At 43.1% G+C, this 1,134,818-nt stretch overlaps 8 protein-coding genes, 1 long non-coding RNA gene, 3 other non-coding genes and 1 pseudogene across 33 annotated transcripts; 6 read left to right on the plus strand and 7 right to left on the minus strand.

Moving 5' to 3' along the window:
• Positions 1-4,999: 4,999 nt before the first annotated feature.
• On the plus strand, positions 5,000-55,092 carry TM9SF2 (transmembrane 9 superfamily member 2). The gene is made up of 17 exons (XM_069601949.1): positions 5,000-5,390; positions 21,513-21,580; positions 23,279-23,372; positions 26,693-26,820; positions 31,264-31,393; positions 32,701-32,825; positions 33,784-33,895; positions 35,438-35,517; positions 36,300-36,408; positions 40,324-40,456; positions 42,749-42,868; positions 45,473-45,530; positions 46,112-46,271; positions 48,021-48,172; positions 49,219-49,330; positions 51,254-51,425; positions 54,393-55,092. The coding sequence occupies exons 1-17, from the start codon at positions 5,226-5,228 to the stop codon at positions 54,458-54,460; spliced, it is 1,986 nt and encodes a 661-aa protein (XP_069458050.1). The 5' UTR covers positions 5,000-5,225; the 3' UTR covers positions 54,461-55,092.
• Positions 55,093-64,282: 9,190 nt separating this feature from the next.
• On the plus strand, positions 64,283-64,355 carry TRNAG-CCC (transfer RNA glycine (anticodon CCC)). The gene has a single exon. It is a non-coding gene; the product is annotated as a tRNA-Gly (tRNA).
• Positions 64,356-64,489: 134 nt separating this feature from the next.
• On the plus strand, positions 64,490-64,596 carry LOC138446998 (U6 spliceosomal RNA). The gene has a single exon (XR_011259635.1). It is a non-coding gene; the product is annotated as a U6 spliceosomal RNA (small nuclear RNA).
• A 28,230-nt stretch (positions 64,597-92,826) lies between these two features.
• CLYBL (citramalyl-CoA lyase) lies at positions 92,827-346,376 on the plus strand. 9 transcript variants are annotated; one of them, XR_011259517.1, is made up of 11 exons: positions 92,827-92,951; positions 216,216-216,402; positions 284,938-285,126; positions 289,063-289,164; positions 290,860-290,953; positions 292,292-292,459; positions 297,129-297,253; positions 316,164-316,283; positions 332,317-332,499; positions 341,907-341,977; positions 345,769-346,376. XR_011259517.1 is itself a non-coding variant. In XM_069601954.1 (9 exons), the coding sequence occupies exons 1-8, from the start codon at positions 92,890-92,892 to the stop codon at positions 316,257-316,259; spliced, it is 1,023 nt and encodes a 340-aa protein (XP_069458055.1). In that variant the 5' UTR covers positions 92,827-92,889; the 3' UTR covers positions 316,260-316,283; positions 322,317-326,029. The 9 variants fall into 9 exon arrangements, 5 of the variants coding, with proteins under 5 accessions (XP_069458055.1, XP_069458057.1, XP_069458054.1 ...); XR_011259518.1 differs by lacking the exon at positions 341,907-341,977; XR_011259519.1 differs by lacking the exons at positions 341,907-341,977; positions 345,769-346,376 and adding an exon at positions 334,259-335,083.
• Positions 150,726-151,742, minus strand: LOC138446697 (large ribosomal subunit protein uL18). Its single transcript, XM_069601971.1, has one exon. The coding sequence runs from the start codon at positions 151,670-151,672 to the stop codon at positions 150,779-150,781; it is 894 nt and encodes a 297-aa protein (XP_069458072.1). The 5' UTR covers positions 151,673-151,742; the 3' UTR covers positions 150,726-150,778.
• A 30,277-nt stretch (positions 346,377-376,653) lies between the features above and the next one.
• Positions 376,654-384,609, minus strand: ZIC5 (Zic family member 5). Its single transcript, XM_069602142.1, has 2 exons — positions 383,121-384,609; positions 376,654-378,754 (listed from the first exon to the last, which is right to left on the minus strand). Exons 1-2 carry the CDS (start codon positions 384,592-384,594, stop codon positions 378,312-378,314), a joined length of 1,917 nt encoding a protein of 638 aa, XP_069458243.1. The 5' UTR covers positions 384,595-384,609; the 3' UTR covers positions 376,654-378,311.
• Positions 384,610-395,187: 10,578 nt separating this feature from the next.
• ZIC2 (Zic family member 2) lies at positions 395,188-398,789 on the plus strand. Its single transcript, XM_069602143.2, has 3 exons — positions 395,188-396,259; positions 398,090-398,253; positions 398,457-398,789. Exons 1-3 carry the CDS (start codon positions 395,188-395,190, stop codon positions 398,787-398,789), a joined length of 1,569 nt encoding a protein of 522 aa, XP_069458244.1.
• A 48,156-nt stretch (positions 398,790-446,945) lies between these two features.
• Positions 446,946-458,006, minus strand: LOC138446800 (asparagine synthetase [glutamine-hydrolyzing] pseudogene; annotated as a pseudogene).
• A 3,595-nt stretch (positions 458,007-461,601) lies between these two features.
• On the minus strand, positions 461,602-461,673 carry TRNAC-GCA (transfer RNA cysteine (anticodon GCA)). The gene has a single exon. It is a non-coding gene; the product is annotated as a tRNA-Cys (tRNA).
• Positions 461,674-465,234: 3,561 nt separating this feature from the next.
• Positions 465,235-843,498, plus strand: PCCA (propionyl-CoA carboxylase subunit alpha). The gene is made up of 24 exons (XM_069601951.1): positions 465,235-465,452; positions 480,398-480,475; positions 487,007-487,054; positions 487,163-487,231; positions 527,779-527,892; positions 529,993-530,046; positions 571,790-571,921; positions 595,083-595,119; positions 619,530-619,608; positions 629,548-629,650; positions 634,067-634,161; positions 636,429-636,579; positions 654,705-654,848; positions 656,193-656,267; positions 660,405-660,473; positions 662,173-662,248; positions 684,272-684,382; positions 694,654-694,762; positions 718,286-718,388; positions 752,726-752,824; positions 771,253-771,306; positions 828,499-828,639; positions 839,973-840,050; positions 843,152-843,498. The coding sequence occupies exons 1-24, from the start codon at positions 465,348-465,350 to the stop codon at positions 843,218-843,220; spliced, it is 2,193 nt and encodes a 730-aa protein (XP_069458052.1). The 5' UTR covers positions 465,235-465,347; the 3' UTR covers positions 843,221-843,498.
• Positions 843,499-844,587: 1,089 nt separating this feature from the next.
• GGACT (gamma-glutamylamine cyclotransferase) lies at positions 844,588-897,816 on the minus strand. Of its 14 annotated transcripts, none has more exons than XM_069601965.1 (5): positions 897,437-897,548; positions 855,776-855,830; positions 849,228-849,381; positions 845,894-846,044; positions 844,588-845,551 (listed from the first exon to the last, which is right to left on the minus strand). In XM_069601965.1, the coding sequence occupies exons 4-5, from the start codon at positions 845,953-845,955 to the stop codon at positions 845,110-845,112; spliced, it is 504 nt and encodes a 167-aa protein (XP_069458066.1). In that variant the 5' UTR covers positions 845,956-846,044; positions 849,228-849,381; positions 855,776-855,830; positions 897,437-897,548; the 3' UTR covers positions 844,588-845,109. The 14 variants fall into 14 exon arrangements, with proteins under 14 accessions (XP_069458066.1, XP_069458071.1, XP_069458070.1 ...); XM_069601970.1 differs by having other exon boundaries at positions 896,863-897,475; XM_069601969.1 differs by lacking the exon at positions 897,437-897,548 and adding an exon at positions 896,418-897,289.
• An 8,176-nt stretch (positions 897,817-905,992) lies between these two features.
• Positions 905,993-965,034, minus strand: TMTC4 (transmembrane O-mannosyltransferase targeting cadherins 4). The gene is made up of 18 exons (XM_069601950.1): positions 964,815-965,034; positions 957,969-958,184; positions 954,024-954,139; positions 952,521-952,737; positions 946,850-946,937; positions 933,636-933,733; positions 930,357-930,449; positions 929,963-930,127; positions 928,416-928,618; positions 926,746-926,917; positions 926,525-926,656; positions 921,011-921,090; positions 920,733-920,840; positions 920,498-920,639; positions 914,714-914,828; positions 913,575-913,687; positions 911,851-911,920; positions 905,993-909,966 (listed from the first exon to the last, which is right to left on the minus strand). Exons 2-18 carry the CDS (start codon positions 958,128-958,130, stop codon positions 909,818-909,820), a joined length of 2,223 nt encoding a protein of 740 aa, XP_069458051.1. The 5' UTR covers positions 958,131-958,184; positions 964,815-965,034; the 3' UTR covers positions 905,993-909,817.
• On the minus strand, positions 930,637-931,610 carry LOC138446698 (uncharacterized). The gene is made up of 3 exons (XR_011259524.1): positions 931,359-931,610; positions 931,068-931,179; positions 930,637-930,939 (listed from the first exon to the last, which is right to left on the minus strand). It is a non-coding gene; the product is annotated as an uncharacterized lncRNA (long non-coding RNA).
• Positions 965,035-1,134,818: the final 169,784 nt, after the last annotated feature.

Genomic DNA, 1,134,818 nt, shown 5'->3' on the forward strand with positions numbered 1-1,134,818 from the left:
TGTGGAGAGAGGGATTAAATGTTAAAGGTCTTCTTGTTTGGGATGATGTTCTAAACCTATATTATGGTGATGATGGCTGATAAATTTGCTAAAACTCATTAACTTGTATACTTAAAGTGAGTGAATTGCATGTAAAAAAATATCCCTCTATAAAGTTAATAACAGTAATTCCAGAGAAGACCAGCTACCTGAATCCAGCAAACATTCTCCCTCTGTAAGCAAACTACACGACAAGCTACGTTGTAAGCAAAAATCTGGTTGGGACATAAATTCAGAGCAAGTCGAACTGGCTATATGTGATTAGAATACCTCCATTTACATCACAGACACACAACCACTTCAGATGTGAAGTCTTTATACTTCAGTGTTTGCCTCTGCAGCTTTCATTCTTCCAGGTTCTGCCAGCTAAATAATCCTTCTCCTGGTACAATGCCTACTTTTAGCCTACAGATCAAGTTATGTTGTCCTGGGAACCACTTTTCACCTTAAAACTTCAGATATCTTGGCTCTGAACTACCATGAGTTGTGTTTACAGCCTCAAGGTCAATTTTATTTCCAAGTTGCAGTGTTCAGACTGGGAGGGAAGAGGACAATGGGTGACTTTTTGTCCCTATCACAATTTTATATCAGAAACGGAATGGCAATGAGGTGATTTTTATCTTATAAAAAATTTCTACAGGCACACAACGAGCAGGGCACAACTGCCTCTCCTGCAACATGACACCGAAGTAAGGCTGCCAGGTAAAACATGCACAAGTCCCATAGAATATTTGGGATGTATACAGACTTGGAAGAAAAGTTATGACCAACCTAGACAGTATATTCAAAAGCAGAGACATTACTTTGCCGACTAAGGTCGTCTAGTCAAGGCTATGGTTTTTCCTGTGGTCATGTATGGATGTGAGAGTTGGACTGTGAAGAAGGCTGAGCGCCGAAGAATTGATGCTTTTGAACTGTGGTGTTGGAGAAGACTCTTGAGAGTCTCTTGGACTGCAAGAAGATCCAACCAATCCATTCTGAAGATCAGCCCTGGGATTTCTTTGGAAGGAATGATGCTAAAGCTGAAGCTCCAGTACTTTAGCCACCTCATGCGAAGAGTTGACTCATTGGAAAAGACTTTGATGCTGGGAGGGATTGGGGGCAGGAGGAGAAGGGGACGACAGAGGATGAGGTGGCTGGATGGCGTCACTGTTTCGATGGACGGGAGTCTAAGTGAACTCTGGGAGTTGGCGATGGACAGGGAGGCCTGGCGTGCTGCGATTCCTGGGGTTGCGAAGAGTCCAAAACGACTGAGCGACTGAACTGAACTGAACACAGACTTAAAAACTACTCATGGTTCAACTAAGATAATCTATTTCATTTGCAAGTAGACATAGAAGTCCTGGGAATTGCAGAAAAACATACTGTCCAAATAACTTTGGCAAAAAAAGAGTGGAAGAACCAAACTCCAGGCTGTCAAACAGCCTCGCATCAGAGTTGGCAAAAGCTACCTGTACCAGAGTAAAGGAGAAAAATCCTAAGTGTTAGAGCCGAGTCAGAAATATTAGTTGTCTTGGGAGGAAGGTGAGGGTCACAGCCCAGGGAAGGATGGAAGGAAAACTTCATTTCTTATCAAGAATTTCTGATCAAGAATTCCCCACTCAGCCTTTCTGCGTGGCAGCGGCCAGAGAACAAGCGCCTGCAAGGAAGGGACTCCACTTTGCGGCCTGGATGACGAACGGGGCGATTTTCCCACACCAGTCACAAGGCACCTAGCAGGGGCACCTGCGCTAGGTAAACGAGAGACGCCCGGCCAGAACGGATGCGGAAGTGAGGAGTGAGCTCCGCCCCGCGGCTAAGCCCCGCCCCGCGGCTGAGCAACGCCCCGGCCGCGCCCACCAGGCCAGGCCTCGCGGAGTGACGTGTCTGAACTGTGAAGGCGGAAGCGGGGACGAGGTCGCTCGGGTAGGAGTTGGCGAGGTGCGGCTGGCTGCTGGGCGTGCGCACGCGCAATCCGCGCAGTGGGCGGTCAGATTGCGTCTGGAGCCTGGAGACCATTGCTATAGAGGGAGGCTTCCCTTTTCCGGGTTTTTGCTAATGCTGAGCTCGGAGGACAGAGGTAGTAATGTGGGTAGGGAAGCAAGAAGACACGCCTTAGACACCCCCACTCCTGCGGGCTGGGTCTCCAGTAGCCATTTGACGGCGAGTCGTCAGCCGGTCCCCTTCCTTTCCTCTGTGAATGGAGGAGGATAAACGCGTGTGGAAAACGTCAGGTTTATGTCAGCGCTGAAAGTCTGTTGTTTTTCAGTGGCTCAAAAAGTCGTGTCCGACTTTTTGCTATCCCATGAACTGCAGCACGCCAGTGTTCCCTGTCCTTCACCATCTCCCCGAGCTTGCTCAAACTTATGTCCATTGAATTGGTGATGCCATCCAACCATCTCATCCTCTGTCTTCCCCTTCTGCCTTCAATCTTTCCCAGCAGCAGGGTCTTTTCCAATGAGTTGGCTGATCGCATCAGGTGGTGAAACTCTGTGACTGTCAATTCAGATCTGCAATTGATGTGGTCTGGCTAGTACCAATTCCAGTCGAGTTCTCCTGTTACTAGCTCCTCCCTCCTGTTCTGGACGCTACTGTAGGTTCCCGGGGTGTAAGCTAATGGGGGTGAGGGGTGGGGAATGAGGCAGTCCACAAATAACCACGTTAATGCCAGGTAGCGAAAAGTGTTTTGGAGTGTCAGGGTTAAGCAGAAGAGTGGAATTGAGTGATTTAAAGATTTTATGAGGTCGCTATTGTCAAGAGTGGACTCTGAGAGGCTACTGCAGGAAGTACTAGTCCGAGAGAACTGAGATTTTAGCTTGGTCTAGAGTGTAGCTGTGGATTTGGAAAGTATTGAAAGGATTTCGTGTACTTCAGCGGCCCAGCGAACACAACTTGTTGAAGGATGTATGTGGTGAATGACGGAAGAAGAAATTTAGGTTATCTTCTAGGTTTGGGGCTTGAGAAGCAGGTGATATGTAAAACAGGAGGAAAAGGTTGGGATGGGGCCAGTGAAATAGTGGAGATAAGTATTTAGTGGCACCAGATAAACAGAAGATAGTGGACAATAAATGTTCATTTTTCTGCCCCTTTCTAAATGTAGAGAACATTTGCTTTCTCTTAGTATATTGTAAATCTCTATGACTTCAAGTATGGAAGTCTTTTCACCAGCCCAAATAAGTTCAACAAATATGTCAACTGATTTGCTCCAGGGAGAAGTGACCTAGACAGGATCCCACCGCTCAAGACACCTCAGCCTTCTACTCACCTCCTCCCCCAACCCCAGCTTTCCTTATAAAAATGGCTCCCTTTTCTCTTTCCTCTGCCCTGCGCTTAAGGTATATTCCCGCCCTCTCTCCCATCCTCCCTTAATCTTCTCAACCATCTAAAGAAGATGGACAACGTTTTCTCTCTACTTCCCAGTTCTCCCTATTACCTGGAATTTGATAAATTAATTTGCTCAAGGTGCACGTAACTGGATAGTAGTGTCCCAAAGCTGCAGTTCATTCTTCCATTGTTCTGGTTATCCCCACAGAATATAGATCAGTGGTTCTTAGCCTTTTGCTGGGTCACAGATTCCTTTGAAAATTTAATAAATGTTATAAAATTTCCAGGGGGGAAACGTGCAGATACTCACAAGAATTTAGATAGTGTTGCACGGGGCTCCACACTTTTATGAATTATCCCTCTTAGCAAACTTGCCCATTCTTGAATTCTGAGCTGGGGGTACGTCTGGGTTAATTCCTTGCTATGTTGTCTAAATAGATGCCTTCTTCTGCAGATTTGATTGAAAGTTAAACATCAGAGGAATGGACTTCATAAACAAAAACTGTGACCCCCAGTTCTACAAGGATCAAGCCATTTGCTACTGCAGTCACCCAACAACAGTGCACCCTGAGGGGAATTCAGGATGGAGAAAAAACAATATGTTGTGCTTTGGAGCCTGGCCCTGGATAGTTAAGATGCATATCTAAGGAATAATTTTACTGAACTCAGATGCTTGCATCCGCTCATACATAGAGATGTCTGTTCTTTGTGATTAGCAGTAACCTTTTGATATTGGCCTAGCTATTTTGTTCCAGCCAAAAAACTCATATACATCCTGTCTCCTCCCTTACCTCTTGAGACCGGTTCTTCAGAGCTATCTGAGAGGGGGTTTTTCTATGCTATGTTCCTCAGTAAGGTCCTTGAATAAAACTTGAAACTTGCATGTTGTGTTTTCCTTTGTCACCAAACGCGTTTCTCCTGGAACAATGTACCACACAAACACACACATGTACGTCGTGCACCACTAGCACAGACAGCGCATCACTTCAATAGGAAAAGTGACAGAAATTTGCTCAACTATGATCATACCAGGTTTCTATTTTGCACGAACTACATTTCTCACTGGGCTCAAAGGTATGCCCATGTCTTCCTTTGTAAAGACATGTCAACCTTATGTTCCCCTACCTGCCTAGTCCCGTTTTCCTCCCCACCTCATTTCCACTCACCCTTAAAGGGAGTCTTATCCAGTCTATGCAAACACTATGCAAAAAAACAAACTGTCCCACGCAAGGAGCCACTGCATCCAATGCTGGGAACCGGACCCTGCAAACACCTCTGAGTAGCTACTTGAAGATGGGGGGCTGGTTTCTCCCCTCTTTTCTTCCTTATCCTGCACCTAACCGTCTCCCAAACTTCTCCTTCCCTCCGCCAACTCAGCTTCATCAGCAAGTACTTTGTGTAATATTACAAGTCCGTAACGGGGGTTGGTGTGCCTCAGGCACTGAGGCGAGGAAAACAGTGGGAAAATGAGGCAAGGCAGCAAGCCTGGGGCGCCTGTCGAGAGAGACACGCTCCCCGACGCCCCAAGGGGGCTACAGATCGGAATTTGGAATCGGAATGCGGACGCTGGAACATCTCCCGTGCTGGCCCGCCGAAAACATGGAAAGTGGATTTCCTCGCCGCTCCCTCCCGGAAACTCCCCGGGGCGCTCGCGGCCACTCGCACGGAGCATGTGCGGGCGGCCTCGCGCATGCGCCGTAGAGGTCCGGGTCGGTTTCTGTTGCGGAACCCTCGGCGTCTCCTAGCGCCACCGGAACTCTCCGTCGCGGGGCCGGCCTCCTTCAGCTCGGGCGGCCTGCTCGTCGTCTCCGAGCCTCCCCCCCGTCCCTCCTTCCCTGTCTTCCGCCCCGCGGCCCGGCCGCCCTTTCCCCAAGACAGCCGTCATGAGCGCCAGGCTGCCGGCGCCGTGTCCCCCTCGGTGGTGGTTGCTGCTGTCGCTGCTTCTGCTGGGGGCGGCCCCGGGCCCGCGTCGGGGCGCCGCTTTCTACCTGCCTGGCCTGGCGCCCGTCAACTTCTGCGAGGACGAGAAGAAGAGCGACGAGTGCAAGGTGGGCGCGGCCCGGCGGACAACACCCGCCTCACCCTGCCCTGGGGGGAGCCGGGGTCCGAGGGGAAGGGGGCGTAGCCGCCGTGGGCCCGGGGTTGCGGTCGGGGTCCCCCGCTCAGCAGTGCGGGGCCGTGGGTCGGAGGCGGGTCCGGAAGGGCCTCGGTGAGCGGCTGGGGTGGGTTGTGGAGGATTCGGTGGGCCTCGGCGCGTCTCAGGTCCGGCGGGACCAGGTTGAGCGAGCAGGTGTGTGTGAGTGAGTGAGTGAACCGGGGACGGTGTGCTGCGCGCGGCGGAGAGCTGCGTGCGGGTCGGCGAGCGCTCCACTGGTAAGAGGGTGTGTTCGCGCCGAGGAAGGGGCCCCCGCTAGGTCTTGCAGGAACTCTTTAATCTCCTGGCTTCCTGGATTTTCTACTTTTCTGGAACCCTGGTCGGTTATGAGGTCTTGTGCTTTCTAGGACTTGGGGGTGGGGTGTTAATTTTTAACCTCACGATTAGGAGTCGCTTCCTTATTTATGGAGTTTTTACACCCAGAACCGTGTGAATTGCATTTAATAAAGAGTTGCTGTGATGGTTGAGACCGTTCACGTCTTAACCTTTTAAGTGTAAAAAAAAAAAGTTTTTAGTATGCAAAAAAAAAATATGTATATATGTAAGATCCCACTGTTCAGTTCTCTAAGACGGTTTTGAACACTTTAAAGGAGCCGGCGACAGGAGAAGGCGACGTTTTCTTCTTCTTAGGGCAGAGCTTGAAAACTCTGTGATCTCTTAACGATCTTAAACCCAAGGCTTTCAGTTTAACTGCTTTGTAAAAGAGACATAAGTAACCTGCTTTTCGGCGTAGGGCAGGACAGTATACCTACGCAGTTATTTTAGATGGCTAAAACTGACCCTTTGGGGCGCGAGAAAAGTCTTTGAAACCGTTAATAATTTTAACAATTCAAATAGTCGTTCAGCAGACTTTTACAATCTATAAATAGGTTTATTTACTAAGTTTAAATTTTTTAAGCTGGTGTTAATTTTATTGCTACTAGCTTTACTATAGTTGTGAATTTTGAGCTTATTTTAGGGCACTAAAGCTGTTAAATTTTTCATGGCATTTTACAGTTTCTGTTTAAAAAATTGGATCTCTAAAAATATCTAAAGATCTTTAAATTTCACGCAGGTTAACAGCGCTTCACTACTGTAACTTTGGTACCTTGCAGTGCAAGACGCTTTCACTCTGAGAGTTCTGACTGAAAAAAAACAAAACAGTACTTCCAAGTGGAAGAGAGAGCTAGTCTAACAAGCACACTGGTTTTTCCGTTAAATATTGTAGTAACTAGCCTTTAAAACTTGTTTGGTCTTTAAACTTAACAGCAATTGTGTATCGTATAACTAGTGCCTGTAGAGACAAAAATATACCTGCCTCCTAGGAAACTCAAAGGTCATAAATTTATGACATTATCAGAATGTGATGTTATAAAAGATGTATGTCCAAAGTGCTCTGAAGCACAAAGGAGGAAACATCTGTGGATTGGAGTCTTCAGGGAAAGCTGCAGTGAGGAAGTGACATTTGAGATGGACTTCAAACGTGAGTATGAGTGAAATTTACAGGTGTTCTTCTGGTTAGGTAATTTTGTTTCCTCAACAGGTCCTTTTAGGTAGCTACTTTTAAAACTTTTAAAATAGTAAACTCTTGATTAATTTCGGGGAGTCCTTTTGGCCTTTTCATTCTCACAGATGCAGGAATAAAACACACAAGACAGATCATGTTTGAGTTCTGAGATGTTTGGATTTCTTCAGTGTGGCCAGCTGCATTCACATCTTGTTCAGTGGTAGCAAATCTCAGACCAGTACAAAGATGTACTTGTAGCACTTTTTCCCTAAAATTTGACTAATTGGTTTAGGGAATTTAAAGTATACTTTAACATTTCTTCTCTTTGCCTCTCAAAGGAGAAAAACAATAAACAGTCTAAACTTTCTTTACATCAATCAGGGAATTAATAATTTTTTCTCATCATTCCACGTTTGTTAAGGAAGACAGTCTTCTGTACACTGTCAGAAAAATGGAAAAAGTCTTATTTTTAAAATTGGAACTGGAATTGTGACATGGGAATAATTAGAAATGATTATTTATAATAATTTATACATACATTGAAATATATTAAAATTATAAATATTATAATAATTATTATAAATGATTATTTCCTGAAGATACTTTTCAGTTCAGTCGCTTAGTCGTGTCCGAGTCTTTGCAACCCCATGAACCGCAGCACTCCATGCCTCCCTGTCTATTACCAACTCCGGGAGTTCACCCAAACCCGTGTACATTGAGTCGGTGATGCCATCCAACCATCTCATCCTCTGTTGTCCCCTTCTCCTCTTGCCCTCAATCTTTCCCAGCATCAGGGTCTTTTCAAATGAGTCAGCTCTTCACATGATGTGGCCAAAGTATTGGAGTTTCAGCTTCAAAATCAGTCCTACCAATGAACACCCAGGACTGATCTCCTTTAGGATGGACTGGTTGGATGTCCTTGCAGTCCAAGGGACTCTCAAGAGTCTTCTCCACACCACAGTTCAAAAGCATCAATTCTTTGGCGCTCAGCTTTCTTTATAGTCCAACTCTCACATCCATACATGACTACTGGAAAAACCATAGTGTTGACTAGATGGACCTTTGTTGACAAAGTAATGTCTCTGCTTTTTAATATGCTGTCTAGGTTGGTCATAGCTTTGCTTCCAAGAAGTAAGCATCTTGTAATTTGATGGCTGCAATCACCATCTGCAGTGATTTTAGGTTAGGAAATCTGGAGTTGGATTAACTGGGCAGGTCATTGATAACCATTTCCATCAGTTTCTTTTTCCATCTGTAAAATAGAGATTATCATATTTGCCTGTTAATATGGTGGTGGTGGTTTAGTCCCACCTAAGTTGTGTCCCAACTCTCTGCCCATGGGATTTCCCAGGCAAGAATCCTGGAGTGGATTGCCATTTTCTTCTCCAGGGGATCTTCCTGACCCAGGGATCGAACCTGGGTCTCCTGCATTGCAGACAGATTCTTTACCGGCTGAGCCAATACACACTGCTTATAATGTATTCCCCTTGGAGGATATTTTGCCTTCACTAGAGAGAAAGTACAGTATTTATCATTGTTGCAGTATTATACAATATTCATAGGTGTAGGGATGAATCAAGTTTATCTTCAGGGTAAGTGTAATTTATGGAGTATAGTCTTTACATATCCTGTGAAGTCCATGTCCTATATCTAGCTCACTATGTATACTGAGAGACAGTCTAAAGAACCCTGAGGATTCAGTTATTTTCTCCTCTCAAAATTATTTTATGTTCAGTTTACTGTCATAGAATCAGGAATCCAGTGACCATCAGATCCTATTCATGTTCTTCTAGCTTCTGGTCTATGATCTTCATTTGCCTTTTTAAATAGTGTGACTGTATTCTGTGGCTTTGTGTGTGTGTGATTTTTTTTTTTTTAGCTTGCTATCATTACATATACCTTTGAGCATTAACATAGTGTACATTTTCATGAGGTTTTTATTAAATATATCGTATTTCATTGTGTTAGTATACTATGGTTTATTTCTTGCTTACAGGGCATTTAGATTGGTCCCGATTTTTCTCTACTATAAATAACATTGCTAGGATGTATTTAGCAGGAATTACTTGTGTATTCACAAATTACTTGGTCAAAGGCAAGAAACAATTTTATAGCCCTATTGAATATCACCAGGTTTTCTCCGAGAAAGATAGATTTGATTTACAGTGCCTGTGTGCATGCTAGGTTGCTTAGTGTTCTACGCTCTGACCCCATGGGCTCTGTCCTTGGGATTCTCTGGGCAGTCATACTGCAGTGGTTGCCACACCCTCCTCCAGGGGGTCTTCCTGACCCAGGATTCAAACCTGCGTCTCTGTCTCCCGCATTGGTGGGCGGCAGTTTACCACTAGCACCACCTGGGAAGACTGTCACGAGCTAAATGACTCCGTCTGTCTCTGCATTTTATAGTTTTTATTTATAAGTTTAATAGCTTTGTCATGGTACCCAAAACATTTTTTTAGTGCTGCATTACTTTTGCTGCTATTGAGGTTTCTCTTTTAATTTTTTTCTCTTATTTTGTTAGTTTTTGAAGCCACAGTATTAAACAATTAAACCATGGTATTTCTTTCCTCTAGCATTTTACTTTCTTAAACTCCGGGGTAATATGTTGACTACAATAAGTAGAATAAGCCCTGGTCGAGAGTGAATAAATAGATCTTCACAGGGTAAAATGTGCAGTTAGCTTTAGACTGAGTCTTAAGTGTACTGAGTGGCATTCTAATGGCTAATAGCTGAAGATTAGTGAGCAGTTCACCCTTGCTGCTTTTAACTTTCAAGCAATTATTTAATGGCTTGTGATGTTCTTAGATGAAAGATTAAGATTTTCTTTCCTGTCTAGTAAGGGGAAATGACCAAATGTACCCCCTAGTGGTTAAGAAAAAAAGTTTTAATTGAATTAGTTTAACAACTTTTTAAATTAAAATAAAAATCAGAACCTCACTTTTAAATTTCCTTTCTTGGTAGTTATTTTTATAAGCTTTTAATAAATTCTGTGTCTTATTTTGGGAGCAGTTGCATTTTATTGTAGAATTAGTCAAATTTAAGAAAACAGTTCTAAATGTTGTAATGAAGAGATACAAGAATGAACATTCATTTACGTGTTTTAAGTTGACCATAGAGACAGTTCGGAGATTTTGAAATATTTAAAGAAAAAATATTATTTACACGTATGTGTGCATGCTCAGTCACTTCATTCGAGTCCAACTCTTTGGACCCTATTGACTGTAGCCCGCCAGGCTATTTTGTCCATGGAATTCTCCAGGCAAGAATGCTGAAGTGGGTAGCCATTCTCTTCTCCAGCAGATCTTTCCAACCCAGGGATCAAACCCACGTCTCCATTGCAGGCAGATTCTTTACTGTCTAAGCCATGAGGGAAACTCTTTTTTTTTTTTTTTTTGCATGAAATTGTTTTAAAGCTGTGGTTGTTCATTATAGTGGATGTGAGAGCTAGGATTGGGAAAGCAGACATGATTGATATAGATGAAATACGGTCCTACTGTCTCTGGTGTCCATAGAAGGAAGCCCTGCAAGAGGTGTGTTCTTGAACATCTGAAAACCGCAGCCATGTGCCGCACATGCAGACACACATAAGTTCTAGAGACTGGTCTGTGCTCTTTGGGCCTCGGAGCCCAGTTCTGGAAAGCCCTGCTTGGACTCTAGCTTGCGGTTTGCTATCACCAGGCCCTCTTAGTCAGTGTTGAACTGTAGTGAATTGTAGCTCCCATGTATCTGCGCTCTATGAGGCTGTTCTTTGTTGCCATGAAAATTAACTAAGTATCTATGAAAAGCTTTGTGGGAAACTGGTGAATGTATTTTTCTCTAAGAGAGTCCTTCTTACTCTCACCTTTCATTCCTATTTAGTGCCCTTTGCTAATAACAGTGATAGAGACTGCGATTTGTATACTTTGTGTGTGCCAGGTGTGTATTAACCTTAGTTGATCCTCAGAACAGTCCTGTGGCTTTTAGATGGGGACCCTGAAGGCTGGGTAGGATGCAGTGCCCTCTAGTCAGGATGAATCGAAGCTGCGGCTCCAGGAGTGTGTGAGTCCGCAGCCTGGGCTCTTCACGTTGGAATCCTGCTGGGTCTGCCAGCCGAGCGGGTACCTCTTCCGCTGCCTCACGCTACAGGTGCCCAGCTGCTGGTAATCCTGGACTTGCACAGTTGCTGCGCATACAACAAAAAGCTCTTTACCTAGGTAATCAGTTTTTAACCAGTCACATTTTATGTCTGTTCCTTCCTTTGATACAGTCTAAGGTTGAAATTTTTGTTTTTTTGATGGGGGAGTGGAGGAAGAACCTTAGGATCTAGGAGAGCAGCTTCTGGGCCCTGTTGGTGAGGTAACTCAGAAGTTGTGAATTCCAGCACGTCTGTTGGGATTTTTAAATTACATCCAAGTTAAGGTTTTCCTTCTGTAGACATTTTCCTACTGTGAACTTCTCCAGTATTAACATAGTTGAACCTTCCATAGTTTTCCTTTCCTATGGCTATACTTTGGCTTTCCCCACTGGCTCAGCAGGTAAAGAACCCACCTGCCGATGCAGGAGATGCAAGAGACAGGAGATCAATCCCTGGGTCAGGAAGATCCCCTGGCAAAGGAAATGGCAACCCACTCCAGTATTCTTGCCTGGGAAATCCCATGGACAGAGGAGCCTGGCAGGCTATAGTCCATGGGGTCACAAGAGTCAGACATGACTTAGTGGGCGTGCACACACACCTTGGTATCTCAGATCTTTTTGTGACTAGTCACTTATATTGATCATTGTACAAAGTGACCTTTTTTTTGGCTGTGCTGAGTCTTCATTGCTGCGTCCAGGCTTTCTCTAGTGTGGTGAGCAGGACCTGCTCTCTGTAAACTGTGGCGCATGGGCTTCTCATTGCCATGGCTTCTCTTGTGGAGCACAGGCTCTAGGGCGAAGCGGGCCTGGTAGTTGTGTCACACAGGCTTTGTTGCGCCATGGCATGTGGAATCTTCCCGGACCAGGGATCGAACCTGTATCCCCTGCGTTGGCAGGCAGATTCTTAACCACTGGACCACCAGGGAAGTCCCCAAAGTCAAATTTCTTCCCTGAGATTTCTCTCTACCTTGAAAAACAATAGTAGGTGTAAGATGAGGCATATATGACGGCAGTTGTAAAAGAATCAAAACAAAGGAACAAGGAAATGGGAAATGCAGTCCTACAGCAAGCTGTGCCTTGAAGCCATAAAGTAGGGTGTAGTTGTGACCAAGGAGAGGGAAATGGCAGCCCACTCCCGCGTTCTTGCCTAGAGAATCCCGTGGACAGAGGAGCCACGGGGTTCTCTAGGTGGGCTGCTGTCCGTAGGGTCACACAGAGTTGGACACGACTGAAGCAGCTTAGCAGCAGCAGTTGTGACCAAAGTTGGGGTCAGAGGTGGAATGGGCAGATGGGGACTAGAAATAAAATTGTACATTTGGGAGGAGGATGATTTAGAAGGGAGATGCTAGAACTCTTTATAAAAATATTTTCAGAAAAGATTTCTTAGGGTGATATTGTAATCAGTCTTGCTTTGGATTTACAGTCTTGCTTAGGATTACTCTGTACCTTTCTTATGTTGTCACAACTTTTCATGCTTGTAATAACTCATCTTGGGACAGTCTGAAAGTGGGGATGTTGAAAGTAACCTTAAGACTCTTCAGAGTCATGTCAGATTTTGAAGTTGGCGGTCTTAATAAGGCAAATTTCCAGATGGAGATGCATTTAATTAACGTATGGATGCAAAATAAAGATGTTTAGAATGAAAGATGACCTTAAAGTTAATCAAGTACTGCTCTCTTATAGTGATTGCCATTTTAATAAAAGAGCAAACTAAATCCCACAGATTTAGAAAACTAAGTCTACCCAGTAGCTACCCCAGAATACATAAATAGCTTTGTCACTTTTTTCTTTTACTTCCTTCAATGAATGCCCTCTCTCCCCCACCTGGATTATAAATTCTTTAAAAGACAAAGCATTCATGCATTTTATATTATTATAGCATTCACAGTGTCTAATACAGGACATTATGGGCTTTGAATAAATGTGTTGATTGAATGAATTTCTCATGGTTTTTCAGGATTTGTCGTTGTAAGTGTTCTTAGGTTTTCACATACATTGCAAATTTTAGTATTTCCCCCTATTTATTACTTCTTTTGAAGTCATCTTTCCTGCTTCTGACATGTTTCCACACTAAATTTTACTCTTTCATCTTTATTTTTTATTGCTTTCATTTGGCTTCTGTCACTTCATAATATGACTGAAGTCCACTCTTATCTTTAAAGCCTTTTCTTTTTCCAACTTTTAACTGCAGCAATTTTCAAAATTCAAAAGAGTTGAAAGAATAATGATCAGTATATCCACCGCTTAGCCCTCTAGAACCAACGTTTGTTTAAATTTTCTTCTGTTTGTTTTATCTGTGTGTGCACTTAACATTTTTTAGAGACAAATGTCATGTTTGTAGCGTACTTTTGCCCTTCATGAAGCCACATACACTCACTGGCAGTCTTACTTCCTTTCTCCTTTCTTGCGATTTTTAACATTTATCATACTGTCGTATTAAGAAGATTTAGTAATACTATTTTTATGATACTTATAATACTTTTGAGATTCCTTGTTTGATTGTAACAGTCAGTATTTAAAGTAGAGTGTTATAAATGTAGCATATTTACAAATATATTGCAAGTTGCTATATTCTGTGTGAAAAGATATCATTCATTTTAATTTACAATTCTTATTGTGCTTTTTTTTTAATTAAAAAATATTCTTTTGTCATGCCCAGAACATGTGGGATCTTAATTCCTCCACCAGGCATCGAACTCTTAACCACTGGGCTACAAGGGAAGTTCCCTTAGTATGTTTTAAATGAGATGTCTTAAATTTTCAAAATCTAACAACGTAAAAAAGGTAGAATGAATGAAAGTGCTACAAAAATAGCCAAGACGAACTGAATATCCAAGATGTGTTTTGATTAGTTCACCAAATGACAGGGAAAGTTCCATAATTTAGTGGTGATATCAATGATGGACCAACTTTCCTATAAAAGTAATTGTGGAAAAGTGTCAGAAGGCGAGAAGTAAAGGACTGAGAGCAACAGAAATTAAAAGTGGTAGCAGCAGTTCAGTTTACTTGCTTTTCTGAGCCAGCAGTCCAGGTTTTGAACTTTTTTCTTTGTCTTAAAGTAGAGCAAGTAATCCCTAGGTCATAAGGTTATTATGAGAGTTGTGCTTGATAATTATTACCTTCCCCTTACCTAGACTATTAGTCAAGAGGGGAGTAATGAATAGGCATAAACAGTAAATGAGAAGCCACTGTCCTTAGTATCCTTTAATGAGAGGGAGATGGGACAGCCTCTCCCAGAAACCCTCAAGGTTATCCTGATAGGTATTCAGATTGAAGAAGGTCCAGTTTCTCTTAAACAATAGATAGTAATAGCTATCTTTAGCTTCTAGTTAAGCATTTATTGTTATAGTTTCATCACTAAGTCGTGTCCAACTCTTCTGTGACCCCACGGACTCTAGCCTACTGTCCGTGGGATTTCCCAGGCAAGAATACTGGGGTGGGTTGTCATTCCCTCCTCGAGGTTATCTTCCTCACCCAGGGATTGAACCCCTATCTCCTGAATTGGCTGGCAAGTTCTTTGCTGCTGAGCCACCAGGGCCCCCAGTTAGACATTTAACTTATTAGTTACTGTGTGACAACTATGAACCTGTATTGTGTTCTTTTTTATTACATCATTCATTCTTCACATTCAGAATTACTTGCCCATGAGCACATGTGTATTAACAATAGACCTAGGATTTGAAATGAATCCAGAAGTCTAACTCTGTTCTTCCTCCAAAGTGAAGTTTTGTTCTCTATTTGTATGTTATGTGTTAGTTTTTGTTTTTAGATGAAAGATTTGTGGGGAGGATTTTTTTTTTTTTTTTTTTTTTGCTGTTTTGGAAAATCTTGTGGACAGCCCTCCACAAATTGTAGACATCCTTATAAATCACAAACCAAAAATGAAGTATGTTTCTTAGGTGATGTTAACATTTTTGTTATTAGGAGTAGAATTCGAAGCTACTTTACCAGATCAGGAGAAGCTGATAGGTAAATTTAATGGGATGTTGATACTAGACAAAATGCCGAGTATGAGATGGATAAAAACTAGTAATGTACAACTAAGAAAATAGTGAGGGGGGAGAGTGTGTGAGTCTTTGGGCTCTAGCCTGAAATGGAGTAAGTGTGGTAATAATCAGTTTAATTGATGCTAAATTTTATAAACAGAAGACTGGCAGGATGTCTAGAAGAGAAATTTTTCTGGCTTCTGGAGTTTGATTCAGAGGCTTAAAGTAGACTTAGAGGAAGCCAGTGAATTTGATTTCTAAAGTTGTGACAAAGTAGTTTTTTTTAAAGGTTAAACTGGAATTTAAAGTGTTGGGGGTTTCCTAAAGGCTAGTTAAGTAGGGAGTAAACCATCAGTTCAGTTCAGTTCAGTTCATTCACTCAGTTGTATCTGATTCTTTGCAACCCCATGGACTGCAGTACGCCAGGTCTTCCTGTCCGTCACCAACTCCCGGAGTGAACTCAAACTTATGTCCATTGAGTCAGTAATGCCATCCAACCATCTTATCCTCTGTCATCCCCTTCTCCTTCCACCTTCGATCTTTCCCTGCTGCTGCTGCTGCTAAGTTGCTTCAGTCGTGTCCGACTCTTAGCAACCCCATGGACTGCAGCCCACCAGGCTCCTCCATCCATGGGATTTTCCAGGCAAGAGTACTGGAGTGGGTTGCCACTGCGATCTTTCCCAGTATCAGTCTTTTCAAATGAGTCAGTTCTTCGAATCAGGTGGCCAAAGTATTGGAGTTTCAGCTTCAGCATCAGTCCCTCCATGAATATTCAGGACTGATCTCCTTTAGGATGGACTGGTTGGATCTCCTTGCAGTCCAAGAGACTCTCAAGAGTCTTCTCCAACAGCACAGTTCAAAAGCATCAATTCTTTGGCGCTCAGCTTTCTTTATAGTCCAACTCTCACATCTGTACATGACTACTGGAAAAACCATAGCCTTGACTAGACGGACCTTTGTTGGAAAAGTAATGTCTCTGCTTTTTAATATGCTGTCTAGGTTGGTCATAACTTTGCTTTCAAGGAGTAAGCATTTTTTAATTTCATGGCTGCAGTCACCATCCGCAGTGATTTTGGAGCCCAAAAAAAGAAAGTCTGTCACTGTTTCCACTGTTTCCCCATCTATTTCCCATGAAGTGATGGGACCAGATGCCATGATCTTAGTTTTCTGAATGTTTTAAGCCAACTTTTTCACTCTTCTCTTTCACTTTCATCAAGAGGGTTTTTAGTTCCTCTTCACTTTCTGCCATAAGGGTGGTGTCATCTGCATATCTGAGGTTATTGATATTTCTCCTGGCAATCTTGATTCCAGCTTGTGCTTCATCCAGCCCAGCCTTTCTCATGATGTACTCTGCATAGAAGTTAAATAAGCAGGGTGACAACATACAGCCTTGACATACTCCTTCTCCTATTTGGAAAGCAGTCTGTTGTTCCATGTCCAGTTCTAACTGTTGCTTCCTGACCTACATACAGATTTCTCAAGAGGCAGGTCAGGTGGTCTGGTATTCCCATCTCTTTAAGAATTTTCCACAGTTTGATGTGATCCACACAGTCAAAGGCTTTGGCATAGTCAATAAAGCAGAAATAGATGTTTTTCTGGAACTCTTGTGTTTTTGATGATCCACCGGGTGTTGGCAATTTGATCTCTGGTTCCTCCGCCTTTTCTAAATCCAGCTTGAACATCTGCAAGTTTACAGTTCACGTATTGTTGAAGCCTGGCTTGGAGAATAAATCACGGGGAATGGTAAAAGTGGAGACAGACTTCCAGAAGTATCTGAGGCTAATTTGGATCTTAAATTTAGCAAAAAGAAAGATGTGAAATGTTTTAATTTACTAGTAATATTAAGCTCTGTAGTAATAAAAAGCCACTGGGAATATACTTCCAGAAGCTCTCTTAAAGTTATATGAAACAAAGAGTAGTAAGTTTGGTCATAGGTAAGTTAAGAAAGTATATTTGAAGGAAAAGAGTTAAAAAGTATTTCTTTGAGGTGATGAGCTCTAAACTATCAGTTATAAAACTTAAAAAAGAGATGAAGAGTGTCATTGAAGAATTTATGCTTTTGGCCAGAAAGGCTAATGAAAAGTAACAGTGTCATCCTGTACATATATGAAACTTTGATGTCTGTATCTTGAATTCTGCCTGTAATTCTCAATGGTACACCTTTTAAGAAAGATATGAGAGTAGGGCAAGATCCTGTGAAAAGCAGCTGGCATGATCAAGGAGATACGACAATTCAGAAGATTAAGACCTTTCCATTTTGAAAGATTAAGACTCAAAGGAGAGATGAGAGAAGTCAGAAAATGAGAATAGGGTTTTCCTTCAGTCTTATAATCCTACAGCCAAGAGATGTACCATGAAACTTCAGAGAGAACATCATAGGCTAGGAAAATATCTTGCCTCATCCATTAAGTGGAAATGCAAGAAACTTTTACTCTAAATTTATATGCTCTTCAACAGTGTCCTAATTTTTTTTTTTAATGGCATCAGATCTCTGAACCTTTTGCCCTGTTTTGGGTTTCCAAAGAGGGACATTGAAAGAACATTGAAAACTACCTGGAAAACAGAGCTCGGGAATGAACTCTAGGAGTCTAGTCAGCTTGCTTTCTGTTTTGTTAGGGTCCTGATCTAAGAATTGTGTTTACAGTTTTAAGTGATTAGAAAAAAATTTTAAAAAGAGTAATATTTAGAGATGAGTGAAAATTACATGAAAATCACATTTCAGTGCCCGTAAATAGTTTTACTGGACTGCAGCCAGGCTAATTCACTTCTGTAATGTTTGTGCCTGCTTTTGCACTACGATCGCAGAGACTGTCCAGAAAAGCCTAAAATATTTACTCTCTGGCTCTTTGGGGGAAAAAACTTGCCAGCCTCTGGGATAGACTAACATTTGAGTTATTTTTCCAGGTAAAGTTTGTCATGACTAAAGTAAAATATGAAGTGTTTGAAAAGGCTATATAAAGGGTACTAAGCAACATTCAATTTTTTTTCCCATTACCATGCTGTCCTATATATAAGCCATTAGTCTCCTGTGACCTCTTAAATGTAAAATTAAATAAAAATTTAAATTCAGATCTTCAGCTGTACTGACCACATTTCAAGTGACCAATGGTCTCGTGTGACTGGTAGCGACTGAATTTGACAGTGCAGATAAGGCTGTTTTCATCATTGCTTAAAGTCTCTTGGACATTGCTGCATGATAATACTTACATAGTACTCTGTGACAGGCTCTGTTCTTGAATCTTCTCAGAAACCACTTGCAGCAGAGATTATTATTACCTCCATTCCACAAATGAAAAAACCAGGGCCCTGGAAGTAAAACAACTTGTCCAGGATCCATAGCTAGTGAATGTCAGAGTCAGGATTTAAACCCAGGCAGCCTGGCTTCAGAGTCTGTGCTTTTAATCACTTTGTACTGAACGAGGTCAAGAGTAAGGAGTGTACTTAATCGTAGCACAAGGAAGTTAGCTTCTGTGGTGAAAATGTGGCTCTGGGGATTTTGAGACTCAAAACAGAAAAAGTTGTGTAGAATATAGTAGCTACATTCCTTCCTGGACAGAAATGTAAAGATGTGAACTGGATTAACTTTTTGGGAGCTTTTATTTTTCATAAGATAATATTAAGTAGACATTTGGATTCTGGTGTATCTTCATAGCAGTGTTGACCCCCTTATAATTAGTGAAAATTATTTTGGCAGAGTAAGCTGTCACCTGGAAAATTTGCCTTCAAAACAGTTACAAATATTTATTTGTGATAATTACTCAAACAATCTGCAAGGTTAAATATTATGCCCTAATTGTCTTCTTAGCCAAAATGACCAGTGATACATTCTTGAATATTTTATACAAGGAGACAGTTAAACTTTCTTTGTGTTTGAGACAGTGTTGCCATCGAGTTGTCATTTTATTTGAGTACGGTTTTAGGGGGTTTATGTGCTATTGTTTCAGTACTGTGTACAGAGGCTGATGTCTTCCATTGTAGATCATGAATACTGGAAGAGCATTTTAGTGGGTGAGCAGTGTAGTTTGGGCATTCCGTATTCTAAGTATCATTACATTTATTTGGTTTTTTTAAATATAACAGATTCATGGCACTTCATGTATTAGGCACTGTTTGACATACTTTATAAATGTTAACTCATTTAATCCTTACATCTCTGTGAGATAAATAACTATTATGCCCATTTTGCAGATAAAGAAACTGAAGCACCCATGAGTAAACTGCAATGTTAAATAATCTAACCAAGGATAAATAGTGGAGCCTGGAATCTGAACCCTGGCACAGAGGCCCCAGAGGTCTGCTCTTGCCCACTGTTTTGGTATTTTTCCAATGATAGTATATTATTAGTTTTTGTACATTGAACTTCTCTTCTCACTTTTGGGGTTTTGACAGGTATAGAGGACTGCTGACAGCACTAGTAAATGAGATCAAAATGGGAGATGTGGCTTTATGCACTTGCAGGTAGCCTCATGGTCAGAGTCCAGAGGCAGCCATAGTGATCTGACCCTATAAAATACAGGTACAGCTCCTATTTGGTTTTTTTTTTTTTAGCACCAAAAGTAATTCAGGGCACGAATTACTTACTGACATTTTCAGCTGAAGAATTCTGTCCTGAGTAGCAGTGAGCCACTATTGGGAGGGGGTAGGTGGGGTTCTATGGACCTTCAGATATGCCTTGAAGAAATTCAGGGAGCTTCAGTAGGCAGGCATGGCTTTAAGTTAGCCCAGGTTTCCTAGGACGTTCATTCAGCTTTGCTCTCTCTGCTCTGTTGTTGAACTTTATTTGGTCTTCATGAGTTTCTTCTCTGTTACTACCTTTGTAGTTAGCATTCTCAAGTGGATCCTTTAAAGCTGTCCTCCAAAGCAAAACCATGTTGTCGTTGTCCATCTGCTGTTTGCTTAAGAGCATGAGATTGTATTTCTAGGATAGTTGATCTGGAAATGTCTTACCTACCTGGCATTTCTTTTTATTTCTTTAATAGTCTGATGATGTTTAATAGCTAATTTTCTATCAGTAGGCATACTGTGATATGTGTCTAGTTTTTTAGTGGATAAGTCTGCAATATACATTCTTATTTATGGTCTCTTGTGCATGGACGATTTTATTTCTAGGGGGTAAGTTCTCATAAGTAGGATTGCTAGGTAGAAGATTTTATGTATTAATATTTTGCTTTTCAAAAGGCTGTAACCACTTCACATTTCAAAGAACCACAGGTATTATATATAGCTTTTGCAGTTTTTTGGCCCAAGTTTAGTACTATCTCAGCTTAGTTACAAATGTGTCTCAAATTCATATTTCCAGATTTTTAAAAATAAGTGCCATGACTGTTTATCCTCCTACACTTAGATATCTCAAAGGCACTTCAAACAAAACATATCTAAAGGCAAACTCTTGATCTCTTCCCCCAAACCTAATCCTCTTCCGGTGTCCTTTTTTTAAACCTTGTCCAAATCAGAAACTTGGACAAGTAATTCATCTCTGGTCTTTAAACTTAAGACATCTTTAAACTCTTATCTTTACTGTCTCTCTCTCTCTGTCTCACACACACACAAACACAACAATCAAAGTCCTGTCAAATTTATTTTCAAAATATTTCTTGGTTGCATCCATTTCTCTTTTTCTTCTTGCTGACAACATTTTTTTCAATGCTTGAATGCTGTGAGAATTTTTTTTTAATTGTTTAAAAATGATCTTTGCTACAGAACGAAATATTGAACATGAAAACCAGATTTTAAAAAAAACCAGAATCTATATAGATGTGGTGAATGATTTATTTTAAATGTCTTATTACATTTGTTAGAAATTTTTAGAACTTAAAGAGCATTTAGAAAATATTGGAGACATTTGCAGCTGAAAACTAGTCAGTCAGTTCAGTTACTCAGTCATGTCCAACTCTTTGCGACCCCATGGACTAAAACATGCTTCTTCCCTGTCCATCACCAACTCCCAGAGCTTGCTTAAACTCATGTCCATCGAGTTGGTGATGCCATCCAACCGTCTCATCCTCTGTTGTCCCCTTCTCCTCCTGCCTTCAATCTTTTCCAGGATCAGGGTCTTTTTTAATGAGGCAGTCCTTCGCATCGGGTGGCCAAAGTATTGGAGCTTCAGCATCAGTCTGTCCAATGAATATTCAGGACTGATTTTCTTTAGGATTGACTGGTTTGATCCCCTTGCAGTCCAAGGGACTCTCAAGAGTCTTCTCCAACACCAGAGTTCAAAAGCATCAGTTCTTTGGCGCTCAGAATTATTTTGTTGTAATTTAAATGCATATAAATCTACTCAGTGCATGGATTTATAAGAGAACTCTTTAAAGTGAGTTGGATATCGTAAAATTTCACATTTCAAAAGTCAAATTCCTTTTCAGTTCTAGGCATGACCTAAGTTTTGGTCTCCAGTTGCTTATATTCTCATTCTGTATTTTCTCATTTTCAGGCTGAAATAGAACTATTTGTGAACAGGCTTGACTCAGTGGAATCTGTTCTTCCTTATGAATATACAGCGTAAGTTTCTTGGCTTGGTTTTCATACGAAATTTTGTGACTCATCAGGATTTTGTGCATTTAGAACTTTACTTTCTCCACAGTTAGTGGTAAGTTTACATGCATTTTAAAAATGTACAGGGCCTGAAAACATTTTTAAAGTGGGTATTCTTTATTTCTAAGGTAGGTTTAAAACGTGGGATGTGATCTCTTGATGTTGCTTTGCAACACCAACTGAAACTATGGACCATGGGTTTCCTTTTTTACCTGATTGGACAAATAGCTATTTTGTTTAATTTTTTTGATTATTAAAAAACCCACATAGTTTTAAACAAAATCCTTGTGTCCCACATAATCAGTCCCCAGGAAAAACTGCTTTGTTGTCTGCCCCCTGCATTTTTTTTCTCTGCATATTCTAATGTATCTGACACATTTTTGTTTTAAATAAAAGTAGGTTTATATATTTTATTTGCACCTTGTTTTTCTCACTGAATCTGTTGTGGACATCTTTTCTATGTTAATACACAGCTGCCTCAGTCTTTTTAGTAGCTGTTTATTATCCCTTTTTAGAGATCGTTGGAGTCTATTTATGCTCTGTTTCACTAATTCTCTGTTTATGAACATTTCATTATTTCCATTTTTGGGATATTATAAAAAATTGTGCATAAATAGACTTTTTTAAAAAATTTGAGCACTGTATACCATATTGGGTGTAAAATACAGTTTCTAAATTTTTGTTGGCTTCTAAATTTCTGCATTATCTAAGTTTTGAAAAAAAAATGTTTACTGTAGAAAAATACACAAAAAATTTAAGGTGATCCTATGAGAATTCGTAATCTTAAAACATGTATAAGAGGAGGATACAGAGTTCATGAGCGAATGGACCACCATTTATGTAACTGTTGGAGACTTTTTTCCTAGTTTTTGTTAAGTAAACAAATCTCTCTCCTTAAATCTTTGTGAATATTCTTGGGAAAACTCAGTGGATCTCTTATATCCAGTAGATGGAAAATCTTCATTAGGGGACTTCCTAGCTGTAGTTTTTATCACTCAAGATTCATCTTCCTCTTACGGCTCTAACTAGTCTGTAGTCATTGTCCTGGTCTCAACCGCAGTGAACACAGTACTGCCCTTTAATGTTCTGTAGCAGGGCTGAAATTTGGCTGTAATGTTCAAACAAATCTGATCAGTAATGTCAGGAAATTATAGAGAAAAGCGTGTAGCTGACTGGTCGTGGCTTCTGCATGATTCTTGTTTTCTCAGACGGTCTGTCTGGCCACGCTTTTCATGTTGGCCGTCGTATCAGGATGAGACAGATAAATTTGACACATCTTGAAAGGTCATTAAGTGAATATCTGAATATTAGAAAGATAACAAAGGGAGATAAATTATGCAGAATTCCCCTGAAGAATAGAATGTAAATAATTGTATCATTGGAATGAATAACAATAAATTGTACTGTGTCCGTTTTTTAAATTCTATAATTTATATCTTAATAAAGGTATTATTTGAAAATCAAAGTGTTATAAGGCATAATTTTCTGATTTTTGTTTTGTTTTGAGGAGATGTGGTACATGGAACTTGGAGTAGGAATATAGTTCTTATTCATCCACTAGAGCTGCTGGAGTGATAGTACCTAATCTGTCCTCTAGGTTGGTTAGGGGTTTGGTATCTCATTGCTTCCTTTTTTGCTTAAAACCTTAAATATTCTTGTCTGCAGGTTTGATTTTTGCCAAGCATCAGAAGGAAAACGGCCATCTGAAAATCTGGGTCAGGTATTATTTGGGGAAAGAATTGAACCATCACCATATAAGGTTTGTATATAGTGTTACATAAACGTTATTTAGTTGGATCTTTCCCCCTCCCCCCCTTACAGAAAAGCCTGTGGTAACTTAGCTAAGAAGGAATTCATTTCTCTTTTGCATCCAGAAATAACTTCTTCACAGTTTAGAAAGATCCTTCCCCTTTCACAATATGTCATGAGTAAGTTTGTCCTAAGAAACATTCCTCCAGTCAGTATTGTCAATGGTAAAAGTGCTCAGACCTCCCCCCCATCCACCCCCCGGCTCACTTTGCAGAGGGATCCAGAACCCCGCTTCCAGTCACGATTCTCCATACTACCCTCCTCCTCTTTGGGAACAGTATTCCTAGATTTTCCCCGTTAGCACTTAGAGCACTGCTTCAGTTTTCCCATTGGCTTGTGGGGAAGCAAACCGTTCTATTTTGACCAGTGAAAGTATATTTGGGGTACATCTTTGATGCATTTTTAGAACTTCAGTTAAACCAAGCTGTAAGGACAATATAAGGTATTCTCTTCAGTGTATGTACTTCATCATCATCCAGAATTAGTCTGCCTTTTAAATCTATTATCTTTTAAGCCTATTATCATTCTGAATTCACAGTCCCCTGTTCAGTTTATATATATATCTGCTCTCCTGCTGCACAAAGTATAATGGAGCTCTTTTAGAAAAATTAAACTCATTTATAATAGTAATATATCACCATATACAAAGCTAAATGGTACAAAGAATATAAAATGAAAAGTAAGTTTCTCTCCTCTCTTCTGCCCTGTTCCACATCACAGTTTCTTGTTAACCTTTCCTGAAATTTTCCATTTTTGCGAGCACATATAAATAGAATTGAATGTGTGTATTTATGTTTTAAAATACTGTTCTGCACTGTGCATTTTTCTTTAACTTTTTGCTTGGGCGTCTGTGCATGCTGAGCACACGCATGTTACTGGCTGTAACTTGACCCTGGGTTTTAATCCCCCAGCCTCACAGCTTCCTCTCTTGGTGTCCCATCCTTCTTTCCATGATTAGCTTCCTTCCTTGTTTGCTCACTGAGCACCACCATCCATCTCCCTTGCATCTGTCCAGCAAATCCTCATGCCTAGATTAGTCCCACTAGCCTCTCACCCCAACACTGTGTCTCCACCATGCAGCACCGAGAGGAACACATATAATTGTACAAGTTTAATTCACTGCAAGGTGATAGTTTTCAACCATAAGTATGTCATCTAAAAATATTTTGAGATTTTCTACTGTAAAGATGCCAGAAATTTAAAATTTTTTCAGACAGATTTGAAGGCCTGATGAGATGAAGTCACTAGGAAAGAAGGAACTCAGAATATATGGACATGAGCGATAGTGAATGGGGCAGGCATACTAACTGTGTAACATTTCCCTGCTGTGGTATGTTGAGATTACTTTGGGAATTGTCACATTCTTCTTATAGCAGAGTGGTTTTATATAAATTGTATAACTGCCTGAAAATCCTCCCTTAGTCTCTCAGCCCCATCTTTCTGTTTATATGCCTTGACCTTGGGAAATGATGGAAGGCGGGAAGAGCACTAGTAAGTAACACCATCAGTGAACTTGAAGGGCAGCCAGAGTCTCTGACAGTAAACGGTAGAATATTCAGATCTACAGAGTTTTGTTCCCTTTGGTGCAGACTTTAAAGGCAGATTACTTCTTTACTAGGATTCTACTCAGGGTCCTTTGTATATAAAGACTGTGCCTTGCTTATGCAAAAAATCCTTCTTTTAGGCCTAATGCTTTTCAGGTTTAATTTTGTCTTAGGAGTTGAGGTAAAATAGAAGAACAGAAGGAGCATTTTAAAATGGAGAAAGAATATGCACCTAACATTTTCTATGAGTTTTCTAGAATTTTTTAGGATCAAGATTTGTGCTAAAACAGATTTTTTCTTAAAGAGACAGAGCAGGTATTTCTTAAGATTAAGGCATAGGTTAACAGAAACATAGACTAAAATATCAGCTGTTTCCCCCCAAGCCAACCATAAATGTATTGACATATTTTTCAGTATTGATTTCAGTACTGATTCTTTATCCTTTATTTTCAAAGAATTTTGCCTTATTTTAGATCTGTAGTGAGAGCAGTGGTAACAGGCAGCAACAGAACAAACCCCAAACTTGCTTTGCTGTCTCTTATGTACGACTTCTGTTGAGGTCAGGAAGAAACAGTGCAGGATATCGTATGCATTAGGTGAAGCTGGAGCTACCTATCATAGGATCAGAAAGTCTCACATTCAGCCACTCGCATTCACTCAGTTAACACAACTGCTGATGCCTTTCACATGCCGGGCACTGTGTTAGGTATGAACAAGAGAGAAATCTCTGTCCTTGTAGATCTTGTGTTCTGATGGGGAGAAGGAAACAAAATGAATTGCTGAAATACATAGCGTGCCTGTTGCTGATGAAAGAACTGTTGAAGATAAATCAGGGAAGAAGGTGGATGGAGAATTTGCAGTTTTAAATAGGCCAGAGAAAGTCTCACCTGAGAATGTGACATTTGAGCAGAAGACTTGAAACAAGTTAAGGGAGTGAACCCTGTGACTACCTGGGGGTGGGGTGAAGAAAGCAGCAAAAGCAGAGTCCTAAAAACTTGGAAATAGATTTGTTAAATTAAGACCTAAGTAGCCCCTGGTAAAGTAAGCCTATATGATATAATATGTTGTGAATAATATGTGTGTATGTGTTCATGCTCTCAAATAAGTCCTCGACCCCAAAGTTGGAGGACTCTTTACTTAGTTTTTAAACTTTGTTTTAAAAAATTGTCAATTTTTGTTTGAACTTCGTTATTCATGACATCTTGAAAATTGACAGTCTTTTCAGTTGTGAGTAAAAAGAATCACATTTATACTGATTCTCGATAGCCAGATTTGGCTTTTTCTTGTGTCATCACAGTCTGTTATTCACTGCTGAACCTCCCATCACCTGGTGCATAGGAGGCACTTAACAAATATCCACTGAATGAATATACAGACATAAAAGCTTGTCTATTACTTGAAAGCCGCAGGAGGCATTACTGTGGAGAGACAGGTGTTGTTTTGTTCTCCATGTGGGTTTTTTCCTGAGGACTCATTTACATTAAAAAAATCGGTAAGTTGGAATTATCAAAGATAAAAACTTATTATCAAAAGAAATATTGATGACTTAGGTTTTTAGAGAAACAGTAAGATTGAAATTTAAATGTGATTGAGCTATGAGGAACTTTTATGTTTATTATCAATATTAATGCTCTTAATTTAATGAGAATGTTTTGCTTTTACTCTCTGTTATAGGTGTGAAGGACCTGGGTATTTTAATTTGCTTTCCACTTTATTTTTAATACAGTTTACATTTAAGAAGGAGGAGACGTGTAAGCTTGTTTGTACAAAAACCTACCATACAGAGAAAGCTGAAGACAAACAAAAGTTAGAATTCTTGAAAAAGAGCATGTTACTCAATTATCAGCATCACTGGTAAGACATGGAAATTTGGGATTTGGGGCTTTTTCCTTTCACAGAAGAAGATTCTGTTTCATTGAACGTGTAAATTACTTCATTGACTAAAATGTAGCACATTTATTGCTAGAGGATTACTGAGGTTGACAGCTTAAAGTGTCCTCGTTGAACTGTGCTCAGATTATTATGCTGTCTGCTACTTGTTTTGGCACATAGACCTGGTACCTAGAGCACTTCTTTTATTCATGTGTAGTTTAAAGGAGCGTATTTATGCTTGGGGAAAGGAACTGAATCAAACTGGTAGAAAAATACGTTATTTTATACCTGTGGACCATGAAAAAGACCATAGGGGGAAAAAATTTAACTTTCATTTGATTTTTGAGAAATAGCATCTATTTCAAATAAAAATCCTTGTATTTTGTGTAATGTTTTTTATTTTATAAGCATGATGTAACATTAACAAGATGTTTTAGCAGTGTGCATCATAATAAAAAAGCATTTAAAACTATTTTCCTTCCCACATACTATTTACCTACCATACAATATTCAAACGGTATTAAAAAAAGAGTCTCAAAAATGCAGCTTTTCAAGGATAACCAGTTGTTGTTCTTCTGGATAATTTTTCAGCAAATGCCTATATTCTGTGGTCTACACAGTTTACATAAGTTTTCCTTTTCCGTAAAGTATATGGTACTGAAGGTGGTGAACAGGATACTGTCTTGAATGTCGGTCCTGTCACTGTCTCAGATTGAGCCCTTTGCCCTCGCTCATTTTCAGTTTGGACATGACCTGATCCCGTGACTCAATAGGGTGGTTGGGACCTCTCATTCCCTCTTGCCTCCTGGGTTCCTCCCCATCCTCTCTTCCATACACATAGAGCAAAGAAGTCCTGGAGAGGGGCAACCCAGGGTCCCATGCTATTCACCAACTAGTCTGTGATTGAGGGATTTACTCTGATTAGCCACACCTGGGTAGAATACACCTGAACCACATAGAAATGAGTTTCCCATAGCAGGGCTCCGTTACAAGGAGGGAAACTTGCCCATTACACCATGTCAGCTTCTTTCTCATCTGACCCTCAGTACAAACGGCAGCTTGAAAGGCCCCTCCATCTCCTCATTTCTTTGGTTTCTGGTAAGCCAAGAGCATTTTTCCTCTAAGCTACTGTTAGACCACTGCATAATTGCTGAGTTAATGTAACTTGGGATACCTTTCTTACTTACAAGTAATTGAAAAGTTTCCCTTGGTGTTTTTGCTTTCTGGATAAATTGTTCTTTCCAGCCTACAGAATCATATTTAAGGCTCAGATTTGCCCCTATCATCTCCATTTTCTCTGACAGTTGATCATTTGTTGAATGAATGAAAGAATGACTCTTAATGGCGTATGGGTGATTTTTTAGCTGTCTCCTTTACCCTCGGTTCTTAAAATACTGTTAGAGTCTTGCTCCTAAAGATAACAGAAGCAGTTCTTCTTTTGTAGCTTCCTGATAATAAAGTACTTAGAAATATTTTCAACTTATTTATGATGCAATTAACATAGGTACTGTTTTGATACCAGTATGCTTAATAATAAGAATAAATAATGTAAAATAGTTGCAAATTTAAACTATTCTTCTTAAAAAAAATAAACTGGAAAAGTACTGGTGAACAGTGATTTTTGTTGTTAAGTCAGAAAAGTTTATGATTTCAAGTCTGAATCCATTAACAAAAAAATCTAAGCCATATCACAGATATACAGTCTGGTAAATCTAGGCAATAGGGTTTGTCCTTAACATTATACATTTGGAAAATATTGATTCATATTGATGAATTAATGTGAACCATTAGTTGAGTATATTTCTGTCCTTAACTTCAGAGTTTTTTTACTGTGTAATTTGATTTTAAGCACAGGTAACAGAGTTGACAGAGATAAAACATCATGAGCCTTTAGAAATATGAGAGATGGATGATAAAGTGTTCTCTACTGCTCCCTAGGAGCAGCACTGTTTATTCCTCATGTATGTCTCCAGATTTCTGTGCATATGTAGGTATATAAAAGAGGGTGTGCCTTTTAAAATAACAGCTGAAATATTGTACACAGTATTGTACACAATTTTGCAAACTGGTCATTTTAAGAAAATACAGGCGTTTTTCCCTGTAAAGCACATCTGTAGATCTCTGTCTACCTCGTTCTTTTTGTAGTTGTGTAGCATTCCATCCTGTGACTGACCTGTAGTTCTTCCTCTATGATATTCTAACCATACTACCTTTTGAACGATTAAAATGCCTGATTATGTTAGTGCACCAACTCATTATTCTCGTTATAGAGAACAGTTAATTAACAGTAGTTAATATTCATATCTAAATTGATGAATACTTTTAATTCTCACTTGGAATTTTAGAACATAATTTGAGGATTTCTTGGCTTGCTCTGTCGGTAACCTAAGGTACTTCTTGATTCTTGAGACTGAACAATAAATGTTTTGATACCAGCAATAGACGCTTGAATCCCTGTTCTCTTCATGGCTTGTGATTATGCTTTTTCCCTAAGTTTTGCCGAAGACTTGGGTCTTTGTGATATTTTATTTATAAAAGCGTAATTTATTTAACTAGTTATCAAAGTACTTACTTTTTTAAAAAATATCATAGAATCGCCAGACTCTGGCTTATTGGATAGAAAGGGGTCTTTGAAGATACTTTAGTCTAGTGAGTACCAATCCTGGATCTCAGTTGGCTGGCAAAGAGGAGTATTAGAGTGGGTAGCCATTGCTTTCTCCAGGGAGTCTTCCTGACCCAGGGATTGAACCTGGGTCTCCTGCATTGCAGGCAGATTCTTTACCATCTGAGTCACCAGGGAAGCCCCAAAAGTAACATAAATGCCAGGTTTCCTTGCTTTTTGCTGTAATTTTTTTGGTGTATTGTGGCAACATGGGTTATTTCATTTTGATCAGAAGCTCTAGAAGTTTTAAAAAAAGGAAACTCTAGACATTCATTTGTTGGGAAAAGCAGTTATTAATAAATGAAGCTTGACTGATAGAAGTGTTTCAGATGGAGCCTGTAAAGGTAGAGAATAATAGAAGGTATCCCTTAATGATGAAAAATTGGGGCCAGTTATTTGAGCTTTAATTTTCTGAGTTGTCTTACATATTCTTTTTCACTAGTTGAAAATAGTATTTTTAATATTTTTGGTGTTACAAATTTCAGTAGCTACAACTTTCTGACTTAGCAAGGCAGTAATTGAAAATTATGTTATTTGAAACTTATACATTTATATCCAAGGATTTGGGGGTTGGTTTTTTCTTGTTTCCAACCAGTAAAAGACTATATCAAGGCATTATATAAGTGGTAAATTTAGAATATTCACCTTAGTTTCACATTTTCTAACTAGCACTATAATTTTATACAGTACTTTCTCTGATATGATAGCATAAAGATATTAGAATTAATATATTGCTAGTATATATTCATTTATTGAACTTCATTGTCTAAAAAATTGAAGCAATTAACTGATTCTTGAGGCCTCCTGAAAATATGAATTATTTATATTATATAACATAGTTTTCATGCTTCTAATATTTTATAGTCTTTGCATGGGAACTGCTAGCCTGCTGGTTATAATAATAAGCAACTTAATAGTGTAGGTGATTCTTAAATTTAGTACATTGGGTACTATTAAATAGCATTTAAATGTGACGAGATGTGTTTTATTAAGTCATAAATGTATACCCTGAGTGAATATAGAATCATAATTTTACTTCCTAAGGCATACGTTAATTAACAAATAAAACATGCCCTGGAGTGTTGTCTTATGACTGTAATAGAACTAGTATATTTTTAGTAATTATTTTTATTTGTATCCTGTGGTGTGTTCTGGGCATTGGGAGCCCCATGCTCAGACTTTAATGTGGTTATACAGTACTACAGAATTTTATTCTTAAAAAAGTTTCTTTTCACTATAGAATTTGAAAATTTTATTTCTTTAGCTTTATAGCAGCCTTTCATTTAGACATAAGTTGGATTTACACAGTTTTAATAGATACTGTAATTTTCACTTTTTCACCTGGCCCTTAAGTTGAATATTTCCCCATATCTTGCAATTATGTTCTCCTTTTTTATTGAACTACCTGACTAATAAAAGATTTCTTTCTATACTGTTCCATAAGCTATTCCCAAGAAACTAAACATACTGTTTCATACCTATTTAGAGCTTTTGAGTGTTCTACTGAAGATAAATTATACTTAGGTATCTAGATAATGACATTATTAAGTTAGTGATTGCAGTAAATTAACTTATAAAGCTCCCTTTCAAAAAAGCTACTATATATATGTCATATATTGGCATAATACTATCACTTATGAAATACCATACACCTTAAGGCATTTCTAGACATTCAAATTTTACAGAGTGATGACAGATTTGGTGAGTAATTCCTAGTCATGTTACATGGTGGTTTGTAACTTGACTTTCATTTCCATGCACAGGATTGTGGATAATATGCCTGTAACGTGGTGTTACGATGTTGAAGATGGTCAGAGATTCTGTAATCCTGGATTTCCTATTGGCTGTTACATTACAGATAAAGGGCATGCAAAAGATGCCTGTGTTATTAACGTAAGTTTCTGGTAAACTAACTCTGCTGCTTTTAAAATAAGCTTTTTGGTAGAAGGCTTCAGTGCTTATCTGGACACAGATTGTTATATTCATCAAATGAGTACTATTTGCATGTTCTGAAGGACAAATGTTGAGTCTTTTTTGGGGGGGGGGGGTGGTGGGCTGCGACACAAGGCTTGTGGCTTCTTAGTTCCCAACCAAGGATTGAACCTGGATCACCACAGTGAAAGTGCCAGGTCCTAACCACTGGACTGCCAGGGAACTCCCATACTTGAGTTGCAAGTTTATAACTCTGGAACTAAATAATTCAGATGCGGTTCAGCATTTACAGACATTGTCTCTTACATGCTAAATACTATGCTATGGGCTTGGACTTTGTATGTTCTGACTCTATTAAAAAAATGTTCTTAGTGGACTACCAGAAAGACCTCATTGTAAGTCCATGAAATTTGTATTGGAAAGTTAAGTCCATAGAATATTGTATTGCAAAAGTTTGGGTATTACACCTTTTTAAAAAGGCATCAATCTTTGAGGCCATTCTTTTATGATTAAAACAAAATAAGTGAAGGCATTAATTGAGAAGGTAGTCAAAATTATTGGGAAATATATATCAAATTTTATATAATGAGGTTAACCTGGTTTAATCTCTTAATGAATATAACCTGAATATCAACCTCTTAATGATATTCAGACATACAGACACACACAGTGGGATATAATACAGCCATGAAAAGGAATGAAATAGTGCCATTTGCAGCATCATGGATGGACCTAGAGATTATCATAGTAAGTAGAGTAAGACAGGAAAGACAAAATATATAATACCACTTATATGTGGAATCTTAAACAGTGATACAAATGAACTTATTTACAAAGCACAAACAGATTCACAGACATAGAAAACAAAACAAACTTATGGTTACCAAAGGGGAAGGGGGGAGGAGGATAAATTAGAAATTTTGGATTATTTGATGCGAACTACTAGGTAAGCAACAAGGTCTTCCTGTCCAGCACAGGGAACTATATTCAGTATTTTGTAGTGAACTGTAATGGGAAAGGAGATACATATATGACTGAATCACTGCTGTGTACCAGAAGCTAGCATACCACTGTACTTTAGTTAAACTACCATTTTTTTAAAAAAAAGATTGGGGAGTTTAAGCTTAAAACTTACTCATTTTTATGGAGAAGATGAGAATTCTGTCTGGGTTCGAATTTTCCTGAATGGTGGGGCTCATTTTAAAGTTTAATGTTTTGATTCTTTTATAGCCAGTGTTCTAACACTAACTTTCAGCTCTGTTCCACAGTCAGAATTCCATGAAAGAGATACGTTTTACATCTTCAACCATGTTGACATCAAAATATACTATCATGTCGTTGAGACTGGATCCATGGGAGCAAGATTAGTGGCTGCTAAACTTGAGCCAAAAAGGTAACTGTGAAAGAGATAAAAAAAAATAATTAACTATAAGCGAGATTTAGACCCAAAGAATAAATATTTTGGGCCCAGTTAACTTTTCTTTAGTCAGTGTTCTGACATATAATTTGGTATTTTAGTTGTTTTTACTCAAATTCCCTTTAGCGTGATTTATTGAGTAGTGAGTCAGTGTTCTGACATATAATTTGGTATTTTAGTTGTTTTTACTAAAATTCCCTTTACATGATTTATTGAGTAGTGGGTTGTCCCGAGAAACCATATGAATATTTATTTTCCTGTCATGGTAGGTGGTAGGCAAACCAAGGTGCCTGTTCGTTTTGTTTTTCAGTCATTTTTTGACAGCTTTTCCATGTCAGCCTGGAATGGAGAACATGAGTGGTCAGGACCGTGTTCCCTTTTACAGTGGAAAAGCAGAGGCCCAGACGAGCTGCTTAGTGTGTCATATCGAAAGTCTTCATGAATGTTAGATGCCAGTATGTGACAAGTCATTGCAAGGGCATCTCTTCAAATTATCAGCTTTTTTAGTGTGAACGTACCTATCATTTATTTGGGAGGTGCTTTTTAAATTGAGTATTCTTTTTTTCCCCCATGATTCTCCCTGCCCCCAACACCAACTGATATAGCTATTTTCTCATGCCACTAATGGTAAAGAAATGCATACCATAATAAGATGGCAGTTAATTTACACTCCCTCAGTGTTTGTTTTGATTTCTTTGAAGATTCTTTAGCACTCTTCAAGTATTGTTTTCAAAAGTTTGGTTCTTATTTGAGTAATAGTTTGATAATGTATATGTATATGAAGCCCTTCATATGAAGTAAAGATTTGTACAGTTGTGATCTGAATCACTTTTGACTGTCAGCAGCGTTGTGAAATATGTACAAGATCTCTAACCTTTACTTCATTTAAAAAAACTACTTCATCAGCATCTTGCTGAAATGTTTCTTCTTACAGCTTCAAGCATACCCATATAGATAAACCAGACTGCTCTGGACCCCCCATGGATATAAGTAACAAGGCTTCTGGGGAGATCAAAGTTGCCTATACTTACTCTATTAGCTTTGAGGTGAGTGTGATTTTATCTTTAGTATAACTCAGAAATTAATTTTAAATTCATATTACTTAAACTAATTAAAAATATTAATGATCAGGCTTGTCAAGTAGATAAGCTTTTAATGAGCTGATTTTTGGAATAGTTTGTCAGTGCACCAGGCAACATAATCGTGCTCAAAACTAAGTCTTCATTTAAATAAAAAGTATAGGAAATTAGAGAACTGAGCCTCATTAAAAATGTTAAGCCATAAGAGACACAAACAAGGCAGAAGGTAGAAAAGAGGCATAAAGGATGGTATGAAGATATCCAAGATAGGCAACAAGCATTGGTATGGCCGAGCACTGCAGCAAGCATTTGTGAAAACGACACCATTTTTGGAACCAGGATTTGAGTGTGATTGTAAATGAAGAATTTCCTGATGATAGATAATTTATTATAAATTCACTGGAGGGTTTTATTAGGAGGAAAGTAAAGTTTATTGCATGAGAATCTTGGGCAATCTTCCACCTCTATTTTTAATAAAGTATTTTGGCAATTCAATATAGTTGTGACATTTACTGTCCCCATATAACATATAATTTTGCAAGCCTGGTGCAGTAAATAATACGCCTTTCCCTCTGGATATTAAGAGCTCAGTGTGGATGACACCTGCTAGAGGCTCAGGGTGCCTAGGTTATAGCTTTGGTCTGGTTAAATGTCGCAGATATAGATAGATAGCATCAAAGAAAATCATGAGTAAGCTATTCCACTCAATTTTCTGAAAAAATTAAATACAGCTTCTAAATCATAACATTTAAAATAAGCCTTTGCTAATTAAGATTTAAAACAAGACTTTAAAAAATACAAGTAACTAGATACTGTTCAGTTCAGTCACTCAGTCGTGTCTGACTCTTTGCAGCCCCATGAATTGCAGCACGCCAGGCCTCCCTGTCTATCACCAACTCCCAGAGTTTACCCAAACTCATGTGCATCAAGTCGGTGGTGCCATCCAGCCATCTCATCCTCTGTCGTCCCCTTCTCCTCCTGTCCCCAGTCCCTCCCAGCATCAGGGTCTTTTCCAATGAGTCAGCTATTTGCATGAGGTGGCCAAAGTATTGGAGTTTCAGCTTCAGCATCAGTCCTACCAATGAACACCCAGGACTGGACTCCTTTAGGATGAACTGGTTGGATCTTCTTGCAGTCCAAAGGACTCTCAAGGGTCTTCTCCAACACCACAGTTGAAAAGCATCAGTTCTTTGGCGCTCAGCTTTCTTCACAGTCCAACTCTCACATCCATACATGACCACTGGAAAAACCATAACCTTGACTAGATGGACCTTTGTTGGCAAAGTAATATCTCTGCTTTATTGTTTTTTATTTACTGCTTAATTTCATCTTGATTTTTCTGAGTCTCGAGTAAATCTCGCTCAGTGAATCTTACGACTGACTCAAGTTATGTTAATGAGAAATTGTTGATTGGAAGGTTAAGCTCTGAATGGAAATCTTTGGATTTCTGGTATACTTTGTTGGCAAATTCTTATTTAAAGAGGAGTTTGTTTTTTATAATCTGTCTAGGAAGAGAAGAATATCAGATGGGCATCTCGATGGGACTACATTCTGGAGTCCATGCCTCATACCCACATTCAGTGGTTTAGGTAAGACTACACCGTTAATCTCCTTCATGCTCTGTCCTTATTCTGTTCTCTGTTGCTGTGAGCATCTCATCCACTCTAACTCTCGCCAGTTACTCAGAAGGCTGGACTTTTGAATTAGGTAGACTTGGATTCAGTCCTGGATTTTGGTCACTGGTTGTGAGTCAGGCTGGATCACCCAGGTGCTCAGAGTCTATTTCTTCATCTAGAATTAACCTGTCTCACTGTACTGTTCTGAGGATTGAAGGGAGGTAATGAAACAGCATTTGAGCACCTTACCTGGCATGGAAGAGGGCTCAGTATACAAGCTGCTACAGCTGTTAGGACTGTTTTTTTATAAATAATAATAATTAGGATTAGAGTTATTGTTGCTGTTACTCTTTCTTCAGAACATGACCCAAAACTTTTATCTAGAGAACTGTTCAAGGTGCCATTACGCTCCTTTTCCTACTTCACTGACTAATCTTTTTGACACTCATTAATTTACTGAATAACTTGTTTTTCAGTAGACTTCTTGAGGGTAGAGACCAGTCCATTATTGATCCTTGCAGCTTATGGTGTGTTAATTTGGGCACAGTAGTTATTAATGTTGACCATGGACAAAAAACTCTTGTTCTCAATAGACCATGAAGCCAGAGCACAGTTCATTGAATTTGTTTGATTTTAGGTCAATTTTTCAATTGATTAATGCTGTTTCAATGTTACTCAATAAATTGTTTTTAGAAAGAGTTCTGCTGATCCAGTGATTAAGCTCTAGGTTAATCCTGACGTGCTTATTTCTGCAGCATCATGAATTCCCTGGTCATTGTCCTCTTCTTGTCTGGAATGGTGGCTATGATTATGCTACGGACACTGCATAAAGATATTGCCAGATATAATCAGATGGATTCTACAGTGAGTGAAACATCTGACCTATTCCTTGGTCTGCCGTGGATAGTCTTTATTTTTTCCTTTGGGAAATTTTTAAATAATATCTTTAGTCAGAATCTGCTTTTAAAACATTTCTTCTCAGAAGTGATCCTGAATTGACATTTTCAGATAAGGAAATGATCCTTAAGAATTGGTTTTGTTGGTAGAGACTTAGTGCCTACAGCTCTCAGAGCTGAACTGTTCACAGTCTCGTCTGCAGCAGTAGAGGGTGAGAAACAGTGCGGGTGCAGGACGCCAGCTCTGCCCTCCTTTCACTTACGTGCTGTCAACTCTGTTTCTAGCAGATGTTCAGTTTGGGAAGCAGCAAAGTATTTAAATTTTGTGTATAAGTTTGATTTTTTAATTAATTTTAACTGAATTTATATCATTTCAACCTTTTGGTGTATTCAAAGTAATTTAATGTCTCAACTTCATTTATTCTCATTTTAAGTTGTGTAATGTTTTGCATTTCATACTTTTTCATTTCCCAGCAATGATTTGTAATGAATACTTAAGACTCAGGTTTTCATTGTTTTCTCTTCCCTAGCTTCTTAGCCTCCCCACCCATCTTTCTGTCCTGTTCTAATTAGAAAAAAGAACATGTTAATGTTTATAAGCTTTTTAGCACTTACATGCTGCAGTTTCTTTCCCATGATATTATTGATTATATGCCTTATTAAGTATTTTATTAAAATAATTTCACAATACTCTGTTCATAATTGGTAATTCCAAATAATTGCTAAGTTAATGGAATTTTTTTCTTAATTTGTGTAGAGGTGCTTTGGGGTACAGGACAGAAAACCCCATTTCCAGTCTTGCTCCCATTGTCTGCCTCCTGCCAGTCTCTCAGGGTAGCTGTCAGAGTGAGTCTGTTCCAGAGTGTCAGGTCATTTCACTCTGGATCACATTCCTCCAGTGATTTCCATCCACTGCACTCAGAGGCCAGAGTCGGCCCTCACAGTGGCCCGAGAGGCTCTGTGGTAGCCCCTGGCTCTCTGCTCCAGCTGTGCTGGCCACCGTGCTGTTCCTCAGACGCATCGGTCATGTTCCCGTTCTAGGTTCTTCCTTACAGTTACTTTTCTGCCTTCCCCAAGTGTCCTCCCTCAGAGAGTCCCTCACATTCTCCTGGTCTTTACTGAGATGTGCTCTTCCCAGTGAGCCCTTCCTCACCATCCCATTAAGATTACATCCTCTCCACCCACACCCCACACCCTACACCCATAATTCCTATCACCATCTCATATACTATGTATTTTGCTTATTTGAGAAGATCTGCTCATAGGAAGTTGTCTGTTATACTCACTGTAGGATCTCTGGTATTTTAAACAGTACTAAGCATATAGTTGGTGATCAGCAAATATTTGTTGGAATGAATGAATTAGCCCTTGATGTACCAGACATGATGCATTGCTGGCCTTCAGTTCAGTTCAGTTCAGTCGCTCAGTCGTGCCCGACTCTTTGTGACCCCATGAATCGCAGCACACCAGGCCTCCCTGTCCGTCACCAACTCCCGGAGTTCACTCAGATTCACGTCCATCCGACTGGCTAAAAAAAAAAAAAGGAATCCAAGGACTCCCCCAGATCCACCCTATCCCCCAAGATTGAGTGAGGCCAGAGCAGGAAGCAGTGCCAGCATGAGAGGTTAACGTTCTCCTTTAGGAGTATGCTTATATCAAGTTTTTAACCAATTGGGCAATTAAATTGAGTCAGTGGTGAACCTTGATCTCCTCCTGTTTATGGATTGTTGAAGCGGGCAGAATGATTCTAGGTTAGTAAATGCCTTCCGTTTTGAGCACAATTGAGTTGAAATAGAAGGAAAGTCTTCCAAATTTGGGTTTGCTGGATTCTCTGCATTTGAGGTCCATAACATATGATCTAGAAATTCACAAAAATTTACAATAAACAACAAATTTGTACCAGGTCCCAAATATTTCAGATATTAGGATTATTAATTACAAAGTAAAGATATATGAAAAAGTAACAGCTAGGATTTTCCAGCACAGATGAAAGATGAGAATCTATAGATAAAGATTACGCAGTGTCTCCAAAGTGGAATAAATAGAATGAAATCCACACCTCAGTCAGTTAACCATAGGAGACCAGAGAAAGGAGAAGGTCTTGCCTTAGAATCGGCCAGAGGGAGAAAGACTGGGCTTTCTGCAGAGGAGAAGCAGTGAGATTGGCAGTGGAAACTCAAAAATAATATCTTTAAATCGATGGTGAGAGAAATTAACTACTTACATAGAACTGTGTACTCAGAGATCTTTCAAAAATGAAGGTGAAGTACCTTTTTCAAACTAACAAAAACAGCTGACCACAAACAGACCTTCTCTAAAGGAATTTCTATAGAAATACTTTAGTAGAAAATAAGTAATAATCCTAAAGAGAAGTTTAGAAGGATTAGTTAACAAAGAAATTTCAAATGATATTTTCTGCCTATAAGAATAATGAGTCTAAATATGGAGGTTAACAAAAGTGTATCAACAAAGGAAAAGTAGCTTTGAGGAATAATTGTGGATGAGGTAGGTGGCCATCTGGAAAAAAAAGTAAATTCCAACTTCATTGCTTATATTCAGATGATTAAATGAAAATGTGGAACTGTAAAATACTAGACCACATGGGAAGTTATTTTTAAATCTTGTCTGCTGCTGCAAAGATAGAAATCTGAGTGGGAATTTGGGGGAGGGCTACAGAAGTACCCTGGACAAAATGTTAAGAGAGGAGGCTGAAGAAATAGCAGGGGCCACGTTTTGAAGGAGTTTCTAAGCTGTGCAGTCTGAATATCACTGAGAAGCTGTTGAAGTATACAAAACAGTGTTGACATGGCCAGATTCATGTTTTAGGAAAATCGCTTTTAACAGTGTGTGGACAGTTGTCTGGAGCTGGGCAAGATTGGAGGCACTGAGACCAGTCAGAAGACTGTATGAATTTCCACAGTCAGGGGATGGTAGCAGGGAAGAAGTAGGGCAGTGGGCAGATAAACAGAGGGTGTCCGGGAGGTGGGATGGAATGCTGATTGGCCAGTTGAGAGGGTGGAAGAGGAGAGCAGCCAGTGAATGACCCCGTGTTTCTGACCTGAACCACCCGATTAGTTAAAAGGATCTTTCTGGTTCTGTATTGAGATTCAACTGAAGTGTAGAAACCAAGACCAGTTTAGTGCACACTGTGATAGCCAGGTGAGAGGGGATGGCTTGAACAGGGCTAACCTGTCCTGTGGGTAGATCTTAAAGCTAAACTGTAGGAATTATTAAAGGATTGTATGAAGTGTGGGGAAGGAAAAAGATAACTCCAAGGTTTTGGGGACTGAGCAGCTGGTAGTCTAGAGTTTTATCTACTGGGGGAACTGCAGGTAGAGGTGGGGAGAAAATCAGTTTCCTTGTGGATGATTCTGCTCAAGGTGTCCACATTCAGCCCAGTGAAGCTGTTAATTAGGCAGGTATATATGTGTGTCTGGAGATAGGGGAGCAGTGTGAGCTGGTGACACAAGCTTATTAAAATTATCAGAGCCTACTATGCATGCAGAGTAGCTTTGAGAACTGATACCATTTGCTTGTTTTGGAGATTAGTTACTGAGGGGTAAAAAGGATATAGAGTGTGATTTAAAATTGTCATCAAGTCGGATCATAAAACTTGACTGACTAGGGCATGGTATCCCATTATCTTTGTATTTCTTTTTAAAGTATCTCAGTAACTATTTGTAGATCTTAACACACACAACATTTCTTTAGAAACAATTCAAGAAAGTTATATGAATCAAGCTTTCATACTTCAAAACTGAAATATATATTAATATCTGTAAGTTTTTCTTTAAATTTCTGTATCTGCATATTCAACAATGAACAAACTGCCTAGTTTTCTTGATGATCCCATGGTGATGAAACGATTTCCTTCCCTTTTCAGGAGGATGCCCAGGAAGAATTTGGCTGGAAGCTGGTTCATGGTGATATATTCCGTCCTCCAAGGAAAGGGATGCTGCTATCCGTCTTTCTGGGATCGGGGACACAGATTTTGATTATGACTTTCGTGACTTTATGTAAGTGTCAAGTGAAAACTAACATGTAGAAAATGCTTTTTAAAAATAATTATTTGAAATCCAGTTTTCCTAAGTTGTAGCTAAGCTAGCTTATTGTTTCTGAGAGTCTTTTGGTTCTCAGAATCTGTGTTCTTTGACCATAAGTGACCAGGGGCGGGGTTAGCCATGCCAACAGCTGACTGTTTAGATTACTCTCACAGCTGCATAGAGACCAAGCTTGTCGTGGGAGCACAGGAGCTGCAGATCCTCATCTGGGCAGCTTGGAAGCAGGGCCATGCAGGTTGGCTGTCCTACCTCACCGGAGCGTATGATGAACATCCCAGGACATCCTTGGCTTCCGCTGAGAAGGACAGAACAGAGAGGAGACGGGACAGAACCCAGAGGGGACGAGACAGGAAGCTTTTGGAGACCTCGCCACCTTGGCAAGATTTAGGAAGCAAGACCTATTTCTTTCCCCAGCAACGTTGAGGAAAGATCTTCCTACACACACAAAAAAATATCTCTTCCTTGTGACTCTTGAAATCCTTCAGAAATTTAAGTCCTACTTTGTCAGTTAGGACAGATTTTTAATTTTTCTTTTTTAAAAAACAGAGCTGACTTAGATGTATTCATCAGCAGGAGTGGCCCTGAGACTCCTGTCTGGAGATGTTTTAATGTCGTGGTCTTTCAGTTTTCCAAGTTATCAGAGAAAAATATATTTATGAAAAGAGTTTTATGAATTTTGCTTTTATTTCCTCATGTTCTCGTTGCCTGCTACTGGTGAACAAGTAACACATGAATGTTACTAGAAAAATTCTGAAACCACTGACTTTTCAGTAACTTTCTTAGCAAACACTTGTTCTTATGTTTGTTTGCATATTAAATACGTAATACTATAGTCATTTTCTGCAAGTAAAATTGTCCCAAGTTTTTATGATGCAATTAAACACGTAAGTGTTTGGAAAGAGAATGACAGATTCCAGATGTCTGGCACCTGCAAAGTTTGGGGTTGACTGATTTGCACCTTCCGGCTCCGCTGAAGACTTAACTAGAACATATTTATCTACTAACAACTTAGATAAGGTGATGTCAATGTGATGGGAGAGGCTAGCCAGCAGTTGTAAGTATATTACACTGAAGAGGGGAGATTGGGAAAATGAGTCATGAAGGAGGTTTGGACACAGCCAGACGATTGATTGCAGAGTCCCAGAGAGCCGAGGTGGAGTTCCAGGGGAGTGGTGCTTGAGGGTGAAATTTGGCTTTCAAATTAGATCGAGAGTGGCTTTCTGCCCCTCTCTGATCTTTGTTGGGGTCAGCTAGAAAGCGACCTTGTCATGAAGGACAGTTTCAGAGAGCCTCCGTTAGAAAATGATAGAGATTGTTTCTCTTTAGTGCTTGAATATGGACTTTTTGCTTCAGAACAATCCATATGTCAGGCCTGAGAGGACTGGGGGAGGGTGCGTCTTAGATTAAATTCCAGTAGATCCTCTAGTTACCCTGTTTGGCTTCCTGTGATGGTGAGTTTCTCCTCTCCAGTCGATGCTGCTGGGAAGGTGTGCAGTGGTGTTTGCTTGGCTGTGTGCTCCTGGGGGAAACACCGGAAATTTCAGTGAGAGAGCCACCTGCATCTGTTCTTGGATTTCTTTCTGAGAAAGTCATATCTGACTTCCAGTTTAAAGCTCGGAATCGCTATAAATATAAGATGGTGGTTTTTTTTTTTCTTAATTAGTTGGGAGGGTTATATAGTGAAGAACAAACAAGCAACTAGCTAAATAAGAGTAGGAAACAATTTCCCAAGTTACTGACCAAGCCCTTCAGTAGCTAGTGTTCACAAAGCTAATGGTGCTGTGAAATCTTTTTTCCTCTCTTTTGTCCTTCGACTAGATTCTGCCTCATCTCTCATGTTTGGATGTTACAAGGGGGTTTTTTTTCACCCCAGAGGAGTCAGTATTATTTTTAAAAGGAACAGAAAGTGAGAATATTTTACAGTGGGAGTATTTTTATTGATGTTAATTTAAAAGCTGTACTTGAAGCTCAGAAGAGCTGAAAGCACTCTTGAGCTTGCAGTCAGCCTCCACTGGTAACAGGAAAGGTTGACCCTGACAGGAAATGTCCAGATTGGAGCTTGCCTTACGTGTGATCCTGTTGATGCAGTGCCTTAGATAGTACCAAGATTCAGTGTGGCTGCGTGGTAAGGGAGCATATTTTCATGAAGTTGTATTTAGTTTATTGTTTAAAAAATGAGCAGGGTCTTCTATCACTTCAAAGGAAACAATAATAAAATTCATAACTTTAAATTACTTATTTTTTTAGTTTTTGCTTGCCTGGGATTTTTGTCACCTGCCAACCGAGGAGCTCTGATGACGTGTGCTGTGGTCTTATGGGTGCTGCTGGGCACTCCTGCAGGCTACGTTGCTGCCAGGTTCTACAAGTGTAAGTAGGAGCTGCCCTGCCGGGTATCAGACCAGGAGTCTAACCTGCCACGTCGGGGTCTGAGCCTTTGTGTCTGGTAGTTGAGGCTGTTCAAGCAGTGTGTTAAGAGGTGTCTAAAGAAGCTTGTGAGATGGATGACTGTCCCTAGATTTGCTTGTTCAAACACGCTTGTTAAACAGTGGCTTCAGTAAATTTAGGTGCTGCCTATCCATTGTCCCCTCTCTCCTTCTTAAGTTTTGACTTAATAGCTTTGGCTGCACAACTTAGATTGGCTACATTCATAGAAATATATTTAGTCTAGTAAAGGGAAAAAAGTATCACTGAGTCATTTATTAAAGCAAAAAGCGCATATATATATATATATATGTATATAGGAATACTTTATGAGAGAGAGGTGGTACTTACATTGATTTAATGTTTGTGAAGGTACACTGTACATAAATTCAGATCTCACTGTTTAAAGAGCCCCCAGGTAAGTTACTCTTATAGCAAGGTTTAGTTGCATTCTCTTGTGTTCTTGCTTTCCAAAAGTAAAATAAAGTTCAGTGAAAAAAAGAATTCAGAGCCACAGAATAAGAGTGAAATAGGATGAGATGACTTACAAAGTAGCTTTTCCGGGTCAGCAAATGCCAAAGTTTGCCTTGCTTAGGAAGCCTGTGGTCCAGTTGAGATGATCCTATTGGTAATCTGTGATTGAAAATGCCAGGGAGATGATGACACAGGGCTAGGGTTCCCCAAGGTCTTCTGATAGGACTAAGGTTTCAGCTAAAATACACAGGGTTGCTTAGGTAGCCTTAAGGTGTGGTTGGCTAGACTCAACCCCAAATGGGAGTATTAGATTTTGCTAGATGTGTAGTTATGTGAAGGCCTGTGTGCATGTGTGAGTGAGTGAGTGTGTTTACTCTCTGTGAGTTTTGTCAGACTTCTTTTTTTCTTTCATTCTTTGCTGACAGACATAGGATTAGGCTGGTCATAGGTATTTTAAGACGAAGGAGACAGGGTTGGAGCCCTGCCTGCTCCCCCCGCTCAGTTTCTGTCCTCTTGCTTTCCTTCCGTTCCTCAGTCAGGCTCTGCACCGCACACCTGTCTGGGGCCTTCTCACCTGCTCTTCCCTCCACTTGACTTCCCATCCGTACTCCCTGCCCGACGGACACACCTCCCCTTCTTCTCCTGTCTGTGCTTCAGACCTCCTTGCTGCTGATTAAGTAGCATATTCATCAGGCAGAACATTCGGAGACACTGTCACACAGTGCTTCGTTGTATAGATTCATTTTTAATGTTTCAAATAATAATATTTGAATTTTGATTGGAATTGTATTAAACCCCCAAAATTCATAATTTCACAGTAGTCTTGTCAGTAATGCTGTGAATTCAAATCATATATATAAATTATTTTTTCTTTTAGACCAAGAAGTACTTCAGTTCAGTTCAGTCGCTCAGTCGTGTCCGACTCTTTGCGACCCCATGAATCGCAGCACGCCAGGCCTCCCTGTCCATCACCATCTCCCGGAGTTCACTCAGACTCATGTCCATAGAGTCAGTGATACCATCCAGCCATCTCATCCTCTGTCGTCCCCTTCTCCTCCTGCCCCCAGTCCCTCCGAGCATCAGAGTCTTTCCCAGTGAGTCAGCTCTTTGCATGAGGTGGCCAAAGTACTGGAGCTTCAGCTTTAGCATCATTCCTTCCAAAGAAATCCCAGGGCTGATCTCCTTCAGAATGGACTGGTTGGATCTCCTTGCAGTCCAAGGGACTCTCAAGAGTCTTCTCCAACACCACGGTTCAAAAGCATCAATTCTTCAGCACTCAGCCTCCTTCACAGTCCATTAAACTTATAAATTGTTAAAACTTGTTTTAAAAATCAAAGCTGTGTTCAGATCTCAGCCAGTTTTATCTCCAACTTTTAAACTAGGAGTGAAGGAGTACTTTCATTTATTTTACTCCAGATACTTTACATTTTTAAAGTGGGGGTGGGAGTTAGAAGCAAAGAAGAATAAACAGCTGGTAAGTAAATTGTTCTATCAGGTGGCGGCACCCCATCTGTTCTCAGTCACCTGATCCTACACGCTGACCCCCCACCCCTGACCCCCACGGCCTGGAAAAGCTGCCCTGCTGGAGACACCCTGGAGATTCAGACCTCCTGTGGGCATTCAGGAGTGCTGCCTGTTAGGCCTGAGGGTTCCTAGTTTGAGAACAGATTCTGAAACTGACCTCAGGGTAAATGAGCATTTCCAGGGTACTCTTTCTTCATCCAGTCCCAGTGATTGAAACTGGGTTAGAACTTAAAGGTTTGTTTTGTTGTGAAGTTAAAAAAAGTAGAAGAGAATAAAACTTGTTTGGATGACTTTCTTTTGATACTAGATTTATTTTATGCTGAAACAAAAGTCTTTAGAGTGGGACTTAATCCAAGCATTCCTGGGATGTGTGTCTCTGGGTTTGGATCATTTGATGAGGAAGTATTAGGACCTTTTGCTCACGTCAGTTTTCTAGGGATAGGCATCCAGTGCTGTGTGTTCATTTGTCCAGTGCCAGACCTGAGGTGTGGACATTTGGTTTGCTTTGAAGGTATGTCTTTGAGTTAATGCCACTTTTGTTTTCTCCTGCAGCCTTTGGAGGTGAGAAGTGGAAAACAAATGTTTTATTAACATCATTTCTTTGTCCTGGGTAAGTGGGGTTTTCAATAATAACTTGCTTAACATAGTCATATTTTAGTTCCCAGAATTTCTGTCCTGTATGTCTAATCTTTCCTGTGTGTATCCAAGAAAATAAATTTAATTTTTAAAAAGTGAATGTTCAGCGAACATTTGCAGAATGACTACTACCTGTCTTACCTGGGAAAAACTGCCTTTAGACAGGAGAGTTTTTTATATTCCTTTTCTTAAAAGTCTGTTTCTTAGTCTGGCAGTCCCAAGCATGATGAAAGTACGTTAAGGGGTAAATTTCATAAGGTGCTGATAGGAGTTATAAGTCAAGCAAAACCAATTTGAAGAGCAATTCAGTTTTCTACTAAAGTTTTTTTATTTTTTAATTTATTTTTAATTGAAGGATAATTGCTTTATAGTATTGCGTTGGTTTCTACCAAACATCAGCATCTACTGAAGTTTTAAATTCACATACCCTAATGACCCAGCAGTTCCACTTTACTGTGTATAGCACAGAAATTGTGATACTTGCTGCATATGATTGCCACTGTATCATTTTGCTTCTGCCTCAACTGTTACCCAGACGCCTGTTGTGTCTTTCAGGATTGTGTTTGCTGACTTCTTCATAATGAACCTGATTCTGTGGGGAGAAGGCTCTTCAGCAGCCATTCCTTTTGGGACCTTGGTTGCCATCTTGGCTCTTTGGTTCTGTATATCTGTGCCTCTGACATTTATTGGTGCATACTTTGGTTTTAAGAAGAATGTAAGTTTACAGATGTAACTTATTTGACTGAATCTCAGCCGTGGAAATTAGCATATGCCACCTTAAAGATGCACGTGTCTAGAAGATAGAAACTAGTCCTGTGGGATCTGAATGTCACAGAAAATGGATGACTTCTTCGTTTGACTGCAGTCATTCTTAAAATAGTCCTCAGAAGAATGTGGTTAGAGAGAGGTTATGGATGTAAAGTTAAGATTTCAGAGTTTGATAAGTAAATGGAAATGAAAACTGAAATAGTTTATAGGAAATGAATGCTAATTTAAACTAATGAAAAAATGAATTTATTACATTAAAAATAAATTGTTCCCTTTTTTTAACTTAAAAAATACCTGTATCTTTTTTTCTTAGCAATAAATGTTTCTAATCTATATAACTTAACTAAGTAAACTGGGTAAAACTGAGTATGAGTTAGGAAATAAAGCTGTAAAAAAAAAAGTTAGTGACCATACAGTAAGGATAGCAGTGTTTTTCATATATAGTTTTGGAATAAACTTTATGTGCTTACCTGCTGGCATTTGGTTTTAGGACGGGTTGCAATCGCGGCTCAGTCCCTCCCTCCAGCCTGTCTGCCTCCACCTCTGCTGCCCGCTTTCTACCCGCAGGCTCAGAGGAAGCTGAGAATTCACTGTTGGGTCCTCCTCTAACTCCATTGTCTTTGCTCTTCTCTGAAAATGTCTCCACAAGGCTAAAAGAAGTTACGTAGTTGAGCATACTTTGTGAGGGGACCTGGAATACCCTGGAAGAAACTTATGTACTTTTAAGAGACTTCAGAGTTTCCACTGCACCTACCATGCCAGGCTACTAAAAGATTTCTCAATTCTTTGACATTTTGTTCATGACTTGAAATCTGTATAGCATAAATAGTAAACTGACATGATTTGAAATTTTTAAATTGCATAGATGAAATAAGTACTTAAAATTCTAAAAATATAAAATTTGAAGAATGGTATAGTGATTCTCTGCCTCTATACACATACACTGACATATGAAATAATCAAGTTCACAGAAGTATAATCTCAATGAGAATATCAGGTTTTAACTTTTGCTATATCATCACAAAAACTATAGAAGTAGGTTTTGAACTTTTTTTGCAAGAAAGTAAATTTCTACATGTGTACTCTGCTCCCTCCCCCTCATGTTACTGTGTTTAGGTACTTTAGGCTTCAGTTGTTTTTATGCTACCATGTAATGTAGTGTGTTAGAGAATAATTGAGAACATCAGCAGTAATTTATGATCATAAAGCTTCATATAACCATTCATTATCTTCCTTGTGTTCTTAAGTCTTAGCAAAAATTGAGCAATTTTAATAGAAATGACATTGTCCATCTCCAAAAAACACATTGACAACAGTTTCAGAACCAGTATATATTTTTGCAGTAAATATATACTAAAAGGAGAAGCTTAACTCTACCTTTGTATTAACTGCTGTTTTCTGAGTCCTATATTGTTTCCTCCTGTGTGTTTCTTATTTTGTTTAAGCCATTAGTCACTGGATCACTGCTGGAAACAGTGGTGGCTTGTTCCAGGAGACAGACAGACTATTGTACCTGATGGTATCTGGTTTGGGGCTTCTGAATACAAGTTTCACTCTGATGACCTAGGTAGACTTGTATTGCCACTAGTGTCAGCTTGGAAGCTGAGAAAAAGCTGACGAATAATCTAGTGCAGAGAAGAATTTCTTAGATACATAATTATTAACCCTTTCTCTCCTCTTTTTTTTTAAACTGAAGGCCATTGAACACCCAGTTCGAACCAATCAGATTCCACGTCAGATTCCTGAACAGTCTTTCTACACAAAGCCATTACCTGGTATTATCATGGGAGGGATTTTGCCCTTTGGGTGCATCTTTATACAGCTTTTCTTCATCCTGAATAGTATTTGGTAAGCTGAGCACTAAGTCCTCTTATTGTACGTACTACTAGCTTCTCTTTTTGTTTATAGGGCTTACTGTTTATACCTTTAAATGTAAGCTGTTCTCCAATAATCAGAAATCTTAAGAGATAAAAAGTTGTTTTATCTTTTCAGTGTTAGAAGAATTGTGATAACACTTATTATTAGTCAAGGGCTTATTATTTATTGCTCAGTTCTCATGCCTCTGTGAGGTGGATACTGTCCCACTTAACGAGATGAAATGAGATTTTGGAGGTTAGGTAATTTGCCTGTGTCACCCGGCTACTGTGTGACAGAAAATTCACCTGTCTCTCCAGTCCTGTGTTTTAATAAGTAATCCATACTGCTTCAAAGGAGTGTCTTTGAGCTCTTGATGGGAGGGAATTCAAGCAAGCATTGTTGAGCTAGATAACCTTCAAAGTCGTTTCTTATCCCAAGATCACTTCATTCTCTGGTTTCTTGTTTGAGTAGGAAAACGCACCGTGGTAATTTTGAGCCACTCATACCCTACAGTATTTTGTGATCTTTATTTGATCACATTGACATATGCTACAGAAAGTATCAGGGTTCCAGGTAGCATTGTCAGAACTAAAGTTGAACTTTTTCAGTTATTAGAGCCTGTCTTTCCTTCCTGTTTGTTATAGTGTTTTCCAGATTCAGCTGATGCTGTCATATATGATAAGAAACAATCTGTACCCAATATAACCCTTTCTTAGTTTGGCTCTGTCTTTACATTAATTTTTGGGGGGAAGTGTCAAATTTTTCTGACTCACCAGTAGACAGACAGAGTAAGCATATTTGAATAAATACGAGTTGCAAGTCCTACCTGAGCAGGAAGACACTCGAGTGCATTGTATCCTGCCTGCCCTGCCCTGCCTCTGCCACATACATCACATCGTCTAAACCTGGGAGAATTTGTTGTTGATTAGATGGGAGAGAAAGCAAACATTTTCAGTTCAAAGAAATGAAAGGAGTGTGTCATTTGCTGTGTCAAGAAGAAACTGTTGATGGGTTCATTCTGACTTGTTTGATTGTAGGTCACACCAGATGTATTACATGTTTGGCTTCCTGTTCCTGGTGTTTATCATTTTGGTTATTACCTGTTCTGAAGCAACTATACTTCTTTGCTATTTCCACCTGTGTGCAGAGGTATGTATTAGCAATATTCACTTATGTTAACTTGCTAACAGTATTTATAATTTTGACATAAGGTAACCTTGAATACTATTAATTGAAGTAACTGTGTTATTGTGGGGCAAGTTGTGAAGTAATTTTCTTTATTGTCTTTTTTTTCCATGTCAACTTCTAATGTCACAAAATAGCCCCCCAAACCTGAATTATCAAAAGATTGCAGTCTTTTTTTGTGTGTCAGTATTTTTTTAGTGAGCAAGTATAACTGCACATATTCAGTTATAGGTAGAAATTGACCTACATTCCTAAATCAAATGCAGCCATCTTTAAGCCTGATTTAAGATAATTTCCCAGTGCAGTATATTTATTATTTATTTAGAAGTTAACTTTTAAAATGTTAATTTCCTAAGAATAGCACATTATGCTGAATTTTTAAACTGTTGGACTTTAAAATTATTCTTATTGTGAACAGACACTTATAGACTGAACATTTAGTGACAGCAAACATTTTACGTGGAAAAATTTATGAAAACATTTCTGAGATTTCATTGCAGTGAGTTATATAAGTTGGCAGCAAGACAAAATGATGATGTCCTTGGGTGACTTTTTAAAAGATTTAGATTGTGGTTAAATCATTGTTTTATAGTTGTTTTCATACAGGAGATAAAATCTTAACTGTTAAATTTGATATGCTTTTTTAGAAAATTGAGGTTAAGTTCACATAACATGAAATCAACCATTACAAAGTGAACAATTCAGGGGCACTTACTACATATGCAGTATTGGGTAATCACTGTCTCTGCCTCAGAATAATTTCCTCACCCCTAAAGAAACCCCCGTGCCCACCAAGCAGTTACTTCGTGTTCTCTCTCCCCTCAGACCCTGGCTGCTTCTCTCTACAGATTTGTCTGTTGTGGATATTTCGTACAAGTGGAAGTGCACGATATGTGTGCCCTTTTGTGTCTGGCTTCCTTCACTTGGCAGAGTGTTTGAAGGTTCCTCTCTCACTATAGCATGTGTCAGTGCTTCTTCCTTTTTTAAAGCTGAGTAACATTCCATCATGTAGTTACACTCAGTTTGTCTATACATTCATTCATGATGGACATTAGGTTTGTTTCCACCTTTTGGCTATTGTGAATAGTGCTGCTGTGAACGTCCATGTACTAATTCTCATTTTACCTGTTTGCAGTTCTTTGGGGTATATATGTAGGAGTGGTATTGCTGAGTCATATAGTTACTTTTTATTTAACTTTCTGGGGAACCATCAGACTTTTCCACAGTGGCTTCACCCTTTTATATTCCTACTAGCAGTGCACAAAGGTTCCAGTTTCTCTACATCCTTGCCAGTTACCTGATATTTCTGGTTTTTTAAGTTATAGCCATCTAGTGGGTGTGAAGTGGTGTCTCATTGTGGTTTTGCATGTTTTCTTGTGTATCTTGTTTGGAGAAATGTTGAATTCCCTTGCTCATTTATAAGTTAGATGATTTATCTTTTTGTTTAATTGTAAGAGTTCTTTCTATATTCTGGATACTAACCTTTATCAGATTCTGATTTGTAAATATTTTCTTCCATTCTGTAATTTGTCTTCTCACTTTCTTAATGATATCTTTGGCACCAAAGGTTTTGTATATTTCGTTTCTTTTAGGGAATCATATGTTTTAAAATACAGCCTAATGCTTCATTGTTCATAAACCATTTAAAATTTTTCTACATGTATTTAGCCAATCTTTTAAGTAGCTCCATCAAACATAGAAGGTGCTTCTGAGCACCTTTGGCGAAATTGGCAAATTTCAGTATGAAAAGAGACTGGAATCAATAGCAAAAATTAGGTTTGGGGGCTATTCCACTTAGCTGTGTTCTCTTTAGTAACTTTCTTCGGCTGCATTACCTCTTAATTGGAAAGTAATTCTTGATCCTGGATTTTTTTCTCTTCTACCCAGGATTATCATTGGCAGTGGCGTTCATTCCTCACCAGTGGCTTTACTGCAGTGTATTTCTTAATATATGCAATACACTACTTCTTCTCAAAACTGCAAATCACAGGGACTGCAAGTACAATCCTGTACTTCGGGTATACCATGATAATGGTTTTGATCTTCTTTCTTTTTACAGGTAAGAATTAGAATGGTTGTTTTTTAGTTAATACGTTTTTAGGCAAATTATTTATGATTAGTTTGCTTTTATAAAATCCATGAAGGCTCCTGCTACTTAGTGCTCCTATGTTTAGTTCTCAGTGCAGCTGAGCATGGTCTGGTCTGCCCCCTGTGAGGGGGCGGTGAGTACCAGTAAAGCAGAGGCGGGAAGACAGGCCTAGTGGAAGACTAACCAGGGACCATTGTTGTGCTGGAAGTACAGGGGTGCCTTGGCCAGAACATCTCAAGGCTTTCCCCTGTCCATCTCTTAATGGAACAGTCTTGTTTTTGCTCTCATTTCAGAAATAGAGTAAAAAGCTCTAGCTACCTAATTTAGGAGTAAGTAGAAATTGGGGGTTAGAAATTTAAGATGAGATTGAGAATAAATGATACCAAGGAAAGATGAGCATAGGACATCCCTTATTCTAGAAGTTTTAAACTGCAGGTTTATATCACCACTTTAAAATCCATTTACCTAATGGCATAAAGTGTGCTTCACATTGGTGTTTATATATGTACGTCTTCTCTGTCCACCTAGGAAAGTTCTCTGTATTTCAGTGCTTCGGTACTTAGCAATTGTGGCATGATTAAATAACAACCACAAATTGAGAGACCATTTCTTTGTCACAGAAAGTGTACATCTGAAATTTTATCTTAAGATTGTGTTGCATGCTATGTGAGGAAGTACAGCAGTCAAAAAAGAAAAAAACTTGTTAAAAAATTAGCTTTTCTGCTTTCTGCTCATTTGTTAGTATTTAACAGAATTAGGTAGAGTTTTGAAGTGCCCCTGTTGCTATGTCAGTATATATAACAAGATTCAGGCACCCAGATCAGTTCTGTACATCAGGTCATTCATTGGTCAGATACAGTGGGGTAGGTGTGTGTGTGTGTGTTGAGGGGATGCGTATCTTGGTCTCCGTGTGATAGATTTAGATCCATAGCCGTAAGTCTCTATAAATGATCTGTGAAACAGTCATAGCCTGTGAAATGAGGATTACTGTTTGGGGGCATCTGTATCCATGTCTGTAAATACATATACAATTTATTCCTTATTACACACAAAAAATCATGTTCTGGGTGAATGTCTTGTTTTTCCAGGCACATGTTATGATAATTCAACCATCACCTCAACTTTATTGTTCTTGATTTTTAAAGTGTCATAGTTTTACTTATTTTGGATAAAACAAATTTTCTAATCTAAATTCTGGAGCCACATCAGATTTAAATCAACCAGTGAAGCCAGTGACTTTTAGTGTATTTCAGTTTGTGGGAAGGAAACATCCACATTTATTTCAGGACTCTGCACTGACACCATTTTTTAAGTCAATCTGTTTTAGAAAACAATAATTATTATTCTGCCACATTAGGAAAGATGCCACTTTTAGTATGTACACTAAACCCATTCAGTATTAAGAACAAAATAAAATACTAGAAGTACTTGAACAACAAAGTAAACTTAACTTTCTTAGAGTTGCTAGTATGATGATAAAATGTTTTTTTCTCATCTTAAAATGCCTTCTGTTACCTCGAAGTTCTTGTTTCACATAAGATTGTTTCAGTATATTTATGTTTTCACCTTTACTTTTCTGGAATTAACCCCAATCTCTTCTCAAGCCGTAATAATGACCCTTTGAATATCCAGAAGGTATATCTGTGTGTCCTCGAAAAAACACAGTGCATGGCATGTGCAGAGCAGGTCCTTGGTTATATATGTGATGTAAGAATGGGTATGATAACACTCACAACTTCCGTGGTAATGTCCCAGCTACAGTCTCTTGACTTATAAAATCTTAAAACAATGGTGGAAACCATTGGAACTTTAAATATAAAACTCCCACAAGGGGCATGTGTATCCGCTTCTATATGCTTCTGTAGCCCTATCTATTGACTATTTCTTAGGGGATAATCTTGGAAAAAATGTTACGGATCAATTCTAACGTGGTAGGCAGTTTCATAATTTAGTACATGTTCTCTTGCAAAACAGTCTCTGAATTTACATTTAGTACATGTAAGTATGGTATAGTTTAAAAGGATACTACACTTGAAATCAGAAAGAAATCTGAATCCTGGCCTTTCTTACCATCCATGGGCCCTAAACAGTTACATAATCCTTAAAGCCTCATTTTTATCAACTGTCTGGCATTCAAATTTTTTAGAATCTAAAGTGATAAAAATACTTCAAAATTTTTAGACTCTAAAGTGATAAAAATACCTGAAAATCAAGGCCTGTATTTTTTCATGATTTATGGAGGCCGGTAGGGCAGATAAAATTATCTCTCTTTAATGAGATAAAGAAATGGGGTGGAGATTCCACGTGACTCATCTAAAGATGTTTCACACAGCTCAGGACAGAGCTGCTGTGTCCTCCAGTTCTGTGCCACCTCTCATCTCAGAGGGAGTGTCTCTTTATTATTCTTCTTTATCATATCACTTTAACACTTTGTAAAATCTTTTGAGTTATTTTGTTATAATAATCTTTGAAAACTGATCATTCCCAATAACTGTACTTAGAAAATATTCCCTTTTAATTCTGTGAATCTGATATTCTGATTTTTAAGCTGTTCATATCATATGTTGAATTAATAGCATTTTCCATTTTGTGGTAAGAAAATATTTTTAAATAGGAAAGTAAGATTGGCATCCTTTTCCTCTTCCAATTTTAGCCTTTTCTGTATAATAAGAAAAAGAATATATTATAGAAAGCTTTAGATAATCTTATAGCATAAAAAGGTGTTTTTAATCAATTTCTATAAGAAATTTGATCTGAATTGGCTCTGTGTTTTTCAGGAAAGTTCATGGGTCTTTGGTGTATCCCTGGTAATGGCTTATAGTTTTGGTTTACAGTTTTATGGCTTTTTTAAGGAAGCAGTCATTCTAAGTCTATACGTTTACGTAAATCATGATGCTGCCTTTGAAAGGAGGTTGACTCTTGTTTTCTCTTTTATAGGAACAATTGGCTTCTTTGCATGCTTTTGGTTTGTTACCAAAATATACAGTGTGGTGAAGGTTGACTGAAGAAGCCCAGTGTGTCCAGTTAAAACAGAAATAAATTAAATTCTTCATCAACAAACACCTGTTTTTGTGACTACCTTGAGTTTTACCAGACTTATTGGCCTAGTAATCCTTAAGAAACAACATGATTCTAAATACACCTCTCCCCACATACCCGTCCCCGCAGAATGTGTTATCAGCACTAAAACATTTGTATCGTGATTTGATTAAGTATATATTCAGTTGTTCTCAATGAAGAGCAAATTTAAATATTATGTGCATTTGTAAATATAATAGCTATAAAATTTTCAGTACTTCTAATGGCAGAATAGAAGAGGCCGTATTAAACAATACTGATGAAATACAGGACAGTTCATTGTAAATAGGATTTTCTAGGCTCGGTAGGTGGAAAGAATTATTTTTCTTTGAAGGAAGTAACTTTTTATCATGGTAATTTTGAAGGATGATTCCTATGATGTGTATTGGGGAGGGGGGTAGGGATGCTGCTTTTAAAAAAATCTTGTATTGGTTGTAACTGTTCATATCTTCTTTTCTGTGTTGACTTCATTATTCCATGGTATTGGCCTTTTAAAAACTATGTGCCTCTGAGTCTTTCAATTTATAAATTTGTTATCTTAATAAATATTGTAAAAACATCTTCATTGCATCATTACCTGTTGTATATTCATGGGGATTCTGTATTTACCAGTGGTGTTTTTAAGTGATTTATACTGTTTTATCAGATTCTACTGATTTTTGCTAATGTACTTTCTGAGCTTTGAGCTAAATGAAATTCCAACTTCCCAGGCTTTGTAACAAAACTAAACTTTTCACTATTAGGCAGTAACAGAAATTTTAGTCATGCATATCTAGCCAGATGAATTATGTAAGTATAGTAGTTAATATGAGCCTATTGCATTGCTGTTAAGGATTTCTTATTTTTTTTAACCTGTTTTTCAAAATACAGTATTTTTTATTTTTTTAAATCAGTTTTTATGATTATACTTTAACTAGCAGCTCTTCTTCATTATGATCACGTTTGTCTTAATTTGGATTTCCTGGAATTAAGAAATCACTGTGTTGCAGTGTGTTGACTGGGACTGTCTCCTGGACAGCAGGAAGCTAAGCGGGTGGGGCTGGGTCAGCCGCATTGTGGACATTCACCTGTCAGCAGAGCTGGGGTGGAAGGAGCTGAGCGCTCAGCATCCATCCCGTGATACTGCCACTGAGCCGGGACCCAGCCCCAGGGTCGCCTCCTGCTGGCTGTCTCCACCATGACCCCTCTGCTCTGGACGATGTGGCTTTGGAGAACTGGCCAACCCCTTGAGGAGGGACATGTTGAGAAACTGATGAAGCTGCAGAACCAAGGTCATAGACTCTTCTTTCAGGACTTCAAGGAAACAGTAAGGATTGGACCCCTGGGTGCCGTGGGAAAATGCAGCTCAGTAAGTGTGATTGATTGTGCAAACCAGCTGCCATCAGAAACGACTCTTCCCCTGCCCCCACTGGTTCATATGACTTCCTTGAGACCCATTACATGAAGCTGTCAGAGAACTGGGCCGTGTGGGATGGGGCCTCAGGAATCTGGTGTCTTTTGACAAATACGCCCTGGGAGGCAGTGGCTTCCGTAGAGCCACGGGCGAGGCTTTGAACTGTCACCAATGCAGTGATGCCTCATTGGGCTTTTGAGTGTGTGTGTGCGTGCATGCTTGGGTGAAAAGGGGAGCAGAGGTGATGTGGAAAGGACCCAAGTGTGAGATGACATTGTTTCAGCCTTGTCCTGCCACTAATGAGCAGATCCCTTCCAATGTAAAGCCTTTGACAAAAGTATTCCCTTTCCATCCTCAGAACTCACGCTGCTTTGTGCAATACCGATGTCTGACAGTTCTGTTACTGTCTTAAATATTAATATTACTCAAGATTATTGTAAAACTTTGCAGGCTTATCCTTCCAAATAGATCACAGGCCTTTCAAGGGCAGGAACTACTGCTCCTTCTTTGGTTCAGGCCTCAAGTGTAACAGGACTTTGCATGTAGTGGGTGTGTATTTGGAAGCGACAGGATGAGATGGTTGGATGACATCATCAACTCAATGGACATGAGTTTGCGCAAACTCTGGGAGATAGTGAAGGACAGGGAAGCCTGGTGTGCTGCAGTCCATGGGATTGCAAAGATTCAACACACTGAGCGACTGAAGAATAAGGCACGTATTTGTTCATCAAAACTAGGAACTTAAATGATAAGTGATATTGATTTTAAATATTTAAATTGATAGAATGATAAGACACCATTTCAATGTTTTGTTTAGCTCTCAGATGCCAGAAGGTGCTGTTTTGATCTTGGGAAATTTTGCATTTTTATGTGCATCCAGCCACATTGTCTTGTACACTTGTTCTCTGTTCATTGACAGTTGTTAAAAACAAATCAGCACTGGCAGAACTTGGCCAGCTTCTCTCTACACTTAGTTTGAACTGTTACCCATGGAACCAGCTCAAACATAAAGCTACAAAGAGGCTAATTGAAATCAGAATGCTGGGTTATTTCTCATTCAAATAAAACAGATGGCCCTCCTTGCCACACTTCTGTCAAATCTGGTGGTGGGGAGAGGAGGATGAATGTGTTTTTAACTCCCACACAAGCTTACTCTGCTCCTTGAACGCGTTACATGCAGCTACGGAAGGAGTGTGGCGGGGGATGTAGGAGCGAGGGCTTTTATTTTGAAGATTTAAGAAAAAGCACTTTAATGGGGATAGTCTGTGTTCACAGTTTCAATTTAGATTCTGAATATTTAATTTTGACTTTTACTCAAATTTTTCTTTGGAGTAGGTAATCCACACCCATGGTTAACAATTCAAAATGTATAAGAGAATATAGAGAGAAGTCAGTCTCCTTTCAACCTCCATTCACTGACTTCTCTTGCCTGGAGACAATCATGGTTAACCATTTCTTTCCAGAAATTGAAACTTTGTTCTTAATGTACCGACTTGAAACCTCATTTTTGATTTCCTATTTAACTGACAGTATTAAGAGTATTCCGTTTCAGAGTTGGTTGTGAGAGTTTTAAGAAAGCAGCTGTGGAGACTGTATTTTTATTGGATGGAGTATGTTTGAAATATTAGTACAAAGCATTGCTGTTACAGTCACCACTGATATTTAATAGATTTGTAAGGTGGTATAAACCACCTCTTAGGAGCTGTTTGGGAAAAGAAATTTTGAGAGAAACTTAGAAAATTCTCTTACTCCATAGCGAGGTAGTTGCTGCAGCTCCACTGCCCAGAGACTCTACAAGACGAGAGATCTGAAAAGAACCCAGCTCACAGAGGGTGTTTCCATAAAGAGCTGAGGTGGTGTCAGGCAGGAGCGCACCAGAGTGGGTCCCCAAAGCACCCGGGTGCCTTGGAGAAAACTCCCATCCTGGACACAGAATCTGTACCTAAGAGGAAATGACTTCTGAAATAAGATGATTTTATGAATGTTTAAAGGAATCAAAAAAAAAAAAAAGACCTCAGCTCCTGTGGCCCCTTGTTACTGATTTTTGGAAAAGGAGCTTAAAAACAGCCTGGTGCCTGGCTAAAATGTGCGCTTGGCACTTTGTCTTGATGCTCATGCATGCGTGCACACACATACAGAGTTGGCCTCGGGAACATACACACACACACACACACACTTTGCCTCAGGAGCTGGGTGCCCTCCCAACCCAGTCTTGAGAAAGCTTAATTTCAGAAGAAGCCACGATGTGTTTTATTTCTGCCTCAGGTGTGAACTTTGTTTTTTTCACATCTTTGTCAGGGCAGTGGCATTTTTAACCATATGGGTAACAGTAAAGTGAGCTTTGATTCCTGGGGGCAAGAAGTCCAAGGATCAGTGTGAACAAATGAGGAGCCATTCCTTCCCCGCACCCTCATCGTTGCTCCCCTGAGGTGGCTGACTTCACGCTCCTGAGCAGCCCCTCCGGCTGTGAAGGGACCCCGCTTGTTTCCCCTCACTGTCCACAGCTTGGCTGTGGCTGCGAGCCCAGGCACACTGGAGCCTCAGACACTCGGGGCTCAGGCTCCAGGTTCAGGCCATCCCCCAGGCACATCCTGCTGTGTGTGCCCTGGCCACCAGGATAGTCCCAGGAGAAGACCCCCACCAACCAAAACCCAAGGTGCTGGTGGGGAAATGGGCTCCAAGGAAAGCAAGGAGAGACCTCATACCTGAGTGCCCGTGAGCTGCCTTCTTTCACTGGAAGATGTAGCCTATTTTCAGAACCATGAAAAATCTATAAACTCTTACTTGATCCCACCTGACCAACACTTAGATTCAAATATTTACTTTTCAAGAGAGCAGCAGAGGATGAGACGGTTGGATGGCATCACTGAGTCAATGGACATGAACTTGGGTGAACTCCAGGAGATGGTGAGGGACAGAGAGACCTGGCATACTGCAGTCCATGGGGTCACGAAGAGTCGGACATGACTCTCGACTGAACAAGTGTGAGTCAATGTATGTGAAGTTCTCCCAGCAGGTGACAAAAGGCTAAAAGGGAGTTGGATACAGATGTCATTGTATATTAAACCACCATTATCTCTGATCTTCTCAGTGTTCTAGTTACAAACCCAATGGTTTGGCATTGCAATGTTTATCCTAATTTTATCCGATTTTCTGCAGCATTTAGATATCCTCTATGTGCATTGTGAAGACTAGTACATTATTCATTTCCTTAAAATCCTAGTGTGACCATACAGGAAGGAGAGGAATTGCTGGAGCATGTGAGCATTGTTGGGAGAGGGAGAGGCTTCTGGCAAGAAGCAGCTGACTGGTGGTGCAGGCAGAGGGTTTACATTGCTGACTGGGTGGTGGAAGCAAGCCCCAGTCCCCTCCAGTCAAGGCATGGGACGCAGGTGGAACCACTGGAGGTTGACCAAGAAGTTTTTGTTGACTGCTGGTTGAGAAGCCCGGATCCACTGGCTTTCTCATGGACAGAAAACATGAACAAAATACAGGATAGGAGGTGGCAGTTGAATGGCAACTGTTCTTGAGTCAAAAGGTGGGGAGTTAAAGGAAGGACAGTGACTTGAGTTCAGACTCCCACCCTCCTGCTACTTGCTCTGTAAACTGCAGGGCAGCCCAAGGTGCCCTTTGTTCATGCCTTTCCTGTCCTTGTCTACATTGGGCAGGGCAGAAAGCCAAAGTTCCACCCGTCTGTGAGCACCCCGTGAGCCCTCGAGGGGCAGGCCTTAAGTGGGCCGGATGCCGAGGGATGTAGGGGGAGGGAAGTTCTGGAACCCTCAGACCAGGCAACCAGCATCCCTCGGAGAGAGGAGCTGTGCCACAGACTCCCTCGTCTTCAAATGGGATTCGATGAGCTCCTCAGTCAAAGACCAGGCTCCCCTGGTGGCTCAGATGGTAAAGAACCTGCCTGCAATGTGGGAGACCTGGCTGGGTTCCATCCCCAGGTCGGGAAGATCCCCTGGAGAAGAAAATGGCACCCCACTCCAGCATTCTTGCCTGGAGAATCCCATGGACAGAGGACCCTGGCGGGCTACAGTCCATGGGTCCGCAAAGAGTCAGTCACGACTGAGCGACTAACATTTTCACTTTTCAGTCAAAGCCAGGCTCTAGAACCTGCTCAGGATTTTGATGGACTAGGATGTGGCTACCCGCTCCAGTATTCTTGTTTGGAAAATCCCGTGGACAGAGGAGCCTGGTGGGCTACAGTCCATGGAGTTGTAGAGTCAGACTCAATTGAGCACACACACAGGGCCTTGATTCAATAATGGCCGAGCCAGGCTGAGCCTCCTGATGGAGTGTGACTGGAGCCACACCCCAGACAGACTTCTCCCACAGCTGGAAGCTGCAGATCAGGGTCCCCCAGGGCCTGTCCTGCTGGCAGACAGGCCTTTTGACACAGTGCCCACGAGGGCACGGGAGACCAACTCTGTAGTTTCTTAGGATTTCTGCCAGGTTCTGAGGTTTGGCTGGGCTTTGGCGACCAGTTATATCTGAGCAGTTGCCTACTTCGCATAGAAACATAGGCCTTTCTAGGGAATATATAAAACATCTTTCTACCTTCTCTGACCTTCCCCCTTCCCGCTTCACATCCAGCAGAAGCACCAGAATTCCTCAACTGGCAAAGAATCCTGCACATTTTTCTAAGGAGGACCGGGACACATCTCGCTCGCTTTTTTTTTTTTAATTGACAAGAATACGTTCTTTTTTTTCTTTCTTTCTTTTTTTCTCTGTCTCTTCTTTTGAGAGAATTGTTAATCTATATGTAATTTTAAGAAACAACACAGATGGCCCTGGATTACCTTTTGCCCAGGTCCCCTAGTAATGACATCTTGCAAAGCCATCGCACAGTATCAAAATCAGGACATTGACACTGATTCGTGAAGATACAGAACATCTCTATCACCAGGATCCCTCGGGTTGCCCTTTCATAGCTATCCCCACCTCCCTTAGCCTCCTCCCACCATTAATTCACTCTCCATCTCTAGAATTCTACCACTTCACGAATATCATTTAAATGGACTCAAGCGGTATGTGATCCTTAGGCCTGGCTTTCTCCACTCACTATCAGTCTTTGGAGATTAATCCCAACTGTACTGTGCATCAGTTCACTATCTTTTATCGATGACAACATTCCAGAGTATGGATGTTCAGAGTTTGTTTCCCACATTGAAGGACATTGGGATCGTTCCCAGTTTGGAGCGAATATGAATAAAGCCTCTCTCAACATTTTTATACAGACTTTTTTGCGAGAACATGAGTTTTCATTTCTCTGGGATGAATGCCCAAGAATGAAATCACAAGGTCAAATGGTAGTTCCACGATTAGTTTTATAAGAAGCTGCCAAAGACAGGGTGGCTGTGCACCATTTTACATTCCCGCTGGGAACATGGGAAAGATCCGCTTCTCCACATTCTCACCCGCCCTTGGTGACGTTGCTATTTTTTATGTTCTGATAGGTATGTATTGACATCGTGGTTTTAATCGGTACTTTCCTTATGGCTACTGATACTGGGTATCTTTTCGTGTGCTCAGTTGCCATCTTTGGCAAAATGTCTGTTCATGTCCATTGCCCATTTTCTGATTGGATTGTCTGGTTTTTATTGTTGAGTTCAGCTCTCCCTTTTTAAAACAGATTGCAGGGTGGAGATAGGGGGAAGTTCTGAAATTAACCCAGTAATTCTGTTGGGTCTTTGCTCATCCCCTGGATCTCTTAGCCAAGGATTATTAGCAAGGTGGGGGTGAGGTGAGGGACTTGCATTTGAATCCCTATTTTCTGCTTTCAGTGGGATGACAGGACGGGTTTGCACAGCAGCTTAGAAGCAGGGATGAGCATCTTTCCTCCAACCTGCTCTCTGAGGAGGGGCAATGAAGGAAGGGAGAAATGAAGGGCTTCATGTTTCATAATGATGGGCTCCATGGTCTCCATCTGTGACCACCAGGCCCAGCTTGTCTTAAATCAGTGCCTCTCAAACTTCCATGTGCCTGTCAATCACCTGGAGATCGTAAGATGCAGATTCAGACACACCTGGCCTGGGGTGGGTCCGGAGAGTCTGCCCTTCCCATCAGCCCCTGGAAGTGCAATGCTCCTGGTTCCTGGCCCAGGTTTGAGCAGGAAGGGCCTAAAGAGCCCCTCTCTCTCACAGAGGACACCGAAGCCCAGGCAAGGTAAACAGTTTACCCCAAATCACAAAGCCCACACCAGCTCTCTTCCCACCCCCATTGCCGCCTTCAGTGGCAGCACCCCCCATGTCCCCCACCACCTGCTCAGGGAGAATGACATTCTCAGGAAGCGGCCAGAAAATCCTGCCCTGGGGTGCATTTGAGTCAATGAGTTAGTGCAGTTTCCCCCCAGGGATTTCTGCAGTTTGGGTCTGGTCTTGAATGGTTTCGTGTCCACTAAGCAGATTCCAGGCTATGTCAATACATAGTGAGCACCTATCCCATAAACCCAATTTCATCAAATCAGCAAACTACAAGCTTACAGGGCATGTGAGAGTGGTGTGTTTAGGGCTGACTTGTGTGCCTATCCCCCCTCCTGCCCCCCAAATTCATATGTTGAAGCCCTAATGCCCAGTGCCTCAGAATGCAAGTGTATTTGGATACAGGTGTTTTAAAGAGGTAATCAAGTTCAATGAGGTCATTAGGGTGGGCCCTAATCCAATATAACTGGTGTCATATGAAGAGGAGATGATAACACAGGGGGAAGATGGTCATTTACAAGGCAAGAAGTGAGGACTTGGGAGAGATCAAATCTGCCAATACCTTGAGCTTGGGCTTATGGCCTCAAAGTGGTAGGGAATTAATCTATGTTTTGTAAACCACCCAGTTTATGATACTCTGTTATGGCAGCGCTACAAAACTAACATACCAGCTAATAGGAAGGGGAGAGGGGGAGGTAGCAATATTCCTTGGCACAGCCTTCAGGCAGGTGTGCTGGAGGGTAGCCATCTCTCAGCAGCAGATTACTTCCTCATCCATCCCCAACCCTGCCTTGATTTTCTCCATAGTTACCTACCTCTGTGTTGAACCTTGAGACTCCAGGCATCCCTGCTGCCCCCCACTTCACTTCTATTTACTTCTTTACCTGTTAAAGTATAAAATCCCGGAAGGTAAAACATGACTCTCAGACAGACATACACTTCTTGCTTGTTAAAAATTTTATTTAACTTATTAATCAGTGAGAGAATGAATAAGAGGTTAAACCAGGTCGAATGAGATTTAGACTTGCAGGGATTTATATTCTCCACTAGGTAATATTCTTTTGCATTACTATGAACAGGACTCTTTGGCATGGCTCGAGACAAAGGATGTTTGCCTGACTATCCATTTTCCACACGTTTACTTATATCTGTACATAACTAAATACTAGTCCAACCAAAAGCAATCAGAGGTGCACACACCCTTATAGGATCTGGTACTCTTGAATGATCAACAGACTAGCATTTTATTGGAAGAATACTAATAATCTCTTCTGCCCGTTTCCAAACCTTTGGCCATTTTCCTAGCGTACCTATTTTGCAATGTGTAAGGGGGTCCCTGAGAGTAATTCACACCCAACTTGGAGGGTCAGGGGTGGGTGGGGAGGAAACTCACTCAGTCCTGACCTCACCTGGGGTCTAGTCCAGCCTGTCTCTCATGGGCCAAGCTAAAGTCATCCTACCAGTTGACCTCCTCCCAAGGCCACTTGAGCCCCACTTGGGCCACGTCTACGTCCCTCCGTGCGTCCTAAGTGCACGCTGAGTTGCTTCGGTTGTGTCCAACCCTGTGCAACCACATGGACTAGAGCCCGCCAGGCTCCTCTGTCCATGGGATTCTCCAGACAAGAATACTGGAATGGGGTGCCATGCCCTCCTCCAGGGGATCTTCCTGACTCAGGGATCGAACCCATGCCTCTCACGTCTACCTTCACTGGCAGGCGGGTTCTTTACCACTAGCTCCACCTGGGAAGCCTGCCATCTACATCCCTGGGGACCCACAGTTACCTGGTGCCTGAGAGGAAGAACAGACCCTCTGCCATTGTTCCAGCAATCCTTCTCAGCATTCGCCACTTTGTTATCTAATGCACTTGTGAAAGTGCTGGACGTGGTAACCGATCACCCAGAGCCGGCCCTCAAGCTCTACATCCGCTTCCCTGGTTCCGAGCTGGGAAAACTAATATCTGCTCCTTTAGTAATATGCTTCCTCGCTCATTCTATGACATAGGCAGATAACAGCTCACAATGGGGCAGAAAGAGGATTTAGCAGAATAAGCATTTAACAATATTTGAAACATTTATTCAACTTGAGTGCCTTTTGTATGTTCGGCTTTATAGTAACAGCTAAGATAGATTTTTTTAAGAGTTGACCTGGGACTTCCCTGGTGGTCCAGTGGCTAAGACTCTGTACTCCCAATGCAGGGGGCCCAGGTTCAATCCCTGGCCAGGGAACTAGATCCCACATGCCATAACTAAGAGTCTTCATGCAGCAACTAAGACCCCGGCACAGCCAAATAAATACATTTTTTTTAAAAGGTCAACCTTCCCATTCTAATGGGGATAATAACCAGGAAAGCAGATAACTAGTGCTCGCTTCGGCAGCACATATACTAAAATTGGAACGATACAGAGAAGATTAGCATGGCCCCTGCGCAAGGATGACACGCAAATTCGTGAAGCGTTCCATATTTTTATGCAAACTAGTACAGCCACTATGGAGAACAGTGTGGAGATTCCTTAAAAAATTGCAAATAGAACTACCTTATGACCCAGCAATCCCACTTCTGGGCATACACACCGAGGAAACCAGAATCGAAAGAGACACATGTACCCCAATGTTCATCGCAGCACTGTTTATAATAGCCAGGACATGGAAACAACCTAGATGTCCATCAGCAGATGAATGGATAAGAAAGCGGTGGTACATATACACAATGGAGTATTACTCAGCCGTAAAAAAGAATTCGTTTGAATCAGTTCTGATGAGATGGATGAAACTGGAGCCGATTATACAGAGTGAAGTAAGCCAGAAAGAAAAACACCAATACAGTATACTAACACATATATATGGAATTTAGGAAGATGGCAATGACGACCCTGTATGCAAGACAGGGAAAGAGACACAGATGTGCATAACGGACTTTTGGACTCAGAGGGAGAGGGAGAGGGTGGGATGATTTGGGAGAATGACATTCTAACATGTATACTATCATGTAAGAATTGAATCGCCAGTCTATGTCTGACGCAGGATGCAGCATGCTTGGGGCTGGTGCATGGGGATGACCCAGAGAGATGTTATGGGGAGGGAGGTGGGAGGGGGGTTCATGTTTGGGAACGCATGTAAGAATTAAAGATTTTAAAATTTAAAAAATAAAAAACTAAAAAAAAAAAAAGAAAGCAGATAACTAGCAAACTAATGACCTGAGAAGGGCCACTGCAATACATTCCCAAATAAAGGCAATGCCAAAGAGTGCTCAAACTACCGCACAATTGCACTCATCTCACATGCTAGTAAGAAGAAGGCAATGGCACCCCACTCCAGTACTCTTGCCTGGAAAATCCCATGGACAGAGGAGCCTGGTGGGTTGCAGTCCATGGGGTCGTACAGAGTTGGACACGACTGAAGCGACTTAGCAGCAGCGGCACATGCTAGTAAAGTAATGCTTAAAATTCTCCAACCCAGGCTTCAGCAATATGTGAACCGTGAACTTCCAGATGTTAAGCTGGTTTTAGAAAAGGCAGAGGAACTAGAGATCAAATTGCCAACATCCATGGGATCGTGGAAAAAGCAAGAGAGTTCCAGAAAAACATCTATTTCTGCTTTATTGACTATGCCAAAGCCTTTGACTATGTGGATCACAATAAACTGTGGAAAATTCTGAAAGAGATGGGAATACCAGACCACCTAACCTGCCTCTTGAGAAACCTCTATGCAGGTCAGGAAGCAACAGTTAGAACTGGACATGGAACAACAGACTGGTTCCAAATAGGAAAAGGAGTACGTCAAGGCTGTATATTATCACCCTCCTTATTTAACTTATATGCAGAGTACATCATGAGAAAGGCTGGGCTGGAAGAAGCACAAGCTGGAATCGAGATTGCCAGGAGAAATATCAATAACCTCAGATATGCAGATGACACCATCATCTGGCAGAAAGTGAAGAAGAACTAAAGAGCCTCTTGATGAAAGTGAAAGAGGAGAGTGAAAAAGTTGGCTTAAAGCTCAACATTCAGAAAACTAAGATTGTGGCATCCGGTCCCATCACTTCATGGGAAATAGATGGGGAAACAGTGGAAATGGTGGCTGACTTTATTTTTCTGAGATCCAAAGTCACTGCAGATGGTGATTTCAGCCATGAAATTAAAAGACACTTACTCCTTGGAAGGAAAGTTATGACCAACCTAAACAGCATATTGAAAAGCAAAGACATTACTTTGTCAACAAAGGTCCGTCTAGTCTAGGCTATGGTTTTTCCAGTGGTCATGTATGGATGTGAGAGCTGGACTGTGAAGAAAGCTGAGTGCCGAAGAGCTGATGCTTTTGAACTGTGGTGTTGGAGAAGACTCTTGAGAGTCCCTTGGACTGCAAGGAGATCCAGCCAGTCTGTCCTAAAGGAAATCAGTCCTGAATATTCATGGAGGGACTGATGCTGAAGCTGAAACTCCAATACTTTGGCCACCTCATGCGAAGAGCTAACTCATTTGAAAGACCCTGATGCTGGAAAAGATTGAAGGCAGGAGGAGAAGGGGACGACAGAGGATGAGATGGTTGGATGGCATCACCGACTCAATGGACATGGGTTTGGGTGGACTCCGGGAGTTGGTGATGGACAGGGAGGCCTGGCGTGCTGTGTTTCATAGGATCACAAAGAGTTGGACACTACTGAGTGACCGAGCTGAACTGCACTGCCATACATGGCCTTCTGATAGCCCCATCTTTTAAAGGCTTGTCCCTTGGCCCAGATGCCCCCTAGCTGGAAGCTCTTCAAGAGCACAGTCTCTGAGTTACCCAGGTACCTGTTGCTGTGCCCAGTAATGACTTGTTGGGACAGGCCATTGCCGTGTGGTCAGGGTCTTCCCAGTCTCAGCCTGGAATTCTGTGTGTCATAGTTGTGTCAGTTAATGTGCTTTGGGGGAAATCTGGGTTTGATTAGAAGAGAGAAAAGAGTACAGGGTCCTGGGGAAATATTATGGGTTAATGGTGTCCTCCCAGAAAGGATGTGTTGAAATCCTACCCCTGCCCCCGCCCTTCCCTGGCCCCACCTCACAATGTGACCTTATTTGGAAATAGGGTCCTTGCAGATGGACTTAGCTAAGTTAAGGGCATACTGGCGTGAGGTGGACCCTGTTCCAACCTGACTGGTGTCCTTATTAGAAGAGGAGAGAGCCACACGAGGACAGAGACAAAAGGGGAGATGCCACGTCACGACTAAGAGCACCTGGAGTGAGGCCCCTGCTGGCCAAGCACGGCCAGCAAATCTCGAGAGGCTGGGAGAGGCGATGAAGGACCCATCTCCACAGGTTTCAGAGCCGCCCTGAGTTTGGATTTCTAGCCTCCAAAACTGTGAGAGAACATGTTTCTGTGGTTTTAAGCCTCCCTTCATCCCCCCTGCCCATTTTGTGGCGACTTGCTTCTGCAGCTCTAGGAAACTCACACAGCAGGCAACCAGCAATCTCCCATATTCAGCAGGTAATGGAACTTGCTTTCTGGTGTTCCAGTGGATATAACTCTGTGCTTCCAAGGCAGAAGGTCTGGGCTCAATCCCTGGTTGGGGAACTCAGCTTCCACAGGCCACGCAGATCCACTAAAAGATTTTTTTTCAGTTATTAAAAAATTTAAAAAATGAAGTGGGGACAGAATTGAAATTAATAGTCCACCTGAGGGAGCTCTAGAGCCTTCGCTCCCCCGTTCCTATTTAGACTCTAGCCTAGATGAGGGATGAATAATAGCTGTTTTCCGGGGGTGACTCTCTTAATCACCTTTCAAAGTGATTTTGCTTATTTTCAGTTTCTGTGCTATTGAAATATGGATTCAGACCATGAGTGCCTTTATCGCATGGAAGGCTTTTGACCCGAGGTGTTTGGTTAAAAGGGCAGGACTCCGAGGGCGACGGACGCGGACTGACCCGCTAACCCACTGCGACCGTTCTAAGCAGGGCTGGGCGCTGGGCCAGTGTGATTGATGGCAGCTTCAGTGAAGAAGACTCATCTGCGCTGCCTGCAGCTTTTGACCATGGGGTATTCCCAGGGGATAGGAAGAACTTTGGGGGGGGTATTTTTTCAGGGGACAGGAAGGCACCAATCCACTATTCTCTGGAAATTACTGTCTGGACTGACAGCAGAGATGTTTTCTCAGTTTGTCCAGTACTTCCTGCCAAGCCTCTGTGGTGTTTGATTTTCTTAGCCACTCACTTCTTCTTGAAGCTCTGATGGCTCTGTGTGGTTCCTCAGACCACCAGCAGCGGCAGCATCTGAAAACTTGTTAGAAGCCCACACTTTCAGGCCCAGGCCCAGACCCACTGAACTGGAAACTCTGCAGGGTGTAGGGGGCCACCCAGGAAGCTGAAGTTAAATGAGCCATCGAGGTGGCTCTGAAGCTCCCTGATTGTCTGAAAACCAGAGTCGAATCTGTTGCCATCTGGTTATAGCCTTGTCTTAAGGGACTTACCAATCTTTCTAGCTGCTTCCTCACTTCCGTAACATCTTAAAGAGAGGCCACAATGAATTTTTTTGCCGACTCAGTACATATTGACTCATTGGAAAAAAACTGGATGCAGGGAAAGATGGAGGGCAGGAGGAGAAGGGAGCGACAGAGGGTGAGATGGTTGGACGGCATCATCAAAACAGCGGACATGAGTTTGAGCAAAGTCCAGGAGATAGTGAAGGACAGGGAAGCCTGGAGTACTGCCGGCCGTAGAGTGGCAGAGCGTCAATTTAGCAACTGAACAACAAACAGCAATACCTGCACGTGTATGTACATATTCATACAGATGCACATACATGCAGTCTTGGGCTCTGGGTCTCCTGCTTTTGTTTTTCTCACCTCCACAGCATGACCTACTCATGCAGCTGTGTGAACCTCTTGTTCTTGCAGCCCCCTGGCATGCACCCAGCACAGTTGCTCTGTCCTTCCCTTCAATATGACTGCTCTGACTCCAATCGCCTGCTCCCACAAACGGCTAGGATGCATCCTTGTATACCTTCTCTTACAGACCGGGGTAAACTTCCTGAGTTGCGTGCAGGCATGGGATTGCAGGCTCATAGGGTGTACACATAGGAGGTTTGCTGAGCTCTGCTGAGCTGCTCTCCAGAAGACTGCAGAGTCTACCTGCCCATCTGCATTGCATGCTAATTTCCACCTCCTTAGATCTTTCTCAACAATTGCTATCATCTGACTTTCTAATTTTTCCTATGGTGTGGGTGTACAGGGGGAATCTCCTTTTACATAATTTGCATTTCTCTAACAGTGAGGTTAAAGCTCAACACTCAGAAAACTAAGATCATGGCATCTGGTCCCATCACTTCATAGGAAATAGATGGGGAAACAGTGCCAGACTTTATGTTTTGGGGCTCCAAAATCACTGCCGATGGTGATTGCAGCCATGAAATTAAAAGATGCTTACTCTTTGGAAGGAAAGTTATGACCAACCTCGATAGCATATTCAAAAGCAGAGGCATTACATTGCCAACAAAGGTCTGTCTAGTCAAGGCTATGGTTTTTCCAATGGTCATGTATGGATGTGAGAGTTGGACTGTGAAAAAAGCTGAGGGCCGAAGAATTGATGCTTTTGAACTGTGGTGTTGGAGAAGACTCTTGAGAGTCCCTTGGACTGCAAGGAGATCCAACCAGTCCATCCTAAAGGATATCAGTCCTGGGTGTTCTTTGGAAGGAATGATGCTGACGCTGAAACTCCAATACTTTGGCCACCTCATGCGAAGAGCTGACTCATTGGAAAAGACTCTGATGCTGGTAGGGATTGGGGGCAGGAGGAGAAAGGGACAACAGAGGATGAGATGGTTGGATGGCATCACCGACTCGATGACATGAGTTTGGGTGGACTCCGGGGGTTGGTGATAGACAGGGAGTGCTGCGATTCATGGGGTCGCAAACAGTCAGACATGACTGAGTGACTGAACTGAACTGAACTGAACAGTGAGGTTGGGTTTCCCTGGTGGCTCAGTGGCAAAGAACCTGTCTGCTAATGCAGGAGATGTAGGTTCAATCCCTGGGTCAGGAAGATCCCTTAGAGTAGGAAATGGCAACCCATTCCAGTGTTCTTGCCTGGGAAATCCCATGGACACAGGAGGCTGTTGGGCTACAGTCCATGGGTTGCAAGAGCTGGACATGACTTAGTGACTAAACAATAGTGAGATTGAGCGTGTCTTCATATTTCCCCTTTTATATCCTTGGCCTATTGTTCTACCGAATTTCTGACTTTTTTGGTTCATTTCCTTGTGTATTCTAGATAAGATGTCAGTACACTTTACTGTAAAGGCCCAGGCAGTATTTTAGGCTTTGCCGGCCATCTGTTCTCTGCTGCACCAGTTCAGCCATGCCGCTGTAGCACGCAACAGCCATAGATGGTGCGAAGTGAATGAGTGGGCTGTGTTCCAGTAAAGATTTACCTATGAAACAGGTGGCAAAGCTGAGTTTGGCCTGTGAACCACAGTTTTGTCAACCTCTGTTCTAGATATGACTTCCTTGTTGGATTTTGACATCACAGTTCTCTTCTCCTGCTGTCTGTGGTGTCCTTGGTTGATTATTTCATTTTGATGGGTTCAAATCCATCTGTTTTTGTCTCACGGTTTAGAATTTATGGAGTTCTTCTCAACCTCAAGATAACAAACATATCTGATATTTTTTCTCTTGGTTTTCTGTTTTTCATTCATTTGTTCAGTCAGTAAATCATGTCTGAGTCTTTGCAATCCCATGGACTGTAGCCTGCCAAGCTCCTCTGTCAGTGGGATTTCCCAGGCAAGAATACTAGAGTGGGTTGCCGTTTCATTCTCCAGGGGATCTATCTTCCCCGATCAGGGATCAAACCTACGTCTCCTGCATTGGCATGTGGATTCTTTACCACTGAGCCTCTATGGAAGCCCTTTATATTTTTATCTTTCACACTTTAGACTATCCAAAACTGACCCTTTTGTGTGGCGTCTATTTTTCTCTATATAGTAAACTGGTTTCCTAACAGCACGGATTTGTGGTGTTGAGAATCATGCATCAGCTCCCACATGTAAATGAATCTGTTTTCATTCTGTCCCACCAGCTTATTTATCTGTTCCTCTGCCAACACCACATTGCTTTTGGGCCTTGTCCCATTTTGTTTTTTCACTGTGGCTTTGTAGATCTTCACATCTCACAGTGTGGCTCTTGTCACGTTTCCTTTCAAAAGCCCATGAATCCGCGTCTATTTCAACAATGCAGACTTTATGCCTTTTCTGCTGCCATTTGGCTTCAAGGCCTTTATAGGAAGAAGCATGAAATATGAAGTCAGGCAAGCTCTAAGAGTCAATTCCCTATTGAATGCTGTTCAGCTACTATTTCTTGAATACCTGCTGATTTAGGACTCTCAGTTTCAAGAGCCCCAATCCCAGCTCAAACTACATTAATTAAAAATGTAGACCCAGGGTTTCTCTCTCTGCAGATATTTCCCTTAGAATAATGTTTTTAATCAGATCCAAAACCTCTTCCACTTGTTTCTTGAGAGGACAAGGTTAGATTCTGGATTTCTAACACCACTTTTGAGGCTCTACTACAGAAGAAATAAGAAAGAAATTTTTTCTATAGTGCATTAGAACAGAGATGTTAAAACTGATTCTTGAAGCATGCTTTAATTTATCTAAAACAATGATTTGAACAGTTTAAATACAAATGTGTGTTCAAATCAATCAGTTCAGTTCAGTCGCTCAGTAGTGTCCGACTCCTTGCAACCCCATGAATCACAGCACACCAGGCCTCCGTGTCCATCCCATCTCCTGGAGTTCACTCAAACTCACGTCCATCGAGTCGGTGATGCCATCCAGCCATCTCATCCTCTGTTGTCCCTTTTTCTTCCTGCCCCCAATCCCTCCCAGCATCAGAGTCTTTTCCAATGACTCAACTCTTCGCATGAGGTGGCCAAAGTACTGGAGTGACAGCTTTAGCATCATTCCTTCCAAAGAACACCCAGGGCTGATCTCCTTTAGAATGGACTGGTTCGATCTCCTTGCAGTCAGTATTGATCCGTAATTATTATATTTTGCGCATATCACCCTTTTAACCTGTGCCTAACACCAGTACTTAATTATTTTTCTAATGTAAAAATATTATTGCCTATAAAGGTTTTCCAGAGCCAAATGGTGGCAGTGAAAAAGTCTTCGGTGGTTATATGAGAAAATTTATTGAAAGAGATTCCCTGGAAGTCCATTGGCTGGGGTTCCACGTTTTCACTGCTAACGGCACAGATTTGATCTCTGGCTGGGGAACTAAAATTCATTGGAAAAGTAGGTTTGGATTATGCCAGAATACCATGGACTGAGGAGCCTGGCGGGCTACAGTTCATAGGGTAGCAAAGAGTCGGACACAACTGAAGCAACTGAGCGCAAGCACTAGCCATTTCTAAAGTCAACTATTACAAAATCCTCAATAATATGTTTTGAATTGACTTTGTCTCAGAACTAACTGTTATATAATAAATATATTAACCAGGAAAAAAAAAAATATATATATATAGGGAGTTCCATGTCTGACTCCTTGTGACCCCATGGACTGCATCACCAACACTCGGAGCTTACTCAAACACATGTCCATAGCGTTGGCGATGCCTTCCAATCATCTCATCCTCTGTTGTCCCCTACTCCTCCCTGGTCTAGCAGTTAGAATCTGGCACTTTCACTGCTGTGGCCCAGGTTCAATTCCTGGTCAGGAAACTGAGATCCTGTAAGCTGCGCAGGCAAAAGGGAAAAAGTAAATATATATATTTATACACATAAATGCATTATACACACACACACATGCAAATACCAGCTTATGTAACTGGAAAGTCCAGTAGATGGCTTTGTTAGATCTAGGGGTTCAAGCAACATCACTGGGGCTTTCTCTCTCCTTTTATCTGCATCTCTCATCTCGGCTACCTGAATTATCAGGCAATTTCTTTCGCCAAAGCAGCCTAACTGAACTGAAACATTCACTCAGTTGTGCCCAACTGTTCAGGACACCATGGACCGGGGCCCATCATGCCCTTCTGTCCATGGGATTCTCCAAGCAAGAACACTGGAATGGGTTGCCATTCCCTTCTTCAGGGGATCTTCCCAACCCAGGTCTCCTGCACTGCATGCAGATTCTTTACCATCTGAGCCACCTTCAATATATTCGAGACTTGTAGTGTCTTTAGTGTTCCTAACATTAGAAATCTGAATTTGGCAATAAGGAGTTCATGATCTGAGCCCCAGTTAACTCCCGGTCTTGTTTTTGCTGACTGTACAGAGCTTCTCCATCTTTGGCTGCAAAGAATATAATCAGTCTGATTTTGGTGTTGACCATCTGGTGATGTCCATGTGTAGAGTCTTCTCTTGTGATGTTGGAAGAGGGTGTTTGTTATGACCAGTGCATTTTCTTGGCAAAACTCTATTAGCCTTTGCCCTGCTTCATTCTGTATTCCAAGGCCAAATTTGCCTGTTATCCCAGGTGTTTCTTGACTTCCTACTTTTGCATTCCAGTCCCCTATAATGAAAAGGACATCTTTTTGGATGTTAGTTCAAAAGGTCTTGTAGGTCTTCATAGAACCATTCAACTTCAGCTTCTTTAGCCTTACTGGTTGGGACATAGACTTGGATTACTGTGATATTGAGTGGTTTGCCTTGGAAATGAACAGAGATCATTCTGTCGTTTTTGAGATTGCATCCAAGTACTGCATTTCAGACTCTTTTGTTGACCATGATGGCTACTCCATTTCTTCTGAGGGATTCCTGCCCACAATAGTAGATATAATGGTCATCTGAGTTAAATTCACCCATTCGAGTCCATTTTAGTTCACTGATTCCTAGAATGTTGACGTTCACCCTTGCCATCTCCTGTTTGACCACTTCCAGTTTGCCTTGATTCATGGACCTGACATTCGAGGTTCCTATGCAATATTGCTCTTCACAGCATCAGACCTTGCTTCTATCATCAGTCACATCCACAACTGGGTATTGTTTTTGCTTTGGCTCCATCCCCTAATTCTTTCTGGAGTTATTTCTCCATTGATCTCCAGTAGCATATTGGGCACCTACTGACCTGGGAGTTCCTCTTTCAGTGTCCTATCATTTTGCCTTTTCATACTGTTCATGGGGTTCTCAAGGCAAGAATACTGAAGTGGTTTGCCATTCCCTTCTCCAGTGGACCACATGGTGTCAGACCTCTCCACCATGACCTGCCTGTCTTGGGTGGCCCCACAGGGCATGGCTTAGTTTCACTGAGTTAAACAAGGCTGTGGTGTATGTGATTAGATTGACTAGTTTTCTGTGATTATGGTTTCAGTGTGTCTGCCCTCTGATGCCCTCTCGCATGAAATTAAAAGACAATTCCTCCTTGGAAGGAAATTATGACCAACCTAGAGAGCATATTCAAAAGCAGAGACATTACTTTGCCAACAAAGGTCCGTCTAGTCTAGGTTATGGTTTTTCTAGTGGTCATGTATGGATGTGAGAGTTGGACTGTGAAGAAAGCTGAGCACCAAAGAATTGATGCTTTTGAACTGTGGTGTGGGAGAAGACTCTTGAGAGTCCCTTGGACTGCAAGGAGATCCAACCAGTCCATCCTAAAGGAGATCAGTCCTGGATGTTCATTGGAAGGACTGATGCTGAAGCTGAAACTCCAATACTTGGGCTACCTGATGTGAAGAGTTGACTCATTGGAAGAGATTCTGATGCTGGGAAGGATTGGTGGCAGGAGGAGAAGGGGATGACAGAGGATGAGATGGCTGGATGGCATCACCGACTCGATGGACATGAGTTTGAGTGAACTCCAGGAGTTAGTGATGGACAGGGAGGCCTGGTGTGCTGCAATTCATGGGGTTGCAAAGAGTCGGACATGACTGAGCGATTGAACTGAACTGAACTGAACTGAATATTAGAAGAGATACTTTTCTCATCAAACATTCGTATCCACCCCACCAAAGTGGACTCTCATTGTTTGATTGGATGAATCACGGGGGCAGAAAAGGTGGTCATATGCATGACAGTCCTTTGGATTTCAAGGGTGGGGCATCCTCAAAAGCAGAGAAGCTGGGCAGACCAGGACCTCCATCCCCTCTCAGCCGCCCTGTCTCTACAATCCGGACAACTCTGAAGAGTGAAGACTGCTGCGGGGGTGGACACTCGGGCTCAAAGAGTTTGTGTGACTTGGAAGAGCCCCACGATCAGCAAGAAATCAAGCTGGGACTAGCGAGCTGGTCTGTCTGTCCCTGTTGGTCTCTCCTCTAGCCCACACGGCCTTGTGATTATACTGCTGTTGCTTCAAACCCAACGTGGCACCAAGTGAGGTCGTTGTTTTTCCCAAAATCACATCCAAAGTCCCCCATAGCTACTGCCATTTCCTGTCTGCAGGTGTGAGATTCTGCTGTCTCCTTCCTCGAGTCAGACTCTTCTTTCATTCTCATGGCCAGTGGTCACTCTCTTCCCTCACTCTGTGCCTGCCACCTCCACACTTGCTCCAGGCTTATTGTCTGACATCCAGATGACGATCCTGTCTCTTTCCTATCCCAGTCCATCCTGCACATAGCCACATGTTAAACTCCCTAAAGTATAGTTTCTTTTTTAAAAAAAATGTTTTTAAAATATTTAATTGGATGCACCAGATCTTAGTTGAGGCATGCAGGTTCTTAGTTTCAGCATGTGGTATCTAGGTCCCTGACCAGGGAGCAAACCTGCATGGGTCCCCTGCATTGGGAGCATGGAGTCTTAACTCTGGATCACCACGGAAGTCCCTAGCTTCTTAAAAAAATTTTTTTTAATGATTTTTTTTGTGGGGGGAAGAGTGGTTAAAAGTGTGTCTCAGTTTGTATTACTGCAATGAAAGCAGTAATACAAACACAGTAATACATACACAGCATAGCAGAGCCCTCGAAAACTCAGGGGCTTACCCCATGGGTATTTATTACTGGTGAGTGTTTATCTGTCTGCTGAGGCTTAGCCAGTCTGGACTGAGCTGGGGCTCTGCTTCCCGTTGGGGCAGCTTTGTGTCTCCTGCAGGTCTGAGGGGGCAGCTCTGCCCACAGGACCCTCCTCCCCCCACCACCTCCTGTCCAGAGGGTGGGCTTTGCCAGTGGGTGCTCTTCTCACGGCGATGCAGAAACGCGGAGACTTCCCAAGGCCTAGAGTTGGAAACTGACACACCATCATTGGCCAAGCTCAAAGTCAAGGGACCAGGAGAGATACTCGACCTCCGCTGAGCCTATGGAAGGGTGTGGACGCAGAGAAAAGGGGAGACCCAATCTACCGCAGAGTCCACTCTAGACTCTACCATCTGGATTTCAGAGTCTCCCATTGTCTGGTCTCCCTCCAATCATCCATCCAATACCCTTTGGGCTCTTCATCTGGGACATGATTCATGGACCTTGGGAATCTTATAGAAGCCAGACAAGACTGGGCAATTCCAGACAGCAAACTATATTCACACTGCAGGCCAAACTTAGCCTGCCCCCTGCTTCTTTCCCACCACACACAAAAAAGAGGGAAATTTTATGGGTCTACTCGTTATTGGTAGGCTTTACAAAATAAACAAATGTTAACAATTTTTTCCTCTAGGAAATAAACTAAGCCAGAGATCTTCTTTATGATTTTTTTTTATGTAGTTCTTTGGGGAAAAACAAAATCTCAAGGAATTATTTTCTCAATAAACAGTGGCAACAGTTTATTTTTGTTGGCTTGACTTAAATCCTCCCCCACTTTCTTTTTTTGGATTGAGAGGTTGACTACAGAAATGAGAAAGAGACCATTTTTTTATTCTTTTTTTTGTGTGTGTGGTTTCTCTGGCTGGAAAAGAAAAAGTCTGCATTCTTACTGTATTCAGTGTACTTCAAAGATATAAAAATTTAGATATCAGGGTTATGGTTGTTCTAGATTTCAGTCTATTTATAACTTCCTCATATTTCACATTTGTTTGACCTCAGGTTAAAGGAATGCTTTTGAAAAGTATAACGATTTGATCCTAGCAATGGATGTAGCAAAAATACTGGGGTCAATAAGTTAAATTAAAAGGCTTAAAATAAAAAAAGAAGAAGAAAAAGAAGAAGAAAAACTAGACTTTGCCAACTTTAAGCTTAGGATTACATGACAATAGGAGAATCTCCTAGCTGTGTTCCTACAAAAAGTTTATGGTGCGAAAAATATTTTCCAAAGTTAACCAAAGTAAAGAAAAAAATTTGAATTAGAAGAAACTAATTTCCTAATATTTTGAACTCATTTTCATGGCTTACATAGGACTCTTCACCAGATTTGTTTTCAGTATTTTTACATATGTATTTTATTTCTTTTTACTTCCGCAGAAGAAAATATATGAATATTTCCATGTGTGTTGGAGTGTTACAACATAACCTTAAGTATATGTTTTAGTAATTTATTGAGAGCAAAGAAAACAAGTTTTAAAGCAGTATGTATATGTGTTGTATTTGTTAAGAGTGTTGTTCAGTTGCTCAGTCGTGTCCGACCCTTTGCAACCCCATAGAAATATGTGTGTGTGTGTGTGTGTGTATGTGTGAATCATCTATCCATCTATGGAGAGAGAGAGAGAGAAATACACACATACAATAGAAAAATGCTTAAGAATCTATCTATAAGGAAACCATCAGAATATTCATAATTACCTTTGAATGTTAACTTTCTCCCCATGCCCCCGTTGATTTATTTCCATATATTTCAATCAGTCTATAATGAATATATATTGAATACTAAATGGGATTTTAAAAGAGGGAGATGGGCTTCCCTGGTGGCTCAGTGGTAAAGAATCCGCCTGCCAATGCAGGAGATACGGGTTTGATCCCTGGTCTGGGAAGATCCCACGTGCCAGGGAGCAGCTAAGGCCGTGCGCCACAAGCGTTGAGCCTGTGCTCTGGAGCCTGGGAGCTAGAAGCGCTGAAGTCTGCACGCCCCAGAGCCCTGCTCCACAGGAGAAGTCACTGCAATGAGAAGCGTGTGCACGGCAACAAAGAACAGCCCCGGCTCATCACAGCTAGAGAAAAGCCGGTGTGGCAGTGAAGACCAGCACAGCCACATAGAGATAAATAAAACTGTTTTTAAAAAGGGAGAGAGACATGTAACAGTTGGGCCTTTTCAACCTCTGGAATCCTAAAACTCCTCTAAATTGGAGAAAACTAGTGACGAAACCTTCAGAAGAAGCCTTGATTTTGAACGCTGGAAATCATCCGGCTAGCTGTATTGCTTCATTAGGCAGAAAACTAGAATGAGGAATATTATACATGGAAGAGGATGAATTGGGGTACCAATGATTGTTTCTTCACCAGACAGGTCCTCATTAATCCCTAGACTAGTGTACAAAATACAGAAGAGTAAGTTCCCCCTTCCCCCACCCCTCCACAAAAGAAATATAGGAGCCCAGAGTTCCCTCCAAGTCCAGGCTTTTGCATCAGTTTCAGGAGCAACTTAGAGGAAAATAGTCAGAAGACCAGAGTCACACAGATTAATATTATGGAACAACAGAGTGGTTCCAAATAGGAAAAGGAGTACATCAAGGCTGTATATTGTCACCCTGCTTATTTAACTTCTATGCAGAGTACATCATGAGAAACGCTGGACTGGAAGAAACACAAGCTGGAATCAAGATTGCTGGGAGAAATATCAATAACCTCAGATATGCAGATGACACCACCCTTATGGCAGAAAGTGAAGAGGAACTAAAAAGCCTCTTGATGAAAGTGAAAGAGGAGAGTGAAAAAGTTGTCTTAAAATGAAGATCATGGCATCCGGTCCCATCACTTCATGGGAAATAGATGGGGAAACAGTGGAAACAGTGTCAGACTTTATTTTTGGGGGCTGCAAAATCACCGCAGGTGGTGATTGTAGCCATGAAATTAAAAGACGCTTACTCTTTGGAAGGAAAGTTATGACCAACCTCGATAGCATATTCAAAAGAAGAGACATTACTTTGCCGACTAAGGTCCGTCTAGTCAAGGCTATGGTTTTTCCAGTAGTCATGTATGGATGTGAGAGTTGGACTGTGAAGAAAGCTGAGGGCCAAAGAATTGATGCTTTTGAACTGTGGTATTGAAGAAGACTCTTGAGAGTCCCTTGGACTGCAAGGAGATCCAACCAGTCCATTCTGAGGAGATCAACCCTGGGATTTCTTTGGAAGGAATGATGCTAAAGCAGAAACTCCAGTACTTTGGCCACCTCATGCGAAGAGTTGACTCATTGGAAAAGACTCTGATGCTGGGAGGGATTGGGGGCAGGAGGAGAAGGGGACGACAGAGGATGAGATGGCTAGATGGCATCATGGACTCGAGGGACGTGAGTCTGAGTGAACTCTGGGAGATGGTGATGGACAGGGAGGCCTGGCGTACTGCAATTCATGGGGTCGCAAAGAGTCGGACACAACTGAGTGACTTAACTGAACTGAACTGAAGGGAGATATTAACTTATGCTTGGAGATTTTCCTTATGCAGCAGTACTTGAAAAAATAGCCACGTTCAATGAGATGTTATGAATAAGATTAAATACTCATAATATGTATAGGTTAGAATTCGGCAGGGCATTTTACTTCTCAGAAATCAAGAGGAAGGACAGAGCTACTGTAAATTATTCATTATTTGGGTTTCTAAATGTAGTTCGCTAACATTTAAATACCAGAGAACATTTCACTGAAGAAATGATAGTAGTTTATGAACAAGGCAATCTCACAACTGGTTTTGAGAATCTACAGTGTGTGAGCTACTATACCTATTGCAAGGAATACAGAGACGAATGAGGATATGGTCTTTGCATTCAGAGAGCTCAGCTTATCAGAAATATAAGTTCAAGATGTGCTTTGTCCTTTTGTTTTAAATAATTCTTAGAGCAACAAATAAAAATAAAGCGCCATGACCAGTGAATGTTAGCCTCAGGAACAGGCTCTTTTGTTAGATGGACCATTTTTGCTCTGAATCAAGGCTGTTTATGTCATCACGAGCTGGGGAATAAAGGTTTAGAAAAGGGGGATTAAGAAATCATTCAGAGAAATTACATCACATAAAATCCCAAATGCCCAGTTTATCAGGATGAATCTAAGTTTGGTTCCTATTGCTAAAAGAAAAAAAAAAGTGACATGTTACTTACAAGCAAACCTTAGGGCATAGTATTTATTATCAGCAATAAACAGATCTGATTCTTTTGTAAACGAGATTGTCAGGGCCCAGGGGATTTGTCAGAGCCTGGATAATCCTCAAATCGTCTGCCTGCCCTACCAGGGACGGGAGGAAATTGTCGGTAATAAGGCTGGTTAGCAGTCTTCTTGTCTGGTGCATTAAAGATTATTCCACAAAAGCCAGAGGGTCTTAACCAACCAGCTTTCATCATAGGGTTCAATGTTACACATTTTATCAAGTCTCCTGTCCACAGAGGCTGGGAAGACTCTGCCCACTGTGCAAGTCGCTGGGCCCTGAGTCTGGGAATCAGAGGCTGGGACTTGGGGAGTTTTCAAGCCAGTATGGTATATGAAACAGACCCAGAGCTCTGTGGCCACGGAGACGCCAGCATGCGTATGGTACCCCACTGTCCACAGGCAACCGTGGTGCAGGGTCTCTGTGTCAGGCTGCGTTAGGGACCTGGGTCTAGGGGGGTAAGACTGTGGCTTCTCTTCTTCTTTTTGACTTATTGTTCATATGATTTAAATTTAATGTTTTGAATAAATAATACATGTAAATGGTTCAAAAGTTTTAAAATTGCCGAAGGGATACGGTGGAAACCTTCCCCATCGCCATCTGCCTCGTCCCTGCTTCCTCCAACAGGTGACCCCTATCATTTAGAAGCATTATTTTTCCTTTCGAGCTTCCCTGGTGGCTCAGATGGTAAAGAATCTGTCTGCAACACAGGAGACCCAGGTTCCATCCCTGGGTTGGGAAGATCCCCTAGAGGAGGGCATGGCAACCCACTCTAGTATTCTTGCCTGGAGAATTCCATGGACAGAGGAGCCTGGTGGGCTGCGGTCCACCAGGGGCTGCAAAGAGTCAAACACGACTGAGTGACTAACACACACACACATTTTTCCCTTCAGAGTTTTTTTCTTAATTATGCAGTCAAAATTTTAATAACAAAAAATACTATTTTTTTTAACATGGTCAAAGATACTTGGATAACTCCAGATTTTGAAAAAAACGGCCTAGCCCAACAGTACAACAATGCATCTCTGTACAGAACATTCCATAGATCAACAGAAAATATGTTTAAACACAAAAATAAGAAATATTTAAAGAGAATCTCTAAGCAGCATTTTATTTCTGCAAAAAGACATATAGTACTGATTAAATACTACAAGTGGTTTTCATTTATGAAAATACAGCTCAGGCTCTGCACCAGGAGAAGCCCTCACAATGAGAAGCCTGTACACTGCAGCTAGAGAGCTGCCCCAAGCTGCTGCAACAGGAGCAAGGCCTCACATAGCAACGAAGACACAGCGCAGCCCAAAATAAAACACATTTAAAAATTAATAAAGTGTGAACCATATTTTTATTTCAGTCTTCTTTTTACACAAAAGATAGAATATAATACAACTGTTCTGTGCCGTGTCTTTTTTTCCCTTGCAATGCATTCTATTGGAATGAAACTGCTTCTGTATTACTACATTCAGAAATTAGTAAAAAGAATAAGGACATAAACTGTTAAGGAAATTCTTTTTATGATTGCATACTTTTCTATTGTTTCATGTACGTACTTTAAAAAATTGGCCCCATGATGAAACATTTAGATTTTCCCCTAGTATTTTGCAATAACAAATCATGATACAGTGAAGAACCATGCACATTAGTTCCTTTGCAAGTTATTACTATTTACCTTTCATAGGGCTACCTAGTAGTAGCCAAGACAGGGGCCACTCTCCTTAGCACCATAAGTCAATAAACTAACTTATTATTTTGTTAAGAAATTAACTTATTATTTTGTTAATAAATTAACTTATTATTAAGTTAATTTAATATATTTCTAATAGATTTCTAAAAGATTTTCTAATAGATTTTTAAAAATTGAAGTATAGTTGGTCTATAATGTGTTAGTTTCAGGTATACAGCAAAGTGATTCAGTTATACATACATACACATACATATTCTTTTTCAGATAATCTTCCCTTATTGGTTATTATAAAATATTGTCCCATATAGTTCCATACCTACCATATAGTTCCCTGCTATATGGTAGGTCCCTTTTGGTTTTATATATATATATATATATACATATATAATAATGTGTGTATGTTAATCTCAAACTCCTAATTTATCCCCCCACCATTCCCTTTTTGTGAAAGTGAAAGTCGCTCAGTCCTGTCCAACTGTTTGCGACCCCAAGGACTATAGAGTCCATGGGATTCTCCAGGCCAGAATACGGGAGTGAGTAGCCTTTCCCTTCTCCAGGGGATCGTCCCGACCCAGGAATCGAACCAGAGTCTCTTGCATTGCAGGCGGATTTGCTACCAACAGAGCTATCAGGAAAGCCCTTTGGTAACCACAAGTCCCTTTTTTGGTGACCATAGGTTTGTTTTCTACATCTGTGTGTCCATTTCTGTTTTGTAAGCAAGTTCATTTCTATCATTTTTTTAGATTTCATATATAAGCAATATATGATTTTGGTTTTTCTCTGTCTGACTTCCTTCACTTAGTTTGATAACCTCTAGGTCCATCCCCATTGTGGCCAATGGTATTCTGTCATTCTTTTCATGCCTGAGTTGTAGTCCATTGTACACATGCACCACATTTTTACCCATGCCTCTGCTGAGGGACATTTAGCTTACTTCCACGTCTTGGCTATCGTATACAGTGCTGCAGGGAACACTGTGGTGCATATAGTTTTTTGAATTCGTTTTCGGCTGAAGATGAAGCTCCACCTGATGTGGTGATCTGATGTGTCACCTGATGTGAAGAGCCAACTCATTGGAAAAGATCCTGATGCTGGGAAAGATTGAAGGCAGGAGGAGAAGGGGATGACAGGATGAGATGGCTGGATGGCATCACTGACTCAACGCACATGAATTTGAGCAAACTCAGGGAGATAGTGAAGGACAGGGAAGCCTGGCGTGCTGCAGTCCATGGGGTCACAAAAAGTCGAACAGGCCTGAGTGACTGAACAACAGCAACCAGCTATTCCATGACACAAGTGGGATTGCTGGACGTAGTACATTTTTACAGGTAATAAACGTCCTCTTTATTTCCTAAATGTGTAATTTGTGAAGAGTCAGGCAAGGAGTCATTTCAAAGCCTGGCTATAACTTCCGTGCCTCCTCCATTCTCACTCTTATCCTTACGTGACTCCTTCATTTCCTCTCATCACTCAAAACTAACAACCTGGCCAGGTGGCTCAGTGGTAAAGAATCCACCTGCTAATGCAGGAGATGCAAGAGACTCAGGTTTGATCCCTGGGCCAGGAGGATGTCCTGGAGGGAGGGGATGGCAACCCACTCCACTATTCTTGCCTGAAAAATTTCACGGACAGAGAAGCCTGGTGGGCTGCAGTCCATGGGGTCCGAAGAGTCGGTCATGACTGAGCATGCACCGCATTTGCCCTCCCCCCTTGAATCTCATCATTTTCAGCTGCATTTGAATGGCTATTTGTCTTCTCTCAGAGGTAGGACAAAGTGGTGCTGAAGGATTTCTGACCTCTCCTTAGCGAGTCAACTTCCCAGCTATTCACTCAACATTTATTTAGCATCTACTGGGTCTCAGCATCATTTGAGGCACTGAACACACAGTGGAAAACAAAGCAAACTCAGGTTCCACCCCCACGGGGCTTACATTCTAATGGAAGGCAGCAAATGAATGACAGTAACGCCAGGCAATAAACAAGTAAGTGTATAATGTGACTTCAGGCAGTGGTAAGGGCCTTGGATCTCGATTTAAACAGTTCAGGAGTGGAGAATCCTTTTCAAATGACATACAGAGAAAAGATCCCAAAATTCTGGCTTGAAAAAGTACTGAAGCTGCTCTCTTTAGAAACTTTCAGTCAAGGAGGTTCTGGCCAGAGCGAGAGTTTGATGATTCTGTCTGACACTGATAGAGATGTTTGCGGTCATCTGAACCAGCTGTGCCACTTTGGGCTTGAAATTGGCTGGTTTGTATGAAGCAGTGTGCTTGGGCAGGTTTTATTTTTACTGGATGTATTCGCTTCTTCCTGCTGCTGTACTAAATGACCACAACTTTGGTGCCTTAAAACAACACAGCTTTATTATCTTACAGTTCTGGAGGTAACAAGTCCAAAATAGCTCTCATGGGGATAAAACTGAGGCATCAGCAAAGCTGTGTTACTCCTGGCAGCTGAAGAGGAGAAGCCGTTTCCTTGCCTTCTCCAGTCTCTGGAAGATGCCTGCATTCCTCGCCTTGGGCCCCTCATCCCTCTGAACTTGAGTCTATGTCATATCTTGTTCTGACCCTGACCCTCTTGCTTCTCTGTCCCAAGGATCGTGTGATTACATTGGGCATAGCCACACAATCCAGAATAATCACCCCATCTCAAGATCCTTAATTTCATCACATTTGCCAAGTAACATATTCACAGGTTCTGGAAATTAGCATGCAGACATCGTGGGGGCTATTATGCAGCCCACGGCACAGGCAATTAAGAAGAAAAAGAAACTGGGGACTTCCCTGGCGGTCTGATGGTTAAGACTCCATGCTTTCAATGCATGAGGCACGAGTTTGATCTCTGATCAAGGAACTAAGAACTTGTGTGCTGTGAGGTGAGTCCAAAATATAAAAATTTTTTCAAAATTAAAAAAGAAGAAACAGCATATATATTATAATTATATACTATGATAATTATATATTAAGATAATTATATTATTCTATATAATATATATTAAGAATTATATATTAAGATAATCCTTAATATAAAAAGTGAATTAAAGTGACAGGGGTTCCCTTATCTGCACATCCTCTCCAGTATTCATTGTGAGGTGGGTGAACCCAGAGCCTGTTATACAGAGTGAAGCAAGTCGGAAAGAGAAAGACATGTATATTGATGCACGAGTATGGAATCTAGAGAGATGGTACTGATGAAGCTATTTGCAGGGAATTAATGGAAAAGCAGCCACAGAGAGGAGACTTGTGGATACAGTGGGGGAAGGAGAGGGTGGGACGAATGGAGAGAATAGTATGGAAACATATACATCACCATGTGTAAAATAGATAGCCAGTGGGAATTTGCTGTGTGTCAAGGGGAGTTCAACCCAGTGCCCTGTGACCCCCTGGAGGGGTGGGATGGGGTGAGAGGTTGGGGGGGCGTCCAGGAAGAAGGAGATATGTGCGTACCTGTGGCTGATTCGTGTTGATGCATGGCAGAAGCCAACACAATATTGTAAAGCAATTATCCTCCAATTGAAAAAAAAAAAAAAGCAACAAGGAAAACTAAGCAAAGGATAAAAATCTTGGCAGAGGATGCCTCAAGATTGAAACTTCTAGTTTGAAAAATGAATTCTAAACGTCTGTCAGATGCCAGGCTGTGTTCCGGGGGCTTGGGATACATCAGTGAACAAAACAGGCAAAAATCTCTGTTCTCACAGGGCTTACATTCAACAGAAGCATCACAAATAATATCTAGTTATTTAGAAGTGCTTTGGCCAAAGTCTGTTAACCTTTGCCCTGCTTCATTTTGTACTCCAAGGCCAAACTTGCCTGTTAATGCAGGTATCTCTTGACTTCCTACTTTTGCATTCCAGTCCCTGAGGATGAGGGCTTCTCTGATAGAATCCTCCTGCAATGCGGGAGACCTAGGTTTGATCCCTGGGTTGGGAAGATCCCCTGGAGAATGGAAGAGCCCACTCCAGTGTTCTGGCCTGGAGAATTTCATGGGCAAAGTGTCGGACACGACTGAGTGACTTTCACTTTCACTTTTTCCCCTTCACTTTTTCCCCTAGGATGAGACTAAACAACAACAAAGGGCTTTGGAAAAAAGGAAGTGGATCAGGGGAAGGGCCCCAGAGAGTCCCAGAGGGAGAGGGCGGGAGGTTGGAGAGGTGGGGGTAGGGATGGCGGGGGTTGGGAAACCATCTGCCTGAGACACTAGGGGGCGCTGCAGCACAGTTTCAGAGGCTGAGATTAGAAAAGAATCTTAGTTATACAATCAGTATTTGGGAGCCAGAAGGAATTTTAGAGGTCAGCTAAGTCTAACTTCCCCCACCTTATAAAGAGAAAGCTGAGGCTCAGAAAGTCCACAATGTGGTCTCTAGTTAGTTTGCATTTGGCCTAAATTTGACAGACAGTCTCCTCTCTCCCCAAGAAAGCCAGACACAGTCATCACGTTATCAAAGGCAGCGCCTGCCAGGAGGTAAGGCTGGGAGGGTTTTGTATTAGAGCAGCGGGAGGCCTGGATGGTTTCAGAGTGTAGTTCTATCCATGCCACTGTTGAAAAATTATTCTACAGAACTTTTAGTATGCTTCTTTCTAAGTGCAACATTCTGAAGTCTTGAATCAGTGACACTGGCCTCCAGCCTTTGAGACGCAACTTTGGTGAAAATAACCTACATGGGCCAGACACCCAAAGGAAGGGGAAAATGGATTATGATAAAGAGCCTTTGGTGTTTGTAACAAAGGAATAATGCAGCTTCATTTTCCTAATCGGCACTGCTGTAAGTGGTTATTTAAGTTATTCAAGCTTGAAATGATTACTGTAAACCATGGGTTGATTATTATTGTTATTCAATATCTCCTGGGGTGTGACTGTTTTCCAAAAGTGTAGCTGAGCCAATACAAAAATTCAGTACCTCGAAGATTAACAGTGAGAGTTATTCGAGTTTCATGACAATTATTAAGACCAAATGGTGGGACTTCCCAGGTAGTCCAGTGGTTAAGACTCTGCCCTTCCAATGCAGGGAACCAGGATTCGATCGCTTGTCAGCGGACCTAGGATCCTGCATTCTCTGCTGTCAGAACAAAAACAAAAAGACCAAGTGGTGACAATGTACCCTGTTTCCATTCAGGAGACCCTTATCTTGGAGGGCAGTGTTGCTTGAGACTTGGGGGTTCCTGTGGTTTAGTCTGGAGCAGCCCTCTCTGCTTGCTCCGGTCTTCCTCTAATGTCTCAGGCTCACTCCCCACGTCCAGTTTTATCCCTTCTCTGCAGAGCCTCCTGGTTTCCCTGGCCCTCTCACACAGAAGGAATTGCAGCATCTTTTCTATTTCCATATGCCCCTTCCCACATGCACCAGCAGAGACTCAGAGCTCACCTGTTTTTCCCACTTACCTGGCTGGCCCTTTCTTGCTGCTTTTTAAAATCGTTTGTTTTTTTTTTAAAGAATTAAAAACTACCATATGATCCAACTATTCCACTCCTGGGCATTTATCCAAAGAAAATGAAACACTAATTAGAAAAGATATGTGCACACCGATGCTCATAGCGGCGTTATTCACAATAGCCAAGAAGTGGACCCAACCTCAGTGTCCATTAACAGATGACTGGATAAAGAAGATGTAGTGAACACATACCATGGAATATTACTCAGCTACAAAAAAAGGAATTTAAAAATTGCTATTTGCAAAAACATAGATGGACTGGAGGGTATTATGCTTTGTGAAGTAAGTCAGATAGAGAAAGACAAGTAAATACTGGATGTTTTCACTTATATATGGAATCTAAAAAATAAAACATGAATGAGTATAAGAAACAGATTCATGGATATGAATGACTTTAAACGGCAGGTAATATATAAAAATATTGAATTACTATGTTATACATCTGAAACTATATAACACTGTAAATCAGTTATACTTTAAAAATGGGTAAATGAAATCTTTTTCCTTATTTGGAAAAATATGAACTTCATAAAATTCACCATTTTAACCGTATTACATGTACAGCTCACTGGCGTTAAGTACACTCACACTGCTATGGACCCATCACCATCCACTCCTAGACCTCTGTTCATCTTTCAGAAAGACTTCATCTGAACTCTGTACCCATCAGACACTAGCTCCCTATTTCCCTTCCCTCCAGGCCCTGACAGCCCCCATTCTCTTTCTGTCTCTATGAATTTGACTACTCTGGGAAACTTCATATAAGTGAAATCGTGTATAGTACCTGTCCTTTTGTGACTGGCTTATTTCATTTAGCATAATGTCCTCAAGCTCCATCCATGTTGTAGCTCATGCCTGAACTTTGAGATCAGGAATCATGTCAATAAATGTTTGTCTGAGCTGGAAAAGAATGAGTTGGATTTGAAGGTAAAGTCATGAGATCTGTTCAGTTCAGTTCAGTTGCTCAGTGGTGTCCTCCTCTTTGCGACCCCATGAACCACAGCACACCAGGCCTCCCTGTCCATCACCAACTCCTGGAGTTCACCCAAACTCATGTCCATTGAGTTGGTGATGCCATCCAGCCATCTCATCCTGTCATCCCCTTTGCCTCCCACCTTCAATCTTTCCCAGCATGAGGGTCTTTTCAAATGAGTCAGCTCTTCGCATCAGGTGGCCAGAGTATCGGAGCTTCAGCTTCAACATCAGTCCTTCCAATGGACACTCAGGAATCTGTAGATAGTCTCAAAAGAGAGGAAGTAAACACTGACTGTCCCATGTCAACAGGGTGAGCCTACAGGACCTGGGGCTTCACCTTCACCTTCCAGAGCTCATGCGAATATCTCTTGTGAACAACCCCAACCTGGTATCCCACAGGCAAGGAAATTCTGGGAGAAGTGGTCCCAGCCAAGCTGAGCCAACACTATGAAAGCCATCACAATGCTATTACAGTGTATTCCACACAGGAGAGAGCTTCCATATTGGCCAGATTGGAGATAAGGACCAAACCCTCTCTCAACAATTTTACATTTCTGGTGACTGGAAGAATTTCCCACAGATGGTCTCTGGCTCCATGCCCTCCAAATTCTGTTTCTCTTTTACTACGCACGCACTGCTGGGGCCAGGTGCCCAAGGGGCACGTTCTTATTGGGATATGACCTCTGACCTTTGCATCTTTATGCACACAAGTCAGTACAGTGGGCAGCAGAATTCCTGAAAGCCATTCTTAAACCAGAACTGCTCATAATTAAACATGGAAGTGACTGCAAATCACAGAAACGTATTCTATTAAATCTAAGCCAAATATGTCCCAGCTCAGCTTTTCCTTAGCTGGACTCCCAACATACATGCAGCCGTTCCAACGCCATCCAACATCAAGGAAATCTGAGAGAGGTACAGTTGGAGTAGACGAACAAAGTGTCTTAACCAACGGTAATTAAAATATCTTACTTTGGTACAGTTTACAAAAACAAACGCCCTTGTGCCCTGGTGGGCACTTGGAGGGGACCAGTGCAAGTCAGTGGCCCTGAGGTTAACTGGCTTTGGATAAATTTGCATCTGGCTCTTTCTATGCAAGGCATTATTTGAACTGATTTTTAATTTTTTGTTAAGAATATTTTTAAACATATGTAAATTGAGGAACACATAATAAACCCCACTCCCACCCATGTACCCATTTCTCAGCTTCAACAGTGATCATCGTTGATTGGTTATTCTGGTACCCACCCTCGTCACCTGCAAGCCCAGTGTGCACTGGAGTTGTGATGCTTCTGTTAGCCTTTCTTCTTATCTCACCAGATTGCTTAACTCAACAAGGTCTCACAGAATTATTCAACCTGCTAAATTTCATTTTTTTAGTGCCCTTGGAGCAAACACAATTTTATTTTTCTTTCAGTTTTGGAGGCTTGAGTAAAGACAGATTTGACTAGCTCCAGGAAAAGAACTCTATCCCTTTCTCTATTATATCTGGAAAAATAGTTTCCTCCAGGAATCCGTATACTAGGTAGATGAAGTTAATAAAGTCTACCAACATTAGGAAGTGAAGTGAAGTTGCTCAGTCGTGTCCGACTCTTAGTGACCCCATGGACTGTAGCCTACCAGGCTCCTCAGTCCATGGGATTTTCCAGGCAAGAGTCCTGGAGTGGGTTGCCATTTCCTTCTCCAGGGGATCTTCCTGACCCAGGGATCGAACCCGGGTCTCCCTCATTGTAGGCAGACGCTTTACCGTCTGAGCTACCAGGGAAACAATCCTTAAAACCCACAAGTTAGTAATCTCACAAGAGGTTCAATAAAACCACAGTAGTCTTGGTTAGAATGGGCATAGCTATAATTTCTTCAAGCAGAATTTGAAAGAAATTGGAATCAGCAAAAGAGTCACTGGAGGTTGTATTTTACCTAAAAAATTCATAAGGTCCGAGGCATTTTTAGTAAGGATAACAACTCACATGGCAGTTCTCAGAATTATAATGAGGCCAGAGGAACATATTCATCTTATATTTATTAAATACCCACAGGTGGCAAGTCACTGGGCCTTGTGCTGGGGGCACACAGCAATGACAAGATACACTGGGTCCCTGCTCTTAAAGAGGTCACATTCTATTTCTATAGACAGTGTTTCTAGAGCAGAGCACTAGCAGCCTTTCTGTGAGTGGGAAAGTCCAAACATCCCTAGCCCTACTTTCTAAATGACAACCACACGCTCTCAAACCCATCCGACTATGGGCATACTCCCTCCCACCTTGAGAACCTCGGGAGGAAGGGCAAGAGTAAGAAAGTAAATTCACAAGTTGGTAAAGAAACGCTGTGATGCGGGCTGTGATGGAGACGCTCAGGCTGCTGTGCCAGTGAAACAGACCAGGAGGATGCTCTAGTGCGGGTTGTCGGCTCAGGCTCTTCGAGCAGGTGGCAGGTAGGGTATGTGACAGTCTAGCCATAAGAGTTCTGGGGATAAGAAACAGCATGTGCCCTGAAGTGGGAGAGAGCTTATCATGTTAAAAAAACAAAAAACTTCCCTGGTGGTCCCGTGGTTAAGACTGCAAGCTTCCAAAGCAGAGGGTACAGGTTCCATCCCTGGTCAGGGAACTAGGTCTCTACATGCTGTGGGGCTTGACCCCCCCCCAAAAAAAAAAAAATCCCTCCTCCCAAAAAAACCCACAGAAACAAGATAGGTGGGGCTGAGATGAAGTTGAAGAGACAGGCAGGGGCCAAATTAGAGTACGGGCTTCAGAGTCACGGTGAAGAACTGGGGTTTTATTCTAAACACTGTCAAAAGTTGATAAGTAACAGAAGTAAAACCAACGGATGCCCGAGGTAGTAATTGGTGAAAGTTTATTGTGGACAGACTGAAAAGACGTCTTGCAAACTGGAAGCACTCAAACCAAAGCATGGAATGAGACCAAGCAGCGCATTTAGTGAGAAAGTAGTGACTGTTTATTCTTCACAGTGATTAGTTATGATATTTATGGTATTCGACTCTTCTTCAATGATAAGGAATTGAGCAGCAGTTACCTCATATCAACCTTGGGAAGTAGTTCAAGTTTTGCTTGTGATTTCCAGAGGCATAAGCAAGAAATAACCTAGGTCAAGTTGTCTTGCAAAATAAGTCAAATTAGGCTTTGATTGTGCAATGAAACTTTGTTTGTCTACTCAGAATTTTCAAGGTGGGTCTTCATTTGTTTTTTAACACTTCTCATCAGATGTCACTAAGGAGTGTTAAGAAAGGAATTGGTGTGATGATAATAAGTAGTTAACATTACTGAGCATGTGCTCTGAGCCAGAAGAGGTTTTAGGCTCTTTATATACATTAATGCAACATATCCTTATAATACCTTATAATTACCCTATGAGGTGAGTACTATTTGTATTTCCTTTTTACAGGAGGAAACTGAAGCAGGGTGAGGTTAAGTAATTTGCCCAAAGTCACACAGCTGGTAAGCTGTTCAATACCTTCGTATTCTCCTGACTGTGAAGCTAGAGTTGTATTTGCTATCTGGCAGGAAGGAGTTGGAGTGAAGGGTGGTGTGTGCTGCCCGGTGTCTTCAACAAGCATTTCCCTGGCCCAGAAAACTGCCAGCAGTAGCTATTCTGACCCTATTACAGGCATAAATGCCCCATAAAGGATTAACTGTTAACCAAGGCACGCACAAGGTGAGGCTCACAAACTTTGTTAGGTAATATTTAAACAAAACCAACAAAGAAATCGCTTGAAAATCTGGCTATGTTGGGCTGGGAATATGCAAGGTCTCTCAAAAGCCACCCTAAAAACCCAGAAGCGTGGGCAGGGTTGGATTCAATCACCCAAAGACCCGCTCAAGAAGGAACCCCTCACCCCTCCTTTAGACTTTGCTTCATGTTTCAGCCTGGAACCTGAAGTGAAGTGAAGTGAAAGTCGCTCAGTCGTGTCAGACTCTTTGAGACCCCATGGACTATATAGTTCATGGAATTCTCCAGGCCAGAATACTGGAGTGGGTAGCCTTTCCCTCCTCCAGGGGATCTTTCCAACCCAGGGATTGAACCCAGGTCTCCCACATTGCAGGCGGATCCTTTACCAGCTGAGCCACAAGGGAAGACTCTTGAGAGTCCCTTGGACTGCAAGGAGATCCAACCAGTCCCTCCTAAAGGAAATCAGTCCTGAATATTCATTGGAAGGGCTGATGCTGAAGCTGAAGCTCCAATACTTTGGCCCCCTGATGCGAAGAACGGACTCATTTGAAAAGACCCTGATGCTGGGAAAGTTTGAAGGCGGGAGAAGGGACGACAGAGGACAGGATGGTTGGATGGCATCACCGACTCAATGGACATGAGTTTGAGTAAGCTCCGGGAGCTGGTGATGGACTGGGAGGTCTGGCGTGCTGCAGTCCACGGGGTCGCAAAGAGTCGGACGCGACTGAGCGATTAGACTGAACTGAACTCAGCCTGGAAGCTGACAGCCCGAGGGGGCAGCTCAGAGGGCGGGGGCGTGGCCTGCGGGGAGTGGGCGGGGCGTGGAGAGGGGCGGGACAAAGTGAAGACGGACAGGGCGGGGGCGGGGCGCGCGCGTCGGGAAGATGGCGCAGCGATTGCTGAGGAGGGCGGCGCGAGGAGCGACGGCGGCGGCGCTGCCTAGGCTGTGAGTGCAGGTCCCCAGTCCCCCGCCGCTCGGCCGCGCTCGTTGTGGGTCGGGATTCGGCTGGGCGCTGCGCAGGCGCGGCCTCCTCGGCCCCTGGCGGGAAGCCCCGCGGGACGCGAGCGCCGAGAACCTCCCGAGCGCGCGTGCTCGACCTTTGCCAAGGTCGGCAACGCCCCGCGGGGGTCGCCCCCACCCCCCGCAGTGTCGGCGCCTCAGTGCGGGAGGGCCGCCTCCTGAGTCTGGAAAATGGGTACAAAAGTTCGACCTCTCAAACCCAGAAAACAAAACTCGCGGCCCCACACAGGGAAGCCAGGAACGTAGGGCCGGGAGGCGGCTCGCCTCCACCTGTTTGTTCACGCAGCGGTTCCCAAACTGTTTGGTCTCAGGACCCCTTTACTCGCTGAGAAATTATTGAAGACCTCGAAGAGTTTTTGCTTATATCTGTTGATTTTTTTCAATTTAAAAGTTTCGTCATTTTAAAATCACAGATCCATTTAAATTGAACGCAGATTGCATCTTTAATGAAAAATATTTTTTTAAAAAAAGAAAAGTGGCGTGGTTTTAAATTTTTTAAAATGTCTTCAGTTTAATTAAGGACAGTTGGAGTCGCATATCACCTGTCTTGGAGAAAGTTTACGTAGAAATTTCCAGGCTCATGCACAAGCCAGTTGGAAAAGGGAAGACCTCGAAGACCCTTTCACAGGTTCTCAGGGTGCCGCCTCCTCACCCCAGGTGTCCTCAGATAACGCTTTGAGAACTGCTGGTTGAGATTTGCTTGTTTGCCAACCCCATGCGCATATGTGTTCCCTCATTGTTTCCTGATCACTATGGAAAGAAGCTGGGTGACTCATTTATAAAGATGAGGAAACCAGGGCTGGCAGAGGCTGACTGACACTCAAAGCGGAGAATGGCAGAGTTGGGTTCAAAAACCAAATCAGAGGCTCCTGCTCTGGACCTTGGTTACATCTGCTTGCTCGGTACTTCCTGACTCACTGGTGTTCCATGCCAGGAGCCACCTGGCTTGTGCATCCCACCTTCCCATTTCCTAGATCCTGGCCTGGTAATCTCTCCGGGTTCTGGGGTCAACAGTGAAGCCAGAGGAGCCCCTGAAAGGGTGTACTCAGACCCTTCCAGAAAGTCCTTTTCTGGCCTATGAAGGGGCCAGCTTCTGTGGCCTCTTCAACAATGGGTCCAGTGACCAGACCCAGTCACTGGCTTCTAAGGCTCCTGGGGCTAAGCTCATAATGCACTTCATTCCTCTTAGCATGCTGGCCTATTCTCAGCACTCACCAAGGCTGTGGCAGTGGGCTTTCATGCAGACCCCTTCCCAGGTTAAATTCTGTGGGTCCTGGCGCCTTCAGAACACACGGGGATGGGAAAAGTAAATGTTCCCAAGGTCAGCTTTAAAAAGTCTGCCTGCAGGGGTCTTACCTTCTATCCCAGTTGTCTAGCACTTCCGCTTCAAGCCAGTGGGCTGGCTTCTGGTGGCTTTTGTCTTCTGTTTTTAGAGCATCAGCAGCGTTGCTGTTAGGCAGTTAATGAGCCCTCTTCCTGACCCTCCAGCGTTTCCCTCTGTTGCAGAGGTGTCCCTGGTGCTTTCCTGCCTTTCCTTTCTCCAGCCCAGCAGCTCTCTGCTGCTACTGACCAATTTACAGAAATACCCTGCCCTCGTTGGGGGCACGTAACTGCCCACAGCTAGGAATGTCTTTTAAATCCTCTCAGCTGGCAGAGCAAAGAAATTTGTGTAAATTTCTGTAAGTTTTGTAAATTTGTGTAAATAGTAATCCATGCATATGTACAGATCTAGAAATATTTCTCATGTAACCGTCTGCATCTATATTAAGCTAAAGGTGAGTTCATATTATATTCTAATCCATTACCACATGGATCATTCTAGGCTCCTCACCTGGCTTGTTTGTAAATTTTTACCCCAACAGTGAGAGACCTGGCTCCCACCATACACTATCCAGTCACTTAGTTATTCAATTTCAGTGTATATGTAGCAGTGTCTGACTTGTTAGACCATACTTCACGGGAAAAGACTTTAAAAGTCCGGAGCTTAGGTACAGTTCCTTTCCCTTTAGTCGTAGAGATTCCACTTATTTCCAGTTACTTGGGTTAGCACCTTTTCTCCCCAGCCCCTCCAGTGAGGTGATTTCATACATTTGTAAAACAGTAAGATTCTCTTTAGCCTGTTGATGTGGCAGATGATATTAAGTGATTTCTGAATATTGGGCTAGCCTTGTATACCTGGAATAAATCCCACTTGGTCATGGCCTATAGTTCTTTTTATGTATACATTGTTGGATTTGATTTGTGAATATTTTTTGAGGGCTTTACATCTATATTCATGAGTGACGTTAGTCTGTAGTTTTCCTTTCTTGTAATGTATTTCTTTGGTGTTGGTTTCCATATGTTTCGTCCCTTTTTTGTTCTTATATTCTTTTACTGTTGCTTTCTTTTGCATTAAGTGAATATTTTCTTGCATGATATTTTTTATTTCTTTAATGATTTTTTTCACTCTCTTTTTAGTGGTTGCCCTCAGGCTTGCTATATGCCTCTTTAAAAAAGTGTGGTAAAATATGTATAACAAGCTTTGCCATCTTAACTGTTTTGGGTGTACAGATTATCGTACATACACAGTGCTGCAGACATCATCATTATCCCCTCAGTTTTTTCATCACTCCAAACAGAAACTCTGCACCTATTAACAGTAACTCCTCATTCCCTAGCACCTGGTATTCTCTAATCTACCTTCTGTCTTCTTAAATTTGCCTCTTTTAGGTATTTCATATAAGTGGAATCACACCATATTTGTCATTTTGTTTCTGGCTTATTTCACTTAGCATAATTCAAGAGTCTTCCATGGTGTGTAGCATGTATTAGAACTCCATTCCTTCCTATGGCTGGATAGTATTTAATTGTTTGTATATCACCGTACATATCTTATCAGAATCTACTTTTGATTTATACTGACTTAACTCCAGACAATAGAGAAATATTATATCTATTTAGTTCCCTTTTCTGCTTTTTTATTATATGATTATTTTTACGTATTGTATGTATATAGAAAGCTGTCTCATCAGTTGTTATCTTCTTCAATTCTGGAAAATCTTTGCTTTCAGGTCACCAGGTGACATGCAGTTCCAGTCAGACTTCGCAGTTTATTCAGGGGTGTCACATGAATCCAGGAGTCTGTTCCTTAGAGTTTGGTGGCACAGTGGTTGGTTAGCAATATCTGATAGAGGCCTTTCCAGTGAGATTGAAGAGAGTTCTGGAGGTGTCTTTTTCAAAAGATGAAATCTCCAGGTTGTAATCAGTGTGTGATGCTTAAGGTCTTCATTTCCTGAGGGCACACTGTGAAAAGATTGCTCTGCCAAAACATGGTTACTTTTAACAGCACCAGTTAGGCCTTTGCAATATTAGAGTATCTCTGCTTTTATCAGCTGTGGGTCAAAAGAAGCAGGAGTCAAGTGTATTGGACATTCTGTGACTGTTCCAAAGGATGCGAGTTTATGAGTTCCAAAGGGGTGGATCTGAGATTTAGAAATATCAATGGAATGCTTTTGGCCAAAATAGTTGGAGTGTCTCTACAGGTTTTGCCAATTGAGTCTTAATAATGATGTTAGTGTGTTTAACTAAACAAGATGATCGAGGGTGGCAAGTACAATGAAAGTGCTGTAAAACCAAACAGACAGCACATACTTGTTGAAGTGCCTGGCCAGTAAACATGGATTCCTTAATTACTATGAAGTTTGAGAGGAATTCTGCAGGGGAAGCCTTCGGTTCAGTGGGAAACATACAGGCCCTGAGTGAAACACATTTATATCCACTAGATGGAGTAAATGTATAAAATTCATTTGCCAGACCTCAGATGGTTCATTAAACAGGCTAAGATACCTGGGAGCAATAAGAATGGCTTCCCTGGATTGTACTTTGGACTGTGTAACAGGTGGGGCAGACACCTTCTGTGGCCTTGTAATTTCCCCACCAGTACTGATGCATGAGGGCTATCATCTGTCAGTTGTTGTGTGTAGTCGCTCATTTGTGTTCAACTCTTTGCCACCGCATGGACTGCAGCCTACCAGGCTCCGCTTTCCATGGAATTCCCCAGGCAATAATACTGGAGTGGGTTGCCATTCCCTTCTCCATCATTTGTCAGTAGACCAGTGGTTTAATGCAGGTATGGGGGTGAGGAGTGGGTATTTTAGCGTCTTGGTAGGACTGAGTTGTTGTTTTGCCCAAACCAGAGCTTTCTCTTTTTATCAAACCAACAGTTATGTAATTTCCGGATTTGTTTTCCTTTTTCTGAGGCCAGTTGTTGGGCTTCTCTAGCCAATTTTTCTAAATGATCATTTGTGGAAATATCCCTTTGGATCATAACAGAAGTTTGGCTGCTGTTGGTCCCTTTAAGGGCAGCATTCCTTGAATTATTATCAGCAAGTTGGTACACTCTAGCTTCCAGAAAATCAAGTTTAGAATGTCCCAGAACCTTGATAATAGCTAAAGCAGCTGGTAAGAGTATTGTATGCAACAATTCTTGAATACAGAATTGTGCAGCCCATCCCCATGGGCCAGTTTTAGGTCACCCCCGAATTTCTGCCATCCCCCAAGTTCTCGTGAGCCCTTTTGCAACTAACCCTCACTCCTGCCTCCAGCCCTGTCATCCTTTTCAGTAGTGACTTGCTCTCTCTGCCTGATATTTGTAGTCCTTTTTTCTCTGCTTTTTGCTTGATCAGTCTGGCTAGAGTTTTCAGTTTATTGATCTTTTTAAAGAACTGTTTTTGGTTTTATTGATTTTTCTCTATTTTCTGTTTTGAATTTCATTGATTTCTGTTCCAATATTTATAATTTTTTGTCTTCAGCTTACCTTGGGTTTAATTTGATCTTTGAATAACCACTCGAATGGAGGATGGAGATGGGAGAAGAAGAGTGCAGAGGGGAGAAACTGTAGGGCATAGAAGAATGAAAGCAGTGAGCGAGCAAGGGGAAAAGCCTTTATAGAAAGAACGGTAAAAAGGAGGCCCGGGTTAAAAAGAACAAGCTTTTGAGTGAGCATTTTGAAAAAAACTCAGAATTCTAAGAATATGTGTACTTTGTCACTTGACTTGATACTAAAAGCTCAGTGTGAAGTGTTAGGTATTTTAAAATACTTGTTGGCATCATTAGAAATTGACTTTAGTTGCCCAAATGCATAGTGAGAAGCTAAATGGGATGCTGTAAACAAAAAATGATGTTTTGGGTTATGAGGCAGAAAGAAACTTTAGTTCAGGGAGGTAGAGGAAACAACTGTCTCAACTTGCCTAGGACTACTGTCCTGGTTTTAGCATTGAAGGTTCCACATTCCAGGAAGCTCCTCTGTTTCAGGCAAAGAAGGGTGGTTATTTACTGTAGAGATAGAGAAAGGAAGGGCTGAAGGATGGAATAAAGATGATCTAAGATGATAGACCAGAGGTCCAAGAATTGGACCTAGAGCCTTCTAGAAAGGCCTCCTAAAAGAATGAGATGGGAGGACTATGGTCAGTTGGGTCACAAAGAGTCAGACATACTAAGCAACTAAAAGAAGGGGATGGGAAAGAGTATTTGGAATGCTTTTTTTTGAGAAAAAAGAGCCTCTGCTAGGAGTAGGGCTGCAGAGAAGAGGTGAGAGACTCTGAGGAAACAGGAAATACCATAAGAGGGTAGATAGACCAGGCGAAGCCTGGAGGCAGGGCACATGCCTGTGGCCTGGACAGAGAAGTTGGTGGGAAATGAGGTAAAACCAGCATCAGAACTAGTGGGCAGTAACCAAGCTGGCGAGCAAGAGCTGAAAGCGGCAGCTCGGCCTGTGCTGGGAGACGCACAGGCACGTGGGTGGTGCCTCCTGGAGCAGATGTCGCTGGAGGGAGATTCCCAGCCAGGGGCTGTGCGCCAGCAAGGCTGTGCCAAGTCTGCAGATTAGCATAAGCTTCGCTGGTGGACCCATTCCAGCTGTGTAGGGCTTCCACTCCCATTGTACCGTTCGTACATTTGTGTAGAGTTTTGCTGAGGGCTAGAACCCTGAGAGGAAGGTCACTGGGTTGGCCAAGGGAGAGGCTGAGGGTAGGGAGGAAAGGTGGGAACGGGAACGGGAACGGAAAAACCTTCACCTGCTCACTTCTGGGCCCCACGGATCCAGAAAGGCTTGGAGGACAGTTTCATAACATGTGCTTTTCTTTATTCTGCTCTGAATAACTGTAGCCCCCAAAGTCTGTCCTCTCAGGGAACTCTCCTGAGCACCCCTGCTTCGTGGAATGTTTGAGTGGCATCAGCACTTCTTATGGCATGAGTATTGTTCTAGAAATACTCCATAATGGGGCACTGAGGATGGGTATTCTCTGTTCACATCCGAGTCTGAGAGGTGAGCGCGTATGCTCGGGTGTAGGCGAGCCTCACACGGTCAGTGAGGTAGCGTCTGGGGAGGCTGACACTGCTGAGCATCGGCACTTCCTGAAGTGGTTATTTTCTCCAGCGATGGCTTTGCAACAGCCAAGGTCTGATGGATGTAATTTCTGAAAACAGCCTCTGGTCACAGTTTCCTTAACTAAGTGTTGCAGAGGCCGCTCTGTAGGAGCTGCCATTTTCTACATGACTGATTCCCTGTGGGGAAGCCCACAGGTGCGTGTGGCTGAGATGTCAGGAAGACAGGGAGAAGAAAGCTGGGCTCCTTGGGGAGTGGCTGTTGGTGGGCTTGATGAACATTCTTAAGAATGGAAGAGTTGTTAGTTGTAAAAACAAAATGCTTTCTTGCCTCTGAGTGCAGCTGGGCTGTGTTCTGTTGTTACATGTTTCTTATTTATCCTCTGTGCATTGCTCGTGATCTTGACAGGTTAAGTTTAAAACTTTACTAATCAATAAAGAAAATTCCGAAGAAATAGTATTTGTGTTTTCATATAAGTCACTTGGGTGTACATTTAAATCCATTATAATTCATAAAAGTTTTAATTTATTTCATGTTGTTACTTGAAGATACCTTATCAATTAAATAACTCATTTGAATGATAGAGACAATAAGTGGGTCCCAGAATTGACATTCCTTTCTTCCTTCTTTCTTTATCTGGCTGCATTAGTTGTTGCGTGCAGGATTTTTCTTTGCGGTGCGAGGATTCTCTAGTTGTGGTGTGTGCGCCTAGTTGCTCCACAGCATGTAGGATCGTAGTTCCCCAACCAAGAATCGAACCCATGTCCCCTGCATTGCAAAGTGAATTCTTAACCACTGGACCACTAGGGAAGTCCTGCTTCCTTCCTTTTCTCTTTCCTTCCCTTCTTTGTCTCATTTTCCATTCCTTCCTCCCTCCTTTCCTTCCTTTTTCAATTATAAGCCAGATTTCAGATGACTTTTTATTTAGTTGCTTTCATTTTATGTTTTGGTTAAAGTTTAGGAAATGGCAACCCACCCCAGTATTCTTGCTTGGAAGATTTCATGGACAGAACAGCCCAGCAGACTCCAGCCCATGGGATGGCAAAGAGTCAGACGTGACCGAGCACACACACACACTAATCTTCGAGCATTGGTGTTTACTGTTGTTCCACAGACGTCACATATATATTTCTCTGTATATAGCCGCAGTTGTTCACTGTGTGTATTTCCAAGTTTGTTCGTTCTTCTTAAGAAAAGCACGGATAAATGTCCCTATATTCAGGTCTCTGTGGCTACCCTTACTTAAGTTCTTGGAGGTGATCTTCTGTGTGTGAACTTGCTGGGTGAAAGAGTGTGGACATCGTAAGCCTTTTGATGCTTGTTGTCAGATTGCCCTCCAGAAATGGTGCTGGATATACCTGGATTGCAGTATGTCTTTTGGAGGCCTACTTGCACGTTTTCCTTGGCATCAGTAGACTCATGCACAGTAAAATAAGCAGAGACTGTCTTTCCTGCTAGTCAGACAGCTAGTGGTGCCAGGTCTAGAGAGAGCCCCGTCTCCTGACTGTAACCACTGGTGGCTTTTCCCTCTGTGGCCTCAGCGTCACACTGACCCAGCCTACCAGTGCTTCTGTAAACAGCCACGTAGTTAAACTTCTACTAAGTTCTTTTCAGAACTACACTGCATGTAACGTCTTCCTCTAAGGCTTTGAGACTGACAAAAGTGCTTGATTCCATAATAAAGGAACCAAAACCAATTTCCATGAGAAAGTAAGGATTCCATTTTAATAGGCTGCTTGATATAAACAAGTCTGTCTGAACTGTTTCCTCATGCTGTATTCTTTTTTTAACATAAAAAATTTGCCACAGTAAATTGATAAGTGCCAAAAAGAGGTTATAAAACTATACATATAATATGATTTCAATCTTTCTGACACACTTTGTATGGGATTGTATATAATATACAATCTATACACATAAATGCAAAGTAAAAGTTCCTAAAGTTTATACTCCAAAATGTAAAATGTAACCATCATTTACTCCATGCTGTATTTCTGATGAAGAAAGCAGAGTGACCAAAATTCTCTGTAAGTATATGCAGGTCTCTTCTAATATTGATATTTAGAGCCCCCAAATACTGAAAAATTGTAAAGACAGCACTTGCCACCCCTAGTAAAATTAGCGTTAAAATTTAGTGGTAGATTGTGTTTGCCTTTTAGCTGTAAGTTGTACTTTGCCAAAAAAAAAAAAAGTGCATTTCAAAACATGAACCTTCTAAAAGTTTATCTAGTCATTTTACATCATTGCATACTATGTATATGTTGCACAGCCTTACAAGAAGTGCAGGCTTATTTTAAAGCACTTCCACTTGACTTGTCTTACTTAATCTCACAGGATTCTTTGTGAGCAAGATGAGATGCCCACTTTACTTTTTGGCCAAAAACCAGAATTTAGGAGGCAAAAAAAATTATCCGTGCCCGATGCTGTTTTCATACGGAGACACTGGAGGGCGCTCTAACAATGAACGATGTAAGTTGTGTCCTGAGAGGCTTGCATCTTAGTAAAAGATAGGGGAATTGGTTTTCCTGTTCATTTTAAGGTGAATGAAAGACACATAGATGTAGAAGGCATATTTCTTTCTATACTGACCTATAAACGGTCCCCTTGACAATTTCAATTCCGTTCAGTCGCTCAGTCGTGTCTGACTCTCTGCGACCCCGTGGATATGACAGTTTATGAGACATTTAAGAAGCAGCTCTGGGCTTCTTTATCGGCCCCTCCCTCCTCTTGCCCCTTCCAGCTCCTCAGGGTCGTGGGTCAGCCCGCAGCACTCAGTCCCTTTAAGTCTGCTTAGACGTCAACCGTTGCAGGGGTCTTTCCCGACGAAGCACAGCCTCACCCGCTACACTCTCTCGTCTCGCCCCGCTGGTGTCTTTCTCCGTTACACTCGCTTCCACCTGCCGTTCTGTGTGCTCACCTGTTTGTAGGTTGTCTGCCCCACCCCCAGCCTCCGTGTTCCTGAGAACATGGGCTTGGTCTGTTTATCCCGCTGCTCTGTACCTTGGCCCTGAAGCAGTACCTGGCCCCAGTAAATGCCCGATAGAGATTTGCTGGATGAAAGATACTGCATCTGGAGATTAGTGCCTTTTTTATTGTGGTAAAAATACACATAACATAAATTTACCATTTTAAGCACTTTAAAGTGTACAGTTCAGTGGCATTAAGTACAGTCACCTTTTTTTTTTTTAACAATCTTCACCACCATCCGTCTCCAGAACCTTTTCCTCATCCAAGACTGAAACCCTGTACCCATTGAACAGTGACTCGCCATCCCCCTACCCCCAGTCCCTGTAACAGTAACTGCTAGTCTGTCTTACAAATGGCTATTCTGTATTCTCCTGTGAGTGGAAGCAGGCGAGGTTTGTCTTTTGCATCTGGATTATTTCACTTAGCATAATGTCCTGAAGGTTCATGCGTATTATGGGGCATCAGAATTGCCTTCCTTTTTAAGGCTGGATAATATCTCATTATGTGTCCATACCACACTTTGTTCATCTGCGAATCCATCAGTAGAACTTTGGGCTACTGCCACCCTTTGGCAATTGTTAGTGCCTGTTTTAGACAGAGCACAGAAGCCCGGTATTAAGGGTTTGAGTCTAAAGTGGGTTTCTTTGAAACAGTGATAACATCTTTAAATTGTACCAGTGAGTCACAGGTCACCCTTGGGTGATTTCTGCCTTCACGAAATAGTTCAGATTAAAGGAGAAAGTAGTCAAGCTCCTAAAAATTGGAGTTGGTCTAATATCTCTTATTGATGCTGTTCAGGGTTTTCTTACAAGTCAAAAAAGAAAAAGCAGTTTACAAGATCAGATTTCTAACTGTTATGAGCAGGAAGACCCTGGATAGGTCCTCTAGGGTTCCAGTCCAGTGCTGACCCTGCTGTTAGCCCTTGACCTCATTCAAGGCCCTTGTCTAAACTGATCCTTATTTTCTCACAGTTAAAACAAAGAGGGTGAACTAGACGCCTCCTGCCTATTGACATTCCGTAATCTAGGAAGGAATTATTGACCTCAAGCAAGAGGACTTTGGAGAATTCAGAAATATGAAATACATGGCTTTTTTGAGCTATGGGTTATTTTGGTCCATTTGAGTTCAATTTGACCAGAGATTGAGGATAATAAAAGCTCTGCTTCCCCTAAATTTAGGGGCACAGCCTGCATCGGTTGATTTGTACCCTTCCCTCCTGCCATCTTGGGAGATGTTTGTTCATGCGTTATTCATCCTCTTGCTTTAGGTCTCAGGTGTCAGGAGGTGTTTTCACTGTTTCCCCCTCTCTCTCTGCAGTAGGGACCTCTGGCAGGCGCTCTGTCCAAGCCCTCTATCAAGTGACTGCTGACTGCCGCAGTACAGAGGGGCTGTGATTCTGAAGTAATTGGGGTGTAGTGGGAATACAGAGCCTAGAAGAACTCAGGAGTAAGAAGAGGCATGTGTCCTAAATAAGTGTTATCTGCAAGAATGACTCGGAAAAGTAAAGGTGTGACTTCTGCTTTCATCCCATCCCCCTCGAGCTTCCTCCTGCCCTACAAATGCCCCAGTGCTCGAAGCACAGTGTTCTTAGTTCTCATGGTCAGCTGTTCGCCTAGTGATGCCCAGAAAGGGGGAAAGTGCTGGTCCTTCAGTCGTGTTCGTCTCCTGGTGACCCCATGGACTGTAGCCCACAAGCCTCTCCTGTCCATGGGATTGTCCAGGCAAGAATACTGGGATGGGTTGCCATTCCCTTCTCTAGGGGATCTTTCCAACCGAGGGGTGCAGCCCAGGTCTCCTGCACTGCAGGCGGATTCTTTACTGTCTGAGCCACCGGGGAAGTCCAGTGATGCTCAGAGACTGACAAAACCAGCGTGTGCGAACGTGGCGTGCCGCCCCACCCGAGCGCTGCACATTTTAACAAACGTCCTACCTGCAAGAGCTGGCTGGCACAGAGAATCTTTCCTCTGCCAGGGAAGCAAGTGTGGGCATCAGAGAGGCTTGAGGTGTCCCTCCCCCATCCCCCATCCTCTGGACAAAGGTCCAGCCTGTGAGTTTGGGTCATCAGTCTCTCCTGTGCTGTAGAACAGTCTGGATTCACCAGGGGCCTGGACACATGCCTGAGAGTGGGGAGAAGCCTTACTCTCAGCAGCCCCACACTCACAGTCGCGTACCCGCTTCTTGCCCAGCTTCCTACAGCTGGCCTCCAGTCCTCCGACCCGCCCCCCCAGATGGCATCAATTCCCTGATGCCCTCCAGCGGTCTGCTGCCTGGACCCCTCGGGATGGCGGCACAGGCCCCCTCATCCCTCGCCCCTTGCCATTGTTCCTCCCGTCGCCTTGGGCCATTCGGCCAGAACCCCCACCTTCTCCACACCCGCCGAGCCCTGTCCCCTCTCCGATTTGCTCACACTCTTCCTCCCGCCTCTCACCTCAGGACCGTCACAGATGCCACTTCCTCCTCGAAGTCGCCCTTCCCCAGACTCTGAGGCAGCAGCCCTCTGCCCCTTCCCTCTGCAACACAGCCCCTCTGACGGCGCTCGCCCCTCTGTCCCTTTGTTAAGGGCATCTCGGGCCCGACCCCCCGTCATCTGGGGCGCCCTCATCTCTCCTCCCACCCATGCCCATGTCTGTTGCCAGGCCTGTTGATTCTCTTCTTCAGCTGCCAACTCTTCCCCGCTGTGTTAGTTTCCTATTGCTGTAACATCATCACAAACTTGGTGGCTTAAAACAGTGCAGAGTTTTTACTTTACATTTCTGGAAGTCAGGAGTCTGCAGTGGGCTCCAGTGGGCTGAAACCAAGGTGTCAGCGGAGCTGCACCCCTTTGTGGAGGCCTCGGGGGAGGGTCCGTTTGCTCCTCCGGCTTCTAGCACTGCCCAGATATTTTGGCTTGTGGCCCCTTCCTCCGTCAAGAGCCAGCAGCCGTGGGTCAGATCCTTCTCAGGCTGCCATTTCTCTGGTTCTCTTGCCTCTGCCTCATCCTTCCACTTACAAGGATGTTTGTGTTTATGCTGAGCCTACTGGATGATCCAGGCTAATCTCCCCGTCTCAGGGTCATCTGATTAGCAACCTTAATTCCACTTGGCCGTGTAACCTGCCACATTCCTGGGCTCCAGGAGTTAGGCCAGGGATGTCTTTGGGGGCCATTATTCTGCTTGCCATGTCCGCTCTCCTCTCTTCAGGTTTGAGTTTGTGGAGTAGCTTTGTGATTGATCTCCTGCCTCACCACCCTCCTCACCTCCCATGTTACGTGCTGCCTGCAGAGGTACTGGCATGTATATTATATCATCAAGACTTGTTGGGTCTGCCTCCAAAAATGTCTCGTGGTTCACTTTGTCTCCAGTGTCACCTTTCAAGTGACCATCTCCCATCTGGACCTCTATGAAGGGGGTCTTGCACATCCACTATACCCCTCCAACACATTTTTTTAAATTGAGGTAACTTTTACATAATATAAAATTAACCATTTTAGAGTATACAGTGTAATACATTTAGTGTTGTACAACTATAATCTCTATTCCCAAACATTTTCATCACCCCAAAAAAACCCTGTGCCTGCCAGCAGCCACTCCCTAGTCCTCCTCCTGTAGCTCCAGGCAGCCACTGGGCTGTTTCCTCCTCTTGGATATCTCATACAGGTGGAGTCATGCAGTCTGTGGCCTTGTGTGACTGGACGTTTTCAACTAGAATAACAGTTTTGAGATTCATCCGTATCTGTATCATGTATCAGTCAGTATTCTGCTCCCCGTTATGGCTGAACAGTATTGCATTGTAGGCAGATGCTAATTGTAGTTTTGTAGGTATAGGCTGTATTCTGTTTATCCATTCATCAGTTGATGGACATTTGACAGATGTGAATGGTGCTGTTGTAAACATCCATACACAAGGATTTGAGCACTGGTTTTAAATCCTTTTGGACGTGTACCTGGGAATGAATTGCTGGGCCACGTGATAAATCTGTGTTTAACTTTCAGAGCAACCACCAAACCGTTTTCCACAGCGGCTGCCCTGGCCACTGGGCGGTTCCACTGGCCGTGCACAAGCATTCCAGTTTCTCTGTATCCTTGCCAGCGCTTGTTACTTTCCATTGCTTTCATTGTCGCCATCCTAGTGGTGTGGAGTGGTGTCTCCTTGTGGTTCCTCCAAACTAGTTTTAAATACACAAGTTGGTTCATCTCACTTCACTGCTTAGCACCCTTCCAGCGCCCTCCTGTGGCCCTCCAGGGTGTGTCTGTTCTCACCCCTTCTCTGTCTCACTTCTCACCCCCTCCCACCCTTCTCACACACTCATCCCAGCATCATCGCCGTCTCTTGCTTCCTTAAGCGAGGAAAGCTTTGAGGACCAGTGGGGTTCAGACAGTTTCCCAAGACCCCAGACCTGAGACAGAGCCCCGGCCTTGCCACTGACTAGTCAGCTCCTTCCGGTCCCCTCCTCTGTAAGAGGGGCCCATGATAGCACAGAGAGTGGTTAGAACGAAATGAAATGGGCGCTGGGCATGGTGCCTGGCTCATAAGAACACCAGTAAACAGTGGACGTAAGAGAAAAAAAGAAGATAGATTCATGAAGCCATGCCCACACTCCCCTCAGCCCCTTGGGCTGAAGCATGCCCGCCCTCACCCCCCTTTCTGCCCTCGACCTCTAATCCCTCGTCACATCTTCAGTTTAGTCTCGGGATGTGGATGGGTGCACTTCCTTCTTATGATTGGTCTCTTCCACGAAGCTAGAATCTCTGCGTTCACCCCTCTGTGCTTGTGCCCAGCACAGCGTCTGACGCATAGTAGGTGCTTAATATAAAATTCCTGTGTGAAAAAAAATCATCAGATAGTCACAGTAAACAGTTCATTAATTATCCACTTGACATGAGAGGGTGGAAAGGCAAGTTTTTTTGGTGTGAGTGTGGGTGTATGTATGTTTTCCTCGATTATAGATTTGTCTAAACATTGCTGCTAATTTAAGATGTCAAATCTGAAGGTTCTTTCTTGGCTTGAGTTTTTGAACACAGTCCAGGGCTGTTTTCAGCCTCCTCAGTATTCTCCTTTTTGGGAAAGAGTTTTCGAAAGCATAAAGGGGGTGTCTTCTGTGCGTGCTTGCCTACAGGATTCATTTACCAGCGCGAGCTGTGGGGAGGGGGAGATGAGATCTTGCTGGTAGTACGTGGCTGTGACCCAGCATGGGGGGTCACTGGGAGAACCCCCTCAGTCCAAGTCTGTGGAGTTGAAAGCGCTTCCTCAGCCAGGGTTTCTGTCCCAGGTACATTCCGTTTATTTCAGAATTTCTCACGTGTGGAACACACTTCTTTTCTTCAACTCAGCCTCTGGAAGGTGTATTAAAGAAAAGTCCATGGTCTTTCAGCTCAATGGAGGAACTTTAGCAGCTTTTATTCAGAAATCTTTTCTGCTTCTGTTTTGCCCGGTACCCCTCATCATTCCCCTCTCCCTGCCCGGATAGCCCGGGGTGTCAGCTGAAGTGAGGTGTCATAGGAAGCGTGCACCTCCCACTTTGATTGTGGACTCCTCCTGGCCAGCACTGGAGTTACTGAGTTGCTGTTGGAAGAGTCTCTCATCTTCTCCATCCAGAATTCAGGAAGTCATGGTTGGATCTGGGGTAGAATCCCCCTATTCGGGAGGCCCGCTGCGCTGTGTGCTCCTGGAGGACAAGGTGCCACCTTCCTGGATTCCTGTCCCAGCGCAGCGCCTCGGTGGAGTGGGGCGGCTAGCTCGCGAGTTTCTAAAACCAGCTAGATGGCTCCACACGTTTTGTTGTGTGTGGAAGCCGCTGAGCATTAGCAACTAGCCAGTGACCAGCTGTGATGAGCAGTTTTTAGGCTCCACAAATGTCTAATGTGCTAAGTGAGGACCGCAGGCCTCAGCTGAAGAAACGACTTTTAAAAATGGAAATAGGACTGTTGACACAGGTGCCTTTTACTAATTAGTGTACTGTTTCTGAGGAATTAGTAGCAATGTTAGCATTTCCCGGATTGCTGTTAATGAGGGATGAGGAAACTTATCTTTTTATTTCCACAACCATATGGTTTACTGCTTGATGTGATTCTCTCGCTCGCTCTCAGTGTTTTTAAATTTGATTTTTATTTTAGTTAGGACAAAAGCATTTTTTAGCAGAGCTCATTGATTTTATTATGCAGGTAAATGGGAAAAGTATTTTCCTTCATAGAACGGTTTTTCCAACAGGAAATTCTGTAACATATCAATGGTATTCTTTTTAAATAAAAGTCCCTTTAACACATCTCTTTTAATTATTCAGTCATTCATTTATACTTTCTCCTGAAAAGAATGAGAACTATATCCCTGCTAAGTCCTAGGCCGCTGCCAAGAAGGGGGAATGGGAGAAAATTTCCCAAAGGTCTTTTCGGTGGCAGGCACCTGGAGATCCTTTATTTGGTACATTTCATGTCAGATAGGGACTTCATTCTAAGAAGTGTATCATCTAAATGGGAAGAGAGGGGGAGTGCCTTCAGAGGACTTGGGGTCCATTCACAGGGAAGTGGACCTCTGAGCAGCTCTGGAAGGATCACTGGAGAGGGCAAAGCCTTCCTGGCCGAGGAACTGTATGTGCAGAGCCCAGCAGGGGCCGTCAGACGGGTCCCTGTGGAGTGTGGGTGCCTTGTGGCAGCAGGGCTGGACGTGAAGCTCACTGGCCAGTTGGGGTCAGGCTGTGAAGGGCTTCTAAGACCAGACCAGGATTTCAGATTTACATCCCATCAGTAACCCGGAGGCAGTGGAGATGTTTCAAGTCTCTCAGCCTTTAGCAAGTGAGCTCTTCACTCTGTGCTAGGTGGTAGTCCCATATCATTTCAACTTCTTGCCTCTTTCGTTTCTTTTAATTACATTCAAAATGTGCTGGGACACCTAACGGGAATAGAGAAAAAGGGACGAGGCTCTGCAGCTTGTGAGGCAGGCCAGCCCATCCTCTCCTTCCAAGGCACTTACTATATTTAAATACTTCTAGTTACTGGGAGCCTTCAGGTGACTTCATTTCTCTGAGCGCTCTCCACTTCGTTTCCAACATCTGTAGTTAATTTCTTAAGAGACCTTAATGAGAAACTTCAAACAATTTAAATGTCAATTACCAAAAAAGTGAGGTTTTCAAGTTCCAGTAATCTGCCTATATTGGTTGTTGGAACACAATCCCAGGTGGATGTAATTTAAGACAGATGCCATTCCAGAGCTTCAGTTACAAAGAACTTATATATTTTCAGGACTAACAAACCGGGTCTGTTGTCACTACACTTAGAGGACTGTCTACAGTTCTGGCTTATCTGGCAGGAGCTCGGTTCAGGGCAGTCACTCTGGCTGTGTTTTGGCTGGTGCTTTTGAATCTGAAAAGATCCAAAAGCTGTTATGTATATAAAAACATGTTGAGAATACAGTAGATGTTGCAATAAATCCAAGTTTTAATCCTACACGTTTGAGAGGAAAAGAGTATTTGTGTTGTTCTTTATTGTAGATTTATCCTTAATGAAAGGGTTAATCTTAAATTTCTGACTGAGAAATCCTGATCTGTTTGTTTTTTGCCACTTGCATTTTCCCCCTCTGTGTTCCTTCCTTTGCCTCTATTTTTGATTAGGATAAAATGCCCGAAGAAAGAGTTGGATATGGTGATGAGCATTATTTTAACAGAAAGTAAAACGGAAAGCATGCAGAATAAATTAACCTTGTATTTTCTCTGCAGGTCACTTAGTGGGTGTTACATCCTTTGTCGTTTGTGCTACAAAGTAAATAATTTTTGGCAGCTGGTTTGGTTTTCACCACTTCTAAGCCTATGACAAACGATCTTAGAAGAACTTTGGTCTTAAAAAGGGAAGCTTTTTGTGTGTGAATTTTGAGTTTGAAGGCTTTTGAACATATAAGCCATTTATGTGGAATTTTGTTTTATTTGAATGTGAACTTTTTTTTAAGTTTTGAAAGTAGTTAAAGCCTGCCATATTGAACTGTTTTTACATTTAGACATTTACGTTAGTTTGCCTTTTCTGTTTTTTAAAAGGTACTAAGAAACATCCTCAGCTCCCACCACTAAGCATTCATTATTTATTAGTCAGCTGCTTTTGAAAACTGTGAAATTACTCTTAATTGTATAGTTTTAGGCTTTTAAATTCCCCTAGGAGAAATAATGTTGTAAATATTTTTAGATTTATTAATACCATCTACGAAGAGTTGACTCATTGGAAAAGACTCTGATGCTGGGAGGGATTGGGGGCAGGAGGAGAAGGGGATGCCAGAGGATGAGATGACTGGATGGCATCACTGACTCGATGGACGTGAGTCTGAGTGAACTCCGGGAGTTGGTGATGGACAGGGAGGCCTGGCATGCTGCAATTCATGGGGTCGCAAAGAGTCAGACGTGACTGAGCGACTGAACTGAACTGAACCCATTTATCTATTTAGCCTGTCATAAATCACTTCCAGAGGTAAGAAATAGTCATACAAAGTTAGATGTATCTGAACATGTGAACTTCATGTATTTGTGGATAATCAGCCCTGGTTTAAAGGTTTCTTTCAGAATCAGCTCATCAGTGCTGATTTGGCATGTGGTGTGTGGTTGAAACTTCAGATGAATGCAGAGGCTCTGAACTGTGCAGTGCACAGGACGTTTTCCTTGAATGCTGACACGACCTCTTTTCTAAGTAGAGTGATCTGATTTTGGTGGTGTGAGACACAGGCATCATATATTGGGTTGGCGAAAAAGTTCGTTTGGGTTTTTCTGTATCAGCATATGGAAAAACCCAAAGGAAGTTTTTGAACAACCCAATATGATATGTTCAAAATGGATGATTGTCTGGCTTACCTGATTGAAATGTGAAATGGAACATTTTCCGGTAGTTACTTCCCAACATGCAGATTGACTGATACCCACTAAATGTATCAGTTCAGTTCAGTTACTCAGGTCCAACTCTTTGCGACCCCATGAATCACAGCACACCAGGCCTCCCTGTCCATCACCAATTCCCAGAGTTCACCTAAACCCACGTCCATTGAGTCAGTGATGCCATCCAACCATCTCACCCTCTGTCATCCCCTTCTTCTCCTGCCCTCAGTCATTCCCAGCATCAGGGTCTTTTCCAATGAGTCAACTCTTCGCATGAGGTGGCCAAAGTATTGGAGTTTTAGCATCAGCATCAGTCCTTTCAATGAACACCCAGGACTGATCTCCTTTAGGATGGAATGATTGAATCTCTTTGCCATGTCAAAATGTATGGGGTCAGTGGTTTTATCAACTTCATAAGTGTAAAGTTAGGAAATGAATCTGAATTCCCTCTCTGTGCTGAGGGACTTGGTGGCTTACTCCTGCTTTCTCTAAGTAACATAGTAGAGCCTGTTTGGCTTCAGCAGCAGCCTTGGGAGTTAAAGCCATCATTTGAAACCCTGAGTGGAAAAGTTGGAAAAGTCAGGAGGCCAGGAGTGAGAGACAAGTCTTCATCCTTTCCCTGGTGGCCCCTCACCTGCGAGTTCACACCAGGGTGGTAATAAAATTGTAGGAGCTCATTTTATGTGAAACCATTAGCAGCCTGAGAATTTGGGGCAAGCTTCCTCTCATAGTTTAAGACACTGGAAGGTGTCATTTATAAGCACGGAGGGGCTGAAGGAAGGCAGAACAGGCTTGTAAACCTTCGCTTTAGGCTCTGGACGGCGGTCAGTCCATAATACAGCTTCTAGTCTTGGGTTATCAGAATCTCAAAGGTGCCTTTAAGCATTTAGGGCAAATCCCGTGAGACATCTGACTGCAAAGGCCGAGACAACGGCCAGCTCTTTCCTACTTGTTGTGAAGCTGCGTTTTCTCACTCTGCCTTCGTTATTGAACGAGGGTGGAAAGGAAATGGGCCCTGCTACAAGTGGGACAAGTGTAACTGAATACTTTTCGTTAAATTAAAAATAAATGTGGGCTCTGATGACAGTTGTGTCACGGCCAGTATGGAGGTTTTACCTTGGAACGGCTATTCCTGTACGGTTCTGGCACTTTTGTGTGGCTGACTGAATTCCCAGGCTGGGGCAGGTGTGTGGGACGGAGAGGGGCCTTAGCGAATGGAGAATGGGGAACCATTTCCAGCTTCCATTGGCTCGGGAGGTGGAGAGTCACCGCATGGGAACGGGACTCAGGCTCTTGGCTGCCTGTGGGAATGACAAACGGCTCTCACGGTGGGCCGGCCCAGCTTCAGAGTCCCTGCTAACAACCCTTTAACTGAAACCACGAGGAAAAGCGGAAGATTTGGGGACAGTTCAACAACCTGTCGATCAAGAAAAGTCTGCAGAATCCACCTGGACGTAATGATGTGTGTGGCCAAGGTGCTCTAGGCTTTGCCCCCAACGTACACGTGACACTAAATCTCAGTGTGCCCAGTCCCCGCCACCGCCCCTCCGCCAGGAGTAACACACTCAGTGAATTGCCTCGGTCTGCTCAGAGCTGTCCCTGGTGCTCAGCGACTCCCTCCTATTCTCGGGGCCTTCTGCAGCTCGTCTCTTTTTCTGGCCGGTAGGAAACATTCTTCCTGATTCCCACGGATGACCCAGAGGGACTCTGACAGTGGACTCTGTAGGCATTCGGTAGTATTTCCATCCTTCATATCAAGCCCAGGTCTTTCCAGAGACACAGATGGGTCTGGGCTGCAGTGAGGTGGCCCCACGCCAGGAGACCAGAGTTATCTGGGAGAAGCCACTGGTCCCTCTGGCTTCTGTGGCTCCAGCTTCCTGTTTTCAGTCCGGTTTCTTCTGAAGACTTCTTCCTTTCCCGAGGAGATTTCATGCTGACCCTCCTTTGAGGCTCTCAGAATGTCCTGGTGCGTGCCTTTCTGCTTGGCGCGTGGTTTATTCATCTGAAGGACTCTCTGCCAGTGCCCCTGTTATGAGTCACCAGGCGGCCTTCTTCATGATGTGGCAGAAAGCATTTCCTCCCCCGCTGACCCTGAGAGGTGCGGAGGTGGTTGGATGTGGCTTCTCTCCCTCGGTAGCTGTGCTCCACATCACTGTGAGCTGGGGCCCACCCTGGAAGTGGATTGCTGCCATCGAGCTGAAACAGGCTCAGATGCTGGCTACACAAGCCCATCCTCTCCTGCCAAAGCAGCTTGGGGCATTCCTAGCGGAAGTATCAGGTGGGTTACCCCAGCACCGCCTTTCCTAGAGGGGGTGTGGGGGATACTGTCCTGCTGAATCGTGCAGTGCCTCTTTCAAAGCCATCCCCTTCTGTCAGGCCTCCTCCCCTTTCTTTACTCTGGGAACCACTTGTAGTACACGCCTTAACGTATTTGTAAGGACGGTCTTCTTGGGGTTGGGAATAGCTTTAGAACGGCTGATGGTTAGTATAGTCTCTGAAAAGAATTCCTAGTAATAAGGCAGGTACCAGGCTGGTAGGAGCCCAGAAGTTTCAGAGAAATTCTTAAAAGTGGAAGAGTTGTGGGCAGGGCTTCCACACATGTTGACTGAAGTGTTCTGAACGAGATACGTTTGATGGAATCTTCCCTTGAACAGAGACCTGTTATTTTTGGCCTCTCTTTTTTCCTTCTCTCCTCTTTTCTTCCACCTTCCTCTGTGACCTCCCATCACACTGGAGCTCTCATCCCCAGCATACTGTTCTCTTTATCTTGACTCCATCTCTGCCCTCTTTTGGATCCAGGTGTTTTTTTTTTTAAATGTAATTTTATTTATTTATTTTTGGCTGCCCTGGGTGTTTGGTGTGGTGCGTGGGCTCCTCACTGCGGCGGCTTCTTGTCGAGGAGCACGGGCTCTAGGTGCGCGGGCTTCCGCAGTTGTGGCACGCAGGCTCAGTTGTCCCATGTGGCATATGGGATCTTCCCCGACCAGGGATCCAACCCACGTCACCCTCATTGGCAGGTGGGCTCTTACACCTGCTGCGCCACCAAGGAGGTCCTGGATCCAGTTCTTATTCTTGGGGAGGACTACACTGTTTTGAGTTCTTGCTACATTGCAAAGACTGTGCTTTTATACATTAACATTAGCATGAGGAAAGTATTCTTTTGGCTGTTTTACAGGTGAAGAACGTGGGATGCAGAGAAGTAAGGTGAGTTATCCAGATTTACAGACCTACTGAAGAATAGAGTAGGAGCCAAATGCCTGTTTCTGCAGCCTGCTTCAGTTCAGTTCAGTCGCCCATGGACCGTAGCCCACCAGGCTCCTCTGTCCATGGACTTCTCCAGGCAAGAATACTGGAGTGGGTTGCCATTCCCTTCTCTAGCGGATTTTCCCGACAAGGTTTAAAGGAGAACGTTTGTGATTATCTTTTGTAACATGTATAGCAAGCCTGGTTTTCTTGGCTAGCGTGTAGGTAAAATGGTAGTTCTGCTGGCAATTAGGAAAAATGCATGGTTCTGGATTCTCTCCATGTCCTTACCCACCTCATTGTGGTCACAGTGGCAATATGGAGCATTAAACCTCTAGATACGCAAATCACTATGCTTTAATCATCCATTGTTTCATAAATATTGGTAACTATAACAATAAATACTTGGCCAAATCCAATTCTAGAACATAAGTATTTAGAATCATTCTTAAAGGAGTGCCCCGCTGCTTTCACAGTTGTTTAAATGCATTTATGTCAGTATATAACAAATGAAAGCCCAAAAGAGAAGAAAACATAAAACCTATCCTTTTAGCTTATTCAAGGTGACTGTATTTTTAGAATCACAAATTGGTTCCCACAAACCACACGTGACTTGAGTACGTTTATAGAAATGGCTAATTGGACAAAATACTTAAAAATGAAATTATCTGGGAAAATTCCAGATGTGTGATTGATGTATGCTTGGTTTAAAACTTATATTTTCTGTGTACTATAGTGTTTAATTAAACAGAACAGTGTGATTTTAATCTAGCTTTTGATACTATAAAAGTAAAATTTGAATTGGTTCATTTATTTTTGGTGTTCTTTTAATCATGAAAATAATGCTTAAAGCACCTATTAAACCAATTATTTTTTCAAAGGCAATTTAATAAACTGAACAGTTGCGTGGTAAACTGTTTAGTATTTTGTTTGTCTCATTATGGGTTTTAAAAATCGCTTAGCTTAGAGCTGAATATATTTCACTGTTGTTTTTTATGTAAATTGTCATCTTTAATGTTTCACTAGTTTCACCGTGTTAGGCTAAAGGTATTTTTGGTTGTATCAAATATCCTTATATATTTTACTTAAATCCATATCTATTTGCTTTAAATAGCTTGAATTACTGCTGACTAGTGGAAAATATTTTAAGCATAAAAATGTGTTTTTTCCCCCACCATGTGCTTTTCAGTTGTTGGTAGATGTGAAAAACATTTAGCAGGTTTCCTCCAAATCCGCCCTTTATTAAGTTGTGCTTCCGAAGAAATACTCATAGGAGACTTGCTGCAGTGTGTCAGAAGCACTGCTGTGTTGCAGATGTAGCGTCATCTAGAAGGAAAAATCGAGTGTGGGTTTGCAGTTGACAAGCGATGAAAGTAGCCCTGAAGTTGTCAATTAGGAGGTGAAGGCCTGGGACCGATGACTTAATGGGCAATGCCCCCTGCTACTTCGTCTTCAGGACTGTGGGATTGTTGCTGCTCTGGAAATCGGTATGCACGTACCCAGACATAGACACGCACAGATGTATGTATAGGAATGTGCGGTGGGAGGTACGGATTCAAACTAGTCATGCTGACGTGTTTCCTAAAGATGTGTCCCTTATGAGAGGAGTTAACAGAACAAGTGCCTACCTTTACTTTGTTTCACGTTTATCATCTTTCTAACATAGGATTTTCATTGCTTGGCTTTATCAACCATGTTGCCAAACAACAAACATATCGTTTTTTCCTGTGGAGTTTTCTCTGAAAATTCTCGCCTTCAATCCTGCTGAGAGTCTTTTCCTAGATCACCAATGTAAGCCTACAGTCAGACATTATTTGTAGTTGATATAACCCCAGTTGACATAGCATGCTTTGTGCTGATTTTAAAATAAGGGTAGAGGGAGGAGATATATGGCTTCTCTGGTAGCTCAGTTGGTAAAGAATCCAGCTGCAATGCAGGAGACCCCGGTTCGATTCCTGAGTTGGGAAGATCTGGAGAAGGGATAGGCTACCCACTCCAGTATTCTTGGGCTCCCTTGTGGCTCAGCTGGTGAAGAATCCGCCTGTAGTGCTGGAGACCTGCGTTCAATTCCTGGATTGGGAAGATCCCCTGGAGAAGGGAAAGGCTACCCACTCCAGTATTCTGGCCTGGAAAATTCCATGGACTATATAGTCAATGGGGTCGCAAAGAGTCGGACACGACTGAGCGACTTTCACTTTCATAGCTGATTCATGTTGTTGTACAGCAAAAACCAACTCAACATTGTGAAGCAGTCATCCTCCAACTAAAAAAAAGTTTTTAATGTGGGTAATTAGTCATTTATAACCTGCAGGTTAAAATGAGTTGTTAGTGGATGAAGTTAGGAACCCACATGAACCAGGGCTATTTAGATTGTGGTACTGACACCATGAGCTTCCCAGGTGGCGCTAGTGGTAAGGAAGCCACCTGCCAAATGCAGGAGACATGAGCGACTCAGTTCAATCCCTGGGTCGGGAAGACCCCCTGGAGGAGGGAACGGCTCCCTGCTCCAGTACTCTTGCCTGGAGAATCCCCTGGACAGAGGAGCCTGGCAGGCTACAGTCCATGGGGTCACACAGAGTCAGACACAACTCAGCAACTTAGCACGCACTGACGCCTGATGCTGTATGCATCTTGACATTACTTATCATATGCCCTTCATCACTTTATTTCTTTAAAAAGCCCCACAACAGAAGAAGGAAAGAGCACAGAAATAAAAGGTTCAAAATGAACTCAGTGGAGTGAGATGTTTCTGAGATCCGTGTATTTTCCTTTTGGAAACATTAAGTCAAATTAAACCATTTAAAATTTAATCTTGAAATCATGCTCCCCAAGTTTTGAATGGAATTTAAAAGTAAAATACGACAGAATGCAGAAGATTCATGCCTATGGTGCTGAAAACCCATGGGACATATCTCATAGAGGACCCCTCCCCCTGGGAGGAATGCCTGTAAGGGCCCCAGGGTCTCAGACACGATGCAGGGTGGTTCTGACAGGTCACCGGGAAGAATCCTCAAGTTTGGTTGGAAAGCTCACACTCTTTGGGGAGGGGTGGGGGCCTCACAGGCTTCTCAGGTGGCGCAGTGGTAAAGAACCCACCTGCAAACGCAGGGCTCGCTCGGTGGGTCAGGAAGATCCCCTGGAGAAGGAAATGGCAGCCCACTCCAGTATTCTTGCCTGGAGACTCCCATGGACGGAGGAGCCTGGCGGGCTACGGTCCACAGGGTCGTAAAGAGTTGGACACGACTGAGTGACTGAGCGCACACAGGAACCTCACACTCTAACCCTTCAGGACTGCAGCTTTGGCTACCGTGTGCGTCTTGTGAATGTGGCCCTGATCACTGGGGATATCCCGTCATTGTCAGCCTCAGCCAGGGGAGGGAGGGCTGGCGGTGGTCATGGCATTGGTTGGGGCTGGGGTGGGTAGGGGGGCGTTGCTTGAGTCCATCACTAGGCTGAGAGCCAGAGTACTGCCTCTTTTCTCATCCACTGAACTCAAGTGCTCACTGGGCCTTCTGAGGACTTTGCCCCGGGACTCGTGGGGCTCCTCTTGGTACTTATGTGACCCTGGAGTCACCAGGGTTGTTCCTTCATCCAGAATGTTCGGGCTTTTTTCTAGAGAGGAAAGTGGTAGGTCTGTACCAAAAGGGCTAGAAGGCTCGGGATCCCACGCCTCTCCGCCTTTTGCGGCGGCTCCTGGGGGGGCACCGACTGGTTCCACTGCGAGCCACAGTGTGTGCAGCGCTGTGCTGAGAACAGCCCAATCATTGAGTAAGTGGCAGCTCAGTGTTCTGCGTAGCCAGGTTTCTTTCTTTTAAAGTTTACACATCTTCCATCTTTTCATCAGTGTGATTGGCAGTCTCTGTCCTTGTTACCTAGCATCTATAATTATCCGTATCCTCAGCTTTTCTGCTAACACCTAACATCTTCGACAAGGTGGACAAAGAGGAGGAGAGAATTGACCAGGTGGGAGCCTGAACCAAGGGACGCATGAATTTCTGACACATTTGCAGGAAATTGTCTCATTTTAATCCTGTTGTTCATAGTCACATTAAAGGTTAACCATACAATATAACAAGTGGAGGGAATACACCTCAGCACCCACCACTCTTTGCACCCTTGCTCCTCCATTTGGGCCGTTCTGGACAGTGGTGGTTTAGATTGTGGGGGTCCCCACCCATCTGAGTGCTCAGTTGCTCAGTCATGTCTGACTCTTGGCGACCCCATGGACTATAGCTCACCAGGCTCCTCTGTCCATGTGATTTCCCAAGCAGGAATACTGGAGTGAGTTGCCGTTTCCTCTTCCAGAGAATCTTCCTGACCTAGGTATCGAACCTGGGTCTCCTGCATGGGCAGGAGGATTGTTTACCACTGTGCCACCTGGGAAGCCCATCCCAACCCATAGCGAGCTGTAAATATATTTCTTGAGTCATGACGAGCATTTGAAAAGATGAACCAGAATAATGTAGAAACTGTTCTAGTCAAAGTACATCACAGGTTAAGCTTTATTTTATAAAAAACGTTTATTTCTTCTAATATGTGGGGGATGTGTCTGTTTATGGGCTCTCCATCGGAAATGTTTTTTTCTTGTGGGCTGCAGTAAAAAAAAAAAAAATTTTTTTTTTTTTAATGCTGCCTTAGAGAAATTTCTGATCCAGGGAGATGGCTTTGTTTAGGGGAGTGTGAGGCATCCATAGGCTACGAGCCATGTCCTGGGTGTCTTTGTTCCTGCAGCTGTGGAGTTCCTGAGTTTACACTCCACATTCCCTTCCCATGAGCAGGCTGTTGCAGAGAGTGGTGGGTGTCGTTCAGCATTCTGGAACATTGTGGGGTCAAGTGGGCTTTTGTGAGCTGTCGTGAGTGCCTGGCCATCCTTAGTAATATCTTTACCATTGGGAGAAAGTAATTTTCAGTTCCAAAGAAGCAACCTCTTGGTGAATTTCTTTTTAGAAAGGATTGGATGAGTCTTTTTGAGCATAGACATGTCATACATTAAGCTCCGCTTTTATATGCTTCCTGCTTTATTTAATAGTAAATTCTGTTTGAACCTTATGTGGTCTGCCACACTTCCCTTACCTCTTTAAGTCTCACTTCTGATGAAAAGTGAAGTGTTACAGGAACTTAGGAGGGGTCTGGGGTGCATAGCGTTGCTGATGGTCAGCTGAGGAGGGAGGCCGGCAAGTCCCAAGGTCAGAACATCTGTGTGTTTGCTCCCCCAAGAAGTCTTGGTAGAAAGGCATCTTCTTGCACATGCAGGATTTACAATCCACTTCATCAGGTTCTTTTTACTACTGAAGCCAAGGTGGCCTTATGAAGTCTCAGCATAAGGCGTTCTTTACAAAGGTGCATTCACAGGGGATCCGCCCGCTCTTCTTTCCATAGCATTTGTTCAGCACCCTCTCTGTGCGAGGCCCTCTGCTAGGCCTTGCACTCCAGTGGTTAGTGAGGTGGGCACGAGCCTGCTTTTGGGCCATCGCACACTCTGGCCTCTTGTCCCCTGGGTTTGTGGGGGCCTGAAGACCACTCTGGCCTCACCTAGGTGGACCCAGATGTCCAGTGTGTGACAGCATTATAAGAGAGAAGAGATTTCCTTTTGGGGATATGGTGTGGATACTTTAAAGAACTAAAGCCTTAGATTCTAGGGGCCCCAGCTCAACAAAGCAGTAGTTGGGGCACAGGCTTGTCCATTGACCATGGCCAGAGAGGACATTGTGCATCACGTCAAGATTTATTGCTCTGGTCTCTGAAAAACCCTCGTAGGAAAGCCTTCCTCCCACCGCTTCTATGCCTCCCACTTGCATAGAATGTAAATGTTAGTGAAATCTATCCATGCCAAACCACCACCACCCCCCCCCACCCCCCGCCCCTCACCAAGCACAACTCCATACTAGGAAGAACTTATTTTTCCTGAGGTTTATAAAAACAAAATGTGTGAAGGGAATGTATGCTGAGTCTCTTGGGACTAATTAAACAAACAGATTCAAGGAAAGAAAGCAGAGAAAATTTAGGATAGCTCAGATTTTAAAATGTAATTTTCGGGAAAACAGCCGTCAATTTTTCCACTCGAGTGTTTTTCCAAAGGGCAGAGGGCAAGAAGCATCTTACATCCTCTCAAAGCTGAGACACATTTCAACATGGAGATATTAGAAGCAAATTTGGTGCCCAAGACAGGTGCCAGATTTTAATTACAGTTGGCATTTCTGAGCATGCTTTTGGCAGAGGTGGCCATCTTGTTGGAAAAGCCATCGATTTTGACACTAGCAGTATGGGTGCCCCGTTGAAAACGATTGAAAATAATTTCCCTCCTATTTTCATCATGTTGATTGTAAGCGAAAACTTCAGTGGTTAATATTTAAAACAAGATATTCTCTGTTCAGAGAAAACAGTTGTTCATGGGAATTGTCTTGGTGACTTGGTGTGTTAGCTCTGGGGGTAATAATTTCTATCTTAGAGCCTTTGGAAAACCCTAGTTTAAACAATAAAAATGGGATGTTTCATTATAAGAAATGAAGTTGGCATGCACCAGGTTTTCCATTAAGTTCCAGGTCACAGACAAATAAAGAAAGTATGTTAGGGGAAAAAAAATCCTTTTTAAAAATAATTAGGGAGCTGTCTGTTTTGTTCACCAGATGGAAAATCCGCAGTTGTGGGTGGTCCATGTTGGAGAGGGCATCTCACAATTGGCAGGACCATGCCTTTAACTTTTCAAGTCCTAGGACAAAAACCTGAACGCCGTTGACTGTTCAGAAGACTCCAAGTATGTATTAGCCCCTCTAGGCCCTGCTTCCTGAATTTTACCAGTTTTCTCAAAGAGGGTGTAGGTAAAATGATCATGGAATGCCAAAATAAGGAGTCCATTGTCCTTTGAATCCTGAAACAGCATCCTGTCAGTCCTTGTTTTCTGTGACTTCTCTCACTGTCAATACATTACGATGATAATCTGATTAGTGGAACTGCCTGTGTTACTATTTAGAAGTGCCTTTCTATTACATTAATGTATTCCAGAGCAGATAGGATGGCCAAGTGTGCCTAAGGCTTAAGAAATTAGCCTTGGGTAGTTGCTTATTGAGGAAGGATATTGTACTGTCGTCAGTGTTTCAAGTCTGTTATAAAACTTGCTTTGATATTCTGACAAAATTAATTCCGCAAAAAGGTAGGCTTTTCTTATGGCTTTCTTGGATTGATGGTAGAAAGTTAGCCATCTTGCTTCACAAGGAGTTTTCTAAAAACTAGTCACTTTTTTTACAGGCATCAAAGTCCAGTTTTTTTCCAGCTCAGTCATAGGTATGATGTGGCTTTACATCAGACTTTGCAATGAATGTTTTACGTTTGAACATAAGGATGTATATATGTTTATAGTAATATTCATTCATAAATGTAACCCTTCTCAAATTTTAAAAAAAAACCTGTTAATGATTACAGGAGAGTTAAATTAATAAAGTCATTTCAGATGCCTAAATGCGTAAACTTTCAAATCAAGTGGAAAAAAAAAGCCCTGGAATGTAAATCATTTTTCTCGGACAGCACATGTTCGGCTTTGGACAGACTATCGTATTCTGCCTGTGCATAGTAAAAATGGCAATGATTTATTAGTTCCATATCCCCCCAGCACAGATGCTGCACAGTCTGTCCCTTTTCTGGGCACTAAACAGTGGGTTTTAAAAAACATAATTTCACTCAAGTTTTCCGCTTGTGTTCTGTGTTGTGCTATTAATAGCAACCCTTTGTTGTTCATGCCAGCTCACTCCTAGCATAAGACAATGATGTGCGGGAACTGGTTTTAGCCAAAATACTTCTAATTGGCACCCATTTTTCATATGATAGTCCAAATGCAGTTCTGGAAGAATATAAACACTCTTAAAAATTGTGTCAAAAAAGCTAAACAAATGTAACAATTAAGTAGATTTCAGTGAGATGTACCTTTACAATGTCATCGTTTCTTTGGCAAATCTTAACTTATGTGTTATTAAAGGAGATAAGGGGTGGGGGAAATTTTGAAACTGTGATGAAGGATTTATGTGTTAAATGTTCTCAAATCTTCATGAAAAAAATTTTTGAAGAAGGGAAGTAGCAGAGAACAGAGTGTTGGTCCACTTCTACCATTTCTGTCTGCCTGGGAGTCAACCTGTACCCCTAAGTTCCTCCTTAGGGGTGAGGTTGAATCTTGGTTTGGCCACAGGTAAAGGTGCCCTTCTGAGGAGTAAGGTAAGTGGGGAGGCGCCGTCCTGACCATTCCACCCCTTGAGGCCTTGGCTCTGAAGCCACGTTTCCTTGCTTTGTGGCTGATGCCTTTGGAATTACCCTTGACTCCAGCCAACCCCCTTGATTTTTTATATCTCGGCCATGGCCTCTGTCGTCTCTTCCTCGCGGCCGTCTTGGCCCCTTGCTGTTGCCCTCTGGCTGGCCCCTCCTCCCTCCTGTCCATCTTCCAGAAGGAGCTCTCTGCGTACAGAGCTCATTGCTCTACTCTACAAGTTCCAGTAGCTCCCAACACTGAAGACTGAAGATCTTACGTGGCCACACCGTGTCTTTTACACCCTGACCCCAAATCTCCTTTCCAGAATTATCTCCTTCCCACCCCTTGTGCCAGATCCTCTAGTCACGTTAAAATTCTTACTGCAATGAGGCAGCCCCATTTCTGCCGTTGCTCAGGCTGTTTCTTCTGCCAGCGGGGCCCTTCTCCCCATTTTTCACCTGGTGAAATCCTGCAGAGCAAATACCACCTTGCTCCTGCAAAGTCTTGCTGGTCCCCCACGCCCACCCTGGCTGGCTCACGCCCTTCCCCAGCACCCCTGTGGCTTTGCTCGCGTGTGACTGCGCTCTGTGCACCCCCTCCTGTCCCCCATGTCAAATTAAACCTGTGGAGGGAGAGAGCCCTTTACCTGCTTTCAAAAGGCAGTTGCCTCGGTGCTGAGTGTGTGGCAAGACCTGAATAAATACTTTTTGAATGAAATGAAATTCTGGGTTTTGACTTTCTGTCAGGTAAGATTCTTGGTTAAAAACTTATGGTTACCAAGGGGGAAGTGGGGAAGGAATAAATTGGAAGATTGGGATTGACATGTGCACACTGCTATATATAAAATAGATTCTAAGAGCCTATTGTGTAGCCCAGGGAACTTGACTCAATACTCTGTATTGACCTATATGAGAAAAGAATCTAAAAAAGTGGATATATGTATAATGGTTCTCTTTGTTGTACAGCAGAAATGACACAGCCTTGTAAATCAACTATACTCCAGTAAAATTTAGTTTAAAAGAAAGATTCTTGGACCTCCCTGGTGGCCCAGTGGTTAAGACCCCGTGCTTCCACTGTAGGGTGCAGGAGTACAGTCCCCGGTCGGGAAATGAAATCCCGCATGCCTCGAGGGAGGTGTGGCCGGAAAAAAAAAAAGAGAGTTCTCGGTTAAGCAACAGATTGAATCTGGTTCTCAGGAGAAAGGGGGACTTATCGGAAGAGTATGGAGACACTCAGAATTGGGGAAGGTGGCACCACCAGCTTCCCCAGCTCAGCCACCAGGCTGGATGCGCTGCCCCCACAAGAGGCAGGGTCTGGGACAGGAGTGTCTGACTGCTCTAACCATGTCCACCGCTCAGCTCTGAGAGAGCCGGGCACCTTGATGATGATTCCAGCAGACCAGGCTATGGGGCTTCCCTGGTGGTAGCTCAGATGGTAAAGAATCTGCCTGCAATGCAGGAGACCCGGGTTTGATCCCTGGGTTGGGAAAATCTTCTGGAGAAGGGCATGGCAACCCACTCTAGTATTCTTGCCTGGAGGATCCCATAGACAGAGGAGCCTGGCGGGCTACAGTCCATGGGGCCATAGAGAATCAGACACGACTGAGTGACTAACACTTAAGCTGTGAGCAGGATGAGGCAGATTCTCAAGAGGTGGAGTGGATCTGGGGCAGTCAGTAACCACAAAGTGTTCACATGGAACGATCTTCCATTTCTAGCATTTGAGCACCCAGACTGGCCATTCTGTGTGACTTTCTAGGGAGTCTGAGCAAGCCTTTCTTCTCCCCAAAGGGACGTTCTTTTGAAATGCATTATACCCCTGGGAGGGGTTGCTAACACAGCCCCTGCCAGCCAGCATCACTTTGCCAAAAATAGAAACTGGGGGTGCAGGGTGGAGGAAGCAAGGTGGGCAAGGTGTGTGGGAGACTGCTCAACGGGTCACGTCCTCTTTCCTTCTGTGTGGAGACAGTGGGGTTCTTGGTTGGGCCCTGCAGGCGAAGATGCCCCTGAAGTTTATTTCTCCTTTTAAAGCAATCAGATGAAACAGTGGCTACCGCTCAACCAAGTGGGAAGGACTGAGGCGGCCACCTGGGGTGGCTGAGAGAAAGGTGGGAGGAGCTGCAGTCACGAGCCGGGAGAGACACGACCTAAAAGATGACGAGCAGGTGGCGACAGAGTAACATTTCCAGGATAAGTAGGCTTTGAATGCACATGGAAGAAGGCGGATAACCCTGGGAGGTGGAATTCTGTGAGCACAGTCACGGAGGCACGAGGGTGTGCCTTGTGCTGGGAGAAGATTAGGAGATGAGATCAGAAAGTCAGGTTTGGGTCAAGTTTAGGGAGCCTAGACCGCTGGGCTAAGGATTTTATCCATCTATCTTGAAAGATTGAAGGCAAAAGAAGAGGGTGACAGAGGGTGAGATGGTTTGACAGCATCACCAATTGAATGGACATGAATTTGAGCAAACTCCGGGAGATGGTGAACGACAGGGGAGTCTGGCAGGCTGCAGTCCACGGGCTGCAGAGTCGGACACGACTTAGTGAGCAGCAACAACAATCTTATCATCTGTCTATCTACAGTCAGAGCACATGGGATCTTAGTTCCCCAGTCAGGGACTGAGCCTGTGCCTCGTTCAGTGGAAGCACGGAGTCTTAACCGTTGGACCACCAGGGAAGTCCCGAGGCTAAGGATTTCAGACGTTGCTTTGTAGGCAACTAGGAGCACCTGCAGGTGTTTCAAAATGCAAGCATCGTGATACGTGCTGTTTTTGAAAGAGCGGGATTCAGTAACAGGACACTGAGGAGTCCCTCTCTTGAGGCGGATAATCTAGGGACAAAAATAGATGAAAAGTAAAATCATCTATGAGGGGGAGCACCTAGAAAGCTTGGAATCTTGACTTTAAGTCACTCACTGTTAACTCCTTTGCACGTGTCTGTGTCTCATTTACTCATCCAAGGGTAATGGTGTTCATTTGCCAATATTATAACCAACTGAAATGACCTGCCTCTTGAGAAACCTGTATGCAGGTCAGGAAGCAACAGTTAGAACTGGACATGGAACAACAGACTGCTTCCAAATAGGAAAAGGAGTACGTCAAGGCTGTATATTGTCACCCTGCTTATTTAACTTATATGCGGAGTACATCATGAGAAACGCTGGGCTGGAAGAAGCACAAGCTGGAATCAAGATTGCCAGGAGAAATATCAATAACCTCAGATATGCAGATGACACCACCCTTATGGCAGAAAGTGAAGAGGAAGTAAAAAGCCTCTTGATGAAAGTGAAAGAGGAGAGTGAAAAAGTTGGCTTAAAGCTCAACATTCAGAAAACTAAGATTGTGGCATCCAGTCCCATCACTTCATGGGAAATAGATGGGGAAACAGTGGAAACAGTGTCAGACTTTATTTTGGGGGGCTCCAAAATCACTGCAGATGGTGATTTCAGCCATGAAATTAAAAGACGCTTACTCCTTGGAAGAAAAGTTATGACCAACCTAGATAGCATATTAAAAAGCAGAGACATTACTTTGCCAACAAAGGTCCATCTAGTCAAGGCTATGGTTTTTCCAGTGGTCATGTATGGATGTGAGAGTTGGACTGTGAAGAAAGCTGAGCACTGAAGAGGTGATGCTTTTGAACTATGGTGTTGGAGAAGACTCTTGAGAGTCTGTTGGACTGCAAGGAGATCCAACTAGTCCATTCTAAAGGAGATGTTCATTGGATGTTCATTGAAGGGACTGATGCTAAAGCTGAAACTCCAATACTTTGGCCACCTCATGCGAAGAGCTGACTAATTGGAAAAGACCCTGATGCTGGGAGGGATTGGGAGCAGGAGGAGAAGGGGACGACAGAGGATGAAATGGCTGGATGGCATCACCGCCTCGATGGACATGGGTTTGAGTAAACTCCGGGAGTTGGTGATGGACAGGGAGGCCTGGCGTGCTGCAATTCATGCGGTCGCAAAGAGTCAGACACAACTGAGCGACTGAACTGAACTGAAATGATGTTTCATTTTGAAGTATCTTCTCAATCACCTACATCTACTTGAAAATTCAAAAATACCGCACATGAAGCTGCTAGGATTATTTCCTCCTTTCCTTGGCTTTCCATCTGTTTTCTAGTTTTTTGTTGGTTTTGGCCATGATGCACAGTGGTGGGATCCTAGTTCCCTGAGCAGGGATTGAACCAGCACCCCCCTGAAGTGGCAGTTCAGTCTTAACCATTGAACCACCAGGAAAGTCCCTCCTGGTTAGTTTTTGTTAACCTCCTCCTTTACTTTGGAATCCCACAGTGATCCAGTGTCCATGGGGATCAGCAGAATAGCTTTGGTTTACTTGTCCCTTCTGCTCAGAATTAGATTGAGTCAAGTGATAACATGCCAGACACGATGGGCTCAGTGCCCATTTCATTCAGACGCATCCAGTAGCTATAGAGTTTCAGTCAGGATACAGGTTTGGGTGTTGTGGTAAAAAAAGGCCACAAAAAAGGGTGCCTTCATCAAAGATAATTTCTCTGTCACTTAAACTGGGAGTAGGTGGAGGAGGACTCACACGGAGGCTCAGTGAGGACCCAGGTTCCTTTTATCCCGTGGCTCTTATATCCTCAGCACACGGCACATGTCTTACCCAAGACGGCTGCTCAGGCCCGGCTCATCACACCGGAAATGGGAGGACACACTCCTTCCTTTTAGGGGGCTCCATATTTCTGCTCACTCTGACCAGACCTTATCAACCAGAACATCATCCCAGAATATACCCAGACATAGGAAGGACTGGAAAATGGCATTGTCAGCTGGGCATCGATAGATGGCCCATCTAGTGTGCTGACGCTGTCAGCAGTAGCGTTGGCACCCCAGACCAGAGGGTAACTGAAGGGTCGGGCAGGCCTGGGGCGTGAGGCATGGAACCTGGGCACGCACACCGGCGTGTCCACACGGGCAGGACTGAGTCGGGCGTGAGGAGGAAGGGCTGGCTCGGCTGTGCACCCTCACTCAGCCCTGCGTGTGGCAGGGCGGGCCGGGCCAACCCACATCTTCGGGCCCAGAGTCTTCTCCACCCATTTACATTCTGTTGCTTCCGCGTCACCGCAGTCTTGCTCATTAGCAAGGTCTTCAAAGCAGTCACAGAGCAGTGGGTACAGGTGCGTGGAGCACAGAGCCTCCAGCCTCAAAGCCAGGGGAGAACCACACTGAGACAAATCACAGTGTTTTTTATTTTTTTTAAATACCTTTTATTTTGGATTGGGGTAGAGCCAATTAACAATGTTGTGGTAGTTTCAAGTGAACATCAAAGGGACTCAGCCGCACATATGCATGTATCCATTCTCCCCTAGACTCCCCCTCATCTAGGCTGCCACTAATATTCAGCAGAGTTCCACAAACAGTAGGTTCTGAGACGAGTTACAGCTTTTATTTTGTAAAAACTACTTACCTGTTCATGTGGCTGTGTCGAGTCTTAGTCGTGGCATACAGGCTCTCCGTCGCATCGTGTGGGATCTTTTGTTGCGGCACATGGACTCTCGTTGTGGCTCACAGGCTCCAGGGGGTGAAGGCTCAGTGAGCAGCTGCGGCGCGTGCACTTAGCTGTCCATGGCACGTGGGATGTTAGTTCCCCCACCAGGGACCGAACCTGCAATCCACTCCACTGCAAGGTGGATGTTTAACCTCTGGACCTCTAAGGAAGTCCCAAGTCACAGCTTTTAAATTAAATAATTTGACCCCCCCCCCCCTTTTTTTTTTTGGTCAGAGCCACACGGCTTATGGGAATCTTAGTTCTCTGACCAGGGATTGATTTAAACAGATTTTTTGTTGTTGTTGTTCCGTCCGACACAGGTTATGGGATCTTTGTTCCCGTAAGAACTAAGGGGTTGAACCTGCACCACTTGGCAGTGGAAGCGTGGCGTCCTAGCTTTGAACCACCAGGGAATGCCCGGAAATTAAGTAGTATTTTAATAAAAGGAAAATGTCTCGGGTCCTCACTGTCAATGTTCATCAGGCAAAACTGAAATGCAGGAAGCTGGTCTTATTAACAACAATGAGAAAGAAAAGTGCTGACATGAATCCTACAGGATTAAACCCAGTGGCTAATATCTCCAGCCTCACACTGCCACGTATGAGCCAGACTTGTACTCGGTGCTTTACCTATTGTACTTTTATGCCTCGGAACAGTCCTGTAAGCCTGATGCTATCACCAGCTCCGATTTATAGATTAGGGAACATGTTCATTGAGGTTAAGAAACTTCAGAACCTTAAGGTGTTCTTAAGCATTCAGCTGTGCCCAGCTGGCCTGCTTTGCATGGGCAGGGGAACGTGGACAGTGCTTTGGGTCCTTTCAGTATAGCATCCAAGGGGACTTTCCCAGGTAAAGAACCCTCCGGCCAGTGCAGGAGATGCAAGAGTCACGGGTTCAATCCTTGGGCCGGGAAGATCCCCTGGAGGAGGCAATGGCAACCCACTCAAGTATTGTTGCCTGGAGAATCCCGTGGACAGAAGAGTCTGGTGGGCTAAACAGTCCATAGGGTCACAAGGAGGCGGACATGACTGAACACACACGTGCATGCGCACACACACAGACACACACCCATAGTGATGCACACCACTGTCATCCCTTGGTGATCCCCTCCCTCCTTTCTGTCAGTCATTGAATGTGCCCTGAGTCCCACTCCTAGGCTGCCTCTGAGCTTCATGAACTCATCGTCTCATTTAAGTCTGATGCAGGACAGGTGTTGGGATCCCTCTTTCATACTGGATGGACACGAGACCCAGAGAGTTGTATCTTGCTGGGATCACACACCAATGCTTGGCAGAACCGGACACCTGCACAGACTCACTCCAAAGCCCATTCTTTCTGTGTATTTGCTGATCTGTCTCAAGAACCCTCCTCCTTGCCAGGCCTAAGTAGATCTTAAATGTTCTTACCACACTCACACAAATAGTAATTATGTGAAGTGATAGGTTAACTAACCTTATCATGGTGATCATTCTGCCATATATATGTCAGTCAAATCATTGCATTGTACACTTTAAATGTACACAGTATGATACGCCAGTTGTATCAGTAAAGCTGGGAATGGGGTATGGCAAGTGTGCAGTATTGCATCTTGTTTCTGGGCTTCCCAGGTGGCGCAGTGGTCAGGAATCTGCCTGCCAATGCAGGAGACACAAGAGATGAGGGCTCAATCCTTGAGTCAGGAAGATCCCTGGAGTAGGAAATGGCAACCACTCTAGTTTTCTTGCCGGGATAATCCCATGGACAGAGGAATCCGGTGGGCTACAGTCCAGGGGGGGTCACAAAGAGCCGGGCACAACTGAGCACACACAAACACACACACACAGTCTGGATAGCTGTGCTGTTTGGGGGCGTGATTCCCAGAATGAAGCCAGAGCAGTGGCCTCTAGCGACTGGGCCGGGAGAGTGGGCTCTGGGCCTCTCCTCACTCGTGTCGGTCCTGCTGGAGGATTAATATCAGCACTGTTTCTCATTATCATTAATAAGACAAGCTTCCTCATTTCAGATTTGCCCAGTGGTTCTCAGAGCAGGAGGGGATGATGAAGGTAGTTCTCATCTCCTGGGTCAGCTGGTGGTGGGCTGGTGGAGCGTCTTCACCATTCTGAGTCACTTGAGCTGGAGAGTGAGAGCTGAAATAGGGACTTTTCAGCTGTAACTGACTGCCTCCCTTTCTCTACCTCTCAGGAACCAGTGGAGGAGTATTGCTGTCCAGTCGTAAAGCTGTTCCCCACACCGTGCGCCCCCCACCCTCCCAGGAAAGACTGGACTGAAACCAGAGAGCGTGTGTGTGCAGACAGCGGGGCTGTTTACTTAGCCTGGCCCTTCAGGGCTTCTCAGGTGGCACTCAGGGTAAAGAACCTGCCTGCCAGTGCTGGGGACATAAGAGACATGGGTTCGATCCCTGGGTGGGGAAGATGTCCCTAGAGAAGGGCATGGCAACACACTCAACAATTCTGGAAATTGTTGCCTGGAAAATTCCATGGACAGAAGAACCCGGTGGGCTCTAGTCCATTGAGTCGCAAAGAGGCGAACATGACTGAAGCAACTTGGCGCGTCAGGTGTGGCTGCAGCAATTCCTTACTGTCGAAACGGCCTCTGTAAGGCTTCTCACGTGGCTTCCCCGCCTCCTTGGAGTGGGGACACCTGTGGCTACATAGTTTGCTTCTGGCAGACCCAACCTTTGGGATCGTCCTTTTTAAACTTGTTTTGTTCGTAAACTTTTGAGTTTTTGTTGTTGTTGTTTATATTAGGGCAGAAAAGCTACAGTTATTGGACAGGAGGGTTGGGATTGCTGGAATGAGCCACAGTGGAGCGAGGAAATAGGGGTAAAGGAGCCACATAGAACAGAGCGGTTGTAGGTGTAGGTAGACTAGGGTGCAGTTCTGGGCTGACCACTAGATGGCACTCACACATTGGCGTTAGGACTGGTCCATGCCATGCTTCCACTTTGGGCTGTTGTAAAATCTCTCTAGGGACTAGCCAAAGCTTTGTATCTGCCATCTCCACCAACCATCCACCCATTCACCCCTCTAACCTTTCTTGATCTTCTACCGATAGGTAGGTGCGCCTGTCGGTCTTTCTAAAAACCTGCCAAAAATATGTTCAAAGCCTCCCACATTTTTAGCCACAGTGCTGTATTTTTACTGTTCTCTTAAGCACATATTTACGTGGCAGTAAATCCATTTTTAGAGCAGTTAACAGAGGGAAACTCGTTTCTCCTCAGTCATCCTGGGGGGTCTATTCAATAAAAAGAATGGAAATTGAGGAGGAAAGAGTTATTTTTAAAAAGATAATGGGAACAAGAAATGTTTAAAATATTTCCATTAAAAATTACATGGTAGAGACTTATAATGAAATTTTTAAAGTCACTTAATTTTATGAAATTATTTTTTATTGCTGGAGAATTTTCCATAAGCCGAGATTCAAATGTAAAATATCTGGGGATAGTGGGGAGAAGGGGTAGGCAGGAAGTCACAGTTGATATTGTTATCTTTATCAAAGTGCATGTTGCAAAACCTGATCTTAAAAAATTCTCTAATCTGTTCTGATATTTAAAGAAATAAGAAAATTAATGTCTAACCTATCAACTAAAACGGATTCTGCCCCTGCCTGGCTCAGTTCTGTCTCAGCTGTGTGGGCGTCTTGGGGAGCGTTCGGCGCGTCCATGCAGACGTGCTCCCTCCGTGCGCTTCTTAGCTGAGATAACAGGGCTCTGAGTCCCACTGTTAAGGCTCACCTTTACACTGCAGCAGGGCAACAGATGGAAATTCTGGTTTGCAGCCACTGCAGAAAAATAAAAACATGTTCCAAAGGGGAAAGGATCTTGTATTTCTGCGTTTGAACCTTTGATCTGCATTCACATCTGAAGGGAAGGCTAGGCCTTTTGGTGGAGACACATGGCTTTGCATCTGTGAAAACACAGCTGTATATAGCAAAACAAAACTAGTGGAAAATACAATGGTTTTGCTGTGTCAGGCTAGCCGCTAATGCTCAAATTCTATACAAATATTGTCTTTTGATAGTTCTTTCCAAAATCCGTCTTGACTTTATAATTGTTCAGGAATGTTTTATTCTTTTAAATTCACATTTTGAGCCTTTTTGAAATGAAGCCACGTGGGTCTCATTCCCTTAGATTTGCTTTAAAAAAAGGCAGTAAAAGACTTGTAGTTAAATTGTAGTAACTGTTACCTAAATCTTGACTTAGTTGTGGGAGGGTGGCGGGATAGAAAAAAATGAAACCCTTCAAAAAAGGTAAAGTTCTAACTCCATCCTTGATCCTGAAAATTTTTTTTTTTTAAGATAACATTGCATGGGCTTTGTGCTGCAAGTTATAGCTGAAAGGCCTCTTAAGCGCTCTTGAAACTCGGCTGCTTTGTTTTGAGCAATTAAGATTTGTTATGGAGTGCTTTAAGCAGCTCTGCTTTCCTTCATCTTTCAATAGTCGTCTTCAGCTAGTTTCTTTATCAGCGTTTCCCAGTAACTAAGCCAAATTTGTTTCATTAGGAGGCACTTGCCTTGAGCCTCCATGTTTCCTCTCAGCCCCAGACGCGGAGCTCAAGCCTGTGCGCCCGCCTTATCCTGCCCCATACGGTTGGTTTCCTACTATTGAATTGGCAATCTTTTTCCGTCCCTCCCCTTTCCGTTGAAGCTCTGGCCCCCCGTCGGCCCTGCCACAGGAGTGGGGTGCAGAGGGGTGGAGGACAAAAGACGAGGATGAGAGTTGGCCGCGCCAGCAGAAGGCCGCCTGCCTGCCCCTGCCCTGCAGAAGTGTCCGTTCCATTTTTCTGAAGGGGGCCCGGCTTCTTGGGCTGTCACCCTCCCCACCCTGTCTTAACACCAACAGCTTCATCAACAAGCGGCTCAGGAGATGAAAGGTGGTCTTCTTTAAGCGAGATCATTTTTTTGTCAAAAATAATAACAACCTCTGGTGTTAATCACACCGGTGGGAAGAGCAAGAGCGAATATCCTTCCACGCAAGCCCCGGGAAAGTTTTCCCTTTGAAGTGCTGGTTCCCGCCTCACCCTTCCAGGAGGGAAGAGGGGAAAAGAAAACAAGGGTGAAGATCTGAAGCCACTGAGGAATGCTGAATTGATGTCTTCCCTCGGCATCCCGGCCCCTCTCGCGGTCCTCCCCTCCTTTCAACTCCCTGCCCTTTGAAACCGCGGGCCTGGGGTGGCCGGGTCTCCCAACCAGGCCCTCTTGTAGCTGCAGGCTTCCCCCTCCGACTGGCAGCGGGGCGGTGGCCGCGCAGAGAAGCGGGCAGAGCCGGCCGAAGGGGTGGGAGCACCCGGAGAGCCTGCTTAGGCTTATGGCGGGAGGCTTTGCCGTTGTGAGGAAAGAAAAAACAAACAAACCCAAAGCCCCCAAACGAACAAAAAAGCCCTCCCCCAACCCCAGACCCTCCTTCACAGCTGCATTTTGTTCCCGGGACTGTGGGTGTCACTAGAGCCTCTTTTTTTGCGACTGGAGAAGCTATCCTACAGGACTTGTCAAGCCTATTAATTTTTCAGGCAGAACAGATCAAGCCTGCCTTTGATGCTGCTGTTTCCTCATTTAGTATTCAAAGGTAAAGAATCCTACCTTCTCACTCGTTACATAATTAAAAGGTTTTTTTTTTTTTTCCAGTGGCAAAGAACTTGTCATGTGTAGTATTTTTTGAAGTAAAAGGTCTAACTTTTTATATAACATCTGTTCTTATACTCTTTCCTAAATATAACCAATATTTACTTGTTTTTGTTAGTCATGAGTTGCATACCGTACACCTTGCGTTTTAATTTTCAACAGATGGAGTTATAAACAGTATTTTCCCCCTCCAGCTCATTCCTCTTAAGTTTGAATTTCTGTATTTCTGTTCTAACCAACCAAGAGTACAATTAAAACTAAAACTCTAGGACCGACAAATAGCCCTAACTTCTCTCTTACTCTCGATTTTATTTTACGCTTGCACATTCTAAAGTTCACTTGAGTGGACTTTCACATGTTTCCTTCTGTGGTGTCTAATAGCAAACTGTGGCCCTCAACACCACTTCAGGGCCTTTTGCGTTCTTAGCTGCATTTCAGAAGTGCCTTGGGTTTCTCTGCATTTGCAAAAAGCCCAGCCGAATTTTTTGACACCACTTGCACACACACCCGCCCACCCCCGCCCCAACTCTCTGTTTGTTGGTGGCATCTTGTTTTCCATTGTTTGGTTCTTGGTGTTGGCAAAAGTCATTCATTTAATGGTGCCAGAGATATTATGCCTTATTCTTTATTGGAACAAAACCCGAAAAGATCCCCAAGTATTTTAAAAATGAATGCCTGCCATTGGAACAGTTATAAATTAGCATAGTTGCATTTTCCCATCCTAAGGTAGATAATATTTTAAAGATACCAGGTAGTAATAGTCACCAGAAGCCGATTAAAATGGCTAGGATTCTATCAAAAACCTATTAGTGGCATAAATAATTGATATCTGGAAATCAAGCAGCCGTTCTGTGCGTATACCACTGCGCAGGCAGCACCGTCCAGTACTTCCACGAGGCAGAGGAAGGTTCCTGGGCGTTATGTTGCCTGATAAGCTTGATAAGGCCACACACAAACTGATTTAAAAAAACCAAAAAATTCTGCCTGGGAGCGGAATAGTGACATTATTTTCAGGTGTTTGAGCTTCTTAGAGAAAAGGAACAAGTAACAAGACTCCTCAGGAGCCAGGTGTGAATGGAATAAATTGAGGCAGTGTCCTGACCCATCCAGCTTTTTGTAAATGATGTGATTAAAAGGGACATCTGAGAACAAATTTATGAAGTTGTTATGGCAACTGAAACACTTGGGTGGAAATATGTGCGTCTGAAACATGAAAGATTGCAGGAAGCTGGAGGAAGAAGCAGGCATTGTATGTGGGCAAGGCGATTGAACAGTGGCAGCGAGATATGATCCCCCCACCGGCCATCATTCAGGGCCGCTGCCTTGGTTTCCACTTTTCAGAACGTGTGGTGGCTGAGGCTTTCCCAGACTGTGTCACCCGAAGTCACCACGCCTTGCACACAGCAGCCTCTGCACACGGGTCCCTTGACCTGTTGAGAACACTCTCTCCTGCGTACGAAGGTGCATTTGCCCAGAAGTTTGCACGTCTGTGTTCTCGTATTGATGTCCTTGTTTTGTGAATTTTCTCTCCCAGTTTTCATCCACTGTCTTCCCCCACCCAAGTCCACAAACAAACAGCAGCGCTCAAAGGAATCAAAATACTTAAATATTCCCGAGGATTCTCTGCTCTCTTCCAAAAACTGTCTTATCGCTTCTCTATAATGTTACACTACCATAATTTCTCGTGCTTTTTGATTTTTCTCTCCCATGCTGGCAACAGTATGAAATAATGGTTCTTTTAAATCACAGGCATGGATATTTAAAATTCTACATATTTTGTACTACAGAGTGTTGGGAAAATCAATACTTTGTCACATCCAGAATGCTTTAAATTTTTTTCTGTCACTAGATTTCAGATATATACAGTGCCTAAAAATTGTTTTAAAAATCACTACAGTATTTCCTATATATTTGAGGCTGTTTTGCTTTGAGTGAAAAGATAGTTAAATGTCAATTATAATAATTTTAGTGGTTAGACTATTCTATAAGAAATATGCTATTTTAATTGAAAAAAGTTTGACCCTAAAAATAAATTTACACCAAAAAATTCCAATGAAAATATTTTCTTTACATTTATTTTTGAATATAGATTACTGCTTATTTAGTCTCCTTGATTTTAAGCATAATACTTTTCACTTTGAAGAGTCTTAATTCCTAAAATTAAGATAAGTGAAGAAAAAGAGAAAAAATTAAAATAGTTTTTAGAGAATGTTATTTTCCCTAAGTCATGAATTGGAGCTTTTCACTCTTACTGAAATGAGTCAACAGTTTTTTAGTTGGACATGAAATTACACACAAATTGCCTTTATAAATACAATGAGGTGTTTTCCTAATTTTTTGAAGAGTGAGATCAAAACATTTTCCTATTCTATTGTAAAATTAACTGCTGTTAATCTGAAAGACTATTATTCATTTAAAATATTTAGTTAAACCTGTATTTTTAATCCCTTTTTGCATAAGGACAAGGACATGGTTGTGTTTTGATCTAACTTCCTTATTTGCAAAATCCATAGATGGAAGATGATATCAAAATAAAAAAGAATGTTTCAAGAGCGTTAAACCTAAGAATGCAGGGTCTTTACACACATTTTACAGAAATAAATTTCCTATTTCCTTTCTTTAGTCTTTTCATCTCAAGAGTTTTTGGTTTTTCCTTTTTAAGAAAATATGATTTTGATACTTCCAAAGTAGATACTATTTTATTTCAGGTGGTTCATTTAATAGTTTGTTGATGTTTTCAAGGTCTCTAAACAAAGTCTGATGTGTTAACAGTCTTATTAACGATGTTAAAATAGAATTAACAGCTTGTGGATGCCTCCAGAGCACAATAGCCTGTCAACCTCGCCTGCCCCCTTATAAACTGTACCCCTGCTGTCTTCCCTTTGTTTCACGCCCAATCAGCAAACTAAACTTTTGTGGAGAGAGAAGGCAGTTCAAGTGTTCCTGCTACCGTTGAAGGGAGGAGCTAATGTGGAATTTACGGGGAGACCAATCAGTGCTGGAGGGAAGAATGACCCCAAACGGGGAAGAAGGACTTTGTTGACCTGCGTGGCTCCCTGACCTTTCCTTGCTATTCTGTCGCTTTAAAGAGGTTTGCTCTGGTTGTCGCGTACTTTATGATCCTTTTACCAAAGCCACAGAAGTTTTGGATGTTTGGGATTATTTAAAATACTTCTCCGCACAGCTTTAATTGTGGTGTGTGTGTGTGTATGTTTTAAGTGATTGGACTAGATGTTAGCACTCAACATCATTTTTAAAAGTCTGATCCAGCTACTAACAGTTTTTCTTATAGGGGAATAGAATTTCATCAATTATCTTGAGCCAAAGTAGATTCTAAATCTCTTCCAGGGTCTCTTCCCCATAGCTGCTTTCATCGAGAATCATTAGCTACTGATGTTAGGCCATTCATCCTATTTTGTTGAAATTATTCTTTGAAAAATAGATTTATACTTTCTAAGTGTTTGAAACATTAGGCAATGATCATAATGAATAGAAAGTAAAGATTTTTTTTTAGGAGAAGGCTAATTTTTCATTCATATTACTAATTTGACAAATTGTCACATTTAAAAGTACAGATTTACGGGGTAACCTGGCAAATGGGTCATACCATTTTATCTTTTGCCACCATCTCACTTGATAACCTATAAAGTGCAGCACATTAATAAAATATTTCCCGATCTCATGGCACACTTCACTGGTTTGGTAAGGTATGAGATCTTATTGAGAATTAAATATTGTTTAGGTCACTCAGCCACTTATTCGTTTACTGGCATTGTTCTTCTTGTAATGTGGGGTTTTTCTGTTTACATTACTTTTAAACAGGCCACTGTTCAGTTGCTCAAAATACAAAGAAAAAGCTTCTCAGGCTGGATTCAGGACACTGAGCATTTTCTTTAAACCACAGTTAAATAAAATGACTCAGATACACCCAGATATGGAGAGTGAGATACATTTAAATGACCTGTGGTTTCAAAATGATTATTTTGTCAAGGAATATGCTGGAAGAAAACAGGGCAGTACTAGCTTATCACTTCTCTTAGCTCACATTGTGCTACATAGGTGATCCCCAAGGGGAATATTTTCTTAGCCTTTATAAACCCTAGAAATGGCATCCTTCAGTTGAACTAGAGCAACCAAGTTGTATGTCTGTGAAACCGGAGCAGGCAGGGCTTTGTTTGATACCAGCCACATGTGCGGGTATAAATATCAATAATAACATTTTTTGGTTGGCATCTTTGAATGCGCACTGCGTCACTAAGGCCCTTTCAGCTGCCGAGGAAGAATGTCACTGTGGTAGTTCCCCCACAATTGTAACTGCTGTAATTCTTACCCGAAGCACTTACTGTTGCCCACCTCCCAGCCCGTGGCCTCGTGTGTCCTAACACCCTGCAGCTGGGTAGCAGGACCAGCTCACAGCCAAGTGTAACTGAGCCCTTTTGGGGTATGCCCGCTGAGTGAGTGCCCCAGGCCCTGCAGTTGGGGAAAAGCCTAGGGATGTGGGCACCTCACAGGCATGGGGACCAGACGTCAGTACTGTGACCACCTGATTCAAGTATCCAGTCTGCCTGCCTTGGGGATGCTGAGAAAGCCAAAGGGATTATCGACACACAAAGCTTGACACCTTTGTGCAGAAGCCAGCTGGCATCTCACGGGGACAACCTGAGCTGTTCCAGCATCAGGAAACCTGGGTTTGGCTGGATCTGGTTGGCTCCTGCTATTCCAGGAGCTCGGCAGGCTTGGCCCCAACGGAGGGAGGGGAAGAATACCCTGGGGCTGATACTGGGACCCATTTCTTTTGTTTCAGGTGAGGCAGGGAGGGATAGAACTGCAAATATAATGACATTTTAATACTCAGGGCTTTTCTCCATAAAGACTTTGTACATAGCATTTATCCTCCAAACAGTCTCTTCTCTTTTTGTGATTTTATAAACTTGAAGGAAAAGGAGAAAAGGTCTGTGGTCCCAGCACTTGCCTTCATCTAAATGAATAACTCTCGACCACTGATGATTAGCAACATAAATCCTGTTTGAGCTCTGGACCAGTACCCTCAGCCAGAAGTTTTCATATGCTTTTTAGAATTCTGAACTGGCCACAGCAGCTTTTAGGAAAGTAAAGGATACAAATAAAGTTTATAATAATTTGACTGTTCACTTCTGCATTTAAAAATATGTCAATTGCAGAAATTTTTTTCTCTGAATCTTTGGAATTCCCTATATACTTTGAAGCCAGTTGTGAAATGCTGCTTTAGAAAGAGTTCATATAAATGTGCTTCTTCATTTAATCATAAGGGAGATTTAGAGAAAGGATGTTTTATTTTTCTGTAGTTTTGTTCAATAAGAATATGGAATTATTGTTATTATGATTACTAATGATACCTTACATTTACACAGCACTTTGGAATTTTTACAAAGATGATTGCACATAATTCTTAAAAGAGTTTGACAGGAATATATTATTATCCTGGTTTTATAGACGAGGAATCAATAAATGCACACACATGTAACATACCATGTAGTTCCAGCATTATATTTCCAGAGGATTCTGTGCTTTAGGAAATATATTTGGTATGTAAAATGGCTAAAAACTACAAATCTAAGACTGAAGAATTTATTTTGGTTTCACATAGTAGCTATGAAAGATGACAAAAACAGGAATACAATCATGTGATAGTGTGCAATGCCCCTTTGAATGCACAGCTATCTGAATTTTTGTTAGATGATTGCTTTGTTTTCATATGTTTCACATCTACTATATCATAGCATGCTATGTTATAGCATAATACTAAAATATAAAAAATAGTAAAATATCCCTCATATTTTTAAAAATAAAAATTATAATCACAATATCATAGCAGAATAGTGTTTTCCCATTAAAGGATAGTCTGATTTGTAGTTGACTGTAATTTCTTTCTTATGAGATCTCAAAACAGACAAAATATATTTACTTTTAATATTTTCCCCTGCTTGTTAAAGACTAGGTATTCAGAATATTTGTTTTGAGATGTTTGTTGCTACTGTTCAGAAACAGAACTATGTTATTGGGCAGGAAAATCTGATTAGTGTTTCTAAGAACTATTATAGCACAGCAAGACAGGCAGGCAATCCGAAGTGCAAGGTTAAAAGCAATTTATAAAAACTAGGAAAAGACATTACTTGTTAAAAAAATAAATACATATTTCTTAAGAAAAATTAAAATTGTCTAAGTGATAGTCTTGACTACTTTTTTGTTACAGTACTTTCATATTATTTTCATTAAAAATATTTTCATTGAGGGGAGCAGAGAAGGAAGAATTAAAATGAGAAAGAAGACCTCAAAATTTGCTATTCTATAAGATCCAAAATCTTATTAATATAGTTTTCAGTGAAAAAAAACTTTTTAAAAACTTCATATGATAACCTTAAGAAAAGTCTCCGCATATGGTCCCAAAGTTAAAAAAAAAAAAAAGGGAAAATAATCATTTTATGGAAAAAAAAGCCCATTTGGAATTTCACCAGGTCTGTTCTTAGAATCAAATTAAGCTCTATTTCTTACTTTAATTGTGATAATCAAGCATGTAATTTGCTTCTAGAAGTTTAGAGGGGGAAAAAACTATTGATATTATATGTCTGGGGTTTTCTTTAAACAACTCTAACATCAAAATGGCTAAACCATTGGACTGATTCATGTTAGATAAAACAGATGGGATTCCCAGATCATGCACCATTCAGCCGTTTGATGGAATTCTCGCCACCCTGACCAGCGAGCCCAGATGGCGCTTAAATCTGTCACTCTTTAACGACCCTACTGTTCTTTAAAAATATTTTTATATTTGAGCCCATTCGGTTAATCTGAGAGATTAATCATTTCCAAGATATGTCTGGGGAGGGATTTACTGCGGGCTTCATTTGGAGGAGCTGAGGATGAGAAGAGAGAAGAGACCTCCGTATCCAGGGCTACCTTCTCCAAGGAACTCGGGTCGGGAGGCCTGGGTGATGATGGTCTCTGGGAGGTTCTCTAGGCAGCACGGTTGACAGGCCACATGGAGAGTGATGGCAATGGGGATTAAGGGAAGAAGGGATGGACACTTGAGAACAGTCTAGGGGGTGGAGATAAACAGATTGTCACCTAGAGAACTCTTGCATTGTCAAGCTGAGACCCCACCCTGGGCCGAGTGTTAACTGTGACCACTCCAGAGTGGCTTTCAGCTGTCTGACCCTCACCGAATTCATGGGGCACCGTGGTGCATCTAGGAGCAAACCCCAGAGATAGAGTCCAGCGTGACCAGCCACTCTTGAGATGGTTCTAGAAAGAACCTGTTCTGCACTAGAACCTTTGCAAATCTCACAGGATTTTTCTTCCTTCTTTCTTCAGTTATTATTTTGAATCAGTTAGTCTACTGAAATGCTTCAGTGATTCAGGGCATGAGATGCTGGCAGGCTCCTCCCTCCAAAATCTTTAACCTTGGGTATATTTGCAGAGTGGTTTGGAATTGCTTTCTATTCCTGCTGAGACAGGAAACGGAAAAATGAATGGCTTTTCATTATGCAGACCTTTTTTTATGCATTTGAATCAGATGTAGCAGGTATCAAAATACAGTACAGAATTCACACCGTTAATGTGAAAATTTCCATTGTCCTCCAAAGCCACTGGACCCCAAAGTCACCTAGATTAACAAAATTTAAAATGAGCCGCTGACTTTAAGGATGTTCTTGGTGATCTTCAGGGCTGTTCTGCAGTGGTTTCCCTGTTTGTCACACGATGCTGCCTATACTGGGGAGGTCTTGTTGGAAGGCCGTGCGTCTCACCCTTGAGAGTGGCAGAGCACGTGGGAGCGGCATCTCAATGTCCTGGGCCCCAACTGAGGGTCTGCACGCGGGAGATGTGTCAGAATTCTGCTTGGAGGGTTTCCAACCTAAGCTAAACGACCTTCATGTAGACCCCAAAACAAGCAGAGAAGCAAGTTGCATTGGGAGGTTTTATTGGAAGCTTTTGGATTCAGGGTTTGTCAGAAATCACTGCCCTGCCAGAATATAGTAGTGCTGACACTTGCAACTAAGCCCCCCGCACGCAGTCAGTCTGTGAATGTGAAGCTGGCTAAGTTTTGAACAGAGTGGAAGGAGGAACATTGAGCACATAATCCATTGTTTTCATCTTAAATCAACTGTAATCTTGCCCCTGTCACTGTTTCTCCCCCCTCTTCTCTTTCTCTCACACCCGCAGTCAGATTATGGAAAGGATTGAAGTATAGTCCTGCTTAAAGGATATTGCTTTTTATAGATGGTACACTGCCATTGGAAGTCTGGAGAGGCCGCCCTGCGTCTCATTCTACAATAGGTTTAGGATTCGAAAGTGATCAGTAAGACACAGTTTTGTGTGTATGTGTTTTGGCCTCAGTTTCCTAGATGGTCTTTGGGTGTTTACAGAATAAAATTGAGCATTTTAGTGAAACCAATTAATACCCACCTTCAAAATTGTTTTTGTGAAGTCACATAATGTATTTGGTATTACCTGAAAGGCTTTTTTTTCTTTAGCTTTTTGACTATAGTAGATATTCCTAATAGTCACACATTTTCTCTTAAGTTTTACCAGTCAACTCTTTCCACATTCACCTGATTTCCTCTAAAGATTAAACTATCCCTAATATTCCAGTTGGCAGTTGGTCTGTTTCAGAACAAAAGAATATGAATGGAATGTGTGTGTGTGTATAATTTGAAGAATTCTGTGGCCATCTGAGAAACAAAGCTTTTGCCCATGATTTTTCAGTGAAAATGAAAAGTGAAAGCGTTAGTCACTCAGTTATGTCTGACTTTTTGCGACCCCATGGAGTGTAGCCCTCCAGGCTCCCCTGTCCGTGGAAATCTCCAGGCAAGAATACTAGAGTGGGTAGCCCTTCCCTTCTTTCCCAACTCAGTGATTGAACTGGGGTTTCCCACATTGCAGGCAGAATTTTTACTCTCTGAGCCACCAGGGAAGCCCATTTTCCAATAATGCTAGCTAAATACATATGAAACAATGAGCAACAAAAATAAAACTTCACCATTAATGAACCATTGGCCATTTGGAGTAGACAGATGTGTTTGCAGATAAAATGAGGACACCTGCCACTCTCCATTGCCTGTGACAAAACCTCCTCACGGCCTGGACATGAAGCTGGCACAGCATCCCCAGCCCAGGGTTCCTTCTGGAGAGGTGAGCTGAGGGTGGCCCAGCCAGGTTCGAGGTGCTGGAGCCAAACCACGAAATAGGATTAAGGGATAAAACCAAACTCGGAGGCCATGGTACAGTCAAATTAAGATGGTAATCTAGGTGAAGAACTGGAGGGACAGAAGGTAGGTTCAAAGCACCAGGGAGCTGGACAAGCTGGTTCAAGGCGGAAGTCAGGAGATGGAGCCCCCAGCAGTGTCTCCAACTGTCAGGAAGAACCACTGGTGTCTTTATGGGCCTCAGCTTTTTTTTAATATTTACTTATTAATTTGACTATTAGTTGTGGCCCACAGGCTCTTTTAGTTGAGGCATGTGAACTCTTGAGTTGTGACATGTGGAATCTAGTTCTCTGATCAGGGTCTGAACCAAGGCCCCCTGCACTGGGAGCTTGGAATCTTAGCCACTGGACCACCAGGGAAGTTCCAGGGCCTCAGCTTTGAATGGGGAGTGAAGTATTAAGGGCTCAAGATACTGTGAAGAACTGTGAGTTGTCCTTCCTAACTTCCTTCCAGAGTCTTCTCTGCTGCTGCTGCTAAGTTGCTTCAGTCATGTCCGACTCTGTGTGACCCCATAGACTGGCAGCTCACCAGGCTTCCCTGCCCCTGGGATTCTCCAGGCAAGAACACTGGAGTGGGTTGCCATTTCCTTCTCCAATGCAGGAAAGTGAAAAGTGAAAGTGAAGCTGCCCAGTCGTGTCCGACTCTTAGCGACCCCATGGACTGTAGCCTATCAGGCTCCTCCATCCATGGGATTTTCCAGGCAAGAGTACTGGAGTGGAGTGCCATTGCCTTCTCCAGAGCCTTCTCTAACCATGTGCAAAAAATCCAGACTCTTTTTACAGTATTTTTTAAGAATCAGCAGCGAGGTGAGGGAGTCGTAAGCCTTGACAAAGTTGGGTATCCCCAGGAATCCTAGTTTGCAAATAGGAAATGTAAAGTTGGATGATGTTTAAAAATTACTGTTTTGTTTTCTTCACCTCTGAAAGATTTCCTAGTCACTGAGAGCCAGCCTTCAGTTGCATGGATATTATAAACTTTCTTTTTCATTCCACATAGAGGCCCCTATTTTTAGCTTTTAAGAGCTGTTACAACTGAGATATAAACAATATTCTGCACCCCACACAGTACACATCTCAGGATTAGAAAAAGAGTTCCTGGAACTGCAGGACAAGTTTGGTCTTAGACAATCTGTTCAGTTTCCTTATAGGTTTGTTTTCTCATTCTATTATTTAATTTTTGTGAAAGACCTGTTAGAAATTTCCCTGCGTATAAATGATGCTTTAAAAGTTCTCACTATGCAAATAATTTTATGTGGAATTTCCCATGGCATTTTATTATTTTCTGAACTATAACTTGTTTACAATTTCTAGACATGTGCTTTGAAAACAGACATCCATCAGCCCCACGCTCAATGAAGAATGGAAGATTTAATGAAGGACTTTGGACTATCACGTTGGAGGAGTTAGGGCTGATCTGGGGGAGCCTCTAAGAATTTTCAAACTTAAGAATGTGTACAATTGCATGTTAGGAAGATTTATCCATGGCAGTCAGCAAGGTAGATTCAAGGGCTTGTTGGAGGCAAGGGAAAGACTGGAGACAGCACCTAAGTTAGGAAGTGATTGGGATAGCCCTGTCTGTAGGTGAGAAGACGCACGCTGAGAGACTCCTCTTCTGCCTGGAGTCACTCCCTGAATCATGCTGCCCACCCACTGGCAAGCACACATTCCCCACCTCACCTTCTCTCCTTCACTTTCAGTCCTCAGCTGTGACTCTCAGGCTCCTGCTGACCTTTGGGTGATTCCCACACAGGCCAGCAGCCTCCAGGCCAAGGATCCCATCCTCCTGCGTCCTTCCAAGTGTCTAGCAGACTAGCCGGCACATAATAAGTGTTCAACAAATACTGCTGAACAATCAACCTGAGCAACTTACTATGCAAACTTTCAGTAATTTATGCTGTGATCTTGGAGTGATTAATGCACCAAAGAAATGATGCTTTCGAATTGTGATGCTGGAGAAGACTCTTGAGAGTCCCTTGGACAGCAAGGAGATCAAACCAGTCAATCCTAAAGGAAATCAACCCTGAATATTCAGTGGAAGGACTGATACTGAAGCTGAAGCTGCAATACTTTTGGCCACCTCATGCAAAAAGCTGACTCATTGGAAAAGACCCTAGTGCTGGGAAAGATTGGGGGCGGGAGGAGAAGGAGGTGAAAGAGCATGAGATGGTTGGATGGCATCACCGGCTCAATGGACTTGAGTTTGAGCAAACTCTGGGAGATAGTGAAGGACAGGGAAGCTTGGGGGTGCTGCAGTCTATGGGGTAACAAACAACTTAGCAGCTGAACAACAGCAGCAACAAGTGGTTAATGCACATTCCTCCACTTCTGGTTTTAATTTGAAGGCAGGAGACCTTAGTGTTTAGGCGCATAGGCCCCAGAGATTAGTATCCTGTCACTGTATTTGTTGTTCTGTGACCCTAAGGAAGTCATTTGATTTTTCTGAGTCTTAGTTCTCTCCTTTGAAAAATGAGGATACCTTTACTGTGATCAGATGAGACTTGTGTATCTAAACTTCTAAGATTATTGCCTGGAATATGGTTAGCACTCAGCCACGTAACTATTAATTATAGCTTATCATAATTTTTTTACTTCCCTGGTGGCTCAGATGGTAAAGCGTCTGTCTACAATGCGGGAAACCTGGGTTCGATCCCTGGGTTGGGAAGATCCTCTGGAAAAGGAAATGGCAATCCACTCTAGTACTATTGCCTGGAAAATCCCATGGACAGAGAAGCTTGGTAGGCTACAGTCCATGGGGTCGCAAAGAGTCGGACACGACTGAGCAACTTCACTTCACTATCATAATTTTAATTAGTATTGGGAGTAGTCATAATGAAAGCAGTTTAATACATTTAGATTTGGGGGATGTACCTGGTGGTCCAGTGGTTAAAGACTCCATACTCCCCAGGGCAGGGGCCCAGGTTTGATCCCTGGTGGTCCCACTAAGGTCCCATATCCAGCGCTCATAGATTTGTGATACAAAGTTTACTGATAATAACAGATACATTGGGACTTACAATGATAAGCATTGTTTTATTCAATCCTTCATATTCTATGGGGGCTGCTGCTAAGTCACTTCAGTCGTTTCTGACTCTGTGCAACCCCATAGACGGCAGCCCACCAGGCTCCCCCATCCCTGGGATTCTCCAGGCAAGAACACTGGAGTGGGTTGCCATTTCCTTCTCCAGTGCATGAAAATGAAAAGTGAAAGTGAAGTCGCTCAGTCATATCTGACTCTTAGCGACCCCATGGACTGCAGCCTACCAGACTCCTCCGTCCGTAGGATTTTCCAGGCAAGAGTACTGGAGTGGGGTACCATTGCCTTCTCCCTATGGGGGCTACTCATCTTTTTTAATATTTGTGTATAAAACTGAAGCTTCTGGGCAATATTATAGTTTGCCCAAAGGTATATTATAAAGAGTCATATGGGATATATTGAGAAATTTATAAAGAGCTAGTGTAAAACTCAAAGATGTTCACGTGTGGGCCAGTTTTACCCAGCATAGACTGCAGTGGTTCCTGAGGAGCCTGGGTGAATTCCTGTTCTCCTCTTGACCTAGTATTTGGGGCAGAATATGGAGCTTCATGACCCAGATAATCATGATAGTGTGATCAGTCACCTAGAGCCGGACTTCCTGGAATGTGAAGTCAAGTAGGCCTTAGCATCACTACGAACAAAGCTAGTGGAGGTGATGGAATTCCAGTTGAGCTATTTCAAATCCTGAAAGATGATGCTGTGAAAGTGCTGCATTCAATATGCCAGCAAATTTGGAGAACTCAGCAGTGGCCACAGGACTGGAAAAGGTCAGTTTCCATTCCAATCCCAAAGAAAAGTAATGTCAAAGAATGCTCAAACTACCACACAATTGTACTCCTCTCACACGCTAGTAGAGTAATGCTCAAAATTCTCCAAGCTAGGCTTCAGCAATACGTGAACTGTGAACTTCCAGATGTTCAAGCTGGTTTTAGAAAGGCAGAGGAACCAGAGATCAAATTGCCAACATCCGCTGGATCATGGGCTTTCCTAGTGGCTCAGATGGTAAAGTGTCTGTCTGCAATGCAGGAGACCTGGGTTTGATCCCTGGGTTGGCAAGATCCCCCGGAGAAGAAAATGGCAGCCCACTCCAGTATTCTTGCCTGGAAAATCCCACAGACTGCAGAGCCTGTAGGTTACTGTCCATGGGGTCACAAAGAGTCAGACACGACTGAGCGACTTCACTTTCACTGGATCATGGAAAAAGCAAGAGAATTCCAGGAAAACATCTATTTCTGCTTTATTGACTATGTCAAAGCTTTTGACTGTGTGGATCACAATAAACTGTGGAAAATTCTGAAAAAGATAGGAATACCAGACCACCTGACCTGCCTCTTGAGAAACCTATATGCAGGTCAGGAAGCAATAGTTAGAACTGGACATGGAACAACAGACTGCTTCCAAATAGGAAGAGGAGTATGTCAAGGCTGTATATTGTCACCCTGCTTATTTAACTTATATGCAGAGTACATCATGAGAAACGCTGGGCTGGAGGAAGCACAAGCTGGAATCAAGATTGCCAGGAGAAATATCAGTAACCTCAGATATGCAGATGACACCACCCTTATGGCAGAAAGTGAAGAGGAAGTAAAAAGCCTCTTGATGAAAGTGAAAGAGGAAAGTGAAAAAGTTGGCTTAAAGCTCAACATTCAGAAAACGAAGATCATGGCATCTGGTCCCATCACTTCATGGGAAATAGATGGGGAAACAGTGGAAACAGTGTCAGACTTTATTTTTTGGGGCTCCAAAATCACTGCAGATGGTGATTGCAGCCATGAAATTAAAAGACGCTTACTCCTTGGAAGGAAAGTTATGACCAACCTAGATAGCATATTGAAAAGCAGAGACATTACTTTGCCAACAAAGGTCCATGTAGTCAAGGCTATGGTTTTTCCAGTGGTCATGTATGGATGTGAGAGTTGGACTGTGAAGAAAGCTGAGTGCCAAACAATTGATGCTTTTGAACTATGGTGTTGGAGAAGACTCTTGAGAGTCCCTTGGACTGCAAGGAGATCCAACCAGTCCATCCTAAAGGAGATCAACCCTGGGATTTCTTTGGAAGGACTGATGCTAAAGCTGAAACTCCAGTACTTTGGCTACCTCATGTGAAGAGTTGATTCATTGGAAAAGACTCTGATGCTGGGAGGGATTAGGGGCAGGAGGAGAAGGGGATGACAGAGGATGAGATGGCTGGATGGCATCACTGACTCGATGGACGTGAATCTGAGTGAACTCTGGGAGTTGGTGATGGACAGGGAGGCCTGGCGTGCTACGATTCATGGGGTTGCAAAGAGTCGGACACGACTGAGTGACTGAACTGAACTGATGGACTCTCTGTATTAAAAAAGAAGAAAAAATTTTAAACGTGAAAAAAAAAAGATGCTTAGAAAGAAGATGTAAGCCATGCTGAAGGTCCAGAGGTACAAATCCTCGTCAGTCACTGGTGTTTTTATTTTTTGAGTTTACTCTGCGCCCCCTGTGCCAGGTGCGGCTGTGAGCACAGGGAAGGTGAGCTATGTGCTGGAGCTGCCACCTCGGAGCAGGTGCTGCAGCCCTCCCGGGTGATGCGCGAGCCTCGCATCTGTCGCATGTCTTCTAGAAGATGTATAGCTGTTTAATACAGAGCTGTATTATTATTAGCTGTTAGCTATTATTATTAGCAATATTATTTGTGGTAATAGCTATGTTCTTATTAGCCCCTGCATGAGCCCTTCTCAAGAAAAAGCAAACACACTGTCAGGAACTGCTTTGCGTCTTTTGCTTTGGGGTTTTTTTGTCAGTTAGAAAATGCCAGAAGGATAAGTTTTTTAATATATAAAATTTTGACTGAGGATACACCAGTGCTTCCACAGTCTCATCAGAAAATGTAATATAGCATTTCTAAAATTGCAAATTGTAAGATCAATGTGTTCTTTTTTTTCTAGACTCAACACACATTTTGCTTACAAGAAGACCAGTGTTATAAACAGGATAGGTCACTAACTTTTCTCCTTTTATAGCCTGAGCAATTTTCAGACCCTCTATCTATTTCAAGGCCATCTTATATATTATCGCAGGGAGAAGAACCCCCATAGAACTCTGAACAGGATGTTCCCTGGCAGTCCAGTGGTTCAGACTCAGTGCTCCGTCTGCCAGGGGCTCTGGTTCCATCTCTGGTCAGGGAACAGAGATCCTGCAAGCTGAGCGGCACGGCCAAAATACCACCTCTGAACACCTCAAAGATCAGATGGACTTCTCCAAAATCTTTCCTCCTCTCTGCTCCAAGGGCTGACGCTTAAGCTCTTAGGAGACCTATACTACATTATTCTCCTTCACCTGTGAATTTCCATTTGCTTGTTGTTGTTATTCAGTTGCCCAGTCATGTCCAACTCTTTGAGACCCCATGGACTGCAGATTGCCAGGCCTCCCTGTCCCTCACCAACTCCTGGAGTTTGCCCATGTTCACGTTCATTGCATCGGTGATGCCGTCCAGCCATCTCATCCTCTGATGCCCTTTTCTCCTTCTGCCCTCAATCTTTCCCAGCATCAGGGACTTTTTCAACGAGTTGTCTGTTCCCATCAGATGACCAAAATACTAGAGCTTCAGCATCAGTTCTTCCAGTGAATATTCAGGGTTGATTTCCCTTAAGATTGACTGATTTGATCTCCTTGCAGTCCAAGGGACTGTCAGGAGTCTTCTCCAACACCACAGTTCAGAGGCATCAATTCTTTGGCGTTCTGCTTTCTTTATGGTTCAGCTTTCACAACCATATGTGACCACTGGGAAGACCACAGCCTTGATTATATGGACGTTTGTCGTCAGAGTAACATCTCTGCTTTTCAACACACTGTTTAGGTCTGTCCTTTTCCTGCCAAGAAGCAATCACCTTCTGATTTTATGGCTACAGTCACTGTCCGCAGTCATTTTGGAGCTCAAGAAGAAGAAAACTCAGTACTTCCACCTTTTCCCCTTCTGCTTGCCCTGCAGTAATGGAGCTGGTTGCCATGTTTTTAGTTTAATATTTAGTCTTAAGCCGGCTCTTTCACTCTCCTGCTTCACCCTCATCAAGAGGCCCTTTCATTCCTCTTCGCTTTCTGCCATTAGCATGTATCATCTGCATGTCTGAGGTTGTTGATGTTTCTCCTGCCTGTCTTGATTCTGGCTTGTAACTCCTCCAGCCTGGCATTTCTCATGATGTGCTCAGCGTACAGGTTAAACAGGATGACAGCAGACAGCCCTGTCATACTCCTTTCTTGATCTTGAACCAATCAGTTGTTCCATACAGGGTTCTAACTAGACAAGTGTGAATATCTCATCATCCACAATTTCATTGAAGACTCATGGAGTTGAGAGACTCTCCTCTGTGTTACCTGGCATGTTTTAGGGCTCTAATATATATATTAAACAGCAACAGTAACTCTTTAGCTTGATTTTCCCCACTATTGTTTTGTTTAAAATTCCGTGTAACAAAACTGTATGCGCTTAAGTCATAAAGTCACTATTAAACAAACGTGGGCAGCTGCTGATGAGTCTGGTCGGATTTTCAACAGTCATTCGGTCATCCAACAAATATGAATTGAGAAACTACCGTGTTCTAGGTACTTGAGATCCATCAGTGAACAGAACAAAGATCCACCCTCCTGGAACTTATGTTTTATTTTTTTTTTTATTTTTTTTTTTTTGCTGTTCAATAAGTTTATTATTGTATTATCTGAAAAATCTTGATAGAAAATTGTGGTTTGGTTTAACTCTCAGCAGCTCGTTCCTGAGCTCTAAGGAAGCTTGCCTTCTTCTGAGCTACCCGATCTTTCTTCTGGGCAAGTGACATTTTGGGACGGTTCCACCTCTTCTTTTTAACTTCTTTCTTAGGCTTCTTCTCATACACTGGATTCTCTCGTATTGCAGCATGAGCTTTCTTATACATCTCCTCCATCATGTCTGGAGTTACGTTGTTCTTTATGTACTGAGAGAACTGTTTCTTGTAAGCATCTTCATCTTCTTCAATCAGGTAACGCATGTAATCTGCCACGTTTTGCCCCATGATGTGCTTTCGGTGGACCTCAGCACTGAATTCTTTGCTTTCTGAATCATAACCAGGGAACCGTTTGGTACTGTGAGGGATAGACAAGCCTCCATCGACAGCTCCCTTTAGGGCCCCAAAAACTTTATTCCCGGTAGTAGTTCTGGCAAGTCCTGCATCCAAGTAACAGGTGAAGGCACCAGGTTGACCATCAATGCTTTCCACATTGTATTCATCACCAGTCACCTCGACTTGGCCTTCATAAATTTTGTCCATACCAAACCTATTAAGAAGCCTGCGGGCCAGCAGCAGGCCAGTACAATATGCCGCAGCATAATTTGTCAGGCCAACCTTCACACCATATTTTGGGAGTTCGTGAGCATAAGCTGCACAAACTATCATATCTCCTTCTATACGGGCATAAGCAATCTGACAAATGATATCTCTGTTCGTTACACGAACTATCATTCTGTATTTAGGAGTGTTGTACTTATTTTTATCTTGGATTACCAATCGTTTCCGAGCATAGTAGTCAGTTTTGCCCTCTCGCCTTCTTCTGAATTTCACTTGGTATCTCTTGAAGTAGGCCTTGTTCTTGACAACTTTAACAAACCCCATGCTGAGGAACAGAACCCCAACTCCGCGGCTTGCCACAGAGCTGCAGAACCAGCACGGCTCCGGGGGGGAAAAAGCGGAACTTATGTTTTAGAGCCTGACAACAAACAGCAGAGATAATAAACAGGTAAATCATGCAGAATTTTAGAAGATGGTGACAGAAAAGTTGCAATTGAGCAAAGGAAACAGGTCAGAGCAGAGGTGGGAGTCAAATTGCCACTTAGAGTAGGGTGGTAAGGGGATTTCTCTGGCTGCCCAGTGGTTGGGACTGTGTGCTTTCACTGCCAAGGGCGAGAGCTCAATCCCTGGTTGGGGAACTAAGATCCCGCAAGCCTTGAGGCTTGGCAAAAAATAATAATAATGATGATAATAATGAAATAGGATGGTAAGGATAAGCCCAGCTGAGAAGGTGAAATGCTAGCAAAGGCTTGAAGGAGTGAGGGACTTATGTATCTTATATATAAATGCGTATATTTGGGAGGAGAGCTCTTGAGGCAAAGGGAACAGCCCTGTGTGTCCGAGGATAGCTGAGACCGGGAAGCTTGTGGAATGAGAAGGGTTTAAAGCAATAGGCAATGAGGGGAGAGGTGACGGGGGCCAGATCGTCATAAGGATTTTCACCTTTACTTCTAACGGAGAGGAAACCCTCGCAGTGTTGAACAAAGAAGAGACCTGGTAGGATTCTTTATTTTATTATTGTATTTTTAATTTATTTCACTGCGTCTCGTGGCTTGTGGGAGCTTAGTTCCCTGACCTGGAATCAAACCTGTGCCCCCTGCAGTGGAAACGTGGAGTCTTAACCACTGGACCCATGGGGAAATCTCAGGACTCATATTTTAAGCCGATGCCTCTGGAATCTATGGTGGGGATTGACTGTAGGGAAAAAGGGTAGAAGCAGAGAAACCGGTCAAAGGTGGCTGCCTTGAGCCAGGTGAGGGCTGATGGTGGCTGAAACCAGAGTGGGAAGTGGTGAGAGGTAGTTTAGACATATTCTGAAGCAGAAGCAACAAGATCTCCTGGTGGACTGAATATTTCTCAGCTGTAAATAAAAGAAGTGACAAGGATGACTGTCAAGAGTTTTGGCTTGAAGCTGCTCTCAAGTGAGATGGGAGAGGCTATCGCATGATTTTCTTGGGTTTGGGGACAAGGAGAGGGGAGAGATCAGTTTAGCTTTGGACGTGTTGAATTTGAGATTATCTGCTATGCTTCCCTGGTGGCTCAGATGGTAAAGCGTCTGTCTGCAATGCAGGAGACCTGCGTTCGATCCCTGGATTGGGAAGATCCTCTGGAAGAGGGAATGGCAGCCCACTCCAGTACTCTTGCCTGGAAAATTCCATGGATGGAGGAGCCTGGTAGGCTAGTGTCCATGGGGTCACAAAGAGTTGGACATGACTGGGTGACTGAACAACAGCAACAATTAAAGTCAAAGTGGAGATGCCAACTCAGCAGTTGAATATATGGGTCAGGCGTTTAGAACGAGGCCTGGACTGGAGATCGGCCTGTGCACATTGCTAGCATAGACGTGGGATTTAAAGCAGTAAGACTGGGCAGCAGTGAGTGCAAGGCTGCAGAGCCAGCAACACACTCCAACATCAAGAGGTGGGGTGGGGGAGGTGAGAGGGAAGCAGAAAGAGAGAACGACAACTAAGGAGACGGGGTCCTGGAAATCAAGTGGGACAGTATATCGAGGGGGTGGAGGTGGTGACGGTGCCAGACGCTGCTTGTGCAGAAAGTAACTTGGGAACTGAGAACTGGCTACTTGCTGAATTTAGCGACAAGGCGGGGGCTAGGGGGCGGTCACTGGTGGTCTCGTTGGAGCAGATTTGGAGGAAGTATGGGTTTTTTGTAGTTTTCTTCAGGAGAAAATTTAAATAAAAGTGTATTTGGAGCACTCGTCAATGTTGATGCTTGACCCTGGAGCTTCTATTGAAACACACATTAAAGGGGCCCAGAAACATTATGATCTCTGCTTTAAAAATATTTGTATAACCTTTGTACCTCCCTGGTGACTCAGATGGTAAAGAGTCCATCTGCAATCCAGGAGACCAGGGTTTGATCCCTGGGTGGGGAAGATCCTGTGCAGAAGGAAATGGCAGCCCACTCCAGTATTCTTGCCTAGAAAATCCCATGGATGGAGGAGCTTGGCAGGCTACAGTCCATGGGGTCACAGAGAGTTGAACATGACTGAGCAACTAACACACATGTAACAGCTTTATTGAACTATAACTTACATGCCGTACAATTTATCCACTTAAAGAGCACAGTTCAGTGGCTCTTAGTCTATTTACAGAGCTGTACAACCATCACCCCAGTCAATTTTAAAACATTTTCATCACCCTAGAAAGAAACCTCATACCTATTAGTGGTCATTGCCTCTGTGACCCTCAGTCCTAGCCATCCACACATTTACTTTCTGTTTCTATAGATTTGCTGCTTCTGGATATTTCATATAGGTGGAGTCATGTAATAACGTCTTTTGTGAGTGGCTTCTTCCCCTCAGCATAAGGTTTTCAAGGTTCATCTGTGTTCTAGCATGTATGAGTATTGACTACTTTTTATGGCTCAAAAATATTCCATTGCATGGATAGACCATATTGTAAATGCCATTGATTGGCTGATGGACACTTGGGTTGTTTCTGCTTTTTGACTCTTGTGAGTAATAATGCTATGAATTTTTGAATACAAGTGTTTGTGTGGACATGTGTTTCCTGGGGTATGTTCTTAGGAGTAAAATTAAATTTCTACTTTCCTACTAACATTAATGTTTAGCTTGTATTGGTACTGCCACATTTCAGGGCTCAAGGTGAAGAAATGAGACAGGGTTAAAAAGGAGGACCTGGAATGCATCTCTTTCTTTTCCTGGTCCTAAGTTCCCAGAGCTTTTCAAACAACAGTTACTTTGAGTTACTGCAGTGTTCAATGAATAGATATTTTTCTTTGTTCTGTTTTGGAACATTAAACTGTAGTAAGCCCTATCAGAAAGGGTAGAGTGAGGGAGAGAGTTTACCTGCATTGACTTACTGAAAAATTACAGTTACGTTCAGAATCCAGGTCATTGTTTACTTTCAGCTGCGTCAAAGTCTTCAAGTAGATCTTCTTACAGCATCTTCAAAACAAAGATGACAGGAAAGGCAGCCAAATACATTGACTTTGAGGAGAGAAAAAAAGACTTGTAACTGCCTATCAGTCCGTGGATTTACTTCTGGGGAGCACCAATTAAAAATCTCAAACATGTGGCATTTTCAGTGGAATTATATTAATATGAAAGAGTTTTATCAGATATGATTGCATGTGTGTGCGTGTGCGCATGCGTGTGTGTGCGTGGTTTTAAACATTTCCATAATGAGTTCCCAAGTGCTTTTTTGGCCGCGGTTATTAAAGCTTGTGTGCTTGCGATTTATTTGGCAAAATGCCTTTAGTGAAGAAAGGATATAGTGTTCTCTTGGTTCTCTGCCCAAAGTAATTTTGGAGAAGTCTGTGACTGGGTTTAGTTCATGACATTCACTGGAGACAAGTCATTGTAATAACATTTGATCACAATCGGTTTACAGTTGTTTTATCATGTTTTCATGCTGAATATCTACTCAGACATCATAGCAGAACTTAATGGCTACTGTTTTATTTGTACATAAAATGTTTTATAGCCCTTTTTTTTTTTTCAGTACACATCAGGTTTCAATCATCATTGCTGTGTAGTGAGAGGAAAGCAATGGATAAAGAGCTATCAAAAATCCTCAACTACATTAAGTTTTATTTCGGGTCACCTTGTCATAAAAGATATTGGATGTATTGTGTGGCTTTCCCCCTGACACGTTAGCCATGGTAGAAGGGTTACAATGTTTGGAGGAAACCATATGAAATGGGGAACTTCACCTTTGCGTTTGTTTTGCGTTGGAAGAGGGTCTACCACTATTCAGAATGGCTCCTAGGTAGCCATAAAAGGCAGCATGTTGTTATTCTTGGCATTTACAATAGATGATCTTCGTCACTGTATGGCTACACATTTTGTCACTGTTGTGTTGCTCTAACACCTGCTTTGTGTGGCAGGCTCACATCACAGGATGTCATTTACAACCACCAAATGCTGGAGGCTCCTCTCAGACAGGCCAGGATCTCCTAACTGTGGAAGCCTTGCTTCACCAGTGAATTTGGGTGGGTTCACTGCTTATCTCCAAAGTGTCAGTTCTCACTGTTTCTTCTTTTCCCCAAAAGCTTGGTCCCTAGGCCTTCTGAAAACTGCTGTCGTTCTATATGTTTGAGTCTTTGTGGTTGAAGAAGCTCCAGTTAGAAAAGTGTAATTAATGGGAAACTTTGACATCCAGCTGAGAAAATTAGTTTGCATCAAAAAAGGCAAGATAGAGGATTAAAGAAATTTTAGTCCTAATCTAATTAACACCAATTAAAAGATGCAGATAAATTTGCACCAACAAATTGTTAATTATGCACCAATTTGCCTTTTCTGCAACCAAACCAAAATTAGGAAAATATTATTATCCTTTTTTTTTGTTTTAGGAGCAGGTTTGTTACAATCATCTTTTGTATAATTAAGAAGTAGGCAGTAAGCGTTACTGTGAAATATTTCATTCTCTTGATATTTTTATGTAGGTTAACTCTTTAAAAACAGAAAGTGCAAGATAATTCTCCCAGCGTTCATTCACTCACCACACATCTAATGAGGACTGACCCAAGTGCTGGTCCTTGCTCCAGGCAGGGAAAAGTCTGTCTGCAGTGATTGGTTTTTCTCATTCAGAATATTCAAACCTGTTTGTACTGCTAATATGCTGCTCCTTTAGAAAAAAAGCTTTGTGACCTCAATTGTACAGCTAATTAAACTCTGCCCTGAGTACATGTTTTAAAGGGGAGACTGCAGTGTTTTGGGAGCATCAAGAAGTGCTCTTTAATGTCCCAGAACTCCTCTCTAGCAATGTGGTCTTTTGGAGTATTCTCACTTACACCTTCCTCACTTGGAGGATCTGAGTGAGGAATCTTTACCGGAGCGGTACTCAGATGTTCACTGAGCTGGGACTTTCTGTTTACCTTTTGAGTCACTCTTGGAGCCCCTCAGATGGGGATGTGAATAGCTGTGTGTGTGTGGGTGGGGGTGGTAGTGAAGCACAGACCCATTATATCTGCAAAGGGCCCGTCTGTCCAGGTGTCGTGTAGTGAGTAACCACAACCCATTTTATATGAACTGTTATTCTGCTGCTTACAAAATGGGAGGAGGATACTGAGGAGATGTCGGTTCGAAATGGAAAGAAATGTTCTAAAGACAAGATTGCTCTAGCCATTGATTATATACAACAATCAGCAACTGCCTTCAGATTTCCAGGACCCTGTTCAACTTCATTCGGAGAAAATATTTGACCCGTCAAGTCCTGGTGTGTGAAATGGCATCCTAAATTGTACTGTTCTCCAGTGTGCATATTTAGAATTTAAATAACAGTATCTAAATGCCCATGTTTGATTCCTGGGACAATATTTAATATAAAAATTTAGGATGCTCAGTCTGCATTTTTCGATATTTGTTTGGGAAACTTTTGCATTCAGGACTGTGATGGAAACCAAAATGGTATATAGTGGCTGAGATTTCACTGGCTAATGTTTTTATGGATCGTGGCAGCTAGAAGTTGGCCTCTAATGGGAGAATATCAATATGGCAATGCCCACAACAGCAGATAGAAGGCATTCTTTAAAAGCAGTGTCTCCCTCCACATGTGTACAAGAGAATATCTGATGCCACAGGTTTTTTAAAGGTTTATTTTTGGCTTCACTGGGTTTTTGTTGCTGCGCCTGGGCTCTCTCTGGCTGCAGTGCACAGACTTCTCACTGTGGCGGCTTCTCTTGTGGAGCACCGGCTCTAGGCAGACCAGGCTGCGGTAGCTGTGGCGCTTCAGTGCTGTAGTTGTAGCTTGTGGGCTCTAGAGTACGGGCTCAGTAGTTGGGGAACACAGGCTCAGTTGATCCATGGCTTGTGAAATCTTCCCAGACCCTGGATCGAACCCATGTCCCCTGCACTGGCAGGTGGATTCTTAGCCACTGTACTACCAAAGAGATCCTGTGAGTAATCTTTAAGAAGAATATAGTATTGCAGTTTGCTGAGTCTGAAGAGGTGTGAAAACTAAATGCAGTGACTGATTTGGGATTGGGTCATGGGCCAGGAGAAAAATGGACATAAATTACATTATTGGGACAGTTTATGAGATATCAATTATATCTATGGAATAGATAACAGTATGGTACCAATGTTGTTCTTGATTTTGAACATTGTGGTGCAGTTGTGTAGGAAAGTGTCCTTGATTTGGGGGAGTATTTGGGGGTAATGGGACACAATGTTTACAACGTACAAATGGTTCAGAAGAAAATACAAGCACACATATCATAGATGAACATCAGTCAATCAACAGAGAGAGGAAGTCATAATAAAGCAATTGTGACAAAATGTTAACACTTGGTGAATCTGGTAAGGGGTATTCAGGAGTTTTGTGGTGCTATGCTTGCAGCTTTTCTGTTAGTTTGAAATTATTTAAATAGAAATGTTGGATTCTTCCCTCAAATTAATAAAACTTCTTATGCATGATTCCAGAAAGAGGTCAGAAGTTCTCCTTATGACAGGGGTCCTCAGACAAAGGCTGCTGCTGTGTCACATGTGGAGGGTCAGTCGCACCGACTCAGTCAAAACAGATTCTGAAGATGAATATCCACCAGGGCAGCAGACTGGTTTTGTTCAAAAGTTTAATACATTTCTTAAAATTCTATCAGCCTGATGGAACAGTGAACTAAACAATCCCTTCTGGGTTTATAAATAACAAGGTAAAATGTTCCTAAGTCCATTTATTTCTCACACATCCCTCCCCTGTAAGACTGAGCCATGGGTTTAGGTGAACCCCAGATCGGCAGTTCACCGTATTGTATGTTCCCTTTCAGACAGGACTTCACAAAGACCCTCTTTTATAAAGAAAACAACCAGCCAATAAAACAGCATTAGAGTACATTATATATGTGACCAATCATTTTATAAAATCTGATGTAAGCCTTCAGGCATAATTGGAGTTCTTAGCAAAATACTTTGGTTTTTAATATTTCTATGACCCTCTAAGGGGGACTTAGCAATTACTCTTAAATTTTCAAAGTGGTACATGGAGTTTTAGCTGTGTGACTTCCATTAAAGCCCATAGGAGTCTTGTTGCTAAAACATCAGACAACTCATGAAAATGTGCCCCTTCTTGTGAAATTGTTAGAGGTAATGGGTGTGGAAGTGTAGCCCGGTATTTCTGGCACATTTACAGGCTTTCTGCACTTGTTTCAAATTTTATACTTTTATAAAGACTCAACAGTTCTATGGGAATTGTGGGGGGGTGGGGGGCGGGGAGCCTATTATGTGTATTCCTAAAGTGAAGAGTAGAAAACTAAAGGAGAACTGATTATAAAAAGTTCTAAAATAATTCTTCAAGAAAATGCTAGTGTTTAAAAATATTTATCATCTTTACTTCAAAATTCACATATGAGCTCCCAGATTTTAGAAGTATGCCTTTGTTGTTGTGGTTTAGTTGCTAAGTCATATCCGACTCTGTGGGACCCCATGGACCGTAGCCTGCCTTGCTCCTCAGGGCTAGGAGAGCCCTGATCATGGGATCTTCCAGGCAAGAGTACTGGAGTGGGTTGCCATTTCCTCCTCCATGGGATCTTCCCTACCCAGGGTTCAAACCCACATCTCCTGCGTCCCCTGCATTGGCAGGCTTATTCTTTACCACTGAGCTACCTGGAAAGCCAAAGTATGTCTCAAAGTAATACTATTAAAAATGACATTTAATGACAAGCTTTCAGTATAGAAATCACATATAAGGCTTTGGGTTTTCATCAGCCTTTTCTGTCGAGACCTACATGACTTAAGCATCATCTGAGCAAAACTTCAGTCCTTCAGAATGGGGGTGGGGAGCGGGGGTCTTCCCAGAGGATAAGCTTTAAGGTTTGCTGAATCCCCTTTTCTGTCAGGAACCCTCCACATATTCACAGTTCAGGGTCCTATCTCAGCCTCAGGTGGTGGCCTTGCTGGGGACCCAGCCAAGCCCTCCCCAGGTGCACCCCAGTCCCTCTTAAGGCAGAAACACCCCTGACTTTCTGTTTCCTCAGCCTTTGGAAGGACGCCGGAGACCAGGAACTGGCTTCCGACATAGATGTATTTGTTTTAACACATTCAAAGAGAGAGAGAAGGGAGGGTGAGAGAGGAAAGGGGGGACTCAGTGATTACTTCTTGAGCTAATTATTGCTGGCTCAGTTTCAGTGGTGCTCTGTTTTGCTGTAGATTCTTTTTACGAAGCAATATTGAATTATTTTTATTTACGAGTCAGACCTCAGAAAGATATAGGGCATACGTTTCTCCTGAAATCTCTACTAATGTGTGAAGAGTAGATTTTAGGATGGGTTTTTTAAATGGGGTAACTTGATGTAGAACCAGTTTTTCAACAAAGCATTGAATGAGTAGCATGACTTAGGCATGAGCTAGGCCACTGATTTGCTGTGTCCCAGCTGGAGTCAGAATTAGGGACTGTCTAAATAAGGGAATTTCAGAAAGGCAGAGGAGAAAACCAAGGTACAAATGGGAGGAAATAAGCCATTGTTCTTTTAAAAAGCATAGTAACCTCGATAATGAGAGGCTATGAAATAAGTCTTTTTATAACAGTAACTTCTTAACTTCACAGCCCTAAGAGCTCCTAGGGTCACTTTTGGAGCGCCCCAGGGCTACACCTGCCTTGCATAGATTAGGGCCTGCTGCAGCTGTCTTCATTTGCAAGACTAAGGTGTAGCCCGATGAGGCTCTGGGTCTCAGCAGGGAGCGCTCCTTCTCGATCTCAATAGGCTGGCATTTCTGATTAAGATGGCCATTGCAAGCCAGGCTCAGAAACTGCAAGATGAGGCAGTAACTATTTCCTGGGTTTTATGTATCTAGCCTTACGAGGTATGAAGCGGGAACCCTTGTATGTGGCTGCCTTGAATTAGCCACGCTATTTGCAATCAGCCCTGTTATAGGGCAGCTACCTAACCATAGCACATCCAGGGGCCAAGCTTCCCTTTGGCACACAGACACGTTTGTAAGGAATGTGTGGATGTATAGGGTTATCCACTGATGAGGACAAAAGGGAATGTCTTTGGAACCCATACCCATCAGTGTTGGTCTGTGGGTTGGATACGCCTTCTCTGCAATGTGCATTTGTTTCACAGAAAATACAATTAGGATAATTCTTGTGTGTTCTCTACAGGAAGGAAGTGGTATACTGCTTGTGAATGGTAGGCTAAATGAGGGAATCATTAAAGGGTTTTTAATAGACTTTGGAACCAGAAGACATAAGGGACTATCGTTATGTTGCTTTAATTGAGAAATATTTTGCAGTATGAGGAGGCTTAATCAAATTTTCATTACATACCTGGCCAGGGACTAGCTGAATGTTTCTTTAAGCAATTTGATAAAATGCACATGGCAGACTTGTTAGTTATGTGAGAATAGGCAGGGAGGGCTTACGTCTCTCCTGTGGGTGCCTAAGCATCAGATACTTGGTTTACTGTGTTGGGTTGACTGCTTCTGTTCTAATTTCTAATGAACTTTACCACCAGACTACTTGATCATGACTAAACCCAGGAACAATGCAAATGGAATTGCCCCCTGATGGGGAGGAATGGGCCCAGATGGCCCTTAAAAGGTGATAATTAGGAAATATAGCATATCTGAGTAGCTAGAAAGAGAGAAACTTGTTAAAGACAGTCAATCTGTTTGAAGCAATGGTCTTTCCCTTAATTATATGCATTTTCATTTAGAGTTGCTTTAAAGTAAAATTCTCCCAGGAAAATTCTTTAATAGTAGCTGAAACCTAGAAACCACACATTTTTTTGCTACTCTGTTTCAGATTATTGAAAACATTCTTTCCTTCATACATTTTTTGTTTTCTCGATCTGTGTAACAGACTTGCTGTGTGTGTTTTAAGGGGCAGTTTTAGGTTATTTTAGCTCTTATGCTAAAACAGTGGGGGAGTGATTAAAAGTGAGAAAAATATTGGTATATATTTGTAAACTGAGCTTTTAAAATTAAAATAGTTGCAGGATTTTACAGTCTGTGATTTCATATACTTTGTAAGATTGCCTTAGAAGTATTGCCTTCTTGGCAACATAATCTCCAGATTCTTCTTGACTATGTCATTAAAATAATTTTACATATGACAGGTTGGACTTTTTAAGCCTTATCTTTTTATGTGAATTAGCATATTTGCATTTGCTAATGATATCATTCCTTAAGCTTTTCTTTAGTCAAAAAAAATTTTTTTAAGCATTCAGACTCAGCATTACCAGGAGAATAGCAAGTGAACTGAGAATGAGGAAGTGGTGACATGAAGAGAGAAGCAGTGCACTCAGTAAGTGTCTCTTCCAGCTTCAATGTGGGATGGAGTGTAGTGAAAATAGCTGATGCTGGAAAGGAACGTACAGAGCAAGAAAAAGCTATAATGGCCAGAGGCAGCTTCTTCCTTATTTGTAAATTCAGGAAGTAAAATGACGTTAAAGCGCTAAATTATATTATTCCAAATATTTTGGCAGTTATATTTTGGCAACTGGGTTGCTTTCCTGAAATGACTCAACACCATCATTCATCCTGACAAAAGCCAGTGGTACAGATGTACCTTTTGGGACTGTGGCCAAGATAAGGCCTGCACTTTCCAGGTCTGCCCACTCAGGTGTGGAAGGATGCTCCATAAAGTAAGCCTCACACCCCAAGCATTACCCCTCGCACCCTTAGCAAGTGGCTGGCTGAACTCAACACTCTGAAGTGTAGAAGGTCTTAGCATCCAGCCCTTAGGGCTTAATACAAATCCATGAAGTATCTTGTTCTACTCAACGACTTCTTATCAAGTCTTTGACATTTTAAGCCTAGTTATTGAAAAGTGGATATGGTTCATTCTCGATTTCAGAATTCAGAAGCACATATACCAACACAGAATGAAGAAGCACTGTGCTTCCTTCAGCAAGCTTCAGGGGGAAATGGAATCAAGAAAGAGCCGTGAGCACACTGTTTGCAGGAAGTTTTGAATTGGATCCTTGCGATCATTGACAGGTTGTCCCAGAGGAATAGTCTGGCGCAAACTTCTCTTGTTATCAGTGAAAAACAAAAATTATTTAGTGCAGGCATGCTGCAGGGGAAGAAAAAGTCAGGAGGAAAACTGGAGATAAAAATAATTTCTATCTTTAATTCCATGATTCACAGCAAGGAAGGAGTAGGGTTTACATCCCATGTGCCAACTATATCTGCAAGTGAATGCTTTTTGAAGATTGTACTCAATTATTTCAACTTCAGGAATGCAAAAATCTAGCACCGTTTATGAGTGGTTACGTTTATTTACTATTACTTTCTAGATGTGACCCTACTTGAAACTTTAATAGTTGCTGAAAATTTTATCCACCACAGAACAAGTTCTGAGGAGAAGAGCAGCTTCAGCTTCAACTTATCAAGGGTTTTATTAAAGGGAGTTAAATTCGACCAAAACCTAACTTGTCTTTTCTTAGGATATCGAAACATGATTTGCTGTAACAATATTTAGAATTTTGCTTAACAGCAAATAAAAAGAGCCAAGTTGAAATAGCCCAGGAGATGGATGGCGATTAACTCTGCATTCTTTTCTAGAAGGTTTTATTAACTAGCTTTCTAACTCAAATAGGTTACATCCTTTGAGCAGTAAATTGCATTCCATTTGCAAGCTCTGCAGATGAAATTTGCATGCGGCCTAAATGCTATCCGCATTGTTGTGTTAAGTAGAATTTATCTCCCTAGACCTCCCCTGCATCCCCCAGTGGAAAGTGTTACCCACTTTTCTTGCTGGAAGGGCAGGTCCCATGTAGTTTGGTTATTTGGCGCCATCTTCATTTTTGTTGTTAAATCCACTAAAGCCGGTCATGCCTGGTAGTACCAAGTGAGCTCTTTCCGGTGTTCTGGTCTGCTAAGCATTTGGAGTCCTTTGCTGTTCATTTACATGGAATGTTTTCAGCTTCTGCCTTTGCTTTAAGAGCTGATTTAGAGGAACCTTTTAAAAAAATTAAAAGGAGGTAGTTTTTAGTGTAGGTTTTCCCTTTCTGGAATCTTCCCCTTGTCTCCAACCCCCTACCCCCGGTGACCACCTTCCCTGGCCACCCCAGCCTTCCCCACAGCATGTATTTTAAAAAATAATTATGAAGGTATTTTAGGAAGCACATTAATAATGCACAGCTTGGAGGAGAAGACAGGACTGGGTGACTTCCCCATCACCAGTTGATCATCAGAGTTCCAGTTCTTGTCATTATGATCTGACAATGTTCCTGAACAGCTGCCCTTCAGAGAACACTGATACTTAGACACACCCTCCTGTCCCTCATCTGACTTACAAGCACAATTCCTTTGAAAGAGTCAATATCAAACTTACATATGAGGATTTACCATTTAATGAGGTGGATTCCTTTTCCATACATACTTTTCAGCTCAACAGTGATGGGGTGTGGAAATCCCATCTATTTTAAAAAAATCATTAATCACCGACTTCTGACGTTTTCCTTTTGAATTTCTTCAGGGGGGAAAGTTATTTGAATAACAAACAAATAAACAAAAAACCCTCCTCACAGATAGCTGTCAACCTCCTACTTCAACAAAAGCTTTCTGTCATCCTGAGACCTACAGTGTCCTATTTGGTTAGAGGCAGCAGGGTGATATAGACAGTACTGAAAGGCTTGGGTTAATAAGCACTTTCTGGATTCAGTCTCTCTCCTGATTAACCCTTGGATTACTGCTTCGAGTTTCTAACGCCTGTCGCCACCCCGTGCAGAATTTCTAGCATGGCTGTCTCTCCTGCCGATGCCTCTCTTTAGATGCCCTATTGGTAGGTAGCTTGAAAATTTGTCAGCATTATGGTTTTCAGTGGAACAGAGAGGAAAGAGCTTAAGCATTACTCCTTATTTTCTTGACCTAAAGGTCATTTTCTTAGTGAATAACCAAGTTGGTGTAGAGTTGTAAATTAACTGTGCAAACTAATTTTTAGACACGTGTCTTTAGTTCAAACCAACTCAGTATAGAACCTCTGGTTTGTTTTTTTGGAGGAGGTAGCAGTGCCAACTCCAGGGGATAGAGGAAGACAGGGGAACCTGGTGGGCTACAGTCCACGGGGTCGCAGAGTCACGACTTAGTCACGACTTGTTGAACAGCAACAACAAGGAGAGGATCAGAGACCCTTCACTTGCCTCTCAGTTGGTGTTCCCTACGGAGCTTCCAGAGCCCCAAGTTCAAAACACATTTGTGTAATGAAATAGGACTGAAATGATAGTTTCTTGTGACCGTTTATTAGATTGAACCATAGGAAACTGCTGCTGTCTGACCACTTTTGACATTCAAAAACAGCATTAGAGTACCAAAAATTTTTAGTGTGATAACACCTCCTGATAAGAAAATGGAGAAATAAGAAAGCCTAAGGAATTAGACTATAAGCTCATTATAAGCAAATAATGACCCCTTCCCTCCCTCCCTTCATCCTTCCTTCCTTCTTCCACAAGCACTTGTTGAGTCCCCTCTATTATATGTACTGCTGGTACTAGGGGTGAAAGGGATAGTTACTGCCCCCCAAACTGCTTAAAAGACAAATAATATCAGCTGCTCCACATGATGGTGAAAACAGAGCCTGGAGGGTGGTGGGAACACAGAACAGGAATTTCTAGAAACCTCAAAACCTGAAACTCACACTGCACAGAGTGCTCTAAATCCTTGTGTTTTTAGAGTGTTGTTTCTATGGACTCTATCACAGCAACAGTAATCCACAAAGTAGAAACTCAGTGTCCAATTCAAACCAGGAGGCATCCAAGTGAGCAATGCATCCAGTAACCTGTTCTCGCCCTTCATTCATGCTTTCCTGTTTATAAAGTTCTTAGAATCCTTACTGTGTTCTTAATACAAGCAGAGGTGGCATATATAACAGTCCTTTTCCCTTAGTCACATTACTCCCAACCCTAAACTCCCATAGCATTTCAAAATAAGATTTGGGAATTCTCTGGTGGTCCAGTGGTTAGGACTCTGGGCTCTCACTGCTGAGGGCCTGGGGTCAATTCCTGGTTGGGGAACTAACATCCCATAAGCTATCAAAAGAAAAGAATAAGTTTTATTGAAAATGAATGTGTTAGTCTCTCAGTCATGTCCAGCTCTCTGTGACCCTTTGGATTTTAGCCCACCCAGGCTCCTCTGTCCATGGGTTCTCCAGGCAAGAATACTGGGAGTGGGTAGCCATTCCCTCTTCCAGGGGATCTTCCAGACCCAGGGATCAAACCTGGGTCTCCTGCATTGCAGGTAGGTTCTTTATTTACTGTCTGAGCCACCAGGGAAGTTTTATTGAGATATCATTCAAATACCATAAAATTCACCCTTTAACATGTATGATTCACTTTTTCACTCTGTTTACAAAGTTGTGCAATGATTAGTGCTGCTTAATCCCAGAATGTTTTCCTCGCCGGAGGAGAAGCCCCATACCCATCAGTTGTCACATTCCCCTCTTCCCTTCCCTGAGAATCCCTGGGTCCGCTTCCCCAATCTTTAGATTTGCCTATTCTGGACACTTCATATAAGTGTAATTATATGGTTGTGCCCTTTTGTGTCTGGCTGCTTTCTCTCTATCGTAATGTTTTCAAGGTTCATCCCTGTTGTGGGGCTTCCCTGCAATGCAGTAAAGAATCTGCCTGCAATGCAGGAGACCTTCCCTGAGTTGGGAAGATCCCCTGGAGAAGGAAGTAGCAATCCACTCCAGCATTCTTACCTGGAGAATCCCATGGACAGAGGAGCTTGGCAGGCTACAGTCCATGGGGTCACAACTCTGACACAACTGAGTGACTAACACTACTACATTCCCTGTCATAGCATAGATTGATATTTCATTACTTTTTATGATGTCTCATTGCAAGAATATACTGCACTTTATTTATCCATTCATGCACCATAGACATGTGAGTCATTTCCACTTCTTGGCTATTGTGAATAATGCCACTGTGAATGTTCGCGTACATTGTGGACATATGTTTTCATGTCTCTTGGGCAGACCTAGGAGTAAAATTGCTAGGTCATGTGATAACTCTGGATTTAATGTGTTGAAGAGCTAGAATGATGGCATTTTGTGCCTATATGATGAAACTTGTTAAGAAGCAGCTAACAGTCAGATATCATCAAGCCTGCATCTTCCACTGGCTTTTAAGTTTCTTGAGACAAGGGTTGTTGCTGTTCATCCTTGAACCCCACTCCTGCCAGTCCAGTACCCACCACGGGACCCAGTAGGTTCTCAGAAAGTTTTTGAGATTGAAGCTGACCAGTGAAATCCCCAGCACCCCTGAGACGCACACACTCTCTCTCTTCCCTGTAACAAGTGACAGCTTGTCAGGAATGGAAGCAGCTCCCTATCGTCCATCAAGCTTTCCAGCTGGTTACTGACCCTCCTTATATCTGCTGGGGGCCTCACCAGGGTCTTGGGCTTCCTCCAGGCTGCCTGAGCCGCACAGCAGCAGTGGGGACCCACTCTGGCTTACACAGATGCTTTGAAAGAAAGATTATTTTAAGCACCACTGAGGCACAAGCAGAGGCCGGGCTGGTAGAACCTTGCCATTCAGGGGCCCACGCCTGTCTGACGTGACTCATGCATCTACTTTATGAGGATTTGGACAAGGAGGCCCTCCAGTGCCTGCCCAGGCTTTGACTTGGCAGCTTGTGCCTGGGGTTTAAGAAAGCTTATTTTAAGACTTTCTCAGAAGGTCAGAGCAGCGTCTTTATAATTCATCCTGCTACCTTTTGTCCAGAGCCAGCTCTTCCTAATAACATCTATTTCAGGTTGGATTTAAGAGACAGAGCCAACCTCTGCTGAACGGGCCCCCTTTGATGTTCCAGTGCCTACCAAGGAGGGGAGGGACGGATGGAACCAAAGTTGTAATTGCCCAAATTTACAATAGCTTCCCAGCAGAAGCCAGCACAAAAGAAATGTTAATGCAATAGACTGTAAATGGAAGGAAGCTGAGCAGGATTTATGGTGGGTGCAACCTGCACCAGGTCTCTGGGACCTCCTTCCTTCCCCCAGGAAACATTTCAACAGTCAGAGGAGAACTGGGCCCTTGGAAAGCCAGTGGCTGCTCTGCACCCTCCCTCCCTTATCACTCTCACTGCCCAGACAGATTCCTGCAAAGACCCGGGGAACCTGATTAAACAGTCGAGGAGTGGGGAAAGTAGTCAGTCACTGAGGGCTCAAACCTGAAATCCTGGCCGTGCCAAGAGCCCACATCACTGGCAAGCATGTGTGTTCCAGCTGCAGCTGAAGCGTGTTTCTCTTCTCCTCTGAGTTGGGGATCTCTGCAGATACAACAGATGGCCGGAGTGCTGGCGTGTCTCAGCCAGGAAGTGAGAGGGCGGCGTGTGGGTCGCCAGCCAGGCGCGTCCCCACCCGTCAGGGCCGCTGCGGTAAAGGGCTGCTGTCCACCTTTGGGCTCCTGCGGCTCTCGCTCCACTCAGGCTCACGCGTGCCTTTCCCTGGGTTATAACGTGTGGCGTGTGCACTGTTTCCTTGTCCAGATTGCTGGCCCGTTTGGTTTTTTTAATTAGCTGAGGAGTACCAACTAAATGGAAAATTGCTTTCTGGGATCCCAGTGCTCCGGTTCCATGCTGTGAAGGGCTCCCTGTAATTAAACACATTTTAAGAGTTGTTCTCCCGCGTATGTACTGGGAAAGGACATCAGTGTGCCTTTCCCACTAGCTGGAGAGGTCTGGTTCAGGCCGGAGACTTAAATATTAATACTAGGTATAGTTAAAAGGAAACTTGTATATCAATTAATTAAGTATGGGGGATTTTTTTTCCCCCCTGCTTTGATAGTTGGGGAAAGAACTCCTTGGTGGAAAAGTCTTTTTATGCCTTTCAGGGCTAAGAAAATGGTTAAGTACCAGGAGGAAATTGGACAGAAGTCAGGAGATCAGGAGCACAGATGTCAGCAAATTCTCGAAGCCCTCTGTCTCAGCTTCCTGGTCCCCACAGTGAGAACGGAGCACCTTCGGGGTGCAATGGTCCCCTCACAGATCCAGAATTCACCCCAGAATTCTCCCTTTCAAAATAACCTGTCCATGTTTAGAAGTTCCTGCTACAGTTTCAAATGCTATACAAGCAGCTGGTTAGAGCTCAGACACAGAGGGAGACATGTCACATGGGGGATTAGTTCACCAGTAATTAACAAAGGATGAAGGAAACCTTTATGAAGTTTTTTTTTTTTTTTGCTTAGAGGCTCCAAATATACATTTAAAGTAACGGTCCCCAAGTCAGCATAGCCATTAGAGAAAGTCTGACATTCTGTGTAGACTGGCAGGCTCTCCTCTGAAAAATCTTTATCTGAAAAAGAATTTGCAGTTTTTTTCTAAGAAACACGTAAAGCAAGTTACGGGGCATATCGAAGTCTGGCACCAGAATCATGTAACACTGATCATTCATTAGGGGAAAAAAGTATTGAAATCAAAATCTACTTCTTGTTGTTGTTTAGTCACTAAGTCGTATCCGACTCTTTTGCAGTCCCGTTGACTGTAGCCTGCCGGGCTCCTCTGTCCATGGGATTTCCCAGGCAAGAACACTGGAGTAGGTTGCCATTTCCTTCACCAGGGGATCTTCCTGACCCAAGGATGGAACCCACGTCTCTTGTGTTTCCTGCATTGGCAGGCGGATGCTTTACCAGTGAGCCCTTAGGGCTTCCCTGAAATCTACGGCTCAAGTCCTAACGTGCGTAAAAGACACACAGCACACACACGGTAAAAATCAGTTTGATCACTTCCTGGGAGGCCTAGACTTGGGAAAGAAGGAAAAAGAAAAGGATGAAAACAAAGACCCCAAAAGAACAAAATACCTGTAGACAAAGGGCTGTACATGCTCAACCTCTTATTTTTTCACAAACATGCACACCGAGATCTCATGACCTACGTCTTCCTCTGACACTGTCTTCCCTCTGCTTTGCAGCAGAGCTCGTATTTTTCCTGTGTGTCTGCTGCCGGTACTTTCCCAAAGCATAAGCCGTTGTACTCTAGTGTCCAGACCCATTTGGCCAAGCTCTTGGAGCTAGTTTCTTATTTTTGAGTCTTGGCTGCCATTTAGGGTGTGTGACAATAGAAAACACACCTGGGATGTGGCTTTCGCAAATCCTTGAATTAGAGTTTCGGCACTCTGGTTTCCTCATCTGTCAAATGAGGACAGTCAGAGTCTTGAGAGACTGGTTGAAAGAGGTGTGTGGGGACTTCCCTGGTGGTCCAGTGGCTAAGACTCAGCACTCCCAATTCAGGGGGCCCAGGTTCGATCCCTGGTCAAGGAACTAGATCCCACATGCCACAACTAAGAGTTCACATGCCACAACTAAAGATCTTGCATGCTGCAGCTAAGACCCAGCATTGCCAAAGAAATAAAGAAAAATAAATATTTTTTTAAAAAAAGGAAAGAGGTGTGTGGACCGTGCAGTGGTTTGCAACAACAGCCAAATAAATGAATAAAAATATCTTTTTTAAAAAAAGAGATTTGTGGACAGTGGGGTGATTTGCAACAACCTTCCCATTTCATTTCACCTGCAAATGTCACAAGCTTGCGATTTACTAGTGAGAGGAACATCAGCCCTCTTTTGTGCTGATGTTTTTGCCTTTGCTTTAACCCACAGACTTTCAAATCTCAGGGTGAGCAGGGCACTGGGTCAGCAGGTGCATTAGGAAAAATGCTTTGATTTAATGTATAATAGGAAAGAGATGAATTAAGGGTGTTGATGTAGTCTAATCTAAATCCCATGAAGCTTCGCAGGACATGCAAAAGAGCAGACCGTACACCACATACATGTTCACATGCTTCTGAACGTTATGAAGACGGTTTGCCTGGCTGAAGTTTTTAAATTGTTGGTATCAGATGGGCTTGGGATTGTCAGGCCCTGATGGAGTTTCCAGGAAAGGGATTAGTGTCATTTCTGGGCCCCCACTAGAATTCCATTCAAGCTATAACCAGTCCCGTGAAGTCGTAGGTTAAATGATTTGGGAATGAAATGTCATTTGACGTGACAGAAGTGAACCCTCGGTGGCCCACGCTTCCCCTGGGACTCGCTCTCACTTACGGCTCTTGTGTTAAGTAATGTTATTAACTGAGGCAAAGGGGGGCATGAGGTGACAGGGAAATATTTTTTGCTAACATTTTAATCCTAATCACAAAATTTATTGTGTGTGGTTTTATATGCACTTGTAGCTACAAAGGCCTAGAAGACAATGAAAGTAAGAATTGGAATGCGTTGTTTTTCTTCCCAGGTGTTATTTAAAGCATTATATGAGTTGTCAAAGAGATTAATTGTTGTTGCTTGCAGCTAAACAGATGATAAATTTTAAAATTATATTATTACTGTGTGTCAGCATAAAAGCTCTGTGTCCCACGTGTGTCACCTTTTTCTGTTGCTGTTGACAAGGTTCACGTTTTATAGCACGCCGCCAGAAGGTGTTGACGTATATTCAGATCACTGATTAAATGTTTTTAAAACGTGCCACTCACAAACTAACCCTGATGTTCTATGAAAGAGTCATTTTAAGGAGTAAGATTTTTTTTTCCCCTGCATCATTGACACAGAAGAGATTTTAAGCATTGCCATTAAAAGGAAAAAACCCAACTCTCATGTGATTACATTATCCAATTTTAAATTTCAGCACCGAAGAGAAAGCGTATTCTCCTCGCTTCTCTTCTCCACAGGAAAGGCAGGAGCGTGGTGTAAAAATACTGGAAGGAAGGTGCTAAATGGTTACTTGTAAACACCCGTTGTTGGGCACAGGACCTACCGTGTAGGAGTGACAGTCCTGCCGTCCGTCGTATTGGTGTCGTAAACTCTGGAGTTGTGACTCCTTCCCTGTTGAATGCTCTGACAGCCCCCGTCTACAAGGAATCACAACAGACAACTTTTACACAGCAGCTGAGGGTGCAGAAGGCTTTATGTTCCTTTTCACACTGTGATGCTTGAAGACATGGCTGGTCCTGGCTTTTGGCATTTTATGGATGGCCTTTCGAGCAAGGTTTCCACGAACCCAGATGTTATTTGCCACAGTAATACGCTTTATGCCTCAAGAATCAACACTGTAATAACTCTTCTTTTCAGTGTGAAGGTATTTGTGGGATCCTGTCAATATATTCTCTTGTCTCTGAGCACAGCACGAAGGAACTTGAAAACAAGTGATTTACTGTTCGTTACGGGAAAGTTGGATTTTTTTCCCCACCCTGATTGTCAAGATTCCTTTGTTGATGTCAGTTTCAGAGTGTGTATTTTCCCTTCTGAGTGCAGAGGACGCTGACACTGCTTCCGTGATGCTGTGGAGGATGATGTAAGACAGCCGTTATCCCTTGTCTGTTGTCTCTTCAGCTCAGCGTGGTGCAAGCTTAGAGGTGTTTCAGTGACAGCCGTGGGTGCCCTTGGTGGGGTGCGGAAACCAAATCTCCAAATGATCTCTGTGACCATAAGTAGCTAGAGGTCATGAATACTCATGGCAGCAATAATGATAGCAGCCTTTTATGGAGCACTTAGTGCACATGGGGAATCCTCACCAGTTCACATAGACTGTCTCATTTAATTCAGCAACGTAACAGCAGCTGTGTAAGATTATCCCCATTTTATCAAAGGAGTGAAGCAGGACTCAGTCATACCCCTGGTAAATAGCAGCCAACACTTGGAACCAGGTCTGTTAGATTTTAAAACCACTTTCACATTCATTCAGCAACTACCTATTGGTTATCTGTTATGTGTTAGGCAGTGTTTTCATCACATCTGTCTTTTAAATTTGCTTTTTAAACTTAATTTACTCATTTGGAGCTTTTAAAAAATTGGCATTTAGAAACCTCACCACGCACTGCACCTGGCACACGCTGCAAGGGATGCATCTGTTTACATTACCTGTAAGAAAAATATAATGAAGGGATTAAACATGGAATTCCATATGATCCAGCAATTCCTCTTATGGGTATATCACCAAATAGCCCCAAAAGAATCGAAAGCAGGAACTTGAACAGATATTTGCACACCCAGGAAATAGCAGCATTATTCACAATAGTCAAAAGGTGGGAGCAACCCAAGTGTCCATAGAGGAATGAATGGATAAACAACATGAGGTGTACCTGTACAACAGAGTATTATTCAGCCTTAAAAAGGAAGGAAATACTGACCAAGGCTACAACACGGATGAACCTTGAAAACATTATGCTAAGTGAAACAAGCCAGAAAAGGACATAACTGTATGATTCTACTTACCTGAGGTACAAACGAAGTGAAACTCATGGAAACAGAACATAGAATAATGGTGACCAGGGACCGGAGGAGGCGGAGAATGGGGAAGCACTGTTTACTGGGTCCAGAGTTTCAGATTGGAATGATGATAAAAGTTCTGAAGGTGAATGGTGGTAATGTTCGCATAACAGTGAGAATGTTCTTAATGCCACCGAACCAAACAATTAGAAATTATTAAAATGGTCAATTGTATGTTATGTATGTGAATGAAAGTGAAAGTCACTCAGTAGTGTCCGACTCTTTGCAGTTGCATGGACCATAGCCCACCAGCCTCCTCTGTCCGTGGGATTCTCCAGACAAGAATACTGGAGTGGGTTGTCATTTCCTTCCCCAGGGGATCCTCCTGATCCAGGGATCAAATACCGGTTTCCTGCATTGCAGGTAGATTCTTTACCATCTGAGCCACCAGGGAAGCCCATGTTAAGTATATTTAACCACAATTAAAAGAACACACACACAACGAAGACAAAGCCACTGGAGAATATACAGTGTGCTCCTGGGCCAGATATGCCCAGAAAGTATGAAACCATCTCAAAGCTTTGTCTACCACTCTCCAGGTCTCTTGCCACGTCTCATTCTGAGAGGTCCCTCATTGAATGGCTCCAGTTATTATGAGGCTCTCGTGGGTGACACACTGGGGCTGCAGATAAGTGGATGGATTTTGGCTTCTTAGTAGTTTTGGATGACTTTGTTCTGTACTTCTGAGACAAAAACTTATCAATAGAGTATCATTGTATGAAAGGTGATTTGAAGTAATTGCACCTGTCTTGGGTGTTTGGCATTAAAAACCGTTGGAAAAGGGATAGTCATATACAATCAAGTTCAAATCTGTTGTGCTGTTATATTAAATAATATGTCATTAAATTGGCCACAGATTTATTTTTGCCTCTAGCATGGGGGCAGATCTCCATTCCTTCAGCTAAATGCCAGAGGGGAGGGTGGCTACATTTAGAGGCAGACTCTTGGAAAAATGCATAGTTTGCAATTCAATTTTAAACCCAGGCATCACACTTAGCCCCCAAGACACGATGAGAGGCTCAGGGGACCTGGGGTACTTTCATAGGCTGATTTACATCTTTGTTCTTAGTGAGTTAAGTGGCTGGCGGAGCCAGGCATAAATTATACTATTTAAAGTATTTCCTTTCAACTTTTTTCTTCCAAGCACATGCAGTTGAACTTGAGTACTTAAGTGCAAGCCTGAGTTGACTTTTTTAGAGAGAGGTTTGGTCTTCATTTTTGGATTAATGATTTTGAGAGATCGTTTACAATGGTATGATCTATGATAAAACAGATTTAGAAGTTTGAAACACTAGTTACTAAAAAAAAAGTTCTCTTTGTAATGGCAGTTAATCTTGTTGCTGTTGAGATGATGGTTGACCTTGAATTAGGGAGTTGATAGAGCTGCATGATGTGATAAAACAGATTTAGAAGTTTGAAACACTAGTTACTAAAAAAAAAGTTCTCTTTGTAATGGCAGTTAATCTTGTTGCTGTTGAGATGATGGTTGACCTTGAATTAGGGAGTTGATAGAGCTGCATGATGTGTGTACTTGCCCAAGCTGTATTTTTACCAGGCTAGCTCCTCAAAACTCATCATTTCCCTTATGTTCAAAAATCATTTCAGAATTGTTTCTTTAGAATTGAGCACACAGAAATCATTAACATTTGTGTCTGCCACCACCAAACAGGTTCTGTCAGACTCCGCAGCCTGTGTATTTCCCGGCACGTGTCATATAGCACGTAGATGTACCACGTGGACCTAAGGATTCTACTGGAAATGTGAGTGCTGTGGGTGACGGCAGTACTTCATCAGGTGATGGCAAAGTTTCATCAGTACCTCATCGATGGCAATACCTCACTATGTAGAATCCTCAGCCACCCACCAATTTGTTCATCCCCCATTCATGTACTTCATACATTCTTTTGGGCATATATTTCTTGATTCCATCATAAAGATTTCCAAAAGAGTGAAACGCTGTCTTATTAGATACAGAGTAAAGGATAATGCTTAGCATGGTGGATCCATTGGACCAGGTTCTGAAATCTTAACTTTGTTATTTTCCAGCTGTGATTGGAGCTTGGGTAAATTACTTAATTTCTCTGTTCCCAATCTTCCTTATTTATAAAATGGGAATAATAATTTAAGAGAATTACATGAAATGTGCATCGTGCAGTGCCTGGCACCCAGTAAGAACCCAAAAAATAAAGTTGTTGTTATGAGCTGAATTGTGTTCCTCTCCAAAATGCATATATTGAGGTCGCAGGACTCAGAATGTGACTTTATTTGAAAGTATGGTTGTTGTGGATGAAATAAGTTAAGGTGGTTAACTTAACTAAGAGAGACGGACAGAAGATGGCCATCTACATACCAAGGAGAGAGGCTGGAACAGGTCCCTCCCTCCTTGATTGCAGACTTCTGGTCTCCAGAAACGTGTAAGCCATTTAGTTTGTAGAACTTTGTTATCACAGCCCTAGGCTTCCTAGGTGGCGCTAGTAATAAAGAACCTGCCTGCCAATGCAGGCGATATAAGAGACCTGGGTTCGATCCCTGGGTCGGGAAGATCCCCAGGAGGGGGCATGGCAACCCACTCCAATATTCTTGCCTGGAGAATCCCATGGACAGAGGAGCCTCGTGGCCTATAGTCCCTGGGTCGCAAAGAGTAGACACAACTGAGGCAACTTCGCTCATAGTGCACAGCACCGCTAGCAAATACAGTGGATGTTATCATTGTCTGCCCACTGTATTTCTCTCTGATGTGAAAACCATCCTCTATTTCCTGGCCAATGGGGAATCCATTTGCTTCCTTTTAGCTTGTATTTTTTTCCTTTTCTGTCTCATGCAAGAGCATGCAAAAAAAAAAAAAAATTCCTAGCAAGAACAGGTGTTCAAGAAAATTTCCATGCCCTTCACTCCAGTGTCTGTTCCGAAAATTCTGTAGTTGAAAAGTTTATTTTCTCTCTTCCCACATTTCTCCTCAACTTCTCAGCTTGACTGTTCTCTTTTTGGAAAGATCACAACCTCTTATAAATTGTTAACTCCTAGAAATTGCCGCAATTCCAAACTCTTAACGAGAGGTAGGAGTTTATCAGTAGGCTTTTATGTGTATGTTCTTTCAATAAAAAGGAAATGCAGATGAGCACCTGTATGAAATGAAGATGAAAGATCTAGTTGGAGGAGAGAGCCTTACTGCATTTCTGTAACTGACTTCATTCTTAACTATCTCTAAATTGGTGGCTTGGGTTTTTCTTTGTGTGTTTGGTTTTAAGAAACTTGAGATTGGACAGTGTTTCTCCTTTTCCCCTCCAGAGGCCCAGAGCAATGTGGTGGGTTGCATTCTGGACTGGGCAGTACTAACATTTGTTCTTTCCGGGGACCGTCTGCTGCTTTTCTCTGCCCCAGTGGAGCTGGGGGAATAATAAAGCTGTTATTATTTACACTGCACCACATTTTTGTCAGTGGTCTTTGTCATTGAGACTTACGAAGTCAACACAGGACTTGAGGGAATTTGTGACTGTTTACCCAGGCAGGAGAGAGAGGTAAAGGAGGGGGTTATCTTCCCAGGCATGTTGCTTGTTTAAAGTCTGCCGGTTTCCCTGGTCCCTTTCATTGCCCTTTTCCTATGCTGTTCTTTCATGTACTGTTAAGTGACCTTGGAACTCACTGATTCTTTTTTCAGGCATATCTAACCTACTGTTTTACTTATTCATTTTGTGACTATATTTTTTCCCTTTCAAAAATGCTAAATTTGATTCTTTTGAATTAATTTTTATTTCCAATACTGTCCCAATCTTTCAATGGTTACTCTTCCTTCCTGTGTCACTTTTAATAACTTCAGATATATATTTCATATTCCTACTGAGGTTTTTCACTCATTTCTAGTTCAGTCCAGTTCAGTCTCTCAGTCGTGTCCAACTCTTTGCAACCCCATGGACTTCAGCACACCAGGCTTCCCTGTCTATCACCAACTCCCAGAGCCTTCTGAAACTCATGTCCATCTCGTAGGTGATGCCATCCAACCATCTCATCCTCTGTTGTCCCCTTCTCCTCCCCTCTTCAACCTTTTCCAGCATCGGGGTCTTTTCCAATGAGTCAGTTCTTCTCATCAGGTGGCCAAAGTATTGGAATTTCAGCTTCAGCATCAGTCCTTCCAACAAATATTCAGGACTGATTTCCTCTAGGATAGACTGGTTGGATCTCCTTGCAGTCCAAGGGACTCTCGCTAGATACCTATTCACCCTTCAGTTCAGTTCAGTTCAGTCGCTCAGTAGTGTCCGACTCTGCAACCCCATGAATCGCAGCACACCAGGCCTCCCTGTCCATCACTAACTCCCAGAGTTCACTCAGACCCACGTCCATCGAGTTGGTGATGCCATCCAGCCATCTCATCCTCTGTCGTCCCCTTCTCCTCCTGCCCCCAATCCCTCCCAGCATCAGAGTCTTTTCCAATGAGTCAACTCTTCGCATGAGGTGGCCAAAGTACTGGTGTGCTTAGTGAGTCTCCCTCCTGGTGGGTTGTTTCCTTCCATGGTTGGGATTCTGTTGTGAGCTCATCTTTAGAAGGGGTTGTTTTCACCTCTGGAGGTTCATGTACCCTGGACTGTGGATACATTCTTGCAGCACTGCTTTGCATTTCTTTTCTGCAGACTAAAGCTCAGTTTTTTTAGAGTCTTAAACTCAAGTTTTTAATTTTAATTTCTCTGTCTGTGACTTCAAACCCATCCAGGTGGTATAAACTTCATGCCTGTACTTGCTATTAACACAGGCTTGTGGTTTTAATGACTCATATAAAAAGCTTTATTTATTTTCATACAGCCCAAGCCAGACCTCCGACCATCTTGCTGTTTCTTTCTGGACATTGTTCTTCTCAGTTCAGTTGCTCGGTTGTGTCTGACTCTTTGCGATCTCATGGTCTGCAGCATGTCAGGCTTCTCTGTCCTTCACTATCTCCCGGAGTGTGCTCAAACTCATGTCCAACGAATCGGTGATGCCATCCAACCATCTCATCCTCTGTTATTCCCCTCTCCTCCTGCCTTCAATCTTTCCCAGCAACAGGGTCTTTTCCAATGATTCAGTTCTTTGCATCAGATGGCCAAAGTATTGGAGTTTCAGCTTCAGCATCAGTCCTTCCAATAAATTTCAGGACTGATTTCCTTTAGGATTGTCTACTTGGATCATCTTGCTGTCCAAGGGACTCTCAAGCGTCTTCTCCAACACCATAGTTCAAAAGCATCAATTCTTTGGCATTCAGCTTTCTTTGTGGTCCAACTGTCACATCCATACATGACTACTGGAAAAACCATAGCTTTGACTATACAGACTTTTGTCGGCAAAGTAATATATCTGCTTTTTAATATGCTGTCTAGGTTCTAGTTCCCTATTTGTGGATTAGATTGCTTTTAAAGGGGTCCAGTTTGTCCAGTTCCCTCACCTTGCACAAGCCCAAGTTGGTGTCTTCTGTCCCACAAGGGTGTTGACACTCCAGCCCCTAGTCTTTGTTCCAGGGCTGATGCCCCTCTGTAGACTTGGCATCAGCTCCAGGAACTCCAGCTCTGAAATTCTTGCTTTGTTTCACCACTTGAAGATTTCCTTTCTGTTTCAAGCTGAGATATGTATTAAACCTTTGCTTTATTTTATGTATATATTTATTCTTGGCCTGCCTCTTAGCTTGTGGGATCTTAGCTCTTCAACCGGGAATTGAACCGAGGCCACAGCAGTAAAAGCATCGAGTCCTAACCAATGGACCGCCAGCGCGTTCCCTTTAACTTTTGCTTTAGATTCTGCAATATTTCTGTGTGTTTTAAGCAGGAGCAGGGTCTGCATTCACTCAGCTTGCTGTGAACCTTATTCATCTCTGTATCGCCCAGCTCAGAGGAATGACTGGCCTGTACCAGGTGCTGGATGACTGACTGATTGACTGAATAAATTTATTTTTCATGCTCAGAAGCAGATGGAAGCAACATTCTAGAGAGTAATGTTGCCTGTCTCTCCAGGGGCCCCTGAGCAAGCAGAATTTATTTTTCGATGAGGACATAAGTGAAGAGAGGTCGCAGTAAACAAAATGAAGAGAGAATAGGACTTCTTACGTGCTTTTTCTTAAGTCTTGGGACAATGGGAACAGTTAAGTGGCTCATCTGCTCGACATCTGAAAGTGGACTGCAAGTGGATGGACAGGCAGTTCCCAACCTGCTTGCTGACTCCACACAGGACCCTTACCAAGAGGAAGGGTTAAAGACTCACAGGGCTCAGGACACTAGGCCTGTTTATTTCCCGGTCTCTCCCCTTTGTAAGGAAAGCGTGCCTTTGATGAGATATAGCCGCGGGCTCTTGTTTTACATTTTACGTCAACCACTTTTGTTAGAAGCTGGTTATTGATGCTGTGCCCCCTTTTAATTCACACTTCTTTGCTAATCAGTTACTACGTTTGTCCATTAATCAGGCATCCTGACAGGGTCAATAACTGCTTTTGGGGTTTCGTGAGGGGCTGCACGTTATCAAGCAAGAAGTAACGCTCAGGAGCTCACTTAAAAGCAGTGTGACTTCCCAGGCTGGTGGACTTCTGGAGCAATAAGCATCGTGTGAGGATTTCATATGGTGTTTTTTAAAATTGATAATGTATTTGGTTGATAGGATTTTTTCACTGAACACTTTATTAGGAGGGCTCAACATGAGTGAAGTGTGGACAGGCATGCCTCTGTTTCTTAAGAAAAACGGAAACATTCCAAAGTAATTATTCCCATCCCATTACAAATGACAGCGTTTACCTAAAAGTAGCATTCGATTGTGAGCTTCATCCATATTAGGCATTTGCAAACAATATCTTCTTGGTAGTGGGGTTTGAGAACAAACAAACTTAATGCCAAAATATTTGGAGCTGCTATTGGATGAAAACCAATGCAAAATTTAGAGCAAATATCTCTATAACGTGAGTCAAGGAGAGAGTATTTTACAAACAAAAGCTGAGTTTATATACCAATTCCTGAAGCCCACCTTTTACATAGACTATTTTAAACCTCTGTGCACACGTACATGCATAGATACACATTTTCAGTACCCCTCAGCCTTTATCATCTGTTTCAACATATTCAGATGTTGTAAAGCATCGTAGAAGTGAACACTTTTCATTTTAGCAAGGCTGAGAAGCAGAGGTGGCGGCGTTTAATTGGAGAGTTACAGTTTGGGCAGTTGAGTGTACCGTACATAATGATGGTAACAGGTTTCAGTGATCTTTTCTATGACAGATGTACCAACATTTAATTGTTTTTCATCAAGGGTGGAGAGAAGAGACACTTCTGTAGATTTTTCAATTCTCCCGCGTGTCACTTCGCTGTCCTCGCCATTGTCCGAGCTCCTTTCTCTCATCCTTTTCGCTGCACTGAGTTGTGTCATTCCCTCATGATCAGCACTTTTGTTGTCTTTGTTTTTTGCTGTACCTCAGAAGTCCATCTTTTCTTTCATCTCCTTCCCATTCATGCATGAGGGAACAGTTGTGCCCTGTTGTGGGGATGTTCCGCTGGGTTTCAAACAGTAGGGTTTCTTTTTATTCTCTTCTAAGTAGTACAATGGGGCTGAATGTCTGTTGCAGAATGCACACACTAATATGCCAGGTTATTTGGTTTCTAAGAAGTCAATAAAAATACTACATTTAGGCTCGGTCCTTGGCTGGCTTTTTTGCTGTTTGCCTTTCAAGCCTTCGGTTGTAAATCTGTTTGTTTGTTTCTGATCTTAAAATATAATCTTCCATATTAAAGCGAAGCGCGGAGTCAACAAACACGCAGAAAAAATGTTGCTGGCGGTGGACTATTTTCACACCAGCAGAATTGGCAGTCTGAGCCCTCCCTTGATAAGAGCCTCCGAACAGCCGCCAGGGCTAATTAATGGCAGCTCCAACTCGCAGGAGATGAAAAAAGAGTGGATCCCAAGTTGGTCTTGGCAAAACTTTCTGGTGTAAGAAACTAGTGCATCTCTGCATCTAGAGGTGTACAGCTCTAACTCCTTTCCTCCAGATCCTCTCACTTGATTCTTGTTTTAGGAGGGGGAGATGGGTGTGAGCATAAGTGTACCTAGTTATAAACACAGACCTAAAGGCCATCCCAGCAGTAAAAGGCTAAAAGACACAAAAAGCAGAGATGTCTTAAGACACTTTGTTCTCATATTCAGGAACAATCTTCAAAATCCTCCTTAATGAGGTCATAAAAGAAAAAAATGGAACAAGTGTTCCTTGTGTGTCTCACTAGGGCCTGCCATCAGGGTCACTTGCCGCCAGTATCCTATTTAAAAAGGGATTGGGGTAGTTCAATCAAGCATTGCATTAAGAGAGAGACTTTGATTAATTCCTTCTCTTTTCTTTTGTGCCACAGATAATTTCAGTAAATTTGTGATACTTTCTGCTTAGCCATTGCGGAGGCTTAAAGTTCTTGATGCGTCATGCTGAGTATTAGCATTTATCGGGCCTACTTGGCTATGGTGAAGAGAAGGGGCTGCTGCAGACAGCTCGCTAATCTTTGTCGAGCAGGGCCAGCCTTTCAACATGACCAGTATCTGAGATCTTGGCTCAGCGAAGAGCCCGCTCTCAGGTTGGTGGCAGAAAGAAATCTTGACATAGGAGAAGGAGAGAACTAACAGTAAGTACAATGGTGCTTTACCATGGTGAACTCTTCTAGAGGCACTGGATCTGCCTCTGACTCAGAAACTCACATCCTGGGGAAGTTGCAGGCATGACTCTCAAAGGAAACAAAAGCAAGAAAAGAGGCAAGTAAGGGCGACCAGTGCTTGCTTTCCCCGAGGCTGCTCTGGGAGAGTTGAAGCTTTGCCCTGGGCTGGCTGGTCAGGATCAGGTAGGAAACTGGATTCTTTTGTCATCCGCTCTCTTTTATTTACCAGCTTTGTTTGCAAGAGGCCGTCAGAGCTGCAAGGGGACCTTTGAGTACTGTACTGTAGAAACCCAGGGGCGGGTAGTCATTCTTTTGGCTGTTGTAACCCAGAAACAGGTTAGGATGTATTTAAAGCACTTAGTTAGAAACGTAATCAGGTATTTACTGTGTTTTATGAGCTGATTTTGGAAAGGTATACAATTTTCTTTATTGCAAATGCAAAGTCTGTTAGGTGTGCCTGCATTTAAAGCGCCACTGAAACGTTAGAATTTGGGTTCTGATGGACCGGAACGGCTCCCAGGGGAGCATCGTTGTGATGGTTTAAATCCCCTCTCCTTTGTGGTTTACTCACTAGGTACACTGGGCCGGTTCTTAGGGCTGCAGCTTCCTGTCCTGTTAATTCAGCCACTGCACATGCTCATGAAGGCAACAGGTCCTGACTTAAGTCCTGACTTAAGGAGAGAGTCTGGGGTCTGGGGGGTACAATTGCTTGTTTTTTTGGTTTTCCATTTGAAAATGGGGTAGTTGGGCTTATTTTAATGAATTTATATGTGAGATATGCTTATGTAAAGAAGTTAAGGCAAGATTTCAGAGCTAATTTTAGAGTATGTTTCATGATCATTGCGGCGATACTGCTAATGGTTAATAGCCAATCATAAAAGTTTTTAAAATTGTTATCTGGGGTTTGTTTTGTTTTGGCCACACCACGTGACATGTGAGATCTTAGTTCCCAGTCAGGGTTCGAACCCGTGCCCCCTGCATTGGAAGCATGAAATCTTAACCACTGGACAACCAGGGAAGTCCAAAAATTGTTGTTTTGAAATGAGTAAGATGTTAGCTCCCTCTCGTTTGTGGGGTTTTTTTTTTTTTGGTATTGTTCCCAGATTAAGAACCCAAAGACAAACCTGTTCATTCATCACATGTTTATTAAACTGCTGACTCATAGAACTGTATCAACATTATTATAATTATCAGTGTAATTGGTTTTTTATTTATACCTACAGTGATTATTACAAATACTGGAAACCCTTACGTGTCCTAGTTTTTCTTTGTCATAACCCTACACTCCTTGTGAAGGTGGCTGTGTTCTTTCTGAAGCCTGTCTGTGCTGTGTGCTGTGCGTAGTAGCTCAGTCGTGTCTGACTCTTTGCGACCCCATGGACTGCAGCCTGCCAGGCTCCTCTGTCCACAGGGATTCTCTAGGCAATAATACTGGGGTGGGTTGCTGTGCCCTCCTCCAGGGGAATCTTCCCTACCCAGGGATTGAACCCAGGTCTCCTGCATTGCAGGTGGATTCTTTACTGTTTGAGCCACCAGCCTGTCTATGAATAGGTTACTCGAGCCTGACCATAGCTCTTGGAATGCTGACGTTGCTTGACTGATGGATTTCTCCAGATTTGAAATTCAAGCGAGCCATAGAGGCAGAATGGTTCATGGAAAGAACACAAGCTGTCACTTACTTTACCTCCCCTGAAAGGCAGGAGCTCAGGGCTTGGTGCATGAACCAAGTTCTCTGCATATGGTAAAGTGGCTAGCACGGGGCTTGTCCCATGTGGAATCGTCAGCAAATCTCACTCCTAATTCCCCAGAAATAGGGGACACTGAGGTACCCACAGGGCCTCAAGCATCAGCATCCCATTCCCATCATGCACACTCAGGAGCCAGGAAATTACCTGCTCATTCCCTCTTGATGCCCCCACCAGATGGAGAACAGGGATGATACTGAGAACTTCATTCAGTGGAAAAGACTGCCAAGATTTTTCGGATCCAGGGAATACCCACCTCATTTGCTTATTTGAAGCATAATTGCAGATACAGTGTTTGAAATATTTCTGTACAGTAGAAATTTTCCAAAATCAGCATGGTGATTGCTGAGAAGAAAGAGGCCACAGCCTTAATTTCTTACCAAAACCAAGCCACATTTCTTCCAGGGCTATAGCTTCTTTTCAGATAAAGGTCTTATCATCAGAGGGCAGGTGGGTGGAAGGTCACTTGTAAAATGGGAGGATTGTGGTCATCTGGGCACCTTAAACCTTGTCTTCCGAAACCAAGTGGAAAAAAAGAGTCAACAGAAGTGCATTTCAGCCTCTGCCACTCTCGGGTCAGATCTGGGATCCAGAAAGTAGCAGGAGTAGGCCACCAAGCAAGTGAATCGTTTCCTCTGAAACACAGGCTTGGTGACAGATCGAGGCTTGAAAACCCCCCAGTTCTCTCTCCCACAGCTAACTGCACAAAGTGCTTCTGGAAGAAAATTGTCCTTTTACCTTATAATAGATCTCACAGAAAATGATACCTTTTGGTCTTTATTTACAGAGAATGTTAGAATATTACAGATCCCATTATACTGCTTTTACTGTGTTTGGTGAGTGTTTCTAAAAACCCATTCAGTATAATATGGGTCTTTCTTAATATGTATTAATTTAAAATAGCAGTTTTGGGGTGTTTTTTTTGTTAATATCCAAGACAGTTGTTGCTTCTGCTTTGTAATGCTGAAAACTTTCTGGAAAAGTGTGTTCTGGAAGTTCTATGTTGTTGTTGTTCAGTTGCTAAGTCTTGTCCCAGTCTTTGAGACCCCATGGACACACCAGGCTTTCCGGTCCTTCACCATCTCCCAGAGTTTTTTCAAACTTGTGTCAGTGATGCCATCCAACCGTCTCATCCTCTGTCGTCCCCTTCATCTCCTGCCCTCAATCTTCCCCAGCATCAGGGTCTTTTCCAGTGAGTCAGCTCTTCACATCAGGTGGCCAAGGTAGTGAAGCTTCAGCTTCAGCATCCGTCCTTCCAGTGGATGTTCAGGGTTGATTTTCTTTAGAATTGACTGGTTTGATCTTTTTGCTGTCCAAGGGACTCTCAAGAGTCCTCCATAGTTCGAAAGTACCAGTTCGAAAGCATCAGTTCTTTGATGCTCAGCCTTCTTTATGGTCCGACTCTCACATCCATACATGACTACTGGAAAAACCATAGCTTTGACTAGACAGACCTTTGTTGGCAAAGTAATGAATCTTCTTTTTAATATGCTGTCTAGTGAGGTTTGTCCGGAGAAGGCAATGGCACCCCAATCCAGTACTCTTGCCTGGAAAATCCCATGGACAGAGGAGCCTGGTAGGCTGCAGTCCATGGGGTCGCTAAGAGTCAGACACGACTGAGCGACTTCACTTTCACTTTTTCACTTTCCTGCATTGGAGAAGGAAATGGCAACCCACTCCAGTGTTCTTGCCTGGAGAATCCCAGGGATGGGGGAGCCTGGTGGGCTGCCGTCTATGGGGTTGCACAGAGTCGGACACAACTGAAGTGACTTAGCAGCAGCAGTAGTGAGGTCTGTCATAGTTTTTCTTCCAAGGAGCAAGTGTCTTTTAATTTTGTGGCTGCAGTCACCATCCGCAGTGATTTTGAAGTCCAAGAAAATAAAATCTGTTTCCACTTTATCTCCATCTATTTGCCATGAGGTGATGGAACTGGAAGTTCTATGGGGCCTTGTTATTTTAGAGCTTGAGAGAGCGTAGTGGTAAGGGCCATCCAATTGTCTTCTTCCTGTAGATTAGGATAAAGGACTGCATTGAAAGTTCTCTCTCATCATAAGTTCAGAACAAGTAGCACTAAGAAGGTTTCTGCTTGATTTCTCCTGTCTTTTAAACGTGTGAGCCCTAAGTGGGGGAGGGTGTTTCTACATGCTACAGTGTTCCTTACGCACTGTTGGTGACCGGCAGATGTACTCTGCTGTTTCTAAGGAAATCATGGATATATCTTATATACACACACATATATATGTATATCATATATATATATATATAATCTTATATCTTATATATCATGTATGATCTTAGCCAAAAAGGCCTCCACTTACAAGTCAGTTACTGAATCTTTCTTCCACGACCTTTCAGATTAGACTCCTTTGTCAGTCATCTGCTTGAGTATCACTTAGGCTTAAGGAAAAGACACCGGAAGTGGAGGTTGGTGGTGCTGGCCATCAGTGTCTCTCTGAGGCATAGTTCCATCTGGTAAGGTGTGTACTTTTGGACACCTTGGTCAGTTTGGGGCTGAATATCTTCAGAGTTTGATGGGCTTTGGAAATGTATGTAGATGGGAAGAGGGGCCAGCTGGTATATCCTCACTCCTTCCCTCCCCCAGAGAGGACCAGAGAAATTACAGATGGCCTTTGGCCCAAAGGTGGGGAACTTAAGAGTTGTTGACAGGTTCTTTTTCTTTCTCTGTCAATTAACCAAGTGAGATTTTCGACTGTGGATACAGTTTGCATGCGTGCTAAGCTGCTTCAGTTGTGTCTGACTCTTTGCGACTCCATGGACTGTAGTCTGTCAGGCTCCTCTGTCCATGGGATTCTCTAGGCAAGAATACTGGAGTGGGTTGCCATGCCCTCCTCCAGACGATCTTCCTGACCCAGGGATGGAACCTGTGTCTCCAGTGGCTCCTGCTGTGCAGGTGGATTCTTACCCGCTGAGCCACTGAGGAAGCCTGGATACAGAATAGGAATAGAGGAAGAGGAGCGCTGCACCCTGGGCCACTTTCAGCCCATTCTTGAATTTCAAGCTTGTGGCTGTCCTGACTGCACCCCCAGTCAGTGCTGTGCTACGCTCTTAGTGCTGTTCCCAGACCAGCCCCTGGCTGGAGACGGCAGGTGCTGTAAGGCCCATCTTTCCAAAGCTTGTCACCTTGGCCGTGGATCGCAGGGTGCACCTGCGGTTGCTCAGGAAACCAGCCTCTCAAGTGGGTGGCCAAGGCCTTTCATTCCTGTGTTAATGGACTTTGTTCAGCATCTGAGTTTGCCTTTTATAATTTGCCTAGCAGATGTGGTAGAAATAGGCTTCCCTGGTGGCTCAGATGGTAAAGAATCTGATTGCAGTGCAGGAGACCCCAGGTTTCATCCCCTGGAGAATGGAAGGGCAACCCACTCCAGTATTCTTGCCTGGAGAATTCCATGGACAGAGGAGCCTGACGGATTACAGTCCATGAAATGATTACCACCATAGCCTACAAGTGCAAGGACAGGGTGGCAGGCCCAGTGGCAGGCAGGAGGCACAGAAAACGGGCCTTAGCAGGGACAGCCCCATTACTGATCAAGACTGGGCAGAAAGCATTTGGCCGCCTTACTGATCTCTTTGCTAATCAGAACCCGGGACAGCTGCCTCAAGTACTGATGCTTCCCCTTCGTCTTTCCTTAGGCCTGGCTGAACTGGCCTAAGAGGAGAGCCGAGGTAGGTCCCTTCCAAGTGGAGACAGTGAGACTCAGGATCAGGGCTGCCTCTGAGAGTGGTGCACAAGGGCCCCAGAGGCCCCGGGGATCGGCATTCTAGCCCCAGATGCTTCTTCAGGACACCAAGGGGCAGACCCCATGGAGGGGAGGGCCGTGGAATCCATGGCTGGGAGGGAGTCCACCCAGCACCAGAGTGTGAGAGGGAGCCCGCCAGGACCCAGAGAGCTTCACTGGAGGGCTTCAGGGAGGGGCGTCGAGGATTCTGTACCTTGTACTTTGTCAATATAGGCAGGTCACACTCTGTAAAGAAACATGATTGTCGGTAGAAAAGTTAGAAGGATTGGCATGGTCAAAATAGGGCTAGCAAGCTTTCTTTATAAACTGAAAGTGACTTTACTTAAATGAAAAAGCCTCACAGCAGGAAAAATGACTCTCTAGCTTGCCTTTTTCAAATTAATTACTAAATTTCCTGGGCTTCGCTTGTATCAGCTGGTAAAGAATCTGCAATGCGGGAGACCTGGGTTCGATCCCTGGGTTGGGAAGATTCCATGGAGAAGGGAAAGGCTACCCACTCCAGTATTCTGGCCTGGAAAATTCTGTGGCTGTACAGTCCATGGGATCACAAAGAGTTGGACAGGACTGAGCGACTTTGACTTTCACTTAATTTGGCTGTTCAGGGTCTTAGTTGCGGCCCATGGGATCTTCAATCTTAGTTGCTGCACGTGAGATCTAGCTGCCTGACCAGGGATCAAACCCTAGCCCCTGCATTGGAGCTTGGAGTCTTAACCACTGGACCACCAGGGAAGTCCCTCTCTAGCTTGCTTTTAAAAAAGGAAGAATGCCTCAAAGCATCAAACCACTGATGAGTTCACCAAAAGAACAGAAATATTGCAATTCTCAATGTGACGAGTGATGGAGAAGGCTGTGCACTTGTTTCAGAAGTGTGAAGAGATAGAGGCCGTGAGGTGGGAAAAGGCTGGAGGAGAGACATGTAATGGATGTGTCTAATGTACAGAGTGTAGGGAAACACAGATGGCGGTGATGCCGAGTGATGGGCATGGGGGAGCCTCGGACTCTCCTGATGTTCAGAAGGCCTGTGCTGTCACTTCTGACTTCTTTGTTTTCTAGCTAAAAAGGAAACTCCACCCCAAACTCCACCCCAAAATGGTTTCACATTGCTTTAGCATTTCAGGAACCGCTACTTGATTGTTCAGTAGAACCTGTCACTCACTTGCTTCTCTGTTGGAGTCTAAGGGGTTGATGCATTTTCAAACACAGAAAGTGTATGTATATTTGCATGACCAGTGTCAGAAGCTTTGCATTTTTGCAGTATATTCTGCTGGGGCTTTGTTTTTGCTGGGAGTATCTATTCCTTTTTTTCTTTGTTTTCCCTCTTTTCTGGATGCAATATATTATGTAAAGATGCCTACATCTTTCAGACCAAATTGTTTTAAGGATTTCAACATTATAGGACATTGTTTTAAAGAGGTCTTTTCTCTCTTCACTTTTCAGAGAGAAATCGGTTTTCTGTGTGTTTTGATCTATGTCCACAGGAGGATTATGATAATGAATCACTGTTTTATAATTTTGCTATTTTAAGTGAGTTTTAAATAAAACTTGTACCCCCTGTTCCTTATCTCTGAGAACATAGCCATAAACTCAGTGCTATAAATATCTTGAGAGTTTAAAAATAGAGCTAAAATATAAAAACACAGTGTGTAGTCAAAGAGGCATTCATCACCCTCACCCACCACCCTTCAGTTTCTACAGGACTTTATACTTCACTCAAAGATATTTAAAAATACATTGACTTCTTTAGAAATTTCCTGACTGTGTCAGTCACTGTTTTCATTTGCATGATTAATGGAGTACATTGGTTAGTAGGGAAGCAATATAATTATACTTGCTCTTCTAATTTTTAAAATTCTTTACAAATAATTATTATCACTATTAAGTGATTAAGGGGCAGATATTTATATAAAGCTAGTTTAAGATTTGGAGCTTTTACAAATTCATCTTTTACTCATTTATATGTTTAATTAGCATCTACTGTATTCAAGGTATGGGCTTCCCTGATAGCTCAGTTGGTAAGGAATACACCTGCAATACAGGAGACCCGGGTTCGCTTCTTGGGTTGGGAAGCAAAACTTCCTAAAATCACAACTCCCTAAAATCGTGGTTCTTAAAGTTATTTCTTTGTCTCTCTTTCCCCCTCTCAGATATTACCTCCTGTTCTTCTTTATCATTGTGGCCAGTCATTTAGATTAAGTCTTTAACACCTTGTAGTCCCAGTGATATACTGTGCAGGAGGGATAGTTAAAGAGAAAATCTTTAAGAAATTTTAATTCCTGGGGAGTTGGCTGTATCAGGCGCATCAACAGACTTACTGGTGTAGACAAGGAGGGCTGCTCAAGCTGAATTGAACGGACCCTGTTGTAATTTGAACCCTTGAAGCCCTTTCCACTTTATTGTCAAAATTACTGCCTTAACTTCCTCCCTCTCCTCCTTTGCCTGTTCCCCTGGCTTTTTATCTTGGGCACTACCAGTGTGCAACACAGTGGTGTTTAACTACTTCCTGAAAGCATGATTAATCATCAGGAGCCCTTATTCCTTCTGGATGGAGATATATGGGCGTTTAGCCTATCAACTAGAAGTTGGACTAAATTGGAAAATCTGGTTCCTCTTCTCAAAAGCAACAGCTCATGTTCCTTTGGACACTTATAAATTAGCTGCGTGCATTTCCCTGTTTGTCCTGAACAACTGGAATCAAAATGTCTGGTTTGATGCTAGAACTGGAATTTAGCTCTCAGTGGCGAGCAAGCTTTACCTAGAATGTCTGTCTCCTTGAAAGGCAGGGAAAAGCTGTACCAGGTCAGTCTCCCCTCGAGTTCTGGGTGTGTTCCCCACTTTCTTCTCCATGGTGGTTTCCTGAGTGGAGTATAACCCCAAATCTCTCACCTAATGTCCCATTATCTTAAAGGGAAGAAGATAATTATAATAGGAGTTTTGAATGGGCCCGACCTTTATCTTGTTCAGACCTAAACTGAATGAGGCAAAAAGTTAACAATATTGTTTTATTCTGTCTAAGTAAGCGTGCAAATCCACAATCCTTAATCCTTTCAAAAAAAATAACCTCCTCTGTTTGTGGGATTTCTGATTCGTGTCTTCTACCCTGCTCTGCATTTTTTTAGTCAAATACTCTGGACTTTTATAAGCCAGGATCTTTCCTCCTCACCTCCTTCCCCCCTCCTCCCCTACCCCTACCCTGTGGTTGCACAAACAGCAGGGGACCCACAAAGGACTAAGTTTCTAGGGTTTATATTTAAAAGGAGGGTGAAATGCTGCATACACTTAGGAACACAAAACTGATCTGTTAAAACTTTACCAAAAAGGAGATTTATTGGTGTCAGGATAAGGGGGATAAGAGAAATTGAGTCTTTTTAATGCCACAAATATAGGAAAATATACACCAAACTGATCTATGATTTACACAAACTGACTTCTCTTTACTACAGCACAACCTAGTAGGTGTGGCAGTGACTTCAAAGCTCCCAAGTTAACAAGTGATATTAAAAAATGAGAATCCATGGGAAGGGAGCCAGGGGCCCTGGAGGCTTTCTGCTTGTTGATGTCTCTGGATAATACTAACCAGGGCTGGTACCCTGGCCTGTGATTTAGAGCTGAGTACTCCTCTGTGCCTTGGGCCCTGTGTCTGCAAAACTCTGAGTTTCCAGGGTATATGGGGCTTTCCAGGTGGCGCTAGTGGTAAAGAACCCACCTGCCAGTGCAGGAGACGTAAGAGACCCGGATTCGATCCCTGGGTCAGAAAGATCCCCCAGAGGGGGGCATGGCAACCCACTCCAGTATTCTTGCCTGGAGAATCCCATGGACAGAGGCTATAGTCCATAGGGTCACAAAGAATCGGACACGACTGAAGTGACTTAGCACACACGCACCAGGGTATATGAGGTTGTCTATGGCTAAACTCTCAGAGAAATATTCTAAACCAGGGTCGTTGGGCCACATTCTGCCTGCTGTCTATTTTTGTTCAGCTTTCAAACTAAGAATGGTTTTTCCAGATGAATGAATTGAGAAGAGGGAACATTGCCTTTGAACTTCAGTTGACTATATCTGCGCGTGCGCACACACACACCCGCCCCCTGCAAAGGAGTGCCATTCTCACGGGTAGAACCTTATGACTAAAAAATTGTTCTCAATTTAATTTTGGATTTTGTCATTACCAAGTGTGTGGAAATTTGGGTTCCCTCTTGTTACACAAGTCCCTGTTAAATACCCTTGAGTTCATCTCTCACCTCACAAAGCTGAAATAATTTATCTGGCCTTTTCAGATAAAGTTTGTTGAGTCCTGTTCTGAACTGTCACACAGAGAAATTTTGAAGGGGAGAAAAAGATATCTTCACTGTCATTCTTTGCCTGAATCTCCATTTCAGTTTTCTTTTTAAACGTGAAGCCAGTATGGATGTGAATTAATATTCTTTGGCTTGTGCAATGCCCTGAAAAAACTGGCATCAGTTGTGAAATGTGGCATAATGGTGTCAACTGCTGCCTGTTTGAAAATTTAAGGTTACAGGATAAAATAAACCTATTTCCTTATATAAAATAGATGGCAATAATAGTACCTATGTCATAGGATTTTTGGAAGGATTAAGTGAGATAATACAAATAAAGGACACAACAGATGTTAAAAAGAAAAAAGCTGGAACAAAGTCTACCATGGAGAACTTGTTTGTTTTCCTTAGTATGTGTGAATCGTGGTACCTTTCATTTAAACATTTTGTATCTGTGTCAGACATTCTGTCCCTTGCCCACAGGAAGCCCCCAAATAATTTTCTCATAAGCTTCAGATAATGCAAAATATAATCTGGTCCTTTCAACATGATTCTGATTTTAAAGGAACACCCTATCGGTTTAAGAGTTATTACTTAATATTTAAGTCCAATATATTCCAAGGTGATTTTAAAGCATAAATAAATCTCACCGGAGAGTAAAAAAGGGAGTGTTTTAGGTCAGAAAATTTTAGAATATTGAGTGTCACTGTTTCGGTCGCCATCTGTGACAGAGTACAGGATTGGAAACAGGACACACTGCCTTGGTATTTCAAATAGCTGGTGTTTATACCTGAAAATCCATCCCCCACATGCAGGAGGGCAACAGATAAGAATTAAAGGCAGGCATGGCGTTTACAAAGAAAGAAAGTCACTGGTGAACCTTGAGGAGGTGGTCTCATTCTTCCTCATCGTACTGCATCCACAAGGCACTTTTTGCTTCTGGAGTTTGTCCTCCCCCTTCCAAGGCCCCGTTTGTTGTCACCACCTCTGAGAAGCCTTCTCAGAGTCGCCCCTCCCACTTTTCCAACTAGTGTCAGAATTTGCCCTCTTACCTTGGAGATCCCAGACTCCCCAGCTAGACTTTGGTGTCTTCCAGGCCAATCCTCTCCTCTGCTTTCGAATTTCTCTGCCTGGCTTATGTGTCCAGTATCTATTTGTTGAATCAGATAAATTTTTATTCCATATGTCACTAGCATTAAAATAAAAAGTGGCCAAATCCTTTTGATTTTTCTTTCTTTTATATGTAAATTATTGTGCATAATCATGAAACATTCTTGTAGAGCCGATGACAAATTCACAGATAAGTCCAAATGTGTATATAGCTTGTCCAGCTATTGAGTTCTGAAAACTTGAGGGGCATCAGAAAGGAGAGATAAATCTGACTTTTTTATCTTCTGTGCTGCCGACCCTTAGCGTGGAGGCGGGCTCCCTAGTGCCCCTGGCAGGTGTGTTTCCCAGATGTGACAGAGTGCCCCACACCATCTGCCTGTGTGGGTGTGTGAGCGGCATGCCTGTGTAGAATCCTAGGCGACAGTCTATCCCAGACCCACGTGTCTAGCTCACAGAGGTCAGGGAAGAGACAGGGGTGTCTTATCCTTAACAGTAGTAGCTTTTTTTTTTTTTCTTTCCTTTTCTATCTTTTGGCTGTGCCTTGTGGCATATGAGATCCTAGTTCCCCAACCAGGGATTGACCCATCTGCCCTGCAGTGGAAGCACGGAGTCTTAACCGCTGGACCACCAGGGAGGTCTGAGTAGGAGCTATTATTGATTGGACTTCCTGTGTGTGCGAGATACTTGACACGCTTACGGTGTCACCAGATCCAAGTCTGCTGTTAGTTCAAGAAAAGCTGAACTCTCAGAGGAATTTCATCCTGGTCACCACGCCCCCTGTTGCTACTGTAACTCGAAGTAGGGGCATCACAGATACATGGACGTGGCTAGGCTGCAAGCTGAGGGAAGCCAGTGAGCAAGTGGCCAAACAAGACTTCCAACTTTTAGAAAAGGCTGGTTCCTATGTATCTTGGTTCCTCCTCACCCTTTTTGATGGTTTATGTGGAATCACATGCAAGTTAAAGCCACTGGGTACCACGTGTTGAAAGTTCCCGGCAATGAGAAATGAGCTTCATGGTAATTGAGAATGAAGTTAAGGAAGAAAATTTTATTGTTAATCAAGGGCTTAATTGCCTCTGGGACACTTTAAATAAATGCCACGCTGTACTTAAGTAGCACTGTTCTGTAAGTGAGATGCAAAAATTCTTTAATTAAGCCATCGTGGGTATTCCCTGATTGAAATATCTGCCTTTATCTTCATAGTTAATCCTTCATGATTCATGTAACAACTCAATCAGGGATTGAGTAAATTAAGGGCTCCTTGAAAGAACAAATCAATTGTATGAAATTGATTGAAATTATTTCTGGAGCAGTCTTCATTGGACCTATTTGTATTGATCACAGCCTATTTTTGGTGCATTTTCTATTTAGTGGGCTTGTAGAATAAGAGAGTAAGCTCTGTTTTTCAGCCTGCAGGGGACAGATTTATGCCTATGGTATGGTAAATAGGGCAGACAATTGTTAGAGAAATTTGTCTGAGAAAGGAAACAAATGTAAGTGTATCTTGGCCATTGAGAAACCCAGTGCTGGTGACTTGGATGGTCCCTACAATTAACCAGGAAGGAAGATGGTAAGCAAGTTGGTCCACACCCGTGAGTGTGGCCCCAAGCCACACCTTGCTGGATACTAATCAACTTGTATTAGTGTCCACAAGCCAAAGGGCCGAGTTCTTTTTTATTTTTTTATTGAAGTATTTTTGATTTACAATGTTGTGTTCGTTTCTGGTGTACAGCAAAGTGATTTGGTTATATGTGTGTGTGTGTGTGTGTGTGTGTGTATACACACATATATTCCTTTTCAGATTCTTTTCCATTTTAAGTTATTACAAGATACTGAATATAGTTCCTTGAGCTATACAGTAAATCCTTGTTTATTTTGTGTATAATGGTGTGTATCTATTAATTCTGTACTCCTAATTTATCCTCCCCCTTCCCCTTTGGTAACCATACATTTGTTTCCTGTGTCTGTGAGTCTGTTTCTGTTTTGTCAATAAGTTCGTTTGTATCATTATTTAAAGATTCTACATGTAAGTGATATCGTACATTTGCCTCTGACTGACTTCACTTAATATGTGATCTCTAGATCCATCCCTGTTGGTGCAAATGGCATTGTTTCATTCTTTTTTATGGCTGAGTAGTATTCCATTGTATATGTGTACCCATCTTCTTTATCCATTCGTCTTTCGATGGACACCTAGGTTGCTTCCGTGTCTTGGCTACTGTAAATATTGCTCCAGCGAACATTGGCATGCCTGGACCTTTTTGAATTAGAGTTGTCTCCAGGTATATGTCCAGGAGTGGGATTGCTGGATCATATGGTGGCTCTGTTTTTAGTTTTTTAAGGAACCTCCATGCTGTTCTCTATAGTGGCCGCACCGATTTACATTCCAGCACCTGTGTAGGAGTGTTCCCTTTCTCTACACCCTCCCCAGCATTCATTACCTGTAGATGTTTTGATGATAGCCTTTCTGACCTGTGTGAAATGATGCCTGGTTATAGTTTTGATTTGCTTTTTTTTAATAATTAGGGATGTTGAGCATTTTTTCACATCTGCTGTCCATCTGTATTTCTTCTTTGGAGAAATGTCTTTTTAGGTGTTCTGCCCACTTTTCAGTTGGGTTGCTTGTTTTTTTGTTTTTTTTCATTTTGGACATTGAGCTATATGAGCTGTTGTGTATTTTAGAAATTAATCAAAGGGCCGAGTTCTTATTGCTAACTAAACAGACCCAGATTCAGAAACAGACTAAGGAGATTTGCTGGTTCTCTCATGATACACAGTAAAAACAACAAAAAAATGAAAACTTAATGTATCCCCAAATTTTGATTGGTCACTTTGAGTGGCAGGAGCTCCTGACATAGAGCTAAGTAAATTTTTTAAATGCAGAAATGGTTTGCTTTGCTAACACTGACTTCATTTAATCCTTAAGAGGAGAAGTACCCATTTGAGGTTACCAAAAATTTAAAACATGCAGTCACTTCTGTTTTTAAAATTGTATTTAGATTGAGTAATCAGCAAGTAAGTCATCAAATAAAGGTGTTCTATAGAATGAGTTCATACTGAATATTTTATGTTCTATCTTCAGGGTTCTTGATGTTAAACAACTTAGCCCTTTAAAAGCGGTTTCATTTCCAAATAAACACTTACACACACACCTTGTGAACTGAGTACTTAAGGAAATGAGGGGAGGAAAGAAAAATATTTGAAGTCACATTTTCATAAAGGCCCTGTGGTGTTTGCCATGTGTTGGCTGATTCAGGGCAGGCTCGAAATGACAGTTCAGGTTTTGCCTACTGTCCTGGGACCCCACTTGTCACCAAAGTGTCCCCTGAAAAACCTCTCCTTCTCAGAAGCCCTGCTTTGGGCACAAATCAGAAAGCCCGTGTGGTGTTCACCAGCTGCACAAGGGCTCTTGTGATGGGTTAGAGGCGAAATCACACTCAGCTCTTTGGCAGCGTCTAGAAACGTAGCATTGTGATGTCGCCACAAGAATAGAAATCCCTTTAGAATTCTGCATGAGGATTCAGAGCAATTAATTCTGTTCTAATGTTCATGCCCCGGGAAGAATTCTATTTGTATATGCTTGGTCAGGGACAAGCATATCTGCACATCATCTGTGGAGAAAGGAAAATGAGCCTCGTGGTCCAGAGAACTAGCTGCCTTGCTCCCCAGCCTGTTTCCAAAGGAGTCATGTGTATGTAAAGAAATGCTGGTGAGCCCAGGAAAATGCTCTCACATCAGCGTTTTTTTGGATTCTTTAATGTCACAGAAATATCTTCATGAAATCACTTTCTCTGACTCCACTACATCTGCCTTTGGGAGCTCAGTGGTAAATACACAACCGGCATGCATCCTAAGAGGTTCAGGATTCTCAGGACAAGTTGGGCCCCAGCTCTTGGAGGACGGAGGATGCCTGTGAGCACGTTCCTTTAAGCCCCCACTCACTGCCTCAGTGAGTTCAAAGAATCTCAAATCGTCTCACAAGAATCACCGTTGAGCATCAGGTTGCAAGGCTGGTGTTTGTGATGTATGTGGCTCTGTGGCTCTGCTGGTCCTTTCCCCTCTGCGTCTCTTAAGAACACTTTGTGTTCTGGGCTTGCCTCAGTCATATATGGTGCACGAGAAGGTATCATGAACAACTTGACGCCCATATTATAACTTAACGAGTTAAAGTCCTCGGGTATATAGATTCTACATCTCAAACTGAGACTTTGGATACAGAGATAGGTCTCCTGTAGACAACTTCCCAGAGGCTGCTTGAGACACAGATTGTAATCACGGTAATTAGCACTGAATTTTCAAGTTCTGCTCTCCAGCCTGAACTTGGTAGCATTTAGCCAGCATGCGCACAGCTGGATCAATGGCAGGAATCGAAGGGCCGGTTGTAGGGCTCCTCCTGGCACCCTGTGGTGGGCACCATCACTGGGGAATTCCAGGGGAGCACCAGGGACAGGGGAGCCGTGAGCAAACCTGGCGTGTGAGACGAAAGAAATATGATATTGATGAGCACCTGTCAGTGGGAAGCGTTACAGGAGATAGATCACAGGGCAGACTTTGGCCCGATACTCATTATCAGTGAATCTGTTTTTCTCCTCCTTTAGTGCAGTTTTGGGTTCCTAAAATGTCCCTCGTTAAAAGTTTACACTTCCTTTTCCTAAGATTAGGTTCCTGCCTATCTTGATTCAAAGGCTAGTGAAATAAAAACTGTAGGACATGAACAGATACTTTGGTAGATCAAAAATGAAGATTTTTTGTTGGTTTTTTTTTTTCAGCTTGGTGCCTGTCTTTTTCTAGTTTGTTTCAGGTGCATGCATGCATGCTAAGTCACTTCAGTCGTGTCCGACTCTGTGACCCCCACGGACTGTAGTCCGCCAGGCTTCTCTGTCCATGGGATTCTCCAAGCAAGAATCCTGGAATAGGTTGCCATTTCCTACTCCAGGGAATCTTCCTGATGCAGGGATTGAACCAGAGTGTCTCATGTCTCCTGCACTGGCAAGCAGGTTCTTTGCCGCTAGCACCACCTGGGAAGCCCATTTCAAGTAGGGCAGCACAGTTTGTGGCAAAGAAACACTTGTGCCTGATTATGAAGAAGTAAATTACCTGGGCCGTTTGGTGGCGATGGAAAGACAGGGAACCAAGCTCAGGCAAACCCAGGGCTCTCCTGTCACCCACATTTTCTTCTTATTCCCTTGGAGTGTGCCACCTCACCAGGGCAAGTAGAAGGTAGAGGTGATGAGAATACTGCAGTGAAGAGGGTGTGTCAGGCCCCCCCAACCCCTCACCACTCATTGAGGATAATGATTTTGAACAGATACTTGAAGACTGAATGCTGACTAATAATAAATAGGTTTAAATGTATTGGATATACTTAACTCACGACATGAAACTGCTTGAGCACATATAGCATCTCTAACACTATGATCCATATAATTGAAGAAGCATGGTCAGCAGACTCTTTTAAATGATAGATTTTTGTTTTAAAGTTTGGTTCTCTTAAACAGGGAAGCAAAATCCTTTCCATTCTGTCATTTGGCACCAGCAGCTCGCATAAGGTTAAGCTTTGCGGAAGTACTTTTGCGTTTTTTAGCTAGACTTCTGCACTCAAATTGGTAGAATGTGTGGAAAATGAGGTCAGTTCTATGTTTAAATGAACTATTGTCGAATGTCTTATTTGACGATCATTTTGTGATGTGGATGTTAAGTCATACGACCCTCACGTGTGCACACATATGGTTTTCAGGCCACAATAACGTTTGCCACTAAGCTGTATTTTGGTATTTATAGATGCTGCCGTGAAGTGCTGTGTTCTGGTGGTGTGGAGTATTTCCTCTAGTCATCTGTTTCCAGAATGCTCCTTATCCTGGGAGTAAACTGGTGTCTTTCTGAAAAGTTCCTTAATATCCAATAGCTCACTCTGGCACAAGCTTAGCATTTTCCCCTGAAATTCTTTCATAAATCAACAGGAAGCCTTCCTTCCCATTTTTATTATAAAGGGGGAAATGATGGTAAAACTTAAACACACGTTGTTATTTTAACATCTAGTCTTACATCTGTTGAGGAATTGTGTTTTTACTTAAATATATTTTAGCCAAGAATCAAAACCAGAGAATTATGCCTTTTCCCAGCCTCCTGTCAATGATGGCTCTTTGTTAAAAGCACACAACAGAAAATAGTATGTTAAAGTCTTGTTGGCTTAAAAAGTGATATATGAAGCCTTAAAAGCCAAGACACTTAGTTTTGTTAAATGACTTAAATAAATCACTTTTTACATATCTGTGCCAAACTTTAAAAAAGTACTTTTAACATGTTGCCTTTATAGGTGACTAGCATTAGACATACCATATATTTACTTTGTATTTTGCGTTTTCAGACAGCCTCTGGTTGTTATAATATAGATCCATTTGTTACAGATCGTCAAAGGCTGTTTCATCTCAGGTTGAAGAGACCCAGCCAATATTATGACCCTTTTTTTTTTTCTCTTAAATACATAAGTTGAATTGGGACAGGGACTGTTGAATTTGGAAAACATCAATTCTTTTCTTTTTCCTTTTCCCTTTTTTCTACATTTATTTCACTCTGTAGTTGTGACTCATGGGTTTTTTCACTTCAGACTTTTGCTGATCTTTTTCTTTACAAATCGCACGAGGACAGGTCGTGGGCTTTTTTTGTTGTTGGTGTCTTTCAGGTTGTTTGTTTTTTGTCTTGCATCTTCCTTCCTTTCCTTTGGATATTGCCGCGGTCCAAATTTAAAACACTACAATGTTTAGGATCCCTGCAGGGCCATTTTAAGTATTTGGACCCGTAAAGGGCCCCAAGCAATAAGTACCTGAATTGCTTTTAATTACACAATATAGCTGCATCGTTTTACTTCAGATTCTTTTTGATTGATGCTGCAAGGCAATTGTAACCGGGGATGATGGGATTAAGTGCCTCTTGAAGTGACTTTAGCTTCTTGTGGGAACAAAGGGAAAGAGGAGAACACTTAGTCCCTTTTTGCCTGAGCTGCCTTTTTCTTCGCTTGCGTATAAAGAAATACAATTAACAAACATTATCCCCAGAGGTAAATTGAAATGTACATGCAGACGAGAACCGCTCTTGACTGCAATTAGACATATATGATCCGAGGTATTCTGACCATTCATTAGTGCTAATTGTTTGAGAAACAAGCCCAGAACAAATGATTAAAATGTAGGCGCCATAACTGGGATTATTAGCATGTGTGATCAAATGTGTGCTCTGCAGCTGTACCAATAAAACGCTTGGGGAAGTGGCTCTGATTAGACAAATGCTTGGTTTGGCTCTGCGGTGAGCTCTTGGTGTTTGCTCAAGACCTGGTGATGTTTATAACAAACAACTTATATCTTTCTTTCGTAATTAGCGGGAATTACTATGTAAATGTTGGTGTTTTGTAAGTTAATATCCTATGGGTTTTTTTTTTTTCTTCTGCCTTTGGGTTGTTATTGCAGTCTACTGATCTTGCAGGGGATGAGATAAACTGAGTTCTTGAGTTTTCCTCCTTTTCTCTGTTTTCTTTAAAGTGCTGGATGACATGGAGGACTGTGACAAAGTTTGCTCTTCTATTTGGTTTTTGAACCGAAATAGATCCTCTTGTGTTGAGTGCTTGTGCTGCAGTCACAGAGACCTGGCAAGGGGGAACTTAGTCAAACTAAAGTAACGGGGGGCTGCTTGGCTCCTGCGGACAGTCAGCATTCTGCTAAGCCCTCCAGCTGCAACCTAGCTAAGCGAGCAGAACCAGGAGGAAGACAAAAGGGACTGTTGGGGCAAGGACTAGTTTAGAGAGGCAGACTGCAGTTGAATTCCCCGTGGAAGTGCATCCAGGAGTTTGGGGTTAGCAAGGAAATGTGAGCTCAGCTAAATGTGGAGTCAGTGACAGAGCTGGGAGGAAGGGAACCAGGGTGCCAGGGAACTGTGCCAGGTAGGCAGAGGCCAAAATCCAGTGTCAGTTTATCTACAAATGGTGGTTTCAGGCCTCCTAACTTGTAGCTCAGAGTTCCCCTGTCCCCTGCTTGCATTTCTGAAGCCAGAATCAGAGGAAGCACCATTTGGAGACAGTCCATATGGCGCCATGATAACCTGCAACAGCTTCTCAGCCTCACGTGGCCTGTCCTTGTCACCTAACCAGCTTCTGAGCCACCTGTCCCTCAGCATATCAGTCACACATGCCAATGGAGGACAGATATCGGTGTTAACTCTAGATAGAAACAAGATTAAACTCGCTTTTGAAATTAGTGGATGCGTTCCAAAGACAAACATGAAAAATGGTCTCCTTATCTTGGTCTCTGGATAGCCTATTCCTCTCTCTTCCCATTAGCATAGAAAACCCCTACATCAAGTCACAAATAAACTATAACATAGATTGTTATGGGCCTATAGCTTGTGGAAAAGATTCACCTTTAATTTTAATTTTTGTTCCTTTTATATTTAAAATAAAAAGTATTACTCTCTGAGTCTGACCAGTTTATACCACAGAAAACTAAGTCACAATACATATTCAGTAAGAGTGGATTTGGGGGGATTTAAATATAAAGGAAGAAGAGGCTGTTTTGCGTTTTGGCTGGTGCATTGCAAAATGTAGCATTGAATAAGAAAAAAAAATTGTAAGCTCCCCTAAAATTAGAGCAAGTTCTAGGAAGTCCTTCCTTAAATATTTAAAGGGGTTAGTGCCTGTAGCACATTAAACATATTTTTAAAAAAAGAAAAAAAAAACTATATTAGAGAATGTCTTCATGATTACATCCATATGTTTAGTTTTAATTTTCATCACACTTAGCTCTGAATAATTAAGAAGGAAAAAAGCAATCTTAATCTTATTGTGGGTCCCACACAATCAAAGCCACATACACGTGATTCGTGATCACAGCTTGTATTCACAGCTTTCGTGTGTGTGGTACGGGTCTGGCAATTAGACTCAGACTGGGTTTTTTCTAAAAATTATTCAGCGCTAGAGAGAGATCAATATTAAAATTTCCCCACATCTACAAATCAGCATAATCAGAAGATGATAGCTCACAAAATACCAAAATTCTAAGCTGTGTAACATTTTGGCCTCATTTCATTGTGATTGACACTTGAAAGGAACTTTTGAGAGAATTTAGGGAGAAAACGGAGATTCCTTTAACCTAAGTGATTTTCATGACAGCTACCAAAAAAATTAATAATATAAAATACATAAGATGCGGAGAGAATGTTTTCTCAAAATTGTGATCCATTTTCTGGAGGAAAAAAATTCTCCCTTGATTACTTTCATACCAAAGAACCCGAGGCATGGGGAAGATGCCTTGTTTGACACTTTTAGCAGCCTCTGAGCTTTTGAAGGACTCTGTAAATGAATCCATGGTTACATCTGTCAGGCTGACAGTCTTCTTTTGTGACCTTTTAAAAGAAGTTAAGGAGAAATTTATCTGTCTAGTTCACGTTTGCTCAGTTACTTCTAAAGTTCTACCCAAGCCAGGAAACAGTCATCTCAGCTTTAAATTATTTTTTTGAGATAGGATTACCCAGTACTAATGGAATCTCTAAGTGGAGAAATTTTGTAAATGATCTTTTTTGTGTTGTGTTTTCATGGACCTGGTGGTAACAATATTTCCTATACTCTCCATAGCCTGTTTTAATAAGGATACATTAACTACTAAATACTGTCTTTTCTGCAACTCATTTTAGAATCAGATCACAGGCAGGAATGCCAGCAGTGAACAGTCTAAACATAAGGCTCTGCTCTTGGGTGTTCAGCTTTGGCCAGGAGTGGAACAAATAAGCTGTTTATTCCTTACAATCAGAGTTTCACCATCCAAAACCCCAAATCATCTTTACAGAGGCTAAGGAAAGTCGGCTGGCATGTCCTTTGAGTTTTAATTACAATTTAGGGAAAGCTCCACGTTCTGTGCTTGACAGGTGCTTCCTCTGAGGGTTCCCAACACTGGGAAATCCATCTATCAAGTCACTATGGGTAGAGTGTCCTGAGCATCGTTCCTGGACCAAGCTCTCAGCGACATCAACAGTTAACTATTAATAAACAACATCCTTTAGACTTCTTTGTGTTTTCCCCAGCCCCAGCTTGAAAAGCAGCCCTGAAACAGAAGAGATGCTAATCGCATTGTGTTCTTAAACGTGTTCAGTGAAGGAGAGCAGGTTTCCCTCTTGACCTCAGTGTCACTCTGGGAGGAGGGAAAAAAAAAAATCCCTCCAGTTTTCCGTTCAGATAAAACCTCTGCTCCTCCTCTTCTCACCAAAAGTAGAGCAAGAAAGTGGGATTACGGTGAATGCCCACTAGCAGGCACATGCTCTATTGTCGTCCCCTCTTCAACAGGAATCAAGGGGCTTTGCCGCAAAACAAAGCTCCTCTCCCCTCCGCTCGTCCCATCCCCCACCTCCCTCGGCCCTCCCCTCCGCCTCCCTTCCCTCCCCCCCACTTTCTTATCTGCCTTGGTAACTCGGGATCCGTCCTTACACCTCCCTCCCTTTCTCCCCATTCTCCTCCTCTCCCTCACCTCCTCTCAAACACCCTCACCCCTGCCCTCTCTGCTCCCTGTTGGCTACTGCGCTGACTCAGCCTTAGCGGGCATCAGACATCTTCTTCATTTGCCTTTCGCTGAAAGGGCAGTGTTGCCCTTCGAGGTGCTTCCAGGTTCCCAAGTGCCTCCGGGCAGAGTGGTGCTCCCGCCACATTTATTTATAAAGACTAATGCATTCGGGATATAAACATGGATCTCTGTTTTCATGGAAAACTTGCTCTCTTCTTTGGGACCCATTGAAAGCAGTTAGTTGCTCAGTCGTGTCCGACTTTTTGCGACCCCGTGGACTGTAGCCCACCAGGCCCCTCTGTCCATGGGATTCTCCAGGCAAGAATACTGGAGTGGGTTGTCGTTTCCTTCTCCAGGGGATCTTCCCGACCCAGGGGTGGAACCCACCTCTCTTATATCTCCTGTGTTAGTAGTTGGTTCCTTACTGCTAGCGCCACATGGTAAGCCTTAATGGTCACCCAGTTGTATGGGGTTTTCTATGTTTTTGGGACGTACGCCACCCACTCACCTCCCTGGAGAACTACAGTTCTGTGGACAAAGAAGCGGATTCAGTGACCAGTGAGAGTCTCTGGACACATGATTTCTTGTCCATGTTTGCTCAGCCCTTGATCTGAGGGTCAGCTCGTGGTAGACTCCGAGCATTAACAGTACTGCATTCGATGAGTACATTTGTGTTTATGAAACAATCGCACAGATATAACAGATATGGTATAAACAGATTTTTTAACTTTTCATTTTTTTCACTGTGGTAAAATGTACATAGCATACAATTTACCATTTTAACTATGTAAAGCCTAAGTGGCATGAAGTAGGTTCTCACTGTTGTGCAACCATCAATCACCATCCATCTCCGGAACTTTCTCATCTTCCTGAAGTGAATCTCTGTACCCACCAAATGGTAACTCCCCTCCCCTCTCCCCCTCAACATGCTACTTCCGTCTCTGAATTATCTGCTCTCAGTACCTGGCAGAGTGCAGTCATACACCACTTGCCCTTGTATGTCTGGCTTATTTCACTTAGGAGAGTAATAATTTTTGATTTGGATGTTTGTTTGCTTTCTTCTGTTGTGTGAAAGAAGAAAAAGACTTCCATCACCGGGGTCACTTGCTTTTGCCCTTTGGCGTTCTGATGGTCCAAAGAGGAAGAGATCTGCACTGAGACAGAATTACACCCATTTTACCAGAGTGAGCAAAAATAAGGATTCTGCTTTTTCCTCCATTTCTGATAAATTTGTCCCTTATTTGACACTCACCTCTCCCTGGGGTTTCCTGGGCAGGCCTGGAAGACGTCCCTCACCAGCATCCCTCCTGCCCATGCACCGCACAGAGGCCAAAAGACTGAGCCACAGCCCATGGGTCTCCCCCACCATGCGCCCTGACTCCTCCCTGAGAAGTGAACCCACAGCGGCTGCAAACGGCAATCCTGTGTGTGTGTGTATCTGCTTTGGACACAAAAGACTATCTCTTCCTTTCAGTACAGAATGGAGCACTTGATTAAGGTGTGATATAATTGCATTGTGAGAGAGTTGGCCCTGAAAATGTCTTGGTGTTTGTGAAGCGGGCCGCACGCTCGTGTGTATTTGCACCCCATGCTAATCTCACAAATGGCCCTGTTCTGCTGGTGGGGGGACAGATAGCTGTTCTTTTGCTCTAGCGCCCAAGCGAAGCTCCCCACTTCTCCTTGCCCTGTTGCCATAGTAACTGAAACATAGTTCTTCAAAACAGGGAAGGAATCTCTCTGGGCAGTTGGGAACCTAGCAAAGTGAGAACATACGTGGGCCGCAGTTATTACAGATGCTGGTGGAAACACCTAATTATTAATAGTCAGAAGCACGGCTGCAGTTTGTAGGTGAATTTGACTGTCACTTGTGGGGTGGGTTGTAAAAGATGGAGGAATGGGCTCTTGTCTTCACTGTAGTCCCACATGTTCTTCCATGAGCATCAAAATTGTCATACAGGGTCAGACCACAGGTTTTATAAGAGAGAACTCAATTTTTCTGAGTGTTTTATTCCCAGTATATAGACTAGTCAGTGTAGGTATGCTCCTCCAACCCCCTCAAAAGACTGGAGATACAGCCCCAAATAGAGGAATCCGCTAAGAATCAGGATTTGTGCATCCTTTCCTGTGAGAAATTTTTATTTTCAACCTTATCAGCTCCTAGAGTCGTAATCTTTTGGAAAGAACTTAAAGGGCCATCTGACTTCTGTGTGCTGTTCTAAATAGAAATGTATTGATGTATTATTTCAAAGGGATGCTTTATTTGTTTTATTATTTTTATGTTTATGAACAATTGGGAATTTACCAAAATTTCTTGGCAGTTGTGAAGATAGTTCCTAAAGGGCAAAGGCACACGAAAGATTATTATTACCATTTTTTGCTTTTTGGTTCAAAACACCCTTTTAGGGATAACTGGACTTGAATGTAGCATAAACTATTTTAAAATAATGTTTGAGTGGAAATGTAAAGTAATATAGCCAATATGGAAGGCAATATGGTTTTTCCTCAAAAAGTTAAACGGAGAGTTACCATATGAGGGACTTCCTGGTGCTTAAGGGCTCCCAGCAGCGAAGACTCTGCACTTGCACTGCAGGGGTTCGATTCCTGGTCAGAGAACTAAGATCTGGCATGTCGTGCGGTGTAGCCTAAGGGGGAAAAAGATGAATTACCACATAATCCAGCAGTTCCACTTCTGAGATATACCCAAAAGAATTGAGAGCAGGGCCTTGAAGAGATATTTGTTCATAGCAGCATTATTCACAGTTGCCGAAAGGTGGAAATAACCCGTGTCCATCAGTGGACGAATGGATAAACAAAATCTGATATGTACATGTGGTGGAGTATTATTTAACCTGAAAAAGGAAGGAAATTCTCACATATGCCACAACATGGGTGAACGTTGTAGCCATTGTGCTAATAGAAATAAGGAAGCCGCAAAAGGACGCATTCTGTATGATTTCACTTTACATGAGGCGCCTAGAGTAGTCAAATTCATAGAGACAGGAGAATAGTGGTTTCCAAGAGCTGGGGGCAGAGAGAATGGGCGGGCTGGTGTTTCATGGACACATACGTCTCAGTTTGGGAAGATGAGAAGTTCCAGAGATAGATGGTGGTGATGGTTACACAACAATGGGAGTGTACTTAATGCCATTGAATCGTAGGCTTAAAAATGGTTAAAATGGTAAATTTAGTGTTGTGTTTGTTTTACCACAATAAAGAAGTAATATTTGACCAGCAGAGGTGTAAAACGATGGGATACAGATCAGTTCAAGGTGGGAAATACTGATCTTTCCGGAGTACTAAATCTTGAAGACTTAACATGATCAGTAGATTGTTAGAGAGCATCACTGACTCCATGGACATGTATCTGAGCAAACTCCAGGAGACAGTGGAGGAGAGAGGCGTCTGGCGTGCTGCAGTCCATGGGGTTGAGAAGAGTCAGACACAACTTCATAACTGTGCATGTGTGCTAACTTGTTTCAGTTGTGTCCAACTCTTTGCAACCCTATGGCTGATAGCCCTCCACGCTCCTCTGTCCATGGGATTCTCCATGCAACAATACTGGGGTGCGTTGCCATGCCCTCCTCCAGGGGATCTTCCCGACGCAGGGATCAAACCCATGCCTGTTAAGTCTCCTGCATAGGCAGACGGGTTCTTTACCACTAGCACCACCTGAGAAGCTTGACTTAGTGACTGAACAACACCAAATAGATTGTTTCATCGTTGCTCAAATAAGGCCGCTGTAAAATTTCACCCAGGGCTTCAGCCCTCCAGCCCCTTTCATGACCGCCTTCACTCACTCCATCATGCCTCTTCCACTGGAATGTCCAAAGGCCTGGGGTAAGGAGTGCCAGGCTGCGCATGAGCACGTGGTCAGCTCAGCACCCGCATGCTCTGCTGGTGGGAGGATAAATTAGTACAGCCCTTTGGGAAGACAGTCCAGGAAAGTCTGTGAAGAGCATGATGGTGACCACTTCCACCCCTTTTAGCCCTCTGAGGACAGCAGCTGATGGAAACATGTGGCCCTCTCTCCTTAAAAGCTTGCCAGCCAACCACCCATCCAGCCCTGAGTTCATTTGTTCCTTCAGTTTGCTTGAGAGTCCAGTCCAGTCCCCCTGTGCTGGCCAGGCAGGGGTCTGAGAGCTACACACACAGCTGTGTTGGGTCAGGACAGGGAGGTGCAGTGTGGAGGTGTGTGGAAAGCACCTGGTTAACACCAATATGTGTTAACTCTCTAGTTAGTAATGTGTAAGTGTCTTTGTCAGGATTCTCCAGAGAGGCAGAACCAATAGGGTACATCCATGTGTGTGTGTGAGTGTGTAATATATAAGAGATGTATTGTAAGGCCAAAAAGATTGTGGAGGCCGGCATGATTACGGGCATGATTATGGAGGCCGACAAGTCCTAAGAGCGGCAGTCAGAAGGCTGGGGACCCAGGAGAGACTTTGGTGTATGTTCCCGTCTGAAGCTGGCAAACTTGAGAACCAGGAAGAACCGATGTTTCAGTTCAAGTCTGAAGTATCAGGGGGGAAAAAAGACCTCATGTCCCAGCTGGAAGCTTTTGGGCAGGAGGAGTTTCTTTTAACTGGGGGAGTAAGTCGACTTGGCGTGTACGCACCACTGGCTTATTCAGTACCTTCAACTGTTGGATGAGGCCGACCCACACTAGGGAAGGCTCTACTCAGTCTCCTAACCCACATGTTAATCTCATCCACACATATCTGCAAGACACAGCCAGAATGAGGTTCCACCAAACGTCTGGGCACCCTGTGGCCTAGTCAAGTTGACATATAACGTTAACCTTCATGGTATTATCCATTAAAATAATTTAGAATTAATTGTGCTGCCTAAATCATCATTGCAGTCCAAATTGCTCTTTAACTCAGCTTTGAATTTGAGTGACATGAAAAGTCCTGAATCAAGTTCTTTTCTGCACCTGGTTGAGTCTGGACTGCCATTGAGATAATCCAAAAAAGTATTAGGCCCGGAACTTATAGGATCAATACACTTTTGTGTGTGAAGTGATAGTGTGTGTGTAACAAGAAGGGCAACTTGGAAGTCCCTTGGCTTCCCTGCTTCCATCTGAGCCCTCCAGCCTATGCTGCTGGCTGAGGGTCATCCATGGGTGAGGCAAGAGCATCTCCGAGCCAGGTATCAGGGTCAAGGCTAAGATGTGGAGTCCTCGGTTAGGGTCCCGGACTCTGATCAGCATGTTCCGCCTGGCCTTGGCTTCAGAGAGCTCTGCTGCTTGTGAAGAGAGCTCAGCCCAAGCCTCCACCCACCGTCCCACGCTGCCCAGTCAACCAAGCCCCAGATCCGGATGTTTGCCTGGGCTCCGGCAAGCTGTTTCTCTGTCTGTGTTTGCTATAAGTTAGGTGGAGCCCCCATCTGGGCCCTCCAGACCCTTAGCTACCTGGGCCAGAAGAGAGGAGTGGAGTCTGGGCAGAAGCTTAAGGGCAGGTAGGATTACATGCTGGCCACTCTCAAAGTCCAGTGACTCCCGATTCTTTCTAGGATCAATAAGACACTTTGGTGGTACTCTGAAACCGTGATGCAGAGGTTCTTATCTTGGCTGCACCTTGAAATCTCCCTGGAAGCTTTAAAAAAAAACTGATGCCTGGGATTCACCACAAGGCTCTGATTTAATTGGGTTGGAGTGTGGCCTGGGGTTTTCTCTTTTTCTAAGTTCCCCGGTCTGTAATGTGCAGCCAAAGTAGAGACCTCTGTGCTAGCAGTCAGCTAAGTAAAGAAACCACTAACTTGGGTGAGAAGTCACATACCAAGCTGCAGAGTCTCAAATGGACATTAGTTTAGTTGATAGTTGCTGCTATTTCAAATACTATCATTTTTTTTAATCAGGAAGACTTTTCTTTAAACATGAGTTGTTTTTTTTTTTCAAGTTTGCTGCATTTTCAGTTATGACTTTATTACTTTCACAGCATCTACTTGTATATGTGGACTTCCCAGGTGGCTCAGTGATAAAGAATCTGCCTGCCAGTTCAGGAGAGGGACACGGGTTGGATGCCTGGCTTGGGAAGATCCCCTGGAGAAGGAAATGGCAACCCACTCCAGTATTCTTGTTTGGGAAATCCCATGGACGGAGGACCCTGGTGTGCTGCAGTCCATGGGGTCACTAAGAGTCAGACACGACTGAGCGACTTCACTTTCACTTTTCACTTTCATGCATTGGAGAAGGAAATGACAACCCACTCCAGTGTTCTTGCCTGGAGAATCCCAGGGACGGGGGAGCCTGGTGGGCTGCCGTCTATGGGGTCATACAGAGTCGGGCATGACTGAAGTGACTTAGCAGCTTGATTTGATCGCACTGGGTGGGGTTCAGGATTTGACAAATTTTACAAGCTCCCCAGGTGATGGTTATGTTGAATCCTAGGTGGATAACCCCAGCAGCACTGGGGCCTAGCTTATGCCTCCTGTGGTATACATGGTTAATAAATGATATCTGCTGGAGGAGGAAAAGGGAGAAGACCAAAGCAAGGCCAGGAGGGAGCCCCCTCCAGCCAGAAGAGCCCCTGAACCTACCAAGGGATGTCTTATCTGAAATAAGGTCCCTCTGTAGAGAGAACTCACCATAAGGCCACCAGATTTTTTTCCACTCATCTTATGCCCTTGTTTTGCATACTGTTTGAATACATTTACATGTTGACTATCAAGAGGCCCTAATTTCAAATATGTAAGATAAAATAAATTGGATCTTGCACCCACCGCAATTGTGTTCATACGCAGTAGTCAGTGCTGAGCACAACTGTAGTCGGGAACAGATTTTAAAACAGCCTGAGGTGGGGGAAGGAGAGGACAAGCCAGGAGGACAGGAGGAGGGCGGCTTGGGGAAGCCACGACAGGTTCCTGCCACACCTGCTGAGCGACAGCCCCCACCGGGACCTCAGAGTCTGCGACATAACCTGAAGCCTGAACTGTGCCCCCTACACCTCTCTCCTCATTATTCCAGACAGTCCTAACCACCTGTGATCTCGCTCCCTGAAGCTTCATTCTATACGGGCCTGTAGTCTGCCAGAGCTGCTTGTGGGCCATCTTCTGGGTGTCCCTGGACCTGCTGGACTTGACCTGCATCTTCTGTGCCACCTCCCCACAGTGCCCAGCACAGTGTGGGTCAGGACTGCCCTGTGTGGTTGTGCAGGGTGTGCCCTGATCAAGGCGCCTACCAAACTGAGGCCACGCGTGGGGCTGAGTTTCACCTCATCTCTATGCATCAAAGCTGCCACCTCAGGAACAGGAGGCACCTCTCGGCCCTTCCACCTGCTGGCAGGCTCCAGGGAGCACCTTCTAATATGCACAAAGGGACCTGCCCGTGGTGCTAGTGGAGAACTGATGCAGGTCACCCAGTGTGTGCTTGCTAAGGGCTCACTGAATGCATGAACAGAAGAACAAAGTAGATGCAGGGAGGGTAAATAAGACGCTACCACGGTCTTCTAAGTAAAGGTGAAGAAGGTCCCAAATGAGGACATCCACTGTATTTATAAAAAGGAGTAAACAGAGAAGGAACAGTCTGTGGCTTGGGTTAAAGCTTCCAGAATGGCAAAGGAGAGAGGGAATAGAAAATGGCCTCCTACCTGTAACCAACACTTAAGCTTGACTCTTGCCCAAGAAGAGTAAGGACAGGGTGGTCACAGAAGAGTCCCACTTCCTGGAGAGCTGGCTTTGGGTGGGTAATGCTGCTGCTGCTGCTAAGTCGCTTCAGTCGTGTCGTGCGACCCCGTAGACGGCAGCCCGCCAGGCTCCCCCATCCCTGGGATTCTCCAAGCAAGAACACTGGAGTGGGTTGCCATTTCCTTCTCCAATGCATGAAAGTGAAAAGTGAAAGTGAAGTCGCTCAGTCGTGTCCGACTCTTAGTGACCCCATGGATTGCAGTCCACCAGGCTCCTCTGTCCATGGGATTTTCTAGGCAAGAGTACTGGAGTGGGGTGCCATTGCCTTCTCTGGGGTGGGTAATGAGGTAACAGAATTGTGTGCCTCTTGTAAGCAAGGCCCTGTGCTAAGGAAGGGTGGGGAGACCTAAGACTGCCCTTCCATCAGCAAGCTTGTGATCTAACTGAGGGTTTCTGGTGTCCAGCCAGATTCCTGACATGGGGCTATGCTGACCAGCACCACCCGGGTGTCAGATCACCATAGTAGCTATGCATGAGTATACTAGTTGACTCTCTCCTGTATGGGGCAGCCATTATGGTGCTTCTCACACTCTTTTCTGACTGCCAGTCACAATATGGGCTTGAACCACACAAAATTAGCATTTTTGGTGGCCAAAATGGTCAGATGTCAGCAATTTCATATAGGTGGTTCTTACACTCTCCACAATATTATCCTGCCACTTGAAACCTCTTACATGATTTTACTAGTTTGTTTTAAGGCTTTCCTGGTGGTTCAGGTGGTAAAGAATCCACCAGCAATGTGGGAGACCGGGTTTGACCTTGGATTGGGAAGATCCCCTGGAGAAGGAAATGACAAACCACTGCAGTATTCTCGCCTGGGGAATCCCAAGGACAGAAGAGCCTGGTGGGCTACAGTCCGTGGGATTGCAAATGAGTTGGACACGACTGAGCGACTTTCATTTCACTTTACTTCAAGCCTATTATAAAAGGATTTTTTTAGAAAAGAGTGATGGTTGGACTTAGCTGGTGGTACAGTGGATAAGAACCCACCTGTCAATGCAGGGGACACAGGTTCGATCCCTGGCCCTGGGAAAATTCCACATGCTACATGGCAGTTAAGCCAGTGCGTCACAACAGCTGAGTGCGCTCCTCAACAAGAGAAGCCACTGTAATGCAGAGCCCACGCGCTGTAACTGGAGAGTAGCCCCTGCTCACCACAGCTAGAGGAAGCCCGTGAAAATCAGTGAAAACCCAGCGCGACCAAAAGCAAATAAAGATTTAGGAAAATAAACCTGTGTAAGAAAAATAAAGTCATGCTTTAAGTGTGCAAAATAGGATAAGAGTGTAGAAGCAGAGAAATCTTAATCCTGGACTGCACAGTTCAGAGGCATCCCTAAAAACATTTTGATGTACTTTATTTCAGATGTTTTCCTTTGCATTTTTTATAAAGTTGAGATGTTATTGCATATATAATGTTATATTTTCTGTTTATGAAAAGAACAGTCTTCATATAACAGTAAATGTTTTTAACACACTTTTTAATGATGGCATTAAAATGTCATTGGTTGTAGGTATTATAATTTATCCTGCTGATGGACCTAAAGATTGTTTTCAGTTCTTAATATTATATATATCTAGTTTTATTTCTGATCATTTAAAAAAATAAATTTCTGTCTTAATTCATTTGGGCTGCTGTAACAAATTGCCATAGACTGGGTGGCTTATAAGCAATAGAAATTTATTTCTCACAGTTCTAGAGGCTGGGGCATCCAAGTTCAATGCTCTGGAAGAGTCAGTGTCTGACAAGAATGCACTTCCTGGTTCATAGATGGCAGTCTTCACTATGTCCTCTCATGGCAGAGCCAGCTTGGGAGCTTTCTGGTGTCTCTTTTATAAGGGCACTAATCACCTATGTTCTCTCCTTCATAACTAATCACCTCCCAAATGCCCCCCTCTCCATCATTTTGGGGATTATGTTTCAACAGGTGAATTTTAGAGTGGGGGACACAAGAATTTAACCTACAGCAATTCCCAGCAGGAATTGGGTTGAGTTACTTGAAATTACTGGATATGAAGCAGGAAACTTTTTTAAGTGTCTTGGTTTATAGCATCCATTGGCTTTCCAGAAAGCACGTGCCTCTTGGTTAACTTCAGCCATGATGACAGAGCCAGTCCTTTGCTGATTCTGGTTTGGTTACCAATGATAAACGCTGTTTTTGAACTCGTGAGAGTTTCAAAATGAATGGTCAGAAAAGGCTCCGCAGTCAGGTGGACCCTGAGCCAAGCCAGAAGGATCCATAAGTTTCAAATAAACTTCCAGCAGAAACACAGGTACAATGGAAATGATATGGCATTTTGTGGAGACAGTCATAACCTAATTTTCCTAGGGTAGACAGTTGCAGCCTGGGATATAAATTCAGAAAAGGGCTGTCAGCTGAGCCTGAGCTGAATCCTGTAGGTAATGGGGAGCTGTTGACAGTGTTTGAGCAGGGATAAGAGGGAAACAATGTTTCAGTGGTCATAGGAGTCTTTATCTGGGAAACCAGCAGAAACACCTCGAGCAGTAGCAGAAGACTTAAAAATGGTTTTCTGTTTTAAAAATTATACATCATATGAACATCCTAAGAATGATTTGCCCTCGGGATGTTTAACGTCATGGTGGTGTGACCTGTCAGCCATGTCTGTGTGGCTCCAGCTTTTACACTCAGGCGGCGTGGCTTGGAGACCACAGTGACTGGATCCACATTGGCAGTCAGAAGCTATTTCACACGGAGGAAATCTCAGTTTTCATGAAATGAAGGTCTCTTTGGTTTTTACGCATGCAGTCACAATAAATCCTCATGAGAATTGCCCTAAGAATTTCCTGGTAAATAAAAATTTTATCTCTTTTGATTGCATTTTTTGCCATTTTTAAAGGAAATGTATATGTTGCAAATTCTGGTTTCCAGTATGAATAAGTCAAACATGGTTGTTGCTATTCATTATATTTTCTCTTTTTAAAGATAAACCAGATATGTCAATCAATATGAAATGATGATGGATACTTTTAGAATTCTTCAATTATCTGGTGTATTTTATATTAAATACACTAGCTATATCTAGAGATATCAAATATCTATATCAAATATATTTATCAAATACTAAGTAAAATGTCTTGTAATTTTGTTGTTGTTTAGTCGCTCAATCATGTCCAACTCTTTGCGACCCATGGACTGCAACATGCCAGGCTTCCGTGTCCTTCACTATCGCCCGGAGTTTGCTCACACTCATGTCCATAGAGTTGATGATGCCATGTAACCATCTCATCCTCTGTCACCCCTTTCTCCTCCTGCCCTCCATCTTTCCCAGCATCAGAGTCTTTTCTAATGAGTCAGCTCTTTGCATCAGGTGGCCAAAGTATTGGAGCTACAGCATCAGTCCTTCCAATGGATATTCAGGGTTGATTTCGTTTAGGATTGACTGGTTTGATCTCCTTGCAATCCAAGGGACTCCCAAGAGTCTTCTCCAGCAACACAGTTCAAAAGCATCAATTTTTCTTGTAATATACATACACTTTTAAAATCCATCTATTTGTCACCATAGCTCACATAGCACAATGCTTATGTTATAGAAAAATAAGACTCAGACTCAAGTTTTATTAAGATATGCTATAAAAGCAAATAAGGGGGCCCTCACAAAACTGATGGGCCACCAAGGAGATTCTGATTTTTCTTGGTATACATTGTCACAAGCTACACTAATATGGCAAAATGTTATAACTGTATAAAATATTTGATGGAATTAACTTCAGATAACTACCAAATGTCAAGAGCTTTCACGGAGAGTATAGCTGACATACTTTTAGAAGGATGATGCTATTTACCCTGGGGGAGTAACACATTAGGGTGTTCCCAAGTTTGCTGGGGCTTTAACCTTTCCTTGACCGGGATTTTCATGACGTATAGCTCCATCTCTTAGGAGCAGGGCTAGTTTCATGGGTGTGCGACCTGCATGGTCACAGAGGCCCTATGCTTAGAAGGGTCTGGTGCTTCGTATGATGTTCTTCTATTTCCGTCTTGAAATTCTGCATACATTTTGAACAAGGGCTCTGCATTTTCATTTTAAACAGGATTCTTGTTGTTAGGTTGCTTTTGCGACCCTATGGGCTGTAGCCTGCTAGTCTTCTCTGTCCATGGGATTTCCCAGGCGAGAATACTTAGTGGGTTGCTGTTCCCTTCTCCAGGGGATCTTCCTGACCCAAGTCTCTTGCATTGGCAAGTGGATTCTTTACCACTGAGCCACCAGGAAAGCCCTTTACACAGGGTACCTCAAATGATCTAACTGGTCTTGGTGAGAACTGATTTCATTTTCCCTTGCCGTGTATTATGGGCTAAAACATGGTTTGTCCACAGGACCAAACTCAGACCAGGTTAGGGGCAAGGGCTGCAGTGAGCTACAGGAGCTTTCAGCCAACGCTTCTCATTTCCGCAGGAGGCTAAACTTAGTACAGTAGGAGAAGCGAGGAGAGAACAGAATTTCCAAGCAGGCAGGCTGCTGGAGCTGGAGTGTCTCCAGGAAGAGCAGTAGCGATGGCGGCCATGCCTGCCGCACCCACAACCACATCAAGCTGATAGCCCCCAGGCTCTAACTGATCGCTTCTTATACATTATTTCCTGTAACTTAATTTTCTCAACAAACTGCAAGGTGAGTATTACTTTTACACATGAAGAATCTGAGATTTTCAGCAGTCAAGTTGACCATAATTATAGAGCTATTATTACTAATGGTCTTTTCTTATTCACCTTTCTACTGTCTTAAGAAGTAGCTATTCCTCTTTGTTGTTAAAATTGAACGCAAATCACTTGTCTACTTAAAAAGATTCACTATCAGGGAGAGAGCCATAGATTTTGCTTACATGTATAGTTTACTTTCTTTTTCGTTTTTAAAAATATTTATTTATTTTGGCAGTTCCAGGTCTTACTTGCCACTTGGGATTTTCAGTTTTTGTTGTGGTCTGTGGGATTATTCTAGTTGTGGCATGTGGGATCTAGTTCCCTGACAAGGGATGGAACCCAGGCCCCCTGCACTGGGATCATGGAGTCTTAGCCACTGGACTACCAGGGAAGTCCCTAGATTGTTTATTTTCTACTTTTTACTTTCATATAATTGTAGGTAGTTTTACTCTTTGCGAGCTTTTGGATATAAATTTGCTTACTTTTCTTCCATGGATGTTACCCAGACAGTATATTAATGCTGGAAGGGTTTTTCCAACAGGAGATAGGTACACCCTCCTTCTTTTCTCAGAAGGTTGTGTCAGTAAACCGTGTTATATATTTTTTAGACCTCAGCCAAAATGACATTCTGTTTCTTGATTATTTCTATAATTATTTTCCTAGTCGTTATGTGTGATTATGTTCTGTGGTAATTCTAAAAAATTATCCATGTTTTCTCTTTTAATTTTGCATTTAAATAAGGTCTTTCAAAAGTCTGTAAGTAAATTCTATTCTGGACTAACTTGAATTATGTCTCCTGCAGGAAAGCGTCCCTGGCAGCTGATGTGTCCAGGCTTGGATGCAGTTCCTCACTCAGCCACAAGTACATCCCCCGGAGGGCCGTGCTGTACGTACCTGGCAATGATGAAAAGAAGATAAACAAGATTCCCTCCCTGAATGTAGACTGTGCGGTGCTCGACTGTGAGGATGGTGTAGCTGTGAACAAAAAGGTAACAGCATGATTTTTCCTTCAAGTGGAAAACAGAAATGCATTGAAATTTGGTAGCATTGCTCACGATTTGGAAAGAGTGTCCCATATTCACTGTGTGCTAATTACTAATATACTCATGGGCTTCCCTGGTGGCTCAGATGGTAAAGAATCCGCCTGCAATGCAGAAGACCCAGGTTTGATCCCTGAGTCAGGAAGATCCCCTGGAGAAGGAAATGGCAACCCCGCTCCTGTATTCTTGCTGGAGAATCCCATGGACAGAGGAGCCTGGTGGGCTACAGTCTTTGAGGTTGCAAAGAGCTGAACACGACTGAGCAACTAAGAACAATATATCAGCATGCGATATATTCTTGACCAGCCCTTGTATGGGTTCTGAATGTGTATGGTTCTTTTCTCCAAGAGACAGGAGGAATCCAGCCAAAATATATTTAAAACTGTGATCTTCAGTATATATGATTATGTGTGTGTGTATAGATACAGAGATATATGCTTAAAAAGAAAGAGAATTCGATTCTCAATCTGTTTCGGCTGTGATATTTGCTGGTTTAAGTAAATCAGTTAATCCTAGACTTATGGTATGAATTTTTCAGATCAATAAGATGAAATTAGGAATTTATGTCTTTTTACTGCCAGGTAAAAAGTGTAGTGAGTGACCTTATCTTTTCCGGGACAAGTGCCAATAACAAATAGTCTTCAATGGGTAAGTCACTGTTTTCCCTCCATAGTTAAAGGGAAACTACACACAGAACTTCAAACTTGCAGGTTCTAGCTGGTTTTCTCATGGCCTGATCAGAGAAATGCGTCTTAAAAAATACCCAGTTTGTAAACAGGTACAAAAGGTCCTTGCTGGCTGGTAACATGATGAATGCCTTTTGTTTCATTTTGGTTTGCTTATCTTCATTTTCTAGGTTTTTATAATGAACACAGATTTGTTCAAATAATTGGGTAAAACACATAAATCATTATAATAACTGATGTTGCCACGGAACTTTTTAAATTAAAAACATGTTTTCCCTCGACCTTCCCCTGTCCAGTCCCTCGACAGTGAGGTTGGGCTGGAGGCGCAGAGGAGCTGGCCATCTGAAGTTTTATCTATGTGGATAGTTTCTTTGCCTTGGTGATCTGAAATAGCATATTTGTCCTATACAACTTTTTTGATTAATTGTTTCCCTGGAGATTCTAGCAAACCAATAGTGGCCTTATTTTTTTTTAAAGTTAGTTTCCAGCATCTTTCTAATGGTGACACCAAGGCTTTACAAGTATATGGTAAAGGATTAGAATAAACACGTGGAATCTAAAGCATCTACCCAACATCTTTGGCATGCGCCGAGGAAAATACAATTAATCTTCTTCCACAGATTAAGGTAAATAGGGCTTTTCTTGAAGGATGTAATATGATTCCAGTATTCTTCCTTCCAGAACTCACATAGCCACTCTAAGATTAGATACTAAATTGTAGTTCTAGTTCTTTGTGACCCAGGGCGATTCACTCTACTTCTTTGCCTCAATTTCTTATCTGTACCATGGGATGACAAAAATCTTCTTTTGTCAGGGACAGGGATTATAACAAGGAGTAAGTTTGATAAAATGCCCTCGAGTAGTTTGATTTCCTATAGGAAATAGATTAGATAAATCCTGTAGTAATCATGATTAGAGGGGAATTTATTTTAGCATGTAGCACAGTGAGCCATTCGGTGCTCTGATAAACTTCTAATTATATTTCTTCACAAACCTTGAGGCTATCTTCCCATTCCTACCCAAGGATGTTTCCTGCCACCCAGTTGAGTTGGAAATATGGTTCATTCCTGCCTCATGTTTGCTTACTGTTAGTCTGCATTCTGAAGCGCATCCAAATACCTGGAGCCACTACTTAGGAGGAACCTAAGGAGGGGCGAGGGGAGAAGAGTTTAGGGTGGGCAAATTGTGCCCACTGTCTTGGTGAAGATGTGCAGACAGTCAGAACAGTGCAGTTCTCAGTGCACCTAAAATTGGTGTTAACTGCCAGACACACTATTATACACATGCTGTACTTGGAGTCAAGCAAATTTCCTTTTCTTACCCACAGAGAGTTCTGGTAGGCCAGGCCAGCACTTGTAAAACACATTTTTTCTCTTAAAATTTTTACTCAGGACTTAATTTTATCTCATATATTTCATTTCATAGCCCCAGCCTGTCAATGTCTTTTTGGGTTTTGATTTCCTCATCCAACATTTATGTTATCTGAGAACTTGACCAGCACCCTGTACAAAAATTTGACAGGTTTCTGATAGAGATGTTGAAGAGGTTGGAGCCAAGTGCTATGCAAACATGCCGCTAGAAACTTCTATTCAAGTTTATTTAACAAACATTTTTTTTTTTTTTGGCCACACCAGGCAGAATGTGGAGTTGTATTTTCCCATAACCCCTGCATTGGAAGTGCAGGGCCTTAACCACTGGACCACCAGGGAAGTCCCTTAACAGACATTTATATAGTGGTGACTAAATGCTAAGCATTGTTCTAAAGGTTTCAATTTGCATAACATCCCATTGAGTTACTATTATTATACTCCGTATACAGATAAGGAAGGCTTCCCTAATGGCTCAGCGGGTAAAGAATCTACCTGCAAGGCAGGAGACACAGGAGACTCAGGTTCAGTCCCTGGGTCGGGAAGATCCCCTGGAGGTAACACCAATTTTAGGTGCACTGAGAACTGCACTGTTCTGACTGTCTGCACATCTTCACCAAGACAGTGGGCACAATTTGCCCACCCTAAACTCCATCCCCACTCCAGTACTCTTGCCTGGAGAATCCCATGGACAGAGGAGCCTGGTGGGCTACAGTCCATGGGGTCGCAAAGAGTTGAACACGCCTGAGTGACTAAGCACAGCACATATGAGGAAGCTGAAGCATGGAGAGGTCAGGTTCATGAATGAGTTCTGTGAAGATGGTTATTCAGTCACCTGATTCTCTTAAAATCCAGTCTTTTCACAAGAAGAGACAAGAGATTTTTACCTAATGTGTTTCAAGATGAAGACTCCTTTCTGATCTACATGGTTTAGCAATGCCTTCTCTCTCCCTGTACCTCCATCTCTCCAAAAAAATGAGTTTAAGTAGATGAGACTTGATCTTGAAGAACCCCTGTCAGTACTGCCTCGTCATTACCACCTTCACTTTGAAGTGCTGCAGATAGAAAAATGGTAATAGCTACCATGTACTGAGAATGTAAGAGGTGCTATAATAAATACTTTAATTATCTTGTTTACTCCTTATATAAAACTTTGTCCAGGGTCCAGGAACACAGTGCCATTATATGGCAGAACCAAGATTTGAACCTCCTGAATTTTTGCCAGGAATCAGCCTCAAGTTCACTTGTTGGCATATTCAGTTCAGTTCAGTTCAGTCTCTCAGTTGTGTCCGACTCTTTGTGACCCCATGAATTGCAGCACGCAAGGCCTCCCTGTCCATCACTAACTCCCGGAGTTCACTCAGACTCATGTCCATCGAGTTGGTGATGCCATACAGCCATCTCATCCTCTGTCGTCCCCTTCTCCTCCTGCCCCCAGTCGCTCCCAGCATCAGGGTCTTTTCCAATGAGTCAACTCTTCACATCAGGTGGCCAAAGTATTGGAGTTTCAGCTTTAGCATCAGGCCTTCCAAAGAACACCCAGGACTGATCTCCTTTAGGATGGACTGGTTGGATCTCCTTGCAGTCCAAGGGACTCTCAAGAGTCTTCTCCAACATCACAGTTCAAAAACATCAATTGTTTGACACTCAGCTTTCTTTATAGTCCAACTCTCACATCCATACATGACCACTGGAAAAACCATAGCCTTGACTAGACGGATCTTTGTTGGCAAAATAATGTCTCTGCTTTTCAATATGCTGTCTAGGTTGGTCATAACTTTCCTTCCAAGGAGTAAGCGTCTTTTAATTTCATGGCTGCAGTCACCATCTGCAGTGATTTTGGAGCCCCCCAAAATAAAGTCTGACGCTGTTTCCCCATGTATTTGCCAGGAAGTGATGGGATATTACATAGCTCATATTATATAATCTATTCCTCCTTTCTCTGAAAGTTAGTACCTTGGCTTCTCTTTATCTTTTGTCACCTTTGTATACTCTGCAGTTTCTCAAAGATCACCGACAGAAGCATTGTATTCACATCTGCAAATTCTTCCAGTCTTTTAGGATTTTAGTGCATTTAAACTTGGTGACTTAAATTCATTTGAAATGTCCAGATAAGTCTGAAACTTCTGATGTAGCTCTTATTCTTTTTCCTTTCTTGAAGTCACCTTTTAATCATATTTCTTGTTGAATATTATTCCTCTTGATGGAGGAGATAGAGACCATTTTAATGTTTACTTCTTACCATGTTAAAACTCTCATTTCAAATGATCTAGTTATGGTTTGGCTAAACTGAACTCTTATTGCCTAATTCAACTTTCTTGGCATTATTAAAGCTTAGTCACTTCATTTTATATGTTTCATTTTATTTCTATTTTTAGTAACTGACCAATTCCATATTTCATCTGACTGGTTCTATGGAGTGTGGGCTTGTAATGAAAACAAGAGGCACTTCAGCAGAGCAGTTTATAAGTATATAATACCTTCCAGCAGTCTCTAATCCTGTCCTGTTAATCCAATTTGTGTTTAAGCAGCTCCTTCATGTCAGGGATGGCCTACCAGCTCACCTTCCAAGCATGGATGATGAAAAGACCATCTCCACTCCCCTCTTATCTTCTCCTTTTCCTTCTTAAATACATGAGGAGATACAAGGCTGTCTAAGCCACTGCTTGCTGGGACACAGTGAAAAGAAGCCAAGTAATGCAGAGATTTCTGGTGAATCTCCATGACGCTGGGTGAGGCCAAGAAGGTAGGAGTGAAATTGATAGAGGCAGGGCTCCTGGGCTGCTATTTTAGCTGAGTAAATATTTAACTTTGTTTAACGTTTCAATGTGTAAACTGAAATACTCAGTAAATATTGAGTACCTACTCAACCAGGCACCATGGCAAGCAGGAGGAGAACAAAGAGAGTGGCATGGTCCCTTGTCTCTAAACAATACACTTTTTGAATTATCTTTTCAACTTCAGGCATGATATTGACTCCATGCTATGGGAACTGTTTCTCACCCCACTACCACCCTGTCCCCATTGCATGTGAACCTTTCCCATCCTTCAGTTGTCCTAATACAGTTCTATGTAACTTTGATGAGATTGGTGTTCAGTGTAAAAAATAGCAGAGTTGAGTCACATAGTAATAAACTGATCACCTTTCCTTTTCTGCCAGCCTGTTGTTTTCCCTGGAGTTCATAGTTATCTTTTTTTCCGCCTGGTTTATTTTTCTATTCAGCTGTTGCTAATGCAAAACCCACCTCTTCCTAATTGTCTGAATTTCCTCTTAATATGTTTAAAAGCATCTGGTATTTTTTCAGTTTCATCTTCTTGGAGAACTCTCTCCTTGACTCTTCCGATCCCCTCAAGTCTGAAGTAGCTGTCCTTCAGGCCTGTAGCATAGTTGCAATCCCAAACTCACCTTTCTCCCACCCTGGGAATTCCTTCTCTTCTCAGCTGGGTTGGATATCCTGTTGTCTGAGTTTTTATATCTGAGTACATTTGGGTGAGGACACCTTCCAGGAGTTTCTGAGAAGAGGTTTCCCTGTGAAGGACAGAAGCAACTTATGTACAATCTGATTTTTTCCTAATTTGATTTGTAAAGAGCGGGAGTATATTTGGAGAGTAGGATCATGAGGGTCTTACATGGATCCTTCAGGAAGCCAAAGGAGGAGCTCTGAGTTGTGACTTGAAGAAGGCTTTTCTATGGGAACCTGAGCTAGTGAAATCTGGGCTGTTACTCATAGGCAACTTGATTTGAGACCAACAACCCAGGTCAGTGGAAAGGGTAGAGGGCTTGACAACAGACAATCCACGTAAAGGTCCCAATTTCAACACTATTTATCCAGGGAACTTGAGTCCTGTAGTTTATGAGGCTCTGTTTCTTTATCTGTCCCATGAGATTGGTAATAAAGAATCCTGTACTACCCACCACAGGGCTAGCTGTGAGGCGCAAATAGAAAAGCATTTTGCAAACTTGCAAGTGCTAGATAAATACTGCTTTTCTAAAGAAGCAGCCATGTCGTTTTTAAAATAATGAAGCTTAGAAGATTTAAGAGAATGGATATTTAGCATATTCCTTAAGGTGTCTCTTTCAAGTAATTTGATGGTCAAGAACAGACTATGGAGCCAGACTGTTGGATTCTGGTGTCTGGAGTCTGACATCAGCTTGTCCTAACAGTGTGACCTTGGACAAATGGACTTTAGCCCATCTCTCTGTGCCTCAGTTTCCTCATCTGTAAAATGAAGGCAGTAATGGTAACAACAGTATCTACCCCCACAAAATTATATTAAGTGGGTGGGTGGGTACTTGTAAAGTGCTTCTTAGGACAGTGCCTGGCATATAATGCGTTGAATGAGTAGTTGATAAATACCTCAGAGCAATTGTCTTAGCTGCAACCCTGGCCAAGAGTCTGATGCATCAACTCAAGTCACTGATGCTTGCTTAGAATGCCGAGGGTTACTGGTATTGGTTTGTACTCTGGATTCCTGACTCTCACAGGGTAATGTTTTGGCACAGGTAAGTTTTTGCTCTAAATGTCACAGAATTTGCCAGGTTTGCTATTATTATTATTAATTTTTTTTTAGCCTCTCTCTCCACTATTGTAGACAAAGAAAAGACTCTAGGGACAGCAAAATAACCACTTTTTCTTTCAAGCACCTTCACAGATTTCTTAACACTAGGGGGCTCGAAACAGCTATCTTAGAAAGATCTTACTTAATTTTTTTCCTCAGGAAAACAAAGAGAAAATTATCTTTCGCAAGCAGCTAAGCAGTAGATTTTCACTTTGCATCTCTGTGCTGGGTCCTTGACAGAAAGGAGTAAGAGAAGGGTGGAGGAAGGTGGCTGACTCTGAAGGCCTTTCTCCCCTGAGAATACCCTTGCACAGCACCATTCTCAGTTCTGGGAAACAGACCAGGAGGACAGCCCCGACTGGGGCTGGGGTGTTGGAGGAGGGGTGCCCTTAGCAGTTGAGGGGAGCCCATGGTCGGTGAGGGGTTGGAGAAGCAGCTCCCTTCCCCTCCCTCCGCTCTGCATGTGGAGCCCCTTGGGCTGCCAGGAGGGCTATCTTGTCGATTGTGAAAAGCAAGGGGAAGCTATTTGCCTCCTAAGTAACCGTCAGTGCTACAGAAACCCCAGAAGATCACTGCCCCCGCCCCCCGCCCAGGGCCATGTTCTTTGTTGCTTTTGTTTGTTGTAAAGACTTATTTCTTACTGGCTTTGCTGGGTCTTGGTTGCTGTGCACAGGCTTTCTGTAGTTGCAGTGATCGGGCCGCTTCTCAGCTGCGATGCTCGGCCTTCTCATTGCAGTGGCTTCTCTTGTTGCAGAGCTCTAAGAAACAAGGGCTTAGCAGCTGTGGTGCACAGGCTTAGTTGCTCTGCGGCATGTGGGCTCTTCTAGAATCAGGGGTCGAACCCACGTCCCCAGCACTGGCAGGTGGATTCTTTACCACTGGACCACCAGGGAAGCCCTAGGCCACATTATCTGATTGCTTCCCTCCATCCATCCTGGATACAAGGACCTATGTAAGGCCTAAAGGATTGTGGTTGTAGAGAGACAGTTGGAAGTAACACCATAGAGATGAGGGGAGTACACCTTTGTTCCCCACGATAAACCACTTTCTCAGTACTCTGCAGAGAGAGCGCTTCTTACCAGGACTCCTATAGTTACCTGTCAGAGTCTGCAGAACCCAGGAGTCATCGCATTTGCAAGCGTGTGTGCGTGCTCCGTCTCTTCAGTTGTGCCCGCCTCTTCGTGACCCCATGGACCGCATCTCCTGCACTGCAGGTGAATTCTTTACCTCTGAGCCACCAGGGAAGCCCATTTGCAAGTGTGAAAAGTGAAAGTGTTAGTCACTCAGTCGTGTGTGACTCTTTGTAATCCCGTGGACTGTAGCCCACCAGACTCCCCCATCCATGGGATTTTCCGGACAAGGATACTGGAATGGTTTGCCATTTCCTTCTCCAGGGGATCTTCCCAACCCAGGGATCGAACCTGGGTCTTCTGCATTGTGGGCGGATTCTTTACGGTCTGAGCCACCAGGGAAGCAACCATGAGTTGCTCATTAAGAAACACGAAATATTGAACTTCCCTGGGAGTCCAACAGTTAAGACTCTGCTCTTCCACTGCAAGGGGCACAGGTTCCATTCCTGGTCAGGGAGCTAAGATCTCACATGCCACTTGGCCAAAAAACCAAAAACAAAACACAAATATCAATATCAAATATCAATCAAGGTTGTTGACTTATCTTTAATCTTCAAGTAATATAAATATGAGTTCCTGACACTCTTCACGTTAAATCAGTTAACCCTTGAGTTCCTCTGTAAAGCTTTTAATTGCCTTTTTTTTCCTAACCTTTTTTTCTTCCCTGAGCTTATATATTCTAATTTGTGCTCTCTCATTTGGCTCTCCTGTGCAAGTGTGTGTGCTCTCACACATAGGTACATAGACATTAAGCCCCCATTTACACTTACTATATGCATACACAAATCGACTGGGTTAAATTTTAAATACTCCAATGCTTTCACTTTGGTTGAAATAAAATAGTAGAGTGGCAAGGAGGTGTGTTGTCCCAACAGGGAGAAAGCTAACTGACATTCAGTAAATGATTCAGTGTATACAGGGTGTGGGGAGCCAACGCCTCTTCAATAGGGGAGTGAAATTAGGATGGGAAGGTTCCTCTCCCAGGGACCTTGCTTTTATTAAAAGACTTGAGTGCTTGGGAGATTCTTCAATAGGAATTTTGGTGTCTGTGAGTCTTTTGGGAACAGTATGGAGAGATGAAATGTGCTTAGGAACTCTGCAAGGTCTTTTTGATCCTTAAAGGTTCTGATATGAAAACCAATCCAAGTTTTCATAAAAGCAGTCAAATATTTCCAGTCTTTTATTAATCTCTTTGTAGCCTTAAATAGTCTTTCCCTTTTGTGGAGTAATTGGTAAAACAGCAACAACAAAAACTCACTGCCACCACCCACCCCCGCAACTCCCATTGTTTTATTCTTCAAACTGGGCATCTTCTTAGTGCAAGGATTCAAATACCTTTATTACAGTCTTAATAGTCAGCAATTTCCATTTCATAAGCTCAGCAAAATCTCTTTATACAAAGAGATACAGGCTTCAAATTGCCGGTTATATCTTTTCCAGCAATTTATAAGAATCCAATTAAGTAAGATGGAGTGTCTATAACATGATATACCTGCCTATGGAAAGCCCAGGTCTAAAATTCAGGTTGAAAGAAAGGAACTTAGCTTAAATAAGCCAAACTTGATCAAAGTCGAAACTGTAGCCGTTTCCTCTGAAATGAAGTAAGAAATAGCTTGGAGACTAGAGTGAAAACCAGTCGGCTTATTTATTCCAACTTTGGTTACCAGTTGAAGTCTGTTCTTTTTAATCAGGGGAACACAGGTGGGTTTCACTAAAGAAGCCCAAGATGTTTCAGTTTGCTAAATCTCAGTGACCAAAGAACCAAGCGCACAAAGCCGCCACCAGAATACGGGGACACAGGCGGAAAGCAGACACAGCTGGAAATCCTGCAGGGCAAGTGCTTGATTCCAAAGAACTGGGTTTTGTCCCGGTTCGCTTATTTGGGTGGCCATAGGTCATATCACCTGAATACTCGTTGAAAGGACTGATGCTAAAGCTGTCACTCCAGTGGTTTGGTCATCTGAGCAAACAGCTGACCCACTGGAAAAGTCTCTGATGCTGGGAAAAGACTGAGGGCAGAAGGAGAAGAGGGCATCAGAGGATGAGATGGTTGAATGGCATCTTTGATGCAATGGACATGAACTTGGGCAAACTCTAGGAGATAGTGAGGGACAACAAAGCCAGGCATGCTGCAGTCCATGGGGTTGCAAAGAGTTGGACACGACTGGGCAACTGAACAACAATAGCAGCTCATATCAAAGTATTAAATACCACTGTGTTTTCAGTAATGAATTAGTGGGTATATTTTAAGGCAGAATTTAAAATTCTGATTTAGAGAGACAAGAAATAACATCCCTATACACCTGTGGATAATTAATCATCGACAAAGGAGGCAAGAACATACAAAGGGAAAAGACGTTCTCTTCAGAAAACAGTATTGGAAAAGTTGGACAGCTGAGGGTAAATCACTGAAATTAGAACACACCCTCACACCATACACAAAAATAAGCTCAAAATGGCTTAAGGACTTAAATATAAGACATGATACCATAAAACTCCTAGAAGAGAACATAGGCAAAATATCCTCTGATATAAATTGTACCAGTGTTTTCTTAGGTCAGTCTCCCAAGGCAATAGAAATAAAAAGTAAACAAATGAAACCTAACCAAATTTACAAGAATCTGTACAGCAAAGGAAGCCATGACTGGGAGAAAATATTTGCAAATGATGTGACCAACAACAGCTTAATTTCCAAAATATACAAACAGCTCAAACCACTTTATAGCAAACAACCCAGTTGAAAAATGGACAGAAGACCTAAATAGACATTTCTCCAAAGAAGACGTACATACAGATAGTCAACAGGCACATGAAAAGGTGCTCATCATTGCTGCTTATTAGAGAAATGCAAATCAAAACTGCAACGAGGTACCGCCTCACACCAGTCAGGATGGCCACCATTAAAAAGTTTACAAATAATAAATGCTGGAGAGGGTATGGAGAAAAGGGAACTCTCTTATACTGCTGGTGGGAATGTAAGTTGGCACAGTCACTATGGAAAAGAATGTGGAGGTTCCTCAGAAAACTAGCAAAGTAATGCTCAAAATTTTCCAAGCTAGGCTTCAACAGTATGTGAACTGAGAATGTCCAGATGTTCAAGCTGGATTTAGACAAGGCAGAGGAACCAGAGATCAAATTGCCACCATCCGCTGGATCATAGAAAAAGCAAGAGAATTCCAGACAAACATCTGCTTCACTGACTACTCTAAAGCCTTTGACTGTGTGGATCACAACAAACCGTGAAAAATTCTTAAAGAGATGGGAATACCAGACCACCTTACAGCCTTCTGAGAAATCTGTATGTGAGTCAAGAAGCAACAGTTAGAACCAGACACGAAAAAACAGACTGATTCCAAATATGTATGTATGTACCTATATATATATATATATATATATATATATAATGGAATATTACTCAGCCATAAAAAAGAATGAAATAATGCTATTCACAGCAACATGGATAGACCTAGAGATTATCATGCTTTGGAAAGTAAGTCAGAAAGGCAGGCAAATACCATATGATATCATTTATATGTGAAATCTAAAATATGACACAAATGAATGTACCTATGAGACACAAAGAGATTCACAGGCATAGAGCGCCAGGGAGGAGAGGGTGGGGGAGGGAAGGATTGAGAGCCTGAATTCAGTTCAGTTCAGTCACTTAGTTGTGTCCTACTCTTTGTGACCCCATGAACTGCAGCACGCCAAGCCTCCCTGTCCATCACCAACTCCCGGAGGCCACCCAAACCCTTGTCCATCAAGTCGATGATGCCATCCAACTATCTCATCCTCTGTTGTCCCCTTCTCCTCCTGCCCTCAATCTTCCCCAGCATTAGGTTCTTTTCCAATGAGTCAGCTCTTCACAGCAAGTGGCCAAAGTATTGGGGTTTCAGCTTCAACATCAGTCCTTCCAATGAACACCCAGGACTGATCTCCTTTAGGATGGACTGGTTGGATCTCCTTGCAGTCCAAGCAACTCTCGAGTCTTCTCCAACACCACAGTTCAAAAGCATCAATTGTTTGGCGCTCAGCTTTCTTTATAGTCCAACTCTCACATCCATACATGACCACTGGAAAAACCATAGCCTTGACTAGACGGACCTTTGTTGGCAAAGTAATGTCTCTGCTTTTTAATACGCTATCTAGGTTGATCATAACTTACCTTCCAAGTAGTAAGCGTCTTTTAATTTCATGGCTGCAGTCACCATCTGCAGTGATTTTGGAGCCCAAAAAAATAAAGTCAGCCACTGTTTCCACTGTCTCCCCATCTATCTGCCATAAAGTGATGGGACCAGATGCCATGATCTTATTTTTCTGAATATTGAGCTTTAAGCTAACTTTTTCACTCTCCTCTTTCACTTTCATCAAGAGGCTCTTTAGTTCTTCACTTTCTGCCATAAGGGTGGTGTCATCTGCATATCTGAGGTTATTGATATTTCTCCCGGCAATCTTGATTCCAGCTTGTGCTTCATCCAGCCCAGCGTTTCTCATGATGTACTCTGCATATAAGTTAAATAAGCAGGATGACAATATACAGCCTTGACGGACTCCTTTTCCTATTTGGAACCAGTCTGTTGTTCCATGTCCAGTTCTAACTGTTGCTTCCTGACCTGCATACAGGTTTGTCAAGAGGCAGGTCAGGTGGTCTGGTATGCCCATCTCTTTCAGAATTTTCCACACAGTCAAGGCTTTGGCATTGTCAATAAAGCAGGCATAGATGTTTTTCTGGAACTCTCTTGCTTTTTTGATGATCCATTGGATGTTGGCAATTTGATCTCTGGTTCCTCTGCCTTATCTAAAACCAGCTTGAACATCTGGAATTTCACAGTTCATGTATTGCTGAAGCCTGGCTTGGAGAATTTTAAGCATTACTTTACTAGTGTGTGAGATGAGTGCAATTGTGCAGTAGTTTGAGCATTCTTTAGCATTGCCTTTCTTTGGGATTGGGATGAAAACTGACCTTTTCCAGTGCGGCAGCTGCGATGGCGCACGAGCACAGCAGCTGCACTGGTGCACGAGCGAGCGCGGCTGAGAGGAGCTGCCCTGGGCCGGAGGTCAGCGGTGGGGGCCAAGAGGAGCCTGAATTAGCAGGTGCAAACTGGTATACATAGGATGGATAAATAACAAGGTCCTACTGTTTAGCATGGCTCTTCCCTGGTGGCTCAGCAGTAAAGAATTCTGCCTGCTGATACAGGAGACTTGGGGTGATTCCCTATATCTGGAAGATCCCTTAGAGAAGGAAATGGAAACCCATTCTAGTATTTTTGCCTGGGAAATCCCATGGACAGAGGAGCCTGATGGGCTACAGTCCCTGGGGTCACAAAGAGTCAGATATGACTAAATAACAACAACAACTGTATAACACAGGAAACTATATTCAATATCCTGTAATACACTAGAATGGGAAAGAATATGAAAAAGAGTATGTATATGTTTAACTGAGTAACTTTGCTATACAGCAGAAATTAATACAATATTGTAAATAAACTGCACTTCAATAAAAGCCAGATATAAGTACATTAGAACTTCCCAGGGTGGTCATAGTTTAATTTTTATTCTATACCAGCTCTGTAGTTTAGGAAAGATGGTGTTTTAAAGGGAGAAGAAAAGGAAAGTATGGATTAGTCAGGAGCAAATGTCAAGTTGTGAATTAACTCAAGGATGCCTCTGCTGAAGGTATGCTGTCTGTTTTGGATATGTTTTTACAGTTTTTTTTCCCGCTGATGTGACTGTGCTCGCTGTTCACTGATGAAAAATTAACCTCCTTGGCCAGATCTAGTCTAAACAGCAGCATGTTCTTGGGCAAAGTATTAATTGGCTCCAGATAACAAGGCCAAAAAGAACTCCCTAGACATTGGTCAGAAGAGCAAAAAGTCAAGAGAGGAAGATGAGCCAGGAGGCTGGCCTGAGATCAACGTGGGCTTCTGTCGGACTCCTCAAGTTTTCTCAGTGTGTCATAGAAGAGCAAAGCTAGGTTTGAGCACCAAGAGGCTGTTCCACTAGCCTTTTATCCACACCATCTAACCCCCCTTCCCTAGCAGCAGGGGAACGCTGAAGGTCTGACCTGCCTGGTGCAGGTGTCAGAGCAGAGGGGATGTCAAGAGCTTCTCTTCCCTAGAGTTGTGGATGGATAAATGCTTGGGAGAAGGCAAAGTAGACAGAGTCAATAAATGCAAAAAAAAAAAAAAAGGCTATTCCAAATAGTCTGTGAGAGAACAGGGAGCTTGAAGTGGGTATGAAGAACCCAAGTTTGGAGTCTTAAGAGGGTTAAGGGGAACCAGATCAAGAACTGCCTCTGGTCAGACCAGTCACGCCTCTCTGGACTAAGCCATGACCGGGTTTTCCATATCCCCCTTGGAGACATTCTGCATACATATTTTCAACTTTGGCCATTCCTGGGACAAAAGGCAGTTCACCGCAGTCATTCTTTCCAGCTCTGCTGTAACAAGGAAGACCAGGCCTCTTGGAGCTGACCAAGGTGCTGAAGATGGTTTTAGAACAGTATTAGAGAAAGACTTGCAGTCCGTGGAGTCGCTAAGAGTCAGGCACGACTGAGCGACTTCACTTTCACTTTTCACTTTCATGCATTGGAGAAGGAAATGGCAACCCACTTCAGTGTTCTTGCCTGGAGAATCCCAGGGACGGCGGAGCCTGGTGGGCTGCCGTCTATGGGGTTGCACAGAGTCGGACACGACTGAAGCAACTTAGCAGCAGAGAAAGAGTGGTGCTAATGGTAAAGAATCTGCCTGCCAGTGCAAGGGGTGTAAGAGGCACAAGTTCAATCCCTGGCTCTGGAAGATCCCCTGGAGAAGTGTATGGCAACCCACGTCAGTATTCTTGCTGGGAGAATCCCATGGACAGAGGAACCTGTCAGGCTGTGGTCCATGGGGTCACAAAGAACTGGACGCAACTGAGCATCTGAGCACAGCACAAAGAAAGAGAACGTTTACTGAGTACATATGGACTTTCCAGGTGGTTTGGTGGTAAAAGAATCTACATGTCAGTGCAGGAAATGCAGGAGACGTGGGTTCAATCCCTAGGTGGGGAAGATCCCCTGGAGGAGGAAATGGCAACCCACTCTCCAGTATTCTTGCCTGGAGAATCCCATGGACAGAGGAGCCTGGTGGGCTACAGGGGTCGCAGAAGTCAGACGTGACTTAGTGATTGAGGATGCATACACTAAGTACGTAGCATTTTCTGTGTGGCAGCACTATCCCTAACTGCTTTGCATGGAATAACTTATTTCATGGTCTCAGAAACTCTGTGAAAGAAGTGTTGTTATTATCCCCATTGATTACAAGGATAGTGAAGTACAGAGAGATTAACAAACTTAGCTAAAGGCACACAGCTAAGGAGTGAGGAAGCCAGTCAGTTCATACCCTATGATGCACTTTTGGTCACTATAGTTGCTAATGAGAGTTATGAACAGAGCCACAGAGAACCTGCCACATTTTCACGAGTATTGCCCTAACAGAATTGAGTTACAGTTCCCTACCTCAAGTTGCCAAGGTAGGTAGCTTTGGGTTGTCACCTTGGAGAGCCAGGCATAGCGGTAAAGACTGCTTAGGTGCATATACGAGTGAGTGGCTCACATACCCTCTTATAATAGTCATCACCCCTTAATGTAATGACTTATCCCATGTCTACTTCCCTGTCAGCTGTTGTAAACAGGGTGCCACGGTATCCCCTCCCCCAGCTTACCAGAGAGCCTAGTATGTAGCAAGTGCTCAGCAAACATTTCAAGAACAAGTGAATTACATGTGATCAATAGAATAGTAACTGTTATTAACCCTTGTATCATTAGTATTTCAACATTAGTAGAAGCATTGTTACAGGACTTATAGTTCCTTTGTACTTTATATTTGACATGCCCTGTCTTGCAAGCTATGTGAACCTTGGAGTGTATCTTAATTTCTTTCTTTATTTAATTAAGTGTATCTTAAGGTATTTCCTTCTTACTTTAAGACCAGTGCATCTGGTCATAGTTGTGGCATGCGGGGTCTTCGTTGCATCACGCAGGATCTTTCACTGTGGTGCATGAACTCTCTAGTTGTGTTAGGGGAAGCATGCTGATTGAAAACCGCCCACCCTGGCCAGGCACCATAGTAACCATTTGCGTGAGTTGTTTTACGACAGGAGGTCCTGGTAAGGAACAGGGAACTAATAAGCCTCCACCAATCAGAAGAGTTCAGGAAAGGTCAAAAGGAGACACCACCTGTCTGACCACCTCCCAGAATCCTTCTCTCTGGCATCCATTTTGGCTGAACAAGTCATGCACCGCCAGGAAGAACTCTTAAGTCAGAATGATTGGCTAAAGACAACCTGGAAACGAATTAAATCACCATAAAACCTGAGACTGCAAGCCATGTGAGAGAGCAGTTCTCCTGGGTTTCCTTACCCTACTGCTCTCCACCTGGGTGCCTTTTCCCAATAAAATCTCTTGCTTTGTCAGCACATGTGTCTCCTCGGACAGTTCATTTCTGAGTGTTAGACAAGTGCCTAGTTTCGGGCCCTGGAAGGGGTCCCCCTTCCTGCAGCAGTTACGGTGCTTGGGCTCAGTAGTAGCTCCACAGAATGTGGGGTCTTGGTTCCCAGACCAGGAATTGAACCCACATCTCCTGCATTGTGAGTCGGATTCTTAACCACTGGATCACCAGGGAGGTCCCCTCTTAATTTCTCATACAGCATCTATACAGACAAAACGAAACAAACATCTAAGGTCACGATTTGGGCAATTTGAATGCCTAAACACATGTATGATTAAATTTTATTGCATGTTAGATTTGAGATCTTGCACTATATCTTAGATTTGGGATTTTACAGTATCTTAGGCAGGGAGCTCCACTGACATGAAAGTAACTTTAAACATCTCTTTAAAAGGGTGTACAAGTGTTCCGTGGTAACAGAGCTTGTAGTGGCAATTATAGCATCTTCCAATCAAATTTCCCATTTCAGAGCCTATGTGTCATTTGATATTCGTCAAACCGTGTTTTTGTTGTGTTGTCTTACATGTAGAAGACTTCCATATCTGCCACACTAACTCCGGCGTGTGTGTGTTTTTAAACAGCACTCCGCAGCTGAGCCCTTGGAGGACCGGCCTATTTTGACAGCTCCCCTTAGTCCATGTATCACCAAGCTTGTTCTCTGCCAATATGTTTCACATGATTCCGGGGACATGTGTAGCACGCCTGTGCAACTTGCAAACACTCATACATTATTACAATAATAATTGGGTTTTGATGCAACTGGAACTCAGTACTACCAAGCTGCCAGCATTTCCTTTTGGCTACCAGTGCTAGGCAAGAAAATTATAGTCTAACTGTCTTCCTGTTTATTGATAAACAAAGTGGCCAGCCCAGCAATGGAGCCTGATTAGCAGTTTGCACCCTTTGTGAAAGGATAAACAGAACCCTACTGTTTTCTGTGTTTGACTGCAATTTGCATCTTTAAAGAGGTTGGGTTGCCCTGAGATGCATGTTCAACTTCCTGGTGCCTGGATAGTCTTTGATATGTTACATGTCAGCCTCCTTGTTTTCCTCTCCTTCATCTTGAAACAATATTTGCCAGAGCATCTCTGGTCCCATCTGGCCTACCATAAGCTTCCCGATAGTCACCTGTCTGAAGGAGGAGGGGGTGGTCAGGGGCACAAGAAGAAATATGTCTCCGTTTCACCGCCCTCGAATTTTACATTCCCAGAAGGCCCTTTAATGCCGACTCTACTGCACTTGTGAAGAGAGGATGATAGGAGAGTGAATAGCCAAAGACAAAAGGGAATCTGCTCACCACTCTCTCTGGCCCACAGGATCATTTCTGGGTCCCCTCTCTTTCTCTTATCTTCACTTATCCTCCAGAAAATGCCCTCCACCTTTGTAAACTGAAACACAGTGTTAGCCTTCTACTTTGAGTTTGGTACAGTGTTCTGAAATTTATTCTAAACTAATTAGGGTCTGAAACTAAATGGTAAGAGACCAAGTAGTTGACTCTCTCCCTATAATTATTTTCAAATGAAAGAAATGAAGATCATTTTAACTTGAATTTGCATGATGGAAAAGGGAGCATTAATACATGTAAACATGGATTAATCTGTTTAAATAAACTTTCCCCATAATCCTCACCATATGTAAACAACATTTGTTCTGCCTTAGAGATATTGCATGATTGGACCCACGAGACTCCCGTTATCCCACTGAACAGTTTCCTTTTATAACTTCAAAAGCAATGTTACATATTTATTGGAGGTTGTAGGGTGTTAAGTGGAGTTATACACAAATTGTACCTCGGCTCTTTCGTTCATGCCAGTAGGGATTAAATTAGATTTTATAGCTGTTGTAGAAGTCTATTTGGTAGCTAACAAGTGGGATTTTTAAGTCCTGGAAAACATAATCCTATTATAAAACAGGCAGCTGAATTAACATTACCCAGGAAGGTTCTCTTCATGGATTAGCATTTTTTGACAATAACAAAGAAAATCATCACATTCTATGGGGATATTACATGCCTTTCTCGAAAGTCAGAACGGCGAATTGAGGAAAGGGAACAAGATAAATGACTGAACATGCTATGACTTAGACTGTTTCTTTTTTAAGAAGAGCAGTGGAGGCTGGGAGGTAAAGCTGAGCGTGGCCTTGTCTGTAATTCTGGCACGCGCCCTCAAATTGGAAATGTGGCCTTGCTGATTTCCATGTCAGTGCTCCAGCTTTGGTCATAGATGGTTATCTGCATCAGTAATTCCCTGCTCTTGGTTTCCTTATATGATCACTAAAGGGCACAAAGAGTCCATTAATTACAGCACAGATTGGTGGTGGAAGAAATATTTTGCTACTCTGTGAAATCACCAACACTTTTTCAGTTATCATTAGACCCTGAGAATCTGAGAATTTTAGAGCTGGGAAGGACCTTGACATTTATTTTATTTTATTTTTGTAGTCCTCGTCCAAGTTTTACTTTAAGCACCACAAGAAGATGGATCTTTCTTTCATACACACACACACAAACATACACTTAATAGTGTACGAGTGACTTTTTTATTTTTAAAGAAGAACCTTCTGTAAGTCTTAGCCATTGGTTTTGGCTTGCTGGTAAGGGTTATTATTAGAGCTGGCAGGTTTTGCCAATTTTCATTTGCATGGGTATCATCTTAGCAGATAATCACATGGGCATCAATCAGTGGCATATCATTGTGTGAGATAATTGCATGGGCATCAATCATGTGTGTATCTGAAGCAGGTCATCACGTGGGCATCGATTCCATGTGTCCGGAGAAAGGTAATTGCATTAGAAGCAGGGGAGGGCGTGTCTTCATGGCAGATAATCACACGGGTATCAATCACTTTAGGTATTGAGGTAGATAATCCTGTGCATATCTGTCTCATGTACTAATGTGGATAATTATGTGGATATCAATCATGTCAACACGCTGGTTTTCTGGTAGAGGTTTACATGCAGAGCAGTCATGTCATATGTTCACTTCTGTTGGCAAGGAGGACCCGTGTCCCTGGGCGCACACCAGGGCTGGTGACTTGGTGGGGTGAAGAAACAGCACCATCCACAAGGCTTCCCCAGTAGAGCACAGGAAAATCCATGGTTAGAGAGCCTTTTAAGACTCTTGTTTTAAGGCTTTGTCTCCTACAGGAGTGGAAACATTCCCTGGGAAGAATGTGAACCAGTGTAGAGGACATTTGTGGTTTACCCTTGACCATCTATTTTTCTTTCCTCAGAGGTCAGCTCTTCATTTCTATTCCAACTCAGATTATCTAGGTGTGATCTCAGCCCCCAAGGAATCTGGGGTTCAAGACTAAGCAATCAGTGACATACCACTGGCCACGCTGATTGGCTCAGGGAAGGACACATTAGCCAGTCCAATTGACATTAGCCAGTCCAATTCACATTTTTAGCGGGTAGACTCCAAGTGAAGTTCAAATAAACAGTAGATGGTTAATGAGAACGAGGGGGAAAGGCTTGGCTCATTCACAGACTAATCATCTTTTAGGTAAGTCCTTTTCACCAGTGATGTACACATGTTCTCTCACCTGCTGCAGGTAGATACTCATGAAGTGAATGCGTGTGTGAATGAAAGGCTGAACAAACACTTGGTCCCTGGCCGGGAGGTGTCCCCAGGACTTAAGGTCTAGGGCTGGCGCTGTCCAGTCTGTTCTCCACTCCAGTCTTCACATGCGCCCTCCCTTCTGCTCAGCATCCTCCCCGAGTCTCACAGGAGCATCTGTCCTCAGAGGCCTTGCAGAACCACTGAGACTCAGTGACTTCCCTGGCTCCGTTGCCACCTGTGCTGTACGAACTTTCCGTTCTGTAAAATGCATCACCCCTGTAATACTTGTACAGGGCTTCTCTTTTGCTCTAGACTGGAAGCCCCAGGAGGGCAGGAATTCAGTCTGGATCCTTAGCGACCAGCTGTGTTCCTGCATGTGCTACTTTGTTGGTCTCAATGGAGGTGGGAGAGGTATGGCTGTGGTAGGCTCTCCCCTCTGAGCATCAGGAAATGAATTCGTGGAACCCATCCTGACTCAAGGGCTAAGCCAGACTAGGCCAGGGAAGGCTAATTAAGTCCTCTGGCCGGTGACCCCTGCTCATTGTCAGTATGGTATGTGGAATGGTTTGCCGAAGGTTTCTAGTAAAGTTTTGCTTCCTCTTAGAAGAGAATCAGGGGACTTCCCTGGTGGTCCAGTGGCTAAGACTCCACGCTCCCAGCACAGCAGGCGTGGGTTCGATCTCTGGTTAGGGAACTAGATCTCACACGCAGCAACAAAGATAGAAGATCCCACATGCTGCAACTAAGGCCCAGCATAGCCAAATAAATAAATAAATATGCATTTTTAAAGAGAGAGATCGTCTTTCTTTCTAATAACAACAAAGGGGTGTGTCACAACAGTTACTACTAAGGACCGTCTGCCTTAGGGCAAAGACAACGTTGTGGGCGGCAAAGAGGGTACAGAAGAAACTGGCATCCTTGACATTGCTGAGCTGTTGGCTTCGCCGGCCCAGAAGCTGCCCCTTGGGACTTCCCTGGTGGTCTGGTGATGAAGAATCCACCTCGCAATACAGAGGACATGGGTTTGTCTGGTCAAGGAACCAAGATCCCACATGCCATGGAGAAAGTAAGAAATCCCTAGAATGTCTTTCCTTCTTAAGGCTGGAATAATATCCCATTGTATATATATGCTACATTCTGTTTATCCACTCATCTGTCATTGGGCATGGGTTATTCCATCTTTTGTCTATTGTGAATAATGCCGCTGTTCAAGTCCCTGCTTTCACTTCTTTTCGATATATACCCAGAAGTGGAAATCCTGGGTCATATGGTAACTCTATGTTTAATTTTTGGGAGAACCACCAGACTGTTAAATACTAAATACTTTTTTTTAAAAAGCAAAAAAACAAAAACAAAAAAGCCACCAAAACCATATATTAACCAAAAGAAAAGAAGTTTATTTTGATGAGAGAATCAGAAAGTGTTAAGTGACCAGATCTTATTGAGCTCTGGAAGTCACAGATAAAAGCAATAAGAAAGCAAAAGAAGCACTCACACTGAGAAAGAGAGGGCAGAGGTACCATGAGCCCAGAGTTGATGCTGCAGTTTCAGGATGCTGGAGCTGGAAGGAAGGAAAGGTGAGGTCAAGAGGGCAGGGAGGGAGACCTGTGGAGTGCCTGCAGGGGCTGTTCCTAGGAGCTTTTGCATCCATTAACTTATTTAGTCATCAAAACAACCCAGCAGGTGCCCTTATTTTTATGGACAAGTCATGTCAGCTACTTCAAATTTTTAACTTTTATTGCTTTTAACAACCATAAAGAATATTTTTAAAAGGGAAGAAATCATTTTGAATCTACCGGTCTCACGCAAAATTCACTCTAATACTTCCCTGTTCTTTTTCAGGCTTTGCTATAATTCCTGTATGATTGAATAGTTATAATTTTATATTCTGCTTTTTTATTGCTATAGAAATCTTTTTGTTTATTATTTTAATAGATGTATATATGCATCAAGTGGTTTCAGTTCAGTTAACCATTCCCCTACTGCTGAAAATGTACATGGTCTCCAGTTCGTCACTGCAGTTTTATAATAGTTATTATAGAATCTTATTGTGTAATTATTATATAGCTTAACATCTTATAATTTTAGCAGTAAAGTGCTTCATCTCTGTAAATTTTTCCTTTTAGACATTTTTTTTAAGACGTATTTCTTGTGGGATGCTAGTTCCCCGCCCAGGGACTGAACTTGGGCTACAGCTGTGAAAGCACCGAGACCTAAACCACGGGATCACCAGGGAGTTTCCTGTATTTTGCTTCTTTACGCCCTCTGCCCAGTTATCTCCTGTGTGACTTTAGCAGTTCTGCAGTAAAATGAACGCCTTAGATACCGGAAGCAAAAATAGATTCAGTTCTTCTCGATTACTTCTTAATCTTGGGCAAGTTATATTTAATTTCATTAAGCCTCACACTTCTCATTTTCAAAAACAGAAACACTAATAGTACCTACCTCCTTGGATTATTGTGAAGATTAAATAAGATCATGTATATGAATCACCTTAGTACAGTGCCTGGTGCATAGAATATGCTCAATTAATTTTAACCCTCTTCGTTCATACTACTTCAAGTTATCCCCCTACCTGATTTCCTTCTCTCCTTCTGTATCATCTTGTATTTCCCTTTTTTCCCTGTTGCCTCCCGCTCTTGAGTGGCTGAGCTGCTGGGAGACAGTTAAGGGTGGGTGGGTTGTACAGGGCCAGCCCTGACATCGTGCTCACACATAGACATGACCTGATCTGACTAAACATTGTTGTCACTCCGGTTGTCTGTGTCTCCATTCTGAGGGATGGATGGTCGACAGAGGGACTGCAGAATTGGAAGGATGTACAGACACCCCGTCTCAGGTGCCCTGTGCTTCTCATGAGTGCTTCCTATGAGAGCTGGCATTCGCCTGGGATTGTTGAGGTGAAAAGGAAGGTGAAAGGCGCTCAGTTGTGTCCCACTCTCTGCAATCCCATGGACTGTACAGTCCATGGAATTCTCCAGGCCAGAGTACTGGAGCAGGTAGCCTTTCCCTTCTCCAGGGGATCTTCCCAACCCAGAGATCGAACCCAGGTCTCCCGCATTGCAGGCGGATTCTTCACCAGCTGAGCCACAAGGGAAGCCCAAGAATACTGGAGTGGGTAGCCTATCCCTTCTCCAGAGGATTTTCCTGACCCAGGAATCCATCTGAGTCTCCTGCATTGCAGGAGGATTCTTTACCAACTGAGCTATCAGGGAAGCCCCTATTGGCAAGGATGTTCACGGGAAAAAGTAGCCTCCTAACCTCCAGCTGGTTCAGGCTCCGCTGCCACAGTTGCAAACCGCAGCTGGCTGTTTCTCCTCAGAGCAATAAGGAGCAGAATATCCAGTCCACGTGTCTTTAGTACCTAGTCCTCGAGAGGCACTTTATATATAAGCTTTCTTACTGAGATGTGAAGGAAGTTTGACAGCTTGCCACAAGACTGCTGAGTGACTCCAAGGCCTACACTCTCCACTGCATAGCTCATCTGCATGTTAGTCATTTTTCATGTATTTAATATTTGAAGATATAGTACAGTGTATATTTTTATAGTAGAAAGAAATTTCTTCTCATGTGCACTTCTCATTCTGTCTGCCTCCTTTGTTTTTTATTTTTAATTTTCCATGTTTTTGCCTTGAGTCCAGCCCCATTGGTTTTATGAAGACTCTGATTCTCAGTGGCTGCAGGATTCTCCTCTGATTTAGGCGCTTCCCCTCTGGGCTCCCAAGAATCAGGCTCAAGCCCTGACATGGGTATGACTAAGCCACAGAGGTCTGACTAGATGTAAAATCCAGTTGGGTGGCATTAAAGTGTCTCTAAGAATCAGAACCCAGCACACCCATGTTCATGGCAGCATGGTTCACAGTAGCCAAACTGTAGCTATGACCCAAGTGTCCATGACAGATGAATAGATGAACAAAATATGGTATATCCATACAATGGAATAGGATTCGACCTTTAAAAAGGGAAGGATTTCTGACACATGCTCAATGTGTATGAATTCTGAAGTTAGGTATATTTTACCACAATAAGATACTTTGTCAAAGGAAAAAAAAATCGGGACGCAACCAAGAATATGAGGAACATGAAAAGTGGTTCATTGTAAAAAGTTAGCAGCAACTTGCGTGAGAAGCCTACAGCTCAAATGAGAGGAAAGAATTGAGTTAGATTATAATTTAGACTCAAGAAAACCAACTCTGTTGGAAGGGTAGAAACTTGACATTCCCCATTGTCATAGCAACCCTAAGAGGGGTTGGGATCTTCTTAGCAAGGAGTCACCTGGGCATCTGTGTGCTGAGAGGTCATCTTTGGCCTGTGGGGAACATCAGTCCCTACAGATAGTATCAGTAATTTAAGAGTTGCAAGCACTACTGAAGTATTTGGAAAGGTTTTGCTTGTTCAGTTCAGTTCAGTCACTCAGTCATGTCTGACTCTTTGCTACCCCATGGACTGCAGCACGCCAGGCCTCCCTGTCCATCACCAGAGTTTACTCAAACTCATATCCATTGAGTCAGTGATGCCATCCACTCTCATCCTCTGTCATCCCCTTCTCCTCCCGCCTTCAATCTTTCCCAGCATCAGGGTCTTTTCAAATGAATCAGCTCTTCGCATCAGGTGGCCAAAGTATTGGAGTTTTGGCTTCAACATCAGTCCTTCCAAGGAATATTCGGGACTGATTTCCTTTAGGATGGACTGGTTGGATCTCCTTGCAGTCCAAGGGACTCTCAAGAATCTTCTCCAACACCACAGTTCAAAAGCATCAATTCTTTGGCGCTCAGCTTTCTTTATAGTCCAACTCTCATCTCTCAGCTTGTTAGGGCAAGCATTTGAATCACTTAAAATGTATTCAATTCATGAATATGGTTTTTAAAGTTTCAGGGAATTTAATAAAGCTGTTAATGGTACCAGTTGAGATTTGAATTTATTTAAACCTATTCAACCTGAGTTAATCCATTCTCTTTATAAATAGAGTAATAAGATTGTAGACTGAACACCACTGCCTAAAGAAGATAGATGCTTTACGCTGGTAATTTTAAAAACCAAAGTAACCTACATGGTCTTTTCTGTGCACAAAAGCTACCCTCAGACATTCAAAAAATTTATACTGACTGCCTCAGTTCTAGGACTTTCTACTCCACAGCACACTTGCTGACTTATCTGTGGGTTTCTTCCACTAGTACACAAATTCCTTGAGGCCACAACCACATTTGTGTCCTAAGTACCTAGTATGGTGCCAGGCACACAAAATGTGCCCAACAGGTGGTTGAAGGAGGTGGCTTAGGGGGAAAAGACATGCTTGAATTTATCCGAGTGCTATGCTTGCTAATTTTGTACACATAAAACCTGCAGTAGAGACCTGCCCAGATAGGTGCAGTAACTTCTGTTTTGATATCTATGTGGACGTTTGCTAGATGAATCCGTCCACTTGCTTTAATCGATTACTATAAATACATTATAACAAGTACAACTGGACAAAGAAATTATGAGGACCATTATTATCTTTTTCTGTTGTTGTTCGTTCACTAAGTTGTGTCCGACTCTCTGCGACCCCATGCATTGCAGCACACCAGGCTTCCCTGTCCTTCTCTATCTCCTGGAGTTTGCTCAGACTCACGTCCATTGAGTCAGTGACGCCATCCAACCATGTCATCCTCGGTTGCTCTCTTCTCATGCCCTCCATCTTTCTCAGCATCTGGGTCTCTGCCAATGACTCAGCTCTTCACATCAGCTGGATTATTATTTTTATTTTCCCCCAGTCATGTCTACGTGATGAGTTCCTGATCTGTATTTGCCCAATACCCTCCCGAGAGAAAACTGTTGCTTCTGTGAGACTCCCTTCCTTGGGTGGCCAGTGCCACGCAGAAGACTGTCCTCTGCCGTGCTGAGCTCGCAATCACATCTCTGGACCCAGAGGCACTCTGTATGGGCAAAAGCATCCAGGATTCAGGGCTTCCCTGGTGGCTCAGTGGTGAAGAACCTGCCTGCCAGCGCGAGAAACAGTGGTTGATTTCCTGGGTAGGGAAGATACCCTGGAGAAGGAAATGGCAACCCACGCCAGTCTTCTGACCTGGGAAAGTCCATGGACAGAGAAGCCTGGCAGGCTGCAGTCCACGGGGTTGCAAAGAATCGGAGAGGACTTAGCGACTAAACAACAACCATCAAGGATTCAAGCTCGGGAACAAGTAGAGAGAGGGCTCCCAAAGCATCTTGAGAAAGCTGGGGGCAGAAATGTCCTCTCTCCAAGGCGGGAGCCATGTCTTCACGCATGGTTTCCTCTTTTGGCACCTTTCTCCTCATGGGGGGGCAGATCTGGGAGTGAAGAAAGGGGCGGGCCCTTGGCTGTCAGGCTGTTAGTGATGAGCTGTTTTCAGCAATTATGCCCTTCCAGCCAGGGTGTAACGGCTGGCACCTCTGGTAATGAGATGCTTTCCAGGGCTTCTTGTTTAAGGCTGTGCTGGCTTCCTCTGGGCCTTCGCTTGCTGCTCTCCTTGGCAGCTTTGGAGTTTACTGACATTATTACCAATGTGACATGTGCCTCTTGGCCGACACAAAAACTCAGGGAAGGCATGCCAGTCTGCCATGAGAGGGGCCCCTTGGAGGGAAACGTGAAGCTGGGTGCAGCCACCACAGCAGACTTGTCCCCAGGGAGTAAGAGACACAGGCTCATCATGCTGCCTCTCAAGAATAACCCATCCCTGAGTTTGTCGGCAAGTGAAAATTCCCATTGCCCACTCGAGTAACAAGGGGGCTTTTTTCTTAGATAGGCCTAGCATTGTTGGTAAACTTGTCATACCAGCTAGAAAAATGATTCACTCAGTAACTCATCAGGTAGTTCATTTTTTTGAATTGAGATTCTTTTTTTTTTAATTATTGATTTATATATTTTTTGGCTCTGCTGAATCTTTGTTGTTCCCATGAGGTTTCTCTAGATGTGGCTACTCTCTAGTTATGGTACACCAGCTCACTGCAGTGGCTTCTCTTGTTTCAGGGCACAGGTTCTGAAGTGAGTGGGCTTCAGTAATTGCAGCACACAGGCTCAGTAGCTGTGGCATGTGGGTTTAGTTGCTCCGCAGCATGTATGATCTTCCGGGACCAGGGATCAAACACTTGTCCCCTCTGTTTCCAGGTGGATTCTAAACCATTGGACCACTAGGGAAGTTCTCATCAAGTAGTTGTTGAGAATCCACTGTTCAGCAAGGGAAGACTGATCCTGGAGGTGAACAAAGAAAATGCGGTCCCTCCTGCCGTGGAGCTCATAGGCTGGAGAGAGACGCTCACATCGGTCCAGTGGCCACCATGATTGATGTGTAGCTGTGATAAATGATGGGAAGACAAAGTGCACGTACTATGGGCATATACAACAGGACCACAGGCTGGAGAGAAGGAGTCCTTACGGAAATGACATTAGGCTCCAACAGCAAGAACGAGACTGAGAGAGGGATACGGGGCGGAGTGCAGTGGAGAGCCTTGGGAGCCAGAGGAGAGGCATCGGCAAAGGCCCAGGGGGAGCAGGAAGCCTGGGAGAAGGTCATGAGGCTGGAGTGCCCAGAGCCCAGGGGTCATGCAGGATGAGGCTCGAGGGGTAGCAGGATGGGGTGATGCAGACCTGGGTAGGAACCGTCAGATCTACCCAAGTATTCTAAGGACAGAGGAAGGCCACTGAGGGATTTAAGCAGCAGAGATGAGAGGCTTATAAAAATATTATTCCGGATGCTGTGGAATGGATTGGAGTGGATGGTGAGGCCATCCGTGTGCCATCACAGTGGTCAGTGGGAAGAAAGGAGGTGATGAGGGACGCAAGGGACATGGGAGACCTGGTCCCCTGCCCTCCCTTCCTCTCCCCCTCACTTCCTTCCTTCCTTCCCTCCCTCCTTCCCCTCCAAACTTATCTACTTTCTCTGCTCCAAAAGACAGAAATGGACTCTTTTTCTTAGAAGATCTTTACAGTTTTCAAGTAAAATTCCCTCTTCCTATCTTTATGGAGAACTTCCTCAAAGAAACAGGTACCTACAGTTCTCTGCCATTGGAAAGATTTTAGGAAAGCCATGTTCAGTTCTGAAGGAGTGAAGGGCTTCCTCATAAATGCAGTAGACCCTCCTGCTCCACCCCAAGAGCCCCCTGCCTAGGCCCATTAGAACCCCCAAAGTGATCTGATTTCCATCAATCCCAAAGCCAGCTAAGCAAGGTCACGTTTACAGGACTCCCTCCCAGCGACCATCCAGAAAACAATAAAAACAGATGCAGGCCCTGCTGTGATACAGAAGCCCACTTTGGAAACCAGGGGGTCAAGTGCCCATTACCCAGGTAAGCGGGCTCTCCATGGGAGAGCAGAAGTGCACGTCCACATGCCAAGAGGAGAGGTGCTGGGAACCACCGGGGCCGCCTGGGAAAGGGGGCCTCATCCAGGCAGTGCTAATCAAACCGGACAATGCCACGGAGCTGGCGTGGCTGAGCCAGGAGCGAGGCAAGGACGGGCTGGGGGAGAAGGGCCTCCCTTCCTCCAAAATCAATGTCCCTGTTAACTTGGGCAGAAGAAAATCTGACAGCTCTGGAAACCTGCCCATCTGATGAGAAGGAGGAAGCTGAGAAGCGGTTGGAGCCCGAGAAAGCCCCGGGATGCAGGCGCGATCAGTTGCCCGTTGGGGACCCGGTGGCAAGTCGGCTCTGCTGTGCTTTTACCGAAGCCCAAGAGGACAGGTGCTGCTGCTGCCCATCCCCATACGGCCTCCCCAGCTGGTCGTAACGTGCCTGCCCCTCCGGTGATCCCAGCTGGATCTGTTTTATAAAAGATCCAAGAAACCAACGGGGCCGTCAGCTTCTGAACCCAAGCTCCCTGAGGTCTGGCCAGTGTAGGGCTATTCCATTTTCTGTTAATATCTAGGATTTAACCGAGAGGCAACTGGCATAACTGAAACCTACAGAGAAACCTAAGTCTAGCCATGGAAATTCTAGTGACAAGCTACCCTGTTGTGGATAAAGTGATGCTTTTCGACTGGTCCCTGATACTTATTTAAGGCCACTTGTGAAGTGAATAATAGGAATCCACAACCCTATTATTCATGTTTTAATATGAATAATATTAATTATGTAGCTAATGCCACAACCTATATGATTTATATTTCAAAATCCAAAGAGCTCCGAAAGCCAAAAAATTTTAATATGAGTTTTCAGCTGATTTCACTTGGGAGCAAAACCTACCCTAAACTGACATGGGGTAATTGGTCGACTCCATCCACTGTGTGTGACTAGTCCTACATTTTGCTCCAGGTTTCTGGGTGGGATGACATAAGATAAACTGCCTGCGTAACCTTTTGCCTTTCCCAAAAGATTCTTCATTCTAAAATACCTTTGTCTCCCAGCCTTTCTAACCTGTGATGGTAAACTTGCATTGTTATGGGTTTGAGGCCTTGTGGTCTAGTGGACAATTAGGAAACCCGAGGGCAGACTAAATAGAGCCCTTTGCGCTATAAATATTTAATAGCCATAGAGATGTTTGGGGTTGATGGAACTGCGGAAATTTCCTCTTCCATAGTCTGAATCCAAATTTCAATGGAGACTGCATGCGGTGAAAAAAGCATGGGTTTGGGAGTCAGAAGGTGCCTGGGCCATTATTAATGACCCATGTGGCCTTGGGCAAGACTTTTCTCCTCCCTGGATTTCATCCATAAAGTGAAAGACGTGGACAAGATGGTCCCTAAGGACACTTTGGGTTTTTATATTCCATAATTCTTTGAGCTACCTACAGGAGGGATGAGGGGCTGGGTAGCAAGAAGCTCAGATAAGGCCTCGAAGTGGGGAAAGCAAGGACACAGGTGCCTGTTCTGGTCCATTCCTAGGGATGGAAATAACACAGCCAGTCAGCTGGGGTTGGTAAAGCGTGCCACCATGTACAGAACCGCTCATACATCCTTGGTGCTGGGTGATCGATACCCCCAGGATCTGGGATGGCAACGGGCCTGCCAAGGAGTGAGGCTGAGGAGGATCCCTGTCGTGCCAGGGCTGTGGCACTGCATTCTGCTGAAATCAATTTGGCTCCGTTTCATGTGTACCTAGCAGATTTACCAGATTGTGAAAATGAATGTTTTCTATGCGCGTGGCTGATTTTTGCATGCATCTGTTCACTCATCTAAACCTTAGTTACATGCTGCTAGGAGAACGAAAGGCTATAATTTCTTCTCTTTGAAGCAAGAGTGGTAAAGGCACCATGATTTCTGCTTTACAGATCTGCGTCAAAATGGTGCACCGCTTTCCTTCTTATTGTCCCAGGGGAAGAAAAAAATGAAGTGATATGGCGGTATTTTCCACTGCATTTGCCAACGATCCTGACTGACTTTCATGAAGAGTCCAGTGCCTGAGAGCATGGCTTTCAGAATGTAAATATCCAGTGGAATGCAAACATGAGTATTTACCTGTATCATTTTCACGTGACGTTAATAAGCCCTTGTTGGCTTGTCATGTTTCCATTTTAGATGGCAGTGCTTCCTTCAGATGTCAGTGTCACGCTCCAAGACAATGATACTAGTGCTTATTCAGTGCTTGCTATTTCTGGGATGCTTTTATCCCCCTTAATTAGTAAACCACAAATAATCTCTGCTCCATAGCTTAGTGCTGTAGTCCTCAGTGTTCACAAAGAGAATATGCTCCAGTGACTAATAAATAGGATGGATTTTAGAGTCAGTCAAACTCAGATTGGACTCTGATTTACTGAGTATCTGCCTCTCGGCACGCCTCCAAGCCCTTCTCTGTAAAATGGGGATTTGTTGTCGCTGTCCGGTCGCTCAGTTGTGTCTGACTCTTTGCAACACCAAGGACTGTAGCCCGCCAGGGTCCTCTGTCCATGGAATTTCCCAGACAAGAATACGGGAGTGAGTTGCCATTTCCTCCATTCAGGAGACCTTCCCGACCCAGGGATCTAACCTGCGTCTCCTGCTTTGGCAGGGGGAGTTCTTTACTGCTGAGCCACCAGGGAAGCCCTGGGCTTATCACAGAGTAGTAGGTTTGAAGATTAAATCAGAACATGCATGTCAGGACTTCCCAGGCAGTCCGGTGGTTAAGACTTCATGCTGCCAGTGCAGGGGATGCAGGTTTGACTCCTGGTCAGGGAGCTAAGATCCCACATGCAGAGTGGTATGGCAAAAAAAAAAAAAAAAAAAAAAAAACAAAAAACCGTGCATGTTGACAGCATAACCTACTGCCTGGCCTACAATAAGTGCTCAGGAGATCTTAACCTAAAACTAGATGATGGCCACTTTGCCGTCCCCTGGTCCTCCACCCCTGAGAATCACATCACAGCACAAAATTTCCTATCACAGAAAACTCCATAGGCCATTGTTATGGACCAAAATCACCCCACCTTACCTACTCCCTCCTTGCTTCCTCTCCATTCTTACTTTATTTTGCAGAGAAATTGGGTTTTCTCTCTCATTCCTAGTTCATCCCCGCCTTGCCCTGAGAGTTCTTTCCACTAGCAAATAGCCTAACCAGTTTTTTTTTTTTTTGCTTGTTTTTAAACAAAGAGAAATAGTTCTTTCTACCCTTAGCCTTTCTATACCAACTTTATCAAAGGCAATAATTTAAAAAATTTTAAAAGACCATTTTCTCTTTGAAGAATTCTGACACTAGCTCTTAAGTTACCCTTTCCTCCTCCGCAGCATTTAGATATTATGGGTTACGGCAAGTCCTGGTTCAAGGGCTGGCAAACCCATTGAAAAAGTAAGGAATTTACCCAGGTCTTAGAGTCTGAAACAGAGAATTCAGAGCATAGGAATTAAGCCTCCTAGATGTTCCTTTATCCCAAAGGCAAGGTTTCTTTCAAACACTGAAACGAAAAATTGGGAGAGGGACTTGGCCCAGTGGCTATGACTCCACACTCCCAATGCAGGGAGCCTGGGTTCAATACTTGGTCGGGGAACTAGATACCACATGCCTCCACCAAGAGTTCACATGCTGCAACTAAAGATCTCGCCTGCCTCAACTAAGACCTGGTGAAACTGAAGTTGCTCAGTCATGTCCGACTCTCTGCGACCCCATGGACTGTAGCCTACCAGGCTCCTCTGTCCATGAGATTTTCCAGGCAAGAGTACTGGAGTGGGCTGCCACTTCCTTCTCCAGGGGATCTTTGTGACCCAGGGATCGAACCCGGATCTCCTGCGTTTCAGGCAGCCACTTTACCCTCTGAGCCACCAGGGCTCCTGAACAGACCTGGTGCAGCCAGATAAATAAATATTTAAAAAAAAATGGGGAGAGAGCCAAGGTGGGGCTCCTGAAGCACAAGCTTCTCTAGTGGCCCCAGGGTGGCATGCCTGGCCCCGGCCGTCCCACTCTGCCTCTTGAGGTGACACTTCAGCCCCAATTGCTCACCAGGACCGGTAGGATCAGCCTGTGGAACAACTGTGAGGAGCGCCATTCCCAGGAATAAAGGTTAGACGTCACAGTTCCAAAAGAGGCCTGAAACCCTACAAGCTTCAAGGCACAACTTTTGTGTGTGGATGGGTATGTTCAGGGCTGTGTGTGTGTGTGTATGTTGTATCTCTAGGAGTATGATGTGTTTGTGTGTGGATGGCGTGTATGGATGGGTGTGTAGATGTATGGGGGAGAGCACGTAGGGGTTGTGGGTGATGAGGGAATGTGTGAATGAGAGAATGGGTGAACCTTAAAATGCTCAGAGCAAGGACTTCCCTGGGGTCCAGTGGTTAAGACTCTGCGATTCCAATGCAGGCGGTATGGATTTGATCCCTGGTTGGGGAGCTAAGATCCTGCATGCTGCACAATGTGGCCCAAAAGAAAAAAATAGTTCAGAGGAAGTCCACAAGCAGAGCAGCCTGGCAGCATTTGCTGTAGGTTCGATTATCCATTCTTACTTCAATCATTTCTAAACTGTAGTCAAACAGCATAACATAATAATTACGTTCATCATGATTAGCTCAGTATTTACCAAGTGCTTCAGTGTTCAAAGCATTGCACTGGTGAGCCTTGGCAGGGGACAGAGGAATATAAAATAGCCGTTTTATTTTTCTCATTGTCCAGTTTAAGCTCTGGCTTGTTTGATACAAACAGCACTCACCAAGCTCCACCAAGTTCCAATAAGATTTGGCAACTTGTCCTGGTTTGAACTGATTTCTCACCAAATGAAAACATTTAATGTGAAAAATGCCAAATTTGGGACTTCTCGGGTGGTCCAGTAGCGAAGGCTTCCCTCTCTCCATGCAGGGGGCCCGGTTTTGATCCCTGATCAGAGAACTGCGTCCCACATGCCACAACTAAGACCAGGTGCAGCCAAATAAATAAATAAATTTTTAAATGCCAAATTTGGGACAGAAATCTGTTTTTCAGGATGTAGCCCTAAATAATATTTTAATGTACCGTTGAAGATGTTTTTGCTTAAAAATAGCTCCCAGTGCCTGTGTCCTTACGTTTATCGGTCACAGCCACAGTGGAATAGACCTGAAAAGCTGAGCAAGGCTGAGTAAAAGAAGGTGGCAAAGAAGATAAATATGCCAGCTCTTTTCTAGTGCCTTCTGGCTGGGATTTCGTGGGAAGTGGCGGGGGGTCTTAATATATGCAACAGGTAGGATTGGATTTTCTTCCTTCCCATCGACAATGGGATCATACTTATGCAAAGATGTGAGTGACACTGGAAATGTAAGGGCCACGTAATTACGTAGGCATTTGCTCATTCTTTCTCAGCCAGGTCAGCTCCTAATTCTCTTGCTAATTCTCCTAATTCTTCTCCTAATTCTCTTGAGATTCTCTTGCTCAAGGACCTGACTTCATCCCTGGTATTTCCTTCCCAGGGATGATTTTCACTGAGAATATAGTGTGTTTCCTAAAAAGAATTAGATACTATATTGGTTGTACTTAAATGTGGAACAGCTGTCTTCTGATAGCTCAGTTGGTAAACAATCTGCTTGCAATGCAGGAGACCCCGTTTAGATTCGTGGATTGGGAAGATCTGCTGGCGAAGGGTTAGCCTACCCACTCCAGTATTCTTGGGCTTCCCTTGTGACTCAGCTGGTAAAGCATCCACCTGCAATGTGGGAGACCTGGGTTCGATCCCTGGGTTGGGAAGATCCCCTGGAGAAGGGAAAGGCTACCCGCTCCAGTGGTTTGGCCTGGAGAATTCCGTGGAGAAGTCCATGGGGTTGCAAAGAGTTGGACATGACTGAGCAACTTGCACTGTCTTCTGCTTAGGTTTCAACACATAAGTCTTTCCCTTACACACACACACACAGAATATGAGTGAGAGAGAAAAATGTAAGTGCTGAGCTAAGATAGGAAGACCTCGGTTCCAGTTCTTGCCCTCCCTCTTGTTAGATGTGGAAATTTGTGTGGTAGACATCAGCCAGTTAGTCACCAAAACCCTCTTCTACTTCCTTCTGCTACGTAGATGACATTTCCCTCCCTCCTTGGCAGTGTCACATTGCCATGTGATTATCTTTGGACCCACAGAATGTGGATGGAAGTGATGCATACTTCCAGCTGTGTATGCATGCTCAATCACTCAGTTGTGTCTGACTCTGCAGCCTCATGGACTGTCACCAGCCAGGCTCCTCTGTCCATGGAATTTCCTAGGCAAGAATACTGGAGTGGGTTGCCATTTCCTACTCCAGGGGATCTTCCCGACGCAAGAGTCCAACCTGAGTCTCCTGCATTACTGGCGGATTCTTTGCCACTGTGCCACCTCCAAAGCCCAAAAACCTCTCACCCACAAAAGCTTTTCTCTATCTTCCATATAACAGCCAGATGAGAGACTTTGGTCATTGTGGATTAAGATGAGAACCACTGACACACTGGGTCCCAGCAGACACAGCACCCCGACTCTACCCCATCACAGATTAGTTTTGACAAGAATAAGAAAGGAACTACTAGTGGTAAGCCCCCATGATTGTGGGTGTCTGTTACAGCAGCTCATACTGCTGTGGTTAAAACGTGAGGTCTGCCCTCTTCAATCTCTATAGCTGTAAGGTAGGATTTACTTTTGTGAAAAGCTCCACTTAATCCCCTTGAGGTCAAAATGTGATGTGTGTAAAAATATTTTTCCTATTCCATGTTCTCTTCCTGCTCTTCCTCATGCATTTTTACTTAGTTGCAGTAATAGTTTCACTATAATTTTATATTTAGCTCTTTTTCACTTAGCACACCACAAGCATTTTTTCCGCATCACTGCAGTCTTCGTAATTATAAATGTTAATGACTGTTTAATATTCCATCAAGCTGATGTACCATAATTGTCTAAAACAAGTGTGAGATGCTGCTGTTATACCCTGCTTTGAAACAATCCAGCTTATCAAAACAGTTAAGTCAGGGGGGTGACTACTAAAGTTAAAGACATTTTTACTCATCAAAAGAATTCTCTGCAAGGGACTTTTAAATACTGAGTTCCCCTTGTGTTTCTTTAGTATAATTTAAATTACAAACATGTAATATACCCTCAGCCACCTACTATGCAAAGCAAGATACCTGTATTTTATTATACAAATGTTGATACGTGCATTCTTGGCTGCTGGTTGCAGAGAATCCCAGGTTCCCTAAAGCAAATCTGATCCGGGAAATGTTTCCTGAGTGTTGGACCTCCTCCACTTTCAGTGGTCTGACCAGGCACTAAGATCATGGGCTGGGGGTTGTGTTCATGGGCTTATCTTTGTATCCATTGTTTTTGCATGTTTAAAAAATCGTGTCTTAACTGCAAAAACAACAATACAACAGCAAACAGCAGTGTAACAGCAATAATAGAATAATAGAAAAGGAAAACATCACTCAGAAATTCATCAAAGTAACAGTGGATGTACTACTTCAAGACCCTTTGTTTACCATGCCCGTAAGTTCAGTTCAGTTCAGTCGCTCAGTCGTGTCTGATTCTTTGCGACCCCATGAATCGCAGCACGCCAGGCCTCCCTGTCCATCACCAACTCCCTGAGTTCACTCAGACTCACGTCCATCGAGTCAGTGATGCCATCCAGCCATCTCATCCTCTGTCGTCCCCTTCTCCTCCTGCCCCTAATCCCTCCCAGCATCAGAGTCTTTTCCAATGAGTCAACTCTTCACATGAGATAGCCAAAGTACTGGAGTTTCAGCTTTAGCATCATTTCTCCCAAAGAAATCCCAGGGCTGATCTCCTTCAGAATGGCCGTGCCCGTATGCACACATAATATATGCCTAGCCATTTTCACCTAAGTTCAGTTTTGTTTCCTACTTCCATCGAATAACCCTTGACATCATCACATTGTTTCATAGTCTCAATATTAGTATAAAACTCCTGCACTGTCTAAACTCTCACCATTGGAGCAGTCACTGTCTTGCAAGTCACAACTTGCAGAAACTTTTAACCCAGCATTTACCATCTGGATCAAAATTCCAACATGGGTTTGTATGTGTGTACTGGCAAAGAAAGTTTGGGTTTCGAATGAATTCAGGTCAGAGTGTGTTCAGCTGCATGCCTGCTGGGATCACACTGCATGTCATTTAAACATGTATGTTATCACTAACATCAATTCCATCTCATGTTGTTGTCTTCCAAGAGAGGTTCATTAGCATATAGTTACATTGTTTATGTACACTACCATACATGTTTAATATGGTGTAGAAGGAAAACATAAGTTGTATCTGCTATTAAATAGTCTCATGTACTGTAAAAAATACACCCATGAGTACTCATTCATTGTTAAATAATTATAATCAATGTTTTAAATCCTTTACATTGTGTAGACTGGTGGATGGTTATGTGGGCAGTTAAAGTGTCAAAAATGTTTTCTAAAGGTTTTCAGGTAGGCTGAAAACATAATACTTTTGATTCTATTCATAATGATGGAATATAGGCTCATGCCCTCCCAAAACTTGCTCTCTGGCCATTTTCAGGGGATGGATTAGATTTTGGATGTTGAAGTATATCTCTGTTTGTCCGTTATCTCTTACTAGGCTCTGAGCACCTTAAAGATAGGTGCTATAACATATTCATCTTTGGATTCCCAGCATCTAACCCTATATCTGGCACTTAATTGGTTTAATTCACATTGTTCTGTGAATAAATAAATGAACAGATACCATAAATATTAACTATAGTCCACAGTTAATTTCACCTATGGAATTTGCTTTATTTTCTACCTATCTCTTTCCTAATTCAATCCCATATTCTCCAAGAGAGTCTCCAGTCTTGAGCTGGTTGCTCACTAGATTGTTATCTGGGAATTTCCCTTCCTATCTGGGAAGTTCTTTGGCTTAGTTTCTGAATTGAATATTCTGTTTACTGGATCCATCCGGTTAGGGTTAGGGCAATCCTGTTTTATTGCCCTAAAAAATCCCCTCTGCTCTGTTCCACCTCTTCCCAGGGAATCCTGGGAGTCACTGATATGTTTCCTGTCTCCAGAATTCTGCCTTCTCCAGAATGATATATAGTTGGAATGAGACTGGCTTCTTTCACTTAACAATATGCATTTACGTTTCCTTCATGTCTTTTTGTGGTTTAATGGCTTTTCTGTTTATTGCTGAATAGTATTCTACTCTATGAGTGTATGACAGTTTATCCCTTCACCTATGGAATTTGCTTTATTTTCTCCATTTCTCTCACCTGGTTGAATCCCAGACTCTCCACCATGTACTGCTCCAGTCTTGAGCTGGTGGCTCACTAGATTGTTATTTGGGACCTCCCCTCCCTTCCTGGGAAGTTCTTTGACTTAATTGTTGAGTTGAATATTCTGTTTACTGGATCTTATGTCTTTTTCTTTCTTGGTTTCTTCTCTTATTTTAATGGTATATCCTTTATTAACTACCTCAGATAGGATACATGAGAGAGAATCTTTTTAAAGCATTTGACATGTCTGCAAGTCTTTATTCTATCCTCACAAATCAGACTTTTCTAGACTTAAATCCCAAGAGGAAAACAAGTTGACTTGCTGTTGCCTAGTATAAGCATGTTATTTAGAGATTACTAAATGGTTAACCTTCTATTATTTTTTGTATCTTTGGTCTAGTTTTTCTTTTCCACTGTTTCGAAGGCCTTCAAACTAATAGACCCCTCCACTTAATTTTTTTTTTTGTAAAATAGTTTGAATCAGCTACATTTCATTAATTGAACATTTTTAAAACATTAACCTCTGTGCAGAGGTATATTTTATAGCATAAGAGTGGCTATGTTCACTTACTAACATTTCCTTCTCCACTTTTGGATTGAAACAAGCACAGAATAATTAGACAGAGACTATTTCTGGCAAATAAAACAGTTAATAGTTGGAAAGGTATGTTTCAGTGAGGACTGTTGATAAACACACCTCTTGCTGCCAAGATCTTAAAGTTTAATTAATTAGCATCACCCTAGCTTCCCCTTTCCTCTTCTGTCACTTGCTTTCATCTTCCTTCATTTATTTTATACACACGCACGCACACACTTCTCATTCTCCTACTTTCTCTTTATCTCCGTCTGCACAAGTTTGCACACAGAATTGGCTTCCCTTCTAGCATTTTTTCCCCCTGCACTCCATCAAAAAATATTTTCTGCATCTCTAATTTCATCAAGATATGCCTGACTGAGAATGTCAAAACCACTGAGCAGAAGTGTTTAATCCAAAGTTGGCTCTGCTGGTGATGATCAGCTGAGGAAACAACCTCGGATTTTTTTCTTAATTATTTGTTAGGACGTAAGTTTCCACTGTATGAAATAAATTCACATCCCCCTTCTCACTCCCTGCTCTTCACTGTGCTGGCTCCCACTACTTCCCAGTACAGCTTTCTGCACCCAAGTAAGACACCTAGAGGGAAAGGTTCCTGACCATATGTGGGAACACTGCCTCCAGCAACGGTCTTCCATAGGTAAATAGTCACTTCATGATTAATCGGACAGTCAGATTCTGGCCATGTTTATCGAACTCCATAAACTGAGGTCTGCGAGTTGGGGTGGTCACCAGCAACAAACCCCAAAGTAGTCTAGGCAGCTCACCATGGAGCTCGGAGCAGAAGATCCCAGCTCCTGTCCGTGCTTCAGAGCTTGATGGCCAGGTGACATCAGGAAAGTCTGTTAACCTCTCTGAGCCTTGGTTCCGTCATCTGTAAAATGGTGATAATACCATCATCGACCTCCCAAGGTGGCTGCAAAGATAAAAATAAAATAAATGTATGTGAAAGCACTTAACAAATGACGCAGCACCATGTAAATGTTACCTACTATTGTCTGACCTCAGAGATCGAAAGGATGCATTCTTTTAAAATTTGTTATTTATTTATTTGGCTGCACGTGTCTTGGTTGCATCATGAAGGATCTTCGCTCTTGCGGAATGTGGGATCTTTAGCTGCGGCATGTGAGACCTAGTTCCCTGACTGGAGATTGAACCCAGGCCCCCAGCACTGGGAGCTTGGAGTCTTAGCCAGTGACCACGAGAGAAGTCCCAGAAGGACATGTTCTTATTCTGTGTTTTGTTTTGTGCTTTTGATTTAGTCCTCTTTAGATGAGGGCTTCCCTGGTTGCTCAGATGGTAAAGAATCTGCCTGCAATGCAGGAGACTTGCTTTCGATCCCTGAGTCAGGAAGATCTCCTGGAGAAGGGAATGGCTACCCACTCCAGTATTCTTGCCCGGGAAATCACATGGAGAGAGGAGCCTGGTGGGCTGCAGTCCATGGGAGCCTCAAAGAGTCAGCCACGACTGAGCGACTAAGCACACACAGATGAAGGATGTTTTGTGTTTAAAGTGTTTTACAAATACAAAAATTATGACAGGAAAGATTTAGAGTATAATTAGCAGAGAAGGAAGCTTATGTTTCTCTGGGATAAGACTACCCATAGCTTGTTGACCCAATACAATATGTTCATAATCTCACATGTCAAGAGCACACCGTGCTCAAAGGGCATATTGAGTGACTAGGTGAGAGTGATGGTAATGGAATACAGGTACCAGGGACCAGTCAGATGGGCAGCACAGACAACTGTTTGTGTACTGGCTGTGCTTGGAGGAACTGCTTCAGAGATACTGGTAGAACCCAAATAGGTAGATCTTCCTCCCTCCATTTCAGCTTGTTTGCCAGTCCCCTTTCTGCACATCGTCTGTGCAAGGCTCAGGATCTGTGACCCTCCTGCAGTGGGTATCTGGTGAGGAAAACGGTAGAGCTACAGATCACGAGCAGTCATACCTCATATAATGGGGTATTACTTGGACTCTTCCAAAGGGGAAAAAGAAGGCTGAATCTCCATGGACTGAAGGCAGTTACTATTTTTTCATAGCTTGGAATAAAGCTACTGTGATGATCTGCCTTATGTGTCACCTTGACTAAACTATAATACCCAGTTATTTAATCAAACATGAATATCGATGTTCCTGGGACCATGTTTTGTAGATGTGGTTAACATCTACAGTCAGTGGACTTTACACAGATTAGATTACCCTGGGTGATGTTGGTGGGCCTCATGGGATCAATTGCAGGCCTTAGAAGCAAAAATTAAGGTTTCCTGAAAAAGAAATTCTGCCTTAAGACTACAGCATCAACTTCTACCCAAGTTTCCAGCCCACAACTTGCCTGATGGATTTGGAACTTATCATCTTATGAGATAATTCTTTAAAATAAATCTGTCTATCTGTCTGTCTGTCTATCACTTCTCTATCTCCTTTTGGTTCTGTTTCCCTGGAGAGCCCTGATCGATAGAACCTTTCTCTATTTTGAGTTTGCCTTTTTTGTTTTCTATTAGAAACCTAGCTGTCAGTGGTCCAAGGTTCAAGATGTTTTCTTTACACTAGGAAAATCAACTGTATTAGTAAATCAACAAACTATATAAATTAATCCCAAATTACAATGCAGTTAAGATCTTCCTAAAATCTACTAAACTCGGATAGAACTAAAGTACACCTTAAAAAATCCTTATTGATTGTATCTTATCAGAAGTTTGAAGTTCAAAATATCTGTATTTGAATCCCATTATCTGCCTTCATTATCATAATTTTTTAATCCCTAATTATTCCCCTAGGTGGTTTCCCCACTTGAGCACATGCCCATCACTAAAGAACCTCAGTATACCACTGAGGTGGCACTTGTCTCCAGTTGCAAAGACGGTGGGGCTGAAGTAGTAAGCTTTATATTTCAATGACATGGTCTTGCCTTTGACATGAAACTTAAGAAGTGATAATTGCGTATTTCAAGGTTTCAGGATCACTCAGGAGTGAAAACTGCTTCCCTGTTTTAAGTAGGTATATTTATTTGCAGAACCAGTCCTAGAATCGTTTATGTACTTCCAGCCATTTGAACTCTGAGAATCACAGATGTTAGGAACCTCACCTCTGGTCATCCCCAGGCGTCCTCGTCAGGGTCTGGGTTCCGTGAGTCACTTATCACAGGCTTCAGTTTTAAGCCGTTCCCAGTGGGGTTACGTGTAAGCCTTTTCAATTGTCCGTGACTGTGTTCCGTATACACATATCGATCGCCCTCTCTAATTCCCAGACCTGGTGGCCTGCCCTTCTGTCTGGCTTGGGTGAAGCCACATGGAGGCACCGTGCTGGCCCCCGAGGGGCGGGGAAAGAACCTGGCGCCGCTGAGCAGACGTCTCTTAATGGTAATCCTCTGGCGAGCCAAGGGCCTCCAAAGAGACCATGAGTGTGGCCTCGTGGAGGAGGAATGTACTCACAGTCACACGAGAAAGTCCCCAGTCTCGGCTTCAGGACCCCATGCCTGGCCCATCATGCCTGCCTCAGAGAGAAACTGGACAGGACCTCCCCTCAGGAGCCTGTCAGCCCTCGTCACCAATCAGCCCAGGGGCTACTCGGAATGACTGGAGGCACTCAGGTCTGCCCCCCACCAACGGCGTGGCCTGCTCGCAGCCCCTGCCACCTGGGGAGCCCCACACCAGGCCAGGGCAATCACGCCTGGCTTCCGCATGGTCGTGCGAGGCTTGCCATCAGCCAAGCTCCTGAAATATTTATACCGGCAGGGCTCAGACTTTTTTTTTTTTTTTTAACCAACAGAAACCTTAGCAGGTAAGGTCCGGGTATAGTTTGGTAGGGTTCATGCACCCCACGCTTAGCAAACCTATCAGCGATGGCTCACCCAGGCAGAAGAGCGGGGACGCCACTTACCAAGAGAGTCCAGACGTGGGCCATTCGTCACCGTCTAAGCACTGGGAGAAAGACACATCAGAAAACCAAATGGCTCTCCCCTCCCTTCTGTCCAGAGATTTGGTGTCATGGAGTTGGTGATGGACAGGGAGGCCTGGCGTGCTGCAATTCATGGGGTCACAAAGAGTTGGACACAACTGAGCAACTGAACTGAACTGAACTGATGCCCAGGAAACAGTCAGAAAACCCCTCCTTGGACTCAGAACCAGCACATCACAGGGTGAGCACCGTCCATGTATTTGCTTTCAAAGATAGCATGATGTGACACCAGAGAGCTTTTGCGACTACCTTGTCTCCTGAAGAACTGTTTGAAAACTAGAGGATTGGCAAGGAAGTCTATGGAAGGGAGAGAGGCAGGAAGATCCACATGGGTGCCCTTGAGCCTGTATTACTTGTTCCCAAATATTTCAGCAAGTACACCTTAGACACAGGTTTTCTGAGAGGAAACAATGATCAAAGCCAGAGGGTTAAGTGAATGAGCCCATGGTTATGACAGCTGTTCCCAAAGAAACAGTTGAATTTGTCTCAGAATGGAAGGTTTCACTGGCTTGTGCCTCTCATCAGATTGGTTTTGCAGTGCCTCGGAATTATTTTTAAGTATTTGAAAATGGCATCATTTCCTAGTTGCAAATTATTTGGGTGTATTTGGAAGCTAATTAAAAGGGAAATGTCCTATGTTGTAAAGAGCAGCATTTCTACATTTTAAAAATCAGATGTTCTCAGCGGGTAGCCGGGTTTTATCTTTGTCAGTGTTGACTATTGCTAAGTGCATCCCAGACTGAAAATCTAAATGAAATAACTACAAGGAAAGGCGTGGGGGAAGTTTCTGTTGGAAAAGCAGGAGAGAGACACACATACATGTTTAATACATAGGCGATTTATCTGTGAATTTCAAAAGGCTTTGCATGGCATGTTTTTTTCTCTCTCTTGCTAGCTACTTATTTCACTGTGAGCTCTGCAAACATGGTGGGCTGCAGAGGTGCCAGGCACCATCATGGTGTCCAAAAATTGGCTTTGTGCATATGCTAAATTAGTGATTGGCTGGCAGAAGCAGTTCACAGATCCTGGATTGGCAGGGATTCCTCATGAAAGGAGGCAGGGCCGCAAGCCCGCGGGACTCACGCTCCAGCCAGCAGCAATGCAACATGCTCTACCCAGGCAGCCAAATTCATTTTAAAATAAATTCTGAATCTTCCTCAGGCTTCGGGTCCAGCCCAGGTAAAATACTACCCCACTACCCTCCCACCCCACCCCCAAAAAGTCTAATCCCCTTTCCTGTTTCATGGGGAAGGGATTATGTTGAGTCTTGCATGGGCCAGAGCTTTGAGATTTTTCACCCAACAATCCAGGTCATTTCAGTTGCCCCCTGCTGCAGTGAACAGGGCACCCTCATGTTGAAGGAGGAAGGCAAGAATCCTACAGACAACAATCTCTCCATTTTCATCTTCCTTGGAAATAAGCACACTGCCATGATGGTTCTGATGCAAGAATTAACACAGTGAAGAAATGTATTAGACAGCCAGAGCAGATAAGTCTATGCCAAAAGGATCTACCATCTGGGTCTTTTTTGCTCACTGTGTCCACCAGAAAATGACTCTCTCATTTATGAGTAGCTAGTTGATAGCTTTACTATTCCCCAGAGATGATACTTTATTTTTTCCCCAGGGATGATACTTTATTTTATGGACAATGGTGTATTTTAATTTAAAAAAAAAAAAAAAAGCTTAGGCTGTTGACCTTAGGATCCTGCTTCATCTTAGAGTTCAGCACTAGAGAGGAATGAGGAGACTTATTTTCTAGGCCAAGAAGTGCTTTTGACTCAAACGACGATACCTGACAAGTTAAGAAGCAGTTCTAAGTGGGGGCATAAACTCTAGGCACTTCACTTTTTTCCAAGGCTGGAGTGAAGAGTCATCCCAACACCCTCATGTGAAAGCTACATCAAAGCCTTGCAGCCTTTCCGGTGCCATCAGTCATTCACTCACCTGAGTGTGCAAGCTCTGCCCGTAGCACACCTTCAGTAAATATTTTGGAATATATTCACTGGGTTGTGACTTAATCAGTTCGAGCTGATATCATGAGTATTGTAGACTGAGTTGCTTAAACAACAGACATTTATTTGTCTCTGTCCGGAAGCTGGAAGTCCAAGATCGAAGGTTGCAGGACAGTTTGCTTCCTGGTAAGAGCTTTCATCCTGGTTCGTAGATGGCTATCATCTTGCTATGCCCACACACGGGAGAAAAATCTTCTCCCATGTCTCTTCTTGAAAGTGGAAGTATTCGTCTCCCAGTTGTGTCCAATTCTTTGCGACCCCATGGACCCATTAGGCTCCTCTGTGGAATTCTCCAGGCAAGAACACTGGCGTGGGTTGCCATTCCCTTCTCCAGGGGATCCTCCCAAACCCAGGGATCAAACCAGATCTCTGGCATCGCAGGCAGATTCTTTGCCATCTGAGCCACCAGGGAAGCCCTGTGTCTCTTTTTATGAGGGCACTAATCCTATTCGAGGGCTCTACCCTAATGACCTAACTACCCCCCTCTTCCGAATGCCATCATGTTTGGGGGTTAGGGCTTCACCATAGCAGTTTTAGAGGAACAAACGTTCAGACCACAGAAGGTTGATTGTCTCATTGGTTGGTACCCATGAGGCTACCAACTTGAGTAGTCCACAGAGGAGAGAGCTCTGCATCACCCTCTGAATTAAGTGAAAAGACGCTTAAGTAGGGATCAGAGGACTTGCGTTATAGTCTCGACTCTGCCCCGCCTCGCATTGATGACTTCCAGTGATTTATTGATCTCACTTTTGTCTCTGGTTTCTAAAATGACTGGATAATTAGTGAACTCCCTTCATCCCTAAAATTGTATTTTTTATGATTCCAGACCTTAGCCAGCCATCTGAAAATGTGTTCTTTGGATGATATCTACTAGACCTAAGTTTAAAAGTCAGCTTTCTTGGAGGAAAGCATTAACCCAAGCACACATCCTAAAAGCAGTGATTCAGAATTGCTTCACTCTCGTCCTCTTCTCCTTCACCAAGTACTTTCAGCGGAAGCGAGAACCAAAAAGGACAAGAACAGGCAGTGATGCACAGGACACAGGGGCAGCCTGAATATGGCTCCAGACAGCATTGTGATCTTTAATGTAGAATTTAAAGAGAATGGGAAAGGGAGAATTCTTCTTCATTAACACACGATTTGGTAGTGGCTCTTTTGAAGAACCTTTCATTCCGCTGTTCATGGAATGTGCTTTCCGTAGTGGACTGATTGATTGGTGGCTTCTCGAAAGGTGTGTCCACATCCTAATCCCCAGAACCTATAAAGGCAACCTTGTGTGGAAAAGGGTTCTCCGAGATATAGTTACGGTGTCAAAATGAGACCAGCCTAGATCACCCAGATGGGAACTAAGTTCCAGTGACACAGAGACACAGAGGACAAGTCCACATGGGCCGAGAGTCAGAAATCAGACTGACTCAGCCATGGGGAGCGCCAGCAGCCCGAGGGAACTGGAACAGGCAGGGAAGGATTCTCCAGGGAGGGGCATGGCCCGGGTGACACCTTGATTTCAATTTCTGGCCTTCAGAGCTGGGAGAGGAGAAGTCTCTATTGTTGTAAGCAGCCAGCTTTGATAATTGCTTATGGCAGCCTTAGGGACTAATGTACTTCAGAAGAGTATATTTCAAAGGATGGACTTCATTAATTGGGAGCTATGATATCTCTTTTTCTAGTAACATCGTGGTCAGTTTTACTATAATAAAAATAAAAAATGCTGACTTAAAACAGCATTAATATTAATAGCATTATTGAATTGGAATATTGGATCTCTTCAAAGATCAACATTTTTTGTTCATGTAACAGCTGTGTAGAAATACCACCTTCTGAATGAACCATTTTCTTAAGGTTTTTTGCGTGTTTTTTGTAAGAAAGAAACACTCCAGTATCAGAGAAATGGGTTGCAGACCTCCATCCCTGGCTTGTTTTGGTATCTTCATTTCTGTCCCAGATTGATGCTCTTTGTTAGTCTTTCTGTTTTAGGGTATTTCAGCTTCATGGAGTAATAGTATCAGTAAAATTCTGCTGTTTTATTATACGTTTATCAAACAGTTCACTCTCCGGTCACTTGGCCCAAATTTATTGACATATTCTCAAAGCTCTGTCTCAGTACATCTTTTAATAACTGTTTTCCAATATAGTTTTTGTTTCACATTTAGAATATGAATGTTATATTGTTATTAATATATTAGTCACGTATGGATATGAGAGTTGGACTATAAAGAAAGCTGAGTGCCGAAGAATTGATGCTTTTGAACTGTGGTGTTGGAAAAGACTCTTGAGAGTCCCTTGGACTGCAAGAGATCCAACCAGTCCATCCTAAAGGAGATCAGTCCTGAGTGTTCATTGGAAGGACTAATGTTGAAGCTGAAACTCCAATACTTTGGCCACCTAATGCAAAGAGCTGACTCATTTGAAAAGACCCTGATGCTGGGAAAGATTAAGGGCAGGAGGAGAAGGGGACGACAGAGGATGAGATGGTTGGATGGCATTACTGACTTGGTGGACATGGGTTTGGGTAGACTCCAGGAGTTGATGATGGACAGGGAGGTCTGGTGTGCTATGGTTCATGGGATCGCAGAGAGTCAGACACTACTGAGCAACTGAACTGAACTGATTATATTATGTGTTAGAATTATATCATTATTGTTATTATACTCAATTTGCTAGCTCACAATTGTGGGTGAACAGCTCACAGTGTTTGTGACAGTACTGCATGAATGCTAAGTCACTTCAGCTGTGTCTGACTCTTTGCGACCCCGTGGATTGTAGCCCACCAGGCTTCTCTGTCCATGGAGATTCTCCAGGCAAGAATACTGGAGTGGGTTGCCATATTTCCCTTCAGAGGATCTTCCTGACCCAGGGGTCGAACCTGTGTCTCTTATGGCTCCTGCACTGCAGGCAGATTCTTTACCACTGAGCCACCGGGGAGGCCCTGTGACAATATTGGATTTATTTATTTCCAAACAATTGTTTTTAAATAGCAACACATTATATGCTTATTTGTTTTTTATAATCCAATTTGCAACTTAGCTTTGATGGCTGATTTTCCCAGTAGGAAAAATGTGAAAGCACTTACCTTGTACTGGTCTTGGATCTTCCTGACAGTCTCTGTTACCATGGTGCCAACCCCCAGTTTGTACCACTGGTTTCTCCTTCCATACCTCAAGGGGATCTCTTGATAGAACCCACCTTAGACCCCACCGTTACCTTACTTCTTCTGCTTTTTTAACTCAATTCAATAGACACATTAAATAAGTGCAACACGCTGTAGAAAAACCCAACATATAGACAAGTCATTTCACTAGATGACGGCAAAGACTGACAGGCGTAACTGGGGAGATGAATGGGAGCTGGTGGGTTCAGACTTATATCGAAGCTGAGAAATACCCCGGAGAGGAAGTTTATTGTCAGACAGACTTCTCTAGTCCTATAGTTATCCTCCAAGGGAGCTCAAGAATCCATTCCCTAAGTGGACTGGGTAAACTAGCCATTTACTACTGGTCACTATCAGAATTAGGAGTGTGGGTTCCACAGTAACTTCTGGGTTTTGGTAGCTAGAGAGTGGGAGGAGATTGTCAACAAAAGCTCCATTTGACCACCAGTGGAGGTCAACAGCCAGCTGCAAGTGGGATGTGTGTGCTAAGTCACTTCAATCATGTCGGACTCTGTGTGACCCTGTGGACCATAGCCCTGCAGGCTCCTCTGTCCACGGGATTCTCCAGGCAAGAATACAGGAGTGGGTTGCCATGCCCTCCTCCAAGGAGTCTTCCCGACCCAGGGATTGAAGCCGCATCTCTATGTCTCCTGCATTAGGCAGATGGGTTCTTTACCACTAGCTTGTGAGGATTCATGTGATAAATAGAATGCAACTTGAACATTTTTGGCAAATGCTAAGAGGCTGCTGTTTTCCCTCTTCCCCAGCAGGCTTTTCTTAACCTATGCTTTGACGGCTGTGTGTCCAGCAGGCAAGATATTTGCATATGCCTTCAGGAGAGGGTTCTCAACCCTGACTGTCCATCAGAATCACCAGGGGAGCCTTGAAAAATACCCATCTATGCCCCACCCAAACCAATCCACTCAAGGAAGAGCAGAGAAATACATTGCTAAATACTTGGAAAGGTTTATCATAGAGCTTCTTAACTATGACTGAAAACTGGATCCTGAAAACTACTTACTGGTTTTTCCTTACTTGATATGTCTGATTTGCCCTCCACCAAATCCCCTGATTCTACTTCCTGAACGTGCCAGTGCTTCTATACCCTTTAATGCTTCTCTGTGTGTGTACTTAGCTGTTCAGTCCTGTCTGGCTCTCTGTGGCCCCATGAGCTGTCACCCTCCAGGCTCCTCTGACCATGGAATTTTCCGGGCAAGAATGCTGGCGTGGGTAGCCATTTCCTACTCCAGGGGATCTTCCCAACCCAGGGATGGAACCCACGTCTCTTGCATCTCCTGCTTTGGCAGGTGGCTTCTCCACCACCGAGCCGCCAGGGAAGCCCAGTGCTTCTTTAATACAGTTGTAAGATGGCAGGCACTTCCCTGGGGTCCAGTGGTGAAGACTCTGCACCCCCACTGCAGGAGGCATGGGCTCAGTCCCTGGTTGGGGAACTGAGATCCCGCGTGCCATGCAGCGTGGCCAAAAAATTTAAAAACAGGCAGTAAAGATGATAGGCATTATCTGTCTATTCTTTGATTATGGATAAATTATTAGATGTATTTTAAAGGTAAATAATAAATTTCAGCAAATATTTAAAAACCTATTCCATCTAAAATGACAAAGATTGTAAGCTTTTATATTTAAAGCAAAAGAATCCTCAAACATTTGATATTTTGTGCCATTAAAATATTAGGCCAGCAATATATCATTATTTTTATCCAAAAAGAAGTCATAAGGGTACATATTTCTACTATTGGAGGGAGGGGATTCTCTTAGACAATTAACCAGAGTAGGGCTATACAGATAATGTTGAATGTTGAAGCCAGAAAGAAACTCAGAAACCAATTTTTTAGGCCCTAAACACATAGAATTTTTGTTTCAGGAACGCTATCATTTGTGGCATATGTTCCATGGCAGTTAAAGTGAGTTGTCAAGGACTTCCCTGGCAGTCCAGTGGTAGCTCCTGGCAGACTCTCCTTCCAATGCAAGGGGCGAGAGCTCAATCCCTGGTTAGGGAACTAAGACCCCACATGCTGCATGGCATGGCCAAAAACAAGAAAAATCTAAACATTCTTTTTTAAAAAGGTGAAATGTCCAAAAAAAAAATTCTGAATACATGTATTGTTTGGCTTTGGAAGAAGTCAAAGCCTGACTTTTATGAAATATGGTGATTTTCCGTGCTCCTATGTTATTAAACAACATTCTTAACACGCTTTTGAAAAACTGGTATAAGAATAGCTGGATTTAAGAAGACAACAATGGAAGCTGTGGTGTTCAGCACACTGAGTAGATGAAGAATTAGTCATAATCAACCAAAACTTCTTACCAGGCTTCTTATGAATCAAGCGCATGGCCAGCCGCCTTAATCCCGACCACCTTCATTCAAAGAGGTGACCTATGCATACAGTTTGCAAAAAGATAGACACCTTCCTATTCTTTACTACCTTGTTAGTCAGACCACACCAGAGTAGTACCGGTTGCCAAACCATATTGGATGTGGCTTGAGAAATCAGCTTATATACAGTCCAAATTTGAAACTTTAAAATCATCGCTCCTAGGCCACAACAGTTGGACAAAGAAAGAAGTGGGATGTGGTCACATTTTGGACCAACAGCATCGACCTTTTCAGATGGCAGTGAGTCATCTGCCATCTGCAACCTGTGGCCTTCCAGTGCTGCCAAGGCACCAGTTCAGGATTCCAGTTTGGAGTTTCTACATTGAAACAACATTCAGCAAGTTGCTATTTGTGGTTTTCATGAAGTAGCGGTGAGCGTGCTAGACCTACCCACCCTGCTGAGGAATCCAGCCAACAGAAGGCCATGGCGCCTGTAGGAAAGTAGACGTGGTATGTAAGATCTGGTTTCCTACAAAATGAAAGGTCTAAGGTTCGGGAGGCAGGCTGTCCCACCATCCGTGAGTATGTTGGCTGCTTGGGGGACTCTCCTGAGCACAGGAGACCAGCCCCCTGCATTTCCCTTTGGTTTGAGCACTAGGGACACGAGAGCCACTGGAATGAGATCCCATTCCAGTCCTCACGTGGTTGCAGGTGGTGTGTGGATGCTGGGTTCTGGAAAACAGACAGGTCAAGCTAGTTTGTGCTCAGAACCAACCCGACGTGGCTGGGCACCAAGAAACAGGAGTTTAAATTTGTACGCCCCTTAGTTATTGATTTTTGCAGTGCCTACGCGTCTCCTTTTGCTAGTTTCTCTTGTTGAGGAGCACAGGCTCTGGAGTGTGGACTTCCGTAGTCGCGGCACATGAGCTTAGTTGCTCCGAAGCATGTGGGATCTTTCCGGACCAGGGATTGAACCTGTATCCCCTGCATTGGCAGTCAGACTGTTAACCACTGGACCACTAGGGAAGTCCTACCCCTTTTTAAAAAGCAATTTAAAAAAATTAAAAATAAAAAGCAATTTTAGTGTACACGCTTAAATGAGTATGTTTTTTTTCATCTAACATTATTAACCACTTATGCCATATCATTTTCAATCTTAACCAATTCCTGAGTCAGGCACTTTTATCGCCCCCACTTCTCAGATGAGGACACTGAAGTGCAGACATGTGCAGTGGATAGCAGCCTCTCCAGTCTCTCAGAGAGCCAGTCACCGGCCCAGTTGGGACTGGAACCTAGACTTGTTGGATTCAAAGCCAGTTTAGAAGAGGACTGTGACAGAATTTCATGGCCCCCTTTTGGTATCTAAATGAGCCTGTGTTTTGACCTTACATTTGCACTTTCAGGATTTATCCTAAGGGACTATTCAGACAAGTGCTCTAAGATGAATGTTCTCTGATACTCATATACAGCTCTCCCGTTACTAAATTCTGTTCTCTTATTAGATCTTTTCATAGCCTGCATTTGTTTATTAGTTTACTTGCTTATTAGTTGTTTTCTGACTGGAATGTAAGTTCTGTGTAGACAGGGAGCTGTTGTCTTCATTACCTAAAATAGTACCTGGCACATGAAGAGCACTCAGTAAATATCTGTTAAATAAAATGAGTGAATTAATAGCAAAAAAATTAAGTTTAAATCTTAATCATAAGGGGATTGATTAGATAAATTACAGCGTACCCCTGCAATAGAAGACTCTGTAGTCATTACACATGATTATGTAGATTGCCCTGTACAAAAGGTATCCTCTACCTGTCGTGTGAAAAAGACATGGGATCTTGCATGTGTATATGATCCCTGTATTGGCCAGGACTCCTGGTAGCCAACTACAGAATCAACTGAGTTTAAGCAGAACACAAATAGTTGATTATAGGCTATTGGGTAAATGAGAGACTATAAAATATTCAAAGAGGAGTTCTACACACAGAGCACAAGATTGGAAGCCTGGCATCTGAGTTCATCCTCATCTTGACTGCTGACTAGTGTGGAATCTCTGGATAAGTCCCACATTCTTCAAACAGTCGTGGGTAATAATACCTGCCCTGCCTACACCTCAGGAGTGCTGTGATCGCAAATGAGAGACAAGTCCTTTGAACCATGTATGCCCGTACATCATTGTTTTCAAGGGACTTTGAATGTCTGAGCACACAGATGTCATTCCAAAGCCATATTGCTCAGCATTGGAACACACTGGTTCTCTCTAGTAACTCACTGCACGTCGCTGAGCAGTAAGTTGCCCTGTGGCAGTGATCTAGACAAAAAGGCAGGTAGTTCCAGCCCATCATGTTTGCTAAGTTTGTCCTAAGATTGTCTTCTGGGTGACTGCAGCCACTCTCCCTATGGGGGCAGCCTGTGCCTCTGCTTTGAGCCTGTCCTTTTCTTGAGGTTCCCTGTGCTTGCCATCCTCAAGGAGCTTTGCTGGAATCTGCACTGTGCTGGCCACCAGGCTTGGCTTCTTCCCTGGGAAGTAAAGTGAAGTCAAGTCGCTCAGTCGTGTCCAACTCTTTGTGACTCCATGGACTGTAGCCCGCCAGGCTCCTCTGTCCATTGAATTTTCCAGGCAAGGATACTGGAGTGGGTTGCCATTTCCTTCTCCAGAGGATCTTCCCGACCCAAGGATCAAACCCAGGTCTCCTGCACTGCAGGCAGACTCTTTACCATATGAGCCACCAGGGAAGTTCTCTTCCCTGGGAGTCCTCCTCAATTTCCTTGATTATTGCCGTGAGAGCTGACACCTAGAGCATCAGCATTTGGAGTCAATGTCAACTGATATAGAGCAAAGGCTGGATTCAGTGAGCTTTTTTAAAAATATAAGTTATTTATTATTTTCTTTATTTGGCTGTGCCAGGCCTTAGATGTGGCATTCAGGATCTTTAGTCTTCATTGCAGCATGTCGGATCTTTAGTTGTAGCATGCAGGTTCTCTGAGTTGCGGCATGTGGGATCTAGTTCCCCAGCCAGGGATTGAACCCAAGCCCCTGTGTTAAGAGCACAGAATCTCAACCACTGGACCACCGTAGAAATCTCCTGCATTCAGTGAGCTTTTAAATTTCGTTATAATTCCGTTTTTTGTGTATTCTCTTTAAATATGAAAAATGATCTTTGGTTCTCATTGCCTGTCTGTCAGTAGAAGAAAATAGCATTGTGATTTGACAGGGGATTTGAACTGACACCATGAAGGAGAACGTCAATGTTCCTGAAACCAGGCGTTTGTTGTAAGCGCGGGGGCGGGGAGCGGGGGTGATTCTCCATTTCCTCTATGTCCAGAAGCCTTTCCTGGCAGAATGTCTAGCCCATGAGACTCTTCGTCTTCATCTTGCACGAAGGCTGCGATTTGGTTCTGACGCAAGGGTTACAGGAGCCGCTGAGCGTCCGCACAATCTGTTATGCTAAATCACACCTGGTGTCTGCACAGAGAAGGCTCTGGCAAGCGTCCCCACCACTGGGACCCAGGCCTCTGACTCTGACGCCAAAACATGGCAGTGTTGCAGGGGGCCTTCTGAGAGCCTGGCTCACCGGCACGGCAGATTAACCTGCTTGTTCTCACGTTAAATGCTTTATGAAAATTCACCGGGTGCAGAAAGAGGGAAGAAAACCCAAGTGGTTCCACAGTGAGCCTGCCTGGCACCAGTGAAGGAATGAAAGTCAACATGAAGAGTTGGCAAGAGGAAAAGGTGTAAAATGCAATGATAACCAAGTGTGGCAGTGCCAGCCATTGCATTGTTTTATTAGCATTTTCTCAAGGAAAACATTTAATCATAGAAGATCTGGTGTCCGTGAGCTAGGGAAGATGATGCTGGGCTTTGCCACTCTCTCCATGGTTTCCATTTTCTGAGGAATTGCTGAGTAAAGTCAGCAGAGAGAAACCTCCGTGCAGCCTGGTCCTTGAAGAAGGGTTCTTCACTGTAACCAAAGCTTAGTTTTCATAGGGCAGAATCTGCCTTTTGAAAAATAGAATATTCTGGAACTTCCCTGGTGGTCCAGTGGTTAAGAATCTGCACCTCCACTGGAGGAGGTATACCTTCAATCCCTGGTGGGCAAACTAAGATCCTGCATGCCCCACAGTGTGGCAAAATAATAAAAACAAAATTATAGAAATAAAAATAGACTCTTCTGATGGCTATCATCACCCTCCATTCTTCCAGTTTGCACAATGTATTTTTCTTTTCTTTTTCTTTCCTTGTTGATTTTTCTCTCTCTTTTTTTTTTTTTTTTTTGGCTGTGCCTCACAACTTTTGGAATCTTAGTTCCCCAACCAGAAATTGAACTCAGGCCCCGTCAGTGAAAATGCAGAGTCCTAACCACTGGACTGCCAGAGAATTCCCTTCCTCACTGATTTTAGAATAAAATAAAATGTATAAGGAATAAGATGGAAAAGTTCTACCCTTTAAAATATAATACTTTTACATCTGCTACCCAAAAGAAAAAAACTCTTTCTGAATTACCACTTTCTTTGGGAAATGACTAGGAAGCAAGACACACAACAATAACAAGCCATGAAAAATAAATGATCAGCTACTAAAAAATGAGGTTGCGAGTATACATTTGAGCAACAGAAATCAAAAGAAACAGAGGTAGAACCAATTGGTAATATTGTATGGGGAATTTTAAAATTCCTTTTAGCTGTGAAGCCTCACTACCTTAAAAGCAGTTTGTGAGACTAATGAGTTTAACGTACTGCATGAAATACTTCTTTACATTCTGTTTCTGCCATCCCAGAGCTTATTCAGTTACTTGATTTCTTCATTCATAGTTGCCAGGAAGACTAATTAACACTAAGGAATGGAAAGAATCCTGTTCGGGATGCTCTTCTGCCACAGGGGTAGAGCTTCCTGCCCAGAATAGGAGTCAAGACCTTGAACCCACAACCAGCTCAAATTCCTGTTAGCTTAGTCTGGTTGTTTGTGCCTTATCATTAGACGTTTATACTTCTGTCGGTAAGCTTTTATAACTTCCTACTTATGGAGACAAGTAGGCCTGGTTGTTTGTGCCTTATCATTAGACGTTTATACTTCTGTCTGTAAGCTTTTATAACTTCCTACTTATGCAGACAAGATCCTTTGTGTCAGCACCTTAGCAAAGTAATATTGAAGGACTTGGCACTCAGGCAGAAGTTTTGCAGCCAAGCTCCATCCTAACCTGCCTTACTTAGCATAGCCTCACAGAGAAAAAGCCCCACCTGCCTCCAAAATTTGGTGATGGGCAGGGAAACGAATGTTTTCTTCCATATAATTGAAGAAAGTTGAAGAAGTTGAAGTTGAGTCACTAAATCGTGTCCGACTCTTGCGACCCCGTGGACTGCAGCCCACCAGGCTCCTCTGTCCTTGGGATTTCCCAGGCAAGAATACTAGAAAGTGAAAGTGAAATCACTCAGTCGTGTCCGACTCTTTGCGATCCTGTGGACTATAGCCTACCAAGCTCCTCTGTCCATGGGATTCTCCAGGCAAGAATACTGGAGTGGGTTGCCATTTCCTTCTCCAGGGGATCTTCCCGACCCAGGGATCAAACCGGGGTTTCCTCCATTGGAGGCAGCCGCTTTAACCTCTGAGCCGGATCCTCCCGACCTAAGAATCGAACCCTGGTCTCCTGCATTGCAGGCAGATTCTTCACCAACTGAGCCATCAGGGAAGCCCCATAAGTGAAGAAACATTGGCTTACAAGAAAAAACTGTTTTTTGTTTTTTAAAAAGATTAAGCATTCTTCACTGAATTATCTTTTCTCCTTTGTCAAAGTTCAGTTGACTGTATTTGTTTGGGTGTGGTGGGTGTTTTTCTGTACTCTCTATTCTGTTCCATTTATCCTTTTCTAAAACCTTTTTTTAAATTGGAGTATGCTTCCCTCCTAGCTCAGTTGTAAGGACTCTGCCCACAACGCAGGAGATCTGGGTTTGATCCCTGGGTTGGGAAGATCCCTTGGAGAAGGAAACAGCAACCCACTCCTCCACTCCTGGAGAATCCCATGGACAGAGGAGTCTGGTAGGCTACAGTCCATGTGGTCGCAGAGAAGGCCACGACTAAACTAGCGTAGTTACTTTACAATGCTGGGTCAGTTTCTGTAGCACAGCAAAGTGAACCTGCTCATGTGTTACATATACCCCCTCTCTCACAAGCCTGCCTCCTTACTCTCCCTCCCATGCCTCTAGATCACCACAGAGCATGGAGCTGAACTCTGTGCAACACAGCAGCTTCCCACTAGCCATCTGCTTTCCACGTGGTGGGGTGTATATGTCACGGTGGGGTGTATATGTCGCGATGGGGTGTATATATGTCTTGGTGGGGTGTATATGTCACGGTGGGGTGTATATGTCGCCATGGGGTATATATGTCGCGGTGGGGTGTATATATGTCATGGTGGGGTGTATATATGTTGCGGTGGGGTGTATATATGTCGTCGTGGGGTGTATATATGTCGTGGTGGGTATATATGTCACGGTGGGGTGTATATGTCGCCGTGGGGTGTATATATGTCGTCGTGGGGTGTATATATGTCGTGGTGGGTATATATGTCATGGTGGGGTGTGTATGTCACGGTGGGGTGTATATATGTCGCGGTGGGGTGTATATGCCGCGGTGGGGTGTATATGCCGCGGTGGGGTGTATATGCCGTGGTGGGGTGTATATGCCGCGGTGGGGTGTATATGCCGTGGTGGGGTATATATGTCAGCGCTACTCTCTCAGTTTGTCCCACCCTCTCCTTCCGCACCACATCCACATGTTTGTTCTCTTCCTCTGCGTCTCTATTCCTGCCCTACAGATAGGTTCATCAGGACCATAAAAAAACTGTTTCTTGATATTTACATTAAGACCATTTGGATCCCTTTCTAACCATGGATCTCACTGTTGGCTTGAGAGGTAAAGGAAGTCATCAGCCAGAATATGTTGGCATCACAGTAAAACTGCTCAGGCCAGGATTCAGGTGATACGGCTGTTACCTGGTGTGTCTGTAGAACCACTGGCAAGGCTGCCTCATTAAACTATGAACCGATCGCTCTCAGTTTATTGTTAAAAAAAAGAAAGAATGTAAGACCCGCGGCCCTGCCCTGTGTGGGGAATCCGTGACACCTGTGGCAGGCAGCCCCGTATTCATCCTTATAAGGAAGCCAGGTAAGGGGAGCGTCCTTTGATGACACACTCCCCTTTCACTTGTTTGCTTTTATTCTCCCACGCAGACTGCAGCCCAGCAGGAGGGCTTTTAAACCAAAACAGTTAATTACCTCCTCCAACCCAACACAAACAGAGCCCCTTGAGAGGGAGAGGGCAGCTTTGCTTGGGGCTGTGCTTTGCACAAGGTGGGCAGGAGGCCACCTTCGCTGACAGAGGCCAGGTGGGGAGAGACCAATTAGAAGGGGCGGGGAGGACAGCAGGCTGGCTCTCCCGCCCCACGTGTACTTTCCATTTCGCTTTCAAGGGCTCTCAAGGTACTGTGACACCCCTCACTCAGATCCCAGAATGCATACATACGCCCATTCCGAAGGCAAAAACAGTGGCTCTGGGACCCGAGACCCTCTCTCCCTGGAAGCCCATGCCCCCGCCCCCCAAGCCGAGCATGCACAGGGCGGCCTCAAGCAGGACCCTTGTCTTAGTGCTCAAGGGGCTGCAGGGTGGACCTTCTCACAGTCCAGGCTTGAGCACCAGACAGCTTCTACTGTGGAAGCAGAACTGAACTGCCATGATTATTATTATTATTTTGGCTCCACCACGCGGCACGTGGGGGTCTTAGTTCTCCGACCAGGGATGGAACCCGCGTCCCCTGCAGCAGAAAGCTCGGAGTCCTCACCACTGGACCACCAGGGAAGTACCCCCTGAACTGTGACCCTTGTCCCACCCACCCCATCACCCTTTCCTCCCCCGGTGGAACAGGGCCTCCTAAATCCTGGGCTCTCTGGCGGCTTGGGAATCTTCTGGCTTTTTGTTGATCTCCCAGCACGGCCCCTACCGTCCCTAACGTCACAGGTACTGATCATCCGCCCTTTTATTCACTCACTCTTCCTGCCTCTGCCCTTTGCGCTTTGCCAGCTCTCTGCTGGGTCATCCCTTCTCCTCTGCACCTGCAGAAACCGTCAAGCCCCCATGCTTCTGCTCTCAGGCTGCAGTGTTCCCTCCTGCCTCTGAGTCCCGCATCCTAATGTCTGTGCCGATGACTCGAACTGTTATTTCACTTCTCATCCTATGGGCCTTGTGACCCTGCAACTGGGTGATACCTTCCTGCATTGATTTACATGTCAATATAAAGTGACTTGCTTCCCAGGTGGTATTAGTGGTTAAAAAAAAAAAAAAAAAAAAGCCGCCTGGCAAAGCAGGTTAGACTAAAGAGACGCAGGTTCTATCCCTGGATTAGGAAGATCCCCTGGAGGAGGGCATGGCAACCTACTCCAGTACTCTTGCCTGTAGAGTCCCATGGACAAAAGAGCCTGGCAGGCTACAGTCCATAGGGTTACAGAACAGACATGACTGAAGCAACTTAGCATGCATGTATAAAGTGACATGTGTCTTTTGCCTTCCTCCACACTTATCCACAGCATGGTGGATAACATTTGACTGATCCCTATCCTACTTGTTAAATTTTAATTGCTCCAGATCACGGACATCGAGTCGAAATGTGAGAATAATATTCAAGAAGTGTTCTTTTCAGAATCACAAGCAGTCATTTTTTAAAAAGGACAAACGCTGTCAGTTATCTAAAGGTTTTCATGGCATCCCCAACTCCATGGAGATGAGTTTGAGCATGATCCAGGAGTTGGTGATGGACAGGGAGGCCTGGCGTGCTGCAGTTCATGGGGTCTCAAAGAGTTGGACAGGACTGAGCGACTGAACTGAAATGTTTCCAAGTATCTAGAAGCTTGGTCTTCAGTACATAAAACACCTCACATGTGAGACATTGTGCAGGTGTCCTCCGGATCCTTCCCATCGTGGAGACGTGGTCACTGCCCAGCCCCTCCTCACCCCCCAGGAGAGAGCAGTCACAGCACCTCGTTCCTCCCTCCTCCCTCTGATAGTGCCCTTGGAACAAATCTCATGGCTCCCTGTGCCCTGCTGCACAGCTGGAACACAGAAATACCACGGCCTTTCTAAGGCTAAGAACAAGCAGTGAGCGAGAACAAAGTAATGAGTGAAGAGAGAGCCGTGAACTTGCAGACTCCAGAGCTCCAGTCACATGAGTGTGGTTGTTGTTTTTGACATTGAGAAAGGCTATGCCAGCCTTTAGTAAGCAAATACTTTGTCTTTGCAGAGTGTTGTGTGCAAAGTGTACCTCAAAGCCTCACTATTAAATCACAAAGTTAACAAGAAACGTTAAAAACACAGCTCTGCCCATGCAGGACACCTTCTCAGGACTAGCTCGACATTTTCCTACGGGTGTGGGTTTGAGGTCCCTCAGAGGCTCATGGGACAGTCTGGCAAGGTCCTCAGAAACACACACACACACACATATACACGAGGCCTGTCATGTAGAGTTGAGGAAAATCCACTTGGAGCAGGTGGGGGAAAGTGAAAGTGAAGTGAAAGTGAGAGTCACTCAGTCGTGTCCGACTCTTTGCGACCCCATGGACTATACAGTCCATGGAATTCTCCAGGCCAGAATACTCGAGTGGGTAGCCTTTCCCTTCTCCAGGGGGTCTTCCCAACCCAGGGATTGAACCAGGAATCCCTCTTCCTGACCCACGACTTGAACCGGGGTCTCCCACATTGCAGGCGGATTCTTTACCAACTGAGCTATCAGGTGGGGAAATGGCAAAGTGGAAGAGGAAGAGCTAGCAGGATGGTGATGTGGAATGGAGAGGGCCTTGGGAACGGGAGGGCTAAACACCAGCCACTCTCCAGTCAGGGGCAAGGGCAGAGCTGAGTGAAGAGTCCCAGGGGAGTAAGCCCCTTCTTTCCACCTGCGTTTTCTCTTTCCAGGGACTTTTCATTGTATTTTATTGAGCGATGAGGACCAAAACCATGAAATAAAACTACCACAAGCCTCCCTACCTCACACTGAATACAAATGTGTTGACTGAAATTATATCAAGACTAAATGTTAAAGTAAAAACTGTAAGACTATTAGAAGAAGACATAGGTGTAAATCTCCGTAACCTTGGATTAGGCAATGATCACAAAATGATCACGGAAGCACAAGCTACCAAAGAAAAAGATAGATGAATTGGACTTCAGCAAAATTAACTTTTGTGCATTATACGACACCATCAGGAAAGTGAAATGACAGCTTACAGAAGGGGAGAAAATATTTGTGAATCATAGATATCTGATATGGATTTACTATCTAGGATATATAAAGAACATTTATAATCCAACGACCAAAAGACAACGCATTTTTAAAAATTTAACACTAGAATAGATTTTTCTACAAAGAAAGTATAGATGGTACTTGACTTACAGTGGTCCTCCTGGTGGGAAAGCAATACACATTCAATGAAAACCATAGTCTGAATATTGAATTTTGATCTTCCCCTGGTCAAGTGTTACATGATCTGATCTTCTCTGGTGATCCTGAGCAGCGACAGTGAAGCACAGCTCCCCGTCAGCAAAGTGGTCTTGAGGTCGACAGTCGATATACTTGCAACTCTTCTCTACCCGGACAACCATTCAATTTTTCACTTTTAAGGACTGTGGTCAGTAAATTACATGAGGTATTCATGTTTAGATGGTTTTGCCCCATTGTAGGCTAATTTAAGTGTTCGGAGCACATTTAAGGCAGGCTAGGCTGACCTTTGATATTCAGTAGGTTAGGTGTATTAAATGCATTTTCAACTGATAATACTTTCAGCTTGCAATGGGTTTATCGGGACACGACTCCATCATAAGTCAAGGGAGATCCATGTACTGATGGCCAGTAAACACATTAAAAGATGCTCAGTATCATTAATCATTTGAGAAATGCAAATCAAAACCACAGTGAGATATCACACCCACCACATTATCAAAAACAAATAAAATGAAAAATAATTGTTGGCAAGGGTGTGGAAAAATTTGGAACTCTGCTACATTGCTGATAAGAATGTAAAATGTACACCACTATAGAAAACAGTTCAGCAGTTCCTCAAAAAGTTAAATATAAAATTACTAAATGGTCCAGCAATTCAACTCCTAGGTATGTACCCAGAAGAATTAAAAACAGAGAGCTAAAGAGCGACTTGTATGCCAAAGTACGCCCTCATACACATCCTGAGCCTTTTCAGTCCTTTGAATGGAAGCTGATTTGGCATTTTAATAAACCTGTGTTTTTAAGAATCTCTCATAATAAACACATCAGAAACTTTGCTGTACCAAAATCTACAGTTTCAGAGCAGAGTGCCTAGAATGTAATAACTTGGGGGATGAAATCAGTAAATGAACATTTTCCTCATTTTTTTATTGTGATAAAGTACACATCACTTAAAATTTACCATCATACTCATTTTTTAAACCATGTGTTTCTTTTTAAAAAATATTTATTTATTTATTTATTTATTGGCTGTGCTAGTCTTTGTTGCTAGATGAGGGCTTTCTCTAGTTGCAGTGGGTGAGGCCTACTTGCTAGTTGCGGTGTACGGGATTCTCATTGTGGTGGCTTCTGTTTTGGAGCCCAGGCCCTGGGGCTCACAGGTTTCCTTGCCTCGTGGCACCTGGGATCTTCCCGGACCAGGGATTGAACCCGTGTTCCCTGAACTGACAGGCAAGCTCCTAACCATTGGACCACCAGGGAAGCCCTAACGTAGCCATTTTTAAGTGTACCATTAAGTGATTATTAAGTACATTCACATTGTTGTCCTTTTGTAACTGTCTTATTTCACTTAACTCAGTGTTTTCGGGGTTTATCCATCTTGTATCATGTGTCAGAATTTCCTTCCTGTATAAAATTGAATAACATTCCATTGTATGTATTTAACACATTTCGCTTGTCCATTCTTCTGTCCGAGTACCCAGTGGCTCAGACAGTAAAGAATCTGCCCGCAATGTGGGAGACCTGAGTTCTATCCCTGGGTCGGGAAGATCCCCTGAGAAGAAAATGGCAACCCACTCCAGTATTCTTGCCAGGAGAATGCCATGGCGGGCTACAGTCCGCAGGGTCAAAAAGAGCCGGACACGACTGAGCGAGTAACACACTTTCTTCTGGCAGTGGACTCTTGGGTTGCTTCCACATTTTAACTCTTGTGAATAATGCTGCTATAAAAATGGATGTACAAGTAATTTCTTGGAGATCTGCTTTCAGTGCTTTGGGGTATATACCTGGAAGTGAGATTACTGCATCGTACGTTAATTCTATTTTTAATTTTTTTAATAACGGCCATATTAGTTTCTGGAACAGCTGTACCATTTTATACTTCTACCAATAGTACACTAGAGTTCCAATTTCTCCGCATCCTCCCCAATACTTGTGTTTTTCTGGGGGGTTTTTTGATAGTAGCCATCCTAATGGGTATGAAGTGATATCTCAGTGTAGTTTTAATCTGCATTTCCCTAATGATTAGTAGGGCTTCCCTTGTGGCTCAGTTGGTAAAGAATCCACCTGCAATGCAGGAGACCTGGGTTCGATCCCTGGGTTGGGAAGATCCCCTGGAGAAGGGAAAGGCTACCTACTCTAGTATTCTGGCTTGGAGAATTCCATGGACAGTATAGTCCATGGGGTCGCAAAGAGTCAGACACGACTGAGTGACTTTCCAAAAAAAAAAAGATTAATAACTGTGGTGTTGGAGAAGACTCTTGAGAGTCCCTTGGACTGCAAGGAGATCCAACCAGTCCATTCTAAAGAAGATCAGTCCTGGGTGTTCATTGGAAGGACTGATGCTAAAGCTGAAACTCTAATACATTGGCCACCTCAGACAAAGAGCTGACTCATTGGAAAAGACCCTGATGCTGGGAGGGATTGGGGGCAGGAGAAGAAGAGGACGACAGAGGATGAGATGGCTGGATGGCATCACTGACTCAAAGGACATAGTTTTGGGTAGACTCCAGGAGTTGGTGATGGACAGGGAGGCCTGGCATGCTGTGATTCGTGGGGTCGCAAAGAGTCGGACACGACTGAGTGACTGAACTGAACTGAATGATTAATGATATGGACCATCTTTTCATGTGCTTATTGGCCATTTGTACATCTTAGGAGAAATGTCTGTTCAAGTCCTTTGCCTATTTTTGAATTGACTTGTTTGGGTTTTTTTTTGGTGTTGAGTTTTAGGAGTTCCATATATGTTCTGAATATGTATTCCTTTATCAGATATATAATTTGTAAATATCTTCTTCCATTCTCTGGGTTGCCTTTTTATTCTATTGATAGTGTCTTTATTCTGTTAATATTGATTTTATTCTGTTGATGTATAATATCTAAAAATTTTCATAAAGTTCAATTTGTTTATTTTTTCTTTTGTTACCTGTGCTTTTGGTGTTATCAGTGAATGAAATTTTAAGCCAGTTCAGTTCAGTCCAGTCACTCAGTCATGTCCGACTCTTCAGGATCCTGTGGACTGCAGCACACCAGGCTTCCCTGTTGTGCCAGGGAACTTATAGTGTGTTCAGTATTGCTGTAGATTTTTTTTTTTTTGAAAATAGACAAACCATGGGATTTCCCTGGCAGTCCAGTGGTTAAGATTTTGTGCTTCCATCACAGGGGGCATGAGTTCAACCCCTGTTCAGGGAACTAAGATCCCACATGCTGCATGGTTCAGCTCAAAACAAAACAAAAAAACCTGGGTAAACCAAGATTTTTTTCCATGTAGGAAAAACAATGGGCCAGAAAATTCAACAGTATCACCTTACCCGAAGAAACACTACCAGGTTGCAGTAATCAATGAAAATTTGTCTTTTTTTCTAATACAGTCACTACAACAGTCTCTGTGATTATGATATATTTACCAGAAAAATACAATAATTTACTAATGATGACTTGATTATGTCACAGGCACTTCTGTTTTTTAATATTAATGTTTAAAAAGAACTTACACGGAAAAGAAGTCCTTAAATGGAACAATGCATCAGAACCTTTTATTTTAAACCAACCAATCTCAAAATTTTCCAAAAAATCATTTCATATAGATGCTGATATCAAGGCCTTCTGCCCCAAATTCGTTCCAGTCCATGCTTATGACATCATTTGATGAATTAGATAAAATGGAAGTGAGGTGAACTGGACAAATTCAGGAAAGACAATTCACTAGTATTTCTGGGTATGTGATGTGGTGATTTGGCTTTTGTAGGAAAAGAATACTAATTGCTCATTTAAAAAATTTGCACAGATTAGGAGCTAGGAACCCTTATTATTTCTTAATACCCAGATCTCCTTGCGACCACATGGCTTTTCCCTCTATTCCTGTTGCATTCAGGGTTGTCTTGGCGATTTCCTCTGAAAACAAACTGTAGGTTAACATAAAAGGTTCAAGGGGTGGTGGAGGGCGGGTAGGAGAAGAAAAAGGTGCTAATTCAGATGTTATGAAACTGTGATAATGCTATTATTTAAGATACTTATTTGGGTATGTTTATACTTTGTAGTTTTATAAATAAGCCCAAGGGGCTCCTCCTGGTTGTCACCATCCTCCTTGCATCTCGGGTCCTGTCTGTCTCTTCCTATCCGAGTAAAAGTGACGCCGCTCTAATCCCTGCAAGTTTGGAACTAATGAACTGACTGCTGAGCCGCCGCCACGGAGCTTGGTCCCAAACTATACTGTACTTCACACTCGATTTATTCTCCAGATGGCGAGACTGTGCCGCCCCGCCGCGAGGGACCACCTCTTCCACTGGAGTGTAAAAGTGGACGGATGTTGTTTTCTTTGCAGATTTGATCATTCTGAGCTCAAAACTTGCGAGGATGATTAGTTATTAGCTCTAATGGGTGCCAAGTGAACCAACTGCATGCATATTTTCTCCTTTCATTTTGGAGTCTGCAGGTTTCGGGGATGATTGATTTATTCACTTTCTTACGTCAGCAGAGTGTGTCTCTCTTCCCCAGGTGATGAGAACCCGGTCTCTGAAATCATAGCACGCCTTGGTTCCCGGCCCAGACAGAGTCACATAATCTGGTGGCTTATGTATAAGGACAAGTTTATTAGCCCCTGGTCCACTGCACTGAGCAGCCCATGGCACGAAATATCGATTGCAATGTGGGAACTTTGGTAACATCACCTTTTAGACCCAGGGCCTGCGAACATTCTGACCTGTGCCAACTTGCTCTGTGACCTTTGCAGACCCTACCTCTGGAATCAGACCTACTCCAAACACACAATGCTAATTAAGTCTCTGCAAAAACCTAATGTAATTGTTGAGCAAGGCCTTAAATTCATTATTCCCTCTTTTCAGATTGTCAGGACTTAGAAGGACAAGTTTATCCTACATTGAGAAATGCTGGCCAAGGCTGTGCTGCAGTGTTCACACATTTAGAATGCAGCTCCTACTAAACCTTATTTTGGAAGACCTGTTTTGTTACCAGAATGTAAGACCCCCTCCACCCTTGCCCCCAGGCCCCCAGCCCTCCAAAAATTTCATTTCTTAGTGGCCTCTTTTTGCCTCCATTTCCTTTTCTTCCTTTCTCCAGGGACCACTTACCTCCCAGTAATCTCAGCAGATCATCCATATAGCCCTTTCGAGAAGGTGGTGTCTGCCAGGCCAAGATTTACTAATCCCCCTAATGAGATGGAACTTGGAAGGATGGTCAGGGCCAAACAGGAGAAAGAGAGGGAAAGAGGATGAAAGCGTAAAGGGAGTGAGGTGATGGAGATGAAAGAGCTGTAAGAAAGCCGGTAGCAAGAGGTAAGGTCTGTGTTGGAGAGAAAGGGAGAGAGAATAGCGAGGACAGAATTTCCTTCTTTTCACAACTGCTGGACTGTGGCTCTCTCTAGCTAAACACCCAGAGCTAAACCTAATTGTTCCTAGAAACTGCCTTCCTCTCACCCAACAGATGGCATGGGTGTGTTTGCTAGCACAGTAACATATTTCACCATTAAAATACCAAAAAGAAAAAAAAAATCCACATGCTTGTTGGTTGGTGTAAATTCAGGGAAGTTGTTGGATATTTTAGGATACATAGCAGAGGGATGCACACTTGGTTTATGTAAATTGTCACAAGCAACAGCCTGTTAATAAGGGTGTTGTGTGGCAAAATACCTCCAAAGCGAGCATCTTTTTTTGGAAAGGTATAGAATGATGAACTGGAAAGAGCTTGGTTTGAATTCTGAGCCAGAAAGCGGGGTGGGGGGGGGAGAGTTTAATAAAATGCTGAGTATTCACTGCTCATTATTATAGCATGAAAAGTACTAATCAGATTATGCCTAAAATTGAAATGGGGTACTTCATTTGCAGCCAATTTCACAAGGGCCGAATTTTACTAAGTAAACCAGAATGTGCTGAAACCATGGCAATCTGACTTTAGATAAAAATCACAGACAGGTTTAGAACATGAGCTTTGAACAAACAGTCCCCTTCAAATCCAAGTGAAACGACTGAACAGCTTAGAGGTCAGATTTTGTTTGACCCCAACATTAACGATTTAGGAAGGGGATGTTGCCGGGGATCTTACACGTGCAGATTAAACTGGGAGGATGGCAGTGATGATTCAGATTTGCACTTCATGTGATGTTTCTCCCTCTCTGATTCACTTCACTCAGTATGACACTCTCTAGGTCCATGTGAAATCTAAAAAGCAATGATACAAATGAACTTACAAAACAGAAAGAAACTCACAGACTTAGAGAATGAATTTATGGTTGCCGGAAGGAAGGAAAGGGGGAAGGGATAGTTAGGGAGTTTGGGATGGACATGTACACAGCGCTATATTTGAAATGAATCACCAATAGGGACCTGCTGTACAGCACAGGGAACTCTGCTCACTGTTATGTGGCAGCCTGGATGGGAGGGGAGTTTGCGGGAGAATGGATCAAACGTATACATACAGCTGAGTCCCTTTGCAATTCACCTGAAACTATCACAACAGTGTTTGTTAATCAGCTATAGCCTGATACAAAATAAAAAGTTAAAAAAAACAGTGATAAACAAATAAATGAAACGCACTACAGCCTAAACAATCTGGTTAGTTCCCTACCATTTTCCATTCACTCTGTCTCAGGAGACCCTTTCCACACCCAACCTGCCCTTGGAAAACCTGGAAGTTGAAATGTTTCTGAGCTGGAACCACCCTGAGTTCTACAGCTGCACCAGGCTTCATGGAGCATTAGCACATCTTGGGTTCTCTGAGGCCGTGGATCTAAATACACACAGGCATCGTTTCTCCTGACAGTCATGACATAGCCTGGGAACCATCCTAGTGAGTTGACTTCTGCTCTTCACCATCAGGGTTTTCTTATTCAGTGATTGTAGCAAGAGGGCACAGTAGAGCAAGTGGGAACATTCTGTCCCTGCAGAACAGCCCACAGCGTGGTGGAGCCCAGCCACCGCGGCTGCATCCTCCCCCACAGTAGCTAGTACGAGTTCTCGTCGTCTAAGCTTGGCCTAATTATTAGCAGTCAGAGCTCAGTAAATCAGGACTGCACGGAGCCATCTTAAACTGCTCCTTGGACTCTGCTTCCGAGCTGACAACCCTAAGCGTTTCCTCACACTGTTTAACTCAGACCACGTTTGGAGGTCTTCCCTGATTCCACCCAGTCTCAGACCTACATCCGTCTGGTTTAAATCTACTGTCCTGGCTGGTCTTCTTGATTGGACTTTGACTCAGTATTGGCTCAAATACTTGTTTTTTTCTCTCCACTTTGGTTTGTGATTTTCCTAGATAACTATGGCTGTTCAAATGGCCGTATATTGTTAAGACTTTTTTTTTTCCCCAAGCTACATTCATCAGCAGTGAGAAGCTTTAAAGTTTTATTAGTATCATAAAAACCCTTCTCAAATGAAACTACTTTTGATAAGTGTTCATTCTGACAATGAGAATTTGTTGAGGGCTGTTGGCAAGTGGGAGGAATTTGTTTTTGAAACTGAAATTGGCAGGAAGTAATGACCCCAAGTGCTTTCTTCCTCTTGATTTCAGCCCCGACGCCCTCAATGCACCCCTCTCTCCCCACCCCCTTCCCCACCTTCATCACCCCCAACTCAAAGTCAGTAAATAACATGTTTAATTTTGTACAGTTTTTCTGGGGACAATTCAAATACTGAAGCAGATTTTCAACCTTTCAGCTTTACTTAACTGTGGAGCAAAGCCTGTCAAATCAAAGGGGGAAAAAAAAATGTATTTGTCTCCCGTGTCATGAAGGGATTTCTTCTTGGTGATATTATTGCCTTCCATGTGAAGAAGTTGGAGCTTTTTTGTAGCGAGGAGTGTCATTTTCCTGTGAGCACCTTCCTAATTGAATGTTAAGATTCAACACAGTTGCAAAATAATTTTTAAGTGAATAAAAAGCATTAAGCCTGTAGATAGAGAAAAACAAAACCTTGTTTTTTCCCTAATGTGAATATGCTGGCAGTCAAGACTATCATTTGTCCATAAATTATCTAGTTTCTTGTATTTATTAAATAAGAAAATGCAGGTAGAGCACTTAGTATCATGCCTAGTGCTTAGTAAATGCTCAATAAATGTGACCTAGTAATTATTTTATCTTTCCAGTGGAAAAGTAATGCTAATGAGCAAGTGCCTGCGTACAGGCTCAGTCACTTCAGTCATGTCCAACTCTTGGGGACCCCATGGACCATAGCTCGCCAGGTTCCTCTGTTCATGGAATTTCCCCAGCAAGAATACTAGAGTAGGTTGCCATGCCTGCCTCCAGGGGATCTTCTTGACCTAGAGATCGAAGCTACCTCTCCTGCGTCTTCTGTTTTGCAGGCAGTTTCTTTACCGCTGAGCCGCCAGGGAAGCCCTAATGAGCAAGATGAGCCTACTGTTAAATATTTAGAGTTTCGCCAGCATGCATGACAATGGCTCTCATCTCTGCTATAGTCAACTTTAATAAAGTCTGGAAATCAATCACTTGCCCGTCATTTCAAACATCATTTACTTGGTGGCTATAGTAGGCACTGTAATGGTGCTCAGACTCTCAACCCACATGAGAATTTCATGGATGGTTTCCCCTCAATGGCACATAAGCTAAGGAGATACATTTTATCTACACTTATAGGATGAAGCTAGATTGAGAATAGTAAAAACTCTTGAAGACTTTGACCTGGGCCCTACTGAAAAGTGTGTGAGGATCAACTCGGTGTCCAGTGGTCTGGCCGAAGAAGACCTGGAGGCCATCCTGCAGTCTCAGGTCCTTCCTTCCAGCCTCATGCTCCCGAAGGTTGAAGGTCCTGAAGAAATACACTGGGTGAGTAGCTCATACACTTTGCTTTAATTAAAGACTGGGGAGCGGCTAAGAAGGAGTAGCAGAAAGGAAGGGTTTGGATGCTTCAGGTTTTGAAAATGCATACACAGAGCAGAGGAGAATGGAACCGAGAAAAAGGAACCAAAAAGACCATATCCTGCATCCAAGGAGAACCTGGCTTTGCCCTAAGTGTTCAACAGGAAACACTCTACACTTGAAATGATGCTTCTGCTGCCTGCACAGATATGTGGTTTAGACAGAACAGCTTCCTCTAGAGCAACCCTGGGAACCAGCTTACCTGGGACTAGAGACAGCTAGGCCCTACCCCTCCACCTGGAAGAGTAGAGATGTGCATGGCTCTTAGGCAGATTGATTTGAAGTCATCGTGGATGGCGAAAGCACATTAACTGCAAAGGAAAAAAATGAACCTAAAGGAGGAGAGGAAAAGGTCACTCCTTAGGGCAACTGGAGGAAGAGACAGGAAGCTTTTAACTAGTGGTTTTAATTAGCACAGATATTATTTCCTGAACAGTTCCCTAGTTCATCCTTTTTAAATTGCTGACAGGTGTGTTTGTTTCATGACAGAGTTTTCAGCCAATAAAACCCTGGCATGTCAAATTACCTAAGAAAACTTTGAAATGGGCCTAATTATACTGATTGTTTTCATTGTTAAAGCAGGACCTGGGTTGGGGGGTTGGGTGGGGCTAGACTTTATTTAGGGGTCACTGTGATGCTGCAGATCCCTGCTGAATATAGGGTGGTTCCATTGTGCCAGTCGCGGGCAGGGGCGGTGCCCATGGCACCCAGATGCTGGAGGCGTGGTAAGGGCCTGTGGACAGCTTTTTGATGCCATGTCCGAGGTGACCTCTAAGGTGGTGGCTACAACTGAGTCTTAGACATGACACCCAGACACAGCTCACCTTTTCAGCCCTCATAGCTGTGTCAGCTTTGTGCTTTCCAGTGCCGTGGCTGCCTGCCACACGTGGGTAGAAGCACTTGAAGTGTGGCCAGTCCAGACTGAGGTGTGCTGTAAATGTAAAATACACCCGGGACTTCGAAGACCTCACAGCACCCTCCCCACACACCCACCCCCCTGCAAAAAAGAGAATGTAAATCATCTCAATAATTTTTAATGTCGATGACATGTTGAAATGATAATATTTCAGATACACTGGGGTGAATAAACCTCTTATTAAAATGAAACTCACCTGTTTCATCCTTTTCTTTTAATGCAGCTACTGCAAAGTTTAGAATGACATACACAGCTGCCATTATTTTTCTGTTGGACAGTTCCATGTGGCGTCTTCTTGAAGACCTCCATTCAAGGGCCCCCGTTTACTTTCCAAACTAGAGTTCTCCTGGGCCAGGTCACCCCCCAGCAGCTGGGAGGTGCTGGTGAGAGGAGGTTCACATCCTCCAGGTCTGACTGATCCAGACGTGTCCTAGGTTGATTGAAATGGAATCTGAAGTCACTGTTCCCTTTTGGATTCTGAGTTAATGCCTATTTATCACTGTTATTACCCCTCATTTGAGAGGGGAGGGCTCACCCCGGCCTTCGGCCACAGCCTCTGTTCGCTGTTTTAAATCCCTGGCTTGTGAGGAAAGTACCGAAATCTAAATAGGATTTCTAGTTAACAGAAGTCTTTGGGGCTGTTTATTTTTTGCTCTCCGTTTGTATTTATGTGAAGCATAAAACCCAGAGCCTGATGCACAACTGAAAGATGGGCTTCCTTGTTTTCTTTTGTGTGAGAATCTCTTACTGGCCTTTTGTCGCTAGTGTGGGTTCTTGTTTGACTGGCACGGCTTATTGGACTATAACAAGCGTGACTCTGCCTCCTTTGTGGTGGGACAATTCTCCCACAAATCCCGAACGGGGTGCATTCTTCCAGCACACTATTGGGTGTGCACTGGAATTGAAAGAATTGCTGAGCCCGGCTACTTCATCTCCTCCCCAATCTCTTTGTGATCGTCCTCCTTCTTTCCCTCCCCCGACACAACCCCCCCCAGTCCCCTCCACCTCGCTGAAATGAACACTTTACCAGGCCGGAAACATTTAATCGTCTCCTTTTGAAAAAATTAATTGAAACTTCTCCACTAGTTACCTTTTGTGTTAGTACTTAATGCAATTTTTTAAGAAAGAAGGGGAGGAGGAGGAGGAGGATGGGCTAGAATATTTAATTTTTAAATGCCCCTCCTGGCTTAAAAACAAAAGGCATTAGAGAATTTTCTCACTAGGAACCAGGGAAGGGGTTGTAAAAGATTTACCCAGTTTTTTACGGGTTTTGTAGTTATAACTATTATCACCAAGAATGGGACAAGTGACGTTTCAAGGCTTGGTTTTGTTTTTAACAAGAAAAAAAATTTTCTTTTGGCCACACAGGTAATCCCAAAGCCACTAATATTTTATCACCCATTTTCTAGCTTCAATGTGACATAAATTATGTTTTCTTTCCATTTTCGTGGAATACTATATGTTTGTCCCCTGAAATTGTAGCCTTCGCTTCCTCCTTGCTATTTTGGTTGAGTTATTCCTTCCCTTGTAAAGTTGCTAAGGAGGTGATGATGATGGTGTCGAGGAAGGGAGGGGCAGTGGGTGCAACTGGGAATAATTCTTCATTACTGAAAGCTGTGATTTATTTTAGCCTAATTGTAAAGTTACTGCAAATTGCTCAAAAGCTTTTTAAAGATCCCAGTGATTAGATTTTTTTTGGTGGTTGTGGTGGGGAGGGACGCTGCATAGGCAAGGAGGGGGCAGCTAAAAGGGGAAATAACACCTCTAATCCTGCTTCTGGTAAATAGGCTGCCAGCTTTTAAAATGAGTTTCCTTTCTATTAGTCAGAATATTATGCTAAGCCTTAAGCATTAGTTTTTTTATGTTGCCATAGCAGCCCTGTTCCTGCAGGGCGGTGACCTGCGATGATTACAGTACAAAGCTTATAGGGTCTTGAAACCCCCTTTGAAGATGAAAAGTCTTTGATGGTTTATATTTATGCAAATCTCTTAGATATGATTTACCCAACTGAGACTGAATGGAGAGATGATTAAAATTCCCTTTTCCTTTGATTTCCATTAGTGGCTGAATATTCCTTAAATTTAAAATGGATATATATGTTTTTATCTTTATTTACAAAAATATCTTTATCGTACCTGTGTGTGTGTGTGTATGTGTGTGTTTTTATCTCCCCACATCTTATTAGATCTAGATGGACATAATAGATTTACAATTTAGAGTGTGGTGGGGTTTTTTTTTTCCCCCTTTGAAAGGGGTGGGGGGAGATCTGTGTGAGAGCTTTTGTATGTTTCCAGATGATAGATTTTGGAATTTGGGCTACCCCACTGACAGCACAGAGCTAGCTGTGAACTGGTCTCATGGAAAAAATTGGCGAGCTTTGGTCTTCAAAGAATTAAACTTCCTTTTTAAGGTCTTCCTAGGTAAGCTAAAAAATTATGGAGAAAAACCTCGGAACAAAGGGTAATGTCGCTATAATGAATAATATGGATTCCACGTAGAAGGCTGCTGAACAGTCACATTGATGTCCTTCTGGGTCGGAAACGAAACCAGAATGGCAGGTAGAGCGAGCCTTCATTGTTTTAGGGGCCTGCCACTTGCACTGAACGAAATGGAGGCGAGGGGTCTTAAGTAAATATGTTTTCAAGGAAAGTATTTAAACTCAAGAATCTCTCCTTCTGTCTCTAACTCCTAGGCCTCAAATTGTTCCTTCAGGAAAAAAAAAAATGATACTGTTTGGGGTTTTACTATTTCATTTGGTGGAAACTTTATTACCTTTTTTCCTTAGTCTTTCCTCTGTTTTTTTCTTCTTTAAAATTCTTTTATGTATTACCTCCTCAGGTCAAAGACTTAAATACTACTTCTATTCTAGAGTTCAATGATTGTACATTTTTGCCCCCACTAGTCACCTAAGACTCTTTTTATTTTAGTTTACAGACAAATTTTCATTCTACTTAAAAGACCGAAAACTTGAACAACCTATGAATTTAATCCCTTTTGTGGAAACTGCAATGGGTTTGCTCAATTTTAAGGTAAGAAATCCATAATGTGGCTAATAAGTCAGTATTTTATTTATCACCTGAAAAGAACTTTGGTTTTCAGTCTTGACATCTGCTTAAAATATTTTTCTAGAAAGATTTATAAAGCACAGTAAACCTTGAGCACCATGTGTTATCCGTAACAACCAAAAACCAGGTTGTGAGCATCTTAGAAAACAAAGAAACTGGCTAAGTAGCAAGAAAAAACTTCCTAGTCCTAAATATTTAAATGAAACATTTATATATCCCTGGCATTAATTTTAATTAATCACTGTAAATTTTTGCTGTGAATTATTTCATTTATAGAGTAAGTGTACATGAACATATGTCACCCTTATGAATTAACTTTCAATTATTCTTTTGTGACAATTGCCATCTACTGGGAAATTTTCAGGCCTGTTTGTAGCAACATTAACTATAATGTCTAACAGCCGAGATTACTGTTTTTGAGTTAGTGTACATACTAATTTGTTCTGTTATTTTAACTTGCCACATTAGAACGTAAAATACTTCCTAATGTACATACAAGCTTTTTCACCATTGTATGATCGCATTGAACTTATGTGCCTTAACAAATTCATAGCCAGCTTGTTTCTTCCTGTTGATCAGTGGCCATCTAAGTTGTTATCCAAAATATGCTTCATTCACATTCCATCTGACCTGTAAACATCACTGTAGCACCCCATCTCAGAGGGCAGGAGAGGGGAAATACCTAAAAACAAAAAGAGAAAGTCCAGCTGTACTGGGGAGGTAATATGCGAACCAGTGCTCGGAGAGGAAGCTTGGAGACCTGCTGGCCCGTGCAGGAGGGGCAGAGTGCAGACGCTTGGGGAGCTGCATCAGCACGTTTACACCAGGAACCACAAGTTCTTCCAGCCTGCCCTAGAATTCTGAGAATATAATCGATGCATATTTCCTAGACGCAGCTAGATTCATACAGTGATTTCATTTGAAGCACTGACTTGCCATTTTATTTATAATATACTTAGAAGCGCTCACAGCCCCTGAAATTGATCAACAGTGTTCTCACCCGTTCCTCATGTCTTCCCCACCCACATATATTAGCATGCTGACTCTCCACCTTGCCAGAGTCATAGTTGTGTCTAAGATGACCGCTATTCATCTTTATTTTCACCAAGAAATGTCCATGCTTATTAATACATCTTGGATGACTTATTGCGTTTTTATTTTCTCTTCTGGAGTTGTAGAGTTCTGTATTGTTTGTTTTTAATCCTGAGACCATTTACTGAGAAATCTTGATCCCAGTGCAAATAATCCAATTAGTTTGATTTTTAAATTCTTTCCTTTTCTCCTGCGCCTTTATGTTCATGGAAGGTCTCCTAAAGCAGGAACAAATTTTGGAAGAAACAGAAGTAACTTCTAGTACCATCAAAATGAGTGAACTTGAAAGTTTCTCTAAAGATTGGATGAACTAAAATGTGAACATTATATCAATATTAATAACATATTTACAACTATATTAATATAATCCATTAAGCAAAGCAAATATATGCAACATAACTTACATTGGACAATATTAAGTACTTTTGAAAGGGGTGAATTGGGGCTGCATTTTCGGGATAGCTTTCAGCCAAACGGTGTTAGGAGTTGCATCTTTCTGTTTCTGAAATATACCATGCTGCTTCTCTCTAATGTGTGTGTGTATGGTTCTGTTCTGTTCTTTTACAGGCAGTGTGTGAAGAAGCAGTAAAGAACGGGCCTCAAGTGGGTCTTTTTCTAGATGCTGTAGTTTTTGGAGGAGAAGACTTTCGAGCCAGCATAGGTGTCAAAGACATGTTTCTCCTCTCATTCCTGCTGTGTTTATGTGTATATATTTTCCCTTTGCCCCTTCAAGAATGGGCATTTACATGGCAACATCAATTTGCCAACCATGCCCATGGGCAACACTTCCGGATAATTTAGGGCACCTCATAGCTGTCCTGCTTCCAGAACCCTACATCAACACTTCCATTCATTTATAAAATAACTAATAAAAAGCTTGTCGTAGCCTCAGATGTGTTCAGGTCTATATGACGTCTACTTATTTTTCATAACAAGTACATTATGTGAACAACTTCTCTGTTGTTTAAACACGCTGTTTTCCCATTAGTCTGAGGGCTGTCTAGACTTGTAACACAAATTTAAGGCAATTTCACATTGCTTTAATGAATCATTTTCTACACTGAATGTAGTATGTAAATATTTAACGTAGATCTCAAATCCACCCTAAAATATATTTCTGAGCTCCTTTATTATAAAATATTTATTGAGATAGTATGCTGGTTTTCACTGATCTTCCTCCTCCCCGGGCACACTGTCTTTGGTCTGGGTAGATGTATCACTAGAGGCTGTGAGTGTGTCTAGAAAAGGGGCCTCAGCCACATAGCATTTTCAAAACCCCAGTCCCAGTGACCTGAAAACTGGAGCATTCCCTAAGCAGTGTCATGGTCCAAATATAAACAGTGACACTTCGTCCCCCTTCCTGGGGGGAAAGAAAGGAACTTATTTTAATACCACTCTTTCCAGGAGACTTTTGTGTATACAACAGCTCAGTGGACACTTTCTGCCTCCCTCAAAACCAGTGTCCTTTCGTTTCCCCCAGTTCCCCATCCACACCCCAAAGCTGCTGTGTTTGGCTCAGAATCTCGGTTATGACACAGCATTGCAGCTACAGTACCCGAATTCTGTGCTCAGCGAAGGGAGTTAACTATTTCCACGCACAGCTATTTGGCCACCTTGTATAGTGCTAACTTTGGAGTGACACTTTCTTTTTTTTTTTTGGAGTGACACTTTCTGAGCAATGGCAAGAAGGAAAAGAATACACCAGGAGTCCTTTGTGACCTATTGAGTCATTTGTGTCTAGTTTGCGAGATAGGGGAGGGGCCTTCTCTTAATGCATGTGCAAGTAATTACTTGAAAAGAGCTTTGCATGATAAAGAGACACAAGTGAGAGTTAACTCTGCCTACGCAGATCCCTCTCTTCTTTTTTATTTGCATCATCCTTTCCCTAGCGTGAAATCCCCAGGTAGACACAGAAGTCTTTACACACTTGAGTTTTTGTAATATTAGGTCAAGGTCCAGTTTCCAAAGTTAACATCTGCTTTCTCTGTCAACACTTCAGGTGCAACAAGTAGCAAGGAAACCCAAGATATCCTCTACGCTCGACAAAAGATTATTGTTGTAGCAAAGGCCTTCGGTCTACAGGCCATAGATCTGGTGTACATCGACTTCCGGGATGAAGAGGGGCTCCTCAGGCAGTCGAGAGAAGGAGCTGCAATGGGATTTACTGGTACGATTCTTGATAATACCCTAAAAAGCAGTATCTAGATTATGCAAACTTTCCAGAAAAATAGAAATGTAACTAGGAACTAGGTGTATTTAATGTAGCCAGGTGACTCATATACTTATCCCACTGTTTGAAACATGAAAAAGTTATCCAGAACAAGAACCTGCCAGACAAAGGGTAATATCTGTCTTTAGCTCTGCAAGTCAAAAAACAAAGCACTCATTTTAGTTTCTCCTGATAATACCTACCAGTTTTTTCTGTCCTCTTAATAATAATTCTTCTGCAGTTTTTGCTGATGTGAGGGGAAGAGCAAGGCCATTATAAGCAGTGTTTCTGAGTGAACTGCCTTAAGAATTTGAGTTGATGGGTAGGAAACAAAATGTACTCAAATATCCAAAATACTAATTTATTTCTGAAAAACATCTAGTGATATTTTCTTTGTTTGTTTTTTTTTTAAACTAATAACCAGCTTTTTATTTTTCTGCCACTTCAAGTCCCTCCTTTCCCTTCCACCACCCAGTGAGCGTCTGTGCACCGGGTGACACCTACGGGCGTTGGCTGGCATTAAGATCAGCGGGTCCTTGAAATCCGGTCCCGGAGCGCAGGCAGATAGATATCTGTTGATTGGTGTGCCCAGTCACTCATACCCAGGAGCCCAGGGAGGAACCGAAAATTGTATTTTTGCAATAAGAATCTATTTTTTTAAAAACCACAATAGGATTCTATACACAAACATGTCTGCAGTTGCACACACACACACACACACACACACAACTGTGGGTAAAAAGCACCATAATCTCTTTTATTATTATTTGTTCTTCTGCTGCAAGTTCTAAGAATATTGTGATCAGAAATGCACCCCCCAAAATAAGAGAGACAAGCATCCATGCTACTATTTTTGTAAATGTTTTCAAAATGTGTTTGCATAGAGGTGACTGAAACATTTCATAAAATGACCTTCAATATAAAAGATACCTTAATGGATGATAATTTAACGCAAAGTAAAATGGAAAGACTGAAGAAACAATGTTAGTGTTATAGGAGAATTAAATAAAGCCCTGACCTTTGCATTTGTGTTTTTATTTATTTTTTTAGGGTTTCAGGGGGACTTTTTATTTAAAAGAGCATCATTATTTGCTTTAACTGTGGCAGTAGGCGTAATGCCAACACTCTGCATTTGACAGAGTGCATAATATAGGCAAGGTGCCTGACCAGAGATCTTTCAGTCTAAATAAAACAAATATTATGTGTTGGTGTTTTTAACACAAAGAGTTAAAAATGTGATTCCCCCAAATCTGCTAAATGAATAAGATGTGTTATAGAGAATTTCTCAATCATCTGAACTATTAATAAATGAATTGCCCCTACATTTAATAGTGACCCAGAAGAAAAGAGTTCCTGGCATTGATTGTCCTTGTCTCTGTACCTGTGACACCTGCCTCTTTCCAATGACCTCTTAGGATGTGACCCAAATGGAAAAGTTGGAGAAAGACTCCATGAAATCTGTCTAATAGACCCTGATGTTGTTGGTCTAAACTATGTGGCACTGGCTGCCAAGCAGCCAGATGTTACTCTGAAATGGGCACTAATACAATTTAAAAAAAAAAAAAAAAGAAAGCACCGAATTGATGGGGCCTCTCTGATCATCACTCAGGATAACCTGGGTGTCCTCTGCTTCCTCTAGGGTAAGTGTTTGCTCCAGAACTTGTAAGAGAGTTTGCGAGTTTCTCCAAGAGAGAGGACTGAATTGAATTGGTCCCTAATTCGATCGTAGCAGACAAGTTATTTCAAATCAGATTTAAATTTCCAGACTGTGCCCAACTCAGTGTGAGGAGCTTACAGACTTGGCACCATTGTTTCTCAACAACAGGGAGTATTAAATCACACACAAAAAAATGGAAGTAGAAGGGAGGGGGCGATAGGGAGGGTACAGTGCCCATTATACATTCAAGGGAATAAGTCAGGGAAGTAGGAAGCTAAACTTCAGAGCCATCTTGCAATTTTTAGAAAGAAAGGTCTTTCTTGTCCCAGCGTTATTTCTATACACCAATAAAAGGTGATTGGTCTGATAGTAAGATAGGAGATTATTGGTAATATTTTAAAACAACGAATGCTTTTTTAATGAGCATTTTACACCACTCATGATCTGTTTGTCCTAATTATTTGTCATGTATTTGCCATACTTTGAGCTTTGCACAAAAAGGGAGAAAAGGAAAGAAGGAAGAAAAGGGGATGGAAGGAGGGAGGGCAGGAAAAGAGAACTGCGTACCCTATTTGAAGCAAAAGACTGAAAGTTTTAAAATTCAATGAAGTATTGTGTTATCTATAACACTGATAAGGATCTATGCTATAAGAATTTTCCAGGCTTTAAAAAATTAGATTTTTTTTAATGAGTTGTCCTTTTGTGACACGTAACCATGCCTCAGACAGCAGGTTACAGTTTCTCTTCTGTAATCATTGTTTCACAGGGCCACAATCCATGTAGATTGATTTTAAATCAATGCATTAGTTATATAAATGACTATTAACTTTAGGAATTATTTTTATAAAAAGAATCCAAAAATAAATCTTGGAATAAAGCTTTAACAGCTGACTTAGGCATCACAGTTATTCCAGTACTACATGCTGAGAAGAAAGATTATAAATATGAAGCACTATGGGTTTTCTTCTTTTTTGCAGTCTTTTGTAGAAGACAAAAATGACACCATCATACAGTTACCTAAAAGACTTGACAGGTATTGATTTAAAGCACGATATATCAAGTGGTACTGTAAAAAGGATTTCATGGTCATAAATTTTAATGTCTTCCAATTTTGCACCCTCTCAGTAACTTGTCAATAACAACTCTTCTGTATAAAATATTTGCTTCACTCCCACATGGCATTAAAGTCTGCCATTCAGTTGTTGGGATATAGAAGATCAATGAAAGATAACTTCACATATGGAGGTTCATAAATTTCTAAAACTTAACACATACCTTAAAATTTAGCCTCATTACCAAAATATGGCTACTTGAAAGCCTCCATTAGTTTCACAGCATTGTAAATAGTTTAAGTTTTGCTTCTCAATTTATGGTATCTGTACCAAGAAGTTCCCATGAAATCTGGCTTTTTACCCAACAGTGTAAGTTGTGTACATAAATTATAAAATTCAGGACCAACAATTAGTACACAATGACGACCAGACTGACATCCTTTATTGATCACATTGTAACAACTATTAGATTACTTAAATATGATTTCAGTATCTGATATTGAAAAAACTCGTTTGTCATCACTGATGTTATTTGTTCCCAGAAATTTATGTAGGATTTTAATGTTTTATTAGTATGCTTTCAGATAAGAATGAAACAACAATGTGAGGATGTTTTAATTAAGCCACTCTGAAGACAAGATATTGTTATATTTATTCACTTAAACTCTTTTTCATGAAATGCTAAAAAATTTTTTTCTTAGAAACTTTGTTCTTTTTCTTATTCGACAGAATAATGACCGTAACAGGAATGGACTTTTATAAAACATCAAGGATATAATTTGTACTTAAAACAGCTATTTCAAAAGCAAAGCAAATTGATATGCCAGCAAGTATACTTGGCAGAGTAAATTATCATTAAGCATACATTCATTTTTAAAGAAACAAATATGTCTATAATTTTATCATATAATAAAATATAATCTCATCATTATTACATTAAATTATGTTGTACTTTATTAATGACCTGATTAGATTTCATTCTTCCCTGATTATTAAATTGTTTTTTTTCAATGACTGCATGATTTCATAGAATCCTGTGACTCTTATGTAATATTTTTATTTAAGGTTCTTAAAGTTTTTTTTAAGCTATTGCTGTAGAAATAAGATTTCTTCTGCAGTGTCTAATAATCTGTATAAAGGAGAAATATCCAATCTTCATTCCATAAGCAGAAAGGGAAAATCTGGGGCTTTTTTTTTGTTGTTAGAAAAACTTTTTATTTATTTATTTAAACATTTAAAAATGTGGTAATCTAGAGACCCTCAGTGTTCAACTCTGCTTTCTTTTTTACTATATTGGATAAAATTTTTTAATTGAAATCCAATTTTCTATTAGTGGTTAGACAAGATGCACCATATTCATCTGAAAGAACGAAAATTAAACGTATTATTGTAAGACACCATTTGATATTAATGTAGTTATAACACCTGCTTCCGTAAGCTCTAAGAAAACCGACAGGCCGCTTTTAAAAGAAATCATGGAAGGTGGAATAATGGTACAGAAAAAGCCAAAGACAACTTACAGAATTGGAAAGAATTAACACGTAATTTTTTCTACTTTAATTCAAAATAATTGTTCTAATTTGCAGACATTATCCTTTAAAGTTCCAGCTAAAGCAGTCAATCAGTGAGCTGCCTGGTCAATCCACCTGTAACTAAAAATGGGAGATTTTCTGCACTAAGGTGACATTTCTATAGCATCCAAAACACAATTACTGCCTTTGTTGTATTTGTTCTTCTGTGGTGTTCTGGAAAGGCCTGCCTGATTGTGGTCATTTTCTTTTTAAAAAGTTCTGAACAGAATGAGTTATTTTACATACAGTCTGTAAGGCAGGCATTCGGGAGCCTGGCGCGGCTGAGACATTTTGTTTGAACATCTGTTTGTTGTTTTGTGCTTCCGGTGTTATTAATCTTCTCGTAGGTAAGCAGGTGATACACCCGAACCAAATTGCGGTGGTCCAGGAGCAGTTTTCTCCTTCTGCTGAAAAAATTAAGTGGGCTGAAGAACTGATTGCTGCTTTTAAAGAACATCAACAATTAGGAAAGGTAAACGTGTTAAAATGTCCCGAAACGGTGGGTGAAACTCATGTTTAAAATACTGTGGAGAAGAATGAAAAAATATATATTGTTTGCGTGGTTCTAAAAAAACTCCTATCTGGGGGAGGAGGATTTGTGTGGGCTTAGACGGGGACATCATTCATCAGTGAGAAATTCATTTAAGGTAAATTTGTTGCTCGTTCCTAAATATTTCACTCACTGGCTCCCAAGTTTCCCATTTTATTCTTTTCATAAACTTATACTGGCAGCCTTTGAGAAAATAGAAGTCTGTTTAGTTTTACTCTACAGACCCCAATGCGGCATTCATATGAAAATAATTTTAGATCAAAATGAGAGCAAGTTGTAATGAAATAAACACAGTTTGATCAAATGATTCTTGGGGAGAGAAGAAATAAATTTCAAGTTATTTTAATTGGGGGGGGGGAGTACAAAAATCTCCTCCGGTTTAGTCATTAAGAGTGGGAGGTTGTCTGTGTGTTAGTACCAATTTCTGGACCTGAGATTTGGATCGAATGGAAAGCAAATTAACACTGGAGTACGGTTGTTCGTAATTTAGTGCATCACTGAGCCTCGCGTTTCCTGCTCTGTGGGTTTCTGCTGTGTAAATATTGCAGTGGTGATGCACAATCTGTCTCCACTTTGTGCCAGTAACACTTAAATGAGGTGTCGCCCGAAGGAAGATTTTATGCTAGTTGCAGCATCGTCAGTTAATTATCTTAAAGGTTATTTGCAATAATACCGTTTGCCTCTTTTTAAGGGGATGGGAGGAAAGTTGCCTTTATAAATCCATCCTAGAGGTTATATCTAAACTCGGCCTTGTTACTTAAAGAGTGAAGTTTTGATGCCTAGGATGCAAAACTACTCAGGGGAGAAAGAGTGTTGAAACATTATAAAGTTTCTAAATGTTAAACAGTAACCCCCGCCCACCAAAAAAAAAGAACAAAGTTGGTTTTCAGTGGTGAACCTGTGATATCAATGTGAAACGTGTGGCTTATACTTTTCATTGGAGTAAAAACACCTAAAAATCCCAAGATTTTCAAAACTAGGTAACAATATTAAATGGGTCACTCCCTCTCTCTCATTACCTGCCTTCAATCCCAACCGTGCACGCATGCTTGCCCTCACATACTTGTAGGCTCCTCTGTGCACAAACTTGCACTTAAAATCAAAAGGCAGAAAATGTGACACTAGGAACATCCAAATCAGGGCTTATACCAATTTCAGGATAAATAGCAACCTTTCGTTTGAAATCAATAATAACCATTAAAAAAATGCAGTTCATAAAAATATTTTTTCTGTGTCTTGACCCCCCCAATTCAGTTCCTCCATGAATAAATATATTTATCTAGAGAGAAGAGCCATGTACTTTTACATTTATGTATGCAAAATAACTCCATTCACTGCCCTCTCCTGCCTGCTTACCTGTGCACACACTGACTAAATGTTCTCTACCTCAGTGTGTACCTTATTCCAGCTAAGGATATGCACCTGATTAAGTACTTCCTCCTGACATAAACTGAGGCAGGATGGGCACCATCAAAACACAGACCAAGTAGACTTCCATTCTGGGCCAACAATGCCTCCCTTAACTGTCTACACTGGGTTTCCCATTGAATAAAATCAAAGGATGCCACTGGTATTATAAGCAGCTAGTGGTGTGGGAGAGGCTTCCCTAAGTTTCAGTAGCCAGCAAACAAAATTCAAACTAGAGATACACTCTTTTACTGGCATTTAAGTTCTTGAATGAAGGAAAAAGCAACACTTTTCCATTGTATCATGAAAGTGCCGTTCCCAGGGAAAATTGCCCTAAAGTGTCCTTGCCTTTTGATGATGGCAACTTACGTGTTAAATTATGAACTGTTGGGGGTTTTTTTGTTTTTGTTTTTAAATAAGAAATGCCCTCTTGTTGAGGCATAAGCTTTCACAACATTGTGGTAGCACAGCCTTTCTTAACACAGAACCATAGAAATTAGAGCAGAAGGGAGATTTACTATTAGGTCATTTCTTCCCTGCCCCATTCGTGTAGGTTTGTTTCCTACAGCAAATTCTCCTGGTGCTTTGTCCAGCAAGGTTTAAATGACTCAAGTAATGGGGCTTCCAGTGGGGACATATGGTTATTTTATCCAGTTCGCATGTTTCTTTCGCTTTGCCTATAAATTGACTGGTCACAAAAATTGGGTCTGCCAGGTAGGTGACTCTGGGTCTTGAGGGGTCTTGGGGTTTAAATAATGTAGGTTCTGTTTGTAAAGATTTAGTATAAATAGGTCGCTCAGTTGTATAAACTACTGCTTCCAAAAAACATCTAATCTGTTTTATTTCAAATGTGACCCACTGATGAAAACATAAACCCTCGGATATTTTGTCCAAAGCACAGGTGACTCAACGAATGGGAAGCTGATGGTTTGTGTCCTAGGGAGATACTTAAAATTTCTAAAAGATGTTTTTTTTCACCCTTTGATGAAAATTTCATTCAAGTAATGCTTTCAAGTAGAAATGACCCAAGAAGGCAAAATTATGTATCGTTGCTTTTCTCTACTTCCTGCTCCTATCTTAAACTATACTTTGCCCTAAGACGAAAGGTATAGCTTAAGTTCACCATTAGTGCTGAGTCATTTGGATTTTCTATAGTAGTAATAATAATAATATTATTAGGAAATTAAAGTTCTACCTTTTTTTCCTCTCCCCTCCAAATAACAAATTTCATGAGAATACTTAGGTCCAAAGTAGATAAATTATTGGGGTTTATCTTTAGTATCATGGGAAATTTTTTAGTTTTTTATTAATTGAAAGTTCTAAGGAAATAAAGTTTGATACCCTTCATCCTAGTGTTGGATAAAAAATACTTTACATTAAAAATAATTTTTAAATAATAAAAAATAATAATCTGCTCATATAATCGGTCACTGTAGGGCAGGTAATGATACTTATGACTGCTTTGTTTAAGGAAACTATTTTCAAGCTAACAAAATTTGTCTGGCATAGTAACAGCTCCCAGCATAAGAATTAGGACTGTAGATTAATATTAGGGACTCATTAAAATCGGTTGGAAGTAATTTAAACATTCCACATACTCTATGCTCCTGTTTTAATTCCCATAAGCTAAAATATTTCTGCTTCAGCTGACATCAGTTCTGAGGTATATATCCACACTATTAATCTAACTTGAGTCTTTCTTCTATCCTTCTAGAAAAATACATTTTGAGATACAATCTGCATGTCATTAATTATGTTAGCCTCAAATTATTTGGTGAAATATTTTAGCCAGGATAAATCACTCCCATGTGATTTGTCTTAAATTTATATTTTCTTAAAAGTTTACATCATTTTGATGTCATTTTTCATAATAATGATTTCAGTATTTGAAAATTCTCCATTTAGAACTGAATTTAGTATTGTTTAGGATATGATTTTAGCAGTTCTTTTGTTATTAACTAAGAATTATGTATAGTATGAAAATTGGATAATTGAAACATCTCAAACACATAATTAGTTAATATTAATAGAAACCTTAATTTATATATAAACACATATACATATTTGTACTAAATATACATTCATATATGTATGATACTGTGTATTTTTTCATGTCTATATTCTAAACACAGTGTTAATTTCATCACTTCTTGGGCAAAAATGACAGCTAAAGGAAATAGTCAATTGCTCTTTTAAAATGATGGATAATGTCAGAAAATTCTAATTTAAGAATTTACCATTTCTTTCCAAATAGAGGCTCTTACAGAAAAATATGAAAGTATAGCAGAAGATATTAAGAATAGCAACATGTATTAGGTGAGATCGATTTTTAAAGGTACTTTGCTAGAATATTCATATTTCTGCAGTGTCTGGCTGCCAATATGACTTTGCTACATTTTCAGTGTTCTAAGCAGTCTGTTTTATTCATATGAAATCTTTAAATGCTTTGTTTGGTTTTTGGAAAGATTTTGTGTAAATTTTTTAGTATTTTTTCTTCATTTGCAAGCTGGCTAAAAACCAAGGAAGGAAAAGTGTCTACCTTTAAAATCTAGGTTCCTTTAGTAATTATAAAGGTCAAAAACAAGGTCACTAGCTGACATAACAACTATAAACAATACATGTGACTGAAACATTCTAACTTCACTCCGGAGAAAGCAATAATTCAGATTAATAGGTTTATATTAATAAGCAAATTCTCTACAGGAATATAAATGGGAACTTATATCTTAATAAAGAAAGAAAAAAGAAAGAGGTTTTTTTCCTCATGTAAATCTTTTGATCTAGAAAAATCCAAAGAATAATACCCCCTCCCTAATACTGAAAGAAAGTTATTTTCATAGGTATCTGATTGTGGCTCACACACCTTTCATTTGTGTTTCCAAATGCAGGGCTTTACAAAAGAAATACTGTTTGGTCCAGATGGCCTTCTAGAAGGCTCCCTGAGAGAACTCAGAAGACTCTCTAGCCAAAAATATTGTTTCCGCTTATTCAAGTGCCAGAAATCCCACTGCCACTCTTTCACGCAGATCAAATAAACCATCCAAAGATTTGGTTGTTGTCTTTGTCAAAGGAAAGAGTTGATTCCACTAATAGACAGCAGTGTGCCCTCCTACACTAATGCACCCCACCACCCACAGCCTTGCCCCATTTATTTGTAAGCAGAAACATTCAAAATCAGAACCGAGTGATTGCCAGTGAAAATGAGAGAGGAAAGGACATCACTCTTCTTTTGAGATGCTTAGTTGTTGCATTTCTCCATTTATTTCCTTGTTAATGAAAATCTTTAGAACTATATGCCATACTTTGGACTTTTAAAAAGTCAAATTCTTAGAAAGTTGAGTCTGCCTACAATGACTTTAAGGTTGATCTGATTAACAACAAATTGCATTTAAATCAAGGCAATACAGTTTTACTGCTGATCATATCCTTGTTTCACACAGGTTTAGTGGCAAGTGGCTGGCTTAGTTTTAGAGGATAAGAGATTTTGTATGTAGGTTAAATCTGATGATTTTTCAAGTTGTTTCATCCTTAATTTATAACACATTCCTAAAGATATTTTAATCAAAATACTTCTCTTCTGGCTTATATTTTTCAGGATTTTTTTTTTCCTTGCTTAATTTCAATTGAAAACAATGTAATTCTGTTGGATGAAATCTCAGAAAATCTTCTAGTTAAATCCTTTTAGTTTACAACTTAAAAAATACACAGAGAGCCAACAAGGGTTTGGAAGTTACCCAAGGTCACTCACACCCAAGGTGGTGATCCAGCCCTTACCAGAATTCGGGGCTCACTTTGTCACTAAAGATATGAGCAGAATTAACTTAAATCTGGTTTCAATTTGGTCACAATGAATCTGCACGCTAATGACCAAAACTAGATAGAGCTTTAAAAAGCATTCACTCAAAAACAAAATGTGAATTTGATTAGTTCAGATTAGAATCTTTTTCTTCGTCATATGCTCCTTTTTTTTTTCCCCCCCCGCATGAACAGTAAGTGATGAGAAAGGAAAGAGCGCTGAAAATCCATGTAACTTCCCAGCTATTATTCCCCACGTGGCTCCCTCCTTCTCAATTCTGTCTTGGCCTTGTCCACCTGCCCTGCCCTAGAAAGACATCTTGGCTCTGATCACTGCAAACCTCATTCTGTTTTATTAGTCATTCGATCTCCTAAGCTAGGTTGGAAACTCTCAGAGCTAGACTGGGGCCTTTGGTAAAGAGGCCCTGTCTGACCCCGAGCTGGGTTTCATCTCACTCAAAGGACGAGTTCCCAAAGTCCTGTTCTCAGTTACACCTGTGGTTGCAGAAATACACCATGCCTTTCAGCTCCTTTAAGAGCAAGAACCAAGCAAGGGCCATGAAAGTGTGGCTTCACTCTGGGACATCTTTCTCTCTCATTCCCTCTTACGGGACTTCTCCCTCTCAGGATGTGTGAGTCTGCGTGTGTTTCCGTGTATGTCCTTCCTCTGCCTCCCCTGCTCCCTTTCCGTGGACTCTTTTTGGTTTTCTCTTTTTCTGTATCTCTCTCTCCCTTCCTTTCTTGCCACGTCATCTCCACCACCCCACCGCTGTCCCCTGCCTTCTCTCCTTCTGCTGATTATACTAGAGAGGTTCCGAGCATTCCTTTGATATTTTGTGGTGCTTATTAAAGAATCCTTTAATTCTTTTTAATATTAAAAGCAGGCAAATGGAGCTTTTATTTTACTAAAAAATAGAAAGCAAGAGTTTCTAGAATTCTCTTATTTTTTTTCAAGTTAGTGGACCTCAATGAAAAAAAAAAAGTGGGGGCATATCTTACCACTAACCCAGAGAGTAAAGAATTTTCCCTATTGTACATCCTCCTGCAGCATCTTAGAAATCAGTACACGATACACATTTAGTAAATACTATTTAGCTAGCTGGTTTCTAAATTTCTGACAGTGCTAAAAAGAAAGTATTCGTTGTACTTTTTAACAATATATATGATACTGACATTTTTCCCCTTCTAGAAAAATTGAAAGAAAAAATTTTCACTATTTCATCAATTATTATTCATCATTTATATTTTAGTAAATGGTTTAAAATTTAAAGTGCCTTCTAGTTAATGTTAGTTTGTTTAGATGTATTTTCCAAAGAAAAAATAAGACTACAACATATAAAATAGAAGTTTAAAATTATTAGTCTCAGCTTCAAACTGCTATAAAATGGCCTTCATTCTCTGCTTTTCTCATAGTAATATCAGCTTAAATTTGACATAAAATATTAAATGCAAGGTATTTACATATTTATCTCAGTATTAAAAAATAAAATATTTTCCAACAAGATTGCTAGTTTCAAAAAAATCTGAGCGGTGATAGTTGCAGAATTCTATGTAATTAGTAAAAGTCAACGAATTATATACTTGACAATGGGTGAACTTTATGGTATGCAAATTATACCTCAATAAAGGTATTTTTAAAAAACAGAAGATAAAGCTTGTTGCCTACGTTTAGTGGGTTCTGAGAAGAATCTTAGAAACAGAAGGTGTCTTTGGTCTCCTTGTCTGTCTGTGAAGTAAAGAGGCTCTGGTCCACGGAGACACTCCATCTGGGCAAGTAGACAGCTCAGGACAGGTCACGTATTAAGATAATTGACCCAAACATTCACCTCAGCTCTCCTCCCTACTGTTCAGCCACCTCTACCTTCCCTTCCAAATTCATCTTCCAGATCTTCTGCTAATTCTTTACTCCACCAGTTTCGTAAAACTATGGGCAGAGTCTCAAATTAATCTTACCAATGTCCAACACATGCGTGTTTCTACTTCCTGTATAGAGCTCAAGCTAAATGATTTCATGCTTCCTTATTAAGAAGCAAGATGTTAATGATAATCTTCATTTTACATCCACTCAGTTCCCATGTTCCAAAGAATCTCCTCGTTTTATGCTGTACCTTTCCTTTTCCTGCTTACCAGCTACTGAAAACTGTACCATTTGACCAAAGCCTCAGGCTTGTATGTTTAGAAATCCAACTGTTTCACTTTGGTAGGTAGTTTTCCATGTGGTATATGCTTGGCCTGATTTTGGCTCCCAACTTCTGGTCACCTGCCTTTGATTAGAAACTCCTCCAGCAGATATTCTAAGTTTCTTTTTTGTTTTTTAATTCTTTAAAATGCATTTGTTTTCAAATACGGGTGCTGTGTCAAATACATAGCACCTCTCAGTCTCATTACTTACAGGGACAAATCAATCTGTGATTTATAAGAGTTTAGAGGGAACAGGAAGCTTTGGGGAGGAGGGAGTCACCGTCTACTCATACATCTCCTAGAACCCAGATGACTCTCAGAACCCTTAGAGCTAGTCTGGAATCTTCAAATGTGGTCATAATCCGATGCTCTGCTCCTCCCTGGCCCTTCCTGGGATAAACCGGATGACACTTTCTCTGACTAACAACGGCAGTAGCAGTGACTGCTGCAGTGTGGTGGCAGTGGGCCTGGAGGTGGACACAGCCACAGGTGGAGGTGACCGCCCTGATGACGGGAGTGGCAGCGGCTCGCTGGGGGCAGGACCACAGCCGTGGTGACAGTGATGGCAGCAGTGGTGGCAGTCGCAGCTCCCACACACTGAGAGCCTGTCTAGTGATGTACGTCCTTTCATTTAATCCTCACAACAACCCTACAAGGGGAGGGATCATCATCCCCATTTTACAGATGAAGACATCAAGGCTCAGATCACTCGAAGCTAGGAAAAGGCAGAGCCTAGATTCACACTCAGGTTGAAGGGCTTCCCTGGTGGTTCAGTGCTTAAGAATCCACTTGCCAACGCAGGGGACCCAGGTTTGATCCCTGGGTCGGGAAGATCCCCTGAAGAAGGGAATGGCAACGCATAACAGTGTTCTTGCCTGGAGGATCCCACGGACAGAGGAACCTGGGGGGCTGGCTGTGGTTCATAGGGTCACATAGAGTCCGACATGACTGAAGCGACTTGGCGCACACACACTGCCAGTACAGGGAACACAGATTCAATCCCTGATCGGGGAAGATCCCACATGCTGCTGCAAGGCAACTAAGCCCATGGGCCACAGCTACTGAAGCTACATGCTCTACAGCCAGGGCCCCGAAACTCGAGAGTCGCCTCTGCTGGGGGCAACTAGAGAAGCCCCCACACTGCAATGAAGAGGCTGTGTGCTGCAACACAGACCCAGTGGAGAAAAAAAAGAAAATCCAGGAGGAGCTGAGCAGAAAGCCCATATTCCTAGCCACCGCTCCAGGTGAGAGAGCCCTGAGAAGCAGGTCCCTTCTCTTGGTGTGTCCTTGTGCATGGCTGTTTGTTTCAGCCACAGGCTCCTGAGTTCCACTGAGAATGTGCTCGCCCGGGGAGCTGCCCATTTCTGTTAGGTGGAAAGTCACAGAAGGGCCGCTTGAATGGATGACCCGCACGTCCTCTTGGGCAGCACTGACCTGGCTGTGGACCTGCAGTGGGGGCGTACAGACCCCTTTATCCCACTCTCCAAGGAGGGTTCTGTGCGCTTCAAGCCAGACAGCTCCAGGGGAAAAGACAGGAGGGAGGCTGGGCGGGCTAAGAATGGAGCTTCTCCAGGCTTTCCCACCATTTAGAACACAGAAGATAAACCTGACAGGCTGCCCAGGGTGCAGGATTCCCAGCTCTGGACACCCCCTCTGAGGCCAGGCTCCGAGGCAGGGGCAGAAGGGATCCTCTTGCAGCAGTTCCACAGGCCTGAATGGTCACTGTATTCCCCGATCAGGCACAAAATGAACCCCCTTCAAATATTGCAACTGTTAACATTCTTACGAATTATTTAAAGGGCCTCCCCATCAAAGGCTAAGGAACATCACCCATCAGCATCTCGGTGCCAGCAGAAATGACAGATCAGCCCAATGTGAATTGCCCATGTTGATTGACTTCAGTTGAGCTTTTAGAAATTTCAGGTGGAGATACAGGAGCATCTGCAAATTCTCTGGTCATAGGAGTAAATGGCCATTGAATTTTAATTCAAAATATTAAGATACCTATCAAATGAGCACTCCAATTTAAAGTGTTTTAAAAGAGAAAAACATGTTTTCTATTTCCCAGATCTTCAATAGTATTCTTTTATTGTCCCTGGCAGTTTTAGAAGATGTTTCTCCATAACACAAAGGGTTACTGATATTCAGAAGCACATACAGGGATCAAATGTCACCTCCTTTAATCCTTCTTACAAATGCTTCAGGTATTTTGAGGACTTAAAATGTCATTCACATTTTTATTATTGAATTTTTTTCTCACTGAAAATATCCTTTGGTGTTTCTGCCATCATAATAATTATTTTTAAGAGCTTCCAAGTGGGAACTCTGAATGAAAGCATATTGTATTTCAGTTGTTCCCAAGTCAGTTATTAAAATCATGTTTTCACATATTTGTTTATCTGGACCTTCTCTGTATAGCATTAATCTTTTCAGCCTCATTTCAAGTAATGATATCTCTGAAATAACAGTTTAGGCATTTTTTATGTCACATCTAAATAAAATTTTAAAATACAGTATATGTAAAATAATATATATTAAATTTTTGGATATTAATTTTATAATCCTCTTAAGTACCATAGTTACCAGTCATAATTTGAAGTATACTGATTAGCAGGAAGAGTTTGAGATTTGGGGTGAAAAACCATAGATTCTAGTCCTATCCTACTCATGTGAAAGTGAAAGTGTTAGTCACCCAGACTCTTTGTGACCCCATAGACTGTAACCCCCCAGGCTCCTCTGTCTATGGAATTCTCTGGGCAAGAATACTGGAGTGGGTTGCCATTCCCTTCTCCAGGGATCCTCCTGACCCAGGGGGAATCTGGGTCTCCTGCATTGCAGGCAGATTGTTTACCATCTGAGCTATCAGGGAGTTCCTTTAAAAAGAGATGTATTTTTTACAGATACAAAGATTTACCTTTGTATCTGTAAATCAAATTGTTGGATCCCCAGACTATCCTAGAACAGAGGGAAAATTACTCAGAATAAAGGAAAAAACAAGTGCTTTAACTTCCTCCCCTTGGGGTCCAGGGATGAGTGAGTCTCGGGTCTGCCAGGGCAGGCAGTGAGAACAGAGGGAGTCCTGTGGGTTGCAGTCTTGCTGCATCAAGCGGAGACTAAGTCCCGTGTGCTTTGTCCTGGAGGAAGTCTGTTATCCCTCTTCCGATGGCTTTCACTGATGTGAGAGTAGGCTCTGGTTCCTCAGGCCCTGGAGAAACCCCTTCATCAGTAGACTGAGCCAGTAGCTCATACTGCGGTCCTTCATATCGGTTGATCTGTTGAGTCCCTGGCGACCAGAGGCACAGGGAGCAGAGGACACAGAAGGCCAGCCCCACTCTCACGTTGGGATGCACTGCTCCATTCCCCCGCCCTTCTCTTGACCTTCAGTGGGCATCCCTAACCTTCCAAAGCTGACCTTCAAAGTTCTGGTTCCCCCAGAGCCCTTCCCAGGCCAAACCACCCCATTTGATGGCTCTTTCGGTAGCTTCTAATCCCTTAAGCACCACTTACAGATGGATTCACTTGCACTTTTAACCGTTGAGTCATTTGCATGAGTTAACCTGACCCCAACCCAGCATCGCGCATTTGTTTCAGTCTATCCCTGTGTTCTACTGGAGGCTCAGCCAACTCACCAGGGAGTATGACCAGGCCAGGGAATGATCACATGGAACAGACACTTGCAGATAAAGGGCAGCAGAAAGGTAAGGTTGATCCTGTCTTCCCAAGTCTTTCTCCCCTCCATCACTCAGCTTGGGCCCCACAGAAGAGCCAACCTCCACTCAAAACCTTGTTTTGGATGCTGGGGATTCAAAGATATAGGAGCCCCTGTCTTCAAGGGCTTCTCAGTGAGAAAGAAGGCAGTGTAAACAAATAATCACAGTAGAGCATGCCGCTGCTGGTGCTAAGTCGCTTCAGTCGTGTCCAACCCTGTGCGACCCAATAGACGGCAGCCCACCAGGCTCCTCTGTCCCTGGGATTTTCCAGGCAAGAACACTGGAGTGGGTGGCCATTTCCTTTTCCATAGTAGATCGTGACAAAGGTTATGATGAGAGGGGGTGTGAGGGAAGGAAGGAGAGAAATGAGCCCAACCAGGGAAGTCTAGAAATGCTTCACAGACATAACATCTTTCTGTCATCTTGAAGTATAAGCAGCAGTTTGCTGGTCAGATAGGGAAAGGACGATCAGATCAGAGCAGAGCCTGTGTGTACATGTACATGTGTGTGCATGTGTGCGTGTGTGTGTGTGGACTGTCAGGAGACAAAGCCAAGAGCAGAGGCAGGGTGTGGTCTCATCACAGGGAGCCTTGGGCTCCCTGCTAAGGAGGTTGCACTTGATTCTATAAGTCCAAAGGGAGACAAAGCAAGGCTTAAGGAGGTGGATGATCTTATCTGATATCCTAGAAAAATAACCTCATGGTCCCAGTTAGGAAGATGCAGCTCTCCTGTGAATGCCCCAGCACTCTCTCAGTGAGACCCCTGCTAGCCAGCCTGGGGGGCTGACAGCCTCCCTACTGAACTTCGGGTGCCTGGTGAAAGTGACGTTGCTCAGTCGTGTCTGACTCTTTGCGACCCCCATGGACTGTAGCCTATCAGGCTCCTCTGTCCATGGGATTTTCCAGGCAAGAGTGCTGGAGTAGATTGCCATTTCCTTCTCCAAGGGATCTTCCCAACCCAGGAATTGAACCCGGGTCTCCAGCATTGCAGGCAGACGCTTTACCGTCTGAGCCACCAGGGAAGCCATCCTTACCCATTAACCAAATTGTGAGGGGACCCAGGCCATCCTAGGACCTGTCCAAGGACTCCAAGTGTGATAGGATGAAAGCTGGGGAAGAAAGAAGGAAACGGTGCCCATCAGAGTCTGTGAGAGCTTCGTTTCCCCCGTCGAGAGGTATCAGGAACAGCTAAGTTTGGGAATAAGGAAGAGCGGTGTGACGGGACGTCAGGGCTGGGCCCAAGAGATTTTAGCAAGAAGAGGACACAAGCAAGACCACAAATTCCATAGTGGTCAACGCTGACTAAAAGTTCTAGGAATTCACTAGGAACCGTAGTGAGGTAAATAATACACTGGGCATAAGACTTAGCCTACCATAGAAGGCATCACAGCATTGTAGAGCAACTAAGCTCCAATAAAAGCTAATTTAAAATAAGAGACAGCATCATAGAGGAAAAAAAGAGAATGTTACTCTGAAAAAAGGACTATAACAACGGTGCTCAAATATTATTATTAATTCTGACATAAGCAACTCCATCATGGGAATGTGCCAAAGAGAACTCCCTGAATGCCCGAAGAAGTTGTTGGAAAATACAGTGAGTCGGGAAAGAAAAAGATTCATTTATGGATGCTAGAAAATTACTCTTTTAGTACTCCAGAGGGAAAAAACCTGCAAGAGCTAAGTGCCAGAAATGCAAAATATGTGACTATTTCCCATACATATGATTACTGCTGTCAGCATCATCATCACCCGTCCTTTTGCCATCAAACTGTAAGTCAGATTCTCCCTGCTTGAAGAACATCAGGATCTGATAACATTCGTGTTACTTGAATGCCTATCTCACCACCATGCAATGACCCAGATGTTAGAAAACCTACGGCCCAATAAATAATTGTTTCCCTTCCTATGCAGATAACTATGCTAAGGTGATACTGCTCTTCACTGGCAAGAGACTGAAGCCGTTTACATGGCTATAGAAAGATGTGCCAAAGTGGCTGACTAGTGATTTATTACAACAAATAACTCAATAGGTAATGGCTGAACAAAAGCTGTTGTGGACGGAGCCGAGGCCACATGGCAGCTCTAGGGGCAAATGCATGGCACTGGGGGGAAACGTTAGGGGGAATCAGTAGGTACAGAGCATCGTGTCTAAGTCAGCAGTGCAAACTGGCAGACGTGGTCCTGACCGGGGAGAAAGGCAGCCCTTCCAGGCCTCCCATCTCTTTGCTCACCACACTGGCTTTTTCTCTAATTCTTGTTGCATTGTATGGCACCTGCGTCTCTTGAGAGCAAAGATGGAGTTGTACCCATGTCAAAGCCAGCCTAACTGTTGCTACCCAGGAGAGCTAAAACATGGAGCTTCTCAAACTTCAGTGAGCTATTCAAATCATCAGAGGGCTCCCTGCCAATGCCCGGACCTTCTGCATGAAACCTCATTGGATGGAGCCCAAGAATCTGCATTTAACAAGCAGCCTCCCCACCAGATGATTCTGATTTGGGTGGCCAGGCAACCCACCCAGAGAACAATCCACAAATGTGGGTCTGGAGCTCACACTTTGCATCAAATAGAGCTAAGTGTTATCCCAGTTCTGTACTTAAGAGCTACAGGGCAGACTCACAGAAGTTTCTTTGTGCCTCAGTTTCCCCAGTTATAATATGGGGATGGATACATCCTCATAGAATCAGAGTGGCCAGGGGATGGAGGAAGGGTAATGGGGAGTAGCTGTCTGATAGGACTAGGTTTCACTTTTGCAAGATGAAGACATTCTCAAGGTCTGTTGCACAGCAGAATGAATCAACTTCACACTATCAGCTCACACACTTAAAAATGGTTAAGATGGTGAACTTAACGTTATTTGTTTTTACTACAATTGAAAAGAAAAAGGAAAATAATTTGTTAATGGGCGTGGGTCATCGTATCTACCTCACGGGGTTGTTGCAAGCATTTCCGGTTAATAAAGCATGTCAAGGGCCCGGCACAGTCCGAGGCTAGGAACTGCTCAGGAAATTAGAGCTGTTATTGTTGCTGTACCGAATCACTGGTGGCTCAGATGATAAAGCATCTGCCTGCAATGCAGGAGATCCGGGTTCGATCCCTGGGTCAGGAAGATCCCCCTGGAGAAGGAAATGGCAACCCACTCCAGTTCTTGCCTGGAAAATCCCATGGACGGAGGAGCCTGGTGGGCCACAGTCCGTGGGGTCACAAGAGTTTGACACGACTTCACTTTCCCTTTCTTTCTTTCTTTCTTTCTTGTTGCTGTAGTGATGGTTATTAAGGTTTTTAACCGAGAATGTTGTTCAGTTGCTAAGTCATGCCTTTCCCTTGGCGAACCCATGAACTGCAGCACGCCAGGTTACTATGAATGACTTAATACTTCAAGGCATTTTTAAAAAATTAATTAATTTTTTTATTGAAGGATAATTGCTTCACAGAATCTTGTTGTTTTCTGTCAAACCTCAACATTAATCAGCCTTAGGGACACATATATCCCTTCCCTTTTGAACCTCCCTCCCACCTCCTGCCCCATCCCACCCCTCTAGGTTGATACACAACCCCTGTTTGAGTTTCCTGAGCCATACAGCAAATTCCTGTTGGCTCTCTATTTTACATATGGTAATGTAAGTTTCCATGTTACTCTTTCCATACATCTCACCCTCTCCTCCCCTCTCCCCATGTCCATAAGTCTATTCTCTATGTCTGTTTCTCCATTGCTGCCCTGTAAATAAATTCTTCAGTACCATTTTTCTAGATTCTGTATATATGCATTAGACTACGATGTTTATCTTTCTCTTTCTGACTCTTAAAAGGCATTTTTAAACCAAATTATAGCCCAACTCTTCAAGCTGATGGAAGTTCCCTCTTCTTCTTATGCATGTATTTATTTATAGCTGTGCTGGATCTGTGCAGGCTTTTTTCTAGTTGGGGCAAGTGGGGCACCTCTAGCTGTGGTGCTCGGGGCCTGTCATTGTGGTGGCTTCTTGTTGCAGAGCTTTCAGCAGTCGCGGCAAGCGGGCTCAGTAGTTGCAGCTCCTGGGCTGTACAGCACAGGCTCGGTAGTTGTGATGCTTGGATTTAGTTGCTCCTTGGCACGTAGGATCTTCCCAGATCAGGGACTGAGCCCATGTCTCCTGCACTGGCAGGCGGATTCTCCACCACTGAGCCACCAGGGAGGCCCTACTGCTTCTTTCCAGAATGGGCCGCCAATTTCCCAGAAACACATTGAGCTGTGAAACCAAAACCTATCTGTAACCAGTCACTCATTAAGGAATGTTTCAGACCCTCCCCACAAATGCAAATAGCTTTTGACAGTCCTCAGTTTTCTGAATCTTGACCAGCAGACCGTTCAACTTCACTTGTAGCTCCCTGTGTTAAAAAACCAACCTTGGGCTTCTCTGGCAGTCCAGTGGTTAAGATTCCACACTTCCACTGTATGAGGCACAGGTTCAGTCGCTGGTGAGGGAACTAAGATCCCACGTGCCTGCCCAGTATGCTCAAAAAACCAAAACAAAAGACCAACTATATTCTAGGTTGATACATGAAAGCAGGAGGATATTCATACTAGGAAGCCTGATTCTTCACACTAAAATCCTGTTTGCAGAGATGAAGGACACAAAGAACAAAAATGTTAACTTTTGTTTTCCAGCTTAAGCTTAACAGAGGAAGTCAAGCAAAATCCACCACCATAAAAGAAAGAAATGATCTCCCTGTCTTGAAACTCTACGTGAAATATTTTGCATCTCTGATGTGCACGTGGAATTCAAAGCAGATTCAGGGAACATGGCGTAGACCAAAGCCATCACCTTGATTCTCTGTGCAGAATTATGATTTCATGTGCATCTATGCTAATTTCATCTCTCCAGCCTATTACTTAAGCGTTCGCAGGACAGATGTGCTGTTTTACAGGGCCCTAATCCACTCGGTAGGCGGATAACCAGGAGGCCTTTGGTCTTCATCATTTACTCCAATAAGAAAACTAGACAATTGCCTTGTAAAGCAGCGTGAGCCCCATGCCCTGATTCCACCTATCACACTAACCCACAGAGTATCTTACAACTTCTAACCAAATTCATCACGGTCACAGAGATGATCAAAATTAGCTCCAGGTTGAATGAAATTAGGCAAAGACCAAATCTGTGGGTTCAAATAGTAAAATGGGCAGGTTGGAAAATGACTTCACGGTGTAGGATTTTAGGCCAGGCAGGTGTTCATCTGAATCAGATTTCTCATTCCAAGGCTGAGAAGGCTAGGCAATGGGGAGGATTCTAATCCTAATGACTTTTAACTCTGTCTTGATTAAAAAATAAATTTCATGACAGAAGCCAACACAATATGGTAGAGCAATTGTCCTCCAATAATTTTATTTTGTTATGTATTTCTCAACATTGTATGATTACAATTGTTGATCAGTAAATAAATTTCAGAGTCACTGCTAAGGATTCCCTGCCAGTTTTTTTTAACCTTCATTCTGTGTATAACTCTATATTATTATAAGGGGTGAGGGCTTCCAGGGAGCCCGAGAGACCATTCCGGAAGTCTTGAAAAATGACAATATTGACTGTTGAGGGGTGGTACTTGTAAAATCCACAACTGGAGGGCAGTATATATGAATGGCAGTATATACCAATCAGAGACATTACTTTGCCAACAAAGGTCTGTATAGCCAAAGCTATGGTTTTTCCACTAGTCATGTATGGATGTGAGAGTGGGACCATAAGGAAGGCTGAGCACTGAAGAATTGGTGCTTTAGAACTGTGGTGTTGTAGAAAACTCTATAGAGAGTGCCTTGGACTGCGAAGAGATCAAACCAGTCAGTCCTAAAGGAAATCAACCCTAAATGTTCGCTGAAAGAACTGATGCTGAAACTGAAGCTCCAATAATTTGGCCACCTGACACAAAGAGCCAACTCATTAGAAAAGACCTTGATGCTGGGAAAGATTGAGGGCAGGAGGAGAAGGGGATGACAGAGGATGAGATGGTGGGATGGCATCACTGACTCAATGGACATGAGGTTGAGCAAGCTCTGGGAGATGGTGAAGGACAGAGGAGCCTGGTGTGCTGCAGTCCATGGGGTCACAAATAGTCAGACGTGACTGAGCAATCAACAACAACAACAATATGCGAATGGACCATGCATGAGGGCTGAGATTTCCTCCAGGTCCCCAAAGACCACCCGCTCCCCACTCACACCCACAAACTTACCAACAGAAAGAAAAGGAATTAAAAAGAGCTACGATTACAGAACTTCCCTGCTGGTCCAGGGGCTAAGACTGCGCTCCCAATGCAGGGGGCCCTGGGGTTCCATCCCTGGTCAGGGAACTAGATTTCAAATGCTGAAACTAAGACCCAGCACAGCCAAATAAATAACTTGAAAGTGTTAGTTGCTCAGTCGTGTTGGACTCTTTTCAATCCCATGAACTATAGCCCACCAGGCTCTTCTGTCCATGGGATTTCCCAGGCAAGAATACTGGAGTGGGTGGCCATTTCCTTCTCCAGGGTATCTTCCCAACCCAGGGATTGAACCCAGGTCTTCTGCATTGCAGGCAGATTTTTTTTACCATCAGACCCATCAGGGAATATTTTTGAAAGAAGAAGAGCTATAATTGTAAGCGGCAAAAAGAAGTGATGAAAATAACATGGATAACAAGACATTAACTTCAGACTCTGGGCATGCTGCTTCTGTCCATTTAATTCTTCTTTTCTCTGAGGCACTAAATGAACTACTTTGTCCTCTTAACGTGTGAGTCTATAATGAAGGGTTGGGGTTCTGAGACCCGAGTACTGGCCCCAGCTCTAACATTCCCTAGTGAAGTGACCTTGGAAAATCACGTTAACTTCTTTGGGCCTCAGAGTCCTCACCTAGAACAGGACTGAGATCATGTGATACATTCAATAAGTATTTACAAAAGGTTTTTTTTTAAAAAAAAAGTGAGCCTTGGGGGATTTTCCTGGTGGTCCAGTGGCTAAGACTCCACACTCCTAATGCAGGGGGTCGGGGTTTGATCCCTGGTCGGGGAACTAGATCCCACATACCACAAGTAAGACCAGGTGCATCCAAATAAATAAATAAGAATTTTTTTTTTAAGTGAGTCTGTAAAATGGGGATAAACCAAGAGACTGCAGGTTCTTTCCAGGCTCACCATTCAACAGAGCTATGGTTTCTTTGGTACAGACTCACGGCCCCTGTCACTTTAATCTGTTTCTGAAGAATGTGTACTGACAGACAGGGATCTCTTTTTACCCAGTGTAGCCCTACCTTAGGTCTTCCCGTCACACGATAGTGCTACCCCTCAATTAGGTTACAGCAAGAAGGAAGCATTCTCCCGTTAACCTGACCGTACAATTATTTACCCCAACAACAATCAGTTGCCAGAGTGTATTACTGTTTTCACACTCCTATGCAATATTTCAAAAAGCATATAAGGAAGTATTTACATTTTCCTTCCACCCTTGTTTTCTGCTTGATTTCAAGAGTTAAATGAACAGTTTCCAATATCTTGTGTCTGATGGTTTTTCCTTTCCATTAAAAAGCTGAAGGGTTTTTTTTTTTTCCCTCCCCCTCTTTAGGAGGAAGAAAAGAAGTCTGTCCCCTGTAATTTACTTTGGCTTTCTCAAAAGTTGGGTAGGAAAGTCAGTATAATTCAGGTGGAATCTGAAATGTTCTTGTCGTACAAGTGTGCGCAGAAAGGAAGCCTGTAATTTCCGCGCATTCTTTCAGGAAGTTTGTATTCTCTGTCTTCCAGGGAGCCTTTACTTTCCGAGGGAGTATGATCGACATGCCATTACTGAAGCAGGCCCAGAACATTGTTACGCTTGCCACATCCATCAAGGAAAAATGATCTGCTAAGTGAAGCTCTCATCAGGTGGGCGGAACATATACAGTGGTTTTTCTTAAAGACAAACCATTATACTCAAGGCAACTTCTTAGTATGCTGGACTGGAACCTTTCCCTGTTTACAGTTCATGTTAATCACAAGTTTTGTGTGGTGTTTTTTTTTTTTTTTTTTTTGTTATCTCACTGGGGCCAGTTATTCCTCTAAAAATGAACTTTCTTCTTTTTGGTTCCAAGTGTGTGATTTTACTGTTCATGGATGTGTTCCAAGTTTGGACTTCTGATTTCGCAGGGAGATAAAATAGTGGGGAGAGATGGGCTGTGAGTGAAAGTTAAGTCTTTAACAAAACATATTTTTCCCGAGTACGTAAACTCCCTTCACCCTGCTGATGTTAGATGTTTCCCACATTGTTCATTGTTCACACAACACTTGTTAATTTTTAAGAAAGGCCAACCTTTTAAAAAATAACAACTCAATGAAGGGATGGTGTTTATTTCACTAGTAACCTGGTAAAACAACAGAGATAGCATAGAAAAGTTAAGGACCATACAGGTTTATATAGATACCTTGTAAAAATAAATCATCAAAACTGATTGCTTTCACCTCCACCCTCTCCCCCAAAATGAAACCTCCCTCTCCTCAAACTCCTAGGTGATGACTCTGAAAGCCCTCATCCTGGGTGAATGCTTTTGGGTCAACTGTTACCAGCAATTAAAATATAAATGTGCAGAAACACAAGACCATCCATTCTCTCCCTTTATTTCCCTGTTTAACTGTTTGCCACTGAGGCCATCTCCCCCCGTAAATGTACGGCTGGGACAGGGCCTCCTCAGCAATAAACTTGTAGCCTCTGAGAAGACACAATGCCTCCGAGCTGGTGCATATGGTCCCCTGTGAGATTTGCATCACATTAGAGACGCGGCTACAGGTCATATGGGTGGTGTGGTTAACGGGCTTAGTAAAGCTGTTTTGAAGAGGTTAACCCAGCTTGTAGTAAGGGTAAATAAACATAACAACCAGCCATTCTTCCCTATTCAGCATGTGCTCTTATATTGAAGGCTAAAGGGTATTGAAGCCGCAGAGGATCAACTTGTGTTTGCCAGAGGACGCCAATGAAATTTGAAACACCAACAATCAGAGATTTTGTTTCTGCTCCTCATTAAATCATGAGCCTTTGTGTGGAGACTCCGGACGACTGTTCTTTAAGAAATTAACAGAATGGGAAGTTTTAAACTCTACACCAACCTTTTCATGACCTACACAGCAGCAAAGCTGCCAGTCTTAGACAAACACTGTGGGGAAGGCTGTTCTGTTTATTTAAATTTGTAAATAGAAAACAGTTGTTTTTTTTTTTATTTTCATTTTTCACCTCCTCCTACGCCCTTTTTATCTACCATGTGGCCCCTACCATGTGCCCCAACCCGGGGTTTGCTTTTCTCCTACCTCTTCCAGCTCCTCCAGGAAGCCCGAGTCGGGAGTAGGGCTGACGGTTATGTACAAGGAAAGGCACCACGGAACCCAAATGAAGTGGGAGAGGCCCACAAGCAGTCACACAGCATTCACCACCAGGGCAGAGCAGTTGCCACAGACACGCAGAGGAACATGATCCAGGCTGAGCAAGTCCTGGGAAGACACAGGCTTAAGACATGAACTGATATTCTCCCCAACATGGGACAGGAAGAGACATCATCTCTTAACTGAGATGGGATGTGCTTGACTGGTGTCCACTTGGAAAAAAAGAAGATGGGAACCTGCTTCCTCCTCCCTCAGAGGGGCTGCAGGGATGAAGGTGGTGTCTCAGCCAACTTGGCGGTGACCAGCCTGCAACCATACTGGGCTTCAGGACTTCGGACAGTGGCAGTGGGCAGCAGTCAAGGAAGAAGCCAGACCCCCAACCTATTGAGCAGCTGTGCCCACCGAGGCAAGCTGTCAGTGTGCGCAGGGTAAATCATGACCTGTGGTTTAAAAACCATGGTTTTGTGCAGCCGGACCCTGCTTCTCAGAACACTGAAATCCAGGAGGACTGCTTGGAGGCAGAGGGAGGCTTCCTCTCATTCTCTCCTGCACTGTAACACCCATCAGGATATCAGAAGCATTTGCTGTTGTTCAGTCAGTCATTCAGGTGTGTCCGACTCTGTGATCCCATGGACTGCAGCACGCCAGGCTTCTCTGTCCTTCACCATCTCCTGGAGTTTGATCAAACTCATGTCCATTGAATCAGTGATGCCATCCAATCATCTCATCCTCTGTCATCCCCTTTTCCTCTTGCCTTCTATCTTTCCCAGCATCAGGATTTTTTCCAGTGAGTCAGCTCTTTGCATCACGTGGCCAAAGTATTAGAGTTTCAGCTTCAGCATCAATCCTTCCAATGAATATTCAGGGTTGATTTCTTTAGGATTGACTGGTTGGATCTCCTTGCAGTCCAAGGGACTCTCAAGACTCTTCTCCAATACCACAGTTCAAAAGCATCAATTCTTTGGTGCTCAGCCTTCTTTATGGTCCAGCTCTCACATCCATACATGACTACTGGAAAAACCATAGCCTTAACTATGCAGACCTTTGTCGGCAAAGTAACATCTCTGCTTTTTAATATGCTGTCTAGGTTTGTCATAGCTTTTCTTCCAAGGAGCAAGTAAGTGTCTTTTAACTTCATGGCTGCAGTCACTGTCTGCAGTGATTTTGGAGCCCAAGAAAATAAAGTCTCTCACTGTTTCCTTTGTTTCCCCGTCTATTTGCCATAAAGTGATGGGACCAGATGCCATGATCTTAGTTTTCAGAAGCATAGGCAGAGCCTGTCTTAAACAAAAGAAGGTAATAAAAGCCTTCATTCTTTCTACAGGCAGCCCCCATTTCAATGCAGCTACCCTGCCCATCCTCACTCTGATCCAGATTAACCTCCCCCTAGCCCCAGGTTTTGACAGCATGAAAGGGAGACATCCTCATTTTTACCCCTGTTACATAGGCAACCCCAAAACCCGATAGGTGGACTTCTTGGAAACTGGAGGTCCCTGAGAGCCAAAGCCCCCACTCTAAGGGACCCCAGAGGCCAGGGCAAAGGCATGCAGACCTCAAGAAAAGCAATGATCTCAGCAGGATCTCCAGGTGGTCCTGAAAGCCGGGCCTGGTGAGGTCTTCCCCACCGCCATCCCCAGTGGGATCACAGGTTCCCAGACTTCGGGCCATATTGGACTAGTCACCACACCCTTCATCTCAAACCACACTTTGTTCCAAGAAAACCACCTTGTTTAAGTCTCCCTAAGTATCAGATTTATCATCTTATAGACCAGGGTCCCAATCATGGTAAGCTCATGACACCAGGACCCAATCAAGTAAAAAATCTGGGCCAAGGTCCCCACTCTCTGAGCACATACCTTAGTGAGGGACCCAGAAGAGGGCTGAGTCGGGGTCAAGGAAGAACAAAGATGTCGGGAGCCTAGAGGTATCCCCACTGTTTTCATACCCACTTCTCTTTGGTGCCTCCATGGGTTAAGGTCATACAGGGTGGGTAACGGGAGCTGATGAGCTCACCCCCCTTGGCATATGACAACGTCCAACCTGGGAATTCCTCCCATCTAGGCATGGACTGGCTATCAGAAGAGAACCTTGCAGTAATTTGATTAATTAAAAACCATACCTGTTTCTATTTTGTGCAGCTCATCACAAGCTGCTTTGCCATATTACCCCCCTGTTATTAATTCTTGGGGGCTAAATTATGGGTAACACTATTAAAACATTATCAGAACTAATGAGAAACAATTACTTAGAAAATGAGCCAGGACAAGATTGAGTTGAGAACATCAGTGGTGATCACTGCAGATTAGTTTAATAAATCATCAGGTGTAAGGCAAGACTGACTGTATGTATGCAAAGCCCCGTCACGGGGAAATGAAATTGAGATTTTTTTTTGCATAATTTTTTCATTAATCTCAATAGGACCCGTGTGGTGTAGATTGTTTTATCCCCTAATACCTTGCCTAAGGGGGGGGTGCCCAATAATGTCTTCATTGTTTTACTGAGGTCTTAATGACAATCTGTGACAACCTCATTTTAATGTATAGAGGATTATATCAGTACAATCATGTTTTATTGAAATGGTGAGGGGGACTCCAGCGGAGTCAGGTACTGTCCTGAGTACAAGTTGGGAAGTTCCTAGACATCAGATTTACAAGTATTGAATCCCCAACCGCCTGGATATCCTCTCCTCCAGGGACTGACTGGGAAAAGTGTCTTCTAGAACCAAGACTTGCCGCCTCCAGTTTGAATTTCAAAGTAACTCCTTGCCTGGCATATTTTGCTGAGTAAATGGAACAGACCATGTAGGGTTTTCTTTTTCTCTTCTAAAACATGCATGTTATTATCATGAACACCTCAGCCCCTAATAATTCTTTGGGACGTCAGGAAAATGATCTTCAAGAGGGAGGATGAATTTTCCAGTGATGTCTTGAGAGCAGTTAATACACGCTTTTTCTTTTGAAGGGAATTCTGCTTTTTTATCTTGGAAAGCTAAGCGTCTTCCGTTTTGATTTTGATTTTTTACCTCTGGTTCTTGGAAGGCAGTTGATGCTACGAAAGGGGCCCTGAGAGTAAAAGCAGGATATTGTGCCGGCTAATGCTGCGGCCGGCCACCGAACCTTCTGTAACCGCAAGCCCGAACCCCAGGCTGGGGGACACTGTCCTCCCGGCGCGACACTCATCCCCGCGAGGTTTCCACGTTACAACTTCGGGGGAAAGTAATTAGCAGACTTCAGCATTAAAATGTTAAAACCTTAGTCCTTCTTTCCACACTTTATTTTACATCGGAACGGGGTGGGGGGTTAAGAGAATGAACAAAATGGAAAATAAATGACTTGCAAAGACCTTAGTACCTGAAAGCCGGCGCGGTGGGAACGGGCAGCTTTTTACTGCTCTGTGACGAATGGTGGTGGTGGTGGTTAGCTGGTTTAAATTCCAGCAACTATTTAGCAGCATATTTCCTTACGAATCTATAAGAACTGCCAGCGACGAAAAGAAAGTGATTTGTAGGAGAAAACCGAAATCATCGTTAGCCCCTTCCGATCGAGCACAGATTTAGCTAAACGGGCTGAAGCCTGCAGAATGTTTCTTTACAATTTTTAATGTTTTACAAAATCTTCGAGGATTTGTTTGTTGTTCACGCCTTTTTTTTTTTTAATTTTTATTTTCTTCCACTCTAAGCGACCCGCTAGGTTTTACCGTTTGCATCTTGCGACGGGAAGGGCGGCGGATGTTTGGGACCGCGCGCCCCGTCGGAAGGACCTGCGCGCGCGGATCCACCGCGCGCTGAGTCCGCGTCCCCGCCACCCGCGCTTCCCGAAGCCGGAGGTCCGGGCGCACGGTGCGGGGCCCGGCCCGCGCGGTGGCCGCTCCCGAGGCTGCGCCGTCGGGCCGTCGGGCCGGCGGGCGGGGCGGGGGCGCGCAGTGGGCCGGGACCGCTGGCCGCCCCGAGCCGGCGAGCCCGTCGCGCAGCCCCGCTGCAGTGGTGGCAGATCAAAGGCTGCCCCGTGTCCCCGCGGAGCCCGGACAATCCCGCGCCTTTGTGCGCTGTTGCTAGGAGCCCGAGAAACTAAGAGAAAGTGTCAGGAGCATGTTAATCAGACTCGTTACAGTGCAACAATAACGTCTCTCTCGGGTCTCCCAGGCCCCCGCGCACCCCCGCCGCACCCCGTGCACAGGCCCGACACCTGCGCGGGGTCCTCGCGCCCGCCCCGGGGACCCGCCGGCCCCTGTGCCCTCCTCCGAGGTCGGCGCCGCGGCCGGGCGCCGGGACGAGGCCCTTGGGGGCCCTGCCTAGCGCCAGGCACATCCCTGGGTCCAGGGGTCCCTGACTGAAGCCCAGAGCCCTGAGCCTGCCCAGCGCGGAGCCCATCCCTAACCGGGGGACCCTTGGCCGATCGGGGACCCCTTGCTTTTCAATCATTGCAGGGGGTGGGAGGGACTGCCCTCTTATTAAGCACGATATTAGAATCAAGAGAAAAAGGAACATTCCCTTTCAGAGAGCTTTTTGGTGACTTGCTTCAAAAGCCTATTTTTTGATTTTCTTATCAGATTCCATAGAGGATACTTTAAATGATAATTCCGAGTTTCTGGAAGAAAAATAACCCAACCTTTGCTAACGGTAAAGATTCCTCATAACTTTTTCGAGAGAATCACCTCATTCATTCTCTTATTCATTCAACAAACACCTCTTGAGCACGACTGGATGCCAGACAGCTAGTCTGAAAGCCGCAGGACTGGTTCTGGACGCACTTTTCTTTTAAAATTAAAATGTCCTTCTGTGAAGTGAAAAAAGGAGTAAAGGCATAAAATACTATCAAATGTCAAAACAAAAAGAACTGCCACTGGCTACTGCAGTGACAGTAACAGGAGAGGTGCGAATGAAGAATCTGTAGCCTTTGAAAAACTACACGCCATATGCTTTGAAAACCAGCCACTTTTTTTTTTCCCCCACCTATTTCATCTCCTTCTCCCTAATTCTTTTGGCCCCTGCGAGTTCAGCCAGGCTGCAGCCCTGACACCAGAGTCCTGCTTGAGGTCTGAGGAACGAAGTCAGCCTTTCCGCGTGTTTGTAAACAGCCTGTCAGATTTGCTAAAAGATCAAACACACTGGGTCTTGGCCCCGTTCTGCCCTTGGCCGGACACCGAGAATTGGAAAGCTGCGCTCAATCTTACGGCCGAATTTGGCCAACTCAGGGTGTTTTTCTCCAATACGAGTTCTTGTTCCGGAATCAGGACAGACATTCAGGAAGGGCAGAGGGGACCAGACTTCTTGGAGTATCACTGCCAAACCCTGAGTCAAAGACAAAGCTTCGCATCACCAGGAAGAACCACCCAGGTTCAGATCACCTGTGCCTACCTATTGACCCAGGGGGGAATCCTGCAACTCCATCAGACTTCTCGGTTGCTCAGAATCCATTTCTCTGTCACACTGTGTGCAGCATGTTGACACAGAGAAAACGGGACATGGTCCCAGAGGTTAGTCTAAGCCCTAGAAGGAACTTCACAGATCCCCTTCATTATATCAGTAAGAGAGTTGATACACTGAACACCAAAAGAAGACCAAACACCGACTATATCCCAACGTTAAAGTATCTAGCTAATTCTGATGTATGGCAGAAACCACCACAATATTGTAAAGCAATTATCTTTCAAGTTAAAAATAAGTACATTTCTTAAAAAAAAAACCTAGCTAAGGAGGTGACCTCAGTGAAAAGAAGGCTGGGTGTTTTCTGTTTTTGTTTTTTGTCTACATAGTGCCACATAGCTGGTTTGGGTTTTGTTTTGACTTGAAACAATGCATCCAGTTGCTTTGGTGATTCAGACGCAGAAAGAGTCCAGAGAAAACTGAACGTTCCATCTGACACAGCTTTGTGGTGTGGAGACTTCCTTCAGAAGACTACCCACTCTAGGCATCTTACTTAATTTTTTTTCTTTTTAATGGGCTCTTTTGGGTTCCATGGAAGGAAGAACATTAAACCAGCATGAACTTCTGGCTTAGAATCTCTGGGAAAACTGTGTTAATAATGCAAACTCCCAAATTTGGAGAGGAACACATCCGTTTCCTCTGTGGAGTTTCCAGGGACTGGAATTCAGGCAGCGGCTTCCAGGGTGGCTCTGTGATGCTCTTCCCAGCGTGGTGCGAGGGAGCACCGGCTACCAGGAGCCTTACCGGCATTCCCACACCAACCCAGCAACATGCTGCCTGCCCCCCGGGGGGCCCTGGCCACTGCGCAGCTGGACTCTGCCTGCCTGGTTTCAGGGCCTGACACTCCAGTGCAAAGGCTGTGCACAAGCCGCCACCCCCGCCTCTCCATGGTACCCAACAACTCCTAACCATTTTGCAAGACGCAGCTTAAAGAGCACTTCTGTGAAGTCTTCCCAGCTCCCCAGAGACAACGTGCTGGCCCTCCCCTGGTTCTCCACTGCACTGGGTCAAGAGCTCTGATGTAATACTTTGTGTGCTGGGGTGGCTGGGTGTCCCCGAAACAGCGTGGGGCGCTGAACAAAGGACACTGCCACGCATGTCAAGATCCCACTCCTCCTCATTGCTCAGCCCCCTGCACCCCCGTAAGAGCTCACTAAAGATGTTTTCACTAAAAGTAGGCCCTGAGACCTCAGTTTCCTCCATCAGACATCCTGCCTCCCAGATGAGTACAAATATTGGCCCTTCCAGTGGACTTGCTCAAGGTCACACAGCTGGCAAAACCAAGAATTCGACCACAGTCTGGAAATGAAATCGCAGAACCACACGGGTGCACAACCGTGAACCCCCCGTTATGCTCCCCACAAAGGAAGCGCCAGAGGAGTTTTTTGAAGCAACGAGAACATAGCTGAAGCCTCTTTTTCAACAGCTGCCTCCCTCAGAGACACTGCCTGACCCTGGCGAGGGTGTGCGAGATCCTCACAGTTCAAACAGCCAGGGAGCCCTGCCGCCACACAAGCCCCTCCTCCAGGTAGGCTTCGTGCCCCCCTCCCCGAGACCCTCCCAGACTAAAGAGCCCTGCACACATTTTGCCAGGATGGCCCCCTGGGAGGACTGGTGCAATGGATGGATGATGTTGTGGGAGGTATCAGGAAAGGGGTTCCAGGAGAGGGCTGAAGGAGCTGGACCTGGACCCAAGGATGGGGTCTCCTCTTGGCCGCCCCCTACTCCTGCAGCATCCCCCCGTGGCCCCCGCCCTTCTGTGCATCACCTTGCATTCCATCCAGCCCCTCCATCCACTGTTCTCCTTCTATTTCCCTTTTCCTTATAATTTTTGACCTTCCTTCTTCTTCTTGCAAATTCGCAAACCAAAAAATAATGAATGTAGGGAAGAAAACAAAAGTGGGTAAAAATTAATTTTTTCAATGACGTGTCTGTGTTTGGGAAGTAGCAAGTCGAGGGTTCTTAAGCTGTGAACTCCCCCTCTAGGACCCTCTGTGGTCCTTCATTTACTGTGAACTTGGCAGGGGGGAGTTTATTGGCCCATTTCACTGCAGAGAGCCGGAGTGCAGAGGAGAGCTAATACCATACTTTGGAAATCCATGGAGAAATGTCAGTGAGGCTGCTAATCACTCAGTAAACTAAACACTGCTGCCAAAGCTGCTATTTCTCACGTCCAGCATTTTGACTGTGCCGTCTTAAAGCAGGGCCAACATTCAGATTCTCATTAAGCGAACCAGAAGATGCGGGTCTGGCAAACTGGTTACTCGTTCTTTATGTTTCAGGAGACGTCATGTGAGTGTGCAACCTGCAACTCACGTGGGAACCCAGAAGGCTGCTTACGAATAACAGGGTTTAAAGAGATAAAAATCTGCTTTCTATCCCATTCTTAACTTTATTTCTTCAGAGGAGGACATTAACAGAAAGGTAACAGTAAATGATTATTTATAAAAACAGGTATTTTCAAATTATGATAAACATTCCACTTTGGATGACTGAGGGTGGAATCCCCCCAAATCATTTTTTTTTCACAACTTGGCTTTGCAAAGAGCTTTGTGAAAAGCAGTCCATCTTTGCATCATCTAAGGAATTTTAAATTGTGACATATATTTATGAGACTATTTCAGGCGAATATTTTCAAAATAAGTAGCAAATAAATGGGTCATGAATTTGCATGCACTGCCTCTGAAAATGAGCACATTTGAAAACAGTTGGCTCCAAAGGCACCACTGGCCTTTTCCCTTCCTTCTCAGAGAGCATATGTCTTGCATTAGTACTCAGAAAAGAGCGTGTTTCCATAGCCTCCAGTGCTGCGTTAATAAAAATCGTGATGATTTTAGGACTGCACCTTCATTTTTTGAATTTTCAAAACTTGTCCCTTTTTGCTCTTTTATTTTCTTTCAACAAAACAAAGACTGGAGAACCCCTTTAAGAAATTTTATACATTCCCACAGAGTCTCAGTTTGTTGACCTTCAGGCCACAGAGTAAAACCTTCCTTTTAAGTCAAGCATTCCCCATTGGGAAGCGCTCCAGCTTTTTCTTTTTATGAGGAATTTTAACTGCTGGACTTAATTTAATTATTGTATTTTGTGCATACACCCAGAAGCCCCAGGGCATGAGCTTTACTTTTTTTCAAAACTTTCAAATGAATATCTTTAGAAATGCACATTTCTGATGGTAACCTTCCTTCTTCACTTGTATTTCTGATCTAAATACCAGACTTGGATGGTTCTGTTTCCTGCCTTATTCATGGAGAGGCTTCAATGTCACATGTTTTTGCAACAGACACTCTTCTCCAGTAGACACGGAATATGGTCATTTGTGTCCTGAACTTGGGACCCCAGACTTCATAGCAAGAAAATAAAAACCATCTCCAGTTGAACTACATTTGAAAACTTGATGGTTCTGGGGACATAGTCTTCAATGAAAAGGGTTCCTAGTTTGAAACCAGGAGCATGCTGGCCCCATGGTTGCAGTTTGCCACCATCTCTAGTTTCTGTGACATAGTCCCCGATGTCAGCTGCTCCTCCCAGGTCTCTCTCTCTCTTTCTCTCTCTCTCTCTCTCTCTCTCTCTCTCTCTCTCTCACACACACACACACACACAAACACACGGAGTTGTCATCTCAAGCTACCGGCAAAGATTGAATATCTTCATTTCTCCTCTCTTATCCATAAAGTTTCACTTGAGCCTTCTGATTTCCACTTGGAAACACTTTGACCACATTCTGACTCTCAAAGACAAAAAATCCTTTTTTTTTTTTGGTGTTGACTTAAAACTCATATAGGAATATTGGAATCTGGAACAAACATAAACTTGCCAGATTCATAAGCTCCACCCAAAATATTTCATGAGGGTTGGACCACTTATTAAGTAAGTTTCATTTTAGGATTTCTGAGACCTCTGAATTTAGGAAGATGTTTTGAAGCAGAATTATCTGCTACGTGAATCTGATTCTCTTATTTATTATGACTTAAAATTGTAGAAATCACAGCATTTTGGTGCCAAAGAAGGACTTTTAAGATCACCTTAGCCAAAGATCTGGACCCTGGCACATATTAGAATTATCAGGTGAACATTTAGTAAATACCCCAGTTGAACCCATCATTTTGCAGGTTAAAAAGAGAAACAACCAAACAAAACTCTGAAAGACACAATATGGTTTTTACATTAGAGGTCTAAGGTACCATATTGTAACATGATTTGGCAACTCCTGGCTATGCTAAACTTTAAAAAGTAAACTTAGGTCTCCGTAACTACATTTTGGGCCACACCGCTTGAACAGTAGTTTACTGATTCTTCCCATGATATACTTTGGAATTTTATCCACATGCACATCCCTGACTGGTCACAGAATAGGTTGGAATGGTCACAGCCTTGAGATGTCTCCCTTTAACTTTTGAAATAAGGTACACTTGTATGGATGTCTGCCCTTCCTGTGAACTCACTTAAGTTGGCTCTTTTCAGTGGCAGTGTCATGCTCCATGACTGATAGTCTCGAACTTATTTTTTATGTAAAATATCTCGGCAAAAGCAGTATTTCTCCCAGTGTCATCTGATGATCTCAAAACACTCGAACCATAGAACTTTACAACATACCGGTTTTATAAAAACAGAAGCAAAGGGACATCCCAGGGCCCCTCGAAGGCAGACGTGAGCTTAGCTGTCACCTCTGATGGCCCCAAGAGAGCAAGGGAAACCACACTGAAAGCAAGGGCTCCTTCTAGGAAAAAGTCTCAGCTGGGGTCTCCCTGGCCCTTTGAGCCAGCTTGGCCAATGCTGGCCCTCACCCCGCCTCCCCCAAGTACAGTACCCCCTCACCCTTCCCACACGGTAGCTGCCTCCTATTCCCCTTCCCCATGCATCGGAGGTGGCATGCTTGCAGGTCACCAAGGGAAAAGGGGCGCTCCAGTCATTTGGACTAAAGGGCCAAGGACCTCCCAGGAGAGATCCAGGGAGCTTTGATCTCAATTATTTGCCTTGGGCTGAAAGACCTCTATTGGGACACTCCTCAAGGATCCTAATAAGGCCAGGACCTGGGATCCCAGATGCAAACCTTTTTTTCTTTTTTTTTTTTTTAAATGAAAGGAATGCCGAGATGCAATGATTAAAGCTATAGAGTTACAGGGAGATGGCACGCTAATATGTGGCATACCTACATAGTATACGCTCATTAATTCACTCCTCCGGCAGATATTAATTGAGCTTCTACGGTGTGCCTGCAGTAAGTGATGTCACTGTGTCACTGATGGGCTCAGAGGGTCATCCTGAGGCTGGCCCCAAGGCCCCCGAGTCCAATAGATCCTTCAGAGTGAAAGAACGTGGGTGGTTAAAGCCTTTCTCATTCTGGTTCCCCAGCCCCCATCCTGTTCTAATTACTCTTCCTTATCCTTTACAACAAACGTGCACCAAGATCGCAGCTCCAGGCCTGAGACCGAAAAATAAGCAAGAAATCAAGAGTATCTTAGAGGTAGATTCTCATGCAATCATAAAAAAAGAATGTTTATGAAAAGATTTTTAAAACATTTAATGACAAGAACTGCTGAAACATTTGCCCTTGCTTGGTTATTTCACTTTCTGCCCCTTTACACTTTTCTATACTTTTCAAATTGGCTACAGTGAACTCGTGTCATTGTGATAGCCAAGAAATACGATGAATGATAAAATTGTGGTTGTTTAGTCGCCTCAGTCGTGTCTGACTCTTGTGACCCCATGGACTGTAGCCTGGCAGGCTCCTCTGTCCATGGAATTTCCCAGGCAAGAATACTGGAGTGGGTTGCCATTTCCTTCTCCAGGGGATCTTCCCAAGCCAGGGATTGAACCCAAGTCTCCTGTGCTGGCAGGAGGATTCTTTACCATCTGAGCCACCAGGGAAGCCCAAATGTGGGATTTGGGGTTTTTCCTTATTTTCTAAAATGGATCTAAGTTTTGTAAACAGAAAAATGTTTGTTACCATTTAATTTTGTTGTTTTAAGTAAGGATGACTAGAGGTGAGCAAAATAAATCTAGACAAAAATCAGAATTTGTTTTTTGTTTCCCACTCGAAGCTAGTGGGATCACAGTTCCCAGACCAGGGATTGAACCCAGGCCCCCACTCTATGCTGTGGAACCATGGAATCCTAACCACTGGACTTCCAGGGAAGGCCCCAAAATCAAAATTTGGATGAGAGTGAAAGTTCATTGTTATTACAAGAGTAGTCAGAAACTGAACCAGAGAAAATCTAGAACAATAATATAAGTTTTTTGACTGTTGCTGCTAAGTTGCTTCAGTCGTGTCCAACTCTGTGCAACCCCATAGACGGCAGCCCACCAGGCTCCCCTGCCCCCTGGATTCTCCAGGCAAGAACACTGGAGTGGGTTGCCATTTCCTTCTCCAATGCATGAAAGTGAAGTCGCTCAGTCATGTCAGACTCTTCGAGATCCCACGGACTGCAGCCCACCAGGCTCCTCTGTCCATGGGATTCTCCAGGTAAAAACACTGGAGTGGGGTGCCATTGCCTTCTCCAAGTTTTTTGACTAGCAAACTAAATCATTTTTTGAGTGCAAACCTCCAAGGCTAAAACCTGCCAAGGCTGGTGGCAGTGTAACTAGGTATAGTCCTCCTGGAAAATATCTGGCAATATGTATCCACAGACTTACTGTTACTTACTTATTCCTTTTACCTCTGGATCTGGGAAAGTCTGTGATCCTAAATATAGAAAAAGCCTCATTCACAAACACAACTCACAGTTGTATCATTTAAATTAGAGAAGTATGGAAACCATGATGGAATACTAAGCAGCCACTTAAAACTTGTGTTTCTGAATAAAATAAAGAAAAGCTTCATCTACCAACAGATACCAAGCTGTGCATGTAGAGTCTGGAGCTGAACTGTCTGACTTCTATCTACTTCTTACATTTGAGGAACCTTGGGCAAGAAACTAGCCTCTCTGTGCCTCAGTTTTATTCTCTGTGAAATGGGGGTAACATCTCATAGGATGGTTATGAGACTTAACTGAAAAGATGAGTACCTGACACATGGTATGCCCTCAACAAGTGTTAGCTGTTATTATTATTACAATGTGATTTCGTGTGTGTATAGTCGCTGAGTCGTGTCTGACTCCAGGCGAGATATACTGGAGTGGGTTGCCATTTCCTTCTCCAAAGGTGTTAACAAGAAATCGCAACAGAAGAAAATTCACCAAAATGTTAGCAATTACTGTGTCTGGAGGTAGAGCCTATTGCTGATTTTCATTTTGACTTCTTTTTACATTTTTGTGTTTCCAAATTTTTCATGAAATATATATAAAAAATTTTAAAAAGCAAGTTGGAGCTAATTATAAACAGAATCTATGAAACACCGCTTTTGATGGTACTGTGGTCACCTAGAAGGCCCTGGGTAGAGAGACCCTGGCAGGAAATTTTCATACGATCTAAAGCCTCCTGCTGCCAGGATGTGGGCACTGGGAGGATGGGCTCAGCTGCGGCCAGTCATGGACCGTGCCCAGGACTGGCATGAGAGGAACCTGATCCCCACCCCCCACCCCCGCCTTGGCTACCTACTCCTGGTGGGTCCTGAAGAAAGCCTGCTCCTTTTCCATTAGGAGGATCTTAATGGCATTAGCAGCCTCAGAGAACTGGAAAAGTGGGTCAAGAGAATGTTTGAGATACTGCGGGAGGAAAAGCGGCCCGGAACGCCGCTCCTTTCCAGCTGTCCACCCTCGGAATTCCCTCTCCCGGGGGGAGGGCCTGTCTGCTCTGTTTACACACCTGGACCTGGTGCGAGGGGCGGTCTGCACGGTGGCTCCCAGACCATTTGTGGAATCATTCCTGCTTCCAGGCGGCAGGCCACAGGCAAGCCTTCAAAGAAATCCCAGAAGCCAAGTGCACTCTCTGTCATCACTTAATAAGGCTTGAAGCTTTTCATATAACAAAAGGGGATGACGCGGTTCCCCCTTGCCTTGTGGGAACCCAATCACTCTTGCGCCGGCTCTACACCAAAAGGGCTCGCTCTTACCTTTAAACATGAGATCTGACTAACAGTGGGCTACCAGGGCTGCTGGTCCGTAAAAGAGGAAGTAAACAGCTGTTGGCGACTTGACTTCATCACACAGTATGCAAAGGAAGGAACTGCAAGTTGCTGTGACAGATAATCTAGTATTATTTTTGGCAAAATGCACAAACGTGTCAACGTTAAGGAATGTCTGCATCATTTTTTTTAATATCTGTTCTTGCGAGGTTGGAATTAAGCCACAGAGACAGAAATTTCTTCTATTTTGTTCATTCCTAGCACTAAGCATGATGCTTGTTCTTAGTCACCTTTTGTTGAATGAGCTAATGGATTGATGAACAAATGAGAGAGGGTCTCCTCTCTACTGTGTTAGATCATGGGGACAGAGAAAGAAATAACTCACAGTCCCACCCCCAGAAGCTCACTCTAGTGGTGGAACCAGACACACTAATAGAAAATGACTCAAATACAAAATGACTGATTCCCCAAATCATACCACTAATAGTAGACTTGTTTCAGCTCCTCCTGTGTGTCAGATACTTATACACAGTAAAATGTCATCCTAAAACAAATTTAAAAAAATAAAGGGATATCCCCAGCAGTCCAGCGGTTAAGACTCTACCTCCTACTGCGAGGGTTCAATCTTTGGTCAGGGAACTTCGATCCTGCACACTGCAAAGTGTGGGGAAAAAAGAAATTAAATTAAATATGATCCGTTCCTTCAAAATTCACAGTCCATTCTGGAAAACAAACATGAAGCATAGAAGGCACAATACCACAAGGAAAGCAAAACAGAAATGTGGACTCAGTTGATTTAATCATGCAGACTGGCATCAGACTACTTGAGTTCACAAAGCTATGTGACCGTGGACAAGTTGCTTAGCTCCTCTGGGCTTTAGCTCTCCCATTTGTAAAATGAGGTTAATACTAGAACCTATCTTTTAGGGTTGTTATGAAGAGTAAATGAGTTAACGTCTGTAAAGCTCAGGATTTTTTTATAAGCCAGCTTGTACTAAGTACAATATAAATAAATATGAGATAAATTAAACTTCCCTGTGTTCTGTGAATTTTAAATTCTCATTAAGAACTCTGTTTGACTTTCTCTTTGTGTATGCCTGATGACTCTCCCCTACTAGGACTTGTGATGCGGTGTAACTCCAAAACCGTGGACTCGCTCAGGTTAATCAGGGAAGGAGACGTAAGATTCCTGTTTGTGGAAGATGATAAGCATTTAAAGTGAAGTTGCTCAGTCGTGTCTGACTCTTTGTGACCCCATGGACCGTAGTCTACCAGGCTCCTCCGTCCATGGGATTTTCTAGGTAAGAGTACAGGAGTGGGTTGCCGTGGCCTCTTCCAGGGAATCTTCCCAACCCAGGGATCGCACCCAGGTCTCCTGCATTGTAGGCAGACACTTTACCATCTGAGCCACCTGGGAAGCCTGAATAAGCATTTAACCAAAAGAAGAATATTCTCAAAGCCAAGAAACATCTAAGTGCGGGTTGCAAATGCTTTCTAAATAACTACTACTCCCCCTCCCTTGGTCCAGGGCAGACATGGCTAATCAACCTCAGAATCCTTTCCAACTGAGTCCAGATGCAGGCTCAGCACTGCTTCCAAACAGGGCCCAGGAAGGGACTGCTAACCAGGGCCTGTCGTGTGTCTCTACCTCTGCCTCTCTGGCCTAAACCTTACCTTTGGATCAGCCTCAGGGTCCTTTTTCTCACTGAACATACTGGGTGCCCTCCTGTCCCCCAGAGCCATGGCATGACTGCCCTTCTCCTAGGACTGAAGCCTGGATCCCACAGTGACCTGCCTGCCCCCACTCCTGAGAGAGCACCACTGTTGCTGTTGTTCAGTCACCAAGTCTTGTCTGACTCTTTGCAGCCCCGTGGTCTGCAGCACACCAAGATTCCCTGTCCTTCACTCTCTCCCAGGAGAGAGTGTCCATTGAGTCAAACTCATGTGCTTTGAGTCAGTGATGCTATCTAACCATCTGATCCTCTGTTGTCCCCTTCTCCTCCTGCCCTCAATCTCTCCCAGCTTCAGGGTCTTTTCCAATGAGTTGGCTTTTTGCATCAAGTGGCCAAAGTATTGCAGCTTTAGCTTCAGCATCAGCCATGAAATTAAAAGATGCTTGCTCCTTGGAAGAAAACCTATGACAAACCTAGACAGCGTATTAAAAAGCAGAGACATCACTTTGCTGACAAAGGTCCGTCTAGTCAAAGCTATGCTTTTCCAAGTCATGTATGGATGTGAGAGTTGGCCCATAATGAAGGCTGAGCACTAAAAATTGATGCTTTTGAGAGTCCCTTAGACAGCAAGATCAAACCAGTCATTCCTAAAAGAAGTCAACCATGAATATTCACTGGAAGGACTAATGCTGAAGCTGAAGCGCCACTATTCTTGGCACTTGATCACCAGTGGGGCCGGCTCTGTTAATACTTGGCCCTCCCTGTGCGTCCATGGTCACTGGCTGACTCTGACTGCAGCCAAGCAAGTCACTTACCCCTTCTCTGAGCCACCAGCTCCTTCTAGGTAAACATACCCTCCCTCAGGTTGCTGTGAGGCTTGAAAGTGATCATGTGTGTAAGTGACGCCGGCTCTCTGTCAAAAGTAAATGCCATCTTCCCACCGGCCACACACAGCGCCTTCGTGACTTCACCCCCAGGGTCCCGCACAAAACAGGGCTGGGGGCTTCTGTCCAAGCCACCAGTGTCCCCACTCAACAGAACTGTCAGACCCAGGGATCAAAGCCGCATCTCGTGTGCCTCCTGCATTGCAGGTGCGTTCTTCCCCAACATGGGAAGCCCTAAAAAATGTTAGTCCCTCAGTCGTGTCCAACTCTTTGTGACCCCATGGACTGGAGCCCGTCAGACTCCTCCGTCTACAGGATTTTCCAGGCAAGAATACTGGAGTGGGTTGTCCTTCCCTTCTCCAGGGCATCTTCCTGACCCAGGGATCGAACCTGGGTCGCCTGCACTGCAGGCAGATTCTTTACTGTCTGAGCCACCAGGGAAGGCCCTAATTCAGACCAAGTCCCTCTATTTAGGAGCCTCTCTCATTACCTCCTCCAACTAGACCTCAGTATGGATGACTCAGCGATGAGCTCCTGTCTCGGCTACGAGGGTCCTTTGCACTACCTGGATGCAATCTCAAAAACGACAGAATCATCTCTGTTTGTTTCCAAGGCGAACCATTCAATATCACAGTAGTCCAAGCCTATACCTCTACCAGTAACACTGAAGAAGCTGAAGTTGAATGGTTCTATGAAGACCTACAAGACCTTTTAGAACTAACACCCAAAAAAGATGTCCTTTTCATTATAGGGGACTGGAATGCAAAAGTAGGAAGTCAAGAAACACCTGGAGTAACAGGCAAATTTGGCCTGGGAGTACAGAATGAAGCAGGGCAAAGGCTAATAGAGTTTTGCCAAGAGAACACACTGGTCATAGCAAACACCCTCTTCCAACAACACAAGAGAAGACTGTACACATGGGCCTCACCAGATGGTCAACACCAAAATCAAATTGATTATATTCTTTGCAGCCAAAGATGGAGAAGCTCTATACAGTCAGCAAAAACAAGACCAGGAGCTGACTGTGCCTCAGATCATGAACTCCTTATTGCCAAATTCAGATTTAAACTGAAGGAAGTGGGGAAAACTATTAGACCATTCAGGTACAACCTAAATCAAATCCCTTCTGATTATACAGTGGAAGTGAGAAATAGATTTAAGGGACTAGATCTGATAGAATGCCTGATGAACTATGGATGGAGGTTCGTGACATTGTACAAGAGACAGGGATCAAGACCATCCCCAAGAAAAAAGAATGCAAAAAAGCAAAATGGCTGTCTTAGGAGGCCTTACAAATAGCTGTGAAAAGAAGAGAAGTGAAAAGCAAAGGAGAAAAGGAAAGATATAAGCATCTGAATACAGAGTTCCAAAGAATAGCAAGAAGGGATAAGAAAGCCTTCCTCAGCGATCAATGCAAAGAAATAGAGGAAAACAACAGAATGGAGAAGACTAGAGATCTCTTCAAGAAAATTAGAGATACCAAGGGAACATTTCAGGCAAAGATGGGCTCAATAAAGGACAGAAATGGTATGGACCTAACAGAAGCAGAAGATACTAAGAAGAGGTGGAAAGAATACACAGAAGAACTGTACAAAAAAGATCTTACGACCCAGATAATCATGATGGTGTGATCACTCACCGAGAGCCAGACATCCTGGAACGTGAAGTCAAGTGGGCCTTAGAAAGCATCACTATGAACAAAGCTAGTGGAGGTGATGGCATTCCAGTTGAGCTATTTCAAATCCTGAAAGATGATGCTGTGAAAGTGCTGCACTCAATATGCCACCAAATTTGGAAAACTCAGCAGTGGCCATAGGACTGGAAAAGGTCAGTTTTCATTGAATCCCAAAGAAAGGCAATGCCAAAGAATGCTCAAACTACCGCACAACTGCACTCATCTCACATGCTAGTAAAGTAATGCTCAAAATTCTCCAAGCCAGGCTTCAGCAATACGTGAACCGTGAACTTCCAGATGTTCAAGCCGGTTTTAGAAAAGGCAGAGGAACCAGAGATTAAATTGCCAACATCTGCTGGATCATCAAAAGAGCAAGAGAGTTCCAGAAAAACATCTATTTCTGCTTTATTGACTATGCCAAAACCTTTGACTGTATGGATCACAATAAACTGTGGAAAATTCTGAAAGAGATGAGAATACCAGACCACCTGACCTGCCTCTTGAAAAACCTATATGCAGGTCAGGAAGCAACAGTTAGAACTGGACATGGAACAACAGACTGCTTCCAAATAGGAAAAGGAGTACGTCAAGACTGTATACTGTCACCCTGCTTATTTAACTTCTATGCAGAGTATATCATGAGAAACGCTGGGCTGGAAGAAGCACAAGCTGGAATCAAGATTGCCGGGAGAAATATCAGTAACCTCAGATATGCAGATGACACCACGCTTATGGCAGAAAGTGAAGAACTAAAGAGCCTCTCGATGAAAGTGAAAGAGGAGAGTGAAAAAGTTGGCTTAAAGCTCAATACTCAGAAAACTTAAGATCATGGCATCTGGTCCCATCACTTCATGGGAAATAGATGGGGAAACAGTGGAAACAGTGTCAGGCTTTATTTTGGGGGGGTTCCAAAATCACTGCAGATGGTGACTGCAGCCATGAAATTAAAAGATGCTTACTCCTTGGAAGGAAAGTTATGACCAACCTAGACAGCATATTAAGAAGTAGAGACGTTACTTTGTCAACAAAGGTCTGTCTAGTCAAGGCTATGGTTTTTCCAGTGGTCATGTATGGATGTGAGAGTTGGACTGTGAAGAAAGCTGAGCGCCAAATAATTAATGCTTTTAAACTGTGGTGTTGGAGAAGACTCTGAGAGTCCCTTGGACTGCAAGGAGATTCAACCAGTCCATCCTAAAGGAGATCAGTCCTGGGTGTTCATTGGAAGGACTGATGTTGAAGCTAAAACTCCAATACTTTGGCCACCTCATGCGAAGAGCTGACTCATCTGAAAAGACCCTCATGCTGGGAAAGATTGAGGGCAGGAGGAGAAGGGGACGATAGAGGATGAGATGGTTGGATGGCATCACCGACTCAATGGACATGAGTTTGGGTTAACTCCGGGAGTTGGTGATGGACAGGGAGGCCTGGTGTGTCAAAAAGAGTAGGACACGACTGAGTGACTGAACTGAACTGAACTTCCCTGTGATGCTCAGCCTCTGGCCATTTCCATCTCCTGCCTCCCCCACTCTGCCTCCTCCGACTCTTACCAAGAGTCCTACCAAGTATGTGTGTGACATTCCCCCACCCCACTCCATCACACAGGGTCTCCTCCGGTCCCACCCTCAAATCCAAAATACCAGCCTTGACCCCCTAGGACGCACCCAGCATTCTGGTCCAGCGAGGGAATCAGGAGCCCGCACCCCTGACCCTTCACCCCATACCCACCACTCTTGCTGGGCTCATCCTCAGAGGCAGCTCCTCCAGTGCCCTTCTCTTAAAGGCTCCATCAACATTTTCAATTGAAGCTTCTGTTCAGTTTACAAGTCAACTAGGAAACACAATGAGCCCAGGTGGAAAGCTACCTTTTAGCAGGGAGCAACTCAGCCCAGAGAGGACTCAGAGAGGCCACGCGGCCTTAAAATCTCGGCCAACTTAATATCTACATTAACCACAGATTTGCGTGGGGAGCAGCCGCTTCTTTTAATTGCTCTGAATAAATCTTCTGGGTGATTTTCAGAAAGATGTGGCCTGCAGCAGCACCAGCCCGTATTACCAAGAAGTACTTTGGGGGTATTGTGTGCTGAGAAAGGCGTTACATCAATTGAAACTCCTTTTTTGCTTGGAGCCGAGTCCTGAAAGTTCATGCAGTGAGAAACACTTCTCGCTGTGCACAAACTGTGAATTGTATATAAAATTAAATTTTCTGATTAAAATCTGCATTGTTGGGTCTCCTGCTGCCTGCCACCATTTCGCCGAAATCAGATACTATTTGTGGTAATGGCAACGAGGGAAACCTGTTATCATTGATTGTAAACTGGCTTCACTCCTACGGCTTAAAAATCTGGAGAGCTTTAGTGTGCAAACATTGCATTTTCCGTACAAATATTACTGAGCCGAGTTTTACTACTGATTCATCAGCCAGGGTGCCAGCAGGTTTGCAGCCCGACCCCGACAGCCTTAAATCTCCTGCTCACCCAGCCGTGGGCTGCAGGCAGGCTCCGAGAGGTGGGAGGTGCCCGCAGGAGGGTGAGATAGGCATCCAGAAACTTCTGCTGGGGTTTTATTAGGATTTTTTATGTGGACCATTTTAAAAATTCTTTATTGTTACAATATCGCTTCTTCTTTTTTTTTGTTTTTAATGTTTTGGATTTGGGGCCATGAGGCATGTGGGATCCTAGCTCCCTGACCAGGGATTGAACCCACACCCCCAGCCCTGGAAGGCAAAGACTCAACCACTGGACCAGCAGGGAAGTTATCCCCCTCCTTTTTTTTTTTTTGAGATTTTTTTTTTGTCTGTTGTTTCTTAATTTTTAAAATACCTTTCATGTCAAAATCTCAACCACTGGACCAGCAGGGAAGTCCCCCACTCCTTTTTTTTTTTTTTTTTGGTCTGTTGTTCTTTAATTTTTAAAATACCTTTCTTGGGAATTCCCTGGCAGTTCAGTGGTTAGAGATCAGAGGTTTTCACTGCCAGGACAAGGGTTTGATCCCTGGTTCGGGGGAACTAAGATCCCTCAACCCTGGTCAAAGAAAACAAAAATCAATAAAAGAAAAGCAAAAAGAAAAAAAATTTAAATCTTTCTTTACAAGGGCATTGTTATTTGAGACAGGAAGGAAGATAGAGGAAAAAATGGGGCCTAGGAAGATTAGAATTTAAGAGCCCACTCTCCCCCTACCCCTGGCTGAGGAAACTGACAGAATCGCCTTTTATGGATTTACCTACCTCCACGCCCCCCCTCAGCCCCTCTCCCTCCACCGCCAACCTCCAAGCCTCCGTTCTGAGAATCAGCCTCACAGAAATCAACTACAGTTCTGCACAGCATCACCGATAGTGGGGTGCAGGCTAATAACTTTTGTTTGACACATGCAGAATCTGAAACCAAAAAACAAAGATGGTTTTTTCCTTAGAAGATGTGCCCTCGGAATTAGAACCCTGAGAGCTGGTTTTCAATTCACAAGTGAACGCTCCCCAGAAGTCAAGATCGGCCAGGTGCACTGAAATATTTTTTATTGCTTTCCAACCATTAGAATAGATTGTTCCTCTGTTTCATTTTGTAAATCATTTTGTGGCATGGGTAATACAAAATAGCTTTGACTTACAAATGAAGACACGGTCATGGCAAGGGGAGGATTTAGCAAAATGATTGATCCAATTCGGTATATCTCATATTTTGACAAAACAAAGCCAAAACGAACTGATTTCTTAAGGAACAACCCAGTCTGAAAACAGTGAGCCTCACCAAATCTTTGTTTGTAGAAAAGATCATGAAGGTTACTGGCAAAGCCAGGGTTATAGAAGCTGTTTAGTTGCTCCATGTCCCACTCTTTGCCACCCCATGGACTGCAAGATGCCAGGCTTCCCTGTCCTTCACAATCTCCTGGAATTTGCTCAAACTCATGTCCATTGAGTCAAAGATGCCCTCCAACCATCTCACCTTCTGTCGTCCCTTTCTCCTGCCCTCAATCTTTCCCAGCATCAGGGTCTTTTCTGACAAGTGGGCTCTTCTAATTAGGTGGCCAAAGTAGTGGAGTCACTTCCTGAGGGGGGAAATGCAAGGGAAGTGAGTTGAGGTGAAGGGGTACTCAAAGAGCCCAAGTTCAAAGGTGAAATGAGTAGGATCCCATGCACACCCCACGTGGGCTCAGAGTGTCCTTTTGCAGCTGCTTTGCCCTAACAGTCAACCCTAGGCATTCATATGCATCCATCTAAGCTGTTCCACCTGTGAGGGAAATACCTCGGGGAGGTTGAAACAGGAAGTGCCCAGTAGGGTTCCTGACCCAATCCATGCCCCCCCTTATCTGTGTTCCTACAGATAAGAGTTTGGGGAGACCACTATTATTATGCGTACTTCTCTTTCCATTGCATAGTTGCATAATGATTCAATAAATTGAAATAATTTGCAAATCTATGAATTAACTATCTTTGGAAATGATTCCTTTGGGTTTCTTTTCTCCCTCTAAACCTCCCTTGTGTTTTCTAGTCTTTCGCAGTTTCCTTGACTCTAGTTAGCACCAACCTGAGTTTCTTACACAGTCGTTGTTTAGTCGCTGCGTGACATCTGACTCTTTGTGATCCCATCAGCTGCAGCACGCAAGGCTTTCCTGTCCTTCACTATCTCCTGGAGTTTGCTCAGATTCATGTCCACTGAGTCGGTGATGCCATCCAACCATCTCATCCTCTGTCACTGCCTTCTCCTCCCCTCAGTCTTTCCCGGCATCAGGGTCTTCTCCAATGAGTTGGCTCTTCACATCAGGTGGCCAAAGTATTGGAGCTTCAGCTTCAGTCCTTCCAATGGACACCCAGGACTGATCTACTTTAGGATGGACTGGTTGGTTCTCCTTGCAGTCCAAGAGACTCTCAAGCGTCTTCTCCAGCACCACAGTTCAAAAGCATCAATTCTTCAGTGCTCAGTGCTTTATGGTCCAACTCTCACATCTGTATATGACTACTAGGAAAAGCCATAGCTTTGACTATATGGACCTTTGTGGTAAAGTGATGGCTCTGCTTTTTCATACACTGTCTAGGTTTATCATAGTTTTCCTTCCAAGGAGCATGCATCTTCTGGTAATCTCCAAGGGATGGAAATCTCGGTTTCAATCAAGGGAGAGATGGGTCCTCAGACAGGCATCTACAATTCTGATGGATGGCCACCACCCAGTTTTCTTCCCCCATTGGTTCTCCAAAGAGAAAAGCCAGGTCCTATTGGCCCATGAACCTCCTTCTCCATCTCAGATCACAAAGGCTCCAGGTTGATCAGGCCAATAGCCCAAAATCACTCTCTTTCTCAGCCAGTATGGGGAGCTGAAAACCTGTCACTCACCAGCAAGAAGAGGTGGGATCCATGTCCGGTTCATGCCCCTTCCTCTCTCCCCATTCCCTCACCTCCCCACCCCTCCCTCTTGCTCTTGGTATGGAGTGTCTTCTCTCCATTTTCCTTCTACTTCTTGTCCCCTTCGAGTTCTAGCTCTTTCTTTGGGGTTGGCAGACACCAGAGGGCAACATAATCTCACCTACTTGTCAGTTCTTTCATTTCACCAGTAGAGGGAAGAGTTTGAGAGAACCTGCAAGAACTAGGAGGTGCGTGGAAATGATTGAAACATGGAATTAGCTGGTGCAACACAACTGCTCTCTCAAAGGCATCTCGTGCCAAGGCATTCTGTTCCCGTTGGTAAATAATCTGTTATAAAACTGTTGCAATGCATATTAACTCACCAGAGCACGACACTGGCAAAATTTCCCTCCAGGCTACATTTTGCAAGGAGACAACTTTTCACGTGATGTGAAACCTGAGATTAAACTAACAGAAGTCATGCATTATTCAAGGTAAAGCTGACCCTCCATGCCTTCCTCACCACTTAGCCTTTTGAGATCTGGCTTTTGTTTTGTCCCTGAAATAATTGGTAGGGCATTTAGCCCTGAATGGCTTGTTTTGAGTACTTGTTGTGGTAGGACTCTAGGTGTTTGAGGGTGCATAGCCCTGAGCTGGGCAAGTGAAGCCGAGTCACTCAGAACAATTGATCACAAACCAAGCAGTATAGCCTCTAGGGCCAGGGCCAGCCCATTCCCCCATGCATATTCAGAGAATTCGAAAAGGTTCCTTTGGAAAATAGTTTGGAAGGATTCTGAAATGAAAGTTGTGCCTCTGCACTGACCGTTTACCAAATAATCACCCTGACCAAGTTAGCACTAATACCTTTAGAAAGTGGACAACATGGAGCTCAGCAATCTGCTCAACCATTGCAATCTGCTCAATTGTTTGGATCTAATTACCTAGACTGGATATTTTCTGCTTGGTGTCCCCAACCTTTGAACCATTTCCAAAGCAAGAGCTTTACAGACAGGGTCTTTGAAAACCCTTTTAGGTAGAGTTTGTGGTTTTGTCCTTCTTTAGATGGTTTTTTTTTTAATCCGAGTGTTTTTCCGAGTTTATCCACATGACTTTGCCTCCATTTCTTCATTAACATCCTTTCTTTAGTTACCCAAAGGGAGGATTCTTATCCTGAATTCCAGAAGTGGACTTGAGCACTTCATGAAGCCCTTGAAATTGTGAGTAAAATTCTATGTGTTTGTACATGATGGAGGGCTTCCCAGGTGGCGCTAGTGGTAAAGAATTCACCTTCCAACGCAGCAGACATAAGAGAGTTGGGTTCAATCCCTGGGTTGGGAAGATCCTCTGGAGGAGGGCATGGCAACCCACTCCAGTATTCTTGCCTGGAGAATCCCATGGAGAGAGGCACCTAGTGGACTGCAGTCCATGGGGTTGCAGAGTCGGACACGACTGAAGCGACTTGGCATGCATGCACGTACGTAATGGTTTTTCTGGGATGAGGGTCCATAAACTTCATCAGATTCTCAAAGGGCTCCATGAGTTCCATTCTGCAATCATGATGTTCACTGAGCCAGAATTTTCCCAGTCAGTGTGCAAGAATGGGTTCCAGGTGTGTGCTTGAACCTCTGATCTCCTCAACCCTTAGGCGACCCTTAGCTTCCCAGGTGGTCATCTCCTGCCAAGAGCTGCCCGGTTGCCATAAAAATATTATCTTCTTGGGACTTCCTGGTACTCCAGTGGTTAAGACCCTGTGCTTCCGGTGCAGAGGGGCATGGCTTCCATGCCTGGTCTGGGAACTAAGATCCTGTATGCCTCGCAGTGCAGCCAAAAAAACTTTGAAAAATAATTGATAAATAATACTATTTTCTCTGTGTGCCACCATTAATAAAGGATGGGAAGCACTACCATAAACTTCTCGCTTTTATCTCATCCACCATCTTTGCTCTGGGTATCTCTTCATTCATCTCCATGGTCTGAATTATCTAGAGGGAAACCTGTCATCGCTTCAGCCACCTGTGGTATAATCTGCATTTTGTGTACTTTGCCAGGAAAGAAAGTGGTGTGGTTGTCCCCTCTTCCTGAAAACAGCCCCACCCCCACCCACCCCCACCCTCTCGCCCCAGCTACTACAGCTTGGAATGTGCCTTGCCAGCCACAGGGCAGGAAAACCGCCTCATTCCCCCATTTCCTGGGCAATTCCTTTGCTAATCCCAGGCACCTGCCCCTTTCCTGCAGTAGCTTGTCCGTGTGTCCAGAAGCATTTCTATGCCAGCTCCCTAAGTGGCTCCCAGCTTCATTACCAATATTCCTCAAAAGTGCTCTCATGCAAAGATTCTAGCCAACCAAGAAGGACATTCAAATCTTACACGGAACCCACATACAGCCAAAGACTCAAACATAACAAACAGGGCAGGCAAATCCCTAGGACTCCTGGCTGACACAGCATTCCTGAAATAGGGTGACCGTCCAAGCCCTCCCCTGCCTAGTCCAAAACACACAAAATTCCTCCTGTTCCACGACCAGACTAACCCACGGTCACTCTCATTATGGCATGTTCAGATCACATTATTTTCCTATCACTAAAGTTACCATTTTGGTAAACTGAAGAAGCATGCCATTCACTTAGATTTAATTTCTGATTCAGATTTTCATCTGAATGACTTCCACAAAATTTGGTCATGTCTGCTGCACTTCCCCAAAATGTTAATCCCCTAATTCTTAAATATTCTTCTAGCCCACCTCGAATTTCCATTGAGAGAAGGAGACTGTCTTGCCTCCTTTCTTCCAGTTAGCCAAGCTGACAGCCCAAAATGGCAACGACAGTTTCTAACATCTTCAAGACTCTCTTCCTCGTTTCTTGCCTGAACCACCGAATCTAGACACATCCCTTACCCTTAACTTTCATGTCAATACATTTCAAAAATGTCTTAGTTCTCAGAGGAAAGAAATTGCTGCTACCGCATTAGGAACTGTTAAGTGCCTGTTTCTTAAATATGTAAGTGTAGTGTTACTGACGGGAGGTCACTTAGGATAAAGCGAGGAATGTTTAAGTAAGGCGGATCCCGGAGCCACGGTGGCATCCACACACTGCCACCAGCCCACAGCCCCAAGGTGTGGGGACTTCACTCTGCTCCCCAAGAAAATCACAAGCCCACAGAGAAGTCTTTTCTTCAAACCCACCACCGCTAATTCTAAAATAAATTATTTAGAATATTTCCAACTGTAGTTAGAAGGCTTCCCCCACTGGGTGCTCTGGGCCAGACTGTCACACAGCACGGTTCACGAATATTTATACTAAGATGAGCTACTTCCTTCTTAATCAAACTGACAACCGGACTGAATTCAGGATCCCTTTACTTGAAGACAGTAATCCGGCGTAAATCCTTTAAGAAAGCAGTCGTATCACTTTTCCATGTATTTTAGAAGCAGGGAAATATTTGAATAAATGCCTGAAAATCAGCGGTCTTTTTTAAAACCTATTTTTTTTAAGACAATATCAGGAGTTAAAAAAACTTAGTGATGGATCCCTAAAATAAAAAAACATAGAAAAGTTCACTTTTTCTTTTTAAGAATAAAATAACATGTAGATATACAAAATGCCAAAAAATAGTTTGAATCTTGATTTTAACTTATTTATTGAGTTGAAGAAAATGAAATGCTTTGCTCCTGTCTGCAGCCATTATAACAGTGGGTTTACTAGCTATAAAGTGTATACTTTTTTTTTCTTTTTTTACTTTTGTTTGCTTTTTAAAATTTTTGTTCTTCTAAGTGTGTACTAACTTTTGAAGGGAGAGATGAATACACTTGGAGGGAAAAATATATTTTTTGATTGCTCATGAGTTTAAAGTATAATGTTTTTTTTTAAAGTATAATGTTTTAACATGTTTTCTTTTTGATCAATCAAAGAGCTAAAGCTTCTTTCACATATATTTCTGTTGTTCGACCATTTCTAAGTAAATATTAATAAGAAGTACTTTCTACTTGATACTAACAAGTTTTTTCGATGTAAGATTCTTCAAGTTCTTTGAGCATCAGTTTGTTAATCCCCAACAGTCCCAGGATAGAGCAATGATAGGAAAACAGGTAACCCAACTGCTGTCCCCTGAGATCCCGCGTAAGAAAGGGGGACCTGGAACCCTGGCTGGTGGCCTTTCATTTTCTGATGTAGTTCTCTCTTAAAACATAAAAGCACCATAGGAAAATTAAGGAGAGAAACTTAAATTCCATATATACAATAGCAAGGTAGGCTCTGGACTCTGACACCTTTCAAACCCCAATTATTTGATACTGCAGCCAAGATGAGTGAGCTGGGGTCACCTCCTCTTTGAAGCCTTGCCTGGGCCATCCCCCCAATCGTTTCTGCCTCCCCTGCCCAGGCCGTGTACAATCTTCACGGCAGCACCTGGGACACTTAAACTGTCCACATCCGCTGGCTTCTACGTTTACGTCCCTGGCCACACACCAGACTCCTCAACAGGAGGGGAAATGCCTCCATCACCTGCGTGTCCACTGACTGCCACGGCCACACGACCAAGAACGCGCTCTTAAACGTGGAAAGGACAGAATCTTGCGTTCTCCAAAATCTTCCTTTTATTCTCTAAACCCCACTTGGCACATTTAGCCTGAAGCTACTTGCGATCTCGAACAAAGATGAATCAAGCCTTTTAGATTTTCTAGTTAAGCTCCAGCTGCTGAGAAATGTGGGGACTAAAACTCAAAGTGGGAGGGAGCTGGCAAGTGGAGGCATGAATGGGGGTGCATTTCAGGACAGGATGGAAAGAAGATGAACAGGAGACAAGATTCCAAAGAGGTCCCAGAGAGAGTGAGTGTGCTGGTTCTGGATGAAGCCGCACACGAGTTCTGACGCTGACAGGAGAGAGGACACGTCCCCATTCAGCCACTGACCCAGGAACAGAGGAGCTGGCCCTAGGCTGTCCCCAGACCTTCCCTGCCTCGCCAGATTGCCTGGTTTCCAGCTTCAGATCGTCTCCCTGCCTTTCCGCAACAGGATGGCCCCGGCCTGCCTTCCCAGGACTCCGTGCCCGGTACCAGCCATCCAGGGTGCTCACACGGACCAGCGGGCCACTCCTCCCAGCACCTCGTCTCCATGTCAACGGGTAACCTTCCTGCTGGGGACATCAGGCACCACACCAAGCTGATGAAGACCACCTTTGAGGCCGGATGGACATATTGATGCCCATAAAATCCCACTGCCAAGGTGGGCCACTGGTCTCCAAATGGGGCCTGCCCCAGAGAAAGCTAAGAATTTAGTGAGCTGAGATCGCTCGGTCCGACACGCTCAAACCGCTAGTGCCTTAAAGGAGGGGTAGTTCTGAAACATTCAGCACATGCCAGGCACTGGGCCGGTCAGACCTTCTGTTTACAGACTGACTCTTTAAGGATGCCGTGAAAATCATTCCTCCACAATGAGATGCCACTTCCCACCCATTAGGATAGAAATTATTTTTTTAAAAAGAAAAGAAAAAACAGAGAATAAGTATTGGTGAGGAATAGTAAAGTTAGAACATGTGTGCACTGTTGGTAGGAAAGTAAAAATGGTACAACTACTACGGAAAACATTATGATAGTTTTTTTAAAAATAAAACATAGAATGACTATGTGCTGTGCTTAGTCGCTCAGTCGTGTCTGACTCTCTGCGACCCCATGGACTGTAGCCCACCAGGCTCCTCTGTCCATGTGATTTCCCAGACAAGAACGCTGGAGCAGGTTGCCATTTCCTTCTCCAGGGGATCTTCCTGACCCAAGGATCAAACCCACGTCTCCTGCACTGGTAGGCGGATTCTTTACCACTGAGCCACCAGGGAAGTCCCACGTGTCACATAGTGTGGCCAAAACATTTTTTTAAAAAAAGAAAAGAAATTTCAAAAACAAGCGGTTAAAATGGTAAAATTTGTGTTCTGTATATTTTACTGTGGTACAATTAAAAAAAAAAAAATCAACCTCTTTCCTGCCAATCCTGAAGCCCATGCTGACCCATCCATGCATCCCACAAAGTAACCTTCTGGGGCTCAAACCCCCACCCACAGCCTCGCCCTGTCCCTGGCCTGCTTCACACGGGCCTGGGAACCCTCGGCTCCCAGCCTGGGGCTGCTGCGTCTTCTCCCCAGTGTCTGAACCTGTGCTTCCACCACTGACCTCGAGTGCCTCGGCCTTCCGCCTTTCTGTGGGCTGTGCTTGTGCTGGAGCTCCTGCAGCCCCTCTCCAAGAAAACAAACCAAGAATAAACCTTACACTCCCCCAAGAGGGATAAGGGAACAAAAGGAACATCAAAAATCAACTTCCATCTTCATTTTTAGAAACACTCTACTATCCAACCAGTCCATCCTGAAGGAGATCAGCCCTGGGATTTCTTTGGAAGGAATGATGCTGAGGCTGAAACTCCAGTACTTTGGCCCCTCATGTGAAGAGGTGACTCATTGGAAAAGACTTTGATGCTGGGAGGGATTGGGGGCAGGAGGAGAAGGGGACGACAGAGGATGAGATGGCTAGATGGCATCACGGACTCAATGGACGTGAGTCTGAGTGAACTCTGGGAGATGGTGACAGAAAGGGAGGCCTGGCGTGCTGCGATTCATGGGGTCGCAAAGAGTCGGACACGAAAACTGAACTGATACATTAAGTGCTGATCACATGAGTCGAGTACTGTGCTAAATGTTCTGTTAATCATGTCATTTTTTTTTTCTTTTGGCTGAGCTGTAGCTCGTACGGCCTTAGTTCCCCCACCAGGGATCAACTGCAGGGAATTTCCAATCATGTCATTTTACTTTTTTTTGATGAGTTGCACTATATCTGGGTCTTAGTTCCCTTAGTGGGGATTGAACCCATGTCCCTTGCAATGGAAACTGGGAATCTTAACCATGGGGACGCCAGGGAAGCTCCTCCCCTAATCACGTCATTTAATTCACACAACAGTCTAACAAGTTAGTTCTTCTTGCCGCCATTTTCCCCATTTTACAGAAGAAAAAGCTGAGGCTTGGGGATGCTAAGTAATTTGCCCAAGGGCCCAAAGCAGGAGAGACTCAAGTTTAGGATCTGACACTGTACGGATTCCCAGTTCGTGTTCAGTGTTTAGAACACAGTTCGTGTTTAGAAAAAGAATCCTTTTCTAAACCTCAGTCCTGGATGGCACCATCTTGATTCCCCCCACTCCCACCCGAGGTCAATATTTAGGGGAAAGGAGAAAATGTTTGCTACACTCTGACCGCTGCTCACCTCTGAAAAAGAGTGACAAAGGCCGGATGTCAGCTCCAGGCCCCACTGGGTGTAAAAAACAGTAAGAAAAATCCCCACATGACTGGATCATAATAGCCCATTCTAGAAAATTCCAAGACCTGAGGTTCAAAGCAGACTATTTCTGAGTTTTTTAAACAACAGCTCCGTCGGCCTGCTAGCTTCAAACTCGAGCATCTAATTTGAGATCCTGCGAAAGCCTGTTAGGAGGAGTTCCATCTAAAAACTTCCAGCACAATCATACTCTGGCCTTTCCCGAACACAGATCCACAGGACCAGGCTGCACCGAGGTGTGTTTAATTTGGAATTTGATAGCTGCCTAAATTTCAAGATCTCCTGTGGGTGCCGCACACAAAGAGTCCTCCACGGCCACTGGCAGAAATGCTTAGGAAAACAATCCTCCCGGTTGCTGGAGTCACCGTCACCATTTTGACTCCCCACCTCCCTGGCACGGAAGAGGCTGTTGTGACTTGAATTACAGGGGCCCGTGGGGACTACCTGCGGTCCAAATGCGCGTGTGACAATGGACACTCCTCCGCCGGCCGGCGGTGTTATTTCAGGCACTGTTGGACAGATGGGCTTCCTTGTGAGCGGACAAGAGCCACACCTCGGAGGGGACGTGTTTTCTAGGGCTGTCCCCTCGCCGTTCACGAGTATCCTCATCACTTTGGCAGGGTGGGGGCGGAAGGGGAGCCAAGAGCCGGACCCCAGGATTTGCTGGTCTTCCCCCAGCCTCCTCTCTCCAGTCTCAGGGTCCGGGCGCGATCTCAGGGATCCCGGTTGCCAGCCGGGCGCCCCACCCCCAGCCCCTCTGTCTGCCATGTGTGGGGCATATGCTCGGCCCTCGGCAGCTGTTGGAACACAGTAAATCCATTCACATACTGACATATCCCAGTGACTAACGTGGGCTTAGCGAGGGAACAGAAGCGTTTGGCAAGCAGAAACAACTGAATTCCTTTTAGAGGGGTGAGGAAATGACACCCCCAGTGGGCTTGATCTCGCCATTTGGTTTGGACTGGGGGGCTCACCATGGGAGGCCACCCGGATGTCACCCCAGCCACCCACCCTCATTAATTCCGAGCAGAAGAGGAGCCAGGCTGGTGTTTGGGGAATGGGAGTGAGAGGTCTACAGAGATGCCTCTTGGAGACCACGCTGGACATGAAGAAATCACTCAAACCCAAGACGTGCAGTGAGAGGTAGTCTCACTTTATAGTTTGGAAAGTGGGCTTTGGGATCAAGACAGAAATGGGTTCAAATCCTGGCTCTGCCACTTGTTCCATGATGAGCTGTGAAACTCCTAAGCCTCTGTTTCCTCCCCTGTAAAATGGGGATATGATCACGGGGTTTCTATCTAAGGGAGCTCTTTAGGAATGAGTGAGACTGTTGGATAAAGCATTTAGTTCACTACCTGTGGGTATAAAGCCTGGTATATAAAAAGCACTCAACATAATGTGCTGTGCTCAGTCCTCAGTCACGTCCGACTCTTCTCGATCCCACAGACTGGGACCCCCCAGGCTTCTCTGTCCGTGGGAATTCTCCAGACAAGAATATTGGAGTGAGTTGCCATGCTCTCCTCCAGGGGATCTCCCCAACCCAGGGATTGAACCCAAATCTCCCACACGGCAGACAGATTCTTTACTGTCTGAGTCACCAGGGAAGGCCCACAATACTGGAGTGGGTAGCCTATCCCTTAAGAAAGGGGAACTTCTGGAACAAGGAGCTGAACTGGGGTCTCCTGCATTGCAGGCGGATTCTTTCCCAGCTGAGCTACCAGGGAATCATAACAACACATTTTAAAGAAAGGACACTGAACTTTGTGTTTGTTCACATATGCAGGCAGATAACAGAATTCACCTTCCACTAACTGATGTAGCTCCTAAAGCAACGTGGAATCAAAAGGAAGCTCGACCCTTTGCTTCAAAACACACTTTCTCACCAAGACCCCCTCCACAATTGCTTCAGAGCCTGGATCATGAAGTGAGTGGGAGAATCATCTAGGGCTGGAAGATGTTGGGGTCCCTCCAGACTTGAACCTGACCTCAGTAAACACTCTTGCCTAATGTGGAACACCGTTAAGAACATGTCCTTACCGTAAACTATAGAGCAACGGCAAACACATGGATCTTCAGCCACAGCTTTGAGGATCGCATTCCACAGAACCTCCTGGGTGTTAATAACAAGTATTATACAAATGGGCTTCCCTGGTGGCTCAGATGGTAAAGTCTGCTTACAGTACAGGAGACCCAGGTTCAATCCCTGGGTTGGAAAGATCCCCTGGAGAAGGAAATGGCAACCTACTCTAGTATTCTCGCCTGGAGAATTCCATGAACAGAGTTTGGCGGGCTGTAATCTATAGGGTCGAAAAGAGTTGGACACGACTGAACAACTTTCACTTCACTTCACTTCACTTCATTATACATATAAAGGGCTTCCAGGTGGCTCAGTGATAAATAACCCGCCTACCAATCAAGAGATGGAAGTTTGATCCCTGGGTGGGGGAAGATCCCCTCGAGGAGGAAATGGCCACCCACTCCAGTGTTCTTACCTGGGAAATCCCATGGACAGAGGAGCCTGGCAGGCTACAGTCGATGGGGTCACAAAGAGTCGGACACGAGTTAGGGACTAAACAACGCAAATTAAGTACTCTAGACTACCTCAACGCTACATCCAGTGCACACAGTTTTATTCCCGTTACTGCAACCTCCACCTATGAAGTGCACCCACTGATGACGTCCCTATTGGACATCATAAGTCCACCCATCGGAACCTACCGGAGCCCCCTCCTCCAGCCAGCAGAACAGGGGAGAATTACTTGTTCACTCCAACTAGCTACCCCAGGAAGCCAGCCAGGAAGGCTGGCTTTATAACCAACGCTGAAAGAATGAAAATGAGGGTTACCCATGGTTGAGATCTGGAAATAGACTGGAGAGAATATGACAAGGAGAGAAACATAAATCTGATGATGCGAAAGGATGAAAGTGGAAAGCTCTGGGAGAATGCGTTTTGCTTCCTGGGTAGTTTTCTCCTGTGACCTCTTCCTGAGGCCACACCAGGGAGGGGCTGTGCTAAGCTGCCCACCAGCTAGCACTGCCCACCTGCTTATCCTTTCCTGGTCTTCCCTTGGGCCTGTGGTCCAGGCATCAGGATTGCTTCAGTTCTTCCTTCAAAGTTCATCACTAAAGAGGCCTCTTTTTTTCTAGATGCCACAATTATGCGTTAATACATGATACTTGTTTTTCTCTTTCTCACTTCACTCTGTATGACAGGCTCTAGGTCTATCCTCATCTCTACAAATGACCCAGTGTTGTTTGTTCCTTTTGAGGGCTGAGTGGTAACCCCTTGTCTATGCATACCACATCTCTTTATCCCTTCCTCTGTTGAGTATTTAGGTTGCTTCCACGGCCTGGCTAATGTCAATAGTGCCGCTCTGAACGCTAGGATGAATGTGTGCTTTTGAATTTACGGTTTTCTCAGGGTATATGCCCAGTAGTGGGATGATGGTAGTTCTGGCTCGTGTGGTAGTTTCATTTTAATTTTTTAAGAAACCTCCATATTGTTCTCCATAGTGGCTGCACCAATTTACATTCCCACCAACAGTGCAAAAGGGTTTCCCTTTATCCACACCCTCAGTGGGTAGGATGGGGAGGGTTGGAAGGGAGGTCCAAGAGAGGGGGATACGCGTATACATACATTGTAATTATATTCCAGTAATTCCAATATATTCAAAAAAAAATCCCCCAAAGAGGTATCTTGCTTCCCCTGCCATGTTGTAGTTGAAGCTTGTATATTCTCTTAATGACACAAGTATGAAAACGGATGTCCGTCAGCGGCCCTCTCCCCCCGTCAGGTTCCAGCAGATAGCCAGCTCGCTCTCTGGACGGGGCTCCTTGTCTCCTCCTCCTCCTCCATCTCCACTGCTGACCTTCCTCACTTGCTCTGGCAGCTGAACACCCAGGGAGCATTCAAGTCTTGCTCTGAATGAGGATGACACAGGATATACCTAGGGCTTCCAAGTTTCCTTCCAGCCTTCCCCCTCCATAGTTCCAGCCTCCTTGACTATTTATAGAGACCAATGAGCGTCCCAGTGTCTGAACATGCAGGACAGAAGAAATTCTGAGGGCTGCCGCTTCCTTATACCTCCCTGAGATCTGTGTTTGAGAATTGAAGGCAAGAGAATTATTGAAACACATCTCCCTGATTCATTACTCATTGGACGGGCACAGAAAGTAGCGAGCTCAGGAAGGCTGCCCGCCCTGTGGTCACTGAAAAGCTTTCGGGCCAGATCCTGAATTTAGGCCACGAACCGGGGGCAGGAGCGGGGGAGGCAAGTGAGGAAACAAAAGGCGCAGAGATGAGACTCCAGGTGAAGAGGAAGGAGCTTGTTGAGGACCAGGTGCAGGGACCAGGAAGCTGAGCCAGGGGGCAGGGAGGAAGCCTTCTTAGGAGCGCAGCTGAAGTCTGCTGTCCCGGGTGGGATCCAGAAAAATCTCACTGGTCAACACGAATAAATGCCCACCGGGAGAAAGACAGTGCTTCTGGCCCAATAAACAGAGGCCTGGATGACCAAGGAAAGCAGATTCGTATCTTCCGGGCAAGGGCCCCGCGACACACCAGCTCGGAAATGTGTCCCAGAGAAAGGGAGCATTGTTCCTGGCAGCTGAGCATCCCAGAATCCCCATCCGAGGAGGGAAACAAGGCATGTGGGGATGAGAAACCGGCACGTGCACACGCTCAGGCACGCACATGCGTGCCTGCACACACACACAAGAAAAGACAAATGTCGGCCTGCTGCCCCGTCATACCCGAATAAGGCGGGGTCGCCCCAGCCACATGTGCTAAGCCCCTTCTGGAGAACTCATTTGTTGTGGGTCGATTCCTATATCTTGGTGGAATTTATTTAGGGAAGGGGGCCTTTCATCCTTGATATTCTGTGAACTGGCCAGAACCAGGCAGACGATAATGAACATCACAGACCTGATTTTGCAGAATGTGATAAGCACCCGTGACTGTGGGTCTCAGTACTTCCTTTCTGCTCACCCAGAGTCCTTCTATCTTTTACTGATCAGCACAGGCATCGCTTGAGCCCCTTCTTAGGGTGCAGGACCAAATCCTACAAGAGATACTGTGTGTTTTCATTCCCCAAGGATTTCACAGGTAAGTTCCAGGCCGTGTTGGGGAGAGGATGGGAGGTGATTATTTTTTTCAAACAGAAAGACAGTCCAGGTGATTTTTCTGCTAGCATCCTTTACTCATACTTTGCCTGATCTGTAGATCAAACTCAGTAGCGGGCCTTTTAGGGAACTTGTAAAACCTAGGATACTGTCAGACTATTGGATGAACGTGGGATACATCAGCTATTAGGGAAGAAAAAACATGTGGGTGTTCTGTGAGATATGTGTCTTCAAGTAGTATCACTGATCCTCCTCTGAATACTAATTTTGGGAAAAAAAAAAAGACCCAGAAATTCTGATCAGCCTCTAACACAGGAGTATTTAACCGATTTCAAAAGCAACCTGCTAGACTGGCACAGAGGAATGTTCATCTTATCAGGAAACTGAATTGTCTTTTGAAAAATTAAACGATGGTGGTTGCCAGGGGCTGGGAGGGTATAGTTGCTATTTCATGGGTATAGATTTTCAGGTCTGCAAGATAGAAAGTTCTGAAGATGTCTTTCACAACAATGTGAATATACTAGTGAAATGTGCACTTAAAAGTACTCAAAGATGGGGGACTTTCATTGTTAGGGAAGTGCTCCAGTGTTCAGGACACCAATCTTCCATTGCAGGGGTGTGGCTTTGATCCCTGGCGGGAGAACTGAAGACCCCACACATGGCAGTGTGTCCACAAAAAAAAATTTAAAAAGTGGTCAAGAGGGTAAATTTCATGTTAACAACAAAATAAATGTAAATATTAAAACAGTTAAATGATCAAGATGACCACAGGAAAGCAAATGTGGAAAAAAAGTGGCAGCAGCAGTTTTCACGGCCAGTTTCCACAGCTATAAGCCTCTGCCCACAGAAGTCAGGAGTACTTTCTCCCGGAAGGCATTCGGAAGGGCGATGTCACTAGCATCGTCCCCATTAGTCACCACAAGTGGTTTTGCTGATAGATGGCTACTGCCCGGCTTTCCCCAAACCACCGCCCTCCAGCACGACAGCACTGTAGCTTCCAATCAGAAAGACGAAGATTGGAGGGCGGAGAGGAAGCAGAGAAGGAAGCTGGTGTTTACAGGTGGTGCCGGCTCCTTGATAGAAGCTACTGCATTTAATCTTTATGCCAAATCAATGAAGTGCCTATTTACTACAGCCTTTCCATCCAGAGAAACTGAGGCTCAGAGAGAGAGAGTATCTTGTCCAGAGTCATGTAAAAACGACCGGACTTGTCTGTCTCCAGACCCCAGGCTTTTCCACCACCATTTTGCCCTTGATCTATAAAACTACAAAACTGAGAACCAACCGCCTAGAAGCCTAAAGCCAACAGGACTTTTTCCCCCTATGCCCTCTTTGAGAGCTTAATCAGAATATAACCCGAATTTGTCTAGAAAAGCGACCTCACGTGTCCTCTCCAGACCTGAGACCCACCTGCCTCCCAGTGGTGCTGCAGAAATGGGTCCGGGCGTCCCCTCAGCCATCAGGCTGGCCAGGCTGCAGCCCGGGTCACAGCAGTCCCTGGACCAGGGCCTTTCAGATGGTGAGCAGCTTCATCATTTACCCTACTGGGTCCTAAAACGTCACTTCCTATGAGCGCCAGCAGTGACAAAACTTAGGACCCGCTCTGCCTTGGGTGTAGAAGCAAACAGAATTAAAACCCCAAACCTACTGCTTCATAGCTGCACAAGTTTACCTGTGTGTGCCTCAGCTTCCCATCTGTAAACTGGCAATGGAAATAAAACTTTCCTTGTGGGATAGTGAGAATCAAATAATATAAACTATAATCAGAGCTCTCAGTGAACCTTCTAGAAGAAATCACCCAGCACCCATTAGCTGAGCCCATGGGTACAGCCTCACACTGTGCTGGGAATAGCACCCCCTGGAGTTGAGCAACTGTGCACCCCTGCCAGCTAGCTTTGCCATTTAATGAGCGTCTTCTACAGTCAAGTTCCAGCTTACTCCCTCTGCCACTAACCCCCATCCCACTGACTGTCTTACCCTCAAACACAATGGGCCCATTTACAACCCCTCAGATTTTCCTCTGTGCCCCTCCTGCCTGGAATGTTTTCCCTACTCTCCCCCGTTTCCATTCTTATTTAACGTTTAAGACCCAGATGAAAAGTCACCTTCTCTCCCAGGCATCCTCTGATAGCCCAGGCAGAGGTGCCTGCCCCCCAAAATAAACCCTCTGCCATCAGTGTTTTCAGATGGCACCCCACTCCAGTATTCTTGCCTGGAGAATCCCAGGGACAGAGGAGCTTGGCAGGCTACAGTCCATGGGGTTGCAAAGAGTCGGACACAACTGAGCGACTACACACATGCGCACACACACACGTGTTCTCAGAGCACTTAGAAAATACTGTTAGAAAAATCAGCCTGTTTTCATGTGGCTCCCATAGTTCATCCTCATACAGTCTCCTTTGCTCCCCACAAGCTCCCAGAGCTTGGAGGGAATCTCCCTCTTTTTGGTACGGGCTTGGGCGACCTGCCCTACTCTGGCGGGCATGCATGTCTGCAGAAGAGGAGGCTGAGAGGCACCCTGTGTTGTCAAGGCAAGGGTGGCTTGCAGCATGCAAGACCGACTTGGGAATACACGAAGCTGACCAGGTCCAAGAGAGGTTCAGTTTCCCTGAGGATTGTCTCCGAAGGAGGGACGTGTGGCAAGAAGTACCTGGTCTCCTGGTACAGCTGAGGCACCAGGGTGCCTGCGGTTACCCATGGTGGTAGGTAATCAAATCTCGATCGATTTGAGAGCGATAACCAGGAAATGCAGCCCCGGTTTCTTTTTCAAAAGTCCTCTCTTCGTTAGTTTTGAATCTCACGTCTCTGTGCTTTGTTTCAAGCTAAATATCAGAAGGCTTTTGCTTCTGTGTTCTCCCTGGCAGTTCCTCCAGACACTGTATTAAAAACTCTCCGGGGCATACAAAATGCACTTTCAAGTGGTGTTTAGGAACCGGCCACCCTCGCCTTTCTTCATTTCTGAATCTCTCCGCTGTTTCATAAAACAAAGGAGGGAAGTGCTGCTTCTGTGCTAAATGCTTCCCCGGGACTTTTCTGTCTTACAGATTAACAGTACAGACCAGCTGTTGCCCAGTGTCACACCTGCCGACAGACCACCACGCGTGTTTGCACGAACTCTATCGCACAGACTCTCCGTGCACGGCCATTAAAGAAAATGGCATTCTCCTTGTCAAAATGCCCTTTCCTGGCCAAACCACCCCACCAAACAACCACAGGACCCGAATTTAATAAGATAATGTTTCCTTTGTGTATACTCAGAAGTAGCTCTCTCGAGTTATTCAAACACTTCATTTACTTATTTAGTATTTCCTGAGTATCTACTATGTACCCTACATCACTGTTGTTGTTTAGTTGAAAGGTTATGTCCGACTCTTTGCGACCCCATGGACTGTAGCCCATCAGGCTCCTCCGTCCGCGGGGATTCTCCAGGCAAGAATACTGGAGTGGGTTGCCATTTCCTTCTCCAGGGGATCTTTCTGACCCAGGGATCAAACCCGAGCCTCCTGTATTGGCAGGTGGATTCTGTACCACTGAGCCACCAGCGAAGCCCGTGCACCCTACATAGTCGTGAATTAAAGAGGTTCCTTCTTAGCTTCGGCAACAGATTTCTCAGCCTCGGTACTATTGCCATGTTTGAGTCAGATAATTCCTTGTCGCGGGGCTGTTTCATGCCTTATAGAATGTGTTTCGCAGTATCCCTGGCTTCAACACCCGAGATGCCAGGAACACCTACACCCTCAGCTGTGACAGCCAAAACCATCACCAGCAGACAGCGCAAAAGAGTTAGGAAAGGAGAGAGGGATGAAAAGGCGGAGCCCCGAGGATTTCTGGAGCAGCGCGACTGTTCCGAATGATCCCATCACGGGGCTTCTGTGTCATTATACAATCGTCAAAGTGCAGAGAATGGAACAGCAGCAAGAGTGAACCCTCAGTAAGTCTCCTGCCCTGGGGATCTGGGGTGATAATGATGTGTCAGTGTTGGTTCATTAGTTATAACAAATACGCCAGCAAGTCCCGAGCAGGCGGCTGAGAGTGGGGGAGGGTAGAGGGTAACAGGAGAACCCTCCTTACTTTCCCCTCAGCTTGGCTGTGGGCCTCAAACTTCTCTAAAAAATGAAGTTGACTAATATTTTTTAAGTGAAAAAATAATTTCGTGCATTGCTAAATGCTTTTTATTTTAATGCATTGCCAAATTATTTTTTTCTTTTAATTTAAAAAGTTTTGGGATTTTTCCCTGGCATCCGGTGCTTGAGACTCTGGCTTCCAGCATACGGGGTGCGAGTTCAATCCCTGCTTGGGGAACTTAGGTCTCATATGATGTGGGGTAGGGTCAAAAAATTTTTTTAAATAATAATAAATTAAATGAACCCAGGATTTAATTTTCTTAAAACACTTAAAAAATTGTATTGACGTAGAGTTGATTGATTTCGGAGAAGGCAATGGCACCCCACTCCAGTACTCTTGCCTGGAAAATCCCATGGATGGAGGAGCCTGGTAGGCTGCAGTCCATGGGGTCACTAAGAGTCTGATACGACTGAAACAGCTTAGCACAGCACAGTGCATTATGAACTAACCAAACAGTCCCTTATTGATGGACACTTGGGTTATTTCCAATTTTTTTAATCATCAGTAACATTGCAGTGAATAATCTTTTACATGAGTCATTTTTTATTTATTCCTGTTCCGGAGTGGGGTCGATTCCTAGAAGTGGAATTGTTGGGTTGAAGGGTAATAACATACATAATTGTGGTCTATCTTGCCGACTTCTCTGCTCCAGGAGTTGTACGATTTTGACTTTGCAAAGCTTTCTGTTTGCCCTTGGTTCATTTTCCATCTCCATTTCCAGTCCCCCACTGCCCATCAGCCCTTCTCTTACAGGAGAAAAATAAACCCCCCACCTGTGTAGCCAGCTATTCAGCCAGCCTATTACTCACAGCCAAAGACAATCATAATAATTTAGATATTGAGTAAATCGAATTGAAATTATGTTAATTGAAAAGCCTGTAACTTTTTAGTAAGTTGATCTCCACTACAAACCCCCATGGCTTTCCAGGGGGGCGCTAGTGGTAAAGAACCTGCCTGCCCATGTAAGAGACATGGTTCAGCCCCTGGGTCCGGAAGATCCCCTGGAGGAGGGCATGGCAACCCACTCCAGTATTTTTGCCTGGAGAACACCATGGACAGAGGAGCCTGGCGGGCCAGAGTCCGTAGGGTCACAACGAATAGGACACGACTGAAGGACTTAGCATACATACACACACACACAAGCTCCACTGTCCAACATGGCAGCCACTATCCCCATGTGGCCATTTAAATTCAATTTGAATAAAATTAAGACATCAGTGCCTCTGTTGCACTGACCGCCACCATCATCACAGAGTGCATTCGGATGCCTTCCTACATCACTTTTTTATTTTAACCTTGGCTTGCAGGATCTCAGTTCCCCAACCAGGGACTGAACCTGGGTTATAGCAGTGAAAGCCCAGAATCCTAACCACTAGGCCACTGGAGAACTCCCTTCATCTTCTGAAGTATTACTAGAAACATAACTCTATGTGAAATTAGACTTACCTATCAAACAGTTAACCCAGTGTCACCATATAAAATGTGACCTGCCTCGCCTTCTTCCATCATGGAAAACCTACCCTCTGTGGCTTTCTGTCTTCTCCTCAGGGGCATCTGTGCTATGAGAGACAGCCTGGAGCACTGCTCCCCTCTAAGGGGTAGCCTCATACACAGTGTAAGTGCCCCTTTTAGGAATGGAATTAATAGCCCTCCCGCTTCCCAGGTGGGCTAGTGGTAAAGAATCCACCTACCAATGCAGGAGATGTAAGAGACGCAGGTTCCATCCCTGGGGAGGGAAGATCCCCTGGAGGAAGGCATGGCGACCCACTCCAGTATTCTTGCCTGGAGAATCCCTGCACAGAGAAGTCTGGTGGGCTCCAGTCCCTGGGGTCGCACAGAGTCAGATACAGCTGAAGGGACTGAGCGCGCTCCCACCCCAAATGTATGGACGACATCAGAAAACGCAGCAGAAGGACAACCAACATGTTTTGAAGAAGAGACAAGTTCATCAGCAATGCAGAAGAGAGCCCAGCACTAAATATGAAGAGCACCAAAGAGGTGAGCTCAGAGGAAATTTATAAGTAGAGCCCAGAGCATTCGAGAAAGGGCCTTTCTGCCTCTACTTCAGTTGTGAAGGGAAAAGCAAGGGCTGAGAGGCAGAAAGCAAGGAGGACGTTTTGCAAGTTCCCGAAGCTTCGGGGGATTTCACACAGTGTGGATGCCCATATTGTGTGATCAGATAAAGCGGACTCATCTGTCAGCCTGCCTGTTCGCATTGCTGTGCTATTCATAGAACACACACCTCTTTCCCCAAATAAACACCATATGTCTCTCCCCTTTCCTCTCTGGGTGCGTGTATCCCAGGGCCCTGCAGTGTGCAGAGGGGCGGGACCGTGCCAGGTGACTCAAGGGGTGACTCATTCTGGGCTCTTCTGAAGAACATTCTCCAGGATGAGAAGCGCAGTAGGGAACCACATGAATGACTCAATCTGAAGCGAGGTTTGACTCCTGCCATAACGAGGAAGGAAGAGAAGGAAGATGGCACCATCTCTGGGGCTCCAAAGACACCCATCGGTCACTCTTCATGACCCCCTCCAACCTCCTGGCTCATCCAGCCTGAGTTATGGGGTGCCCCATTGTAACTCTCATTTTGCAAGCACCCCTAACTCCCTTTCTCTCCTTTTGATCTCCAAGGCTGTGTGTCTCAACCATTCACCTGCTCCTTGTCTACACCTGAACACCGCTGGGGTGAAACACATCCGCTGTGGTTCCCAGGGGCTGGGAGGAGGGGTAATCAGGAGTTAGTGGTTCATGGATGCAGAATGTCAATGTGAGACAACAGACAAATTCTGGAGAAGGATGGTGGAGATGGCTGCACCGCAATTTGAATGGACTTAATTCCACTTGAAAGTAGTTAAAATGGTAAGTTTTGTGTCATAGACATTTTACCACAATAAAGAATTTTAAAAAACCTCAGAGTTGTTGGCTGGTATCACTTCAATTTCAAGTACACAGATAGCTAGTGGACAATTGACACCGGCTACTCCTGGGTCAGGAAAATCCCCTGGAGAAAGGAACAGGCTACCCATTCTAGTATTCTGGCCTAGAGAATTCCATGGACTGTATAATCCATGGGGTGCCAAAGAGTCAGACACGACTGAGTGACTTTCACTTCACTCATCAATCCTAATATACTTCCCTGGCTTTTTCCCGTTCCCACTCTCCAAATGACTGCTTCACACTTCCTCCAGTCTCCTCCTCCACTCTTGGGCCTCTCCTCACCTTCAAGCTTCAGTGCGAAAATGCAAGCTGGCAGATAGACGCCCCTGATCTTCCCATCGACGCTCCTACCTCTTGTCACGGTCTGCCTCCCCTCCTCTTACTGATGTTTAGTTGCCAAGTCGTGACCTACTCTTTGGCAACCCCATGGAGTGTAGCCCGCCAGGCACCTCTGTCCATGGGATATTCCAGACAGGAATACTAGAGCGGGTTGCCATTTCCTACTCCTGGGGATCTTCTTGATCCAGGGATCGAAGCCTCGTCTCTTGTATTGGCAGGTGGATTCTTTACCACGGAACCACCAGGGAAGCCTTTCTCTAGCAGGTACCTCCACATGAATGACCTTCTGTCCCAAACCAGCTAAAGCCGTTATGTTTTTAATGTTTATTTACTTGGCTCTACCAGGTCTTAGCTGCAGCACACAGGATCCTCCATCTTCACTGTGGCACACAGGATCTTTTAGTCGCGGCAGGCAAACCCTTAGTTGCAGTAGGCAGGGATGTGATCAGGGATGGAACCCGGGCCCCCTGCACTGGGAGCACGGAGTCTTAGCCACTGGACCACCAGGGAGGTCTCTCTCTTAAGACATTCTGATTGCCACAGTTTAGAGGGGAGGAGGGGACTACTGGCGTCTAACGTGTAGAGGCTGGGGGGGGGGGGGGGGCGTGTGCCAGGAGACTCCTAAACGTCCCACAAGGCACAGGAAAACCCCCAGACAAAGAATTATCTGGCCCAAAAGTGTCAACAGCCTTGCCGTGGACTGAATATTTGTCTGCCCCCAAGTCCATACGCTGAAGTCCTAATCCCCAGTGCCATGATATTTGGAAGTAGGGCCATTGGGATATAACTAGGCTTAAATGAGGTCATGAAGGTGAGGCCCCCATGATGAAATCTGTTCCCATAAGGAAGAGGAGACTCTCTGCCATGTGAAGACACTGCAGCAAAAGGACATTTTTTGCAAACCAGGAAGAGGCCTTCAACAGATATCAAATCTGCCCGGACCTTGATCTTGGGACTTCTCAGCCTTCAGAACTGTGAGAAATAACTACTTGTTGTTTAAACCACCATGAACATTTGTTATTTTGTTGTACTAGCCCAAGCTGACAAGTGCTGAGGTTGAGAAATCCTGCAAATTGCTAAAGGAAGCAGGCACCAATCTCCTTCCTTCCCCAGGGCCTTTGCACAAGCTATTCCCTTGGCCTGGAATGCCCTTCCTCTTGTCTCTGCACAGCTCACTCTTTGGCCTCCAGAGCCCACCTTAGGTCTTATTTTCCCAGAGGTCTTTCTGATCATCCATCCTGAAGCAGTACCTCCACCCCCCTCACTCCCTATCATAGCCCGTTTGTTTTCCAAAGTGACTCTCTGATTTGTTGTTCAAGTTGCTCAGTTGTGTCTGACTCTTTTCGATCCCATGGACTGCATCATGCCAGGCTTCCCTGTCCTTCACTGTCTCCCGGAGTTTGCTCAAACTCATGTCCATTGAGTTGATGATGCCATAGTTTTCTTATTGTATCTGTTTGTTTACCATCTGTTTCCATTAAAATTAAGTTTCTTAAGAGGAAGAATCTTTTCCGACTTGCTCACCAAGGCCAAATAGTGCTTGTTGTATAGTTTGTACTCAATACTTGGAGAACAAATCATTTTCCAGCTGATTAAAGTTTGATTTGAAAAATATGTTTATCAAGTATGTACATTGTATAAGCAATACATACTACATGACATTTAAACCTGATGGCACACAGTCACCCGACTCAAGCAGCTTGAGGATGAAAATGTGATTTACACTCCTCAGACGTAATAGGAAACGCACTACAAGGAGATGGTATAGCATCCTGTGATAAAGGGCATTCATCGCCTTGTAAGATAATGCATACATGATGCCTAACTGTCTAAGGGTCGAAAGGCGGTATCATGCAAGGGTCAGGAACACAGACTCTAGAGTCTAAAGTAGACTCTAGAGAGTCTAGAGGTCCGAATCCCAGCTCAGCTATTTAAAACTGTGTCACTTTCAACTCGCTTCTTAATCTCTCTGTGCTTCAGTTTCCTCATCTGGTACATGGAGATAATGAAAGCATTTGCTTCATGTCCTTGCCATGGATTTAAATGAGTTATATTAAGTAAAGCATGTGGCTACAGAAGCTCCTAGGTCTGGCCACTAGAGAAAGGAGTGATCACTTCACCCAGGACTAGAGACAGAGATGATGGAAGGGCTGACTTTTGAGATAAGGTGCATTTCCATGGAAAAGATGATGAGAGCCTTCTTGGTGGAAGGATTTTCTTACACATTAAAGAAGATACACCATGGCCAGAGTGCTGCTTAGGAAGAAGTTTGGGCAAAGATCCATTTTTTCTGTTCATTCATGTGTGTAAAGAAGGATGCTTTTTTGAAGGAGAGCAGTGGATGGAACTATGCGAATACATCGATTATGTTATATCAGAAAATGTGAGAGATCTGGTCACCAAATCGACTATCACTATCACTTTCTTTTTTAAAAAAATTTATATCCATTATGTTTTGGTTAAAAAAAAAAGTGAACTTGAACTCATTTGGGCTTTCCACTTACTACTGTGTGAGCTTAACCTTCTGAGTCAATTTCCTCACCCCTGAAACAAGAATAAACAAATCCCACCCACTCTACTTTAGAGAGGTAGTTTGTTCATCAAATCAATTCATACATGTGCAAGACTTAAGAGTGTTAGGTAAATACAGTAACAGTGATGTAGAATATTTTTATTACTACGGTCCTTTCTCTAAAAACACCACCGGTCCTTTCTCTAAAAACACCACCGGGGGAAGTTTACTCAGAAATATTATATGCATTTTAACGCGGAAGAAAAGAACGAAAAAACTTTCAAAAAAAAAACCAAACAAACCTCTTTCTACCTACAGAAAAGAAAGCAGAAGGTAGGACCAAGAGGGCTGGTTCCCAGACTCGAGCAGAGGCAGCCACAAGTGTTTCCGCAACAGATCCTGGAAGACTAGACACTGCTTCTATGACACCCTACCTTGGTGACATCTGTGTTCACCCTTTTAAAAAAGCCAAGCCAGACACAGGATCTACCCCCAAAGGGAAAGGCCAACAAAATAGCTTCTCTTTCTTGAAAGGAAAAATGGATTCCTTTGGAATCTGGGCAGCTCTGACACTATCCTATGCATTGTGATGTTGGGGGAAGATTTAAACTATCAAAATCCTAAAATCATTATCCCAGAAAGGCAAACCTGGGGTGAAGTGTGACTGTGAATCTCTTTAACTTGTAGACATTTCAAGACACCTTAATCCATATTTTCTTAATCCCCATAGTTTTCTTTCTCTTGGAAGCTAGGACTAAAGGAGACACTCTCCTGGAAGAGTACCCTGAGAGCGAAGGGGTTGAGCAGGTACGAAGGGAAGAACTCGGGCCTGGCCAGGGATGCTCCTGGTCTCTGCCTCCGGCGGGGAAAGCCCGGCGGAGCCGGACCGAGGCAGGAGGCAGGTTTCCAGCCGGAGCTGAGCCCGCTTCTTCCAAAGCCCTGTGGCTGCGCACCCCTGACACTGCCTGAGTCTGGTCGGGGGCAGGTGCGGCGGGGGTGTCCCCGAAGGAGAAGGGGGCGGAGGGCAAAGGTCAAAGCCAAGCTTCCGGCGGGCCGGGGAGCCCACACCCAGGGCAGGAGGGAGGGGTTAGGGCCGGCCGGGGCCGAATTGGGCCCCCAGGGCGGAATCGCGCCGTGGAGAGCAAAGCCTCTGTCATCTAATCGAGAACCAGATTAAGAGCCGAGGAGGAAAAAAAGGCAAGAAGGTACCGCTCTCGCAGCTCTGGGAGGCGGAGATGATGGGGGCGGGCTGCCCGAAAAGATGGGAAACCCAGAGAGAGTTGCAAAACAACAACAACAAAATGCGGCAGAGTCGGGAGGGGAGGAGAGAGGGAAACGGAGAGGGAAGCGAGGCCCGAGGGCCGTGGGCAGGGGCCCTCCCCCCGCAGCTGGAACTCCAGGAGCCAACCGACCGCCCTGGACCCTGGAGAGGAGGGGAGGGGGGCCAGGCCCAGGGTCCCCGGAGGAAGGCGCTTTGTTTGAAGGGACTTCCTTCTTGGGCCGGTTACCCAGTTTTCTGGAGTTTCGTTCCCGGTTTAAAAAAAAGTTTTATGTCACCCATGAGAGTCTGCATTTTTGTGGGATTCAAATATTCCTTAATTAGGTGTTGTCTCTTTACAGAAAGAAAAGACGCCTTTTATTTCATTTTACTTTGCCGTTTTAATTTACTCCCTTTCGTGTTTAATAACTAGGTAGGGAAATGTTAAACAGCTGCTGTAAAATATTACAAACCCCGCTCCCTGGGAACGCGGAGAAGGAACTTTCTAGTGCGGTATCCTGTCCCAGAGAGGAGGCCTTGGGAGGAGACCCACAAAGCCCAGCTTTGGGGTGGGAGTGGGGGTGCGGGTGCAGGGGGTCGGTGTGCTCTCGCCCTCCCCCCACCACGCGCCCCTCCCCCACTTCCGCCCCTCCCCCCACCGCACAATGCCATCTCCTCTTTCGGTTGCCACTGGGGGTGGGGTGGAGGTGGCACGGGTTGGAATGGGGAGCTGAGCGACACCCATCCGTCTCCTCCAGGGGACACCTTAAGCACCTTCCCCCACGGTTCTAAGCGGGGCTGAAATGACTTCCCCAGATCTAGAGAGCTTGCCCAGTGAAACTGGCAAATCAGGGGCAAAATCAATCCAACGGAAAAGTATAGGCGGCCAGGAAAATGTCTGGCCTTGGGCTACTGGATCCTGGCTTGCTTCTTGAGTTTTCAGAGAAGTGAGAAAGAGAAAAAGGAGCCATAGTTTTTCTACGGCTAAAATGCAAGAGGGGGTGGAGTTTGCTATCTGGTTCCGGGCCGACCCTTTAGCAAAGGGTCAGTATTTGTCTGCAAACTGCAGAAGCTCCCCAAGGAATCTGGAACACGAATTTGCAGGGCAGTGGTTTCCGTCTACTGAACTGTGTGTGATGCCGGTACGCTCATTTTGCTGGCAAAAGAGCCTGTCATAAAATGTAATACTGACTATAAAACAAATCAGCGCTTTGAAACGACTTGCTTCAGATGTTTTCATAAATCCCTAATGGTTCAGGCACTGCCTGCTATTGATAATATTAATGTGTTAATAGTTCCTCTGAAGCAACAGCACTGGGTAGGGCCGGACACACACACACGCACACACACGCACACACACGCACACGTGCACACACAGATGGGAATACCATGGAACTGGAAAACAATGCTTTAATGCTCCCTTGAGATCAGCTGCACTTTGTTGACCTTAGAAAACCAGATCCAAGTGAGAAATCAGATATTCTCAATTCTTGGCTGAAGCTCCCCTTTTAAAGGGTTTTCCTTCGGTTCACAGAAAAGTATAATACACAGGTGCATAGGTACATATAAAGGCCTGTGAGGACACCCATGTTCCTAGTAGCATTATTCACAATAGCCAAAAGGTGGAAACACCGCAGAGGTCCACTGACAGGTAAACAAAATGTTATGGATCCATGCATTGGAACATTACTCAGTCATGTAAAGGAGTGGAGTCTATGAAAAGGAGGAGAGGAAGTGGAACAGAGGTTATCAGTGGCTGGAGGGGGATGGGAGGTTAGTGCTTAATGGGGACAGAGTTTGTTTGGGAAGATGAAAATGGTCCAGAAATGGATGATGTTGACAGCTGCACACCAATGTAAATGTACTTAAAGTCACAAAATAGTATATTTAAAAATAGTTCAGATGGTAAGTTTTATGTCACACTTATTCTACAGCATGTTTGAAACAGGGAGAGAAAAGCACGTGAGAAACGGACATGCGTTCTCCGCCCTCTGCCGTCTCCTACTTGCGTCTCTCCGCCACTGTAGGCCCACAGCGGCCTCCCAGGGCCTTGGAGGGAGGCTGCCCCCGGCTCCCCCAGGGCCCACGCTGGGCTTCCTTTGCTCTTAAAGAAATGGGAAGTTTTTTATGTCTACAGTTCTCCAGACAGGCATGCAGTCCAGGGAAGCCTTCCCATTAAAGGAATGTAAGAAGCCGGAAGGATATTTTTCATATCATTCCTCTGCCCCTTCCTAACAGGCATTCTTCAGATTGGAGGAATCTAACTCAACACCCATCTCCTTGCCAGTGGCCAAGGACACTGGTTCTTTTCAAGGCACCTCTGGACCACCTCAGCCCTTGGATTTATGCGGTCACTAGAAAGGTCTAGAAAGTCAAAGGTGAGGAAAATGGCATCGGCCGGGGGGCGGAGGGGATGGCACTTGCCGGCTGGCAGTGTTTGCCTGCACTTGCCGAGAATCATGTCACAATTTTGCCCCTCACAGATACACAGGGAACCACCCATGCCGTCAGGTTTGAAGGCAGAAAGGGGTGCCCAGATACTTCTCAGTAACACAGCAGACACTCGACCTTAAACACAGGTTTTCTAATGCTTGCGCTTTGGGGTCAGTTTATGTAACACATGGCCAGGGTGGTCAACAAGGAGACAAACAGTTGGCATAAGCTCCGCAGTTCCAAGTATCCCCTGGCCTTCCCTTAAAATTCCCTGACATGCCATTACCCCAGAGCAGGCTCCTGGGAGCTTCCAGGTCAGTCACACGGGCCTCGGTCAGCTTTGTATCTACAATCTGTCACGGCCAGCTCTCTTCTCCCTGCAGGTCAGGAAGAGGCATCCTGTGTCTGGTGAGGGACTAGCCTGTTCAGAGCCCTCCATGGGGACAAGAACACAATGTGAGCAGACTTCTATTCGTTTTCAGGGTGATGGGCCCAAGGGCGAGGGACCCCAGACAAATAGGGGAGTGGGCTTGAAGGGTCCCATACCTGCCGGGGAAGGCCCACTGGAAGGAGGTGGGGAGCAAATGCAGGGCTGCCACTGTGAAGCCAGGGCCTTGGACAGGGCTGGGTGCCCGTGACACGCAACCCAGTAAAGACAAGCACAGCAGAGTGTGCGATGTGAGCCAGCTGATGGGCTTGAAGCTGTCAGGACCTGGAGCAGGCAGAGGGAAGCCAGATCTGCCTATCTAGGAGAACTTTGCAGCCCAGGCATCCAGGTTTTTTACATCAGCTGCTTCACCCAAGTCACTGCCAGCTCATAAAGTGCTTGCCTGACTCACTGGCTTTTCTCCCTAAGATGATGCTGTTTTATTAAATGTTGTTGAAGCTGGGGGAGGGCGGGGGAGGGTCGCCACAAGGTTGAGGGGAAGAAGCAGAGAGAGACAAGTCAGGGGTGAATTCCATGTTACTGTTATTTTCAAAAGGAGTCTTTCTCAGTTTTGCTTCCTTCAAGGCTGTCCCAAAATTTGGTTAGATGGGATGGGTAGGCCCTGATCATATGCAAGGTTGGATTTAAATGTGCTGGAACTCTGTGTCTGTATGTGTATCGTCTTGAAGGATCAAACATACATTTAACCTGCATAAGTATTCATTATATCAGAGCAGAAACATGGCCAACAGGTTCTAAGGAGAGCTGGTGTTTACAGTGTTTGGAGATATGTGTGAGAAGATTGTGTTTTGCTTTATGCATACATATTTGCTTTGGCTGGTAATCCTTCTGGAAGCCTGACCGTTTTGACTACTTCAGCGTGGATCGCCTTGGGGGGTGGGAAGAAGTATGCCAAGTTGCAAAGTGCTCTTCTATTTTAAAAGGTGCTTCCCCCCATGGCCACCCTGCCAGGGGATGGCAGGCTGTTTTCTGGATACACTTCCTGTTTATCCGGCTGACCCAAGTTCTCAGATAATCCAGGGTGGATCAGCATCAGCGAGAGTGGGGGTGGTGGGTGTCTGTGGGGGTCTCTGCACCTCAAGGTGGTGTCATGAGTACAGGCTCTCCCAGTTGGAAGCCCCAGGAGAGCCCACGTGAAGGTCCCAGGCAAACAAAGCTGCCACTCCCAGGAGACCACCACAGCCAGGCCCTGGGGCCATCCTCAGCCTCCCTCCCTACTCCCCTCAGGACAGATCTCGTCACCAAGCCCCCACCCACTGACTCACCAGGTTCTCTCTGCGCCCACACTGAGCCAAAGGTAAAAATCACTGCGTTCACGGAGCCTCCAGATACCAACCTGGATTAAACAGGCCTGGCCACAAAAGCCAGTGGAGAAATTCAAGACCCTCTTCTCAAAAATTCAGACAGGAGGGCCACCTGGGAGACGAACCTCAGGGACCCTCTGGGATTAGGGCTGCTTCTGGAAGCCCACTCCTGGGGTGGGAGAAGGGAGGGGTACCGCGAGCCGGTTGCTAACCTCTGAGCTGTGCACACTGGCGGGCTCCTGAGAACCCGAGCCGGATCGTCAGTGACCCCTCGCCTCCCCCCCCGCCATTTCCTGCGCTGGGATCTCCCGCTGTAGTCGAGCGCGAGCGTTTCCTGTGCCGGAGGGACTTCTGATACCGCGAGCGGAAATCGGGTGCCCGGCCGGGGACGCGGCGACGTTTCAGCGTCGCCTACGTTTCTGGCCCCGGCAGCCAAGACCCCCACGATCCGCCGGCTTCTCGGCCGGCGCCGCTACGATGGGGAACGACAGTTACACCCGAAACGAATCAACAACTCCTCGCGGGGCCACGACTCGCGTCGCTCCGCACGCGCAGGTTAAGGCCCGGCTTTCAGCAACACCCACCCCACCCGCTCCCGATCGCTAACCACTCGCTCGCAATTTGTGGGCTGCGATGGAGCTGCGCCCCGGGCTGCAGTGCCCCCTAAACGCAAGCCCTGTGGCAGCTCGGACACCCAACGAGCTGTCCCCAGGCACGTCAGGCCGGCACCTCCCGCTGGCGCTCGCCTCTCCCCGCCCTGTTCCCAGCAGCTGAAATGGATGTGATTTCACGCACACCCTGCGCGCGCACACACGTGCACACACGCACTCTCCCGCCGACGCCGCAGGCACACGCGCACGAGCCTGGACGTTTCCTTATTGCGCTCGCTTTGCGGGACGTGCTTTCCGGCTCCGGTTTCTCTATTTTCGCTCCTTCACCTCTTCTTCCTTCGCCACTTTACTTTTGAGCTTCCGCCCTCCCAGAACCCTGGCCTGCCTCATTCCCCTCCAGCTGCCCCGTGGGGTCCCTCGCCTTCTCCGCGGGATAGAGAGGGGGCGGCGGGGACGCGCCCTGCGCGCGCGGAGCGAGGGCCGTGCTGCGCGCGCGGCCGGGACCGCAGGGCTGGCCTCTGGCCTGCGCCCTGTTTGTTTTCCCTTCGCCCCCTGAATGCTAGATTAAGACGTAAAGATTACCGGGGCCGAATAATGCCGAGAGTCAACACTCGAGCAAACAAAAAGTGCTTGCACAACTCCGCCAACCCCGCTGGGACCCGGGCCGCGGGCCTGGGGGAGAGAACGCGCTCCTCGCTGCTAATTACAAATAAATGATGATGTGCTCACTAAGTAATTGATTTAATGAAGTTCCTATGAAACTATTAAACCCGGGTGGAGGTCAGGCTGGAGGCGCCCCAGAGCGCCCATTGTGGGCTGTTTAACTCCACCAGGCTCCTCGGAAAGACATCGGGGCTAATAGGTGAAGTCACAGCTGCTCGCGCTGACTTCTCGGAGCGCCCGGCCGGCCGCGGGCACCCTCGCGCCCTCCTCCTGTCGCGCCCTCGTGCCCCGCCGCCCGCGCCCCGCGCCGGCCAGCTTACCCACGCCACTCCCAGCCCCGCCGCCGGCTCCCGAGGGCCTCTCCAAAGGGATCTCGGGTCTCGTTAGGAGCGGGAAGTTAAGCACTGAACTTGTGCGCACCCGCCAGCAGTCGGCGGCGCCCACCGCCGCCCACCCCCTCCCTCTTCACCCCACCCCCGCCACTTCGTGCAGGAACTTCAGCCAGTGTGCCACGCAGGGTGCTCGCGCGTTCTTGGCAAGGTGCCTGGAGCCCGGGCGTGTGCCCAGTGCCGGGGCGGGGGAGGGGCGCTGGGGGCGAGTTGTGCCTGAGCGAGTGTGTGTGTGTGTGTACGCGCCGCCCTGGACAGTGTGTACCGGGCCTAAAGGCCACGTTTTTGCATCTCTTGACCTGACCTGGGGCCTGTTTGTGCAAAAAAAAAAAAAAAAAAAAGTAGAGTCAGGAAGAAGGGGACCGAAAAAAAAGAGATGAAGAAAGACGTCCCAGGTCAGCGGCTGAGCACGTAAGCCCCCGTGTCAGGTTTTGCAGACCTGTCGCGCGAGGGGGCGGGGGCTGGTCTGGCCCAGCCCCTCTCCTCCCCACCGCCCACCTCGGCCCCCACCAGGCGGCTCCCCACCCTAGAGCGACGCCTCCAGCTCCCGACTAGGCGGAGGGTGCAGGCCGCAGGCTCGAGTCTCCAGGCAGACAGATCCCAGCTACCCATCCCCGCCCCCTGGCTCGAACTGATTCTCCTGAAGCATGGCTTTATGGGAAATGTGACCTCGCCTTACCCGGAGGACCCAGGGAGCTCTTGACGGGCACATCCCCAGGAGAATCAGATAATGCAAATGAATCCAGAGTTAAAGGTGCTAGACGCCTGTGCAGGACATTTAGGGTCCAAACCCCTCTCTCTGTCTGTCTGTCTCTCTCTCACACACACACACACACAGACACAGGAAAGACGACTTAACTGAGTTTCTTCCCACCTCCAAGGGTGGGATATCTCTTGTAATAAAAGAGAAGGCCCATGTCCATCTGGAGCCCCACATCAGGAGCTCATGGGCCCTCATGGGGGCAATCTGGCTGCAGAAATCAATTCCCCAGAGTCTTCTGCCCCCTTCTCCACAGCCAAGTCTTGTCTCTCCTCATGGAGAACTGATAGCAGAGTTTTTTAAAACATGCACTGCGTTTATGCCACAGTTGGTTGGCAGTAAAGATTCTTCTTTTTTTTTTTAATGTTAGGAATTTCCAGCTGCTGAAACCAACTTCCATTTGCTTTCAATCAAATGCCTGGGACTGGGGAGAAGGGGATCTTTGGCGTGGATGTTGGCACCCTTAAACAGAGCTCCTCCCTTGTCTGGGTCTTCGGTCTCCATGAGTGTCTCGCTTTCCACTCTTTAGCGGGAAAACGGACAAGAAACCCTGAGCCTGGCCTGAGGTCTCAGTTTGACCGTCTGTAAAATTGGATAGGAGGTCCTGGGCCGAGGCCCTTGGGGGCTTTACTTGTGATCCGCGAAGGGGCGGGAGTGGGGGAGGAGGAAGCCAGGAAAGAAGCCGGTTTGCGCCAGTCCTTTGTCTTTCTTCGCAGAAGCTACCCGGTTTGTAAGAGAACGCCCCGCCGGACTGCCTACTCGAGTTTTTGGAGAGCTGAGGTGTAGATGGTCCCCACACAAAAGGAGACTTTGGAAAACAGCGTGGGTGTCTTGGCCCAGCGAGGCCCGCGCGGCCGGTGTTTGCCGAACAACCCTCTCCGAAAGGTGCCCAAAGCTGTGCACGCCGGCGGCGGGCGCTCGTCCCTGGCCCAGGGCAGCTGTTCCCATTTCGTCCCCGCCTCCCCGCCCCCGGCCCCCAGCCCCTCGTATTCCTTTAACGCCTGCTGCCGACTGCATCCCTGCCGCCCTTAATGCAGGATGGGCCCTTCACTTCAGCCTCCAAATGAGAAGTGACATTTGCACTCGGCCCAGCCAACGCGTGAGCAGAGCGCGGGGACACAGGCCCATTGACGGAGGGCGGCCGAGGGGCCGGCGGGCTCGGCGTCACCCGAAGCCGCCTTAATTAATACCATCTTAAATAGTCCAGCAGCCAGCGAAGACAAAGTTGAAGAAAGACTTTAAGGCTGAGTGCCCCCTCGACAAGCTCTTTTTCCCCATGTCATTCAATATTTAATGCGCCCGCTTCTAATGCTACTACTGGTGTTCCTTTCTCAGCAAGGACATTATTTTTTCACGGTGCCCATAGCCAGGGAAAGCCCTTTAGGCAAAGAAAATCAAAATGTTTGTTGTTTGGGATGACTTATAACTCTTGTTTAACACAAGCACTTTCAGGAAAGTGTAACAGGCGCAGCCTCCAAAGCAAACAACACAATCCTTGTGACAGAGTCGGACACAAAAAGCACATTGTCTTGCGGGCTCCCTCTTTTCTCTGGTGCTAGATGGGGGCCTGTCTCTCAGTGAACGCCACGATGCCATTTCACTTTTGAACTATTGTTTTTGAGTTATGCCATGTGGTCAAAAGGAGCGAGAAGGGGGTTGTTTCCAGGCTCATAAGACAAACGAGTTGCCTTTTCATTGAAATCCCCCCGCGAGCCTTGAAAACGGAGTTTAAATGTCACCCCCGCCTTTCTAATGGGCGCAGGGCTGGAGGCGACCCTTCAAAGCGCCTGGGTGATAAACGACCCTTATTAAATATGGCCCGGGCCGCTGGGAACGTCCCAGGCCCGGCCCGCGCGCGGGAGAGCGCCCCTCGCTGGAGTGCCCGGGTGAGGCCGGAGCTTCCCCGGCCGCCGGGGGTGGGGGGCCCGGGCCTGCGCTCAGGGGTCGGCGTTGGGTGGGGGTGGGGACCGAGGATGGGGGCCGTTGTAAGACAACTTATTATCTGCCGCCCCCATCCCGCCCGGTGTGCCCCCGTCCGCGGAGACCCGGCGTGAAAGGTTGGTGCGTTTCCCCCTGACTTCTTTTTTGTCCGTGGCCCAGTGGCGTCTTCAAGTCTGAGCTGCAAGGTTACTGATTTGCAGGCTGCATGTTAAGGCAGCCCATGTAAGTAATTTCTGCGGGCACCCCAGCAAAGGAGAACAAATCGCTGACAAAGGCGAGCGCTTTCGATTCAGCGGCGTCGTTAAGGCAACCCCGAAGTATTCCTCCTATAATAAGTTCCACTTCAAAGGGTTTCTCATTCAGCGGTGACTGCTTCGTACTTTTATTAAGTCCGGGCTTTTTCACTCGGAGGAATCATCTGTTTGGTTATTTTTCATCGTGTTTATTTTTCACCATTCACACAGTACTTGTATTAAATAAACAAAGAACAATCGCTCTGCAAATAAAAGTACTTAGGTGGGGAGAGAAGGAAGAGGAACCCGGGCTGAGGCGCTCCTGCCCCCCTCCCTGCCCCCCTCCACCCCGCCCCCGCCTCTGCCATCACCCACCCCCACCGGCCTTTCTCTCCTCCTCTCCTCATTCTTTCTCCTTTCTCTCAAGCTGGGAGATTCTAAGGGGGAATCTTAACAAAAAAAGTGGATGGAAAGACACATATATGTCTGTACATATATAATGTTACATCTAGGCAATGCGATATGGAATATGTATTTCTGAGCAGGTGAAAATCGAGGGAGCTAACTTGGCATGAAAGGAAAGGTCACTGCAACTGTATCTTAATAGAGTGTCTCCAATACTGTGGACCCTCCTGCCAGACTCCCCTGGCCCTGCCCATTGCCATAGCAATGCCTACGCTCAGTGTGGATGTACCATAAAAGCAGTACTTTGAATTTCAAAGAACATGCCTTTGAACTTCTCTGTGCCTGCTTAGGCACTCGCCTGTGTGAATGTGTGCTCCGGAGTGTGAGTGGGCGTGGGAGATGACAAGAGTGTGAGTTTTTTGCGAGATTTTCTTCACAGAGGGCAAGCGTGCTGGCCACCCCAGGGCCCTGTCACCGTGGACCTCCTTTCCAGCCCTCCAGCCCTGGCAGGATGGCTTTCCTGGCCATGTGTCTGTTTCGGTAGACTGCTGGTGGAGGGACCAGTGGGCAGTGTGGTGTGACCGGCTGACAGTATTACTGTATGTCTGGGTTGTTTCGTTTCTCTGTGCAGCTTGCTTTTCCTGTGACTTAAGGTGACCACTTGAGAAATCAAATTTTCTCTGCAGCTGCCACCCCAGTTGTAGTTCCCAGCCAAACTGGAATAACAAATAGTTCAGGTGAACATCTCTTGTTCCTTTTCATAGAGACAGAGATAGATGATAGATAGATGGATAGAGAACCACTATGGTCTCTGAAAGCTTCCAAATGCGGTATTTGGGATATATGGCAAAACTGTGATGTCACAGATCAGTTCTGACTTGGCTTTCAAGGAATTTGGGCCTCCTCTTTTCCTATCCCCCTTGTGTGGTCATCTCCATCTCTTTAAAAGAATATAGTGCCTGCCCTCCGGCTCTTTCTCTGTACTTCAGCATTTAGGAGCATTAGCTTTACCAAAAAGCATCCTAAATGGGGAAAAACACACATAAACAACAAACACTCCTGTGTTTGAAGATCCTCCTAGCCTGGAAAACAAAGGTAGATGATTTAAACAGTGTTCGCGAGGGCCACGAGGGCCACGTTTTGCCTAGGAAAGATAAAGTCTTTGATGATAGCCAACTTAGTGTCAATAGTGGCTTTCTTTGAGACATATTCAGATGGGAACCTCTTGCTTGCCAATTGCCATAGAAATCTTAACACACCATGAAGGTTGTCCAAGCGCCAAGCCTTCCGTTCTGGACTAAATTACTTTGAAGTGGCGCAGGACGAGCAGTGGTCAATTTCAACTCTATAGACTGGACAGAGACGCTGGGAGTGGGAGATTGTGCGTTTTAAAGCAGAAAATAAGAAGGGGAAACTTGTTTTATACACTCTATACAAGGTTCTGCTCATTGTCAGATATCTTTTATCTTTTATATTTCCCATGAATGATTCATGTCTTGGTGGCTTTGTGTCACCCCTCTTTTCAAGAGAAACTTCATTAGAGAGCTGTAAGTTTTTCCATTGATTGGGGACTTCATTTGAGTGTTTTTCTCCTTCGTCTTCTGGTTATTGTCATCTGGCTTCAAATAACCCTTTGCAACCTGTTTTCCCCTTTACTACGTTTAACTGAACCCGACTTGAAAAAAAAAAAAACAAACCCACTATAACCTTTTGGAGAACTGTTTATTGACATTACTACCAATTGTTTTTGACTAGTTGCCTTTTATCAGTTTCATATCAGTCAGCTTAAAAACAAACAAGGATTCAGCCTTGTTAATATGGACAGCCAATCTTATTACTCTAAGCCACTTGGGCATTTTGTGGCAATGAAGCAAATTTCTTCATAACACCTGCGGCAAAAGACTAAATTACTTATCTGCACTCAACTTCCAAGTAAACCACAGTACAAGTGGGTTCTGATCCCCATCACCTAATAGAAGAGGTGTTTGGTGCCCACTACTGAGCTTCATTCAGGATGTTTTGAACTCCATACCCACCTCAGCTGATTCTTTCAGCTTCTTTGTGTCTGCAAACATCTCACTTGTCCTTTTCTCCATCTTTTCCTCGTTGTTAACCTTTTTCTTTAGAAAGAGGCTGGACAGCAAAGAAACGCTAAAATTTGCTTTTCAGCTCTCCATTGATGAGGATCACTAAGGCTATTATTAATTTTAACAAATGTGCGCAGTAACCCCTAAGATTTATGCCACTGTGCTGTGCAATCTACAGGGCTTAGTCTTCATAAATATACTGTACTTTCTAGATTAGATTGTAAATTAGACCAAGCTGTAAACATATTTTATTGCTTGGGGAGGGTAAAGAAATAGAGATCAAGGGAAGAGAACCGAATGATTACTACATGAGCAACCTGTTCTGTTTGGAAGAGAATGGCAGAGATGTGCCATCATGTAAAACATAAGCGATACATAGGAAGAATACTTTTATTAAACTCTTTACTTCATAATCATTCTTGCTTTCTATTGGAGGTACACATTTTAAGTTTTTACTTTAAGTGTATCAGGAACCAATAAATCTGTGGCAGAGTTAACCTAAGCATGGCAAAATACATAAAATACATATTCCTTTGTTTCATAATAAATAAACCTGTAGCATAATAAAGAATAGTGCAAACTACCATTGAAAAAGTTGTATAAATAAAACAACTCATTATAAATCAGGAATATTTTGTTTGAATAAGTTTACGATACATAAATTATCCCCCCAAAGTTCATACCTCATCTTATTTTGTCTATTTGAAAGAGCTTTGAAAATGAATAATACAAAAATCAAATAAACTTTAAAGATGTAGAATTATTTTATATTCAAGTTTTATGGTCTTTTTCTTAATAAAGGAGGGTCTGCATGTTTCATATTCACCATTAACAATCTGAAGACAACATTGAAAGGCTTTCAAAGTGACAGCACCATGCACTGTACTAGTAATAGAATATATCTATAAACTATATATCATCTCATCAACACAATGCAAAAAAGACACATGCAGGAAGAGTCCTGGTTTTCACATTACGTTGTTCATTCAAGTAAGCTTAAAAATATATTTTTCCCATTTTCTTTCTTTCTTTTTTTTAAAATAAATTGTAGGTCATAAATGACAATCTCTCACCAAAATGTATAATATAATTCTTTGGTGTGCTTTGAACTCTTCCAGGGGGAAAAAAAAAAGGATGATGTCTGAAAATAAATTAATTCAACTGTACAAATAATAGTGTTCACATACAAGTTATTAACAATGACAAGACTACATCAACCACTCACAGCACACAAAACAAATTTCTACAAACCCTGGGGAAGGGGTGTCTTCAGGGTCTCTGAGGATAAATTAGTGCTCTTTAGTCTATTTGTATGATGTATATGATGGACTACGTTTTGCACACGAGATGTGTTGTACCACAACCAAAAATAAATTGACTAAGAGTTATTGTCCTAGGTCCTTGACCTTTTTTGTCCCAGCTTGACAGCTCTGGCAAAGGTCACACATTCATCAGTGTTTGGTGGTAGCTATAAACCTTTTAACAATTTTAATATGTATGGCAACTCCCTCCCCTCTTTTAGTGTAAATCATACAGTGTCATTTTCAAGTGGGATAGAATTCTGTATGCTCAGGTGGAAGAAAATGCATTAAAATGCAGCTTCCAGCATTGAAAAATAAAGATTTTTTAAAAGGTCGATAAACAGTATAAAAGAGAGGTTGGCCTGTTTTTAAAACAACAGCTTTCCTAAAAAATAGGCATGTTGCCAACATCACCCCTTCTTACACTTGCCTGTGAATTTTGGCATCCCAAGAACTTATGATCTAAAACATAGTATTTTTATTACATAGGAAGTTTAGACAGAGTAAAGAGGCAGCATCTGAGATTTTTGATTAAAAAAAAAAGAAAGCACTTGAATTTCTTCTCTTTTATAAAATATCACAGTTTCACAGTTGTCTACTGCAGCACTTCTCTCCAGCTGCTTGAACAATCACAGTAACACAATACATGGAGATGTACTAGGTCACTGCATCTCCTTTTTTTTTTTAAATCATACAAGCAGGGTACTGAAGGAGTAATCCTGTATAAAAATACTGTGTTATGGTGAGATCAGTAATTAAAGAGTGGGAATGAAAAACTACAAGTATTAGAACTGAAAGGGTCTTTACAAATATTTCGGACACAGGTACAGTCCAGGATCTGTTGGTGATGCAGCAAGTGTGTGTGGTTTACAATCAAGAGGTCTTTGTAGAATCAGGGCCCAAGCAGGAAGCAGAGGGGCTCCATTATGGTGTCAAAGGCGGTCTCGAGGCACTCCGGGAAGTGCAGAGGGCCTTGTTGCTGTGTTGAGTGCTGACTCAACGCTCTTTTTCTAACCCTTGTAAAGAACTACATATATTGCATTGGCAGTGTGTCTCGATGAACTGTAATCTCTCCATTTATCTTCCTTGGTACAGTTTGCTCCCAGTCCTGTCCCCCTGCAACATACAAGTCCAGCTTGGTTGGGTTTGTTGTTGTTTGTTTGTTTGTTTTCTAAGGGGGGGAAAAAAGCCCAAATATCTTAATTAAATTAATTGAATGTACCAACACCATAGGGTTTCATACTAAATAAATAGGGCTAATTAGACCTGGTGGCAAGTCTGAGTCGGGTTTGTCTCAAGCTCGGCATTGTCTCAGGTTAGGATGCGGTCCAAGGGCTCCCACTTATTACTTTACTGATGGTGATGGCGACTGATCGAATCTAATGTATCGTCCGCACGACTTCAGGGTTCGCGTACATGTCCTCGTCGTCAGACTCAGAAGTGGTTCCATTGCTAGAAGGGGCGTGCAGGTGGCTGGGGGCCCCGCCAGCCTGGCATACGTACCACTCATTGAGGTTGGTCACCTGAGAGGACAGAGTGCTCGAGCGACTCCTGGTGGGGTCTAGCACAGGGGACACGGGGGCGCCCACTGGAGTCCCCACTGATGAGTAGCCCAGGGCTCCTGGAGAAGGCGGTGGGGACTTGCAATGGATCTTCATGTGCTTCCTCAGGGAGCTCGGGTGGGTGTAGGACTTGTCGCAGCCCCGGACCTTGCAGTAGTAGGGCTTGTCGCTGGTGTGGACATGGGAATGTTTCTTCCGATCGCTGCTGTTGGCAAACTTCCTGTCACAGCCATCAAATTCACATTTGAAAGGCTTTTCCCCTGCAAGAAAGCACAGGGGAGGTTAACAGGGCCTCTTCAGAGTCCTCTGAACTTGAGAGAATAATCTTCAAGCAGATAGGAGGATGCACCTTCCCATTCTCTTGAAGACCGACTTCCAGCCTAGTCATTCCCAATTCCCAGGTTCCAGAATGCTACAGGGAAGGGATACTTCCAGGATGGGCCTGGTGTCCCCTGGCCTGGAGGCTCTCCTTGGACTTGGGTTTTACAAGAGGCTGGATGTCCACCTGAAGTTCCATAGGGGTCAAGGCGAGAAGGGTTAAGAGCTTGGATCAGGCAATAATGCTGAAATCCAACGGGGACCCAAATACCTGGATCCTGTCCTCCTCGGGTCTACACACACAAAAATTCAAACAGATCCCCCCTGTCAAGGTCAATGCTGTTGAAGTAACTTCCAAAGCCACAGCTTAGGTGAAGACCATAAGAAAAGGAGAAGGAAAATAAACAGATACTCAAGTAAAAGTAAACTGGGATTGATCAGTAAAATTATAATAATGGCATTCTGTTTCAGAGCGTTCCCCAGGATTTCATTGATGGAAAGGAAAGGCAATACACCAAAACCCCGTTCTCCCCAGAAATAAAGACATCTGTGAAAACCACGATCCGACCACTAGATTTTTTACAAGCCTAGCTGGGCACAGAATAGGCTCTTGGCCTCTTCCTTCTCCCAGCTCTTCTCACAGCTTACTGGGCAGTTAAGACCCTAGCAGAACAGAACCTTAACAAGCATTAATAAAGACCACAAACCTCAGCCAGAGGCTTCTTCTAACATACTGTTTAATAGTAAACAGGGAAAAAAATGCTATTTATCAGAGTCTTTGGGCCCACTGCCCTTTAAGCTGTTCTACCCACCCCAGGAACACAGGGCCTTTACACACAAGGTCTGGGTGCAGGCAGTAGAAATGCGAAGACAACTAGATAACCCAGCCACTCTACACCGTGGTCTTAAAAAGCAAGGACAGAAAGACAGCAGGTAGCAGTTATGACCCACCCCCCCACCTTAGTATCCATGAACTTGATGTATTTGAGTCCATAATTGAATGTTATCTCATACATACTGTGGTATAGTAATTTACTTATTCCTTATATTTAAATTATTTTAAAAGGAGTTTGTCTACATTTCAGCAGCTACTCTGCTGATACATAAGATACAGTCTTTTCCTTGTTTTTCAACAAATTGTTTTTAAAAAGCCAAACAACTATTAAGACAGCTTAGTGTACATAAATTTTCTGTGGTGGATTCTCCTATACAAATATTTCGGTGTAATTTTCTTTCTTTTAACTTCATCAATGAATAACTACTTCAGTGCCAGAGTATATTAGCACATCTGAAAAGTATTCAGATGCCTGTAACATAACTTACCCTACCTGGAAGTATTGTTTAAAAATTGAGTTATTATTCATATACCTCCTACATTGGCCTACAAAGAGAGAGAAAAACACAACATAATGTGATGATAGTGACACCCTTTAAAAATTCTCTGTAGAGGGGCTGCAACAGAAATCAAGTTTTATCAAAACACTGGTTATTTGTCCTGACTTCTATATTCCACTTTAAGTTGGAGATAATACTAACTTAATATAGCATTCTTCCCTCTAAAAAGCATAATCAGCTTTTCTTCAACATGGAGGCTTAAGTGGATTTATTTGCCCTATGCAAATGTTGCTTTTTAGAACATTGTGTTTCTGCACAGGCTAAGCATTTATTGTGCAGAATAAACGGCTTGGACGTTGCAAGCTTCACCAGTGCTCACGATAAAGAGAAGCATTAAGAATCAGGCCCAGAAAAGGCAGATACCGTGCGGAAAGAAAGGTAGAAAAGCCAGCACAAGGGGAGATGGAGGAAGAAAATAGAAAATAAAAGGAAAGGGTGATAGAATTGCCTATTTTATTCGCGGGGTGGGCAGGTGGAGGAGAGCAAATTCTACCTGACCAGGAAGGGTGAGAGGTCCCAGTGTTTACATTTCAGACGCTGACAGTGGGGTCACGTCAGAATTTAACTACTTATAGGGTTTTAGAGAGTGAGGGAAGCTATGTGTGAGAACTCCCAGTCCAGCCCCAAGAAAGGTTAGAAGTATAACTGGGGGCACGTGGGTCAGGAAACGGGCCTTCTGGAGTGGTCGGGGGATTATTCCCTTTGATCAGCCTGTCCCGGGATCCCCGGATAGCTGCCCGCCCCCCCCCCGCCCCTCCAAAAAGGGAGAGCATTGCCGTGGGGAGGGGAGTCCCGGCTGGCCCCCGCTAGACACTAGGCTCCATGGCTCAGCGGCCCAGGGACCGCCAAGAGCACCCAGTGCGGATCCGAGCATCAACGCGCGGGCGCTCGCATCCCTGCTGCAGGGATCCGGCGAGGCCCACGCCGCCGCCGCGAGCCGGGCGGGGACGCAGTCCTGCGCGCGAGGAACCCGAAAACCAAACGGCCCGGGTCCCTGCCCCCGGGGGCGCGCCCTTGAGGCGAGGGGCGGGAGGCGGCCCGTCCCGGGGGAACCGGAGGGCCGGCACCCGCGCCGTCAGCTTCCAGCTCCGTGCGGGACCCGGGCGAGCACGGCCTCAGCGCGGGGCAACCTCCGGGCCGCCGAGGGAAGGTCCCCTCCCCTCGGAGGTGAAAAGGCCGCAAGGGCCCGAGGTCGCGGGGGCCGTCAGGGCGTTCCCCTTGAGAGGGGCGCTTCACCGCCACAACCCCAGGCCTCCGTCTGGTCGGGAAATGCTGGGCCCCAGGGCCAGCCGCTGGCTTAGCGGGGCCGGGGAGGTTTTACGAGAGCCCGGTGGGAAACCTTTTGGAAACATCACTTAAAGCGGGCCGATCCCGATGAGAAAACAACGTGGCTGGCAGACCGGCCTCCGGGGAAAACGGGCTCCTAGCCCGGGGTCATCGGCCAGGCCACAGGAGGCCTGGCGGGTGCCAGCGGCAGGAGCGAGGCCTGGGGCTCCAGCCTCGGGCCCCCCGGACCCGGCTCCTCGCGCAGATTCCCCGCCCCTCCCCGTAGCCTCGGCCTGGGCCGCTGGTCAGGCGTTGGGGCCCCCGCCTGGCGGCTGCCTCCTCGCCGCCGCCGCCACCGCGCCGATAAATCAGCCAAGTAATTGCCGAACGTAAACTCCAGTTACTTAAGTGTCCTCCGAGGGGTAATCTCGTCTGTCCCTATAAATCCCGACCGAGCTCGCGCTCATCGGCGCTCCGGCCCAGCGCGCGCGCCCGCTCCAGGGGGACGCAGGCCCCACCCGAGCCCACCCGGCGCCCGAGGCCGCAGCCGCCCTCACCCCAGAAGGGGGCACGCCCCCCCAACCTAAGGCAGGGGCGGGGCGAGCGGGAGGGGGCCCCACGGCGGGCGGTGGGCCTCAAGGAGCCTCTGCAGCCCGCCCCGTCCTCCTCTCGGGAGAACCTTCTCCAAAATGACGGAAACCAATTTCTCAGCACCCTCTAGGGCCCGTGTGGTAAAACGTGTGACGGCGCGTGTGAGTAGGTGTGTGTATGAAGGCGTGTGAATGAGCAAGTGTGACTGTGTCATCAGGGCCCAAGGGTGTCCCAGCTCTGAGGGAGCGGGTCAGAAGGAACACGGGTGTGTGAAGTTGTTGCTGGTGTGATGTGTGCGCGCGTGAACATGTACGTGTGGGGTGTGTAACGGTGGGTGAGTGTGTACGCGCGCGAGTGTATGTGTGTGTAGGGGGAAGGTCTCCGGGGGGCGCATTCCTTTCGCACTCTACACTCCGCCCGGAAGGAACAAGACCCCCTTCCCTGTACCCTCCCGGAGGGGCCACACCGAGCTGGCCCTCCTGCGGCCTCGATGTCACCCCTCACCTCCCCCCGCCCCCACGCGCCCCAAGCACGCCCGCTCTTCGGAGCGCGGACACCGCGCGGGGCCTGCCATCCGGTGGGGAGGCAAGTGCCGCCGGAGCGGCTCCGGTTCGGCGCTTCTTCCCCATCGCCCTCCCCAAGTTTAAGGGGCCGGGCGGATGGGGGCTGCCGACCGTCCTGGGCGCCTTCCTGATCCGGCGACGGCGGCGGCTTCTGCTCCGGGGTGGCGGCGGCTGCGGGGGCTGGAGCGCGTGGCCGGTCTCGGCGGAGGGGGCTGCGGGGAGCGCTGGAGACTCGACCGCGTAGGAACGGAGCGCGGGGGCCTGTGTGTGTGCGCTATCGAATTACTTATTCATAGAAAAAAAAAGGGGGGGGGGAGGGAGAGAAAAACAAGAAGTCACATGTCCGGGTTATACAGATGCGAAGAGAAGCAGCGGAAGGAGGAGAAAACAAAAAAAATGAAGGCGAGCAGGAGACGAAGGAGGAAGAGAAAGCGGCGGCAGAAGCGGCGGCAAGAAGCGGCGGCGGCTGCGGCGGCCGGGGACAGACACCCACCTGTATGAGTGCGCTTGTGGATCTTGAGGTTCTCGGAGCGCGCGAAGACCTTGCCGCAGCCCGGGAAGGGGCAGGGGAAGGGCTTCTCTCCGGTGTGTACGCGGATGTGGTTGATAAGCTTGTATTTGGCCTTGAAGGGCTTGCCCTCGCGCGGACAGTCCTCCCAGAAGCAGACGTGGCTGCTCTGCTCGGGGCCGCCCACGTGCTCTACGGTGACGTGGTTCACCAGCTCGTGCATGGTGCCGAAAGTTTTGGAGCAGGGGTTGGAGCCGCCGGCCGGGGGCGGCGGCGGTGGCCCGGCCAGCTCCTCGGGGTCGATCCACTTGCAGATCAGCTCCTGCTTGATTGGCTGCCGCATGTAGCGCAGGAAGGCCCCGGCCGCCCCCGGGAGGTGGGGGGGCTGCTGCGCGGGCGCCGGCGGCGGCGGCGGCGCCGGGGGCGGCGCGTGGTGTTGCAGGTGGGGCCCCGGTCCGGTGGCTGCGGCCGCTGCCGCCGCCGCCGCGGCCGCCGCCGCCAGGTTCAGGTTTAAGTTCACGGCTCCGTAGCCGTGCAGGGCGGCGGCCGCCGCGGCCGCCACCGCCCCGTAGTGCGCGTCCCCCGAGCGCGGCGCAAAAGGCGGCTCGGCGCGGCCGTACAGCTCCGCCGCCGCTGCCGCCGCAGCGGCAGCCGCCAGCCCCAGGCGCATCTGGCCGTTGAGCGGGTGCGGGTGGCCGCCGGAGCCTCCCGGCGGCTCGTGCAGCGAGGGGAAGAGCGCCGGGCCCCCGCCGCCGCCGCCGCCGTCCGGGCCCGCGTAGGTGCCGCTGGCCGAGATGAACATGCCGCCCGAGGCGGGAGGCGGGGCCGGGTGCTGGGGGGAGCCGGGGCCCGAGCGCGGCTCCCCTCCGAGCGGGGCCCCGTGCATGGCCGCCGCGGGGGCCGTGGCGGAAAGGTCCCTCCGGAGGACGAAGTCCCTGCTGTGGCCTTTGCCGCTGCTGCCGCCGCCGCCACTGTTGGTGGTGGTGTAGCCCGAGAGGGCAGGAGGAGGAGGGGTAGGGGGAGGAGGGGGAGGAGGAGGGGGCGAAGGGGAGGGGGGAGGAGGAGGAGGGGCTGGGGGCGGGGGCGCGGGGGACGGCCCGCCGCGGGCGCCCCCGCCGCCGGGGGCGGTGCGGGCGCCGGGGTGCACGGCCGAGGCGGCGGCGCGGGCGGCGGCCGCCGGGGACTCGGGCGGCGCCGGGAGAGCCTGGGAGGGAGGGCTGGGGTCAGGCGCGCTCGCCTGGGCCATGTGCTCCGGTCTGAGCGGAGCGCGGGCCACGCCGGGGTCAGTGCCCGGATCCCTCGGGCGGAGGTGCGCGGCCGCGGCGCGGACCCGGGAGTGGGCGGGCGCGCTGGCCAGCGCCGGGAAGCCTGTCATGTTCTGCAGCGGCCAGGCGCGAGCCGCGGCCGGATCCGCTAATCTCGGCGCGGGCGGGTTCCTCTTGCTCAAAGGGGGCTCCATCAGAGCAACACAATCAGACCCACGGACCCTCCCTGGGGGTAATTTTTTTCCCCCTCGGCCCGCCCTCAAAAACATGTATACGTTAGGCGCTCTTTAACTTCTTTGTCCTGGTCTCCTAACTCCGCTCATTCCCGTTCCCACTCTGTCCTCCAGCGATTGGCCGAGCGGACACCACCTCGGAGCTGCACAGTGGGACCGAGATTTTGGAAATAGCAAGGGTGGGATTGGAGGAAGCCGCGTGATTGGCAGCAGGCGTGGCTGCCCGATTGGCTCCCTTTCCGGCCTTCGGCCCAGCGGGCATCCGCCCCCGCACTCGCGGCCGCTTCGCTTTCTCTTCGCGCCCCCTCCTCCCCCGGAGCCCTGCGTCCCCGCCTCCCCGGGGATGCCCAAGTTGCACTTGCAGAAAGTTTTCGGCCGGCCTGCGCGCGCAGCGCCCCGCGTTCCCAGGACGCGCCTGGCGGAGAGCGTGCGCCGGCACGCGGCCGAAGGGCGCCAGGCGGCTCTGGGCTGGGGGACCCCTCCGGGGAGCAAAAGGCGAGGGGAGGGGGAGCCCCCAACTTCAAAAGCCTTCGCTCACTGCACACCGCGTCCCTTCCAGCATCCAAACACTTTCTTACCTCCTCCCTTGGAAGAGCACCGGGCTGCTCTCTAAGGGAGGAGGGGGTGAACAGATGTATGGCCTCCACCGTGCTCGAGGACAGGATGGTGGAAACTTCTTATTTGGGAAGGCACTCGATCTGCAGAGCGCTCGCGGAGGGCGCACAGACAGTAGACGGAATGAGAAAGGATATTAAAATCCTATTGCTTGCAAAATACCAGGTGAAGTCAAAATACATCTTTCCCCAAAGGAACCGTCTTACCTCGACTTTTTACCTCATGGAATCCTTTTCAGCATGGTTCAAAGGAGTCAGCTCGAAGTGTAATCTCACTGCTCATCGGTTCTAGATCTGCCACTTTCAATTAGATCTACGGAGGGGGAGGGGCATCGGGCAGTGATTCTAACTTTTGCTTCTCCGAGATACACTGGCAGGGCAGGACAGACAGCATCTGTCCAAGGGGAAGCGGCTAAATAAACCATATCTTTAAAACACAAGTTCTCCTTCCGGTGCAGAACGCAGTCCATATGGGTGCCTCATTTTCTCCGAAAGGACCACAAGTTAGATTGAAGACAATAAAATAATTATTTTAAAAGCAAGCAGTATCTTTGCACTTTATGTGCTAACAGAATAACACGTTACAATTTTTCTAAAAAGTTCATCAAGCAGGAGAGATGCTTTCCTTGAAAACCATAAAAACTGGCTTTCACAAAAAGTAAGCCTCACCCCCTTTCAAGTGATTTGCTATCAAATCTTTTTGAAGAGAGAAATAGGTCCTTGCATCACTTGGGAAGGGGCAGTGAAATGTGACATCCCTCACACTTAAGGGTTCTTATTGCCCTAAAGTGTGATTCAGCTTTTAAAAAGAAAACATCTTAAAATTTTGCCATATGCCATGGTGCTCAAAAATTAAAGTCAGGTTTTTAAACTGTTTTTGCTGCCCTACATAAACTTATTTTTTAAAAAAGAAACCATGACTAAAATTCCGCCCCCCCACGCCCCGTTTGGGATACAGTAAAACATGTTACCCACTTTATTCGTTTGCTGTCCAAGTTTAAAAAAAAAAAAAAAAAGACTCCATAAAGCCATCATCTGTGAGATCATCCTGAGAAGTGGGAAGAATTATTTTGAAAAGAGCTGATTCCACACTGGTGTGAACAATGTTTAGCAGGGAATTTCCCTGCGAGCCTTGAGAATGTCATTACTCTTATAAAACTGACAAACCAACAAAGAAAATAGTACAATCAGATTTCAAATGGGTATTTTCTTTAAGCTTCAGTGAAGCTCAAATAAGGTGAAATAAGCAAGGCTTGAGTGCAAACACAACGAAAAACAATTTAATAAACAACAGAGACAAAATCCACATCTATAGTTGGAGAGGAAGAAGTCTTTCGCAATGTTTTTTTCCAAGACTTAAAAAGTCTCAAGCCACCCAGGCAAGGTGAAGGAAGGACTGTGTCATGTCTATGAACGGTTTATGAAGAAAGCATCTTATTTGGAATTGTCCACTGTCTTCACTTCCTCTCAGAACCTTGCAAATGAGGCTCCTCTATTTGAATTTTTTTAGCAATAGTCATCAACAAGTCCATAATGGCAGCATGGCGTGCAGTCCTGCAGGTTATAAGTAAAAACAAAGCAAAAAGAATGAATAAAGAAGAGAATAAGCCCAACCAAGCCTTTAATATAGACTGTTGAGCATTTTTATTGTGCAATAAAATGGGTACCTCCACCTCTTTCAGAATAGCTTTTCCTCAAAATTATAACTGCTTTGTTTTATTGAATTGCTGAAATTTAATGGTTTAATGGGTGAAGGCATGAAGGAGAGGCTGTAAAAATGTGAATAATGGTGCAGCAGAGCCTTGCCGGAATCTGGAACCCGCCTCCTTGTACAACTCTTGTTAAACACAGCATGATATGTATCTGTCATCGATTTGATATGTCTTAATTCAAATATAGCTCCCTGATCAATTTCTTTTTATGGGAAGCTTTAAAAAAGAAAATCTTCCTTAGGAAATGATAGAGGTTTGAATAGCAATGAGAGAGATACTTGCGAAATGTGTTTAATGAATATTTGCAAACTTATGACCAAACTCAGACCCTAAAAAAGATAATTGACTCAGGTAAATCGACTTGAGATGTTAATTCTTAAAAGAAAGAACTGGAAGCAAAATTTCAATCAACACCAATAAGGCGCCAATAAACCGCCTGCCAATTAAACCTGAGAATAGGCCTGGCTAGATGATCATCAGGAAGGCTCGCAATGGATTTCCGGATTGCTTTTCTTTGTAAAAGAGCTTTTTATTTTGTAGAGGCGCTTTTTGTTATTGTGATGACCTGCCTGACCCCAGGTGCGCTGGTTCTTTTTCAAGCCATTTTGGGAGCCAAATCAAAACCCCTTCACATCCCGAGTTTCTAAGGACCCAATAACTGTGTCACACTTCCTAAGTAAACACCAACAATTTCCAGGGCGTTGAAGAAAATAAATACTAGTGTGGGGTTTTTGTGTGTGTGTGTGTTTTTTTTTTTTTAAAGCAAAAGGGTGTAGAAGTCGTTATGCCAGTTCCCCTGTGGATTTAGCCCCGTATTTCCGCATTGGTGCTGGTCCCCAGGGCAGAGCCTCCAAACCCTTGCTCCTCTCTGCGCGTTTGCAGCGGAGGTGGTGGTGTGCGGCCAGCAGCGTGCCGATCCATGGAGGTGTCCTTTCTAGGGTCAACAGGTGCTCCCTGGGGAACGTCGATTTCCAGACTTCTCTGCTGCACCCCGAACCCCAACCGGTTCCCGGCCCCAAACCAAGGCGCGAAGAGGGTGGGAAGATGCCGTCTACGCTGAGCCGGCCGGAACCCGGCGGCCACGCTGCGCTCCGCTGCCCGGAGGCGGCCGAACCCGGTCTCGGGGTGCCCAGACTGGCGCTCACGGCTCCCCGCTGCTCCGAGGGCCGGGGGGCGTGAACTGAGGCTCCCCGGTGCCCTCCGCTTGTCCCTGGTTTCAGCCAAGTCTCCTCGAGATGGGTGTGGGCAATTAATAAACTCTATGGGAAGTGAATTGGACATTTCCTGGCTTTTGAGCCTTTGTCTGATTGTTTCGGCAGGCGGGGGTAGGGGGGTGGGGAGCAGGGGGTACGCTGGGGACGGGGAGGTAGACAAGAAAGGAGCTGGGGGACCCACTGAGCTGGCCTTTATTGCCTTTGCAGTTGCTTTATGGCTTGCCCGTCCCGTGTGGTTTCCGCAAGGGCGGCCTCCTTGCAGAAGAGCTGGGTGCCCAGCGGTTTGGAGCACCTTGGGCCATCTGGGCTGCGCCAGAGGCAGGTTCAAGGGCGGAGAGGGTGGTCGGAGCCCCTCGAGGGGTCAGAGGACCTATGTAGCCCAGCCCAAGGGCTCCCCAGTGGGGGTGCTCAACTGGGAGGAGGGTTTATTAGCAGGCTGGGAGGGGGAACCTCTCAAAAGCTGGGGCGAGGGGAGCACGAGGACCCGCAACACTGCGTTTCAGTTGAGCTCTGTCGTGGCCGGAAGTGATGAAGACTTCGGATTCAAGGGCTTTACCCGAATCAAGCTCTCCAGGCCACTAGGCAGTGAGGTATCCGGCCCCTTGCCCTGCTCGCACTTGGCGGGTACCAGTTGCCCAGCCCCCAGTCCTCACCGCTGGCGACCTGACTTGGTGGGACCTGCGACCCGGCCCTGGGGCCTTGGGTGCCAGGAAGCAACACTCAGGTCTCAGTTCTAAGAGTTTCTCCTAGGGTTCCCTCCGTTTCTTGTCCTTCTGAGCCTCAGCTGAATCCTCAGACTCCTCGGACATGTGTGAGGCTGAGAGTAGCCAAATACGTGCTTCTTTGATCCCTGTCCCATGAACATTGACTTCATGAGGATTCAAAACCAAACCAAAAAACCCAGAGGCCGGGGCTGTGAAGCCATCACTACAACCTTGGGGTTTGTTTATTCATTTGTTTTGGATATTCAAGAACTGGACTCATCCCATTTACGCCTGACCTTAGTACTTAAAAGCCTTAAAAAATTCTGCCTCTCTTCACTTCCCCACTTCGAAAAAAATCAGTAAGATTGACCTGTCATCAAATATTATCATTTGGTTATCATTTGTTATCCTCAGGGGTGAGCGTTGTTGAATGGCCTTTGACCCACATTTAACCATTAAGATTGGTAAGTTCTTTCAAAATCCCTAGTTGTCATCTTTTTAAAAATATGTTTAGAAGGTCTAACCAGTAAGCAGAAACCTCCTTACCTGTTCACAGTTCCTATAACCACCCAGTACTTCTTTATGTTGGCTCCAACATGTATTTCTCCTCCCCCTCACACTTTACTCTTTAGAATGTTTTTGGATGAGGAATAAAGGAGAAGCAGAAGTTCTTTTATTTCTAATCTCAAATTTTGTGAGTAGTTTCCCCTCACTCCATACCCCTTCCAATATCTATACTTCAATATTTGAAGAAGCTGTTGAGATAAATCAAATAGTGACACGTTGACGGATTTACTTGTGTAAGCAATATGGTTGACATATGGCATTGTTATTTATGAATGACAGCATAAATTGTATTACAAAGTCTATTGCAATAACACTGCAGTTTATTGGAAAGCTGCTCGCCTGTCACCAGTATTCAGCCTCTCTGGCTGTAGTTTGCCTGGGAGCCCAAAGGATAACTGCCCTCAAAATAATCAAACACATTGATGTAAGTCACTGCCTTCTGTTTCGGGCGGTTGGTTTTGTTTTTGTTTTACAGCAGTAGAAACTCTCCCATCAGGAAAGGAGACAAAGTAAAGACAGTTAGTCCTCTCATTTTGCAAAAGCACAACCACTGTCACCCAGAAATGTTGGATTCCTTTTTTTTTTTTTCTTTTCTGAGTCCCTAATGACAAATAGACAAACATTTGCATCTCTATCACTAAACTACTGGTGAACATATATTTTATAGAGAGACTTTTTATAAGCCTGGTTACAGAACAGTAAATTTTAACTGTAGAAAAAAGTTCTTTGAGCAGGCTAGTGAGGGCCTTATGCCCTGATACTCTCCGCTTCCACTAAATCTCCCCCTTCTTAAAAATGGTATTTAAAAGTTACAACATTGGCTGAGATTTTCACAATTTCCCCTTCTTTTACATTACACTTCTCTAAACCTCGGACAAAGCTCTTTTATTCTAGGTGGTTTTACAGGGGAGGGGGGTCCCCTACCACACATGTGGTCCTTCATGGGTCAGGGGTCACCCAGCCCAGGAGTGACTGAGAGGCTGAATCAAAGGTGACCTGCAACTTAATATCCTGTTGATGATCTTGTTGAATTTATGAGTGTCTGTGATACAGAGGACAGTGCTGAAATCCTGTGAAATTCCCCCCCCCCCCCGCCCTTTTTTGGGCCCGGTATATATGGACAGTCGATTCTACATTTTTTCTCCCATCTCTTCCTCCATTTCCATCTTTTCCCTTAAGAGGAAAATTAGAAGGTTGAGTCGTGTGTTCACCCAGTGTTTCTGCTTTCCAGTATAAAGATCCCTTTTGTCTGCTTGTTTGCTTTTGGCTTCTCCTGGCCAACAAGATATACCTGAGCATGTGAGTACCCTGTGTGTGCCTCACATTGTTTGTAGGCATATGTACACAAAATACTCAGCATACTACAAGAGAAGCCAGTCACCCGTTTACAGAGGCCCACAAACCGCAATGAGGTGTTCAGTGAATGAGTGCCCGGGTGTTTGATGGGATTTACTGGTGTTCTTGTGTTTTTTCTTTTTGAAGACAATCCGAATTCTCTACTACACTGCCATTCTCTCCACTTGTGGGGGAAAGGGTCACCAGCCCTGGGATCATCCATATACAGAGAAGCCTGGAGTCTCGCTGGCCTAGCCCTGCGCTGGCCCCAGGACATCTGAAAAGCCCAATTTTGGAAAACTTACAAAGAGAGCAAACGTTTGCCCGATGGAGATGGCTGGGGGTCCCCAGGTTCTGACACCAACAAGGCGGGCCCTTCTAGAAACCTGTTGAAAAACTGAATTTCACTCACAGGGCGCGGAAGTCGGCTGGCTTTTTTTCCTTCGGCCAAGGACCTCAAATGTACTTTTGAGGCAATGACTCTGAAAGCTTTGCAGGTTTTTTATTTTTTCTTTCTCTCTCTCTGTCCCTTGCTTTCTTGATCTCTCCGTCTTCCCCCTCTCCTTCCCTTAAAAAAAAAAAAAACACTGTCTTGAAGCGAAGAGGTTTTGCGGTTTGTGGAGAAATAAAGCACTTCTAAGAGGAGACGGCGACGTGACTTTGAACTTGGCTCAGCTCCTGCGTGTCCTGCAGAGAGAAAGAGAGAGAGAGAGAGAGAGAGAGAGAGAGAGAGAGAGAAAGAGAGAGAGAGAGAGAGAGAGAGAGAGAGAGAGAGAGAGAGAGAGAGAGAGAGAGGTGAACTGGAGCCGAGAACGAAGAGCCAAGAGCGCCCAGGCCGCGGGGTCCCCTGCGGGGATCAGCCGTCCGTCCCACCACCCGGCCGCGCGGCCCCGGGATCCTGGGCCCGCGAGCGCCCAGCGGCTTCGGCCCGCAACGGGCGCTGCGAAGGGGCAATCCAAGCGAAAGGAGAGAACGGGGCGGGGAGGAGGGGACAGAGGAGGGCGGCGGGGGCGAGTCCGTGGGAAGGAAGGAAAACTTGGAGAAGTCTGATGGTTTGGAAGAAGGAAGAAGAGTGAGGTTTGCGGACGTGCAGGATTGTTATTCTCACGACCATTATTTCTAAGAAAATATTTTCTTTGGGAAATACTTTCGGGGTAAGCTTTGCCAATTCTTCTCCCCCCTCCCACCCCCCCATACAAATTGATGAATACAAGAAACAAGTGTGACAGGCTGTGCATTGGGCAGATTCACTGTATCAGGGCAGCCTTTCTGCCTGGCGTATTTCTGTCTCTGTCTCTGTCTCCCTGGTCCCTTTTTGCCTCGAGGGGCAGTTTGGCATTTGCCTTCCCCTCCCCCCCGACAGAGGGAGAGGTGTGCCCAGAGGAGGAACATTTCCTTCTTTCAGAAAAGTCGTGAAGTCCTAGCTACCGAGCAAAATCCCGGGCTTTCAGACAAGATGCCCGGGCCTTCCTTCTCCTTGCCCCCAGCCCCGGGGCAGGGACAGGGAAGGCGGGCAGCGGGAGGGCACCGGGCCCCTTGTGCTCAGGGCTGCGGTCAGCTCGGATCTTTAGGGACCCGCTGAAGCCGAGAGAGGCTGCGTTGTGCGAGCGCAAGGGCCCGGTTCTGCCCCTGATCGCCTGCTGGAGTTCTCTTCCCGCGTTTTCTTTTCCTGTGGCTTTAATTTCAACTTCAGATTTTGAAATGCGTGTTCATTATTTTCTTCCTTGAATTTTATTTTAACTCCCAGAGATTTTTTGTTTGTTTAAAGCAGTTCTCTCTGTTAGCTAGGCGAAGAAAGGCGCTGGCCTCGGGCCTTCCATTCGCACCTCCGCAGCCTCCGGGGCCCGTCGCTCCCTCTCCGGTTACCTCCAGAGCGCAAGCTTTCGGCCTCGGGAAGGGGAAACGTCCTCAGCGGGCAACCGGGGACTTGGGACCCAGAGAGCAGCCTCGGGCCCCGCTATCGCCTAGAGCGGAGGGCGGCGGGGGTGGGGGTTCTCGGTTCTGGAGAACTATTTATAAGTATCTTCTAGGTTTGAGACCTACCAGTCTGGAGATTTCTTTTCCCGAGACTCTGATGAGCCTGACCTTCGGCCGAACTACAGCCTGAGCCTGGCTTGGCCGGGCGCCTCCGGCGTCCCCACACCTCCCACCCTACAGTGGCAGAGGCCCGGGCTTCTGGGCACCCACCCCGAGGGTGACACTGTCTTTAAACCGCTTCCAAGCAATCCCCTCCCTCGCGGGAGCCGCTGCCCAGTGTTTACAGCGGTAATCAGAGCGGGACGCGAGCGGCGGAAGGAGTGGAGCGCGCCGAGAGCCGGGTGGGGGCCGCGGCCTGGGAGGGGGCGGCGTCTGGGTGAGTGTCCAGAAGGGTGGGAGGGAAGGGCACGTCTGTTTTTCTCAAGACACCCCCCCCCATCCTGCACCTGTGTGTTCACTACCCCAGGACAAGTCGACGAAAGTGTGTTATGGGGAGGTGGGCGCGGACCAGGAGCGTGCCAACACGTCCGGAGATCTGCTCCTGGGCGGCGCGCCCCCCGGCACCCTCCAGGTGGGGCACTGGGGCTGTAGCCTCCCGGTGCACAGAACCTCCCACCTCGCGGGCCCGGTCGCTAGCCGCGTTCTCGAGCAACCAGGGGTGCCCGCTTTCGTTCCCCGGAGAAACGGTGGCCTCTACGGGAGGGCATGGGCGCAGGGTACCCAACCAAGGGCACTGTGACCCCACCCCACCCCCGCGGCTCAGGCCCTCGCTCGGCCGGCCAGCGGGCTCCGGGGAGCGCCTCAGCCTGCAGGCTGAGGAGCCGTCGCGCCCAGGCGCACGGGGGCGCGGAGCGGGAGGACAGCCGACCCGGCGGGCTGCCACCATGCGCGGCGGCTCGGGCGGCGGGGAGCTGCTGTTGCGCCCGAGCGGAGGGGGCGGGGGCGCTGGATTGACGGCGCGGCAGCGACCAATGGCGGCGCCGGGCGGGTGGGAGGGCGGGGCGGGAGCCGCCGCTAAAGGGGCGGTGTGAGCAGTAGGCCGGGCCGGGAGCGCGAGGGAGGGAGGCTGGGGCGGGAGACGAGGGGCGAGGGGGAGGGGAGAGGAAAAGGAGGAGACAAAAAAATAAAAAAATAAAAGGCTGCGGCTTTGGCTGCGCCGGGTGAAATAAACAGAGGCGGAGGCGGTGGCGATCGGAGCCCACCGCAGCCCAAAGCAGGGACACGCACTTCGCCCTCCACTTGGGCACTCGCTCTGAATTCCGCTCGGTCCTGGCGGGTGCGGCCGCCCCTCCGGGCCCCGGGTTCCTGAGCCGATAGGCGAGAAAGAGGGAGGGAGCGAGCGAGCTGGAGAACACTTTTTTTTTTTTTTTGGTATTGTTGTTATTGTTTTTGAGTCCAGCCTCCCCCTCCTCCCCTCCTTCGCCTTCTCCCCTCCCACAGCCCCCCTTCTCCCCCGCCTCCTCCTCCCGCACAACTTAAAGAAAGACGGAGCAGCGCGGCAGCCTCCTTCATCTGGGGGAATCCGGGGCCGCTCGCAAGTTTACTACGCGAGGCGCAGCCAATGCCAAGCGCTGAGGACGCGGAGGGCTAAACACCGCGGCCGCCGAGCCAAACAATACCCGCCGCGCGCGGGGCGGCGCGGACAGGGCCGCGGGGGAGGGAGCGGCCGAGCGAGCGCGCCGCGGAGAGGGCGCCCGGCCTCCGTCCGCCGCCCCCAGAACCCCCGCCGCGGCCAGGTGGAGCCGCGGGCCCCGCCGGGCTGGGCCGCCGAAGCGCCGAGGGCTCCGCGGTCCTCGCCTCGCCCGCCTGCCCGTGCCGCGCGCGGCCGGCGCGCTCCGCCACCTCGGCCCCGCCGCGGCGGTGATCGCAATCTGCAGGCGCCGCTTGGCGCTGCCGGGCCCCGGGACCGCGGGGCGGGCGGGCGAGCGAGCGAGTGCGTGCGCGCGCGAGTGCGCGCAGGGGTGGGGGCCGCGGCGCGGCGCTCGCCCCCCGCCGACCCCCCTCTCCGCTCGGTTCCCCACGCCTCCCTCCTGCTCCCTCCTCCCGCCCGCCCTCCCCTGCCCTGCCCGCCCGCCCCCGCAGCAGCTCCTTTAATACACTTTGGTTCTCCGCCTGGCTTTGGACTCTTCTCCACCACCTCCTCCTCCTCCTCCTCCCGCGCCTCCTCCTCCGCCGCCGCCGCCGCCGCCGCCTCCTCTTCCTCTCCGCGCCTTCGCTCCGCGCCCGGCCGCCCGAGGCACATCCAGGCGGCGGCGGAGGCGGCGGGCGCAGGAGCGCCGCTCGCGGGACTGAAGCCGCCGCCAGCACTGCCGCCGCCGCCTGTGCTCGGAGCCGGGCGGCCGCTGGACGCAGCCCCGCGAGCGGGGCGGGAGTGGGAGCCGAGGAAGCGCGGGGTTCGCCGGGGCCGGCGGGGCGGGCGGGCGCGCTGGCCATGCTCCTGGACGCGGGGCCGCAGTTCCCGGCCATCGGGGTGGGCAGCTTCGCGCGCCACCATCACCACTCGGCTGCGGCGGCGGCCGCCGCGGCCGCGGAGATGCAGGACCGCGAACTGAGCCTGGCGGCGGCGCAGAACGGCTTTGTGGACTCAGCGGCTGCTCACATGGGCGCCTTCAAGCTCAACCCGGGGGCGCACGAGTTGTCCCCTGGCCAGAGCTCGGCGTTCACGTCGCAGGGCCCCGGCGCCTACCCCGGGTCTGCCGCGGCCGCCGCGGCCGCTGCCGCGCTCGGGCCGCACGCCGCGCATGTCGGCTCCTACTCCGGGCCGCCCTTCAACTCCACCCGGGACTTCCTGTTTCGCAGCCGCGGCTTTGGCGACTCGGCGCCCGGCGGCGGACAGCACGGGCTGTTCGGGCCGGGGGCCGGCGGCCTGCACCACGCGCACTCGGACGCGCAGGGCCACCTCCTCTTCCCCGGCCTCCCGGAGCAGCACGGGCCGCACGGCTCGCAGAATGTGCTCAACGGGCAGATGCGCCTCGGGCTGCCCGGCGAGGTGTTCGGGCGCTCGGAGCAGTACCGCCAGGTGGCCAGCCCGCGGACCGACCCCTACTCGGCGGCGCAGCTCCACAACCAGTACGGCCCCATGAATATGAACATGGGGATGAACATGGCAGCGGCCGCGGCCCACCATCACCACCACCACCACCACCCTGGTGCCTTTTTCCGCTACATGCGGCAGCAGTGCATCAAGCAAGAGCTCATCTGCAAGTGGATCGACCCCGAGCAGCTGAGCAACCCGAAGAAGAGCTGCAACAAAACTTTCAGTACCATGCACGAGCTGGTGACCCACGTCTCGGTGGAGCACGTCGGCGGCCCGGAGCAGAGCAACCACGTCTGCTTCTGGGAGGAGTGTCCGCGCGAGGGCAAGCCTTTCAAGGCCAAATACAAACTGGTCAACCACATCCGCGTGCACACCGGCGAGAAGCCCTTCCCCTGCCCCTTCCCGGGCTGCGGCAAGGTCTTCGCGCGCTCTGAGAACCTCAAGATCCACAAAAGGACCCACACAGGTAACCGCGCGGGTCGGGTCGGGGTCGGGGCGCAGAAGGGAGAGAAGTCGTGGTTAGCTGGCTGGGAGAAACGCGCCGACCGCCAGCCCCTGCCCTGGAACGGGAGATGTTTTCGTATGTGCGAGAGAGAGCCAGCGGCTTGTTATTGTTGGCGAATGAAAGAATATTATTATTGGGCTGGGTTTTTTCCATGTGCGGAAATTGAGTTTTAAATGATCGAGGTGACATCAAATGCATGCTTTGGGTGATGCAACTACTTTGTTGGCTCAGCTTCGGTGAATAATTTCCGTCCTAAACAGAACGCAGAAAATAGAAGTACCCTCCAACTCGGTGCCCGGGAATCGAGCCTAGAGAGGATTTTGCCAGCTTGTCTGAATGTGCTTTTCTGCTCCGGGTGTGCGTCTGCGTTTTGAGTGGCTTGTGTGTTTTTCCACTTTTTTTTTTTTTTTTTTTAACTACGGGCCCAAACGTCCGTACCCGGACTGTTTCCCATTAAAAAATGAGTCTGGTGTGAGCCGAAGCTGTAAAGCGTTTCTCGTTTTTAAAGTGTTTTTTAAAGCCCATCTCGAGGTGGGTCGCGGAGCTTTACGGTGGGTTCGCAACAGTCTGTGAAATTCTCTTAAGAGGCACCAGAGGGTTTGCGATTCCAAACTTGGACCGACAGCCGGGTCAACGAGAGCCCGGGGCGGCGCGGCCCCGCGGGGCAATCGCGTGAGAAGAGAGCGCCGAGAAAGAACGCGCCTCTCGCCTCATAGATTATTCATCTATGACCAGGTCCCAGCCAAAATCGTGCCAGACGATTTCCTAAAAGAAAGCCAAATGTTTTAGCAACTTCCCCCGTCAATATTTACTCCGAAGTGGGGGTGCGCCAGCGGCCTATTGTTCTCTTCCGGGAAGGGAGGCAGCCGAGGTGCGAGACAAGCTTTTAACAAGGTTTAAAATTTGAGAAATTTATTTGCATGAAACGCTCGCTTTCGAGTCCTGCGTCTGAGCGGATGTCTTTAAGAAACAATTTAGGTGCTAATGGAATTTAACGTTAAATGATCCCCTCTCCAAGTGGAACAATGTTGGAGTTCTCACACCTCTAAATGACTCCAAGCATTTGGAATTCTGGCAACAGAATGTGGGGACCGCCAGAAAATTCAAACAGGGAAATTCTGAAAGCCTTGGCTGATCCCCCACCCCCACGGCCTAGCCTGCGCTTCTCTGCAATCCCTCTCAAGTGCTGCCTTATCTCATATTTATCTCTTCCCCCAAGTTGTCTTCAAAACGCCGGGAGTGCGGCCGAGAATTACTGGTTAATTCAATTTGCAGAATTTTGGATGGGAAAAAAAGAATGCTGGCTCAGTCGCTATCCACAGTACGGTCCCCAAACAACACACAGCATCTCCAAATATAATTGCCTACTGGCCCCAGAGAGAAGCCGACAGCAGCCTGTGTGATTCTGATAATGCCCCAAATATTTTGTCATAATAACAGCTTCTCCATGGCGAGACCAACTTGTTAGAAGCCGCGAGTCCAAGAAGCCTTGTAAGAAAGGCAGTTAGGCAGGGCTGGGGGCGGTGGTGGGGGCTACCCCAACTTGATCAGAGATGTGAGGAAACGCGAGTCAGCCTGGAAGAAAAGTAAAATAGGAAATAAAAGCGCGGCGGTCAGGTGGGAAGGCGCAAGGAAACCCCAGGCCCCTGTCGCCCCTCTTTTCTCCTCCCGGAGGCCTGGTCACCTTCCAGGCCAAGGGGTGGGGTGGGAGGTAAGGGTTCCCCGGGGCGCGGGTGGTGGTGGGGGGTCTCCGGGCGCGCCAGCAGCCAGCTCGCGTGTTGGTGTCCACAGGGGAGAAGCCCTTCCAGTGTGAGTTCGAGGGCTGTGACCGGCGCTTCGCCAACAGCAGCGACAGGAAGAAGCACATGCACGTGCACACCTCGGATAAGCCCTATCTGTGCAAGATGTGTGACAAGTCGTACACACACCCCAGCTCTCTGCGGAAACACATGAAGGTACCGCCGGACTGGCGCGAGGAGGGCGAGGCGGCCGGGCTCACCGCCGGCCCCGGGGTGGTGGTGGGAAGGCGAGGGTCCCGGCCGGGCCCCCGGGGGCGTGGGCGGGGGGCCACTTCTGGTGGCGGGGGAGGCCCGGCCCCACAGCAGCTGCACTCACACCCAGTCCCCTTTGGTCTCCCCTCCCGGCTTTTGTCTTGCAGGTCCATGAGTCCTCGCCGCAGGGCTCCGAGTCGTCCCCGGCCGCCAGCTCCGGCTACGAGTCGTCCACGCCCCCGGGGCTGGTGTCGCCCAGCGCCGAGCCCCAGAGCAGTTCAACCCTCTCCCCGGCGGCGGCGGCTGCAGCGGCGGCGGCGGCGGCGGCCGTGTCCGCGGTGCACCGGAGCGGAGGCGCGGGCAGCGGCTCCGGTGGAGGCGGCGGGGGCGGCGGCGGCGGCGGCGGGGCGGGCGGGGGCGGCGGCGGCTCCGGCGGGGGCAGCGGGACGGCCGGGGGCCACGGCGGCCTGTCCTCCAACTTCAATGAATGGTACGTGTGAGAGACCCGGGCGGGGCTGCCCTCTGTCCCTCTCCCGGTAACAGCGCCGAGAGCACCCCGGTGATGGTTGTTGTTAAAATTCCCAATCTGATTTTTATGATGATGAAAATGATTTTACCAGCAGAAGGATTTTTAAAAGTTTTTTTTTTTTTTAATAATCTAGGCATGAAAAGCAACGATATCCCTTCCGGAATCTTTAAAGCTAAAAATAAAAAATAATTTAAAAAACCCACAAAAATATTGAACCAAACCTCGCCTTTGCCTCCCTCCACGCCCCTTCCCTCCCCACGCCTTGCCCAGTCTTCTGACAAACTGTACATAGCGGACTCCTTTCTTCTCCGAGGTGGTTTTACTGGCTTCTTGGTGTATAGAAGTTTGTCCATTTGTAATTCTGCGGGATTTTGTTCCTCCTGCCTCTCTTCCCTTCCCTTCCCCAAGTGATGGGCTTTTTTCTTTTTCTCTTTTTAGTTTCCCCGGTTTCTTTTTAAGTAATGTGGAAGAAAATGGTTTCTTTTGTATTGTGGTATTGAATATTGTGTTCCTTTTTATGAGGCAACTTGATTGTAAACTTCATGCAACTATAGACTGGAAAAAAAAAAAAGCCGTGCCAAAGTCTCCCTTCTGTTTCTTCAACACGCAGACCCACAGCACTCACATCCACATCACCGCCACCAACGCTTGTGAATGTATTTTTCTGTTAGCTGGGTTTACATGTGATGTTTTAGTGCTTTTGCAAGTTCAATTTGTTAGTTCCTGTATGAAAGATTGTGGGGAGGGGGGGGGAAGTAAACGTCGTGCCGTTAGCTTTTTCCGTAATAACACCCTTCCTTCTGTAAATACCCGTTACCATATTTATCCATTTGTAATTAAATTATGGTATTAACTTGCTACAGAGGAAACAATATTTATAAAGAATGTTTCTTAACTATAAATATGTACAATTGTGGGCATAAACTGTTTCAGATTTTTTATTTGAAGGTTTTAAGTGGTTTGATCATTTCTTGTGATATGTTTTGAGAGTAATGCATACAGAAATATAATAAAATGTGTTGAAACTGCATGAACATACTTTTTTTTTTTTTCCTAGCAAAGTTAACTCAAGGAAATGGGCAGGAGGCAGCGGAGGGCTGATAGGGGATTGGGTCAGCTGCCTCATTGAATGGGAGGCACCACCTCGAATTCAGGGGGGAAGGTGTATGCCCAGAAACTGGGCCAAACTGCCTCTCTGGCAGAAAATGTCAAAATTATTTTGTATGTCCTTTGTTTCTGTAGCTGAGAGTGAATTACATTTTTGGAAAGCCCCTGCAAGGACCGGCCCGAAGGAACCTTCCCAGCTTCTAATGGCTCCATTATCTGAGGCGGTTCCTTTCTTTCGGCTGTTTGGACTGGATTGAAGAGCACTAACCATTTCCTTATTCTTTGTTTTCTCTCTTCCCTGCCCCCTTTCCTCTCCCTCCCTGGAAAAGCGGAGGTACAGTTATTTTTAATTGCAGGTTTAAAACTGAGCTGAGTCCTTTGTTTTTGAACTTGGTTCAATGATGATAGTTTAAGGGCCCCTTTCTACTAAAAGTTTTTTTTTTCCTTCCTTGAAATTTTAAACAGCTTGCTCAAGGCATCCTGCTTATCTGCCCAGCTACTGCTCACCCATAAGTGCGATGTTCAAGGGAGGAAGGTGACAAATAGACTACACTTTGATTTAGGAAAACCATCAACCATCGGCCCCCAATAAAAGAGAACCTCTTCCAGAATTCCGTGAAATCAATAGAATAAGCTGCAGAGACTGAAACAGCCAGGTGGAAGTGAGTGAGGCAACAGGACTGACCACCAGCTTTTCTCTAAGGTTTACAGCCTCACTCCCCTCCCCTGAAAGAGTTTCACAAGAGTTTTCAGACAAGATGCTCTAAGGGAGAAGGCAACAATAACATTCAGAGTCAAAGGGTAGGAGTGGGGTCATTTCTTTTTGAAATCCCTGAGGCTTCAGGACATTTCCATCTTCCTGGGGATTCGTGTTGCTTGGAGAGGCCCTGGCAGGCCCGGAGTCACCACCCAGTGGTGAAAAGGTTTGGTTGCCAGCGGGGCGACACCCCCAGAGGATTGCCCATCGATGGGCAGGGCTCTGTTGGCTGAAGCTGATGGTGCCAGGCGGGTGGCTGTGGCCGCTGGCGCTCCTCTCCCGCTCTGGCCCTGGGCTGAGCCGCCAAGGGCCGCTTGGGGAGAAGGGCAACTCTGACCTCCCAGAGGCCATGCTACCTATTCAATAGGGAAGGACAGACGTTAGCCTGGGGGCTGTGTGTGTGTGTCCAGGAGGGTGACTGGCCACCGGGCTAGCCCTCCCCAGTGGCCCAGCGAACTGCCTACGCGCCAGCTCCTGAAGAAATCAACCCCCTATTACAATGAAATTTATAACCCCTAATAATATTAAGGAAAATTATTAAAATAATTGGCATATGTTACTGATCCTTGGGAGATTTCATTGAACACATTGTAAGCTGTGAGTTTTTTCAATGCCCCCATCCCTGGGGGAGGGGGGCGCATGAATCAAATATTCCATCATAACTTGTGCAAGAATGAGATAGTTGATTTTAGATGTTTTAATGTTTTAGACTTTTTTGGTGGGAATTATTAGCTTTGAGATACCTCCCAAACCTAAGGAGAAGGTTGGTGGGGACAGTGCTTTTTTTTTTTTTTTTTTAAAGTATCAACTGGAGGCCTTGGATTTTTCCCTTTGGGAAAAAAAGGAAGGCAGGAGAAGAGGACAGTCTCCCAGCCTTGCATTGGCGGATGGCTTTGCAGAGCTGAAGTCAGAGAGCTACCCAGGGCCTTTTAGGTCTGGGGGTGCTGATGCTGGTTGTCAGCAGGAAATAAAACTGGGAAGGGGCCTGGCCCTGAGGAGGACCACAGCCCGGGAGCGGTCTCCTGGTCCATCCTAGGATGTGAGGGGCAGAGAGGGGCGGCTTTTCAGCAAAACATCCCTCGCTTCTCCAGCCCTTGCGGCCCACTGCTCTGTCCAGACAAGTCACAGACCCGACGGAGGGGCCAGGTCTTGGCCTTTCACGTCGGCCCTACTCGTCTCAGAAAGGGATGGGGGAGAGGGATTGTCAGGGTGTGAGAGCATCAGAGATGGGCGCGGGGGGCAGGCCGCCCAAGATCCTGAGTGGCTCCGAGGTACCTGGGCTTGGGGTGGAGGAGGGGTGCAGGCGCCCTCACCTCCTCCCCTGCCTAAACAGACCCGAATCTAACCTGCCCTCGGTTGGCCTCCGGAACCACAGAACGGAGCCGTTTCCGCACCCCCTCAGGGGAACTAGAACTGCACCCGTGGTTCGCTGCCCGCAGGGACCGGGTCAGGGGCTGGGGTTCGGTGGGGGACACGTTTCTGCGAGTCAACGCCGTCAACTTGAACTTCAGATCTCCCAAACTCGCTCCTTTGACGCTGCGCTCCATCCACCACCACCGAGTAAAATTGCCCGCCACGCGAGACTCGCTTTATCTGGAGGCAGCTGCAGCCCCCTCGGGAGAGACCCATCGTTATTATTATTAATTATCGTGATCCTCACTGCATTATTAATGATCGCAGTGATAACTGGCCTCTCGGCATCTGTATCTCCCTGTTCAGTGATGGGACGTCAAGCTCCGGGCTGGTGCGGAGGAGGGAGGGCGTCGGTGCTGGGGGGAGGTCACTCCGGGAGAAAAAGCCCGGGTCGGTTCTTCTCCGGCCAAAAGGAAGCAAGTTACAGGCCCAGCAGAACCCGTCCCACACTGTCCGCGCCCGGCTTTCTTTTCTTGGTGGCACCTTCTCTCTTCCTCCTCCCTCCTGCCCCCACCCTGTCCCTTTGTCTTTCTCAGACGGATGTTTTCAGTCTCAAGTGGCGTATGTATTTTCCGCCCAAAACTGAGATCAAGGGCAGATCCTAGGCTGGACCGGAGATTAGGGTTTCCCTGGGCTCCCTGCTGTCCTCCCGAGACCTGGGGTGGGCTAGGAGGCCCCGGGCTTTCCAGGTGACCGGTGGTCCTCCCGGGTCGGCAGGCCTGGCATCATGAGGGGGTTCCGGTAGGTCTTTGATGAGCGCCCCCGGTAGCACAGCGGGACCCGAGGGGATCCACCGAGTTCCTCTCACTAGGGACTCGGGTCCTAAACCCCCAACCCCATCACGCCATGGAAATAACCCAAAGGGAACGCTAGGCCCGCTTCCAAGAGCTGGGAAATAAAGGCCTCAAAATAACACCCCACCAAGACTCCAGTCGAACCGTGGGATGCATTTTCACTTTAAGGGACACGTGCCCTGGAAAGCGACCCTCGGGATCCAAAGTAGGCGTTCAATAAATACTTGCCGATCGATGGATTAGAGTTTGGTATCGCTCGCGTTCCGCGGAAACTTGGAGAGCCTGGGCCCACAGCTACCCCCAGCAGACCGCAATGAATGGTTTCTATTTTTAACTGGCAGCTCAGAACAGGGCCTGAGAAATGTCTCCCTCTTTTCTACCCTCCTCCACCCCACCCCACCCCCACCCCGATCCCTACCCCCACCAGGCCTCCACCAGATTGTTGCTGGGTTTTTTCTTCTAGGGAAGAATCTAGACCCTTCCAGACTGAATTGGAGAATCTGGCATAAACCCTCAGGCTCGTCCAGCTGGGCTCCTGAGAACGAAAAGGCAGCGCTAGGCAATCTGAACAGGGTGTTATCAACGAGCGCTTCTGCAAACCAGAACCCGGGCAGCCCGAGGGTTCGAGTTCACGGTCAAGGCGGTGGGGCGCCTGGGGCCGCAGTGTCCACGCCCCGCCCCGCCCCTGCGCGGCCACAGCCCAGATCTCGGGCGGGGTACCGGGGGCTCGGGTCCTCCCTCTCCCGCCCCGCCCCCGCAGGGCCCAGTCGGGGAAAGGTCGGTGGTGGGGCCCCCTCTTCATCCTTGCAAGTTTCACTTTTTTTGTTCCCAGGGGTCGACGAGCTTTTGCAGAGCTGACACCTCCTGCGTCTTGCCCGCATCCCGCATCTCGCCAGCCCCTCACTTGGGATGAGGTTTGGCACAGCCGCCAGGCTGGAACGAGGGGCGCCCCTTCCCTCGCGTGCGTGCACACAAACGGGCAGGCTGAGTCTCACACACACGCACACACACACACACACACACACACACACACACACTTCCCTCCTCTGACATCCCCGCAGCCCCCACCGCGGGGCTCGGGTGAGCACAATGAGCCACGGAGATTTGGGGCAGGTGGTCTGAGGACCCCCGCAATGGGTGCACTCGCCCCTCGGAGCATTCTTGGCTCCCCCTGTCCCTCCTCCAGCCTCTCTCCGAGGGGCCCCGGCTTGCCAGGCCCCGAGGCCCCCTCCTCAAGCCTCCAGCCTGACACTAATTTGGGTGGGAGCTGCCGCAGTCCGGGTCCCTCGGCCCACTCCCCTGGGAATGTGATGGGCGACAGGGTCCCGCCTGCCTTCTGACACCCGGGTGTGCGTTGTTGGGGGGGTGCCCCCGCATCTCTCAGTTAAACCAGGGGGAGCTGACTTTCCCCTACACTCACACACTCTCCAACCTCCGCCTCAGTGCTCTCTTTTCCCAACCTCTGGAGCCAGTTTTTTGTTTCCTACCCCTGAGGCCAAGCCGGTGATTCTGGGGAACAGATTGGCGCGCAGCGCCCCTAGAGAAGGTGGAAGGGGGTGTAGAAATAATAAAATAATAATAATTTCAAAGATAATAGTTGTGGCTAAGGCTCTGACACTGAGATGCCCCTGGGACGTCGGCCGAAGCCTGCGGAGGCTCCAGACCGCTGTTGGGCTGGGACTGGCCTGGGGTTCTCTTTGGGAGGGGGGGCTTCGAAGAGGGCTCTTGTGTTGCCCCCCGCCCCGCCCCACCCCCCGCATCAAAATGTGGGGTCTGGAAGCAGGCCGAGCCTGCAAGGGCCTGGCCGGGAGCGGCCCTGGGACTCCTGCTGCAGAGGCAGCTCGTTGGTTTTCTTTTCTTACTCCTGGCCCACTGGGCCCGTGGTGGTTGGTGTGGCCGGCTGAGGTTTCTCTAAACTCTTTGGAATCGGTTGGGTCTGTTTGCCCACTGCTCCCCGCCACCCCCCGCCCCGGGCCTGTCTCCCCTCCCGCTCGTCGCTGGCAGATGAATGGTGGCTTTAATGAGCAGGAGCGCGGCGCTGGCCGGGCGGTTCTGAAGATGCTCTGACCTGTATGGAGGGCGCGAAAGGTCAGGCGCTCGCAGGGCCAGGCTTGGGCTCCTCCCAGGCCCACGCTGCTCGGATATTGATCCTGGGAGAAAGATAAACAGAAAAGCTGGACATTCGGTCATGAATACTAATAAGCTGGGGTAGGAGTTTTAATTGCTCTGGACTTCCTTTTTAAAATTTTTTCCCCCAGTTAATCTTTATTGCAGACTTCGGAATCGGTCTTTCCGAGCTTCGTTTTGTCTCCTCTCTCCGCCCTCCTCCTTATATTTTCATTTGAATCGCCCAGGCGAAAGAGACCCATGTCAACTTGACTTTTTTCCCTCTCGGAGGGCCGGTGTGCAAGAGCCCACAGTTCGGGTTCCCAGCGTGGGGCTTCTGCTGCTCGCTAATTCTGGAATGTAGAGGAGCCTATAAAAGAAATTGTTTCAGTGTGGTTTTGGTGAGCCAGCTTCTTGACTTCCTCACCCTCATTGTTTCAGAGACTTCGTGTGTCCTTGGCCTTTAAACTTCCTCTTGACAATTGCATCTTTTCTCCAGGCACTGAGCCCCCTTTTTATTCCAAACTGGTGCCTTCCACCCCCAAAGTTTCCCTTTTCTCAAGTCTCCAGGATTTGACACTGGCTTTGCCAACCACAGCGTCTAAGTGTTTCAATCTAGCAGTGAATTCCTAGGCAAGTGACTCGACCAGATTATATAAAAGTAGTACTTTTCTTTGGTACCTATAAGCAATAGTGAAATCTGAGATGGGAACCTCAGGTAATTTCCAGAGATTTCTGCCTCTTTTCTTGATATGTTTTTGATAACTTAGACTATTTTTTTTTTCTGAAAATAAAACCCATTCTTGAATTTTCTCCTGAAGCTGTATAAATTGACTGGAAATCCCATAAAGCAGCTTCAGCTTTGTGATCAGGCGAGGAAAAAAAAAGTGCAAGCCCATTTCTATAATGGACTATTTAGAAATGTGAAAATGAAGACAAACAGAAAAAAAAATCAGCTACCCTAGAGTAATTTCCAGTGTTATTCTGATTCTCAAAGTTTTGGACAAACTAAACCCATATTTCACATCATTGCCAATAGGTCCCAGTGTTGAAGTCTCCTGAGGATTCTGTTTCACTTACACTTTTCAGTCCAAACTTTTTTTCCTTCACACAATGATTTATTATGTAGGTAATTTTAGGGGATACAGTTTACAGCTTGAATTATTAGACTGAACACCTCTGGCTGACACTACGACGCCTTTTTTTTTCTGCCTGCAGCTGTGAGTCACAACCCCATTTTCATACCCAACTGCGGCACATTCCTTCACAATGTATATTTCCTTCTTGCAGAGATCAAACATGCTTTGGTCAATGTGTTTATTTTAAAATACAGGAAAATTAAAACTAAACACAGCTTTACTGAAAAAAAATCCCCAAATGTATCATATTTTCCTCCTCCTCCGGTGCCCACAAAAAGAAAAAAAAAGCTAACAAATTGCACCACTTTCTGGAATAAAATTTCAAATCCAAGGAGAACACACAGGCACCTACAGACACAATTTTCATTTTACTATTGAAACACATCAGGAAACCTCTCTCTTCTCTTCATGTTTGGACTCCTGTTTGGATGTCTTTAGTTTTTCTCTGTAAAAATGTCACATGTTAAAAACAACAAAGACAACAGACCCTTAAGAAGATGCTGACAGGCGTCTATTTTATTCACCAGCCCACACGCTCCTCATTTCTGGTTCAGTTTCCCATCTTGGTATTTTTCTTTTAATTCTGTCTCCCAGAATATAACTTCAGGGGCAGAAGGATATTTTGAAGTATTTGCCAAAAGGAAGCAAAAAAAAAAGGAGGGGGGGTATTTCAGAAACAAGTTAACATTTCCCCAGCATCTCAGTGGGTCTTTGGTATATGCTTGTGTTTTCTTTTCCCCTTCAAATGAAGGTGAACAATTAACAGGTAGCCTCTCCCTTTGTCAGCACCTGAATTGGATAAAGTCGGTGTCAAATCTGAGGACAAGCTGTCCTTGTGCAGTTCACTATCCACTGCTTGTTTTTTTTTTTTAGCTTCTCTCAGTAACCAGCTGAACAGGATCTCGACCTCAGCCACCACTTCTCATAGGCAGTTTACTCAGCTTCCCATCTCATAGTTCTTTAGCGTGGCAGAGACTGTTAGGCTGTTTTTAATCAAGTTTGGAAGCTGAATCTTTTCCCTCTGATGACTTTGCCCAGGGGTGGATCCGGCTGAAAGTCTGGCGCTGCGGGCAGCGGGCTCGGCCACCCGTTTTTCAGACACAACACCAGAGAATGGCATTGAAGTAACTGTGTGTGGTAGAACTGTTTCAAAAATGTTAACCTCTTTTACTATCCATGCTTCTGAAGGGCAAGGAAAGCTAAAAGGAAATCTGAAATGATATTCATTTACCTACCTAAGGCAGATCGAGAAACTGAAAAGAGAAGACGCTTTGGAAATGTATGTTACAGAATCTTTCAAATTAGATGCTGCTTAAGATGAAGGGTAGTAAAGATTTTTTAAAAGATTTGATTGGTCAAAAGTCTTCCAGATATGAGTGATAAATGATAGTCTAGAGGTCTCCTTTGAGAAAGAATTTGCGGGGCATATGGAAAATAATCTATATATGATCTTCTTCCTATTCTTCATGGGGAGGCAATTATAGTACAGACTATTTAGATTTTTTTTTTTACTTTAGCTAAAGAAATGAAAATATTTAGACTTCATGTATTATTGAAAATTTTTTGCAAGAGTGGAGAATCAAGGATATTGAAGACCAATAACAAAATAAGGAATCAAATTACAGTCTGCCTCTAAGATACATTTCTTCCTCTGCTGGGTTTTCAAGTGATCTCTTTAGTGATTCTTTGTTTATCTGAACAATCTTTCCAAATTAAAATCACTGAATATTCTCCCCTAGATAGCTTGATTTTTGTCATAAAAATGTTTTTTTAAAGTTCTGTATGAAAAATCAAAGACTTTTTATAAAGCCTTAGTAACAACACTTCATATCACGGGCAAACCAATTTATTGTGAACGTCTTTCATCTTTGGTAGATTATTTGATACATCAGAAAATCTCACCTTGAAATTGTCAAACCTGTCAATCTTATGTGAGACTAATTTCATAGTATGCAGTTTGGGGTTTATGAATTCATTTCTATTTTTTAACTCTAAAGAATTAGTTCAAAAATTGATTTGGTCTAGGAGGAGACACTATCAGTGAAAAGTCTTAAAGTATAAATCAAACACATCTCAGGCACCTCCTGGCACATACATATACACACCCTTTTTGAGGAAAAAAATATCTTAACTGCAGAGAGAAGTCATACTAGCCATTTGACTTCAAATGCCTTCCAGAAATGTCTAATGCAGCTATTTCACAGGATGGCAAAACACTGATCCAAAGTTTCAGGGTGACATGTTTTTAATTCTTCATCTGATAATTAATTTAGAAATGCAAAAACAATTTATTGGGCAAAATATTGCTTCATCTATTTAACACAGACATATTGCATAGCATGCTATTGTAATCTGTGTAGGTTCTCTTCTATGGACAACTGAATTCAATTGTAGACAGTGTACTATTCTCTCATGCCCTTAACAATTTTGCACTTGAAAGTGAATGTTGGGCACTCTGAGGTTGGAAACTGAATCGATTGCCTTTCCTGGGAGCAAAAGATGTCGCCCTCTGACAGATGCTACTTTGGGTGTCTTTTCTGCTAAGCGGATCTCAGACGTAAATTAGCTTCATCATTTGCCGCTCTGTTTTCCTAAGATTTGTGGTCCAAGTGGCAGCCCTTCCTGAAACACACCACGGTGTCTTGTCTCATAGCGGCAAAGCCGCTTGTTTCTTTGCTTCAAGTTTCGTTTTGTGTTTAAAATGCAATAGCCTAAGTTAAAAATCATTTTAAAGAGAGCACTTTCCAGAAGCACTTCCTTTCTTACTGCCAGACAGCGTTGTTCCCCAACCTCTTGGCTGGAACCCTTGCTTTCGATTTGTTTGTTTCACGCATTTCCCTAAAGAACCCGGCGCTTTGCGCTATTTAACTCTGCTTTAAAAATGCATCGCTTCTGCCCTGAATCCTCCTCTGAAACAAATTGCTATCGAAAGTGTATCAGATTCGTTCCAAATATGGGATTTGAATCAATATTCCCACGCTAGAAATATTTTAAAAATTGTTTTTGTCATAGGATTCCATGCTTTTGCAATGTATTTTCAATTGAAGTTGGGCTGCCTCTATTTCTCGTGATAAAAAGTGGCGATTGCCGTCTACTTAGACTTTCCTTTGATATTATTTTTAGCCCTGTGTGTCATTACCTAACTGGTATGTGTTCTTCCATCCAGCTCTTGATGATCTAGTTGAATTCTAGACATAGTGCCAAGACGCGTATTTGAAGCAGATAAGTACGGATAATACAAATGCGTTTTGTTAGACCTGATGGATGCTATTTTTCTTTTAATAGGTTTGTAGCAAACTAACACAATAACACAATGTATTCCTTTTCAAGGTACATTGTTGAAACAGGTCTATTAAGAGCGCGTTGAGCTATTTCTCGCTTCTATTGAACAGTCTGTTGCTCAAACACAACAGCCAACAAACGCCAGCTGCCTCGACAAAAGTAGAAACCTAACCCTTTTATGTAATGTTTTAACAGAAAGGGTAGCTGTTTAATTAAAAACATTGATGATTTAGTGAAACAATGGAAACTCAAGTTCAAGTGGTGCTCTATTGATTTAAGATGATTTTTACTAGCAATGGGTATAATTCATTCCCCCCCCCCCCCCCAGCTCTCTCTTGTGTAAAGGGGTTCCTTCTTGGGGCATTATCTGGGTGAATAGGAAAAGACAGAGATGGCTATTGCCTTAGAAACCTGATTAACGCACATTGCTTTGAGGGTAAGGTGTTTAATTTATAAGTGCACCCCATATTTTTTGTCAGTTTATTCGCGGTGGGGAAGCTTTGAAAGTAGCTCCTCTCAGCAGGTTAAAAAGTGAAGTCTGCGTCCTGGCATTTAAATGTCTTTGTTATTGTGTCAAGCAAGTTTTTGAAAACCACATGCCCAGAATACTAAGGTTGGGCGGCTAGATGAGGCAAGTTGTGTGAGTGTGTGTGTACGCGCGCGCGCGCGCGTGCACGCGCCCCTGGGCGCAGGGTTGTGTGCGAGGACAATTATTTTCATCAGCTGCTTGCTCGCCCGCGCCCGACTGCTCCTCTTTGCAGAACCGACGGCCTCCCGGGCTTTCAACTCTGCGAGCAAAGCTGGAGGAATTCCTGTATTGAGATACCCTCCTTGAGAGCGTCCAACTCTCTCGGCCCTGGGGAGCCGAGAAAGGGAGTCGAGGGTACCCGGGTCGCCCCCCACCCCAGGCAGGGCAGCACTCGAGGACTGCGAGGCTCCGGTTTCAGGCCCCCGGCTACCTCCGCGAGGACTGCCCGCGAGCGACGGCGGCAGCCCCGGGGCCCAGGTGGGCGGGAGGCAGGTGCGTCCCTCCGCCCCCGCAGCCGCGCAGTCCTGGCGGCGCTCGGCGGCCGCGGTTCACCCTCCTTCCTTCTGGCCGGCCGGGTCCGCAGGCCCCGCTTCCCAGCTCCCGGCCCCGGGCGTGCTGGGACTCGGGAAGACGCAGCTCGCGTCCACCTTCCCCGCGCACCATGGCGGCCACCAAGGCCAGGGGTCCGCCGAGCCGGCCGACAGGCGGCCGCAGGGCCTCCCTTCCTCCGTATAGCGCCCTTTCCCGCCCGCTGAAGGGGAAGCCGAGGGGGAACTGAGGGCCCAGGGCCGTGGCCTCCACAGGGGTTGGAACGGTCCCCGGGGTGAGGCCGGCGACAGAACACCTCAGGTACCTTTTGCCTCCCTCAGCCGCCCCTGAAACGCCCCCACTCCAGGCCGCGACTGGCCGCTCGCGGCCCACTTCCGCCTGCTCCCGGCGTGCTGTGCGTCCAAGGTCAAAGGGCGCGGGCCTATCTTCCGGGGTCCGACCTGTACATGGCGTCCTGAGCCACCGTGGGCCCCCAACGCCGGGGGTTGGGGAGCGGCGAGGGGAAAGCGGCCAGGAGGCCTCAAGGCCACACATGGCCGCCCCGGGCCGCCCATCGGGGCCACTATTTGGGCCGAAACCCGGGGTAGAACGTGGCCAGAGAGGGAACCGTCCGCATGGGTCCCGCAGGCCTAGAGTGAATTATTTAAGCTGTTCCTGGTGTTTAAAGAGGTTTTGCAGTTTTTAAAGAATGTTGTAAAAAAAATATCAGCCCTTGTTAACTCCCTCATTATATGCTTTCCCCCTCCCCTCAGCTGAACAAGCCATATTTCCTGAAACAGAGGAGCTATGTTAAGTGTTTAAACATGTGTCAAGTGTCTTATAAATAATCCAAATTCATAAAGAAGGGGAGAAAATTTCACTGATACCTGAAGTACTTGGCGCAGCTACGTTTCCCTTGAGTTGGGTTATTTTTGGCTGCGGGATTGTAGAAAGGAAACTGTTCCGAGATGACTGGGCACCTCCTGGAGCCCTCTCCCTTTCTTAGCCTGCTCCCTTTGAGTCTGTGCTCAACCCCGTCTAGAAATGCTTTTGTCTCCTCCACGAAACAGAAGTTCAGATGCTCTGCAGAGTATGTTTGGTTCAGGGTTAATATTCAATGCAGTATTTTGGAGTCACCTTTTCTCCTCCTCTCAGCCTCCCCCTATTCAAAGTTTCTGCTGCTGTAACATTCTGCTATAACACCCTCCCCCCACCCTCTCAGTTGGAAAGAAAGTGCTGCTTCTGGCCAAAAAAAAAAAACCAACAAAAAAAACCCCAACATAAAACCACATAAAAACTGTAGGAGAGATGAGATCTGGGCTTTTAACTTGAGATATGGGCTAGTAAATAATTTCAGTTTTTGTATTCATTCTCTTACCTAAGAAACCTGGAAAAAGGTGTTGCCCTAACACAATCTGAGAACATCTGAGGAAGGTAAGTCCAATGGATCATTTTATAGTAAAATGAAAAATATTGTTTTGAAATTGGATTTCACTTTAGAGTTAACTTATGTACTTTGGTTCCTTGGATGACATTTTTCATCTTGGTTGTCGTTCCATGAAAGATTTCTTAGGCTTTCTATTTCTAGCTGTTGTTGTTTAGTAGGTAAGTTGTATCCAACTCTTTGTGACCCCATGGACTGCAGCTTGCCAGGCTTCCCTGTCCTTCATTATCTCCCGAAGTTTGCTCCCGGAGTCACATCTTTCTGCCTTTTCATACTGTTCATGGAATTCTCGGGGCAAGGCTACTGGAGTGGTTGGTTCTTCTCTTCTCCAGTGGACCATGTTTTGTCATAACTCTCCATTATGACCTGTCTGCCTGGGTGGTCCTGCAGGGCATGGCTCATAGATTCATTGAGTCATACAAACCCCTTCGTGATGACAAGGCTGTCATCCATGAAGGGGTTCTAGCTGTTAAAATGTGTAAGCTGCAGGAAGGAGTAGGCATTTTTAGTTATTAAAATAGTCAAATGTTTTCATGAAATCAGAAGTATCTTCATTTTAAAATATCATATCATTGTTGAGTGTGATTCAGAAAAATCAACTGCATTGCAAATTTGAGGAGTAGGTTACAAATTGACTTTCCTGAATAGTAGTCTCTTAACATTCTCAGTTTGAGGCTTTGCGCTTCTGTCGCATGCATGCACGCTAAGTCACTTCAGTTGTGTCTGACCTTACTGTTAAGTTCTCCCTGCTCCACCTGGTAAAATTCATCCAAATGTTTCTAGGGTGCTCAAGAGGTACTGTAGGTATTTTCATTAATAAGCCTGGTAAGCTGCCAGATTTAGTAGCTGAAAGTATTCTGTGTTTTCGCTCAGCTCTCTGATGATTTACCTCCTGTGGGATTTTTCATGTATTTTGGTTGCTAGTTTTGCCGGGTGTTGCCCGTCTTGTCAGGCTTTTCTGTGTGCATTCTTTGGGATACAGTTGGTGAGGAATGCACTGGCAATGTGGAGAGGCCAGTCCTCTGCAGTGTTCATTGTTGGTTATCTGTGATACACTCTGTCAGAGGGTTCCAGAATGGTTTGCAGTGTGTTCTGTGAATGGTTTTAATAGAAAAACGTATTTCCCCTTTGTGTTTACAGCCCTCTGTCTCCTTAGAACCTAGATTTGAATCCACAGTAGTCTCAGCTAAAAATCCTGACCAGGCTCAAAAACTATGGTACATTCACAATTACTCATCTCCTCTGAGCACCAAGACTTTGTTTCAAGATCAAGCTACCTAATCTTCTCTTTGCTCAAGATAATAAGTTTACTTCCAGGAGTCTTCTCAGTCTTCCATGTAAATAGATTTCTAGTGGTGGTTTTCTTGTTCTTTCAAAAATTGCTCAGCTGTGTTTGAATGCCAGTGATGAAAGCAGCTTAGACTGTACATTTAGGAAATAGTTGGGACTATTCCCCAACTATTCACTCAGAGGCAGATCTATATACACACTATAAATGACCATATTGACAGATAAAAACTTTGCTGAACTTAGTTAATACCTTTTTGATGTTTAAACACTTTTTAGTAAGAATGCCAGTCATCCTTTGAAAGCCAAACAATAAATTGTGCACAGAATGGTCAATACAAAGATAATATACTCAGTTGCCGTTTGTACTTAAACATTAGCCAGTTGTCAACAAATTGATATCTAGGCACTCCCTGAAACAGGCCTTTGTTACTAACTCAGATAAGGCATTTTGATCTCTGTCTTTTTTTTTTTTTTTCAATTGTGCCACTCCCCATTCCACAAGAGAGCATGGCTTTATAGGAAAAGATGCACAGCCTTTTATACACCATCAGGTAGTTTGCTCTCTAATGGGGAAGTCAAGGCAATTATGTAAAATGACTAAACAATACAGAGGTGGTGGTGGTGGTTTAGTCACTAAGTCGTGTTCGACTCTTGTGACCCCATGGACTGTAGCCCGCCAGGCTCCTCTGTCCATGAGATTCTCCAGGCAAGAATACCGGGAGTGGGTTGCCATTTCCTTCTCCAGGGGATCTTCCCAACCCAGGAATTGAACCCAGGTCTCCTGCATTGCAGGCAGATTCTTTACCAACTGAGCTATGAGGAAAGCCCTAAACAATACGAGGTAAGTAATACTAAAACACGGGGAAAGACTAAATACTATAAAGTATACCATGTACCTTAAAAGGAATGCCAATAAATTCTTCTAGAGTCTTCAAAGATGAGCAAGATAACATCAGAAACTGTAAAAGATTATATACAAAGAAACAGCATTTAAGTTAACGGCATACTTTTCAACATTAACAAGACACATCTGAAGATAAAGGAATAATATTTTGAAAGCGCCAAGAGAAAATAGCTATAACTCAGAATGCCATATACCCAACGAAGCTCTTATTTAAAAGTGTGGGCTTAAAAAAATGCTTTCAGACAAAAAAGTGTGGGAATTTACCACTCATTTTGGAGAATCATAATAAAAGTTGTAAGAGGTACAGGAAAAAGGAGTCTCTTAAACCTCAAAGGAAAAGAGTAGATGGCAAGAAGAAATGGTGCATAAAGAAGTTGATGATCAATATGTGGGAACACTAAAACAGTTATTGCATGCATAAAATAATAATGATAATGACTAGTGTTGGGTGTTTAAAACATCATGGGAACACAACTGAGAGAATATAGTGTAGAAAATAAACATGAGTGGTTCATGATAAACACTCTCAGTAAACTTAGGAGGCATCTTTCTCAACTAGATGCTGCTGCTAAGTTGCTTCAGTCGTGTCCAACTCTGTGTGACCCCATAGACGGGAGCCCACCAGGCTCCACCGTCCCTGGGATTCTCCAGGCAAGAACACTGGAGTGGGTTGCCGTTTCCTTCTCCAATCAACTAGATAAAGACAGCTATAGAAAAAACCACGGCTAGAGGCTTTCCCGGTGGCTCAGGGTTTAAGACTCTGCCGCCCACCAATGCAGGATACTTGAGTTCGATCCCTGATCAAGGAAGATCCCTTGTGCCACGGAGCAACTCAGCCTTTGGCTGCAACTGTTGAGCCTGTGCTCTAGAGCCTGGGAACCGCAGCTATTGAGCCCATGTGTTGCAACTACTGAAGCTCGGTGCCTGTGGTCTGCAACAAAAGAAGCCACTGCGATAAGAAGCCTGCACAATGCAATGAAGAGTAACCTCCGCTTGCTGCGACTAGAGAAAAGCCTGTGCAGCAACAAAGACCCAGCACAGCCAAAATAATTATACATTTTAAAAATTATTAAAAAACCGCAGCTAACATAATACTCAAAGGAAAAGACTGAATACCTTCCCCCTTGAGATTGGAAACAAGGTAATGATGTCAGTTCTCACCAGTTCTGTTCAAGGTGGTACTGGAGCCTCATCTTCTCTTTATGTGATTCATTGCTTTAAGAAGAAAGAGAAGACTTAAATGAGCATACAACTATTAAATGTAATTATTTACTTAAAAAATTTCCATAGTGGATGGTGGGGGTGCTTCCCAGGTGGCGCTCCTGGTAAAGAACTTACCTGCCATTGCAGGAGACGTAAGAGACTCAAATTCCATCTCTGGGTTGGGAAGATCCCCTGAAGGAGGGCGCAGCAACCCACTCCAGTATTCTTGGCTGGAGAATCCCATGGACAGAGGAGCCTGGTAGGCTAAGGGGTCAGACATGACTGAAATGACTTAGCATGCATGCCTGCACCATAGTGGAACACACCAGGCTGATGATGCTTTTAAACCTTTAAAGGCTCATGATGACTTTTAACTTTGAAGGAACAGGAAACTCCTATTTTATGCAGCAGTTTTAATAAAATTTTTAAAAATAAGGCAAGTTTCCCAACTCATTTGATGAAGGTAGTAAAATTTAACAGGGATTATAAGAATTATGGTCCAATTTCAACTTGTTTATAATGGAAAAATCCTAAATAAAGCATGAGCAGATCAAATGTGTCATGTCTAAAAACCAGTAACTTAAAGAGGATTTATTGCAGGAATTCAAGAATGGTCTTCCAGTAAAAAATTGAAGGATATAATCTACCACAAACATTAGAGGAAGAAAATGATGTAATCATCTTAAAAGATTCAGAAAAAAGTTTTGATGAAATTTAAAACATACTCATAAGTTTACTAAGTAGGAACAATTAAAGAATTCTGTTAACATGACAAAGAAGCATTAGAAAGTGTTCCCCTTTAAGTCAGCAACAAGACTAGGATGCTTATCTAAATTCTGTTCCACATTTTACTGAAGAGTCTATCCAGGGCAATAAGAAAAGCAAAAGGAATGAAAAACATGAAGACTAAAAAAGAAAATTAAAGTTGTTATTATTCACCATGATTACCTACATAGAATAATAAAACCAAAACATTAGGGGAATCCCTGGTGATCCAGTGGTTAGGAATTCTGTGCTTTCACTGCTGAGGGTGCAGTTTCAATGCCCGACCTGGAAACTAAGATTCCACTCAAGCTGTGTAGTGTGTCAAGAACAAAAACCAAAAAAATTAAAATTAATGAGAATTTTGAAAAATTATAGATTATAGGCTAAGTATTAAAGAAAAGAAGAAAGTGAAGTTGCTCAGTTGTTGAGGTCGCTCTTGATTTTTTGCGACCCCATGGACTGTGGCCTACCTGGCTCCTCCGTCCATGGGATTTTCCAGGCAAGAATACTGGAGTGGGTTGCCATTTCCTTCTCCAGGAGATCTTCCCGACCCAGGGATTGAATCTGGGTCTCCTGCATTGTAGGCAGACGCTTTACAATCTGAGCCACCAGGAAGTCCAAAGTATTAAATCCAAGTATTAAAAAGACCAACAATATTCCCACATGCCAACAACAGACAAAGTAGAACATGCAATTAAAAAAAAAATGCCATATGAAATGGTCCAAAACCTAAGGGGCCTTGGAATATATCTAACAAAAGATGTTGAAGATCTTTATGGAGAAAATTATAAAGGTGTATGTAATACAGAGATGTAACATGCTCATGAGTGGGAAGACTCAGTTTTGTAATGATGTAATTTCTTACTCTGTTAGTTCATGAATTCAGTGCATCTGTATCATAAATCCTAATAGTTGTATATGTGCATGTGTGTGTATAATTTGATAGATGAATGTTAAAAGTTAAATGGAAGAGTAAAATGTCAAGAATTGCCAGGATAAGTTTGAAAAACAATGAGGGATTTGTCTACTTGACTATTAAGATTTAGTATAAAGTTTTAGTAATCATAGCAGTGTGACAGTGGCACAAAGTTATAAGCACAGATCAATGGAACAGAAGATCGGCATGTGTCTCTGCTAATTTGGTAAATAACAGAGGTGATTATAAATCAGTGAGATGATTCAATAAGCAGTGCTGAAACAATCGGCCAGTCTCATATAAAACTATTAAGTCCTTACCTCACCTATTCACAAACCGCATTTCAGTATGAAAGCCTGTATTTGAAAAACAGAACTTAAAATTTATTTTAAAAACTCAGGAAGAATTTTTCTTATTTATAAAAAGGAACTTTATAAAGTTCCTCAAGAGGAACTTTTTATATTATATACAAAGAATAATCAGCCTAAAATAATTGCTATTGGTTTGTTGGGCTTCCTTGGTGGCTCAGTCGGTAAAGAATCCTCCTGCAATGAGGGAGACCTGGGTTCGATCCCCCCTGGGTTGGGAAGATCTCCTAGAGAAAGGCATCTTGCCTGGAAAAGCCCACGGACAGAGGAGCCTGGTGGGCTACAGTCCATGGGAGCACAAAAAGCTGGATACAACTGAGCGACTAAGCACAGCACAGCACATTGATTTGTTATGGTTTGTTATCTAAGAAATCCTTCTTAAACGTATTTGGCATATTTGGCCAGGTATCTGTTAAAGAAAAAAAAAGATACCCCAAATGCAGCAGCAAATAAATTAATTTCTCTTTGATATAATAGTTCAGGGTAGGTTTATAGGCTTTGCTGTATGAAGCCTTCATGGAGATCCAGACTAGTTGGGTAGCTCAACATATAGCTTGCAATGTTGGTCTAGATTTTAACTTCAACATGACAGTGTCAAGGAAGTTGAAGAGACAAGTGATCAAAAACGTGCATTATTTTAAAGGCTGATACCCAGCAGCAAATACATTACTACCAGGTACATTCCAGTGTTGGCACCTTAAGTCACCAAGCTGCAAAGGAGGCTGGGAAATACAGCTTAACTGAGTAGACATATCTGCCCCCACTATCATTGTGGAAGAGAGAGACAGTGCATTTTGGTGGACAACTTGGCAGTCTCTGCAATAGCTGCCTTAAAGTTAAAATTTTCTCATAATAGAAGATAACCATCTAAAAATGGAATACTCACACCAAAGACTGGTTGAAATTATTTTCAAAGCAAATCAATATCAAGAATATGTGTAGATTCCTGCAATAAAAGATGTGTAGGTGGACCTCCATGGTGCTCTAGTGGTTAGGAATCCTCCTGCCAATGCAGGGGACGCAGGTTCGCTCCCCGGTCTGGGAAGTTTCCACATGCTGGGGGGCAGCCAAGCCTGTGCACTGTAACTACTGAGCCCATGCACTTTAGAGCCCACGGTCTCTAATAAGAGAAACCACTGCAGTGAGAAGCCCCACTACAGCAGCGAAGGCCCAGTGCAGCCAAAATTTTTTTTTAATTTGTAGGCAGCCGACTAGAAAAATGATGAAATAGTCATTTCAAAAAACAGGAAACTAGAATGGTTAATAGTGTTTATACTTGGTAGTAATCAAGGAAATGCAAATTGAAACAACAGGGAGATACTATTTTACATCAGTCAGATTGGTAAATTAATATATTTGATAGCCAAAGTTATTGGTGAACATGTGGGGAAATTGGAACTCTTACTCATTGTTGATGGGAATATAAATTGGAATGACCTCTTTGAAGTTTTCAAAGAGATTTGGAAATACTTAAAATGGCAGCAGCTGTTGGTTGTTAGTTGCTTACCGCAATACCAGTATCTGTTTTTTCCTTCTTCCTTGGGAATGGAAGCCCTAATTTTTTGTTGGGTACATGGCCATCTAGAGTAAAGACTGCGTTTCTCATTCTCCCTTGCAGGTGGATGTGGCCATATGACTAAGTTCTAGCTAAGTTCTGATACAAATGTGTCTGCTTTAAAGAAATTTTTATACATCTGTGCAAGGAGACATGTTCAAAGATTTCATTACATCACTATTTGTAATAGCATATATAGGAAATATCCTGTAAATCAATAGGAAAATGAGAACATAAACTCTGGTTTGTTCATACAAGGGGCCACCATACAGCATTTAAAATAAATGAACTGCATCTATATGATCAACATGAATCTCAGACAGATATGTGAAAAAAGTAGGTTTTAGAATGATACATGCAGTATAATATTCATATAGATTTCTAGAACATGATAGTGAACATGTGAAAGCCAAAAAATGCATGAGGAGAACACACAAAGCTTTAAGATAGTGGTTGAACTTACGGTTACCAGTGGGGAGGCAGGGTGAGGGGATAAACTGCGAGATTGGGATTGACATATACACACTACTATATGCAAAATAGATAATTAATAAGGCCCTACTGTATAGCACCAGGAGCTCTTTTCGATAATTCTGTAATGATCTACATGGGAAAATAATTTTAAAAAGAGTGAGTATATGTATATTTATAACTGATTCATGTTGCTGTACAGCTGAAACTGCAGCCCCATTTGAAATCAACTATACTCCAATAAAAACGTTAGTGGTATCTCTGTGGAGATAAAGAGTATACAGGCAAGGTAAGACTTCAGTTGTGGGAACTTCTGTGGCAGTCCAGTGATTAAGACTCTGCACTTTCAGTGCAGGGGGCTTGGGTTCAATCAGCGTGGGCAAAAAATCTGTAACATTCTTTCCTTTTTTTAAGAAAAGGTGATTTGAGTCAAATATGCAAACTGGTAATATCTTTAGGTATCATTTAATTTTCTGATACTTTATATGTGTTTCAAATAATTCACAATTAAAATACTTTAAAATATTATAGAAATAGTGATAATTGTGAGCTGTTATGCTTTTGAAATGTACTTCATAGGAAGATTAAAAAATCACAGACATAGAAAACAAACTTAATGGTTACCAAAGAGGAAAGAGGGGAAAGGGATAAATTAGGAATTTGGTTAAAAGATACACATGACTACTATATAAAATAGACATTTAAGAACCTACTGTATAGCACAGAGGACTATATTCATTATTTTGTAATAACCTATGAGGTTATAAATTATATATACATGTATCTGAATCACTTTGCTGTATGCCGAAGCTAACACAACATTGTAAATTATACTTCAAAGAAAAAGTGCTTGACAGCTAATTTAGTGTGAAAAAGCAAAACAGTGCAAGGTAAAATTGATGAGACAAAAGATGAAAGAATGATCACGGATTGCAACAGAATTCAGAAGGAGCTGTGGGTTTTGGAGGAAGAGATGATGCATTCAGCTTAGGGGCATTAAAACTCACATTTTAGTTCTTTTGGGATATCCTAATGGAAATGTCAGGAAGGAAGCTGGAAGCGCACATCTGCTAAGGGGGCCAGTCACAGACTTCAGGGTCACTTTATGGCCATTGGCGTCACAGGAGTGGATGAGATGCTCGATGCAGCTGCTTGTGTTCTGGGGCAAGCCTCCCTTTACTAGTCTCAGTGCCTGGTGGCCAACATTCAGTAGACCCTAGTAAAAATAGGCCCCAGTGCAAAGGCTAACATAGGCTTACTCCCAAGAACCATAAAAAGGGTTTGTTTGTTTTTTTTCATATGTAGCTATATAACTTTATCATCAAATAGCATTTGCAAATAATTTTTAAAATCCCCACAACTGTATCAACACTCTTTGGAAACCTTAAATTTGAAAGTAACTTTGTATAAAAAGGAAACATAAGGAACTGCCCTAGTGGTTCAGTGGTTGGGACTCCGCACTCCTGACGCAGGGGACCCAGGTTTAATCCCTGGTATAGGGAGCTAAATCCCACCTGCTGCAACTAAGACCTTGGGCAACCGAATAAATAAAAATTAAAAAAATGTAAACACAGTGTTTAAATTGTAAACAAAATACTTTTTGTGCAAAATTACCTAAGTTATTTAGCTCCCATATTTTGAGTTGCTTGAATTTCTATCCTAATTAGTAGTAACTCAGTTACATGTTGTTGCTTCATTGTATCCAGAAATGGTTCTTTATACGTTTTAATTAAAAGAATGCCTTAAATGACAAGATCCTAATGTATAGCACAGGGAACTATATTCAATATTCTGTGATGAACAATAGTAGAAAAGAATATAAAAAAATATAAAAAGCTTAAACTTTAAAAAAAGAGAAAGAATATTCTGCTATAAACACAGGTATAGTTTTCTCAAAAATGAAATTCAGAAGAATACATGTGGGATAAAAAATGTATTCATGGAATAATTTGTAATTCTCAGCAAATTTATGGATTTTTAAATTATTTTCATGAATTTAAGTAAAGCAGTAAAGTTTGCTAAAATTGTGTTACATTACTTAGAATTTTATTTTGCCATCTTCTGTGTCTTTCTTACACTGGAATTTTTCTTAGTTTGAAGTATCTGTGCAGGAATAGAAGGCAGTGGCATCCCACTCCAGTATTCTTGCCTGGAAAATCCCATGGACGGAGGAGCCTGGTAGGCTGCAGTCCATGGGGTCTCGAAGACTTTACTTTGACTTTTCACTTTCATGCATTGGAGAAGGCAATGGCAACCCACTCCAGTGTTCTTGCCTGGAGAATCCCAGGGACAGGGGAGCCTGGTGGGCTGCCGTCTTTGGGGTCGCCCAGAGTCGGACACAACTGAAGCGACTTAGCAGCAGCAGCAGTGCAGAAATAAGAAAGAAAAGTTAACCACTACATCTGGTCCTTGAGATTAGGAAGCAGTCTTATTGGATTATTGATATACTAAAACAGGCCATGCTGAAGTTTTTTGAATATGTAAAACATATAAGAGGAAAACTTTGAACATTAAATAAATTCAAATAATAAAGACTTAAGCATGATAATAAATAATCATCAGCAATGTAAAAAGAAAAATGACCAAGTGGGAAAAATATCTGTAATTTATATTATAAAGAAGTAAGATCCATAAAATAGGAAGTTTTAGGAAAAAAACCTATAAACGAAGTAATAACACAGGAGAAAAATTTAGGAAAGATTTTATCTCATTTTAAAAGTTTTTATTAAAGTGCAGTTGATTTACAATATGTCAGTTTCTGGTGTACAGCAAAGTGACTCAGTTATACATACACACACACATATATATATGTTATTTTTTGTATTCTTTTCTGTTAGCATTCATCCTAGGATTTTGGATATAGTTCCCTGTACTATACTGTAGGACCATGTCCATCCATTCTATATGTAATAGTTTTTGTATATACTAACCGCAAACTGAACTTCACAGGTAGCACAGTAGTTAAGAGTCTGCCTGCCAGTGCAGGAGACGTGGGGTCATGCCCTGGGTTGGGAAGATTCCCTGGAGAAGGAAATGGCACCCTACTCTAGTATTCTTGCCTGGAAAATTCCATAAACAGAGGAGACTGGTGGGCTACAGCCCATGGGGTTGCAAAGAGTCGTACAGGAACTGAGTACACATACACATAGAACCCCAAACTGCCAGTTCATCTCTCCACCCGCCCCCACCATGCCTTAGCAGCTGCATGCCTGTTCTCTATGTCAGTGAGTCTGTTTCTGTTTTGTTGAGAGGCAGAAAATATTTTAACAGATAGTTTCAGCAAAAGATACCATCTATATCAGCCTCACTGGAGAACTAAAGCTATTGAGATAAATCATTTCTCACTTACTCAATGGGCGAAACTTCAAAAGTTAGATACCACATTTTGTTGGAGACATAGTTGAAAAATAGGCACATTGCTTGTAAAAGTACAAAAAAGCTCAAACTTTATGGAAGGGGATTTGTTAACTTGTGGAAAATTTGCATTGTATCTACCTTTTGTATTAGTTTCTGATTGCTACTGGAACAAAATATCACAAACTTAGTGGCTTAAAATAGCACAGATTTCTTATTTTTCAATTCTGGAGGTCATAAATGTAAAATGGGTCTATAAGGTTATGTTCTTTCTGGAGAGTCTAGAGAGTATTTTTTTTCCCTGTCCTTTTGAGCTGTTTCAAATCCTAAAAGATGATGCGGTGAAAGTGCTGCACTAAATATGCTGGCAAATTTGGAAAACGCAGCAGTGGCCACAGGTCTGGAAAAGGTCAGTTTTCATTCCAGTTTAAAGGCAATGCCAAAGAATGTTCAAACTGCTGCACAATTGCACTCATGTCATATGCTAGCAAGGTAATGCTGAAAATTCTCCAAGACAGGCTTCAACAGTACGTGAACCATGAACTTCCAGATGTTCAAGCTGAATTTAGAAAAGGCAGAGGAACCAGAGATCAAATTGTCAACATCTGTTGGATCATTGAAAAAGCAAGAGAGTTCCAGAAAAACAGCTACTTCTGCTTTATTGATTATGCCAAATCCTTTGACTGTGTGGATCACAACAAACTGGAAAATTCTTAAAGAGATGGGAATTCCAGACGACCTGACCTGCCTACTGAGAAATCTATATGCAGGTCAAGAAGCAACAGTTAGAACTGGACATGGAACAACAGACTGGTTCCAAATCAGGAAAGGGGTACATCAAGGCTGTATATTGTCACCCTGCTTATTTAACGTATATGTAGAGTACATAACTTATACGAGAAATGCTGGGCTGGAGGAAGCACAAGCTAGAATCAAGATTGCCGGGAGAAATATCAATAACCTCAGATATGCAGATGACTCCGCCCTTATGGCAGAAAGTGAAGAAGAACTAAAGAGACTCTTGATGAAAGTGAAAGAGGAGAGTGAAAAAGTTGGCTTAAAACTCAACATTCAGAAAACTAAGATCATGGCATCCAGTCCCATCACTTCATGGCAAATAGATGGGGAAACAATGGAAAAAGTGACAGACTTTACTTTTTTGGGCTGCAAAATCACTGCAGATGGTGCCTGCAGCCATGAAATTAAAAGACGCTTGCTCCTTGGAAGAAAAGTTATGACCAACCTAGACAGCATGCTTAAAAGCAAAGACATTACTTTGCCAACAAAGGTCCGCATAGTCCAGGCTGTGTTTTTTCCAGTAGTCGTGTATGGATGTGAGAGTTGGACTATAAAGATAACTGAGCACTGAAGAATTGATGCTTTTGAACTGTGGTGTTGGAGAAGACTCTTGAGCATCCCTTGGACTGCAAGGAGATCCAACCAATCCATCCTAAAGGAAATCAGTCCACAATATTCATTGGAAAGACTGATGCTGAAGCTGAAACTCTAATACTTGGGCCTGATGCGAAAAACTGACTCATTGGGAAAGACCCTGATGCTGGGAAAGATTGAAGGCAAGAGGAGAAGGGATGACAGAGGATGAGATGGTTGGATGGCATCCTCACTTGATGGACAAGAGTTTGAGCAAGCTCTGGGAATTGGTAATGTTCAGGGAAGCCTGGTGTCGTGCAGTCCATGGGGTCACATAGAGTCAAACATGACTGAGCAACTGAGCTGAACTGCCCTTTTCTAGTCTCTAGAGGCCATCTGCATTTCTGGGTTCATGGTCCCTTCCCCCATCTTCAAAGGTAGTCATATAGCAGCTTTCCTCCTCACTGACCTGGCTCCTTCTTGTCATGATCCCTGTGATCACATCCAGCTCACCCAGGTTAAGTTAGGGCAGACGTAAGGAGGTCCCCATTTAGTCATAGTTATAGAGTTCTTTTTGAATGTAAGGTAATGGATTCAGTTTCTTGAGATTAGGTTGTCCACACCTTTGGGGGCCCCTTATTCTGCTACCACACCCTTTGATCTAGCATTGTCAATTCTAGGCATCTGTCCTACAGATGCATCAGCATGTATTAGGATGTGTGCCAAGTGTGCTAAGTCTCTTCAGTCATGTCCGACTCTGTGATATATTAGGATATCATTGCTTATAATACATAGTGAAAAGCTGGGAACAATGCAAGTGCCTGGTCATAGGGGACTGGTTAAATAACAATGGGATTATCTACAAAATACAATATAATGCAGCTGTAAAAGAGAATGAGGAAAAGCTCATCATACTGGTGTGTATAGAGATCCCTAGGATATAATGAAAAGTGAAAAAAGAAAGGAGTGGAGAAGTTTATATATTGTTCTACCTTTTTATAAGGGGGAAATAGATATTATCTATATTGCATAGAGAAATACTGGATTGAAATATAGAAAATTAATAACGGTTATCTCTATGGAATAAGAGGGACTGGAGAAGTAGCTATGACTTCTCAGTGAATTTTTTTGTATTATTTTGATTTTTGAATCAGGAAACTGTATAGTAAAAATAAGACCTTATGAAGTAGACAGCTTTTTTTTCCCTAGCAAATTTTTTAATAAGGCTTAGCTTTAAGAAGGTTGTGAGCCACTGGCCTGCCACTGAAGTACCTGAAGTTTCTAATTTGAGTCCCTGACCTCAAGTAAGGGGTTATGTTTAGTGGTTCCTAGTTAGAATGCTAACACAGATAATTAGGCATTTGTAATTTAATATACTCTAGAATCTAATGTTTTGTTCTTTAGTTTCATGGAGTACTCAGGAAAATTCTGATGAAAGTCAGGGGTTGGGAAACGTCACAGTCATGGTCCAGAGTATGTTCTAGGGGACTGCTGGGCAATTGAGGGCACACAGGAAAGCGTCTGACTGCTTGGGGCTTGGGATAAGACTGAAAGATTTCAAATGCAAAGTTTATCTGAGAGACAGTTTTACCTGTACGTTAGTTTTGGTTTAGTCCATGCTTTTATCTTTTGTTTTCTCCTAATCTTTGAAAAATTCTTTATTGAAGTGTTGTTGATTTACAGTGTTGTGTAAATTTCTGTTACACAGCGAAGTGATTCATATGTATATATATTCTTTTTCATATTCTTTTCCATTATGGTTACATAGGATATTGTATACAGTAGGACCGTTGTTTATCCTTCCGTGTATCATAGTTTCCTCTGTTAATCGCAAACTCCCAGTCCATTCTGCTTTCACTCTCCCGCCCTCTTGGCAACCACAGTCTGTTCTCTAGGTCTGTGCGTCTGGTTTGTAGATAAGTTCATCTGTGTCAAATCTTAGATTCCACATACAAGTGACAGCATGTGGTTTTTGTCTTTCTGACTTAGTTTACTTAGTATGATAATCTGTAGGTCCATCCATGTTGCTGCAGATGACACGATTTCGCTCTTTTTTATGGCTGAGTCGTATTCCAGTGTATGTATGCCACATCTCTCTGTCCATTCATATCTGCTGATGGACATTTAGGCTATTTCCTTGTCTTGGCTATTGTGAATAGTGCTGTTATGAATATAGGGGTACATGTATCCTTTTGAATTTTCGTTTTGTCTGCATATATGACCAGGAATGGGATTTCTGGATCATATGGTAATTCTGTTTGTAGTTTTCTGGGGATCCTCCGTACTATTTTCCATAGTGACTACGCCAGTTTACCCTCCCACCAGCAGTGTAGGAGGGTTCCCTTTTCTCCACCTTCTCTAAGATTTATTTGTGGACTTTTTATTGATGGCCTTTCTGACCAGTGTGAGGTAGTTCCTCACTGTACTTTTGGTTTGCATTTTTCTAATAATTAGTGACATTGAGCATCTTTTTATGGGCCTATTAGCCATCTGTATGTCTTCTTTGGAGAAATACCTGTTTAGGTATTCTGCACATATTTTGATTGGGTTGGTTTTCCCCTAATCCTTTATCTTGAAAGTTTTAAAACATATTTGGGGTGGTGGGGGGGGGTTCAGGATTGAGAACTCATGTACACCCGTGGCGGATTCATGTCCATGCATGGCAAAACCAATACAGTATTGTAAAATAAATAAGTAAATAGAAAATAAAGAGCAAAAAAAAAGAAAAAAGAAAAAAAAAGAATGAAAGTGAAATGAAGACAGTCTTAGATGAAGGAAAATTGAGGAAATTCATTGCCAATAGGCTTCTTCTAAAATGTTAAAGAATTAAAAAAAAAAAAATTTGGCTGTCCTAAGTGACATCATGAAATTTTACCCCTAAAGTGTCAGCATGCCCTTGCTAAGAATAAGGATATTCTCTAATGTAAATACATTACCATTATCACAACTTAGCTACTATCTGATATTTAGTTAATATTCAGATTTCTGTCATCGTTTCAACAGATATCTTTTATAGCTCAAAAAAGATGAAATGTTTCCACATTGTTATATCGCTTTAGTTTTATTTTTTAGAGTAGTCCATCACTTCTGATTTTATTACAGTGAGTTTTTGAAAGTTCCAGACTACCTTTGTTATAATACCTCTCACATCCTGCGTTTATCTGATCTGTTTCTTCATGGTGTCACTTAACTTGCTGTATCCTTTTTCTTTTCTATAAACTTGATGTAGGTCTAGAGGCTTGATTAGATTTAGGTTAAATAGATAATGTCAGCTTGTCCCATTATCAGTGACGCAGCATTTGGTCACTTGGTTAGGTTTGCAGTTGCCAGTTCTCTTCTCATTTTCTCCATTGTGGTTGCAATTAAGCTGCAGAGTGATGCTTCAGTACTGTGCAAACATCTCTTCACCCAGTGAGTAAGCATGCATTTACCTGTCTTACCTGTCTTGCCCTAGTGTGGAGTTGGATTCATATTTATAGGCTCAAGATCAGAAGACACCCCCATCTAGATCAGTGGTTCTCAACTGATCTCAAGTTGATTTTGCAATTCAGGGGACATTTGTCAATGTCTGGAGGTATTTTTGGTTGTGACAATTGGGAGAGGCACCTGTTATTGGCATCTCGTGGGTAGAGGTGAGGATGCTGCTGTGTATCCTACAATGCACACGAAAGCTCCCACAAATAATTTCTGGTTGAGAATATGAAGAGTTTCACTGTTTAGAAACTTTGATTTAGATATATAATTAAGCTTCTCTCACTCACACCGTTCACTTCCATTTTGGGAGATGCCAGTAAAGTTTTAGAGCCTGTCTTCAACAGTAGTGGAAACCAAGCAGATGTTAGAGTCCATCAGAATTTTCCAGTGTTTCAAACCATGCAGATTTTCACTGCCCACCTGTTCTGTCTTTCCATTTATTTTTTTAAAAAAATTTTTATTGGAGTATAGTTGATATACAATGTTTTGTTAGTTTCAGGTGTACAACAAAGTGAATCAGTTATATACCGATTGTGTCTTAAATCAGTCTGGTGGTGATGGTGCTCAGTTGCTCAGTCATATCTGACACTTTGTGACCCCATGGATTGTAGCCCACCAGGCTCTTCTGTCCATGGAATATTTCAGGCAAGAATACTGGAGTGAGTTGCCATTTCCTACTCCAGGTTTCCATTTCCTTATAGGTGTCTTCTTCAGAAGGATTTAACTTGTTTTCCTCTATTCTCAAGAAACTAATAAAATAAGAAAATTTAAAAGCCCTTAGAATTACACTGAGGTGTTTTTGTCTGCTTTTGTGTTTCCTAGAAGATTTTGGAATGTCATCTTAAAAGCCCCAGAGCCAGGGAAAAGAAAATGGAGAAAGAGAAATATCAAGTTAAGAACTCACTGTTACAAAAAATGGCCCAGAGAGAGTAACCAGAGTTCAGGAAGGGGCAGAGGAGTGCAGAGGGCATTTCCACTCTCACACCTGTAAGTTATTAATGACCTTTGAAGTGGTTGTTGATGGAAGCACTGGTGCATTTGAGCGGCTTCATATGTATACTTAGTGTATTCAGAGAACTGCCCAGCTTCAGGAGCCCTGAAATATCTTCAGGCGGCATCAGAGATCAAACGGCAGAACCCATGACTTGGGAATATCATGTAGCCATGTGACATGTGGAAGGTTCCAGAGTGTGGGAACTGATGCCTAAATAACTACTCTGTATGTGTTTAACTCAGCAATTTCCTATTGCTTTTATAACTTTTAAAATGGCAGTCTTGGAAAATAATGGTCCGCAGTTTCAAAATAAGGTAATGAGAGGTAAAGTGTTTACACATTTATTTCAAGTTCCTATTCTGGAAAGATTAGAATATAATTAAGCCTATTTTCATTCATATTGTCACTAGATAGTTTATAGAACATTTGTTTGGTTTAGGTTTTGAACTGCTGGGCCAAGGACATTACCTTTCCTGTTGAGAACTGAGTCAACAGTCTTGTTTGTACTTAACAAATAAAACTTTCAAGTCCAACTTCCACTTCAAGTCCAGCTTTCCTCTCACGTACTGTGGAGCTAGTACGTGAATGCTTTCAGCAGCTGCAGTTAAACTTTTCAAGGAAGCAGCAAGATATGTAGGTCTTGGCCTTTATTTTTTTTTTCTATCAGTATTTCTTAAAATTATTTTTCATGCTTATTCATTGACATATCTTCCTAAGTGGAATAACATATTAACTCTTGGCATGACATGGTACTAAGAAACAGTCCTAAAGAATTCAGTGGAAAATTATAGAGCACCATTTATTTCCACAGTGCAGTTTTTACTCCTTATTAGTAGGCAAACTATTTTAGGTAGATAGTTTGGTTAGAAATTAGGAATTAGAACTTAAGTATTTAATTCTGTCATTTTTACATTTTTTCCTATACTTGCTCAAATTCTACATAATATAAAAGCTTGAAGAAAAAGATGTGACATAGTATATACATCATTATTCTTTTATATTATTCTCTGTAAATAAGAGGGAATAAGAAAAGGGGAGTAGGATGATGGTAATTATTATTCTAATATAAGAGAGTAATTATTTTAATATCAAGGATACTGTTTATTGTCACTCTCATCACTGTTTCTTTATGAAATTTTCAGTATTCTTTATGAAAGAGATTGACTTAAAGCAGCACCGAAAGCTAACAAAGATAGTACAAGAGAAGAAACTTATAGGTGCATCTCATGTATAAATCCTAGAAAAGATCTTAGCAAATTGAATCCAGTGATGAATAAAAATGACAAATACATTATGACCAAATTGGATTCATCCCAGAAATGCAAGTTAGTTTGACGTTCAAAAATCCATTTTGTTACAATTAATATATGTAACTTACTAGATTAGGAGAATAAATGATGAAACCCTTTATTATTAAGATGATCATCTTAATTGCAGAAAAATAAAAAGAGAACACTCTTAACAAGCTAGTAATATGAAGGAACTCCCGAAGCCCAATAAAGCCCATCTCCAAAAACCGACAGCAAATATGCTGAATTGTGGAATGTTAACATTTCTTTTGTATTAGGAATAAGACAAAGACGTCCCAGATCATCACTTTCATTCACATTCTGTATTGAGGGTTATTCTCAAGTAATGTGAGAAGAAAAATAAATACAACATTTGCAAAAAAGAAGCCAACATTTTAAGAAATGATATGATTGTCAATATAGAAAAACTAAATAATCAGCAGATGAATTATTAGAATAAATAAGAATGTTGAGCGAGGTCACTGGATGCTCCAGCACTAATAAAAACTCAATTACTGTCAAACACTAGGAAAAAATATATTAGAAATATAATTTTTTAAAATTCCATTTATTATAACACCAAAAATTATGAACTACCTTAGAAAAATGAAGAGTTTATTCAAGAGATCTAAATAAGTGTAGAGCTATTTTATGTGGATAAGCAAGATTCAATATTGTGTGAGAACGCTAATTCTGCCTGAAGAGTCACTGAAATTCCAGTTCCCCAACAGAGTTTTGCTTTGAATTTGAGATGCTAAATCTGTAATTGATATGAAGGAGCAAAGATCCAAGAATAACCAAAACATTCCTAAGGAAAAATAGTAAGGTTACTACAGTGTCTTAAAATCTACCCTAAAGGCGTAGTAACTGAGATGGTGTTGAACTGACAGAGGAATAGAGAAATAGATGACTGGAACAGAATCCAGAATCAGACCCCGCAGATACATGGATAGTCAGTGCATTGCCAAGCAGTGACAGCGAAGACGGTTGCTTAAAAAAATGGCCCAAGAACAGTCCAATTGGAACAGCAATATTATTTAAGAATGACTAAAACATAGAAGTAACACCATGTTCCTCATTGCTAAGTTGGATGCAGAGACCATGATATAGTTATACATTGATCTATGTTACAGTAATGAACATTAATGAACCTTAGCTGTACTCATTAGTGTGAATGAATCTCAGAAATTTAGTGTTGAGTAAAAAAAAGCAAGTCATAGAAAACTAAATATTATATCATTCTGTTTTAGTCCATTCAGGCTGCCGTAACAAAATACTGTAGATAAGAGTGGCTTATAAATAGCAGAAATTTACTGTTCACAGTTCTGGAGGCTGGAAGTCCAAGATTAGGGTGGCCAGCATGGTTGGGTAAGAGCTATCTTCTGGTTGCAGACTTATAGCCTCATATGGCAGGGAGTCTGGGGAGCTCTAGGGGTCTCTTTCATAAAAGATCAGTAATCCTATTCCCTGGTGGCTCAGAGGTTAAAGTGTCTGCCTCCAATGTGGGAGACCTGGGTTCGATCCCTGGGTTGGGAAGATTCCCTGGAGAAGGAAATGGCAACCCACTCCAGTATTCTTGCCTGGAGAATCACATGGACAGAGGAATCTGGTAGGCTACAGTCCACGGGGTCACTAAGAGTCAGACACGACTGAGCAACTTCACTTTCAATCCTATTCATGAGGGTCCCACACTCATGACCTAATCACCTCCTAGAGGCCCCACCTCCTAATGCCATCACTTTGGGACCTAGGTTTCAACATAGGCATTTGATGGGGGAGGACACTATTTATACCATAGTACCTTCTATTTGCTTAAAATGGAAAAGAGGCACATTTAAATTATACATTGTAAAACTCTACATACATTTGTGATTAAAAAAAAAAAACATGAGGAAAAGAACAAGCATCACAAAATTCAGGATAGTGATTACTTGGAGTGGAATGATGGAGGTGTGCCTGGGAAAAGGCATGTTGGGTGTGTGCTCAGTCATGTCCGACCCAGGGGTTGGACCTGCGTCTTCTGTGGTTCCTGCATTGGCAGGCGGACTCTTTACCACTGAGCCACCTGGGAAGCCCACATGTGGGTGAGGGAGTGCCTAAAATATAGACAGTGTGCCGTTTGATAAGATATGGCCTAGGTGCACAGGTATTCATTTGTGTAATTATTTTTCAAACTGAGTTTTCATAGTAATGCTTTCTATTTGTATGCTGTTTTTTTTTACATTAAAGTGATTACAAAGAAAGATTTGTTAAAAATCTGATCTGTGACTCTTGATCCCTTTACTTTTCACAGGGTTAACAGTGAGACTTAGAAGAGAGCAGTTTTTTGTTTTTTTTTTTAATAAAAAGCTTTTTATTTGGAAATAATTTCAAACTTATAGAAAAGTTGCAGGAATTGTAGTAAAAAAAAAACACCTGTTTACTTTTATCCAGATTCAGTTACTATAAACATTTTATATTACTTACTTTTTTGTTAAAGAGAGATTTATTATCCTTCTCTATATTTTTCTAAATTATTTAAGAATAAGCTGCAGGCATTATGCCCCTTTGTTTCCAGACACTTCACTGAATATTTCCTGAAGAAAAGGACATTCTCTTACACGACCCCAGTACAGTTGTTAACCTCAGGAAGATTTTTAACATTAGCAGTACTTTAAAATAATCTACCATTCACTATCCAGTTGTCAACTGACTTCATAATGTCCTTGACAGCACTTGTGTTTTCCTCCACTAGAGGTTGCAGTCGACGTATTGCATTTAATTGTTTCTTTCGTTTCCTTCATTTGGAACAGTTCCTGAGCTTTTCTTTGTCTTTCATAATAATGATGGGTTTGAAGAATACTGTAAAAATTTTTTTTTAATCTAAGAGAACAGTTCTCATTTTGAGTTTTACTGTTCTCTCATGATTCTATCCAGTTTGTGATCCCTAGTCAAAATGCCACACTAATGATACATTTTTTTTCTCAGAGTTATCACATCTAGAGTTGGTTATATTAATTTTGATAATTTGTCCAAGGTGTTGCGTTTTCTCTAGTATAAGGGAGAGGAAGTTTTGAAAGGATTTCTTTGGAGAGAGCTGTTGGTGAGTGTGGACCCTGATTCCTTCTCAACGGAGACAAGCAGGCATGCGATATCTCCCTCACCTCAAGTCAGAAGAGAGACGCCGCTTGGAAAGCTTCCTGTGATGGGTGCCTCCTTTTAAGGAAAGCCAGGGTGGAGGGCTGAAGCTTGGCTTGCTGCTTGGAAGTGGCGCAAGGCGAGCTCCTAGTAGACTGTAACCACCCTTTTCTTCCAGACTTTGTTAGGCAATCAAGGCACAAGTATTTCCCATGAATGAGATGTGGCAAGAGCCGGACTGGAGTCATTGCATAATCTGACCTAATGGCCATGGAAAGGGTGAAAGGCTCATTGAGGAGAAGCTGGCAGAGCCCCATCACAGTTCCAGTGGGTAGAAGTGAATAGACGACTTAAACAGAGTCCCTCCTTTCAGGTCAGGGGAATTGCTGGTGAAAATCCAACAGTCATCTGTGGGTGGTATCTTCTCAGGACCCACAAAGAGCCCCTGAAGGGGAAGAGCTTTAAATATCTATGAGCACAGAAAGTGTGAGATCGCCTCATGACTGCTGGTCAAATAACATTTCTCTCTCCTCAGGGTGGAGTTGAGGGGGGAGGTCAGACAAGAAGGTTAGTAAAATCCCAGTGAGGAGGGGTGGACACCTGCAGAGGCGAAAGGGGCCGTGCTCTCCTCCATCATCGGAAGGGTATGCCCCCCCTCAGAGGTCGACCCGCAGAGGTCGTCTGTGAGATGACATCTCACCTGGTATTGACTTTGAAGCTCTCATCATTTTATGGGATAAACATTTTATTTGAAATGGAATTGAGACTATGTGATTTAAAGTGACTACAGGACCTTTAATTATGTAAGCATGGTCCGAAATAGTCATGTGACTGCTTTCATTTTTCATTGAGGGGCAGGGAAGAATATATCTGAATAATTTTTGCTTATTTACTTGTTTGAAAAATGTATTCATTTTGTATAGGTAATACATTGCATGATTTAAAATAAAAATGTTATGAAAAATATATAGCCACTATGAAGAACAGCATGGATTTTCCTTAAAAAACTAAAAAGAGTTACCATATGATCCAGCAATCCCAATCCTGAGCATATATCCAGAAAAGACCAAAGTACTAATTCAGAAAGATACTTGCCAGTGTTCATAGTAGCACTATGTAAAATTGCTAAGATATGGAAGCAAGCTAAATGCTAATTGGCAGATGAATGGATAAAGAAGATGTGGTATATATATATACAGTGGAATATTACCCAGCCATAAAAAGAATGAAATAATGCCATTTGCAGCCATATGGTTGGACCTAGAGATTATCCTAGTGAGTGAGGTAAAGCCAGGCAAGAAAGACCAATTTAAAATAATATCCCTTATATGTGAAGTCTAAAAAGAATGATACTAATGAACTTATCGCCAAAACAGGAACAGACTCACAGATGTAGAAAACAAACTTACGGTTACCAAAGGGGACAGGGGGTGAGAGAGAAATTAGGAGCTTGGGATCGACAGATACACGGCACCGTATGTAAAGTAAACAGTTAAATCCTACTATGTATAGGACTGGGAATTATATTCAGTGTCTTGTAATAGCCTATAATGGAAAAGAACCTGAAAAATATATGCGTAAATATATAACTGAATCACTTTGCTGAACACCAGAGACTAACACAACATTGTAGAGCAACTGTACATTGATAAATAAAATGATATGAATAGCCTTCTCACATCTGTCCCCATCTCCCCAGGTGCCATTCTCCTCTTGTTCAGTCACCAAGTTGTGTCTGACGCTTTGGGACTCCATGGACTGCAGCACGCCAGGCCTCCCTGTCCTTCACCGTCTCCTGGAGTTTGCCCAAGTTCCTGTCTCCTCTTAGAGGTAAACATTTTTATATGCTTATTGCTCCAGTATTTCTTTATGCAGTAAGCAAATATAAATCTCCTATTCTTACAAAAAAATGTAGTATACCTTTCAGACCTTTTTTTCTTAATTGCCATAAAACATGAGTCATATAAAATTTACCTTTTCAACGCAGATGGAGCATGATGGATCGCTTGGTAACTGTGTGTTTACCTTTATGAGGAACCACCAGGCTACTTCTCTAACAGCGACTGCACCATTTTACCTTCTGACCAGCCAGACAGGAGGGTTCCTGTTTCTCCACATCCAGCACCTATTTTGTTTGCTTTTGATAATAGCAGTCCTAATGTTTGTGAGGACCTTCCTTGGTGATGGACAGGGAGGCCTGGTGTGTTGCGATTCATGGGGTTGCAAAGAGTCAGACACAACTGAGCGACTGAACTGAACTGAATGTTTGTGAAGTGGCAAATCACTGTATTGTTGATTTGCATTTCCTAATGACTTATACTGTGCCTTTTCATGTGCCTTTTGGCCATTTGTCTTCTCTGGAGAAATGTTTATTCAAGTTCTCTCTCCATTTTTGAATTGGGTTAGCCATTTTGTATTGTTGAGGTGCAAGAGTACTTTATATATTCTGGATATTAACCTTGTATCAGATATGTAATTTGTAGATATTTTTCCCATCCTGTGGGTTGTCTTTTCACTTTCTCAGTAGTGTGCTTTGATGTGTGTGTGTGTGTGTGTGTGTGTACACGCACACGTGCACTCAGTTATGTCTGACTCTTTGCGACCCCACAGACTGTAACCCATCACTGTCCATGGAATTTTCCAGGCAAGGATACTGGAGTGGGTAGCCATTTCCTCCCCCAGGGGATCTTCCCAACCCAGGGACTGAACCCATGTCCCTTGGGTCTCCTGCATTGGCAGGCGGATTCTTTACCAGAAGCCTGATGTACAAAAGCTTAATTTTGATGAAGTCACATTCTATTTATTTTTGTTGTTTTTGCCTGTACTTTCAGTGTCACATCCAACAAATCCTTGCCAAATCTAATGTCATGAAGATCTTCCCTGGAATGTGGGCTGTTGTACCCAAGGCTGCCTGCTGAGGGGCTGAGGCCTGGCAACTGCTATGCAAGAGGTTGGACCACCGAAGTTTACCAATCCCTTTGTCAGGCTCTGCTGCAAGTGTTGCAAGCATTTGACTGAACTCCAGAGTTCAAATATTTACCTTTGACAATTCCTGCCGGTCCAGTAGTTGTGAGGTGGACGGATGGATATCTTCTGTGAAGTCACATGTGTGTGTTTGTTTGTTTTTTTTAACATGACAATGTAACTGGGGTGTCTTCCTATTTACAGTACGTAGAGATCTTCTTTCTCTTTATAGTTCCATAGTATTCTAGAGTTCACAGTTGGTGTACCATAGTTTATTTAACCTGTACCATAGTTAACCTGTACCATATAAACCAGTACCAGTTTATTTAAATATACCATAGTTTATTTAACCTGTTCCCTATTGCCGGATGCTTGGGATTTATAGTCTTTGACTATTACAGAAAGTAATGCAATGAAAACTTAGTGTGTTTATGTGTGTGTGTGTGTGTGTGTGTGTATAAATTTGTACATGTCAGGTTACATACACAGGTATATTGGTGGAACTCATTTTCTAAAAGTGGAATTTCTGGGCCAAAGGTTAAGTGCATTTGGTAAATATTGCTAAAAGACCCTCCAGAGAAGTTGTACCCTTTAAACCTACCAGTAACGTATGAGAGTGCCTGTCTTCCCAAAACATCAACAGCAATGCATTTTAAACTTTTGGCATTTTACCAGTTCGGTAGGTGAGAAATGGCATCTCAACATTATTTTATTTTATTTATTTTTTTCAACATAATTTTAATATTCATCTTTCTTATTATGAGAGAAAGTGTGTATCTTTTCATAGACTTAAGGGGTCATTTCTGGAAAAAAAATTAAGAGGACACAACACAAATAAAATTACCTTCTAATTGGCATCCCTGAGTCTTGCTGGTTCAGGGTAGTGGGTATAGTTTTCCCTGGGGAAGCTGTCACTGAGAGCTGAAATTTGTTGCTGCTTCATCGTAGAAGACAGAGCAGGAGGTGAGAGGAAGGGAGAGCCAAGTGACGAGGTGGGGTAGCAGAAACCTTTTTTTTTTAACACCAAATAAATATTGTAGAATGTATGTGAGGCTGCTGCAGAACTGGAATTGGATGGTGTTTCTCAGTTTCCCCCCTCCTTTTTAAAAAGAGGCTTTGAGAGAAGACCCAATATGATTATTTTAGGGAGTAAATTACAGTAGGTTTTAACTGGGTTCCAGCTGCACAGGATATTCAGGATTCTTCAATGAGCTACTTACCATGGGTATTCTAAGCTTTCTGAGTGCTGTGGCTTACCATATAGCCTGGATTGTAGCTATTCTCCTATTTTTTTTCTGGTGTTTTGAAAGTGTGTGTGCGTGAATTCTATTTTATTAATAAATAATAAACATTATAAAGGATAATTAGTTTGCCTACTTTTCTGATAGCATGACTATCCCCCCCACCCTGGCCCCCCAAGGGCTTGGTTAATAAGAATCTGAAACAAGATGGGGGTTGGGGCACTAGGCAGATGAGAGGTTGAACGGGGATGGGGAAGAAGCCGAGGGACACACATAGCACGTTCCTTGGGGTTGATCTGGCCAGGATCTGTCTGTATAGCCAACGGCGGGAAAGAACAATAGACCAGGAGCCACTCCCAAGGAGACGGTGTCCTCATCAAGGAGCATTCTCTGCCAGCAGAGAAAATCCCTGCAACGTCACCTTGCTGAACTCCCAAACTGCTGCTCTGAATGAGTAGCTGGCCTCTGTCTCCCATTCTTCTCCTGTATGAATCCTTTGTGCTTCTCATCATGCGTGTTGGGTGAACGTGAGGAGGGTGATCTCAGTTCCTCAGTCCGTCGAGCAGCCACACCAAAGGAGCTGTACCAGATCTGATAGTGTTCACAAAAACTGGACTCTGAGCCCGATACTGTAATTGGATAAAACAGCCAGATCTCAAAGCACCACATATTATATGGTTCCATTTATAGGAAACGCCCACAGGAGGGAATCTGTACACACAAAATAGATTAGTGGATTGCTTAGTGGATATCCAGGACTCCAGATTGGAGCTGAGTGTGTGTACGATTGTTAATGGGTACGATGGTTTTTTAGGAGGTGATGGAAATGTTCTGAAATTGATTATGGTGGTGATTGCACAAGTCTGTGAATGTACTAAAAAACCTTTTTTTTTAACCTTTTTAGAAAAATTTTATTTTTTTAAAAAATTCAGTTACTTGGCTGTGCCAGGTCTTAGTTGCAGCATGCAAACTCTTAGTTGCTCTCTGTGGGATCTATTTGCCAGACCAGGGACTGAACCTGGGCCTTCTGCATTGGGAACATGGACACTGTACCACCAGGGAAGCCCTATTTTTACCTTTTAAAATAGATAAATTGGATGGTATATGAATTGGAATTCAATGAAGTTGTTATTAAAAAAAATCAATTTCAGATTGGCAGCCAATGGTTGGTATAAAATACGTATAAAACATTTATAAAGGATTTCTGTAGGTGAATACAAATTTAGGTTTATTACATATTCATTCAAATTGGTTCTTTTATCACCATGAGTATTCGTCTTTATCTTCAGTAATATTTTTTTTTTACCTTAAAGTCTGCTTGTCATATCTCAAAAAGAAGAAAAAAAATACATATACATACATTTTTTCCCCTCTAGCTGATCTGTAGCATGATTGGAAATCAAATTTGTAACCATAGAAAGGGCTTCCCTGGCGCCTCAGATGGTAAAAGAATCCGCCTGCAGTGCAGGAGACCCCAGTTCCATCCCTGGGTCAGGAAGAGCCCCTGGAGAAGGAAATGGCAACCCACTCCAGTATCCTTGCCTAGAGAATCCATGGACAGAGGAGCATGGCGGGCTACAGAAAGATGAGCATGGGGTTATAGAAAGATGTGTTTGCAAAAGTGAAGGAAAAAGAATACAGCCATTTCTGTAAAGTCGTTTGTATAATATGCAATATAGTATTTTACATGTATTGTTATGTTTGTTTAGAATCCTCCAAAGGAGAATGACTTAGCCTTTAAAAACATCTTTCACTGAATAGTTTATAACTCTTTTAGACTATTTCTTTTGTATGGTTTTATTTATAATCAGTTAAGTAAAATCACTTTTATAATTAAAAAGTCTACTTAGCAGATATTAATATGACAATACAAGCTTTATTTTAGCTAATGTTTTCATGCTTTTTCATACTTTTTATTTAAACCTATATTTTAAACTTAACTTGTAAATAGCATACAGTATATTTCATCCAATCTGAAATCTTTGGACTATACAGTCCTTTTACATATAGCATAGTTACTATTATTGAATTTAAGTATATTGACTTTATTAGGTTTATTCTGTTTTTGGTCCCATTTTTTTCTAGTTTTTTTGCCTCATGAAATATTTGTGTTAATCTGTTTTTCTATTCTCTTTTTTACTGATAACTTTTTATTACTCTTTTAGTGATCACTCTAGAAGTGACAGCTTACATCCTTGACTTAGTATAGGCTATTTAAGTTAGTACTTTGAAGAACCTTACAACAGTCTTTTCATTTACCTTTTCCTGCTTTTTGCCATTTTCAGTTCAGTCGCTCAGTTGTGTCCGACTCTGCAACCCCACGGACTGCAGCATGCCAGGCTTTCCTGTCCATCATCAACTCCCAGAGTTTACTCAAATTCATGTCCATTGAGTCGGTGATGCCATGGAGTCACCTCATTCTCTGTTGTCCCCTTCTCCTGCCTTCAGTCTTTCCCAGCATCAGGGTCTTTTCAATGAGTCAGCTCTTCGCATTAGGTGGCCAAAGTATTGGAGTTTCAGGTTCAGCATCAGTCCTTCCAATGAATATTCAGGACTGATTTCCTTTAGGATGGACTGGTTGGATCTCCTTGTAGTCTAAGGGACTCTCAAGAGTCTTCTCCAACACCACAGTTCAAAAGCATCAGTTCTTCGGCATTTAGCTTTTCTTTATGGTCCAACTCTCACATCCATATAGGACTACTGGAAAAACCATAGCTTTGACTAGATGGACGTTTGTTGGCAAAGTAATGTCTCTGCTTTTTAGCATGCTGTCTAGGTTTGTCATAGCTTTTCTTTCAAGGAGCAGTGTCTTTTAATTTCATGGCTGTGGTCACCATGCACAGTGATTTTGGAGCCCCCCAAAAGTAAAGTCTGTCACTGTTTCCATTGTTTCCCCATCTATTTGCCATGAAGTGATGAGATCAGATGCCATGATGTTAGTTTTCTGAATGTTGAGTTTTAAGCCTACTTTTTCACTCTCCTCTTTCACTTTCATCAAGAGGCTCTTTAGTTCTTCTTAGCTCTCTGCCATAAGGGTGGTGTCATCTGCATATCTGAGGTTATTGATATTTCTCATGGCAGTCGTGATTCCAGCTTGTGCTTTGTCTAGCCCGGCATTTCGCATGAAATGCGAAACTCTGCATGTAAGAGTACTCTGCATGTAAGTTAAATAAGCAAGGTGACAATATACAGCCTTGATGTACTCCTTTCCTGATTTGGAACCAGTCTGTTGTTCCATGTCCAGTTCTAACTGTTGCTTCTTGACCTGCACACAGATTTCTCAGGAACTTGATAGTTTACTCCATGCATTTTAACTTCCACAGATTTTATTGTAGTTTTAAGCAATCAACATTTGCTTATACTTACCTGTATCATGAAGCTTAACATATTTAAATCGAGCAGATAGAGCAGTATATTAATATTTTATGTCTTTATCTCTTCTAGCAGTTTTATTCTTTCATCTGAGATCATATTCTTTAATCTTGAATAACTATTCTTAAAAATCAAGTCTACATATGACATATTCGTTCAGATTTCATTTGAAAACATTAAACATATTTTTTTATTTGTGATAGAAAACACAACATAAAATTTACCATCTCAACCATGATCAAGTTTAACAGTGTTAGGTATACTCACATTGTTGGATAATGGATTTCCAGAACTGAAACTCTATGCCCATTAATCAATGACTGCTTATTTGCCTAGACTCTAATCCTCCATTTAATTATTATTGTTTGGTGGCTGACTTATTTCACTTAGCATGATGTCCTCAAGGGCACCCATGTCATAACTTGAGAGAATTCTTTCAAAAATTATGAGTAACATTCTGTTGTGAGTATATACATTGTGTTTATCTGTTCATCCATTGATGGACATTTGGGTCGCTTCTACTTATTAGCTGTGTGAATAACGCTGCTGTGAATATGTGCGTGCAGATATCGCTTTTGAGATTCTGGTTCCAATAATTTGAGTATATATCCAGAAGTTCTTGGAATAGATTTTATTTCTGTATTAAACAAAGACTGTACCAGTCAGAGTGTGGCTTAGATTGGTATATCTTTTCTTGTACCTTTTTTTTTTTTAAAGGAAGGGGTTCTTTAAGAGCATGAAGGAGAAAAATGAGCTATATATAACATATTACTGAATATATTCAAAGCTACTTTCTAAGAAATCTTTTATTTCTAAAAATTTTAACTGAACTTTTTATTTTAAGGTAATTGTAAATTCATGTGCATGATAAGAGACGATACAAAGAGATGCCCCATAATTTTAACCAGTTTCCTCAATGATAGCATCTTACATAGTTATAGTACAGCATTCAGATTCGTGTATCTTGTCCAGCTTTATTTTTTAAAAGAATTTTTTTATCTTGTCTAGCTTTTATGTTGTATTGGTGAGAAGGTGTATGCATCTTCCTTCACAACAGGCAGGGTGCTTCGACTTAGACGATTGTCCCTCGGTGCCTTCAAGATGAGGGTTGTGAATGTTGTACAGGATGTGTTTGTATACTCTGGTTAGTCAGGTTGGTCAAATATGCTACGTCACACTGCTGTAGTGTTATTGATATAGCAGTGTAAGCTTTGTGGACTTAGCACTGCTTGAGGCATTTCAGTGTTGAGCAGTAGCTTTCCATGTGTGTATGTAAGTATACATAGCAGTCACTTTGACTGCTTGTTAGATATTGTACAGATATATTGATTCATTCAGGAGGCTGAAGGTACTGGCTAACTTTCTTGCAGTATCTGGGTTTGGGTGTATGCTTGATTGTTTTTATTGGCAGAAAGTTGGGTATCATTAGTAGTATATCATTAGTAGTATAGCTGTCTTCCAAGAATATCCACTGAAATTGAGTATAGAAATAAACTTTCTTAGAATATACAGCAAATAGCTGTTTATTCACTTCTACTTTGAATTTTGAGAATCAAAAAACCTTTTTTAAGAAGTGCAGTATTCATACAGAAAAGGACTTTAAGTGGTAAGTAAGTGTACAATTTTATGAATTTTAACAAAGCAGGCATACCTATGTGACTAATGCCTCAAACAAAAAGAGGATACTTTCAGTACAGCAGAATCATCCTTTGGCCCTCTCTCAGTTATTATTTCCTCAAGGGTAATCACTGTCCTGACTTTTAACATCATAGATTTGTTTTGCCTTTTTTATAATGTAAATAAGATCACACTGCATTCTCACTTTTATCTGGCTTCTTTTTGTTCAGCCCAAAATTTGTGAGATTTTTTTTCCCCCTTATTGTGTGAATAGCAGTAGTTCATTCATATTCCATGAAAAGCCTTATACATGCACAGAAGCATACAGAATAGTGTATGCATTTTCTATTCATCTTCAACAGTTATCAACTCATGGCCAGTCTGTTTTTAGTTACTCTCCTACCTGCTGTCATTAACTCTCCAGATTATTAGGAAGTAAGTCCTGGACATATTTTTGCCTGGGTGCTCAGTATATTTTTTTTCTTACGTATTTAATAACTTTACTAAGTTGTGTCTTGGAGTTGATTGTTCTGAGTTGATTTTCTTACATATGCTGTATACCTTTTCAGTATATGACTTCAAGTCATTTTTTTCTCATTGGGACAGTTTTCTTGAGATAGTATTTTTAGGGAATTCCCTGGAGATCCAGTGATTAAGGATTTGCTTTTACTGCTGAGGACCCAGGTTCGATCCCTTGTGGGCAAACTAGGATCCTGCAAGCTGGGTGGTATGGCCAAAAAAAAAAAAAGTGTTGTTAGTATTTTAGTATTTGTTCTCTACTGCTTTAGTTTTCTTCTTTGGGGATCCCGCTCTATGACCATCTTATCTACTACTTTTTTCTCAAGTCTTTTAAAATGACTTTCTTATTTTCTTTTTGATACTAAAATTTTTAAATTTCACCTTCTATTTATATAAGGCTTCTTTTTAAATACTTGTTTTTATACTATTTCTAATATAATCTTCATTTCTGAAGATATAATTTTTGGTTACACTTGTTATTTCCTGAATTCTATCATCTCATTTTTAGTTTCTCTAATTTTCATTAGTCCTGTTATCTCAAATCTTCTATTATTTTGTTACTTTGTTTTAGCTCATTTAAAATTATCCATTTGTGATTTTCATCTGTTTTGTGAACATGTTTTAAGCTTTGCTTTTATTGTCTTTTATTGATGTCACCCTAACATCTTTTTCCTCATAATAACTCTGAGATTTGATTGCCTCCCCTTTTGTTATTAATTTTCATGTGAAATTAATTTGCCCAAACTCTTAGATGGGAGAGATTAGTCAGGATAACTTTTTGTAGCTTTATGTATAAAGCTCCCTTTTCTATTGTTTTTACAAAGTGTTCAAAAAATATTGTCTTGTACTTTCTGAGATCTCTTGGCTTCACTTTTTATCTGAACCGTCTTTGACTTTTGCCCTCACATCCCTGTTCTGGTCAGTTCGGACTCTACTCCCTGCAGTTTTGCTCATTGTGAGTCTTTCTTTATTCTGTCCTCTGGCTGATTTTTGCTGCTTCTGTTTTCTCAGGCTATAAGATGCCTTTTCTTCTATCTGCTTCCTCCTTCACAAATGCTATATTATGCAGCTTTGTGACTTCTCTTGTTTTTGCCTACCCACTTCTATTTTGGTGTCTGTGCTAACTGGTGAAGTATGGATTTTTCTCCTTTGTTTTATCAATAAAACTTGTCAGTTTGTCAGAAATTAGCTAATCTCAGTCTTAGATTCCTTGAATTTCATGAATCTTTTTTTTCCTCCTTTTGTTTTATCAATAAAACTTCCATCAGTTGGTCAGTGATTAGCCAATCTCAGTCTTAGATTCCTTGAATTTCATGAATCTTCAGTATATAACTCACTTTTAAATTGGTGTCTCCACTGGAGATTCTACTATCCTGTATATTACTCTTGGGAAAGACAATTACTGACTTTACCTTTAATTCCTTGTGGGCTCAACTCTGTTCTCTCTTTTTCTTTTTTAGTCTTCTTTCCCCCCACCCCTACTTTCTTAGCACCATATACCCAGTCTCACTGCTTTCAAAAGTTTATAGTCTAGGCAGTGCAGAACACATACCCAGAAATATATAAATATTATAAGAGAGATTTTGTGTTATCAGAGTGAAGAGGAAGTAATAATTAATTTTGGCCAGAGAAATCTTAAGAAGGCTTCACAGAGGAAGTAATAACTGAGGGAGGTGGGTTTTGAGCAACACACAGGAATTTAATAGATGTGTGAAACAACTTACTTGAAGAAACTGAATCTCCTGTGACAGTATTTCCCTATAGCAGTTCAACTCATATTGATCTTAAATTTCTTTTCTCATAATCACATATTGAGGTGAATGTGTCTCATAGAAGCCAAGGGAGTGTATCGTTTCACTGCTGAGAGTGGGCAGTAGATTAAAAAGAGTAAATGAGGAATGGGAACTACCTGTGTTAAAAGGACAGGTAGGAAGACGGCCTAGTAAGGGATACTGAGATGCGAAATCAGAGACTTGACTTAAATGGTGAACCAGAAAAGACTGGTCTCAGAGAAGCCAAAAAGGAAGAGAATTTTAATAATGGGTCAACAGTCAGCAATGTCAAAGGCAAATGAAGTTGAATGTGCTCTGAAGCAGGGCATTGGATTTAGGAGCTAAGAGGACACTAACTGATTTTACTTGCTCCATTTTGTTTTGGATGCTTAGAGATACCTAAAATTTGATTTTGTTTTAGATCTATGTAGAATATTTACATAGTTTCAGAGTCAAGTATGCAAAATGTGTCTGGTTTCTGTCTCTGTTTCCTCCATCCTAATTCTTCTTCCACACCGCTGGTAACCATTTCTTCTGAATTTTTCTTTCTTTTTTTTTTAAGATGTGAGACTTTCATTTTTTAAAATATTTATTTACTTGGCTATGCCAGGTCTTAACTGCAGCACATGGGATCTTTGATTTTAGTTGTGCCATGTGGGATCTAGTTCTCCAACAAGGGATCAAACCCTGACCCCTGCATTGGCAGCGCAAAGTCTTAGCTGCTGGAGCACCAGGGAAGTCTCAGACTTTCATTTTTTTTTTATGTCCAAGTAAGTCTGGGAGGTTGGCCCTCACTATTACTCCTTCACCCCGCCCCCAGCCCCACTACCCTTCACAAGCAGAAGAAACACTTACAGTCTGCAGCCTCAGTTCAGCTCAGGCGCTCAGTCGTGTCCGACTCTTTGCAACCCCCTGAACGGCAGCACGCCAGGCCTCTCTGTCCATCACCAACTCCTGGAGTCCACCCAAACCCATGTCCATTGTGTCGGTGATGCCCTCCAACCATCTCATCCTCTGTCGTCCTCTTCTCCTCCTGCCCTCAGTCTTTCCCAGAATCAGGGTCTTTTCAAGTGAGTCAGCTTTCCGCATCAGGTGGCCAAAGTATGGGAGTTTCAGCTTCAACAACAGTCCCTCCAATGAACACCCAGGACAGATCTCCTTTAGGATGGACTGGTTGGATCTCCTTGCTGTCCAAGGGACTCTCAAGAGTCTTCTCCAGCACCACAGTTCAAAAGCATCAATTCTTTGGCACTCAGCTTCCTTTATAGTACAATTCTTACATCCATACAGGACTACTGGAAAAACCATAGCCTTGACTAGATGGACCTTTGTTGGCAAAGTAATATCTCTGCTTTTTACTATGCTGTCTAGGTTGGTCATAACTTTCCTTCCAAGGAGTAAGCGTCTTTTAATCTCATGGCTGCAGTCACCATCCACAGTGATTTTGGAGCCTAGAAAAATAAAGTCTGCCACTGTTTCCACTGTTTCCCCATCTATTTGCCATGAAGTGATGGGACTGGATGCCGTGATCCTGGTTTTCTGAATGTTGAGCCTTAAGCCAACTTTTTCACTCTCCTTTCACTTTGATCAAGAGGTTCTTATTTCTTCTTTACTTTCTGCCATAAGGCTGGTGTCATCTCCATATCTGAGGTTATTGATATTTCTCCCAGAAATCTCGATTCCAGCTTGTGCTTCTTCCAGCCCAGCATTTCTCGTGATCTACTCTGCATATAAGTTAAATAAGCAGGGTGACAATATACAGCCTTGACGTACTCCTTTTCCTATTTGGAACCAGTCTGTTGTTCCATGTCCAGTTCTAACTGTTGCTTCCTGACCTGCATACAGGTTTCTCAAGAGGCATGTTAGGTGGTCTGGTATTCCCATCTCTTTCAGAATTTTCTACATTTTAGAGAGCACCTGAGCTTTGTCAGCTGACTTGTGAATAGGTCAAGGTAGGGGCAGAAAGATCAGTGGCATTGATCTGCTTTGGCATCCAGGAATTGATCAGCCTCTCAGGCTGGCCTGGGTAGTGGCATCCAATGATCTGAGGGTAGCAATGGCTGTCTTTAGTCTTAGGAGGACTGAAGGGACACATTTGTCCTGCAGTAGCCATCCACTGCATCATCAACCTCATGTTCAGTGTATTTTTGTAAAAACCTAAACCAGAAATTCTCTCTCTCTCTTTTTTTTAAAAAAGATTTTATTTATTTTTTTAGTTGTAGTGGGTCTTCGTTGCTGTACACGGGCTTTCTCTAGTTGCAGCGAGCAGGAGCTACTCTTCATTGTGGTGCTCGGGCTTCTCGTGGTAGTTGCTTCTCTGGCTGCAGAGCAGAGGCTCTAGGTGCATGGGTTTCAGTAATTGCAGCACATGGGCTCAGCAGTTGCAACGCATGGGCTTAGTTGCTCCTAGGCTTGCGGGATCTCCCCGGAGCAGGGCTCAAAACTGTTCCCCATATTGGCGTGAAGATTCATAACCAGTGAACCACCAGGGAAGCCCCCAAACCAGAAATTCTTCACCAAGGATATCCTATTGCTGAAGGCTGATTTTGGTTACCAGGGAATCTCTATATATATCAGGCTAGAGTCCTTAAATATCCCTCTCAGGAAATATTTCCTATCCTGTTCTTTGGTATTCTCCTTTCTGACAGCAGAGACAAGTGATAGGAAGGAAATCAATGATCCAGGAATGGGATCTTCAGCTCAAGGCAAGTGGGCAGCAGTAGTTTGATCTGTGTGTAGAACATCAGACAAACAGAGTTCCTTCAGACATCTGTTACTCTGTTTCTTGGCTTTCTTTCGCAGAATTTTTTTTTGAAAATATACGTATCCCTATGTAAGTGTGTCTGAACCTTCTCCAGAGAAGATCACCATGGCATCTGTGCTCTTCCAAAGGTACTTGGAAGTTCAGTATCTCAGTTCATGTCTATAGAAGCATGGACTGCTGTAATGTCATAAGTTTCCAAGTAAAACAGTACTTTGTCCAGGATCTGCATGCCTTTCTCAGAGTTAAAAAGGACTTCATGATATTTCCTCCCGTATGATTTGCCACCTTTTAGCAGCCAGTAAATTGAGGCTGTCTTCCAGGCAAGTTGCCGTCTGGAGCATACTCTACTGGGCACCTTTTAGCTGCTGCAGCAGGGTGGCAGCAGCAGAGAATCTGGGATCCAAGTCTCCTGATTAAAAGCATCTAGTCCTTCTGTCATCAGATGTTTCTTAGCGTTGTCACAAAGGATCCAGAAGTACGCCTGTATATGAAGCAGAAAAAAATAACGTGAATAAATTCATTTCCCTAGACAAGCATTAGTTACTGTATTCCAGTGGAATCATAGCAGGTATACGCTGTTTGAGTTTCAGTTGTCAGCACTGTTTCCTGTCTCTTGCATTATCAGTTTTCCCCTGTCTTCTGGATCATTCATAGTATATGCATATCCATATATGTTGTAATATTTCTATTCTGTTTCTCACTCTCCTTTATTGCGAAAGTCCTTGAAAGAGTTGTCCACACTCGCTGTCTCCAGTTCACCTCACCTCTCTTCATAATTTCTATTTCAAAATCTGATAACAGTCTCTCCACGCTGTTATAGAGGGCAGGCTGAAGTTCATCTCTACTGATGCAACTTTGCCATTTGGCTTTAAATCCAAAACTGTATTGTGTGCTGGGAAAAAAGGCTCCACTTTGAAAAAGGAGTTGTGGAGTGCTTCAAACTAGCAAGACCTTTAGCTTCTGAACACACAGCCCCAAATCCATCTTCTGTTGTGGCCGTAAAGAAAGATCTGACTGCACAGGTGTCTCTCTGCCTAGCAACACTTTCTTATTGGTAGTATCCAAAAAAATAAATGTGTACAACCCATTTAACATACAAATTGTCTGCTCAATTCCTCCTTTGCCATAAAGATAAAGGATTATCTCACTATCTGCTTTGGTCCGGTGATCAAATTTAAAATGGTATTTTATTTCCTTGTGGTGAAAGATCTCACCGTCGTAATAAACCTACAATTAAGGATATTTCATTGCTCAGATTAGCTGCTTTCCAAACAGTTGCTCAACTACTGCCAACCAGTGAAATCCAAAGAAGCAGCTGGTATAGCCATTGACATTCTAAGGATGAAATGCATCTGGACCTTCGTGTGCAATTTTCCTATCGGTCAGACACTGACCAGAGGAATAGTCATCACAACCAAAGAGAGTCCGAATGCCACACGTGGTGCAGTGGACCTACAGGATCTCCAGGCATGTGCCAAGCAGGCTGGCAGGAGCAGGGGCAGGGTGGTGGACCATCTCTATTGTTTGTTTTTCATATAAATGTTATCTGTGTATGTGTATCTGGGCTTCCCAGGTGGCTCAGTGGTAAAGAATCTGCCTACCAGTGTAGGCTACTCGGGTTTGATCCCTGGATCGGGAAGATCCCCTGGAGCAGGAAGTGGCAACCCACTCCAGGATTCTTGCCTGGAAAATCCCATGGACAGGGGAGCCTGGCGGGCTAGTCCATGGGGTTGCAAAGAGTCGGACATGACTGAGCGTGCACACATGCTTGTATCTATATCTGCAGTTGTTTTTCTTAGATAAATGCTGACAAATTGTGCACAGTTTATCTACCTGGATTTTTCCCTCTCAGCGATACATCCTGGCAATTGTTTCCCTGTTGTATATAGAGATTTTCTGAAACAATTTTATTTCTTTAATTTTGGCTGTGTCGGGTCTTTGTTGCTGTGCGCACGCTTTCTCTTGTACCGGGTGAGGCCTGCTCTTCATTGTGGTGTGTGGGCCTCTCATTGCAGTGGCTTCTCTTGTTGTGGAGCACAGGCTCTGGGGCGCCTAGAGTAGCTGTGGTGCATGGGCTTTGTTGCCCCACAGCATGTGGAATCTTCCCCAGCTAGGACCAAACGCATGTGCCCTGTACTGGCAGGCAAATTCTTAACCACTGGACCACCAGGGAGTCCTCTTCATTCCTTTGTACAGGTACAGAGTTCCCCATTTTATGGATGTTCTGGTACATTTTAAGATGGAATAAGGCTTTTAGGAAAGATTCAAAGCAAGGGAAACCTTATGGAAGAGGAGGCCTTTTGTTTTGCCAACCCGTGGGACACTCAAGGGACCCATGGCAGCTAAGATGATGGTGCCAACAAAGAGAGGGCTGAACACACTAACACAAGATTGCTTTTGGTCCTACAAAATAAGCCCCTTTGTTCTCTGAGCTAAAGAGGAGCTGGAAGGGTTTGAGGAAAGAAATTGAGTTTTTCCTTTCCTCCTATATTTCCTTATTTTATATACTCTGTTATGCTGTTAGGTTTTAAAGCAGGCCTGGAGTTACCCTGGAGTTCAGCTATCTCTCACAGAGAGACAGCTGACAATGTCAGAGAAGTCCTGCTTTCACCTTTGGGAAACCACTTTCCTGATGCTTGGTATTCCTCCTTTGATTCTTGCTGGAATCAGCTCATTGGGCAGAAGAGGTATTCTTTAGAAGTCTCTGAATGGAGTATAAAATGGTCCAACTCCAAAGCTCTTATACACTAGATCCAAAAATTCACTCTCCTCTATTTCCCGTTGTGCTTTGTGCTCAGCCACATTGTCCAGTAAAGCTTACTAAAGACAGCGTTTGAGTGAGTGCTGCATAATCGTATAGCCAGCGATATACGCATACGCAGATCTTCAGGGGTGTTCATGGAACTAAGATCAGGGAAAGTAGGACATAGAAGATGTTTGTTCTTCTGTTGCCCTTTCTGTCAGTCCACTTCCTCACCTGTCCTCATAGAGACGAGTTGCTGATATGATTCATCATAGTCAACCGACCTAGTCACACAGAACGGGGTCACTGTGCTTTGAAAGATTATGCACAAATGCTATATGAGGAAGGTTTTGAAGCAGTCTTGAATGATCACAAAAGCAGGGTTCAACAAAAATAAAAAACACATTCCTTGTTCTTAGATAGAACCATTTAACATCATAAGTGGTCAAACCTCCTGAGGTCAGTATATAAATTTAGCGTAATTCCCCAAAAAGATACTAGCAAAAATTTTCCCAGCACTGGATCCTAAATTTCAAATGGAAAAATAAATAAGGAATTTATTAGTATCATTCCTGCTTAGGAGTACCTATGAAAGGGGCTTCCCTGGTGGCTCAGTGGTAAAGAATCTGCCTGCAGTGCAGGAGTCGCAGGAGACACAGGTTCGATCCCTGGGATGGGAAGATCCCTTGGAGGAGGGCATGGTAACCCACTCTAGTATTCTTGCCTGGAGAATCCCATGGACAAAGGAGCCTGATGGAGCGACTGTCCATAGGGTTGCAAAGAGTCAGACAGAACTGAAGTAACTTAGCATGCACCCACACACACACTCATACACCTTTAAGTCTTCAAAAGGAAGAGCAATGAGAGGGGGCTGCCTTTACTCCATATTAAAAAATACTATAAAGACCCTATAATTCAAACAGTGTGGTGTTGATACCTGGCTAGATAGATAAACCAGTGGAAATAGTTCCAAGTACCTATGGAAATTTAGCATTTGACAAAGGTAGCATCTTGTATCATTGAGGAAAGAGATTAACTTAAAAAGTTGAAAATGGTGTTAACATGACTGGAGAGCCATTTGGAAACATATGTATTTGGATTTGCATTCCCTTTATACGTTTGTGTCTGATCCTTTGCAACCTCATGGACTGTAGTCCACCAGACTCCTCTGTCCATGGAAGTTTTCAGGTAATATACTGGAGTGGGTTGCCATTTCCTACTTCAGGGGTTCTTCCTGACCCAGAAATCGAACCTATGTCTCTTGCATCTCCTGTATTGGCAGGTAGATTCTTTACCACTGAGCCACCTGGGAAGCCCTACATTCCCTTTAATTTTCATTAAAATATATTCCAAATAGATGAGTTATTTCAGTGTAAAAAAATGAAAATATAAGTTTAAGAAAAAAAAATGTCCATCTCTTTATAACCTAGACATGAAAAAAGGGTTTCTATTGTAATTTAAATCCAGCAGATTGATACATTTACATGCTTAGAGTAAGGGCAACTTGTGCCTAGAAACGGACAATTGGGATCATTCCCAGTTGTGGGAATGTTAGTTTTTAATGACAGAAATTAAATGCCTAGGCTGGTGCTGAGTTGTGCAGGCTTGTGCTGACAAGCAGTGATACCTGCCTTCTGCAGGCGAGATTGAGAAATGGTCTGCATTTCCCATCTACCTCCACTGAGAAATATTCTGCTTTGGAGCCAAACAAGGAATAAAAGGAATTAAGAGCTAGTTTTCAGCCAAAATTTTCATGGGAAGTAAGTGTTCTCCACCTTGAGTCACTTGTCAGCTTTGGTTCAGCGAGTGAAGTCATTCAGTTGTGTCTGACTCTTTGCAACCCCATGGACTATATAGTCCACGGAATTCTCCAGGCCAGAATACTGGAGTGGGTAGCCTTTCCCTTTTCCAGGAGATCTTCCCAACCCAGGGATCAAACCTCCTGCATTTCGGGCAGATTCTTTACCAGCTGAGCCACAAGGGAAGCCCAAGAATACAGGATTGGGTAGCCTATCCTTTCTCCAGCAGATCTTCCCAACCAGGAATCAAACCAGGGTCTCCTGCATTGGAGGCGGATTCTTTACCAGCCGAGCTATCAGGGAAACCCCTTTGGTCCAGTGCCAGTGACTGAATTCATAGCAGAGAAATCATGAGCTAGATATAAAACAAAAGAGCTCAGGGTTAAGCTTAAGTGATGCGCCAGTCTCCTAAGGTGTGTAAAGGAGAGAGAACCCCTGAATATACACCATCTGTTTCTTACTTCATTTATTTAAAATTTTATTTTATTTTTTATTATTTGTTCATGAGAACAAATCTCATGATCCATTGGGTCATAGAAAAATCTTTGGATCACAGAAAAAGCAAGGGAATTCCAGAAAAACATCTATTTCTGCTTCATTGACTACACTAAAGCCTTTGACTTGGTGGATCACAACAACTGTGGATAATTCTTAAAGAGATGGGAATACCAGACCACCTTACCTGCCTTGTGAGAAATGTGTATGCAGGTCAAGAAGCAACAGAACTGGACATGGAACAAGAGACTGGTTCAAAATTGGGAAAGGAGTACGTCAAGGCTGTATATTATCATCCTGCTTATTTAACTACTATGCAGAGTACATCATGCGAATTGCCAGACTGGATGAATCTCAAGCTGGGATCAAGATTGCCAGGAGAAATGTCAGTAACCTCAGATATGCAGATGACACACCCTAATGGCAGAAAGTAAAGAGAAACTAAAGAGCTTCTTGATGAAGGTGAAAGAGGAGAGTAAAAAAGCTGGCTTAAAACTCAACATTCAAAAAACTAAGATCATGGCATCTGATCCTATCACTTCATGACAAATAGATGGGAAAAAAATGGAATCAGTGAGAGACTTTATTTTCTTGGGCTCCAAAATCACTGTGACTGCAGCCATGAAATTCAAAGATGCTTGGTCTTTGGAAGAAAAGCTATGACAAACCTAGGGAGTGTATTAAAAAACAGAGATACCACTTTGCCAACAAAGGCCTGAATAGCTATGGTTTTTCCAGTAGTCATGTACAGATGTGACAGTTGGACCATAAAGAAAGCTGAGTGCCAAAGAATTGATGCTTTCGAACTGTGGTGTTGGAGAAGAGTCTTGAGAGTCCCTTGGACATCAGGGAGATCAAACCAGGCAATCCTAAAGGAAATCAAACCTGAGTATTCATTGGAAGGACTAATACTGAAGCTGAAGCTCCAATACTTTGGCCACCTGATGTGAAGAACCAACTCATTGAAAAAGACCCTGATGTTTGGAAAGATTGAGGGCATGAGGAGAAGGGGGCGACATACTCAATGGACATGAGTTTGAGCAAACTCTGGGAGATAATAAGGACAAGAAAGCCTGGCGTGCTGTAGTCCATGGGGTGGCAAAGAGTCAGACATGACTCAGTGACTGAACAGCAACAAATACATGAGAACAAACTTTACTGTGTATTCTGGATCACAAAATTTCCCCAGTTCTCCATCCTTTATTTAAGACAGGAGTTATTGAGAACTTGATGTGAATGAAGAAAATGTTACACACTGAACCTTGATCACATTTCACATTCTTCTTTTCCAATCTTTATTGAGTTCTGAGAAAAAACAAATATTAAGGAGGAATAAGGAGAAATGAGAAGATTTGAAAAGAAAGTGAAAAAGTTGAGAAGTGAGAGAGGCCCAACATACAGATAGACGATAGCTAGATCACACTGAAAAACAGAAATCTGACCCACAAGCTGCTGCTTTGTGAAAACCCCATTACTGTGAAAGTTTGAGCCTTCCCTGATGGCTCAGCAATAAAGAATCCTTCTGCCAATTCAGGAGACTTGGGTTTGATCCCTGGGTCAGGAAGATCCCCTGGAGAAGGAAATGGCAACTTACTCCAGTATTCTTGCCTGGGTAATTCCATGGACAGAGGAGCTGGTGGGCTACAGTCTATTGGGTTGCAAAGAGTAGGACATGACTTAGCAACTAAACTACCATGAAATTTTAGTTATTAAGACTAGCACCTCTTAAAGGTCCACAAGTGGATTCAGGAGTCTCCCTTTCTATTATAATAATATGACTGGAGAAGGCAATGGCAACCCACTGTGTTCTAGCCTGGAGAATCCCAGGGACAGGGGAGCCTGGTGGGCTGCCATCTACGAGGTCGCACAGAGTCGGACACGACTGAAGCGACCTAACAGCAGCAGCAGTACAATATGATAAGGGTTTTTTGGGCTCCAAAATCACTGCAGATGGTGACTGCAGCCATGAAATTAAAAGACGCTTACTCCTTGGAAGGAAAGTTATGACCAACCTAGACAGCATATTAATAAGCAGAGACATTACTTTGCCAACAAAGGTCCATCTAGTCAAAGCTATGGTTTTTCCAGTAGTCCTGTATGGATGTGAGAGTTGGACTATAAAGAAAGCTGAGCACTGAAGAATTGATGCTTTTAAACTGTGGTGTTGGAGAAGACTCTTGAGAGTCCCTTGGACTGCCAGGAGATCCAACCAGTCTATCCTAAAGGAGATCAGTCCTGGGTGTTCAATGGAGGGACTGATGTTGAAGCTGAAACTCCCATACTTTGGCCACCTGATGCGGAAAGCTGACTCACTTGAAAAGACCCTGATTCTGGGAAAGACTGAGGGCAGGAGGAGAAAAGGACGACAGAGGATGAGATGGTTGGATGGCATCACCAACTCAATGGACATGAGTTTGAGTAAGCTCTGGGAGTTGGTGATGGACAGGGAACCCTGGCGTGCTGCAGTCCATGGGGTCAAAAAGAGTTGGACACAACTAAGTAACTGAACTGAACTGAGGCAGTGGTGTGTTAGTAAATGTTTAACAGGAGATTCTCTGGGAGAGTGGGAGTGACTGGGGCCATGATTTGTAGTGTTTTCTGATTTCCATTGTGTTAATATTTCCACAGGCTGATTTCAGGCTACCAGGAATTTATCATCAGTCTGGCAAGATTCCTGACAGTTTAACAATTGATTTTCTTAAGCTGGTTCTATCTGGCTTTAGCTAACCATTGCTTACAGATAATGAGTTGTTTGCCAACAATTCAGAACCTTAAGCCAACAAAGGTGAAGGAAAATATTTAGGAAAATTAAGGAAACTTGCATACAGATTGAAGTGTGACGGTGTATAGCACCAGTTCCCTAACTGTTCATGTCTGGGGCTATCTCTTTCACATGGTGATTCGTTTGTTGATAGGCTGTTTTCTGCTTCTGGGAGATTCCTAAGAACTCTCAGGTTGAGGTCTCTGGCAGGAAGAGTCTTCTTGATTCAAGAGGGGCTGATTTCTCTTTACTTAAGAAACAAAGATGAAAGGGTAGAGGCTGCAGGGTTTAACTGCTATGTTAGTTATTGATAGTGCCTGTAACGTTCTTTCCATTGCCATCAAGGGCAATCTTTTTTGGATGTCTCTTTCAGAAGATGAAGCCTCAGTTTTAAAGAGTGAATAGTGTTGTTCTGAAGGATATTTTGGAAAAGCTACTCGTATCTGGTTGATACAACTGTGTATTGATTCCACTTACACAAGATATGTAGTCAAATTCATAGGGACAGAGTAGAATGGGGGGTGCTAGGGGCTGGTGGGGGAGGGGGAGGTGAGGAATTGGTTTTTAATTGGTTTTTAAGTTTCAGTTTTTCAAAATGAAAGATATTCTAGAGATGGAAGGTGGTAATGGTTGTACAGAGTCATTGTACTTAATGCCACTGAACTGTCCACTTAAAATGGTTAACATGGTTAATTTTATGTTGAATATACTTTAATTTAAAAAAATTTCAACACTGAGTATCACATGAGTCATTTGCAATATTTGGCTGTATCAGCCTATATATAATAAGGCAGAGTCTATAATTGGGGCAATATCCCTAGGTAGATAAGATGCCCTAGGTTCAGAGTCAGTCCTGTCTATGGGACTGATTTCATTAAGACAAAAGGTCAACAAAACAGTTGAGGCCAAGCAAGTATAAGAGTTTCTAAAAGTTTCTAAAAGTTTGAGAATTTATTTGTCCTTTAGCCTAAGGATTGAAGGTCATCTGGGTGGTGAAATTTGATCCCTGAGTCAAGAAGATCCCCTGGAGAATGAAATGGTAACACTCCAGTATTCTTACCTGGAGAATCCCATGGACAGAGGAGCCTGTGGGGTTGCAAAGAGTCAGACACGACTGTGTGACTAACACTTTCACTTTCACATATATTGTGAAAGGATTTCTGCCCATTTAGGTAATTAACACATCTATTACCTCATATATATATATATATACATATATATACATATATATAACTTTTTTGTGTGGTAAGAACAATTAAATTCTACTCGTTTAGCAAGTTTCAATTACAAAATGTTATCAGCTACAATCACCACGTTTTACATTAGATTGTCATCTTATTGGTGAAAGTTTGCACCCTGTTACCATTCTCTTCCCCTGGCAAATACTTTTCTGCTCTGTTTCTATGACTTTGAAATTTTTTCTTATTTTTTAGACTCCACATAAAAGTGACACCACGTTGTACTTGTCCATCTCTGTGTGGGGTTATTTCTGTTTATATACCGTATCTTTATCCATTCCTTTGTTGATAGACACTTAGGTTGTTTCTGCATCTTGGCTGTTGTGAATAATGCATCAAGGAACATGGGAGTGCAGATATCTCTTCAATTTTCTGTTTTCATTTCCTTTGAATATATACCCAAAAGTGGCACTGCTGGATCACATGGTGGCTATATTTTTAGTTTTTTAAGGAACCTCCATACTGTTCTCCATACTGGCTGCACCAATTTATATTCTAGCAACAGTGTGTGTGGTGGGTGGGGGCTTCCCTTTTCTTCATACCCTCTCCAGCATTTACTACTTGCTTTTTGACAGTGGCCATTCTGACCGGTATATCTCATTGTAGTTTTATTTGCATTTCTCTACTAAGTATCAGTGATGAGCATCTTTTCATGTGCCTATTGGCCATCTGTATGTCTTTTCTGCATAAATGTCTACTTAGGTCTTGTATTTCACTTTTTTATTTTTATTTTTGTTGTTGAGTACACTCTATAATTTTAAATGGAGAGGGCCAGGACATAAGAGTTGTGTTCTATTGGTTAGGGTGCACGCTTGTCTACTGTAACAAAGGCAAAACAAAATGCAGTAACTTACATACGATACAGTGTTTTTCTTCTTTGCATAAAAATCTGAGCAAACATTCCAGGGCTGACATGGCAGCTCCAGGGTCAGTACCTAGGGAGCTCCCTGGATATAGTTTTGTCTTCCTCAACACCTGGCTTCCTTCTTAGCATTTAAGAGGACAGGTTCACCCCCACCTTATGCCCACTGTCTGGCAAACTGGGAAGAGGGGAAGGGAGAGTGGAAGGCATGTCACTTCCCTTTAGGGACACAACCCAGAGGTTGCCCACACCCCTTCTGCTTACATCCCCTTGGCCAAAACTTAGTAAGCTAGCCACTCTTGCTGTGATTGTTGTTGCTTGGCTAAGTCACATTCAACTCTTTGTGGCCTCATGGCCTGTAGCCTGCTAGGCTCCTCTGTCCATGGGATTTCCCAGGGAAGAATACTGGAGTGGGTGCCATTTCCTACTCGAGGGGATCTTCCTCACCTAGGAGGAAGGAACCTGTGTGTCCTGCATTGGCAGGCAGATTCTTTACCGCTGAGCCACCTGGGAGACCTGTTTCTGTGATGGAGGTTGGCAAATGTAGTTCTTACCCGAAGGCCATGTGTCCAGCTAAAACCGTGAGAGTTCTTTGACTAAAGAAGCAATAGAAAGATGGATATTAGGCGACAACTAGCAGTCTCTGCCACAGTCCACCCCTTCTTCACTCAACAGAGTTATGCACGACTTCTCACCTTCTCACTGGTGTACCAGTATAGGTTCAGTCAAGGAAGTACACTTCCATAAGACTTCTTTTACGAGGGAACACAATAGCACTTTGTGTCTCTAGGAATTAGTGTCAGTTCAGAGCTAGAAGTATTGCCTGAAGATTCTGGGATTTTCCCTTCCCATAGTACATACTCACCTTCATCGGTGGCTGTAGGTACTGTCAGAGAAAGAGTGATTACACGAGTCTGCCTGAAGCATTGGTAGACAACTTGGGACAGGTTGGAGGAGCCGTGACATGTGAGAAGCCAAGCCTGGCTAACTGCCAGATAGGAATTAGAAGAAGGTTCTCACAGAGAGCTGAGCGAGAAGCAACTGCTCCAGACAACTCCCACGTCTGTGAGTCTGCAGCCAAGTGTCTGGGGGTGGACCTGGGGTTGCTGGTGGTGAGTAGGGCCAGCAGGTGCGAAAAACAAGCTGGATGCAGAGTGGAGGTTGAGGACACATGGTCTTTTCGGAAACTGCTCCTTACTTTACGGTAATAACCTGGAAGTATTGGCTGCTGCTTCGCTCTTGCTTTCTGAGTATCTTAGAAGGCCGTCTTTTGGTTAACTCTACCGGAATCATGTAGGGCAGAGGATCTGGGGAAACATAATTTCCCCTCCCGTTTACCTAGTCTGTAAGCGCTCCCACTTAGGGAGGGCCAAATACATGTACGTAGCTCAAAGTTGAGGGTCTCCAACTTTGGAATGATTCATACTGTTTGTTGCCCGTGTGGCTGCTCATGTCTCCCTGATTTATACCCCAGCTTCCCTCGGCTCCACACCCACCACACAACAGTAGGGCTGTGTCTTGTAATAAGATACAAGGCATCACAGCAAAGATTGGCATCTGACTTCTCCAGAGCAGCTCTGGAAGCTAGTAGATGATATAAAATGCTTTCCAAATTCTGAGAGATTTATTATTTCTGGCAAAGGCAGAGTAAGTGGTTCCAGACTGATTCCATCTGGGGTAACTGGAACCTTCCTACTATATATAGGGTTTCCCTGGTGATTCAGACAGTAGAGAGTCTGCCTGCAGTGGAGGAGACCTGTGTTTGATTACTGGGTTGGAAAGAGCGCCTAGAGAAGGAATGGCAACCCCTGCCAGTATTCTTGCCTGGAGAATTTCATGGACAGAGGAGCCTGGTGGGCTACAGTCCATGGGGTCACAAAGAGTCAGACACGACTGAGTGACTAACACTTTCACTTCACCACTAGAGATAAATAGAAAATTGGACCAAATATATGAAACAACTATTTTCAGACATTGGTAACAGGAAGTGGGTTATGGAGATGATAAACATCCCAGAATGCATGGCATAGCTCAGAGAAGGTAGAGCTGTTTAGCTCAAAGATGGCAATTATGCTTCTGGCAAAACACTGTAGTAGACTTACAGGCTCTATCAAAGGAGGCGACAAGAATATTATTCAAGACTTTGAAAGACCATAGCATAAGGGGTCACCAGCATTCACCTTCTGGTTTGCTATATTGGGGTGGTCACCACTGAGTTATCACCATATAGATCAGGTTTCATATTTCAACATTTCCCTTATGAGTTGGTGAGGGTATAGTTTTGGTTGCTGTAGTAAAGACAGAAATAGCAATGATTTAAACAAGATAAAAGTTCATTTCTCTGTCACATAACAGTCCATGCATTAAGCAGTAGAAGACTGATAAGATGGCTACACAGTGTCAGGGACCTTGGCTTCTCCTATCTCATGGGTTAAGGTGGCCGCTCCAGCACTTCCAGGATGTCTTCTTTCAGGAAGGAGGGAAGAGAAAATGGAAGGCATGTCCCTATTCTTCTCTTTTCAGTTCAGTTCAGTTGCTTAGTTGTGTCTGACTCTTGATGACCCCATGGACTGCAGCACGCCAGGCTTTCCTGTCCATCACCAACTCCCGGAGCTTACTTAAACTCATGTCTGTCGAGTCAATGATGCCATGGAACCATCTCATCCTCTGTCATCCCCTTCTCCTCCCGCCTTCAGTCTTGCCCAGCATCAGGCTCTTTTCCAGTGAGTCAGTTCTTTGCATCAGGTGGCCAAAGTATTGGAGTTTCAGCTTCAGCATCAGTTCTTCCAATGAATATTCAGGACTCATTTGCTTTAGGATGGACTGGTTGGATCTCCTTGCAGTCCAAGAGATTCTCAAGAGTCTTCTCCAATACCACAGTTCAAAAGCATCAATTCTTCGGTACTCAGCTTGCTTTTATAGTCCAACTCTCACATCCATACATGACTACTGGAAAAACCACAGCTTTGACTAGATGGACCTTTGTTGGCAAAGTAATGACTACTCTTTAAGGGCACAGTTCTTCCACTCCATTAGGTACACCATGGTCACAAGTCCACACTTTGTTAGGGAGGGCTGATAATGCAGCCTACAGCTGGGTGGCCATGTGCTCAGCTGAAGTTCAGGGACTCTCTTACTAAAGGAAAGAGTGGAGAATAGTAATTATGGAACAATTAGTTTCCGGCACTGATGCCTTTAAAGAAACCTCTGTAAGATAAAACACGTAGGATCCAGGGAGAATCCATCCAAAGGGTGAAAAGGGGAGGGATTTTTAAAAAAGTAGGTATACTGGGTAGGAAGTGAGTCCAGCGTTAAGACACCTAAGTGAGAAATCCTGTGAAACTGAACTACTTTCTCTTTTGTGTGTCACGACAACTGTCACGACAGTTCCTACTTAGAATTTTAAAATTCCATTAAGTGTCACCTCTTGGTTGTCCTTAAACTGTCTGCATTCCTTTTGGCACTTGCCATGTTATAAGACACTGCATGTCATTCCCAGCTTTGTAAGGCTGTCAAGGTGACGCTGTAGGAGAAGCAAAACAGTTAGGAGGGAGCCCTTGACACTGGCACATCTGTATGTAAGGTGAGAGGATCTCGTGTCTGAGATTCGCTTCAGAATACTCCAGCACAAAATAAGCAGGGGGGACAGATGAGACAAGACCAACAGAAGGTTGGTTTGTTGAAGCTGTGTCACATGTGCCTGGGTGACCATAGGGGTCTTTTTTTCCTTTTGTGCATGTTAGAAAATGCCCCTAAGGAAACAAAAGTCCTATCCCTGAATACAGTCAGACCTGGATTCAAACCCTAGTTTCACTGAAAAGTGAAAGTGAAAGTCATTCAGTCGTATCCAACTCTTTGTGACCCCACGGACAGTACAGTCCATGGAATTCTTCAGTCCAGAATACTGGAGTGGGTAGCCTTTCCCTTCTCCAGGGGATCTTCCCAAGCCAGGGATTGAACCCAGGTCTCCCCCATTGCAGGCGGATTCTTTACCAGCTGAGCCACAAGGGAAGCCCATAATATATAGTCTCAGTACTTACTAGTTAAGTAACTTTTTCTCTCTATAAACTCAGTTTCTCAAAATGGGAACTGTGTAGGCCAATAGTGTTCTTGCAAAGATTAAACGAGACAAAATTTGAGGCATGTAGCAAGGTCTGGCCCTTAGTAGTTGTGTTAATAAGGTTGCCCACTTGCAAGCAAGAGCAGTTGACTCTGGTTATGAGTAATTCCTCAGACACGCATATGTTAGTATTTGCAGCAGAGTTAGGGCTTGAGCTGGGATCTCTGATTTCTAGACCTAAAGTATTTTTTACATACGTTATAGAAAGAGAGAAAGAAAGTGAAGTCGCTCAGTCGTGTCTGACTCTTTGCGACCCTGTGGACTGTAGCCCACCAGGCTCCTCTGTCCATGGGATTCTCCAGGCAAGAATACTGGAGTGGGTTGCCATTTCCTTCTCCAGGGGATCTTCCCAACCTAGGGATCGAACCCAGGTCTCCTGCATTGCAGGCAGACGCTTTAACCTCTGAGCTACCAGGGAAGCCCATACATTATAGCACTTGTCCAAATACTTACCTTGGTTTGGTGCTTTGCAATATGCACTTTCAAACATACAGGACCTTAGTTTGGGTACATAACTGGAACTTATTCTTGCCTTGAGAACCCCATGAGCAGAATGAAAAGGCAAAAAGATAGGACACTGAAAGATGAACTCCCCAGGTCGGTAGGTTCCCAATATGCTACTGGAGATCAGTGAAGAAATAACTCCAGAAAGAATGAAGAGATGGAGCCAAAGCAAAAACAGCCAGTTGTGGATGTGACTTGTGATGGAAGTAAATTCTGATGCTGTAAAGAGCAATATTGCATAGGAACCTGGAATGTTAGGTTCAGGAATCAAGGCAAATTGGAAGTGGTCAAACAGGAGATGGCAAGAATGAACATCGACATTTTAGGAATCAGTGAACTAAAATGGACTGGAATGGGTGAATTTAACTCAGATGACCATTATATCTACTATTGTGGGCAAGAATATCTTAGAAGAAATGGAGTAGCCATCATAGTCAACAAAAGAGTCTGAAATGCAGTACTTGGATGCAACCTCAGAAATGACAGAATGATCTCTGTTCTTTTGCAAGGCCAAACATTCAATATGACAGTAATTCAAGTCTATGCCCTGACCAGTAATGCTGAAGAAGCTGAAGTTTAATGGTTCTATCAAGACCTATAAGACCTTCTAGAACGAACATCCAAAAAAGATGTCCTTTTCATTATAGGGGACTGGAATGCAAAAGTATGAAGTCAAGAGACACATGGAATAACAGGCAAATTTGGTCTTGGAGTACAGAATGAAGCAGGGCAAAGGCTAATAGAGTTTTGCAAAGAGAACACACTGATCATAGCAAACACCCTCTTCCAACAACACAAGAGAAGACTCTACACATGGATATCACCAGATGGTCAACACCGAAATCAGATTGATTATACTCTTTGCAGCCAAAGATGGAGAAGGTCTATACAGTCAGCAAAAGCAAGACCGGAAGCTGACTGTGGCTCTGGTCATGAACACCTTATTGCCAAATTCAGACTTAAATTGAAGAAAGTAGGGAAAACCATTAGACCATTCGGTATGACCTAAATTAAATCCCTTATGATTATACAGTGGAAGTGACAAATAGATTCAAGGGATTAGATCTGATAGAGTGAAGAACTATGGATGGAGGTTCGTGACATTCTACAGGAGGCAGGGATCAAGACCATCCGCAAGAAAAATGCAAAAAGGCAAAATGGCTGTCTTAGGAGGCCTTACAAATAGCTATGAAAACAAGAGAAGTGAAAGGCAAAGGAGAAAAGGAAAGATATACTCTTTTGAATGCAGAGTTCCAAAGAATAGCAAGGAGAGATAAGAAAGCCTTCCTCAGTGATTAATGCAAAGAAATAGAGGAAAACTATAGAATGGAAAACACTAGGGATTTGTTGAAGAAAATTAGATGGAAAAGGAAATGACAACCTACTACAATATTCTTGCCTGGAGAATCCCATGGACAAAGGTGCCTGACAGGCTACAGTCCTTGGGGTTGTAAGAGTCTGACATGACTTAGTGACTTAAAAAAAAAAAAATTGAGATACCAAGGGAAGATTTCATGCAAAGATGGGTACAATAAAGGACAGAAATGGTATGGACCTAACAGAAGCAGAAGATATTAAGAAGAGGTGGCAAGAATATACAGAAGAACTATGCCAAAGAAATCTTCATGACCCAGATAATCACGGTGGTGTGATCACTCACCTAGAGCCAGACATCCAGTATGTGAAGTTAAGTGGGTCTTAGGAAACATTACTACAAACAAAGCTAGTGGAGGTGATGGAATTCCAGTTGAGCTATTTCAAATCCTGAAAGATGATGCTGTGAAAGTGCTGCACTCAATATGTCAGCAAATTTGGAAAACTCAGCAGTGGCCACAGGACTGGGAAAGGTCAGTTTTCATTCCAATCCCCAAGAAAAGCAATGCCAAAGAATGCTCAAACTACCACACAATTACACTCATCTCACATGTTAGTAAAGTAATGCTTAAAATTCTCCAAGCCAGGCTTCAGCAATACGTGAACCATGAACTTCCAGATATTCAAGCTGGTTTTAGAAAAGGCAGAGGAACCAGAGATCAACTTGCCAACATCCGCTGGATTATCGGAAAAGCAAGAGAGTTCCAGAAAAACATCTATTTCTGCTTTATTGACTATGCCAAAGCCTTTGACTGTGTGGATCACAACAAACTGTGGAAAATTCTGAGAGAGATGGGAATACCAGACCACCTGACCTGCCTCTTGAGAAACCTATATGCAGGTCAGGAAGCAACAGTTAGAACTGGACATGGAACAACAGACTGGTTCCAAATTGGAGAAGGAGTACAAGCCTGTATATTGTCACCCTGCTTATTTAACTTCTATGCAGAGTACATCATGAGAAACGCTGGACTGGATGAAGCACAAGGTGGAATCAAGATTGCCGGGAGAAATACCAATAACCTCAGATATGCAGATGACATCACCCTCATTGGCAGAAAGTGAAGAAGAACTAAAGAGCCTTTTGATGAAAGTGAAAGAGGAGAGTGAAAAAGTTGGCTTACAACTCAACATTCAGAAAACGAAGATCATGGCATTTGGTCCCATCACTTCATGGCAAATAGATGGGGAAACAGTGGAAAATGTGACAGATGTTATTTTCTGGGGCTCCAAAATCACTGCAGATGGTGACTGCAGCCATGAAATTAAAACATATTCGCTCCTTGGAAGGAAGGCATTGATGAATCTAGACAGCATATTAAAAAGCAGAGACATTACTTTGCCAACAGTCTGTCTAGTGAAACCTGTGGTTTTTCCAGCAGTCATATATGGATGTGAGAGCTGGAGTATAAAGAAAGCTGAGCGCCGAAAAATTGATGCTTTTAAACTGTGGTGTTGGAGAAGACTCTTGAGAGATCTCAGGGAGATCCAGCCTGTCCATCCGAAGGGAGATTTAGTCCTGAATAGTCATTGGAAGGACTGATCCTGAAGCTGAAACTCCAATACTTTGGCCACCTGATGGGAAGAACTGACTCATTGGTGTTGGTAAAGATTGAAGGCGGGAGGAGATGGGGACGACAGAGAATGAGATGGACATGAGTTTGAGTAGACTCTGGGAGTTGGTGATGGACTGGGAGGCCTGGCGTGTTGCAGTCAATGGGGTCTCAAAGAGTCGGACACGACTGAACTGACCTGAGTTGAGCTGAAACTCAGGACATTCAAAACATTACCGCGGCCCTAGGGCGAGCGGTGGTCAAAGGCGGAGGTGACTCACTGACGATCGCTGGCAGGACTGCGTGCAGGTTGCCAGACGGAGTGCAGGTACAGTCGGGGTTTACCCCAACCAGGCGCGGATCAGCGGCAGCCAGAACTCTCTCGTGTCCTCCCGGCTTGGTTTAATCCCGGGATCAGGTCGGGCCGGCCGCCACCAGTGGCTGGCTGCCGGCTGGCGGCCGCGGCCGCTTGCCTGCGGGCCCAGCCGCCCGGCTGCCTCCTGCAGCAGTTGGGCTAGTGGCTCGGGGCCCCGCCCCTGCCCGCCTCGGGGCCGGCGCCTTGGATGCCCGGCTCGTGATTGGCCGCAGGCGCGGCGCTCCCCTTCTCCGCCCCCTTCGCCGGGGTGAAAGGTCAGAAGAGCTCTGGTCTGTAGGGGCGGCCATGGCGGGGTTCTGGACTGGGGCGGCGGCGCTGGCCTCTGCGGGACGGCGCGGACGGCGGTGGCCGCAGCCTTTGATGCGGAGCGTGGCGCTGTGGACCGTGAAGGTGAGGAGCGACGGGACTGCTCTTGGGCCCGGGCTTCGCTGGGCTGCCTGCCCCGCACCGCCTAGCTTTGGCCGGTGCTGCACCCCCACCTCCCCACCCCCCACCACCCCGAACTCCTCCTCCCCGCGGAGCTCGCCCAGGCGGGTCAGAGCCGGCACCCCTGGCCCCAGCTGTGTCTCCGGGGATCACGGAGGGCAGCGCGGCCCAAAGAGCCAGCCGATGTTGAGTTTGCTGCTGCTTTGGGAGCCGCTGACAGCCACCTCGCTGTAATTTCCCAGCCCTTCGCGTCCTCCCTTTCTTGGGCCGTGCAGTTTTGGCTGCTTCTGAGCTTTTCAGGTGCATTTGTAAGGGTCCTTTCAGTTACCATTTTCTCCTGCCTTGTTCCTCCTTTGAAGAGACCCTAGACTGCTGCTCAGTTAAGAGTTAGGGTTTTTCGTTTATATCACCTTTTAAAGTACCATGTCAGGATGGGCTACTACCTTTATTTGAATGGAGAGCCTATTTTAATTGCATTACATCACATTATACTGTTTACACATGTTGTCAGGTTTTTTTTTTTTTTTTCCCCTCTGTAGTGGTTAGGCTAATGTTTGTGTTGTCCTCAGCATCTCTGCGCTGTATTTCCTCATGTTTCATGGTGGCAGCCTTGACTTACACGTTGGAGTGTTTATGACTCTTAACACTTTCTGTCTTCAGAATGGAGTCTCTTGTAATTTCTAAACAAAGACTACCCAACTGACTTCATTAATAGAGTTCAAGTCACTGGAACAAATTATTTACAGTGTTTCTTTGGACACTGCCTGTTTTCTTCCTTTAAAAACAAAATAGGCACATAACTTGATTTATTGTCGTGGACCTTAGAATTGGTAGACAGTATAGAGATGATCTAGCCCATCCTACTCTACTAAAAAGAAGAGAACTCAGGCCCAGGTGAGAAATGATGCAGCTGGAACTGATCATGGAAGTGAAAGTAAGTCTGCAGACACTTTAGCTTAGGGTCAGCTTTAGAATGCTGACAACTCAAAATCCCTGAATTTGTTTGTGCTGGCACACAATTAAGACCTTTGTTTCTTAATCTTGATTGTTTTCTCATGTTTTAATGTCTTTTGGCCTCCTCATTTGGAGTTGAGAAGCTCTTAATGTAATTTATGTATGAGGCAACATGATATGAAAAGGCATGGACTTTGGAATCACACCTAAGAAGTTTTGCATACTACGCAAGTCACTTCTCAGCTTATTGCTTATGGGTATTTTTTTGTTTCCTAACAAATCTTTCTGGACTACATCCTGTGTTCTGTCTCTATAGAATGAATATAATTTCTCTTTTAGAAATTTTAGTCTGTTTGGAGACAAGTGTAAAATGCCTTTAGGGGAGAGGCTTTGGTGCTGTAAAGAAAATAAAATGGAGGGATTAACCAAGTCTAGATTTTGAGCTTTGTAGCTTTGTCCTAGATACTGCTCTGGTATTCTACCTGAATTAACCTATTCAGTCCTTACAACAGCCATTTCTAGATGAAGAAATTTTTTATGTGAATTGCTCAAACCGTGCTTAAGGTTAAGGGATTGTTTTCCTTTGGAAGTGAAAATTGGAACAGTTTTGAAGGACATAGTGACTTTTTTCCGAGGCAGAAAGAGAAGACAGAAGTGTTGCGTGTGACAGCAGCACATGCAGAAGGCCTGGGCCAGCGGGAATGCTGAGACAGAGGGACTGGAGAAGCCCCTGGGGCTTTGGCATGGGGACCGCATGGTGCCCCGGAGGCAGCAGAAGTCAGACCATGCTGGGCCTGACTCTAGACCCTGCTATCAGGGTGATGGGGAGCCATTTACGTTGAAGTTGGGAGGGATTGTTACACTGTCACATGTTAGAGCAGAGAGGCGAAGAGAGAAGTAATTTGTTAGGCTATTTACTGCTGTACACTTATTGTATGACATGTAAACTTTGATTTTTCTTTACGAGTTTCTTCTTTAAACGTGTTTGCAGAGCCTGCATCTTGTCTGTTACTGTTTTCTTAGCACAGCGTTTGACAAAGTAGTGCTGAATGTGTGGCGACACTGAAGGAAGAGTTATTTCTGTGCCAGTAAAGGATTTCTCCTGGAGGAGGGAGGAAGCAGGGAACTTGAGCTGCTTAGCTTCTCTCCAGGCTTCTTTTCTATGAACTTGAAACATGCATTACTGAGTCTGTGTTTGAAGCCGAACCTTTTGAAGATTTTATTCCTCCCCTTTCTCCCTCCACCCCTGTAAATCGTTTGGTTGGTTGGAAAGCACACTAACTCTAGTCTAGAGAGTTCTAACCGTTCTTTTAACCAGTTAATAGTTTGTTTTTAGGGTGTGTGTAGGGTGTGTGTGTGTGTGTGTGTAGGGTGTGTGTGTGTGTAGGGTGTGTGTGTGTAGGGTGTGTGTGTGTGTGGGTGTGTGTAGGGGGTGTGTGTGTAGGGGGTGTGAGTGTGTGTGTAGGGGGTGTATGTGTGTGTAGGGGGTGTGTGTGTGTGCGTGTGCACACGTGCACACCTGCGCCTGTGCACTCAATTGTGTCTCACTCTTTGGACTGTCCTTCAGGTTCCTCTGTCCATAGAGTTCACCTTTTAGTCTTTTTTTGTTTTGGCTTTTTAAACACATTCTATTTAAATAACTAGTTTTTTTCCCCTTCTATCTACATTTTTCAGGGGCTCCAGGATGTTGGACTTGCGGTAATTGCTGCAGTTTATTGAACTTTTTATGCCTTATATGATTTTCAGATATTTCCTCTTAGCCTTGTGACAAGTAGGTAAAAAAAAAATTCCAACTTTACAGAAGAGGAAACAAAAGCTCAGAGCAGTTAAGTAACTTGCTTAAAGAAACAACCGGCTGAGATAGATGTTGAACCTTGGATGGTATGTTCCGAAAGACTTGCCTTTCCAGTTTGTCTCTCATTTGGGTCATGGTCTCATTATATGGTGCATTCATGAAGTTCAAATGCTCAAGCTTTACGTTCCTTCAAGTCTGTGATTTTCTTTTCTAGTCATGGAAGAGAATGTTTAAGCAAATCTGAATGCTTTAGCATTGCCTGGAGGTAAATCTTTCCACCTGCTGATAGATTTCCGACAATCATTTGGGAAAAAAATCTTCTAACATTATTACAGAAAGCAGTTTTTGATGAATGAATATGTTTATGGACATTCGTGTATTTATACATCTGCTTTTTTTGGATTTTATTCTTAAGAGGTTCAGAACAGAGGAGTGATTGGTAAAACTCTTTTCTAAATAAGAGGAAGAGATGGTGACATGTTGATTGAGTGAAGAAACAGGAGTTAAGTGATTCCAGTTTTTAAGAAAGTGGGTAAATGGGAGAACAGGGATGAAAAAGGAAATTTGGGAAGGAAAAAGGTGTTTTTTTGTTTGTTTGTTTTTTTAACGGGGGTGGAGAGCGGTAGTGTTTCCTTTTAGGTATTTGGACGCAGAGGGTTCCAAGAGTCACGTTGATTTGCTGGTAGCACTGGAGTTGGTGAGAACTGGTAGGACTTGGGATCTGTTTTGGAACTAGAACCAATAGTACTTGCTGTAACCAAAGGGAGATAAAAGGAAAGAGAAGAATCAAGGACGACCTTCCTTTGAAAGATAGACACAAAGGGCCACATAGTGTATGATTCCATGACTATGAAACATCTAGGGTAGGCAGAGCCGTAGAGGCAGAGGTGGGTCAGTGGTTGCCAAGGGCTGGGGAGAGGGTTGAGGGAGGAGATGGGAGTGACTGCTAACAACTGGGGTGAAGAGAAAAAATGAGAAGGGTCAAATTAATACATCTCGGGGGAAAAAACTAGTTTGAGCTTTATAGCAGTTATGGAAAAGAGGGAAGCGTTTAGGCTTCCCTATACTAAGGAACATTCATTAATCAGGATAAACAAACCTTGTCCTAGCACTGAATATGTAGAATTCATTATATAAAGGCAACTAGCAATCCAGTAAAAAAAAACAAAAAACAAAAAACTTCTTTGTTACTCTTTTATGAAAAATTCAGTGATAACTGACATCTCATTGATTGCTATTAATATAGCATTTTGTGGAAGTTACAGTGTGTTAAAAAAAAAACAAACAAAAACGTTCTGTAGCAGTGGGATCATAAAGTTTCCCAGAAGCAGAGCCTGAAGAGGGATTTCATGCAGGTGGTGGTAGTTGAGAATCGTAAAGAAGGCAGACTAGAGCAGGGGTTACAAAAAAAATCTAAGCAAGGAAGGGAATCTAGGTGGAAACTAGATTCAGTCTCATCTCACAGGGGAGCCCTGGAGCAGTGGTTCTCAAAGCAGGGGACTCTGTAGCCAGCAGCAGCAGCAGTGTTACCTGGGTACTTGTTAGGAATGCACATTTTCTAGCTTCACCCTAGACCTGCCAAGTTTGAAAGTCTGAGGTTAGAGCCAGCAGTCTGTTTTTATAAGCCCCTCCAGGTGAAAATGATGCATAGTCAAGTTTGACAAGCACTGCTCTAGTGCAATAAGAAGTATAACGTGAGCTGTAAGTATAATTTAACATTTTCTAGCACTCACATTGGAGAAGGCAATGGCACCCCACTCCAGTACTCATGCCTGGAAAACCCCATGGATGGAGGAGCCTGGTAGGCTGCAGTCCGTGGGGTCACTAGGAGTTGGACACGACTGAGCCATGAAATTAAAAGACACTTACTCTTTGGAAGAAAAGTTATGAGCAACCTAGACAGCGTATTCAAAAGCAGAGACATTACTTTGCCAACTAAGGTCCATCTAGTCAAGGCTATGGTTTTTCCTGTGGTCATGATGTATGGATGTGAGAGTTGGACCGTGAAGAAGGCTGAGCGCCGAAGAATTGAACTGTGGTGTTGGAGAAGACTCTTGAGTCCCTTGGACTGCAAGGAGATCCAGCCAGTCCATTCTGAAGGAGATCAGCCCTGGGATTTCTTTGGAAGGAATGATGCTAAAGCTGAAACTCCAGTACTTTGGCCACCTCATGCGAAGAGTTGGCTCATTGGAAAAGACTGATGCTGGGAGGGATTGGGGGCAGGAGGAGAAGGGGACGACCCAGGATGAGATGGCTGGATGGCATCACGGACTCGATGGACGTGAGTCTGAGTGAACTCCGGGAGTTGGACAGGGAGGCCTGGCGTGCTGCAATTCACGGTGTCGCAAAGAGTCGGACACAACTGAGTGACTGAACTGAGTGACTTCACTTTCACTTTTTACTTTCATGCATTGGAGAAGGAAATGGCAACCCACTCCAGTGTTCTTGCCTGGAGAATCCCAGGGATGAGGGAGCCTGGTGGGCTGCCATCTGTGGGGTTGCACAGAGTTGGACACGACTAAAGTGACTTAGCAGCAGTAGCAGCAGCACTCACATTAAAAAAAGAATTTAAAGCAGTGAAATTAGTATTTTATGTTTACCCAGTGGCTTCCCTGGTGGCTCACTGGTAAAGAATCTGCCCGCCAATACAGGAGAATCGGGTTCAATCCCTGCATCTAGAAGATCCCCAGGAAAAGGGAATGGCAATCCACTCCAGTATTCTTGCCTGGAGAATCCCATGGACAGAAAAGCCTGATGGGCTACAGTCCATGGGAGTCACCAAAGAGACACGACTTAGCAACTAAACACCACCAATGATTTAACCCAATATATTAAAAATATTTTAGTATGTAAATCTAAAACTTTAACAAGGTTTCTGTTTTGTTTTTCATATGAAGTCTTCAAACCTGGGGTATATTTTACACTTGGCACACACAAGAATTTGGCAGATTTCAAATGCTCAGAAGCTGCCCATGGCTAGCGGCTACCATACTGGACAGCCAGCTCTAAAGCACAGATTGCAGTACTAAGTTGAGCCCACCTTGAGGGTGAAGTGGGGGCAGCTTTTTGAACCCCATGATGGTCAAATCAGGGCTGTGGTCTGGGAGGGATGTAGCTCAAGGCTTGAGAGAGAAGTCCTGTCTGGTTGAGGCAGATGGGGCAATGCAGGGAGCAGGTGTGAACCGTGGGTGGTCAGCACACCAATGGGGGCCTTCCCGCCTGGAAGACGGGTGCTGGATGCATGCCCATGGCATCTGCTACAGGTAGGGTGGGAGGGATGGCCTGGGTAGGGGGCTGTGTTGGAATGAAGAGGCTTTAGAGTTGATGCACACAGTTCCAGCTTATCATGGAGGCAAAACTGGAGACTTTTGACTGTCCCCCCCCAACTTCAGTTTTATTGAAAAGTGAAAGTGAAAGTCGCTCAGTTGTGTCCACCTCTTTGGGACCCCATAGACTATACAGTCCATAGAATTCTCCAGGCCAGAATACTGGAGTGGGTAGCCATTCCCTTCTCCACGGGATCTTCCCAACCCAGGCATTGAACCGAGGTCTCCTGCATTGCAGGCAGATTCTTTACCAGCTGAGCCGCAAGGGAAGCCCAAGAATACTGCAGTGGGTAGCCTATCCCTAGTCCAGCAGATCTTCCAGACCCAGGAATCGAACTGGGGTTTCCTGCATTGCAGGCCGATTTTTTACCAACTGAGCTATCAGGGAAGCCCTAATATTGAGAAATAATTGAGAAATAGTTGATGTAAATCTTGAGATTTTATCATCTCTCTCAAATATTAGGTATTCAACCTAGCTTGCTAAGTGAAAGTCTTGTCAGGCAGCTGAAGTTTGGGATAGCTAGTGAAGTCCTGAAGGCTACATAGTCAATGTAAGTGAAACAAAAGCTATTTTTAAGTGGTAAGGCCTGACATCATGGTGAAAAGGCCCTACGGTGGTGTCTTAAAGGGGGCATTTTCCCACATCATTCTGTGTCTCTTAAAATGCTGAAAGATGCAGTTGGCTCTTGCTTACCAGCTCTGTGTCATGAAACGTGGGAGGAGAGCTTTTCCTGGAAATTTTGAAGATGAATCACTAACAAGTGTTTTGTTTTCCTTGGTAAGCTCATCTTACTGTTCCATTTGGCCCATAGTTTTGAGGATGGCTTCTTTGAAGTAGAATGCATTGTGCTAATGAGTTAGCCTGTCTGTAGAGTTGTTCTAGTATTATTCACTTGAATGCCCCTGTGGTTATGTTAAGAGTTCTGGATTTGGTAGGGTTTAGTTTTTAAATTGTGCTTTAAACTTGAGTTTAGTGGATTTGTGAGTTTGGGCTACCACCTGAGGCCACAAGCAGAAAAATGTGAAAGTAGGTGCTGGCTTAGGTTAGAAAAGGGTATTTCCCTCTTGGCAATGGTTGGAAGGCCTCTGAACAGTTTGTGTAAAAGCTGTACCCTTTTTTTGGTTAATACTTACTTCATTCTTACTATAACATACGCAAAGTTGTGCTGGGCATTTTACACATTCTTATTTAATCCTCACATCAGTGTTAAGTCCTAGATAAGTGGTTTTATGCCCAGTTTATATACGAGAAAAACTCTTGTTTTGAAGAAATGGCTGAGCCAATTTCCCAACGAGGGCCTGAATCTGAGTCTAGATCAGAGCTCTTAATTACTCCATTATTACTCTAATGGTAACTCCCAGATGGTCTGGGATAATTTTAAGAAAGAAAGTTACAGCTGCATAATTGGATTTAGTTGTTGGGTAATACCTCACATTTTGTTGGTGCGTTACAGTTTATAAAGGCTTGTGTGTTTTGGGTTTTTTTGTTTTTTAAAGACAGCTCTGCAGGAAAGCAAGGGAGGTGTCATGTTGTACATTTTACAGATGAAAACTGGGGTCCAGAGAAATTACTTGCTCAGTGTTGTGTACCTGTGAAGCAGTAGAGTAAGCGTTGACCTGGGTCTTCACCCTTGTGGTGAACTCAGAAGGTCATGCTACTTCCCATGGGCTGCCTTGTTAGCTGGCACGTCTCATCTAAGTGTGGAAACTATATAAAATCTTTATTCTTGCAGAAGAGAAGCAGAGCAGTATGTTCTCTGGAAGTCATTTTGCACACACTGACCTTTCTCCTTTTCATACTGTTCATGGGGTTCTCAAGGCAAGAATACTGAAGTGGCTTGCCATTCCCTTTTCCAGTGGAGCACATTCTGTCAGACCTCTGCACCATGACCTGCCCATCTTGGGTTGCCCCACAGGCATGGCTTGGTTTCAATGAGTTAGACAAGGCTGTGGTCCTACTGTGATTAGATTGACTAGTTTTCTGTGAGTATGGTTTCAATGTGTCTGCCCTCTGATGCCCTCTTGCATCACCTACCATCTTACTTGGGTTTCTCTTACCTTGGGCGTGGGGTATCTCTTCATGGCTGCTCTAGCAAAGCACAGCCACTGCTCCTTACCTAGGACGAGGGGTATCCCCAGGTCATTAGGTGCCCAATATACTACTGGAGATCAGTGGAGAAATAACTTCAGAAAAAATGAAGGGATGGAACCAAAGCAAAAACAATACCCAGTTGTGGATGTGACTGGTGATAGAAGATCGATCCGATGCTGTAAAGAGCAATATTGCATAGGAACTTGGAATGTCAGGTCCATGAATCAAGGCAAATTGGAAGTGGTCAAACAAGACATGGCAAGGGTGAATGTCGACATTCTAGGAATCAGTGAATTAAAATGGACTGGAATGGGTGAACTTAACTCAGATGACCATTATATCTACTACTGCAGGCAGAAATCCCTCAGAAGAATTGGAGTAGCCATCATGGTCAACAAAAGAGTCTGAAATGCAGTACTTGGATGCAATCTCAAAAACGACAGAATGATCTCTGTTCGTCTCCAAGGCAAACCGTTCAATATCACAGTTATCCAAGTCTGTGCCCCAACCAGTAACGCTGAAGAAACTGAAGTTGAACGGTTTTATGAAGACCTACAAGACCTTTTAGAACTAACACCCAAAAAAGATGTCCTTTTCATTATAGGGGACTGGAATGCAAAAGTAGGAAGTCAAGAAACACCTGGAGTAACAGGCAAATTTGGCCTTGGAATACGGAATGAAGCAGGGCAAAGACTAATAGAGTTTTGCCAAGAAAATGCACTGGTCATAGCAAGCACCCTTTTTCAACAACACAAGAGAAGACTCTACACATGGACATCACCAGATATTCAACACTGAAATCAGACTGATTATATTCTTTGCAGCCAAAGATGGAGAAGCTCTATACAGTCAACAAAAACAAGACCAGGAGCTGACTGTGGCTCAGATCATGAACTCCTTATTAGCAAATTCAGACTCAAATTGAAGAAAGTAGGGAAAACCGCTAGACCATTCAGGTATGACCTAAATCAAATCCCTTCTGATTATACAGTGGAAGTGAGAAATAGATTTAAGGGCCTAGATCTGATAAATAGAGTGCCTGATGAAGTATGGAATGAGGTTCCTGACATTGTACTGGAGACAGGGATCAAGACCATCCCCAAGGAAAAGAAATGCAAAAAAGCAAAATGGCTGTCTGGGGAGGCCTTACAAATAGCTGTGAAAAGAAGAGAGGCGAAAAGCATTGGAGAAAAGGAAAGATATAAGCATCTGAATGCAGAGTTCCAAAGAATAGCACAAAGAGATAAGAAAGCCTTCTTCAGCAATCAATGCAAAGAAATAGAGGAAAAGTATAGCATGGGAAAGACTAGAGATCTCTTCAAGAAAATTAGAGATACCAAGGGTACATTTCATGCAAAGATGGGCTCCATAAAGGACAGAAATGGTATGGACCTAACAGAAGCAGAAGATATTAAGAAGAGGTGGCAAGAATACACAGAAGAACTGTACAGAAAAGATCTTCATGACCCAGATAATCATGATGATGTGATCACTACTCTAGAGGCAGACATCCTGGAATGTGAAGTCAAGTGGGCCTTAGAAAGCATCACTATGAACAAAGCTAGTGGAAGTGATGGAATTCCAGTTGAGCTATTTCAAATCCTGAAAGATGATGCTGTGAAAGTGCTGCACTCAATATGCCACCAAATTTGGAAAACTCAGCAGTGGCCATAGGACTGGAAAAGGTCAGTTTTCATTGAATCCCAAAGAAAGGCAATGCCAAAGAATGCTCTAACTACCACACAATTGCACTCATCTCACATGCTAGTAAAGTAATGCTCAAAATTCTCCAAGCCAGGCTTCAGCAATACGTGAACCGTGAACTCCCTGATGTTCAAGCTGGTTTTAGAAAAGGCAGAGGAACTAGAGATTAAATTCCCAACATCCGCTGGATCATGGAAAAAGCAAGAGAGTTCCAGAAAAACATCTACTTCTGCTTTATTGACTATGCCGAAGCCTTTGACTGTATGGATCACAATAAACTGTGGAAAATTCTGAAAGAGATGGGAATACCAGACCACCTGACCTGCCTCTTGAGAAACCTATATGCAGGTCAGGAAGCAACAGTTAGAACTGGACGTGGAACAACAGACTGGTTCCAAATAGGAAAAGGAGTACGTCAAGGCTGCATACTGTCACCCTGCTTATTTAACTTCTATGCAGAGTACATCATGAGAAACGCTGGACTGGAAGAAACACAAGCTGGAATCAAGATTTCCGGGAGAAATATCAATAACCTCAGATATGCAGATGACACCACCCTTATGGCAGAAAGTGAAGAGGAGCTAAAAAGCCTCTTGATGAAAGTGAAAGAGGAGAGTGAAAAAGTTGGCTTAGAGCTCAACATTCAGAAAACAAAGATCATGGCATCCGGTCCCATCACTTCATGAGAAATCGATGGGGAAACAGTGTCAGACTTTATTTTTTGGGGCTCCAAAATCACTGCAGATGGTGACTGCAGCCATGAAATTCAAAGATGCTTACTCCTTGGAAGAAAAGTTATGACCAACCTAGATAGTATATTCAAAAGCAGAGACATTACTTTGCCAACTAAGGTCCATCTAGTCTAGGCTATGGTTTTTCCTGTGGTCATGTATGGATGTAAGAGTTGGACTGTGAAGAAGGCTGAGCGCCGAAGAATTGATGCGTTTGAACTGTGGTGTTGGAGAAGACTCTTGAGAGTTCCTTGGACTGTAAGGAGATCCAACCAGTCCATTCTGAAGGAGATCAACCCTGGGATTTCTTTGGAAGGAATGATGCTAAAGCTGAAACTCCAGTACTTTGGCCACCTCATTGGAAGAGTTGACTCATTGGAAAAGACTCTGATGCTGGGAGGGATTGTGGGCAGGAGGAGAAGGGGACGACCAAAGATGAGGTGGCTGGATGGTATCACGGACTCGATGGACATGAGTCTGAGTGAATTTTGGGAGTTGGTGATGGACAGGCAGGCCTGGCGTGCTGTGATTCATGGGGTCGCAAAGAGTCAGACATGACTGAGCAACTGAACTGAACTGACCTTTCTCCTTTCGGCTGTGATAGGCTAAAAAGTCTTTGTAGATGGACTTGGTTAACATTTTTCCTTTGAAGTCTTATTCTAGGACATAGAGTTCTGGACTGGGCTTGTAGCCTGTTTTTTATATGCCCAACAAAAATAAGAAATGTTAAAAATTCTATGTAGAGGTCCAAATTAGCAGATTTCTACCAACTCGTTCCCTGTATTTTTTGGAAAAAATTATGTTGTGGCTCTACAAAATTATCTGATTTTTTACTGGTGTACATTATAGCTTTGAACTTTGTTGATGCTCTGTCAGGGGTAAACAGGAGCGCAAGAGAGCAGGATACAGCTGACTGCAAACCACTCTGGGCTTGCTGTGGGAATGGCTCAGCCTCCTGTTTTTCCTCTGTAGGTGTGTTCTGCTGCTAAGGTTCTGACTGGTTGCATCATTTCCACTTCCAGGTACTTGGCTAATTAGGGGCACCTGTGTTTTTCAGTTTTGGGGTCCAGTGATCACAAATTCATTTGTATACAAGCTGTATGCTTTCTTTTTTTGATAATGGTGGTAAAATATAGTCTGTTAGATCGTCAGAAACAAGTATTTAAAAACAGCAATAAAAAGATGAAAAAACAAACAAACCCAATTTGATCCACCTGTACTGCTATAGCTTGTCTCCTACATTTTGGTCAGGTGCTCTATGAGGTCGCAGAGAGTCGGACACGACTGGAGCAACTTAGCAGCAGCAGCAGCAGCAGCAACTTGTATTAGTGGACATGAGATTGAGCAAACTCTGGGAGATAGTGAAGTACAGGGAAACCTGGCGGGCTGCAGTCCGTGGAGTTGCAAAGAGATGGACACGACTTAGCGACTGAACAACAGCAATGGTTTGTAATAGAGTTGATTTAGTTTCAAGAACTGTGTGGTGTAGACATTTTAAAATTTGAGTTTTATGTTATTGGCAGTTTCCTGAGTGAATGTAGATTATACTGAGTCGGCTAACCCAAGCCTCTTCCAGAGCTTGGCCATTTGAAGATGTCTGATTCTTCTGGGTTAGAAACTGTCCCTTGAGGACCAAGTGTCGTCCATTTTTTTCATGAGCCCATCTGATGGGATAGAATCCTGAGGCTTTTATTCCCAAAGGTATTCTAGAAACTTAATCCTTCAGTCATGTTTATTCGAATCTGTGAAATTTGCTCCATTTCTACCAAACAACTCAGCGTTTGTTGCTCTCGGAGCTGTCAGGCAGTGAGATGCCTGTCACTGTCTTCTTGGACCACACGTTCGGTTTGGGTTAACTGCATATTCTTCATAATTGTCAGATATTCACGCATGTTAGAATCTCTGTAGTAAGCTTTTGTTTTCTGAATGACAGTGGTGTAGGTGAGTAGGGACTTTAGAGGAAACTGGGCTTCACTGGTGACTCAGATGGTAAAGAATCTGGCTGCAGTGCAGGAGACCCGAGTTCGATCCCTGGCTCGGGAAGATTCCCTGGAGGAGGGAATGGCTACCTGCTCCAGTATTCTTGCCTGAAGAATTCCATGGACAGAGGCGTCTGATGGGCGACAGTCCATGGGGTCGCACAGAGTAGTACATGACTGAAGTGACCTAGCACGCAAACACCTAAGGAAAACACCTGGGGAGTTAAAGTGGTTTGCTCTAGTCCTGGAAAATAGTGTCAGACTGAGCTCGGATTAGAACTCAGGCTCTTTGATCTCTTCTCCCAGAGTTCTGTTCTAGGCAGTAGGCTGGGAAGTGTTGCCTTCCCCAGACATAAACATCACTGTTTACTCTCCTGAAAGCTAATTAGAATACCCAAAATGTCTACCCCAGATTGTGTTTTGTCTCTGAAAGACTCACATTTGGCTTTTGCCATCAGGAATCAGTTATGCCCTTTATTTGTTAGTAATTAAAGACACATGTATGATTTTTGTAAAATCCTTTCTTGTATATACTTTTGTGAAAGGATATTTTGACACATGCCTACAACTGAATGTTATGTGCCTTATGATATTAGGGAAAATTGGTAAAACTGTAAGCTGTTTTCATTTTATTAAATTGTTAGGAAGCTGGTATGCTCTTTACTTTTCTTGTGTAAATACCCTAGTGCTGCCTTGGTGCAGACTACATGTGAGAAATCCCAGGTAGCTTTTGCTTTTCTTTTTTTCTTTGTTGTTGTTTAGATGCTAAGCTGTGTCCTACTCTTCTGTGACCTCATGGACTGCAGCCCTCCAGGCTCCTGTGTCCATGGGAGTTCCCAGGCAAGAATGCTAGAGTGATTTGCCATTTCCTTCTCCAGGTATTCTTTCCAACCCAGGGATAGAACCCGCCTCCTGCATTGACAGGCGCATTCTTTACCACTGAGCCACTAGGGAAGACCTTTTCTTTATTCTGAGTTTGCCTTCTGCATTGGCTAAGCTATAAACACAATATATGGTTTTTAAGTGAGGAGGTGTTACTTTTATCCTGTTAAATCTGATGTGAGAGTAAAGTTGCCAGATTATAGCCATTCTGCTGAGGGCAGTGGAAGACTGAATTTTTTTTGATCAAAAAGAAGTGGGGGTATACCCCCTTGGTACATTTTTTTTTTAAAACACCAAATCATCTCTTTGCACAGATGTTTAGTATTAATGTGGAAGTGCCACTATTTATATTATCTCAAAATAAAAAAATTAATAATCCTTTTACCAGATCTGTGTTTAAATTTTCTTTACCATTGCAGCCTAGACTTGACATTTCTGCAAAATTGAAATTCTTGAGACTCAGTTTTCTAAAGTGGAGTTGGAATGCACAGGGATGCTCGCAGAACTGTAAGAGTGTTTTGGTCTGGGAAAGGGAGACAGTAGTGAAGTCAGTGTTCTTCCCATTTTCAGCTCATTATTCATCACCAGTCCTTTTTACTTGGTGTGGTAAGTTTTACTAGGTTTTATTTTATAAAGTGTATCTTTCTTCTCTGTTACTTTCGCTTCTGCATAAAGATTACATTTTGTAATTTGGCGCTTGTTACTTCTAAAAAATAATTGGATTCATCTTTTTCATTTTAAAATGTTGTTGTAAATTACCTGCTTCCTGTTTGAGCTGTTAGAAAATTCTGAGTACCTTTCCCCGCCACCCTCACCCCGTTTTTTTCTTGATTTACCTTCATCAGTGACTATAGGATTAATTATTTTCTTAAACCTTTGCTATAACCTTTATTAGTGATTCTTCTTAATGTTTTAAAGGCTCAAGATATACTTTTTCCCACACACATATATGGTAATGAATTAAAGTAAACTTGATTATTAGTGTTAACCTTCTCATTTTTATCTGCCAAGCCACATTTATACCAGAATAAGTAAAATATATTTTGTTATTTTCTGGGCCCTGTTAAAATTGAAGCTTTTTGAAAGCCAAGACGCTTGTTTTATGTTGTCTAAAGTTCTGTGTGGTATGTGACATTCTGATCCTGCTATATCTGTCTGCATGATCAGAAAGACTTTTCTTCAGATTTTATTTGACCCATTGACTCTTACACTTTTCTGGAGATTGTTTTGATGTCTTTGGATTCTCATGTGTGCCAAGGGAATGTGTCTAGTTGGGGTTTACCTTCTTTAGTTAAGGTATATTGCTTAGAACCACATATATTGATTGATGAAACACTGTAGCCAGAAGCATACTGGAAGAATTACCCTGAAAAATATTTTTAAAGCTCATTCAAGTGTCTGTCGTTTATTTCACTTTCGTTTTTTTTCTTTTCTTTCTTTTGGTAGCATGTTCCTCATTATTCAAGACGGTACTTAGTGGCGTCTCGTACTCTGTGTTCAGCTGGATATGATTCCAATGAAAAAGTAAGTATTTCAAAAATCGTTTTAACAGCAAAGTTAAACTGTTTCGTTGTCTCCACATTGTGTTCACCAGGCAGGTTCCATTTTATTGATGCGGTGTCATTTTTTATTGCTATACATCAGGTTTTATAGGTGTTCAGTATTTGTCCCTTTTTTCGTTGTGGACCACAACCCGAGGCTTTAATTTTGTATTTGTACCTATACCACAAATTGAATAAATTCCCAATGTATTTCCCTTGTTTTCAGCAGGATCACTAATACATTCTTTCTTAGACTAGGCAGTTGAGAGATTTTAGTTAAACTATTAATGTTTTTTTCGTTTACTTAATATTTGTAACTATTTTTGAGTGAAGGCAATTATGGGTATTGTAAATTTTGGGACAAGGGAATATTGGTTAAAATCTTGGTATATGATAATGTCTGAGGCCTGTAATGGAGAAATAAAGGAACTGGAAGTGGTGATCGGAGGTGAAACATGATTTGGTGACAATGATGACATCAAAGAGGCAGAAGAAGAGTTTTGGTTAAGAAGAGATGATTCAAATTGAATGTCAAAAAAATTAAAAAAACAAAAAATAAAAAAAAACAAATTGAATGTCAATAAAGTATACAGTCAACAAAAACAAGACCAGGAGCTGACTGTGGCTCAGTTCATGAACTCATTGCAAAATTCAGACTCAAATTGAAGAAAGTAGGGAAAACCACTAGACCATTCAGGTATGACCTAAATCAAATCCCTTCTCATTATACAGTGGAAGTGAGAAATAGATTTAAGGGCCTAGATCTGATAAATAGAGTGCCTGATGAACTATATATAGACAGAGGTTTGTGACATTGTACCGGAGACAGGGATCAAGACCATCCCCATGGAAAAGAAATGTTAAAAAGCAAAATGGCTGTCTTTGGAGGCCTTACAAATAGCTGTGAAAAGAAGAGAAGCCAAAAGCAAAGGAGAAAAGGAAACATATAAGCATCTGAAAGCAGAGTTCCAAAGAATAGCACAAAGAGATAAGAAAGCCTTCTTAAGCAATCAATGCAAAGAAATAGAGGAAAACAACAGAATGGGAAAGACTAGAGATCTCTTCAAAAAAATTAGAGATACCTAGGGAACATTTCATGCAAAGATGGGTTCAATAAAGGACAGAAATGGTATGGACCTAACAGAAGCAGAAGATATTAAGAAGAGGTGGCAAGAATATACAGAAGAACTGTACAAAAAAGGTCTTCATGACCAAGATAATCACAATGGATCACTCACCTAGAGACAGACATCCTGGAATGTGAAGTCAAGTGGGCCTTAGAAAGCATCACTGTGAACAAAGCTAGTGGAGGTGATGGAATTCCAGTTGAGCTCTTTCAAATCCTGAAAGATGATGCTGTGAAAGTGCTGCACTCTATATGCCAGTAAATTTGGAAAACTTAGCAGTGGCCACAGGACTGGAAAAGGTCAGTTTTCATTCCAATCCCAAAGAAAGGCAATGCCAAAGAGTTCTTAAACTACCACACAATTGCACTCATCTTACATGCTAGTAAAGTAATACTCAAAATTCTCCAAGCCAGGCTTCAGCAATACGTGAACCATGAACTTCCAGATGTTCAAGCTGGTTTTAGAAAAGGCAGAGGAACCAGAGATCAACTTACCAACATCCACTGGATCATGGAAAAAGCAAGAGACTTCCAGAAAAACATCTGCTTCTGCTTTATTGACCATTCCAAAGCCTTTGACTGTGTGGATCACAATAAACTGTGGAAAATTCTGAGAGAGATGGGAATACCAAAATCACCTGACCTGCCTCTTGAAAAACCTATATGCAAGTCAGGAAGCAACAGTTAGAACTGGACATGGAACAACAGACTGGTTCCAAATAGGAAAAGGAGTACGTCAAGGCTGTATATTGTCACCCTGCTTATTTAACTTCTATGCAGAATACATCATGAGAAATGCTGGGCTGGAAGAAGCACAAGCTGGAATCAAGATTGCCGGGAGAAATATCAATAACCTCAGATATGCAGATGACACCACCCTTATGGCAGAAAGTGAAGAACTAAAGAGCCTCTTCATGAAAGTGAAAGAGGAGAGTGAAAATGTTGGTTTAAAGCTCAACATTCAGAAAACAAAGATAATGGCATCTGGTCCCATCACTTCATGGGAAATAGATGGGGAAACAGTGGAAACAGTGTCACACTTTATTTTGGGGGGCTCCACAATCACTGCAGATGGTGATTGCAGCCATGAAATTAATTAAAAATTAGTTAAAAAAAAAGACTCCTTGGAAGAAAAGTTATGACCAACCTAGACAGCATATTGAAAAGCAGAGACATTACTTTGCCCACTAAGGTCCATCTAGTCAAGGCTATGGTTTTTCCAATGGTCATGTATGGATGTGAGAGTTGGACTGTGAAGAAGGCTGAGTGCGGAAGAATTGATGCTTTTGAACTGTGGTGTTGGAGAAGACTCTTGGGAGACCCTTGGACTGCAAGGAGATCCAACCAGTCCATTCTAAAGGAGATCAGCCCTGGGATTTCTTTGGAAGAATTGGTGTTAAAGCTGAAACTCCAGTACTTTGGCCACCTCATTGGAAGAGTTGACTCATTGGAAAAGACTCTGGTGCTGGGAGGGATTGGGGGCAGGAGGAGAAGGGGACGACCGAGGATGAGATGGCTGGATGGCATCACGGACCCGATGGACGTGAGTCTGAGTGAACTCTGAGAGTTGGTGATGGACAGGGAGGCCTGGCGTGCTGCGATTCATGGGATCTCAAAGAGTCGGACACAACTGAGCGACTGAACTGAACCGAAAGTAGAACTAATATGAATGATTATTTGAGAATGAAGTGGTCTTCTAAATAGCCAAAGTATACAAAACTACTCAGAATCTTGAAATTTGGAGAACAAAGGATCTATATTCACCGTAGCTTAATAGAAATGTAAAGTTGAGACAATTGCAGGACATATATAATTTTTTTTATTTTCTAATAGCCATATTAAAAAATAAACAGGTGAAATTAACTTTCATATTATTTTTTGTTTTTTTGGCCATGCAGAGAGGCACGTGGGATCTTAGTTCCCTGACCAGGAATGGAACCTGTGCCTCCTGCAGTGGAAGTGTGGAATTTTAACCACTTGACTACCAGGGACGTCCCAGTCCCAGGTCTTTAAATGACATAGAAATCCTTTCTTAATCAGCATTTTTACCCCAGCTTTATTTGCCGCAGTACCCCATACTGTGTTTTGTGCTTGAGCTATCTTAAAAATTACTTGTGGTTTTTGTGCTACCATCTGCTTTCAATGTCACTGCCTTATTAACATACACTATTCACTCTCTCCTTTTGCTGCATTTAACACAGCACTTAACACACTGTTTTGATTGTAGCACTTAACGTACTTTGTTGTGATTGTGCCATATTGTACATTGAAGTTATCAAATGCCCTTGACATTTACCTGTTCTTGTTGATGCAGACGGGAGGTGTCAAGTTGGTTTAGGGAGTTCTCTGGTGGTCCAGTGGTTAAGACTGCTCTCTCACTGCTGAGGGCGAAGGTTCAATCCCTGGTCAGGGAACTAAGATCCCACAAACTGTGTCATGTGGCCAAAGAAAAGAAGTTGGTTAAAATTTATTTGTGTGTATATTCTTTTATATGCATAGCCTATCTGGAAGAATATTCAGGAAACTAGTAGTAATTGTTGCCTTTGGGGCAAGGATCTGGGTGTCCCTAATATGTGTCCCCGTTTTTACCTTCTAAGATCTGAACCATATTCATTTGTTAGTTAGTTAAAATCTTAGGTATGGAAGATTAATTGGTATTAGCTTCATTGAACTTGTGTACTAATTGGTAATCCACTAATAGTCCTCTGTTAGGGTTCTTCAGAGAAACAGAACCAGTAAGAGACAGATGAAAATTTCTTTTTTTTTAATTGGCTCACCTAATTCCTGGGTTTCCCTGGTGGCTCAGATGGTAAAGAATCTGCCTGCAGTGCAGGAGACTTGGGTTCAATCCCTGGGTCGGGAAGATACCCTGGAGAAGGGAAAGGCTCCTCACTCCAGTATTCTTGCCTGGAGAGTCTCATGGACAGAAGGGCCTGGCAGGCTATAGTCCCTGGCGTCGCAGGGAGTCAGACACAACTAGGCGACCAACACACCTAATTAAGGAAGCTGAGAAGTCCCTTGGAGTCTGCTCTTTGCAAGCTGGACACCTTGGAAAGCTGGTGTGTAAGTCTAGTCCAGGTCCAAAGGTCTGGGAACCAGGAAAGCTGATGGTGTAAGTCCAAGGTTGAAGGGTAGGAGAAGACCAACATCCCAGCTCAACCTGGGAGGCAAAACTAGTCCTCTCTTCCTCCACGTTTTAGTCTGTTAGGCCCTCCATGGACTGGATGGTGCCCAGCTACACTGGGGAGGGCTGTCTGCTTTACCAAGTCCTCTGATTCACGTTAGCCTCGTCTGGAAACACCATCACAGACACCATCAGAAAAAATGCCTCACCTGGACACCCTGTGGCCCAGTCAAGGTGCGCATAATACTAACCATCAGAAGCCCTGAACAGAGACGAATGGGAGTGTGTCAGGCGCCGCAGTCATGCTGGCACAGATTTGTCCCCATGAGACAGAATCTCATTCCTAGATTCGTAATCTGGTTTGCTGCCCAAAGGATCGAATAACAACACTCTAGCTAACACATACTGAATATATAGTGCACGCTAGGCCCTACACTAAACCCTTTATGGTGTGAATTCAGATTCCGGCAACCTCCGTGTCAGGTAGCTCTTACTCCCGTTTTAAGAACCGGGAAATGAGCTTTCAGTAGGCTGGCTTGTCCACAGGGGAACACGTGGTAGTGTTGGGATTCCAACTGGGCCAGGCTGGCTTCAGACTAGCTCTTAACCTTCATTCTACTTCTTCCATAGAAATTAGGATGGAATTTGTACTTTCTGTAATATTATTATAATTTGTTGTTAACGTGGAAGTTCCAGTGTTTGTGCTGCTTTTATCTGAGGTAGTCTGCGTAATATTTAATCAGTGTTTAAAGATACAGTTCAGGGAAGTAGGAACAGGTTTTCTTAGTATATGCTTACTGCTTAGCAGGAATGGAATGCCACTCCAGTATTCTTGCCTGGAGAATCGGATGAACAGAGGAGCCTGGCAAGTGATAGTCCATAGAGTCGCAAAGAGTCAGACACGGTTGAACACATACACACACACATGATTTTACACACACACACACACACGATTTTATAGCTACACCCCAGTATTTTTGCCTGGAGAATCCCAAAGACAGAGGGGCCTGCTGGGCCACAGTCCATGGGGTTGCAAAGAATTGGACACGACTAAAGTGACTCAACACGCACACATACACACACGCACACACAATTTTATAGCTCCAAGCCGTAGGTGGGATTAGGGTGTTTTTTGGGCCCAGGTGGAGGCTTATCTCAGTTGGGTAGGATAGCCCGTGTGTGGTATAAAGATTTAGTCAAGACTTTAAAGGCCTTTTGCAGTTCTGAGATTCTGTAATTTGCTCTCAGGTTAACGTATTACTTTAAGTTATTTAAGAGAACTTTTAAGATCATATATACCTTTAACTTTTCTTATAGAAATATGACTAAAACTTTAAAAAAGGGTCCATTTAAATGCAACAGTTCACTAACCCAGCAATCATTGTGTACTAATGTATAGCATCCATGTTACTTAAAATTGTTCATGTGCATTTCTTTAAAAAGAGTAGCTTGTTCAGTTCTAGAGTCAGGAGAGAACTTTGTTAAATAGTTTCCCAGTAGAATGCTATATCAGTTTATTTATGTCAAAATCAAGAGATTGCAGTCCTCAGAGACTGATTTACTTAGAGTGAAATAGGTCATTAATGGCAAAGTTGGGCTTAGAATTTAGGTGTCTCACCCTACACAAAATGGAACATCTTTTTCTATTATGTGGCCTTAGCTGTTTCGAAATGTGGTTATTCAAACTTAACGTTATACATAATGTTATACTCAACATTTATAATCAATAGCATTAACTCAGCGTTATACTCAAATAGCATAACCTGCGTGGTGTGGAACTCTTTGGGTAAAAGCATGACTAGTTTATCTGTTCTGAGTTGTTGAAAATATCACTTAATGCTATGCCCCAATCCCAAAGAGATGGAATATAAATTATATCAGACTTGACTTTGAGAAACATAACATTTAGAATTTCTCCGAATTTAGAAAACAAGTAAACTCTCAAGCAATTTTAACTAAAGTTTTTAGTTTTCTGAAATCTCATTTGAAGATTATCTTTTGGCAAGAAATGTAGTTCCTTAATGAATTATTGAACCTCATCAACTGATACTTTTTTAACAAGGTAATTGTAAGGCCAAATCCTGCCCGATGAGTTTAGTAGTAGCCTGGTTGTAAGTGAACACGTGCATAGTAGCTAATACTATGTAGGAAGTAGTGCTTGTTAGGATTATGCCCAGTGGTAACTGTGGCAAACAAAGCTTGATGTTTTCTGGTCTCATAGTGAGAGTTAACAGTTTCTTATGTGTTTGTTTTCCTCTCTTTAGACTTTTGATAAAATTCTTATTGCTAATAGAGGAGAAATTGCGTGTCGGGTGAGTGGAATTTTAATCTTATTTTCCATTTTACTCTTTGAATTTTACTGTTAAATCCCTTTAAACATGAATTACTATTGTAGATAACATTAATGTATTTTAATATAGGTTATTAAAACTTGCAAGAAGATGGGCATTAAGACGGTTGCCATCCACAGTGATGTCGATGCTAGTTCTGTAAGTATATTTGCTTTATTTGAGTTAGGATCTTATTTTGGATCGAATAGAAAAAAGTGAAAGATGGAGGGTTTTGTTGTTGTTGGCTTGAAAAGGTACACAATTGAAAAAATACCTATGTTCAAGCTGGTTTTAGAAAAGGCAGAGGAACCAGAGATCAAATTCCCAACATCCGCTGGATCATGGAAAAAGCAAGAGAGTTCCAGAAAAACATCTATTTCTGCTTTATTGACTATGCCAAAGCCTTTGACTGTATGGATCACAATAAACTGTGGAAAATTCTGAAAGAGACGGGAATACCAGACCACCTGACCTGCCTCTTGAGAAACCGGTATGCAGGTCAGGAAGCAACAGTTAGAACTGGACATGGAACAACAGCCTGGTTCCAAATAGGAAAATGAGTACGTCAAGGCTGTATATTGTCACCCTGCTTATTTAACTTCTATGCAGAGTACATCATGAGAAACGCTGGACTGAAAGAAGCACAAGCTGGAATCAAGATTTCCCGGAGAAATATCAATAACCTCAGATATGCAGATGACACCACCCTTATGGCAGAAAGTGAAGAGGAGCTAAAAAGCCTCTTGATAAAAGTGAAAGAGGAGAGTGAAAAAGTTGGCTTAGAGCTCAACATTCAGAAAATGAAGATCATGGCATCCGGTCCCATCACGTCATGGGAAATAGACGGGGAAACAGTAGAAACACTGTCAGACTTTATTTTTTTGGGCTCCAAAATCACTGCAGATGGTGACTGCAGCCATGAAATTAAAAGATGCTTACTCCTTGGAAGGAAAGTTATGACCAACCTAGATAGTATGTTCAAAAGCAGAGACATTACTTTGCCCACTAAGGTCCGTCTAGTCAAGTCTATGGTTTTTCCAGTGGTCATGTATGGATGTGCGAGTTGGACTGTGAAGAAGGCTGAGCGCCGAAGAATTGATGCTTTTGAACTGTGGTGTTGGAGAAGACTCTTGAGAGTCCCTTGGACTGCAAGGAGATCCAAGCAGTCCATTCTGAAGGAGATCAGCCCTGGGATTTCTTTGTAAGGAATGATGCTAAAGCTGAAGTTCTAGTACTTTGGCCACCTCATGGGAAGAGTTGACTCATTGGAAAAGACTCTGGTGCTGGGAGGGATTGTGGGCAGGAGGAGAAGGGGATGACCAAGGATGAGATGGCTGGATGGCATCACGGACCCGATGGACGTGAGTCTGAGTGAACTCTGAGAGTTGGTGATGGACAGGGAGGCCTGGAGTGCTGCAATTCATGGGATCGCAAAGAGTCGGACCTGACTGAGCGACTGAACTGAACTGAACGGATTCTTGTATTAAGCAAAATGGAAGCCTCATAATGTCTTCAATATGTGTCTTAACTATTTTATTTTTGAGGCTTTAAAAGCTGGATGCTGCTGCTGCTGCGGCTAAGTTGCTTCAGTCGTGTCCGACTCTGTGCGACCCCATAGATGGCAGCCCACCAGGCTCCGCAATCCCTGAAATTCTCCAGGCAAGAACACTGGTGTTAGACTAGAATAAATAGTTCGTAGAGGGACTCTGGTCACCAAGTACATTTAGGCAGAGCATGAGAAAGTTAAAAGAGCTAGCTATTAATGAAATGTTTATGCAGTGCTGCCTTATGGGAACACATTTCCCCACAGGGTTACTCCTTGCCACTAAGGGGATGCTCTAACTGTTTGACCTTCCTAAATGCTGTACTGTGCTCAGCTGAAAGTTTGATTAAAAAAAATGGAAGACTAATGCTGATTGGACATGAGCAAAAGAAGGTATAGCATACAGTGGTGAATGATAACTAATGTTATTGGAGATTTTTTATCACAGCAGGCATTTGTAGCAGTAGTAGACTATGAATGAGGAGAAAAAGTCCCGTGGGGAAAGTATATAAATTATTGGGACTGTATGGAATGAAATGTAAGTAGTTGTACTTTGGTAAGTTACTGTTTTTCACTCTTTCATGCTACTTTTGATAACAGGACCTATTGGTAGTGTCAGCTTTTATTGTATAGTGATTTAATGCAGAGACTTTTCAGTCTTTGTGACTTTAAAATTTTATTCAGAAGTTCAGTTCAGCTGCTCAGTCATGTCTGACTCTTTGCGACCCCATGAACCACAGCACGCCAGGCCTTCCTGTCCATCACCAAATGCCAGTTTACCCAAACCCATGTCCATTGAGTTGGTGATGCCATCCAGCCATCTCATGCTCTGTCATCCCGTTCTCCTCCTGCTCTTAAGCTTTGCCAGCATCATGGTCTTTTCCAATGAGTCAACTCTTCGCATCAGGTGGCCAAAGTATTGGGGTTTCATCTTCAGCATCAGTCCTTCCAATGAACACCCAGGACTGATTTCCTTTAGGATGGATTGGTTGGATCTCCTTGCAGTCCAAGGGACTCTCAAGAGTCTTCTTCAACACCACAGTTCAAAAGCATCAATTGTTTGGTGCTCAGCTTTCTTTATAGTCCAACTCTCACATCCATACACGACCACTGGAAAAACCATAGCCTTGACTAGACAGACCTTTGTTGGCAAAGTAATGTCTTTGCTTTTTAATATGCTGTCTAGGTTGGTCATAACTTTCCTTCCAAGGAGTAAGTGTCTTAATTTCATGGCTGCAGTGATTTTGGAGCCCCCAAAATAAGGTCAGCCACTGTTTCCACTGTTTCCCCATCTATTTGCCATGAAATGATGGGACCGGATGCTATGATCTTAGTTTTCTGAATGTTGAGCTTTAAGCTAAACTTTTCACACTCCTCTTTCACTTTCATCAAGAGGCTCTTTAGTTCTTCTTCACTTTCTGCCATAAGGGTGGTGTCATCTGCATATCTGAGGTTATTGATATTTCTCCCGGCAATCTTGATTCCACCTTGTGCTTCCTCCAGCCCAGCGTTTCTCATGATGTACTCTGCATAGAAGTTAAATAAGCAGGGTGACAATATACAGCCTTGACGTACTCATTTTCCTATTTGGAACCAGTCTGTTGTTCCATGTCCAGTTCTAACTGTTGCTTCCTGACCTGCATACCGGTTTCTCAAGAGGCAGGTCAGGTGGTCTGGTATTCCCGTCTCTTTCAGAATTTTCCACAGTTTATTGTGATCCATACAGTCAAAGGCTTTGGCATAGTCAATAAAGCAGAAATAGATGTTTTTCTGGAACTCTCTTGCTTTTTCCATGATCCAGTGGATGTTGGGAATTTGATCTCTGGTTCCTCTGCCTTTTCTAAAACCAGCTTGAATATCTAGAAGATCATGGTTCACATATTGCTGAAGCCTGGCTTGTAGAATTTTGAGCATTACTTTATTAGTGTGTGAGATGAGTGGAATTGTGCAGTAGTTAGAGCATTCTTTGGCATTGCCTGTTTTTTGGGATTGGAATGAAAACTGACCTTTTCCAGTCCTATGGCCACTGCTGAGTTTTCCAAATTTGCTGGCATATTGAGTGCAGCACTTTCACAGCATCATCTTTTAGGATTTGAAATAGCTCTACTGGAATTCCATCCCTTCCACTAGCTTTCATTTTGTCTTGTCTTCCGTTTTTGGCCCGTACATTTAAAATATTTATCTTTTGCTTTGAATAATTAAATGAAGCAATTAAAACTTGTTTTGCATACATATCATTTGATTTTTTTTTGACTATTCTTTTCTGGCTTCTTTACTAATAATTTGTTTCAACTGATAGTTTGATTAGTTTATATCTACAAAATATTCATGACATAGTGAGAAAACTGTGGCTTTAATGTCATTCTTGATTAATAAAGTAAGGCATTTACCAATAGTAAACTCCTCCAGAAAAAAGCTTGTGTTTTCATCAAGCTTGTAGTAGATTTAAAATTCACTCTTCTCATTTTAAAAAATTTTAATTGGGACACTCTTTTCATCATGTTTTTATTTTCAGTGTATCCAGCTCAGGCCATGTTTTCATTCATAGATAAATTGAGAGAGAAGAATGTCTGAATTGTGGTTAGTCACTGTTTTTATTTCAAGCGTAACAGCAACCTTTCACTTATAATTTTCTTTTTCTTATCATAGAATAGTTAATTCTCTATACTGTGGTGTTCTGGAGGTAACTGTTGACATGGATAGTCCAAAATTACTTATATTTTCATTCTTTCCTATTTATTTATGTTTCAATATTGATGTTCCAGAGTAGTCTGCTTCTATAAGCTGTTACCTCAAAGAACATGAGTACTTTGTTCCTAGCTTTGTGGACACTTTCTAAACTTTGGCAAAACTGCTTTCAAAAGAGTTGGTGTGAGTTTTGAATCTTTGACATCCTTCCTGAAGCAGAGGTGGTAGTTTTTATATTTTAAAAACTTTTAGCCGCTTTTTTTTTTTAAAACCAAAGATTATGATTCATTGTGTAGAATAAAAGTTGCCAGGCTTCCCAATGGGAAGCAAGCAATGCCTGCTCAAGTCAAAACTCCTCTTAATATGACCTTCTGTAAGTCGGTTTCTAGAAAGATATTATAAGTAAAAACAGGATAATAATCATGATGGTTAGAATGCTCAGAGCTTGATTTAAGCCTCGGCAGTAAGGCCACATCCACTGCTTGGTTTCTGCTTCAGTCTCAAGAAAGACAAAGACGTGAATTCCTCTAACAGCATATTTTGCTTTTTTAACACTTGATCCCAAAGGTTAGCATCATATCTAACCATATCTAGCCAGCTTTACAATGTTGATATTATGAACAAGGCATGCTATTCAGATGTATTATATATATTTCAGTATTTATTTTCAAGAGGTCAGAATTTTGAATATTACTTGGAGTGAAAGAATCTTGTATGCTTCATTTCCTAACCACTGGACCACCAGGGAATTCCCTGCCTGATTTTTGTTTTGTGTTTTTTCTTGGCGTATCTGAGTCATTCCATGTCTTAGTTATAGCCTAACTTAATTTGAATGTTTCTATCATATTATTTCAAGTTCCTGCATACCTATTTCTATTTCTGACTGTTCTCTCGCAATGAATTCTTTCCTCACGCATGTAGATTTTGTCTTGTGATACCACATTTGTTATCTTTAATGTTGAATTCTGTGTGGTTTGGGTTGTAGATGTAATCCTGTTGGGTGGTTATTCTGTTGGCTTCTGCCGATCACTCCAGGGTGTCACTGACTGACTTTTATATTCGTTTCTTGGCATGAAGGCTGCTGAATTATTAGGATCGGCAAAACAAGATGGAACTACACACATGCGTGCGTGCACACACGCACACACACACACACACCCACACCCACACACACACACCCACACCCACACACACCCCTCCTTCTGTTCCATAGGCTCATGATTTCTAATTTCCTGAGGAGACTTTTTGCTTAACCTTGAAGCACAGCTGATAGTATTTGTCTACTCCCTACTTAGTAGATTATTTATTCATCCTCCCAGCCCCTGACCCCCCCTTTCACTGAGGACATAATCTTTGAGCAGCAAGGCCTTACGTAGTTTTCCTTCAAATCTTTAGCTCACACGTGGTTCCTATCTCTGAGAGTTTAAAACTCAAGTTCTCTAGTTTACCCAGATCCCCGCTTACATTCTCCAAGATTAGTGGTGTTGGTTCTAGTGGATACTGTCTGACGTTTAGCTGCTTCTTTGTTTTTGATCCCTAGGGATTGCTTGTGGTTTCTTGTAAGCCAGACTGTTCATTTAGAGGAAATTTGTTATATTTAATCTAGAATTTTTAGGTGCTTCTAGGGAGGGTTTGTGGGTTTTCTATCTAGTCTGCTTGTTACTGGACTATCTTAAAATAGTATGCTATCCTGCTCCTCTGTTGAAAACAGTCTCTTGCTTTCTTTGAGAAGACTGACCCAGAGCAGTCTCAGAGGCAGGCATCGCCCAGGAGAACAGTTCGTAAGTACTGGTGAGGTTAGTGCAGCCGCCTCCAGGGACGAGGCGAGAGTCAACACAGTGTAAACTCCTCCAGTGGGAAATGATCAGGACCAGAGAGCAAAATAGGGGTTAAGCCTATTATCAAGTCGTGAATTGTCTTTTCTGTCATTCTCCAGGCCCCTATTACTCTTTGAAAAGATTTGTGGAGAATGGTTTATGAGCGGAAAATGGTCCTAGTGGGACACTGTATCCTGCTGGTGTTTTGATAGGCGTTGTGTGTTATCTGTGGATCAATTTGAGGAAGTATCTTTATCTTAACGTTTTAAAGTCCTATATGTGAGCATGGACATTCCATCTGATGTTGTTCACATTGCTTTAATCTCTTTCAACAGTTTTATAGTTTTCAGAGAGTGATTTTCACTTACTTTGCTCTATTTATTCCTAAGTACTTTAGTATTACTTCTGATCTGTTAGAAGTGCTATTTCTTCTTCTTTTCTCTCTCTCTTTATTGGCTGCACTGCATGCCTTGCAGGATCTTAGTTCCCTAGATTGAACCCGTGCCCCCCTGTATTGGGAGTGCAGAATTGTAACCCCCGGACTGTCAGGGAATTCCCTAGAATTGCAGTTTCTTAATTTCGGTTTTTATTTTGTTTGCAGGTATATAGGAATACAGTTAATTTTCATATAGTGATTTGGGTCCTGCAACTTTGCTGAACTTCCTTATTATTTCTAATAGTTAAAAAAACAGATTTCTCAGGATTCTGTCTAGAAGATCCTGTCATGTATAAAGAGAGAGAGATTTACATCTTTCTTTTCTAACTGGGTGCTTTTGATTTTATAGTCTTGCCAAATTTCCCTAGCTTTAATTTTCAGAATTATTGAAAAGTAGTGATGAGAGCAGGTACTCTCTTTTCCCCCTAAAATGAGGAACAAAACATTCAGTATTCCATAACTAAGTTTGATTTAGGCTCTGGGATTTTCATCAATTTCCACTATTAGGTTGAGGAAGTGCCCTGCTAGCTTGTTGAGTTTTTATCATGATTGGGTGTTTGATTTGGTCAAATGCGTTCACTGTGTCTACCAAGATGATAATGTGGTTTTTATCCTTTATTCCATTGATGTGGTGAAGTGATGTCACCCAGATCATGTCCGACTCTTTGTGACCCCATGGACTGTAGCCTACCAGGCTCCTCCGTCCATGGGATTTTCCAGGCCAGAATACTGGAGTGGATTGCCATTTCCTTCTCCAGGAGATCTTCTCGACCCAGGGATTGACCCCAGGTCTCCCGCATTGTAGGCAGATGCTTTACCATCTGTACCACCAGGGAAGTGGTATATTGTATTAATTAATTAATTTTTGGATGTTTAGCCTTACATTCCTGGGATAAATCACACTTGGCCACAATGTATATAGTCCTTTGTATATATTGCTGCAGTCAGTTTGCTGGTATTTTGTAGAGGATTTTTCATCCATATTTGTAAGAGATACTAGTCTATACTTTTCATCTGATGTCTTTGTTTTGCTATCAGAGTTATTCTGGCTTCATGTTATACTATGGGATGTGTTTCCTCATCTTCCGTTGTTCTGGAAGTTTGTGAGTTGTTATTAATTATTCCTTTAATGTTTGGTGGAACTCACCAGTGAAGCCATCTAGATCCAAGGTTTTCTCTGTGGGTAGTTGCTTTTTTTTTTAACATTAAGAAAAGTTTATTTATTTGCCTGTGGCAGCCTTAGTTGCAGCTCACGGGATCGTCAGTCTTTGTTGTAACATGTGGGATCCTTGGTTGTGGCTTGCAAACTCTTAGTTGTGGCATGTGGGATTTAGTACCATGACCAGGGATCAAATCTGGGCCCCCTGTATTGGGAGGATGGTGTCTTGGCCACTAGACTACCAGGGAAGTCCCTGTGAGTAGTTTTTTGATGACTAATTCAGCCTCTTGATTTCCTATTTTTTCTTGAGTTAGTTCTATAGTTTATTTCCTTCTAGGGAAGATATTTCATCCTAAGTTATCTAGTTTATTGTTAAATAATTGTTTATAGTATTTCTTTATTGTTTTTATTTCTGTAAGGCCAGTGGTAGTGTCTCTTCTATTCCTGTGTTGTTTCTTTGCAACCCCATGGATTGTAGCCTGCCAGGCTCCTCTGTCCATGGGGTTTCTCCAGGCAAGAATATTGGACTGGGTTTGCCATGCCCTTCTCCAGGGGATCTTCCCAATCCAGGGATTGAACCCAGGTCTCCCGAATTGCAGGTGGATTCTTTCCCATCTGAGCCACCAGGGAAGCCCTTTAAAATTTTAGTTATTTGAGTTTTTCCATTTTTTACCTTGGTCAATTTAACTGAAGATTTTCAGTTTCATTGATCTTTCAAAGAACCAACTTTTGGTTTCATTGGTTTCTCTGCTTTTAAACTCTCTACTTCATTTATATTTACATTAGTTTCGGTTTCCTTCCTTCTGCTTGCTCTGGATTTAGTTTGCTCTTTTAAAAAAATTTCTTAAGGTAGAAGACTAGGTTGTTTTGAGGTCTTTTTAATATAGGGGGTCTCACCATACAGCTTTCTCGTGTTGTTTAAGCTGCGTCCCATGTTTTGACATTTTGTGTTTTCATTATTATTCCTGGTTGCCTTGTATTTTCTGGTTGCCCTGGTGATTTTTTCTTTGAACCACTTATTTAGGAATTTTGTTTAATTCACATAGTTATGAGTTTCGCAAATTTCTTTGTCACTGATTTCTAATTTCCTTCAGCTTTTGTCAGAGAATGTATTTTTTCTTTTTCTATCCTTTAAAAGTTTTTAATGTTTGTTTTATGGACTAGCATATGAACTATCTGGAGAACGTTCCACGTGAGTTTAAGATTATATTCTGCTGTTGCTGGGTGGAGTGTTCTGTAGTTGTCTTTAGGACTGGTTGGTTCATAAAGATATTTAAGTCATCTATCCTGACTAATTGCCTGGTGGTTTAATACATTATTGAAAGTGGAGTTTAACATACTTTTGAAAGCCTTTAAATTACTGAGTATTTTGTTTTTTTTCAGTTTATAAAATTGGTGACAAGTATAGGCCCACAACCCTGTGCTTGAAAACGCTAAGGCAGAAAAGTAAGGTAGAAAATGACTAAAGAACTCTGAGTGTCCAGGCCTAGCGACTGTCACAAGGAATCTTTGCAATTTTCAGGAAGCAGGAAATTTTGACACTATTTATATTGCTCTAGACTTAGAGAAAGAAAAAGAGATTTCTCTTTCTGTTTTCTGAAACCAGCCTAGTCACTGGGAAATCAAAATTTGGACAAAGATAGTAAGCAGAAAATGAAATGACATACATATTGTTAGAAAAATCCTAAGTAATAGGAACTAGAATAAAATTTATTTAAATAAAATGCTGCAGTCATGCAGAGTGTATTCATGACATTTCAATATGGTTTCAATATTAGACACTATTAATTGAATATGCTAATAGGTTAGTGGAGGAAAACTGTGTGATCACCTTGATAGAAGCCTTCAGTTCAGTTCAGTCGCTCAGTCATGTCCGACTCTTGGTGACCCCCTGAACCACAGCACGCCAGGCCTCCCTGTCCATCACCAACTCCTGGAGTCCACCCAAACCCATGTCCATCGAGTCAGTGATGCCATCCAACCATCTCATCCTCTGTTGTCCCCTTCTCTTCCTGCCCTCAATCTTTCCCAGCATCACGGTCTTTTCAAATGAGTCAGCTCTCCGCATCAGGTGGCCATAGTATTGGAGTTTCAGCTTCAACATCAGTCCCTCCAATGAATACCGAGGACTGATCTCCTTTAGGATGGACTGGTGGGAGCTCCTGGCAGTCCAGGGGACTCTCAAGAGTCTTCTACAACACCACAGTTCAAAAGCATCGATAGAAGCCTAAATGTCATTTAAAAGAAATGCAGTCTTCCTCTTGTAAAATCCTTAGTAAGACAGGATCAGATAACTACTTCCATCCCAAAATAAAAATTAAGTCATACCTTATAGGAAGCATTTTCATAATAGTCCAGATGAAGACCCATACATTTACTATCACCACTGATATTTAATAGCATCCAGGAAGTACTTGGCAATGCAGTTCAGTTCAGTTCAGTCGCTCAGTTGTGTCCGACTCTTTGTGACCCCATGAATCGCAGCATGTCGGGCCTCCCTGTCCATCACCATCTCCCAGAGTTCACTCAAACTCATGGCCATCGAGTCAGTGATGCCATCCAGCCATCTCATCCTCTGTCGTCCCCTTCTCCTCCTGCCCCCAATCCCTCCCAGCATCAGAGTCTTTTCCAGTGAGTCAGCTCTTTGTATGAGGTGGCCAAAGTACTGGAGTTTCAGTTTTAGGGAAGAGTTATAAAATGGTGGACAGGAAAGGCCCAAATGATAAGATAGTACTGAGTTTCCAGTTACACTGGCAACTGAATAACTCTTTAGAAACAGTGAGGAAAGCCTCTATGATAGTTAAAAAAATAAATACAAATATCTATAGATTTCCTAAACATTAACAAGGTAGAAATACAACTTTAAAAAAAATTAACCTCATAGAAATAGTGCTAAAGATAAAACACTTTAACATATGAATTTAAAGTGAATTTGTATGATTTATATGAGGACTTCTTTTTTTATGGGGAAACAATATTGTAAATGCTACTTATTTCTAGATCTGTGTTTTAAAATTAAATCCTAATAAATGTAATCATGTAATGGGGAAGGGGAATTGACAAAAAATATGCAAGAATAGCCTAGGAAATTTTGAGGAAAATCAAAGAGGTAACTGTACTGCTGCTGCTGCAGCTGCTAAGTCGCTTCAGTTGTGTCCAACTCTGTGGGACCCCATGGACAGCAGCCCACCAGGCTCCTCTGTGCACGGAATTCTCCAGGCAAGAATACTGGAGTGGATTGCCACTCACTTCTCCAAGATAAAGACTGCTGCTGCTGCTAAGTCGCTTCAGTAGTGTCCGCACTAACAGATATTAAAAAATATTGGGGACTCCCTGGCAGTCCAAGAGTTAAGACTTCAAACTTCCTCTGTAGGGAGTGTGAATTCAGTCCTTGGTCAGGCAACTAAGATCCTTCATGCCATGTGGTGTAGCCAAAAAAAAAAAAAAAAAAGAGTTGTAATACCTTATAAAGTGGAAATTATTAGGACCATTACATAAAATTTTGGAGCCAGAAGACACAGATTTATGGAATAAATTCATTCGATTTTAGGTAGAGGGCTGATGTGTGAGATTTTATTTGTTTGAGGACCTTATTAATATAATATTAACATAAAAGGCAGAAGTGTATTGTAGGGTTTTATGCCTAATGTGCTATGATTTGAGGTAGCCCCAGAGAAGTTAAGAAATAGTAAGTAATGAGAACTGTCTGACAATTTTGGTGACCAAGACTTTTTAAATGGGACGTCAGATCTTGCTTCATTAGTTTGGTGAATAGTGGGAACAAATAATTATGAGAATTTAGAGATTGTTTGTACTTCTCAAAATGCATGTTAGATAACTTAATTTACTTTTATGGTAATTATCTATGTATGTATGTTTTCAGGTGAAAAGACTTACTAAACCTTCCCCTAAGAAACCGCAAAATATTGTTATATTTGTTTTAAACATGAAGTTAGGGCTGTGAGTTTTTGTTTTTAAATGGGATTAAATGACTCTGAACTTCAACCTTTGACTGTATTTCCTATCTAGATTCCTAAATTGAACTTACTGATATTTTGTTGCTTTGTCTGTGTATTGTAACGTTGGATTTAAATGAGAAATACTTGATATCTATTGCATTAATACCAAAATCTAAAATCAGGGAAGGAGTCGTTATGACGCACATGTTGGCCAGGCAGCCTGCTGTTTGAACTGTGGCTCCTGGTGAGTGTTGTAGTCCTACCCTTAGGATTCGGTAATGAGATTGAGTGGGGTGCCCCTGTGAGCGCTCTGGGATGATTGACAGCAAGGTGGGGGGGATCATCACTTAGCTTGCCTACCCTTGGTGTTATTTCCCTGCTGTCTGGGGAGGTACTGGGGACAAATAGGACTTTGTGATGTCTGTGTAATTAGTGTATGTTGGTTCCAGCTGAACAAACTGGAGGGTAATGATCAGGTAAATGGAGATGGAATATATCAGTGCAGGCTAAGACGTAAAAGACGTTAGAGAACACCTTTTAAAAATGTTATGGATTGGTTAGAATGTTTTATATCTTTTTATATATTTATATATATATATATATCTTTTAATAAACTTAGATCTGTTAGCATTTTTGTTCGAATGTCTTTTGTCCTATGTAAACATCAAGAGTTGAAAGCTATTTAAGTGTCAAAACCTCAAGCATTTACCTTTTCTATTTACTTCATTTACTTTTCAGGATATTTTGCAACCTTTCTTTCTTCGGAAGAGAGTTAAAGTTCTTAATAAAAAAAATTTTTTTTTTTTTAACAAAATCTTTTAATGGACTTATTTGCAGCTAGTGTCATTGTTAATCTTCAGATAGGAATCAGTGACCAGAGTCAGATTTGTAAACCTTTTTGGGGATGGTAACCGAGAAATCAGATGACCTTTTGTCATATGTATGTGTGTAGTTGAGATGGTGTATCTACTGTTTTCTTCTGTTGGTTCACTAGTGCAGAATATTTTAAGATAATGGCCATCATGGTCCTCGTTTCCTGGTTGGTCTTAATTAGGTCAGAAACCTTCCCAATCTTTTAGATTGCAATAGAAAATCTATAGGATTCTTAATTCATTCTTGCAAAAAATGCTTCTAGTTTTCATGGTTCAGGATGAAGTTTTCTTATCAGCAACATAGAGTTCCATGGCAAAGCCTCTGATAGTGACTGTAATACTGCATTTAATGGGAAGGAAGGAATTGGTTTCATTAATATGATTATGGACCTTGGAGTTCTGGTAATTAGGTAATTAAAGGGTTTTTGAATGGCATACTCTGAAACTTGGTAATGCTCACTTTTCTTAAAACTTAGCTTTCAGTAACCTTTTTGGATTAAGAATACAGTGTATCTATGTATGCATATTTAAAACACTAGGCTTTTCAGTGAAGAACAGGTTATTCAGAAGGAATCATTTAAGATGTTTAGACATTACTTTTCCCATCCTTTTTCTTTTATTGTCTTTGAAAAAAGATATTTTGCAGAGACATTGTACTATATCAGTTTAAACTGTTTTGATTATCTTTGTCTTGACTAAATTACTTTCTCTACATATTTTTTGGGAAAATGGAATAGGTTAGGATTCCCTGGTAGGAATTTGTTCACATTAATATGGCTCATCAGGGACATTATATTTAATTGGAGATCCTGCAGAATAGTAGCAGGAGGCTGAAGAGAATTATTTAGCATTAGCAATGGCTCGTTTGGGAGTTATACACTAATCAAGGAGCTTGAGTGTTAGCAGTGGGGATGATGGGAATTATGACGATTATGACATGTAAGCGTGTCTGTGTGCGAAGTGGACAGGCAATGAGTTAATCAAGAAGTATATTAAATGGCTCCCATGCTGATTCATTATTATCTACCATAGTGCCTGACAGGTTGTGTATTTAAAAAATACAATTATGGCTGAATTCAATATGTATAAATTCAACCACCATTTTTTGCTTCTCTGCAAAATAACCTCAAATTACCTAATACTACATATAAAAATAGAAAAATGTATCAACCCCACTGACTATGTGATTTGTGTGTTAAAATACATTATCTCATTTTCTTTTTAACACTTTAAAGTGAACCTTTAATTTCAGATTCATTTAAACTTTTGGTTGTTTTGCCTTTTCACGTATTGTAAATACTCTTTGTCTTAGTTTCTACTGCATGAAGGGTTTAAGTTCCAAAACAACTTTTATATATCTTTATTTTTCAGGATGAAAAAATAACTTCATTATTTCAGAAAGACATTAATATGTAACACATGAAGCTAATCATTAGACACAAGACAAATCAAAGCATCATTCTTTTCCACCAAAATCAGGGGGTGGGCATGGTGGTGGTAGGGATTGCCTTTGCCCTAGTGTGTGGCCTGTTTGTGGCAGGTATACCCATTCTGTGCCCAGCATGGTTAGAGCCATCTGTTGTGAAACGACCGGTTAGAAATGCTAGAAATGTACACATTTTGGGGAAATGGAACTAATAAATTGAATTCCTTTTAGAAAATAAATTGAAATGCAGTATAAATCCATGAGCAGACTGGATTATATCAACAGGCAAATTTATAGAGTTCCTATACACAGTTCTTTCTTGCTGGTTTTTTTTTTTTTATTGTAAGCACTGCCAAATTTGATAAAACTTTCTACCAAACTGTGACCTTCATGTATTAACTTAATTAAAGCAGTATTATGGGTACTACTCAAAGTGTTAGCCTGTGGGTGGTGGTTATTGAAATCCATTATCTGTGGAGCCAGTATTAGTGGTCAGCTATATCAGAAGTTAAATTTGCAACCAGGACCCTCCCTTGGGTGCTGGGAGCTCAGCAGGTTATATAGTCAAAACCTGTCAAAGCTTCTTAAAAGACTGATAGTTTAAGTCCTGTGGAGTTAAGGATAAACCAATCATTCCAGTAAGGAAGGACTGTGACTATTTAGCAGGAAGGCAAAAATTATATTTGGACAGGGGCAAAAAAAAGTATTGATATCAGTATCTTTATGTATGAATTATTGTATTTGTATAATTGCTGTTTAACCTTTATAAAAGCATTACAATTCTTAATCTTTGGAAAGTGACTTGTGACAATTTTCCTTTCCAAAATTAAAAAGTGTCCCTAAGTCCTTAATTTTTGTTATTAAGACCTTTATCCTTTCACTGATACCAAAAGTTTAGTTTAAAAACAGCACAGTGAAATACTGAGCTTACCTTTTCTTCTTGTATATCTGAAAGCCTTTGGTGATTTTAAACAGCATGGTCTGAAAAAGAATATTATGTGTTTCGATGTAGGTTAGTACCTGATGGTACAAAAAAGAATACTTGATCGTAGATTTAGTTTTCTTTAAACATCTATTTACATAGGTTTAGAAGTTCTGTAGTCTTACTGAAAAAACATACAAAAAAAGATTTGAAAATATAGCTTACCTTTATAAATACAATATTTTTGATATTGCCACGTTTATAAGACTTTGACTTAACTCATTTCTGTTATAGTCTCATTCATTGAAGACTTCTTAGTAGATGGAAAGATATGATCATTCTAAGAACTATTAATGTCACTTATTGAATATCTGCAGTTTCCTAGAGAATCGGTGTTTATGTAAGGGAAGTGTTATTGTCATCATTTTAAGTTGAGAAAATTGGGGCTTCTGGTTACAAACTAGGTTGTCAAAGATGGTTTAGCTAGGCCAAGCAATGGAGCTGAAGATCTAATTTTACATCTCCAACTTGTACTATTTCCATTGTAGCATATTGCTTCCCGTGCTAAGTATATGGAGAAGTCCCTTTTCTCCTCCAAAGAAAGTTAGGTTTCTTAGGGTTAGATGCTGTGCTAGGTGCTGTTGCAGGCCTGTTGTGGGCCAGATGCTATGCTGGTCACTAAAATTAGGATAGTGACTAGGAGAAAACTGATTTTTGCTCTCATGGCACTTGAGTCTAGTGGTAGAGATAAAATAAGAAAACATGCAAACAAATAATTACAAATTGAGGTAAGTGTTATGAAGGAAACAGACCAGTTGCTGAGAGAGAATAGTGGTGATCAGAGAAATTCTTTAAAAGGTAAGATGAGACCTGACAGATGAGAGTCAGCTCTTAACTAGGCAGTCAGTTAGGCAGATGGGGCAGCATGTGCAATGGTCCTGAGCCAGCTCAGTAGATTGGTTCTTAACACGTAAATCAGCATGACTCAGCCTGTGTAGGCGTTTCATTTACTTGCTAGCTCTTGATCTCAAGCAGCAGTAGCCAGTGGCTTGACCCTTCTTGGGGCAGCTTCTTTTGCTATTTGCTGCTCCTCTTGCTTGATTGTCATAATGGCAGCTGCCAATTTGGAGTAGCGCAGGGGGGAGTCCAGGAGGCATCTTCAGGAAGATATAAGGCTGTCTGAGTGACAATAGATTTATGTCTGATGTATCAGTTTATTTGAGTTGAAGCCTAGCCTAAGGAAGAGAGGCTCCAATTCAGGTAAATCCTATTATTGCCCTCTTGGGTCCTGCATCCGTTCAGTGTGTTGATGCAGAGCATTGCCAAGGTGCTGGAAGTGGGATGTGGTCTCTCAGTGGAGGCTTGTAGGCTTGGGACAAAAGGCGGGAACCTTGTCTTTCTATGAGGGAGACAGTCCAGGTAAAACTGATCCAGATAGTATTTTTATTTTTTTATTTTATTTTTTTTAAACATTTTTTAAAAAAATTTTTATTTATTTATTTGGCTGCTCTGGGTCTTAGTTGTAGCATGTGGGATCTAGCTCCCTGACCAGGGATTGAACCTGGGCCCCCTGCACTGGGAGCTCAGAGTCTTAGCCACTGGACCACCAGGGAATTCCCCCAGATAGTATTTTTAAATGTCTTATTTTATAAACATTTCAGTGCCTTCCAGGTCTTCCTACAAATTAATCATATATTAGTTTACTTTCCAGGTCTATAATGTGTCCCCCAAATTGATACTAGATATTTTAGTGAAAAGGAGTTTATAATTAAATACAGTAGAGTAACTTCAGTGAGCTGTTCCAATTAAGTGTTATAGATCCCTAGGCTATGTTGATGAAACTCAGCGGGAATGCTCTGTGGAGGGGAAAACAGTTGCAAAACCACAGAAACCTATTTGTGAAGGGTTTAATTTTTCCTCTTGATAAATGCTTTCACATATTCTTTATTTTTCTAAATACTCTTTTTAAAGTGCAGTTTTAGGTTCACAGCAAAATTGAGAGGAAGTATAGAGTCTTCTCATATACACTCCTGCCTCCACACATACATGGCCTGCCCATTATCAACATCTAGCATCAGAACGGAGCGTATATTGCAAATGATGAGCTTACATTGACATATGATTACCCAAAGTCCATAGTTTACATTAGAGTTCATTCTTGGTGTTGTACATTCGGTGGTTGTTCAGTTGCTCAGTCGTGTCCGATTCTTTGTGACCCCATGGACTGTAGCACTCTAGGCTTCCCTGTCCTTCACCATCTCCCAGAGCTTGCTCACACTCATGTCCATTGAGTCAGTGATGCCATCCAGCCATCTCACCCTCTGTCATCCCCTTCTCCTCCTGCCTTCAGTCTTTGCCAGCATCAGGGTCTTTTCTAATGAGTCAGCTTTTCGTATCAGGTGGCTGAAGTATTGGAGCTTCAGCATCAGTGCTTTCAATGAATATTCAGGATTGATTTCCTTTTGGATTGACTGGTTTGATTTCTTTGCTGTCCAAGGGATTCTTAAGTCTTCTCCAGCTCCACAGTTCAAAAGAATCAATTCTTCAGCACTCAGCCTTCTCTATGGTACAACTTTCACATCTGTACATGTGGGGGAAAAGTGATAAATGCAAAGAAACAGAGGGAAACAATAGAATGGGAAAGACTAGAGATCTCTTCAAGAAAGTTAGAGATACCAAGGGAACATTTCACACAAAGATGAGCACAATAAAGGACAGAAATGGTGTGGACCTAACAGAAGCAGAAGATATTAAGAAGAGGTGGCAAGAATACATGGAAGAACTATATAGAAAAGAACTTCATGACCCAGAAAATGACGATGGTGTGATCACTCACCTAGAGCCAGACATCCTGGAATGCGAAGTCAAGTGGGCCTTAGGAAGTATCACTACAAACAAAGCTAGTGGAGGTGATAGAATTCCAGTTGAGGTATTTCAAATCCTTAAAGAGGATGCTGTGTGTCGGCGACGGAATGACACACCAACACTGCAGAGTGGCTTAAATCTTTATATTTTAACACTTGTTTCTTACAGCTGCTTTATTTTATATCTTTTGTACAACCCCCTACAGGGCAAGCTGCCAAGCACTATGATTCAGAGACTATACAGTGCGCAGGCGCAGGGCGAGATAACCTTTACCTTGGCTTATTTACTGCAGCTAAGACTTTGTTTTGGGGGAACTTCTTTATCAACTTAGAATCCATTTTGTCCCAAGGTCTGTTTCTTTTGAGGAATCAGAGAAACATCCTTGTGTGTAAGTAATGTTTTTTTTCCATGGGAACAAACAGGATTTTTAGCTGAACATCTCGTTTGCAAGAATGCTCAGCCCTGGTTGACAGTCTCGTTAGCAAGCACTTCTCAATCTTTCTTAAACCTAGTTCCCTACACTGGGCAGAACATCTCGTTTGCAAGAATGTCCAGCCCTGGTTGAGAGTCTCGTTTGCAAGCACTTCTCAACCTTCTTTAAACCTAGTTCCCTACAGCTGTGAAAGTGCTGCACTCAATATGCCAGCACATTTGGAAAACTCAGCAGTGGCCACAGGACTGCAAAAGGTCAGTTTTCATTCCAATTCCAAAGAAAGGCAATGCCAAAGAATGCTCAAACTACCACACAATTGCACTCATCTCACATGATAGTAAAGTAATGCTCAAAATTCTCCAAGCCAGGCTTCAGCAATACGTGAACCATGAACTTCCAGATGTTCAAGCTGGTTTTAGAAAAGGCAGAGGAACCAGAGATCAAATTCCCAACATTCATTGGATCATTGAAAAAGCAAGAGAATTCCAGAAAATATCTACTTCTGCTTTATTGACTATGCCAAATCCTTTGACTGTGTGAATCACAACAAACTGTGGAAAATTCTGAGAGATGGGAATATCAGACCACCTGGCCTGCCTCCTAAGTCTGTATGCAGGTCCTAAGAAGCAACAGTTAGAACTGGGAACTGGACATGGAAGAACAGACTGGTTCCAAATAGGAAAAGGAGAATGTCAAAGCTGTATATTGTCACCTTGCTTGTTTAACTTATATGCAGAGTATATCATGAGAAACGCTGGACTGGATGAAGCATAAGCTGAAATCAAGATTGCCAGGAGAAATATCAATAACCTCAGATATGCAGATAACACCACCCTTATTGCAGAAAGTGAAGAAGAACTAAAGAGCCTCTTGATGAAAGTGAAAGAGGAGAGTGAAGAAGTTGGCTTACAACTCAATGTTCAGAAAACTAAGATCATGGTATCTAGTCCCATCACTTCATGGGAAATAGATGGGGAAACAGTGGAAACAGTGACAGACTTTATTTTTTTGGGCTCCAAAATCAACTGTAGATGTTAAGTGCAGCCATGAAATTAAAAGACACTTGCTCCTTGGAAGAAAAGTTGTAATCAACCTAGACAGCATATTAAAAAACACAGACGTTACTTTGCCAGCAAAGGTCTGTCTAGTCAAGGCTATGGTTTTTCTGGTAGTCATGTATGGATGTGAGAGTTGGACTGTAAAGAAAGCTGAGTGCCAAAGAATTGATGCTTTTGAACTGTGGTGTTGGAGAAGACCCTTGAGAGTCCATCCTAAAGGAAATCAGTACTGAATCTTCATTGGAAGGACTGCTGCTGAAGCTGAAACCCCAATACTTTGGCCACCTGATGGGAACAACTGACTCATTTGAAGAGATCCTGATGCTGGGAAAGATTGAAGGTGTGAGGAGAAGGGGATGATAGAGGATGAGATGGTTGGATGACATTACTGATTCAATGGACATGAGGTTGAGTCAACTATGGGAGTTGGTGATGGACAGGGAGGCCTGGTGTGTTGCAGTCCAAGGGGTTGCGAAGAGTCTGACACATCTGAGTGACTAAACTGAACTGATAATGACATGTGGGCTTCCCAGGTGGTACTGTTGGTGAAGAACTCACCTGCCAGTGTAGGAGATGTGAGATGTAAGAGAGGGGAATTCAGTCTCTGTGTTGGGAAGATCCCTTGGAGGAGGGCATGGCAACTCCTTTCAGTGTTCTTGCCTGGAGAATCCCATGGACAAAGGAACCTGCTGGGCTGGGGTCGCAGAGAGTAGGACACAACTGAAGCAGCTTAGCATACGTGCACATGACATTCATCTGTCATTACGCATGATAGTGTATTTCCACTTCTATAAAGATCCTCTGTGTTCTGTCCGTTCATTTCCTGCCTTCTGTGACAACCACTGGCTTTTTTATGATCTCCATAGTTTTCCCATTTCCAGAATATCATATAATTGAAATCATTCAGTATGTAGCCTTTTCAGAATAGCTTCTTTCACTTAGTAGTATGAATTCAAGTTTTTTTCTACGTCTTTTCGTAGCTTGATAGCTCATTTCTTTTTATTGCTGATCAGTAATTGTGTTGTTTAGATTACTATAGTTTATTTAGTCATTCACCTACTCAAGGACATCTCGTTTGCTCTTGGTCCTTAGGGATAAAGCTGTTAGAAACATCTGTGTGTAGACATGGGAGTCTATTGTCAGATCATATGGTATGAACATGTTTAATTGTGTCACAAATCACCAAACTGTCTTCCCAAGTAGCTGTACCATTGTGCATTCTCAGCAGTAAGTGACTGAGAGTTCTTGTTGTTCCCCGTCCTTATCAGCCTTTGATGTTGTCGTCAGTGTTCTGAATTTTGGTGGTTCTAACAGGTGTGTGGTGTTATCTTGCTGCTTTAGCTTGGCATTTTCTTGTTATGTGATGTGGAGCATCTTTCTAGGTGCTTTTTCACCATCTGTGTATCTTCTTTGGTTAGGTGTCTAAGGTCTTGGGCGTGTTTTTTAGTTGAGTTGTTTTCTTATTGGCGAGTTTGAGTTCTTTGTATATTTTGGATAATAGTCCTTTATCAGATATCTCTTGCATATATTTTCTCTCAGTCTGTGACTTGTCTTGTAGTTCTCTTGACATTGTCTTTTGCAGAGAAGTTTTTAATTTTAACGAAGTCTAGCTGCTTCTCTTTTTCAGGGACTGTGCCTTTGATACTATTTATCTACTGTAGAAGGTTATTGACATACCCCAGCTTGTCCAGGTTTTCTCCTTAGTTGTGTTCTAGGAGTTTTACAGTTCTGTGTTTTAACTGCTCTTTCTTCTGTGCTCTGTGGACCATTTTGCGCTAATACTTGTAAAGGGTATAGTGTCTATGTCTAGATTATTATTATTTTTGCATGTGGATGTTGATTTATGCCAGGACCGTTGGTTGAAGAGGCCATCTTTGCTCCATTTGTATTGCTTTATTTCTTTTGTCAGAGATCAGTGGGGTGTAGTTGTTGGCTCTCAGTTCAGTTGCTTTGATCTATTTGACTGTTCTTTTGCCAATACCACACTGTCTTGCTTACTGTAGCTTTATCATAAGTCTTGATGTTGAGTGTTAATAGTCCGTTTGTTTTTCTTCAATATCGTGTTGGCTATGTGGTCTTTTGCCTCTCCTATAAACTTTAGAATAGGTTTGTTGATACCCATGGAATAATTTGGGATTTTGAATGCACTGAATGTATAGATCAAATTGGGAAAAACTAACATCTTGACAATATTGAGTCTTTCTATCCATGGAGATAGAAACAAACTCTCTCCATTTATTTAGTTCTTTGATTTCATCAGTTTTGTAGTATTCCTCATATAGATCTTGTACATATTTTATTAGATCTGTTCCTGAGTAATTCATTTTTGGTGATGTTCATGTAAATGGTATTGTTTTGCAGATTTCAAATTCCACTTGTTCATTATTGATACATAGTAAAACAAATTAACTTTTCTATATTAATCTTGTATCTTACAACCTTGCTATTGGATGATCATATCATACGAACAAAGATAGTTTTATGTTTTCCTTTCCAATCTGTATATTTTTTTATTTCTTTTCTTAACTGCATTGGCTGAGACTTCCAGTATAATGTTGAAAAACAGTGGTAAAGGGACATCCTTGCCTTGTTCCTGATCTTATGGGAAATTTTCAGAGTTTCTCATCACTAAATATGTTAGCAACAGTTTTTTTTTTAAATAGTCAGTCTGTTATGAACAGGTGTTGGATTTTGTCAAATGCTTTTTCTTCTTTTATTGATACGGTCTTGTGAAATTTCTTTTTTTAGCTTGATGATATGATGGATTACATTGATTTATTTTCAAATGTTGAACCAGTCTTGCATGCCTGGGGTAGATCCCACTTGGTTGTGGTGTATACTTTTTTTTCTTTTAAATACATTGTTGAATTCAGTTTGTTATTATTTTGTTGAGAATTTTTGCATCTATGTTGATGAGAGATACTGGTCTGGGATTTTCTTATCTTATAATGTCTTTGTTTTGGTTTTAGAGTAATGCTGGCCTTGTGGAGTGATTTAGAAAGTATTCTAAAGTATTCTTCTGCTTCTGTCCTCCAAAAAGATTGTACCTAACTGGTATAATTTTCTCCTTAAAATTTTGGTGTAATTCACCAGTGAACCCGTGTGAGGCTGGTGCTTTCTGTTTTAGAAGGCTCTTAATTATTGATCTAATTTCTTTAAGAGATACATACCCACTTGGATTCTCCTTTTTGTTTGGTGTAAGTTTTGGCAGTTACTGTTTTGGTCCATTTCATCTAGGCTGTTAGAATTGTTCCTCCTGTTGTGGGCATAGAATTGTTCCTAGTATTCCTTTATTATTCTTTCAATGTCCATGTGAATACAGATGGTTTTATGTGTTTCATTGCAATCTATTTACTTTTTATTGTTACATTGACTGGGACTTCCAGTATGATGTTGAAAAACAGTGGCAAGGGGACATCCTTGCCTTGTTCATGATCTTAATGGGAATGTTAATGGGAATAGGGATGTCCCTTCTTTTCATTTTTGAGGCTAGTTGCTTTCACTCAGCAAAATGCTTTTGTGATTCATCCAAATTATTGTGTGATTCATCAGTCTGTTCCTTTTAAAAATACTGAGTAGGGGAGGAAGGTGGGAGGGGGCTTCAGGATGGGGAACACGTGTATACCCGTGGCAGATTCATGTTGACATATGGCAAAACCAATACAATATTGTAAAGTAATTAGACTCCAATTAAAATAAATAAATTTATATTAAAATAAAAATACTGAGTAGTATTGCATTGTATGGTATGCATACATACTGTTTATCCATTTATTCATTGAAAGTTATTTGGATTGTTTCATACTTTTGAGAATTATAAATAGAGCTGCTAGAAACATTTATGTATCAATTTTTGTTTGAATATTAGTTTTTAGTTCTCATGGATAGATGGCTAGGAGTGGGATTGCTAGATCGTATGATAAGTGTATGTTTTACTTCGTTGAAAACTACCATAGCTTTTCAGAGTTTCAGTGCATATTACGTTCCTGTCAGTAGTATGTCAGAGTTGTAGTGGTTCTGTGTCCTTTTCAGCAGTTAGAATTTTTTAATGTTAATCATTCTAATAGGTATGTAGTGGTATCTCAGTGTAATTTAATTTGTATTTCCTTAATGGTTAGAGTGTTAAACATCTTTTCTTGTTCTTATTTTCCATTCTTATATCCTTTTCGGGCTTCTTTGATGGCTCAGCTGGTAAAGAATCTGCCTGCGATGCAGGAGACCTGGATTCAATCCCTGGGTTGGGAAGATTCCGGTGGAGAAGGGAACAGGTACCCACTCCAGTATTCTGGCCTGGAGAATTCCATGGACAGAGTAACCTGGCAGGCTTCAGTCCATGGGATTGCAGAGTTGGAGATGACTGAGCAACTCATATATCCTTTTCAGTGACATCCTTGTTCAAGGTTCACACATGTAAAAAATGTTTGTTTTCCTGCTGTTGAATTTAGAGATTTCTTTATGTAGTCTTGATACAATTCCTTGTTGGGTATATGATTTGTGAACATTTTCTTTCAGTTGGAGAAATTGCCTTTTCCTTCTCTTGACAATGTCTACTGCGGATCAGAAGATTTTACTTCTGATAGTCATTTTATTAGTTTTTGATTCTGTGGGTTTTGTTTTTCGTGTCATGTCTAAAAATTCTTTGCCTAATTCTAAGCTCAGGAAGATTTTGTTCTAAAAGCTTTTAGGTCTCTTATTAATGTTTAGATATAAGATCTATTTTTAGTTACTTTCTTTGCAAGATTTTAAGTCTTGGTTGGGGTTTGTTTGCATATCCGTGTGTTGAGTTGTTACCATTTGGTGAAAGGACTAAAAAAGACTGTCATTTCCCTATAGTATTGCTTTTGCACCCATGTGGAAAATCAAATAGTGACTTCTATAATTCTGTTTCTGATCTCCGCTTTCTAGTCCATTGATGTATATGTATGTCCATTTGGCAGTACTACATTGTTTTGATTACTGTAGCTTTATCATCAGTGTTAAAGTTGGATTCCTTCACCTTTATTCTTTTTTGTCTGGGATTGTTTTATCTAGTTGAGTTTCTGTGCTTTCCCATATAAATTTTTAGAGTTTCTTCTGTGTTTATTAAAAATCTTTCTTGCACAATTACAGTCAAAATCCCGGAAAGATTTTTACATGTTGATCTTTTATCTTGTGTTTTTGCTAACTCACTAGTTGTAGGAGTGTTTTTGGTAGATCCCTTTGGCTCTGGTGGCTCAGATGGTTAAGAATCTGCCTGCAATGTGGGAGACTTGTGTTCCTTACCTGGGTTGTGAAGATCCCCTGGAGAAGGGAATGGCTACCCACTGCAGTATCCCTGCCTGGAAAATTCCATGGACAGAGGAACCTGGTGGGCTACAGTCCATGGGGTTGCAGTGAGTTGGACACAACTGAGTGACTAATGCTTTCACTTTTTTTGATATTTTGTGAAGACAGTTAAGCTGTCTGACACTAACAGTTCTATTTCTTCTTTTATGATTTGTATGCCTCATTTCTTTTTCTTTCCTTATTACACTGGGTGGGAACTCTCCAGTATGTTTTGCTATGAGAGTGTTGATAGTACATATTTTCCAATCTAATGGAAAGCAGTCAGTCAGTATTAAGTTTGATGTTATTTGTTGATTTTTGTAGATGCCCTTTATCAGGTTAGGGAAGATCTTGTCTACTTCTGGTTTTCTAAGAATTTTTTTTCATCAATACTTCTTCTGAATCAATTGACATGACTATCTGTATTTTTCTCTTTTGATTATAGTATGATATTTTGCATTGAGTGGCTGATTTAAAAATATTGAACCAATCCTTCATTTTGGGTATAAGCTTTGCTTGATTGTGGTGTATCATTCTTTGTTGTTCAGTCACTAAGTCATGTCAAACTCTTTGTGATCCCATGAACTTCATTCAGTATGGCAGGCTTCCTTCTCCTTCACTACCTCTTCGAGTTTGCTGAAATTCACTTCTATTGAGTCAACGATGCTATCTAACCATCTCATCCTCTGCCATCCCCTTCTTCTCTTGCCCTCAATCCCAGCCTCAGGGTCTTTTCTAGTGAGTCAGTTCTTATCATCAGGTGGCCAAAGTATTGGAGCTTTGGCATCAGTCCTTCCAATGAATATTCAGGGTTGATTTCCTTTAGGGTTGACTGGTTTGATCTGCTTGTTGTCTCAGGCACTCTGAAGAGTCTTCTTCAGCACCACAGTTTGAAAGCATCAGTTCTTCGGTGCCCAGCCCTCTTTATGTTCCACCTCTCACACCCGTACATGACTACTGGAGAAACCATAGCTTGACTATAGGGACCTTTGTTGGCAAAGTGATGTCTTTGTTTTTAATATGATCTCTAGGTTTGTCATAGCTTTTCTTCAAAGAACTAAGCGTCTTTTAATTTTGTGGCTGCATGATGTACTCTGCATAGAAGTTGAATAAGTAGGGTGACAATATATAGCCTTGACTTACTCCTTTCCCAGTTTTGAACCATCTGTTTGTTGTTTCATGTAAGGTTCTAACTGTTGCTTCTTGACCCACATGCTGGTTTATCAGGAGGCAGGGAATGTGGTCTGGTATTCTGGTCTCTTTTTAGAATTTTCCACAGTTTGTTGTGATCTACACAATCAAAGGCTTTAACATAGTCAATCATGCAGAAGTAGAGGTATTTCTGGAATTCCCTTGCTTTCTCTGTGATCCAGTGGATGCTGGCAATTTGATCTCTGGTTCCTCTGCCTTTTCTAAACCCAGCTTGTGCATCTGGAAGTTCTCGCTTCACATACTGCTTAGCAGCTCCCTTTTCTGCTTCTGGAGTCAGAAATACAGGGCTTCTGTCTCTCTCAGCACCCCAGTGCCCAGAGGAAAGTGCTGGTCTCATTGCTGGTTCATGGTCATTTGAATTCTGTTCTCCCTCTGTCTGCCTGTTGCTGTATTCTTTCAGAGTTCACAAGTAGTTGGTTAATGTATTCTGTTCAGATTTCATAGCTGCATTCAGTGGGACAAACAGAATGGAATATGCTTACTCCATTTTACCTGAAGTGGTGTTAATGAAAAGTTATTGAAAAATGAGTGTGGGTAGGATTTTGATATACCTGAATTTGTTTTTGCATCCTACATGTTATGCTGTATATCCTACATTATGGGAAAAATTTGGTTAGGTGACGTCAGGACGAGAAAGGTCTCTGCCTAAGTAGAAAGGTCTCTACTTATTAAGCTTCATATGAGAGACTTGGAAGAGAAAGGAGAACATTTGCAGCTAATTGCTTTGAATGGCCCAACTGCGGCCGCATATAGTAAGCTGCTATTCATAGTGGAGTGTCACATTCCTCATATGAACAGTTATCTTCTTTCCATGGAAGATAAATGTTGAGAACCACTGACTTCCCGGTTAAAGCCCAAACTCTACTATGGCATTCAAGATTCCTTGCAAGCTGGTTTCCCTTGTAGTCGATCTTTCTCTTCTACCATCCTCCTAGTGACTCCTCCTCACCTTGTTCTCAAGCCATTTCACAGATTTCTAAATATGCTGGGGCCTTTCGCATTCCGTGATTTTGAGTCTGCCCTTTCTCTATGATAGTTCCCCTCTCACTTTTTCCTTTAGATCAGTGATCCAGTTTAATAGTTCTGTAACTGATTTGTCGTGAAACCATTTTTTTGCATTAGCTCTTTATATATGCTCTTATTTATTTTAATTGCAGTTGGTATGGAAGTCTATCTTTGCACTGGACTGAATCCCTAGAGGGGAGGAGACTGATTTATCAAATCTCGTTTTATCCTTCTGTGGTAGAGCATCTATGATGAGTGTTGGACAGAGTCAGGGAAGTGTTCAGGGTTTACTCAATGGTAAAAGGGATATGGTGGCTGGAACATGTGCTCTGTTGTGCCCAACTCTTCGCCATCCTTTGGACGTAGCCCACCAGGCTCCTCTGTGCTTGGGATTTCCCAGGCAAAAATAGTGGAATGGGTTGCATTTCCTTTCTCCAGGGTATCTTCCTGATCCAGGGATCAAACCTGTGTCTCCTGCATTGGCAGAGGGATTCTTTACCACTGAGCCACCTGGGATGCCCCCTGGGTGGAACATGGAATAGCTGAATTGGAAAAGAGTGGAGACAGGGACCAGTATTGTGTAAATGGAATTAGGAGCTAACATTGGTGGGGGGAAATGTTTTCTTCCTTTGAGTTTTGGATATAATACTCAGATACTCATTTTCCTGGTCTTTTAATTATATACAGTTTTTCTTTTTGGTAGGACAGCTTTTCCTGTCGTCCTTTCTGTCTAGAGAACCAGCTGCCACACAGTTTTGCTCCCTTCTGTTGTCCAGATGTTTCTTTCAATTTGGATATATTTATTTACTCTTTCATACAAAAGCGGCATGCCAGCAGCTGCACCAAGTGTTCTGTTCTGTCCTAAGCCAACCAGACATTTGGATTTAGAGAAAAGTTAGATTTTGAAGTAAAAGCCAAGTTGCTTGCAGGCTTATGCAGTCATGTATGTATGTGTGAAGTCTCTGTGATATGAAATGAGCCTTTGTACAGGCTCTGATCTGTACCTGAGTACTTCCGTGCAGCTGGTAAGTTCACTGAAGTTACATGCTCTGGATGTTTTCTGCTGATGCTCACCTCTGACCTGGCAGAGTGTGCCAGGCTTCCTGGAAGGGGCAGAACTCCGGAGATGAGTCATGTTTCAGCTTAGCAGGTGACTTCATCTCTCCTGACATGTATCTACTTTTTCTGCTTTTTGAGTCTTCTTACCCTTCACCTTAGATTAGGTGTGTCAGTTCCAAGGAAGGTAGAAGATCTTTGCTTCATTCCTGACACCCTTGCTCTGTTTATCTGAGTTACTCTGAGTCTCTAGACTAAGTCCCCAGAGAAGCACTTCTCTCCTTTCATTCATTTCCTGGTTGCCAGGCCCAGTCACGGAGTCACAGGGGAATTCACTGAATGGCAAACTCACTTTGGATTGGTAACTGTCAAGGTGAATTGTTAGGCTTGGAATAGAAATTCAAAATAGTTTTTGGAGCTCCTTCAAAGTACTCGTCCTGTCCTCTGGCAAAGAAGAGGGTTTTTTTTTTTTGGGGGGTGGGGGTGGGATTGTCATTGATGAGAACGAAGGATATTTTTAGAAAATGAAACATTTCCCAGATTTTTGGGGTGGCTTCCTGTATCTTGTCCCTGCTTATTGAGAATGACTATGCTCGTGAAAACCCTGATCTCCCTGACGGCTTTTGATGCTCGCTGCTTCATAGAAGGGAGCTAACTATAGAGTACCAGGAATTTTCAGGGGAGAACAGCATTGGGAAGGTTATTTTTGATACTTATCTGAAGCTTTTTGGAGAGAAACCAACCAATCATATGCTGTAAATCAAGGTTTTTATGCCCTTTGTGAACACGGCCGCAACGCTGGACAATTTGGGAAGTGGAATCTGAGGTTTAGAAAGCCAGCTTTGGGAGCTCCTAGGAATGCGCAGACACTAGGTAGAATGGATGCTATGAAAAAGATACTCACCGTTCAGATGCACAAAGAGAGGAGCGGTAACTGTGTTACCTGCAGCCAGGTTGCATTTGTGGCCATAGTAATTTAGGAGCTGGATGAGCATTTTCAGATTTTTATTACAAATTAGATTCTGTGTAAGAAACTGTTGATATTTTTTATGACAGTCTTTAAAATAAGTTTTAACTATTTCATTTTGGAAAGCTATATTGGCCACAAGTTTTGATTTTTTATTAAAATATACTGTATTTTCTGTGGTAAAAAAAATACAAAATTTTAAAGATCTTGACTTCTAATTGAGGCTGGTGGAATGAGTCAGACTTCTGTCTTCCCATTCCAATTCCCAAGGAAGAGAAACAGTTAAAAAGACAAATTCAAAAGAAAAACAAACCAGAATTTTGTTGTAAAACAGAGTGGGGAGTATGGTCCTGGAAATGATGAGGAATTTCTGAAAGAGAGCAGATGGTACTGTTCAGTAGAAAACCGCTGTCTACAACATGGATAGGAGAGGATGGCTGTAAAAGACGGGAGCCTTTCCAGGAGAGAGAGATCCAGAGCAGAACGGGACCTGGGCTGTGGACAGGGTGTCTGCTTAGGAAACATCACGATGGCCGTCCAGGTGGTGATTCCTCGTGCTGCGGGTCCACCCGCAGGGAGATGGCTGGCAGACTGGAGGGCCATGTCTTAGAGTTCTTTAGTAGTTAAAAAAATAATAAGATAGATCTCTACGTATTGATAGAACATCTCTGACATTTTAAAGACTGAAAAAGAACATATAGAATGACATGTGATATGAAAATATCGTCAGTGTGGGACTTCCCTGGCAGTCCCGTGGTTAAAACTCCACACTCCCAATGTAGGATGTGATCCCTGATTAGGCAGCTGAGATCCTACATGCCACATGGCCTGACCAAAAGAAAATCAACCCTGTTAATGTTTAAACCCCACCCTCCCCACACACACTCTAAAAAATAGTATATACATTATGTAAAAGCACAGACCAGGGGTTCTCAGCAGTGGCACCATTGGCATTTTGGGTTAAGTGGTTCTTCTTTATGGGTGGCTGTCCTGCTCATGGTCTAACAGAATGTTTTGAAGTATCCTGTCCTCTCCCCACTAGACAGCAGTAGCATCCTTCCATCCCACTGTCGTGACCAGCAAAACTGTCTGCAGTCGTTGCCAGCTGTGTCGTGGCACAAAGTTGCTCCCAGTTGAGATCCCTGGCATAGACAAAGGTCTAAGCTTGCATCTTCACCTGAGAAGTGATAACTGGAGAGAAAAAATGTGATGGGGTTGCAGGTGTGGTTGAAAGAGTTGTTAGCTTAGCTTTGAACAAGAACAATGTTTTGGTGTTACATGTTGTTTAAACAAAAAAACCAAAACCCAAAGATGCCTTTGTTTCTTTGTAAGATCTCTCTTAAATGAAAAAATGTTCAGTTCAGTTCAGTCGCTCAGTCGTGTCTGACTCTTTGCGACCCCATGAACTGCAGCACGCCAGGCCTCCCTGTCCATCACCATCTCCCGGAGTTCACTCAGACTCACGTCCATCAAGTCTGTGATGCCATCCAGCCATCTCATCCTCTGTCGTCCCCTTCTCCTCCTGTCCCCAATCCCTCCCAGCATCAGAGTCTTTTCCAATGCGTCAACTCTTCGCATGAGGTGGCCAAAGTACTGGAGCTTCAGCTTTAGCATCATTCCTTCCAAAGAAATCCCAGGGCTGATCTCCTTCAGAATGGACTGGTTGGATCTCCTTGCAGTCCAAGGGACTCTCAAGAGTCTTCTCCAACACCACAGTTCAAAAGCATCAATTCTTCGGTGCTCAGCCTTCTTCACAATCCAACTCTCACATCCATACATGACCACAGGAAAAACCATAACCTTAACTAAATGGACCTTAGTCGGCAAAGTAATGTCTCTGCTTTTGAATATACTATCTAGGTTGGTCATAACTTTTCTTCCAAGAAGTAAGTGTCTTTTAATTTCATGGCTGCAGTCACCATCTGCAGTGATTCTGGAGCCCCAAAAAATAAAGTCTGACACTGTTTCCCCATCTATTTCCCATGAAGTGATGGGACCAGATGCCATGATCTTTGTTTTCTGAATGTTGAGCTTTAAGCCAACTTTTTCACTCTCCTCTTTCACTTTCATCAAGAGGCTTTTTAGCTCCTCTTCACTTTCTGCCATAAGGGTGGTGTCATGTGCATATCTGAGGTTATTGATATTTCTCCCAGCAATCTTGATTCCAGCTTGTGTTTCTTCTAGTCCAGCGTTTCTCATGATGTACTCTGCATAGAAGTTAAATAAGCAGGGTGACAGTATGCAGCCTTGACGTACTCCTTTTCCTATTTGGAACCAGTCTGTTGTTCCATGTCCAGTTCTAACTGTTGCTTCCTGACCTGCATACAGATTTCTCAAGAGGCAGGTCAGGTGGTCTGGTATTCCCATATCTTTCAGAATTTCCACAGTTTATTGTGATCCACACAGTTAAAGGCTTTGGCATAGTCAATAAAGCAGAAGTAGATGTTTTTCTGGAACTCTCTTCCTTTTTCCATGATCCAGCGGATGTTGGCAATTTGATCTCTGGTTCCTCTGCCTTTTCTAAAACCAGCTTGAACATCAGGGAGTTCACGGTTCACGTATTGCTGAAGCCTGGCTTGGAGAATTTTGAGCATTACTTTACTAGCATGTGAGATGAGTGCAATTGTGTGGTAGTTTGAGCATTCTTTGGCATTGCCTTTCTTTGGGATTGGAATGAAAACTGCCCTTTTCCAGTCCTGTGGCCACTGCTGGGGAGTTTTCCAAATGTGCTGGCATATTGAGTGCAGCACTTTCACAGCATCATCTTTCAGGGTTTGAAACAGCTCAACTGGAATTCCATCACCTCCACTAGCTTTGTTCGTAGTGATGCTTTCTAAGGCCCACTTGACTTCACATTCCAAGATGTCTGGCTCTAGATTAGTCATCACATCATCATGATTATCTGGGTGAAATGATCAGTGATCAAAAGAAGAAATGCAGATAACTCACAAACATGAAAATATGCCCAAAGGCAATCATAATCAGAGAAATGCAAATTGAAAAGTCAGGAGTCATTTTTCTTCATTAGATTAAGAAAATTAGATCAGCAAACAGTAAAAATGTTCAGTGGTGGTGTGGTGTGGGGAAGTTCATCTCTGCTCAGCATGTTAATAGACATAGGCTCTTAAGTATGTGGTTTATAGCCTTTACACTTTCAAATATTTTTCTCATAGAAATAAGCATACGTGTTCAGAGAATCCTTTTGCAGCTTGTAATATCTGCAGATGGGCCATAATATCCATTACTGGAGAAAAGGTTAAGTTATGGTTTACCCAGTTACTAGAATGTTATATAGCAGTTAAACAAGTTGCAAGAATAATACGTAGTGTGATGCAGTTTATGGGAAGAGAATCTTAAACTTAATATAAAACCATACACTTTAATGTCTGCTATACATTTGAAAATAGCTAAGTCTGAAAGGACACATACAAGACTGTTGACAGTTTGTTTCAGCTTGGGAAGTGGGACTTAGAGGCCTTAATGGGGATGAGAAGTTATGGTTATCTGTATTGCTTAAACTTTTAAATTTTCTGTCAAGCTCTTCTTACATTACTTGGGATTAAAAAACTTGAGAACACCTGGATGACTCACTTGGATGTGTAGTCTTATCAATTAGCGGCACCTCAGAAGCAGTGGTGGTGCTGGCCAGGTTCTAGGAGTTTTCGAGAGCTCATGTAATTGGTGACTATTTGTATTTAAATTATTAGAACTGACATTTAACTGTTCGTAGGCTTTAAGAAAGATACACTGCTTACAATGGAGGGTGTTTCTTAATTCTATTCCTAGACTCTCACTCTAACGTTGTTTCAGAAATCTATACTCAGAATTACATATGTATATGCAAGCTTTCGTGACTAGAGTCTTAAATGAATGTGTGGTAGCTTTTCTTTAGTAAATGGAAAATGATTACAAGCTAGGATTACGCCCACATTCTCATTATTGATATTTTCTTTTTTGTGTTGTTTGTGTTTTTCCTCCCATGTTGGATTTTTTCTTCTTGTTGTTTAGTCACTAAGTCGTGTCCAGCTGTTTGTGACCCCGTGAACTGCAGCATGTGTGTGCATGCATGCACGTGTGTGTGTGTGTGTAGCAGACTATATAAGTTCTGAAACTACATTTTTTCACAATCGCTTGTCAGTGATAGTCTGCAAGTGGTGATGAGTCTATATAGTTTTTTAAAAGACTGTAAAATTGCATAAAGTTTATCACTTTATTTTTAATTGTACAATTCAGTGGCATTGTGTGTTTAATGCCACTGTTGTACAACCATCACCACCTTCTATTTCCACAACTTTTCCCATTGAATCTCTATAAATTTTGCAGACTCTTTCCAGGTTGTCTTTTGCCTTCACAGCTGTGTGTTTGGCTGCTCATAGTGGTTTTGTTTCCATCTTAGGGGCTTCTAGTCAAGTTTGTGAGCCTGGGCACACACACTCACATCTGTTAGGTATTTCTGTGAGGACATCTCCCTGAAAAGCTCTATCAATGTGCAATGAAGAAGTTTTATTGAATACCTTGTATGTGTACTGCATCTTACCAACAGTTAGAGAAGAAGGTAAAATACTCTTGCATCCCCCACCATTCCCTGGCATTATGGTTAAGCCGCATGAAACCTTCAGTTTGCCTTTCTTTTCTTGCCCCCCATTTGCTCTTCAACCGAGGGATGTCTGGCTTCTATTTCTGTTGTTCGAGTAAGTCCCCAAAGTTGCCAGAGATCTGGTTCGTTGGATCCAATAGCTATTCTAAATCCCTACCTTCTCTGGTCTATCTGGAGCACTCAGCACTGGTTCCTTCTGCTTTGATGCTTACTACTTCCATACCGTTTTCATTCCCTCCCAGGCCTCCGTGCATTTGGTACAGTGTTTGTACTGCTGGAATGCCCTTCTCAGTTGGCTTCTGTCTCAGAAATCTTCTTTGTCAGGTGAATCTTAACTTTCTCTTTATTGGTTAGTCATTAATCAAAAATTAATAGCATATAGCACTGTGCTATGTACCAGGAGTATCTCATTAGACCTCACAGCACAGTGGATTTAAAATATTTTTATATGAAATTTCCTGATTTTACTTAACAATTTCATTGAATCATGGTGTATTTTTTAGACTTGTGCAACCCTTACCCTGTCCAGTTTTAGAACGCAGCCATTACCCAGAAAGACCTCTTTGTGTCCATCTACAGTCACTCTTGTTACCACCTTCACCTCGGTAGCCACTGATACACTTTCTGTCTGTAGTTTTGCATTTTCTAAAAATTTTCAGATACATCAAATTATTTAATAGTGGGCCTTTTGTGTCTGGCTTTTTCATGTAGAATAATGTTTTTGTAGTTGTTGTTCAGCCGCTAAGTCACGTCTGACTCTGCGACCCCATGGACTGCAGTGTACCAGGCTTCCCTGTCCTTCACTGTCTCCCAGAGTGTTCAAACTCATGTCCATTGAGTCAGTGATGCCATCCAACCATCTCATCCTCTGTCGCCCCCTTCTTTCTCCTGCCCTCAATCTTTCCCAGCATTAGGGTTTCCTCCAATGAGTTGGCTCTTTGCATCACGTGGCCAAAGTAGTGGAACTTCAGCTTCAGCATCAGTATTTCCGGTGAATATTCAGAGTTAATTTCCTTTAGGATGGACTGGTTTAATCTTCTTGTTGTCTAAGGAAGTCTAAAGAGTCTTCTCCAGCACCGCAATTCAAAAGCATCACTTCTTTGGAGCTCAACCTTTTTTACAGTCCAACTCTCACATCCGCAGATGACTGGAAAAACCATAGCTTTGACTGTACAGACCTTTGTCAACAAAGTGATGTCTCTGCTTTTTAATATGCTGTTTAGGTTTGTCATAGCTTTTCGTCCAGGGAGCGAGGGTCTTTTAATTTCATGGCTCCATTCACCATCTGCAGTGATTTTTTTTTGAGCCCAATAAAATAAAATCTGCCACTGTTTCCAGCTTTTTCACATCTATTTGCCATAAAGTGATGGGACTGCATGCTATGATATTAGTTTTTTGAATGTTCAGTTTTAAGCCAGCCTTTCCACTCTCCTCTTTCACCTTCATCAAGAGCTTCCTTAGTTCCTCTTCACTTTCTGCCATTAGTGGTATCATCTACATATCTAAGGTTGTTATTTCTCCCAGCAGTCTTGATTCCAGCTTGTGGTTTATCCAGCCGGCAGTTTACATGATGTACTCTGCATATAAGTTAAATACGCCAGGTGACAATATACAGCCTTGACATACTCCTATCCCAATTTTGGATGTTTTTGAGATTTATGTTACTACATTTATCAGTTTGTGGCCGTTTTTTGTTCGAGTAATACTCTACTATATGAATCGAATACATTTTGCTTTGTCCATTTACCAGCTGCTGGCCATTTGGATGGCTTTCAGTTTTTGATATTATGAATAAGCCTGTTATGAACAATTGTGTACATGTGTTTGCATGGGCATATATTATCATTTCTCTTGGGTGTATGCTTAGGAGTGGAATTGCTGGGTCATTTGATAACTATACTTTTTAGGTACTAACAGACTGTTTTCCAAAGCAGCTGTACCATTTTACATTCCCACTAGTAGAGTATGTGGGTTCAAGTTTCTTCTCATTCTCACCAATGTTTGTCATTATCTTTTTGATTATAGACATCCTGTCGGGCAGGAAGTGGAATTGCATTGTTATTAATATTGTCTTTGAAGAACAAAAGTTTTAAATTTTGATTAATTCTATCAGACTTTTTCCTTTATGGATCAGTCTTCAAGAGACTGACATCTGTGGAGTGTATCTCTTTTTTTCAATTTTATTTTATTTTTAATTTATTTATTTTAGTTGGAGGCTAATTACTTTACAGTATTGTAGTGGTTTTTGCCATGCACTGATATGAATCAGCCATGGGTGTACATGTGTTCCCCATCCTGAACCCCCCCTGCCACCTCCGTTCCCATCCCATCCCTCAGGGTCATCCCAGTGCACCGGCCCTGAGCACCTGTCTCATGCATTGAACCTGGCGATCTGTTTCACATATGATAATATACATGTTTCAATGTTATTCTCTTAGATCATCCCACCCTCGCCTTCTCCCACAGAGTCCAAAAGACTGTTCTGTACATCTGTGTCTCTTTGTCTGTCTTGCATATAGATTTATTGTTAGCATCTTTCTTAATTCCATATATATGCATTAGTATACTGTGTTGGTGTTTTTCTTTCTGGCTTACTCACTCTGTATAATAGGCTCCAGTTTCATCCACCTGATTAGAATTGATTGAAATGTATTCTTTTTAATGGCTGAGTAATAGTCCATGTGTATATGTACCACAGCTTTCTTATCCATTTGTCTGCTGATGGACATCTAGGTTGCTTCCATGTCCTGGCTATTAAAAACAGTGCTGTGATGAACATTGGGGTACATGTGTCTCTTTCAGTTCTGGTCACCTCGGTGTGTATGCCCAGCAGTGGGATGGAGCTTCCTTGACCTCTGCCTTGGGTTGGGGGTTTGAAGACAAGAGCAGGAGGTCAGGCTGCCTCTCCCAGCCCCACTTCCCTACCTTGCTGCCCTTCTCACAGTGGCCACATTCTGCTAGTTTAGCGTGGGGCCCCCATGCTCACCAGCTCTCTGTGCCATCTGTGCTCTGAGCCCCTTCAGGGCTGTGAAGGCCATGCCCTACCGCCGTTGTCAGTCCCTATGGACCTTGTCAGCCCCTGTTGGTTGTGCGCCAGGTTGAGCTTCCTGCGTCACACAGTGGCTTTCCCCTGGCCGTCTGTTTCCCTATGGTGGTGTGTTTATCTCCACTCTGCTCTCTCCATTCGGATTGCCCTGTCCTTGCCCCACTGTGTCCAAGTCTGTCCTCTCTGTCTGTGGGGAAGAAACATCTTTAGCGCTGCTTGTCTTCCTTAGCTTTCTCATTCTCTGCTAGTTTAGCAGGTATTTCAAGGCTTGCTTTCCCTAGATAGAGCTGGTCTAGTCTATTTTTTTAGTCTCCTTTTCACCTTAGGTGCAATCTATTTGATGAGATTAGGGCCCAAGCAGAGTTATCTTTACATCATGTCTCAGGCATCTAATGGACTAATATGAAAGTTTCCATTAACTGAAAGTTTTAAAATTCAGACATAGTTTTTAACCTATCTGTGGCCAAGCATTTAATTATTTAAACAAAAAGTCAATAAGGAAGATGATTTTTTCAGTCCCATAAATTTAAAAACATATCCTTGTTCTGCTAGATTGTTATTTGGCCTAAAATAAAAGGCTGATACAAGTAATTTTCCCCTATTTAAAGAATCAGAAATTTTCCAAGTGTTAGTCGTTAAATTGTGTCTTGACTGTTTGGATCCCATGGGCTATAGCCCATCAGACTGCTCTGAATGGAATTCTCCAGGCAAGAATAATGGAGTGGGTAGACATTCCCTTTTCCAGGGCATCTTCCTAACCCAGGGATCGAACCCGGATCTCCTGTCTTGCAGGTAGGTTCTTTACCTATATAAAAACTAGTGCTTGAGGAGGAAACTAATAATCTTTAAAATAAATAAAACCCCATTTGGAAACTTTTCTATTGGAAAAGTTTATGAAGACTGACTCCTTGACTTAGTACTTAAAATCTGATTTTCTATTTGAAACTTGCTGTCAGCAATATCCTGGTTAATTCACTAGTTCAGTTTCAATTTTCCATTATTGTTATATTTTCCTTTTACTATTGAAATATAAAAATGAAATTTATATTTTTTCAGGGTATTGACATTTGTGAGACATAAATACATCTAGTCAGTGTGGGTGATGCTGCTTAGTCATTCTTCAGAAGAGAGTCTGCACTGCTTGAATGCAGTTTGTTTTGTATTAATATCATGGGCTTCCCTAGTAGCTCAGCTGGTGAAGAATCCACTTGCAATGTGGGAGACCTCGGTTCGATTCCTGGGTTGGGAAGATCTGCTGGAGAAGGGATAGGCTACCCACTCCAATATTCTTGGGCTTCCATTGTGGCTCAGCTGGTAAAGAAAATGCCTGCAATTTGGGAGACCTGGGTTCAGTCTCTGGGTTGGGAAGATATGCTGGAAAAGGGAACAGCTACCCACTCCAGTATCCTGGCCTGGAGAGTTCCACAGACTATATAGTCCATGGGGTCGCACAGAGTCAGACACAACTGAGTGACTTTCACTTTGTATTAATATTATTAAGCCAAAGAAATCACTTTAGTCATTTAGAACAGTAGCAACCAAATTTAAATTGGGTTTTGAAAGTGTTTTAAACTGTTCTTTCCTGGTTGGCTCATAAGTATCTCCTTGGGCACTAAGGCAGCAGAATGTTCCTAGTTTTTTTTTCTCTCAAATGGTTTTACCACATATTTTTGCTAGTACTGAGCCTGTGCCAGACTATGGACTTGAGATGCTAGTATATGCTTCTACCTTAAAGCAAGATTTGTTTCTGAGAAATAGAAGAAACCGACCAACCCTTTAGAAACAGCATGTTTTGCTTTTTTTTGTAAAGTCCATAGGCAGTTTTGACCTGCTTTTGATGTATTTATTTGAATGTTTATTCAAACAATATTAATGATTTGCTAAAACATGTTATCGGAGAAGGCAATGGCACCCCACTCCAGTACTCTTGCCTGGAAAATCCCATGGATGGAGTATCCTGGTAGGCTGCAGTCCATGGGGTTGCTAAGAGTCGGACACGACTGAGCGACTTCACTTTCACTTTTCACTTTCATGCATTGGAGAAGGAAATGGCAACTCACTCCAGTGTTCTTGCCTGGAGAATCCCAGGGACGGGGGAGCCTCGTGGGCTGCCGTCTGTGGGGTTGCACAGAGTCGGACACGATTGAAGCGACTTAGCAGCAAAACATGTTATAGGCTTTGAGCTAGATTCTCAGTTTGTTTACATGTAAGAGTTTGTGCTAACCTAGGAAGAGTGTCTATTTTGATGATAGTTGAAAAACAAAGGATGCAACATTATATATGCAGTTTGGTTACAGAAGTATATTTAAAAAAAAGCCTGAAAGTAAACAAGTCAAAATGTTATTAGGGTTCCCCTCCTTTTTAATGCATATTTATTGTAGAAAGTTTGGACATACCAATACACATGGATACGTGTGTAGATGTTTCAGTCCCACCCCCACCATCCCCTGCCCCCCACCATATAATCCTTAGTTGCCATGGGTTACTAAAATTGGAGAAGGTTTAATTTAGCATAGCCTTTTACCTCAAAGACAATGGCTTAACAGTGAAAGTTAAGCAGTCATTCAAGTGTATCTATAAATTTAAAAGCTTGTAGCAGTAAAACTGTGCTGGGAGAGATTTTTTTTTAAAAAAGGAATTTAAGACAGCTTCTGCATTGCAGGACCTTATGATCTGGCAAAGGAGAGTGTATAAATTTTAACAGACATAATCTGTAAAGCAGTCAAAATGACATTACTGGGCAGGAGGCGATGAAAGGTTGACTTTTGTATCAGGTGCTGTGGAAGCTCAGATCGCGGGAGATTGATCTGAAGACTCGGGTAGAAGGGAAGCTTGAGACACTGAGTGGCACCTGGAGGGAGATGAAGGCACAGAATAAGTGTGGGTTTACCTTTAAAACCATCCCTGCCTGAGTTAGGCATTCTTTCTAAAGGATTGTTCAGTGTTCAGTTTCTTTCTTATAGAGAAAACCCACAACCACAACTACAGCAACAAAACTGCTATTAATAGGGACTGACCTGGACAGAAGGCAGTAGAAAAGCGGACATTCTGGTCTGAGGGGAGAAGAGCAAGTTGAAGTTGGGAATAGGCAAGGCATACAGGAGACCCTTGCTTTGAGTTTGGGAATCTTTAGGATTCTTTTGCGAGCCCGGCTGCCTTTCCTCGGATATTATTAAAGAAACTGAACTGTGTAGATTTGAGTATTTGATGTTAAGATACCGATCTGTAAATCCCTTGAGTAGTAAGTATTTTTAACGTTTCAATACACCATACAGTTTTGTGTATAGTTTGAAAATATTGAATTGAATTGATAAAGAGAACTCTGAACTTTCTTAAAGGTGACTTGGGTGGGTTGGTGTTTTTTTTTTTAATCTCATTTAAAACCAAGTGCTTCTTTAAAAACTACTTTATAGCTGGGGAATATAACTTAGCAATACCCAAATTTATTTTCCACCTTCGACTTTTTGGAAGAGGGGCATACATGCCCAGGTATATGGATGTGTTCCAGTTTTTAATGTCTGCCTTGTAAAATAAGTTTAAACTGCTAGGAAAAGCCATTTCAAAAACATTATGAATCCCTTTCATCATTTTAAAAGAATAGATTGCTTTCAGAAGTAAGTAACTTACTCTACTCTGTATTGAATGCCTTGCGTTTCTTAAGCAAAAACAGGTTTGTAACACTGTGGAGGAAATAGTCTTAAAAATGGAGCACATATTCTTAAGTTTGGAGTTGATTTAGAACTTAATGCATGTATCGGTTCTTTTAGGAAGAAAGGTTAAAATGGATGAGGATCGAATGTGAGACCGTTGAAACGATTCTCAAGGTTTTCTGGCGCATGTGTGGTGGTATTGAACTCTTCAGTCCGGAGCTTCAGTTTGTGCCTGGTGCTGACCTAATGCTGTGCAGGAACACTCACCCCATCCCTTCACTCAGTTTCTCTGATTATCTCCACTTCCTGGGGAGTTTGCTTAGAACTGGGCAGGAGTGCTTGTTATTAGTATATTAGGCTACCCTGGCTACATGTAACAGGGTAGTTTTTGATACAAGATTTATGTAGAGATGAACTGAATGTTTGCAGGAGGCTAAAATTGTTTGCTGTGATTTTACCTAATCAAACTGGTGTGGAAATTATTGGGTTAGACAGTGAGTTAGGCTTGTAATAAATGAAATCTTGGTTAATATAGCCCTGAGCTTATTTGCCACACTGTAGCTTCCTAGTGCACATTCAGAGAGAGATCTGAGGACAGCGATGCACTCAGGTTCGCAGTTCTGGGTATGCTTGCAGGTGCAGGTGGTTCTCTTTGCTGGGAGGCCCTGTTAACGCAGAGATTTCTCGTCAGGTTCACGTGAAGATGGCAGACGAGGCTGTCTGCGTTGGCCCAGCGCCCACCAGTAAGAGCTACCTCAACATGGACGCCATCATGGACGCCGTCAGGAACACCAGGGCCCAAGCTGTGAGTCCCAATGAACCTTTCAGCTGTTTCATATGTAGTGAGAGGAACGCTAGAGTTTGTATTTTAAAAAAAGGGGAAAGAATGATCGAAAGTGCTGTTGCAGTTCATGTCACATGAGTGAAATGTGGCCGAATCCGCTACTGGGAGTCAGAGGCTTCGTGGCAACTGGCAGGGTTGGCCTCTGATCTCGCAGGTGGCTATTGGGTTCAGCTTTCACACCAGGGAGCAGTTTTAGTTCATTTCCAAATTTGCTAGGAGAAGGGGGAAAAAAAAAAAAAGAAATCCCAATTAGTTTTGAGTATTAACCCTTTCAGTGTGATAATAGTATTTTTTAAAAAAAAGTTTTGTAAATAAGATCCAAAAGACCCTGTCTTAAATTGTTTTAATCATTCAGAAATTATCTGTGCCTCCTTATACTTCCAGAAATAAAATTGCAGTTGGTAATTATTTGTTTTTTTTTTTTTTTGTCAATGGAATGTACATGATTTACATGGAGAAATTGGCAGTTCTCTCCATCCCCAATTCTGAATGAATGGAGTGGAATCCAAGGAAAAAAATAGTTTCTGATTGGCCATAGTGTTTTTTTAATATTGTTGCTGTGTGTGTGTATGTGTGTTTATCACAGAACTAATTACATATAATGTTGAAAACCTCTGCAGAGTTACCTGAAATTGGATAGAAGCAGCCAGTACCAGCAATTAGCCTGGAGTGTTCCAATTAGTGGGCACATTTCTTTTGGGAAAAAACCCAACAACTTTTACTAAGATGCCTGTTTGAAGAAAAAACTGAATTCATGAGCCCCTATTATAGATGTTATAATTTATTAGCAGAGTTAGTGAAGGTAAAACTCTGCTAACCTGTAAAGATAAAACTCTCTTAACTCTATAGTAAAACTATAGATTGCCAGAATACAATCTTCAGTTAAGTGTTTATATAAAATGAAATTGTTGGAGTGAAACTCCTCTCATATGATGTAGTAGTGTAAATTACTCTGTACCATGTTCATAAAGCTTAGTTTAACATGTAAAAGATCTCAGATGTGAAGATAGTTATGTGGCAGCCTGGATGGGAGGGGAGTTTGGGGGAGAGTGGATACATGGATATGTATGGCTGAATCTCTTTGCTGTCCACCTGAAACTATCACAGCATTATTAATTGCCTATGCTCCAAAATAAAAAGTTGAAAAAATAGATTAAACTTTAAAATTGAGGGGAAAAGATCCTATCTTTTTATACCAAGTTGATCATGTAATTGCAGAGAAAAAAACATTCAGGTAAAAAAAGAAATTTCAAATGCATAGATACTTCTAGATTAGATTATGATATTGGCTCACTTAGAAATTTGACATGTAGCAGAATTATTTTCCTAGAAATATGTTTAATACTAATAATAGGGTGGCTAAATTTATGTTTGGTCAAATTTACTTGGTTAGAACAGGATGGTAGAATTTAAGTTGTTGCAGTGTGGCTTGTGAGAGAGGAGAGCATGGAATGGTTGATTGGCTGAGTGGAATGAGGAGGGGAAAGGGGGCAAATATTAGAAGAAAAATCCAGACTATGGTGAAAAAGTAAAGCCAAATGTTGATTTCAGTTAGGTTTGATGAAAACTGATCATTGGGTAGTGGCTGAGTATGTTCATATTATCAGGAATAAAATACATTCGTTGGCTTAGTAGCCAGGGTGTTGGAAAGCAGCAGTTTTTCTGGTACTATAAAGGAAGGGGAGTTAAGAGTTTCTCGTCCATCTTGTGAAAGGTTTCCTTTAACATAACTCTTTGACCTACCATGTTTATGACCAAAGTTGGTCTCAGGAACAGTGGGGGAGTTTGGGTGGGGTTGACTAGCATAGCCAAGTGCAAGTGGGTAGGAAGGTGTGTATGTAGCTGGCTCTGACTGTGGTTAGGTCAGAAGCAGCGTGCTGCCAGTGATTTCTTGGCATTTGGGTTTGAACTGAGTTAGAGATATTCAGGATGTTAGAGAGGTCAGTAACCTTACTCGAGAGCCCTTGAACAATAAATGCATTAACCTTCTCTTTGTTTTGCTTATTATAAAGGTTTTGCAAATCGATAAAACTGAAAGTGCTTTTTGTTTTCATTTCTAAGGTACATCCAGGTTATGGATTTCTCTCAGAAAACAAAGAATTTGCCAAACGTTTGGTAAGTTTGTAGTTAGCGAGAAACTGTTAGCTTATAATTCAGAAAGCAGTGTGATGGTGTTGCTTTTGTAAACGTGGGTAGTGGTGAGTTATAGACTTTTAATTGACCCCAGAATGATTCTTTGAAAATAGTTTGGGAAAACTGAAGACTTATTCTAAAGTCTTGATTTGAAGAGTAAAAATGGAAAAGTTGTAAAATCATCATTACACATAATGAATGATACCTAGTTTTTTTACACATTGTGTGGACTTTGACTTTTAAAATTAAACATGTCAGACTTTTAGCTAAATATGTCAGCAGTCCAGTGATTTATTAATTATTGTACCATAAGCAGGAATGTGAAGCCAGAAGTAAGATTCTGGTATTTGTTCCTTTGCCTATTATGACATTTAATATGAAATCTTACTACTGCTTCTTTATTGTGGGAAAAGTTTTTTTTTTTTTTAATGATCTGAGTATCCTTCTGATACCATCATCCTGACTAGGCATGTGAACCTATATTTGCTATTAAACTGATTTTCCAAGTGTGTTTACATCTACATTCAAGATGGTACTGAAACCTTAGTTTTTGGGTACTAAAGTATGATATTGAATAATGCTTCAAGAAACTCCTTAGATCAGTTAGGTATTAAGTTAACTTAATATTTTAGTACATTATATTTTTTTCTGCAATATGCTTGTATTTTGTTCTTCTGTTGATTCAAAGTTACTTATGAATGCAATTACCATTTTGAAGATGTTATTGTTGTTCAGTCGCTAAGTCATATCTGACTCTGTGACCCCCATGACCTACAGCATGCCAGGCTCCCCTGTCCTTCACTATCTCCTGGAGTTTGCTCAAATTCATGTCCATTTAGTCAGTAATGCTATCTAGCCATCTTGTCTTCTGCTGCTCCCTTCTCCTTTGCCTTCAATTTTTCCCAGCATCAGGGTCTTTTCCAGTGAGTTGGCTCTTCACCATCAGGTGGCCAAAATATTGGAGCATCAGCTTCAGCATCAGTCCTTCCAATGAATATTCAGGGTCAGTTTCCTTTAGGATTGACTGGTTTGATTGCTTTGCAGTACAAGGGCCTCTCAAGAGTCTTCTCCAGCACTACAATCCAAAAGCGTCAATTCTTTAGCAGTCAGCCTTCTTTATGGTCCAGCTCTCACATGTCTACATGGTGACTGGAAAAACCATAGCATTGACTATTTTCACTTAAAATACATAAAGTTAATTGGGACAAATTTAAAGATCATAGAGTTCCAGCTCAGAATGATCTGTTTCAACCAATTTACTTTATAGATTAAAAACTAAGGCCTGAAGTTGTGACTTGAGCTCACAAAGACGGCTAATAGTAAGAAATGTCTGGAGAGGGCACACAAGGTATAGGTATCTGAGGGTCCAGATCTCCCAGGTTTTGTGCAGTATATCCACATTTTCCTGTTTATCACTTTTTGTTATCTTGTTTGAAATTTTGGCTGAGGTTCTGTCATTATGTAAGAAAATGATTTGAATATATTTTAAATGTATTTGTACAATATGACATATTTAAGTTTGTGTGAATGAGGAGTCTCTAAACTATGGTCCACAGGCCAAATGCAGCTGCGGTCTGTTTTTGTATTATAAATTAAGTTTTATTGTCACACAGCCTCGCAGCGATAACAGGTGAGTTGTCTGTGGCTGCTTCTGCTTTAGAACAACAGGGTTGCAGAGCTGTAGTAAAGACTGAATGGCCTGCAAATAAATATTTACAGTATGGCCCTTCATAGAAGAAGTTTGCCAGCTCCTGGTACAGAGGAGTATCTGAGTCTGGGAGAAGTGAAATGCTAATATGTTCATTCATGCATTTATGCAGTCATTAAAAAGGATTAGTTGATATCTTATGTTCAAGGCATTTAAGAACGATATAAAATTGCATCAGGTGTGTGTCCTGCTCATGAGTAGCTCACAGTCATGTTGTGAAAAATATGTCAGGTACTCACATGACTTCAGGGAGGAAAGTGTTATGAAGAAGTTCAGACTCTCTGTTAATGAGGATAAGATTGTGCCATTGGCCGTTTCATGTGAGAGAAAAGAGGAGAGAATGTGTGACTACCCTCCTTTCTCATTTATCTTTCTATTTTTATCTGCTCCATTTTCCTTTATCCATGCTATGCCTCAGCCAAGCCAGACAGAGCGCTGTTCCCAAACGTGGCTGGCTCTCCCTGTCCCATCCTTCCTACCACTGTCCTCAGTGGTCCCACCTGTCCCCTCGCTCCATGTCTCCAATGGCCACCTCCCTCTGAAGGCACAGCTCATGTTACTTCTACCAGAATAGCTTTCCATGTCCCCCTGGTGAGAGGGGGACTAATCTCCTTCCTCTGTCTTCTAGAGCATTGACATTTTCTTTCTTGATTTCTTACTTGGTATACCACCTTCCCTATTATGTTAAAATTGTTTCTCTATTTTAGTCTCTTAAAATAAGAAACTTGGTCTTCTCGTTCTTTGATTCTCTTTTATCACCTGATGATTTCTGTGTAGTAAGTTCAGTGAATGTTATGGAAAGATTCAGGAAATATTATTAGATGAAGAATCATAAAATAACCTGCAAGAAAACTTTCCTCCTGTGACAGAAGGGATGGTTTTGTAATGGGAAAGTGGTATTGCTGTGTGTTTTTATTCACTGTGAAGACATATCGTGATGATAACTAATCTTCTCTTTTTGTACATCATGGCAAGATTCTTACTTGGGATATAATTTTCCTAGCATTAAAACTTTTCCCATTGAAGTGTGCCATTCAAATTACTCCTTTTGAAATGTCTGGCTATAGCTGCCAAATTCTGTAAAAATAGCAGAATGACATAAAATTGCTTACTGATTTTGTTACTCATATCAACATTGTGTGGTTAGTGATTAGCCATTGAAATCTAATACTTATTATCTCAAATTGGGTATGTTAGAATCTGTTTTCCAAGACAGTGGTGATAGACTACTCTGTTGGTGACAACCTTTGGCAAGAAAGATGAGCAGAATGTAGAAAAGAAATTTTTAAGTTTAATTACTGCGGAGTTCCTTTTACTGTAATAGTGTGACTTATGTTTGAAATTTAATCAAATGTGGAGAGCCCCCCCCTGTTAATTTCTGGTTTTGTATTTGTTTTATTGCTGTTCAAAATCAGCATAATATTTACTTTGTTGATAGAAAAGATATTTGTTCTTTATCATCTTATACATTGTTTTTAGTTTACAGCTTTGAATAAAATGATTTCTTAATTTTTTTTCTGATTTATGCAATTTTTTTTTGCTTTAGAAAGTACCATGAATCAAATGTCAAAAGCATTCTAAACTTACATATTTTTTTATAAGGCTAAGTATTCTTTATGCTTAACTTACATGAAGTGAGATCGGATTATAGAGTATCCCTACTGCATATAATTTAAACAAAATCTTGTTTCAGCCCCTGGAAAGAGTGGTTTAAAGATTAAATGAGATTTAAAGAGATTTCCTGGGGCTTCCCAGGTGGCTCAGTTGGTAAAGAATCTGCCTGCCAATGCAAGAGATGCAGGTTTGATCCCTGGGTAGGGAAGATCCGCTGGAGAAGGAAGTGGCACTCTAGTATTTTTGCCTGGGAAATCCCATGGACAGAGGAGCCTGGCAGGCTACAGACCATGAGGTTGCAAAAAGTCAGACTGAGCACGCATTGAAAAGATTTCCTAGTATTCTGTTATCTTTCTGTTTTATATATATATATATTTTTTCATATTATCATATCATATTTTAATGCAGCACAACATTATAAGTTGCAGTAGTTGCCTTTATAAGAAATTCATGTTAGATTTGATAATTTGTGTCTCATGTATGGGTCTTAACCATGTGTTTAAAAGATAAGTGTATATATGCATATATACAGATAGTGCATTCTATCCACAATGCTCAGCAGTGAGGGTGGAGAGAGGAACTGTGGGAAGCAGTTGAGGTATGATGGTTGTATTTTTGTCTCTCTTTGTTGGAGACTTTTTAGTAAGATAGAGAGTATAACTTTCAAAAACAATAGTGAGATGGATTTTTAAAATCCATTGAATTAACCAAACATTTAAAAAATAGCTATAATATCCAGTGTAGACAATTGAACAGGAAGCGTCTTCTTGTTCATGGGAGTGTAAATTTTTTCAGCCTCCTTTTTCCTTTTTGTTCCAGAAATTTGCTAGGATTACCAAAATTTAAAGCTTATATATTCTTTGACTCAATAATTCCACTCTTAAGAATTTCACCTACAAAGATATACTTTAAAAATGTTCATTGTAAGGTTGTTCATAGTAGCAAGTTTTGGAAATAGCTCAATTTTTTTTCCTTTAAATTGAAGAGAATAACATCTACTCTGTAGGGTTGTTGTAAAGGTTAGAAACCACGTGTATAACGAACTTAGCACAAAGTCCGCCATTACCAGGCAGATCACCTTATCATTATAGGTGTTAGTCATTATTACTTTAGTCAATAGAGCTATTAAAGAGTTTTCTTTTTTTTTTTTTTGAGAATGAGATAGTTAATATTAGCATTTTTTGGGAAATCTGATATTATTTTCATGTGTATTTTGTGAGTTTAGGTGTTTTTCCTGTTGAGATTAATAATCTGATAATAATATATTCCTGTACACACATGCATGATTCTGTAGTCTGCAAAATACTTTCACCTTGACCTATATGATTTCATTTAATTCATGCAACCATTTAACAAAAAGAAATCTGAGACTCAGATGCAGTGATAGGCCAGCAATCACACTCTATTGGTAAGGAACAGAATCAGGACTTGACCTCAGTGGGATGAGCATAAGTACATAGAGCTTAAAAAAACCCTGTACCGTGAGTTGCTTAGTTGAAAAGCGTCACAAGCCAAACACTGAAGACCAGATACCTGTAGGGAATTTAGCCAGAACACACAGAAATCTGTTCCCCCAGTTTATAATAACAGAGGTAGCACACGATCAGCTTGTGTAGATAGAAATTTGAAGAAACCCTTTTGCAAGGTCATAGGTCTTCAGTTGCAAGATTGTAACCCACAGTGTGTAGGAATTGTAAAGTGTGTAGTAAGTACTTGGCAACTGATACTAAAATTATAAAGTTAGCAAGTTTGCCAATGACTTTAATAATATTTTTGTTCTTAAAATGTTAAGAGTGCATTTAAAATAATCCATTTTATGCCCTGTTCACTCATATTTGAAAAAAAATTTTTTTTGAGTAGAAAAAAAAAAGCAAAGACCTTGCAAACCCAAAGTTGTTTTATAACTCTTATTTTATCTACATAGGTTGTGATGTGCATAGCTCATGGAAGTATGTTTTGTGTGTGACTTTATTATGTATGTCATGGCTTAAAAAGGTTAATACTACACTGTATTTTATAGACATCTAATTTTAACTACATAGCTGCTCTTAACATTATTAGAAATTTCTGTTTTGGACACAGGTCTATGATTTTACTATACTAAAATAAAAAAGTTTTGAGAATGTAACTTCTTAAGAAACTTAAGTCACATGTATACATTGAAAAGGAAGGTTTCTTCTATCTGTGAATGTCTGACCCCAGCCCCTAGTTTAAATCCCCTGCTGCTACCAAATGTGTATTCTTCTAGAGTGCATGCATGCATTTGTGTTAGCCTGGAGAATTTGCTTATAAATTTGTTATACAGGGCACTCATATTTGCTGAAGTAAGATTTTGTTTGTTTTTAAGAAGAGAAGTGGGGCTCCCCAGGTGGCTCAGTGGTTAAGAATCCACCTGCCAATGCAGGTGCTATCCCTGGGTTGGGAAGATACCCTACAGGAGGCCATGGCTACCCACTCCAGTGTTCTTACCTGGGGAATCCCATGGACAGAAGAGCCTGGCGGGCTACAGTCCATGGGGGTTCCAGAGTCAGACTCGACTGAGCCAGTAAACTAACAAGAAAAGAAGTGGCACAGAAATTTTCTTCCCTTCCCCCAGACTTTTAGAAATAGATGTGGAACACCTACACTGCAACGTTCCTACTTAATCTTTCTGACAATGTGTGGTATCTTATGATTTATATCAAAGAGAACAATCTCAGAATAAGTGCCTTGCCCAGTGTCACATAGCCTGAAAATGAGAGCTTCAGTTCAGTTCAGTTCTGTTGCTCAGTCGTGTCCGACTCTTTGTGACCCCATGAATCACAGCACACCAGGCCTCCCTGTCCATCACCAACTCCCGGAGTTCACTCAGACTCAAGTCCATTGAGTCCGTGATGCCATCCATCCATCTCATCCTCGGTCGTCCCCTTCTCCTCCTGCCCCCAATCCCTCCCAGCATCAGAGTCTTTTCCAGTGAGTCAACTCTTCCCATGAGGTGGCCAAAGTACTGGAGTTTCAGCTTTAGCATCATTCCTTCCAAAGAAATCCCAGGGTTGATCTCCTTCAGAATGGACTGGTTGGATCTCCTTGCAGTCCAAGGGACTTTCAAGAGTCTTCTCCAACACCACAGTTCAAAAGCATCAATTCTTTGGCACTCAGCCTTCTTCACAGTCCAACTCTCACATCCATACATGACCACAGGAAAAACCATAACCTGAAAATGAGAGCATAGTATCTTACAAAAGTCTTTGTTAATCCCAGTCTCAGTAAATGTTGTGAACTGCTTCTAAGATGAACTGGAACTAGATGGAATTGTTAGTGTTTTGTTTTGAATTGACTGCTTTGGCTGGCACCTATTTTAATGGAAACTGTTTCTCTTTTGACTCCCTGTCCCCCCTCTAATTGGTGTACCATTGTTAAGGTCTAAAATCAGAATATTTCTTTTGGTTTTCTGATCTCCTGAGCTAGGATGCCAGTGAAAGTAACTCTTGGCTTGGATTTGGTGTTACAGGTAAAGTGAGTTGGGAGAAACTACAGAACAGTCCCGGATGTCCGCATCCTCTCAGGGATCTTCTGTTGAATTCGCAGTGTCTTCCTGAATTTAGAGGAGAGATCTGGTGACTGTCCTTCATAACGGACTGTGTGTGGGACGTTTGAGGACATGGTTGAGAATGCGCTGGCTCAGAATTCAGCTTCGGAAAGATGATACAGCCTAGAAATGCTCTAAATCAGATGCCTGAGAAGGAGAAATCTTCTGTTTTTAGGGAGTCTTTAGGGCAGATTCGTTTAGAGTTGTGGGGCTTGGGGGTGATTTCAGTAGGAAGGTTTCTTTCTCCCTTTGGCTTGAGGTTAAAACAGTTGGAATTTTATACTCACACTTTGCTCCGCCCTCTCCTTTCTGTCTGCTTGCTTGCTGGTATTACCACCGTCTGGAGTCCGCGTTCAAGTTCTTACTCTGCTGGTTCGGAGCTCTGTGATCTTGGACAAGTTGCTCAGTGTTTGATTTGAAAGACTGATGTCCCGTGCTTTCTGTTGGCAGGGTTTGGTTTTCTCCATCTGACTCATGTCTCTTGTGGCCAGCCTGTAGTCACGCCACGCTTTTTCAATCCTTCTGATCATCTGTATTTTTTAATTGTAGTGTTTGGCCTTATAAAGTTTTTGGTTGGCCTCAGTCTTATTTTCTTTAAAGACAGCTTTTTTTTAGAGATATAATTTATATCATAACACTCACCCTTTTATAATGTAAAAACAAGTTATATAACTATTGCCACTATGTAATTTCTGTAGAATCTATTACCATTTAATAAATTACCATTATGACTGGGTTTATGTCTAACATTTTATAAAATTTTGTGATTATCTCCTCTTTCTCCATCTTTCCTGTCTTCTTTGGATTATTTTATTTTCTGGAATTCCATTTTAAATTGTTCAGTGGTTTTCCTAGGGATTACAGTATACGTCCTTACTTTATATGGTCTACTTAGACCTAGTACAGTATTATGCCATTTCATGTACAATGTAGAAATTTTGCAGTCTCATAGCCCACTATTTCCTTCTTTCCATCTCCATTCTCTGTGTTGAGTTTTCATATGTGTTTCATCTGCATATGTTATAAACTCCATGGGAAAAATGTCATAATTTTCCCTTTAAATGTTTTTTGAAGTGAGTTAAGACATTTCCTTCATTAATGACCCAAATAGCATTCATTCACTTGAAATTAACACTGATTTTTGTTTTTGTTCTTTTTGTTTTGGTTATGTAGAAGAATTATTAAGTTCATTTTTTATTATATTTAAATGTGGTAAAATATACATAACATAAACTTTACCTTTTTGTCCGTTTTTAAGTGTACAATTTGGTGGTATTAAGTATGCTTATTGGTACACTGTCTAACTATTACTACCTTCATCTCCAGAATTCGTTCATCATCCAGAACTGAAACTCTCCACCCATTAAATAGTAACATTCTGTTTCCCCTACCCCTCCTACTTTCTGTCTCTGAATTTAACTTCTCTGGGTAACTCTAAGTGGAAAGAAAGAAAGAAAGAAAGAAGAAAAGTAAGAAAGTGAAGTCGCTCAGTTGTGTCCAACTCTTTGCGACCCCATGGACTGTAGCCTGTCAGGCTCCTCCGTCCATGGGATTTTCCAGGCAAGAGTGCTGGAGTGGCTTGCCATTTCCTTCTCCAGGGGATCTTCCCAACCCAGGAATCGAACCTGGGTCTCCCACATTGCAGGCAGACGCTTTTATCATCTGAGCCACCAGGGAAGCTAGTAGAATCATACAGTATTTGTCCTTTTGTGACTGGCTTACTTCACTTTAGCATAATGTCTTTACTCCATCCATGTTGTAGCATGGGTCAGGATTTGTTTCCTTTTGAAGGCTGAATAATAGTCTGCTGTATGGATATATACCACATTTTGTTTATCCATTGTCTGTTGATTATTACCCAATTGGTACATGAGTAGAAGGTAGAAATTACCCTTTTTAGTTTTTTTGTACCATTCAAGAAGCTTTCAGTACAGGTCTGTTAACTATTCTTTAGATGAGAGAAGTTGCTGAATTAAAATTTGGAATTTTGAAAATAGAAAGGGTATTTGTGAAGCCTCTCTGTAGTATACTGTTGTAATGCAATTTTTAACATAGTAACCTTGTGATCTCTATTTTTATCCATTTATTTGTAACTCTTATACTTAAAATTTAGTGGAGAATATTGTTGTTCTCATGAAGGTAATAGATAGAGGATTTTGTGGGACTAAATGAAGTAACATTAATTATCATGGTTACATATAGTTAATGATTCTTGCTGCCCCACATACATTCTAAAATTAGGCTTTTCAGTACATGCTTTCTAAAAAGGGGCAAAGAGGCAGAAATAATGAGATGATTCTGGGGCTTTGTTTTCTGACTGGACCTTATCTAAAGATACTGTTACAAAGTTTTTGAAGTGCCATACTGAAAACAGTGTGTGACATGCTAATTTGCCTAAGCAGAGAGTGTTCCTTTCTTGTGTGTGTGTACTTCCCAACATGCTTAGGGCATGTCTGCAAATGTGTGCACTTTCTTAGCTTTTTATTCAGCCCTTCACATAGGAGTTGGTTATTGAATGCAGTTTTTTAAGAGAAATAACCTTAATGACCCAAGTCAAATCCCTTATGATTATTCAGTGGAACTGACAAATAGATTCAAGGGATTAGATCTGGTAGACAGAGTGTGGCTGAAAAACTATGGACGGAAGCTTGTAAGATTGTCCAGGAGGTGGTGATCCAAACCTCACCAAGGAGAAATGCAGGAAGGCAAAGTGGTTGTCTGAAGAAGTCTTACAAATAGTTGAGAAAAGAGAAGCAAAAGACAAAGGAAATAGAGAAAGATATACGCAACTGAATGCAGAGTTCCAGAGACTAGCAAGGAGAGATAAGAAAGACTGCTTAAGCGAACAATACAAAGAAATAAAGGAAAACAGTAGAATGGGAAAGACTAGAGATCTCTTCAAGAAAATTAGAGATACCAGGGGAACATTTCATGCAAAGATGGGCTCAATAAAGGACAGAAACGGTAAGGATCTAACAGAAGCAGAAGAGATTCAGAAGAGGGGGCAAGAATACATAGAAGAACTGGGCAAAATAGTGACCATGATGTTGTCACTCACCTCGAGCCAGACATCCTGGAGTGTTTAGTCAAGTGGGCTTAGGGAGCATTGCTAGGAGCAGAGCTAGTGGAGATGGTGGAATTCCAGCTGAGCCGTTTCAAATTCTGAAAGATGATGCTGGTAACGTGCTTCACTCAGTATGTTAGTAAATTTGGAAAACTCAGGAGTGGACTGAGAAGAAGACTGGAAAAGGTCAGTTTTCATTCCAGTCCCAAAGAAAGGCAATGCCAAAGAATGTTCAAACTACCATACAGTTGCACTCATTTCGCATACTGCCAAAGTAATGCTCAAAATCCGTCAAGTTAGGTTTCAGCAGTAGGTGAACTGAGAACTTCCAGATGTACAAGCTGGATTTAGAAAACAGGAAGCAGAGATTTTGAATTGCCAACATCCATTGGATTAGATTGCAGAAAAAGCAAGGGAATTCCAGAAAAACATTTGGTTCATTGATCACAACAAACTGTGGAAAATTCTTAGCGATAATAATACCAGACCACCTTACCTGTCTTCTGAGAAATCTGTATGCAGCTTAAGAAGCAACAGTTAGAACCAGACATGAAACAATGGACTGATTCCAAATTGGGAAAGGAGTATGTCAAAGCTGTATATTGTCATCCTGTTTATTTAACTTCTGTGCAGAGTACCTCATGAGAAATGTCAAGTAGATGAATCACACGCTAGAATGAATTGCTGGGAGAACTATCAACAGCCTCAGATATGCAGATGATACCACTTTAATGGTGGAAAGTGAAGAGGAACTAAAGAGCCTTTTGATGAAGGTGAAAGAGGAGAGTGAAAAAGCTGGCTTAAAACTGAACATTCAGAAAGCTGAGATCATGGTATCTGGTCCCATCACTTCATGACAAATAGATGGGAAAAAAGTGGAAATGGTGACAAATTTTATTTTCTTGGGCTCCAAAATCACTGGTGACTGCAGCCACGAAATTAAAAGATGCTTGTTTTTAAATCAAAATATTTCCTTATAAGTACAGTGGCTGAGAAATGTAAAACATAATTTTTTCTAATGATATGCTATTTCTCTGGTTGTGATTCAGTTGCTAAGTCATGTCTGACTCCTTGAGAGCCCATGGACTGCAGAACACAGTTTTCTTTTTAAAAGAAAACCTATGACAAACCTAGACAGTATAGTAAAAAGCAGAGACGTTACTTTGCCAGCAAAGGTCTGTCTAGTCAAAGCTATGGTTTTTCCAGTAGTCATGTATGGATGTGAAAATCGGACCATAAAGAAGGCTTAGTGCTGAAGAACTGATGCTTTTGAACTGTGGTGTTTGAGAAGACTCTTGAGAGTCCCTTGGACAGCAAAGATATCAAACCAGTCAATCCTAAAGGAAATCAACCCTGAATATTCATTGAAAGGACTGATGCTGAAGCTCCAATACTTTGGCCACTTGATGTGAAGAGCTGCTGCTGCTGCTGGTAAGTCGCTTTAGTCGTGTCCAACTCTGTGTGACCCCATAGATGGCAGCCCACCAGGCTCCCCCGTCCCTGGGATTCTCCCCAAGAACACTGGAGTGGGTTGCCATTTCCTTCTCCAATGCATGAAGGTGAAAAGAGAAAGTGAAGTCGCTCAGTCGTGTCTGACTCTCAGCGACCCCATGGACTGCAGCCCACTAGGCTCCTCTGCCCATGGGATTTTCCAGGCAAGAGTACTGGAGTGGGGTGTCATTGCCTTCTCTGTGATGCGAAGATATAACTCATTGGAAAAGACTCTAATGCTGGGAAAGATTGAGAACTTGAGGAGAAGAGGGGAATAGAGGATGGGATAGTTAGATAGCATCACTGACTCAGTGGACATGAGTTTGAGCAAACTCTGGGAGATAGTGGAGGACAGACCATCCTGGCGTTCTGCAGTCCATGGGATCTCAAGGAGTCAGACGTGACTTAGCAACTGAACCACAACCAAAGAAATAGCATATCATTAGAAAAAATTATGTGTTCCATTTCTCAGCCACTGTACTTATAAGGAAATATTTTGATTAATAAATATCGATGCCATTGTTGATTACAACAATAGAAGAGTACAAGCAAAACAACTGTGATCATGATGTGAATTGATAAGATTTCTACCTTTAGCAATTTAACTTTTTTGAATATGTATTGTGTGCCAGGCAGTGTTCCAATCACTCTATGTGTACTGAGTCTCTTGCTTTCATAACAGCCCTACCGGTGGATAGTACTGTTTTTATGTGTAGTACTGTGAATTTATGCAGATTGCTCAGCTAGCTCTTAGTAACTGGGCAAGGATTCAAGCCCAGGCATCACCTACCCTCCTATCTTCAGGGCTGTAGAAAAGATTATACAACTTGTTACAGAGCAAAACAAAACCTTTACAAGTTTTCAACTCTTCTTTTCCTCACTCATCATTATGTTTTCCTTGCCAGACTATGTGTGCTGTCTCAGTTGTATCCAACTTTGTGACCCCATGGACTGTAGCCCCCCAGGCTCCTCTGTCTGTGGTATTTCCCAGGCAGTACTACTAGAGTGGGTTACCATTTCCTTCTCCAGGGGATCTTCCTGACCCAGGGATGGAACCCGCATCTCCTGCCTTGGCGGGCAGATTCTTGACCACTGAGCCACCGGGAAACTATATAATTTAATAATTATGATTTTGTTAGTCCTGTTGATCTAAAGCTTATCTAAAGAGTTCTCCGCAAAAGTTAAACTTTTCTCCTGAAAGCTGGAAGTGAGGAAAAGAAGCAGTTAAAATAAGAAAAGCATATAGGAAAAAAAGAAATGGAAAGCAACGGTTGTAGTTTGTAGCGGAGTCTGTGGTGTGGAGGTCCTGGTTGGGCCAATGTGTGGCAGCTACCTCAGCCACCGAGAACACCCATGTTGGCTGACTCCCTTTTCAGATGTCTTGGCCAGTATTGTTCTAGTGATAGGGGTATGTGGGTCTTAGCAGCTGTAACAAAATTTGGTAGAGGTTAGAAACAGCATTGAGGGTGAGGAAACTACAGATACTGAAAGATAATCGAGGAATAAGAAGAGATAGAAAATAATCCTTCCGAGTTGTCAAAAATAACCAATAATGCAGAAGTATATATCCTCTAGAAGGTACGCAATTGCTTGTGTCCTCTGAGGAAATCACCCAGACAAGTGTGTATTTTCTTCATGGAGAAGGAAAGTCAAAAGTTCCTGGATTCCTGATAGATAGGCAGTGTACCTCTGGGTAAGAGATGGGTCTGTTAGATAGGTCTGTTAGATAGGGGAGGAATGAAGACTTGGGTTCCTAGCAAAGTAATGAATCTCCTGTTTGGGGGATTGTTGTTCAGTTGCTAAGTTGTGTCTGATTTTCTTCGATCCCATGGACTGCAGCAGGCCCTGCCTGTGCAACCTTTATTCACAATAGTGAATCCTCACTATTTCCGGAGTTTGCCCAAGTTCGTGTCCATTGAGTTATTATCAAATAGTATAACAAGTGGTTGCACATGCTTCCTCCCCACCCCCAAGCCGTATATAGGCTGTGGTATCACTATCTAAAGTTTAGATGAAGACACTGCATCTGAAATAAAATGATTTTCCTCATGTTACACTAGTAGGTTGTCAGTTCTTTTGACTAAAGTTCATTGTGTTTTCCAGCCCTGAGAGTTCGAAAAAGCTGGAGTTTAACTGCATGCCATTATACGGAAAACTTAAATTGAACCAGAGTGAGTGAGTGAAGTCGCTCAGTCGTGTCCGACTCTTTGCGACCCCATGGACTATAGCCTACCAGGCTCCTCTCTCCATGGGATTCTCCAGGCAATAGTACTGGAGTGGATTGCCATTCCCACAATGAAAAAATAAGCAGGTTTTTAATGTTGTAACAAATGGTTATTTGTTATTAATCGTTTAAGGTCTTAAGAGTCTGCTGTGCTTTTAGGTTATCAAAGAAAGATAAAATTGTATTCAAATGTGTTAATATTGTGAGTGCTTACTTGTACTAGAGTATTCTTTGGAAAACTAACTCAAAATAACTTAACATGGTAAATTTAACTAATGATAGCCTTATCTTACTCATTCCCATGCCACTTTTACTTTGAAATTTTCATAAAAAATTTGTAAAGTTTATTTTAGTTATGAAAATTTTATTATAAAAGTTAATAGATACTAGATGTCTGTTCACATTTTGTTTCAGAATTTTCCATTGTCAATCGCTGATTAGAGAATGGTTAATAATAATCTTTGCCTCTCTATATATTATCTCCTACTCATATAAACCAAATATTTTGCTTATTTTGAGATTAAATCATTAGCTTATGGTTTATACTTCTTTTCCTGACAAACTTTGTATAAGTTTCAGTCTTGCTGAGTCTCTGGTGAGTTTTAGATCACTAAGTCTAGAATTTGTTGACTGAATTAATGAATAAAGCAATAGATTAATAGCTTGTTGTTTTTTTTTTTAAACCACCAGAGATCTTATTTTCACTCTTCAGAAACTAAAATAATGATTCACAAATCTTAACCAAAGTGGACCACATTTACGATAATGTTTCGCACAACATTTTTAGCCGATGAAGTGTAAAAATTTCATGTTTGTCTTAGCTTTTCGGTCCCTGAGGTATTAAAAGTGGTGACAGGGCCTCTCTGTTACTGTTTTGCAGCTAGTTCTTTTAATTGATGTTGAATTGTGGCTTTCCCTGCACACAGGGTTCAGTAAAAAGGTTGCAGTCGTCTAGCGAGCATTTTTCCTTTAATGTGCTCATTAGTGATGGCAAGTCCAGGTTTCAGCACACGTCAGTAATTTACATTTCATTGCTGAGTGGCTGCCCTTGTTCCAGAGTTGTTTCTAAGCCCAGTGAATGTATACTGGGAATAAACAGAGTAGAAGAATTGAAAGCCAAATACCCTGCCAGGCCTTTCAGTTGGTTCTGAAGCTTCCAGTGGATCTCTGATTAGCAATGCATGAAGCAGGGTGGAAATGCAAAGACGAGGCTTGCAGAAGTTGTCACAGGCAGGCCACTCCCTTAAATCCCCTTTTTGTGACCACCTTTCCATTTCATCTTCCTCAGGTTCTTCTTTCAAGACAGACTTGCTGTCAAAGTGCAAATACTCCGTTAGAGCTCAGAGGTGAACAATAGAGGATCGACCTGGTTCCTTTACGCCTTCTGACTGTTAAGCCAAGTCTGATTGTTATGCAATGAGTCGATGTGAGCAAAGCCTTGCTAGGCCTTTAGAGCTCCTAGGGACCCTGTTATTGTGAGGGATCTCCGGGGTGATTCCTTCTGGGATTCATTTTCCCTCTTTGCCTGATTGGTAGCAGCTTGTTCTGGCTTTTGAAAGCTGGCTTAGATCATTCAGGGGTAATCTGTGAAACCTGTGGGTCAGTGTTACTGCACATCAGGCCAGGTCTCTTGTTACAGTGTTGTCCTCGAAACTGGGATGTTAGGGAAGATCCAGAAGTTTCCTTCTTGTAGAAAAACCTGCTATATTAGAAACATTTTTAGACCTTGGGATTTTATTCTAAGTTACTTTATGCATAGAAACAGTAGCATTAGGAAACACTAGCCTCACTGTCTTTAGAAGGTTAATAATGTAATTCTCTATATATTTTATTTACATATACATGGAAATTCGGGTTTCTTGTGAGAAAGTAGATACTATTTTGCCCGTTGGGTGTTAGTATGGTCACCTGTCTACTTATTTATTTTTCTGATGTTTTTCAAAACATTGAATTTAAGAAGTTTTGTTCAGAATTCATGGTTAGAAGCGAAGGTGAGTGAATTTATGACCAACAATACAATATTGAAAGATGATGAAAAATATGTGTTACTATTTTATGGTAAATTGAGTTGGGTGTGATTCAGCTCTTAAACATGAATGTAGGTTAAGCACGGTTTATTAAATCTTTATATTAGGTTTTTTTTTAAAGGTAGATTTTAATAGAAGAGCAACATGGAGCAGTGTAGTTTTTGGAAATTTTTTTATGTGTATGAAGGTAAATATGGTAAAGATGAAGGCAGTCTTGAGGATGTTAGCTTAGAAATGTTCTGATCAGTTTTTGTAGTCTTTGCAAAAATGTAACCATAAATTTACTTTCTAGATGACGACTTGAAACTATTCCTCTTGGATGCTTGCCAGATAAAAGCCCCATGGGGTTAAGTTCTGGAAAATCACTTGCAAATTTGTGGGGGATATCAGTGACTTTAAATATTGAACTGTCCAAACTGTCATCTACGTGCGTTCTGTCTCTGCATTGAATTAAAAAAAGTGAGAAGTTTGCCAGCCAGTTAGAATTAAAGGTGACATCTGCTTTTAATTGGTGTTTTATTTTCTTCCAAGTCAGTAAAAATTCAGTAAGACATGAACTATCAAATTTTGCAATGCTAAGCAACTTGTCAAGTGACAGAGTACTACCTTGAGTACTTATACAGATGCAAAGTGTTAAAATGTTGATTAATCGTTCTGAGTTCTGATTATGCTTTTAGAAGGCAAAAGCGTCCATAACCATTGCCAGCTTTCTTGTGTCAGATAGTATTCATTTGTTAATTTTGTAGGCTTTTTTCAATTACTGGCAAATTGCCTCTTGTATAATTAACACTTAACTAGTTTTAGTGATTCTTGGTCTAGTAGACTTGGGGTCAGGCATTATAAAATTATTCTGTTTCTCAAGTCTTATTTATTTAGTAAACTTCTTTGTTAAATTCTTTATAGTAAAAAAAAAAGCTTAAAAAATCTCAAACTGAACTTTAAGATGATATTCTCTTATATATACTTGTGTTGTTGAGAAAGGAGTATTTGATTCTTGACAAAGGTAGCCTTGCATGGACCCCTTGTTGAAAAAGGAAATAGATTATTTCTGTTTTTACCATTTCCCAAACATTTTAAGATGTAAAACGTAAGAGTAGAGAAATCAGTTCCTTCAAGAAGAGCCTGTAAAAATAACTCAAGACTTCAGACATTCTCAGACCTAAAAGAGACCAAAGAAAATATTTTCATCATAGTGACTACATTTACATTTTCTAGTTACTGAAAATTTCAGCATGGTACTGAGTAGTCTCTTTATAGAAAGTGTCTTTAAAAATTCAACTATGAGGATGATTTTTTTTCTCTAATCGTTAATATGAAAGTAGATTTCCTCCTTTTCCTATTTGAATAGATCTGTATGTTAGAGGTGAAATTGTGTTTAGAAAGTGGTTAGGACTTACAGCAGCATTTCTCAGATTAGTCTCCTAATATCACTAGACTTTAATATTAAGAAACCTTTAATTCAGGTTTCTTTTTAATTGTCCGCTTTAGAATATCTGATAAATGTTTATGTAGTAATGTGTTTTTGCTGCCAGAAAATCATTGCATTGTTTAATGTGATTCAAAATCTGTCCTGTTCAGTTACTTGGATGCTGTATTGATTTTATTTCAACTTAATAAGTAGAAAAGATGCTTATATAAATTAACAGTTGATAAGTAGCATCTTAAACCCAAAGGCCAAGTTTAATAGTTTCTTACACATTTTTTAAAAATATGTGAAAAATAGGAAATTTAGCTCTTCTCTTTAAACTGCACAAAACACTTTTATAGTCATTTCAATGCCTGATAACTTCAAGGCTCATTGCCCCAGTACATTTTTCAAATTATTTGCTTCTCAATACATAAGGCTTTAATTTACCTCCTACCGACAAACCCCAAATGGGTTTTTAAGAATTTTGAAGGTGGATTGCTACAGTTGGGTTGCAGCACTGGCTTTGATTGCTAACATGAGATTCTTTAAGACTCCCCAAATATAGAAGAATGGATGGGAGGTTCAGGCAGCATCTTATGGGCAAATGCTAAGGGGTTTTTCTTTTCAGTCAGAGAATTCCTGTTTTCTATAATATGTTTCTTTGATACCCATGTTAATGCCTATTTCTTTGAAAATATAATTTAGATGCAGCATTTAGCTGTACTTTTTTCACTGTTAACTTAAATTTTGGTTTGTATGAGCTTTTTTAATCTTGAATTTTACCTAACAATAGTGAAGATAAATATAAGGTTTGTACCATGACATACGCTAAAACAGTGCTTACTGCTCCTGTAAATAACTCTGATATTATTAGCAAACATGGTGTATATACTGATGAGTAATACCACCTCGGGGTCTCATGCTCTTAGAGGTGCTCCGTGTGGCTTTCCTGTCATCCTTTCATGCTTGCGCTGCTGTTCAGAAATGAGAATAGTTGATAGCTGTATTTTACTGGAAAGAAGACTGAAATTTATGGCTGGTATTTGGATTGGGGTAATAATTTACTTCTCTGCCCTGAAATACTTTCTCAATCTTTTAGGAAACTTGAGATCACTGTAGGCTTGACTTATCAATCATTTCTATGTTTGTGGCTCATTTTGGTCACTAACACTGAACTTGTTGCTTATATTCTTGCTTCTCTTTGCCTCCTTGCTTGCAGTTGCTGTTGTTTGAATTGCCAGGCTCTCTTTATCTTGTGAGCCTGTCACTCTGTTGACAGTTGATCGGATCAGGGATTAGCGTCTGACCCAAAGGCAGTCAGTCTGCGGAAGGCCCTCGGCCCAGGGAGTGTGGGTGTGGATGGGGCCGTGTGTGGTGGGGGTTGTGGGTGGTGGTGGGGTACAGAGAAGGTTGTGACATTTGAACTGGAAGAGCTGAAAGATGAGACAGAGCGGCCAGCATGTGAGGATCTGCGGGTAAACCCTTTCCAGGAAGAGGGAACGAGCAGGTGTAAATGTTCTGAGGCTAGAAGATTAGCATGTTGGGTAGAGGAAAAGAGGCCCGTGTGGCAGGAGAAGACTGCCTGAGGAGGCATGTGTTGCAGGATGCGCTTGGAAAGATGGGCTCAGGGCAGATCTACGAGGTTCATTGTAAGAAGCTGGGATGTTAACCTGAGCAGCGCTGGGGAGACACAGTGGGGAATTTTAAGCATGTAGTGACGTGATGAGGTTAAAGCGTCTGCCTCCAATGTGGGAGACCTGGGTTCGATCCCTGGGTCGGGAAAATCCCCTGGAGAAGGAAATGGCAACCCACTCCAGTATTCTTGCCTGGAGAATCCCTTGGACGGAGGAGCCTGGTAAGCTACAGTTCACGGGGTCGCAAAGAGTCAGACACGACTGAGCGACTTCACCTCACCTCAGTAACGTAATGTGGTGTATTTCTATATTAACTGTAACAAATGCATATCAGACTGGAGAATTATGTGATTAAAAGCAGTTATGATAATGGGAGTAGGAAAAAATGTAAACTATATATAACAAGAAACCATCCTAGAAGTTAGAAGTCTCCTGCTGGTCTTTCTGTATAAATCTTCCCTCCTTAACTTTGTCTTGCTGCTTCTAGGACACATGTCCCTGTGAAACCAGTGCTGTCTTCTGATTTGTACTTTGCAAATCATCCCCTTTTCAGTAAGCACCCCCTTAGTTACAAATTAGTCTGAGACCAAGAAACACTCCTCTTCCCGCAGTGACTTATTTCCTTAAGTCTTGATTATTCAGTCTTGAAAAACACCTAGTAAGACCATCCATAGTAACTCTTGACCCTCCAAGTCTTAAGGACAGTCAGGGGGAGGGTGTAGATACAAAGGGAATGATGGTATCATAGGTTAAGGTGGCCACTTGAAATTCCGTCTCCTTTGATATCTTTCTGCCAGTGTTAATTACTGATGTGTGTGCTCGTGTATTTAGTCGTGTCCAGCTCTTTGCAACCTCATGGACTGTAGCCTGTCAGGCTCCTCTGTCCATGGAATTTCCAGGCAAGAATACCGGAGTGGGTTGCCATTTCCTTCTCCAGGAGATCTTCCCGACCCGGGGATTGAACCCGTGTCTCCCAGATCGCCTGCACTGGTAGGCGGATTCTTTAACACTGAGTCATCTGGGAAGCCCATTAATTACTGATAAACTTCTTTACCTTTCTGTCTGGCCAGCAGGTGATGGTTATACCAAGCAAATGTGCTCCGGTGAATGCTTGTATATGGTAGGCGTGGACATGTGCCCACAATCGCTTACATTCCAGTGGACAGTTGCCTCTCTAACATTCTTTCCACCACTGGTGATTTGTTTAAGCTGGTTATAATCATGTTATCTCTTCTGACAATTATTGATTCAAGGATGAATCACTGAAGGCTCAAGCCGGTTTGGATCAATGAAACAGAATGTGAGGCTTTTCTGGCATTCCTGGGAAAGAAGCTTTCTCATTCATTAGAGAGGCCTTGGTGCTCAAGCTCCACCCCACCCCCACCCCCCACCCCTCGGTGAGTGAGAGGGCTTGGTGCATCTGGCAGCCATTTTGTGACTGTGAGGATAGCCAGCCAAGGACACAGCTGACTTACACAATGGGACGGATCTGAAAGAGTGGCAGAGAAACCCAGACTTGGGAGGTAACCTTTTGGAAGAGTTTCTCTTGGTGCTGAAGGGAGTGTGTGTTGGGGGAGGGGAGAGTCAGAGTGCTTCATGGGTTGACAGCATTTTGTACTTTCTCCCTGTCTTAGTCGCTCAGTCGTGTCCAGCTCTTTGCGACCCTGTGGACTGTAGCCCACCAGGCTCCTCTGTTCATTGACTTCTCCAGCCAAGATTACTGGAGTGGGTTGCCATTTCCTTCTCCAGGGGATCTTCCCGACCCAGGGATCAAGCCCGTGTCTCTGTATCTCCTACACTGCAGGTGGATTCTCTACCCACTGAGCCGTCAGGGAAAGCCCTTTTGTACTTGACCAGATATTTACCGAAAAGTCTTCTGTCCCACTGTGCTGGACACTGAGCAGCTTAGTTAAGAAATAAAGCAGGCCACGGGACTTGCTTTTTCAGGAATCTTATTTATGGGCATTAGCTTTTGATTCCTTCTGTGGCTGTCTCTTGTACTGGCTTTGCAGATTGAGAGAACACTCAGTTCTTACTATTCAGTTGAAACTTTCAGAACCAGAGCTTAAAGCATTAACCCTTAGGTTAATAAGTCAGGGAGACAATGTCAAATCTGTGAGCTGCTTTACCGGTGTTGCTGGGTGGCTAGCCCCACAGTGCACATTGTCCATGGGTGTTTTGAGGAATCCCGGAGAGAGAAGCTTGGGAGCTTTGAGGAAAGTATTAGAAACAGAGACTAAACAGCTGTCGGGCCTTTTGCTCTGTGTTTAGGCTTCATTCTTTGAAATTGTGCTGTTTCTGGAGGACCTGTGACATCATCCTGAGTTGTTGCAAATAGCGAGTTAAAATATTTAAAACAACTTTTTTCTATTTTATTTAGAAAGTTATACCTGAGTAAGTTGTTGATTATTTTGCTTATGTCTTGACCATTTAGAACCAACAATGATTATAACTTTTTGTTTCCCAGAACTGTATGGTTTTTATTTTAAACCCATAAAATTATGTTTTTTTAGCCTAAGATCATTTCTGTGCTGTCTTCATATCCAAAAAACCTGAAATCAACTTACATGTTGTTAATTTGCAAAGTCTTTGCTAGACTGGACAACCATCTTGGAAATGGACTGAATTTCTTTAGAGCTTAATTATAGGTAACCTAAGGAAGATAGGGGCTTCCCTTGTGGCTCAGGTGGTAAAAGAACCCGTCTGTAATGTGGGAGACCTGGGTTCAATCCCTGGGTTGGGAAGATCCCCTGGAGAAGGGAAAGGCTACCCACTCCAGTCTTCTGGCCTGAAGAATTCATGGACTGTATAGTCCATGGGGTCACAAAGAGTCAGAGACAACTGAGCGGCTTTCACTTTCACTTTTTCAAGGAAGATAGAAGACTTAATCTCCAATTACTTGCATTTTGTGGTGTGTTGGCTTTTTATTTCTTTATCGGTTTTTAAACTATAGTCTAGCCTCCTCTAGGGCTTCCCTGGTGGCTCAGTGGTAAAGAATCCACCTGCCAGTTCGGGAGACGTGGGTTCAATCCCTGGATCCGTAAGATCCGCTAGAGAAGGAAATGGCACCCTACTCCAGTATTCTTGCCTGGGAAATCCCACAGACAGAAGAGCCTGGTGGGCTGCAGTCCAGGGGGTCGCAAAGAGTTGGACACAACTTAGTGACTAAACAACAACAGCAAGGCTTTTCTTAGGATAGTTGAAAATTGCTTATGATGGATTGGTATTATAGCATGAGAGCACTGTTTTCTGTCTGGTTGGTGGGTGGGTCTCAGCATGCTGTGAAAATGCCTTGACACGTCTTCCCAGATCATGGAGTTCATCCTTAATGACTTGTTTATATCTTCTCCTGACTTCTGATAATTCTCTTTATGCAGTTTCTACTGTGGATTCTGAACCTAAAAACTCAGACTTTGAAGTTTGTTGTTAAATAGCATTATTAAATCAGAGTTGAAGTCTCTGGTCAAGTTGAGTAACTGCTGTTTCAAAATTCAGTTTTGAAAACTGAAAAACATTCTAAATCACAGATTTATAGCGTGAAGAGTAGTACTCCAACACACCCTTTTTGTATTGGCAATGAAGTTTTTTTTTTGTTTTTTGTTTTTTTTTTTTAAAATCTTTAATTCTTACATGCGTTCCCAAACATGAACCCCCCTCCCACCTCCCTCCCCATAACATCTCTCTGGGTCATCCCCATGCACCAGCCCCAAGCATGCTGCATCCTGCGTCAGACATAGACTGGCGATTCAATTCTTGCATGATGAAGTTTTAAGGTAGTAGGGACTGAACGACTTCACTTTCACTTTTCACTTTTATGCATTGGAGAAGGAAATGGCAACCCACTCCAGTGTTCTTGCCCGGAGAATCCCAGGGATGGGGGAGCCTGGTGGGCTGCCGTCTGTGGGGTTGCACAGAGTCGGACACGACTAAAACGACTTAGCTTAACATGAGTAAACTACTCGAAATCTCCCAGAACTCTGCAGCACATGGCAGCAGTGATTATACAAGTAACTGTGCTCTCTGGTGGCTCAGTGGTAAAGAGTCTGCCTGCAGTGCAGGAGACGTGGGTTTGATCCCTGGATCAGGAAGATCTCCAGAAGAAGAAAACGGCAACCCACTCCAACATTCTTGCCTGGGAAATCCCATCGACAGAGGAGCCTGGTGGGTTGTAGTCCATGGGGTTGCAAAATGAGTTGAACAACAATAACGGTTTTTTAAGGTTTCAAGTTCTGGGTAGTTTTTATCACAGGAAGTTGTATTTGGTTTGGTATCTGCCTTACTGAAGACATTTCCATCCCATGTAAGCATGTCTCCTATGGAAGTTTCCCCTGGATGTCCTGCCAACAAGTCACTTACATGAAACTTAAAATGAAACTTATTCTTGTAACCAAACCTGCTCTCTAGTTTCCTGTCTGAATTAAGTTTTCTGATCTGCAAACCTTATAGTCAACTTTGACTATTCCCCTTCCCTTGTACTTCTGAATTCTGTCATCCTCCCTAAATCTGTTGCCGGGTCCACTATTAATTAGTATCATTGCGGCTCTTCTCACTGCTTTTCTCTTCACTGAATTTCTGCTGCTGTCAGATTACTTCCTCCCTCATTTCTTTCGCCTGGACCACGGATGACTTCATATACTTCAGAATTCTTCCCTGGCTTACTGCTGTTTGTAGAGCCTGTGTTCCTCAAGGTGGCATGCACAATAGTGTCATTTCTGTCTGCCTTCCAACACTGTCTGTGCTTGCTTAGCTTCTCTATATTTTCTGTTGCCAGAGTCTGCTGACTGCTGTAATTGTGTGTGTGTTGGGGGCGGGGGCGGGGTTTAGCTTTCATCTGAAGAGCATCTTTGCTTCTTTGAGAACAGTGACTTGCTTGCTTGCCTCAACTTTGGCCATGCGATGGAAGGACAAGTAGATTTACAAGAGAGCAGGGTTTTCGGGTGAGAGGAGGAGGTGAAAGGTGTGGGGAAGAGGTAAGTTTAGCTGCTTTAGGAAGGGTTATACCATCTCAGGACCAAGACTCTTGGAATAATTTAAACACCTGCATGTGGGAAGGCGGGTGGGGAGACCTCATCAGTCAACAGTTGTGGAACTGTGACTTCTGGATTCCTTACAGTAGGGCAGCAGCTCCCTGCGGTCCCCTCTGTGCCAGGTGCTTTGTGTGCTAAGTCACTTAAGCAGTGTTCGACTCTTTATGACCCACGGACTGTAGCCCGCCAGGCTCCTCTGTCCATGGGGATTCTCTAGGCAAGAAGACTGGAGTGGATTGCCATTTCCTTCTCCAGGGAATCTTCCTGAACCAGGGATCAAACCTGGGTCTCTTACGTCTCCTGCACTGGCAGGCAGGTTATCACTAGCGCCACTTGGGAAGCCCAGTGCTTTCCACTGACGAATTCATTTAACCCTCCCAGATACAGGAACTGAGGCACAGAGTGGTTAAGTAACTTGTCCAAGGCCAACCATGTAGTTGGTGGTGGAATTGGAGTTCAGGCAGCCTCCACAGTCCCTGCTCTGAACCATTATACTCTACTGTTTCTAATTCCTGCCTTCCTTTTTTTTTTTTAAAACTACGTATTTATTTTTGGCTGTGCTGGGTCTTCGTTGCTGCGCTCGGGCTTTCTCTAGTTGCGGAGTGTGAGGGCTGCTCCCGAGTTGCTGTGCTTGGACTTCTCATTGTTGTGGCTTCTCTTGTTGGGGAGCACAGGCTCTCGGCTGTGGGGGCTTCAGTAGCTGTGGCTCCCAGGCTCTTGAGCCTAGTTTCAGTAGTTGTGGCCCATGGGCTTAGTTGCTGCTCGGCATGTGGGATCTTGTTAGGATGAGGGATCGAACCCATGTCTCCTGCATTGACAGGCGAATTCTTTTTCACTGAGCCATTAGGGAAACCCCTGCCTTTCTTTCGTGCAAGGATATAATTTACAACCCTGCCTGACAGTTGTTCTGTATGACGCAAGAGCCGTGGGAGGTGAGGGGTTTTAAAGGTGGTGTCAGTCATAACTTGAAAACTTCAAAAAGCCATGCAAGAGGGTGAGGGTATATATTTGACGGGACTCACGCTGGCTGGCAAAACATTAGTTAGTTAGTTCGTTAGTTCAGTCGCTCAGTTGTGTCCGACTCTTTGCGACCCCATGAATCGCAGCACGCCAGGCCTCGCTGTCTATCACCATCTCCGGGAGTTCACTCAGACTCATGTCCATCGAGTCCGTGATGCCATCTAGCCATCTCATCCTTGGTCATCCCCTTCTCCTACTGCCCCTAATCCCTCCCAGCATCAGAGTCTTTTCCAATGAGTCAACTCTTCGCATGAGGTGTCCAAAGAACTGGAGTTTCAGCTTCAGCATCATTCCCTCCAAAGAAATCCCAGGGTTGATCTCCTTGAAGTCCAAGGGACTCTCAAGAGTCTTCTCCAACACATCAAACGCATCAATTCTTCAGTGCTCAGCCTTCTTCACAGTCCAACTCTCACATCCATACATGACCACTGGAAAAACCATAGCCTTGACTAGACGGACCTTAGTCGGCAAAGTAATGTCCCTGCTTTTGAATATGCTATCTAGGTTGGTCATAACTTTTCTTCCAAGGAGTAAGCGTCTTTTAATTTCATGGCTGCAGTCACCGTCTGCGGTGATTTTGGAGCCCCCAAAAATAAAGTCTGACACTGTTTCCACATCTATTTCCCATGAAGTGATGGGACTGGATGCCATGATCTTCGTTTTCTGAATGTTGAGCTTTAAGCCAACTTTTTCACTCTCCTCTTTCACTTTCATCAAGAGGCTTTTTAGCTCCTCTTCACTTTCTGCCATAAGGGTGGTGTCCTCTGCATATCTAAGGTTATTGATATTTCTCCCAGCAATCTTGGTAAGAATATAATTTTGCTGAAGTTAATATTTAGGTAGTTGGCATAAAATGATTCTTCATCTATTACATGTGATGTCAGTTTACCCCCTCTTCAGTCACAAGACTTAGACTGAAGGGCAAAGATTGCATTCTCAAGTCTCATTTATCTAGTAGGTTAGAAAGGCCCTGGGTGGACTTTCTGAGAAAGAAGTATCAGGTGATATGAGCATGTTAAAGTTGCAGCAGTATTTAAATCTGAGCAGAAGAGGGAGATTCTCTGATGCTGAGGGGAGGAAATTTTATCTGGAAAGAATTCCCTTGTCTTTTATCGCTTACGCTGTTGACAGTGGCATCATTGCTACTTTGTATGTAGAAGTGTCATCACAGTAAACTTAGGTTGATTTGGCTAACAGTTTCTGTGCCTGTATTCTTTATTCTAGTTACCATTCCTTTACCAGAGTATACTACTGTACTTCTGAGTCAAGGCAGCCAGGCTGTTCTGTGACTGTAACTGCTTGTGGTATCCTTTCTTCCCAGTTGGTTTGTCAACTAAAAGAGGGCAGTGGTGTGTCTTTGTCTTATCCATCATCGTTTCCCTCGAATTAACACAGTGCCTGACACAGCGTGGATGCTTAGCGGGTGTTTGTAGAGTGGCCTTACGTGTATACTGAAGTATACAGTTGAGATTGGATTGTTGTAAGGCTTAAGAGAGAGAGGAGACCTTTGGTTGTGTGATTCTCTAGATGTATCGTGATTCTCTAGAGACCATAGAACCTTTTACAGACCAGTGAGTGGGTTGTTCTCTTGAATACGGAAATGTTTGTTTTCCCATGCTGCTTTTTCAAATCCTAAAAATCCAAATTGTCTTCTTTTCCCTCAAATTTCGTGGCGTCTTCCTTGATTCCCTGGCTAGACTGTTGACCGTGCCTGATGTTTCCTTACCCGTTCAGCGCCTCTACTATGCTCTCTCCCATCTGTTGTTTTTAATGTTTGGGATGTATAGTTTGTTCTACTAGACTACCAGACTAGTCCGAACTAGCATGCTTTGCAGAGTGAAAAGAGGCGCTAGTCCTGTGGGTGCTGGGGTGATAGGTGTGTTCTGGAGCCATGTCAGGAGGCGTGTGAACCTCCCCAGTAGTCAGCACGTGCCGCCTGACCCAGGGCATGAGGAAGTAGCAGAGTTACAGGTAAAAAAATGCTGGTTTGGGTCTTATCTTGTTTCTGCCACTTCACCTATTTAGGCATGGTGGATATTTGGTTGCATCCCTCAGATCCCAGTTTTACTGACATATTAAGCAGAGATGACTAGTTATGTCCTGCTGGTTTCTTAGCCCTGTTTTTTTTTTTTTTTTTGAGGCAGAATGATTAAGGAATACAGTTTGGAAAAGATAACACACCCCAGTATATATAGCAGGATTTTTTTACAGTAGCCGCGATATGGAAGCATCCTAAGTGTCCATTAACAGATGAATAAATTTGGAGGATGTGGTATATATGTTCAGTAGAACACCACTCAGCCGTAATGCAGCTTTGCTGTTTGCAGCAGCATGGGTGGACCCGGTGGACGTGATGCTTGGTGAAGTAAGTCAGAGAGAGACAAATGCTATAATTAGATATTACCGCTTGTATGTGGACTGTAAGACAATAAACTGCTGCTGCTAAGTCACTTCAGTCGTGTCCGACTCTGTGTGACCCCATAGACGGCAGCCCACCAGGCTCCCCCATCCCTGCGATTCTCTAGGCAAGAACGCTGGAGTAGGTTGCTGTTTCCTTCTCCAATGCATGAAAGTGAAAAGTAAAAGTGAATCCGCTCAGTCGTGTCTGACTGTTTGCGACCCCATGGACTGCAGCCCACCAGGCTCCTCCGTCCATGGGGTTTTCCAAGCAAGAGTACTGGAGTGGGGTTCCATTGCCTTGACTGTAAAAAAACGGAGACAGGCTCACAGATATATAGAGAACAAACTAGTGGTTACTAGTGGGGAGAGGAAATGGGAGAGGGACAAAGTAGGGGGTAGGGGCTCAAGAGGTGCAAACTACTGTGTATAAAATATATAAACTGAAAGGGTATATTGTGCTGTATAGGAAATATGGCCATTATTTTATAATAACGATAAATGAATTATAATCTATAAAAATGTTGTCACTGTTTTGTGCACTTGAAACTAATATAGTGTAAATCAACTATACCTCAGTGAAAAACTTTTTGAAACTTTAAAAACTATGGAATATTACAGTAAGATATTTTATTTAATATGTGTAATTCTAGAATAAATTGAAGACTTCCTAACTTTGTAAACCAACTGGAACCTGATGACTGAAATGTTTATCTATAAAATGGTTTTTAGGGTAAAGTGAGCCTTACTACAGTGCTTCCTAGACAGTGCAGAATAAGGAAGTAAATAAATACTTATCATTGTTGTTGTTAATATTAGTGCATTCCTCGTTCTTTTACTCTCTTCAAATTTTAAAAAATTATTTCCTACCTAAATTTATCTCTACTTGGGTCATTTCGCTACGTCTTATTGTTGCTTTCTCTTCATTGTATCCTTGTTAATAACCAAAATAAAGGGTAAAAGTAACAGGTTGGCCACTCAGACTGATGCTGAGTAGGGTGAGGAATTAAGTAGTTAATCTAGGCAATTAACTGAACATCATGATCTCTGCTGTTTTTTTTTTTTTTTGCATTCCATTCATTATTTGAGAGAAGCTTTCTAATGTAGGCTGTACTAGAGCACAGCAATTAAATCTGCTAACAAAAAAGACTGTCCTCACTGTAGGTAGAGCATGCTTTATTCAAACCATATGACTCCTATTTCCATCCAGCAGTGGTATTGAAAACTTGATGTGTTCCAGAAAGCAGTAAATTTAGTACAGTATGTGGAAGGACTTCTAGTTTTAGCAAATTTTAAAAGAAATTCAAGTTTTCTAAAGAGAATACATAATTCAGATAATGTGCCAGACTAATTGAAAAAGTTTAAAAATAAAAGTTAATATCTAATGTTTGGATTAAACACAAAATCTCTAGCCTTTCACCAGTTTTACCAGCTTATTACCAACTGCTACTGCTAAGTCGCTTCAGTCGTGTCCGACTCTGTGTGACCCCATAGACGGCAGCCCACCAGGCTCCCCCGTCCCTGGGATTCTCCAGGCAAGAACACTGGAGTGGGTTGCCATTTCCTTCTCCAATGCGTGAAAGTGAAAAGTGAAAGTGAAGTCGCTCAGTCGTGTCCAACTCTTCGCGATCCCATGGACTGCAGCCCACCAGGCTCCTCCGTCCATGGGGTTTTCCAGGCAAGAGCACTGGAGTGGGGTGCCGTTGCCTTCTCCATTACTACCGACAGTAAATGTTAATGGCTTGTGAGGAATGAACAGGAAGGTGAGCCAGGAGGCATCCGCATTAACATTCCCTTATGCTAATTGAAGTATTACTAAATCTTACTTTTTTTTAAAGACTTAAACTGTAAAATTGCTCATCTAATTCCATAGTTGTTATATGGTATATTCCAGAATTGAACTGAAAAAATTAGTTTTCAATCCAAAAGTACCAATCAATTTTAGTGTTCATAAAACAATAAAAAATAATTTGATTGGGGAAAAATGAAAGCAACTCATTTTTAATTTCCAGATTGTTGAGCTATAAAAGTATTTCACGTGACGTGCAAAAGAAGGAAATTACATTTCATAACGAAATAATTCCTATGACCAGGAGAACCTTACCAATACACAACCATATTTTATTATAAAGCTTCTTATCCTCTTAAAAAATACATCTAGAAGAATACTTTAACATTTGTGTCTGCGTCTTTTTTTAAAAAAATTATTTTATAGTAACATTTATTAGAAGTATTGGAACACAGACACATTGCTACAGGTAGTCCTGTTTAATAGGAATTAAACTCTATGTAATCATTGTGTTTAAAATAGAATTTCTTATGGGTTTTAGACAATTGGGACTTCAAATCATGAGTGTCATACTTTGTTCAATCCAGTACTTAATGATTAAGAGTTTAAGGTTTTACATTAATAATTTTATATGAACACATTTAAATTTTTATATAGTCAAATGTTATTTATGTAAATTATTTACATATTTCAAACATCAAGTAAGAAAATCTGTCTCTATGGAAATTCAACAATAAGTTCACAATTGTGCCTGCATCTTTAATTAAGGCATTATTACTGTTGTATTACAAACCAAAAATAAGCTTAACTTCTGGAAAATGCCAGGTAGCTAAATGCTAACGGTTTCATCCAAGCAAATTTAATGTCATGAATTGATCATCAACATTTTGCTAATATTAAAAGGATATATATTCTAGCATTAAAACTGGAGTTTCTTCAAAGGAAGAAGGCTAAAATTTATTTCAAAGATCGACTTTTTAGTTAATGCTAATTTTCTGCGTTTACTGCTAAAGAAGTTACTGAATTCAGTTTCTCTGGCTGTCTTCTCTTTGGCTTTTCGATTCTGACCAGAGCCACCCGGTCTGAGAGTTTACATGATAAAGGAAGTGTGTGGAACTAATCCTAGAGGCTTTTCTGTTTTCTCACATAACACCTCCAGGCACCAAAAAGACGGAATGCTTCATCTGCATCCTTAAACATTGGGAACTTAGAATGCTGCTTTCATCTGGAAGTGTTACTGCATCTACATTTCCTCAGAGATAAAAAAAAAAAGTTAACAGCCCACTCAGGCTTCTGTAAACTCATCTCTTCTTAGTGTCCTGATCTGCACACAGAGAGTGTAGAAGATGGAAGCTACTACACAGCCTCCCCTTAACAATCATGGAGACTCTGGAAATAGGTATCAGTGCTGATTTCCGGGAAATAAAAAGAAGAAATCAGATGTGCACAAAAGCATGGCAGACACTAACAGACCTCACTCTTAGTCTTTTAAAATGGAAGGAACATTTCCGTAATCAATAGCAGGCGGATTCTTCACTGGCTGATCCGCAGGGGAAGCCCAAGAATACTGGAGTGGGTAGCCTATCCCTTTTGCAGGGGATCTTCCCGACCCAGGAATCGAACCATGGTCTCCTGCATTTCAGGCGGATTCTTTTACCAACTGAGCTATCGGGGAAGCCCAATACAGAATATAGAAACCTGAATTTCTAAAAGTAGAATGTTTTCCACCTGAGCTTAAAAAGTTTACCCCCCCCTCCAATACAAAGATATTTAGATATTTTTAGTTTGTTTATTTAAATGATTTCTATTAAATTAGTACTAAAAACCTCTTCTTTGCCCTAAGAACCTTTGTCAGAAACCCATATCATTTAGTAAAAGGCACTTAACAGTTTTTGGGGTTGACAATAGCTGAAGAATAGAAATGGAAACCATCCCACTCACTGTCAAATATTAGAAAGAGTCCTATGCATGAAAAACAAGATTTTATATTCCTTAACTAGAAAACCTGACTTCTGCCAGTTGTTACAGTGTGAAAAGTTACCACTATCCTGTTTCCCTAACTAAATATTGTACATGGCTATCATCTGGAAGTTATAACCTTACTTGAGTGCATTGGGCCAAGTATACACTTAATACTAAATATACATTAGATTGAATGAAATCCAGATACTAGTCATATCACAAGAGAAGGACACAGTTTCCTTTGGTTGAACCAAGTCATAACATATACAGTGTACCCTCAGTTAAATACAGCTTGTAAGCACGTCATTAGATTTCAGGTGATCTTGCAGTTAGCATCCCAAACAAATTGAAGAACTTTGCTGGTTTATAAGTTTACGTTGAGAATTTTAAAGAGCCTTTGCTTCCCCTTCCACTATCCACCCCTGGCAACAGTCAAGTTCCTTAATATTCTTATCCTAATGAATCACTGTAAATTGGGTTCTTAATTTGCAGTGAGCAGACTAGCACTTGAAGAAAACGACTCCTACAAACGTAGGGGGTGGGGGCTGATGGGACCTTCTTCCAGGAGGTTCTGCACCTCTCTCGTGGACGCCCCGCAGTCAGTGTGGAGGAAAACGAATTAGGGTTTGTATCCTGATCTTCTTGAGTGTGCGCACTGTTCAGCCTGGGACTCCCTGTAAATGCTCATGCACACCTTGTACCCAGTAGTGGGGGTGAAGACCCAGCTCACTGGTGTTTACCCATGACCGTGAACACTACGCTATGAATGGTTTTCCCATCTCTGTGTTCAAATGTCCTCCTTTTTATTTCTAATCACTGTTTTGAAAAGTACCCTGAGTGTAGGTTCAAAGCCAACTACCCAGACAGGTTTCAGCACTGATGTCATGATCTAAGAGGCGAACCCTTCCATCTTCTACATAGTAACTTGTTAGAGACCAGGTGCCAACTTGGCTGAAATTCCTTCTTGGTACTGAATTGAGGTCTTTGGTTATAACTTAGAAAAAAAAAAAAGCTGAGTAACATTGCATCAAATACCAGAAATGGTCTCATTGGAAGCAAAAGCTAAATAAATCAGTTTGTAGGTTTTTGCCTGTGTGACATTTGCAATATAGTATGATATACTGTGATCAAGTGTTAGTTGCTCAGTCATGTCTGACCTTTCTCGACCCTGTGGACTGTAGCCTGCCAGACTCCTCTGTCCGTGGGATTTCCCAGGCAAGAATACTGGGGTGGGTTGCTTTTTCCTTCTCCAGGGGATCTTCCCAACCCAGGGATAGAACCCATGTTTCCTGCATGGCAGGCAGATTCTTTACCATCTGAGCCACCAGGGAAGCCCCATTGTGACCAAGAATGTAATGGAATGCAGCTTCTGCATCTGATCCACAGCGAGCTCGGTTTGCCACTGGCAGTGAGGCAGAGGCAGTGAAAGGAAGAGGAGGAAGGCTGGAGGACGGGATTCTCCCCGAGGGGTTCTGGTTTTATCCCAGATGGGACAGCAGTCCGGTCCTCCTCCACGGATGGACCAGCGTTCCGCTGCTCAGAGAATGCAGTCCAAGCTTGTCTGTGACTTTAGCGGTGCTCATGGCCACAGGAAAGTCGTCTTTTTCTTTGCAAAGAACTAGTCAGATGGAATCCCAAATCAGCTCTCCCTCTGGTCTTCTTGTGAGCTCTTCCTGGACCTCATCCATACAGCACGATCTGCATATTCTGGAAGCAGCAATGCTGCCGAGGCTGGATGCTGTCCGTGTCATCCCGCAAAGGTGATGCTTCTTGACTTCATCACTGTTACTTTTTACCTATAATGGCAGCAGTTGTTGACAGTTCATCAGGCTTCAGTTTGTACAAATAACCATGTACTAAAGCCTTCCAGCCAGACATGAGAATGCCCTTTCCTTCCTTCCCTGCCTCTCTCTCCTTTCTTTCTTCTTTTTCTTCCTTTACCTCCCTCCTTTTCTCCCTCCCTCCCTCTCTTTTTCTTCCTCTCTCTGTCTCTTTCTTTTTCTTCCTTCCTTTTTCTCTACCTCTTTCCCTTCCCCTACCTTTTTTAAAAGCCAAAAACAGGTCCCTGAAGAGGTTAGCAAGTTCGTCTGAGCAACACCTCACCTCCTGGTCCCAGTGTTGGTTTTACTCCTAGAAGCTGGTGGCTACTCTGAACACATTCTCAAAATTTTTATTTTGAAAATAAAAGCCAGATACAGAGGAAAACTACATAGAACACACGTGGGCTTGCTTAAGGCGAATAATCGTGTAACCATTATATAGGTTCGGATGTCAGACATCAGCCCTAATCCTAGAGTGCCTGTCCTCATGACCCGTCTCAATCCCAACCTCCAGTCTCTCTCTCTACATACAAACTGCTTTGACATTTACAGTAATCCTTTTCTGGCATTATAAAGTAATCTTATTGTCGAAGTGTGTCTCCCTGGACCTTGTGATCTGTCTTGCCCATTTATTTTCAATTTTGATATGTCTTCTAAGTTTCTCTCAAGCCATAGCTTCTCTCATACATTTCTCTTACTTTATAGTTTATCTGTTGAATAAACCTTGGGCTTTTTGACCGATAAAGTGTCTCTCAGTCTTGACTTAGCTGATGGGATAATCATGGCATGTAATCATGGCACCCTTCAGCGTTTCCTGCAGATGAGTCCCATCCCTGAATCCAGGTTGCCAGACTTCAGTTTCAATTCCTTTAACCAAGACTGTAGGAGGCACAAGTCTTGTTAGTGGTTTTTAAGGTCTAACCAGCCTTTGATGCTTATTATGCCTTCATTAGGAGATGGCAGTGGCACCCCACTCCAGTACTCTTGTCTGGAAAATCCCATGGACGGAGGAGCCTGGTAGGCTGCAGTCCATGAGGTCGCTAAGAGTCAGACACGACTGAGCAACTTCACTTTCACTTTTCACTTTCATGCGTTGGAGAAGGAAATGGCACCCCACTCCAGTGTTCTTGCCTGGAGAATCCCCGCGACGGGGGAGCCTGGTGGGCTGCCGTCTATGGGGTCGCACAAAGTCGGACACGACTGAATTGACTTACCAGCAGCATTCCTTCATTAGATTGCAAAAATGGTGATATTTTAATTCTAACATCTTTTGCATTATTTAATTGTAGTATATTTATAAAGAAACTCTTCCCCTCATCGTTTGGCTTCCTAGTGGTGGAATTCATATAAAAAGAGCAAGATAGTGTATAATTCTTTATCTTTGTTTATCGTTTTTGGGGTAATAAGTTGGTTCCTTACTCGGTTAACTTCCTTCAAAGTTAACCAGTTCTGTGTAAAAGTATCACTATGAAGTCATTTCATTGAGACATATGCTGTAGGTTTAAGTCTGCTGAAATTACTGGTGAAGCTCCAGTTGTCACTGTTTGGTTGGGGGGTGCCTAAGTTGGCTCTTGATCTTCTTGACTTGACTCTCGTAATATTTTATAGCTTCTCTGCCCTGATACTATATTCTAGGCTCAAGTACTGTATTTCTTGCTCCAGGCCTTTAATCAGGTGACTTTTTCAGATGTATTGGTTCCTTTTAACGGTATTTGGAGTGGCTCAGATGGTGAAGCGTCCGCCGGCAATGCTGGAGACCCGGGTTTGATCCCTGGGTTGGGAAGATCCCCTGGAGAAGGAAATGGCAACCCACGCCAGTACTCTTGCCTGAAAAACTCCATGGACTGTCGCCTGAGGAGTCTGGTACCCGACAGTCCATATACTTAATGAAAGTCCGTATACTTTATGTTATATTAACTGTGTTATATTAAAAGAATATATGACATTGATATAGTTAATATGTGTGTATTTAGATATAATGCTGACCTCAACCCCAAGTAGGGTATATATAACACAAATTTAATATCAAATATAGATATGATATAATAAAGATCTACATCAATGAAATATGGAATAGTTTTGTAATATGTGGTATGTGTAACATGATATCAAACTATAATTAAATATAGCCTGTATTTTATGTGAGATAGGAATACGAACTGTGATCGTAGTAATACTAGGTTGGTCAAAAGTTCATTTGGGCTTTTCCATACGATGTTACAGGAAAACTTGAATGAACTTTTCCGCCGAACGAATACTTTCAACTAAAGTTCATGATTATAGAACTTTTACTTAACCTCTTCTTTGTTAACTTGTATCTTTATCCTTCCATAGTTAGAATTCTGACTTTCATGGATAGAAGAAATGATATAATTAAAGTACCTCCTAATTGTTTGTCAGTAGTACACACACAGCAAAGGATAACAATTATAATACCAATGTAAAAATTTACTGAAAAGTTAAAGTTTTACACATCTCCCTGTTCTCCTCCACTTCCGCTTCCCTGGTGGCTCAGAGGTTAAAGCGTCTGCCTCCAATGTGGGAGACCCGGGTTCGATCCCTGGGTTGGGAAGATCCCCTGGAGAAGGAAATGGCAACCCACTCTAGTACTCTTGCCTGGAGAATCCCATGGAGGGAGAAGCCTAGTAGGTTACAGTCCACGGGGTCGCAAAGAGTCGGACACGACTGAGCGACTTCACCATCACCGCATATTTAAAATGCCAGAAAATCCAGCTATTCCACTTGCTATATTCATGTTCTCTTCTTAGCCTTCATTTAGGTTTGGTTCAGTGAGTAACTGCTGACTTTCCAAGTTAATCTCTCTGTAGCTGTTTTAGTTTCCTGAATCTCATTCTCTAGTATGGGCAAACCTTTTCTGTAAAGAGCCAGATAGCAAGTATTTTGGGCTTTGTATGCCATGTGATCTGTTGCAAGTTCTTAGTATTATCGTGGGAGAGAGCAGCCACGCAAATGTAAGCTAGAGCATGACTCTCCTCCAGTAAAATTGTCTTCCAGTTTCATGTAATTTTCACGTGTCATGATATAGCACCCCTAAACTTTTTTCCCAAGCAATTAAAAATGTAAACAATGTAAAATGCGTCCTTAGATTGTGGACCGTTTGGGAACAGGTAGTAAGCCAGATTTGGCCCACAGACTAGTGTGCAAACCCTTGTGCTGTTGGATTCCTCAGAAGGTCATTTTTCTCTGCCCTTTATCCTTGGGGATCATTTGTGTTGGATTTAAAATCCTTGGCTCATCCTTTCTTTTCTTGAATATCTTACTCAGTGGAGCACATTATTATATTTTGGCATGATTTATTGCTGTTAAATCTGGTGATAATGTAAACTTCTCTTTTGAACAAGTTACTTTTTTTCCCTTTTAAGTGGTCTTGCTGGAATGTATCATGGTACAGTTTGCTCTGGGTTGAATTTTTCAAATAGGCTGTGGTATGTTTAATAGTTAACTTCCAATTTTAAGAAAATTTGCTTGAGTTTTGGTTTTTAGTATTTTTTTCTTAGTTTTTTTCCCCCCCAAAGACTCCTCTTATTCATATGTTGGATGTTCTTTGTTTATTTTTGGTATTTGTCCTTTTCTCTTGGATCTTAAGTTGTTTTTTTTTTTTTTTTTTAAGTTTCTTCCTTTGACTTCCTGTCTCTTGTAAGGCTTTGTTTTCTTTATTCACTCTAATTTTCCTCTAGTTTAGTCTTGATTTCCAAAATTATTTTCTTTTGCCTTTCTAATTCTTTCTTTAGGTCTGCCACCTCATTTCTGAGCATTTCTAATTCCAATTTATGTTATTTCATGTTTTCTTATTTTAAAATGTCTTTCAGTTTGTTTTGAAATGATAAGTGACACTGATCTGCTGTGTTACCATGTCTTTCTCATGCTTTCTTTCCTCCATGGATGTTATTCTAGTTCTTGTTTTTCTCATAAAAACTATGTATAGGATTTTACCTAGACACTTTTATTTTGCTTAGTTTTATGTGTGAAATTAGTTTTCCCGTATATTTCTTTTAAAAGAGCTATATGGTTTTTAAAATTGGTAATACATGTCTAAGAAGTTCAAATATTTGAACAGAGATAGCAGGAAAAGATTTATTCTGAGGTCTTGAAAAGATGAATTAACCTTGTAATTTCTTTTCTTCTTTTTGATGCTCATATTGTTATCAACACACTCAGGGGGTAGCCGTTTTTATATAATATGTGCTTTTGAGATAACTATGTTAATTTTTTGAAAGCTTTCTCACTGACTCAGTTTTTTTTTTTAATCTCAAGTGCTAACTTATCTGCCCAGTCAGAGAAGGCCCAGAAACTGGCCTTTTCTACGAGAAAAAAATTTTTTTTTTAATTAGGGAATAAAAATTAAAATCTAGAATCTAGGTACTTTAGGCAGTTTTTTTCCCATAGCTATGTCTCCTGTCTGTCTGACCCTGCTTTTACAGTTTATCCAAGTAATAATTCTTTATGAGTTTAACATGTATACATGAAAAAAAGAATCTGGATTCATAGTATAGCAATTTACTGTCATGGTATTTCTAAGAATAAATTATATATCATACATTCCAATTTTTACAGACGATTATTTCTGTCCTGCATTCATAACATAAAGCCTATTGTAAATTAAATCTGTTTACCTAACATATTGCTCAAACTCAACCCTTTCCCCTGTTTTTCTATCAAAATAAAATCAGAACCATGAAATCACAGAATTTAGAGGATGAAACCAATGTTTTTTTTTGTTTTTGCAATTAGGAGCAGTGGTTTCAGCTTTTTATAATTTTTTTACATATCACTATAATGATGTGATGTTTATGAAAAAAAATTCCTCTTTTTCATGACCATTATACATTTACCTGTATTTAGGTATTATATTTGTCATTCGTGGTAAATTTAAATGGTCCTTGAAAAGCCTAGTTTGAGAAGTAAATTTTATTGCTTTGTCATATCAAACAGGTTTACTGGTGATTAAAGAAAATGAATAAGAAAAGATACAGGGCTAACAGTGGAGTATTGAAAGTTTATTAGTGCATAAATTTTGGCCTTAAGTTCTCAATTATGCAAAGGACTCTGGTCAAAAATTAGGACTTCTGAAACATGCTTTGTCACTTTGCAATTACCGTACATCTTAGCCTTGCTTTTTTGGTCAAGAATGTTGGGGGTCAGGAGTTATGATACTGCTACAGTTTGCCGTAATTACATTTAGAGGCTAACCCAGGGAGTGCTACCAAAACATAGGAAGATAGAAGGGAAGTTAGTTCATTGAAACATCTGTTTGAGTAGTTACTCAGTGTGCCACTGGCTGTTTTTCTTTGTGTTGGACGGAAGCAAGAATAGTCACTAAAATGCTTGATGTGCGTGTTCTTTCTTGGTAATTTTGCATTTTGGGGTGAGTAATTTTCCTCAAATTAGAATGCACAGAAAAAGCCTGGTTAATCAGTGGCTCCTGGTCGTTGGGCTCTTGTTAATCAGAAGTTTTACTGTATAATCACAATGTATTTTGGATGTTCTCATTTTATGTTATTTCTTCAGCTCTTTGTGTGGGTATTCTGATTACTTGATTACATCTGCCTGGCATAGTGGTATTTAAAACAATTTATAATAAAAATTCCTCCATCTTAGCAAGTAAGATGAGAACATGGAAAGACAATTGATAGTTGAAACCTGATAGTTTCCCCTTGAGTTAGCGTTTATTGGGTGGGATAAAGAGAAGTGAGCATGACTGTTGCTCTAGTGCAAAACGACCAGTTTATCCTTCCAGAGACACAGAGTATGTGGGGTGTGGTCCTACCATCACTTCCCCTCAAACAGAGCAGTTCAGTTTTCTATGTGCTGTACATTTGGGGGGTTTCACATACGATTTTCTTTTGTAAGAAAATGAGTTTCTGTTAAAACTGCATAAAAGCATTTGATGGAGATGTACGTTATGAGCACCAGTTACGGCTGAGAGATTTCTTATCTAGCATTCTGCTGTAGTAACACCGGGCTTCCCTGGTGGTTCAGACGGTAAAGAATCTGCCTGCAATGCAGGAGACTTAGATACGATCCCTGGTTCGGGAAGATCCCATGGAGAAGGGAATGGCAACCCACTCCAGCATTCTTGCCTGGAAAATCCCAGGGACAGAAGAGCCTGGTGGGCTACAGTCTACGGGATCGCAAAGAGTCAGACACGACTGAGTGACTAACAGTTTTGTAGTGACACTAGTGATTGCTGGTTTGAGTTCCTGTAATGTATATGGGGTCCTGTGAACCTAGCTGTCTTCTTGTTCTAGTGTTCTCTCTTTATCCGGACTTTTGGGTAAGAGACAAGAACTAATAGTTGTGGCACTCAGCTTCCTGTTTTACATTATTATTTTATTCAATCCTTCCATCAAACTGGCAAGGTGGTTATTATCCCCTTATCCCCCTTGTCACACAAAAGAGGCTTTAAACTCAGAATCTTAAAAATTCCTCTTTCTTCTGTTTTGCTTTTGGGTCAGAGTGAGTGCCTGAGTTTAAAGGCATTGGCTTTTCTGTACATTTTATCTGAGTGACTTTATCTACAATCTTTAATTTCCTCCTGTTAGATGCCTTTAAACATCCAAATCTTAGCCTAGACGTATAACCTTATACGTCTTATAAGGCCTTATAACCTCCAGATGTCTCTGTCTGACTCCTGAACATAGACACTTGACTATCCCACACTTGACTGGCTCAGACTTTGTAAAGTTGAAATTGTCATATCATCTCCCAAATATTTATCTCCTCATATAGTCCCTTTGTTGATTCCCTGTTATCCTTGCATCTCCTGCTCTTGTTCAGTTGCTCAGTCATGTCCAACTCTCTATGACCCCATGAACTGCAGCACACCAGGTTTCCTTGTCCTTCACTGCTATCTCCTAAAGTTTGCTCAAACTCATGTCCACTGAGTCAGTGATGCCATCCAACCATCTCATCCTCTGTCATCCCCTTCTCCTCTTGCCCTCAGTCTTTCCCAGCATCAGGGTCTTTTACAATGAGTCAGTTCTTTGCATTAGGTGGCCAAAGTATTGGAGCTTCGGCTTCAGCATCAGTCCTTCCAATGAATATTCAGGGTTGATCTCTTTTACGATTGACTGGCTTGATCTCCTTGCTGCTCAAAGGACTCTCCAGAGTCTTCTCTACCACCACAATTGCAAAGCATCAATTTTTCGGTGCTCAGCCTTCTTCATGGTCCAGCTCTCACATCCGTATAGAACTATTGGGAAAACCATAGCTTTGACTACACAGATCTTTGTTGGCAAAGTGATGTTGTTGTAGCCACGCGTTCCGGGAAACAAACTCGCTCACTCAGAAGAACAATGTAGATAGTGGAGTGCAGTTTATTACACCGGTGGGCCCAAGGCAGAGTCTCCTCTTAGCCAAGGACCCCGACCAGCATTTGTGAAAATCTTTTATACCCCATGTGTACGTGTCTGAACCCACCACTCCAAATTCCTTGATACTTACATAAACCAAGGAAAATACAATCCCAATAACCCCATCATTCACGTGCTATGTGCTCATGTGCTCAAACAGTCAAACAATTAGCCAATAATCAATAAACCCGAGGTTACACTCCGATAGATACAGAAAAATTTATGGCCTGTCTGGAGGAAGGAGTGATTAGTGTATGTTTTCTCTTAGGCGATGAGTAACCTAGATACGATCTTCAAGGTTCCCCTGTCTGGAGGGGGGCTTATCCTTCTGTTGTTGTTTTCATAGGCACTAAACACAGAGTTCAGAGTCCATTGGAAAGGTGGCTGAGCATGATTAGCATGAACAGGCCTAAGATGGAGTCCAGGCCCTATGAATTCCTTCTTTAGTGTCTCTGCTTTTTAATATGCTGTCTAGGTTTGTCATAGCTCTTCTTACAAGGAGCAGATGTCTTTGGGGTGAATGCTCTTTGCCCACGATGGCAGAGAGCAACCAAGCAACACACTGCAGTAGCTACTCTGGATGATATTCCCATCAGGAAAATGAAGCTACTTTCTGAAGCCAAGAGCCTTTTCAGGCTGCAGTGCCAGTAGATAGGATATGAGATGCTAATTATATGATTTATTCTTTATACTGACCATGGCCAGAGATCGTGAGAGAATCAACAGTTAGGCGCCTTATTCCAATGATGCCCTGCATGCAATCTGACTTTCGCCTTTTTGTATCTAACCTCAGTTCTTTACCCAATGACCACATCCTTTACCTCAGCAAACCCCTTCTTTATTTCTCTAGACTGGGCTCTACAGTGGCACTAACTCCATCGTATTCTGTTCTATTCCTTATTAATGTCCATGAGCTTTCTGTTTACTTTAATAACATCAACGCAGAGACATGGACCTATTGCTGGGGAACTAAATGTGATTTTAGTAGCTTTTATTGAAACCATTAACTCTACCTGGTAAATTGCTACTGTAGTCTTTGTTCTGTTCTTGTAGTCACAAAGATATTAACATTCCATACTTTAATTTGTCTCTTTCTCTGAGGTACTGGTGATCTGTTTCATGTCCCCTTGAATTAATTGATATCCTGTGATTTTTGTCTAGGTTATCCCCTCCACTTAGCTCAAAGCCTGACAGAGTTGGTGTTCATTGAAAATGCACTGTGCTGTGGGTCATGGAGAATACAAAGATTTGTAGGACATTTGAAAGGTGAATTTACTGTTTAAATTGGGTGACAGAGTACTAGATATAGCTTCAACACCATAGAATTTGCTTTTCCAAAGAATACTGTTAATATCACATAGGAGTTCTTTTAATTATTTTTATCTGACCTGACTTTGTTTCATGTATCTTTGCACACTTATACTATATGAAATACTGTATCATATATTGTAACATGTTGGCTCAGATGCTTGCTTTTAAGTTGTTTATGGCCTGTGAGTAACTAGTAAGTATACATATGGGTTTTTATTATGAAACTGTGACTCCATATCAAGCACTGTAATGTTTTTGTTACAAATTTCTACTTGCTTTTCTCCACAGGCAGCAGAAGATGTCATTTTCATTGGACCTGATACGCATGCTATTCAAGCCATGGGTGACAAGATTGAAAGCAAATTATTAGCTAAGAAAGCAAAGGTTAACACAATCCCTGGCTTTGATGGAGTGGTCAAGGTGAGAAACTATTTTACTCTAATCTTTCCAGTACATGTCCTGAGACCAAACATTTTGTCCAAAGTGTAAGATAAAATGCAGTTTTTGCTTTTTAAAATATTCGTGTTGGATTAAAAAAAAAAATCCATGTTGTTTACACTTGGATTATTTTGAATGGCACAAGTTAAAAAGAGGAAGAAGCCACTTAAGCATTGTATTTAATGAGTATTTGACTTTCACAGGAGAAAACTTGGTGATAAAGAAATGTGCTGTTACCTATATGGATTTCATTTATTCGTGGTTTTTCTTTAATGTTTGAAACATGATGTTGCTGTGTCTTTCCGTTGAGCTCCTGTCCATATGCATAAAACATAAGTCGTACTATAGCTGTGTGTCTCTGTAGATCCCAAGGACATCTCCTCAACAGCTTCTGCAGCAGCTGAAGGCTTCTAAGGAAGAAGGGCAGAAGTCAGAGTGTATGTCTTCCCTCCCTCTCTACACTTCTCCCCACCATCAAGGAAAAATTAACTCATTTTTTTTCTCATGAGAAAAGAGTCTCTTTGTAGACTTTCACCTTGCAATTTGAATTAGTTTGCAAGACCTTTTCATCTCAGTGTTTCTTATTGCCCTTTCTGAACTGGGCGATTCTTCATCATTCTGCTGGGTTATTTCACGCATTATAGGATAGTTAGCAAGCTGGACCCCTGATTAGGAAATATCCTCAACGTTTTGTCTGTATTTACCTTAATACATAATCATCCATTTTTTTTTCTTCTTTCGTCTTACAATGAATAAGATATTTCCCGTCCTCCATAAAGCCAGTTCTTCCTTTTACGTCCAAGATATCAGCTGTATCACCCTCACGGGCCGCAGTGTTCACTGATGGTGTTTTCTCTCTTCCATGTCTTAAAACTCTCCTTGTCTTTTAGCACCGTTCCATTATCACTGCTGTTAAACGAACTCAGTCGGTCAAAAAGGTACTGACCCCTGAGCGTAGTGATAAAAGAGGCCGCTGGTCCCTCACACCACGGTGCTTCCAGTCTGCGGGGAGAGAAATTGTCCTCCTCCTCTTCTGAGAGCATGGGAACATCTGGTTGCACCAGGGCTGCTGCCCTAGTTCTCCATCCTTTCACAGCCTTAGAAGAATTGTCCTCACTTGCTTTCATTTTCACACTTTACCCCTTAGCTGTAGTCTACATCTTTCTCCTTTCCTCATTCCCACTGAAATTTTTTTGCGAAGGTTACTGGCAACCGTTCCCTCTCAAAAAATGCAGTGTGTGATATGTGTGTGTATTTTTTTTTAAGCAACCAGGAAGTATTCTTCTTAATATCTGTTAATATCTAGTGTATTCCTTTTCCCAAGTATGTGGGTCCTAAAGTACACAGAAAAATAGCAGGTAAAAATAAAAACAGTACAAAATAAGAACTACTTTAAGACAGTTTTATAGTTGACTAAATATCAGTGATTGTTTACAATATAAAACTGTCCTCAGTGACTGGTCTATAAAAAGTGTAAGTAGGACACGGATTTCCCCAGTAATTTTTGGGGGCACTTACACAACAACTTACACAATTTAATTTCAGAGATTAAAGATCAAGAAAACTTTATGTGCTAACATGTCATGTCATACATATGTTACACTGTGTTCAGTTCACTCAGTTGTGTCCAACTCTTTGCGACCCCATGAATCGCAGCACCCCAGGCCTCCCTGTCCATCACCAACTCCCAGAGTTCACTCAAACTCACATCCATCGAGTTGGTGATGCCATCTAGCCATCTCATCCTCGGTCGTCCCCTTCTCCTCTGCCCCCAATCCCTCCCAGCATCAGGGTCTTTTCCAATGAGTCAGCTCTTTGCATGAAGTGGCCAAAGTATTGGAATTTCAGCTTTAGCGTCAGTCCTTCCAAAGAACATCCAGGACTGATCTCCTTTAGGATGGACTGGTTGGATCTCCTTGCTGTCCAAGGTACTCTCAAGAGTCTTCTCCAACACCACAGTTCAAAAGCATCAATTCTTCGGTGCTCAGCTTTCTTCACAGTCCAACTCTCACATCCATACATGACCACAGGAAAAACCATAGCCTTGACTAGACGGACCTTTGTTGGCAAAGTAACGTCTCTGCTTTTGAATATACTATCTAGGTTGGTCATAACTTTCCTTCCAAGGAGTAAGCGTCTTTTAATTTCATGGCTGCAGTCACCATCTGCAGTGGTTTTGGAGCCCAGAAAAATAAAGTCTGACACTGTTTCTGCTGTTTCCCCATCTATTTCCCATGAAATGATGGGGCCAGATGCCATGATCATCGTTTTCTGAATGTTGAGCTTTAAGCCTCATTTGTACAGTGTATACTTACCTCTATCTTTTCAAAGCCTTTCCGTCTCTTGGCCACTCTTTGCTTCTTGAAATACTTCTGGCACATTACTCTTAGTTCTAGTTTTGTGTTTGTATTCTTGGCTTGTTTAAATGCTTCATTCTTAGCATTCGTGCTGATTTTTCTTCCTAATCTTGCCCCTTAAGTGTTGATTTTATTCTGAGTTTTCTCTTATTGTAGAGACTCATTCTAAGCAATATAACTTATTTTTATGGCTTCAGATCTCAAACCTGTTTGTCTCTTCAGTTCAGTTCAGTTGCTCAGTCGTGTCCTACTCTTTGTGTCCCCATGGACTCCAGCACGCAAGGCCTCCCTGTCCATCACCAGCTCCTGGAGTCTACTCAAACTCATGTCCATTGAGTTGGTGAGGCCATCCAACCACCTCATCCTCTGTCGTCCCCTCCTCCTTCCACCCTCAATCTTTCCAAGCATCAGGGTCTTTTCAAATGAGTCAGTTCTTTGCATCAGGTGGCCAAAGTAATGGAGTTTCAGCTACAGCATCAGTCTTTCCAATGAGTATTCAGGACTGATCTCCTTTAGGATGGACTGGTTGGCTCTCCTTCCAGTCCAAGGGACTCTCAAGAGTCTTCTCCAACACCACAGTTCAAAAACATCAATGCTTCGGTGCTCAGCTTTCTTTATAGTCCAACTCTCACAGCCATACATGACTACTGGAAAAACCATAGCTTTGACTAGATGGACTTAAAGAACAAGGAAAGTGGTTAAAAAAAAACACACAAAAAACCTGAAAGGCTGCATTCCAGCTCCTGAGGTTGAGATGGGGCCTGCTCAGAGAGAAACAGCTGTCTGTGATGTGAAAGTTTCATTTCAGTTCTTACTGGCTCTTTTAAATACTTGAAAACAAGCTTGAACTCATACTTGAATGTGACTGGAACACAACAGGATCAGCCTGGTCATCTCCAGATGGGGAGCTAGGTTTAAGTGAGATTGAGGGTGGTGGTGAGAGAAAAATGAACTGCTTGCTGATTGTACTCTCCTCGGGTTAATGCCATTCAGTAATGGTTTTGCAGGTTTTTATCAAAACTCCCTACTTCAGCCTCACCTTTAAAAGTCCCTGGTGCCTTTGTTCTGAGTCTTTCTGAGCTTCTATGAGGGAAATCAGGTTTTCATTAGTGTCTCCTTTGGGCACTGTGGTTTTAGTTCTTCCTAAGTTGCAGAACTGGTAAAGACACTGATGCGGCGAGGGATTGGGGGCAGGAGGAGAAGGGGACAACAGAGTATGAGATGGTTGGATGGCATCACTGACTCGATGGATGTGAGTTTGAGTGAACTCCGGGAATTAGTGATGGACAGGGAGGCCTGGCGTGCTGCGATTCATGGGGTCGCAAAGAGTCGGACACGACTGAGCAACTGAACTGAACTGAGGTTGGTCATAACTTTTCTTCCAAGGAGCTAGTGTCTTTTAATTTCATGGCTGCCATCACCATCTGCAGTGATTTTGGAGCCCCCCAAAAGATATCACCTTGGAACTGCATATTGAGTTGCTTCTTAGACAAGTTGACCTGATGACATTGAGACACCATAAAAGTAACAAGTTGGAAGCCCACCTCATCCTCTTCTCTCTAGCCACGGACTGCCATTTGGTGGCTCCATGAACACCTGTTTTTGTAAATAAAATTTTACTGGGACACAGCCATGCTTTTTCCTTTACAAGTGTCTGTGACTGCTTTGCTGTGATGATGGCCGAGTTGAATAACTGTATCAGCGACCCACAAAGCCTGGAATATTTACTAGCTGGCCTATTCAGGAAAAAGTTTGCTGACTCCTAGTATAAGCTTCTCATTTTTCATTCTTCCCTGCCTGGGAAAATGCCAGCATTTCACCAGCTAGAAACTGAGGAGTTCTTGATATATATTGCTAAAGAGAATTACTTAAATATTTTTCTGATCTGTTACTTTTTTTTTTTTGGTCCTCATGCTAACTCCAGGTTCCAGCTAACATTGTATAGACTGGATTACTTCACCAACCTTCTAAGTCCTCTCCTTGTAGCCAGTCTTGGTCCCATTCAGTTACTTTTTGACACTAATACTTAAGTGATGTTTCACATATCCTGATTTGATCATATGCTTGTGCTTAGAAACTCTTCAGTGATGACTGATTTAAATCCTTTGAATAGTTCTCCTGTGTTTGTCTCTTCAAACTGAAACTGTGTCAGCTTGCTCTTTGCATCGAATGAGCCAGTCTCCTGTGACATCGTTCAGATCTTTGAAACTTCTGTGCCTAGTTCTAACATGGGCGTGTTGATTCTGCTTCAGTCTTTGATATTGGTTGTCTTCTCCACATAGTTTAGGTCATGGCTTAAACATAGCATTTCTCACAGAGGCATTGCTTGACTGTATGTATTAGATTCGGTCCTCTACTATATATTTTCCCTGAATTACCCTAGTGGAGATGATGGAATTCCAGTTGAGCTATCTTATATCCTAAAAGATGATGCTGTTCAAGTACTGGACTCTATCCGCCAGCAAATTTGGAAAACTCAGCAGTGGCCACAAGACTGGAAAAGGTTAGTTTTCATTCCAACCTCAAAGAAAGGCAATGCCAAAGAATGTTCAAATTGTCATACAATTGCAGTCATTTCCAATGCTAGCAAGATTATGGTCAGAATTCTTCACGCTAGACTTTAGCAGTAGGTGAACCAAGAAGTTCCAGATATACAAGCTGGATTTCAAAATGGCAGAGGAACCAGAGATCAAATTGCCAGTAACTGCTGGATCATAGAAAAAGCATGGGAATTCTAGGGAATCATTTACTTTTGTTTCGTTGACTATGTGAAAGCCTTTGACTGTGTGGATCACAGTAAACTATGGAGAATTCTTCAAGAGATGGGAATAACAGGTCACCTGAGAAAATAACAGTCTCCTGAGAAAACTGTATGCAGGACAAGAAGTAACAGGTAGAACCAAACATGGAACAACGGACTGGTTCAAAATTGGGAAAGGAGTACGTCAAGGCTGTATGTTGTCTCTCTGCTTATTTAACTTATATGCAGAATATATCATGTGAAATGCCGGGCTGGATGAAGCACAAGCTGGAATCAAGATTGCCAGGAGAAATATCAGTAACCTCAGATATGCAGATGACACCACCTTTGTGGCAGAAAGTGAAGAGAAACTAAAGAACCTCTTGATGAAGGTGAAAGAGGAGAGTGAAAAGGCTGGCCTAAAATGCAGTATTAAAAAAACTGAGATCATGGGATACTGAGCGACTTCACTTTCACTTTTCACTTTCATGCATTGGAGAAGGCAGTGGCAACCCACTCCAGTGTTCTTGCCTGGAGAATCCCAGGGACGGGGGAGCCTGGTGGGCTGCCGTCTATGGGGTCGCACAGAGTTGGACACGACTGAAGTGACTTAGCAGCAGCAGCAGCAGCAGTCCCATCACCTCATGGCAAATAGATGGGGAAAATGTGGAAACAGTGCCAAATTTTATTTTCTTGGGCTCCAAAATCACTGTAGACAGCACAAAATGAAAAGATGTTTGCTCCTTGGAAGAAAAGCTATGACCAACCTAGACAGCATATTAAAAAGTAGAGACATGACTTTGCTGACAAAGTTCGGTATAGTCAAAGCTATGGTTTTCCAGTGGTCATGTATAGATGTGAGAGTTGGACCATAAAGAAGGCTGAGTGCCAAAGAGTTGATGCTTTCTAATCATGGTGCTGGAGAAGACCCTTAAGAGTCTCTTGGACAGCATGGAGGTGAAACCAGTCCATCCTAAAGGACATCAGTCCTGAATATTCATTGGAAGGACTGATGCTGAAGCTGAAACTCCAACACTTTGGCTGTCTGATGCTAAGAGCTGACTCAGTAGAAAAGACCGAAGGTAGGAGGAGAAGGGGGCAACAGAGGATCAGTTGGTTGAGTGGTATCAGCGATTCAACAGACATGAGTTTGAGTGAACTCCAGGAGATAGTGGATAGGGCAGCCTGGGGTGAAAGACAGCGTCAGACAGTGGTGTTGCGAAGAGTTGGACACAGCTTAGTGACTGAACAACAACAAGCCTATACTTCATTTATCAAGTTTAAAACTATTTACTCATCTATTCAGTAGATATTTAACATAGTGCATGCTGTTTGTCTAACATTGTTTTAAGTGCATGGATATAGTAGGGATCAAAAGAGACCAAAACCACCAAACTATTCTGCCCTCATAGAACATACGCTATAGAAGGAGACAAACAATACACAAAAAATAAGAAGCATAGGACAGGGAACGGGGAAAGGGCATGCTCTAGGGTAGAGTTTATTCACAGTTTTAACGAGGTTTTGCATGATGTCACAGGGTGTGTCGTGTGATGATCAGGGAGAGAAACAAGGTTTACTGAGTAGAAACTGTTCACAAGTGCCAAAGTAATGAGGTTAAAGAACAAACAGTATGGAATTACGTGACTGGAGTGATCAAGGGAGAGAGAAGAGGTAACAGGGGTCAGATATGTAGCAGCAAGTTCATTTTATAGCCCTTTTGCCCATTGTAGAGGTGGGTCAAGTACCTGCTTCTGGCTAGTACGCTGCTTGCTAACAGAGGTTGTGCTGTGTTCTTTACCGTATCACTTGCGCGTGGTACCTGACACACAGTGAGCGCTGACTCAAGATTTGTTGGATGAATAGTGTTCTAGGAGATACATTTTATACACATACCGTTGTATATAAATTATCTGTCATTTAGTGCCTATTTATTAGACACACTGAAAGAGGGGAACACCCAACTAATAAAAACCAAGAGAAACAGTAAAACGGACATTAGAATTGACCCACATGTGCTGTCTCTCTAGATACTAAAATTGGCTGAAAAGACTATAAAATAAGTATGACTACTGTGTTAAAGAACTTTGGGGGAAATGTGGAGAAAATAGCTAACCATATAAAGAATTTCACCAGAGAATTTGAACCTACTAGGAAATTAAATAAATCTTCTATAGCTATAAATACTGTATATGAAAATAAGAACTTTAGAAATGCTTAATAGTAAGTGAAGCAGAATACAGGATTCATGTTGTAGCATGCATCAGTATTTCATCCCTGATTTTATGGGTGAATAATATTCCCTTGCATGAAAATACCACTGGGATATTTTTGTGGCGTTTTTTTTGTTGTTGTAAGAAATGCATTTGGTTATTGTTTGTGTAGGAAATGTGTTTGTAATTGGTTAGTGAACATTTGAATTATTTTTAGTTTTTGGTGATTGTGGATATTGTTGCTGTGAACATTTGTGTGCAGGTGTATTGTTGAATATCTGTTTGAAGTTCTTTTGGATATATACTCGAGTAGAATTGCTGAGTCATAATGATAATCCTGTGTTAAAGTTTTTGAGGACCTTCCAGGCATTCACGCCTTTGTGTAATCCCCTCTTCTTCAGTTTGCCTCACCTCCCTCACTCAGAGACTATGGCAAAGGGTGATGGCATGTCACTCCCTTAATTAATTACTTCACTCCCTTGATTAATTTCATCACAAAGGTGGTGAAATATAATTCTGTAATTGTGTTTTATCCTTAAAGACTCCTTTCTGAGAGATGAGAGAACAGATTCTAGGTGTTGGCTTGATGATGAAGGCAGCCATATTGAGGAAACCCACATGGCAGTGAATGGCAAACCCCTTCTGAGGATCGAAATGAAGGTGACCTCCATTCCGAGCCAGCAGAAAGGTGGGGCCATCAGTTCTCCAGCCACAAGGAAATAAATTCTGCCAGTCCCTTGAATGATGTTGAATTTGTCCCCATTTGAGCCTCTAAATGAAAGTGTCGTCTGGCCCATGCCTTGATTGCAGCCTTGAAAGACCCCAAGAAGAGCATGATAAGTGTTTTCTTGATTAGGCTGTCAGCTGTTGGGTTTTAGTCCTTCCTCACATTCTCATCTCAGAGAGTCTGAATGTATTAGTTACTCAGTCGTGTCCTGCTCTCTGTGACTCTGTGAATTGTAGTCCCTCAGGCTCTTCTGTCCATGGAATTCTCCAGGCAGGAATACTCAAGTGGGTAACCTTTTCCAGGAGGTCTTCTTTACCCAGGAATTGAACCCAGGTCTCCTTCATGGCAGGCAAATTCTTTACCATATGAGCCATCAGGAAAGCCCAGCATTTGGGTAGTGGTCTTCTGAACTTTGATCTATTCAGCCCTCCTGCCAGTATAATTGTATGTTTATATACATAAATAAATATATATATAGAACAAGAAATCTGGCCTTGAGATATTCACTTTGGGCTTGGAGTCCAAATTAATTTTGTCTTGATGAGTAATAGTCCTCAGGAGTTCAAGGAAGAGGTCATTAGGAGAGCATTTGATCTAAAAATTCTATTTGCATTCTTTCTTATGAGTCAGTGAGTCTAGTGTCTCATAGGAGAAAGGAGAAGTGAAGTTGCTCAGGTGTATCCAACTCTTTGCGACCCCATGGACAGTAGCCTGTCAGGCTCCTCCGTCAAGGGATTTTCCAGTCTAGAATATTGGAATGGGTTGCCGTTTCCTTCTCCAGAATGTTCCTTGAGTGAAGATTCAAAGCTGGGTACTGGCATATGGAAAATGTGACAAGTATTAGAGATACCCGTTGTCTGAGTACTTTGTTGACACTCAGAGAGGGCTGTGTAACAATGGTGGTGTTTAAGGTTGATAGTGTACCAGCAGTATCAACAACTAGTAATTAGTGAAGTTTCTCCTTTGAGTTGATAGGTGAAGTGGGTATTTGATTCACTTTTGAAACACCGTTACAGTTTTTTCCTTCATTTTCTTGGCTGATATCGAGCAATTGTTTACTGATTGTCACTTCTGGTTACAAAATCTGCTGGTGTCTTTATCAGAAGACTATATTAATATCTGGAATGGGAGCATCTGATTTTATCTGTAAGGGCATTAGTTTATTCTGGGCCTTATTCTGCTTTTGTTTTGAGGCTCCTTCAAAATGTATAGTATGAAATTGAAGACCTGAAAATGTGGCTGTTTTCCATCCAGTTTTTATTCATGAAATTTCCCATTTCTGGTTTAAGACTGCTCACAAAACGTGGAGAGCTGGGGTTGCAAGTGCTTCAGGATCTCCCCTTGATTTCTGTCGAAGGGCATTAAAGAGGCCATCTCTGACATCTCCAGAGGACTTTGCTGTCTCTGCCAGCAGAACTGCACTAGAGTCCAACGGAACTTCACAGGGCGGATTTTGGTGGTAGTCTCCCAAAGACCTTGCCCATCATGTACAGTTTTTCTAAACCTCTGTTTCTGTTTGGTTAGGAGTCTCAAGTCACTTTCAGGGTCTTCCTCTTCTTCCCGTTAATCCAATATTTTCTGCCTGAGGCTCTTGCTAGCAGTATGAACCAGTTGATATAAACTTGGGTACCTTAGATTATACACTCCTAGAATACTCTGTTTCTCTGTAAACTTCTATTTTGTGGAGGCTTTGGGAAATCTTTGATACTGCCTCTCAGTTCAGAATGAGATCGAGGTTTACTTCAGCCATAGGGACTTGCCCTCATTTGACAAGTTTCTGGTCAGCCAGGAGAAAAGGGGAACAAGTCAGGGGAAGGAAGAACAGGGCAGGGAAAGCGGAGGAGCACAGAATAGAGAAACAGGAAGAGCAGGATAAAGACCAGTAGGTTTGAGAGAGTTTTAAGTTTTTTACATTTTTCATTTGGCTTTTTCTGTGCCTTTGCTGTTCTGTGTGAGTCTTGTCGTCCCTGTTAATTTCATAAGGAAACAGATTTGGCATTTGAATTTCTTCTGGAAGCTTCTTCATGTTGATTTAAAAAATGCAAAAACTCTGGATGTTTGAGAGTTTGTGCCCCTGTTTTTCCCTAAGGTGCCTCTCAGATGAACCACTCATACCAAAAGCTTTTGAAAGAATCTGTTGTAATTCTAAATTATGCTTGGTGAAATCATGCCATGGAGAAAGATAGGAACTAGAGTTTGAGTTACAGATTTAATATGTTTGAGGAGAAGTAGTCTGACTCACAGCACAGGCAGCCTGAGGCAAACCTTTCATGAACATCTTATACTGGCTTATCAAATCGTGGTTGGCCATCTCTAATCAGAGACCTGGCTCTGTGCAGGGCCTTGGTGGTTGAGCATTTGGAAGGGAGATCTACCAGCCCCAGACTCCCACAGACAAAAAACAGAGGAAAGTCCTCAAGGTTTTGATATAGGGTTTCAATGTAGATTTTGTCCTGTTTGAACACCCTTGAAACCTTCTGAACTCACTGGCTCCTGGAGCCTGCATGAAGGTGAACTTGTAGATCCCATGCACGTCTGCTTCCCAGTGAACTTGATCTTATGGACTTTAAAATGTTGATATTTTTGGAGCTCTCTCCAGTGTGAAATTTTTCTCCATATTGTGGTTGAGGAGATCCCTGGGTGGGGGGCTCTATGGCTTTTAGCAGGCCTTGAACTGATCCCAGTGAAACCTCCAGAATTGCCTGAAAATGATAGTGCCTTTTACTGTAGTAGGTGTTACTAATTGTAAACTTGGTTTTGCTTCTTCAACGGGTGTTCTTGGTTTTCTTTTCAAGGAGGCTTCATTCGACAAACTGTATATGAATTTCCAACCTCTGTTCATTTGAAAAATAGGGAAAAGTAGAAAGTTGAGGAAAAGAAATCCACTGTTTTTCACTATCGTCTCCTTGTATGCCTTAGGTGATTTTTAAGATCCTCTTAATACTCTTAAATAATGATGGATTGTCATTGCCTGTGTAACTTTGACTGTGGTGTACAGTTCCAAACACCACTTGTCTGAATGAATTTGTTAAGCTGCAATTGAATCTATAGGATATAGTTTTCAGATAAATATTTTGAAAATAATTTTATGGAATGCCCTTTTGTTTTTCAGATAAATTTTAATACTAGTTTTATTTCTAGTTTGCTTTTAATTCTTTCTGATATAAGAAGCAATACATTTTTTTCTTTTAAATTTGATTATTTTAGAAGCCTGTAGTAACTCCACTTTAATTTGAAACTGCACTGCTCTTCACATTGTGTAGTTTAGATTTGTTAGGTAAAAGATTGTTTTTGATGGTGTCTATGCAGATAGAGGTTTGCTGATGCAGATAAATAGTGTAAATTTTTGGAATACCTTGTAGTTTTAGCAACTGCATTAAGCAGTACTCTTGCACTGGAAGACTATATGTGCTAATTATAGATAATTCCATCTTTTTAAAATCCATTCTTTCTTCTCCCCATTGATCTGTGGTATTTTTAAGGCAGTTCTTTTTCTCGGCAACTATATTCTACCTTTTTCCTTTCCAAGTGCTTGAGTAGATTAATGTGGTTTCAGTTTGTTATATCTCTCTTTAAAACATTTGTTCCTTTTCTATTTGAATAACTGAATGTTACTTGGAGGTTCCATGGAGATGGTTTACTATATTCTTTTAAACCATTGTGTGTTGTACTTAAGGAGTCTTCTGGAATAATTTCCTTTTGTCTTGTCCTTGAGTTGCTCTTTTCATGAGAGAGAAACTAGTGTTATTTTCAAGTGTTACTTAAAGTAGTCAAGTATTCAGCTCCTCATCTGGTATCAAGTATTTGCCTTTCATTGTATTCAGTATCTTATTAACTAGATCTCAGGGGCTTGAGAAGAGAATGAAGAGTGTTTTTCTGAAGCCGCCGGTAGACAGGGTTGGAACCCCAACTACTTGTTTAGCCAAAACAGCAGCAACAACAACAAAACAACCAGCCAGAGACCCTGAATTCAAAGAGCTTCAGCTCCCCTTAGGGAGACAAGTAGACAGGCAATTTAATACATTTTAATAATGTGAGGCTAAGAGTGCATGGGGCCCATGTAGGAGGGGCCCCTAACCCCGTTTCAGACTTCCACAGAAAGGATATTTAAGTGATATCTGAAGTCTGAGTAACAATGAGTTAGCTAAAAAAGTCAGGCTAATGATGGAAATATAGCATTATGGTCAGTGAAAATACCTTGTCAGAGCTGGGCAACCATAGGAGCTTTAAAAAACTGCAGGGATGCCCTGTGAGGGGCTGTAGTAAGACGGGGCTGAACAGATACTTAGGATCTAGATATGTGTGGTCTCAGGGCTTCCCTGGTGGTTCGGTGGGAAAGAATCCACTTGCAGTACAGGAGACACAGGAGAGGCGGGTTTGATCCCTGGGTGGGGAAGATTCCCCTGGAGGAGGAAACAGCAACCCACTCCAGTATTCTTGCCTGGGAAATCCCACGGACAGAGGAGCCTGGCGGGCTACAGTCCGTAGGGTTGCAGAGTTGGACACGACTGAGTGACTGAGCCCACGTGTGGCCTTGAATGCTGTGCTGGGGCATCATTTTTGTGGATTTGGGAGTCTCTGGTTTCATGTAGAAGAGCTAACATGATCAAAATTGTGGAATTAGAAAACTTATATGCAGGTCAGGAAGCAACAGTTAGAACTGGACATGAAACAACAGACTGGTTCCAAATAGGAAAAGGAGTACATCAAGGCTGTATATTGTCACCCTGCTTATTTAACTTCTATGCAGAGTACATCATGAGAAACGTTGGGCTGGAAGAAGCACAAGCTGGAATCAAGATTGCTGGGAGAAATATCAATAACCTCAGATATGCAGATGACACCACCCTTATGGCAGAAAGTGAAGAGGAACTAAAAAGCCTCTTGATGAAAGTGAAAGAGGAGAGTGAAAAAGTTGGCTTAAAGGTCAGCATTTAGAAAACGAAGATCATGGCATCTGGTCCCATCACTTCATGGGAAATAGATGGGGAAACAGTGGAAACGGTGGCTGACTTTATTTTTTGGGGCTCCAAAATCACTGTGGATGGTGATTGCAGCCATGAAATTAAAAGACGCTTACTCCTTGGAAGGAAAGTTATGAGCAACCTAGATAGCATATTCAAAAGCAGAGACATTACTTTGCCAACAAAGGTCTGTCTAGTCAAGGCTATGGTTTTTCCAGTGGTCATGTATGGATGTGAGACTTGGACTGTGAAGAAAGCTGAGTGCCGAAGAATTGATGCTTTTGAACTGTGGTGTTGGAGAAGACTCTTGAGAGTCCCTTGGACTGCAAGGAGATCCAACCAGTCCATTCTGAAGGAGATCAGCCCTGGGATTTCTTTGGAAGGAATGATGCTGAAGCTGAAACTCCAGTACTTTGGCCACCTCATGCAGAGAGCTGACTCATTGGAAAAGACTCTGATGCTGGGAGGGATTGGGGGTAGGAGGAGAAGGGGATGACCGAGGATGAGATGGCTGGATGGCATCACCGACTTGATGGACATGAGTTTGAGTGAACTCCGAGAGTTGGTGATGGACAGGGAGGCCTGGCATGCTGCGATTCATGAGGTTGCAAAGAGTCAGACACGACTGAGTGACTGAACTGAACTGATTTTGATTTGTGATGTGGAAAATGGATTAGAGCAGTGCAAAGCTTGAGGTTGGTAGGCCAATTAGAACGCATTTCCTTTAATCCAGACAAGAAATGATGGGGGCCTGAAGTAAGATATTAGGATGGAGCCAAGTAGGCAGTGTGGGGAAACACTGGAGGTTGAAGATTTCATGATCCCTTAGATGTCAGGGGTGAAGCAGGGGGAGGAATCACCAGTGGTTAAATTGCTTTGTTTGATTCTAATACCTACCTTTTTTCCTGGGATATTTATTAAACTTGTTCAAGTTTCTGTTGCTCTGTAAGAGAGAATAGTAATAATTGCATCTCAAAGTTATGGTAACGTAGTTGAATGAGGTTTATACTATAGGTTCACAGTAGTAATTATTTTTATCACCTCATTAGCTAGATTTTCAACACTGCACTTTTGCTTTAGTAGAAAGAGCCAAATAATAAGTACAAAAAACTGGTATGAAGGGAATCATTACAAAAACCAAAAAAGAAAAGCTCTTTCCTAGGAATCAAAAAGTATACTGTTAGACATCAGTATCCTTTTTCCCTGCTAAACCAAGAGTAACTTTCCTGATGATGCTACAGAGGCTTTATATTTTTGGGAAGAAAAAAAAAAAAGAGATTTATTCAGCCATGTTTATTACAGTGCTTTATAATTAGAGAAATGTGTGCTAAAATTTAGATTTGCAAATAAATTAAGCAGAAAGAGTCTTCTGTTTGATTCAGAGTTATCTGGGAAACACGTCATCAGCGGGAGCCTATTTCTTGAACCCAGGATTGTTGGAAGTTCTGCTTTATTTTTGTATATGACTTGAGGGTCTATTAAGCTCTGGGAGTTGGTGATGGACAGGAAAGCCTGGTATCCTGCAGTCCGTGGGGTCGCAAAGAGTTGGACACGACTGAGCAACTGAACTGAACTGAGGGTGTATAGCTTTTTGTACACAGATATAACATTTCCCCATAATGTCTTGAAGCAGTGATTTTTTTTTTCTTCAAAAGCAGTCACATTTTTGTTCGAAAACCAGCTGATGTAAGTAAACTCCCAAATAGCTTCCCGTACTCCCAAATAGCTTCCTGTACAGATGAGTAGCAGGACTTGGGTCCAGTGAGCCCAGAATTTGGGGTTGGTAAGTAGACTGTGGTGAGAGAGGGAGGAGAGGTGTCGTCTGAGTGGCAGATGGTGGAGGTGGTATTTGACACCAACATCACTAGGGAAGAATGGGGTGTTCAGTGTCGGGGAGGACTATTTGAATCTGCATCTTTGCTACAGATTTTCCTTCCCTTCCCCACCCAAGACCAGCCCCGATCACCCACTAGGAGGAGTACTCAGATCAGTGGATCCAGGCAAGTGTGCTGGAGGTTCCCCTAGACACATTTTTTGTGTTGTTGTAGCATCTGTATTAGTTCTGTATTCTGTATCATGCAATTTCAGAGAGAGTGATGATCCCAGGATAGAACACCCAGGGTCAAGTAGGAGAGAATCACGCTTGATAGTTGAGGGTGCGGGCTGCCCATTTTATCACATTGCCAACCCTGAGTGCTTACTTCTTGCCAGACTCTGTTCTAGCATGTTTCATCTGTTACTGATTTCATCTTTTTAATAATCCCTAGGAGATACTGTGTCCATCTTACAGATGAGAAAACCTAATTCCAGAGAGGCACACTGGTAGGTAACACATACACTGTCAATGAGTCCTCATTGGAGCCCATGCCTTTTGGCCCCAGCACCTTTGCTCTTAGCTACTGAGCCTCACTGCCTTACAGGTGGGTGCTCTAGACCGTTAACAGGTACACTGTGGTTAGCTGCTCAGTTGCGTCTGGACTGTGGCCTGCCAGGCTTCTTTGTCCATGGGATTCTCCCTTGGAGTGGGTTGCAATGCCCTCATCCAGGAGATCTTCCCAACCGAGGGATCGAACCCAGGTCTCCTGCATTGCAGGTGGATTCTTTGCTGTATGAGCCAGCAGGGAAGCCCAAGAACACTGGAGTGGGTAGCCTGTCCCCTCTCTAGGGAATTTTTCTGTCCCGGGAATCAAACTGGAGTCTCCTGCATTGCAGGCAGATTCTTTACCAGCTGAGCTACCAGGGAAACAAACCCAGCAGGTATATTAGGCTTGCAGAAAAGGCAGCCAGTTTTTTTTTAGCTTCTTTCTACATGTTTGTGATCTGCTTACTCGGGGCTTCCCTGGTGGCTCAGTCAGTGAAGTGTCTGCCTGCAGTGCAGGAGACCTGGGTTTAATCTCTGGGTCAGGAAGATCCCCTGGAGAAGGGAATGGCAACCCACTCCAGTACTCTTGCCTGGGAAATTCCATGGACGAAAGAGCTTGGTAGGCTATAGTCCATGGAGTCACAAGGAGTCGGACCCAACTGAGCAATTTCACTTTCACTAACTTGCTTATAGCAACATCACCTACCCTTCCCACCATATTCTCTGGAAAACAGGATTTTTCATGGTTTTATTCTTGGGTTGGATGATAAAGCTCGCTTAATGCAAGCGAAATAGAGGAGTAAAAGAAATGGTTACTGGTTCTGTTGGCTTCTTTCGTCTTTCTCCATTTCTGGAACTGCTGCTTTAGAATTTATAGCTTAATGCTTTCCTCCAGTGCTTCCCTCATCAGTATTTCCATGCATTAAATAACTTGAGAAACTGAGTTTAGTTCAAGGCAGGTTGGCATTACAGAATGAATGACAGGAATTTTTATTGCTTGAGGAAGAGAATCAAATGATGTCATTGGATTATTTCTCCTACCTCTTGAGTTGAAGTCATCAGGATTAGTCAGTCAGTTCAGTTCGGTCGCTCAGTCGTGTCCGACTCTTTGTGACCCCGTGAATCACAGCACGCCAGGCCTCCCTGTCCATCACCAACTCCTGGAGTTCACTCAGACTCACGTCCATTGAGTCAGTGATGCCATCCAGCCATCTCATCCTTTGTCGTCCCCTTCACCTCCTGCCCCCAATCCCTCCCAGCATCAGAGTCTTTTCCAATGAGTCAACTCTTCACATGAGGTGGCCAAAGTACTGGAGTTTCAGCTTTAGCATCATTCCTTCCAAAGAACACCCAGGACTGATCTCCTTTAGAATGGACTGGTTGGATCTCCTTGTAGCCCTCAAGAGTCTTCTCCAACACCACAGTTCAAAAGCATCAATTCTTCAGTGCTCAGCTTTCTTCACAGTCCAACTCTCACATCCATAGATGGATGGAAAAACCATAGACTTGACTAGACGGACCTTTGTTGGCAAACTGTGACCCTTCATTTTGAAAGCTAACTACCACGTTAAGTTTGACTTTTTAAAAAAATTAAAGAAATGTTCATTTTAAAATCCTTAATATGGGTAGCATTATATATTTGTTTTTAACAGCAGGGTTTTTTTTTTTTTTTGAAAACATAAATGTCAAAACTTGAAATTGTCTGATGCAGTGAGAAAAGTGCTTGACTGAGAGAGAATTAAGACGTGAGGGTAAATACCCGGAGCTGGTTTTGCCCAGTGTTGACAATATTTCATCAAAATGTTAGGGCAAAACTGGAGCCTGTCTGGCTCTTGAGCCCGTGCTCCAGATTAATGTACAGCACACCCTTTCTGTGTGTCACTTAGATACGGGAATTTGGACAAGCCTCTCCGTCTCCTTGGATACAGGTTCACCCCCTTCTAACATCGATGCTCCTGAGATGAGAAGTGCTGTTGGCACTGGAGTCAGTCATTCAGGAGATCGTCCTGTCACAACAGACTGATTTCTTTGGAGGCTGATGGATGGTTGTTTATTCATTCAACAAGTAATGTGTTGATTTGCTAAGCTCTGGGGATTCAGCAGAGAGAGCGAGCAAGCTAGTCACGTCGCTCCTGGAGATGAAGTGCGGCAGGGGCCGTCCTAATGGAGGGGCAGGGTGTAATGTGATCACAGGGCAATGATGCCTAACCTGGCATAGGACTGGAAAGGCTTTCTAAAGAGAGTGACGTCTGGGTGAGGCTCGAAGCAAGCACCCCTCACTTTAAGAGAAAATGGTCGTTTGTCTCTCCCCTAGACTGCCGCTTCCCGGCTGGACTCCACAGATCCCGTTCACCTCTCTCTAAAGAAGGCATCTGTCCACTCCTTCATTCCTTCTTTCACTCAGCAGCTGTTTCTTGCATGTCAGGCATTGTTCTAGGCACTGAAAGTATATCGCTGAGCCAACGGGACAGAGATTTCTACTCTTCTGGAGCTTACATTTTAATGGGATCAGGGGCTACACAGGGTAAGACAATATACAAATAATAAGTAAATTCTATGCTAAAAGTCTGTCAAAGGCTGCCAAAGTGAGTCCCCTCATTTCCTTGCTCTTATGCTGGAGTTCATGCTCTTTTCTGAGGCCTTGCCTCACTCTGCAGTGGGCTGACTCTCAGGCCCCAGTCTCCCTGACTGTGTTCCACCGTGATTTCATTTCCTAGGTCTCTTTTCAAAGTCGCTACGTCTGAGAAGCCTCCTGAGACCGTTTTTGAGTTCGAGATCCCCTGTTGTCATGTGCCCTCTTCGCTTCTGCAGCACGCCTCTCGGTACTGATTTCTTAGCTGCCATGCAGTCATGTTTAAGATCTGTCTTTTTCTCTAGGCTATAGATTACATGAGGGCTGGGGTGTAATATTGTAATTTTTTACTTACAGAGGAGCTTTTCTTGTTCTGTCCTGTGCCTTCAGGGCCTAGTGTAGGACATACAGTACTGTGAGTTGGTTTGCTGAAGGTGGTGAAGGAGAATAAAGTTTCTGGCTGAGCCAGGTTGGCTGAGGAAAGGCTGGAGAGAGTGCCTGGCATTGGGATGGAGAGAGACAAAGATGGACTGGTGGCTCAGAATGACAGGAACAGGCATGGAAATCCAGTGAAGGAGCTGAGATTTCGTTCCGAGGCAGCAAGAAGTCATGCAGATTTGAAGCGGATATTGGGATTAGACTATATTCTGGGGGGCTTCCCCGGTGGCTCAGCAGTAAAGAACTCACCTGCCAGTGCAGGAGATGCAGATTTAGTCGCTGGGTCGGAAGATCCCCTGGAGGAGGAAATGGCAACCCACTCCAGTATCCTTGCCTGGGAGAAATCCCATGGGCAGAGGGGCCTGGTGGACCGTCCGTGGGGCCGCAAGAGTTGGACATGACTGAACAACTAAACCACCACCACCACCACTGTATTTTGTTAACAGCTCTGGAAATCACTAGTTAGATAATTGGAATAACACCGTCGGGTGTGGCAGATTGGCTGGCTCCGCTGGATCTTTGTCACTGTGCACGGGCTTTCTCTAGTTCTGGTGAGCCAGGCTGCTCTTGGTCGTGGTGCTTGAGCCTCTCACTGCAGCGGCTTTCCTCGTCGTGGCTCCCAGGCTCTGAGCTCTGGCTCTGTAGTTGTGGCGCACGGACTTAGGTGTCCCCTGGCGTGTGAGCTCTTCCCGGACCAGGGATCGAACCCGTGTCCCCTGTATTGGCAGGTAGATTCTTTACCACTGAGCCATCAAGGAAGCCCTAATTTAATTTTTGAATTATGAACGTAGGGTTAAATTTTTATCTTTATTTTTTTTTAAAGTTCAATGTGAAACTAAGGGTATGCAATGAGAAGTAAAATTTCCCCCTTTCCCCAGCTCTCAATCCTGTTTTTGAGCAGTAACTCAAGCTGAGTTTTTTAATATGTCCGTACGTAAGTTTTTATAAACATTGATGTATGTTTTTCTGTCTTAATGTAGATGAGGTCACATGCTGTGTATTGTCCTCTAACTTTCCTCTTCCCCCCACAGTGTATGTCGTATTTTGCATCTCTTTAGTGTGTGAGAGTCATCTTCTTGAAACCTAAACCTGAACCATCTTTCTCCTGCCTAGTGCCAAGGCATTTGAACCAAGACCGAATCCCATAAGGTCCCGTCAGAGCAGACCACAGCTTCTACCTGTATCGATGCTTCCTCCTGCCCTTTTCTGCCACGTCCTTACTGTGCTTCTGCACCGAGCTTTCTAGTCTAGGGTTGTCATGCATGTTGCTCCTTTTGTCTAGAATTCTTTCTGTTGAATCTTCCCATGGTGGCTAACTGCCGTTCCCTTCGGGTTTCAGTTTAAATTTTGCTTCGGAAGCCCCCTGTCTGAGCGATCTTTCTAAAATGGGTTCTCCCTCTTACTGGCTGCCTCTGTACCATTGGTTTCCATGGAACATTTATTTCAAGTCTCAGTGGATTTGTTTACTCTCTTTTCTGTTTCTCTTATTTGGCTGTATGTTCCGTGAGGGCAAAATCTACTTCATGTGGTATTTCCCTGTAAATATTTTCCTAATTAATGCACAGATGGATGCATAAGAACATATGGAGCAATCTCATTTGTTTAAAAGGCTGTGTAGTATTCCATGTTGATATGTGAACCATTTATGGTACCCGTTTACCAGTTTCCCTAGTTAAGGCCTTTTAAGTTTTGGGGGTTTTTTTCCTTCTGATTTTCTTTCTTTATCAAACCACCACCAACCAAGTGAAAATAATAAATGTCTTTATATATGTCTCTTTGTGTGTGCATGTGAGTATATCTGTAGAATAACTTCTCCAAAATGAAATTTCTGGGTCGAAAGATGTATGCCCTCACACTTTTGATAGATACTGACCGTTTCTTTTTAAAAACATTATACCCAGTAGGGAGAGTAGTGCTGGTTCTCCTTCAGGTCACCGCTCTTGGCTCTTCTCAGACACTGGTGGATGAAAAGTACTGTCTCGTAATTATGATTAAAGTTGAACATATTTTATATGTTACCCTTTTAAATTTCATTTAATGTAAACTTCTTATTTAATCCTTTGCCCATTTTTTCCTGATGACTGTTGGTCTTTTTCTTGTTGGTTTAATTCTTTTTACTAAGAATTGTTTTTCTACCTCTAGCCCTGTAGGGAGGGCTTCCCTGGTGGCTCAGATGGTAAGGAATCTGCCTGCAATGCAGGAGACCTTGGTTCGATCCCTGGGTTGGGAAGATCCGCTGGAGAAGGAAATGCCAACCCACTCCAGTATTCTTGCCTAGAGAATCCCATGGACAGAGGAGCCTGGTGGACTACAGTCCATGGGGGTCACAAAGAGTCAGACACGACTGAGTGACTTATCACCTTCCCTCACGTTCAGCCCTACAAGGAAGTTACACTGTGGGATGTGTCAGTGCCATTGGGTTTCGAGCTATATTGGGCTTTTTATCCCTTTAAAAGTAGTTTTATAAATATATGTGCTGAGAGAACGTATTGGAGCCAGATGTACTTAATAGTTTATTATTGAAACTGGTAATAGAGATTTTTAGTGTCTAGTACATTATATGTTCTCAACAAAATAATTCTGCAGTGAATTATTGACAAGTGAAAAGCTAATTTTAAAGACTATTTGATTTTACTTGGAAGGTCATTTAGTGAATTTGCTTTTCATAGTAGGAAAACTTAAGCATTACCGATTAGTTAAGACACGAGATGATTTTGTGGTGGTTTGTACAAGAGATGGATTTGTAATAGCTGAAGAATTTTTGGAAGTTTTGCTTTGTGTAAATGATACCTCTCTCTGTACACAGTCCATCCCTAATATTTATATATAAATGCATGTTAAAATATTACTAATGAGCTAATATTTGCCTGTTAGTTCTCTCCAGGAAATGAATGTTTTAGATAGCAGGGTTTATTTTTTTTCTTTGAGTATCTTTTGCAAATATACTATTACATGTTTGAAAGAAAAGATGTGTTAAAAGTTTCCTTCTAGACTTCTTATAATCCAGTCTCCATCAGCCAGTACTCTTCCTGTATTTTGTTCGCGAGGCACTAATTGTCTGCATTTGGCAGGTTTAACACTTCCTGACAGAGAGGCTATTAAGGGGAAGTATTCTCCAATAACTGTCAGTGGCTTGAACAAAGAACCTTCAAACTCAATGTGTGGAAACCACTAACATTCTTAAATGACCCTTTTCATGGAATTTTATCCCTTTAAGCTAAAATTTGGAGAATGTAGGGTCAGCAAAAACAGCAAGGTGTAATAAAGCAGTAAACCTTGATTTTTTTTTTTTTTTTTTGTGGGGAGGGAATAGAATGGGAAGTATAGATTTATCTCTGACTTGAAAACAATTGTTATTTGGAAAATCTCATTAGCAGATGTGACTGCTTGGAGTTTAAAAAAAAAAAAGACTTAAAACTGATGTCGCTTTCAGGACCGCTTTGAACTTAACAAGCACCTATTTGTGGAGCAGACTGGCTAATGAAAGGAAATTAAATTTTTCTGACAACTTCCCCTGCCAACCTCCTTATTCAGGGGATGTTATTAGGTACTGAAGACTTTTAAGGAAGATTTTTTTTTTTTATTAGACATGAATGAACCAGTTATAAACATCCCCCGCCCCCCATTTTGGGGGAGGATTCTGACATGGTTACTCTACATTTTTAAAGTATTAACGTAAAAACTTAAAAAGAACACCAGCATTTACTTTGATAGTTTAAAATTATTTTCCAAAAATTCAGGCTTTCTTACCAGCCAGTGGTTTCAAAACATTATTGTCATTCCTTGTGATAGTTTATGTCACCAAATTATTTAAAAAGTTAAATTTACTAGGATTTACTTGAATTTAACATCTTTTCAGCTTTTCTTTGCTGTTTATGGAGGAAATGTAAGGGGAATGTCCTATGTTGGGCGTGTTAGGTGAGAGTTAATGATCAATGAAATAGTTTAGATTCAAGGCAAGTTTTTGTGCATTCAATAGCATTGGTCACTATTTAGCAATGACTAATCCTTGCTTTCATAAACTCTTACCTTGTACTGTTTTATTTGTTATTGAAATAAAATTGACTTACAGTGTTACCGTGTGCTATTTTAGAATGCATTTCCTTTCTTTGGCTTTTGGGAAGTTTCCCCCCCACTAGATAGTTCATGAAATTTCAGATTTTTAATTTCTATTAACAAGGTACAACTGGTAAAGATAAAATTATGTGCCTGAAAAAAGGATTGAAAATAAAAGTAATGGAGATTACTAAAGGAATTTTTTTGAGGGGAACAATTGGCAATTCCTATAGATACTGGAAATTTAGTTACTTTATTTCTGGAAAATCTGTCGAGCTCTTCCCAAACAATAGAGAATCAACTCCCCCTGCTGACAGAATCAAGGAAAACATGACGTATAAATATCAGAGACAGAAAGGAGCTGGCTGTGGACAAGCTTTAATGATCTGATTTATGATTCAGTATTGATTGTAAACATCTAAATTCTGCCCTTAAATTCCAGCCACTGCACCAAATCATTTGGCATTTCTGGTAGTGCTTCCTGCCGGCTCATTTCCAACTGCTTTGAGTCTCTTAATATAATAATGATGAGGTAGAATTTACATTCCACTTATGGTATTAATTTTACATTTCTCTGACTGAAAAGAGTTAGAAGGTTGTAAAATTGAACATTAAATGAATCGGAGGAGACAGTAGTGCAATATATGACTGCCCTAAAGACATTGTGCAATGGCTGATGGGATTAATGTTGAGTCTCATTTCCTGCTTTTTCAGGATGCAGATGAAGCTGTCAGAATTGCAAGGGAAATTGGTAAGTTCTTAAATTAACTTTGGTTGAGTTTCTGTGTCTTTCAGCAGATATGGTTGAGTAAACACGTAATACCTAATTCCCGAGAGCAAATCGTACTTTAATAGCTTCAGATTTCTGATGAGTTTTTCCTCTGGAAGAATTTATCAACAGCATCACCCTATTCTATTATTACTGTGAATTTTAAAGAGTAGTTTGACCTTCATGATAGTTCTTTTGTAAGATGAAGTCACTGGCTAATTAAAAGAAAAAATTGTCTTAATTGTTCTTGAGACTGGATGGAATATAAGTTTATATATATGGAGTAGACCATAAGTTACTTAAGGGCACTCATGGTTAAAATGAGGATTTCCTCTTTGACAAGGCTCTTCAAGTTTTTACCTTTTCCTAAGATGTTAAATACCAACTTTATCATCTTGCTAGGAAAGAGAAAATACAATGTGAGAGATTAGAACAGAATATTCTATATTGGAGTAAAAGGTAAACTAAAGAACATTTTAATGACTGTTTTACTTGACTGTTTTATGTATAATTGCACTGGGCCAGTGCTTCCTGACTTTTTATTTTCAAAAATATCCCTGGCACTCTTGACAACTAGTGTATTTTTAGTACATGGTAATTAAGAAAATGCAGGGGCCTAGCATTATCATGGATTAGTACTACTGTTGAATAACTGCAGTGTTGTATTAATCAGTTCATATTTGTTTACATTTGATAGAAATTTGTAGGAATAGGAGAGAGATTAGACAATGTTTGATAGCTAGGAATTCCCAGCATCTTAGCATTCCTGAACTGATAGAGCCAAGCTTTTCAGCACCCCACATTAACATTTCTTTAGTCTTGTTTTCTCATTAGATTGATTGTTTAGAGTTACTTTATTCATTCGGAGAGCATTGATTTGGCTGATTTGACTGATACAGGTCCTGGAGTTGAGACCAGACCCCAGAAAATCTTATTTTATCTGACTGTAACAGCTCTTCATTTAATCATTTCTCCAGGTTCATCAGAAAGCATTTCAGTACCTCACAGGAAGATTTGCTAGATTCTGAATAAGTTGAACTACATGGGCCTATTTTGGGGTTTATGTCTTTAAGGAAATCAACAGTTTCTGTCTCTGTGGTTTGAAATCACTGGCATTCCTCATAGCCTAAGAGGCTATAACCTATCTGCTGGCTTTTGCAGACAGTCTCCTAAAATAATTTTATTCCGTTATGTACTTCTAAATGTCAAAAGTCGTCTTTCTAGTTCTCGTTTAGGTATTATTATTATCTATGTAATAGGATGTAATAGTAATATCGCAGTAGTATCTACAAGAGCAGAATATTTGGAGGAATTTTTGAGAAATACAAAGAGATTAGGATAAAATCTTGAATTACACTGGTTTGTCACAATTTAAATTGTGAATCTTCAGCTCTTGAAAAATATCCTTTGTGTAAGTGACAGATTGTTTAGCTTGCTCTTTCATGTTTTGTCTTCCACTTAATTAAAAAAACAACAACAACACTGTAGCCTTTAAAATAACCACTTAATCACAACGGGACTCTGACCAGTGCTCATCACTTGGCTCTCTTCCTTTAATATTTTAATGCTGTGCTTAACCACACCCCGAGCCACCCCCCGCCCCCCGCCACTTCAGTTTTATACTTACTGAGGTTATTTTCAATTTGAGGCTCTTTTACTATCTGGGCACATCCTTTATGGGCCTTCCTCTTTCCTATCTTTCCTCTAATTCTTCCTCACTTGCTTCTTCTCATTTGTGAAATGGACGATTGCCATCATGGCTATTAAATATAAGAGTGCTAGTGTTTTGCTTATTGGAGAAGGAAATGGCAACCCACTCCAGTATTCTTGCCTGGAGAATCCCAGGGACAGAGGAACCTAGTGGACTGCTGTCTATGGGGTCACACAGAGTCTGACAGGACTGACTGAAGCAACTTAGCAGCAGCAGCAGCAGTGTTTTGCTTATGCTGAAAGAAAGGGAAGCCATAAAATTTGAGGTGAAATAAAACATAATAAAGAACAGGGCAGGGTCATCAACTTTATAAAGCTTTGGAATTCCCCTGAAAGCCCCTTCTGAATCACTCCCGAAACCTCCCGTAAAACCTTTTCCCTCAAGTGCCAGCTTCTAAAATAAGTTGAATTACATACTATTAAAGTTTCTGGGTTTTCTGTATTGTTTGGCGATTCATCACTTTTATACTAATTTTATTGAGATATATCACATTTTAACTACATTTTGAGTTTAATGACTTCTCATGAGTTTGTCCAAGAGTTGAACTGAACATTGATTCCCTGGTAAAATATGTTCCCTTTTCTAAACAGCTGAAATGTAATCAAACCTCTCAAACCTGTCCATTTGTAAGTTGTGGATGGTCATAACTATTCATAGATTTCTTTGTTTTACTATCTTTCTGGGTTATGTGGTGAAAATGAAATTGATCTTTTCTGTGGTTTCCTTCTCTCTGACATCTGTACTTCTTTTCTTTTCTCCTGTGCGGCCCAAGGAGGAAACTGCTGCCTTGAGCATTGATGAATTAGGTGTTTTTTGCATAATAGTAGCTCTTGTTTATGGAGCATTTTTTCCCCAGTAGCAGGCACTTTTGTGAATGTTATTTCTAATGCTAATTCTCGTCTTAATTATTTTCATTTACATTTAAGAAACAAAGGATTAGAAATGGTAAGTAATTTGCTCAAGGTCACAGAGCTACTGAGTGGTGGGGTGCTTCAAATTTAGGTTCATTTAGCTCCAGGGACCATGTATTTTTCAAGATACTTTGGTAAAACTAATAGGATTAGAGGATGTGGGCTAAAATTTGAGTTGCCACTTTGTGTAAAATAGTACAAGGCACTTAAGCATGTTATATGTGGAATTTAAGGGTCAGATAGCCTCTTATCATTGTCAGGTTGAGAGACAGTTAATAAGACTTAATATGTTACTTCTGTGTACTTGTTTTTTTGGCCTTCCTTTTCTCCCTCATCCTCACTCCTGATATTTTCCCTTTGACCTCTCTAAGTTTGAAGATACAAGACCTATTGATCTCTAGTTTATCTTTAACCCCAGAGATAGACGACAGCAATCAGTGAGCTTGATTTGCATTACAGTTTGATCTGGATCAAAGGTCCTTAATACAGTCAGGCCAAAATTGATTCTTGAAAGAAAAAGAAATCGTAAATTTCAAATCAGTCTTTAACAACTTCCAGATTATTCTAATTCCTTTATTTGGCCTGTCTTTCTCACAGTTAAAAATCATACCCAATGTAAGTGAAAATTTTTTGGTCCTCAGGTCATCACACTGCAGACCTGTTTCTCCCAGGGCTTTTAGGCCTGAGTAGATGTCACATGCTTGGTGGCCGACGCTGAAGCCCGAGCGCTATCGTGGCGCCCTTTCCCTGTCATCCTGTTGTCACGCTATCGATAGGTTCGGTCACTTCTTCATTCAAAATATCTCCCATATTCACTGCTCACTGTCCTGACTACCAACACTCTCCTCCAGATCACCGTTGTTCTGGCGGGGACTATGATAATATTTTCTCTAGCCATTCCTCACATAGCAGTTGGTGTGATATTTTTAAACTCTAAATAATGAGGACTCACCCCATCTCATCCCACCCAGTCAATTCCTGCTTTAAACCCATTAATGTCTTTCCATTGCACTTAGATAAAATGAAAATTCTTTGTTGGGACTACAAACCCGAATGATTTGACATCTGCCTTTCTCTCCAATCCCATTTTATGCTACTCACTTCCTTGCCTACCATACTTTAGTCACTAGCTTTCTTGAACACATCAAACTTAGAATAAGTTTTTGGGGATAGGGTGGGAAGCCTAGAACACTCTTGCTGATATCTTTCATATCTTGGCTTAAGTGTCATGTCTTCAAGAGAAGACACTCTAACATTTCCAGCCAGTCATTCTGTTTTATAACCAAGTTAAATCTCTGCAAAGTACTCATGACTTTTGGATATTTTTCTTGCTTGTTAACTTTTTCCTGGTGTATTATTTTGAAAAATTTCAATCAGACAATATTTTAAAAGAATTTTACAGTGTGTTCCTATAGGTGCTATGCTTTGCACACCTGTGTCCGACTCTTTGAGACCCCCATGGACTGGAGCCCGCCAGGCTCCTCTGTCCATGGGGATTCTTCAGGCAAGAATGCTGGAGTGGGTTGCAATGCCCTTCTCCAGATCTTCCCAACCCAGGGATCGAACCTGGGTCTCCCGCATTGCATGCAGATTCTTTACTGTATGAGCTACAGCAGGGGAGCCCAGGGATACTGGAGTGGGTAGCCTATCCCTTTTCCAGGGAACTTTCTGACCTAGGAATTGAAACAGGGTCTCCTGCATTGCAGGCAGATTCTTTACCAACTGAGCTACCAGGGAAGCCCCGTGTACTTATATTCCCAACACCAAAACTCCATTATTAATCTTTTGCTAAATTTGCTTTATTGCTTATTTGTTAAACTATTTAAATTTTGGTATATTTCATAGTACATTGCAAATACCAGTATGCATCCTACTAAATACTTGAGTTCAGTTCAGTTCAGTTCAGTCGCTCAGTCGTGTCCGACTCTTTGCGACCCCATGAATCGCAGCATGCCAGGCCTCCCTGTTCATCACCATCTCCCGGAGTTCACTCAGACTCATGTCCATCCATCGAGTCTGTGATGCCATCCAACCATCTCATCCTCGATCATCCCCTTCTCCTCCTGCCCCCAATCCCTCCCAGCACCAGAGTCTTTTCCAGTGAGTCAACTCTTTGCATGAGGTGGCCAAATATTTGAGTACACATGTCATTAACTTAATTCAGTATTTGTATTACAATTTGGTTCTTTTAAGGCAAACTTTATATACAGTTAACGTGAACATATACGAAGTGTGTATTTGTTGATTTTGATATATGCATACCCCAAATACCACCAAGATGTTGAACATTACTGTCACCCTAGAAAGTTCCTTCATACTCAGTGCTTGGTCCTTACTCCCCCCACAACCAGGTTTAGAGACAACCTGTTCTCAATTTTTATACCAAATATTCTGTTCAGTTGCTCAGTCATGTCCAGCTCTTTGCGACCCAGTGGACTACAGCATGCCAGATCTCCCTGTCCATCACGAACTCCTGGAGTTTACTCAAACCCATGTCCATTCAGTCGGTGATGCCATCCAGCCATCTCATCCTCTGTCGTCCCCTTCTCCTCCTGCGCTCAATCTTTCCAGCATCAGGGTCTTTTCAAATGAGTCAGTTCTTTGCATCAGGTGGCCAAAGTATTGGAGTTTCAACTTTAGCATCAGTCCTTCCAATGAGTATTCAGGACTGATTTCCTTTAAGATGGCTGGTTGGATCTCCTTGCAGTCCAAGGGACTCTCAAGAGTCTTCTCCAACACCACAGTTCAAAAACATCAATTCAAAAAAAAAAACACAAAAACAAAAACATCAATTCTTCAGTGCTCAGCTTTCTTTAAAGTCCAACTCTCACATCCACATGTGACTACTAGCAAAACCATAGCCTTGACTAGACGGACCTTTGTTGGCAAAGTAATGTCTCTGCTTTTCAATATGCTGTCTAGGTTGATCATCACTTTTCTTCCAGGGGGTAAGCGCCTTTTAATTTCATGGCTGCAGTCACCATCTGCGGTGATTTTGGAGCCCCCAAAATAAAGTCTGTCACTGTTTCCACAGTTTCCCCATCTATTTGCCATGAGGTGATGGGACCAGATGCCATGATCTTTGTTTTCTGAATGTTGAGCTTTAAGCCAACTTATTACTATCCTCTTTCACTTTCAGCAAGAGGTTCTTTAGTTCTTCTTTGCTTTCTGCCATAAGGGTAGTGTCATCTGCATATCTGAGGTTATTGATATTTCTCCCGGCAATCTTGATTCCAGCTTGTGCTTCCTCCAGCCCGCGTTTCTCATGATGTACTCTGCATAGAAGTTAAATAAGCAGGGTGACAGTATACTGCCTTGATGTACTCCTTTCCTGGTTTGGAACCAGTCTGTTGTTCCATGTCCAGTTCTAACTGTTGCTTCCTGATCGCATACAGATGTCTCAAGAGGCCGGTCAGGTGGTCTGGTATTCCCATCTCTTTTAAGAGTTTTCCATAGTTTGTGGTGATCCACACAGTCAAAGACTTTGGCATAGTGAATAAAGCAGAAGTAGATGTTTTTCTGGAATTCTCTTCCTTTTTATATGATCCAGTGGATGTTGGCATTTTGATCTCTGGTTCCTCTGCCTTTTCTAAATCCAGCTTGAACATCTGGAAGTTTGTGGTTCACGTACTGTTGAAGCCTGGCTTGGAGAATTTTGAGCATTACTTTACTAGCGTGTGAGATGAGTGCAGTTGTGCCGCAGTTTGAGCATTCTTTGGCGTTGCCTTTCTTTGGGATTGGAATGAAAACTGACCTTTTCCAGTCCTGTCGCCACTGCTGAGTTTTCCAAATTTGCTGACATATTGAGTGCAACACTTTCACAGCATCATCTTTTAGGATTCGGAAGAGCTCAACTGAAATTCCATCACGTCCACCAGCTTTGTTCGTAGTGATGCTTCCTAAGGCCTACTTCACTTCACGTTCCATGATGTCTGGCTCTAGGTGAGTGATCACACCATCATGATTATTTGGGTCATGAAGATCTTTTTTGTATAGTTCTTCTGTGTATCCCCTGGAGAACGAAATGGTAACCCACTCCAGTATTCTTGCCTGGAGAATCCCATGGACGGAGAAGACTGGTAGGCTATAGTCCATGGGGTCGCAAAGAGTCAGACATGACTGAGCGACTTCATTTTCTTTCTTTCTTTCTGTGTGTTCTTGCCACCTCTTAATATCTTCTGCTTCTGTTAGGTCCGTACCATTTCTATCCTTTATTGTGCCTATCTTTGCATGAAATATTCCCTTGGTATCTCTGATTTTCTTGAAGAGATCTCTAGTCTCTCTGATTCTATTGTTTTCCTCTGTTTCTTTGCACTGATCACTGAGGAAAGCTTTCTTATCTCTCCTTGGTATTCTTTGGCACTCTGCATTCAGATGCTTATATCTTTCCTTTTCTCCTTTGCTTTTCGCTTCTCTTCTTTTCACAGCTATCTGTAAGGCCTCCTCAGACAGCCATTTTGCTCTTTGGCATTTGTTTTTCTTGGGGATGATCTTGATCCCTGTCTCCTGTATAGTGTCATGAACCTCCGTCCGTAGTTCATCAGGCACTCTATCATATCTAATCCCTTGAATCTATTTGTCACTTCTACTGTATAATCGTAAGGGGTTTGATTAAAGTCATACCTGAATGGTCTAGTAGTTTTCCCTACTTTCTTCAATTTAAGTCTGAATTTGTCAATAAGAAGTTCATGATCTGAGCCACAGTCAGCTCCCTGTCTTGTTTTTCTGCCTGTATAGAACTTCTCCATCTTTGGCTGCAAAGAATATAATCAGTCTGATTTCTGTATTGACTGTCTGATGATGTCCACATGTAGTGTCTTCTCTTGTGTTGTTGGAAGAGGGTGTTTGCTATGACCAGTGCATTCTCTTGGCAAAGCACTATTAGCCTTTGCCCTGCTTCATTCTGTACTCCAAGACCAAACTTGCCTGTTACTCCAGGTATTTCTTGACTTTCTACTTTTGCATTCCAGTCCCCTATAATGAAGAGGACATCTTTTTTTGAGTATTAGTTCTAGAAGGTCTTGTAGGTCTTCATAGAACTGTTCAGCTTCAGCTTCTTCAGCATTACTGGTTGGGACATAGACTTGGATTACCGTGATATTGAATGGTTTGCCTTGGAAATGAAGAGATCATTCTGTCGTTTTTGAGATTGCATCCAGGTGCTGCATTTTGGACTCTTGTTGACTATGATGGTTACTCCATTTCTTGAAAGGGATTCTTGCCCACAGTAGTAGATATAATGGTCATCTGAGTTAAATTCACCCATTCCAGTCCATTTTAATTCACTGATTCCTCAAATAGTAAATATTAGATTTGTAAAAATTGGGATAAAATTTAGATAGTATAAAATCCAGCCTTTCAACGTGTATAGTCCAGTGGTTTTTAGTATATTCAGAGAATTAGTGAATCTTCACCACTGAAGAGGAACCAAAGAGCCTCTTGATGAAGGTGAAAAAGGAGAGTGAAAAGCTGGCCTAAAACTCAACGTTCAGAGAACTAATATCCAGCATCCAGTCCCATCAGTTCATGGCAAATAGATGGGGAAACAGTAAGAGACTTGATTTTCTTGGGTCCAAAGTCACTGCAGATGGTGAGTGCAGGCATGAAATTAAAACACTTGCTCCTTGGAATAAAAGCTGTGACAAACTTAGACAGCTTATTAAATAGCAGAGACATTGCTTTGCCCACAAAGGTCCATCTAGTCAAAGCTGTGGTTTTTCCTGTAGTCGTGTATGGATGTGAGTGCTGGACCATAAAGAAGGCTGAGCATTGAAGAATTGATGCTTTTGAACTGTGGTGTTGGAGAAGACTCTTGAGAGTCCCTTGGACTGCAAGGAGATCTAACCAGTCCATCCTCAAGGAAATCAGTGCTGAATATTCACTGGAAGGACTGAAGCTAAAGCTCCAATACTTTGGCCACCTGATATGAAGAGCCGACTCATCAGAGAAGACCTTGAGGCTTGGGAAGATTGAACACAGGAGGAGAAGGTGATGACCAAGGACAAGATGGTTGTATGGCATCACTGACTTAATGGATATGAGTTTGAGCAAGGACCGAGAGATGATGAAGGACAGGCAGGCCCGACGTGTTTCTGTTCATGGGGTCTCAAAGAGCCAGACATGTCTAAGTGAGTGAACACCACCACCACCTACCACTCTAATGCCAGAACATTTTCAGTACCCCCAAAAGAAACTCTGTATTCATTCCTGTGTGTGTGTGTGCATGAGGGCACGTGCTCAGTCACGTCCGACTCTTTTTTAACCCCATGGACTATAGCCCACCAGGCTCCTCTGTCCATGGGATTCTCTAGGGAAGAATGCTGGAGTGTGGTGCCATTTCCTCCCCAGCTATCCAGTAACAGTCACTCCCTATATTCCAGCCCTTGGCAATCACCAATTTGCTTTCTGTTTCAGTGGATTTATCTATTCTGGATATTTCATATAAATGGAATCATAAAACATATGACCTTCTGTGTTCACTTAGCATTATATTTTCAAAGTTCCTCTATATGTATATTGGTACTTCATTCTTTCTATGACCAAATAATATTCCCTCCTGTTCCAGAATACTGGCGTGGGTAGCCGTTCCCTTCTTCAGGGGATCTTCCCCACCCAGGAATCACACTGGGGTTTCCTGCATTGCAGGTAGATTCATTGCCAGCTAAGCCACCAGGGAAGCCCAAAAGTATTCCATTGTGTGTTTATAGTACATTTTATTTATTCGCTTAGCCGCGGATGGACATTTGGGTTGTTTCCATATACTGACTGTTGTAGATAGTGCTGCCGTGAATGTGCATACCTATGCATGTTTGTGTATATGTTTTCAACTATCTTGGTATATACCTAGTTGTGGAACTGCTGGTTTACATGGTAATTCTATGGTTAACTTTCTGAGGAACTGCCAATCTGTTTTCCCCAGTGGCTGAATCATCTTACATTCCTACCAGCACTGTATGAGGTTTCCAGTTTCTTCCCATCATTGCGAATACTTGTTATTTTCAGTTTTTTTTTTTTAATATTATGGCCATCCTAGTGTGTGTGAAATGATATCTCACTGTGGCAGATATTGGCAGAATGGATAAAAACACGTCCAACTATATGCTGTCTCTAAGAAACTCATTTTAGTTCTAGACACAGAGATAGATTGAAAGCAAAAGGGTAGAAATAAATATCCCATGCAAATAGTAATCAAAAGAGAACTGGGGTGGCTATTCTAAAACATATTTTGTCTGTCGGACAAAATAGACTTTAAAGTCTAAAACTGTCAAAAGAGATAAAAGACACTGTGTATTGACTGTTATAAACATATATGCACCAAACAGCTGATACTGAAAATATATAAAGTTAGTATTGACAGTCTTGGAAAGAGAAATAGATAGTTATACAATAATAGTTGGGGACTTCAGTAGTACAGTTTAAATAATGAGTAAGAGCATCCATAGAGAGGATCAGTAAAGAAGTAAAGATTCTAACAGTTTAAACCAATGAAACTTTATAGACGTATATAGGACACTCTACCCAATAGTAAAAGTGTACATATTTGTCTCAAGTAATTATCTTGTTAAATGGAAGAGTGAATGATTGAGATATAAAGAACTGAGTTTTAAAGAGATGGAAAAGAGAAAATAGTATCAAGCTGGAACAGTATCTCATAAAGTTTGTCCCTTTCCCTGCAGAATCCCAGGATTTAGTTTGATATGGAAATACTCTCCTGTCTCTTGTACTCAATTACCTTGATAGGTTGCTCTTCTCTAAAAATAGTGTGGGATTTTCTCTGCAGTAAGTAAATTCTTTCTTAGAAAATGATTGGTTTATGGTCATTTGCTTAGTACTTTATAGTAAAATTGACCAGGGGTTAGTTTGTATTTCTGGTTTCTAATGGCTTGCTTGGTAGCCCAGCTGGTAAACATCCGCCTGCAATGCAGGAGTCCCCAGTTCGATTCCTGGGTCAGCAAGATCTGCTGGAGAAGGGATAGGCTGCCCACTCCAGTATTCTTGGGCTTCCCTGGTGGCTCAGATGGTAAAGAATCCGCCTACAATGTGGAAGATTTCTAGTACTTAAGACAGTGATCATCACATAAGTTTGTATTCAGTGAATGGTTATTCAGTGAGTGAATCCAAATAGAGATGTCTATATAAGTATGGAAATGAAGTAAGTAGACCCACATTTTAAAGTTGTTTTTTTTTTTCACAGTGTTTATAAATCATGATTTGACAATATTTTTTCTTCATTTCCAAGTTTGTAGTGGAGCTATCTGGGAAGAGTAGCAATATTAAGTAAGCCAGGATAAACTCTCAGCTAACAGATAACTAAAAAGAAAAAAAAAAAGGTAGGTTTATTTAAGTAAACTTAGTATGTGATTGTTAATGACTAGAGCACGTCAATCCATTTAGGCTGTGGTTGGATTCATTAGGCAGGACTAATGGAAGTTTTAAAATGCAAATGTGTGAGAGTCTTTGAATGAACCTTCTTGGCTTTACACTAACCTATGATGTTATATCTTAACGTTCTCTGCAGGTTAGGCTCTCCCATAAATTTCTTCTTGATATTAGTCTTCCTACCACCTTGGCTCCTGTCTCTGATACGTATGTAGGAACTATATTGTTTTCTTCTCTGCGCTGACTATTTTTTCCTTTCCTTTGGCTAATTTTCCTTTTGGCATGGTATAACGTTTAGAAAAGTTGCTCTTGTTTTTTTAATATAGAAGAACAAATTGTTCGTGCTAACGAAGGATAGAAATACTTAGCTAAGCCCTCAAATCTTTTCTTTCTTTCATGCTGCTTAGAAAACGTCACATGTTGTGTATGACTTTGTGGTTAAAGACATGTCAAGGAAGCATTTGAAAAAATATTGCAATTTGTATCTTTTTCCCAATCTTAACATCCTGTTGATTCATTTTCCAATTTGGTCCTCAGTAGAAGAGAGATTTAATATTCATTTATGTAATTAGGAGATTTCCTAAGAAATGCCTCAGGAAAAATTATGTTGAAGAAAATAGTGTCATTCTCATTCTCATAAAGTATGAAAGAATGAGGGTTTTATTTTGCAGTTTTCGTGTTATTGAAGTCCTGTGGTCATTTGAGGTTGCAGTGGTGGTCCGTGTTCTGCATCCGTTCTCTCTTTTCTTCGTCAGTTGGGTCCTTACATTTTCCTTCGTTGCTCCAATATACACCCGTTGGGTTTCAGCATTATTTCACAGGTTCTCCCTCTGCATTTTGCCATGCTATATTTGTCCTCAGTGTCTCTCTTGTTGTTTTATTGTTGTTCGTTCTTGCATCCCTTTTCTTTTTTCTATCAGTCTATTGCAAAAGACTCTACATAATGTTCAGACACTAATGTAAAGACATTAAGTCCTTGGGTTTTGTTTGGAAACTTTCTGTCAGCTCATTCTGCTGCAGTCTAGACACTGAACCATGCTTTATTTCTGATCCCTGAATCAGAGTTAGGGATCTAGTATTTTTTATTTGCCTGAGTAGAGGAAAGGTAGCCCAGATCATTTTTCCCAAGGGAAAAAAAAACCAAAAACTAATTGCCTCTCTTTGCCATATTTAAACAAGTACTGTTATATACTGGTTTACTTTCTTATAACATAGCTTGATTAAATCTTTATGTGTATACTACCGATTCATTCTTATTTAGACTCAGTGTATTTGTATAGATATCCGTGTGTTCATGTGTGCATAGCCATCTTAGGAAAGGCAAAATGTCCTGTGCCCACTTTACACTTTTTCATTTTCCAGTGGCAAAAGCTCAGTGATAATAAAGATCACCTCTAGGTACCTTTTTTAGAGATTTTGTTCATCTGCAGTAGTAGTACAGATATGAATAATTCATAGTTGGACTGCAACACATATATGTTTATGTTCTAATTACTGGATAATTATAGGCCCTAGAGAAATATAAATATGTATCACTTCAGTCTGAAGTGTGCTATTCTGAAGATATACCAATACTAAATTGATAATGACTGATGTAACTATAACTTGTAATTAAAAGGCAACAACAAAAAAGTGGAAAATTATGACCAAATAACAATATGGGAAACGCATTGATGATGGAATTTATTTTTCCAAATTGTTTGAACTATCTCCTTATTTGTCTTCACAGTAGGAACTTTTTAGTGTAGCCAAGTGTTGCATGGCAGCCAAATTGCCTAGTAAATTTTGAATTATTTCCTTGGAAAACTTAGTAATGTGGTAATTCTTATTTGAGTCTGTGCAACTGTTATTCATTTATCAGAGCTGTAGTGTTACACCTTTTTATTGCCCCTGCCCTGTAACCTTAAACAGCAAAGATTTTCCTCATCCTCCATGTTCACTTCCCTTTGGTAAGACTGTGGGGTGCACTGGAGTTCTGTTCTATGCCAGCCTTGTCCGGGAATGAGGCTGATGGAGGTTCTACCAGCCACAGTGGCACGGATCATGGAGGCAGGAAGTAGAGGGGTCTCGATTTTGATCAGCAGTTCTCTGTAATTCAGCATTCACGACTATATTGCATTGTTTGGTTTTGCAATTTGTGTATCATTGTCATCATGTCCTAAATCTTGAATTCATCCCCTTTTCTCCATTTATCCTGTGGTTCCATTTGTTCAAGCTAGTGTCATCTTTTGCCTAGGTCACTGTAATAGCCTTCCAGATGGCTCCTCTGTCATAGACTGGATACCTGTCTTAAAGCAGACCCTGGAATTTTATTGGGGAATATTCTTGGGACCAGTGCACATGAGGGAGTGAAAGAAATTGTGGACTGAAGGGGGATTTGAATTGAGTTGAGACTCAGACTCAGCAACGGCCTTAGCTCTTACTGCAGAGAGTCCTGCGTATTGAAAAGTGAAAGTCGTTCAGTCGTGACTCTCTGCAACCCCATGGACTATACAGTCCATGGAATTCTCCAGGCCAAAATACTGGAGTGGGTAGCCTTTCCCTTCTGCAGGGGACCTTCCCAACCCAGGGACCAAACCCAGGTCTCCTGCATTGTAAGTGGATTCTTTACCAACTGAGCTATCAGGAAAGCCCAGTATTGGCTGATCTTTTATATTAAATAGCTGTCTCAAATTGAGGCAATAAGATTGAACTGTTATACACCTGTGTTAACTAAGCCTTGGGTGCAGGCTGCCCCTTGGAAGGAGTAATACAAGCTGAGGATAAGTCAACTTTTGGTTGATGATACTTAGAGCAGCTGGAGAAATGTCCTAAAGTGGTGAGATGGACAGAGCTCTGTTTCTTAACTTTAATATGTATTTTCCACAGTTGTTCATTTCTGAGTATTTTCAGAGTTCTGTTATGATTTTTGAATCAGGTTATTTAGGAATACATCAACAGTTTCAACTTTTTGTTATATTTCTAAGTTAATTGCTTTCTGATCAGTGAATATCATCTTTCTTATTTAGAAACTTTCTAATTTGATGAGAATTACTTTATGGCCAAGGAGTAAATCACTTTGAATATATCTTCCATGTGTTCCTGAACAGTGTGTATTTTCACATTATTGTAGGCCATGTTTTATAGATGACCAATAGGCCAAGTCTGTCTGTTGGGATGTTCACATTTTCTAGTGATGTTTTTGGCTATTTGATCAGTTTTTGAGAGAGTGGATTAGTGACGTTTGCTTGCTTGCCAGGAAGTTAATGGGTAATATAGCAGTGTAATGTGTCTTCTTGGCTAATTTTACTTTTTATCAAAATGTATGGCTTTTTCTGAGTTTGCTTTCTAATTTCATTTTATCAGTATTGTTATGACTAAACCAGGTTATTTCGGTGTTTTCTTATGTTCTTTTTTTTTTTCCAGTCAGCCAGTAGTCTATTGATTGAGGTATCTCTCTTATAAGTGTATATACTGATGTTTTTCTTTTTCTATTCAAGACTGGCATTGTCTTTTAACCATAGATTTCAGTTGATGTACATTTATTGTGTTGACTGCTTTCTGATTTATTTATATTATCTTCTTTTTCTTTTTGTTCCACTTCTTGGATTCTGCTTTCTCTCCTTTCATGACTTCCCTTTGATAACGATTGCCTTTAAAATTTCTCTTCTTTATTCCATTCCCCCCCCCCCCCGCACTCCTTTCCATTGTGATAGAAATTTTATGCTTATTTCTATTTCAGGGTTTACTGTAGAAATTTGAATTTGGAGACAGTTCTTCAGGTATTCCTCAGTATCCTAAACTTTTTAAAATGTTTACTTACTTTAAAATTCAATCTACAGTTTTCTCTCCTACCAAAGATTTCCTCCTTATATGCTTTCTTGTATTCTATTTCCTTAATTGTTTACCCCACTAATTAGGGATTATTACTAGGCTATAAATAGCTAATATTTATGTACCTTTACTCAGATATTTATTTTCTTTGTTCATTGTTCCTTCTTCCATCCCTGACTTTACAAATGGGATTATTTCTGTTTTTCCTGGAATTTACCCCTTAGAGTTTCTACAGGTAGTTAACTCAGTTTTTGTTTAGATGGGACTATTCACATTGGCTTTTCCGGTGGTCATGTATGGATGTGAGAGTTGGACTGTGAAGAAAGCTGAGCACCGAAGAATTGATGCTTTTGAACTGTGGTGTTGGAGAAGACTCTTGAGAGTCCCTTGGACTGCAAGGAGATCCAACCAGTCCATCCTAAAGGAGATCAGTCCTGGGTGTTCATTGGAAGGACTGATGCTAAAGCTGAAACTCCAGTACTTTGGCCACCTCATGTGAAGAGTTGACTCATTGGAAAAGACTCTGATGCTGGGAGGGATTGGGGGCAGAGGAGAAGGGGACGACCGAGGATGAGATGGCTGGATGGCATCATGGACTCAATGGGCGTGAGTCTGAGTGAACTCTGGGAGTTGGTGATGGACAAGGAGGCCTGGTGTGCTGCGATTCATGGGGCTGCAGAGTCGGACACGACTGAGCGACTGAACTGAACTGATTCACGCTCTTTGTTAACAGATGGCTTTGGGGTGGATGCAGGGTGAGGTTGGTAGTAGTTTTCTGTTAGCATCGAGCTGGGACATTTGTACTGTATGGTGCTCTGCAGCTGTTGAAGAGAGACTTGTCAGTCTCATTTTTGTTACTCCTTTGTAGGCAGTCTGTTCTTTTTGTCCGGCTCCTTCATAAAAATGATTTTTATGCAGGAATGCTTTATGAAGAACGAAATCTTAACTATTCTAAGTGTATAGGTTAGAGAATTTTAGTACCTGTCACTACAATTAAGGTATAGATTTTATTTCTGTTCTTTTAAAAAAACATTGCTTCCTTCATTTTACACTTCCACCAGCAGTGTTTCAGGAGTTCTAGTTAGCTGCTTACTTCATCCCTGTGAATACTTGTCTTTCTAGTTTTTGTCATTCTAATGGATATGTAGTTATATTTCATTGTGATTTTGATTTCTATTTCCTTAATACTGTCGAGCATATTTTCACATGCTCAATCACTATTCATTAATGTTTGCCAAACCAAAGGTCACTTAACTTTTCTCTTATTTATCTTCTAGACATTTTATTGTTTAGTATTATATAGTTAGGTCTGCAATCCACTTAGGGTTAACTTTTGTGAAACGTGAAGGACTTTGTCTAGATTCACTTTTTGCCCACGGATTTCCAGTTGTTCTAGCAACATTTGTTGGAAGTGATTATCTTTTCTCTATTGAGTTGCTTTTGCTTTCTTGTCAAAGATCATTCACTGTGTTTGTGTGAGTTTTTTTTCCATGCTTTCCATGCTAGTCCATTGATTGGTTTGACTATTCTTTTACCAATATCTTGGTGATTTTATTACTGTAGCTTTATAGTAAGCCTTAAAGTTGGGTAATGTCAGTCTTTTGAATTTGTTGTCCTCTTTTAATACTGTGTTGGCCATTATAGGTCTCTTACTTTTGTATATAAATGTTAAAATCAGTTTGTTGATATATACAAAATAGCTTAATGGAGTTTTGGTTGATATTGCTTTGAATCTGTAGATCAATTTAGGGAGAATTGGTATCTCAACAATATTGAGTTCAGGCATGTGGAATTTTTCTCTATTTATTTAGTTCACTTCAGTTCAGTTCAGTCGCTTAGTCGTGTCCAACTCTTTGCGACCCCATGAATTGCAGCACGCCAGGCCTCCTTGTCCATCACCAATTCCCGGAGTTCACTCAGACTCATGTCCATCGAATTGGTGATGCCATCCAGTCATCTCATCCTGTGTCGTCCCCTTCTCCTCCTGCCCCCAATCTCTCCCAGCATCAGAGTCTTTTCCAATGAGTCAACTCTTCGATGAGGTGGCCAAAGTACTGGAGCTTCAGCTTTAGCATCATTCCCTCCAAAGAACACCCAGGACTGATATCCTTCATAATGGACTGGTTGGATCTCCTTGCAGTCCAAGGGACTCTCAGGAGTCGTCTCCCAACACCACAGTTCAAAAGCATCAATTCTTTGGCGCTCAGCTTTCTTCACAGTCCAACTCTCACATCCATACATGAGCACAGGAAAAACCATAGCCTTGACTAGACGGACCTTTGTTGGCAAGGTAATGTCTCTGCTTTTCAATAGGCTATCTAGGTTGGTCATCACTTTTCTTCCAAGAAGTAAGCGTCTTTTAATTTCATGGCTGCAGTCACCATCTGCAGTGATTTTGGAGCCCCCAAAAATAAAGTCTGACGCTGTTTCCACTGTTTATTTAGTTAGATCTTCCTTAATTTCATTCATCAGAACTTTGTAGTTTTCTGCATATAGATACTATACATATTTTGTAGATTTATGCCTAAGTGTTTTATTCTTTGGGGTACTAATGTAAATGGTATTGTTTCTAACTTCAAGTGTTTCCATTGCTGGTATGTGGGAATGCAATTCAACTTGTAATTACATTAGTCTTAGAAGGTTTTTTTTTTTTTTTTGTTTGGGTTTTTTTTGGTGGTGGTGGTTGTGGGTCTTGATTCTTTGAGATTTTCTTCATAGATGATCTTATTTCCTGCTAATGACATTTCTTCCTTCTCAATTTGTTTACCTTTTACTTGTCTTATTGCATAAGCTGGGACCTATAGTAAGATGTTGAATAGGAGGGGTAAGAAAGGACATCCTTGCCTTGTTCCTGATCCTAGGAAGAGTTGGACATGACTGAAGTGACTTAGCATGCACGGTTCTTACATGTATGGCTTACTCATCGATGTAAATCCTTACCATTTTAGGTAGGAGAGAGAAGTGATCATATGTATATTAAAGAATTTTGCTGACCTCTTTATAGTTTGATGGGAACAACTGTATTAGTAGGGAGCTCTGTTAGGAGATTCTGGTTAGCACCACCAAATTAGGAATTGGACATTTCTCTAGAAATATTTCACTTTTCCTTTCTTTTTACATTTCTTTCTCTATCAGTTATTACAGTCTATGAATTTTTTATTAAAGAAGCTGTAGGTGAAAAACTATATAAAATTCTTCATTATATGACTCATGATATTTACATCATGAAGAAGTCATTTCACCAACCTTTACAGTATCAGATTATGCCACTGTGTATAGGGGCATGTTTTGCTTAAAGGGGGTGGATTATATACTGTGTCTCTTGTGTAGCTCAACATAGTGTGTTGGCCAAGAAATGCAGTCAGACTTGGGATTCATAACTGAGTGGGAAAGCACCAAGCCCTAGAGGCTCCCTTCATCCACATTCTGTTTACACATTGTACTGACTCTACCTCTAATACAAGGCTAGACCTTTCTCTCAGTTGAGTCTGGGTTACAGCTCTCCTCTAGTGGTGGTTTAGTTGCCAAGTCATGTCTGACTCTCTTGCGACCCTGTGAACTGTAGCCCTCCAGGGCTACATGGACCTCTCCAGGCAAGAATACTGGAGTGGGTTGCCATTTCCTTCTCCAGGGGATTTTTCCAATGATCAGACCTGCAGCTCTTGTGTCTCTTGAGTTGGCAGGTGGATTCTCTATCGCTGAGCCACCAGGGAAGCCCAGTCAGTCAGCCTTACTTAGAGTCCCAGGCAGACGTCCAGTGAAAGGATGGTAAAGGTGGGGAAAAACTTGCCAACAGCACTAGGACCTGAGGGTTGTTTTTTTTTAAAGCAGTCTTATCATACCAGGAGCTTCGTCTTGTTTTAAAAACCTTGGAGAATTTTATTTTGAGATCAAATTGCCAACATCCACTGGATCATGGGAAAAAAAAGCAAGAGAGTTCCAGAAAAACATCTATTTTTGCTTTATTGACTGTGCCAAAGCCTTTGACTGTGTGGATCACAATAAACTGTGGAAAATTCTGAAAGAGATGGGAATACCAGACCACCTGACCTGCCTCTTAAGAAATCTGTATGCAGGTCAGGAAGCAACCGTTAGAACTGGACATCGAACAACAGACTGGTTCCAAATAGGAAAAGGAGTACATCAAGGCTGTATATTGTCACCCTGCTTATTTAACTTCTATGCAGAGTACATCATGAGAAACGCTGGACTGAAAGAAACACAAGCTGGAATCAAGATTGCCAGGAGAAATATCAATAACCTCAGATATGCAGATGATACCACCCTTATGGCAGAAAGTGAAGAGGAACTAAAAAGCCTGTTGATGAAAGTGAAAGAGGAGAGTGAAAAAGTTGGCTTAAAGCTCAACATTCAGAAAACGAAGATCATGGCATCTGGTTCCATCACTTCATGGGAAATAGATGGGGAAACTGTAGAAACAGTGTCAGACTTTATTTTGAGGGGCTCCAAAATTACTGCAGGTGGTGACTGCAGCCATGAAGTTAAAAGACGCTTACTCCTTGGAAGGAAAGTTATGACCAACCTAGATAGCATATTCAAAAGCAGAGACATTACTTTGCTGACTAAGGTCCGTCTAGTCAAAGCTATGGTTTTTCCAGTGGTCGTGTATGGATGTGAGATTTGGACTGTGAAGAAGGAAGAAAGCCGAAGAATTGATGCTTTTGAACTGTGGTGTTGGAGAAGACTCTTGAGAGTCCCTTGGACTGCAAGGAGATCCAACCAGTCCATTCTGAAGGAGATCAGCCCTGGCATTTCATTGGAAGGAATGATGCTAAAGCTGAAACTCCAGTACTTTGGCCACCTCATGCGAAGAGTTGCCTCATTGGAAAAGACTCTGATGCTGGGAGGGATTGGGGGCAGGAGGAGAAGGGGACGACAGAGGATGAGATGACTGGACGGCATCACTAACTCGATGGACGTGAGTCTGAGTGAGCTCCGGGAGTTGGTGATGGACAAGGAGGCCTGGCGTGCTGCGATTCATGGGGTTGCAAAGAGTCGGACATGACTGAGTGACTGAACTGAACTGAACTGATAAGGAAGGTTGTTCTGTTTCAAACATTAGTCAGCTAAAGATGATAAATTTAAAGAAATGTGTTCTAGACAAAAGTTGAACAGAGGAATAAGTGCTCTAATGGGTTAAACAATGTGAGAGAACATTAGTGGATATTTCATACCCAGGCTGGAAAAAGTGAGGGGTTCCAAGCCATCAACTTGATCACTTTTGACTTTCCCAGGAATGCCAACTTTTGACTGAATGGTTTTTTTTTCCTTTTTCTTCCAGTTCCTGGCATCCCATAACTTACCCTAATTAGAGTCACAGGCACAATAAGAAAGTGGGGATGACAGACTGGGCTTTTTGATATTACTTAATATCATCTATGTGGAATATTTTTTTCTCTCCTTTTCAAATGGCTAGTTCTCATTTCTCCATGGCATGATGACAGCATAAAAATATGTGCTGTCCGAAATTTAATGACTTACTTGGCATAAGACTTTGAGTAGAATACCTTACTATTATATTATTTTCAGTTATAGCTCAAAAATTACATTGAGTTCATGGCTGTAATGTCACCACCTTCTACCAGTTTCTTCATGTCTCTCTGTTGTTTAATATTTGGCTTCTTAAATTCTTGTCAAGGAGTCTTCTCTTCTGGGTTGTGTGTATTCACAGGTCTGTTGCTGCATCACCTCCTTTGGGGGCACCATGTTGCCATTGTCTTATTGTATATTACCCCGTTGCCTAACAGTGTCTCATCTCTTCTGAACATAAAATAGGGGAACTCCTTGGTGGGTCAGTGGTAAAGAACTTGCCTGTCAATGCAGGAGGCATAAGAGATGTGGGTTCAGTCCCTGGGTTGGGAAGATCCCCTGGAGGAGGGCGTGGCAACCCGCGCCAGTATTCTTGCCTGGATAATCCCATGGACAGAGGAGCCCGGGGAGCTACAGTCCATGAGGTCGCAAAGAGTCAGACACGACTGAAGCGACAGCACTTAACAGAAAATAATTTGTTGTTGACAAATGATTTTACATGTCTTGTTTTGCCATCTAGTTCTTTGCTATCAAGGAAAATTTCCAGATCTTATTTTGAACCTCACAAATCCCTAAATAGTCCAGGATCCATAGTAAATGACTAAGATGAGATTAATACTGGACTCAGAATAACTGGACATTTCCTCATCCTCAGCGGGAGTGGAAAATAGTAGAGACATGAGATGTGGATATCATTCCTCTTGTGGTTTCCTGTTCACATGGATAAATAGTTTTTGATGGTGAATTGGTAATATGTTTTATGGGGGAATATGACTTTAATAAAGACCTTAAGTTGTTTTTAAAAAGATATCTCAGGCCTGCTGATTTCTAATTTTTAGATATTGTTTCTTCACTGCTCAAAAACAAGCTAATTCTGGAGAAGGAAATGGCAACCCACTCCAGTGTTCTTGCCTGGAGAATCCCAGGGACGGGGGAGCCTGGTGGGCTGCCGTCTGTGGGGTCGCACAGAGTCGGACACGACTGAAGCGACTTAGCAGAAGCAGCAGCAAGCTCTTGAATCCATTTCCATTTATGGTACAAAATTCTGTATGGATGCTTTATAACTATTACCAAAACTCTCCGGCAGCCGGAGCATGAAATCTTTAATAGGAGATGCTGCAATAAAATGTTTAGGCTATAAAATTTGGGGATACAATTTTTCATTATAGCACAACATGTGTGCATATGCACACATAGCTTTGTATGTTTGTTCTTTTTACAAAGTCCTTCCAACTCTTAAAAGTACTGTAGTCTGGTAGTGCCTCAAATGTTGGTAACTTTTTTTTTTACAACTTTTTCAGAATTTGTTTTTGTATTTTAAAGTTTCTCAATTAGATTATTTCTAGTTGTAATTTGAATGCATTGTTCTCAGGGCTGTTTGTGCTAAGAGCTGAAGTTTCCTTATTTTAAAGCTAACTGCCTGAAAGAATATTGCAAAATTTTCCCACATTGTAATACAGTGATACATACAAATAAAAATCTGTAATATCTACACACTTAAACTACATGCTAAATATTAAAAAAAAAATGGGAACATTGCTAACATCTGTACTGGAATCTTCCCATATTTTTTCCATTTTAGAAAAGAATTTGGTGGTCTTACCTTAGAACCTTATCCTTAATGATACACCTGAAAGCATTCCTTTGCCGTGGATCCCAAAGATAGCTTTAGAGCCAAACTTTGATGTGATTCTCAAAACATGTCTAGGAACAAAAGAATTAAAATTCATAATACTTTTGGGGTACATTAAAGTGTTTACAGATTGAATTCTGTATATGAACTAGTAACAAATTTATTATAAGAAAATATGACTCTTAAGCAGTATATGTACAAACTGTAAGCATATTTCCATAAACAGCATAATATTAATTGATCAACAGTTTTAAATTTTCTGATATCATCTAGGGATAATATTTCTTAGAAAACTATGAAAATGAGCCTTTTTTCATCCCAGCTTTTGGACAAGTAATAGGTAACAAAGGCTTAAGAAAAATTTATTGTGAAAAACCTTAAAATTGAGAAAATTCAATCCATTAACTTTATTAAATTTTCTTTCTCTGAAAAAAAAAAAAAAACCAAGCTAATTCTTCTTTACTGACTTCAATCTAGTTCCTTTATATGATATTCATTGTGGGGCTGCAGTGCTAAAAGGCGAATAACGTTCTTGTTACTCTCAAGCAGAATCTGTAGACTGCAGAAGTGTGTAGGGTAATTTGCATCTAATTTATGTGTCCAGTTCTCTTTCCTCTTCCATCCTGCAGATAAACTCTGCTTCAGATTGTTTCAGTTCTTCCTTAAACCTCTCCTATGTTTCCCTACCTCTGTTTTGTTTCTGTTCTTCCTGCCTAACATGTTCATATCCTGCTCGTCCTGCATAGTCTTATATAAATAGCCCTATCTGTTGTGAGCTGTGTGCTAAGTTGCTTTTGTCTTGTCTGACTCTGTGCAACCCCATGGACTCTAGCTCGCCAGGCTCCTCTGTCCAGGAGATTTCCCAGGCAAGAATACTGAACTGGGTTGCCGTGTCCTCCTCCAGGAAATCTTCCCAACCCAGGGATCGAACCTGTGTCCCTTCTATCTCCTGTGTTGGCGGGCAGGTTCTTTACCGCTGGCACCACCGCTAGCCTCCTGTCTGTTGGGTTGGCCAAAAAGTTTATTTGGGTGGGTTTCTCCATCATATCTTATGGAAAAACCTGAATGAACTTTTTGGCTAACCCAATATAATATGCTTTTCTTAATCCCTTTTTCTCTTTGCTATGATTCCCACTGAGAGAATTATCTGGGGTCCTATGCCTCTTTCTTCCTAGATTATATGGCTCCCTGTGTGAGAATAGTGTATTCATCTTTCTTCTTATTGCATCTAGTGTTGCTTTTATAGTGCTGTCCCACATAAATCTATCTCACATAAGTGTAACCAGTATCTGAACTTTCAAAGCTGAATTAATTATGAAACATTTTTGACTAAGTCGAAGTTAAGAGTGATGTTCTGTGGTTTAGGGGTCAGATGTCTGTGGCATTTGGCCCTGTCTGCCCTTTTCTTCAAAGATCCCATAGCTAGAGTGCAGTGCTGATAGCTGCCCTGGGCAGGCAGAGTCCTTGAAGGGCTCCTCCCTGACCTCTTCTTTCTTCACAAACGATCGCAAACAAGTGGTCTCAGACATGAGTATCTCCACTGTATTATCAGAAACCCTCTAAACACAGAGACTTCGCAGCTTTTCTTGGTAAGTCATCATAGATGACTCATGCTGTCAAAATTTAACTACTCTAAATACTCAGTCCTGTTTAATTACAGCAGTTTTATTCTTTTCTCTTACAAGACTTTGGCTGGAAGCGTCCTCTGTTTTGGGCCTGATGTTGTATTTTTATAATATTCCCACGTCTAGGCATTTCATCCCCTGGTGACTGAATGGTATATGTTGGTAGCTTCTCCACAATGGCAGCAAGCCCTGCCTCTTCAGCTCCAGTCATAATAGAACAGCCATGGCTTGATTTTTCCCAGAGCCATCATGTCTTTCTTGCAGATAAAAACTGCAGGGGTTCCCTATAGTTTTGCAGATGAAAATACCTCAAGTACCTGTAAATCATTACTTTTGAAAACAAGGAATTTAATTTGTTATGCCTGCAAACAGCAGTTTGGGGGAATCAAAAGGAATGCGTGTATTTGTGTGTGTTTCCTTAATACTATATAAGTTGTTTTTTATATCTTTGGTTAATTAATACTGTATCTACTTCCATTTTTGGAATCCACTGTCAAGTTATGTTTTCTTATTGGGTAAAATGTTGCATTTATTGATACACACGGTCTTTTTCTTTTAAAAATGATCACACTCATTTAAAAATATATATGAAACATATATGAAATATATGTAAGATCCTTAACTGGCATTATTTTCCTGATGCTAAAGAAAGGAACTTTTAAATAAATCAGTTATTGTCTCCTGTGTTACTGAACATGTGGTCACTTGTCATGTTCATGCATCCAGATGATCGAAGCCTGAACTGCTGTCTCATTCTTCCCTGCTGTTAGGCTACCCTGTCATGATCAAGGCCTCAGCAGGCGGTGGTGGGAAGGGCATGCGGATCGCTTGGGATGATGAAGAGACCAGGTGAGATTCTGTCCAAAATATACTTTTGATGAAAATAGCAGTCACTGGAGTTTTATTAAACTGACAAGTAAACAGATACCAAAAGCATAATGGAATAATTAAAACAATCATCTAATTTTTACTCCTCCAGATGGGAAAAATTAATATTAGGCAGAAAAGTTTCTTATTTATATTTTGGTGTTTATCCTATTATGGAAAGTTTTCTTTTTTTACTATCTCAAACATTAATAAAGGATTATCTTTTACAGTGTATTTTTAAAGATTACAGTCATGATTCTGTCTTTTAGGTAAAAATTGCTACTGTTTGGCTATTTAATTCTGAATATGATCAAAGATTTGAATCTAGTATATTTGAAAGCAGTAGTAATTCCATCTGTTTATGTATTACTCAGTACTCATTTGCTTCCCTTTGATTGCCTATAAAAATCGTGAACTACTTTGATAAGTTTAGTGTTATCTTTATACTGTTACTGTATTTCAATATAATTTATAGTGTGAAATTTCCTTTTGAATTTGAAATTATAGTATGTCCTTCATATGCAGTGTACTCTGTTATGTATTTGAACAGTTTCTTAGTAGTAGTTTCAGAAATCAAAAGAGACTTTGAAAACAAAATTTTAAAAACTTAATGTATTGATAACATCATGGTGAGTAGAAAAATAAATTTTTCAACAACTGCCTTGTCCATGCAGGTTTTAGGGGACTCTATTCAGATTTTATTACATACTTCAAAGCTTGACAGTAAGGGAGATTTATGTAATTTTTTGAAGGAAAGGGATGAAAAAAAAAATCACTGAATTATTACCCTTAATGTTGCCTTTCCTGCCCTTTCTCTACCCAGAAATAATTTGGTCTTCCAAATGGTTAGTTCTTTTTTCTCCTTTTCTTTTCCTTTCCTTCTTATTCCCTGAAATCTCTGAAAGAGAGAAATCAGGAGTGGTCGGTATGAAAGCCATCCAGTGCAAAGCTAAGTCAGAAGTTAGGTTCTAAAGTGAACTTATAACAAGGTAAAAATCTCTCAGGGGCAATAGATTACCCTAAAATCTGAGGGGACAGACACCACATTGCAGACTTGCACAGACAGTTTTAACTCTAAAAGATGATTGTCTCAGAACCCTGCTGTTTCTTGGGTTTTATGTCAGAGGTGGGGTGATGATATATGCCTAAGACAAGTCTTTCAACCCCAGCCTCGTGCTCAGCGTTACTGCTACCACATAGTGAGCAAGGCCCCATCAGATTCCCCTCTCCCATCTTACACTTATCCAGTGTGAAGAAACTCATTGGGTGCATTGGTGCTGTTATTGAGGTGTTTGATATTGGCAGCCTCCTATATGCCAAGCAGCGTTTTAGTAAGTTTCCAGGAAGAGAGCCATGAACAGAAACATGCAATAGAGGGAACCCTCTATTCCTCCATAGCCAGTGTATGACTGGATCCAGAGTTCTTAACCTTTGAATTTACAGACACATAAAGTTCAGGGATGTTCATTCATCTGGATAAGGGGGGAAAAAAGTACGTGTTTTGTTTACTAGCCTCTACCTGGAATTTAGTGTTTCCTCTAATATAGACAACAAACTACAACAGTAGTAGTATCTGTGGAACTTTGCACCCTTCAGGAAATCCCTTATATGTTCACGTCACAGTTATTGCAGGTTCCTCTAAGTAACAGTGTTACAGTAGCAACAAGTAACAGTTAGACTTGTTGTTGGAGCTTATTAATGAATAAAGAGCCACTTACAGGATATCCCAAATTTGTTTTTAAAGAATATCTTGATACCTTTATTTCAATGTAAGTTCTTATGAAATCCGATGCATACTCTTTTCTGTGTTTTAAATCACTTCGAGCCATATTTTGACAAATGCTTCGTGATCCTGCCAAAGGCATCCGTGACATAAACAAGGTTTAGAAACCCATTCTGGTAGGAAGAGACAGTGAACAAGATGAAAATCAATCATATACTATTGTGGAGGGTGATAAGCAATATAAAAAAAAAAGTAAAGGAGGAAAGGAAGAGGCATGGGGAGTGTTGGAAGGAATTCCCGTTGTAAACAGGACTGGCAGGATTGTCCTTGCTGAGTAGGCATATTTGGGTGGTGAGGTTAGAGTACATGGAGATGAGGACCAGGCTAGGGAAGAGCAGGTGTGGAGGTGGTGATGCAGGAGCAGGTCTGGAGAGAAGCAGGTGGCCAGGTGGTGGGGGCTGGGGAGGGGTAGAAGGAGATGGGGAACAGACTATCTGGGGCCTTGTAGGCCATGCTTAGTGAGATGTAGGCTGTTGGAGGGTTTTCAGCAGAGAAGTCACAATCGTGGAACTTCACAACAAATTCCTCACCTTATTTACATGTTTCAAATTGTAGAAATTTTCAGGCATACAACAATGTAGAAGAATGGAATGAACTTCTGTACTATATATTATCCAGATGAACCAGTTGTCAAGATTTTGTGACTTAAGTTTTAAAAAGGATGACTTTGGCAGCTATCTTGGTAATAGACTTAATGGGGACAGAATCATGAACCCTGGAATCAGGGAAACCAGACAGGGGGCTGTTGAAATAACCCAAGCAAGAAAAATGATGGTGGTGGCTTTCCCCAGTGTAATGGTGGAAGTGGTAAGAAAGAGTTTAATCCTGAAAGGAGAGGCAACAGAATTTGCTGAATGATCGGGTATAGAGTTTAAGTACTTGAGGATGACTTACAGGCCCTGTGAGAGAGAGAGAGAGAGAGAGAGAGAGAGAGACAGAGAGAGAGAGAGAGAGAGAGAGAGAGAGAGAGACAGAGAGAGAGAGAGAGAGAGAGAGAGAGAGAGAGAGAGAGAGAGAGAGAGAGAGAGAGAGACAGAGAGAGAGAGAGACAGAGAGAGAGAGAGAGAGAGAGAGAGAGAGAGAGAGAGAGAGAGACAGAGAGACAGAGAGACAGAGAGAGAGAGAGAGAGAGAGAGACAGAGAGAGAGAGAGAGAGAGAGAGAGAGAGAGAGAGAGACAGAGAGAGAGAGAGAGACAGAGAGAGAGAGAGAGACAGAGAGACAGAGAGACAGAGACAGAGAGACAGAGAGACAGAGAGAGAGAGAGAGACAGAGAGACAGAGAGACAGAGACAGAGACAGAGAGACAGAGACAGAGACAGAGATGTTTGGCTCTTACTGTCTCTTTGGCCTTGGGGGTTTAGCCGCCAAGCCGTGTCTGACTCTTGCAACCCCATGGACTGTAGCCTGCCAGACTGCTTAGTCCTTGGGATTTCCAGGCAAGAATACTGGAGTGGGTAGTCATTTCCTCCTCCAGGGGATCTTCCCCATTCAGGGATTGAACCCAGGTCTCCTGCTTTGCAGGCATATTCTTTACCAACTGAACTACCGGGGAGTTCATATATATGAATTAAATGGCTATGCTGCCACACTGCTTTACTTGAAAATTTCTTGGAAAATGCTGAGAGGTTAAGGTCAGAATGAAGGCATTTATCTTCACAGTTGAAGAATGCTTGATTGAAGAATGGCCTGCTTCTTAGCCTCTCTCTGGGATTCTTCTCCCCGTGTTCCTTTTGATGGTGGAGACTTACAGAGCATTGGTTACCTCTCTGAAATGTTGGCAGTTGGGCTGGCTGGTTGCTGTGTGTGGGCGGAAGCAGACTTAAGGATAAGAGGCATGCTTAGTCCCATTTTTACCACATAATTTGTCTTATTTGACTTTTATCTTTTGAAGTTCAGGGTTTGAAGCTATCTCTTGTGCTTTGTTTGTAACCCCAGTGATTTAGTGGACGTCTCCATGGGTTGCTTGGGCTTCCTCACAGTATGGTGGCTTTGATTTCTTATTTAGTGACCCAAGGGTCCAAGAGCATTTGTTTCAAATCCAAGTGAAAGCCGTATCACTTTTTATGATCCAGTCTCAAAATTCATACACGGCTTCCCTTCTACCATACTGTTTGATTACCAGTGAGCACAAATTCCCCCTGAATTCAAGGGGAGGAACGTTAGACTTCACTTCCTCATGCAGGAGTAGCAAGTTTCTTAGAAGAGCATGCTGAGTGGGAGATGCCGTGGTGGCCATGTTTGGAAAGCACAATCTGCTATAGTCTCTGTAGTAAAAGAAAAAAAAAAAGATATTAAACACAACTTCATGGTTTTATAAGAGATGTGTATTTTGTGAACTCTTTTTTCCTCCGTGTTTTCCCCTTTTGTATAGCAATTATAGAGCAGTTTCACTAAAACTCTTACCTAGCATTTAGTCTTTTTTTAAAAAAAAAATTTGTGTTTTGGGCGTACCAGGGCTTAGCTGTGCCACGTACGATCTTTAGCTGTGGCATGTGGGACCTAGTTTCCTGAGCAGACATGAAACCTGGGTCACCCCTGCATTGGGAGTGTGGAGTCTTGGCCACTGGACCACTAGGGAACTCCCGCATGCAGTTTTCATTATGCTTCTTAGGGTGGCAGATTTTTTTTAATCAGTCGTTTCTCCAAGGCTACTCTTAGTAACATATTCTTTTATAGTGAGATTACTCATCAGTTTCCTGGCAGTCAGTGATTTTCACCAGTGGATATTCACCAGTGGATTTGGTTTTTAACCAGTGGATTTTAATTTAGAATTCAGTGTCTTCTGAAATCACCATATCTATTCTTATATTGGGCCTCTTTGGTAAATAAGTTAACTCTTTCTTGGCTAGTAAATGGCACATTGTTTCAAAATATTTTCATATAATTAGTAAAAGTATGTACATAAACACTTTTCTACCTAAAATTATTCCCTTCAACTTGATAAATAAGCCACGTCTAAAACTCTATTGAGATTAACAAAAGTATGACATTATTTGATATAATGATATAGGATACTCATTTAAAAAATTTGCTCTGTAACCTCTGTTAATTTGGAAAAATAAAAACTTTGGAAAAATTGAGGGAACAGTCCAGAAAATACCCATATATTGTCTTTTGGAGTCACTTGCTGGGGTCCAGCCCCAGTGGATCCAGAGTAATTCGAAGGTGGGGACAGAATCGGCGTCCTAGGAAAAAACTTATTTAATTATAGATAGAGAGGGATTAGAAAATTAGCAGAGAAAAAGAGGCTGAATAACTTGGTTTACATGGGATACCAATCACCACCTACATAGGCCACAGGCGTCTTTCCGTTCTCCGGAAGGAGAGGAGGCACTGAGGCCTCCCCGGTCCAATCTTAGAATCTCAGGCAAAATTAGCAGGCTTGGTGAGTACCCACATTCCAGATGGGAATTCAGCCAGAAAAACGGGGAGCAAGAAAGAAACGACATGGGGGAATCAGTCTTTCCAGAAACTGATCCCATTTCTTTATTTTTTAGGTTTGCTTATATACCTTTTGTTACACATAGGGATGAATACAGAGTCTCTCGGGGGTCAACAGACCTGACCCTTGTCAAAATCAGGTGCTTCACATAAATGTATAAATAAAGGTCTTAGGGGTTTTACATTATCTTCTGGCCATGAGGCCTGCTGACATTTTATGATCCTTTCTTTCTGATAACCAAAAAACTTATTTTTTCCAAGGGTGTTTTTTCTTAAACCAGGCACCACCCTGGAATGCAAATAAAGTTGCATTCCTATAGGGTGAGGGTGTAGTGAGTTACAATCAAGAAAGGAATTTATTTAACCCAAGGTTAACATGATTAATCTTAAAGGTTAATACTTATTTCTCCTATATGCTAGTTATATTCATCATAAGGGCAGGGACTATGGAGATTTAGCAGCAGAACATCAGCCCAACAAATGAAAATCCTTTCACCAATGTTCCCCTTAAGATCTATTTAGTCTTAAGATAGTGATAAAGTTACATTTTTGCATAGCAAGGACACAGTGATTTATAACAAAGTACAGTGATCTATAACAAAAGAGAAAATTCATTAACTCAAAAAGTCTAGTATTGCTAACATCAAAAACTACTATATTTCCTTTTCTATATTCCAAATACATTGATTAATATATTCCCAGGTGCCTAAGGATATGGAGGCCTGGTGGGAATCATTGACTCAACAATGAGAAAAAGCCCTATGCTAAATAAGATTTTCAAAATACTCCCAAGTCTCTGTGCTATTTATGGTTGAGAGGTAGTAAACAATCATGTGCTTGGCAGGAGTATGGATAATCCTGTCACACAACCTAGTCTGCCAGCAGAGAGGTTTGACCTGAGACACCCTTGTCCCACCCAGGGCAGGGAATTAGCAGCAATTATTGGCACAACAAATGAAAAACCCTTTACTAATATAATTCCTAACCAGCCCACTATACTAATAATTTCTAACTTCCCAAAAGAATCTGCCTTTAGTAAGTCTAAAACATTTCATGCCTCTCACGATTGGGAGGCTGTAAACAATCACAAGCTGGAATCAAGATTGCCGGGAGAAATATCAATAACCTCAGATATGCAGATGACACCACCCTTATGGCAGAAAGTGAAGAGGAACTAAAAAGCCTCTTGATGAAAGTGAAAGAGGAGAGTGAAAAAGTTGGCTTAAAGCTCAACATTCAGAAAACGAAGATCATGGCATCTGGTCCCATCACTTCATGGGAAATAGATGGGGAAACAGTGTCAAACTTTATTTTGGGGGGCTCCAAAATCACTGCAGATGATGACTGCAGCCATGAAATTCAAAGACGCTTACTCCTTGGAAGAAAAGTTATGACCAACCTAGACAGCATATTCAAAAGCAAAGATTACTTTGCCGACTAAGGTCCGCCTAGTCAAGGCTATGGTTTTTCCTGTGGTCATGTATGGATGTGAGAGTTGGACTATGAAGAAGGCTGAGCACTGAAGAATTGATGCTTTCGAACTGTGGTGTTGGAGAAGACTCTTGAGGGTCCCTTGGACTGCAAGGAGATCCAGCCAGTCCATTCTGAAGGAGATCATCCCTGGAATTTCTTTGGAAGGAATGATGCTAAATCTGAAGCTCCAGTACTTTGGACACCTCATGCAAAGAATTGACTCGTTGGAAAAGACTCTGATGCTGGGAGGGATTGGGGGCAGGAGGAGAAGGGGACGACCCAGGACGAGATGGCTGGATGGCATCACGGACTTGATGGATGTGAGTCTGAGTGAACTCTGGGGGATGGTGATGGACAGGGAGGCCTGGCGTGCTGCAATTCATGGGGTCGCAAAGAGTCGGACACAACTGAGCGACTGAACTGAACTGAAACAATCACATGTGGCCAGACGAACCTGTACAGGCAGGCTAGATAACCTTCAGAGGAGTTCGTAAGTTGAAACACTCTTGTCACACCCAGGAATTCTTATTGATTTGGAGCTGTAAGTTAACTCCTTCTCCGAGAGAGGTAATGGAGGTCAGCCCCCCGTAAAGTCAAAGGTATAGGTGAGAGCATAAAACAGTAAAGTAGGTAGACTCTGGTTTCGGGGGTAGATGCTCGGGAACAGGGGGTTTACTGAGGCTTGTTCATGCCTTTGCGTATGCTGAAGCCTTCTTCCTCATGACCTTTGCCATGGGCGGAGTTCCTCACGCTGGCTCCCGGCATCTCTCCCTTTTTAATTCTCCAGCTGTTGACATAATGCTGAACTGCATTTATTCCTTCCTTTCTCCTAACTTGAGGAAGAAATTTTTCACATATTCCACAAAAATTTTAACATTCTTCAGAAAATTTAGTAGGTGTTTATTATCCTAAGAAGTGTGTTCCTTTTGTAACATCTTCAGGGAAGTGTCATCTATACTTAGACATTTTAGAACATCTGGAAGATTTTTTTTAAAGTTTAGTGTTGGTTATAGCATATAACCAGCATATAGTGCAGTCTATGGAGTTGCAAAGAATTGGACACAACTTCGCAACTGAACAACCACAACATATTAAATTAGGGTGAGAGTCATGGATGTTATTGAAAATAAATTCATATATTTTCACAATCTCTGGCTTCCTTTTCTTTATGCCAATTTAAATGAAATGTGGCATGAATGGAAAATTAATCCTCTCTACATGTTGGAGTACTCCTATATGATTTCAGGTATTGTGAGGGCAGTTTCTGTTTTATTTTTGTAATTCTATCACATACATAATATATGCACCAGACTCAGTTTCACTGTTAGTATTTATGGAGCTGTTGCAGAAAGGAGGACCCCTTCCAGGGCCTGAAACTGGACTCTTGTCTAATGCTCGGAAATGAATTGTTCGAGGAGACATATGTGCTGACAAAGCGAGAGATTTTATTGGGAAAGGACACCCTGGTGGAGAGCAGTGGGGTAAGGGAACCCAGGAGAACTGCTCTGCCGCGGCTGGCAGTCTCGGGTTTTGTGGTGATGGGATTAGTTTCTGGGTGGTCTTTGGCCAATCATTCTAATTTGGAGTCTTTCCTGGTGGCGCACGCATCGCTCAGCCAAGATGGATGCTAGCGAGAGGGATTCTGGGAAGTGGACGAACACAAGGTGTCTCCTTTAGACTTTTCCTGAACTCTTCCGGTTGGTGGTAGCTTATTAGTTCCGTATTCCTTATCAGGATCTCCTGTCATAAAACAGCTCATGCAAATAGTTACTATGGTGCCTGGCCAGGGTGGGCGGTTTCAATCAGTGTGCTTCCCCTAACAGAATTAATATATTACTACAATATACAATGTACAAATGATCTAAATGCAATTTTCCATGAATTCTAAAACATTTTGGTAATGCTGTCAAACTTGATACTTTATTTGGGAGACTTTGATTTTTTACTTTTGGTATTTGTGATTTCAAAGCAAAATAAAAACTTTAAAATCATTAGAGCAGAGACAAGCTGTAAAGTATTATGTTTTTCCTTTGTGAATCATTGTATCCCACCTAATAAGAAGTTGGTTATATGATATTGAAAACAATGATTCATCGTGCTTTAGTTTCTTTGATGTTTTCAGTCTCCTGAGATCTAAACTCCATTCCCTTAAATTGTGAAAGTAATGGAGGCCTGAGAAAACATGACACTTTGTCTCTGAGACTACTGAGAGACAGAAATATTTGCAATATGTTTTGAAATCAGTGTTTATTTGCAATGTTGTATTTTTCAAGCACACAAACAAATGAGATAGTTATTTCTGATACTGCCAGCTGAAGTGTTTGCAAATGAAAGGATTAAAAGAATTTCAATGTTGAACATTAAATACAGGTATTTGAAGTGTAAGAAACTATTAATTACATGTAAAAGGAATTAAAGTTTATATTCTGTATATATTGATGAATGGAACATAAGATCCTCAATTAGTTTTAAGTAAGCAAGTCTGAGTTTTTAATAGACTGAATGAACTCATGTCAAAGTGTATGACTTTAGTAAGCATATTTTAATAATAATGTTTAAGTTATTGTAGTTTGGAAATAAACGTATAACAATATTCAAATTCATGTTTTTATTTAAAAAATCAAGCTGTTCTCTTTTGTTGACTATTTTTGAGCAATTTTAAAGAAGATAAAAATTATAATGATCTATATGGACATGTGGGAGACCATTCAAAGTTGTGTACTTAAAATATTTGGAAATGTTCGTGAGGACTTTCTTCGCCTATTCTTACTGAGTTTATTTGCTGTGGTTTTGCCCCAGCTGTGCAGTTGCCTGTTTCTTTACATTTTTTCGTGCATTGTCTCACTTTTGAGTCAAATGGGTATGCATTTTAATATATTTTTATTAGTGGAATTAAGGTATATTAAGGTCCAAGAAATGAAATTTTACATGCTTTGATGGCTTATTAAAATGTCTCTTTTTTTAAAGCAGTTGGTGAAATAAGTATTTGGTGTTCCTCTTTCTATAAAAATCTAAGATCAGGGAAATTAAAGCATTTACCCAGAGTCACAGTACTGGTAAGTGGAAGACTTGTTGTTCAGTCAAAATTAATTGAGTTATTTGTATGTTAAGTATATTTTTCTCTGCTTTGCTCAGAAGTATGCAAAAATAAACCTTTAGTTTTCTTTATATCAAGGGCTGTGTTTGTTTTGTGTTCATGGGACTCTTCTGTTTTTCTTCATAGGGATGGTTTTCGATTTTCATCTCAAGAGGCTGCTTCTAGTTTTGGTGATGATAGGCTACTAATAGAAAAATTTATTGATAACCCCCGTCATATAGAAATCCAGGTTGGTACATTTTAAGATACTTTCAAATCATTATGACTTTAAAATAATATTACTTAGTCCTATTAGAAACACATCCTCTCTTAAATTTTTGGGTGATTGTGAGTGATCTGTCTTTTATTGTGCCCATCTTTGTATGAAATGTTCCCTTGGTGTCTCTAATTTTCTTGAAGAGATCTCTAGTCTTTCCCATTCTATTGTTTTCCTCTGTTTCTTTGCATTGATCCGCTGAGGAAGGCTTTCTTATCTCTCCTTGCTATCCTTTGGCACTCTGCATTTCAAATGAGTATATCTTTCCTTTTCTCCTTTGCCTTTAGCTTCCCTTCTTTTCACAGCTATTTGTAAGGCTTCCTAAGATAGCCATTTTGCTTTTTTGCACTTCTTTTCCATGGGGATGGTCTTGATCCCTGTCTCCTGTACAGTGTCATGAACCTCCGTCCATAGTTCATCAGGCAACTGTCTATCAGATCTTATCCCTTGAATCTATTTTTCACTTCCACTGTATAATTGTAAGGGATTTGATTTAGGTCATACCTGAATGGCCTAGTGGTTTTCCCTACTTTCTTCAATTTAAGTCTGAATTTGGCAATAAGGAGTTGATGATCTGAGCCACAGTCAGCTCCTGGTCTTGTTTTTGCTGCCTGTATAGAGCTTCTCCATCTTTGGCTGCAAAGAATATAATCAACCTGATTTTGGTGTTGACCATCTGGTGATATCCCTTTGTGGAGTCTTCTCTTGTGTTGTTGGAAGAGAGTGTTTGCTATGACCAGTGTGTTCTCTTGGCAAAACTCTGTGTACTGTGTACTTTAAGAGCAAATTTGCCTGTTACTCCAGGTATTTCTTGACTTCCTTCTTTTGCATTCCACTCCCTTATAATGAAAAGAACATCTTTATTTGGGTGTTAGTTCTAGAAGGTCTTATAGGTCTTCATAGAACTGTTCATAGAAAGTTTCTAGTTCAGCCATCTTTCCTAACATTTGATATTCTCAGTTTTTTAATGTCTTGCCATTTTGGTGGACATGTAATAGTATCTCTGTTTTAATTTGCATTTCCCTAATGAATATTGATGTTAAGCATGTGTTTTTTTTTTTTTTTTAAGTTGATTAACCAGAACTGGATATCATATTTTATGAAGTGACCGCTCAAGTCTCATCCTTGGCCCTCCCCACTCCCACTTTCAAATTTGACTTTTTAAAAATTATTGAATGTTGAGGGTTTTGTATCTGTTTTGTTTATAAGTCCTTAAGGTTTTTATACTAATTCTAGTTTGAGAGGGTAGTCCTTTGGGCCAGCATGTGGTAGAGGTGGTGAGAGGTGATAGAATTCAGGGTGTTTTGTGAATGCAGACTAGAGTTTCTAAAAGATTGATGTGCTATATAAGAAAAATTAGGCATCAGAGATAGTTTTAGGCTTTGGCCCAAGAAATGATAAGAATGGGACTATCATTTACTGAGATGGGAAAGACTGAGAGAGCTGCATATTTGGGGGAGGAAATCAGGGTATGAAGATTAACAGATGAAGGCTGAGATGCCCATCAGATACCAAAATGTGGGTTTGAGTAGACTATTGGATATTGGAGCCTATAATTTAGGGGAGATATTAATATTTGAGCTGTCCTTCCTGTAAGATCCTAGAGGCAAAATAGATTTTCCCCTGCTCTGTATTCCCCATCCAGCACTTATTTGTGCTATCAGAAGACCACTTAAGCCATATTACCTTTAGCCATCTCACTTTTACCACACTAAAAAGTATCACATTTTTTTTTTACTGATACTCAATAAATGTTTGTTGTGTTAAATAATTATATTTCTATGTCAGCTTTTAGCTTATTTTAATTAACCATGGCATATATTTATGCTGATATTTTTTTAACATCAGGTGAAAATGCCTCCCAGTAACTTAAATAGGCAGCACAGGTGTTTCCCAGATCTGATCTGCACTTGGGAGTTGCTTTTCTTTTTTTTAATTACCTTCTTCATTTTAATTAATTACTATTAGATAGTATGTGCACATGATAAAGGGTATTTAACAGAAAATAAGCCTTCTTTCACTCTTGTCTCCAAGCCCCCTGGTTTCCATCTCTGGAAGCCGACACTGTTACTGTTTTTTGAATATCCTGCTATAGTCGATGAATATATATATATGTAGTATTGTTTTCTCAATGAGCTATCACATACTTTGTCCTTTGTCGTGCTGAATCTCTGTGCTTACAGTAGGAATGGCACTGGTCTGTTGAAACCAGGGTGCTGCTGGCATTTTATGGGCTGGGTCCATGGATGCTGAAAGACTTGAATTACGTGAAGTGGTCTATTAACAATGAAGCTTTTCCTAATAAGCTGGATACCTGGGAGATCATTTTATAATCGTAATCATTATCACTTGTGTCTGTAAAGGGTGATATGGATAGTTTAAAAACCTCATGATGACTTGATCATTAACTTCCCTTACAAGCACTTTTTTTTTTTTAATAATGTTGTCCAGTTACTTTGTCTCTTAATTTGTTTAGTGGAATTCCTTGGTGGTCCAGTGGTTAGGACCCCGGGCTTTCCCTGCTGTGGCCCAGGTTCCGTTCCTGGGCAGGGAACTAAGATCCCAAAAGTCACATGGTGTGTCCAGAAGAAAAACTATGCACAGACTTCAGAGAAAAGCAAGCTTGACTCTGTGACCAAAATGAAAAGAAAAGTAGATCATTTCTGTACATTTGAATCTAATATCTTACAGTTGAAAATGTTTCTGAGAATTCTCGATTATTGTCACTTTATTTCTTGGAGGCTAAGTTTACTTTCACTTCTATATCAATTAGAATAAGAAAAGGTAGAATAAATTTAACATTTAAAAATAATTCTGGATGTAGTTCTGTGGTCACTTTGGAGTCCTAGAAATAAAATTCCAACTTACTGGCATTTCATTACTGTAATGTTTCCCTTTGGAAGCATTCTTGAGGTTTGGATAAATTCCTAAAAATTAATTATGCAGTCATGTATGAACTGTTCATTTTATTGTTTAATATATTGTTAAATCACAATCTTTTCAATGTTTCCAGGAGCCATATAAAATATTAAGATGATATCTACTATTAATGACGCATGAAGAAACAGAGTGACTTGCCCAGAGAGATTACATAGCTATTTGGAGTTTAAATTAGTGCCTAGTCTTTTTGCTTCTAGAATAGCTTTTATCTCCATTAGCTTAAATATATGCATTCAGTAATATATATCTACTCCTTAATCATGAAAATTGATTCAGTTCAGTTCGGTCACTCAGTTGTGTCTGACTCTTTGTGACCCCATGAATCGCAGCACGCCAGGCCTCCCTGTCCATCACCAACTCCCGGAGTTCACTCAGACTCACGTCCATCGAGTCCGTGATGCCATCCAGCCATCTCATCCTCGGTCGTCCCCTTCTCCTCCTGCCCCCAGTCCCTCCCAGCATCAGGGTCTTTTCTAATGAGTCAGCTCTTTGCATGAAGTAGCCAAAGTATTGGAGTTTCAGGTTCAGCATCAGTCCTTCCAATGAACACCCAGGACTGGGTTTTTTTTTTTTTAAATGTGAAAAACATGAACAAAAAGTGTGTTTTAGGGTTGCCAGATTTAGCTAAGGAAATACAGGTTAAATTTGAATTTCAGATAAATGGTATTTGTTTTTTTTTAAGTATGTCTCATTCAGTATTTTAATATTTTTATTACAATTAAAAACTCTAGGGACTTCCCTGGTGGTCCAGTGGCTAAGACGCCAAGCTCGTAATGCAGGGGGCCTGGGTTTGATCCCTGCTTAGGGAACTAGATTCCACATGCTGCAACTAAGACCCAGCACAGTCAAATAATAAATATATAAATAAATATTAAAATGAAAAGCTCCAGTTTATTTCTCATTATCACAAATGGGAAAAACCATAATGGTATATACTAACCCCAAACTTTTTACTAGTTTCTTACAACAAAAATAAAACAGTAAAAATACCGGTGTATAAAGTAACAGACTGCATATCGGTTGTAAATGAAATAGCATTTTCTGATCAACAGACATTGCAGTATTAACAAGTAGATGTTTGTCATAGCACCGTGGCTCTCCCAGGTGCCATTGAAATCTTAGATGTATTCCCTTTACTGATGCTCAGTATCCTTCACAAATTTGTACAGTTGATTCTAATATTTTACCCAGTGTATTGGAAATGTAACATGAAACATTTTTTCCTCCAGTCTTTTTAATAAAAATGTTCCATTGAGTTTTGGAGTGGTAGATGATAAAATTTTCTTGCACTGGTGTCAACCAAAAGGATACTGTATTTGACTGGTGTCTTGTGTTTTAGGAGGTCGGAGTATTGAAAACTAGGGGGTGTTACGTGGAGACATGTTAACTGGGCATGTGTGCTATGGATATGGCTGTATAATTTTTCAAGTGGTATTATTGCTCCTTCAGGTTTTAGGTGATAAACATGGGAATGCCTTGTGGCTCAATGAAAGAGAGTGCTCAATTCAGAGAAGAAATCAGAAAGTGGTGGAGGAAGCACCAAGGTAAGTGCTTTTCCTGAGGAAAATACAGAGTAGTCTGATATTCTGTATTTTTTAGGATTCTTTCCCATAGTAATAAAAACTATTTAATAGAGCTGAAATTACTTTAACAGTAATAGTAGGATCTATTAGTTGTCCCATGGCATGTGGGATCTTAGTTCCCTGACCAGGGATCAAACTCATGTCCTCTGCATCACAAGGCAGATTCATTATCACTGGATCACCAGGAAAGTCTCTACCCCTGGGCTTTGAGCACAGTGATGAGCTTGTCTGCAGCTCTGAGGATCACTAGGAGAGTTTATGACAAGGGAATGAGCAGAACCAGACAGGTCAAGAGTAGTTTTACTCAGCTGTGCTTGTGATTATCCAGATGTTATGATGTTAATCTTTAGTTGCACTTTCCTTTTTTTTTTTTTTGGTTGCGTTAATTCTGTCATCCAGTTGTTGTTGAAGTGTCATCTATGCCTGAATGAGACAGGAAAATGATCAGATTTTTGGCTTAAAGAAAGTGAAGAGGACATTACCACTTAAAAGAATCACAAAGATGTAAAATGCAGTGGCTAGAACTTATTTAGATCCTGATTCAAAGAGATTAGCTATAAAAAAATTAATGAGATAATCTAGGAAATTTGAATGCTAATATAGATGTTAAAGCTATTAAAGAGTTCTTGGTAATGTTTGAAGTGTGATTGTTACAAAAGTACTTACAGAAATAGATAGGGAAGTTTTTATGGAAGAAGTGATACCTAATTTGATATTTGCTTTAAAATAAAAGGGGTGATGCTGGTAGAAAAGTAGGCGTGCCATTAGACAGGACCGGAGTGGTTGTAAAGTAATAATTGTTACATATGGCAGATACATGCAAGTTTGTTATGTGCTTAGTCGCTCAGTCATCTCCTGACTCTTTGCGACCCCATGGACCGTAGCTGCCAGACTCCTCTGTCCATGGGATTCTGCAGACAAGAATATTGGAGTGGGTTGCCATGTCCTCCACCAGGGAATCTTCCCAGCCCAGGGATGGAACCCAGGTCTCCTGCATTGCTGGTGAATTCTTTACCAGCTGAGCCACCAGGGAAGCTCAAGTTCATTATGCTCTTCTATAATAAAATGTTTATAAGATATCATCTAAATCTTATGCATTTGAGACTAATTTTAATCCACAGATAGAAAAATAGTCAATGTTTTGTTTCTCAGAGCCTTTCTTTCATAGAAACAAGTATATGAAAATGTGGAAATGATCTGATAATATTCTTTTCAGGGTTCATTGAAACTCTATTTGTCTGTTGGAAGGTGCTTCTTTATTGTGAAGCAAAAGTTGTGAGGATTTGTTAGATGTACTCTTGATTCTTATTATTTGTGGTAGTTATGTTTTATAAAGTTACAATACTGAAGTGTTACTCTCACAGGAAATACAGAGTTAAGTTTCTGTGACCCTCGAGTCAGAACATTTTCATCAACCGATTAATGCATAATCTTGTTTTGTATGTGTTTCTGTTGAAAGACACCTTATTTTATGCATATTGTTGACTCATTAATGTTGCACTCACCATCTTGGTGAGCAGCATTGTAATACTTGCTTGAAGCAATCTCACCTAACACACCTTTTCTCCATAAAGCACATCTTCCAGTCTTACTTGGAGAAATTTTGAATCTATGTGTAAAATTTTACTAGTTGTAAACAACTAGTTTTGCTAAAGCAGCTGTATATTTTGTAGATTGATTAAAGTTGCAGTATAATGTGAAAAGTTCAGATGTTCAGTTCAGTCTCTCAGTCATGTCTGACTCTTTGTGACCCCATGGACTGCAGCACGCCAGGCTTCCCTGTCTGTCACCAACTCCTGGAGTTTGCTCAAACTCGTGTCCATTGAGTAGGTGATGCCATCCAACCATCTCATCCTCTGTTGTCCCCTTATCCTCCTGCCTTCAGTCTTTCCCAGCATCAGGGTCTTTTCCAGTGAGTCAGTTCTTTGCATTAGGTGGGCAAAGTATTGGAGCTTCAGCTTCAACATCAGTCCTTCCAATGAATAGTCAGGACTGATTTCCTTTAGGATTGACTGGTTTAGATGTTAGTTTTGTATAAAAGTTTGAAGTTGATATATTTCAACCTGTTATGCTTAATTAACAGTAAGCATATATTCTAAGCATATACCTTGAAATCTTGAGTTGACATAGATGATCATATCTGAGTAAACTTAAAGAAAATTAATGCACACAAAAGATTACTTAATTTTTGTTCAAAATGTAGGTGGTCACTCTGTGTATATTTGCAGCATTTTTCTAGATTCTGAGACGCGAAGAGCAATGGGAGAACAAGCCGTTGCCCTTGCCAAAGCAGTGAATTATTCTTCTGCTGGAACTGTAGAATTCCTTGTGGACTCAAAAAAGAATTTTTATTTCTTGGAAATGAACACGAGACTCCAGGTAACAAAACCTCTGTTTTTCATTCCTCTCCATGCCTCTAAACTTTTCTCCTCCTCACCACCCCTTTTGGTCTTATAAAAATTAAAAACCAATTCCTTAAAAGTGGGAAATAAAGATTTAGTTTTTATGTTAGTGCTAAGAAACCTGTTGGAAATGACAGATGAGTATCAGGTTAATTTGGTGGTCAGTGACTAGCCCCTCTGCTTCGTTACTGCTAGTACTTTATATTGGAAATTCCAGTTCTCTTTTTTTTTCTTGAACCTTTCTTGATGAAGTGCATTAGTTAGGGTTCATATGCTGAAAAGGGAAACTAATCAAGATATCACGCATAGAAAGGAATTAAGTGCCTACAAATCTTTGGAAGAGATGGGGAAAGTAAAGGTATTGAGAGTGAGCTTTCAGGAATGACTCTCAGAACTGAACCATCCAACCTGTCTTCTAGAGGAATGGACACCTCTGCCACAGTTGGGAGATTGAGAAATTAAGTGGCCACCTGGAACTGTTAACTTCAGGGACATACTTGGTCAGTTCCGAGCAAGGTTTCGGGAAGCCACTAGTATACTGTTAACTCACTGATGGCTTTATTTCCCTTCTTCTTCCCCCTTTTCTTTGGTTTAAATTGTAAACTGACAAACAAATTCAGAAAAATATGTAGAATAAAAATGTGTAGTTGAAAAAAATTATTAAAAGCAAAAGTTTATGTGAGCATCAATTGGATCGAGAAGTACCAAAATGCCAGTACTTCTTACCCCTGGCCCTCAACTTCTTCCCATTCTCAGAGATTCCGCCTCCATCTTCCTGTTTATTATTCTGACTGAATTCTAAACAACATCTCCTTATATTTCTGGATAGTTCTTCCTTTTGTTTATGCACGCCTTGACAATAGAAATAATTTTGTCTGTTTCTTTTTTAAACTTTCAATCCATGGGATTGTATTATATATAAATTTTTTGTACATGGCTTCTTTTCTCAGTATTATGCTTATGAGATTATACCATGGGACAGATTTTCATATATTGTGGTAAAATTTGTGTATCTAGATGCATTTGAGACCAAGGGTAATTCATATTTATAATTTGTATAGTATTAACCTTAGTAGTTTTTGCTGAAAACTTACAATACTTCTGTTTGAAATCACTTTTTAAGCCTCTATGCTGTTGTTGTGGATATCTTCAGAATTGACAGAATTTTGCCTTTTAGAGATTAATTTGATTTTGATTAAATATATATCTTTATAATGAAGTATGTCTAATTATATGATTAGCTGGGAAATCATGTTTTTGATTAAAATGGAGACTTGATTATGTTGTGATGAGAATAATACCTTTGTAATATGATCCTGAAGGCAATTTGAAGTGATTACAATGTATATTTATTGTATTCAAGACTCAATAAATACTAGACTTTAGTTGGGATACTTAGCAGATTTTGCAGAATTAATAATCAGTGTTTTTTTTTTTTTTCTTTAGGGCACTTTGTTATTATGTTCATCTTTTTTTTTAAGAAACCTTTAGTTTTTATTTGTTTCTGGCTCATGTATCTCAGTGCATAAGTTTTTTCAAGTTTGTTCCATGGTCAATTTTGGTATAAGACCTCTAAAAATTGATATTTATTATCAAATAATTCTGTGGTATCAGTCTAAATCACTTAGGTACCTGTGTTTACAATTTGTATCATGAGTGGCTTGCCAGGAAATTGTGTTCAGTACCCTCAAAAAAAGATTATACATAAATGAATTTCAGGAAAAAAAACTGATAGTACCTAAACCCGTGCTATATAATAGCACAATTATTAATTTCTGTCTCCTGTTTAATGTTTAATAATATCTCATTTCTCTCTTGCATTTGCTTCCAGGGACAGTAGTCTTGTCAGTTACTAAACAAATTATTATTATTATTATTTTTTAAAGAAACATCTGTGTGGTAGAGGGATATTTCATGGTGGAGTCTGTGACTGAATGGGAGCATGAAAAAAAGGATCTTGTGTTTTATAGTATTCCGAAAGCCATGCTTAGATATTTCAAAGATGTCTTTCTGATATTGTTTAAACAATTCAGATGTCCTTTTAATGGTAGATTTTCTGTTTCAAATTTCTTTACTAACCTTAAATTATAATACTTAAGGCACGTTCACCAAATTCTTTATCTTCTAAGATATATGTTATCTCTAATTAGTGTTTCAGTTTGAGGCTGGTGAGCTATAATTTTCTTTTCTTTTTTTTTTTTTCCTTGAAATTTCCTGATTGAATTGTCACTTTTTCCAGCTTTAGAACTTGTACATTTTTTCCTGGTAACACAGTGTGAGTAGCATCGTCACTTTGCTAGATTTCCTTAAGAGTGACATTTGAAATAAATACCATTTCTCCTTAAAGAGAAACACTGTGAAAGTCACTGGGTTTGGTGCATAAATACTGGTTTTTATCTCTCTTTGGTGAGAATTTATGTATCAGGTTTATCTATGCCATCCTCATATGTTTGTTTTTAAAGTCACTGTTTTCTTAAAGATAAAATCCAAACGCTTTTAATGTTCAGTGGCTAAGTCCTGTCTCTCTGTAATCCCATGAACTACAGCAAGCCAGGCTTCCCTGACCTTCACTATCTCCCTGAGTTTGCCTAAACTCATGTCCATTGACATTGAGTCAGTGATGCCATCCAACCAGGTCATCTTCTGTTGCCTGCTTCTCCTCTTGCCCTCAGTCTTTCCCAGAATCAGGGTCTTTTCCAGTGAGTCAGCTCTTCGCATCAGATGGCCAAAGTATTGGAGCTTCAGCTTCAGCATCAGTCTTTCCAATGAATATTCAGGACTGATTTCCTTTAGGATGGACTGGTTGGATCTCCTTGCTGTCCAAGGGACTCTGAAGAGTCTTCTCCAGGACCACAGTTAGAGAGAGCATCAGTTCTTTGATGCTCAACCTTGTTTATGGTTCAACTCTCAAATTGATACATGAGTACTATAAAAACCATAGATTTGACTAGATGGACCTTTGTTGGCAAAGTAATGTCTCTGCTTTTTAATACGCTGTCTAGGTTGGTCATAGCTTTTCTTCCAAGGAGCAAGTGTCTTAATTTCATGGCTGCAGTCACTGTTCTCAGTGATTTTGGACCCCAAGAAAATAAAATCTGTCACAGTTTCCATTGTTCCCCCATCTATTTGCCAGGAAGTGATGGGACCAGCTGCCATGATCTCAGATTTTTGAATGTTGAGCTTTAAGCCAACTTTTTCACTCTCATCTCTCACCTTCTTCAAGAGACTCTTAGTTCCTCTTCAGTTTCTGCCATAAGGGTGGTGTCATCTGTATATCTGAGGTTGTTGTTTTCTTTTTCTTAAAGATATAATTCAAATGCTTTTACATTACAAGTCCCTTTGCTCTGTAGTGTTAATCTCTCCTTCCTTTTTCCTGGATTCTGTTTGACCTCTGTGTGCCTTTATCAAGTTTGATTCCCTTTGCTTGGAATGGTCCCCATCTCTTGTCCTAGTAGAAGTGTGCATATGTACCCACCCATGCTTATATGTTTCCTTCTCTGCATCTGAAAGATGGATAGAGAAGTGGATAAATACCAAAAATGCAACTTTATTAAAATCTTATTTTAATGAAATAAATATGTAATTTTGCTTGAATAATCTTCTTACTTTATTGAACTGAAATACTAAGAAGTAGTAATCATTGGTTAAAAGAAAACCTAATATATCCAGAAGAGTAAACATTGGAAAAATAACTTCCCATACCACATTTTTTGTCATAACTGTGTATTTTTTTTGTAGAGGCAACCTTTGTTTTACTTAAAAATTGTCTTTTGTAGTGTTTCATACTTAAATTTAAAGTGTTATCTTCTTCATTATGATTTTGAATATTCATTTGTATGAGTATGCATTTCACCAGTTTCCTATTTTTAATTTTTCCAGTATTTTGCTATCCTAAATAGTGCAATTATGAAATACCTTTTATATTATGACTTTGCACATGTGAAAGTAGAATTGCCTGGAAAGTGATAGGTTCTTGTATAATTTAGTGAAATAGTATCAAGGTGCCTTTTATATGAGAACTTGCCTGGCTAAAAGGATCTTTGCCTTTGGCTCTGTGTATGATAGTGAAAAATGGTACCACATTTTCATTTTGTTTTTCTTCTGAGTGAGGGTGAATTTTTTTTCATAGAGTCATTTACATTTCTTTTGCCCTTTAGGTTTTCTTATTGAGTTGTAGATGTTATATATTTTTTCAGGAAATTAGCCATTTGTGATATCATCAGGAAGCAATGCTCCATGAATATTTTCACATTTTTACAGAGTGAGGGCTTTCTAAGCCAAGACCTCTGGCACCTGATTAAATGATAACAACTCTAAAGATGGAGCTTGCTAGAGAGAAAGTCTTATCTTTCCCCAGAGCTATTTGTTCACATTCCAGGCCTTCCCCCTTCTCTCTCTGGACAGATTTATTTACTCTCCAGAGTCAAGTTTGCTGTCTCTCCAGGGCTGAGAAAGGGCAGACACGGCAGCATCGCTTATGTCAGTTTAGATGACTCGTGTGGGGCTGCTCTCCAGTGATAGGTGTACCCCCCTCTGCCCACACAGGGACATCAGACCATGGGGAACCAGGGTGTGAGAAATGGTGTGAGGATGCTCTGTGAGTTAACAGTTGCCTCCTTCTCCAGTCCAGGAAACTGTTTCCTGGCAAGATAAGCAAATGAATGCAGATATAAAATATACAGATGTGATTCCTAGCTACTTTCCTTTCACCTCTTACCTGTCATGTTTACTTTGATGTAGTTTTTCTTTCTAGGGAGAAAATTTTTGTTTTAAAATTTTGCAGTTGAATTGCTAAATCTCTTATTTTTGATGTTATCACATACTTAGACGTGTCTTACTCATTTTTTCTTCCATGTTTTCTTTTAGTACTCATGTTATCTTCCTTGGTGAAATTTTCACTTCCCCGGGGATTTTTTTCCCCCCAAATGTCTACCTGTTTGTCACAACCATTACTGAATAATTATTCTTTTCGGTGTTAATTGAGTCTTCTTCGTTATGTACTGAATTCTCATATATATGCAGGTTTTTACTTTACTATTTTCTTTTTTTTAGCCTTTTTGTTATTTATGTGCTGGTACCACACTGTTTTAGATGTTATATCTTTTTATTATAATACAGCATCCAGTAGGACTCTTCTCATTACTCTTATTTTTTCGTATTGTTTTTTGAATTAGCTCATTGAAATGATGAAATTGCTGAACTATTAGATAAATGTTTCTTATTTTCCACTGAAATATTAATTCCTAGAAGATGTTCTTAACATGACAAATGATTAATTATTGGAACTACTTATATTTTTGTCATCGCATTTCTTCATATTCCACTTTGAAAGTATATTGTTTCTTTTTTTATAAAAATGAGTGGAAATTGGCATACTTATATTTAATCCTGATTTCTTCCCTAACCCTTCATTTTTGCTCTTTTCATTGTTAGCTTTTCATTATTGTAACATTACTGTACTTCCTGTTCTGTAGTTCTGAATCTTCAGGTGTTTTCATCATACCTTTGTGTTTTAACTTGCTGTCCTGGCGATGATCTGCATCTTACCATAGCGTTATGATTAATCAGTCTGCATTTTGATTCACTTGTGGTTAGGTGGTTCTTATATCTTTTTGTTTTTTTAATCAAGAATTTATTTTGAGAGGTATCCATGGTACTATATTCTGACTTCTTAGATGGGTGATAATGTTCTCTGGTAGCTCAGGTGATAAAGAATCAACCTGCAGTACAGGAGAGTCAGGTTTGACCCCTGAGTCAGGAAGATCCCCTGGAGAAGGGAATGGCAACCCACACCAGTATTCTTGCCTGGAGAATCTCATGGACAGAGGAGCCTGGTAAGCTGTGCAATCCATGGGGTCTCAAAGAGTTGGACATGACTGAGCAACTAACACACATACACACAAGGTTATTCTTACAGTTTCATCTTTCATCTCATAAACGTGAAAGATTATGGGGCTTGAAAATTATGGGGCTTGAAACAGCTGGATTAACACGTTACTGGCTTTTTGACCCAATATCAACCCTTGAGTAATTACCGATACCCACCCACCACCACCACCACCACCACCACCACCACCACCACCACCACCACCACCGCTGCCCTCCCCGCCCCAAAAAAAGGAAGGAAAAAGAAATAAAAGAGAAATGAGAAACCATGTGGAAGAGGGGAGCCTCTTTGAAGCGATGTGTGTAGGGACGTGCTGCTCTGGGCGAGGAACAGCCATGGCTGCTGAGGGAGGAAAAGGCTGGAAGAAGGCTCCAGCTTCTCTGCCGTTGATTAGGAAGAATTAATCATCGCCTCCATCTCGCAAGGGAGCCTGCGATTCACGACTCTGCTATCACTGTGTCATGACTTGGGTTAGCCCAGTATCAGGGATTTTATTACTATCACAGTGTGAAGCCTGTTCGTGGCAGTCGTGTTGTCTCTTAAGATTACTTTCACTCTCCTGCACCATTTTGCTTTCTCTGTAGCTAAAAACTGTCTTCTGGTTTGTCTGTGTGCTGGCTTAGGTTTCTAAGTACTTAGCACTAATTTATCCACATACTTGATCTGTGTTTCATTATATTCAAACCCATTGAGTGGTTTTTTTTGGGGGGGGGTCACTTTTACCTTTGTGTAGTAGTCTCTGGTTTCCTTTCACCCACTATATTCCCTGCCTGTCCTGAGAATTTCTTCTATCTCTCTTTGTAAAAATTTCTTTTCTCCTGGACTTTTGTCTTAAGCACTGTTGGTTTATTCCTTTTTTTCCCTACAGCATATCTTTAAGTAGCTTCCTGAGGACTGGTGCATAGTAGCTAAATTATACGAGAATTTGCATGAGTGAAAATGACTCTATAATTTTTTTTTTTAATTAATTTTGTGCCATGCCTCACAGCTTGTGGGATCTCAGTTCCCTGACCAGGGATTGAACCCCAGCGAAAGCAGTGAAAGCACCAAATCCTAACCACTAGACCACCAGGGAACTCCCTATGTTAACTTAACTATTGAAAAAGAAATTAATAGTCTCTATTGTGGTATACTTTGCATATTATGACATTAGCCCATTTTAAGTATACAGATATGGTAGACTGAATGTTTGTGTCTCTCCAGAATTCATATGTTGAAACATACCCCCCACAGAGTGATGGTTTTGGGAGGTGAGGCCTCTGGGAATTGATTAGATTCTGAGGGGGTGCCCTCATGGGTGAGGTTTGTGCCCCAAAGAGAACCTTCCCCTCCTGCGTGTAGGGACTCAGGGAGAAGGTGGCCGTCTGTGGGCTGAGATGTGGCCTTCACCAGACAGTGAATCAGCTGTCCCTTGATCTTCAGCTTCCCTCCCAGCCCCTCCACCTGTGAGAAATACATTATGTTGTTTATACGCCACTCGGTCTGTATTACTCTGTTACAGCAGTGCAAAGGGACTAAGACAAGTCAGTGAGAGGTTGAACATTCACGGAGTTGTGCTGCAAAGAGCAGGATCCGGTTGTAGGACATATCATCACCCCATAAGGATCTTATGTTATTTTATCCCAGAAAGTCTGCTTGCGGGTGGAGTGGTGTGTGTGCATGCTTGTATTGCTGCTCTTGGAGTTTCCAGGTGCCTTTATTGGTTTTTTGGATAGAATTGCTTTTTTTTATCCTGTCTCTTAGCTGCTCTGTTTCACTTAGCATTGTTGTTCAGTTGCTAAGTTGTATTTGACTCTTTGCGACCCCATGGATTGCAGCATAGCAGGCTTCTCTGTCCTCCACTGTCTCCTTGAGTTTGCTTAGATTCACTTGGCCTATATGATCATTATTCTGAGTTCCTATCCTTTCTTGGTGGGTACATCCTCATCCTATCATTTCTTGGTTTAGCTGTGGTTTTTTGGAGTGGTCAGTACCAAATCCTATTTGTTGTGATATTCAAGTAGTTGGTGATAGGATTGTATCTACTTCCAAGGATAGAAAGAGCCTGTGTCCCCACTATTCTCCTTGTCTCAAGGACCCAGAGATCAGAATCCAACTAACATACATGGACCACTTGGATTCATTGACAAAGAGAACAGGGACTCTTCTGAAGCCTTGGTTGACTTTCTCTCCAGGGTGCATGAGTCTCTGCAGGGTCCAAGCTGTCTCCATGACCTGTGCCTTTCACATTCTTCCCTGGAGTTTTCTGAAGCTGGTCTCAGTTCATTCCAGCCCATGAAAGAGAAGAGCCTGTTACCTGTTGTCAGCTGTCACTGCCCCCAGATACCAGGGCTTCACCAGTGCTTAGTGAGCAGTCGAGGGAGATAGAGACCCTGGAGGGGAGTGAACCGTGTTGCTTATTTCCCTCTTCGCAAACCAGAAACATCTAAGCTGGGTTATCTGGGCTCTTTAATGAGCTGGAGGGGAGTTTCTGGACCCTCTGAAATTGGACGCACACTTTACCAAGGAGAAACTTGGTGAGGTTCTAGACTCTAAAACGGTTCAGAACAGTCATAACTGACCAGTGGGAGCTCATTTAATCATTGTTTCCGTAAATTATGAGCATCCACCGTTTTCACTCAGCACCAGTAAATCCTAGCTCTGCTCCTTCCTAGCTGTGTGTCTGTAAGCAAGTTCCTTAACTTCACTATGCTTCATTTCCCTCATCTGTGAAGTGACAGTAATGTAGCAGTTGCTTTATAGGATTGTGAGCGTTAACGAATGAATATTTAACTGCTCAAAATAGCGTCTGGTTTGTAGTAAGCACTTACTCTTCTTCCTAACTGTAGGAATCTTACCAGTAATATTCTGCATGCTATGTTGGTTAAACATTGGTTAATATGTTCACTACTACTGTTGTCATTATAATTTAAAAAGTGTGTCAGTAGTCTTTTTTTTTTTTTTCAGGTGGCAAACTGGGCCACAAATTAATTAATAATAACTTCCTCTTATTCTTTTGTCAGTTGATTGAAAAATTATTGTTGCAAATGAACAAACATAGTTGAAATACTACCTGCTTTGGAAGAAGTCTCCGTTTCGTTGTAAGAGTTTTGTGTAAGAGAAAAGTGGAGATGGAAATCTTTTCTTCTGAACATGAAACTCACTAAAGGGTTACATTGATAAGCTATTTCTGCTTAGATCTTTGTGCTAAAATTAGTATTTTGAATCCTGACTATACCTTTCCAAATTGTGTGTGTGTGTGTGTGTGTGTATAAAATTGTTAATTTCCAAATCCAAGTAATTTTTAGATTTGTTTTTGAAAAGCTTTCTTAATATTGTCTACAAAGGCAAAAAAAAAAAAAAAAACAAACTAGAAAACTCTCAAATAGAAAGGAGTAACATGTTAAATTTAATGCCCAAACATGGTCACCTGGCTATTCCACATCTTGGAGAACAGAGATATAAATTGTATCCCCTTTGTTAGACCTCAGTCAGTGGCTTATACTGATTGCAACAGTGAAGGAGCAGATGAATCTACTTTTGCTGTGAAAAAAAAAAATGTAATAGTGCTGTTGAAATTCTCTAGAGGCCAGATATCCCCATATCCCATCAGAGATACCATCAGAGATATTTGTATCATATGGAACCTTGTTTTCCAGGAGCATTTTAGGAAAACCTTTTTGGCATCTTGATTGCTATCCTTCACAGTTTCGCACATTAAAAAATTAAGAATTATTGCAGCCTAAATCTGATTTCTGAGAATTGACTGTAACTGAACAAATATCTTTTTCTTATTTCAGGGCAATTTTAAATTTAAAAAAGTACTTAATGAATTTAGCCTTTTATGCACTTAAAGTGTTTGACTGGAAGAATAATTGGTGGAAATAGGAGAAATTACAGGGAAATTGATTTGTAATTAATTTGTAAAATTCCCTTCTTGCCAGAAGGAATGTTTTAGATCTGGACAGAAATTGACATTTTGATTGTATTTGAAGTCACAGAGGCTAGGATTCTCAGACTGGCTGGAGCTAGCCAGAACTGGAATACTCTGGAATATTTGAAGTTACTTTCCTAGGAAATGGAGAATATAAAGTAGGGTATGTTATACTGTCACTTAATGTCTCTCTTTGAGTCTTACTGGAAAATTGAAGGAAAGAAGCTTTTGTTAAACAGACATGAATAGTTGAATTTGTCAGACATTTTTCATTAGTTTTTGTTTTGAAGCATTTTGTAAACTATGTTGGTGTCTTCGAGTTCTAGATTCTCATCTAGAACTTTCCAAATTTGTTCCTGTATTTGTTTCCTAGGGTTACCACATCAGCTTATCACAGACTGGGTGGCTTAAGCGCCGTTTTCTTGCACTTGTGGAGACAGGAGTGTGTGTCAAGGTGTGGCAGAGTGGCTTCGCCTGGAGGCGTTTCTCCGTGGCCGCAGATTAGAGCTCCTCCTCTTGTGTCCCTTTGATCTTCCTTTCTTGCTATGTGTCATCTGTGTACTCATCTCTTCTTGCAAGGACATCAGTCACATTGTATTAGAGCCCTCCTTAATGACCTCATTTTAACTTAATTGCCTCTTTAAAGACCCCATCTCCAAACACAATCATATTTTGAGTACTCGGGGTTAGGACTTAAATATATGAATTGGGCAGAAGTGAGGGGAGTACAGTTCAACCCCTAATAGTTCTCTTATCCTTTCTTCATCTGACTGTGTGGCGGTCAACAGGAAAGCGCTATAATAGAATTTGTTCAGTTTTCAGCACCACCCTTGAATGTAGCCATTATTTTCAAGGTGAGTTTACAGGAATGGTGTGTTGGGGCCTATTTCCCAACATGCTTTTTTTCTTTGAGGCCTGTGGATCAAAATTTAATGACTTTAGATCTTTATTTTGAAATCCTGTATTCCCAGGAGGTAGAGTTTCAGTATTTTAATAGGTATATGTTAGATTCCATTTTGGACAAAGACTCTCTTTGACCTGAAAAAGCAAAACCAAAAATAATGACATCAGTTGTCCTTTCAGGCCAGAATAACAACAAACGAAAAAAGATAGAGACCTATTATGCCAAATACCATTATGAAACCCAATTTTATGTAACAGGACAATTTTCTCATATTTCAGCAGGTAATCGTACCTATACTGCTTTGCTCAGTTGAACAAGTTCTTCTTTCAAAAGATGGCTTTCACAAACTGGGTCTTCGTAGTATCTGTCAGTTAGACTTGCATTTAATAAAGAAGTTACTTTAAGTTATGTTAATTTAACATAATATTATCTGGGTGTTAGAACATTCTCTTACCACATACTTCTTGTGAGTATCTCATGTGTCTTGTCTGTAAAATGACAGTGAAACAGGGAGCAAGTTCATGAACATGGACGGATTTGATAAATTTCAGTGCCATGCAGATATTAGTTATGATGTGTACATGGGTCTTCTGCTTTTAGGGACAGCTTCTGCCTTGACTAAGCAGCTGGGCCTCCGCTTACCACCTAAAAGAAACCCTACCCTCTGTTTAAGGAACTGTGAAAACTTTACATCACCCTCTTTCTGTATAATGGCCAGGTTAATAGTTCATTGGTCTGATGCCTCTCCTCACTCTTTAGGACTTTCTCCTCTTTTAAACCTGTGGTTGCTGTTCAGGTACTAGGCTGTGTCCAACTCTTTGCGACCTCATGGACTGCAGCACACCAGGCTTCCCTGTCCTTGACTGTCTTGCTGAATTTGCTCAGACTCATGTGCATTGAGTTGGTGATGCCATCCAACCATCTCATTCTCTGTTGTCCCCTTCTCCTCCTGCCCTCAGTTTTTCCCAGCATCAGGGTCCTTTCCAGTGAGTCAGCTCTTCACAGCAAGTGGTCAAAAGTAGTGGAGGTTCAACTTCAGCGTGAGTCCTTCCGGTGAACATTCAGGGTTGAATTCCTTTAGGATTGACTGGTTTGATCTCCTTGCAGTCCAAGGGACTCTCAATTTGAAAGCATCAATTCTTTAGTGCTCAGCCTTCTTTATGGTCCAACTCTCATATCTGTACACAACTACTGGAAAAACCATAGCTTTGGCTATATGGACCTTTATCAGCAAAGTGATGGCTCTGCTTTTTAATACGCTGTCTGGGTTTGTCATAGCTTTTCTTCCAAGGAGCAAGCGTCTGTAAACTTGAGTAATTATGTAATTCTTTAATAGGGTAGGTTTTGTTATAAACATCTAAATGAAACACCCATTTAAACTTTTAAACATGCCTCAGTGTTAATATTCATTTGAAGTTAACTTCAGTGTGTAATTAAAATTTGTCTGAATTTTGTTCCCCTTGAGGAATGCTTGCCTGTTATGTAGTTACCCATTCTTAAAATCTTTAGAGTTATTAGATAATCAACATAATAAAGTATATTTAAAAGTTTAAGTCAGAGAAAACACATTGAGCAAATTATCTGCTTTTGATTATTTAGCACAGTGGAAGGGTTCTGATTGAAGAGACAATAATGTCAGTCAAGTCAGATATCTTTACCTTAATAATGTTTCATAATATAAAAACAAAAACTTTGGATACGTTGCTTTAACTTTTATTAAGTTTTATTTTACAGTTATTTCTGATGTCCATAAAATTTCTAAACATTACTAAAAATATCTGTACACCCTTTACTGACATTTACATTTGCTTTATTTTTATCCTGTACCCATATCTTAATTTCTCTCTGTCCTCTTTACCTGAAACATTTCAGAGTAAGTGGTAGGCCTGGTGCTCCTTTACCTCTAAACATCTATCCCCTAAAAGCAAGAAAGCTCTTTTACGTTGCCACATTACCATTATCAACATCAGAATATTAACATTGACATATTGCTCTCTCCCAGTCCACAGGCCATCTTCACATGTCACGAGTTGTCCACTAATGTCTTTTATAGTAAAAATACAACATTTCATTATTGCTTCCAGATCCTATGTTGTATCTGCTTGCCATGACTCTTCAGTCTTTATCTGGAGCAGTTCCTTAGTCCTTTTTTTTGGTCACCTATGACCTTGACATTTTTTTAAATGAGCACAGGCCATTTGTTTTATAGAGTGTCTCTCATTTTGTGTTTGCCTTTTTCCTCTTGAGTATATCCAGACATTGCATATTCTGCAAGAATATTACAGAAATGCCATTCTTCCATGAGGACCATTATAGGAGACATGCAGTGTCTGTTTATCCCATTACTGGTGATGTTGCCTTGGTTATGGTGGCATGTCTTGGATTTCCCCACAGTAATGTTAGTGTTTCTCTGCTTGTCATTGATGAAGGTATTTTATAGGTGGATACTTTAGGACTTTAGGACTCTGGAAATATCTGTCTTTCCTTCACTAGTTTCAGATACTTCCTAATTGGTATTTAGGACTTCCCAGGTGGTGCTAGTGGTAAAGAGCCTGCCTGCCAATGCAGGCTACTTGAGAGATGCAGGTTCGATCACTGGAAGATCACCAGGAAGATCCCCTGGAGGAGGGCATGGCAACCCAATCTAACGTTCTTGCCAGGAGAATCCCATGGAGAGAGGAGCCTGGTAGGCTATGGTCTATAGCCTCGCAAAGAGTTGTACACCCCTGAAGTGACTTAGCATGCATGCACGCAGTTGGTATTTGAGGAGGAATCAAAAGCTAAAGGTCACAGTGGCAGTGGCAGAATTTATGATTATAACTTTCACAAAAGCAGATAATGACAACACAATTCCAGAAACATTTAGCTTTTCTAAGTTTATTACTATTGAAATTTGATACATCAAGTACTCACGTGAAGTGAAACCTGGTTTACTTTGCCACTGCATTTGATAAGCTCAGTTATTCATTTTTTTTTTGGGAAATACATTTGAAGCAAAAAATTAGAGGGAGTGGCAAGAAATCTAGATTCAAATACTGACAATAGTGACAGTCTGATGGTGACTGAGAAGACAGCTAAAGTAAATTTGCAAACAGATCTATAAAAACTGCCTGGCCATGACCATCTAAGGTAGGCATATATAACTATACATACTCATAGATTTTGAGTGTGATTATGTATCTTAACATGGCATTTGATAATCGTCATTTGTACCTGTTTGAATAAAAGATTCATAATGAGGTTTGTAATTGGCATTGCCAGTGCTGATTTATAAGCTCTTGATAGAACTTGCGAGACTTCCTAGGTGGCTCAGTGGTAAAGAATCCACCTGCCAGTGCAGGAGGTGCGAATTTGATCCCTGAGTCAGGAAGATCCCCTGGAGAAAAAAACAACGCACTCCAGTATTCTTGCCTGGAAAATTCCATGGACAGAGGAGTCTGGAGGCTATGGTCCATCGAGTTGCAAAGAATCAGACATGATTTAGCAACTAGCAACTAACAACAACAGCAGCAGAACCTGCAAGGTGGCATTGACCTGATAAATACATCCCAGTCAATAATTTGCCTTTGAGAATTAATAAATTCTGATTTGGATGGGCTTCTCTCATAGCTCAGTTGGTAAAGAATCTGCCTGCAATACATGAGATCCTGGTTCAATTCCTGGGTCAGGAAGATCTGCTGGTGAAGGGATAGACTACCCACTCCAGTATTCTTGGGCTTCCCTTGTGTCTCAGCTGGTAAAGAATCCACCCACAATGCAGGAGACGTGGGTTTGATCCCTGGGTTGGGAAGATCCCCTGGAGAAGGGAAAGGCTGCCCACTCCAGTATTCTGGCCTGGAGAATGCCATGGACTGTATAGTCCATGGGGTCGCAAAGAGTCGGACACGACTGAGTGACTTTCACTCTTTTTTGGGGGCTTGTGTGTGTGTGTGTATATGTGTATGTTTTCCCTCTCTCCATCTTGCTCACTTTTTTGGCTAGGTATTAATTTTGCTGACCAAACCCCAAGGTTCATGTACTAGAATGTCAATATATTAATCTCTAAGGCACAGTCGTAGTATCTGGAAGATCCTTTATTCATATGTTTCTTGGAACTAGCACATATTTCTTTGGGACAGGAAATTGATGTGTGAAGACCAACAGTTTGTTTGGTGAGGATAGAGTCACATAAGGGAATTGGGTTTTGTAATGTGTCAGCTAGAAATTTTGTTTTGTTTTTTTCTGTACAATGTTCCAGAAAAACCCGAACAACCATTTTGGCCAACCTAATATTTTGAATGTTTAAGGCATTGTTTCTAAATGTGTGTTCTTTGGGATTCTCAGTCCATAAAGATGGTCTGCAAAAGGAAGAGGTGTATGGTTAGATAAATGCTGTACAGTCTCCTTTCAGAGTCCTGAGGCGTATTTACAGGTTAATGTGTTTGAGAAGTCTTTCAGAAAAAAGCAAAAACCTGTTTAACTTAGATTAACTCAGTGTTTCCCAAATAGAAGTTACTCAGAAACCTTGTCCTCCCCCGACACAGTAGTCCTCAGAATAGATGTTTATTAACATCATACTTTCAGAGGTTGTTTTTTATTCTAGATTGGACATGGTTTTGTAGGTTGGACATGATGAATTTCTTGGTTTACCGGAAGCCAGTGTTTGAGTCTTTTTTTCTTATATTTGTTTCAGTTAACCTTTACTTTCCATTGATTTTATCCCCTTCCCTTCCTTTTCTTTCATTTTTGTTTTTTTTAATGATATTTTTAAAACATTTAATGAATTATGTTTTGGCGTGGGAATGATTTTTTCTCTTTGTAACCTCTGTTCTTCTTAAGCATTGAGTTTAACTTGCACAGGGAAACTATTTTTAAGTTTTCGGGGATGGGGGGTAGACATGGTTATTTAGTCAGTGTCATAAGATGGCTGATGATAATAATAATACAGGGTCTAAAGGAAATGCTTCACATATCCTGTTGAATAACTTTGGAATTCTGTTAAAATGTATTTAGAAGGATTTCTTTTAAAAATGTTTAAATTTATGTTTTCCTTTAAAAAGACTTATTTCTGTTATCTGAAAAATTTAGGTACATGAGACTATCTTGTGTACTTTAACAGTATTTGAACCTCAGTGGATATTTTTTTAAAATTCTTTAATGATTCTGTCTTTAGTAGGTAGTTGTTATTTTAGTTGTCTGCTGATTTTATTTTGTAATAATTGCTGCTCACTGAGATTATAAAATGTTGTGTTACTGTTATATAACTCTAAATTGGGTTAAAGTGGGTCCAATTTTAGATTCGATTCAATAGAACTTTAATAAACTTTTTTCCTATACAGTTATAAGGAGGTCTTCTAAGGCGTAACAGAGCCTTACAATGAATTTGGGTCTTTAGACTTTCGTAATGATGTATTTTATAAAAGATAACAGCACAGAAGTGTTTAGCTGTTTATCTTTACTACGTGCTTTCATATCCATTTTTCCTTGAGGAAGAACAGGCAGCTAATATCACCTCTGGAGGGATGTAGATTCCAACCCCGCCTCTACCGCTTACTAGAGACATGACTCTGAATTTGCTACACTCTCATTCATTCATTCAATGTATATTTCTTTGTCTAGTATATAGTATGTGCTTTTCTGAGCGATAGATATAGAAGGATGAAATTAAATCATTTTGTGAGCTTTTAAAAATGTTTTCTTACTTAACAAAGGTAGTGGATGGTATTGATATAAAAAGCCCTTGGTCACAGAGTAGGTTGAATAGTTAGGGTGGTAAGACGCATTCTCACGTGAAATTTATTTCCAGCAAATAATAGAATGGCTTTACATTTGTTCCTTTCTTATTATATTTATCATACAGAACCTTGATTCTCTCAAAACCATGTTTTGTTTCAAGAAGATAGATTCTAAACTATCTAATAAAATCTTTACTTAAGTGTCGCATATATTTTACAAAGGGTAGATGCTTATTTTAGTGATGATTTGTCATTAAAATTATGTCAAAATGTCTTAAAATGTTGTTGAAACTGTAAACAAACTCATAACACACACAGAGCTAATTATGGATGCCATCTGTTTATTTTTACAAAGCTTTTTTTTTTAAGACCATGGCATTGTCTGCTTATGATAAGCTTCAAGATTATTATAATGACTAAGTCCTGTCCTTCAATTAGTGTAGTTAAAGATGGAAAGACAATTGGTCTGTTCATTGACCTTTTCCCATGTCAGAGTGTATGAAATATAACATGTCATGATAAAGAAACTATAGTGAAGTGCTTTTAAAACATTCTTAATTTTTATGAGAAAGGAAACTGGTATCAAAGCAGCTGATGTGGCCAAAGTTGAAATTCTCAAAACTTACTCAGGGCTTTACATGGAAGGCAGATGACCTGCCCTTTACCAGTGCCCTCTGTGGCTTTATTTTAGCTCAGTTAATTTTAGGACCTCGTCAGCAGTCGATCAGATTGATAACATGTGTCTGCTGGTATCCCTGTATGTTTGTGCATGTTTCTGTACATGTGCATCCCATGCGCTGGGGTGGAAGGCCAGGGATCCCCACGGCAGCATCGTCCAAAACAGTTATCAGCAATTTGCTGAGAGAGCAGTGATTTCACCGGCTCAGTGTTGCCATTGTGCATACTAAGCACTCCCCACGCCGGTCTGGAGGGAGAGCAACCTGCAGGATCCATCTGCTCCTTTCTGCTACACTGCATTGATGCAAGAGTACGCTAATCTGGTTGCTTGTCAGGACAGGTTAGTGAAAGCATGCAAGTGGGTGAGACTCAGGCTGGACCAGTGCTGTGGAAAATCGTAAGCTGCCTCTGTGGATGCCATGCTAAGTGTAGCAGAACAGGCTGATGATCAGCCACACTGAGGACGGTAGCTATAAATATGTAATTGTTAGTGAAGAATTAGTATAAAATTAAAAGTGTTGAACCTGGTTGGACCCCATCAAAATAAACACTGGGAAAAGTAGTACAGTTTACAAACACTTTTGGGATGTCTGTTTTTCTCACCCAGCTTTGTACTATATGGTATTAATGCTTTAATTGTATTCTCTTAGATAGTTTTCAGGTCAACTATGATTACATATAATTAACCTCATTTTACCCAGAAATTGTTGACATTGTCCCTGCTTATTTCTGTTTATTTACTTTTTCCTATATCTGTTGGAGCTTCCCTGGTGGCTCAGCAGTAAAGCATCTGCCTTCAATGCAGGAGGCATGGGTTTGATCCCCGAGTCTGGAAAATCCACTGGAGAAGGAAATGGCAGCTCACTCTAGTATTCTTGCCTGGGAAGTCCCATGAACAGAGGAGCCCGGTGGGCTACAGTCCATAGGGTTGCAGAAGAGTCAGACACGATTTAGTGACTGGACCACCACCACCACACCTACTGACGGGCAGATCTTGGCCTTGCAGGTTGAGCATCCCGTCACAGAATGCATCACTGGCCTGGACCTGGTCCAAGAAATGATACGTGTTGCCAAGGGTTACCCTCTTAGGCACAAACAAGCCGATATTCCCATCAACGGCTGGGCGGTCGAATGTCGAGTTTATGCCGAGGTAAAGCGAACATTGGGAGGAGGGATGATGGGAGGAAGGGTGGTGTTTGTGTCCCGAGTCATGGGACCACGTGTAACTCAACAACAAGGTAAAGTTAGCGTCCTGTAACTTGGGGTCAAATATTTGATTATGTAATTCAGAGCTGAACTAGAAAACGAAAGGTTAGATCATTTTGACATAACTCAAAATAGTTTTAAAGGATTGAGTTTAATTAATTTTCATGTGTTGTTTCTGGATGAAAGAATAGCTTCTAATCAGTTTAAGGAGCGAGAAAGCATTAGTTCAATATTCTTGTGCTTGAATGGACTGTGGGTTTGGTTTTGTTTGCTCATTTTCAAACCACATTGAAAATAAACAGGAGCATTTATTTCTGTGTGTATGTTAAAGAGCTACCCTAGTTACACATCAGTTGTTAATTCAGTGTTTAATTTTTTTAACAGTTTTCCCCCTAATAATTTTATTTCTTACGTGAATAATCACAACTAAAATTTAAATTGCAAAGCTCTTAATTCATAATTTTAATTACGGATTTTACTCATAAACTCTTAGTTCAGTGCTTTAATATTATTTTATAACTATATTAACCACATAATTAAGCAGTCAGCATCTGAAAATGCTTCTCTCAAATGACTGAAACAAAAATGCAAGGAAATATTATGGCATCTTTTACTCTTTTAAGCCTGTCTGTAAAATAAAAAGCCAATTAGTAGTATCTGTGTTTTAAGAATCCTGGACCTTGTTTTGGAATGCTTTTCAAGGGTCTTGAGAAATAGGTCTTGGCTTAGTTATTTTTCTTTGCGTTATATTTTGAGTGGTATTCTTCTTCCCTATTGTTATGACACTGAACTTATTTAATATTTATTCTGATGATCTAAGATATTTACAAACGGAGCCTGTGTCTAGAAGCACATGCAGAGTTACTTTTCGGGTCTTTATTTGGAGAATCTGAACGCCCAGATCTTACCATATGTGAGCTGTTTTGAGAGTAAGAAAAACAAATATCTTCAGTGCACTCCATTTGTTGTTCTGAACTTGAGTATGTTTTGATGTAGCGCCTAGGTTATTTTATTTTTGCCCAAGGCATTCTAAGAAGATTTATAAAAAGTTGGAATTTTACCAGTTTCAATAAAGTGTGATCAAGGTCAGGCTAAATTCTGCTTTTAGTTCTGTTTGATTTTTTAAGTACACTTCTAAGTTGTCTAGAGTGAGGAGAAGACAATAATATTCCAAAATCTGTGATTTGGTAAATAGGCCCCAAAATGCTGCTTCATTGTATAAATATTTAACCTTACTTATGCTGATTTATATTTCAAAGGCTGTGCTTCCTGTTCTTTGAACTTTCAGGACCCCTACAAGTCTTTTGGTTTGCCGTCTGTTGGGAGATTGTCTCAGTATGAAGAACCAATACGTCTACCTGGTGTAAGTCATTAAGCTGTAATACCAAGTGAGAGGTTAAAATCTTTATTTATGTCACACTTTTATGTTGAAGCTTGTCAACACCAAAGGGTGTAAATTGAATGACAAGTGAAATTCATGGGGAATCACAGTTTTTTGTTTTTAATATTTTGTGCTTTATGGTGTACAGGAAAGTCAGAACTCACCTAATAGGGAAGTCTGGAGACAACTGGCTTCTAAATAAATGATAGTTCCCAATGTTCCCAGTTCTTCTGAAAATTGTAATGAAGAAGTTTGTGGCATCTTAAGAATGGTGAATGACTTTCCTGTATTACAGTGTAATCTTTTCAATAAATCTAGTCCAGCTTCCCCTATATAGTCAGATGTCAAGAAATTCCAGCACAAAATCAGCTCGTTAATTGAAATGGATTAAGGAAAACAAAATGTGCCTCATTCTATTACGTGTCAAGGACTTTAAGAAGTACATAGTATCACTTAAAAGTGATCAATGTTCACTTTATTTATACTTCTGTATTTAATGGCTGTTATTTAAATCATTTTTCTTGCATAAAAAGAACAAGGATGTACCCTTTCTGTTAATCAAGGTAATAAGTGTGTATATATGTGACATTATGTTAGCTAGTGGCTGACAGGCTATACCATCTGTGAATATGATTATTCCGTTTGATTACTGGTATGAAGATGGTGAAAGATTACAGGAAGAATTCTGAATTTGAAGATGTTATTGGATATATGATTTATTTCACTTTTTAAATTGTTTTTGCCCATGTGCTTTCTAAAGGGACTTGACCCTTTCCAGGCTTGGAGACTCCATGCTGTGTTCAAAGCCTGAAGGCAGAAAAAAAAAATTGTAAAGATTTAACAGGCATTGTGTGACGTTAAATAGCAGATGAGAAAACAAGTATCATAGGGACATATCTAAGCATTTTTTTAATCAAAGAAAAAAAGTATTAAATAAGAATTCATAATGATTACTCGAGTTGTTAGAAGTTTTCACCATGTTGTAACAGCTAACAGGATGTCAAACATTTTGCCCTCGCAAGTTTTTGCAATTTGCAATTTTCAAACGTGAGACCTGTTGAAAGTACAAGTGATAATGGACAAACTCTACCCCCTACGGTCTTTGTCCCACCAAATCTTTCTTCAATTAATGCTGCAGCAGGAGTTTTATGTAATAACATTTGCAGTTGTGAGCCATCCATAGAAAGAAAAAACAATTAAAATGCCTTAAATGTTCTGCTTACTGCTGTTATTTGCTTGTGTGAATGTTGCATGTCAGCTAAATGGACCAAGGAATAGATAAAGTGACTGGGTTCGGGAGTGTGCACACTAGCTTTGTCTATCATTATTGCTGGGAGCAATCAACTTGATGCCAGCAGGACAGTAGATGCGTTGACAGCTGTAATTATGTATCTCCATGGTGATCACTTTTGGCCTGTCATGGAGGCCCACGAGTCCCCTCCCTTGGAAGCATTTAATCAGATTGGGCTGTCACTTGTCAGGTAGACATGGCGGGCTGGGAGTTGTGCTGAGGGGGAGAGGTGAATCGAGAATGAAGGGTGGGACTCGGCTGGCAGTTTCACAGGGTCCACCGTGTGAAGAGAGATGTTTAAATTATGCCTGAGGTTTCCGAATAAGGGTTTGAGACTCACGCATAGGTGCTTGGGCATTGGTGGTGATGGTGGGTTTTCTTCCTTTCTGCCTTAAACCCCATCAGTTTTAACTCAGGAGATCCTTTGCAGCACTTAACTATTTTGGTCACAGGAATATCTACTTCAGAGTTAACTTATGGTTTGTACTTTTCACATTCTATAAGTCTCCTGTTTGCTTATGTGGCAAAGGTGAAGAGTTTCTTCTTATCTTTGATCACTATATTTTGTAAAAGTGTTATTTTCAGACCACAGTTTTGTTCTGCTCAGAAATTTGGTTTCAGTTCCACTTGACTCTGTTCCTAAAGCTTTTAGTGCAAAAGCTAAAATGTATTTTTGGTATAAGCTTTGTTTAATGGAGACTTAATTTGAATTTAAATTCATTATTGGAACACTTTTTTAAAAAGCTGACTATCACTTGGAAAAAGGCTGCATAAGCAGTAAATTATAAATCAGTTCTCATGTTTTGTTACGGTTTTAAATTGGAAATGCTGATTTGCTTTACAAAGATATTTGTTGATTATATGTAATACATCTTTATTTTACCATATATATTTTTAAATGGAAATGATGTAACTTCTGTGATAATAATTGTAGTAAATAACAAAGACACAGTTGTATCTAAGAGCCCTAGGATGGTGTTATTCAAGGTGACTAAAAATTTAAGTTGTGAACTATAGGAGAACGTAATAAACGTTATTTATTGTCCATTATTTTACCAGTGGATTGACCATCAAAGTTCCACACTAGTTTTGTAGCAGTTTATGTAGTAAATGGTAGCATATGTTTAAAGTCCAAAGTTTTAATACTTGTACCAGTCTCAATTTTAAACACAGCTTTAGCAAGCATGCTATAATTTTAAATAATGCATACTGGTAAAATCAGCTCCTTAACATTTTGCTACTAAAATTTAAAAAATGCAAGTTCCGAGATGTCTTTTCTATTATGTAACTTGATCCACCAGTTGTCACTTTGGAGCCATTTAAATGTGGCCAGTAGGCAGATTATGATATTATTGCTTTTACAGCTGCCCTATTAATTCTTTCCTAGTTTTTATAAACACTGTGAATTTCATAGAGCTTCAACTTATGCCCTGAAGTGTGTTTTCAGAAAATAAGAAAGCCAAATATATGTTTTAAGTATACTGAATGACTTTCCTTTAGAATGAAGTTTTTTCTATATGGATGTGCATGCAAACATAAATATCTATATTTTTGCATGACACTTTTACAAGTGTATACATAAAAGCACTCTGGGTACGTGCTAATGTTATCTTAAACCTTACAAAGAAGATAACAGTAGTATGATTTTTTTTTTTAAGAGAATGAAACCATGGCTTATCTTTTGATGTCACTGTTTAATAAAGCCATCATCGAACTCTCATGTGGATATCCTAGACAAGAGGGTCTACATGTGGTCCCTTGATAATTGCCTAAATTAAAATATTAAAGGCCTAACAGCCGCTGTGTTGACCTTTTTCTGCCTTGCTGCAGACAGATGAGCGGCTGTTTATTAGGCAGGCTTCTTCCCACAGGTGAAGAGCTCCGTGAATTTGCCTCTTCTCTTCCCACCCCTTTAACATGTTGGCCATCAAAGTCCTGCTGTTCTAGCAGCTTCCATTAAATCCTTCTATCCTCAAGACCCCTAGGACATGTTTGACTGTTTCGACTGTTTTGATTAGCTTTTAAATACTTCAGATTCCAAAACTTCAGCACAATAATTTAATAAATATTTCATCCTCAGCAACTGCTCATTTGAAAGTTTTACATGGCTAACCTTTGTGCCTTACTGCTGTTATCAAACAGGGAGATGAAAACAAGACTCAGCGATGTACTAACTAACTTGTTGGCTGGTTAACAGCAATCAGCTTCTTCAAAAGAATATTTTGAGCTTGTGCTTTTTTTCCCCCTCCCATGAAAATGGCAAAATCAGAACTCTAATTGGGGCTGTGTCCTTACAAAGCAAAGCCGTGAGAAAAGCTGTGTAAACATTAAATTCTCAGGGGACTGACAGTAACAGAAAAATAAAAAGCGTTTTACAGTTGAGAGGGTGAGGCAGAAAAGGAAAGTGTTACAGAGATGAAAGCCACAGGACCAGCGTTCCTATGGAGCTGATAAGCAGAGCTCCGAGGACTGATGCGTGGCCTGGCTGGGGACCGCACTGGAATGCCCGGCAGACTCATGCTCTGTTTCAGCTGGAAGACACCCTCAAATTGCTCCAAACACATCCCACTATAGTGATCTAGAAAGTTTTTTTTTTTTTGCTCTTCCTTAGTTCCTTTAGTGCATTAACAAAAATATATACATTGAACTGTGTAATAACAGATAAAGATAATTTGATCTCTCTTTATTTTTAGATTGTTTTTCTCCTTCCTGGAAGCAGAAATATTATTTGAGATTAAAATTATCCACCTGCCTCATGGAAATTAAATTTGTTGTTAGAAAAAATAGCTTCACACTGTGAACTCTCTTTTCTCTTCTCTTTCTCCCAGGTCCGAGTTGACAGCGGCATTCAACCAGGAAGTGATATTAGCATTTATTATGATCCGATGATCTCGAAAGTTAGTTCCACTCTTAACGGTTCCTTTCAGTTTTCTTCTGAAATGACAATGGACATATATAATTAAAAAGTCTGGAACGGGGCCTTTACCTGAATCATGTGCCGTAATTAAACACATAGTTAGGGCCACCGATGGAAAAGTGAAAGCTGGGCAGCTTTTCTTTCTCTTAAGAGAAATTTCATCATCTTGTTAGTTGCCAGCACTCCCCGCTCCCCAGTCTAATCACACCATCACCCCAAGTCCCACAGTAACAAACTTCACTAACCAGTGGCAGCAAGCTAGCTCAGTACAGAGAGAAGGAATTACGTTGTTTCTTGACCAGTCGTGAGCATTGCCGAGATGAAAGTGTGAATGACGGGGTGATATCAAGAAGTTGAGGTAATAGGCTGTGTGTGTTAAGAGGACTTTTCACCTTGTCGCTTCGGTTTTTATGAATCAGTAATTACTTACGTAGATTTAACATACTTAAATTTTATGTAAGACTATGAGATGTCTTTTTGAAATTTGACTTTCCAGAATAAATTAACCAATCCACTTAAAATTTTAGACTTTTAACATTTTTGAATCTTACAGAATGTAAAATTCTGATGCTAGTGGTTGAAACTGGATTTTATTTAGAACATATATATATATATTTTTTTTTTTTTTTTTCTAAAGTGACAGACCTGTGTTGAAACCCCTGTTTCTTTCTTTTTTTTTTTTTTTGACTTTGCTGCTCAGTTTGTGGGATCTTAGTTCTCCAACCAGGGATTGAACCTAAGCCCTGGCAGTGAGCGCACTGAGTTCCACCCACTGGACCATGAGGGAATTCCCAACGCTGTTTCTTAAGATGGTTTTTTTTTCTTCCAAGTGTGCTTTTTCATGAAGTTGTAGTAACCGACCCATTATTTCATTTTTCTTTTTTCACTTAACTTTTTACACTGATATTGTTAAAATGAACTTTAGGTATTAGAGAAACATTGTTTAATTAAAATAAAAAATACATAAAGTATTATAGATACATGGTTTCATTTTTAGATAAATTACATTGCTATTCAGAAAAATGACCTGAAAATTAATTTTCAACCTGGCTTGATATTGAAGAGCTAATTAAATGTACCAAAAACTTGCAAATTACAGATTGTCTCATATAATAACCAGAAAATTATTTTATGAATAGTTAAGTTCCTGTTGCCAATTTGTTTATGATCTAGAGCACATAAACAGGCCCCGAATCATACAGAACAGTAAGATTTTCTGTTTTTCTAACGCAGGAACCCTTTGCCTCTGTGCTCTATTATGCATTAAATTAGCTATTCAGGGTATCAAACTTGAAGGGAGAGAAAAAACAAATCTTGCCTAATGCTCTACTATTCCAGATGTTTATATTCGTCCCATCCTAAATGTTGACAATTTTGATAGCTTTCCTTTCAGATTTTTTTATACTTGTTTTTGTTACATTTTGGTTTACCTCAAATAACTCTTTTCTGTGATAGTGAAATCTAGGAGAAAAGTCTGAAATAGCTGATTTCTGATATTTTGCTTAGTTGAAAAAATCTTACTTGACATAGTTTGTACAAACAACTGAATGAATGAAATTTCAAAATATATTCTGGAAATGTGTTATGAAATACTTTAACTTTTACTAGGATGAGATGTTTGACTTACGGATAGATTGATCTCTACCTGTCTATATAAACGTTTGTTTGCTTGCTTTTAGCTCATCACGTATGGTTCTGATAGAACGGAAGCACTAAAGAGAATGGAAGATGCCCTGGATAATTATGTTATTCGAGGTAAAAACAAACACTCGAGGTTATGTTATTATACCTGGAGTCTCGTACTAGAAAATAGCAGGAAAGTTTATTAAGTAGAGAATTCAGCAGAACATTTGCTTACTACGTGTTTAAGTAGAAATAAGAAAAGCTTGGATTAAGCTGACATGCTAATTAAGAATAGGTATTTCATTTTCTGTAGCAATCCTGTACTTTACATCTGTATCTGAAATGAACTTATTTAATTGAACTTGTCGTTGATGACCGCTCCTGGATGGACATCTAGCGCTCTTCATTCTGGAGTTTCTTACTGTTGAGTGCAGTTCAACAGCCAGTTTCGTCTGTTTTTGTTGTTTTGTTTGCATTGTTTTGAAGTAGGAAACTTAAAAACGTATGGAGATTAAAACAAGAGTAGAGGGACTAGCTCTTTGTTTCTCTGAATTAGAGCAAATTATAAAATATTTTCTAGCAAATGCCATTCTCTTACCTCATGTATATACAGAATGCGTAACCAAGTGTGATCCTGCAAGCTTTCAGGGTGTGTGGTGATAATAGTATTAGGAGCAGCCATTAAATTTAAATAATTAAAGTTATACTTATTCCCCTTAAGGAGTAAATTACAGTATAAATTTTATTAGCGACTTTCGTTAGTAATGAAAAGATCATTTTAGTTTAGCCTAACATAAATTATCATCAGCTTCAGAATAATGGACTTTCATATCAAATTTAAAGTGTGAAATATGAGTTCACTTTGAATTAGGACTAAATTGTCTGGATCTAAGAACATCCTTCATCTTCTCCAGCATTCTGCTTCATCTTCTCCAGCATTCTGCTTCATCTTCATTCTGCTTTAGTAACACTGGTCTTCGCTAGTGGCTCAGTCAGTAGAGTCTGCCTGCAGTGTGGGTGACCCAGATTCAATCCCTGGGTTGGGAAGATTCCCTGCAGAAGGAAATGGCAACCCACTCCAGTATTCTTACCTGGAGAATTCCATGGATAGAGGGGCTTGGTGGGCTGCTGTCCATGGGGCCACAAAGAGTCGGACACGACTGAGTGTATTTCATGGCCAGAAGAACATCTATGAGAAAGACTGGCTGTACAGTTTGGCTCTTTTCTGGTGATTCACTACATATAGCAGTGAGGCTGGGAGGCTGAATTTTGGAGGTGGAAGTGGTGGAATGGTGATGGAGTATGATGATGGTGGAGTACACAGTCTCCCTCAAGCTCATATGTAGCTTTCATACAGTTTCAAAAAACCTCCATCAGAGTGGACACAGCCTGTTGGTCATAAGTCTTGACAAGTGACTGCAATGTCTTGTGAATTAGGGAAAGTGCTCTGGTTCTCTGGGTGTCTCCAGCCCTGAGACATGGAGCCCAGCTTAGCAGTGGAGCAGGTCAAACCCTTACTTTGCCCCTTGACCAAGTGCCTTTGTGCCATGAACAGTCTGGACAGCTGTCCAGTAGCAGCCCAGGACAACTTAGTGACTCTGTTTTTACACATTTACTCTGCCCTGCTAACTTTCATCTGTTGGCAGATAAGTCATGCAGCCATTACTCACACTCATGTGTTCTCTTCCAGCTTTTCTCTTGCTAAAGCAGGAGGACTGTCTTCTCTCCCTTCTCTTTTACTGTCACCCTCTTTTCTTCCCATTTGTTAGCTAGTAAGTGACAGTGATTGTATCTAATCTCATGTACTGGTGATTCACCTCCATCTGTAGAAGGAAAGCTCTCCAGTGAACCTAGATGTGATGGCTAACAGTGCCATCAATATTCAGAGCTGCTAAGAATTTGAAAAATTCCCTTCACATTCTTTCTAGCTATTTCCCTAGCTCCTTTTTAGCCCTAATGGTGTTTGCTGGTTTTATAACTCTGCTGTGTTCTGCCGTAAGCAGCAAATGCATATTTTCTCTGTACGTTGGTTAAATCAGCCTTGAGAGGTCTGTTGTGCTACAGAAATAATATTGCTGCAAAATTATTCTAGTGCATGTTTGAGACACACATCCAGTTTGGGTGTGTGCGTGTATTTGTATGTGTTTAACTATACATAAGGAAGTGAAAGTCCCTCAGTCATGTCCAACTCTTTGCGACTCCATGGACTATACAGTCCATGGAATTTTCCAGGCCAGAATACTGGTGTGGGTAGCCATTCCCTTCTCCAGGGGATCTTCCCAACCCAGGGATCAAGCCCAGGTCTCCCACGTTGCAGGTGGATTCTTTACCAGCTGAATCACAAGGGAAATGATACATAGACATAATCAAGGTACTTGACAAGATTATTCCCAGAGGACTTTAAAGTATTTGTATGAGTTTTCTATATATTTCCCCTGACACCTGCATTCCTGCTCCATCATTGCGTTTTTATTATGGTTGTTAAATTATTGTTGTTTTAGTTGCTAAGTCATGAGACCCCATGGGGACTTTGCGACACCACGGACTGTTGCCTGCCAGGCTCCTCTGTCCATGGAATTTCCCAAGCAAGAATACTGGAGTGGGTTGCCATTTCCTTCTCCAAGGTATCTTCCTGACCCAGGGATTGAACCTGTATCTCCTGCATTGGCTGGCGGATTCTTTAAGATAGTGGTTAATTTCACTTCAGTTCAGTTCAGTCACTCATGGGGTCGTGTCTGACTCTTTGCAACCCCATGGACTGCAGCACTCCAGGCCTCCCTGTCCATCACCAACTCCTGGAGTTTACCCAAACTCATGTCCATTTAGTCGGTGATGCCATCCAACTATCTCATCCTCTGTTGTCCCCTTCTTCTCCTGTCCTCAATCTTTCCCAGCATCAGGATCTTTTCTGGAGAGTTAGCTCTTTGCATCAGGTGAGCAAAGTATTGGAGTTTCAGCTTCAACATCAGTCTTGCCAGTGAACACCCAGAACTGATCTCCTTTAGAATGGACTGGTTGGATCTCGTTGCAGTCCAAGGGACTCTCAAGAGTCTTCTCCAACACCACAGTTCAAAAGCATCAATTCTTCGGTGCTCGGCTAACTCTCACATCCATTCATGACTACTGGAAAAACCATGGCCTTGACTAGACAGACCTTTGTCTGTCTTTGTTGGCAAAGTAATTTAGGTTTCATTATAATGAGCTTGAATGGTAGATTCATGAAGTCGAAATAGTCTGAGTAAGTATATTTTGTCATATCACATCTCTGTTGAAGTTTGATACTGTAAAACAGTGGCATGGTACATGGGCAGTTTGTGAAAATATTAAGTTAGTATTGGTCGCACAGAAGTTTTTTTTCCCACTACGGCTGGGCTCTGAAAGGAATATTCTTTTATATTTACAGAATACATTTTCATGTTTAATTTTTCAATTAATTTATTTTTTGACTGAGCTGAGTTTGCATTGCTGTGTATGGGCTTTTTCTAGTTGCCAGTGAGCAGGGCCTACTCTAGTTGTGGCACAGGGGCTTCTCATTTTGCTGGCTTTTCCTTGTTTCAGGGCACAAGCTCTAGACCATGTGGGCTTCCGTAGTTGTGGTGCACGGGCTTAGTTGCCCCATGGCATGTGGAATCTTTCCAGGCCAGGTTGAACCCCTGTCCACTGCATTGGCAGCCGGGGTCTTGGCCAGTGAACCACCAGGGAGGTCCTTCATGTTTTATTTTTAAATGAACATGTTTTCCACTAATTTGCTTCCTCTACTTTATATGCAGGCATGCAAGTTACTATATTTTTAAACTAAGTGACTTAAATACAAAGTAGGCTTACTGCTGTTCTTGGAAGTTTATAAATGTACCGTGTGTAAAGCAAAATATATTTTATTATGCAGATACGTTTTTCCAGGCTTCATCTGAAATTTCTACCTTTGATTCACTGTGATCGAATAGAAAGAAATCAGACCGGCCTGGATTCCTACTGTATCCTCGATACCGTTTAGTAACTTATGTGAGTTTTGTGTCTCTGAATCTCACAGTCTACATTTAAGGAATAGGGTGTGAGTCTCTGCCTTATGAACTAGTGATGAGGACTCAGTGGCATTAGGTACGTAGATGGTATTGGCACGGTGCTGGCTTGCGGAGTTCAGGAACTTTAGTTGCCCTCTTCTTTTCTTCCTCGTCTCCTTACAATTGTAAAACCACAGGTTTAAAAACTGTATGCCGTCAATCATTATCAATGCATTGGTGTTCTGTAAACTGTATTAAACCATTAGTAAGCCATATTGAAAGCCCATTTTAGGCCATTCCTAGTACTGTGTGCTGAGTCAAATGCTTTCATTGCACTGTGTTCCTCTTCTTTTTCAAAGCATTTATCATAACTGTGATTAAAGTGTTGGTTCTGCAGTTAATTGCTGTTGGATTTTCCCATAAGAGTATTCAGTACATGAGGGCACTGGTGGTGTTTTTATCTTGTTTACTTGTGTATTACCAGTGCTAAGCAGTTCCTGACACATGGTAGGTGATTAATAAATATTTGTTTACTCAAGGAATGAGAGAGAGAGAGACTGTCTGTATTTCAAAGAGTTTTTAGTATACTTGGATGGAAAATACATAAGATAAGTGTAATGTAAATTCATAGGTGCCGAAACAGTGGGAAATTAGAGGAGAAGAGATTGGTATCTGTCTTTTCACACGTCTCCCTTTTTGTCCTTTGAAAGTAATGTGGGTACTTCAGGACTCCTAGGGGCCTCTCTTGAGAATATTTTACTTGTGCTTCCTTAAAATGACTCCTCAGAATAGCAACATTTTTAAAAAGACTCGGAACTCACCATGCTGGAGAAGTAAAGGCTCTGGGCACACATTTTGGGGAATCTGCCCTGCAGTGTTAAAAGACAGAATTGTGAGATGCTGTTTACAAAGACACTTACAGCAGTCTTGTTTGTAGTAGCCAGAATTCTGAGCAGCTTCAGTGTCTACTCAGTGGACAAATCTTCACAGTAAAATACTGGGCAATTGTGATAGCTGTATGTATTACTACAATAGACAAGTAGTTTGGAGAGTAATGCATAGCGCAAACATTTAGTTAAGATCTTCCCGCCCTTCAGTTATGTTTGAATGAGCATACAGAATAATTATACATCATATTGAAATATATATATTTTATATATATATATTAAACTTCTTTTAGCTCAGAAGACGAGTTTTCTTTTAATTTTAGGTATTGCCCCAGATGTTTTAATTCTAGGTATTTTTCAGACTCAGAGGAAAGGTGAATGGATAGTACTTTGCACAGTGGTATGCTCTTCATTTAGATTAATTGTTCAGCCTTTCTGTGTTTGCTTTTTTCTTCATCTCTCCCTTTATTCGTCTTTTCCCTCTTCCTTCCCCTTCTCTCCTGTTTGTTTCCTGAACTATTTGACAGAAAGTTGCAGGCATCCTGACACATCACTCCTAAATACTTCAGAATGCATCTTAAGGGTAAGACTATATTTCTGCAAAACCACAAGGATACCATTATCTCATCAAAGAAAACTGGCATCAGTTCATAATATCATCTAATGTACTGTCCATGTGGGAATTTCCCCAGTTGTTCCCTGCATTGTGTTTTTTACCTGTTTTTGTTTTTTTTTTAGCCCTAATATGGTCCATTCAAAGTTTTTATGGTTATATCTCTATTTTCTCGCCCTCTTTCTATGTCATAACATTAACTCCTCAGAAGAGCCAGGGGCAATTGGCATAGAACATTTCACATTCTAGATTGGAGGTTTCAGTACTGCCCTAGAGAACATACTTGGGAAATAAGCTGCAAAGTTGGGGGTTACAGATGGCCAGTGATGTCTATGTGTTTTGAATTGGTGACTTTGAAAGTGGCTCAGTTACTAAACATTAGGTGATTTGAGAGTGTGATTATGGGACTAGGTGGCTAGAGTGGGAGAACAGGTTATTTGAGAGGTGATCCTAAGAACTGAGCTGAGATAATGTTGAATGGATCACCTGCATGGGTGGTACGACTTAGGATCAGAGGAAAGGTCAAGAGTTGGGTAATGTAAATTCTTTAGTGAATATTGCATTGTGCCAGGGATGCTGAGAGATGATAGATAATTGAGAAGCTTCTCTGACCAGATAAAATGAACCTCAAGGAAATGGAAGTTTCTCCGAGGATTAGAAGAGGTGATGTTTTGGAAGCGGCAGTGAGGGTCGCTGGAGAAGTGAGGTCCCTGAGGGCATTGGGGATTTCAGATAATGCAAGGAAGTGAGTTGGAGAAGGAAATGGCAATCCACTCCAGTATTCTTGCCTGGAAAATTCTATGGATAGAAGAACCTGGCAGGCTACAGTCCATGGGGTCGCAGAGTTGGACACAACTAAGCAACTGGCCACTAAGGAGGTGAGTGGAACGTCCCATGAAGGTGCCGGATCTGTGGTAGACGAACCAGTCCCAGAGCAGTGGTCTCACTGGGTATGGACCAGCCTGGAAAAGAGGGAGTAGGTGTCTAGGGAGGGTGGGGTTGAGTCCTCTGAGGTTCCGAGGATGAGGGATGTGCAGAGAAATTTACCTTCTGGGTGGTGGATGCAGAGTTCCGAGAGTAAATGGTGGTGAGCACTTGGGCTCAGAAACGTGGTCTCAAATGCATTCTGAGGGTCTGTACACTTCGTCTGATTACGTTTTGATTTCACTTTCTGTCCCCTAGCCCTTGAGCCCCAAGCCAACACTTGATGTCACGGACGAGAGCTCTTGCTTCCTGAGTGGGTTTTCCATATGTCCTCCTTACCACACCAGTCAACTCTTTAGTGGGTTGGTGTACAAAGTACAAACCCAGAGAGCACTCCCCTGCTTTATGTCTTCCTGTTGCCTCTTCATGGACTCCGTGGCCTCATTTGCACCACTGTCTTTCAGGCCCCCTTTTCTCATGCTTCAGTCTTCTCCGTTTCCTGGTTTGCACCGTCTTCTCCCCACCTGACGGCCTTTCATAGTTAAGCCAGTCTAAGCAGTTGTAACAGAATCAAAAATACAGAGCAAGATACAGTTCAGTTTCTCTCCCAGGTAACAGTCGAGAAGGGAAGTGTCAAGGGTCAGTAGGGTGACTCCAGGATCACAGCAGATGGTTCTCATTTTAGGGCCCAGAGCAGCTGCTTTTCATGCCTCTCATCCAGGCTCAGCAGGAAGATAGCAGGAGCAGGGGAGTTCACACTCACTGATTTTCAGGGCCTAACCCAGAGAGTACCCTCTATTTCTGCTCCTGTCCTACTGGGGGTGAGTCTAGGTGGTCATACCTAGGTGCTAGGAAGATGGGAGATGTAGTTGATAGCAAGGTGGCCATATCCTCAGCTAAAGCATAACATTTCTCTTATTAAAGGAAGGAAGGGAAAATAGATATTGGCAGACAGCTAGAAGAAATAAGAATATGTAAATGTATCTGCTCTGTTTTGAAAACACACACACATGTAAGGCCAGGACTAGTAAGATGACATTTTTGTAGGAGGTGGCGGGATGGTCTGGTGGAAATGATTAGGGGACAGGAAATAGTATTAGTACATGGGATGAAAGGGAAAGACTTCTTTGATTATACATTTTTGTATAATTCTGACCTGTAAATCCATCTTAATATTTAAAAATGAATACATAAAATCATTAACGTTCTGGGGGAAAAACTCAGAGTGAGATCCAAGCAAACAGATGGACAGGACTGTATGAATAATACAATCTTGCTGAAGGAGGCGGGGAGGGAAAGTGAATCTAAATAACTTTTAATATTATTTTTTACTGGATACCCTCAAGGTAGAGATAAAATACGTCTAAACAAACACTAAGCTCTAGTTAGAAGGTTTATTTTTCTTAGTTCACGGGTTAGCAGCTCTGAAACCAGTTGATGTATATTCTGGGATAGAGGAAATAAATATATGTATTGTGGATAAGAGGAGCCAAGTTTCTCATTGTCAGAGAAAGGAGTTACAGATGTGGGAATGGAGAAGCATGGAATGAACCCTGCAGTGCTGAGCTGGAAGTTCAACGTGACTTCATAGTTTTTAACATAGATTGAAAAATAAATAAATACATGTTACTACATTTGTAATTGTGTGTGTGTGTGTACATATATATATATATACACACACTCTCTAGCTCAGGATTTCTTAACTTTAGCATCACTGATGTCTGGGGTAGACACATATTTGTTGTGGAGCGGGGCTGTCCTGTCTGTGCATTGTAGGATATTTATCAACATCCTTGGCCTCTCCCCACTAAATCTCAGAACCATCTCCTCAGTTGTGACAATCATGGACTTCCAGACATTGCCGTATGTCCCCTGAGGGGAAAATCTTGCCCAATGATTGAGAACTACTGTCCTGCTGAGAGGTCACAGAAGCACTGACACCCATAGCAAGGAGCACACCAAGCACCCAGATCTTGTTCTGTGAAGACTGTCCTCCCATAAATGGAACCTGCACTCCTTAAAAAATGGCTACTTTCAGAAGGAATCGAAGATGAGCATGAGAGATCTTATATAAGAATACATAATCAAGTGGCTGAAGAAATGAGGATATGCCGAAAAAGAAAAAGACCCAGGAACCAGCTTTCAGGGGCTTCTGCTGGCAGTTCTGGGAAAACCTCAGCAAGAAAATGAATAATGCTAGGAATAGATTAAAATCCATGAAATGAAGAGTGCATGAGTTTATACTGATACAGGTAGAAAAGGTGAATGAGGGTGGGGCTCACAGCCCTTCCTTACGGTAGGTTTTTAACTAATAAGTGTAGAAAAATCAGTCCTCAGCAAACACCAGATTGTTTGCATGCATCATCAGTGATTGACGTTAAAATTAGTGGACGAAAATATGATGAGACACAGGTATTTGCTTAATTTATGATATCTCTTCAGATGATAACTAGTCAAAGTGCGGAAAATAGTCCCTTTAAAATGGATAAACCTTGAAACTTGCCCAGATGGTGAAAATTAATATCACTGGTACAATGGAACAAATCAGGAGCCTGCGCCTCTTGGTTTGATGCACCGAAAAGTCCACATTCTTTCTGTGCTGTTCTGGCCAAAAATGTGTAACATGAATATAATCATGAGGAAACATCAGGCAGACCAAACTGAAAGAAAGTGTACAATATAAATGGCTTGTACTCTTCCAAAGTGTCAAGGTCAAGAAACACAAAAACGGATCAACTTATCTACATCAAAGGAAACTAAGGACACATGACAATTAAATGCAACATGTGATCCTGGATTAGTTCCTGAACCAGAAAAAAAATGTTTTCCTTTTGTAGAAAAGGTCATAAATAGGACAACTGGTGGAATTTGAATCAAGTCTGTAGATGAAATGATGATACTATTGTCAGTGTTAATTTTTAGATTTGGTCACTGTACTGTGATTACAGAAGAGACTCGGCTTGGTTTTAGGAGATGCGCCCTGAGATACTTAGAGGTATTTACCTGCAGCTTAGCCTTAAATGTTTAAGAAAAAAGAAATTGTGTGTGTATACATAAAGAGAGAAACCATGAATGACAAAGCAAATCAAGGTGGTCAGATGTTAACATTGGAGAATGTGGGTAAAGGATGTATATGCTCTTTGTACTATTTTTGTGAATTTTCTGTAATTCTGAAAATATTCCAAAATGAAAGATTAAAAAAAAATGAGAGCATATGCTGCCCTCCTCCCAAAGCTTACCTTTAAGGGATAAACATGGAGACACATTTGCAATACGTACTATATCTCATTCATCTGACTAATTCTAAAGGATTGAGGGCTTAGAAAATTGTTTTATGAAGAACAGTAGGTAGTTTGCTGTTTAGTTTGATAACTATTTAGTTGTTCAGAAAATTTTTTTTTCCTGAAGCCGATTGTGAGCTTTTGTTAAGATAAAGCTTCTTTAGAACAAAGATGTAATTTGGTTAAAGTTAATTTCTGAGCCCCCATGAAATAAGCGATGGCTTTTGGCCTCTGTTTGATCCTGGCAGTGCGTGTAGCTCATGTCTGGCCCGTGTTTTGGAAGCAGCAGGTAGTCAGGAGAAGGCTGCTCCTGGGGGTCCTCTCTTCTGTGGACTGGTCATGATTTCCCATACAGATGGGACCCCATGAACTTTGGCAGAGGTCATCCTCAATTCCCAGTCCACGTCTCACAGTCATAATTTTTATGAGTATGTGATTAATAATATCGTTAAAGTTATAAAACTAAGCCTGAGGGCACCTCAACTATCTGCTTATTGTTTGAACAGGACCAGCTTATATAACGGCATTGTCTTAACTGGAACATGGAAAGTAAACTAAGTACAAAATGGTAACTTTCAAATATGTAGGGTATCCTTTAGCGGTTGAGTGCTTTTTATCCTTCATCTGGTCTCTTGAGCTTTTAGATTTAATTGTTTATTAGTCCCTTAATTGACTTTAGAATTAATTAGTATAGAGTAATTTTTGGAGCAATCAGTTGTGGGATCTGGATTTTGGTTGTCTGCCATTAACCCTTGTCTTGCCTTGGCCCTTAGGAAAAGATAATAGATAATTACTAGTAATATGTAAGATTACATAGTAATGTGTGATATTTTCTTCAGAGAACGTTAAAGGGAAAGTGCTCTTGTATATTAATTTTATCCCTAAAACACTATTAGGGTAAAAGTCTGTGTTTTCATGCTCTATTTACTAAGCAAGTAGAAAAATTTTTGAAAGTCCATGCTTCATTTGTGTGGTTGAGTGGCTCTGTTCTTTGATGTCCAACACATAAATTAATATTTGCTGATGTTTCCTTTGAGTTACATTTAAAAAAATCACCTCTTTTTCAACTTTGAATATGGGATTGAAGTACAGTATCATTTATCCTGTAAAGTTGCATGCATTTTAAATTTGGAGGTGTCATGGTCTTGAATTGATGACTGGCATCAGTAAATCATCTTGTTTTTGTTCAGATTATCATTGACTGTTTCTAAAAGTTGTGTTTTACTGGCATTGGCCTCACAGAGGGCAAGAAAATTTATACTAGCGTGAGACTATTACAGAAAAGCCGGTAAAGCTTAAATACAGAATATGGTGCATATAAAGTAGACAGTATTATTTTTATTTAACTGGAGGAAGAAAGGACAAATTTGCTGAGAGACTGCCTTTCTAGGTTATTTGCTATTTACATAAAATAACTTATCAATCAAAACATTCTAAATTGTTAAAGTGTTTATGTGCCTGTGCTAAGTCGCTTCAGTCGTGTTGGACTCTTTGCGACCCCAAGGACGGTAGCTTTCCAGGCTCCTCTGTCCATGAGATTCTTGTCCAGGCAAGAATACTGGAGTGGGTTGCCATTTCCTTCTTCAGGGGATCTTTCCAGGGATCGATCCCAGGTCTCTTGCATCTCCTGCATTGGCAGATGGGTTCTTTACCACTAGCGCCACCTGGGAAGCCCACTGTATATATAAGAACACTGTATTTTAGAAATGAAGTTACGACTGCAGCTTGATCTTCTCACATTCATTCTTTCCACTCCCTCCTTTAAGATCTTGTTTTTTCCAGAACTTGCTGGATTGGTGAGGTGATGGTGTCCACCTCCACCATCTCTGTATTCTGATGTGTGTGCATTCTAATCTGCCTGCCAGGCTGAATTCTAATGATTTAGACATTATCTATCCATCTCACAGGCATCTCTCATTTAACTTGCAAAATATGCATCTAGTTTTTTCCTTTCAGCCTACTCCTTTCCTGTAAATGTTATTGTCTGTGATGTTGCAGACGCAGAAGTTCGGGTGTTGGTGCTTGATTCACCTTCCCCATCCTTCATCCCCTAAATCACCAAACTCCATCTGCCTCCCAGACATCTCTCAAGTGTGGCTGAGAGATTTATTTCTCCTGTCTCCTATCTCATCTGCTCCCTAACTGTGGGCTGAGGCCTTACAATTTTCTAGCACATCTCCTGCAGTTGACAGCTTGCTTTTCCCCATCTTCACTCTTGAACCTTCCCAATCCCAAAAGTAGCAGCAGCACCAGAGTGATTCCCGGAATGCACAAATCTACTCATGTCTGCCCTTTTTCAGCCATTCTGGTTGCTCTCAAGATAAAGTGAAGTCTTTGCTGGGCTGTTAGACCCTGAATATTCCTGTTTGACTTCTCTGGTGCACCAATCCTCTGTCCATACCCTTTGGCCTTGGTGTCCTTCTTTTGGATTTCCCAGATGGCGCTAGTGGTAAAGAACCAACCTGCCAGTGCAGGAGATGTAAAAGACGTGGGTTCTATCCCTGAGTCAGGAAGATCCCCTGGAGGAGGGCTTGGCAGCCCACTCCAGTATTCTTGCCTGGAGAATCCCATGGACAGAGGAGCCTGGGGGGCTACAGAACAGAGGATCACACAGAGTCGTCCTTCTTTTAGTCCTCTTCATAGAAACGCCTGGTGGTATTCACTTTCTACCAAAATGAAAATTCTTAAATACTCTTAAGTTCCTCTCTAATATTACCTGTTTTTGTGTCCTTCTGCACCTTTTTCTGTTTTCTTTCCCAGCCAGTTCTCTTTGCTCTTCCTAGGACACTGCATCTGTCATTTCCTGTACATAGAAATCTCGCTGGCAAGTTGTAACTCTTTTCTTCTTCCAAAGTGATTTAGTTTTGTCTGTTTGTGAAACATATGACAGAGGGATTGCTTTCCTCTGTATAGTTTGAACTCTTTCATGGTATCTTCTATTTTTAAATTCTTGCCTACGCAGTTTGTCTTTCTAAGCATCCTAATGCTTTGCTTTTTAATAAATTGCTCTTTGTTTTTGGGTAGCAAACCATCACTTAGGGACTTTGATGGTAGTCCATTGATTAAGACTCTGTGCTTCCATTGCAGGGGGCACGGGTTTGATCCCTGATCAGGGAACTAAGACCCCCATGGAAGTGGAAAAAACAATCACCTGTAATATAGGCAAATGTCAACTTTTGCAATGATTTGTTAGCTGTATTGGTGTAATCAGAAGTTGTTATACTTTTTGATAATTCCTCATAGAGATATACATAATTACAAAAACCCTTCAAAACATTAGTTATTCAGTATGGACCAAGTCATTACCTACAAAGCAAGGTTGAGATAACTATGCATTTCTCCTGGGCACGTACTGTGAAAGATATTTATTAGATTACTGTCTGTATGTGAAAACTTCTCCCATGGAATAAATAAAGGAGTAGCATTAAAATTTGAATTTTGGAACTTTCTCTAAACGTTCTGAAATAGTTTGAATAGGCTGAAAATTGGATTTTATAAAATTATACACGTGATTATCTTCTGAGTCAGGAAGAGAGATGCTCAGAAGTTTTCATATGGTTGCTAGTCTAATATAAAGAGATGGATAGAAGAATGCCTGGAAAGATGTGTTAAGTTGTTCATGTGTGTTGGCTCAGAGATAGCAAGTCATATTGAGAATGACTTTTCTCCCCCATATGTACCCATTAGGGTACAAGGTAACCTGCTGTAACAAAGAGTCTTAAATCCAGTGGAATAAATAAGATTGAAATTCATCTACTTCTCATTTAATGTTGGGGCTGGTCTGCACTGATGGAGCAAGTGAGTATCCTGTGGCCATTGTTCCAGGAGAAACACAGACCTGTCTCTTTCCACCCCCACGCACCCCCTACACCTGCCTTGTTTCTCCCCTTCATCTGCATTGCCAAAGCCCAGTGCCTGCAGTTTATCAGGGAGCCCATGGGAAGAAGGGAGGAAAGGAAGATCAAGCAGTCCTTTTTTTCATGTAAGTGAGACTGCACTTGGATACATTTCTTTAACTTAGACTCTTTTTTCCTTGGAATTAGTGGGTCCTGTCTAGATGCAACACAGATGAGAAAATGGAGTCTGTCTGGGTGGTCTTTTATTTAGTTAGGATTCTACTGTGGAAAGATAAAATGTAAAATTTAGGGAAATCCTGCAGTCTGTCACAACATACTTATGTATTTAAAATTTTATTTGATATGTATTACTATTATAATTTTCCACAGTTTATTGTGATCCACACATTCAAAGGCTAGTGGTTTTCCACACTTCCAGGAGTTCATGATCTGAGCCACAGTCAGTTCCCAGTCTTGTTTTTGCTGACTGTATAGAGCTTCTCCATCTTTGGCTGCAAAGAGTATAATCAATCTGATTTGGGTGTTGACCATCTGGTGATGTCCATGTGTAGAGTCTTCTCTTATGTTGTTGGAAGAGGGTGTTTGCTATGACCAGTGCGTTCTCTTGGCAAAACTCTATTAGCCTTCCCCTGCTTCATTCCGTATTCCAAGGCCAAATTTGCCTATTACTCCAGGTGTTTCTTGACCTCCTACTTTTGCATTACAGTCTCCTGTAATGAAAAGGACATCTTTTTTGGGTGTTAGTTCTAAAAGGTCTTGTAGGTCTTCATAGAACCTTGCAACTTCAGCTTCTTCAGCGTTACTGGTTGGGGCATAAGCTTGGATTACCGTGATATTGAATGGTTTGCCTTGGAAACAAACAGAGATCATTCTGTTGTTTTTGAGATTGCATCCAAGTACTGCATTTCAGACTCTTTTGTTGACCATGATGGCTACTCCATTTCTTCTAAGGGATTCCTGCCCACAGTAGTAGATATAATAATCATCTGAGTTAAATTGACCCATTCCAGTCCATTTTAGTTCACTGATCCCTAGAATGTCAACGTTCACTCTTGCCATCTCCTGTTTGACCACTTCCAGTTTGCCTTGATTCATGGACCTAACATTCCAGGTTCCTATGCAATATTGCTCTTTATAGCATCAGACCTTGCTTCTATCACCAGTCACATCCACAACTGAACTATGGAAAATTCTGAAAGAGATGGGAATCCCAGACCACTTGACCTGCCTCTTGAGAAACCTATATGTAGGTCAGGAAGTAACAGTTAGAACTGGGCATGGAACTACAGACTGGTTCCAAATAGGAAAAGGAGTACGTCAAGGCTGTATATTGTCACCCTGCTTATTTAACTGCTATGCAGAGTACATCATGAGAAACGCTGGACTGGAAGAAACACAAGCTGGAATCAAGATTGCTGGGAGAAAAATCAGTAATCTCAGATATGCAGATGGAACCACCCTTAGGGCAGAAAGTGAAGAGGAACTAAAAGTACTCTTGATGAAAGTGAAAGAGGAGAGTGAAAAAGTTGGCTTAAAGCTCAACATTCAGAAAACGAAGATCATGGCATCTGGTCCCATCACTTCATGAGAAATAGATGGGGAAACAGTGGGAAAAGTGTCAGACTTTATTTTTTTGGGCTCCAAAATCGCTGCAGATGGTGATTGCAGCCATGAAATTAAAAGACACTTACTCCTTGGAAGGAAAGTTATGACCAACCTAGATACAATATTCAAAAGCAGAGACATTACTTTGCCAACAAAGGTCCATCTAGTCAAGGCTATGGTTTTTCCACTGGTCATGTATGGATGTGACAGTTGGACTGTGAAGAAAGCTGAGCACCGAAGAATTGATGCTTTTGAACTGTGGTGTTGGAGAAGACTCTTGAGAGTCCCTTGGACAGCAAGGAGATCCAACCAGCCCAACCTAAGGAGACCAGTCCTGGGTGTTCATTCGAAGGAATGATGCTAAAGCTGAAACTCCAGTAGTTTGGCCACCTCATGCGAAGAGTTGACTCATTGGAAAAGACTCTGATGCTGGGAGGGATTGAGGGCAGGAGGAGAAGGGGGTGACAGAGGATGAGATGGCTGAATGGCATCACTGCCTCGATGGACTTGAGTCTGAGTGAACTCCGGGTGATGGTGATGGACAGGGAGGCCTGGTGTGCTGCAGTTCATGGAGTTGCAAAGGGTCATACATGACTGAGCAACTGAACTGAACTATTATAATTTATAGTGTACTAAACATTCAGTGAATGGTTCAGTCTCTTTGGATCACAGTTTTCTTATTCATGTCTTCTTTTTCGTGCTCATTTTCTTATTCTATCACTGGTTACTATAAGTTCCCCCAATTCATATAGAATACAGTTTACTTTCATTTTCCTTCCTGTGATATCTGACTCCTGCATGAGTATTAGGTGTGGCGAAATTACTGATAGGTATAGATTAATTTGCTTGGAACAACATTGTTAACACTTGGTAGCAGATATGGGCAAATTTTTGGTAAAGGGCCAGAGAAGAAATATGTTAGACTTTTTGGGTCTCATGGTCTCCATTGCAACCACTCGGTTCTACTGTTGAAGGATGAAGACAACCTTGTATAAACACTGCTGTGTTTCAGTAAAACTTTATTTACAATCTGAACCGCAGGCCGTAGTTTGCTGATCTTGCTTATAGGATGAGCACACCCTCCAGGTAGAATCAGATGTAAGCTTAAGTTTGTGGAGCTTACATTCTTACAGAAAATGAACTAGAAGATAGGTAGGTCAGTGTTGTTAAGCTTCTGTCTGTTGTTTATTAATTACATGTTGTCTTCTGCTCTATATTTATTCTCATATAGAAGGATAATGATGAGCACAATAATAGTCTTTTTTGAGTGCCCTACATTGTGGTAAACATTATTTCATTTGTACCTCATGGCAGTCATACAGTTCAGTTCAGTCACTCAGTCGTTTCCTACTCTTTGCGACCCCATGAATTGCAGCATGCCAGGCCTCCCTGTCCATCATCAGTTGCCGGAGTTCACTCAGATTCACGTCCATCAAGTCAGTGATACCATCCAGCCATCTCATCTTCTGTCGTCCCCTTCTCCTCCTGCCCCAATCCCTCCCAGCATCAGGGTCTCATGAGGTGGTCAAAGTACTGGAGTTTCAGCTTTGGCATCATTCCTTCCAAAGAACACCCAGGACTGATCTCCTTTAGAATGGATTGGTTGGATCTCCTTGCAATCCAAAGGACTCCCAAGAGTCTTCTCCAACACCACAGTTCAAAAGCATCAATTCTTCGGTGCTCAGCTTTCTTCACAGTCCAACTCTCACATCCATACATGACCACAGGAAAAACCATAGCCTTGACTAGACGGACCTGTCTCTGCTTTTTAATATACTTTGTGGTTTGGTCATAACTTTGCTTCCAAGAAGTAAGCGTCTTTTAGTTTCATGGCTGCAATCACCATCTTCAGTGATTTTGGAGCCCCCCAAAATAAAGTCTGACACTGTTTCCCCATCTATTTCCCATGAATTGATGGGACCAGATGCCATGATCTTTGTTTTCTGAATGTTGAGCTTTAAGCCAACTTTTTCACTCTCCTCTTTCACTTTCATCAAGAGGGTTTTCAGTTCCTCTTCACTTTCTGCCATAAGGGTGGTGTCATCTGCATATCTGAGGTTATTGATATTTCTCCCGGCAATCTTGATGCCTAAATAGGCTTTGTTATTTATCACCATTTCACAAATGAGGACATTAAAACTTTGAGAGTTTAAATAGCTTACTCAGAGTGAGAGGTCAATTAAGTACTTGAACCTGAGCTATTCTTTGCCTACTTTGTATTTATTGTATAGGGAACGATTCTGTAAGGCTTGAATAGCCAGAACAGAATCAGGCTTTCTAGGTTTGTTAGAAGCATAGTAGTAGAAATTGTAACTATTCAGTGGGTTAAAGAATTGAAAGGAATTAACAAACCTCTTTGTTTACTTCAACTCTATAATATACTGCAATTGCCCTTCTAGTGGACGCCAGATCTAATACCTGCTTTCCCTAATAGCTGGTTTTAAGATGCCTCTTCACTCTGCCTTTTATTCCTACTTAATATTTTTGTAATAAACCTCCGTCATAAACTCTTCTGTATCATGTATTCCTCCTTGTGCCATTCATGCCCCTCCATAGGGGTTACCCTATTTTAACTTCACTTTGGAGTAGTCATTGTGTTGTTGTTTGTTTAGTCGCCACGTCGTGTCCAGCTCTTTTGAAAACCCATGGACTGTAGTCTGCCAGGCTCCTCTGTTGATGGGAGTTCCTAGGCAAGAATGCTGGAGTGAGTTGCCGTTTCCTTCCCTTTGAAGTAGTCATTGTGTCCTGGGCTCAATTTTTCCTTCTTGATCATCAGCTTTTTTCTTCTCTTTGTCCTCTCTGTCCTCCACCTTTCCCATCCCTCCAACTCTCTTCTTTCTTCTCTTACTTATTTTGAAGGATAGTTGACATATAATCAACTACTCATATTTAAAGCATTCAATTTGGTGAGTTTTGACGTATGTATAGACCTGTGAAGCCATCACCATAAGCAAAAGACTGAACATTTCTATCATCTCCCAAAGTTTCCTCATGGCCTTTGCAGTCCACCCTCTCTCTGACCCTGTCCTAATGCTTCCTGTAGGTTGCATTTAATATGCATTATTTTTGGTCTTGCTTCTTTCTTTAATTCAGCATAATAATTTTGAGATTCATCCTTGTTGTGTATATGAGGAGATTCACTTCTTCTTATCAGTTCAGTTGTGTCCGACCCTTTGTGACCCCATGGACTGCACCACACTAGGCCTCCCTGTTTATCACCAACTCCTAGAGCTTGCTGAAACTCATGTCCATCGAGTCAGTGATACCATCCAACCATCTCTTCCTCTGTGGTCTTCTCCTTCTGCCTTCCATCTTTCCCAGCATCAGGGTCTTTTCAAATTAGCCAGCTCTTCACATCCAGTGGCCAAAATATTCGAGTTTCAGCTGCAGCATCAGTCCTTCCAGTTAACATTCAAAACTGATTTCCTTTGGGATGGATCTCCCTGCAGTCCAAGAGACTCTCAGGGGCTTCTCCAACAACACAATTCAAAAGCATCAGTTCTTTGGTGTTCAGCTTTCTTCATAGTCCAACTCTCACATGCATACATGACTACTGGAAAAACCATAGCTTTGACTAGTCAGACTTTTGTTGGCTAAGTAATGTTTGTGTTTTAATATGCTGTCTAGGTTGGTCCTAGCTTTTCTTCCAAGGAGCAAATGTCTTTTAATTTCATGGCTGCAGTCACCGTCTGCAGTGATTTTGGATTCTTTTTATAGTCAAGCGGAATTTCATTGTATGAGCAAACCACATTTTGTTAATTCATTCTTTATTGATGGGTATTTAGACTGTTTCCAGTTTTTCACTTTGCAAATAAAGCTGTTAATATCTGTGTGTCAGTGTTTGTATAGGCATATGTTTTTATTTTAACTTGTGTAAATAATTAGGAGTGAATTATCTGAATTATATGATGAGTATATGTTTAACTTTTAAAGAAACCTTCATACAGTCCAAAGTGGAAGTAAACCAAAATATACCAATTTCTTTCCCCATGCCCACCATCACAGATTGTGATGTTCCACTTGTACCACATATCTATTGACACTTAGTATTATATTTTAACTTTCAACCACTTAAATTGGTATTTGGGTATATTTCCATATATTTTTTTGACAGTGTTGAACATCTTGTACTTGCTGGCCATTTGTATATATTTTTTGAAATGCCTGCTTATATCTTTTGCTTATTTAAACAAAACATTTTAATACCAAAAACACTTTGTATTGAGGTATAACCAATTAACAATGTTGTGGTAGTTTCAGGTGTATAGTGAAGGGACCCAGCCATATATATACATTGTATCCATTCTCCCCACTCCCATCCAGACTGGCACATAACATTGAGCAGAGTTCCATGTGCTATAGGATAGGTTTGTGTTGGTTTTCCATTTTCAGTATAGTTGGTGTATGTGACCTTGCCTCTTTTTTTAAAGCCTGGTTTGTTCATCATCATATTGTTGTAATTGTTCTTTATATAGTCCAGTTACAAGTTTCTTATTTGAAATATGTGTTGTGAATATTTTCTCTCTCTGTAGTTTGCTGTTTCATTTTCTTAACTAAATCCTTTGAAGAGCAGACTTTTAAATTTTGATGGAGTATGATTTGTTGGTATACTTTTTTTTTATGGTTCATGGGTTTTGTATACTGTCTAAGAATCTGTTCCCTACCTCAAGATTTTTCTCCTTTATTTCCTTTTGTAAGTCTTATAGTTTTAGGCTTGTGACCCAATTTGAGTTAATTTTTATGTATCCTGTGAGTTAGGGTTGAGGTTCATCTTCTGTTTTTCCCAAATGCATATCTAGTGGTTCTACCATTTACTGAAAAGACATTGATGTCCCCATTAAATTGACATGGCCATCATAGGGTTCTTGAGTTTACATTTCGTGTTTTATTGCTGCCTCAAGTTCAGATTTTTTGTTATCACTTCAAATCAAGGAGATAAGTAATTTTGCATGGTTTTTGTTAGGTCATAGGACATTAATAATACATTTATGCATATCATAAGAATTATATATATATATATTTAATTTAAATTTATTTACTTTAATTGGAGGCTAATTACTTTACAATATTGTATTGGTTTTGCCATACATCAACATGAATCCGCCATGGGTGTACATGTGTTCCCAATTGTGAACCCCCCTCCCACCTCCCTCCCCGTACCATCCCTGTGGGTCATCCCAGCTCACCAGCCCCAAGCATCCTGTATCCTGCATCGAACCTGGACTGGCGATTTGTTTCTTATATGATATTATACATTGTTTCAATGCCATTCTCCCAAATCTTCCCACCCTCTCCCTCTGAGTCCAAAAGTCCGCTATACACATCTGTGTCTTTTTTGCTGTCTTGCATACAGGGTCATCATTGCCATCTTTCTAAATTCCATATATATGTGTTAGTATACTGTATTGGCGTTTTTCTTTCTGGCTTACTTCACTCTGTATAATAGGCTCCAGTTTCATCCACCTCATTAGAACTGATTCAAGTGTATTCTTTTTAATGGCTGAGTAATACTCCAGCTTTCTTATCCATTCATCTGCTAACGGACATCTAGGTTGCTTCCATGTCCTGGCTATTATAAACAGTGGTGCGATGAACACTGGGGTACATGTGTCTCTTTCATTTCTGGTTTCCTCAGTGTGTATACCCAGCAGTGGGATTTCTGGGTCATAAGGCAGTTCTATTTCCAGTTTTTTAAGGAATCTCCACACTGTTCTCCATAGTGGCTGTACTACTTTGCATTCCCACCAACAGTGTAAGACGGTTCCCTTTTCTCCACACCCTCTCCAGCATTAATTGCTTGTAGACTTTTGGATCGCAGCCATTCTGACTGGCATGAAATGGTACCTCATTGTGGTTTTGATTTGCATTTCTCTGATAATAAGTGATGTTGAGCATCTTTTCATGTGTTTGTTAGCCATCCGTGTGTCTTCTTTGGAGAAATGTCTGTTTAGTTCTTTGGCCCATATTTTGATTGGGTCGTTTATTTTTCTGGAATTGAGCTGCAGGAGTTGCTTGTATATTTTTGAGATTAGTTGTTTGTCAGTTGCTTCATTTGCTATTATTTTCTCCCATTCTGAAGGCTGTCTTTTCACCTTGCTTATAGTTTTCTTTGTTGTGCAGAAGCTTTTAAGTTTAGTTAGATCCCATTTGTTTATTTTTTGCTTTTATTTCCAATATTCTGGGAGGTGGGTCATAGAGGATCCTGCTGTGATTTATGTCTGAGAGTGTTTTGCCTATGTTTTCTTCTGGGAGTTTATAGTTTCTGGTCTTACATTTAGATCTTTAATCCATTTTGAGTTTATTTTTGTGTATGATGTTAGAAAGTGTTCTAGTTTCATTCTTTTACAAGTGGTTGACCAGTTTTCCCAGCACCAGTTGTTAAAGAGATTATCTTTAATCCATTGTATATTCTTGCCTCCTTTGTCAAAGATAAGGTGTCCATAGGTGCATGGATTTATCTCTGGGCTTTCTATTTTGTTCCATTGATCTATATTTCTGTCTTTGTTCCAGTACCATCCTGTCTTGATGACTGTGGCTTTGTAGTAGAGCCTGAAGTCAGGCAGGTTGATTTCCTCCAATTCCATTCTTATTTGTCAAGATTGCTTCGGCTATTCTAGGTTTTTTGTATTTCCATACAAATTGTGAAATTATTTGTTCTGCTGCTGCTGCTGCTGTTCTAGCTCTGTGAAAAATACCATTGGTAGCTTGATAGGGATTGCATTGAATCTAGATTGCTTTAGGTAGTATACTTATTTTCACTATATTGATTCTTCCGATCCATGAACATGGTATATTTTCCATCTATTAGTGTCCTCTTTGATTTCTTTCGTCAGTGTTTGATAGTTTTCTATATATAGGTCTTTAGTTTCTTTAGGTAGATATATTCCTAAGTATTTTATTCTTTCCATTGCAATGGTGAATGGGATTAGGAATTATATTTTTAACTGACTCATTGATTTTCAATTCCATCTATTATTTTATTTTTAGGTGTTACACATAATATCGCATTGCTTCGAGAGGTGATAATCAACTCACGCTTTATAGAAGGAAACATCAACACTAAATTTCTTTCTGATGTATATCCTGATGGCTTTAAAGGTTTGTATATATTGAAATATTTTAGTGTATTAAAGTTATTATTTTTATACTTTATTACAATGGATGTTTTCTTCTCTTCTGAAATTAGGGCTTTTCGCCTATGTTGTGCTTGATACTAATATATTAATACTTAGAGTATCCTAGGCTATTGACATTCATGATTTTCAGTATTCATGAGTGACTCATGAATGTGTAATGGTCTATAATTTTTTTAAGTGAGAAATTCAGCTAGTTTGTGGAATGTTGTGTTTCTGAAAGCCAATACAGATTTGTATTCCCTGCTGATAAGAATTATATGGGATCTCTTCTTTAATGTTAACACTGCATCTTTATGAAAATGAGCACTGAACATTTCAGACTACCAGGTGCTATTCCTATTAATGAAAATGGAGATGGTCAAGAAGATGAAGGTTTTATTCTGAAAATTGAGTTTTGAGTAAAGTAATGAATGGACTGTGAAACTTAGCACTGCAGGGTTACCCATGAGTGTTTCCAGGTAGCAAAAGTTACTCATCAAGTGAGAGTCAGAGAAAACCCTTGAGTGAGCATCAAAAACATGGTTAACACGGTATTAAGATGCTGACAGCACTTACTTGAGACTTACTAGAAATGTTCAAGTGAAGGCCAGAAAGCTGTCCATATGTTTCTAATCAACTTGGGTACATATGAAGATTAGATCTTCTCTCACAATTGTTATGTGTTCTTCATATCCATTTAAAGTGTTTTAATATATAAAATGACTCATTCATTTTAGGAGCTGTATGTAGATTCAGGTCAGCTTCATGTAGAGATATTAAATACATTTACAAAGCAATATCTTACCAAGGAATTTATTATGGAGTGTTTGTTAAACTAACTGGGGATTACTGATTTGATTGTTATTTCAGAACTCTAGTGTTATAGGCCTTTATCATTAGTACCAAGAAAAATAAAGTGTTTTATTTTGGAACTTGAAACAAAGACCAATAAGTCATCATGTTCTTTTTCCCGAACTTTTGAATTTTTAGAAGCATAAATTACAACCTTAACATGATTGCACTTTTCTACTTATGTGATTATTTCATTAATATCTCTTGTTTTCATGAAGTCAAATGCCACCTATGTTTTTGCTTTTTATTGTATCCCTAGAACTAAAGCAGACCCTAAATAAATATTTGTTGAATTAATGAAAGGAATGGTGCTCATAATGTAGGTGAGAAGGTGTCCCCTTGACTATTTTGAATTAACTGTATGTGTATTCAGATTACAAATTTGTTTTGATCCTAAAGTTTTGGCTTCTTGTCCTGTCTAAACTTTTAATTCAAAGTTGTTGTCAGTTGTGAAGTGGACTTGGATTTCCATGTGCATTTGCGTCCTCCTGGCTTACATGAAACAGTAGGCAGGAGGAGATGACAGATCAAAATATTGTGTGTGTACATGGATATTTATGTATACATTTACACATTTATATATGTGTTTATGCATATTTGGTGTTATATCCCATTACCATGGAACATTTAAAATTTCTAATTGGAGTTGGTTACTCTGTGATATATCTTTAGCAGCAATTGAAAATGTTCCAAATTCTCAAGAGAACTCAGAAGTTTTCTTAAAGTCAAACAAACACTGTAGTTTGTTATAATAAGCTTAATATATTACACTTCTTTTTTGGGACGGGATTATTAGCAGAGATACTGTAATTCTGTTTCTTATGCATAATAGTTTTTAAATTGTTGTACGTTGTTAGAGGGCCTTAGCAGTTTTTAATTCAGCCTTCATTTTATGTATAAGGAAACCAAAGCACAGAAAGCCTGATAAAGCAAAATGATCAGTGACATAATAAAGCCGGAAATTAAACTTAGAGTTTTCAAGTTCTGTTTTAATAGTCATTCTGTTGTGCTAGAATTGAAATTCATAAATCATAAATCACAGACATTTTCGGAGTATGCTGTGTGTTGTCACGGAACTGCTTTAAAAGTACACACCTGTGTTTGCCATTCTGAACGCCTGCCGCTTATTATGTTCCTTTGTATTGTTTTCATGTCGGTTCTTTCTTCTCTGAGTGGCTCCTATATCTCCTCTTCCTTCAGATCATTCTACCTCTTCTTCCCAATTTTTCTCCATAGGCGGTCTTAAATATATTAAACTGTATCATCTTTGATTGTTTGAAATATGTGCCTGAAAGAGACAGCAGGAAGTGGCAACTGAAGTTAATCCAGGATCTTATCCATATGTTTGAGGCTGGGTCATTTTGCCCCTTTGGGATTACCCATCTGCTTCCCATCTGTCCAGCTACCCCAGACACTGTTCATAGGCTAGTGCCTATTTTATGACTGCATTAAAATTTTGTATATGTTTATTATCCCAGGTTTGTTTATAGACTAGGACAGTGTTACTTACTAAAGACTCTTAGGCTGAACTTTGAAAAGATTGTGTCTAAAATTTAAAAATAGAATACACAGAATTTGTTTGTCACGTCAACTTATTAGATGCTGATGTTGAAAAGGTATTTTCCTTTGATTCTGAAAAGTAAATGGAAAATGGAGGAGTAGATATTTTGACTTTGAAATAAAGGGAAAATGAAGAAGATACTTTAAGAAATATCATTTCATTTCACCTAAAATGGAAATTTTGTTCTTATTTCTCTGCTGCCTTGCTGCACTTGAACCACCAGCCCTATCAAATTATTAGCTACCTAATTTCTATTAGAAATTATTAGAATTATCTTTCTCTTCTGAAAAATTGCAGAATGTTTAGAAAACTTTGATTCAACACTAGTCTGCCATTAAATTATACTTCCCTTTTTTCCCTCTAAATTTAATCATGTATTTCTGTACCTTTAAAAGTGTTAAATACATGACTGAAGTGTTGCCTTTAAAAATTCAGTCATTAAAATCATTCAATAAATAATTGGTATATGTAGTAGAAGGAAATCAAAGAGAAACAGTATATTTTCCTCATCCTTAGTGTGGTTATATCATTAGGGAAATAGACCTGTAAAGAACTAACTACACTATAGGACGGAACAAAAAGAACACTAAGGTCAAGATATAAACTGAGTGTCTTAGAGCAGAGAAAAAGGAAACCAGTTGTGATCTGGGGAGACCAGGATGTCTGCAAGGGTGAGGGAGTGTAGAACGTTAAATACTCTCTCTGAGGACTCTCCTGCAGGTGCTGGGGCCACAATACTGCCTCAGGAGACTTTGCATGTATCTCTTCCTGATCCTCCTCCTTTGATGTGATGGTGGTGGTTTGAAATAAGCCTTGGAGAAGGTGTTTACAGTCAGGGAATTAGCATGTGCTCTTCACTGGGTCTCTTTTCCTTCCCGCATCCCAGCTGGTTATTAACCTTTCAAGGGCAAACCACTGCCTACACTTGGACCTGATGATCTCAAGCAAACAGAGCCATCTGCATTCAAAGGAAGAGGATTTCGCAGCGAGGGAGGAAGAACCTAGAAGAATCCCCGAGGACAGGCAGTCCTCAGTTTTAGACCTGCAGGCATCGGCTCTCTCCCTCTTACAGGGTGACTGTCTTCTCCGCCCTGGCAAAGGCTTTGAGGTTCTTCCCGGTGGAGAACAATGAGGGCTTCCTAGGTGGCGCTAGTGATAAAAAACCCGTCTCCCAGTGCAGGAGACAAAGGCATGGGTTTGATCCCTGGATCAGGAAGATCCCCTGGAGAAGGAGATGGCAACCCACTCCAGTATTCTTGCCTGGAGCATCCCATGGACAGAGGATCCTTGTGGGCTACAGTCCATAGTGTTGCAAAGAGTCAGACGTGACTCTGAGGGACATGCCCTGAGGGACGTCAGGCAGAGAAGGTAGAGGATCAAGTGAAAGTGGGCATAATATGGTGATTCCTTCTCTCCCCAGCCCTGTTCTCCACTTGGTTCCCAGAGTGCTGGCAGGCAAATAGCTACAGGCACACTAGTAGAATATCTATCCCAGAGAAATCTTACTGCTTACTGCTGTTTAGTTGCTAAATCATGTCCAATTCTTTGCTGTCTCATGGACTGCAGCCCACCAGGCTCCTCTGTCCATGGGATTCTCCAGGCAAGACTACTGGAGTGGGTTGTCGTGCCTCCTCCAGGGGATCTTCCCCACCCAGAGATGGAACCCAGGAGACCCAAGTCTCCCTCTTGGCAGGAGGATTCTTTACTGCTGAGCCACTAGGGAAACCCCTGAGAAATCTAACCAACCCTTAAAGGGATTACCTAAAGATTCCCCCCAAACAAAATGACCCCCCAGACTACCCTACCCATGAGGCCAAGGGTCGGCCAAGCCACAGCCCACACATAGAGCACACATGGCTCAGGGTCAGGACCCCTGTTAGCACTGTCTCATACACACTGCCTTTAAATGGAACCCCCAGGAAAGTGTCAACCACAGACAGAACAAAACCACTTAGGAGAACACAGATGAATCTTCTTAAAGCTAGGTGGGTGGGTAATAGCAGGGGCTTCACAGAGGCCCTCAGAGGTGCTGCAATAGGGGCTTGACCTGCAGTAACCACTGGAGTGGAGAGCATTGACACTGTTGAGGGCTTACAGCTTTGAAATTATCCCCCCAGAAGGTTAAGGAAGTTCGTTGCTCAGTTGTGTCTGACTCTTTGCAAACTCCTGATTGCTTACCAAAAAATAGATGTGAGAAAGATATTTGATATATTCAGTAGCCACTTAGTAAAGAAACTCTTTTCTAATAACACATTTCTAATAAAAGTAAAAGTAAGCCAATTAAATTTGATTAAAAGTCTCCTTACTGAAAACTAATAAAAAGTATAATTTTACATGATGAAATGCTGAAATCATTTCCCTTAGAATCAGGGATGAAATGAAGTCGACTATAAAATTACTATTATTATTAAACACTGTTACAAAGGATAAAAATGGAAAAAAAGGAAGTAGTTGGTATAAATATTTTTTGAAAGAGACTTTTTTCTCCAGGTATTATTATATTCCTAGAAAACCCAGGAGATCCTAGTTTTATTAATAAAAACTTGTAGACTTAATAAGCTGATTTGGCAAGGTGGCTGAGTACAACAAGAAAAATATGCCAAGTCAGTGACTCTCTAGTGTGGAAGCTAGCTTGAAACGAAAATAGAAAAAAACAAACCTTTTCATATTAACCGTAGTATTTTGTAAGACTGCAGAGAAGATGAAATGGGGAAGACATAGAACCTTTGTGAAGACAGTTGTAACTGTAAAATCTTGTCAAGGAACAAGAAACAGAATCTGAACACATCCGAAAAAAATCAGTTATTGTTTGGGAGACTCTGCATTTTTGGGAACTGGTCTTTCTCAGATTAATACACAGATTTTATGTAGTTCCAGTTAGATTCACAAGGCTTACTACATAAATCATTTTAAAGCTTATATGTAATCATAGATTTCTGAGACTAGCCAAGAAGATTATGTGAAAAGTAAAGAGCAAAATTGGCTTCCATATATGAAAACATATTGCAGTGCCTCTATATCTAAGGAGTATAATATAAAGGATAAAGTATTCTTGTTATGATAGTATCTCTGATACATTGTCTTTCTGGACCTGAATACCCCTCTTTTGACATGGCCAGAGTACCCCAAGAGTGGTCAGGACATTTATTTTATTTAATAAGTTTTAGGATGTTTATGATGCTGTGAAAGTGCTGCACTCTATGCCAGCAAATTTGGAAAACTCAGCAGTGGCCACAGGACTGGAAAAGGTCAGTTTTTATTCCAGTCCCAAAAAAAGGCAATGCCAAAGAATGCTCAAACTACCGCAAAATCTCACTCATCTCACATGCTAGTAAAGTAATGCTCGAAATTCTCCAAGCCAGGCTTCAGCAGTACGTGAACCGTGAACTTCCTGATGTTCAAGCCGGTTTTAGAAAAGGCAGAGGAACCAGATATCAAATTCCCAACATCCGCTGGATCATGGAAAAAGCAAGAGAGTTCCAGAAAAACATCTATTTCTGCTTTCTTGACTATGCCAAAGCCTTTGACTGTGTGGATCACAATAAACTGTGGAAAATTCTGAAAGAGATGGGAATCCCAGACCACCTGACCTGCCTCTTGAGAAACCTATATGCAGGTCAGGAAGCAACAGTTAGAATTGGACATGGAACTACAGACTGGTTCCAAATAGGAAAAGGAGTACGTCAAGGCTGTATATTGTCACCCTGCTTATTTAACTTCTATGCAGAGTACATCATGAGAAACGCTGGACTGGAAGAAACACAAGCTGGAATCAAGATTGCCGGGAGAAATATCAATAACCTCAGATATGCAGATGACACCACCCTTATGGCAGAAAGTGAAGAGGAGCTAAAAAGCCTCTTGATGAAAGTGAAAGAAGAGAGTGAAAAAGTTGGCTTACAGCTCAACATTCAGAAAACGAAGATCATGGCATCTGGTCCCATCACTTCATGGGAAATAGATGGGGAAACAGTGGAAACAGTGTCAGACTTTATTTTTGGGGGCTCCAAAATCACTGCAGATGGTGATTGCAGCCATGAAATTAAAAGACGCTTACTCCTTGGAAGAAAAGTTATGACCAGCCTAGATAGTATATTCAAAAGCAGAGACATTACTTTGCCAACAAAGGTCCATCTAGTCAAGGCTATGGTTTTTCCTGTGGTCATGTATGGGTATGAGAGTTGGACTGTGAAGACGGCTGAGCGCCGAAGAATTGATGCTTTTAAACTGTGGTGTTGGAGAAGACTCTTGAGAGTCCCTTGGACTCCAAGGAGATCCAACCAGTCCATTCTGAAGGAGATCAGCCCTGGGATTTCATTGGAAGGAATGATGCTAAAGCTGAAACTCGTGTACTTTGGCCACCTCGTGCGAAGAGTTGACTCATTGGAAATGACTGATGCTGGGAGATTGGGGGCAGGAGAAGAAGGGGACGACTGAGGATGAGATGGCTGGATGGCATCACCAACTCGATGGATGTGAGTCTGAGTGAACTCCGGGAGTTGGTGATGGACAGAGAGGCCTGGAGTGCTGCAATTCATGGGGTCGCAAGGAGTCGGACATGACTGAGCGACTGACCTGAACTGAACTGAAGGGCTTCCTGGGTGGCTCATATAGTAAAGAATCTGCCTGCAGTGCTGGAGACCTGAGTTCGATCCCTGGGTTGGGACTGCCCCGTGGAGGAGGGCATGGCAATCCACTCCAGTACTTTTGCCTTTAGAATCCCCATGGACAGAGGACCCTGGTGGGCTGCTGTCTGTGGAGTTGCAGAGTTGGACATCACTGAGTGACTAAGTGCAATACAGGATGTCTAACTGCAGTCTAGATTGGTGATGTACAAGCGAAGGAGGGAATAGAATTATTCAATGTTACTTTAGATTGGAAAAGTCCAGATCTATGGGTGGAAGTCACAAAGAAGCAGTCTCAGTATGAGAAGTAACTGGCTGATGATTCAGAAATCCTTGTACGAAGTTTTCATTTTCCTATCCTGGAGGAGTTCTGTGGGTCATATATAACCATGTGTCCCACACTGCAGAAGAGACATCCACACTGCACTGAGGATGGAGTTGATGATCTTCGAAGCTCTTTTCTATTAAAATTACTTGAGATTCTTTAAAAAACTGTAGAAACAAATTCAGTTGAGTAGCAGAAGTCAAGAAGTTTTTAGCACTCTTATACGAAATTTATTGCATATTTATCACTGGCAAAATTTGAAAACCTGTTCTGCTATCAATAAAAGGGTTAAAGTTGTTATGCGTCGTATCAGTTTGCCTATGAGATGTGATGGAATTAGATTTTTACTTGGGAACCTCCCTTTCTCAATATTGCCTGAGTCGGTGCAGCTGGTAATTTATTAGACCAGATGAAACACTGATTCAGTATCCTGCAGGTTACTGCAGGAAGCTAGCTTGAAAGAAAAATGGAAAAAAAAAAAAAAGCCTCCAGTCTTTTCATGTTCACTATAGTATCTTGAAAGATTATAGAGAAAATGCAGTAGTGAAGACAGAACCTTTATGAAGACAACTGTAAAATCTTGTCAAAAAACACAATCTGAACACATGAGGAAAAATCAGTTATTGTTTGGGAGATTCGGCATTTATGAATGCTGGTCTTTCTCAGATTAGTACACTGATTTTGTGTAATTCCAGTTAGATTCACAAGGCTTACTACCCAAGTGATTTAAAAGCTTAATGATACCTTGTTTTGCCTCCCCCCCACCTTTGTTGGTGATATATGACGTGCAGATGTGTCTAGAGAAGAGACTACTTTGTTAACCACTGTAATAAATGTATTTTACATCATGACTTAGGATACACACACTCTGGATAATAGTGTGAGCAAAGTGCTCTCAAAAGTTTTATTGCTGGTCTGACCCACAAACTGCTTTCATGAGCTACTACTAAGTGGTTTGTGTTACACAGTTTGATAAAGATGAGTCGAAAACAGCTTCTATTCAAATGAGATCAGGAGACATGTAACTTCAGCATCACTCTGGAGCTTGTTATTAATAGAAATAAAGATTACTGGGCCCCACCTCAGGCTAGCTACCAATCATACTCCACAGGTAGAGCATGGAAATCTGAGCTTTAATCCAGGTGATTCTGATGCACAGTGAGGTTTGGGAAGCACTGGTCCTCTTCATACTCCAAAGAGCCTTTGTGGTTATATATTTGCTGTATTGTAAATTGGGCTTCCCCGGTGGCACTGGTGGTAGGGAACCGACCTGCCAATGCAGGAGATGCAAGAGACATGGGTTTGATCCCTGGGTCGGGAAGATCCCCCTGGAGAAGGAAATGGCAACCCAATCCAGTATTCTTGCCTGGAGAATTCCATATTATAAATTAAAACTCAGGGGCTTTAAAATTAATTATTAATTTGTTTTCAAAGTAACAATAATAAATCCATTATATGTTGACATCAGAGGAATGATACCATCACACATTGTATGTCCTAGGTCAGGGAACCCCCACCATATACTCCTGAGAAAACAAGAAGGGGGAAAAAACAGAAATCCTAGCATTATTATGAAAATAGTTTTGACCTTGCAGACTCCCAAAGGGTTCTTGGGGACTCCCTGTCGTCCCCAGGCCATACTTTGAGAATTGCTCTTGTAGATGGTATGTGTTTGAGAAGACCAAGCCAAATTTCTGTAATCCTCATGTAGGGTAGTTTAATAGAATCAAAGTAGAATGTTTCCATCACTGCTGAAGGGTTGGGTATGATTAGGAACTTTTCAAAGCCTGTAGGAATGTGGTTTATTAAGCCATCGAGGGTTCGGATCGATCTCATATTATGGAGCTTCTAGGTTTGTCTCAAGGAGAAATGGATTATTGGGTTTTTATATTCTAATTGTGAATAGTTTTAGTCTCGTTTATATTTTGAATACTTTTTTAAGACTTAATGTTGAAATTGCTTCATTTCTTTCTAATAAATTTAAATAACTACCTGATCGTTTTTTTTTTTCTGTTTTTAATTGTACAAGTAGCATCTTAGTGCAAATGGCCCAACACGAGGATTGCCTGTGCTGTAGCATCTGATGGACTCTTATCATCTTTGTACAGCACTGTGGTAAATAAATGGTGTTAGACACTGTGGTGAGGTTACAGGGCACTCACAGGGGTATGTTAGCCCCGGGAGACCCTGGAGCAGCCAATCCTGCCTTGACTCTCACACTTCGTGAGGAATTTCTGCGCATAGAGCAGATTCCCCCATGAGCCACACCCAGCCAGACCAGGGCACCTTCCCCTAGTTGTCAGGTGAGGCCTCTGCCCCCAGGTCCAGCTGTATGATGGTAAGAAGAGTGAATTCGAGAGGGAGAAAAAAATTGGTTGGTTAGTTGGTCAGTTGGTTGGTTAACTGAGATTCAAACGAAGACTGGGATTTTAGAGCCAAGACAGTCGCATACTTATTTTCTTTTCATTCCTCACATTAGAAAACATGGCCCAGTCACTGTCTTTGACTGACAACACGCCTTTTCCTCACTGTATCTTCTCTCTCCTTAGAAGTAAAATTGGGGTAGGGGTTGATAAACATTGATAAACGGAAGCACCTGTGAGGAGCCCTCAGGTTTTCCTAGAGATCTGTGTCAATAGTTTTTTTTTTTTTGATAATTGTTTTGCTCTGTGCATCTGTTTAACATCTTCTTTCCCAAATTAGACTACAGGCTTGCGGTGAACAGGGGTTTTTGTTGTATTTAAATAATCTTGCTCCCTCCTTTCCCCTGGCACAGCCCAGTCCCTGGTACAGCACTAGCTCCATAATAGACATTTGATAAAATGCTTGTTTGAATGACTACCAGTTCTGTAATACAGAAGGAAAGATGTTAACATTATGATTTCCCTCAGGACACAAGTTAACAGAGACTGAGAGAAACCAGTTCCTGGCAGTAGCATCATCCTTGTTTGTGGCATCGCAATTAAGAGCACAGCATTTTCAAGACCATGGAAATTCAAGGTATGTGAAACCATTTAAAACAGAGTAAATGAGCAGAAAAACTTGGACAACATTGAGGAAGGTACTCGGAAATCTTGTAGGAAATCCATTCAAATAGTTTGTATTTATTACTTCTGTTTTCTTACTCTGTTAATCTTGAAAAATGTATTGAGAAGGGGGATAGTACTAAAACATAGGAAATAATCTGAACAGTTAAAAATATGTTTATAAGAAACAAGAAAGAATTAACAGCAGATTGAGTTAGTTATTTGTGAACCCTAAGTGTACCTTTTTGCTTCCTAATAACCTAATAAGCAAAAGGGAAAACCTGCTTTATACCGGGGCAAATAAAACAAAATCATTGTGCCATTCATGCTTCTGAGTGACAGGATTATTTATTATGAATGTCTGTGTACCTACTAGAGTAATCCTGCATTAGCAAGTACTATCCATTACTTGTTGGAGTGAGACAGGTAATAAAATTGTGTTATATCAACTCCTTTTCTTTTTGCTTTTCCTTGAGAGGAAGGGACTTCCCTGGTAGTTCAGTTGGTAAAGAAGCTGCCTGCAATGCAGGAGACCCCAGTTCGATTCTTGGGTCGGGAAGATCTGCTGGAGAAGGGTTAGGATACCCACTCCAGTATTCGTGGGCTTCTCTTGTGGCTCAGCTGGTAAAGAATCCACCTGTAATGCAGGAGACCTGGGTTTGATCCCTAGGTTGGGAAGGTCCCCTGGAGAAGGGAAAGGCTACCCACTCCAGTATTCTAGCCTGGAGAATTCCATGAAATGTATATAGTCCATGGGATCGCAAAGAGTCGGACACGACTGAGCAGCTTCACTTTTTAATAATGATTAAAATAAAAGAAAAAAGATGACAGGTGACCGAGCAGGTCTGAAGGGCACAGAACAGAAATTCAGGTTACCCCTGAAGAATTAGGTAGAAGGAAAACAAAATTTGGCTTAGGGTGTATATTTATGGCTAATGTTGTTTTACTGAGAAAATCTCTTTTCTTTTGTTATTTTTTTATTGAAGTTCAGTTGATTTACAATGTTGTGATAATTTCTGTGGTATACAGTAATTTAGTTATATATATTATACACATATATCATTCTTTTTAACTATTATTTTCCATTGTAGAATATTGAATATATTTCCATGTGCTATACAGTAGGACCTTGTTGTTTATCCATCCTGTGTATAAAAGCTGACACCTGCTAACCTAACCCCAGCCTCCCACTCCTTCCCTCCCCCAGTCCCTTCCCCCTTGGCAGCCACAAGTCTGTACTCTGTGTTTGAATCTGTTTCTGTTTCATTAGATAGGTTCATATATAAGTGATATTATATGGTATTTTTGTTTCTCATTCTGATTTACTTAGTATAATAATCTCTAGTTGCATTTATGTTGCTGCAGATGGCATTATTTCATTCTTTTTTATGGCTGAGTAATAGTCCAGTGTGTGTGTGTGTGTGTGTGTGTGTGTGTCTGTGTGTGTGCACGCACGCGTGTGTGTGTGTGTGTGTGTACCACATCTTCATCCATTCGTCTGTCCATGGACAGATGAATGCTTCCACATGCTGTTGATTGTGAACAGTGCTACTGTGAACTCAGGGGCGCATGCATCTTTTTGAATTATAGTTTTGTCTGGATATATGCCAGGAGTGGGATTGCTGGATCACATGGTAGTTCTGTTTTTAGTTTTTTCTGCAACTTCCATACTGTGTCCATGTAGCTGTACCCAACTTGCACATTCCCAACAAGAATGTGGAAGGGTTACATTTTCATCACTTCCTTTTCAGTATTTGTTATAGATTTTTTTTAAAATGATGGTCATTCTGACTGGAGTGAGGTGTGGTACCTGATTGTAGTTGGACTACTTTGCAATAAAAAGAAATGCAGTATTGATACATGTATCTACATGCATAAACCTAAAAAGAAAATCATACTAAGAGAAAGAAATCAGTTAAAGAAGACAATACAATGTATAATTTCCTTTATTGGAAATTTATAGAAAGAACAGAAGTATAAAAGACAGAATAAAGGTCAGGTGATTGCCTGGGTACAGGTGTTCAACATCAGTGAATTACACCCTTATACAGTCTAGGTCTGAAACTATAAACCAATAATTATTTTAAATGCATTAGCCTCTTAAATTATATAGAACACAAAGCATGGAGTTGCAAAACAAAGATAAAGTGATACTAGCTTTCACTCCAGTGATTTTTTTTTCCACTCTAGCGATTTTTAAATGATGTTGTTTAGTCGCTCGTTTGTGTCCGACTCTTTGTGACCCATTGGACTGCAGCATGCCAGGCTTCCCTGTCTTTTACCATCTCACAGAGCTTGCTCAGACTCAAGTCTGTTGAGTCAGTGATGCCTTCCAATCATCTTGTCCTCTGTCATCCCCTTCTCCTTCTGCCTTCTATCTTTCCCAGCATCAGGGTCTTTTCTAATGAGTCAGCTCGTGGGAAAAGCTAAAATGATATTAGCTTTCACTCTAGTAATTTTTAAATGTATTAGGTCCTTAAATCATGTAGAGAACAAAAAAGTGAAGTTACAAGCATTGTTGCACTAATACTAGCCTTTATGATTGTCCATGTATTTCCCTTTACTGAGATATTTATTCAGGTGGCTTTTTGGTACTGTCTAGTGTCTTCACTCCACTCTGCTGGACTTCGTTTAGCATTTTTTTTTTTTTTTTGCAGGGCAGGTCTAGTTGTCATAGACTCCCTCAGCTTTTGTTTTATCTGGGAAGATATTAACTGCTCCCTCACCTTTGAAGGATATTTTTCCTGGATTTAGGTTTCCTGGTTGACAGTTTTTTTTTTTCTTTTAGCAGTGTTTATATATCAGCCTACTCTCTTTGGCCTCCAGAGTTTCTGATGAGAAATCTGCTGATAATCTTATTTTCACTTGAAGATTCGTCCCTCTCTTTCACGGTTTTGTTGTCAGCGTTTGAAAGTTTGACTGTGGGTCTTTGAGTTCATCTTTGGAGTTTGTTGAGCTTTTTGAACGTGTACGTTCATGTCTGTCATCAAGGCTGGGGCGTTCTTGGTCGCTGTTTCTTCAGATGTTCTCTTTGTCTCTTTCTCTCCTGCTGGGACTCTCACGGTGTGTATCTTGGTCTACTTGGTGGTGTCTCCACGGGACCCTTAGGTTCTGTTCACTTTTCTTAAACCATCTTTTTTCTTTCTTTTCTTCAGACTTGATAATTCTATTGTCCTATCTTCATACTAACTGATATTTTTTTTCCTTCTGACTGCTCGGATCCACCTTTGAATTACTCGAGTGAGTTTTTCATTTCAATTATGGTTCTTTTCAGCTCCAGAATTTCTTTTTCATTTCTTTTTAGGTTTTCTGTCTTTTTATTGATACTTTTATTTTGCTTACTCATTGTTTTCTTGACTTTTTCCTCCTTTAGTTCGTTTAGCATCTTTAAGACAGTTGTTTTAAAGTTTTTTTCTGTTATGTCTGCCATTAGGTCTTTTCAGGGATAAATCTGTTGATTTTTTTTTTCCCCCTTTGAGTTGGCCATACTTGCCTGTTCATTTGTATGACTTCCGATTTTTTGGTTGAGCATTGAACGTTTTAATCTAATAATGTGAGGATTTTGAAAATCAGATTCTCCTTCTTCCCCAAGGTTTAGTGGTTTTCATTATTGTCTTTTTCATTTTGTTGTTTTGATTGTTGCAGACTGTCTCTGTGCCAAGGATCAGGCCAAGAGGTAAACTTAAGTTCTTCTCAGGTCTTTTCTTAGACTTTCCCTGGGCATGTGCAGTCACTTGCCAGTTTTCTTTGTATATACAGTTGTTTTAGAACATCTTAGCCTTTAAGGCCTAGCTCTTGAAAAAGGGAAAAAAATGAAGGGGGGTGGCGGTTAGGGATACACTATACCTTTAAATCTCCTGGAAGTCATTCCAGCCAGAGGGGGAGGGGCTTGCAGCAATGCTGGAGGTACAGTAACAATGGCTACTTGCTTCTCTGTCTGCTCCTCTGTGGTCAGAAGCAGCAGTTATGAGTTCAGAGCTCAGATCCTCAATATTTCAAGGACAGGGTCCATTTTTGCCCACCCCGGCTTCCACAAGCTGTGTGCAAGCTACTTCAGTGAACACACCCACAGTTGCCTGCCGGGCAGCTTGAGGATAGGGGGATGGGGAGCTGCTACTGTAAAGCTGAAATTGACCAGAAGTTATCACTATTTACTACCTGAGCCGCCTTCTGAAAGTTACAAAGTTGGGAACTCTCAGTTCTGTTAGACAGATTCTGCCAGTGTGATTGTTGTCTAGGTGGGGAGACAGACTCTTGGTGCTTTCTACCTGTTCTGTCATCTTCCTAGACGACGACTCCTGTTATATTGCTATTGAGTTCACTACCCTTAGAACTTCCCTGGTGGCTCAGATGGTAAAGAATCTGCCTGTAATGCAGGAGATCCAGGTTCAATCCCTGGGTCAGGAAGATCCCCTGGAGGAAGGCATGGCAACCCACTCCAGGATTCCTGTCTGGAGAATCCCATGGACAGAGGAGCCTGGTGCACTACAGTCCATAGGGTCTCAAAGAGTTAGATATGACTGAGTGAGTAACTCTCTCACTACCCTTTAGAAGTTGGAAAAAAAATTATGTTTATGAAATATTTAAGCCAAAATTTCGGTTTTGTGGATAATTGTGGACATACTACCGAAATAACATTAGTTTTGCTGAGTTTCTATTGAGCTTGCCATTTATTAAATAGACCCGTTTATTGTAAAATTGCTTCCACCCTAGCAGCAAAGACCTGTAACGTTTGTACCAGTCTTTTAGACAAAGCATAATCTTGGTTAGGCAAAGTGAATTGAAACTGTGTTGGCTTATTTGCTGAAGAGGTCCCCAACACGAGAGTTGATGTAAGCTGGTTGGCTGTTCCCATTTAGGCTTCACAGTCTTGTTTTCACTGTGGCCTGGGGAATGGAGACCGGAGTTGGCCTCCAGGTGTGGCTGCGTGTGGCTCCGTCATGGAGCTGTTTTGCCTCCAAACCTAGTAGCCTGCAGCACTTCCTTTGTGTTGCTTGTTTTGGCTGCTGATCTTATTTTCCCAGTTTCTCCATGGATGGTATTCTTTCATCATTATGACCTGGAAAAAAATTTAATAATATTTGCCCCTACTATTTGGATAGTAAAAAGATAGTGCATTTTAGCAAGAGAGTAAAGTTAATGTCAGAGACATATAACAGTTTTGCTTTGTGTAATAAAGCAAATGAAGTTTTTGCATAAATACTTACTGTCTTAATGTGGAATTATTTTGCTTTGTAATCCTTCTTTTCCTAAACATTTGTCTTGACAGAAGTGAATCATTAAAAGTTGGGTTGAACAATCGCTTCATGTTATTTGAAGATGAAATGATCTTGTTGGCATTGTGGTTTAGTATGGTAATTGGTTTCACTATCTGCTAATGATTGGAGGAGAAACTAGTAAAGAAAATAGTTTCTTTCAGAAATCTTTCATTTAGTTTTGATCAGAATGCCTGTTTTCCTTGTTGTTCAGTTGCTCAGTTGTGTCTGACTCTTTGTGACCCCAGTGCACGGCAGCACACCAGGCTTTCTTGTCCTTCACTGTCTCCCAGAGTTTGCTCAAACTCATGTCCATTGAGTCAGTGAGATTCAGATGTTGTTCACAGGGCAGAGTTCCCCTTTCTGCACTTTGACGCTCCTCTCACTTTACACTGGTTCAGGTCCAGCTCCACCATTGCAGTCACTTTTTATGTGATTTCAAAAGGAGCAGTCATAGAACCTCCTGAATCACTGGGATGCTTTTGGATTTAAGTAATAAAGCCTGATTCAAACGGACACATCTCACATTGAGCAGGAGGCTCCGAGAATGGAAAGGACGAGGCTCGGTACACACATCTGCTGGTGCTGCTTGTTGGTAGTTCCTTAGCCCTGTTTTCCTCTGTGCCTGGGCTTGGTCAGGTGGCTGTGATGGCAGGGCAGTTGTAGAAGTTCCAGGAGTCAAATCTAGATCATGTCTGTCTCTAGGATGTGAGGAAACCTCTCCTGGATGTTACCCAAGCAGCTGTGTCTCGATTCTCATTGACCAGGGAGAACTCATCCTGTTCCTGAACCTATCATTGCAAAGGGAAATGGATTATCATGATTGCCTGGGGCTTGATGTGAAATAGATGTTGGGTAATCAACCGAAATCAGATTGATTATATTCTATGCAGCCAAAGATGGTGAAGCTCTATACAGTCAACAAAAACAAGACCAGGAGCTGACTGTGGCTCAGATCATGAACTCCTTATTACCAAATTCAGATTTAATTTGAAGAAAGTAGGGAAAACCACTAGACCATTCAGGTATGACCTAAATCAAATCCCTTATGATTATACAGTGGAAGTGAGAAATAGATTTAAGGGACTAGATCTGATAGATAGAGTGCCTGATGAACTATGGAATGAAGTTCGTGACATTGAACAGGAGACAGGGATCAAGACCATCCCCATGGAAAAGAAATACAAAAAAGCAAAATGGCTGTCTGGGGAGGCCTTACAAATAGCTGTGAAAAGAAGAGAGGCGAAAAGCAAAGGAGAAAAAAGAAAGATATAAGCATCTGAATGCAGAGTTCCAAAGAATAGCAAGAAGAGATAAGAAAGCCTTCTTCAGCGATCAATGCAAAGAAATAGAGGAAAACAACAGAATGGGAAAGACTAGAGATTTCTTCAAGAAAATTAGAAATACCAAGGGAACATTTCATGCAAAGAGCGGCTCAATAAAGGACAGAAATGGTATGGACCTAACAGAAGCAGAAGATACTAAGAAGAGGTGGCAAGAATACACAGAAGAACTGTACAAAAAAGATCTTCAAGACCAAGATAATCATGATGGTGTGATCACTTCTCTAGAGCCAGACAACCTGGAATGTGAAGTCAAGTGGGCTTTAGGAAGCATCACTACGAACAAAGCTAGTGGAAGTGATGGAATTCCAGTAGAGCTATTTCAAATCCTGAAAGATGATGCTGTGAAAGTACTGCACTCAATATGCCAGCAAATTTGGAAAACTCAGCAGTGGCCACAGGACTAGAAAAGGTCAGTTTTCATTCCAATCCCAAAGAAAGGCAATGCCAAAGAATGCCTGGGGTGGATGGTGGGGTAGTTGGCAGTTTTAATTTGGTTGCAGAGAAGTAGATGGCAGGATGGATTAGCAGGATGGGAAGATTAATATTAGAGCAAAGCCCTAAAGGCAGAAAGGAGTGAGTCATGTGATTATCTGGAGGCTAGATCCTCTGATGAGAGGAGACAGCAAATGCAAAGCACCCGAAGTCAAGGCTGTTTGAGAAAGAGCAAGAAGGCAGATAGTCTTGCTTGAGAGGAGGAAGCAAGCTGTAGAGTAGTAGAGAAGGAGTCTTGTTAGGTAGTCACAGGCCTTAGACATTGAACCTTTGAGCAATGGGGAGACCTTGTGGGGTTTTGACAAAGCAGAGCTTGATATGCCACAAGATCATTGGGCCCACAGTATCATAAACGCCTCAAGAGGGATAAGAGTGGAAGCTTGGAAGCTGGGAGACCAGCTGGGAGCAGAGGTCCCAGGCCTACCCTGGGACACTCCGTGTTGATGAGTCAGGAAGATCAGATGGATCCAGCGAAGGAGACTGAGAAGGAAGAGCAGAGGACAAGGGTGGGAAAGTAGGCAGGCGTGGTGTTCAGAGAGCCAAGGGAAGGTCAGAGAGTTCAACTGAATTACATCACTTACGAGAAAGACTGTTGACTGCTGAGTTTCACAATGTGCAGGTCATAGGAGACCTTGAAAGGTAGTTTTCAGGAATGTTGAGTGGGAAGTAGTAGTTAAAAGTTAAGCTGATGAGGGTTCAAGAAAAGAGAGCCATCACTTTGCCGACCAAGGTCCATATAGTCAAAGCTGTGGTTTTTCCAGTAGTCATGTATGGTTGTGACAGTGGGACCATAAAGAAAGCTGAGCTTTGAAGAATTGATGCTTTTGAACTGTGGTGATGGAGAAGACTCTTGAGAATCCCTTGGACTGCAAGGAGATCCAACCAGTCCATCCTAAAGGAGATCAGTCCTGGGTGTTCATTGGAAGGAATGATGCAGAAGCTGAATCTCTGAAACTTTGGCCAATGATGGGAGGAACTGATTCACTGGAAAAGACCCTGATGCTGGGAAAGTTTGAGGGTAAGAGGAGAAGGGGGCAACAGAGGATGACATGGTTGGATGGCATCACTGACTGAATCAACATGAGTTTGAGCAAACTGAGGGAGATAGTGAAGGACAGTGAAGCTTGGTGTGCTGCAGTTCAGGGTGTGAAGAACAGGGAAGCTTGGTGGACTGGGGTTGCAGAGTTGGACACAACTGAGCAACTTAGCAACTTAGCAAACAATCATGTGCTTGGCAGGAGTATGGATAATCTTGTGACACAAGCTAGTCTGCCAGCCGAGAGGTTTGACCTGAGACACCCTTGTTACAGCCCGGGCAGGGAGTTAGCAGCAATTATTGGCACAACAAATGAAAAACCCTTCACCAATATAATTCCTAACCAACCCACTATACCAAATATTTCTAACTTCCCAAAAGGGTTTGCCTTTAGTAAGTCTAAAACATCTCGTGCCTCTCATGGTTGGGCGGCTGTAAACAATCACATGTGGCCGGATGAACCTGTACAGGCAGGCTAGGTAACCTTCAGAGGAATTCCTAAGTTGAAACACTCTTGTCACTCCCAGGAATGTTTATTGACTTGGAGCTGTAAGTTAACTCCTTCTCCGAGAGAGGTAATGGGGGGTCAAGCCCCCCATAAAGTCAGAGGTATAGGTGAGCCCATGAAACAGTAAAGTAGGTAGACTCTGGTTTGGGGGGTAGATGCTCAGGAACAGGGGGTTTCCTGAGGCTTGATCATCACGCCTTTGCGTATGCCGAAGCCTCCTTCCTCATGACCTTTGCCATGGGTGGAGTTCCTCACGCTGGCTCCCGGCAATAGAAAATCTTGCTCAGATAGGATTGATAAATCTGGGAATTAAATAGGTTATGTGGTATTGGTGGTCCCTGGCAGTACAGAGTGCGATGGTGCAGCTGACATCTGTTCAACCCTGTAATCATGTACACAGTTTCATTTAACTTGCTTATTCTATTGAGTCATTCAGGCTAGGAAAATTATTCCATTTTTGGTTCTTTTGGCTCCTTCATCTGGCAGTGAAATGTCACAGCTCTTGGTATGGTGGGACCAGCACTGGGTCAGGTGTCCGGAGTCAGAAGTGTGGTCTCAGCACCACTATTGAGTATCAAGGTGGTACAACTCTTTGTGTAAAATGTTTCAACTTTTGACTTCAGTTTCCTCCTCTGAGAGGTGGTGGTGGTGGATTGGATGAGTCCTCCTCCTGAAATCTTTTGCAGTTCTGATCCTAACTGAATCTGGGGCAGATCCTCTTGTTTATGGTTTCTACTTAAACTCTCTATTTTCTCTCTTGATATTTGAGCAGAAGTTAAAGATGTGGGAAAAGGAACACTTTCACTTTGGCCTGTGAAAATACTGATGAAAAGACTCCAATCAGACAGGTTTTTACAAATGTAGTGTTCACTTTTGTAGAGGATTACTTTGGGTGTACGGAGTCAGAGTAGAACCGCCACTTTGAGCTCCAGCTTAGCAGAACTTGTGTATCAAGTATCTTGGCTGGCTGCACAGCCTGTCGTCAGTTTCACTTTTAGTCTCAGCAGCATAATGGGAAAGGACTTTCACTTGAAGTGCAGTCATTGTGTCTACATTTCTACAGTATTTTCTTTCCTCATCTGGTTTCCTGATAAAATGGAGAATCAATTTTTTAGTGATTTTTTTTTTTTTACCTCACAGATGCAATTAGCTGTTTTTTTCTTGCTATTAAGTAAGAATGTGCTTGCCTCATTTTTAGATTTGTAATTCATTCACTCATTAAGTTTTCAATTAGATAATGAAAGTTTAAGGTTTTGAAATACCATAATCAATGAAGTAAAACTGGGAAAGGAAACAGAAAAAAGTAGCCATTTGTAAACAATTCCCAAGGAAGAGCAATATTGTTGGCCACTGCATATTGACTCTTTCAGTTATTTCTGAATTTAAAAGGATATATCAAATTATTAAAATTTACACCATCTGTGACAACAAATTAAAACTTATATCATACTTCTTTCATTTTTGTTCTCAGGCCATTTCATTATGACAAGGGAGTTGATAGTCTGATAACTATATAATTAAAAATAGTACTTTGGGTATACACTCACAAGCATACCCAGCTATATTGTGCCTTTGGAAATATCTCTTTAATTAAGCAAAAGCACCAAGAGGAAAGAAAATGTTAATTCAGTCTTCATCCTTTAAGCTTGCCTTACTTTTTGATATCTCTCTAATATTTTCAGTTTCTTAATAAGACTGTGTCTTGGATGATTTAGAAACCTATGTGAATTTAGGCACAAAATATTAAGTGGAAAGTATATCATATTTATATGCTTTTTGTTAAATGTTACATTTTAAAATATTTTTCTTTTTTTGTTTTTCGTTGTACTACAAGAGCTGAATGGAAGACAGAATAGCCTCATTATTGCAGGAGAATGTCTCTGTTCCCTGCAATGATTCCAAAAGCTCTTGCACACTTCATCAGTATTATTGTGATTCTTTGGCTGCAGGAATATTTGGCAGCTGTTGCACCCCACTGGCAAATCCTATTCATTCTTCTCTCTCATTCACCCATTGCCATTGGAGAATTGATTTCTCTCTCCTCTACTCTAACCTTTCCCAATTCATTTTGGATTGTTCAATGTGAAACATTTTAATTTCATATCATACAGCTATTCAGCTCACAATCCCTTTTTTAACCTGTCACCAGGGTAACAGCATAGCATGCTTTCTTTTGGCAATCAAGTTTTTATTTCATATGCTTAATGTTGCATTAAATGTTTGCATTTTGTTTAACCCCCCTTAAATACTTTGAACTCAGGATATGTTTTATAGGATAGTAAAATCCTTGATTTTGGAACTGAAACTAAATCAACACTACCACTACATTCATAACAAAATTTTAAATGATTAATTTTCATAGTTCAAAAATTATTATTAAAAACCCAAGTGAGCCAATCTGTGTAAGGCAATTTTCTGTAGGTGATGGAAGAATATTTGTATATACTTGTTCAGCCTTGTTTAAAAAAAAAAGATTTAAAGGTGGTTTAGAGAGGTTTATTAGTTAAGTAAAAATTTTAAAGTAATGAAATTGGTGCAAATTGGAAAAATAAGTTTTTTGAAGACGTTTCATGATTTTTCAGTAAAAAAATTCTCTCTGTGTATTATAGTTAGTAGACATTGAAAATGCATTATGTTTATTTAGATCTTGATTCTTTGGTTTGAATAGGTGTGAATTTCTACTTACAGAGCTAGCTTTTCATCTTTATCCCAATAATAATTTCAGTAAAATTTATTCTGTGAATAAGTTTTATGAAATTTGATATATTCTAATAAATATATAGAAATGTATAAGAAAAGGAAAGGCAGCAACTAGTAGCCATATTGTTTGAATGCATTTTTTTCCAAAGATATTAATATAGTAGCTGTTTGAAGTATCTTTTTCTTCCATTATTACACTCATTGAGGTTTTCATATTAATCAATAGGATAAACTCTGAATTAAGCTGCCTATTTTTTTTTCTTTTAAACCACCTTTAAAAAAATCTTTTTATGATTTAGTGCTTTTTTTGAATTTCTGGTTTCTCAGTGTGTCAGACTGATTTCATACTCTGAATGTTCATTTGTAACTAACAACCCTGAATCTATATAACACTGGTTTAGATGACCAGTATCCTGACCATCTACTTTACAAAGGTCACTTAACTTTCATCAGAGTAAATTCTTGAGTATATATTTTAATGATGATAATTTTTTACCTTCAGAATTAGAGTTATTAGATTGTTCCAAAAATAACAAATGGTACTCCTTGTGATAAGATGCTTAGGCTTAGAGTAATAACAAAATAGTTCCTGCACTTTAGGGAACTTATTGGCCTGGTGAGGGGAGAGAATCTCATTTGCAGGTGTGCCAATTTTCAATAAAAGGTTATAAGACATTCAAATAAACTTGTAAGTGTGGCCCATTCACGGGATGAAAACTCAGTAGAAACTGCCCAAGAGGGGCCCAGACCCTGTACTTACTATGCAATGACCTTAAATAACCTATTAAAAATATGTTTGAAGGACTGAAGGAAGTCCAGTATGAGCAATTAAAGGAAATCATGGCAGCCATATCTCACATAATAGAAAATATTAATAAAAAGATAGAAATTGGTACTTCCCTAGTGGCTAAGACTCCATCCTTCCAATCCAGGGGGCCTGGGTTTGACCTCTGGTCAGGAAACTGAGTCCTGCATGCCACAACAAAAAGTTTGCATGCCACAGCTGAGGCCTGGCACAGCCAAATAAATAAATATATATAAATTTTAAAATATAGAAATGGGTTTTTTTAAGCAAATAAAAATTCTAGAGATGAAAGTACAGTGCCTGCAGTGGAAAAATGAACTGGGGATTTCAATAATTGTTTCTTCTTGAGTGGCAGAAGAAACAATCAGCAAATTTGAAGATCTATCAATTGAGATTATCCAAAGTGAAGAACAGAAAGAAAACTGAAGAAGAATGACCAGAGCCTTGGAGATCTTTGGGACACTGAGATGTACTGGCATACATCTCGGCATACATGCTGAGAGTCCAAGGAGCAGAAAGACTGTTTAAAGAAATCATAGCTGAAAACATCCTAGATTTGAAAACATCCTAGATTAATCTGCACATTCAGTAAGCTTAACAAAGTCCAAGGTAGAATAAGCTCAAAAAGCTCAACAGCTGCACACATCACAGTCAAACTGTCAAAAACCAAAAAGAATCTTAAAAGCAGCATCAGAAAAGGGACTCATCATGTAAAAGAGATCCTCAATAAGATTAAGGGCTCCCACCTCATCAGATACCAAGGTGTCCAAAAGAGAATGGGATGGTATATATAAAATGCTGAAGAATTAAAAATAAATGTCAACAAAGAATTTTGTATCCAGCAAAACTAACTTTTAAACATGAAGGAGACTTTAAGACTTTCGAAACAAATAAGAGAAACCAAAGCTAGCAGACCTATGCAAGAAAAAGTATGAAAGGAAGTTTTTCAAGGTGAAATGAAAGTACATTTAACAGAAACTTAAATATGTATGAAGTAAAAAGAGCACTGATTAAAGATTACTATGTCAGTAAATATAAAAGACAGTATAAATGTAGTTTTAGTCATATCTTTTCCCCTTTTTTCTTATTTAAAAGAATTACATAATGCAGTGATTTTAATTCTAAGTTTACAGTTGTATCATATGTACAAATATAATTTGTATGACAACAAGAAGGCAAATGGTAGAGAAAACAAAGCTATCAATTGCAGCAAATTTTCTGTATGCTTTTGCAATTAAGTTAGCATAAGTCCGGGCTTCCCTGGTGGCTCAGATGGTAAAGAATCTGCCTGCAGTGCAGGAGACACACTTGCAATGCAAGAGACACTTCCCTGGATCAGGAAGATCCCCTGGAGAAGGGAATGGCTACCCACTCCAGTATTCTTGCCTGGAGAGTCCCGTGGACAGAGGAGCCTGGCAGGCGGCAGTTTATGGGATCTCAGAGTCAGACATGACTGAATGACTAGCATTAATCTGTACTATAGTGTTTAAATATAAGGTGCAAATTGTAATCCCTAAGGTAACCACTAAGAAAATAGCTTTAAAAAATAGTGCATGAACCATCAAGGGATTTAAAATGGTACACTGAAAAATATCTACTTAAAACAATAATGAAAAAAAAAATAATGGAGGAGTAGAACAAAAAAAATATGAAAAGCGAAAAGTAAAATGGCAGATGTAAATCTTGCTTAATGAAGAAGTATATTTAATGTAAATGGAGTAAGCACACCAATCAAGGGCAGATATTAGTATGGTGGATAAAAAAACAAGATCACATATAATCTTTCTACAATATTCTTTGACACAAAGACACAATAAGCTGAAGGTAAAAGGATAGAGTTATCAGACATACTATATTTGTAATACTAGTATAATTATAATTTTAAGACAGAAATTGTTACTGGAGACAGAGGGATATTTTATAATGATAGAACAGTCAATCCATGAGAAAGCTATAACAATTCTGAACATATATGTTACCTGATAATGCAGTCCCCAAATATATGAAGCAAAACCGACAGTTGAAATGAGAAATTAACAATTCACCAATAATAGTTGGAGATTTGAATACTCCACTTTCAATAATGGATAGAACTAGGCTTGATGAACAAGAAAGCAGAAGACTTGTATAACACTATAAACCAAATTAGAAGAATAGACGATATCTATATAGAAGAATACATTCAACAGCAGAGCATGCAGTTTCTCAAGTGCATGTGTGACAACTTTCCACGGTAAAGCATCCCGTATGCCAGGCCATAGAACACGCCTTGGTACATGTAAAGGGACTGAAATACACCCAGTATGTTTTCCAAACACAGTTGAATGAAATGAGAAGTCAACAAAAAAGGAAATCTGTGAAAGTCACAAATTTGTGGAAGTTAAATAATTCAGTCCTAAATAACAAATGGGATGAAGAAGAAATCACAAAGAAATTAGAAGAATATTTTGAAATTAAAACAAGATCAGAACATTAAAAAAACGTGTTATGAAATGCATCTAGCGGTTAGAGGGACATTTAGAGCTGTAAACACATATTGAAAAAGGAGATCTTAGAACTTCCCTGGTGGTCCAGTGGTTAAGCCTTAGTGCTCCCAGTGCCAGGAGGCCTGGGTTCGATCCCTGGTCAAGGAACTAGATCCGCATGCCACAGCTAAGATCCAGTGCAGCAAAATAAAGAAAGTGAATTAAAAGAAGGTCTCATGTCAGTCACCTTATCTTCCATTTCAGGAAAATTGGAAAAGGAGAACAAACTAAACCCAAAACAAGCAGAGAGAAGAAAATACTAAACATTAGAGAGGAAATAAATCGAAAATAGAAAAACAGTAGAGATCAAGAAAAGCAGAATTTGGTCCTTAGGAAGATCACTGGAAATGACAAGCCTTTAGAGAGATTGGCCAAGAGAAAGAGAGACTCAGATTGTTAAATTAGTAATGAAATAAGTATTGTACATACTGACCTTATGAAAATTAAAAGCATGATGAGGGAATAATGTGAATAATTATATGCCAACTTAGATAAAATGGAGAAATTTGTAGAAAGATGCAAGCTACCAACACTAACTTAAGAGAAAATAGAAAATTTGAATAGACCTGTGAGAGATTGAATTAGTCCTCACAAAATTTCCTAGAAAGAAGAACACAGGGATAATGGCTTCAGTGGTGAATTCAGTGAAGTATTTAGAAAGAAATCAACTAATACTCATCTTCTATAAACTCCTCCAAAAAATACAAAAGAAGGATAGAATTTGCAACTCATTCTCCAAGGCCAGTATTATTATACCATAATACCAAAACCAGATAAAGATGTTAGAAGAAAAGAAAACTAAAGACCAACCTCCCTCATATATTAATGCAAAAATCCTCAACAAAATACTAGCAAACCAAAGTCATGAATATATAAAATGATTATGTACCATAACCAAGTGAGTTTTACCTTAGGTACACACAGTTGGCTTAACATCCAAAAATCATTCGGTGTGATAAATCATATTAATGATGGGCAGAATCCAAAGACTTATTTCAAGAAATGCAGAAAAAACATTTGGAACAATCAAGCAGCCTTTCATGATAAAACACTCAACCAATTAGGCATAGAAGGGAACTTCCTGAACCCAATGAAGGCCATCTATGAAAAATCCAAAGCTAACGTCATATCTATTGGCACACAATTGAATGTTTTCCTTTAAGGTCAGGAATAAGACATGGGTGTTTGTTGTTAGTTTTTCAGCATTTTCCTGGAGTTTCTGGCTTGGGCAGTTTGGCATGAAAAATTAAAGGTTATCAAGATGGGGAAGAAATAAACCATCTCTAATTTTGGTGACATGGTCTTGTATATAGAAAATCTTAAGGAATTCACACACACACAAAAAACCCTATTAGAATAATGAATAACTTTTACAAGGTTGTGGAATATAAGAGTGGCATATAAATATCAATTTTATTTTATACAATAGAAGTGTTATGAACCAAAAATAAAATTAACAATTTTATTTTACAGTAGCAGCAAAAGGAATGCAGTACTTAAGTGCAAATTTTTTTTTAAAGTGTAAGATTGTGTACTGAAAACTGTACAGAACAATTGTTTAAATAAAGACAAATAAATGGATAAACATCCCCCATTCATGGATCAGAAGACAAAATGATGATATACAGATTTGATGCCATCACTATTAAATCCCAGCTGTGTTTTTTGCAGAAATAATCACATTCCAAAATTTATGTGAAAGTGCAAGAGATTCAGCGTAACCAAAACAGTCTTGAAAAAGAAAAACAAAATCGGGGGGGGTGGGGAGGGGACTCATACTTCCTGATTTTAAAACATAGTGCAAGGTTATAGTAATTAAGGCAGTGTGGTACTGGCATAGGAATAAATGCGTTGATCAGTGGAATAGAAGTCCAGAAATAAAATTGGATGTACATTCATCATAGAATTTCCACTCTTAAGATTAAGATATATTTACCCATAAGAAATGAAAACATAAGTCCTGAAAAAATATTTGTACAAAGAATATTTATAGCAGCTTTGTTCCTGACAGCCCCAAAGTGGAAACCACACAAAAGCCTGTCAGTAAAGGGTAAACTCATTTAATGTGCTCGCGTGTAACAGAGAAGTACTCAGCGGCCAAAAAAGAATGAATGAGTCAACGTGAATGAACTCCAGAAACATTATTTTGGGTAAAAACCACACACAGGAGTACGTATTTTTTGAAGTTTATGGGGAGCTTTATAGTTGAACTGTTGTTGGGAAGGGGCAGATTTATTGGAAAGATAAATGATGGAACTTAAGATTTTTAAATTTCACTGTATTTAAATTGTATAGTATTGAATAGCAGGTTGTTGAAACAATAGAGGAGGGTTTCACATGTTACTGCACCAAACAAATCATGGTAATGTTGATAGTGTCTCTTAATTAGCCTTTAATGTGACAAACACCTGTCTAATCGTTTTACACCTTTTATCTCATTTAATCAACATGTGAATTAAGTAGTCTTACTGATAAGGAAACTGATGTACAAGAAATATAGTAACTTGTAGAGGTCATGTAACTTTAAAAAAAAAATTTTATTAATTGGGTTCTTTTTTGACTGTGCTGGGTCTTTTTGCCACGAGGGCTTTTTCTCTAGCTGTGACGAGTGGGGGCTGCTCTCTAGTTGCAGCGCATAGCCTTCTCATTCCAGTGGGTTCTCTTGCTGCACAGCACAGCTCTAGGACACATGGGCTTCAGTAGTCGAGGCTCGTGGGCTCGGTAGTTGCGGCTCCTGGGCTCTAGAGCCCAGGCTCAGTAGTGGTGGCACACGGGCTTAGCTGCTTCATGGCATGCAGGATCTTCCCAGATGAGAGATTGACCCCATGTCTCCTGCATTGGCAGGTGGATTCTTTTTCACTGAGCCACCAGAGAGGCCCAGGTCATGTAGTGATCAGTCAGACACTGCCGAGGTGATGGCTGTGCACTACCAGCATTGTCTTCGTCACTGGTTGTACCTAGAGATCAGACTGAGAACCATAAAGCCTTATTGGTGGAAGAAAAAAATGTAGTTTGCATAATATTAAAATATACTTAAGATTATAAGTAATGTGGTTCATTTCTAGATTCAGGTGTCATTTGTGTACCTATTTGTATTGCTAATGCAACTAGACTTGGGGATATTCCCTAACTCCTTCTAGGCACGATTTTGTGATACATGTTCTCCTCCACAGTCTCCTATATTCTCACGTACACAGTTTAAATTGCATACAGGCAGAGTTCTGTTCCTCCGCTATGACAAGTTCTAGCTTTGAAGAGGTTCTCTGAAAACGCTGCTTTTATCTTTCTTCTGCAGTGATGAACTTTAATGTTGGAGTGTTGTAAGTTCTCACATAATAAGGCTTAGATTTTTGTTTGGTTTGGCAGTAGACTTCTGTTTAAAATTCTTTTAATCTGTTCATTCCATGCTTTTTCATATTCGTTCTGATGGCTGATGGCTCTGTGAAGAATTTTATGTGAATTTATTGCACTAATAAAACTTTTATTTTTGACTCTTCCTCCATCCCAACTTGCTAAAACTGGGCTTTTCAGCAAATTATTGAATTTTTGTCTTCTTCGGTTTGCTTTCTTTCTTTCTTTTTTTTTTTTACCCCCCCCCCCCACCCCGGAGGAAATAAGACACAATTCATATGCTAGATCTAAAGTTTCATTAAAATTGCTTATGCCCTGTCTCAGGCATTTTAAGTGGGCCATCTGTCTAAACATCTCTCTCCTTTTTTTTTCTGATCATTTCCTCGACTTATTCATGAGCCATGGGAGGGCTCCTTTGTAGTCTCCATGTAACTGGTTCTGTCTACCCCCACTGAATACATCTATGTGCTTGCATAACATATCTTTTCACCGTGCTGGAAATTCTCTGAACTTGGTGCAGATGAATGGCCCACTTTTCTGAAGGCCTTTTTCTTCCTGCAAAGACTTGTATGCAGAAGCTGACCTCCGCGGCCGCGGAATGCCGCATATTATTCTTGATCATTTTACAGACCACCCACTGTGAAAGTTATGATGAAGGGTCACGTAATGATTCTTTGAGCACTAACATTGTTTTAACTCAGTGTTTCAGCCCTAAATAGGTAATGGCACAATGGCAAACCAGCGTTTCTGAGTGTGTGATAGTATGGTTTTGAGATGCTTATGATCCTTGATAACAAAAGATGCTACTCATTATGTTTACACAAAACTTGCTGTAACAAATGACATGTGGTACTAACATGCTTGACTTAGTATTACTTGCACCTTTTTGAGTAAAAAATATTCCAGTAAATTTAAGTGTTGTACCATTAACATTTGTGACAGTCAGCTGACAGCTTTTACCATGAAATATAGGATAATTTAGTTTTATTGCGCATACACATTCGTACTCGCAGATGAGAATCAAAGTGGACAGGTCTGGATAAGAGCTGGTATTTGATTTGCTTTGTGAGTAGCTGTTTATATGAATTCCTTTTTACTGTTTTGTGTGTTTGTTTTTGAAGTAGTAGCTTAAATGATATCAGCTTTCCAGTTACCTAATAAGTCGCCCAGATGGAATTTTTGATCAAATGTCAGTCTCTTTCACTAGACACATACATCAGGAAAGGAGACTGTTTTCTGCGTATCATTATTGTGATGACTTGCGTAAAGCTCCAAGACTCTGCCCTGCTCCACCTTTTCAGGGAATTGTTCATAAAGTCCTCTTTCAGACGGTTTTGAATTTCATGAAGAAATAGAATTGTTTTTCTAAAATTAAAATATAACTTTCGGTGATTATTACCATTATGAACATGTTTTTGCTGGTGGAGTTAATATCAGTATTTTGAAGTAATTATTGTTAATGTGGTTTCAATAATTTTGCAGAGATAGAACACATATGCTTTCAGGTTGGTATGTATTACTATGTTTATAGTTTATACTTTATAGTTACAGCTTATTTCCATTGCAGAACTTATTGGTATTTATATTGGGCTTGTATGCCCCTAAACCCATCCATTTTATTTAAAACCAAAACAAAATTACTTTAAAACTTACTCAGAGCCAGAAGGAATCTTAACAAATTTTGTTTGTAGAAGAATGAACTCCTGTAAAGAGATTCCACTGTTTGACCCTGTGTTCTTGGTGTCTCAAGGTCTTGCTTTCACAGAGGAGCCTCTTTGCTATGTTGTTAGAGAACTGCTGCTTCAGGCATCGTATGTGAGCTCAGCAGCAGCAGCAGCCTCCCCTGTCACTTCACTGTCCCTGCTCTGATCCTTATTTTAAAGCATGGAAGTTTTGGCTCCAAAGGATTGGATGAGTTCCCTGTAACAGTGCTAGTCGGATGAACGTGCTGAGATGAGACCCTCAGCCTTTTAACTCGAAAGAGCCTCTGCATGCTCTGCAGGTCCCTGTCGGGGCAGGTTCCAACATGTATGAAACAGATGTGGATCCAAAGAAAACAACAGAAAAATAAATAGCAGCTAGATTCCAAAGAGCAGCAATGACATCTCGCCACCATTCGTAAGGTTGCTTTCCGTGGGAAAACGTGTCCTGCTTTTGAACAGGATGCCAGGATGAGCAGCTTCCCAAGATGCCTCTGGAAACAGAGGCGCCACATTTACTGGAAAGAGTTACTGGGCCTCTGCATTGTGAAAAATTTTAAGCATAAAAAGTACTTTGGCACCTGATGCCAAGAGCTGACTCATTGGAAAAGACCCTGATGCTGGGCAAGATTGAAGGCGGGAGGAGAAGGGCATGACAGAGGATGAGGTGGTTGGATGGCATTGCCAACATGATGGACATGAGTTTGAGCAAGCTCCAGGAGTTGGTGATGGACAGGGAAGCCTGGCGTGTCGCAGTCCATGGCGTCGCAAAGAGTTGGACGTGACTGAGTGTGCATACTCAGTTGTGTCCGACTCTTTGCGACGCCATGGACTGTAGCCCACCAGGCTTCTCTGACCATGCGGATTCTCCAGGCAAGAAGACTGGAGTGGGTTGCCATTTCCTTCTCCATAGGCCTAGAGGTGGGATAATATGAAATATTTATTATGAAATATTTCTAATAATAAAGAAAATGAACACTTGCCTGCATTATTTAATTTTATCCTCAACACACTGTGACCCAGACACTATTACTGTCTTAATTTTATCCATAAGGAAACAGACTTTTCTTGAGGTCACAGCTGCTTAATGACAGAGCTGGGTTTTCTTTTGCCTTCTCGAGTCACTGGATCCAGAGTTTGTAACCACTGCAGTTGGTTCTGCTGCTCCTGTCAGCTCAGCTCAGTTTGTTTTGTGAAGTAATTTAAGGTCCTGCCCCAGTCAGATATACCAGTCAGGGAATAGTCAAAAATAAAAACGAAGAGTGGGGCCCTCTTTTATTTTAAGGAACTTGAATGATGGTTGATGAAGGTTTGAGTGTGTGTGCTAAGTTGTTTCAGTCATGTCCGACTCTTTGTGACCCCATGGACTGCAGCCCTCCAGACTCCTCTGTCCATGGGATTCTCCAGGCAAGAATACTGAAGTGGGTTGCCACGCCCTCTTCCAGGGGATCTTCCCGACCAAGGGGTTGAACCTGTGTGCCTTGCATGTCCTGCATTGGCAGGTGGGTTCTTTACCACTAGCTCCGTTGAAGTTTATCCTGATGTAAAGTAGAAAACCACACAACAGTCCTGAACAGGAGAGTGATCCAGTTGTGGCAGAGAGCAGATTCCAGAAAGCCAGGTCGCATAGCAATCTGTCATTGTGATACTCCTTGGTGGCGGGGGACGGACGGGGGTGTTGACCTCATTTGAAGGTGAGTCAGGTGAGCATTGTGAGGTCACCCCCGTAGTCGCAGGCAGCCAAGTCGAGCCCGGGAGCTCTCCTTCGGCAGCTGGTGCTGTGTCCCTGGGGAGACGGGCCGTGCCTCTGAGGGGCTTGGCACCTAGTGGGTGCTCCTCTGATTCGTGCTCACCTCCACCCTCAGCCCTCCCGCCCCAGCTTGCAATGGGGTTTGGAGACAGAAAAGTAAGGCATGATCTTGGGCTTCCCTGGTGGCTTAGAGGGTAAGCAATCTACTTGCAATGCAGGAGACCCGGGTTCAATCCCTGGGTCGAAAAGATCCCCTGGAGAAGGAAATGGCACCCTACTCCAGTACTCTTGCCTGCAAAATCCCGTGGACGGAGGAGCCTGTAGGCTATAGTCCGTAGGGTCACAAAGAGTCGGACACGACTGAGTGACGACACCTTTTGGGCTTTTAGAAGCTCACAGGCCAGTGGGTGAGACAGGCATAAACAAGTGCCCGGTGGAAAAGATGCCCAGAGGCCAAGCTGGGTCGCAGAGTCCCCCTCCTCTCGCTGCTCCTCCTGCTCCTCCTGGCCCCCGTTTGCCTTCTCTCTCTTCCTCCTCCTCTGTGTGCCCCTGTTGTTCTTTCAAGCTATCATGTGTGAAGCTCTATCCTCTCAAACAGCCCTCTTCAAATGGCCAAAAAATAGTTTTCCAGACTTACAGTGTGCATTATTCTTGATTTGTTGATGCATTTTTAAAAACTTTTCTTTAACTTTCATCTGTGTAGTGTTAAAAACTGGAGAAGGCAATGGCACCCCACTCCAGCACTCTTGCCTGGAAAATCCCATGGACAGAGGAGCCTGGTAGGCTGCAGTCCGTGGGGTCGCGAAGAGTCAGACACGACTGAGCGGCTTCACTTTCACTTTTTACTTTCATGCATTGGAGAAGGAAATGGCAACCCACTCCAGTGTTCTTGCCCGGAGAATCCCAGGGACAGGGGAGCCTGGTGGGCTGCCGTCCATGGGGTCGCAAAGAGTCGGACACGACCGAAGCAACTTAGCAGCAGCAGCAGTGTTAAAAACATTTCCTTCATCTCCAAAAAATAATTCAGTAAAGAGTGTTCTGAATACAAATATTCACCTAAATTATTAATCATCCTCCGTTAGACATTGTGACTAGAGGTGATTTGATTCTAGTTACAGTTTTTGTAGCTTTTTTTAAATTGACTACATAGAGACTCCTTTGAAATTCAGAGGATGTTAAAGTGTTGTCCTGCAACCTATTTTTAGAACTAAGACTTAAGGCAGAGTCTGGATACTACATGCTTGGTGCTTAGTCAATATAAATAATGTAAATATGCCTTACTTAAATGAGGTTAAATCATTAAAATTTTGTTAGCTTAAAAAATTGGGAGAAACATTTGTATTCTGAAATGTTTGTTTGTCTTAGGCTGCTTGTCCCAGTTTTTCTGGAGTGTGTACCATTGATCATCACAAGAAAAGACCTGTGTGCTAAGATTAGCATCATTGACGCTGTTTTCTCACCCAGACAAACAAACAAAAAACTGAAACAAAACACATGGACATAAGGCAGCTTTCGGAAATGATAGCTATGTTTTATTACCTTGATTGTGGTGAGATAACATGAGTGAATGAATATGTCCAAACTCATCAAATTAAATACATGTGCAGTTGTTTGCATACAAATTTAACTCAAGCTGGAGAAAGAAGATTAGTATTATAAGGTTTTAAAAATAGTCTTGAAAAATAGTCTTGAAAAGTAACCAAATACTGAAAACAAAATAATGCTTAAAGAAGGTTAAATTTTGAAGGAATGTAAAAATTAGGCAACTCAGATTCATAGAACAGATGATGGTACCACAATTTCCCCAGAATGACCGTTGCTGTCTTTGGAGTGTTTGTGTGTGCTATTTTTTGCTTTTCATCTCTCTAGTTTGCATTTTAAACCTTTTTTCCAAGAATAGAACCTTTTGAAATGTTCTCGAATACAGTGTTTGGCAGTTTTACTCTGCACACTTAATGTCAAAGGAAAATCAGTTTACTCAAAGAGAATAATATGAAATTATTAACTCTATCTTTTCTTTCAACTTTAGAGTGCCTATTGTAAAACCACAAGTGGCTAGCTGGGAGCTCTCAGTGAAACTGCATGACGAAATTCATACTGTCATAGCATCCAAAAGTGGGCCAACATTCTCCGTGAGTTGTTGTCGTTGTTTTTTTTTTTTTAATTTTTGACTATCTTGAAATTATCTATGAATATTTAAAACAATTTTAGCACATTCCATGAGTCTCATCTTTTGCATATACAATATAGGTGTGTTTCTGTTTTCGTCTTCTTTAGGAAGCTGAATGGAAATGAAATTTTTACCTCTTACGTTAATGAGGAAATGTACTCTCAGACTTAGTCACATTCTAAATCCACTTCCTGTTACCTGATTTATTTTTCTGTTGTTATTGAGAAGGAATACTTCTGCCTTTGTTATAGAGAAGAGCATCTTTAACAATAATTCCAAGTACATGATAGCTTTGTTTCTTTTAAGACAAGTAACTTAAAGCTTCATATAACATTTTCTTGAGATTTCTTGTTGTTGGACATTCTTTATGCTGAATTTACCTTACAGTGACATTCTTTTTGTTTAGAAGACTTAAACCCCTTGAGTCATACCCATGAGAGGACTGCTTTATTTTCAGTCTGGTCTGAACTGAACGGTGTTGCAGTAAGATTTATACTATGGTATAAATGACATGTTTCAATCCTGTGATTTAAAATTGCCAGAAAAATACCATAAAGAGTTACTATTTTATTATTTATTTATTTAGGCCACATGGCTTGTGGGATATTAGTTCCCTGACCATGGATTGAATCTGGGCCCTGGCAGTGAAATTGCTAAATCCTAATCCCTGGACTGCCAGGGAATTCCCAGGAGTAACTATTTTAACTTGGGTCCTTTTTAACTTTCAGCATGAACCACAGAAGCTGCTATCTAGTTGTATAGTTAGTATAATGAATATTATATGTTGATTTTATATATTATATATGTTAGTATAGTGAATATTGGGCTTCCCAGGTGGTGCTAAAGAACCTACCTACCAATGCAGGTGACTTGAGAGATGCAGGTTCGATCCCTGGGTTGGGAAGTTCCGCTGGAGGAGGGTATGGCAACCACTGAAGTATTCTTGCCTGGAGAATTCCATGGACAGAGGAGCCTGGCGGGTGGCAGTCCATAGGGTCACAGAGAGTTGGACATGACTGAAATGACTTAGCACGCATGCTCATAATGAGTATTAATCTACATTTCTCTTCTCATGGCTGAGTTGCACTGAGATGTCATTTTACCAGGTGGGGGAGGAAATGACTTTTCATCAAAAAATTTAAACTGGATATGAAAATCAAAATAATGTAATTTCATTGAAACAGTACTTGGAGAGGCTTGATATATATGGTAGATTCTTATCCCAGGTAGAAAAATACTTCAAGTGAGAAATAATGAGAATTCATTTAATCAGCAAATACTTATTGCATGCCTACTATGTACTAGATAAGTGTAAGGCTGTTACACTGGAGAAGGTGACATTTTTATGTCACAAGTAAATGAGATCAATTTCTGAATTAAGGTTGGTCTCCTTGATTGTCTTTCTTTTTCTTTTTTTTTTTTAATTCGAGTATAATTATTTTGCAGTGTTGTGTTAGTACTCTTGCTTGTCTTTAAATTTTGTGATTCATCTACATGCCAGAATTGCTAAAGCATTTGTTACTAAGATATTTCACTCAACTGTCTTAAAATAAAACTGTGATGGAGTTAAACCATGTTCTTATGATGTATTTTGTGATGAACTTATATGATTCTTTATATTTCTCCTATCTATATGATCATTTGAAAAATAGCTCTGTAAGTGGACACTTAACTGTGCATCAAATTGAGTAGCAAATTACATGTGTTGAATATTAAAAGATAATGTAGTATAGTATTTTCCTAGGGGAAGGTTAGCTTTGCAAAAATGTAGGCCTTAGCATAATTTTCAGTTCTGTACTGAGTCACCACTGAAGTGTTACTGTTAATCTGATACAGTGTTTTTCTAAGCAGTGCCTTGCCTTAATAAGAAAACTGCCCAGCTTATGTCTAAGAGTTGTTATTTCTCTGTGCTTGTTTCAGATTCCATGTTGGAAAGCTATAGATCATTGGCACAGTTCAAGTGATATCTGTTGAGTTTTTGTTGTAGAATTAACCTCATTTTACTTTTCAGCTCATGATGTGTTTAAAAAAAAACCCTCAAAATTAATACATTAAAAATTTCCCTGGAAAATATCCACTTTGATATATAGTATCAAAAACTACTTCCTATATGTATTGGCTTAGCTACTATCAGAAGCATCAGGCATAATAAAAGTTGAGTATTCCTGATAGTATATCCCTTTTTCCTGACCATATTTGGACTGAGCTTCATTTAGCATCAGTGTTATGAAAGGAGACAAGTTGAATAGTATGCAGTAGTAAAGGCTTTCATTGGTATTAGATTTTAATAGTGGGGAGCCCCTGGTTTTAGAGTCTCAGAAGGGAGAGTTGTGACCATTTACTTGTTTTTCTAGATCACCCTCTGCCACATCAGTAGGAAGTTAGCTAAGAGGTGACAGTCTAGGTTAATGACGCAAGAGGTAATACACATTTGTTTTCCTCACAGTAATGTGTTCATGTTTTCTGAAAGTCTTTTATTTCATTAAAATAAAAAAAATAAGAATTCAAATGAGGAAAATATAGCAAATTTATAAATCTCTATGTAGGTCTCCTATTAAAAAAAGAAATTAGTAGATACAGCTAAATCTCTTCTTTACATCATCCCATTGTGCTCTCTTCCTCTCTAGAGATGACATCTTTCGTGAAGGTACCATGTGTCTTTCTTGTACATGTTGTTACAGTTTCAGCGTGCCATAATAATAATGAAATATTTCATGTACCATAATAATGATGAAAAAGAGGTGAAAAAAATATATATCAATATTTAATGATATCATCTATGTAAGATTTTAAAATACACAAAGCAAAAACAATTCCATTTATAATAGCATCAAAAAGAGTAAGATACTTAGGAATAAACTTAAACATAGAGGACAAAGACTTGCACTCTGGAAAATATAAAATGTTGCTGAAACAAATTAAAGAGGACACAAATAAATGGAAAGCCATCTCACGTTCATGGATTTGAAGACTTAATGTATGCTATAATGTCAGTATACTCAAAGCATATAGATTCAGTGTCATCCCTATCAAAATCCCAACAGAATTTTTGCAGAAATAGAAAAAAATCCACAAATTCATATGGAATCTCAGGGATCCCCCAGTAGTTAAAACAATGTTGAAAAAGAAGAACAAAGTTGGAGAACTCACACACTTCCTGACATCAGATTTTATTTTAAAACTGCAGTAATCAAAACAGCATGAACACCAGTAAGACAGACACACAGACCAAGAGAATAGCGAGCCCAGAAACAAACCCGTGGATAAGTAATCAAGTGGTTTTTGACAGGAGTGCTAAGACCATTCCATACGGAAAGGACAGTCTTTTCAACAAATAGTACTGAGAAAAATTGGATATCCACATGCCAAAGAATGAAATTGGACCCTTGTCTTACTCCTTATGCAAAAGGAGTTCAAAATGTATTAAAGACCTAAATGAAAAAGCTAGAGGTATAAAACTCTTAGGAGAAAATAGTCATTGCATTGGACTTTATAATTTCTTGGTTATGACATCAGAAGCATAGGCAACAAAGGAAAAATAGCTAAGTTAGACTGCGTCAACATTTATAACTTATGTGCATCAAAATCAGTGAAAAGGCAGTGCACGGAATGAGAGAAAATATTTGCATATGCAGGATATATTTGCATATTACTCAGAATATATAAAGTAACTCACAGAAGCAATCTGTTTTAAACATGGGCAAAGGACTTATTACAAAGTTAAAAATATCTACATTAGTAGATAAATAAAAGAATTATTAAGAAAGAGACAATTAGGCAGTATAATGGAGTGATTTGGACACTATGTTGTGATTGGTGTTAACAGCTGTATGCTCTTAGGAAATTAATTCCCCTAAATTTCAGTTTCCTCCTCTATCAAATGGAGATAAAGTATAATGTCTTTTAATTGGATAGAGTGAAATGATATATCTAAAGAGCTTGGAATGTTGTCCAGAGCAAATTAAATGTTGGTTATTAGTAGTGCTAAAAGTACTACAATAAAAATCTAAATTATTACCAAAAATAAAGTGAAATAAATAAAAATGGGCAATGAACTTGAATAGACATTTCTTTAAAGAAGATACACAGATGACCGATAAACATGTGAAAAGATGCTTGACATCACTAATTACTAAGGAATCACAAATCAAAACTATAATTGGAGGCCAATTCATAGCAGTTAGGATGGCTACTATCAAACAAAGCTCCAGAAAATAGTAAGTGTTGGTGAGTATAGATGAGATTGGAACCCTTGTGCACCCTTTATGCAGCTGCTGTGGAAAACAGTACTGTGGTCTATGTAAAAAGTGGAAAGTTGATAAGGTCCGGCAGTTCCACTGCCAGCTGTTTATCCCAGACAGTTGGAAGCAGGATCTTGAAGAGATACTTGCTCTCTCATGTTTAGGAGTCTTAGTCACAATAGCCAAGAAGTGGAACCAACCCAAGGGCCCAGTGCCAAGTGAATAGATAAGCAAAATATATACATGAAAGGAAATATTATTTAACCTTTAAACGGAAGAAAATTCTGACACATTTTATCAGACTTCATACAAATTTGATACAGGCCATTGCAAATTAGTATTTTACTGAAAAATTTTTCAGTAAGGAGGATGAAAATTTGGGGAAATAACGCAAGCAGTGAAAAAGCAGTAAAAGATATTTTATGTATTATAGGTTTTTATTCTGATGCTGAATATGTGTCAAAATGAATAGCATCATTAAGAAGAAAAGAACCTGATATGTACAAGGCTGAGATATTATTTAGCTTATTAAGGTGATAAACTCATATATGTAAAAAACAAATTTCTTTTATAGTATTTTCATGACTGCCTTCTGGATTCCCAGGATGTTTCCCATTTCTCTTTTATTCTGCATAACACAAAACTGGGAAACATTCATGTGTTGATGTTAAAGATAATGGACTTAAATTCATGTGGAAGAAAAATGTTAGAGTACTCTTGACATGACGAAAATTAGCTTGGGAATTTGGGCTTCCCAAGGATGTAAAAATGAACACTGTACATGCTCTAAAAAATCTTTTTTGCCCAGTATTTCATGTTAACTACTAATAAACTGTTCCCTGGGTGGCTCAGTGGTAAAGAATCCACCTGCCAGTGCACGAGATGCAAGAGACATGGGTTTGATTCCTGGGTCAGTAAGATCTCCTGGTGCAGGAAATGGCAACCCACTCCAGTGTTCTTGCCTGGAAAATTCCCTGGATGAAGTTACCTGGCAGGCTACAGTCCGTGGGGTTGCAAAGAGTGGGACCCAACTGAGCACACACAGCACTTAATAAACTAGAAAAAAGCTGTAGTGTTCCTAATGAATTAGAGATTCTTTGTTACAGTGAATGACTGATAGAAATTTCTCTATGGACCTTGTGAAATGCTTCTTTATAATCAGAATCCTTAGACTATTGAATTTTGTCATATCAATGTAATTTTTATGTTAATGGTTATAAAGAAAAATCTAAATGATCTAAAATAACATTAAATATGAAGATCAAGAAAAACAGCACTTAAAAAAAAATCTCTTTTCAGTTTATTTTCCTAAATGAGATTTTTTTTTCTGCTTCTTATATACAGATCAAAACTTAACTTTTTGATAGGCATAAAACTTTGCTACAGTTTTAAATTGTGGTCACAATCCTTTCATTCTTTCAGTTTCAACTAAGTTTTGTATTGATAAAATTTATACTAAAAGTTAAATGGCAAAGATTCATTTTTGGAACAGCAGCAAACTATAATTGCTGAATATTATAAAAAATCTCTATTTACAGAATTATATGCTGTTGTATGTCAAAAATTCTACAAAAGCCATTAAGAAACTGCTACAAATAATACAACAGGTTTAGCAAGGGTACAGGAAACAAAATATATAAAAATCAATAGTATTTCTACTCACTTTCAATGAGCACTCCAAAAATAAAATTATGAAAACAATTTCATTAACAAAAGCATCCAATGAATAAAATACTTCGGAGTAAATTTAACAAAAGAAGTGCAATACCTATACTGTGAAATCTTCAAGCTATTGAAAATTCATGAAGTGACTTAGTTCATGAATTGAGTGACTTAACATTATAAAGATGGCAGTACCTCCCAAATTGGTCTATAGATTAAATGTAATTTTTATCAGAATCCAAGCTTCATTTTTGTCAGAAATTGATGCTGACATTCAAGCGGATACTAACACTCAAATAGAAATGTAAAGAATCCAGAATAGACCATATAATTTTGAAAAATAGAATAAAGTTGGAGAACTCACTTCCTCCTTTCTAAACTTATTATAAAATTGTCTTGAAATCAAGACCGTGCAGTATTTGCATAAAGAAACCTACAGATCAATCAATAGAATTAAGAATCCAGAAGCAAGTCCATAAATGTATGGTCAGGTGATATATGACAAAGGCGCCAAAATTATTCAGTAGGAAAAGAATAACCTTTTTAACAAGTAGTGCTGGAACAATTAGGTATCCATGTATAAGAAGAATGAAGTTGGGTCCTTACCTCATATTGAATTAATATAACAAAATCCCACATGGATAAAAGATATGAAGTATGAGAGATAAAGCAATAAAACTCTCAGGAGAAGACATAGGAGTACATCTTTGTGACCTTGCATGTGGCATTGTTTTCTTAGATTTGACTCAAAAGCACAAGCATCAAAAAAAATTATTTTGATGCTTGTCAAAATTTAAAACGTTACTTCAAAAAATACTAGCAAGAAATTGAAAGGACAAACCACAGAATGGAAAAAACTATTTTCAAATAATATATCCAGCAAAGCACTTGCATTTAAAATGCGTAAGGAACAGTTAATACTAAAGACAATAATAAAACTTAATAATAAAGACAATATAGTATAAAAATAAGCAAAGAACCTAAACAGACATCTCTGAAAGAAAATATCCAGTTGTCAGTAAGCAAATACACAGGTGTTCGGCATCCTTCGTCATCAGGGATATGCAGATCTAAAGCACAGTGAGATGATGCCACGTCACACCTATCAGAATGGCTACAGTAAGCAAGTCAGATAATAACAGGTAGGGTTGAAGATATAGAGAAATTGGCACCCTCACACACTGTTGGTGAAAATGTAAAATGATGCAACCACTTTGGAAAACAAGCTGATATTTCCTCAAAAAGTTAAACATCTGGGTTATCCAGAACCTCAGTTCTATCATGAGTATTTTATCACAAATATTTAAGTATTTTTAGACTTACTTATATTTTTGTTACTGTGGTGGATGTATTTTACCTTTCAAATAATATTTCACATAATTTTTCCAAGTAATAGTTGCTGGGCAGCTGCTGCTGCTGCTGAGTCGCTTCAGTCGTGTCCGACTCTGTGTGACCCCATAGATGGCAGCCTACCAGGCTCCCCCGTCCCTAGGATTCTCCAGGCAAGAACACTGGAGTGGGTTGCCATTTCCTTCTCCAGTGCATGAAAATGAAAAGTGAAAATGAAGTCGCTCAGTGGTGTCTGACCCTTAGCGACCCCATGGACTGCAGCCTACCAGGCTCCTCTCTCCACGGGAGTTTCCAGGCAAGAGTACTGGAGTGGGGTGCCATTGGCTAGATGTCAGCAACTAAAAGACAAATTAAATAGGAATATATATTTATTTACCCTGTCTACTAAACAATTTGGTAACATTGATATTCTTCAGCCTACTAATTCTACCTCTAGAAAGTCATTCCAAGGAAGCAGCGAAAAATTGCTAATATGAACATGGTATTGTGTTGGGAAGGAAAAGATGAATTCATGGCAGTTTCCCTCAGAGATAGCCAGGTAAGCAGTCTCACTTAGAGTAAGGAGACTTGAAAGTGATTGAGATACAGTGATAAATGCTTTAATGGAGGTGCCTTCAACTAGTTAAATCCATGAGAAAGAAAGAAGAAAGCAGTCATCTGCCTGGGCGAAAGGAAGGATGTAGAGGAAGATGCAAGTTTTCCTTGGCTGAGATGACTAATGAATAACCATTTAGAACATGATTTTTGCATAAGCCAGGACTTGAGTCTAATTCACAGTGTAAGAAGGTAAGGAAAAACATTGAGACTTGTTGGTGTGGGAGAGCAAAGCTTGTGGAAAAATCAGAGACATCTTTTATAGATAATTTTGACTTTTTATTATGGGAATATTTGCTTTCTTTATTGTTACTGATTTTCTATAAATAGTATAGTTAGAGGTTTCCTTGTCTTGTTCTAATTATATTGTTTTCTGATACTTATTTTAGCTTATTCAAAGGTATCTTCATGAAACAGCTGATTACTTTGAGCTGATTAGTTTGTGCCTTGTCTCAAGCACTGTGTTAAACACTTGACCTATGTTCTAAATGAGATAGCGATAAACTGCAAGGTCAGTGTTATTAGCTTTAGTTGACAGAAGAGTTGGAAACTGACGTTCGGAAATACTAAAGCCGAAGTCACACAGAAACGTAGGATCCAAAATTAAACTTGTATCAATATGATTCCGTGGCCTGTGAACTGGTACCTCTCTGCATCTCACTTTACAAAGTACTTCTGCTAGAGAAAATTTGAAGAAGTAGTAGCACCAGCTTGGAAAATTAGCTCTGTTAGACTCTGGACACATCTTTGTTAATCTAAGGAATAATACACTTCTAGCCAGAACAGTTTGGTCTCATGATAATAGGAAGTTTCTTTGTGTTAAACATTGAGGGTCAAATCATTCCATTTAAAGGCAGCCCAGAAGGCATCACAAGAGCGTGAATAAATCATGGTATTACATAATGTACAGTTTCACAAAGTGTATAATTAGAGATACTGGTTAAGACTAGTTTGTCAGAAAGCATTTTCAGTGTCTTACTACTCTTGTGGATGTTAACATACTTTTCAAGTTGTGTTAAAGTTCAAAGTACTGATTTTTCATGGTAATTTTACAGTCTTATCCAAGCAAGTAGTAATTTTTAGAGCAACACAAGATTTGAAATACGTAAGATATTGCATCTACAAGATTTTGTTTGTGCTTTCGTTTTGTTTTAAAAGATTTTGTTTGTGCTTGCATTTTGTTTTAATGTTCATTTTGGTTGATGTAAAATTGTCTCAACTTGAGATGCCTGTGGTGGAGGGAGGGAAATGTTTTGTAATAGTCATATTATTGAAATTACCACCCTATATTTTTCTTCTCAAAGGAAGAATATGGTGATGAGCATAAGAATAAAAAATAATAATTACATATGGATGCATAATAAGAAATAATTATATATGCATTGTGTGAGGTTTTTCTTTCTCTAGTATAGCCAACTCTTTCTCATTTTTTCTACCACTATGCATTTTGTTCTAGATTTCCTGACTAAGAAAACATTCCACCAGAGTTTGTTTTGATATTTAGAGAACATTTTGAAAATGTAGTTTTAAGTGGAGCTGAGTATTTTTTATGTAACATTTTTCAAAAAGATGAAGAATTAAAGGAACTTAGCATATACCAATACATAATCTTGTGTACAAATTAACCCTTTCTTCATGTTTTCAAATATTAATGAAAAGAATCTTTTTTCTTTTTAGTTTTACTAGTTTATTGTTACCAACCCATCTCCTTCCACCTTCCTCACACGTGCGTGCTCAATCACGTAACCCCATGGACTACAGCCTGCCAGGCTCCTCTGTCCATGGACTTTTCCAGGCAAGTATACTGTAGTGGTTGCCATTTCCTTCTCCAGGCAAAGTTTATACCTGCAGTTTACATCATAATCTAGTTTTTATCTCACTTGCAGAGTAATGCTAAATCATGTAGGTACTAGAATTTGTATAGGGACATGGTAAGAATCATGATTGTTCTTTAAAAAAATAATTTTCAAATACCCTCCTTAGGAAAAAAAGAAAAACAACAACATTATTATTGTATCTGTCTCTCTTCCTCTGTGTCAAAGAATATTTTATTCCTGAATGTAGGAGGGGGTCAAATAAACAAGATGGTAGAAAAATAAAGTCTGAAGAGTACATCATGCCCAGCTTGATCTGCTTACTTTTTAAATGCCACCTGGTTCAGTGGGTCTGGGACTGCACTTGTGAACCATAGGACTAGATTTCACAAAAAGATGAGGCTCCTGCCCATGTAATCTGGAAAATTGCTTGTCTAATGGGGTGCATAGCTACACCTGTACCCTCCTGAGTGACTCAGTCGTGTTGTGCTCAAGAGTGAAGTAACTTGTTATGTGACCCAGTGAAGGGGAAAAAGAAGTTATGAAAGCCAGCTACTTTGGAAATGAAAAGCTAAGTGGTATTGGTTGTTATAACATTAAGGTTGGCAAATGCTATTAAAACTCCAAGTGATTTTTGGTGTTACTGCCTGGTTTCAGCCACTTTCTGATAAATTTTGTTTGGAATCAAATTTTCAGTGTGGACACCAGATATTCAGGTTGAGTTCAGTTCAATTTTATAAGCACTTATAGATAATCCATAGTAGTTGAGTAGCCTTTTATGGGCACTGGTAAAAGTTCTATCACAAAAATTTATTGTAAGTCATTTTATTTATTTTGTCATGATACGGATGGCCTCTCAGACTTATTGTACATAAATAAACAGTGAAGAAAACAGTTGAGTGCCTTTGCTGAGTGACTCAACCATTAGATGAATTTCAGTATATTTGTAGCCACTCTACATTTATCATTTAGCTGTAATATAGTTTCATAGCCATTTATTGGATACTTCAAATGACATAGTTCCTGGAGAACCAATAGTAATCAAGAGAGGTGATGTCTGACTATGAAATTTGTCATCTGTAGAGGATGACGAGGACAAAGACTGTCCTTCAACGTACATGAAGTGTTTAATTTTGTGCTTGAGGAAGAGACTCTGATGCTGGGAGGGATAGGGGGCAGGAGGAGAAGGGGACGACAGAGGATGAGATGGCTGGATGGCATCACCGACTCAATGAACGTGAGTTTGAGTGGACTCTGGGAGTTGGCCTGGCATGCTGCGATTCATGGGGTCACAAAGAGTCGGACATGACTGAGCGACTGAACTGAACTGAACCGAGACAAGGCACATATTCTATAGAAGAGGCCAAAGTAATCAGTTGTTTCATGAAGATACCTTTGAACAGGCTAAAATGATAATATATTAGAACGAGACAAGGAAGTCTCTCTCTGTACTATTTAGATAAGGGCTGTGCCAGGTAGAACGAGTGATGATGCCAGGGAGCGGTGGATGCTATGGAGGCCACCTGGTGTGGGGCAGGGGTCTGACCTGGACATGCGGTGCCTGTGGGTGGACTTAGGAAGGAGACAAAGGCCAAACTGAGTCCTGTGGAAGTCCGCCTGGGGAGGGGAGAGGAGGGGAAGAGGTCAGAGTTTGAAAGCGTACGTAAAAACTGTAAAAAGGGCTAAAAGATTGTGCGATATGTCTGGGGAAATGGAAGAGTTGAAACGTGGAAAGCTTGTAGGGGACTTGGTGGCAGGGAGGGAAGATGGTGAGAGGAGAGGTGTGAGGGGTGACACCAAGATGAAGTGAGCAGAGGCCCGATGATGCGGGGATGGGAGACAGAAATCTTGCCACGTGTTCACGTGGAGAAGAACAGCCCTGATCCATCTCCCTGCAAGATACAAGCTGGGTTGAAAAAAACATTAATTTTTGTTAGAAAGTTGCCTGCTATACCTGTATGGTACTTTTGAAGAAACAAAACGCTTTTATGAATAGGTTAAATACAGGATAGATACCCACTGCATATCCTGTTTGAAAAGTTTTGAAAATCGGTTGTTGTTCAGTCACTAAGTCGTGCCCGACTCTTTGTGTTAATGGTGTGGATTTATCTGGAGAGCAGGGAGAACCAGAGAAGGCCTTCCTTCAGGAAACTGGATCGGAATTGCCTGTGAGAAAGAACACCCTTGGGCTACGCTGCGGAGAGTACTTGCAGGAGTGCAGGGTGAAGGAGACGTCTTAGGGTCCACTGAGGCACCATTGCAAATAGGAGGTGCTAGTATCCTCAGCTCCGATTATTTTGGCAGTGAGAAAAAAATACATCGACAGTAGAGAGACTTAAAATGTAGAGTTAGCTGCACAGCGTTTGTTGAGTAGTAATAACATTCTGAGTTGTTTGTTAATTCTAGCCCTCTCTTATCAGAGCAATTTAGAAGTATGTTTTAGAGAATACTATTGATGGACGGAGATTTCTAGAAAGTCTAAATTGTGTTTAAGTCGATAACTTGTGAGGATTAGTATACTCTGTACCTTGGTCACTGTTAGGAATGAATAGATTTGTGTCGTTGTTCAGTCGCTCAGTCGTGGCCGACTTGTTGCGACCCCATGGACTGCGGTACACCAGGCTTCCCTGTCCTTCACCATCTCCCGGAATTTGTGTCATATTTTCGGTGAACACTTGCTTGATGTCAGATGGTGAAGTTGAGAGCTTTTGTGGTTGATGGCTACTGCTTTGCCTTTGGCATTGTTTTTACCTGGGGAAGCAGTAAGAGAGTTCAGGTCTCTGAAGTGGCCAATTAGTCACTTGCTATCATATGATAGGATTTAATTCCTTCATTGCATTTATCATAAACTTTAATTATATACCTTCTGTTTTTCTTTTTCCATTTGACTAAGTTCCATCTCTTCACGCTAAAATATAATCTTTATAAGGATGGGAACCTTGCCTTGGTGGTTATGCCTTGTAGTTCTCAGGAAGTATTTGTTGAGAGAGAGGGAGGGGAGGAGGGGAGGAAGGGCCGAAGAGGAGGAGAGGTGGGGAGAGAGCTTCCTATACCATTTGAGATTAACTGGAACATTCTGTGAGTAACAGCTGCTCTAATACTGCAAGGACCTAAAACGCCCACAGTTTGTCTCTGACACGTTAAATGTCCTTTGTGTGTGTGCTGGGGCTCTTCCTGACCAGGAGGCTCGGGCTGCCATGCTGCTGGTCGCTTTGACCAAGGGAAAGAATGAACATGGCGAGTCATGACTGGTTCTTGAAGCTTCAGCCAGCATCCTTCCTCTCATGTTCCATCCCATCGCAACAGCGGGTCGTGTGACCATGCCCCTCCTTTAGGGGATGGGAGATGGCAGTCTTACCATGTAACCACATGGAGAAGAACAGCCCTAACTACCCACCTCCTTGCAAGATACCAGTTGAGTTGAAAAGCATTCATTTTTGTTAAAAAGAAAATTGCTTACTATATACAGTAGTGTGCTTTTGAGGAAACAAAACACTTTTATGAAGAGGTTATATGCAGGATAAATATCGACTGCATACTCAGCCTTGACAGGCAGGGGGTTTTTTTGTTTTTTGTTTTTTTTGTTGTTTTTTTTTTTACCACTAGCACCACCTGGGGAGCCTAGTGGCTCAGATAGTAAAGAACCTGCCTGCAGTTCAGGAGACCCGGTTTTGATCCCTGGTTTGGGAAGATCCCCTGGAGAAGGGAATGGCTGCCCACTGCAGTATTTTTGCCTAGAGAATTCCATGGACAGAAGCCTGGCAGGCTACAGTCCTTGGGGTTGCAAAGAGTCAGACACGACTAAGCGACTAACATTTGGGACACCCAGGATTGCTGGGTGATTAAAGAGAGCAAGGCTGGAAGCCCCGGGTCTCCTAATGGCTAGTCCTGCTCTTTATATTGAGCTCTCTGCAATGGAAAGAAACACTTAAATTTAGCATCCATGCAGATGGTGTTAGTTTTATCTCTATAATATATTGGGAAAAAAATTAAAGTATTGAATTTCTCCTGTTTGGGAGCTTTTTACCTACTGTCACATCTAATACTCTTTCTTAAGAAAAAAAAAATGATGCAGCTTTAAAAGGGTGATTCCTCTGTATATGAGCTTCTCACAACCAATTACAGAAGGTTTGACAGGCTTGGGGAGATAGACACAGACACTAAGGCGGCTTCATTCTGTTGGGATGATATTTCAAATTCTGAATATAACTTTTTCCCCTACCACTTTAGAGCCCAAATAATGGCTATTAAATGGGATATTTTGTCAAACCAGTGAGGTTTTAAAGTTTTGTGCACCCTCTATGATCTTTTATTAACTACTCAAGAATCTTAATGGAACATCAAAATCCTGGTTTTATGTATCAAAAAGAAAGCAATAACCATGCAATCATGGTTAATTCATGTATTTTTTTAACAACTTCCACTCAGCACATATATGAAGCACTTTAAATACTGACACATCTCCTGTGTTATTTTTGAGATCTTGGAGAAGATCCAGAAAACTATAGAATTGGAAGCTGGAAAGAAATTTCAGGTAGCGATAAGTAAACATGTCCTAACTCTGATTCTTCAGTAATGAAATAGTGTAAACTCTTAATATTCTTTTTATGGAGCTTTGTAGCCCATGAAAACAGCATTGTCATAGAGCCTCGATGTGCGTCATTTGTGACTGAAGGTTTTGATGTCTTTGCAAAAGGCAGACGGGTGCTTTCCTTTGAAATGTGTGAGGCGGTTTGAGATACAGCTCCTCAGATGGATTTAATTAGTCCTCCATAGGACTGGATGTCCGCTTGCTGCGGCTGAATTCTCATTTCATTCACCCATAACTAGAAACACCTCGCTTCAAACGGGTTTCTTCAAAGAAAGAGGGGTTTAGGGTTCTGTGTTTTACTGCTTTTTGATGTCGGTTTCCCTTTAACTGAGAAGACCTTATGTTTATACAACTGTTATTATTAAGAAAACATAGCTTTCTTTGCGAGGGTCCTTTAGTCTCAGTGCCGGTTATGGGTGGAAGTCGAGACCTGTGGAACAGATCTTGCTCTGTGTGTGTGTGTTTGCATATTTGACTTCAGAGAGGCGTGAACTGAAAATGGGGCATAAGCTTGTGAAAAAAATTCTCTAAACACGAAGTTTGAAAGCAGAATAAGGCGAAAACTGGTACCAAATACGTTAATAAGGCAGATGTTTGATTCAGAAGCTTCTAATATTAACCACAAAAGCAGAGCTAGTCACCTAACTAGAGTTTCCATAACTCACATAGTAATTGTAATGGTGATTTGTCCTGCCTACAGTGTAAGCTCATGGTATGCTTTCAATAAATACGTTGAAAGAATGGAAAACATACATTCTTTGGTAAAATTATATATTTAGAAAAATATTTGCTACTACTACTTTTTACACTTATCCTTAAAACTTAACATTTCGTTAGTAGAGCTACTTGAATTTCCCCTGAAAATAATGCCATTCTCCAGTTAGTGTGTCTAAGGGTCTGGCATAGTTCATCACCTAGGCAGTTTTTTTCTCCCATGCCCACGATTCTAATTACATTTCAGGGGGTTGTGCTCTCTCCCAGAATCCCAGTCATTCTTTAGGATGAAATGCTTCAGGGGGTTTGGGGGCTTTTCACTCACAGGCACAGGTTTGCATTGTCGAAAAGCTTCTCTTGTTCTAACATGCTGATTTGTATAAAAATCCTAAAAGATATTCTCAAACTTCTTATTAATCTTTCCTTTCCTTGAAAAGACCAAGTTAATTTAGACTATTCAAGCTTAAAATTGTCCCAAAGCCACAGATCACACTGAAAAATACATATTAATATATCCCACAAATTCTTTTGGTGTCTTGTTTCAGTATTCCATCCAAGAATCTGTAGAATCTCAGGCTTATATTTCCGTTTTCTGGAAGTCATAGCTGATCTTTCCCATCTTATTTATCAGATTCAGTTCTTAACTGTGCCAGTTTCCAAAACTGAAAGGTCAGGCATGTTCCACCATTGAAGATATGAGAAAAAGATAACACAAAGGCTTAAAACAGTTTCAAAAAATACTTCGAACAGTGCTCACAATAAGTCAGAGATTTCCCCGGGAGGACCAACATACTGTGGGGAAATGATCTCTGTTCTCTATGTGTTTTTTGTGACTATTTTGTGGGATTCCTGGTGTCAGGAGAACTGTGGACACATGGTTCAAGAATGTTTTGTTACACATGTGTGAATAGAATGATTTTATTCAATTTTATGGATGAGATTTACTTCAGGAGTTGTTTTAATGGTTCTGACTTTCGTACAGTGTTCCGTGGCTTCACAGCATTAGTATCTCTTGCAAGTGCCCTAAAAATCTTGGTAGAAATAGAAAACCTCCAATACAAAGGACAGAACATTTGTGAATTATCTTGTATATACATTTGCAGGACAATATGTTAGGGAACCCTACTTCTCGTATTTGAAGTTAGTAAGTATCACAGTGATCACATTTTCTGTTCTGCAGGCGGGGATATTTTTATAAAAAGAAGCATCCATCACATGCATACGGGGACACAGGCAGTCGTATGCCCCCTCCCTTATCTTCAGGTGTAAAAATTAACTGTCTGCATTTACTAATAAGGTTTAGTTTGGGGCTCGGTAAGGGTGTAGTAGAGAAACAGTCATGTAACATTGTACTTGGAAAAAACAAACAAACAGTTTTTGAAGACAGATGGTCCTTAATCTTTGGAAAAGCCATTTAACCCCTCTGAGACACTGCAGTATTTTATATAGTATTTTATATAAATGCCAGTACAGAGGAGAATATAAAGTCCTTGAGTCAAATGGACTTGAGTTTAAATACTAGTCCTGAGACTGCTGACTCAAACCAGCAGCAGTTACTTATCTTTTCTGAGTCTTCCTTTTCCTCATCTATAAAATGGATAATAATCTTCAGTGTGTGTGTGCTAAGTCTCTTCAGTCGTGTTCGGCTCTTTCGCAACCCCGTGGACTGTAGCCTGCCAGGCTCCTCTGTCCATGGGATTCTCCAGGCAAGAATAATGGAGTGGGTTGCCATTTCCTTCTCCAAGGATTCTTCTCAACCTAGGAATCAAATCTGAGTCTCTTGGGTCTTGTGCATTGGCAGGTGGATTCTTTACAGAGTTTTGTTAAAATCAGATAAGATAAAGTATTTAAAGTATCTAGTATAGTGGCTGGCATGTAGTAGGTACTGAAGGAACCATCTCCCTTCCCCCTTAAATAGAGACAATTTGCTTTTTGAAAGAATCTAAAATAGCGTTTACTTTGCAAACAGTTCTTTTCCATTCTGTGAAAAATTCGTGGAAAGGTTAAACAATAAGACTAACCAAGACTGTGCACACATACCTTAGCGAGGTTTGTGGGTATCAGTTCATCTTCTAAGATTCTAAAATTCTTTGCCAGAACGGTATTCTTCGTTTATTTTATGAAGCCCTTTTTGAGGCCACAATAGAATACCTGGAGAGTGTTAGAGAGATAATCTTTGCCTCTCGTGATCCACTTTGGGCCGTGTTCTCTGTGGGGCTGATGAGCCGTCTACCGCAGTCCCCCACCCCTGCCTCTGGTGCCCTGGGGCCCTGCTGTGGTTTGAACGCCCAGTGGCTCTGCAGTTCCACCTCCCCCACTCTGGGGCACACCTGCATGGTTTAGGTGCCTGGCTGACAGAATCCAGCCCTTCGGGGGGATCTGCCCTTCTTTCAAAGCCTTCCTCATATCCATGGATTGTTGTTCCATCACTCAGTCGTGTCCGACTCTGCGGTCTCATGGACTGCAGCACACCAGGCTTCCCTGTCCTTCACCATCTCCTTGTACATACTCGACCCATTCTGAAAAGCTCCAGGCACCATGGAATTACCACACAATTATTGTAGTGACCATGCTTCTCAGTAAAATATTGACCTTTGTTACTGTATTTTCCCTCCAAATGAATTTATCTACAACTATCTAAACTGGCTTGGTTGAGGTAATCAGATCAATCTGGGTTTGGATATGTTCCTTCACTAACTGTGGAACCATAAACCCTTATTTAAATTCTCTAACCTCAGATTTGGCATCTATAAAACATGGTTAATAACATCCCCATTGCAGGCCTACTCTGAGGATTCAGTGAGTTTAATGTTTATTAAAATATCTGATACATGTTCGCCACTCAGTGCGTGTTCCCTTTCTTCAATTTAGGCTCATTTTTTTCTGAACAAGGCTTCCCTGGTGGCTCAGATGTTAAAGAATCTGCCTGCAATGCACGAGACCTGGGTTCGATCCCTGGGTTGGGAAGATCCCCTGGAGGAGGGCATGGCAACCCACTCTAGTATTCTTGCCTGGAGAATCCGATGGACAGAGGAGCCTGGCGGGCTACAGTCCATGGGGTTGCAAAGAGTCAGACACAACTGAGTGACTAACACACACTTTCTGAACAAGTGACAAAAGCTTAGCTGCAAAGAAGACCAAGGGGCATGAATAATCTGGCTGTTACCATTATTGGAGTTTCTAGTCTATTTCAATATTGTTTTCTTTTTTAAAGGCATTTTATCTCTAAGATAGAATTATAAAATAAACCATGCCACTTGTTTCTAACTCAGTGTTGAAATCTCACAAAGGTAAACATATTGCTTGAAATTTGAAGATTTAGTGCAAATGACTTTGAGTGCGCTTTGTGTGGGTGTTTTTGCTCTCAGCCCTATTGCCACGTCAGCGTGATGATTGGTTTATATTGCTCTTGCTTCATTTTGTTGCTTGGCTTTTTCTAAAACGGGGACTGTGTTTAGATGCGCAATGTATGGTTTCTTGTGGAGCAAGAGTAAGGAAACCAGCTGGAGATTAAACAGAGCACAATCCTCTTTGTAAGCAGCCATGGACAAACTTGTGAGAAGCTACCAAATTCACGCAACTAGATAAAAAGTGCTTACGCTTAGCTTTCAGAATCTAATGATGACTACTTGAAAACTAGCTTCAGTGTTACCTCAGTTAATGATACAGGTCCAGCTCAATTAATAGAGGACTTGTGGTTGCTTATTGTTTTTATAGTTGTTTGAAATAAGGCTTAAAAGAATTTATGATTCTCTTTATAGGCAGCTACTGACAACACCAGCTAAGTGTGAGAGCAGTGGTAATTGGCAAAGTTGCTGGTGGTGGGTGTCGTTTTCCGTTGGTTTAACTTATCAAAGACTGAAGAAAGATCTGTTTTGTTTCATTCCACATACTGTACACTGATGGATGTTGCCACCCAAAGTTTAGCCTGTCAATAATAAATCAAGGCTTTCAGGTTTCGTCTGTTCTATTGGCTTTTAAATGATCATATATCCCCACGATGCCACATCACACATTGAGAACTTCAGCTCAGTGCAAAAGGGTTTCTTTTTGTTGTTGAGTTTAGCATACCAGCTTGAAGTTAAGCTGCAGTACAAAAATTATACTAACTTGGGCTTCCCTTGTGGCTCAGCTGGTAGAGAATCACCTGCAGTGCAGGAGACCCCGGTTCAGTTCCTGGGTGGGGAAGATCCCATGGAGAAGGGGTAGGCTACCCACTCCAGTATTCTGGCCTGGAGAATTCCATGGGCTGTATATTCATGGGGTCGCTTAAGTTTAGCATACCAGCTTGGAGTTAAGCTGCAGTACAAGAAATACACTAACTTACCAGGAGGATATTCTTGCTTGCACTCCATATGTATCATTTGCTTATTCAAGAATGTAAAACTTCAACAAGGGGAGATAATTTTGCTTAAGATTTCTTGATTCCAATTGTTCTACTACTTGGCACTGGGTGGAAAAAGGAAAAAAAAATCATATTGAGAGCATTGTTCTGTTAATGAAGTTGCTTGTCCTTTTTTGTGCCAAATTTGGCAGGTAAAATTACCATTTATTCTACTTGCTAGAGCTGGAGAATAGATTGTTGAGGAAAAGTAGCAATTTAAGTAATGACACTACATAGAATGTGCTACGTTATATGCATCTCCCATACTTTCAGATATTGACATGCAACTTTTATTTCTCTTTAGTAATGCACTTTGCCTTTAACTACTATATTACTTCCAGTAGCTTTCATCAGCTACATACCATTTGCTTCAATTGTGAAATTTTAGAAAATACTGCATTGTTATTAATTATAATAGGCCAGAGTGAAACATTTTGATCTGAGGATCGATTAATGATTGTAGTTAGTTCCTGATATTTCAGAGTTATTGCATGTTTGTAAATTTAGGGGCAGTTATTTAACATTTAAAAAATAGAGATGCAAAGTTAATTAGTACGAAGGTATATCTTAAGATCAAATTCTAGATGTTCATGATTTTTTCCATGCTAAATATACCTTGATCTTTTATATGTGCTTTAATCTTTGGCTTGCAAATTTTTAAAGAAACTTTAACCAAAAATCTGGTTCTAAAACTAAAGAATATGAGTAGGTGGTCTTTAAAAATTTGATCATGTGTCAAATGAAATGCATGAATTTAGCCTGAGTGAAACTATGAAGTAACTGTAAGTAATTCACTGAGTTTGTTGTAAATTACATTCTCCTTACTTAAAAAAACTTCAGGCTTTTAAAAATTACTATTACTGCTATAGCTCACAATATAGTGGCTAAACCTTCCATATAAAAGAAGAAATCCCCTACAGAAGCTAGTATGTAAAATATGTTTTCCTGAAAAAGCTGATTGGTGAATTTGTAGACTTGCAAATGTTAACATAAGAACAGTTAGCATTTGGTGTTGGTGAAACTTGTAACCATCAGTCACTTCTTTCTGCCCACTAAACTAACTGGGTAGGCAGGTGCAAATGTTAAAAAATCTAACATTGCAATTGACACTAATTGGCATAGTTGTTGGCAGTCTTATCAGAAAGCAAAGGGCTGAATGGTTGAATGGGTTTAGAGAAATTGAATGATAATAAGCATTTTTATATGCATCTTGAATTACTTTTGTGACCCAGACTAACGGGAACACTTCATTGTGGCCTCATCCTTCAATGAATAGAAATTATAGGAAGCATAATATGCCATGTGCGTGTGTGATTACTGATTGTTTTCCAGGTAACCTTTTACAGCTCTCTGCTCCATTACCCACTTTCCACCTCTCCCCACCCGCCTTCCAGGGCTCAAAGAAACCAAAGTATATGTGTGAAATAGAAAAGAACTATTATACTGAATATGAAATTAATTTTTGATTGACTTTTTTTTTGCCGAAACTAGATGAGCATCATCAATACTTTAGGCTAAACTTAATAAAGTGTATTAATTGAATTTATGGATAAAATGAGAAGATTGGGATTTGCTTCTAAGTGTTCTTGGAGCAGGCGGGTGAATCATTGGGCATATAGATGAAACAAGATTGGCTTTGAGTGGGAAAGTTTTGAGCTTGAGTGATGGAACTGTAGAGGTTTATTAAGCTGTTCTGTCTTCTGCATATGTTCGAAATTTTCCACCACAGAAGGGTGCTTGTTTGTTGGTTGGTTTAATATGCTCAGTGACCTTACTCCCTACTATTAGAAGGTCTTCTATATTTGGCCAGATCCTTCCCAGTACCTGCTTTAAAATTTTTTCCTGATTTCTTTCATCAAAAATGACTTATCTAAAATCAGTGCTAATAACCTGATAAACCAATCTGTGTGCCCATGCACAAATGAGTTAATGTCTAGAGAGTGATTATAATAGGAGCTTTCTAAAGACACTTCTTTAATCGAAAGAAAGGACTCCGGGTGGAATTTTTAATCACTGGGGTGGGTCTTCTTGTCTGTTCTATGTGGGGACCACCCCTCACAGAAGTGTTAACAATTGTAGGGTTGTGTAATGATTGATCTTAGCATTTTTGTGCTGGAGATAATGCTGTACTTTCCTTCAGCAGAAATAATTTCCGTAAAGAAAATGTTTTTCTTTAGGTGAGTTAGGAGAGGGTGTGACTCTTGTGTATCTTATCTTTGTTCCTGTAGGTGTTTCCATGTGTTTTTGGTCCCCTCTCTATCTGCAAATGATGTAGAATTACCTGTGTTGAAAAGTAGAGTTGAGTCTTATTTCCTTGAATCAAAGGTCCCTTTGCAAAGGAGTCTCTAGGGAGAGAAGCTTGCTAGAGACTTCAGCTTGAAAATTAGGGGTTGAAAACAGTTACTGTAACTGCTCTTTCTGTCTTCTGGTTATTACATAGATGAGTAGTTTATGTAAATTTTGTACTCTGCTTTTAATCAAAGTCCCCTTGAGATCTATTATGACCAAGTAAACATAAACTTTGTGGAAAGTGTTTTAAAATGTTGATTCTTGACTAGTAAGAGGTGGAGAAGCCAAAATAAAATCTTAGACTATTACTTCTTTTCCCATGCTTTTGGGCTATCCAGAGAATTGATTTGGGTTACTCCTTATTTCAAAGTAGCATTGCTTGAAATATTTTAGAGTTTTTAATAACTTTCTAAGGAATTAAAATATAGAAACAATTTCACTATTTTTTTTTTTTTTTTTAGTTTGTAGCTCTGGAGGAATGAATGCTGTTTGCTCATTAATTTCCTATACCATTCTCAATCATTCTCCATTCATCCCTCTCCTTGTTAGCTTTTCGTTTGGCCATGATGGGTGTATTGTGTCTGGTAACTGCTACCCAAACTGGTGTATTATATTAGCCCTGCCCTTTCTCAAGGCTCCTGGAAAAGTGCCAGGCTTATTCTCTTTTCCATTTGGGAGCATAGTTTTTTACAAATAAAAGAATGGTCTTACTTTGTTTGTAGTCATCAAAATTAAAAGGATTTATCTAACAATTTGAATGGATAATTTTATTTGGGTGGACATGAAAGTGAAACCCTAGAGATGGGATAGAATTTTAAGTAGCATTTTAAATTTGTTTTGAAATTCTGTCTCCAAATGAACTATGCTACATGTGCTTGGGTGTATACGCATGAGTAAGGTTTGGAGTGTTCATCTCTGAAATACTAGCTCCTTTGTAGATTTTGTTTCATAAAAGGGTTAATGGAGTCCTTTATGTAGTTGGGTAACTTTAATTTGCTATTATAAGCACATATGGATTTTAAAGTGCAAGAATTATCAATACTTTATAGGACATTACGACTAATCATATTTTTATTTAAAAGTTACTTTACTAGTTTTACCAAAAGCTGTCTTGGGTGTTTTGAATCAGAGCTGTATTGTCAATGGTCAAGAATCTAAAAGGAAAGCCACTTATCTGTATGACATGTGTAACGGGTGGTTAAGCAAGTCATATGCTTTTATTTGCTTTATGTTGGGGATATTTAAGTTAAAAACATAGTTTTGGGAGTTTTCCCGTAATTCTGTAATCATGAAAATGAAAAGATTTTCTATTTCACTGAATTAGACCATTTTTAACAAATAAATATTAGTCTAGGACACTCCAGTCTTCACCATCAAAGCAGTGTGCTAACCTCTTCACGATCTCCATGAAGGAACAGGGCATTCAGTAGGCCTCATGAAGTGTTTTGGGAAGTGTTGGGATTAGTACACTAACACTTGTGACATAGGCGTAATGTGATAAGTGCATAGAAAAACAAAAATGTTATAGAAATTCAAAGAAAGGAAAGCTGCTGTCTAGTTTGGCAGAGGATTAGAGATGATGTCGGTGGGTTCAGGGAGATTGGAGCAGTAAGACAGGAGCAAACTGAGGACATGAAGAGCTTACGTCCTAGATAATGAAGAATGGATGGCAGGTGTCTATTGAACTGAGCTGACTGTTTCAAGTTTAGTAAATAGTGGGAATAAAGATCAGGGAATAGGGTCTTGTGCACCTTTGCTGAATTTAAGAGAGAGGGGGAGCGATAGGAATGAGAGGTTGCCAGATGGAGACATTAGTACCCAAGATCTTGAGGACTGTGTTAAGACTTGTATTTATTAAGCAACCAGAAGCCAAGGAAGATTTTGAGCTGAAGTTTTAAAAAGCGTGTTTTTGCTTTTTTTAAAGGACATAAAGTGTATACTAATTTTGGGAAGAATAAATATGTTATACTACAGTTTCTTAGTGTATCTATGAGGAATAATATCACTGAAGGTTGCAGAGGCTGAGAGGACAGAACCACTGAATACTCTCTTATAGTAGAAACACAGAAAACAGAATATCAGATATATTTGTTTTAGGCTAGAAGAAATGGTCTATTTGGACAAACTATGTGTGTCTCTGGATAGTACTGGAACGTTAAACAGTCACAGAGAGATGTTATATGATGTAGATAACAGTACAGAATAGCACATCACAGTGACAGCATATGGGAATTTAGAAGAGGGAAGACTTAAAACATTGCTGTGAAGTCCCATAATCCACTTAGATCCTGGGGTGGTGAACCACCAGCTGAGGCAATGGGATTTTATTGGGCAATCATCTATGCTAGCAAAGTACATATGAAAAGCAAAATAAATGCTAATAAGAATCAAGTAGAATTAAAAGGCTAAATAATGGAGGAAGTATTCATGGAAGAACAAGAAGCATGGAAGAACAAGCAAAAGTAGGTATGCTTGGAAACGGAAACAAATAGATTGAGAATAATCAATACTGCGGGAAGAGTACGTGGCGTCAGTAAATGGGACCACCCACTGCCAACAAATAGCATGTATTGAGGACTTACGTGCCAGATACCGCTCTGAGTGCTTGACCTTTTTCCTCACAACCGCTCTGTGAGAATAGATGTGACATGTGAAGAAACAGGCACGAATAATTGGGTGACTTGTGGAGCTGAGGTTCAGACACAAGCATTCTGACTGTTGAGGCCAGTGCTACAGAGAAGACACCGGATTCCACCACCATTCGGTAAACTTGGAGAAGTCAAGTCAGTTTCAGTTGCTTGACATATGCTCCTCTACCTAGAGAGGTTCATTAAGCTGATATAATTTACAACAGTATCTACAGAGAATGACCCTTTTCAACACCAATCCAAAAGAAAGTACTACGATAATTAAACTGTGAGCAAAATAATGTAGGATTAAAAAAAAAAATCCAACTGAAATCCAAGTTGTTACTGATGAATTAACGAGGCTATAATTAAACAGAAACTAGTCAACCTGGCTGATTGTAGATCTGTACCTAAACTTTGTTTCTGCAGTTCACATCCTTTAAGATATATTTAATGACATTTCTAACACACTCATACTTAATGTAATCTTTTGTGACAGATTAACAGATCTTCATCATCATTATGTCTAATTCCTCTTGATGTTGATGTTTTTGTCATTATTACATATATACTTGGAAAAGAAATAAGACTTTCAAGGTGATAAGGAATAAACTCATGGAAAATGGTGGTCTCTGTTTGTTTTCAGAAAACAAGTTTTCTCATTTCCCTCTAGAAGGGCAGGAGAGGTATCATAACCGTGTTTTAAAATAATAAAGTATTTTAGTAAACAGAGGAACAGGATAAAGAAAACCTACTCTTTTTGTGTTGTATTAATATTTAAGATTATCAGTTCAGTTCAGTTGCTCAGTCGTGTCCGACTCTTTGCGACCCCATGAATTGCAGCACGCCAGGCCTCCCTGTCCATCACCAACTCCTGGAGTTCACTCAGACTCGCGCCCATCGGGTCAGTGATGCCATCTAGCCATCTCATCCTCTGTCGTCCCCTTCTCTTCCTGCCCCCAATCCCTCCCAGCATCAGAGTCTTTTCCAATGAGTCAACTCTTCGCATGAGGTGGCCAAAGTACTGGAGTTTCAGCTTTAGCATCGTTCCTTCCAAAGAAATCCCAGGGTTGATCTCCTTCATAATGGACTGGTTGGATCTCCTTGTAGTCTAAGGGACTCCCAAGAGTCTTCTCCAACACCACAGTTCAAAAGCATCAATTCTTTGGTGCTCAGCCTTCTTCACAGTCCAACTCTCACATCCATACATGACCACAGGAAAAACCATAGCCTTGACTAGACAGACCTTTGTTGGCAAAGTAATGTCTCTGCTTTTGAATATGCTATCTAGGTTGGTCATCACTTTTCTTCCAAGGAGTAAGCGTCTTTTAATTTCACGGCTGCAGTCACCATCTGCAGTGATTTTGGAGCCCAAAAAGATAAAGTCTGACACTGTTTCTACAGTTTCCCCATCTATTTCCCATGAAGTGATAAGACCGGATGCCATGATCTTCGTTTTCTGAATGTTGACCTTTAAGCCAACTTTTTCACTCTCCGCTTTCACTTTCATCAAGAGGCTTTTTAGTTCATATTAAAATATTTAAAAATATTCATTATTATAATAGAATAAAAATGAGTTATTTTTCTCATAGTTTACTGGAGAAATAAATATAGAGGTAAATAACTTAGCAAAGTAAATAGATATAAATGATATGAAAAGTAGGACAGGGAAGCCTGGTGTGCTGCAGTCCGTGGGGACACAGAGAGTCAGACACGACTTAGTGCTTGAACAGCAAATGTGAAAATTATGTGCTTCTTATTTTCAATATCCTAACTTCTGGAATTTTTTTTGAAAGTGTATTTGTATTCTATATATCCAACAGCAGTTTATGTGGAAGTCAGTGAACTGTGATAATGTTGGGTGGTGGTACTCTCCCACTTTAATCACAGCATCATGCATAGATTCGTTTGTTATCAGGGAGTATGGATGAACCTCATCTGTTTGATACACATCTAATAATCATATTTTTGTAAACAGTACTTAGGAGATAAAAGCCAAAAGAACCAATAGCTATCTTTGTCTATAGAACAGTTTTCTTTCAAGACAAAATACATACTGAGTGACTAGTATGGTCAAACATTGTACCTTAGTATTTAGATTTACTTTGGTTCCTTTTGCTTTTGACATGTGGATTTAAGTGATACACTCAGAAGAATTATAAGATAGTTGCTTCTATAACTTACACACTTTGTATGGTTCTGTAATTTCCCAACACATGAAATAAAAGGAAGAGAGGGTTGGGCTGGAGTATATGATTTCCAGGATCCTTTCCAACGTAATAGTGAAATCAGAAAACTGCAGCTCTTTTCCCACTTTTTTGTGCAGAGTGATTATTTTTAAGATTAACTCTGAAAGCCTATTAAAAGGGCAGGAACTAGTTATTACTTTCTGAGAATTAGTTATGGCTTGATTAACAGGTCTTTCTCTTCCTTCATATTGTTTCCAGAAATAGAATCAATATACAAGATCAAAGTCTTTTTAAACTAATGGAACACCTTGATTTTTATCTTCTCTGTAACTCTGTGCTAATCAACTTAACATCTGATGACAAAAAGCGAATTTAGAATTTGTGTGTGACCCAAACAAAGACTTTATGACAAATCACAAACACTCCTTATAGCCAGTATGGCCCCCAATTTTTGTTATCTTTGGAAATGCTTTTTGGCAAATGTTTTGTTTTGTAGGCCTTACATTCCTAATGTTGAAAAAAACTGTTTAGCAGGTGCGTACTCCAATAGAAGCTGTAACTGTGTCATGAGGTATCTCGGAGGAAGTGCTTTTTTGTTTTTTAATCGTAAAGGATGTAAGTAATCTCTCTCATATGTCAGATTAGTTTAGGGTGTGTACTTTCTTTTTCCCTTATGATTACGTAGATAGGAAAATTGAATGTTCCAAACAACTCGTGGAAAATATTCCACATCAACATTATCTGTACCACAGATACAGTAAAAGACTTTTAATGGAATACGAAGGTACAGGTAGATTTGCTAAACATGAGAAAATGCTTTCTTAAAATAGGAAAGACATTGTTTCTGAGCTGCTGTTTTCAAGCATCATAAATATTCTTACTATGAATAATTTTCAACTGAGCTGATCTCTTTGATTAAGCTGGGGAAAAGTTACCAGAAAAGAATGTGTTGAGATGAATTTCATGAATTCCACCCACCATAGCCTTGCTCTGGTTGATCCAAGTTGATAATGTCAGTGTTTTAAATAGAATATAATTATAATCTTTAAATGATTGCAGAATGTTGTGAAATATGGTATCTTTATACAGAAGATCACTGTGTTATATGTCTTTTTAAGAGTTTATAGTTTTCAAACCAGGCAGGACCTCCATTGGGATATTCTAAGGTTGTTTTTATTTTCCCTTTATTTCTGATTTGTTGAAGATCAGCTTTATGATTATTCTGCTTATGGTGAGGAGAACCAATTATATATATGGAAGCATATATGTGGGAAGACTGGTGTCTCACAGTGGTCCAGGTGCAAGATGGTAGCACGTTTGGCTGAGATGGTAGTGGTGCAGATGGAGAGGAGGTGGGCAGTTTGAAAGCCTATTTAGTCATCTGTTAGCCTAAATATCCAGTCATCTGTTATCCTAAATCTCCTTTCTGTGTTGTTCAACAGAAACTCTCTGCTTGCTCTCTACCATCTCCACTGTGCCTTTTGTATCTCTTGCTTTGTCATCAACAAACTCCCCTGGATTCTCAGCCATTTCTCTGAATGTTTCACTTCTTACTTTCCTGAATAGAGGGAAATCTGGCAGGAGAGTTAAACTTGGCTGGAGAGTTTCTCAGACAGTGTGCACCTTGGAGCTGGGACTGGTTTTATCCCAGTTTCATTCGAGACCACTGCTCCCCTCTCTTTGGTAAAACCGTTATTCTTTGAAGCTCACATTGATGGTCTGCATCACCACCTCCCCCTCCTCTTGTCAGCCTTCACATTCCCTGCCATGAGTCCCTCCCCTTGCAGCTGAAGACTAGCAGTCAGTTTGTCTCTCTGCCTCAATACAACCATTAGTCCTTATATTTGCCCTTCATTCACAGATCCACTCCTGTTTTTCTATGTGTTTCTGCTTTATTGACTATGCCAAAGTCTTTGACTGTGTGGATCATAGTAAACTGTGGAAAGTTCTGAAAGAGATGGGAATACCAGACCATCTGACCTGCTTCTTGAGAAACCTGTATGCAGGTCAGGAAGCAACACTTAGAACTGGACGTGGAACAACAGACTGGTTCCAAATAGGAAAAGGAGTACGTCAAGGCTGTATATCATCACCCTGCTTATTTAACTTATATGCAGAGTACATCATGAGAAAGGCTGGGCTGGAGGAAGCACAAGCTGGAATCAAGATTGCTGGGAGAAATATCAATAACCTCGGATATGCAGATGACACCACCCTTATGGCAGAAAGTAAAGAAGAACTGAAAAGCCTCTTGATGAAAGTGAAGGAGGACAGTGAAAAAGTTGGCTTAAAGCTCAACATTCAGAAAACGAAGATCATGGCATCCGGCCCCATCACTTCATGGCAAATAGATAGGGAACAGTGGAAACAGTGGCCTACTTTATTTTGGGGGGCTCCAAAATCACTGCAGATGGTGACTGCAGCCATGAAATTAAAAGACGCTTACTCCTTGGAAGGAAAGTTATGACCAACCTAGACAGCATATTAAAAAGCAGAGACATTACTTTGTCAACAAAGGTCTGTCTAGTCAAGGCTATGGTTTTTCCAGTGGTCATGCATGGATGTGAGAGTTGAACTGTGAAGAAAGCTGAGTGCAGAAGAACTGATACTTTTGAATTATGGTGTTGGAGAAAACTCCTGAGAGTCCCTTGGACTCGAAGGAGATCCAACCAGTCCATCCTAAAGGAGATCAGTCCTGGGTATTCATTGGAAGGAGTGATGTTGTAGCTGAAACTCCAATACTTTGGCCACCTGATACAAAGAGCTGACTCACTGGAAAAGACCCTGATGCTGGGAAAGATTGAGGGCAGGAGGAGAAGGGGACGACAGAGGATAAGATGGTTGGATGGCATCACCGACTCAATGGACATGGGTTTGGGTAGACTCTGGAAGTTGGTGATGGACAGGGAGGCCTGGCGTGCTGCAGTTCATGGGGTTGCAAAGAGTCGGACATGACTGAATGACTGAACCAGACTGAACTGATTGCTCTGTTGGCCAAAATAAAGTTTTAAAAGAACAGCTACCATTTAGTATATGCCGTTAGTGAAAGATCTAAAGTAGGTGTTGATCACATGAGGAATTAGGCAGTTACACTTCTCCTCATTGAAAAATGTTTCAGTATGTAAAATGCATATACATATGTAATTTTATACTAATGTAAAATTCAAAAGGTATGAGTGGATTGGCAGTGAAAAGTATGCTTCCCTTCCTTTCCTGTTTCTCAGCCACTCTGATTCTCTTCCACATCTTTCAAGTGATGTTCTCGGTGTTTAAAACAGAAACTCGGCCGTCCAGTGGTTAAGACTCTGCACTTTCATTGCTGAGGACACAGGTTCAATCCCTAGTCAGAGAACCAAGATTCATTCTACAAGCTGTTCACTGTGGCCGTAAAGTGAAAAAAAAAACAACAAAAAACAAAAAACAAACAAGCACACATTTAAAGGTTTTTTTTTCTTGATTAATGATAGCATATTATATATAATATTTTGTGTCTTCTTGGGGATGTTTTCTTATCTATGTACAGAGATGCCTCATTTTTAAAGAAGGTGTTGAGTTCTTATATGGTGCAGGTTATGTTTTAGGATACACTCTAAGGACAGGTTGGCTGAGTATAAAAGTAAAATGTTGGGAGGCAGCCTTTAATTTTTTAGCACTTCCACCACATTGCTCTGTGGTTGTCTGTATCAGTGCTGCTCTTGAGAAGTTTAGGCCAACCTGAATTTTTTCCTTGCTTGAGCATGATTTCTTATTTTTGCCTAAATATCCACATCATTCCTTCTTTTTTCTTACAGATAAGCATTGATCTACAAATTTAACATTTTGTTTATTTTGCAAAGCTTTACCCCATTATATCCTTTAATCTACACTTCTTTCTTCTTTCAGTGGCATGGGGTTGGCTACACCACATGATTTGTGGAATCCTAGTTTCCTGACCAGGGATTGAACCTGGGCCCTCAGCAGTTAAAGTGTAGAGTTTTAACCACTGGATTGCCAGGGAATTCCCTCTTCTTCTTTGCTTGTAGTACTTTTGAAGGAGAATTGGTATAGTCCTTGTCTTTTTTTTTTTAGTCACATTTATTCTATTTTTGGTGCTTCTTAATGTGGCTTTTATCTCTATAATGTTATTTTTCTCTTCATTTTTTTCCTGAGTTCTACCAGCTTGATTTTCATTTCCTTCTGTTGTTGTTTAATCTCTTCTTTGAACCTTTGTTTTTCTTCTTTGAGCTCTTTTTTTTTTTTTTTCAAAGAAGGGTCACGTTTCCTATGCCTGTCTTTGAGACTTTGGAGAATTATTTATCTGAACTCTTCCTGTGTTTCTTTGAGGAGTTCTTGTGTTGAATGCTCTTAATTTACCTTTTTTTCTCAAAATTTTGGGGAAAATTCTGTGCAGAGATCCAATATTGATTGTTTTCTGATTATTATTTATGTTGCAGGGGTGTAGGTGGTCAGCTATACGTATAGGTTGCTTGCAGCTTTTCCTTGTCAGGCCGGGTACCCTAACTCTTGTCTCAGACCTGTCACTTCCTTTGCCCTCGATTTCATTTCCCCTCAGTTTTTGGCACTGAGATGACAGGGTGGCTCTTTATGCCAGGTTCTCTCTGTTGCCTGAGTGAAATAAATGCCACTTAAGCTCTGTGTCTCCTGCTTAGTCACCTCGGCTGAAAAATTACGTGTGAACAGTATGTTTGGCGTAGTAACAAGGATTCTTCATGTCTGCCCCCACCTCTCTGTGGTGTTAAACTGTGGTTTAAAGAGACATTCCCTGCCTCTGTATGGCTTATACTTACATCTAGCTTCCACTCATCAACAGAATCTGCATCTGCTGTTCACAATTACGGTTTTTTGTCATTTGTTTGATGTTTAAAATCTGTCTGTTGCTTGGGGACTGACAAGGTATATACTGGCTTTCGGCATGTTCTCATCCTCACAACATTTGCAGATCTGTTTGCTAGTTTAGGATTTGGAGCTGACCCTTCAGTTAGATTGTGAGCATGCACGTTGACATTCATTACTTCCCAGGTGTATAAGGAAGGATAGTTTCTTTATCACATATGATCCTTCGTAGGAGGTGAGGGGGGAGAAAAGCTTGCTAATAAGCAGGGTCTTGGTCTCTCTTGGTTTGGCTAGCTCCTTTTAGGCACCGGAGTACTTTAGGTTTCTTCCTCACTCTCCCCTCCTTCCACTGAGGCATGGAGTCTGGATGCATGTGAGAGGGGCCAGTGGGAATGGGGTCACACTGGCCTCATAACTGTGCAGGTGGGACAGAGACCTCAGACCCCCAGTGTCCCCACAGGACTTTGCTGCAAGGACCTGGGCCAGTGACGGCGGACCCTATTTGTCATGAAAGAGGCTTCTGCTACCTGTAACCCTGGTTACTGTTTGCCTTGAAGCCGTATAATTTGTGGTCTTCTGTGACTGTCTTCTTGCAGTTAGCATGTTTTCAGTGTTCACCTGTGTTGTAACGTGTACTGGTATTTCATTCATTTTAATTGCCAGGTATATAATATGCTGTTGTGTGGATATATCGCTTTTTATTCAGACATTTGTACAATCCATGGGATTGCCAAGAGTCAGACATGACTGAAGCGACTTAGCACGCATGCACAACAGTGGTTTACTTCAGGATGTAATAATCTGGCTCCTCCTTTAAAGTGATCTGAGTAGATGAGGTGCTTTTCTCAGTTCCCCTTCATGTGCCCCAAAGATGGTGATTGTGGTTTCATTATGAGCTCGTCTGACTTGAAATTAATATCAACTACAAATTTTAAATGATTATCATTCAAAAGCTTTCTTTACAACATCTAACTTTCTCTTTTTAACAAACAAAACTTCTATAATTGATTGATGAGCTTTTCTAAACTTTTAAATTTAGAATTATTTTAAAGCAATATTTCAGTTTTAGAAGACATTTTTAGCATTTACTATTTGTAAAACTCTTACCTTTTGAGAGCTTCTTTTGGAAATCTTTTACTGCATAAGGAGATACTTAATTTGGGGGTGAGGGCTGAATAGCATGATTTGAAGGATATTAGTGCTGCTTTAATCAAAACTGCAGCCTTTTCTGCTTCTTACATCTTTATCATATAGTAGTAAGTAATATATGAGTAATATATAAGTAATATATGAGATATTATTATCTGACCTTATTTTTAAGACTATTTTAAGGGTGAAAGTGAAGTTGCTCAGTCGTGTCTGACTCTTTGCGACCCCATGGACTGTAGCCTATCAGGGTCCTCTGTCCATGGGATTCTCCAGGCAAGAATACTGGAGTGGGTTGCCATTTCCTTCTCCAGGGGATCTTCCCGACCCAGGGATTGAACCCGGGTCTCCCGCATTGCGGGTGGATGCTTTACCATCTGAGCCAAGAGACAGGGGAAGAGAGAAAATATTTATGGCCCTCCCTGACAAGCATATTGGTTCAGACTTTCATACGTTAACTTATTTACCACCCTCTCAGATAGCCATTTTTACTATATTATGGTTTGGAAACTGAAGCTCAGAGAAGTTAAATACACCAACTTAGTATACAACTTTCATTTGGTAAAACAGCAGTGTCAAGTGAGTCCCAAGTCAGTGTGATTCCAGAGCTGTTGTTTTTCTCTTGCCTGTAATTGAATTCTATTGTGTGCAGAGAGGCCACTAAACCTGGAAGTTCAAGCCAGTGCGTGATGTATGTCCTACTGATACTTTATTATATAGCCAGTAACCTGTCTTTGTTTTTAGACTTCATGACCACATTAGAGGGGAAATCTATGTACATAAATGGCCTTCCCATGTGGCTCAGTGGTAAAGAATCTGCCTGCCAATGCAGGAGATGCCAGTTCAATCCCTGGGTTGGGAAGATCCCCTGGAGAAGAAAGTGCAGCCCACTCTAAGTGTACTTGCCTGAAGAGTCCCATGGACAGAGAAGCCTGGCACGCCAAAGTCCATGGGTTCACAAAGAGTCAGACGCAACTGAGCACACACTCAAATAACTATCCAAATGTATAGGTAGACACATACTCTTTTAAACAGTACAAGTCTGTGTGTGTCTTTGATTTTAGTGAGTGTCTTTTAACAGAATTGATAGTGAAAGAATGGTTAAGGATCATGTATGTTTTCCCTTTCCTCTCATACTGAAGAATTAGGGAATGGGTGAGTGAAAAGGAAGAAATGAGGAATGATACTTTTAAGTTAGCTTTGAGTTCTTTTTCTTTTCAGTTGCTTTCACTTACTTGGCTATTAAAATGTTCCTGCTAAGAATATCTGTTTTAGAAGATTATGGGCTTTGGGGGATAGCTCCATGAACAACGACTTGATGAAATTAGTCATTTATGATGGACAGCAATATGACGGAAGTTTGCAAAGTTCAAATAGACGTTTAATATTCAACGCCAAAGAATTGTGCCTAATTAAAGCTTCTGTTTAATTAAGATAACAATGCATAGTCCTTCATTAAAATTAACACAGAAAAAGTTCTTTCTTGGTCCTTGGAGAGGATATTATATGCAAGCCCTGTTGTGTGGGTTGCAAAGTGTCACTGAAATTTATATGCATTACTTGTCTAATTGCGGTAAATGTAGCATGTCCAGATAGGTTTAGAGTTAGAAGGCTGTTTGTTACTTACTGGAAATCACTCGAAACCTCAGTACCCAGAGGCAGCTGTGCCCAGGCCCTTCGCCTCTCCCCAGAGATGCCTGAGAAGACTCTCGTGGACCCTGTCTTTCATGGCGGGAGCAGTAAACATGACAGGCTGTTTGGGGAGCCATCTGTTTAAGATGGCTGCTGCTTTGTATGCAGCAATGAACTTGAGATCAGTTCTCTGTCTTTCTTCATGGTAACAGTCTTCTTTGGTGTCACAACAGGTGGAAGTTGATGGGTCGAAACTAAATGTGACCAGCACGTGGAACCTGGCTTCACCCTTGTTGTCTGTCAACGTTGATGGCACTCAGAGGACGATACAGGTAAATGTTCTGATGAGTTACTTAGAGGGCCCCGTCAATATCCTTACCGGTACCTATGTCACTAATACTGACAGATACAGTAGGGAAAAGCTACATTTTATCCACCTCATGCATCTTATAGTTGAAAACATATTTTCTTGTTTTAGAGGATCTTGAGTTACATCCTGTTCTGAGGAATCAGCGTGTTCCTTTTCCAGGCAATCCAGGAAGGTTATGTATTATATTTTGGTATAAATAAAGCATCCTATGTGCTTTTCTAAAAATACTAGAAGATTAGCAGTTTTCTTTGCCATTTTGGGTTTTTAGTTGTAAAATATGACTTTGTTACTTCTCTTTCCTCTGTAATTGAAATTGTGGGGTATTAGATCAACAGAAACATGAGCTACTCAGGTTGACTTGCCATAGCACATGGGTGCCTTTTAAAAATTAAGTAATCTTAATTTGTTAACCCTTCTTTTCTCCCCCAATATAAAATTTGTTGTTGCATTGAGGATATGCCTTGAAATCTAGCATTGATTGAATGTTCTTTGAAATCAGTGTCCTGTATGTGAAAGTACAAAATTATGAAAACAGATTCTGCGAAAATTCCTTTACCTCACCACATAGTTGAGGTCCAGGAAAAACAAAACAGAATAGCACAGAACATGTGGCTCTCACGTGCAAATAAAAATCGTAAGCCCTCCATGGCATTAAAAATGCTCATTTTTTTTCTTTTCTATGAAAATGTTTTTGCACTCTCTTAACTTGATTTTACACAGGAAACTGATTTTTTTTTAAACCTAGAGAAATCAAGAAAGTCACAGATAAAGATTATGTACCCCAGATTCATACGTACTTCTATTAGAAACTGTGGTGCAGGGGATTCTAGAATCTCAATAAATATTGATAACTAAACTCATTTTCAAGCTTCTATTTTATTACCTTTGTCATTGCAAGAAGCAATGAACTCTCAGTAATGAGCCCTCTATTTAGACTTTGGTTTTGTGACTTGCCCTGGGATGTTTTGTCTCTTATATTTTCTTTGATCTTCTAAGTATGAGGTTAAACACTAAGAGACCCTTGGAAAATTTTCACTGCATAATTTCCTATCAGGGATGTCCAGTTATTCTGTCTTCAGAACACATGGTTTTGTTGCCCCTGTTTATGTGAATAGAATATGCTCTGCCCTGGATGTGCAGTGGCTGACATTCATGCGCTTTGTTCTGGGGGACATAGTACATGACCTCTTGGTAGTGAGGAGAGAGATACAGAGTCCTGCTCTCCACATCTTTGCATCATGGTATTTTCAGTGTTCTTCTCAATGACTGTGCACAGGGGTGTCTTACCAGCATTTTTACATGCAAAGTTTGTAATAAGCCCCAGAAATATTTTTCCAAGCATAGGGATAATGTGCATTAAATCTCTTTTCATTCTTCATAAGTGCTTTGTTTAAAAAAGAAGTGTTAATGTGAAATAAATGGCCCTCAAGGCAGACCCCTTGACTCTTTGGAGAAGGTTATTGCTTCTAGTTAAGTGCTCCATCATTGGGAAAAAAGTAAACTTGGAGAGGTGAGTGGTAAACTGGGGGGAAAAAAGTCACTTACCTAGTAAAAGATGAGGAAAATTTTTCCTCATCAGAATAGATGAGTTTTACTTCCTTTCTGTGGGCGTTAGTACTCAGTGTCAACTCTTTTATCTCTAAACTATAATGTGTTCCTGTGAAATTAATAATAATTATAGTAATAAATAGCGCTTAATGGGTATAAGGTAGAGTTCTAAGCATAGCACATTATATTAAGTCATTTCCTTTTCACAAGAAGTACATGAAGCAGGTGCTCGTATTTATACTTTGGTAAATGAAGTAACTGAGGCCCAGAGAAAGTAAATGACTTGCTTAGTGTCACACAGCTCTTGGGAAATAGGACCAGCATTGAAATCCAAGCAGCCTTCTATAGGATCTGTGCCGAGACAAGCTACAGAACCTCCCTGGGATGGCGGTGCCAGGGAGAAGCTGAGCAGAAATTTGAGCCCTGGCCCCGGGGCCCCAGGATGTGCGCCTCTAACCACTGTGCTGCCCAGTGCTTTTTGTTCTCCCATGGAGCTCTGCAGAGATTAATTCATCTCTCATTCCTGCTTTAAGCCAGTGCTGCTCAGACTTTTGGGTGCTTTGGAATCAAGTGGAAAGTTAAAACTTCTTGGTAAAACTCAAGTGGTTGGACCCCCCTGTAGAGTTTATTCTCATGTAGTAGGTGTGGGTGAGGCATGCCTTTCTGAGTTCCTAGGTCATGTTCATGCTGCAGGGGCCACAGTGTGAGAACCACTGCCTTAAATAAACCTTTGTCCTGTAGTCATGTACAGATGTGAGAGCTGGACCATAAAGAAGGCTGAGTGCCAGAGAATTGATGCTTTTGAACTGCAGTGTTGGAGAAGACTGTTGAGAGTCTTCTAAAGTGAAGAGCCTCTTGATGAGGGTCAAAAAGGAGAGTGAAAAAGCTGGCTTAAAATTGAACATTTGAAAAACTAAGATCATGGCATTCTAATCCTGTCACTTCATGGCAGATAGATGGGAAAACAATGGAAACAGTGACAGACTTTATTTCCTTGGGCTCCAAAATCACTGCAGATGGTGACTGCAGCCATGATATTAAAAGACACTTGCTCCTTGGAAGAAAAGCTATGACCAATCTAGACAGCATATTAAAAAGCAGAGACGTTACTTTGCCAATAGAGGTCCATCTAGTCAAAGCTATGGTTTTTCCAGTAGTCATGTATGGATGGGAGAGTTGAACCATAAAGAAAGCTGAGCACCAAAGATGCTTTTGAACTGTAGTGTTGGAGAAGACTCTTGAGAGTCTGTTGGACTGCAAGGATATCAAACCAGTCAATTCTGAAGAAATCAACCCAAATATTGATTGGAAGGACTGATGATGATGCTCCAATATGATGTGAAGAGTCGACTCAATGGAAAAGACCCTGATGCTGGGAAAGATTGAGGGCAGGAGGAGAAGGGGATGACAGAGGATGAGATGGTTGGATGGCATCATTGACTTAAAGGACATGAGTTTGAGCAAACTCTTAGAGACAGTGAAGGACAGGGAGGCCTGGTGTGCTGCAGTCCATGGGGTCTCAAAGAGTCAGACAGAACTGAGCAACCAAACAACAACAATCAGAGACTAAGCTCATAGTGATGAGCAAAGTGACTAAGTAGGATCCAAGGGGTTTGAAGCCTTGTGAGTTACATAGTAGAGATTCTGCTTCCTTCTGAGGCCAGGGGGCCCCGTGGAAGAGCTTAAGCTAAGAAGGTGATGATGTGAACAGAATTGGAGTTCAGAAAGAGCATTTCTTTGTGGTAGCTGCCGCTGCTGTTGCTAAGTTATTTCAGTCGTGTCCGACTGTGTGACCCCAGAGACAGCAGCCCACCAGGCTCCTCTGTCCCTGGGATTCTCCAGGCAAGAATACTGGAGTGGGTTGCCATTACCTTCTCCAGGGGATCTTCCTGATCCAGGGATCGGACCCGGGTCTCCTGCATCCCAGGCAGATTCTTTACTGTCTGAGCCACCAGGATATTTAGATACAGATTAAAACAACAAGCAATGTATCATGTAGTTACGTGGGTTCTTAGACTTGGTATCAGTGGCACCGCACTGTCTAGGCTTCCCTGAGCTGCTTTCTCCTCCAGTGTCTCATTTGTAGTTTGGTCTGTGTTAGTGAATGTAGTTTATTTCCATGCTACACGTTACTAAGTTATATTAATGCACCACAGTTTGTTTATTCTTCTGCTAGAGAGACATTTGTGTTCACAATGCTTCTGTGACCATTTTTTTTTACTGCACATTTCCTGTTGAAATAACTGTTTCTTCAAAGATATACCAGTAGAATGTCTGGGTTTAGGGACTAAGTATCCTTAATCTTACATGGTGATGCCAAATGGTTTTTCCTGTGTGGGTGTACCAATTTACATGCTACCAGTAGTGATGGAGATGATGATATTAGCACTATGAATAATGAGCTAACACTTTTGTTTACTTTCCATGCCAGGCACTGACTCTTCTAAACACTTCTTTAGTTTATTTAATCCTCACAGCAGTTCAGTGAAGTATGTGTTGTTGTTTCTCATGTTGCAGTTGGAGAAACTGAGGCTTGTAAAGGCTCAATTGCTGGCCCAGGGCATTCTGCTAGTAAATGGAAGAGCCAGAATTCAAACACAGGAATCTGTGCCCTTAACAATTGTTCTTCATGTCATATGACCTCTTGATATCCAGGTGACTTAAGTTTTTCCTGACTGAGGGATTTAATAGTACCTCTGTGGTTTTAACATGTACTATATTCCCTGGTGAGGCTCTGGTGGCTCAGATGTAAAGCATCTGCCCGCAGTGCGGGAGACCTGGGTTCAATCCCTGGGTCAGGCAGATCCCCTGGAAAAGGCAATGGCAACCCACTCTAGTACTCTTGCCTGGAATATCCCAAGGACAGAGGAGCCTGGTAGGCTACAGTCCATGGGGTCGCAAAGAGTTGGACACGACTAAACAACTTCACTTTCATATTGCCTGATTAGCAACGGCATTTTAAAAATATTTTTATTGACAGTCCTGTTTTCTCTTCTGCAAAATACCTGTTCATGGCTTTTGCCCTTTTTTTTTTGATAAAAAGTTTTATTTATTTTTTGTTTCCTGGCTGTGCTGGATCTTTCTTTCTGCTTGTGGGCTTTCTCTAGTTGTGGCGAGCAGGAGCTCCCCTTAGTTGCGGTGTGTGGGCATCTCACTGCGGGGCCTTCTCTTGCCGTGGAGCACAGGCTCTGGGCTCAGGGCTTCAGTGGTCGCACCTCTCAGGCTCTGGAGCTCAGGCTCAGGAGTTGAGGCCCAAGGGCTCCGCGGCATGTGGGGTCTTCCTAGAGCAGGGATTGAACCTGTGTCCCCTGCATTGGCCGGCAGATTCTTAACCACTGGACCGCCAGGGATGCCTCGCCCATTTTTTCATTTGACTCTTTTTCTTACTGGTTCACAGAAGTTCTTCCACATTTGTGTGCCCTAAGCCCCGCTGTCAGTTATTTGTGTTACAAGCAACTTCTCCCAGTTTGTAGCTTGTGATTTTTTACCTTTTCAAGTTCTACAAGTAAAGTTCTGAATCTGAGGTTTACTGTGAGAATTTTCGATCTTCTCCTTTATGGTCTGTGTATTTTGTATTTATTTAAACAGTCCTCTTCTACCCTCAAGCTCCTCCAGATGCTTGCCCACGCTTTCGTCTGTGTTTTGTGTTGTGCTTTTCCACATCTAAACCCTTAATCCTTCTGGAATTGACGATTGTGTATGGTGTGAGTTAGGACCCAGTTTTAGTTTTTGAAATATGTTTAGTTTTTTAAATATTTTATATTTAAAACACAAAAACCATCACTACTTTCAGTCGTGTTTTTCTCTCCCTTACTATTAATAGTCTGCCACCTTCTTACCTTTCCAACCCCCAAATTCTTTAAAAGCCTTTTTGTTTCTGTGAAATGTTCCTCAATTATGTCAACAGAAGAGTGACTTTTTCCGTAATATGAAGTACTGGAACTGTATTTGCTTTTGTGAGCTGTCAGTTACTTTCATTTGTCGTTTATCTCTGGGGAATCCCTAGCCACTTAAAGTTTGTGAGTTTGTGTGTGTCTTTTGCAGGCTAAGGGTCTCGGATGACATTTGGGATACTTTTGTATGTTCATGAAATGGGAGGTGGATGGGGAAGATTCAAGTAAGGAAGTAATGTAAGCTACACATGAAAATTAGGTTGGAGAAGCCAAGTTGTGAACGAAAGGTTAAAGAGTCTATGCTTTTCAATCACCAACAGAGATGTCATTGACACTTTTTGCAGGGGAAAGTAATGTCCATCAGAATGCTGTTGTGGGAGCTTGTGTCTTAACAATAAAAGAGGGGTTATGAGTGGAAAAGTTCATTTAGAAGATATAGTATTCGTATTACTTCACTCATGAGGTAATGGGTTCTAAAGTAGGGTGCTGGCAGCGTACAGAAAAGAGAGGGCTGACTTTGGGAGAAGCTGATGATGAGAACTTGACACAGTTTGTTGAATTCTCTCTGCATACAGCAGGGCTTCCTAATAGTTCAGTTGGTAAAGAATCTGCCTGCAATGCAGGAGACCCCGGTTCGATTCTTGGGTCAGGAAGATCTGCTGGAGAAGGGATAGGATACCCACTCCAGTATTCTTGGGCTTCCCTTGTGGCTCAGCTGGTAAAGAATCCACCTGCAATGTGGGAAACCTGGGTTCAATCCCTGGGTTGGGAAGATCCCCTGGAGAAGGGAAAGGCTACCCACTCCAGTATTCTTGCATAGAGAATTCCATAGACTGTGTATAGGCCATGGGACCACAAAGAGTCGGACACAACTGATCGACTTTCACACTCACATCCATATAGTGGGGTACTGTAGCAACCACAGAATCCTGTCTCCCATGAGCACTGGTCTTCTGCTTTGACCATTTTTCTTATTGTTTTTTTTAAATTTGTTTGTACTGGCCTTGCCTATCATTGTTAGATGGTTATCCTCTTAAAAACAAGGTTTTAAAAGTGAACCCTGCATTCTGTGCTTTTTTACATGCCAAGCCACCCATTATCTGGTGGTGGTGGTTTAGTCACTAAGTTGTGTCCAATGTCGTGATCCCATGGACTGTTGCCCTGCCAGGCTCCTCTGTCCATGGGATTCTCCAGGCAAGAATACTGGAGTGGGTTGCCATTTCTTTCTCCATGAGATCTTCCCCACCCAGGAGTCAAACCTGCTTCTTCTGTACTGGTGCATGGATTCTTTACCACTGAACCTCCAGAGAAGCCCCCACCAGTCACCTACCAGAGTTCTATGCCAGCCTGAGGTCAGATCTGCTGCACTTTTATCAAGATTTTTCTTCCTTCCACACTACTTTGTAACCTCATCAGGATTTTTAAAATTGTGCTAAAATATACATAAATTATAAAACATGAAATTTACTATTTTTCCCAATTTCAGATGTGCAGGTCAGTGACATTAAGTACATTCACATTGGTGTGCCACTATTACCCACTGTCCATCTCTTGAACTTTCTGTCCTCACAAACTGAAACTCTGTTCCCTGAACCAATTCCCACGCACCCACCCCCACCCCATTCCCCCTCCTCACGGTGCTTGGCAGCCACTGTTCTGCTGTCTGTCACTGTGAATTTGACTACCTTAGGCTCCTCATGGAAGTGTGCTCACAGAGTGTGTGTATGTTTGGGCCTGGCTTATTTTGATGAGCATAACGTCTTTAAGGTTTACCCATGTTGTGATACATGTCAAAGTTAATTATCAATCATTAAAAAAAAAATATATATATATATATACATATCACATTTTGTTTATCCGTTCATCTGTTGATGGACTTTTGGGCTGTTTCTGCCTTTTGGCTGTTGTGGATGAAAATGGGTGTGCAGATACCTCTTCTGGTCCCTGCTTTTAGTTCTCAGGAGTATATGCCCACATTTGGAATTGCTGGATCACAGGGTAATTCTAGGGTAATCTTTTGAAGAAGCTCCATCCTATTTTCAACAGCAGCTGCACTATTTTACCCTCCTACCAGCACCACTCAAGGACTAATTTCTGCACATTTTCACCAACACTTGGTATTTTCTGATCATTGCTGTTGTTGTAATCGCTCTCCTAATGGATGTGAAGCAGCATCTCATTGTGGGACAGGATTTTCTGGATTGTCATTAAAAAAGCATTCAGGGTACTTCTCAATACTTGCCATTTCTTTATCTGTTTTACTGTGCAACCAACTCATTGCATAAATGGAACTCTTTTACTGCCGGTAGAAGTAACTATCTTACTTACAACCATTCTTTCAAACTTGTCATCTCAATTTATTTTTTCCTCCCATGCGTAAGCTCACGTACACTTCTCACAGTCCGTAAAGTTACTGTCAGGTCATAGGCAAAGTCACAGCCTATCTGGCAGGGAATGTGTCTGAAAGTCTAGTTCATTGTAACGTCAAAACTGATTAAAAAAAACCCAAGACACCTCTCGATTAAAGCTGGTAAAATTTCTCAGACTGAGAAGTGTTTTTAGAGAATATGAGTGTTGCTTTCTTCTTCCTTGGTTTATATCCTCCTCCACTTCCTACCTGCTATTCTGGGGTCTCTCCGGAGTTGCAGGATGGGGGAGGGTGAGTAGTAACTTGTTGGAGGAACTAGGTTGACCAAGGCACATAGTATTCATTCTTCCTGGGTGTGACAAGTGCCCAAAGCTGTCTGGGTCTTCTAGGACATTTTGTGGGTTTGGGAGGAATTCCTCACTTGCAGATCTCTTAATGCCCTGCTCTGTCTTTTCCTTATTCCCGTCCCTCCTGGTAGGCAGAGTCTCTTAAAGTAATCCAGTGTGGGTCCCTTCCGTGTGGCCACGTCCAGGCCACATGCGCGCCTCGCCACAGTCTTGCTTTCTTTTCCTGTTACCAGGAGTCTTGCTTATCCTCCCTAGGTGTCCCTCAAAATCCACCAGTCACAGAAAATCAAGAGAGTCTCAGGAATTTCTTGAAGTTCTCAACCTTGAACTCTTAGCTTAAGAATTCATGTCCTCTAATTATTTTTTAACCTCTTTCCTATTGTCTTGAAGTAGGAATGAATAATTGCTGGTTTTGCCGTTTCTTAGTTTCTTGCCTAGCATGTCCTGTTAGATAGTGTGGTCTACCATCTTGCTTAAGGATATGTGGGTATTTAACACCCCTCTAGTTTTATTGCTGAATCCTTGTGTCTACAGAGTCTTCCCTGATAATCCACGCTTCCCTGATAGCTCAGTGGTAAAGAATCCGCCTGCAATGCAGGAGACCCCTGTTCGATCCCTGGGTTGGGAAGAGCCCCTGGAGAAGGGAAAGGCTCCCCACTCCAGTATTCTGGCCGGGAGCATTCCATGGACTGTGTAGCCCACGGTGTCCCAAAGAGTCGGACACAACTGAGTGGCTTTCACCTCCACCACCCTGTGTCTACATGGAAAGAGCACTGAACATCTTTATCTGATTAGATGAAGAAATATTAATACTTGGGGAGGAAGCCTTACTTTTGCTTCAGTAGTTGGTTCCCTTCTCCAGTCAGGTTACATTTGTCTGTTCACTTTCCTTGCTTTTATTGGTAAGCCTCATGAACTTAATATTATCCATTCATTTCCTTAAAAATAAATTGTATGTTGGCATGTACCATTATTTGGATAATGAATTTTATAAATGACTAAATTGTTTTAATTGGTCTGAATTACCTGTTTCAGTTTTGATTTGACCTTGAATTTCCACCTCCTTGTTGAGTTCCTGGCCCATGTTAAAGCTCAATAAGTGGGTGAATGGTTGAGAGGGTGGATGAATGGGTAGTCATCTCTCATTTTTGTAATCTCAGAAATAAATCTGCCGTATCTGTACCTTCATTTAGACTTCTTCTAAGCCTTCATCAAATTAAGTTATGTGCATAAGACAGCCTTTTTAGCCATTTTATCAATTCCCTTTAATTCCTGATCTTCCAACATTTGCGAAATCCATTTTCTATTGGATAGCATGGTGGGTTGGTCTGTGCAGATACAGAATCACTGTATTCCCAGGAACTTGCCCACAAAAGTATCTTGCTTATATAGCACATCTCTTTCCAGTCAAGTACCTCTGCCTTCAGTTGCCGTGGGAGCACCTGAGCTGTTGAAGACGATCAGTACCACCTGTTGATGGTTATTGAGTAGGGTCCACCTCAGACTGTTGCTCATTTCTTCCTTTGCCGGGTGTGCACACACCTTGCTTGCACTCTCCCCCGGCATCACTGATTATTCATGGCACGTACCACCTCTTACTGCAGTATGTCCACGTGTCTACATGGTACTTTCTTTTTTTTTTTTATGTATTTCAAATACTTAAGATTCAAGAGACTCATACTCTTGGACACAAATTTCCACCATTGTTACTAACTTTAAGTCTAGAGCTAATGATACATTTATCTGATGGGGGAAGAGAGCATATGTTTTGAAAAAAGGTAATTTATAATAAAGAACTGGGGATAGAAACCTTAAAAACTCCTGAAGATACTTAAAGGCCCTCTTTAGAATTCTAATACTTTTAAAATCCATTTCTTCATCTAATAATTAAGCATTTTCCTTCAAATATTATTGTTCAATGAAAATAAAATGATAGTACTTCATTATTTTCTTTTTACTGTTGGCTGTATACCAGAGCTTTCCTATTATTTTCACTGTATATGTGGAATCCATCAGTAATAGTGCATATTAAATATGTCTTAATGATATAACCTGAGAAACCAAAAATCTTTTCTCATTCTTTGTGGAAAGATATAGTCTCATTTCTAAATTACTAATTTTAAAAGTTATGAAATGAAATGGTTTGTCCAATAGGAATCTAATATTGTTCATATTTGCAGTTCTTGAGTTTTCATAGTAGCCACATTAAGAAAACAAGAACAACTGAAATTCTTTTTAAAAATCCATTTATTAATCCAGTATTTCCAAAGTGTTAACATTCTACATGAAACAATATTTAAGAATTACTAATGTGATATTGGAAGTAAAATGTACCCCTGACATATATATGACAAAAAGTAATGTAAGTTGAATGATTAAAGTGGAAAACACCAAAACAAGGAAGTTGTGTTTAAAAGAATATATATATACTACTTCTGTATTTAAAATTAAACTATAAATTTCTTTTCTCAGTTGCTTTAATCATATTTCAAATTCTCAATATCCATATGTGGCTAGTTAGACGGCTCACAAATAAAACCTTTTGTAAGTCAGATGGTGTTAATGCAAGGGGAAAAAAAAACAACACATTTTTAGAAAGTGCTCCTCTTCTCATTTCAACCACAGTTTTGGTTTTTATCATTAAAAATTAGAAACAGATGAACTAAATTCATTTTTAAAGAGAAGATAAATTTCTCATGTAGGTGACAACCTTTTAAAATTTTTATTTAGAAGCTTAACAGAAATCAGAACAGTTTTTTAAAAGTGAAGTGATTTCCTGTCTGGAACGTATAACTGAAGTGTTGAAACTAAACAGAAAATTTTGCTGTTCTATACATGTTAAGCTCACTGCTTTTCTTCACACATCCAAGCACCTTCCTACTCTGGAACGTGCCGGATAAATAGAACTTTTTAAAAATTATTCCTGTGACTGTAGTCTGTTCCTGTGAAGTAATTTTTTTTTTTTTTAAGAAGAGCTTTAATTTTACTCTAAACAATTCAGTTTTCAGTTTCTTACAATGTAATTTGTCTGCTGGGATTTGATGTATTATTTCTCGCTAGCATTTTCCATACTAGATTTTTATTTTGCGTAGTCACGTTGTTTGAACATTTGCAAGCAGAGCCCACTAACTGCTATTGGCCTGCTTCTTTGTGTGGCATGATTTCTTCTCCCCACCTGCTCACAGCAGGTTGTCTACAGGCCTGAAGAGTAGCTAAATACTTTAGAAAATATCTTGAGATCCTGCTAAGGTCTTAACAATTTCCGCATTTGTGTGATGTGCAGCTATTCATGGTGTACCTTTGAAAGCTTTTTTCTTTTTATTTCTCATATTCTTGCTTAAATATTTTCAAGAGAAGATAAATTTATTATAAATAACAGTACAAAGCTGATTGCAGTCCTATTGCATTCTGCATTGAATAGGTCATTGATATTCAACTAAGTGGAACAAATTTTCTATGTTAAAGCAGACAAATTTGGAATAATGTCACATGCATCTCATGTTATTTACTACAGAATACCAGATTAAATGGATTACTTGTGAATTGATTGCAGTGTTAAATAGATGATATAACATGATAACTTAAAATGCTGAGTGGGCCTTTGTAATATAGAATAGTATACAAGCACATGGATATAATAGAAGAGAGGTTATCGTATTTGTTGAATGTATGTCTGTAATATATTTGCCAAATGCTTGTCCAGAGAGAATTTGAATAGATTTTTAAGATTTAACCTTGATTTTCTGTTTCTAAAGAAAATGGACTTTCTCACCATTTTAGAAGCCAAGTGAAAAATGTTATTTCCTTTTTTCTGGTTTTTAGATTAAAATAACTCCTACAACTTCTGAGAACAAACTTTAGTTTTAATCCTAATAAACGTATGAGTACAGGTGCTAAAATAAATATGTTAGGAATATTTTGATGAGAAAATTAAATGAAGTAGCCTACATTTTGCTTATACTGCACCAGTATCAGGAAAAGTGAATCTGAAAGTAATTATGTTTTTAGGCCCCAAATAAGTGTACCCCACATTTTTTAGATGATTCTCCCCATTTCCTTAGAAGTAATTAGCTGTTATTTTTAAACTATATGCATGTAGTTACTCTGGAGTCATCAAATGTAATATGAAACCATCTATTTAGAATGTATAGGATATGTAAATAAATAACTTGAAGAAGTAGAGGATGGTATTTTTTTCCTAATGAAGTAGGAAATGAAAGAGTAATTATTAACCATCTCCTTTTCACATTCCTGAAAACATCAATTACAGTTACACATCTTAGAAACAAGCCCACCAGTAGCACAGAAATAGCTCCTTTCACTGTGCTTCAAAAAATTTAATCCCTATTTAACAGCTGGGATGTATTTACAGCCATAATTCAAACTATTCATTTCAGTGCAGGCCTCCCTGCTTCTGTAGTGTAGCCTAGAAGCTTAGCCATTCTCTTGTCTCTAGTGGGCACGTGTTTTATGATTTGGAGTTGCTTTTAAAATTTTAATGTAATGGGAAAATGTCTTTCTCAATCCCCTCCCCACCCCACACATACTTCTTTCTTCTCTACTATCTGTTAAGTAGAAAATTATGTTTTAGTAGCTGCCACAAGAAGAGGATTTTGAATAGTATAAACACTGATTATGGAAAATAATGCAGGCAGCTGCACTGGAGACCGATAAGACCAATCCCATAGTAATGGCCTTTAAAACATATTATCAGGTTGGGAATCAGTGAGGGGAAAGAGACAACTATGACTGTTTCTTCTCTTTACTGTTCAGCAAGATTACTTTTAAAGGTGAAACTGCCTCTGATTTTATTATCTGAGAGATATCTTTGGAGCGTTTTAAAACTTTGTGAATGTTTTTGCTTTTTTTGAGTGAGCAATCTTGCTAATTATGCATGAATTTGATTCTAACAAATGTTAAAATTGTTGCATTAACAAAGTCTTCTTAAATAGTCTTTTCCTTAAAGAAGGGAAAAGGGAATATATTTTATAAATGTTGAAGCAGACTATTAGAATAACAAAAAAGGCCATTTTCGTCTAGCTATGAAGTGCCATTTAAAATAGAAAAAGGGGTAAAATATTTGGAGAAAATGTTTTCGGGTAGGATATGTTTCAGGAAAATAAAATAAAGTTTTAAGTTTTATTTTATATTTGCTCTGAGCCTAACAAGTGGCCAGTTTGTGTTTGCTTAGGCGTGCCTCAGACTCATCGTAAGCATGGAGTGCTTTGTTCTTTGTGGATTCATAAACCAAATTGTCTCAATTCTAGACTGTGAGAAAAGTGGACATTCCTGTTTCCTGTAGCCAAGTAAATTCCAATTTTGAGTAAACTTTTATTTCCCTGTTTTCTATTACATCCGTCTTTATTGCTGAGATATGTCAGGTGTGGATGCTTTCAAGTACGCAGACTAGAGTAGCTGTGGTGAGAACAATCTGAGACTCCATATATATGTAATTTTAACTTGCTTTCAATTGAATGGGAAGTTTAGGGTAACTTATTGGTACTTATATGTATGGTTTACATATTCATTGTTACAATTTACTTGTTTGTAAAAATATAAATTCTAAACCTGTTTCCATTTTACGTATTGCAAAATTACTTCTATTTGCCTGGGAATCAGCCCAACCCTTGTAGGGTAAGGGAAAGGAACCGTTATATTTTGTAAATGTCTCCTACATAGAAAGTAATGCCCAATACAACTCAGTCTACTAGACTCAGGAGATACAGCGGTGACCAAGACTTACATTGTATCAGGAGGATGTGGATGCCAAACACGTAAACACATAAAGAGGGTAATTTGAGTGCTAAGAAGGTCAGTGAAGACTGTAACAGGATAATCATAGAAGATGATAAGGGAGATAGCTTTAGGTAGGGAGAGAAGCTTTTGTTCAGAAGTCCTCTCTGAATAGCTACCATTGAGATGAAACCTGTGGGAAGCAGGAGGAAGCCTTACAAAAATCTAGGGGAGGAAGGTCCCAAGTAGAAAGAATGGCAAGTGTAAAGGCCCTGAGGCAGGAACAGGACTGGTTTGTGTGGAGGCCAGAAGAAAGGTCAGTTTCCCAAGTGTAGTTGTTTAGTCACCGAGTCGTGTCCAGCTCTTTGCAACCCCATGGACTGCAGCACACCAGGCCTCCCTGTCCCTCCTCATTTCCCAAACTTTGCCCAAGTTCATGTCAGTTGCATCGGTGATGCCATCCAGTCATCCATCTCATCCTCTGATGCCCTACTCTCCTTCTGCCCTTAGTCTTTGCCAGCCTCAGGGGCTATTCCAATGCGAGTGTAGTTCAGTCAGTTCAGTTCAGTTCAGTCTCTCAGTCGTGTCGTCTTTGCGACCCTATGGACTGCAGCACGCCAGGCCTCCCTGTCCATCACCAACTCCCAGAGTTTACTCAAACTCATGTCCAGAGTCGGTGATGCCATCCAACCATCTCATCTTCTGTCATCCCCTTTTCCTCCCACCTTCAATCTTTCCCAGCATCAAGGTCTTTTCAAATGAGTCAGTTCTTTGCATCAGGTGGCCAAAGTGTTGGAGTTTCAGCTTCAGCACCAGTCCTTCCAATGAATATTCAGGACTGATTTTCTTTAGGATGGACTGGTTGGATCTCCTAGCTGTCCAAGGGACTCTCAAGAGTCTTCTCCAACACCACAGTTCCAAAGTGTAAATTCTTCGGTGCTCAGCTTTCTTTATGATCCAACTCTCACATCCATACATGACTACTGGAAAAACCATAGCCTTGGCTAGACAGACCTTTGTTGGCAAAGTAATGCTTCTGCTTTTAAATATGCTGTCTAGGTTGGTCATAACTTTCCTTCCAAGGAGTAACCGTCTTTTAATTTCATGGCTGCATTCAGCACCTGCAGTGATTTTTGGAGCCCAAGAAAATAAACTGTGTCACTGTTTCCATTGTTTCTCCATCTGTTTGCCATGAAGTGATGGGACCAGATACCATGATCTTAGCTTTCTGAATGTTGAGCTTTAAGCCAGCTTTTTCACTCTCCTCTTTCACGTTCATCAAGAGTCTCTTTAGTTCTTCATTTTCTGCCATAAGGGTGATGTCATCTGGAATATCTGAGGTTATTGATATTTCTCCTGGCAATCTTGATTCCAGATTGTGCTTTATGCAGCCCAGCGTTTCTCATGATGTACTCTGCAAGTGTAGTTAGGAGAGTGCTAAATATAAACAGGGACCAGGTCGTATAGGATCTTTGTAGGCCCAGAAAATTGGGTTTTATTCAATCCCTACTGCAAAACTTTTGAAGAGTTTGAGTAGAAAAATGGTGAGATGTGCTTTAGGAGAAGGCAGTGGCACCCCACTCCAATACTCTTGCCTGGAAAGTCTCATGGGCAGAGGAGCCTGGTGGGCTGCAGTCCATGGGGTTGCACAGAGTCGGACACGGCTGAGTGACTTCACTATCACTTTTCACTTTCATGCATTGGAGAAGGAAATGGCAACCCACTCCAGTGTTCTTGCCTGGAGAATCCCAGGGACGGGGGAGCCTGGTGGGCTGCTGTCTGGGGTCTCACAGAGTCGCACACGACTGAAGCGACTTGGCAGCAGCAGCAAGATGTGCTTTAAAAGGGCTGCTGTGAGGCAGGTGGACTCCTGGGGATGAGTGGTAGAGACAAGGAAATCATTTGTATGTCCATGGCAGTCATCCACGTGAGAGGTGCTGATGATGGTTTCGATGAGGAGTCAGTCAAATCCAGCCCACTGCCAGTTTTTGTACAGTTCACTAGTTGAGTGGTTTTTTAAAGTTTGGAAGTATTACATTTTAAATGGTTGGGAAAAAAAACAATGTTTCATGACACATAAAAAGTATATGAGATTCAAATTTCAGGTTCATAAATAGTTTTACCAGAACACAGCCACCTTTATTCATTTTTATCTGTCTATGGAGTTTTATCATATGTAGCAACTCAGTGCCGTGGTTTTCCCCTTTGATAGTATTTCAGTGGCTTAGGAGTTTGTTGAGATTTTTTTTTTTTTTTTAATGCCAGACCAAGACTGAATTTTTTCCAAACAGAAAGAACTGTCCTCAGCCACTATTATGGAACATCTTACGGCTTTGAAAATTAGCTTGTGCTGTGGACTTGATAATATTTCTTAATGAATTCACGCTGAAATTGTAAGACAAAACAGCATTTACATGCAAAAGGCACACTGTGGCAAAGTCATTTTGACAACTGATGTTTGAGTCACAGCTAATGTCAAGTTGCTTTTTAGACTCCGTGGGCTGTCAAAAGAAGAAGTGGACTATAGATCCAACAGCATTTTTCAAATCTCAACGCAAAAGCAAAGAATATTTCCATGTTTTCTAATCTACATACCTGTACTATTGAGGATATTTCACTTACCCTTCAATTGGAAGTGATTAAATTGCAAAATAATGTTACGCTAAAGCAGATATCAAGAGAAGAATCTAGCAAAATCTGGCCCTTTGGATAAAAAAATTGTCAACCCTTGGCGTAGACTAAGGTGGTAGTGGTGGCGATGACTTGAAGTGAACCTATTTGACGTATATTTTGGAGGGAATACAGAAAAGATCAGTAGGTGGCTTAGAAACTGGGTATGAAGGAAGTTAAAGAATTGGAGATGAGCCATGAGTGAATGATGATAGTATTTACCGAGACGGGAAGGCTAGGGGAGAAGCAGGTTTGGGGAGGCAGATCAAGAATTCTGTTTGGACTTGCTAGGTTTAATATGTGCATTAGATATCCAAGTATTGATGTCCAACTAACAGATGACTACATGAGTCTTGAACTCAGGATAAATGGGAGTTGAAAACGTAAATTTGATGATCATATTCATTAGATTTTCTGTAAAAGCTTGGATCTGCCATATACGAAAGATTGAAGTTGGACCCTTACATTACACTAGATACAAAAATTGTCTCAAAGTGGATTAAAGACCTAAGCATAATGCCTAAAACTATAAAACTTCCAAAAGAAAATGTAGGCAAAAGCTTCATGACTTTGGAATTGACAGTGATTTCTTGGATATAACTCCAAAACTGTAAGCACAAAAGCAAACATAGATACATTGGACTACATCACATTAAAAAAAAATTTGTGTATCAAAGGACACAACGGAGTGAAGAGGCATCCTGTGGAATGGGAGAAATATTTTAAGTCATACATTTTTAATATAAATTTATTATTTTAATTGGAGGCTAATTACTTTACAATATTGTACTGGTTTTGCCATACATCACATGAATCCACCACGGGTGTACACGTGTTCCCCATCCTGAACCCCCCTCCCACATCCTTCCCCATACCATCCCTCTGGGTCATCCCAGTGCACCAGCCCCAAGCATCCTGTATCATGCATCGGACCTGGAGTGGTGATTCATTTCATATATGATATTATACATATTTCAGTGCCATTCTCCCAAATCATCCCACCCTCTCCCTCTCTCACAGAGTCCAAAAGACTGTTCTATACATCTGTGTGTCTTTTGCTGTCTCGCATACAGGGTTATGGTTACCATCTTTCTAAGTTCCATATATATGCGTTAGTATCCCATGGACGGAGGAGCCTGCTAGGCTGCAGTCCATGGGGTTGCTAAGAGTCGGACACAACTGAGCGACTTCACTTTCACTTTTCACTTTCATGCATTGGAGAAGGAAATGGCAACCCACTCCAGTGTTCTTGCCTGGAGAATCCCAGGGACAGAGGAGCCTAGTGGGCTGCCATCTATGAGGTCACACAGAGTCGGACATGACTGAAGCGACTTAGCAGCAGCAGCAGCAGCAGCAGCAGCAGCAGCAGCATACTATATTGGTGTTTTTCTTTCTGGCTTACTTCACTCTGTATAATAGGCTCCAGTTTCATCCACCTCATTAGAACTGATTCAGATTGAAGTCATACATCTGATAAAGGGTTAATATCCAGAATATATAAAGAACTCTTGCAGCTTAACAGGAAATTAAATAACCTGATTAAAAGTTGGACAAAGGCCTTGAATAGATGTTGCTCCAGTGAAGAAGCACAGGTGTGCAACAAGCATAGGAAGAGGTGCTTGGCATCTCACTTCATACATGTATCAGCCCTTCATTCCTTTTTATGGCCAAACAATATTCTGTTGCGTGAAGACACCATATTTTGTTTATTCATTTATCAGTCGATGGACATTTGGGTTGTTTGGCTAGTAGGGGTAATGCTGCTGTGAACATTCAGGTACGTGTTTTTGTGTGGCTGAGAATTCATTTTACGTCTCTTTTTTTCCCCCAGTGTCTTTCTCGAGAAGCAGGGGGCAACATGAGCATTCAGTTTCTCGGCACAGTGGTAAGTAGGAAAGGATGATTACTTTGTATGTTCTTTTAATTTACAGAGAGATCAACTGGAAAAGTGATCGGCTGGTTTTAGCGCTTGTGTTTGAGCTTGGCTTCACCGTGGTTTTGTTTTGCTGTTAAGTGAGATATCTTTGTATAAGAAATGGATTCTTTAACATGTGGAGAAAATTCTCATGATGGAATAAGTTTAGCTATTTCTTATTAGACACAAAATAATTTAAAAAATTATTTGCAGTTTGTTGAGTCTTTGAAGTCCTTTTTTTCGCTGGAGACGTTCTCCCTATTTTTGATAAAAATAACAGATTTTAAAAAGATGCTTTTGGATAGTGACCTTGGAGGGTTCCCTGGTGGTCTAGTGGTTAGGACCCTGTGCTCTCACTGCCGAGGGCCCAGGTTCCGTCTTTGGTCAGGGAAGTAAGATCCCACAATAAGCCAGGTGGCAAAACCAAAAAAAAACAACAAAACAACAAAAACAGGTGACTGATATTTTATGTTTTTTTTTTTTTTTTTTTTGCTCAGTTTTCCATCTAGCTTCTTCTATTAGGCCCACACTTCTAATGAAATTGAATCATAATTTCAAAATTATATAGCTGTACACAGTGAAAAGAAACTTATTTCACACTTATTTTTACTTACGAGTTTATAGGTACCATATTAGTAATAGTATAATTTTCCAAAATAATTTGGTGAAAAAGGTACTTTATTGTTTTAATATCATTTCTCCACTTCTTGCTATGGTATTTGCATATTTCTCTCTGTATTGATTCGTTAGGTATCATTTATAATCTGTAAAATGTCTGTTCATATCTTTTGGGTACCTTGTTTAGGTTGTAAATTTACATTGGGTATTTCTGTTGGCTCTGTAACTTGAGGATATCAGAGGACAAGTTTGTGGCTTAAATCAAAAGAATAGTGACTTTGCCACTGAGTTACAGAGGATATCAGTAACAATGTCCATTTACTTCATGCTTTGTACTTTCTATATGTATAGAAGTGTGGTATAATTTACAGATTAAAGTACATGTGAAGACATCTGTCCAATATGTAATTTTTAAGTGTTGCACCTAAGACTTGTAGTTATTCTTGCTTTTCTGATTAATAGTTATTAGTTCGGTTCAATTGCTCAGTCGTGTCTGACTCTTTGTGACCCCATGAATCGCAGCATGCCAGGCCTCCCTGTCCATCACCAACTCCCGGAGTTCACTCAGACTCATGTGCATCGAGTCGGTGATGCCATCCAACCATCTCATCCTCTGTCATCCCCTTCTCCTGCTGTCCCCAATCCCTCCCAGCATCAGGATCTTTTCCAATGAGTCAACTCTTCGCATGAGGTGGCCAAAGTATTGGAGTTTCAGCTTTAGCATCGTTCCTTCCAATGAACACCCAGGACTGGTCTCCTTTAGGATGGACTAGTTGGATCCCCTTGCAGTCCAAGGGACTTGCAAGAGTCTTCTCCAACACCACAGTTCAAAAGCATCAATTCTTTGGCACTCAGCTATCTTCATAGTCCAACTCTCACATCCATACATGACCACTGGGAAAACCATAGCCTTGAAGACCTTGACGGACCTTTGCTGGCAAAGTAATGTCTCTGCTTTTTAATATGCTGTCTAGGTTGGTCATAACTTTCCTTCTAAGGAGTAAGTGTCTTTTAATTTCATGGCTGCAGTCACCATCTGCAGTGATTTTGGAGCCCCCAAAAATAAAGTCTGACACTATTTCCACTGTTTCCCCATCTATTCCCCATGAAGTGATGGGACCGGATGCCATGATCTTCGTTTTCTGAATGTTGAGCTTTAAGCCAGCTTTTTCACTCTCCTCTTTCACCTTCATCAAGAGGGTGTTTAGTTCCTCTTCATTTTCTTCCATAAGGGTGGTGTCATCTGCATATCTGAGGTTATTGATATTTCTCCTGGCAATCTTGATTCCAGCTTGTGTTTCTTCCAGTCCAGTGTTTCTCATGATGTACTCTGCATAGAAGTTAAATAAGCGGAGTGACAATATACAGCCTTGACGTACTCCTTTTCCTATTTGGAACCAGTCTGTTGTTCCATGTCCAGTTCTAACTGTTGCTTCCTGACCTGCATATAGGTTTCTCAAGAGGCAGGTCAGGTGGTCTGGGATTCCCATCTCTTTCAGAATTTTCCACAATTTATTGTGATCCACACAGTCAAAGACTTTCGCATGTGTTTATTTTTTCAACTAAACAATTTAAATATTATTTAAATTCATGTCATAAGAAATTGGATTAGGCTTCTCCAGAGAAACAGAACCAACAGGGTATGTGTATTTTGTTTTCATATGTACAGAGAGAGAGAGAGAGATTGGTTGGTTGACTGACTTTAAGCAGTTGATACCTGTGATTGTGCAGGCAATTCCAAAACCTGCAGGGTAGTTACATTTCAAGTTCAAGGTCAGTGTGCCTGTAGTATTCCTTCCTACTTGGGAGGTTAGTCCTTTTTCTTCAACTGATTGAAAGAGGCCCACCATGTTATTAGAGAGTAATCTGATTTACTCAGAGTCTACTGACTTAAATGTTAACCTCATCTAAAAAAGGAAAAGAATAAAAAATAAAACCATGGCACTTTTCTGGAGGTCCATTGGTTAACACTCTGTGCTCCTAATGCTGGGGGCACAGGTTTGGTCCCTGGTCGGGTAACTAAGATCCTGCATGCCTTGTCCAAAAAAAAAAAAGGAACAAAAAACCCTTTATAGAAACATCTAGAATACTGTTTGACCAAAAATCTGAATACTGTTGGCTAGCCAAGTTAACACACAAAATTAACCATTGTGAAAGTGTTCATTTTATCCCTTAGAGGTTTTGAAGTTTTTAACAATAGACGTATTCTTCCAGAAACGGATTTACACATCTTTTCATGCAACAGTAAATTGTGAACATCTTCCTACATCATTGCATAAAGATCCATGCCACTCTTTTTTTAACAGCTACCTGGACTTACATTATGGGTAGGGTCTTCTGGACCTCCTGTGCTCATTCTAGAAAGGGTTTTTGTGCTGTCTCTGCTATTTGTTATTGCTCCTTGCATTCTAATAGATTTCTCAGGGTTCAGACATTGAAGAAAATACTTCCTGACAGCCACAATCTGCAAAAGAAAACCCAAACCAACATAAACTTCCTCCTACAATTTTTCCTATCTCAGAAAATGGCAATTTAAGCTAAAAGTTTGTCTTTTCCTTGAATTCCCTCTTCCGCCATTCTCACTGCCCCCATCCTGACCAAAGTCTTCATCACCTCTTGTCCAAATTGTTGCAGCAGCCAGTCTTCCCCCCTCCACCCCTGCTCCCTGCTAATTAATATAGCGTTTAAAGTGATCCTTTTAAAATACACATCAGCTCAGCCCACCTAGTTGCTTGTCTTCAAACATGTCAGGCGCTAGCATCCGGGCCTCCTCACTGGCCTGTCCTCTGCTGGGTCCAGCTCTCATGGCCTCACCTAAACATGATTACCTCCCGAAGGCGCCACTTCCACATACCGGCCCATTGAGGATGGGGATGCCAGTGTATGAAGCGGGTGGAGGGGGCACGAGGATTCAGTCCATAACGTGTGTTTAGCTGTCAAAGCTCTCCTCCCCAGAGCTTTTCCAAGTGATCTGTGCCTACTCAAACTGTAGATTGTCTGGGTTTTGCTTGTTTGTTTTGCTGACACGTTTTTAGTGAAGCTATGAGTTTGTGCATGTCAGCTATAAGAAGAGGTTCAGTGTTTTAAATAACCCAGATTCCTTACTTGAACTGTGATTCACAATAAGGATGAATATTTTGTTACTACTTGAAGAATATAGAAGTTACCATTTGATTCCAAATTTTGTATTGTAATCATTGCTTGTATTTAATTTTTTTTAAGTACCATTATCTTTAAAACACCACAATTCTAAGACAAACGTATCTGTGTAAGACTGAGTTTTTTTTATTGTGGAAACAATGCATTTGCCCGAAAGAGAAAATAACCTACATTGCACTGAGCAGCTTCTTCATAGCTGTGCTGTTGGCATTTACCCAAGGACTCTTGAGGAACTATCAAATTATATGTCTTTGAAGCTTAGCCAGGGATCTTAATGAAACCAAATCACACTGAACTTCCTAAAGCTAATTTAAATCTCAAATTGTACATTTTAAATTAAGTTTTTATTGATAATAAATATACTTTATTTCTTATTAGCCTTGAAAGCTTGAGTAATAATATCAGTAGAATAAACATGTTTTACAAAGATTTACCATTAAGAATGGTATTAATATGACCCTTGGTACGCTAGCACAATTAGATTTCAAAGTTAGCATTTACGAAGTAACAGCGATTAATGACAACCATCGAAAACAATTTTGAACTCCATCAGTTTAACTCAGGAGGGTAAACTTAATATGATAATTCATCTAGTTGAATTGTATCAGCTTAGCAGGAAAGTATGTAAATATGTGACCCTTACCTAGTTTCTAAATGGATGCTGTGCTGATAGATTTATCAGTTCCATTAAAGAACTTTGGGGAACTTTGGAATTTCAGCAATTGTTCCCTTGGAGGCTGAAAACCCAACCTGGTCTCATACTGGGGCCATTCTGGTCTGCATATTTCCATAATTTGCCTTTGCTACTAATATGACAGCAAGACACAAATAACTGTTTCTAATAATATCAGATGGAGTTGTGGAGGACAGCATTTTAATGTAGTAAAAGACCTCCCCGCGGGGTTGTTATTGCTACTATAGAACAGCAGCTACACAGTTGCAACTGTAGTCTCTTAATTGATTCGTTTAATTAGCAAGAGCTGAAGCTTGGGCTGTATCTTGTCATCTGATAGCACAAGGCTCAAACATGCATCCTTCGTATTTATAGATATAAATACGAACATCGTCAAAAAGTTTCACTCTTTCTGAAAACTCCCTTATGGATATTGAACTTGAATAGAGTAAACTCCCATTTGTTGAAAATCCAAATAACTGGCAAATGAAAAGAACTAGGTTTGTTATTGTTTTCCTTTACTGGTGGGGTTCCCTGGTAGCTCAGACGGTGAAGAATCTGCTTGCAATGCGGGAAATCTGGGTTCAGTTCCTGGGTTGGGAAGACCCCCTGGAGAGGGGCATGGCTACCCAGTCCAGTATTCTCGCCTGGAGAATCCCATGGACAGAGGAGCCTGGAGGGCTACAGTCCATGGGGTCCCAAAGAGTCGGACACATCTGAGCGACTAAGCACCCATCTCCTTTACCAGTACTCTTTTGGGAAGTAACCTGTGTCACGTTTTTGGTTATTACTGTCTTCCAAAAATCAACATCCAGAGAACTTCTTTGGTCTTCTGTACCTTATAAATCCCTCTGTTATATATCTGACTCGTCTCTAGTCTTCACTCGCCTTTTTCTCCCTTCTCTTTTCCATCTCTTGCTCCGTATCAGGGAGGTTTCAGAAGTGACAAGGTGGCTTGTTGGGATTTCTTGCATGCTGGTCCCATGTCCTTGGGTTTGCAGCCACCCAAGAGGCTTACTTTCCTGTGTAAACAGGGACATCTGAGTGAATTACCCCTGGAACTTGACCCATTAACCCAAGCTGCCCTGGTCCCAGTTTCCTTGGATGGGAAGGAGAGGGGCCTGGGAGGTGTCTGGCATAGAACCCCAGAGCCTACATCAGACGGGCACTTCTACCCAATAATCACAGGGCCCCATCCCCACGGGATCAAGCTCTCGTTATTCCTGACGCTTTTCCCATCCAGCTGTAGAAAGCAGCTGTGGCCACAGGCTTGACATTTTGTCAAGGGTTGATGAAGTCTCTCTGGTTTTGTTTGTTTGTTTTTAAATTTATTTATTTAATTGTAGGATAATTACAATATTGTGATGGTTTTTGCCATACATCACCCAATGGCTGATTCATACTGATGTATGGCAAAAACCATCACAATATTGTAATTATCCTACAATTAAAATAAATAAATATAATGCTAAGAAAAAAGTAAAGCTTTAGCATCCCTTCCTGCATTTCCCTACAGTATTCAAAACTTCAGCTAAAATAGGGATAAGATAAAGCTAAAATAGGGGTAAGATAAGATTTGATAAGATGAGGTTCTAAGTACAGTCTTAATCTTGAACATTGTTTTAGTGGTGACGTGTTCTGCCTATACTGTACCTGACTTAAGAAGGAACTTTTAGAATATGTTTACTTTCCAGCCTTGTGAAATAGGCATGCTGAATATAATTCAAACGTGGAGTTGTTAATATCTCATTGTATGAAGCGTTTTGAGCAAAAATGTGAAAGAAGTCGTGGGCCGCCTGCTCCTAACTACATGCTAGGCTGTATGACGGATGAACACAACTTGGCTCCTGCCCTTCAGTAGTGCACTGGCTGCAGGGAAGCCCAGGCCAGCAGCACCGTGAGTACGCAGTGGGTGGCAAGACGGGATGCAGAGGCGGGGTTGCCGGCAGAGAAGAACAGAGATGTGTTCCATGTTGTTCTTGTTTCGTTGTTAAGGTGTATCTCACTCTTTGTGACCCCATGGACTGTAGCCTGCCAGGCGCCTCTGTTCATGGGATTCTCCAGGCGAGAATACTGGAGTGGGTTGCCATTTCCTTCTCCAGGGAATCTTCCCGACCCAGGGATCGAATCTGCATCTCCTACATTGGCAGGTGGATTCTTTACCACCGAGCCACCAGGGAAGTTCAGTTCAGTCGCTCAGTCGTTTCCGACTCTTTGCGACCCCATGAATCGTAGCACGCCAGGCCTCCCTGTCCATCACCAACTCCCAGAGTTCACTCAGACTCACCTCCATCGGGTCAGTGATGCCATCCAGCCATCTCATCCTCGGTCGTCCCCTTCTCCTCCTGTCCCCCAATCCCTCCCAGCATCAGAGTCTTTTCCAATGAGTCAACTCTTCACATGAGGTGTCCAAAGTACTGGAGTTTCAGCTTTAGCATCATTCCTTCCAAAAAGCCGTGGATCTATTAGCTTTACTTTTTCCTTTCTGATACAAAAGCATAAAGTGTAAGCCATAGGGCATAGCTCTTTGAATAAGAACCTCCTTTTCATATCCTGTTAGTCATTAATTTTTTTTAACGAGCATATATAAAGCCTGGCATGTATTGGTTGTCATGGTAGTCAGTCATCTCACATTGGCTGAGCATCTATTATGTGAGGACACTGAGTTCTGGCAATTCAAAGGAAAACAGCATCTCTGCCAGCCATGACCCACTGCCACCCCAGGGTGTTGAAATCCTAGCATGATGGAATGATCAGAGCCTTGTGTGAAGAAGAAGTATTCTGGGGGTTGAAAAAAAGAAACAGAGGATTATGGGAAGCTCCTGGTAAATATGTCCAGCTCATTCTTAGACTCTGGGGGTGAATAGAGTTTGAAGCAGGGACAGGGTGTTCAGATAGAGGGGAACGGCATCTGCAAAGACCCAGAGACAGCACGTTCAGAAACGGCTCTGCAGTGATGGTGGAGAAAGCACAGGGGATAAAATAAGTGAACGTAGAGATGCGTGAGATTGTCCGTGTATTTAAGGGAAAGGAAGCTGGCTAGCGAGGGTGGCAGTATCACCTGAGCTGTATTTTGTTTTGTCTGGATTTTTTTTTTCAGTCGTACCACACAGCATGTTGAATCTTAGTTCCCCAACCAGGGACTGAACCTGGGCTCAGATGGAATAGATAATGAGTTGGGTTTTTGACCATTTTAAGTCTGAAATGCCAGAGGGACATGTATGATGTAAAGGAAAGATCAGGGAAATGATGAAGGGTGAGCATGTCAGTGGGTGCCTTTGGACATGAAGATGTGGTATCTGAAGCCTGCAGTAGCTAAGATCACCTGAGGGGATGGTGAAGGGACAGGCCCGGAATGGACCCCTGGGGAATGCCCACTTCCAAGGGGGAGGCTTCTAGCATCTCTAATAGAATCCTTTAAAAGTGACATTATCTATTGTCCAAACCATTTCTATTATATGTGGCTATTGGGAGCCAATTTAGTGCAACCTCAATCATGATTTCACAGTGTCCTAGGGTGTCCCTAATTATTTCAGAATGTCTCAAAATCCTGCTGCTGTCTGCCAAAGACCCTCAAAATAAAAATTAATTTTAATGAATAACATAATGCCTTACACTTATGTGATGCTTTAGGGTTTTAGAATGCTTATTTGATTCCATCCCATTTCTAAGAGAGACAGGCCATATAACACCTTTAGAGTTGCTCTTTGAAATATTGTCAGTTTAAAATATTTGCAATTACTCAGTTATATGCTCACAAGAAATTTATGTGAACTACCAGTGATAGCTTCTGGTAAGCGTTGTTGGATTCGTGATCTCCAAAGAAGATTTAGCTTCAGGACCAGGGACCAGGCTTGATCACTTAAGAGCTTTTGTGTAACAGAGTTTTATTAAAGTGACAAAGGACAGAGAAGCTTCTGACACAGACATCAGAAGGGGGATGAGAGTACCCCACTTGCTAGTCTTATCAAGGCCTTATATACTTTTACCCACTCCTACAACAAACATCTTAAATTAACAAGATTAGAACTAACAATAGAAAGATCTTGCCAGACCCACTCCCATACATAACCTCTTAAGATAAGATTAGTCAGAAGGTTCTTGGTAAAAAGGAGAAACATGTCCTTGAGCAATATGCATTGTTGTTACATAATCCTTAGTACAGAGCTTAAGGAAAAGCTTTGAGCCATAAGCTCTGGGTTTAAAGAAAAAATGTTTTATGTGACTAAAACAAGGAATGTAAGAGGAAAGAGGAGAGTGAAAAGGCTGGCTTAAAACTCAGCATTCAAATAACTAAAGTCAAGGCATCTGGTCCCATCACTTCATAGCAAATAGATGGGTAAACAATGGAAACAGTGACACACTTTATTTTCTTGGGCTCCAAAATCACTGCAGATCGTGCCTAAAGCCATGAAATTAAAAGACTCTCGCTCTGTGAAAGAAAAGCTGTGACCAACCTAGACAGCATAGTAAGAAACAGAGACATTACTTTGCTGACAAAGGTCTGTCTAGTCAAAGCTATGGTTTTACCAGTAGTCATGTATGGATGTGAGAGTTGGACTATGAAGAAAGCTGAGCACCGAAGCATTGATGCTTTTGAACTCTGGTGTTAGAGAAGACTCTTGAGAGTTGCTTGGACTGCAAGGAGATCCAGTCAGTCTATCCTAAAGGCAATCAACCCTATTCATTGGAAGGACTGATGTTGAAGTTGAAACTCCAATACTTCGGCCATCTGATGTGAAGAGCTGACTCATTTGAAAAGACCCTGATGCTGGGAAAGATTGAGGGCAGGAGGAGAAGGGGACGACAGAGGATGAGATGGTTGGATAGCATCACCAACTTGATGGACATGGGTTTGAGCAAGCTCCGGGAGTTGGTGATGGACAGGGAGGCCTGGTGTGCTGCAGTCCATGGGGTCTCAATGAGTTGGACACAACAGAGTGACTGAACTGAACTGAAGACAAGGAATTAAAAAAAAAAAGCATTTGTCCTTTTCTCCTCCTTGAGAGCCCTGGACCCATTCCTCCTTGAGGGCCCTGGACCCCTTATCAGCCTACCTATGAATTAACTCTCTCACCAGCATGTGAGTGTTTTTTGGGGTGGGAGAGGGTTAGGGGGAGGTATACTAAATAAAGTTTGATTCTTGTGTTTAAATCTCAAATCTCCCACTTACCAGCTTTGTGACCTTGAACAAATTACTTAACCTTTCTGGTACTCAATTTTCCTGCCAGCAAAATGTCTACTTTTATGGAATTGGTGATGGTTGAATAAGAAAATGTTGGTAAAATGCTGAAATATAATAGGAACTTAGCCTGTAGTTGCTCAACTATTATTATAACCCCTGAAAATATTGAATACACTCTTCCTTTGCAATCATTTTGCCTCACTTTTTTTCTTCCTTTTTCTCACTTGCTTTGAAGACTTGCTGTCATCTGAAATTGTAATCTCAACTGAGATCACACTTGGTAGGCAATCTACCGAAAAATTCAGAAGGAAAATATTTCTCTTTTATTTGGAAAGTCTAATTTTTGTTCATCCCATGGTTTGACTTCCTCACATAGTTAACATATCATCTGTCATTGAATGTTAAAATATAAAGTACATATTTAAACCTGCACCTATGGCAGCAGGATTCTTAAGAACGCCTGCTTCCTTGAAGCTTAATGAAGTTCACCAAGAGCAGCCTTGACTGGGAAGACTTTGGCATGTTGTGTTTGAAAGGCAGCATACTTTGGATATAGGACCTGATATGACAGTGCTTATGGGGCTTCACGCACCAACCTCACTTACCACTTAAGGCCCCTGTAGTGTAGTACCATGCATTGCTGATCCTTCATCCATAAAATCCATTGATTATTATTTACCTTATGGTGAGAGTGATATGGAATTGGCAACTCTTTCTCATGGAAGCCGAGTCAGACTGTCATTCTCAACTTGAGCATGTGTAGGAATTAACTGGAAAACTTGCTAAAAACGCAGATCCCCATGATCCAGTGAAACTGATCCCTTAGGTTTGAGTTAAAGCCTAAGAATCTACCAGTTTCAAGTAGCCCAAGACTAGGATTTGGAGTATATTTTCACACGTGTTTAACATAGTATCTGATTTAGGAAGTGGATACCAAAAGCTACATTGTATTACTGGTCTTGTGAGTCACACATAGCAACAGTGTTCTAGATGTTTCTTTTAATAAAAGGATAGAATAAGCATTTGATTATTTGAACTAGTTAATTGATGATTGCATGTGTTCATAATACATATATATTTTGATTATTTGCACTAATTGATGGCTATTTATGTTCACAGTGCATATATACTGATTATTTGTACTAATTAATTGATGGCTATATATGTTCATAATACATATATGTATTTTTTTAATCAGGTAGGGACCTGATAGCACCTAATGTATAGTTAAATCCATAGTTTGATCGACTGTACCTTTTCAGTTTACATGTCAGCTACACAGTCTTTTAGATTTGGTCTGCATTGTATCAAGTCTTAGACCCACAGGACAGCAATCATTTTTACTTTTGGCCTAGATCAGGGTTTCTCAACCTTGGCAGTGGTGACATTTTGAGATGGGCAATGTTTTTTGTTGTGGAAGACTGCTCCGTGCATTATGGGATGTTCAGCAGCATCCCAGGCCTCCGCCCACTAGATGCCAGAACACCTGCCCAGATGTAACCACTAAAATTGTTTCCAGACTTTGCCGAGTGGCCCTGGGGGTGGGGAGGGAACACAGTCATCTCTAGATGAGAATCTCTGGCCTAGACTATAGTAATAGTCATAGTGGGATTTCAGACTTTCCTTTTCTGTTTCACTAATAAATATAATGTTCTACTGGAGATGAACTCTCTAGAACAAATGTGATACTTCTTAATGGCCTGAAGCTTACAAGTTCTTGTATCCACCCTGACCTACTCAGATGCCTCCTGCAGAGAGACTGGCAGCCAGCTTTAGCGAGCCTGGTGCTTGGTTGGCTTAAAAGCACGCTTGCCTATTGGCTGTGTGGGTTACTCACGCTTAGTCTTCCTCCTGCTGGATCATAAGCCACTTCTGCTGTGGACAGCCCATTCCTGAGAGGAAGGCCAAGCCCCAGTTTGTTTAATTGCATTCTGTTCACTTGGATCCTTTTATCCATTGGAATAGCCCTACTGTCACTGTTTGCATGAGACCCCTACACCCTGAGTCCACAGCAAGAGTGTAGTTACCCCCTGATCGTAGAAGCCACTGCTTGCCCATGGCTCCACACCAGTGGGCCCTGCCATCGTCCAGGTGAGATTCATCCAGCCAAGTACGCTGCATGTATCCCTCAGGATGGCATTGGTGAAGAAATGCTTTTCTGTTCCTTTCCACCTAGCATGTAGTTGCCTAGCTCTGTAGTGTTTTGTGCCCCTTACCCTATGGATGGAAAGTATATACATAGCAGAATGCCTGGCAAGGCATGGAAAGGTCCAGCCGTCACTAGTAGCTCAAGTCTGTATCCTGAGATGTAGCTTTCCCATGTTTCATATGATGTAAATTCTCAAGGTTGTCGGGGACAGCTAAGGTAATGACTAAGGTATCCATGCTAATTACCCAGGTAATTACCAAGCATCAGGGGACACGTGAAACTGCCACGTGCCCTTGTTTGAAATGGAACCACTGCCTCATTTAAGGATGGGGAGATAATCCATGTGTAAGTTCTCACAGTCCCCCTTGGAGTCCACTGTGTCCTAGAGCTCGGGCCACCACCTGCTGCTAAGCTGAGCACCCGTCTCTGTTGCTCAGCTGAGCGGCCCTTTAAGACTGGGCTGCCCAGGAGACAGCGTGCCCTGAGTGTGCCTGCAGTGAGCTTGTTGCTTTAGGCTCGTGACCTCGTTTAATCCGCCCAACCGTTGAGATCATTGGCAGAGCCCCCACCTCACAGATGAGGCCAAGTCTCTGCTGTAAATTTACAGATGGTAGTTTGTCAGAATGGCTCGTACAGTGTGGGCAGCCACAGAGACAGACCTGGACCGACGACACAGCTTGGCTTCCTCCCAGCAGCGCGTCGCATGGTTGGAGTTTAGGTCCTCCACGGCCCTCCACACCTCCGTATGATTCCTGACCGCCTGGTGGAGAGTAGTTTGTGAAGCGGGGGTCAGGAGGGACTAACCCTCCTCTTCTGTGTTTGGTCTTAGAGCCCACCCACTTAGCTTAGGGCTGGAGGTCTGCACCTCTCGGTTTCCTCATGAGAATTGCTTTCATATTGGGGCTAGGGGGTGGTTCTTTTTTTAGAAAGGATAATATTGATCAAAGTAACTATTGTGGCTATTAAAAATAGATTAAAATTGCAACTTGATGTTCACTTTATATAAAGCCTTTCCTCTCAGTGAGCATGTGAGAAGACCTCAGTTGACCCTTCAGGTGATTGGGGCATGGAACAGCGGTTAAAGTGTGTTGTGGAAGATGCACTGTTGTTTTTGTAAGTATTGAACCTCTCTTTCTCTACCCGCTGCTAAACAAAACTCTGAGTCCCCTTCAAGGGTTTTAGGAATAATGCAGGTAGTTTGCAAAATACAGGTGCCTGGCAATATTTCGTGATATTGCACATCTAAACTGGTGGTTCTCAGCCTGGGTGGTGCTGCTCCCTGGGGGACTTTGGCAATGTCCGGAGACATTTTGGTTGTTACCAGTGGTGGGCTGCTATTGAAATATAGTGGACTAATTTCCTTAAATATATTGAGAACATATCCAACCCAGGAGGCTTCTGAAACATCCTACAATAAATAAGACAGCCCTACAAAAGAATTATTCTCCTTAAAATGTCAATAGTGCCAAAATGTCCATGTCTAGATGATATTTATAAAAGGGCATATAAACATCTGTGACCATCTCCTCAACCTTAAAGCTGTCTCAGTTCAGTTCAGTTTGGTTGCTCAGTCGTGTCCGACTCTTTGCAACCCCATGAACCACAGCACGCCAGGCCTCCCTATCCATCACCAACTCCCAGAGTCCACCCAAACGCATGTCCATTGAGTCGGAGATACCATCCAACCATCTCATCCTCTGTCATCCCCTTCGCCTCTTGCCCTCAATCTTTCCCAGCATCAAAGTCTTTTCCAGTGAGTTAGCTCTTCGCATCAGGTGGCCAAAGTATTGGAATTATAGTTTCAACATCAGTCCTACCAATGAACACCCAGGACTGATCTCCTTTAGGATGGACTGGTTGGATCCCCTTGCAGTCCAAGGGACTCTCAAGAGTCTTCTCCAACACCACAGTTCAAAAGTATCAATTCTCTGGCACTCAGCTTTCTTCACAGTCCAACTCTCACATCCATACATGACCACTGGAAAAACCATAGCCTTGACTAGACGGACCTTTGTTGGCAAAGTAATGTCTCTGCTTTTGAATATGCTATCTAGGTTGGTCATAACTTTCCTTCCAAGGAGTAAGCATCTTTTAATGTCATGGCTGCAGTCACCATCTGCAGTGATTTTGGAGCCCCCAAAATAAAGTCAGCCACTGTTTCCACTGTTTCCCATCTATTTGCCATGAAGTGATGGGACTTCTAATTAAAGCTGTCTGATGCTCCACAAACTCACTCTTACGTGCCTGTGGATAAGTAGTGCGCAGCGATTCCACCCTGTTCACTGTAGCTTACTTCTTGTTGGCATCTTGATTGTATGAAAGGAAAAACTGGGGCCCATACACATGCATGTCATATATATTAACTACTTTTTCCTAACATTGATGATCCTCTTTGTAGGCTTCTGTGTCTTCACAAAATTTTGACCATCATATCAATTTTTATCAATGAAGTTTTCTCTTAATCAGTATCTGCAGTTATGATCCACGGGATTTTGCGATATATATATATATATATATATATATATATATAATATTCTTGATTGTATCTACATTTCTTTTCAAAAAAGAACAAAGTTTTCGCAGGCTCACCCATCAGTAGAGTTTTCTTGTGGGATCGTCTCTGTTAATGTTCCTTAGAGTAAAAGATCAATCAGATATTGTTGTATCAGTTTATCAATTTGTTGAAAGCAAACCTACATAAATACATGCTGTGTGCACCACATGTGTGCACAGCATGTCTGAGCTTGAGACAAAGCCTGCCATCTTCCAAAGGGCAGCTCCTGAGGTCTGAAGGCGAGCCTGTGAGGAGGTGAGAGTGGTGGCCCATCCCTCACTTACAGCTCCCCCTGCTCCATGCCCACCCTGTGCAGTCTTGTAGCCTGGCCCTCTGTGGGTCTGCTGGCTAGTCTGCACTTGGCAGAGGGTTCTGAGATGTACCCGTAGGATTTTAATTTCTCGAGGTGACCTCGTGCCAACTCGGAGAAGTTAATGCCCACTGAAAGAGTTCATTAATTACATCTCGCGAGAGAAGGGGGTCTGCCATGCCACACAGGGCCACTGGGGAAGTTCCAGGTTGGTTAGGAGGTAAAAAGGAGTGAGGGGAAAGCACGGAGCGGGGGAGCCAGGGGGCAGCCTTTACTGCGGTTTCTGAATGAAAACCCAAGTGGCGCCGGGTAAACAGGTTAGGACTGGCGAGTTTGAATAATGTCGGTGGGCTCTAGGAGTGGTCCTCCTTATATGGTACCTGGCCCTAGGGTGATTCGGGGCAGGAAACAATGCCTTGGTTTGTGTTAGGTAAAAGGTTTGGCTGGTGGAATATAAAGGTGCATTCCCAGGCTCAGCCCTGCTTTTAAGAGTTAAGCTAGCCCTGGGAGGGGCCGGAGGCAGGTGAGCAGGATCTCTCAGGTCTCTAAGGCCTCCAAGATTTAAAAATCATTGTAAGATACAGAAAATAAAAAACTGAACTGTGATTAATACACGGAGAACCTACAAACAGTTGGAAACAAGGGAACTGGTGTCCAATAACTAAACTCACGAAGACTGGATGTCTAAGCCAGAATGCGTATATGTTAATTTGAGGGGACGAAGATTTCTTCCAGATCTTCAAAGGTTCCTTCCAGAGCTTTGAATGGTGGTTCGGGAATAACTGGGCTTCCCTGATAGCCCAGTTGGTAACGAATCTGTCTGCAATGTGGGAGACTTGGGTTCGATCCCTGGGTTGGGAAGATCCCCTGGAGAAGGGAAAGGCTACCCACTCCAGTATTCTGGCCTGGAGAATTCCATGGACAGTGTAGTCCATGGGGTTGCAGAGAGTCACGACTGAGTGACTGTCAGTTTCACTTTCTTTCATGAAAATAATTATGAAGCTAGTTAGAATAATTTTAGAGCTGGTCTGGGTTATGTGATAACGGAAATGGAGAGAGATTGAGCATACCTATGCTCTGGCGAAACCTGCGTGTCCCTGTTAACCTTCTGCCAGAACACCCTTCCGGGTCCACCTCCGTTCCTTCTCTGTTTTCTGTGCCTTAGTGCGACAGTCACCTTCTTGTAGAACGGACTCATGTGTTCAGTCAGGCTGCAGCCCTCCAGCTGTCATAACTGACTTGTACCCTGCAGAGTATAGTCCTGTTTCCCTTACACTAATGTACACATCGCGTGGATTGAAACTCTGAGTGTCTCCAAGCTCTGCAGTCGCGCGTGTCCATAGTTGGTTACTATAGCACTTCTGTGTGGAGTTTTACCAACACGGCTCCCAGAAGTTCCTAGGACTCTTCCATTTCTTAGGTAACACTCTCTGTAGTACATATACCCAAGACAGGGAAAAAAAAAAAACGTTTTGTGGAAACAGCCTTGAAAGATCTCATTTCTAGCCCCAGCAATGCCTTGCCCTGGTGATGTGACCTTCCGAAACCTCAGCTTTCTTTGTTGTAAGATGAGAGGTCGGGGTCAGTGACCTCCAAGCTCTTGCCTGGCACCATCCCGTTCTGAGAAGGCTGACTTTTGTCGCAATGTGCAGTTTGCTTCGCACTGGTAGCAAAAACATCACATGTGCAACTTATTATCATTGTCTTTTGATTTTTGAAAAATTTCCTTGCGTCTCACACGGGCGGACGTCCCTGGCTTATCAGATACTGCTGTTGTGTCCTGTCACTCAATTCCTGGGGACAGCACATTGTGTGGCTACAGGCTCAGAGCTAATAATCAAGATGATATGTTCTGCTTGCTGTGACTTTTTTGCGGTTTCTGGGGGGGAAATGCAGATGCTTTTCAATTATTCTAAGGGAATTTTGATTAACCCCCTGGGTTGAGTTCTGTGTACCACCTGCCATGGAGAAGCGAGTTTTATTGAACAGAAGGTATAGAATTGAATTGCTCATATTTGTTTTCTTCCTGGTGCCTATAGTATTTCAAGCTAAAGCATTTTAATAAATATTTAATAAATATCTGTCTAAAATAGGTCAAAACTATTAGAAACTAAAGCTCCTTTGTTATTCAATTTCAAATGCAAATAAGTTCGTTTGATTCTAAGTGGAATTTCCAAAGTGAAGACTCATATTTTTCTTTTATATATATCAAAAGTAGTTATTTTTGACTGCAATAGTCAGCATCCTGCTTACTACTTAATTCTAAATATTTGCCCCTAGAAGCAGTTTCCGTACATTTATTGCGACATTGCTATTTTTGTTGCTGTTTTTGCAGATGTTTTACATTTTTACTGTTTTCTTCTCCTGATCCATTTTTTACCTTTTGCCTCTGGCCAAAATACAGGTGCTTGATTTACAGAGAATTTTCAAATGGCTGCCTCTGAAGCTTTAAGAAAACAAACCAGTTTTATTAGGATATAATTCCCATTCCACGCAATTCACCCATCGTTCCAAGAGTACAACTGAGTATGTTTTAGTCTATTCAGAGCTGTACACCCCTCACCGTAATCAGTTTTAGAGCATTTTCATCACCCCCCAAAAGAAACCCCAAATGCATTAGCAGTCACTGCCCGTTTTCTTTTCTTTCAGCCCTTGCCAGCCACTGACCTACTCTCTCTCTCCGTGTATTTACCCATCCTGGGCATTACATATAAACAAAGCCATACAACGTATGATCTGTTGTGACTGGCTCTTTTCACTTAGCACTTTTTAAAGATTCACCCATGTCGTAGCATCAGCCCTTCATTCATCTTTGCCAAATAATATTCCATTCTATGGACATACCACATTTTCCCCTTCAGAATGGCCATCTGCCTTGCTTGTCTTTTGAGCTATTGTGTATGATGCCGTTATGAACAATCCTTTATATATGTTTTTTGTGTGAATGCATGTTCTCATTTTTCTTGAGTGTATACCTCCGAGTGGGATTTCTGGGTCATGTAGCAATTCTGTGTCTTCAAGTTTTTGAGGATTTGCCAGTCTTCTCTAAAGCCATTATACCATTTTACATTCCCCTTAGCACTTAATCAAACATTATTTAGTTTCTCCACATTCTTGGCAATGGGCTTCCCATTGGTAGCTCAGACGGTAAAGTGTCTGCCTACAATACAGGAGACCTGGGTTCAATCCCTGGGTCGGGAAGATCCCTTGGAGAAGGAAATGACAACCCACTCCAGTATCCATGCCTGGAAAATCCCATGGACCGAGGAGCCTGGTGGACTACGTCCACGGCATGGGGTTGTAAAGAGTCGGACACAACTGAGCAACTTCACTTTCACTTACCAACATGTGTCGGTATCTTTTTTTTCTTGAAGTATAATTGACATCTAATGTTACACTAGTTTCAGACGTACAGCATAATGATTCGGTTTTTGCATTGTTTTTGATCACCACAGTAAGTCTGCTGCTGCTAAATCGCTTCAGTCGTGTCTGACTCTCTGCCACCCATAGACGGCAGCCCACCAGGCTCCTCCATCCCTGAGATTCTCCAGGCAAGAACACTGGAGTGGGTTGCCATTTCCTTCTCCAATGCATGAAAGTCTAGTTAACATCTAATGTCTTTTAGTAGGTATGCAGACAGGACTCCTTTTTTTGTTTTTGAGTTTTTAAATTTTTTATTTTATATTGATGTATATCCGATCAACCATGTTGTGATAGTTTCAGGTGGACAGTAAAGGGACTCAGCCAGACATACACATGCATCTGTTCTCCCCCAGACTCCCCTCCCATCCAGGCTGCCACAGAACACCGATTAGAGTTGCATGTGCTGTACAGTAGATCTTTGTTGCTTATCCCTTTTAAATATAGCAGTGTATACATGTCAGTCCCAAACTCCCTAACTATCCCTTACCCGCCAGCAACCATGAGTTCATTCTCTAAGTCTGTGAGTCTACAGGACTCATTTAAATAGGATTCCTCCTTCTCCCTAGCACTTACGGTAAATGCAAAAGTATCCAAAACTGTGTATTAGTTGTTTTATTAAAACAAATTTAACCCTAACAAAACAACAAAGCATATACATTTTAATTATTGTATATTTTCCATTACATTGTTATCTCTTCCTCAAATACAATGTTTTTATATTAAGCAAGCAGTTCCTTTTATTTCCCTAGGCTTTTTTTTTTTTTTAATGGCAGCACATACTGTGCAGGAAGGTCATTACATAAAGAGAAGAAAAAAGAATAATCAGCATCGAAGAGAAAGTTAATGCTGTTCGTATAATTTTTTAATAGGCACCTTGTACTGTTTTGAGATTTAAACCAATTAATCATGTTTTGTGCACATTCCTGGGCCATCCCCTCTGGTTGCCTGTGAACTGATGTTTTGCTTCAGAAACGCAGATAGTGAAAATATTTGTCAAAGCTTCAAATACCAGTGTTTTAATTCTTTAGTCATTTAGGTATTAATCCTGTTCTGTAGACCACCTACGTGTGTTTGTAAGGGCTGTAATAACTGACATTGTATTTAATTAGCACTAATATTGTGTAGAAGGAAAAACATATTAAGTATCTTTCCGAGTCACTAGTTCAAAATTATCAGACGCTTGGAGGAAAAAGTCCTTGTCTAGGTTGCACTGATATTTTGCACCACATCACTGAGTCACTCAGTCGTGTCTTGACACTTTGTGACCCCATGGACTGCAGCCCATCAGGCTCCTCTGTCGATGGGATTTCCCAAGCAAGAATACTGGAAGGGAGTGGGAAGCCATTCTCTTCTCGAGGGGAATCTTCCCAACCCAAGGATCGAACCCATGTCTTGTGTCTCTTGCATTGGCAGGCAGATTCTTTACCACTGTGTCACCTGGGAATAACCGTGGAAATCTGTGATCCATTTCCAAATTCATTCATTCGTTCATTCACTTAACAAGATTTTGTTGAGTGCTGTTATATCCCAAACCATGCCCTGGGTGCTGGGGACGTGGACCAGTTTCAATAGGACAGAAACATGGATCACAAGTAGGCAGCAACCAACTGGTATATACAGTGTAGGAAGTGAATATTGGTATGTCCACAAAAATCAAGCTTTCATAGCTTTTCATAGCAAAACTGGAGGAGACCAAGGTCATCTCTCAGAGTGCCCTATTGGAGGTGGGGCAGGGAAGTCACATAAAGGGGAGGATGAAGCCTTTGACTCTGATGTTTGGCACTCTTTTCTCCCTTCATAACGTTAAGAGCCATTTTTCATTCTCTTGTCTTAAGTCACTTTCCCCAAGTGTAACAATCTTGCTTCCTTTCTTGAATTTCATGTTGGACTCTGTGCTTATCACTTTAATTATGTGTATCCTTTCTGTTTGTACGCAGAAAGTAATTTACATGTCGATAATGAGGGAAGTTATACACGTGTCCGGGGAGGAGGTATATCGGAAATTGCACGTGCATGCTCAGTCATGTGCTGACCCAGGTATCGAACCTGCATCTCCCACATCGTAGCCAGGATACTGGAGTGGGTAGCCATTCCCTTCTCCAGGGGATCTTCCCAGCCCAGGGATTGCATCCAGATCTCCCACACTGCAGGCGGATTCCTTACTGTCTGAGCCACCACGAAGGCCCAGAGAGCACTTGTCCAACTGAGCCACCCAGGAGTTGAACTTGGAAATCTTCTGATCGGTGGTCAGATACATTACCCGTTGTGCCACTGGCCCTGAAACTGGATTCTATACTTATTACTTCAGTTGTGTGTATCCCTTCAGTTCGTACACAGAAAGTGATTTACATGTTGATAATGAGGGAGGTTGTACATGTGTCCAGGGAGGGGATGTGTAGGAAACTGCACGTGTGTGCTTAGTCATGTCCTGACCCAGGTAATGAGCCCATGCCTCCCACATTGCAGGTAGATTCTTTATTGCTGAGCTACCAGGGAATATCTTTTGCATAATTTTGCTTAAAGCTAAAAAAAAAAAAAAGCTGTTCTAAAACATAAAGACTATTTTTTAAAATATAATGTACAGGTTAGTGATTGAGGACACATACACCTTTATAGGGTACCTATGTTTTTGAGTCAGGCAGATACTTATTGATTGGCTATTCTAGCTTTGCTTACTAATGCTCTCTAAGACCAGTTTCCTGGTCTGTAAAATAAGAGTAATAACAGCATCTACCTCATTGGCTATTGTGAGGATTAGATGAGAGAATGCATGCCGGCTGGGCTTCCTCAGTGGCTCAGCAGTAAAGAACCCACCTGCAATGCAGGAGACTTGGGAGATGTAAGTTCAGTCTGTGGGTTGGAAGACCCCCTGGAGGAGGAAATGGCAACCCACTCCACTGTTCTTGCCTGGAGAATCTCTTGGACAGAGGAGCCTGGTGGGTTACAGTCCATGGGGTTGCAAAGAGTTGGACATGGCTAAGCAACTAACACTTTCACTCACTTTCATTCTATTGATATAATAAGCTTTTCTATTTAAAAGACCAGTATAAGAACAAGTGTATTTTACTTTACACTAATTTAGAGTTAAGTCATACTATTTTTAAAGCTATGTATACCATAGATGCTGTTTGTCATTTATTATCTAACGTATCTAATAGTGGAGTTAGCAAAAAAGCAACTCAATTATCCAAAGGTGACTTTGTACTATCCCCCTGCTTGGCTTACTCAACACCCCTGAAGGTCAGCAAGAGAGAAATTTGGCCCAGACTGGTCTTTTCCTGCATTCATCACTTAAAAAGGGGGGAAAAAAAAGAATGGGGAGAACAGGCCATCTTTTACTTTTATAATTTTTAATCCATCATTAAAAGTACAACTTGCTTTATGATCTAAAGAAATATCATCTAAGTCTTTATATTAGGAACAAAAGTGAGCCTTTCAGAAAAAAAGGAGCAGGGCTTAATCTGCATTAGCCCTTTGATGTATTTCTAGATTTTACAAAGCTTCCCGTCGTTCCCAGCCACACTGAGACAGACCTAGTCACATGTCCGGCAACGCCGTGTTCTGTCTCCTCAGCACGTGCTGAGCTGGAGACACTGCCTGTGAGTGGCTGGGGCTGGACCATGCACCCAGGACGTGTTAGCACAGGCGTGGGCCTCAGTTCTTCTCCAGGCAAAGGTTCTTTTTAAAAATTTTTTTTTAATTTTATATTGGAGTATAGTTGATTAAAGGCAAAGATTTTTAAGTTAATGATTGGTTCGGAAAAATAAATGGTATCACACTTTTTTTCTTGTTTTGAATATTTCTTTTAGATGTAACTGTTATTGGTATATCTTGGGGGCTTTATTGATAAGTGGGAAAATGCCAGCTGAAAAAAGGCATGTTCATCTGTAGTTTTGAAATAGGAAATGTAGTAGATAAGTTTTGCTCCTAAATGTAAAAGATCCTATATTTTGAATTCTTGCCATTTTTAGTCCCTTCCTCTCATCATTTCTGTAACCTGGTTTTATGTTAGAGGTTGCTGAACTTTATGTAACAATTTGTTTTTGTTTGGTTTTCTTCTGTGATTTTCTTCCTCATGTTTAATCTTATTAAAAAATTTTGTTGGAGTAGAGTTGATTTCCAACATTGTGTTACTTTTGGGTGTCTGCAAGGTGAATCAGTTATATGTATATCCACTGTTTTTTTTAGATTCTTTTCCCATATAGGCCATTACAGAGTACTGAGCAGAGTTCCCTGTGCTATACAGTAGGTCCTTATAAGTTACCTATTTTATGTTTATAACAACTGCTTGTGTTGTGATGGTGATGGGTTGGTGTATGTTTTTAATACCCTTTCTATTGATCAGCATCTTTGCCAGAAGAGGTGCTTGGTGTCACCTAGCTTCATAGGTGGGAAGAAAACAGTCCAGGTTTCAGTTTCACAAATGGGAAAAGAAACAAAAAACAAATCAAAACCAAAAAGGAAAAGGAAGCAATTCGTGAGCAGTGAGCCACTGTGCAGAGGAGGATAACCTGCCTTCAAAGATTTTTGTCAGGAGCACTATAATATGGTGTTTAATAAATAGTTAACTTCAAAGGGCTCCACTACCAGAGAGCAGGCAGCTTTCCTGCTATTCTTGTTTCTGGCTCAGTTTTACTATAAGTGGCTCACATCCGGTCCTCTGTGGTTTCAGACGGTCATTCGTGTTTATGATCCTAAGGCGGACACTGTAAGAACTGTGGCCCTATTTTAAGTCAAGAGCAAGCCTGCAGCGGTCTGCAGGAACTGATCGGGGCTCTCCCAAAGCCCTGACACCTTGACCCATCTTACAGAAAGTGCTCAGGCACTATGAGCTCCATGCACGTGACCTTGTCTTCCAAAAATAAACTGTGTTTGCTAAGGAAGGACCAGAAAAACGCATTAAATGTACCCAAAGTTTTTGATGTATTGTGGTCACTCCTCGCTTCTAAACACTGTGTTCAATATCCTTCAGATAAAAGCCTGAGGTTACAAAGATCACTTGAGATGCTTGGAGTTTTTCTTTTTCTTCCTGTGGATATATTTGGCTTGTGTGTAGAACTTGAGGGGCCACTAGTAATATCAGTTTCTTCCAGATATTAGCCGATAGCCAGATGGAATGCAACAATAAGCTACTGGAACTCAGAAAGCAGCTATGGTTGTTGTTGTTGGGTTTTTTTTTCTTTTTCTTTTTCACTATAGATTTTAACGCAGCGTGGTATTGGGTCTTCATGGAGCCTGGGTGAATCCTTTTTGAAGAGGCTTCCCCAGAGATTCTGTTGCCTATCTCTGTATAATCACCACTATGAATTCTTGTTGAGTATGGTTTGGTTTGGCTCATCTTTTTATTGCTCACTATTGACTCAGTGATAGGACCTAGGGCCATCCTAAGAAATAAAGGCTTGAGAGCATTTCACACTGGCCGCTCCTGCTTTGGTGCCTGTTGCTTCCTCTCACTCGCTCTATCAGTTCAGCACTGAAGAGACTGCACTGCTCTAAGATCTAGCCATCTGAGCAGAGGGGCAGAGGGGTGAAGGGGAGGGGAGTGAGTGAGCACGTGGAAGGGAGAAACTGCCCCAGCCCGTTGCACTCACACTAGTGGAAAGGGTTTAAGGACTGGGCCCAGTTTCTGCATCAGCCTCATTGTTCTTTAAAGCACTGGCTGGTGGAGTCATCTCTTTCTCTGCTATCCTTTGTATCCTTGAGTCTTTACCCAGAACCAGCTCACTGACTGTAGCCATGAAATTAAAAGACGCTTGCTCCTTGGAAGGAAAGCTGTGATAAACCTAGACAGAACATTAAAAAGCAGAGACATCACTTTGCTGACAGAAGTCTACAGAGTCAGAGCTGTAGTTTTTCCAGTTGTCAGTTATAGATGTGAAAGTTGGACCATAAAGAAAGCTGAGGGTCGAAGAATTGATGCTTTTGAACTGTGGTGCTGGAGAAGCCTCTTGAGAGTCCCTTGGACAGCAAAGAGATCAAACCAGTCAGTCTTAAAGGAAATCAATCCTAAATGTGCATTGGAAGGACTGATGCTGAAGCTGAAACTCCAATATGATGCGAAGAGTCAACTCAATGGAAAGGGCCCTGATCCCGGGAAAGATTGAAGGCAGGAGGAGAGGGGGTGATAGAAGACGAGATGAATGGATGGCATCGTCGACTCAATGGACATGAGTGTGAGCAACTCTGGGAGATAGAGGAGGACAGGGAAGCCTGGCGTGTTGCAGTTCATGGGATCGCAAAGAATCACACACGACTTAGTGGCTGAAACAGCAAAGCTCACTGAGGGAGGTAGGGGTGCTCTGTCGCTTTCTAGTTGTGTCCTCTGAGACCCATACTGAGCTTGAACACAGATAACTGTATTACAGATCCCCAAATCCTGGGTTCAAGCATGTCTAGTTTAGGTATTCCATCGGCCAGTGCCTTCAGAGGAGCAGTTCACTCCAGTGTCCAGCATGCGTAATTTGTAATAGGAGCTTCTCCAAGAGAATTAGACTCCTTTTCAATCTGGAAATCCCAGTGCCGGGAATTCAGCCTCAGAAGTTGTTTTAGTTAGGTTATTTTGCTTGTAGGAGATTCACGTTTCTTAAACTTCGTACCAGGGAATGTGGACAGAGGCCTTTGGAAAAGGCCAGTTGCCCAGACCCTGGGGAATGCATTAGCTGGTAGTTTTCTGGATCTTCTGGCTCAGATCATCTTCATCCTAATAGTATAATCTTGAGCATTGGCCCATGTTGAGCACACCATAGATACGAGGGGTTTTGGATTGCCTTCTCTTGTACTCTTCCCATGAGGTGAGCCTCAGTACTGATTACTGTTCGCTTTTGAAATGAAGGACTTGAGATGCACAGGCATCTTCCAGGGTCACACAGCCGGTACCAGAAACAGGACTCGGCCCAAGGGCTGTGTGACGGCACAGCTGGGCCCAGAGGCCCGTTACAAGCAGCTCCAGGATGGTCTCGCTCTGGGCACCACTGCTAACGTGACAGTGCCTCCGCCCAGGTCTGCTGCCATCTACCCCTGGCTTTGCCTTCCTCTGCTGGCTACAGTTTCTGTAAAAGGCAGGTGGACCCCAGTCTCACAGCCTCATCAGCATCCTCCAGGTCGTGCTTTCCCTGGAAGCCGCCTCATTCCTGAGAGCGGGAGGCTCTTGACTGGTCCATCTCATCTTTTCTCACCTAGATGTTTGGTGGATTACTGGATCATCCAAGGTTTGCTGCCCTCTAATCCCATCAGTCAGTGCCAGGGATAGGAAGTGGGGCTACGCAAGGCTGTGGACTACCACTTAGGATGACTCTGATGGGAAAGGTCCCAAGATTGAAGCCCACCCTGTGGACTGATGGGATGCGTTCCCATAGATAGTCGTCTGTGATATTTACATTAGCACAATCTTTAGAGACTACGAGACTGTCCATCGGCAGGGGTTTGATTAACAGGATTATAGTATTCCACGTGGTAGGACACTAATATGTAGCCATTAAAATTATGAGCAGGTCAGTGTTTATTAACATGGAAAGATGCTATATGAACTATAGGGTGACATGAGAAAATAAGGTCAAAATGGCATGTGCTGGGAATTTCCCCGGTGGTCCAGTGGTTAAGACTCTTCACTTTTACTGCCAAGGGCCTGGTTTTGGGGTCTTCCAGGTCAGGGAACTAAGATCCCACATGCCAAAAAAAAAGTCATTTTGGATACTATTTTGTTTTAAAAACCCAAACTTGGAAGATTGAATCCAGGAATATTAAGAGTAATTTGGGTAGGCTTTTCATTATGCTCTTTTGGTAACATTTAGTTTGCTTTTTTTTTTTTTTAAATAATGAACATATATTGCTTATAAGTGCTGTATGTTCAACAAACATATCAAGGTACAGAAATTGTATAATGAAAAGTAGCTGAAGGCCACAAACTACAAATAATTACATTTACTTATATAATAGACAAGTTAAGGGGGCATAACTGTGTGAACTTATTTAAAAAGCAGTGTTATTACTAAGGAGATAAAAGGAGAAAACCACATTTCTTTAATATAGTAACACTCCAGGTTTCTGGAAGTATTTCACCATGGATTTTTTTCCCCACTGGGAATAACTGGGAAAAAAACTTGAGAATTACTGGTTGAAGTGTCATTAAGTTCACGACTTTATCGACTCTTACATATTATAGAATTCTAAGAATTTCATTTTGCTGATCTGTGTGTGTGTAGGACAGTTTTTGCCAAGCAATGTAAATAGTAGTAGCACTCCAAAAGTATTCTATTTCAGATAAATTTGGGAAGAGCTAGGTTCAATTAAATAATGTTTTTTTCTTTTACTTCAGGACTTCTCAGTCATTATTAAGCTGATATTCATTTTGACTCTCTAAGAGGAAATATGGAATGTAGTATTTCTCAAGCTTATTTTGACCACTGAATCCTTTTATTCACTAGGTGTGTATTAGCCTTTACTAAAACTGGTTTTGTAGAAAACATCGGAGATGCTACCTTGGGACCTTTTAAATTAGGACTTGAAGGAAGCAGGATGGCAGAGAAGACTGAGAACAGAAGTAATAGCTGAAACTCCAGTGATTCGAGAGGAGATCCCTTTCCCATCGAAAATAAACAGATAAACAAACAAAAAAATCCTCCAACCCCCAGAAAACTGTAATCTTATGGGCGATACAGTAGCAGGACTTAGAGGAGCTTGTCTCAGTTGGAATAACCTATGTTCTCTATATTATACTTCTATAAGCTGTTGTTGAGTCACTAAGTCGTGTCCGACTCTGCAGCCCCGTGGACTGCAGCATGCCAGGCTTCCCTGTTCTTCAGTGTCTCTGGGAGGCTGCTCAAACTCATGTCGGCTGAGTCAGTAATGCCATCCAACTATCTCATCCTCTGTAAGAATCATATATTATAGAATGGAATTATATATAACAAATCAAAATGTTTCAAATATGTAGGTAATTAAACTATAATTAGTACTTAAAATATATATTATATAGCCTTACTAATAATTCTGTAGATTTTTAAGAATACTTTTAAGAAATAATAACTCTGACTTGAGATTTTGAAGGTTTGCATGGGGTCTCTCTTGGAGATCCACAGTGCACATTAACATTTTTAAGTCGAGAAGTACCGTAGTAAAGAGGCCTGTTCCCCAGATTTTCCCAAATCTGTTTTACACAGGTGACTTCCTTATCCCCATATTTTTTTTCACATACCTATTAACAAGCCCTAAAAGGTAGTGTTCCTTGGGATACCTTTGGGAGGCACTGCTCCAGATCAGAGAAGGCAGTGGCACCCCACTCCAGTACTCTTGCCTGGAAAATCCCATGGACGGAGGAGCCTGGTAGGCTGCAGTCCATGGGGTTGCTAAGAGTCGGACACGACTGAGCGACTTCACTTTCACTTTTTCACTTTCATGCATTGGAGAAGGAAATGGCAACCCACTCCAGTGTTCTTGCCCGGAGAATCCCAGGGACAGGGGAGCCTGGTGGGCTGCCCGTCTATGGGATCGCACAGAATCGGACACGACTGAAGCAACTTAGCAGCAGCAGCAGCAGCAGCTACAGATCAGGGGCAATGGATAGCCTCACCACTTACTTCTGTGAATAAAGTTTTATTGGAACACAGTCACAGCCATTCATATATGTTTTCTTTGTGGCTTCTTTCACATTGTGGCAAGAGCTTAGTTATGACATGTAAAGCCTAAAATATTTACTGTCTGTCTGGCCCTTTATAGAAAAAGCATGCCCATCTCTTCCCTAATGATTAATTGTAGGTAGTTATGTGTGCAAATTAATTTTACCCTCTCTTTTTGTGCAGTAGCATTAATACATGTAATTAAAAATCTAATATAGGTAAATGTATCTGTGTTAAGTCACTTCAGTCATGTCCAACTCTTTGCGACCCTGTAGACTATCGCTTGCCAGGCTCCTCTGTCCATGGGATTCTCCTGGCAGGAATTCTGGAGTGGGTTGCCATTTCCTCCTTCAGGGGATCTTCCCAACCCAGGGATTGAACCTGCTTCGCTTGTATCTCCTGCATTGGCAGGCAGGCTTTTTACCACTAGCACCACCTGGGAAGCGCATTAAAAATCAAATATAGGTATATGTCTGTGTGTGCATATGTGTATATATTATGAAATATCGTAAAACGTCTTATCAACTAACAGTGCTAACCAAGAATGAGTAGAAAGTCCAGCCAAACTTGTTCATTCTGTTTTTGTGTGTCAAAACAAAATGCACGGGACAATCAAGAAGATAATTTTGTTTCAGTTCAGTTCAGTCGCTCAGTCGTGTCCCACAGATTGCAGCATGCCAGGCCTCCCTGTCCATCACCAACTCCCGGAGGGAGAGGTTATTAATCAGGTTCTCAATGAGGAATGTCTCAAAGGAAGGGGAGGGCCCGTGTTGTGTCGGGCCAGGTACACAGCGGGCATTGAGAGTCTGGTGGAATCCACAAGGCACAGTGGATGTGAGTTTTGCCTGACTCCCGGGAAGGGAGAGCAGCTCCTTGGCCTTTAGCCATTTATCAGACACGGGTGGAGGATTCTGGAACTCTTTCTGTTTTCTAGGAACACAGGGCTTGGGGAAAAGTCAGCGTTGTCAACTGTCAACCAAGTCAATAAATATCATCCAGTACCCACTTGTATGTAGTTCTGACCCTAAAATGTGGCTGTTTTCTAATGTTCTATCCGAGGCCTCCTCTGTCTCTTCCTGTATTTTGTCTTCCATCGCTTCTCTTGTCTATGTCATAGTCAATACACTTACGATAAGTCATTGCGTATTGGAATAGAGACAGCAATTATGAATTAGAGCAAATAGACACATCCAACTTTTTTTCAAAAGGGAAGTAGTATCTATGGAATAATATAAAAGGGATTGGTTACATGTCAATTTGCTATTTCTGTGATATTACTATCATTTTATCCATCTGTAAAAATCTTTATAATAAGAAGGACTGCCACAGGCCTGCTTTACTTTTTGAGTCAGTCCCAGACAACAACAGTACAGGTCCCACTCAAGACAGTAAGGCAGAATAAGACTCTCATACTTTGAAGGGAGATTAGTGCCTTTTGGAACATGTATCATTTGATAAGTCTGTTTGAATGGCTACAGTGATGAGAACCATCATCTGATTACTTTAAACTAGACACTCTTCTAAACATTTTACAGTTTTTTTTGAAGTACTTTCTACAGACAATAACATTTACACCTGTGAGTTACAGGTTAATGAATTGTAGTAAATTTGTAGAGTTGTGTAGCCGTCACCACAACCTAGTTTTTAGATTTCCATCACCCAACGTTGTATTCTGCCCGTTTGCAGCTAATTCCTGATCCCAGCGCCAGCGCCAGGCAATCGCTGTAAACATTTTATAGTTATTAACTGCTTTACTCCTTGGAGCACTGCTGTAAGACGGGTTACTCTCATTATCTCAGTTTTACTGGTGTGGAAGTGAGACAGAGAGAGCCTAGGCTGTTAGGGGCCAGACCCTCTGAGTCGCTACAAACCTGGGCTCGTGTACAACAGAATCACTTGGAGAGCTTGTTAGAGCTTGGACAGCTGGGCCCACCTGAGAATCCCTGGTTCTTTATAGGTGGGGTGAGGCCCGCAAATCTGTCTCTCCAACAAGTTCTCACTGATAATGCTGGTCAGGGGATCCTATTTTGATATACGATCTCAGACAGTTTGAAAAAATTGCCACTCTTGCGATGGGTCTGTTTTGTATTCTTGGTGAGCAAATATTGCTGGTTCTAGGGCAAGGAAATGTGCATCATGAGACTGAATTATCATCATAACCACTAAATTCCATCTGAAAAGTGATGTTTGCCATCACCTTCGACATGGCATGGAGGCTGGTTTTATGTGCACACGCCATATCTGTCCATCATTTTGTAACTTGTAATCAGAATGAATTAACATCATGTGACTCAGCTGTTGCCATCTCTGCCCTTTAAAAAGCAGATAGCTATTCACAGCAACAAGAAGCAGAGCCAAACTTTGTTCTCATGCCTCCAGTCACAGGCAAAAATGTAAAGGATAATTTACCTAAATAGAAGAAAAATTAAAAAAGAATTAAAAAAAGACTGAAAGGAAAGTACTGACTCACTGCAGACAGCTGCAAAATGTTGCCCTCGGGATAGAGGTTAACTGAATTGTGAAATAATGGCCAGAGCTCACACTCTTAATAACTTTTTCTTAGCCCTCGAGAAAGCGCCTCCATTTAATGCGAGATGCTTGGCAGAAGGTGCTGCTGTTTATGGGCTGGCTCAGCAGGGAGGCCCGGATTGAAAGCTCTCCATTTGTACAAACTTATTTGCATTTGTAATGCTTTTTATTTTAAATCACCTCCAAATGTAAATATTTTGGTATCTTTTCCTGTATTTTTTTTTTAATAAAATTGTTTTAGTGACTGTGAGTCCACGTAAAGGTGAGTCCGGCGGCTTTCCATCCCCCCCCACCAAAAGACAAAGTGGAAGTTGTAGATGATGCCAGAGAGATGCGGAAGTAGCAGCCATCGAAGAACCCAGCAGAGGTCAGCCGGAGGTCCCGTTTCAGAAGCTTTTCCGAACGCAGGAGAAGAATCACTGAAAAAGAGGTTCATTTGCTTGGAGAGGTGGTGGTCTGATATGTTTCTTAACGAAAAGGCGCCCGTTTGCTGCTCCTCCGTAACTGCTCCAGTTGACTGTCCTTTTTCTAGGCTGCGAAGAATAGTGGAGTCGGCGGCAGAAGGGTGTCTGTTGGGCCACGTGGCAGAGGGCACAACGGAAGTGGCCTTAGGACGGCCCCCTTGAACTTCTGACTGCGGTGGGGGGCCCAGTCGGCCTTCTGGGATGTCGAGAGGCCTCGAGCGTGGCTGGATACAGGGTGGGTACCAGCCCTGCCGCACTGCCAGCCAGCATCTGTCCAGAGGCGGTCAACTAGAAATGGCCCTTTTAGAGCCTTCAGGATCCCATCAACTCCTCCGAACGGAGCCTTTCTCAGTACATTTGAGCCACAGACCAAGAGGGGAACTGGGTTCTTAAGGCTAACGCTCACCTTGATCAAATCCACCACCCTTACAGATGTTGTTGTCAAGGCAGGTGGGTTTACCTGACACACAGCAAGCCACATGCTGAGACGCCCACGTCGGCGGCCCAGAAAGAGTTGATTCACAAGGCAGCCATGCGAGAAGATGGGAGAACAAGTCTCAGATCCACTTCCCTGGTGACCCCGTGGGCTGTAGCCCACCAGGCTCCTCTCTCCATGGGATTCACAGGCAAGACTACTGGAGTGGGTGGCCTTGCCCTCCTCCAGGGGATCGTCCCGACCCAGAGATCAAACCCACGTCTCTTATGTCTCCTGCATTGGCAGAAGGGTTCTTTACCACTAGCACCAGCTAGAAAGTCCCAAATGCGAAGAGGTAGGATATTTATGGGGTAAGCAGGGTGGTCTTAGGCATGGGGAGAGGTGAGGTGAATCCAGATTCTTGTAGAACAACTGGGCTTCCTGAAGCTGGGAAGGTATGCGATCAAAGAGAGGGAAAAAGAAAAAATAAAGCAAGCGTTTTCAGCAAAGGCAGTTTACAAGCAGAGGGGTTTTAAGAAGCTGTGCTGCTGTCTACTGCTCTGCAAGACAAGCTCAGGAGTCCCGGTGAGCCTTCGGTCTCTGTGAACCTTGTGGGCGTGGTTTCAGGACCCTGACCCCAGGGGTCTCACACTCCCAGGGTGACTTGAGAAAGCCCCCTTGTGGTCCCAGCCCAAATAAAGACTGAAGAAGTGGTCATCCACACCTGTGCAGACCCCAGCCTTCTTGGCATGAGTGTGGCTTGAGTATCACAGGATGTTAACATTCTTCCATCTTTTAGGAAATGTGATACCTTTCAGTCTTGCGCCTGGCAACTGCTGTTCTCCTCCTCTCCAGCCCTCTACCCCCCACTTGGTGGCTTTCAGTTTCTCTTTAAAGTAGACTTTATTTTTTTTCCTCCCATTTTTAAAAACGGCTCTATTTTATATTGGAGTATAGCCAGTTAGCAATACTGTCATAGTTTCAGGTGCATAGCAAAGCGACTCAGCCATATCCGTTTCTCCCCCAAACTCCCCTCCCATCCAGGCTGCCACGTAGCCTTGAGCAGAGTTCCCTGTGCTGTAGGGTAGGTCTCTGTTGGTTCTCCATTTTAAATACAGCAGTGTGTGCATGTCCCTCCCAAATCCTAAGGGAGAGTTAGGGAGTTTGGAATCAAAGTAGACTTTAGGATGGGAGTCAGTTCTGAGTCATCCAGCTGTAGAGAGCAGTGGCAGATAAGAAAGCAAATGGGAAAGGTTTCTGAAAGAGTAGTAGGTAATATGATGCCAAGCTTGACTCTCGAGCACCCCATCCTTCTCCCAGAACATTGTCTCTCCCAGGACGGCATTCAACGTGAACTTTCCTGAGAGGTGGATGGCTCAAGATGCCAACCTAGGCAACCTTGACTCTAGATTCGAAATTCCTTCTGTGCATTACAGCGTTGATGCTTTCGAGCTGCAGTGCTGGAAAAGACTCTTGAGAATCTCTTGGACTGCAAGGAGATCAAACCAGTCAGTCCTAAAGGAAATCAACACTGAATATTCATTGAAAGGACTGATGCTGAAGCTGAAACTCCACTACTTTGGCCACCTGATGTGAGGAACCAAGTCATTGGAAAAGACCTTGATCCTAGGAAAGATTGAGGGCGGAAGGAGAAGGGGACGACAGAGGATGAGATGGTTGGATGGCATCATTACTCAGTGAACACAAGTTTGAGCAAACTCCTGGAGATAGTGAAGGACAGGGAAGCCTGCCGAGCTGGATATAACTGAGCGACTGAAAAGCAGCAACATTACAGACACTTCTAGCCTGACCTACTGTTGAACGTTTCTGCTTGGTCAGCTGGCCTTCTAATGATCCCATGACAGGCTCTTCTCTCTTGGCTCTTCCACACCTGAATCGTAGCACCCCTGTCCAGGAAAGCTCACTGCTACCTCTGCCCTGCAGCAGAATTCTTTTACTGCAAGGCTTACCGCAAGTCCTGTCTTCTCTATGTAAATCTTCGTCTGACTCCCATAGGCTCTTTGCTCTGAAATTCTGTAATATTTCATTTTCTTAACACACAGACCCAGAGCAGTTTGCTCTAAGGGGTGCCTCGGCCAGGGACACTTTTACCCTGGGGACATGTGGCAATGTCTGGAGATAGTCTTGACTATCACACCACGGGGAGAGGGGTGCTATGACATCTGGTGGGTAGAGGCCAGCCTGAGAAATCTGACCTTCAGTGTTTCTAGATCCAACCTACGTGACATAAGGATCTCTATCCTTGGAGTATTTGAAGAGGAGATCTCAGGTATATTTGAATATATTCAGTGGCGAAAGGCTCCCTGGTTCACAAGGCCACCCATTCTGTTGTTGGGGAGCTCCACTGGAAATCATTTCCTCGTGTCGGGTTGAAGTCTGTCTTCTGGGGCTGGGCCAATGAATGGATTCCTCTCCCTTCGTGGGGTATTTGCTGAGCACTTCCTTGTGATTCCTGGCAGTTCCCACCCACATCCCTCCCTGGTCCCACGACTTACCTCTGTAGGTGCATCTACCCCAAACATCAGGGTGAACCTGCAGACGAGAGACACGACATCTTACTCTTCTGTTTCACAGCCCAGTAGCTAGTACAGCTCATCTTGTGATAGGGAATGCTAACTCTCTGCAGTGACCAGCCCCGTAGAGTTGGTACCGCTGCTGGCAGAGAGCATCCAGAAGGTATACGAGTTGTAGTCGTGGTGCAACGCATTGTCCCGTATATTTTATCGGGTAATTGGAAGATGGTTTGCCTTTAAAGCAGAGATGGGTTTTTTACTTTGTAAAGCCTGTGAGAGAAATATTTATTTGTAAAGTAGGTGGATAGCGCAGCAGTTTTTTGGTGGTGTTCTGGCTTCTCATCCATGATTACACTATAAAGAAACTGTCTTTTACTGCTCTGCTGTCCAGTTTGTTGGGTTAATTCGGGAGATAGTGTCAGTGGCCTGGAATTGTGCCAACTTCCAATTAGCACTCTGTATAACCACTGATTTCACTTTAAAAGTAATTACTGCAGATTTTCTCATCAACCCTGAGTGTATTAATAGCATGTACTTTTCTAATCCCGTGTTTTATTCTTCTCAGCTAAAAGGAAAGTTTTCTTTAGGTTTTTGTACTGTAAAATGTTTTCAGCTTACCTTGATATACTTTAAGAGTTAGGGGAGAGTTGCAAAATGTAGCAGAAAGAATGTTCATATAATTTCATCAGTTTCTCAAATGCTAACATTTTATTGTGATTGCTTTATTGTGTTCTCTTACACTGTCTATATGATTGTTTTTCTCTGAACCATTTCAGTAAGTTGCTAACAATACTTAAGTGTATTTTCTAATGAGGAGATGGCTATCACCTTTTATAATCACAGGGCAGGAAATTGACATTGAATAAGTATGATTAGCTGACCTATAAGCCTTTCAAATTTTTCTAGTTTTCCTACTAATGTCTTTTATAGCAAGAGAAAAAAAAATATTTTTAATTTCCTGCTTCAGAATCCAATTCAGAAGCACACTGCATTTAGTTTTCATGTCCTTTCATCTCCTTAGCCTAGAAGAGTTCCTCAGTCTTTCTTTGTCTTTGATGACCTTTACATTTTTAAAGACGGAGCATTCATTTTGTCAGATGTCCCTCAATTTGGATTTGTCTGGCGTTCCCCCATCATCACACTGAGTTGCCCGTTTGGGGCAGAGGTAGCACAGGGGAGATACTGCGTTCTTTTCAGAGCATTGTATCATGAGGAGGGTCGGGTTTCTGCTTTCCCCATCACTGCTGCCATTGCGCTGGTGACTTGCATAAGGTGGCGTCTGGTTTCTCCACTTTTGTAAAGTTACTGCTTTCCTTTTTCTATTTATCTGGTAAAGGAGATAGACCCCTATCCTGGTTACTTCAACATAATATGGTAGGTAAGACCGGCAGATAGCCAGGGTGCTCTCAGAGCCTGTATGTGGAATTTGGGGAAGGCTCCTGAGTTGATGACACCTTGACTAAGACTTAAGGAAGGATTATGGGTCAGGTGAGCCAAGGAAAGTGGGGAGAATATTCTAGAAGGGTGTATTACCACAAACACAGTCATGGAGCCATGAAGCTGTATAGTGTATTCGGGAATCTGCAAGGGTTGGCAGCTTGAGTCCTCGGTTTGAATTCTCAAATTGCGGAATTCCCAGGAGGGAAACTGAGGGCTCAAGGTCTCATGGGAAGCTGGAGGCAGAGGCTGTGCTCTTTGTCAGGATTTGTGGGATCTCTTTGCCTCAGAATTTCATAGCTGTCCCTCCCCTAATTCACATAGAGCCAAAAACAGCAGAGAAGTGGGACATTGAGGGCAGGAGAGGAATCACAGTATTTGGTAGTCACAGAGGTTGTATCATTAGGATACACAATTTCTATTTATTGTACTGAAAGTTGGTGTTGTTTTCATGGTGAAAGTACAAGTCGCTCAGTTGTGTCCGACTCTTTGCTACCCCATAGAATGTACAGTCCATGGACTTCTCCAGGCCAGAATACTGGAGTAGGTAGCCATTCCCTTCTCCAGGGGATCTTCCCAACCCAGGGACCGAACCCCAGTCTCCCACATTGCAGGTGGATTCTTTACCAGCTGAGCCACAAGGGAATTCCAAGAATACTGGCGTGGGTAGTATTCTTTCTCCAGCGTTTCTTTTCATAGAAGAGAAGTATTATCTTTGCAAAGAGTTGTCCCTTTTTTCTTTCCTTTTTTGAATGTCAAAATTAATGAAAATAGAAAGATGAAAAATTGTGCAAATGAAACAAAAGACCTGATTTTAGCTTAGAAGTTTATATTGAAAAGCCTGCTATTCTTTAGCTTGAATAAGTAGTTAAAATTGTGGAATGGTAACCTTCTTCTCTGCTGCTGCTGCTGCTGCTAAGTCACTTCAGTCGTGTCCAACTCTGTGCGACCTCATAGACGGCAGCCACCAGGCTCCCCTGTCCCTAGGATTCTCCAGGCAAGAACACTGGAGTGGGTAACCTCTTCTCTAACACTCAGTCAATTCAATTTTTTAATTTTAGTGGCAAAATGCACTGCCTTACCTAGGCATGAGGTAGCAGATACAGTCAGAGTGGCCCGGACTTTTCCAGACTCCAGTCAACAAGCTGACTTGCCAAGAGTGTTCAAATTAAATTCATGCCAAGACACTTTCTCTGTTTCCCCGATCAACGAGGTCATCTCTGCAAGTTGAACATTAGTGATTCTGTCGGCAAGAAAAAGAGTATGAATCTCTGTCTAAATTTCAGCAATGTCTAGGCAGAAATATTTTCAGATGAATTCCTTGAGGTCTCCAGGACCCCTTAAATTTCTCCATTGGGTTTGAGGTTAGTGGAATCTCTTTCTTTGGTGCTAAAACTTTTCCTAGTTAGTGCTTTTTGCCTCCTGCCTGCATGCATGCATGCATAGCTCGGCCAAAAGGATTATAGAGTCTTTTCTTTTTTCCTTTATGGAATTGAGTGTCTTCTGTGTACCAGACTATGATCTCTAGCTTGTGGGGGTTTTTACCGTCTGTCAGAGAAGACGCAAAAAAGAGAACAGGCCAGCCACCAATCAGCAGCATCCGCACTCATAACTAGAGAGCCTTAAAAGAAAAGCTGTACACAATTCATGTGGCCAAATATATTCTTTTTAAAATACTGAGTTAAAATTCACATAACATAAAATTAACCATTTTAAAATGTACTATTCTGTGATATTTAGCACATGAACAATGCTGTCGTCTCTGTCTGTTCCCAGCGCATTTTCATGGCCCTAAAAGCGTGTCCTGTACCCTCTGAGCAATCATTCCTCATTTTCCTCTCTCCCTAGACTCTGATAGAAAGAAGAAAAGTGTTAGTCACTCAGTTGTGTCTGACTCTTTGCAACGCCATGGACTGTAGCCTGCCAGGCTCCTCTGTCCATGGGATTTCTCAGGTTAGAATACTAGAGTGGGTCGCCATTTCCTTCTCCAGGGGATCTTCCCGACCCAGGGATCGAACCTGGGTCTCCTGCATTGCAGGGAGATTCTTTACCATCTGAATCACCAAGGAAGCCCGGACTCTGATAACCACTGGTCTACTTTCTGTCTCTGGATTCCCCCGTTCTACAGGCCCTATGTAAGGGAAGCATATAATATGTGACTTGTTGTGTTGTTTCTTTCCCATAGCCTAGTGTTCTTTCTAGTTCACCTGTCATGCGATATATCAGCACTCCATTCCTGTTCAGTTCAGCTCAGTTGCTCAGTCGTGTCCGACTCTTTGCGACCCCATGAACCGCAGCACACACCAGGCCTCCCTGTCCATCACCAACTCCTAGAGTTTACCCAAACTCATGTTCATTGAGTTGGTGATGCCATCCCACCATCTCATCCTTTGTCATCCCCTTCTCCTCCTGCCTTCAATCTTTCCCAACATAAGGGTCTTTTCAAATGAGTCAGGTCTTTGCATCAGGTGGCCAAAATATTGAAGTTTCAGCTTCAGCATCAGTCCTTCCAATGAACACCCAAGACTGATTTCCTTTAGGATGGACTGGTTGGATCTCCTTTTCACAGCTGAATGATACTCTATTTCCGAATGTATTCTTTAGGTATGTTTGAAAATTAACTCCTCCCTGTTGAACTGTTTCACAGTGATATTTCAGGGATGGAAATAGTTTAAAGACTCAACTTAAACTCAATTTATGTTAGCATACTTCTCCATAGTAGAGAAAAGTATTGCTGGCTGCCATCGCCACTGTGGGCAGAATGATTGCTGTCACTTCACACCCTGTGGAAAACCATGCGTTGGGGTGATGGGGGTGGCCTCCACTGGTCCCAAGTAGAAATCCCAGGTGTACAGTCTGCACAGAGTACACTGGGTTTGCTTCCGTTGTTCATCTTCGAACTGCATCACCAGTTCTCAAATATCAGTAGCCTCCATTGTTCCCAAAAGAGGCTTGGAAAATAAGATTTTTCCCTTTGTTAGCATCAGTGTTGGCATACTGGAGATACCAGAGCTTATTGCCCTGGGAGATAGTTGTTGTCCCATGGGGATATTGGGCCAAAATAAAGGGGTTTTCTGTCTGCTGTTCAATGTGATATATAAGATATTAGTGAAATATTTGTTCTGATGTTGGTGACTTCTAGTGTTTGACAGAGAAACTGCTGTACCTCTTTTTTATTTTCCTGGCTCATGCATCACTGTTTCCAGGCCACATGGCTTCAGCCTCATCTTTCCAGTACTGGGTGACCTCTTTTATTTGGCAGGATGATAGGCAAGCCGGCAGGATGCCTTAAGACAGACCTTCACATTGGGACTAGTGACATTTTGGTAAAGTAGGGTCCAGCTTTTCACGCTGTGCCTGCTCCTGGCAGAGTGTGGTGGCCAGTGCCCCCCCGGGGGGACGGGTGCCCCCACATCCACACTTCACTGCTGAGCCCTGTGCCACAGAGAAGAGCTCTGATCCATCACAGTGAGGGACAGAGACAAGACCAAAGCTCGTGTGACCCTGGTCATAACTTCCTGATGTAAACAAATTTCAACTATATTTCACATAAAAAAAAAATTTTTTTTCCCTTCACAGAAGATGATTTTCAAAACAACACAGAAGAAGCCAGGGAAAAAAAGTATTTTGAACATTTCTGATTCACAGATGGCCTGAGACTTTACTAGAGGTGTTAGGGTTTGATTGTCCCCAAGTTAAGAGTCTCTAATGAACAGTTTCGAAGCAATATTCATTGAACTCATGCCTCAGTCATTCGAGGGGGATGAATAACAGATAAGACAGGCAGTGCTTGAAACCCATCTTCAGAACACTGTAGGTCTCAAATCACCTGTGAAATGAACGGAATTAAGAAATTTGGCAAGAATGGAGTTCTGTCCAAAAGATCTAAAATAATTCTAGTTCAATCCATTTTCTCTTAAGGGGACCTTTTTTTCAGATTGAGGTGATTAGTTTGAAAACAAATGGAGTAGCCAGACTGTGTATTCTAGTAAGGTTGTAGAAAGGCTGAAAGTTAAAAGCCACACTGGTTCAGTGTATCGTCCTCTCTTGCAGATGCTAGACCAAAGGCAGTGGTGGTCTAGCAGTACAGTCATTGTCATTTGTTGAGACTAGAATTTTCCTTTGGGTATTTTATATATATTTTTTTTAATATTAAAGTTTCTTTTCAAGGGTTTTGTACTCAGTTTGTTTCATAACATATGCATTCCATTGGAAGTTACCTTGCCAACTTTGCTAGGACTTTTTAGCCTCCCCATCGTTTTTTAATAAACCAAGAGATCAAATGAACACTCCCCCAATTTCTCAGATATCGGGCAGTTATGCCTGGTTTCGGTCCATCTAAAACAGATACTTATTTACAACAGAGAACACAGAGAGTGTTCCCTCTCCAGAGAACACTTTGAGCCCAGGGCTATTCTCCAGCCTCTGAAGGTTGCTTGTGGATGCTTCATTTCCTAATCGCACCCTTACAATAATAATGTATATGGTCCAACTAGGGACAGAAGCATTGAGGTCAAAGAAGATTAATAGGGTGACTGTAGACAGCATACCACTTGCAAAAGTTCAAAACATCAAATGGACAGGACTGAACACATGCAAAAGGCACATTAAAGGCATTTCTTCCGTGAGCAGAGTATGAGTCAGTTCAGACTATGGCAACAAAGGACCACAGACTGGATGGCTTAAATAGCAGCAGTGTATTCCCTCACGATTCGGTAGCCTGAAAGTCCAAGACCAGGTACCAGCAGGTTTATTTTTATTACTGAACTGAACTCAGGTCCACTCCCCCAACCGCAGAGCAAAGCCAGTCTACTGACACCGGGTTGTGGTGAGGGAAAGTATAGCATTTATTGCTAGAAACTGTGCCAGACGATTCACACCTACTACCTCATTCAGATCTTAAAATAGGCCTACCAGTTTTTATTTCCACAGAAAAGAATTCTGTAAGACAGGCAATATTTGGGAGTTCCCTAGGAATCCAGTGCTTAGGACACTGTGTTTCCCCTGCAGGAGGCCCAGGTTCAGTCCCTGATGAGTGAAACAAAGATCCTGCGAAGCCGCAAGGTGCAGCCAAAAAAGGGCGAGCAATGGCCTCCTCCTTTTAGGGGGTGAGGAGTGAGGTAATAATCATAAGCCACACTCAGTTAGACCCTGAATCCCAGTTTTACCAGCACCAGTGCTCTTGCCTGGAAAATCCCATGGACGGAGGAGCCTGACGGGCTGCTGTCTGTGGGGTCGCACAGAGTCGGACATGACTGACGTGACTTAGCAGAGCAGAGAGCAGATACTCATAATGTCCCAGGTTTGTCAGGAATTATCTATACGAAGAAAGAGTTACTCAGAAGATTTTTCTAGCTAGAGCAAGAATCGGAGAAGCCGTGTTATGTTCAGCTGAGTCTTGGGAAAGGAAAGCTGCTCAGCGGACATGAGCTAAAGTGTTAGTCACTCAGTCGTGTCCAACTCTTTGCAACCCTGGGGACTGTAGCCCACCAGCTCCTCTGTCCGTGGGCATTCTCCAGGCAAGAATACTGGAGTGGGTTGCGATGCCCTCCTTCAGGGGAATCTTACCAACCCATTGAACCCAGGTTTCTTGCACTGCAGGCAGATTCTTTACCAACTGAGCCACCAGGGAACATGAGCTGATCCCTGCTATAAACAGAGCTTTGTCTCCCTGCCAGAGTCCATGCATTGAAACCTAATTCCCAATGTGATGGTGTTTGGAACTGGAGCCTTTTGGAATTGACTGGCTCAGCAGTAAAGAATCCACCTGCCAATGTGGGAACATGGGTTCAGTCCCTGGGTCAGGAAGATCCCCTAGAGAAGGAAGAGGCAACCCACTCCAGTATTCTTGCCTGGGAAATCCCATGGACAGAGGAGCCTGATGGGCTACAGTCCATGGGGTCGCAAAGAGTCAGACATGATTTACTGACTAAACAGCTAACAGCAAAGAACATGAATGGGATCAGTGCCCTTATAAACGGGACCCCAAAGGGATCCCTCACCCCTTCTACCATATAAAGACACAGCAGAAAGATGGCCATCTGTGGACCAGGAAGTGGGTCTCACCAGAGCCTCACATCTGCCCGTGCCTTGATCTTGGATTCGCAGCCTCCAGAACAGTGAGAAGTCATCGTCTATTGTTAATGAACCACAAATCTGTAGTATTCTGTTACAGTAGCCCTAAGGGTCTAAGATAGTCCCATCAGAAAGCCTGATCCCATAGCGGAGAAGGCTGCCTTGTGTCAATGCTTCTCCAAGTGTGGTTCCTGGGAACTCTTTAGAAATGTAAGCCCCAACCCAGAGTCAAAAACTCTGGAGGTGGGGCCCAGCATGCTGGGTTTTAACAGGTCCTCCAGATGAGTTTGGACGCTTCTTATTTGAGAACCACTGCTCATGCTATCTTAGTGGAGAACACTGCCTTCGATGAGCTGCTGCCCCTTCCATGTTAATTGAACGACCACTGACCATGGTTTAGGTACTCACACTGCAGTTAGGTGGTGTGCTGGCTCCCTTTATATTTCTGATTCTAAATTCATAAGATAGTTTATGCCTCAGTTTCTTATGAGCTTGACAGGGAATCAGTCTAGTTGAGAATGATTGAATGATCCATTCTAAGCTAACAGAGGAAATCTGATTTCTAAGCCTGTGTACCAGAGGCCTAGAGCCTGATTCAGGGCAGGTTAATGCAGACAGATGCCAGGGAGTAAGGCTGCTTGATGGCAAGCATCCCGTCCCATCTTCTCAGGACTCACTCTTTCTAGTGTTTGCAACTAAGAGCAAAGAATCGCAGGTCAGTAAGGAATAGCTGAGATTCAGTACTCCTGGTGTCCCGATTATAGACACAAGTGAAATATTTCTAGTGTTACTTCACAGCTACTGTGTAGCGTCATTTAACAGTAATGGTAAAAGTTAAGTGTGCCCTTTTCAATTCGATTACACAGCTGCCACTTAGAAATTGGTCCTTAGGGAAGAGATCTCAACTTCTGTGACTAAAGCTTTCGGTGGTTACTTTTGGCATTTCTGGCCCTCCAGAGTCTAAATCAGCTGAGTGGTGACAGTTTGTAAATTTAGGAGAGTTTTATGTTGATCGGTATGAATATTAGCATTTCAGATAATATGCACTGGTATGTGGGTGACAGATAGAGGCTTCCACGAAATTATCATGGAGTCATTGCAACCAGGCAGAGTTATCTGTCATATACAGATAACCAGTCACGCTGTTGGGGAATTAGAGAAAAAGGAACAAATCTGAGAAAACGAGAGGGAGGTAGAGCAGGTGGCCAAGTCTGTGATTTGTCCCTGCAGCCTTGGGAAGGTTCGAGAAACTAAGGGGGAGCCTCCCTGGGGCCTTCAGGTCCTATTTACATCTGGGCTTATCATTCTCGGGGACAGGGGAGCTGAGCCCTGGGTAAGAGGGGCTGGCGGGGCCAGGTGGGCGTACTTGGAGACACTGTGGAGATGTCAAGGGCAGAGTTTGTGTGTTATGGAAGGGGGTTGGGAGTTTCCCCCTGCTTCAGCTGAACTAAGCATGTAAAAGGAAGAAGTGACCTAAAGTTCTTTCTGTCTTAAACATCCTTCATGTACTGATGAACCTGTTTGCAGGGCAGCAGTGGAGATTCAGGCGTAGGGAAGAGTCTTGTGGGCACAATAGGGGAAGGAGAGGAGGGGATGAGTGGAGAGAGTAGCATGGAGACAGCTTGTGTTACCAAGTGGAAGATAGGGAGCCAGGGGGGTTTGCTGTGTGCCCCGGGGGGCTCAGGCTGTGCGCCACGACAGCCTGGAGGGGTACAGTGTGGTGGGAGGAAAGCTCAGGATGGAGGGGACTCAGGGACAGCCTGGAGGGGTGCAAATGCGGTGGGAAGGAGGCTCAGGACCGAGGGGACTCGGGGACAGCCTGGAGGGGTGCAGTGCAGTGGGAGGGAGGCTCAGGATGGAGGGGACGCATGTGTACCTGTGACTGATTCGTGTGGATGCAACGCAGAAACGGATACAGTACTGTAAAGCAGTTATCCTCCAATTAAAAAGAAAGAAATTAGAAAAAAGCATCCAGAAAGAGTAAAAACAAAGAGGTTTATGTAGAGTGAGTTAAGGATGGCAAATGGCAAAAACGTCATGGATTTCCTTCTTTTTAAATACACTGACATCGTTGTGTTTTACCCAATGGAAAAGCATTTATAAATATAGATGTGTATGTTTATATTTTTATAGATGTATGTGAGAAGATTTTTAAGCAAACTGTTACCAGGACATCTGGGGAGTGAGCCTGGAGGTTGTTGGGGGGTGTGGATTGTTAGCCTGTTCTACACACCTCTTACATTGTAGGACTTGTGCAGCCAGCCTGTAACTGTTAAGTCCATAAAATACATCTTAAATTTTATAAGAGCTTTCAGGTTTCACTCAGTCCCCAGTTCTCTTTTTCTAGTAAATCTCAAGTTCCTCAAATATGAATTCTCCTGCCAGAATTCAGAAACACAGACCTGGGAGTTCCCTGAAAGTCCAGTGCTTAGAACTCCGAGCTGTCCCTGCTGAGCACCCTGGTTCGATCCCCAGTCAGGGAAATAATCCCAGAAGCCTTGAGGCATGGCTGAAAAAAAACAAAGACCCAAAGTCTAGGGAAAGGCTGTGGTAGTCGTTTCCAGTCTGGAGAGACCTCAGGAGAACTGAGTGGAAGCCCAAGTTATTAGGCCGAACAATTTTATCGGAAGAAATGCCAAGTGAATTTCTGCGAGGGATTGATAAGCTCCATGTTTGTACGATGTGTGCTCTTTGAGAGAGATTCAGATCCTTAGTGAGTGTGGGCCTCATCTCGCCTGGAGGGGAGAACCTCCTGAATTTTCTCGAGTTGCAGCAGGTGCACTCGAGTTACGACGGGGACCTCAGGGTCCCGCTCTGATGGCCTCAGGAAAGGCCAGTCCCCATGCGAGTTCCTAGGGGGCCTCTCGGGATTCCTCTCCAGTTGATGCCGGGGCCTAAGACCTTGTGTGGAGTCAGGGCCGGAACCTGAGTATTCCTCTCCAGTGCTGACATGGATCTTGGGGTACTTCTGGCGTCTCCACAGGGGAGTCAGTCCTCGTCTCGAGTGGGGGCATGCACATGCGCTTTCCTCCCGAGCTGTAGCAGCAGTGTCACGCTTCCCGTTGCGTGGATCAAGGGATCTGTGGCTTTCCCTCGAGGCTTTCCCACAGGGCTGTCCCACGTGCCACCGTGGTGTGAGTCGATCCTCGGCGTGAAAGTTGAGGCAGTGCAGGGAAAACAGGTTCTTCTGGAATGGACTGAGACATCTGGGGGACTCTTGGAATGGTGGCACGACTCTGGAGTTCCTCTCGCCTTTCCTGTTGAGAGCGCCTCCTCTTGAGATGCGACGGGAACGCCGGGACCCCATGGACTCCAGCCACCAGGCTCCTCTAGGTCCATGGGATTCCCCAGGCAAGAATACTGGTGTGGGTAGCCATTCCCTTCTCCAGGGGATCTTCCTTACTCAGGGATCGAAGCAGGGTCTGCAGGCGGATTCTTTACCATCTGAGCCACTCTGTTTTCACTAATTGTAGAAGACCTACCCAGAGGAGCCTCCAGTGTCTTCCCAGGGAAGAGCCCAAGAATTCTGGCATCTGAATTTTGACTTGAGATATTGTGATTTATAGTAGAAAAGAAATTGTATGTTTGGTCTTTGTCCCGTTTCTGGCACAGAACTCCTAAAACCCTTGGAATTTTACTGAGTGAAATGAGTGATGAGGAGTGTCTTTATTTATAACAAGTCCCTCTCAACCGCACGAGAGCTTAATGAGATGACTTTTAGGAAGCCCCTGAGATTGAGTCTCGTTCCCAGGGAACCAGCCAGGTGATTGACGGATGGGAACTTTAAGCCCCGCCCCCAGCACGCGCTCTCTCTCTCTCTCTCTCTCTCTCTCTCTCTCTCTCTCTCTCTCTCTCTCTCTCTCTCTCAGCTGGGGGAGTTAGAGAGCTTCCAGCTTGGTGAACAGATAGGGTGCTGGGAGGGACACACCTGGAGAAACGAGGACTTTCTGTGGGTGACAGGCCTGGACTTGTGATTGCCATCTGACATGGAGGACAGTCCTATGAGATGAAGCCCGTAACCTGTGGGATCACAGCGTCGGACCTGCACGGAGCTGTGGGACTCCCAGCTGACGTTCAGAGAGAGGTGGAGAAGCGCTCTGTGTGGGGAAATGCCCGCACATTTGGTGACCAGAAATACTCTGAGCAGAGCATGAAAAAGAAATGGGTGATTCCCCTTTTACTTAATTTTCTTCTATCTGTAGACATGTATTAATGATAATAAAAAAGCAAAAGAGCAGCAGTGATGGCTACTAAATATGAATATGGCATTGACCGTGTCTGCGTGTTCCTCATGAAAGAATTCACCGAGTCCTCACAGCAGCCTTTTGGAAGAGTTTGAGGCGGGTAGATGTTAACTCTGCTCTGAGTGTTTGCTGGGATTCTCCTGTGAAGCCATCTGGTCCTGGACTTTTGGGAGTTTTCACATTGTGCTTCAGTTTCATTGTTTGTGATTGATCTGTTCTTATTTCCTGGTTCAGTCTTATCCTTCTAAGAATTTGTCCATTTCCTCTAGGTTGTCCATTTTATTGGCATGTCGTTGTTCATCCTGTTATGGTCCTTTCTGTCTTGAGGGATTGGTTGTCACTTTTTTTTTTGTTTGTTTTTCATTTCTGATTTTATTGATTTGGAAAGAAAGGGAAGTCAATTCAGTCGTGTCTGACTCTTTGCGACCCCGTGGGCTGTAACCTACCAGGCTCTTCCATCCATGGAATTTTCCAGGCAAGAGTACTAGAGTGGGTTGCCATTTCCTTCTCCAGGGGATCTTCCCGACCCAGGGATCGAACCTGGGTCACCCGCATTGCAGGCAGACACCTCACCATCTGAGCCACCAGGGAAGCCCAAGAGAGTCTCAGGTGGGTTGTAAATAACACACCATCCTACCTCCCTGCTAGAGTGGGGAGAGGTGATTTGGGCCCTCTCCCTTTTCTCTTGAGTCTGGCTAAAGGTTCATCCATTTTACCTATCTTTCCAGAGAACCAGCTTCTAGTTTTATTGATCTTTTTTTCTCGGTTTTTAGTCTGTATTTCGTTTATTTCTGCTCTGGTCTTTCTGATTTCTCTCCTTCCACCTTCTTGGGTTTCTTTACTCTTCTTTCTCTCGCTCCTCTAGGTGTAAGGTTGAGTTGTTTGAGATTCTTCTTGTTTCCCTAGGTTACCTTGTATTGCTATAAACTTCCCTCTTAGAACTGCTGTTGCTCCATCCCACAGGTTTTGAATCATCGTGTTTTCATTTTCATTTGACTCTAGGTATTTTTTAAATTTCCTTTCTGATTTCTTCGGTGATCCATTGGTGGTTTCTCACAACTTTTTGAAGTAGGTACTGTTATGAGCCACAGTTTATAAATAAGGAATCTAAGATTTAGAACCACAGAGCTAGAACTAGACAATTAGGCATTGCTAATCCAAACTGTGGTGCTGGAGAAGACTCTTGCAAGTCCCTTGGACTGCAAGGAGATCCAACCAGTCCATACTGAAGGAGACCAATCTTGGGTGTTCGTTGGAAGGACTGATGCTGAGGCTGAAACTCCAATACTTTGGCCACCTCATGTGAACAGTTGACTCATTGGAAAAGACCCTGATGCTGGGAGGGATTGGGGACAGGAGGAAAAGGGGATGACAGAGGATGAGATGGTTGGATGGCATCACCGACTCTATGGACGTGAGTTTGAATAAATTCCCGGAGTTGGTGATGGACAGGGAGGCCTGGAGCGCTGCGATTCATGGGGTCGCAAAGAGTCGAACACGACTGAGCGACTGAACAGAACTGAATCCAAGATGTTTTACCATATGCAATAAAAAAAATCTGCTACTGTCTATTGAAAAATCTGAGATGTTTGAGACAGAGAAATACTGTTTGATGAATAGTTACTGTCAGGCACTTCTTAGTTACAAATCCTTGTTCATTTTTCACTTAATTAAAATCCTGATGTTTAAAAATGAAGAAATTTGTTCTGAGAAGTTAGGCCACTTGCCCTAAAAGTGATGGCAGACTGAGGTCATTTGGCTTCAAAGCCTTGTGTTTTACGCTTTCACCATTTCCAACATGCCAGCCATGTGTCCTGTTCCTGAGATTAGCCACGTGGCTTTACAGGTCTCATCTGCCTTCAGTAATGTGTTTTCTGTGTAATACACACTATGTAGTGTGTGAGAAATCCATGTAGTAGCTCTGGTTAAACTTCCTTCCTAAGATACATCAGAATTCTAGTCTATAAAATGGCTTAGCCACTGCTGTGACCCCTGATGGAATTCATGCCCAGTCATTTAGACCAGTGGTTGTTGGGTTGTAGAGGGAAAGGAGGCTTTCTTTTCTGTCTTCCTATATAGTGTCTAGAGCATTATAGACTAAACTAAGAAGAGAAAAAATGGAGATTATATTACTTTTACATGGGAATTCACAAAAAGAAATGTGACTTGAGGCAGTGAGAATTTGGGGCTATATACCATCTTAACAAAGGGCAATACAGTGTGGAGAAGAGATTAGACAAAGGAGTTTGGGGGCTTCTGGGCTGGGGTGAGTTGTGAGCAGGTAACTAGGAAATGTATGACTTGTAGAAAGCTGTTTAGAAAGATTTATTATGCAGAGAAGAGTTCCACACAGGTGATAGGAGTTGTCTGTGGGGTGGTTCCTTTCCTGGTGTGGAAGACAGACACTTTTCCAGGGGACGTTTATGCCCAAATTTTAGACAGCAAGTGGAAGATGGAGAGCTCGTTGCTCTCATCAGGCAGCCATGCTTATGCCACAGCGGCATCTTCGGGGGAGGCGTGCTGTAGTCTCTCTCATCGTTTTCTGCTCTGATCTTTTTGGTCAGTGGTTTACTACGCCGTGTTACCATCATGTGTTTGCTTTGTCTCTTCATGTTTGAGTTTCTAAATCTCTAACCCATATGAGCCAGCATTTTGGTGTGTTAGACAGTGAGTTTCTCCAGTGAACGCATTATAGCAAAACTATTCTATCATTTAAAAAAAAAGCCCTGTAAAGGGACTTCCTTGGGGGTCCAGCAGCTAAGACTCTGCTCTTCCCGTGGCGTGGGGTCCACCCCTTGTCTGGGAACTGAGATCCCATGTGCCGCGTGGCCTGGCCAAACCACAGAAATAAAATGAAAAGAATCCAGCTATTAAAAAAAAAAAAATCCCTGTGAAGTCAAAGCATTGTTGAAGAGCCCCTGGCATTGGCACCGCCCCAGGCCTCTGGTGCTCCCTCTCAGCGCTGGAGAACTTGCACGGGAAAGCCCAGCTCCCCAGAGTCCACTTATTCCGCTCCCTGGAGACCATTTTACTTTAACTTGAGATGAGCAAAGAGCAGTTCACAGAGAACAGGAGGTGAGAAGACGGGTGGGGACCTAGCAAAATGGTACACTTCCCTACCTGCACGCTTATTTACATAACTGTGTTTTTATAACATTCCCTGTACTTTTCTGTAAGCTGATGCTGCCCTAATTATAGATTTTCAAGAGAACGTTTCATTGTACCCCAAATTATATAGTGCTTTTCAAAAGGTACCTTCTTACTGGTTTACCAAATACCTTATAAACTCGTAATTACATAAAACAATTCAGGATACAGAATGGAAACCGCCTGTACTGTTAACAGATGTTGGCTGGTATTGTTACATAATTGAGCACAAGGCTTTCAAAGATCTATAATATTTTTCTTGTGCAGCAAGGAAAGAAATGACTCATTATAGCCACAATGTATCACGGAGGCTCCTGATCAAACAGAACGCATATGTTCTATTTTGTGAGTTCCGTACAGCGCATTCATTGTCAATGGACTTGCCTTTGTGGATGGGAAAGTGCCACTTATTCCAGCAAATTGCCTTTGTGGCATATGTTAGACAGCTTGTGGGCACCTGGGTGACACAGAGGCTGGGCCCCTTTATGGGGGCCCACCTGTACACAGCGTCCCACGGCGCCCAGCTCCTAGGAGGTTGCCCGATTAACAGAGCCCTCCAGGAACCCACTGGTGACTTGCTCTCCAAGCTCGCCTTCCCTGCAGACCCGAAGTGTGGCTGGCTCCGTATACAGAGCCCCCCTCCTCCGCCCCGCCCCCGCCATCATTTTCGGATCCGTATCAAGACACCAGTGTTTCAAATCACAAGGAAAGTAACCTCAGTGGAGCCCGAGGAAGTAAATCCTATCATTAAGTGCTGGATTTAATGTTTAATTAATTTAAACATTAAATTAATTAAATATTTCTATTTAATTTTCAGCAATTTGGTAAAAAAAAGAAAAAAAAAGAGGAAAGTTATTTATCTTAGGATATTAGAATTGGAAGGACCCTTGTGTATCTGATTACAAAACTCAATAAGAAAATGTTAGGTTCAATTTTTGCATTGTTGAAAGACAGCCCCATATTTTCTTCTCCAGAGAATGTTGTGTTTTAGGAAATAGCTGGAGATATACCCAGACTTAACTAATCCCTTTCATCGGAGGTTTTGGCATTGGCCTTAAGTTCTTCCTTTCTGGAAACTCCCCCTTTTGGCCAGAATTTTGAAAGGTGAGTTGTTGAAGTAGATTCTGGGCCTTTCTGCTTTGTTCTGTTGGCATGTTCCTCCCTTTCTATTCCTGTGATTCTTCCCTCAAAAACTGCCCTTTGCTCACTGCCGTCGAGGCTCCTTGCGGCACACTGAAGTTCAAGAACTGACTTAGCAGCTAAACAAAGAAACCTCGAGGAGAGGTTGATCCATAAACGTAGCCGGACACGTTGAAAGTGATGCGTTATGTCACCGCGGCATATTAGCATTGTCAGTTGCATATCCTTAAACAATTCACCTAACGGAATGATTTACTTTGTGTTTAACTGCCTTTTTCAATTAAAGGAACTGAGGACGCAGTATCAGAAACCATATATTTTCTCCTGTTAACACCAGCATTGTTGGTCCCACAAGGTGGGGGGTGGTATGTTGGGGTTGTGCTGGGGGCCGTGCTGCTCCAGTTTAAATGGTGTAAACAAGTGAGTAATGGTCAGGAGCAAGCACTCACCCAGCTTCCAGATCTTTCCTTCAGTGGATTTCCATTTCTGTGACCTTGCCGCACAGTTGGGAGGCGATATTTCAGGGCAGTTCACACTGTTTCTTTTGCTGGCATTTCTTTGCATTTCTAGGGCCTTTCGTGTTTCACAAGGCTAAACCATATACAGCGTTTCTTAAATGTGTATTTGCACTGCTGCTGCTACTGCTAAGTCGTTTCAGTCGTGTCCGACTCTGTGCGACCCCATAGGCGGCAGCCCACCAGGTTCCGCCGTCCCTGGGATTCTCCAGGCAAGAGCACTGGAGTGGGTTGCCATTTCCTTCTCCAATGCATGAAAGTGAAAAGGGAAAGTGAAGTCGCTCAGTCGTGCCTGACTGTTAGCGACGCCATGGACTGCAGCCTACCAGGCTCCCCCGCCCATGGGATTTTCCAGGCAAGAGTACTGGAGTTGGGTGGCATTAGGTGGATGTATTAACTGTTACTCTGCAGATGAGAATTTGAAGTACTAACTGACCCCCTTTGTTTGTTCTCTGTATAAAGTTTTGTTGTAACAGTGCTAATTACCAAACTGCTGAATTTGTGAAAAAGTGCACAGCAGTAATTTGCACCTTAGTGTTGCTTTGCCACTTAAAAAAATTGTGAACACATACACGGAGTGCACAGACTTGATTTATGAGCTTCCAAGGAGCACATTTATCTGCGGATCTGTAACCACGAGTGTAGCATTTGATATCTGTATTTGTGAGACGCTCGTTTTACCCCATAAGAGCTGTTGGGTGCTGAATGGGACATTTTAACAAGGAAGAGCAGCATTTTAAATTACCGTGTGCTTGTGTTTATTATTTTTTGCTAGTTTTAGAAAGAAAAAAAAAAGACAGGAAAAAATTATCTCCTTTCTCGTTCCTTCCTATTGGTGTAAAATCATGAACCAGAGGAGTCGCATCTGAGGGTTTTGGTGGAGAGTCACCGTTAGTCCAATGGCAGATGATAATGGTCCTCTTCTGTTAGCTTCACGCCCCAAGTAAACATTTCTACATCATTAACGTCTTCTCACATACCTAAGCCAGCCCAAGCTCATTTTGTGTTTTCCTCTGTAAGAACAGCCTCTGTTCCTAGAGTTCAGTTCAGTTGCTCAGTCATGCCTGACTCTTAGCGACCCCATGGATTGCAGCCCAGCTTCCCTTCCCATCACCAACTCCCAGAGCTTGCTCAAACTCCTGTCCATCAAGTTGGCGATGCCATCCAACCATCTCATCCTCTGTCATCCCCTTCTCCTCCCGCCTTCAATCTTTCCCAGCATCAGGGTCTTTTCCAGTGAGTCCGTTCTTCACAAGCCAAGAACAGCCTCAGGTGTTGGGAAAATTTTATTTCTGTCCTATGGGCATGTCAGGAACATCCCCTCCAGGTATCGCTTAGTAAACCTGGGAGCCAGAAACCCAGACAGGGAGCTCTGACTATCTGAAAACTTTACACCTTCCGTATTGTTATACGGGTACTTCAGATTAATTCCACCTGCCTCTTAGTTGGATTTCTGGTGGCTAGGAACTTTCAAAAGATATTTGTGTTTTTAAAAAGAAACGCAAAAAATTAAATTTTCTTTCCTGATACAACAGTTTTTCTGTACTTGTTAGAAATCCAGCTCCTGGGCAGAAAGGAAAGGTTTCAAAGGAGCCTCATCTCCATATGGTTTTAGTCGATAATCCTTTATCCACCATCTTCAGCCCTCATTCCTTTGCTTTCTTGCCTGTGGCTACATTTCTATCTCTGCATCAATTAGCACAGTGATTTATACAACAAGCAAGCAGTTTAGAGGTAATGGTACACAATTAACATCTCATTCCACCATAAAGGGTATGCTAAATACCCCAGTCATTGCTTTCTCTGCCTGGAATTGAAATAAGTGTTTGTCTTAATTCATATGCTATCTGATGTGAAGTGGGCCTGCTTTGTACTGCACTACACCATTAATCTAATTATAGATAGCTGCAAATGAAGTGCTGTCTGAGCCGGGAGATTGAAGAAAATAGCCTTTTGTCATTTAGCATGACTCTGTGAAGCAAGATCACACTTTCCAGGGCAATACCGCAAAATGGAGATCTCAGTAATATTGCTGCCTGTTGCGTCTTTTCTAATTACAACAAGCATTGTAAACACAACCCGGAGCCGATATAAATAGAGCTGTAGATACGCTGTCACGCGGGCTGTCGGAGAAAGTCCTCCGAGTGCTGTTGGATTAAATGATGCGTTCTGATTGACGGCTACCTTGAGACTGTGCTGATGGAGTTGTCTCAGTATTACGCTAACGGCTGCCCGGTGCCGGCCGCTGTGCCAGGCGCTTGGACTGCTGTCTCTCCATTTCGCCTTCTTCGCCAGGCCTGTACTTCCAGGAGGACGGCGACAGGCTTTCATCCTGTATGTTTCTCGCGCCGTTCCGTGGACAGTTTCTATTGGTTTGGTTTTGCAGGGCCTGGTGCTGAAGTAGAGGGGAATGTGTTTCACCTGGCTTCAAACCGCTGCTTTGTCAATTGTGTGTTCCGCGAAGAATTTAGGAAAGGAAAACAAGCTTGAATTACAGCCCTGGTTCCACCTAAATGCTGTATTTCTCGTGGGCTTTTTTTCCCCTAGTTTTTTTAAACACCTTTGTTTTCAGAGATGCATCATCATTTCTGCAACTCGGCATTTCTGTCACTTTTGAACCATTGACGTTTCCCTCCCTCCAGCTTAGGGTTAGGCATTTCAGCCTTAGCTCTCACTGCCACACTGTGGAAATGAAGACACAGCTTAACGTTGCAGACCCTTGGGGCAGAAGGTATAAAACTCTGAATGAGAAGAGATCCTTGTAGTTTGGACAAAAGTGTTGGCCACCTTACTTAGCCAGGGCTGAGGTGCCGTACAAGGCCAGTGCTTCAGGATGTTAAGATAACTGATGTAAAATAATTGATGGTGAAGCTTCATCGTTTATCCTTCAGTCTGTGATGGCTGCGCGGGCCCACGGTTGACATGAAAACCGCGAGCAGAGCATTAGCTGGACGTATACACAATTCTTGCTCTGGGAAGAATGATGCAGGGAGGGAGACCGGAGCTGAGCCTGCTTTACGAGGAATGAGAGAGGAGCCTCTGAAGACACAACTGAAAAAAATAAGGAAATCGGAAGCACTCGTCTTGTGAGGGGACCCCCAGACCCCTGAGTCTTACAGGCATGCGGGGTGCATAAAACCACTGGTATGTCTGGAGGCCTCGGGAAGAAGCACGGGGATTTAAGCTCTATGAGGGGACACAGATGCTAAACGAACCGATACCAGCAAGACGGTGCGTTGTGTGACCGTCTGAGTGCAGTGTGTCCGCTGAAAGGGCTCTTTGCTGCCCGGGGCACCGAGCAGCATGAGTGCTGGGCAGGAATGGGCACGCCCACTGGCAGGATGTTTCCATTAACCAAGTCTGGTTAAAAAGCATCTCTCCCCTCAAACCATGACGGGCCCACTCCTCCCCTAGCAACCACCCCACCCGGCAGCCCCTGCCTCACCACCGTTCCCCTCCTGATTCAGGTTCCCTGTTGAGAGCTGTATGTTCATTTTTAACACAGTTCCACTATGTTCCTTTTAATTGTCCATCTCTTATAGTTTTCTTCCTGATCCTTTTTATGTCTGGTATGATTTTTATCTCTTTCTTTTGAACTTTCTAGGGTGAAATTTTCTTGTTAGACATGGTTTTTCACTGCAGACGCCACAAAATGAATTTGCTTAAAAGCTGGGGCTGGGGTTATTTGACCATGATTCGGTTACTAGATAAAGCCTGGGTTGAGGAACTGGAGCTCCGGGGAGCACCTGTTTTCCACTCCAACTTACACTAAGAAGTGTGTTTTCAGGAACTTAATAATTTGCCTGTGGTTTGGAGAGCACCTCCCCATACCCGGAAGGTGAGGTTCCCTCCTGATAGACCTGGAGCCGCTCAGCTTCCAGCCTCCCCTGACCAGCAAGCAGCCTCCGCATCAAGCAGACATTTCTCCAGACCTGAGGAGGGCAGAACCTTCTGGCTTCTCCCAAGATTCTGCTTCTCTCTCTCATCAGTGAACCTTTAGCATCCTGGCCAGCCACCCCCAAAACAGCGAATTGGTGGTCTGTCTGCTTGCTTTGGGTTCAGTCGGTCAAGAATCTGCCTGCAGTGCACAAGACCCAGGTTCCAACCCTAGGTCGGGAAGATTCTCCTGGAGAAGGAAATGGCAACCCACTCCAGTTTTCTTGCCTGGGAAATCCCAAGGACAGAGGAGCCTGGCGGGCTACAGTCCATGGAGTCCGAACGAGTCTGACACAACTGAGCGAGTAACACTTTCCTGCTTGAAGATAATAACTTACCAGCAAAACTCTCCAGAAAAGTCCTATGGGACCCCGTAGGAATATTAAAATATTTAGCATAGGATAAAAGTGCGCACACATCATAGAGTATTTTCCTGAAATCTCTCACCTCGTTGACTGCTCTGCCTGTGCCCCCTAAGAATTCAGAGATACCAATAAATAGCTGTTTTGATCATAAGCTCTGAAAGCCCTCATGCGCATTCTTAAATGGCTCCCTTTCTGGGGCATCAGAAAGCGTTTGCAGTTCTCACCACGCAGTTCACCCCGATGGGCCTCAGTGCTGCCTTGCCGCTCACCTCCCATCCTGGCCAGCGCCCCTTGGCCCACCGCAGTGCCAGCCCAGAGATCGTTTCGAGAAGGTGTGTTTGTGTGGGCACGCTGAAGGGCCAGGACAACATCAAAGGTAATCTTAAAACGAAAACCTTCTCCTCCACCACTGCTTTTTCTATTCAGAAAGGTCATCTCAAAGCCAACTGTTTGCAACAGAGCCTCTCCCAAGGCATTTACGCCCGTTGTTATTTTTTGCTTGTGATTACAATAAGTCGCTTATCCCCCAAACAGATTTAAGAACAATAAACAAATACAAAAGGAAAAGGAACGTCTCATCAATAACAAAGACCGCATCCAAAGGCATTGAGTTCTGTGAGTCTTTTACATCTCCTTCCAAGCAAAGCAGGAGTCCCACGGAGAAAGGAATCCAGATAGGAAAATTACAAAAATAGTAAAAGGATCCAGTTGTAGTCAGGATCTTGTCATTTCTGGGGTGCACTGGTGCTCGGGACAATCCTGGCACTTTATTTACCCGAAGGGGTTGGTTTGGGATGCAGCTAACATTGGTTTTTAAGGGTATCCTCCATGGTGAAGTGTGATAAATCAAATTATCCTGGGTGTAGAAAGATAACCTTGCCCCGAGTTCACATTTTGAAGTCAAATTGTGCGAAACACAAGAAGAAAAGATCTGTATGCTCGGGGGAAACTAGCCAGCTGGACCCAGCGCTAAGCAGTCCCAAGAAGAAGCCACACGGGAGGATGTCAGGCAGACGGGTAACTTTTTGTTACTTTGTTGTTGACTCTGATGCCTCTAGTGAGGTGGGATTTGCTTTTCCAAGGCATTCAGAGCGCAGATATTAAAACTGTGCAATTTGGTACAATTATATTCTCCCCCCTTCCCGCAGTCAAGCCAGCCCCCCCCTCATAGATTTAATGAAGGACTTTGAGGTGCATTTTGTCGTTGATAAATAGCCCCTCTGCCCAGAATGTTTATTGGAGTGACAGCAGAGTGATTCTCCTTGCTTTTTCCCTCGCCACTTATGACTCAGATGAATTTTAATAGGAGCAAAAAGCTTTTATTTGCGCTGTAATTTCACTTAAGGATCATATCCTTCAGAAACTGGCAGACACGTGTACGTCTGGATTGCAAAGTACATGCTCAGGAGTAAAGGAAAACATGCAAAAGACGTTATTATTCAACCTGTCATAGCGCCACTAGTCCACTTGGAATTTAGGCCATCAAGTTCTTCCGTGGGCCCTCTCCCTGCCCCCAGCCTCCCCACCATGCCTTTGAAAGTAGGCCCTGAGCACACACTTAGAGATGTCCACCGCCCTGGACAGGATGAAGGGTGATTCCATTTGGCTTTTGCCTCCCTGCTATCACAATACCCAAGGAGTCTTTAAGCTACAACAGCTTTTTTCTAACAAAATGGAGCTGCCGGTCACGCCATCTCTCTTGCCCCCAGGTGAGATGCTCTTTGGTAGGAATCAGAAAAATCTTCAGGTGGTGGTTCCAACTTGAGCAAGCAACACTTCCCCCAACCGTGTCTTGTCTCTGTTTGGACCCGTGTGTTTATTCACAGAGATCTAGGATCCGCCCCCCGCCGGGCAGAAATTCCTTGTATTAGAAAGGTTCTGGTGGACAGAGGTGCCTTTCATGTGCCCCTCATCATTTGAGGGGCCACCTAGAATATGGGCCATTGAAGTCCTGGGCTTGCAGTCGTTTCCCTTCAGTGGTTTTTAAAATACCGAGTTATTGTCTCTTGGTGTAGAGGATATTCACATTATATTTCATTTTCATCAACTCTAACCATCATGTTAATGCTGGAAAGACCACGTAATGTTGTGCTTAAAAAGAAAAAGTAACTTTTTCAATCATGAATATAATGTTTTATGTCACTGGAAAGAAAAAAAAAACCACCTGAATTTTAAATATTCTTTTGCCCCAAATGAACACCAAAACCTTTTGTCTTAACTTACTGATAACTCGGTCCAGCCGCTGTCTCGGGGAGCCGGGGGTTTGACACAGCCGTCTGCTGCCACCTACCGGTGAGTGCTGGCAGCACCCGCCTCTCTGCTGGCCGGCCCAGCTGCAGAATGTGTCCGCTGGGAAAAGTTTCTAAGGGAATACAGGAGAATTCTGTCTTCTTTGTAAGGTTTTAAGATGTTTTCCTCAATGATCCAGGATGATTACTGTTTGTCACTAATGAATTACTGGACTCGTTCCGCTTTCAAGAAATTTCATACACAACTGGCTCACAGCATAGGGCAGAAGCAAACGAATGCGTTTTGCTTCTGTGTGCAATCGTGAAAAACTATGTGACTTCAGAGGTGGTGTAACTTAAAAGCTGCAAACTGATTTTGAACAGTTGCTGCATTGGAGGAGGAAAAGTTCATCGTGTGATCTCACTTTTTTTTTCTCCCCCTTTGTAGTACAAGGTGCGTATCCTCACCAAACTTGCCGCAGAGTTGCACAAATTTATGCTGGAAAAAGCTGCCGAGGACACAAGCAGCATTCTGCGCTCCCCAATGCCTGGTGTGGTGGTGGCCATCTCTGTCAAGCCCGGGGACCTGGTAAGGACTGTCCCTGTCTGTCGGGGGGGGGAGGGGCAGACCAAGGCAGGGTCCCAGTCTTGAGTCACATCACCCCACAATATAGCAGAGTACCTTTTGCACGCTCTTTGTCCAGCATTTCACATCACAGTCTCTCTCAGCACCTCTCCTCCCCAACGACCCAGGGAAACTGGAACAGAAATAAGGCCAGATCCATTTTTCTTTGGCAAATTTAGCGTCTCAGGAAGCGTTTATTTAAAATTCCTATTTACCCTCTAGCTCTCTGTGGTTTAAGCATTCCTGAAGAAGTCATACCAAGAAATAGTCCCCCCTCCCCCGCCCATGGGGAACTTTTGGCATGCATCCTGGAATAAACGGGAAGGGTGCTAAGGACAGTTATTGCCGTAATCTTTGTGATACCAGAGCACTTCCCAAATAAAATCTAGGATCAGAGGTTGAATTTTTTTCATTTTGACCTTGTGACATTAAGGCACAAATCAAGGGTATATTATTCGTATTTCCTCACATGTTCAGTCTCCAGGTCGTTTGCTGTGGACAGATTGGTAGGATACAGTCATTGTCCTAGAACAGATAGAAATCTATTGATCAGCATTGAAAGTAGAAAGAAAACAAAGAAGCAACCAGAAGGTTTCCAGGGAACAGTTCAGTCCTTGCATTTTTATTTCTGTGCTGGGAGAGCACAGCCAAGCACGATGGTCTTCAGTGGATGATATGGTGATTCCATTTTGTGTCTCAGTTATGTCACAGGCATTTATGCATTTTCCTGTAAACATGATATGAAAACTGCCTCTCTGTTTCTTTATTAACGTAAGTAAACTAATGTTGAGAAAAACTGATGTAGTTGGTTGGCATTAGCTTCTAAAGAAAGTACTTGCAGTAGGCAAATATGAACAAAAAATGATTGGTTTCAGTTGTTTTAAAATGATTAGGCCTGAAACTGATATGTGAAGTTGGAAAACTGACCCAACAAGTGCTGTACCTGATGACACAGAAATGGAAGTACCGGCTTTTAAAAGAGGTTCGGAGCTGGGGATTGTTACGTTTGAAAGCACTGACATCCCCAAAAGAAAGCCCTCTTTAGGACTGTTAGGCTACCTAGCATCAAGGATTTGGGAGAGGTGATGCGGATTCAAGATTGGGTTGAATATGGCGGTGGGGATTGCCTTGTATCGCTTCCTTCTGAAGACTTTGGCCTTGACGTTGAGAAGGCCTATACCCACTCCATGAGCAGAGCAGTCAGTGGAATCTCCTAGCGACTAGGAGTGTAGGCTGGTAAACAATGGGAGGGAGTCGTGTTTTGGTTGTTTTTATTTTTTCATTTTCCTCCTTAAGCTTTTTCTGGAAGCCGCAGAGGCTGTATGCAGCCATCCTGAGCTTGTCAGTTCTAATTACGCGACTTTAATTATAAAACCACATTTGCACTTAGGAAAGAAACAGTCACTGAAATCCTTACTTTTCTAACACCTGAATCAGGGCCTTAGAGGAGGGAGGAGGATGGGGCGGTGCTCCTGCTGAGAGATGGGGGTTGGCTTGGGATTCAGGCTGGCAGCGCCCTCCCTGGAGGACGGGGAGCCCGCAGCCTTCTCCTTTACATCAAGAGCTTCCTCTTGGCCTAGCTGCTCCAGAGACCACAAGTGTTTGGCCTTCGTAATCTCCGTTTCCTGGTTCATATTTTAATGTGGGAAAGCCCAGCATTTTAGTAAAATGGGACAGTGTGGTATTAGGTCTTGGTTCATTTCAGGGGAGCTCAGACATCGGAAACCACCACCGATAATTAAATGTGGGTGTTCAAGAGTGGTTTGCCTTGAGAAGGAACTGGGGCCTCTGTTTTAAGTATTTCTTTGAAGATAGAGCACGTGACAGGCTTTGGGGGGGAGGTCCACAGACTTGCCCCCTGGTCACCTTCTCAGTGCTCACCTGTGTGCCCAGGCTGGTCATGGAGGGCAGGTGTTTGTTTAAATTTCTCTCTCCAGCTTCCGATGCCACTTTGGTCCTTGCAGGACTTTCTTTCATATTCTGTATCATTGTATTTTGATAAAACAGTATTTTCCCTTGAGTTATCATTTGTAAAAAATGTCCCAGACCGCTAAGACCTGAACCAGATGCAGGGTGTGAGACGTTTAATTGCCTGCTCTCCTAACAGCTTCTACAATTAATGCTGCCTTGCGTAATAAGAACACAAGGAACTTTTCTTGGGCCAAAGGCACGGCCCATACCTGAGGACACTGCAGGAAAATAACTCTGGTAGCTTTCCAGTTTTGAGGTTTAAAATTATTTTAACACTGCGGGGCATGTTGTCTTGTTCTTAGCAATAACAATAGCTGGGCCAGGGTTCCCCTCTTATCAGTAGAAAGATAATGGAATCAGTCATCCCTGCGTATTTTCAAGGAAAACACTGACCAGGAGAACAGGGAGGGGCCTACCTGTATTCTGTTTGCTTTGTATGGTTTAAATCCCAGCCATCTGTAATTTTTATGTTTAGTGTAAATAAAACCTGACGCGTCTTGGAATGGTGGGCCTGGAACTATAGCGTGTCACATAGGTAATAAACGGCAAATCTGTTCTGCGAAGTAGAGTTTTAAAAGACCATAAAGGGCCTCAGGACAAAATGACCCAAGGTGGCTGTTTAGAGGTGGTCAGAGAGCTCAGTGGGGAGAGGGCTCGCCCTGCCCCCCACCCACATCCCCAGCACAGAGGCTGGGTTTTACTCTTCATGCTCATTTTAAGTTCATACAGCAAAAGTCGCTAGTACTTTTTCAGTGTCTATTACATGCTGTTTAACATTAAATGTGGTAGGAAAATCAGTTTTTAAAGTATTATATAATATTTTTTAATATGTTGGGAGGGAATGCTAGTTCATAAGTAGTAGAACGCATATCCGGAGAAGGCGATGGCGCCCACTCCAGCACTCTCGCCTGAGAATCCCAGGGGCGGAGGAGCCTGGCGGGCTGCAGTCCATGGGGTCGCGAAGAGTCGGACCCGCCTGAGCAACTTCACTTTCACTTTTCACTTTGATGCATTGGAGAAGGAAATGGCAACCCACTCCAGTGTTCCTGCCTGAGAATCCCAGGGACCGGGGAGCCTGGTGGGCTGCTGTCTATGGGGTCGCACAGAGTCGGACACAACTGAAGCGACTTAGCAGTAGCAGCAGCAGCAGAATGCATATAAGCATGTAAACCAACAAGAAATGAAGTCAGGGTGGATTGAGAACAGCTAGAATCACACATTTAATTCAGAAAACAGTTGCCAGAGTGACTTTTATATGCCTTTCCTGTGTGCCTTTTTCATCTTCCTTCTGAAAATAATCTTAAAATAACTGATTTTTCGTTTTGAAAAAATACCTACTTTTCTATACATTTAACAATATCATAAACCAGGGGCACTTCTATAATCAAAGCTAACATTTAAAAGATAACTTGTTTTAAGTTTTTAAACTACTGTCTTTATAATTTCTTGAACAAAAATATTAAAAATATATGTTCTTTCAGAATGATGCTGAATATATTTTTTTTTCCCCAGCATTAGATTCACCACTGCTGAATTTGTGGTACAATTTTCATTTTGGCTTTGACATAAGAAACAAAAAATAAAAGTGAGGCAACCATGGGGACATTTTAATATTGCATTTGAGTAAGATTCTTTCAAGTTCTGTTTAGATTCTACAGTCATCTGCGATTTGCATCAGAAATGCTCATCTAGTTTGATGGATATTAACTTATTGTGGTATAGTCATTTCATGATCTATGAACTTCAACTCATTTGGCTGTATACCTTAAATTTATACAGTATACTCATGTCAGTTATACCTAAATAAAATGGGAAATTACAAGAAAAAGAAAAAGAAACAGTACCCATCTAATACATCACACACTATGAGACATGAACCAGAAGCAGGCTGTATACCCATTTACATTTCCTTCTTTCTTAATTATGATTTTGTAAGTGACTAGTTTGTCAGACCAGGTAAAATCCTAGATCGGTATTAAGTACCTGTTGCTGCTTTTTTAAACCACTTAGCCTGTTCAGTTTTGGCAAGACAAGAGTTTGGAGTAGCTTAGTGGGGCTGAGATGAGGAAGACCCACTTTGTAATGAAACTGACCATTAGCAGAAGGGTCATTAGCTGATTGAGATTGCTGCTCTCATGAACAATTGTCTTGGGCAAAAAACAAAAAATGGCATATTCTATAAAGTGCACAAGGAGAACATAAAGTGTGGGATCAGTACTAGGCGTGCCCCCCAAGATTCATGCTGGTTGACTTTCCTCCCGGCATGTGTTCCTCTGGGGGGCGGGGCAGGTGGGGACGACCACTGCTCTGGAGACACGGGTGTGTGCACGGCACTCAGAGCTGCCCAGCGTCCCTGAACCACCAGTGACTGCGCTTACGGCAGATCGAATGAACCTGCCAGGAGACCTTCCCCTTCGCCTTTGAGGCCGCCTCTGCCCGCAGGTCTCCCACAGGAGAAGGGCTGAGTGGGGGTGACTTCAACCTCACGCAGCCCAGTATTGACAGCCCCATCTCCCTGGCAGAGGACCGAGCCTGGGTGTTGGATAGAGTCTCCAGTTTCTAGGATGTCCAGTCCTGAAAGAATTGCCATTATTGTTTCCACTTTTACATAGCGGGGGCAATTCAGTGTGTTGCATAAGCTGCCCGTGTCTCATGCACACCTGGCTGTATTCCAAGGCACGTCTAGCTTCATGCGCTCGTTCTGGAACATTTTTCAACTTTAAATTATGAAATACTACAGACATAGAGAACATTGTAGAGTATAATAATGCAGGTACTCATGTGCTCTCTGCTCACCTTTACCATATTTTCCTTCAGATTTTATTTATTTAACAAAACATGGCCGATACGGAGAACTTGCCTGTGGCCTCTTCCCAGCAGAATTCCTGCCCTGCCTTCTTCAGAGGAATGGCCATCCTGAATTTGGCCTTTCTATCTTCTCCAGATGACATTTATTTTTGACTGTTGTTGATAAGTTTTTGTTGATCGTAACAGTTGGGGAGTTTTTACAGTTTTAACTTGACAAGGATCAATATAAAATGAAATATTTCTGTGGACCAGTCAGATATTGTAGGCATGTCTACAAGTTGGCATCTGATTTTATTTTTCAAGGGATGATCTCCTTGGGGTGAGGCGACATGTTTTCTTTGTTTTAAACGTTTTTGAAGATGACAATTCCCAACCTTAAGGAGATTCCAAATACCTTCACTTGCCATTTTGCTAAAAATAATAGTACCAATAATAAATTTTAAAAGGTCATTGTCTCACAGAGTCCTTTAAAGCAGCGTGCTTCACATAGATTGAGAATTCAGAGTGATTTGTTAAAGGTACCATCAGTGACATCAGTTTTAACTGGTTTTCTTTGTAACTTAGAGGTTCTGACTCCGGTTTTGAGCTCACTTTGGGGTGGTGGGAAGTAGTAATTCTCTTCATTTTAAGGAATTTCCCAAAAAGCTGGACATGTTTTGTACTGGCCGCCTCTCATTATTCTTGCCCCAGACTCTGAGCTCCCCGCTTTGATGCCCAGCTTGCGTCCAGGTCAGGATGGCAGCCTTGGATGGGAGGGCAAGGAGACCCCAGGAGTGCTGGGCTGGGCCAGTGCCTCTCCCCTTAGCAGCCTCCTGAGGGAGTCTTGGGTGCCCAGACCCAGTAAAGGAGGCCTCACGCTGCAGATAAGGGCTTTGGCAGCGTTTCCGTCGCCTGCCCGCTCTTTCTTTGTAATCTGATGATGGTTCCTTCCATCGCTGCTTAAACACTGCCCGGTCTCCTGGGGTCTCTTCTCCCACCCTCTTTACATGAAGATCTTGGGATGTGAATGCACGTCTCTTCTTTGGGAAATATCAGGGGATATTACCCACCCTATCTTACCAGCTCAGAAAGAGGAAGTTATTATAATCAGATCCTCGCATTGCTTTTTAACCAAATCTAAGATGCCTTTTGCTTGTAGCTGTTAACAGCGTCTGTCTTCAGATCTAAGGGCCTCAAAATGCACCGCATTCAGGCACCTGTGTTCTCAGTCGCACAGCCTTTAAAACCGTAATTGAAGGATTTTCACTTTTGTGGAGTCGGCAGCAGGGTTGACACTGATCCCTGCTTTCAGGTGGCCCAGCGCAGCAGAAGGGGAGACCAGGGCGGGCCGGTGAGCCCTCCGAGCCTTCTGTCTAATTTGGCAGAAAAACACAGAACGTAGGACAACAAAAGAAGGCTACCTTTTCCATAAAAATTCTTCCCACCCACCCTTCTCCCCCCACTCCCCCACAAAAAAAGGGATTTAATTTTTCAGCTGCATGCAGTGATTTGGTGCTCACTCTTGCATTGAAACAGTTGCTGTCTGAACAGGCAGGAAACACTTTTCTTTTAATTGCTGAAATCATTCGGAAGTGCTTCGTGCCCTGCTTCTATACAGCAGATGCTGTGCATTAATTGGCCTGCGTAGAAGTGACCCAGGGTTCCTTGCAGCGGGCCCAGTTTTAGGCAGAGGGCTTAAACAGCTTATTTATTATTTCGTATAATTTGGCGTACGTTATGTGCTCCTGCACGTGTCGTATTTCATGGTCTGCAGTTTCTAATGTCATGTGGGTTTCAAAACCTGTGTTTCTCTGGTAATGTACTAGCAGCAGGTAAGCTCAAAATACCATCCATCAGGAGCTAATTTTTAATCCAGATACTCCAGTGACTGATGAACCTGTCTTTTGTATGAATGTTCAGCGCAGTAGAAAGCCATATGCCACTGGCACAGTTTCCCGTGCATACTTTAGAGATGCTAGAGAGTAGGCTTATGGGGGGGCAGGGGGGGGGACCCTCCACGCCATTTGTGGCCTCTTTCCTCTATTTCCAGGATAACGCCTTAAAAACAGCCCTGGTTGTGGACAACAGAAGAGGATAGGGACCGTCTTAAAGGAAATCCGACTCCCACCATCCTTTTCTTCATCAGAAATATGACTGCACACTCTTAATAGGAAGCCTTGTTTTGTTACTCCCCGTCTGTTCAAAACAGACCTCAGCCCATTAGAAGGGCCTCCCTTGTGTGGAAAGACCACAGCTGTTACTGTAAATTTCATCCCGTCACTGTGTCACCCCCATTTTGTGGCTCTGAAGGATGAAATTGAGAAATGGAATACTGTGCAGTCATCCTTCACATCTCCAATTTTAGGCCTTTGCCATCATTTTCATGCTTTTATTCCAAATCAAATAACATTAGTGAGCTACAGCACCTTCTGATGAATGTCTGGTCCTGAGCGCAGCTTTCAAGTCTGGACTTGGGGTCAGTGGGGGCTTCCTTTTATGTTTGGAGGAGCTCTTTCTCCCCCGTTTCTCCTCTCTTTCTCCCACTGCACCTTCTTGGGGCTTTCTCCTTGCGTTTGCAGTTGGAACGATACAAGTTGCCAAATGCGTTCTGGCCAGAGCGGTGTCCCAGAGGGACACGTGCTGGAGAAGGTTTTGTGTCTTTCCTCTCTGGGGAGGGAGTACAGCAAACCCGGTGGAAGGATATTGGGGGCTTTAATCAGAAATAAGAAGTGGTTTAAATCATTAGCACAACAAAGCCGACTATAAGCTTGAAGATAAAAGTCTCTGGGGAAAGAGTCCTCTGAAAATAAATGGAACTTGATAGATTTCCATATCATTTATAACTTCCCTTAATTACACTTGGAAGACTTGCCAGTAAAACTGGAAAATTGGCAGCCTATATCCATTAGAGTCATTTTGCCGACCATGGCAAGCAGCTGGCTTTACTGGATTTTATTTCCCATCACTCACAATTAATCATCAGCTGGAGATGTCTGAAACTCTTCAGCCCAGAGCCGTGCCGGGTGACATTCAGGCCTCCCAAACATGCTAAAATCTGCCGAGTAAATGGGCCGAGGTTTCTCCGCGGCTTACTCATTTCGGAGCAAGGCAGGCTCCCGCCTAATGAGTGCGCTCCGATAATCGGATGCGAATGTGAACCCTGACCCCGTGTCAAAGGAGAGGACGCAATAAGCCGGATGAAAGATACGGGATTCAGACCTCCAAACTTTACACCAATTAGACAGGGAGCGGCCAAATACATCAGGCCGAGTAGGTTTATCAAAAAGACTTGCATGAGGCTTGTGACCATTTTGTAAGCCCGACATTGGAGATGTCCTGTCACAATCACTAAGTCTGTTATCAGATGATCCACCGGCGTGTCGGGGAAGTGTGCGCCCGCAAACCCCGCGGCGGCCCCGGCCCCGCGTGCGCGCTGTCGGGCGGAGACCCGGCCGTCCAGCGCCCTCTCTGCTCAGCCAGCTCGCGCCCCGGCTTCCAAGCACACGGGGGAGATGTGGGCGGTGTTCCGTTGCTCCTGGAGCTCGGGGAGGGGAGGGAGAAAGGCACCCCTAGACAAGGAAGCTTCCAGATTGTTGAGGGGAGAGGCCTGTGTCCTGCCGCCCGGGTGTCTGTTGGCGCTGGAGCCCGTGGGCCCCGCAGGTCGGGGGAGTAGCCACAGTCCCAGCCCCTGTCTCTGTTCTTTGGCTTCCGGCCTGTACTGTGTTCGCTTCCCTGCCTGATTGGCGAGGGACGAAATAGCTTGAATTTAGGTCAGGTTCACGTGCGTCTACACAGTTGCGTGCCGTGTGTGCGTGCGTGCATAACACGATTCTGCTGACCGCAACGCGTCTGTTTGGTGGAGCGTCAGGGAACAACTTATCCCAGAGTTTTTTCCTCTTTTAGGGACTAAGGAGCAAAAAGCACGCCACAGAGCAGGTTGTTGTGCGTGAATGAGTGAGCGTAGAAGGAGACATGAATTAAAGTTCCACCAGAGAACGCAAGTCAAGTCGAGGCCAGCAGAGGTGGGGGAAGAAGGAGGGAGCCAGACAGGATGAGGAGGAGGGAGCCTGGAGGGCCCGAGGCAGCGGCACTCCAGTCGCGGGTGCTTTCACTGAAGCCCTTCTAAGCAGCTCTTCTGGGCACCCTTGTCAGTCTGCTCTCCGCCCCCTGGGTGACCATTGGAAACCTCCCAGGTTCATTGGTTTCTTTTTCGTAGTCGATTGAGAGACACGACCTGGGAGAAGGCATGGTTCTCACTGGGCACCTGCCCACCTCTCCCGAGTATCTCTGCTGGATCAGAGGTTGTGTTTTTCCGGTGGGTGATTGGAGACCCACCCCTCGCAGCTACCTGTACATCCCCTCCTGGCTGCTGGCACACAGAGCCGCTGGGACCTGCAGGTCACTGGAGCCCCAGAAGCTTCTGGCCGTCTCCACCGCCGCCAGGCTCCAAGGTTCTGCTTGCACCTCCAGTGTAGCTGGCTTGAGCTGGACTGGGGCTGTGGCCAGTCCCCCAGCCCTTCTACGCCCCCTGGGTGACCACTGGAAATCTCCCAGGTTCATTCGTTTCTTTTTCACAGTCGCTTTAACTGCGAGTTCACTTTTTGGAGGATCCCGTAGAGCAGCGGTGAAGGGCTCTATCTGGCCGGCAGTGCCAAGCAGCTGCCAGAGAGGCACGCTGGTGCTCGCCACAGAGATGCCCTTGGGGCCGAGGACAGAGAGGTGGGCTCTGGGCACTCAGACACCAGCAAGGAAGCCCAGCTGGGCGAGGGTGCCAGGCGAGCGCCCGTGGCTCCCTCTGTGAGGAAGGAGCTCTCAGAGCCCAGAGGCGGAGAACCCATCACAATTTTTTAGATGGAACTTCCGTTGCCGAATTCCAGATCCACTTCCCAGAAAGTTCCGTGGGCCCTGAGGCTGGAACGCGCATCCCGGGCGGGAACGCTGCTGTGTGCGGCTAGCCCTGGACCTGCTGCCTCTGAGAGCCATGGTCTGGGCCCGCCGGGTGTGCAGGCAGGGCTCCTCCCATCTTGCCGTGTCCCTCCTGCCTCTGAAAAGAGAGAAAAAGGCTCTGAGGTGCTGCCTCTCGGGCTGGCCGTTCTGACACCCCCACGTGGTGAGGACGGACCCGCAGTTGGCTCTCGGCTCTCTGGAAGGCAGGCGCTGGTGGGTCACGGAGGGCCGCGGGCGCCACGTGTCCGCTCAGCTCTCCAGCCTCCGTGCCAGCCGCCAAGCTTGGCATCCCCTCTCCTCCCACATATCCCGTGCCAGGGAGCAGCAGCCCACCACCCAACCGGTGGAGGAGAGGAGCACGCAGGCTCAAGCGGCACTGGTGCCAGCAAGACAGCCTGTGCGGCGCAGGGGGCCGTGGGGGCTCGGGGATCGTTGGGGGGCTTTGGGGAAGGAACGTTCTCGGGCACTTCTGCCTCGCGAGATGGGCGCCGGTGTCCAGCAGCCCTCCAGAGAGCCGGGTGCCCCAGGAGGTTCAGCTCTGCCATTTTGAAGACGGGGGCTCTTTCCACGAAGAGAGGAGGAGAACGCAGCCTGGCTCCTGGTGCTGTCCCGTCAAGAGCAGAGAAAGGAGAAGACCCAGAAGGGCCCTTGTTCACCCTGAGACCTGGGTGGGAGTCCCAGGTTGAGCCCCAGGGGTTTATATGGCAGCCCCGCCTGGAGTTCCCCCACACCGGCTGGTGAACAGCAGTCAGTGCCCCTTGCAAGGAGGGGACAGGGCGCTAGAGGGCACTCCATGGAGGAGTGGCTCCCTCCACCTGCTTGTCTTGCAAAGGCTGGGACAGTGTCCCTGTGACCTGGGTGCTTGGCTCTGGTTCGCAGCCCCCCAGGGCTCCACACAGAAAGTCCGCCGTTTGCTAACAGCTTTACCAGGATGAAGTTCACACACAATACAATCACCCTGTAAGGCGTGCACCTCAGTGGCTTGGCCTCTTCTCACAATCGTGTGGCCATCACCGCAGCCAGCCTTAGAACGCCGTCACCCCCAGAGGAACCCTGCACCCATCCGCAGGCACTCCCCTCCCCGCCACTGGAAACCACGAGTCTTTTTGTCTGTAGAGACGTGCTAATTCTGGATGCTTCGATTAAGGGAAGACATTCTGTTTCTGCCACATCTCTTTGGCAGAAGTTGATTCAGAGGTTCCCTGGGGAAAGCCCCACCAGCAGCACCCAAAACCTCCAGTTGTCAGGGATAGTTTTCAGATGATGACTTAACAAGGGAAGGGCCTTTGTCTGCGGTCCCCCAAAGATGTGCTTGGAATATAAAGTATTAGAGACAATTTTTGTTTGTTTTTTTGGCTGCATGGCTTGTGGGATCTTAGTTCCCCGACCAAGGATGGAACCCGGGGCCCTCGGCAGTAAAAGCGCAGAGTCGTAACCCTTGGACCACCAGGGAATTCCCAAGTACTAAGAGACTCTTGCTGTTGCGATTATATTTCAGAGCTTTGACGAAGACTCAACAGCCTCCCTCTTGAACGTTGTTGCGAAATTCGAATGCTTTTCACACGCCTGTCCCCTCTTTGTGCGTTTTCCAGGTAGCAGAAGGTCAGGAAATCTGTGTGATTGAAGCCATGAAGATGCAGAACAGTATGACGGCTGGGAAGACTGGCAAGGTACGTCCCCAAGGGCCATACCTTGATGGCAAGCGGAGCCTCCACCTTGGAGTCCTAGATGTCGGGCCTGGGAGAGTCTGTGTGACATCCGGGGTGCAGGAGGGGATGGGTTGAAGAACAATTGTTCTTCACCTTAATGTCTTTCAAATTAAGGGGTCTTTAATTTTTAATGTTTACATCTGTCTTAAAGGCAGTGAGTTATCTGAGACGTAGGTGACCCAGCAGGAAATGGTTTTTAGAGATTGCAGAAATTAATGCAACTCTACAAAGGTAACTTCTCCACAAAGAGAACAATTCAATTTTAGATCAAGAGGAGCTGAAAGGCCCACATACACATGTGGGACTTCACGATTCAGGGAGGGGGAAAAAAAGAGAGAGAGATGTATTACTGAGATTTGTTAAAACTTCTTAAATGTACTTTCTGTCGAAGAAAATAGGAAAGTCCTTTTAAGCGTAACTTCATCATTCTTCCCAACTTGAAAGGCACCGTTTGTAGCAGAACGATGCTTTTCTGAAGGGTGTTTTGCTTTGGAAGCACTGCACAGTGGAGCGAGGCGTGGCTCGTGTGTGGGGACAGCAGTGCAGACTGGCCGTGTTCTGCGCTGTGGTCACTCCTGGGAAGGGCCCTGGAGCCTCGGGTACGGTGGGTGTCCTGGCAGAGAGGCACTGGCGGCCGCCTGTGGAGTTGGCGTCAGACGCGGCCTCTGTCCGCCTCCCACAGAGCAAGTGAAACCCGTGTTCAGGGGCCCGGCCAAGGGGGACGCCCAGTCCCACCCCAGCCGGGAGGACAGAGGCCCAGTGCCGGGCCCAGCTGGAGGGGGCTTCGGACGACTGCTCCCAGTCTCCTCCCAGTTTGGGGAGACTGATGCGATCTGGGCTCCAGGGGAATCCTGCTTGCCATACCTGATTCCTTTCTAAGACGTGAACGAGAACATGTTGGTTTGTGTTCCTGTAAAAATCGTTCTATGCGTTCCTCGGGATTAGCTGACATTTACGCTGCATTGTTGGCACGAGATTTCCCTTCGTGATGAGAACCTGGCCTCATTTGGAGGATTCAGAATATGTGTCTGATGCACACCAAGGGCCAGTGTGCCAGGCTGGGGATCCGATCCTGAAACGAACACAGCCTTAGCTCCCTCAGGGTGCCAGGAGCCTGCCCCTGCGCGTGGTTGATGGCTTCAGGGCCCAGAGCCTCACGGGACTCCTGGCTGCTGTCAGGAAGCTGAGGGGCTCTAGATGAACCTGCACGTTGGCCTTGCCCTGCCTGCTCAGTCCTGCCCCCCAGGGCAGAGGAGCGGGCCCAAGCCTGCCTGGGGCTGGCAGTTCTTGCTCTGAGAGGCCAGTTTACCTCCCGGGGCCCGGTTCACAGTGGAGGCAGGCTATCTAGTCTTGAGTCACAGCATTATGACGGACACAGCTGTCAAAACACCAGAGGCTCCAGACCTTAAAAAGCAGCCAGTTCATTTTAGTTGCTCAGTCATGTCTGACTGTTTGCAACCCCATGGACTGCAGCACGGCAGGCCTCCCCGTCCATCACCAACTCCCGGAGTCCACTCAGACTCATGTCCATTGAGTCGGTGATGCCATCCAGCCATCTCATCCTCTGTCGTCCCCTTCTCCTCCTGCCTGCAATCTTCCCCAGCATCAGGGTCTTATCCAATGAGTCAAATCTTCGCATGAGGTGGCCAAAGTATTGGAGTTTCAGCTTCAACGTCAGTCCCTCCAATGAACACCCAGGACTGATCTCCTTTAGGATGGACTGGTTGGATCTCCTTGCAGTCCAAGGGACTCTCGAGAGTCTTCTCCAATAGCACAGTTCAAAAGCATCAGTTGTTCGGCACTCAGCTTTCTTTACAGTCCAACTCTCACATCATACATGACCACTGGAAAAACCATAGCTTTGACTAGACGGACCTTTGTTGGCAAAGTAATGTCTCTGCTTTTTAATAAGCTGTCTAGGTTGGTCAGAGCTTTTCTTCCAAGGAGCAAGTGTCTTTTAATTTCATAGCTGCAGTCACCATCTGCAGTGATTTTGGAGCCCAAGAAAATAAGTCACCGTTTCCATTGTTTCCACATCTATTTGCCATGAAGTGATGGGACTAGATGTCATGATCTTAGTTTTCTGAATGTTGAGCTTTAAGCCAACTTTTTCACTCTCTTCTTTCATCAAGAGGCTCTTTAGTTCTTCGCTTTCTGCCATAAGGGTGGTGTCATCTGCATATCTGAGGTTACAGAAAAAAGGCAGCCACTTCAGTGCAAACAGCCCCGTGGAACGAGGCCTTCCAAGTGTTGCCACGTAGGTTCTCTTCTTCCCGAAAGGCCCAGGCTGGAACTCAGGGGATGAAGGCCGCTCTCGCCACTGCAGGCCAGGGCACCCAACCCACAGCTCTGGCTGTTTTGCCACTTGCTCAGACGGCTAGTGACTTCTAACCTTATGCCTACTTCTAACCTAATTCATCCTCACGTCCAGGCAAGAACCACCAAGTCCAGTGGGCTGTATAGTTTTAACTGTGAACACAAATTTGGGAAAGCAAAAGTTGACTGAAATCAGGAGAAATTGGGGCACGGAGGTGACGTCGTGGGAGCCACGGCTTTCACCCCTCATTCTGAGAACTTCATTTCCCTTCACAGGATGCTTCGGATCAGGCCCGGGCACTTCTGCTGTTGATTAATACCTGTTCTGACTCTTGGATAATTGTGTGTGGGGTTTGGTTTTGGTTTTCTCTTTTCCTACCATTAACCGTGAGGGAGCATTTCTCCAAACCTGAACCTGTGAGAGACAGGAGGCGGGGGTGAAGACTCACCCAGCATCGTCCTCGCCGGCCTTGACCCCGGGGCGCCCGGTGCAAAGGACCGCAGCAACACGGGGCATAGCGGCTTCTAGCAGCCGCGAGGATAAGGCGGGGTGAGGGCCAGCCCTACCACGTGAGGACGCCCTCAGCGAGGTCCCCTCGACGGGCCCCCACCGCCGGCCTCCTGCCTGCGCTCCAGCACCTGCCCAGCTGCGCCTTCACTTCCAGAACCGGACAAGACTGCTTCCTCCTGGTCTGCTTAGTAATTCTTACTCTCCCCTCTTCTTTTTTTTCTTTTTCAAATTCAAGGTGAAATCGGTACATTGTAAAGCTGGAGACACAGTTGGAGAAGGAGACCTGCTTGTGGAACTGGAATGAAGCATTTGCAGCCTTTCAGTCATCACCCAATTTAATTGGCCATTTGTATTATTATTCTTTCACACTCAATTTATTCAGGCGTTCGGCAGGAACACCCCTGTGCGGCAGATTTTACATGGTCATATTTACTCTACATATAGTCAAAACCAACATTCTGCCAAAAAAATCACCAATGGAAATTTTTTATTGATATAAATACTTGTACATATGATTTGTACTTCTGCTGTGAGATTTCCTAGTGTCCAAATGAAATCAATAAAACTGAGCATTTGTCTAAATACTAGTTTGCCCTTTTTTTGCATGAAGACAATGTACCTAAGAGGCTACAGGCTGTGCCAGTAGGCTTTAAAATACCAGCATTTCATTGGGATGCTTTTTAAAAATGTATATAAATCCCAGTTCTTTGCCTTCAGTTTCATTAAATGAGCATTTGCCACCTTGTAATCTCATTACCTGCTTTATCCTGCTTGAGGCCCTGAGTCCCGCTTGTGGTTGGCTGGTCATGATCTCCGGAAGCCCGGACAGCACGCATGGTGGTATAGCAGTGAGTGTGGGTCCCCTGAGCCCGCGGGTGTGACCCCCCCATCCCTCCCAGGGCACTAGCGTGAGCACCAGTCAGGGTTCCCAGGCCCCAGTGGTGGTGGTGGGGTTGCAGAGCCCAGCAATGGATTCCCATCATCTCTTTTTTGTTTTTGTGAAGCGAGTTTCCAATTATGAAAAAAAGGGCTAAAAATAACAGTCATGCTTTTGGAGCAGATGCAGTTAGCCATCTCAGTCTACTATTAAGTCGATGCGTGAGCGAGCTCTCCTGACGGAGAACAAGGTTACCCGGACCAGCAGCTGCACCTTCATCCGGGTCTGGAACTCTCAGGATGCGCTTCCTGCTTGCTGGTGAGTGAGCAGAGGCAGAGTCGTGTGGGCCTTGAGGCCACTCTGACAGAGTGTCAGATGGAGGTGGGTAGTAACTGGTACTTCGTGCCGTGCAAAAATTATTTTAAGTGCTGTTTGTATTTGGAAGCCAAGCTTTCTGTCAGGCCTGAAGAACAAATTACTAATGCATTAGTTCTTCTCTGGAAAGCTCGTCCCCCACAGCAGCTCCCTTCTGGGGCAGGGCTCCAGTGAGCCTCTCTGAAATCAGGGTGCTCAGCTGCTCTGCTGGCCTGGCAAGTGTGTGCTTGCTATTTTGCTAGACTAGGAGGAAAAGAACCTGCTACCAGACTCAGAAAGAGGGCTAACAGTAGCACCAATACTTTTATATTCAATTTCTCAACTTGATATGATCTTTAATCATCTCTATATAAGCTTGATCTAAAAAATTGTGAAGAATGATGTCATATATATTCAAAAGAACTCTAAAATACAGCATGTGTTTCTTGAGGTTCTTTTATTACATTGAGATGTCTAAAATCAGCTTTAAAATTTTTTCTTTTCTCAGTGCTACAGGTCAGAATCAATACAGCAGGGCTGTTAAAATCTAGCTGTCACACAGACTTGATATTCATTTTAAATGTTATCTTCAGATTAAAGCAAAGCAAAAAAAAAAAAATGTAGCATAATCAGAAAAGCATGATAACATGAGTTTTCAAATGCCATTTAGGGGAATTAAAGTCCTGAGTTTTTCTCATCCGGTACATTCAAACCCAAGATGCTCTTTAAGCAGCAAGCAAGAAAGCAGCATAGTGAGACAGATTTCAGAAACAGTCTTGTTATCAGTCCCTCCAAATTATTCGGGAAATCGGCTGCCACTGAAAAAGAGGTGTTCTTCCCCGCCCACCCCCTGACAGATAAGAGTATTTGTTTCAAGTACCGGTTTCCAGGGACTTTATGGCGCCCTCGTTCAGCGAGCGCGGCCCCTCGGGGCTGGTCCCGGCCTCCCTTGCCCGCGGGGCTCATCTGTTTTCCCGCGGGTTGTAGCGGAGCCCATGCTTCCCCTGTGAGTCGTAGTCGTCGAGGTACGGCAGGTGGACCCACTCGGGCGGGTAGGTGGCCGTGGTGTAGACGAAGCACTCCAGGGGTGCGCGCGTGCCCTCCAGGGCCACGTGCAGGCGGGTGCGCTGGTACATGTCGGGGCAGCCCTCGAACTCGTCCAGGAAGTGCAGCATCCGCTCGTCCACCTGGTAGACCTCGCCAGCCACACGGTGCCCACGGCCTGGCAGGTTCAGCAGCCGTGGGATGTTGTGCTCACCTGCGATCACCAGCGGGTAGGGCTCCAGCGTGCAGGCCCGGCCCCGGAAGGCCGCGCGCCCGTGGGCGCCGTCCAGCAGGACCTGGTGGTTGGGCTGGCCCGTCTTCAGCGTCCCGTACACGAACACGGGGACCAGGCGGCTGGAGCTGCGGGCAGAGAAGACAGCGGACAGGTCAGGGGTGGGTGCGGCCGGCCCCGCTCCCCAGCGGCTTTCCTTGACGGACGGGGTCCCGGAGGACGGGGTCCTGGAGGACGGGCCGGCTTTGAGATCAGACTTTCAGAGGAGACAGGCTGTTCGGGGCTCAGGCCCTGCAGGGCTGCAGTTTCGTGAAGTCAGTTTTCAATAAAAGGACTTGAAACAAATATTACAGAAAAATAAATAATGAGAAGTAGACAAATATATGCACACATATAGAGGTAGACATGTGCTGTGATTATTAGCACATACACAGCACATACATGTATGTATACCTGTATATAATAATCACCTGTCATCGGTGACACAGGGAGCTCCGGTTTCAGCGCTCAGTTTACATTCTGGCCCGGGCATGGCGTTAACCGCACCTCTCAGTGCTCCTTCCTTCTTCAGGGCCCCGGAGGTTAAGGATGCCAGCCTGGGACTCAGCAGAGAGACCTCGGCTGCAATGGAGAAGGTACGTATTTACTCACTCCTGGGTCTGGGCTGACTCCATTACATAACAGACCAAAAGTGATCGGGCATAAGGAACTCACGCAGAAACAGGGAAGTTCAGTGGCCAGGCCCCTCATCTGAGGCTGGCACCTCGCTGCCCCACTGGCCCCCAACCCACCAAACACTGCGGGACTTGGCCCTGGTGCGCCAGGCAGGCCTTGCCACCAGCCATGTGACCGGGTGGCCCCTGGGGAAGCCACAAAGCCCTTGGGGCTTTCTTCCCAGCAAACGAGCTGGTCTGGGGGTCCAGGCCTTGCCCCATCTCTTCAGGGTGTCTGCGGCGGATGGGCAGAGCCCATGAGCCAACACGGCTGCCCCTGCCCGCCCTGCGGCCTCAGCAGCCTGCCTTGCGCAGGGCAGAGACCGGATGGAGCTCAGCTCCAGATGGCTCAGGGAGGCCAGGCTGGCTTCGGGGGGCATCGGGCGGCTGTATGGGTTTGAAAGTCAAGGTGTGAATGAGAACTTGGACTCGGGGTACAGGGGAGAGGGGATACAGGCCCCCTACTGCTGAGGGACAGGGAGGGAGGGGGTGGCATGCCTGGGGAGGACCGAAACGGCAGGGGGTAGGGAGAGGGGGGAGGGGTGGCAGAAGGACCAACCAGCCCCACCTTCCAGCACATTCTGCAGTAGCAGCTCCAGGTCGAACCCAAATACATGCTCCCACCCTCGCCAGACCGTCCCCCAGGACCCTGGTGGCCTGCGGCTCGGCCCCCCAGCCTGTCCCAGGGCCCCATCAGGCCCTCCCCCTCTTCCCAGGTGACCTCGCCCCTCCAGCCCCCTCACCCCGGCTTACTCTCTCCTTGCTCCTCCTGGTGACCACAGAACGAGAAGAGCCGCGAGGGCGCCGAAAACCACCCAGGCCTTCAGGGCTGAGTCCCAGGTCAGTGAGGGCTGGGGCCACACAGCTGGGCCTGGCCGGCGGGGGACTGCGCCCCTGAGCCCTGGGGCTCTAGCGTCCCTTCCCTCTGATTAAAGTCGCTCAGTCGTGCCCAACTCTTTGCGACCCCTGGACTATACAATCTATGGAATTCTCCAGGCCAGAATACTGGAGTGGGTAGCCTTTCCCTTCTCCAGGGGCTCTTCCCAATCCAGGGATCGAACCCAGGTCTCCTGCATTGCAGGCGGGTTCTTTACCAGCTGAGCCGCAAGGGAAGCCCAGTGTGTCCATAAAGTGAACTAGTCAAGTAAGTTTCCAAGAAAAATAAAATCTCTACCCATTCCCACTCCCTTGCAGAGACCTGGTTAAGCCTCTCAACTGTTGTATTTGCTATTTATTAATATCTCCATATTGTTGGTGGTACCACAGCTTCCTGATGTTTTAAACCGTCTGCCTTCCTACCCCAAAGCAGGTGAGCACAGTGTTAGTTTTATGGACAGACTTTGGAACCAGGTTGCCTGAGTTGAAATCCTGGCTCTGCCACTTAACCAGCTGTGTGACCTTAAGCAAACCACGTCACCCCTCTGGGACTCAGTATCCTGCACTGTCAGGAAGTGGTGTCAGCCACCCGCCTCGAGGGACCGCAGTGAGGCGCAGCAGTTCACATCGCATGCTCGGTGAGTCTGGTAAAATGCGCCTGTCACTCAGCCCCACTCCTCCAGCAGGGCTCGCATCACAGATTTTGGTGAAGTCCATATTCAGTTCAGCATCACAACTATGTAAACACTGCTCTCGGATAAAGCACAGAGTGTACTATGATTAATTTCCTTTCTTGGACAACTTTTTGTTTTTCTTGGAATTAAAAATTGTTTCAGCTATTTTTTTCTTCTTTTTTTGTACTTTGCTCAAGTTTCTCTGACAGTCAGTCTTTCGGCCTCATGATTTCTGGAAGCGCCGTAAGAATCTTTTCCGCCCTGACCACCCATCACCTCTGTTCTCCCTTGGGGCTGTGGCTCCGTGTCCCTCCTGCCCCAGCCTGGGTCTGCAGTGCCCCGGGCTCCCCAGGCTTCTCCCAGAGCCCCATCCCTGGGTCCCACGGCCCCCTCTTAGTTGACTCCCTCATTTGATTGAAGCTGCTGCTTTACCAGCCTCAATTAATAGTGTACATAGGGTGAGAACAGAGGATGAGATGGTTGGATGGCATTACTGACTCAATGGACATGAGTTTGAATAAACTCCGGGAGTTGGTGATGGACAGGGAGGCCTGGCATGCTGCAGTCCATGGGGTCACAAAGAGTTGGACATGACTGAGCGACTGAACTGAGGATGAGAATTCTAGAAATAATTTCCTTCAGAACTCTAAAGGCATCTCTTCTTTGTCTTCTGATGTCCCAAACCCATGCTGAGCCGTTCAGGGCGGTTGGGACCCACAGTCTTTTGTACAGAACCAGGCTCTTCTCTCGAGAGGCTTCTAGGGTGGTCTTCTCTCCCGTGGATTGTGAGGTCCCATAGTGAGGACCCTCCCTGTGGGTGTTTTCCGTTCATTGTGCCACAGATCTCCATCTGAAGACTCATCAGCGCAGATGCCGGGACCCTTTGTCCCTCCCCTTCCTTCCTGCATCTCCAGAGCTCAGATGGGGCATAACCCGGGTGAATCTCCCAATTGTCTCTTTATAGTCTACTTTACCTTCCAGTACTTCTATTATTTTTAAAACTATTTTATCATCATATTTATCTCCAGGATCTTTTTCTTGTTCCCTCATGTCATTACCATACTGTTTCTTTCTCAGCATAATACCATCTCTCCTTCTTGGGAAGATATTAATTACTGTGAATTTCTTTAAGTTTTTATCTTTCCCTGTATTGCTGCTCCTCCTCCAAAATTCCTCTTTTGTTTCTTTGAGAGGGTTCCTTCAAACGTCTCAATAATCTTTGGCTAGCCTTTCACGTTGAAAAGTGAGATGCCCTATAGGAAGCTGTTGGCGGGGGGGGGGGGGGGGGGGGGGGTTGGGGGGGTGGGGGGGGTGCGGTGGCGGCAGGGGGCCTGGCTAACCACTGAATCCCCAAGTTGGTGGCCTTTCCCACCCTTGTGGTCTTCAGGGCGCCCCCTCAACTGCGCCCTCAGCTGGGCCTGGTCCCCCCAGTACCAAGCCTCTCCAGACAGTAACGCACCCTTCCCCCTGCTGGGGAGAGGGGTGATGGGGGTCACTGCTGCCTGCACAGACTGACCCCACCCCCCTGACCTTGTCCTCACCCTCTCGTGTCCAGGGCCCTGGTCGGCTGGCTCCCTGCAGGGACTTAGGTTTCTGGGCCCCTGGGTGCCATCAGCCACCACTTGTCTCTGAGCTGTCTTCCAGAATTGCAGCCCCTCTCCCATCATTTGTCTTTAGGGGTCACGGCAGTGGCATCTGGGGACAAAGCAGGGATAAAGGAACCTGTTCCCTCTGCTGCACCACCCGGCTCTCCATCACAGGCCCTGGGGGTGGACAGGAAGGAAGCAGGGGCTGCTTGCAGGGAGGGCTGGCGAGAAGAGTTTATCAGGGTACAGGGGACATGAGTGTGTCATCAAGGTCGCCAGGAGAGAGCCAGTGATGCAGCAACCGTGGGCACCAGAGGGGCTGGTGGTGGGAACCTTGCTTCCCCCAGGCCTGAGCAGGGGACCAGAGGCAGCGGCTGCGGGAGAGGGTGAGGCCGCGCGGCGCTCGGTGGGCAGCAGGCTGCATGCCCCGAGGCCCCAGGCTGAGCCCAGGGACACACAAGACACCGCCTGCCCGGTGAGAAGGCCGAGGGGAGACAGACATGTTGACAGGCAGCTTCAAACAGAGAAGGAACCAGAAGGGAGCGGAGCGCGCCCCTGGAGTAGGGGAGAGGCGGCAGGGGTGGTCCGCAGGTCGTCTGGCTGCTGTGCGTGGGGTGGGGGCGCCAGGGGGCTACGACTGGAGCAGGCGCGGTCTGGAACCGCAGCCTGGGCTGCGGAGGGACAGCGGGGAGGTGCCAGGATGAAGCAGGTTCTCAGCACAGGCTGCTCCCAGTTTTCACGACTCAGATTCAACCACAAAGTGAGAAAAGGAATATTTCACCCAGGAGGAGGGAGGGCAAGAAGGTCTGGTCAGGGAGACGGCAGAGGACAGCGTGCTGAGGAGGGCTGGCCACGTCCGCGGCGGTGCTGGGGCTCTGCGGGCCCTGCGCTAAGAGCCTGGGTGTCTGCGTGCACAGCTGCATCAACCCCGAGAGAGGAGGGGTCCTCCCTGTTGAACACGCGAGGGAACGCAGTCGGGCGGCTCAGGCCGGGGCTCCGGGTCAGCACCAGGAACTGGGCCCAGGTGTGCTGCACGCCTGGGTGACCCGTCAGGCCCAGCCTCAGAAGGGCTCAGGCTCTGCAGTGGCAGCTGGCGTTCATAAGGGACCCTGCCTCTCCAGACTCCTCTCCCCCCGCCCCCTACTCCCCAACAGAGAGGAAAACTAGAGAAGCAAGTGATTTCTAGATTTTAAAAGACTGTACAACACACAAAATGTGAAGTTCACCATCTTCACCATTTCTCAGCGTACAGTTCAGGAGCACTAGGTACAGCACGACCCCCACTGGTGCGCCTCTCCAGCACTTCCCCTCTTGTAAAGTCACTCCCGTTCTCCTTCCTGGTGACCCCACGCTACTTTTGGTTTCCAAGCGTCTTGACTACACGAGGTACCGCATTTAAGAGAAATACCTTTTTGTAGCTGGCTATTTCACTTGGCATAGCATCCTCAGGGCTCATCCATGCTGTAGCGTGTGTCAGAATTCCCTTCCTAAATTGAGGCTGCAGGAGACTCACGCGTCTGCCGCGTTTTGTTCGTCCCATCTGTCAGTGGATGTTTGGGTTCCTTCTACCTCGTCACTATTGCAAATAATGCTGCCATAAACGTGGGTATGGACAGCTCTACAAAATCCTGTATTCAGGGTTTGTATATATACCTGGAAACCTGCTGCTGGGTCGTATGGCGATCCTATATTGAATTTCTGGAGGGGCCTCTGTTGTTTTGCACAGCAGTTGCACCATTTTACACTCCCACCTACAGTGCACAAGGGTGCCAGTGTCTCCGCAGGCTTGGCACTGCTGGTTATTTCCTCCCTCCTCCCTCCCTTTCTCTTTCTCTCTTAAATAGTGGCCTTCCTAAAGGGTGTGAGGTGCTATCTCATTAAGGATTTTAAAACTTTTTTATTGGAGTATAATTGACTTACCGCGTTTCAGGTGTATAGCAAAGTGATTCAGTTATTCACATGTTCCTCCTTTTTCAGATTCGTTACCCACACAGACCAGGACAGAATGTGGAGTAGAGTTCCCTGTGCTGCACAGTAGGTCCTTGCGTTACCCACTTTATCTATAGTGTGTATGTTACTCCTGTGTCCATTATTTATCACCCTCCTCAACTTTCCCCTTTGGTAAACACAGGTTTATTTTCAAAACTTGAGAGTCTGTTTCTGTGTTGTAGATAAGTTCATTTGTATAACAGTTTAGAGTCCACACGAGTGCCATCATGTATTTGTCTTTCTGCCGTAGTATGATCATCTCTAGGTCCAGTCACACTGCTGCCAATGGTATCGCTCCATTCTTTATAATTAATATTCCACAGACTTATACACACACACCCCTTCTTCATCCGTTCCTGTTGGGACATTTAGGGTGCTTATATGTCTTGGCTGCTGTAGAGCTGCAGTGGACACTGGGGTGCGAGTATCTTTTTGAATTAGTTTTCTCCAGATGTATGCCCAGGAGTGGGATTGCTAGGTTATATGGTAGTTCTGTGTTTAGTTTTTTAAGGAACCTCCCTACTGTTCTCCATAGTTGCGATACCAATTTACATTCACCAACAGCAGAGGAAGCGTCCCTTTTCTCCGTACCCTCTCTAGCATTTACTGTTTGTAAACTTTTTGATGATGGCCATACTGACTGGTGTGAGGTGATATCTCATTATAGTTTTAATTCACATTTGTCTAATAAATAGTGATGCTGATCATCTTTTCATGTGCTTTTCAGTCACCTGTATGTCATCTTTGGAGAAGTGTATAAGTCTTCTGCCTATTTTTGTTTTTTGATGTTGGTGTATTTTGGAGATTAATCCCTTGTTGATTTCTTCATTTGCAAATATTTTCTCCCATGCTGTGGGCTGTCTTTTCATTTCGCTTCATTGTGGGTTTTAATTTGCATTTCTGTAACGATTACTGATTTTAAACATCTTTTCATGTTGACCATATATCTTCTTTGGAGAAATGTTTATTCAAGTCCTTTGCCTGGTTTTTAATCAGATTGTTTTTCATTGTTGAGTCATAGGAGTTATCTGGATCTTCTGAATATTACCCTTTTATTAGATATATGATATGCCAATATTTTCTCCCATTTCACAGGCTGCCTTTTTACTCTGTTGATCGTGTATTTTGCTGCACATGGTTTACATTTTGATGTCACCCGACTTTTGCTTTTATTGCCCATAGTTCTCGTGTCATAGCCAAAAAACCCCTGCCAAGCCCAGTGTCATAAAGCTCCTGTTCTGTATCTTCTCCTGAGTTTTATAGTTTTAGATCTTATGTTGAAGACTTATCTATTTTGAGTTAATCTTTGTGTATTGTGTAGATAAAGTAGGGGTTCAGCTCCATTCTTTTGCATATAGATACCCAGTTTTCCAATAGTTGAAAAAAACTGTCTTTCTCCCCATTGGTCTTTCCACCTTTGTCAAAAAATCATTTGACCATACATCTAAGGATTTATTTCTAGGTTCTCTATTGTGTTCAATAGGGCTTCTCTGATAGCTCAGTTGGTAAAGAATCCACCTGTAATGCAGGAGACCCCGGTTCGATTCCTGGGTTGGGAAGATCCACCGGAAAAGGGATAGGCTACCCACTCCAGAATTCTGGCCTGGAGAATTCCATGGGGTCACAAAGAGTTGGACACGACTGAGCAACTTTCACTTTTCACTGTGTTCAACTAAATTTGTCTTAATGTCAGTATTGTGCTATTTTGATTGCTGTAGCTTTGGAGTATGTTTTGGAATCAGGATTTATGAGACCTCCAACTTTGTTTTTTCCTCTAGATTGCTTTGCTCTTTTGCAGTTCCTTGAAATTCTGTATGAATTTCAGGATGGATTTTTCTATTTCTGAAAGAAAAATACTATTTGGAAATTTTGACAAGAACATTAAATCTGTTTAGGTAGTACTGACATCTTAATAATTTAAGCCATAATCCATGAAGATGAGATGTCTTTCCAATTATTTCATATCCTTTAATAATGTCTTATAGTTTTCAGTGTACAAGTCTTTCACCTCCTTAGTTACGTTTATTCCCAAGTATTTTACTCTTTTTATGTAATCGTAAGTGGAAAATCTGGGGGGAGAGTGTTCATTGTTAATGTATACAAATGTAGCTGATTCTTGTGTACTGGTTTTATCCTACAACTTTGCTAAATTCATTTACTAGTCTTAATAATTTTCTTGTGGAAATGTTAGGATTTTCTATATAGGATCATGTGAACAGAGAGAATTCCGCTTCTTCCTTTCTAATTTGGATGCCTATTATTATTTTTTCTTTTATCACTCTACTAAAATTAAGTGGTAAAAGCAAACATCACTGTCTTGTTCCTGATCTTAGAGGAAAAGCTTTTTCACCATTAAGTTTGATGTTAGCTGTGGGCTTATCATATACAGCCTTTATTAGGATGGTGTAATTAATTTCTTTCTATTCCTAATTAAATACTTTTACCAGGAGGTAGTGTTGAATCTTGTCACGTGATTTTCTCTATCGACTGAGATAGTATTTTTTCCCCTTCATTCCATTCATGTAGTGTATATTGGACTACAGTGTATACTGACTGATTTTCATATGTTGAACCATCACTGCATTCCACGAGTAAATCCCACTTGGTCATGGTATATAATCCTTCTAATGTGTCACTGAATTCTCTGTTAGTATTTTGTTTCGAATTTTTGCATCAATTTTCATCAGAGATACTGGTTTGTGTTTTCATATAGTGTCTCTTTCTGGCTTTGGTTATCAGGGTAGTGCTAACCTCACTAAATGAGTTTGGAAGTGTTCCCTCTTCTTAAATTTTTGGGAAGAGTTTGAGGAGAACTGGTGCTGATTCTCTTTGCACATTTGGTAGAATTCAACAGTGAAGCCTCTGGTTTGTATTTTCATTGTGGAGGGATTCTTGATTACCAGGTTGATCTCCTTGCTAGTAACAGGTCTGTTCAGACTTTGTTTCATCATGATGCAGTCTTAGTGAGGTGCGTGTTTCTAGGAATTTATCCATTTAGGTTACCAGTTTGTTGCCATATAATTGTTCATAAGTACTCTCTTACAATCCTTTTCATTTCTGTAAAATGGGTTGTAATGTTCTCACTTTCATTCTGATTTATATTGTCTTTTTTTCTTAATCTAGCTAAATGTTTGTCAATTTTTTGCTCTTTTAAGAACACCAGCTCTTGGTTTCATTGATTTTTCTCTAGTCATGTCTGCTCTAACCTTCACTGTTTCCTTTCTCTGCTGGCTTTGGGTTTAGTTTTTCTCTTTCGAGCTCCTTGTTGCCCTGTGCTCTGGCCTCTGTCCACCATGCTCAGCTGATTGCCAAGGGCTGCCGTGAGGGTCGCGCCCAGCAGAACATGGGAAAGACTATTACACTGGCAGGTCCTCCCAGCCGCAGCAGGGCTGCCTCAGAACACGCCTGCGACCCACTGGTCAGGAGCACGCTGGGCCCCTCCTGAGCACGACCCGCTGGGCCAGTGTCGCAGGGGCAGCAGTGCCACTGCGGAGGGGGCGCTGCCTTCTGCCCGAGCACGCTGGGCCCCTCCTGAGCACCACCCGCTGGGTCAGCGTCGCAGGGGCAGCAGTGCCATGATGGAGGGGGACGCTGCCTTCTGTCGGAGGCACATTAATGTGTCTCCCACCCCGTTCTCCTCCTGCCACGCAACTCCTTCCACAGCCCTGGGTTAGGGTCCGAGTCTTGGATAAAGCGTAAGGACTTGGTTCAGCAAATAACACAGGAGGTGGAGGTGAGCCGTTTGGGCTTTTCCAGAGCAACTGAAGACTGTTCATCTCTAGCGTGAAAGAGGCGCTCCCAGGTCGGCCCGCTGAAGGGCGCTATGGCACAGGGGCGGGCCTGAATCAAACTCACCCTCCGCCACCTAGCACATGCGGGCCTCTGGGCACGCTAAACTTTCCGAGCGTCTGTGCCTGTTGTTGAAAACTGCATTCATTCCTATGTCTCCCTAAGAGCTAATCTCTCCTGACTGTGCCAGGCCTTTCGACCCAGTAGAGGTTAATCCCCTCTTCCCTGTGACTGTATTCCCACCTAAGTTCTCCACCCCAACTGCTTCCTATAGCAAGATCTTACATATCTGCTAGCTTATATTCTTATCAAGGAAGCCCCTTACAAATGAAACAAAAGAATATTCTACATAATAAACGGGAGAGGGGAATCAAGCATTAGTCGTGACCTTAATTTTGCAGAGCCAAGGCAAATACCCGGGAAGGTGACATTACATAGAAATGATCATGGGTAGGCCAGTGTGTTGATTCCAACTCTGTAGAAAATCAGTTCAGTAACTTTCTTCTGCAGAAGACGCTGGCTTATTTCCATAAAAGAAAACTTGGCAATAAAAAGTTAACTTTCTTTTCTAGGAAATACTCTAGCCTGATAGAACGAACACATTATAGTTCTCTACATTTTATCTACTGAATTACATCCTATATAATATTAGTTTAAGACTATCACTTATGTAACAAAAAAATATTGTGCATTTCTGGCTCCCTTCACAAGAAAAACATCATTACCTTTCTGATTGTGTTTTGAACAACACACACAGATCCTTCAGGAAGAGCCTCGTCCCTGTGGGGATTGAGAAAGGATCAGAGTTAAGCACTGAAACAAGCAATTAATTCCCATTAGAGGATTAAGGCACTCATGTTCACTTTGAATCAGAAAAATGAATTGCGAATAAAATCCTGTACAACCAAGAGGTTACTTGTCAAAGTTAATAACTTAGAGCACTGAAGGGCAAAGTGGAGGCACGGAAGCTGAGGGGCCACAGGGGGCCTGGTGAGCGACTGGTAGGGTTGCGTTTTCACTGGACGGGGCCGCGGCCAGGGTGCTATAGCAGTGTGGGCGGGGGTAGGGTTTCTGTCACAGGGTGCTGTCTTTAGTAGATCTATTCCAGGAAGAGAAGCCGGAAGGGGTTTCTCCCCTGTTGTGCCACCACCCCCAGGCACGGATTTCCCTCTCTTATCTTACCGTTCATATAAAGAATCCATGAAAAGGGACACACAGGAGTTAACATTCAACTTGGTGCATCTTACTTTCGGGTTTTAGAGCAGATTCTAAATGAACTCAAGCAGTGTTTCTGCAGACAACTTTACTGATGTATGAAGCCTGGACCGGGAGGCCCTGCTGTGATCAGGACTTAGTCACCCTCCCCTCGGGAATCCTGAAGCCCAAAAGCCAAACCCTTGTCTCAAGTCCAACAGGTCAGGAATAATGTGGACGTCCAGGGGTCAGCGCAGAGGTGGAACAGGCTCAGAGAGAGTCTCAAAAAGTTTCACTTCAGCAAAATTTGGTGAGTTTAACATTGTCAATCTTTAAGAAAACAAAAACACTCATGGAAATGTCCATCTGGTCTGGCACTGCTTGAAATGCCTCTGTCACTTATTCAGCAGTTTTCTGACTGAAACACAGTCCATCTAGAGTTTCCTATTTCATTGCTGAAGCAGAAATTGAAAGTAATTATGAGTCCTTCGCATAATTGTTGGTTTTTTCCTGCTTAATATTTTTTCTTAGCCACCTGGTGGCAAGAGTGTAAAAAGGCAGGATTTCATTTAAGAGTTTAATCTGGTTTACGAATTAGAACTGTTGTACACACTGGGACCATATTTAGAAACACACACGCCAGGTGAACCAACTAGAAAAGGGCTAATATTTAACTCGCCTTAAACTCTGCAAAAGGATGTAAATGGGCACCAGCGTCTAACATGAAAACAACCTCTACAAAAAAGGCGTCTGTACAAAATATTCATGCTGGATTAATATTTTATGACACGAGGCAATGCTAAAGAGTTAGAAATGAGTCCACGGAGATCTTACTGTTTTCTCTAGGTGATAAATCCTTAAGCCATGAACAGCATCAACTGCCTGCCATCAGGGTTATATTAGGGCTAGAAAAGGCAGGAGCAACAACTGGCTTGGGTCACAGTCACCGCCCGCTGGGTGCAGGCCCGCGGCAGGACCGGCCTGGGGACGGCCACTCACCGCGGCCTCCCCGGCGGCCGTGTCATCAGCTCTCGGTCGACCTCGTGTGTCACACGCGGCTCCCACCAGGCCCGTGACCGAGGACCTGCTTCGGCGACGCGACGCTGGGGCCCCCGTGCGGCCGCGGGCCTCGGTCACACGCGCGTCACGCGTGCTCTCTGGGGGGCTCGTCTCCTTGCACGGGCCATGCCTCCCCCCTCTAACACGCCTCTCCCCTGAGAGACGCCCGAGTGTCTGCTCCAGTTGCACGGAAACCCCTCAGAAGTCCCTCGAGCTGTAGGAAACAGGTGGGAAAACAAGCCGCTCGACCTCTGGCCGGGCTCAGGCTGCCCCTCCCGGGCCGGCGCCCACTTTGATGGCCCCCTCGCCCGCTTCGCTCACGACGGCCCAGGGCTTCCTGCCGCCAGAGACCCCGGACACGTGTCAGCAAAGCGGCTTCCTGACGGGCGCCCGCGGCCGCGGGGCACGGCGCCTCTGAGGTCCGGAGGCTGGTCCCCACGCGCGGTCGCCCCGCAGGTTCTGAGCCTTCCGGGTCCCCTCGGCCCTCGGGGCCTCCCAGTGCGGCCTGGCCGCCGTCCTGCGCTGCCCACGCCAGACGTTCCTGAGGAAACAATGCCGCGCCGCTGTAACGGCCACCGCTGCCAACTCTGCAACAGGGCCCACCGGGGAGACAAGGTGGCCCCTCACCCGGGGAGCTGCGGGCTCAGAGCCCGCGTCCCCGGGGAGGGCAGCCGGGCTCCCACGCCTGTCCCGCCCGCAGCCGGGCCCCACCTGCGGCTCTGAGGGGAAACAGGCCACTGGCAGGACTAGGCATTTTTGCTGTGTGGCCCGTGCTAGACCGTCACCGGCGCGCTCAAGTCTCTCTCACCGTGAGGCCTCCTCCCCACCTCACTGTTACAGGCAGGAAACAGACGAAGGGAGGCGCAGACGGCGGCTGCAGACCTGCCTTCGCCCCTCCTGCCTGCCCCGCGCAGACTCTGCCAGGTGCCCCAGACTCGGAACAAGACCGGCGGCAGGGCCCGGACACCCCCGCCAGGCTCCGCTTCCGCCCTCAGCCCTCCGGCCCCCGCGGGCGTTTCCCAGGCACGGGCACCCACCAGGCAGCCTGCCGGGGACCAGCACGCGCAGTGGCCCCTGTCCTGGCATCGTGCTGCTCTGAACCGGTGCTGCGTGCGCGAAGCCCGCGGCGGCACGGCCGCCTTCTGGCCCGCAGAGCAGCTCCGCGCAGCCCCGGCGGCTCACGGCGTCCTCGACGCCCCAGGAGCACAGAGTCCTGGTGGACCCGCGAGGGGCTGAGTGAGGCCGAGGCGGGGTCTCACATCCACGCCCGGGTTGGCCAGGAGCGGACGCCTGTCCCTTCCGGGCAGAAGCCGCTCTGAACACAGGGAGGAGGCACAGTGTTCAGGCCAACACCGGCAGGCAAAGCCTACCCGCCCCCTGCCCCTTCCTTCCACGAGCCCTCCCGAACAGGCCGACCACACACACGAACGCACAGGGAGGGCAGGGTGGCCCGCAGAGACAGCGGTCCCCGTCCTCGGTCTCTGCTCCAGCACTGCGGGCAGAGGGCGGGCTGTCCGCAGAGCGTGCACGTGTTGAAAAGGGAAATCAATGCAGGTGAGAGTTCAGAGCAGAGTTTCCAGTTCCGACAAGAATGAAATATGTATGTATGCATGAGTTACAAAATAGTCACTTCTGTGATTCCACATATGAATTAAATGTTCCTGTATTTGCATTTAAACTTAAAACTGAAGTTGTCCAATATAAAGGTAAAGGATAAATTCAAGGCTGAGAATTTAACATAATAGTAAAATAATATACAATAAAATGTAAAATAGCGACTGAAAAAACACGGTAAGTCAAGAGAGAGTGAAGAAAGGAAAACGCTTCCTATTCAAGACCTTTAACAGCACTTCCCTGCCTTCTCAACAGGGGACCCCGTGTTTCCATCCTGCACTCTGTTCTGCCTGGAACCATTCTCTCTAAACTTTCTCGAAACCACAACACTCCTCAAGGGTAGGGGTCTAGCATTCTCTTCATCTCATGTTTCCCACATCACCCAGCACACATGCAGCAGGCACTTAATAAATACTTGCTGCAGTAAAGCAAAGGGTTTCCGTCTCAGTCCAGACTCCCAAAGAGACCCTGCAGCCTTCAGCCTGTTGGGAATCTCTCACGTTCTCTGTCACAAATCCACAGGCTCGGATGCCACGCGGGGTGCAGACTTATGGAAGCCACACCTTGTCTGGGGGCTCTGTCGCCGCCTCCTCCAAAAGCCAGACACGGAGGCATGGATCAGGGAGAGCAAGCACTCTGTACTCAGACTGACTCAGGGCCAGTCACCCCCACCCCTGCCCCAACCTCCCCCGTGGTGAGCATCCATGCACGACGAAAGGCCATCATCTAGAACCTAAGAAACCAACCTCCAGGGACAACACTCAGACCAGTGTGTGTGTCTGGGGAGCAGGGTGAGGGTAGGGGGTGTTATCTCTACCAGGGCAGTAGCTCCATGGGCATATACATTTGGCAAAATCATCCATCTTTGCACTTAATGTGCCAGCTTGCTTGTATGTAAATTATACGTCAAAGAAAGCTGATTGAAAAAAAGATTCAGTGGGATTGTGGAAAGAAGGCAATCTGTCGGCCACTCCGCCTGTGATTATTACCAGTTTATATTTTCATCTGGGTTCAACACACTTCACAATCCCTAATCAATAGCAAAAACTTCCCTTTGAATTTCCACCAGTATCCGAGTAGCTCTACAACAGCTTTGCAGTGGCTTCCCTTAAAATTCAGTTGTTTTCTGGAACCCCACATACAACACAAGCAGGCAGACTTCTCTGAGGCTGTTACCTGGGCTCCTAGAAGGAGGGGCGAGAAGTCCGAGGTGTCCCCTCTGCGGGACGGGGCCTGGGGGGAGGACTTGGGCCTCACCGGCTGCCATGAGCCACCCGGGGCCCAGCCACTGGCAGCTGCCCAGAGCCTTCCCACTGCGGCCACACCGGGAGATGCAGCAGATGACTTGCCTCCCAGGATGCTGTTCTGCAGGCCTGCTAGAGAGCAGCTTCTAACTTGCTTGCTGGCAGTTGCTCAAAACATGTTTGTTCTGCCAGCAGCAAGCCCCCCATCAATGGGGAAGGAGTCAGGAATCTGCATTTGTGCCCCCCGACCCTTCATCCCTCTCCCCACCCACCGCCTGCAGGGCCAGCAGGTCTCTGTGAAGGCAGGTAACTCCCCCGGACTCTATGCCCCCAAACATCTTTTTTTTTTCATCTTGGACACAACTCGGGCAGAAAGCAATGGCGTCCACTACCCATTACCGGACTATTTAAAAGGTTTTGTCTTTCAGAAACATTTTAAGGCTTAAATGCTTAACTTAAAGTGGTTTCTGACTGTCTTGCTTTCTTACGTGAGAAATGGGAGTCTGGAAATGAGACATAAATTTAAGTTAGAGGCAGCACAAAAGAACAATTAGGAAATATCACACAAAGTCATTCCCTTCTAGGTAGTGTGCTAACAAAATGTCCCAGAAAGAAAAGAAATAGACCCATTCAAACAACTTCTAGATAACCATTTTAGAAGTCAAGCCTCCCCTAAAGTGAATAAATAAATAAATCAGTAACATGCAGCTGAGGCCCCAGCTAGGCCCAGGTCCCCTATATTTAATGCAGTATTTCACAGCTTTGGAGGAGTGAGGGTCAAAGGTCAAAGCCAAGCCACTGCCAACCTCGGAGGGGCCTGCATCACCCAGGCCAAGGGGGCCGGGCCACAGCAGGTGGTGGGAGACGCGGGAGACACGAGCTCAGCTACCTGGGGGCCCAGGACCCACAGGCGAGCAGCCAGGGGCCAACATTGTGGGGCAGAATGAATTCCGGGAGAAGACTCTGGAAGACGACCGCCAACCCGAGGCCCCAGAACAGCACCTCCACTACAAAGGAGCCCTGAGCCCCGTGCAGGAGGCACCAGCCCAGGACCCCACCGCGGGTGGGCACTGCTGGCCACGCAAGTCAGGAACAACTGGACTCCATTTCCAGGGTTCTGGAATCTGGACTCACTGCTTCCGGTGGCAGTAACAGAAGCACCTTCAGAATTACTTTTTGCTAAGAATATGACGAAAAACCAGTTTAAGTTCTCTAGAAGGATGTTGGCTACCTGGAGGCGGTCAGGAAGGCAAGAGGAATGCAAACCTAGGAAAGCTCACGCCTCCGTCAGGACACGGAAGGAGAATCACCCCCAGCACACACGTGCACACACACAATTCCAGCTTTAAAGGTTTTGTTTTTTTAAAGAAGCCTTTAAAAAATGAAAATACAACTCAAAATTAAGCCTGATGGGTTTTTTGATTAGTTAAGTGTCCCCAGAGCATTCAAGGAGAAGGAAATGGCAACCCACTCCAGTATTCTTGCCTGAGAAATCCCATGGGCAGAGGAGCCTGGTGGGCGACATACAGTCCATGGGGTCGCACGGAGTCGGACGTGACCAAGCAAAGCATGCCGATCCTTTCAGTGCTTTTCCAGCCCAAGTAAAATTCAATTAAAACTCTGAATTACAAGCAAGAAGGGACTAGCGGAGGAAATGAAGGGCACATTACTGAACGTGCGCTTAAACACTTCACATAAAGTGGATCCGTTTATTCATATTCCTGTGAGTCTGAACACGCATCTGATCACTGCTTGCCAGTGGCAGAGTACCTTGAGTCCAAAATTCCCAGAAAAATGTATTTTGTTGGAGTGACTGGGCTTTGAAGGGGCTGGATGCACTGAGCCAAGTGAATCCAAGCCTCTTAGACACTCTGTCCCCAGCCAAACAAGCAAAGGCAAACCCACTGGGAAAGCTACGTGACCGCCGGCACCCACAGGAGGCTGACAGCAGCCTTCACACACCTTGGCCTCTGGTGTTTGGGGGCAGATGTCAGGACCCTAAATATCACTAAAAAGCTCGATCTGATGTACGCTTGGCTTTTCAAAAGCACTTTAAAAAAACAACAGGCAGGCCACTCCTGGGAGACCAAAATCCAGTTAAAATGTAAAAATGCCCTGTGGTCAGCAGAGAAGAAACGCTGCCACGCTCAGGTTAACCACTTTTTCAGACTTGTTTAAAAAATAACTGCTTTTCATCATGGGCCTTTTTCTCTTTTAAAATTAAGTTTACAGGGTTCTTTCAATCGTAATAAAGAGAAAGACTCAGGGAAGTTCCACTGGGTCTATACAGCCATTTTCCTAATTGAACAGCCCGATCATTTCAGTGAGGTGACTAACAAGTTTTTCTTTTGATTTATAGGAACTTTGTCTCCTTCCTCTCCCAAAACAACTTTCTTCTATAAAAATGAACAAAGCAATGTCAGCCAAGGACAAGAAAATCAGGTCTCTCCCCTCTCCCCACCCTGTTGTGGGAGCAGCCCGTGGTCAGGGGGATGAGCTGTGTCTTCCTCCCCTCCTGGGATCTGAGGGGCAGATTACTGGAGGTCTCCCTGGTCTCTCAGGAGTCCCTACCCAGAGATGAAAAGATGGGGACACCACGCGTCCTGAGGGAGAGCTACCTGAGACAACAGGCAGGCACAGGTTGAGGGTGGTCAGGGGAGAGGGTGGTCTGAGCAGAGGGAACAGCCGGGCACCCCAGGGGCTGGGAGCCCTGGAGAAGGCGCTAAGAAAGGCGGATTTCGCCTCTGTGTGATGGGGTACTGAAGGGTATTAGGTAAGGCTGGGAGGAGACAGGGTAAGTTCCGTGTTTTAAGAAATTATCTAGTGCAACCACAGTGGAAGACCATTTGGCAGCATCTATAAAAGCTAAGCCTCTGCAGACGCAACATCCCAGCAACTCCACTCCAGGCATATGTGACACAAAAATTTGGGCGCAGGTTCACCAGAAAGACTCGGATGAGAATATTCTGACCAGCGTCATTTAGAATAGTCCCAACTAGATTCTACTGAAATGTCCCTCAACAGTAAAATGGGCTAATGAACAGTGGTAGGCAAGCTGAGGAACACTCTACAGTGATGAAAATGGACAAGCCTGTTCTGTGTAGCAACACGTGTAAACCTTAAAGCAATGCTGAGTGAGAGTCAGACAGAAACTGCACACACACTGTGAATATGGGCTTCCCTGGTGGCCCAGGGTAAAGACTCCGCCGGCCAATGAAGGAGACTCGGGTTCCATCCCCGGGTCGGGAAGATCCCCTGGAGAAGGGAACGCCAACCCACTCCATAATTCTCGCCTGGAGAATTCCATGGACAGAGGAGACTGGTGGGCTACAGTCCATGGGGTTGCAGGAGAAATGACTTGGAAACTAAAACAACAACTATGTGATTATATTTAGTTTTTCAATTAATTTTTTTGGCTGCAGTAATTTCCCGACCAGGGATTGAACCCATGGCCCACACGAGTGAAAGTGGCAAATCCTAGCCACTGGACCACCAGGGAACACCTGTGCTTAGAGTTACGTGGCGGTAAATCACAGCCTGGCCAACCTCTCTGCTGGACGTCAGGACAGAGGGACACCTGATCTAGGGTGCGTTCCTATTATGGACTCCATCAAGCTTGCGATCTCTGCACTTCTCTGTGTGTTATGCTTTCATAAAATGTAACATTCAAAGAAAACATACAGCATCAGAGTAGAAGACAGATTTGCTGGACAAGGCTTAAAACACATGGAAAACCTCCTTGAACAAGACAGACAGGTAATTAAGTGGAGGTCAGAAGTCAGAGGGGCTTCCCAGGTGGTGCAGTGTGGTAAAGACTCTGCCTGCCAATGCGGGAGGTGCAAGAGTCAGGGAGATTCCCCTGGAGGCGGGCACGGCAGCCCACTCCAGTACTCTTGCCTGGAGAATCCCATGGACAGAGGAGCCTGGCAGGCTATAGAGTCCATGAAGTCACACAGAGTTGGACATGACTGAGCGACTGAGCACGCAGACGTGCGGGAGACCCAGGTGGCAGAGCGGTGGCCTGGTCTGAGCTGGACGGAGTAGCAGATATTGCCCTGGCTGTAAAGTGGGAGGTGCCCCACTCCACACCCCATGGCATGAGAGCTGAGGAAGGGTTCCCGGGAGGACAGAGGCCCTGAGACATTTCACAGTGACTCAGACTGAAGAAGCTCTTATCATGGAAGAAGGAAGTCAACTGAAGCCAACTGGAAACAGTCAAACCCAGAATGTATAACATACTATGGGAGGAAATTTTATTAAAATGATTCATGCTGGATTAAGAGATCTAAGGCACATAACAGCCCTAGGTAAGGTGCAGACCTTGTTTGGATTCTGATTTGAACCTATCAACTATAAAATGGCATTTCTGAGACAATCAGGAAAATCCTGTATATAGGCATATATCTAAGTTAAAGATGACACCAAGGAATCACAGTTAATAGTTTTAGGAAGCTAATGGCATATGGGTCTATTTTTTAAAATGCTTAGTTTTTAAGAGATGCATACTGAACTATCTAGAAGTTGTAAAATATAGTGTGCAGAACTTTAAAATACTTCAATTAAAAAAAAGGATTAATGAACTGTGGCAAAATGTTGATCATTATTGACTCTGGGTAATAGATATGTGAGAATCATTGTACTAGTATCTCTACTTCTACGCTCTCTAGCCAAAAAAGAAAGAAAACTTGAATTATCAATATAAGAAATCAGAGATGGCACATCTATCTATCTATATATTACAAACATTAAAGGTTAATAAGTGTATATAGTGAACAACTTTATACCAGTAAATTTTAAACTTAAAGTAGAAAAATTCCTTTAAAGACACAATCAAATGTCACTAAAGGAAAAAATAAGCTGAATAACTGTATCTATGAACTTTTACTTGGAGAGGTATGTGGCTTCATTGGTAAATTCTACCAAACATTTAAGTATAAAAATATGAATATTAAATAAACTTTTCCAGAAAATAGAGAAAGGAACCTTTCACAACTTCTTGTATGAGGTCAACATTACCCTGACAACAAAACCAAATAAAGACATTCATGGCAAAGGAGACTACTGGCCAGTATCTTTTATGAACATGAACAAAAAGAAGTCCTCAATAAAATGAGCAAATCAAAGCCAGCAATATGTAAGAAGGATGATACATCATTACCAAGGACTATCTCATCTGAGGAATGTAAATTAAGCTTAATATTTGAAAACCAATCAATGAATCACCGTATCAACAGATTTAAACAGAAAAACCTCACAATGATCTCAACACATGGAGGAAAAATTCTTTGACAGAATTCAACAATTCATGATAAAAATTATCAGCAAACAAAGAAGAAAAGAGAACTTTCTCAATTTGATAAATAGCATCCCTACAGCTAACACCCCTTTTAATGAAGAATCAAATGCTTCTCTGTGGTAAAGAATCTGCCTGCAATGTGAGAGAACTTGGCTCGATCCCTGGGTTGGCAAGATCCCCTGGAGAAGGGAAAGGCTCCCCACTCCAGAATTCTGGCCTGGAGTAGTCCGTGGACTGTGTAGTCCATGGGGCCACAGTTGGACACGCTCAGTTGGACACGACTGAGCGACTTTCACTTTTTCAGACTGGAAACAAGGCATTGACTCCACTCTTCCCACTTCTGTTCAACACAGGATACAGAGCCTAGCTAGAGCAAGAAGGGCTTCCCAGGAGGTGCCGGCGGCAAAGAACCCGCCAGCCACTGCAGGAGGAGGAGGAGACCTGGGCTCGACCCCTGGGTCGGGAAGACCCCCCTGGAGGAGGGCCTGGCAACCTACTCCAGTATTCTTGCCTAGAGGATTCCATGGGCAGGGGAGCCTGGCGGGCTTCAGTCCATTGGGTTGCAAAGAGTTGGACACAGCTGAAGTGACTTAACACACATGCAGGGTAATGAAGAAAAGGCATACACTGGAGGAAAAGATAAAGCTATCTTTGTTCACAGCTGACATGATTGTATTAAAAATCCTACTGGAACCAATAAGTGAATTTAACAGAGTCTTAGCATACAACGGCAATACACAAAAATTAACTTATTTTTGTATACTAGCAGAGAACTAGTATTTATAAAATATACTAAAAAAGGGAACTTGAAATTTGGAAATCTAGTATCCTTTACAACAGCACCAAAAATCTGAACTACATATGGACATTAACAAAGTATGACCTGTAAATTAAAATTTTATACAGTATTGAGAGAAATTAAATATACAAGCAAAGAGATAGACCATGTTCTCACAGATCAGAACTCAATACTGTAAAAATGATAATCCTCCCCAAACTGAATTATAGATTCAACATAATCTTAATGAAAATCACAATAGGTTCTGGTGGGTTTTTTTTTTAAGAAACTGATGAGCTGATTCAAAATATAAATAAAAGTTCAAATTAGAGAATAGAATAGCAAAAACAATATGGAAGAAGCCAACCAAAGCTTGTACTTCAATATTTACTCCAGAGCCATGCACAGACGACTGCAGAATTAGAGGGCACACATCAAGATCAATGGAGAACTGAGTCACAGATGTCCCTCAATTTTGTTCTCCAACAACAAAAATCAGCCTCCTTCCACCAATGGAAGTGCCCCTGGGGAGCTGGGGGGTCCAGTACCATTTGCCCAGGGACTCAGGAGGAGTCCGGCCCACCTGTGCATCGGGTAATGGGGGCTGTGGAACCAGCAGGGACCCGTGAGAGGCTCCACCCCTCTCAGCCGCCAGCCGGGAGCACCTGAGAAGACAGACCCGGGTGGTCACCTACAGACGAGAGGGCCTGGTGAATCCAGCTTTCCAAAAAGGTTCCATCGCCCCCCAGAGCAGAAAACCACGTGCCTGGACACACTGGTCCTGTGTGGACAGCCTGCTTGGACTCCAGGAGGGGCAGGCTGACCATGCCAGCATCACCACCACCCCCAGGTTGGAGTACCCGGGGGGAAACAAGGCCTTCTCCCAGGGGGAGAGGGAGAGCGCCCAGCTTCCCCAGCTGCAAGACTGTCAGAGAGACACTTCTCTCCTGCAGCACCCAGGGTATCAAATCAGGCCCTCCAGGACTGGAGGCAGAGACAGACGGGAACAAGAGCAGGTTAGATTCTTGGAGGTCCTTAATTTCTGTCTGCACTGTGGACTCCGTCAAGAAGCCCATCTATAAGCTGCTGGGGAAGCCTCACCCAAGAAGCCCCCACCTGGCCTGTGGGCACCCCCAGCACACTGCCTCCCTTGCCCACACCTCCTCGACTCTCAGAATGGCTCCCTTTACGTGCTCCTGAGGGCGAGATGTGGTGAAGGGCTAGGGGACACGAGCTGTGAGAGAGCTTTGGAATCTATGGAGGCAGTCAGCAAAAAGGGGAGGAGGTGACTGCTACCTCAAATGCGAAAGCAACACGAAAGTCCAAGAAACGTGAACAGTCAAGGAAATGTGACACCACCAAAGGATAGCAATAATTTCCCAGTATCCAAACACAAATACATGGAGCTCTACAATGTACTCAACAGAGAGTTACAAATAACTGTCCTAAGGAAACCTGAGCTACAAGAAAACCCAGAAAGGCAAGTCAAAGAAATCACAAAAACAATATATGAACAAAATGAGAAAATCAGCAAAGAGAGAGAAATTATTAAAAAAGAACCAGAAAGAAGTTCTGGAGCTGAAGGACTCAGAGCAGGAAATGAAAAGTGCACAGAGAGCACCATCAGCACCACAGACCACACAGAGGAAGGATCTGTGAGCTAGAGGAAAGGACTCTGAAACGACCCAGACACAGAAGAATAACGAGGAAAGCGTGAGAGAGCGAAGAGAGCCTAGGTGGATTATGGGACCCAGCAAGAGAACTGATACGTGAATTAGTGGAGTTCCAGAAAGAGAAGAAAGGGAGAAGAGGGTAAAAAACTTTTTTAAAGGAAAAATGGCGGAGAACCTACCAAACCAGGGAAAAAAATCTGGACATCTGTGTTCATGAAGATATAGGTCACCCCATTATTTCAAACCCAAATGATCTTCTCTAAGATACACTATGATGAAACTGTTCAAAAATCAAAGACAAAGAGAAAATCCTAAAAGCAGCGAGAAATGACTGTAATCCATAAAGGAACACCCATTAAGCTATCAGTGGATTTCTCATCAGAGAGCTAGGAGAGCATGGGGTAATATATTCAAAGTGCTGAAACTAAAAAAACAAACAAAAAACTGCCAATGAAGAATACTCTATCTGGCAAAATTATCCTTCAGAAATGAAAGAAAAACAAGGAATTATCCAGACAAACAAAAGCTGAGAGAATTCATTACCCTTCAGTTCAGTTCAGTCGCTCAGTCGTGTCCGACTCTTTGCGACCCCATGAATTGCAGCATGCCAGGCCTCCCTGTCCATCATCAGCTCCCGGAATTCACTTAGACCCACATCCATCGAGTCAGTGATGCCATCCAGCCATCTCATTCTCTGTCGTCCCCTTCTCCTCCTGCCCCCAATCCCTCCCAGCATCAAAGTTTTTTCCAATGAGTCAACTCTTTGCATGAGGTGGCCAAAGTACTGGAGTTTCAGCTTTAGCATCATTCCTTCCAAAGAAATCCCAGGGCTGATCTCCTTCAGAATGGACTGGTTGGATCTCCTTGCAGTCCAAGGAACTCTCAAGAGTCTTCTCCAACACCACAGTTCAAAAGCATCAATTCTTTGGCACTCAGCCTTCTTCATAGTCCAACTCGCACATCCATACATGACCACAGGAAAAACCATAGCCTTGACTAGACCGACCTTAGTCGGCAAAGTAATGTCTCTGCTTTTGAATATACTATCTAGGTTGGTCATAACTTTTCTTCCAAGGAATAAGACTCTTTTAATTTCATGGCTGCAATCACCATCTGCAGTGATTTTGGAGCCCCCAAAAATGAGCCACTGTTTCCCCATCTATTTCCTTAGAAATGCCTTATTAGAAATGCTTACCAGTGTTTTATAGTTTTCTATATATAGGCCTTTAGTTTATTTGGTCTTATTACTCTATTATACTAATAATATATTAGTAGTAGTATTTAATATGTTCCTAAGTATTTTATTCTTTTTGTTGCAATGGTGAATGGAATTGTTTCCTTAATTTCTCTTTCTATTTTCTCATTATTGGTGTATAGGAATGCAAGGGATTTCTGTGTGATGATTTTATATCCTGCAACTTTACTATATTCATTGATTAGCTCTAGTGATTTTCTGGTGAGTCTTCAGGGTTTTCTACGTAGAGGATCATGTCATCTGCAAACAGTGAGAGTTTTATTCTTTTCCAATTTGGATTCCTTTTATTTCTGCTCTGATTGCTGTGGCCAAAACTTCCAAAACTATGTTGAATAGTAGTGGTGAAAGTGGGCACCCTTGTCTTGTTCCTGACTTTAGGGGAAATGCTTTCAATTTTTCACCATTTAGGATGTTTGCTGTGGGTTTGTCATATATAGCTTTTATTATGTTGAGGTATGTTCCTTCTATTCCTGCTTACCGGAGAGTTTTTATCATAAATGGATGTTGAATTTTGTCAAAGGCTTTCTCTGCATCTATTGAGATAATCATATGGCTTTTATTTTTCAATTTGTTAATGTGGTGAATTACATTGATTGATTTGCGGATATTGAAGAATCCTTACATCCCTGGGATAAAGCCCACTTGGTCATGGTGTATGATCTTTTAAATATGTTGTTGGATTCTGATTGCTAGAATTTTGTTAAGGATTTTTGCATCTATGTTCATCAGTGATACTGGCCTGTAGTTTTCTTTTTTATGTGGCATCTTTGTCAGGTTTTGGCATTAGGGTGATGGTGGCCTCATAGAATGAATTTGGAAGTTTACCTTCCTCTACAATTTTCTGGAAGAGTTTGAGTAGGATTTCTCTAAATTTTTGGTAGAATTCAGCTGTGAAGCTGTCTGGACCTGGGCTTTTGTTTGCTGGAAGATTTCTGATTACAGTTTCAATTTGTGTGCTTGTGATGGGTCTGTTAAGATTTTCTATTTCTTCCTGGTTCAGTTTTCGAAAGTTGTACTTTTCTAAGAATTTGTCCATTTCTTCCACGTTGTCCATTTTATTGGCATATAATTGCTGATAGTGGTCTCTTATGATCCTTTGTATTTCTGTGTTATCTGTTGTGATCTCTCCATTGTTATTTCTAATTTTATTGATTTGATTCTTCTCCCTTTGTTTCTTGATGAGTCTGGCTAATGGTTTGTCAATTTTATTTATTCTTTCAAAGAACCAGCTTTGGCTTTGTTGATTTTTGCTATGGTCTCTTTTGTTTCTTTTGCATTTATTTCTGCCCTAATTTTTAAGATTTCTTTCCTTCTACTAACCCTGGGGTTCTTCATTTCTTCCTTTTCTAGTTGCTTTAGGTGTAGAGTTAGGTTATTTATTTGACTTTTTTCTTGTTTCTTGAGGTATGCCTGTATTGCTATGAACTTTCCTCTTAGCACTGCTTTTACAGTGTCCCACAGGTTTTGGGTTGTTGCGTTTTCATTTCATTCGTTTCTATACATATTTTGAAAGAAATCAAAGAGGACACTAATAGATGGAGAAATATACCATGTTCATGGATCAGAAGAATCAATATAGTGGAAATGAATATACTACCCAAAGCAATCTATAGATTCAATGCAATCCCTATCAAGCTACCAGCGATATTTTTCACAGAGCTAGAACAAATAATTTCACAATTTGTATGGAAATACAAAAAACCTAGAATAGCCAAAGCAATTTTGAGAAAGAAGAATGGAACTGGAGGAATCAACCTGCCTGACTTCAGGCTCTACTACAAAGCCACAGTCATCAAGACAGTATGGTACTGGCACAAAGACAGAAATATAGATCAATGAATGGAACAAAATAGAAAGCCCAGAGATAAATCCACGCACCTGTGGACACCTTATCTTTGACAAAGGAGGCAAGAATATACAATGGATTAAAGATAATCTCTTTAACAAGTGGTGCTAGGAAAACTGGTCAACCACTTGTAAAAGAATGAAACTAGAACACTTTCTAACACCGCACACAAAAATAAACTCAAAATGGATTAAAGATCTAAACATAAGACCAGAAACTATAAAACTCCTAGAGGAGAACATAGGCAAAACACTCTCCAACATAAATCACAGCAGGATCCTCTATGACCCACCTCCCAGAATACTGGAAATAAAAGCAAGAATAAACAAATGGGGCCTAATTAAACTTAAAAGCTTCTGCACAACAAAGGAAACTATAAGCAAGGTGAAAAGACAGCCTTCCGAATGGGAGAAAATAATAGCAAATGAAGCAACTGACAAACAACTAATCTCAAAAATATACAAGCAACTTATGCAGCTCAATTCCAGAAAAATAAACGACCCAATCAAAAAATGGGCCAAAGAACTAAACAGACATTTCTCCAAAGAAGACATACGGATGGCTAACAAACACATGAAAAGATGCTCAACATCACTCATTATCAGAGAAATGCAAATCAAAACCACAATGAGGTACCCTTTCATGCCAGTCAGAATGGCTGTAATCCAAAAGTCTACAAGCAATAAATGCTGGAGAGGGTGTGGAGAAAAGGGAACCGTCTTACACTGTTGGTGGGAATGCAAACTAGTACAGCCACTATGGAGAACAGTGTGGAGATTCCTTAAAAAACTGGAAATAGAACTGCCTTATGACCCAGCAATCCCACTGCTGGGCATACACACTGAGGAAACCAGAAATGAAAGAGACACGTGTACCCCAATGTTCACTGCAGCACTGTTTATAATAGCCAGGACATGGAAACAACCTAGATGACCATCAGCAGACGAATGGATAAGAAAGCTGTGGTACATATACACAATGGAGTACTACTCAGCCATTAAAAAGAATACATTTGAATCAGTTCTAATGAGGTGGATGAAACTGGAAACTATTATACAGAGTGAAGTAAGCCAGAAAGAAAACCACCAATACAGTATGCTAATGCATATATATATGGAATTTAGAAAGATGGTAATAATAACCTTGTATGCAAGACAGCAAAAGAGACACAGATGTATAGAACAGTCTCTTGGACTCTGTGGGAGAGGGAGAGGGTGGGATGATTTGGGAGAATGGCATCAAAACATGTATAGTATCACATATGAAACGAATCGCCAGTCCAGGTTCAATGCAGAGTGGAGGATGCTTGGGGCTGGTGCGCTGGGACGACCCAGAGGGGTGGTATGGGGAGGGAGGAGGGAGAGGGGTTCAGGATGGGGAACACGTGTATACCTGTGGCAGATTCATGTTGATATATGGCAAAAACAATACAATATTGTAAAGTAATTAACCTTCAATTAAAATAAATAAATATTAAAACAACAAATAAACAAAAAAATGCTTAAGGAACACACTCTAATCAGTATCATGAAAACATATGAAAATATACAGCACATTGGTAAAAGTAAACACACAGCCGAATTCAGAATACTCTAATACTGTAATATGGTGTGTTAAACCACTTAATTGTGGTACAAAGGTTAAAGGACAGAATACTAATAGACATATCTATAAGATGTTTTATATGGGTCCCCTGGCAACCACAAGCAAAAACCTACAGCAGATTCGAAAATATAAAGAGAATGGAATTGGAGCACACCACCAGAGAAAGGCAACAAGACAGGAACAAGGGAACTACAAAACAGTCAGAGAGCAGTAAGATGGCATTAATAAGTGTCTGCTGCTGCTGCTGCTAAGTCGCGTCAGTCGTGTCCGACTGTGCGAGCCCATAGACGGCAGTCCACCAGGCTCCCCCGTCCCTGGGAGTCTCCAGGCAAGAACACTGGAGTGGGTTGCCACTGCCTTCTCCAATGCATGAAAGTGAAAAGTGAAAGTGAAGTCACTCAGTCGTGTCCAACTCTTAGCGACCCCATGGACTGCAGCCCACCAGGCTCCTCCATCCATGGGGTTACCCAGGCAAGGGTACTGGAGTCTTACCTACTGATAATTACCTTAGCATGTAAACTGAATTTTCCAACCAAAAGACATGGAGTGCCTGGATGGGATTTAACAAAAGCAAGACTCAACTATATGTTGCCTACAGGAGATTCATTTTAGCTTTAAGGACACACGTAATCTCCAAGTGAAGGGATGGGAAAAGATACTTCAAGCAAGAGGAAACCAAGAGACCAGGAGTAGTGATATTTAAAAACGGACAAAACAGAAGCCAACAGTGATAAGAGACAAAGAGGGAGATCAATTCATCAAGAAGATATACCAACCATAAATATATATATATGCCTCCAACCTGGGAGCACTGTAAAAGTTAAGCAAATAGGAACAGACCTGAAGTGTGAATTAAGACAACGGCACAATTAACAGCAGGGAACGTCAAGACCCCACTTCCATCAGTGGGTAGATCCTGAAGACAAAAAATCAACAAGGAAACATTGGACTTGAACCACAAGGTGAGGCTAACAAACATATACAGAATATTCCATCCAAAGGTGGCAGAATAAACATTCTTCTCAAACACACATGGAACTTTCTTTAGGATCCATCTTATTTTATGTCACATAACAAATCTTCGCAAATTTAAGAATACTGAGATCATAGCAAGTATCTCTTCTGGGCACAATCGTTTGAAACTAGAGAGCAACAAGACAAAACCTGAAAATTTTATAAATATTTGGAGATTAAATAATACACTCCTGAACAATTAGTCAAAGAAAGAATCAAAAGAAAGAATTTAAAATTTTAATCCTGCCATTTGCAACAGTATGAATGGTATGAGGTACTACGATGGTAGTTATACTACAGTATATTAAGTGTAATCGAACACATTGTATCTTAAATATAAACAATGTTATATGTCAATTATATCAGAGAACCTGGGGGGAAAAATCACTGGAACAGTCTTTTGGGGGTGATGAAAATGCTGTAAAATTAGACAGTGGTGATGGTTGCATAATCTTGTGAATATACTGAAAACCAATGAACTATACACTTTAATATGGTGAATTTTATGGTATATGATTTATACCTCAATAAAAATAACTGGTAAAAACAATCAGTGGAACAGAACAGAGTCCAGAAGCAGAGCACATTTGTATGGCTAGATGTTTCTGATATAAGTGGCAAGGCAATTCAAGAATGGACTGTCTTTGCAACAAACGATGCTGAACAATGCACTATCCATATGCAAAAAGAATGAACTAACTACAACTCTTATCTCACACCATTCAGTTCAGTTCAGTCCCTCAGTCGTGTCCGGCTCTTTGCGACCCCATGAATCGCAGCACGCCAGGCCTCCCTGTCCATCACCATCTCCCAGAGTCCACTCAGATTCACGTCCATCGAGTCCGTGATACCATCCAGCCATCTCATCCTCAGTCGTCCCCTTCTCCTCCTGCCCCCAGTCCCTCCCAGCATCAGAGTCTTTTCCAATGAGTCAACTCTTCTCATGAGGTGGCCAAAGTACTGGAGCTTCAGCTTTATCATCATTCCTTCCAAAGAAATCCCAGGGTTGATCTCCTTCAGAATGGACTGGTATATTCCTTCAGAATATACTTAAACTCAAAATGTATCCAACTGCAAGAGCTAAAATTCTAGAAGAAAATCTTTTATTAGGAAACAAGAAGAACCAATAACTTAGATAAGCTGGACTTCATCAAAATCAGAAGAGTCTGCCCTCAAAATGCATCCAGGATTACATGAAAAGGCAAACAGAGTGGGAGAAATTGTCTGGAAAACAAAAATTATATATCAGATGAATGACTTGTGTCCAGAATATAGAAACAATTCTTAGAACTCAAGAAGAAAGCAAAAGAAGCCAATTAAAAATGGGCAAAAGATTCAAACAGATACTATACCAATGATACATGAATCTCAAGTAAGCACCCAAAAAGATGCTCAACATCGTTAGTCACTAGGGAAATGAAAATAAAAACCACAATGAGATACTATCATACACCCACCAGAATGAGCAAAATTGAAATTACTGCTAATAGCAAGTCGAGGTGGCAAAGATGTAGGGTAACTGGAACTCTTGTCCCTTGCTTCTTCTGGGAATGCAAAATGGTGCAGTAACTTTGGGAAGAATCTTCAAAGTTAAACATATAGTCACCATATAACTGAGCAGTCTCACTCTTGGGAATACTCCCACCATGAACGGTTTCATACATCTACATAAAGACCTGCACATAAGTGTTTGTGGCAGCTCTATTCATAATAGCTAGAAACAGCCTGAATGCCCATCAACTTGAGTATCCATAAAGAAACCGAGGGATATAGATAGAATAATACAACTAAATCCCAAACGCATGTGCTGAGTGAAAGCGGCCAGACCCAAAAGGCGACATGCCGTAAGTCCACAGACGCTCGGGAAACGGCGCACCAAAGTGCCAGGAAGCGGAGTGGGGACTGCTGAGGGCAGGGCTTGGGGAGAAGCCTGACAGAGGAGCACGGGGGCACCCCCTGGGTTGAAGGAAATGGTCCCGTGTCTGACTGTGGTGGCAATTCTGGGGGCACGTACATTTGGCACAACTCACTGAACATTTTTTAAAAATTCACTGAACTTTAATTATTAAATGGGTTTATTTTTTCACACCCAAATCAGTAAAGCCTATTTATTTTTTGAAAGGCCTATCAAACATCAGCATTTGAGCAAAGCCCTTTTATCCACCGTGATTCTACTTGCTTCTTGTAAAACGTTTGTACCCTGTGAATTTTGGGCCTTGTCTTCTTTGCCCAAGTGACTTGCCCATTCCTCTCCACTCTAATTTGAACGAAGATGGCTGAGAAACCTTTCCCTGTTAGCTTCTGCCCAGGGGAGCTCCACGCAAGCACATTTCCAGAGGCAGTTCAGACTGCCCCGGGTCAAGTCCCAGCCTCGACAGGACGGCTGTGTGGCATCACACTTCCTGGCTGCATGAAACCCCCTGGTCAGCCAGGTCCCCCAGAAGATGGAGTCCCCAGGGCAGCAAGCACCTGCGAAGCCCACTGTTCCCCGCATGACCCTCCCAGGTAAGGACCCACAGCCACTTCACGTGCCAGTGTCCTCTGACCCCGCCAGATCCCTTTGGCTTGCCTGCCCATTTGGTTTGGTTTGTTACAGGCATTTCATTTCTTCACATAATGGATCTCTGTTTTGCTAGACTCTTGTCCAAATTTTGTATTTATGTGTAAGTGTGTTCCTGGGACACAGCGTCCTCAGAGTACAACTGAGTTATTTTCTAAAGAAGCAGGACATGAGATTGAGCAAGACTGATGTGTATGTGGAGAAATCTCTGCTGTCCAGAACATCGCCCACAGCCCAGGCTGCACCCTCCCCCGTCTCCTCCAGGGCTGGGGGTCGGGGGGTAGGGGGCATTTCATCGCAAGCACAGGCCCTCAGACTCCATCAGCCATGACCTGTCTCAAGTACCCAGTCCCAGGAAGCAGGCCCCTCTTTCCTCCCTGACTTCGGACTCTGCTCAGCAGTGAGCTCTTGGCTACACTCACCTCTGTCTCATTATACATTAATATTCCCGGGACACTTTCACCTCTCGGGTTTGGTATTTCTAGTTAAAGTTCTGATATTAACCCACCATTACTTATCTAAACCTCCTTGAACTCACCATTAATTATTAATATCTAAGCTTCCTTGGACTCTGTTTTATTACTTTTTGTTTTCTCATATAAGCAAAATTTCCATAATATAGTCACACACTGCCCCTGTGAGCTGCCATCCCTGATGGTTATTAAGAGGTGAGACCTACCTCTTGCCTTGTTACTCCCATTTCTGACCCAGTTTAGAGCTTGTCTTGCCACTGAGGGCTCTTCTGAGACACGAGGCCTCTCTTCCCTGGTGATACAAACACCTGAACTATGTGATTTTGAAACGATCTCCAAGTGGTCCTCCTTTACTCTCTTCAAAAAGAAAACAGATCTGTGCATCAACAGCCTGTTACTTAGAAGAACTCGGCCGCTCTGTTGCCGAGGTTGCTCGCCACACCTCCACCCGGGCCCTGGGTGGTGGGAGGGCTGCCGGCGGGGCGCCTGGCTTCAGGATCAGACCTGCCTGGGCACTGGCGCTGGCAAGCAACAGGACCGCTGAGCCTCAGTGTCCTCCTCCATCCAATGCTCAGTCGTGCCTCCCAGAGGCGGGTGGGCACCCCTGAGATGGCACAGGTGAAGTGCCCGCACGGACCCTTCCAAGGGCAGGGACCCAACAAGCAGGAGTCTGTCTTAGTCTGCTCTGAGAAAATTACCGTGAACAGGCTGACTGATAAACCATATTTATTCCTCACAGTTCAGGAGGATAAGAAGTCTGAGCTCAAGGCACCAGGAGACTCAGTGCTGAGTGAAGGCCCACCTTCCGGTTCACAGAGGGCATAGCACTGTGTCCTCGCCCAGCGGAAAGGGCAGGGAGCTCTCTGGGGTCCCCTCATAAGGGCACTAATCCCATCCATGAAGGCTCCAACCTCATGACCTAATCGCCTCCCAAAGGCCCAGCACCCAAATATGATCACGCTGGAGGTCAGGATTTCAACAGGTGAGTCTTGGCGGGAGGACACAAACGTCGAGACCATAGACAGTAGAGTTACTCTGAATGACACAAACAACAAAGAATGTTGTTAATTCTGCTCAAAAGATCACCCTCCAGAACCTCCCTGCCCTGAGAAGACAGCGGAAATGAGGCTCGCGGCCTGGGGCGTCTTCTAGGCCATACTTGGCTGCAGGGTTCTAAAGGACTGTGTCCAGGGCCGCCCCTGGGGGACTGCACTCAGCCTCGCTGGGAGCAAACCCCCATCCTGCCTAAGTCACAGGCTCACCCACGAGGTCAAATGACAAGAAGTACACAGAAGCACTGTTTAATTTTTCCATGACGTCAGAAGCCCCTGCCCACCGACTCTAGACATTCTATACAACAAAGTTCAGGGGGGGCAACACATCAATTTCCATCCTCATATACATATTTTAGCTCTGCATAAACACCACCCTCTCCAAAGGGAGGGTTGTGTAACCGACAACCACAACCAGCACTTAGACGGCACTTACTAGGAACCAAGTACACCTCCAAGAGCTTCGTCTATCTTAACCAATTTAATCCTCACAGCAACCTTTGAAGGAGGCACCTTCATTTCCATCTTACCTATAAGAAAACAGACAAGGGTGTAGGTAGAAAGTGCTGGACTTGCCCAAAGCCAAATGGCCAGTAGGTGCGGACTGGCTGCCTCCAGAGATCAGCGCATTTATCCCCTGCCCCAGCCCATGCCACTCTGAAAACACAGGGCAAAGTCAAAGGGTTCCTCATCCTGAATCGTAAGCAGTTTATCCAATTGTACTTGGATAGATTACCTTTATATCCATTACAGGCTGAATGAACTGTGTCCCTCCAAACTCACATGCTGAAGTCAGGCTGTGACTGCACCAGCGACGGGGTCTTTCAAGAGGTGGATATGTTAGCATGGGTCACTGGGGACATTTACTGCAACAGGACTGAGGCCTTAAAAGACCTGGCCGCCCACGTGCACTGGCCCGGAGGAGAGACCACGTGAGCACACGGGGAGAAACGGGCCTGGAGGCGAGAGGCCACATGAGCACACAGGGAGAAACAGGCCCAGAGGCAACAGGCCACATGAGCATATGGGGAGAAATTTTTTTCCTTCCGGTTGCTTCATTTTTACTGTTTCACCTGTTTAGCAAACACATCAAGGTGTACGCAGATTTATTTCACACTGATACATGTATCTGGAAATTTCTGTCGAATAAACAGGATATTCTTTTCAAACAGCCACCTCCTGGCTTCAAGGCCAGCCCAGAGCCAAGGAGAGCAAACCATGGCGCAGCCAACCAGCCCTCGAGCCCGGGGAGGAGCCGCACCTGGATGTCGGGCCTGCGGCCTCCAGAACCAAGAAGGATGAGCTCCAGGGTCTGAGGCCCCGTTCAGGTGTCTCCGCCCCCGAGCAGCCTCAGGCACCCACCCCTCCATCCTCGGTGCAGAGACCCCCGTCCCTCAGCCTCCAGCCAATGCCCTGGCTGGGGGGCTGCCCTGACCGCTCCCCGGGGGGCACCCTGGTCCCTCACCCCGGCCCGGCTCAAGCTGGAGCCCCCGCTCGCCTCCCCACGCCATCTCTTCTCCCAACTCTCCCTCACTGGCATCAGCCTCCCCAGGCTGCCTACGTGGCCCCCTCCTCCTGCAGCCTCTGCCCGTACCAGCCTCGAGCAGTTACATCCCCAGCCGGCCTTTCCCTGCAGGATCCTCTCACCCACCACCCTAATCCCCGAGCCACACTGAGCTCCTGAGGCCGAGTGTGACGCCCCTCAGGGGCTCAGGATGCCAGTGTCCTAGCCAGCTGTTGGCAGCCCGGCCACGCCCCCCCCTCTCATGACTGTGGCCTGAGCCCCACCAACTTAGCCCCTGCCCCCCAGCCCTACCCAGAGCCCCTCAGTGACAATCTCTGACAATTACCCGGGACCCCACACTGACACCTTCCCCCCAAATCTGACCCACCCTGCACTCCCCAGCTTAGTCCTGCTCCATCCCAAAGCCTCCTCAGTCCTTTGCATCTGAGCGTTCTGCCCCACCTTCCAGTTATTCCCTCCTGCCAACCCTCTGAAGGGCAGGGACCCACTGGACTTGTTCCCCACAGAACAAAACCTGTGTGGAGAGCGTGAATGGGCTCATTTGTCTGGTCCTGGGAATGCTCCTTTAGCCAACTGTCTCTATTTTGACCACAAAGAAATGAACAACGACAAAGCAGCTTCCCAGTAAACATTTGGTTGAAATATTAGCATAACATCCTCCAGGTCCATCCATGCTGCTGTGAACGGGAGGCCTGCCTTCTGTATGGCTGAGTAAATTTATATACGTGTGTGTGCATAAGCCCGTGTATATAATGAAATACTGTACACACACATATACAGATACACACATTTTCTTCACCCATTCATCTGCTGGTAGGCACTGAGATTGCTTCCACACCTTGTCTTTTGTGAATAAGGTCTTTCCGTCTATATTGATGCTGTTGAACAATCCCTAACGTATGGATTAAAGAGGATTCATCATGTTCTGTATACTGTAAAAACCGGGAAGGAAAGCTGATTTTCCCAAGACTTTCTAGCAAAGATGTTCTCTTAGCCTTCATCTATATGGGAAGTTTTAATTAACTAGAAAAGCAAATTTTCCAAACATCAACATATGTACAAACATACGTCTTTTCTTAGAAAAATGCCGTAAGTCCACATCATACAAAAAGGAAAACAATACATAAAAACAAAGATAACACCGAATCAAACATATCTCAGGCTGACGACAAGGCGGCCCTTTTCAAATCTAGTGCTCATTAGTCCTCTGGACTTCCCCAGCATTTTGTGTAGCTATGAGACCGTTCCCTAAACAGTACTGCTGAGGATACGTTTTCCTTTTAATCTTTATTTTTGGCTGTGGGTCTTTGTCGCTGCGTTGGCTTCTCCCTGGGTGTGGAGCACGGGCTCTTGGGCATGCGGGCTTTGCAACTGTGGGCGTGGGCTCAGGAGTTGCAGCTCCCGGGCTCTAGCGCACAGGCTCAGCAGTCGCGGCACTTGGGCCTAGCTGCTCTGCACCATGTGGGATCTTCCTGGACCAGGGATCGAACCCCTGTTCCCTGCGTTGGCAGGCAGATTCTTTACCACTGAGCCACCGGGGAAGCTCTGAATATACATTTTCCTAAGTAAACAGTTTATGTTTACTCTCTTATGAGTCCAGGTCAGCCTATGTGTAAATATCAGGCAACAAAACCAGCCTCTTTAACGCTGTGGGAGAGATCACAGTTTCCACTCTCGACAGCTGGTGTCACCAGCATAACACACTGCAGGGCCGCGCCTGCTCTGTGCTGGGTGAGCCCACGGCAGCTGCAGCCAGGCCCTCACGGGCAGGGAAGCCCGGACGCCCAGCTCACAGCTTCAGCCAGCACCCAGGGAGCTGCATTCCCAGGAATCACACAGGTTTAAAGGACGGTTTTTCACATTTGCTTTTTAAGTCTGAATGTACTCATGCAAGGAAAAGACTGGAGGGAAATAAACCTGAAATACTCTTTCTCTGGCTGTAACAGTTCATGCGTGATGGCCTGTCACCAGCCCCCTCAATCTTCTGGCCCTGTATGTCCCCCGTCTCCTCCCCAAATTCAGTTAATCTTTAGACTGGCTTGCTGCTAACGTGACCAGAAACTAAATATCCAAGATCTGTGAATATATCATTCTTTCACGTAACTTCTGTTCCGGTCAGACGTCAAAGGGGGTAGATTTCAGGAAGGAGAAACACAGTCCTTCCGACATCATGAGCAAAGGACGCAGCGCGGACCTGTGAGAGGACACGTGAGAATTGTGGAGCCTGGCTCAGCTGCCTGGCCACCGAATAATGCGTCTCAGTATGGAAAGTCCAGGCACAGCGGCACTTGTAAGATGAGGCTGAAAAGTTACAGCCCCGGTACTTCGCGACTTGAAAACCTGTGTTAAAACGAGCTAACTGCCTAGTAGCTCTCATGTGTTTCCTGGCACAAAGGGGTCCTGCAAAGCCCTCTCTGCAGAAGCTGGTTTCTCATGACTGAAGTCCAGGAACAGATCTGCTGACCGGTCAGTAGTTTTGCACACGGTCGGCATCTCAAGAGAAGACTCTGAAGACGATGCTGCTTGGCGGCTGCACGCGTGTCACTTGGGCAGCCCTCAGACCACCTGGTCCTTCCCACCTCCTCCTCCTTCCCACCTCCTCCTCCTTCCCCTGACTGCTTGCTAACAACGCCTCCCTCTTCCTCGCCCACTTGGTCACATCTTGGATGAGCAGCCCCCAAGTGGTCTCACTGCTTCCAGGCTGCCCTCCTGAGTCCCAGCCTGGGGCTCTGGCGGGCAGCCTCTCAGATGACCCCCATGATCCTGCCCCTCGGGTGAAGGTCGGGTCCAGGGATTCGCTTCAAACAGAACACAGAGGAACTGATGGGCTGTCACCTCCGAGGCTGGGTTATAACAAGACCCTGGCTCCATCTGAGCCCCTTGCTCTCCAGAAAGCCAGTGACAAGCCTAAGTCAGGAAACACCCACGTGGAGATGAAGTGAGGTCTCCCCAGAGACACAGAGAGGACCCAAGGCCTGCGGGCTGTCACGTGGGTGAGCTTAGATCCCCCCAAGTCAGCCTGGAGCAACCACAGTCCTGCCAGCCCGAGCTACAGCCACCCAGCTGAGTGGCCCCCGAGTCTCACCCTCATCCCCTAAACTGTGGGCGGGTATGTGTTGCTTGCAGCCACTAAGGCTGGGGTAACACACTCAGAGGGTCAAGTCTCTTCATGCTGGTCACAGCGGTCAGCCACTGTCCAGCCCCATCTCTATCCGCCTCACACTGCCCTGGGGGTTCAAACTGGCCCCAGCTCTAGGTTTCTAAATCCCGAGGAGAGTCACGTGAGGCGCACAGGAACCCTCAGAGAAGATGGCAGAGCACACCCCCAGGCCCACAGGAGAGGTGTTACTCTGGTCAGCAGGGCGCAGACCGAAGGACACGTGCTTTTGCACTGGACGTGTTTCACTTCCTCGTCAAATGAAACCCTGATGCCTTTAGCCGTGTGACCTTGCTCAAGGTGTTTCATCCCTCTGAACCACAGTTACATCACGTAAAAAATGAGGCTAATAATGCCCACCTCCAAGACTGATGTATGGGAATTATATGAGACAATGTATTCAGTACATCAAAATTCTGGCACACAGTGATATTAGTAAGTATCAGTCCCCTTCTGAGAGAGGACAAATCAAAGAATTATTATAAGGACTAAGCAACAGAATGTATCACAGATATGTAAGTACTTGGCACAGAGCTTGTGTCCAATAGATGTTAGTTCCTTTTCAACTCATCCATAAAAAAAGTCATATCCTAGTCATCTAGTGTGGCTGAATGGTGTCCTTTCTGATGAAGTTTAACCTTTTATACACAGGAAAAAAACTGAATAAATAAGGCCTCTCTGCATCAGTAATATATGCATTATATAATTATGAAATATCATTACAGTAGCTAAGAGGTGGAAGCCCCCCAAGTGTCCATCAATGGACGAACAAACAAAATGTGGTCTCTATACATGACCATCAGCCCTGAAGAGGAAAGAGCTCCAGGCACACACCACACCATGGTTGAACCTGAGGACAATGTGCTAAGTGAAATAAGTCAATCACAAGAAGACAGAGACTGCTACGACTCCACTCGCAGGAGGGACCCAGAGTCATCAAATTCAGAGACAGAAAGCAGAATGATGGTTGCCAAGGGCTGCAGAGAGAAAGGAATGGGGACTTGTTGACTGGGTAAGAGTTTCAGTTCTGTGGGATGAAAGAGTTCTGGAGATCTGTGTGCAACATTATAAATACATTGAACTGTACACTTATCACTGGTTAGGATGGTAAATCTTATGTTTTTTAAAAACCACTGTTAAATATAAGAAAATTAACGTTTAAATGATGCAACTTGTATCAATTATGCTTTCATAATACACAGTCACCATGTTGATTTAATATGGACTATGCTACAAACAGATGGTGACTGTAGGCATGAAATTAAAAGACGCTTACTCCTTGGAAGGAAAGCTATGACCAACCTAGATAGCATATTCAAAAGCAGAGACATATTACTTTGCCGACTAAGGTCCATCTAGTCAAGGCTATGGTTTTTCCAGTAGTCATGTATGGATGTGAGAGTTGGACTGTGAAGAAGGCTGAGCACCGAAGAATTGATGCTTTTGAACTGTGGTGTTGGAGAAGACTCTTGAGAGTCCCTTGGACTGCAAGGAGATCCAACCAGTCCATTCTGAAGGAGATCAGCCCTGGGATTTCTTTGGAGGGAATGATGCTGAAGCTGAAACTCCAGTACTTTGGCCACCTCATGAGAAGAGTTGACTCATTGGAAAAGACTCTGATGCTGGGAGGGATTGGGGGCAGGAGGAGAAGGGGACGACAGAGGATGAGATGGCTGGATGGCATCACGGACTCGATGGACATGAGTCTGAGTGAACTCCGGGAGTTGGTGATGGACAGGGAGGCCTGGCGTGCTGCAATTCATGGGGTCGCAAAGAGTCGGATGCGACTGAACTGAACTGATGCTACAAACAGGTCTATGCAGTTCGTGGCCCTGAGTCAAATTTGTGTTAAGCTTCAGGAGTTGCTCTGGAGTCTGCTTTCCTGAATAAATATCTGGGATTTTTTAGGATTCAGCTAATAAGGGAAGAAGTGGAACATTTCACTAATATTTGCTGTTACCATAGGAGAATTTTAAGATGCTAAAACAGGAAGCAATTACACTTTAAAATGGAAGAAAGTGAAATCTAGACTTAGTCAAACTACATTATTTGCCTGAGGTCATAATTACAGGTGGTAATTATGAGAAAAGCTGGAAAGAGAAACCATTTCCTGTCTCCCTCTACAATCCTCTTCTAGGAGCAATGGGCTTGCGCCCTCCAGAACTCCTCTGAACCGCACTGTTTAATACGCCGCCACCAGGGGGCAGCAGGTGCATTAGTCCGGTGTTCGAAACCCTGGACTTAAAGCCCCAATAAATTTGCATTATGCCTTCCTTCAACCCCCTCCAAAATATACATATATCCAAGACTTTATTAATACCAACAAGCATAAAGTTTAAAGAATATCCATAATAACTCTTAAAACAAAGACTTGGGTCCAATGGAGGCAACATCCTTACTAATCAATCCTTCAGTAATTTTGATGTACTCCAATCTAACTGATGTAATAAAAGTCTATCAGTACGTCCGTTTTAAAAATGACTTAACCACAGAAACCCATTTCTTTTCATTCTGAACTGAATTTTCCTGGCACTTGGCCTCCGAGGCTTTAGACCACAGCAGCGTGAAGCCCTCCCGGCCATCTGTCCTCAGTCTCCCTTCCTTGATCAGACGCATTTTTCTTTCTGATGCCCTATGTCACAAAGGAAGGTCTGTCAATAGGTCTGACCCTCCAGCAACTTTCAAGAAGCAAAAGCAGAGAGAGTCTGGTCACAAAGTAAAACCTGCATGGACACTACTCTTCCAGTTAGATGACAGTAAGGTCCACGCTTTTTAAATGATACTACTACCCACCAGAAGCTCAAACCACAGCAGCTAACGGGGGAGACCTGAATTTAAAGATAGGCCCCATCTTAGCAAAGACCTTGTCCACCCCAAGACTTCACAGTTTCACCTCATGTGAGCGGTGAGGAACAGCACCACCAGGGATATTCTGGTAAGCAGTCCAGGAGTCAACTCCACACTTGCAAGCAACAGTGATCAGTAGCCATGTTCCTAAATCTTCCAGTGGGGGATATATGAGCTTTATTTCACAGATCTCAAATGGTTTTCTTCCTGAGCTCAGCATGCTTTCAGAAGGAAAAAGGGATTCAAACACAAGCATTTACTGCTGCCTCAGACACACAGGAGCGGTCCATCTTTAAAGGACAACAGGGTTCACCTGGCTAAAAGGCACTCAAATCACTCTCTGCCTACATCCATTTGCTTTCATGGAATTAACTATTCACCAATCAATCTAATCTAGCATAAAACTGATGGCAAGAGAAATCACAGTGCTCATGGTAAAAGCACATGCCTTTGGGAGCAAGACATGCGCGAGACACATATAATGAATGGTCACTGCAAAATGCATCACGGTCCAGACACTGCTCTGTAAACCTCTGCCAAATACGACGTGTCAGTGGGTGAGATCCAAGGAAGACGCGCATCTGTAGACTAATCTGGTTTTAATCTAGCTATTTTCCGATACAGAATATTTAACATATTAAAATGTAGACTATCACCAGAATACCAGAAATATTTCTAATGGGTATATAAAATAAATTTAGTTTGGTAATTTATTCAAGAATTATTTAAAATATTTCTATGATACTCAAAAAACTGAAATCAGATAATTAAAAGAAAAAAAAACAACACACCAATTAAGGTGGCTCAAATTTTAAAAACCTGACAATATCAAGTGCTGTCAAGGACACAGAACAACTGGAACTCTCCTACATTCCTGATAGAGATACAAAATGGTGCGGCTTCCCTGGTGACTCAGCAGTAAAGAATCTGTCTGCCAAAGCAGGAAATGCGAGTTCGATCCCTGGGTAGGGAAGATCCCCTGGAGAAGGAAATAGCAACCCACTCCAGTATTCTTGCCTGAGAAATCCTCTGGACAGAGGAGCCTGGTGCGCTCCAGTCCATGCAGTTGCAAAGAGTCGGACACCACTTAGCGACTGACCAACAACAGCCACTTTGGGAGACAACTTGGCAGTTTCTTATGAAGTTCAACGCACACCTACCCCCTGACCCAGCCACCTAGTCCGAGGGATCCGCCATAGAAAGATAAAAACTTTTGATCACATAAAATCCCATATACAAATGTTTGTAGCAGCTCTATTCATAACCACCAAAATTTATGAAGAATCCAAATGTTCAACAGATGCTCAACAGTGGATGGATAAACTCGTGCTATGTCCAGCAGATGAAGAAAGGATCCACATGTGGGCGAATCTCAAAGATGTCCTCTGAATGTAAGAAGCCAGTCTCAGAGGTTACATACTGTGTAACTTCACTTACGTGACTTTCTGGGAAAGGCAAAAGTATAAAGATGGAGACCAGATCAAGGGTGATCAGAAATTAGGGGCAGGGTGAGGGTTTCACTTTAAGGGTGCAGAATGAGGGAGGGCTTCTTTTGTTTTCTGGGTATTTCTGGTGATGGGAGTGCTCTATAAGGTTACAGGAATCAATTTTAAAACTCGAAGTATTATACAACAAAAAAGGTCAATTTTACTTTATATAAATTCAAAATAATGACTGAAAGCATGAGAGCATGCAATTGATGTCAAACAATGAGATAAAAGCAAAAGGTAGATATAAGAGTAAGAGCATTCTGAATTAAGCTAAGATGGCACGTATTCATTATTATAATTAAAACAGACTAAGAGATATATTAATATAAACCAAATACAATAAAAGAGCTTTGCTTTGATCTTGCTTTGAATAAAACAGCTGAACAGATTATTTTAGACAACTGGGGATATTTGAATACAGCATTACACAATATCAAAGACTTTTTGTTAATTGTTAGGTAGCTGCTGCTGCTGCTGCTGCTAAATCACTTCAGTCGTGTCCGACTCTGTGCGACCCCATGGACTGCAGCCTACCAGGCTCCTCTGTCCATGGGATTTTCCAGGGCAAGAGTACTGGAGTGGGTTGCCATTGCCTTCTCCAAATTGTTAGGTAGGATTATAGTTATTTAAAAAGTAAATTTTTGAATAAAATTCAATACCAAAATATTTAGGGGTGAGGGATACTTCCGGTTCAAGATGGCAGAGTAGAGGGACATGAGCTTATCTCCTCCTGTGAAAGTAACAAAGCTGCAACTTCCTGTCGAACAATCATTGACAAGAGGACGCTGGAACCCACCAAAAAAAGACAAAGCAGAAGCCACACTGAGATGGCAGGAAGGGCACAATCATGATAAAATCAAATCCACACCCCTCCACCCCGGGTGGGTGAGAGGGCCCACAGACCCCAGGGCGGGGTTGTCTCAGGCCAAAGGACAGAGGGAGCACAACCCCACCCATCAGCAGATAATTGGATTAAAGTTTTACTGAGCAAGGCCTTGCCCACCAGAGCAAGACTCAGTTTTTCCCACCACCAGTCCCTCCCATCAGGAGGCTTGCACAAGCCTCCTAGCCTGCTCCTTCAGACGGCAGACAGAAGAACCACAATCCCACAGTGGCTAAAACAAAAACCACATTTCGGGAAAACAATGGGGACGATGCAAGAAATGTTTACCAAGGAACTAAAAGAACAAACAAACAAAGATGAATAATACATGAGAAGGAATCAACAGCAGAATAACTGAGGCAGAAGAATGGATAAATGACCTGGAGGACAGAATGTTGGAAATCACTTACTCCAAAACAGAATATAGAAAAAAGAATGGGGGAAAAAAATATGAAGACAGCCTAAGAGACCTCTAGGACAACATTAAACGCAACAACATTCGCATTACAGGGGTCCCAGAAGGAGAAGAGAGAGAGGGAAAGAACCTGAGAAAATATTTGAAGGGATAATAGCTGAAAACTTCCTTAACATGGGAAGAGAAATAGACAACCCAGTCCAGGAAGCACAGAGAATCCCAGGCAGGGTAAACCCAAGGAGGAACGTCGTGAGAGACACAGTAATCACACTGACAAAAATTAAAGACAAAGACAAAAGATTAAAAGCAAGAAGGGAAAAACTACAAATAACATACAAGGAAACTCCCTTCAGGTTATCGGCTGGTTTCTCAACAGAAACTCTACAAGTCAGAAGAGAACTGCATGATATATTAAAGTGATGAAAGGGAAGAGCCTACAACCAAGAGTACTCTACTCAGCAAGCCTCTCATTCAGATTTGATGGAGAAGTCAAAAGCTTTCCAAACAAGCAAAAGTTCAGAGACTTCAGCACCAGCAAACCAGCTTTACAGCAAATCCGAAGGGAACTTCTCCAGGCTGGAACACAAGAGAAGACCTACAGAACATAATCCCAAACAATGAAGAAAATGGTAAACAGGATCACAGATATTGATAATTACCTTAAATGTAAATGGATTAAATGCACCAACCAAAAGACAGAGACTGGCTGGGTGGATGAAAGCATGGACATATATGCGCTTCCACTCATCACATCACTCGCGTGACCCCCCAAATTGCATGCAATTATTTTATATTGCTAGGTTAATCACATCCCCATTATGGCTCACAACTGTAATTATCTTTTATTTTTTGTTTGGCTATTGTGAAAACTGATAAACATCTTTTACCATTGTGATTATGATTATGTAACTATTACTCACTGTATCAGGACTGGTCAACAGAAAAACAATAGAATTCTATATCACAAAAACTACTATTTAATAGTAAAACCTGTAATCACTTTTTTTTGTAATCATTTTTTAAAATCTAGATGCATATCAATTATCTTGGAATTTTTTGAAAAATACAAATGCCCAGGTATTGCTTTTTTCCTCCAAAGCTCCAGATATATTTCTAATGAGAAGCCATGTTTAGGAACACCAGACCTATATGATGATCTTTTATTCCTATCTAGTTTGTTTCATTTATTTCTATTTCATATTCAGGGCTCCCATTCCATTTAGTTCATGTCTTCCAATTTCTCCATCCTTTTTTTTGATGCTCCTTCTCAAGCCTTTATCAAGAATAGTATAAAAGCTTTGTATACATATATAAATATGTATTATATATATTTTAGAAAGCTTGTGAATTTTTGCCTAACTAAAAAATGTATGACATTTTGATTCCACTTGTTTGACTTAGTATGCATAGCATACTAGATTTCTAATTTTAAAAGTTGGCATGCAACAAGCAACAAAAGTTTACTGTCTGGCACAGGGAACTATAATCAATATCTTATAATAACCTATAATGGAAAATAATTTCAAAAATAATATACGGGTATATGTATAATTGAATTACCTTGCTGCACACCTGAAACATTATAAGTCAACTACACTTCAATAAAATATATATATTAAGAAAAAAAAAATCTAGGGGTGAAATGACATAGGTGCTGATATTTGCTTCAAAATTCTCCAGAAGCAAGCCAATGAACAAAAACTCAAAAAGCAAAGAAAGGAGGGCAATTGAAGCAGGTATGGTAAAGCCAGGATGGTGTGTGGATTCTGCCACTGCGGGTTCACAAGGGTTTACTGTGCTCTTATTTGAGGAGCGCTGGAGATATTTATACCCAGATGCTGGGAAGATTGAAGGCAGGAGGAGAAGCGGGTGACAGAGGATGAGATGGGTGGATGGCATCACCGACTTGATGATGAGTTTGAGCACAGTCTGGGAGTTGGTGATGGACAGGGAGGCCTGGTGTGCTTGCAGTCCATGAGTTGCAAAGAGTTGGACACGACTGAGTGACTGAACTGAACTGGAGATGTACATTAAAAAAACGACGAGAGGAAAAAAACCAGGGACTTATTTTTCATAAATACTCCCAAGAATGCCATCTAGCTGTTCTTTATTCACTTAGAAGATAGATTAATTTCCCCCCACAGCTTTTTAGGCTTTTATAATCTGCATCTAACTTTACAGAAAACCGAGTCGAGAGAGAAAGAGTAATTCAAGGCAGCTGTGATTCGTCTCAAAAATAGTGGCTCAAAGAATGCTTTTAAATCTCATTTAATGCTCATAAATAATTAAGACTATCATAAGCTATAGAAATATTAATAGTTTTCATTAATTTATCTGCTATACCTACCTAAGTGCAGATGACAACGGCAGGAAGAGGTAATTAACGCTCAAAAAGCTTTAAAGGCAGATGTAGGAATGGACAGAGACAAGAACACAGCATAATACAAGTTCTCTCTAATTTACTCTTTCTCTGCTTTCCTCTGGTGTAACTCCAACGGTCAGAGGTCTATAAAAGCACTCCCAGTCAGTGGGGGTCTGTTAGGAGGGAGGCCTAGCTCTCAGCCAGTCAGTATTAACGGAGAAGAAAATACTCAATCCTGGGTTGGCCAAAAAGCTCTTCTGGGTTTTTCCATGAGACAGGATTGGAAACCTGAATAAGCTTTTCGGCCAACCCAATATTATAATATGAATTTTATTTATCATAAGGCAGTATTTAAGGCTAGTGTGCAAAAAGAATTACACAGGCAAAAGCAACAGAAAAACCAGAAGGTAAAATAGCTGCGGTTCAAAACCCCCGTCAGGGTGCAGAGCAGGCGTGACCTGGAGGGGATGGGGGCACGGGGGCACAGGAGTCGGTCAAAGAAGATCCTGACCGCCGCTCCGTGGAGACACAATCGGGGAGGTTTCACAGAAGCCTGCCTGCACCGAACCGCCACCATCGGAGAGGGCCCAGGAGCCTAGGAAAGCCGAGCAACCAGGATAACTGTCAGCACCTGGCTGGAGCGCAACCAACCGCCCAAACATCTGGGGAGCCACCGCCAACCCAGCGAGGTGGCGGCAGAAAGGCCCCCAAAGACGCCTTGTCCTCAGCCCCAGAGCCTGGTACAGGGGGCTCTATGGATTGCGTGCGGTTCAAGTTAAGGGCCTGAAGATGTGGAATTACCCTGGATGCTCCAACGGGGCCCAATCGAACCACGAAGCTTCCAAACGGAGCCGTTCTCTTGGCTGGGAGGCCCCCAGGGACATACAGGGGCTCCCTTGCAAGTGGAGGCTGCAAGGTCAAGAAAACACGTTCGCCTCCACAGCTTCCGGGGCGGGGGGGGGGGGGAACATGGCCCCCCCAAGACCCAGATTTCAGCCCAGTGACACCCAGCTGGACTCCTGCCCTGGAGAACAGGACAATCCATCTGGGTGGTTTAAGCTCCGGCAGGACCAGGAAACTAAGACAAAGTCAGACCTGCTTCCTCAAGTCACCAGGCCTCCGCCTGAGCCCCCTGCTGCCACTTTGCCTCCTCACTTCCCCACGAAAGGGTACTTGTGATTAAAAGACGTGCCGCCCACATCTCACATCTCCACTCAAAAGTATCCCTCCCCCCGGAAAAGCTCTCCTGACCGTAGACCCTGCTTAACCATGCCAGGCGAGGCCAGGAGCCCACTCCAAGCATTCTCTTAGCACCTCTCAGCTTGGGCCTGGCTTGACTGAATTCTTTCCTTCAGAGTCTACACTTATTGAGTGTTGACTAAATGCTAGTTCAGTTCAGATCAGTCGCTCAGTCGTGTCCAACTCTTTGCAACCCCAGGGACTGCAGCACACCAGGCCTCCCTGTCCATCACCAACTCTCGGAGTCCACCCAAACCCATGTCCATTGAGTCAGTGATGCTATCCAACCATCTCATTCTCTGTCGTCCCCTTCTCCTCCTGCCTTCAATCTTTCGCAGCATCAGGGTCTTTTCCAATGAGTCAGCTCTTTGCATGAGGTGGCCAAAGTATTGGAGTTTCGGAGCACCACACAAAGGAATTTTCATGGGTTCTCTGATTCAAGCCTCCCCAAAACCCTAGCAGGTAGACGTGATTCTTAGCCTCCATCTTTTAAATTAAGAAGTTCAAAATCACCCAGCCAGTAGGTGAAGCCAGGCAGTCTAACATGGGAGTTGGTGCCTTTAACCATGCAATTAGCATCTGCCTCTGACATGAGAAATGTGAATTCCAACATCTTCTGCCTTTATTAACAAAATACCCCTAGTATTCACCACAGAGTAGAGAATTAATAGTTGCTGAATATGAACAAATAGGACAAAATGGCTTTTCCATCTACTATTCTTTCTATTTAAGAAAACTTTTTCATTTTGGGAAGTCAAAGATATACAGAAGTCATGATATGATGACCCCCAAAATACCCATCTCCCAACATCAAAACTTGTCAACGTAGGGCCCATCTTAAAGGCCAACATTTAATCAAATGGATATTATAATAGCTGGTAGAAAGAGTATTATTTTCAGAATCATATGTACCTAGTTTTCATCATATGCTTATTAATCTGTGTTAACAGATTTTTTTTTTAAAGAGCTTAAAATGGTATTTCTTCATGAGACACAAACCAGGGATACTGTAAAGGGGAGATTGACATTTTTTCCCCTATGTAAAATTAAAATTTTTCTTAGAGAATAAATACTGTACAAAGTTTTTAAAAATGGGGAAACAGTTGTAACATATTTGACAAAAGATTAGCATCCTCAATGTATACAGAGTTCTTACAAATCAGTAAGAAAAAGACCAATGGCACATTATCTAGAAAAAAAAAAAAGGTTTCAACAGATTCACCACTATTCCTGAAAGACAAAAAGACAGGCCTTCGACTGACACCCCCTGTCAACACACTTTCTCTGGTACTCTACAGTTTACAACAGCAAACACTCCCGAAAAGAGGAAAACAACTGACATCTGTAAGCTGCTTTCTTCAAATCCACGGAGCCTTAGAATCCTGCATTAGAGGGAGCTTGAAGAGTGTCTGACCTCGGAATCCTTCCAAACAGGATGCAGGACAAGTAGTTCCACCTCACGGTGGGACCAGAAGTCCACGGACCAGGTGTCCGGTTCTCAGTCCCGCCGGGGGTGAGATGAAGAGGAAGGTGAGTGAAGAACGCGGAGTGTTTAAGAGATGAGGGCTTAAAGGCTAAAGCACCCAGCCCCCTGGATGGCATCTCAGACCTCGGGTGTGCGGCTCAGAAGGAAGGGACTGCCATTCAGTGGAAAAACATGACCCAGGGGGCTGAAGGATGCCTAGAACAGAGGCAAGCTCGCACTGGTGTAGCAGAGGGGCCCAAAGCTCTCAACTTTGAGAAACAGCAGTTATAGCCTCTCCTTCAGATAAGGAAAACAAGAATGGAGTCTATCTTCAGCCATCAGGGTAAGATTATTTTAGGAATACTGAGTTTCCCGGACGTGGATTTGAGTCTTTTTTTAGGAAAAGATTTTTTTTTTTTATGTGGACCATTTCTAAAGTCTTTATTGAATTTGTACAATATTGCTTCTGTTTTATGTCTTGGTTTTTTGGCTGTAACGCAGGAGAGATCTTATCTCCCTGGCCAGGAATCAAACCCTCATCCCCCTGCATTGAGCAAAATCTTAACCACTGAACTGCCAGGGAAATCCCCTCGAATCTTTTGAAATTGAAAGTCGCTCAGTCGTGTCCCACTCTTTTCGACCCCATGGACTATACTGTCCATGGAATTTTCCAGGCCAGAATACTGGAGTGGGTAGCCTTTCCCTTCTCCAGGGGATCTTTCCAACCCAGGGATCAAACCTGGGTCTCCCGCATTGCAGGCCAATTCTTTACCAGCTGAATCACAAAAGAAGCCCAAGAATACTGGAGTGGGTAGCCTATCCCTTCTCCAGGGGCTCTTCCCAACCCAGGAATTGAACCGAGGTCTCCTGCATTGCAGGTGGATGCTTTACCAACTGAGCTATGAGAGAAGCTCAAATCTTTTAAAGTCCTAAATTAAGAACCAAAAAAAAAAAAAATTCAGGGACTTCCCTGGCAGTCCAAGAAGATGGCACACTTCCAATGCAGGGGGCACAGGTTTGACCTCTGGTCAGGGAACTAAGATTCCATATGCTGCATGGTACGGCCAACAGATAAAATAGTGACTCATTCAACAGTTAGAAAAAACATCCAAATCACATCTGAAGCATACTTGCCGTAAATGGTGACTCTGACTCTAATTAAGCCTTTAGATCTACCTTGCAGTTTATGCAGACACAGTAGATAGAGGAACAAGCTAACCTACACTCTATACAAAGCTGAATAAACCCAGAATGAGAGCCGTCCAGAGCCGACCAGGCGATACCAGCGAATCATGGCATTCAAGAAACCCACAGGACTGCTTCAGACCAGAGTCAGCAAACTACGGCCTTCAGATAACTCCCACCTGCAGGCGGAGTATAAAACAAAAACCTTTGGAAACAATTTTCCTAGAACACAGCCATGCTCATTCACATATCATCCATGGTTGAGTCTTTACAGCAACACAGCTAAGTAGCTGCAACGGAGACCACATGGCCTGAGAAGGCTTAAGGAGTTAGTCATTAGCCCTTTTCACTAAGTCTGTCAACCCCTGTCCTGGACTAAGAGACAATAGACACTCAACAAAACACCCTGTGTGGCCCATTTTGATTCACACAAGCCAAGGGTAAAAGTGCATTTCTGAGGCAATCAAGGAAATCTGTGGACTGGGTTCTAGAAAACATGAAGGGATTATTGTCAATTTGATAAAGAGATAACAACGGTATTATGGTTATGCAAGAAAATGCCTTTTTGGAGGTACAGGCCACACTAGTCGGGCTTCCCGGGTGGCTCAGTAGTTAAGAATCCGCCTGCCAATGCAGGAGACCCGGGTTCGATCCCTTGGTTGGGAAGATCCCCTGGAGAAGGGAACAGCAACCCATACCAGGATCAATGCCTGGGAAATTTCACGGACAGAGGAGTGTGGCAGGCCATAGCCCATGGGGTCGCAAAAAGTCAGGCATGACCTTAGCCATAACTAAACAAAAGCAACTACCCTAGACAGGGGTGAAATATGTTATCTGCAATTTAAACTATTTCAACGAAAAGATTAGCAGATACAGCCAAAAAAAAAAAGAAATTGTTTTAATCAACCATTGTTGATGGATATATGGAAGATCATTATACCATTCCCTTCCCTTTTAAATTTGCTTTAATAAAAAGCAAATTAAAAATCAGAGCTCTGATCAAAAACTAGAGTTTATCTTCAGAGGGCCTTTCTCTCTAGGCAGGCCTCCAGGCGCACCGTCCTTACAGAGTTTCATCCCTATTTCTCCAACACGGTTACAAGATCCCCTGGACCAGGAAATGGCAACCCACTCCAGTATTCTTGCCTGGAGAATCCCATGGACCGAGGAGCCTGGTAGGCTACAGTTCATGGAATCACAAAGAGTGGGACATGACTAAGCCTGCACGCACGCAGGCACAGTCTGCCACCAGGAATGCTGGTCCCCATTCCACTCCTCTGCCTGTAAAAATTCTACCCTGGGTCCAAGGTGAAGCCTCACTATGACCTCCCCCAGTCCTCTGCCAGGAATTCATTTCCCAGTGCTCTAACTGCCCTTGGGCACTTATTTCATCCTCCAGAAATGTTAGCTATTTACCATGTCCATTACCTTGTGATGTCATACAAACCCAAGACTTCTACTAACTGTAAACCAGTTTCAGGGGGTATAATATGGGGGCATAATAACACCTTCCACATTGTAATCTCTGCCTACTCTCTGCCTAGCTCTCAGATCCAATCTAGGCAAGGTCATTTTGCCCTGAGCAGTATTACTGACCAGAGAGAGCTTCAATTAAAGAACGAATTTGTTACACAAGATGCCGGCCCTGTTTAACCAACACTCTCTTCATAAAGTCTCTAATCTGAGCGTTACCTCTTGGATGAAGAAGGTCCTAGAAAAGAGTAAGATCGCTTGAATTTTGTCCTCCTGTCGTCACCTTCCTTGGGACCGTCCGTCTGCAAACAATGCTGCACTAATCTCCATGCCCACCGGTGCCCTAGCCCCTTGGAAAGGCCCAGCGGACTTGAGTACAAAGCCCTCAAGTACAGAGCCTTGACTCCACCTGCAAGAGCTGACCCAGACTGGAACTTTCAAGATCTTACTACATAAAATAAGAGGGCAATGAACAGATCATTTTATAAACTTAATACCATGTTCTATCTTTGCTCTATTCTTCTGCCCACAATTGGCTACCTAAGGTCTTCGTGAATAACCACCTTCTCTAGGTCTAGTGCTAATAGTCAGGACCCTGGTTTGCAAGGTCAGCCAGTCCAAAACACTTCTGTACAAAGGTCCACCAATTAGAAATTAATTTACCTTTGCAAACTCAGCTTTTGAAACACAAATGCTCTCTACCCAGGCAGTCTGCTTATTCAGGAACTTCTGGTTTCTCCAGGGAGTCGTTTTAGGAAAAACAAGGCATTTGGGGAAAATGTGGGCAACCTGCAGGGGTCTCTTATTAGCATTTCAATAAATTGAGTGAGACCAGGGAGAACGGTCTTCAGTTACAGGAAAAAGTACATAAAAACGTGTGTGTGAGACCTACACTTTATATTGGTCAAATCCAACTGATTTAGAGAGAACTTTTAGTTTTTAATCCAAGATTTCTCCCTGGGACATTAAGCAAAACTAATATCCTGCTTTAAGAAGACGTGGCTCCAAGTCTCATTTTCTTATCAGTTCAATATTAACAGCCTGGAGTCAGGTGTGTTTTAAAATCGTGCACCAATAAATTTAATTATTAAAAAAAAAAATCGTGCACCTCTTTAGCGTTACCAGTGCGGCTGCGGTGTTCTCTTTGGCCAATAGAGTGAAAGCTCAATAAGCATATTTCCTAATCAAGGCAGTAAAAGAGATATCTTCAAAAACTCAGCGGGGTCACTAACAGCTCCAAAGAAGCCCGAACTCAGAAACTGACAAGCGCCAGATGGTCTCTTTTCTTGTGCAGCTTTCTGGTCTCCTCGCAAACAGGGATCTCCAAAGTTAAAACCAGAAGCATCAGACCGGGAGATCCTTTTCAAGGGGACCCTTCTGATGGGTCATCACGTCTTCTTTGGGAAGAGGAGGAGTCTACACCTGGGTAACTGGCAGAGGCGTCCGCGTCGCGCTGCGCCGGACACTGTGCGGACGCGCTAACGGCCCGGGGCGCCGCCCTTCCAGCCGCTCCCGCGGGCGCCGCGTCCCGCCACGGCCGCGGCTCTGTCCCCGCCCTCCGTCCCCGGCTCGCGCGGGCCCCGGAGACGCGCCGGCGTGCGACGCCCCCACGCCCCGGGGCCCCCTCGCGGCGGGGGCGGGGACGGACAGGGGCCGGGCTCGGCCCGCGCCGGGCGACTCACCTGCCTCGGAGCGCGGCGCCCTTCGGCGAGAGCCGGCCCGAGCGACCGAGCGGAAATCCCGGCCGGCCGTGGCTGGGGCGGCCGCCCCGGGGAGGCCGCCCCCGAGGGCGCCCCCTGGAGGCGGGACGCGGTACCCGCCCGCCCGCGGGGGCCGCGCGCACACACCCGAGCACGCGCCGGGAGCCCCGAGGACGCACACCTGGGGCTTCTCTACCGCTGCGTGCGCTCTAAGGCGGCCCGCCTGGGCGTCCACGGTCAGCCTTGAGTCCGTGTTGGACCCAGACCCGCCTGGGGACACATACACACACACGAGTCCACGTTGGACCCAGACACACCTGGGAACACACACACACACACAGCCTTGAGTCTATGTTGGGCCCAGATCCATCTGGACACACATACAGACCCACCTGAACACACACACACACACACACACACCCTCTAAGGTAGCCCGCCTGGGCGTCCAGGATCAGTCTTGAGTCCATATTGGACCCAGACCCACCTGGACACACACACATACACACTCACACACACAGAAATGAGCCCACGTATCCTGTAGGACAGATGGACACAGTGATGACCAAGGCCTCACTCCAGCAGCCACACTCCACTCGGCACTGATACTGGATACAGGTAATTGTGTAACCTTGATACTCCTGTTAAGTCTGCTAAGTCACTTCAGTCGTGTCCAACTCTGTGCGACACCATGGACGGCAGCCACCCAGGCTCCTCCGTCCATGGGATTCTCCAGGCAAGAATACTGGAGTGGGTTGCCATGCCCTCCTCCAGGGGATCATGACTTACCACCTGCTACTATTTACCAATTCTCCATTTTCACTTAAAACTGTGGTTGGAGGAGTTCATGCTTAGTCACTTCAGCCATGTCTGACTCTTTGTGACCCTGTAGACTGTAGTTCACCAGGCTCCCCAGTCCATGGGATTCTCCAGGCAAGAATACTGGAGTGGGTTGCCATGCCCTCCTCCCCGGGATCATTTACCATCTCTTCCCTGGATCCCAGGACTAAATTTGAGCCCCAGCAATGAGAGGAGTGAAGACTCTTTTTTTTCTTTCTAGACTTAGTTATTCTGGGCTTAAGCAGTCCTACTTTGAGGACCTGGGTGAAAAGAATGGCAGAGAGATTGAGGGGAGCCACTTCTGCCCCCACCCCAAAGACGAATGCCTAAGTACTAGTTGTTGGACTAGAAATAATCCCCCTTACTCATTTTCTGCCTTTCCACTCTCTCATGTATGGGGTTGGACTCATGTGGCTTTTACAATCTGGTTTCTACCCAAACATTTCCAATAATGCTGATGTGGTTGTGTTTTGAACAGATGTGCAATTTCTAAAGAAATCTAAAAGATCAGATTCATAAACCATAATTTTCATAGAGTTCTTTCTTGTGTGGGGAAGTTCATAATTAAATTTAAATGTATATTAGTATAAAAAAGCCACATCGAATGTATATTTTAACATATCATTTTTAAAGAGTAGCTGTAATCATCTTAATTTTTCTCTACCAAAAGGAAGAGTGGTTCCATTTTTATTAATTTTTTGAAGGAGGAAGGTCATGTCATCAAAAGAAAGTATGAGGGAAATAAATGAATAAATAACTCCCCTGATAAAGGAAGATTAAAGATGGTAAGGAAGTGAGTGTTAAATTGCATTTATTGCCAGATAAGGCTGGAAGAGTCTGTTCCAATATGGATTAGGCTCTGTGGGATGACATATTCAGTTTAACTGTCAAAAAGTCACCCACAGAAAAATAATTTATAACAGTAATTTTCAAAATATGGTCCCAGATGGGCAACATGAGCAGCACCTGGAAATTCAGAAATGTAAACTCAAAGCCCACACCCCAAGCCTTCTGAATAACCAACTCTGGAGGGTGATACCCAGCAAAATGAAATGCATTTTAACAAGTGCTTCTTTTTTTTTCATAATAATCATTTATTTTTTCCCCATTTTTATTAAGTTATAATTGTCTCACAGCATTATAAAAGTTTAAGGTAATTTGCATAATGATTAAATCAGCATAATGATTTGACTTATAGACATCATGAAATGATTATCACAAGTTTAGTGAACATCCATCATCTTCAGTTCAGTTCAGTCCCTCAGTCGTGTCTGTCTCTTTGCGACCCTATGGACTGCAGCACGCCAGGCCTCCCTGTCCATCACCAACTCCCGGAGCCCACTCAAACTCATGTCCATCGAGTCAGTGATGCCATCCAACCATCTCGTTCTCTGTTGTCCCCTTCTCCACCTGCCTTCAGTCTTTCCCAGCATCAGGTTCTTTTCCAATGAGTCAGCTCTTCACATCAGGTGGCCAAAGTATTGGAGTTTCAGCTTCAACATCAGTCCTTCCAATGAACACTCAGGACTGATCTCCTTTAGGATGGACTGGTTGGATCTCCTTGCAGTCCAAGGGACTCTCAAGAGTCTTCTCCAACACCACAGTTCAAAAGCATCAATTCTCCGGCACTCAGCTTTCTTTATAGTACAACTCTCACATCCATACATGACTACTGAAAAAACCATAGCTTTGACTAGACGGACCTTTGCTGGCAAAGTAAGGTCTCTGCTTTTTAATAAGCTGTCTAGGTTGGTCATAACTTTTCTTCCAAGGAGTAAGCGTCTTTTAATTTCATGGCTGCAGTCACCATCTGCAGTGATTTTGGAGCCCCCCAAAAAAGTCTGTCACTATTTCCACTGTTTCCCCATCTATTTGCCGTGAAGTGATGGGACCAGATGCCATGATCTTGGTTTTCTGAATGTTGAATTTTAAGTCAGCTTTTTCACTCTCCTCTTTCACTTTCATCATCTTTCACTTTCCATCATCTTATATAAATATAAAATTAAAGAAATAGAAATAGAAAAAAATTTTTATGTGATGAGAACTCTTAGGATATACTTGTCTTAATAACTTTCCTACAGGAGTATTAATTATATTTATTATCTTGTACATCACACCCCTAGTACTTGTTTATTTTACAACTTGAAGTTTTCAGTACCTTCAATTCCCCCACCCGCCCTGACGTAACCACACATTTGATCCACTTTTTGTTGAGTTTGTATGTTTCTCTGTTTTTGAAGTGTAACTGACCTACAATACTACGTTAGAAAAACTACAATGTTATGTTAGAAAAATCAGTTTCTCAAGGAAACTGATTGATCAATTCAGACAAGTCTTGGCTTCAGTTTTGGGTTGGTGGGTTACATCAGAGCCAACTGCTCTAGTGGGTTTAATAACTTGAGTTGACTCACAGAGGCTGTCAGTTGCCTGCAAATGGTATAGGTGAGTCCTTTGCTAGAAAGGATTCAGCCCACTAACAGCTGTTTTTCTGTTCATTCTGGTCTGATGCTCTGCTGTCCACAGTCTCCCATACCCTCCAGGCTCAGGGTCAAGCAGCTGGCCAACTGCTACACCCCAGGTTCAAAGCTCAACAAACGCTTTATCAACTCAAAGGATTTAAACTGTCAAATTGTCTCTTACTGGAATTATCCAGTTTGGTCATTTTGTTTTCTAAATACCAGCAGGTAATTGCCAAACTCTGTTTTCCAGACTTTTGTGTTAGAAAGTGAAAGTGAAGTCCAACTCTTTGTGTCCCCGTGGACTGTAGCCTACCAGGCTCCTCCATCCATGGGATTTTCCAGGCAAGAATACTGGAGTGGGTTGCCATTGCCTTCTCCAGGGGATCTTCCCAACCCAGGGATCAAACCCGGGTCTCCTGCATTGCAGGCAGACGCTTTACCCTCTGAGCCACCAGGGAAGTTGGTGTTAGAGGCTGATATATATTTGAGGCAATGCACAGACACTTTGTATTATGCAAAAGGGGCCCACCTCATTCCTTCTGACCCCTCCCCCGCATCTCCAGCATTGTAAGTACTACACAGTAGATGGGAAAATATATTCTTCATCTCTTGAAAAGATAATTATAATGTGAAATAAACAACAGAACCTGGGTGCTATGTACAGAGCTTGAAGTCTAATTGAATAACACTATAAAATTGACTGAAATGTTATCAAATCATTCTAGTAAATTATTACAAATAACCATCCTTGACTCTAAATATCCTGCAACCAAAATCCAGGCCACCACTTATTTTGTAAGTGGTGAATGAGCTCTACACACCCTCACTGCCCTGAGATGACTCACCAAACAAAGACGCAGTCAGGAGGTTTGGGGGAGGGAGAGGTTAGGTGGAATTTAAAAGTAATAGCGTTTTCACGGGCTGAAGGCAGAACAGGGCTGTGTGCCAAGGGTCAACATTAGGCCTGTGTTGTGGCCCAAGCTTGGGTTGGGAAGGAATTTCCAGATATGAGGCAGAATGAGAGAATAGAGTTTATCAGAGTGGGAGACGCTGTTAGAGAACAGCGGGCCGGCTCAAGGACAAGCCAAACCCTTTTGCGGGCTAGTAGCCAATTTCTAGAAGGCAATGGCATCCCACTCCAGTACTCTTGCCTGGAAAATCCCATGGACGGAGGAGCCTTGTAGGCTGCAGTCCATGGGGTCGCTAGGAGTCGGACATGAGTGAGCAACTTCACTTTCACTTTCACTTTTAACTTTCGTGCATTGCAGAAGGAAATGGCAACCCACTTCAGTGTTCTTGCCTGGAGAATCCCAGGGACGGGGGAGCCTGGTGGGCTGCCATCTGTGGGGTCACACAGAGTCAGACATCACTGAAGCGACTTAGCAGCAGCAGCAGCAGCAGCAGCAGCAGCCAATTTCTACAGCCTCAAGACAGAAAATTCCTACTGGAATGGGGGCATTAGGTGATAGGTTAGAATGCTATAGGGTGGGTAATAGGGTGGGTACTTTACCTAATATGGGGTCAAGTAACTGGCCGGTTTGATCAGAGGCTCATGGCAACAGTTGCTATGGGGCTTGGTCAGTTTCAGAGATTTTCATCCTGTGACCTTGGTACAGGGCTCCACAGTCTGGGCAGCAGAACCAACTGCTGGATCAGGATCCTATGAACTTGGAGACTAAAACTTTTAAGAGATGTGAATGGGTGTGTCCAGAAGTGCTTTAAATGAAGTTCTGCACAGATTGGAAACTGAGGGTGCTTGTGATGTTTCATTCTTCCTAATGATTTAAAACAGCAACATTTCTGATAGTGCTTTTCCAGAAGAAGGTTTCTCCATATATAATAAAGCAGCAGTCACCCTTAGAAGTGGGTTCCTTGACACATTAAAACCTCAGCATTTCTATGGGAAAAAACGTGATTTTCTCTTCACTCCCCACTGCCTTCATCTGTGCTATGTCAGCCTGATGAATGGCAGAGCAGAAATGTACTTTTTCAGTCTAAGGGACTTTTTAACCATATCAGAATATATCAGGATAGAAAGCTTCAAAATATTTTATTTCCACAAGAGTGTTGGAATTTCAAAAATTCTTACATTACACAACAGATTTTTATGAGGATTTATATAAGCACCCAGGTCGCTTTTATAACTTTTTATAGTGGACTTCTATATAAGAGTTAGGTTTTATATTTTAAAGGTTAAGCATCTATGAATATTTGAAGAACACTAGCTTAGTCCAACCCTCTCATTTCATGGAAGAAAAACTCGTAACAAAAGGAACCACCACCACCAGCAGCAGCATTATTTTTATTAGAAGCAACTGAGGCATGCAGTAATTAAATGACTCATTTCAGAGTCCTGGTAACTAATGGCCGGATGGGAAGGGTTCACGTCTAATTGAACTGTTGAAGCTTAAAAAGATGACTTACGCCAGTGAAGCTGGCCGTAGGGTAGCTCTCACACTCCTGGTCTCTGTTCTTTGCACCGTACCACCTTGTTTGCTGAGGTCTGCAGATTCCTAGACCAGTACTATAAAAGCTGTCATCCCTACCCATTATCAGAAAGTTCTAGAAATGAGCAGTTTTGAAAATTTTTGAGACAAGTCTCAAGTCTACTCATCAAAATGAATGCTGTTGAAATTAACTGCTGAAACAAAACTTTTTTAAGTAGTTTTTTTTTTTTTTACAGTTTATTTTTGATGTGGACCACTTTTAAAATCTTTATTGACTTTGTTTCAACATGGCTTTTGTTTGTTTGGCCACGAGGCATATGGAATCTTAGTTCTCTGACCAGGGAAGGTGAAGTCTTAACCACTGGCCTGCCCGAGAAGTCCCCCAAACTGGTTTTAAGTGATAGGTAAAATTGAATTTAAATCTACAGGGAACACATTTTCTCAAACACTTATCACCAGTAGGAAGCAGAAAGCTTTATTGGCCTCGGAAAAACGCCACATATTTAAAAACAAAACGATTAGAAATAGGACACTCAAGACGGTTTTGATAAACCATGTAACAGGTTTCAAGAACTCATAGAACTAATCAGGTGATAAGACTATAAACCTGAGATTGTTTCTGGGTACCTTAAGGTCTTGAGGATAAAAACCTCAAGTGAGTTAGCTCTCCTGCAGTTATTTATTGAATATTATTATGTGCCAAGAATGGGTCTAGGGCTTTATATATGTTTTCTTATTTAAACTTTCCAATAAGTCTGTGAAAAAGGTAGTATTATACACCATTTTAAGGGCTTCCCTGGCTCATTTGGCAAAGAATCCACCTGCAATGCAGGAGACTCGGGTTCAATCCCTGGGTCAGGGAAGATACCCTGGAAAAGGAAATGGCAACCCACTCTAGTATTCTTGTCTGGGAAATCCCATGGACAGGGAAGCCTGGAGGGTTATAGTCCATGGGGGTCACAAAAGAGTTGGACACGACTTAGTGACTAAACCATTAGCATCCACCATTTCATAGATGAGGTTCTGAGTTACTTGCTGGATTGGATCTCTAAGGCGGCCAGGAATGGCCACAAACTGGGTGGCTTGAAGGTGGATTCTTTACCAAATGAGCCCCTGGGAAGTCCTTAAATTGGTGGATAATACTACCTTTTTCACAGACTTATTGAAAAGTTTGAATGAGAAAACGTATATAAAGCCCTAGACCCAAGCTTGGCACGTAATAATATTCAAGATCGAACCTGGGCGTTCCCCATCGCAGGCAGATTCTTTACTGTCTGAGCCGGCAGGGAAGCCCTAGAAGTGAAAGTGAAAGTCACTCAGTTGTGTCTGACTCTTTGGGGCCCCAGGGGATATACAGTCCTTGGAATTTTCCAGGCCAGAATACTGGACAGTCTGTGTGCTATAACAGACAGTTGCTCAGTCGTGTCTGAGTCTTTGCGACCCCATGGAATAGTCCATGGAATTCTCCAGGCCAGAATACTGGAGTGGGTAGCCTCTCCCTTCTCCAGGGGATCTTCCCAACCCAGGGATCAAACCCAGGTCTCCCTCATTGCAGGTGGATTCTTCACCAGTTGAGCCACCACTGCTGCTGCTAAGTCGCTTCAGTCGTGTCCAACTCTGTGCGACCTCATAGACGGCAGCCCACCAGGCTTCCCCGTCCCTGGGATTCTCCAGGCAACAATGCTAGAGTAGGTTGCCATTGCCTTCTCCAATGCACGAAAGTGAAAAGTAAAAGTGAAGTCGCTCAGTCGTGTCCGACTCTTCAGGACCCCATGGACTGCAGCCTACCAGGCTCCTCTGTCCACGGGATTTTCCAGGCAAAAGTACTGGAGTGGGGTGCCATTGCCTTCTCCGAGCCACCACAGAAGTCCCTAATAACATTAATGTGGGATTTACCTGGTGGTCCAGCAGCTCAGACTCAGCACTCCCAATGCAGGGGGCCTGGGTTCCATCCTTGGTCAGGGAACTAGATCCCACATGCCATAACTAAGACCCAGTGCAGCCAAATAAGTAAACAAATACAAATAAATATTTAACTAACAGAAATGTTGTTCTGGAGGCCAGGAGTCTGAAGTCCAGGTATGGGTGGGGCCATACTCCTCTGCAGGCTCTAGTGGGAGGACCCATCCTTGTCTCTTCCAGCTTCTGGTGACTCCTGGCATTGCTTCACTCCAGTCTCTGCCTCCATCCTAGGTACAGCCTTCTTTGCTCTATGTATCTTCTCTTTGTTTTAAAAGATACCAACCATTGGATTCAGGGCCCACCCTAAATCCAGGATGATTTCCTCTCAAGATCCTTCACTAATTTTACCTGTAAGACCTGATTTCCAAATACAGTCACCTTCTGAAATTTTGGGTGGATATGAATTTTAGCGGGGGATACTAGTCGACACTCCCTACACTTGCCTAAGGTCTGTGAGGTTCCAACTTGGGTGTAACACAGATTTTCCCTTCACACTCAAGTATTATGCCCCCAAAGGCCATCTATTTCTAGATGATTACCAAGAGAGCCATACAGCATACACAGTTTCCTGAAGACTTAAAAGCTTGCTTCAGAAGAGCCTGCATTGCACACCCCGTCGTTCAGCCAACAATCCAAGCCTCCTGAGTTCTTTTCACTCAGCATCACTCTGGAACATCACCCCCCAGCATCTCCCCCACCTTTTGGGCAGAGCAATTTGGCAACTACTTTTCCATTACCCGACTTTCCCATATGGTGTCTCTTTACCACTAAGGCACCTTATCACAGCTGTATTATGAACTCATCCATGGCTCTCTTGAAAAAAGAGGAATCTGTGATGTCACACGTTCCTTTATTTACAAAGAAAAGTTATTTCAAATGATGCAGTAATTTACAAAGGAGAGTCCCCAAGAGGCCCCTGCAAGGGGGGTGCTGGTAACAATGCTCAGTCCTTGATGTCTACACCAGCAAGCCCAACCTGCGCACACAGCAAGGGTTGAAGTAACCTGGATTGTAAGCTCCATAGGGGAGGCATCACCTGTGATCATTGATCATATCCTCAGCAGCTAGCACACTGCCAGTGCACAGTTTGTGCTCAAGGAGATATTTTGAAAAAGATAATAGCATAAAAGTAGTCTGAGGGCCCCTTGTGATGGGACTCTTCTGTATCTTGACTGTTGGTCAGTCGCTCAGTTGTCTGACTCTGAAAGCCCATGGACTGCAGCACACCAGGCTTCTGTGTCCTACACTCTCCCGGGAGCTTTCAAACTCATGTCCATTGAGTCAGTGAGGCCATCCAACCATCTAGTCCTCTGTTGTCCCCTTCTCCTCTTGCCGTTAAGCTTTCCCAGCCTCAGAGTCTTTTCCAATGAGTCAGCTCTTCACATCAGGTGGCCAAAGTATTGGAGCTTCAGCGTCTGTCCTTCCAATGCAGGATTGATGTCCTTTAGGACTGACTGGCTTGATCTCCTTGCAGCCCAGGGGACTCGACGGTAGTGACCTCACAAATCTACCTGTGATAAAATCACAGAGCTGTCCCCTCCACTAAAAAGTTCTCCACTGATCTTTCATCTAGTGATTTTATTCACTGCTGATCTTTGCCTCAATCAATTAATTCACTGGGGACAAAAAAAAAAAAAAGGTTTTCTAATTGCCATTCTTTCAACATTTATTAGCTTCAGTTAGTCAATAAGAGAAAAATATTTTCCCCCACCAACTATGGCTATTTGGTAACCATGCAGTCATGACAGATAGGTCAAACCTGTCCGTTGAGAAACCTATAAAAGTGAAAGTGAAGTCGCTCAGTCATGTCTGACTCTTTGTGACCCATGGACTGTAGCCCACCAAGCTCCTCCGTCCACAGGATTCTCCAGGCAAGAATACTGGAGTGGGTTGCCTATACCTTCCTCCAAAAGTCAAGTCTATCATTTAAGGCAAGTACTGAGTCAAGCACCTCATTACTGGGAGGGAGGTCTTATTATGCCCACATTACAGATGGGAAACTGGAGTTGAGGCAATGCTAAATGACTTGCCTATGACATCAAAGCCCTAGAGCCAAGAACCAAGTGTAGTTTTTTTCACCTCAAAGTCTAATAGGTGTGAATATGAACATACATGTCCAATGCTTTACTGTGGGGCTTGGTCTATTCTGTGAGATTTTAACTCAGTCATCTGAAATAAAATGTAAAGACCATGCTTAAGAAATGTGATAGAATCAGAAACCCAAAGAGCCCTGTGAAGGCACAGTGGGCTACGTCTGCACGGTGCAGGTCTTAAGAAATAAATGTAACATTGCATTTAATAGGGAAGAGATGTACAGAGAAATAAAAAATATCCCCAGAGTATCTTCTGAGGCTTTGTGATGTTTACTATCAGAGAGGTGGAGAATTATTTGGACTCTCTGATTTCCCAAACTGGCAATGATCGCTGTGTTTGTTCTGATACCACCCCGGCCCTCAACTGAACCCCATACCATGATTGAGCAGTACAAACACAAGTTTAAGAAAAATATCAAAAACAAGGGGGAACTGGGAGTCAGATCTCCACTTTAGTCTTGTTAGAAGGGAAACCTAAGAAATGAAGAAGGTGGCTGCCTTAAGAAGGAAAAAAGGAGGAAGAAAAGATGAACAGCATGGCCCACTTCCAAAATCTGCCGAGATAAAAGGCTCCATGAAATGTCAATCAGGCGAATGACTGTTTTCTCTGGGCCGAAGGCAGCTTTGATGGAAGTCCTGAGATGGAGCAGTGAGAGCTATGGGGGTTCATTCTGCAGGCAGGGCGTCTTGATTTGACACAAGTTTTAGTATCAGTACCAAAAAAAAAAAAAAAAATCACAAACAGGCTGTTATAAGAAATGGTTTTCCTTTACTCTCAAAAGACAAGCGCTGTTTTAAAGAAAGAAATTAAAAGAAAAATCAACAAGCATATAGTACATCTATTATCTCCCAAGCTAAGTGCTATAGGAACACAATGAGCAATAAAGCAGCCCCCGCTCCTCAGAGCTCTATAAACTGTTATTGTTGTTTGGGGACCGTTTCTCAAAGGTTTGAAACAGCATTTTCTCTTCTGAGGATCTCAACCGTCGTAGGTTACAATTACCAATTTACAACTCTATGCTGGTTGGCCTCGGACCCCACTCCCCACAAGCGAGTGTAGACAATCAATTCATCTCAATGTGAGATCTACTCACCCCGTTTGTTGAACCTGGATTACTATTAATCGGTGCCTAAAACCAAATAGTGGAGGGGGAAACAGCAACCCACTCCAGTATTCTTGCCTGGGAAAGCCCATGGACAGAGGAGCCTGGTGGGTTACAGTTCATGGGGTCGCAAAAGAGTCGGACACGACTTATTGACTAAACAATGACAACAAAAACCAAATAGAAGCCACATTCTAGAAAGAATGAATTGGTCACTTTGATTTCAGTTTAAGGAAAGAAGACCAAGAGTCAAATATTAGGTTGCTCAAAATGTTCATTTGAGTTTTTCCATAACATCTTAAGGAAAAATCCAAACAAACATTTGGCCAACCAAGCAACTTGAAAATCAGCTATTAAGGAGGCAATATGACACTTTTATACTGGTTTGTGTAATAATTTTACTGCATAAGAAATTACACGGATTGCATAAATCATTAGGTCAACAGCAAATACAGAAGAATAAAACAAAATGAATATGATTATTCTGACCCAATAAAACATGATAAATTAACCAGTTCTTAAAAATATCACAAACTCCTCAAATGTGGTTCCTTTTGAGAGGAAGTTTACCTCTTGCATTTTTTGGATAAGACTGTGGTTCTATGAAGCTAAACGGGAAACGGCTTTCCAGCTACACATATAAAAACACAACTTACGTAGATGTGTAGCCCTCTTAATACTGGATATAACAAAAATAAAGACATTAGGCTGTCTGTTTTTATCTAAAGCATAGCTTGAATTTTCCATTAAGAGTGACAGTTTATGTAGAATACTACACAATTTTGCATGCTACAAATAGCACGAGTTGAAGAATCCAAAAAATATTGGAGGAGTGAATTTCTTCCTATGGAAAAAGTGTAAATATACTAGATGTTAAAATTTCCACTCTTCATTCAATTATTTGCCCTGTTCAAAACATAAAAATACAAATAAATATTTCCTTACAAATGAAGTACATAGCATATTGTTTGGAAAAAAAATTAAAAAACCAAAAATCTTAATTTACTTGTCATTAAATAAAAATTCTAATATACAGACACATTAGATATTTATATAAATGTAGGAGTCCGTTTGTCATTTTCTGTTCACAGTCAATGTTTAATAGTATGAGTCTCTATACAACACGACTCGTTCCAAATGCAGGTTTAATTCTGCTGTAAGTCGCTCAAGATAATTTTTTTCCTCTTTTTCTTTTTAATTAAAAAAGACTTTATTCTTGGCTTTTCAGAAGTTATGTTTGAATTGTCTGAAAAAATACAATTTCAATGCAAAAACCACATCAAGCATTCAAGAGTAAATTGCTGGTGCTATAATCTTTTTGCAGGTCTTTGTTTTCACAGGAAAAAAAACAATGAAGTAAACAACATGTAGGACTTTACATGGTTAAACGCAAGCACGAGATATGGACAATCTGCCTCATGCACACACACACACACAAACTCAAAACATGAAGGAAAAGGGATCAGACGTTTTTCTTTTGCATTTGTTCGAGCTTTCTTCTTAGAAGACCATAATTTTCCTTCGTTCCCGACGCTGTCGGGTCAAGCCGCAGAGAGATCTCGTAGTGTTTTTTGGCCAAGTCTAGATGGCCCCAACGATGATAGAGCACAGCTGAAATAGCAAGAGATCAATTTCATTGGAAAGGCTTCTGAATAACTTGCTGTCTTCCCAACCACTTGCACAAAGAAATATAACAGAACCTCTGCAAGCAGTTTTCCAAAACCATTGTTTAAAACAATACTGTTTGTACTGCCAACTTTATTTATTGTAATCATACCCCTTGGTGATCATCCGTTTAACCATTCCCGGTTACTCCCGGGGTTCTGAACCATCTCCCAACAGAAACAGCGTTACATAAAGAAGTAAAAGAAAAGTTCCTTAAGTTTGGTGATGCTGCCCTGAAATTTCCCGGAAGCTGGGCTGGATAGGGCTGGGCTGCCACACCACTTAGCACAAAGCCATCATGTAGAAGACCAGCTGTTCAGTTTTTTTTTTCTTTTTTTTTAATAATTTTTATTTATTTATTTTTGGCTGTGCCGGGTCCTAGAGGCTTCAAGGGTTTTCCTCTAGTTACAGTAAGCGGGGGCTACTCTTCGGGCTTCCCTGATGGCTCCGAGGTTAAAGCATCTGCCTCCAATGCGGGAGACCCAGGTTCAATCCCTGGGTCGGGAAGATGCCCTGGAGAAGGAAATGGCACCCCACTGCAGTATTCTTGCCTGGAGAATCCCACGGACAGGGAAGCCTGGTGGGCTACCGTCCACGGGGTCGCAGAGTCGGACACGACTGAGCGGCTTTACTCACTCACTCCTCAGTGCAGTGCATGGGCTTCCCGTTGCTGTGGCTTCCGTTGCGGCAGAGCACGGGCTCTGGGCACATGGGCTCAGTAGTCGTGGGCACATGGGCTTCGCTGCTCTGCAGCATGCGGGATCTTCCGGGACCAGGATCAAGCCCCTGTCTCCTGCACTGGCAGGTGGATTCTTTACCACTGAGCCACCAGGGACGCCCCAAGACCAGCTGTTTATTTAATAAAGATTCCCTTACACCTTTTGGCAACATCATAGCTTGTTTGTTGCCAGCTGGAATTCAGGGCTCTCACATCGAGATCTGACCACAGAGTGACAGTAAAATAAATCTACTTATTAGAATAGTAAGCCTCTGATGATTATAATGATTTTTTAAGTAAAATGAACTTTCGATGTGAGCAGTACAGCAACCACTGATGCTTCATCACTTTTTTTTTTTTTTTGCAAGGAGAAGCTACAGAATCTATAGGGAAGAGATTTGGTAGGAAAAACATTCACATGACTGAGCCTTCCAAATATCAACAAGCCTTGTTCTAAAAATCTGAATTACTGGGACTTCCCTGGTGGCCCAGTGGTTAAGATCTGCCTTGCAGTGCAGCCACATGCCCCAGGGCAACCAAGCCTGCATGCTACCTCTAGAGAGAAGCAACTAAGACTCAATGCAGCCAAATAGTTATTTTTAAAAATCTGAATTACTGGGATATAAAAATAGAAGAAAGGAATTCTAGGGTATAGATCACTGTAAATGCATTCTTAGTCAAGGCAGAGAACATACGAATGCAAGGAAGACCAGGTTAGAAGGAAGGTCCACTACAGAAAAGGCAAGCACACACAGGTCAGACTGCAAACTTCCAAAGCAATTCTCAGTTCACCAAGGCCAACACAGGCTAGATCTGAAAAACAACTCTCCCAAGTGATTTTACAAAAATGTACCTATTTCACGAAGTGAAAGTGGCTCAGTCGTGTCTAGCTGTTTTCAACCCCATGGACTCTACAGTCCATGGAATTCTCCAGGCCAGAATACTGGAGTAGGCAGCCTTTCCCTTCTCCAGGGGATCTTCCCAACCCAGGGATGGAACCCAGGTCTCCCGCATCACAGGTGGATTCTTTATCAGCTAAGCCACCAGGGAAGCCCAATTTCACTAAGATTATATAGAATTCCCGTATGATTCAAGTTGAAAATTTTCCTTACCCAAATTGCCATGGTAACTTGCTGTATTTGGATGAGCTTTAATTGCTTTGAGGAACAAAGCTTCCGATTCCTAGAAGATGAAACACATACAAGATAAGGTATGGCACGCAATGCAAAGGTTTCATGCACAGTTTCATCGCCTGTGGTTTTCAAACTATGAACGTGCTCTTTCTGTTCCACCAGATCCTCCTCCCAACACTGAGGAGGCCCAGCAGGGCCACGCTGTGTTGAGAAGAGGCTGGGAACGGTGACCCACTGCAGGGTGTGACGGAGCAAAGGTGACAGCGGAGTCAGGACAGTGGCCGAAAAGAGGATGAATATGCTAAGGACTCTGCCACCTGCCTCCCAGAAGTGGCGGGAATCCTGCCACATCAAGCAAGCAGCTAGTTCAGGGTGCAGGGGAGGATGAGCAAAGGTCAAAGCAGGAAAGCGCTGGGCTCTCAGAATACCTGTGGAAGGGTCACATCCGGTCACCATTGGTGAACTCATCTCCGGAATTCTCCATGTTAGGAGGTGGGGTCTGGGTAACCTCCCCAAAGAACCCACAACCCCCTGGGGAACCCAGAAGCAGCCCAGTCAGTTGGAGAAAATGAGCAGAGAGAATTGGGGAGAAACAGCTACAACTGGGTCCCCTCTGCACAGGTAGACTTGCAAAAAATAAACACGATACCCCTTAAAAGGTTATCGGTCAGCAAAATCTAGAAATTCAAAAGTGTATACTGAAGCTATGAAACTCCCTGAGTATTCAACTCGAAAAGGAGAGAAATACATGAAATAACTGCGTGTTGTTTCAGAAAATTATACTGACAATGCTATCTCTGAGGTTGTTGGGGTCTCAAAGAGTCAGACATGACTGAGCGACTGAACTGAACTGAATTGAATGCTATCTCATGAGCTGAAGAGAAGTAAATAACATGGGACAAACGGGAATTAATGAGTACTTCTAGGCCTGGTGCGATCAAAATCATGTACGGTCCTTGATTCGGGAAGGAAGTGCTTCTCTCATGAAAGGACTAAGACGTTGCTTCTAAAAGTGTGTTTTCTGTAACATCTGTGTTAGGAGGCCAGGATGCTGGTTAAAAATGCCTATTTGCTGACCTTACCCAACTGAGTCATGGGGAAGAATAAGCATTTGTAATCTCACAGGCTCCCTCGGTGGTTCTGACACACGGAATTAAAGTCTGAGATCAGTGCCATTGGGAACGGAGTCCCCTTCAGTACACAGGGAGTGATGCGCCCTGTGACTCACAGTCTACTGGCCTCTCCTGGGAGCCCAGTTACATACAGCTGAATCAGTTTTCATTGGTCAGAAATTTCTAGGGCTTTGCAGGCAATCTGTAACTTCCTGCAGGTGAGGAGAAACCTGGAAGCAGGAAGAACCAATCCTATCTCGCCTTGGACCAGTATTCTTTCTGTGCAAAGACCACCAGCCCCACTGCCAGGACAGCGTCACAGCTCTGTGCTGGGGAAGGGGCTGGGGAGTCCGCCAGGACTCATGGGCCTCTCCTCCCTCCCACATCTGAGGGCCAGAAACCATGTGGAGTTGGGGCCACAGAGGCACCTCTCGGGCAGCTTCTCCAGGATGCAGACGGACTAAGCCACGCTGGTATGCGGCTAGCACGGCTCGGGCCACGTTCTCAACTTAATTGGGCAGAAGTTACGTTTATGGTTCCTGTCAGCTGCTGGCATTCAGTGCAAGAAATCACGGCCTGGGGTCCACACACCTTGTATTTCTGGGACTTCCCCAGCACGTTTGCCAAGGAGAACATCAGAGAGTGATCATTAGGTATTAATTCCAGTGCCTCTCTGCCAACAGCTTCAGCTTGGGCTAAATTACCTATGAGTGAAAAATGGAAAACTCAAAAAACACGTTTGCACTGTAGTAGTTTTAGTCTAATTAACAAGGCTTTTGTGCATAATGTACAATTATGAGTAAACTTTGTAATGAAATAAATATGGAACATGTAACACACACACACACACACACAACACACACAACACACACACACACACACACAGGACCTACCAGCTGCAAAGCCATGGCAGTCCAGCACAATTTTGATATAATATACTAACAGTTTTGGATTAAATTCTGTCACAGCATGTAAAATCTAATTTTAATTTCCCCCCAGATACCAGGTCTACCCAAATAGGAGCAAACAAGCCTGCAGAATAAGAATATCCCAGCAACCCTTTAATAACTGAATATTTATAGTATTGAAGCTCACATTCTACACTTCCTTTAGAAACAAGTGCATTTCTCTCTCCACACTGTACAGATGGCTGACTAGCTTTAAATTCTGCCAAATGAAAACTATCATTTCTTATGGGATGGTTAGATTTTTTAAACTGGGGAATAGAGAAACTTCCAACTGATCCAGTCTCCCACATGCTAAGAAAACCAGGTCATCAAGTTTATTATTATCATTGTATCAAAAATAAGGATCTCTGAGGGTAAGTTTGAGGGCATCTCCTTTGGGTACCATCCATGAACTTTAGAGCATGGACTCAGCACTGTCCATTTCATAAGCCTGGAAGGCATCCTTACTCGTTTCTGGGAACCTCTAGCATCCTAGATGAGGCCCGTTGTCACATGACAGGCTTAAGATGAAATGAGATGTTAGTGCACACCGGCCCCATTACTCTACACCACCTCTATGCAAAGGGTCACTTTCCCAAACATTCATATTCCAGTATGTCAAAGGAAACTGCATATTCTAGATTTTATATTTGCCATGCAAAATACTGAACCCTAGTTTCATGTTAAAAAAAGAACTCTAACATACTATTAAAAAAACCCATCTCTATTCCTTAATTATCCAATGGTGCAGTACTGGGGACTGACTGAATCACTACTCCGCACCTGTGTTATCGAGGAGTATGATCATGTTGTTCCAGGCCAGGCTGTGCTCTGGCTTTAGCACGGTAGCGTTCCTCCACGCGTTCAGGGCATCCACGTGACGATTCAGATCTGCGTACTGAAAAGAAAGCATGGACTCCTGGCAATCAATCAATACTCCAATTCTCTTTTGCTTTCTCTTTCCAAGATCTAACCAACCTAGACCAAACCAAACTTGCATGTATCGAGCTTCCAAATTTTCACATTAACTCATTTAATTTTCCAAAAAATCTCAGGGATGAAGAGAACTATTCCCATTTCACAGATGAAGTAAACTGAGGCACACAAAGAGGAAGTAACTTGCCTAAAGTTCCACATCTAGAAATGGGAGAGCAGGGAATGGGACCAAGTGGTTTAGCTCCTCAGCCTACAACCTTTTAACTACAACCCATAACTTAGTGATTCTAGGTATCAAGTTATGTTGTATACTACTGAGGAGAGGTAAGGAAAAAAACGAAATCATTAGCATTTTTCTAGAAAGACTTCATATAGTCCAGGTATTATTTAAGGTATTATTTTAAATGGCAAACAAAACATTTAATGTGATTAAGCTCCATGTGTCAAGCTCACCTTGTGTAAAATGGTCTTCCTGCCTCAATCTAAGCTTCCTATGAAACTATGAGTATACCAGACATATTTTATGAATCGCTGGAAAAGTCTTAAGCAAGGACGTAAACCCCTTTGTCAATCTGGAGCCTGTTTGCCTCCCTCAGGAAGGAGAGAATGATATACTGCTGCCTTTTGAGAGAGAATGCTAACACTGACAACAGAATATAAAATGGCTAGTTCTCAATTTACATAGTTAATAAAAGCACACGGAGGGAATGTGATGGGCGTTTTTAGCAGGTGACCCTCTGGCCCTCTCTGAAAGTGAAAGTCGCTCAGTCATGTCCCACTCTTTGCGACCCCATGGACTATACAGTCCGTGGAAGTCTTCAGGCCAGAATTCTGGAGTGGGTAGCCGTTGCCATCTCCAGGGCATCTTCCCAACCCAGGGTTCAAACCCAGGTCTCCCACATTGCAGGTGGATTCTTTACCTGGCCCTCTCTAATTCAGTTCAAATGCACATCTCAACTGAATGAACATGGTTCCTTTCACTGCAAACAAAGTGCACGTGATGACAATTTATCAGAATTTAAGGCGCTTTCCTTATTTACCATCAAGTCTGTCTTTTCCTTAGACAACAGAAACACTGTGACTTGCCCTGTGACCCACACGGCAAACAGGTGACATCTTATGCCAGAAAAAGAAATGTTGAATGAATTACGGAAATATCTGTCAATATCCATTTGCTAAAGATGTTGTTGAAATCTCCCATGAGACTCAGAACTCTGGTTAAAGTAGTTTAGCCCTTAAATGAGGAAATATGTAAAGTTAAAAAACTTCAAATAATTTAGGTTGCCTAATTATATCACATTTAATTTCCTCTTTATATTTGATATTTCATTGATTCCTCAGTCAATTCTCTCCAGCAACTAACACGCATTTAAGTCACATGGACAAGACTCATAGGGATTTTCCAGGCAAGCATACTGGAGTGGGTTGTCATTTGCTTCTCCAGGGGATCCTTGCGACCCAGGGATGGAACCCAGGTCTCCCGCATTGTAGGCAGATGCTTTACCATCTGAGCCATCAGGGAAGTCAATTATATCAACAGTTAATTTCCTCTTTATATTTGATATTCCATTGATTTCTCAGCCAATTCTCTCCAGCAAGTAACATGCATTTGAGTCACATGGACAAGACTCATAGTGACATTCTTTCTAAAGCACTCAGGAAAACTAGCATAACTTCGTTACATGAACATTCTTTACGTATTTTATTATTTATTACTATTTATTAAAGAGTAACACCTGACTGAACCAGATTAACATTTACTCTTATTTTGCCTTGAACTGGCTCAGACAGTAGAAAATCTGCCTATAATGCAGGAGACCCAGCTTTGATCCCTGGGTTGGGAGGATCCCCTGGGGAAGGGAATGGTAACCCACTCCAGTATTCTTGCATGGAAAATCCCATGGACAGAGGAGCCTGGTGGGCTATATAGTCCATGGGGTCACAAAGAGTGGACACGACTGAGCGACTAACACTTACTTTTACACACTTGCCTTTATAGCATCTATACAAAGTGAACAAGCACTTTAAGTGAAACAGATAAAAATGGTGATTTAATAAGAACTACTCATCCAGGAAGTAAACAAGTAAATAAGCACATTATTTTCCTAATACTCATGCTGAGTTTTCTATGCTCTGCAAACTACATTTCCCAGGGTGCTTTGCTATTTGGCTCCTCCCAGTTAAGTCTTTGCCAATGGGAGTCACAAGTGATGATCAGATGGTTGGACAAGGAGTAGCCCTGTCCCTCATTCTCGCTCTCTCCTTCCTTATTATCATTGGCAGCATCTCTACAGTGGTCATGTGCCCTCCTCCAGTCTCAGGGCTGGACTGTGGTGGTTCTTTTTTTTTTTTTTGTGGTTGTTCTATCACCATCTCAGTCTTCAGTTCAGTTCAGTTGCTCAGTCGTGTCCAACTTTTTGCAACCCCATGGACTGCAGCACACCAGGCCTCCCTGTCCATCACCAACTCCCAGAGTTGACTCAACCTCATGTCCATTGAATCAGTGAAGTCATCCAACCATCTCATCTTCTGTCGTCCCCTTCTCCTTCTGCCTTCAATCTTTCCCAGCATCAGGGTCTTTTCCAATGAGTCAGCTCTTCACATCAGGTGGCCAAAGTATTGGAATTTCAGCTTCAACATCAGTCCTTCCAATGAACACCCAGGGCTGATCTCCTTTAGGATGGACTGGTTGGATCTCCTTGCAGTCCAAGGACTCTCAAGAGTCTTCTCCAACACCACAGTTCAAAAGCATCAATTCTTTGGCACTCAGCTTTCTTTACAGTCCAGCTCTCACGTCTCACATCTCAGTCTTCAGGTGATGATAATTCCTGAGATGTGCTGCCTTCCATGGGGGCACCACCTCATCCCGCTTGTCCCCCTAACCCCACGCAGTTTCCTTTTACTCCCCGAGTTAATATCATTTTTCCACAAGTGTTTTTCCAACAGCTGTATAACCCGTTCCTTGTACTGAATCTTCTCTAACATACTTAGCATGGTTTTGGTTTTCCTGAATGGCTCCTGACTGATACAGTCAGTCCTTGCACAGTGAACTGTGTCCTGTCACCATTACCATAGTTCTCTAATATCAGTGATGTGTCCCAAGTAAGGGCTTCCCTGGTGACTCACACTGTGAAGAATCCGCCTGCAGTGCAGGAGACCAGGGTCCCAAATAATCCAGCTCCTTCCCACTTCCTATGTCACATGAGAACTGCATTATATTCCCTTCTTATCTGGATCCAGACATCAAAACACATTTCTGTCTCCCACTACTAAAGAGTGACTACGGAGGATTTTTTTTCCAAACAGAAACTCTTACGGTAAGTCCCTATTATTTGCTGATATATAAATATACTGGTTGAGCTTTTAAAAATTAAGCTCTTAATGCTTTTAAGCTGTCAAGCAGGCAAAAGCTAGATAATTAAACCACAATAGAGGACAAAATCTTTAAATAAGCAAGAACAGCTGGCAGGAGAGAATGCAGGAAGATTACTTCACGGCAGCATAATTAGTAAACAATACACAGAGTGGCAGAAGGTTTCCATCCAGTGAAGAGTAGGATGATCTTCTGCGTGAGAGAGGGGATGAGTCCCAGGGCCTGGAGCACAGTGCTAGAATCCTCTAGTTTATATTCCATCTTCCTTTCTTTGAACGTTAACTTGGCTCATTTACCATAAATTCTCAGTTTCGCAAACCCCAAGGAACGGCAGCGACCGGTAGCTATTGCAGGAAGGAAGAAGACTGCTAAGTATTAGAGCTTTAAAGTATTAACCCAGGACTCCAGGCAGATACACTCACTTCACAAACAATAATGAGAAGCAAAAGAGCTGCCTCCAAAAAAGAGGAACAAAAAAGAATCAAAGAATTCAGTGGGGGCTGGGGGAGTGACGGATTGGGAGTTTGGAACTAGCATATACAAACTATTATACAGACAGTGGATAAACAACAAGGTCCTATTGTACTGCACAGGGAACCATAGTCAATATTCTGTAATGAACCATAGTCAGGGAAAAAACAAAGAAGAATTCATGTGGATCTCAAGAATACTATGTCAATGCAAGTCCTGGTGTAGACACAGTAAACAGTAATCTCTGCCATAACCACCAAGGCAGGTATTTGGATAACAGCCAACTTGTTTCCAGACCTCTTCTCATTTTATGAACTTTGTAAGAATCTAACCTGCATTATATGTGATTGGATTTTCTGATCTCTACTGATATCATTACAGAGAAGTCGTACTGTCTCTCTTCTCTCCAAGAAAACGATACACAGGACCAGATTATTTGTGTGTGAGTGTGTGTGTGTGTGTGTGTGTGAGTGTGTATGTGTTGGCCACTCAGTTGTGTCTGACTCTTTGCAACCCAAGTACTGTAGCCTCCCAGGGTTCTCTGTCCATGGAATTTTTCAGGCAAGAATACTGGAGTGGGTTAGTAACCAAAATTTCCATTAAATAATCTCAAAGCCCTTTTGTGGGCTCCTGAGCTTTCTTTTATGGGGGTGAGGGGTGGTTCCCTGTAAAAACCCAGGGAACCGTCCCTTGAGACAGGAGAAAAGGAAAGCTCAGAAATCACATTATGGGTTTGTTTTTTTAAATTTCAGTTTTTATCCGTGTTTTAAAAAACAGAGAAGCCAATGTTTATCAGGAAGTAACCCCTTGGAACACCATTTTACAGGGCACAAAGGGACTTTAAAAATTGTAATTTACTCCTTAGTTTAACCTGTTGCCTTTATGATCTCTTAAACTTGGCTAATTCGAGTTGGCTTGCTCTCTAATTAGAGCTTTAAAAAAAAAAAACCCACATATTAGGAAATCAAATAGCTGCCTTCAACTGAGATAAACGCCTGTGAAAGGACTTCATAAGATGTAGAGGGCAAGAATGGGTGTTGCTATTCTCACTTTTTTTTTAAGTGTCTTTTAAAGAAATTATGTATTTATTTTTGGCTGTGCTGGGTCTTCATGGCTGTTAAGGCTTTCCTCTAGCTGCAGTGAGTGGGGGCATCTCTCTAGTTCTGGGGCGTGGGCTTCTCACTGCCGTGGTTTCTCCTGTTGCCCAGCACAGGCTCCAGGGTGAGTGAGCTTCAGCAGCTGTGGTTCCCCAGCTCTAGAGCTCAGGCCTCAGCAGTTGTGGCAACTAAGCCAGTTGCCCTGTGGCATGTCGATCTTCCCTGATCAGGGGATCGAACCCGTGTCCCCTGCATTGCCAGGTGGATTCCTATTTTTTCCACTTGAATGAGTTTCATCAGTTTTGCTTGTAAAATCCCATCTGAAGTAATACAATATTTCAAATGACCTAATCACTTTCTTCTGCCTGGTGACAGTCAATCCTATGAGGCTGGACTAGGTTCTTCCTGATCAATCTCTGTCTTCCCCCAAAGTACGGAGGATATAGTGCTAGGACAAGAATTCGCCTGCAATGCGGGAGACCTGGGTTAGATCCCTGGGTTGGGAAGATGCCCTGGAGAGAGAAACAAGCTACCCACTCCAGTCTTCTGGCCGCAAAGAGTCGGACACGACTGAGCGACTTTCACTTCACTAAGAGGGCAAGTACCAAACAGAGGTTACAATGATAACTGTGTAAAGAGGGAAACAAAATCATGCTTTTCCTCTGCAGCCGCAGAGTACCGCAAGCTCACCAAACGCCCCAGGTTGTAGTAACAATCCGGGTATTTCCTCCGGTGCTTGATCGCCGTCTGGTAACTTTGCTCCGCGGCTTGGAACCGCTTCAGGCTGTTTTGTACGATGCCTAAATTCATCCATGCGGCAGCGAAGTCTGGCCTGGAAGGTGAACGAGGCAAAAAGAAAGCGTCAGCCCCCAGGAGGCAGGAGCGCCTGTCCTTTCCGTGAACACAGTTATAAGAGGATGCTTACTGTATCTGCACAGCCAACGACAGCAGCTCCTCCGCTTCCTGAAGCTCGTTCCTCTCTTTCAGGATGTTTCCCAGATTATTCATGGCATGGACATACTTGGGATTTAATCTGGAAGTGGAAAGAGAAACCAAGCCCGCAGTCTTCACCCAGCTCTCAGGCACTGGCAAACCTAAAGTCAGGGTCCTCGCGGGGGCAGGTTTTTAGCGCTAGAAAGTTACAATAAGACACAGATACTGTAAAAACGGCACGTCTTCTGCGAGATAAGCCGCTCGCAGTACCTCACCGCTTCCCGGTAATATCTGATGGCCGCGGTCTGATTGCCTTTATCAGCCAAGTTTTTGCCAACGTTGTAGTGAACCTGAAAAGAGAGGAAAAACTTGGCTGTCAGCTGCCAGGCTTCTTTGTTTGGACCTGGGAGGCCCATCATACCTTCTAACTGAAAGCAAAGGATTGTTGTTGTTGTTTAGTCGCTCAGTCGTGTCCGACATTTTTGGCGACTCCATGGTCGCTCGTCCCCCTGTAGCCCACCAGGCTCCTCTGTCCATGGGATTTCCCAGGCAAGAATACTGGAGTGGGTTACCATTTCCTTCCCCGGGGGGATCTTCCTGACCCAGGAATTGAACCCATGTCTCCTGCATCTCCTTTCTGCATTGGCAGGAGGATTCTTTACCGCTGAGCCATCAGGGAAACGGGTCAAAAGTATCTCTCCATCATCAAACGTTCTTTTTGGAGGCGTACAATGTAAAGGTCAACAGGAGTCTCAGAGAAGATGATGCTACAGAAATACACGCTGCATGCTGACAGAGACAGTAACAGGCGACTTGCAGGTGCTGACGCGCTGCTTCGCTGTCACTAAGCGTCTTACCCAAGGTTGTGGTGCTGGATTTGAACCCAGGCTCCAAAGCCTGTGTCTCTTCCCCCTGCATCACACCCATGTCTGAGGGGGCCAGGTGAAGATGGGCCAGCTGCTCAAGGCAACTTCTAGACCCACTCACTCACTCTGCTGTTTCTCTTCAGGTAAAATAATGCTTCTTTGGGGTGTTACAGGCTGCACTGTGACGGTAAAGTTCATGTTTAAGTCCTAGCCCCTCGTACCCCAGAATGTGACTGAATTGAAAGATGGGGTCTTTAAAGAGGTCCTTAAGTTGAAACGAGGTTCTTCAGGCCCTAATCCAATCTGAATGGTGTCCTTATAAGAGGAGGAAATGGCGACACACAGTGAAACACCAGGGATGCCCGCACACAGAGGAAAGGCACAGGAAGATCACGTGAGGTTTTAGCAAGAAGTCTGCCAGCCAAGGACAAAGGCCTCAGAAGAAGCCAGCCCTCTGATGCCTTGGTCTTGGACTTCGGGCCTCCAGAGCTGTAAGAAAATAAGCTTCTACTGTTTAAGCCACGCAGTCCATAGTGTCTTGTTATGGTAGCCCTAGTGGACCAATATAAGGGCTTCCCAAGTGGCTCAGTTGTAAAGCATCCACTTGTCAACGCAAGGTTCGACCTGAGTCAGGAAGGTCCCCCGGAGGAATAAATTCCAATCCACTCCAGTATTCCTGCCAGGAGAATCTCATGGTGAGGATCCTAGTGGGCCCCAGTTCACAGGGTGGCAAAGGGATTGGTCGCAGAGTTGGGGATGGGGGAAGGAGAGGAAAGCAGAGGGTGAGATGGTTAGATAGCATCACTGATTCAACGGACGTGAATTTGAGCAAACTCCGGGAGACAGTGGAGGACAGAGGAATCTGGTGTGCTACAGTCCATGGGGTCACGGAGCTTTGGACATGACTTAGCAATTGAACAACAACAGTGGACTGATATGTAGTGAATTACAATAATGGTTTGAGTACAGTCAAGTAGCATTATATCTGAGCATTCAAAAGCCCTTCTAAAAGTCTAACCACATCCTGCCTTATCAATCGTCTTCAAAAAATACTACTATTTCTAGAAGGGTATAGAACAGTGCGATATTCTTTAAGCACGTATGTAGCAGAGATTTGTTTTTTAACTCCCAATTTTAAAGTCTTTATTTCTATTTTTATCTTCTTACACACAAGGAATCAGAAAACAAGAAAATCATGGGTGACAGAAATGTGTAATATTGTGCAGCAGGCTATATAATTTAAACTTCCCGAACCAAATTACTGTCTATCCATAGGTATTACCTTCTTCAAGTTATAGCTTGGAGGAGGCTATGGCTGGATCCTGGGTTTGGAAAAGTGTGCTCTAAATGGTTTGATTTGGGGCTTGTCCCAGTCCCAGTCCCAGCCCCAGGCTGGAAGTGTTAACTTCACTCCTGTCCTGCACACAAAGGGAGGCTCCAACCTGCGAATGTGGACGTGCCTATGGTCCCCAGAATACAAAGACAGCTCCTACACAGACTTCAACTCAGCGAGCTCCTGCCACTTCCTGGGAAATTCTGTTTTCTCAATCAAATGCTCAGACAAAGAGCTGAACTGCCCTCTGCAGTAGAGCCGCTGTTCTGTTAGACCAGGAAATCAGCGGAGGGAGGAGGGTGCCTCTGCAGAATCAGACTGCAGGGAAGTCAGTGGAACCAGTTAAAGATCAGAGAGCCGCCTAGAAGCCCATAATTACGACTGCAGAACAGGCTTACCCAGAGGCCAGCCTTATCCTATGGGTTATATGCAGGGACATATTTGAACAGAAAACCCACTTGAAAAACCAAAGCAAAACGCTCAGGAACAGTTTACTTAAAACAGTTTAAAGAATGATTTTTGTTTCCATGGAATGTAAAGGATTGAAAAAGCCTGCTGATCCTTGAACCTTCCCTCCAGCCTTTGTGATTCATACGCCAAGGCAACGAACCAACACAGAAGCCACAGATAAGACCCCTGGTCAAGGATATGTAAATACAAACGAAGTGAAAGCATCCGTAAGGGAAGAAGGCACATTCAACACAGCGGTTTCAAATTTCCTGTTAACACTTGACGTTAAAATGTTTTAACCACATAAAAGTCCTATAACCCACCCTGCCTCATCCTTAACGAAATACCTCATTGTGGTAAATGATCCCTTTCATAGCTAAACAAACTTAGCATTGTATCCCAGGATTGATATAAAATGCCTCATACTTTCAAGCCTCGAAAACGAAGAATGGCTGCAAGTATAATCAGATACTTGGTATCTCATCTGTAGTAGGAATTTAATTTCTATTTGGCTCAGTTCAGTCACTAATATCACAAGTTCCTACCAGATGCAAGGCACTGTGGGTAATTCCAATGCCTGACCAGGCTCAGCACCGAGTCGCATTTGTAAATCTGGGCCTGGTCTACAGCATAGTGCCAACTGCTAAGTTAACAGTCAATGGATGGAAAGTGGAACGAGTGCAGAAAATGCATCTCGTGCAACAGAGTCAAATGAAATCATCCAAAAGGAGATCTCTTCCCTGAAATCAACCTATCTTTTTTCCAAGAAAAAAAAAAAAAAAAAAAGAAGTGTAGAGAATTTTAATACACTTCAATTTATCGTGTCAAGTAAAACAACAACAAAAAACCCAAAACAAACAAACAAAAAACCAACTCTATCTTGCTCATAAATACTAAATGTGCTTAGTTGCTCAGTTGTGTCCGACTCTTTGTGACCCTATGGACTGCAGCCCACCAGGCTCCTCTGTCCATGGGGATTCTCCAGGCAAGAATACTGGAGGAGGTTGCCATGCCCTCCTCCAGGGGATCTTCCCAAACTAGGGGCTGAACCCAGGTCTCCTGCATTGCAGGCAGATTCTTTACTGTCTGAGCCACCAGGGAAGCCCCATACTGAATGGCATCACTAAAAAATGTTCCTGGAGAGGCTTGTCACTATTGGGTGCACTTTGAAGATGAGATCTTATGTGTACGTCTTAAATTTAAAGGCGAAAACTGCACACACAGGAACATGATTGTGTGCGTGTCCATCTGCACAGCCCCTGAGTTTTCTAGCCTGTGATATATGAAGTCACTCACTGGGGCAGCCGTGTGGGCTCAGACATCACACGGTCCCATCCCTGCTTGTTCCCCAGGGTAAGCTGGGTGCAGGACTATACCCGGTCTCTACCTACCACCTGAGTTACTAACCCAGATACCATCAGCTCCGTCCTTCTATGCTTCAGTCTCTCACATTTGGAAAATTAAGGAACATAATAACCTTTCTCTAAAAGCCTTCGAGGGAGGATAATGGAAATTAATGACAGAGCCTCTACAAAGAAATGTGAGTTCCTTCTGGGGAAGAAGTAAAATAGAAGGGGTAATCACTGCTATTCAAACAGAAAAGTAAAAACAAAGCAAATCTATTAACATTTATGAAATTAAATCACAGGCTGATTTATTTTCAGTAGCATAACATAAATGGTTAGGTCAGCAAATCAAATAGACAATAAAAGACTGAAGTAATTCACTCTTTTATCTAAGCCTCTTAACTATAAAACACAAACAAGTTTTTTTAAACCAAGGGAAAGACAAAGAGTCAACACGTTTTATATAATACTATCCTTCACTCCAGGGTCACAGTAAGACATCAGCTATTCATTAGATTTCTTCATATAGTTTTGCCTGAAATCACTGCTTTCTTTTAAGCATAGAATGTGGAAATGATATAGAACTTCATGGTGCTTTTATTGACCCTGCTCCAAAGAGGATCGCTTTTAAGCATCTGAGGAAGTTCCAATCCTGATGACACCGAAAGACACCATTATTAATCACATAATGATCTATGCATGCTAAGACGCTTCAGTCGCGTCCAACTCTTTGCGACCCTATGGACTGCAGCCCACCAGGCTCCTCTGTCCATGGGATTCTCCAGGCAAGAATACTGGAGTGGATTGCCATGGCCTCCCCCAAGGGATCTTCCTAACTCAGGGATTGAACCCCCGAGTTTCTTATGTCTCCTGGGTTGGCAGGAGGGCTCTTCACCATTAGCGCCTAATAGAAAATATTCTCACCTGACTCCTTGGCCTGCCATTTTGAGCAAGTATCATTCCCTTCTTTTCATGTAACGGGACAGCCGATACTAAAAAGGAGCCTATGAAAACAAACATTTCTTGAGCACTTACCATGTTCTAAGTACCATGTCAGGGCATTTCAGAGACCACATTCATGAAGGCCTCACGACAAGCCCAGGGGACAGCCATGGTCCCCCTCCTTGTTACAGATAAGGGCGTTCAATGTTCAAAACCATTTTGCCCAAAGATGCACAGCTGGGTAAGTGAAGAGATGGAGTTCATCAAGGATACAAGTGAAACAAATTCCTACCAGACCGTGTCAACAAGAACACTACCAATTTTAGAGTCTATGCATTTTATTTTTACCTAATCTGGCAAAAACAACTCCAGGCAGAGAAGCCACAGGTGATAGAAACGTGCGTACTGCACCCCACAGAGCATCCTTTAAATCCCTAAACCAAACTGCTGTCCGCTGGTAGGTATTATCATCTTCCAGTTATAGACTGGAGGAGGCTGGAGTGCATGTTTCAAAAAGTGTGCTCTAAGAGGTCTGACTGTGGGTCTCCCCAGATCTGAGCCTGAATGTTTGGAGTTGCCCAACCTGCCACCACCTCGATCCATGATTGGACCAACTGGAAGATGAATAGAAACGTGTTTAAGAAACATGTTGTTTCCCTGACATTGTCTGGTTTTAATGATTCCTTTTTAATTATTTTGCCTAAAGTGTAATTGTAGTAAACTTTGTCAAGATCATGTAAGGGAAAAAAAAAGAATGAAAAAGAAAACCTCCACGTCTATGATCAAGGTCATATTCCAGATTTTCCTCACTCCGCTGTCGAACTTAAAAACGTGGCAGCCAACATACCTTGGCATTGAGAGGACATACAGACAGGGCGCTTCGGAAAAGCTGGTCTTCACTCCGCCACTCGCCGCTGCGAACCACACATCTCAGCGTGTTTAGGAATAAAATTCCCAGGATGAGAGCAGCAATCAATTTCTTAAGAAGAGAGGGACACGGGAAATGTCATTAGTAAAACCTACCGATCATCTTGGTCAGGAACGGCACCTACCTCACCGGGCCAATACCTTTTTCTTCGTGTGTTTACTGAGCTCTGCAAATCCAAACGTCAGCAGCATGCAGTAGCCGGCGCTGGGGAGGTACAAGACCCTCTCGGCCACCACAAAGCCCACTCGGAAGAACAGGTTACTTGCGGGAAGGAATGGGATAATGAGGAGTCCCAGGCCCAGCGTGAGGATCCTGGAAGACGAGAAGTAGTTAGAATGGCTACTTTTTGAATTCTCAAGAAAAGTATTCTACTCTACATGAAATCCAAGATAAAGACGCCCCTTCCCTTTTCTCTCTTTTTTTTTTTTCATGCCAGTAATTAAGAAGAGGCATCAGTAGAGAGGGTCTAAACAAGGACCATTAAGATAAGACAGAAAAATCTTAGCATCGAGCCTAAGAATAAATCTTAGAAGTCCTCACATTCACATGAATAAAGTTAGAATGATTACTTAGAGAGGTCTTATGAAGTTGCCTGCTTCTAACTATATCTCAAACCATGTCAGAGTCAAATAGCTCAACACCTACAATATCCCAATTGGGCTAATTGGGATATTGGTCCCAGTTAGTCCAATTTAGTCTCCTGACCTTTAACAGGATGTAATGTCACTTAACTGGTTTAAACTTTACAAGATCTGAAATAAACTCGTATCATTTGGGGATGCTCCAGCATAAATTTCAGTTGAGCAAAAAGAAAGCTGAGAGCAGCGGGACACTTATGGAAGCAGGTAAGCATTCCCAGGGTCCCAGGTGATGTTAAGAGGATGAATCAGAGGCTGGGTCAAACAGCAAGGTCCTTCTGCACAGCACACGGAACTATCTTCAAAATCCAGTGATAAATGGTAATGGAGAAGACTATGAAAAGCAACACACAGATGTATAAAGAAACTAAACACAGCGTTGCAGCTCAACTACACTTCAACAAAATTAAAAACCAAACAAAAAGAAGGCCGGTCAAATCTGATAGCTCCTTCCCACAAACCTGTGCTTGCAGTGTTAGAAAATTCCCGCTGGCACACGCACAGCGAATTGGGACAGAGGTGTGTCACCCTTTAGAATTACGAACCGATTTAAGGCACAGGGTAAACTCAGAACTGAATTTACTTTGAGAAATTACTCATCTCATTCCAGAAACACTTATGCCTAAAGGAAATCATCTTAAATAGTTTTCTTTTCCCCAGAACAGGTTTTTCCTCCCAATTATTTCCTCAATACCCTTCCCTCCCCCCACCTCCTGCTTTTTTTTTTTTCTGGTAAGAAATAAGAGTCTCTTTGGGGTGGCAGCTTACTTTGTACAAATAACAAGAGAAGGAACCGCTGTCACATCCACTAGGGCTTTCTGAAGGGGAATTGTGAAATGATGGGCACAACACACATCAGTTACACTCTCCGTTCAGACCATAAATTACTCTTTACCACCTATGGCGAGAAGGATCTCAAAATGCAACATCACGGTTGCGGGGGGCGGGCGGGGAGATGAAGCAGTCATCGGGCGCCCCCTCCAGTCCACTCCCCTTGAGTTGAAGCCAGCCATGGATTCCGAGTGGACAGAGCTCATCCTGCCCAGACGTGAGCATCTCTACTGAAACACCCGTCCTTGCACAAAATCATTATGATAATCCGCGGTGCTGGATTTAGCAACATGCTCAGACTCCACCCGGTGTGTAAGTTAAAATTCAGCTCAGCCTCTTACCTTCTCTTGTGGCTGTCTTCAGAGCACAGGGCTTGGCGTATCAGGCCAATTAGGCAGAACCAGAGCGCTGCCAGAGCAATCACCCTCCAGTCCCCGACGGACTTAATGAGGGGGATGCAACCCATCGACCAATCAAAACACAGCCACCAAGGGCACAGCAACAGCCAGGCATTCAATGAATAGTAGTAATTATAGTTCATGGCCTGCCAGTCAAAAGAAAAACAAACATTTGATACTGAACTTGGAAAAAAAATACATATATATATATGCATCTCCTAGCTTCCCTTTGGAGGCCTTCATGTTTCTGCTCAAGGAGCCCAGTTATATAAAATAAAATGTTGCCATTTTCTGCCCTGGGCACAAGGCTGAAGTGTGCAGTTGACTAAATACATTGAGATTTTTTTGTTTTTAAATAGATTTTAAAAATACAGTAAAGCCACCAGACTCTGCTTTACATTTGTTATATTTCTGGGGATGCTATGTCCCAATTATTCACTGATGCCCCAAGTCCGTGACCCAGGAAACTTGCTGTCCAGGGGTCTCTCACGTGTCTGACGATACAAGCGGAGGGTTTTATGGTGTTAGATTTCTGTCTGTATGAAACGCACAGCTAAGACACCCTTGCCTTCAGAAAAAGCAAACCTTGACAAGAAAGTCTGGACAGCGTTAAGACTTTTAAAGACACCACCAGTAGGGACTTCCCTGGTGGTACAATAGGTAAGAATCCACCTGCCAATGCAGGGGACACGGGTTCAATCCCTTGTCCAGGAAGATCCCTCATGCCTGGGAGCAACGAAGCCCGCGTGCTGCAGTTACCGAAGCCTGGGCGCCTATCGCTGGTGCTCTGCCAGGAGCGAAGCCACCAAAATGAGGAGCCCGTGCACCACAGCTAGAGAGCAGCCCCGGCTCGCTGCAGCTAGAGAAAGCCCGCACAAAACAACACACTCAGTGCAGCCAAAGATAAATAAATGACTTTTTAAAAAGATACCATCAATACTGCTATATTTTATCTTAACCTCAACACATCAATTTCCATTATACCAAAAGTAGGTTAGGGGACGATGTAAGGAGTCTGGCAAGAAACCTGACATTTTCTAAACCACTCCTCTTGATTTCGTTTAGAGTGAAAGTGAAAATAGTAGTTGCTCAGTCCGTGTCTGGCTCTTTGTGATCCCATGGACTGCAGCCCACTGGGCCCCTTGGTTCTTGGAATTCTCCAGGCAAGGATACTGGAGTGGGTAGCCATTTCCTTCTCCAGGGGATCTTCCTGACCCGGGGATCAAACCCAGGTCTCCTGCATCGCAGGCAGATTCTTTACCGTCTGAGCCACAAGGAAATACAAAGACTTTACACCCTTTCAAAGCCCTGATAAAAACCCGGTTTCACCCCAGAACTTCGTTGGTGAATGGAAACACGTGTGGAGGTGTTCTGATTAAGGGGGGGGTTTTGTGGGTATGTTGGGGAGGGAGGTGAGGAGGAAGAGGGAGGGAAGACCTGGGGATCTGGTGGGCAAAGATGACCCAGCGGAGGACGGACCCGGGACTCACCCTGACCAGCACGCTGTCGGCAAAGGAGGCGGGGTTGTCCACCTCGGTGAAGGCGGGTGGGCCGGTGCCCATGATCTTCCAGCGTACATACAGTACCCCGGCTCCCCCCAAAGCCAGGAGGGTCATTCTGAAGAGGAGGCCCCCTGTCCGGAGCATGCCAGGGCTCTGAAAGGACAGTGCAAGGCCCGCAATGTTGAGGATTTTTCAAATAAAAGTGTGGCCAAGCCAGGTATAAATGTGCAGCAATTCTGGCTGAACCTCGCTGACACTGGGCTTTAAACAGCTGCCTGTTTTAGAATTCAAAGTTGCAAGAAGTACTTTGAAAATGGTGTTTTAAGCCAGCAGGTACGTGACATTTTCCACATCTCGGCTGGAGACAAAAGCAGATACTCACCTCTAACGATCTGTCCTTACGGAGGACCTTCCGGACAATTTCCAGGACATTTAATTTGCCTATCACCAAGATGTCGAAGATGGCATTCAGACCCTGAGAAAGCAAAGCAAGGAATCAGCCATGGGACAGCTTAACTGATCAGGTAGCCAGGATATGCCACAATTCTACTGCATAATCTAGACGAGAAATATCCTGGATTAGATCACCATAGATAATCTCTTCAGCTCTAAAAACAAAACAAATCCTACGGTTCCTATGAAATTAGCTCATGATATTCATATCAAATTTACTTGTTTATTTATTTAATTCTTGGTTACACTGGGTCTTTGATGCTGTGCACAGACTTTCTCTAGCTGCGGTGAGCGGAGGCTCCTCATTGCGCTGGCTTCTTTCATTGCGGAGCACAGGCTGAGTAGTTGTGACGCACAGGCTTAGTTGCCCTGTAGCATGTGGAATCTTCCCGGACCAGGGATCGAACCCGTGTCCCTTGCATTGGCAGGCCGATTCTTTACCACGGGACCACCAAGAAAGTCCCATCAGATTTGTCGTCTAGTAAATCCCCTGTTAGTCACAGTTTCATAGCCTGCGTGCAAGAGTATGATAAGATGCAGGAGAGCTAGAGCTTTGGGGTTCCCAGGAGAAGTTCTGCAGAGGCCCCCCCTTCCATTTTTTTCCCCTAAAACTGTCCCAGAGTTGCAGCAGAGCCAATACCTGTGCAGTGGCTATGCCTAAGCCAACAAGGCAGCCAGCAACCTTGAAAACCCAGCCATGTACGTAATTACACTTCAGGAACCTGGGGTGCTGCCTGATGAGGGCATACGCCCTGGAAGAGAGGGAACAGAACATACAGACCCTGGTGGGGCTGCAGAGACATCCCAGGCTCAAACTCCTCGTCACCCACCAGCTGTCCCTTCCTGCCTGGCACACAGCCAGCCCCACAGGGGAGCGTGGTCATGTGACTGAGTTCTAGCCAATGGGATGTGGGCAGAAGTGATCACGCACCTCTTGGAGGTTTGGTCATGGACCAGAGCACGCCTCACCCTTGGTTTCCTGTCCAGTTGGCTGTGGAGGAGATGACGGAGGTGTCTGGAGTGGCACTGGAAACCATACCCTGAGGATGGCAGAGCCCCACTGTGTGAAGGATGGCCACCTCTGCCCATGACTTTTAGGGGGAAGATCAATAACTCCAATCATGACCACCTCTGCCCATGACCTTCAGGGAGAAGATCAATAACTCCAAGTATGCAAAACCCCCGGCTCTAGGAAGTGTGATACTGCAGCTGCATTAATGCTAACAGCTTCCAGCAGCGGCACCATAGTTCCTTTCTAGTAGGCACGGCTGCTCTTAAAGCTCTGACACCTGTGGTCACAAGCTGAGGGCTCATCTGGCCTTGGGCTCTACCCTTTACCCTGCAGTGGACTTTCCATAAACGTGGCTGCTGTAGACAACGCCATGCAGCTGAACTCCCTGCTGGAACTCGGCAGAGTGGTCAGAATATACACTGTGCGGATGGTTCAACCTGCCCTTCGATGACGTGGGGCCTCCAAACACGGAGCTTCATGGCAAAGAGGATCAATCCTAAGTCGTCAGAAGCCAGTGGTAATTTGTGGTTTTCAGCGCAAGGGTGACATCTCTCCTCAGCCCCCTCCCACACATGCTGGGAGCTATTAATTATCCAGCACACGGGCCAGTGCTGGGTTAATCACTTCACAGAATCCTCATTTTACTCACCCGTGTGATGCATGGTTTTCCTGGGTCACAGAGGACCACTTCTGCCCGGGTGTGAACCATTTTCTAGAAGGCAGGAAGCTCCCTGTTGAGCTGTGCTGTCTTCTTATGCCATGTGTTTCTCTGCCTGGGAGCTACAGGACAGTCACCCAGTGCTGATGCGGTCAGGCTTTCATGAGGACTGAACCAAACATGAGCCTGGCTCTCTCTCTCCCTTCCCATTTAAACACGTCATCAAAATGGCCACATTCTAGTCAGATTTTTGGAAACCTGCTCAACATCACCCTATCTTTATTCATGACAATTCAACCTAATTTTTTAGTGATTTTCTTAAAGGAGGTGGGAGTCACCTGGGGGCCTTGTGAAATGGAGGTGCTGTTTCAGCAGGCCTGTGGCAGTGGGCGGTCTGAGATCCTAAATCTCTAATAAGCTCCCAGATGGTGTCAACGCCACTGGTCTTCAAGCCACACTTTGAGACAAGCAAGATTTCAGGACGGCCGTTCTCACAGAATGATTTTCACTCCCTACCAGGGGGGTGTGCTTGGCAATGTCTGGAGACATTTGAGGTTGTCACAACTGAGGGAGGAGGTGTCCTTCTGGCATCTAGTGGGTAGAGACCACGGATGTTGCTAAATATCCTATGATGCACAGGACACACCCCAAAGAAAGAATGACTCAGCCTCAAATGCCAATAATGCCAAGGTTCAGAAACACTGGTCTAGAGCAAACTTTTAAAAAAGTAACTCATGAAGTTCTAGTATCTTTGCACAGCAATTCTTTCAATGCTGTTTCCTAGCTAGCTGACCTTATTCGTACAGATTGAATTCAATAAAACCATTTATCTTTGCCTCAGCTGGTGTCCAGCCCCAAAGAGCTTGGACCTGGGAAAGGAAGATCCTTTCCCACGGCTTCCCATCTGGGCACACCCCACATCGCTATTTTCCATTTGCCTACATCTCTTCACATCCCTAATGTCTCAGTTTCCCTCTGATAATGTAAGGCAGAAAATTAGCTAGAACAGAGAAAAAGAGTGCATTTCCACGCCTCTCCCTTCCAGGGGCTTTACTCAGATCAGACGTAGGGGGTGCACACCTGGACCCTTCAGAGCCCTCTCCTGTCCTCCCTGACATTTCCGGACACAGGCAGATATAACAGAACACACATCAATGCTTGTTAATCAGGACCAGAAACAGCAGCAGGGTCACAACATGGCTGTACTTAGGACTGCTGAAACATGAGAGCACCTCAGAAAGGCCACACCACTCTTTCTTTCCTCCAGGACCTCTCCACAGGGGCTAGTCACCTGCTCTTCAGAGCTGTCCCCTCTCCGTGCCCACCAGCTCTAATGAATCAACCAAGACAGTCAATTCCCACCTGAACCACCGGGAACATGGTGGCCCCTGTAATCAGTCCAGAGAGGGCTAGGGTGAAGACCGGCAATAGGGGTGCAGTAGAGGGGTCCCACAGGCAGGGCAGTGCAAAGTGTCTTCACGGGAGGGAAAGGGGCATAGGGAGCATGGGTACCCCCGTGAGGGCGCCGGGGGTCTTACCAGCACGGTGATCCCTTGCTCTTTGCACAGCATGGCCACTGCTCCCAGGAGGATGCTCAGCAACACCCAGAAAGTGGAGTGGGTCCCCTCCTTGGTAGCTGCCGACCAGGAGAAATGACAAACACAGAGTCACATGACTCAGCTCAGTCTTGGGAGCTCCTGGAACTCAAATTCTCAGTGTGCACCTTCGACAGTCACCATTTAAAAACACAGTTTGGTCTTTGGACGGCATTTCTCTGTGGGCCAGGGTGTTAGACCCACATTTCTGGTTAGATGGTGGTAGCTCAGCTGGTAAAGATTCTGCCTGCAATGCAGGAGACCCGGGTTTGATCCCTGGGTTGGGAAGATCCCCTGGAGGAGGGCATGGCAACACTTCAGTACTCTAGCCTAGAGAATTCCATGGACAGAGGAGCCTGGCAGGCTATGGGGTCGGAAAAAGCTGGACATTTTGGACTTTTTGTGACTCAGATACGACTGAGTGACTAATACCTTCACTTTCTTCGTGACATACACATCTCCTTCTCAAGGGTCCCCCAGCAGGAGCACAGAGCCTTCAGGAGGCATTGCAATGCAGCCCTGCTACAAAGACATCTCAAGGCAGAGTTTCCAGGGGTGAGGTTCTTCTTCCCAGCCCACCAGTCACCTAACAGGCCGTCCTGACGGCCTGTGCCGAGGACTCCCACTGGTGGTGGAGGCACTGCATCTGGCTACCCCCCTCTGCTCTGAGAATCTCTACACCTCCCGGGGTCGGGGTCCAGCACTGCTCTGAGAGTGTCTACCACTTCCAGGTGGAGTCTGGGCTCTCTGAACCCTAGATGCCTTAAGAACACCTTCTCTGCTACCAGCGTGGACTAGTTCTGAAGGATGCCGGACTGTTGAGCTCACCTGCATGGGTACTCAATCATCAACAGGAAACCGAAACCTCGGCAGAAATGTGACCGCAGCAGTAAGCTGCTTGGTTTAGGTGCGGCTAGGCTCCAGTAATAACCGATGGTCCCTGAACACCTTTTGATGATGGACAGGGAAACCTGGTGTGCTGCAATTCATGGGGTCGCAACGAGTCAGACACGACTGACCGACTGAACACCTTTTGAGGAAGGAGGGTCTGCTCTCTACCAGCAGGGGGTGTGGAGGATGCAATTCGGGGACCAGAGCTGACGAGAGGAGAGGGCTCGTGCAATACTTCTCTCTGTCCTTTGTGAGGCCCTCAGCTCCTCACCGAGGTCAATGGAACATTTTATAAAGACCTAAGTGTGAGGTGGGGCAAAGTGAACCTGCTTGGAGGAGGTGCCCCTAGGTCTTGGGTCAGCTCTGCCTAAAACCAGAACTCCTGGCCTAAATCCCAGCACCGCCATTCACCGTGTGACCTGGAGCAAGTTACTTTTGTAGCCTCAGGGTCCTCATCAATAAAATGGGTGCAACAATAACTGTACCTTCCCTACTCGAGTGAGAAAAAAGGTATACAAGAAATACCTGCCCATTTGTGTTAAAAGTTATATATAAAAGTTGCTTGTACATGCAAAACATATCTCTGGAGAACACATAGGAAACCAACTACAGTAGTTTCTAAACTGTTGTTGTTGTTATTGTTGTTTTCTGTACCGTGCAGCTTAATCTTAGTTCCCTGACCAGGGATCGAACCCAGGCCCTGGCAGCCAAAGCGCCTGTGTCCTAACCACTGGCCTGCCAGTGAATTCCCTCTAAACAACTTTAAGAAGAAAACCTTGGAAAGGAGAGGGAAGAAGTCTTACTTTTCACTGCAAAACCTTTCATATCATGTACATTTTTTAAAAACTATGTGCATGAATTAAAAACCATACTAAAAACTAAACATCAAAAAACCAAACAAAAAACCTTGGTAGACTGCTGGGACCACAGAAAGCATTCACTGTTTGTTGCACATAAATCACAAAACCACCCCAAGTTCAAGGGAGAGGGTCTCCAATGGGGCTTTGATGCAAGGGGGTGACTGATCCATCACGTTGTCACCGAAATGTGCCAAGCTCGCTATGCGGTGACAAGATACACCAAGTTCTCAATAAACTGCTTGAGCAGAAAACCAACAATTAAAGTACATATGTGAGAGAGACAGGGAGACAGAGAGAGGCAATCCTGAATGAAGTGGGTATCTGGGAGTCATCGGCAAAGCCCCAGACCAAAGTCCTGGGCTCCCTGTCTGGGATCAGCTGCGGGGTCTGGAGCCGGGGGGAGGGGATGCTGCTAACTGGGAACTTTCCACGTATGGCTGGAAACTCCTCTTAGGATGCTGAGGGGCTGCACCCAGCCAAGCCCCCTGGACTTTCAACAAACTGTGAGCAGGACTGACCCCTGTGCTGTCTGAGGGCCCAGTAGGCTGGCTGGGAAAATGTCCTCACTCACACATAGGCCTCGGGGGCTGGAGATTTGGAAGTCAGGCAAAAGGACACACAGGCTGACACTGTCTGATCTTTTCAGCTTTTCTTGGGAATCTCTGTTGGATTTCCGGGATTAATGTACAAATAGGCAGAACTGACGGAATACAAAAAAGTTTTCTTTGGCTGTACAGTCGAGGCACCTGAAGGCTTTTCACCAGCCCAACTGATCAATAAACAGTAAAGCCTCACTGATTCGGATTCCACTGTCCCGAATCAACCAGCACTCTTGTTTTAAGTCTTTCTGATCTGATTCTTCCTGCGGTCGACAGGATGAAGGGGTCCCAATGCTGAGAACGGCACTTAAGGCCTTCCTTATGGGGTGACACAGCCTCTCCAGGTTCCCTGGGTCTAAATTCCAAGCACACAGGCCAATCTACTCTCACTGGGCTTTGCATGTTCCCTTCTCTTAAGCTAGAATGCCCCAGAAGAATCCTGTGGCCATCAAAGGTCACTCAGGCTGTGTAACCCATCCTCCTGGGCAGCCTCCCTTCTGATTCACTTGTTTTATTCACAGTTGCAACAACAGCAAATGGTCCTACTGTGTGCACACCTGACTGCCCAGTAGCAGGGTCTGTCCCATGCACCGCGGTGACCCTAACTGACCCCCTACATTAAGTCAGGCCCAGCAGTAGCCCCCTAGATGGCCCTCAGCACAATCTGCCAGCGTGTTCTTTTCACACGTCACTACAAATGCTTGATTTTAAGCTCTCACCTTTGGCACTGCTGACACGTGGGTCAATTTTCAACATTGTAGGATGCTCGGTGCCTCCCTTGTTTCTACCCCCCCCCCCCCCCCCGAGAAGTCAGCAGCCCTCCTAGCTCTCAGTTGTGATGACCCAAAACATCAGGCTTTGCCAGATGTCCTGGGTGGGAGGGGATCACACCCAGTGGAGACCATTAAACTAACCAGTGCCACTCACAGTGTGTGATCCTGCCCTTGGATCTTCTAAGAAAGGCAGATGCTCAGGCCACCCCAGCCCAACCCAGGCCCTTGGACTCAGAGACTCAAGGGTGGAGCCACACTGGAAGCCTGTTAACCAGCCATTCAGGTGATTCTGATGCCATGGGTCGAGGAGCATCAACCTCAGTGGGAAGCTTGCTCACAGCTGCATCCCGGGTACCAGGTCTGGCTCATTGGAGCATCTTCTCCAAGCTCCAGAATCTGGGGTACCTGATTACCTATCAGGAGGGGCAAGGAACTGACAAATCATATAGCCATAATGTAGGAACAGCTGGAGCGCTTCCAGGAGGTTGTGCCTGTGATCTCCCTGGCAGCGAGGGCAGAGCGGGAATCCCTCCCAAGATGCTTCAGGCAGGGGGCCACATGGCTGTGACTTCCAGAACGGACAGTCCATTTCAGTTTTAACTTCGAGTGAGCCCATACCTGCCTTCTACATTCCTCCCACCATCCTGAGCAGCATCTCTCCAATATCCCAGGCGGCACAGTGCCTAGAAGCCAAGTTGTCTTTGTTGAAAACCACAGTATATCAGAGTATTTAGTTCTATCAAGCAAACTAAGGATAATTCCACTTGTAGAAATTAATTACATTATACACGTAACACCAAGAGATCACAATTACGAGCCCAAAGCCCTGTTACATTAGACATGATTTCATTGGGGTATTCATATATTTGTTGGGATTTCTTATTTTCTTGGGGTTTCCCTCAATAGCTCAGTTGGTAAAGAATCCGCCAGCAATGCAGGAGACCCCAGTTTGATTTCTGGGTTGGGAAGACCCCCTGGAGAAGGGACAGGCTACCCACTCCAGTATTCTGGCCTGGAGAATTCCATGGACTATGTATAGCCCATGGGGTCGCAAAGAGTCGGACATGACTGAGCGACTTTTACTTTGAGCATCTGCTAGCAATCAGCAGCAGACAAGTGTTTATAGACACCAAGGCATTGAGACCTCTAAAAAAAATACAGCCAAAGAAGAGGCAAAGCTAATGGATCACTTAATTCCTCTTAGGATATAATTTTGAGAAAAGTCCCACAAGTTTTAGCAGGTGAGCACAAGGGTCCAGGCCAAGCAGAGGGGTCACGCTCACTCCACACCACGCCAGAGCATGGAATCCCACACCTTCTGCCACACGACAGCGATGGGCGGAGGGTGACCCCACAGGGCTTGCCCTCTCCTCTCAGTGGAGGGTGTTCTCTCAGCCCTTCCTCCTGTAACAGCTCGTGCTGAGTCTGCATCCAACCACTTTTGGGATTTGCTCATATCAGCAGCTTAGATGCAAATGTGTGTGTGCTCAGTTATGTCTGACTCTTTGCAACCCCATGGACTGTAGTCTACCAGGCTTCTCTGTCTATGAAATTTTCCAGGCAAGAATACTGGAGTGGGTTGTCATTTCCTCCTCTGGGGGATCTTCCCGACTCAAAGGCAGATGGATTCTCTACCACTGAGCCACCCAGGAATCCCTTATATGCAAATAGATACCCTTTAATTATAAATGAACACATTGATTACCATGGAGTCTCCCACCCTGGCTCCTGCGCCCTCGAAAACCCCCACCTCAGACCCAGCTGCTGTTTTCATATCCACTAGGCATTAGGTTCAGTAGTTCTCTAGAAACCATAATAGAGGGACTTCCCTGGGTTCCAGTGATTAGGACTCCAGGTTTCCACTGCAGGGGCATGGGTTCCATCCCTGGTCAGGGAACTAAGCTCCAGTAAGCCACATGGAGCGGCCAAGAAAACCCTTCCAAAAACAAAACAAAAAAAAAATGGACCACTTCCCTCCTCACCCCTTTAGTGGAATTTGATTTTTTTAAGCTTCTATTCCCACAATTTGTGTTCAGACGTCTTGAAACATACTGTGATTTCCCAGTGTAATGTTCCCTGATCTTAACATTTTAGTCCCTTGATCATTTTACATTTCTTCCTAGAAAAACTGAATTAGCTTGTGTTTTACTTGACTGTAACATGGATTAATTCCACCCCACCCTCCACGGCTCAGTAGTTTTGGATAGGAAAAAAATTCCCAGTTCCTCCATTAAAACACCCAAAGGACTGCTCTTGAAAGCACTCTGTGAACACAAAGGTAAACTACCCCAAGACTCACATTCCACTTGCCTGGAATTTAAAGTGGATTTCTCCTTAGATGGCTCAATCTGAGATTTCACCAAAAGAAGAAGAAAAACACATTAAAAAACCACAACCTCCTGGTTCTTTGACAGCCTTCTCTCTAATCTCACCTCATAATTCCATCATACCGCTAGAACTCCAAGTTTCTTTAAGGGACTCAGGCTCCCTCCACCTCTCAAATCCTCAGCAAGTTGTTCTGGGAGCATCCTACTCTTTAACTTGCCTTATACTTCTGATTTGATTCCAGTATGGAAACTTGTGAAAGAGGATGACAATGGTTCTGTGCTGAAGAAGTGTTTTCAGTTTCAGTGATTATTAAATGAGTGTCACTTTCCCAGTGGCCCAGCAATAAAGGATCCACCTGCAAGGCAGGAGACCCGGGTTTGATCCCTAGATCGGGAAGATCCCCTGGAGGAGGGCATGGCCATCCACTCCAGTATTCTTGCCTGGAGAATCCCACGGACAGAGGAGCCTGGCGGGCTACAGTTCATGGGGTCGTAAAGAGTCAGACACAACTGAAGCAACTTAGCAGGAAGGCAGGTCACTTCTCAACAATGGTAATTTCAGGGCTCAGTTATAAACCAAGCAATGGCTTTACATTCAGAAAACCAATTCTAGACCACCACGGTCCAAGAGGAGGCATGGTGGTTGGGGAGCACTTGAAATTTACCTGGTCCCTATTGAGACATGTTGGAAGGGTCAAACACACTACCTAATTTTGAAGACTCCATATGAAAGAATGTCAAACAGCTCATAATCTGTATACTGATTACATGTTGCAAATACTTTTGATATATTAGGCTAAGAAACTAGCATTAAAATTTAGCTAATCTGGTTTTTTCTTTTTTTTTTTTTTTATAACATGGCTACTAGAAATTGTGCGATGACCTGAAGGGCTCATATCGTATTTCCTACACAGCACTGTCAACGACACATGCTCAGAGACCCAGCTCATCCATGAAATGGTCTACACAGCTGTTTCTAATCCAAGTCTGCCTTCAAAAACTCGGAAAATATGAAGTGACTTGCTTATTAAAATTCACTTCTTTCTCCTCCAACCCCTACCAGATTAGTCACTTGATTTGCTATCAGGAGTCATAAGACAGCATGCACACACACTTCAGTTGTTCCACAATTCAAACTGGAAAGCTGAGCTTAACAGTTGACTCTTAAACTGGAGAGTTAGGGCCCAACCCTTCCATATAACTTCACAGTCAGCCCCCACTGTGTTGCTTGGTATTTGCTGGTCTGTATCTGTGGATTCAACCAACTTTTGGTTCTGCAATATTGAAGTGCATATTGAAAAAAATTCGCCTACAAATGGACTTGTGCAGTTCATACCCACGCACTAACTGTACTTTTAAACTATCTCATATAAATCAAAGGGGTCCTCTTTACAAATGTGTGGAAGGGAGGTACATGATAAACCAAGGGCAGCCTACAAAGTATTGATAAAGTATCTCTCGTACTGGGGACAATCAAGAAAGGCCTTATAAAAATTAAATAATCAACTGGGAAAGTGGTCCTGAGTTTAGGGACAGCACAGCCTAGTAGACTTATGGTCATAAGACCTCCTCTAGCAGTTTTACCATTTAGTTTGTTAAATTATTATTTTCTTTGAGTATTAATCTGTCAAGGTGACTAATGTGAACAGCTGCAAATATATAAAATAATCTAGATAAATCTGGACTTGTGTTTTTATATGTTTTTACTTAGTAACTAATGTAAGCTATTTTTTTTTATTCCCAATTTTAAGCATTTTATTTAAAAATTTTTTTCTTGTTTTGGTCATGCCTCCGAGGCATGTGGGATCTTAGTTCCCCCACCAGGGATGGAACCTGCACCCCCTGCGTTGGAAGCGCAGAATCTTAACCACTGAACACCAGGGAAGTTGCCTGATCATTTTAATAAGACAGTTGAAACTGAAAACAGTAGGCCACCTTGCATATAGCTGGCACTCAATAAATACTGGATGAGTCAACCGTTTTATTTCGATGTCTGTTAGAAGCTTTACTATATTACTCTATTTCAAAGGCAATTGAGATGTAATTAACACTGAAAAGTCAGTAATTTGTTAATGTGAATAAATACAGCCAGAAGTCCTCCTTTCATTTTTAGTCTTTGAACCTCCTCACAATGGAATAATCTGTCATGTAAGAGATCTTAAAAAATTGTTTTTTAAAAATTACATAATATTAAAAAGACAGGAAAAACGGATCATTTTCATTTTAGAATTAACAGCTAAAAACAGTAAAAATAAATCCTGAGAGGTGGATATCACTTCCAGTACAACTGCATTTATGAGTACTTTTATTCAAAAAGTCTCCCCCAAATAGGGAGTTCTAACTGATGCATCGTTTGCTGTTTACTCGCTCAGTTGTGTCCAATTCTTTTGTAATCCCATAGACTATAGCCCAACAGGCCCCTCTGTCCATGGGATTTTTCCAGCAAGAATATTAGAGTGGGTTGCCATTTCCTTCCCCAGGGAACCTTCCCCACCCAGGGATCGAACCCGAGTCTCCTGCACTGCAGGCGGATTCTTCACCCCTGAGCCACTGCGGGAAGCCAAACTCTGTGTAAGTGTCTCAGGCTAAGAACTCTCCATCTCAAATCCGTCCAGTCTGCTAAGCTGTTAAGCAACAATGGTCCAGGAGAGAAAATGAAAAAAGCAAACACAAAAAAACCTAAAAAACTGTTCTTACTGCATGCAACATCTCTCACAACTTGCTCTAGAACTGTACAGCGTTCGCAAACATGAACCTTTTATAATCCAGAATTTCAGAAAGACTGGCTTGGAAAATGCTTTCCTTGCTTCCCTGTCTGTCTCTTAGGTAAGGCGATCCCGTCAGTAAACCGAGGCAAAGCCTGAGGGGCAGCAGGGGCGGCGGCCAGGGGAAGGAGCACGGTGGGGGAAACAAAAACCCCACAAGCATTAACAAGACCCTGGCCAGCGCCAACACCCTCAAGTGCCCAACAGACGCCGGCAATTCAGGGAAGCGCTGCGTGGCGGACTTGGCAGGGCGCTCGATGGGGAAGCTGTCATTTCAGAAAAGAAAAAGCGTTGCATCCCAGGAGACACAGTCTTCCCCAGTCGACGCCTGCGTCTAGCCGCCCGGAAGCCGGCGTGCGTCGCGGTGCGTGGGCGGAAGTCACTCGACTCCGTCAGGCGGCCCCGGCTCCCTCGGTTGGAGCACGGAGCCGTACAACACGCATTGGATTCCCCTCCCAGGAGTGGGAGCCAAGCAAGCGGCGCTTCTACCTGCGGAATGAGGCAACTCGGAGGCCAATCTCCTAACTAAAAGCACGTTTTGGGAGAATCGAGCCAGTGTAGCAACCCCTGGGAAAGAGAACCCAACGTGAATACCGCGGTCACAATTCAGATGGCAGCAATCCCAAATCTAAAAAAAAAAAAAAAATGGCGTCCTAGACTATGTGAGTTACACAGTTGCCCTCGTTTAAGCTGTGTGACTGTGTAAGCCAAAGACAAACGTGTCTTGAATCAGAGTGGAAAAGAGCAGGAAACGAGATCCCAAGAGTCGACAGTTATCCTGTTTTAGCTGCCTGAACTATGGTGCGACTGTCTTGTGTTTAGTCGTGTGCGGCTCGTTGCGACCCCGTGGACTGTATTCCTGCCAGGCTTCTCTGTCCATGGGATTTTTTTCAGGCAAGGATACTGGAGTGGGTGGCCATTTCCTCCTCCAGGGGATCTTTCTGACCCAGGGGCCGAACCCACGTCTCCTGCATTGGCAGGCTGATTCTTTCTTAAGGAGCCATCTGGGAAGCCCTGAACTATGGTAGGGAGAGTGACTAAAATAAATTTGAAGAACTTAAAACAACTGAGACTTGAGATCTTGTGTTTCATAATAGCTTAGGATTTAAAATGGTTATTCTAGAAATGTACCCATTTCCTTTCCTCTTGAAAAGGTTCTCTCCTCCCCACTATATAAATGAGACTAATGAAATTTCTCTTTGTCATCCCAATTCCCATGAAACAATATTCTAAGGTATTTATTTATAAAAAGAAATTGTTTTGGCTCTTCTATCAAGTTTATTGTGCAGAAGGATTATGTATGTGACGTTTGTGACCCCATGGACTGACACCTGCCAGGCTCCTCTGACCATGGGATTCTCCAGGCAAGGATACTGGAGTGGGTTGCCATTTCCTTCTCCAGGGGATCTTCCCGACCCAGGGATTGAACCCACATCTGCATCTCCTGCACTGGCAGGCAGATTCCTTACCACTAGTGCCACCTGGGAAGCCCATACAGACAGATTACCTTTTTCCAATCCAAACTATGTACTAGGCTTTAACAGAGAAGGATGTCTCATCATTAGAATAATACTTTTCATTTTGGGTGTTCAGAAATAATAACCAGCGCATCATCGACTTAGTGTTTTTCTTTCTTTTTTCCCTTTAAAATAATTATCCTTTTCTATAAGGCTATTTTCTTCTTAAAAAAAAAAAATTCTATTCTAAAAGAGCCCACTTGGAGCTATTCTACATAACAAAAAAAAAAACCCAGAAATGTTACATGAGACTCTTTTTTCACTCTCAAAAAATGCGAGGATTCCAGAGGTTAGCACAGAATTGCTTGTTACAATAAACTCAGGCAGTTAAAAATTGTCCAGAGCTTTATAATACAGACAGTGCATCTATTAAAAAAAGCTAATGAGGTTATTAAAAAGGAATGTATTCTCCGAAAGATCTTTTTACCTAGTTAAATCGTTCACTTCAGAACACTAAATTTTTTGTTCCCTTATAAAAAATATTAAATTTGTTCCTCTGTAAAAAACCTCTCTTAAACTTCAAGTTTATGAGGAATGAATGCTTGACTGTTCTTTGAATTGATGTTCAGATCTGAAAGAACAAAGACCAGGTAACTTAAATCATAGGTTTAAACAACAAATATCATTTATTATTATTTGTATTCCACAAGTACCAGACTGAACTTCTTCCACAAAAGAGCTTTGATTCTTGGCTGCACACTTACGTGGGCAACGTGAGTAGCAGGGGGAGTTCTTAAATCATACTTTTGATGTTTCTACCACACTTAACATTTAAATAATTCATTAACAGAACTGAATGCACCTCCTCTTTATTTTTAATGGTTGTTTTGACAAGCTTGCCTCACTGGTCCCATGAGGACAGGGAAGCCGATGAAGACAATTTAGTTGGGGCTGGCTTTGAAGTGAGTTAGACACAGAGGGTGAACCCAGTTCAGCCATATATAGCCGTGTGATCCTGGTGAGTTACTTAAACTCTGTGTCTTACATGTGGACAGCAGGGAAAGTAACTCCACCTATCTTAAAGATACACAGATGACACCACCCTTATGGCAGAAAGTGAAGAGGAACTAAAGAGCCTCCTGATGAAAGTGAAAGAGGAGAGTGAAAAAGCTGGCTTAAAGCTCAACATTCAGAAAACGAACATCATGGCATCCGGTCCCATCACTTCATGGCAAATAGATGGGGAAACAGTGTCAGACTTTGTTTTTTGGGGCTCCAAAATCACTGCAGATGGTGACTGCAGCCATGAAATTAAAAGACACTTGCTCCTTGGAAGAAAAGCTCTGACCAACCTAGACAGCATATTAAAAAGCAGAGACATTACTTTGCCAACAAAGGTCTGTCTAGTCAAAGCTATGGTTTTTCCAGTAGTCATGTATAGATGGATGTGAGAATTGGACTATAAAGAAAGCTGAGGGCTGAAGAATCGATGCTTTTGAACTGTGGTGTTGGAGAAGACTCTTGAGAGTCCCCTGAACTGCAAAGAGATCCAGCCAGTCCATCCTAAAGGAAATCAATCCTGAATATTCACTGGAAGGACTTATGCTGAAACTGAAACTCCAATATTTTGGCCACCTGATGGGAAGAACTGACTCACTGGAAAAGACTCTAATGCTGGGAAAGATTGAAGGCAGGAGGAGAAGGGGACGACAGAAGATGAGATGGTTGGAAGGCATCACCAACTTGATGGACATGAGTTTGAGCAAGCTCAGGGAGCTGGTGATGGACAGGGAAGCCTGGTGTGCTGCGGTCCATGGAGTCTCAAAGAATCAGATACAACTTAGCGACTGAACTGAAGACTGTAACATAATTGACAACCACACACACATATGTGTGACAGCAGACAGTCAAAAAATGGTAACTTATGTTACAGGAAACTCCTCTACCTTCATGAGTAAAGAAAAATTTCGTGCTGGAAACTCCCTATTAATCTTAGCTAAAAAAATCTTTTGGAACCACTAGCACGGTGACAGTTACGTGTCAGTCATCTGTCCCAGGGATTAGCAAACTTTGCAAAGGATAGGCCAGTAAGAATTTCAGGCTTCATAGGCCAGGCAGCCTCTATGGAAACTCCTAACTCTGCAAAAACCAGTCCTGAGTGACCCCACTTCAACCAGCCCCAGCAGAGACAAAATCCTGAATGAGTGGTCTGTCCTTGCTTATGAATAAGATATCAGCTTACAAGAGGAATCCAAGTATAAGCATTAGTACATGAACAATAACATTAAGGCCCTGGCAGGGGACCACACCTAAGCTTTGAGAAGTGCTGTGGAAAAGACTCAAGGAAACCAATGTACTACTCTATCAGCTTCTGCTGAAACTGGCTTCCCTGGTGGCTCAGACAGTAAAGCATCTGCCTACAATGCAGAAGACCCAGGTTTGATCCTCGGGTCGGGAAGAGGCCCGGGGGAAGGAAATGGCAACCCGCTCCAGTATTCTTGCCTGGGAAATCTCATGGACAGAGGAGCCTGGTGGCCTACAGTCTATGGGGGGCTCACAAACAGTTGGATACAACTTAGTGACTTTCACTCACTCTGCTGAAACAGCCCTGTCAAGCATCTCACAGAAATTGTTCCTCTCACTTTCCCTTTTCTTCTGACTTTCCCTTTTCAATTGATTGTGTTATATAAGGAGAGAGTTCTACAGTCATGAACTGAATTTATAACAGAAGTTGAAATTATAACACTGTTGCCAGGGCCAAAATGTATAAATGTATCATACCCAATTTCTACTGTAAGACAACTGGGAAGGGATGATGTCACTTGGAGTCGATCAGAATTCATATAATTAGTAGAGTTATATGGGGATTCTACTGAATCTCAATAAATGCACTGGTGCTAACAAACAGGCAGTTCAACCCCCGCCACTTGCATGCATGTATGCGCGCGCGTGCACACACACACACACACACACACACACACACAACTGGTCATTTCAGCTCCATTGGGTCCAGCAACAAAGACTTTCTCAGTACCATTAACATGACAAAAAATAAGAACCTCATGCTCCAGGTGCATATTCATAGCTATACATTTTTACAATTTTTCTATATTTTTCCTCCAACATATTTTCATTATAAATAAATAAATAACAAAAAGCTTTTCCCCTCTTCAATTTTACTGGAAATTAAAAAAAAAATCACAAAAATCAATCACAACTGCTTTAGCACTAAGAGCAGGAGCTCTTGGTTTCACTACTCAGCAAGATGCTTCCTGAACGTTGTGAATGCTGAAGCACAACCTTTGTGTCGTGAAAAAAGCAACCTGAGTAACAGACATCACTAAAAACAATTGATACCTTTGACCTACATTCCTTCAAAGTGATAAACTTATACGAGCGGACACCTTCCCATCTGTTAAAACACGCTCGACAGAACAGAAACACGAAGAAGATGCAAAATTGAGAGGGTAAAACATCATGCTTACTTTCTCTGAACGCTTTACAGTAGCCAAGGAAAGACAGCAGAAAAAACAGGGCACCCAGGAGGTCTGCACGGCCGACGACACCAGCAACCTTCAAAGAAGATGGAGGAAAGAGATTTATGTTAAAAAAACATTTACGTGAAACTTTGGAAACACAAAAACATCCTTAGAAACAGAAAACCTTATGAGACTCAGCCATCTGTTAAAATAAAGTCTGTAACTGTGGTGTGATCTGACAACTGACTCTTCACTCTGGGTCTAGGATCTGGGTCAGCTGCTTCCATGGGAAGGCTGGGTTGACTCTGACCTACTGTGGCTCTTCTGTGGGTCGCACACAGGCAGCGATGCCCATGTGCAGGGAAAACCCTGTCACTTGGCACTCTGTGCCCACAACCCTAGATACCTCTGCCCTGATCAGGTGCCCAGGGTGCATTTTTCAATTGGAAAATGTTATCAGCTCAAAAGGCATGATATTTAAGAAAGAAACTTTGACTGGAGACATGAAAGACAGGTGGGAAGTAAGCGCTACATGTCATCAAGCAGAGAGAATAAGACACAGGGGGTTCAAAGCCTCTGTCACTGTCTTTCCCTCCCTTTAGACCAAAATCAATTAAGCGGGTTAACCTGGAAAGTGGAAGGCTTCATAAGAGGTTGACCAGTAAGATGAAAACAGGGTATGATTTCCATTGTTTCTTGTGTGCCCCTCCCCATTTTCTGCATCTGATGATGGCCCTTTTCTCCACCTTAGTGTTAAAGAGGCAATACAGAATGGGTGCTTCATTTCTTTCAAGCTGATTACTCCAACAATTGTTCTCCAAAAGTCTCAGGTCAACCAAAGACAGAGAATTGTGCTCCCGAGTACTGGTCTAGTCTATGTGGCATCCTTTACTAACTAGCACCTGGACAGGACATGTATCAGAGCTTGCACTGTGACTCTCAAGGTTTCATTTTAGTTCCTGGGAAGCTCATCTTAAAAGTGAGAAGTGTGATGCTGGATCCAAAGTAAAGTCTAGCCTACAAACAGAGGTAAGAGAGTATATTTCACAATGAATGTGAAAATCACTATATTTATATTCTGTGCCCAGGGCATGTACAAGCCACAGCTAAAAGGAATGCCTTTTAGGAGCAGTTTCCATCCAACCAGCGTGGCTCCCGATGCTGGCGGGGCAAACACCCATCCAATGGCGAGCTCCTGATGCCGGGGGACACGATCACTAAGAAGGCTGGCAGCTGAGTCCCACCTGTGACTGCCAGGCACGTGAAAAAACTTCCTCCCGGGAAGGAAGCTAAAGACAAATACAGGTTCAACAGATCTGGGCCAAGGAGGCCAGTGTGCTGGAGGGGTAAATGGAACGATTACTTCACGAAGGTAGCGAATACATCATGAGACTTCTGGAATCCTCTGGCCTGTAACCTGCTCAGAGATGCGGTGAAATCGAGGATGCAATGAGACCCCGGCCCACAGTGGGTGCTGGTTCACTGTCAATCCAACAGGGACACATGGTTGGAGGGATTCGGGGGGAAAGAGCAGTGGACCAAGGACACAGCAGCTTAGGGAGAAGCAGGTGTGGGCTCTGCGGCTCCGCGGCCAGCGATGGAGGAAGCAGATGGTGCCGTGGGCCTCCCATCAGGACCAGAGAGAAGTGTGAGCAGCATCTGCCAGCTGCGGCTCTTCACAGGGCCCGAGGATGGTTCTGCATCCCACAGCCTTTCAGAGGAGACAGTAAGAGAAGCCAGCTCAGAGAAGGGCATCCAAGAAGGTCCTGAGAGCAAGAGCATCTGGGAAGCAGGGGCTGGGAACGTGGAGGGTCAGAGAACAAGGCTTCCTGAACTGAGTGAAGGGGAGGGAAGTGGCTTGGTTAAATACCAGGGGTAGGAGGCAAAAAGGCCAGCCTAAACCACTCATTATCTGAGCAGTTGAGGTACATTTAAAGACTCTCCCTAACATATAATGTTGTAAATCATCCAAATCTGGAAGAAAAAAAAAGATTTCCACTAAAATGAACTTTAAATATCATAAACTCATTTTTAAAACAAACATTCTGCCTTTGGCTAAGTGAAGACACTCCCAGGTCTTAAGGAATGTACATCACATCATCTGACATGAAGAAAAACAGGTTTTAAAAAGTATGGCACTAATGAGAACCTACTGTATCGCACAGGGAACTCTCCTCAGTGCTCATTGGGGACCTAACTGGGAAGGAAATGCAACAAAGAGGGGATATGTATGTAAGGATAACTGAATCACTTGCTATGCCACAAGAAACTAACACAAAATTGTTAAGCAACTATACTCCAATAAAAAGTAATTTAAAAAAGAAAATAAGTCTCAAAAAAAAGTGTGACAAGTGTTTCAGTGTACAGAGTATTTAGTCCTTCAGTGAATTTTTGGCAGAAAGAGATTCTACAGGAAGAAAATTTTAAAGGCTATTCCAAGAAGGTACTGAGTTGAACTGTTTGACCAATGTGCATGGGTACAAAGAGATTTTTTTCTTTTCTGTTATTTGCATTAATATGTATTTTCAGGCAAAGCTATTTATAAAGACTTTTTTTTTTCTTACAAATAACCTGAGACACTACCAACAGAGTTTTCTGGGGAAGTCACCGCCATTCCCTGAATCTGTAACAGACAAGGTGGTGGCGTTTCCCTACTGGGCACGATTTGTGCGGGAGCCATAGAAGGAATGAGGGAAGAGGGGGTGGTATTTCACCACCTGATTCCTTCAGCATAAACTCTGGCTTCACTGGATGAGCAGGAGTAGTAAGGACACCTGGCCATCCCTCTCCGACACTCTGCAACTGAACTCAAGCAATCTGAAATCCTCACCAATGCTTCGAGCAAAGAAAATCTTGCAGTGGCGCTAGTATCCTCAAGGAATACCCTGGGGCCGATGCCCTGGTCTCTAAAAAGACAAGAGGCAAGGAAACCCCCTCCATTAGCTCTCCTCCCTCCCCTGGGGACCCAGCCCAAAGCCCAGAGACTGTATTTTGGGGGCTCCAAAATAACTGCAGATGGTGATTGCAGCCATGAAATTAAAAGAAACTTACTCCTTGGAAGAAAAATTATGACCAACCTAGACAGCATATCATATCTCATCTCACGTGCTAGTAAAGTAATGCTCAAAATTCTCCAAGCCAGGCTTCAGCAATATGTGAACTGTGAACTCCCTGACGTTCAAGCTGGTTTTCGAAAAGGCAGAGGAACCAGAGATCAAATTGCCAACATCCACTGGATCATCGAAAAAGCAAGAGAGTTCCAGGAAAACATCTATTTCTGCTTAATTGACTATGCCAAAGCCTTTGACTGTGTGGATCACAATAAACTGTGGAAAATTCTGAAAAAGATGGGAATACCAGACCACCTAACCTGCCTCTTGAGAAATCTGTATGCAGGTCAGGAAGCAACAGTTAGAACTGGACATGGAACAACAGACTGGTTCCAATTAGGAAAAGGAGTACATCAAGGCTATATATTGTCACCCTGCTTATTTAACTTATATGCAGAGTACATCATGAGAAACGCTGGACTGGATGAAACAAGCTGGAATCAAGATTGCCGGGAGAAATATCAATAACCTCAGATATGCAGATGACACCACCCTTATGGCAGAAAGTGAAGAGGGGCTAAAAAGCCTCTTGATGAAAGTGAAAGAGGAGAGCGAAAAAGTTGGCTTAAAGCTCAACATTCAGAAAACAAAGATCAGGGCATCTGGTCCCATCACTTCATGGGAAGTAGATGGGGAAACAGTAGAAACAGTGTCAGACTTTATTTTTGGGGGCTCCAAAATCACTGCAGGTGGTGACTGCAGCCATGAAATTAAAAGACGCTTACTCCCTGGAAGAAAAGTTCTGACCAATGTAGACAGTATATTCAAAAGCAGAGACATTACTTTGCCGACTAAGGTCCGTCTAGTCAAGGCCATGGTTTTTCCTGTGGTCATGTATGGATGTGAGAGTTGGACTGTGAAGAAGGCTGAGCGCCAAAGAATTGATGCTTTTGAACTGTAGTGTTGGAGAAGACTCTTGAGAGTCCCTTGGACTGCAAGGAGATCCAACCAGTCCATTCTAAAGGAGATCAGTCCTGGGATTTCTTTGGAAGGAATGATGCTAAAGCTGAAGCTCCAGTACTTTGGCCACCTCATGCAAAGAGTTGACTCATTGGAAAAAACTCTGATGCTGGGAGGGATTGGGGGCAGGAGGAGAAGGGGACAACAGAGGATGAGATGGCTGGATGGCATCACGGACTCGATGGGCTTGAGTCTGAGTGAACTCCGGGAGATGGTGATGGACAGGGAGGCCTGGCATGCTGCGATTCATGGGGTCACAAAGAGTCGGACACGACTGAGTAACTGAACTGAGACAGCATACTAAAAAGCAGAGACATTACTTTGCCAACAAAGGTCTGTCTAGTCAAGGCTATGGTTTTTCTAGTAGTCATGTATGGATGTGAGAGTTGGACTATAAAGAAAGCTGAGTGCTGAAGAATTGATGCTTTTGAACTGTGGTGTTGGAGAAGACTCTTGAGAGTCCCTTGGACTGCAAGGAGATCCAACCAGTCCATCCTAAAGGAGATCAGTCCTCGGTGTTCACTGGAGGGACTGATGTTAAAGCTGAAACTCCAAGACTTTGGCCACCTGATGCGAAGAGCTGACTCATTTGAAAAGTCCCTGATGCTGGGAAAGATTGAAGGCAGGAGGAGAAGGGGATGACAGAGGATGAGATGGTTGGATGGTATCACCAACTCAATGGACATGAGTTTGAGTAAACTCCCGGAGTTGGTGATGGATAGGGGGGCCTGGCATGCAGTCCATGGGGTCACAAAGAGTTGGATACAACTGAACTAAACCGAACTGATAGGATGAAACTGAATATTGCCTATTTGCCAAGAAACAAGGAAAGGTGAACACACAGCTGATTTGTCTTAGGAATGCTAATTTTTAATGACCGATAGCTTTTTCTCAAATATTTGAGTTTGAATGGCTGTAATGGAATGGTGGGATGGGAGATGAGAAGCAAGGTGGGGCAAATTCATGAGCAGGTCCCGGCAGGACGTGGGGACCCACTCACCAGCTCAGCTGGCAGCACACCGACCTCTCCTTGGGACGGGTTCAGGTGACCAGATCTTAAATTCTGTCCCTACCCTCCTCGGCCATGTGACCGACCTTGGTTAAGTCCCTAATTTGTCCTCCCTGGCTGCTTCCTCTTCTGTAAAGTGGAAATTGTTATGCTGCTCCAGCTGAACCTACAGTGTTTTGGTGATAATCGTATGAAGTGTGAGGGAGTATTTTGGAAATCACAAAAGCTCTTGGCTAACAGAGGAAAGCTGCATCAGACCCCTTTTCAGGAAAAAAAGGCAATCTCAGCCTCTGGCTTTAGACCCAGAAGATGGGCAAGGTTCACCAGTCACACCTTCCCAGTGTGGTCTAATAAGGGACACAGAGAGTATCACCAGAGATCATGCCATACGGTCTTTATGAAGTCTTGGCCCATCATGGACCCTGCGTTTATCCTAAGGGGGACCTGCTGTCCCCACAAATCACCCTTCTGGGTGTCTGAAAGCTGGCCTTCTAGAGCCGTACAAGCAGCCAAGGGAAGCTTGTTTTAGGGAACAAACCAGTGCGTGGACCGCATCGATCTTACACAAGGGCAGAGATGGCTGGCAGACGGTACTTACACACTCAGTGTGCACCGGGTGCACGGCAAACAGCAGGGCGGCCAGCAGAGACGACCTGGGGGCCAGGTTCAGCCTCCTGCCCTTGCTCGTGTACTGCAGGCCCCCAAACAGCACAGAGAAGACATCCACCAGAAGCACACAGATGCCGCCATGCAGGGCGATGTTGACAACGTGGAAGCTCATGGGGTGGAAGCCTCCTGACAAATAGTAGTTCATCCTGCAAGGAAGGAAGGTATTCACAACGGAGATGCAGAAGCTCGTGAAATAAAACACGAACCGGCTGGAGGGAAAGGCTGGTGTGTGAACATACTGAAGGAGGAGAGCGTGTGCGCAGTTGATAAAAATAGCGTCAAGATAAATAATGCCTGTTAAGCCAAGAAGGGTGAAGAAGAGCTAAGAACGTAACTAACTGCAGAGGGGAAAACGGGAGATAAGGACCTCTCAGAGGAGTGGGACAGAAAATACTTGGAGAGGAAATGCCAAAAAAAAAAAAAAGACAATTATTCAGGTGAGATAAAGACAAGGCTGTCCCTGTCAAGGATTTTTGTCTCGTTTTCAATCATGAATGGTTCTGATTCATCATTTCTATACTTCTTTTTGTGGCTCAGCTGGTAAAGAATCCGCCTGTAATGTGGGAGACCTGGGTTCGATCCCTGGGTTGGGAAGATCCCCTGGAGAAAGGAAAGGCCACTCATCCAGTATTCTGGCCTGGAGAATTCCATGGACTGTATAGGCCATGGGGTCGCAAAGAGTCAGACACGACTGAGCGACTTTCACTTTCACTTTTGAGGGATCTACACATAGGTTATCCAATACACCTGAGAAACAGCTATGCATGGGAACTTCTGTGAGATCAATTAATCTATTTAATGCAAACAGTTCCCCGATTCATGGTGGGGTGGCGAGATTATCTTTAGTTTCATTTTGTTTTTGGATATTGATGTGGTTACAGAAGTGAAGTGCTAGATGTTCAGTCGTGTCCAGCATTTTGTGATCCCATGAACCTGCCAGGCTCCTCCATCCATGGAATTCTCCAGCCAAGAAAACTAGAGTGGGTAGCCATTGCCTTCTCCAGGGAATCTTCCTGACTGGTATCGAACCCGGGTCTCCTGCATTGCAGGTGAATGCTTTACCTCTGAGTTACCAGGGAAGCCTGATGTGGTTCACAGGAGGAAGATTTATAACTTACTTTTTATATATAGTGAAAGCAAACACAATTTAATTAGAGGCTACCTGTTGCCTTGAAATATTGTTTCCTCCAGCTTAAGTGGCAAAGGGTCCAACCTGAGAGAACTGTGCAAAGCGTAGGGAACGCTTTGTCAGAGCAGCCGTGCCGGGGGCCTGGCAGGTCTCCTCTGGCGGCTGCACGGGTCAGTGTCTGCACCGCGGCTTGTACGTCCGTGGGAACCCCTGACCGGGGTCCCTGGTTACACCCCACCCAGTGCAACGTCAAGCACAAGCCTCGGGTTTCCCCTCCCCGACGGCAGTCCTGCGGCACCTCACCTGAAGGTCAGCACGGTCAGGGGGCGGTAGGACTTGTGGCTGGTGTTACTGCTCAGCCGGCTGCCCCAGAAGTCATGATGCCACAGGTCCCCCAAAGGTGTCTCTGCACGGAGGTCCTGCAGGCAACACAGCAGACGGCGGGGTCGGGACTGCACCCTCCCCCTGGGCGGAAGCCCTCTCTTCCCGATGTCTCCCACCAGTCCTGGGTCCAGCCCCCGCCACCCTCACACCCAGCACCCGGCCGGGCCTCTTCAGGGCTCCACTGTGCCCCGCTCTGCGCGTTCTCCAAGGGATCTCTCCCACCCCCTACGAGAGCCCCACCCCTTCCAGGACCAAGCCGACATCTTACGGGGACACCGCAGTTGGGGTGCTCTGGCCCCTCAGCTGCACGTGGCCGGCACATCTCCCAGACGCTGGCTCTGCTCCTGGTCTCTGGTCCACAAATGGCCCCTGCTGCCACCCGCCCCAAGACGGGTCTGTGTCCGGATGGTCACCCCTCAGCTCCCCAGAGCTCAGCTCCTCCCGCTCATCGTATTTCAGGCACTCGACTACAACGTTCCAGAGCTGATGCGGTTCTCTTCCTGGGGGGCCCAGAGCATCCTCTACCTGTCTTCACAGCGCCTGTTTCCCAGGAGGTTCACGTGACTGATATCTGCCCCACTGCGCTGGGGCTCCTCCAGGCCTGGGCCGCCCCGTGTTTGGGGGGAGTGCACAGAAAGCGCTTGATCCATGCAGAATGAACAAATGGACCAAGCAGCTAAGTGAGGTCACTATCGCCCTCTCTCACAGCCAATATGTAAGGCGGCTGTTTAGCCACTAAGCCGTGTCCGACTCTCTGGTGACCTCATGGACTGTAGCCCGCCAGGCTCCTCTGTCCTGGGATTCTCCAGGCAAGAATACTGGAGTGGGTTGCCATTTCCTCCTCCAGGGGATCTTCCCAACCCAGGGATCGAACCCGTGTCTCCTGTGTCTCCTGCATTGGCAGGTGGGTTCTTTACCACTAGTGCCACCTGGGAAGCCTTAGGTGCTTAATGATGCAAAGGGAAAAGCTTGACCACGTGGGACAGAGGCAAGCTGGTGACCTGACACCCACTTTGTGGGTGAATTTCACTTTGGTGGGTATCAGCTTCAGGGGCCTTGAGTGCACACACCCTTCTCTAAGAGTCAAGTCGCTATTTCATGAGGGTCGTGCAATCCACCTACTAACTCCGTTTACTCCATTACCCCACTGGCAGTCCTGTACTTTTGCGTTGTCCCAGAACTACCGGCTCAGCTGTGGAGGGAGGAGCAAAGGATCTTTCCCTCCGTTTGAGCAGCAAACGAACACCAACAAAGCTCTAAATATTTGATTGGGTGTAGCCCTCACAGCAAGGTGCACCACGGGAAGAAAGGTCAATTTTTCCTCCTAATGATTTCTAGGAAAGATGTGCTGTGTCTCAAATGCTTGCTGATTCCACTGACTCAAAGAAAATCATCATCTCCGTGAACAACTCAACACTACAGGCAACTCAACACTACAAGGAAGCATCTGGAAAACAGCCTTTAACACCAAGAAACTCCAGTCACAGCCTGTTTCACATTACTGCAGGCACGGTGCCAATGCACAGAGGAGGGCCTGTCAGTAGACAGGGAAGGGGAGAAAAGCAGGCTCGCAAGTGAACAAAGGGGCACAGTGTGATGCTCCAGAAAACGCTGCCAAGACAACGCACGGGGTCACAGAGCGCCTTCCTCTGCCCTCGCTCCCAGAAGGAAAGAGAAGCTCAACCTCATCCTGGGCATCTCACGCAGGACATGGTTTGTGTCTCCCCGCCTCGCTCACCAGAGCTCTTCAACGAGGGTCCAGAATCGACACTTCATACATCCTCCAGGAGTGGCAGGGCCAAGAAACTCTCAGCAAATGGAATTAAAAAATAATAATGATAAAGGCAGACTTGTCTGGTGGTCCAGTGGTTAAGAATCTGCTTGCCAATGAAGGAGACACAGGTTCGATCCCTGGTCCAGGAAGATCCCACATGCTGCGAGGCAACTAAGCCCGCACACCACAACTCCTGAGCCCACGTGCAGCAACGGCTGGGTCCATGTGCCCTGGAGCCCGTGTTTCCCCACAGGAAAAGCCACGGCAGCGAGAAGCCTGAGCACCGCAAATACAGAGTAGCCACTGCTCCCCACAACCACAGAAAAGCCCGCACAGCAAGGAAGGCCCAGCTCAGCCAAGAAAACAAAGGCACAGTCATGTGTCCTCCCTGGAAAGCAGCTATTAAGCCACGTATCCCGCTGGAAAATAGCTATGAAGCCACCCCTGTGACACAGTTGCTCAGAGCTAACACACTTCTTTTGCTCCTAAGCGCTGTTGCAAAAAGGACTGAAACAGAAACATCGGCAGTTGGATGTTTCAAACCGCTGGATGAACTTGAGGGAAATTACAAGTGAAGAACCTGGATTCAAAATAAACACCACGACTGAAGTCTGTGCCGTGGAAATGAAGCAAATCATTCACAGGGTGTTAACAAATGAAATATCTGCCGAACAGTCACCCCCTTTCCCCTCGCCCCCTCTCCCCTCCACCCCACCTAATACACGTTCCTTGCACAGAGAATTTTCCTCAACACTTTTAATAGGAAAATGGCTCTCTCCACATTCGGGAAAATCTATGACTTCAAAATTTGCAGAGCATTAAGGAAAAGTGCTACAAAGAGATGCTACGATTGTATCTACTAGAGAAAGAGAGAGGAGTGAATTCCTTCAGGTTCTCTTGGCCCCTTGAGGCAGACACAGAACATCGGCTGAGTAGGGGTTGGTTTGGTTTAGTCACTAAGTTGTGCCCGACTCTTGTGACCCCATGGACTGTAGCCCGCCAGGCTCCTCTGTCCATAGGATTTTCCAGGCAAGAATACTGGAAAGGGTAGCCATTTCCCGTCACAAAGGTTCTAACTACGCTCTTTCCACGTTCTTTCTCCTCTGGGCTCTCTCTGCCTCCAGGTTTCTTGTTCGGATTTTCTTTTAGCTCAATGAAACCCTTTTCTTCCCTTCCCACAAACCGATTTCTTCTTCCCTACCTCTATAGTCAGTGACTGAAAAGGAATATCATTTCCCCTGCACCCACTGGTGAGCAGAACTGGCTGGGGTTTTGCAAATTCAGCAAATCTGAGTCTCCACACAGGAAACGAGCAGGGACTGCAGTCTCCTCGGGCAGCAAACTCCGGGTCATCCGCAACTGTCAGCAAGATGTCCTGATGCTCCCAGCGAAGGACACAGAAGGGGCCGGCTCACTGCCTACAGCCAAGGACACACCTTCCAGTGGGGGATCAGACTTGCCCATCACTGCAGGAGATGTGTGTGTGCATGTGTGTGTGCGTGTGTGTGTGTGTCTGATGGGGGCATCCTTCTGGCCTAGAGCTCTGTAAAATTTTCTCACAAAACCTGAAATAGCCTGCAAGGCTCTGCAGTACTGTGGCCTTGTCATGTTAGAAGAACGGTCTCTCTGATATGTGCACGGGCTGGGACCTCACGCACGGCACCCAGCCAGGGTAAAGCCTGAGGTTAGGCAAGGCTGGGAGACCCTGCTGCCAGCAATAAAAGGGGCCCTAAATCAAGGAGATGCTCTCTAAAAAAAGATGGGAAATCTGGAACACGATGAGGGCTCAGATAAAGGCTCAGCCAAAGTTCAGTGGAGCAGGGGTCCCCAAGCTCTGGGATCTAATGCCTGGTGAGCTGAGGTGGGGCTGATGTACTCATCATAGAAATAAAATGCACAGTAAATATAATGCGCTTGAATCATCCTGAAACCATTCCCCCGCTGCCCCAGTCCGAGTAAAAAACTGTCTTCCAGGAAGCTGGTCCCTGGTGTCAGAGAAGCTGAGGACCACGGCCACAGAAAATAACTGATGCAGATCATTACTGAGATGCAGGCAAGTCAGTTTACCAGACAGACATCAAGATACGCACCTTATTGTTAACAATGGCTTCAGAGTCATCAAAGACAAAGTCTCCATCGTAGCTCCGGGCAAAACACACGAGGGAAGCAAAACCCACAAGGAACTTCGCCCAGAAGGGAGGAAGAACAGAGGATGGGATGATGTGGTCCAGACTGGCGTCCCACTCGGCCATCCTGACAGCTGTGCCCTGCTGGCCTCTGGGTCCAGCATTCTGCTGGCTAGAAACCTGCAAGATAAGTAACACGACATCAATACTCATCAATGCCTTGGCAGGTTTATACATACAGTAGGCGGGCTTCCCAGGTGGGGCTCATGGTAAAGAAACCACCTGCCAATACAGGAGAAGTAAGAGACACAGCTTCGATCTCTGGGTCAGGAAGACCCCTTGAAGGAAGGCATGGTAACCCACTCCAGTATTCTTGCCTGGAGAATCCCATGGACAGAGGAGCCTGGTGGGCTGCAGTCCATTGGGTTGCCAAGAGTTGGATGCAACCGAAGCAGCTTAGCACACACGCACACATACAGTAGGCATGTTTGCCCCAAGTGAAAAACAGCTAGACGGTCAATTATTTATTCATGCTGTGAGTTTATAGGATGTGATCCTAAACACCTTTAAGGTGTACTTTGAAAACTCAAGTGGGCAGAACCATCACCTTGGGCACAGGGAGCTTCTCCTGGGCCCAGATGCAACCGACTACGTCAGGAGTCCTTGGGTTTCTGATGCTGGATTATCCCTGAGAAACACTGACTTAAGGGAATCCTATGTTTATCAGCCCCATAAGGCAGATCATTTTTATAGTCCTTGAACCAGTTTACAAAGTTAAAAAAAAAGATACCATCTTGCTTCATGCAATCAAGAAAACTCAATACATATTCATTGTTGAGTCTTAGCACAAAAATTGTGTGTGTTTGTGTGTGCATGTGAAGCCTGGTCCTGACTGTGAAAGAGCTTATGGCCTCTCTGCAGAACACAGACACTCCCGCCCATTCAATGAAAATCTGGGACAAAGAAGAGTTTAACAGAGGTGAGGTGGCAGGTACACGGCCGTGGTTCTCACCCAGGGGACAGACAGAGCAAGGCGGGCCCACTGCAGACTGATGCTGGGGACAGCATTGTTAGGCTGTGTCCTAAAGGAGAGTGTGGGGTCCTCTTCTAGGTGAGGACATGACCTCCAATGTTGGTGAGGGAGTCAAGTTATAAAGACACTTATTTTAGCTTTTCTTTCAAATAGGAAAAACATTAAAATGAAATGCTGTCTCCCAGCCTTGCCATTTCTGACTTCGGTGGCCTTGTGTGTGCTGCCTATCTTTGAGTTCACGTCCTGTGCACTCGGCAAAGCAAAAGAACTTCCCACCAGTTGCCTAAGGACTTCCTAACCTGGAATTCACCAATTATGAAACCACCTCCCCTCCCCATCACATTGTATGTCTGTCCCCATGCCCACCACACCTTCAATAGGCACCCTCCTTGGTTTTACAAGGATCTTGTCTAGGTCTAATCCCACCTGACTTTGGCCAAGTTACTTCACCTCTCTGGGCCTCAGTCTCCTCACCTCTAAAATGGGGATGATAACCAGGCCCACCTAACCTGGTTGTCATGAAGGTTAAGCAGGACACCCACTGAAAGTGCTTAGAAGCACTGGGTTTAACGGATGCCAAAGGAAGGTTAACTGTTATTACAAGCACTTTCTTCAAGGAAGAAGGAAGCACATTCATTTGAGAATAATTTGAGAATCCCCTGGTAATAACCAAGACTCTCGTCTTCCCTACTAAGGGAGCAGCCCCACTCTTTCACACTGAGATGGAAGAATATTTCAGGCCCTTTGACTGGGAGTCACTTTAGATGTACAGATGACCCCTGAACAACTCGGTGGTTAGGGGCACTGACCCTCCTCGCTGTTGAAAATCTATGTAGAGCTTATTGTAAGTTTGTATCTGCAGTTCCTTGTCATCCAGGGACTCAACTAACCACACACCATGTAGTCTTTTTTTTTTTGGCTCCATGTGTGGCATGTGGGATCTTAAGTTTTCTGACCAGGGATCAAACTTGCACCCCCTACAATTTTGATTTTTCAATTTTTTTTTTTTAGTACTGAGGTCTTTACTATAGAAAATAATCTGCATATAAGTGTACCCACACAGTTCAAAGGTCAACATGAGTTTGAACCTGTATTTGTTTCCAGGTCTTCCAGGGAATGCCCCAGATGACGGAATCAATGAGAAGTCAGTCCACCGGGCCACTGGACGTCACGGGCCTCTTTTCCACAGCCCTCTGTCTGAGTGAACGTGCTGAGGATCCAGCAACAGTCAACGGGACCCTCTCTTCTATGGCAGCACTGTTCCTGTCCAGGCTCGGGGAAAAGGCCAGTCTTACCCCCCAGAGAGGAAGGGCTTTGCAGCTCTCGCGGTGCTGGGCCCTCTAGCTTCTCCACCTGAGGTAACTCATTTGTAACTCATGCTTTCAGCAAGTACAGGGGGAATATTCCAGCCTCTATGTGTCACCCTGCCCCCCGCCCCCCTACTTTGTCACTGAAAGGATAAACCACTGGTCAAATCCAAATTACAGTTGCAAACACAGTAGAGGTCACCACGCAGGCCCCAACCACTGTGTCTGTATTTGAGCTCCAGAAACTACTCCTGCTACAAGAAGTGAAAAAAGATTGGACAGTTAGGAAGCTACCCTGACATAATACGGAGGGAATATGAGTTCTTTGGTTCAGAAAGTGAATATGAAGGAAAGCAAATGGTTTATATTAGTTTCATATCAATTTTAAATGTGAAATGGAGCTGTGAGCTGACAGATGGTCCATTAACTGGTCTTCATGTTGTCTGCTTCAGGCCCAGATATTTGAGTTTGTTGTTCAGTCGCTCAGATGTGTCTGACTCTTTGCGACCCCATGGACTGCAGCATGCCAGGCTTCCCTGTCCTTCACCATCTCCTGAAGTTTGCGCAAACTCATATCCATTGAGTTGATGATGCCAGTATTTTACAAGTGGATCTCTGAAGTTCAAATGGCCCTCTAGGAAGAATACTGCATCAGGAACTAATTTGTGCTCCTGAATTAGTTGTTGCGGCAGAGGATGAGATGGTTGGATGGCATCATCAACTCAAAGGACATGAATTTGAGCAAACTCCGGGAGATGGTAAAGGACAGAGGAGCCCGGCGTGCTGCAGTCCATGGGGTTGCAGAGTCAGACACAGCTTAGCGACTGAACAACATTAGTTGCTGTGCCTCCCTTTTCATATCAGATTATCTGTAACACACACTAGTGCTTTTGGTACTCAGGCAAGGGCTGCTGAGATAGACGGAAGGCAGACTACAGACCCGAACATGGGGACTAGGCCTGGACTCTTGGAGGGTCAACAGGATGGATGAGCCCATCTCAGAAGGGCTCCCCTTCTTCTCTGGCAGGGACATCAGGGAGCCTAGACTCTGCCCCGCTCCCCATCCTGGCTGACTCTTCCCTCTTCATTGCTGCTTCCCTTCCCTGATCCAAGATCCCCACTTCTCTGCTGCCCCCAAGGACACTCACAAATGCCCTTTCCATTTAAGGCCTGATTGCTAATGGGCAAAGTAGGGTAGCTCAGAGAATACTGTGGATCAGCAAATGCTGCTACAGTGCATCAGGAACCTTAGTCTAGCCCAGTGGTTAACAGCACAGGCCCTGCGGGCAGACAGACTTGAACTTGCTACCTATATGACCTTGAGTTGCCTGGTCTTTCCAAGGATCCATTCCTCATCAGCACCATAGGGTACCAGGAGGTTGTGCTAAGAACTAAATGAGAGCATATATGGAAACAATTGGTTCCCACGACTGTTATTATTGGGCTTTCCTTGTGGCTTAGCTGGTAAAGAATCAGCCTACAATGCGGGAAAGCTCGGTTCAATCCCTGGGTTGGGAAGATCCCCTGGAGAAGGGAAAGGCTATCCACTCCAGTATTCTGGCCTGGAGAATTCCATGGACTGTATAGTCCACAGGGTCCCAAAGAGTCAGATACGACTGAGTGACTTTCACTTCACTTCATTATTCTGCAGAGATTAGTTCCCAGTGCCCAGTCCCTGACGTCCTGTCTTGGGATCACCCATATTGCCATCATGTTGCTGAAGCTCCAGTATTTTGACCACCTGATGCAAACATCTGACCCACTGGAAAAGACCCTGATGCTGGGAAAGATTGAGGACAAGAGGAGAAGCAGGTGGCAGAGGATGAGATGGTTAGATAGCATCACTGACTGAATGGACATGAGTTTGAGCAAACTCCAGGAGATAGTGAAGGACAGGGAAGGCTGGCGGGCTGCAGTCCATGGGGTCGCAGAGAGTTGGAGACGACTGAGTGACTGAACAACACGTTGCTGTCAACTTTTATTCTTGAGGATAGGCTAGCCAACCAAGGCCAGCAGTAGCCCATCAGGTAACCTGATGCAATTGAGAGAAGGGCTCCCTTCTTTTGGGCAGACCCAGGGCACTGGAGAAGGCAATGGCACCCCACTCCAGTACTCTTGCCTGGAAAATCCCATGAACGGAGGAGCCTGGTAGGCTGCAGTCCATGGGGTCGCTGAGAGTCAGACACGACTGAGCCACTTCACTTTCACACACTGGAGAAGGAAATGGCAACCCACTCCAGTGTTCTTGCCTGGAGAATTCCAGGGACGGGGGAGCCTGGTGGGCTGCCATCTCTGGGGTTGCAGAGTCGCACACGACTGAAGCGACTTAGCAGCAGCAGCAGGGCACTGGCTCTGTGACCAGGCATCTGTATGTCCTGCATAAACCCCATGGCTGAACACATTAATCCTCCTCCTCCAACAGTAGATGGATTTTTTTCCTGCAAGGATTGCAGGCAGGCTGGAAGCTCAGGTACAAGAAGCCCTGCCAGCATAAAGTGGCACCTGGAAGGAGACGGGGCCCTTCCACCTTTTTGTACCAAGAGAAGGAAAATGGCAATCCAGTATTCTTGCCTGGGAAATCCCATGGACCAGAGGAGCCTGTTTCTCACTCTGGATGGGGCCTGGGCGGCATCACCCCATTCGTCTTCCCCAGGGGATGTCCTGCCTGCGAGCCCTGGCTCCTGAGCCCTGGAAGTTTGCCTCATGGACAGAGAAGGAACAACATCATGGCCTCAGGTTCAGCCCATGCAGGGCTCCAGTTAGCTCTACCAGTGACCACACTGTTGATGGGATTCCTGTCCCATTCCTGTGCTTATCCTCACCATGTTGAGAATTCACTGGCGTGTGGATGTAGTTAGATTGGGAACTGAAGCACAAGCCTCTTTATTTTCAATATCTTAAACTCCTTATACCAAGCTTCTATTTTCAGGGGGTTAAAACCCATCAATCAATCGTCAATGAAAAGGTCAAAGAGACCTTAGAGAGGGCACACCATCCCTCAAAAGCAAACACACAGCAGTCACTGAGCTCTGAACCCTGGGGACTCGGTGCCGCCTGACACAGCAGCCTGGACTGCAGTAAGGGGCTGACAGATACAGATCAAACCTACACGATCCCTGGAAAAATTAGCAGTGAACACCTACTAAAAAATATTCTTCCAGCTGCACTGAAGGGCCTTCTGGCCTCAGACTGGCTTTTCCAGTTCATCTGTATTGATCCATCCACACACCGGTTGCCCTCTGCCAGCCCGAAATGAGAGTGCGTTTGGAAACCAGAATAAAGAACACAACCGTTCCTGGAGACCTGAGCTGGCTGCTCCTCTCTCGGGGCCCCCAAGGCACTGGAGACTCATCTCTCCCGCCCTCCCCCCACGCAGCGCTGAACACAATGCTACTCCAAGTAGCTTCCTCTTCGGATCGCCTTCTCTGTTTCTCAATTCAGAAACGCGCGAGAGCCATGCCTGCCGACAGCAAAAATGACTGCGGGAGGTTCGACATTCCCAGTTCCACTGTCCCAGAAAGTTTACAGCTTGCTAGCTTGTAGCCATTTTCCCACCGAAGTCAACGGGTGATACTTCACCCCACCTCCCTCTGGGGCGCCCCAGGCGCGGTCGGGGCTGCGGGGAGACGGGACAGGGAGGGGGACCCCGTGAGTCCTCACTGTTAACTGTTTCTCAAGAAACACTCCCATCCATCTGCGCTCCAAGAGAAAAGAGCAGCGTGGGATGACTCACGAGGCTCTGGCTAGCTCGTTCCTCTAACTCCTTTCTTTTGTGTGCGGTTAAAAAAAGAAGAAAGAAAATACGCACAGCCTACAGACACAACATCAACAAGACGAGAAGCCCCGCGGAGTTCGCAGGAGGTGAGGCGGAGGCTGCGCCACCCGCTCGGCTTCTCCAAACTCCAAGCCCGGCGCAGGAAAGCGGCAGCTCGGTAGTGGCCCCGGGCGCCCCGGCCCAGGGCACGCCGCTCGGCCGGGCAGCCAGCGCGGGGAGGCTGGCACTGGCGGCGCGGCCAGGGCGCCGCCTTTACCCCTGGGCGGGCGGCCAGGCGGCCCTGCTGCGCCCAGCCATCGCTTGCGCGGCGGCCAGCTGGCGGGTGGAGCGGGGGCCCGCGGCCAGGTGTCCGCTCCGGGGGACGCGCCAGAGGCGCCCGTGCGCCCGGGGTCAACGGGGAGCCCGCGTTGCTGGGGCAGCGGTGAGCGCGCCCCCTCCACGCCGCGCCCTTTGTCCCGCGTGCCACTGACACCCGGGCGCACGGCTCCAGGGCCCGCATCCGCCGTGACCCCGGCCCCGGCCGCAGCCCAGGTCCCGGAGCCAACTCCATCGGCGGCGCCGCCGCCGGGCCCGGCTCGCACTGCAGGGGCTCGGGGCGCGGCGGGCAGTGGGGACCGCCCGCGTCCGCTCGGCGCCCAACTCCGCTTGCCCAGCCGCGGCGCCCTCGGCCCTGCAGGGGCCGCCCCGCGTGTTACCTGCAAGGAGCCCGAGCGGCGGCCGCATCTCCCCGGCGGACGCGGGAAGTCCGGCGGCTACGGGCGCCTGCCCCGAGCTGGGCAGGGGGAGGGGCCGCGCGCGCCGCGCCCCCGCCCCCCGCCGCGTTCCCCGCCCCCCGGCGCCCGCGCCGCACGCTCGCCCGCACGGCCCGCAGCTCCCCACGCGCGCGGGCGCCCCCCTCACATCCCCCGCCGCCTCGGCCCGCCCCCTCCTCGCGGCCATTGGCTGCACCTGCCGTCACTTTCGCGGGCGCCGCCGGTCCCTCTCGAGCTCATTGGCGGGCGCGCCGGTGACGTCAGGCCAGAGGGCGCGAGTCGCGGCGCAGGGAGCCGCCAGGGACTGAGAGGCGGACTCGGCGCGAGAGGAGGAAGCGGAGTTCTGGGAGCGGATCCCCGGGCAGGGCACGGGCGGCGGGAGGGGGGCTGGAGGGGGCGGCCCCAGGCGGCAGGCTGCGGGGGCCGCCGTGGGCTTATAGGCGCTTCCTCCCTGTCCCTCGCGGCGCTGGAGCCTGTTCCCGGCTTGTCCGGCGCTCCTTGCGCTGCCGGTGGCGCTCGGCGGAGGGGTGCTGCCGCGTCCCTTCAGGAAAGGGAGCTGGATCGCAGCGATCCGGACGCTAGACTTCCTCCTGCCTGGGAGGAGCTGTTTCGAGTGTGTGTCTCAACTTTCTGCATCTCGGGAAAGACTCAATGAGACTGCGTTCTTCCGTCCAAGGCCCTGCTGGTACCTGGCCTTTGTTTTTAGCAGACCCTGTTCCACGGCTCTAGTCTCGCATCTCCCGCTGACCCACGAACCCTTTCCGGCTCCTGTATCCAAGTCATTTTTGTCCTGAACTTCCGCTCCCAACCGCATTGCCACTCCGCGCGTTTCATAACCCCCATTCTTACTAGATTTTTCTGCCTCCCGTGTCAAGAAAAAAGAGAAACTTTCTACACTTCCACTGCCAAGCCTACAAAGTGTTAGTCATTCAGTCGTGTCCAACTCTTTGAGGCACTATGGACTGTAGCCTCTGTCCATGGGATTCTGCAGGCCAGAAGACTGGAGTGGGTGGCCCATTCCCTTCTCCAGAGGATCTTCCCAACCGAGGGATTGAACCCAGGTCTCCCATGTTGCAGGCGGATGGTTTACTGTCTGAGCCACCAGGGAAATCTCAAACCTACAAAGCTACTCCTGTTACTAAAAACACTGATTCTGAACCCTTCCTCCATCCTGCTTTTCCCCCAGTATCAGAGTCCTATCTTAGCTCAGTATCTCCCTCTTCACTGGACCCGAGTCATAGGCATTTCATGAACCCCAAACCTTCTTCCCCTCCAGGTGCCCTTCCAGCTGCCCCTCTGCCTTGCTGCTGCTCTCTGTAGCTGAACTCCTTGAAAGGTTGTCGGCCCACGCTTCTCTAGTCTCCCAGATCGCACTTAGTTCTTGGTTTCTGCATTCCACTGAAACTGGCTTGGCTACCTGCAGTCAGTAATACAAAGAACACTGTCCTACTTCGTTATACCTAATCGCTTAGCAAAGTTCATTCTTCCTCCTTAGAACACTCTGGTAAGAGCGATAATCCGCCCCGTTCCCCACCTCCAGTCTCCTTGGCTTGCTCTGGGTCTACAAGTGATGTATTTGAAAGGTTTCAGCCCTTTGCTTTGAAGCCACAGTTTTTCCCTGCATGATTTAACACACTGCCAACATTTCAGTGAATATCTGCCAAATTTACAGTTCGGATCCTTCCTTCTCTGAGGTCCAAACCCGTGTATCTAGCTTCCTATTCAGCTTCTCCACTTGGTTGTCACCAGGACCTCAAATGGAACTCATGTAAAGTGAGAGGCGTGCTCTCGTTGCTTGCTCCTCTTCAGGTCTCCCTGTCACGGTGATGCTTCCAGTACTTCCCCAATCTGCCATCACCCTTGGTATGTTAACAAGTCACCAAGACTCTCCTTGTGACATGTGGATCAAATCTGATCAATTCTCTCCTTTTCACCGCTGCGTTTAGTGCTGTGCTACTGCGTGTGTCTTCCTAACCCACAGTCAGTGATGTCACACTGGGAGATTGCGGTCAGCCACTGTGGGAGTATTTCAGTTCAGTTCAGTCACTCAGTTGTGTCCAACTCTTTGCAACCCCGTGGACTGCAGCATGCCAGCCTTCCCTGTTCATCACCATCTCCCAGAGCTTACTCAGACTCATGTCCTTTGAGTTGTGATGCCATCCGACCATCTCATCCTCTGTTGTTTACACCATTGGCAAACACAAATCAGGGTTCAATTTGATGTTTTGTCCACTGTCTTCTTTGCTAGATTTAAGAAAGTGATGGAGGAAATAATAATGCAGATGAAACTTAAAAATGTGTTGCGTTTAGTGATGACATGAAAAGATCTTAATTTAGTGGGTTTAATTTGTGCAAAGGTGAGACATAGTTGAACAGATGACATATCAGATTTAATGACTGAATGTATTGGGAAAAGAGCAGATTGAAATGAAATTCCATTTGTGAAACCATGGCTGAATTACAAGCATTGGTTGGATATAGACACAACCCCTTAGCAAAAATCGACAAAAACATTCCATGAGATTCCATCAACTACCAGCACAGCTGGTGAAGAATCCACCTGCAATGCAGGAAACCCTGGTTCAATTCCTAGGTTGGGAAGTTCCCCTGGAGAAGGGATAGTCTACCCACTCCGGTATTCTTGGACTTCCCTGGTGGCTCAGATGGTAAAGAATCCACCTGCAATGTGAGAGAACTGGGTTCAATCCCTGGGTTGGGAAGATCCCCTGGAGGAGGGCATGGCCCCCCACTACAGTATTTTTGCCTGGAGAATCCCTACAGACAGAGAAGCTTGGCGGGCTGCAGTCCATGGGGTTGCAAAGAGTACAATCATTGATTGGATATACACACAGTTCAGTTCAGTTCAGTTCAGTTGCTCAGTAGTGTCTGACTGTTTGCGACCCCATGAATCGCACGCCAGGCCTCCCTGTCCATCACCAATTCCCGGAGTTCACCCAAACCCTTGTCCATCGAGTCGGTGATGCCATCCAGCCATTTCATCCTCTGTCGTCCCCTTCTCCTCCTGCCCCCAATCCCTCCCAGCATCAGAGTCTTTTCCAATGAGTCAACTCTTCACATGAGGTGGCCAAAATATTGGAGTTTCAGCTTTAGCATCAGTCCTTCCAGTGAAACCTAGGACTGATCTCCTTTAGAATGGACTGGTTGCATCTCCTTACAGTCCAAGGGACTCTCAAGAGTCTTCTCCAACACCACAGTTCAAAAGCATCAATTCTTCAGCTCTCAGCTTTCTTCATAGTCCAACTCTCACATCCATATATGACCACAGGAAAAACCATAGCCTTGACTAGATGGACCTGTGTTGGCAAAGTAATGTCTCTGCTTTTGAATATGCTATCTAAGTTGGTCATAACTTTCCTTGACAGAATGTGGTCCACTGGAGAAGGGAAAGGCAAACTACTTCAATATTCTTGCCTTGAGAACCCCATGAACAGTATGAAAAGGCAAGATGATAGGATACTGAAAGAGGAGCTTCCCAGGTCTGTAGGTGCCCAATATGCTACAGGAGATTAGTGGAGAAATAACTCCAGAAAGAATGAAGGGATGGAGCCAAAGCAAAAAACAATACCCATTTGTGTATATGACTGGTGATAGAAGCAAGATCTGATGCTGTAAAGAGCAATATTGCATAGGAACCTGGAATGTTAGGTCCATGAATCAAGGCAATTTGGAAGTGGTCAAACAGGAGATGGCAAGAGTGAATGCTGACATTCTAGGAATCAGTGAACTAAAATGGACTGGAATGGGTGAATTTAACTCAGATGACCATTATATCTACTACTGTGGGCAGGAATCTCTTAGAAGAAATGGAGTAGCCATCATGGTCAATAAAAGAGTCTGAAATGCAGTACTTGGATGCAGTCTCAAAAACGACAGAATGATCTCTGTTCATTTCCAAGGCAAACCATTCAATATCACAGTAATCCAAGCCTATGCCTCAACCAGTAATGCTGAAGAAGCTGAAGTTAAACGGTTCTATGAAGACCTACAAGACCTTTTAGAACTAACACCCCAAAAAGATGTCCTTTTCATTATAGGGGACTGGAATGCAAAAGTAGGAAGTCAAGAAACACCTGGGGTAACAGGCAAATTTGGCCTTGGAATATGGAATGAAGCAGGGCAAAGGCTAGTAGACTTTTGCCAAGAGAACGCACTGGTCATAGCAAACACCCTCTTCCAACAACACAAGAGAAGACTCTACACATGGACATTGCCAGATGGTCAACACTGCAATCAGATTGATATACACACAAGCCTTTAGCAAAAAGCAACAAAAGTATTCCATGAGATTCCATCAACTATGTAGAATTTTCAGGAAAAGGAGTATTTGCCTGCTTTTATCATTACTTGCAAGCTGCGTGTTACAATCCTTTATGTCATTTGTAACATTTATAATACATACACCTGTGTGTGTGTGTGCATGTGTGTGTGTGCGTAGGCATATATCTATTGTGAGAATAAGTTGTTAAGCATTTACTAACATACTACTGGTTGACATAAATTTGCCAGTGAGTGAATGGTGAAAATTAAAGGTTATATTTAGTTTTATGACTCCCTTTCAATTCTCTATAGACAATATTCTCCTTACTTCTGACCCCCAGGATGATTCGCTGCTCCCAGTGTTCTTAGTCTGAAGGCCCCAATGCTGCTGCCTGACCTGGCCCCTTGCCTGCTTCCTCTGAGTTATCTCATGGCCCTTTCACCTCTGTTTCCTGAGCTGAGCCACGTGGGCCTCTTCTAGTCCTACAGGGCGCTCTGCTCCTGTCCATCTTGGATCTTTCACATACCCGAAAGTGCTCCCCTCTGCTCACCTCCATGACACTCGACTATTCCATACTCAGGTCTCTGTGCAAATATCCATCGCTCAGATAAAGCCTTCCTTGAATTTTCTCTTTCAACCCCCTTAGGTGCCTCTGAATATGCTCTCATAGTTCTTATCACCATTGTTGCTAACTAACCACACGCTCATTATATCAAGTCCATCTCCATCATTAGACTTCCACGGAGGCAAGCACCGCATTTGCAGACAGGCCACGGTGTCTCTCAGAGAGAAGTACGTTTCTGAAAGTCATTCTGCGTGTTACTAGCAGTGTTTAGAGTCAGAATTGGAATCTCCTGGCTTAATCCAGGGGTGTTCTGCTCCATGAACTGCTGAGCTAGCCATGATCAAAATGATTTCATACTACGTACTGAGCACGGCAGCAGGCTCTGTGGAGAATATAAAGATAAGCAGGGTGCTGATTCTGCCTGTCACAATCTTATGGTTTAATAAGAAGAGTAAGCTACAAAGAACGTCTCCCTGCTGCTGGGCCATCCACTGACCCCTACCCCCCAGACCCAGCCCCTTGGGTAGGAGCTCTGGGGTCACCACACTCACGGAAAGTGAGTTAATGTGTGCCAGGCACTGTGCGGATGCTTTGCAAATGTGATCTTATTTTATATTTTTAAAAAGACTTATTTATTTAATTTTTTGGCTGTGATGGGTCTGCTGCTACATGAGGGATTTCTCTGGTTGCAGTTCCTAGTTTCTCTTTCTATGTTATGGTGCACGGGCTTCTCATTGAGGTAGTTTCTCTCGTTGCAGAGTAGGGGCTCAAGGCACGCGGGCTTCAGTAGTTTTGGCTCATGGGCTTAGTTGTTCTGGGCACGTGGAATCATCCCGGACAAAGGATTGAACTCATGTTCCCTGCATTGGCAGATGGATTCTTGTCCACTCTACCACAAGGGAAGTCCCCCGTCAGTATGTTTTATCAGATGGCACATGGAAAAGCAGAGTATCTAAGGAGATTTTTATTTTTTTTAACCTCGCCATGCAGCATGTGGAATCTTAATTCCCCTACCAGGGATGGACCTGTGCCCCCTTGCAATGGAAACACAGAGGCTTAACCACTGGACTGCTAAGGAAGTCCTGAGAATTTTATTTTTAACACATAAAAGATTTAAATTTGTTTGTATGCTGAGAAGTAAGAACTGGAAGAGAGGGAGAGGCTGAAGGTGAAGGAGAAAAAAATAAATAATATGGATCATGGTCTCTTAAAACTAAGAAAAAATTTAACCCAGAGACAGGTTGGAATAGATACTTCTTTTCCCACTGAGCTAAAAATAATTTAATGATGTTAAATAACATGAACGTCCCATTCGTGCACAGTCTACTTTTTTGAAACATCTTATATTTTGACCTGTTCACCCACATTAACCAGTTAGCGGTCTATCTGCTCTCTCTTAAATTAACTACATCCTGTCTTTATTTCTCCTGAGTGTTCCTCTTTGCAAGAGACTCACAATCATTTCTATTTTTAGAATTCCCTGATTTCTGTAAGAGTTGTGAGAACTTTTGTAGGTCAATCAATATTTGTCTGGTGTAGAATTTTTCTTTTTTTTTGGTATTTTTATATGGGTTAAAAAAATGCTTTTGAAAGAATGCCAAAGGGTTTCATTTGCTTAATCTTAAAGCATCATATTTTTAACAAAGCATCATATTTACATGATACTTATATAAATTTTCATTTTTAATGTGCATTTTCAACACTAGTTATGTAACCATAAATTAAACAACAGAGCTTGTGTACCCTATGTGGTTATATTTGAACCTAAACTTTAAATCATAAAATAATTGGTGAAAGCAGTGTGATATGAGAGGAGGAAATAAATAGTTAACATAGACAGCTTGCTCTGTGCCCACAGCATCCTAGGCATGTTGTATATATTAACTCAAATAGCCCACCAGGCTTCTCCGTCCGTAGGATTTTCCAGGCAAGAATATTGGAGCGGGTTGTCATGCCCTCCTTCAGGGGATCTTCCTGACCCAGGGATCAAACCTTTGTCTCTTAATGTCTCCTGCATTGGCAGGTGGGTTGTTTAATGCTAGTGCCACCTGGGAAACCCTAATGTATAACGTATTTAATGTAGGCTGCTGAAGCTGCTGTTGCTTCAGTCATGTCCGACTCTGTGCAACCCCATAGACAGCAGTCCACCAGGCCCCCCTGTCCCTGGGATTCTCCAGGCAAGAACACTGGAGTGGGTTGCCATTGCCTTCTCCAATGCATGAAAGTGAAAAGTGAAAGTGAAGTCGCTCAGTCGTGTCCGACTCTTCGAGACCCCATGGACTGCAGCCTTCCAGGCTCCTCCGTCCATGGGATTTTCCAGGCAAGAGTACTGGAATGGGGTGCCATCGCCTTCTCTGTATTTACTGTATAATGTAGATTAACTGTTACTACCCCTCTATTGATAGATGTGGGCCTTGAGACACAGCAGAGTTATGTAACAGCTGGACGTGGCAGAGCTGGGAGGTGAGGTCAGACAGCCTGGCCAGGAACAGGTCAAGATTTATCCGTTCACTCGCTTTCCCCGACATGGCCAAGAATTTCAAAATCTGCATTTTTATTTCCTCAGCCTTTGCCGTCTTCCTGCATCTAATCTTCTTCTCTTCATCTCAGCCGTCTTACCTTAAATCTCTATTTAAAATAAATATTATGCTAACATAACAATGAACAATAATAACAGTTAATCTTCACTGACAACTTACCATGTGTCAGCATATGTCATGCTTTCATGGATTATTTTATATGAACCTAATACCCGCCTGGAGTTTGCTATTATTACTGATTTTATGGATGTATGGGCCAAATGAGTTGATATATACAGCAAGCCTAGGATGGTACGGGCACAGAGAATTATCTCCACCAGATATAACACATATATAAGACATTCTGATATAACTTTGCTGAGTTTGAGCTAAAACTGGTTAATGTCATTCAGGACAGTAAAATTGCAACCTTTGACCAGACAGAAATGACTTGGATCTTCAGTGGACAAGGTCTACAGATTAACATGTAAATTCACAGTGATGGAACTCTTACCTAATAATAAGTAGAAAAAGCAACTACAGGGAATCACCTAAAAAAAGTCAGTAATACTTGGCTGAGCCTGTTAAACAATACCTGCAGTGTGCTAGCTTCCCAGGGCTGTTGCAACAAATCACCATAAACTGAGTGGCTTAAAACCACGTAAAGTTTATTCTTTCACAGTTCAAGAGAAAAGAAGCCTGAAATCAGCATGTCACCACCACTGGTTCCTTCTGGAGGCTGTGAGTGAGGAACCAGGCATCTCTTCGAGCTGCTGGTGGTGCCTGGCGATGCTTGGTGTTGCTTGGCTTGCGGACACTCCACCAGTCTCTGCCTCCGTCATTACATGGTGTTCATCCCTGTGAGCCTGTCGTTTCCCTGTGTTTCTTCTCGATAAGGACACCAGTCATACTAGATTAGGGTCCCATGGTACTCCAGTGTGACCTCTTGACTAATTCCATTTGCAAAGATCCTATTTCCAAACATAGTCACATTCTGAGGTTCCAGAAAGGGCATGGCTCTGAGAGGCAGGGAGGGGACACTTTTCAACCCAGTATACTCATTATGACAGTAAAAGGACATGCCAGCTACATTTGCATCTTATTTCCAAGTTTGAAAGACTCAGCTGTGGCAGTTTTCACTAGTTTTCTCAGTCTCTCCGTGATGTCAGGAAGCAATAGTTAGAACTTGACATGGAACAACAGACTGGTTCCAAATAAGGAAAGGAGTACCTCAAGGCTGTATATTGTCACCCTGCTTATTTAACGGATATTCAGGGTACGTCATGAGAAATGCTGGGCTGGATGAAGCAAAAGCTGGAATCAAGATTGCTGGGAGAAATATCAATAACCTCAGATATGCAGGTGACACCACGCTTATGGCAGAAATCGAAAGAGAACTAAAGAGCCTCTATATGAAAGTGAAAGAGGAGAGAGGAAAATGTTCGCTTAAAGCTCAATATTCAGAAAACTAAGATCATGGCATCTGGTCCCATCACTTCATGGCAAATAGATGGGGAGACAATGGAAACAGTGACAGACTGTACTTTTTTAGGCTTCAAAATCACTGCAGATGGTGACTGCAGCCATGAAATTAAAAGATGCTTGCTCCTTGGAAGAAAAATTATGACCAACCTGTGAAAGTGAAAGTCACTCAGGCCTGTCCAACTCTTTGCGACCCCATGGACTATACAGTCCATGGAATTCTCCAGGCCAGAATACCAGAGTGGGTAGCCTTTCCCTTCTCAAGGGGATATTCCCAACCCTGGGATTGAACCCAGGTCTGCCACATTGCAGGCGGATTCTTTACCAGCTGAGCCACAAGGGAAGCACACCTAGACAGCATATTGAAAAGCAGAGACATTACTTTGCTAACAAGGGTCCGTCTAGTCAAGGCTATGTTTTTTCCAGTGGGCATGTATGGATGCAAGAGTTGGACTATAAAGAAAGCTGAGCGTCGAAGAATTGATGCTTTTGAACTGTGGTGTTGGAGAAGACTCTTGAGAGTCCCTTGGACTGCAAGGAGATCCAACCAGTCCGTTCTGAAGGAAATCAGTCCTGAGTATTCATTGGAAGGACTGATGCTGAAGCTGAAACTCCAGTACTTTGGGCACCTGATGGGAAGAACTGACTCATTTGAAAAGACCCTGATGCTGGGAAAGATTGAAGGCAGGAGGAGAAGGGGACGACAGAGGATAAGATGGTTGGATGGCGTCACGGACTTAATGGACGTGAGTTTGAGTAAACTCCGGGAGTTGGTGATGGACAGAGAGGCCTGGTGTGCTGCAGTCCGTGGGGTCGCAAAGAATCAGACACAACTGAGTGACTGAACTGAATGAAACTGATGTCTTATGTGTTTCGGTGTTAGTCACCCAGCTGCAAGAATCTCCATGCTTATTGATAAAATACAAAGGAGAGATACTATGCGTGTATGTGTGCTCAGTCGTGTCCAACTCTATGGACCCAGCGGACTGTAACCCATCGGACTCCTCTGTCTATGGGATTCTCCAGGCAAGAATACTGGAGTGGGTTGCCATTTCCTACTCCAAGGGATCTTCCCAAGCCAGGATGGAACCCGTGTCTCTTGCATCTTCTGCATTGGCAGGCGGATTCTTTAACTCTGTGCCAAAGGTAGAGATAAAATAAGAATGCTTGAATGTAACAATGCAAAAGCCTCACCTCCAGTGCAGGTCTCAGGTCACTCAGTGGTCTTACTCGGGGGAGAAATCATTTTCTTGAACTATTTTGATGTGCAGCGTGCCCCTAGAGTTATTTGGACAGATCCAGGAGAGTCCGTCTTGACTCACATTAAAAACGGAGGAGGGGATTTTAAAGCAGCTTAAAATTTTAAGGCTGCTATACAGGCAGCTTCCCTGCCCTCCTCTTTTGGTTTAAATGACAGCTTCTAAATAGGATGTCCAGTTAGGCAGAATTAAGGATTTTATAACAGAGAAAAACTTCCCAGGTGGCAAAGTGGTAAAGAATCCACCTGCCAATGCAGGATATGCAGGAGACAGGGGTTTGATCCCTGGGTAGGGAAGATCCCCTGGAGGAGGGCATGGCAACCCACTCCAGTATTCTTGGCTGCAAAATTCCATGGACAGAGGAACCTGGTGGGCTACAGTCCATGGGATTGCGAAAGAGTCAGACATGACTGAGCAACTGAGTGGACACGACTAAGGTGCTACTGTTCATCTAAGTTAGTCTGTAACAAATCTCCTTAGAGTAGACTTTTGTTGGTGGACGGTTGGGAAGTCACTTCCAAGCCTGCTGTTAGTGATATGAATGTTAGGTGAATAGGGATCCATTACCCTGGGGAAGATTTTGGTGTAATTTAGCAGGAGGTCTTTGAGACTTTGTTCCCCAAACAAACAGCACCTGTGGTTTGGCAGAGATGGTTACTGAATCAGAAGGCAGGTATATTTGAGAGGAAAGCGATTGAGGCTCATTTCCTACACTTTCAGTGTTCATTCATTTTTGAATTTTTAAACATGTTTTGGCCATGCTGTGCGGCATGTGGGATCTAGTTCCTTGACCAGGGATGGAATCTGCCCCCTCTGCAGTGGAACCAGAGCGTCTTAATGGCTGGATGACTAGGGAAGTCCCCCTACACATTCACTGTTGAGATTCCGTGTTCTTCAGACTTTTTCTGATGAGTCAGAATGGCTCCAACCCAGCTGAAGTCTGTTGATGGGAAAACCCACCTAGGACTCAAATGGGAACTCGTGTATCTATCCATTCATCAGCCTGTCTATATCTATCTATCTACCTCTCTATCCATCTACATTGATCTGTTTGGGAGGGAAGACATCTTCGCTGGTGAACTAGGCTCAGCACAACACAAATATCTGCAGGCTTCCTAAATCTAAATGTTCTGGCTAAGACTCATGCTGGAGAAATGGTTGAGCACATGGCTGAACTAAATGTGTTATCTTCTAAGCTCTGGTCTAGGGTAGAGTTGTGTCCGAAACCAAGAAGCCTCAATTGCCAACCAGGCATCTGTCAAGCATGATAATTTCTATGGAGCAAGCGTGCCGGGCTTAACCTGCAAAACTCAGGTTTTCCTCTGCCTGGTCTTTGGGGGCTGAGCAATTCAACTTTGAATTCTTGGCACTGAAATGGCAGGTATATGGAAGATTTCCAGAAGGAGATAATGACATTTCTGATGAATAGGGTAGGTGATAACTCAAGCAAGAAATGAGAAAAATGACATGGATAAGGATCTTAATTTTCTCCAGGTTGATAAAGTAGGTCAGCCAGTTGGAAGGCTGTCAGTGACATTTTTGCTCAATTTTCTTCTTGTTTCAAGTCACCACTAGGTAAGTGAATCCTTCCTTTCCCCCTTCTTGTTATGAAAACTCTGGCTTCCTGCCTACAATTGTGTCATTCTTATTTCTGGAAAAGCATTCGAGAGAGTTCGGCAGAATGATCTCACTGAGAACAAACGATGACACACATTCTGTTAGTTTTCTTCCGGCGTTTGCCAAAGTGCACTTTGTGTCTTTTTCTTTTTTCTTTTTTTTAGAGCATGTGTTTTATAAAAGGCAGAGATGCTGTCATCTCTAAGGAGTAGCTGATATAGAAAAGGTCTAGGTATAATGTGGAGCTGTTGCAAATGCTGTTATTGTTGCTGTTTTGGTAGCTCTGTTTAAAATTAGCTTTTTGTTTAAAACTGTTACTTTTCATAAAACATTTAATATGAAGCAGAATAATAAAGAGACAAAACACTAGAAATTCTGCCTCACAATGGTGACCATATTGGTGCATACAGACCAGTATGTGCATATATGTACATGGTTTTAAAAATGTGTGCTATATATACTATATATGTACACGGTTTTAATAAGTGTATACTGTGTGTTTATACATTGGGTTTCCCTTGTAGCTCAGTGGGTAAGGAATCTGCCTGCAATGCAGGAGACCCAGGTTCGATCCCTGGGTTGAGAAGATCCCCTGGAGAAGGAAATGGCAACCCACTCCAGTATTCTTGCCTGGAGAATCCCATGGACAGAGGAGCCTGATGGGTTACAGTCCATGGAATTGCAAGAGTTGGACACGACTTAGCAACTAAACCACCACCACCATACTATACATATTCTATAACCAACACCATTACTCAACAATTTGTGATGGACATCTTTCCATTTCTGTAAATCTAAGATCTAGAAATCACTTATGATGGTTGGAGATTATCAGGTTGTCCATACCATAATTTGCTTACTTTCCTATCAAAGGCCACGTCAGTTGCTTCCGATTTTTATCCTTGTAAACAATGCTAAATGTCATTGTGCCTACATTTTCACATTTTGCGATTATCATATGAAGATAAATTCCTTGAAGTGGGATTGCTAGTAAAAATATACAAACGTTTTGCAGAAAGATTTCTAGAAAGGTTATATCCATTTATGTTTCTTGCAACAGTCCATGGAAATCTATTTCTCCATATCTTCCCCAAATATGTTTTATCAATATATTTGATCTTTGCCAGTTTGAGAGGCAAGGAAAGTTTAATTTTATTTCAAAAATGTTACAATTATTAACAAACCATGAGTAAGCTGCCCTCATTACTTCTGCATTTAAGGTTGAAACAACTCCTTTTCTTCCTTCTCATAGTTCATCCTCTCCCCTCTCTTTCTTCCTCTTCTCCTTCCTCTTTTCTGGACTCCTGGTTCTTTCTCCTTCATCCCTTTGTACAGAAGATAAAATGATCCATGATGAGATTCCCAGTCGTTTTTTTAGATCGATGAAATAACTGTTCTAAGTCCAGAGAACAAATTACCTCATTGCAGAACTGTACAACCTAAGTCCATAAAAATAAGCTTTAGCTGATGGTGGAAATGAATTTATCAGTTGATTAACGCTTCCGTTAAATACCTATTTTCTGCAAGGCACTGAGCTAGCCGATGGGGAAGAAAGAAGAGATACGTGAAATGGGTTCTCACTTTAGTTCCTCTCCCATTTTTGTTCTGAGCACCTTGTGTACAAGTGTGGTCACTCTCGTCCTAGTGTGTTAATCCAAATATGTTTGTGGTGCTCCCAGCGTGTCAGCCACTTAAGAAGCAGACACCTGTAGGAAACCTCTTTCTTTATGCTCTTTCCTTGTTTCTATTTCCCGGGGCTATAGTAACAAAGTACCACAAACTGGGGGCTTAAAACAATAGAAATATATTCTCTTGTAGTTGTGGAAGCCAGAAGTCCAAAATCAAGGCATTGGCTCCTTCTGAAGCCTCTAGGGGAGGATCCATCGTCACCTCTTCCAGTTTCTGGTGGCTCCAGGCTTTCCTTGGGTTATAGCAGCATCACTCCAGTCTCTGCCTCTGCCTTCTCATTGCCGTCTTGTCCCTCTGTGTCTGTCTATATCTAAATATTCCTCTTCCTTACAGCAGAGACTGACACAACATTGTAAAGCATTTATTCTCCAATAGTAAAATAAAAAAGGACACAAAGGTTCCTCTTCTTATAAGGACACCAGTCTTGTTGGATTAGAACCTATCCTACTCCAGTATGGAAGCTTTGCTCAGTAGCTTCAGTTGTGTCTGATTCTTTGTGACCCTATGGACTGTAGCCCTCTAGGCTCTTCTGTCTGTGGGATTTCCCAGGCAAGAATACTGGAGTGAGTTGCCATGCCCTCCTCCAGGGGATCTTCCCAACCCAGAAATCGAACCCACATCTCTTGTGTCTCCTGCATTTGCAGGCACATTCTTTACTACTGAGCCACTCCAGTGTAACCTCATCTTAACCTGATGACATCTGCAAAGACTCTATTCCCTGGTGGCCAGATGGAAAAGAATTCGCCTGCAGTGTGGCAGACCTGGGTTCAATACCTGGGTTGGGAAGATCCCCCGGAGAAAGGAATGGATACCCACTCCAGTATGCTTGCCTGGAGAATTCCAAGAACAGAGGAGCCTTGTGGGCTATAGCCCATAGGATCATAAAGAGTCAGACATGACTGAGCAACTTCCAAAGAAGTCACTATTTCCACTTTTGCTATTTCCAAATAAGATCATGTTCACAGGTACGGAAATTAGGATTTCAACGTGTGTTTGGGGTGGCTGGTCACAATTCACCCCACAACTCCTCTTTTCTTTCTCTTCCTTCTGATTAAACCTCTCCTTCCCATGCTATGCTGCTGCTGCTGCTTGCCTCCTTTGGTTGTGTCTGACTCTCTGCGACCCTAAGGACTCCAGCCCACCCGGCTCCTCTGTCCATGGGATTCTCCAGGCAAGAATACTGGAGTAGGTTGCCATGCCCTCCTCCAGGGGATCTTCTCAACCCAGGGATCAATCCCAGGTCTCCCACATTGCAGGTGGATTCTTTACTGTCTGAGCCACCCGAGAAGTCCAAGAATACTTGGAATGGGTAGCCTGTCCCTTTTCTAGGGATTGAACTGGGGTCTCCTGCATTACAGGTGGATTCTTTACCAACTGAGCTACCAGGGTAGCCCCTCCCATTTGTAACTTTCCTGTCTTTTCCGCACACTGGAATCCTCCGTCTTGAGTCACCTCCACCACAGACCAGCTTCCCTTTCATTTCTCCAGCTGCAAATCGAACCCTATGTCTCTCAGAGGTAATGCTGGCTTCCCTGGAGGTGGGTCCTGGGGGCCCAGAGGTACATGAAGAGGGGAAGAAGCTTAGGCAAGTGTCTTTAGAGCCACAAGTGTCTTAGTAATTCCTTTCTGTCTTCCACCATCCCAACAGTCTCAAACATATCACCCACTGGTAAAAACTCTGAAAGGCAAGAGCTGAGGAAAAAAAGAAGAAAAATAAGGATGAAGACATTCTCCAGATAATTACAGCAGGCAATTAATCTAATTAAGCCACTATTATTCAGTCCCTTTCCTAAGACCTGCCAGAATGTTATCAGATTTCCATGAAGTGCAGCAGTGTATTTAAAAAAAAACAGTAGAAAAGGATTATAGCTCTTAACATTGGCAACAAAACTGATAGTAAATCCATCAACTCCATCTCACTCACTCTCTGCTCCAACAGGTCCTGCCTTTATCAATGGCGGAGGTTGCAATTGGACTGTACATCATTGGTGCCTAATGCTTGCGTGATTCCATTTAGACCAACCATCAGAGCTGATTTAAGTGCTAAGGTATACACTTTATCAAGATGAGCCAGCTTTCGGTCTGGAAGAACCAACGCCTCTGGCGTCTTCCCTCAATCACACAAGAGCGGGGGTTGTGCTCAGATCTTAATGGACACTCGGGTATTATCTCCGTATTATCTCTGCTCTCCTGTGGGTCTTTCCCACAGAAAGGGACATCCATGGATTTAGCACCCTGATTTCTGGCATCCTGGGTGGGAAGATGAAGATGGTCATACGGTGGGGACGCGTTTCAAACCACCTCCTGCAGGCTGTGAGCCAACTCCCAGTAAGAAAGGCTGGTCTGTTGGTTTGCTGGAGCTGCTAGAGCAGAATGCCCCAGACTGAGTGGCTTAAACAGGACATTTATTTCCTTTCGACTCTGGAGGCTGCAAGTCTGATTAAGGTGTCAGCTACTTTGCTTTTATCGAGACCTTTCTCCGTGGCTTACAGACAGCTGCAGACTGTCCTATGGTCTTTGTGCACGCTGCCGGGGTCTCTCGGCGTATTCAGATTTCCTTTCCTTTACCTTTATTTTAAAAATTATTTATGTATTTAGTTTGTGCTGAGTCTTTGCTGCTGCGTGTGTGCTTTTCTCTAGTTGCAGCAAGCAAGGGTTCCCCTCTAGCTGGGATGTGGGGGCTTCTCTTGTTGCGGAGCACAAACTCTAGGGTGCGTGGGCGCAGGATGGTGGCTCCCAGGCTCCAGAGCACAGGCTCCATAGTCGTGGCACACGGGCTTAGTTACTCCATGTCATAAGCCGTCTTCCTGGACCAGGGATTGAACCTGTGTCTCCTGCGCTAGTGGGTGGATTCTTTACCACTGAGCCACCAGGGAAGACTCCACATTTCCTTTGTTATAAGGACACCTGCTGGGCTGCCCGCTCCCCCTTACATCTCGGATGCCCGTGTCTCTGGTTGGGACCGGAAGTGTTCTGTACCCAGACCACTCAGCTGATCACCAGGGCTGGCTGGGTCCACGTCTCTTTTCATGTGCATGTGCGTGTGCATACGTGTGTATGTATGCACACTCGTGTGTTGGCCTGTTTTCGATCTGGGCTGTGAAACTGGTCAGGAGTCAGGCAGGTGGAGATGGGAAGGCCTTACCTAGTGACTTGGGTAAGATGCCAGGCAGGGAAGTGGGGGAGGCAGGCTCTGCCATCATCCACCTGAATCCTCCCAGGGCCTCTTTTCTCTTCTTCCACCCCACCCCCGCCCCCTATACAAACTGTGGTGTGTTTTGCCTCCAACAGCTCTGTCCCTGGGACTCTGAGAGGCCTGTCCAGGGGTTCCCACAGCAGCTTTGTCTCCTCACACAGAGCTCCCTAAGTCTTCCCTCTGCTCCCCTGTGTCGGAAATCACCCCTCTTCCAGGCTGTTCCCCTCCCCTGTCTAGGTCCCTCAGTAAGTGACCAGCATATGCACTCTCATCTCATGTGAAACCCACGTGAGATGTTAGGAATGTGTGCAGGGAAGAAGCATAGCTCACTTTAACTGCAAAGAAAGGTGAGTCAGGACCATGTTACAGATGGCTTTGAATGCCAGGCAAAGCAGGAAGGAGGCTGGAGGCAAGAAGCTGGCTCCAAGGCTATTTTAATAATCCCGAGTTACTGAAGGCTTCAAATAATTTGTAGGATGTGGCAACAGGCGGTGAGGGACGGGGTGCACGTGAGGGATTCCGGAAGCTGGATTGGTTGATATGGAAACCGACTCCCAGGATGAGAGAGAAGAAGGCATCAAAACTGATGCCAAGTCCTGAGTCTTACGTCTCTGGGGAGATGAGGCGCCAGGCACAGTGATGGGAAATGCAGAGAGAAGGGCTGATGTAGACGGACATGGTGAATTCGGTCTCTGATTATGGCCTGCCACACTGAAGTCCCACATTTTAACCCGGAATTAATATTTCCTTCCCCTGCATGTTCTCAATTTATCTTTCAGGCGCAGACAGTCCTTTCCAAGTCATCATCTTTCCTAGTTCTTAGATTTCTATGGCTTAATTGGTGTTTGATTGTTTTTAGCCCTGGCTCTTCAACATCAAGGGAGAGTTTACAGGGGGAAAAGAAAAGAAAGATCTCATTGCAGTGACAGCAAGTTAACACAGAGCCGTGTGTTGGCTTCTTTTCTAGGTTCTTCAGTGGCAGGCACTGCATTTAGGTAACATGTAATGTCAATCCAGCAGTCCGCAGCGGAGAATTGAGCTCTTGCTGCTGCTGCTGCTGCTGCTAAGTTGCTTCAGTCGTGTCTGACTCTGTGTGATCCCATAGATGGCAGCCCACCAGGATCCCCCGTTCTTGGGATTCTCCAGGCAAGAACACTGGAGTGGGTTGCCATTTCCTGCTCCAATGCATGAAAGTGAAAGTGAAGTCACTCAGTTGTGTCTGACTCTTAGCAACACCATGGACTGCAGCCTACCGGGCTCCTCCATCCATGGGATTTTCCAGGCAAGAGTACTGGAGTGGGGTGCTATTGCCTTCTCCTTTTGCGCTCTTAGATGGCTACATTTAACACTGGGGCTGAGTTTCCTGCATATTTTAAAGATGAACTATGTCCTTCCTCATGCTCCCAGGAGACACTCATCAGTTTGCAGAAGCAGAATGGATGAACTTGTAGACCCAGAAATTCTGAGCAGTAACGACACAATATAACCAGTGTATCACTGAAATTATTTTTCTCAGACACGATACTGTGCTTTAGTGTCAGTGTTAATCTCAGACTGTATTTTGCTTGGGATAATGAGCCCTGGAACTACGAAATGGGAAATACTCAAAGGTGCTCACTTCCAACCTACACACTGGTTAAGTGGACCATCCTAAAGTGGAGGTATCACCATCGTTGTCTGGGCACCTCTCCAGATTTACTTGCTCTTCCTGTTGGATGATGGTGCTAATGTCCTAGCAGCAGCTCTCTGACTCTCTTGTTTTAGAAAAGAAGGACCAAACTGCAGAAGGAATGGATGCCTTAATTAAATTATTCATAAATCGATGTAGACTCACTGACCCTTTTGTGCTAGACCCAGTGCTAAATGCTAAACACTCAGGTTACACAGATGAAGAGTGGCCCCCACTCAAGGGGAATTGTAGGCTAATCGAGGTTTCAGATGTGAAATGAATGATTTCAGTCCAGCTTGGGCTGGTACCTGGAGGTCTCACTCGGCTGCAAAGAGGAGGGAGCCCTCAGGGGGTTACTGAAAAGCCCATTCTAGGTCTCTCTTCCCACCTGTGTGTTTCAATCAGTTTGAGCACACCTTACATCAGGCCCTTTTGAGAGAAGATTCACTCAAAAATTTGGATATAGTATAAGTCTATGACCCAGCAATTGCACTCCTAGATGTACATCAAAGGGAAATGAAAATGTATTCACACAGAAACTTATTGCAACATCATTCATAAAAGCTAGAAGGTAGAAACAGCACAGATGCCTGTCACCTGATGAGTGGACACTTGGATGTGGTCTACCCGTAAAGTGAGATCCATAAAGCAAATAGGACTCAGCCAGACAAAGGAATGAAGCACTAACGCGGGCGAGAGTGTGGATGGATGAATCTTGAAAGCTTGAGGCTAAGGGGAGGAAGCCAGGCGCAAAGGGCACGGATTGTATGCTTCCATTGATATGAAACATCCAGAATAGATAAATCCGAAGAGACAGAAGGCCGATTGTGGTTGCCTGGGACTTGGGGGAGGGGAATGGAGAGTGGCTGCTTATCAAGGTACAGCGTTGCCTTTTGGGGTCATGAAAATGTCTTGGGACAAGACAGAAGTGATGTTGAACACAAGTGTATTAAATGCCACTGAACTGTACTCTTCAAGATGGCGAATTTTAGGTATGTGAATTTTAGTTCAAATATGTATAGAGAGGGGCTTCCCCGGTGGCTCAGTGGTGAAGAATCCGCCTGCACTGTACAAGCTGCAGGAGACACAGGTTCTATCCCTGGGTTGGGAGGATCCCCTGGAGGAGGGCATGGCAACCCACTCTAGTATTCTTGCCTGGAGAATTTCATGGACAGAGGAGCCTGGCAGGCTAAGCCCATGAGATCACAAAGAGTCGGACACAACTGAAGCAAGTTAGCACGTATGCACGAACCGTGCTTGGTTTAATGCTCTCTTGCTGCTGTCTTTAAATTCTGAATCATGTTTAAACAAGAAACACCATATCTTAATTTTGTGCAGGGCCTTAGAAATTATGTAGCTGGTCCTGGGTGGAAGAATTTACAGTACAGAAATTGGCAAATACCATGAATCAGGGGTTTCCCTTCTAGGAAAGGTGGAGTTTCCAAGGTATGATTGGACGTGGAAGTTAGGGAAGTTAGGGGAGTCAGAGGAAAAGGTCTGTTGAGTTCCTGGCCTAGATGATAGGATGACAGTGAGCTATGGATCCATTTATTACTGAATCAAAGAAATATGTGATGACTGCCTCTCCTGCCTCAGGGACTTGGCAAAGACTAGGAACTAAAAAACACAGAGAACTCAGACTTGGGGAAAGGGAGTCAGGAAGACTAGTCGTGAATCTGAATTATGAAGTTAAATAGAAGAGCTGGGCAAAGGCAAGTGAGCAAGAGACTCTGGGTCTTTTATGGTGGTCTCCAACCTTTTTGGGACCCGGGACCGGTTTCATGAAAGAAAATTTTCCCACAGACTGGGGGTGGGAGGGATGGTTTTGGGCATATTACACTTATCGTGTACTTTGTTATTATTACATCAGCTCCTCCTCAGATCATCAGGCATTAGATCCCAGAAGTTGAGGACCCCTGTTTTAGAGAATAGCACTCAATCCCGTTGAGGCAGAAGTTGGGTGCTTCTAGGGGTGTGGAGAAGAGACCAAAGAGGTGGTGCTGGGTGGGTGCCAATCACCAAGATCATGGCTAAAATTTTGGTTTATTTGGCAAGCGGTGGGGAACCACTATAGGCTATAGGCAGAGTAATGCTATGCCTAGATTTTCACTGTAGAAAAATCCTCTTTGCGAGGGTGGGAAGTAGACTGGAGTCAGGGGGCCAACCAGGATACATTTAGGATACGTCTAGAATGGGGCTGAGGGCGCCTTGCCATGCTAATGTGGTGGCAGTGGGGAGAAAGAAAAGGGAACTGAAATATTTAGGTAAAAATGGCAGAATTTGATGCCTGGATGTGGGAAATGAGGGAGAGAGTCAAGGAGAGTCAGGTTTCTGGTACGGATGTTTCCATAGAAAAATACAGAGAAAAACAGTTCAAGTATCACTGAAACATCTCTTTTGTCCCTGAAACTGTCCTATCTTATTTTGCTTAGAGAGGGTGTGAAAATGTCACATAGGCAATCAAAATCAAGACACAAAAATGTATAATTCAATGAAAACACGCTCCAGGAAAAAATTATACCCAGAAAATGTTGGTTCACTACAAGAGCATCTTGTTTTTAAGCCAGTGTGGGAAATGTAGACGAAATTCAACTTCCTAACAACAATAAAATACGGATGGACAAAGCCAACGTCTCATGGCCTGTTGCCTTAAGTTGGACGGAACTCAGGCCTGGGAAGATATAGGAAGATGATGGAAGGACAGAGATGTAATTGAGGGCAGATTGGTCATAAGTGAAATTTGGAGGTTTAGCATGTGGAGGGGAGCCTTGCTTTAAATGGAAGTTTGTGTGATATCATCCGTTTAGAATTTTGTGCTAAAGGGAAAAATAAACCCAATGACTGTACTAGGGAAAATGAAATATATTCAATTTACTTCCACAAATAGGTATGGATTCAATTTTATTTTTAAAATATGTTTGTCTTAGACCCTGTACATTGAAATACAAAGAGTTAGTGTCTGCCCGCAAGGAGCTTATCATCATGAATTTAAACAGCCAGCTCCAATACATGGGAGACAATACACAAATGAACATTAGCCAGACCTATGGTGTAAAATTTACAAAAACAATATTCTGATCCCAAATCTTCAGCAGTTAGCCCAAGAAACCTGCCCACTATCTACAGTAACCAGTTCAGAAAGCCAGCCTGCTCTCTGTAAGTTAGACTTGTCCAAAGTAAGAAGGCTATTTCTAGGAACCAGTCCAGGAAGCCAAACAATAACAGCTATAGGGAACAGCCCCAAATGGCCAGGACTTGGTTTATATCTGACAGTTTCCTTGTTTTTTTTTTTTTTTGTTTGTTTGTTTTTTGGCCTCTATTTCCACCTTCTCACCAATCAGAGAAAGCCAAGTAGACACCCTAACCAACCACATGGGAACTCTGTTCCTCGTTGGCCCACCCCCAGCTTCCCAGGCCAACAGCCTCCAATTAGGGAGGAGCCCTCCCTGTTCTCTCTGAGGCTCTCCCAGCCCCTGCCTGCCCTGAGTTTCTGCCAGAGGCAAGTGGTGATGGCTGATTCTCTTGCTATAACAAGCACTGGATAAATAGTCTTTGCCTGTTCTCCTTTGGATGATCTTCATTTGTTTCCCCAGAGACAAGGCAGAATAAAGTCAGTGCCAAGAATACCTAAAAATTTCACACTGTGGGGGAATAAAAGAAAGAGTAATTCACTCTGTTGGAGAAAACTGGGAATGGCAGAGTTGCAGCAATCAGCTAAAAAACACCCATACGCTCCTAAATAACTTCTTCTTTTACGTTCTGGGACATTCATGCTAAAGTAAAGTGAGGTTGCTCAGTTGTGTCTGACTCTTTGCAACCACGTGGACAGTAGCCTGCCAGGCTCCTCTGTCCGTGGGATTTTCCAGGCAAGGATACTGGAATGGGTTGCCATTTCCTTCTCCAAATGCCAAAGTAACTTGTAGACTTTTCACGAAGGGCGAGACAGCTTCTGAAGGGAAAGAGTAATCCTGGCATATACGCTTTAGATCTTCCCGCCTGCGCAGGACTCGAAGACAAACTTGAATCACAGCAACTGACGGGAGTTCATCTAAACTTCGGGACTCTGTTGGATGTGAGCATGAACTGTGGTTTGGGTGAGAAAGGCTGTGTGTTTTCATTACTATTGGCTAAATGGCATTTTGAGATATTTATGGGAGATATATGAGATATTTTCAGCCCAGTTTCTCGCCTTTATTCTCCTTATTTAGACAGACAGCAGAGGCTAATATTCTTTGTTCAGAGAAAGCTTGTGACCCACTGATTTGTTTCCGAAACATAAACCCACTGAGGAGATAAGGCTGTCAATCCCTGAGGGGAACTTCCAATAAGAGGATTCTGCTTGAAGATCTGGTGAATCAGGAGAGAGAGGTGCAATAGAGGTCCCCCTGATCACCTGAGCCACTTCACACCACGGATTAGAAAGAGTTTGGTAAGAAGAGAGGAGAAGCTGGGGGTCTTTGAGGAGAGGGTCTTGCTTATGGCTTCCCGGAGGCACTGGAGGACCCCAGGTGTGAGAGGGAGCGGACACACAGCTCATGTGGGCAGGTGGAATCCTACCTGCGTACGCCAGCAGCAGAGCTCCGTGGCCAGCCCGACATTGCAAAGAGAAGAGGATGTCTCAGCCATGATCTGGGTGAACCCCCCAACGCTTGTCCAGAGGGCTAGTTCCAAAACCATGACAAACCTCCATAACCTTTTTTTAAATTTATTTATTTGGCCATGCCAGGTCTTAGTGGTAGCATGTGGGATCTTTAGCTGTGGCATGTGAGCTCTTAGTTGCAGCATGTGGCCCTAGTTCCCTGACTAGGGATCGAACCATGACCCTCCCCCCCACACCCCTATGGCATTGGGAGCGTGGAATCTTAGTCATTGGACCACCAGGGCAGTCCCTCCATAACCTTTTGGTAGCTCCAAGGAACTGTCTGGAAACTCTGAAAATGGTTGAGTTTACATTTTTTTACCAGCCTTATATCATTGGCATGGGAATCAGAAATCAGGCTGATTTATATAGAGATGGGGTGTTTCTTGCACCTGAGTCTGTGGACTGTAACTCATGTATAAATGTGATACTTACAGGAAGTTAACAAAAATGGAGAGACCTGTGAATCAGTGCCTACAAGTAACCTCACGTTGTGTGTGTACAGGTTCAGGGTGGTCTGTGTGTATGGAAACACTCACACCTTGGGGAGAGGAAACCAAGCCGGGGAAACGGTTCTATTATCTAGTCACCCGGCTACTAGGTGATGTCCCGAAGAGGGTCTGTTTCCAGTTGTGTGCCGATTTCTTTGCTCTTTCTATCCGTCTTTCTTCTGACAGGTTCTACAGCTGCTCTTTGTGTCAGGATTCCATTTGTGAATTGGATAAGAAGTCAGACTCCCTCAGGGAAATGCACTGAGTAGGAGTTGAAAGCAGAGATGAATGACGAGGAGGTTGGGAAACATTAAATCTTTGTTACAGGAATTCTTGTGTTTCTGTTACCTGGGCTTAGAGAGAAAAGGGCTAGAACGTATTTCTTTTGGGAGTCAAATGTTTTGAAACAAGCAAGATTTTGGGGAGCTTATCAGCTATATCTATAAATAACAAAATGAGATTTTTTGAAAAATAACTAGACTGAATTTCAAACAGGAAAACAGGTCCTAATTTATGCCTTTACATAGGTGACCCCTGGACCCTTCCGGTCACTCTCTGCTCCACCCCAAGGAACTGCTATCCTAACTTCTCATGCCACTGGTCAGTTTATTTCTGAATGTTATATGAACGGAATATATAGTTTGGTTCCTTTTATTCAAAATCAGTTTTTGAGGCTCAGTGGTATCAACATTTTAAGGTAAACCTATTAATCACGCTTCAGAATGTTTCAATGGAACCTAAATGCCATATAATGATTTGATAAACACCATCATCCTTTACAAACACACACACAAATCTTCCTTAAACATTGGGAAAACCCTTATTTTCTCTTTCTCCTTGACTTGCATTTCCATTTCCTTTTCCTACTGAATTTTATCCTAATGTAATACAATTTTATGCTTTAAAATCTTTATTGTTCACCCTATTATACATATTTGTAATAAAATTATGGGACTTTCCAGGTGGCTCAGTGATAAAGAATCCACCTGCCAATACAGGAGATGCAGATTCCATCCCTGGGTAAGGAAGGTCCCCTGGAGAAAGAAATGGCAGCCTACTCCCATATTCTTGCCTGAGAAATCCCATGGACAGAGGAGCTTGGTGGGCTACAGACCATGGGGTCTCAAAAGAGCTGGGACATGACTTGGTGACTAAATAGCAACAGCAACAAATAAAATTATGCCTCCTGATTGAAAATCTTTTTCCTATGACTCTCAGGCTCTTAGGGATAAGAAGTTTATTCTATAAGTAGTTATAATTTAAATGAGAATGTAATTGAGCAAAGTAACAGTATACTGCACATTTTGATAAATAATTGTTAAACATAAAAGTCCATTTTGTTGGGGTAGTTTTTTAGTACATGGATCGGCAGAATACCAGCTACCCATCAATGGCCACTCTTAATCTCCAGAACCTGTGTGTATGCTAGGTTACATGGTGAAGGGGAGTTAAGATTTCAGAAGGAATTAAATTTGTAATTGCCTGATTTTGAGATGATCCTGAATTATCCAGGTGGGTCGTGTATTCACAAAGATCATTATAAGTGGAAGAAGGGGGCAGAAGAGAGAGAAGCCAGAGAGATGGCAGCCTCAGGACTCTACCCGATAATGCTGGCTGTGCAGATAAATGATTGGGCCGTGAGTCAAAGCACATGAACAGTCCTTAGAAGCTGAAATAGGCAAGGAAACCCATTCTTCCCCTAGAGCTACCAGAAGGAACTCAGTTCTGATGACACCTAGATTTTAATGCTGTGAGACCTGTTTTGGACTTCAGCACAGGATGATAAAGGGGCTATCCAGATGGCGCTAGTGGTAAAGAACCTGGCTTCCCTCGTGACTCAGATGGTAAAGAGGGAGACCTGGGTTCAATCCCTGTGTTGGGAAGATCCCCTGGAGAAGGGAAAGGCTACCCACTCCAGTATTGTCTGGAGAATCACATGGACAGAGGAGCCTGGTGGGCTACAGTCCATGGGGTCCCAAAGACCCAGACAGGGCTGAATCGACTTAGCACGCATACACTCTAGATGATATAGATGATAAGATGATCAATCTGCCCTGTTTTAAGCAACTAAATTTATGTAAACTTGTTACAGCAGCAATAGGAAGTGAATCCGATAGTTGAAGATATTGCCTAAATGAGATTGGGTGCAGCATCAATTTCATTTTTATTTCTTTTAATAGGAACTAGAGAACTTTAAGGAAAACTTCAACTATAAACTAGTATGAGGCATGACTATAGTTGGAATAAAAATTTTGTAGTATGATTTCGTGAAATTCTGTAACTGCCTCTATCTGCAAGAAATAATGTGAAACTTCATTTGTGAGTTTTGTCAAAAACATGTTGAAAAAATGTATTTTCAGAAAAAAATCAGTTACGTTAAAAAAAATCACAGCACTTGCAGTTTTCACTATTTGAATGTTTTTCTTTCTAGCTGCTGGAATATCCTAGGGTACAACTATTGAGAGCAGCTGGAAAGAATTGCTTATACTTAAAAATAAGGAGAAACAGCCTTTTTTTGTTTTTTGCATTCAATATTTCTTACAAAAGCTCTGCTTTGCTCTCCTGAGAACTCTTCTTCAAGATAATATATGCTTTGACAATGGTCTGGGGTATTAGAGGCAACAGAGATAAGAAATGTTTTAGTCTCACCATGCCTTTCCACTCCAGGTCTAAATTCAGTGTTCCAGCAGGGCTCAAAATCCTTACTTTCTTACAAGAAAACAGTTAACAGAAGTGTGCACAATGCAGGAAATCCAGGGCGCCCTATGGGACGTGTGTGTGTGTGTGTGTGTGTGTGTTCCTCTCCGATCTGTAGAGAAGTCTCTTCCAATTGGTACATGGGCGGGGGTGGTTGCTTGGATAACCACTCATATGAGCAGCTGCCATCAGCAGTTCCTCTGGGAAGGGAGGCAGCCTGAGAACCGGCGCTCACAGTGGAGGTGGATGCACCAGCCGGAAAAGGACGTGGGTGGGTCCCCTTGGCGTCTATAGCCATTTCTTTTGTAAACTGAAGATAGTTGATTATATGCTTGTCTGTATGTGTTTTACCAAAAAACTGAATGTTCCTTGTCATATGCCCTGACCCTCACCTCTTCAGTAGATTACATCAGCAAATCCTCTCATCTTTCTCCTTCACCACCTCCACCCATACTATCACTTGCTATGGCTTCCACAAAAACCACGCTAATCGGGCTCCCGCCACACATTGCCTGGACCGATGAAGTAGCCTCCAAGGTGACCAGCTTACATCACTCTCCAGTCCTCTACTCTGATTTATTTCCTTTTAAAATAGCACCTTGTATCTGAGGTTATATTACATACATATGGGTTCACGGTTTGTTTCTTTAGTGGGACATAAGCTTCCGATCCCTGGGTTGGGAAGATCCCCTGGAGGAGGGCATGGCAACCCACTCCAGTATTCTTGCCTGGAGAATCCCATCCACGGGGAGTCTGGTGGGCTACAGACCATAGGGTCACATAGAGTCAGACCCGACTGAAGCGACTTAGCACACATGCATTCAAGCTTCATGAGAGCTGCTAATTGTGTAGAAACACTAGTAATGCCAGCACAAAGTATGCAGGTAATCAACAGGAAATTGAGCTAAAAGTAACTGAATCATAACTATTGATTTCACTGATATGTGTGGGTTTAGTCCTACTATCTTAATTTGTGTGCCCTTAACTGAGCTAATCGATATATTGTTTTTCCATTTTCCCCTTCTGTAAGTTTGGAAAAGGACAGCACACGGGTATAAGGTACCAGGGAGAAAGGCCGGGACAACACTGGGAGATAGATTTTACAGAGATAAGGCCAGGCAAGTATGGGTACCGTTATCTGTTAGTTCTGGTCGATACTTCCTCTGGGTGGGTAAAAGCATATCCCACTAAGAGAGAAACAGCAACAATGGTAGCTAAAAAACTCCTAGAAGAGATAGTGCCTAGGTTTGGGCTGCCGGTGACCACTGGCTCTGATAATGGACCTGCTTTTGTGAGTCAAATTGTTCAGGGACTGGCCTTAGCTCTGGGGACCAAATGGAAACTACATTGCAAATACAATCCCCAGAGCTCAGGACAGGTAAAAAGAATGAATCGGACTCTAAAAAACTTTGACAAAACTGGCAATAGAGACTGGTGGGGACTGGGTGACTCTCCTTCCCTTCGCTCTCTTCCGAGTGCGTAATACCCCCTCAAACGGCATCAAATCAAGACATTAGAGCCTAGATGGAAGGGCCTTTATGTTGTTCTTACTACCCCTACTGCCCTGAAGGTCGACGGTATTGGACCTTGGGTGCACTGTGACCACGTGCGCTGTGCCACTCCGGAGGAACAAAAAAGGCCCAGAGAAAATGAAAGGTGACACCACATCCCTCCAACCCTTTAAAGATGAAGTTCACCCATCGACAGGACCCAGACGAATCACCCTGGACCATCAGATAGAGGAAGATTCCTCTATATGATCAAGAGACGGGGGGAATGTTGGAACCTGACCTGAGCCATGACAGGCTCAACAGGCCACACTAGGCCTAGGCCTCAGGTTCTTGTAAGCATGAGTCATAATTCTGGGAAGCCCCACCAAGGTCCCCGATGACACCAAGCTCCATCCCCCCCCCCCCCCCCCCATGACGCCAAGGTTAAGTCAATCACCACGATGACCCAAGGTTGAGTCAATCACCACTCGCCAACTACACTATTGCTGAGACAAAAGACCGCCTGTATATAAGCAGCTGTGATTCAGAGCTCGGGGCCCTGGTCAAGATTCCACTGTGCTGGATGAGACTTGAGCCCTAACTCAAGTTAGCAATAAACCCCTTTATGCTTTTGCATTGCTGTGGACGTCTTATTCTCTCAGTTTTGGGGACTCGGACTCTGGGCATAACACTGTACACCTTACCTCTAATCTTCTAATACTTACCCATTACTTAAAATGAATAATCATCTAGAAATAAGCTAAAATGAATAAACTTTTTCTGCAGTTGTCTTTATCCTCAGGCCTCCTCACTCCCACCAAAAATGAAAGAACTTCATTGCCCTTTTTAGTTCTCCTTCTTGCAATCTCCCTTGCCTCCATAGAATTCAACACTGTATGGACATTTTATTTAAAACTTTTTCTTATTTAATACTGTTTTTTTTTCTTCTTCTTCTTTTCTTTTTCTGGCCTTGTTGCAAGGCATGTGGGATCTTAGTTCCCCAACCAGGGATCAAATCCTTACGGAGTCCTAATCACTGGACTGTCAGAGTATTCGCAGTTATTTAATACTTTTTAAATGTAACAGTACATTTTACTTCTGTGTTTGATTTGTTTCTTTATAAATCTCACCTATTTCTCCAGGAGCCTCCCTTTCCCCACACCCCAAATTTTCATAACAATTCTTCCCAAAAAGGTCATTGGGTAGCAAACTTTGAGATCTTATACCTGTAAATGTCTTTATGCTAAAGAAGGTGTCAGCACCCATTTTTTTTTTAATGGTTCAAATAAGTGTTTTAAGTTTACATAAGTTTTCAGTTACAACTACTCAACACTGCCACTTAATGCAAAAGCAGGCCCTGACTGTTTTTGTATATAAACAGTATTTATATGCTTTGTCCTTATATGTATATAAAGACAACACGTAACTGAAAAGGTATGTCCATGTCCCAATAAAATTTTATTAATGAAAACAGGTGGCTGGTCCATTGGCCATCGTCTGCTGACCTCCGTTTTAAAGGATATAGAATCTGGATATAGAATTTTAGGTTCCAGATTATTTTCCTTTACAAATTGGAGAGAACTGCTCGAATGTCTCCTGGTGCCCCTGCTGCTGCCATGAAGCCCGAGGTCAACCAGATTCTTTTTCCTTGTAGATGACTAGCGTCCGCCTCTGTAGACGGCCTTAGGGTTCTCTTTTCATTTTAATGGTTTCCTCACGGATTTGCAACTGCCACCTTGCTCCCCCAAATTGTCTATCAAAAGCAACTTTTTGATAAAGCAGAGGTGTTTATTAGACGTATGCAGAGACGAGTGGTTAAGACGCCATGCGTCCAAAGCAGGGGGCGTGGGTTTGATCTCTGGTTGGGGAGCTGGTGAGTGGTGTGGTCACAAAACCAAAACAAAGTGAAAACAAGCAAACAAAAAACCCTAAGATCCCTTTGAGAAGATCTTAGCAATGTCTCAGAAGGAGAAAATTTGGGCGAGATATTTACAGGATTTGTTTTGGGGGGTGGAGGGGTCAGGGCTCATGCGATTTAGGAATTTAGGACAGGTTTTTCAAGGCCAGGGAACTGATTGGGACTGGGTGAAGCTCCTAACTAGTTGCTTAAGTTTAGTGGACACACTGAAGCGCAAAGCTGAAACTGATATGTAAACTGCTTGATAAATGAGATGTTTGCTCAGGTGTAAACACAATTGTCCAGAGAGGAAAATTGTTTGCCCAGACGTACAAACCATTTGCCCAGACAATTTGGTTTTCAGGAACTTCTGAGGTAAGCAACAATTATCTGCTGATTTACTGTCTTATCTTTCTGGGCAAGGATTTCCTGGAAAAAATAAATCATGTTGGAACAGGTGGTCTTAATTCGTGGTCCCAGTAGTTAAGCTACGTGGGTACAATGAACCTTTCTCTATTCTTAGCTGTGTCTGATTAATTAAAAATTTATCCTGCTGGGTAGTGAGTTTTGTTTTTTTTTTAAGAGACCCCATGTCTTACTTTAGTTCTGTAAATTTCTAATTAATTATTTCTTTAAATTTTATTTTCTCTTGTTGTTTTTCAGTCTCTGGGCTCTTGTAATCCCTATTATATGGATGCTGGAACTAGATTTCTTCCATTATTAAGCCTCTTAATTTTGTCTTCTGAGCAAATTCTGTGGCTCCATTTCCCAAATGATTTGCTCCTCAGCTGCGCCTGTTCTGTTTTTTCTTTTTTACCCATCATATTAAGTTTTCAACTCAATAACTATAATTTTAATGCCTCGTAGCTTTTATTGGTTCTGTCTCTTCATTTGCCCACATTGTTTCCTTAAAGCTTTGAAATAGTTGTCTTAAAAAAAAAAATCCTTCTGTGATCACACTATTTAATCTGCTTCTTTAGTTTTCCTTTTTTCCTCCACATCCTATGATATGGGCTCTCCCCAGATATTTGATTCTTAATTATGCTCCCTAATATTAAAATTCCTTGTTATAGCATCTGTAACAAATGATGCTTCCTTAGTGGCTCAGATGGTAAAGAATCTGCCTGCAATGTGCGAGACCCGGGTTTGATCCCTGGGTCGGGAAGATCCTCCTGGAGAAGAAAATGGCAACCCAGTCCAGTATTCTTGCCTGGAGAATCCCATGGACAGAGGAGCCTGGCGGGCTAGAGTCCTTGGGGTCACAAAGAGTTGGACTTGACCGAGCGACTAAAAGAGACACACGGCAAATTATGCAGACTGGCCAAGCGGGTGTGGGGATTGCCGCTGAGGCTTGTACTCACTGTTGTTAGCGAGCGTGGCAGGGGCTTCTGTGATGCGTCAGGATAAGGTGGTCTTTAAGGCACCCCAGGACACTGCACATTTCTCGCTCCCAGAGTTGCTGTGCCCATTGCCTTGTGGGAAGTGAGGACCACTCCTCGGCTGCCGGCTCCCACACCCAGGGAGGAGGCCGGATGCTCGGACACCCAGCCGGCTCATCTCACCTTTCTGGTTTTGAGCTGCCCTCTCCTCTTGCTGGATTCCACCCCGTCTCAGGCTGGGGGACCCTCAGTCTTTTTAGCAGAACTCTCCCACCTTCGTCCTGGGCTGTACTTTTTCCTCTTCAATCTATTCTTGCCTAAACTTTCTAACTTGAAGAAATTCTTCACAGTTTCTGGTTGATCCAGAGCTTCCTTTTTCTATCATCCCTGTGTATTTATTTGTTTACTTTTCAAGGTCTAATTTCCACGAATTTCACTTTGGAGGTCTTGGCAATCTGCCATAAAACAGGTTCCTTATACCCAATTAAACTTCCCTAAGCCACCACCCTATCAGGTTGGCAAAAAAAAAAAAAAAAAAAAAAACCTCAGTCATGTTGGGGTACCTTCATTATATAGCAATATATATATTGTCCTGGGGGTCTCATGTACAGAGATAGGTGTCCTGGGAGCTGATCTTTGGTTGGTTCTGGTCCCCTGAGAAGCCCATTCTTCCTTCTGCTACTTCATACGGCTGTGCATAGAGGTCTCATCAATGCTGTGTTCTGCGCCTGGGGTCCCATCTCTCCATGCACGGCATTGGCCTCCCCTATCAAGGTCTGACCCCTTCCGTGGCCATTAGTGGGTGTTTGGTGCTGGGCTGTAAGTTTGCAGCTCTGCCCCTGCTCTAGTTTTCTAGTCTGGGGACTCTTAACTTTTTTCCATTCCTTCTATAAAACCACCTCCCCCACCCCAGACACTCTTTTTCCTTCCTTTCCATCCTTGGCATCTAATCTGCAAAAGAGCAATAGAGTTCTAGAAAAGTCTACTTCTATGAAAGAAGACACAGAGGCTTCCGTGGAGTGGGCAAGGGAAAATCCACAGAATGAAATTTGTTGCTGTTGTTCAGTCCCTAACTTGTATCTGACTCTTCTTCGACCCCATGCCCACCAGGCTCCTCTGTTCTCCATTGTCTCCTGCTCAAACTCTTGTCCCTTGAGTCAGTGACGCCATCCAACCATCTCATCCTGTGTCATCTGCTTTTCCTCCTGCCTTCAATCTTTCTCAGCATCAGGGTCTTTTCCCACGAGTCAGCTCTTTGCATCAGGTGGCCTAAGTATTGGAGCTTCAGCTTCGGCATCAGTCCTTTCAGTGAATATTCAGGGTTGATTTCCTTTAGGATTGACTGGTTTTATCTCTTTGCAGTCCAAAGGACTCTCAAGAGTCTCTTCCAGTGTCACAGTTCAAAAGCATAAGTTCCTTAGTGCTCAGCCTTCTTTATGGTCCAACATTCACATCTGTACATGACTACTGAAGAAACCTCAGCTTTGACTATATGGACCTTTGTCAGCAAGGTGATGTCTCTGCTTTTTAATATGCTGTCTAAGTTTGTCAGAGCTTTCCTTCCAAGGAGCAAGCATAGACAGTATGAAGAGAGAATGGTTGCAATCTTATCTGTTTCAGTTACTATTGCCTTGTAACAAACTACAACACTCAGTGGTATGAAACAACCTTTCCATAGTGTTCACAAGTTCTGAGGGTCAGGAATTTGGACAGGAAAAACAGGGATGGCCCGTCTTTGCCCCATGATGTCTAGATGCTCAGCTGAGAAGATTGGAGGCTATAGAAAATGTAACCTAAGCCCAGGGAGCTGTTGTTTAATGGCTACAGAATTTCAGTTTTGTAGGATGGAAAAGTTCTGGAAATTGGTTGCATAACTGTATAAATACACACAGTATTTATAAACACACAGTGTGTGTTTGCTTAGTTGCTCAGTCATGTCTGATTCTTTGCAAATCCATGGACTGTAGCCCACCAGGCTCCTCTGTCCTTGAGATTCTCCAGGCAAGAATACTGGAGCAGATTGCAATTTCTTCCTCAGGGGATCTTCCCAATCCAGGGATCGAACCCGTGTCTCTTTGCATCTCCTACCTTGGCAGGCAGATTCTTTACCACCATGCCACTTGGGAAGCTCTCTGTCTCACACACACACAATTAAATTAAAAAAATTTTAAATGTACGTTATTTCAAAACAAAAGGAGAGTGCTCCTTGGTTATTACATCATGTTTAGAAAATCTAGCTATTATGTTTGTTTTGTTTTTAGATTTACAGCACACAAGGCCTCTGAAAAGTCTCAAGAAAAGACCGCAAATTTCTTCCCTGTAAAACCATTTTGCGGAATGAACTGACCACCGAGAACACAGTTTTAGAAGCGAAGCTATAATCTCAAGGGTCTGCTGCATTTCTATATCCCACGATTCTTTCCTGAGTCCGAAGAGTCCACCCCAGACACTATTCTTTCTGACATTTATTTGCCGCCTTTTTCTTAACTCAGAGACTCTCTCTGCCTCAGATGTGTCTGGACAGTGACAGATGGGAAAGACTCTTCCTCAGTGACCAGATCTGTCTTGACAGCCTTGGGAGCCCCAAGTCAGCTGGCTCTATTTCCTTGGACTCCAAGTATCAGGTTGGGGGGGGGGTGGTTCCTCAAAATATTTGAGGGTTGCTTGAATACATTTTGTGTGTGAATGGTTTTCAGTTGCTTTCTTTAATGATACTAATGTGGATCAAAACCCAGGGAAACATATTCCAAAGAACCGTTCAAATTCCCTGTGAAATTTTAGTGTGTTTATGGTATTTCGTCGGAATATTCTATGGACTAGAGAATTTTTACAAGGGAGGTTTTTTTTTTTTTTCTCTTTGTAATGAGGTTTACTATACTAGGAATCTGACTTGTGATACTCTGATACAGACCTTGTACAGCCAAATTGTACATAAAAGTTAGTATTCCTAGATGTCCTTTAAAAGGTAATTATCTTGTAATCAGGAAGAATCAGGTGGCGCTAGTGGTAAAGAACTGGCCTGCCAATGCCGGAGATGAAACAGATGCATGTTCGATCCCTGGGTCAGAAGGTCCCCTGGAGGAGGGCATGGCAAGCCGCTCCAGTATTCTTGCCTGGAGTATCCCATGGACAGAGGAGCCTAGCAGGCTATAGGCCATAGGGTTGCACGGAGTCAAACACGACTGAACCGACTTAGCATGCATGCATCGTGAAATCATGCGTATTAAGAAGTTCATTGCTTCCTACCTATTTTACTACCTAATGCTTGTGATTATTAACATCTATTGGGTTTATATTACGCGATACTAGTTTATGATCCTATCTACTGCGCTTCTCTCCCCATATCCATGTTGAGTGTCACTTTCATAGCTTGAAATCTGCCATGGAACTTGACAACTGCTACAAGTTAGGGCTTGATTCATTGGTTTAATGACTGTCTAGACTTGACATGGGGAAAATATTAACAATGCAGAGTAAAACTTAAAATTGTCACATCCACAGCCATTACATTGTGAATAGCACAAAAATTTGAGGAAATACTCTTCCAGCATTAGAAAATTATCTGATTCAGCAAAGAAGTTGATCGTGTTGATAATCAGGTGACCCTTCGAGATATATCTTTATTGTTTCACCTGACTCACGCAGACAAAAATATCAACCAATATTCTTTTCAAAACTACATTATGTTTTAGCTGCAAGCGTGGATTGACTAGATATGTGAGAATTTGGAAAAAGATCAAGGAAAGAGTTCTGAGAATCAGTTGAGTAAATGGAATTCACAGTGAAGAATACTGAATATACACATCTTTTTTTTTTTTGCCATCTTAGTTCACATTTTTACTTCCTGCTACCATTGACTTTTGTGAGTAGATCTATTAAAAAAGATTTTTTTTATTGGAGGACCATCACTCTACAACACTGTGCTGGTCTCTGCCATCCATCAGCATGAATTAGCCACAGGTAAACGTAGGTCCCCTCCCTCCTGAAGCTCCCTCCCATGTCCCACCCCATCCCAGCCCTCTAGGTTGTCATAGAGCCCTGGGTTAAGCTTCCTGTGTCACACAGCGAATCCCAGTGGCGATCTGTTTTACACATGGCATTGTATACGTTTCCATGCTACTCTCTCAATTCGACCCACCCTCTCCTTCCCCGACTGGGTCCACAAGTCTGTTCCCTATGTCTGCATCGCCATTGCTGCCCTGCAAATAAGCTCATCAGTACCATCTCTTAAAACAAATACATTTTAGAGAGACAGTAAACGTTAGTGTATATTTGCATGTTTTTTGGAGAGTGGTTGGACATTCACCAACACACAACTCGTTGAGTGGGATCAAAGGGGAAGTAAGGTAAGAAAACAAGAACCAGGGTGACTGTCAGACAGCCCAGCCCGAATCCGTATGTAGGAGTGTTGCAGAATCCTGTTCTTAGAAGCCCACACATGAAACCAGACTTTGAATCTAGCTCTGTGAGCAACTGTCCAGCCTGATCAGAGAAGCTAATCTTACCCTGCTGATTTCTGAGTACACCTGAATAGTCCCTCACCAGAAGAACTGTGGAAACTAAGAGTCAGATAATTTTGATAGAGCATGTGATTTGGTTCATGGAACCGCCCATGACCCCCATCAGTCAGAGCTGGTGACACACTACAAGAGGTCTTTCTGACACTGAGAGTGTGGTGTGTCTTGCTGGCCATGCCCCAGCGTGTAGTGGGCTCTCCCTCTCCCAGAGCAGCTAGCCTGTGGGGATCAGAAAGTAAAGCAAAGCACAAAACAAAAGCACATCGAGATGTCAAAAGATGTTCTGGGATTTCCTGGATCAGATTCTTCTTTATGAGCTGAGGTCTTCATTGACATGTTTTATCTGTGTAATTATTTATTTTTCCTTCCCTTTAAAGAAAAAAAGATGGACTGAACAAACTGTGATCACAAGGTTCCATATGCCCTTCCTCGAAAAAGAGCTATCTTGGCAAAGGAAGAATGTGTAATATCTGCGAAATTCCTTCGACGAATTTCTTCTTTGCTCAACAGTTTTGGTGACTGATGGTGAATGGAGCCAGAGGAGAAGGGGTCTCCATTAGACCTTGTCAGGTGAGGTCAGAGAGGGTTGACTGGATTTACCGGGGCTCAAGTTACCGCCACGGGGGGACACAAAGAGGTCAGGCAACTTCCTAATGTGTAAGTGAAAAGTGAAGTCACTCAGTCATGCCCGACTCTTTGCAATCCCATGGCCCCCAGGCAATAACACTGGAGTGGGTTGCCATTTCTTTCTCCAATGCATGAAAGTGAAAAGTGAAACTAAAGTCACTCAGTCGTGTCTGACTCTTGGTGACCCCATGGACTGCAGCCCACCAGGCTCCTCCATCCATGGGATTTTCCAGGCAAGAGTACTGGAGTGGGTTGCCAGTTCCTTCTCCATCCTTATGTGAAGCAGCTCCATAGACTCCTAGGTGGGGCCTGTTACTTGTCTGCCAAACCTTCTTATTCCACTACCAACAGGAGCCCAGGCCTACTTGGATGTTTGCGAAAAAAGTAACGTATTTCACCAGCAGAGGCCTGAAACCAGTGTGGATAATTTGTGAATGTGGTTATCATTGTCTTAAGTGGAGAATTTTTAAAAAATATCATAATTGTTGGGGCTTCCCTCATACTCAGTCGGTAAAGAATCTGCCTGCAGTGCAGGAAACCCAGGTTCGATTCCTGGGTCAGGAAGATCCCCTGGAGGAGAGCAGAGCAACCCACACTCCAGTATTCTTGCCTGGAGAATCCCATGGGCAGAGAAGCCTGGTGGGCTACAGTCCATGGGGTTGCAAGAGTCGGACAAGACTTAGCAACTAAACAAACAAACCAACATCACTGAGTATTTTTAACTTTTTGGTGTATTGAAACTTTCATCTCATAGCCTTTTGCCCTCCATCCTATCATTTAATTAAAAAATCCTCTGTCTTTATTACAATTACCACGAATAAAGCATATTAATTGAATTTAGTCCTTCTTTATTAATGTAATATTTATTCATATGTACCTAAGAAATTAAATATACTCCTTTACGACTGACATTAGAAACTCCTAGTTCAAAAAATAATTTTGGCTTATAGTATCAGTACTAAGAGGATTCTCATCAGTGAAATGTGTAAAATTGAAGGAGATGTGTCCTTTGAGACAATGTGAGTATACTTGCTGCTGCTGCTGCTGCTAAGTCACTTCAGTCGTGTCCGACTCTGTGCGACCCCATAGATGGCAGCCCACCAGGCTCCCCCGCCCCCTGGATTCTCCAGGCAAGAACACTGGAGTGGGTTGCCATTTCTTTCTCCAATGCATGAAAGTGAAAAGTGAAAGTGAAGTCGCTCAGTCATGTTTGACTCTTGGCGACCCCATGGACTGCAGCCCACCAGGCTCCTCCGTCCATGGGATTTTCCAGGCAAGAGTACTGGAGTGGGGTGCCATTGGTGAGTATACTTAGACCTGATCAAAAGAAACATTTTGAGGTTAGAAACCTAGTAATAACCTTTCTCTCTTTTTTTCTAACTGGATCTTCACCCCTCAAAAACAAAAATTAAACCACACATACGACATCAACACTTGTGGTTACCACTCAGTTTTAAAAATATTAGGCAAAGGATTTAAGTGGACATTTGTTATTTATTGTGGGCTGAGTTGTACCCCCACATATTAATCTTCCCCATTAATATGTTGACATGCTAACTCCCAGGACCTCAGACAGTGACAGTATTTGGGTTTTTAAAGAGGTGATTAAGGTTAAATGAGGTCATAGGGTATGCCCTAAAGCAACAGACTTGTGTCCTTAAGAAGACACAGGACACAGGCTGGCACAGAAGAATGACCACATGCAGGGGGTTGTCTACAAGCCACAGGGAGAGACCCCAGGAAAACCAAACCTGCTGACCCCTTGACCTTGGACTTCTAGCCTTCAGAACTGTGACAAAATAAAGTTCTATTGTTTGAGCCACCCTGTCTGTGGCACTTGGTTATGGTTATGGTTATGTCTGTCCTAGCAAACTAATACCACATTCTCCAAAAAAGCTATACAAATGGCCAATAAGTGCACAAAAAGATGGTCGACATCACCAGTCATTAGGGAAGTGCAAATCAAAACCACAAGAAATCACTTTATACCTACTGGGATAGCTATAATTAAAATTTAAAAAAAAAAACAATAGAAAGTGTATGGGAACCCTCATACATGGATGGTGGGAATGCAAAATGGTAGAGCTGCTATGGAAAAGAGATTGGTGGTTCCAGTGGTTAAGAATCTGCCTTGCAGTGCAAGGGACACAGGTTCGAACCCTGTTCCAGGAAGATCCCACGTGCCACGGAGCAACTAAGCTGGCGCACCACAACTACTCAGCCAGTGCTCTAGAGCTCACAAGCCGCAACCGCCCGTGTGCCCTAGAGCCTGTGCTGCACGACAAAAGAAGCCACCACAGCGAGAGGCCCGAGCATCACAATGGAGAGCAGAGCTCGCTCGCCGCAACCAGAGAAAGGCCACGCGCAGCAGTGGAGACCTGGTGCAACCACAGATAAATGAATGAAGCACCTCTGTTTAAAAAAAAGAAAAAAGCTAAGTTAACGTATGATCCAGCAATACCACTTTTAGGGTATATATCCAAAAGAACTCATACGTGACTCGAACAGATACTCGCAGGCCAGTGTTCATAGCACCAATATTCATAGTAGCTAAAAGGTGGAAATAGCTGAAGGATTCATCAACAAATGAATGAATAAACAAAATGTAATACATACATATTTGGAATATTATTCAACTATAAGGAAGGATGAATTAAAAAAATGAAATATAATTGATTTACACTGTGGTGTTAGCGTACAGCAAAGTGATTCGGACACACACAGACACACATATATCCTTTTTCAGATTCTTTTCCATTATAGGTTATTATGAGATCTTGAATATATTTCCTGGTGCTATGGAGTAGGTCCTTGTTGCTTATCTATTATATATGTATAATATATATATGTTACTCCCAAATTACTGATTTATTCCTTTCTCTCCCACCTTTCTCCTTTCGTGACCATATGTTTTCAATCCCTGTGAGTCTGTTTTGTTTTGCAAATAAGTTCATTTGTATCATATTGTTTTAGATTCCTCATATAAGTGATGTCATATGACATTTGTCTGACTTACTTCACCTAGTATGATAATCTCTAAGCCCATCTATGTTGCTGCAAATGGCACTTCTTTGGAATGAAATTTTGTTGATAATTCATGCTATTAATACAGCATGGCCAAACCTGGAAGATGTTATGCTAAGTCAAATAAGCCAGACATGAAGGGACAAATAGTATATGACTCCACTCACATGAAACTTCTTGACTAGGCTAATTCATAGAGACAGAAAATAGATTTGAGGTTTCCAGGGGCTAGGGGGAAATGGGGAGAATGCGGAGTTATTGCTAAACCAGTAGAGACTTTATGCCTTCGGTAATGAAAAGTCCTGGAGGCAGATGGTGGTGACAGTTAAACAATTTGAACGTACTTAATGACACAGAACTGTACCCTTGAAAACGGTTAAAACAGCAAATTTTATGTATATTTTACCGCAATAAAAATTACTCTACCCCAAATGATTAAGATGGCAGATTTTGTTGTATGTACATATTACAAATTTTACAAGGAAATGGCAGCCCACTCCAGTATTCTTGCCTGGAGAATCCCATGGACAAAGGAGCATGGTGAGCTATAGTCCATGAGGTCACAAAGAGTTGGACATAAGATTGCGTGACTGAGCATGCACTGGTAAAATATCATAAACAGAAAATACATTCAATTACCCGCTTTAAATGAGTGAGTTGTTTGGGATGTGATTTATGTCACAATAAAGCTATTGGGAAAAAACCCCGAAATCCATATAGTGGCTGAGAAAAGAAAAGCAATAAACAGCAGACTAAATTGAGGAATTTTCCTGGAATTTTCCTCACTTTTTCTCGGAGATGCTCTAAGACCAGGAGGTGAGCTGACTCCATTAAACAGGCTTTCCTCTGCTCTGGCCCTTCTTGTCCAAGTCTGAACAATTTTGAGATTAGAAGACTGCCTGTCCGAGGCAGACTTTTCCGGGCTGATCCGAGAATGGCTCATCCACGTGTCTGAATCAGCCTCACGGATGGCCAGGTGGCCCTGCTTTATGTCGCCGCCACCCACTCTGCTAGACTCTATAAGTATGGGCTGAATATCAATAAAGAGCCCAGCTTCGGGCCCTCTGAGTAGGAGACCGTAGCCCTCCTTCGGTTATGTATTTACTGTCGTGTATTACAATTCTGCACTGCCAGCCCCGCCCCCCAACCGCGCTGCCGCCCCTCCCCTCCCCCCACCTCCCTGGGGCAGGAGGACTGTAGATGCTTTGGGGCCCTGAATGAAAGGTAGTTCTTCATGATCACAAAAACCAGTTGAAACCATCTCCTGTGATCCAGCCTGCAGCTACCAGCTGCACTCTGCGCTTTTATATTATGCATGATTCTTGACTGCTCCTGCGGTAGAAAAAAGACGCACAGTTCCATTAAAGCTTCCCAGCGTCAGGCTCAGCATTTCCAGGCTACTGCTGCTAATTCATGCTAATACAGGACTGCTCACATATTTATGTCCTGGTACGTGCGTCATGAAGGTCGCTCAGTGGTCCTCTCGTTGGGCGCTGACCAAGCCAATTTAGAGCTGGTTGGAAAGCTGCAAGATAGGCTATGCCCTGAACAGCCTCAGCAGGGCAATTTCACGTGATGAAACAGGAGAGCACCCACGGAGGTGACTTTCTCTGCCAGGGTTCCTGCCGAATGCACACATGCGCCCAGGCTATTTTGTGATCTTCCCCGCTCCTGCTGGATGGTTCAATGGCAAAGAATCTGCCTGTGATGCAGGAGACGCAGTAGTCATGCGTTCAATCCCTGGGTCGGGAAGATCCTCTGGAGGAGTAAATGGCAACCCATTCCAGTATTCTTGCCTGAAGCATCCCTTGGACAGAGAAGCCCAGCGGATTACAGTCCACGGGGTCACAAACTGAGCATGCCTGTACACACATCCCTCTCGCCACATTTACAGCATTTGATAACCAGTGTGGGTCTGGTACCTGCATCCATTTGTCCCACGATCTGTGTGACAAGCTTCACTCTGAATCACGCACATAATGGCAACAAACAAACAGTGATGTCTCCCGTCCTTTGTCTTTCCAGCCTCCCTTTGTTCTGGTCTTTACTCTGCCTTTCCTTCTGCTTAGAATGTGCTCTCTCCTCTCTGTCTAAACCTGCTCATTTTTCAAAGTCGGAGAGTAGGAATGAGGGGCCAGGGAGAGAGAAAGAGGAAGGAGGAAAAGCCAGTAGGAGGGAGGCTTGTGGGAGTAGTCGCTGCTGTGGGCAACTGTGTGAAGTCCCACTGGCCCTTCCAAGGAGCTGGAGCAAACTGTCCACCCAAGAATGGTCTCGGAGCAGAATCTCTTCTGTGGCTCTTGTCCTGAGATGCCCCGATGTGTGTGTGTGTGTGTACGCACACGTGTGCTCATGCTCAGTTGTGTCAACTCTTCTCAACCCTCTAGGCTGTATGTAGCCCAAGAGGCTCCTCTGTCCATGGGATTTTGGAGGCAAGAATACTTGAGTGGGTTAGCATGCCCTCTTCCGGGGGATCTTCCCAACCCAGGGATTGAACTTGCATATCCTGCATTGGCAGGTAGGTTCTTGACCACTAATGCCACCTGGGAAGCCCCCATAAGGAGATAGTTAAGGTTAAATGAGGACATAAAAGAAGAACCCTAACATGATCAGCCTGGCACCTTATAAGAAAAGAAAGGGACTCCCCCAAGTTCGCTGTCTGCCAAATGAGGACACAGGAGAAGGTGGTGATCTACACACTGGGGGAGGGCTCTTACCAGGAACCTTGATCTTGGACTTCTCACAGAACCGTGGGAAGTAAATGCCTGTTGTTTAAGCCCCTGCCCCTGTGGTACTTTGTTACAGCTGCTGGAGCAGGCCAAGACACCACTGTCCTCTTGCAGGTCATCATGAAGGGCTGGGTGCCAGGGATCTGAATGGCGGAAGTTCCCCAGGTAAGTCGTGAACCTGCCTTGTAAGTACAGACAGTTCAGCCCTCTCTTTTGGCAGTTGTCACTTAGTCAAAGCTCTTGCATCATGACCGCCTCCTGTGGTCCTGCCCTCAATCCATTTGCCATACTCTGAGCACACAGATGTTTAAAAACCTAAACACTCCCTTAGTTAAACTCCATCAAGGGCCTGCCATTATACCTAGGAGGAAATCTAAAGCTTAACATTGTTTTTTCAATTTACTTTTAAACTTTTCATTTTGAAATATTTCAGACTTTAGAAAATCATTGCAAAAATAGTACAAATAATTCCTATAAGCTCCCCTTCCAGCTCCCCTAAATGTTAACATCTTACAAAACCATGGTCCAATTATCAAAACCAGAAAGTTAACATCGATGCAGTAGGATTCTCAAATATGTAGACCTTAGTTAATTGCCAGCAATTGTCCCACCAACTTCATTTTTGGGGTCTAGGACCACACATTTAGTCACCTTGTCTCAATAGTCTCCTTTCATCTGGAAATGATCCTCAATTATGTCTTTTGTGACCTTGACGTTTTTTGGAAGAATGCTCTTCATTTTGAGTTTTCCTGATGTTTCTTCATAACTAATGCTGATTATGCAGGTTTTGGCAAGAATACCAGAGAAATGATGTGATGCCCTTCTCAGTGCATCCTACCAGGAGGCGTGGAATGACTCTTTATGCCACTGCTGGTGTTAACTTTTATTATTTGGTCAACATGGTATCTGCCAGATTTTTTTCACTGTGAAGCTACTATTTTCAAAATACGTAATGGTACCGTGATAAGGGTACGCGTCGCATAACGGACCTTATGCAATCTGGCCTCTGTCTACCTCCATCTCTCCATCTCCTTGCAAGCTTCCTTTCTTACAGTTCCTCAGATTCTCCAACCTCCTTCCCACCCATGGCCTTTGCTCATGCTGTGCCCTCTGCCAGGACTTCCTGCCCTCTTTGGTTGGCTGGCTCCTAATTTAGGCCTTTAGATTGAGGGCCCCACAATCTAAATAAAGTCCTTATACAAATCTTTCTCAAAGGGTCCTGCACTTTTTCATCACATTTATCCACATTAAAAAATTTTTTTTACTACATCTAAAAATTTTGTTTTATTGAAGTATAGTTGAAATAGAATGTTGTGTTAGTTTCAGATGCACAGCACAGTAATTCAGTTTTTTATATATATATATGTTCTTTTTAAGATTCTTTTTATGCTGTTACAAAATATTGATTATAGCTCCCTGCGCTATACAGTAGGTCCTTATTGTTTATTTTATATATAGTAGTGTGTATATGTTAATCCCAAACTCCTAATTTATCCCTCCCTCTCCCTTTTCCCTTTGGAAACCATAAATTTGTTTTCTATGTCTGTGGGTCTATTTCTGTTTTGCAAATAAGTTCATTTACATCTTAAAAATTTTTTTGATTCCACATACAAGTGACATCATATACTTATCTGTCTCTGTCTCCTTTCTTTCACTGCTCCTTTATTCTGGTTCCTGGTCCCCACAAGGTTTGGTTTGTGCCCTCCAAGAGTCTGTTTCCTCAGTCCTGTGGAAGTTCTGTAATCAAGTCCCACTGGCCTCCATAGTCAAATTCCCTGGGGATTCTCGATGCTCAAGAATTAATGCTTTTGAAGTGTGATGTTGTAGAAGACTCTTGAGAGTCCCTTGGACTGCAAGGAGGTCAAACCAGTCAGTCCTGAAGGAAATCAGTCCTGAATATTCATTGGAAGGACTGATGTTGAAGCTGAAGCTCCAGTACTTTGGCCACCTGATGCAAAGACCTGACTCACTGGAAAAGACCCTGATGCTGGGAAAGATTAAGGCAGGAGGAGGAGGGGACGACAGAAGATGAGATAGTTGGATGGCATCACCGACTCAATGGACATGAGTTTGAGTAAGCTCTGGAAGTTAGTGATGGACTGGGAAGCCTGGTGTGCTTCACCCCTGGTGAAGTCCAGGGGGTCGCAGAGAGTCTGATATGATTGAGCGATTGAACTGAACTTTCTCTGTCTGGCTATCCACATTTAAATTCCACATTCATTTATATAAAGTCTTTTTCCCCAGCTACATTCCAGGCTGCATGAGGGGAGGCACTTGGTCACTTTTATTTGCTATTATGTATCTAGAACCTACATAGCGCAGAGTATAAATTTGAGACCCTTTCTAAACTTCAGTGAACAGACTCTATGTGAAAGCCAGGAGTTTGGATTAATCACCCAGTTTTTACAGTGGTTATGAATTAACCTGTGTAATTTATTAGGTCTATGCTTGTTTTTGTTAACAAAGCGCTGCCAGGGACTGGGTAGGCTGGGGTGGGAGCCAAGGGGTGCAATATCCTCATAGGTCACCATCAATGACTTGATCAGGTTGACTAGATCTAGGTAACAAAGCTTCCCTGGTGGTTCAGACAGTAAAGAATCTGCCTGCCAACGCAGTAGACCTGGGTTCAATCTCTAGGTTCGGAAGATCCCCAGGAGGAAGGCATGACAACCCACTCTAGGACTCTTGTCTGGAGAATCCCATGGACAGAGGAGCCTGACATGCTACAGTCCATGGGGTTGCATGGCGTTGGACATTACTGAAGTGACTAAGCAGCAGATAACAAAGCTGCTGGCATTTCACAATGATGAAAGCAAGAAAATCACCTAATGTGAACGACGGTTCCCATCTACCTGTGCAAAGAATATATGAAAATTATCTTATTTAACACAAATAGCATCCTGCCCCCGCTTACCTCCAGGGTCCCCCCGCTGCACCCCCGCCTGCACACACACGTATACACACAGTCACACACAGCTGCCCAAAGACAGCCATCATGGTGGTTTGATTTCAGATCAATGTGTTTCTCATTTCCTGCCTCAGGCTCTTTGCTTTGAACAGAGATTTAGAAAACTCATTTTTTTTTTTAAAGGCAAATCCTTTCTTCTGCTACTTTTTCAACTGTAATTCAACCATTCCTACTAGGTTTTGATGCAAAGGAGCAAGTCTGCCATCCCCCATGTGAGCTTCCAGGCGGCTCCCCAGCTGAAACTTCGGCAAAAATAAATGACACTTACCATATTTTCTTCCTGGCCTTTGGCTCCCATAGTCTTGCCGCATCACCCTCCTCCTCCCCTTTACAAACTGCCTGGAGGTCTAGAAAGTTCTTCTCAGCCTGCACCCCTCTCTCTGTTCTCCCCCTCCCACCCATCACCCGGGAACCCCCTGGAGCCCCACCCCACCTTCCGGGGTGCAGACTGGGCGGTGTGAGGCTACAGGGAAAGACTCTGATGACCTTCTGAGCACACCCAGCCCATTTGACTTCTTCCAGAGCTTCCTCTGAAGGCTGCGAGGAGCTTGGACCTCCTCCAAGAGAGCGGACAGAGGTAGTGGACTGAGGTCAGAGAAACATCGTTTCTCATTTTCCTCCGCAGTGCTTCCTGTCAGCGCTGCACCCTTTGCCTGCTTGCTGGGTGCGCATCTCTTTGCTGCCTTTGCTGAGGCTCTCAAGCTGTAGTGGTCGCAGAACCTTTCACCAGGTGGCATGGGGGCCATGACATCTGTATCCACTGTAAGGGGGTTGCCGGGCAGTCAGGCTGATGCTGCAGCTGGAGCTGTTCACAAGGCCAGTGGGAGCCATGTAAGGGGACAGTACATGTGTCCCTCTGCCCTGGAGACCCCTGGGGACCCCCAAAGGCAGTGGGGCTTCTTCACTTAGCAGGATGATGTGCCCTGAAGCCTGAGTATCTGCAGAACCTCCTCCAAGAAGACCCTGCCCCAGGCAGAACTGTCCCCATGCCAGCCCATGATGGAAGAGGAAGGGGCTGGCAAATGGCAGGTCCCCGAAGTTAGGGACTTGTGGAACAGGCGTGGACCGAGGACCACAAGCTCTTGTAACATCCATGACAGCTGCTGGCTGCTCTCCAGTACTGCAGGCTCCTGGCAGCAGCTGAGTTGACTGGTATGTGGAGAGAGGATGCCCTTTGCATTGCAATGGACTCGAATCTTTAGTGAGGTCACACTCTGCTGATTGGATGGCATGAAAGTGAGCAACATGGAAGAGAGAGTTAAGGACCTTGTCCACATTGTTCGACTCACAGAAGACACCTTGGTCTAGTCAAAATGAAGTCACTCAGTTGTGTCCAACTCAAAGTGAAGTCATGACCCCGTGGACTGCAGCCTACCAGGCTCCACCCTCCATGGGATTTTCCAGGCAAGAATACTGGAGTGGGTTACCATTTCCTTCTCCAGGGGATCTTCCTGATCCAGGGATCAAACCCAGGTCTCCTGCACTGGAGGCAGACGCTTTAGCCTCTGAGCCACCAGGGAAGCCCAATTGGTCTAGTCAGGGGGATATTAACTTCCATCCTGTGATACAGGATGTGCACGAAGGGGCTTCTACAGGGGGAGGCGGGGCCAGGTCTGGACTAGTGGGAAGAAACCAGCGTCTCTCTGCAGTGTGCATATATAGCAGGTGGTCAAAGTACGTTGGTCAAAACATGGCTTCCCTAATGGGCTCAGCTGGTAAAGAATCCTCCTGCAATGCAGGAGACCCTGGTTCGATTCCTGAATTGGGAAGATTCGCTGGAGAAGGGATAGGCTACCCACTCCAGTATTCTTGCTTGGGCTTCCCTCGTGGCTCAGATGGTAAATAATCTGCCTGCAGTGCAGGAGACCTGGGTTCAATCCCTGGTTTGGGAAGATCCCCTGGAGAAGGGAATGGTAACCCACTCCATTATTCTGGCCTGGAGAATTCCATGTACAGTCCACGGGTTCGCAAAGAGTCGGACACGACTGAGAGTTTCACTTGCAAAGTATGTTGGTGGAGGGGGAAAGCAGGGGCTGAAATTCAGAGAGAAGAGTGGCTTTTGTAATTTATTCACTCAGAGGGTGCCGTTTTGTAGTTCTCACAAATGTGACACGATGCTAGCAGTGACTCATGGCTGCAGCCTTGGAGAGAATTAGGTGATTGACCTACACTTCCTTCTGTGGAGCAAACGGCAGTATGTAGGCAGAGTTACAGGATGAGATTTATTACCTGTTGGGATGACACCCTTTGAGAAGGTAGCCTCTTGCCTTTGGCCAAGGCTGTAAGGCTTAATCAACACACCTAGAGAACCTGATGTGAAGAGCTGACTCTTTGGAAAGGATCCTGATGTTGGGAAAGATTGAAGGCAAAATGGGAAGGGGCAGAGGATGAGATGGTTAGATAGCATCACCGACTCGGAGAGCCCCTTCCTTCCCCCTCCACATGAATTTGAGAAAACTCCTGGAGATAGTGAAGGACAGGGACGCCTGGTGTGCTGCAGTTCATGGGGTCACAAAGAGTCAGACACAACTTAGTCACTAAACACCAACAAAAGTCCTAGTCTACAGATGACAATTATACTAGGTGCTTAGGTAACTCTTGAGAGTCCCTTGGACTGCAAGGAGATCCAAGCATTCCATCCTAAAGGAGATCAGTCCTGGATGTTCGTTGGAAGGACTGATGTTGAAGCAGAAACTCCAAGACTTTGGCCACCTGATGTGAACGGCTGACTCATTTGAAAAAAACCCTGATGCTGGGAAAGATTGATGGCGGGAGGAGAAGGGGATGACAGAAGATGAGATGGTTGGATGGCATCACTGGCTCAATGGACATGAGTTTGAGTAAACTCTGGGAGTTGGTGATGGACAGAGAGGCCTGGTGTGCTGTGGCCCATGGACTCGCAAACAGTTGGACATGACTGAGCGTCTGAACTGAACTGAACTGAAGTAGGTAACACTTATCAAATGCACACATGCACAAAGACATAAATGAGTGCCCCAAACATTCTGGGCTCTTTTTCTCTGGATTATTCAACTTGCTATTGTCGCCACTCACTCTTTTCACCTCATCTCAACCCCAAAGTGAGGTTATAGTGTCAGTTCTTCCCACGCAGGAGATAAGTTCCTGTGGTAGGCGTCTAGGTAGTCCAGAAGACAAGAGCTGTGGTTAACAAGAGGGCTGTTACAACAGTGGGTCATATGATTTTCATTACTGGGGGTATTTTATAGAAGAGAATGGAAAATGTAAAATTCCCACTTTTGGTTAGGGATGAAAGTGTTGGACATTCAGTCTTGTCCGACTCTTTGCAACCCTATGGACTGTAGCCCACCAGGCTCCTCTGTCCATGGAATTCTCCAGGTGAGAATACTGGAGTGGGTTGCCATTCCCTTCTCCAGGGAATCTTCCTGACCCAGGGATGGAACCCAGATCTCCTGCATTGGCAGGCAGATTCTTTACCTTCTGAGCCACCATTGGTTAGGGATATATATCCTGAATTTTATGTAAATAAATACAGTTTAAAAAAAGATAAATTGTGATTCAAGTGATGCTTCATGTCTTTCTGCAGCTTCCAAATGTTCTGTAATCGAATTGGAGGAATTGCCGGGAACAGATGCGAACCCATACCCTACACACGTCCTACAGTGAGAAAAATGACAGGCTTCGCTCTACTCGCCCAAAACCCATTTAAATTTTAAATTGCCTTAATTATCGCATCTTTTTAATGCAATGTAGTGGAAGTTTGCAGACAGATCCGATGGAAAACAGTGGGTTTTGTAAAAGGTTTCAGGGCTTTGGTGTGGGATAAACAGTAGTCACACCTATCACAGGTGACTTATTAACAACGGGAATGTGTTTTGCATCACATTTGTTAATAGAAAAATGTTATCACCTATATGCCTCACTATTATCTACATTCTAATCACCCTCTAGTGATGAGTTCCGAAGGGAAGCATTTTTCATTAGGCGATTTGCCATGGCAACTTGAGTTGGGTAAGGCCCTCTGCTGGTTCCATCACTGGGCCAGGGAACTGAACTATTGGTTGTTGTTGTTGTTGTTCATTATCATTGACCTCCCACTAGGATGTTCATCTTCTGATGAGCTCTTGGTGGCAAATGGCACTAGAAAACCCTACAAATTCTCATTTGGAAAGAAGAAAAAATGGTTTGTCTGTAGTCATTGAAAGTACAATTAAATGTTGATAGACAACTCCAAGGCTGGAAAAAGCTGTAAAATCTTGTTTCATCCAATCGGAGACAGCTAAGTGGAATATGTCACTATGGATCCTGCTGAGCTTGCATTAGCACGGCAATCCTTATTGCTACATCTCTGGATTTTGAAACGGGTTCTGGGTTTTTAACCAGTTGGCAGGAATGACTGAAATCGTTGGTAAGAAAATCTAGCTTTGGTAAAGTAACTTTGTTGGCCGCTACTAAAAAAAGAGGTTTTCAGGAATTACTGGGATTTGTGTAACAATACATTTTATATACGTTTTGGAGAAAAGACACAAGTGCTGAAGAACAATTGAATATTGAAGCAGGTTTTACATGGGTTCAAGGGGTGGAGTGATTTTCTCATTACTGTATACACTCACTCCTCGTTTATTCAAAAGACTGTCTACCATGAACTGGGTTCTAGGGAATATTAAAATAGGCATCTGTATCTCTTGATTGTAGAATATTTCATCTATTATCTGATATAAAATTTACATTAATCTTAAGATTTTTAATATAGGCGAGAAGAGAGGAAAATAACAGAAAAAAAGTAGGAGAAATATATGCATATATATATAAGGGCTTATATATATATATATTATATATATATAATATATATATATGGTGTTTCCTGGTGGCTCAGAGGCAAAGAATCTGCCTGCCAATGCAGTAGACGAGGATTTGATCCCTGGGAAGAGCGTCTGGAGGAGGAAATGGCAATCCACTCCAGTATTCTGGACCTGGGAAATCCCATGGACAGAGAAGCAAAAGAGTTGGACCCAACTCAGTGACTAAACAACAGCAACAACATATACATGTAAACAGTGGCAAAGATATCCAGCTGTCAAAAACATTCTAGAAGTGATGAGAGTGAGCAGTGTTAAAAAGGGGCAATCTGATAACATTTCACAGAAGAGGTTGTCTTAGAAAAATTGGTCTTTAGAGATGACAGATGTGTAAATATATATGCAATTTAAATATCATGAATAAAAGTGAAAATCTCCCGTATAACCACGCCTTACCATAGTGTTGTGCAAGAGCCCTGCAACTTTTTGATACATACCTGACTGTCTACTGAAAAAAAATCATTGCAAGAATAAGATCATAGTACACTCAACATTCTGCCGTTTGCCATTCATGAAACAAAAATAGTATCGTGAAGTCCTGGAGCTCAATGACTTGCGTCCCTTGGGAGGCGGAGACAGGATCAAATGGGTGCGGGGGAAGGAGGGGGAGGAAGGGACCTGTTGACAGGTGCCTGCTTGTTTTGCTAGACCCAGAAGAACCGCAGCAGCCAGAGAACTAACTGGCTGGAGCTGGGGAAGTGCTTGCTCATTGGCCAGCCTCCACGGTTACTAATATGATACTTACTAATAGGGCTTTCCTGGTGGTTCAGCAGTAGAGAATCTGCCTGCAGTGCAGGAGATTCAGAAGCTACAGGAGACTTGGGTTCCATCCCTGGGTCGGGAAGTTCCCCTGGAGGAGGAAATGGCAACCCACTCCAGTATTCCTAACTCAGAAATCCCATGGACTAGAGGAGCCTGGCAGGCCACAGTTCATAGGGTCGCAAAGGGTCAGACACGACTGAGTGACTGAGCACGCGTAAACTTATTAATAGGAGACCTGAGTTGATTTTGTGGATGAAAAAATTGATCTGTTCATCTAAGAAAGAGAGAAAAGGTTTTATTTGAGCTAAACTGAGGATTATAACCTTGGAAGCAGCCTCTCAGAAAGCTCTGAGAACTGTTCTACCCATTAGAGATCTAAGCATAGCTACATAAGGTTTTGAAACAGAGGGCTGTACACTCAGTGATATATTACTGGCAATTTACACAGTACGGGTCTATGTGGTCATCGTGGCCCTTTACAAGATTAGTAAAGCAGGAAAGTTATCTCCTAAGGCATTATCTTATTGCTGCTAGGAGAACTTTTTTTTTTTTTTTGATTGAGTAGGTGTTTCTGCCAATGGGGAGGTGTGGCCCATGCATAATGCATGAGAGAGGAGGTCAAAGGGCAGCAAAACATTTTTGTGTTCAAATTTTTCTTGACTTGTCTTAGAATACACATTTTTATTTCATGAATTTACATTTCAAGTTGGTTAAAAAAAATCAAACGGTGTTGCAGGAGAATGAGGCATGAGGGAAAATGGGATCTAACAGGTTCTAACCAGTTTTTGTCTTATCTTCAACATCTGCGTCATTCTCGTATGTTTGTGTATGATTCTTTCAATGCTTGTGCCCTGCCTTCTCTCGCTGACCCCCAGTCTCAATGGGAAGAATTATGGTGTTTGAGGAGTATGGTCCTGTTTACAAACTGAATAAAGGAAGAGAACCAGAGGCAGGAAACCTCCGAGATGGACCCCGTATGTACCATTCCAGTGTGAGCAGTGAACAAAGAAAGGAACACTTCGTCTGAGCAAATTAAAATCCGGTGAAATTCTTCTTTTTAAACCATTTGCTTTTTGCCATTTCTTTTTCTTAGATTGCTGCGTCCTCCTGAATTCAGAGAAGATGACCCCTGACACGCTTCGTGTTCCCTCTTTCCTCTCCTGACACAAGCTTTGGGAGATGCAGAGCTCTCCTGGGGCTTTCCAGGTGGTGCTAGTGGTAAATAACCCACCTGCCACTGCAGGAGACATTAGAGACACGGGTTCAATCCCTGGGTCGGGAAGATCCCCTGGAGGAGGGCATGGCAACCCACTCCAGTATTCTTGCCTGGAGAATCCCCATGGACAGAGGAGCCTGGCGGGCTACAGTCCATAGGGCTGCAGAGTCGGACACAATTGAGAGTTAGCACGAACATACGAATGAGCTCTCTTTAGGAACTTGTAGACAAAATCACACTGCAGGTTCGTGCATCCTTTGAAACAAATTCTTGACACACCTTTGCATGTTTTCTGCTGGATTTGTGGAAATGGCTTCTTCATGACACTCAGGCAATCATCCGTAGCCATGCAAAAAGCTTCCTGTTCTGTTCTTAGAGCCTGATCCCTGATTCAGTTTTCTGTTTATCTTGATTGCAATTCAAAACGTACAGGCTACAAATATCAGAGGGTCCCGTTCTTAGGCAAACAACAAAAACCCAAGTTGCTTTTGATTTTATTTACATGGGCTCCATAACTGAGTTAGTGAGAGAAGCATTTGTTGACAGCATCTAAAATAAAACAGACACTTATAGTAGCATAAGGGAAGGCAACGGAAAATACCACTTGCACCAATTACGCTTGTGACAAGTGATTGAATGCTTGCTGTGGCATATTTGTCATATTTCTTGCAAGGTTAACTTTCTTAAGTTTTCAAAGCAAAGGCTACACAATATAAAAAAAATATGTATAAGATTTCCATTACATAAGTACCAACTTGCAGAAGTGTTACCCTCCCAAACTGAGTTCACCTTCACCAGCTAACGTGTGACGTATAGCTGGCTCGTTAAAAAGTGAGAAACTAGAAATTTCTCTGCCAGCCCCATGGTTTAGACTCTGCAGTTCCACTGCAGGCGGCCCAGGTTCGATCTCTGGTCAGGAAGCTAGGATCTTGCATGCTGCACAGCTTAAAAAAAATAAATGAAAAAAAAAAAAACCCAAAGAAACAAAAAACCAGGAACAAGTTGAAAGGAAGGGAGTGGGCAAATGAAACAAATCCTTGTTTTAATCAAATGCAATGATGTTCCATATACCATGAGAATCTGCTCTCTTGATCTAATCATTGCAGTAAATTTTTGATGTGGATTCTGTGATAATATCAACTAAAAGATTGAATTTTAAAATTTGTATGGCTTGCTCATCAGTCAGTTCCTGACTCTAACATTGTATTTTTTCACTATGGTAAAAAAAAAACAGGAAAAGCCCACGATGTCAGGCTCTGCCAACACCTTGAGTTGGGCCTTGGAGCCTCCAGAACTCTGTGAGGGAATATTTCTGTTGTTTTGCAGTTTGGGGCCCTTTGTTACAACAGCCCTAGAGAACAAACGCAGTCCTTATGAAAGTTTTCACCAACCTGCCTCAAAGGCAGCTGCTCTGTCTTGTGCGTCTTACAGAGATGGTTTTTGCCTTATGTGTGGTGACAAGTTTGACTTCAGCTGACATGCTAGCTGTAATATGATGAACGCTTGAAGTGTCATCGATTCAGGCTGCAGCCTGACCATTTCAGGGAACAAAACTGCTCTTCTCATTTCTTCTATTTCCTGTCCTTTTATTTTTTACTCAAAACTCCCTAATAGCAGAGTCTGATACAGAGGAAGCCACAATAAGTGATCATTCTTTCACCCATGCACGTACCCCTCAGTTCATTCATTCTTCTTCTTACACTGATGCTTTAAAAAAAATTATTTTTGTTTTTGGCCATGCTGAGTGGCATGTGGGATCTTAGTTCCTTGACCAGGGATCAAACTTGCATCCTCTGCTTTGGAAGCACAGAGTCCCAACCTCTGGACCACCAGGGAAGTCCTCACTGGTGCTTTTGACCTTCATCTTCTATGCCCTCAGACACAGTTGGTTTTCATCGTTACCACCACCTTCTGCTTTATTTTCTCTCCTGAACAGTTGCTACCACTTCCTCCCTTTCCTTCCTCCATTCTCTCTCTTGGTTCCCTGATGGTGACGCTTGACTTTGTCACGATCATGAAGCGAACCTCTCCAAGGCCACAGTGATTTCTTTGCATCTAACCTCACCTCCCTTGCCCTTTGCTCTCTCTCCTGCCCCCTTGTATTTAAAATGTGTCCACTTCTGCTTAGTTATTTTCCCTCTTTTGTTTCTAATAAACTTTTTTTGTTTGTTTTTGAGGAGGAGTAATATACCTGCCAAAGAGTACACAAATTCTAAGGGTGTAACTTGAGGAAGTCTCATAGTGAAATTACCCTTGTAACTACCACCCAAATCAAGAAATTGAACATTCCTAGAAATGAAGTGACTTAGCAGCAGCAGCAGCAGAACTCTAGAAACCCCCTTCTCATCTACTCTCATCCTCTTTTCTAAGCATAATCAAAATCTTAATACCAGTACCACAAATTAGCTTTGCCTGTTTTACAATAAAGTTTTACATAAATGGAATCATACAAAATTATAGTTTTTTTTTGTATTTGCTTAGGCACCACTTCTATAATTAATTACTTATTTATTGTTAGATTTTAATTTCTCCCAAGGAAAGGAAAGCATTGATCTAAAAATAAAACAAAGTAAAATAACATTTAAAAAACCACAGGGGCACTTCTCTGGCTGTACAGTGGTTAAGACTCTGTGCTTCCGATGCTGGGGGCCCAGGTTCGATCCTTGCTTGGGGAATTAAGATCCCATGTGCTGCAAGGTGCAACCAAAAAAAAAAAAAGCCATAGATAAGGACATTTTTTCCAATGGAAGTTTAGCCTGCAGATTCCTATGTCTCTGTTTTTATAGCTTTTAATAGTTTTGGCTTTTCCTGGCTGACTGGAGAATCCTGGAACATAGCACAATGTGCATATTTAAGAAACAAAATATGTTTTCTACCTATTTCTGTCAAGATTATTGATACTGTATTAATCTTTATGTTAGAAATCTCCTTGGAAACCTGCGGGGAAAGAGGTTCTTTACAACAGGATGGGAAAACTTTAAATCTTTCACAGACTGCTTTGGGCTCTCCGGTCAGGTAAATATCTCCATTAGCAGGGAGACAGAAAAAAGTAGAAATGCGATGCATTTTAGGCTCATTCTAGTGAAAGCTCAGATTAAAATGACTGATAGACACGATAAATGTGTCTGCACGCTTGCGTGCTCAGCCGTGTCTGACTCTGTGCAATCCCATGGACTGTAGCCCGCCAGGCTCTTTTGTCGATGGAGTTTTCTAAGCAAGAATACTGGAGTGGGTTGCCATTTCCTACTCCAGGAATAACTGTGTCTGTTGAGTCTCTAATGTTGATCTCTATTAATTTGATTCTGAATACACACATGTAGTCTTCTGGATTTATTACCACTCAGTAAATAATACATACCTCGACCCTTGCACCAGGGGTCACTCCTGAGTGACATATGAAAGCCAACGGAAATTCTTCCTCGATGAGTAGTGGGCACGCCATAGATGAGGGGAAGGACAATTGAGTCGTCTCTGCTTATAAGCGGGCAGGAGGCAGCTGTCCTTAATCATAACTCCAGCCTTCTGGGGGTGTAAATAAAATCTCCGCTGGAGCCAGGCAGCCGCATGCGACTCGACTTGATGCCCAGGAGGATCCCACTCTGACTCTCCCCGGGATCTCTGGAGCTAACTCTGGTGCCTACGCCAGGATATCGTGGTTTGGCCTTTAGGGTGGTAAGTTTTAGTGACTTTATTGACTAGAGTGGTTAAGTAGACCAGTGGCGGCAGGTCCAGCCCTCCTGGTTCGTGGGGTGTCTGGGCTTTTCACAGGAGCTCAGGGCTTGTTACTTCCGTCTGGGTCTAGGATTCTTCCTTGTAGAAAAAGCGTCAGCCCGGGGATGGGACTATTTTCTCCAAGTGTAGTGGGTGTAGTGGTGAGCACAGAATCACTACTACCAGGATGCGTGAGGAATATACGCTGCCTATTGGTACAGTAGGGGGCATCCCCCACCTCTATTATAGCAGAAGAGTATCTTAAAATTCTTTTTTATTAAGCTTCCTTTTTTAGAACCGTTTCGGGTTCACAGCAAAACTGAACAGGAAGTATAGAGTTCCCATTTATTTCCTGACTCCTCCTTCCAGCCCATGTGCACAGCCTTCCCCATTATCAACATTCCCCCAATGTAGTACATTTGTAACAACCAATCTGTTACAATCCCTGGTTTGGGAAGATCCCCTGGAGAAGGAAATGGCAACCCACTCCAGTATTTTTGCCTGGGAAATCCCATGGAAGAGGAGGTTGATGGGCTACAATCCATGGGGGTCACAAAGAGTCCGTGGTATCACGGAAAAGCATCTTTTTTATGTGCACTTTGCCAACTGTCAATATGACAAGAACAAATAGGGTCAATGGCTAATAATTATTATTTACACTAGCTCTTATCCCTCCTTTCATCTAATCTGTTTAGGTGGATGGCTTCTGTTTTCCACTTTGGAAACGTGAATGCCATCAACTTTACCCATAGCAGAGGGACGTTTTCTTACATCTTTTTTCTATGATAGTCTAGTTCAGGGCTTGACAACCTTTTGTCTTGGCTGTTCATGTATGTTCTCCATCTCATGTTCTTCTTTATTATCTTATAAAGCCATTCTTAGCTTGCAGGCTGTACAAAAACAGACTGCGGTAGGGTTTGGCCCTCCTTCCAGGGTTATACTTTGCCTAGAACCTCTTCCCACTGTGGCTGGGTGATCATATTCAAGGGAAATATTTATTTGCAATGTTTTTTGGAGGATGTGATTCCAATGCATATTTTATGTCATTCCGTCCTAGTTTACAGTGATGTAATTCTCAGAAGACTGAAAGCAGGTGTTTTATTCCTCCCTTGTTACTGGATCACCAAAGTGGTAGAATATTCGTGAATATTTATTTCTTTGCAAATGCCATCTGACTGACGTGAAATCTACACAATGTAGCTTTGATTCCAGCTATGCAGACTAGGTAACTTGATATCAGTAGAGACTAGAATGAAGGTGAATATCAAAGGCTGGAGTGTGTCCCTCTTTTCTGATCAGAATACTGAGGAGTAAGATAGATTCAGTTCAGTTCAGTATCTCAGTTGTCTTTGACTGTCTGCGATCCCATGAACCGCAGCACGCCAGGCCTCCCTGTCCATCACCAACTCCCGGAGTTTACTCAAACTCATGTCCACTGAGTCGGTGATGCCATCCAACCATCTCATCCTCTGTCATCCCCTTCTCCTCCTGCCCTCAATCTTTTCCAGCATCAGGGTCTTTTCCAATGAGTCAGCTCTTCCCATCAGATGGCCAAAGTCTTGGAGTTTCAGCTTCAACATCAGCCCTTCCAGTGAACACCCAGGACTGATCTCCTTCAGGATGGACTGGTTGGATCTCCTTGCAGTCCAAGGGACTCTCAAAAGAGTCTTCTCCAACACCACAGTTCAAAAGCATCAATTCTTCGGCGCTCAGCCTTCTTCACAGTCCAACTCTCACATCCATACATGACCACTGGAAAAACCATAGCCTTGACTAAACAGACCTTGGTTGGTAAAGTAATGTCTCTGCTTTTTAATACGCTGTCTAGGTTGGTCATAACTTTCCTTCTAAGGAGTAAGCGTCTTTTAATTTCATGGCTGCAATCACCATCTGCAGTGATTTTGGAGCCCCCCAAAATACAGTCAGCCATTGTTTCCACTGTTTCGCCATCTATTTGCCATGAAGTGATGGGACCAGATGCCATGATCTTAATTTTCTGAATGTTGAGCTTTAAGCCAACTTTTTCACTCTCCTCTTTCACTTTCATCAAGAGACTTTTTAGTTCTTCTTCACTTTCTGCCATAAGGGTGGTGTCATCTGCATATCTGAGGTTATTGATATTTCTCTCAGCAATCTTGATTCCAGCTTGTGTTTCTTCCAGCCCAGTGTTTCTCATGATGTACTCTGCATATAAGTTAAATAAGCAGGGTGACAATATACAGCCTTGATATACTCCTTTTCCTATTTGGAACCAGTCTGTTGTTCCATGTCCAGTTCTAACTGTTGCTTCCTGACCTGAACATAGGTTTCTCAAGAGGCAGGTCAGGTGGTCTGGGATTCCCATCTCTTTCAGAATTTTCCGCAGTTTATTGTGATCCACACAGTCAAAGGCTTTGGCATAGTCAATAAAGCAGAAACAGATGTTTTTCTGGAACTCTCTTGCGTTTTTTGATGATCCAGCAGATGTTGGCAATTTGATCTCTGGTTCTTCTGCCTTTTCTAAAACTAACTTGAACATTTGGAAGTTCCCAGTTCACGTATTGCTGAAGTCTGGCTTGGAGAATTTTGAGCATTACTTTACTAGTATGTGAGATGAGTGCAATTGTGTGGTAGTTTGAGCATTCTTTGGCATTGCCTTTCTTTGGGATTGGAATGAAAACTGACCTTATCCAGTCCTGTGGCCACTGCTGAGTTTTCCAAATTTGCTGGCATATTGAGTGCAGCACTTTCATAGCATCATCTTTCAGGATTTGAAACAGCTCAACTGGAATTCCATCACCTCCACTAGCTTTGTTCGTAATGATGCTTCCTAAGGCCCACGTGACTTCACATTCCAGGATATCTGGCTCTAGATGAGTGATCACACCATCATGATTATCTGGGTCATGAAGATATTTTTCATACAGTTCTCTTGTGTAATCTTGCCATCTCTTCTTAATATCTTCTGCTTCTGTTAGGTCCATACCATTTCTGTCCTTTATTGAGCCAATCTTTGCATGAAATATTCCCTTGGTATCTCTAATTTTCTTGAAGAGATCTCTAGTCTTTCCCATTCTATTGTCTTCCTCTATTTCTTTGCACTGATCACTGAGAGGGTTATCTTTCCTTGCTATTCTTTGGAACTCTGCATTCAAATGGGTATATCTTTCTTTTTCTCCTTTGCTTTTCACTTCTCTTCTTATCACAGCTATTTGTAAGGCTTCCTCAGACAACCATTTTGCTTTTTTGCATTTCTTTTTCTTGGGCATGGTCTTGATCCCTGTCTCCTGTGCAATGTCATGAACCTCCGTCCATAGTTCATCAGGCACTCTGTTTATCAAGTCTAGTCCCTTAAATCTGTTTCTCACTTTCACTGTATAATCATAAGGGATTTGATTTAGGTATGATCGTTTCAAGTTCCTCAGGTTGGGGATTTGGCACATGGGTAATGGAGACAGAGTAGGAAAAATGGAGCCAGAGAAAGGCCTAGGGCACTTTTAATTCCAGGGAGGAGATGAGCCTGAAAACAAATAATGACCCCACAATAGCAATAACGGTAACAACAAGTGGCATTAGGAAATAGCTGTTTAGGACGGGCTACAGCTGTTTAGGACGGGCTATGAATGCCGGTTATCAGCTGGGTGATTTCTGAGCTCCTTTCCACAGCATGATTCTGCAACAAATCTGTTTTGTTCACAATGTGTCAGTATTTCTGTTTCAACAATTCCCTGTTTAATAACTGGGCCAGGAAAGGTTATCAACAACAAATAGCCAATGTTGCATTCCATTCTCAGTCCTTATTTATTCATTTTCAACTGTAAGGGGTTTGTGTTCATGTGACATTTCATTTTGGGGAAAAGAGGACTTCATTCTCCTGCTGGCTTAGATCCATAATCCCTGTGTTGTGAAGGTTGTGGGCAGTGCTGTTGGCCCTGAAGAGCAAAGCCGGCTGACACGCACAGAGACAGTGGCCATTTGAAGGCTGAAGCTCCCCTCAATCAGGACCCAAAACTAAGGACATGGACATGTCTACACCAGGTGGCGCAGAGACAAAGAATCTGCCTGCCAGTGCCGGAGACTCAAGAGACACGGGTTTGATCCTTGGGGGCAGGGGGTCAGAAAGATCCCCTGGAGGAGGAAATGGCAACCCACTTCAGTATTCTTGCCTGGGAAATTCCTTGGACAGAGGAGCCTGGCAGGCCTCAATCCATGGAGTCGCAGAGAGTCAGACATGCCTGAACACAAACGCTGAGGAAAGGGGATCAGGAGACAGAGGGCCAGACTTCTGTCTTGAAAGTTGGACAGCATTTTTTTAAATCCTGCTGGAAGATCCACAAAGATCTCCATGCTGCGCCCACCTGCATTTAACTAAACCGAATCCCCTCGAGCACCAGCAGTCAAGGTAATTTATGGTGTACATCCGTGGGGGATTCATGTTGATGTATGGCAAAACGAATACAATATTGTGAAGTAATTAGCCTCCAATAATAAATTTAAATTTAAAAAAAGAATGGTTTCAATTTCCATTTTACTTATTTATTTCCTCTTCTGGTGACTGAAATGATCACACGAGCTGTGAATTTTAAAAATTTCAAATGTGTGTATCTATGCATCTAGAAACACAGTAATTGAAACACCTTCTATAAGGAACCAGTCAATCCTCAAGGAAACCAACCCTGAATATTCATTAGAAGGACTGATCTTGAAGCTTCAATACTTTGGCCACCTGATACAAAGAGCCAACTCATTGGAAAAGACTCTGATGCTGTGAAAGATTGAAGGCAGAAGAAGAAGGGGGCAAGAGAGGATGAGATGGTTGGATGGCATCACTGACTCAATGGACACGAGTTTGAGCAAACTCCAGGAAATGGTGAAGAACGGGGAAACCTGGTGTGCTACAGTTCATGGGGTCGCAAAGAGTCAGACACAACTGAGCCACTGAACCACAACAGTAGGGAGTCTGGGAGCTTGCTAGCGCGGTGGCCTTTTCTTCTGTTGACAAGAAATCCATTCCTCTTAAGAAAGCCCGTTCTCTGGCCAAAAAATCCCGAAGTTAGAAGGTGCTTCTGTAACCACATATCTTCCATTTACGGGTTTACACTAATCCCTGTGAGGAGTTTCAGAAGACTGACTTCCAAATCTTGAGAACCTAATCTGTTTACCTTTGAGAACTCCCATGGTTGAAAATGCCTTCTGCTGCAGTTTGAAGACTGTAAGCTGGAAATCAGCAACCATCGTCATTAAAGAGACATACCTCTCCCATATGCATTTAGCAGACAGAACTCTGCCTGCACTCTGAATAAAGCTGGTCCTCAGGCTGTGATCTCAGCAAGGCTGAGTTGCCGAGTGGTGTGTTTGTCAGAGCGATGGCAAGGGACTGGAAAGTGAGGAAAACACACACACACCCACACTGCCCCCACTCCCCAGGCCACAACAAGCAACCCCTTTGATCTGCAAACAACCCCAGAGCTGATTCAATAGACCAGCTGGGGCAGGATGAATGCAGAGAGGGGCCAGTCTCCTTCCAGAAGGTACGCGGAGAGACAGGAGCCGGCCTTGAGTGGCTCTGGCTGTCCTCCAGCTGGCGGCCTCTGCTCCTTGGCGCCCAGGCGGTGGTCACGTGGTCAATCCAGTGTGGACACGGTAATGTGGCCTGTTACACGTGCAGCCTAGGGCCCCAGGAGAAAACCCTGATGACATGAAAGGAGAGAAATCTAGAGAACCCTCCTAGCATGGACATGTCTGGTGGTGGAAATCGCTCTCCAGACACCTGCCTGCTGAGCCCAGAATCTGTACAAGCCGAGGAGGAGAATTCTATCATCTGCCTGAGGATTTCTTCCTCCACTTCGTTAGAGAGCCACCTTCTTCACGTCCATCAGGCAAGTGTTTTCCTTCCTGGGACTGTGACGCATAAATGCCGCCAAATTCTAAGCCCCAGCACTCCTTTTTAGGATAACTTTTCTTATGCATTAGAGAAACCTGCCTTTTCAGGGTCCCTCACTTCTCGTGTGTCACAGTTGTGATGACAGCTTAATTTGCTTTCCTTCCATTTTATGATGGCTACTTCTGGACACCCCAGGTCCTCAGTTAATTTTCTTCCCATCACACCAGAGGATGGCTTGTTTCTGGGAATGTCCTAGGAGATGCCTAATTCTAGCCCTTATTTGCTGCTTCTAGCAATTTCTCCCTCCATTCTGGAAGAACCATTTAGCTTCCCAGCTTGTAGCACCTAACAATGGCTCACACTCATTACTTGTGTGTGAGGTATGTTTGTATGTGTGTGTTCAGAGCAGAAGAAACATGGTCAGATGCTTATTTCTAAGACATTTATTATTTTTATTTCCCTGCACTGATTCTCAAGGTTGAAGATACTTTTAATTTCACTGTGAATTCTTTGCACATGGTATTTATGGCTTCAATATAAAATGTGTTTATTATCATACACGAGTGGCTTAAATATTAGGCCTTTCAAAATAAGCAATCTCTTCCATTTTTAGCATTTGAGAAAAATGTGCTCTTTCTGGGGAATGATTTCTACAATAAAGATGATTCATTTTAATTTTTGTAATAAACCATGCTTACAGTAGAGACCTCTGAGAGTAACAATAACAGTTAATTTATTTTTAGCTATTATTTGCAGAGAAGTGTTGTTTGCAAATCATATGTGATCTTAATTGATATTCACAAAAACCTAACAAGGCGGGATGCCTTCATTCCTTCATTTTTTTACTCACTCAACAAATGCACATTAAATAACAGCAGGTTCTGGGCACACTGTGTGGTGCTGTTGGTACAATGGTGAACCAGGTTGATCTAGTTCTTACCTCGTGGAATTTATAACCAATAAGGGACGACAACGGATGAGATGGCTGGATGGCATCACTGACTCGATGGACGTGAGTCTGAGTGAACTCCGGGGGTTGATGATGGACAGGGAGGCCTGGCGTGCTACGATTCATGGGGTCACAGAGAGTTGGATACGACTGAGCGACTGAACTGAACTGAACTGATGAAAGTGAATGTGAAAGTTGTTCATTCTTATCTGACTCTTTGCGACCTCATGGACTCTACAGTCCATGGAATTCTCCAGGCCAGAATATTGGAGTGGGTAGCCTTTCCCTTCTCCAGGGGATCTTCCCAACCCAGAGGTTGAATCGAGGTCTCCCGAATTGCAGGTGGATTCTTTACCAGCTGAGCCACAAGGGAAGCCCAACAGTTATGATCAGGCATTATTAAGATTCTTGTTTTTCGGTCAAACCAGAGTTCAGGTAGATTTGTATTCGTCTGTAACCCAGAGTCTCTGAGTCTCATTCATATCTAACTGCCCGAGGGCTGGAGGGGGAGCAAGACTCAAGAAGCCTCATGGGACATTTGTGGAAGGAGGAGCTGGGAAAGTGCTGGAAGTTGTGTTCAGCCTGTTGGGAAAAATTCCTTTCTGGATGTGGATTCTTTAAGACAGCAGTTCAGGATAATTCTGATACAGTCCTTCGCTGGGTGTCAGACTTTCAAGAATCAAAACTGATGTTCTGTGTATGTGTTTCTCGGTGTGTGTTAAGTTGTTCAGTCATGTCTGACTCTTTGCGACACCATGGACTGTAGCCTGCCAGACTCCTCTGTCCATGGAATTCTCCAGGCAAGAATACTGCAGTGGGTTGCCACTCCCTTCTCCAGACGATCCATCCTGTTCCAGGCGTTGAACCCTGAGTCTCCTACACTGCAGGCAGATTCTTTACTGTGAGTCACTAGAGAAGCCCCAGAAAAATGGAATTTCTTCATAACCAGCCCAGTGCGTATTCCACTCAGCTGAGGGGAGGTGAGCTTAGTTTCAGCCTCATGAATCAGGCGGTCCGGGGGCAGCTGGGGTCTCTTGGGGAGGAGACCCCCCTCCCCCAGGGCAGGGAAGGACGGAGGTGCCCATCTGAGGAGGTCTCTGTGATGTTAGTGGTGACGTGGGTGGCTTGGTTACAGGAGACGGGATTTTTTTTTTTTTAACTGAAGTTTAGTTCCATCTTTTTTTTTTTTTTTAATATTTCTTTTTGGCTGCACCGTCTTCGTTGCTGCCTGTGGGCTTTCTCTAATTGCGGCGAGCAGGGCTATCTTAGTTGGAGTGATGGGCTTTTCACTGCAGTGGCGTCTCTTGGTGCGGAGCACGGGCTTTAGGTGTGCGGGCTTTTTCATCTGTTCCAGCATACAAGCTCAGTAGTTGCCATGTGCGACTCTCGGGCTGCAGTGACTGCGGCTCGAGGGATCCAGCGCTCAGGCGCAATAGTTCAGGCACACCGGCTTTGCTGCCCTGCAGCAGGTAGAATCTTCCTGGACCAGGGAATCAAATCCGTGTCCCCTGCGTTGGAGGTGGATTCTTACCCACTGGACCACCAGGGGATTCCCCCATCTGGCTTTTGACGTGCACATTAAGCCTGTAAAAAGTCACTGTGGCTGAAGGCACGTGGTCAGAGCAGCCGCTGGCTGGATGCAAAATCCGGAGGAGGGAGCACCCGGCAGAGAGCCGCTCCCGACCACTCGCCCCACTCTCCGGGAAAGCTCGTGAGACAGGCGTGGTCAATCCCCTTGGCTCCGTCTCTCCGTGATGGTTCTGGGGCGTCCTGATGGAGCTTAGTTGACAACTTGGCGAGCAAAACCTCAGTCCAAGTCCAATTAGTTTCAGACTTAGGAGTGCAAAAGCATCAGATGTATGACACCAGTTATCTGAGGACTCAGCACCGCAGAGGGCACTCTTTGGAGATTAAGGGTCCCCTGGATGGGCTTTAAAAGCAGCGAAGGTGAGCGGAGGCACCAACAGACGCCTGTCACCCGTCCTGACTTCTTCACTCCCTGCACCAGTTTCTCCTGCCTGGCCCTCTCTCCTCCCGCTCCCCATTTCCTTTCTTTCTCTCCCCAATCTTGGCTCCTTCTCCAGGAAACATCACCTTCCCTTGACTGAGCCCACCTGTCCCTACTACAGAACCAAAGCCAGGCACGGAGGGGTTTCTGTGTGACCTTCCACGGTCAAGGCAGCAGAGATTCCCAAGTGGGGGATTCTGTTGCCAGGGTAACTCGGGTCTCCATCACATAAGCGTGAGGACACTCACCAGCACAGTTCCTTGCCAACTGACTCTCTCCTTGACCAAACTCAAGACAGGCTGCTCTGAGCCCTTTTTGTGACTCTGCCCCGTTGATGGGTGTTATCCTTCAGAGCCCAGATGTACCAAGCATCTTGTTAAGTCAGTCTAGCGAGAATCCGCCATCCTTCCTACCTGATCACCCCAGATATCTGATCAAATCTCATCCCCCACCATGCCGCAAGGCTCGTCTGATCACCCAGTCTGCCTGCAACAAGAGTCCTGTTAGGTCTGTTTGACCAGAATCCCTTCTGTCCCTATTTTCTCAGTAATTTCCCATCTACTGACCCCCAGGTGGCGCTAGTGGTAAAGAACCCACCTGCCGATGCAGGAAACAGGGGTTGGATCCCTGGTTTGGGAAGATCCCCTGGAGGAGGAAATGACAACCCACTCCAGCATTCTTGCCTGGAGAACCCCATGGACAGAGGAGCCTGGTGGGCTACAGTCCATAGGGTCACAAAGAGTCCAACACGACTGAAGCGACTTAGCACACACGCGTGACCCGCACCCTGCTCTTTGGATGTAAACTCCCACTTATCTCTGTCTTATTTGGAATTGAGCAAGTTCCACACTGAGGTCTCGTTAGCATTATTGCAATATTTCCTGAGTAAAATCTGTTTTTATTGCTTTCCCATCCAACCTTGGTTTTCTATAACCATTCCAATAAAGGCTGTGCAAACCATGATTTAGTTGTTATGGATGATGGCTGGGCAGTTACCTTGAACTGTTTTCACTCCTCCCACTCATTAAAAAAAAATTGTTTTTCTAAAGAAATATATCCTCCCTCTCCCCAATACAAAATTCCACTCATATACTTTTTATTTTTTTATCACTTAGTCAAGCTTTCAGAGTCACTGGACTCCCAGAATAAAGAGAAAAGGCTATATTTATAGTTCAAATTATTATGTAGCAGTTGACAGCTCTGTTCTGATTGAAAGTCTTGTCTCTGACAATAGGAAACAGGATCAGAGTTTATCTCTGTAAGGCTTTAGAATGGCCCTGTGATTCAAGGCTTATCTCAGGGAATGCATGGCTTTTAAAAATGTAAATCTTCCCTGAGCTGTGGTAGCTGCCATATTCTTCTATCAGATGAAGCTAAGCTAAGGATAAGAATGTCAGTTTCTTTTTTTTTCATGTCCTCTTATGAGGAAGGCATACATTTGACCAAATACATCTGCTCTAGATTTTCTGATGGAAAATCATTAACTTGATGTTTTATTCTGTGTGGATGGTTTAATTGATAGAGGTACAAAAAGAAGAGATGGTAACTACAGTAAGACCTGCTTGTCTTATGCTTGGATATTACGGTTTGTGAAATAAAATTTATATGTTATGGCCAGAGAAGAAAAATTTAAACATAAAAATTCTTCTCTGCCCTTTGGTCACCTCTCTCCCCACACCATGCATTGTTCATCTGCGTTCTGCATCAACCAAAACTCCTCCACCCCTAGCAATACCTGCTCAACCATAAAGAGAAACACTCACCCAGCATCAACGAGAGAGAGTGTGTGTGTGTGTGTGTGTGTGTGTGTGTGTGCGTGCTCAGTCGTGTACGACTCTTTGTGCCCTTATGGACGGTAGCCCACCAGGCTTCTCTGTCCATGGGATTCTCCAGGCAAGGATACTGGAGTGGGTTGCATCACCTGCACGGAAAACTCCTTAAAAATAGCATTCCTTCTTAATCTTGTAAGAGGTCTCAAGACCCACCAATATGACATTTAGATCTGGACTATGTAAACTGTCAAGAATATATCATTTGATGTACAGCCGTTTGTCTCAAAACACTTATACAACTGTGCCTTCATTTCTAACCGGTAGAGCAGGTCTCAGAAATTTTTCAGGTGCTCTGCTCAGTTACAATGCTCAAATTTGGCTCAGATTAAATTTTCCAATTCTTTCCTACATCAACTGATTAATTTTTTTATCAGCAGGTTAAAGAGTCAATTTGTGTCCAAGATTCCTTTACAAAGCTCTTTGAGTCATATTTGTGGACACTTTCATTATGCCAGAAATATCCTGTATTGCTTTTATTGTTCATCTGTTTTCATTCTAAGAACCAAGAATGCTTAGCAGGTTTCACCTGCAGCAACTGTAAGGTTTATTTTCTTTCTTTTTCCCATGTGTCAGACCAGTGGTCCCCAACCTTTCTTGGCATCAGGAACCTGTTTTCATGGAAGACAACTTTTCCGTGATGGGGTGGGTGGCTTCAGGATGATTCAAGCCCTCTACATTTATGATGCACCTTATTTCAATTATTATTACATCAGCTCTGCCTCAGATCATCAGGCATTAGCTCCTCGAGGTTGGGGACTCCTGTCTTAGGCTGTTCAGACTGCTGTAGTGAGTACCATGAACCGTGCAGCTTTTAAGTAACAGAAATTTCTCACAGTTTGGAGTCTGGGAAATCAACATCAAGGTGCCTGTGTATTGGGTGTCTGGTGAGAGCCTGCCTCCTGGTTCATAGATTGCCATCTTCTCACTGCGTCTACACATGGGGGGCGGTAAGGGAGCTCTCTGGGGTCCCTTTATGAAGGGCAGCAATCTTATTCACGAGGGCTCCACCTTCATGATCTAATCACATCCCAAAGACCCCCACCCACTAACGCCATCACACTGGAGAATAGAATTTCCACATATGAACTGGAAGACATCAACATTTATAGCAGCAGGTTTGCCTGTCCCAGCTTGCCAGGAAGTATACGCCTTGACTTCTATTAAGGCTGCTGCTGCTGCTGCTGCTGCTAAGCTGCTTCAGTCGTGTCTGACTCTGTGTGACCCCACAGACGGCAGCCCACCAGGCTCCTGTCCCTGGGATTCTCCAGGCAAAAACACTGGAGTGGGTTGCCATTTCCTTCTCCAATGCATGAAAGTGAAAAGTGAAAGTGAAGTCGCTCAGTCGTGTCCGACTCTTAGCGACCCCATGGACTGCAGCCCACCAGGCTCCTCCGTCCATGGGATTTTCCAGGCAAGAGTACTGGGCTGCATAAATCAGAGAGCAAGCATCAGCCATGTTCCCTCAAGGTTTTTGTAGGCATCGTTTCTACATGTGAAATAGAGTCCTTGTTCTTTAATAGTGGGCCTTTCATACTCAATTAAATGTGACTTAATAAGACATTTCTGCAATGGTTATAGATTTGGTTTATATTACATCCTGACAAAGATAGATTTTAATTGAACCTGCATAAATGACTACCCTGCCATGAGAAGTAAGGGACTCAGTGTAGGTACTCCAGACTCATCATCCTTATTCTCTTGTCAATTTATTAGCCTATAATTTATATAGAAATTTCTCATATAGTATTTCCTCTGAATTCCGAAAAGAGATTGGGAGCCAGGTACCATTCCATGAGTGTTTTCTTGCAGTTTGCATAGGATTAGCCTGCTAAATACTAGAAAGAAAAGATAGATTGAAGTGAAAGGAAAGAGTTTTTTTCCTATGGCCGTGTAAAAAGTTAATAAACAGACTTATCAAAAAATTAATTTAACAGGCTAGAATCGAGTGGCCAGAAGGGGGAGCTCTGACACCCTGCAAGAATACTGTCCAACCCCTACTCAAAGACAGGGAAGGCTGGCGTGCTGCCACCATGGGGTGGCAAAGAGTCGGACACAACTGAGCAACTGAACTGAACTGAACTGCTTGAAGAAGGTAGACTCCTTTCCCTTGGCAAGATTTCAGCCAATGAAAAGCTGTTCTTTGTTGATTACAACCCTTCCAACTTCCTTTCCTCTCTATAAAAGTGTCCTTCCCTTGCTATGAGGGGCCTTGAACATGGATCTTAGTGGTTGCAGACCCTGAATTGCAATTCTCTGGTGGTGTTGTTTAGTGCTTAAGTCTTGCCAGACTCTTTTGTGACCCCATGGCCTAAGGTCAGTTTTTATTCCAATCCCAAAGAAGGGCAATGCCAAAGAAAGTTCAAACTATCGTACAATTGCACCCATTTCACATGCTAGCAAGGTAATGCTCAAATTCCTTCAAGCTAAGCTTCAACAATATATGAACTGAGAACTTTCAGATGTACAAGCTGGATTTAGAAAAGGCTGAGGAACCAGAGATCAAATTACCAACAATCGTTGGATCATAGAGAAAGCAAGAGAATTCCATAAAAACATGCACTTCTATTTTATGAACTACATAAAAGTCTTTGACTGTGTGGATCACAATAAACTGAAGAAAATTCTTAAAAAGATGGGAATACCTGTCCCCTGAGAAACCTTACCTGTCTCCTGAGAAACCTGTATGCAGGTCAAGAAGCAACGGTTAGAACCAGACATGGAACACTAGACGGATTCAAACTTGGGAAAGGAGTATATCAAGGCTGTGTATTGTTACCCTGCTTATTTAACTTTTATGAAGAGTACGTTATGTGAAATGCTGGGCTGGAAAACTCACAGGCTGGAATCAAGATTGCCAGGAGAAATACCAACAACCTCAGATATGCAGATAATACCACTCTAATGGCAGAAAGCAGAGAGGAACCAAAGAGTCTCTTAATAAGGGTGAAAGAGGAGAGTGAAAAAAATGGCTTAAAACTCAACATTCAAAAAATGAAGATCACAGCATCTAGTCATACCACTTCAGGGAAAACAGAAGGAGAAAAGTGGAAACAGTGACAGACTTTATTTTTTTGAGCTCCAAAATCATTGAAGATGGTGACTGCAGCCATGAAATTAAAAGATGCTTGCTTCTTGGAAGAAAAACGTTGACAAACCCAGACAGTGTATTAAAAAGCAGAGACATCATTTTGCTGACAAAGTGCATGTAGTCAAAGCTATGATTTTTTCAGTAGTTGTATAGGGATATGAGAGTTGGACCATAAAGAAGGCTGAGTGCTGAAGAATTGATGCTTTCGAATTGCGGGACTAGAGAAGACTCTTAAGAGTCCCTGGGACAGCAAGGAGATCCAACCAGTCAATTCTAAAGGAAATCAACCCTGAGTATTCATTGAAAGGATTAAGGCTGAAGCAAAGAGCTGACTCATTGGAAAAGACCCAATGAGATGCTGAGAAAGACTGAGGGCAGGAGGAGAACAGAGGATGAGTTGGTTGGATGGCATCACTGACTCAACGGACATGAGTTTGAGTAAGCTCCAGTAGACAGTGAGGAACAGAGAAGGCTCCCGTGCTGTTGTCCACGGGTTGCAGAGTCCAATGTGACTTAGTGACTGAAAAGCAACAATAAAAACAGCAGTAGCAGCATGGCCTGCAGCCCACCAGGCTGTTCTGTCTGTGGGATTCTCCAGGCTAGCATACTGGAATTGGGTTGCCATTCCCTTCTCCAGAGGATCTTCCCAACCCAGGGATCGAACCCACATCTCCTTCATTGGCAGGCAGATTCTGTATCACTGAACCACCAGGGAAGCCCTGTAATTCTCTGCTGATCCCAAACAAACCCAAGTTTGCTAGAGAAACATCTGGCAGTCTATTTGTGTCTGGTCAATAGCTGTGAGAAAAAGGACATTAACCACAATTAAATTACGCTTTTCAGTTCCAGTTAGTGCTCCGCAGTCGATTCCTGTTCAGCTGGATCTTGGGCTGGCAGCTGGCTGACACAAAGTCACCTGCTGCTGGGCTGTAGTTGTCCTGGGGATCCTATCTCCACCCCAGGGACAGTCTGCAGGTGGTGACATCACCTCAGAGTGATGTCATGGCCTCATGAATGTCTGGAACGCTGCTCTCCGGAAGCTATCTTTTGATTTTCTTTTGATTTTTCTGCCAGAAGATTCAATCCCTGACCTAGAGCTTACACACGTGGGAACGTGAAGGAAACAGGGAGCCACCTTTTGGGGATAAGACTGAATGATTCTGGTTAATTGATTCTGCCAGTGTCAGAGGAAACCAGTGCTGGATGCTGGTGGCAAGGTAGCCTTTATTCAGACGCCTGCAGGAGGGAAGTAAGAGTCCGGGGTCAACTGAGTTCAACTGCAATTAAGACAAGGTGGCTGAGGTTTGTCAAGGGAGGCGGAACAAAAGGGAATTGTGGAGAAGTGAAGGCAGGAGAAGAAAAGAGGGGCTGGGAGGCAGATGGGGAAATGGAAGACTGCAGGCGAGTGAGCGGAAATTACTGATAATGATTTAGCAAAGTGAGCTGGGACAATGTACATTTCTCAATTTGGTGTGTGCATGCTCAGTTGCCCGGTCATGTCTGACTCTTTGAGGCCGCATGGACTGTAACCTGCCAGGCTCGGTGGACTGTAGCCCGCCAGGCTCCTCTGTCCGTGGGATTCTCCAGGCAAGAATACTGGAGTGGGGTGCCATTTCCTTCTCCAGGGGATCTTCCCAATCCAAGGATAGAACCCGTGTCTCTTACGTCTCCTGCATTGGCAGGCAGGTTTTTCACCACCAGCGCCACCTGGGACGCCCCTCAATTTGGCAGCACTGTGTTTTCTTGAAGAAACATGCAGCATGGACGGCTGGGGTCACCTGTGGGACACAGCACAGTACGGGTAGAAGTCAGGCTGAAGTTTTGTCGGGTCCCTTAGCACAGGGCTCTGAAAAGTCCTTTGTGCCATGTGGGAGTTCCCAGTGACCAGCATGATTTTATAATGATTAATTATCCTGAGGGCAAACACATTTATGTCATCAAGGAGACTGACAATTCTCCAGGATTTTCCTATCCAAAGTAAATATTCTTTCAAATATAAAAGAATTTTAAATTGTGTGGAGAATCTTAAACATTAATTTGTTAATAGTTAATAGGCCAATCTTTATATATCAATTGCTCTGATCCATCTTGACGGGTCTACAGTGATGAAAACTTTCATATTAATAATCTAGGTTTCATTTTACCTGATGATATGGGCAATTGAATTTCTCTTTTTGAGTCAATATTCCTCATATGATTGACTTGGTAAACAGGTCGCCTCTCAAGTGACTGCCAAGGTATTTAAAAATTGGAGGATGCCAACCCTGATTGTTTGGGCATCTTTCCTTATTCCCAAGGGTCCTGGGGTGTGTGTGGTCTCCTGTAAGTTTCCCTGGCTCTTAATGCAGCCCATAGAGTTCTCAGAATAGGGCTGAAGTATAGCATATTCAAAAGCAGAGACATTACTTTGCCAACTAAAGTCCGTCTAGTCAAGGCTATGGTTTTTCCTGTGGTCATGTATGGATGTGAGAGTTGGACTGTGAAGAAGGCTGAGTGCAGAAGAATTGATGCTTTTGAACTGGACTCTTAAGAGTCCCTTGGACTGCAAGGAGATCCAACCGGTCCATTCTGAAGGAGATCAACCCTGGGATTTCTTTGGAAGGAATGATGCTAAAGCTGAAACTCCAGTACTCTGGCCACCTCATGCGAAGAGCTGACTCATTGGAAAAGACCCTGATGCTGTGAAAGATTGAGGGCAGGAGGAGAAGGGGACGATCGAGGATGAGATGGCTGGATGGCATCACCGACTCGATGGACGTGAGTCTGAGTGAACTCTGGGAGTTGGTGATGGACAGGGAGGCCTGGCGTTCTGTGATTCATGGGGTCGCAAAGAGTCAGACACGACTGAGCGACTGAACTGAACTGAACTGATGTAGTTTCCTGGTGGCTCAGACGGTAAAGAATCCGCCTGCAATGCAGGAGACACAGAATCCCTGGGTTGGGAAAATCCCCTGGAGAAGGCTTTGGCAACCCACTCCAGTATTTTTGTCTGAAGAATTCTATGGATAGAGGAACCTGGTGGGCTACAGTCCATGGGGGGTCACAGAGTCAGAACAGACTGAGTGACTACCACTTTAATCTAGTTTCCAAAGATTCCAGACCCTTCCTTATTTCCTGACTCACTTGTCAACCCCACCCTTTCCCACTCCTCAGGGCCCTACCTGTCCGTTTTCAGGTCAGCTTAGCAAACATTTCAGGCCTGAGGGGCCATCTGCAAGGGCTTAGATATTTTGTTGCTAATTCTCCCAACTTAGCCTGCAATAAGGGTCTCCCTGCCTTGTGTCACGAGAGCCAACAGAATGAGCCTGAGTTTGGGTCAGAAGCGAAGGCAGACTTCCTTCTCTGATCAGAGAAACGGGAGGTGCTAGAGCAGCGGTCCCCAACCTTTTTGGCACCAGGAACTGATTTCATGGAAGATAATTTTTCCACTGATGGGGAGTAGTGATGGTTTCAGGATGGTTCAAGTGAATTACATTTATTGTGCAAAGGCTTCCCTGGTGGCTCAGATGGTAAAGAATCTGCCAAAGTCCTGGGTTTAATCCCTGGGTTGGGAAGATGCCCTGGAGAAGGGAGTGGCTACACACTCCAGTATTCTGGCCTGGAGAATCCCATGTACAGAGGAGCCTGGTGGGCTACAGTCCATAGGGTTGCAAAGAGCCCATGGGGAAATGACTGAGCAAATTTAACTTCACTTATTTCAGTTATTATTGTATCAGCGAAGGAGGAGAGGAACTTTCACTTCATTTATTTCAATTATTATTATATCAGTGAAAGAGGAGAGTGAAAAAGTTGGCTTAAGACTGAACATTCAGAAAACTAAGATCATGGCATCTGGTTCCACCACTCCATGACAAATAGATGGGGGAACACTGGAAACAGTGAGAGATTTTATTTTGGGGGGCTCCAAAGTCACTGCAGTTGGTGATTGCAGCCGTGAAATTAAAAGATGCTTGCTTCTTGGAAGAAAGGCTATGACTAACCTAGACGGCATATTAAAAAACAGAGATACTACTTTGCCAACAAAGGTCCATCTAGTGAAAGCTGTGGTTTTTCCAGTAGTCATGTATGGATGTAAGAGTTGGACTACAAAGAAAGCTGAGTGCTGAAAAATTGATGCTTTTGAACTGTGGTGCTGGAGAAGACTCTTGAGGGTCCCTTGGACAGCGAGGAGATCCAACAAGTCCATCCTAAAGGAGATCAGTCCTGAGTGTTCATTGGAAGGATTGATGTTGAAAGTGAAACTCCAATACTTTGACCACCTGATGTGAAGAACTGACTTCTTTGAAAAAACCCTGATGTTGGGAAAGATTGAAGGCAGGAGGAGAAGGGGATGACAGAGGATGAGATGGTTGGATGGCATCACCAACTCAATGGACATGAGTTTGGGTAAACTCCAGGAGTTGGTGATGGACAGGGAGGCCTGGCATGCTGCAGTCCACGGGCTCACAAAGAGTCAGACACAACTGAGCGACTGAACTGAACTTAGAATGGGGGTCAGCATGCCCATCATTTTATTTTTAAAATTGTTTGTCATCATCGTTTAGTTGCTAAGTCGAGTCTGAATCTTTTGTGACCGCCATGCTCGGTAGCCCGCCAGGTTCCTCTGTCATGCAATTTCCGAGGCAAGAATACCAGAGTAGGTTGACATTTCTTTCTTCAGCGGATCTTCCTGACCCAAGGATTGAACCCTTGGATCGGAAATTGGAAGAGAGATTTTTTAAACACTGATCTACCATGGAAGATGTATTTTCAGAATTCCTGGAAGCATTTGCAATGTACACTAACTGAAGAGAGTTGTTTGGATTTTATTTTATGTCATATGCTTATCCTTCACTTATTCCTAACGAGACATATTTGCTACCTGTACCTACATCGTTGTCTTGCCCACATTTTCCTTGGCCTCCTGTCCAACCTTAGTACTTCCCCGAGTGATCCTGCCCCATGGGGTGTGCTTCCTCCTCTTGGGTCCTGTAAGGACAACAAACTGTCTCTTCAACGATACTCATCTCCTGATCTGTTGGCCTAACCATATCTGGCTCCCTAGGAATTTTAGGATTGCTTGTTCTATTTCTCTGAATTGGTTTTTGCTTAAACAGGGCTTCATGACCTCTCCACTGGACTCCCAGGCCCTCATAGAGATATATCTCTGGGTGTTTGTCAAAATGGATGTTTCTGTGGCATATGAGGGTTGGAATCTCCTGTTTTGCCATCTTGCTGATGTTAGACTTCCCAAGTCCCCTCTTCATATTTGTTAGGAATCAGCCTTTATCTTGGGGTTGGACGACACTTGGCTCTGTGGCTCTCTAGGTCTGTAAGCTTTATGAGACCCAACTCTGTCCCCAGTTATAAGAATTTTGGATTATATTACCTAATTCCTTTGATTCTATTTCTTTGGGTTTTAAAATTTTATCAAATCCTCACCTTTGCCTAATTTGTGAACAGAAATAAAACAAATGCCCTATTTCTTTATCTTTGCTGATAGACAGCAATTGTAATGACTTTCCAGTTTGACTTTCAGGGCGCTCTTAACTCAAGTGCTTGTTCTTGCCAACTTCTATTTGAATACCTGTTAAAGCAGAGTGTTTTTTCTTGATGACTTAATGGGTGGAAATCCTCTTATTCAGTAAATTTTCTACTCTCCCTGCACATAGACACCTTGGCCCAGAGCTTGGTGCCTCTCCTCTCACACGTGCGTGCACGTGTTCTCCGTCACTGAGTCCTGTCCAAGTCTCTGTGATCTCATGGACAGCTGCCAGGCTCCCCTGTCCGTGGGATTTCCCAGGCAAGCATACTGGAGTGGGTTGCCATTCCAGGGGATCTTCCCAACCCAGGGATCGAACCCTCATCTCCTGCATTGACAGGCAGGCTCTTTACCCTTGAGCCACCAGGAACGCCTGGGGAATGGGGACTTACTGTTTAATGGGGACAGAGTTTCAGCTTAGGAAAGTGAACAATTCGTGAGATGGATGACGGTGAGTGTTGCACAGCTACGTGAACGTGCTTAGTGCCGCTGAGCTGTACAGTTAAATATGGTTAAAATAGTATGCTTTGCATTTTGTGACTTTTACCACAATAAAAAAACATTAAAAAGCAAAGATCCAGATGGTCCTCTAGTCTGTGTCATTACTCCCTTTCTTCATCGGTGAGTGACTTTGGACAATGCGTGCTGTTGTTTGATTGCGAAGTCGTGTTTGATTCTTTGGGACCCCTGTAGCATGCCAGGCTGCTCTGTCCTCCACTGTCTCTTGGAATTTGCTCAGATTCATGTCCATTGAATCAGTGATGCTATCTAAACATCTCCTTCTCTGCTTGCCCCTTCTCCTCCCATTCTCAATCTTTCCCAGCATCAGGGTCTTTTCCAATGAGTTGGCTCTTTGCATCAGGCGGCCAAACTATTGGCGCTTCAGCTTCATCATCGGTCCTTCCAATATATATTCAGGGTTGATTCCCTTTAGGATGGACTGGTTTGATCTCTTTCCTGTCCAAGGAACTCTCAAGAGTCTTCTCCAGCACCACAGTTCATAGGCATCAATTCTTCGTGGCTCATAGCTTCACTGAGTTATGCAAGCCCCTTCAACATGTCAAAGCTGTGATCCATGAAGGGGCTGGACAATGTACTTAACCTCTTTATGCCTTGGATATGCCGTCTGTAGCACAGGAATGGTCAGTCCCCACTTTGGGTGGTTGTGTACTAAGAGCACTCTGAGTGCCTGCCGTATAGAAAGTGCTACAGAGGCGTTGTTACAATAATAATCACCTTATGCGTTAGGGGGGAAGGCAATGGCAACCCACTCCAATATTCTTGCCTGGAGAATCCCAGGGACAGAGGAGCCTAGTGGGCTGCCATCTATGGGGTCGCACAGAGTCGGACACGACTGAAGTGACTTTGCAGCAGCAGCAGGTATGTGTTAGGACTCTTGGGTGCAAATGGCAGAACCAGCTTAGTCAAAAAATGGAGCTGGTGACTACTGTAAGGGCAGGGGATGAGCTAGAATCACGGTCCTTAAAGTCGTCTGAATGTCGGCTTCTGTGGATGCCTTGGGCCCTTTTTATAAAATTTTGTTGCCTGGTGAATGAAATGAGGTAGTTCCCATTCCATTGTGACATAAGAACCTTTTTCTTCTTCTCTGCACCTGTCTTCCTACGCTGCTAAGGAAAAAGAGTGAGGAGAAAGTGAACGTAGCTCGGTTCACAAAAGTGTGTACAGTAAAGCTAACTTTAATTATTGAGAGGTTTACCTTGAAGCTCACACAACAGGAAACTTCTGATTTATGTATATGATTCTCATTCCCCTTCTGCCTAGTTTTTGCACTTGGTAACCAATCTTTCGCTGTTCTGAAGTGTCGTTTTGTCTCTTTCTTCATTCCCGTGGGCTCTGAAGTCGAAGTCCAGCGTCTTTTCCACTCTTGTTTCTTTGTTTACTTTACCACGCGGGGCTTCGTTTTGGATTATTAAAATAATGTACATGGTAGACCAGTTCTACTGGAAAGATGAGAAAAGAGAAACAATGCCAGAATGAAATCCGTTTTCAATTTTGCTGTGACTCGTTTGCTTTTTATCAATGTCATTTCTTGCTCTTGGTGAAAAATGGAGCTCACAATAAATACAGACTCATGGAATATAATGTCACATTCTTAAGCCCCAACCAGTGGACAGGTCCAACCTCCAGGTCACCATATGGAAAGTATTCTTAGTTTTGGTCTCCATTTCCTTTCGCTTTCACTGTTGGCTATTTTGGGAGGAGATGAAATAACTACTCCATTCTCATTAGCAGACTGGGGAAATTATGTGACTAATATAGCTATTTTGTTTCCTGAGAATATTTCTACATATACTCGTGGAATAGAAAAATAAACTAAACAAAATTCATAGACATATTTATGAAAGCAGACACGAGCGCAAGTATAATAAGCAGCTCTTTAGTAAGTAGCTTGTGTGTGTGCTTAGTTGCTCGGTCATGTCCGACTCTTTGTGACCCTTTGGACTGTAGCCTGCCAAGCTCCTCTGTCCACGGAATTTTTCAGGCAAGACTGCTAGAGTGGGTTACCATTTCCTCCTCCAGGGGATCTTCCCAACCCAGGGACTGAACCCACATCTTCTGTGTTTCCTGCTTTGCAGGCAGATTCTTTACTGCTTGAGCCACTGAGAAAGCTGGGACCATAAAGAAATGATAGCTTTTGTAGCCGTCATTGTTCCTACATCTGCTTTGGAGCTTTGCCATATTAATACACAAAGCACCACTGTGCACATGTTCTTCCGACAATTCAGGATTCATTCTTACTCTGATGGGATCTTTGGAAGGGCCTTGCTCCTTTTTTAATTCTTTGTTCAGACTAGACCCAGGCCACTGTGAATGGAGACTGGTGGGATTGGTCAGCTGCTGTGTTTGCAGGTCAACAAAAATAATAAGCTTTTAAATCTGATCGTACCCCCCAAATACTGTTGTCTGTAGCAATTTCTGATAGCCTTAGCTCATTCTGTGGGTTAGTCCTCACAATTCACACAGAATAGAAGGAGATTTCTTTGCATAGAGTGGGGGCAGTTAGACAACCCTGGCTATCGATGATGTCAAATAAAACACAAGTCTGTACTTAGTAGGGAGAGACTTTCTGTCAAAGGAGTGCAGGGGTTGGGGGAGCCAGCAGTAACCATAAGGTCTGCGAGTGCCTCAAGAATTAGGCCAAAAGGGTTTTTCCTCTTGTAAAGAGGAGTCAAGACTAGAAGGATCGGGTATAGGGATATGATGAGATGAAGGATCACCGAATGTTTGACCCAGAAGCCAGCCTGTTCTCACAAGGGATCGTCTGCTGTTCAGGCCAAGAGCGGGTCAACATTCAGAGCCTGGAGGAAGGAGTGAAGCTTAGGGAAAGTTTGGTTAAAAAGCATTTTTATCACTGGGCATAGGTGGTTCAGCTAGTCTCATGAGGGGCCAACAGGAGGAACTGGAGGCTCCGTGTCTGGCCTTGTCCTAGGTAAATAAGTGTTAGTCGCTCGGTCGTGTCCGACTCTTTGCTACCCTGTGGACTGTAGCCTGCCAGGTTCCTCTGTCCATGGGATTTCCCAGACAAGAATACTGGAGTGGGTTGCTATTCCCTTCTTCAAGGGATCTTCCTGACCCAGGGATCGAACCCAAGCCTCCCGCATTGCAGGCAGATTCTTTTACTGTCTGAGCCACCAGGGAAGCCTTAGGTAAGCAAGAGAGGTGTGTATGTCTTATCTAAGCCCATGAGGAAAGGGAGTGCTTTGCAGTAAGTCAGAGAGTGAGGGAAATTCTTAACCTTCATTGTCTCCCAGGATCTCTGGGCTCAGGTGAAATACAGCGTAGGCAGTGTCTGGGCTTCTAAGTGAGCTGGTAGGTTTATAAATGCTAGATTATCACGGCATACTCTAACTCCCCCAGGAGAGGGTGGCTCCCTCTCTGCTGGGGACAAAGTGCTAACATTATCATAAGGAAAGTAAACCACAAGAGCGATTACACTCAAGACAGCCTTGTGTTTGCTTTGGAAAGAGAAAAAAACTCCTGAAACCCAATGAAGAAGCCAGCTAGGACCTTCTCTTCTCTGCAAAAGAGAAGCAAAGTTGTGGTCAATAAGGCAATTTTAACAGAGACTCACAAGTGGGTCTTAGATGGGTTGGGGGGCGGGCAGTGATTCCAAAGCTGAGAACGGATATCATGGAAGACAGATTTTATTTGCATTTTCATTTGGGCTGTTTGTATTGCTGTTGATATTGTACAAACTGTTAACATTGCTTGTTTGTGAAGTCCATGTCTGGTCTGCCTTTGCTTGGATAATTGTAAAAATATACGCATATTTCTTTCACATGTACAGTAAACAGAAGTGAAGAAGAAGTTAAGTTGCTCAGTCGTGTCCGACTCTTTGCGACCCCGTGGACTGTAGCCTGCCAGGCTCCTCTGTCCATGGGATTCTCCAGGCAAGAATACTGGAGTGGGTTACCATTTCCTTCTCCAGGGAATCTTCCCGACCCAGGGATCGAACCTGGGTCTCCCACACTGGAGGCAGACGCTTTAACCTCTGAGCCACCAGTAAATAGAGTGGTCCCATATGTATGTGTTTCTCTGCCCTGGGTTTGATATATCACAGAAACTGGCAAGAATTCATCTCACAGCTAACATAATCAGAGGCCACCCCAGAAGAAGACAAAATCTCTTTGGGGCTTGCCCCATCTCTAACCAGTGACAAGAATAGCAAGTCAAGTGTCTATCAACTTTTATTATCTGTCCTTAGGTTTGAACCTCTAACAGCATAAGCTTCAAATGATACATAAAAACCATAAAGACAACCTGAAGAAGTCTTCAATACATGTGTATTGCCTAAATTCTGTTTTATGCAATTAAATAAGACAGTGATTTTATAAGGAAGTCTTAAAACTCCGGTGTGTGTGTTGATTACCAATCTTTCTGTGTCTTTGAGAACAAGCAGTAAAATTGTAACCCATCTTTTATATTTACATGCCACAGAGAGCAATTTTAATATGCATGCTTTTGGTAAAATTGTACGAGACCTTTATTCTGGAGTCTCCTTCCATGTTGCTATCAAAGCCATTTTCTCCTCTTTTCCTTTCTTTTTGTTTTTTTCGCCCGCCTGGAACGTTTAATCTTTCATATCCCCTCAGCTTCAGTGTACATGAATTGATGATTGAATAAATTAAGGATAAGCATACTGTTCTGTTCTTCTAAAACCTGTATTTATTGCTGTGATTTATCTGACAATTTACATAAAGCGCTAGTTAGTGCAGCTGAAATTATTAAGTCTTCAGAGAATGAGATGCTCAACTGTTTCCACAGCCCCAGGCAATTTTTCCACATTGATATGCTGGACTGACACAGACCACAACTTGTTTTTTGAATTAAAAATGCATCATTGATGCTAATTTTAAGGAAGTCTCTCTATTGCACTCCTATTTAACCAAACATCACATTTCCTCATTAAAATATCAGCATCCATAATGAAGTACTTTGCTTTATAATTTAAAATGTCCCACCATGTTGAATGCACATTTGAACATTTAAATGTAATTCTGCTAATGTACTGATTAATTTATGTTATTCTCTTCCACTCACGTGGCAGATTTTAATTGCAATTAGTTAGCTGCTGTGGGGTCTCAGCATGCCGAAGGGCTAGGGGGAAGTCTGATCACTGCAGAACAATTACCGGGTCTCCTGAGCAGGGCTGGTATTAGAGGGAGCAAGAGGAACCATCAAAGTTGTGAATCTTAATTCTCCTGGTAATAGCTATGCTTGGGGGGCCAGCATTCACTCGGAGGAAAAAGCCAAACACGTGGGAATTACCCAAGCGCTGTAATACAATTAAGCTGTCACAACAACTTGGGGGATGAGCTTGTGCACTCTTTCCACGTCTGTCCCAGCTGCTGGGGGGTTGATGGGGCAGGGAGCGTGCTCACACCGTGTCCTGGGCTTTTGATGTGTGTGATGTGATATACGCAGCTGTAACAAGGCATGGGGTACAACACCCGCCTTCCACTTGGTGTTGTCAAGCTACCAATCCATGTAATTAATTTTAAAAAGCCATTACTTTGATCTTCATAAATATGCCCCGGAATCCGATGGAAAACCTCGAGGGGCATTTTCTCAGGATGATGATCCGGGCCAAAATGCAATTTCATTAGAGTCTACCTCTTGTTCCTAAATGAGCACCCACCCCCAACCCCCACTCCCCACCTCCTCCTTTATCTCAGTGCCTGCTATTATCAGCTGCACTGTTGCATTTTGCAGAAAATCTGCTTGCTTACCCTGCAAACAAGCGGCCTTGGTTCAATGAGCTCTTTGTAACGCTATGCTAAGCTTTGCACTACATTGCTGTAATTTGGATTAAAGTACTTTTAGTCCTTATGCTGGCTATATTGTCTTAACTATAAGGCATGGGTGTTTAGAAATGGGATGAAAACATTGTCTTGGCAGTGCTCCTAACTAGTGAGGCGCAGAGAGGGGAGCCCTTGGGCCCTTGAACTTGGGTTCTAGTCCTACTTCTCTTATTTCCCAGTCTCTCTGGACCTCTGTGTTCTCAGCTCTTGGATGTGGGTAATAAGAAAAGACCCTGATGCTGGGAAAGATTGAGGGCAAGAGGAGAAGGGGGAGACAGAGGACTAGATAGTTGAATGGCATGGCTAACTCAATTGATGTGAGTTTGAGCAAACTCCGGGAGATGGTGAAGGACTGGGAAGCCTGGTGTGCTGCAGTCCAGGGGATCGCAAAGAGTCGGATATGACTGAGCGACTGAACAACAGCAATAAGGAATGATTCCTAGCTCAGGGTTGTTTAGAGGGGACACATTTCAAATGCAAGTAAAGGAGTTTTGTAAATATTAGATTGCAAGTAGGTTTAAGCCTTGATGTTAGGGTAGCTTTACTTTTTGTTGTTGGAGGATTTTAAAATGTAACAAAAATGCTATCAGAAATTATTGAAATAAAAAACCGCTGTTCTTGTTTTTAAATAGGTTATTTGTAGTAATCCTAAAACATAGCAGAGTTAAACAGCAAAATTTTTTCACGATTTTTTAAAATTGGAAGATAATTGCTTTACAACATTGTGTTGGTTTCTGCCAAACAACCACATGGATCAGCCTTAAGCATGCATATGTCCCCTCTCTCTTGAACCCCCACTACCGAAGAGGAAAAGTTGAAATTTTACATAACCTCCTGCTCCTTCTGCCTCTGTAACTCAGCTTGCTCCTTGCAAAGTCTGTATCACGTAGGTCTCAGAAAGTGGGGAATCGCAATACTCAGTTCAGTTCAGTTCAGTCGCTCAGTCGTGTCCGACTGTTTGCGACCCCATGAATTGCAGCACGCCAGGCCTCCCTGTCTATCACCATCTCCCAGAGTTCACCCAGACTCACGTCCATTGAGTCCGTGATGCCATCTAGCCATCTTATCCTCGGTCGTCCCTTTCTCCTCCTGCCCCCAATCCCTCCCAGCATCAGAGTTTTTCCCAATGAGTCAACTCTTCTCATGAGGTGGCCAAAGTACTGGAGTTTCAGCGTTAGCATCATTCCCTCCAAAGAAATCCCAGGGTTGATCTCCTTCAGAATGGACTGGTTGGATCTCCTTGCAGTCCAAGGGACTCTCAAGAGTCTTCTCCAACACCACAGTTCAAAAGCATCAATTCTTCGGCGCTAAGCCTTCTTCACAGTCCAACTCTCACATCCATGCATGACCACAGGAAAAACCATAGCCTTGACTAGACGGACCTTAGTCGGCAGAGTAATGTCTCTGCTTTTGAATGTGCTATCTAGGTTGATCATAACTTTTCTTCCAAGGAGTAAGTGTCTTTTAATTTCATGGCTGCAGTCACCATCTGAAGTGATTCTGGAGCCCAAAAAAACAAAGTCTGACACTGTTTCCACTGTTTCCCCATCTATTTCCCATGAAGTGATGGGACCGGATGCCATGATCTTCGTTTTCTGAATGTTGAGCTTTAAGCCAACTTTTTCACTCTCCTCTTTCACTTTCATCAAGAGGCTTTTTAGCTCCTCTTCACTTTCTGCCATAAGGGTGGTGTCATCTGCATATCTGAGGTTATTGATATTTCTCCCAGCAATCTTGATTCCAGCTTGTGCTTCTTCCAGTCCAGCGTTTCTCATGATGTACTCTGCATATAAGTTAAATAAGCAGGGTGACAATATACAGCCTTGACATACTCCTTTTCCTATTTGGAACCAGTCTGTTGTTCCATGTCCAGTTCTAACTGTTGCTTCCTGACCTGCATACAGATTTTTCAAGAGGCAGGTCAGGTGGTCTGGTATTTCCATCTCTTTCAGAATTTTCCACAGTTTCTTGTGATCCACACAGTCAAAGGCTTTGGCATAGTCAATAAAGCAGAAAGAGATGTTTTTCTGGAACTCTCTTGCTTTTTCCATGATCCAGTGGATGTTGGCAATTTGATCTCTGGTTCCTCTGCCTTTTTGAAAACCAGCTTGAACGTCAGGGAGTCCACAGTTCACGTATTGCTGAAGCCTGGCTTGGAGAATTTTGAGCATTACTTTACTAGCATGTGAGATGAGTGCAATTGTGCAGTAGTTTGAGCATTCTTTTGCATTGCCTTTCTTTGGGATTGGAATGAAAACTGACCTTTTCCAGTCCTGTGGCCACTGCTGAGTTTTCCAAATTTGCTGGCATATTGAGTGCAGCACTTTCACAGCATCATCTTTCAGGATTTGAAACAGCTCAATTGGAAAGCAGGGTGATGATATACAGCCTTGATGTACTCCTTTTCTTATTTGGAACCAGTCTGTTGTTCCATGTCCGAACTGGAACTTATCTCACTCACCCTTGTCCTGCTCTTTGCAATCGCCCTAGCTCCTGCAAACCTGCAAACCCGCTTAACCATGCCCATCCATGTATAAAAACTCTGTCATCCCTTTATTTGGGGCTCAGAGCTTGGAGTGTGAACTCCTCTGGGCTGGTCGGCGTAATAAACGTGATTCTCCAGCTCTCCGTGTGTGGTGTTTGGTTTCTTGAGTACTGGTTTCTGCAACGCCACCGCCCCTCTGCAACCCTGCTCCTCTAGGTCGTCACAGAGCACTGAGTTGAGCTCCCTGTGTTACAGAGCAGCTTCCCACCAGCTATCTATTTCAACATGGTGATATATGTGTTTCAATACTACCCTTTCAGTTCATTCCACTCTTTCCTTCTCCTGCTACATCCACAAGTAAACAGTGAGTTTTAACTGTGGTTGAGTACTGGAGTTTTTGAGAGGAATCACAGAAGCTAAATCTACCCTGTGTTCAGTAAAATGAAGCAAAACTGCAAGCAATCCCCAAATCTCAGTGGCTTAACAAACAGGTTATTTTTAGCTCCTGCTAACTATCCAGGGAGCTTTGCTGTTTGTCGTCTTACAGGGACCTCCCTTGGTGTGTACTGTTTAAAACTGTGGCAAAATATACCTAAGATTGGAGAAGGAAGTGGCAACCCACTTAAGTATTCTTGCCTGGAGAATCCCGTGGACAGAGGAGCCTGGTGGGCTGCTGTCCATGGGGTTGCACAGAGTTGGAAGCGACTTACCATGCCTGCATGCATGCATTGGAGAAGGAAATGGCAACCCACTCCAGTATTCTTGCCTGGAGAATCCCAGGGATGGAGGAGCCTGGTGGGCTGCTGTCTATGGGGTCGCACAGAGTCGTACACGACTGATGCGACTTAGCAGCAGCAGCAGCATACCTAAGGTGCAATTTATCATCTTAACCATTTAAAAACATACAGTTCAGTAGCATTAAGTCCATTCACATTGTTGGGCTACCCGGAGACCCTTTCCATTTCTACGTGTGTTTTCAAGGCCGCCATGGTGGGAAGCAGAGGTGTGGGGACATGTGACAGACCCTTTCATACTTCCTTCTGGAAATGATGCCGGAAACCTCTGCTCCCATTTCATTGGTCTGGCCAGTCATGCGGTCATGCCTGACTTCTAAGAGAGCTGGAAAGCGGTCCTCCAGGCCCCTGGAAGGGCACACAATTAGAAATATTGGTGAGCAGTGTGGATGACCACCACATTCTTCCTCTGTTGAACCTTATTTTATTTTAATCATTTTCTGGTTTTGGCCACTTGGCATGTGGGCTCTTAGCTCCCCAACAAGGGATTGAAACTATGCCCCCTGCAGTGGAAGAGTCTTAACCATTGGACCACCAGGGAAGTCCCCCTCTGCTGAATTAAAAAAAAAGTATATATATATATTTATATGTATATCAGCTGGCTAGCTCTTGACAGCCTGAGAAAGGGCATCAGGGCACAGTGAAAAGCTAGATAGAGAATAAACGTGGATCCTAGAGCCAGAAGCTTTGAACTTTCACATGCCTCAGTTTTCTTCTCTTTAAAATGGGGATACTAACAGCATGCATCTTCTGGGACTGCTGTGAAGATGAAGCTGAGACTACAGAGAGTGCTACCGGGACACTGGATAGGCAGGAGCTATTTCTGTTAAGAGGATGGGATGCTGCCTTTGCCCGGCATAGCCTGGTGCTTACTGAGAAGTCAGCTGCATTTTCCTCCCGGCTTGTCCACAGGCAGCAGGCTCCTCAACCGCCGGCCTCAGGCAGGTACTGCTTACTCCAGCCTCCCATGGCTGTGGTTTTCAGGAAGACTCAGCTATGGGGTGATTTCTGCTGTATGGACACTTTTGAACTGTGGTGCTGGAGAAGACTCTTGAGAGTCCCTTGGACAGCAGGGAGATCAAACCAGTGAATCCTGAAGGAAATCAACCCTGAATATGAACTGGAATTACTAATGCTGAAGCTGAAACTCCAATACTTTGGCCACCTGATGCAAAGAGCTGACTCATTGGAAAAGACCTTGATGTTGGGAAAGATTGAAGGCAGGAGGAGAAGGGGATGACAGAGGATGAGATGGTTGGATGGCATTACCAACTCAACGGACATGAGTTTGAGCAAACTGCAGGAGTTGGTGAAGGACAAGGAAGCCTGACATGCTGCAGTCCAAGGGGTCACAAAAAGTCAGACATGACTGAGTGAACAACAGCACCTGCTGTAAAGAGGAGGAAACGCGTGACAGTGAGGGGATTCCTCTAGAGAGAGAGGGCTGAGTTTCCTGGCCCCCTCACTCTCCAGTACCCCGTGGGCCTGAGCAGTACCCTTCTGTGACCTCCTCAAATGCTCTCTTTTCTCCAAGACCCTAGGGGTGGAGAGAGTCTAATCATAAGTAGGGCAAAATGAGCAGTTGCACAGAAGGGGACTCAGAGCCAGCCTTTACTTCATTTAAAGAAAGTAGAAGCCGGGACTTCCCTGGTGGTCCAGTGGTTAAGAATCCACCTTCCAATGGAGGGGGTTCAGATTCGATCCCTGGCAGAGAGACCACACGTCGCAGCTACTGAGGCTGTGTGCTCTAGAGCCCAGGCTCTGCAACAAGAGAAGCCAGTGCACCATAATGATGACCCAGCACAGCCTAAAATAAAATAAAATAGAGGCAGTGTCACCCTTCACCCACATGGAGCTCTGTGCAGCGAGAGTCATGCCGGTTTACCAGCTAGCACCACCAGCTCTTCACAGGTAGCTGGCTGACCACAGAGGTTTCTTTATGGTGGTGGTGATGAGGGGGTTCGGATGCGAGAAAGAAGGCAGTAATCTGAGCCGGTGGTATCCATTTCCTTTTTGAACTTTTGCTTAAATTGTAGCCATCCTCAGAGTTCCAAATTTCCCTGCAGTCAGAGAGCAGATGCGATGGTGGGGGGCCCTCTGTGTGTGTGTGTGTGTGTGTGTGTGTGTGTGTGTGTGTGTGTGTACGTGTGCTCATGTGTGTACACATGTGTATTCGTTTGTAACAAAGAGCCCCAAACTGGGTGGCTCAAGCCGTAGAAAAATGTTGACTCATGGTTCCTGAGGCCAGAGGTCTGAGATCAAGGTGTGGTTTCCTGAGGGTCTGTCTCTGAACCCCTCTCGTTTACAGGGACACCAGTCACGTGGGATTGGGGCCTGCTCTGATGACCTCACTGTAACTTGGTTACTTCTGTAAAGACCCTAACTCTGAGTTGCGGCCCCTGCTGGGGTACTGGGGGTAAGGACTTCTGTGCATGAATCTGGGGGGACACAGTTCCACCCACAATAGCACGTGCTCTGTGTGTGTGGGCTAGAGGATGGATTTTACTGAACAGTAACCTCTTCGGGGGCCTCCCAGGCTAGACCCAGAAGGGAAGAGGCTGGGCCAGCTGGGCCTCTTGCAGGTAAACCGGGCCCTGCTTTTTCCAAAGGCCTTTAGCCTCTCAGCCACGTTACATGGTGGGGACATCTCCTGTGCTCCCCACCTCTCCTGTTTATTTTCAATCCCGTTTTATTCAAGTTATAGGGATAAGAGGCAATGCTTGTGTCTCCTGACCACTCAGTGGGTGACGGAAACACCCTGCAGTCTGGCTTTCAGCCTCTGCCTCCTGGTGACTCTTCACTACCTCCACGGCTTCCCAAAAGTGAGACTGAGCTCTCAAGCCTCCAGGGCCGGGCAGGTGGTCAGGTGGGGCAGGTGGCCAGGTGGCCAGCTGGGGCAGGTGGCCAGGTGGGGCAGGTGGCCTGGTGGCCAGGTGGGGCAGGTGGCCAGGTGTACAGGTGTGGACAGGTGGGCCAGGTGGGGCAAGTGGGGCAGGTGGACAGATGGACAGGTGGACAGATGGGGCAAGTGGCCAGGTGGGGCAGGTGGGGCAGATGGGGCAGGTGGCTAGGTGGCCAGGTGGGGCAGGTGGGCCAGATGGGGCAGGTGGCCAGGTGGCCAGGTGGGGCAGGTGGCCAGGTGGCCAGGTGGGGCAGGTGGGCCAGATGGGGCAGGTGGCCAGGTGGCCAGGTGGGGCAGGTGGGCCAGATGGGGCAGGTGGCCAGGTGGCCAGGTGGGGCAGATGGGGCAGGTGGCCAGGTGGGGCAGGTGGGCCAGATGGGGCAGGTGGCCAGGTGGGCACCGAGTAAAAGTCTCTATAAAGGGGAGGCTCTGCTCTCCAGCTCGCTCTTGCTTTATGGAATGTGAGCCTGTGTTGACAGCTTTCCTGGAGTGTTACATGAACCATTCCAATTTTTAACTTTGGCAGCTAATGAGAAAAAAACGCCCCACTGTGTGGGCTGAATTGAATAGTACCTGTGGCCCGCGGGCCAGTGGTGTGGCTGAGAGATGCCGTCTTCCTAAGTGGAGGGATGACCTGATACCACGCACTTGTGCTGTTTGCTTACCTGTTTCCCTTGTATCCCCGGCTACTCACACTAAGCCTGACCTGCTGGCCTGTCCAGACCTCTCTGAGGAACAGTCCCCAGCCACTCATTCATGGGCTGTTCACGCTCTCCTTGAACTCTCTGCCTCTCTTCCTCCTCCTCTCCTGGGAAGGACCTTTGGGCTTATACTGCATTCCTCTGATTAATCGAGGATTATCCAGGTCTGTCCTAAGGTCCTTAATTTGCTTATCTGTAAAGTCCCCTTTGCCATGTGACCCAACACAGCCACAGTCCCAGGGGGTCAGGCCGGGGGTATTTGGGGACCATTGTTCTGCCGCATGAGGACTGATGGGTGGGAACACCTGCTTGGGACTAGAGGCTGCACCATGGCCTTTGTGCGCATGCCCAGCGCCGTGAGGCAAGCCCTGTACTGTCCTCACAGACAAGGGCATGAAGGCTGAGAACGTGACCTGCAGAAACTGAGGCAGTATTTGAACCTGCCCTGCGCAGTGGAAAGAACATGGGTTTGGAGCAGGACAGGCAAGCATGTGAGCTCAGGTTCACACCCTGCTTAGCTCTGTGACTCTTGGTAACTCTGAGCTTTGATTTCCTTACACACGTGTCTAATTTGCAAAATGGCATATGATCCTGATTAGGAGAACCGTGCTGATTAAACACAATTGAGACCATCCCCAATTTTTAAAAAAAAACTGGAAAAATAAGAACAAAGCCCAAACTTTGAATCCCACCCCCACCCCCCAGTGTACTAGATGCTGGAAAAAACACAGGATTTGGAGCAAGACTGATTTGGGTTCTGTCAGGAGACCCGAGTTCGATCCCTGGGTTAGGGAGATCTCCTGGAGACGGGAGTGGCTACCCACTCCAGTATTCTTGCCTGGAGAATTCCATGGACAGAGGAGCCAGGTGGGGCTACAGTCCATGGGGTGACAAAGGGTCAGTCAGGACTAAGGGACCAACACTTTCACTTTCTTATTGTGCAGCAGGCTCACTGGTGCTGGACCAGTATGTTGCCATTAGCTGATAGATATAAAGTTCCCTTTTCTTTTGTTAGTCTATTAATCACCTATTCAGGAACAAGCTGGGCCTGGCGGATATAAATATGGGCATGATGTTTGCCCTCATCATTCAGAGGAGTGGGCACCTGTATTCCCTGCCAAGTCTGTACCCCCTCACGCTGTTTCAGGTTGGAACAATGGACCAGAAAAGGCTGTGCCTGTCACTTCCTTCCACTCTCTTCTAGACTTTTTGTGCTGCCTCTCATGTGCACTCCGTGTATCCTAGTTTGCCGGATCATTCCTCTCCCCTGCTCCTGGCATCTGGCCCATTTCACCATGCCTTGTTGAGTCTGCCTCCTGAGGGTCTCTTCTGCTTTCTCTCCATGCCCATGGTCTGAGGTCATCATCACTTCTTAACTGGGCGTGGATCTTCCTGATGGAGTTTCCTGACTTCAGACTTATCCTGTCATCCATGGCTTCTACTTTGCAGACTCCGGAGCTTGCTCTCTTTTTTAATGTTTTTTTTTTTTTTTTTAATATTGTGGTGAAAGTCACATCATATAAAACACACTATTTTGACCATGTGTAACTGTACAGTTCCGTGGCACTGAGTACTTTGCATTGTCTAGTTCTCACCATCATCCATCGCCTGAATTTTTCACCTTCCCAAACTGAACCCTCTGTCCCCATTAAACACTAACTCCCCGTCCCTCGTCCTCACCACCCCACCCCATTGGCCCTGGCATCTACCACTGCACTTTCTGACTCTATGAACTTGACTATTCTAGGTACCTCGTACAAGTGGAATCAAACTGTGTATGTCTGCCCCTATCCCTGGGTTTTTCATACCATTCCTGAGGTTCTCAAAGCAAGAATGCTGACGTGGTTTGCCATTCCCTTCTCCAGTGGATCACCTTTTGTCAGAACTCTCCACCATGACCTGTCTATCTTGGGTGTCCCTACAGGGCATGGCTCATAATTTCATTGAGTTCATGAAACTGTGATCATTTTGGTTGGTTTTCTGTGATTGTGGTTTTCTGTCTGTCCTCTGATGGATGAGGATGAGGCTCGTGCAAGCTTCCTGATGGGAGGGACTGGCTATGGGGAAAACTGCGCTGGCGGGTGAGGCCACGCTCAGTAAACCTTTAACCCAATTTATGACTCTCTATTTGCCTTACCCTCCCCTTCCTCCCTCCCTCTGCCCGTAAAGGCAGATGCTTTTTAAAAATTATTATTGTTGTTAATATTTTTACTTGCATGGGGGCTTCACATTAAAGAAGTAAAAACCCAAAGAAGTAGTTAGACTCAGAATCTTATATACCGTCTTAGCAAAGGGCAATAAACTGTGAAATGACTGTACAAAGGGAGGAGGGCTTTGGGCTTCTAGGGAGGGTAAATTGTGTGAAGGTATTTATACAGGGAAACTAATGGAAGACAGGAGTTATTTTAGTGAGGTCTGTTTGTGCAGACTTATCTCAGGGCTGATGTTCCAGTTTCTTTCTGGCAGTAAAACTCCAGGGACAAGAGATTTATGGCAGTCCTCATTTCTCAGAAATTCCTGCTTTTATTCAGATAAGGGAAGTTCTGAGAAGGCTTCTTTCTACACAAATTTATTATCAAATGACTTCAACTCAAGATAATCCCTAGGCCAAAGTGACATATTTTGGAATGGCATTTTCCAATTTCTTTCAGCTCTCTCATGTGGCCAAGGCCATAGTATTTTGCTAATCTGCTTTATCTGTTTCCTCCTCTGGTGGAGGAGCTCATCTAAGTACAGCATGATGAATTATTTATCTTTGTATCCAAATGCTGATCACATCCACAGATCCTGAAGCAATTGGTCAGGGGCACTGCCTGGGCACTGGGGTATTCAAAAACTGCCCCCATGATTCTAACCTGTAGACCGAGAACAACTGCCTCCAACATTATTTCAGATCCTAGCATTTTCCCAGCAGTCTCACCAGCGCCTGAGAATTGATGTTGGAGATGGAGGGGTGGATGCTGAAACCAACCTCTGGCTTTGGTTTTGCGGTAAAGTCAGAGTGTATGTGGGAGACAAGGTGCGTAAGCTAAGTAGACACCTAAGATCTGTCGGGAGCCGTATTGGGACCACTGCTGCATTTCAGGCCTCACAACTAGAATTAATTTTGGGGTGTTCCCTAGACATCTGTTCGCTCAGCATGAGGCTGAGAACTTTGGTGGGGGTCTTTCTATTGAAGACCAAGTAGATCTTAATTAATACCTACTTTTTGAAGAATTGGTTAGCTTGAAGGATGGAGGGGATTTTTCCTCCCTTCCTTCCCCAAAGAAGCAAACTGTGAGCAACTCTGAGTAGTAAGTTAGCAGGAGGAAAAGGGTTATCAGGGGAGCAATTGCCAACAGTAGCATCTTGATCTATGAGTGGGTACCATCTGAGGGCCAGCAGCTGGAGGGCAGTTGACCAGAAAACTTGGCATTGATTCATTGGTGCTGTTATCATCCCATCAGTAAGTTGTGTCTGATTTTGCGACCTTGTGAAGTGCAGCATGCCAGGCTTCCCTGTCCCTCGCTATCTCTCTGAGTTTGCTCAAACTCATGTCCATTGAGTCAGTGATGCTATCCAACCATCTCATCCTCTGTTATCCCCTTCTACTCCTGCCTTCAATCTTTCCCATCATCAGGGTCTTTTCCAATGAGCCAGCTCTTGGCATTGGGTGGCCAAGGTGTTGGAGCTTCATCTTCAGCATCAGTATTTCCAATGCATATTCAGGATTGATTTCCCTTAGGATTGACTGGTTTGATCTCCTTGCTGTCCAAGGGACTCTCAAGAGTCTTCTCCAGCACCACAGTTTGAAAGTGTAAATTCTTCAGTGCTCAGCCTTCTTTACGGTCCAACTCTCACATCCATACATGACTACTGGAAAAACCATAGCTTTGACTATACCGACCTTTGTTGGCAAAGTGATATCTCAGCTTTTTAATACACTGTCTAGGTTTGTCATAGCTTTTCTTCTAAGGAGCAAGCGTTTTTTAATTTCATGGCTGCAGTCACCGTCCACAGTCATTTTGGAGCCCAAGAAAATGAAATCTGACACTGTTTCCACTTTTTTGCCATCTATTTGCTGTGAAGTGATGGGACCAGATGCCGTGATATCTGTTTTTTTCTTGAATGTTGAATTTTAAGCCAGCTTTCTCACGCTCCCCTTTTGCCTTCATCAAGAGGATCTTTAGTTCCTTTACACTTTCTGTCATTAAAGTGGCATCATCTGCATATTGATTCATTGGAGTAGTGTTTATTGGGTAGAATGCACAGATTAAAGGTAGTGCGGAGCCAAATCTCACAAGGAGGACCTTGCCCTTGGGCTGGGGGGCTTTGAGCGGTGTGCTTCAGGAAGGGGTACAATAGCAATACGATGTGGCAGAACTTTGGCTCCAGAGCTGGACTGTCGACTCAGTGTTCATGGATGAAAAGTGTAGCCCGCCCCCTGGCATGGTCAGAGGGCTGCAGGCCAAGCTTTGAGGCTGACTAGGATTGATTACCTTAAGCACTGAGCTGGTGGCTGGCTTCCATGGTACTCTGCAGGCAGCCAAGTCCTTTTCTAGAAGGCCAACTTTCAGAGAATCTGTTTTGGACAAGTTAACCCTTACCAGTCATGGCGAAAGCAATGGGAGACATCAAGAATGTTCAAGGAGATTCAGGAAAAAACAAAATAGAACTTCTAAAAATAAAAACTTTAATTGTTGGAAATAAAAAGAAAACTTCAGGGGACACTTCCCGGATAGCTCAGTTGGTAAAGAATCCACCTGCAATGCGGGAGACCCTGGTTCAATTCCTGGGTCGGAAAGATCCCGTGGGGAAGGGAAAGGCTACCCACTCCAGTATTCTGGCCTAGAGAATTCCATGGACAAGCCCACGGGGTCGCAAACAGTCGGAAACGACTGAGGCACTTTCACTTTTTCAGGGGATAAAGGAGCAGTGAGTTTGACATACCTGAAGAGAAAATTACTGGTCGATATGTTTGAGGAAATTACTCAGAATACACAGAGAAAGGAGATGGAAAATATGGCAGGAAATTTAAGAGGACGAATAGAATGACAAGTAATATGATAAGTCTAAGAGATTCTAGGTAGAAGGGAAGAGTGGATAAAGAGAAACAATAGTTGAAGAGATTATTGCTGAACATTTTCCAAAATGTTGAAAGAGATGAAAATATAGATTCCATTTCTGCATATAGCACAGTGAAACTTCAGATACTAAGGCCAAAGAGAAGATTTTAAAATTGGCGGAGCAAAGAGAGATTACTAATGAAGACAGGCTGTTAGAGAGTAGATGTCACAATCGCCATGATGGAATGCATAGAGTAACATCTTTATGAGAGAAAATAAATGTCATCCTAGAATTCTTATACCTAGCAAAATTACCTTGGAAAAGTGAGAGAGACAAGTAAAGAGATTTTCAGATAAAAAATACATAGGGTTTACCACCACCAAGTTATCATTAAATAGCCCTCTGAAAAGTATACTTCAGGAAGAAGAAAAATAATTGAAGAAAGAAGGTCTGAGAGGTAAACAGGAATGGTCAGCCAGTAAAATGGTAAACATATACATTTAAACAAGTGTTTCTGATAAATGAATAATGAGTGTTGTTTGTCCTTAAAAAAGACCCAGAAAGAAAGCACTGGTTAGCTGTAAGCTTGTTAACAATATTAGGGACACAGCAGTAAATCTGCCCTGAAGTGCTTGTATTTTTGGTAAAGAGCTTAAGATATAATCTATTACTAGAGTTTGTTAAGTTAAATGTACATAGTATAATTTCAAAGGAATTACTAAAAGAATAGGTTTAGGGTGCTTTAATTTCCAAGCTTGCAAAGGTAATAAATGGAAAAGTAGTATGAATGCAAACATATCCTCAGTCAATTCAAAATGAAGACCAAAGGGAAAAAAGCACTGAAAGGTGAGGAAGGAGAATAAATGATGCATGGAGAAGGAGAGACAAATAAAAATTAAAAAATAAGATGGTAGAAGCAAGTTCAAGTATACTGTTAATCTCAAAAACAAGAAATAAGCTAGATTAACAATCTAAGAGAGATTTTCAGAAAAGCAGTCAGACGGGAAAAAATCAAAACAAATTTAGCACTATGATGTTTTCACAAAACACATTTGTAAGAACAGAAAGGTTGAAAGAGGATGGAAATATACATTCTTGTCAAATACAATTAAAAAGACTGTTGGACAGCCAGATTATTATCAAACAAAAGTAGACTTTAAGACAAATGGCATTATTAGTGATTTATTAGTGTCATCACTTCTTAATGACAAAGATTTATTTCACTATAAAGATTTAACATTTTAAATATGCATGCACGTAATAAAATACCTTTCAAATATATAAAGCAAAACTGTTAGAACTAAATTGAAGAACTGACAATGTATCAGCACAGCAGGAGATTTCAACATATCTCTCTGAATTATTGATACATCAAGGAGACTAAAAGATAGTAAACAAGATTTGCATAATACAATTACTGTTCTTGATTTATTGAACACGTGTAGAATTCTGTTCCAAGGTGCATTCTTTGCAAGCAAGCATCGAACATGTACAAAACTGACCACATAATAGACCTCCAGCAGATATCAGCCACTTTCAAAGAACTGGTATTATTCAGACCATGTTCTCTTTTCTCAGTGTAGTTAAGTTAGAAATTGGTAGTTCAGACGGTACAGAATCTGCCTGCAATGCAGGAGACCTGGGTTCAATCCTTGGGTCGGGAAGATCTCCTGGAGAAGGGAATGGCAACCCACTGCAGTATACTTGCCTGGAGAATCCCATGGACAGAAGAGCCTGGTGGATCACAGTCCATGAGGTCGCAAAGAGTCAGATGTGACTGAGCAACTAAGCACACAGCACACATAGTAAGAAGATTAAGTTGAAAAAAAAAACAACAACAACAACAACCCTGTACATTTAGAAATTAAACCACACATCTAAATAGCCCAACGGATCAAAGAAGAAACCATAATGCAAATGACAAAGGCCGTCTATAGTTGGGAGTTATCCAACCTAGAGCTGTGTGCCCTTGGCCCAGGGAACCTCCCGGGAGAGATGACCTTGAGGTTCTGACAGTGGCTCTGGGAAGCTTCCTAGAAGGATTGACACTGAAGGGAAGGAGGCAAAAGCAACGGAATTGCTGAGCTGTGAAGATTTCTGTTCGCTTCATTGATAGGTCAAAAGGTTTAAATTCCCTAGCTCGCGCTGCTTCTTCTCTAATTAAGGATAAAACATCTCTGAGTTGAACCGCAGAGCTCTGGGAAACAGCACACTGAGCAGAACTTGGGGATGTTGGAAGGAGGCCCGAACCTGGCTTTGGGCGTGCCTGCTGGGGCAGGAGCCCTCAGTAGGCATCCATAGCTTGTTTTGTGGCTACTAACATGCAGGCGGGGCCTAGAAGGCTCCACAGGAAAGGACATTTGATGCTAGAGGTCATTTGATGTCTGACTCTTTGCGACCCCGTGGACTAGACAGTCCATGGGATTCTCCAGGCCAGAATACTGGAGTGGGTAGCCTTTCCCTTCTCCAGGGGATCTTCCCAACCCAGGGATCGAACCCAGGTCGCCCACATTGCAGGCGGGTTCTTTACCAGCTGAACCACAAGGGAAGCCCAATGCTGCAGGCAGCTAGCTGCAATTTAATCATCAATAAGGTCCTCTCCTGCTCAAGTGTTCAGACTCACAGGTGAAATGACTTTGAACAGGTGAGCTACGTGACTGCTGTTTAGTCACTAAGTCATGTCTGATTCTTTGCAACCCCATGGAGGGTATCCTGCCAGGCTCCTCTGTCCATTGGATTTCCCAGGTAAGAATACTGGAGTGGACTGCCTTTTCCTCCTCCAGGGGATCTTCCTGACCCAGGAATCGAACCCACATCTCCTGCTTGGCAGGTGGATTCTTTACTGCTGAGCCCCCTGGGAAGCCCTAAGTGACTGTATTTGGGCTTCTCTTTATTTCCAGACTCTACATTCCTTCCTCCACTTTTAGTTGCTAGTTACTCTGGAGGAGGCCAGGATAGAAGAACCCCATATTTATTTTTCTGCCTTAACAGACTGCAAGGAAAGAGGAAGGGTGTGTCTGTGCCAAGCATGTACAAACCTTCGTCCATGAGCCCCTGTCATTTCAACCCTAATCCTCTAGTACGTCGACTGGAGCTCTATGCTGCTTTCTGCATCCAAAGGCCCATCGTGCCAAGGTAGGACTCACCAATCCAAGTTCTTTTTCAATGTATCAAAATTAGAACACATCTGAGGATGCTAGAGAATCTCTCCTCTGTTCATCATTCACCAAATCGAATTCCTTCATATCATTAATTGAAAAACTAATCCTAAATGATTAATCCCAAAATCATAATAGGGAGTGGAGTGTTAGCCGCTCAGTTGTGTCTGACTCTTTGCAACCCATGGTCTGTCCATGGGATTCTCCAGGCAGGAATACAGAAGGGGGTTGCCATTCCCTCCTGATCCTCCCGACCCAGGGATCAAACCTGGGTCTCCTGCATTGCAGGCAGATTCTTCACCATCTGAACTACCAGAGCAGCTAGGCAAAAAAAAAAAAAAACAACAATGTCAAAGAGCCCACTTTCCAAGTGCAAATGATTTAATGCACAAATTGCTATATGGGCCCAAATGCTGATTATGTCAACATTTTATGAAAGGTGCATCAGTATGAACTCTTTAAACTGGCTTTTTGTGCAGGTGGAATTGAATCTGTTAAAGAGGAAATCTGTTCTTCAACTGGAAAGCCCTGTTTGGCTTTCTAAATCTGAACTTTGAAGTATAGCTAAATTTCCTAGAAATTTAAGTGGTGCCTTTTCCAGGTGGTTAGTAGCTGATGTTTACTTCTCAAAATGGAATAAATTCACAAATTACATCTCTAACCAAATCCTGTAACCAAGTTAGGGTAAATATTCTCTCACTCTCCATTTCACACACAATTCAAAATAGGCAGAGAAAAGAAACATCTCTCTGCCTTTAAAAGGCAATTTTCAAAAATCAGTTGAGCAGAATAATAATATGTCTGAATAATGACAGTAAAAAGAATGACACAGCACATCCTCCAAGAAAATGAAGACATATTACTGTGTCTTATTCAAAACATATCTAGATTCTCGAATAAGAAGGTGGGAAAATACAGATGGATTACTTGAGGCAAGCAAGAAAGGAAACCAAATGGAGTATTCCTTTGTGCTCCTGACAAAACTGATATTATTCCCCTATTTTCCCACTTGCTCCTGGCCAATACTGTAATTAAAAGGCCTCCCTCCAAGGAGCTCAATGTGCGTTGCAGACATGGTCTAATTAATCCTCCTCGCTTAGTCTATAATGTCCACAAGCTTCAGGCCCTCCTCTGTCGAGAGAGGAGGCTGCCTGTTGTAGGTACGTGCGGCAACATCTTGGGACTGGTTTATGTAAAGTGACAGCAGCTGTTGAAAGCAGCCTCTATTTCCCAGGAGCTGGGAATGCAACTTCTCTTCAGTGCCGGGGCCAGTGTATGCCAACTGAAGGGCCAAAACCCACTGGTCGGCAACTGGTGTAAAGGTTTTGCAAGGAGCAGCATTGACCTTGAGGTGTGCCAGTCACCTTCAGCCTTAAAATCCCCAACGTGTCAAGTGAGCCTGGAAGCATTCCCCAGACAAATAGAGGCTAAAATCCATACCCAGAAGAAAAATATTTTCCTATGATGTTGACTTCATATTGTGTCAGACGTGTCTGTTCTTCATCATATGGTAAAGTTAGAGTGATTAAGCTTTGGAAATCAACCCATGCTTTTCAGAGAAGTAACTTGAAGTCACTTTGCCTGAGGTCACACGAGTCAGATCAGCAAAGCCGCAGTCAGAGGCTGCATTTTGCTGCCCAAACTTCACATCCCCCAATCCTGGCTTTGGTCACTGAGGTGCAACTAAGTCTTGAGGGAAAGACTTTTACATTTACATTTTTAAATGTAAAACTGGAAGATTCATTCTTTTGTATAATGCTGTGCTTTCTCTATTGTGGCTAGAGGCAGGCCTGTAGCTAGCTAGTAAGGTACGTCAGAGATTTCCACCAATCCATCTTGCTGAATGAATCTTTTTCTGCCTTAGATGTTGCCCTTTTCTGCTTTTTTCTAGTTTTATCTCTCGTGAGGAGGGACACATCATTACTAGGCTGACTGCATGGATGATGATTATGGGTTCTGTTTTCTGTGCAGTTCTGATCCTGATTGTATTAAACATTCTCTTGGCCATTTCAGTGCCAACAACGCATTGGGCTAACCGGTTCCAGCAGCTGTGCCCGCTGCAACTGTAGATTTGCTTCAATCCTGGGTAATTTGAGTCCATCTTAGAACCTCCAGAAAATTGTCTGTCTGGTTAACTTACTCTTGTGTACTTTTTATTTTCCCATCCGTATTTTCCCTCTCACATATATCATTGTCTGAGGTCTATGAAGGTAATAAGACATTGGTACGGGCTTCTAAGGAAGGGTCACTGGGCCAGTTCTTTCTGAAATCCTAAAGAATATTTTCTGGCCATACGTTGTTGTTGTTTAGCGACTAAGTTGTGTCTGACTCTTTTGCAACCCCATGGACTATATAGCCTGCCAGGTTCCTCTCTCCATAGGATTTCCCAGGCAAGAGTACTGGAGTGGGTTGCCATTTCCTTCTCCAGGGGATCTTCCTGACCCAGGGATTAAACCCTTGTCTCCTGCATTAGCAGGCAGATTCTTTACTGTTGAACCACCAGGGAAGCAGAGCCAAAAGAAAAACAAAGAGCCTAGTATATTTGAGTCAGTATCTCTGCTTCGGCAAATATATTTCAGGAAAATTTTCTCAAATAAAATGAATATTCCAGAGCAACATGACTGTTTGGGTGACTAGTTTTTAGTAGTAAGAAAGTTGAAATACCCTAATATATTCAACAATGAGGTAATAGTTAAGCAGATAACATACTCTCATCCCTCAACAAAGATGATGAAAGCATTCAAACATAATGAGCCCGTGGACAATTGCATAATGTTTCGCTGCCTGACACCCACTTATGTCTACTTTAATCAAAGAGCCTTGCCTTCTGTCTTGCTCAAGGGGTGGAACAGGGGACACAGGTTAAACCAATCAGAGACTGGTTTGGTCTCAGAGTCTGGCGATCATAAGAACTAACCCAGTCTAATCATAGTGAATCTCAAGAAATATTCTTGAAATGCTCAGACTAAGACGCATGTATTTCCTGCTGGATGCAGACAGTCATTTGTTATGTTGACAACAGAAGCCTGGCCTAAATCCAATGCAGATGCCAAGGTTAAAATAAGGTTTAACCAGATGTTAAGAATGGCAACATTTTACTGAAGAGTTAACCACAGAACGTTTTGGAGGCTGTGATGAGACTTGACCCGTCTCTTTGAGGTTATTTTGCCTTGAGAAGAAATGTCAAATCAGCACTTCATTTATGAATTAAATGAGTAAATAGGGAAAAGATGATTTATTGGGGGGGCGGAATTCTCCCCTAACTTTAAAATGTAGCTCTCCTATAGAATATACAACAAACAACATTGAGAGGCTGGAACAAAATAATAACTGAAGATTCAAAGTTAATCTGATCGTCACCCTCCAGAGTAATCTTTGTTAACTGAAATGGAAAAAAGTCCCTTTCCCTCAAGACTTGGTTGAGCCTCAGTGACCAAAGCCAGGACTAGGGGATGTGAAATTTAGGCAGCAAAATGCAGCCTCAGACTGTGGGTTTGTTGATCTGACTTGTGTGACCTCAAAGTGACTCAACGTTACTTCTAAAAGCATGGGTTGATTTCCCAGGCGTAACCACTCTAAGCTTACCATATGATGAAGAACGGACGCTGCTGACGCAATATGAAGTGACCATCATAAGAAAATATATATTTTTTCTGGGTATGGATTTTAGCCTCTATTTATCTGGGGAATGCTTCCAGACTCATTTGCAGCTGTTTGGGGATTTTAAGGTTGAAGGTGACTGGCACACCTCAAGGTCAATGCTGTTCCTTGCAAAACATAATAAAAGCTTGTAGAAGGCTGAGGGCTTTGTGAGAAAATTAAGTATTGATTGAGGAGGAGATATGATGTCGGGCAATGTAGTTATTAGGCTCAATACAGTGCTGTTAATTTGAGAGCTCGCACTTTCTCAGAAGATTACACCAGTTAACAATACATTATTGAAGTCTGGGGAGCTTTCGTCCTCTGATCGCTGTCTCCTCTTTTCTCGGCTGTGGAAGACTGCTTTGTCAATCAATATACTTTCATTGAACATGCTTCATAGGAGCACTCCGCTCAGATAGCGTCACTTTCAGGAGTTTGTGACACTTGGCAAAGTCAGCTCTCCTTCCAAGCACCCTCTTCCTATCAAGAATTCAGTCGTCCCCATTTCCTACTCGTACAAATTGTAATGGGACCTCAGCAAAGGAGAAGAAAAAGAAATTCTTTTTTTTTTTTTAACTGACCCTCTCTCTGCCTAAAACTTTTTTTTTTTTTTTAGGGCAGTATCATTTCCAAGGAAGTTGGAATGGACAAGATCCGTAAGCAAGGGGAAGAGATTGGCAGTATCTGTAACTCAGAACAGCACATGGAAACTTATCCTCCATAAAACCTTAGAACTTTCTAGAAAGGGCTTTAGAAACCACCTAGTCCAGTTACTTCATGTTACAGGTAAGTCCATGAGTAAGTCTCAGAGTTGCTGTGAGATGTTCAAACTCCTTAGCTAGTTAGTGGCAGGGCTGGGAAAGTACTCTGAGTGTCTTGACAGATTTTCTTCCTGAACAGTTGCCTTGACTGTGGGTAGGGAGAGGATCAGAGCCAACAATCCCTTTGTGAACATCTATGTTTATAAAAATCCAAATTTACATTAGCTAACTTTCCTCCAATCTTTTTAACTTTATTTTTTTTACAAGTTTTAAAGTGTGTGGTCCAGTGACAGTTATTATAAAATATTGGATATATTCCCCACGTGGAATAATACATCCTTGTAGCCTACTGTACCCTCAATAGTTTGTACTGCCCACTCTGCTACCCCTAAACTGGCCCCTGTCCCACCACTGGTAACCACTAGTTTGTTCTCTGTATCTGTGAGTCTGCTTTTTTTGGTCAGATTCACGAGTTCATTGTACTTTTCAGCTTTTGCATGTAATGATATCATACAGTATTTGTCTTTGACTTATTTCACTTACTCTAATGACCTCCAAGTCCATTCAGGTTACTGCAAATGGCAATATTTTGTTCATTTCATTGGTTGAGTCGTGTTCCATTGCAAACATACACCACGTCTTCTCTACCCATTCATCTATTGATGGACACTTAGGTTGCCTTCATTTCTTGGCTATTGTGAATAGTGCTGCAATGAATGGAGCGGTACTTTCCTCTAACCTTTAAATGTCCTATGCAGGTAATATGCAGACTTCTGACAAACTTGGACATAGTTTTATAGCATTTCCTCACAACTGTTTCATAGAGAGAGGTAAGGTTTTAATGGTACTCGCTTCACCGAATTCAAAATTGAGAGCCAGAAAACATAAGTGACTGGTCTCAAAAGGCAAATCCATTTATGGTAGGCAGAGTGATGCTCAGACCTAGGTCTTCATACTGTCAATTCAGTGCTTCTTCTACTGGTCTACACAGGCTCTGTGACTTACTCTAAAATCTGTCTTCCTATAAGACTGTGGGCATTTACTTCTCTCATTGTTTCCCCTCGTTCCCCTAATCTGTATGCCCTGGCAGAGGCTAACATGTGCTTCATCTTTTGCCATGAACTGTGACTTGATGCTCATGTTTAAAATTGAGGCGAGAACCATAATATCGTTCCTGGCGTCTCTGGACATGGCAAATATTGTGCTGATGACTTTACTCGGTGTTTGCAATCTGTTTCATTATGGCTAATGTGAATCTGACATACAATATATGAGTCATTTATTAATCCCTCCAAACTTACACTTGCTGAGGCTTCTGCAGCCTGCTCAGTGAACACATCCCTTCTCACCTGTGATAGGAACCATGCTACCTTAGAGACAGTGATCCTACCCCCACGCTGGCCATCCTCCATGACCAGCTTTCTTTCGCAATGAGAATCACTCTGGTTGACAAGGGCATCCAGTGTGGATCTTCGTTCTGAACTGATTGCAGTTTATCCTTCCAATCAAAATGGGAACAATTTGTGCTGTCTTAGGACTCCAGAGCTGCCGTAAATTCACGTAATAGATTTTTCAGTGCCTAGTAAGACAACTGCACTGTGGAGAGGACTGAAGTGAATGCTGGGAGCTGTGAACACGGGGCCCCTCCGTCCTCTCGTTCCATGCGACCTAGAAACCGGGGCTGGAGGAAGATAGCTTTGAATTCCTCATGCTAGATTAGTTCTGAGATGCTTCTGGGAAAAGACTGCCAGCTGAACTCTGTTTTGACAGTGGAAATATTTATAATGAAATGTAACGAAGTAAAATTTAAGTCCCAAATTGCCCCAACACGGAAGCACTGAAATTGCAGTTCTGGGTATAGTGACACCTCCAATTACCGAAATGTGAAGTTATTCTCTTTGGAAAATGACTTCACTTTGAAGAAATGAATACTGGCTAAGGGTTATGACACACACACATGGGGAGCTTCAAATCTGCTCCCTTGGGTTATTGCTGACCTCAGACGAGCAAATTAGACTCACCGCGTCTGTTTCTCTCTCTAGAGGTAGTCACACTTAGCAACAAGCCTTGTTCTGGGGCTTATGCATTGGCTGTGAAACACTGTCAAACACTTATAAAAATGTGAATATGAATATGGTTTAAGTTCAATGTAAACTACTGAATGTGGTTTGGGAGTGTTTGAAGCAGTGGTGACAATTGATAGGTTGCAATTTTAAAACCTCTGTGCTATCACCTTTATGGGACACTCATTGCCATTGTTTCAGAACTAATTCCCAAGAGCAAAGAAAATTTCTAACACAAGTAATTGGTTGCTTTGATCTTTAGTGAATGAGTTAGTTTCTTTCTTTATTCCAAGAAGACTTTCTGCGTACTCACTGCCATATCAGGTGTCACTCTTGATACAAAGGCCTCAACTGTGAGTGTGACTGCTGTGGTCATTTCCCATTGAGATATTAACAAAATAAGCAGTTCTCAACAGCCAGGGCTGTTTTGTTTTATGGTTACTACCAACAGAGAGCTAGCGAACACTGTACCCACAGTGCCTAGGGGAAATACAAGGCTAGGTTCCTATGACCCACAGATCACAACACTTTTGTTAACTGATCAGTGCATAACCTTGTTTTGTGTGTATTTCTGTATAAAGACTGTAACTCACACTTGAATGAACGTTGCATGCGTGCATGGTAAGTCGCTTCAGTCCTGTCTGACTGTATGTGACTCTGTGGGCTGCAGCCAGCCAGGCTCCTCTGTCCATGGGATTCTCCAGGCAGGAATACTGGAGTGGGTTGCCATGCCCTCCTTCAGGGGATCTTCCCAACCCAGAGAGTGAACCCTTGTCTCTTATGTCTCCTGCATTGGCAGGTGGGTTCTTTACCACTAGCACCGCCTGGGAAGCTCCAGTTCAGTCAGTTCAGTCGCGTCCCACTCTTTGAGACCCCATGGACCGCAGCACGTCAGGCCTCCCTATCTATCACCAACTCCTGGAGCTTGCTCAAACTCATGTCCTTTGAGTTGGTGATGACATCCATCTTATCCTCTGTCATCCCCCTCTCCTGCCTTTAGTATTTCCCAGCATCAGGGTCTTTTCTAAGACCCAACTGAACACATATTTTCTCTGTAGGCAGTAAGTACTTTGGGGCTGCAGTTGCAGCCATTTTAAAGGTGAAACCACCAAGAAATAACACAAGGCATGTGAAAAACAAGGCATGTAAACAGTGACAAGGACACCTGTTTACAGCCTGACCTGAAATAAGAAGGCAGAACATCACCTTGTTCTGCCTCAACTGGGAATGTGCATGCCAGGCACCTTGAACTTCTGATGCTCTGAAGCATGTCCACGAATGATTGTGAAAGTGACTTGAGTATTGATTTGGGGCTTACAGATACACTTTAGGGGCTTCCCAGGTAGTGCAGTGATAAAGGAAGTGGGTCCTTAAACCAGGCTCAACCAACCAGGATGTGATGCCAGCATCCTGTACAGAGATTCTGGGATCACAGAGTTTCCAATGAGGCAGCTTGTCCCAGTAGAAGCAGGATCGGTTTCTAGAGGTCACGATGGCTGTAATTGCATGTCCTGGGCTGCTTTGTGTTATAGAGGAAATGAGTCCTCTCTGCGTTAGTTTTTAGGGAGGGATTTAGCTGTGGTGGCTACTGCCAACGCACCCTGGTTCTTGGTTTTGCAGCTGCATTGTCCAATGTGATGGATACAAGTCATACAATGGCTGTATAAGTTCATTTAAGTTAAATATAGTTAATGTTTGTTTAACGTGCACTAGCCAGACTTCAGGGCTTCCCTTGTGGCTCAGGAGGTAAAGATTCACCTGCAATGCAAGAGACTCAGTTTCGATGCTGGGTCAGGAAGATCCCCTGGAGAAGGGAATGGCAACCCACTCCAGTATTCTTGCCTGGAGAATTCTATGGACAGAGGAGCCTGGCGGGCTACAGTCCACCGGGTCACAAAGAGTTGGACATGACGGAGTGACTAACACACCTCACTTTCACAGCTACACTTTAAGTGCTCAGTAGCTCCATGCATGTTGGACAGTGAAGACAGAAAATATGTCTTATCATTGCGGGAAATTCTACTGGACAATGCCATTCTATAGCCTTCCAGTAAGTTTGTGATTTTCTTAATATTCTTTCAGTCATGATGTTCTTACTTAAATCAGAGATTACTTCTGTAGCAAAAACTTGCCTGCAGCATAATCTTGATTGATGCTGACAGTAGAGGCATTATCAGCAGCAAAGTATTACTATGACTTACTGTTGGGGTAGGAAATCTTTTTAGGGTATGCAGCAAATGTACTTTCAGAGTTGAAATCAGAATGTGATGTGCACTCTTGAGAAATGGTCCCCTAATTCTGAGACTGATAATTTGGAGATGTACATCCAGGGACTTGAACCAATATATCTTATGGTGGAAACAAAATCCTCTCTGTGAAACTCAGATAAAGGTATATATCCATTGACTAGTAAGATGTTGCTTCTTCCAGGCCATTTGTCGTTTCAGTGAAACATTTTGAATTGATTACTTGGAAAAAAAAGAGTATGATGCTTTGTAAAGCATTTTATAATCAGTTTTATTAATCACTTTTATATCCATCTCTCTGAAATTTAATAAAATCAACCCTAACAGTACAATATTTTCAACACACATTATGAACGAGAAAATGAGCCAGTTGATAAAATGAAAACTATAGGGGGAACGCACATTGCTGTGGATCCCTGAAAAGGCAGACAGTGTAACCTAGGAGAAGCTGATCTTATCTCCAATCATTTTTTCTATGTTTTTAAATCACGGAAGCCAAGATTAGTCTTGCCCAGCTGCCAAAAGTCCTAGGTACCTTGACCTTGTTTTGCAAGAATTCAGTTTTGAGTAGAATTTGGATTTATTTGTGCAATATTTAAAGCAACATTTTAGTTTAACGCGAGTCTGAGTGAACTCCGGGAGTTGGTGACAGACAGGGAGGCCTGGCGTGCTGCAATTCATGGGGTCGCAAAGAGTTGGACACGACTGAGTGATTGAACTGAACTGAACTGAACTGATACTTATTCTTAGTAACATGCTCAAAAATATTTTTAAAGAAATGTTTCCTAATTCTGCCTTACCATTTGCAAATACCATTTGCACATGTATTGACAACTGAGCCAAGTGAGTTTTTTATTTAAACTTTTTATTTTATATTGGGATATAGCCGATTGACAATGTTGTGATAGTTTCAAGTGAGCAGCAAAGGGACTCAGCCCTACATATACGTGTATCCATTCTCCCCCAAACTCCCCTCCCATCCAGGCTGCCACATGACGTGGAGCAGAGTTCCCTGTGCAATACAGTAGTTCCTTGTTGGTTATCCATTTTAAATACAGCAGTGTGTACATGTCCATCCCACACTCCCTAACTATCCCTTCCTCTCATCCTTCTCCCTGACCACCATAAGTTTGTTCTTTAAGTCTGTGAGTCTCTTTGTGTTTTGTAAATAATGAGCCTGGTGTTTTGATGCTGAGTAGGGGAGAAGGCGAAGGCACCCCATTCCAGTACTCTTGCCTGGAAAATCCCATGGGCGGAGGAGCCTGGTGGGCTGCAGTCCATGGGGTTGGGAAGAGTCAGACATGACTGAGAGACTTCACTTTCACTTTTCACTTTCATGCACTGGAGAAGGAAATGGCAACCCACTCCAGTGTTCTTGCCTGGAGAATCCCAGGGATGGCAGAGCTTGGTGGGCTGCTGTCTATGGGGTCGTGCAGAGTTGGACACGACTCAAGTGACTTAGCAGCAGCAGCAGCAGCAGCAGCAGGGTAAACCCATACCTTGCATGTGATATGAGAAGGACTACATGAAAAGAGAAATACACGGGTACAGGCCATCTTTATTATGGCTCAAGATATTTTCAAAGTCTAACTCAAGCAGGCATGAAAGATTTAACACTATGGAGTTTTTCTTTTCATATTTCATATCTAGTTTTCCCAAGGAAAGCTATACTTTCAGGTTTATTGTTCTTTCTTTGCCAATGAAATATAAAATGGAACAATTTAGAAATAGGTAGATCACCAGAACCACAATATTATGCATAATTCTGGGGGGAAAGCCCTGGTCAATGATGACAAGAGCTGGGGAAAGTGGTCACTATGGAGGTCCCTGGGCGCTGAACACTAGCGGCTGAGTCAGGTGTGAAGGGAGGCCATGTCCTAGGGAAACACCCGAGCTGTGACCTCTGATAGATTTCTTTGGGGGCCATGACTAACTCCTTGATTCTCTTGCCACATCTCAAGAAAGCTCCTTCCAACCCCTTGCAAATTGACTGACTGACACTCAATTTCCATCCCACTGTAGCAGCTTATATCTGAGTCATATACAATCTGTGTGTGCTGTGCTTAGTTACTTTACGACCCCACGGACTATAGCCCGCAGGCTCCTCTGTCCATGGATTCTCCAGGCAGGAATACTGGAATGGGTTGCCATGCCCTCCTTCAGGGGATCTTCCCAATCCAGGGGTCGAACCCAGGTCTCCCGCATTGCAGGCGGATTCTTTACTGTCTGAGCCCCCAGGGAAGCCCAACATATGATCTAGTTTCCTAAGTGAAAGATATTCTTCGCTATGCTTTGAATGTTATAAAGCAAAACGATATTACTAGCCTCCTAGTGAATTAAGCAGCCACCTTGGTTTTATATGTTCAGATGATTTTTTTTCATAATTATAGAATTTATCTGCTATAGCACTTTTCCCTTTTTATCTCCTTTTGGCAGGGAAATAATTAGCTGTTGGTTTTTTATACACCTTCCAGTTACCTTAAGAGGAAAATTTCAGTTTGGTGAGAATTTTATTGTAGCAAAATAGACATAGCATAAAGTTGATCATTTTAACCATGTTTAAGTGTACAGTTCAGTGACATTAAGTACATTTGCAATGTTGTACAATCATCACCACTCTTCATTTCCAGAATTTTTATCATCCCCCAGTGAAACTCCATACCCCACTAAACAGTCATTCCCCACTCCCCCTCACCCCTTCCACTTCCTGTCTCTATGAATTTAACTATTCTAATTACCTTATGTAAGTGGAGCCAGACAGTATTTAGCTTTTTGTGCCTGGTTTATTTCACTTAGCATAATATTTTCAAGGTTCATCTATATACATACTACTTTTTTAAGGCATGCATATTACACTGTATTTTTGTTGTTGTTGTTATTCTAATTCTTCTCCAAATTATGAGTCCTTGGAGGGCAGAGATAATGTATAGTATATCTTGTTTTCCCAACACCTGCGGAGTTGGAGGAAGAAAGGATAAATGGTTTTTATTGATAATTCAACTATATGTGTGTTTGCTCAGTTGTTCAGTCATGTCCAATTCCTTGCGACCCCATGGACTGTAGCCTGCCAGGCTCCTCTCTCCCTGAGATTTTCCAGGCAAAAATACTGCAGCGGGTTGTCATGCCCTTCTCTTGGGGATCTTCCCAACCCAGGGGTTGAACTTGAGTCTCTTGAGTCTCCTGCATTGGCAGGTAGATTCTCTACCATTGGTGCCTCCTGGGAAGCCCCAGTTTAGTGATAGGCAAGGTGTTATAGCTCATTCATCACTTGGCGGCACTTGGGCTGGAGTTATAGTCCTGAAAGCTGAAGCTGCTATTTTCAGCTGGGCCTCAATAGGGCAGCCCTCTGGAGGCCAGAAGTTTGCCCCATCCCTGTGTCTTGGGGGAAGATCAGAGCATACAGTTGCCATTCTTGTCTGGGGTTTTGGAGAGCCGAACACGAGGGAGAGCGTAGGGGTAGACAGGATTCAGGTAGGGGAGCCTCTGACTCACTGCTTTACAGTGTTGGACAGAATGGTAAGTGGAGAAATAGATTCTGAAGCGAAATTTAATTTTTGCCTTTTCTTGAATTTGGCAGTACCCTCCTTTAGCTCAGATAATCAGAGCCTTTGGAGCACATTCAATATTGAATGGGATTAAGTAAAAGTTGATTCTGTCAACTTAGTCAAAGACGGCCTAGTAAATGATACACCTCCGACTTTAAAAACAGCAATACAGAAGAAACTACCAATACAGGAATCTCTGAGCTACTGTGCTGTGTGACAGGGGAAGATATTTGCTCTGGTCTTAGAGTTGGGTGGGCTTCCCTTGTGGCTCAACTGGTAAATAATCCGCCTGCATTGTGGGGAACCTGGGTTCGATCCCTGGGTTGGGAAGATCCCCTGGAAAAGGGAAAGGCTACCCACTCCAGTTTTCTGGCCTGGAGAATTCCATGGGCTGTATAGTCCATGGGGTCGCAAAGAGTCAGACACGACTGAGTGACTTTCACTTTCACTATAGTTGGGTAGCCCTTTTCAACTTTTTCTGTCTGGGGCCCATGTATACATCTATTTCTGGTTTGATGACAGTCAGATAGGATTTCATTAGTGCCAAAGAATGCCCTGATGAAGAGAATTGGAGTGTGTGGATGGCAAAACCAAGGAAGCATATGAGGGAAAATAAGTTGTGACTCCCCGGGTGAAATGGTGTTAGTGTCTGGAGGCAGATGGATGCAGGTTTGAACTCCTGCATTTCAGTAGCTGGATGACAAAAGGCAAGATTCTTTCCAAGACTGCATTTGCTCCTTACAGGACTGACTGGAAGGTTGCATGGAAAGAGTGCAGAAAAAGTAATTGCCATTCTGCAGCTTTTACAATTTCTGGCAACTATTGTTATCATAGTTTTGGATCTGTATGATGTGGTTCTCTATTGGACTAGTCAGCAGCAAACATTGGAAATGCGTCTGACCTTTGGAGAGAAGGAATATGTAGCTAAGATACTATCATTTGAAGAGGTTCAGATAGATGGGGTTGCTAGATTTAGCTAATAAAACTGCAAGGCACCCAGCTAAGTATCAATTTCAGATGAACAACTGTAGTTCACCAGGCTCCTCTGTCCATAGGATTTCCCAGGCAAGAATACTGGAGTGGGTTGCTATTTACTTCGCCAGGGGATCTCATCAAATATTTGTAACATACCTATACTAAAATTATGTGCTGTTAACATGAGGTTCAAATTTAACTCAGTGTTTTATATTGTTACCCTATAGGTAGGGTACCTTACCTAAACGATCTCCTTTAGATTCATTCTTGTGGTTCTTAGAGAGTTGTTGTGTGTGTGTGTTTTTTTTTAATCTTCTAGGTCTTTTCTTTATTCACATACTGGTTTGAGCTTCATTAAATGTAAATAATGCCTTTAAAGATGCCTAGCTGAGAGCAAGGCATTGTGGGAAAGAGGTCCTAGTGAAGTGCTGGGACTGTTCGGGGTGTGATGGCTCTGGGACTGGGCCAGGTAATCCTTGGATTACTCTTAGTTTCCATACCTGATCTTAAAGCAAGACAAATCGCTCATGTTCTCCTGTCTGTGCTGGCCAAACTTGCTGAAAGTACCATAGAGACTGTGAAGGATTAAAGGATTGTGGTAGGCAGAGTAATGACCCCAGAGATGTCTTCATTCCTCTGCATGGAACCTGTTCTATGACAAAGAGGAATTAAGGTTTCAGGTGGGATTAAGTGTGCTCATCAGCTGACCTTAAACTAGGGAGGTTATTCTGGATTATTCAGGTGGGCTCAGGGTTTAGCTGCCGAGATTTAGTTGCTCATGGCTGTTGCTGGCGTGGAGGACAGAGCAAGAAGGACAGAAACCAAGGCATGCGAGCAGCTTCTAGAATTCTCCCCTAGAGCCACCAGAAAGGGAGACGGCTCCATCAACACCTTGACCTCAGCCTAGTAGAATCCATTTCAACTTCTAAACTACAGAACTGTGAGATAATAAATGCAATAAGGCACAGAGGGCATGCTAATTTACACCGGCAATAGGAATCCAATACATGGTCCAGAGCGAAAAAAAGATGAAGCGGCCAATGACACGGCTCAAAGAGTAACTGGATTTGGAAGGGGAGGTGCATGTAGGTGGGTGTCTTAGGAAACATAGTTAAGAGCACTGTCTAGACTCAGAAGGCTGAGTGATTGCACACACATACTGCTCACATTGAACCATGAAATAGAGATCAGAGAATGTCAGAGCTGGAGGGAATCCTAGGAATATCTAGGCCAGCCTCTTCATTTCTCATATGATGAGAAAGGAAGGCTCATAAAGATATAATGGCCAGAGTTCACAGAGCAAAGGAGGGAGTGAGCTAGGATGCGAATTCCGTTCTTCTGACCCTTGCACCAGCATTCCCTGTCCCATGGTATACTCAAAAAATTATTATTTTGCAGGTGGAGAGATTATCTAGTTAAACTTCAAAGAAATCTTGAAGAATATTTTGAACCCTCCGATGCTAATTAGTTAATTGACTCAGAGCAAGATGTGAGTTCTGCCGTGGGATCCCCTCTCCACTCTTTTATTTGGACCCAGAGCTTTCTGTCCTCAATGTCACCTGCTCAAGGAGGGAGACTATGACATTAAGAGAGCATGTGTAGCGTAGGCACTGGGTTTAGATAGAACTGAGTTTTTGTCTGTTTCAGCCCTGACATGGTATTTTGTATCCCTTAGAGCAATGTGGGTAATCTCTCGGAGACTCAGTGTCCTTGTCTGTAAAATGGGCATAACAATTGAATTTAATAGGATTCAATAAGATAATTCATATAAAATTTAGCACAGAGTCTGGCATGCAGTGTTCTTATTGAATGGTACCACATGGGGCTGTAATATGTAATTTACTTGAATGTCTCCCTGCTCTAGACTGTAAGTAACACATGGTCAGTAATTGGGACTTATGGTTGTATTTTCCAGCACCATGTGTAGTACCTGACTCAAAATTTAAACCAAAAAGAAAGAAAAAAAAAGAATAGCCAACACTGAGTGTTTACCACCTGCCACTGTTATAGGTACCCCACATAAAATAATTCACTTTATCATCAGGGTACATCTAAAATAAAAATACTGACACTCCCATTTTATAGATGAAGACATTGAGAGCTCAGGTTTTCCAGCCTTTTCTTTGATTTCCTCCTTCCACATTTTCCAAGCATTTGTTAAGTTGTCTTTCTCTTTCAGACACATCATCCTGCTGCTACGAGTTTCTAGAAAGAAATGTGGAGAGGTGGCCGCTGAAGCTGGAGGGGCCAACTTCAAATTCTACTTATATGCAGGCATACAGAGGTTTTATTCTAGTAAAAAATATCTGTTGAATGCATTAATAAGTGAAAAATACACATACTGAATAAAAACAAAGCAAACTAATCAGCCAGCCAAACAAAAAGCAAATAGCCTGATGCAGCTTCCTTTAATACTCTGAAAATAGCTCAGTCTTTAATGTGGCCTCATTTAGAATTAAAGCAGCAGTGTGAAATCTCCTAGTGTTTCTTGTCTAAATCCTGATTGGCCTTTCAAGCAGAGCAGACAGGTAATGCCTACTAATTAGTTAGCTATTGATTTTTTTCTGGTTTAGCTTTCCCAATGTGGGTAAATGACATTCTCAGTGAAGATGGAAAGGGGTGATGGTTGCTTTGATTTCCATAAGCTCTCTTCCAAGATCTTCAGGATTCACTGTTTTTATACTACAGATGGGTTTCATTAGAAATTCGTTATCTTGCTACTACTTATAGTCTATGCAATATTAGAGAGTTAGTGTGGAGATACTCCTGTGAATTCATGACACTTGAGGGGTGTAACTGACAGTTCCTAATAGAATTTGGAGATTGTTATTGCTACTGAGTTCTATCAGACATGTACCGTAGTCATCCAGGGAAGCTAGATATTCACATATTGTAGTTTGATGTGGAATTCTATTTTCAAGTGAACTCTGAGATTTAGAGAATATACTGATTGTTCACTGGCTAGAGAGAGTGAGATTTTTATAGTTTGGGGCATTGCAGAAAATTCTGAAAAGCACCTCCATTTCCAAGGGTGAAAATTAGTAGATACCAACTAAGCTCTCTTGAGTTTTCTTTTGGCTAAAGGTTCTAAGGCTGATATATGAGACTTTCAGCGCATCCTCATAGTGGCAGGAGCGGGCTGTTCAAGCTGTTGGACTTGGTTTCATGTGGAAGTACAGTGAGATAACCTCATTTCACTCTCACTCTGCGTTTCTGCGCCTTCAGTTCCAGGAACTTCCCATGAGAGTTTACCATCAGCCAGGAGTAATTAACGTGATGGAAGCCATTTAAAAACATCTGTCTACAAACCTGTGTGGAGAGAAAGTGGCTGGAAAGCGCTCAGAGAAGAGTCACAAAATAATTAAAATCTTGGAAAAGAGGGCATATTAGTCAGGGTCTTTAATTATTCACAAGACAAGACCAAGAAGACACAACCATTCTCTGGAAGTCTACTGGTTTTGCATACCACATGGGTAAATGGGCAAAGGACAAGCTGATTTTCCTGAAAAGAACTAATGGGTATTCTACTTTATTAAGAGTCTACATCATGAGTAATAGAAGAGGAAAATGAAGAGAAAATGTAGACTTAGTTTTCACACACCATGTTGGCAAAGATTGAACAGACCTGCTCTCAACCGGTAGGCTAGAGTGAGAGGAAGGGTTACCACAGGTTGCAGAAGTGGGGGAGAGTCTATCTTGCAAGTTTGGGCTTACAAGTGTCTACCTTCCTGCTGTGTCCTCGTGGCAAGTTTTCTCTCTCTCTCTCCTGATAAGGGCGTTAATCCCACCAGACCACTTTCATGACCTAACCCTCTCCCAAAGGCTCCACCTTCTAAAACCTTCACCTTGAGGTTGGGGCTTCAACATGTGAACCTTAAGGGAAAATAAACATTCAGTCCATTCAGTCCAACTTAAAGAGGCCAGCTTTTTGGAGAACAATTAGGCAATATGTGTCAAAACTTTAACAAAGAGCTACTTTGCTCCAGCAATCCCACTGATAGGATTTTCCCCTACGGAAGAACTTGGACCAGTGTTCAAAAGTATACCTACAGGTTTTTCACTGCAGTGGTGCCTACCTTAGAGAGATGCAGGAAGTGCCAAGCACATCCATCAATCTGGGATGGACTGAGTGAATTATGATACACCTGAACCAGGGGTCAGCACTTCTTCTCAAAGGCCAGATAAAAATGTTTTAGGTTTTGGAGTCAAAATTGAGGATACTATATAGGCATTAATATGATAATTTAAACTGTAACCATTTAAAACTATAAAAACCATCTTTGGCTTGTGAGCTGTATGAAAACAGGCAGTGGGCCAAACTTGACCCACTTTGCTCATCTTCTGTCTGTTCAGAAACAAAAGTCTGCCAATCTTTGATCTAGGCAGTGGGATACTATGAAGCTGTTGAAAATGATGGCATGGATCTATGTTTATTGACATGGATATGGAAAGATATCCATAGTAAATTGTTAAGGGAAAAAATCATACATAATAAAACTATGTACCTACTATGTGTGTATACATACAAAGCATGTATAATACAACTACTTCATAATCAATTTTACAATATACAATCAATATACAAAGTAATATACAAAGTCTAAAAGGCTACAAACACAAAGATTAACTGTGGTTAATTAACTCTGGGTTGTGGGTTTGGGTGATTGTTATTTTTTTTCCTAAAAATTTTGTATTTTCTGATTTTAGGAAGGCCATGGGTATATATCATTCCTATAAATTTAAGATAACATAAAACTTTAAAAAAAAATCCATAAATACCTCCAAGAAATAAACACAAATAAATAAAAAAGAAAGTGTTATTGTACAGAAGATTGGTAATTGCTAGTATTATGCCTGAATTTGAGGGGAGCAAACAAAGAGAGCTCAATTTATTGATTTTTCAGGTGATAGACTTAGGATAGCATTCTGATGCTGAACGAGTGAGGAGGATATTTCCCCTTTCATTTCCTAGAAAGCTATAAGTGCAAATCTGAAGGCAGGAATGGTCTGATTAAACCCTCACTAGCCTCTCCAAGTGTATACTCATTGCTATTCATTACGTATCAAGTTTTAGAATCCCCACTGTAACAAAAATCTTATAGGACAACTTTGATGAAGATGGAAACTATATTGATATTTTCTGCCATAAAGAAAATGGAAAAATTTAAGTTTAATCTCAGCTTTCAATTTTTACATGAGAACATGTCAAAGCTGGTAAAAATATTGTCATGTAGCCAGAATGAGAATGTGACCAAGGAGAAAAAAATTTCTGAAAATGTCACTAAGCTATTCAGTGAAAATCAATAAAGAACTTATTTCTCATTTCAAATGAATTAGTTACCCAGGGCTTGTAAAATTTTCCTCTTGGATACATTTTTAAAAATTAGCTATTTAAGTTTTTATCACTACTGGGGAGATTCCTTCTCTGAGTGGGTTCTCTGAATTGTTAGTTGCCCTAGTGATGGTGGCTCAGTTCCTATGGAAAATGCAGGCATGCATGTATGTCCATAAGAATGTGTGAAATAAAGGAGCTCCCTGGCAGTCCAGTGGTTTGGACTCTGTGCTTTCACTGCCAGGGCCAAGGGTTGATCCCTGATTGAGGAACTAAGATCCTGCAAGCTGCAAGAAAAAAATTTCTCTGTTAAGTTTTCCAGTGGTCATGTATGGATGTGAGAGTTGGCCTATAAAGAAAGCTGAGTGCCGAAGAATTGATGCTTTTGAACTGCGGTGCTGGAGAAGACTCTTGCGAGTCCCTTGGACTGCAAGGAGATCCAACCAGTCCATTCTAAAGGAAATCAGTCCTGAATATTCATTGGAAGGACTGATGTTGAAGCTGAAACTCCAATACTTTGGCCACCTGATGTGAAGAACTGACTCACTGCAAAAGACCCTGACTCTGGGAAAGATTGAAGTCAGGGGAAGAATGAGATGACAGAGGATGAGATGGTTGGATGGCATCACCGACTCAATGGACATGAGTTTGAGTAAGCTCCGGGAGTTGGTGATGGACAGGGAGGCCTGGCGTGCTGCAGTCCATGGGGTCGCAAAGAGTCAGACACAAGTGATAGACTGAATTTAACTGAACTGATAATTGTCTTATCCAATAGTTTGTTCTCATCAGCCACTGGCACAGTCATTGGCACACGCCACTGGCGCACTGTCTTGCTCAGTTTGGGGACTCTATAGAATACCATACTAGACTTTATATAACACCCGCAGACTGCATGTTAATGGGCTTAAACCACAGACTTTTATTCCTCGAGTCTGGAGGCTGGAAGGCTGAGTTCAGGGTCCCAGTGCGGTCAGGTACATGGTGAGAGGGTCCTGGTTGTGTCCCCACCATGCTCTCCTGTTGGCATACCGTCTTTTTATAAGATGGTACTCGTGCCATTGAACTGTGGATAATACTTCACTATCATGGCTCCATGTAAACCTAGTTACCTCCCAAAGGCATCACCCCCAAATGCCATCATACTAGGGTTAGAATTTCAACACAGGAAGTGGGGGGACACAGGGGTTCTGACTATAGTGTAATATTAACTTGATTATCGCTACAAAACTGTATCTGAGAGGAATGGTATGAATCTTAGCAAACCGTGATGAAACTGCTGCACTCAGAGGAACTCAGTCTTTGTTATCACAAGACAGCAGCCATGTGAGAGAAATAGGTGAGGGAGATTAAGAGGTATTAATAAAAACCTCCTCTTAGGAAATGAATGAGTCACAGGTGTGGAAAGAAGCCGGCAGCCGTGTGCACTGCCTCAGTGAACATTTGCTGTGATCACTCCTGTCCCTTCACAGAAGCCTGCCTCCAGCAGCCTGCAGTCCTTGGTGACAGACAGCTGCTCTCAGTTTCTGCCCTTGATTTCTTCCTGATGCATGCTAAACGCTCAGCTCTTAGGAACACCCTCCATGCGTGCTAAGTCGCTTCAGTCGTCTCTGACTCTTGGCGACCCCATGAACTGTAGCCCATCAGGCTCCTCTGCCCATGAAATTCTCCAGCAAGAGTACTGGAGTGGGTTAGCCATTCTCTTCTCCAGGGGATCTTCTCGACCCAGGGATCAAACCTGGGTCTCCTGCACTGCAGGCAGATTCTTTACCCTCTGAGCCACCAGGGAAGCTCTAAACAAACAATACCCCTCCCTCTCATTTGCACATTGACTCCAAAACACATGCCAATTTTTCCCCTTAAATTTTCCAAACTGGAAGTACCATTCATCTCTCCTGTTTCCTTGATGGTTGTTTCCCTTTTACCCAAGGGCAGCATTCATTCGTTCACTTGTATTCGTTTACTCTCTTGTTCCTCCCTCAACCATTCACTTCACCATTTTTTTCAATATTTGGCACTGAGTAGTTTTGTTCAGTCATGTTGTGACAATATGCTTGTGTGATATGAGTACCTTCAAAATTCTTTTCTGAAACAGCTATGTTAGCAGTCATTTTAGTTGAATAAAAATGATGATGACCGCATCTCCGGCTGTTTCACTCAGGAGGTGGAGCGCACCTGGATGGATCGTAATAAGGCTGATGGCCCAGGTCCGATGCATGGTAGTTGCTGTGTTACAGCCGTAGACTCTCTCACAAGGTGCCCAGCTGATGTACAGGGTGAGGAGAGACCAGCAGATGTTCACTGTCACTACTGTGAAAGTCCCCCGAGAAGGAGTCGGTGTATTTAGAACACCACCACCAGGTAATACTGTGGTGTAAGTCATCTGAACGCCCGGTAAGCAACTGTAGTGGAAGAAACACTGAAAAATGTATCATCGGTGCATTTGCTGGAGAGGAAATTGGAATGATGCCTGTTATCGTCACTAGTAGGCAGCCCTTGTCTTATTATATTTCTCAGCTCATCCAGGTGGCCTGGGCTCCACCAGAGATGAGGAGGGAAGGATTGCCAGGTGGGAGATTAATATCTGTGGGGTTTTCCATCAGGCAAGAGAGAGGGAAGCAAAACATATTGGGCCACCTTAGGGAAGGAGGAAAATTTATGGGAACAAAATAATTACAGCAACTGGAGGAGAAAAAAAAAAAGAACGTAGAGCAATGAGCAAAGGCTAGATTAAAACTTGTCAAGATGGCTTTTATGGCCCCTGGGACTTATGGCTATATTCTCCGGGGTCCCTGAGTTTTATAAAATTTTACCATCTTGGTATTTTCACTTCTGTTTATTTGATGACAAGCTGAGCGACCTCCATGACTATCTTTTAAGTGGGTACTGCCTAGAAATTGCAGGCTGGCACTTGCTTTCCTACTTACCGTCATATTTGTACTAAACATGAGCCAGCAATGTGCTAGGACACTGGATGAAAAAGTGATTTGGAAGTTGAGTTAACACATGGCTTATAGTTGCTCAACATGCAAGAACCAATATGTTAGAATATTGATTGCTGTTGCTCTGATCCCAAATGTGCACATATATCTTTTCAATAATTTATTAGCAATGATTACAGTATGAAATATGAACGTGAACATGAAGTCGCTCAGTCATGTCCGACTCTTTGCGCGACCCCATGGACTGTAGCCTACCAGGCTCCTCTGTCCATGGGATTTTACAGGCAATGGTACTGGAGTGGATTGCCATTTCCTTCTCCAGGGGATCTCCCCGATTCAGGGCTGGAACTCAAATTTCCTGCATTGCATGTGGATTCTTTACCACTGAGTCACCTGGGAAATCTTCTCAGTGTATACTAGTAGCTAATAATTTCATTCAAATATGAAGTTATGAATTATTTTCTTTAAATGACAATGTAAAAGGTTCTACTAATATTTTGTTTCTATTTGAAAGTATGTGCTTTCGAACTGTGATGCTAGAGAAGACTCTTGAGAGTCCCTCAGACTGCAAGGAGATCAAACCAGTCAGTCCTAAAGGAAATCAACCCTAAATATTCATTGGAAGGGCTGATGATGAAGCTGAAACTCCAATACTTTGGCCACCTGATGCGAAGAGCTGACTCATTGAAAAAGACCCTGATGCTGGGAAAGATTGAGGGCAGGAGGAGAAGGGGGCGACAGAGGATGAGATGGTTGGCTAGCATCACTGACTCAGGACATGAGTATGAGCAAACTCCAGGAGATGGTGAAGGACAGGGAAGCCTGGCGTGCTGCAGTCCATGGGGTTGCAGAGTCGAATACAACTAAGCAAATGAACAATGACAACAACAGCATTGTCAGACCCACTAATGAAATGAATCAGGGTTACATTTCAGTTCAGTGCTGAAAAGGAAAAATAGCAACAGAAGTAACAGTGAAATCTTCAATGAGGATCCATCTTTCTTAAAGTCAAGAGGTTCCAGAATAAGGGAAATCCAGAGGCATGTGTACGTCTTTTTTTCTATTAACCTTGCAGTTAGTGATTTGCTCTCAGTAAGCATCATCCATCACATTAATGACTTTTGAAAAGTCATATTGGTTTCACTTGTACATGCTTTGTAAATTTATTTTGGTTGTAGAGTTGTCTCAGAGCTATAAGCACAAGGAGTTTATACTTCATTGTTTTTGTGTTTTAAAACCGTTACAATAAAAAATTATTATTAACTCTTGGGGAATTACTGAGTTTTCCTGGATTTCTGTTATATATATGTGAGGTATACATGTTAATAAGCTTCAGTTTGTTTTACTCTTGTCAATCTTTTCCAAGTGGCATTCTCAGCCAAGAACTCAGAAGGGCAGAAGGAAAATAATTTTCCCTCCCCTATAGTTCTCATAAACTGCAGCAATATTGCTTTAGATTCTAGAGATGGGAGGAAAGCCCTACTGCTTCTGCTGTTGTTGAATGAAATTATTAGCTACTAGTATACATTGAGAAGATTTCCCAGGTGACTCAGTGGTAAAGAATCCACCTGCAATGCAGGAAATTTGAGTTCCATCCCTGAGTCGGGGAGATCCCCTGGAGAAGGAAATGGCAACCCAGTCCAGTATTCTTGCCTGGGAAATCCCATGCAAGAGGAGCCTGATGGGCTACAGTCCAGGCCGTTGCAAAGAGTCGGACATGACTGAGAAACTAAATGTCTGACGTATGTATACATTGATAACAAATGTTCTGGAATCTTCTGGTAAAATTTTTAGACAAGGACAGAACTCTATATCCTGGAAGGTAGTGGCAGACTATTAACAGAGGCAGATGTGGTATGAATTTAGTGCCCTCTAAGAGATGAGCCTTGTTCTCAAGCCTTTGGGTTGATCAGTTGACTTGGAGGAACTTTCTGCCCAACAGTGATTGGTTATGCGTTCCAGGGAGCAAAGTTACAGAATTCTGTAAACAGTCTCTTGAAGCTTACATAGTCACATACCCATTCACAATAACAGCCACCGTGTCCTGAGTTACTACACCAAGACTTTAGGCACTATTTCCCATTTTCCTTCCCAGCAATTCTGCAAAGCTCATGTGATCACTCCCATTTCACAGAACAGGAAACTGAGCCTTGGTTACCAGAAAACTTTGTATGGCCCTGGTGCACAGCAGAGCCAAAAGCAAACAGAAATCTGTGGCTCCAAAGCCCACGCTTCACCAAAGTTAACTCTCTGTCACTTCACTGGCAGGCACTGTATTTTAGGAGGGACAATTGCCTTCTTGGCTATTTTCATAAGGGAACTCTATTTCCTTCTGGAGATCTCTATCTGCAAGAAAGTCTCACTCTTTCTGAAACTTAGAACTTCACACATAGAGGTATTTTCCCCAGCATCCTTTAAGTATATAAAACATTTTAAAGCAATCTCAATAGCCAACAGTTAGTGGTGATACAACAGCAAAATGGACTGTTGTATAGTTACATAAATTGCATTTATGAAGATTTTAGTGATTTAGAAAATAGTTTTTTTATAACATAAATAAGCTATGATAGAAAATTATTTATTTAGCCCATGTGAATAGTACATAGAGAAAAGACTTGAAGGAACTACACTTTCTTAAAATATTAAGAAAGATTATTTCAGGACTCAGGGTAATTTTTCATTTCTTTTTTTGCTTTTCTATGCTTTCCAAATTTTCTACAATCAATATTAATTCTACTTATAATTTTAAAAGGTGGATGGAAAATATGCTGTTTATCATATAAATAATAGGTACCTACTATGTGCTAGTCACTATTCTTGGCACTGGCAGTGAGAAAGACCAAGGTCTTGCCCTTGTTTAGCTTATATAATTCTTATTTAATGAAATCTGCTATCATTTTTTATTCATCCATAGAAAGCTAACAGGCACTCTTGGATTCATAGGAAACGAAAACTTTTTTTTAAATTTTTTCCAAATGAAGTAAGTCATTCTTGTTCTTTAAAAGCAACTTTTTTTTTTTTTCCATTAAATAGGCTTAGACTCCGGAGATGTTTTTACTCCAGGAGTTTTAATTCTGACGAAGAATATATTAATTGTCTCTTCTAGTACTGAGACATTTATACATCACACAAGCATATTTCCTCTGACTTTTGTGTTGTTGTTTAGTAGCTAAGTCATGTCTTAGGGATTGAACCCATGTTTCCTGCATTACAAGCAGATTCTTTACCGCAGAGCCACCAAATAATCCACCTGCAATGCAGGTTTGATCCCTGGGTGGGCAAGAACCTCTGGAGAAGGAAATGGCAACCAACTCCAATAGTCTTGCCTGGAAAATTCCTTGGACAGAGGAGCCTGGTGGGCTACAGTCCTCAGGAGCCTGGTGTACTACAGTCCATGGGGTCACAAAGAGTCAGACATGACTGAGCACCCAGTGCAGGCAAGCATATTTGCTCTGACTTTTGTAGGGGAGGAAAAAATCTCTCCCTCTTAGCTTCTTCAGCTGGGGACCTCTAAATGAGACTTTCAGAATAACAAAAGGAAAACCAACTGAGTTTTTTTTTTTGACTTGCTCATGGTTCATGTAACATATGGAGTACCCAGAGATGAACTCAAAGCTTTGGTTAGAACTTGAGTTTATGTAGCATCTTAGTGTAGGAATAGTAAGTTTTTTAAAATTAATTAATTAACTTTACTTGGAGGCTAATCACTTTACAGTATTGTGGTGGTTTTGCCATACATTGACATGAATCAGCCACGAGCGTGCCTGTGTCCCCCCATCCTGAACCCCCCTCCCACCTCCCTCCCCAATCCCTCCATCTGGCTTGTCCCAGAGCACCAGCTATGCGTGCCCTGCCTCACTGGGTCATGGAATAGTAAGGTTTAGAGAAGTAAGAAGACAAAGCAAAAGGACCTTGTGACCCTCAGGGAGACAGACGGAGGGACGTCAGATGCAGGGGATCACAGGGATCAAGGCTGGTTGGGGGTGTCTATTCTGCAGATTCCTCTAGCGCCATCTCCAGGCTGAGGAGGGTCTGCAGTTGTCTTCAGGGATTAACTCTGGTCCTTCCTGATGGAAAGGAGGAGGGACCCCATTGTAAATCTATGTTCTGTTTTTAGCACATAGGGGAGGGTAGGAAGCTTTTTGTATGATTGCTGCCCCTTAATTGCCTTCAGCTCAAAAATAATTCTTATGTCAGAGTCATAGGTTGGGGTGACATATTCTGGTGTCCTTCTCTTTATTCAGGCTGACACTGCAGGTAATGATGGACTGGTACCAAGCCTGGGGTCAGAGTTCACCTGTAGGTCCCACCTTGGAGTCGCCAGAAGCCCAAGAAAAACCGATGTGACTGTTCAAACAGCTGGTTCATCTTCTGATAACGTCTGCTAGGAAGTCATGAGAGAGTTTTCCCAGAACCTTAGTCGCAGTGAGACAAACTTACGGCATGCTGCCGCCAAGCCATGTTGGTAACTCTTTCAAAGAGGGATGTGAGGGCAGCTGGGCACGCTGTGTTCTGAGAGGCCACATTGCTTCTCAGTGTTTGCTGCTTGTGTGCAAATGATTTTCTACCTACCAATCATCTATTAAGTGGTTCGGTATAGAATTTCCCAGCGAATAACATTAGATTTGCCCGTCTTCGCTTTGGGAATTTGCTTTTTTCGTAAATCAGAACCGTATTTTCCCATAACAAAGTCCTTGATGGGATGAACGGAGAACCACAAATACCTTGATAGGTGGTCCTTGAGATGAAAAATAGTCTCTAATCCTGATTAGTCAGAAGACCGTGTGTGCCTGTCTTGGCCTTTTCTCTGTGGTCCTGAAGGCCTTCAGAGAGGGGTATGCTCTGTTAATTAAACACTCCTCATCTAAAACAAAGCTGGCTGGCACAGGGAGATTTCAGAACCATAAATGTGAATTTTATTTTGCATTTTAAAAGCCATGTTTTATGCAATTGACATGTTGGAGAAAAGATTGATAGGGGACTTCTTAAGAACACGAGAGGGACTGGTAATTTGCATATTAATTTATGTATCCAAAGTGAACGCAGACAGCCATAAAATGCACTTGTAATAATTATACCACCATTGAACTGTGGGCTTTTAATTAAATGGAATGTTTTTATCTTGTGTTTTGCACGTTAGCCACGTTGTTATGGGTGTCAAGCTGTTGTTGAAAATCAAAGCGTCAGAGATGTCTGATTTGGGCTTTCATTGCTCTGAGGCCCGAGGTGGCCTGCATTCCAGGACAGTGGCAGCTGGGTCCGGTGCTCCGGGCAAGCTGTGGGCACCTTGGCTTTATGCAGGCTTTCAAGAAGGGCACTGGAGACCCAGCTCAGACACACTGGCACGGGACAGGCATGACAAACCCTTTGGAAATGAGAAAGAAAGGATGCTTGCAGCCCGCGAGCCTTTTAAATGAATCTGAGAACGAAACCCTGGGTGTTCTTCTTGAGACACTTCTGTGCTATTTGTTTGCTGGGCTGTTTTGATCTCCATCTGCATGGTGGGCATCTTGGTGTTCAGGCCAGGAGCTGTGTTATACAAATGATCATTTTCACACTTCTCAATGCGGCCACAAGAATGCTCTTTTCTCCTTTTTTTTTTTTCCCCCTCAAAAAGGCTGTTAAGTGGAGCCACTTGTGACTGATGTAAATGATTGCCTTTGTGTTTTGATGTTCTGGGCTGGACACTGCTGAGCCCCGTGTTTTTTATCTGAGACGCACTGTCTCCACCTATTATCTTAATGGAGATGGGAGTGACTGGGCCCATCCCAGCCAACAACAACAAGGAGGGGCTGGAGGTACTTGGGTTGGGGTTGGAGAATGTCTGTTGATAGTGAGAGACATGCAGGGGAGGTCACAAGGAGGGTGACGTCTCACACAGGCAAGACATTACTGTTGATGATGACGTTTGCTACAACTGACATGCCCAGGGACTTCTTACAACAGCTCTGCATTGTACTGGTCTCTGGCTTTCAAGCAACAAAAAAGTGAAAAAAAAAAAGGAATTTATCATAAAAGTGTTAGGGGAAGCACACTGACTGAAACCGTCCACCCTGGCCAGGCACCATCGTAACCATTGGCATGAGTTGTTTTACGATAGGAGGTCCTGGTGAGGAACACGGAACTAATAAGCCACCCCCAACCAGAAGAGTTCAGGAAAAGTTAAAAGGAGACACCACCTGTCTGACCACCTCCCAGAATCCTTCTCGCTGGCATCCATCTTGGCTGAACAAGCTATGCACCACCAGGAAGGACTCTGAGTCAGGATGATTGGCTGAAGACAACCCGGAAACTAATCCCATTACCATAAAACCTGAGACTGTGAGCCACATGGCAGAGCTGTTCTCCTGGGTTCCCTTACCCTACTGCTCTCCACCTGGGCACCCATTCCCAATAAAATCTCTTGCTTTGTCAGCACATGCATCTCCTCGGACGATTCATTTCCGAGTGTTAGACAAGTGCCCAGTTTTGGGCCCTGGAAGGGATCCCTCTTCCTGCAACAAGACCACAGGGTTAAACTAACTCAACAAGGAGGCCATAAGCCTGAGACGGCTCTAATCCTGTGTGTGGTGATCTAGTAAGCAAACCCAAATTGACAAAGCCTGTAAACGTCTCAACATTACAAAAGCAAAACCTAAGGACAATCCAACATCACTGACTCGATGGAGGTGAGTTTGAGCAAGCTCCGGGAGTCGGTGATGGACAGGGAAGCCTGGCGTGCTACAGCCCATGGGGTCGCAAAGAGTCGGACATGACTGAGTGACTGAACTGAACAACTGAAGGACAATCAGTCACAGACAGTTGTGTGTGCGTGCTCAGTCACTCAGTTGTGCCGACTCTTTGTGACCCCATGGACTGCAGCCCGCCAGGCTTCTCTGTCCATAGGATTCTCCAGGCAATACTGGAGTGGGTTACTCTTTCCTTCTTAGGAGATCTTCCCGACCCAGGGATCGAACCTGCCTCCCCTGTGTCTCCTGCACTGGCAGGCAGATTCTTTACCGCCAAGCCACTTGGAAAGCCCCACAGACAGCCAAGTAGGCTTTAAACTCCAGCCAATCAGTCATTTTCTTGCTTTGCTGCTTCCCCAGCTCCTGACAAGACCACTGGACCCTCCTAACCAGACCACTGCACACTCCTAACCAGGTTGGTGCTGCCTAAAATGATTTTTGCTCATATAATCTCTTAAAAAATTTTAATATACATCAGTTTATCTTTTAACCACAGTCAGGGATGTGTTGTAGAACTTAAGGTCAGGGATCAGCTGGGATTCAGAGACGATCGTAGCAGGAAGCAGGAATCCTGCTTTAATCCCAGGGGGTGTTCTTACCTATCTCTTGGTCTCTCTTTTGCTGTGGTTTGTCTTTATTTTTTTCCCTGGGTTGATCGGCTCTCCCTGCTGTTCTGTCTACGAGGCAAACAGAGCCGAGGCCACTGAAATCTACCAAGTACAGATCCAGCCTCAAAACCTCTGTCTTTATTGTTCCTTGGCCTCCTCGAATCTGAATTCTCAGAGAGGGAACCCTGGCCCTGCCTACCCATAGTCCAAACATCTGTGGCCCAGGTTGAGGGGCTGGGAGAATGTATGTGCATCGGTGTCTTTCTGTACATGGGAGCAGGCCAGGCTGACAAGTGCCACCGTGGGCCAGTGGGAACAGTTGATGACACCCACACCAGGTGCCCTTGTCTCTTTGCTTCTGCCTCTTTTTGGTGTGACTCCACTAGGGATTTTCCTAATCAGGAAGAGGATCGTGAGAAGCAGGACCATGATGGTGAGGTCTGGGTGACACTCATCTTTTTAAAGCAAAGGGAACTCAGACTTTTTTTTTTTCCAAAGGAGTCACTTAGGAGGGGGTTAGTGTAACTGGTCTGGTACATAGAGTTGACAAGCTAGCAGGGAGCAGAAAAAAAGTTGTGATATGTCAGACTGAGCCCAAGATGCTTTGGAGAGCTAGATCAAAGTCCGTACAGCATTTCTGCGTCTATAGAACAGAAAGATTTGGTCAGAGAGCCCTCTAGAATTAGACCCATCTTAGACTGAGTGGTCCACATGAGACAGTCTTTATTACAGCAATAATGAAAAATGTGAAGGCAGGGCCACTGATTCTACCTGTGGCTTCTTGCAGTCTCCTAATGTTTAGCTTCTGCTTTGTCCTGTTATTTCAAACTTTCCTCTTCCTCTTTTTCTCCCAGTTTGTTTGCAATGAAGTTGCCTGTTTTATGACTTCTGCACCGTATTTTCTTGTCATTCTCCAAAGCTGCAAACATTTTCTTAAAGCAGAGGATCAAAAGCAGAGGAAGGAAACAGCTGCAACTGAGAAGTTATAATTATTGCTACTATGACATGAATTATCAGAAAATAATCAAAACATAAATTTCTGTCTCAGCCAAGAAACAAGGTGAAATAAGAAACCACAATGGTGCCAGTGTTCATTTGGGAACATGGAATTAATGTCATTTTCACTGTTCCAAATCCTGAGTGCCCCTGTCATGGAAGATGCCTAGAAGTTGCCAAGGAAATGTACACAAAAAGGGCCTGGCTGTTCATGGAATTTGGTTTCTGTGTAGATTTTATGTCTGGCTTTCTCTCTCATGGTCCTATAGCACTTTGTCTCTTTAGTGCCACAGTGTATTAAGCATTAAAACCGTGTGTCATCATGTCTTATTTTCCCTAATAGACTGTAAGGTCCTTGAAGGCAGGATATGTGCCAAAGTACTCAATTTATGACCATATAATTAGAAGTTGGCTTATTTTTTTCTCTCCTGTTTCCTCTAATCAGATGGTGTCAGAATCTTTGAGGGAATCTATCACACAACACCCTCTTCTCCACCTAAGTTTCGGGTTCATTGGAACATAAAATACAAAGAGTCCCAGTGGGAAAATGGAAGTAGCACCTTCATCACCAAAGGAGGCTGGGATGTCAACTGGAGAGTGTTAATATCTGTGCCCAGATGGGCGGGCACCTTCTTTTCCCTCAGTTGAGCCCTTGGACAGCCCTCTTGGGGGGCAAGTCAGAGCCTTCAGGGTATCTACACTCGACTAGAGGCTGTTTCTGTGAGCCACGTGGAAAAGAAAGAAGGCAAATTTCCCCTCTGTGGGCAGATGTCCTCTGCCCACATCTTTGAGTTTAGCTCCACACAGTGGAGGCTTGAACCAAACCAACCAGGTAAGTCCTTCTGCGTATTCCATAGAGGTTAGTAATAGATTGGGCTTCCCTTGTGACTCAGCTGGTAGAGAATCTGCCTGCAATGCGGGAGACCTGGGTTTGATCCCTGGGTTGGGAAGATCTCCTGGAGAAGGGAAAGGCTACCCATTTCAGTATGCTGGCCTAGAGAATTCCATGGACACTTTAGTCCCCAGGGTTGCAAAGAGCTGGGCACGACTGAGTGACTTTCACTTTCACTTTAGTAGTAGATCAGGAGGCCTGGAGAGCTTGCAGTATGGTTTCCTCGTGGAAACCAGAGCGGGGAAATCACAGTCTCCCCACTAGACTGTGAGCCCCACAAGTACAGTAGCCAAGGCGGTCCAGTCACCCCTGAAATGGAGACGCTTCCTTTGCCCAAGAGAATCCTTCCAAACCTCCGGGAGATGTTAAACCAACTCCTATGGTCTCATCCTGGGAGAATGCAGAGAAGACAATGAAATGCAGCCTGGGTTCCGTTCAAGCTGCCGCTGTCGCTGGTGATGGTGAATGCTCTTCCTGTTTGCCCGCGATGCTGGACCTGTATGAGTCAGGAAATCCTGGCTGAGGGTCCTGTGATAAGTGTACTGCTGAGGGGGGAGTTTCTCTGTCTACCCCCTCATACTGGATGTGTTTGAAATAAGCTGCCCTGCGCTGATTTGAGTTCCCTAGAAGGACATGTTGAAGTCCTCATCTCCTGTATGGGAACTTCTTTGGAAGTAGGGTCATTGCAAATATAACTAGCTGCATGAGATGGTGCTGGAGTAGTGTAGTAGTTAGTCAGGTTAGTCACTCGGTTGTGTTCGGATTCTTTGTGGCCCTGTGGACTGCAGCACTCCAGGCCTCCCTGTCCAACACCAACTCCTGGAGCTTACTCAAACTCACGTCCATCGAGTCAGTGATGCCATCCAACCATCCCATCCTCTGTCATCTCCTTCTCCTCTCTCCTTCAATCCCTCCCAACATCAGGGTCTTTTCTGAGTCAGTTCTTCACATCAGGTGGCCAAAGTATTGGAGTTTCAGCTTCAACATCAGTCCTTCCAATGAATATTCAGGACTGGTCTCCTTTAGGATGGACTGGTTGGATCTCTTTGCAGCCCAAGGGACTCTCAAGAGTCTTTTCCAACACTACAGTTCAAAATCATCAATTCTTTGGCCCTCAGCTTTCTTAATAGTCCAACTCTCACATCCATATAGGTCTACTGGAAAAACCATGTGTAGTAGTAGCAGGTACTTAATCAGCTATTTAATCTGCTTCTTAAACTGGTAGTAGATAGTACTTAATCTAACATGACTGGTGTTCTTATAAGAAGATGGAGTGAAGACACACAGGGAGAAGGCCACGTGATGCTGGAGGCAGAGTTTAGAGGGGTACACCTGTGAGCCAGGGAAGGCTAAGGGTTAACAGCCCCCACGAGAACCCAAATGAGGCTAAGAAGGATTCTACCCAGAGCTTCAGAGGGACCTTGCATCTTAGACTTGACACATTGATTTTAGACTTCTAGCCTGTGAGACCATACATCTCTGTTGTTAGCCAATCAGCTTGCGGTACTTCATTATGGCGGCTGGAGGAAATGAACACAGAAGCATTCTCTTCTTTGAGATTCTTAAGGTCTAAACTCTCCAGAGCCTCTTAGCGATCCCCTTTCACAAGTAGGAGACTCAAGAGTCAGACAGATTCAGTGTTCTTCTCAAGTATATTTGAACCTGAATTCATCTGAACCACAGCCTGTGTGCCATCCACTCTCCTTTCTCCTGGGGAGCTTGACAACAAGTGGCTTTAGGCTCACTTTGACAAGCTTCCGTGGGGAAGGCAGTGCACACTACCACAGCGGCTTCTCCTCTCATCCTATCTTTAGTGGACACCTGAAACCCACACATGTGTGATGTTTTTCTCCCAAGGACCCCGTTAGTGGACCCAGCCCTCAAGCATGGTTTTGTAGGGTAACTGTGGTGAGTGATGTCAAGCTACTCACTAGCCAGGCTAGACATGCCCTGTGCTGCCATCTGCAATGCAGACAGGAGAGGCTATTGGCAGAAGCCTCAGGTTCTAGAGCTGCTAAGATTTGGCCTTCTGTTCCGGAACCGAACCTTCCTTGAAAAGAGCAATTCCATTCTCCACACAGACTTATGAGGCCAGCTGGGTAGTTACCCAGCACCTCTGATTCCTGCTCCACAGAGGTGAAGGGGAAGGGTTGGGTTTGGCTGAGACAAGGAGCCCTTCCCTTGGTGCCTGTAGATGTCACAATGATGCTCTGGTGTTCTTGGCAAGGGCCATGCGGGAGAGAAGGCACAATTCCTTACTCAGTTCCTGGCCTTGCAAATCCAGCCAGAGTTGGAATGGAAGGAAAGGCTGGCTGTTTCTCACGTGCTTTTCCCTGTGTGAGTTTGCCGTGGCCGCGGTAACAAGGTACCACACAAGGGGTGCTTCAACAAGGGAGATGTGTAGCCTCGCTGTTCTGGAGGTGGGAGGCCTGAGACCCAGGTGGCAGCAGGGTTAGCTTCCTCTCTCCCTCTTCACCCTGTGTGCTCACGTGGTCTTCCCTCTGTGCGAGTCTGTGTCCTAATTTCCTCTTCTTATGAGGACACCTGTCATATTGGATCAGGGCCCAGCCCCATGCCCTCAATTTAATTTAATCACCTCTTTAAAAGCCCTATTTCCAAATAGATTCCGAGGCACTGGGGCTTAGGACTTCAACTTGGGGATTTTAGGGGGACTCAGTTCAGGCCCTAACACCTCCCATGACCAAGGAGGACTCCTTGAGGGCAAGGACTGCATGGCACACCCTGGGATACCTCCAGAGCCTAACGTAGAGCCTGGTCCCAAGTCAATGCTCAGCCCTTTTGTTGAATGAATGTGCTTTGATTTCTGTATTCTCAGTCATGTCCAACTCTTTGTGACCCCCCTGGACTGTAGCCCATCAGGCTCCTCTGTCCATGGGATTCCCCAGGCAAGAATACAGGAGTGGGTTGCCATTCCCTTCTCCATTGATTTCTATAGGGGAAAGCAAAACAAAAAACCAGAAACAAATCTGGTGTTTGCTTTTGTGCTTGCTGTCCACAGCAGCCCCCGGTCCCAAACTGAAATCTGGATCACGTGTTGAAAATGTACATATGGAAGAGGAGGAGTAAACAAGGAAAAGAAACAGACCAGATGGGCCAGATGGGAAAGGTATGCCAGCGTGCAACAGTAACAGTAACGGCATATGGCCTGTTGTTCTCAGCATAGTTCTCTTATCTCTGTGTTGTTGCAAAATGGGAATATGCCTATGGATATGTGAGGAGTCTTGTTTCATAGTCAAGATCTTGAGGTGGTGGAAAACAAAGAGAGAGAGAAGACATGTTCCCCACCTGGGGCTTGCTGTGTGCAAACAGCCCCAGGCGAGCTGAGCCGCTCCAGGCTTTAACTCGTCTCTCTTGCTTTCTTCCTCTTACCCCCCTCTTGCTTTCTTCCTCTTACCCCCTGGCTGATTGTTCCAATCCAGCCAGCTCCACAGTGTTTCTGGGCCGACTTGTGGCTATCTCATTTTCAGAGCAGCAAACTGCTTTGCATGTTTGAATTGATTTTGCCCCAAGTAGATTAGAAGTAGCTGCAGATATGTTCAACATCATTTGTGAAAATACGTTGATGCCTACAAGAAAGAAAGGAGTCTTCTATTCATTTGAATTTCTTCCTTTATTTATTCATGCATGCATGATTTATCGAGAGCCTTATTGTTGTTGTTTAGTTGCTCAGTAGTGTCTGACTCTGCGACCCCATGGACTGTAGCGCGCCAGGCTCCTCTGTCCATAGGATTCTCCAGGCAAGAATACTGGAGCAGGTTGCCATGCCCTCCTCCAGGATATCTTCCGATCCCAGGGGTTGACCCAGGTCTTCCAAACTGCAGACAGATTCTGTATCATCGGAGCCTCCAGGGAAGCCCAATCAGAAGCCTACTATGTGCCAAATACAGAGTTAAGCACCATATGTCTAGACGATTTTTCCTCCTGGGAACATGGTGTCCTCTCTTCCTTTACTTGGTTACCCTTCTGTCCAGAAGCAGAAGAGTTGACTTTGTAAACTCTAAGTCAGTGCTACCTATACTTTTTCTGTGGATGAACTTCCTGTGGGAGCTTATTACAAAAGCAGAGATTCCTGAGACTCTGATTCAGTGGGTGCAGTGTGGCCCCTAGGAACCTGGGTTTCTGATGAATCCTGCAGAGGTTCCCATACAGGTGGTCCCTGTATGAAGCCCTCTGAGCAGCCCTGCTGCCAGGCTGGCAGCGCAGGTTGAGATGCCAGCTGCATTGGCACATTGCTTTCAACACTGAAGGTGCAGCCTGGGATACAAGTGTGTTGGGTGGGACCTGCGGGGAGTTCCGGGGGGCTGGGGTGTCTGTGGGTTGGAGAAGGGGGTGGGTGGAGAAAAGGAAAAGAGCCTCCCTCAGCTGGGGCTCCCTGTCCGTTTCCTCCGGGAAGCCTCAGGCTGCCAGGGCGCGGCCACACATTGCTGTCAGCTTTACTTGACTCCAAGCACCTCGCCAGAGTCCAGAATTCAGTGGTTTTCCTTACTAGTGAAATCTGACTTTCAGCTTGTGAAAATATAATAAAACTGCATGGCCCTTTGACTTGGGCCTTAGAGCAGCTTCTTAGCGATTGATACTAACTCATCGGTGATATGATCCAAGATGCACCTGGAATTCCCACCGAGGGGTTTTCTTCGCTGCTCTGAGAAGCAAGCATTTTCACACCCATTATGTCCAGCTTAATTTAAACTGTTTGTTGTGGAGGGAAATGGCCTTTGCTTATTATACTGAGAGGTCTTTTGTTGAGATCTGAGGCTTCTGTGTTTATAGAATGAATATTCTAGCTCAGATGGACAGTGATTTTCATCCTCTTCCTAGATTGAAAACTAAATAGGAAATAAATCCTTGATGACTAATGGGGAACCACACCACCTATGGCAACTCACTTTAGCATATAAATTTGTTTTCTTCTACCTTCGACATAAAAGTCCTTTGTAAGTCTCGCTTGGGAGTATCCGAAATTGCACGTCTGATCTTTTATGCGCCAATCACTCCTGAAAATACCCCAATACCCTGCAATTTCAGTGCTGTCTGGAGCAGTTACTGTCCATATTCTGTGTAAAGGTCTAATGGAAGAAGAGGAATAAATATTATGCCAATTATTTCTATGAGCTTTTATTTTAAGTAGCGAAGCCCAAGATTTCTATGGAGACGCAAGTATATCAAACTGTATTTTTTATGGTTACATCTAAACTGGGCAATAAGAACATATCAATAAACTTCAACTACACTCAGGAAAATACTAAAAGGGAAGCTCTCGTGATACTCAATAAAGTTGACGGGCACATTAGAGATGTATAGAGCAGTGACATCCATCTGGTATTTTTCGGTGACTTCTAGTCAATTACCGCATTTCATCATGTGTAATCCTCTTTTATCTCCAGTTCCTGCTGGTGTGGCAATTCTCTCTCTGCTACATCTGTGGCTATATTGTGAATTTTTATCGCCTTGGAGTCAGAGCATCCCTTCCCTTCCCCGGATGTTGTTGAACTATGTGTGTTAGAGATTTATTTGCAAGATGGTCTTCCCTGTAGCTCAGACGGTAAAGTGTCTGCTTACAATGCGGAAGACCCGGGTTCAGTCCCTGGTTTTGGAAGATCCTCTGGAGAAGGAAATGGCAACCCACTCCAGTACTCTTGCCTGGAAAATCCCATGGACAGAGGAGCGTGGTAGGCTACAGTCCATGGGGTCGCAAAGAGTCGGACACGACTAAGCAACGTCACTCACTCAGGAAATATGTAATGGAGAAGGCAATGACACCCCACTCCAGTACTCTTGCCTGGAAAATCCCATGGGCGGAGGAGCCTGGTGGGCTGCAGTCTTTGGGGTCGCTAAGAGTTAGACATGACTGAGCGACTTCACTTTCACTTTTCACGTTCATGCATTGGAGAAGGAAATGGCAACCCACTCTAGTGTTCTTGCCTGGAGAATCCCAGGGACGGGGGAGCCTGGTGGGCTGCCGTCTATGGGGTTGCACAGAGTAGGACACGACTGAAGCGACTTAGCAGCAGCAGCAGCAGCAGCAGCAGGAAATATGTAAAATGATTGGCAGCATATTAAAAAAAGTGGGCATGCTTTGAAATAAAAGATTGCATTTCAGGCAAAGTATGGATTTCACCATAGCTTGTTTGCAGTGTTGTTTTTTAGAGGGCAAAAAGTAAACAACAGAAAACAACAAAGAAGCAGAAACAACCCTGTCCAATGGTGATCTTTTGGAAAGAAGATTTTGTACGTATGTTTTATGTATGTGTGTGAAATGTTTTGTGTGTAAAAACATGTACATGTGTACACATATTAAATGTGTAAGCCCATTTGTATAAATGTGATAAAAGATAGAGTTCATATTTTGGAAAGTTGATTGCATTTTTAACTGCCTGTTTTTTAGAGCAGTTTCACGTTTACAGCGAAATGGAGAGGAAGATGCAGTCTAGGATTCTGCATTGCGTTTAATCATCACGTCCCCTGAGCCTCCTCTGTCTCTGACAGTTTCTGACTTTCCTTTGTTTTTTAGCATCTTGGCAGTTTGAGGGGTACTAGTCAGGTATTTTGTAATGGTCCCTCGGGTTGGCTTTGTCTGATGCTTCTTATCTCACGGTATAACTGGGGTTCTTTTGGTTTTGGGGAGGAGGACAGCAGAGGAGTGGTGTCCCTCTCACCACATCAGATCAAGGGGACATGTCACTTGCTACCAACGTGACTTATCACAGCGGGTGTCAACCTTCATCCCCCGGCTCAGGCAGTGTTTGCCAGGATTCTCTCCTGGACTTCTTCCCCCCTCTTGCTTTTCTCTATTTCTTAGAAGCAGGTTGCTCAGTGCAGCCCACACTGAACTTCTTGGAGGGGGGAATATCTATGTAAGTTATTTAGGATTCTTCTATGTGACAAATCTGTCTCTTCTTCCCCATTTATTTAGTCAATTATTTCTATCAGTATGGATTCATGCACACATATTTTATACATGGAGTTGTAGTCCAACAATAAATTATTTTTTTTGCTCAAATTCTTCCAGCTTTGGCCGTTGGGAGCTCTTTCAGGTTGACTCCGGTGCCCCTTTTACATAAACCCATCTTTTTTTTTTTTTTTAGCACTTCTCGACTTCTGGCATTACAAGATTCTCCAAGCTCATCCTATATAATACCCTTCCCATCCCTGGAATCGGCCAGTTCTTCAAGAAATCCTGGTTCTTTTCATTGGTCGGTGGTATTAGAAGCTAATAGAGCCTAATAGGTGTGCTCATGGCTTATGGCATGTCACTGCTTCCAGGGCTTCCCAGCTGAGACGGCAACAAAATATATGTGTGTATACGAATCCACGTGGCCTTCCCAGGTAGCTGAGTGCTAAAGAATCTGCCTGCCAGTGCAGGAGATGAGGGCTCCACCCTGGGTCGAGAAGATCCCCTGGAGGAGGAAATGGCAGTGCCCTCTGGTATTCTTGCCTGGGAGATCTCCATGGACAGAGGAGCTTGGCAAGCTATAGTCCATGGAGTCACAAAGAGTGGGACACAACTTAGCAACCAAACAACAGCAACAGCAACACTAACCCATGCATATGCGTGTATCTAAAAACATTTCTGTATGTATCTATCTGTAACTAAATAGCCTAAACATGAGTTCATATTGAAATGTTCTGTTTAAAAGAAGATTATTATTACAAAATTTTTAAGCACAAGAAAAGGCATATGAAAAGGGATGCTGTACATGAATATCAGGGTATTAACACAGGAAGCAGAGCTTCACAAAGACCACTGGGGTCTCCCACGGGCTCCTTTCTGGGCTCATCCCTCTCCCAGCCCCTGAGAAGACCCACTATTTTGATGCTAATTATCTTTTTTTTTCTTTTTTGCTTCTCACTATAGCTTTACCCATATGATCACACTAATGTTCTTGAACTCAAATTCATTACTACAAGAATCACTCTAGCCTTCATTTGCTTGCTCACAGTTTCCCATTCCAATAGTGGGAGATTAACCCATGTGTTCTGTCTCTGGGTGTGGCATCAAGGAAGTGTGTCCTTATATGGCCCAAGATTTTAGTCATTATTTGATTATTATTTGTCATTTGAGATTATTTTGATTATCTGAGATAATAAAAATGCAATTAGAATGCAGGGACAGAACTGAAGAAGAGAGGAAAATCCATGTGGAGATTTCAGTATCAGAAGAGAAACTGGGAAATGTGACTTGATGCCCAGTTTATGAACTTATGGTAGGGAACAGTATTTCAGTTCAGTTCAGTCGCCAACTCTTTGCGACCCCATGAATCGCAGCATGCCAGGCCTCCCTGTCCATCACCAACCCCTGGAGTTCACTCAGATTCACGTCCATTGAGTCAGTGATGCCATCCAACCATCTCATCCTCTGTTGTCCCCTTCTCCTCCTACCCTCAATCCCTCCTAGCATCAGAGTCTTTTCCAATGAGTCAACTCTTCGCATGAGGTGGCCAAAGTACTGGAGTTTCAGCTTTAGCATCATTCCTTCCAAAGAAATCCCAGGGCTGATTAATGGTTAATTATTTGAAGTTTTGGTAATGTGAGAACTCTGAGTTAGGAAGTCACTGGAGTTGATCTGTTTCATCTTGAAATGTGGAGCTTTTATTTAAGCTACTGCGTTCCAGAGTTTTGAGTATATTTCTCTCTCCATAACAGGTTTTTTTTTTGGAGGGGGGGAGAATCAGCAAGTCCAGAAAAGTAGGACCAGCCTCTTCAAGACGGCAGGGACTGCAGCACACCAGGTTTCCCTGTCCTTCACCATCCCCCAGAGCTGGCTCAAATTCATGTCCATTGATCATGTCCATCCAATCATCTCATCCTGTCACCCCCTTTTGTTCCTGCCCTCAATCTTTCCCAGCATCAGGGTCTTTTCAAATGACTCAGCTCTTCGCATCAGGTGGCCAAAGTATTGGAGTTTCAGCTTCAACATCATTCCTTCCAAGGAACACTCAGGACTGATCTCCTTTAGGACGGACTGGTTGGATCTCCTTGCAGTCCAAAGGACTCTCAAGAGTCTTCTCCAACACCACAGTTCAAAAGCATCAATTCTTCTGCACTCAGCTTTCTTTATAGTCCAATTCTCACATTCATACGTGACTATTGGAGTAAGTATAGCTTTGACTAGATGGACCTTTGTTGGCAAAGTAATATCTCTGCTTTTGAATATGCTGTCTAGGTTGGTTATAACTTTCCTTCCAAGGAGTAAGTGTCTTTTAATTTCATGGATGCAGTTACCATTTGCAGTGATTCTGGAGCCCCCAAAATAAAGTCAGCCACTGTTTCCTCATCTATTTCCCATGAAGTGATGGGACCGGATACCATGATCTTCGTTTTCTGAATGTTGAGCTTTAAGCCAACTTTTTTGCTCTCCTCTTTCACTTTCATCAAGAGGCTTTTTAGTTCTTCTTCACTTTCTGCCATAAGGGTGGGGTATCTGCATATCTGAGGTTATTGATATTTCTCCTGGCAATCTTGATTCCAGCTTGTGCTTCTTCCAGCCCAGCATTTCTCATGATGTACTCTGCATAGAAGTTAAATAAGCAGGGTGACAATATATAGCCTTGACGTACTCCTTTTCCTATTTGGAACCAGTCTGTTGTTCCATGTCCAGTTCTAACTGTTGCTTCCTGACCTGCATACAGATTTCTCAAGAGGCAGGTCAGGTGGCCTGGTATTCCCATCTCTTTCAGAATTTTCCACAGTTTATTGTGATCCACACAGTCAAAGGTTTTGGCATAGTCAATAAAGCAGAAATAGATGTTTTTCTGGAACTCTCTTGCTGACCTTTTCTAGTCCTGTGCCCACTCCTGAGTTTTCCATATTTGCTGGCATATTGTTCCCTTGGTATCTCTAATTTTCTTGAAGAGATCTCTAGTCTCTCCCTTTCTATTATTTTCCTCTATTTCTTTGCACTGATTACTGAGGAAGTCTTTCTTATGTCTCCTTGCTATTCTTTGGAACTCTGCATTCAAATGGGTGTATCTTTCCTTTTCTCCTTTGCTTTTTGCTTCTCTTCTTTTCACAGCTATTTGTAAGGCCTCCTCAGACACCATTTTGTTTTTTTGAATTTCTTTTTCCTGGGGATGGTCTTGATCCCTGTCTCCTATACAATGTCACGAATGTCCATCTTTCATCAGCACTCTGCCTATCAGATCTAATCCCTTGAATCTATTTGTCACTCCCACTGTATAATCATAAGGGATTTGATTTAGGTCATACCTGAATGGTCTAGTGGTTCTCCCTACTTTCTTCAATTTAAGTCTGAATTTGGTAATAAGGAGTTCATGATCTGAACCACAGTCAGCTCCTGGTCTTGTTTTTGCTGACTGTATAGAGCTTCTCCATCTTTGGCTGCAAAGAATATAATCAGTCTGGCTTTGGTGTTAGCCATCTGGTGACGTCCATGTGTAGAGTCTTCTCTTGTGTTGTTGGAAGAAGGTGTTTGCTATGACCAGTGCATTCTCTTTGCAAAACTCTATTAGCCTTTGCCCTACTTCATTCTGTACTCCAAGGCCAAATTTGCCTGTTACTCCAAGTGTTTCTTGACTTCCTACTTTTGCATTCCAGTCCCCTATAATGAAAAGGACATCTTTTTTGGGTGTTACTTCTAAAAGGTCTTGTAGGTCTTCATAGAACCATTGAGCTTCAAGCTTCTTCAGCGTTACTGGTTGGGGCATAGACTTGGATTACTGTGATATTGAATGGTTTGCCTTGGAAACGAACAGAGATCATCCTGTTGTTTTTGAGATCGCATGCCAGTACTGCATTTCGGACTCTTTGTTGACCATGATGGCTTCTCCATTTCTTCTAAGGGATTCCTGCCCACAGTAGTAGATATAATGGTCATCTGAGTTAAATTCACCCATTCCAGTCCATTTTAGTTCGCTGATTCCTAGAATGTCAACGTTCACTCTTGCTATCTCCTATTTGACCACTTCCAATTTGCCTTGATTTGTGGACCTAACATTCCAGGTTCCTATGCAATACTGCTCTTTACAGCATCGGACCTTGCTTCTGTCGCCAGTCACATCCACAACTGGGTATTATTTTTGCTTTGGCTCTGTCTTTTCATTCTTTCTGGAGTTATTTCTCCACTGATCTCCAGTAGCATATCGGGCACCTACTGACCCGAGGAGTTTATCTATCTTTTTGCCTTTTCATACTGTTCATGGGGTTCTCAAGGCAAGAATACCGAAGTGGTTTGTCATTCCCTTCTTTTGTGGACCACATTTTGTCAGAATTCTCCACCATGACCGGTCTGTCTTGGATGGCCTGACATAGTTTCATTGAGTTAGACAAGGCTATGTTCCATGTGATTAGATTGGTTAGTTTTCTGTGATTGTGGTTTCAGTCTGCCTGCCCTCTGATGCCCACTCTCAGCACCTACCGTCTGACTGGGGTTTCTCTTACCTTGGACGTGGAGGTATCTCTTTACGGCTGCTCCAGCAAAGCACAGCTGCTGCTCCTTGCCTCGGACATGACGTATCTCCTCACGGCCACTGCTACTGACCTTGGACGTGGGGTATCAAGCGGCGGCTGCTCAGTGTTGATACATTTATGAAGGGTGAGGGCTTTTCACTAAAGCAACCTAGCAGAATTCTTGCTAAAGCTAAGCTAAATGAGCCAAGGGCACAGCCCAAGGTTGGGGTCTGAGGGTTGAGAGGAACCTGACTGGTTAGTTCACAGAGAGAATCTTTGTCTTCCTCTCTTTTGCTCCTACAACAATCTGGTTTACCAGCAAAGTTTATCTTTGGCCCTTACCTCCAAAGTACATCCAGAATCTTTTGACCACCTGTCACTACCTTGGCCACTCCTCCATTCCAAGCCACCGTTATATTTCACCTGATTTTTGCAATAGCTTCCCGTTTCTGGTTTTGCTTCCCTTTATTAGACTTTCAGCTCAGCAGCCAGAGTGACCTCGTGTGAGCCCAAGTCAGAGGGCTTCTCTCCTCTGATCAGGACCCTCCAGTGGTTGTGAAGTCACAAAACATGGAAGCCAAGGTCTTCACTCTGACCCACGTGGCCGCTTGTGACCTGGCCCCCATCACCTTCCTTACTTCACCTCTCACGGCCTTCTTTTTCACTGGTCTCTTTGCTGGCCTGTCACTACCCACAGGCCATTTTATTGTCTGTCCGCTCCCACTCAAATGTAAATTCCATGAGATTATTGTCCATGTAATACTTTTCAGAATCTCTCCTTCCAGGACTGTGTAAGCAGGCATCAGATATTTCTTGAATTAAAAGAATTAATACTTGGAAAGCTTTGGAAAATATGCTTCAAGGTGCATGTTAAAAAGTTTAGGGTAACTATTTAAAGAGTAAGCAACAGATGTAGTTTCCAAGTAATTAAAGGAGGAAGATAGAATAAAGAAAATTTTACCAATGAGAGACAGGAGAAAAATAAAAGTTAAAAGGGTGCACACTAAACAGAAAACCAAAACAAGATAGCAGAAAGGAAAAAACAAGTCAGGAACCACAGTCTGTGTGAACCACATAGACTCCCAGAATTGAATTTTAAAATCCCGTCATGAGCTGTTTACAAGAGGTAAATGCAAAATCAAATGGTGCAGAAAGTCTGAAAATAAAGGGAAAGAAAATTATATGCCAGGCAAATGTTAATAAAAAAGAAAACAGGAGTAACAATGTTAAAATGACAAAATACAACTCAAGGGTAAAAGCATTGAAAAGGAAAAAGAAAAGATGCATTATATTAATAAAACACCTACCAAGAAAATAGGAGAATCATAAAGCAATTTACAATTCTCATTATAGTTTTGAAATACAAATAAGGCAAAGAAATAATGTGACAATTTACATTCATAGTGAGAGATTTTAACACCTCTTTCTCAGCACCTGGCACATCAAGTAGACAAAAATTGAGGGTACAGAGTGTTTAAATACCCCATTACAAGTTTTCTGGGGTACCGGGTAACATTTGTTATAAATATGTATGGAGAGAATCATAAGGACTTAGAAAAATGAGGAGACACATGTTGGACATGATTTTAAAAATCATGTGTTATAAATAAGTCTGGACGTGTGTGCTAAGTAAGTTCAGTCGTGTTCGACTCTTTGTGACCCCATGGACTGTAGGCCGTCAGGCTCCTCCATCCATGGGATTCTCCAGGCAAGAATACTGGAGTGGATTGCTGCCATGCTCTCCTCCAGGGGATCTTCCCAACCCAGGGATTGAACCCACATCTCTTATGTCTTCTGCATGGGCAGGAGGGTTCTTTACCACTAGTGGCACTGGGAAGCCCATGTACAGTCAAAACATATTCAGTTGAGAAGCCCAGTCCTTTGTTTAATCTTTCAGTACAGGGGGAATCTTGACACAACAGGGGTTCTCAAAGTGAAAGCCTTGGTTCAGCAGCATCAGCGTCATGTAGGAATTTGTGAGAAAAGCTGATTCCTTGCCTTAGCCTCAGACCCTCTGAGTCACCAACTCTGAAAATGAACCCCAAATTAATACACCTTCTGGGGGCTTCTGATGCCAATTCAACTGTGAGACCCACCAGCACACATCTGACCTCTGAAGCCAGCCTGCCCTCCTTGGTTTGGATGTCCTCAAGGCAATAGAAAATAAAAGCTTACACATGGTTCACATTTGTGCTCCATTATCTCAGTGATGGTCTGTTTTATAATAAACCTCCAGTCTAAGATCATCCTGACAGTTTCCTGGGTGATTATGGCCTGAATCTTTATAATTGAATTTAAGTAAAAGGCAAAAATAAGTAGTTCTCATCCTGTAAATATATTAAAAAGTGTAAAACAAATTTTAAAGAAGAATTCGATGGAGTAAAGTCAATCTGTTATGCCAATTTGTCATGTCTGAATTTTATGCATTAAGGGCACCATTTTCACCTGTATCCACCTGTCGTTTTCCAGTGCTATGTCTATAGTGGTGGTGGTTTAGCCACTAAGTCGTGTCTGACTCTTGTGATCCCAGGGGCTGTAGCCCACCAGGCTCCTCTGTCTATGTTCACAGACATATCTAGGAGGAAAGACAGTAAGGATCAAGCAAAACTGCCAATAGAGGGAAACTAATTAAGAAAGCCTTCTTCAGCGATCAATGCAAAGAAATAGAGGAAAACAACAGAATGGGAAAGACTAGAGTCTCTTCAAGAAAATTAGAGATACCAAGGGAACATTTCATGCAAAGATGGGCTCAATAAAGGACAGAAATGGTATGGACCTAACAGAAGCAGAAGATATTAAGAAGAGGTGGCAGGAATACACAGAAGAACTATACAAAAAAGATCTTCATGACCCAGATAACAGACATCTTGGAATGTGAAGTCAAGCGGGCCTTAGAAAGCATCACTACGAACAAAGCTAGTGGAGGTGATGGAATTCCACTTGAGCTGTTTCAAATCCTGAAAGATGATGCTGTGAAAGTGCTGCACTCAATATGCCAGCAAATGTGGAAAACTCAGCAGTGGCCACAGGACTGGAAAAGGTCAGTTTCCATTCCAATCCCAAAGAAAGGCAATGCCAAAGAATGCTCAAACTACCACACAATTGCACTCATCTCACATGCTAGTAAAGTAATGCCCCAAATTCTCCAAGCCAGGCTTCAGCAATACGTGAACTGTGAACTTCCTGATGTTCAAGCTGGTTTTAGAAAAGGCAGAGGAACCAGAGATCAAATTGCCAACATCTGCTGGATCATGAAAAAGCAAGAGAGTTCCAGAAAAACATCTATTTCTGCTTTATTGACTATGCCAAAACCTTTGACTGTGTGGATCACAATAAACTGTGGAAAATTCTGAAAGAGATGGGAATACCAGACCACCTGACCTGCCTCTTGAGAAATCTGTATGCAGGTCAAGAGGCAACAGTTAGAACTGGATGTGGAACAGCAGACTGGTTCCAAATAGGAAAAGGAGTACATCAAGGCTGTATATTGTCACCCTGCTTATTTAACTTTTATGAAGAATACATCATGAGAGACACTGGACTGGAAGAAACACAAGCTGGAATCAAGATTGCCAGGAGAAATATCAATAACCTCAGATATGCAGATAACACCACCCTTATGGCAGAAAGTGAAGAGGAGCTAAAAAGCCTCTTGATGAAAGTGAAAGAGGAGAGTGAAAAAGTTGGCTTAAAGCTCAACATTCAGAAAACGAAGATCACGGCATCTGGTCCCATCACTTCACGGGAAATAGATGGGGAAACAGTGGAAACAGTGTCAGACTTTCTTTTTTTGGGCTCCAAAATCACTGCAGATGGTGATTGCAGCCATGAAATTAAAAGACGCTTACTCCTTGGAAGAAAAGTTATGACCAACCTAGATAGTATATTCAAAAGCAGAGACATTACTTTGCCGACTAAGGTCTGTCTAGTCAAGGCTATGGTTTTTCCTGTGGTCATGTATGGATGTGAGAGTTGGACTGTGAAGAAGGCTGAGCGCCGAAGAATTGATGCTTTTGAACTGTGGTGTTGGAGAAGACTCTTGAGAGTCCCATGGACTGCAAGGAGATTCAACCAGTCCATTCTGAAGGAGATCAACCCTGGGATTTCTTTGGAAGGAATGATGTTAAAGCTGAAGCTCCAGTACTTTGGCCACCTCATGCGGAGAGTTGACTCATTGGAAAAGACTGTGATGCTGGGAGGGATTGGGGGCAGGAGAAGGGGACGACCCAGGATGAGGTGGCATCACTGACTTGATGGACGTGAGTCTGAGTGAACTCCGGGAGATGGTGATGGACAGGGAGGCCTGGCGTGCTGCAATTCATGGGGTCGCAAAGAGTCAGACACGACTGAGCAACTGAACTAAACTGAATTCCACTGGACCCCTTCCCTTCTCCACTCCTGAGTGGCATTCTTTTTCTGCTTCACTTCAGATGCATTATGCCCAAATGAAATGGCTAAAACTGCTCCCTGAGTGCATTTGCAGCAGTAAGCGGGACATGTTGTTTGGGGAATATTTGTTCAAAAAAAAAGAGCAGTATCGTATGCAAATTTGATTTGCAAATGGCTATCCCCTGGAGAAGGAAATGGCAATCCACTCCAATATTCTTGCCAGGAAAATCCCATGGATAGAAGAGCCTGATGGGCTTCGGTCCGTGAGGTCGCAAGAGTTGGACATGACTTAGCAACTAAGCCACCACCACATGGACCAATTGAGGGTTTCCCAAGTGGCTCACTGGTCAAGAATCCAGCTGGCAATACAGGAGACTCAGGTTTGATCCCTGGATCCAGACAATCCCCTGGAGGAGGAAATGGCAATCCTCTCCAGCATTCTTGCCTGAAAAATCCCGGAGGAGCCTGGTGGGCTACAGTCCATAGGATCTGAAATAACTATTATAATACATCCTGAACAAAGAGGTATGATTAATTAAAAATCTATATAGTGAAGATCCTAAAGGGAAAATAAAAACTAGTTAATGGATAACCTGGAGTGAATCCCTCCTTCTCTGGTTCTTCAGAGACCCCACTTGAATCTCGTATCCTGATTTCATTGATAAGTTATGACTGTTCCTGCCTGGAGGAAGCTGACCCAATCCCCCTGAAAGCCCCAGTTCTCTCTATTTCTCTCTGCTTCTGTTGCCGAAACTCGGCCTCCGTTCACCAGCGCCGAGAGAGTTTTGGAAGAAGTAGAAAAGAACAGCTTATTGCTTTGCCAGGCAGAGGGGGCCACAATGGGCTAGTGCCTTCAGAACTGTGTGTCCCACCCTGGAGGGGATAGTGAGGAGTCTTTATAGTGTCCCAGGAGCAGGGCGTGATCAGCTCATGGATATTCTTCTGATTGGTTGGTGGTGAGGTCATCGGGAGTCAGCATCATCAACCTTCTGTTTCCAACTGGTCTGGGATCCAAGTGCTTGTGGGCAGCATAACAGTGAATGTCTTCCACCTGGTAGAGGTTTCAGTAACTGCTACACAGCTCAAAGAACAAGGGTCAGAATATTATCTATAGTCCTTGAAGAAGAACTAAAGATTCTTTGTTTAATGGCTTAAGTATTATTATTTTGTCTCGCTTGACTGTTTTCCTTTCTTTCTACATGTTCTCACTTTTCTGTTTGAATTTATTCTTTAATTAAAGTTTTTCCTATAAAGACAAAAGGCAAGCAAATAACACGAATAAGGGTCTTTTCTGGGATGGCCTCATAGGGTCTTGCTGGTTGTGTTTCTGCCAGAGGGTATTTTAAAAACCAGATAGAAGATAACTTTCCATCTGTGGACTGACCTCCACTAGAATGATCTATTTAAGCACTCAGATGATAAAAGCTAATGCATATTCATCATTGTCATTACTGTCTCTCAGAAGATGCATATTCACCATTGTTATTACTGTCTCTTGGTAATCACTCATGCTGTTCTTCTCATCGGAGGCCCTGCGTTTTCAGACATGCAATGCTTCCTGTTCTTTCCTCCTTTTACATCCACCTCTCATGATGGGTGGACTCCAGAAATTGATTTATCTACTAATTTTGATGGCAGTTCTTGGGGAATTTAAAGTTCTTATTGCCCACTGCAAAACATTTGTATATAAGCACTCAAGTATGTAGGGAACTTACATGGGCTGGAGAGTCTGAAAGATGAAATTGGATTATTCTTTATTAAAAGCCTAGGTCCACAAGCTGATAAAGCATGGGGCAGGAAGTTTCTTTTAGAAATAATTCTAGTTTTTGAGAATGGAACTTATACAGGCGTGACTTATTTTATTACACTTTATTGTACTTTGAAGATACTGCATTTTTTGCAAATTGAAGGTTTCTGACAACCTGTGTCAAGCAAGCACGTTGGCACCATTTTCCCAACAGTATTTGCTCACTTGGTCACATTACGGTTATTTCCTACAGTATTTCAAGCTTTTCCATTATTATATTTGTTATGGTGATTTGTGAGCAGTGATTTTTGATGTTACTACTGTGATTCACTGAAGGCTTACATTACGGCTAGCATTTTTTAGTGATGAAGTAATTTTTAGTTAAGGTATGTATATTTTTAAAGATGTAATGCTTTTGCATTCTAAATGGGATACAGGATAGTATGAACATAACTTTCATTGGCACTGGGAAACCAAAAAATTTGGGTAACTTGCTTTATTGTGACTTAGTTTATTGCAATGGTATGGAACCAAACATGCATTATCTCTGAGGTATACCTGTATAAATTTAGAGACTAATTATAGGTTGATGTGTGCTATGGGCCTGACATGATTTTAGGCTTGGAAAGGAAAATATAGCCCAGGGTTTGGCGTAGGCAGCCATGAATTTGAATCTTAGCTAAGCCGCTTCCTAGCTGTTTTACCACAGACGTGGTCCTTAGTCATTTTCAAATTCACTTTTGGCATCTAGAAACCAAGGCTATTTCTCTCCATTTTACAGATTTGTTGCAAGAATTAAATGGGATGTAAAGAAACTAGCAAGGTGTTAGGTGCAAGTAGGTGCTAGGGCAAACCTGATTCCTTCCTCTTTAGTGGAGAGAAATAAGACTTTTACTAGACATTAAGCACGGCTTCCCAGGTGGCTCAGAGATAAAGAATCCACCTGCAGTGCAGGAGACCCAGGAAGCTTAGATTTGATCCCTGGGTTGCGAAGATCCCCTGCAGGAGGAAATAGAAACCCAGTGCAATATTCTTGCCTGGGACATCGCATGGCTAGAGGAGCCTGGTGGGCTACAGTTCATGAAGTCGCAAAGAGTCGGACATGACTGAGCGACTGAGCCCAAGCATGGGATTCATGGCATCTTTCCTGCTTTTTCACAATGTGATAGCTTTGCTTACAAGGGAAAGTGTGGATAAAAATGATATAGTCATTGCGGAATGATTTATTTCATGGGAACCTAGCAAGCCTGAGACCTGTTTCCAATGGTTCTTAAGGTTGTGGACCAGGATCTTTATCTCAGTTATGCAGGTGGGTGAGAGAGAAATGAGTCGCCCTTGTCCTCTCCTTGCTCAGTCACCCTCCCCTCCCTTCCTTCACAGCACACACTTAGGGGGATCTGTGTTGTCGTATCTGTTAAAAGGAAGCCAGCCTCAGCATCTCTCACCACTCTGAATTGAGACTCTGGGTGAGTCCCTTAATTCTTTAAAAATGAAGAGCTTGACTTGCAAGGTGGTCCAGTGGTTAGGACTCTGTGCTCGTGCTGCAGGGGCATGGGTCCAATCCATGGTCAGGGAACTAAGATTCTATAAGGCACCTGGCCCTGCACCCCACCTCCCCTCAAGAAGGGAGTATATTCTGGGAAATCTCTTAGGTCCCATCTCACTCTAGCATTTTTCAATTCTGCCTTTAAAGAGTAATACCCTCTATTAATCCTGTACCTAAAGACCATTCTTTGATCACGGAAAATGAATGTGCTACTTGGCTTTGCTACTCAAAGTATGGCCCACGGACCAGCTGCATTGCCATCACGTAGGAGCTAGTTAGAAATGCAGAATCTCAAGTCTTATCTGGGCCTCCTGTATCAGAATTTTAACAGAGTCCCCAGGTAATGTGCACCTCCTTAAAGTTTGAGAAGCACTGCTTTAGAGAACCTCAACTCACTTTGGCTTGTTCGCGTGAAACTCACTGCCTTCACCTTCAAAGTATGTCCCCAGAAACCACATCATAGCCCAGAGAATTCCCATGGGGGAAAATCCCATGGAGGCTCACGTTTTGGCCATGCTTATAGAGGGAAACAGAGTCAGAGAAAACAGAGGGCTTGGTGAGAGACGTGGGATGGTGACTGTCATGAGGAATGTGAGCGTAATCATGCAGAGACCGCTGTCACTGCTTCCCAGCTTGCTGTAGGTGATGCTGGGATTTCCACTGGTGACACATCAGCCTTTTGATACCTGAGCTAGTTAAACAGTTAGGATATACATGTGTGTACGTGTGTGTGCACGTGTGTGTGTGCACGTGTGTGCACTCAGTCAGTCATGTCCAACTCTTTGTGACCCCATGAACTGTAGCCCACCAGGCTCCTCTGTCCATGAAATTTTTCAGGCAAAAATACTGGAGTGGGTTTCCATTTCCTTCTCTAAGGGATCTTCCTGACCCAGGGATCAAACCTGCATCTCTTACGTCATCTACATCAGCAGGTTCTTTACCAATGCGCCATCTGGGAAGCCCCAAACAGGCTACAGGGTGTCATTTGCACAAGATGATACTGTTGGAAACCGTCAAAGTTTCTTTGAGAGCCAAGAGATCGATTTGTCCACTGGTATTTTTAAGCCCTGATTAATGTCTTTCTGTTTATTTTGGCCACCCCTGGTCTTTAATTATAAAATCATGCAGTTTAGAATGAGACTGTTGGTCCCCCATTCTGTGCCAAGTTTAACTGAACACATTTCTCTCTGGTCTTTCGACATGCTGCGGGCTTCAAAGTCAAAAACAAACTGCCTTGCTCCTGACTCTTGACCTTCCCTTCTGTAGTTGGCAGTTATGATTCTTTTGAGCACAAATGCTGATTGCTGCTGCTGTGGCCGCCTGCCTACCCACCCTCTTTCAAATGGGCTGCTGCAGAGACTAACTTCACTTGGCTGCTAGGGGAGTGGATGAACTTGACCTGCTTTCACTCTGCTGACTCTGAATTTCTATTTTTCTTGGGGTGTGAATTCTCCTTCTATAAAAGGAATTACAGGTAGGCAATAAGAAGTGTATCCTAACTCACCAAGAAATGCATGGGAAAAATGACAGTTTATGCAGATCTGATGATCAGATCTGGATGGACAGATTCAATACTTAGGCCACCTGATGTGAAGAAATGACTCACTAGAAAAGACCCTGATGCTAGGAAAGATTGAAAGCGGGAGGAGAAGGGGACAATAGAGGATGGGATGGTTGGATGGCATCACTGACTCAATGGACATGAGTTTGAGCAAGCTCTGGAAGTTGGTGATGGGCAGGGAAGCCTGGTGTGTTGCAGTCCATGGGGTCAGAAAGAGTTAGACAAGACTGAGCGACGGAACTGAACTGAACTGAACTGATGAACAGATTGGGGATGTGATGGAGGTGTTTTCTCTGAAAGTCCTTCCCCTTATTCTCCATGTCCTGTGTAGCTTTGCAAGCTGCCTTTTCATCAGTTGGAGCCTCTTAAAACTCCAGTTTTAAAAAGGTGTCCCTGGCCCACCATGCTTCCACTCTTGATTCCGGAGCAAACCAGGACAAGCTCTTGAGTAGAAGTCATGGGAAGTGATATCGGAACAAAGTCCATTTCAAATACTTCTGGAACCAGATGGTAGCGTTTAAAGACATATTTCCTAGACATGGTTATGTCAAATTTGGGAGTTTATTTGAAATTACTATATTTCAGATTTCATCACTTTATTTATTTTAAAAATGTTTGGTTGCACTGGGTCTTCATTGCTGCTCGGGCTTTCTCTAGTTGCGGTGAGCGGGTGCTTTTCACTGCGGCGGCTTCTCTTGTTGCTGAGCACAGGCTCTAAGCCCACGAGCTTCAGCAGTTGTGGGCTCATGGGCTCTGTAGTTGTGGCACACCAGCTTAGTTGCTCCGGGCCTATGGGGTTTTTCCGGATCAGCGATCACACCTGTGTCCCCTGCATTGGCAGGCAGATTCTTATCCACTGTATCACCAGGAAGTCCAGGTTTTTATTAAAAAAAAAAAAAGATAAATGGAGGCCAACTTTAAAATCTTCACTGTATAGATGGTTTTGGTTTTCCACTCTTAAATTTTCTAAATAAAATTCCAGCATGCTTTTTAACACCTTGTCTCTAGTGAAAATGAAAATGTTGCTTAAAATCACACCATGGCAATTTGGTACAGAACATGAAGCTTTCACACTACTTGATGCTATTATAAATCATTCATATTCAGGGTGTCAAAAATGACTAGGGTTTAGTATCTTAAGAAATAAAATGCTTCCCCCTCCCCACTCTTACCCAACGAATTCTAATGTAATTTGAAGATCTTGGGCGATGAGTTTATTCTGTGGTGATGAACATGTTCTGTGTTTGTGTTACTTGATATGGCAGCCACTGGCTGCATGTGGTCACTGAGGACCCGAAATGTGGCTTGAGTGACTGGAATTGAGAAAAGGAATTTTAAATTGTACTAATTTAAATGTAAATATCCACTTGTGGTTAGTGGCTACAATATTGGTTTCGACCAGGGGCTAATAAATCATGGCCCATGGACCTATCCAGCCTCCTGCTTATTTTTGTAAAGAAAGTTATGTTAGAATATAACTGCACTCATTTGTAAAATTTCAAAAAAAGAGTGAAGAGAGTAAAAGTACGTTTTCATGCATCAATAAGCATGTGTGCCGTAGAACAAATAATAATAATGTGTAGTGTCCTACAAATTCATGTTACCTCCTTTAAATGGTGTATCTTAGCATTTTAGAGACCTCAAACATTAATTTATCCCATGGCCAAGGTAAAAATATCACTTCAATGATCATCTCTTTTTTTTTAAATTTTCATACGCTTTAGGTTTTATAATATTTATGTATAAATGTAGAAATGAGAGTTTCAAGCATTTATTTATGTCTGAAGTCTCAAGTAAAGTTTTATACATGTATATATGTCTACTCCAAATTTCAAGCATAAGAGTTTTGATACTATTTCTTATTAGTAATAGTTAAATATGAGAGAAAATGTATTTTTATTTTTTATTAGAAAAATGTCCTTAATTATCTGGGCCAATGTTACATCAAAACATTTACAACAGCCAAGATGGGCACCTAAGTGCCCATCAAGGGGTAAATGGATAAATAAAATATGGTATATAAATACCATGGAATACTATTAAGCCATAAGAAGCTGAAATCTCGCCATTTGTGATTACATGGATGGACCTTGCTGGAATTATGCTAGGTGAAATGAGTTGGTTGGACAAAGAGAAAACTTAACCTTACCATTTACTCCTGCAGATCTCAGAACAAGCAAAAAAAGAAAATGGGCACGTGTGAGAACCTTAGAAAAATCACACAGGCTTATTTTCCAAATACTGGGAACAGGGTGTACTGTATAATAAAGACATTGATTCAACCAAATTATTTGGGCACTGACTCAGTGACAGCTATTAGAGCTGTAATATAAAGGGACAGTACATATAACTTGCTTTATGGTCTCGCTGGGTAGAATGCAAGACAATGAGTAATTAGAACTCATCCATTGTCAAGGATCATCTATCGTTCTTGCTCACTTCACCCTGTGCTCTGGTACATAAACCTCGGCTAGGCACTTGGATGAGAAGCTCAAGAGCAAGAAATGAGTCCTGCCTCTGGAGTTAATACCTTTTTGGTACATGGGGAAGATGAGAGACCTGGTGAGCACAGTGGAGGATAACGTGCAAGGGCAAGGAAGCAGTGAAAGGCTGAATGACGGAAATGCAGAGGAGGGTCAGATAGTAGTTATATAGCAACAGATGGAGGCAGGCTTCCCTGGTAGCTCAGCTGGTAAAGAATCCACCTGCAATGTAGGATACCCCAGTTCAATTCCTGGGTCAGGAAGATCCTCTGGAGAAGCGATAGGCCACTCTAGTATTCTTGGGCTTCCCTAGTGGCTCAGATGATAAAGAATCTTCCTGTAATGTGGGAGACCTGGGTTTGAACCCTGGCTAGGGAAGATCCCCTGGAGGAGGGCATGGCAACCCACTCCAGTCTTCTTGCCTGGAGAATTCCATGGACAGAGGAGCCTGGTGGGCTACAGTCCATGGGGTCACAAAGAGTCAGGCATGACTGAGCGACTAAGCACAGCACAGCAGCAACTTATGGAGACCATCCACTGATGGAAACATCGCAGATTTCCTCCCGTAGTTATCCTTTGTCAGGAATGAACAATATTGACTTAAACTATATTGGAAGAAGAACCGTCTGAGCTTGTGTGAGATGCAACCATTTGGGAGAGGTTAAAGAACCTGCTTATGTGCAGCGTGAAAGTGAAAAGTAAACGTGTTAGTTGCTCAGTCGTGTCTGACTCTTTGCGACCCCCATGGACTGTAGCCCATTCATGAACTGGTTTAGAAGGCACTGGTGACAATTAGTCTGGTGCTTACCTTGTGCCAGAAGGAAGTCATTTCAGCAAACACTGAAGTTGGTTTGTGCAGGTTGCTGTAAATAACACCTTCATTTGGCTGGAAATGACTCAGCAATGTCCTTCTCCAATCCCACCGAGATATTAAGAGGTTGTGAAGGAAACTTATTCCAAACTCCCTGGGGACAAGGTGAGCTGGTAATGAGGGAAGAGAATGCCTTTTCTTGGAAACAGGAGGGCCTTAAGAGCAAGATATGGGCTGACAATGTGAAGACAGCAGTGTCCCATGTTTCTGCCTTGGGTGGTGCTGTGTATTTGGGAAAGAAATAGAGAGTCTTGTTGGAAGCCTAGACCCTGGTTGTGTGATCTTGAGGAAGCTACACAACCTCTTTATAGATCAGTTTCCTTTTGTTTCTCTGCCCCACACACCTCACATTCAACAAGAGGAGTGAATACTAATAAAGAATGCTTTAGGAATACAGTTTATAAAAATACCAAATCACTAAGTAATACACCTAAAAGTGAAAGCCACTCAGTCATGCCCGACTCTTTGTGACCCCATAGACTATACAGTCCATGGAATATTCCAGGCCAGAAGACTGGAGTGGGTAGCCTTTCCCTTCTCCAGAGGATCTTCCCAACGTGGGAATCGAACCAGGGTCTCCTGCATTGTAGGCAGATTCTTTACCAGCTGAATTACCAAGGAAGCCAGTACACCTGAAACTAACATAATATTGTCATTTGGCTATATTACTGTAAAAATTTGAGTACGTAAGAACAACCACCACCACCACAACAAAAACAACAACAAACCTATCCATAGTTGAGAAATCACCATTGCCCTAGAGAGATGTCCAAATTTGAAGGTCAGATTGATATGACCTCAGGGGAGGAGGGGGAAAGGGTGTGATTTAGGACTCTCATTTCAGATGTGATTTAGATCCTCACTCTGGGAATCACTTTGGGATTAGGATCTATTCCATAGATCCAGCTGTTGTATTGACCCCCACACTGGTAGAGTCTACAGAAAGTTCTTTGGAAAAAGCCCCACCCTGGGCTAACTTGAAGAAGTATCATCTTCTTCATGTATTGGTATGAAAGTGTGAAGTGTTTTTGCTGTTAGTGATATTCTTTGTGTTTTAAACTGTGAAGGGCAAGCTTGGGTTGAGAGCTGTGGACATAAAGGAAGACTGGGCCAATGCCAAAAGCAAAGGCTGTTCAGAGCTTGTTATAGCAAGAGTCAGCCACTGTCAATAGGGGAGTGGCAGAGCTTCAGAGAGAAGAGGGCAGGCTCTCCATGTGCCCTGATTGGAGGTTGCTGGCCTGGAAAGCTGGAGGCAGGCCAATAGGAGCAGAGTCCCTATGTGATTGGTTGGGGGCCATGTTTGGCTTTCTCTGATTGGCGCAAGTTGGAAGTTAGGACAAAAATTAGAGAAACTGGCAGTTGCTAAGCAAGTCCTAGCCATTTGGGGCATACTGTTGCAGCAGTTATTCTTTAGTTACCTGGATTGTCACTAGAGATGGCAACCTAGCTTCTGCAAATCTGACTGACAGCAGGCGGGCTTCCTGGGCTGTCTATTGTAGACAGGAGTTTGGCTTTCCTGGCAGGCTGCTACAGGTTGTGGGTCAGAGTTCTATATTATATATGATCTGATTATTGTCCATTTTATGTTCATTCTGTCATAGTTGAGACCGAACACTGTTCTTGTTTGGCTCCAACTTGAGCAAAACACTTGAGCAACTTGAGCAACTCACTCAATTTCTTATATATAAATAGGATCATAATAACCCACCCTGTCATGGCTCATAAGGTTGCCAGAGGTTAGATGAGTTAAGCAAATAGCCAACATGGTAGCCTGATCTCTATGGTGGTGAATAAATTCTAATGATGACAATGATAGAGACTAGTATGAAGTAATAGCTGTCCTCACTCTTCCCTTCCCTGCTCTAAAATGTATGAAACCATATTGTCATTGGTTGCAAAAGGTTATTTAATATGAATTTAGCACCTCTGGCACTCATTGAATTTTGAACCACTTTCTTCACGAAATCTCCCCATTACTAAGTAAATAAGAGAAAATGCACTGTCTCATTATTATTCAACACTGTTGGGATAACAGACCTGTTTGAGAATTTTATGAAAGTTATATAAGGATCCTCTTTCAGAAAAGTACACATATATCCAAATTTACATAAAACTTCAGAATGTTCGTGCATGAGCATTCATAAATGAGTCCATTTGTGTGGACTTTTTGAGGTAGAGATTCTCAACCTGGGTAGCATATTAAAAACATCAGGATAGTTTTAAAAAACCATGTGAATTTTTAAGCAGGCTGACTCTAAGCCAATTAAATCAGAATCACCTGGTATGAGACCCAGACATCAGTCATTTGAAAGTTCCTCAGATTTAAACCATTGCTCTGGGGCAGTGGTTCTCAAGCTCTAATGAACATACAATAATCTGAATTGTGTGTGTGCTCAGTTGCTCAGTCGTGTTTGATTCTTTGTGACCTCATGGGCTGTAGACTGCCAGGATCCTCTGACCATGGAATTTTCCAGGCAAGAATAGTGGATTGGGTTGCCATTTCCTATTCCAGGGGATCTTCCAGACCCAAGGATTGAACCCAGGTCTCCAGCATTGGCAGGCGGGTTCTTTACCACTGATCCACCTGGGAATCCCTGTAATAACTCGGAGAGTTTGTTACACCCAGCCTCATCCCCAGAGTTTATGATTTGGTGGGTCTGGGGTGGGAAGTGGACATTTGCAGATTGAAAAAGCCTCTCAGGGGACTCTGATGCTCATCTCAGAGATTCACAGCCGTGGAGGAGGGAAACTGGACTGTAGCCCAAGACCTGGTATTAGGGTGACTCAGCTTCCCTGATGGCTCAGACAGTAAAGAATCCACGTTTCAAATGCAGGAGACCTGGGTTTGATCCCTGAGTGGGGAAGATCCCTTGGAGAAGGGAATGTCTACCTGCTCCAGTATTCTTACCTGGAGAATTCATGGAAAGGGGAGCCTGGCAGGCTGCAGTCCACGGGGTTGCAAAGAAGCGGACACAACTGAGTGACTAACACTTCACACTTCAGAGGTCAAACTAGTGTAGCAATATACCATTCTTAGCATCTGGGGTACAGGGCAGCAGTGACTGCATATTCTTTGAGTGAGTAGTCATCAAATACCTGTACTTCTCTAAGGTTCAGCAGCCTAGAGGGGAAATCAGAAGTTAGAAAACATCTCCAGAGCTCAGTCCTAACAATGAATTTGCTAGTACTGTATGCTACCCGGAGTCCTTCAATCCTGTATCCTACACGTTGTCTCTCAGGCTGCAGAGAGGGCGTCCAGAACTGAACTGTTGGGGAAATAGAATTAAGAATAGAGTCAGAGAAGGAAATGGTGACCCACACCAGTATTCTTGCCTGGGATTCTCATGGACAGAGGTGTCTGGTAGCCACAAAGAATCAGACACAACTTAGCAACTCAACAACAACACACAATCAGGCAGATTGTGATTGGGGGTAACAGTTCTTGATGGAATTGTGGCAGAAAATGGACAGTAAAGTGACCTAGCAATATAGAATATAGAGTTTTGTAGGGAATTCTCTTGGACTGCAAGGAGATCCAACCAGTCCATCCTAAAGGAGATCAGTCCTGGGTGTTCATTGGAAGGACTGATGTTGAAGCTGAAACTCCAATACTTTGGCCACCTGATGCAAAGGGGTGACTCATTAGAAAAGACCCTGATGCTGTGAAAGATTGAGGGCAGGAGGAGAAAGGGACAACAGAGGATGAGATGGTTGGATAGCATCAGCAACTCAATGGACATGGGTTTGGGTGGACTCTGGGAGTTGGTGATGGACAGGAGGCCTGGCGTGCTGCGGTTCATGGGGTCACAAAGAGTTAGACAGGACTGAGAGACTGAACTGAACTGAATAGTTGTGTATAGAATAATAGTTGCAAATATTCAAACAATAAACTCTGCGGCTAAAGGAAGAAAAAAGAGTCTTCTCCCACCCCAGAGATCCTCTCCACAAAGGTAGTAGAGAAAGAAACCAGCTTTATTATTGAATAAGGATTAAATCAGATCGTGATGTATGTCATGGACAACCTGCTAAGAGACTGCAAAACAGAAAGCAATCTCACCTTTCATATAGCCAAGAAGACACAACTCATTACAGACATGTTCTGAAGATAAACAATAACTAGCTCTCAAGTAGGAGGACTTGACAGCAGCATTTGTCACAAACTTTATCTGGTAATTGGGTAACTGTCTGTGTTAGCTGTGGCGCCGGTGGAAAAGAACCCACCTACCAATGCAGGAGACTCAAGTGATGTGGGTTTGATACCTGGGTCAAGAAGATTCCCTGGAGTAGGAAATGGCAACATACTCCAGTATTCTTGCCTGGAAAATTCCATGGGCAGAGGTATCTGGCAGGCTATAGCCCATGGGGTCTCAAAGAGCTGGACACAACCAAGAACACGTGCACAGAGGGAAATCAAATTTCTCCTTTCTTTATGATCAAAGGTAGCTATACCGTTTGGAGCCAGATGCCTGCAGAAAATGGGAGATAGGGGTGCCATCTGTCTTGACACGTTCATTTTTAAAGAGATGGGTCCCAATCTTTGAGAAAGGCATTTCTGAGTCATAAAGCTGACAAAAGGTCTATCTTGTTCTCGAAAGGATTTACCTATGTTTCAAAGAGAGGAGAAATTACTTACAACTTTAAGGTTTCTAAAGTAAATGAAAAAAGAAGGGAGGACAATCTTTTCCCTTACTTCCTACCGGGAGAAATATACCTCTTATTTTAAATAAATTCCTTACACTTTTAGTCTGCTTGGGTTGCCTTTACAAAATTCCATAGACTGAGGGGCTTAAACAAGAAACATTTATTTCTCACAGTCCCAGAAGCTAGGAACTTCAAGAGTCAAGGTGCTGGCAGGTTCAGGGTCTGGTCAGGGTCCACGTATGGGTGATATCATAGATGTTTGTCTTTTCTAGAAGGTTTCGATACTGTTTATTTTAGGGATGGATGGTCTTTTGTTTGAATCCTTCTAATTGGAATTTCAGGAGCTGAGTCAAACTTTGAGCTATGCCTCATTTGTATTCATCCTCTTTAAGGTTGAACTTGGAAGTGTCAGCTGAGAGTGTCAGATGTCAAGTGAAGACATGGCTGCCTTTGGCTTTAGCATGCGAAGGGCTACATGAGAAAGATAGGTTTAGGGTATTTGGTTTATCTGAATCACTGCTCCTTCCAATCTCAAAGGGCTACTTAGAGATTAATTGGATAAAAACGTGACATAATTGAGTGGATGGGAATTGGAGGCAGTGAATCATATTCCTCTGTCCATGGAATTTTTCAGGCAAGAATGCTGGATTGGGTTGCCATTTCCTACTCCAGGGGATCTTCCTGACTCAGGGACTGAACCCAGGTCTCCTCCATCTCCTGCAATGGCAGGCAGATTCTTTACCACTAAGCCACCTGGGAATCCCTGCAATGACCTGGAGAGTTTGTCACACCCAGACTGCCCAGCCTCATCTCAGAGTTTGTGATTTGGTGGGTCTGGGGTGGGAAGTGGACATTTGCAGATTGAAAAAGCCTCTCAGGGGACTCTGATGCTCATCTCAGAGATTCACAGCCATGGAGGAAGGAAACTGGGGTCCAGCCCAAGACCTGGTATTAGGGTGACTCAGCTTCCCTGATGGCTCAGACAGTAAAGAATCCACCTTTCAAATGCAGGAGACCTGGGTTTGATCCCTGAGTGGGGAAGAGCCCTTGAAGAAGGGAATGTCTACTTGCTCCACTATTCTTACCTGGAGAGTTCATGGAAAGAGGAGCCTGGAGGGCTGCAGTCCATGGGGTTGCAAAGAACACACAACTGACTGACTAACACTTTACGCTTCAGAGATCTTCTAACTATGTCTTCACAAGGCAGGTGGGAGGGAGGGAAAGAGCATGAGCTGCTGGCATTTCTTCCTGTAAGGACCAGTCAATTCTAAAGGAAATCAGTCCTGAAAATTCACTGGAAGGACTGATGCTGAAGCCCCAATACTTTGGCCACCTGATGTGAAGAACTGACTCATTGGAAAAGACCCTGATGCTGGGAAAGATTGAAGACAGGAGGAGAAGGGGGCGACAGAGGATGAGATGGTTGGATGGCATCACTGACTTGATGGACATGAGTTTGAGTAAACTCTGGGAGACAGTGAAGGACAGGGAAGCATGGCGTGCTGCAGCCCATGGGGTTGCAAAGAGTTGGATATAACTGAGCGACTGAATTGAATCTTATTGATCAGGGCCCCACCCTTCTGATATCATTGAACATTAATTACCTCCTTGTAGACCCTGTTTCAGTACCGTCACCCTGGGGAATAGGGCTTCAACATATGAACTTGGGACAGTGTTCAGGCATAGCACCCATAGTCTGAGGACTGTGCTCAGCACAACACCCTTGTTTGAAGTGTTTCAGCGCAGTCTCTCTGTGACATCAGCACCACTATGGAGCTGCCAGGCCAGATCAACCCACTGGAATGGTTCTCTCTTGCCTCTCACATCCCTGCTTCCTCCTCCTTAGAGGGTAGCAGTCTTTCCTGTCATTTCTTTTCCTCACCATCCGAGGATTTCCAAGGCCTTATGGGACCTAAGCCAGATATTGACAACCTCCCAGATGAGTTTGGAGAGTTCTTTTCCCTACAGTCTTCTTCCTCAGTTAAAGTACATTTTTTTGTGAATTGTGCATGGATTTACTTTCATCAACCCTACCCTTTGACCTGGTACCCAGGCTCCTTGAATTAAGGAAAAAGACAGACAGCATACTGGGTTCTAAAGCCTCACTGGAAATGTAATATGCTTTGGAAATTGCTCCTTGCTAGAACTTCCCTCAGGGAACTGAACACTCTCCTGGAGGTAAGACTGAGACACCCAAAGGGCATACTTTAGTCACAGAAGTAGGCTATGAACTTTCTTTAGAAGAGGTGGCTTAGGTTAGCTGTGGGGATAATTGCTCTGCTAACCAGGGAGCCACCCACCAGAGCCACTATTCTCCTGCCCTCCCAGTGGTGGTCCTCCAGGTAAGTGAAGAGAGTGAAGTGAGGTGAAAGTCAGTCAGTCATGTCCGACTCCTTGCCACCACATGGACTGTAGTCCATGGAATTCTCTAGGCCAGAGTACTGGAGAGGGTAGCCTTTCCCTTCTCCAGAGGATCTTCCCAACCCAGGGATTGAATCCAGGTGTCCCAAATTGCAGGCAGATTCTTTACCAGCTGAGTCAAAAGGGAAGCCCAAGAATACCGCAGTGGATAGCCTATCCCTTCTCCAGGGGATCTTCCCAACCCGGGGATCAAACCTAGGTCTCCTGCATTGCAGGTGAATTCTGTACCAGCTGAGCCGCAAGGGAACCCCCAAAATACCAGAGTGGGGTAGCCTTTCCCTTCTCCAGTGGATTTTCCTGACCCGGGAATTGAACCAGGGTCTCCTGCACTGCAGGCAGATTCTTTACCAACGGAGCTATCAGGGAAGCTCCAGGTAAGCGGTGGACAGATATTTAAAGTGTGCTGCTGGGGCTTCCCCGGTGGCTCAGTGGTAAAGAATCCACCTGCCAATGCAGGAGACATGGGTTTGATCCCTCGTCCTGGAAGATCCCACGTGCCTTGGAGCAACTAAGCTTGTGCACAACTGCTGAGACTGTGCTCTAGAGCCCAGGAGCCACAAGTACTGAAGCCCGGGTGCTGGAGCCCACAGTCCACAACAAGAGCAGCCCCTGCAGTGAGAAGCCCAGGCACCACGACCGGAGAGGAGCCCCTGCCTGCCTCAACTAGAGAAAAGGGCCCGCGCAGCAGTGAAGGCCTAGCACAGCCAAATGATAAAATAAAACTGAATAAATCAATCAAGAAGCCACGACTGGAGAGTAGCCCCTGCTTGCCTCAACTAGAGAAAAGGGCCCGTGCAGCAGTGAAGGCCTAGCGCAGCCAAACAACAAAATAAAACTGAATAAATCAATCAAGAAGCCATTTGTGCTGGTTTGGAACCTTCCAAATTATGTTTATTCCAACATATCCATGTCAGGATATGTTGTCTGTCAGGCCCTTGTCTTTAATTACAGTGCCCCTGCCTGCATCCCAAGGCACACACTCCATTCTCCAAGTAGCTATAATCTTCTTGAGTTGATGGAAATCCTGTGTTTTTCATTCAAACTTTTCTAAACTTAACAACAGTATTATCTTTAAGACTACCAAAATCAAGGTAGTTGATTGAAGTATGACATTTGGCAACATTTCCCAAATTACTCTTTGCATTCCTTTAGCAAGAGTCTGTCTTCCTATAGTTCTGTTAACCTCTTGGTCATCTGGCTTGGTTCAAATCCCCATCCCAGTGGGACAATCCAGTAAGGCACAATAGTTGGATTAGCGTTTAGGAACTAAATAGTTTTGCATTAAAGATTGACGAGCTCTCAGATTTCAACACCTCTTGGAAAAGTTCTTAAAATTTATTGAATCCATTGTATCAGTTCATTACTGAAAGTATCATATTTAACTTATGAGGCTGTGAGCAGAACTATTCATAATTCATCCAAGATACCTTTAGCTTATGATGACTCATGTTCCTTTGATGTTGAAGAGCTTATAAACTACAAAGATTGACATTTTCAGCATCCAGCGAGATTATTTTCTTAATGTCATTGCTGTTTATATTCATGGTCTATCAAGGTCAAAGACTTGGGCAGCAATCAACACCGAGTCACTCTTATTGAACCCTTATCACATTCCCAGAATCTCATGTGTGATATCTTTTTTAATCCTCACAACATTTTTTGAGCTGGACGTTATTAGCCACATTTCACAGAAGAAGAAACTTGTCTTAAAAAGGTAAAGCACCTTGCCCAAGTTCACATAGTGAGGTGGGGGTGGTGGTGGTGGTGTAACTCCAACCAAGCTTTGTCTGATCCCCAAGACAAGCTTCTTCCCTGGTGACTCAGACAGTAAAGAATCTGCCAGCAATGTAGGAGACCCAAGCTCAATCCCTGGGTCAGGAAGATCCCCCGGAGAAGGGAATGGCTACCCACTCTGGTATTCTTGCCTGGAGATTTCCAGGGACAGAGGAGCCTGGTGGGCTACGTTCCAAAGGGTCGAAAAGAGTTGGACTTGTCTGAATTGACTGAACACACACACACAATTGATTTGCAATGTTATGTTAGTATCAAGTGTACAGCAAAGTGATTCAGGTATACCTATTTTTATATTCATTCTTTTTAGATTCTTTTCTCATATAGGTTATCAGAATATTGGATAGAGTTCTCTGTGCTACACAGTAGGTCCTTGTTGGTTATCTTTCTTATGTATAGTAGCGTGCTTGTGTTCGCCCCAAGCTCCTGATTTTTCCCTCCCCACCCACCAGGTTTTCCCTTTGGTAATCATAAGTTTATTTTCAGTATTTCTAAGTCTGCTTCTGTTTTGTAACTAAGTTTATTTGTATATTAAAAAAATTAGATTCCATGTATGAGTGATATCATAGGGTGTGTGTCTTTTCTGAAAGGTTGCAATACTATTTATTTTAGGGATGGATGGTCCTTTGCTTGAATCCTTCTAATTGGAATTTCAGGAGCCGACTCAAACTTCAAGATATGCCTTATTTGTATTCATCCTCTTTAAGGCTGAACTTGGCAGTGTCAACTGATAGCAATAGCTGTCGAGTGAAGACACGGCTGCCTTTGGCTTTAGCATGCAAAGGGCTACATGAAAAAGATAGATTTAGGGTATTTGGTTTATCCAAGTCACTGCTCCTTCCTGTCTCAAAGGGCTACGTAGAGATTAATTGGATAAAAATTGCAACATAATTGAGTGGTTGGGAATTGGAGGCAGTGACTCATTTTCTTCTCAGTGCGTGAGTGCTCAATCATGTCTGACTCTTTGGGACCCCATGGACTGTAGCCTGCTAGGCTCCTCTGTCCATAGGCTTTTTCTAGGCAAGAATACTGGAGCAGGTTGCCATTTCTTATTCCAGGGGATCTTCCCTACCCAGGGATCAAACCTGCGTCTCCTGCTTGGCAGGCTTCCACCTGGGAAGCCCATTCTTCTCAGTCCCTGGCCTACATGATAAATGAAGTCTTGTCCGTGGAGGCTTTTGTGTCACTAGCTATGGGGGAGGGGACACATTTTATAGTGATTGAGTTTGAATGGAAAGAATAAAGGATCTGGGACAGGCTTGGGGGTTTGTGTGTGTGAGTGGCGGGGGGGATGTGTTTGAGACGGGCAAGTCAAGGGCACAGAGGTAAAGAATGATCTAAGAGGAACAGCAAGCCTTAGGTGGAGGGAAGAGAACCCATGAAAGCAAGACCAAAGGCTATCTTTGTTGGTCCTTCTCACCTTGGTGGACACAGAAGTCTGACTCTCAATCTCTGAGACCAGTGCTTGGCTCTCAGAGAAAGTCCCAAGTTGACTTCTTTCTACATTTTCCTAAGGATGAGACTGAAGTATTTTGTGTCCCATGTTCTGTTCTTCCACTGCGTCTTTCCAGTCTCCGATCTTGCACAACCCTGTGATGAGGGGTTCATCTGTATCCATTTAGAAGTGGACACACATCCTTATGCTGCCGTCTCAGCCCTGCCCTGCCCTCTGGACACGAGTTCTAGGAGTCAAGCTGAGTGCTATGAAGCTGACTTGGTCACACTTCCTGTTGTCAAGACACAAGCACATTGTGTCTCTTAAAAATCATTTCATGACGGCAGTTTTTTGTTGAGGACATCAATGGCTTTGTCATCCCAAGGAGATGAAGTACAAAGGGAGGAAAATTCTGTCTTATACCATTTTTTGCGCCTTCTTGCTCTTGTTGGCGGCTCGAAATGGCTCCATGTCTCCATGGTCACTGTTTTCTCCTTGAGTGGGATATGGGACCTGCTAGGAAGGCTGCAGTCCATGCGGTCGCTGAGCAACTTCACTTTCACTTTTCATGCATTGGAGAAGGAAATGGCAACCCACTCCACCAGGGATGGGGGAGCCTGGTGGGCTGCTGTCTATGGGGTCGCACAGAGTCGAATATGACTGAAATGACTTAGCAGCAGCAGCAGCAGAATATTTAGAGTTGTTTATGACTTCTAGGTCAATGTTTATTCTTTCTATCCCCTGCTTGATCACATCCAATTTACCTTGATTTGTAGACCTAACATTCCAGATTCCTATGCGATATTGTTCTTTCCAGCCTCAAATTTTAGATTGACCACCAGACACAACCACAATTGAGTGTCGTTTTCTGCTTTGGCCTAGCCACTTCATTCTTTCTGGAGCTATTAATGATTGCCCTCCACCTGTGGCTCAGCTGGTAATGAATTCACCTGTAATGTAGAAGACCTCGGTTTGATCCCTTGTCTGGGAAGATCCCCTGGAGAAGGAAATGCCTACCCACTCCAGTATTCTTGCCTGGAGAATTCCATGGGCAGAGGAGCCTGGTGGACTACAGTCCATGGGGGTTGCAAAGAGTCAGGCACAACTGAGTGACTAACACTCACTTCCCCAAAAGCATATTGGGCACCTACCGACCTGGGGAGTTCATCTTCCAGTGTCATATATTTTTGCCTTTTCATACTGTTCATGGGGTTCTCACAGCAAGACTACTGGAGTGGTTTGCCATTCTCTCCTCCAGTGGACCATGTTTTGTCAGAACTCTCCACTATGATCTGTCCATCTTGGGTACCCTGCATGGCATGGCTCATAGCTTCATTGGGTTATACAAGCCCCTTTGCCACAACAAGGCTGTGATCCATGAAGGCATGCTGCAGTCCATGGGGTCACAAAGATTCGGACACAACTTGGTGACTGAACAACAATAACGCAACTGTTAGGTGAAGGCATTCATTTCCCTGAAGGAAATGTTTTTGTGCCTCTGTGTAATTCTGCTCTTACCGGAGAGTATCAGAGCTGTACTCCCTGTGCTTTGCTGAAACGAAATCTTTGTTTTCTGACCTCTAACTAAGCAGGATGCTTAGGGTGAGATGAGATTTCAGCTTTTCCCTCTGTCATAGGCAGGCTTTTCAGAATGAAGCGTTAATGGATGCAGGCACACTTTAACATGCTTGGAGAACTGCTCTCGTAGGAGGAAGAAATGTAATGTTCCTTGTAGAAATCAGTCTAGTCTTTTGTGTGAAACCCCACAGCACTGAAATTTCACACCTTGTAAACACCTACACCTTCCATTTTGTGCTCTTCTGGAGGGGCTGTCTCTTTGCTGTTCACGGTTTTCTCCTTGTTACAGATGCCCTTGGGCTTATTTTCCTATTAAAAAAAAATAACATTAACTCCTGAATAGAAACAATGACATCTTTCTAACATATTTGGGTTTGCATTTACTATAGTACCATAGAAACATACAAGTGTCTCAACTGTTTATTCACCTTCATGAAAAAGGATAAAAAGCTGCTGGGAATTGAATTTGAAACTCTGCAGACTAATCTTGCAAGATAATTTTCCATCAGTCTGCTTTGTGTGTGTGTGTGTGTGTGTGTGTGTGTGTGAAAGTTGTTCAGTCATGTCTGACTCTTTGTGACCCCATCGACTATAGCACACCAGGCTCCTCTGTCTCTGGGATTTTCCCAGGCAAGAATACTGAGCTGGGTTGGCATGCCCTCCTCTAGGGGATCTTCGCAACCTAGGGACTGAACCCAAGTCTCCTGCATTGCAGGCAGATTCATTTGAGCCACCAGGGAACCCTGTTCCAAGCTCAAGTACTGATTTTGGAAACCCCTTTACCTTCCTGCCTCTCCTTTTTCCTTTCCCTGTGAAATTTACAGGAAATCTCCTTTCCCTGGAATTAAAAGTAAACAGTTCATGTCCTAAAGATTCTAATGGATTTCAAATATTTTGTAAATAAACATGTGGCAGAAATGACAACTTACCCTCAGCATCATCACAATATTTACAAAGAGACTTAGATTCTCATCTTAGAATCAGCACTTTTGATCATTGAGAGCTGAGGGGTTGCTGTCCAGGCTAAGGGCCATATCTGTGCTAGAATTGCCCCTAGTAAGACAAAAACATCATGTGAGTTAATCCTCATAACTAGATGAGACATAGGTAGTCATAATCTTGGTGTAGCTTGAAGGAGAAATAATTCTCAGATGACACAGAGTAGAGCCATTTGATTTTTATTGGCTAAAGGCTTCTAGAATTTCCTGGAAGTATCTGAGGTTTAAACTGAGTGTATATCTCATAAGTTGATGACCTCTTTCCCTCATCATCAGCCAACTCACCTTAACTGGAGGGGAAATATTGGCATGTCCCCATTTTAGCCTTTTTCCTTCATCAGAGGTGTGCAATTATAAATTGTACTACTGATCTAAGTCCATTGATACTCCATGAAAAAGTCCAACTCGTCTATAAAGTTGGAAGGAAAGATGGAAACCATGGAGAAAGACAATAGATTTTTATGGTATGGTCATGGATAAATGACAAATTTCACAGTTTATCTCATGTAATGGAAAGAGACTGTTGATAGAGTCTTTGACAGAGTCAATTTTTAACCCCAAATTACGCACAGATAGATAAATGGTACTTCTTTAATGAATAACAGTAAGGGTAAACTTTAGGGTAATCTTTAACCCATAATGTTATGTTTAGTGCAGTTAATACAGAGGTGAAAACAATGGGCTGAAAAAGGCAAAGCTTCCCTTGGAAGAAGTTCTGCTGAATTTGACCAATTTCTTTTGACATGCATCAGGAGTCGTACTTCCATGGCAGGCTCAGAATTTCACAGCTCTTGTGGCATGTGACGTTCTGATTTATTTGGAGATTAGAAAGGAGCGACACACCAGGCCCGAAAAGCGTGATCACAGACTGAATGTGCCACACTTGAAATCAAGGACGCCTCTTTCTTTCTGAGGCTCCACAGAGATACCTGTCTTACACGTTGTGTTTTTGTCTTGACACCACAGGGCTTCATCAATGTTTCCCTGATACGTATGTGTGTGCTAAGTCTTCAGTCATGTCCGACTCTTTGCGACCCTAGGGACTGTAGCCCACCAGGCCCCTGTGTCCATGAGATTCTCCAGGCAAGAATACTGGAGTGGGTTGCCATGCCCTCCTCCAGGGGATCTTCTTGACCCAGGGAGCAAACCTGTGTCTCCTGCATTGCAGGCGGATTCTTTACTGTCTGAGCTAAGGTACTCAATAAATGTTGGTTAAAGTATTGATTAAACTATAAGTGCATGAAAAATCTGCTCAAATGGAGTCTCCCCAAGGCTGTTTCATGCCAGCTTCTTAAACTCTGCTTTATCTAGTAAGTGAAGGAGGTCTTTCCTTTAAGTTGTGATTTGAGGGGAGTTGTGGACTGGAAGAAACACAAGCTGGAATCAAGATTGCCAGGAGAAATATCAATAATCTCAGATATGCAGATGACACCACCCTTATGGCAGGAAGTGAAGAAGAACTAGAGCCTCTTGATGAAAGTGAAAGAGGAGAGTGAAAAAGTTGGCTTAAAGCTCAACATTCAGAAAATGAAGATCATGGCATCCAGTCCCATCACTTCATGGCAAATAGATGGGGAAACAGTGGAAACAGTGTCAGACTTTATTTTTTGGGGCTCCAAGATCACTGCAGATGGTGATTGCAGCCATGAAATTAAAAGACGCTTACTCCTTGGAAGGAAAGTTATGACCAACCTAGATAGCACATTCAAAAGCAGAGACATTACTTTGCCGACTAAGGTCCGTCTAGTCAAGGCTATGGTTTTTCCAGTGGTCATGTATGGATGTGAGAGTTGGACTGTGAAGAAGGCTGAGCACCGAAGAATTGATGCTTTTGAACTGTGGTGTTGTAGAAGACTCTTGAGAGTCCCTTGGACTGCAAGGAGATCCAACCAGTCCATTCTAAAGGAGATCAACCCTGGGATTTCTTTGGAAGGACTGATGCTAAAGCTGAAGCTCCAGTACTTTGGCCACCTCATGCGAAGAGTTGACTCACTGGAAAAGACTCTGCTGCTGGGAGGGATTGGGGGCAGGAGGAGAAGGGGACAATCGAGGATGAGATGGCTGGATGGCATCATGGACTCAATGGACGTGAGTCTGAGTGAACTCCGGGAGATGGTGATGAACAGGGAGGCCTGGTGTGCTGCGATTCATGGGGTCGCAGAGAGTTGGACACGACTGAGCGACTGAACTGAACTGAACTGAACTGACCTGTGGTTGTTAATTTCCTCATTCCTTGCATCTTCAGTTTTCTTTAGAGGCTTTCTTGGCTTGTTTGCGAGTTTGCCCTCTTTCTTCGTCTCTCTACAAGTGTCATAAACAGACTGAACTGTGGTTCCCCAAACTTTAGTGTAAGGAAGTTTATCTGGTAGCTTTTTCCTCAGCAGCATAGAACATTTCATGTTTGAGAGTAGGCAGCAGGACAGGAGAAGAGTGAAGATGCTAAGACTGACTTGATTTGAGGCATGATTTCTTTTGGATGGCCCCACCTAGAAGCATCATTTCTCACTAGTAACTTACTACACCCTTTATTATTATTATGGCTTCCCTGATAGCTCAGCTGGTAAAGAATCTGTCTGTAAGGCAGGAGACCCCAGCATGATTCCTGGGTCGGGAAGGTCTGCTGGAGAAGGGATGGGCTACCCACTCCAGTATTCTTAGACTTCCCTTGTGGCTCAGCTGGTAAAGAAACCACCTGCAATGTGGGAGACCTGGGTTCAATCCCTGGGTTAGGAAGATCCCCTGGAGAAGGGAAAGGCTACCCAACTCCAGTATTCTGGCCTGGAGAACTCCATGGACTGTACAGCCCATGCAGTCGCAAAGAGTTGTACATGATAGAAGCGTTATTTCTCACTAGTAACTTCCTACACCCATTGTTGTTATTATGGGCATCAGTGTTGAAGCACAGGTTTCAAAATGTGTCCTGCAGGGCTTCCTTGTGGCTCAGTGGTGAAGAATCTGCCTGCCAATGCAGGAGACAGGGGTTCCATCCCTGATCCAGGAAGATCTCACATACTGCAGGGCAACTAAGCCCAGGAGCCACAACTATTGAGCCTGTGCTCTAGAGCCCGGGAGCCACAGCTCCTGCCTATGTGCCGAAACTGCTGAAACCCAGGTACCCTAAAGCCCGTGCTCCATGACAAGAGATGCCACTGAAATGAGAAGGTCATGCACTGTAGCTAGAGAGTAGCTCCATCTTGTCATAACTAGAGAAAAGCCTGCTCAGCAATGAAGACCCACCACAGTCCCCAAAACCCAAAAAACATGTCCTGTGAATTGGTGATCCTGGCAGCAGGCCCCCGCCCCCGTGTGTCCCAAAGAGTAAAGAGAGAAGGGAGGCAAACCTGACGCCAAACTCCAGCCTCAGGGTCTTCTCGCAGAATACCTGGGGCCATTGTCTTGATGACAGCAGGCGCAGATGTTGCTGTCTGGGGAAGTGGAGCTGAATTCTTGCTTCACTCCACATGGTCCCTGAAGGATAAGAAGTTTGTCGGTGGCATTTTGAATGTTCTTGGCTTTAAAGCTGTATACTTTCTAATTTAGAATTTTAGGTGAGATTTCTCCCCAACAGTTGGAAACTGAGACCCTGACTCAGGCCAGTCGATGCTGACCTGCTCCTTCCTGAATCAAGCTCAGGTTTTAGAGGCTCGGGGGAAGTGAGACAGCCTTGGGACCGGGGGTGGGGGCGTCTCTGCCGTTCTGGCGGTGGTTTCACTAGCCCCGTGCTCTACCAGCCCCACCTACTATGTGGATGTGTTTTAAAGGTAAAACCCTTTCCAGCACTGTAGAGGCCATCTGTCTGTGATGGTCTTACTGACTTACGATTATCACAAAGAAGTATATTCATGGTGAATGAAAGAAATATATTAATGGTGGAGACTTAGCCTTCTGTACAAGTGTTTCCAAGACTTCCACTCTCACTGAGTGGGGTGGGCAGGTGACCTGTGAGTAAGGTCCCAGGCCTCTTACTCCCAACCTAGTCAACCAGGATCCACACCTGGATGAACACCTGCCCCATCTGAGTCAGGAATGCACTGTTCCATATTTTATTCTCTATTATTTTATAAACGTTTATCTCCTACCCGGGAGAGATGGGCTCTACTTTTCCTTTCAACTATTTTGCACGTAGACCTCATAGCTGATGTCAGCTCAGAGGTGATGGGAAGTTCTCAGTCTTAATTCTCATGCCCAGTCCTCCCTACTAGGCTGCCAGTTTTGAAGATCTACAGGAGGGGCCTAATTCTATTCCCTAAAATGATGCTGTTGTTTAGTTGCTAAGTCATGTCTGACTCTTTGCAACTCCATGGACTGTAGCCCACCAGGCTCCTCTGTCCATGGGATTCTCCAGGCAAGAATACTGCAGTGGATTGCCATGCCCTCCTCCAGGGGATCTTCCTGATTCAGGGATCGAACCTGCGTCTCTTATGTCTCCTGCATTGGCAGGAGGGTTCTTTACCACTAGCACCACCTGGGAAGCCCTTTTTGCAGGCTATTTCACTTGAAAACAGAATTCTGCCGCTAAAGGGAGTTTGGACTCCACTGGATCGGGAGATTAGTAAACTTGTTTCAGCTAAAAGGTGTCTGTGCTCTTATGAGACAGTGACGAAGGGGCAGTTGCATATTTTCCATCGTATGGAACACAAACTGTGGCTCACAAGCACAGAGGGTGGTGCTCTGATGGCTTTGCCTTGGAACAGCAGTCTCTCCTGTTTGGAAAAAGAGGAAACTCAGTCACTGGGAGTGCCTGGTGTGCTCATCAAGGGTGCAGTTTAATGCCAGTGTCAGGGCAAACTTCCGCCAGCTGTCTAAACATTTACAGAACCAAATAATAGCATGCAAGATATGTGGGTTTCAGATATATGACACCTTAAAACAGCGCTTAGTCATTAACTTAATCACAGCTGCTATATACCAGCCAATGCATTTTGTTTGCAAACAATGTATCTGCTCCAGGCAGCTGACAGGAACTCTGCTGTGTGCTGTATAGCAGGCTGGTTACACAGAGATGAGCGTCCAGAGCATTTGAAACAAGTGGGCCACATCTCAGATTCAGCCTGTTGACTTAAGTGGGGAAACAAAAACTTGAGGTTTAGTCTACTTCAATGCTGCTGTGACAGACTTGATTTTCTTGGGCTCCAAAATCACTGTGGACAGTGACTGCAGCCATGAAATTAAAAGAAGCTTGCTCCTTGGAAGAGAAGCTATGACCAACCTAGACAGCATATTAAAAAGCAGAGATACCACTTTGCCAACAATGGTCCATTTAGTCAAAACTATGGTTTTTCCAGTAGTCATGTATGGATGTGAGAGTTGGACTATAAAAAAGACTGAACGCCAAAGGAATTGATGCTTTCAAATTGTGGTGCTGGAGAAGAATCTTGAGAGTCCCTTGGACAGCAAAAAGTCAAACCAGTAAATCCTCAAGTAAATCAACTCTGAATGTTCACTGGAAGGACTGATGCTGAAGCTGAAGCTCCAATGCTTTGGTCACCTGATGCGAAGAACTGACTCATTGGAGAAGACCCTGATGCTGGGAAAGATTGAAGGAAGGAGAATAAGGGGGTGATAGAGAATGAAATGGTTGGATGACATCACTGACTCAATGGGCAAGAGTTTGAGCCAACTCTGGGAGATGGTGATGGACAGACAAGCCTGGTGTGCTGCAGTCCCTGGGGTCACAAGGAGTTAGACATGACTGAGCGACTGAACAACAATGGTGCTGTTAGGATTTTTCTCTCAACAGAATGAGATGTTCATTCTGGAGAAAGGTCCTGATTGATCGTCATGTGTTCATTTGAAATGGGACATAGCCCCTAAATAGTTCACTGTTTACTCTTTGCTATGGACTGAAGTTTTGTGTCCCCTGCCCAAACTCGCACGATGAGGCCTGAATCACCACGTGACTATACTTGGAGACAGGGCCTGTGAGGAGGTGATAAAGGGTAAATGAGGTCACCTGTTTCTCCAGACCTGGTCTCTATTAGCGCTTGGACAGCTGACCTACAAGAACACTGTCAGAGCTTCCTTGTCCTCTGGCTCCCACTTGGGTTTGGCCAAGAGAGATGTTGGCAGGACATTGGAGGGAGCAGAAGAATGAGGTCCTTTTTAAAACCACTGGCTTCCTTCTTGTGAAGTCACATCAGGCTGGCTGTGACCGTGGAGCAAAGGTCATTTGACCCTTGATCAAAGGTCCATTGCTCATACCCAGTGGCTTTTCCATAGGTGTCTCATCTTCTCAGTGCCGATGTCTCACCTTCGCTCATCCTTTAGGCCTAGATGTGGGGCTAGCTCTGTTATTAACCCCAGGCTACTGTGCTCTCATGCACTGTGGTTCCCTTCTTCTGGCCCAGGCCTTTGTATACAGACCTTTTCCCTACAAACCTCCTCAAATTATCTTGTTATGTGTGT

The sequence above is a fragment of the Ovis canadensis genome, chromosome 10, assembly GCF_042477335.2.
Source record: "Ovis canadensis isolate MfBH-ARS-UI-01 breed Bighorn chromosome 10, ARS-UI_OviCan_v2, whole genome shotgun sequence".
Classification (NCBI taxonomy): Eukaryota; Metazoa; Chordata; class Mammalia; order Artiodactyla; family Bovidae; genus Ovis; species Ovis canadensis.

Coding starts and splice junctions, on each gene's coding strand:
- TM9SF2 (XM_069601949.1), top strand. CDS start 5,226: ATGAGCGCCAGGCTGCCGGCGCCGTGTCCCCCTCGGTGGTGGTTGCTG. Junction 5,391..21,512: donor AGAAGAGCGACGAGTGCAAG/GTGGGCGCGGCC, acceptor TCTCATTTTCAG/GCTGAAATAGAACTATTTGT. Junction 46,272..48,020: donor ACTTTGGTTTTAAGAAGAAT/GTAAGTTTACAG, acceptor TTTAAACTGAAG/GCCATTGAACACCCAGTTCG.
- CLYBL (XM_069601952.1), top strand. CDS start 92,890: ATGGCGCAGCGATTGCTGAGGAGGGCGGCGCGAGGAGCGACGGCGGCG. Junction 290,954..292,291: donor AGACTTTCGAGCCAGCATAG/GTGTCAAAGACA, acceptor TCAACACTTCAG/GTGCAACAAGTAGCAAGGAA. Junction 297,254..301,626: donor AACATCAACAATTAGGAAAG/GTAAACGTGTTA, acceptor TTCCAAATGCAG/GGCTTTACAAAAGAAATACT.
- LOC138446697 (XM_069601971.1), bottom strand. CDS start 151,672: ATGGGGTTTGTTAAAGTTGTCAAGAACAAGGCCTACTTCAAGAGATAC.
- ZIC5 (XM_069602142.1), bottom strand. CDS start 384,594: ATGGAGCCCCCTTTGAGCAAGAGGAACCCGCCCGCGCCGAGATTAGCG. Junction 378,755..383,120: donor CCACAAGCGCACTCATACAG/GTGGGTGTCTGT, acceptor GCTTTCTTGCAG/GGGAAAAGCCTTTCAAATGT.
- ZIC2 (XM_069602143.2), top strand. CDS start 395,188: ATGCTCCTGGACGCGGGGCCGCAGTTCCCGGCCATCGGGGTGGGCAGC. Junction 396,260..398,089: donor CCACAAAAGGACCCACACAG/GTAACCGCGCGG, acceptor TGGTGTCCACAG/GGGAGAAGCCCTTCCAGTGT. Junction 398,254..398,456: donor CTCTGCGGAAACACATGAAG/GTACCGCCGGAC, acceptor TTTGTCTTGCAG/GTCCATGAGTCCTCGCCGCA.
- PCCA (XM_069601951.1), top strand. CDS start 465,348: ATGGCGGGGTTCTGGACTGGGGCGGCGGCGCTGGCCTCTGCGGGACGG. Junction 487,232..527,778: donor GTGATGTCGATGCTAGTTCT/GTAAGTATATTT, acceptor ATTTCTCGTCAG/GTTCACGTGAAGATGGCAGA. Junction 634,162..636,428: donor GTGGTGGAGGAAGCACCAAG/GTAAGTGCTTTT, acceptor GTATATTTGCAG/CATTTTTCTAGATTCTGAGA.
- GGACT (XM_069601958.1), bottom strand. CDS start 845,955: ATGCCCGGGCCAGAATGTAAACTGAGCGCTGAAACCGGAGCTCCCTGT. Junction 845,552..845,893: donor CCCTGTGTCACCGATGACAG/GTGATTATTATA, acceptor CTCTGCCCGCAG/CTCCAGCCGCCTGGTCCCCG.
- TMTC4 (XM_069601950.1), bottom strand. CDS start 958,130: ATGGCCGAGTGGGACGCCAGTCTGGACCACATCATCCCATCCTCTGTT. Junction 954,140..957,968: donor AAGCCATTGTTAACAATAAG/GTGCGTATCTTG, acceptor TGTTGCCTGCAG/GACCTCCGTGCAGAGACACC. Junction 928,619..929,962: donor CCGACAGCGTGCTGGTCAGG/GTGAGTCCCGGG, acceptor TTTGACTGGCAG/GCCATGAACTATAATTACTA.